At 47.6% G+C, this 1,153,433-nt stretch overlaps 2 protein-coding genes across 23 annotated transcripts; both read right to left on the reverse strand.

Annotated features, from left to right (window-relative positions):
- Nucleotides 1-165,501: 165,501 nt before the first annotated feature.
- LOC147665763 (uncharacterized) lies at nt 165,502-171,417 on the reverse strand. Its single transcript, XM_086949522.1, has one exon. It carries the CDS (start codon nt 167,982-167,984, stop codon nt 166,860-166,862), a length of 1,125 nt encoding a protein of 374 aa, XP_086805648.1. The 5' UTR covers nt 167,985-171,417; the 3' UTR covers nt 165,502-166,859.
- A 40,988-nt stretch (nt 171,418-212,405) lies between these two features.
- LOC147665764 (butyrophilin subfamily 1 member A1-like) lies at nt 212,406-807,158 on the reverse strand. Of its 22 annotated transcripts, none has more exons than XM_086949501.1 (20): nt 807,010-807,158; nt 786,950-787,026; nt 764,490-764,843; nt 728,737-728,769; nt 718,967-718,987; nt 716,424-716,444; nt 716,315-716,335; nt 648,756-648,776; nt 635,638-635,658; nt 572,547-572,567; nt 566,826-566,846; nt 526,911-526,931; nt 517,891-517,911; nt 375,123-375,145; nt 374,368-374,392; nt 360,067-360,087; nt 359,308-359,334; nt 346,523-346,543; nt 345,766-345,792; nt 212,406-213,619 (listed from the first exon to the last, which is right to left on the reverse strand). In XM_086949501.1, exons 2-20 carry the CDS (start codon nt 787,023-787,025, stop codon nt 213,105-213,107), a joined length of 1,311 nt encoding a protein of 436 aa, XP_086805627.1. In that variant the 5' UTR covers nt 787,026; nt 807,010-807,158; the 3' UTR covers nt 212,406-213,104. The 22 variants fall into 22 exon arrangements, with proteins under 22 accessions (XP_086805627.1, XP_086805626.1, XP_086805628.1 ...); XM_086949500.1 differs by lacking the exon at nt 716,424-716,444 and adding an exon at nt 718,074-718,095 and having other exon boundaries at nt 716,315-716,334; XM_086949502.1 differs by lacking the exons at nt 635,638-635,658; nt 716,424-716,444 and adding an exon at nt 718,074-718,095 and having other exon boundaries at nt 716,315-716,334.
- Nucleotides 807,159-1,153,433: the final 346,275 nt, after the last annotated feature.

Below are 1,153,433 nucleotides of genomic sequence, written 5' to 3' on the forward strand. Positions count from 1 at the left end.
ATTGAATAATCCAGGGTCTACACTAACCCAAACAAGGGCATAGTGCGGTAATGGGCCCTGCATACCTACAGTAAAGACAACTGATACATATTACCGGTTAACCCGTCCGGTGCTCGTGACGGAACCACTCCGTCACAAGCCATGAGCGCGCTGTACTAATGACGGAGTGGTTCCGTCACGGCGCGGCCGCCCCGCCCACGCTGCAGGAATTCCGCGCCTGCGTGGCCGATCTAATGAGCGGGCGGGCCGTGATGGAACCACTCCATCATGAGCACAGCGCGCCCGTGGCTCATGACAGAGTGGTTCCGTCACGAGCATGGCGGCGCCGCGGAATTGCCACCGCGGCCAAGGGGTTAAAGGAGCAGAGAATTATTTACCAAAGAAGAACTATTATCTGTCCATTGCGCCCAACGAGAAAGGCAAGGATGAACATAGAGGGACAATACCCTCCACGGGACGACAAATATTGGAAGCACATGTCCATTTCTTTGACAAAGAACTAGGGAAATTACAAGACTTATCAGCCATCAAAATATCTTCAGCCTCCGCTCAGGCTGAGAAACAAATGCAAGGAGCCAGAATACTAACAGGAAAGCATACAAAAACTTCTAAAAATACAAGAAAACGCATTCTAGGGATCAGCTGGAAACTAACCGAGAAAGCGAAGATGGCAAACAGAGGGAAGAAAAGATGAAATACTACCCAATCTTCAAGGAAAGGGAGGGGCATGAGGAATCACAAGCAAACACAAACATCAGAAACAATCTAAATAGTGAAACAAACAGTAAAGTAGGCATTATAAAAGAGAAAACCTGACCATAACAATGACCCAGGAGGCATAGTAATGGAAAGAGCAAAATATATTTACTCTACTATCGATTCATCAGAAGGACACAATACAAACACAGAGTGGAGCCTGGACCAATTCCCTCAACAAACACTCAAAGTAGAGGTGAAACCAAAAAAGGAGAGCCCTGCGAAGTTATTGCATGGACTAAGACCTGCAATGGGGAGAGCAGTGCCCCTCTGGAATACAAAGGACCAAGTAAGGAAGCATGGATCATGACCCACCAGCCCAACATCAAATCATCAGGGAAACAACAAACAGGATCAGTATGAGCCAGGCATGGGTACATTGCCCCAGAACACCTTCCTACCTCAAACAACCAGGTAACAAAGAACCAGAATGTGTTCAAAATAGATATAGCTCCAAGTTACTAAACATCAAAACTAAATATTAAAATGAGTACAGCCAATAACCTGGGAACCAGACCACATTTACCAACAACACAGGACAGGCCAGGTGGGGTAAAAAGAGGGAAGAATCAGACTCCCCACACTCGACCTGATATGTATACCAACATACATCAAGCCTGTGGAGCCGGAGATATATCCCTCAGGGTGGCCAACCAACAAAAAGACAGATGGATATTGTATACTGAAACACCCCCACGCGCTCCGTTACAATTAGGGAATACGCAAGTAAAAGTAAATATAAATAATGAAAGAATCTATATCCTATACAAGTACTCCTAATCCGTACTCCTAAAACGGACCCTCTAAACCGGACTGAAAACAAATCACTGGACGCCCCAATAACATTGATTTCTTGGAATGTTGCGGGACTCAAACAGATCATACAGCATAAGGATACTCTAGATTGTTTTAATCTGGAAACATGATCTGTACACGAGAAATGTGGCGAACATGGTCGTTACCGATAGATGGATACCACGGAGTGTACTATCCTGCAAAAAAAAAAAAGTATGCAAGACCATCGAGGGGGGGTGGGGCGGGCAATTTATGAAGCCACAAACACAAACGCAAGGGTAACACCGGTGAAAAGATACTCAATGTTTCAAACAATAGTTTTTACACAACATAACCTTGGCATAACAAACACATTAATGCTCATTCTTAACACATACCTGAAGCCGTTTAAAAAAACATGCATGAGGAAAATTTAGAGAGATTCTGCGAGCCACTGGAAGAAATACTTTGCACCCCACATATGAGATCTCATTTCTAGGTGACATCAATATAAAAAACCTCGCTCATTCTATAAATATGTCTGATTGCTCTGGTAAAAAGTCCAGTAAACTGCACAGTATTCTTCAGGTATGTATTCTGCACCCATTGCAGGCCAATGATCCTGGCCAAATCCCTGGAATAAATCATCAAATCACTCATAGATGTGGATCAAGACTGGATTACATCATTCCATCTAAAGCCCTCGGGGAGTGTTGCAGAAATATCTCCACCCAAAATGAAAACCAATCAGTCGCTGTCCCTGCTTGCTAACTTTGGATAATGCATGAAGATGGAACAACTCTACCCGTTATCGGTGCTTCCGAGGGTTTGGAAAACTGTAGCCAATCCAGAGATTAAATTGGGATGGCACATGGACGGCTCAGTTGAAAGAATTGCAACTTGAATTTAGTCGGGCAAAGAACCTCCCATGGCCCAATGGCCCCACCACATCAAAGGTTGGCCAGCAATGATGACCTCCAAACACAACTCACTGGGGGAAAAAAAGACTAGACAACTGAACATACAAAGGCCTGCGGCGGCCACCCAAGGCAGAATCCAGGGTAGAAATGAAGACTTCAAAAAATATACAGCATCATTAAGAAAAGCAATCTAAATTCATAAATTTAAACCAGCATAAGATGAAATGAAACTCAAGCTACCAATAGCAAGGAGATCTTATGGGAAAGCTCTCTGGGAGGCTGAAAAGACATCCCATGAAAACCAATTGTGCAGAGTGCACGCACGAGTATAACCCAAAACACAGCCTGAATGTTGGCAGTTTGTGAACAAAACACTAAAGAATCGATGTATAAAAAGGTAAAGTGTATACTGCAAGAAACGTGGATGACACATATAAAAACACAGGTACAGGTAGCTTAAGGAGAAAGCCAGGAAAGTTTGGAAACTTGGCCGAGCGAAGATCCATTACACTAATACTTATAATGATCTAGGAATATGACACAATTAAACCACAATTCCATTTGCGATCACTGGATAAAAGCCTGCAAGGTAATATTTGCAATTTGCACCTAAATACAGAGCTATAAAGCCCTTCAGCGGAAGCTACTGTGAGGGGGATAAGAGCGGAATTGGTGCCATCTACTTCATATGGTAAAGCAGCTCTCCCTGTATAATGGCCGCATTACTAGGCAAGATGCGATGCGTTACCTACAGATGAGTATTCCAGCTACCACAGCATATCCAACCAGCACAGACACGCCTGGAATTTGGTTTACAAAAACAACACCTAACGGCATATTAGCAAGGGCACTCTCACCGCTTTAGCGGGACTTTTTCCCGCTAAAGCGGCGATAATTTTATCGCCCTATTAGCAACCTGTCGCTAACAGCAGTTAGCGACAGCTTTTAGGCGATAGCGACTGGTTTCGGGCCCACTTTGCATGTCAGCGACATTTATAGCTAATAACATGCAAAGTGGGCGTACCCAACCTGTTAGCGACTGAAAGTAGTCGCTAACACAGCTATCGCCTATTGGCAAGGCAGGCTGAACAATTAAAAAAATGTTGCTAAGCGCGATTATCGCCAGAGCCTAACGCCTGCTCAGACCATGACTTAACCTGTTTATCCAATGGGAGGTGGATATTCAGGTTAAGTCCCCATTAGCGTTAATGCCTGAATATCGCTGGATTTCCAGCGATATTCACGCATTGAGCCGCTATCGCCGGATATTTTATCGCATTAGAGATAAACGTTGCTAATAGCATGTTATCTCTGCTATAATATCCGGCGATAGACGGTAATAAAAAAAAATGCGCTAAGCACATTTAGCGATAAATATCGCTATTTGTTGCTAATATGCCCCCTAGTTTGTGAATCCCATTTTTTTAAATATTACTACCAGATGATACATGTGAGGGAGGAGTGATTAAAAATAGTACTGCAAGATGTTTTTACCGGCTCACATAAAGACTGGATAAGATAGAACAACGCTAGGGCCGATGTAGAGCTGAATCTAGATACTCTCAGATGAAGCAACATTTCACACAAAGCTTTGAAAGAAATAATGAAAAAACAGGTTATTGCAAAATCTAGAACAACTGGCAAAGAATCCCCCCGCACATGCGCACTTTACAACGCGATTCTGCCCTCGTTCGACGTTCTGCATCCGCAGTGTTACCGGAAGAAACTCAAGCCAGGCTTGCAGGAGAAATAGATTGTTCGTCAGCTTTTTAATTTTTTCAAGTGATACGTTTTTTCCTTTGGAAATACAACTTGCCTCACCGATTCACCAGTTGTGCATTCAGACAACCAACATCTGGATCCGATGATCATGCGTCAAACACTCCTCAGCCCAATCCGGAAGAGGTGAGATGTTACAAAACATACTAAACATTTTTATCACAGGGCTTCCATCGCAAATCAATCCATATATCGTTACACAATCAGCCTTATTCATGAAGGCTAAATCGGCTCGCAAAGGGCCGGATTCTGAGAATCCGGCCCTTTGCGAGTGCGATTTTTGCATTTGGGATTCAGCATCCCAAATGCAAAAATCGGTAATTGCTAAATCGCTAAATTGCGAGGAATTACATTTAAGGAATCTCTATTTGAGATTCCTTAAATGCAATTCATGAAGCATTTGAAAAATGCGAAAATGCAATTTTGGGCCGCTATTTACCGAGAGGTCAGACCTCTCGGTAAATAGCAAAAACTTAGAAAAATGCTTTTAAAAGCATTTTTCTAAGTTGCATGTTGCACACACACATGTCCTTTGGACATGTGTGTGCGCAACACCTGTTTCAATTTGCATTTAAGGGGTGCTACAGGGTGTCCTTTGGACACCCCTGGCACCCTTTAAATCGCTATCTTATTTGCGATTAGCTAATTGCTAATCGCAAATAAGGAATACTCCCCATGCATTCCTATGGGCCTTTTGGCCCATAGGAATGCATGGGGAGTTATTCCTTATTTGCGATTAGCAATTAGCTAATCGCAAATAAGGAATCAGTGGGAATCGCAATTAATATTGCGATTCCTACATGATTACCGTTTTGCGAGTCTCAAATAGCGATTCCTTATGATTCGCTATTTGAGCCTCGCAAAACGGCCCAATCATGAATCAGGCTGTATATATTTATAAAAAAAACCTTCTTGCGCTAAAAAAGCATCACATAGAGAAAGTCATAAAAAGCTGTTTATAAAAAGGTGCATGAACCGAACAAAAAACATAAAAATCAATGATTGAAAAACAAAGTAAGAAAGAGAACACACACAAAACAATTGCGTCTGTCATTGAATAGTGCTAGTTTTTAGGAGTCAACCCTGGAGGCAGGAAGGCAGGTAGAGGTCCCATGAACGCTCGCTCGGCTTGAGATGGGCTCGAGGTTCCAGCAGGACCTCGAGCCTAGCCGGAGCCAAGCCTCGGGCTCGAGCTTTCTGTGGGTCACCATCTCTAGTACACGCAAACAGCATCCAGCCACCCCTGCAGCGAGGATGAGGCTGTAATTCAGGGGCGGATTGGCAATGCAGGCATTCGGGCATCGGCCGAAGGGCCGGTATCTCCGTGCCCTCTGTGGGCCGTTTTCTTTCTCCCCTTTCCCAGCCGCACAGTGAAGCTGCATTAATTTCTCTGTCTCTGTCTCTGTCTCCGTGACCTCTGTGGACTAGGAAGGGGAGAAAAAAAACGGCCCACAGAGGGCACAGAGACAGAGAAATGAATGCAGCTTCACTGTGCAGTGATTATCCGCTGTGGCCTCTCCTTCACCCCCTGCCCAGCAAAGCAATCACGCTGGGGGTGGCTGGGGAGGGGGTGATTGTTTGCAAAAATCGGCCTCCCTGGGGGCCAGGTGTGGCTCAGGCCTTTGAGCCATTTTCACCTCGGCCCCCCTGGGGCCCACGCAGCATATAAACAGTGTTAGTTTTTTTAGTTTTTTTGGTTTTTAATTTAATGCGATTTTATATAGCGCGAACTTTACTAGTAAGTGTCAGAGCGCTTTACAAAAGAATCAGTTGCGAAACATAAGGATTTAGGATTACATGCGTTACATCTATACTACTATTATAAAGAGAGAACACAAACCTTTTGGCAAGGTAAACTCGGGAACCACAGCGCCAATCCACACACCCAATACATTGTTGTAAACCTCAGGGTGTGCAGATGGACATAGGCTATAGAAAATTTTAAAAAAATGTAAATTTAAAAACGTTAAAAAAATGTAGTGCCCTGAAAGTAGCGCCGGCCTCGACGCTGACGGCCACGACGTAGCGCTGGCCGCAACGTACGTGATGACGAGGAGGAGCGGTGGTGAAGTGAGGAGCTCGGGGAGGAGCGGCGGGTCAGGTAAGGCTCTGAGACACGGGACGGGAGAGAGCCGGTGCGGGAGGTTGGCCCGGAACAACTGCGGTAAGGCTCAGGGTCTGTGGCAGCATTTCAGGCTTGCGTGCACTCCCGCCCCGGCCCCCGCCAGCCACGACATTGTCCGGGACACAGACAATGTCGTGGCGGGCGGGGGCCGGGGCGGGAGTGCACGCAAGCCTGAAATGCTGCCCCCAGCCCCCTTCTGCCCCAGGCAACGCTGGGGCGGGCTGCTAGTAAAAGATAAAAGCAGAAAAAATTGCAAATGTACAAGATGTAAAGTCACACAAGGAAGAGATACAAACAGAAAGAAAAATTGCAAATGTACAAGTAGTAAAGTCACTCAAGGAAGAGAAACAAATGGATATGCTCTAAGAGTCACATAGGAATGGTAGAGAGTACAAAGGTCTACTGCATATACTAGTGATTAGAGTTATCTCTTAATACCTAAGGAAGGGATACGGATGGATATACTCTAAGAGTCACATAGGAATGGTAGAGAGTACAAAGGTCTACTGCATATACTAGTGATTAGAGTTATCTCTTAATACCTAAGGAAGGGATACGGATGGATATACTCTAAGAGTCACATAGGAATGGTAGAGAGTACAAAGGTCTACTGCATATACTAGTGATTAGAGTTATCTCTTAATACCTAAGGAAGGGATACGAATGGATATACTCTAAGAGTCACATAGGAATGGTAGAGAGTACAAAGGTCTACTGCATGTACTAGTGATTAGAGTTATCTCTATATACATAAGGAAGGGATACGAATGGATATACTCTAGGAGTCACATAGGAATGGTAGAGAGTACAAAGGTCTACTGCATGTACTAGTGATTAGAGTTATCTCTATATACATAAGGAAGGGATACGAATGGATATACTCTAAGAGTCACATAGGAATGGTAGAGAGTACAAAGGTCTACTTCATATACTAGTGATTAGAGTTCTCTATATACATATATATATACACACATAGTAGATTTTCTCATGCAGAGTTCCATTAAGTGGGGTTGGAGGGGGGATGCAGTCACAGCACCAAGGGAGGGTGGGAGGGATACAAGCGTATGGAGAAAAGGTAAAACAGAAAAGGGAAGAAACATTTGAGGATCTTCAAGGGGGAAACGAGGGAGAAGGGTACAAGCCGAGGGAATGGACAAGATGGCGGGTCGGGGTCCAGAGAAAAACGGCAGAGGGAATAGTGGGCGAGGAAGAATGGGTCTCGCTGTGGGGGCCAGGTGATCTTTGCAACTTGCACCATCTTCTCCTCAGCCTCCACCTGGCTACCATGGATGACCCAGCAGCTGTGTTTTGTGCTCCCCTGCCAGGACATTGCCCTGAGGCCTGGAGGGCTGGGGAGGGCTGATTAATTTACTAATTGCAGGGGCCTCACTGCTGTTCATGTGCTCCTGAGCTGAAGGTCTGGGGAGGGCTGAGTAGGTTAGTAATAGCAGGGGCTTCGCTGCTTATTAGGTACTCCTTCCCTGAAGGGCTCGAATAATTTTGTGACAGAAAGGGGCCTTGCTGTTTTTTTAGTTGCTCAGCATGGCGCCATTGTCACCTTCCCCCGTGTCTCCTGTGCAAGAACAGTATCCTCTCACTTTAATTTATTTCTGTGCCAAACATCTTAAGGATTTTGTGGCCCTCGGCCAAACATATTTTTGGGCCCCTGTTCGGAACAGATTTGAATTTATAATCCAATGTCTGATCTTTGATGCCCTCTTTCAGCTGGTCACTGGACAGTGCACTACCATATTTGTCTGAATTCCTAATGTATTTACATCTAATATTCAAGGACATTGACGTGTGTAAGCAAATGGTGTTTCATGAAAGGCCACGCCCCTTAATTGTGGGCCACGCCCCTTGAATGTGGGCCACTTTTTTAGTCAGTGCCCGGGCCAAATTGTGATCCCAATCCGACCCTGGGCTGTATAGCTGCCGCTATGTCCTTATTACAATTATAACTTGCACATCTATCAGTCGTATACCTTCACCCACCAATCACACTGCCGGGCACTAAGTCCCTTAAGATGGTCAACGCGCCGCGGTGTTTATCACAGACGTGTCTCACGTAGGTTCAAAACAAAAACAAGCATTGGAAATGCAATAGGTCTCGCATTAGAAAAGTTGGAGCTATTAGTCTTGTAAATTACAAATATTTTATTTATTTGTTGGTTTTTAAAATAGCTAAATTGATAGCTTTGTCATTTGCAATGCCAATAGTTATAACTTTCGCGAATGTGACACCTATAGCATTTGGAATGCAACATGTTTTGTATTTAGGTGACTTAGATGGCAGCTCTGGTCGCTAGGCCACATCTCTAGAAAGCAGGAGAGTGCAGCAGGGGAGAGAAGCACAGCAATGCAATAGGTCTCGCATTAGGAAAGTTTGAGCTATTGGTATTGTAAAGGACACATTTTTTATTTATGTGCTTGTTTTGAAAATAGCGAAATTAATAGCTTTGTTATTTACAATGCCAATAGTTTTATCTTTCGCAAATGTGACACCTATTGTAACACAATATGTGTTGTAGCACTGAGTGGTGTGAGGGGTGTGAGGGTGAGGGGGTGTGAGGGTGAGGGGGTGTGAGGGTGAGAGCGAGTGGGTGTGTGAGGGTAAGGGTGAGTGAAGGGGTGTGAGGGTGAGGGAGGGTGAGTGAGGTGTGTGAGGGTGTGTGAGGGTGGGTGAGGGTGAGGGTTAGGGGGTGTGAGGGTGAGGGTGTGAGGGTGACTGAGGGTGTGTGAGGGTTAGGGGGTGATGGTGAGAGGGTGCGAGGGTGAGGGTGTGTGAGGGTGAGGGTGTGTGAGAGTGAGGGTGTGAGGCTGAGTGAGGGTGAGAGGGTTGTGAGGGTGTGAGGGTGAGTGAGGGTGTGTGAGGATGAGGGGGTGAGGATGAGTGAGGGTGGAGGTGGGTGAGGGTGTGAGGGTGGGTGAGGGTGAGAGGATGTGAGGGTGTGTGATGGTGAGGAAGTGTGAGTGTGAGGGTGACTGAGGGTGTGTGAGGGTGAGGGGGTGAGGGTAAGGGTGTGTGAGGGGGTGTGAAGGTGTGTGAGGGTGGGTGAGGGGTGTGAGGATGAGTGAGGGGGTGTGAGGGTGAGTGAGGGGTGTGAGGGTGAGGGGGTGAGGGTGAGGGTGAGGGTTTGAGGGTGACAGGGTGTGTCAGGGTGAGGGTAAGGGTGTGTGAGGGTGAGGGGGCTGAGGGTGAGGGGGTGTGAGGGTGAGTGAGGGTGAGAGGGTTGTGAGGGGGTGTGAGGGTGTGTGAGGATGAGTGGGTGAGGGGGTGAAATGGCCTTGGTACTGTGTGAAGCAACATCTAGGTCCCTTTGGCTGTATGCCTGTATGAAAAAAACAACACCTCAAATGGCTGGGCTCCGCGGTTGCAATGGATTGTGCTTACGACACAATTCAACAAGCACTGACAAAGGCAGTGAAGAAAGTTTGAGCTATTGACATTGTAAATGACACTTTTCTATGTGTTGGTTTTGAAAACATACATTAATAGCATTGTCATTTACAATGCCAATAGCATATCCTTTCGCAAATGTGACACCTATTGCATTTGTAGTGCAATATGTGTTGAGAGTGAGTGAGTGGGAGAGTCAGTGAGTGAGTGGGAGAGTGGGAGAGTCAGTGAGTGAGTGGGAGAGTCAGTGAGTGAGTGGGAGAGTCAGTGAGTGAGTGAGTGAGTGAGTGAGTGAGAGAGTCAGTGCTCTGTGTGCTTCCATATTGCAGTGACTCAGTCATTTAGTTTGGAAATGCAATTCCTGGTACAGGAATTGTGATATTAAGTTGAGTGTTGCATTATGGGTTGAATGCTTTATGGCATATGTCTTGATTTTAAATTCTGGGTTCTGTAAACAATAGCCGATGGTAAACACATTTTCATTGTCTTTTTAGGACGTTGTTTAGTTGTAAAGTTTAGATTTCTGTTTTTTTTTTGTTTAATCGTCCATAGATTGTTTTGATTAATTGTGCAGTAGGGGACACTTCGATCAGGCTTGATAGTAAGTGTAATATTGTTCTTTAGCACACCCTCTCAGTCGGTCTGGTATATGTTTAAGGCATGTTTGCTCCAGCCCTCCCAGCGCAGCTGACTTGTTTAATGCCACAGATGCAACAATTATTAGCAGGGATTCCATATACATTCTCAGTAGGACTGCTGCATTTTTAACAGCCCAGGAGCAGCTCATAGCACAGGAACGGATGTACAAGTAAGAGCACAATACCAGCTACACAGAATAGTGCGCAGCTTTCCTTTTAACAGCCGATGCATTCTGGGAGTTGTCGTCCTGCTTCATTTCAACTATAACAGATGTACTACTGCACCCTAAAAGGTAAAGGCAAGCCCAGGGCAAAGCTCTGGAATCGCTGATGATATGGTGTCATCTGGAAAGCATAGTATGGAAGACAACACTTCTTGCAGGAGAACTGATATACATTTAAATGTACAGCAGCAGATACACGTGGAAGAAGGAACTGTAATTGATCTCAATACGACTGCAACTTTCTGTTGAAGGAGCGAAATAACTCAGAAACACATGTCCAGGAATGCATCAAGCATTGGCTGTGCCAACACATATGTTAAAACACATCTAACAACAGGAACTGCATCTGCCATAATGATTTGCGGTATGTAATGCTGACCTGCAGTGTGCCCCCGCAACCCCTACCCTTTTGAAAATTGGACCAATTTGCCCGAAAACAATGACGTGCAAAAGAAAGGCCTGAACTGGGACCCGGAGTGGCAGGGACCCGGAATAGCTGCTGACGTGATGACATCTAAGAAGGAAAGCAGCTCTCAGGGTTGCCAGGTTGGGCTATTTCCCACACAGATGGGTGCCATTTTTGCAATTTTTCCCATTTCTGCGAGGAAAAAAAAACACCTCGCAAGGGAGAGATGTTTGGGCTGGGCTGTGCTCTGTGTGCGTGTTGTTTGGTGCCTTATGAATGTCTGATTGTATGGTGCACTCAGTGTGCGCACAGTCTCCTGAGCATAGCCAATTGCTGCTATGCTCATTGTGAGTGCCTGACGTAGGCAGGCTGTAGCCCCCCCCCCCTCTCCCATCCCACGCTCTGAGGCAGTGGCAGGCTAACACGGGCACACACACAGTCATGACAGAAGGAGTTACATTAAGGTGCGATGGCAATCTGTGCGCCTAAATGTTACTACTTGTGTCACTGGGGACAGCATCCTCCGGTGGTGTTCGGTCGCGAGGCTGTCATTCTAATTCAGCTGCCAATGATGGCCCCGTTTGTAGAGAATTGCCCCGCATGCCCAGTGTGTGCACGTGCTCCAGTGAGCGGGGTGAATGGTGCTAAGACGAGAGTCAAGCCTGGCTGAGACTGGGTCTAAGAGAAAGTCTCCTCTTCTGCGCTTTCATGTCGCACGTCTGGCCTGATGCCCAGCCTGAGATGAAAGATTACTAATAATGACAAAATAAATCTGTTGGTTAATGTACCCAATGCAGACATCTATGTTTTGTCTAATCAAAGGTTTGACTTATTATAACGTAGCACAGAGGGTTAATGTGCCTGCTGCAAAGCACACTTCTTTTGTTGCTTCAAGTTTTTAAGTTACAGTCCTTGTAACATTACTCCAGAAAGTTAATAAATCACCCAGTGCAGTGAAAACAAGATCCCCACAAGGCACAGGAATTCCTCACGGTGCTGTGCGTGTACCCTGACCCACGAGGAGAGGATTGCAACTGCCAGCCTGCACGCCCCTGCAAGAAAAAGGCTGTGGGAGTGACCATTTGGTAAAAAGGTGGGACATGCTCCAACCTTTAGCCATTTGTAAGCTACAATAAAAGAAGACGGAGGGCATTGCTGTGGGGAGGGTGGAGGAGAAATGCGACACGGCCGGAGCAGGGGGCGGAGCGGGGAGAGCGGCGATGAGGGAGAGACACGGCCTGGCGGCCGTGAATAGTGTGAAGCAGCAGGGGCCTGCAAATGCTTTGGACACTTCTTTATTATAACTTTACAGCATCCTGCAAACTGATGTACAGCACAGCTTAAAAATATAGGCAAAGTCAATATCTCTGGCTAAAGACTTATAGGGTCCCAAAGCCGAGACCTATTGGCTATGCCAATGCTTGTGTAAGCAAGTTGGAATCATGCCATTTTCTACCAGGGTGCAGGACTCAACTTACAAAAGTTGCAATAAACACTTATGAGACTGAAAGAAGGTAATGTTCCAAGTCGCCAATAGGACTGGTTCCTGTAATCTCGGGGCCATGTTCTCAAGGAACATTAAAGAAGTGTCCAAAGCATTTGTGTCACCTTATATATGACCAAAAAAGCATTATGTACAAGTGAAATACCACATTAAAAAAGTATTACCCATAAATGTGTTGATTGAATTTTGTCCTTTGAATGCTGGCAACTTGTTCCTGCAAGTGCCAATGCTTGCATGTTATGGTTTTTTTGTTATGGGGCCTCCGAGAGAATTATAAGTCTGATCTCTGTCAGTAGCGCCCACTCAGGTGGTTTCTGAAGCTTTTCCCTGCAACAAACACACCCTGGTCCTGTGTCTGTTGCGCACTGCTGCTGCACACTGCACTTGGACCAAATATTTTGCTCAGGCTTAAAGTTCACAGGCTTTGTGGAGCCAGGAAATCAGGCTGGTTGTTTATACTTATTGTTAGGAAATGCCAGGTCTTTGCGACCCTTCTAAACTTCAGCTGGTATTCCACGCTTTGTGGCAGGTGGTTCAAAAGCTGCGCAGTCTGCACTGACCCTGCTCTGCGGCCATGTTCTTCTTATAGCAGGGATTGTTGCACTTTGCCCACCCTAGCCTTGAGTGCAGTGTTTTGTTGTGCGCAGCTCTGTGGAATTCTATAGCAGGACCGGATGCTTCTGATTATGCTTTCTCTATTTCTTTACTGCAAACTCAGCAGCCAATTAGAGTAAAACTACAACAATAAAAAACATCAATACCCATGAGGCTTTGAACCACGCCTCTTTTGTCACAGCCAATCACTGCATTATCAAGTATACAAAGTAGAGAGACACTAATCTGTCTCCCTCTTTCCTTGCTGCTCCGCAGCCCAGATAAGTGCCTCTCTGCTCTGTATACTTGCACTGGTAGTAGCTTATGTGCTTTGTGTTGCTTATTTCATGCATGTATTGCATTTTTAATATTTGATACGAGATATTGCTGAAGTTTCTACCTTGTGGGGTTAATCTGCACTGCTTCGCACGTTTTGCTGTCTGCGCGCTTCCCGCGCTTTCAGTCTCGGAGCGCGGCCCTCCCGTGGAGCCCGCTCCGCTTCTCAGCTGTGCTTTCCTTTGTTCAGCGCGTGTTCAGCTGTAGGTCTCTTTGCCTCCGCAAGCGTCTGGCAGCTCTGCCTGCCTGCTCGCGGTCCGCGAGCCGGAGGAGTTTGGCCCCCACCTCTGGGAGGGAGCGCACGTCGGAGCCTTCGCAGGCTCGCAGCGTGCGTCTCCCACAGCCCAAAATAGTGCCTCTTCGACGCTCTGCCCCGGGGCTGAACAGGGGACACCTCGCAGCAGGCCAGGAGCCAAATTGGGCCTTTTTAGGATATAAAAACAGCGTTTTGCGCAGACGATCTTCTGGCTTGGGCTGCTCTACCTAGGCTCTTATGAGCCATAATTTTTGGCACCCCTGTCTCATTACCTGCAGATAGGGGTTTATTTCCTCCATTAGTCCTAGAGTGGGACTACATCATCAGTGAGTGTCTTTAAGTACCGTAATTTTGGCTCCTGCGCCCGGCACTACTCCCAACTGACACCCTGCGGGGCTGAGAATTAAGCTTCCCTCTGGGGATTTAAGATTGGAGATTTATTTTCCTTTGGAGGATGGCAGAATTTGATTGCTATCAGGAGGAGGTTGCTGCATGCGACGAGCAGGGCGGCGATGACTATTATGAAGAAGAGTCCATGGAGGACATTATTGATAAGAAGCTTGACGCCAAATTAGATAAGGCCCTGTCTTCCGTCCTGTTACCCTTAGCTAAGAATTTGGAACTGCTTGTCCCTGCTGGCTCCAATGCCCCTCCCCGTCTAGCTCTGATCAGGCCCCAACTCCCACAGCGCGTGAGTCCACTGGGTCCCCCTGGCCACATGTCCACTCCTTTGCTACACTTTACAAGTCCAAAGAAAGCACCAAAGATGCTGCTCCTTCCCTTCCCCTTCCACAGTCCTCGCCTGTTCCCGTTGTAGATACCACTACTGATACAAGTGCTGACACAGATTCCTCTCAGACTTCCAGACCGAGCAAATGCGCAAAGAAGCGTAAGCATGCTTCTTCCCCTGTTAACCCTTCCCCCTTCATGTTTGACCACTCGGACATTGTTCACCCTAGATCCTCTGACTGGGTCCCTCCCCCCGCAGTGGCGGAAAACTTACAGATCCACCTGAGGAAAGGTTTTGACAAAGAAGTCAGGGCTCGTCTAAAGTCAGAATGTCCTCATCCAGACTTAGCCCACAAGGTGGCTCTCACACCCGACATCGATACCTCGATGACCACCTTTCTTAAGAAATATAAAAAGGACCCCAAGAAGGGGATTGATCACACCCTTCGGGCGTGCCAGGATAAGGTCCTCGACCTTTCGGGCCCCTTGGCAAAGATTCTTGAATTAGCCCTCTAAGCGCAGGAGACAGGTGACGTCACCCATCCTGAGGTCCTGGCTGGTTGGGCACAAAGAGGGCATGTTAGGGAACGCTTACTGCGCCCTGGCTTCGGAACGATGGAAATCCGTCTTGCTCAAGATGGATCCACAACTGGTGGAGTTGGCATCATCGGCACCAGGGCCTCTGGCTGAGGGTCAATTGTTTGGAGACAAATTTGTTAAAGACATCGCCAAATTTGTCAGCACGTTCGCTTCCCTTGACAAATCTCAGGCTTCCTTGAAAAGAGTGCTACATCAGGTCTCTGGTAGGGCCGGGCGTGGCAGAGGACGCTCGACCGGCCGCTACTCAAACACAAGTCCTCAGAGAGGATAGGCCCTCAGACGTGGCAGAGGTTACACCCAAGAACCCGACCAGGCTGGCTTCTACCCGTCCAGATCACTCAGTTTCAGAGGCCGCTTCAACCGGGGTGTCAACCGAGGTTATAAGAATTTTGACAATCAATCCTCTGGTAAGTCCTGTGTGTCCATTGATTCCCCTAGGGGGCAGATTGTTACATTTTGTGGTAAACTGGATGAATCTCACTTCGGATGTTTGGGTCCTTCAGACCGTACAGGGCTACCAGATAGAACTTTTGCAGTGTCCCCGTCAGGTTTTTTCCTCTCGTCCTCTCCTTTTTTCCCATCTAGAACAGAGTTTTAAAGACTCAGAACTAGAAGAGCTTTTGGCCAAACAGGCTATTTGCCGTGGGAGCCTTCATCCTCAAAGGATTTTGCAGCAACTTCTTTTTGGTGCAGAAGAAAGGCGGTGGACAACGCCTAGTATTGAACTTAAGAGATTTCAGTCCCTATGTTGTGTATCGACACTTCAAGATGGAGGGCATCCATCTTTTAAGGGATCTCCTGTAAGAGAAGGATTGGATGGTCTGGCTGGACTTGAAGGATGCTTACTTTACTGTCCCCGTTTGCCCCTCACATCAGAAATTCTTTAAATTTCCTTGGAAAGGGCGGTGGTTCCTGTATCGGACTCTTCCATTTGGCCTCTCCTCAGCCCCTTGGGTATTCACCAAGCTCCTCAAGCCAGTGGTCGCCCGTCTCCGGGAGATGGGGGTGCGCCTCATTGTGTACTTAGACGACATGTTAATTCTAGCGCAGGATCGGAATCTCCTCCTCACACACTTGGAGTGGACGATGTCCCTGTTACAGAATCTAGGGTTTGTCATCAACACTAAGAAATCTGTGATGATACCGAGTCAGCAAATGGAATTTCTGGGATTCCTGATAGACTCGGTTTCTGCGCAGCTCCTCCTCCCAGTGAGCAAGATCAGGTCCATAAAGAGGGAGATCAGATCCACGTTGTCCAAAGAAATGATTTCATTGAGGGTTCTAGCAAGAATTGTGGGTCTTCTTGCCTCCTCGATACAAGCCATTTTTCAGGGCCCCTTGCATTACAGGGCCCTTCAGAGACTCAAGATATTTTATATTCAAAAGAGGTTCCACTACGACCATCTCATACCCTTATTCCCGGAAGCTCGGGAGGAGCTTCAGTGGTGGTTGGAACACATGACGGCCTAGAATGGGCGAGCAATTTTCGGCGCCGCCCCGGACATGGTTGTCGAATCCGACGCCGGCCAGTGGGGTTGGGGCGCTCGCTGTGGAGAATTTACTACAGGAGGACGGTGGTCAGCAGAAGAACTAAAGTTGCATATCAACTGCCTAGAGTTGTTGGCAGGGTCCTTTGCCATCAGATCTTTCTCACCCCTGAAGAGCAATTGTTTCATCCTGCTGAGAATGGACAATGTCTCAGCAGTGAGATACATCAATCGTCTAGGGGGGATGAAGTCCCGCATGCTAGTCCACATAGTGAAGGAGTTCTGGCATTTCTGCCTGGATCTCAAGATCTCTGTGGTGGCAGAATATCTCCCGGGGAAGCTCAATCACGTAGCGGATTGGAATTCCAGGTTCCTCTGAGACTACAGCGATTGGAGACTCCATCCCTCGCTTTTTGCTCAGATCATGGATATGCGAGGCCCTTGCCAGATAGACCTGTTTGCCTCTCGCCTCAATGCCCAACTTCCCATGTTCTTCAGTTGGAGACCGGATCCGATGGCGATGGGAACAGATGCGTTCCTTCAACATTGGGGGCAACAGAGGAATTATGCATTTCCTCCGTTTGCTCTGATCCTGAGAGTGGCGGCCTTTGTCCGTCGTTAGAGGGCTTCATTAGTGTTGGTGATGCCGTTTTGGACGACTCAGTCATGGTTTTCCACACTGTTGGAGTTATCTGTGGATCTGCCGTTCCAACTTCCTGTGTTTCCGACTCTCCTCCAGGACCCAGTGGAGTCAGGCCATCCACTGGTCCTTCAGAATCAGTTAGTACTGATGGTGTGGACGCTCTCAGGAGACATGAGAGCATTGCAGGACTTTCACAGGCGACTGCCAGCTTTATGCACCAAGCGTGGGCTCCTTCCACCCGAAAAAGATATTCAGTTTCATGGAAAAGATGGGTGGGTTGGTGCCTTCAACTGCAGGTGGATCCCGTGGGATCAACTGTCACTGAGATTTTGAATTTCCTGTCGGAATGTGCAGAGTCAGGTCTTGCGTACAGATCGGTTAATAATTTCAGGTCTGCCATCTATGCTGGGCACGATCAAATTGATGGTAAGCCTGTGGGGATGCATCCCCTGGTTTGTAAGTTACTTAAGGGTGTCCGAGTGGCCAACCCTCCTCGGCCTAGGTATTCCACTTCATGGGACGTATCTAAGGTTCTCTCCCTATTGGAATCCTGGCCGATAATGTTGATTTATCTTTAAAACAGATTTCTACCAAACGTACCATGTTGCTTTGTCTCATTTCATGTCGAAGAGTGTCTGATGTTAGGGCTTTAGACCTGGCTGGTAGAATGTTTTCTCCTCATGGTGTCTCTTTTGTGATCACACGACGGACTAAGACCATGTCTCGTTCAGTGGAGTATGCTTCCTTTCCTCATAATAACAAGTTATGTGTTTCACAGTGTTTGAAGTGTTATGAAGAACGTACTTTTGCACACCGGTCTGATCCTTTGGGTCAGTTGCTAATTTCTGTCCAGAAACCATTCAAACCAGTTTCTGCTGCTGTAGGAGAGTAGGGTCTGCTTTCCTATGGTCACCCCACTTTTTTCTTTTTTCTTTACTGGTTTTCGACTTAATGTGGCTGTGGGCCTGCTAATCAGACCCACAGCCCAGCTGTTCTCTCTCTAAATTCACACCATGTACTTTAGGTACATTACCAATTGTGAGCCCCTGTATAGTGTACCGTAGGTACCCAGGGCATAGGTGCATTCAAGGACTACCAGGGACTGCAGCATGTATTATGCCACCCCTGGCTGGCCACTCACATTGACACAACTGGCTGATCACTCAGCTGGGGCAAGGTTGTGTAATCACACCTTGCTTAGGTGTAGTATCCCTATACCTACCTTTACATATAGACACATATATACCTATAAGTCACTCCAATGGCAGGCCTTAACAATCCTGGAGGCAGAGTGCTTGGTTTTATGTGAGATGAGGCTCTAGCATGAGCTGAGCCTGTCTGCAGCTTTCGGAACCATGTTTTTATAGCTGTTCTATGATATAGCTATATCATATACTCTTAAGTGCATTATAATCCTCGCGGTTGAATGCTAACTTTGGTTTGGCTTTATCAAAACATGTCGTGTAAGGTGTCATACGCTTTAGAATACTACCCGCTCGCCAATTCTGGCGAGGGGGGTAGCATTCCACCCTTCTAGAGGGAGAAGACATGTTGTTGCTGTTAAACCCGGTTAAAGTTAACCAGAGCCTCAGCATCACAAAATGGATGCTGCTGCCACAGACACAAGTCTGACCTCCTGCTGCAGGGAGTCCATCCAGCGAGGGAGGCTTGGACAATAGGTTTCCTGTCTTGGGAGGTGCTAGCACCACCCCAGACAGGCCATAGTGTATTGGGGCAGGGAGGGCTGAATGAAATGAGACACTGCCTGGGGCACACAAGGTGCTCCATGCATAGTCCGGTTGAAACCAGTTGCTGGGGCACTCCAGCCCCAGCTCTGGCACGAAACTGGACAAACGGAAAGGGGTGTAACCACCCCCTTCCCTGGTCCCACCCATAGGATGGACCTAGCAGATATTCCAGCCCCTCAGATTGGTATATAGGTAGGAGCTGAGTCAAGAGATTTTAGATTAATCCTTAACTGAAACTTGAAACAAAACTCTGGACCTTCGACATTCTACTGCAACTAGAAGACTGAAGAATCTCCCTTGTGGTCAAGGAGTGACTACCCTGTGCAAACAGGCACCAACCAGCGTTCTGCAGTTTACTTTGTTGATGCTCCCGCCGGAGCCCAAGCCCAGAGTCCAACAAGATCCAGACTTCCAGACTTCTTTGACCCCTATCCACAGCCACAGCAAAGCTGAGACCTGTGGAGGCGATGAGAGACGTGGGACTGGCCATCTTGAATAACCTACTCTTTGCTACTTGTGCAGCTTCTGAGGCACCCTCGAAGTTGTGCATTGGGAATTGAGAAGCCCTAACCCCGAGCACATTCTGCATCGACGCACAGCCTTCCACACTCCACGAGTGCCACGTGGGGCCTGCTAGTGCTTTTGTGCTCAATGCGTCTGTCCGGTTACTTGCCCGTTGGCTAGTGGCCTCTGTGACGACAAACCTTTGCATTTCCACTGCTGGCCTGGTTGCTCCAGGCTGGCTCCTGCTTCCCTGAAAAGGAGAAGCTCCTCAGACCTTGCTGGTCTGAACAAGAAGCCATCTTTGATTCCTGCGTGGGTTGCCTTTGCCAAGGCTTGTTGACTCCAATCCGGAAGCCGATACCGCCGACAGTGAGATCCTTTGTGGGACAGTCTGTGCCCAGCTCCTGGTCATCGTCAACACCTCCTGGTCCACGTGGCTGCAGAGACAAGCTTCATGACATCACCTGATTGCTTCACGACATCGCCTGGTTCCTTCCTGGTTCCTTCCTGGTCACTGGCTAGTGCCCAGACTCTGTCCCCTCTGCTTTCAGGTACTCTTCATCCTCAATCCGCCCTTGGATCCAACCGGACACTTCTCTCCTGGGCGCCTGCAGGATTCAGCAACGAAACCCGACACACTTTGACACCTATGCACCCGGCTCCTGTGGGTGAGGTAACGTGAGTACTCCGGTGCTCCTGTGGGTATTAACTATCCTAGTGTCCTAGTTTTCAGTAGCTTTCTCCTAGTCCATCCGGAAGTGTCCTAAAAGGACGAGTTTCCATTTCTTTAGTTCCCATTGTATGTCTATGAGAACCTGTGTGTGTGTTTAGACACTGCACACACCTCCATTGGGCCTCCTGCTTCCTAACCTTTGGTAGTATAGCGTAGCCCCAGCGATTCCCTTGGCCCTAGGCCTATCCTTTGTTCATGACGTGGTTCTTATACCACTATTTTAGTATATGGTTTTACCTGCCCCTAGGGCCCTACTGTATATTGTGCAACTTATTGTATGATAATTAAGTATCTTGTTATGTGCTTGTGCCTCTGACCTCATAAAGAGTTCAAAGGGGTTGTGTTAGAAATAAATACATATATATTTTATATATAACCTGTGTGGTGTCCTTTCATTTGGTATTAAAGTGGTTCGATATGGTAAAACAGCTGGCTTCACATGCTCTCTGAAGTTTTAGCCTAAGACTGCTTTGTCCATGCTACCACTAGGATAGCTGGTCTATAAGGTTGACTTTACAACCATCACCATAAGGGTTGTTTGGACTGATACAGGGTGTCCAATAGAATAGTGGACATCACATATCAGGCCAACTTGTCACAGTTGCCACCTTATCTAGGTGGGTTAGATGGGTGATGTTAGAGGCAGGTATTGACATCTCTGTTTATGGTGCCCACTCCGCCAGAGGAGCTATGGCCTCCAAAGCCTACCTGTTAGGATCCCGTTTGGAAGACATCCTCAAAGCCGCTGACTGGTCTTCTGATTCAATGTTTAAAGTGTTTTATTGTAAACCTATTCCTCATGTTTCTGATGCTGTGATTGATGAGCTTTGAACCAGCATAATCAGAAGCCTCCGGTCCTGCTATAGAATACAAAATTTTCTAGCTATCGCGACAAGAGTTTTAGATTCGATTAAGGACACGGAGGCGAGGATTATCCCACCCGTTGGGACAGTTTATGCAACTGTGAAGTTGTTTGATGTTATATTGTTTTAACAACTTTTTTTTGCCCACCCGATGATAAATGATGTTGTGGGTTCCCTTTCTCAACCTTGTTTTCTGTTTTAGGAAATGATTCCAACAAGAGTTAATTGGCTACTCCAGATGGAGCTACTTGCCTTCCTGACAGAAGAAGATGTCTTCGTTTGCTGTGAATTATTCTCCGTTGAGAATTCTTAAGGAACTGTTCATCTTTCTGTTGAGAGTTTAAGACTTTGATTTTGTTCTTATTGGACTGAGTTTGCGCAAAGAAAAGAGGGAGACAGATTAGTGTCTCTCTACTTTGTATACTTGATAATGCAGTGATTGGCTGTGACAAAGGAGGCGTGGTTCAAAGCCTCATGGTTACTGATGTTTTTTATTTTTGTAGTTTTACTCTAATTGGCTGCTGTGTTTGCAGTAAAGAAATAGAGAAAGCATAATCCCTGCCTCCGTGTCCTTAATAGAATCTAAAATTCTTGTTGCGATAGCTAAAACATTTTGTATTCAGCTTGCAGGTCAGGGACTGACGTCACTAAGCTCTCCTCGTCACTTCTGAGATGTGACTCTCATGGGCGTCCTTGTCGGCTTTGAGATGCCAGCCCCAGGATCTGTCCTCAATGATGGCCTGTAAGCAGATCTCAACAAACGCCCCCGCCCCTCCCCGGAAGAACGAATGTCGGTGACCGAGAGGCACCAGGGCGTGCACATGAGCCACAGCAGAGCCAACTTCCAGGCGCTGCAGCCGGCTTTCCCTCTAGAGTCTAGGCCATGAGACGCTTACGTTCACCTACATCACGAACTCTGAATGTTCATAAGGAAACAGTTGCCTCTTACTAACCAGCACTTTAATGGGAATAATAGAAAAAAACGAACAGTTCGTGTGTGATTCTTTCAGAGTGAAGACATCATGAAACCCGTCCTTCTTGGAACAAATCTTCTGTCTTTTCCCCCAGGATACACACATAGCTGAAACAAGCATTTACAATGCAACGGTCTTGCCTTTGCAAAAGTTAGAGCTAATGGCATTGTAAATGACAAACTTTTTATTTATGTGTTGGTTTGAAAACAGATAAATAAATGGCATTGTCATTTACAATGCCAATAGCTTAATCTCTCGCAAATGTCCTCATACACAGCTGCACACACTATTGTCATGTTTGTGTGTTTGTCAGTCGTGCACTGGTCCTTACCAGTCAATATTGTTCATATAAACTAAACATATGTGACCTACTGGCCAATATTTCACAAAATGTATTTGCAAAGGTGTAGTACTGGGCAGTAATAATTGTGTTATTTATATCAGCAGAGATATGGGGGGGTTACTGGCTATTATTGTTAAAAATAAATGATAGTAGGTGAGGCCAGGTCGGTAATGTTCAAAGGAACACAGAGCAGATACCACACAGTTCAGGAGTAACGTGAGTCATTTGGGCAACTGATCAGTTACGTAAAGGCCAGGTCTGGTTGTTATTCACATGTTCTGCTTTATTATAAAGCGCCTGATGCCTCCGGCCCATGTTAGCGATATATGAAATCACAACAGTAAATAAAATGTTCACATTTAAAACAAAGAGCGCACAGTCTAGTCCAGCATCGATTGTAGGATTGCGAATAATTAAATGCACTGTACCGTATTGTTCTAGTTAGTGCTGTTGATATTGGTGGGGAGCAGTGACGGGGGAGGCTGGGTGAGGTTGTGGGGCGGGCTCAGGATGGGCAGGGGAGGGCCGCTGTCCCTGGGGAGGGAGAGACTGCAGGAGGAGGGAGTGATGGAGGAGGTTGGCTGAGGATATGGGAGGAGAGCGCCTTCCTCGGCTGGACAGCCGGGGTCTGCCAAGGCCCAGAGACACACAGCGCTGCAGGCTGGCACACACACACCACACGTTCCACACATGCTGCCTCATGCTTACACACACACTGACACTCACACACAACTTGCACAGACGCTGACACTCTCCCACACAAAACATGCTGACATACACACACCATAACTTGCACACACTAACACACATGCACACACTCATACTTCCATGCACACACAACTTGCACACACGCTGACACACACACTAACGTATGCACACACTGACTCGTGCTTACACGCACGCTGACACACACAACTTACAGACACACTCACATCTTGCACACAGGTGACACTCACACCCACCACTTAATCACACTCTGACACTCATACACACACCCATACTTGCAGGTGGCGCGTGGACCCGAAGAGGGGTGGAGAGGGCTTAGCCAGGTGACCGTGGGGGCACACTGAGCGTGGGCGCGATGGAGGGAGAGGAAAGGAGCAGCAGGTTACCCAAGTAACTCACCTGAGGTGGGGGGCGGGGGACGGCGCACCGGGGCTGCATCATGTGAGAGCAGGACGGGGCTGCAGGGTAGCGCACCTCCTCAAGCGTACATTTAATTTAAAACAATAGTTTTAAATAGCGCGAACTCTCCCCGAAGGTATCAGAGCGCTTTACGTGATTCCTAGCTGTTCCACAAGGAGCAGAACCTCAGAAGAAGAGGACAGATTGTGAGCGGTACCGACGCCAGAGAGAAGCACCGAGACAAGACGAGTTTATGCCAACCCGTAGCCCAGCGGAATGAGCAGGGGCTTTGAGTGGCGCTTTGATGTGGAAGACGTTGCTCTGAATGTTTAATAAATTCACGCTCAACAAAAAGGGTAAATTCCATATGCAGGAGTCATTGTGCTGCTCAAAAAGAAGCCGCAGGTGTGCTGATTCAACACGTTGGCTACACAAGCAATTAATTTAAAAAAGTTTGTTTACATACACATTCATGCAAGGATGAGACGCGAGGGGAGTTGGGGCGGGCAAGCAGCGACCTGGGAGGGAACAGGAAATGCAGCGGGTGGGAGGTGGTAGGGGGCCGGCACCGCCAGCCGAGTGAAAAGAAACAAGCGCTCGCATGGGGATTCATTGTGCTGCTCAAAAAGAAGCCGCAGGTTAGGGTGACCAGATTTTCAACATTAAAAACCGGGACGGGCACAAACATAGAAAAGGGACTAAATGTTCTGTCAGGTTTCAGGGATATGGATATATATATATATATATATATATATATATATATATATATATATATATATATATATACATATACATATACATATACACACACATGTATATATACATGTATATATAAATACATTTTTTAAGAACACAAACATATATATTTGTGCTCTTTTAAATAAATGTATTTTTACATTACTGCCCGTTCTGTAAAGAGCACCAGGGTCCAGCTACTGCTGGGCCTGGCCTTGCCCTGTGGCCTCGGCAGCCCTGATTCACACCTCATTAAATCCTGCTGTGCTGCTCAAGTGAGGCGAAGCAGCACAGCAGGAGAGGTAAAGAATTGAACTTCTGCCGCCGTTTCCTGGAGGGCGGGTCGCAATGTGAACCTGCATGACACTAATTAACTTGCAGGCTCACCCGACCCGACCCTTGCTTAAAAACCGGGACATTTCTTTTAATAACCCAGGCACTACCCAAAAACCCGGACATTTCTCCAAGTTGGAGAAAAGTGTCGGGACACCGGGACACTTCTCCAAAACCCCGGACCGTCCGGGGAAAACCGGGACGTCTGGTCACCCTACCGCAGGTGTGCTGATCCAACACGTTGGCTACAAAAGCAATCAATTAAAACAAGCAGCGTACACATCCCAAAAAAGACACGCTCAGGCGATATCCCGCAAACACACCTGCACCACTAAGCATCGGACCCCTGCTATATCGTCCCACCATCACCTAGAAACGTGAATGTGCCCTGCTGCCAGGCTGGCATTGTGCATCAATAAATCGATAGCCAAGCAGTGACGATTCCTAACTCAACCCACGTGTTATAGAAAGTAAACAGTTGAGGTCTCGCACGGGACTCTCCTCTTACCTTCTTATATAGGGCGGATGTGGCCTTGAACCTATCTGACGAGTCCAGGAGAGCATGTTCAGCCAGGGACCGTTCCCCCATGGCCCCGGCAGGACCGACCAACCTTCTCGGCTCGGCCGCGCCTCGGCCCGTCTGGAATGAGTCTTTCTGTGATTCGGACTCTTGGGCTGCCCATTTGCAAAAAAACATAAACGCTCACCGTAGCTGCGCGAAGATTCAAACTCTTTACGGAATGTTGTATTAAGTCCCAGGTAAAGCATAAGACAATTCAAGAATGTGAAGCCATTTTCAAGGGCCAGAGAGAAAGTGGTAGCAGGCTGCTGGAACTAGGAGGAAGGTGCCACATTCGAGGAGTAAAATAAACTGCAGATGCAAAATGTTCTCCTAAAGTAATTTTAAACAAGCCACGGACAACGGTACACGGAGACGACAGGAGACGGATCCCGGCAACATAAATCGCGCAGCCCACCCCTGCAAAAGACACGTTGGAAATGACAAAACAAGCATTTACAATGCAATGGTTTTGCCTTTGTTAAAGTTAGAGCTATTGGCATTGCTCTTGACATTATTTTTATTTATGTTTTTTTTAACATAAATAAATGGCATTGTCATTTACAATGCCACTAGCTTTATCTCTCGCAAATGACACACACAAACACACAGAGCCCCCCCACACACACACAGAGCCCCACACACACACAGACAGCTTCCCACATACTATCACTATAAATGCAACACTCGCCGCACACTTTCACAACAAATGCAACACTCTGCTAACAACTACCTCCTCAACCGGGTACTGTCCGAAAATACTCCTCAGCGCCCCACAACTACGTATAAAGGGCTCTATAAATACTTCAAAAAGGACTAAATTAATAGCGGTTACTGTGCTACTCGCAAATAAAAGCAGGGTGAATATTACCACAAGAACATGGTCGGAGAGTATGGCGAAGCCGAAGCATACTTGCTCTTGCAATGATGCAGTGCTGTTCTACATGACGCCGCGTATTAACACACATTACGTGCAGTAGCAGTGATGGCAAAGTGTCATGTTTGTCAACCAGGACACAGTTTCGTTTCGCCATCATGTTTTTAAAATAGTTTAAAACTGAGAGCGTGTTAGGCAAAAAAGTTGGGGCTGGCTGAAGTTGTACAGCACTACTTAAAAACAAAGTATGGTATCGCTGGCAGGTTTGCCGCAGTGTTTTGCAGGGCCAGTGTGTGCACTGGGTTTGGTTGTGCTGTGAAGTGCGAACCACTGCATTGGTTTCAGTAGAGTTCTGTCAGCCTCCTACCTGTGCCCGGACTGTGGCTCTCCTCCCCGGGCTCTCCCCGCCGCGGGCACTCGTGAGGCTGTACCAGGTCACCCCCACGCCGAGGAGCACGCCCCCCAATACGGGGGCTTTCGGCCACAGAACTCTCCGGCTCCCTGTTCTTCCAAGGGTAGAGCCGAACAAGCGGGCAACTCGGCCCCCACATACTCTCCAGCCTGCAGCTGCCATCTTCACAGAAGTACCGGCGATCTCGCGAGAGAGAAAGCGACAGTTGGTGATACCTCTCAGCTCGGGACAGGGAGGAGGAGGAGGAGGAGGAGGAGGAAAGCCTTTTGGGCACCGCAGGCATGTGAAGGAGCCACTGTGTACCACATAAACGTCAATATATGCACTTTGTGTTTCCACATGTAAATAGTAGCTGGAAAATCAGTCCTCAAGTGCGCCTAGGCTGCGCATGCAGAGTTTGCTTTTTATTGCATAGGCATCCTTCTTATCTCAAAGCCCCCTGGGCAATCCCATTCTCCCTTTAAAGTTGTAATTCCACTCCTGGCAGTCCCCCGTTCTGCCACACTCGTGTGCCCTTTTACCCCTCCTTTAGTCAACTCCATGTTTTTTAACGGGGCCTCTTGAAGGTTGGGGCCACTCCTGGCGCTACGCCCCTGCTTAAAATACAGTAGTTCTAACAATTCGTCGTTGAATTGCACCTTATAACAAGTCTCTTCTGTTATTTGCTACTGCCACCAAATGTAATGGTATTGGATTCGTCCACCTTAGAAGGATGAAGGTATTGCCGGAAGAATGAGCCGTGGCGTTTAGGTGCCATTGGCGATAATTTGATTCACCAAGCCAGCTTTACAATGAAGTAATGACCAACCTCGCCAACAGGACCAACAATGGCAAAACGTTTCATCTCCACAGATGGAGCTCCTGTGGGACAAGTTATTCATTAATTGATTGATTCATCCATGTCCAGTATCCTCAGCTTCCATTGGGGCAAGGGTATGAATAGGTTCAATTAATCCATTCATTAATGCCCTCATTTCTGCGTTCGTTCATGTGCGATAGCCTCAGCTTTCATGAGGCCAACACGCTCATCCGTTGAATGCATGCATCAAACCCCTAGCCATGTGTTCATTCATTCATGGTAGCCTAGCATTCTTGTATTGATGCCATCCATGCATTCATTCTTTCGACCACAAGTGCACTCATTCATTCGACGATTCAGTTAATCCGTTGATTCATTATTCAGCCTATCCAGGTGTTAGCTCATTTATGCATGCATCCATCCATCCATCCATGCATGCATTCATTCTTTCGTCCACAAGTGCACTCATTCATTCAACGATTCAGTTTATCCGTCGATTCATTATTCAGCCTATCCATGTGTTAGCTCATTTATGCATGCATCCATTCATTCATTCGTCCACAAGTGCACTCATTCAATTAACGATTCTGTTAATCCGTCGATTCATTATTCAGCCTATCCACGTGTTAGCTCATTTATGCATGCATGCATCCATCCATCCATGCATTCATTCATTCATTCATTCTTCCACAAGTGCATTCATTCAACGATTCAGTTAATCCGTCGATTCATTATCCAGCCTATTCACGTGTTACCTCATTTATGCATGCATCCATTCTCGAGTCGTGGCTCAAGCCTGCAAATGGGACATAAAGGGCATAGCGGATTCAATTCACCCAGTCATTCATCCATCATTCAGCAACTGAGGAAGGCCGCGCACGCGCATGCCAGGTTTGCTTTGCATTGCCTCGCGGGAAGCCCCGTTCCCCCTTAAAGTTTTAATTCCACTCTTGGAAGTCCTTTGGGCAAGGTTGCCGAAATGCGCCCCCCCTTTTGCTGCCACACTCGCGCGTGCTGTTCCCCCTCTACTTTCCAATGCTTCCCTTGGCTGGAGTAGGCACACACCGGCAGGCATGTTCTTGTAAATACGTCCAGCTTGCATTCAAGTATTCACGACACGGGGCTAATGCCAGCTCAATGAACGCTGCTGCTCGGCCGCCTAGCGCAGCTAAAAACCATCACCTCCCTGCTCCCCCCCACCCCCCCAACACCCCCATTGTACCAGGACCCCCATCTACAACCACGTGGTGCTAGGGCGCATTGAAACATCACAGCACTGCGTCCTTGCCCCATCTGCCTGCACCTCAAAGCTCGCTGGCTCTGGGGCATCGAGGCTGGTTTAAAAGACGCCCCTTCTCTCTCCCCCTCCCCTCTTAAGAACCGACAAGCTGCCGCAGTTTACTTTATCTGGCATGCATTTGCGTTGCGTAATTTCTTTTCTCGGGACCCCCGCCACTGGTTAATGGCCAACTTGTATATAAAGAAACATTGCTATTTACAGCGCAAATACCCCAAAGTGTAACTAATGTGAGAATCATTGAAAATGCTTGTTTTACGTTAGGTTTCAGATATTAGCATTCGGACACGCAGACCGGACAGGCTGGACCCGTTCCAGCGGCGCCGGGGCACAAAGTGGCACAAGGCACCCTACCACCTGAAATGTGCCCTCTGCCGCAGCACGATCACCCCCCCCCCCCCGCCCACAACACCCGATAAGAAAGCAATGAGTAATCCTGTTATCAGAGCAGTGCCCGGGGTCACTGGAAACAAAGCCGCCTCGCGGACCAGATTCGGGGGCGTTCCCGGCTTTTGGCTGACGTCGCGTGACGTCGCCAAAAGCCAAAAATTCTCGGGAACGCCCCCGAATCTGGTCCGAGATTGACGGACGCCCCCTCCTCCCAATGGCTAGTCTCCATTTATGGAGCTAGCCAATGAGAGGAGAGGGCGTATTCCCGACCCCACACACACACATCAAAAGGTTTTTTGGCGCATGCATACTGAAGTACGCATCGCCAGTCAAAACCTAAACATGCCTTGAAGAAAAAACCAAAAAAAAACGCCCACCGCTGCATGACGTAAAAAAGGGGCGGAGCTTAAAAAACACAGGAACGCCCACGAATCTGCTCCCAGAATGATTGCCACATCTCTCTTCCAAATGTTTATTTATTTATTTATTTTTATTTATTTAGCGACTTGTAAAGCGCCTGGTGACCCAAGCGCATCCCCGCGCTATAAAAATTTGCTGTCCAGATGAGAGGGAGGAAAGAAGGGGAATGACGTTATTTAGGGAATAAAAGTGTTTTCAATTTTTTTTCTAAAAATCAAGTAATTGGATTCCAGTCTAAGGGTACGTGGGAGGGAGTTCCATCCAGTGGAAGCTTTCACTGAGAAGCGTCGACCTCCAGTGCGTGTCTTTTTAAATTTGGGGATGTTGGCTAGGTGCTCACTCTCGGACCTCAGGGACCTGGACGTTTTATATGGAGTAACCAGGTCGCTGAGGATCGAAGGACCACCTCCATTGATCAATTTGTATGCCGTGCACATGGCTTTGAATTCCACTCTATGGCGCACAGGGAGCCAGTGCAGGGCCTTGATAGCAGGTTTTGCTGACACTCTGGAGGGAAGGTTCATGAGTAGACGGGCTGCTGCATTCTGAGTTCGTTGCAGTTTCGCCAGGGTGGCCTCAGGGGCTCCCAGGTAGATCATGTTACTATAGTCCAAACGTGATAGTATGAGCCCCTGGACCAGTAGTTTCCTGGATGCGGGGGGGAGTAGGGGGAGAATCCTGCGGGTAGTACGCATAAGCCCAAAACAGGTTCCTGCAGTTTTGGCCGCTTGCGTTTTCATGGAGAGCTCGGGTTCTAACCATACTCCTAGGGTCTTAATTTCATGTTTCGGGGTAGGAATTTCTCCGAACACGTCTGGCCAGACCGCTGGAGGAATGGTCACCCATTGCTTTCCCATGAGCATCACTTCGGTCTTTGACCCATTTAGTTTTAGTGATGACTCACACATCCAACTGTGTATTTCCGTAAGGCAGTTAGCCAGCTTGTCTGGGTGGTCGTCTAGTTGGGATAGGGAGACGACCAGCTGTGTATCATCAGCGTAGCTCACTATTTTTATACCGAATGGAATCACCAAGTCTTCAAGGGGGGCCATGTAAGCATTAAAAAGCGTTGGGCTCAGGGAAGATCCCTGAGGAACCCCGCTCATGAGGGGAAGAGTGGACGAGCGATGGTTGCCGTCCCAAACCTGGAACGTGCGCCCAGCAGGGAAGGACTCTATCCATCTGAGTGCCGTCCCGGTGAGCCCTGCTGCCGTCAACCGATTGAGGAGGACACGATGGTTAACTGTGTCGAAGGCTGCACTAAGATCCAGGAGGATCACTGCCACTGACCCTCCTGAATCTAGAATGCGCCTTGCCTCCTCGATGACGGCAAGAAGGGCAGTATCTGTGCCATGGCCCGGGCGGAACCCAGTTTGGGATGGCCGTAGGATGTTATTTACCTCGAGAAACTGAGACAATTGTCCGTTGACCAATTTCTCGGCTACCTTGCCAATACCAGGGAGGAGTGAGATTGGCCGGTAGTTGGCCATATCTGCTGGGTCTAGCTGGGGTTTTTTAAGGAGTGCCTTCACCACTGCACTCTTCCAGCTAGCGGGAACCGATCCCCGGGCAAGTGAGCTGTTAATGAGCTCCGTGATCGTGGGGATGATGGCGGGGGCTACAGTTTTAAGGAATCTAATGGGTACAGGGTCCAAAGGTGATCCGCTTTTCATTTTGGTCAGGGTTGCTTCTACCTCGTTGCAGGTTACTGGCCTAAATGTCGCAAGTTGAGGGCGTAAGCTGCTTCCAGACTGGTTGGGGGGTGAACCATTGTCCATGTAGTAAGAGGGACGGGAAGGGGGAAGGGATGCTAAGATGCGGGCAATTTTGTCGTTAAAATAAGTGGCTAATTCGTTGCTTCGGTCCACAGGGGGGATATTGGAGGACGGAGTGGTTGGTACTTTCAAAAGCTCTTTTACAATTAGGAAAGATTCCCTGGCTGAATTAGTGGATTCTTTTATCCGCGTATCGTAATGGGAAGCTTTAGAGCGCCTAATAGCAGTTTTATATAATCTAACTGAATTTTGGTAGGCTTCCTTGCTGGCATGCTGCCAGTCTTTTCTCCAAAGTCGTTCGGCTCTCTTACAATTTTTACGTAATAGACGAAGTTCCGGTGTATACCATGGGGCGGAACCTAGTTTCCCATTTTTGTCCTCCCGAGTCCTAAATGGGAGTACGAGATCCAGGGAGGTAGTAATCCATTCTCTATATTTACTATCGGCGACAGCCGGGTCTTCTGCGTAAGCAGGGGTAGTTGACTTTAGGGTCCTGGCCCATTCTTCGGTGGGGAGCCTGGACCAGGCCCTGTCCCTGGTATAAGTGGGCGGTTTTTGAGGTTTCCTAAAAGTTCCTGGTAGTTGGAAGGAGACTAGAAAGTGGTCCGTCCAAGGGAGGGGAAGGGACTCACTAGCTAGCATAGTGAGAGAACTCGTGAACACAGGGTCCAGCAAGTGGCCCTTATTGTGAGTAGCTCCAGAGTTTAGGAGCCGGATGTCAAGGGCCGCCAGATCAGTGATCAGGTCGACAGCCCCAGAATCTAAGGGGTCATCGAAATGAATATTCAGGTCTCCTATTATCATAAAATTAGTGATGGAGTGAGCCTGTGTAGCTACTGTGTCCAGGAGAGTACTAGCAAAAGGACCTGGATGACCAGGGGGGCGGTACACTAGGATCCCTGAGAGTGAGTTAGTCGGGTCTAACTTAATTGTAAACTGCAGGCTTTCAGAATCGGGAATATGCGCGTCATTAGTATTGCAGAGGAAATGGTCCTGGTGGATAATGGCGACACCACCACCCCTACCTAGGGGACGAGGTAGGGACTGGATGAGGAAGCCCGGTGGGGTTGCTAGCACCATATCTGACTCCGAGTGGGCAGAGAGCCACGTTTCCGTCAGGATAAGGACGTCTATGTCATGGTCTTCTACAAGGTGGTTAATCAGCGTAGCGTGTTTGGGGAGAGAGCGACAATTCAGCGAAGCGAGTTTGAGGGCTGTGAGCTTGGGGGCTCGAGAAGGGAGAGTAAGCTGGACTGGATGGCAGTAAGTACAGCTGATGAATGGTCCATTCAGGTCATGAACATACTCACAGGAGGAGGCGATGGGGGGTCTGAGACTTAGGAGGTCTCGACGAGAGTAGCTTACCTTCGGGGCAGCTTTATCCAGCAGGGGTTCTGGCCCTAGGCCGTGCGCGGACGGGCGCAGACGGGCTTGCCTTAGGCGCGCCTTTGGCGCGCAAACGGCGCTCCCGCTGCGCTCGTCCGCTGCGCTGGTATGGCCGACACATTTGTAGCGAGTGGTGGGGGCGTGGCCTCGCAGTGGGCGTGGCTCCGCCTTCGAACCGCGATGGCGGTGTGCTTGTTTACCCTGTCTCAGCGCTAGTTCCGCTATCTCAGGGGGTGTCTTAGGAGGTCTGCTCAGCGCATGAAGCTAGCGCTTTCAGTAGAGGTGAGGTTTTTAAAATCAATACAATTCAAGTGACGAATGGCCAATTTTTAAAAACACAGCAAGGTGCAGTCCTCCGGCTTTCCGCCTCAGAGGACAAACAAATAATAATGCGTGGCGCTTGGTTCAGCGTTTTTGTAGGTTTCCAGGTGGGCGTGGCCTCGCAGTGGGCGTGGCTCCGCCTTCGAACCGCGATGGCGGTGTGCTTGTTTACCCTGTCTCAGCGCTAGTTCCGCTATCTCAGGGGGTGTCTTAGGAGGTCTGCTCAGCGCATGAAGCTAGCGCTTTCAGTAGAGGTGAGGTTTTTAAAATCAATACAATTCAAGTGACGAATGGACAATTTTTAAAAACACAGCAAGGTGCAGTCCTCCGGCTTTCCGCCTCAGAGGACAAACAAATAATAATGCGTGGCGCTTGGTTCAGCGTTTTTGTAGGTTTCCAGGTGGGCGTGGCCTCGCAGTGGGCGTGGCTCCGCCTTCGAACCTGGCGGTGTGCTTGTTTACCCTGTCTCAGCGCTAGTTCCGCTATCTCAGGGGGTGTCTTAGGAGGTCTGCTCAGCGCATGAAGCTAGCGCTTTCAGTAGAGGTGAGGTTTTTAAAATCAATACAATTCAAGTGACGAATGGACAATTTTTAAAAACACAGCAAGGTGCAGTCCTCCGGCTTTCCGCCTCAGAGGACAAACAAATAATAATGCGTGGCGCTTGGTTCAGCGTTTTTGTAGGTTTCCAGGTGGGCGTGGCCTCGCAGTGGGCGTGGCTCCGCCTTTCGAACCGCGATGGCGGTGTGCTTGTTTACCCTGTCTCAGCGCTAGTTCCGCTATCTCAGGGGGTGTCTTAGGAGGTCTGCTCAGCGCATGAAGCTAGCGCTTTCAGTAGAGGTGAGGTTTTTAAAGTCAATACAATTCAAGTGACGAATGGACAATTTTTTTTTTTAAAAACACAGCAAGGTGCAGTCCTCCGGCTTTCCGCCTCAGAGGACAAACAAATAATAATGCGTGGCGCTTGGTTCAGCGTTTTTGTAGGTTTCCAGGTGGGCGTGGCCTCGCAGTGGGCGTGGCTCCGCCTTCGAACCGCGATGGCGGTGTGCTTGTTTACCCTGTCTCAGCGCTAGTTCCGCTATCTCAGGGGGTGTCTTAGGAGGTCTGCTCAGCGCATGAAGCTAGCGCTTTCAGTAGAGGTGAGGTTTTTAAAATCAATACAATTCAAGTGGCGAATGGACAATTTTTAAAAACACAGCAAGGTGCAGTCCTCCGGCTTTCCGCCTCAGAGGACAAACAAATAATAATGCGTGGCGCTTGGTTCAGCGTTTTTGTAGGTTTCCAGGTGGGCGTGGCCTCGCAGTGGGCGTGGCTCCGCCTTCGAACCGCGATGGCGGTGTGCTTGTTTACCCTGTCTCAGCGCTAGTTCCGCTATCTCAGGGGGTGTCTTAGGAGGTCTGCTCAGCGCATGAAGCTAGCGCTTTCAGTAGAGGTGAGGTTTTTAAAATCAATACAATTCAAGTGACGAATGGACAATTTTTAAAAACACAGCAAGGTGCAGTCCTCCGGCTTTCCGCCTCAGAGGACAAACAAATAATAATGCGTGGCGCTTGGTTCAGCGTTTTTGTAGGTTTCCAGGTGGGCGTGGCCTCGCAGTGGGCGTGGCTCCGCCTTCGAACCGCGATGGCGGTGTGCATGTTAACCTCCATTTATGGAGCTAGCTAATGGAAGAGAGAGGTGGGTTAAAGCCCCATACTGAAATCAAAAATTCTCGTCTGCGTGATACTGCTTGCGCAGTGAACGCAAGGCTTCGACCTAAAAATTAGATTTAGAAATGGTGCCTACCTTTATAATGGAAGAGACTGTCATGTGTGAGCCACAAACGCCCCCGGAGGCCTGAAACCAGCCACAGCACGATATTGGTGTGTAAAAACTTCCAAGAGCAGTTTCAAGCTCGGCCACTAGGTGGCAGAGTACCCACAGATTGGAAATATGAGAAAGCTAGGAAATAAAAGCTCGTTGTGAGGCCAACCCAAATTTGCTTTAGCTAGGAAGCTTTTAAAGGATCAATATATTAATTTGAACAAAAAAGAACTATGTGCTCAGCACAATCTGTTGTATTTTATTTGTTAATAAAAATGATTTTCTCCAAGTCTGTCATTTGGTTTATTTTATAATTGACGCGATGTTAAAAATGTTTTTTTTTACTAATGGATCGCAGCCTCCATCCTGGCGTCACTGTCTTGTTCACACAACGCTCTTCTCCTGAAACATACAATTTATAAGCGCCACTAGGCTTAATAAAATATGAAGACGCATGAACAATCTAAAGAGCATGTGAAACATTTGCGTGCAGCGTCTGCATTGGTCTTGAGTCCCTCATATGGCAACCACCCTTTTCATACCTCATGATCAAGGACACAAGAGTTATGCAGTGCTGCGCCCGCAAAGTTTTCGTCCTAAACACTGACTTATTGCACTTGATTGAATCTTAAATCTCAAAGTTCTGCATAACTTGCAGACGCGAACAAAGACTAGTTGCTTGTCAAATGGGTCAAAAGTTACAAAGAAAAGGTGGAGTGTGTCGCGCATTGGCAGGCATTTTTCCAAGGTTTAATAATGTCCTCTATTCAGGTTTAAAGCACCAACTAAAGAGGAGAAAGTTTTGCCTGGACAGTATTAATGAGTTAAAATGACAAGCAGCAAAATAAGATTGCCCAGGAATATGCCCTATTATGCCATTTAATTTAGACTGAACGGAGAGAGGGAAAGACAAGAAGCGTGAGCAAAAAGAAGACGGAGAAGGCGGAGCGAGTGAGTGGACGGGATGTGGGCGAGGAGAGAGGCGCGCGCTCGCTTGGGAGAGCAGTCTGCTCATTTTCAAGCACTGCACTTGCGCTTGTGGCGCGCCCCTGCTCGCTCCAGCAAGGGTGATGCCGCCACAAGCAGGAGTGTGTGCTTGAAAATGAGCAGAGCGACGGCTAAATGCCCTCCTATGCAACGCATGCGCACTGCGTAGGTGAGACCTAAAAACCATGACATTTAACAAACATAGAAGATGGACTACAATTCTGAAAGAACCTAGGAGCACAAGTGTCAGGTTAGTGTTAGGTTTCCATCAACACAGAAACAAAGGCAATGAGGCGCTAAGGCAGTACATTAAATGCAACTTTACACCCATGGGTGTTCATTAAATTGGTTTCTTATGAGATCTGCTTGCTAGTGCTGCCTTGCAACACATAACATCATGCCGCTCTCTGTTTTCAGTCGTTCCTCTTTAAAAACCGGGATATTGACTAACTTTGTCAAAATCTACAGGGATAGTTGCTCAAAAACTGGGACCGTCCCAGCAAATCCGGGACGCAGAAACTACATGCCATCAGTGTTGGACTTGGCCCTTTTTACAGGGTCATCATTGAACTTTTTGACTTTTTCCTGTATTTTCTCTGACCTGTTTTTGTTGGTTTTATGACTCTGGGCACTTTACCACTGCTGATCAGTGCTAAAGTGCATATGCTCTCCCTATTGTAAATTGATTTATGGTTTAGTGATTCCATGTTTGGCTATTTGGTTTACCTGTCAGACCCTAGTACAGTGCACTGAGTGTGCCCAGGGCTTGTAAACCAAATGATGCTGCTGGGCTTGCAGCACTGCTTGTGCCACCCACAGAAGCAGCCTGTAAACGTGTGTCTAAGGTCTGCCATTGCAGAGCCTGCATGCAGTCTGGTACTGTCATGCTGACTGAGCAAGTGCACCCACTTGCCAGTCCCTAAACCTTCCCTTTTCTTCATATCAGACACCCATATGGTAGGCTCAAGGGCAGGGTGCATTGCAAGTATAAGGTAGGACAAGCCCTGATGTGTGTGGCATGTCCTAAATAGTGAATTACAGCCATTTTAGTTTTTCACTATTGCAAGGCTACCTGTTCTCCATAGGCCAGAATGGGCTGTTAGAATTATTACATTTCATAATCCTACCTGACTCAGAGAACATGGTAGAAATTCGAGTTTAGTATGCCTGAACTCAGAATGATAAAATACATCTTTTAGTGAAGTTGGTTTTAACATTCGGTGTTTGCAAATACCACTTTTAGAAAGTAGGTATTTGCTTGCCTAACCTTTCAAGCCTGCCTCTGCTAGGTTGTGCATTCCTTGTCTGGAGTTTGAGTGACAGGGCTGGGGGATTCCAGGAGACAGAATGAGCCCACCCAGTGGTTGATTGATTAGAGAGATCTGCATATATATGGAAAGGAGGAGTTGCACCTTGGACCTGAATAGGACTGTGCCTGCCCCCCACAGTGCTGGCTCCACCCCCTGTGGTGCGTCTGATGTCTCTGTCCTGCACAGTGAAAGAAGAGAAGGAATCCGTACAACAAAGTGCTCCCGGGCTGTGCTTTCCCTTCACAATGCTGGCTCAGCCTCCTGTGGGGCGTCTGATGTTTCTGCCCTGCACTGTGAAAGGAAAGAAGGAGTCATGTACACAGAGTGCTCCAGAACTGGTTTGGACTAGGCAAATGCCCCTTTACCTCAGAGAACAAAGGATTTTGGGGTATAAATATTGGGTCCCTGAGCCCATAAAATTAGATCACTTTTGAACTACAAGAAGAAACCTTTACTGAGGAGAGAAACCTGAAGAAACTGAGGAGAGACTATTCCCAAGCTGATGTGCTACTTGGGGGATTGGCCTGCAGTGGTTGCCTTACTGCCAAACGAAGGAGAAATTAACTTTGTGTACTTTGCTTTCAACTTATGAAGGATCTCCAAGGGCTTGGAAAAGAGCTTGCCTCCTGCTGAAGTGTCACTGACAACAGAATTCAACCCCCAGCTCCCCAGAGTTCTGTGGAAGTGCCTGCTGCTGTTTTGGGCCTTCTGAAGGACTGCGTGTTGCAAGGAGCTGGAAGCGCGACTCAATGAGAAGCGTGTCGCCGTCGCTGTGCCTGCCGTCGCAACTCCGAAGGAGGGTGTCGCCGCTGGAACTGTCGCACTGCACCGCATCGGAGAGAAGCGTGCCACAATGAAGAGGAAGAGTGTCTCCGTCGCTGCTGCTACCATCGCAACTCCGAAGGAGGATGTCGCCGCTGTAGTTGTCGCACTGCACCGCATCAGGAGAAGAATCTCGCAACGAGGTCAGAGCGTGTGCCTTCGCTGTGCCTACCGTCGCAACTCCGGAGGAGGGTGTCGCCGCTGGAACTGTCACACTGCACTGCATCAAAGAAGAGCACCTCGCATCCCCGAGAAGCGCGCCGCCTTCGGAGCTGCTGCCGTTGCATCTTGGATGTCGCCGATGTAGTTGTCGCATCGCACGGAAGCTTCACGCATCGTGGGAGAAGAGTGTCGCCGCTGGAGCTATTGCCGTCGCATCGTCGGGGTGTCGCCGCTGCAGTCCCCGCATCGAACCGAGAACTTCTCGCATCCCCGAGCAGCATGCCGCATCTGGAAGATCTTCACGTCTTTATTTCTTTGCACCTGAACTTTGCCGCATTCTCATCACTGTGACATTGCTTGTCGTGGAAGCGCAACGCAACCTAAGGTACATTGACGCAAAGTGTCGAATCTAAGAACTGAACTGAACTAAGCTTAAATCTACCATCTTTAAGTAATAGTATTGTGTATTTTTGTTGTTTAAGGGTTTGTGGTAACAATATATAAAGTATACTTATTTTTGATATAAATCCTGTGTGGTGTCCATTTGTAGTGTTGTCACTGGGTTACTGTATGTGGTCACAAATGCTTAACACACAACGCATCTGAAATAAGCCTGACTACTCATGCCAAGCTACCAAGGGGGTGAGCAGTGGTTATTTTAGGAGTGTAATCCCCTTATCCTGACAAGAGGCGAGGGTCCCTATTTGTCACAAGTACCTACCTGTGCCAACTAGAGAACCCCAAATCTAACAATCAGCAAACATGTTAATTCGTCTCAAGGCTAGAGCCAAGTTTGTGCCCACATCCTATTGGGAACTCTCAGCAACAATCTATCGATCATCACGTGTTGATGGAAACCCCGCCATCATTTGCTTGAATAAGGGGTTGGTGTGCACGTGTCATGCTTTTTTCATCCTTTCTCAACAACTGTACTCAACACGTCATACTGGCATACATTCTTTCTGTACTCATCGGTGCAGGATGTGGAGTGCTACCCTTACCCCCTTCAACGCCTGCTAGACTTTTTGGCCAGCATCTTGGTTGCCCGTCACATGGATCAGCCAGTGTGAAGCTGGTGGAATTCTGATATTTGGAGGGGGTCACTGGATTTTTATTGCCAGCGGTCCAGACACATCTTTTGCTCCCCATCAGCAAAGGTAGTTCGCCGAACCTCTTTCCTCAAGCCAACTTAGTGCTGGGTTCAGGCTGCCTTACCTGCAAACAATGTGCAATCCTCGTCTTCCCTCTACTCTCTGCCGGGGCCCAAGTACCATTGGTCTGCCAACCACGATCTTCAGTGACCCCTGCCTCAGTCAAGAGGCCTGACCTTCTGCTCAGGACTGCTCTTCTGGGATAGAACCGATCAATGGGCTTACTCTGTGCTTAAGATGACAGTGGTGCTGAACGCAGTTTGGGTCTGATGCCTAACCACTTTTATCAGGACATTAAAATAACCTGTTGTTATTGGTATGCCTTCTTCTGAATTGCTTAATGTAACTCATTGTATGTTTTGGTGTACAGATTAGAGGCTAGATGTGCAGCGGAAGGTTTTAGGTTCTTCAAAAAGTACTTGTCCGCACTATACCACTAGTAACAGCACAGCATATTGACCTTTTTGTACATAAATAAGTCATAAGACTTAAACACACTTGCTGTAACTTATATTGTACAACTATTTAGCAAGCTGCAATGTATAACAAAAATCAGCTTATTATTAATCAAATAGACAAAACCTAATGCATATACCAATGCTTGTTATACAGGTCGCCCATGCAGGGGGATTCCTGCCCAGTCCTACTACTGCCGTTTGTTTCCTTTGGTGCCTCTGAAAATCCTAGCACAAGGGTGAGAAAATTGTCCATGTTTTTCATGGAGGCATTTATAACATTCTTTTGACACCCAAGCCAAACTAAGGTCCCTATCATCAGTTGCGGCCAGCATGAATCACAAGTGGGGGGGAGTCACGCAGGGAAGGGGCAGCGCATGGGTGGGTAATTAAAAACCTCTCTCTGTTTCTACTGGAAGCAGGCAGTCTCCCTCTCCTCCCCTAAGCCAATCACAACGCTGAAGTAGCAGTGTTGTGATTGGCTATTCGCCGACCCCACAGGCGTCTAGCCTGCATACATAGAGAAAGTGCAGAGTGTGTATGACTGGTTTGGTCATGGTTTGGTTGGCCCTGGGGCCGGCCAAACAGTCAGTACCCACAACAGTGGGTAAACCGCTCCTCCCCTGCCTGGAGCAGCAACGCCCCCGTCCCTCCCCAATCAAACCCTGCCTTCGGCTTTTTTGCACTGCGAGAAGCAGAAACATAAAATGGTATTTAAAATACCAGTTTATGTTTCTGCTTCTCGCACTGCAAGAAAGCAATGGGGCGACGCTCCTCCGCCCACGTGGAGGAGCCGCCCCTGCCTGTCATGCTCATGTGTGATCACTCTAGTAAAGATTGAGAGCAGGAAGTCAATCCTATATGCTTATCGTTTCAGCTCACACTCTCTCTGCGACCCTCTGGTTTATCAACTGTGATTTATTTGCAACGTTTTACAGTTGTCGGCAACCAGTGCTGGGCTGAACCATCATCTATTGGTCAACAACAGATTTACGCACCGAGAATGTTCTGTAGTTTAGAAAATCTAATAAAGTCTACAAGGTAATTTGATTCTCTGCAAAAGAGTAATTATTTTAAGTATGAAAAATAGTACAGAGGAGAATGCAAACCACTTATTGTTTTATGGTACAAAACGGGTCCTGAAGAAGGCCTATTAAAACGCAAGTAACTGACCCCTGCCAGCAAAATCTGGTTAACCATGCCTTAAGACTATCCCTATATTTTATATATTTTAATAATAATATGTTTTCCCTTCAACATGGCAACAGCTGTATATTGTTGATAACACTTTCTTTTTTCGTGCCATAAAATACTTTGACACTGGAAAACAAAGAGTCAAGGGCTTCACTTGGTCGGAATCATAGGTAAATGTCACATAATTGTAAGGACTGCTAAATATAATTGTTATTTGCTATACAGCCATGAAGTTGACATTATGTGTATTTTGTAATAACAGAATAATTGTAGATGCTACTACAAGCGATTTCCTAGAGGAAGTTACGTTTGTCCATTTGTGTTTTCACCCATGCTGCTAATGGGGCTCTGCAGGCCAGAGGCGGGTGGCGGTGGCTTACCCACATACAGGGGCTGGTCCAATGCCAGGTGATGCAACATTGGTATGGGGTCAGCTTCACCACCCAAGGCTTGCTGACCACCTTCAGCCTGGTCAGCTTCCCCTTCACTTCAGCCTTCACCTGAATGCATGCGTCATCATAGAGAGGGAAGTGTATCTCACAGCTACATTGTCATCTCCCTTCCCAATGTCATAAATGAAAACAAGATCAGTTGTCGCTGAAAAAGAAATATATAATACAATGTAATTTAGTGCAGACTGTGGCTCTAACCACTGGCATTTCTTTGTTCGCAGGAAGAAACAGGAATAGCATATGTCTTTCTACTTGGCAAAGATAACTTTAAAAAAACTCTGGTCAGCCCCTCTTTATTACCCAAACGGAGTCAGGAAAAAGATTGACAATTTAGCAGAAATGATTCCATTCCTCTGAGCCAAAGAGCTATGTCACCTCTTGTCATTCACCCATCCTGCTGCGGGGTCACTTCACAAGAGGGTGTCATCATTGTGGGTAAACCTTGCAAAAAATGGTGTTCAGGTTGTTTTTCTGATACATATGTTACAGAAATATAAACATCTCACTTTCTGTTATTCATGTTATCTGGGGCAGGATAGCATTAATTCACTTTCCCACAGTCTGTTGTGAATATGTTTGATCTGGCGAAGCAGCGGGTGTAGAGAGAGGAACAGAGTATATTCGTCCGTGCACATGGAATTCACAAGTAAAGTGTAGTAGTAAAGAAAACAGAGAGAACAGAGCAGTTCCCTGTAGTTGGGTTAATATGGGCAGTTTGTGGATTGATTTGTACCAATTATGAAGTGTTGTTCTTGATTTTACATGTATCCATTAGTTGTTAAGAAAAAAAGACCCCTAAACAAGCTGAGTTGTTCCTGTCCTTTTCCTGCATCCTCCTGTCCATTTTTGAAAGTAGCCTGTCCCCTGGCATGCCAATAGGCCCTGAATATTGGCCGTGGTACAGATACTACCTAGATGCCCTTCCAGCATTATACTCCAACTCGCTGCTTGAGGTCATCAGGTGCTAATTTCATCTCTGAACCCCGTTTCAAATTAAAAACAAAAGGTGGAAAGACCTTTTCACTCCTTGCTGTTAGGGCATGGAATCGCCTTCCCCCTCATCTTAGGCATGCCCCCTCAGAAATCCATTTCAGGAAAGCCCTGAAGACGTGGATCTACTCTCAATCGGACTCCGCAGTTTTCGCAGCCATCTGATCCATGCTATCCAAGTAGATCTGCTGTGGGTGCAGCGCCAGGATGCTCCTCCCGGAGCGACAGATGCGCTTTATAAAAAAACCATAAATATCAAATATCAAATATCAAATGCCCAGCTACTGACCCAGACAAAAGATGGTCATAACCAAAACATGTCCCCCTCCCTATCCATAAACCCAGTCATCTGTGAAAAACTGATGGTATTTCAAAGTACTTCGGTTTTGTAGATATCAAATGATTTTATCAGGATTCCAAGAAGCTCAAATGTAAAGTCTTCAGTGATGCATGCTCATCAAGATACTGTTTTGCTGCCGATAGTTAGTGGGTTAGAAACTTTTTGTAGGCTGCATTTGAGGAACTGTTTCATGTCAATTGTTTTCTTCTACTGTGGTCATAATCGGCTATAGAGGCTAATTGCCTTACTGATGATTGAAGATTTACATTTTGGGGCCAATTACGATGTCATGCGGTAACCTTCCACCCGACACGTCTCGGAATCGGGACCGCCCGACCGATTACAATGCGACCAAACACTATTTGGTTGGATTCCTATCGACTCCTATGGGAGCCAGTGTTCCGTCCAACAACACCGGCTCCTATGGGGAAATGGGGTGTGTGTAAAGAACACTGCATCCTGTCGTGGGCACCCCACAGTGCAGAGTTTTACAATGGGGTCATTAGGTATCCCCTTGGTCACCAACTGGAGGCCTCAGAATGAAGGGGGCCCGGTTATGGGTCCTCAAAGTCACTTTTAGACAGCCTTTTGCGCATCGCACCGGCCGACTCAGAAAGGCTTTTGTAAACTGACATCGTAATCCCTTGGTCGGAAACACAGTCCATAGAGCTGCACGATGCGGGTCCGAACGACATGAATTCTCCGAGAGCCGGTCAGAACCAATTCGGAAAGACCGTGCGGTTTACAATCCGAATGCAAACATAGTGATTGGTGGGGCGGATTGTAAACCGAACGAGTCGGTCGGAAGGATTCCGACACAGTTTTGGGGAATCTGACTGTTGGGAGGAGGCTTTCTGCCCAACATCATAATCAGTCTCATACTATCTGCATTTATATGATTTGTTCTTTTATATCTGCCCACGCTTCGTTTTTTTCGGGTGCCGCAAGTCAAGTTGAATGTGGTCAGGTAGCATGGGGTTGTGCTTGGTTTTAATCTACTGTCCTACAATCCTTCAACCCTGGTTGTGATATTGTTTGTTGATGAGTAAGGTGGTATTTGTATAAAGGGAGCAATTGTTTCTCTTTCAGAGGAGCATGCCATTTGGTCTAGGCAGATTTTGGAACAATTAGGATTATTTGTGGCTGATCCTAAAATGTGACTGACTTTTCTCCTGCCCTCTGGATCTCTTAGAAGCACACGCCTGTCAGCAATTAATTCTATGTACTACTCTGCTTCTGGTGTTTACAGCTCCATCTCAGAGGGTTCTCACCCACCACCAGTGAAAAGACATGTGTAAAGTAGGGAATACCACAGTCTGATGGCTGCATCGTTGACTCCTCCATTCCTCCAAAAATGCAAAGACTCGTACATTGAGTACCAGTTGAGTTTGGATGATAATATTTATGCAGGGTGTTCCGAACAGAAATGTGGTTTAAGGGAACAAGTTTCAAGAGACCAAAAATGTGTATGTACATCCAGGTGTAGTCTTCTATGTGTTTTAATGCACACTAGGTATGGAAGTCCTCTACCTCACTATATATTGTGTTTTTTGGTCAAAGAAGGGCCACCAGCCCACTGTGTCTGGCAACAGCCAGTGAGCGTCAACATTTCTGTTCACCCAACAATGATGAACTATAGGATCTGCATTTCATAGCAGATGCCCTCAGCTGTGCTGCTCACATATGGCTCTCCATGCCACTGGAGTCAAGCTATCCTGGCTGATGAGGGCTGAAAACTGAAACCGGTCCTAGGATGCTTGTTTCCAATCCAGGGAGGACCTGGCCTAGCAGTTCTGTCTGGACTGTTCCCATGAGGCACAGGGTTAAGACTGATTTGCATACAGCTGGGTCCAAACTGGAATGGCACGGTGAGCAAAAACAATGGATTTAGACCCAGATCTCTGTACTGGGGCGAATACATGACATTTTTCTGCATTCTGTCCACCAATTGTTTCTTTTGCATTTATCAACCCTTAGTGGGACGGGTATGCCCAGACATGGGTCCCGTGCTCTGCTCTCCATGCCACTGGAGTCAAGCTATCCTGGCTGATGAGGGCTGAAAGCCCAAAACCAATCCTAGGAGGCTTATTTCCAGTCCAGGGAGGACCTGGCCTGGCAGTTCGGGCTGGGCTGTTCCCATTGGGCACAGGGTTAAGACTGATTTGCATACAGCTGGGTCCAAACTGGAATGGCATGGTGAGCAAAACAACTATGGATTTAGGCCCAGATCTCGGTACTGGGGTGAATGCATGACATTGTTCTGCATTCTCTCCATCAATTGTTCTTTTTGCTTCAAACATACCGAGCACTGAGCACTGTGGAAGGGCTAACGTAGAACTGTAGCCTCTAATTCAAAAAGATGAAGACAAATACTGATGCAATGAAGCGCATGATGGCAATTTACATTCCGTCAACTCTGGGGGGGCATGGCGCCACTGACACGTTTTCTTCTCTGATCTCTCAGATGTATTACAAAACTTTTGAAACAATATGGAGGTTTTTGGACTTCTTACATATAAAAATGATATGAATATGAACTGCAATATTGCACGACTGTATCAGAAAATGATTCTGAAGTTTTAGAATGGAGCAAGGATACCCGGATACCAGGATTCAAGCATAATCCTATTCTGATTGTGTGACTAGCAGAAGGAGCAGTAAGTGAGTCAATTCATCAAGAAGGTGGTGGAGGCAAGGACAGCTCTTTGTGTGTCCCCTGAGATTACTAATGCCACTGCCGGCTATTGCAGGGCTGGTTGTACATTTTATTTCCATATGGTTTGCAGAGAACATGCATGTCGGGAGTCTCTCCCCTGGGTATGCTCCCTAAAAATCAATTTGTCCATTTTAATTAGAACTCAAAAGACTTACTCCTGAGTTCTATCCTGATGTAGCTCCTGCGCATGTAGTTCCATTCTCTGTAGGCCGTGGTTTCTGGGAAGACCCCGGATAAAGATGTGGTTTTGATGTAGAAGGAGATGTCCAAGCTTGAGCCGGGATTGAAGGTTGGGAAGATCAGGCTGGCTCCTCTGTCGAACGAAACCGCGTTCCAGGTGTTTCCTGGAGGATGCACAGACGCCCTTTACCATCTCATAACAGCAGCCGCACCTTCTGCTAATCTCATGCCTATTACAATCACCAGAGCCATCAATCAAGCCTCTAACTTGTGATCACTATTAACTAATCAGGAAGGAGGAATGTCAGGGATTTATAGAACTCTGGCAAGAGTATTCCCAATGCATTGATAAAGATAGTCACCCCCAGATGTCAACCTCAAGCTGCTGGCTCACCTCGTCACCCCCAGATGTCACCCTCAAGTTGCTGGCTCACCTTGTCACCCCCAGATGTCACCCTCAAGCTGCTGGCTCACCTCACCACCCCCAGATGTCACCCTCAAGCTGCTGGCTCACCTCATCTCCCCCAGATGGCACCCTCAAGCTGCTGGCTCACCTCACCACCCCCAGATGTCACCCTCAAGCTGCTGGCTCACCTCGTCAACCCCAGATGTCACCCTCGAGCTGCTGGCTCACCTCGTCACCCCCAGATGTCACCCTCGAGCTGCTGGCTCACCTCATCTCCCCCAGATGTCACCCTCAGGCTGCTGGCTCACCTCGTCACCCCCAGATGTCACCCTCAAGTTGCTGGCTCACCTCGTCAACCCCAGATGTCACCCTCGAGCTGCTGGCTCACCTCGTCACCCCCAGATGTCACCCTCAAGCTGCTGGCTCACCTCATCACCCCCAGATGTCACCCTCAGGCTGCTGGCTCACCTCGTCACCCCCAGATGTCACCCTCAAGCTGCTGGCTCACCTCGTCAACCCCAGATGTCACCCTCAAGCTGCTGGCTCACCTCGTCACCCCCAGATGTCACACTCGAGCTGCTGGCTCACCTCATCTCCCCCAGATGTCACCCTCAGGCTGCTGGCTCACCTCGTCACCCCCAGATGTCACCCTCAAGCTGCTGGCTCACCTCGTCACCCCCAGGTGTCACCCTCGAGCTGCTGGCTCACCTCGTCACCCCCAGATGTCACCCTCAAGCTGCAGGCTCACCTCATCTCCCCCAGATGTCACCCTCAATCTGCTGGCTCACCTCGCCACCCCAAGATGTCACCCTCAAGCTGCTGGCTCACCTCGTCACCCCCAGATGTCACCCTCAAGCTGTTGGCTCACCCCATCACCCCCAGATGTCACCCTCAAGCTGCTGGCTCACCTCATCGCCCCCAGATGTCACCCTCAAGCTGCTGGCTCACCCCATCACCCCCAGATGTCACCCTCAAGCTGCTGGCTCACCTCATCGCCCCCAGATGTCACCCTTGAGCTGCTGGCTCACCTCATCACCCCCAGATGTCACCCTCAGGTTGCTGGCTCACCTCATCACCCCCGGATGCCACCCTCGAGCTGCTGGCTCACCTCACCACCCCCAGATGTCACCCTCAAGCTGCTGGCTCACCTCATCACCCCCAGATGTCACCCTCGGGCTGCTGGCTCACCTCGTCACCCCCAGATGTCACCCTCAAGCTGCTGGCTCACCTCGTCAACCCCAGATGTCACCCTCAAGCTGCTGGCTCACCTCGTCACCCCCAGATGTCACCCTCGAGCTGCTGGCTCACCTCATCTCCCCCAGATGTCACCCTCAGGCTGCTGGCTCACCTCGTCACCCCCAGATGTCACCCTCAAGCTGCTGGCTCACCTCATCACCCACAGATGTCACCCTCGAGCTGCTGGCTCACCTCATCACCCCCAGAGTCACCCTCAAGCTGCTGGCTCACCTCGTCACCCCAGATGTCACCCTCAAGCTGCTGGCTCACCTCGTCACCCCCAGATGTCACCCTCGAGCTGCTGGCTCACCTCATCACCCCCAGGTGTCACCCTCAAGCTGCTGGCTCACCTCGTCACCCCCAGATGTCACCCTCGAGCTGCTGGCTCACCTCATCAACCCCAGATGTCACCCTCGAGCTGCTGGCTCACCTCGTCACCCCCAGATGTCACCCTCAAGCTGCTGGCTCACCTCATCACCCCCAGGTGTCACCCTCAAGCTGCTGGCTCACCTCGTCACCCCCAGATGTCACCCTCGAGCTGCTGGCTCACCTCACCACCCCCAGATGTCACCCTCAAGCTGCTGGCTCACCTCGTCAACCCCAGATGTCACCCTCAAGCTGCTGGCTCACCTCGTCACCCCCAGATGTCACCCTCGAGCTGCTGGCTCACCTCATCACCCCCAGATGTCACCCTCAAGCTGCTGGCTCACCTCACCACCCCCAGATGTCACCCTCAAGCTGCTGGCTCACCTCCTCAACCCCAGATGTCACCCTCAAGCTGCTGGCTCACCTCGTCACCCTCAGATGTCACCCTCAAGCTGCTGGCTCACCTCATCACCCCCGGATGTCACCCTCAAGCTGCTGGCTCACCTCATCACCCCCAGATGTCACCCTCAAGCTGCTGGCTCACCTCATCATCCCCAGGTGTCACCCTCAAGCTGCTGGCTCACCTCGTCACCCCCAGATGTCACCCTTAAGCTGCTGGCTCACCTCGTCACCCCAGGTGTCACCCTCAAGCTGCTGGCTCACCTTGCCACCCCAGGTGTCACCCTCAAGCTGCTGGCTCACCTTGCCACCCCAGGTGTCACCCTCAAGCTGCTGGCTCACCTCGTCACCCCAGGTGTCACCCTCGAGCTGCTGGCTCACCTCGTCACCCCCAGATGTCACCCTCAGGCTGCTGGCTCACCTCATCACGCCCGGGTGTCACCCTCAAGCTGCTGGCTCACCTCATCACCCCCAGATGTCACCCTCAGGCTGCCGGCTCACCTCGTCACCCCCAGATGTCACCCTCAAGCTGCAGGCTCACCTCATCACCCCCAGATGTCACCCTCAGGCTGCTGGCTCACCTCGTCACCCCCAGATGTCACCCTCAAGCTGCTGGCTCACCTCGTCACCCCAGGTGTCACCCTCGAGCTGCTGGCTCACCTCACCACCCCCAGATGTCACCCTCAAGCTGCTGGCTCACCTTATTGTAGTAAGTCCAATACACAAAATGTAGGTTCCAAAAAGATTTATTCCAGAGGAACAGCTTAACAACCACAGGTAGAAAGATAGGTCTTAACAGCTTCAACTCCACAGCAAAACAGTACAACAAGTCAAGGCAAAACATTCTACAAAACATAGGATGGTTCCAAATGACATATGGTAATTCAAAATGACATCAGGTCATGGAATACCACACTTATCACGCCCGGATATCACCCTCAAGCTGCTGGCTCACCTCGTCACCCCCAGGTGTCACCCTCAAGCTGCTGGCTCACCTTATCACGCCCGGATGTCACCCTCAAGCTGCTGGCTCACCTCGTCACCCCCAGGTGTCACCCTCAAGCTGCTGGCTCACCTTATCACGCCCGGATGTCACCTTCAAGCTGCTGGCTCACCTCATCACCCCCGGGTGTCACCCTCAAGCTGCTGGCTCACCTCATCACCCCCGGGTGTCACCCTCAAGCTGCTGGCTCACCTCATCACCCCCGGGTGTCACCCTCAAGCTGCTGGCTCAGCTCATCATCCCCAGATGTCACCCGCAAGCTGCTGGCTCACCTCGTCACCCCCAGATGTCACCTCAAGCTGCTGGCTCACCTCGTCACCCCCAGATGTCACCCTCGAGCTGCTGGCTCACCTTATCACGCCCGGATGTCACCCTCAAGCTGCTGGCTCACCTCATCACCCCCAGGTGTCACCCTCAAGCTGCTGGCTCACCTCATCACCCTCATATGTCACCCTCAAGCTGCTTGCTCACCTCGTCACCCCCAGATCTCACCCTCAAGCTGCTGGCTCACCTCGTCACCCCCAGATGTCACCCTCAAGCTGCTGGCTCACCTCATCACCCCCCGATGTCACCCTCGAGCTGCTGGCTCACCTCACCACTCCCAGATGTCACCCTCAAGCTGCTGGCTCACCTCACCACTCCCAGATGTCACCCTCAAGCTGCTGGCTCACCTTATTGTAGTAAGTCCAATACACAAAATGTAGGTTCCAAGAAGATTTATTCCAGAGGAACAGCTTAACAACCACAGGTAGAAAGATAGGTCTTAACAGCTTCAACTCCACAGCAAAACAGTACAACAAGTCAAGGCAAAACATTCTACAAAACATAGGATGGTTCCAAATGACATATGGTAATTCCAAATGACATCAGGTCATGGAATACCACACTTATCACGCCCGGATATCACCCTCAAGCTGCTGGCTCACCTCTTCACCCCCAGGTGTCACCCTCAAGCTGCTGGCTCACCTTATCACGCCCGGATGTCACCCTCAAGCTGCTGGCTCACCTCGTCACCCCCAGGTGTCACCCTCAAGCTGCTGGCTCACCTTATCACGCCCGGATGTCACCCTCAAGCTGCTGGCTCACCTCATCACCCCCGGGTGTCACCCTCAAGCTGCTGGCTCACCTCATCACCCCCGGGTGTCACCCTCAAGCTGCTGGCTCACCTCATCACCCCCAGGTGTCACCCTCAAGCTGCTGGCTCACCTCATCATCCCTAGATGTCACCCGCAAGCTGCTGGCTCACCTCGTCACCCCCAGATGTCACCCTCGAGCTGCTGGCTCACCTTATCACGCCCGGATGTCACCCTCAAGCTGCTGGCTCACCTCATCACCCCCAGGTGTCACCCTCAAGCTGCTGGCTCACCTCATCACCCTCATATGTCACCCTCAAGCTGCTGGCTCACCTCATCACCCCCAGGTGTCACCCTCAAGCTGCTGGCTCACCTCATCACCCTCATATGTCACCCTCAAGCTGCTGGCTCACCTCGTCAACCCCAGATGTCACCCTCAAGCTGCTGGCTCACCTCATCACCCCCAGGTGTCACCCTCAAGCTGCTGGCTCACCTCGTCACCCCAGGTGTCACCCTCAAGCTGCTGGCTCACCTCATCACCCTCATATGTCACCCTCAAGCTGCTGGCTCACCTCATCACCCCCAGGTGTCACCCTCAAGCTGCTGGCTCACCTCGTCACCCCAGGTGTCACCCTCGAGCTGCTGGCTCACCTCGTCACCCTCAGATGTCACCCTCAAGCTGCTGGCTCACCTCACCACCCCCAGATGTCACCCTCAAGCTGCTGGCTCACCTCGTCACCCCAGGTGTCACCCTCAAGCTGCTGGCTCACCTCATCACCCTCATATGTCACCCTCAAGCTGCTGGCTCACCTCACCACCCCCAGATGTCACCCTCAAGCTGCTGGCTCACCTCCTCAACCCCAGATGTCACCCTCAAGCTGCTGGCTCACCTCACCACCCCCAGATGTCACCCTCAAGCTGCTGGCTCACCTCCTCAACCCCAGATGTCACCCTCAAGCTGCTGGCTCACCTCATCACCCCCAGATGTCACCCTCAAGCTGCTGGCTCACCTCATCACCCTCATATGTCACCCTCAAGCTGCTGGCTCACCTCGTCAACCCCAGATGTCACCCTCAAGCTGCAGGCTCACCTCGTCACCCCAGGTGTCACCCTCAAGCTGCTGGCTCACCTCATCTCCCCCAGATGTCACCCTCAGGCTGCTGGCTCACCTCGTCACCCCCAGATGTCACCCTCAAGCTGCTGGCTCACCTCATCACCCACAGATGTCACCCTCGAGCTGCTGGCTCACCTCATCACCCCAGATGTCACCCTCAAGCTGCTGGCTCACCTCGTCACCCCAGGTGTCACCCTCGAGCAGCTGGCTCACCTCGTCACCCTCAGATGTCACCCTCAAGCTGCTGGCTCACCTCATCACCCCCAGGTGTCACCCTCGAGCTGCTGGCTCACCTCGTCACCCCCAGATGTCACCCTCGGGCTGCTGGCTCACCTCATCACCCCCAGATGTCACCCTCAAGCTGCTGGCTCACCTCGTCACCCCCAGATGTCACCCTCAAGCTGCTGGCTCACCTCATCATCCCTAGGTGTCACCCTCAAGCTGCTGGCTCACTTCATCACCCCCAGATGTCACCCTCAAGCTGCTGGCTCACCTCCTCAACCCCAGATGTCACCCTCAAGCTGCTGGCTCACCTCGTCACCCTCAGATGTCACCCTCAAGCTGCTGGCTCACCTCATCATCCCCAGGTGTCACCCTCAAGCTGCTGGCTCACCTCATCGCCCCCAGATGTCACCCTCAAGCTGCTGGCTCACCTCGTCACCCTCAGATGTCACCCTCAAGCTGCTGGCTCACCTCATCACCCCCGGGTGTCACCCTCAAGCTGCTGGCTCACCTCATCACCCTCATATGTCACCCTCAAGCTGCTGGCTCACCTCGTCAACCCCAGATGTCACCCTCAAGCTGCTGGCTCACCTCGTCACCCCCAGATGTCACCCTCAAGCTGCTGGCTCACCTCGTCACCCCCAGGTGTCACCCTCAAGCTGCTGGCTCACCTCATCATCCCCAGGTGTCACCCTCAAGCTGCTGGCTCACCTTATCATCCCCAGGTGTCACCCTCAAGCTGCTGGCTCACCTCATCATCCCCAGGTGTCACCCTCAAGCTGCTGGCTCACCTCGTCACCCCAGGTGTCACCCTCAAGCTGCTGGCTCACCTCGTCACCCCAGGTGTCACCCTCAAGCTGCTGGCTCACCTCATCACCCCCAGATGTCACCCTCAAGCTGCTGGCTCACCTCATCACCCCCAGGTGTCACCCTCAAGCTGCTGGCTCACCTTATCATCCCCAGGTGTCACCCTCAAGCTGCTGGCTCACCTCGTCACCCCAGATGTCACCCTCAAGCTGCTGGCTCACCTCGTCACCCCCAGGTGTCACCCTCAAGCTGCTGGCTCACCTTATCATCCCCAGGTGTCACCCTCAAGCTGCTGGCTCACCTCATCATCCCCAGGTGTCACCCTCAAGCTGCTGGCTCACCTCCTCAACCCCAGATGTCACCCTCAAGCTGCTGGCTCACCTCATCACCCCCAGGTGTCTACCTCAAGCTGCTGGCTCACCTCGTCTCATGGAAGTACAATCCATGCCAGGAAGTTTCAAAGGCTTCACAGAAACAGGAAAGATGCTCTCTCTCCCTAACCTGTCCTCATCTCAATCATTTCACACATTAAATGACGTTTACCCTATCTGGGTAGCCACAAAGCTGATGCTTCCCAAGACACTTCATCTTAACTTCCTCTCGAATGACCAGCCCTCCAGCTTTCTTCTTCAAAAGGGGACCCTTGCAGAGAGTTTGGGGTCATGCCTTTCAGGACAACTAGTGATGTCATTGAGTTCCAAGGTGATGGAGGTTCCTTGGCAGGCGGTTATTCAGGGTCACAAGGCCCCAGCTGGAAGGTACATGTGTTCCCGGTGGGTCTTTCATGTACCTTCCATGCCCGTAACAAACCCTCTCAGACCTAAACCACATGTCTGCATATTTCTATCTTAAAAACTCTTGCTGCTATAGATAGATTTCTCTGTAATGGATCTTCCTGTAGTATATATCTAAGCTAACAGCAAGTTCAGGTATGAAACTCTCCCTGGCCAGAGAAAGGTAAGGCAAGGCTTGAGACGAGGAACACAACATCGGACTTGGTTTTTGTAGTGATCAAGTCCACGCAGGTAGATGTAGTTCAGAGAGGTTTTTCAGGATAGTTACAAGATCACAATGAGACCCCGCCAGGAGCAGCCAGCACGCTGCTCAGCCCAGCCAACTGGGGCTATGAGACCCCGCCGGGAGCAGCCAGCACGCTGCTCAGCCCAGCCAACTGCGGCTATGAGACCCCGCCAGGAGCCGCCAGCAGGCTGCTCAGCCCAGCCAACTGCGGCTATGAGACCCCGCCAGGAGCCGCCAGCACGCTGCTCAGCCCAGCCAACTGGGGCTATGAGACCCCGCCAGGAGCCGCCAGCACGCTGCTCAGCCCAGCCAACTGGGGCAATGAGACCCCACCGGGAGCCGCCAGCACGCTGCTCAGCCCAGCCTACTGAGGCAATGAGACCCCACCAGGAGCAGCCAGCACGCTGCTCAGTCCAGCCAACTGCGGCTATGAGACCCCACCAGGAGCAGCCAGCATGCTGCTCAGCCCAGCCAACTGGGGCTATGAGACCCCGCCAGGAGCCGCCAGCACGCTGCTCAGCCCAGCCAACTGTGGCAATGAGACCCCACCGGGAGCAGCCAGCACGCTGCTCAGCCCAGCCAACTGGGGCTATGAGACCCTGCCAGGAGCCGCCAGCACGCTGCTCAGCCCAGCCAACTGTGGCAATGAGACCCCACCGGGAGCAGCCAGCAGGCTGCTCAGATCAGCCAACTGCGGCTATGAGACCCCGCCAGGAGCCGCCAGCAGGCTGCTCAGCCCAGCCAACTGTGGCAATGAGACCCTACCGGGAGCCGCCAGCACGCTGCTCAGCCCAGCCAACTGTGGCAATGAGACCCCACCGGGAGCAGCCAGCACGCTGCTCAGCCCAGCCAACTGTGGCAATGAGACCCCACCGGGAGCAGCCAGCACGCTGCTCAGATCAGCCAACTGGGGCTATGAGACCCCACCAGGAGCCGCCAGCAGGCTGCTCAGACCAGCCAACTGCGGCTATGAGACCCCGCCAGGAGCCGCCAGCACGCTGCTCAGCCCAGCCAACTGTGGCAATGAGACCCCGCCAGGAGCCGCCAGCAGGCTGCTCAGACCAGCCAACTGTGGCAATGAGACCCCACCGGGAGCAGCCAGCACGCTGCTCAGCCCAGCCAACTGTGGCAATGAGACCCCACCGGGAGCAGCCAGCACGCTGCTCAGCCCAGCCAACTGTGGCAATGAGACCCCACCGGGAGCAGCCAGCACGCTGCTCAGCCCAGCCAACTGTGGCAATGAGACCCCACCGGGAGCAGCCAGCAGGCTGCTCAGATCAGCCAACTGCGGCTATGAGACCCCGCCAGGAGCCGCCAGCACGCTGCTCAGCCCAGCCAACTGCGGCTATGAGACCCCTCCATGAGCCGCCAGCAGGCTGCTCAGACCAGCCAACTGTGGCAATGAGACCCCACCGGGAGCAGCCAGCACGCTGCTCAGCCCAGCCAACTGGGGCTATGAGACCCCGCCAGGAGCCGCCAGCACGCTGCTCAGCCCAGCCAACTGGGGCTATGAGACCCCACCAGGAGCCGCCAGCACGCTGCTCAGCCCAGCCAACTGTGGCAATGAGACCCCACCAGGAGCCGCCAGCACGCTGCTCAGCCCAGCCAACTGCGGCTATTCGACTCACAACATTCTGTAAGGTGACATCACATGAAGATTCCACAGAGAGAGCGAGCATAACATGGGAGTCAAGATACAACAGTTTTTTTCTTTGAATTCTGGGGCTTGTCGTCCCATTTAGTAATAGAACAACAAGACTATAAGTCCCAAAATTCAAAGACAAAACCTGGGCTGGAGCAGCACAACACACATGGATCTAGGAAAGGTGGCAGGGCTGTCTGTCCCTTCTTCATCCTTCTATTCATCCACTTCTTAACCTATTCACACGTTCCCTGTTCCTTTACCCTTTTCCCCCATCCCATCCATTCAATCACCCTTACTTTCACCCTATTATCTTACCTTTCACCTTTTTTTAATAAATATCTTCATGTTTCCTACCTTTGACCCCTCCTTTCTTCTTTCTACCTACTCATCTTATGTCTCTTATATTTAGTTTTTCTTGCATTTCTCTGGCTCCACTGTTAAGTCAGAGGAGTGTCGCCCCACTAGAAAAAGGCCCCCAGGGTAAGAAAATTAAAATGGTAATAAATTACCATTTTATTTTTCAAAACCCCATCCCAAGCTGAGCACCAAGATGGGGCGGGGCTTACTGCTGCTGCCAGTTAGGCAGGAGCCGAAAGCAGTGATGGGAAGGCAGGGCACTTAGGTTTAAAGTACGGAGCCATGGGCAGTTTAAACCTCCCTACCCAGCTGTCATAAACAGCTGGGTTAGAGAGGGCATTGGGCTCCAGAGCCCTTGGGAGCAGCGAGAGAGGTTCCTGCAGCCTCCTGGTTCCATGTTGGAGCCTGCCTGTCTGGCAAACAGAAGACCCGAGTGAAGAGGGCGTTGCACCAGGATTGAAGGAAAGTGTAATAAAAAAAAATGATTGGTAACTTTCATATTTTTGCCTCCCGCTCACCACCCTCCTTACATGCCAGCCACTACTGCTCATTCTCACTTTCACTATTTTATATGTCCCTCTTTCAGCTTTTCCCCTTGTTTTCATCATTTCTTGCTCTCCATTTCCGTTGCTGTGCCTAAGAGCCCACCTGCCACACACTCCTGCCATAGTAGTTAGTTCTTAGCACTATTATTTATGAGCACTTTGCCTGTGCATGGAAAAGGCCCATTAAAAATAACTTAATGTTTAGTGGGCTTCAGTTCATCAGCCATGGGCAGGGTCGGATTGGTGAGGCGGGCACTCGGGCAATGGGCCGGTATCGGAGCTGCAGCTGTGGGCCACTCTCTGGGCAGCATGGTGGCCGGTTTAGGCTGTGTCTGTGCTGTTCAGATGCCGCCAGCGGCCCAGTGGTGGACTGAGTAGCCTTTCCGGAGGCAGATGGGCCTCTATTACCTCCCTTTCACCAACAAGGCAAAGGTATCCTTCCCAGTCTCTGGCTTCGACGGCCCATTAATGTACGCAGATTGAGCAGGGCCAGGGGGCCTGAGCAGAAGTGGCCTCACTTATATTCAGGTGCAGTTCACCGTTGTGAACGAATCCGTGCACAAAGAGTCCTGGAAACATTTGCATTTTTTTTTATCTCTGTGAAGTTAAGAAAACATTCCTCATTTAGACATCTCTTTCTTTCTATATTAGCGCAGGAGCAGTGTTTTGTAAAAAGGCGCAAAGCGCAAATGTGGGTCACCTTCTTTATGGTGCCCGGGCATATTTTGCATCCCAATCCAACTCTGGCCATGGGGTCGAGTGGCAGGCCCCGCTTAAGTGGAGTAGTAGCCTATGACACTGGTTGTAACGTGGGATAAATAGTGCACCTGAAAAATGCCAAAGATCTTAGTGTCAGATTTTATCATTTGCGAGAAGTTTTGTATATGTTATTTTTATATCTAGCAAAAGGCCCTCATAACCAGGCCCTCCACAGTGCTTTTAATGCAAAGTATTACCTTTGACTGATCACCACACAGTGTTAGACGAATAGTGTGTGATGTTAGTCTATCGCACAGCAGGCAAAAAACAATATAACCAATCAATCAATCAGAGATTTATAGAGCGCACTATTCACCCGTGAGGGTCTCAAGGCACTGGGTGGGGGTTGCAGGTAGCTCCGTGGTCACCTGAACAGTCAGGTCTTGAGATCTTTTCTGAAAAGGTCTAGTGTTTGGCTTTGTTCGATGCGGAGGGGGAGTTTACTCCAGGTCTTGGCCATGGTGTAGGAGAAGGACCTGCCACCCATTCAGGCCCTGTGAATACGGGGGAACATGGCTAGAGCTAGGTCAGCGGAGCTGTTGAGGTGTTGAGGTTCCGTGACAATCGTAAGTGGTGTTTTTTTAACTCGCACGAATATGGTCGAGTCTGGTATCTATGAACCGCAAATGACGAGTTTAGTAAGTGTGCGCAGTTTCGCTGTGCTAGCTTAAACCGTTCGTTTGTTACGTGGGTTTTTCATCTGTACCCACGGGTTCCATCTTAGATACGGCATCCATTTTGTCTCTTGCCCTCAAGTAGCCAGCGAACGGACGCTGTCCGCTTCGCGACCCTGGGACTCCCAAGATATTTGCGGAAGACACATGTTCTTTGTAAGTGTCTTTATGACGAGGGGGATGATACTGTAAGGCAGATGGCGCCGCTCGAGGCTCATCTTGCCGCACGGACTTATTGTCTCAGCCGTGCATCTCATTAGGCACGTCCCTTTGATGCCTGTTTCTCGTGTTTCCCGATACCTCCCCTTTTACACCCTTTCCGATCTCCCCACTGTCTCCGTCTTCCTCTACACCTGTCCTTGTTCCTATTTCGATCTGTTTTACTGCTGATTGGAATTCGCTAATGATGGGAAGATGGGTTTTTACAGTTGGGAACCACCAAATGTTTCCGCACTTATGTTCCGGACCGCATGTGTTTCAAAGTGACCAAAGCGACCCCTCTGGGGGATAATGGTGGGAACCGGGTTGTAAACCTTTATGTATCATGATATCCTATGGGTAAAAACTGTATAAAAGGAGCGATCCACAGAACCAATTTGAAGCAGTCTCCCCAAGTTGCACGTGTTGTACTTGTCGTGACTTCTGTGTTCCCTGCAGTAAATAAACCTTGAATCTTTGACGCCGAAGGAAGTGTCCCGTGTCTCTGTGATTCGTACGCCGGAACAGGTTACCCACGAAGGTTTCAGGTGTTGTGCCCTGGCACCGCTGGGTCTTAAAGAACCCAGTCCTTCAGTTGGCGCCCAACGTGGGGCTGCATCAGTGGTACCGGTCCAAGCCCGACGATCGTGAGGAACTTCGTGTGAAATCTCCGAGGGAAGGTGCACTCCGCTTCATCGATCCTGTTGTCGAAATAAGTGGCCCGAAGACTTTTCCCGCGAAGATTCCCGCCTCCTGACGGCTGCGACGGACTGCTGCCCTGACTGTAGACCTGTTTTGGCGCCTGGCGTAGACCTTGGTATAGCGAGACGATTGACGGGCCTTCCTGGAGACGCCATCGATCTTTGAGTTAAGTATTTGTGGGTCGCTCCCAGAGTCCTTAGTTGTTGACACTTTAGCGGGTGTTTTTGTTGTTGATGCTGTGTGAGTGTTTTTGTCGGTGACACTTTGCCAGCGTACTTTGTTGTGTTATTTGACGACTGCAGCCGCCAAAAACCGAGGGTATTTGTTCTTTGCTGGGACTTGGTAAATCCCGTAACCCTTGAAGTTTGTGAAACTCGGCTAGTGTGCAAGATGCCTGGTCGCAGTACTTTGTTTGGTTGTTTCAGGCCTTGTGGTATGGATTCCCGACTGGAGGACTCGTGTCCGATACCTCCGGTTGGAACTCCCACATATGAGCTCTATAGTAAGCATGGGCTAGGCCCAATTACCTTTAATGAATACTGGATCAAATATACAAAGAAGGACGTTGACCTTCGTTGGCCACCTCATGGTAGCTTCGAGGCGCCGATCTTAGACAATCTAGAGGTTAAATTGTTCGCGAAAAAGTCAAGGCCGGCCATGTTTGATGCCTTTCGGTTGTGGCGTAAAGAAGCCCGACAGAAAGAAATCAGACAGACTAAGCGAAATCAGCGAGATAGTGCTGGTACCATTGTAAAGAAAGCAGAGCAGTTTCACCGAGATAAGGAGGTTAAGGATAAGGAAGTGTTTGATAGATTGCAGCGTATGACTATAGATAAATGCTATCCTACTTTGCCTACGGAGCCGGAAAAGAAGGAAGAGCCAGTTGAGGATCCTTTAATGTCTTATCTAATGAAGTCGCCACCTCCGTACGTACAGGGTACCACAGCCCCTGTGATTCCCCCTGTACCTGTTTCTGCACCTATTCTCCCTTTGCCTGTTCCTCAACCTGCACCCGTTCTTCCGACTGTTCCCGCTCCTACATCCGTTTCTATTCCCACTGCTCCTCCGCTTCCACATACTCCTGCTCACGCTACTGCTCCTGTTTTATTAACCCCTGCTGTTGTTTCTGCCTCTACCCCTTCACTTGTTAGTCCTGTGTCCTATGCTTCTCCCTCTACTCGTAGTCGTAATTCTCCCCTTGCGGCTAGTTTCTTTCATTCACTCGGACCTGTTCTTGGGTCCGTCGGTTCAGATGGTCCTCAGAGACGTAGTCAGCTTCCTGGAAACAGAGAACGCGTTGCGCTATATAATATGGCGATGGGTTGGATGATTAATCCACTTAGAAGTCCACCCCGTGTTGTCCTCGAAACATTTTGTCAATTCAACATACCAACCCAGAGATATGTGTTTAATGAAATGTGTAAGTTCCTTCATGATCAGATAGCGGCCGACGCACCTGACGAGGTGCTGACCGCGTTGTCTGATTTACAGCTTCAGTTTTCGGCTGGACTGATAGTGGATACCAATGTTCGACGTGCTGTTGAACGATTGCTATCTTTTCGTCCCACTCCTATACCTCAAGCTTTGTTTGTTGAGGATATTGAAAGACTACCAGACGAGTCTGGTCAGTTTCCTATGCGCGAAGTTCCACCAGTGTGGATGCCAGGTGATCCTACTGCTAACCCCATTATTCCTCCATACTTCCAGAGAGTGTGGATTCATCTCCCATGGAAGCGATCGGAAGTGTTACAGGTGAAGCAATCATTGCCTGACCCTCGCAAAAATCCTGCAGGGTATTATAAAGAATTATCGCAGCTCGTGGATGCTACGATAATGAATCTTGCCGATATTGATATGCTGTTTGGCAATGTTGTACCTCAGCCGGTATGGGCTAAGATTCGCCATGAAAACCATCCGAATGAGTTAGGTGGTGCTTGGGCTGCCATTATAGCGGCAGATGCCGGACAAGTTGGTGGTGCTAAGCCCGACCAGCTGATTACCGATCTTCCCCAAAGAATTATAACGCTAATGAAAACTCTTATGCCAGCTATGAAGGTGAACTGGGATAAATTGTCGGCTTGTAAGCAAAAGAAGGACGAGAGTGTTTCCGACTACTTTACGAGGTTCGAGGAAGCATTCATTGATCATAGTGGTCAGGATATGAGCACTGAGGGTGGCCAAAGGTTGTTCGTGGATAAATTTGTCTCGAACTTATTGCCCGATTTGAGTAATAAATTGAGGAATTCAGAAAGTGCATGGGCCGTTTCTACTTCAGCTCAGATATTGGCTACGGCACAATATTATGAGAACAGAGAGAAAGAAGAAAGCGACCGTGCTGATAAAAAGACTAAAGAGCTTAAAACTAAAGTGTTACTTCAGCAAGCGTATCCTCCACGTTCGAATCAGAATAATCCACAACAAAATAGATCACAGCCGCAATCTAATAGATCACAAACTCGTAATGAGTCCCCTTCCCAAAGATCTTCGTTAGGGTACAATCAATGTGCTTATTGTAGACAAGAGGGTCTCATAAAATTCAATTGTCCTGTTCTAAATGAACGTACTAGTGGTAACTCGTCTAGAGGAGGTCGGGGTGGTTCGCAGCAGGCATCACGTGGTAGAGGTCGTGGTGCTCAAAACGATCGTTCAGATAACTCATCAAATTCCGATAATTGTTTTGATCAACGTGGATCGTCGCAAGGACGATCTGCGCAGTACAATGTAGATGATTATTACGTCGATCAGGGAACTGATGACTGTAATTACTAGGACAGCCAAAGACAAGGAGAGGGAGTGGTATCAGTTCCGGTTGATCAGAGAGGGCCTTACGTCGCAGTTGCTACATCGGGCGTCGTTGAGCCTTTTCTGTTGGACACTGGTGCAGCGAAAAGTTCCATTAAGCATTCGAAACTCCCTGGCGCACCTTTGTCTGGCTTAACAAATGTTTCCGTTGGATTCTCTGGCGCCCCTGTTAGCAATCCAGTTTCGCGCCCTTTGCCCCTTAAAATTGGGCCACGTGAGCTAGAAGCTCCGTTGATTTTGACTACGGGTTGTGGTGAAAATCTTTTGGGCCTGGATTTGCTTAAACGTTTGTCTGCGACTTTGTATTGTTCTCCTGCGGGTGTGAAGCTTACGTTGGGAGAGAGGGTTGTCTCTCCCATGTACTTGTCCCTCGATAAGCTCCCATCGGAATTGAGTTCTCTTCCTGCGTCTTTGTGGGCAACGGGTCCAAATGATGTGGGCCTGCTTGATATCTCCCCATATGTTGTTCAGTTGAAATCTAATGTGCGATTGCCGCGTATTCCCCAATACTGTATCTCTCTTGATGGTGAACGAGCACTGTTGGCGATCATTTATGATCTGATCGAGAAGGATGTCATTGAAGAGACTAGGGGAAACGTGTGCAACAGTCCTGTATTGCCCATTCTTAAACGGACTGATCCTTCAAAACCGCCTGTTTATCGCTTTGTTATCGATTTACGGGAGGTTAATAAAATTGTGGTTCCTCAATTCCCCGTTGTGCCTGACATCACGGCGCTACTGACTCTGATTCCAGCTTCTGCATTATGGTTTTCGGTGATTGACTTGAAAAATGCGTTTTTCAGCATCCCGATTGCCGAGGAGAGCAGGGACCTTTTCGGTTTCTCTCTTGGTGGACGCAGCTTCCGGTTCAAACGCGCTCCTCAGGGCTACTGTGAAAGTCCATCTATTTACAGCCAAGCCTTGAAGGGCCAACTAGATGCGTTTAGGTTGCCGGCTGGTGCGGCTTTAATCCAATACGTCGACGACTTATTGGTAGCTGCTGATACTCAGGACATTTGCAAAATTGCTACGGTGTCGTTGCTGCAACATCTCTGTGAGCTGAATCACAAGGTGTCACCTACCAAACTCCAATATTGTTGTCAAGAAGTAACCTATCTAGGTCACTTATTGTCAAAGGAGGGAAGGAGGTTGACCCCAGAGAGAATTGCAGCAATTGCGCGAATGGCTGTGCCAACAACCCAAAGAGATGTGCGTGCCTTTCTAGGTATCACGTCGTACTGCAGGCAATGGATTCCTAATTTTTCATTGCTAGCGAAACCATTGGTGGCTCTTACGTGCAAGGATGTTTCGACTCCTTTACCATGGACGGAAGAATGTCAGAAAAGTTTTTCTGAACTGCGTAATTCATTGTGTTCGGCTCCTGTGTTGGGTACTCCTGACTATAGCAAGCCGTTTACATTATATGTTCACGAGAGGGAAGGTTGTGCGTTGAGTGTTTTAACGCAACCTTTTGGTGGTAAGCAACGTCCATGTGCATATTTTTCCTCGACTTTGGACCCGGTAGCTAGAGCATTGCCGAGTTGTTTACGAGCAACAGCGGCAGCCGCGGTCTCCATCCGACAATCAGCAGGATTGGTCATGGATAATATGCTTACGGTGATGGTTCCGCATGCAGTCGACACTCTTTTAAATCGTACGAAAACTCAGCACTTGACGAGTGCGAGGTTGTCTGGGTACGAGTTGACGCTGTTGGCAAGCCACATTCAGATAAAACGTTGTAATGTTCTGAACCCGGCAACTTTGTTACCTATTAACACAGAGTCAGATGAAGTAGCAGAACATGATTGCTACTTGAGGACTGAAGAGGAAACAAAAGGTCGAGTGGACCTTAAAAACACCCCATTGGACGATCCGGATGGTACATTGTATGTGGATGGTTCATGTTTTAAGTTGCCGAATGGCGATGTGACTACTGCTTATGCTGTTGTAACGTTGAATACTGTTGTTGAGACTGCAAGATTAAATCAGAATTCTGCCCAAGCTGCAGAGCTGATTGCTCTTACTAGAGCGTGTGTGTTAGCGAAAGGGAAACGTGTGAATGTGTTTACCGATAGCCAATACGCATTTGGCGTCGCACACAGTTTTGGACGATTGTGGAGAGAAAGAGGTTTCTTGACGTCGCATGGTACGAAGATTCAGCATGGCCAGCTTGTGAATGATCTTTTGGATGCACTTACGTTGCCTAAGCAAGTTGCGATTGTTAAATGTAGTGCGCATCGTAAGGTCACGGATGATGTTGGTCGTGGTAATGCGTTTGCGGACGAGACTGCTAAGGAGACTGCCCGGAACCTTAGCACTCGAATGTATGTGACGAGTTCGGTTAGGTGGCCTACAGAATCGAGCATGTGTGAAGACACTATCGAAAGTGTGAAAGAAATTCAGAATGAGGCCACCGAGACTGAAAAGGCGAAATGGAAAGAAAGTACGGGAAAGTTGGATGCGAATGGTTGTTGGATTGATTTGTCAGATCAGAAAAGATGGATGTTACCGGATGCGTATGTGCTGGCCGTTGTGACAATGGCGCATGGGTTAGCACATATTAGCGCGAAAGGTATTTGCAAATTATTGTCTCCTGTGTGGAAGAATGATGGTATTACAAAATGTGCTGAACGTCTGGTGAAGAATTGTATGGTGTGCATGATGTACAATCCTGGAAAAGGAACCCCAACTCCTCCTGGCAGTTTTGCTCCCCCTTCATATCCCTTTGAGGTGATTCAATTGGATTTCATCCACATGGAGCGATGTAATAACTTGAAGTACGTTTTAGTTGTGGTTTGCGCATTCTCCCGATGGATCGAGGCCTATCCTCTCAAAGACAATACTGCTTTGTCTACTGCGAAAATCCTGCTGAAGGAATATTTTCCTCGGTATGGAATGCCTAGAGTCGTGTGGTCAGATAACGGAAGTGAGTTTGTGGGTAGTGTGATGAAGAGTGTGTGTAAGGGCCTTGGAATTAATCAGAAATTCCACAGCGCCAACCATCCTCAGTCAGCTGGTTTGGTTGAGGGGTATAATGGCACCCTTAAACTAAAGCTAGCGAAGATTCAGGCTACGACTGGTCTTTCGTGGCCTGACGCTTTACCTTTAGCATTACTGTCAACTAGGGCGACTGTACACTCCCGAGTAGGGCTTAGTCCCTATGAGATAGTGCTCGGCCGTCCTGCGAATGTTTGGGGGGTTCCTAGGCCAGGAATGTTCTGTGATCTTGAGTACCCAATGTTGATCGATTATCTTCATGACTTGACTGCTAAACTGAGGTTAATTCACCAACAGGTTTACGACGCATTGCCGACGCAGACGGAGGGTCCAGGCCACCAGCTCCAGCCCGGAGATTGGGTGGTGACGAAAAAATTTTCACGCAAGAATAACCTAGACCCGAGGTTTACTGGACCCTATCAAGTGCTCCTTGCCACGAGGACTGCAGTTCGTCTTGAGGGGCGGAAGAATTGGGTGCATGCCACCCACACCAAAAGAGTCCCCATTCCTTTGTCGGCAGACCCGTGGGTAAGGAGGGGCATTGCGTCGTCTGAAACAGAAGCATTGCCGGTGTTTGTGCCTTTTAGCGACGCACAGCTTGTTGGAGAATCCTCAGCGCAGCAGAAAGGCATTGTTGAACAGTTATCATCAAAAGACTCAAGACCAAACCACTCAACTGATCATCGGGACGCTGTTCCTTCAACTGATCCTTTGTTCGACGAACAGACACGTCCTGGGAAAACCCGATACTTTTTGCGATCTCGCACTAAGGACAAATAAAAGATCCTGTTTTGTTGTATTGACAACTGCATTATCCCGTTTTCCGTGATCAGTTTTGAACATTCGTACCATTGTAATTATTTTGTACATATATTGAGTTTCATTCCTCACATTTTCTTCCTTTCACAGCTGAGAGACTTTTGTTTTTGCATATATACATATTGTGCATTGAAGGCCGTAGGGCCGCGCGCGTACTTCCTTCTGGATAGTAGGTCTTGACGCTAGGTTAAAGGCCGTCGGTTCCTGGGAACTCCTAGGGATTGACTATTGCTACACAGAACGAAGTGCGTCAAGAAACGTTGCGGACGGTCGTAGGGAATGGCATTCTCGAAGCTGAATGATATGGAAGGAGCTCAGGTTCACAGATTCAAGCTGCAGCAACTCAGTCATACTAAATGTTTTAGATTCCAACTGTTCGTTTTATTTTTGACTGCTTCTGCATTGTTAGCGGGTGGGGTGTATTACATGATGTCTTACTTCTTACCTTCTGCTACACCTACTCCTACTCCTGACCCTAAACTTACCTCCACTGTTTCTCCTCATTCCTTTCATATGTTACCGGAACACGAACAGGCTAGACGTGTAGAATTCCGCAACAATTCCTTTATTCAGCTCCTTCACCAGCATCAGTTAGTGGTTAACACTACTAATTGTTGGGTGTGTGGGTTGATGCCACATACTACGGATAAGGGAATTCCATATCTGGTGTTACCGTATAGTTCCCAAGGGTCAGCTCGAGCATTTCAAACAATGTTTCGAAGCGCACTGGGTTTCCACCCCATTCGGGAACCACGTTCCCCCTACTCTGGTCCTACCTCGTATCAAAAACCTTTGTCGATAGCAATAGAGGATTTAGATAGCGATATCTATGATCCCTCGCTTATTCCTGAAGAAGAGGTACAAGCCTATAGGGTCCTAAGTAGAGGTGAATATAGTGCGTTCACTAGCGAAAAGCAGCTTAAAAGCTCGCCTCCGATATGGGTCGTACCCCACACTGGTAATTTTTGTCTCATGGGTCGTGGCCGAAGATCGAAAGCCCGACTTGGAGAGAGTGCTTGCACCGAAAATTACATTCTGCCGATGTTCTCGTCCCCTGTGTTTCTGGCTGCCAAGGGTACATACTTTATCTGTTATGATCGTGCGTATGCATGGTTGCCCGCTGACTTCATGGGCTCATGTTTCATTGCAAATTTGTTGCCTCCGACGTTCACTGTAGATGCCGATTATCATAAGACTAGAGTTGTGCGAGGCGTAATTAGCGAAGAGGATACTGCCGGTCAAGAGGCAGGAGACTTTTTCAAGGGTTTCCTCCCGTTTTGGGGACCTATGGTCAATAGTAGGAACCTGAGACAGTTGACTCGAGTGGTAGAATCGACAGCTAATATTACTGCCAGTGCCCTTGGTAATATCACCACTGAACTTCAGGCGGAGAGACTTATGACGTTACAAAACCGTATGGTTTTAGATGTCATCTTAGCAGATCGAGGTGGGGTATGTAAGGTGATCCATTCGAGCTGCTGCATTTTCATTCCAGATAACGCTCCAACTGTTTATCAAGCCATCTCGAGGTTGCATAAGATCTCCGAATCCATACACGTGGATGTAGGGGATTGGACGCTACTTGGGTGGTTTTGGGGCCTGATGTCGACTTGGGGTTGGAAGATTCTGATGATCATCGGAGTCGTTGTGGTGTTCCTGTTCACGTGTTGCCTTTGTGTGCAGTGTGGTCCTGCCTTATGTGGCCTCTGTGCTACAACGTGTATGAGACAGCCACCTGTTACCAAGGGGACTCGGTTGGACAGAGCTATGCTACAGCAACATCTAGATGGTCTGATGAATATCGAATATGATTCTGACTAGTGCTTGCCTACATGAGGGCAAAAGGAGCGTCTGAGGTTCCGTGACAATCGTAAGTGGTGTTTTTTTAACTCGCATGAATATGGTCGAGTCTGGTATCTATGAACCGCAAATGACGAGTTTAGTAAGTGTGCGCAGTTTCGCTGTGCTAGCTTAAACCGTTCGTTTGTTACGTGGGTTTTTCATCTGTACCCACGGGTTCCATCTTAGATACGGCATCCATTTTGTCTCTTGCCCTCAAGTAGCCAGCGAACGGACGCTGTCCGCTTCGCTACCCTGGGACTCCCAAGATATTTGCGGAAGACACATGTTCTTTGTAAGTGTCTTTATGACGAGGGGGATGATACTGTAAGGCAGATGGCGCCGCTCGAGGCTCATCTTGCCGCACGGACTTATTGTCTCAGCCGTGCATCTCATTAGGCACGTCCCTTTGATGCCTGTTTCTCGTGTTTCCCGATACCTCCCCTTTTACACCCTTTCCGATCTCCCCACTGTCTCCGTCTTCCTCTACACCTGTCCTTGTTCCTATTTCGATCTGTTTTACTGCTGATTGGAATTCGCTAATGATGGGAAGATGGGTTTTTACAGTTGGGAACCACCAAATGTTTCCGCACTTATGTTCCGGACCGCATGTGTTTCAAAGTGACCAAAGCGACCCCTCTGGGGGATAATGGTGGGAACCGGGTTGTAAACCTTTATGTATCATGATATCCTATGGGTAAAAACTGTATAAAAGGAGCGATCCACAGAACCAATTTGAAGCAGTCTCCCCAAGTTGCACGTGTTGTACTTGTCGTGACTTCTGTGTTCCCTGCAGTAAATAAACCTTGAATCTTTGACGCCGAAGGAAGTGTCCCGTGTCTCTGTGATTCGTACGCCGGAACAGGTTACCCACGAAGGTTTCAGGTGTTGTGCCCTGGCACCGCTGGGTCTTAAAGAACCCAGTCCTTCAAGAGGTTTCTCTTGGGTGCGTAGAAGAAGACTTTTTCATTGGGGTCCGGTATTATGGAAGGCCTTTTAGGTGTGTGTGAGTAGTTTGAAGCTTATTCTTTTTTTTGACGGGGAGCCAGTGGAGATCGTGGTGGTGCTGGGTGAAATGGTCATGTGATGAGATGCTGAGGACGAGTCTGGCTGCGGCGTTCTGGAGTTTGTGAAGGGGTGTTTTGTTGCTTCTGGCATCGAGCGCATTTCTGTAGTCCAGTCTGCTGGTGATGAGTCCATGGGTGACGATCTTCCTAGAGTTGGGGGGTTCCATTTGAAGGTCTTGTGGAGTATGCTGAGGGTGTTGAAGCATGTGTAGGACACGTTGTTGATCTGGCAGTTTATGGTGAGTGAGCAGTCGAATATGATGCTGAGGTTCTGTAGGGGTGGGAGGGTTTCAGAGGGCAAGGGGCCACCAGGCATTGTCCCTTTCGGAGGGGGTGGAGCAGAGGATCAGGACTTCCGTTTTCTATGAATTGAGCTTCAGGCAGCTGCTGCTCGTCCAGGATCTGTTATCCTTCATCCCTTCTTGGAAACTGTACCTGGTGATGTTGGTTTCTTTGGTGAGGGAGAGGATGAGCTGGGTGTCATCAGCGTATGAGACTATGTTGAGTCTGTGTTTTCTGATGATGGTTGCAAGGGGGGCCATGTAGACGTTGAAGAGCGTGGGCCTGAGGGAGGATCCTTGGGGTACTCCGCATCTGATCTCTCTGGGTTTGGAGAGGAAGGGCGGGAGTCTTATTCTTTGTGTTCTTCCAGAGAGAAAGGCTTGAATCCAGTCTAAGGACGCTCCATGGATGCTGGCGTCATGGAGTCTGGCAGCTAGTGTGCGGTGGAAGATGGTGTTGAAGGCTGCTGAGAGGTCCAGGAGGATGAGGGCTGCAGTGTGGCCTTGATCGAGGAGGGTGCCAATGTCATCGGTGGCGGATATGAGGGAGGTCTTGGTGCTATGGAATCCAGATTGAGCGGAGTCGAGGCTGTTTGTTTCTATGAAGTGCTTTATCTGGGTGTTGGCAGCTTTCTCAATCACTTTGGCGGCGAAGGGGAGAAGAGAGATGGGCCTGCAGTTCTTGAGGTTTGTCGGGTCTACGGAGGGCTTCTTGAGGAGGGATTTGACTTTGGCGCCTTTCCAGTCATCAGGGAATGTGGCTGTTTCAAGAGAGCAGTTGATTGTTCATCATAGTTCGTGTTTGATTGCGGTGGTGGCCCTGTGGAAGATGTGCGGCAGGAAGGGGTCAGTGGGTGCTCCGGAGTGGATGCTTTTCATAGTCTTTGCGGTGTCTTCTGTGGTGACAGGGGTCCGTCCAGGTGAGGAGGGTAGGCTTAGTGCGTCACTGGTGGGGGGTGTAGGGTCAGTGCTGTGGTCTTGGTCGTCAACGTTGTCGTAGAGTGACTAGATCTTGTGGTGGAAGAAGGAGCTACATTTATTGAAGAGGTCTTGGGAGGGAGGGGCATCAGTATAACAGTGGTAAATCTGTCACTTGACTTTGAGCTAGATGAAACGGATGTATGACAGTAAAACGCATGCTTTTACCACGCATGCTTTTACATCGCAAGCATTACAACGCAAACCTTTACAATGCATAGCGCTTTGGGGTGCTGGATAGTGAATAGTTTAATTTACTATTCCAACTCCAGTCCCCGTGGACACTAGGGAAGGTGTTGGATAGTCAATTAAACTTATTCCCTATCCTAGAGCGCCCCCCAGCGCAATGCGTTGTAATGGTTTGCGTTGTAAAAGTTGTGATGTAAAAGCACTGAGTGGTAAAAGTTGCGTTGTAAAGGATGTTTCCCAGATGAAACATGTTTGTATCTCATTCACAAGCATCTGAAAATAGTAATCTATGCTGGTGGCTCATATCACACTCTGCATCAGAAGAAATAATCTATTTTTTTATTTTTTATTTTATTTTTTTAGTTTTCTATAGCGCTGGCCAGACCCGGGGGTATCGGAGCGCTTTACAGTGGGAGAGGGTACAACAGGGATAACACAATAAAGCACAATAAGTCATATAAGAATAACGATTAAAAATTGTTTGGTGTCTGAGGGGCGACATTGAGGTACACAATACAGCACACTAAGTCATACAAAATAATGATTAAGATTACAATTCTTATCCATCCTTTCACATCTATCCATAGCTGCCTTGTTTCCCAGATCCATGCATGATGTGTTAATCCATGCCAGGCTTTTTTCTTTGGATTCTGGGCCTTGTAGTCCTGTTTCATAATGGCATAAGAGAGTCTATTAGAGAGTGGAGGCCACACATTCAGATAACGCACTGTGAAAAAGGGCTAAAATCTGCAGGAGACAGTATGTAACAGCACGATGATAAAAGGTTGTTATAAAGATATTTATGTATTTAACACTTTTATATAGCATGGCGAAATTACTATAAGGACACCTCACACGGAACGTAAATGAAGCATATTACAATTGATATCTGTAGCAGAAAGTTTAACATTAACAGTAAGGTATTAGCAGATTTTTACAGATGGTTCTGAAATAGTCAGCTCAGAAAATATTAGTGTTAAAAGTGTGTCTATAATTTTAAGACATGGATTAAATCAGGTACAGCTGTATAAAGTGTGTTTTAGATGCTTCTTACATGTAAGACGAGAGGCTGAATAGAGACTCCCAACCACAGGAAAATCAAGAGAAGGGATGTTTCTAAGCAAATGAGATTCTGAAGTGGAGACATTTTGAGCTCCAGGAATTTTCAGAATCTCTGAATAGTCTGACCATCTGAGAGATAGAGTTGACCAGGTATGATGACAGTTTGTTCTGATGTAAGGCTTTATAGGGGAGGCAATCTAATTTGAAATTGATTCTTGATAGTAATGGGAGCCATTGCAGATAACATAGAATAAATGTGGTGAGGCCAAACCTTTTAACCCTTGAACAGTCCAGCTGCAGAAATGCAGTATTGCTTTGAGCAGTACTAAACATTGTGGGACCCTCTGAAACAGCAGCTCTGAAGCCGAGCCTTGAGATGACGAGGCCTTCTACGGTGAATCTCAGATGGTCTGAGGAAACCGAGGGCTGAGTTTGTGGAGTGAGCGGATGAGCTCGATTAAGATCTGAAATGAAAGTGATAGTGGAACCCACAAACGTTATAGAGGATGAGATTGATGGCGACCTCCCTTCTGTTGCCAGATCATTCCAAAGAGAATTGTTGAGTATGTTCGAGTGTTTAGAGAAAATGAGCAGAAGCTTATATTTTTTTGGGTTGAGCATATGGAATTTTTTTTACATTGTTAAAAGTTTTTTTAACCAAGACTGTGGATGTCCCCAGGAGCTGAATTGTTTAGATAAAGCTGTTTGTCATTCACATTCCGATGAATGGAGGCACCCGCTGAGCAGCACAGGGTCCAGGGTTGTTGCTGTAGTTGTTCCAGAGATGAAAATCTTCATCGTCACCATTTAATGCTGGTTGGTGAGAAAGGAGGAGAACAGCTCCATACCTTATCACTAAAGCATTATGGACCACTGACAGATCTAGACAAAAGGAGTAAACAGGCATCTCCATCAGCCAGTATGTGAAGAACAGTTTTCAGGACTTTGAAAGATGCAGCTTCAATGATGCATCCTGGATGGAGACCAGACTGGTGTGCTATGAGCATCTCTTGAAAAGTTGTCCAAAGTAGTGTATTGTATCCCAAAAAACATTAAAGAGCGGACAGCTGGGAGGTGCACCTCCTTAGGAGGCACACATCATCGCTGAGTTAATATCACAGTAAGCGGATATAATGGGGTTCTAGCGAGAAACACTGCTGCCGCTTCAGCACTGCTGCCAGCCGTCTTAGAACCACGGCTGCCGCTTTTGTTACAGGAGTTCAATAGTGCAGCACTGCTGCAAAACCGGCTTCCAGTAACAAAATCAGCCCCCACTGCATGTAAACCAGCTCCCACTTTTCCAGCCCAGGGGAAAATGCCCAGTGACCGCTACTGCCAGTCCATCCCTACTTCCACCAGCCTCTCTTTCAAGACCTCCTACCCATAATCAATCAAAATGCGATTGAGCACTTTCTAACTTGCCACCAAGCGGCCTTCATTGCAATTGCAAAAATTAAAAAACAAACACGAGGCAACCTTGGCAATAAAATAAATAAAAAGAGGTAACTTTAGCAAAAAGTATCATTTATTTGGGGGAAGTGTTTCCCTTGTCAACCATATCATTGGCGAGTGAGGAAGGGATCATTCACCCACATACTCAAGGGCTGCAGTCCTGACGCGAGAGGGTACTGAAGGGATCATTCACCCACATACACAAGGGCTGCAGTCCTGCCGCGAGAGGGTACTGAAGGGATCATTCACCCACATACACAAGGGATGCCGCCCTGCCATGAGAGGGTGCTGAAGGGATCATTCACCCACATACTCAAGGGCTGCAGTCCTGCCGCGAGAGGGTACTGAAGGGATCATTCACCCACATACACAAGGGCTGCAGTCCTGCCGCGAGAGGGTACTGAAGGGATCATTCACCCACATACACAAGTGCTGCAGTCCTGCCGCGAGAGGGTACTGTAGAGATCATTCACCCACATACACAAGGGCTGCAGTCCTGCCGCGAGAGGGTACTGAAGGGATCATTCACCCACATACACAAGTGCTGCAGTCCTGTCGCGAGAGGGTACTGAAGGGATCATTCACCCACATACTCAAGGGCTGCAGTCCTGCCGCGAGAGGGTACTGATGGGATCGTTCACCCACATACTCAAGGGCTGCAGTCCTGCCGCGAGAGGGTACTGAAGGGATCATTCACCCACATACTCAAGGGCTGCAGTCCTGCCGCGAGAGGGTACTGATGGGATCGTTCACCCACATACTCAAGGGCTGCAGTCCTGCCGCGAGAGGGTACTGAAGGGATCATTCACCCACATACTCAAGGGCTGCAGTCCTGCCGTGAGAGGGTACTGATGGGATCGTTCACCCACATACACAAGGGCTGCAGTCCTGCCGTGAGAGGGTACTGATGGGATCGTTCACCCACATACACAAGGGCTGCAGTCCTGTCGGGAGGGGGTACTGCAGGGATCATTCACCCACATACTCAAGGGCTGCAGTCCTGCCGCGAGAGGGTACTGCAGGGATCATTCACCCACATACTCAAGGGCTGCAGTCCTGCCGCGAGAGGGTACTGAAGGGATCATTCACCCACGTACTCAAGGGCTGCAATCCTGCCGCGAGAAGGTACTGATGGGATCGTTCACCCACATACACAAGTGCTGCAGTCCTGTCTGGAGGGGGTACTGCAGGGATCATTCACCCACATACTCAAGGGCTGCAGTCCTGCCGCGAGAGGGTACTGCAGGGATCATTAACCCACATACTCAAGTGCTGCAGTCCTGCCGCGAGAGGGTACTGAAGGGATCATTCACCCACATACTCAAGGGCTGCAGTCCTGCCGCGAGAAGGTACTGATGGGATCGTTCACCCACATACACAAGGGCTGCAGTCCTGTCGGGAGGGGGTACTGCAGGGATCATTCACCCACATACTCAAGGGCTGCAGTCCTGCCGCGAGAGGGTACTGCAGGGATCATTCACCCACATACTCAAGGGCTGCAGTCCTGCCGCGAGAGGGTACTGAAGGGATCATTCACCCACATACTCAAGGGCTGCAGTCCTGCCGCGAGAAGGTACTGATGGGATCGTTCACCCACATACACAAGGGCTGCAGTCCTGCCGTGAGAGGGTACTGATGGGATCGTTCACCCACATACACAAGGGCTGCAGTCCTGCCGTGAGAGGGTACTGAAGGGATCATTCACCCACATACACAAGTGGTGCAGTCCTGCCACGAGAGGGTACTGAAGGGATCATTCACCCACATACACAAGTGCTGCAGTCCTGCCAAGAGAGGGTACTGAAGGGATCATTCACCCACATACACAAGTGCTGCAGTCCTGCCAAGAGAGGGTACTGAAGGGATCATTCACCCACATACAAAAGGGCTGCAGTCCTGCCGTGAGAGGGTACTGAAGGGATCATTCACCCACATACTCAAGGGCTGCAGTCCTGCCGCGAGAGGGTACCGAAGGGATCATTCACCCACATACACAAGGGCTGCAGTCCTGCCGTGAGAGGGTACTGAAGTGATCATTCACCCACATACACATGAGCTGCAGTCCTGCCGTGAGAGGGTACCGAAGGGATCATTCACCCACATACACAAGTGCTGCAGTCCTGCCGCGAGAGGGTACTGAAGGGATCATTCACCCACATACACAAGGGCTGCAGTCCTACCGCGAGAGGGTACTGAAGGAATCGTTCACCCACATACACAAGTGCTGCAGTCCTGGAACGAGAGGGTACTGAAGGGATCATTCACCCACATACACAAGGGCTGCAGTCCTGCCGCGAGAGGGTACTGAAGGGATCATTCACCCACATACACAAGTGCTGCAGTCCTGCCGCGAGAGGGTACTGTAGAGATCATTCACCCACATACTCAAGGGCTGCAGTCCTGCCGCGAGAGGGTACCGAAGGGATCATTCACCCACATACACAAGGGCTGCAGTCCTGCCGTGAGAGGGTACTGAAGTGATCATTCACCGACATACACAAGGGCTGCAGTCTTGCCGCGAGAGGGTACTGAAGGGATCATTCACCCACATACACAAGGGCTGCAGTCCTGCCGCGAGAGGGTACTGAAGGGATCATTCACTCACATACACAAGAGCTGCAGTCCTGCCGTGAGAGGGTACTGATGGGATCGTTCACCCACATACACAAGTGCTGCAGTCCTGCCATGAGAGGGTACTGATGGGATCATTCACCCACATACACAAGGGCTGCAGTCCTGCCGCGAGAGGGTACTGAAGGTACTATCACCCACATACACAAGGGCTGCAGTCCTGCTGCGAGAGGGATCTGAAGGGATCATTCACCCACATACACAAGGGCTGCAGTCCTGCCGCGAGAGGGTACTGAAGGGATCATTCACCCACATACACAAGTGCTGCAGTCCTGCCGCGAGAGGGTACTGAAGGGATCATTCACCCACATACACAAGTGCTGCAGTCCTGCCGCGAGAGGGTACTGAAGGGATCATTCACCCACATACAGAAGAGCTGCAGTCCTTCCGCAAGAGGAGACCGATCTCACACTGGCAGTGTGACATCAAGCTGATTTCAAGCATGTAGTCAAGCGCTTGTTTTGCCGAGACTAGATTATGGCAGTGCTACACTCTGTAGCCTCCCCAAATATACCTTGGCCACACTAAGGGCCTCATTGAACTCTGCAGCCAGACTGGTTCCTGCTACTAAAAGAAATGCGCACATATCCCCAGTCCTAAAACCCCTTAAGTGGTTGCCCTACGAAGGTCGAATCCAGCTAAAGATTGCCTGCCTGTCTCCCAAAGCCCTCCATTTCAAAACCCCCAGCTATCTGGTGCAAAAGCTAGAACTATCCGGAGGTGGTAGACCCTCAAGAAGTGCTAACTCTCTCCTCCTGAAACCACAGATCTTTCACAAAAGGCGAACATGCCACCAAGCATTCTCCTGCGCTGTCCCAAAGATCTGGAACTCTCTTCCACCGGCAGTACGGAGAATCTCTTCCACGGTTGCTTTCAAATTGGAAGCTAAAAGATTCTTTAGGAACAAGTTCTTACCTTACTTAGCTCTGGATCATCTGTTCCAAGGCTTTGGTCTTACAAACCTACGACCTGCACTGAGTGCTACTCTTCTTTTAACCTATCCTTTGCTCCCCGCTCAGCACGCCTTGTACTTATTGTTTGACTTTTTATTGACCTTTTTGTGTTGTAAATGTTTGGTGTATTATTCATATTTGATGCCGATACTGCAACTTATTACCTTCCTTCCCTCCTATTGTAAAGCGCTCTGATATCCTTTGTGATCATGATCGAGCTACATACAACTTTATAAATGAATAAAATCAAATAAATAAAGTAAATGAGGAACATAAGATAAAGAAAAGGAAATAAAAAGCCACCATGTGGGAGCAGCACACAGCCCTAGTACGGCACAGCAGGCAGCATAACTTCTTCACACAGAACAGATACCAGAGAGCAGCATTCCTGCTTCTTACAGTCAAAGAAGCTCATCGACAGGCATGCATGCTCACTGTGGGGACGAATGGCAGCATGGGGCAGAGGGTGACATAGGGGAATGGAGTGCTGAATAAGAGGCAGGTGGGGGAATGGGAGGAAGGGAGCTGTTTGCATAAAACGCCCCAGTGCACCATTACTGCACCCAATGGAGGTTCACAGTTCATATACAGGAGAGATAAATGCACTCCTGTGATAGTTCAAAGATATGTGATGCACAGTGGTGGCTGCCTCTGTACAGAGGTGGTGGGCACAGGGGGCTTGAGGCAGGAAATAATAATACAAATAAAACTTACCTTCTACGCCTCCGCACATCTCTCCTCAGTCCCAGGCTCCCGGACACTCCCAGCCAATCACAGCGCTGCCGGAGCAGCGTCGTGATTGATCTGAGCGGCCTGTTTGGCTGTACCTGGGAGGCTGGGCATGTGCAACACAGCTCAGTGGAGAACCTGGCAAGTGCGCATGACTGTTTGTCCGGCCCTAGAAGGGTAGCCAATCCGTCATGTGCATTTAGGGTGGGCGTGCAAACCACTCCTGCTCCCTGTGATGGCAGCGGCTGAGCCCCGCCCCGCCCGACCTGGCTGGAGTCCAGCAAAGAAAAATAAAATAATAATAACTGCTTTTTATTAGCATTTTCTTTTTATTTTGCTCAACAGGCAGTGGGGCGACGCTCCCCCGCCTTGGCCGAGGAGCCGCTACTGGTGATGCAGTGAGTTACTTCCTGATATGTAGTTCTCTTGTCTGCTTAGTGCTCCTCTAGTGATGTGAGAACCCGTGATGGTGAATGCAACAATGATGGTGTCAGTGAGCAATAAAAAGTATAACACTGGGGTGAAGTAGAGGCATGCACGTTCAAAAAACATTTGTCAAGAAAATGTAGGTTATGATTGAATATTAAGAGAGCTATTAATGTACTGAAGGCAACTGCCTTGGTCGAAGAGAAATCTCATATAAATGAAGTTTCACCTCATTTCCTCTGTCTCTTAAAACAATGACCTGAGAACTTTAAATACACTAAATAAACAAGACTTATCCCTGATTATGCCATTCATTGTTAACACACATGTTCAGCTCCCACCATCGCACTCCCTTTCCCTGAGCAGTGGAATAGAAATAGAAAAGGGTCAAACGTGGTACTCACTGTTTCCATAGCAACGCAATGGTCGCACTGAAAACCAGGCCTCTGAGCTGGTGCGACTGGTGTCACCGACAGCTGCCTGTATGACCGGCAGGTGATCGACGTGGTTCAGTAGAGCGTCATCACTGCGCCTGCGTGGACCGCGAAGAAAGGTATCACACGCGAGCAGACGGAAGCGGTGTGAGATTTGTTCCTCACCACGTGTAAGCCTGGGCCCACCGCGACAGCGTAACAAAGCTGCGTCCTTAGAGTCTGAGACCTTTTCAAGCGGTGCTGAAGAGGGAAGGAATCTGATAGGAACATTAGGCCAACATTTCCAATGAAAAAAAGAAAACATGAACTACTGACCCTAAATGTAATGAGCAGCACCATGCCTGTCAGCGCCCCCTTAATGAAACTGAAGCAAACGTTTAACATAAATGTCCCCGTGTCATTGAACAGTCACAATTAGATACATGTAGGATCCTTGATTGCGCGGCTCGTTAATTCATGGCGTTCTATGGGTATAAAGCGCGGCCAATCCACTGGGAAAACAGACCCACCTTGAGGCCGCTCCCTTCCAGGCAATCACTTGTAAGCATTGCTAATGCACAACCCCACTATTGACATACACTGACCGACAGCTGACATATGGAGGCTGGGGGCATATTTACAACAGAACGGTGGAGCGAGCTGATACGCCACATTTGGTAGCAACGCGCTCCAAAGGTGAGTAGTGAGACCAACTCCTTGCCCTCATGAAGGAGAAGTGGTAGAACTTTTAGGAAGCGTTCTAGTCTTAAAGCATGAACAAGGCCCAGAAAGAAAGGGCTACGTCCACTATGTCTCAATCTTGGGCTCAGGCAAAACTTACAAGCTCTGAGGGTCTTAAAAAGGGGCTCATCCATGCACATAGTATTTAGCGTGAGCAGGTACTTATTTGGAGTTGGGTTTTGTGGAGGCAGAAGGGTTTGAATTTTTAAACCTCACCACTTTCGTGAAGGAATTATTGAAAAGAAGATGATTAAGCCGAGTTATTCATTATGTTTACTATGTGGCATATTTATTCTAAAAACAACCTGAATTTTAAGATTGAATAGACACGTTTTAAAGGTTTAAATAATGCACTTGCACTTTTTACAGCCTTTACTGCCACTAAGAGATGGTCGCCAACTAAAGTCTTAGCACAGGAGGATAAACTTATTGGGAATTTTAAAAATGTTATTCCATGTTTTAATAACACTCCTAAATGGAATCTGTTTGCTTGTTGCTTATATCATGTTTATTCTTTTTAAATTTTCTTTTATTGTTTGTGTTGAGTAAAAGTTTATAGTTTATAGAGTTGGGAACCTTGGTTTTAAATGCTAACAGGAAGTATTATCAATTTTTGAATAGGTAAGAGTATCATAACTGTGTATAGTAGATTGATTCATTAGTAATTACCAGGGTTGATTAGACCTATTGTTATTAAGAATAATCCTTTTTTTTACTATGACCTTGTATTTTATTTCATTATAAAAACTTGGCTTGAAATGACTCCAGCCCACTGGGGAAATGCCTGGTGGATAAAAACCAATACGGCCCTCTCCAGGGCCTATTCACCTGAAAATTATTGCCAAACTCTGCATTTGAAGTCCCTGCTCAATCGTCCCATTTACCTCCAAAGAAGTACCTGTCTCAGTTGGGACTAGGAGTTCATAATCCACTCGAAACTCGCCTCCTTCGTCTTCGTGGATGGTAACCAGCACAGACCCCTCCCTTGCCAGCAGGGCAAGGGGTGCCAGACTCCACCGTTGAGCCAACAGCCTGCCAGGAAAGCAAACCACAGTTTAGGTGATGTTGGAACCAATGCTTGTTGGCATGAAGGTCCAGTGCAGCCATTTCAGACGGAAGAGAAGGGCGGGGACAGGATATCTGGCACAAACAAGCGGGTTTTGTGCCCCTGCTCGTCTTTGCCCCCTCAACTCATCATAGCCCAAGGGAAGGGTTGTGTGCAGCGGTGGAAGGGCAGCTGACTCTGCCATGGGGGCACCCAGCCTAGATGCCACCGGAAGGAGTGTTGAACATGCTGACTCGTTTAAAGTGGCCTGTACTAGGCCGATTCCATCCAGGTGTTTCCAGGGGTGTCACGCTCATCATGGCACTCTCGAACACAAAGCTGCACAAATATGCGCTGGGAGAACCTTTCTAGCACATTTACCATGCCTTACATGGAGTGCTACCATCTTACCCCCAGCCTGAGGGGCAGGACTTGTAAAATGCAATCATGGATGTGTCCAGTATATCCTGCCCTCAGTAGTGCCAGTATATTCTGGGTGCGGAGTTACTGCACCAAAAGACCAACCAGGAAGAACAGGGGGGCATATTACCAAGGTCAAGTATCGCCGCTTTTTCTGCGAATTGTGCTGAGAAAGCGGCGATACTGCTAGAGCCCTATTAACAAGGGCATTTTAAAGCCTGGCGCAAGCCCACTTTGCATGTCAACGATAAACATTGCTAATGACATGCAAAGTGGGCGTTCCCACGTCCAACCACATGTAAAATGTGGTTGGAGGTGGGAGCACCCTATTACCTAGGCAGGCGTTGGGAGAGGGAGACCTGCGATAAACTTGTTTATCGCAGGTCTCCCAACGCCTGCTCTGACCAGGTGTTAGGGCATTGATAACATGGGGGAGTGGATCATAACGCTGATTCCACCCCCCCCCCATATTATCAAGGCACACATTAGCGCATGAAAACAACGTTTGTTTTCATGCGCTAATGTGCCATATCGCCGACTATGCCGGATTTCAATTCACCTACGTGATGCGCATTGATAATTGCGCGTTAAAACGGCGATGAAATCCGGCGATAGCCGCCAATATGGGGATGTGCGTTGTGCGTTTACTAACGCACTTCTTGGTAATATGCCCCAAGGACCTCAGACTGGCTGTGAATTGGCAGGTACAAGTCTTGCTGTTGTTTGGAAATTGGAAGCGTTGTGAAAATGAGGGTCATTTGCGTCCAAAACTGCAGTTCCAGTCATGGCACCCCGAAATGAAAGATCCCAGAAATGCCCCCCACAAACAGGGGGGAAACTCAGAGTGGGTGGGGAATGTTAGTAAAATAATTCCTAAAGAGAGGGCCTAGATTTGAGGGGCTGATTTCAGAAATGTCAGGTTTAGTTTGAAGGCAGGTCCGCTACGCCAACATAGCGGCCCTGAAATCCCTTTTCCCATGAAGCCGCTGCCACTCTACTGTTGATGCCTCTTTAGAAAGATAATGCACCCGATCCCAGAAGCAGCCCCCACTGCTTAAAGTGCCCCCATGTTCTGACCCCAGCTAACATCATTTTGAAATGAAAAACACTGAACTCTCGTTAACATAAGCTGGTAACAGCACCCAACTGAATAGCCATATCCTCTCATTTCTACGCACCAGCAGCAAACTCCAGGTTCTTTTGGTCTTTCTGCGCAATGGTCACATTGATTTGTCCTTCACTCAATGGCATCTCCAAGTATCCCAGAGATTGTCCACAAATTTAGAAAAGAAAAGAGAAGCCGGCCAATCGTATCCCAGGTCCTGAATTTGAAGCCGACGGAGATCTTGGTCTTCCTTGGAATCTGCTTGTAGGTATTAATGCCAGCGATTGCCACTGGGATGTTGAGGCGATCCACGCGGTAAAAAAGAACTCTACCCTAGGAAATAAAATAGGAAGAAAAGTCACCGGTCAGAGTATTCCTCTCTAGAAGGAGATCAGTCCATTCTCTGGTTATCTACACAGCTATGTGTACAAACAATATATCTTAAGGACTTGGTCGATCAGCTTGCTCAATAGTTTGGTAGTGTTTGGGAAGCCCTTGTACTCGGTTACTGGTTTAAGTCAACCCATGGATACAATACTTACTTACTAAACTATCTTTAAGTTGTAAATTCACTGACTGTAGTTTTCTTTTTTCAATTCAGTACATTTTTGGCTTTTTGAAGATTCATAAAAACCTCCTAGGAACGCTCACGGAGACTTCCACAAATCCAGCACCTTGCTTTTGGGGCCTGCAGGTAGAGACCGAAGTCAAGCTCACGTCTAGGACAGTCACACGGATCAAGAAAGGATGTTTTAGGTTTGTAATCATTGGTCATCTGATCCAAGACACGAGGATCCACTGTGACTCCACCTCCACTTCTTGGTCAGTCCCAGGAGACATGCAGGTTCCACCCTAGTTACCTTGCTCCACAGTTGACCTGGACATTGCTGGTGAGTATCCCGCCACTGCTCAGTAATTCAGATTCCACGCGTGAAGCCGATTGCAGAAGAGGTGGGCACAGAATTGCATGGAGCCAATCATAACTGAAGGATGCTGTCATGATTCTGCCAGTGGTGGAGGCTTCTGTCCATCACTACCAGGCTTTACATAAGGGATGAGCTGCAGCAGCTGTCAGTTGGGGGCGGTCCATTAAGGACAATAATGTCACTGTGGATGGTCTGACCTCACACTCTACCCATGGATCCAACTAAAATATTCACTGACCCTGTACGTCCAGCCTTCACTGCCTCTCAGAGGACATGTTGGTAAATAGTTTGGCTTCTCTGTAGGCCTCTCATTACATTCAATCAATCAATCAGGAGTTTGTTAAAGCGCGACTACTCACCCGTAAGGGTCTCAAGGCGCTAGGGGTGGGGGGGGGTGCAGGTTCCATTCCATCAAGGAGGGGGTCTGTCGAAGAGCCAGGTTTTGAGGTTTCTTGCGAAGATGGGGAGCGATGTTGTCTGTCTGAGGTGGAGCGGAAGGGCGTTCCATGCTTTGGCCGCGAGGAAGGGGAAGGAGCGGCCTCCCGATCTGGTCTTTCTGGTGTGAGGGACCACGGCGTTTGAAAGCTGGGCTGATCGTAGGGTCCTTTGGGGTGTGTGGAATTTGAGTCGGCTGTTCAGGTATGCTGGTCCGGTGCCGTGGAGGGCCTTGTGTGCGTGGATGAGCATCTTAAAGGTGATTCTCGCCTCAACGGGGAGCCAGTGGAGTGTGCGCAGGTGCTGGGAGATGTGGCAGTGTTTTGGCAGGTTGAGGACCAGTCTTGCGGTGGTGTTCTGGATGTTCTGTAGCTTGCAGATGAGGTTTTTGTTTATTCCGGCGTAGAGTGCGTTGCCGTAGTCGAGTCTGCTGGTGACCAGGGCGTGAGTGACTGTCTTTCGGTGTTCGAGGGGGATCCATTTGAAGGTCTTACGAAGGAGGCGGAGGGTGTGGAAGCAGGAAGATGAGACAGAGTTGATCTGGCGGTCCATTTTGAGCTTACATTGTATGACTGACTCGCCTGGATACCCCATCGGGTAATTAGCCGTGCTTTATAAATCCTTATTGATTGAATGACGTCCGGAAACCCATCAACCCAATCCTGATCGCCCTCTGCTCATCACTCCAAGTTGTGTGTCATCTCTCGAGTTCAACCCATTCGTGGTCCGCTTTCTAAAACCTGTGCGAGACTTGAGACTGATGTTTTATTTTAGTCTTCCAGGATCATTTGCATTTCTTTGGTCAGATAGACAAAAAAAAGCGCAAAAGGCCGCAGCTAACCATATCTGAAATGACAAGCCTGCACGCGACGGACTGGCTGTTTGTTGGTTGAACGATGCAGAATCATGATTTTTGTGGGGAAGGTTTTTTCAGAAGGAGCTGCAGTGGCTGTATTGTCAGCAATGCTGCAGACCAGCTCTAACCCAATTAATGTGCAGCAATCAATGCCACAGTCTAAAAATGAGATGCATTCAATTAGAATCCCACAGAGAGCAGCCCCTGTCCCAATTACAGTGGAGAAAGAACTGTCTTTTCAAAATATAGCAAGGACAGAGCCACAGGCGTTCAGTGCGGCTGGCCACACTGCAGTGCTGTTGGTCGCCGAAGCTGGTGTTTAAAGCACTGATATATTTCTTTGCAACTTTCAATGGGCCACTGCCCGAGCCTTTTTGACTTGTGACTCGCAAGGAGTTGCAGTTTTGATGCTGCAAAGGCATTTGTGATTCGCAAAAATGGATACTTAGCACAATGCAAGGCGCCACCCCCCTTAGGGGAGTGGCGTCGTTAGTGGCAGCCAAAGGGCCGACCCCGGCAGTGAGTCACTTCCGGGTCATTTGACCCGGAAGTGAATGTAGGCAAAAAAGACCAATGGAAGCGGGGCTTATTAACGCCCCGGAAGTAGTCGGGGGGTGCGAGGCTTAAAAGCCTGCGTCCATCTTAGGGACCCCCTCTTCGTCCACTGACCGCCCAGGAGTCGGACGTCTCGGGAAGAAGGCACCCACCCACCCACCCATCCCTAAAATTTTAGGACTTCAGGCAAGGCTTTAGCGGGGTTCCGGACAAGAATACCATGGGAACTTCTTGTCCACTGACAGTTTTACCTCTGAACAGGTTTTTTCTAAATCATCATGGACTCTGGGCTGGCGGGAGAGTTGGGGCTGACCTGCTGGTGGCCTCGGCTTCTCCAGCCCTACCCCGGAAGCCGCTGGTTGCCACAAGTGGTGGCACATTATTCACCTGCTGCTCTGTTGACCGGAAGGGGGTTAACTTAAAGAGAGCAGGCTATCTTGGTTGTGGCCTGCTGGCGCAACCCAAAGTTAAACCAAATGCCCATTGGAGAATGGGCGGTAAAAGAGTGTATATGTATATAAGTGTGAGTTTCTTAATACTGTGGTGTAAAAATAATTTGGACTTTAAATAAAGAACTGGAGGTCAATATAGTAATTGACCTGTGAACTTGTTTAATAAACATGCACACTGCAGAAAATCAAAGCAAGACTCCTGAGTTTAATTGTTGCAGGGGCCCCTTTTTAATGCATGAATTGGGGGGAGAGTGAGTGCACTTTGTATGCCATCTATGTGAATTGAGGCTTTGAAATCACATAGTCTGCTGCAATTGATAAAACCTTCTGTACATCTGACCCTAGGATAGTGCTTGAACATGGCACATGACAATTTAATGTATGATCAGTTTGAATTAATAAACTACGGTCCAGATTACGATCTTGGCGGATGGGATACTCTGTCACGAACGTGACAGATATCCAGTGTCGCAACAAAGGCTCCCGCAGCCCATGCGGGGTGGGGGCCCCCGAGCTGCAGGGGGGCCCATCAACACAGTACTCTGGCCTGAGAGTTCCGGATTAAATGTGGTGCGGGGGCCCCTCCATGTACCTTGCAGGGGGGGCCCCTAAAGTTTTGTTAGGCACATGCGGATATCCCGTCCGCCCAGTGCTTAATTTGTAAAACATTAAGTCCCTTTGCTCAAAAACGGCGTCTGTGGCGCCCTTGAATTGACCATTTTATATGTCCTGGGCGCTTTCACCACCACCTAAACGCTAAAAGCTGCAATATCTAAGCAGACACAATTTGCGCCCTGCTCACACGCACTGCGAATACTGTTTTGCGCCCATTTGTATTCTATCACAAGAAGCAGGCGACAGTAATGCACATTTGTTTACTTCTGTGAGAGAAGCCTGTGAAACACGAATGCACACTTGTGAAAACTAGAGTGGATATCCTCTGCACTATAAATTCACTATGACGTCATGCCAAACATGACCACTGACTGCAGTGACAAGATAGCAGGAGCGTGTAGTTTGACACAGCTTGAGTATCAGGAATCTTCTCTGAGCAGGCATGTGGGAGGAATCATGACTGTACACCGCAGAGTGGAGGGCGGGGGGTTATAAGAGGCACCTCACATCTCCTCAGACAGGTAAAACTCGGCCCTGTGCAGAAGCGGAAGGGGCACACTTCGGGTGCACGAGGGGGCCATACCTTGGCGTTTTCATACAGCCAGGCGTCTCGGTGCTAGCAGGCAGGCGAGCGCAGCCACCGGTCCAGCTCTGACGGAATCCCCCACCTGCTCCTGGTAACCGTCATCCGACCGGGAGCCAGCACTGGAACACATGCAGCAGCAGGCACCGGGTGATGCTGAGCTTGCTGGCGTGAGTAGAAAACATGCATAGTCCCGGCCCTGTAAATCTATATCCGTCACGTTCGTGAGGAGTATCCCATCCCCAAGATCGTAGTCCGGCTCTAAGTTTCTAGGTACTTTTCAAATAATGCTGACCATTCATGTATTAAGAATTGAAGTCTGAAATTGCCTTTCAGTGCTTAATATAAGCCTCCTCACTAGAGAAGGTGCTCATACTAAACGCAATTAAAGGTGTAAATTGATATTTTGCGTGTTTCTCCCAATAAATGTATTTAAGCGTTTAAAGTAACATGACAGTATTATGGTTTACATCTCATTCCATTGTTATCAGTCTTTTGTTGGTATGAACGAAGAGCAGAAAATGACCTTAAATGGGCAGTAAATGAAAAACTACTGTTGTGAGGCTAAACTCTAGAACCTGTTGAAAACCAGTAAGAATAGTTTACGGTAAGTTAATTGACACATTTGGAAATCCAGAGAGTTTCAGAGCCTTTCCCCAGGCAGGAGGCAGGTGCTATTGCTCGCAGGTTCAGAATGGTGCCCGAGTACTTTGAACGACCTCAGGAGAGTCAAAAAGCTGGTAAGTGTCTGGGTGCATCAGACCACCTTAAAACGAAAGCCCTCAATGCCGTTTTCTTTAATGATGACTAGCATCTTGAATTCTGCCTCATCGAAAGCCTCGATCCCTTCATGACATCTCTCTGTGTTGTGATCGCAAACCTCTTTTCAGACATCTCTTCAATCTTGTAAATCCTCCATACTCTTCGAGATATAAGGAAACAAATGGTCCTGAGTTGCAAAGTTAGGGCTTGATTCACAAAGGGCCTCCACACTCGTGGGGAGTTTCCACACTCGGAGCAGAATCTCCACAATGAGAATTCTCACTGCGGAGATTTCGACCCGAGTGCAGAGCGACTGCGGGGCCTCCGCTACGAGTGCAGAGACTCCCATACGACTGCGGGGCCTCCGCTACGAGTGCAGAGACTCCCATACGACTGCGGGGCCTCCGCTACGAGTGCAGAGACTCCCATACGACTGCGGGGCCTCCGCTACGAGTGCAGAGACTCCCATACGACTGCGGGCCTCCGCTACGAGTGCAGAGACTCCCATACGACTGCGGGGCCTCCGCTACGAGTGCAGAGACTCCCATACGACTGCGGGGCCTCCGCTACGAGTGCAGAGACTCCCACGCGTCTGCGGGGCCTCCGCTACGAGAGCAAAGGCCCTTTGTGAATCACGCCCTTATTTTTTCAATGAAATAGCGCAGCTCTTTTCAATTATTTGCAGATATATCACTGATGATCGAGGCACCTCTCCAAAATGACCACATAAGAAGTCTGTTGATTACTGCAGCAGTGTCCTAGGGGGCACTGTACCGATCTCCTAGGGGGCACTGTACTGATCGCTCTACTCTGCTCAGGTTCCTCTCAGACCTTTATTTAAAATACCTAGTGTGAGTTCTGCCCCTGCCAGGTCTCTGCTTTGCCTTCCTGCAGCCATAACACAGAGCAAACACCTTATTTGGAAAGCTGCTACAAAGAGAGGCCCAGAGGTGTGCATCTGCCTGGCTAAGTGTCTCCTCTAGGGGGATTTTCTGGCACTCCAGATGGTCCTTTTGCCCACCTAACAATGTACCAAAATGCATTCTGCCTGCATGGAGTGCCTGATTTAACATTTCTCTTGTGGACAGGAATCAAAATTGGTTTGGTAGATCAAAAAATAAAACATTCTCTTTATCCTCTCACACCCTTGCATTATGCAACATTTTGTAGAATCCCTCCAAGCATGAGCTCGACCGGCTCGCAGATAAATACATGCCTGCATCCCTGTCAGAAGCAGAACAGGGGAAAAAACACAACATGCCCTCAATAGTCCATTAATACAATTTAATTCAATTCAAAGCATTTCTTAAGCACAAGGCTACCCAAGGCTAAAAGGTCTGCCAGCCTCCTAGGACATCATGGTTACATAAACAAATATGTTTTCTGCTATTTCCCGAAACTGAGTAAATTGTCATTCTGCCTGAGCATCAGAGGAAGGGAATTCCATAATTTGGGAACCGTGTGTGCAAATGAGTGCCCCCTTCCCCCTCCTTTCCTGGCCTTGGGACAACAAGCAGATTTAGGTTCCTGGATCTTACATCTTTTGTAGGTCAACAGGAGTGTATCAAATGATATAGGATTCGGGGAAGCTTCCTATACAGAACACAGTGAGCCCAGCTCAGAGCTTTAACATGAATACTTTTTTGTATCGATTTACAAAAAGTGGGTGGTGATGAACAGAGTGTCTGAGTTAAACAGACCACTCTTACCCAGTCCAAAGATCAGGGCTTGATCCATCACCGTTATTTATCTCACTGCCCCATCCCAGCTCAGAACCTGGCTATATGCAAATCAGTCTGTCCCTGGCCCAGTGCATCATGGGAACAGGGCAGACTAAACTACCAAGCCAATTCTTCACCAGAAAGGAGACAAGCTACCGGGGACCGGTTTCTGGCATTTCAGCCTTCTTCGGCCCGGCTTGCTTGAATCCTGATGGAGCAGTGAGAAAGGGACTCATGTCTGAGTATACCCTGCCACACCTATAGTGGCCAAAAACGATTTACAAAAAGTGGGTGGTGATGAACAGAGTGTCTGAGTTAAACAGACCACTCTTACCCAGTCCAAAGATCAGGGCTTGATCCATCACCGTTATTTATCTCACTGCCCCATCCCAGCTCAGAACCTGGCTATATGCAAATCAGTCTGTCCCTGGCCCAGTGCATCATGGGAACAGGGCAGACTAAACTACCAAGCCAATTCTTCACCAGAAAGGAGACAAGCTACCAGGGACCGGTTTCTGGCATTTCAGCCTTCTTCGGCCCGGCTTGCTTGAATCCTGATGGAGCAGTGAGAAAGGGACTCATGTCTGAGTATACCCTGCCACACCTATAGTGGCCAAAAACGATTTACAAAAAGTGGGTGGTGATGAACAGAGTGTCTGAGTTAAACAGACCACTCTTACCCAGTCCAAAGATCAGGGCTTGATCCATCACCGTTATTTATCTCACTGCCCCATCCCAGCTCAGAACCTGGCTATATGCAAATCAGTCTGTCCCTGGCCCAGTGCATCATGGGAACAGGGCAGACTAAACTACCAAGCCAATTCTTCACCAGAAAGGAGACAAGCTACCGGGGACCGGTTTCTGGCATTTCAGCCTTCTTCGGCCCGGCTTGCTTGAATCCTGATGGAGCAGTGAGAAAGGGACTCATGTCTGAGTATACCCTGCAACACCTATAGTGGCCAAAAACGATTTACAAAAAGTGGGTGGTGATGAACAGAGTGTCTGAGTTAAACAGACCACTCTTACCCAGTCCAAAGATCAGGGCTTGATCCATCACCGTTATTTATCTCACTGCCCCATCCCAGCTCAGAACCTGGCTATATGCAAATCAGTCTGTCCCTGGCCCAGTGCATCATGTAATGCCAGAAACCGGTCCCCGGGAGCTTGTTTCCTTCCCAGTGTAAGAATTGGCTTTTGTAGTTTGGTTTGCCCTGTTCCCATCATGCACTGGGACAGGAACAGACTAATTTGCATACAGCCAGGTTCTGAAACTGGGATGGTGCAGTGAGCTAAAAAACGGTGTTGGATCTAGCCCTGATCTCTTGACTGGGTGAGAGCTTTCTGTTTAATTCAGAGACTCTGTCCCTCACCACCCCTTGTTGTAAATACTTTTTTGTATCGGCAGCTAATGTAGTGAGGTTAATGCTGGCGAAGCTGTCTGATGCTTTGGGATTCCCAAGAGAATTTGGGCAGCAGCATTTTGGATCACTTGGAGTTTCTTGATTGCGGATTTTGCACCGCTGAAATATAGGGAGTTTCGATAGTCCAACCGTGATAGTACCAGGCCCTGAAAAACCACTCTTCCTACAGGGTTTGGCATCCACCTCAGCAGCTTCCTGAGGTTTCTCAGAAAACGAAAGCAGCTTGATGGCAGCTTTCTAGCCTGGACTTCCATGGCACGTTTGCTCTCAAGAAGGATCCCCAGACTTTTGACTTCCGACTTGAAGACGGGAGATGTGCTAGGGACTTGGACCAGCTGAGATCGCCTCATACGGATGGACTATTCCCGACTATCAGTGCCTCCGTCATAGCACCGTTACGTTTTAAGCAACTGGCCGTCATCCAATCTGCAACTTCAGTTAGAGAGGAATTGAGTTTGTGTGATACTGCCTCGGGGTTGGGAGAGAGGGAAAGAATGATCTGTGTGTCATCTGCAATGGAAACCTTGGGAACATATAATGTCTGCAAGTGTGCGGACATAAAGATTAAGATTAAAAAGTGTGGGGTAAATGACGATCCCTGTGGAACCCCACATTTTAGGTGACAGAGGCTGAATAAACAAGCATTTACAATGCAATGGTCTCGGCATTAATAAAGGTAGAGCTATTGGCATTGCTCATGACATTTTGCTTCATTTTTTTTTTTTAAACATAAATAAATGGTATTGTCATTTACAATGGCAATAGATGAGCATTATAGAGTAGTAGAGAGTATTTACAGAGCCACACACACAGAGCTCCACCTACACACACACACAGAGAGAGCCACCCACACACACAGAGCCACCCACACACACACACAGAGCCACCCACACACACACACACAGCCACCCACACACACACAGAGCCACCCACACACACACACAGAGCCACCCCCACACACACACAGAGCCACCCACACACACAGAGCCACCCACACACACAGAGCCACCCACACACACAGAGCCACCCACACACACAGAGCCACCCAGCCACACACAGAGCCACCCACACACACAGCCACCCACCCACACACACAGCCACCCACCCACACACAGCCACCCATCCACCCACACACAGCCACCCACCCACCCACACACAGAGCCACCCAGCCACACACAGAGCCACCCAGCCACACACAGAGCCACCCACACACACAGCCACCCACCCACACACAGCCACCCACCCACCCACACACACAGCCACCCACCCACACACAGCCACCCACCCACCCACACACACAGCCACCCACACACACAGAGCCACCCACACACAGAGAGCCACCCACACACAGAGAGCCACCCACACACAGAGAGCCACCCAGCCACACACAGAGCCACCCACCCACACACAGCCACCCACACACACAGCCACCCACCCACACACAGCCACCCACCCACCCACACACACAGCCACCCACCCACACACAGCCACCCACCCACCCACACACACAGCCACCCACACACACAGAGCCACCCACACACAGAGAGCCATCCACACAGAGAGCCATCCACACACAGAGAGCCACCCAGCCACACACAGAGCCACCCACCCACACACAGCCACCCACCCACCCACACACAGAGCCACCCACACACACAGAGCCACCCACACACAGAGAGCCACCCACACACAGAGAGCCACCCACACACAGAGAGCCACCCAGCCACACACAGAGCCACCCACCCACACACAGCCACCCACACACACAGCCACCCACCCACCCACACACAGCCACCCACCCACCCACACACACAGCCACCCACACACACAGAGCCACCCACACACAGAGAGCCATCCACACACAGAGAGCCACCCACACACAGAGAGCCACCCAGTCACACACAGAGCCACCCACCCACACACAGCCACCCACATACACAGCCACCCACCCACACACAGCCACCCACCCACCCACACACAGAGCCACCCAGCCACACACAGAGCCACCCAGCCACACACAGAGCCACCCACACACACAGAGCCACACAGCCACACACAGAGCCACCCAGCCACACACAGAGCCACCCAGCCACACACACAGCCACCCACCCACACACAACCACCCACCCACCCACACACAGCCACCCACCCACCCACACACAGAGCCACCCAGCCACACACAGAGCCACCCAGCCACACACAGAGCCACCCACACACACACACACACACAGAGCCACCCACACACACACACAGAGCCACCCCCACACACACACAGAGCCACCCACACACACAGAGCCACCCACACACACAGAGCCACCCACACACACAGAGCCACCCAGCCACACACAGAGCCACCCACACACACACAGAGCCACCCAGCCACACACAGAGCCACCCACACACACACAGAGCCACCCAGCCACACACAGAGCCACCCAGCCACACACAGAGCCACACACACACACACACACAGAGCCACCCACACACAGAGCCACCCACACACACACACACACACAGAGCCACCCACACACACACACAGAGCCACCCCCCCACACACACAGAGCCACCCACACACACAGAGCCACCCACACATACAGAGCCACCCACACACACAGAGCCACCCAGCCACACACAGAGCCACCCACACACACAAAGAGCCACCCAGCCACACACAGAGCCACCCACACACACACAGAGCCACCCAGCCACACACAGAGCCACCCAGCCACACACAGAGCCACACACACACACACAGAGCCACCCAGCCACACACAGAGCCACACACACACACACAGAGCCACCCAGCCACACACAGAGCCACCCAGCCACACACAGAGCCACACACACACTTAAAACACCTCTAGCTAACACAAAGCCTTTCCACTTAGCATACATTAGCACGGACAGTGCACAGCCACAAACTGTCTCATCCTGCAGTAGATCAATGATACATGCCGCATCTGGAGCACCTTTCCATTCAACATGCAGGCACGCAGAATGCAACTGTGGAATTTCAAGTGCAGCAAAGCATTGTGCTGTACAGTACTAACGTATCGTACATGTTGAGTACTAAAACATACCCTCTGCCGAATAACTGGCAAATGTTAATGACTGAAAACAACTGATCCGATTTCAAACGGAACAAATGTTAATATAAAAACACCTGAAATGAAGGGAAGTAACCGACAATTTGTAAAAGTCGCCTGGTCATGTCTCAGCTGTTGATTAGTATATTAAATCGGGATTAATGAGGTGATTTTTTTTGTTAAGGCAGTTCTAAGTTATTTCTTAGAGAAAATCAACAGCCTCAGCTCTTTAATGTTCAAGGGTCTTCCACTAAGATCGTGCTTGGCCATAACTTTCACTGCTTTCTTGACAAATTCTGCATCTTTGAACTCAACCACACTGTAGAAAACAAAATGTTTATTAACCAATAGAACGCACAAACGTAAACAGACAAATATATATTTATATTGGCTACTTACCCACAACCCTACAGCAAGGGATATTTTCAAATACATGTAAAGAATTAAAATAAATTAGTAAGCGAATATCGTCGTACAGAATAGTTTGCAACAATGTACAGGCCTACACATTTAATTAAGCTAACCCTCCCTGCTTAAAGCAGCCAGCTGCATGTAAACAGCTGCCAATATAGAGACGGGCTGCCCTCTTAGTGGTAAACATATTCCATAACACTTAATTTGCTGGATCCAGTTCACAGGTAGTAACCTGGACGGCAGCTTACTGGCGTGCAAAGATGCAGGAGCAGCATACGAGTTTGACTTTTGTAAAAAAAAAAACAAAAAAAAAACAGCTGTGCTGGGGAGAGTAGCATTTGAGTGTTATACAGTCATGGAAATACTGTGCCATTTGACAATATGCACATGAAGCAAAAGCACTGGCATGTGGGCATTTTGTATAGGCTGTGTTGTACAGCTAAACAATATAGTTAATTCATAGGACAGTTTGTCATGTTTCAGCACACAAATAATTATGGTGGGTGGCTTTAAATAGCATAATTAATAGGTTAAAACGGTCTTAAATGCCTTCCAAATATATGTATCCATCCAAGTCGGAAAGCAGAAGAACCTGACAACACCAATTCATTTTAAAATAGGACTGGTCTATTGATCCACAGCACTATCGTGTGCAGCTCTGCAAACTGCTTGGAGGATGCCAAAAGTACAACATTGCACTAACTGAAATTGACCATTCAGTATAGTGTCGAAAATCCAGAAAACAAATTCAGATTACAAGATCTAACGCCTAGTTTAGGTTTCTGAAAGGGGACAAAGTTTGCAAAATAGGGTGGCTTCAGCCTTCCAGTTAAATTTGAAATAGCATCCAATTATTTATCAGTGCAGGGATCCGAGATCTTTCATACACAAACAGTAAAATGAAACTTACTTTCCAAAACTGGTACAGGTATAATGCAAAAATAAAACTGCTGAGGAAGTTTAAAACCTCAAACAGGTTATTGCCCATGGCACTTACCCTTGATTTTCCTTCAGCATCCTTAAAGAGCTCCACGTATGTAACCTCACCAACTACATAAGACATACAAAGGGAAAATACCAAGACACAATGCATTTAAAAACACCAGCATCTTTCTTTACTGTGCCCAATGCACAACTCTACAAAGAACTTATTTTTCACCAACAATGAAAACATACCAAATGTCAATCAATGGCCACATAATTCAGCCAAATTCGAAAACGTAGCAGCCACATACTCATTAGCAATACACAACTATAACCCAATTCATACTACAAAATCATAATTCGGCCACTACGAGCAATATTACAAAAATCAGCGGCCATTTATCCTCAATTTAAAACAATTATATAGCACGTTTCATTGACGTGTCATCTCAAGCACAACAGCTGTTTTAAGGTGACTTTCTACCTGAATGAATTCAATATTGAAAAAAAGTTTACCTTCAATATAAAAACAAATTTACAAGCCAAATGTTCACAGGAGGCAACACTTTCTAAAATTCGATAATACAAACCAGTCAAATAGTCATGTCACCTCACAACAGATACACCAAGCACAATTTCTCACAGACCCGCCTTACACAATATACAGTTTAACGTTGATAATACCCCAGTAAGTGGGACTTTATAATTTCATTATTCTGCCAAGACTATGCAATGTGTGAACAAAGAACAGCAATAAACAATTGTAGTTCGGTATCACCTGAGCGTTTTGACAGTACAATGCAGACAACTTGAATTCCAACGCCAAATGTACTACCAAGGAGGTACAAACAGTGTCTGGAGGACATCCATCATTGTGCATACATAAACACTAGATATTAGGATTGCCAGTAACAATTACCTAAAATGAACCATTTTGGAAGTATGGCGGCATGCATGTGCCAATCTATGTAAGCACTAACTTTAACATTGCTCCTCAGCAATGCTGGTTGTCTCGAGGGAAAAGGGGAAGCAAAAAGTTTAAAATCCTCAGCAAAAAAAAAAGGCGTGGTTAGGGAAAGTTACCTTTGTCTCATGATGTCTTAGATTGCTTGCCATTTCATGTCATATGGGATGTTACTAATAAATACTCTGTTGCGTCCCTGTCCCTTCCGGTCACCAGAGCCCGATCCTCGGTCCTTTTGGTACGGCTGAAACCGGTTTCCTTTCCTAGATCCTGTAGATTTTCCCTTCAGTTCAGACTTTTCTTTCACTTGCTCTTCAGAAAAGCCAAAACAGAATTAGGTTTATCTTGTTGCAGGCACATGTACTTGATATAAAACAAATATGCATCACAAAGCGAAATAAAATACTGTCATGCTTTACGGTGAAGAAAGCACAGGATTTAGAAGACTACAAGTCTCACATTAAACTACCAACTAAATATATGCCCACAAAACTATAAGATCAGACACAAGTGCTATAACCTCGCTGATCTGGGTTTATAGATATGCCATTAGAATAACTATTCCCGTAAACCTGTGAAACACTGCGAATAAGCAAATTGATAGTCGTCATAAAATGTAAGAAGCCGATATACGTTGTTTTTCGCGTTGAAGAACCTTTGCAGACCGCCATTATAACAAACCCCGGAAGTAGTATGGCAATAACCAGCACATAATGCACAACGGCACAAAGTTTGTCCATCCGGTTCAAAAGTACTACCTTATAGTCCGACGCCTCACAGCTGTAACGAATGGACTAGACTAATATCACGCGTGAAACGGGTCTGCGAGATTTACAGACCAGCAGGACACGTCGTCACAGTTTCCCTTAAAAATAAATTTCCATTGTTACAAAAGTGCGGACATTTCCCCTCCCTGCTTCAACCGAATAGCGTTGACCGCACAAGCCGCTACCGGACTACGGTCACCACCCACAAGAGAGGCCTCCATTCCCTACCACGGTCTAAAATTCGACACGTTTTTCACGGCCTACTACTCTTACGTAACACCGTTTTTAGGGCAAATCAGCCGCTTATGTGGGGTCTATTTTTACTCGTACTACTAGCTTATCCCCGATATCCTAGCGCCTACCCAACACGGCCTGCCCAGCAATCACAAAGAGAATAGGTAGGCCATACGCTTGAACTCCATTGGAATCGCCGTTCTCCTCCGCACGTTGGTCGTCACAGTTGTTGACCTCCTCGCTCCCGTGCTCCTGCAGGGGCTCTTCTTCCTGGGCCCCCTGTGCTTCAACGGATTCCTGCACCTCGTCCCGGTCCATGTCTTCCATTCTAAAGTGCCCCTTGATCTCACGAAGGCTTCCACAGCAAACAGGCCGCTCCGTCTGCACCGTTGGAAAGAACCGGTGCGTTGGGCTGCAGTGGGTGTCGTCAGAGACAACTTCTCGCGAGAAGGGGAGTATCTTTAATTTAGTATGAAGACGGAAAAAAGGACAGATAAGCAAAAGAACTGTTTAAACCAGCAACAAAATGGCAGCCTCAAGCTTCCGATGTTTTTGGGAATCGGGGGCGTGGTTTTGCTGTCCTGAGTGACGGACAACGTCACTGTCTAAAGAACAGCAAAACTTACGCCCCCAAATCCGAAAAAGACGGAGCTTCTTTGGAGGGACAGCTCTTTCCTCCAATGGCTGGCCTCCGTTTAGGAAACCAGCCAATGGAGGAGAGACAGGGCAGGGAGGCGGATTCTTCAGCCCTACTAAGAAACATAAGATCTCCTCCCGGAAGCTGGCAAGCCAGCATTTCCGGTCCTCGACCTAAAAAGGAGGACAAAAAAGGTTCAATGTGTGTAGTAACGAAGTCCGCAGCCAGGATGTCGTTTCAGGTAGATTTATTGAGTTCAATTACAGGTAGTTGAGTTGTAGAGATACAGCCTCACCAGGAGCAGTCTGCCTGCTGCTCAGACCATACTCCAAGTGACACACGCAAGCCTCCAGGCACCCAAACGTTCCACTCAAGACTCTCACACCAACATTCCATGCATCACATGGACACTGGCTGAGCAGCTAGGGAGAAAGTAACCAGATAAATACAATACAGGTCACAAGAGTGTGCAACAAAGAACAAAGGGTTGGTAGGAAAAAAGTGTAGCTTACTATATTGGCAGCTGTCAGAATCTAGAAGTAAACCACAAAAAAAGAAAACGTTGAGAAAACAAGTCTGACTGCTTTCGCCCTTCAGCTTCATGCTCCAGGGATAAATGCTGATCTAGCTGAAGGGGGTTAACTGCAGAAAGAGGAGGAGCAAAGAGCTGAAGTGCAAGAGTACAAAATATTAGCTTTCAGCGCACACAAAAGGCACATGGATTATCCTCAGTCACTAACAGAATGTCCGGAGGAATTCTGCAGACGTAGCAGGCGACTGTACCTGACTTATGAAGTGCAGAGTTTGGCGCTGGACCACATATAATCAACAAGAATTGGAAATGCAATTGTTCTCACATTTTCTTGAGTTAGAGCTATTGGCATTGTAAATGTCAATGTTTTTTACTCATGTGCTATCAAGTGTATGTATGTGGTGTGTAGTGGAATGATGTGGGTTGGATTGGAATTATTAGTTGTAGAATTGTGTGGCGTGGAATTTGTGTGGTGTGGAGTGGATTTGTGTAGTGGATATATGTGGCATGGTATGCAGTGAAAATATGTGCATAGTAATTATGTTGCCCTAGAATTATGTGGAGTATGAGCGGACTGGAGACATACAGGGGACATACTGCAGTGTGATGCATGGTCAGCGGGCGTAGGTTTCTTTGAACACAAACCGTTGTTTTGGACACACGTTAAGCACAGGTCTAAGCCAACTGAATACTGGACAATACAAGTTAATACCAAAATACAGATGTGAGCATGGTAAACCCATACAATAATCCGCATACCTAGTGAGTCTCAGAAGAGTGTTGAAAACAGCAAACAAAATAAGGGGTAAGGAATAGTGATATTATGCTTTATCTTAAGAATATATAAGCAGTCAGTTCAACCTCCTTTGTGGCTTTAACTACAGTTTTACCCAAAGTGCCGTCAGCAACAACTGAATTCGGTGACTGGTCAGACATTCACGAGGTAAAGGGAAGCCAACTGGAAACTTATGTAGGGCCAGACTCTAAATCAGCATAAGACCTGCAAACAGACTATGCAGCAGGCAGCTTTACAACAGGACCAGGGGAGCATAGCTGGGACATGGCACCTTATGGTGTGTTGAAATTGTGCCTTGTGCCTGCAGTCTACAAGGGAGTGCCGAGGGGTAGAATGCCAATTCCAGCCCTGGTGGTGTGGGTTTGTTGCCAAAAGCGTCTCTTACTTAATGTTGCTTATCATTTTTTGCTAAGGGGAAGCCCTCTCTTCCCATGAGCTGGGATACGTTAGGTGAAGTCAGTGGTATGGGGGAGGGGGGCACCTTAAGCAATGGGCACAATGGAAAACTTCCTTTATCATCAAGTCAAAAGGGTCCCTCATCAGATTTGCATCAGCTTCTTTTCTTATATAATTGACAGCTGCCATGCCTTCTTTTAATGGTTGTTTGCAGAAATAATGCTATAATTTACCTCCTCACAATCCCAGGAAACTTGGCGTACTTGTGGTTGTTACAGTCCTGCGCTTTAGGGTTGCAACATCAAATCACTGGGAATTGGGGGAGTGGAACAATATGAGACATTCCTGGGAATGCAGGGATTGTTACGGCCCAGTACTTAGAAAAGGCGAGGTAGTGGGTTGTGTTAGCCTGGTGCACGAGCGTGGGGGTGGTGGTATAGGCCAGTATAGCAGGCCAGGTGGGTGCAGGGTTATAATAACCCAGAACTTGAGCATGGGGTTTGTGGTTGTTGATCACTACAGCTGTGGTCTTCACTACTGGCGGTAACTGTGTAGTGCGGCAAGTGCCCTGGTATTATGACATCATACTTGTTACCACAGTTTGAGGGCTATTCCTGGAGCCCCGCATGGCTGGAGGTGACCACTGCCAGCCATGGGACCACTGACGGGCACCTCAGCGCGACACAGCTGTGAGCGCCTCCATTGGCGAATGGCCCTATAATCAGCACCCCATAATGAATCCAATATTCCATGCTGCCCTCTGAGACAGATGCCTCCTTACCCATGAAGCACTCTGCCAACCCCCCAATTATCAGCACCCCACTTCAACGTATATATCACCTCATTAGCTGATTTACTAAAGAACCTAGGATTTATTCCGATTTCCTACCCCAAAAATACCCAACTGCGTCTCTCCTTTGATAAAAATAACACTAGCACCCAGACCACCTTCACTGACTGGATGAGTAACAACTTCCTGCAGGTGAATGAAGGTTAAACCGAAATGATGTTATTTAGAAAAGCAGAAGCAAGGTGGTCACCCAACTGGTGGACAGAGGAACTGGGCCCGGCCCGCCCCAAAACGAGTGGTAAAGAATCTAGGTGCCTGAATTGACCAAAAGCTCACCATGAGGAGCATGCCACCACAACAGCTGGGGCCTGCTTCCACACACTTAGCGTCCTCCGCAGAGTCTTCCCCTTTCTACCACTCTCCACTCAGAAAACCCTGATGCAAGCATTGGTCCTAGGCCGTCTGGACTACTGCAATGCTTTGTTGATTTCAGCCAAGGAATCATCCTGGAACAAATTGCAGGTAGTCCAGAATACGTCAGCCCCGTTAGTGACCAATGCGCCCCCCCAGAACAGCCTCCCTCCCCTTACTCAAAAAGCTACCCTGGCTACCTATCCGCAAAAGGATCAAATTGAAGAAAATGCTTTGGATGGCTATTAGAATATGTTATGTTATTGAGAATTTTTAGAGCACACTTTTACCAACAGGTCTCTTGGCACTAGGTAGTTTTTAGGTCTCGCCTACGCAGAGTGCATGCACCACTTAGGAGGAGATCTTTAGGAATCGATTCAGTTTTTAGCTGAAAAACGGGCAAGTGTTGCATTGCTTTCAATGGCAACGCGTGCATGTTTGGCAATTCCCTTGCGGGAGGGAGTATTGAAACCATCTGTTTGTAATTAACAGATGGTTCCTGCTTGCTCCCGCAAGGGAAACAGGCGCAGGCCCCCTCCTCTCTCCCCTCCCCCTGATGCCAGCGCAAGGGAAGCACGGGTGCTTGTTTAGCCGTGCTTTTGCTCTTTATTACTGTTCTCCGTCTTTCTCTTCCCCGTTCTCCCCCCTCATGTTTTACCCACTTTCTTGCTTCGTGTCAAAGTATGCACCTGCAAACACTGCCTGAAATTAAGCTCTGGCTCTATTATACGTTTACTTGCAATAAGTAATTTCCTGAATTAGCGATTCCTGTGATAAAATGTAAACCTGATGCACCTACGCCCAGGCCCATGTTTACAGTCCTGCTCCTGTCCTGCTTCCCATGTGTTCCAGATGTGTGCGTGGCTGCTGAGGCAGCCATTGTTTGGGTCGGCAGCCAAGAAGCCTGCGTCAGCATCAGGCTCACATTGTTCGAGCCCAGAGTTCCTTTGGGTGAAGGAGTGAAAGAGACCCTTTAAACCTCTCTCTGGACACCTATGGAGTAAAGATCAATTGCGGCATTGCCAGCAGCTGTTATCAGGAGTATACGTGGATTTGTTTGTCATGATGAAGATTGTTTTCTATACACAGAGTGTCAGAGAGGTCACGCTCGGGACCCCCACCTGCCCTAGATCTATGATGCAAAACGATGGGTGAATGGAGGGCACTTCAAGGACGTTTCTTTGTACAGGTGATAATGGAAAATCCAATACCACCTGTTTACCCTTTCAATTGAACGCCATTGAACCATTGTGCTTAGGACAGTATTGATTGTTTTCTTTCTAAATTATGGTATTTGGTTTCTCACTGGGGTCTCCGTCTTCCCCCTTACTCCGGGCTTCATTAAGGGTTTCTTTGTCTTGGGCAGGAAGTGGGCAGAGGTGCCATCTTGTCCATAGACTACGTGCTCGAGTCCTTTAGGAAGGCTCACTCCTGCAGGTCCAAAAGCCAGATGCAAATGTTTACGTGGAGTTGTTGTTATAGTTCCTGTGAGACCCTTCTGTGGACGCGGGTAGTGCGCTATCACCAGCATCCTTTGCAAGGACTGCTCGCTTTACCACACTAGATTTTGAAAATGGAGAGTGTTTTCCTGCTCAATCAAGCACTGCACAGAGAGCAGCAAAAGGCCTTTAAAAGATACTTATTGGGGTGCTTTGTGTTGTTTCATATCACTCCAGCTGAGGCTTCTTCTAAAAAATGAGAATATCTGGTTTCAGATATAGAAAATCCGAGCAGTGCTTGTTTGTATCATGCAGAGCCTAACGTCAAAGCGGCCACAGACGCGATACACTTGTTTTACGTTTCTGATGAGACCACAACACTGAAAACAAGCATTGGTATAGCCAATAGGTCTCGCCTTTGGGACCTTATAAGTATCTAGCCATGCAACAGTTGATGTTGTTGCCTCAAGGATATTGTGCTGCATAACTAAATACTTATAAGGTCCCAAAAGCAAGACCTATTGGCTATGCCAATGCTCGTTTATCTTGGTAGGTGCATCACTTACAAATAAAAGGAAGTCACACATTTACTGTTTGGACAACTTTTCTCGCACTGCACCCCCACTCCTTTCACACAGCAACACCATGGCGACATAACTGAGCCTGGTGATGCCAAACCTGTCCACTGTGACACATGTCCTACCAAGAAGGCATGTGATACAAAATACACCTTCCCCCGCACACCACACACACAGATCCCACCCACACACTGATATACTCCAGACAAGATCAGACAGGCCTCCATCGTGTGCGCTGCACTCCATTGCAGGGGTGCTGCCAGGGACGTCACCTCCCTAAAGGCCGAGGGGACAACGTATGCCTGCTATCTTCGAGAACACCACAAATACCACAAGAAGAAAAGCATGTGGACAGCCCCTTAATGCTTGCTCCCCATCTTTCACGGTTTATGGGGTTGCTGCCCGCTGGTTCCAGCTCTACTGCTCAGCTGCGAGTGATCTGAGGCACATGCTACTAGCCTCTCACTATCCCGCCAGCTACACTTGCTGCTGCCCCAATGGTTGCACAGACGCTACTGGACGTGCACATCAGCGTGGACCATGCTCCTCGCACGCACAACAGTTCACTAGTTCTTGCACCAATCCTGCACACACATACACACACACACACACTGCTCTCTCCCTCCCTCCCTCCCTCGGAGCGAGGCTACATCATTATACCCCACACACACACACACCCTCCATCCAACACATCGCCCTCCGTCACAAGACCCTTGCCACTAGTGCAGGCCTGTCCCTCACTTAGTGACACCCAACATTCCCTTACCTCACAGGGAGTGTCCGGAACGTGGAGACCGTGACAACTGAGATGACAATAATTTGCAAGAGCACATCCTGCTACTGCACACTGTTTCCATGGCGACGCAGAGCATCTGTAACCACAGGAATAGTGATGTGTGTCTGAAGCCATCACTGTATCTGTGCGGAGACCCAGGTCAGTTGTTTTACCCCACTGGGAGGGGGCCTGAAGTGTGTCATCTATTCGGTATATCTGCTGTTTCATTGGGATCCTTTCTTGCTGCGCAGAGGCTGCGGCTCTCTGGAGTTCTTGTGTTGTAACGTATGTGAGGGGTGCTACAAATTATACAAAGAAATGATTTCCCCAAACATTTCCTGCAGTTTATCAAGAGTAAAATGACTTTATAAATGTTTAATTCACCGAGCCGCTGTTACAAAGGAGGGTTTCTGAGGACACCAGGGCATCGTTTTAACAAGCATTTGCAATGCAATAGGTCTCACATTTGCGAGAGTTTAAACTATTGGCATTGTAAGAGACAATGCCTTTCATTTATGTTTTAAAAAGCAACACATAACTAAAAGGCATTGCCATTTACAATGCCAATAGCTCAAACTCTCACAACTGCAAGACCTATTGCATTGCAAATGCTTGTTGTTTCTGCTCCTACCTTCCCTTATCATAGCGATCGATCTGTTTTCCCTAAACTACTTGCAGAAACCAGATTCGATGCAATAAAATCGCTCATATATGAACATCTGCACCGTTTATTTCCTATTATCTTTTAAGCATAGGCAGTGTTTTGAAAAGCATCATTTCAATCTAAAACTCTTCTGTGCTGCCTCTGAATCCTGCACCGGACTGCTGTGCTAAAGAATGCTGGCTTAAAAGGAAAAGACTGCGGGTGCTTCACAAGCTGATTCCACAACATAGCCAGGATCTTGTGTGCATCAGTGAAACATCAGAGGGGTGTGGTCCCCATCAGTCATGAAGTGATGAGGAGGAGAGGCCGGGCTTGGCTTCCACATCATGTATTGAAGCTCTTCAGTGAAGCTGAGGCTGATAAACTCAGCTTGTTGAATGAACTCCTCATGGAGTCTTGTTTGGCATCTGCTCCTCCCTCCTCCTTTGAAGCTGGTGGATATTTCGGAGCCTGTCACTTGTCTCGCTGTTGTTGGCACTGGTTCCACTCCACTGTGGGGCACAGATGCCCGGGCTGAAGCTTCACAGCTGCTCTTGGTTCCCTGACGCTCAGGGGTCTTCGCCCCATGGATGGATTACAGACCCCAGGAGGCATAGATAAAGGTGGCCCTAAATTCTCCACAGACCCTATCAGTACTGATGAGCGACCGACAGTCATATCTCACATCCCTGGCAGCCATTTCCTTCAAGTCCACGCTGACCTGTGGCAGACAGAAGATATAACTCAGCACTTGGAGGGGTTTCGCCTTCGCCCTGAGATCTTCATAGACACGTCAGGTTTATTACATCCACCACACTCTCAGCTGGTTCAAAGGTAGAGTTGGCAGGTGGAACAGGCGTCTCTTGAATCGCCTGGAGCCCAATGGATCGAACTCGCAAAGCCAGCCGCAACCAAAATAAGTTCATAAGGATTGCAAGAGGCTAGGCTGGCAGTGGAGCAAGAAGGACAATAGGGTAACTTCCCGCCTCCCCTTCGGGTCATTGCCCCGACACTCCTCCCACCTGTTTCCCAGCCCCGCCCCCTCAGTGCTGTCTGTCCACCTTTCAACATCTCACGAGGCCAGAAGAGTTGGTGCTTCCTTTCTTTGGGTAAGGGCAGTTTGATTCCATAAATAAACCACAGTCCTAGTGGACATAGGGTCGATAGTATACTTGTCTCTTTCCTCCAGACCCCCCAGGGTGGCTTCTGCAGCCCCCTACAGCTGTCCATCAGAGCAGTGGTGTTTTCCTCCATACACATGCTGGGTTGTGTCCTGGCTGCTGTGCTTACCCTGTGGTTGTGGCAGCTTTTGCTGAGTTGTGTTTTGGGGCTGTCTTGTACCATCATGAGCATGGTTGACCCCTCAGCAGCGCGTGACGCAGTTGATGCATCTATTCCTGAGTTCTGCCTTCATCCCACAGAGCATCTGGCTGCAGCCTGGATGGGTCCATTGTGAGTGACCGCTGCCACCTGGCTTTCAGTTCCTCCACGCCCTTTGCACCCCTTTCGAAATGTCCACCCCAGCCCTATGTGGCATCGTACAGGCATCTCCCCTCTTTCTCATCATTTTAACATTTATTTATGATCTTTGGCAGCACAGTTTTTCGGTTTTATCTTTTTAGATTTTCCCTGGTGCTGGCTCGTTTGTTCATGTGCACGGATTACTTGTAATCCTTGCTAATATGCAGGCGGTCTGGGTCTCTGACAATTAAATGCCATCGTGACAGGAATGTGTGACCCTTTTGAAGCTTAAACACTCGATGAGACTTCCATATGAACTAGTCATGTAAGATCGTTGCCGCTGGGCACCCCCATCTTTAGCAGCAGTCGTGAAGACCCCTGTAGTGAACAAAGATTCAGCAGCGCCCCCTGGAGCTCAGATTGAGACATGAATGCAAAACTGCTACTTTCAGCTAAAGCTTCTCAGGCAAATTCTGCGCTTCTTGCTAAAACCCGATTTCAAATGCAAACATTGATCCAAGTTCCAATGAGTCTGTTTCCGCATCTACAAGGATGTCTAAAGCCCTGCTGGGCAGGGACCAGGAATGCAGAGTGCAGCAGCTTCAGTCGTGCCAAGACTAGACCACCATAGCCATGCCTGCACAGCCTTTGCTGAACTACACATGGAGCAAACCAAGGAGGAGATTTGAAGAGGGGAGTCCTTCTAAACGTGTTCTCTATTCTACAGTTTGCAGTTTCTGCCTCAGACCCCCCCTCTTGAACACCCCTGCAGGGGCCAGTCTGAACTGGAACCCTTCTCTCCATTGTCCTCCTCTGGCAGTGATGGATGCCTGCTCTATTCACCCTGGAAGGTATGTCTCTAACGTTGCTAACCTCCTCCATCTCTCAGGCTGTCGTGCCAATGTCACTTTCCTTTTTTCCATGCTTTCGATGCCGTCCCGAGCTCCATTTTACCAAGGGCACACCAACGTCTCCTGCCCCGAGGTCCGGGTTTAAACTTTCAGACACTTATGAAGGCCAGATGTCACTTACCGATGCCCACCACGCCTCTCTCTCTGCGGGCCTTTGGCTCTGGCCCTGACTTTATATATCCGGAGTCGGGCGGCTCATGCACCCACTTTCTATGAACGAGAGGGGGGTTCATCTCTTCAGGAAAGCAGGGGGGCGCAGGCCCAGGCCCTGTTCAAGGTCTCTGGCTGAAATCCCTCTCTGGAGCGCCTTCAGGCCGCATATGGCCATACCTTATGGGATCCCGCTGGTTGATCCTCCCTCTCCACCGTTCACTACACTTGCTGCACCTAGCGGCACCGTTTGGTGCCGCCCCTGGTTCTGCTGGGAGCCTCCCTGCCTCCGCTGCCAACACTGGGTACCCTCCCTCCCTCGTGCGCTCCTACACCCCTGACGATGCCGCTGGTGCTGACTTCGAAGCCAGTCACTTTGATGCCCTCGCCTCTGGCACCAATGCATGAGTCCATAGGGTTGCGAGCTCCATGAACTCCATTCACTTGCTGATTGGCGCGAACTTGGAGCATGAAGACCTTCAAGAGCACCATAGGATGTTCAGGTGGAGTGTGAAGACCTTCAAGAGCACCAGAGGATGTTCAGATGGAGCACGAAGACCTTCAAGAGCACCAGAGGATGTTCAGATGGAGCGTGAAGACCTTCAAGAGCACTGGAGGATGTTCAGATAGAGCGCGAAGACCTTCAAGAGCACTGGAGGATGTTCAGATGGAGCACAAAGACCTTCAAGAGCACTGGAGGATGTTCAGATGGAGCATGAAGACCTTCAAAAGTACTGTAGGATGTTCAGATGCAGCGTGAAGACCTTCAAGTCCACCAGAGGATGTTCAGATGGAGCACAAAGACCTTCAAGAGCACCGGAGGATGTCCAGATGGAGCAAGAAGACCTTCAAGAGTACTGTAGGATGTTCAGATGCAGCTTGAAGACCTTCAAGAGCACCAGAGGATGTTCAGATGGAGTATGAAGACCTTCATGGTCTTCATGACCAATAGAGGATGTTCAGATGGAGCACAAAGGCCTTCAAGAGCACCAGAGGATGTTCAGATGGAGCGCAAAGACCTTCAAGAGCACCAGAGGATGTTCAGATTGAGCAGGAAGACCTTCAAGAGCACCAGAGGATGTTCAGATGGAGCACAAAGACCTTCAAGAGCACCGGAGGATGTTCAGATGGAGCAAGAAGACCTTCAAGAGTACTGTAGGATGTTCAGATGCAGCTTGAAGACCTTCAAGAGCACCAGAGGATTTTCAGATGGAGTGTGAAGACCTTCATGGACTTCATGAGCAACAGAGGATGTTACGATGGAGCACGAAGGCCTTCAAGAGCACCAGAGGATGTTCAGATGGAGCGCGAAGACCTTCAAGACCACCAGAGGATGTTCAGATGGAGCACGAAGACCTTCAAGAGCACCGTAGGATGCTCCGATGGAGCGCGAAGACCTTCAAAAGCACCAGAGGATGTTCAGATGGAGCACGAAGACCTTCAAGAGCCCTGGAGGATGTTCAGATGGAGCATGAAGACCTTCAAGAGCACCGAAGGATGTTCAGATGGAGCACAAAGACCTTCAAGAGCACCAGAGGATGTTCAGATGGAGCGTGAAGACCTTCAAGAGCACCGGAGGATGTTCAGATAGAACGCGAAGACCTTCAAGAGCACCGGAGGATGTTCAGATGGAGCAGGAAGACCTTCAAGAGCACCGGAGGATGTTCAGATGGAGCATGAAGACCTTCAAGAGCACCAGAGGAGGTTCAGATGGAGCAGGAAGACCTTCAAGAGCACCGGAGGATGTTCAGATGGAGCATGAAGACCTTCAAGAGCACCAGAGGAGGTTCAGAAGGAGCAGGAAGACCTTCAAGAGCACCGAAGGATGGTCAGATGGAGCATGAAGACCTTCAAGAGCACCAGAGGAGGTTCAGATGGAGCCAGAAGACCTTCAAGAGCACCAGAGGATGTTCAGATGGAGCACGAAGGCCTTCAAGAGCACCAGAGGATGTTCAGATGGCGCGCGAAGACCTTCAAGACCACCAGAGGATGTTCAGATGGAGCACAAAGACCTTTAAGAGCGCCATAGGATGTTCAGATGGAGCGCGAAGACCTTCAAGAGCACCAGAGGATGTTCTGATGGAGCACAAAGACCTTCAAGAGCACCAGAGGATGTTCAGATGGAGTGTGAAGACCTTCAAGAGCACCAGAGGATGTTCAGATGGAGCGTGAAGACCTTCAAGAGCACCTGAGGATGTTCAGATAGAGCGCAAAGACCTTCAAGAGCACCGGAGGATGTTCAGATGGAGCATGAAGACCTTCAAGAGCACCAGAGGAGGTTCAGATGGAGCATGAAGACCTTCAAGAGCGATTGTGACATTCCTCAAGTCTGGAGAGAATAAACCAACATCTTGCTGTTACAAGAAACACACAAAAGAATCTGCTTCTGTCCATTAATTCTCAGCAGTCATTGTACTTTATCTGTGCCATCTTACTGTAGTTGCGAGAGCTTTGCTTTGTATTATTGCTTGGTCTGTTGACTTGTTTAGACGGTTAAGGGTGTTGTCCGTCTGCTCTTCACGCACTACACAGCAACAATCCACATCACACACTGTAACGTACTAACTTAGGCAGTGCGCCCTTGAGCTCTGAATTTCCTAAAAACCCCTTTCCAGTTTACCAGAGGAGGTTCAGATGGAGCAGGAAGACCTTCAAGAGCACCAGAGGATGTTCAGATGGAGCATGAAGACCTTCAATAGCACCAGAGGATGTTCAGATGGAGCGTGAACACCTTCAAGTCCACCAGAGGATGTTCAGATAGAGCGCGAAGACTTCATGAGCAACAGAGGATGTTACGATGGAGCACGAAGGCCTTCAAGAGCACCAGAGGATGTTCAGATGGAGCGCGAAGACCTTCAAGACCACCAGAGGATGTTCAGATGGAGCACGAAGACCTTCAAGAGCACCGTAGGATGTTCCGATGGAGCGCGAAGACCTTCAAGAGCACCAGAGGATGTTCAGATGGAGCATGAAGACCTTCAAGAGCACCGGAGGATGTTCAGATGGAGCAGGAAGACCTTCAAGAGCACCAGAGGATGTTCAGATGGAGCATGAAGACCTTCAAGAGCACCAGAGGAGGTTCAGATGGAGCATGAAGACCTTCAAGAGCACCGGAGGATGTTCAGATTGAGCAAGAATACATTCAAGAGCACCAGAGGATGTTCAGATGGAGCGTGAAGACCTTCAAGTCCACCAGAGGATGTTCAGATGGAGCACAAAGACCTTCAAGAGCACCCGAGGATGTTCAGATGGAGCAAGAAGACCTTCAAGAGTACTGTAGGATGTTCAGATGCAGCTTGAAGACCTTCAAGAGCACCAGAGGATGTTCAGATGGAGTATGAAGACCTTCATGGTCTTCATAACCAATAGAGGATGTTCAGATGGAGCACGAAGGCCTTCAAGAGCACCAGAGGATGTTCAGATGGAACGCGAAGACCTTCAAGACCACCAGAGGATGTTCAGATGGAGGACGAAGACCTCCAAGAGCACCGTAGGATGCTCCGATGGAGCGCGAAGACCTTCAAGAGCACCAGAGGATGTTCAGATGGAGCACGAAGACCTTCAAGAGCCCCGGAGGATGTTCAGATGGAGCATGAAGACCTTCAAGAGCACCGGAGGATGTTCAGATGGAGCACAAAGAACTTCAAGAGCACCAGAGGATGTTCAGATGGAGCGTGAAGACCTTCAAGAGCACCGGAGGATGTTCAGATAGAGCGCGAAGACCTTCAAGAGCACCGGAGGATGTTCAGATGGAGCACAAAGACCTTCAAGAGCACTGGAGGATGTTCAGATGGAGCATGAAGACCTTCCAGAGTACTGTAGGATGTTCAGATGCAGCGTGAACACCTTCAAGTCCACCAGAGGATGTTCATATGGAGCACAAAGACCTTCAAGAGCACCGGAGGATGTTCAGATGGAGCAAGAAGACCTTCAAGAGTACTGTAGGATGTTCAGATGCAGCTTGAAGACCTTCAAGAGCACCAGAGGATGTTCAGATGAAGTATGAAGACCTTCATGGTCTTCATGACCAATAGAGGATGTTCAGATGGAGCACAAAGGCCTTCAAGAGCACCAGAGGATGTTCAGATGGAGCGCGAAGACCTTCAAGAGCACCAGAGGATGTTCATATTGAGCAGGAAGACCTTCAAGAGCACCAGAGGATGTTCAGATGGAGGGTGAAGACCTTCAAGTCCACCAGAGGATGTTCAGATGGAGCACAAAGACCTTCAAGAGCACCGGAGGATGTTCAGATGGAGCAAGAAGACCTTCAAGAGTACTGTAGGATGTTCAGATGCAGCTTGAAGACCTTCAAGAGCACCAGAGGATGTTCAGATGGAGTGTGAAGACCTTCATGGACTTCATGAGCAACAGAGGATGTTCCGATGGAGCACGAAGGCCTTCAAGAGCACCAGAGGATGTTCAGATGGAGCGCGAAGACCTTCAAGACCACCAGAGGATGTTCAGATGGAGCACGAAGACCTTCAAGAGCACCGTAGGATGCTCCGATGGAGCGCGAAGACCTTCAAGAGCACCAGAGGATGTTCAGATGGAGCACAAAGACCTTCAAGAGCCCCGGAGGATGTTCAGATGGAGCATGAAGACCTTCAAGAGCACCAAAGGATGTTCAGATGGAGCACAAAGACCTTCAAGAGCACCAGAGGATGTTCAGATGGAGCGTGAAGACCTTCAAGAGCACCGGAGGATGTTCAGATAGAGCGCGAAGACCTTCAAGAGCACCGGAGGATGTTCAGATGGAGCAGGAAGACCTTCAAGAGCACCAGAGGATGTTCAGATGGAGCATGAAGACCTTCAATAGCACCAGAGGATGTTCAGATGGAGCGTGAACACCTTCAAGTCCACCAGAGGATGTTCAGATGGAGCACAAAGACCTTCAATAGCACCAGAGGATGTTCGGATGAAGCAAGAAGACCTTCAAAAGTACTGTAGGATGTTCAGATGCAGCTTGAAGACCTTCAAGAGCACCAGAGGGTGTTCAGATGGAGTATGAAGACCTTCATGGTCTTCATGACCAATAGAGGATGTTCAGATGGAGCATAAAGGCCTTCAAGAGCACCAGAGGATGTTCAGATGGAGCGCGAAGACCTTCAAGACCACCAGAGGATGTTCAGATGGAGCACGAAGACCTTCAAGAGCACCGTAGGATGTTCCGATGGAGCGTGAAGACCTTCAAGAGCACCAGAGGATGTTCAGATGGAGCATGAAGACCTTCAAGAGCACCGGAGGATGTTCAGATGGAGCAGGAAGACCTTCAAGAGCACCAGAGGATGTTCAGATGGAGCATGAAGACCTTCAAGAGCACCAGAGGAGGTTCAGATGGAGCAGGAAGACCTTCAAGAGCACCGGAGGATGTTCAGATGGAGCATGAAGACCTTCAAGAGCACCAGAGAATGTTCAGATTGAGCAAGAATACATTCAAGAGCACCAGAGGATGTTCAGATGGAGCGTGAAGACCTTCAAGTCCACCAGAGGATGTTCAGATGGAGCACAAAGACCTTCACGAGCACCCGAGGATGTTCAGATGGAGCAAGAAGACCTTCAAGAGTACTGTAGGATGTTCAGATGCAGCTTGAAGACCTTCAAGAGCACCAGAGGATGTTCAGATGGAGTATGAAGACCTTCATGGTCTTCATAACCAATAGAAGATGTTCAGATGGAGCACGAAGGCCTTCAAGAGCACCAGAGGATGTTCAGATGGAGCGCGAAGACCTTCAAGACCACCAGAGGATGTTCAGATGGAGGACGAAGACCTTCAAGAGCACCGTAGGATGCTCCGATGGAGCGCGAAGACCTTCAAGAGCACCAGAAGATGTTCAGATGGAGCACGAAGACCTTCAAGAGCCCCGGAGGATGTTCAGATGGAGCATGAAGACCTTCAAGAGCACCGGAGGATGTTCAGATGGAGCACAAAGAACTTCAAGAGCACCAGAGGATGTTCAGATGGAGCGTGAAGACCTTCAAGAGCACCGGAGGATGTTCAGATAGAGCGCGAAGACCTTCAAGAGCACCGGAGGATGTTCAGATGGAGCACAAAGACCTTCAAGAGCACTGGAGGATGTTCAGATGGAGCATGAAGACCTTCCAGAGTACTGTAGGATGTTCAGATGCAGCGTGAACACCTTCAAGTCCACCAGAGGATGTTCAGATGGAGCACAAAGACCTTCAAGAGCACCGGAGGATGTTCAGATGGAGCAAGAAGACCTTCAAGAGTACTGTAGGATGTTCAGATGCAGCTTGAAGACCTTCAAGAGCACCAGAGGATGTTCAGATGAAGTATGAAGACCATCCTGGTCTTCATGACCAATAGAGGATGTTCAGATGGAGCACAAAGGCCTTCAAGAGCACCAGAGGATGTTCAGATGGAGCGCGAAGACCTTCAAGAGCACCAGAGGATGTTCATATTGAGCAGGAAGACCTTCAAGAGCACCAGAGGATGTTCAGATGGAGGGTGAAGACCTTCAAGTCCACCAGAGGATGTTCAGATGGAGCACAAAGACCTTCAAGAGCACCGGAGGATGTTCAGATGGAGCAAGAAGACCTTCAAGAGTACTGTAGGATGTTCAGATGCAGCTTGAAGACCTTCAAGAGCACCAGAGGATGTTCAGATGGAGTGTGAAGACCTTCATGGACTTCATGAGCAACAGAGGATGTTCCGATGGAGCACGAAGGCCTTCAAGAGCACCAGAGGATGTTCAGATGGAGCGCGAAGACCTTCAAGACCACCAGAGGATGTTCAGATGGAGCACGAAGACCTTCAAGAGCACCGTAGGATGCTCCGATGGAGCGCGAAGACCTTCAAGAGCACCAGAGGATGTTCAGATGGAGCACAAAGACCTTCAAGAGCCCCGGAGGATGTTCAGATGGAGCATGAAGACCTTCAAGAGCACCAAAGGATGTTCAGATGGAGCACAAAGACCTTCAAGAGCACCAGAGGATGTTCAGATGGAGCGTGAAGACCTTCAAGAGCACCGGAGGATGTTCAGATAGAGCGCGAAGACCTTCAAGAGCACCGGAGGATGTTCAGATGGAGCAGGAAGACCTTCAAGAGCACCGGAGGATGTTCAGATGGAGCATGAAGACCTTCAAGAGCACCAGAGGAGGTTCAGATGGAGCAGGAAGACCTTCAAGAGCACCGGAGGATGTTCAGATGGAGCATGAAGACCTTCAAGAGCACCAGAGGAGGTTCAGAAGGAGCAGGAAGACCTTCAAGAGCACCAGAGGATGGTCAGATGGAGCATGAAGACCTTTAAGAGCACCAGAGGAGGTTCAGATGGAGCCGGAAGACCTTCAAGAGCTCCAGAGGATGTTCAGATGGAGCACGAAGGCCTTCAAGAGCACCAGAGGATGTTCAGATGGCGCGCGAAGACCTTCAAGACCACCAGAGGATGTTCAGATGGAGCACAAAGACCTTCAAGAGCACCATAGGATGTTCAGATGGAGCGCGAAGACCTTCAAGAGCACCAGAGGATGTTCTGATGGAGCACGAAGACCTTCAAGAGCCCCGGAGGATGTTCAGATGGAGCGTGAAGACCTTCAAGAGCACCGGAGCATGTTCAGATGGAGTACAAAGACCTTCAAGAGCACCAGAGGATGTTCAGATGGAGTGTGAAGACCTTCAAGAGCACCAGAGATGTTCAGATGGAGCGTGAAGACCTTCAAGAGCACCGGAGGATGTTCAGATAGAGCGCAAAGACCTTCAAGAGCACCGGAGGATGTTCAGATGGAGCATGAAGACCTTCAAGAGCACCAGAGGAGGTTCAGATGGAGCAGGAAGACCTTCAAGAGCACCAGAGGATGTTCAGATGGAGCATGAAGACCTTCAATAGCACCAGAGGATGTTCAGATGGAGCGTGAACACCTTCAAGTCCACCAGAGGATGTTCAGATGGAGCACAAAGACCTTCAATAGCACCAGAGGATGTTCAGATGAAGCAAGAAGACCTTCAAAAGTACTGTAGGATGTTCAGATGCAGGTTGAAGACCTTCAAGAGCACCAGAGGATGTTCAGATGGAGCATGAAGACCTTCAAGAGCACCGAAGGATGTTCAGATGGAGCACAAAGACAAGAGCACCAGAGGATGTTCAGATGGAGCGTTAAGACCTTCAAGAGCACCGGAGGATGTTCAGATAGAGCGTGAAGACCTTCAAGAGCACCGGAGGATGTTCAGATGGAGCAGGAAGACCTTCAAGAGCACCGGAGGATGTTCAGATGGAGCATGAAGACCTTCAAGAGCACCAGAGGAGGTTCAGATGGAGCAGGAAGACCTTCAAGAGTACCGGAGGATGTTCAGATGGAGCATGAAGACCTTCAAGAGCACCAGAGGAGGTTCAGAAGGAGCAGGAAGACCTTCAAGAGCACCGGAGGATGGTCAGATGGAGCATGAAGACCTTCAAGAGCACCAGAGGAAGTTCAGATGGAGCCGGAAGACCTTCAAGAGCACCAGAGGATGTTCAGATGGAGCACGAAGGCCTTCAAGAGCACCAGAGGATGTTCAGATGGCGTGCGAAGACCTTCAAGACCACCAGAGGATGTTCAGATGGAGCACAAAGACCTTCAAGAGCACCATAGGATGTTCTGATGGAGCACGAAGACCTTCAAGAGCCCCGGAGGATGTTCAGATGGAGCGTGAAGACCTTCAAGAGCACCAGAGGATGTTCAGATGGAGCATGAAGACCTTCAAGAGCACCAGAGGAGGTTCAGATGGAGCAGGAAGACCTTCAAGAGCACCGGAGGATGTTCAGATGGAGCATGAAGACCTTCAAGAGCACCAGAGAATGTTCAGATTGAGCAGGAATACATTCAAGAGCACCAGAGGATGTTCAGATGGAGCGTGAAGACCTTCAAGTCCACCAGAGGATGTTCAGATGGAGCACAAAGACCTTCAAGAGCACCAGAGGATGTTCAGATGGAGCAAGAAGACCTTCAAGAGTACTGTAGGATGTTCAGATGCAGCTTGAAGACCTTCAAGAGCACCAGAGGATGTTCAGATGGAGTATGAAGACCCTCATGGTCTTCATAACCAATAGAGGATGTTCAGATGGAGCACGAAGGCCTTCAAGAGCACCAGAGGATGTTCAGATGGAGCGCGAAGACCTTCAAGACCACCAGAGGATGTTCAGATGGAGCACGGAGACCTTCAAGAGCACCGTAGGATGCTCTGATGGAGCGCGAAGACCTTCAAGAGCACCAGAGGATGTTCAGATGGAGCACGAAGTTCTTCAAGAGCCCCGGAGGATGTTCAGATGGAGCATGAAGACCTTCAAGAGCACCGGAGGATGTTCAGATGGAGCACAAAGAACTTCAAGAGCACCAGAGGATGTTCAGATGGAGCGTGAAGACCTTCAAGAGCACCGGAGGATGTTCAGATAGAGCGCGAAGACCTTCAAGAGCACCGGAGGATGTTCAGATGGAGCACAAAGACCTTCAAGAGCACCGGAGGATGTTCAGATGGAGCGTGAAGACCTTCAAGAGCACCGGAGGATGTTCAGATAGAGCGCGAAGACCTTCAAGAGCACCGGAGGATGTTCAGATGGAGCACAAAGACCTTCAAGAGCACCGGAGGATGTTCAGATGGAGCATGAAGACCTTCAAGAGCACCAGAGGAGGTTCAGATGGAGCAGGAAGACCTTCAAGAGCACCGGAGGATGTTCAGATGGAGCATGAGGTTCTTCAAGAGCACCAGAGGAGGTTCAGAAGGAGCAGGAAGACCTTCAAGAGCACCAGAGGATGGTCAGATGGAGCATGAAGACCTTCAAGAGCACCAGAGGAGGTTCAGATGGAGCCGGAAGACTTTCAAGAGCACCAGACGATGTTCAGATGGAGCACGAAGGCCTTCAAGAGCACCAGAGGATGTTCAGATGGAGCACGAAGACCTTCAAGAGCCCCGGAGGATGTTCAGATGGAGCGTGAAGACCTTCAAGAGCACCGGAGTATGTTCAGATGGAGTACAAAGACCTTCAAGAGCACCAGAGGATGTTCAGATGGAGTGTGAAGACCTTCAAGAGCACCAGAGGATGTTCAGATGGAGCGTGAAGACCTTCAAGAGCACCGGAGGATGTTCAGATAGAGCGCAAAGACCTTCAAGAGCACCGGAGGATGTTCAGATGGAGCATGAAGACCTTCAAGAGCACCAGAGGAGGTTCAGATGGAGCAGGAAGACCTTCAAGAGCACCAGAGGATGTTCAGATGGAGCATGAAGACCTTCAATAGCACCAGAGGAGGTTCAGATGGAGCGTGAACACCTTCAAGTCCACCAGAGGATGTTCAGATGGAGCACAAAGACCTTCAATAGCACCAGAGGATGTTCAGATGAAGCAAGAAGACCTTCAAAAGTACTGTAGGATGTTCAGCTGCAGCTTGAAGACCTTCAAGAGCACCAGAGGATGTTCAGATGGAGTATGAAGACCTTCATGGTCTTCATGACCAATAGAGGATGTTCAGATGGAGCACAAAGGCCTTCAAGAGCACAAGAGGATGTTCAGATGGAGCACGAAGACCTTCAAGAGCACCGTAGGATGTTCCGATGGAGCGCGAAGACCTTCAAGAGCACCAGAGGATGTTCAGATGGAGCATGAAGACCTTCAAGAGCACCGGAGGATGTTCAGATGGAGCAGGAAGACCTTCAAGAGCACCAGAGGATGTTCAGATGGAGCATGAAGACCTTCAAGAGCACCAGAGGAGGTTCAGATGGAGCAGGAAGACCTTCAAGAGCACCGGAGGATGTTCAGATGGAGCATGAAGACCTTCAAGAGCACCAGAGAATGTTCAGATTGAGCAGGAATACATTCAAGAGCACCAGAGGATGTTCAGATGGAGCGTGAAGACCTTCAAGTCCACCAGAGGATGTTCAGATGGAGCACAAAGACCTTCAAGAGCACCCGAGGATGTTCAGATGGAGCAAGAAGACCTTCAAGAGTACTGTAGGATGTTCAGATGCAGCTTGAAGACCTTCAAGAGCACCAGAGGATGTTCAGATGGAGTATGAAGACCCTCATGGTCTTCATAACCAATAGAGGATGTTCAGATGGAGCACGAAGGCCTTCAAGAGCACCAGAGGATGTTCAGATGGAGCGCGAAGACCTTCAAGACCACCAGAGGATGTTCAGATGGAGCACGAAGACCTTCAAGAGCACCGTAGGATGCTCTAATGGAGCGCGAAGACCTTCAAGAGCACCAGAGGATGTTCAGATGGAGCACGAAGACCTTCAAGAGCCCCGGAGGATGTTCAGATGGAGCATGAAGACCTTCAAGAGCACCGGAGGATGTTCAGATGGAGCACAAAGAACATCAAGAGCACCAGAGGATGTTCAGATGGAGCGTGAAGACCTTCAAGAGCACCGGAGGATGTTCAGATAGAGCGCGAAGACCTTCAAGAGCACCGGAGGATGTTCAGATGGAGCGCGAAGACCTTCAAGAGCACCAGAGGATGTTCAGATGGAGCGTGAAGACCTTCAAGAGCACCGGAGGATGTTCAGATAGAGCGCGAAGACCTTCAAGAGCACCGGAGGATGTTCAGATGGAGCAGGAAGACCTTCAAGAGCACCGGAGGATGTTCAGATGGAGCATGAAGACCTTCAAGAGCACCAGAGGAGGTTCAGATGGAGCAGGAAGACCTTCAAGAGCACCGGAGGATGTTCAGATGGAGCATGAAGACCTTCAAGAGCACCAGAGGAGGTTCAGAAGGAGCAGGAAGACCTTCAAGAGCACCAGAGGATGGTCAGATGGAGCATGAAGACCTTCAAGAGCACCAGAGGAGGTTCAGATGGAGCCGGAAGACTTTCAAGAGCACCAGAGGATGTTCAGATGGAGCACGAAGGCCTTCAAGAGCACCAGAGGATGTTCAGATGGCGCGCGAAGACCTTCAAGACCACCAGAGGATGTTCAGATGGAGCACAAAGACCTTCAAGAGCACCATAGGATGTTCAGATGGAGCGCGAAGACCTTCAAGAGCACCGGAGGATGTTCTGATGGAGCACGAAGACCTTCAAGAGCCCCGGAGGATGTTCAGATGGAGCGTGAAGACCTTCAAGAGCACCGGAGCATGTTCAGATGGAGTACAAAGACCTTCAAGAGCACCAGAGGATGTTCAGATGGAGTGTGAAGACCTTCAAGAGCACCGGAGGATGTTCAGATAGAGCGCAAAGACCTTCAAGAGCACCGGAGGATGTTCAGATGGAGCATGAAGACCTTCAAGAGCACCAGAGGAGGTTCAGATGGAGCAGGAAGACCTTCAAGTGCACCAGAGGATGTTCAGATGGAGCATGAAGACCTTCAATAGCACCAGAGGATGTTCAGATGGAGCGTGAACACCTTCAAGTCCACCAGAGGATGTTCAGATGGAGCACAAAGACCTTCAATAGCACCAGAGGATGTTCAGATGAAGCAAGAAGACCTTCAAAAGTACTGTAGGATGTTCAGATGCAGCTTGAAGACCTTCAAGAGCTCCAGAGGATGTTCAGATGGAGTATGAAGACCTTCATGGTCTTCATGACCAATAGAGGATGTTCAGATGGAGCACAAAGGCCTTCAAGAGCACCAGAGGATGTTCAGATGGAGCGCGAAGACCTTCAAGACCACCAGAGGATGTTCAGATGGAGCACGAAGACCTTCAAGAGCACCGTAGGATGTTCCGATGGAGCGCGAAGACCTTCAAGAGCACCAGAGGATGTTCAGATGGAGCAGGAAGACCTTCAAGAGCACCGGAGGATGTTCAGATGGAGCATGAAGACCTTCAAGAGCACCAGAGGAGGTTCAGATGGAGCAGGAAGACCTTCAAGAGCACCGGAGGATGTTCAGATGGAGCATGAAGACCTTCAAGAGCACCAGAGAATGTTCAAATTGAGCAGGAAGACATTCAAGAGCACCAGAGGATGTACAGATGGAGCGTGAAGAACTTCAAGTCCACCAGAGGATGTTCAGATGGAGCACAAAGACCTTCAAGAGCACCCGAGGATGTTCAGATGGAGCAAGAAGACCTTCAAGAGTACTGTAGGATGTTCAGATGCAGCTTGAAGACCTCCAAGAGCACCAGAGGATGTTCAGATGGAGTATGAAGACCTTCATGGTCTTCATAACCAATAGAGGATGTTCAGATGGAGCACAAAGGCCTTCAAGAGCACCAGAGGATGTTCAGATGGAGCGCGAAGACCTTCAAGACCACCATAGGATGTTCAGATGGAGCACGAAGACCTTCAAGAGCACCGTAGGATGCTCCGATGGAGCGCGAAGACCTTCAAGAGCACCAGAGGATGTTCAGATGGAGCACGAAGACCTTCAAGAGCCCCAGAAGATGTTTAGATGGAGCACAAAGACCTTCAAGAGCACTGGAGGATGTTCAGATGGAGCATGAAGACCTTCAAGAGTACTGTAGGATGTTCAGATGCAGCGTGAAGACCTTCAAGTCCACCAGAGGATGTTCAGATGGAGCACAAAGACCTTCAAGTGCACCGGAGGATGTTCAGATGGAGCAAGAAGACCTTCAAGAGTACTGTAGGATGTTCAGATGCAGCTTGAAGACCTTCAAGAGCACCAGAGGATGTTCAGATGGAGTATGAAGACCTTCATGGTCTTCATGACCAATAGAGGATGTTCAGATGGAGCACAAAGGCCTTCAAGAGCACCAGAGGATGTTCAGATGGAGCGCGAAGACCTTCAAGAGCACCAGAGGATGTTCAGATTGAGCAGGAAGACCTTCAAGAGCACCAGAGGATGTTCAGATGGAGGGTGAAGACCTTCAAGTCCACCAGAGGATGTTCAGATGGAGCACAAAGACCTTCAAGAGCACCAGAGGATGTTCAGATGGAGCAAGAAGACCTTCAAGAGTACTGTAGGATGTTCAGATGCAGCTTGAAGACCTTCAAGAGCACCAGAGGATGTTCAGATGGAGTGCGAAGACCTTCATGGACTTCATGAGCAACAGAGGATGTTCCGATGGAGCACGAAGGCCTTCAAGAGCACCAGAGGATGTTCACATGGAGCGCGAAGACCTTCAAGACCACCAGAGGATGATCAGATGGAGCGCGAAGACCTTCAAGAGCACCGTAGGATGCTCCGATGGAGCGCGAAGACCTTCAAGAGCACCAGAGGATGTTCAGATGGAGCACGAAGACCTTCAAGAGCCCCGGAGGATGTTCAGATGGAGCATGAAGACCTTCAAGAGCACCGAAGGATGTTCAGATGGAGCACAAAGACCTTCAAGAGCACCAGAGGATGTTCAGATGGAGCGTGAAGACCTTCAAGAGCACCGGAGGATGTTCAGATAGAGCGCGAAGACCTTCAAGAGCACCGGAGGATGTTCAGATGGAGCAGGAAGACCTTCAAGAGCACCGGAGGATGTTCAGATGGAGCATGAAGACCTTCAAGAGCACCAGAGGAGGTTGGTTCAGGTGGAGCAGGAAGACCTTCAAGAGCACCGGAGGATGTTCAGATGGGGCATGAAGACCTTCAAGAGCACCAGAGGAGGTTCAGAAGGAGCAGGGAGACCTTCAAGAGCACCGGAGGATGGTCAGATGGAGCATGAAGACCTTCAAGAGCACCAGAGGAGGTTCAGATGGAGCCGGAAGACCTTCAAGAGCACCAGAGGATGTTCAGATGGAGCACGAAGGCCTTCAAGAGCACCAGAGGATGTTCAGATGGCGCGCGAAGACCTTCAAGACCACCAGAGGATGTTCAGATGGAGCACAAAGACCTTCAAGAGCACCATAGGATGTTCAGATGGAGCGCGAAGACCTTCAAGAGCACCAGAGGATGTTCTGATGGAGCACGAAGACCTTCAAGAGCCCCGGAGGATGTTCAGATGGAGCGTGAAGACCTTCAAGAGCACCGGAGCATGTTCAGATGGAGTACAAAGACCTTCAAGAGCACCAGAGGATGTTCAGATGTTATAGTGATGTTAATGTTAATGTTATAGTTATTTATATAGCGCGCGGCTGCCCCAGCCAAGGGGCAGCACCAGAGGATGTTCAGATGGAGCATGAAGACCTTCTAGAGCACCAGAGGATGTTCAGATGGAGCATTAAGAGCTTCAAGAGCACCAAAGGATGTTCAGATGGAGGATGAAGACCTTCAAGAGCACCTGAGGATTCTCAGATAGTTCCATTGACGCCCCCCTGAGCTGGAGTTTTTGGACCCATGTGTGCCCCTTCCCCTAGAGCCAACACATACCATTCCTTTAGAAAAGTGGCAGAGGTTCTCGAGTTGTCCTTGCTCACATCAAAACTAAGGACAACATTCTGGTCGAAGTCCTTGAGCCCATTGACCCCACAGGTTGGTGAGCCCACTGGGTATGGGTTGGTGAGCCCACTGGGTAAGGTCTTGCCAGCTGTCAAGAGAAATTACACACCAACTTGGTGCAGACCATTCAGGATGGCCAGAATGCGGCCACATGAGTTAAGCAGTTAGGCCTGGACAATACCGACTGCATAGGAAGAGCTGTCAGAATGAGCATGGTGCTCCAGCACCATGTATGGATGAGATTGATGTCCCTTTGACAGGTCTTACATGTTTGAGAAGGCCGACTCCATCCTGAAGCGCTTTAAAGACGACAGAGACACTTTCTTGCACCGTTGGTGTCCTTACCCTTGCAAGGCAGTGTCCTCAGTAGAGTGGCCCATTGGAGGCATCTTCAGAGGATTTGCTTACAGGCAAGACCAAGGTCTTGGGTCAGGTAGGGTATGGAATAAACAGCTCCCAGGCCCTCAGTAACAGCACACCTCCCAGCCGTCAGGCAGCTCCCTCAAAGTCACTTTAGTTTGCCCTCAGCAGCGCATGGCCACCAAGTGGGAGACCAAATTGGTAATTTTCTTCCATGGGTCGACACAACACCAGAAAGGTGGGACCTGCAGATAGTGCAACAAGGCTATGCCCTGCCATTCCTTCCCAACCTGCAGCCTCTTCCACTTGCTCCAGAGTGTCTTTTGGAGTATCACTTCTTCATTTTCCTGCAGGAAGTTTATGTTTTAGGAAAATGAGCCATAGAGAGGACCCCGGCCACAGAAATCTGAACAGGCTATTACTTCTGTTATTTCCTTGTGATGCAAAAGTGCAGAAGCTTTCATCCTATTTTAGGTCTTTGGCCTCTCAAATTCTTCCTACGGAAGGACAAATTGAGGATGCTCATGTCGGTCAAGGTTCTACCTGCCATGGATCCTGGAAACTGGATAGTTGTTGTGTACCTGGGGAAAGACGGTTTTCATGTTCCAGTCTTGCAGGCCCACAGGCGCTACTTACGGCTTAAGGTGAGCCATGAGTATTTACAGTTTGCCATGCTCCCTTTCAGAATCACCAGTATCTCTCAAATGTTCCCTAAGGTGATGGCAGTAGTTGCAGCAGACCTTTTGGAAGTCTAGCGCCACTCTTTCCCCTGCCTTAATGACTGGCTGTTGAAAACAGATTCGCCACAGTCAGTCATTGACCACCTTCAGACAACATCATCACTGGGACTCAGTGTGCTGAGTCACCCTTGACTCCGCAGAGGCTCCCTTTCGTTGACCTGTCTTTCATGCAGTGTGTGACTGGGCCTTTCCTCCAGATTGGAGAGTGTGCTGAGTCACCCTTGACTCGGCTGAGGCTCCCTTCCGTCTGACCTGTCTTAGATGCAGTGTGTCACTGGGCCTTTCCTTCAGATTGGAGAGTGTGCTGAGTCACCCTTGACTCGGCTGAGGCTCCCTTCCGTCTGACCTGTCTTAGATGCAGTGTGTCACTGGGCCTTTCCTCCAGATTGGAGAGTGTGCTGAGTCACCCTTGACTCGGCTGAGGCTCCCTTCCGTCTGACCTGTCTTACATGCAGTGTGTCACTGGGCCTTTCCTTCAGATTGGAGAGTGTGCTGAGTCACCCTTGACTCTGCAGAGGCTCCCTTCCGTCTGACCTGTCTTAGATGCAGTGTGTCACTGGGCTTTCCTCCAGATTGGAGAGTGTGCTGAGTCACCCTTGACTCCACAGAGGCTCCCTTCCGTCTGACCTGTCTTGCATGCAGTGTGTAACTGGGCCTTTCCTCCAGATTGGAGAGTGTGCTGAGTCACCCTTGACTCGGCAGAGGCTCCCTTTCGTTGACCTGTCTTACATGCAGTGTGTCACTGGGCCTTTCCTCCAGATTGGAGAGTGTGCTGAGTCACCCTTGACTCGGCAGAGGCTCCCTTTCGTTGACCTGTCTTAAATGCAGTGTGTCACCAGGGGCGGCTGGTGACATTTGAAAGTGGTGAGGCGTAAACTAATTTGCATATTGCACCGCAGCGAGCGAGCGCAGCGAGCGAGCCCGAACCACCTTGCATCCATCCATACATCATTCATGCATCCACCCATCCATCCACCCACCCACCCATCCTGCATCCATACATCATTCATTCATGCATCCACCCATCCATCCATCCACCCATCCATCCACCCATCCATTCACCAATTCTGCATCCATCCTGCATCCATCATTCATTCATGCATCCACCCATCCATCCTGCATCCATCCTGCATCCATCATTCATTCATGCATCCACCCATCCATCCATCCATCCTGCATCCATCATTCATTCATGCATCCACCCATCCATCCACCCACCCATCCATCCTGCATCCATCATTCATTCATGCATCCACCCATCCATCCACCCATCCATCCTGCATCCATCCTGCATCCATCCATCATTCATTCATGCATCCACCCACCCATCCATCCTGCATCCATTCTGCATCCATCATTCATTCACGCATCCACCCATCCATCCATCCATCCACCCATCCATCCTGCATCCATCCTGCATCCATCATTCATTCATGCATCCACCCATCCATCCACCCACCCATCCATCCTGCATCCATCCTGCATCCATCATTCATTCATGCATCCACCCATCCATCCACCCATCCATCCTGCATCCATCCTGCATCCATCCTGCATCCATCATTCATTCATGCATCCACCCACCCATCCATCCTGCATCCATCCTGCATCCATCATTCATTCATGCATCCACCCATACATCCATCCATCCATCCACCCATCCATCCACCAATTCTGCATCCATCCTGCATCCATCATTCATTCATGCATCCACCCATCCATCCACCCACCCACCCACCCATCCATCCTGCATCCATCCTGCATCCATCATTCATTCATGCATCCACCCATCCACCCACCCATCCATCCTGCATCCATCATTCATTCATGCATCCACCCATCCATCCTGCATCCATCATTCATTCATGCATTCACCCATCCATCCTCCATCCTGCATCCATCATTCATTCATGCATCCACCCATCCATCCATCCACCCATCCATCCTGCATCCATCCTGCATCCATCATTCATTCATGCATCCACCCACCCATCCATCCTGCATCCATCCTGCATCCATCATTCATTCATGCATCCACCCATCCATCCATCCACCCATCCATCCTGCATCCATCCTGCATCCATCATTCATTCATGCATCCACCCATCCACCCACCCATCCATCCTGCATCCATCCTGCATCCATCATTCATTCATGCATCCACCCATCCACCCACCCATCCATCCTGCATCCATCCTGCATCCATCATTCATTCATGCATCCATCCACCCATCCATCCTGCATCCATCCATCATTCATTCATGCATCCACCCATACATCCATCCATCCACCCATCCATCCACTAATTCTGCATCCATCCTGCATCCATCATTCATTCATGCATCCACCCATCCACCCACCCATCCATCCTGCATCCATCCTGCATCCATCATTCATTCATGCATCCACCCATCCACCCACCCATCCATCCTGCATCCATCCTGCATCCATCATTCATTCATGCATCCACCCATCCTTCCACCCATCCATCTTGCATCCATCATTCATTCATGCATCCACCCACCCATCCTGCATCCATCCTGCATCCATCATTCATTCATGCATCCACCCATACATCCATCCATCCACCCATCCATCCACCAATTCTGCATCCATCCTGCATCCATCATTCATTCATGCATCCACCCATCCATCCACCCGCCCATCCATCCTGCATCCATCCTGCATCCATCATTCATTCATGCATCCACCCATCCATCCACCCATCCATCCTGCATCCATCCTGCGTCCATCATTCATTCATGCATCCACCCACCCATCCATCCTGCATCCATCATTCATTCATGCATCCACCCATCCCACCCATCCATCCTGCATCCATCCTGCATCCATCATTCATTGATGCATCCACCCATCCATCCACCCATCCATCCTGCATCCATCCTGCATCCATCATTCATTCATGCATCCACCCATCCATCCTGCATCCATCCTGCATCCATCATTCATTCATGCATCCACCCATCCATCCTCCATCCTGCATCTCTCATTCATTCATGCATCCACCCACCCATCCATCCACCCATCCATCCTGCATCCATCCTGCATCCATCATTCATTCATGCATCCACCCACCCATCCATCCTGAATCCATCCTGCATCCATCATTCATTCATGCATCCACCCATCCATCCATCCACCCATCCATCCTGCATCCATCCTGCATCCATCATTCATTCATGCATCCACCCACCCATCCATCCTGCATCCATCCTGCATCCATGCATGAGGGCATACCGATATGTTGTGGGTATTAAATTGCTTAATAAACGACAATATTGGAATTAGAATTAGTAGAGGGGATCTTATGTTATCATTACACCTGTCAAATGACTGCATTGGTACTTCATTCAGTGTGTTTAAGAGTTTAGTGAAAAACGTTTTCTGCACAGGAAAATGTATGTTTATTTCGGTTTTCATACTTTTACAGACTGTCTTCCTCTGTTCTAAGTGAAATATTTTTGTCATCTGCCTGGGGCTTCTTATCTCCGTGCTCTGGGAAGTGCGAGCGGGTTTTCTACACAGTAATATAAGACCACAATTGTTATATGGGGCCTCCTCCTGGCATAACTTGTGGATTCGCCTCACAGAGGCTGCTCACTTCCACCTAGCCTTTCAGCCTCTGCTTAGATGTATTTGTATAGTGTATACACGCGCACAGGCTACCCACAGACAATGGAAGCTTGTATTACAATCACAGCTTCCTTTCAAAATTTGCGAAAACTGATAATCACCCGACTCCAGGTTGACTTCAACACACTTTTTTTTAGCAGTGGGTTCCCCATCCTGCGTGAACTCAGGCGAGGTATGCGCTGTTGTGCTCAACGCCGCAGGAGGTCTGAGCTGAGACACTGCTGGTGCTGTGCTTATTTCTCGGTTTCTATGTAGTGGGCCTCCTGGCGCTGAGACACTAACAGTCAGGATCAGCGCAATGTGTCTGATAGAGACAGTGCTCAGGAGCGCGGCCGGAGCTCCCGGACTTGTGTTCCCCTCTCACCCCACCTCGCCGTGGTAATAACTAAATGCCTTTTTTGAACCACCTTTTCAGTATATTTGCCACAAACACATTTCCACATGAAACACGGCACGTGTGCCCTACGCCATTGGCAGCAGAGTGGTTGAAGTGACAGGAGTTGACTGACCAGCCAATCCTGGCGCTGTATGCCAGGATTGGCTGGGGGGGCACCATGACTCCTCGCCCAGTCGCCCTGTGTAACCCCGGGGGCGGGGGCTGCGGCCCGCCCCCTGGTCCTCTCTCTAAGGGGGAATTCACAGGAAAACGATCTGAGCATGCGCGGGCATGTTTGTGCCCAAAAATACACTAGCGCAGCTGCAGCAGGCCCATCCTCACCCCCCCCCGCCCCCCCCCTGCGCACTCCGGGAAAGTCGGGTGTCTCCCGCTTTCCCGGCCAGCAGATAGCGCGATTTTTTAAAATATTTGTATTTGGCTTTTAGTGACGACGCGGTAGGTCCATGGGGCTTAGTGGGGCTACGCCCCTACGCCCCAATGGACGCACCGCGCCTGTGTCACTGGGCCTTTCCTTCAGATTGGAGAGTGTGCTTTGTCACCCTTGACTCCGCAGAGGCTCCCTTCCGTCTGACCTGTCTTAGATGCAGTGTGTCACTGGGCCTTTCATCCAGATTGGAGAGTGTGTCACCCTTGACTCCGTGAGTGAGTCACCCTTGACTCCGCAGAGGCTCCCTTCCGTCTGACCTGTTTTAGATGCAGTGTGTTACTGGGCCTTTCCTCCAGATTGGAGAGTGTGCTGAGTCACCCTTGACTCCGCAGAGGCTCCCTTCCGTCTGGCCTGTTTTAGATGCAGTGGGTCACTGGGCCTTTCCTCCAGATTGGAGAGTGTGCTGAGTCACCCTTGGCTCGGCAGAGGCTCCCTTTCGTTGACCTGTCTTACATGCAGTGTGTCACTGGGCCTTTCCTTCAGATTGGAGAGTGTGCTGAGTCACCCTTGACTCGGCAGAGGCTCCCTTTCGTTGACCTGTCTTACATGCAGTGTGTCACTGGGCCTTTCCTTCAGATTGGAGAGTGTGCTGAGTCACCCTTGACTCGGCTGAGGCTCCCTTCCGTCTGACCTGTCTTACATGCAGTGTGTAACTGGGGCTTTCCTCCAGATTGGAGAGAGTGCTGAGTCACCCTTGACTCTGCAGAGGCTCCCTTTCGTTGACCTGTCTTATATGCAGTGTGTCACTGGGCCTTTTCTCCAGACTGGAGAGTGTGCTGAGTCACCCTTGACTCTGCAGAGGCTCTCTTCCGTCTGACCTGTCTTAGATGCAGTGTGTAACTGGGCCTTTCCTCCAGATTGGAGAGTGTGCTGAGTCACCCTTGACTCTGCAGAGTCTCTCTTCCGTCTGACCTGTCTTAGATGCAGTGTGTCACTGGGCCTTTCCTCCAGATTGGAGAGTGTGCTGAGTCACCCTTGACTCTGCAGATGCTCCCTTTCGTTGACCTGTCTTACATGCAGTGTGTCACTGGGCCTTTCCTCCTGACTGGAGAGTGTGCTGAGTCACCCTTGACTCTGCAGAGGCTCTCTTCCGTCTGACCTGTCTTAGATGCAGTGTGTAACTGGGCCTTTCCTCCAGATTGGAGAGTGTGCTGAGTCACCCTTGACTCTGCAGAGGCTCTCTTCCGTCTGACCTGTCTTAGATGCAGTGTGTCACTGGGCCTTTCCTCCAGATTGGAGAGTGTGCTGAGTCACCCTTGACTCCGCAGAGGCTCCCTTTCGTTGACCTGTCTTACATGCAGTGTGTCACTGGGCCTTTCCTCCATATTGGAGAGTGTGCTGAGTCACCCTTGACTCTGCAGAGGCTCTCTTGCGTCTGACCTGTCTTAGATGCAGTGTGTCACTGGGCCTTTCCTCCAGATTGGAGAGTGTGCTGAGTCACCCTTGACTCCGCAGAGGCTCCCTTTCGTTGACCTGTCTTACATGCAGTGTGTCACTGGGCCTTTCCTCCAGATTGGAGAGTGTGCTGAGTCACCCTTGACTCTGCAGAGGCTCTCTTCCGTCTGACCTGTCTTAGATGTAGTGTGTCACTGGGCCTTTCCTCCAGATTGGAGAGTGTGCTGAGTCACCCTTGACTCCGCAGAGGCTCCCTTTCGTTGACCTGTCTTACATGCAGTGTGTGACTGGGCCTTTCCCCCAGATTGGAGAGTGTGCTGAGTCACCCTTGACTCCGCAGAGGCTCCCTTCCGTCTGACCTGTCTTAGATGCAGTGTGTCACTGGGCCTTTTCCTCCAGATTGGAGAGTGTGCTGAGTGACCCTTGACTCTGCAGAGGCTCCCTTCCGTCTGACCCGTCTTAGATGCAGTGTGTTACTGGACTTTTCCTTCAGATTGGAGAGTGTGCTGAGTCACCCTTGACTCTGCAGAGGCTCCCTTCCGTCTGACCTGTCTTACATGCAGTGTGTCACTGGGCCTTTCCTCCAGATTGGAGAGTGTGCTGAGTCACCCTTGACTTTGCAGAGGCTCCCTTTCGTTGACCTGTCTGACATGCAGTGTGTCACTGGGCCTTTCCTCCAGACTGGAGAGTGTGCTGAGTCACCCTTGACTCTGCAGAGGCTCTCTTCCGTCTGACCTGTCTTAGATGCAGTGTGTAACTGGGCCTTTCCTCCAGATTGGAGAATGTGCTGAGTCACCCTTGACTCTGCAGAGGCTCTCTTCCGTCTGACCTGTCTTAGATGCAGTGTGTCACTGGGCCTTTCCTCCAGATTGGCGAGTGTGCTGAGTCACCCTTGACTCCGCAGAGGCTCCCTTTCGTTGACCTGTCTTAGATGCAGTGTGTCACTGGGCCTTTCCTCCAGATTGGAGAGTGTGCTGAGTCACCCGTGACTCCGCAGAGGCTCCCTTATGTCTGACTTGTCTTACATGCAGTGTGTCACTGGGCCTTTCTTCTAGATTGGAGAGTGTGCTGAGTCACCCTTGACTCCGCAGAGGATCTCTTTCGTTGACCTGTCTTACATGCAGTGTGTCACTGGGCCTTTCCTCCAGATTGGAGAGTGTGCTGAGTCACCCGTGACTCCGCAGAGGCTCCCTTATGTCTGACCTGTCTTACATGCAGTGTGTCACTGGGCCTTTCTTCTAGATTGGAGAGTGTGCTGAGTCACCCTTGACTCCGCAGAGGATCCCTTTCGTTGACCTGTCTTAGATGCAGTGTGTTACTGGACCTTTCCTCCAGATTGGAGAGTGTGCTGAGTCACCCTTGACTCCGCAGAGGCTCCCTTTCGTTGACCTGTCTTACATGCAGTGTGTCACTGTGCCTTTCCTCCAGATTGGAGAGTGTGCTGAGTCACCCTTGACTCGGCAGAGGCTCCCTTTCGTTGACCTGTCTTACATGCAGTGTGTCACTGGGCCTTTCCTCCAGATTGGAGAGTGTGCTGAGTCACCCTTGACTCGGCAGAGGCTCCCTTTCGTTGACCTGTCTTACATGCAGTGTGTCACTGGGCCTTTCCTCCAGATTGGAGAGTGTGCTGAGTCACCCTTGACTTGGCAGAGGCTCCCTTCCGTCTGACCTGTCTTACATGCAGTGTGTCACTGGGCCTTTCCTCCAGATTGGAGAGTGTGCTGAGTCACCCTTGACTCGGCAGAGGCTCCCTTTCGTTGACCGGTCTTAGATGCAGTGTGTCACTGGGCCTTTCCTCCAGATTGGAGAGTCTAGTACATTCAGGCTTTGATCTGAGTGGGGGGTGGCACTGATGCTTCTTTGATGATTGGCCTCCTGCATCTTGCCAGGTGGCTTATGCAGCCTCTGATGGGGGATATGAAGTCCTTGCCCAGCATCAGGGGATCCTGTCGGATTTCATCCAGGTTTTGAAGGAGACTGCAAAGACTCTGCGGTTGTGGCTGCTCAAACGCGGTTCGACCGCTGACAAGGCCCCTGTGCCTCCTGACCCAGATCTGATGGTGGTGACAGATGCATCACTGTTGGGTTGGGGTTGGAGAGGTCATCTGGGAGAGTCATAGTCGCATTGCAATTACAAGGAGGTAGGATGTGACAGCAAAATGACTTTCAGGGTCCTTTCAATTGCCAGATTAACAAAGGCAGGGCAAAGCGAATTGTACCATAAGATTCTTGGATGACTTCGGCTGTACATTACGAGGATGCAAAAAGAAAAAAATATGTTTGATTCAACGAGGAATAAAATACAAAGAGTTTTAAAAGTTCTAAGTTGCTGAAAGGAAGGCATTTCGCCCATTCGGTCCTGCAGTACTTTTTGGTCCAAGTCATTCCGCGGAACCCACCACCGGGGCAGGTACTGCTATTACAAAGGTGAGGAATCTGCAGTTAGACGTATCCATCAGAAGAACATGTTACTTACCTTGGGTAATGCTCTTTTTAGTGGATACTTTAACTGTAGATTCAACTCTGCCTTTGTGCCTCCCTGTTCCCTGAAGTGGGCTCTTTTAATTTAATCAGCACAAAATTGGAGGTCTGCATTGTGAGCTCTGTTCTCCAAGGGTGCAGATAGTATTGAGAAAGAAACCAACATCAGTATGTTTGGGTGGTGCTTACATGGGACTCAAGCCTTCATTTCCAGAGGGGGGGGCGGGGGGGGGCACGCAGAGCTCCACAGCGCCACCAACCTTTATCCACGGGCTATGCAGAGTAATCTCGCTGATCCAGTCTGGCGTGTGGGGATATTCTAAAGGTGAGGAATCTGTGGTTAGAGGATCCACTAGAAAGAGTGTTACAGAAGGTAAGTAACGCGCTCATCATGGCCGACAGGAAGACTGTCTTCAGAACGAGAAGTGGAACCGGGCAATCTTTCATCTGCTCAAATGGGGAGGACTTGACTGGAGTTCAGCACTTCCTACTGAGAAAGAAACAGGATGGGAGGAAAGGGAACATATAGTATAAATCTTATAGAAAGTGTGGCACCTTAAATAGAGAAGACTAGTCAGGGAGACACCTCTTGGCAGGTTAGTGCAGCTAAATAAGCTTTTACTGTAGACAGTACTAGGGACTGTGGGGCAAGAGACCCTGTGAAGCGCAGAACTGTGGAAAGGTGTGATTGAAATGAGTTCAGGCCTTCAAGCTCAATTCATTAAACACACTTTTCCCAATGAACTGCATGGATTTTGGGGGGATTTCCTGATAGATCCTAATATAACTTGTTCCAAAACTGAAAACGTCCTTTGGCACACTCCATTTTTAAACATTTTATCATTATAAAGTTTACACCATTCGTCATGTTTTCAACTCCTATTTTTTGCTTATCCACTCCCAAGTAATCCAAGAACTCCTTAGATAAATGTTTATTTTCTGACAACCAATAGGATGTTTGCAGTATCAGAAGGTAAGAAAAACAACTCTAGCTGCACCATTCAATCTCAAGGCATGCAGCAGCACTGTCTGGGATCCAGGGTGAAAGACCTGACCTGCAGCTGCACAAAGGCACCTTCTGAGCAGCAGAGAGAAAGGGGGATGCTGAGTGTCAACAGGTTAGCCTATCAATCATCCTTGTCAAGGCTGGGGCAGTTGGGATTGGCTATGTTGATGTTCTTGCACCTGACAGGAGAGGAATCATTCAAATAGTAAAGCAGGCCCCTAGGTCAGCTGAGCCTGGAGGTATCCAGAGGAGAACCTCTCAAAGGGAAGAGTATGGTACCACAGAGGACACCTCCTGCTCTGGCTGTGGCAAAGATGTTCACACATTGACACTAATCTGGAAAAGATGTCTGTCTGACAAGATAAAGTTCCATCGCTTGGTCCTCCAAGGAGAGTCAATTGTCACATTGAATGAATGAATGAATGAATGAATGAATGAATGAATTACGTACTTGTATAGCGCATGGCTACCCGAGGGTATCCCAGCGCTTCCAACTCTTCCAGACTCCGAGATTCAGACAAACAGAAAGGTCTTTAACAATTTTCTGAATCTTAAATGATTTGTTTCCATTCTGATTGCTTCGGGAAGAGGATTCCAAAGATTTGTGGCATGTAGGGAAAAACGTCTCCCTCCAGTACGCACTCTCCTTGTCTTGGGGACCGCTAACAGATTTTTGTTGGTGGATCTCAGGGTCCGCTTGGGAGCATATGGACAGAGCATGGATTGGATAAGCACAGGTCCAGTTTTATTAACTGCCTTATGTACCATAGTCAGAGCTTTAAATTCCACTCTCTGTTTCACTGGTAACCAGTGAAGCTGGCGCAGACCAGGCTTAGCGGATGATCTGCGCGGGACATTCAGCAACATTCGTGCTGCACAGTTTTGTACTGCCTGTAAAATTTTGATTGTCCCTAGTGGGGCACCGAGATATAGTGCGTTAGCATAATCCAATCGTGTCAGGATCAACGCTTGCACCAAGATCTTCCTAGCTTCGAAAGGAAGAAGCCTAATAATTTTCCTCAGTAGCCTGATGTAAGCAAGGCAGGTACCTGCAACCCTCCGGGCCTGTACCGCAAAGTTAAGAGCAGGGTCTAGCCAGACCCCCAAGCTTTTAATTTTTTCTTTTGGTAGAGGAGGCTGGCTAAGTCTAGAAGGCCACCAACTTTCCACAGTGGTGCCTCAAGGTGTGCTGCTCCTGGCTCAATGCCCTGTTGCTGGGTCCACCGCCCTAGGAGCCAGGGGCTTCAACGCTGCACCCCCCTGTCTGTTGATATGATAGAAAGTGGTGTTGCTGGATCCTGACTCATGCTCTATCAGATGGAAGGGAGGAAGGCAATCATAGCAAACCTGCCTGCAGCTCTACAGGTGAATGTTTAACCTTTGCCCCCATGCAGACTCAGTACTTTGTGCTGTCGTATTGCCCCGATGTGCTCCGGCCCAACAAGGTTTCCATGAACATTGCCTGGACCGGCAGAGGATTGCAGGAGCAATCCACCCACAGATGAGAGGGACACATGCACCAGGGCAGGTCTGAATGGACTGACTCCAATGCTTGCACCTGAGGCAGGAGGCTCCTCGGTGTTGGAGCTGTAGGCATTGCTGGGGGGCTTGCATCTGACATCTAGGGGCTGCACCAATAGGTTTCACAAGGTCATCCAACCCAGTAGGAACAGGACTTGAAGAACTAGACCGCTGTCTGAATCCGAAACATCAGAATCATATCCTGAATATCTGAAATCCTCTGAGGATGAGGAAAGTAGATTGTCCCTCCTAGTTTTTATGCAGTAATGCCCCTATATGATCAGCCCCTTCAGGAGTATAAGGTTCAACTTCTCGCTCTTGATAGGAAAGCCCAACTTGAGAAGAAGAGTCCTGGTATACTCAAGATGTTTCTTGACCAGCGCCAGAGACCTTGTCTTCACCAGTAAGTATTCCAAGTATAAAAGTATCTGGGCTTCTGACCCCCGCAGTCAAGCTGCACTGATTGCCAACACGTGTGTGAAAACTAATGGCGCTCTCGCCAGGCGAAGCGGCAAGACCATGAAGTGCTCCTGCTGGACTCCACCCTCATCTTTGTGAGGTCTGTGGCCAAGGAAGACTCGTTGATGACAATAAGAGCCCTTGGCGCGGACATCATGAACTTATCCTGCCTAATGAGAATCTTCAAGAGGTGAAGGTTGAGGATGGGTATCAGACCCCTGCCCTCCTTGTGACCAATAAGGATGGGTATCAGACCCCTGCCCTCCTTGTGACCAATGAGGATGGGTATCAGACCCCTGCCCTCCTTGTGACCAATGAGGATGGGTATCAGACCCCTGCCCTCCTTGTGACCAATGAGGATGGGTTTCAGACCCCTGCCCTTCTTGTGACCAATGAAGATGGGTATCAGACCCCTGCCCTTCTTGTGACCAATGAGGATGGGTATCAGACCCCTGCCCTCCTTGTGACTAATAAGGATGGGTATCAGATGCCTGCCCTTCTTGTGACCAATGAGGATGGGTATCAGACCCCTGCCCTCCTTGTGACCAATAAGGATGGGTATCAGACCCCTGCCCTCCTTGTGCCCAATACATAAAGGAAGTTCAATTCCTGCCCCTTTACTTGAGAATCACCCCCTCTATCAGCCCTTGTGCAGAAGGCGGAACTTCTGCCTCCAAAACAGACCTGCCTGAGAGTTCAACCTGGAGAAAGGAGGGCGGCCTGAAGGAACCCTGGAGGGTCCGGCGAAGCCCTGGCTGCAACCTGTGAGGACTGTCTCCAGATTGATGGAAACATTGAAGACGCCCCCTGGGCCCTGTCCATCAGAAGCACAGGTGCACATTGAAGACGCTCCCTGGGCCCTGCCCATCAGAAGAACAGGTACGCATTGAAGACGCCCCTTGGGCCCTGTCCATCAGAAGCACAGGTGCACATTGAAGACGCTCCCTGGGCCCTGTCCATCAGAAGCACAGGATCACATTGAAGACGCTCCCTGGTCCCGGTTCATCAGAAGCACAGGTACACATTGAAGACGCTCCCTGGGCCCTGTCCATTAGAAGAACAGGTACACATGTCCATCAGAAGCACAGGTACACATTGAAGACGCCCCCTGGGCCCTGTCCATCAGAAGAACAGGTACGCATTGAAGACGCCCCCTGGGCCCTGTCCATCAGAAGCACAGGTACACATTGAAGACGCTCCCTGGGACCTGTCCATCAGAAGCACAGGTACACATTGAAGACGCTCCCTGGGCCCTGTCCATCAGAAGCACAGGTACACATTGAAGACGCTCCCTGGGCCCTGTCCATCAGAAGCACAGGATCACATTGAAGACGCTCCCTGGTCCCGGTTCATCAGAAGCACAGGTACACATTGAAGACGCCCCCTGGGCCCTGTCCATCAGAAGCACAGGTAAACATTGAAGACGCTCCCTGGGCCCTGTCCATCAGAAGCACAGGTGCACATTGAAGACGCTCCCTGGGCCCTGTCCATCAGAAGCACAGGTACACATTGAAGACGCTCCCTGGGCCCTGTCCATCAGAAGAACAGGTACACATTGAAGACGCTCCCTGGGCCCTGTCCATCAGAAGCACAGGTACACATTGAAGACGCTCCCTGGGCCCTGTCCATCAGAAGCACAGGTGCACATTGAAGACGCTTCCAGGGCCCTGTCCATCAGAAGCAGAGGTGCACATTGAAGATGCTCCCTGGGCCCAGTCCATCAGAACGACAGGTGCACATTGAAGACGCTCCCAGGGCCCTGTCCATCAGAAGCACAGGTGCACATTGAAGGCGCTCCCTGGGCCCTGTCCATCAGAAGCACAGGTACACATTGAAGACGCTCCCTGGGCCCTGTCCATCAGAAGCACAGGTGCACATTGAAGACACTCCCTGGGCCCTGTCCAGCAGAAGCACAGGTACACATTGAAGACGCTCCCTGGGCCCTGTCCATTAGAAGCACAGGTGCACATTGAGGACGACCCCTGGGCCCTGTCCATCAGAAGCACAGGCACACATTGAACGCTCCCTGGGCCCTGTCCATCAGAAGAACAGGTACACATTGAAGACGCCCCCTGGGCCCTGTCCATCAGAAGTACAGGTACACATTGAAGACGCCCCCTGGGCCCTGTCCATCGGAAGCACAGGTACACATTGAAGGCGCTCCCAGGGCCCTGTCCATTAGAAGCACAGGTACACATTGAAGACGCCCCCTGGGCCCTGTCCATCAGAAGCACAGGTACACATTGACGACGCCCCCTGGGCCCTGTCCATCAGAAGCACAGGTGCACATTGAAGACGCTCCCTGGGCCCTGTCCATCAGAAGCACAGGTACACATTGAAGGCGCTCCCAGGGCCCTGTCCATTAGAAGCACAGGTACACATTGAAGACGCCCCCTGGGCCCTGTCCATCAGAAGCACAGGTACACATTGAAGACGCCCCCTGGGCCCTGTCAATCAGAAGCACAGGTGCACATTGAAGACGCTTCCTGGGCCCTGTCCATCAGAAGCACAGGTACACATTGAAGACGCCCCCTGGGCCCTGTCCATCAGAAGCACAGATACACATTGAAGACGCCCCCTGGGCCCTGTCCATCAGAAGAACAGGTGCACATTGAAGACGCCCCCTGGGCCCTGTCCATCAGAAGCACAGGTGCACATTGAAGACGCTCCCTGGGCCCTGTCCATCAGAAGCACAGGTACACATTGAAGACGCCCCCAGGGCCCTGTCCATCAGAAGCACAGGTACACATTGAAGACGCTCCCTGGGCCCTGTCCATCAGAAGCACAGGATCACATTGAAGACGCCCCCTGGGCCCTGTCCATCAGAAGCACAGATACACATTGAAGACGCCCCCTGGGCCCTGTCCATCAGAAGCACAGGTACACATTGAAGACGCCCCCTGGGCCCTGTCAATCAGAAGCACAGGTGCACATTGAAGACGCTTCCTGGGCCCTGTCCATCAGAAGCACAGGTACACATTGAAGACGCCCCCTGGGCCCTGTCCATCAGAAGCACAGATACACATTGAAGACGCCCCCTGGGCCCTGTCCATCAGAAGAACAGGTGCACATTGAAGACGCCCCCTGGGCCCTGTCCATCAGAAGCACAGGTGCACATTGAAGACGCTCCCTGGGCCCTGTCCATCAGAAGCACAGGTACACATTGAAGACGCCCCCAGGGCCCTGTCCATCAGAAGCACAGGTACACATTGAAGACGCTCCCTGGGCCCTGTCCATCAGAAGCACAGGATCACATTGAAGACGCCCCCTGGGCCCTGTCCATCAGAAGCACAGGTACACATTGAAGACGCTCCCTGGGCCCTGTCCATCAGAAGCACAGGTGCACATTGAAGACGCCCCCTGGGCCCTGTCCATCAGAAGCACAGGTACACATTGAAGACGCTCCCTGGGCCCTGTCCATCAGAAGCACAGGTGCACATTGAAGATGGTCAACGTGAAATGATCTTTCTTCAAACAAAAGAAAACAGATCACATCTGGCTGCCACCTACCTGTGCGCAATGCACCATGGCCATCTTGGATTTTTCTTTTATTTTAAGAAATATCCTTGAAAGATGGCCAGCATATGTGCGCGTCTGGACTGCAGCCCTTTAAGACAGTATAGGATTGTAAATTGTGCAGCTGTCATAGGCGACACCCAGCGGCTCTGCCAATGCTTGTTTATAGAGGTTGGAAACCACAGGAACACCTGGTGGAATGTTTGTGCTGATCGGGACTTCTTGTCTCCCTTGAGTTTCAATCAGTTTTGTTTTAATGAAATGGAAAATATTCCACGCAGCATTCAGTGTTTCATATAGTTTACATTTGGTAAGATTATCAAATTACACAGCAATAATTCTTTATAAGTATCTATTAGTAAAAGTGAAGGTTTCGGACCCGTGCCAGTGACAGGTTTGCAATTCTAACCACCCTGGCAGAGTCTGAGGTTGTAAAGGGCGTGGCGGCAACTGTTACATGTTTGGGTAATTGTAGCTGAGGATAAAAGGACTGTTGTTTCCCAGGGGAATGTGGTCTGGAGATTAGGGTTCTGGGGTTCATTTCTAGGTTGGCGTGAGTTTTCCCTGCCTCTGCCTTTGCACACGTCACATGCATTCACCCCTTGTCGACAGCCTCTGCCTAATGTAAATTGTTTTTCTGTTCCTATCGTTCCCGTGAACACCTGTCTGTACATGTGGGTTCAAAACGATAGCACTGTCTTACACTGATGATTCTGTTTCCGGTTACCCTTCCGTACAGAGCTATAATATTATGCTCTCAGCAGCATAGACGCATTCCTGTAAAGCCTTTAATATTGCACGACTTTCTGTTTTGGGGACCCTTGCAAAGAGCCTTTCCCTGGAGCTGTCCTATGGGGTCACTAGGATGCCTTCATCTTGCCCTGCTATGCCTGAGGGGGTAAAGATGCTGCCTTCATCTTGCCCTGCTATGCCTGAGGGGGTAAAAAATGCTACCTTCATTTTGCCCTGCTAGGCCTGAGGGGGAGAGATGCTGCCGTCATCTTGCCTGGGCTATGCCTGAGGTATAAAGATGCTCCCTTCATCTTGCCCTGTTGCGCCTGAGGGGGAGAATATGCTGCCGTCATCGTGCCCTGCTATGCCTGAGGGGAGAAGATGCTGCCGTCAGCTTGTCCTGCTATGCCTGAGGGGGAGAAGATGCTGCCATCATCTTGTCCTGCTATGCCTGAGGGGGTAAAGATGCTGCCTTCATCTTGCTCTGCTAGGCCTGAGGGGGAGAGATGCTGCCGTCATCTTGCCTGTGCTATGCCTGAGGGATAAAGATGCTGCCTTCATCTTGCCCTGCTGCGCCTGAGGGGGTAAAGATGCTGCCTTCATCTTGCCCTGCTATGCCTGAGGGGGAGAAGATGCTGCCATCATCTTGCCTGGGCTATGCCTGAGGGGAGAAGATGCTGCCTTCATCTTGCCCTGCTGCGCCTGAGGGGGTAAAGATGCTGCCCTCATCTTGCGCTGCTATGCCTGAGGGGGAGAATATGCTGCCGTCATCTTGCCCTGCTATGCCTGAGGGGAGAAGATGCTGCCGTCATCTTGCCCTGCTATGCCTGAGGGGGTAAAGATGCTGCCTTCATCTTTCCCTGCTAGGCCTGAGGGGGAGAGATGCTGACGTCATATTGACTGTGCTATGCCTGAGGGATAAAGATGCTGCCTTCATCTTGCCCGTGCTATGCCTGAGGGGTAAAGATGCTGCCGTCATCTTGCCCTGCTATGCCTGAGGGGAGAAGAGGCCTTGCCCTGCTATGCCTGAGGGGAGAAGATGCTGCCATCATCTTGCCTGTGCTAGGCCTGAGGGGGTAAAGATGCTGCCTTCATCTTGCCCTGCTATGCCTGAGGGGGTAAAGATGCTGCCTTCATTTTGCCCTGCTATGCCTGATGGGGTAAAGATGCTACCTTCATCTTGCCCTGCTAGGCCTGAGGGGGAGAGATGCTGCCGTCATCTTGCCTGGGCTATGCCTGAGGGATAAAGATGCTGCCTTCATCTTGCCCTGCTGCCCCTGAGGGGGAGAAGATGCTGCCGTCATCTTTCCCTGCTATGCCTGAGGGGAGAAGATGCTGCCGTCATCTTGCCCTGCTATGCCTGAGGGGAGAAGATGCTGCTGTCATCTTGCCGTGCTATGCCTGAGGGGGTAAAGATGCTGTCGTCATCTTGCCCTGCTATGCCTGAGGGGGAGAGATGCTGCCTTCATCTTGCCCTGCTATGCCTGAGGGGGAGAGATGCTGCCTTCATCTTGCCCCGCTATGTCTGAGGGGGGGGGTGCTTCATCTTCATCTTGCCCTGCTATGCCTGAGGGTGAAAAGACGCTGCTGTCATCTTGCCCCGCTATGCCTGAAAGGGGGGGGGGGGGATACTTCCTTCATCTTGCCCTGCTATGCCTGAGGGGAGAAGATGCTGCCTTCATCTTGCCCATGCTATGCCTGAGCAGAAACGATGCTGCCTTCATCTTGCCCTGCTATGCCTAAGGGGAAAAGATGCTGCCTTCATCTTGCCCTGCTATGACTGAGGGTGAAAAGACGCTGCCTTTATCTTGCCCATGCTATCACGGAGGGATAAAGATGCTGCCTTCATCTTGCCCTGCTATGACTGAGGGTGAAAAGATGCTGCCTTCATCTTGCCCATGCTATCACGGAGGGGTAAAGATGCTGCCTTCATCTTGCCCTGCTATGCCTGAGGGGGAGAAGACGCTGCCATCATCTTGCCCTGCTATGCCTGAGGGTAAAAAGACGCTGCCTTCATCTTGCCCATGCTATCACGGGGGGATAAAGATGCTGCCTTCATCTTGCCCTGCTATGCCTGAGGGGAAGAATATGCTGCCTTCATCTTGCCCTGCTATGCCTGAGGGGGGAGAGAGATGGTGCCGTCATCTTTCCCGTGCTATCACTGAGGGATAAAGATGCTGCCTTCATCTTGCCCTGCTATGCCTGAGGGGAAGAATATGAGAATATGCTGCCTTCATCTTGCCCTGCTATTCCTGAGGGGGGGGGGAGGGGGGAGATGCTGCCGTGATCTTGCCCGTGCTATGCCTGAGGGGGAGAGATGCTGCCTTCATCTTGCCCTGCTATTCCTGAGGGTGAAAAGACGCTTGTAGTTCCGTAGATTGAGGGTCTATGGTTCGTTGTTCTGAACCCGTTCAATAAAGATCGTCGGAAATAGACGATTTTCATATCAGCGGACCGCAAATCACGAATGCGGTATGTACGAGTGTTTTCGCATTCATCGATCAATGAGAACACTACGTATTTAGGGATTTCATTTGAACCTTCGGGTTCCATTTTGTGAACGGCAGCCATTTTGTGTGGTTGCCCTCACATAGGCCGATGATTATGACTGAACGAGTCCTTTGGACACGTACACCTTAGCTGACTTCTGAATGACCTGGCCAACCAGACTTCGCTGCCCGAGGCTGACCTCGCTGAGCAAGTTCCTTGTTAGCAGCTGGTCAGATAAAGATCAAAGAGCAGGACGTGCCAAAGTTTATGGCACACTGCATCCACCCTTCTATCTTGCTTTCAATCTGTTTCTGGTCTTTGCTTTACGACATAATCACTGGTTTGGGTTGAGATATTATGATGGGGTTTGTCCGGCCTGATCGAACAAGATTTTTGGAATGTGCTTGGTCATTTTTGGTGGGCTGGACAAATGAAAAGTGGGATTGTCATCATTTGATATGTTTGAAATGTCACATGATCATTGGCCATTTTGTATGTAATCAATGCTAGCCTGGAATGTTGCCTGAAGCACAGATTTTGGCATAAAAGACCATGCTCCGCTCAATGAAAGTGTGCAGTCTCTAGCGAACCACCCGTGTTGTGCTTCGTAGATCTCTGTTCCTGGTTGCAGCCAATAAACCTGATCTTTGACGTCATCTAGAAGTGTTCCGTGTCTCTGTGCTCTAGGACAGGTGAACTCAAAGACATCGGGCGTTTCCCCCTGGCGCCGCTGGGATCTGAAATCCCAGTTCTTCAGTTGGCTCCCAACGTCGGGGCGACTTCAGCGGTACCGGTCCAAGCCCGAAGATCGTGAGGAGCTTTGTGTGGAAGTTCTGGAGGAAGGCCTGCCACTTCATCGACCCCTGTATGTCGCCTGTGGTCCAAAAGTCTTTGCTGCGAGGTTCCCCGCTTTCCGACGGCTATGAAGGACTGCTGCCCTGACTGTCGCCCTGTCTTGGAGCCATTAGACGATTTGTAAAGCGAGACGATTGACGGACCTTCTGGTGACGCCATCGATATTTCAGTTAAGTATGAGTGGAGCTTCTCCTAGTCCTTAGTTTGTTTTGATATCCTTTTGTGGATCGCTTTGATTTGGTACCTGCAGGCCCCAAAGCCGAGGGACTCGTGTATTCGCGAGACTATCGTTTTAGATTTTCCCTTGAAGTTTGAAGCTCGATTAGTGAGTGAAGATGCCTAGTCATAGCAAATTTAGTACTTGGTTTTGTTTCGGTTGTAAAAGGGATTCCCGGTTAGAGGATTCGTGTCTGGTTCCTCCGATTGGAACTCCTACATATGATCTTTACGTGAAGCATGGTGTGGGTCCCATTAGTTATAATGATATCTGGGTAAAATACACGAAGAATGACGGTGTCCTACAGTGGCCCCGTTATGGTAGCTTTGAAAGTACAATTCTAGATAATCTTGAAGTGAAACTGTTCAAGAAGAAAGCCCGGCCGGCAATGTTTGACTCTTTCCGCATATGACGCAAAGAAGCCAAACAGAAAGAAATTAAAATAGCGAAGAAGAATAAACGAGAGCGAGGTTTGTCAATGGTGCAAGCTGCTATAGCGTTTAGGGATAATGAAGAAGAACAAGAGAGCGAACAGATGCTTAGGGTTAGGAAATTAGCGGTAGATAAGTGCTACCCAGTTTTACCGCTTAAAGAGCGGGAAGAAGAGAAAGAACTTGCGAAAGATTCTTTAATGTCGCATTTGTTGAGTTTGCCACCTCCTTATGCACAGAATGCCACGGTCCCATTGCCACCACCTATAGTTGTGCAACACCCGGTTGCTTTGCCACCTGCACCTCCTCCACAGCCAGCTCTTCCGTTGGCTCCTATTCCTTTGGCGCAGCCTCCTCAGGGGCCGCCATCTTTGCCTCTTTCTTCGTCTACTACTCCTACGCCTGTCTATCATGCTCCTCCTGGTTCGACTCTGGATTCTTCTACTATCGTTCCGTCTTCTCTTATTCTTTCACCTTCTTCTTCTACGAGACAGCGAATGTCCGCTGCAGTTTCTGGTTTCTTTTCTCCTTTGTTAGAGCAGTTGGGTATGTCTCCTGTTACTGAGTGCAGACAATCACGTAGTCAGTTACCTGATACAGAAGAACGTGCAACTTTGGATCATTTGGCACATAGATGGATCATGTATGCTTCTCAGTATGATTTAGAGGGCGTTTTAGATGTTTTCCTTCAATGGGAAGCACCGAAGCAACGATATGTCTTTGAGAGGATGTGTGTGTTCCTCCATGAACAATGGGTTGACGAAGTAGGTAAAGCTCCTGATGAGTTGTATCGTATACGTTCTGAATTTCTGAAAGGGACCGTTGTGGGTCCTCATAACGTTGGGAGAGCAGTTGCGACTTTATTGTCGTTTCGTAGCGATACTCCGTCTCAGCGACTGTTTGAACATGATTCATCGGTTACGGGAGCGGCACGTCAATATCCGATGCGTGAGGTTCCCCCAGTTTGGAGGCCTACTGATGCTAATGTTGTTCCAGCTGTTGTTGCACATTTTCAGCGTGTTTGGGTACATGTTCCTTGGAAGCGTGTTGAAGTGTTAGCTATTAAGCAGTCTTTGCCTGATCCACGGAAAAATCCGGCAGGATACTACAAAGAGCTGACACAGACTGTGGGTTTGTGTATCATGAATTTGGCAGATATAGACATGTTGTTTGGAACGTTGTTCCACAACCTATTTGGGCTAAGATTTGTCACGAAGATCATGCACATGAATTAGGTGACACATGGGCACATCTTAGAGATGCTGATAATAGACAGGTAGGGGGCGCTAAGCCCGAGGATGTAATTACTGAACTCCCTGGAAGAATTATTACCTATATGAAGACTTTGATGCCCGAGGTTCGTGTCAATTGGGACAAGTTGTCCGCGTGTAAGCAGAAGAAAGATGAAACGGTGTCTGACTTTTTCACGCGATTTGAGGAGACATTTGTGGATCATAGTGGTCAGGATATGGCTACTGAGGGTGGTCAGAGATTGTTCGTTGATAAATTCCTACATAATTTACTTCCCGAATTATGTAATAAGCTGAAGGATTCAGAGAGTGCTTGGGCTGTTTCCTCGTCAGCAAAGATTTTAGCTACGGCCCAGTACTATGAAAATAGGCATAAAGATGATGTAGAGAAAGCAGATAAGAAGACTAAGGAATTGAAGACTAAAGTTCTTCTACAACAAGCTTATCCACCTCGTACTAGTAATCAACGCGATTATCAACAGAATCAGCAGTGTTCGAGAAACTCGCAAAGGAACGAGTCTTCTCAACAACGTTTTCCGTATGGGCCTAATCAGTGTGCATATTGCAAAGAAGAGGGCCATTTTAAGCACAGTTGTCCGGTTTTGTTACAACGCACGAATGGTGCTTCTGGTGTTAGAGGTCGAGGTGTTCAACAAGCGCCTAGAGGTAGAGGTCGCGGACAGAATATGCGTTCCTTGCCTCCACAGACATCAATGAATAGTTTTGATCTGCAGTAGGGTTCATCCGGTAGGACAGCACAGTACTATGCAGACGATTACTATGTCGAGGGTGAGGATGTTGATGGTAATAAATGTTAGGACAGCCATGGACAAATAGAGGGAGTTGTTTCAGTTCCAGTAGATCAGAGTGGACCATATGTTGAAGTGGTTGCATCAGGTGTGTCAGAGCCTTTTCTGTTAGGTACTGGTGCTGCGAAGAGTTCTATTATGCACTCTAAACTCCCTGGCGCACCTTTGTCTGGCTTGCAGAATGTTTCGGTAGGTTTTTCTGGCGCCCTGGTTATGAACCCGATTTCTACTCCACTATCTCTTTCTGTTGGCCCTTGTGAATTCGAAGCACCCCTCATTTTGACTACCGGTTGTGGTGAGAACTTGTTGGGATTGGATTTGTTGAAGAGATTGTATGCGACACTACATTGTTCTCCTTCAGGAGTACAGCTTACATTGGGTAAGAGAGTGATCTTTCCGATGTATTTGTCTAAGGATAAACTTCCATCTGAATTGTCGTCTCTCCCTGATTCTTGGTGGGCTACTGGTCCTAATGATGTTGGTCTCCTGGAGATTCCGTCATATGTTTGACGTTGAAAACGAATGCTAGGTTACCACGTTGTGAAGGGGCAGTGTCGGGGAGCTCAGGTGGGGGTGCGTCAACAACAATGGGGGTCGGATCCAAAGAGACAGAGTCAGGGAATAGTGCTCTAAGGGAAGGTTTTATTTTCAAATAAGCTTTGCGCCTTCTAGTGGCCGTTCTCAGTCTTGCGAATTCAGAGGTCTCCGTCCTGACACCTCTTGTGAAGACTGAGTTATCCAGTATGAAGCGGGGTCTTGGACGGGTCGAGTAGTTCCCTCTCCGGGTTGAGATACGGGATGTCGTCTCTCTGTAGTCCAGGCTCTTGACCTCGTCCAGAGATATCCCGGTAAAAGAAAAGAGAGAAAGGAACCGTCACTGGGGCGTCCGTTATAGACTCGCAGGGGGCCAGGGAGTGAGGGAAACCAAGTGCTCGTTAATCTACAGCCGTACGTAGTGCCTGTGAGGGGAGGGACTAACAGACTGTACAAAATTTACACTGGGTCTCGAGGTTTTGTCGGGTCACTCCGCCCCACCCAGCCCGCCACTGCACCCCGTACCTTGTCCAGCCACGCTCCTCCCGTGGGACCGTGGCAGGGCGATGCGCCAAATCGGTGGCTTCCTGGCTTGACGGGGTCAGCTGGGCTCGCTCCGTCCTCTTCTCTCCTTCTGTCACACGCCTCCGTAGTTCTGCGTCTCCACTCGTAAACTCCTTCCGCCTCCAGGGAATCGCCGTCCGTCGTCTCCCTCTCACTTCCTGGTTTTGTCTCTTCCACGCTCGTAGGGGGCGTGGCTTCGCTGACCCAAGGTCCTGAGTTAAAGGGACCGCTGTCCTTTCTCGGTGTGACGTTCCAAACGCTGTCGGTTTCCGTCGCATCCCATTCCTCCTGTCTCCCATCTAGAGTCTGTACAACGGGTGGAGGAGTCCGCGGCATGGCGGTCCACCAGTCGTGTGGCACATCAGCGGAGGCGTTAGTCTGTGCAGGGACAACAGAGAGGGGGGTCAGTGGCAGAGAAGACCACCAGTTCGGTGGCACAACATCATCATTATCCCCAGCGTCCGCCACCCCGTCACACACCTCCCCCCCTGGACTCTCCCGATCGGGGAGAGGCAGGACTCTAGACAGGAAGTCCGCGTTGCCGTTGTCGGACCCCTTTTTATGCAACACAGTGAAGGAATAGGGCTGCAGAGACAGAAACCACCTGAGCACACGTTGATTGAGAGACCTGTTGCGGTACATCCAGCGGAGGGGGGCATGGTCGGTCTGCAGCACGAAGGGCCGGCCCTCCAGATAGTATTGCAATTTATCGATCGCCCACTTGATAGCGAGACACTCCCGCTCGACGGTGGAGTATTTCTGTTCCCTCGGAAAGAGTTTCCTGCTGGCGAACAGGACTGGATGTTCTACGCCCCCGTCGTCCAGCTGTGAGAGAACAGCTCCAATACCAGTCTCCGAAGCATCAGTGGCTAGGATGAAGCTTTTGTTGAAATCCGGGGACACCAATACGGGCGCTGAGGTGATGGCATTCTTCAAGAGGTCGAATGCCTCAACTGCCTCCCAAGGGGGATTCTGTATTTCCTTGCTCCGTACGTATTTGCGCAGGAGGTCAGTCAAGGGGGCAGCGACTTCAGCGAACCTTGGAATGAACCTCCTGTAATAGCCGATGAGGCCAAGAAAGGCTCGAAGCTCTCTTTTCGTTGTGGGGAAGCGCGTCTCCCTGATTGCTCTGACTTTTTCGTCCTGAGGGGCGATGGTGCCTGCACCTAGCACGTACCCCAGGTACTTGACGCGAGTAAAAGCGGCCCTGGACTTCTTGGCGTTTATGTGTAGACCTGCCTCTTTTAGTGCTCGGAGGATGGTTCGGAGGTGTTGCAAATGTTCGTCCCATGTTTTGCTATGGACAACGATGTCGTCCAAGTAGGCAGAGCAGAAGGTCGGAAAGGGCTTCAGTATGTGGTTCATTAGCCGTTGGAAGGTGGCAGGGGCGCCATGGAGCCCAAAGGGGAGGACGGTGAACTCGAACAGGCCTTCATCAGTGATGAATGCGGTTTTTTTCCGGTCCTCTTTCCTAAGGGGTACCTGCCAGTACCCCTTGGTTAGATCGATGGTTGTGATGTACACTGCTTCTCCCAGATGTTCTATCAGCTCATCGACGCGTGGAATGGGGTAGGCATCGAAGGAAGAAATCATGTTCAAGGCCCGAAAGTCCATGCAGAACCGTTTAGTGCCATCCGGCTTGGGCACCATCACGATCGGAGAGGCCCAATTACTGGTGGAGGGTTGGATCACCCCCAGTTCTAACATATCCCTTACTTCTTGCCGCACGGCCTCCCTCCTTGCAGCAGGGATCCTGTATGGCCTTTGCCTCACTACCTTCCCTGGCATGGTCTCAATGCAATGCTCCACCAGAGAAGTTTTCCCTGGCAAGTCGGAAAAGATAGACTGAAAGGGTGTCAAGGTGTCCATTAGGTCTTGCTGTTGTCTGTCTGACAGTTCTGGATTGACCACGAGATGATGTAGCGTGTGCCCCTCAGTCTTTTTGCTCGGTACAGCAAGGTGTAGACTCCGGGGAGGAGGTCCAATCCACTTCTTAAGAAGATTTATGTGGTATGTCTGTGTTTTAGTGGCTGAGAGCCGCAAGCGGTAGGTGGTCTCGCCTATGGTCTCTACCACTTCATACGGACCGTTCCATTCATTCTTCTTTGTGACGGAGGGCAATAACACCAGAGCCCAATCGCCCACAACCATCCGTCGCAATCGGGTCCCTCGGTCGTAAGCCTTTTTTTGTTTCGTCTGCTGCTGTTCCAGATTCGTATAAGCCAGACTCCGTAACTTCCCCAGTTTAGATCTCAATTGCGCGGTGTACTCCAGGGGGGTAGTCCTTTCTTGTTCACCCTGCGACTCCCAAGCATCTTTGGTCATCTCCAACAAGGTTCTTGGTATCCTCCCATATAACAACTCGAAAGCCGAATGACCGAGGCTGCTCTGTTTCTGTGCCCTGAGCACATATAACGCTAAGGGCAGTAACCGGTCCCAGGCCGGACCCTCAGTGGACAGCATTTTCTTCAGGATGTTTTTGAGACTCTGGTTATATCTCTCCACTAGTCCGTCTGTCTGGGGGTGGTACACAGATGTCTTCAGATGGTGTATGTCCAGGGATTTGCAGATTTCCTTCATGAGGCGAGAGGTAAACGGTGTTCCCTGGTCGGTTACTACCTCCTTTGGGAACCCCACCCGGGAAAACAACTCTACGAACTTCTCTGCTACGTTGGCAGTCGTGGGGGTTTTTAGTGGAAAGGCCTCTATGTAACGTGTTGCATAGTCCACTATCACCAACGCATACAGATGACCGCGAGGGGTCTTTGGGAGGGGTCCTATCAGATCCATCCCCACCCGTTCGAAGGGCACCCCAATGATTGGCATAGGCTGCAAGGGGGCAGCCGGGGGTCGGTGGGTATTCCTTCTCTGACAGATCTCGCACTTACGACAGTACTCCTGAATGTCTTTGTATATCCCGGGCCAGTAGAAATGACGGATAACACTCTCTGTCGTCTTCTCCTTACCAGCATGTCCTGCCGTTAGATGTGCGTGTGAGAAAAACAACACCTGTTCACGAAACGACGTCGGGACCAACAGCTGTAGCTCCGTTCCTGCAGCCGATTCCCTGTATAGTAGGTCCTTTTTTATGACAAACCTGGGATATGAGCAGGGATCCTTGTCCTGTGCTGCATGAGCTGATTCCCAGGCGTTAAACAGTGTCCGATCTTCCGACTGGGCAAACCGAAAGTTGCGGTCCAGTACCCAGGGGTCGGAGGTGACCAGAGCCGAGTGGGTTTTGGGTAGGGTCAGGGATTTGTTGTATACCGTTCTACGGAACAAGTCCAGGAAGTCCGGGTTGTCCACCCCCAGGATCATCTCTTCTGGCAAGGTCGTCAATACCCCTACTCGTACTGTACACTCAGGGTGGTTGACAGAGGACACTGACACCTGTGCCACCGGATATGGCCTTATGTCCCCGTGTACACACCGAATGTGTACAATTGCGTCCTGGTCGTATTGGTCGGGTAGTACATACCGAGCCTGTACCACGGACTGTCTACATCCGGAGTCCAAGAGAGCCCTGATACCATACCCGTTTACCTTTATACTCACATGGAAGGATGGTCCCAGCTCTGCGGAGTATAGGACAGCCTTGGGTAGATACCCCACCTCCATAGGTTCCTCGGGAGGTCTTCTCCTGGGGCATAGGCGGGCGATGTGTCCCCACTCGCCGCACTCGAAGCATTGCGGTCCCCGGGGAAGGGGGGGCTCCATCCTGAGGGGGCGAGGCCGAAATGGTTCCGAGGTGGGTTTCGATTTCTTTTCTCCTCGTCCTAGGGACGGTGTTTTGGCTGCCTTCTCTGGTTCCCACCCGGTGCCCCGTGGCTGCGCTCTTGCATAGTTGGCGGCCATCTCTATGGCCTGCTCCACAGTGAGACCCGCGTGCTGTCTTAGCCACCTCTGTGTGCCATACGGGAGCGCTTCCATGAATTGTTCCAGGTAGATTTGCGACAGTATCTCCTCTTTGGTACTGGTGCCGGATTTTAGCCACTTATCCGCCATCATTTTTAAACGAAAAAATAGGGTCTTTGGGTTTTCTCCCGGAATCCCCTTCTCCTTGCGAAACCTGAGGCGGTAGGCTTCGGAGTCGAGCCCCAGATGATCCAGAATCACATTCTTGATCTGCGAATAAGTTGCATTCCCAGAAGGATTCGCTACCTGGTAGGCAAACTGTGCCTCCCCGGTCAACAACGGGGCCAGGAAGAAAGGCCATTTATCTTCCGGCCACCCCAGCGCTCTCGCAGCCCTCTCAAAGTTCATCAGAAATCCGTCCGGGTCCTCTCCCGGAACGTTTTTCTGCAACGATATGCCAGACGGGCTAGGGACATGTGCTCTGTTCTCCACAGTGACAACCCCCGTGGAAGGAGACATCGATTTTTGCATACTGTCCATCTGGGCTGCAATCGTGTTTTTGAATAAGTCTCTGTCGGCTTGGGCCGATGTCATCTGCCGCTCGACCGCCCATTCGAGCTTCTCCTGCCCCTTTATCAGATGCTGCAGCAGGGCGTCCATCTCGGATTCGCTGATGGACTGGGATGTTAATCCCACTTCTGACACCAGTTGTGAAGGGGCAGTGTCGGGGAGCTCAGGTGGGGGTGCGTCAACAACAATGGGGGTCGGATCCAAAGAGACAGTGACGTAAATAATTAATTTACTCTCTTAATTTCTATGCAGGTAAGTACTTAATCAATAATAACTCAGATCGGATGAAAAAAGACAGAGTCCGTGGTGTTAGAGTTTCTAAGGGTTTTATTCCTCATAAAGGAATGGTCAAGACCAAGATATCGGATTCTGAACACCACAGGGGTGTCAGAAGGGATAGATGAGCGCGCCCCAGTTTATTAACAATACATAGCTTATATACTTAATTCACATCATAAGTAATAGTGCAGGAGGCGTAACAGTTGAGAGAAGACAAGATAACAGTATACACGTGGTACTAGTACGTAATCAAGAGGCGTGAACTAGGCGTGAACTTGGAGGTGTGTGCTAGAAACGTCACTGATAGGTGACGCGAGTGGGTGGCACAAAGCAGAAATGTTGCAATGTCAGCAGAAATCGGAAGCTTGGATGCGTGCGCAGCTGCATGACGTGTGATTGACGGGGTGCAGGGGACTTGACATTTACACTGACGGAATAGAGACAGAAGTCTGGCATGTCAGATCAACTTGTACTTCTATCATATCTGATATCTGATGTTTAGAAACCATACTATCTGGGCAGAAAGGTCTCTAGGGCAGAAGCTATTCTATACTAACTGTGGATGCGTGTATAAGCGCCTAAGTGTCTGCATGAGAAGCGTGGGGGGGGCACGGGGCCTTCCATGGGAGCATGGTAACAGAGACTATGAATTACTTGCACTGGGACAGGTCGGCCCTTTGGCTCTGCAGCTGGGGAGGATGTTTACTGAAGCTAGTAGGCAGGAATGCATTTTCGTGGAGCGGAACAGATAACTCGAAGGTTATAGTCAGTCTTGGCAGAAAGCAGGCTGAGCTGAGCGCGAGGGGCCGCGCTGGAAGTAAGTCAGAGTTCACGGGTACAGAAGCAGCCTGGGCTTGAGGCTGTCATAGTCAGAAGCCAGAGAAAGAGGCTCGATGGCAGGAATTCAGGGCCTACTCTGTCAGAGCAGGAAAAACATGTAAAGTACACTACAAAAAGACGTTGGCATAGCATACTTAAGAACGGACTATATAATCCATTCAGGATGGATCTGGGAGAGGACAAGTTAACGTTGGACGCAAATGTATTTGCGTCTTCATAGCTGGCATAGGAGGGAAGTTACATGCACTTTAAGCTTGTACATGGAGTCGGTGGGGTACGCGCTAGGGAACACAACATGACCAAAAATTTATATTTCCTCATTCCCTCCTTGTTCCCTACGGACCCTTCATGATATATCGATTCTCATGAATCGATCAGTTTGTTCTTGTAACATCATTTGTTCTTCTTTCTTTCTTTTACGTTTTGAGAGAAAACTGGAATGTTCAATACAAGAGGTGGCACACAGTCCACAAATCACTGGCCCACACTGTAGGCACAGGCAGCAACTGAATACTAGGACTAGGCCAATGCCTAGGAAGGATAGGATTTTCCATCCCCAAGCTGTCAACGTTGTCCAGAACCAACCGGACCAAGTCCAGGTGCCTGGATTCTGATGGATCTGATTTGCAATTTTATGGAGACGTGTAATAGCTTGATATACAGATGGTGCGTTTTGTGGTATGAAAACACAGCAACTTGACCCGATGACCTTACAGGCTCCGCCTCTATCTGCCAAGATGACGTCAATAACAAGACGATTCTGAAGGACAACAACCCGCATGGCGGACTGCTCTTCTGTTAAGTTACCTAAGGCGGAGGCAGTTTCATTCACTACTGCTTCAAGCGTTCTAGTTAACTTACGTATTAATTTACTATTCTGGACAGGTCCTAAAAAGAAAAAGAATCCTTTATTAAAATCGGTGTACTGTTCCCATGCCGTTTCTGTGTAGTCGACAAGTGGAATATCTCTTCTGGGTCTATTCTTTACTAGATTGGTATTTCTATGGTAATCAGGGGGAGCTAGGAAAACAGGTGGCAGAAGGAATGCAATGTAACAGGTACCATCCCAATCTGGAGGTAGACGTATGTATGCGGTATGACCACAAACAAAGTAAGAATGACTAATAGCTTTAAAGGACGATTTACCATGATCACTGAATTCGACCACAGTAGTGCATTTACTATGACCTAAGTGTACTGAACCTTTCTTCTTGATACATAATGCACCAGTAACTGGCAATACTGACATAGTGGGTATAACAGGTGCGTCTTCGGATTCGACAGTAAGGATCATAAGGCTAATTGTATAGTTACCTAATCCATACACTTCATTTTCTAGATCAGTTCCTATTCTAGTGGGGAGTCCCTTCTTATCAGGGTAACAGACGTCGAGCAGAACTAAGTTCAGGTTTCCCCAAACCCAGCCCCCGTCGAAAACAGCAATATCAGGATCTAAGGAATTAATTATTTTAAACCATGCACCGCAGGAGCCATTGTGAGTGAATGGGTACGGAAAGAGGGGCAGAGCTCCCTTGTAATTCTGGTAGGGAGGGAGTCGGCCACATATCCAGCAGTCTGTAGCATTGTTAGTTTGACGAGAATGGTGTAGCATACTGATGAATGTATTGTTGCGCAGCGCAAGTCTGTAGGAAAGTTCGTGTGGAGGTAACTTGCTAAAAATGTGTTCAGCAGAGACATTATAAACAGATTGTTCACGCTTGAAAATAGGGTAATAGATTGGTAATAGGATGCTAGCAACAATGATTAGAATACTCAGAATAAACATTATTAATAGGGTCACTATACAGTGACTACGAAGTGATTTACAATATGTACGTTTCTTGGCTTCTCTCTCTCTATCTCGATCTAGGGGATACATGTCAGAAACTATTTAACCGATTCACCTAGGGGAGGACTTAAACAATTAAACTGTCTGACTTGCTAGATCGGAGTTTCATGCGATAGTCTTCTTGAGGAGTTTTTTCTCGTTCAGATTCTGTAAAGTCTTTTGGCTCAACACAGTCTTTGGTGGGGGTGGACGAGTCTCGATCAGGTTTCAGTCCAAGGAATCTTTTCACATGACTCGTATGAACCCACCCCTTTCTCCCTTCGATCTTCACGGCGGTCCTCGTGGTGAGAAGGACGGTCTTCGGCGATTTCCAGCGGGGCTCCAACGGACTCTTTCTATCAAAATTGCGCACCAGGACTAGGTCGCCAGGACGGACGTCGTGTGGCTTTACATCAGTGTTGTCAGGGAAGGCTGCGGCAACCTGTGAACGACATGATTGGAGTGCAGACATCAAGGAGGCAAGGTAATCTGTCAACATATTACAATCAACATCAGTAATCTTTTTCGGAATGGGCGTCCCCCACATATTCGGTGGTCTGCCAAAGACCACCTCGTACGGAGATAGCCCTGATCTTGAATGGGCAACCATTCTCATGTAGAATAGTGCCACTGGCAGGGCGACTATCCAGTCGACCCCTTTTTCCTGACATATTTTGGCAAGGCGGATCTTTAGTGTCTGGTTATGCCTCTCTACAAGGCCTGCGGCTTCAGGATGTCGGACACAATGGAATTTCCACTGGTATCCCAGTAATAAAGAAACTTCTTTCATTAATGCAGACGAGAATGGCTGACCGTTATCTGAGTACACGACACGAGGCAAGCCGTATCGTGGGAAGAATTCACGAACCAGCTGCTTGGCAGTGGTCGGAGCAGTGTAATCTGGGACTGGGTATGCTTCGGTCCAACGGGACAGAGCACAGACGACTACGAGAACATATTTAAATCCTCGACAACGGTCCATCTGGATATAATCCATCTGGAGGACTTCAAAAGGGTGATCGGGAGGATGAAATCCACCTTGCTCTACAGGGACGCTTTTACCTGGATTGAACTGACAACAGATCATGCAAGTACGCACTTTCTGTTTCGCTGCTGCTCGTAAGTGTTTATTATTCCAAAGATTTTGTAAACTGTCTAACATTGCTTTCTCTCCTAGGTGTGCTGGGCTATGTGCTGTATTTATCATGACTTGAACCATAGAGTCAGGGAGAAACCATGTAGATTTTCCCTCCGTCATCCAACCTTGATCTGTCTGGATCCCTCCTAGTTCAATCCATTTCTTTATTTCTTCTGGAGTAGCATGTGTCTGAATATCGATAACATCTAGTGCGGGATCCCTGACTGTCATGCAATTTGTCGGTCCTATTGTCTTTGTCATGTCAGTTGTCGGAGTGTGAGTCAGTGCTGTATGTTTTGCTGTCTGGTCTGCCAGGTCGTTACCCTGGGAAACAGAATCTGTGACTTTAGTATGTGCTTTACACTTCATGACGGATATGGCTGAAGGCAGATGTATTGCTTCTAACAATGCTTGAATGAGGGGACCATGTTGAATCTTGGCACCATGGGAGGTCAGGAAACCTCGTTCTTGCCATAACATGCCGAAGTCGTGTACAACTCCGAACGCATAACGGGAATCAGTATATATGTTAACATTTCTATTCTTGGCTAGAATACAGGCTCGGGTCAGAGCAATGAGCTCTGCCGCTTGAGCAGACAGTGTATCAATACGATGTGTTTCTTTAACTTCAGTTTCAGTGGTCACGGCATACGCGGCCACTAATTCTCCTGTACTTGTTCTCATACATGAACCATCCACATAAAGTGTCAGGTCAGGATTTGTCAATGGAACATCTGTTAAGTCTCGTCGGGGCTTTGTTACTGTATTAATGATTTCTATACAATCATGCGGGGCTGGATCTGTCATAATGGTAGGTAACAGTGTTGCTGGGTTCAGGATACTGCAGCGTCTGATTTCTATGTGTGGCTGGAATAGCGTCAATTCGTAACCTGTCAGTCGTGCTATAGTCAAGTGTTGAGTCTGAGTTCTGTTTAAAAGAACCTCTACAGAGTGTGGAACTTGTACTGTTAACTGATGGCCTAAAACAATTGAATCGCTTTGTCTTATTGCTAATGCTGTTGCTGCTACTGACTTTAAGCACGCAGGTAGTCCCTGTGCTACTGAATCCAATGTACTTGAAAAATAAGCGCAAGGCTTATGTGAACCTGCCTGATCTTGAGTGAGGACAGACAACGCTGTACCATCACGTTCTGTAACAAAAAGAGTAAACGGTTTATTGTAACATGGTGTCGCTAAAACTGGTGCTTGGCATAATGCTTTCTTTAATTCCTCAAAGGCCTGTGTATGTTCCTGAGTCCAAGGGAGGACAGTCGAAGTTGCTGCCTCCTGCGTCGTTAACTGGATGAGTGGTTTAGCTAGAAATGCATATTGAGGAATCCATTGTCTGCAGTACGAGGTGAGGCCTATAAAGGCCCGCACTTCCTTTTGTGTCTGGGGTCGTGGCATATTTACAATTAACTGAATGCGATCGGGAGTGAGCTGTCTCCCCACTTTGGACAGCAAGTGACCCAAGTACACAACTTGCTGAACACAGAATTGTAGCTTCGAAGGAGACACCTTGTGTCCCTTGTTGGCCAAAAAATGTAAAACTGTCAGTGATGCTTGTTCACATTCGGGCTCACTTCGTGCGGTGATCAGTAGATCATCGACGTATTGCAGTAAAGCGGTGTTAACTGGCATTTGAATACAATCTAGTTGTCTTTTCAGTGCTTGACTATAGATGCTGGGGCTTTCTGTGAATCCTTGAGGTGCGCGGGAAAATTTGAAACTTCGTCCATTTAAACTGAATCCGAAGAGATATTGGCTCTCCGGATCAATAGGTACACTGAAGAAAGCGTTCTTGAGATCAATTACAGTAAAGAACGTTGCTTTTGAATCAATAGCAGTCAATAGGGAAGAGATATCGGGGACCACAGGGTACTGTGGTACAATGCATTTGTTCAATTCTCGAAGATCAATCACCAGCCGATATACTGGCGGTGCATTGGGGTCTGTACGTTTAAGAATCGGAATGATGGGTGAATTACAGATATTGGAGTCGGTCTCTACAACCACTCCTTGGGCAATAAGCTCTTCAATGATTTTCAGTAAAGCCACTACAGCATCGGGTGGTAACTTGTATTGTCTGATTCTGGGTAGAACAACTCCTGTCTTGAGCGTAACACGGTATGGAGTGATATGCATACAACCTACATCAGCTGGGCCTTTTGCCCATAGGTGATCTGGTACATTTTTCAATCTGACATCAAAATCTCGCAAAACATAATGACCCTTGAAATCCCGTAGAAAGAGTCTAACTCCCTCCGGGGAACAGCAGATTATAGCTCCTAGAGCCTTCAGTGTTTTAATTCCTAACAGATTTTCTGGACATGAGTTCGTAAGTAACAAATCTGTAACTCGTGATAATGGACCCACAGCCAACGGTACTGGTTCCGATACTTCATTTACAATAGGCTGTCCTGAAAAACTAAGGGAAACATTCTGTGAGCCTGAGAGGGGTGCCCCTGGGACTTCATTATGGCTGATTGTGGTGCGGCTTGCCCCTGTGTCAATTAAAAACTTTCTGTCTTTTCCCAATACGTGACTATGTACATAAGGACCTTCTTGATCTACAGGAATTTCAATAAGAGGCAAACCACCTTCCCTCTCTAGGCTGTTTCATGTATATCGGGGGTAATCTGGATATGCAGATTGGGCATATTGGTACATCTGTTGCGAAACTTGCTGAGTCGCGGCAATGGGCTGTGGTTGCGGTACTACTACTGTCTGCGCTGTGTGGGATGGAGCATGCATAGGCTGTGTATTCTGTATTGGCTGTACATTTTGTGAAGTCTGTTGCTGGACCTGGTCTTGTCTAGGCGGATGCGGTCTTTCTTTAGTTTTACCTGTTGAGATGTTATGTTTCAGGACTGGGCATTCGTGTACGTAATGACCTGGCTGTTTACAGTAATTACATGTCCCTTTAACGGAAACTGTAGTGTGACTTGTCTGGGTCCCACCTTTTCTCTGACCGTCGGCTGGGACCGTCTGAGCTACTAACATTTTCATTTTCGTGTCTTTCATACGCTTCTGTTCCTGATCTTGTTCTTCCCTAATTCTGTTCTGATGATATTGTAACATTTGTAACATCTGGGATGGCGTATTTGCCTGCCAAGTACTTTCAACCTTGTACACTCTATTTTTAACTAATGGTAGAGAATTCTCGACTAGTTTCGATACAAAAAGGTGTGGATATGATTCGCTACTTGGTTGTAGGCCACTATTTATAATGAAACATTTCTCGAATCTTGAATAGAAGTCACTAGTATCCTCATCATGTTTCTGTTTACAGGACGAGATTGCGTCCCAATCTTCCTTTCTAGTTGTCAATAATCTTGGCAAAACCTGTACTATTAATCCGGGCAATGCTTTAGTCTTGTCCCCAAGGCCTACTCCGGGGACCCGTTTGCTTTCTTCGTCTTCTATTTCCGCCCATGCAATCTTTGTCTCTCCCACCTCCCATTCTTTTTCTTTTAATTTCTCGTAAATGCCCGTGGGCAACAGTACTTTTAACATTTTCATAATATCATCATACGTGTAATCCCCCATTAACAACATGTCTTTAAGCTCTCTGTGAAAACCTGCTGGGTCCTTATCATGGCACGGAACTAGTTTCTTCATTTCTAACAGTTCTAACTTAGTCAGTGGTGTGTGTACATATACACGTTTCAAGGCATGGTCCGCACCCATAACTGGGTGTACTTCTCGTAAAGGGTTCTGGCTTTCAATGCCACTCAGGCATTGCATGTGATACGTTTTCCTTTCTGGGGGCGGAGCGGGAACATATTCGGAACTTATGAAAGTGTTATATTTATGTCGTTGTTCTAGAATTATTTGTATTAACTTGGTACTGAAACCTCTCCATCTATCCATGAGTAGTGCTTCTAATGTTTCGTGTAAGGGACCTGGATCGGAATGCTTATTTCTGTATTTCGTGAGGAGGTGCTGAATCATGTATACACCTGCTAATTTCTGTTCCTCTGGGGAAAGGTTCAAGAATGTCTGCGCTAAGGTATCATCATTATATATGTCTGAATTTTCAGCCCATAACACGGCTGACCGGGCTAGTTCCTGTTCATCCATAGAGTTGAGTACATGGTACCCCATTCGGTCTCGAAGCCTTTTATCAGTTTCCTGGAACTGATGTTCAGAAGAATTCGGGTTTGTTAGAGCAGAGAGAAAAACTCTCTTGCTTTCTGGACGGATGCCTTTCCTAAGGTAGTTTCCCTTACCTACATACGCTATAGTATCTGTAGTTCGTTCTGGTTCTTCAAGTTCCTCTTCCTCCTCGGAGGAAGCTTTTTCTTTCTGGTGTGCGGTTATCACTGCTTTTCTGATTTTCTTGTACATACTGGCTATGCAAGCCCCCTTGTCATGTTTTCCTTCGGCTATATTTTGACCCCACTTGTTTAGTGCATCTAATTCACTCTGATCTGTTCCGGGCCTGTCTCGTTCTCTTATTAGGCAATTTATGAAAAATCGTAGTAGTTGTGCTTGAATGTCAACTTTCTGTTTCTCCATGGCATCCCTGATACTGTCAGGATCTTTCCCTGTCTGAACAAACTCATATATTCTATCTAGCCGTTCCTTCATTCCTACATAACATAACAAGATATCAGTGGCAGATCTTAACCGTAGTGATGCCAATATCATTAGATCGTTTTTACCGGGTACTGGATCATATCTGCAAACTGAAATGTTTTCTTTAAATGCGTCAAGTCGGGGTGGCTGGAACGTGAGAGGACTCTGCGTGTCCCTGAAATTGAATCTGCGTGTTAATGGCGGGGTCCGAAGACCCGCAGTCGCACCTCCTGAAGCGGATGCTTGAGCATTATCTCCCTGTGGAGTCTGTACCTGAACTTGAATTTGTCGTTTGGTGGGATCAGGTCGGAGTTGTTTCGGTAGGTCAGTTTTCGGTATGGGAAGTGGCGGAGCTGGCGGAACATGATCTGGGGGCGTAGTGCCACCCCCGTCCCTGTCAGTAGGCAGGGCACGAACAGGCAGATTGGTGTAAGCCGGTGCTACATCCTCTAGATAAGAATTTAGGAATATGTCTTTAGTAGTCTTATGCATTACTTTAGTTGGAACTAATGGTGGCGGCAGATTTTTCGGTATTTCTGATAGGGCCTCAGGTGTGCCCTCGGCCGCGAGATACATTCCGTTTACAAGATTATTTCGGGCACGGTCTATTTGTTCTGTTTTTACTCGTATTCCTTCAGTAACTAATTCGTTTTCTTGGGCCTTGTCTGATTCTTTAAGTCTGTCTTCTCTACGGAGTGCTTTCTCAGCACGCTTATGTGATTCCTTACGCCAAAATTCTATGGCGTCTTTCTGTGATTGTCTAGCTTTCTTTTTCCATAATGCTTCTTCTACCTTCATGATGCACTCGGCATCCCATGTTCCGGTAACAGGCCATCTGTGTCTTTCGTCTAGGTGCTTGGTATAATCGGCCCATAAATCTAGATACAATATGGCATCTAAGCCATGCTTGTGGTACATGAAATTACCTGGAGTGTCCCTAGGGGGAATAGGGATTTCTTCCTCCAGTATCCCTTTCCTAGTTCCTATCTGCTTTAACTTGTTGAAAAACGGCATTTTGCTTACTTATTACTGAATACTTGATCCTTACTACTTAATACTGGTTACAGCTACCTTATACAAGAAACACAATAATGCACATTAAACGGTCACATTCATACCACGACATTAATCACATGAAAACATTTGAGACATAGATGACTACCCCCTATACTGGATGTACTGCTCAACAGTACAGATACACTGGTGTAACAGTGCAAAAATTCGGAATACTAGATATACTGCTAAACAGTACAGATACACTGCCTAAAAACAGTGCAGACCGGACTTGTGTACCCAAACCCGTCTAGATACGTCCCAGCAATGGTACTCACCGGGAAGCACGGAAACAGAAGGCCTCGGAAAACTCGACTGGACTCGACTCGGTACTTCGGAAAACTTCGGAAAACTTCGGAAAATTTCGGAAACCTGGTGGGCCTCTTGACACCTCGGACCTTGCTTCTTTCGGCTAGGCTCTGGTCGGGATCCTCCGCACTCCTCACCGCCTCGTCTGGGCACTGATCGCAGTCTTCGTCACCTCCGTGGGTCAGAGGGAGATGCAGGAAATCCTGCCGGTACGCGTTGGTTCCATCTAACTGATGGCAGGGGACAGAGCTTGCAATGCGCCAACCGGCGCGTGAGGTGGGGGAGGGGTCCCTGTTCGGGCGCCAAAATGACGTAAATAATTAATTTACTCTCTTAATTTCTATGCAGGTAAGTACTTAATCAATAATAACTCAGATCGGATGAAAAAAGACAGAGTCCGTGGTGTTAGAGTTTCTAAGGGTTTTATTCCTCATAAAGGAATGGTCAAGACCAAGATATCGGATTCTGAACACCACAGGGGTGTCAGAAGGGATAGATGAGCGCGCCCCAGTTTATTAACAATACATAGCTTATATACTTAATTCACATCATAAGTAATAGTGCAGGAGGCGTAACAGTTGAGAGAAGACAAGATAACAGTATACACGTGGTACTAGTACGTAATCAAGAGGCGTGAACTAGGCGTGAACTTGGAGGTGTGTGCTAGAAACGTCACTGATAGGTGACGCGAGTGGGTGGCACAAAGCAGACATGTTGCAATGTCAGCAGAAATCGGAAGCTTGGATGCGTGCGCAGCTGCATGACGTGTGATTGACGGGGTGCAGGGGACTTGACATTTACACTGACGGAATAGAGACAGAAGTCTGGCATGTCAGATCAACTTGTACTTCTATCATATCTGATATCTGATGTTTAGAAACCATACTATCTGGGCAGAAAGGTCTCTAGGGCAGAAGCTATTCTATACTAACTGTGGATGCGTGTATAAGCGCCTAAGTGTCTGCATGAGAAGCGTGGGGGGGGCACGGGGCCTTCCATGGGAGCATGGTAACAGAGACTATGAATTACTTGCACTGGGACAGGTCGGCCCTTTGGCTCTGCAGCTGGGGAGGATGTTTACTGAAGCTAGTAGGCAGGAATGCATTTTCGTGGAGCGGAACAGATAACTCGAAGGTTATAGTCAGTCTTGGCAGAAAGCAGGCTGAGCTGAGCGCGAGGGGCCGCGCTGGAAGTAAGTCAGAGTTCACGGGTACAGAAGCAGCCTGGGCTTGAGGCTGTCATAGTCAGAAGCCAGAGAAAGAGGCTCGATGGCAGGAATTCAGGGCCTACTCTGTCAGAGCAGGAAAAACATGTAAAGTACACTACAAAAAGACGTTGGCATAGCATACTTAAGAACGGACTATATAATCCATTCAGGATGGATCTGGGAGAGGACAAGTTAACGTTGGACGCAAATGTATTTGCGTCTTCATAGCTGGCATAGGAGGGAAGTTACATGCACTTTAAGCTTGTACATGGAGTCGGTGGGGTACGCGCTAGGGAACACAACATGACCAAAAATTTATATTTCCTCAACAGAGTCAGGGAATAGTGCTCTAAGGGAAGGTTTTATTTTCAAATAAGCTTTGCGCCTTCTAGTGGCCGTTCTCAGTCTTGCGAATTCAGAGGTCTCCGTCCTGACACCTCTTGTGAAGACTGAGTTATCCAGTATGAAGCGGGGTCTTGGACGGGTCGAGTAGTTCCCTCTCCGGGTTGAAATACGGGATGTCGTCTCTCTGTAGTCCAGGCTCTTGACCTCGTCCAGAGATATCCCGGTAAAAGAAAAGAGAGAAAGGAACCGTCACTGGGGCGTCCGTTATGGACTCGCAAGGGGCCAGGGAGTGAGGGAAACCAAGTGCTCGTTAATCTACAGCCGTACGTAGTGCTCGTGAGGGGAGGGACTAACAGACTGTACAAAATTTACACTGGGTCTCGAGGTTTTGTCGGGTCACTCCGCCCCACCCAGCCCGCCACTGCACCCCGTACCTTGTCCAGCCACGCTCCTCCCGTGGGACCGTGGCAGGGCGATGCGCCAAATCGGTGGCCTCCTGGCTTGACGGGGTCAGCTGGGCTCGCTCCGTCCTCTTCTCTCCTTCTGTCACACGCCTCCGTAGTTCTGCGTCTCCACTCGTAAACTCCTTCCGCCTCCAGGGAATCGCCGTCCGTCGTCTCCCTCTCACTTCCTGGTTTTGTCTCTTCCACGCTCGTAGGGGGCGTGGCTTCGCTGACCCAAGGTCCTGAGTTAAAGGGACCGCTGTCCTTTCTCGGTGTGACGTTCCAAACGCTGTCGGTTTCCGTCGCATCCCATTCCTCCTGTCTCCCATCTAGAGTCTGTACAACGGGTGGAGGAGTCCGCGGCATGGCGGTCCACCAGTCGTGTGGCACATCAGCGGAGGCGTTAGTCTGTGCAGGGACAACAGAGAGGGGGGTCAGTGGCAGAGAAGACCACCAGTTCGGTGGCACAACATCATCATTATCCCCAGCGTCCGCCACCCCGTCACACACGCATTCAGCAATATCGCATTTCTAGTGATGGCGAAAGGGCACTTTTGGCGATTATCTATGATTTGATTGAGAAAGATGTGATTGAGGAAACGAGAGGTAATGTGTGCAATAGTCCTGTTTTGCCTGTTCTGAAGAGGACTGAATCTTCACAGCCTCCTGTGTATAGATTTGTGATCGATCTTCGTGAAGTGAACAAGATAGTTGTTCCTCAATTTCCTGTTGTACCTGATATTACTGCTTTGTTGATTTTGATCCCGGCTACAGCCGCTTGGTTTTCGGTGATTAACTTGAAGAATGCTTTCTTCAGCATCCCGATTGCCGTGGAGAGTAGGGAAATCTTTGGATTCTCTTTAGGAGGACAAAGTTTCCGCTTTAAACGTGCTCCCCAAGGCTATTGCGAGAGTCCATCGATCTATAGTCAGGCTTTGAAGACACAACTTGATTTATTGGTTTTACCAGATGGTGTAGTTCTTATCCAGTACGTTGCCGACTTATTAGTTGCTGCTGACAGTGAAGAAATTTGTAGAACGGCTACTTTGTTGCTGTTGTGCCACTTGTCTGATTTTCATCACAAGGTTTCTCTCTCCAAATTGCAATATTGTCGACAAGAAGTTACCTACTTAGGTCACCTCTTATCGAAGGAGGGAAGGAAACTGACCCCAGAAAGAATTCAAGCCATTCTTAAAATGAGTGTACCTACGACACAGAGAGAAGTGCGTGCTTTCTTAGGTATTACGTCATATTGTAGACAGTGGATTCCAAATTTTTCACTTCTTGCGAAACCTTTATTAGCTCTTACTGTTAAAGATACTCCAAATCCTATTCCTTGAACTGACGAATGTCAGAAAAGTTTTTCAGAATTACGCGATGCGTTGTGTTCGGCTCCTGTGTTGGGTACTCCCGACTACAGTAAGCCCTTCACACTCTATGTTCACGAGAGAGAGGGATGTGCATTGTCGGTTTTGATACAACAGTTCGGCAATAGGCAACGTCCATGTGCATATTTCTCGTCGACCTTGGATCCAGTAGCTAGAGCATTGCCGAGTTGTTTAAGAGCTACAGCAGCAGCGGCTGTTTTGATTCGACAGTCTGCTGGTTTGGTGATGGACAATGAGCTGATTGTGATGGTTCCACATGCAGTGGATACCTTGTTGAATCGTACCAAGACACAGCACTTAACTAGTGCTCGGTTGTCGGGTTACGAATTGACCTTGTTAGCAAGTCATGTACATATAAAAAGATGCAACACATTAAACCCAGCTACGTTGTTGCCAATTCTAGTTGAGACAGATAATGACGAACAGCATGATTGTTTCCTTAGAACTGAGGAAGAAACGAAAGGGAGGATTGACCTTAGGGATACTCCTCTTTCAGAATGTGATGGTACTTTGTGGGTTGATGGTTCGTGTTTTAAGCTTCCGAATGGTGACACGACTGCGGCATATGCTGTTACGACTTTGTATACGGTTGTTGAAGCTGCACGTATCCCACATAATTCAGCGCAAGCAGCAGAATTGATTGCATTGACAAGAGCATGTGTGTTGTCGAAAGGGAAAAGAGTGACTGTGTGCACCGACAGTCAGTATGCGTTTGGTGTGGCTCATAGTTTTGGACGATTGTGGAAAGAACGTGGGTTCCTGACTTCGCATGGAGATAAGATTCAGCATGGTCAGTTGGTGAATGAACTTCTTGAGGCACTTACTTTGCCGTTGCAAGTGGCGATCGTGAAATGCAGTGCGCATAAGAAAGTTACGGATGATGTCGGTTGTGGTAATGCATTTGCAGACGAAGTTGCGAAAGAAACTGCGAGGAATGTGATGAGTCGAATGTATGTTGCAGGACCAGCGAGATGGGTTCCAGAAAAAAGTATGTGTGAAGACACGATTGAGAGTGTGAAATCCATCCAAGCTGAAGCCACAGAGAATGAGTTGAGTAAATGGAGAGAAAGTGTGGTTAGATTGGATTCAAATGGTTGTTGGACTGATTTGTCGGAACATCAGAGATGGTTGTTGCCTGATGCGTATGTTCTTCCAGTGGTTACAATGGCTCATGGAATGGCACATATCAGCGTGAAAGGGATTTGTAAGTTGTTGGCTCCGATTTGGAAAAATGCAGGAATTCCCAAATGTGCAGAGAATTTGGTTAAGAACTGTATGGTGTGTTTGATGTACAATCCTGGTAAGGGAATTCCAACACCAGCTGATCATTTTGCTCCTCCAACGTATCCGTTCGAGGCTTTGCAGCTAGATTTCATTCACATGGAAAGATGCAACAACTTGAAGTATGTGTTAGTAGTTGTTTGCTCTTTTTCTAGATGGATAGGAGCTTATCCTTTGAAGGATAATACTGCCTTTTCCACAGCGAAAGCCCTAATCAAAGAGTTTTTCCCTAGATTTGGTTTGCCGAGAATTATCTGGAGTGACAATGGGAGTGAATTTGTGGGTCAAGTGATGAAGAGAGTATGCGAGGGATTAGGTATTCGGCAAACATTTGGGGCATGCCAAGACCGACAAAGTTTAGTGATCTTGAATATCCTGTGTTGCTTGATTACTTGCAAGAACTGACGGCTAAACTGCGTGTCTTACATCAACAGGTTTATGACAGTCTACCACAAGCTTCCGGAGATCCAGGCCACTCCATTAAACCCGGTGAATGGGTCTTCGTGAAGAATTTTCAGCGGAGTAAGAACGATCAGTCCCGTTGGACAGGACCGCATCTTGTCCTCCTGTCTACACGTTCCGCAGTTTGAGTGCAAGGCAAAAGAAACTGGATCCACGGCGTACACTGCAAACGGGCCCCATTGCCCTTGCCGTACGACCGGTGGGTCCAGGAAGGACTCCCAGACTCTGAAACAGAAACTGTGCCACGATTTTTGACATTCAGCGATGCCCGTTTGATTGGGACAAACTCTGAGAAAGAAAGTTACGATCTCTTGCAAGAAGCTGGGCCTCCTTTGGATCGATTGAACACTACTGAGCCTGAACTGCTAGTTAAGGAACAGACATTACCTGGGAGAGATCGTTATAATTTGCGACCAAGAGTCGTGGGACAAATAAACAAATAAAGGCTTTTATGATTTTTCTATTTACAGGTTAACTCTCCACCGAGGATCTACTAATTTTTGTTTTTCGAACCGCCATCCGGGTTCAGCTGTAGGGTCGTGGTTGCCCAAAGTCTTTGGGGTGCAGCCGAAGACGTTAGGTTGACGGTTCTGGTTGGTCTAAGGGAGTTGCCCTGGACTGACAGAAGCATTCCTTAGCATAGAACACCCTACCACCGCGAGCAGCATATTTAGTAAGGATGGATTTCTTCGCGTTGGAGAGACCTGTAAAGACAATAAGTTTTAAAAGCAAGATACACAAACTGATCATCAGAAAAAGATTTTTAGTATTATGCTTATTGATGTTACTGAGTTTGATGATATTTTTAATTGGTTATATGACATTTTCTTTTAAAGTGACCTTTGTTCCCACTGTGCAGCCTATACCTCCACCTACTATTTCTTCTAATTCTTTTCACCCTTTGCCTGAACATGAAGTAGTCAGACGTTTGGAATTTGTCAATAATTCCTTTATTCAACTTTTGCACCAATACCAACGAGTTCTAAACACAACAAATTGTTGGATTTGTGGTCTAATGCCCCACACAGCAGATAAAGGTATCCCGTACTTGGTTCTGCCTTTCAGCCTGAATGGTTCCATTTGGGCATACAGAATGATGTTCATTTACGCTCATAGTGTTTATCCCCTACGTTCACCGAAAGAGAGCCTGAAGAATAGTGCTTTAGCCAGAGGCATAGTCGACATGGTTAAAGGGACTAATGCAGTTGAGACTATTCCGAAGGACGAGAAAGAACCATATAGTGGTTGGGATGTTACTGGATATGGAGTTAGTCTGAGTGTTAACCAGGAAGCGAAAAGTTCTCCACCGATTTGGATAGTGCCCCATCGGGGTCGCTATTGTTTGCAGGGTACTGGCAAGAATCCGAAAGCTCAGTTAGGGAAGAGTGTCTGCACTGAGACTTATGTATTTACGTCTCAGACTTCCCCAGCATTTCTAGCCGCTAAGGGTACCTATTTTGTTTGCTATGACAAAGCATATACATGGTTGCCTCCTGACTTTTCGGGCACATGTTTTGTTTTGTTCCTGTTGCCCTCCACTTTTACAGCTGTGGCAGATTACCATAAGTCGAGAGTTGCCAGAGGTGTTTTCAGTCAGGAAGACACTGCAGGGCAAGAATTAGGAGATTTCTTTAAGGGTTTTCTACCGTTCTGGGGACCAATGGCTAACAGCAGGAATATTCACCAGTTGACAAGAGTGGTTGAGTCCACCATAGTTGAAACTGCCGGTGCCTTTAGTAACTTGACGGCTGAGCTTCAATCAGATAGACTTATGACTCTTCAGAATAGAGTTGCTCTTGATGTCATACTAGCAGACCGAGGTGGAGTATGTAAACTGATTCAATCGAGCTGCTGTGTTTTCATTCCAGACAATGCTCCGTCAGTTTTTCAGGCCATTTCCAAACTACATAAGATCTCCGAGTCTGTCCATATTGACAAAGGAGATTGGTCGTTGATGGGATGGTTCTGGGGATTGATATCCACTTGGGGATGGAAAGTTCTGATGGTCATTGGGATGATCTTAGCTATCCTTTTCCTGTTCTGTCTCTGTGTACAGTGTGCTCCGGCTATATGTGGCCTTTGTGCTACTTCGTGTACAAGGAGACCTGTCCAGAGAGAGTTACGAAGTACTAGGATGAGGCTACAGCAACATATTGATGATCTGATGATGATAGACCTAGATTCAGATTAACATGGGTTGGGTCTGTTGCCTATGTAAGGGCAAAAGGAGGGCTGTAGTTCCGTAGATTGAGGGTCTATGGTTCATTGTTCTGAACCCGTTCAATAAAGATCGTTGAAAATAGACGATTTTCATATCAGCGGACCGCAAATCACGAATGCGGTATGTACGAGTGTTTTCGCATTCATTGATCAATGAGAACACTACGTATTTAGGGATTTCATTTGAACCTTCGGGTTCCATTTTGTGAACGGCAGCCATTTTGTGTGGTTGCCCTCACATAGGCCGATGATTACGGCTGAACGAGTCCTTTGGACACGTACACCTGTAGCGGGAATTCCGTTCTCCTACAGAACTGTGCATAGAGATCTGGAACCTCGGTGAATTAGGATGGCCCAAAACTCACCCCAGTACCCAAAATCCCCTTACCAGACTCTCATTGTCTCATTGGTCATAACAACCTCCCATTGCTTAGACAGACCAGAACATGAACTTAGAGTACCCCAGGTACCGTGGAACACATGAACACTCTTTCGCTATATAATCATTTCAAACCAGAACGCGGAGTAAAAGAGGACACGTGCATATTTGAAATATTTATTTACTAACGCAGGGTTCTCAAACGCAGTATCTTATATAATACAAGCAAACATATTATAAGAAACAAAGTTATCAGCATAGTTACTAGTCCATAGAAAGCGAACGGTGATAGCATATTAATATTCCGCAATGAATAGGAATTAACAACACCTATTTCTCACCCTCCCTAACTAGCATAGTATATTATATCTATGAAGGTCTCATTTGGGTTTTAGCAGGGCGGGCCCATACCTCAGGATCTCAGTGGTAGAGGATCACATCAGCGTCCACCAGCTCTCTGTATCTGAAGCAACATCAAGTGTGTGGGTGTGCTCTGTGCAAAGCAATATAAAACCCGGGTAAAACCAGGTTCTGGCAGCAGCTGCATTAGTGTTATGGCTAGAGAGGTGCGAAGATCAGACCTTACAACAACACTGTGTTTAGTTATCCTTGAAGGTTTTCAGCACTTACTGTGCAGACAGTGTACCAAGCAAAACTGATATCAGAGCAATAACATATTATTCACACGTAAATCATAACGCCCTTCTAGGTTGAAAGCTACAATAACAATTATGTGTCGTGTGCAAAATATGAAGCTAAAGGAAAAAATGTTGTTTAAACATTTTATAAGCTCACGCTAACTTAACACATTATGTAGAAACGAGGCAACTACATGACACCCCCCCAATGATCCGAGCACGGTCAAAGCAAGGTAAGGCCAGAACAAGGGGCATAACATGAAAGCAGAGTTCAACTGGAACGAGCTAACCCGACCCTAAAAAGTATATGTGATTATACAAACTTAAAAGTATAAAATCTTGAATGATACGGCCTGCTTCTAAATGAGCTAATAGGCCGGGGCAAAAAAAAATAAACTCCATCGGAAGCTACCAGGAACGTGCTCCCAGCAAAAGTTCCACAGGCTCCTTAGGACAGTACTGAATATGCAAAGTAAGCAGCAACTGCCTCCAGCATGAAATCACTGTCATCATCCGAAAACAGTTCAGCCATCCAATTCAATAGTGGGAAAGAGCATACGTGTTCATCCAGCACCAGATCCTCTAGCAACATCAGAGGACAACTCGGTGGGTTCTCAATATAGCTCTGTGCCAAGAACTCATGTGCTGCCGCGAGTATATTCCAGGGACCCATTAGTCCATGCATCACTGCCAAGGCCATAATCCTTTCGCCAGAACAAACCAACTCGTGAGCCACGATGGGACCCATTAGATGATTAAAGTCGACGTCAGGAGACACCATCTTGCAGAGACACAAATCAATGGCCCAGTCGAAATCGCAGCTCAGGCAGTGAAACACAGGCTGGACACATGAAAAGTAGGAAAATCGAAACGATAATCCAAATGCCGTGCTTAAAGTCGCAAGCGGCAAAGCGCCATAGTATTCAAACATTCGGTTCTGAAACAGCGGCAGGAGGGGCTGGGCGGGTTCTAGCGCATGATGTGCATCCATTTTGAATAAAACAAAATATCACCAGAACCCCTGCAGCCAATGCCAGCAAAACAGGGAAGCCACCAAACAGGCTTGAAAATATAGAATGGAAGAACGCAGGGATCACTCCAAATATCTTTTCGAAGGAGGTCATGAGACCACTGCTAACTATTTTAAAAAAGTGTGCGAGGCCAGTCGTGGAGGAGGCATTAAAGATTTGATGAACCAGCTTGCTAAAATGTAATGGCAAATCAGTATTTAAAAGCGCTTGCACTTCTGTGCGCGTGTTAGCTACGTGAAGGACGAATGTTTCACGGGCCGAACTCAGGGCCACTTCTTTTTGAGACAAAAGGGCTCTTATTCTACTCATTCCATTGAATTCCGCTTTCAAGGTTGGGATGCTCGGCCAGATGGAAACCGCTGAGGTCCCATGCGTAGGGGGATACAGAATGTTTTTGCAACACACTACACGTTTTGATATGGTTACCACATAAGCGATACCGATAATTAACCCACAACATTCCTCATTATTCAACAGTAAATAACCACTATTCGCCAGCAAAGTGAACGTGGGAACTATCGCGGGAACCGGGGTGCCTTTTAGAACACAGGCTAAATTTGGCCGGTCCTGGTTGCAAGAACCATGCAACTGAATGTGTCTGCATATTAATGAATGATCAGGTGACTCTGTGCATTCCTCCCCATTCAGATAAACTTCTTTGTCGTCTTTCATGCATCGATAAGTAAATGGGAGCGACCATGCCTCATGGAGAAATGAGCTGCCTAGCGGTTCATATCTGCCTATAGCAATATATCGCATACAGTTTGTAAATTTGTACAAAGCAAAAGGTAATGTTATTAACCCGTGGATAAGCCATGTTGCAGCAGTGGCTTCAGCTACAGAAAACGGTAAAGATTCCAACCTCTCAATGTGTAACATGGAAAAAGAGGCATCACGGATTGAAAGCATCCGTTGCTGTTCAGTCAAGTTAAAAGGGGCAAAGAGAGAGGACACGTTCATGTAATTCCAAGGCACCCGACCAGATTTAAGGGTCTGTAGGGTCCACGCAAATTGCATAATGGAACGTAATTGATTTGATTTGATTTGATTTGAAGTTGTAGAGCGCGAATTGCTGCCCTGAGGCGTCCAAGCGCTAGTAATAACCAGAACCTACCGGAGAGACAGAAGGGGCTGAAGTTAAAGAGGTGAGTTAAAAAGGAAGGTTTTGAGCTGTTTGCGAAACGAGGTGAGATTAGAGTTGGCTCAGAGGTGAAGTGGAAGAGCATTCCACGTCCTAGAGGCATTGTGGGCGAAGGTCCTGCCGCCGAACCTGGATCTTTTTATTCTAGGAGTCACTGCTAGAAAGGTCTGGCTGGAGCGGAGACTTCTGTTGGGCGTGTAGTGAGTGACTAGGTTGCGAGTAATACTCGGACCAGTGTCCCAGAAGGCTTGATGGGCAATGCACATTGCCTTAAAAAGAATTCTTTGGCGGACTGGTAGCCAATGGAGGCTAGCCAGTCCGGCCTTCACTGAATGTCTGCGAGGGATCTCCAGCAGTAAGCGCGCTGCGCAATTCTGCACTATCTGCAGCCTGCGCAGAGTGTAGTCTAGGGCGCCGAGATAGAGCACATTGTTAAAATCAAGGCGTGATTGTATAAGCCCTTGTATAGCCACCTGTTTGGCTTCCATGGGAAGGAGGGGGAAGATTTTCTTTAGCATCCTCATGATGCCAAAACAGGTGGCTGACAGTTTCGTGGCCTGCTTATTGAACGATAGGGATCTGTCTAACCAGACTCCAAGGCTCTTGATACTGTCTTTGGGAGTTGGTGGAAGACCCAGGCACGGGGCCATAGGGCATCGGGGAGGCGGAGATCTGGGGGGCCTAGGAGCATCAGCTCCGTTTTGTCCCCGTTCAACTGGAGGGATGAAGAGGACATCCATGTCTTCACCTCTTCTAGGCACTCTCTGAGCCCGCCTGATGCTGGTAGGTTGCCATCCTGCGTCAGTGAGACCACCAGCTGCGTGTCATCCGCATACGAGATGATCTTAATCCCGAAACGACGGACGACCTCAGCCAGTGGCCTCATGTATAGATTGAAGAGTGCGGGGCTCAGAGAGGAACCCTGCGGGACTCCACACTTCAGAGGTCTGCTGGAGGAGACAGACTCACCCTCAAAGACTCTAAAGGATCTATCCTCTAGAAAGGACTTGAACCACGACCAGGCTTTGTCCTTAATCCCGGCACAGGACATACGGTACAGCAGAGTGTCATGACTGACCGTATCGAACGCTGTGCTTAGGTCGAGGAGGATCACTGCCACTGATCCTCCTTGATCCAGGATTATTCTAGCTTCCACGGTGACCAAGAGGAGGGCGGTCTCGGTCCCATGTTTCGGTCTGAAGCCCGTCTGTGTGGAGTCTTAGTAAGTGAAAACTTTCCAAAAAGTTTGCTAGAAGATGATTTACATGTTTTTCTAAGATCTTGCTCACCCAAGGGAGCAGGGAGATGGGTCGATAGTTGCCCAGGTCAGTTGGGTCTAGATTAGGCTTTTTTAGTAGAGCTCTGACCTTGGCCTGCTTCCAGACGACCAGAACCATGCAAGAGGTGATTGATGCATTTAGTACCTCCCTAATTATAGGCAGGGTGACCTGGGAGGCGGCCATTATTATGTCTGGCGGGGCTGGGTCGTCAGGAGACCCGGATTTGACTCTCTTCGCTAAGGATTCAAGAGTTGTAAGGTCCAGTAGGGGAAAGTGAGTCAAAGTGGATTGCGGAAGTAGGGGGGGGTATGGTGCTGGGGATTTATTGGGTTGGATAGAGGAGGTGATGTTTTTTATGGGGGGGGAAGGCTGAGTAGATGATGTTTACTTTTTGATAGAAGAATTCAGCAACTATTGCAGTGGGTGGTGGACTTTTCGACCTGCACGGCGGGGGGAGGCTTCATTAACTGTTTTACGATGTGAAAAATCTCCTTCGGTTTCGATTTGGCCATCACTATTCTATCGGAGAAATATGTGGCCTGGGCTTTTTTTACTTGCGTTTTGTATTCGCTGATAGATTCTCGGTAGCAGGTCTTATTGTCCGCCGCGTAATCTGAGCGCCAACGTCTTTCCAATCTTCTGCATAGACGTTTCTTGTCCCTGAGAGAGTCCGTGTACCAGGGGGCAGTTTTGTGAGGGCGTTTTTCGTAATTGATTTTGACCATGGTATAATACAGACACTTCATCATGTACAATATCAACAACTGATGACACAATATTATTCAACGTGTAAATTCAGGAAGAAAGCATGTTAATACTGTTATCCACAACTGCAAGCACTTTCTCTAAATTAGCTTGATCAATAGCCCTAAGACGCTTAGCAGCCTCAATTTGTGAAGCCTTCCAGATTTCATTGTAAATCGCATAGACCCATCTTTTTGATCTACCATTAGCCGGGCCTTTTATGAAATCATTCAAATCTACATCATCAGTCAGCTTCGATAGATGCAATTTAACAGCAGACAAAGTAGAATGTTGTAACCAATTCTGACACAGCTTGCCCACTGAGTAAGTCGTGACAGAATGCTCACTATCAAATCGGGGATCAGGTCTGACCTCAGCTAAACCCAGAAAGCGACGTTGGCAAGAATCCGAGCTCCTACGCCACATCAGCCAACCCTTTGAATCCAAACTGGAAATGTTAAAGGATGAATTTTGCAATAGTGTTTTCAATTCTCGAATCGAAAACTGTGTAACATTATTCCAACCGGAATACTCCTCTAAGTCAGGGATAGTAGGTGTTTTTAATTTTTTAGAAGTAGCCAATCCAAAGCATGTTGTTTGTAAAATAGTGGAATTCAAAAACAACATATGATTTGGGATGAGACATGCACTGTGCAAAGCCTCATTACCCTGCACCTGCCAACTTTTAGAACCCCAAACCGATTTAAGGTCAATGGTTTCCTTCCATAGCTCGTAGCCCTCAACAGCTAACTGATCTAGAAAGGACTTCGAATACAGTTATTTAGTATCGGTAAGTCTAACTTTGGACATGGACCTTTGTGTCATTTTGAAATAAAACGACCCAGGACTTGATTGATTAAAGTCAGTAAAATATGTGTACTTTTTCAAAAATGTACTAGAGCTGCCTTGCAAAGGGGCTGGGCAATGTTCCCACTGTGTGTAATTTACAGTAACCCTTCTGGAACCTGTTTTATGAAGAAAATGGTTGCCAAAATGTTGAAAGCAATACAAATCACCATAATTAGCAGAATCTAAATATAAATCCTCAGCATCAAAGGCAGCATAGTATTTCAAATCAGAGAACAACGCTTCTACGGCTTGTATATCCCAATCATCAGAACGTATGTTTTGTTTTACCACATCACCCATGTTCACTCTGAGGACATTAGGGACATTAACTACTTCGGTAGGGCCATGGATTTGAAACTTAACCGCATCCCATACAATCCCATAGAGAACAGGCCAAGCAGTGATATTCACAAAAGTCAAGTCTCTCTTCAGCCTATGTGCAGAGTGTGATGAGGAAAGTGGGGCCAAAGTTCCATTGAGATGTCGAATGCATGTTCTCTCCTCGACATAGTGTCCATCGATAAGCTGAAAAAAATAAAACACAAAACTAATTGACATAAAAAGATAAATCGAAAAGAGCACCAGCCAAATATATATCCAAGGGGGAATCAAAAAATGTTTTTTAAATAAAGTGGCACAAATTGCAAAACGTGAGGGCTTTTTCAAATTCACTGAAACAGAGTCAAAAGAGAATCTGGATTCCGTGGCCAAACGAGTCTGTAAATCAGGCATCGATAAGTCAGCTGGATAAGTGTAATCAAAGTCATCAATGTTAGTAACAGGTAAAGTACTTAGTAAAGGACTGGAAACCTCAGGCATTTCGAGGGCCACCTCTAGCGCAGCATTAGAAGTAGCGGCCAAAACAGAATGTCTCACAATCGAAGGACAGGAGACTGCCGGTGTCATACTATGAAGAATCGGCCACCCTGTGTAGTTTGACATTGTCAATTGAAATTAACCTGTTTCCTTTACGACCTGGAAGTGGTGGTAAAATGATTGTTCTTGTGCCCTTCACTCCAAGCACGGGAACCGGAGCTCGATAGGAAGGACCAAATTCTTTCTTGTTATCGATCTTCTCCCAAACCAGTTCTCCAACTTGGGGTACCCAGACAACTACCGGGATCTGCAACGCATCTTCCGACGTGGAGGGCAAATGTTCCTTTGCAAGACTGTCTCTAGTCTTTTGTACATCCTGTAAAACATTGCAATGTTCATCTACGTCAAAGGCAGTGGCCTGGGCCACGGAGTCTAGACCGTCGAGGTCAGGGACAAACATCTTGATACCAAAGAGCATTTCGTACGGGGTCCGCCCACCCAGAGACCTTCAAGGGAGATTATTAAGAGCACGCTGCACGCCATTGAGGTGAGCCAACCAGTTTCTGCCAGTGCCTATAACTTGTGCTGTCAAAGATTGCTTTAAGTCACGGTTCATTCGCTCAACTACACTATTACCCTCAGGTCTGTAGGGAGACGAAAACTTGACTTGGACCCCCAACGAAGTCATGGCATCCTTATACGCCTTAGAGGCGAAAGCCGGACCCTGATCCGAATGGAAAGTACCACAGGCAAAAATCCCAACAAAGACACGCAAATCTTTAATGACAGTCCGTGAATCAGCGCTGCGATGGGGCCACACCCACACAAAGCGTGTGCATGAATCAACTGCTACTAAGATGTACTTATACGCAGTAACAGAAGAAAAAGGACCGCAGTGATCCAAATAAACAAAACCCAGTGGTCTATTAGAAATGTACAACTGGGGAGACGCGCGAGCGCGTTAACCAAGATGGCCGCCGCCACCGGAGCTCCGTGATTCCCGGAGCTTTTAGCCCTAATTAACGACGATTTACCGTCAAGAACCCAGCGAAAATACCGGCGCTTGCCTCCTGAAGCCTCCACCTACCTGTGAGTTCGTTTCTGAGCATTTTGGACGACGGATGTATTTTTCCTCACCTCACAGACTTCTGCTCCATGCTTCTCATCGAGGTACTGCCGAGAATGTGAGCCTGGGGGCGGAGTGTCATTTAAGAAAGAGGCTGGCTTGGGCCTAGCTCCGCCTACAGTTCTGTTTAGCTGCTGCACCTGGGTTTTTTCAGTGTTATTTGACGCAATTGCCCATATTTACAATACTTTTCCTCATATTTTGAGGTTATTTGTTTCAATCTATTTTTCTTCATATTCAGACATATTTTTTTTCACCTCAAAATGGATTCAAAAAATCCTTCCGCTAATAAAAGGAAGCAGCAGGTTTCTCCTCCTCCCACAAAATCTAAAGTGGTGGAATCCTCAGAACCTTCTTTGTCTTTGATTTTGGAAGAAATTAAAGCCTTGCGTTTGAATACTGACTCCATTGCTTCAGAGGTTAAAAATGTTCGTAAAGATATGGCTTCTATGTCCATGAAGGTGTCAGACAATACCATTAAAATCCAAGATAATAAGAATAAATCAGATGCTTTTACACCTTTAATGACTAGAATTATGCCAATGCATACTCAGCTGTTGGACTTAGAAAATCGCAATAGGCAATACAATTTGAGCATCTTTAATTTGCCTGAAGAAATTGAAGGGACCAATTGTCGCCTTTATCTTGAATCTCTTCTGCCTGGTCTCCTGAATATCAAGTTTGCAGAAAAATTTGAAATTGATAAAGCTCATAGAGTTCCGTCACATCGTAATCCTCGTCATTCAAAGCCAAGGCAGATGATATTTAAGGTCCTGCGCCATCATCACCTGGTCCTTATTCGGAAAGCTGTTCGTGAAATACCATCTTTGGTGGTGAATGGAACAAAAATCTTCATCCATCAGGATTTTGCTAAAGAAACTGTGGCTATTCGTAAAGAATTTTCATCTCTTCGTCCGCAACTGAGGAGCCTTGGTTTCAAATATGGACTATTTGATCCTTCTACAATGCGAGTCTGGAAAGACAATGTCTCTAAATCTTTTCAACGTCCTGAAGATCTTCGTCTTTTCCTTGAACAGCAGGCTCCTCCATCAATGGATACACAAGACCCTAATTCTTGACTTCATCTCGCTGGCTTCTTGTGACAGGTCTATTACTAAATTTCTTCATGGGCTCCAACGGTAACTGGCCATGCTTGAGGAACGGGTGTGCGTTTCCTTGTCTTTATTTATGTGGCATGTTTGTACTTTACTCTCTCTTTTTTGTTTCTCTCTTTCCTATCTTTCGATCAGAGTTACTCTATTAACCTGTCTTATCCTACCTTCTTCTTGTTCCTATTCCTGTCTTTTTCTTCTCTTATATCCTAATGGCTAACATTCATAATATAAAAATTGTTTCTCTTAATGTGAAAGGTTTACGACATCCAGTGAAACGTTTAAAAATTTTAGATTATTTAGGTAATTCTAAGGCTGACATCTGTTTTGTCCAAGAGACTCATGTTGATGATAAAGTTTTAAGTTATATGAACAAAAAGTGGGTGGACTCTATTGTTTCTTCACCTGCTGCAGGTAAAAAGAATGGGGTCGCTATTTTCTTTGCCAAAAGATTGCATTGTCAGGTCTTGCATAAGATCTCAGACTTTGAGGGAAGATATATTATAGCTAAAGTTAAAATTCATGATTCTATTTTCTTTTTGATGAATGTTTATGGTCCTACGTCAGAGGATCCTGTTTTTTGGACAACTGTTACGTCAGAAGTTTTAAAGTTGGGAAATGCTCCATTGATTTTTGATGGTGATTTAAATATTTTTGTAGACCCCTTGTTGGATAGATTATCTACATCTCGATTTCGACCGTCCAAGACTTTTCATGCCTTTAAGACCTTTCTTCAAACTACTAAATTAGCTGACATTTGGCGATTACACTATCCAACTGGTAAAGAGTTTTCTTTTTTCTCAAACCCACACAACTCCCATTCCAGAATAGACTATTTTTTCCTTTCCCCTTCCCTTATTCAATTTGCAAATGATCCTATCATTGGTACCATCGACATTTCAGATCATGCTATGATTTCTTTTGTATTAAATGTATCATCTTCATTTTCTAAGCAGTCAAGATGGCGTATGAATTCTGACATTGTCCTTAACGATACTCATAAGCCTAAGTTACTCCAGGCTATTCAGGAATATTTTACTTTTAATTTAGAAGGGTCTACCTCCATTACCACTCGATGGGATGCATTTAAAGCTTATATTAGGGGTACCACTATTTCAATTATGGCTCATGAAAATAAGAAGTTTAATTCACATATTAAGGGGATCATTATGATGGCGGATTCCCCGCATACTCCGGGCCGGCGGAAGCCACCGCCGGCCCGGAGTATGCGGGGAATCCGCCGAGGAGGCCTGAAAGACCCACCGCCAAATTAGGATGACTGGTGGGTCTCACAATCTGTCCTCCACTTTTCCGCCGCGGTCGGAAGGCGACCACGGCGGAAAAGCACTAACATGGCTGGCGGTGTCTATCAGACACCGCCAGCCATATTAGGATGTAGGGAATGTAATGCTTTTCCACGGCGGCTTTTCCACCGTGGAAAAGCATACGGACATTCACTTTGGGGGCCCGTTGTGGGCCCCCTGGGTGAAGGTTGCGTGGGGGATGCACATGGGGGGTACCTATGGTACCCCCCTGCCTTTGCGTGCACGAAGCGGCAGGCACCGCGCGGTGCCTGCCGCTTTGTGCATGCAAATGCACTGCTTTCATTTTTTACATTGCGGCGGGTGCTGCTTGAAGCAGCACCTTCCGCAATGTAAAACATACAGGATGTGACCGCCAGGGTGGCGGTCACATCCTAATTGCCATGGACGGACCGCCGCTGCCCATGCGGACGGTCCCTCCTACTCAGGGGTGGCGGACGGACGCAAGTCCGTCCGCCATCCTAATCGACCCCTAAATCTCTAGAAAAACAAATAGCTCATTTTGAGCGTTTATTTATTTCGTCTAGTGATCTCCAATATAAGGTAAAATTACAAAAGCTGCGGTATGAATTCAATGCTATTCTCAGTACTAGAGCTGGGATACAACTATCTAAATCCAATGCCAAATTTCGTTTTAATACCAATAGGTCTGGTAGACTTCTGGCTAATTATTTACGTATTAAACGAGACAAAACTCAGATTACCTCCATCAAATGTCCTCAAGGTAAAATTGCTTTTTCTCATAATGAGATTGTTAATGAGTTTTTGAATTTTTATTCTACTTTATATAATAAGCCTGATTATTGTGATGTTTCTTTAATTGATTCCTTTTTACAACATTCTGATTTACCTCACATTTCTGCCTCTGATAAAATTAAATTAGATTTACCCATTACTAATGAGGAAATTCTCTCAGCCATTAAATTGCTTCCAAAGAAAAAATCCCCTGGTCCTGATGGTATCCCTGCAGAATTTTATAAAGAGTTCCAACATCATCTTTTACCTTTTTTGAACCAGATTTTTTCTCATTTTTCCTCATCAGGTACTATTTCAGGTGCTTTTTCTGAAGCCTTAATTGTTGTACTTCCCAAACCTGATAAAGACCCTACCCTTGTTGCTAATTACCGTCCAATTTCCTTAATCAATCAAGATTGTAAACTATATGCTAAAATTATCGCTTCCAGGTTAGCCCCTATTCTTCATTCAATTATTCACCCTGATCAATCTGGTTTTATGAAAAATCGATATTCTGCTAATAATACGAGAACGTTATTACATGTTATTGAGCAAAGTTCCTCTATCCTTAACCCTGCTGGTGTTATGGCATTAGATGCTGAAAAAGCTTTTGATAAAATCCATTGGCAATTTTTATTTAAAACTTTGTTATCCTTTAATTTTGGGCCTTCCTTTATTCGTATGGTTTCTGCTTTATACTATGCTCCCACAGCTCGACTATTTATTAATGGCCAGATTTCTAACCAATTTTCTCTTTTCAGAGGAACTCGACAGGGTTGTTCCCTCTCCCCTCTTTTGTTTTTACTTGGTATAGAACCATTTCTTAATTACATTCGAAAATGCGAAAACATCCAAGGGATTACTGTCTGTGATATTACTGTTAAAACTCTAGCGTATGCTGATGATGTGTTATTATTTATTAGTAATCCTGTTTCCTCTGTTCCTTTTCTGCTTGATATTATTTCTAAATACTCTATTGTGTCAGGTTATAAGTTAAATGTTACTAAAACTGATTTTTTTCCACTCAATATGTTGTGTACTCCTGATATGCTACCCTCACCAGATATAGTTTGACAAAAGAGCAAACTGAAATACCTTGGTATATTATTTTCATCATCCCTTCATGCTACCCTAAAATTAAATTCTGATTTCATTCTAGAACATATTAAACAAAAAACTTCCAAATGGTCCTCCCTTCATCTTTCCTGGTGGGGAAGAATGGAATCTATTAAATTGACTAATGCACCTAAAATATTTTATTCTCTTGCAATGATCCCAACTCAATTTCCACTCAAATTTTATAAAGATGTTGACAAACTTTTATCAAAATTTTTATGGAATAATAAGCCTCCCCCTATTGCTTATAAAAAATTAAAAATTCCCAAATGTAATATTGGTTTTGCCCTACCTGATTTTCTTCTATATCATAAGGCATTTATCCTTAAACAGAGTTCGTTATGGTTTAATATATCTCCTATGCTTAATCCCCCTATTTGGTATCATATTGAGACTTCCCTTGTTAAACCTTTTCCTTTATTATCCTATTAACCATGTCTCCCGTATCTAAAATTGTACACTCTTCTTCCATAATTAAATCATCAAGATTATTTTTTAAAGATTTGGACTCCAATTATGAATCCCCTTTACTTTCAACGGTACATTTGACCTTATGGCATAGTGCCTTGTAAAAATTGAATAGGAATATTTCCTTTTGGTCTTCATGGATTGCTAAAGGTATTTTTTATCTTGGAGATGTTTTCATGGATCATGCGTTTATTCCATTTATTCAACTCCAATCAAAATTTAATCTGCCTTTATCTGATCTGTCTAAATATCAATTTCTTTGTAATTCTATTTTAGATTCTTTCCCAAATGGCATTCCTTCTACAATGACAGCTGATTTTATGCTATATGTTAATACTGTGTCTTTATCCCCTAAAGCGGTGTCTGTATTTTATAAGAAACTCACTGTATCCTTAGGTTCCAATATTGATACAATTTCCACCTTTTGGATCAATGAGTTATCTTTATCTCTGCCAAGTGATTCCTGGTCATTAATATGGACTCTTTCTATTTCTGGTTGTTTACCAGTGTCAATTTATCAAACTAATGCTTATATTTTATTTAATTCCTTATGGACACCACTGCGTTTATTTAAAGCTCATTTATTACCATCTAATGTATGTTGGCATTGCAATTTGCATCCTGGTTCCTTACGTCATATGTTATTTGACTGTCCGCTTATTTTGAAATTTTGGTCTGAAGTATGGACTGTAATACAGAAAATTCTACCTATTTCTGATTTACCCTCTTATACTTTAATCATATGCAAATCTGTTGTGTTGAGTGTACCCCTTGATGATATTGAAGCTACATTATTTAATTTTTTGGTATCGGCTGCATTAAAATCCATCACTTTTTGTTGGAAGGATGTTACTTCCCTTTCAGTCCATGCTTGGTGGTCTTGGATTATCTTTACAAGAAGAGGTGCTCAATTGTCACTACAAGGTGTTCATCATAATTCTTCTACTTTTCAATCTTTCTGGTCTCCTATAGATTCATATGTACAGTTATAACTATTGTTGTTCTTTCCTTAATACTGTATCGTATTGGTAACTCTACTTGTGTAAGTATTTATGCTATGAAATGTATATTTCCCTTTCCCCGCTCCCTTCCCCTCCTTATTTTCTCCTTAGAATGTCAAATTTTTTCTTGCGATGTATTTTATTAATGACTGTATTTCTTATGATTAGTCTTTTTCACTTCTTTGTATTTTAATGAATTCCTTCTTCACTTTTTTGTATGTATTTATGTGCTTCATCATTCTTAAAATTTCAATAAAGTCTTACTGAACTAAGAAATGTACAACTGTGTCTGTGGCGGACGCGCAGCAGTCGAAGGCTTAATCTGCTGACAAATGTCACATAACAGGACATAATCTCGCGTCTGTTTGTACAGTCCCCGCCACCAGAAACGTTGTTGTAGCTGAGTTACAGTGGCCGAGACGCCCGCATGCGCAGACGCCACTCCTTCATGAGCCGCTGTAATCAGCATAGCTCTGCGATCCATGTTGGGAATCAAACGTTCCCCAACGTCAGGTATTTTCACATAAGGAACCTTATCGGGACTTAAGTGGTATGTGTATTTTGAAGGGAATCCCGTAGGATATTTACCTCCCTTCTCAGTGGCAGCAACAGCCGCCAAGATGCCATCATCTATTTTACTTTTGGACCATGTAACTGCTGCAACTAAATATTTTGATACCGCTGATTTCGCCGCCTCATCAGCAAGCGAGTTACCGACAGCGTGGACTCCCACACGCTGGTGGCCAAGAGTATGAATCACAAACACAAGTGGCAACCGCTCTTTAAGCTCAGCCACTCGGACCCAGATCATTTTATGTTTTATTGTGCTACCTTTGGAATCACGAAAGTCATTCTGAATCCAAAAGAACAAGTTCTCATTGTAAGACTGGACACAGTAGTAAGAATCACTTACAATCAAAGTCGTCACACTAGGATCCGCGAACTCCAATGCAAGCATCAGAGCACGAAGTTCTGCTAATTGTGCGGTGCAGTCCCATAATGTCTGCGTGTGCACGACACTGGACTTGAACTCATCGTTCACCATGGCACCAACCACAATGGCGCATGCGGAAACGTAGGCATGTTTAGAGCCATGCGCAACCTGCGCCGAACCATCAGTGTAAATGATGCAATGGAAATCCTCCAAAGGTCGCATTGCTAAGGGAGCTGGATGAACGAATTCATACTGTAAGAACTCCTGCGACTGTAACGAGGCGTCAAAAATAAACGTGACATCCTGAGACGTCAAGGAAGTAGCCCATTGAATCCACCGAGGGTGCAGAGCTTTAGAATTTGGTACACTGGCTTTCGTAACAGCCTCCAAGGCAGGACACGGGGTAACAACCAACATGCGTTTTCCCTGTGACAAGGCACGTTCTTTAAGAATTGCCATCTGCACAGCCGTCAACACTTTCTCCACAGTGGAAAATCGCATTTCAGCCGAGGTGTACAAGTGGGACATGTAAGCAATAGGTACTGTGTCTCCTTCATTAAAAGTCAGGTACGTAAAACCTACCGTTCCAGGTATTATTCTTATCACCAGGTTAGTTTGGTTATCACAAGTCAGTAAGAATTTAGAAGCGAGCAGATCAGCCTGCAAAGACTGCAGAATAGCCGAATGCTCAGGCAGCCAGCATGATTTGGAAAAAGATGGTTGTATCAAAGCATACAAAGGCTTGATACGCTGGGCATATTCCGGAATGTACGTCCTTCCGAAATTCAAAAAGCCCAGTAAAGACTGTAATTTTTTCAGCGTTGTTGGAGCGCGCAGCTGAGCGCATTTCTCCAGGAAGAGAGGAGCTAAACCTTTCCCTTCATTGTTGAGCTCGTAGCCCAGAAACAACACTGTGTACTCTGCAATGTGCGATTTTGCAAAGTTAAACTTGTACCCTATGTCTGCAAAGGCACAAATTATTCCGTTTACTCGACACAGATGCTCCCAAAGTTCGTCGTCTGTGAGATAGATGTCATCCATATACGAACAAGCATCTGGGTCGATTCTCTCCAAGAGAGAGACAATGCGGGCAGTGAAAACCCCAGGACTATTCTTATAGCCCATAGGTAATCGCAGAAATTTTTTCTGAACACCGCCACAACTGAAGCTGATCCATTGAGAACTCAGACTATCCAGTCTATGGGCATAAAAACCGTTGGAAATGTCAAGCGTGGTTTTAAACCGCTTACGCACAAGACTATTCACAAGAGCAGACCTGTGAGTATTCTGTACTGCACAGTTACGGCAATGCGAGTTTAAATGCCGGTAATCTAAAACCGAGCGATATGAACCGTCTGGCTTATTTACAGTAAAAAGAGGGTTATTCATCGGTGACACACACGTTTCAATTACACCTTGATATTCCAATTGTTCAAGGATCGCTGCGGCGGAAGCCTTGGCCTCACGCCGGATGGGATATTGAGGTTGAGGCTGCGGCTGAGACCGCAAAGGTATTTCGTGGCATGGTGACAATTTATCCCAACCACATTGAATGCGGTACACAGCCGGCGCCAGCGCCACAGCCCACTCTTCTGCAAAGTGCTGCGCATGCTCTCTCGAGACCGCGTTCGCGAAACTGGGAAGGATTACCTCCTCCCCTCGCGGAGCTGCGAGCACAAAAGGTGGGGGCCAGTCAGCCTCCGCAAGCAAAATGTCATACGTAGACGAAAGATTTTCCCAGAATACCCCTTTTATGGTTCGCTGTATGTCACCTTCTATTAACAGGACAATTTCAAAAAGTCTATCAGGGGGAGCAACTCTTGTGTCAGCTGTTTCGATCACAACAAAAACGTCAGTCGCTGTCACCTTCAGTAGTGGACGGAGGGCCTCTCTGACTATGGTAATCTCCACCGCGCTGTCCAGTAAAGTCAGAGCCCACGTCAGATTCCGAAGCCGCGTTCTCACAATCTGTGGCATATCTATGCGCTGTTAAGGCTGTGACTTTCTTCTTCGCAAATTGCGGTCGTCTCGGTGTCGAGTCGTCCTGCTGTCCCGCACCGTCTTTCGGGCGGGGCTGGCCACGTCCTTGCTGACCACCCTGTCCCCTGCCGCCCCCTCCACCACCGGTCGTCGAGGCTGATGAGTCCTGAAAGGAACGAGGAGAGCGTTGATCAGATGCCTGAAATCGATCAGGTGTCTTAATCATCGCGCGATCGCACAAGTCATAAACACGTTCTGTTTGCGCAGGCAACGGTGTCGCAGGGAGCGAAACTTGTGTTTGTTGTTGCTGTTGCTTACCTTGATTCTGTTTTTTAGGCCAATTTTGTTTCTTGGACTTTGGTTGAGTATCAGTCTCCGAAGCTTGACCCTGGGGTTGCTTTTTCTCTTTAACAGAAAAAGGCTTAAGACCCTTGGCATTGCGACCCACGGTTTTATAAGCCGCAACTATAATCCTCGCTAACTGACGGGGTTTTTCGGGATCGGGAACAGCTGCCAAGGCATTGGCCACCTGAAAGTTCACTGCATCCCCCTTGACATTAGCAAGGATCAGATCGCAAACTACTTCAAAGGAGCCACACAGGCGCATACCCAATTCAACCTCAGACTCCGGTCCGTGATCATCCTGAACACGTTTAAGGATCGTAGGTAGCACTGCCATTGAAGGGGTGCCATAGCACCTGGCATATACCGCTGCAAAAGTCTTACCCCATGTTTCACAGTCAACGAGTTCAGGGGCCAAATCTTTCGGCAAACTTAGTGTCAGAATCCGGTGTTTTTCACCAGGAGTCGTATTAGGAAACACTGCTTCCAGTTTGTCAAATTTCTCAGCAAGCCAGAAAGGAAAATCATCCTTATCCAGAGGTTTCTTGCCCATTACAGCATTGACCATTACCGGACTGAGTTTCAAATTACCCTGTCCCGCTGGAAGCGCCGCACCTCCGGGAGTTCCACCCGGGCCATTACGGCCAGTGTATTGCACTAAAGCTCTAATCACGTCAATAGTGACCACGTGTAGTCTACGCAGTTCACCTAAGTTACAAGTGGCATGTAGAGGATGAGGCGTAAATCCCGCCAAAGCAGGCCAATTTGAGCCTGGAATGGACAAAGGACCCAACCTCGGAGCAGTTAAAGAATGGGGTAGGGCGCCACCAAACCAAACTCGATGCTGCCAGACATCAATAGGAATCTCCAGTGCCCTGTACGGAGTATATTAATTTGGTACAACGGAGTGCAAGAGTGGAATACGCCTGTATTAGCGTCCACTTCCGGAAACGTCACCCACGAATAAAAGAGTTCGTATGGGTATCTCGCATCCGCACTCACCACCAGTATCACAGCCAAGCCCTCAACGGGCACCTCGTAATGCCGCAAATGATTGCGCACCGCAATGCGACTATGTTGCTGAATGTCTACGGCGGCCATGACGGCACAGAAAATAGGAAAGAACAAAGAAACTTTGTAGCACAACTGGGTAGTAATTCAAGGAAACCGTTTTAGAAAGATTCAAGCTTGAAAAGACCTATTTCACAAATAGGTAGGTTTGATCCCACACCGTTGTTTTCCGGAAACAACAGTGAAGGTGTTAAGGAATGAATGATATACTACTCGAGTGTCATGATATAAGGCCAACAACGGTTGGGCGCCATGTAGCGGGAATTCCGTTCTCCTACAGAACTGTGCATATAGATCTGGAACCTCGTGAATTAGGATGGCCCAAAACTCACCCCAGTACCCAAAATCCCCTTACCAGACTAGCTACAGTGTCTCATTGGTCATAACAACCTCCCAATGCTTAGACAGACCAGAACATGAACTTAGAGTACCCCAGGTATCGTGGAACACATGAACACTCTTTCGCTATATAATCATTTCAAACCAGAACGCGGAGTAAAAGAGGACACGTGCATATTTGAAATATTTATTTACTAACGCAGGGTTCTCAAACGCAGTATCTTATATAATACAAGCAAACATATTATAAGAAACAAAGTTATCAGCATAGTTACTAGTCCATAGAAAGCGAACGGTGATAGCATATTAATATGCCGCAATGAATAGGAATTAACAACACCTATTTCTCACCCTCCCTAACTAGCATAGTATATTATATCTATGAAGGTCTCATTTGGGTTTTAGCAGGGCGGGCCCATACCTCAGGATCTCAGTGGTAGAGGATCACATCAGCGTCCACCAGCTCTCTGTATCCGAAGCAACATCAAGTGTGTGGGTGTGCTCTGTGCAAACCAATATAAAACCCGTGTAAAACCAGGTTCTGGCAGCAGCTGCATTAGTGTTATGGCTAGAGAGGTGCGAAGATCAGACCTTACAACAACACAGTGTTTAGTTATCCTTGAAGGTTTTCAGCACTCACTGTGCAGACAGTGTACCAAGCAAAACTGATATCAGAGCAATAACATATTATTCGCACGTAAATCATAACGCCCTTCTAGGTTGAAAGCTACAATAACAATTATGTGTCGTGTGCAAAATATGAAGCTAAAGGAAAAAATGGCGTTTAAACATTTTATAAGCTCACGCTGACTTAACACATTATGTAGAAACGAGGCAACTACATGATACACCTTAGCTGACTTCTGAATGACCTGGCCAAACTGACTTCGCTGCCCAAGGCTGACCTCGCTGAGCTTGTTAGCAGCTGGTCAGATAAAGATCAAAGAGCAGGACGTGCCGAAGTTCATGGCACACTGCATCCACCCTTCTATCTTGCTTTCAATCTGTTTCTGGTCTTTGCTTTAAGACATAATCACTGGTTTGGGTTGAGATTTTATGATGGGGTTTGTCCGGCCTGATCGAACAAGGTTTTTGGAATGTGCTTGGTCATTTTTGGTGGGCTGGACAAATGAAAAGTGGGATTGTCATCATTTGATATGTTTGAAATGTCACATGCTCATTGGTCAGTTTGTATGTAATCAATGCTAGCCTGGAATGTTGCCTGAAGCACAGATTTTGGCATAAAAGACCATGCACCGCTCAATGAAAGTGTGCAGTCTCTCGCGAACCACCCGTGTTGTGCTTCGTAGATCTCTGTTCCTGGTTGCAGCCAATAAACCTGATCGTTGACGTCATCTAGAAGTGTTCCGTGTCTCTGTGCTCTAGGACAGGTGAACTCGAAGATATCGGGCGTTTTCCCCTGGCGCCGCTGGGATCTAAAATCCCGGTTCTTCATGCTGCCTTCATCTTGCCCTGCTATGCCTGAGGGCGTAAAGATGCTGCCTTCATCTTACCCTGCTATGCCTGAGGAAGAAGATGCTGCCTTCATCTTGCCCATGCTATCACTGAGGGATAAAGATGTTGCCTTCATCTTGCCCTGCTATGCCTGAGGGATATTGAATATTTGTGTCAGTCATACTCCACGTAGTTGAAAGAGTGATCTGTTACTGCTGGGGTGTCCTTTAAACATATCTTCATGAAGCTCTCAAGGCGATAATCTTCATGTCACCTCCTTTGTCGGTTATTTGTTTTATTGCTGCCGTCATCTTGCCCTGCTAGGCCTGAGGGGGTAAAGATGCTGCCTTCATTTTTCCCTGCTATGCCTGAGGGGGAGAAGATGCTGCCGTCATCTTGCCCTGCTAGGCCTGAGGGGGAGAAGATGCTGCTGTCATCTTGCCCTGCTATGCCTGAGGGGGAGAAGATGCTGCCGTCATCTTGCCCTGCTATGCCTGAGGGGGTAAAAATGCTTCCGTCATCTTGCCCTGCTAGGCCTGAGGGGGAGAGATCCTGCCGTCATCTTGCCCTGCTAAGCCTTAGGGGGAGAGATGCTGCCTTCATCCTGCCCTACTATGCCTTAGGGGGTAAAGGGGCTGCCGTCATGTTGCCCTGCTAGGCCTTAGGGGGAGAGATGCTGGCGTCATCTTGCCTCTGCTATGCGTGAGGGGTAAAGATGCTGCCTTCATCTTGCCCTGCTATGCCTGAGGGGGAGAAGATGCTGCCTTCATCTTGCCCCGCTATGCCTGAGGGGGGGGGGGGAGATGCTTCCTTCATCTTGCCCTGCTATGCCTGAGGGTGAAAAGACACTGCCTTCATCTTGCCCTGCTATGCCTGACGGGGTAAAGATGCTACCTTCATCTTGCCCTGCTATGCCTGAGGGTGAAAAGATGCTGCCTTCATCTTGCCCTGCTATGCCTGAGGGTGAAAAGACACTGCCTTCATCTTGCCCTGCTATGCCTGAGGGGGTAAAGATGCTTCCTTCATCTTGCCTGTGCTATGCCTGAGGGTGAAAAGATGCTGCCTTCATCTTGCCCGTGCTGTGTCTGAGGGGGTAAAGATGCTGCCTCCATCTTGCCCGTGCTATGCCTGAGGGGTAAAGATGCTGCCTTCATCTTGCCTGTGCTATGCCTGAGGAGTAAAGAAGCTTCCTTCATCTTGCCCATGCTATGCCTGAGGGGGAGGATGCTGCCTTCATCTTGCCCGTGCTATGCCTGAGGGGGTAAAGAGGATGCCTTCATCTTGCCTGTGCTATCCCTGAGGGGTAAAGATGCTGCCTTCATCTTGCCCGTGCTATGCCTGAGGGGGTAAAGAGGATGCCTTCATCTTGCCTGTGCTATGCCTGAGGGGTAAAGATGCTGCCTTCATCTTGCCCTGCTATGCCTGAGGGTGAAAAGACACTGCCTTCATCTTGCCCTGCTATGCCTGAGGGGGTAAAGATGCTTCCTTCATCTTGCCTGTGCTATGCCTGAGGGTGAAAAGATGCTGCCTTCATCTTGCCCATGCTATGCCTGAGGGGGAGAGATGCTGCCTTCATCTTGCCCGTGCTATGCCTGAGGGGGTAAAGATGCTGCCTTCATCTTGCCTGTGCTATGCCTGAGGGGGTAAAGATGCTGCCTTCATCTTGCCCATGCTATGCCTGAGGGGGAGAGATGCTGCCTTCATCTTGCCCGTGCTATGCCTGAGGGGGTAAAGATGCTGCCTTCATCTTGCCTGTGCTATGCCTGAGGGGGTAAAGATGCTGCCTTCATCTTGCCTGTGCTATGCCTGAGGGGGTAAAGATGCTGCCTTCATCTTGCCCGTGCTATGCCTGAGGGGGTAAAGATGCTGCCTTCATCTTGCCTGTGCTATGCCTGAGGGGGTAAAGATGCTGCCTTCATCTTGCCTGTGCTATGCCTGAGGGGGTAAAGATGCTGCCTTCATCTTGCCTGTGCTATGCCTGAGGGGGTAAAGATGCTGCCTTCATCTTGCCCGTGCTATGCCTGAGGGGGTAAAGATTCTGCCTTCATCTTGCCCATGCTATGCCTGAGAGGGTAAAGATGCTGCCTTCATCTTGCCCATGCTCAGAATTGTTCTCCCCGTCAAGACCAGAAGTTACCAGCTACACTGTTATTTGGTTCTAGGACTCATTTATCTGGTTACCTGCTTTCCGAAAGGTCGCGTTCTGGAGTTGTTGCTCGTCCACTCATGCCTTTCTGTGTTCCATCATTTGCCTTTTAAGATGGACCTACCATGTGGCGGTCTTTTTTCATAATAATATTATGGCAGCGCCGTTTCAAAAGCAGATGTTGGGTCCTAAAATGAAGTGTCTGAGCTAAAGTGAAAGTATCTCATTGGACTCAGCATTGAACAAGAAGAGAAACTGCATTCGTGGTTGAGATAGCAAGTGATGCTGCGAGTTTTAATAATTAGATAGTATAGTCACTTTATGAAATTGCCTCTTTTTTTCATTTTCATTTCGATAAGTTTTTATTGATTTTGAGTATATCAAAGAATTTGACCCTATTAAAAGGATCAAACAAAAGCTTTTATCTGGTTTAGAGTACATCTTGAAGTTTAAAAAAACCTGAACATTTATTTTATTTTTATTTTTATTTATTTATTTTATTTATTTATTTTAAGAGTTTTATATAGCGCTGGCTAGACCCAGAGGTATCAGAGCGCTTTACATGAGGTTCCACAAAATTACAAAATTACATCAGTTACAATTTACATCAGTTGCTAGACAAACATTGCAAGAGTATGGAAGACGATATAAGTGAAAGTGTAGAGGGGAAGGGGTTTTGGGTAAAGGGATAGGAGGGAGATAAGGTGACGAGACGAAGGAAAGACTGACCAAAGTCCGGCTGAGTAGATGACGCTCAAGGGGGAAGTCCCAAAACCCAGCTCCTCTATAGCAATCAGGTAGCTCCACCGGGCATTGGCCAATTAGCTAAGTCTCAATGGGAAAACATTTAGAGAACATAGAGGAAGAAATAAATGGAGCGTGGGGGGGTAATGGGGTAGGGTGAAGGAGTAGGAGGGAGCCAATGACAAAGAGACGTAGGGAAATCTGCCAACATCCAGCTGGGTAGGTGACGGCCGAGGGGGAAGTCCACAGCCCATCTCCTCTTTAGCTACCAGGTAGCTCCACCAGGCGTCGGCCAGAAAACTAGGTCTCCACGGTCACTATTTTGCATCAATAAAATTCTCTCTGCCTGCCAGGCTACCAGGAATTCCTTCAATGTCGTTCAGCATCTTCACTCCCTGGAATTCAACCAGAATGTCTTTTCTGTGAATGTGGCGTTTCTCGTTAACATTTACACAATGAGAATATGGTGGCATCCAGATACTACTAATAGTATAGCTCTGTTTACATTCCTTACTTGGCATTCCTCAAATTTGTCAGTTTCTTGTTTGTCTGGTTCTCCTCTAGACCCCCATGCAGCGAACATTTTAAAACGGGTGGTAAATGCTGTAACTCCCACTCTGAGTACAAACATCACTACATTCAGGAGTTGCTTCAATAATGTGGAAAAGGGCCACAGTGGACCCTCTGTTTTATGACATTTTTTAATACAGATCCTCAGTAGCATAACAACTATCTGCTAGGCCTGGGCGGTGACCTCGGCTCCGTTTGCTGAGTTTGTGGTGTTTTCTGCACTTTGTGCTCCGCAAAACTCATTAAGTGCAAAAAAATCCACTGCGCGTAGTGCAGCAGAGGATTTTCCCCGCTAGCGTTTGTGAACAGTAAGTTGGCGAGCGTGAGCTACCCCTCAAGTAGAATTTCCACCAGAACGGCAGGAAGATCAGCGTGAACCGCAGTTTGCACTGCACTCCACCACTTGCGGAACTGGCCCTCACACACCCGAATGGTGTCATGCTTCATCATAGGGCAGCTCCAGTATAGAGCAAGCGCCCTCACACACCCGAAGGGTGTCATGCTTCATCATAGGGGAGCTCCAATAAGGAGAAAGGGCCCTCACACACCCCAAAGGGTGTCATGCTTCATCATAGGGGAGCTCCAATAAGAAGCAAGGGCCCTCACACACCCGAAGGGTGTCATGTTTCATCATAGGGGATAGCTCCAATAAGGAGCAAGGGCCCTCACACACCCCCAGGAGTGTCATGTTTCATCATAGGGGATCGCTCCAATAAGGAGCAGAGGCCCTCACAAACCCCAAGGGTGTCATGCTTCATCATAGGGCAGCTCCAATAAGGAGCAAGGGCCCTCATACACCCGAGGGGTGTCATGCTGCATCATAGGGCAGCTCCAATAAGGAGCAAGGGCCCTCACACACCCGAAGGGTGTCATGCTTCATCATAGGGGATCGCTCCAATAAGGAGCAAGGGCCCTCACACACCCAAAGGGTGTCATGTTTCATCATAGGGGAGCTACAATAAGGAGCAAGGGCCCTCACACACCCGAAGGGTGTCATGTTTCATCATAGGGGATAGCTCCAATAAGGAGCAGGGGCCCTCACACACCCCGAGGAGTGTCATGCTTCATCATAGGGCAGCTCCAATAAGGAGCAGGGGCCCTCACACACCCTGAGGAGTGTCATGCTTCATTATAGGGCAGCTCCAATAAGCAGCAGGGGCCCTCACACACCCCCAGGAGTGTCATGTTTCATCATAGGGGAGCTCCAATAAGGAACAAGGACCCTCACACACCCGAAGGGTGTCATGCTTCATCATAGGGCAGCTCCAATAAGGAGCAAGGGCCCTCACACACCCCAAGGGTGTCATGCTTCATCATAGGGCAGCTCCAATAAGGAGCAAGGGCCCTCACACACCCCCAGGAGTGTCATGCTTCATCATCGGGCAGCTCCAATAAGGAGCTGGGGCCCTCACACACCCCAAGGGTGTCATGCTTCATCATAGAGCAGCTCCAATAAGGAGCAAGGACCCTCACACACCCGAAGGGTGTCATGCTTCATCTTAGGGCAGCTCCAATAAGGAGCAAGGGCCCTCACACACCCGAAGGGTGTCATGCTTCATCATAGGGCAGCTCCAATAAGGAGCAGGGGCCCTCACACACCCCAAGGGTGTCATGCTTCATCATAGGGGAGATCCAATAAGGAGCAAGGGCCCTCACACACCCGAAGGGTGTCATGCTTCATCATAGGGCAGCTCCAATAAGGAGCAAGGGCCCTCACACACCCCCAGGAGTGTCATGCTTCATCATCGGGCAGCTCCAATGAGGAGCAGGGGCCCTCACACACCCCAAGGGTGTCATGCTTCATCATAGGGCAGCTCCAATAAGGAGCAAGGGCCCTCACACACCCGAAGGGTGTCATGCTTCATCATAGGGCAGCTCCAATATGGAGCAAGGGCCCTCACACACCCCAATGGGTGTCATGCATCATCATAGGGCAGCTCCAATAAGGAGTAAGGGTCCTCACACACCCGAAGGTGTCATGCTTCATCACAGGGCAGCTCCAATAAGGAGCAAGGGCCCTCACACACCCCCAGGAGTGTCATGCTTCATCATAGGGGAGCTCCAATAAGAAGCAAGGGCCCTCACACACCCGAGGGTTGTCATGCTTCTTCATAGGGCAGCTCCAATAAGGAGCAAGGGCCCTCACACACCCGAAGGGTGTCATGCTTCATCATAGGGGAAAAGCTCCAATAAGGAGCAAGGGCCCTCACACACCCGAAGGGTGTCATGCTTCATCATAGGGGAGCTCCAATAAGAAGCAAGGGCCCTCACACACCTGAAGGGTGTCATGCTTTATCATAGGGCAGCTCTAATATGAAGCAAGGGCCCTCACACATCCGAAGGGTGTCATGCTTCATCATAGGGCAGCTCCAATAAGAAGCAAGGGCCCTCACACATCCGAAGGGTGTCATGCTTCATCATAGGGGAGCTCCAATAAGAAGCAAGGACCGTCACACACCCGAAGGGTGTCATGCTTCATCATAGGGGAGCTCCAATAAGGAGCAAGGGCCCTCACACACCCGAAGGGTGTCATGCTTCATCATAGGGCAGCTCCAATAAGAAGCAAGGGCCCTCACACACCCGAAGGGTGTCATGCTTCATCATAGGGCAGCTCCAATATGGAGCAATGGCCCTCACACACCCGAAGGGTGTCATGCTTCATCACAGGGCAGCTCTAATATGAAGCAAGGGCCCTCACACACCCAAAGGGTGTCATGCGGCCTCATAGGGCAGCTCCAATAAGGAGCAAGGGCCCTCACACACCCGAAGGGTGTCATGCTTCATCATAGGGCAGCTCCAATAAGGAGCAAGGACCCTCACACACCCGAAGGGTGTCATGCTTCATCATAGGGCAGCTCCAATAAGGAGCAAGGGCCCTCACACACCCCAATGGGTGTCATGCATCATCCTAGGGCAGCTCCAATAAGGAGCAAGGGCCCTCACACACCCGAAGGGTGTCATGCTTCATCATAGGGCAGCTCCAATAAGGAGCAAGGACCCTCACACACCCGAAGGGTGTCATGCTTCATCATAGGGCAGCTCCAATAAGGAGCAAGGGCCCTCACACACCCAAAGGGTGTCATGCTTCATCATAGGGCAGCTCCAATATGGAGCAAGGGCCCTCACACACCCCAATGGGTGTCATGCATCATCATAGGGCAGCTCCAATAAGGAGCAAGGGTCCTCACACACCCGAAGGGTGTCATGCTTCATCACAGGGCAGCTCCAATAAGGAGCAAGGGCCCTCACACACCCCCAGGAGTGTCATGCTTCATCATAGGGGAGCTCCAATAAGAAGCAAGGGCCCTCACACACCCGAGGGGTGTCATGCTTCATCATAGGGCAGCTCCAATAAGGAGCAAGGTCCCTCACACCCGATGAGTGTCATGCTTCATCATAGGGCAGCTCCAATAAGGAGCAAGGGCCCTCACACACCCGAAGGGTGTCATGCTTCATCATAGGGGATAGCTCCAATATGAAGCAAGGGCCCTCACACACCCCAATGGGTGTCATGCTTCATCATCTGGCAGCTCCAATAAGGAGCAAGGGCCCTCACACACCCGAAGGGTGTCATGCTTCATCATAGGGGAGCTCCAATAAGGAGCAAGGGCCCTCACACACCCAAAGGGTGTCATGCTTCATCATAGGGGAGCTCCAATAAGAAGCAAGGGCCCTCACACACCCGAAGGGTGTCATGCTTCATCACAGGGCAGCTCTAATATGAAGCAAGGGCCCTCACACATCCAAAGGGTGTCATGCTTCATCATAGGGCAGCTCCAATAAGAAGCAAGGGCCCTCACACATCTGAAGGGTGTCATGCTTCATCTTCGGGCAGCTCCAATAAGAAGCAAGGGCCCTCACACACCGAAGGGTGTCATGCTTCATCATAGGGGATAGCTCTAATATGAAGCAAGGGCCCTCACACACCTCGAAGGGTGTCATGCTTCATCATAGGGGAGCTCCAATAAGGAGCAAGGGCCCTCACACACCCCGAAGGGTGTCATGCTTCATCATAGGGGAGCTCCAATAAGGAGCAAGGGCCCTCACACACCCGAAGGGTGTCATGCTTCATCATAGGGCAGCTCCAATATGGAGCAAGGGCCCTCACACACCCCAATGGGTGTCATGCATCATCATAGGGCAGCTCCAATAAGGAGCAAGGGTCCTCACACACCCGAAGGGTGTCATGCTTCATCACAGGGCAGCTCCAATAAGGAGCAAGGGCCCTCACACACCCCCAGGAGTGTCATGCTTCATCATAGGGGAGCTCCAATAAGAAGCAAGGGCCCTCACTCACCCGAGGGGTGTCATGCTTCATCATAGTGCAGCTCCAATAAGGAGCAAGGTCCCTCACACACGATGGGTGTCATGCTTCATCATAGGGCAGCTCAAATAAGGAGCAAGGGCCCTCACACACCCGAAGGGTGTCATGCTTCATCATAGGGGATAGCTCCAATAAGGAGCAAGGGCCCTCACACACCCCCAGGAGTGTCATGCTGCATCATAGGGGAGCTCCAATAAGAAGCAAGGGCCCTCACACACCCGAGGGGTGTCATGCTTCATCATAGGGGAGCTCCAATAAGGAGCAAGGTCCCTCACACCCGAAGGGTGTCATGCTTCATCATAGGGGATAGATCCAATAAGGAGCAAGGGCCCTCACACACCCGAAGGGTATCATGCTTCATCATTGGGCAGCTCCAATAAGGAGCAAGGGCCCTCACACACCCGAAGGGTGTCATGCTTCATCATAGGGGATAGCTCCAATAAGGAGCAAGGGCCCTCACACACCCGAAGGGTATCATGCTTCATCATTGGGCAGCTCCAATAAGGAGCAAGGGACCTCACACACCCCAGGGGTGTCATGCTTCATCATAGGGGAGCTCCAATAAGGAGCAAGGGCCCTCACACACCCGAAGGGTGTCATGCTTCATCATAGGGGAGCTCCAATATGAAGCAAGGGCCCTCACACACCCGAAGGGTGTCATGCTTCATCACAGGGCAGCTCTAATATGAAGCAAGGGCCCTCACACATCCGAAGGGTGTCATGCTTCATCATAGGGGAGCTCCAATAAGAAGCAAGGGCCCTCACACACCCGAAGGGTGTCATGCTTCATCATAGGGGATAGCTCCAATATGAAGCAAGGGCCCTCACACACCCCGAAGGGTGTCATGCTTCATCATAGGGGAGCTCCAATATGGAGCAAGGGCCCTCACACACCCGAAGGGTGTCATGCTTTATCATAGGGCAGCTCCAATAAGAAGCAAGGGCCCTCACACACCCGAAGGGTGTCATGCTTCATCATAGGGCAGCTCCAGTAAGGAGCAAGGGCCCTCACACATCCGAAGGGTGTCATGCTTCATCATAGGGCAGCTCCAATAAGGAGCAAGGGCCCTCACACACCTGAAGGGTGTCATGCTTCATCATAGGGCAGCTCCTCGTTGGGCCGGCGCTGCAATGCCCGACGGGCCGCGCGAGGGGGCTCTTTGCCAGAGGTCTTCTCTGGTTGCCATTGTGAAGCTAAAGAATTTTTGGGGGTTTCTTATGTGTAGGGAGTAGAGGTGGGATGGTGTAAGTGTGATTTAAAAATAGCTACGAGGATCTCCAAGTGTAGTTTATTCACTGGGTTCCTGTGCCATGAGTAAAAACACCGACTGGTAAGTCGTAAACTGGAGAGGGGGAATTCTGCCCTCTTCAGGTCAAACTTATGCGTAAGATGTGCAGGGGATCAACATGTTTCATACCCTCTACAGTCCAAGCGGATCTAGACATTTCTCCATTACCAAAGTATCCTCATCTACTCGTGAGGGACTGCATTGACTATATAAAAAAAGAAATGAAGTCACGTCCCCTAAAGCCTGGACTCCAACTGTAGTCCGATTTAGTGGTGAAAACAAGAGGTTAGAGTATGCACCTTCTGGAAAAAGGCAACTGGAAGGAATAAAACAAACATACAATATGGTCAAGTAGCCACAGTCACAAAGCTAGAGAAACCATGAGGCCATGGAGTGTTGGGGAAGACAAGGAGAGATCATTTGCGTAGGACAAAGAATAAAAACATATTTCGTGTAGATAAAAAATTGAACAATAGGTCCATGTGCGTACAATACCATATTCCAAATAATCATGCATTTATTCGATGATCTTAAAGTAGCATATAGGATGAAGATGCCTCCTGCAAACATGTCCTTGTGTGTTCAGACGTTTTCAGGCGAAAATAAAAATGTAAAGGTAACGTTGGCAATTAATGTTACTGCAGGAGAGAGATCGGAGTTTTATCTAGTGGTTGTTTCCACTCATGCTATAGTAGTGCATTGGATTAAAATGCCTCCTGCAAAGAACATATCCTTTTGTGTTCAGAGGTTTTCAGGAAACAATAAAAATGTAAAGGTATCTTTGACGATTTATGTTCCTGCTGGAGAGGGAGATGGGAAATGTATCTAGTGGCTGTTTCCACTCATGTTAAAGTAGCGCAAAGTATTAAGATGCCTGCTGAAAAGAACATAGCCTTGCGTGTTCAGAGGTTTTCAGGCAACAATAAAAATGGAGCATTACCTTTGGCATTTAATGTTCCTGGGGGAGAGAGATCGTAGTTTTAGCGAGTGGTTCTTTCCACTCATGTTAAAGTAGAGCAGGGGATTAAGATGTCTGCTGCAAAGAACAAGTCATTGTGTGTCCAGAGGTTTTTCGGCAACAATTAAAATGTAAAAGTAACTTTGGCAAATATTGTCCCTGAAGGAGAGAGATGGAAGTTTCAGCATAGTGGCAGTTTCCACTCATGGTAAAGTAGCACTGAGGATTGAAAAGTCTGCTTGAAGGAACATGTTTCTGTTAGTTCAGAGGTTTCGAGGCAACCATAAAACTGTAAAGGCGCTGCAGGGATTCTGTCCAAAAACAGAGCTAGCTATAGTGTCTCACTTGCTCTCCTACTCACTCACAGAGAAACAAGTGATTGGACACAGGAGAACACAACACTCCCAGATCTCTCAGGAATCGAGGTAACAAGACACACCCTTTGGCTCGCACTCTTGTACTTTTCCACAATACGATTTGACAGAGACACAAACAAGTTTGAAATATTTATTTTAACTAATATGCTCTAATATGCTGAATATGTGCCACAAGCAGAAAAGCCATAATACAAATGCCGTCAGCATTGCAGTTAGTCCATAAATATGAACGGGGATGTAATTGTGAAAAGACAGTACAGCCTGACCTCCCTCCCCTTGCACAGGAATAGTATTATATATTAGAAGATCTCTGGGCTTTGTCAGCTAGCCCCATCCCTTAGCCTATTGAGAGTAGATCTACATCATAGGTGCTGTCTCGCTCTTCTCCCTGGAAAGGTCCCATCTCCAAATGTGTGCTGCCTATTTGTGCATCCCAATAAGACCAAAGTGTGTTGTCCCAAACCACAGCTGCATTGGTATGTTTTGTCTAGGTGCTAAGGCCTGGCCAGAACAGAATAACAAGGGGCATTATTGTTCGACCATGTCCATAATGTTCAGACAAAATCCTAGGAGCCTGCAGAGTGTGTACACAGCGATGAGTTCTCATGTGAAAATGACAATAGAAACAGTAGCAAAAATAAAGACTTCTAGTAACGTGCGCAAAGCAGTGGGCATTCTGCAGCGTGCTCATGCCAACGTATCGAACACGACAATGTCCCCATGGGCACCTGACAAAGGTAACTTTAGTGATTAATGTCCCTGCTGGAGAGAGATCGGAATTTTATCTAGATACTATTTCCACTCATGCTAAAGTAGCACAGTGGATTAACATGCCTCCTGCAAAGAACATGCGTTTGTGTGTCCAGAGGATTTCAGGCAAGAATAAAAATGTAAAGGTAACCCTAGCAAATTATGTTTCTGCTGGAGAGAGATCAGGGTTTTCTCTTGTGGCTGTTTCCAGTTATGCTAAAGTAGCGCAGAGGATTAAGATGCCTGCGGCACAGAACATGTCCTTGGGTATCCTGAGGTTTTCAGGCAACAATAACAATGTATAGGTAACTTTGGCGATTAATGCTCCTGCTGGAGAGAGATTAGAGTTTTATCTAGTGACTGTTTTCACTTATGCTAAAGTAGCGCAGAGGATTAAGATGCCTGCGGCACAGAACATGTCCTTGGGTATCCTGAGGTTTTCAGGCAACAATAACAATGTATAGGTAACTTTGGCGATTAATGCTCCTGCTGGAGAGAGATTAGAGTTTTATCTAGTGACTGTTTTCACTCATGCTGAAGTAGTGCAGAGGATTAAGAGGCCTGTGGCAAAGAGCATGTCTTTGTGTGTTTAAAGGTTTTCAGGCAAAAATAAAAATGTAAAGGTAACTTTGGCGATTAAGATTCCTGCTGGACTGGAGTATTCTGCAAGGTGTATAAAGAAATGTTGGTGCATCAGCTCCTCGAGGTGTTTGCTGAGGCACACTCCCCCATACCATGCGTGAGGTGGCCATCTTCCTGTTACTTAAACCTGGAAAGGACCCCACCCACTGTTCGTCCTACTGTCCCATATCCCTCATTAATTTTGACAATAAGATCCTTGCCAAAACGCTTTCCTCGCGTCTTTCCCTATTAATGGTTAAAAATGTGTCTCCGGCACAGTCTGGGTTTATCCCGCATCGATCTACAGCTCTCACCCTTCGCACAGTCTTCTCTGTCATTAACTGTATAGAGCCTACCACACCAGCTGCAATTGCGTTACTGGGCGCAGAGAAGGCCTTCGATTCCCTCGAATGGCCCTTCCTTATGGCATCGCTTCATAAACTTGGCCTCCCTTCTAACTTTATAGCTCTAATTGCCCTTCTATATTCATCCCCCATGGTCTGCTCTTGATGTCCCTGTATGCAGACGATGTTTGCTTTTCATACGCCACACTCAGACCAATCTTCTGCGGCTAATTGACTAGATTGAACGCTTCAGTTCTGTTTCAGGTCTTAAGATCAACTGGGGGAAATCGGTACTATTCCCCATCACGGAAGCAGCAGCGACTGATGGAGCAGAGTACCCCCTGCGAATGGACCGGAGACCACTAAATACCTTGGGGTGCAACTGAACATAGACAAGGGCCAGGCCATACAGCTGTACTACGGGCCTGCTATTGACCAACTTATCTCGCAAATAGAAAGGTGGATACAGTTGGCTCTCTCTATAGCCGGCTGTATTGCCCTCATTAAGATGAAGGTACTGCTCCATTTCCCCTACTATTTTCGTACCATATGTGTCCCGCTCACCAACGCGTTTTTTGCCCACTTATGCGGCCTCCTTATCCGCTTGATATGGGCAGGCCGTAGACCAAGAGGGGCTTGGGAAACTCTTACTCTCCCATACACCCGAGGGGGATTCGCAGTCCCAGATCCTCAACTGTACTTTCTGGTAGCACCGGCACCAGAATACCAAACACCAAAACAGACAAGGAACTAGCTGCCCTGACTCCTCTGGCGTCCCTACATCAAAGAGAGTCCCCCTTGATTGATGCACATGACATTCAGTCTCTGGCCACTACATGTTGGGCCTGGCGTAAACTGAACCGATTATATGGGTCTGGCCCCCTTTACTGGCCCGCACTTCCACTCGCCAATAAACCCCTTTTAGCCTCTTACTACTGATAAAGGGGTGCTTGCCACTTTCACTAAGTTAGGGCACAACACCTTAGGGTCCTTCATCCCGGATGGCTTGGCGGGCAAACTGTCAAATTTGACACAGCTCCCTGGGCTCACTGATGTGGACTCCCTTAATGTGGCCCGACTTCAGGGGACGCTCCGCACTGCCTTTTCCACTTACCCTGCCCCTTATGATGACTTCCCCCCACTCACTTTTCTCATAACTGATGACACTGGATCACATCTGGTCACAAAACTGTATAAGGCGTGCATGTCAGTCCGGGTGGGGCGGGATGAAGGGGCCAGGCAAAGAACATGTCCTTGTGTGTCCAGAGGTTTTCAGGCAAAAATAAAATTGTAAAGATAACTTTGGTGATTAATGCTCCTGTAGGAAGGTGGAATCTGACTGTATGGTTGCCCCCACTTTTTTCCTGGCGTTATGATGGTTTTTGACTTAGTTTGGCTGGGAACCCGCTATTCAGGTCACCAGCCTATCTGCTTTCTCTTAAATATGGATTCCATGTACATTAGGTACACTACAGACTGGATTCTGGAGTGCCCTTATAAGTCCCTAGTACATGGTATACTATGTACCCAGGGCATAGGTACCCCGGAGGCCTACCAGGGGCTGAAGCATGTATTGTGTCACCCCTGGACAGCCTTCCAAAATGACACCACAGGTCTGCTACTGCAGCCTGGGTAAGGTGGTGCATGCACCCCTTACTGTGATATAGGTTACCTATATCACTACAAATACACACACATAAAAACCTATAAGTCACTCCTATGGCAGGCCTTATCAATCCTGAAGGCAGAGTGCTTGGCTTACATGTGAGAGGGTGCCCCTGCATGAGCAGAGACGCTCTGCAGCATTCGGAGTCAATCCTCTGATGCTGTTTGTGGTGCAACCTGACCATATACTCTTATGTGTATTATTGCCTGGTGGTAAATGCTAACTTTGGATTGGCCGCACGGAAACATGTCGTGTTTAGTGTCAAACACCTTGGAATCCTACTCCCACACCAGTAAGTGGTGTGGGAGTAGGATCCCACCCTTCTAGAGGGAAAGACAAGACAGCATCGGTATACCCGGTACCAGCTTAACTGGGCATCATAAAATGGATGCTGCAGCCACAGACAAGAGTCTGGCCTCCTGCTGCTGGCTGAAACTCCGTCAGGGGAGGCCTGGACAAGAGGTTTCCTGTCACAGGGAGGTGTAACCATCTCCCAGACAAAATGGTGTGTATTGGGGCTAGGTGGGAGCATTCTCAGAGTGCTTTGAAGTCCTGCACTGTGGGCACATTTGGTGTCAATGTGCATAGTTCAGTTCAAACCGAATGCAGGGGCTACCAGCCCCGGCTCTGGTGCAAAACTGGACAAAGGAAATGGGTGTAGCCACCCCTCCTTCCAAACCCTCCCATTGGTGGGTCCCCAGAGTTAGTCCAACCCCTTCCTTAGGTATAAGTAAAGAACCCCAGTCCCTAGGACTTTAGATAGCCCTGGACGAAACTCTGAATGTAAATCCTGGACCTTCGATGCTCTACACAAGACTAGAGGACTGAAGAATCTCCCTTGGAGTCAAGGAGTGACTCCCCTGCTTGGCAGGCACCAACAAAGCATCTGTCCGGTTTGCATCGCTGAAGCTCCCACCGGACGTCGAAGGCTTTGCGACACCAGAGGTGGATTTCCAGACTTCTCCGAGGCTGTCCTGAGTCCCCAGCAGGGCTAAGGCCTGTAGCTGTCATGGGTGATGTGCAACCGGAACCCCTGGACACCGTGCACATTTGCAAGTGCATCACCTTCCTGACGACTCTCGAAGCTGTGCTTTGGGTTATTCATAGCCCAGACCCTGAGCAGAGAATCCACCAAAGATTGCTGGCCTACCCACTCCGAGTGACACGTGGGCCGCCATTTTGTGATTCCGCTCGAGATACCTTTGTTATCCCTTCTCCATCGACTTGTGGGTCCCTGTGAAGGCAACTCTGTTTTCCTTTGGGCTTTCCTCATTGCTCCAGACGTGCCCTCGCTGAGTGAGTCCCTCAGACCTTGCTGGTCTGCACCGAAGCCTTTATTCTCTGCCTGCATGGGGTGCTGTTGCCAAGGCTCGCTGTGTCCAATCCAGGCACCAATGCTGCAGCACTCTGCATCCTTTGTGGGACAGCTCAAGCCCAGCTCCTGGTTGTCATCGACGCCTCCTGGTCCTTGTGGCTGAAGAGACAAGCTTCCCGTCAACTCACCTGAAGCACCCGACATTGGTGGGCATATGTCTATCGTGCCCCTGGTCACTGGCAAGTGACCCAGACTCTGTCCCCTCTGCTTTCAGGTTCTTCTCACCTTCGATCCAGGCTTAGATCTCTTCGGACACTTTGCATATTCCCGGCAGCAGCACTCATTTGCCAGCTTCCATTGGAAACGACGCCGCGACCTGACACCATTTGGCACCTCTGCACCCAGCTCCCCTGGGTTAGGTACTCCGGTGCTCCCGTGGGTGCTATCCCTAGACACCTCTAAGTCCAAAAGTGCTTGCTTCTAGCATTCACCTAAGTGTCCTTAAACTTTAAAATTCCAACTGCGACTTTCCCCATAGAAGATAACGGTGATTTGCGGCTGTGTTCTCACCCGGCACGCATCCCCCGTGGGTCCCTTGTGTCAGTACCTTGGGGGGTTCCTTCTGGTCCAAGCACTTTGAAAGGCTCTAGGCCTTGTGTCTAGTTCAGTTGTGGTTCTTATACCACTATTTTGGTATATGGTTAGGCTCGCCCCTCGGGCCCGACATGTATTTGTGCTATTTTACTGTTATATTTGAAGTGTAACTTATGTGTTTTGACCTCTAGTCTCATAAAGAGACTAGGACGGTGTGTTTAGAAATGAATACATATATTTTATATAAATACCTGGTGTGGTTGTCTTTCATTTAGCCATTCAAGAGATTATAGACTGGTAAAACAAGCTGCTTTACATTCCTTCACGACTTAGCCTGAAGGCTGCTCTCCACAGCTACCACTAGGATAACTTTCAATAAAGGTTGTCTTTAACCTATCATCACTAAGGGGTTGTTTGGACTGGTACAAGGTGCCCCCTATAACTAGTGGACAGCATATACCAGCTCAACTTCTCTCAGCTCCTGCTTGAGAGAGACACAAGGACGTTCTGCAAAGAATATGTCCCTGTGTGTCCAGAGATTTTCAGGCAAAAATAAAAAGGTAAAGGTAACTTTGGCGATTCATGCTTCTGCTTGAGAGAGATCAGAGTGTTATCCAGTGGCTGTTTCCACTCAAGATAAAGTTTCATAGAGGATTAAGACGCCTGCTGCAAAGAACATGTCCTTGTGTGTCCAGAGGTTTTCAGGCAAAAAAAATAATGTAAAGTTAACTTTGGCGATTAATGTTCCTATGGGCGCGGACACTGGGAGGCTGACTTTGGGCATCCATTGAATGACAAAGACTGGGCCTAAGGCCCAGAGCAAACCCACGGGGTTCCCCCTAATACAGGCATAAATTGCTCCATTTTAAATGTATCCATAGAATTTACGTAACCCCTATCCAACCGGCCAAATTTGACCCTTCTAAGCAAACAAATTGTCCGAAGTGTAAGACCCTGAACGCCGATTTTGCGCACATGTCCTGGTCCTGTCCCCTCATTTTACCATATTGGCAGGAAGTGTTTGCTGTGCTGGCTCAGATAACAGAAACTGCTCGGGTACTCTCTCCGGGGTTGCGACTGCTGGGACTGGTTCATCGAATTAACTGTGCTACAGGTGTTTTACAGCGATTGCCTTACTCCTGGCGAAGCGCGAGATCGCTACTCTTTGGGGGGCCTGGCTCCGGAGCATGGCGTACTGCAATGTACAATCTGAAATCTACGCCTCACTCCAACCTCCAGATCCTGTGACATTTGGTGCATCTATCGCACGTACTTACGTCACACGCTTGACGCATCACAGGCTGATCCTACACCTCCAGCCCCCCCACATACTGAGTAGATTCTAGTCAGGTCTCCTAGTACGCTTTGGAGTTCGATGGTCTCTTAAGTGCACCTCCCCCGGCTGCTCGATGTCTATCGCATGTACAGCCTCACCGCCGCCATTAGTCTTCGACATTGCATACTGTTGCTCATGGAACCCACCTAACTTCTTGAGTCACAATTAACTTTGGCTATCAATGTTCCAGCTGCAGAGAGATGGGAGTTTTTCTAGTGGCTGTTTTCACTGATGATAAAGTAGCACAGAGGATTAAGATGCCTGCTGCAAAGAACATGCCCTTGTGTAATTAGAGGTTTTCAGGCAACAATAAAAATTTAAAGGTAACTTTGGCGATTAAGGTTCCTGCTTAAGAGAGACATTAGAGTTTTATCTAGTGGCTGTTCCGACTCATGTTAAAGTAGCGCAGAGGATTAAGATGTCTGCTCCAAAGAACATGTCCTTGTGTAACAAAAAGGTCATATCAGTGCACATCCACAGTAGTTTCTTTTATCCATGTGCAATGTGTGCACTCAGATACAAGTTCTTAGTCCAAAAAGAATCACGTAGTGTAGATACAAAACAAACTTTATTTCTTTTTTAAAACCAGGTTCTTCACAGCCGACGCACGTTTCCCCCCATATGGACTTTTTCAAGGCTAAGAATACACCGTGATCACCGAACCTTGCTTTCCAAAATTCTTCTCTTTTTTGTTCCTTTACACGTACGTTGTGCAGTAAATGTCCAAATCTAATTTAATTGCCAACAATGTATAGTCGTTCTGTTATATAACAGTCACGGAGCCATGATAAGTTCCAGCATTCTGCCATGTGTGTATGTTCCAAAATCGATGATAACGCGTAACCGGGTTCCCGGGTTGGGGCGAAACGTGCGTCGGCTGTGAAGAACCTGGCTTTAAAAAAGAAATAAAGTTTGTTTTGTATCTACACTACGTGATTCTTTTTGGACTAAGAACTTGTATCTGAGTGCACCAATTGCACATGGATAAAAGAAACTACTGTGGATGTGCACTGATATGACCTTTTTGTTACGTGGATGGGACATTCTATAACACCTTTTGTGGTGGACAGACTGTCCTTGGATAATGCTGTAGGATAAGCATTTTACATATCATAGTTGCACTTCAGGAATATTGGATTATCCTCTGAGAGATATTGTGATTATATACTAAGGAGACTAATGTTGATGTGCAGATCAATCATAGCAAATCCTTCCTTTCTCTTTTGTTAAAATAACATGTCCTTGTGTGTTCAGAGGTTTTCAGGCAACAATAAAAATGTAAAGGTAACTTTGGCTATTAAAGTTCCGTTGGAGAGAGATGGGAGTTTTATCTAGTGGCTGTTTCTACTCATGCTGAAGTATCGCAGAGGATTAAGATGCCTGCTGAAAAGAACACGTTGTTGTGTCTTCAGAGGTTTCCAGGCAACATTAAAAGTGTAAAGGTAACTTTGGCGATTAAGGTACCTGCAAGACGGAAATGGAAGTTGTATCTTGTGGCTGTTCCCACGGATGCTAAAGGATCGCAGAGGATTGAGATGCCTGCTGCAAAGGACATGTCCTTGTGTATCGAGAGGTTTTCAGGTGAAAATAAAAATTTAAAGGTAACTTTGGCAATTATTGTTTCTGTAGGAGAGAGCAGTACAAAAGGGGGTGGTGATGGATGGAGCATCTGAACCAATCAAACACTCACACCCAGTCAAGAGATCTGGGTTTAATCCATCACCGTTCTTTAGCCCACTCTGCCACCCCAGTTCAGATATAGCCATATGCAAATCAGTCTGACCCTGTGCCTCATGGGAACAGTCCAGCCCGAACTGCCAAGCCATGCCTTCCCTGGACCAGAAACAAGCTTCCGAGGACCGGTTTCTGGCATTTCAGCCGTCTTCAGCCCGGCTTGCTTGAATCCAGTGGCAAAGTGAGGGACTCACGTCTGAGAATACCCTGACAACTTATGGCGAACAAAGCGATACAAAAGGGGGTGGTGATGGATGGAGCATCTGAACCAATCAAACACTCACACCCTGTGGGAGAGAGATCAAACGTTTTATCTAGTGGCTGTTTCTACTCATGCTAAAGTAGCTCGAAGGATTAAGATGCCTGCTGCAAAGAACATATCCTTGTGTGTTCATAAGTTTTCAGGCAACAACAAAAATGTCAAGGTAACTTAGCGTTTACTGTTCCTGCGGGAGAGAGATCAGAGTTTTATCCAGTGGCTGTTTCCACTCATGTTAAAGTAGAGCAGAGGATTACAATGCCTGCTGCAAAGAACATGTCCTTGTGTGTCCAGAGGTTTTCAGGCAAAAATAAAAATATAAAGGTAACTTTGGAGATTAATTCTCCTGCTTGAGAGACATCTGATTGTTATCTAGTGGCTGTTTTCACTCATGCTAAAGTATCTCAGAGGGTTAAGATTCCTGCTGCAAAGAACATTCCCATGTGTTTTGTGTTTGTGTGTGTTCAGAGGTTTTCAAGCAACAATAAAAATGTAAAGGTAACTTGTGATTAATGTTCCTGATGGAGAGAGATCGGATTTTTATCTAGTGTCTCTTTCTACTCATGCTAAATTAGGGCAGAGGATTAAGATGCCTTCTGCAAAGAAACATGTCCTTGTGAATACAGAGGTTTTCAGGATACAATAAAAATCTGACAGTAAATTTAGTGATTAATGTTAATGCTGGAGAGAGATGGGAGTTTTGTGCAACAATAAAAATGTGAAGGTATCTTTGGCTATCATTGATGCAGCTGGAGAGAGATGGGAGTTTTATCCAGCGGCTGTTTCTACTCATGCTAAAGTAGCTCGAAGGATTAAGATGCCTGCTGCAAAGAACATATCCTTGCATATTCAGATACTTTCAGGCAACAATAAAAATGTAAAGGTAACTTTGACAATTACCGTTCCTGCTGGAGAGAGATCGGAATTTTATCTAGTGCCTGTTTCCACTCATGCTAAAGTAGCTCAGAGGATTAAGATGCCTGCTGCAAAGAACATATCCTTGTGTGTTCATAAGTTTTCAGGCAACAACAAAAATGTCAAGGTAACTTAGCGTTTACTGTTCCTGCGGGAGAGAGATCAGAGTTTTATCCTGTGGCTGTTTCCACTCATGTTAAAGTAGAGCAGAGGATTAAGATGCCTGCTGCAAAGAACATGTCCTTGTGTGTCCAGAGGTTTTCAGGCAAAAATAAAAATATAAAGGTAACTTTGGCGATTAATTCTCCTGGTTGAGAGACATCTGATTGTTATCTAGTGGCTGTTTTCACTCATGCTTAAGTATCTCAGAGGGTTAAGATTCCTGCTGCAAAGAACATTCCCATGTGTTTTGTGTTTGTGTGTGTTCAGAGGTTTTCAAGCAACAATAAAAATGTAAAGGTAACTTGTGATTAATGTTCCTGATGGAGAGAGATCGGATTTTTATCTAGTGTCTCTTTCTACTCATGCTAAATTAGGGCAGAGGATTAAGATGCCTGCTGCAAAGAAACATGTCCTTGTGAATACAGAGGTTTTCAGGATACAATAAAAATCTGACAGTAAATTTAGTGATTAATGTTAATGCTGGAGAGAGATGGGAGTTTTGTGCAACAATAAAAATGTGAAGGTAACTTTGGCTATCATTGATGCAGCTGGAGAGAGATGGGAGTTTTATCCAGCGGCTGTTTCTATTGATGCTAAAGTGGTGCAGAGGATTAAGATGCCTGCTGCAAGGAACATGCTCTTGTGTGTTCAGACGTTTTCAGGCAACAATAAAAATGTAGAGGTAACTTTGGCGATTAAGGTTCCTGCAGAACGGAAATGGAAGTTTTATCTAGTGGCTGTTTCCACTCATGCTAAAGGATCATAGAGGATTCAGATGCCTACTGCAAAGAACACGTCCTTGTGTATCGAGAGGTTTTCAGGCGACAATAAAAATGTAAAGGTAACCTCAGCAAATAATATTTCTGTGGGAAAGAGATCGAAAGTTTTTTCTAGTGGCTGTTAAAGTAGCACAGAGGATTAAGATGCCAGCTTCAAGGAACATGTTTCTGTGTGTTCAGAGGTTTTCAAGCAACAATGAAAATGTTTAATGTTACTTTTGCGATTAATGTTTATCCTGGAGAGAGATGGGAGTTTTATGCAATAATAAAAATGCAAAGATACATTTTGCTACCAATGTTCCAGCTGAAGAGAGATGGGAGTTTTATCCAGTGGCTGTTTTTACTGATGCTGAAGCAGCTAAGGACTAAGATGCCTGCTGCAAAGACCATGTCCTTGTGTGTCCAGAGGTTTTCAGGCAATAATATCAATGTAAAGGTAACTTTGGCGATTAATGTTCCTGCGGGAAAGAGAAGAAAGTTTTATCTAGTGGCTGTTTCCGCTCATGCTGCAGTAGCGCAGAGGATTAAGATACCTGCGGCAAGAGACATGCTCTTGTGTGTTCAGAGGTTTTCAGGCAACAATAAAAATGTACAGGTAACTTTGGCGATTACAGTTCCTGAAGGACGGAAATGGAAGTTTTATCTAGTGGCTATTATCACCCATACTGAAGTAGCACAGAGGATGAAGATGCCTGCTGCAAAGAACATGTCCTTGTGTGTCCAGAGGTTTTCAGGCAACAATAAAAATATAAAGGTAACCTTGGCAATTAATGTTCCTGCCAGAGAGAGATAGGAAGATTTATCTTGTGGCTGTTTCCACGCAAGCGCAGAGGATTAAGATGCCTGCTGCAAAGAACATGTTCTTGTGTGTCCTGAGATTTTGAGGCAACAATAAAAATGTAAAGTTAACTTTGGAAATTAATGTTCCTGCAGGAGAAAGATCAGAGTTTATCCAGTGGCTGTTTCCACTCAAGCTAAGTTTCGTAGAGGATTAAGATGCCTGCTGCAAAGAACATTTCCTTATGTGTTCAGAGGTTTTCAGGCAACAATAAAAATGTGAAGGAAACTTTGGCTATTAAAGTTCCTGCGGGAAAGAGATGGAAGTTTTATCTAATGGCTGTTTCCACTCATGCTGCAGTAGCACAGAGGGTTAAATTACCTGTGGCAAAGAACATGTTCTTGTGTGTCCAGAGGTTTTCAGGCGACAATACAAATGTAAAGGTAACTTTGGCGATTAATGTTTCTGCGGGAGAGAGATGGAAGTTTAATTTAGTGGCTGTTTCCACTCATGCTAAAGTAGCGCAGAGGATTAAGATGTATGTATGTATGTATGTATAGGCGTTTTTATATAGCGTTGTAACTGTCAACCGACGGGCATCCTGGCGCTTAGACTGTTATGACGCAGAGCATGATGTTACCAGCTTCCTTCTATTTACATTTTTCTGGGGAACAGGTGGGTCTTTAATGCTTTTTTGAAGGAGGAGAGGTCTTCCTAGCCCCTCAGGCCTAATGGTAAAGAGTTCCACAGCCCCGCTGCGGTAGACCTGAAGGACCGACCGCCCATCCGGGACCTCAGAAACTTGGGTACTACCACCAGGTAAGCTGAGGCCGACCGGAGTGGTCGTGAAGGGATGTACCATGAAAAGAGATCCTGCAGGGGAGACGGACCTTGTCTGTGTAAGGCTCTGAAGACCAAACACAAGGCCTTAAAGTTCACCCGTTGAACGATTGGCAGCCAATGGAGGTCCCTAAGAGCCTTGGCCGAGGAGTCTGAAAGGCGACGTGAGAGTGCCAGTTTGGCCGCGAAATTCTGTACTCGTTGGAGTTTTCCTAGCAAAGTAGCTGGAGCCCCTAGCAGTAGCGCGTTGCAATAGTCGAGACGACTTAGGATTATGCTCCGCACTACCTCTGGTCTTGCCTGTGCCGGGAGCAGGGGTAAAATCTTTCGCAAGGATCCAAGTAGAGCCATGCATATGGCCACCGTTTTATTTACTGATGTGTCCAGCTGAAGCTCGGAACTGAACATTACCCCCAAATTTCGAACCGAATCAGCAGGCAAGCTGGTACCTTGGAAATAAGGAGGCCAAAAACCCTGCGGTAGGGGTCTGGGGTCCGGTCCATGGAGCAGTGTAGCACCTCGGTTTTCAAGCTGTTGAATTGTAGGGAGTTGTTACCCAACCATTCTGCCGTGGTGCTCATGCATCGATGGAAGACCTCCTGTGACACCCCACCCTTACCTTCAAACGAGAAGATAAGTTGGGTGTCATCGGCGTAGTTGATGACTGTAATGCCAAACGATTTGATCAGCATGATCAGGGGGCGGAGGTAGAGATTGAAAAGAATGGGGCTGATGGCTGAGCCCTGGGGTACTCCCTGACCAACCCTCTTGATGTTCGATTGAAAGGGTGGCACTGCAACTACCTGGTGCCTTTGATCGAGATATGACACCAGCCATTCAAGGGCCGGGCCCAACACCCCAGCCTCCGTTAGTCTCCTGATCAATATTGCATGGTTGACCGTATCGAACGCGGCCGACATGTCAAGCAGCACTAAAAAGGCTGCTTGACCCTGGTCTGCCCGCGTCCGAAGGTCATCAAGAACAGTCACCAGTGCCGACTCTGTCCCATGTGCCGGTCTAAACCCTAACTGAGCCACATCCAAGCAATCATTAATCTCAAGAAAGTTGGAGAGATGTCTTGTGGCCAGTTTCTCTAGAATTTTAATGGGAAAAGGCAAGAGGGAGATGGGCCTAAAGTTGGCTGGGCATTTGGGGTCCAGATTTTCCTTTTTAAGCAGTGGAGAAACCACCGCCAGTTTCTAGCAATCTGGAACCCGTGCTGAGGTAAGAGACTGACAGCAGATGGAAAAAAGTGGAGGAAACAGCTCTTCACGACAGAGTTTCCAAAACTTGGGTGGGAGCGGGTCAAAGGGTGAACCAGAAGACACCCCGTCAGCCAAAGAGCAAAAGTCCTCAAAAGAAGGTAGAGGAAAGTTACTCAGCTCACCTGATTTAGTGCACTCCTTCCTATTCTCTAGAGAGGTGGAATCATGCATAGCACAGCCAGACGAGGAGGAAAGATTGTTTAAGATGTTAGCAATCTTGTCCTCAAAGGCTTGTGCTAGTGAATCACAGAGAGCTTGAGAGGCCGGGATGACATGTTTGGTGCAGCCCGGATGGGCAAGGTCCTTTACGATCTTAAATAAGGCCTGAGATTTGTTTACGGCTGCCAACAAAGAGTCTTCTAGGAATCTAGCTTTGGCCAACTTGATCTGGATTTTATATGATGCCAACGCTTGTCTAAAGAGGACTCTGTGTGAATCCAGGTACTGTTTCCTCCAGGTCCGCTCAGCCTGTTTGCATAGGAGCTTGAGCTGCCGAAGTTCTTCCGAGTACCATGGCATAGCCAGACTAGTCCTGTCTTTGATTTTCCGCAGCGGGGCCAAAGAGTCCAGAGAAGTTAAGATTTGCTGATAGAGAGTCTCATAGCTCACATCCACAGTCACTCCCAGTACAAAGCCATCTGGCAACAGAGAAGGCAAAACGGTTTGTTTGAGCAGTCTAGACCATTGTCTCCCCATTCTAGTGCCGGCCACGCTCCCTTTCTTTAAGAGAGCACTAGTGCATGAGAGGGAGAACTGGACGAGGGCGTGATCCATCCAACACTGAGGCAGGACGTCGAGTATCGAAACTCGCCCAGCGACAGCAAAAAGTAGATCGAGAATATGGCCCTTTGAGTGGGTTTTGGAAAGTACCAGTTGTTATAACTCAATGTTGTGACAAGCTTGGACCAACTCTGCGTAAGCCGTCTTGGTCGATCCCTCTGACCAAAGATTAAAGTCCCCCAACACCATCAACTTTGAGTGGGAGTGGGAGAGATCATATATTAAGTCTATGAGCTCAGGTACTGCAGATAGCGAGCTGGCCGGGGGTCTGTAACATAGTAAACCTGTCAATAGCACGCTTCCATGGTCTTTGATGGAGAAGCCCAATATTTCGCACCCGGCAATAGCCTTGATGTTGAGCTGAGTGAAGTGAAGAGTCTGTCTGAAGATTATCCCAGTTCCACCTCCTCTGCCTCCCACCCTAGGATTGTGCATTATTTTGAAGCCAGGGGGACATGCTGTCCCTAGCTCCACTGAACTAGTCGGTGTTGTCCAAGTCTCTGTCATGAAGAGAACGTCAAGATGGGAGGACTCAATAAGTAATGCAATTTCATCACAATGTTTGATGAGTGATCGCACATTCAGCAAACCACAAGACAAGGTGGCTGGGTGATTACTTGCGGGATTGTTCTTTTGGTTACTGACTAGACCAAGATTGAGGCGTACAAGTTCGTCACAGGAATAGGAGTACATGGGTACATCTTGGTTCCACGAGGTAGTACTATCGGCGCCCGGCGCGTCCTGTGCGCGAACGGGCGCAAACGGGCTTACCTCTGGCGCACCTCCGGCGCTCTGCCGGCTCGCCCGCTGCGCGCCTACGCTGCGCGCTTTAGGGGCGTCCATGCTATATAGCCTTAGGCGCAAGAGTCCTGTAGTGCGATCACTATCCCCCCAACCAAGATGGCGCCAGCAATTCGGCACTTCCTGGTTCCCTCACTCACCCAAGATGGCGGCTACCAACACCGCAACGCGATGTCCCCGGGAGCCCTAAGTGCCCTGAAGCGATCGATTTCCCGCAAAATGCGGAATGAGGTCACAATTTATAGTGCAGGTAAGAGGGTAAGAATAATGCTAGATAAAACGCGATAAGCGAGGTAGCGCCTAGCGCCAAGAGCAATAGCGCGAGCGCGCAGTATAATTAATAGATTTTAAAAATTAAAACAACAATGCGGCAATAGGTACAGCAGCGCTCAATGGTCAAGAAAGTCTGACCTGTCGATGGGGGAGCTCTGCTTTTATGCACTACCAGGCGCAAGAGTCCTGTAGTGCGATCACTATCCCTCCAACCAAGATGGCGCCAGCAATTCGGCACTTCCTGGTTCCCTCACTCACCCAAGATGGCGGCTACCAACACCGCAACGCGATGTCCACGGGAGCCCTAAGTGCCCTGAAGCGATCGATTTCCCGCAAAATGCGGAATGAGGTCACAATTTATAGTGCAGGTAAGAGGGTAAGAATAATGCTAGATAAAACGCGATAAGCGAGGTAGCGCCTAGCGCCAAGAGCAATAGCGCGAGCGCGCAGTATAATGAATAGATTTTAAAAATTAAAACAACAATGCGGCAATAGGTACAGCAGCGCGCAATGGTCAAGAAAGTCTGACCTGTCGATGGGGGAGCTCTGCTTTTATGCACTACCAGGCGCAGGAGTCCTGTAGTGCGATCACTATCCCCCCAACCAAGATGGCACCAGCAATTCGGCACTTCCTGGTTCCCTCACTCACCCAAGATGGCGGCTACCAACACCGCAACGCGATGTCCCCGGGAGCCCTAAGTGCCCTGAAGCGATCGACTTCCCGCAAAATGCGGAATGAGGTCACAATTTATAGTGCAGGTAAGAGGGTAAGAATAATGCTAGATAAAACGCGATAAGCGAGGTAGCGCCTAGAGCCAAGAGCAATAGCGCGAGCGCGCAGTATAATGAATAGATTTTAAAAATTAAAACAACAATGCGGCAATAGGTACAGCAGCGCGCAATGGTCAAGAAAGTCTGACCTGTCGATGGGGGAGCTCTGCTTTTATGCACTACCAGGCGCAAGAGTCCTGTAGTGCGATCACTATCCCCCCAATCAAGATGGCGCCAGCAATTCGGCACTTCCCGGTTCCCTCACTCACCCAAGATGGCGGCTACCAACACCGCAACGCGATGTCCCCGGGAGCCCTAAGTGCCCTGAAGCGATCGATTTCCCGCAAAATGCGGAATGAGGTCACAATTTATAGTGCAGGTAAGAGGGTAAGAATAATGCTAGATAAAACGCGATAAGCGAGGTAGCGCCTAGCGCCAAGAGCAATAGTGCGAGCGCGCAGTATAATGAATAGATTTTAAAAATTAAAACAACAATGCGGCAATAGGTACAGCAGCGCGCAATGGTCAAGACAGTCTGACCTGTCGATAGGGGAGCTCTGCTTTTATGCACTACCAGGCGCAAGAATCCTGTAGTGCGATCACCTGCCTGCTGCAAACAACATGTTCTTGTGTTTGCTGTGATTTTTGAGGCAACAATAAAAATGTAAAGTTAACTTTGGAAATTAATGTTCCTGCCGGAGACAAATCGGAGTTTTATCTAGTGGCTGTTTCCACTTATGCTAAGGTTTCGCAGAGGATTAAGATGCCTGCTGCAAAGAGCATTTCCTTGTGTGTTCAGAGGCTTTCAGGTGACAGTAAAAATGTAAATGTAACTTTGGCGATTAAGGTTCCTGCGTGAGAGAGAAAGAAGTTGTATCTAGTGGCTGTTTCCTTGAAGGAGTATGTGGGAAGGTGCGGGGTCTACAGCGGAACTAGATTTCACTTTACTAAAAATTTTTGGAAGAGCTTATTTGGTAATGGGGAGGAGGAGTTTGTGAGGCAATTGGTGGGTGAGTCCAGAGTCTGTCCCTTTGGGGTAGAATTTTTTTTTTTTATTGTACTTCATAGGGAACAGTACATTTCAGAGATTAAAAAAAAAAGTTGCTAGCTCATTTCAATGAGTGACTGTGGGTTCTGGGAAATGGCCGCCAATCAATGTGGTTAGGGATTTAAAAATTTGGAAACACAAACAGTAAAGTTACCAACAGGCCGGAAGTTTCGTTGTTTTCAATCGATATTTTACTATTATAAACATGTTAGATTGGGCCATGGGGCCATGCATATTACATTTACCCTTGTTGCCCTTTCAATAGTTTGCAGACAAGCATTATTAATCAAATTATAATTGGTGATTTTTGTTGTATAGATGCATATGCCACCGACATGCACCCCAGCACACTACCCACATGCATCCCACCAAAACACACATTATAACAACACACCACACCATGCCACTGCCCCACGTCACTGCACTAGACACCAAGTTTGTAGTACGGAGCACAGCAGCCACACTGCTGCACAACATACCTTAGAAACATTGCCAAAGCCAATAGTCTGGCTAAAGACTAAAGGTCTGAAAGGCGAGACCTATTGGCTATGCCAATGCTTGTTTGATTCTGCAGAGACTTTATCATATGTTACATGATGTTTGCTGCATGATTCACGGCAAACATTGTCTGGCCTTGTTTTAAAAATGTACAAGGAAAGAGATACATAGTTTCAGGTGAGGCTTCTGGTTGTCATGGAAACAGGTGAGAGGGTCATTGTGAAGAAGGTTCTTGAAACGTTGGAGTTTAAACCGTAGATGACTGTTGAGGGGCAGGGAGGGGGGGGGCTCACACCAGCCCTAGCTCCACTCTTCCCTTGTAGCGGGGGGTGGGAGGGAAGGATGAGGGTCTGAAGCTCCCTGCAGCTCTCACACCAGCCTCAGCTCCGCTTCTCCCCAGAGATGGAAGTACGGGAAGAGCCTCTGTGTGAAGTGTTCCTGCGGGAAGGAGTAAAGAAGCTCCATGGAGTCAGCATTGTACAGAGACAGCTGCCCCCCCTCGTAGTCCAGATACACCCCCAGCTTCAGGGGCTTCTCACGAGGGGACAGAGGGGTCTTAGGGGAGGTGAGAGCCCAGTACTGACCATTCCACCCCCACACAGCCCAGACTCCCCCCTCAGGTGACCATGTGAAGTCTTCCTTCCTGTTCACAGACTCTGCTGCGACCCCGATATGCCACCATGTCCCCTCCTGCAGCGGCTGCACCTCCCAGTAATGTCTGCCGGAGGTGAACCCCTCGCTCCCCAGCACGCAGGGCCAGAGGTAGGTGAATCTCTTGGGGGTGTCCGGCAGGGTCTGTTCTGTGTCTGTCCGTCTCACTCGTCTCCCCCCCTCAGACAGGAGGAGCTCAGGATGAGCCGTGTCAGGATCCAGAGTCACCGTCACTGCAGAGAAGAGATTCACAATTAGAGATTTAAAGACACAAAGAAAGGCTGTAATTACTGCTTCTGTTTTACATATGATGAATTTACACCTCATCTGGAAGGAGCACGCGGCGCTAGAGAGCGCGCAGCACTAGACTGCTCACTACACTAAAGCGCACAGCACTAGACTGCTCACTACACTAAAGCGCACAGCACTAGACTGATCACTAATCTAAAGCGTGCAGCACTAGACAGCTCACTACACTAAAGAGCGCAGCACTACACCGCTCACTACACTAAAGCGCGCATTCATCCAGAGCACACACTACACCAAACAGCACTACATAGAGAGGACATTCTACTGCACACGACACTGCACCATTTTACACACACTGCTCGCAGTCACTACACTGCAGCGTGCATTCATTTACAGCACACGCTACACCAATCAGCACTAAATAGACAGGAAATTCTACTTAACACCACACTTCATCACACAGCATATTACACACACACACACACACAGTGCTCACTGCACTACTCACTACACAGCACCATACAGTGCAGCAGGTAGGACACTGTACTACCTACTCCAAAGTATGCTGTACTAGTCAGTACACTGGATTAGATGGCACAGAGTAACAAAGAAACTCAAAGGTATACAGTACTACTCAGTACAGCGTATTAGATGGTACAGAGTGACAGAGCCACTACAAGGAAAAACAACTATTCAGTACACTGTATTAGATTGGACAGAGTGAGAGAGCCGCTAGAGGTATACAGGACTATTCAGTACATTAGAAAGTACGGAGTGACAGAGCTACTAGAAGGAATATTGTACTAGTCAGTACACTGCAATAGGTGTCACAAAGTGACAGAGCTAGCTACTAGAAGTGTACTGTACTAGTCATTACACTCCATTAGATGGTACTGAGTGACAGGGCTACTCAAAAGGCATCTCTTTCTAGTCAGTACACTGCAATATATGGCTCTGAGTGACACAGCTACTTGAAGGTTCACTGTACTAGTTAGTACACTGCATTAGAAGGTACAGAGTGACAGAGCTACTCCAAGTTATATAGTACTAGTCAGTACAATGCATTGGATGGTGAAGAGTAAGAGAACTACTAAAAGGTAACAGTACTAGTCGGTAGCCTGCAATAGAAATAGATTGTACTAAGTGAAAGAGCTACTCAAAAGTGTACTGTACTAGTCAGTACACTGTGATATATGAAAGAGAGTAACAGTTACTATAAAGTATACAGTACTAGGCACTTCTCTGCATTGGATGGTGCAGGGTAGGAGAGCTACTAGAAGGTTTACAGTACTAGTCAGTGTACTGTATTAGATGAAAGAGAGAAACAGAGGTACTGAAGTGTACTATACTATTCATTAAACTACATTAGAAGGTACGGAGTGACAGAGCTACTAGACAGCATATTGTACTAGGAAGTACACTGGAATAGATGTCACAAAGTGACAGAGGTACTAGAAGGTATACAGTGCTAGTCAATACTCTGCATGAGATGGCACAGAGTAAGATAGGTACTACAAGTGTACTGTACTAGTCAATATACTGCATTAGGTGGTACAGAGTGACAGAGGTACTAGAAATGTACAGTAATAGTAATAGTACAGTAATAGTCAGTGACCTAATCTAGGACACCCCCGCGCCGCACGGCCATCAGCTGCTGCGTGTGCCTCCTCGCTGCCCCTGCGGCCGCCGTGTGACCACGCCCCCTGCCTCCGAGCGGCGTGGTCTCCTGCGTGATAGCGCTGTGCTCCTGTAGCCCGTTTTCCTGCTGTGTGCCCCCCTGACTGCTGAGTAATATTGTGTTCAATTTCTGTTCTTTTTTGTACTTTTGTATTGTGCCTGTATTTTCGCCTGTCCCCTGTTTCTCGGTCTCCTCCCTCCCCGCTCCCTGCTTCCCGCCACCCCCGCTAACCACGCACTTTTTTCTTCTGTACCCTCCCCTCTCCCGCCTCCCAGCTGCTCCGCCCTCCCTCGCACTTGGCCATATATGGCGACCGTGCGACGCAGGTGAGTGTGACCTAATCTAGGACACCCCCGCGCCGCACGGCCACCAGCTGCTGCGTGTGCCTCCTCGCTGCCCCTGCTGCCGCCGTGTGACCACGCCCCCTGCCTCCGAGCGGCGTGGTCTCCTGCGTGATAGCGCTGTGCTCCTGTAGCCCGTTTTCCTGCTGTGTGCCCCCCTGACTGCTGAGTAATATTGTGTTCAATTTCTGTTCTTTTTTGTACTTTTGTATTGTGCCTGTATTTTCGCCTGTCCCCTGTTTCTCGGTCTCCTCCCTCCCCGCTCCCCGCTTCCCGCCACCCCCGCTAACCACGCCCTTTTTTCTTCTGTACCCTCCCCGCTCCCGCCTCCCAGCTGCTCCGCCCTCCCTCGCACTTGGCCATATATGGCGACCGTGCGACGCAGGTGAGTGTGACCTAATCTAGGACACCCCCGCACCGCACGGCCACCAGCTGCTGCGTGTGGCTCCTCGCTGCCCCTGCTGCCGCCGTGTGACCACGCCCCCTGCCTCCGAGCGGCGTGGTCTCCTACGTGATAGCGCTGTGCTCCTGTAGCCCGTTTTCCTGCTGTGTGCCACCCTGACTGCTGAGTAATATTGTGTTCAATTTCTGTTCTTTTTTGTACTTTTGTATTGTGCCTGTATTTTAGCCTGTCCCCTGTTTCTCGGTCTCCTCCCTCCCCGCTCCCCGCCACCCCCGCTAACCACGGCCTTTTTTCTTCTGTACCCTCCCCGCTCCCGCCTCCCAGCTGCTCCGCCCTCCCTCGCACTTGGCCATATATGGCGACCGTGCGACGCAGGTGAGTGTGACCTAATCTAGGACACCCCCGCGCCGCACGGCCACCAGCTGCTGCGTGTGCCTCCTCGCTGCCCCTGCTGCCGCCGTGTGACCACGCCCCCTGCCTCCGAGCGGCGTGGTCTCCTGCGTGATAGCGCTGTGCTCCTGTAGCCCGTTTTCCTGCTGTGTGCCCCCCTGACTGCTGAGTAATATTGTGTTCAATTGCTGTTCTTTTTTGTACTTTTGTATTGTGCCTGTATTTTCGCCTGTCCCCTGTTTCTCGGTCTCCTCCCTCCCCGCTCCCCGCTTCCTGCCACCCCGCTAACCACGCCCTTTTTTCTTCTGTACCCTCCCCGCTCCCGCCTCCCAGCTGCTCTGCCCTCCCTCGCACTTCGCCATATATGGCGCAGTGCGAACGCGCAGCGGTCACGCGCAGCGGGCGCGCCGATTGTGCGCCGAAGGCGCGCTAAAGGTAAGCCCGTCTGCGCCCGTCCGCGCCTGGCCCGCGCCCAGCGCCAGGACCCCTGGCCCCCACCGACGGAAGACGACCCGACTGTCCTACAACGCCACCGAACTCCTCGCACTCAACACCGGCGGAACCCCTGGATGCTACCGAGCCACCCCGAAGCGCACCCACGGACCCTTCAGCTGCCACGCCTGCAAGTTCACCTGCATCCGGACCTGCCCCGATCCAGCACCCGCCAAGCCGAACACCAGCAGCAACCACCTCAAGTGCATCCTGCTCAACACCCGCTCCGTCCACAGACACGCCATCGAACTCTGGAACCTCCTCGACACCACAGCTCCTGACGTCGCCTTCCTCACGGAAACCTGGATGAACGACTCCTCAGCGCCCGACATCGCCATCGCCATCCCAGAGGGCTACAAGTTCACCCGAAGAGACCGCGACAAACAGACTGGAGGAGGCATCGCCATCATCCACAGGGACACCATCCACATCACGACCAACACCGACGACACCCTGAAAACCGCCGAACACCTACACTTCCAGATCCGCACCGACCCGAAGACCACCCTCAGAGGCACCCTGATCCACCGACCCCCGGGACCACGCACACAATTCAGCGAGGACATCGCCGACTTCGTCAGCCCACATGCCCTCCCCTCCGCTGACTACATTCTCCTGGGGGACCTCAACTTCCACCTGGAGAACAACAACGACCGCAACACCACCACCCTGCTCGACAGCCTCGCCAACCTCGGACTCAAGCAGCTGGTATCCACCCCCACCCACCTCGCAGGACACACACTCGACGCCGTCTTCTCATCCAGCAAAGACATCGCCTTCAGCCACGCCACTGGACTCCATTGGACAGACCACAGCTGCATCCACTTCACCTTCACAAGAACGACGATCCACCACCACCAGCAACCGGTTGCTCGAAGAAACTGGAACAAGATCACAGCTGACCAGCTCGCCGCTTCCCTGAGCCAGCACCCCCCGCCAGCTCAGCGAACCCCAGCCAGGCCGCCGACAACCTCACGAAGTGGATCAACTACTGCGTGGACGAACTCGCCCGACTGAGGACCCCGCCTAGCAGACCCGGCAGCAAGAAGGCCCCATGGTTCACCGACGAACTCAAGAGCTCCAAGAAGAACTGCTGAGCCCTCGAGAAAGCCTGGAGAAGGGAACCAACACCGGACAACATGACCGCCCTCAAGCTTGCCACCCGGAAGCACCACCAACTGATCCGCGCCACTAAGAAAACTGCATTCAAGGACCGGCTGGACAACAACGCACACAACTGCAAGGAACTCTTCAACATCGTCAAAGAGCTCTCCAACCCCAACGCCGGAAACAACGACATCACCCCATCGCAAGACCTCTGCAACTCCCTCGCCTCCTACTTCCACAACAAGATCGCGGACATACACAACAGCTTCAGCACTCAACCGACGCACGTCACAACCGAACCACAGCCCCACCACCACCACCCTCCGCGCCTGGACTCCGATCAGCACCGAAGACACCATCCGCTTGATGAACTCCATCCATTCCGGATCTCCAACCGACCCCTGCCCTCACCACGTCTTCAACAGGGCCGACGCGTTCATCGCACCCCACCTGCGGGACATCATCAACACCTCCTTCGACACCGCCACCTTCCCGGAGAGCTGGAAGCACGCCGAACTCAGCGCCCTACTCAAGAAACCTACAGCGGACCCCACCGAACTCAAGAATTACCGCCCCATCTCGCTCCTCCCGTTCCCAGCCAAAGTCATCGAGAAGACCGTCAACAAGCAGCTGGCCGCCTTCCTCGAGACGAATGAATCCCTCAACCCCTCACAGTCGGGCTTCCGAGCCAACCACAGCACCGAGACCGCCCTCATCGCTGCCACCGATGACATACGAGCCCTGATGGACAACGGAGAAACAGCGGCCCTCATCCTCCTAGACCTCTCCGCGGCATTCGACACTGTCTGCAACCGCACCCTAGTGCAGCGCCTCAGCAACATCGGAATCCAGGAGAAGGCACTGGATTGGATCATCTCATTCCTCAACGGAAGAACACAGAGAGTCCGTCTACCACGGTACAAGTCAGAGGCCACCGAAGTCATCTGCGGCGTCCCTCAAGGATCCTCGCTGAGCCCCACACTCTTCAACGTCTACATGAGCCCCCTCGCGGCCATCGCACGCCAACACAACCTCAACATCATCTCCTACGCTGACGACACCCAGCTGATCCTCTCCCTGACCAACGACCCCGCCGCCGCCAGAGCCAACCTTCACGAAGGGATGAAAGACGTAGCCGAGTGGATGACGACCAGCCGCCTGAAACTGAACTCAGACAAGACGGAGGTCCTCATCCTGGGCTCCTCACCTTCCGCCTGGGACGACTCCTGGTGGCCCCCCGCTCTGGGCAGCACACCCAAACCGACAGACCACGCACGCAACCTGGGCTTCATCTTGGACTCCTCCCTCACCATGACCAGACAAGTCAACGCCGTCTCCTCGTCATGCTTCAACATCCTGCGCATGCTACGGAAGATCTTCCGGTGGATCCCCACCGAGACCAGGAAGACGGTCACCCAGGCCCTCGTCACCAGCCGACTGGACTACGGCAACGCCCTCTACGCCGGAACCACCGCCAAGCTCCAGAAGAGACTCCAGCGGATCCAGAACGCCTCAGCCAGACTCATCCTCGACATCCCACGACACAGCCACATCTCCGGACATCTGAGAGACCTGCATTGGCTCCCCGTCAACAAAAGAATCACCTTCCACCTCCTCACCCACGCACACAAAGCCCTACACGATCAAGGCCCCAGCTACCTCAACAACCGCATCAACTTCTACGCTCCCAAACGTCACCTCCGATCAGCCAACCACGCCCTCGCCACCGTCCCCCGCATCCGAAGAACGACAACGGGAGGAAGGTCCTTCTCCTACCTGGCCCCCCCCTAGCGCCTTGAGACCCTCCGGGTAAGTAGTGCGCTATATAAATTCCTGTGATTGATTGATTGATTGAGTACACTGCATTAGTAGGTAATGAGGGACAGGGCTACCAGAAGGTCCACTGCACTAGTCAGTACAGAGCTTTAGATGGTACAGAGTGACAGACCTACTCCAAGGTCTACGGTACTAATCAGTACATTGCAATACATGTCACAGAGTAACAGAGCTACTACAAGGAAAATAGTACTAGTCAGTACACTGGGTTATATTGTACAGAGTGAGAGAGTTGCCAGAAGGTATACAGTACTATTCAGTACACTGCATGAGATGGCACAGAGTAAAAGAGGTACTAGAAGTGTAATGAACTAGTCAATACACTGCATTAGATGGTACGGAGTGACAGAGCTACTAGAAGGTATCCAGTACTAGTCAGTACACTTCATTTCATGTCACAGAGTGTCAGAGGTGCTAGAAGTATACAGTACTAGTCAGTACACTCCATTAGGACGTATTTTACTAGACAGAACACCACATTAGATGGTACAGAGTGATAGCTCTACTCCAAGGTATACAGTACTAGGCACCTTTCTGCATTGGATGGTGCAGAGTAGGAGAAGTACTAGAAGGTATACAGTAATACATGTAAACAAAGAGAGAGTGAGGGTAAAGAATCGCTCTTCAACCCCTACTAACTACATTCAAACAACAAAAGAGTGATCAAGAGTGTACGTTTGAACCAAACTATAGGTTATACTTCCCAAGAAGATTAAGTGGCGGAAGACAAACAAAAGAGGTGGGGAAGGATTACTGAGGGGACAACTACCAGTTTAGTATGAAGAACCCTCACTCACCGACCTGTTCGGTGACATGCTTCATCATAGGGTTCCCACCAGGTCGACTGAATGTCTGCCTGGTGTGCTTCAACACCTGATGTTACAGCGGAGCTGGTTTTTGTGTTTGTGAATGGTGCAAGAAAAGGGTTTGCGTGGTGTTAAAAGAAAGCAGTCTGTGTCTCAAAAAATATTTTATTCAGGGACCAGATTGCATTCGTTAAAAACAGTGGGGCGGACGCCAAATGGTGATAAGTTTGAACCAGTAGTGTCCTTAATGTGAAAAAGTGTTGGTCGACATGTTTCTGCTCAATTTGGCTAGGTCAGCCGAGCATTCTTCAGGACCAGTAAGTACCCCGGGCGGTATACACTCGCTAAGGTGTATCCTAACCTCAGGGTATGTTAAATCAATGAACCAGACTCACGGTTTGGTTGACCGTCTGGAATTTCCCCAGCGTCCAATACCCTGGGAAGAACAGAAAGGTAAAATACAGCGCGCAGCAACATCAAAGTTAGTCTATTGTTTATTGTTAGTCTATTGTTTCGGACACGCTTACTCTCAATAACGTGGGTTGTTGCTGTGCCATCCTCCACCTTTAACAGAACCTCACTGTGCTATCTTTGTGGTTAAAGTAACTTCAACTTTTTATAGTTTATCAACAACGGAAACATTGCGTGGTGTGGCATGCAAAGATACTTAATTGAGCATGCATTCATAAGACTCATAGTTTAGTGGTTGCTAGGGCAGTGCTCATTAGAGTTATGGGCCTGTCAACTAGTTTCATGTGATCAAACAGTGTGGGCCCCTAAATACTCAATTGAGTATTAGCCGCATCCCGAAACGGAAGCAGCCACCGTAGTATGGAAAAAAGGTTATGTATTAATTGCTCTGAGAATCTCACATGTCACAGCGAAATGTCCCGCTCCCGTGGGCTAACGGCAGGGGTTTAGTTTTCCCGTCAGGTATTTTGCTGTGGCAGCAGTCAAAAATCAAGAGGAAGTTGTTAATCATAGGCCCAGCCCATGTTATATCTGAATCCGTTGGTTAAGAATTTATCGGCGAATGACCTGAGGGCTGGTATCTAAGTGTGTCATGATCCAGCTAGGTCATCTCATCGTGTGTATCGACCCACTGAAATGATTGCCAACAAAGCCTAGGGAAAGCGTTCGTCGGGAACTATGCCTGATTAGAACCCTCCGTTATCAATGACGTAACTAAAGGCCTCACGCAGCCTGTTAGGGAGTGCGGGATACATGAATGAGGCATCCATAAAAATGGTAGAACTGACCAAAAACGTGTCCCCAGGTTGTCCTTGTTAGGGTGATAAAAAGTAAGGTGGATCCCCACCCCCGTTTTACCACACTTGATAATGGCCCATTGTGGCAATCTGATTTGCCGATTGCATAATAAAATTATTAAAATTAAAACTTCCCACCGGGAAGTTCATCATCATCATCGAACCATTTTATTCGGTTAAATTAAAACCATAAAAGTACAGCACAAACATACAAACATATAAGTGCAAAAATACAAAATACAGACCAACAATATAATGTAATGTAATCTGGCCACAACATTCTACGTGCAAAAGGTGCAATACAGTACTGGTCAAATAAAGTGCATTTTAGGGCAAAAGTGACAGTGCCTCCCAAAAAATTAATATACACATCATAAAAATTTCGACCATAATTAAAATAGTTTAGAAAAGATTAAAAAGCAAGTAATCTAAAACCCCGTTAATTATGGGCTTTCCTCACGGCTATTCCTCAGTCTAACAGCTGCCACAAGAAAACTGGCTATATAAAAAATCTCATTAGGATCATTTAATAACTGTAAGTACAATAAGGCTGGCTTTACTTGAATAAAACCCTTTCTTTTTAGTATTGGGAATAGGAACCTCTTTCTGATCTCACTATAAAAGTCACAAAACATTATGAGGTTCATTGTATCCTGAACTGAGAAGTTATCGCAGGTACAGGGCCCTAACTCTTTCAGTCTGCACCACCCCTTTGAGCTTCCTAGAGAGAGGTAAATGAAGTTAAAACGAAAACGTATTAAAAGCATCCGGTGAAAAGGCCTAGTAACGATTTTTAAATAGGGTTCCAGCGTGGGTGAAGTCTTTAAAAGGTAATGTGCTTTTACCGTTACTTTTGTCAACTCCAATTCTTCTCGTTGTACGGCCCATAAATTTAAAAGCTGTTTTTTCACTCAGCTAGAATCTGTTCTTGTAATTTTCTCAGGGTCTTCAAAAAGGTCATGTCGGCCAACTGTTGCCAAAGTTTCCTTTACGTAAACAAGCCACCTAATCTTATGTACATGATCCAAAATGAGACAATCCCTGATTAGTCTATGATTAAGTTCTAATTCAGGATTAAGCCATAATTTAAGCCAGAAAATAACTGGAGCCAGCCTAGGTCTATCTGTTATATAGCCCATCCCCAATTCCTGATGAACAGCATAGGTAGGTGTTGACTGGGGGACCGATAATACTCCCCGCAGAAATGTATTCTCCTCTGTCTGTAATCCCTCCATGGGTCTGCACCCCCAAATCGAAGAACCATATGTGGCGATTGCAATACATTTTGATTTATAAATGTTCAACATTGCCTCTACAGGTTTGGCCCCCTGCCGTTTTGAGAACCCATTTACTGCCGCAATTGCCCTAACCACACCATTAGCCTTAATTTTATGTTGAGCAGCCCATGTACCATTCTCATCGAAAAGAACCCCCAGGTACATAAAAGAGGTTACCCTGGTAACTTCGGAGCCTTCGCAATAAAAAGGCCTGCAATTTCTTTTACTCTGGCGACCTATACTCATCACATGTGATTTAGCTATGTTTACCCTTAAATCCAATAATTTCATAAAATTTCCAAATCCCTCTAGCAGCTTCTGTAGGCCGACTGATGTGCACGTATCAAGACAGCATCGTCAGCATACAGAAGCACAGGGCAACACTCCTGACCAATTTTAGGGACATCTAAACTAACTACATCTAAAAACTTGCCTAAATTATTAATATAAAGAGTAAAAAGTAATGGAGCTAAAATGCAACCTTGTCGGAATCCACGACCAGAACTAAAGTGCCTAGTGCAATTACCATCTTGATCAATCTGTACCGTGCAGAAAGGTTCTGATGCAGGTCAGCTAAAAAATAAACAAGACTCTTTTCCATCCCCATCTCTAGAAGAACCTGCCAGAGCTTTGACCTGTTTACCAGGTCAAAAGCTGACGATAAATCCGTAAACGCCAGCGTGAGCATTCCCCCTTTGACTAAGGTGTATTTACCAATTAACAGGGATAAGTTAAGACACTGGTCTTGGGTCCCCCTGTCATTTCCAAAACCGTATTGAAAATTCGATACTACCTTATTCTCGTCTAACCATCCCATCAATTTTCCTAGGACCACCCTCCCAGAACCTTTACAACAGAATCGATTAGGGAGATCGGTCTGTAACATCGGGCATCTCCTCTACTACCTTTTTTAAAAATGGGAACTATAATAGATGTAGCCCAAGAAGGTGGATGGTTTCCCTTTGCTGCAGTATTAAAGTTTTAGTCAGAACTTTTGCCTAAAAAACGTGATTCGTTTTGTATAAATCGGCTGGAACAACCGTCTAGGCCTGGCTCCTTATTACTGGACATAGCCTTAATGGCCAGTACTACTTCCTCCGCATTAAACCTCAAAGGCGAGGTTGAGTCTCTTGAGACAGCACAGGGTACAAAATCTGTAGATGGGGAGTCTCGTATATAGCCTCAAAATGTGCTAACTACTGTACTTCGGTGGTGTTACATTCAGCCACAGTATTACCACTATCAGAGAATAAGGGCTTATTGACGATTTCCCAAAAACTGCAACTATTTTTTAGAACGTCAACCGACATCAAGGTCTCCCAGGCTTCCTTTCTGATATCATTCTTCCTGGCTCTTACAACTAACTTGTAATCCTTTCTGAGTATGGACAATTTAATCCTATTTTGTGGGATCTGTTTTATAGCACTCATTAACTTACTATGTGCCCGTGAACATGTAGTATCAAACCATTTCTCAGCCATTTTTGCACCATTTTTACCGGGGCCGTTAGATTCAAGGATATTTGTTTACAGATGGCTGTAAAGGCCTCAATAACCGCTGTGCTTCAGATGTTACATCTAAACATACATTAAGCATGTCATTTACCAACAAGAAAAGTGTATCCAAAAAAATCTCAGGAATAATCTTAGTCCATTTCAGCCTTCTACCCTGATCAGTCGGTTTAATACTGACCTCCACCCGGGTGCCGTTGCGCTGTGGGGAGAGGTGCTGACCCCGCTTTTGGAGGATCTAGTGGGTCATTTGGTGACCCGAGGAGAGTGTGTTGCCGGGGCAGCTCGACACTTTGTACCTGACCCCCGCCCTTGTCTTTCCGGCGTTGGTAGTGGTACGAAGGACCACAAGTACCATCAGCCCCGTGCCTGCCCTGCCTCCCAGACTCACCTGCAGCTTGTCAGCTCCCGCCTGCCAGCGCTTTGAAGACCTTGCCGCACCCGCTGGCGCGGGTGCTGCTTTGCTGTGGGGAGAGGTACTGACCCCGCTTTTGGACGGATCTAGTGGGTCATTTGGCGACCCGAGGAGAGTGTGTTGCCGGGGCAGCTCTACGCTTTGTACCTGACCCCCGCCCTTGTGTTTCCGGCGTTGGTGGTGGTACGAAGGACCACAAGTACCATCAGCCCCGTGCCTGCCCTGCCTCCCGGACTCACCTGCAGCTTGTCAGCTCCCGGCTGCCAGCATCAAGGCCCCTCCCTTTTTTTTATTTAGCCAGAGAGATCCCGCGTAGCGCGGGACGGGCGCGGGCGGGCGCCGGGCGAAGCCCGGGACAAGGGCGGGACCATCTGTGGCCGTCCGGGGTCGAACAAGGCCAGGCTGGGCCATTTCTCTTTCGTTTTCTCCAAACTAGACTGGTACACATTTGACTTAACACGCCCCATAGGCACCCATTTTAAATGTTTTTAATTTCCTTTTTACTATTGCTGTATTTAGCTTGTGGTCAAAGTTTGCTCCTATTTCTATTTGGTTTAGTAACTAAGGTCTTATCATTATTGTGCCAGTTATTATAGTGACTGTTTTTTTTTTTATATATATTTTTTTCTTTTTAGTTGACTTTATCATCACTGCCCTAACCAGTTTTTATTTTTATTGATGCTCTGTAGAGCCCTTTCCCACCATTAATACACGAGCATCATGGGTAAATTTAGCAAGGCCACTGCAGCACGGCCAATGACCAGACAGTTAGCAGCAGCCAACCAACCTATTCCAACGCTCACAGCAATCGATAAGATGCTTCAACAAGCGATTGGAGTTGTTGCTACAGCTATTGAAAACACGGAGAGATGACTCTCTCTAACCCTGGCGTTCGCTCAAACTGAAGCCTTAGGGGACACCTCTGAAGCCCTGATAAATCCCTCTGATTCTGTTTCATTCCTTATGTCCTTTGCTGACCTACCCTGCGCCCAAGCCGCCCCTGAAGACCCCATCCCCTTAGTAGATGCACCGCACCACATATCCCCAGGTGTGAAAAAGGCCCCCAAACCCCGAACTAGGCGAAGTAAGACGCATTCTGCATGTAACTTGGGAAAAAAATCTACTCCAGCCAGTGTTGCTCCACATGAGGAGTTCAGTCCTTCTGGACCTCCACTGTGGGCAACACACTTGCTAACTGATCTCCAGGCTCACCTAGAACAGTGTATAGCTTCTCACTTTAAAACACTTTCCTCTAGGATAGATAGACTGGCTTCCTTCATCAACTATAAAAAAGGCACCCAATGTCCCAGATAATCCTGAGATAAGTGTAGGTCATGGCTCATGCTCATTTACTACTATTTTAACTACCGCCATTGCTTCGGCTATTCCACCCCAACCTTTGATCGCCATCCAGGCTAAGAAGTCTACCATACCAGTAGATACCTCTGTCAAGGTTAGGAGCACTAGCACATTTTCTATTGCGCCGGGGAGGACAGATGCTAGTATGCAACCCCTGCCGATATCCACCGCTCTTCCGCTCTCAGCAGGGCACCCTCATAATCCCCTTTTCTCCCCTGAAACTACAGACGCTAGCTATTGCTTGCAACTCCCCCCCGAGGCAGCACCGTACGTGGTGGTGCTGACAGGTGTTCCACCATTGACCAGTGCACGAGGTGAAACCCATTCTGAGCTCAAGAATAAGGTAATTCATTGGCTATCTAGGTATCGCCCCCTTAAGGGACGCGCTCAGGGGGAGATTCTCCTTTCACGCAGAGTTAACTGGTTGGGGAAAATACCAAAAGACATTGAGGGTGACTGTATTGTGGTGAATTTTAGGGATCCCTCTGCTGTTAGGTATCTCTTGGGGTTTAGTGGGCCAGCTCTCCCAGGTACCATTAATACCCACCACCTGGGATACTTCTACTGCCAAAGTTTGGCCTCTGCAACTCTGTACCAACCTCCCCTGCCTCAATGCAACACCTTCCTTGAGTACAATATCCCATGGCAAACGGATTTAGGGCTCTGAGTTCTGTGGGTTGACTACCTTCTGTTGCCCCCACTATGCACTCACCTACTGCTCCTTCTCCTGCGCAGGGCACACCCATCAATGTTGGGCAGGAGCTAGTTATCCCGACAAAGCCAACATCTACCCCCTCTGGCGCTGTCCCAGGACCATCGGAACACCGTCCCTCTTTGATAGCGTCTTGGAACGTAGCCGGTTTGGGGTCAAAGCTCAAAAACCCTGAGTGGGGGGAGTTGGTGGACAATTACGATCTCTGTTTATTTCAGGAGACCTGGCTCCTGTCTGCTCCAATTAGGGCAGGGTATGCATCTTACCATCAAGCAGCTATTCAGGGACCTCGGGGAAGACCCTCGGGTGGGCTGTGTACTTGGGTGGCAGTCCATCTGGGGTGTGCAGTCAAAGTATTAGACACCAATTGTTTGGATATCTTGTGCCTCTTACTGACATTTGATGGTGGTATGGTATTGGCAGTGATTAATATCTATTTACGAATTACACCTCAACTTAAAGGTCTATCCATCCTTGAGGCATTGGAAGTTCTCTTATCTTCCTTTCCATCATCGTACAACATAATAATTGGGGCGGACTTAAACTGTCATTTTGAGCCGCTTATGGGGATTCCCCATGTTACCTCGGACGAGGACGAGATTAATTTAATACCAGAGTGTTCTATGTATCCTGCTAAACTTCTCTCACCGATGTCACTTGCAATCAATAAGATGGTAGTGGCATTCTCTCTTAGGGCCTGCAATGGCAGGCTCTCCCCAGATATACCTGGGTTGCGTACGTTTAACAGAACAGGGAAGTCCACGACTATCGATTACATCCTGGTGAACTCAGGACTTTGGCCCCAACTTAAATCATTCACTGTTATCCCAAGAGTGGACAGTGACCACAACTTACTGTCTCTTGAATTAGTTAAACCTCTTGGGAAACCAACATCACAGGATGGCCCCAGCACTCCCACTTATCGTAATCTTTTACTTATAGCAGGTGGTAGGCGGGTAATATGGGATAGGGTGGCGCAGGATCCGGTCAAGCTGACCAACTTATATAATCAGGTAGTAGGGGCCCTAATGAAGGTCAGTGACCTGAGGAGTAATCTTGAGCCCTCATACTTCATAGCCCTCCAGTCTATCCATAATTCATTTTTTTCCTCACTGGCTGATCTTTTTACAGTCACAGTTCCTGGTAGGAGGCCCAGGCCAAGGTCTGAACACTGGTTTAATAAAAGCTACAGGGAGTCAAAAATATCCCTGTTAAAGGAGGTGAAATCGGGCTCTCAGCAGACAATTAGGAAAGCACGACAGACCTATAAAACTTTGATCAACGCGGCCAAGGTCGAGTGGGAGGCTGCCAGATGGGAGCATCTGAAAGCAGCACTTGAAGCCCGGGACTTCAGGGCTTTTTGGAATTTGGTACGCGGAGGCCCGGCTACAGGGCTCCCCGCTGTAACTCCTAACCTTAGTGAGAAGGTTTGGCTCGCTCACTTCAAGCCACTCTATTCCTTAGGAGGAGAGGCTTCCCTGGTCGAACCAAATGAACATGTAACCATTTACGATCAAGTGCCCCCGAAGGTTGATGACCCCAGCACCCAACCTTTTACGTTGTTGGAAGTTAAAGCAGCCATTAGGAGTCTGATTCCGGGGAAGGCGCCAGGCCTTGACAGGATACCAGGTGACCTATTCAGGTCCGAGCCAAGGGTCTGACTTGGCTGGGTGCCGAAATTATACCCATCTACAAAAAGGCTTCCCTTCTGGACCCGGTCAACTACTGCCCCATTAGTTTGATTGACGTCCTTCAGAAGCTCTTCGCCCGAGTCCTCCTTTCCAGGTTGCAGTGTTGGATGGACGACCATCACATCCTAACCTCTCTGCAGGCAGGTTTTCGGGCAGGGGTTTCAACGACTGACCAGCTGTTCAGGCTCCAGCTGGTCTTCTGGAGGACTGTCACTATTGGGGAGGGTAGCCTGTTCCTGATTTTCGTAGACCTCCGGTCTGCGTTTGAGCTGGTCCAGAGGGATAAGCTATGGATCGTTCTTAAGGAGATGGGGGCCCCAGTTTATCTGTGTGACCTTTTTAAGCGCCTGCATCTGGGTACATATGCCAGGGTTAGGTACGGGAGGGGAGGTGAGCTGTCTACCCCGTTCTCTGTCGAAAGGGGCGTAAGGCAGGGGTGCGTTTTAGCCCCCCACCCTATTTTCCCTTTTTATTAATGGTTTGATTGCTTTTTTGTTGGGTGCTAAAGATCTCGACTCCCCGAGCCTAGCTGGTCGGAAAATACCGGCTCTGATGTTTGCTGATGATACCCTCCTACTGTCTAAAACAGTGGAGGGTATCCAGCGAACTCTAGAGGCTTTTTCTGGGTTTTGTAAGTTGAGGAATTTAGAAATAATTCATACTAAAACTAAGTATATGGCTTTTAACATGAAATACCCTAATTGTCCCCATCCGCACCTGGGGGGCAAGCCTCTGGACCGGGTGTCCACCTTTGAGTACTTAGGGGTCTCTATAAACGACAGAATGGACTGGGCCCCGCATATTACCAAAGCCGATCTTAAGCTCACACAATCCACGGGTGGCATCCTAAACGTTTTTAATGAATCTTCTCTTAAATTGGTGGGTCCCCCTGTTGAAATTTATAAAGTCCAGGCGAGAGCCGGCGCGCTATATGGTGCGGATATGTGGGGGCATGTTAATGTTAAGCCTTTTATTCACACCGAGAACAGCTTTTTGAGGCGCCTCTTAAGACTCCCCCAGAGCACTCCCCTTATTCCACATAGGCTAGATCTGGGTTTGGCCCTTTACAGGACGTCGTTTCGAACCGTCTGCTGTTATATTGGAGACGCCTCTGGGCCACCCCGGAACTAGAGAGCTATAGGGTAGATCTACAGGATTTGTTAGATAGTAGGGGAGCTGAGAAAATTCCCTGGCTCAATTACGTCCGGAAGCTTTCTCGGGCCATAGGTAGGGGAGATCTTTGGTCCTCACCTGAGGAGTCCAGTGCCTTGCTTCCTAGGAAAAATCTGCATGCGGCACTGAGAGAGTACGGTTTATCCCTTCTAATATCCAACTCTTCCTCGGGTAGGCTAACCAATCTTCCTAGAAATTAAGGCCCACCCTAAATTCGAGAGCTTGCTGGACGACATAAAGCCCCCTTTAGCCAGGAAATTATATGTCCAGTTCAGGCATAGTTCACTTCCCCTTCGGGACATAACAGACAAATGGTTAAAACCCACGTCCCCGATGTCTGGCATCTGCCCGGGGTGTTCGGGGGTAAGGAGACAGCCCAGCATGTTTTACTCTTCTGCACCTCATACCATCGGCCGAGAGCCAGATGAATAGTACTACTCTGCCGGTCTAGGGGAATTAGGGATTACAGGGAGGTGTTTAGAATCCTTAAAACCGACACTGAATTTTTGACTGTACTTGCTACATCTAAATTTCTTTTATCTATGTGGATCATAAGGTGTGCTATTTTAAAACAGGCATCCTCCCCAACCTTGCCCTAATTGTGCTGGTCGATCGGTAACCCTGTAGTCTTGAGATGCTTAGATTTTTGTACTTTCTAACCAAGATTTCAACCTGTATTTACTAAGCTGCTATTCCTTCTTATGTGTTTTTAATGTTAATCTGATGATGAACATTTTTTTTGCTGTATGTATTTCGTCTTTTTATGGGTTTTAACCGAAATAAAAGCTCTTTGAATGACTGACTGACTGACTGACTGACTGACCTCCACCCTCGTGTGACTCGTGGGTCGCCCCAAACCACAATCTTTATTTAGTTCCAGAATGACCGGATTGTGATCACTAAAATGCGAATATTTCGCACTATAAAAATAAACACAGGACAACAGGAGGGGGGACAAGAAAATGTAATCAATCACAGTATTACAGCCCCTGGCTGTAAAAGTAGGGATCCTGTTAATTGATTCGATTGTACTAGCTTCATAGAGATCCACTACTGCTAGGACCTCTTCCGGGCATTCCCCTGTCTATTACGCTCAAAGTGGGGTACGGCATATACTGTAGAATCACCACTCTTCAATCTCCCCTGACAATCCTGCCTGCATGGATGTATATTAAAATCACCCAAAATAATAATCGGATGGTAAGTGGTTTGATTTTCCCTATACTCCTCTAAAAAGGATTTTAAAATTAACAGATGTTCATTTCCAATTGAGCAATCTGCCGAGTTATAAAAATTAACTACCAAAAGTTTAATGGAGTTCTGATCCCTCAGTTCTACTGCTAAACAATGGGGTGTCCCCACTTCAGCCCTTTTATACATCCACAGCAATTTAACAGAGAATAACAGAAGAAGCCCCCCTCTGGCTCTACCAGAGGAAGCAAATTCCGCTGGCTGGGAAAAAGATGTATAGCCATCCAGCCACCATTCTCCCTCCGTGTCCCAGGTCTCCTGAAGCCCCACCAGATCATACGAGTTAATCAGCTGTAGCCACTTAGGATCATCTTTCTTAGAACTTAAGCCAGCAATATTCGAGCTCAAGATACCAAACATGGACATATTTTGATTACTTAGTCCACAGGGATTAATATTCTCAAGGTTAATATCTGATTAGAAGTAACTGTTTTCAGTCAATCATTTTCACTCAATGTAGTCGGGGTGGTGATCTAATTACACTGTGATAATTTTGTCCCTTTGCACTTGACATCAAAAGATTGGGTCCTCCCCCCGGTGCATTTACTAGACTCCTTGTCAGTTGTGCACCAGATGGTAATCTTCCATTGTTTGAGTTATTTACATATTTACTGAATCTTGTAGAGGTACCCCCGAAACCTATCTTATCCCTAGTGGTCCCAATTTTTTGAGTCTTCCCTTTATTTAGTGGATAAAAAAAGGCCAAGGGGAAAACCTTAATGCCCCCCCTGAACCCCAAGGTGGGCAGTCCTGCATATCTTCCCAGCAAGATGATCTCTATCAAAATTTACAACCACACAGTCGCCCTCGATTTCTTTTGGATTTGGTCCTACCCCAGCTATGCGTCTTGCCATAATAATATGAGGCAATACTTTGGAGCTATTTTCCCACTGGTTACAATCTAGCCAATATTTTGCTTTTCTTAATAGATCCGTAGTAGATTCGTGGGTATTAACTTTCAGCGGTGGTACACCAGTGAGAACGACCATTAAATTATTTGCTTCTGGTGGCAAGAAAAGTTGACCTACAGTAGGGGCAGATATGTTAATACTCAATCCTGGTTTAGGAATGCCAGATGTTTCTCTAGATTTTACATTTAAGTACCCAGCAGTTTCCTTAGACACAGCTTGCTGAGGCCCCTTACTTTCTTCAACCACATCGCTGTATAATACACCAGCCTTTCTTTGCACACTACTGTTACCCCCGTTTTTCATAGTGCTTTGGGCTGCCTCCTTACACCGAACTAGCGGTTTATCAAACCGTGGTTTCATGGCCAGACAGCAATTAGGGCATGTACCACTGCCAGATATAACTTTATGTACTGTGGTAGTGAGAACTTCAATCTTGAGTTGCATGCCCTCAATTAGCTTACACAATTGATTGACTACACTAGTCAAGACAGCACTATCACCCCCTAGGGGAACAGAAGGTGTCACCCCCCCCCCCTGTTCCATGTCACTAGTTCCTGGTGCAATATCTTGAGAAGGTGGCTGGTTTATATGGCCCACAATCTCGGTATCAAGGCTTTCATTGTTTGCTAACGCAGAAAACCTATTTTTACAGAGTATAGTGGGCTCAATTACTGGTGGACAAATTACTCCTGGTTCTAAATCAGTACTACCATTCTCATTACATCTGAGAGTGTCATTCCCTTCACCAAGAGCACGATTACATTGCTTTTTCCCTAAAAACATATCAGGGACCACCCAGCCTGGCCTTCTCCGGCCCCGGACGGCCCGCCCTTTGCCCGGGCTTAGCCTGGCGTGGAGGCGCAAGCCGTTGTTGTAGGGCTAGAGGGAGGGGCTGTGTGGCGCTCATTGGTCCCTGTTGCCTCCTGGGACTTGTGGATTCGCAGACTGCCCCCTTAGCGCTCTGAAGCGTCTCCCGCGGAGCAGGAGGCGCTAGCCATTGTTGTAGGGCTTGAGGGAGGGGCTGTGTGCGGCTCGTTGGTCCCTGTTGCCTCCTGGGACTTGTGGATTCGCAGACTGCCCCCTTAGCACTCCGAAGCGTCTCCAGCGGAGCGGGAGGCGCGAACCGTTGTTGTAGGGCTAGAGCGAGGGGCTGTGTGGCGCTCGTTGGTCCCTGTTGCCTCCTGAGACTTGTGGATTCCCCGACTGCCCCCTTAGCGCTCCGAAGCGTCTCCACCGGGAAGTTCAATACGGCTCTCCCAATCACAGCCCTCATCTGGTGCGTTCGCGTATGTTGCCCCTTATTATATATAGCCGCCTACTCTATTATTAGAACAACAGGTAGTGATTTAAATACCGGAATATTCTATTAAGAGTGAGTCGGTGGTAGTTTGAACAGACGCGCTTAGGTCGTAGCATTAAACAAAAGCGCATGACGAATAGTCTCCCCATAAGGACCCTCAACTTACTTCGATCCTGGCGACTCCCCTCAAACACACCTATCTCTGGCACGTCCATGGCCCGAATGTTGCCGGGAAAAGGATCCAATCCCCCTTCCTCAAAGGAGCGCACGAGGGTGCCGAGGGCCACTCTGCTACGCCGCCCCGCCCACAGCCGGGAGGTAAGCAGCGTATTTAGGGTTCGGAAAGCCCTTGGTGGAAGAGGGCACAGAGAATTCTGAAGGATATACAGTGTCCTTGGCAGCATCACCATTTTAGCAATGGGCAGCCGCCCCATTAGGGACAGTGGCAGTGTATTCCAGAATGTTACCGATTGGTGCAGAGATGTAAGCCCCATATCCGCGTTACGAGCGAGGGACTGCTCCTCCGTCGAGGCCACGTGGATGCCCAAGTATCGGAAGCTGGTTCGTTCCCATCTCAACCCAAGTTCCAGCAAGTACTCTAGAGGTACCGTGTCAAAGCCGGAGAGCGGGAAAATTAGGGACTTATTGCGATTAAGCCGCAAGCCCGACGCCTCACCAAAACAATGTAGGAGCTGTAGCAACTGCGGGAGTGCCTCCCTTGGGGTGGTCAGGTAAAACAGTGCGTCATCCGCATATAGCGATAGGACATTGCACATGTCGCCCACCTTGATACCCCATTGCCGCAGTTCAGTACGAACCCTGACTGCGAACGGTTCTATAGCTAGGGCAAAAGGCAGAGGCGAGAGGGGGCACCCCTGTCTCGTTCCCCGCCCCAGCCGCCACTCCTCTGATCTCGCACCGGTACCGGGCCCATGGGGAATTATATAAGATCCCGACCCAGCGAGCAAAGTTGGGCCCGAAGCCCATCGTCCGAAGGACCTCCTGCAGATAGCCCCAGTCGACCGTGTCGAACGCCTTGGCCAAGTCTATGGAGACCAACACCGTCTGTTCGTCCCTGCCGTTCACCTTATGCTGAATGTGATTCAAGCGTCTTAAGTTCATCGCCGTGTTCCGTCCAGGGATAAAACCACACTGGTCTTGGTGTACCAAGTGCTCAATATGTGGCGCTAGCCGGGTGGCCAACAGCTTAGTCAGAATTTTTACGTCTGTGTTTCTCATAGTAATCGGGTCGACATGAGGACAGGTCATGCTTGTCCCCCCTGGTTTAAGTATCATACAGATTTCTCCCTGAGCCATGCTCTGTGGAAGAACCCCTCTTTCAAAGGCCTCAAGGTAGACTTGTAACAGGAGCGGAGCTAAATTGTCCCAGGATTCATGATAGAACTCCGGAGGAAACCCATCGCTTCCCAGCGATTTTGCTCGCGGCAATCGGGCTAAAGACCCTTGTACCTCAAACAATGACAGGCCCGCGTCCAGGTCCTCCCGATCCGAGTCCGAAAGGGTCGGCATGGGCAACCCCTGCAAATAGGGGAGATAAGAGGCCTCGGAAATATCCTGGTCCGCCTCGTACACTTGCTGTAAATGGGACTGGAGAACCCCAAGGAGGGCTCGCTCTGAGTAAACCACTTCACCATTCCGGTCCCGGAGGGCTATGATACGTTCGGGGGTCTGCTCCCTCCTCAGAATCCAAGTCAGAAGCCTCCCCGACTTATCCCCCTCCCTGTGGAGGCGCTGCCTATATTGGCCCAGGATGTACTTGTCAATCCTATCAAGGACATTGTGCAACCGAGCTCGAGCTGCCTGCTCCTCCTGCCTCTGGAGACCGCTAGGGTCCACCACCAGTTGGGCCCGCAGTAGAGTGTCCTCCTCTCTCTGGAGATCTAGGAGGAGCTGCTTCCGGACGCCGTACGTAAGCCCCATACAGGCGCCGCGTACTACAGCCTTAAGGGCCTCCCACTTGGTGGCCAAGGACACAGTTATCTCCCCCCAATTGATGTCTGTATAATCCCTGATCGCTTTTTCCACGTGCACCCGTCCTACCTGATCGTGAAGGATATCAACCGGGAGCCTCCAGGCACAAGGCCGGACAGCCGGGGACCCCCACTGAACAACACAAGCCACTGGTGAGTGGTCGGACAAGAAACGGGCCTGGTGCGTTACGTCTACTGACAGACCAGACCCAGCATTCACCACTAAGATCCTATCAAGGCGACTATACATGTTGTGCGTGGGTGAAAAACAGGTATACAATTTTTGAGTCGGGTTCCCGAGGTGCCAAACGTCCACCGCCCCTATGTTATCCATGACCTCCCTAAGCTGAGCAGTCATACGGGGTTTCGTGCCCTCCCGGGATGAAGATCTATCCAGCACTGGGTCAAGGATGCAATTAAAGTCCCCAAACCAAAGGATTGGGGTCCACAGGTCATGTATCAAGGTGTCCTGCAAAACCCCAAAGAATGTCGGGTCGTCAGTGTTGGGTGCGTAAGAATTTAAGACAACCATCTCCCTGCCATCGAGTTTGGCCCTAAGAAGCAGGTACCGACCCTGAATGTCCGCTTCCATATAGTGCATAGCGAACGGTACCCCTGGTGCCACCCAGATCAGAACCCCCCTGGCATAGGTAGAAAAGGATGCATGAAATAACTGTCCTCGCCACTTTTTCCCCAGCTTTTGTGCCCCTTCATCTACCAAGTGGGTCTCTTGTAGACAAGCAATGGATATTTTATGTCTTCGAAGGAAAGAGAGGACTCTATATCATTTAGTGCATGTACCCAGCCCCCGCACGTTCCAGCTCAAAAACTTATAGCCCATGATTTCCAATAAAGCCTACCCTGCCGTACCCTTCCATGTTCAGAGTAAGTCCCCTCCAGTGCCCGACCTGTAATACAAATGATGCCTAAAACATTACCCCTCAACTTCAATTTTCAAACAGTCCCCCCGCCCCCTCCCACGAGCAAGATATCAGCAACAACCACACACGCCAATCTGCCCTTACCCTGCCGGTGCCAGGACGTGCACAGCCACCCCATTCGCCCAACGAGGCAAACTCACTCAAGAAACAATAAAAAACTACTATCCCCCCCACCCGACTCCCCACCAGACCCATTGTCAACACCATAAGTTCGGGCTCAACTAACCCGCTCAGGACCATACACACTCATTCTCCCTCCCGCTCTCACCCCCCTACATGCATACCTTCCTTAAAGAATACCAGCCCCCCCCATCCATTTACGGTCCACTACACGGCACCCACACACTGGGGGCGACCCAACACAATTCAAACAGACCCATTCACGCGGCAACCATGCAGCTCATTCAAGTTACCGGTCACCTCAGGAAGGACCCCCCACCTCTGGAGTCCCGATCCCTGCAGTCTCTAGGATCACTGGAGCAGTTAGTGGCGCGCCCTCCGCCGTGTCCTGAAGTGCTTCCGGGACCAGGATGTCCATAGGGTCATGGGGCTGTAAGGCCCCCGCCTCATCACCTGCGTCAGTCGGTTCCAGATGCAGGGCCCCATCGTCTCCGACCAGAACTCTGCGTCGTTCCTGACTTTCCGCTGCCTCGCAGCGGCGTCGTCGCCTACTGTTGCGCCTCCTCGGCTGTCGGGTTCCCCACTTTTCTCGGGCTACGCCACGTTCACCCGGCGGGAGATCATCTCCCCTTATCTCCAACCATTCCCAGACCTCCGCCGGGGACTCGACGAAGTGCACCCTGCCCTGGGACAGGACCTTGAGCTTGGCTGGGTATAGGAGCATGTATTGCAAGTGCATATCCCGAAGTTTCTGCTTAACTCCCAGAAAGGACTTCCGCTGCTCCTGGATTGCTGGGTGTAATCTGGATAGATGGAAATCCTGCTGCTCTCAAAGGTGAGGTTTGCCGACTCCCGTGCCGCCCGCAGAATACAGTCTCTGTCTCGATAATTCAAAATCTTTGCAATGAGAGCCCTCGGCAGGGCTCCCGGCCGTGGCGGCGGGACCAGTGCCCGGTGGGCCCTTTCGATCACAAATACCTCCGAGAGACCCCTCGGGCACAATTGTGTACGTATCCAGTCCTCAAGGTTGCGCTCTGCGTTTCCCGCCTCCGCCCGCTCTGGCACGCCAAGGACTCGAATGTTGCTTCGGCGCGCCCGTCCTTCCACGTCTTCCTCCCTCAGCTCCAGGGCTCCCGTCGTAGCTGTAAGTTGTGAGACCGTCTTCTTATGGGAGGCCACCTTGCCTTGCAACTGTTCTATGTTGCCCTCCGCCTCGGACACTTTGTCTGCCACTTTCCGCAGGTCAGTCCGCAACAGATTGACATCGATGGACACCGTCTCTATCTGGCGCTCCAGCGCAGAGTGGGAGACCTGGATCGCCTTTAGCAGTTCCGCCCGGGAAGGCTCTCCTGTGGCCTCCGCCCATCTCATCCTGATCCGACTGTCTCGTGAGCCGCTGAGACGGCAGTCACTGGGTGGTGTATTGCGTTATCGTGTTGGGCTGTGTGGAGCAAGACATCTTGTCCTTACGCATTGCCAGTGCTGTACGTGCCCCAGTAGGCTCCGAAGGGGGCAACAGAGACTCAACTCCAGGATTATCCAAGCACTGGGTATGGTGGTAGCTTAGAGACTAATCACTAGGAAATGGTAGCTTAGAGACTAATCACTAGGAAATGGAAGGCTCAGGACCCACCTCATATACTAGCATGGAGACACTCCATGCTCATGTGGGCCAAAGCAGAGAGTATAGCGCTCCACATAGAGAACACCATAAGACCCTGATTGCCCCAAGCTGGGATGCAATGTTGGCAGAGATTTCGCAAGTTCATAGTGCTGCAGATTAGGAATGCATGCACGAAAAGCAGGAAAAACCCTAATGCAATAGGCAGAGCAGAAGTAGTAGGTGACAAACATGATTGCATCCCAGTCACATCCATTTAACAAATAGATGTTAAACTGATCTTTACACATACCAGCATACGAAGTGAATTAGGTGGGGCAATCGGGGGAAGGCTCTGAACCTGTTATATAACACCCGTTATAATTTAAGTAGTCCCTGTTAACTTATCACCCGCCTTCCAAAGTCACGAGACAATGTGCAACTACAAACAATAGCGCTGGCAAATGCTATTCACTGAGGCAACAATATGTATGAATGACCATAGATAATACATGAATGTACTTCATAAGCAGACACTGCCTATGGATATATGCTACAATGGTGAGTACAGGCAGTACCTGTTAATCTTTTCAATGCTATACAAATGTTGTTGTTGTGGTCCATTACAAAACCAATGCTGAATGTATGATATATTATGTATGTTTGAATAGTTGCTGAATATTGGTAAAAAACAACAACAATTTAATGAAAACAGATTTATTTAAAAAACACTCCAAGGCATACAATAGTAATCAGTACACTCCATTGGATGGTAAACAGCAATAGAACTACTAGAAGTCTTGGCGGTGATTTAATGTGGCGCGAGTGGTCCACTTTGATGCTGGTTCTCTGGGGCAAAAATTTGGGCTGCTGGCTGCTTTTTTATTTGGCGGCCCCTTTTCCTGGTCCCGCGTGAGCTCGGGAACTCGAGACTACGTTTGTTTTAAATGGGGTCCTTTTCCTCATGCACCCGTCCTCTGTGAGTGCCTGTTCTGGTGGCATTTTGCTGTGTTTCTAAGCGCTGCTGATCCCCGAAGTTGCTGTCATGGACTCAGGTGCCTCTTCATCCGCTCCTCCTCTTGATTCCCTGCGCCTGTTGATTAATGAGGCGGTGGCTGCTGCCTTCCGGCTCGGGAGGCTGCTGGACCTCCTGCCAAGGTGCCTCGTGGGTCTGTAGATCCGCTGGACGCTCCTGATGGTGAGTTGGGTCCTGATGAGCAGGAATGTGTCTGGGGTGCTTTGTTCAAGATGCGGAGCTCTCTGACTTGTTCGCCCATGTGCGGGATAATTTGGGGTTCACTCTTCCTGTGCCGATGTCCTGGAGGATGACTTCTTTACGCAATATCACCAGCCGAGTCCTTCCCCTTGCATGGTGCTGTGCGCAAGGTGCTGGATCATGAGTGGAACGAGGTGGATAAATCAGCCATCCCTCGCTTTCTGTCTAAGCGTTATCCTTTGGAGGGTTTTGCTGCTGAATTTAAGCAGGCCGTCAAGGTTGACAATTTGATGGCTGGTCTTTCCTCTCAAGGTTTGGTCCTGTCAGATGATGCCCTTCCTGCGGAAGCTGTGGATAAGCATTTTGAAGGGGCGGTCAAGCGTTCCTATGCTGCTTCCAATTTGTCTGTCAGGGTGACTGCCTATTCTAATTACATGGTCCAGTCCCTCCTCAAGGATTTTCTGGCACTGTCTCTTCTTTTGCAGAATGGGGAGGATGCCTCCTCTCTCGTGGCCCTCATGGAGTTGCAGGTGCGATTCTTGTCGGATATTTCCTTTGACAATTTGAGTGCCGCTGCGGCTGCTTCTGGTGCTTTGATAGCTGCGAGGCGTCATATCTGGATGTGGTCCTGGAAAGCTGAATCTTCTCAGAAGTTGGTCCTGCTGAAGATGCCCTTTGAGGGTTCCAAAATGTTCGGGCCTCAACTTGAAGAGATGGTCAAGGAGTCAGCAGAGGACTGCAAGCTTGTGGCTCCGGTCCGCCCTCCTTCTCGGGGCGTGGTTTTGGCTACCGTCGTGCCTACTGCTCGGGGTGCTGCACAGCCCTTTCGTGGCAGGGGTTGTGACCGGGGGGGTCCCTGGAGGTGCCAAGCCTGGGCCCCTGCCGGTGTTGCTGCCAGCGCTTCTTCCTCTTCACAATGACTGTCTGCCTTTCCCCTCCAGTTGAAAGTAGGGAGAACTACCCAACCCCCTGGGAGTTCTCTTCACTAAAGCGGAAGAACCTGGACAGATCATCTGCATTGGCATGTTCTGTGCCAGGACGGTGTTCCACCGTAAAGTCCATTCCTTGTAGGGAGATGGACCACCTCAGCAGTTTTGGATTCTCACCCCTCATTTGCATAAACCACCTGAGGGGCCTGTGGGTTGTCTGAACCCGGAAGTGAGTCCCAAACAGGTATGATCTCAGCTTCTTCAGTGCCCACACCAAAGCTTCCCTTTCTATGGCAGTCTACCTCTGTTCCCTGGGGAGTAGTCTCCTGCTAATGAAGACTACAAGCTGGTCTATTTAGAAAGGGGGTGGTGATGGACAGAGTATCTGAATTAAGCAGAACACTCATACCCAGTCAAGAGATCAGGGCTTGATCCATCACCCTTTTTTAGCTCACTGCACCATCCCAGTTCAGAACCTGGCTATATGCAAATTAGCCTGTTCCTGACCCAATGCACCATGGGAACAGGGCAGACCAAACTACCAAGCCAATTCTTCACTAGAAAGGAAACAAGCTTCCGGGGACCGGTTTCTGGCATTACAGCCGTCTTTGGCCCGGCTTGCTTGAATCCTGATGGTGCAGTGAGCAAGGGACTCGCATCCGAGCATACCCTTCCACGCTTGTGGTGGCCAAAACTATTTAGAAAAGGGGTGGTGATGGACAGAGTATCTGAATTAAGCAGAACACTCATACCCAGTCAAGAGATCAGGGCTTGATCCATCACCGTTTTTTAGCTCACTGCACCATCCCAGTTCAGAACCTGGCTATATGCAAATTAGCCTGTTCCTGACCCAATGCACCATGGGAACAGGGCAGACCAAACTACCAAGCCAATTCTTCACTAGAAAGGAAACAAGCTTCCGGGGACCGGTTTCTGGCATTACAGCCGTCTTCGGCCCGGCTTGCTTGAATCCTGATGGTGCAGTGAGCAAGGGACTCGCATCCGAGCATACCCTTCAACGCTTGTGGTGGCCAAAACTATTTAGAAAGGGGGTGGTGATGGACAGAGTATCTGAATTAAGCACAACACTCATTCCCAGTCAAGAGATCAGGGCTTGATCCATCACCGTTTTTTAGCTCACTGCACCATCCCAGTTCAGAACCTGGCTATATGCAAATTAGCCTGTTCCTGACCCAATGCACCATGGGAACAGGGCAGACCAAACTACCAAGCCAATTCTTCACTAGAAAGGAAACAAGCTTCCGGGGACCGGTTTCTGGCATTACAGCCGTCTTCAGCCCGGCTTGCTTGAATCCTGATGGTGCAGTGAGCAAGGGACTCGCATCCGAGCATACCCTTCCACGCTTGTGGTGGCCAAAACTATTTAGAAAGGGGGTAGTGATGGACAGAGTATCTGAATTAAGCAGAACACTCATACCCAGTCAAGAGATCAGGGCTTGATCCATCACCGTTTTTTAGCTCACTGCACCATCCCAGTTCAGGACCTGGCTATATGCAAATTAGCCTGTTCCTGACCCAATGCACCATGGGAACAGGGCAGACCAAACTACCAATCCAATTCTTCACTAAAAAGGAAACAAGCTTCCGGGGACCGGTTTCTGGCATTACAGCCGTCTTCGGCCCGGCTTGCTTGAATCCTGATGGTGCAGTGAGCAAGGGACTCGCATCCGAGCATACCCTTCCACGCTTGTGGTGGCCAAAACTATTTAGAAAGGGGGTGGTGATGGACAGAGTATCTGAATTAAGCAGAACACTCATACCCAGTCAAGAGATCAGGGCTTGATCCATCACCGTTTTTTAGCTCACTGCACCATCCCAGTTCAGAACCTGGCTATATGAAAATTAGCCTGTTCCTGACCCAATGCACCATGGGAACAGGGCAGACCAAACTACCAAGCCAATTCTTCACTAGAAAGGAAACAAGCTTCCGGGGACCGGTTTCTGGCATTACAGCCATCTTCGGCCCGGCTTGCTTGAATCCTGAAGGTGCAGTGAGCAAGGGACTCACATCCGAGCATACCCTTCCACGCTTGTGGTGGCCAAAACTATTTAGAAAGGGGGTAGTGATGGACAGAGTATCTGAATTCAGCAGAACACTCATACCCAGTCAAGAGATCAGGGCTTGATCCATCACCGTTTTTTTTGCTCACTGCACCATCCCAGTTCAGAACCTGGCTATATGCAAATTAGCCTGTTCCTGACCCAATGCACCATGGGAACAGGGCAGACCAAACTACCAAGCCAATTCTTCACTAGAAAGGAAACAAGCTTCCGGGGACCGGTTTCTGGCATTACAGCCGTCTTCGGCCCGGCTTGCTTGAATCCTGATGGTGCAGTGAGCAAGGGACTCGCATCCGAGCCTACCCTTCCACGCTTGTGGTGGCCAAAACTATTTAGAAAGGGGGTGGTGATGGACAGAGTATCTGAATTAGGCAGAACACTCATACCCAGTCAAGAGATCAGGGCTTGATCCATCACCGTTTTTTAGCTCACTGCACCATCCCAGTTCAGAACCTGGCTATATGCAAATTAGCCTGTTCCTGACCCAATGCACCATGGGAACAGGGCAGACCAAACTACCAATCCAATTCTTCACTAAAAAGGAAACAAGCTTCCGGGGACCGGTTTCTGGCATTACAGCCGTCTTCGGCCCGGCTTGCTTGAATCCTGATGGTGCAGTGAGCAAGGGACTCGCATCCGAGCATACCCTTCCACGCTTGTGGTGGCCAAAACTATTTAGAAAGGGGGTGGTGATGGACAGAGTATCTGAATTAAGCAGAACACTCATACCCAGTCAAGAGATCAGGGCTTGATCCATCACCGTTTTTTAGCTCACTGCACCATCCCAGTTCAGAACCTGACTATATGAAAATTAGCCTGTTCCTGACCCAATGCACCATGGGAACAGGGCAGACCAAACTACCAAGCCAATTCTTCACTAGAAAGGAAACAAGCTTCCGGGGACCGGTTTCTGGATGGACAACCTCAGCAGTTTTGGATTCTCACCCCTCATTTGCATAAACCACCTGAGGGGTCTTTGGTCTGTCTGAACCCGGAAGTGAGTCCCAAACAGGTATGATCTCAGCTTCTTCAGTGCCCAGACCACAGCGAAAGCTTCCCTTTCTATGGCACTACACCTCTGTTCCCTGGGGAGTAGTCTCCTGCTAAGGAAGACTACAAGCTGGTCTAGGCCCTCTTCGTTCAGCTGTGAGAGCACCGCTCCCACACCATGCTCTGAAGCGTCAGTCTGCATGATGAATTCTTTGGAGAAGTCGGTGCCTTGAGCACGGTGCCGTGCACATGGCAGCCTTCAGGGCATCAAAAGCCTTCTGGTAGGACTCAGTCCAGATCACCTTCTTTGGCTAGTTCCTGGAAGTCAGCTCGGTTAAGGGGGCAACAATGGTGCCATAACCCTTGACGAATCTCCGGTAGTACCCGGTGAGTCCTAAAAAGGCCCTCACCTCTGACTGGGTCTTGGGGATCTTCCAAGCCAGAATGGTGTCAATCTTGGGTTGTAGGGGTGCCACCTGGTCGCTCCCTACCTGGTGTCCCAAGTACACCACACAACCCTGCCCGGTCTGGCACTTACTAGATCGTGAGGCCTGCCCTCTGCAGCACCTTCAACACTTCACCGAGGTGCTGCAAGTGTTCTTCCCAGCTGGAGCTGAACACTGCAATGTCATCCAGGTAGGCGGCACAGAAATCCTCCAGCCCAACCAACCTCTGAAAGGTGGTAGGGGCATTCTTCAACCCAAAGGGCATCACCCGGAACAGGTAATGTCCTTCTGGGATTGAAAATGCTGACCTTTTCTTGGCCCCGTCGGTTAAGGCAATCTGCCAGTACCCAGACGTTAAATCAAATGTGCTGAGGAACTTGGCAGCTCCCAACCAATCAATGAGCTCATCAGCTCTGGGGATGGGGTATGCTTCAGTCCTGGTGACGGCATTGAGCCCATTGTAGTCCACACAAAACCGCAGTTCTGGAGTGGTCCTGGGTGCAGCAGCCTTTGGGACCAAGACCACTGGACTGGCCCACAGACTACAGGACGGCTCAACCACCCCTAACGCCAACATCTTAGAGACCTCCTCCTTGATGCTGGATTTGACCCGGCCAGCCAACCTGTAAATGTTGTGCTTCACAGGGGGGCTGTCACCGGTGTCCACGTCATGGGTACTGCAGTGAGTAACACCAGGGGTCAGGGAGAACAGCAGGGCAAACTGTTCCAGCAACTGGTGACAATCGCTATGCTGCTCGGCGGTCAGTGTCGGGGAGACGATCACACCTTGCACTGACCCATCACCTCCCATGGCCGACAGGAGATCGGGGAGAGGCTCACTATCCTCTTCCGCCCTGTCATCTGTCGCCAAGAGCATGCTCACTTCGGACCTCTCGAAGTGGGGTTTGAGTCAGTTCACGTGGAGGACCCGCAAAGGGTTCCTGGGAGCCTGCAAATCCACCAGGTAGGTGACCTCACTTTTGCGCTCCATCACCTCAAATGGCCCAGTCCACTTGTCCTGTAAGGCACAAGGTTCCTCAGGGGCCATGACCCACACTATTTATCCAGGTTGAAACTCGACCAGAGTGGCATTCTGGTCATACCACATAATTTCTTCCTGGCTGCTCTCGAGGTTCGCCTGAGCGAGTTTCCTGAAGAGGGCAGTTTGGTTCCGGAGGGCCGGCATGTAACTAAAAACATCCTGGGGAGTTTTCCTGGAAGCTGCATCCCAGCCTTTCTTCACCAAACTCAGAGGTCATCTCACAGGGTGACCATACAGAATCTCAAAGGGACTGAACCCGAGAGACTTCTGGGGTACCTCCCTGTAGGCAAAGAGAAGGCACGGCAAGAGGACATCCCACTTACGCCTCATGGGTTCTGTTAGACCCTTAATAATGCCCTTCAAGGTCTGGTTGAACCTTTCTACCAGACCGTTACCTTGTGGGTGGTAAGGGGTGGTGAACTTGTAAGTAACACCACACTCCTTCCACAGGGATGTCATATACTTTGATATGAAATTGGTCCCCCTGTCAGAAACCACCTCTCAGGGAAACCCCACACGGGAAAAGATCCCCATCGCCTGGCCCACCACTGGTGCCGTCGTTGTCCTGAGAGGGATTACCTCCGGGTACCGGGTGGCATGGTCCACCAAGACCAGGATGTACCTATTTTCCATGGCTGTCTTGGGATCCAGTGGCCCCAAAATGTCCATCCCTACCCTTTCAAAGGGTGTCACAACAACAGGGAATGGTTAGAGAGGAGCTTTGACCTTCCTCCCACTCTTACCACTTGCCTGGCAAGTTGGGCAAGACCGGCAATGTACATCTGACTGGTCTTGTCCTATCACAAATGTCCTGCCAAAGGCATGTCATGAGCCAGACCCAGTAGGAAGGTCCTGAAGCACCGGGGGTCCCACCTGCGACCTTAGGCTCGCTAGACAGGAGATATTTCTCCCAGTAGATCCAATGTGATCCACACTGATTACCAGTCACCTGGGGTGCGGCCGGCTGCTGCAGACCCTCCAGAGAAGGGCACTCTTTCTGCTCCCGGCAAAACTCCTCCCTGGTGGGACCCCCTTCTTGCTGCCAATGGGTCAGCTCAGAGATGTCCCCCAGTCCGGCTACCTATTCCCCTGTAGGCACCGGGGCGTCCCCCTAAAGGTCTGCCTCCTCCCGTGCCACGGGAACTTTACGGGCCAGTTTCCTGCGCCCCTTTCCCTTTCTCTTGGCAGGGACCTGGGCCACTGTTTCAGTCTCCAGGTCCCTCTGATCACCCTCTCTGGCCACCATGGACTGAGTGGACACGCATGCCCACTCTGGCAACTCAAGCATCTCCGAGTGGGACCTGAGCTCAACATCATTCCACAAGGACTGCTCCTAGTCGTTACCGAGCAGACAATCTACAGGCATGGAAGGGCTCACAACCACCCTCAAGGGACCTGCGACCCCCCCCCCCCATTCGAAGGGAATCTGTGCCACCAGACACTGGCACTCTGAATTGTCAACTGCAATAACTTGATGGAATGCCCCGGGGACTACCTGTTCCTCAGAGACCAGGTAACACCGGACTGAGGTCACATTGGCTCCAGTATCCCTGAGAGCCTCTACCATTCCCCCGTTGATGGTCATGGTATTTCTTTGAGTTAGGGGGCATCTGGGGCCCTCGGACCATCTCACTGTCCCCTAGTGAGACGAGGGTCATTTCTGGGGGGTCTCCACCCTCCTGTGGGTACTCCTCCTCCCCAAGCGCTACACTTGCCAACTCCTTGGACTGCCCATCAGTGGGTGGCTGTGCCCCCTTGGAGCACCTGGGGTCCCCCTTCATGTGCCCAACCTGGTCACATGCAAAACATTTCAATGGGCCGATCTCAGCAGGCTTTCCTGACAAGACCCCTTGTTTCTTATCTCTAGGGTGATGGGAACCTTTCCCCTGGGTGTTAGTTTAGGGCCCTTTAGAAAACCCCAAAGGCTTTCTTGTGGACCCCAGTACTCACTCAGCAGTCAGCCTCCATAGTAAGCTTTCTAGGGTCAGTCAGCTTACTATCAAGTAGGTGCTGGCGCAGATCTGCAAAACATAGACTGGACAAGTCCTCCCATGCAATCAAATTGTAGAGCCCCTGATAATCTCACATTACTGCCCTTCACCCAACTATCCAGTGACCGGCAAAACCCAACCACATATTCCAACCAAGTGTTGGCATCAGACTTCTTAGTGGATCTGAACTGATCCCTGTGCTCTTCAGGAGTAAGACTATACTTAGTGAGGAGGGCGTCCTTCATGTCTGGATAGGTGAGGTGATACCCCTTACCCAAAGCTATTAAAGTGTCCCTTGCTTCCCTTGCTTCTTCAGGGAAGAGAGGCCACAATCCTGCTCCCCAATTCTCCTCAGGGACCCCATTCATGTGGATTGCTGCCTCGAGCCCCTGAATCTACCTTTGTATGTCATCCCCCTTCTTGAATTCCTTGCTCACATTCTTATGGATGTGCATGATTCTGTCTGCCTGTCTTGACGAGTTGCTGCCATCATCTGAGCCGGGCCTACTCCTTAGCTCCAGCTCCTTAAGACCTCGCTAACATCATCTTCCTTTCCTCCATGGCTATTCTTTTGTTTTTTCTCTCACTTTCCATCCTGAGACTTTCAACTCGAACTTCCTTGCTTCCTGCCTGTCCTCCAGCTCCTCTGGGGACAGGCTACAGCTGTCTGGCCTGGAGGGCTTCCCCCCTCCCAGAAGCACATCCACTCTTGGAATATGCCCCTCCACCTCCCCACTATGATTGCCAGATTGCCCACTTGCATTTCTGGCTGCTACCCAGACCCTCAGCACCTTTTGTAGCTTGTCCTTTCTAGTGAGGCCTCTGACTTGGACTTTTAGGCTCTTGCAAATGGATTTCAATCCCCTAACATTGTAGAGTTCCAACCTATCCTCCTCAAAGGCAATTTCCAGGGATGCAACGGATGATGCTCTTGATTCCGGCATGACGAAGTAGCAAGTTCAAACTGTCAAGATCAAAAAATAGGCCAAAAAGATAAAGGACTAGTATGTGGCACGTAATGGTCTGCGATATGGTAGTAGTGCACACCAATCACTGTAAGTCAAGTGCAAACGCAAGTCCTATCCTCACCGCTGAGAACTAATGTTAGAAATGGGGGTCTCTAGTTGGCAAGGGCGTGCACCTTTGTCCAAGTAGGGACCCTTGTTCATAGTTATTAAAATTGAGTTACTCTCCTAAAATAACTCCTGCTCACCTCCTTGGTAGCTTGGCACAAGCAGTCAGGCTTATATTAGAGGCAGTGTGTAAAGCATTTGCACATAACCGACAGTAATAGAGTGTAAGCACTACAAAAAGGACACCACACCAGTTTAGAAAAATGGACAATATTTTTATATACAAGACCAAAGACAAGAAGAATCCACACTACAGTACTTAAAAATCAACAGTTATCAAAATACGCTTTAATAACTGTTCCTTGATGTCGATAGCACCGTCTGGGGCCATCACGGCGTCGTGAGCAAACAAATCCAAACAGTTCAGGCTGGTCGCGGCGTCAATGAACAGCTACGGTGTCGGAAGGACCTGCAAACAGCACCTGTTAGAGATGCAGGGCACCGATGCCCTTGATGTCACTTGCGTTGCAGGCCGAGCTCCTTTCTGTTGGGATCAGGAGCGCTGGCATCGGGTGCTGTGGTGCGAAGTGCAGTGGTGCGGCGTGCGTTGCCCTCAGGTCGTCGCGCGAGCAGTGGCTCGGTGGCAGCATCAGATGGCGTAGTCCGTGAGACCATGGTCGCAGTGCAGCGGCATTGTCGTTGCTGAAGCGCTGTCGTCGGCTGACGAACAGGAGTCGTTGGTGTCGGCGTCGGTGGGCCAAGACTGCAGCGTGGAATGAGGGTGGTGTGTCGTGTATCTTTCCGAGCGGTGCCCTCGAAACACGGTGCAAGCAGCGGAGTCAGTTTTGGCATGGAGCAACGCCGTCGGGGAGGCCAAGGCATAGTCATGAAGCGAGGAGGGGTGGAGTGCGGAGCGCACAGGTTGCGGTGCGAGCAAAGGCTTGTTGGCGGCATCAGCAGGCATCATTGGTGAGACCAGGGTCGCAGTGCGGTGTTGCGGCGGTGCTCTCTGCAGTGCCCAGGCTTTGGCGTGAAGCGAGGCGGTGCGGAATGCGGTGCCCATAGGTTGTGGTGTGAGCAGCAGCTCGGTGACTGCACCAGCAAGCGTCATCGGTGAGACCAGGGTGCAGCGTTGCGGCGGTGCCCTCTGCGGTGCCTTCAGGACATGGAGTCGGCAGGAGCGTTGTAGACGTCATCGAGTTGCTTTTCTGCTGTCACAGCACAAAACACACAGTCCCCAGTGCTGAGGGCAGAAGAGCTTGAAGTCTTTGTTTTTCCTGAGACTTCTTGAACAGGGGGCAAGCACTACCTCAAGCCCTTTGATAAACTCACAAAAGTAGATTGCAGGAAGTTCAGTACAGGCCTTTCACTGCCCATGACAGAAGCTGAAGGACTGGGCTATTCTAAGGCCCAGCGGTGCCAGGGGACAACACCTGAAACCTTCGTGGGTTACCTGTTCTGGCGCACAAATGACAGAGACACGGGACACTTCCTTCGGCGTCAAAGATCGAGGTTTATTTACTGCAGGGAAAACAGAAGTCACAAGAAGTACAACACGTGTATGTTCTAGGAGACTGCTTCAACTTCCACTAAGTGGGTCGCTCCTTTTATACATCTTTCCGACATTGCACAACATTTGAACAAAAGATTACAACTCAGTTCCCACAGTAAATGACAAAAGGGTCGCTTTCATGTTTCAGAGGCCCGGAACATAATTATAATAACATCACCGGTTCCCAACTGTAAAAGCACATCATTTCATCATTAAGTACATTCCATTCAGGCTGTAAATGAGCAAAGAGAAAAGGCAAAAACAGGTGCAAGGAAGACAGTCCAACAGATTGAAAGAGAGTGTGGGGGCAGTATCGGAAACAAGATTGCAGGATCAAAGGATTCGTGCCATATGCATGCACAACTGAAACAATAGACCAGCCGGCAAGATGCGCTTCGAGCGAAATCATCTGCCTTTGCTGTGTCATCCCCCTCGTCATAAAGTCACCCTCAAAGGAACACGTGTCTTCCGTCAGAGCTTGGGAATCCCAGGGTCACGAAGCGGACAGTGTCCGTTCGCTGGATACTTGAGGGCAAGAGACAAAATGGATGCCGTATCTAAAATGGAACCCGTGGGTTCAAATGAAGAAACCCACGAATAAGACGAACAGTACATAGTAGTTTAGCGGAAACGCGTACACCCACTAAACACGTCATTTGCGGTTCATAGATACCAAACTCGTCCATATTCGAACGAGTTCAAAACGTCGTTCCGATTCTCACAGAACCTCAGACGCTCCTTTTGCCCTCATGTAGGCAAGCACTAGTCGATATCAGAATCGATCTCGATATTCATCAGATCATTTAGATGTTGCTGCAACATTATTCTATCCATCAATGCTTCCTTGGTAACAAATAGCCGTCTTATACATGTTGTAGCGCAGAGGCCACAGAAGGCAGGACCACATTGTACGCAAAGACAACACGTGAATAGGAACGTTACAACAACCCCGATGATCATCAGAATCTTCCAACCCCACGTCGACATTAGGCCCCAAAACCACCCTAGTAGCGTCCAATCGCCTACATCCATGTGTATGGATTCGGAGATTTTGTGCAACTTTGAGATGGCTTGATATACAGTTGGAGCTTTATCAGGAATGAAAATACAGCAACTCGAATGGATCACCTTGCACACACCACCTCTATCTGCAAGAACAACGTCTAAAACCATACGGTTCTGCAACGTCATAAGTCTATCCGCCTGAAGCTCTGCTGTCAAATTACCAAGAGCACTTGCAGTTATGTTAGCAGTCGATTCTACCACACGAGTCAACTGTCTCAGGTTCCTACTATTAACCATAGGCCCCCAAAACGGCAGGAAACCCTTAAAGAAGTCTCCTGCTTCTTTACCAGCAGTGTCCTCTTTGCTAACAACGCCTCTCACAACTCTAGTCTTGTGATAGTCGGAGGCAACTGTAAAAGTTGGTGGCAAAAGATTCGCAATATAACAGGTGCCTGAGAAGTCACGGGGCAACCATGTATATGCGCGATCATAACATACGAAGTATGTACCCTTGGCAGCCAAGAAAATGGGGGAAGAGAGCGTTGGCAAAACATACGTCTCGGTACATGCACTCTCCCCAAGCTGAGCTCGCGGATTTCAACCACGTCCTTGCAAGCAGAAATTACCGAGGTGGGGTACAATCCAGATCGGAGACGAGCTTTTAAGCTGTCTGTCACCCACTGACATGCTATACTCAGCCTCACTCAGATCCTTGTATGCTCGCACCTCTTCCTCTGGGATAAGTGATGTATCATAAATATCTCTATCTAAATCTGCAATCGCTCTCGCTAAAGGCTTGTGGTGCGGGCCGGGACCAAGGTCTGCAGTGCGTGGCTCTCGATGGGGGTAGGAATCTAGTGCGCTACGAAACAGTTTGGAATGCTCGAGCTGACCCCTGGGAGCTATAAGGAAGAACCAAATACGGAATACCCCTATCCATGGTATGTGGCATTAACCCACACACCCAACAGTTAGTAGTATTCATCACCAACTGATGCTGATGTAGGAGCTGAACAAAAGAGTTGTTCATGAATTCCGCACGTCTAACCTGTTCATGTTGGGGTAGGAGATGAAAGGAATGTGGAAAAACAGTGGGAGTAGATTTCAGTACAGAAGAAGAAGTTGGTGAAACAGAAGGCAATAATGACTGTATTCCAAAATACACTCCACCCACTAACAGCATAGAAACAGTCAGGAATAGTAAGAATAGCTGAAACAGAAAGCATTTGGTCCGAATAAGTTTATAAAGCTGAGATGTTGACACTGACATCTTCTCTACTTCCGACAGCTTAGAGAACTCCATCCTCTAAAAACCGTCCGTACGTTCTTGACGCACTTCGTTCTGAGTAGCGATTATCAACTCCCAGGAGTTCCTAGGTATCGACAAAAGTAACCGACCTAGTGTCAGGAACCTGCTAAACAGAAGGAAGTACCCGCACGGCCTTACAGTCAACCCGGATGAAAGGTTTCTATTTAACAAACATTCAATTTTAATGTAAATCTCCTAGCTGTGGAAAAAGAAACACACATGAAAAAGGACTCAAAATCAATAGAGGATGCAATTGTTCGTAACATCCGTGGCAACTGTAAGGGATAATGTGGATTCAAAGGGAAAAACAAAACAAAAATGTTTTATGAGTCTTTGTCACGAGAACGAAGGAAATATCTGTTCCTTCCAGGACGAGTTTGTTCTTCAAATAATTGTTCAGATTGTGAAACAATGTTCAATTGTTCTGATGACAGTTCGGGTCTTGAATTTTCCAACGCTGATGGTTCAACAAATGTATCTGACTGTAATGTAGTGTCTCCTACAGGTTGAGCATCACTAAATGGCACAAATCTTGTTGGGGTCTCAGTTTCCGTTGCAGCAATTCCCGTCCTCACCCAAGAATCTGATGGTAAAGGAATCGGAACCTTTTTGGTGTGGGTGGCATGCATCCAATTTTTCCGACCTTCCAACCGAACTGCAGTCCTTGTGGCCAGGAGGACTTGGAACGGTCCCACGAATCTCAGCTCCAAATTGCGTTTTCTTCCGAAGTTGCGGGTGACAATCCAGTCACCCGGTTGGAGCCGATGTCCAGGACCCTCTGTCTGTGCCGGTAAAGCTTCAAAGACCTGTTGATGAATTAACCTCAATTTAGCAGTCAGATCATGAAGATAGTCAATTAACATTGGATATTCAAGACCACTGAAATTCTTGGGCCTCGGGACTCCCCAAATGTTTGCAGGACGGCCGAACACAATCTCATATGGGCTAAGCCCTACTCGAGAATGTACAGTCGCCCTGGTCGACAAGAGAGCTAGAGGCAAGGCATCAGGCCACGACAAACCAGTCGCCGCTTGAATCTTATCAAGTTTCAGCTTCAGAGTGCCATTGTACCCTTCCACTAAACCTGCGGACTGGGGATGATTGGCGCTATGGAATTTTTGTCGAATTCCAAGGCCCTTACACACACTCTTCATCACGCTCCCCACAAACTCACTTCCGTTATCTGACCATACAATCCATGGCATTCCATACTGAGGAAAGTATTCCTTCAGTAGGACTTTCGCTGTGGACAGGGCAGTATTATCTTTCAAAGGATAGGCCTCAATCCATCTGGAGAATGCGCAAACCACAACTAAAACGTATTTCAAGTTATTGCATCTCTCCATATGGATGAAGTCCAATTGGATAACTTCAAAGGGACATGTAGGAGGAGCAAAATGACCAGGTGGAGTGGGGGTGCCTTTGCCAGGATTATACATCAAACATACCATACAATTTTTAACCACTCTCTCAGCGCATTTAGCAATACCATCATTCTTCCATACAGGGGATAGCAACTTACATATACCTTTCGCGCTAATATGTGACAAACCGTGAGCCATAGTCACAACGCCTAGCACATATGCATCCGGTAACATCCACCTCTGACATTCTGTCAAATCAACCCAACATCCATTTCCATCTAACTTCCCTGTGCTCTCTTTCCACTTAGTCTTCTCAGCGTCAGTGGCCTCATTCTGAATCACCTTCACGCTCTCAACAGTATCCTCACACATACTAGTCTCCGCAGGCCACCTTACTGAACTCGTAACATACATTCGGGTTGCAAGGTTTTTAGCTGTCTCTTTAGCAATCTCATCCGCAAACGCATTACCACGACCAACATCATCCGTAATCTTTCGATGCGCACTGCATTTAATGATTGCCACCTGCTTAGGCAATGTAAGTGCATCTAAAAGATCGTTCACGAGCTGTCCGTGTTGGATCTTGGTACCATGCGATGTCATGAATCCTCTTTCTCTCCACAATCGACCAAAGCTATGTGCAACGCCAAAAGCATACTGACTATCCGTAAACACATTCACTCGCTTTCCCTTAGACAAAACACGCTCTCGTCAACGCAATCAACTCCGCTGCTTGTGCAGAACTCTGACTCAATCTCGCAGTTTCCACAACCGTACTCAACGTCACCACAGCATACGCGGTCGTCACATCACCATTCGGCTACTTAAAACACGAACCATCGACATACAAAGTACCATCGGGATCTGACAATGGAGTGTTTTTCAGGTCAACACGACCTTTCGTTTCTTCTTCAGTTCTCAAATAACAATCATGTGGTGATACATCATCTGATTCCATACTAGTCGGCAACAATGTTGCAGGATTTAGCACATTACAGCGCTTGATCTGTATATGACTTGCCAAAAGCGTCAACTCATAACCAGACAATCTCGCACTCGTCAGATGTTGAGTTTTTGTCCGATTCAAAAGAGTGTCAACTGCATGCGGAACCATTACCGTAACCATATTATCCATGACCAATCCTGCAGATTGTCGGATGGACAACGCAGCTGCCGCTGTCGCTCTTAGACAACTCGGCAATGCTCTAGCTACTGGGTCCAAGGTCGAGGAAAAATATGCACATGGACGTTGCTTACTGCCAAATTGTTGCGTCAAAACACTCAACGCACAACCTTCTCTCTCGTGAACGTATAGTGTAAACGGCTTACTGTAGTCAGGAGTACCTAACACAGGAGCCGAACACAACGCATCACGTAATTCAGAAAAACTTTTCTGACACTCTTCAGTCCATGGCAAAGGAGTCGGGACATCCTTGCACGTGAGAGCTACCAATGGCTTCTCTAGTAATGAAAAAATTGGAATCCATTGCCTGCAGTATGACGTAATACCTAGAAAGGCACGTACATCTGTAGCAGTTTTGCAAATGTCTTCAGTGTCAGCAGCCACTAACAGATCATCGACGTATTGGATCAAGGCCGCACCAGCCGGTAATATAAACGCATCAAGTTGACTCTTAAGAGCTTGACTGTAGATCGATGGACTCTCACAGTAGCCCTGAGGAGCGCGTTTAAATCTAAAGCTGCGACCACCTAATGAGAAGCCGAATAGATCCCTGCTTTCCTCAGCAATCAGAATGCTAAAGAAGGCATTCTTCAAATCGATTACCGAGAACCAACAAGCAGAGGCTGGAATCAGAGTCAGTAGAGCCGTAATGTCAGGCACCACAGGAAATTGTGGAATCACAATTTTAATCACCTCTCTCAAATCGATGACAAAACGGTACACGGGAGGTTTAGAGGGATCAGTTCGTTTTAAAATGGGTAACACAGGACTGTTACACACATTTCCTCTAGTTTCTTCAATTACATCCTTTTCAATCAAATCGTAAATGATCGCTAACAGCGCACGTTCACCATCAAGAGAGATACGATACTGGGGAATACGTGGTAATCGCACATTCGATTTCAATTGAACGACATAGGGCGATATGTCCAACAGGCCCACATCATTGGGACCTGTCGCCCACAAAGACTCAGGAAGAGAACTCAATTCCGGTGGGAGCTTATCTGTTGACAAGTACATGGGAGAGATCACTCTCTGACCCAGTGTAAACTCCACTTCCGCAGGAGAACAATACAAAGTTGCATATAACCGCTTCAACAAATCCAGACCCAAAAGATTCTCACCACAACCAGTAGTCAAAATCAAAGGAGCTTCTAGCTCACGAGGTCCGATTGTGAGGGGCAAAGGGCTAGAAACGGGATTACTAACGGGGGCGCCAGAGAATCCAACGGAAACATTCGTTAAGCCAGACAAAGGTGCGCCAGGGAGTTTCGAATGCATGATGGAACTTTTTGTCGCACCAGTGTCCAACAGAAAAGGCTCAACTACGCCCGATGTGGCAACTGCGACGTAAGGCCCACTCTGATCAACCGGAACTGACACTACTCCCTCTCTTTGTCTATGGCGGTCCTAGTAATGACCGTCTGCATCGATGTCGTGCTCGACGTAATGGTCGTCCACATGGTACTGTGCAGATCTACCAGACGATGAATCACACTGATCAAAACAATTGTTCGAGTCCGATGAGGACGTAGAACGCTCGTTCTGATTTTGGAAAGTACCACGACCTCTACCTCGTGGTGCCTGTTGAGGACCACCACGACCGCCTCGAGCCGAAACGCCATGGTTTCCGTCACGTAGAGCAGGACAATTAAATTTCAAATGGCCATCAAGCCTACAATATGCACATTGATTATAACCAAGCATAGAGCTTGGTGTAGAGGTGTCAGTACGCGACTGCATCCTAGAAGACTGTGATTGCAATCGATTTTGCTGTTGCGAGTCATTTTGATTTGAGCGCGGAGGATACGCTTGCTGAAACAAAACCCTAGTTTTAAGTTCCTTCGTTTTCTTATCTACACGATCACTTTCTTCTTTCTCTCTATTTTCATAATATTGAGCCGTAGCTAATATTTGAGCAGTGGTGGAAACAGCCCAAGAACTTTCGGAATTTTTCAACTTATTACTTAGTTCAGGCAACAAGTTCGACACAAATTTATCAACGAACAGTCGCTGACCTCCCTCAGTGCTCATGTCTTGACCACTATGATCGACAAATGCCTCTTCAAATCTGGTAAAGAAATCAGAGACACACTCGTCTTTCTTTTGTTTACACGCAGATAATTTGTCCCAGTTAACTCTCATCGCTGGCATAAGCGTTTTCATAAGCGTAATAATTCTTTGGGGCAGAGCCGTAATCAACTGTTCAGGTTTAGCCCCACCAACCTGTAGTGCATCAGCCGCCACAAGAGCAGCCCAATCACCGCCTAACTCGGCTGCGTGATTTTCTTGACGAATTTTCGCCCAAATTGGTTGCGGAACCACGTTACCGAACAACATGTCAATATCAGCAAGGTTCATGATGGTAGCATCCACAAGTTGGGATAACTCCTTATAATAACCTGCGGGATTCTTTCGTGGATCAGGCAAAGATTGCTTCACCTCCAAAACCTCTGATCGCTTCCATGGGAGGTGTATCCAAACTCTCTGGAAGTATGGCAAAATGGGAGGGGCTGACAGCAGCATCACCTGGCATCCATACTGGTGGAACTTCTCGCATGGGATACTGACCAGGTGTTGCCATCCTTTCCTCAGTTTCTTTGCTAAACAATGCCCTAGGTTGCACTGTAAGCCGGAAAGATAACAAACGCTCTAATGCGCGTCGCACATTACCGCCAATAATCATACTGCTCGAAAATTGATTCCGAAGTTCAGACACTTCGGACGGTACATTATCTAATTCATCCTCGTCGCACTCCTCCTTCAATGATTTGCACATTTCTTCAAACACAAACCTTTGTGTGGGCTCATTAAACTGAGAGAACGTCTCGTAAACTACAAGCGGAGCATATTTAGCAGGATGTCTAATCCATTTGCGTGCCATGGTTACTAACGTCTCACTCTCCCTACCACCAGGAATTTGACTTCGTCTCTGAGAGGCATCAGAAACATCAGACCCAAGAATCGGTCCGAAAAGTGGAGAATAAAGGTAAGCGACAGCGTTAGGTATACGATTGCGAACAGAAGGAGAAGAGGAAAGAAGTGCAGGAGCAACAACATGGGGGCTAAACGTAGGAGCAGTAGGAGTAGTCAAAGCAGCAGAAGTAGCAGGAACAATAGACTGAGCAGGTACAGGTAAGGGAGCAGTAGGAATAGGAGCAGATAAGGGAGCTGGAACAATTTGAGGACCAAGGGGATTCGGAAGAACAGGACACACGGCAGGCTGACCAGCAGCTGCCGGAACAACAGGTAGGGGAACAGGAGGAACCACAGGGACTGTAGTATCCTGTGCATATGGAGGTGGTGATTTCATTAAGTAGGACAACAAAGGATCCTCCGTCGATTCCTCTCCTTTCTTATCAGAACTGGACGATAAAACCGAATAACATTTATCCACCGCCATATGATGCAATCTAGCAAAGACTTCTTTTTCTTTCTCTTCTTTGTCTCGCTGAAACTGCTCTGCATTTCTCATTACCGTAATGATACCTTCCCTCTTATTTTTCTTAATCTGTTTGATTTCTTTCTGCTTGGCCTCTTTCCGCCATAACCGAAAGGAATCAAACATGGCCGGCCTAGCTTTCTTTTTAAACAATTTAGCTTCAAGATTATCTAAAATTGCAAGTTCGAAACTTCCGTGAGATGGCCAACTAAGGACACCATCATTTTTAGTGTAACAGATCCAAAAATCATTATATATAATAGGACCTACTCCGTGGCGACTATAGAGCTCATAAATTGAAGTTCCAACCGGAGGTATCGGACATGAGTCCTCTAGTCGGGAATCCGAACCGTGGCATGTAAAGAAACTAAACAAAGAACTACGGCCAGGCATCGTGCACACTAACCGTCTTACAAACTTCAAGGGTTTATCGAATTACGATGTCCTCGCAAAAAAATTGCAAGACCCTCGGTTTTTGGCAATTGCAATCGTCAAATAAAACCCAACAACTAAGAACCAACCACTAAGAACCACAAATGCAATGGAACCATGCATACAACCAAGTTTCAACAACAAAGCAAAAGTCCCGTAAAGGAACCAACAACTAAGGACTGGGAGCGACCCACAAATACTTAACTGAAAGAACAATGGCGTCACCAGGAAGGCCCGTCTATCGTCTCGCTGTACAAAGGTCTACGCCAGGCACCGAACCAGGTCGACAGTCAGGGCATCAGTCCGTCGCAGCCGTCAGGAGGCGGGAATCTTCGCGGGAAACATCTTCGGGCCACTTATTTCGACAACAGGATCGATGAAGCGGGGTGCACCTTCCCTCGGAGATTTCACACGAAGTTCCTCACGATCGTCAGGCTTCGGACCGGTACCGCTGATGTCGCCCCACGTGTCGGGCGCCAACTGAAGGACTGGGCTATTCTAAGGCCCAGCGGTGCCAGGGGACACCACCTGAAACCTTCGTGGGTTACCTGTTCTGGCGCACAAATGACAGAGACACGGGACACTTCCTTCGGCGTCAAAGATCGAGGTTTATTTACTGCAGGGAAAACAGAAGTCACAAGAAGTACAACACGTGTATGTTCTAGGAGACTGCTTCAACTTCCACTAAGTGGGTCGCTCCTTTTATACATCTTTCCGACATTGCACAACATGTGAACAAAAGATTACAACTCAGTTCCCACAGTAAATGACAAAAGGGTCGCTTTCATGTTTCAGAGGCCCGGAACATAATTATAGTAACATCACCGGTTCCCAACTGTAAAAGCACATCATTTCATCATTAAGTACATTCCATTCAGGCTGTAAATGAGCAAAGAGAAAAGGCAAAAACAGGTGCAAGGAAGACAGTCCAACAGATTGAAAGAGAGTGTGGGGGCAGTATCGGAAATAAGATTGCAGGATCAAAGGATTCGTGCCATATGCATGCACAACTGAAACAATAGACCAGCCGGCAAGATGCGCTTCGAGCGGAATCATCTGCCTTTGCTGTGTCATCCCCCTCGTCATAAAGTCACCCTCAAAGGAACACGTGTCTTCCGTAAGAGCTTGGGAATCCCAGGGTCACGAAGCGGACAGTGTCCGTTCGCTGGCTACTTGAGGGCAAGAGACAAAATGGATGCCGTATCTAAAATGGAACCCGTGGGTTTGTGGTAAATTTAAATTACCTATACTTAATTTATGCGGTAAAGTTCAATAAGAATAACTCAGTCAAAAATAAGAGACAGAATCCGTGGTATCTGAGGTTTTAAAAGGGGTTTTATTCCTTAAAAAGGAATTGGTTCGAACCAGGCAATCATGTTCCATCACCACGAAGGTTCAGGAAGGGATAGACAATACTTTATTGACAGGATATCATATATATAGTCAATGCATTACGGTAATGACAGATGCAGAAGGCGTAACAGCTGAGAGAAACGTGATAAGAATACATATACGTAATAGAAGGCGTGCATGAGGGCGTTCACGGAGGTGTGTGCTAGACAACGTCACATGAAACGTATCACAGGTGGGTGGATCCTTAGAAGAATCCTGCAGTGTCAGCAGAAATATGTGGCAGGGATGCGCGCACAGCAGCATGACGTGTGATTGACGTAGAACTGGAGGGTGAAGGGGACTTGACATTTAGCCCTACATGAGGAGACAGAAGTCTGGGGTGTCAGAACAACCTAATCCCAAATCATATCTAATATCTTGTGTTTGAGGAACTGTATTATCTAGAAGGAAAAGGTCTCTCGGGCAGAGGCTATTCTATACTGACTGCTAGTGCGTGCATATGCGACTACGTGTCTACGTGGAAAAACAAGGGGGCCATGGGCCTACCATGGTAAGAGGAGCTATGAATTACTTGCATGGAGACAGTGAGGCCGGGCCCTTTGCTCTGCAGCTGGGAAGGATGTTTTCCTAAACTACTAGACAGGAATGTATTTTCGAGGAGCGGAGCAGATAACTTGAAGGTTGAATACAGTCTTGGCAGGCAAGCAGGTCGAGCCAGGCACCGCTCGCCGTGCAGGGAGTAAGTCAAGGGTCAGGAAGCAGCAGACTGCAGCTTTCAGAGACAGAAGGCAGAAAAAGGCTCGATGGCAGAAATCAGGGCCTAAATCGCCAGAGCTAGAAAAACATGAAAGTGTACCATGTAAAGACGTTGGCAAGGCACACTTAGGAACGGAATATCTGACCCATTCATGGTGGATCTGAAAGAGGACATGTTAACGTTGGACGCAAATGTATTTGCGTCTTCATAGCTGGAAGTGGAGGGAACATACATGTACTTGGAGCACGTACATGGAGCCGGTGGGGTCTATGATAGGGGACACAACTGACCATAAAAATTCATATTTCCTCATTCCCTCCTTGTCCCCTACGGACCCTTCATCATATATCAATCCTCATTAATCTATCAATCTGTTCATGTAACATCATTTGCTCTTCTTTCTTCCTATGGCGTTTTGAATGAGGACTTGAATGAGGAATACATGATGTGGCGCACAAGCCGCAAATCGCTGGCCCACATTGTAGACATAGGCAGCAACTGAATACTATGAGAAGGGCAATACCTAGGAAGGATAGGACCTTCCATCCCCAGGCTGACAACACGCTCCAGAACCAACCGGACCAAGTCCAGGTGCCTGGATTCTGGTGTATCTGACTTGCAATCTTATGAAGACGGGTAATGGCTCTATATACTGATGGCGTGTTTTCTGGAATGAAAACACAGCAGCTCGATCCGATGACTCTACAAGCTCCGCCCCTATCGGCCAGGATGACGTCAAAGACGAGACGATTTTGAAGAACAACAATCCGCATAGCAGACTGCTCCTCTGTTAAGTTACCTAGGGCGGAAGTAGTTTCATTCACTACTGCTTCAAGGGTTCTGGTTAATTTTCGTATCAGTTTACTATTAAAGACAGCACCTAAGTAGGGAAAGAAACCTTTATTGAAGTCTGTATATTGTTCCCATGCCGTTTCAGTGTAGTCGACAATCGGGAGATCTCTCTGTGGTCTATTGTGTACTAGATGGGTATTCCTATGATAATCAGGAGGGGCTAGGAAAACAGGTGACAGAAGGAATGCAATGTAACAGGTACCATCCCAATCTAGAGGTAAGCGTACATATGCGGTATGACCACAAATGAAGTAAGAATGACGTGAAGCTTTAAACGCAGACTTGCCCTTATCACTGAATTCGATCACAGTGGTACATTTACTATGACCCAGGTGTACTGAACCATTCTTTCTGACACATAATTCACCTTTGACTGGTAATACGGACATGGCGGGCAAGACTGGTTCGGTTTCGGATTCAACATTCAGAATCATGAGGTTAAGTGTAAAGTTACCTAATCCATATACTTCATTTTCTAAATCAGTCCCTGTCCTTTTTGGTAGACCCTCCTTGTCAGGGTAACATACTTTATGCAGAACTGTGTTCAGATTTCCCCATACCCAGTTACCCTGGTAAACTACGGAATTGGAATCTAGAGAGTTCATTAATCTAAACCATGCACCACAGGAACCATTGTGTGTGAACGGGTACGGGAAGAGGGGCAGAACTCCCTTGTATTTCTGATAGGGAGGGAGTCGGCCACATATCCAACAATTTGTAGCGTTGCTGGTCTGATGGGAATGATGTAACATACTAATGAATGTGTTGTTGCGCAGCGCAAGTCGGTAAGACAATTCATGCGGGGGCAGTTCACTGAAAGAGTGCTCGGCAGTAACATTGAAGGGAGAATGTGTACGCTTGAAAATAGGGTAATAGACATGTAACAGTATACTTGCAGCAATAATCAGAAGACTTAGGAAAAACATAATCAATAGTGTCACAATGCAATGGCTGCGAAGAGATTTACAATATTCACGTTTCTTGAGCTGTTTTTGTCTATCTCTCTCTCTATTGGGGTCTAGGGGATACATGTAAAAAACTCGTCTAACCGATTCACCTAGGGGAGGACTTAAACAATTAAACTGTCTGACTTGCTAGACCTCAGCTTCAGTTTGTACTCCTGGGAAGAAGTTTTCTCGACCAGGGGGAGTTTTGAGTCAGTCTGTGGAGGAGGGCCGGGCTGAGAGTTCAAATCTGGAAACAGTCCATGAAACTTCTTGATATGACTCGAGTGAAGCCAGCCCTTGCGGCCCTCCACTTTCACTGCTGTCCTTGTGGTCAGAAGTACTAGTCTCGGCGTCTGCCAACGGGGCTCCAGCGGACTCCTCCTGTCGAAATTTCTTATGAAGACATAATCTCCTGGAACAACTTCATGGGGCTTCTGTTAAATAATCACAGGAACTGGTGGGGAAGCAGGTTGGTTTATTAAGCAGCACAGCAACATGAACAGCAGTCTCTTGGTCCACAGGAACAGTGCAACTGCTCTGTAGGCAAGAACACAGTAGTGTTCTAAGAACACTTAAAGAAAAACATGCAGGATTTAAAGGTACAGGAAAATGCAATGAGGATAAAATGTAACACATCTCCCTTTCGTAAAAAAGAAAGATAAAAGGTTAAGAAGCATAATCATGAAATTTCACAGGAAGTGATCTAGGACGGTTAGATAGCTTTACCCTTGAAGCAATGGAACTGCTGGTAGGCTTGGGAACGGCGGAAATGGAAGTTTGTTGCACAGTGGGACACTTTGCAACCCGCTTAAAGTTCCATAATCTGCCATCCTGGGTAATGACACTATTACTAAAAACTTTTACCAGTTTCATTGGCTTGCCAAACTTATCAGAACATTTTGAAAGAATACCAGGTCTCTTGATCCTTACCACATCTCCCACAGAAAAATCAGGAGACTTAACGTTCCACTTTTTGTCATACCACAATTTGCTTTTTGATTGTTTGTTCTCAACTTTCTGAGATGCTTGTTCAACCAAGTCTTGTGAAAAAGACTTGTTGAGACATTTATCCCTGAACCACCAAGGACAAATGGTAGAAGCAGGATCACGTCCTTTAAGCAAACGAAAAGGGCTGACTTCAGTGGTTGAATGAGGGGTAATTCTGTAACACCACAACCTTTCTCTTAAAGAAGTCTTCCAATCTGACCCAGACTTACAGACCTCAGATATAAAACCTTTTAAAACTCTATTAAAACGCTCCACCAAACCATTTTCATGTGGTTCATAAAAGGAAACAGTGTTGTGCTTGATGGAATGTAATTTGAGGAAAGTCTCCATTTCTAGAGAGGTAAGTTGCACGCCATTATCCGTGACCAAAATGGACGGACAACCCTCTCTAGAAAAAACTTCCTTGAAAAATTCTATGACAACATTGGTGGAAGTAGAAGAAACAAATTTAACTTCTGGCCATTTTGAGTGGTAATCCATTAGCACAAGAGCATATCGGGAATCAGAGGGAAGACACATAAAAGGGCCAGAAATGTCAAAGGCAAGTTTTTTCCAAGGCAAAGTGGGCCAAGGGGTCGTCTTCAATGGGGGAACATTAACTTTCAACATTTTGTCATTTCCTACACACACAGAACACTCTCTGACCTTGTGTTCAACCAAACGATCCAACGATGGCCACCAGAAATAATTCCTAATCAATCTTTTCATGGCCGACATACCTGGATGTGTTTTATGTGCAAGATCTAGAATCAGGTTCTGTATATCAAAAGGTGGAACACATTTACCAGATTTAAAAACCAAATCATTCTCCAACTCAAGCTCAGTTGAAATATTAAAAAATGGCATAAAATTTTCCTTTAACAATTTTTTATCAGGCCAACCTTCTAGAATGAATTTTTTAATATTTTGTAAAGTGAGATCTTGTTCATCGGCAGTTTTCCATAAGTCTTCAGAAATCTCATTGAAAGCGGTAGATAGAACATCCTGCAAACAAGTGACCACATCAGTGTCATTCAAACTCTTGCACTCAGAAACCGGAGATGGATGACGAGACAAGAAGTCTGCCACCACATTTCTTTTCCCCGGGACATACTCCGGAGTGAAAGAATATTCTTGGAGTCGTGAGGTAAGTCTGGAAATGCGGGCCGTGGCATTCCAACCTCCACCTGGGGACAAAATGTTAACTAATGGTTTGTGATCAGTTCTCAGCACAAACTTATTTCCCCAAATGAAATTCCTAAAGTGCTCAATAGCCCACACACAAGCTAAAAGCTCTTTTTCAATGACCGCATATCTACGTTCCGTATCATTGAGGGTACGGGACGCAAAACACACATTCCACTCATCTTTGCCAGCCTTTTGAGACAGAACAGACCCAAGACCGTACATACTGGCATCCACCGTGATGACACACAACTTATTCAAACAGAAAGGTCTAAGTGTTGGAGCATGCAAAATATCAGACTTGATGCGTTCAAAAGCTACCTGTTGTTCCCCTTCCCAAACAAACGAATTACCATGTCTCAAAAGCTTCCTCAGAGGCTCCATTTTGGTGGCAAAATTATTTACAAATTTACTATAGTATTCACACATTCCTGCAAAGGATAATAACTGGTCTTTATTAGTTGGCGGTGGGGCATTACTAATACCATCAACATTTGATCTTTTCGGCACTACACCATCACCTGATAATGTGTGTCCCAAATATTCAACTGAAGATTGAAATAACTTGCACTTGCTAGCCTTCAAGGTTAAACCACTATTCCTTAGTTTTTCACACACAGATCGTAAATGACCAATATGGTCCTCCACAGAACCAGAAAAAATTAAAATGTCATCTTGAAAACATTTCACAAAATGATCCACATCCCTAAAAATGTTGTACATGACCCTTTGGAAAACTGAGGCAGCTGAGGCTAAGCCAAACGGCATTCTGTTATACTGAAAAAGACCATGAGGAGTAATAAAAGCTGTTAGACACTTGGATTCATCAGTAAGTGTGATCTGGTGATAGGCCGATCTTAGATCCAGGGTAGAGAACACCTTGGCACCTTCCAACATGGAAACCACCTCATTTATATTTGGAAGGGGATGACAGTCCACAATAATGGCCAAATTAAGTGCCCTGAGGTCCACACACATTCTCAGAGATTTGTCCGGTTTCCTGACTAAAACAATCGGGGAAACCCATTCTGCAGAATCAATGGGTTCAATGATATTCTCAGCCACTAAATCATCTAACATTTTTCTCAGATCTTCCCTCACATTAATGGGTACCCCTCTCAGCTTTTGCCTAACCGGAACAACACCAGATTTCAGTTTTATTTTGTGAGAAAAATTTTTAAGCATACCTAATTTGTCAGAGAAAACATCCTTAAATTCACCTTTAATTATATCGGTCCCTCCATCATTTGAAATGGCTGAAATATTATCATCTTCAAAAATTTCACCTAAGATGACAGGATCTTTTGCGCGAGGATTTAAAATAATGCCAAATTTCCACAAATCTTTCCATCCAACGACATTCACGCCTTTGACTGCAATATACAATTTAATATCAACAGTCCTGGATTTGAAAGTAATTCTGACTTGAAAAAGACCTAACATTGCTACCATAGTACCATTGAAACTAATTGCCCTAATCTCAGAAGGAAGGATGTCTTTTAAATTCAGAACCTGTTTTAACCGTTCTTCAAAGTAATCCTTGGTAATAATGGTCCAAGGTGAACCGGAGTCAGCCATCAAGTTAAGGCTGACACCCAAAACAAACATCTCACAAATGGGTTTTTTAATAAGCTGATCATTGTCATTGATCAAAGAAATCTCTCCAGCCAAATAAACTACAAACCCTTTATTAGGTGAATCACAATGCTCTAAACTACTACAGGCACAACTGCAAGTTTTTGAAGGACCTTCTGTAACAACTGCAAGTTTATCTTTGGGACCTTGCACAGACATCCTTGAATCTCTACAAACAGTGGAGAAATGTCCTAACCTTCCACACTTTCTGCACTCTTTGTTAATAGCAGGGCATCCAGCATATGAAGCAACATGCATTTTACTACCACATTTATAACAAATCATAGCTTTCCCATATCTCTTAAAATTACTTGTGTTGTTGAATCTATTGGTATTGGGAAATGCTTGTTGACTTTCATTGATTTGTCCTTCTTTATGTTTAACAAGACAAACTTCATCATGGGAATCAGGCTTATTGGTAACATGTTTTTGAACAGTCAGCATCCATTTCTCAGACTGTTCTAAAGACTTTGCAATAGCAATTGCTTCAGATAACTTTGGGTCACCTAATTCCCATAAGCGTTCTTGCGTTTTCTTGTTTTTCACATGGACTATAATTTGATCTCTCAACATCTCATCACAAATGGCACCAAAATTACAATGAATAGACAAAGATCTCAATGCAGTCATAAATTCATCAAACGATTCAGATTCTTGTTGCGCCCGAGTGTAAAATTTATACCTATTTAGCGCTATATTTGAAACTGGTTTAAAACGTTTTTCAATTCTAAGAAGAGCCTCCTTATATACATTAGTACCTTCTCCTTCACCTAACTCAGGCGGAATAGGGGGTAAAGCTCTAAATACCATTTGCCCCTCAGAACCCAGACAGTGTAAGAGAATACTTTTCTTCCTTTCAGAACCCATGCGTTCTCCATCTATTGCCTTCATGTAGTTAAAGAATTCTTCTTTCCAACGAGTCCAAGGAATGGGTGGATCACCCTTATTCTGCAAAAATTTTTCAGGTGGGTCAAACTGCATGCTCTCTATTTCAGTGCCTTTTCCTTTTTAAAATAATGAAACTAAAATAATAATAACCAATTTGTCAAATAAACAAATAAAAACAACTGTAAATAGTTTCTGAACCAACACAATAGCAAGTAAGTAAAAACACAAGAGTAAATATTATATATGGCTTCTTTAAGTTGCTGATGTGAGACTTGTCCCATGCGTTTTCTTTCAGAGTAAGAACCCAAAACAAAATTTTGATTAATGAAACCAAAATATGTAATACCAGAAAAATGAAGATATCCTTGTCTCTCTGTTGTTTCTTTCTGAAGATGTCCTCGTTTCTTGGATAAAGGCTTAAAATAAACGCGAGTGGAAAAAAAAACGGAGACAAACGGTGATCAGTTGCTATGGAAACGCGACCTGAATCAATCCCAATCCAAAATGGCCGCCGCGCTTAAGATTGATGCGTGATTACGTCACCACGCGCTGATCCGCCTTTGCGCCAATGTCTTTACGTCTTGTAGCGCGAGGACTCCTCAGCTGAACAGCTGGCTCGGATGACAAACTTCGCGCACCACAACGAGATAATGCAATCTCGAGCAGAATCTCGAGCGCCGATGAGCTCGTGTCACGCAACAGCTGATGCGGACTCGCGCTGATGCAGTCTCGCGTCTGTCACACGCACAAATACCGATCCACCAGCCAGAGTCAGATAATTCAAAGGTAAACAATCAGAATTACCTTAAAATGTAGCTAAATCATCAAATTTGCGTTGGTAGGAGTTCTTGGAATCGGATTTTCTTCTTATTATGAATAAAATTCTTGCCAATCTTCCTAGATGCTTCTTGAAGGAAGGAAGTTCTTGATTGTAGGTTTTCTTTTTTTAAACGAAAAAAAATCGATGAACTCCACCTCTGTGCTGCTCTTCAACCAGTTTAAGGTCACCCTCGTCGCCAATTTTGTTAAATAATCACAGGAACTGGTGGGGAAGCAGGTTGGTTTATTAAGCAGCACAGCAACATGAACAGCAGTCTCTTGGTCCACAGGAACAGTGCAACAGCTCTGTAGGCAAGAACACAGTAGTGTTCTAAGAACACTTAAAGAAAAACATGCAGGATTTAAAGGTACAGGAAAATGCAATGAGGATAAAATGTAACAGCTTCACCTCGGTGTTGTCGGGAAAGGCTGCAGCAACCTGTGAACGACATGATTGTAGTGCAGACATCAAGGAGGCAAGGTAATCTGTCAGCATAATACAGTCAACATTGGTAATTTTGCGAGGCAGGGGCGTCCCCCACATATTCGGTGGCCTACCGAAGACCACCTCATACGGGGATAGCCCTGTTCTAGAATGTGCGATCATTCTCATGTAAAAGAAGGCGACTGGCAAAGCTACTATCCAGTCGACTCCTTTCTCTCTACAGATCTTGGCAAGACGAATCTTCAGAGTCTGATTATGGCGCTCCACGAGGCCTGCTGCCTCGGGATGTCGGACACAATGGAACTTCCATTGGTAGCCGAGCAGGAGAGATACCTGCTTCATTAACTCGGACGAGAATGGCTGACCGTTATCGGAATATACGATGCGGGGCAAACCATATCTGGGGAAGAATTCACGTACCAGCTGCTTGGCAGTGGTCCGAGCAGTGTAATCTGGGACCGGATATGCTTCTGTCCAACGGGAAAGTGCACATACGACTACGAGGACATATTTAAATCCTCGACAACGTTCCATCTGGATATAATCCATCTGGAGGACTTCAAAAGGGTGATCGGGAGGATGAAATCCACCTTGCTCTACGGGAATGCTTTTACCTGGGTTGAACTGACAACAAATCATGCAAGTACGCACTTTCTGTTTGGCTGCTGCTCGTAAATGTTTATTGAACCAAATGTTTTGAATACTGTCTAACATGGCTTTTTCTCCTAAATGTGCAGGACTGTGTACTGTGTTAATGATAACTTGGACCATAGAGTCAGGGAGAAACCATGTAGATTTTCTCTTCGTCATCCATCCTTGATCTGTTTGGATCCCTCCTATTTCAGTCCATTTCTTGATTTCGTCTGGTGTAGCATGTGTCTGTATATCAATTACATCTAGGGCGGGATCCCTAACTGTCATGCAATGTGTCGGTGTCTGGACTATTGTCTTTGTCAAGTCAGTTGCGTGAGTCTGAGTCTGAGCTGTATGCTTGGCTGTTCGGTCTTCCAGGTCGTTACCCTGGGAAATGATATCAGTGACTTTTGTATGTGCCTTGCACTTCATGATGGATATCGCTGTAGGCAGATGTATTGCATCTAACAGAGTTTGAATGAGGGAACCGTGTTGAATCTTGGCACCGTGAGAAGTCAAATAACCTCTCTCTCGCCATAATACACCGAAGTCGTGTACAACTCCGAATGCATAACGTGAATCTGTGTATATGTTAACTCTCTTGTTCTTGGCTTGAATACAGGCTTGAGTCAGAGCGATGAGCTCTGCTGCTTGAGCTGACAGGGTATCAATACAATTTGTTTCTATGACTTCAGTTTCTGTCGTGACTGCGTAAGCGGCCACTAATTCTCCTGTATTTGTTCTCATGCATGAACCATCCACATAAAGTGTCAGGTCTGGGTCCAGTAATGGAGTGTCTGTCAAGTCTTGTCTAGGTTTTGTCGTAATAGTAATGACTTCAATACAATCATGTGCCAATGGGTCTGTCTCACTTAAGGGCAAAAGTGTAGCAGGATTCAATGTATTACAACGTCTGATTTCTATGTGTGGCTGAAACAATGTCAATTCATAACCTGTCAGTCGTGCTATAGTCAAGTGCTGGGTCTGTGTTCGGTTTAAAAGGACTTCCACGGAGTGTGGAACTTGTACTGTCAATTGGTGTCCTAACACTATGGAATCACTTTGTCTGATTGCTAGAGCTGTTGCTGCTACTGATTTCAAGCACGCAGGCAAAGCCTGGGCTACTGGATCCAATGTACTAGAAAAATAAGCACACGGTTTGTGTGAACCTGCTTGTTCTTGGGTCAGCACTGACAATGCAGTACCTTCACGTTCTGTGACGAAAAGTGTAAAAGGCTTGCTGTAACATGGTGTCGCTAAAACTGGTGCTTGGCACAAGGCTTTCTTTAAGTCTTCAAAAGCTTGTGTATGTTCCTGAGTCCAAGGGAGGGCAGTCGAAGACGCTGCCTCCTGGGTTGTCAACTGTATGAGTGGCTTTGCTAGAAATGCGTACTGAGGGATCCATTGTCTACAGTAAGAAGTGAGGCCTATAAAGGCCCGCACCTCCTTTTGTGTCTTGGGTTGTGACATATTTACAATTAACTGGATGCGGTCTGGCGTTAGCTGTCTCCCCCCTTTGGACAGCAAGTGCCCAAGGTAAACAACTTGCTGAACACAGAATTGCAGCTTCGAAGGGGACACCTTGTGCCCCTTGTCGGCCAGAAAATGTAAAACCGTCAGTGATGCTCGCTCACATTCAGGTTCGCTTCGGGCGGTGATCAGTAGATCATCGACATACTGTAACAGGGCAGTGTTGTCAGGCATGTGTATACTGTCTAGTTGTCTTTTCAGTGCTTGGCTATAGATGCTGGGGCTTTCTGTGAATCCTTGAGGTGCGCGTGCAAATTTGAAGCTTCGTCCATTTAAACAGAATCCGAAAAGGTATTGGCTTTCCGGGTCTATTGGAACACTAAAGAAGGTGTTCTTCAGATCTATCACAGTAAAGAACGTTGGTTCGGAGTCAATGGCTGTCAATAGAGACGAGATATCTGGGACCACGGGGTATTGTGGTACAATGCATTTATTTAATTCGCGCAAATCTAACTAATCGATAAACTGGGGGTGCTTTTGGATCAGTACGTTTAAGAATTGGAATAATGGGGGAATTACATACATTGGAGTCGGTTTCCACAACCACTCCTTGTGCAATGAGCTCGTCAATGATTTTCAGCAAAGCCACTACAGCATCTGGGGGTAATTTGTATTGTCGAATTCGTGGTAATACCACTCCCGGCTTGAGTGTGACTCGATATGGTGTGATGTGCATACAACCTACATCAGTGGGGCCTTGTGCCCATAAATGTGCAGGAACATTCTGTAATCTGGGATCAATATCTCTCAACACATAGTGACCCTTAAAGTCACGCAAAAATAGTCTTACTCCTTCCGGAGAACAGCAAATGACAGCTCCTAGAGCTTTCAGTGTCTTTATACCTAACAAGTTTTCTGGACATGATTTCGTTAATAATAAATCTGTAGTACGTGTCAATGGACCAACTGCAAGGGGAAGTGGTTGCGATACTTCATTAACAATAGGCTTTCCTGAAAATCCAAGGGAAACATTCTGTGAGCCTGAGAGGGGTGCCCCTGGAACCTCGTCGTGACTTATAGTTGTCCTGCTTGCCCCTGTATCAATTAAAAACTTTCTGTCTTTCCCTAATACTTGACTGTGTACATAAGGACCTTCTTGATCTACAGGAACCTCAATAAGAGGCAAGCCAACCTCCCTCTCTAGGCTGTTTCATGTGTATCGCTGATAGTCGGGATAATCATTTTGTGCATACTGGTACATCTGTTGTGTCGTGTTTTGTGTTGCCGCAATGGGCTGTGGCTGTGGCACTGCTACGGTCTGTACTGTCTGTTGTGGAGCTTGCATAGGCTGGATATTCTGTGGTACTTGTTGTTGGACCTGGTCCTGTCTAGGAGGACGCGGTCTCTCTTTAGTTTTACCTGTAGAGATATTGTGTTTCAAAACTGCACAATCATTTATATAGTGACCTGGCTGTTTACAATAGTTGCATGTCCCTTTAACAGGAGCTGCTGAATTATTGGACTGTGTCATTCCCTTTTTCTGACTGTCAGCTGGAACTGACTGAGCAACTAACATTTTCATTTTCGTGTCTTTCATACGTCTTTGTTCGTGCTCTTGTTCTTCTCTAATTCTATTCTGGTGGTACTGTAACATTTGTAACATTTGTGAAGGGGTATCAGCTTGCCATGTGCTCTCGACTTTCAGTACTCTGTTCTTAACTTGGGGCAGGGAATTCTCGACTAGTTTCGTTACAAAAAGATGTGGATATGACTCGCTACTTGCTTTCAGGCCACTATTAATACCAAAACATTTCTCAAATCGGGAATAAAAATCACTAGTGTCTTCATCGGGTTTCTGTTTGCAGGCTGAGATTGCACCCCAGTCTTCCTTTTTCGTTGCTAATAATCGTGGCAATACTTGTACTAACAATCCTGGTAATGCTTTAGTTTTGTCCCCAAGTCCTAGGCCTGGGGTTCGAGTATTTTCTTCGTTCTCTAATTCAGTCCAAACAATCTTTTGCTCTCCCACCTCCCATTCTTTTTCTTTCAGTTTTTCATAAATACCGGCAGGCAATAATACTTTCAATATTTTCATGATGTCGGGATAGGTATAATCACCCATGAGTAACATGTCTTTTATTTCACGGTGAAAACCTGCTGGATCTTTGTCATGTCTGGGCACTAATTTCTTCATTTCCAATAGTTCTATTTTAGTTATGGGCGTGTACACAAACACGCGTCTAAAAGTATTGTCCTCATTCCTGACTGGGTGCACCTCTCGTAAGGGATTCTGTCTGTCTATGTAGTACGTTTTTCTTTCAACGGATGGGGCTGGATCAAACTGTGAACACAGGAAGGCACTATATCTGTGCCGATGTTCTAGAATTATTTTAAGTAAATCGGAACCTAGGCCTCTCCATTTATTCATGAGTAGTTCTATTAATATATCAGGTAGGGGACCAGGATCAGAGTGTTGGCTTTTATACAATATAAGGAGGTGTTGTATCATGTACATACCAGCGAGACGCTATTCATCTGGAGAAAGATTCAAAAACGTTTGTGCTAATGCGTCATCACTATATTTATCAGAACTGTCAGCCCATTGTACTGCTGACCTGGCTAATTCTTGTTCATCCATAGAATCGAGTACATGGTACCCCATTCGTTCTCGAAGTATTTTATCGGTAGCCTGAAATAAGTGTTCTGGCGTTTTCGGATTTGACATAGCAGCTTGAAAAAGTCTCTTACTTTCTGGACGTACCGGACGTATTGAATTATTAAAGGGTCTTCCCTTACCTACATATGCTATCATTTCTCTAGCTGGCAACTGCAATACTCCTGTTGTCGTTTCTGGTTGTTCCTCCCCCTCTGAGGATTCATTTTTGTCTGAATCTATTTCTCTTTCTGCCTGTCTTTTTTCATGTATTTGTTCTACTGCTTTTCGGATCCTTCGGTACATGTTTTCTATACAACTCTGTTTATCATGTTTTCCGTCTGCTATATTCTGACCCCATTTGTTGAGTGCTTTCATTTCTTCCTGGTCTACACCTGGCCTATCTTGGTTTCTTATCAAGCAGTTTATGAAGAAACGTAATATCAGTTTTTGAGTGTCAACTTTCTGGTATGCCATGGCCTCGCCAATACTTTCAGGACCTTGCCCTGTTTGGACAAAATGATATATTCTGTCTAGATGATCAATCATTCCTGGTAGTATCATTAAATAGTTTGCAACTCGTCGCAGACGTACTGATGATAGCATCATTCTGTCGTCTTTACCGGGTACTGGATCATATCTACAGTCTGTAAGAGGCTCTTTAAGTATGTCGTAACTCGCTGTTTGAGGTGTACGTTGTTGTGCCAAATCCCTATAAGTCAATCGATGTGTTTGCGGCGGGGTCTGAAAACCTCCTGTCGCACCTCCTGAGGTGCCAGGTCCAAAAGGATTTGTTGGGTGTATGGTAGGAAGAATAGGTGCAGGAAGGAGTGGAGGAACAGGCGGAAGGTGTGGAACGGGAGGAGTATGTTGTTGCGGAGGTGGGGGTAGATTATCTCGGGGTGGAGTGCCGTCAGCAGGTGGTGTGTGTGGCGGCGGAACATTAACATATTCGGGGGCTACATCGTCTAAATAGGAAGAAAGAAAAATGTCCTTTGCGGTCTTGTGGTGCAATTTAGTCGGAAGCAATGGAGGTGGCAGATCTTTCGGTACTTCCGGGGTGGCCTTAGGTAAACCCTCGGCCAGGAGAGGATACATACCATTCATAAGAGTGTTTCGTTGTCTGTCTACTTGTTCTGCTTTTACTCGTATACCTTCCTCAACTAATACGTTTTCTCGGGCTTTGTCTGAATCCTCTCTACTTTTCTCTTCTTTTCTGAGCGCTTTCTCTGTGCGTCTATGCGATTCTTTGCGCCATAATTCAATGGCATCTTTCTGTGACTGTCTGGCTTTCTTTTTCCATAATGCTTCTTCTACTCTCATGATGCAATCAGCATCCCATGTCCCAGCAGCGGGACATCTCTGATTCTCTGCTAAATCTTTGGTGTAATCCACCCACAAATCGAGATATAATACGGCATCTAGGCCATGTTTGTGGTACATAAAGTACCCTGGAGTGTCCCTAGGTGGAACAGGAACAGCTTCCTCTAGTATCCCTTTTCTAGTTTTTATCTGTCTTAGTTTGGAGAACAGCGGCATGTTTCAGCCGTGGCTTGATACTTGATACTTACTTGAACTTGGACACAATTAATACAATGAACACAGTAATGAAGATCGAACAATCACTCATACCACGACATTAAAACACACTAAAACATTTTAAAACGAACAATAATAATTAGAATAAAACTAGCTACCTGCATACTCGATATACTGCTAAACAGTACAGATACACCGCTAAAACAGTGCAGACCGGGTCTGTGTACCCAAACCCGTCTTGACCGGCACAAATTAATGCGCTCGTCTAGATGCGTCCCCAGCAACGGTACTCACCGGGAAGCACGGAACAGAAGGCCTCGGAAACTCGACACTGGACTGGACCGGACTGGACTGGACTCGACTCGTGACGTAGTTTCTTCGGGACTTCGGAACCTGGTGGGCCTCTGAATACCTTGGACTTTGCTCTCTCAGCTAGGCTCTGGTCGGGATCCTCCGCACTCCTCACCGCCTCGTCTGGGTGTCGATCGCAGCCTCAGTCACCTCCGTTGGCCTGAGGGAGATACAGGAAATCCTGCGGGTACGCGTAGCTGTCCGTCCGGCTGTGGCAGGGGACCGGGCCTGCAACGCACCGCCGGCGCGTAAGGTGGGGGAGGGGTACCTGTTCGGGCGCCAATTATGTGGTAAATTTAAATTACCTATACTTAATTTATGCGGTAAAGTTCAATAAGAATAACTCAGTCAAAAATAAGAGACAGAATCCGTGGTATCTGAGGTTTTAAAAGGGGTTTTATTCCTTAAAAAGGAATTGGTTCGAACCAGGCAATCATGTTCCATCACCACGAAGGTTCAGGAAGGGATAGACAATACTTTATTGACAGGATATCATATATATAGTCAATGCATTACGGTAATGACAGATGCAGAAGGCGTAACAGCTGAGAGAAACGTGATAAGAATACATATACGTAATAGAAGGCGTGCATGAGGGCGTTCACGGAGGTGTGTGCTAGACAACGTCACATGAAACGTATCACAGGTGGGTGGATCCTTAGAAGAATCCTGCAGTGTCAGCAGAAATATGTGGCAGGGATGCGCGCGCAGCAGCATGACGTGTGATTGACGTAGAACTGGAGGGTGAAGGGGACTTGACATTTAGCCCTACATGAGGAGACAGAAGTCTGGGGTGTCAGAACAACCTAATCCCAAATCATATCTAATATCTTGTGTTTGAGGAACTGTATTATCTAGAAGGAAAAGGTCTCTCGGGCAGAGGCTATTCTATACTGACTGCTAGTGCGTGCATATGCGACTACGTGTCTACGTGGAAAAACAAGGGGGCCATGGGCCTACCATGGTAACAGGAGCTATGAATTACTTGCATGGAGACAGTGAGGCCGGGCCCTTTGCTCTGCAGCTGGGAAGGATGTTTTCCTAAACTACTAGACAGGAATGTATTTTCGAGGAGCGGAGCAGATAACTTGAAGGTTGAATACAGTCTTGGCAGGCAAGCAGGTCGAGCCAGGCACCGCTCGCCGCGCAGGGAGTAAGTCAAGGGTCAGGAAGCAGCAGACTGCAGCTTTCAGAGACAGAAGGCAGAAAAAGGCTCGATGGCCGAAATCAGGGCCTAAATCGCCAGAGCTAGAAAAACATGAAAGTGTACCATGTAAAGACGTTGGCAAGGCACACTTAGGAACGGAATATCTGACCCATTCATGGTGGATCTGAAAGAGGACATGTTAACGTTGGACGCAAATGTATTTGCGTCTTCATAGCTGGAAGTGGAGGGAACATACATGTACTTGGAGCACGTACATGGAGCCGGTGGGGTCTACGATAGGGGACACAACTGACCATAAAAATTCATATTTCCTCAGGTTCAAATGAAGAAACCCACGAATAAGACGAACGGTACATAGTAGTGTAGCGGAAACGCGTACACCCACTAAACACGTCATTTGCGGTTCATAGATACCAAACTCGTCCATATTCGAACGAGTTGAAAACGTCGTTCTGATTCTCACGGTACCTCAAAGCAGCCAATGTAGGCCAACACAGCAAAGCACACAGCAAAGTGGTAGTCCAGCCTCACAGCTTCTCTTTTTCTTGGCAGTCTTCTTGATCCAAAAGAGTTCTAAAGTTCAGGGGTCTGGGCCCCAGTATTTGTATCCATAAATCCTTTGATCCTCTAGGCAGAGGGTGTCTGTGCCCAGCCAGAACCAGTTCTGCCTTCTCTGGTGTGATTTCCCGGCAGGGATTGGAGACGGCATTGTCAGAGGCAGACCAGGCCCTTTGAGGTGCATGGACATCTCCTCCCTCTTTCCCCATCGCAGCCCATGTCTATTCAGCCCTTTCCTGACCTACCTAGACTATCGGGAGCCACCCTTGCTTCCTAGCCATCTGTCGTCCAAAACCCAGAGAGGCAATCCACATTCCAGAAGGGGCACTCGGGATGATTGAGCAAGAAAATACCTACTTCCTAAAAGTGGTATTTAAGACAGAGTGTAAAAATCACCTTTGCCAAAAGATTAATCGTTAGATTCTGAGTTCAGGCATACTCCTTTTTAACTTCCCACCTAGTTACCAGGGCCAGTTATGTTTATAAGATGTTATAAACAAACTTCCCATTCTGTCCTATGGGGATCAGATAGCCTTGCAATAGTGAAAAGAAGTAAATGTGCTGTAATTCACTATCTTGACATGCCACACACACCATGGCATGTCATACCTTTCACATACACTGCACCCTGCCCACAGGGGTACTTTGGGCCTACCATAGGAGTGCCTGACATGTAAGAAAAGGGAAGGTTGGGGACTGGCCAGTGTGTGCACGGGCCAAGTCGACATGACAGTTACAAACTGTGCGCAGACTCTGCAATGGCAGGTCTGAGGTACCTTTTCTGGGCTACTCACGTGGGTGGCACAATCCGTGCTGCAGGCCCACGCATAGCATTTGGTTCCCAGGCCCTTGCACACTCAGTGCACATTACTAGGGGCTGACAAGAAAACCAAACATCCAATCATGGAAACACCAATCCATAACATACTTTACCACAGGTGTACTTGCACGTTACTACTAATCAGCAGTGTGAAAAGTGCTCAGAAACACTATGCCAACAAAAACAGAGTCAAAACCGGGAGGGCAAAAAGCAAAAACTGAGGGGAAACATGCCAAAAGATGCCAAGTCTAACAACGGGACAAAGTGAGGGAGCTACTAGAAGGTATACTGTACTAGTCAGTACATTGTATTATATGGGGCAAAGTGACAGGGCTACTCCAAGTTATACCGTATGAATGTGTGACAGAACCCCTCATGCATTTACCACACATGCCTTTACAATGCAGTCACTACCCCGACTGGAACGTTACCACTCATTAACTTACCACGCAAGTCGTTAGGGGGGCGTTGGACTTGAGAATGGTATAAATTACTATTCCAACTCCAGTTTGTGCATCAGTGGAGAAGGTGTTGGACTTAATATCCAACACCAGTCCAACACCGCATTTCCTAAAACAAGTCATTATATCAACTTGAGTGGTACAGTAACGCATGGTGGGGGTAGGGACTGCATTGTAAAGGCATGTCATTGTTAAGACTGTGGGGTAAAAGATGTTTCCTATACTGTACTAATAAATCCACTGTATTAAAAAGTAAGAAGTAACTGAGCTACTCCGATGTATACTGTACTACTCAGTACACTACTAGATGATACAAAGTGGAAGGGCTATTCCAAACTATACCGTACTAGTCAGTACACTTCATTAGATGGTACAGAGTGACATAGCTACTCCAAGGTATACCGTACTAGTCCGCACATTGTATTAAATGGCACAGAGTTACAGGCCTACTCCATGGTATACCGTACTAATCAGTACAGTTTATTAGATGGTACTGAGTATCAGAGCTACACCAAAGTGCACTTTACTAGTCAGTACACTGCATTAGAAGGTACAGAGTGACAGAGCTACTCCAAGGGATACTGCGCTAGTCAGTACACTGCATTAGATGGTACAGAGTGGCAGAGCTACTCCAAGGGATACTGCGCTAATCAGTACACTGTATCAGATGGTTACAGTGACAGGGCTACTTAAAGGTATGCTATACTAATCAGTAAACTGTATTAGATAGAATAGAGTGCCAGAGCTACTAGAAGGTATACTGCACTAGTCAGTACACTGTATGAGATAGTACAGACTAACTGACACCTACTCCAAGTTACACTGCACTATTCAGTATGCTGTATTAGATGATACAGAGTAATATAGCTACTCCAAGGTATACTGTGCTAGTCAGTGTACTGTATTAATTGGCTCAGAATGACGGAGCTATTAGCAAGTGTAAGATACTGCCTCTCTGTACAGTGTACTAAAATGAAGTACACTGTGTAGAGAGTGCAAGGTATCCCCAGAGGAAGATAGAGGCAGTAAGTAGATAATACTATCTCTCTTTTTGTGGTAGTGTGGGCGAGCATTTAGGCTTATCAGAGAACAGTATAAAGCATTTGTTGTACTCACAGAGACAATCAATGAGACACACAATCTGGAATAAATACAAGACTAATTTGTATAAAAATAACACTATCTTTATATATATTTTGATAAGGAAGACAAAATCGGAAATATACTTTATACAGTTCGATACTTCAATAAATACTTTGTAGGCTTTCAATCACAGAGAGAAAATGCAGTGCCATTCAAAGTTTGCAGTACTTTTGGTATCTGGGCCCTCGGCTGTTGATACCTTTAGATATTTACCATTGCAGTTGTCGGAGAAAGCAATAGAATCTTATGGTTTGAATAGAGTTCAGTAGACCGCCAACACAGTTACCATCGAGGACACCAACAGCAGATATCTGTAGGTCAATGGATGCTGAACATCGCCAACCAAGCGGTCACAGTTGCTCGAAAGCAGTGTAGATTAGGATAGTGGAGGACCGCCGACTCAGTTGTTCCAGGTACACGTGTTCTGAATAGTAATGAGGCGCCCTTCCCCCTCTACCCCAAACCCCAGGCGAATCTGCCAAGACGTCTGAACACTCATGAAAAATAAAGGAAGACTTCTGCATAATACATTCATTGACAAAAAATATTGTATAGAAACGCTGGGAGCGGATCCCACTCCTGAGGCGAGATAGCCAGGAGAGCAAAATTGTTTGTAAACTATTTTCTGTATTTTCGATTTTAAAGATTGACTTTTAAAATTGTATGTTAACAAATTAATGCACGCTGCTGTCACAGACTGCTCTTTACCATAATTGCACTCTGTAAAAAACGTAGCACGCAACCCCGAGCACTCCCCCCACCTCACCTGTTAGAAACTCCCCGTGCTGCCGATCTCAGGACTGCGGCGGGTCGGAGCTCTTGCCGCCAAATCGGAGCGAGCACAAGCCACGCCCACAGATGCAGGCCACGCCCCCTTCGCAAAACCTCAAAAGCGAGCTGAACACAAGCCGCTAAACAGAGCCGATCCCACTCCTGAGGCGAGATAGCCGTGAGAGCAAAATTGTTTGTAAACTATTTTCTGTATTTTCGATTTTAAAGATTGACTTTTAAAATTGTATGTTAACAAATTAATGCACGCTGCTGTCACAGACTGCTCTTTACCATAATTGCACTCTGAAAAAAACCGTAGCATGCAACCCCGAGCACTCCCCCCACCTCACCTGTTAGAAACTCCCCGCGCTGCCGATCTCAGGGCTGCGGCGGGTCTGAGTTCTTGCCGCCAAATCGAAGCGAGCACAAGCCACGCCCACAGACGCAGGCCACGCCACCTTCGCAAAACCTCAAAAGCGAGCTGAACACAAGCCGCTAAACAGAGCCGATCCCACTCCTGAGGCGAGATAGCCGGGAGAGCAAAATTGTTTGTAAACTATTTTCTGTATTTTCGATTTTAAAGATTGACTTTTAAAATTGTATGTTAACAAATTAATGCACGCTGCTGTCACAGACTGCTCTTTACCATAATTGCACTCTGAAAAAAAACCGTAGCACGCAACCCAGAGCACTGCCCCCACCTCACCTGTTAGAAACTCCCCGCGCTGCCGATCTCAGGGCTGCGGCGGGTCGGAATTCTTGCCGCCAAATCGGAGCGAGCACAAGCCATGCCCACAGATGTAGGCCACGCCCCTTCCCCGTCACTAGAAATGTGCCCTCCATAAACGTGCAGCGGACGCGCGCAGCGGGCGCGCCGCCTGCGCGCCGAAGGCGCGCCAAAGGCAAGCGCGTCTGCGCCCGTCCGCGCCAAGACCGGGCCAAGGGCCATACTCCCTGTCCAAAGTGACCCTGATAAAAGATTACGGAAATACTCCAGCCAGGAACTTCGAGGGCTGAGACCAGACATCATATGTGCCCGGATAGAGCCACACAAAGAAGGTAAAAAATGTCCTACATGCTCACGTACATTTGATTTTCTTCCCATTAAGAACCTGGATAAATCCAGGATACCAAAATATAGAAACAATATTCTGAAAACTGGCTTAATTAATGCCAGGTCATTAGTCAAGCATAATATACAGACAGCTTAACTAATAGATAAACAAAATATTGATATACTATTTATCACCGAAACATGGGCAGACGAAGCATCAGATGTTGACCTGGCATTAGCTATTCTGGAGGGATACTCCTTCTCCAGAGTTGACAGAAAAATAAAACGGGGGGGAGGATTGGCAATCACAGCAAAAGAAAGTTTGAGAATTAAAATCTCAGACAAAGGAAGCACCCCAGACTGTGAAACTTTGACCTTCCAAATAAAAATCACTAACAATTATACGTTTAATGGACTACTAATATACAGACCACCTAGTGCAAAAACCTCCTTAATTGAACTACTAAGTCCGTTTCTTGAATCCAGTGTGACAAGTCCCGATTATACAATCCTAGGAGATTTTAATCTGCATCTAGAGAAAAAATTAGACACACACTGGATGGTATTTTCACCTCATGTCAGAGCCTAAGTAAAATTGACACTCTTCATTGACCATGGTCAGACCACAAACTAGTCCGATTCACGCTGGAAGTTAAAGAGGACACTGGAAGACCGGTGGAACTTATCAAGCAAGTAACCTATCGAGAATGGTCTAAAATGGACAACCAGGCATTTCTAGAAACACTCCAACCATCCCATCCCACATTCGATGAAAATTGTAATATAGCCTGCAAACAATTCAACGAATGGTTAGATAATGCAGTCAATTTGACAGTCCCACAAAAAAAGGCCACTCTTAAAAGAAAAACCCCCTCACAACCATAGTTCTCAGAAGCACTAAAAACACAAAAACAAACGTGCAGAAGAGCAGAGAAAAAGTGGAGAACCAACTACGATATCCACCTCAGCCAAGAATACAAAGATACCTTAGCCAGCTACAAGAAATTAATAATAACAGAGAAAAGTAATTACTTCATTCAGAAAATCAATGAGTCTAAAAACTCCAGCAAAACCCTTTTTGACACTGTCAAGAAGTTATCAAAATTTGAGAACAACAACTCAGAAGCACTGTCATCAGACTTCTGCAACAGACGAGGGGATTTCTTTGTCAGCAAAGTATCATCAGTCTACGACTCTTTTAAAGATCAGAGCATGGAGACAGTAGAAAAGGATACTCCACACTTACCAAACCCAGTAATACAACCAGTCCAAACCACATCATTCATCTTCACATCCCCTACAGCTGAACAGATTCAGAAAGAGATCCACACCATTAATTCAGGTAGCCCATGGACCCTTGTCCACCCAAAATAATGCATATCTGTTCCCAGCAACTGAGCCTAGTGCTAGAAAAATTATTCTCCAAAATCATCAATACTAATATATTCCCGGATGATTGGAAAATGATATCAATCAGGCCACTGCTAAAAAAACCTAACCTAGACTGCGAAACTCCTAATAATTACAGACCCATAGCCAGGATCCGTTTTGCCGTAAAGGTCTTGGAGAAACTGTTAAACAAACAGTTATCTCAATATCTGATGGACGGCAACTGGCTGGACCATTCTCAGTTCGGTTTCCATGTGGGACATGGAACAGAGACGGCCCTGATTACAGCAGTGGAGGAACTAAGGCAAATACTGGACAACGGATCGAAGGCCGCCTTGATATTACTCGACTTATCGGCGGCCTTCGATACAGTCAGCCACGAGATCCTTATAACGCGCCTAAAAACAGCAAATATACATGACTCAGCCTGTGCCCTTATAGCCTCTTACTTAGAGAATAGAACCTTCTCAGTAGAATCAGGAGAAACAAAATCCAACCTATTCAACCTGCCATGCGGAGTCCCGCAGGGCTCATCGATGAGCCCCATCCTTTTTAATCTATATGTAGCTCCCCTCGCACAAATAATAAGGAACAGTGGCTTCACCCCAATATCCTACGCCGACGACACCCAAATTGTGGTGTCAATAAGTAAGGATGTACAGGACACAGCAGAAAAATTCCAACTCTGCATGGCACAAATCAGCCAATGGATGAGAATGAACTGCCTAAAACTGAACGGTGACAAGAGTGAGGTCATGATATTAGGAGTGGACACAAACATATGGTCCCCCTCATGGTGGCCAAAAGATCTGGGAAGATGCCCCGAGTCGTCAGAAAAGGTGAAAAACCTAGGGATTACGTTAGACACTAATCTCTCATTCGACGCTCAAGCCAGTAAACTGGCATCATCACTTTGGTACATCCTAAAAATGATCAAAAAAATTCTACCTTACTTACCGTATGATTCACGCAAGACAGTAGTGACAGCCCTAGCATTGTCCAGACTGGACTACGGGAACGGCCTATATGCCGGAGCAAGGAAGAAAATCCTACTCAAGCTACAACGCCTGCAGAACGCAGCAGCCAGGCTGATACTAGGAATACCAAAGTTCGAAACAGTCAGCCACAAACTAAAAAACTTGCATTGGCTACCAATTGTAAATAGGATACAATTTAAATCACTGTGCCTGGCATACAAAGCAATAAGCGGAACTGGATCACAATTTCTAAAGACACATTTACAACAATATGAGCCAAACAGGCTTCTCAGATCTAGCCAAATGAAGCTCATCAGGGTCCCTAGATTCAGGAGAGCTAACTGGGGTGGAAGAAGCTTCCTAGTATACGCAGCAAGAATCTGGAACCAACTACCACTAGACATAAAGACCAGCCCATCCTTGAAATCCTTCAGAAAGGAAGTTAAAACATGGCTTTTCTCTGCACAGCCCTAATCAACATCTTCAAGAGCCAGTGGTACGTCTCAGCGCCAAGACGCCCTCGGGCATTCGCACGCTATACAAATAGAAAAATCAAATCAAATCAATCATAAACAAGCACTGACCGCGGCAATAGGTCTGGCTATGTTTTTACGTGGGGAGGAGAGGGGGGGGGAGGAAGGGAGAGAGAGGGAGACAGAAGAAGAGAAAGGGAGAAAAAGAGAATGAGAGATAGAGGATGGAGAGGAATGAGAGAAAGACGGGGATAGGGATGGAAAGATAAAGAGGGAGCGATAGGGAGAGGGACAAGAGAGAGAGGGAGAGAGAGGGACAGAGAGAGAGCGGAGGGAGAGAGCGGAGGGAGAGAGAGGGTGGAGAGAGAGGGGGATGAGAGTAAGAAAGCAAGAGAAGCATAGGGAGAGATAGAGAGAGAGGGAGAGAGAGGGAGTTGGAGAGAGAGAAGGAGGGTGTGAGGGAGAGAGAGAGGGAGTGAAATGCAGGGATAGAAAAGAGAGAGAGAGGGATAGAGAGGGAGAGAGAAAAAAGGATAGAGAGAAAGGGATAGAGAATGAGAGAGGAAGAGAGAGATATGGTGATAGAGAGGGATAGAGGGGGATAGAGGGTGGAAGAGAGAGAGTGAGAGCGCGAGAGAGGGATAGGTATACAGAGAGAGATTGAGAGCGAGAGAGGGATAAATAGAGAGTGTGTGAGGGAGCAAGAGAGAGGGATAGAGAAATAGAGAGAGAGTGAGGGAGGGAGGGAGCAAGAGAGGGAGAGAGAGAGAAAGGGAGAGGGGGCGAGAGAAAGAGAGAGAGAGAGGGAGGGAGGGCAAGAGAGGGAGGGCGAAAGAGAGGGGGCGCAAGAGAGAAAGAGACAGAGAGAGTGGGAGAGTGAGAGAGGGATAGAGAAAGAGAGGGAGTGAGAGAGAGGGATGTAGAGTGAGAGGAAGGAGAGATGAAAGAAGAGAGAGGGAGAGATGGAAGAAGAGAGAGGGAGAGATAGAAGGAGAGAGCGAGAAAGGGGAGAGAGAGAGAGAGCAAGCGAAGGGGAGAGAGAGAGAGCGAGCGAAAGGAGAGAGAGAGAGAGAGGGAGATAGAGAGAGAGAGAGAAAGGGGAGAAAGAGAGAAAGGAGAGAGAGAGAGACATTTCCATAATTTCAATACAGAACACACCACTAATCTATACTAATATAATAAAGAGAGAGCCCAAACCTTTGAGGCGGGTAATCTCAGGAACCACAGCACCAATCACAACACCCAATGCAGCGTTGGAAAGGGCAGTTGCAGCAGAAGGACATAGGCTATGCAGACGTCCACCATATACATTTCAAAGGTAAAAGAACCGTGCCAGCAAAGTAGTCCCTTGTGGACGTGTCTGCGTTGTGCTGTGGGCGTGTGCTGGGGGCGTGACAAACGCTGGGGGTGTGTGGTACATTCCGCCCTTCATGCCATGTCTCATATCATGTGCTGTGGGCGTGTGCTGTGGGTGTGTGGGTGTGCGGGGTGCGGGATTACGGAAAGAAAAGCGAGCGTTGTGCCCAATATTTCATTGTTTTTTCTTCCCAGGTACTGTACATTCCAGCTCTGGGTATCCACCCTGCTCCCTTTAAATACCCCTGCACCCCATAATCCTAACCCACCCTTACTCCTTAAAATACCCCAACACCCTTAAACACTAACCCATCTTAACCCTATAAATATACCCTGTACCCCAAAACCCAAACCTATCTCTAAACCCTAAAAATACCCCTGTACCCCAAAACCCAAACCTAGCCCTGAACCCTATAAATACCCCTGTACCTCAAAACCCAAACCTACCCCTGAACCCTAAAAATACCCCTGTATCCCAAAACCCAAACCTAGCCCTGAACCCTAAAAATACCCCTGTACCCCTAAACCCAAACCTACCCCTGAACCCTAAAATACCCTTGTACCACAAAACCCAAACCTAGCTCTGAACCCTTAAAATACCCCTGCACCCCAAAACCCAAACCTACCCCTGAACCCTAAAAATACCCCTGTACCCCAAAACCCAAACCTAGCCCTGAACCATAGTGGAGTAGTGTGGCTCACTGGTTAGAAGAGGCAGACCCGACGCTGAGATCAGACCCGGGACCAGGGTTCAATTCCCGACGCGGCAGGGTCTTGAGCCAAAATGTCCACGGACTCAGTAATTCTCGCTTCGGTGCCTACTCGAATCACAGGTTCACACTCTGCAACTCTGGGCAATAGCTTGCTTAATCTCCACTATGGCCCCCCGCGGCGGGATGCCTGGCTTTCACCTTGGGGATGCCCAGTAGGGGCTATCTCACAGGGAAAAACCAGGACGGGTTCCCAATGCAAAGCGCTTTGAGACCTGGCGGTGATATTGCGCTATATAAAAACCTATCCATCCATCCATCCATCCAACCATAAAAATAACCCTGTAGCCCAAAACCCAAACCTACCCCTGAACCCTAAAATACCCATGTACCCCAAAACCCAAACCTAGCCCTGAACCCTAAAAATACCCCTGTACCCCAAAACCCAGACCTAACCCTGAACCCTTACAATACCCCTGTACCCCGAAACTCAAACCTACCCCTGAACCCTAAAAATACCCCTGTACCCCAAAACCCATACCTATCCCTAAACCCTAAAACTACCCAGTACCCCATAACCCAAAACTATATCTGAACCCTTAAAATACCCAAACACCCCAAAACATATACCTCAGTACCCCAAAACATATACCCCTATACCCATACTTACCTTATCCAAACATTAAAAAAAACATGCTTTTACCATTCATGTATTTACAACGAATTTCGTTGTAAATGTATGCGTGGTAAAAGCATATAAAATGTAATGCCATGCGTTATAATGGCATTGCGGAGTCATGGGACTTTCGTAATGAAAGTATGCAGAGTGATGGTATGCGGAAAGAAAGTTGCGGAATAATGGGTGTTTACCCTCCCCCGGTAAGTACATTGGTGGCACGGCGGCCCACATCTCCAGCAACATACTCATATTTTTTCACCACCGATTTGAAAAATGCACAGGTCTCTCTCATTGATGGTCAGCACCGACATACACTTTTAGACACACCTCCCGCCACAAGTTCTAGAATTGCGAACTTTAGAGCTGGGGGGGGTACGTTCGAATCTCGGCATCAGCTCAACATCTTGTGATTCCAGGCAAATCACTTTGTCTGCCCGTGCCTACCACAAATGAATGTGTTCTTCTGTAATGTAAATTGTGCTCATGCCATGTTGTCGAGTTCGCGCTATATAATATTGCAAGGTAAAATAAAGTAGGGAAACTCTAGTTCACACACTACTGAACGTGCACTCTTAAGTGCATCAGCAGTGCACTGTGAATCGGAGCGTTTCACAGGCCTGTCACAGATAAGAAATGCTATCAAAACGAAATCCTACAAAACAATATACTACTGGCCGGCAGCAATTCATACCCGGACAACGTCGGGACGGGCTGCTAGTTTACTTATAATTTTACACTCACTACACCAGAGCGCCATTGTTATTTCACATCATGCAATATTCCTTCACTACAGAATAAAGGAATAGTTGAAGTAGATAATATAGATCGTATTGTATTATAACAAAACGGGTAACAACTTACTGAATAACATGTCATTAAGGTATGGCAGTATATGCCCATTAATGTAGTACATAATGTCTCGTACAGAATGTCCCCTTGACTGTACTTCCGGGTGTAGCCAACTTTGTACCGAATATGACCACCATCTCTGTGCTTCTGTACTACAAAATATGCAATGATTGTAGTACAGAATATGCAATAAGTGTATTATAGAATGTCCTTGCTACCCTGCTGAATGAGGCTATTGTACTACAGAACATGTCATAATTTAACTAAAGAATAAGGGTATTAGTGCACTGTAGAATGGGCATTAATGTAATGATGTTTCGTACTATGGTATATGTTCATTATTGCACTACAGAATGGTCCGATGACTGTACTCTACAGAATATGGTATAATTGTATTACTAATGCAATCACTCTCCTACAAGAATGAGGCCACAACTGTACTAGAGACTATGCCATCATTTCACTTTAGAGAGTGGCTATTATTGCCCTACAGAATAGGCATTAATGCACCGCAAAACATGCGGTTATCCTCCTGTAGTAAATGTGCAATATTGTACCACAGAATGTTCCCATGGCTGTACTGAAGCATGTAGCGATAGCTGTATAGAACGTGAGTATCGGCTAATACCATCAATCAAATATTCTTTATCCATACTATCATCCCACTCAAATGTGCTTAAACAATCAGAGATGACAGCACCAGACAGATACACAAAAATAACCACACGTGCAGAAAGGCAAACAAGAGGCAATCAGACATTTAATTACATTACACATGGAAACTCTGTCAGACAAGCATTTAGACACTGGCACAGAGGCAGACAAAGTCATGGTGGTGCCATTTTAGCGCACAATGAAGCTAGACACAAAGATACAGACGGATGCAATCACACAGAGACAGTGTACACACTGTAACAGACACACATACACGTCACAGCCAGAAAAACAGTGATATGGTTATATCCCAAGAAATACATTAATATGTAAGTAAGTAAAATGTTAGCTACCCAAGAGAACTACTCTCCTCGTGGCTATTAAGTAGTTTGGAAACTACTGCAATTGTCTTCTTTGTATAGCTGAATTTTATGTTAATGACATAGTAAAATGTATTTTTTATTTTGTATAGTAATTTTGAAATTAATGATGCTTTAAAATGTTTATTTTAGATTTTCATTTTTACGAGTATGTTTTACTTGGTGATGTAAATTATCATAAATTGATCGAATAAATGACTTACTCTTAATATGTATAAACAACACACACAATGGCACAGTGGTATACAAGTCAAACACATGCTGTCAATCAGATGTACATACAGCACGGAACCAAAGTGACACATAGCAAAGACACATTGTCACACAATACATAGACAATGACATAAACCACGCACATGGTGACATTGCAGCATACAGCACAGATACAGTGCAACACAGATCAAAAGCACAATGACACATAGCACAGATAACAATCACACAACACACAGTACAGGGCAGGCGCATAGTGATACAAAGCACATAAGTCATGACGCGCAGCACGGACAGTGATGGACACCAAACAGCACAGGGTTGCAGCAGAGGCCACATCACAGCAAAACACACATCTGTGGCATGCACACACCTGTTGCTGCCAAAGACACCACCGTCACAATACCATCTAAAACACCCAGAGTGTACCATAGCCACAACTTCACTACCAGACCTCAGCCTGGCCTGTTCCTGCCTGTGGAAATGATTATTAATGCTCTGGGAACATTTATCCACAGCCCCGGTCTGTTACTGCCCGTGAAAATGATTCCTGGGAACATCTCTCCACAGACCACAGTCGGCTCTGGCCTGGTCCTGCCTGTGGAAATGATTATTAATGATCTGGGAACATTTATCCACTGCCCGGTCTGTTACTGCCTGTGAAAATGCCCCGGTTACTTACCGGTAATCTTCATTACTCCGAGTCCATGTCTTCCTCGCCACAGTAATATACATATGAGCCTCCGGCTCCACACAGAACTCCAAGTAAAATAAAAGAGCAGCGCTCTAGTCTCCCCTCCCTCCTCCAATATGGCCCCAGAGGCTTCCACCAATCACATAAAAGGACACATATCAAGCAACTCAGCCTGAAACCCAAGCCGCAGACATGAAGCCACCACCAGGGCCGGGAGGGAAGGGAAACTATACTGTGGCGAGGAAGACATGGACTCGGAGTAATGAAGATTACTGGTAAGTAACCGGGGCATTACCTCCTCATCCAGTCTTCCTCGCCACAGTAATATACATATGAGCCGATACCAAAGTAATCAGCTTCATGTAAGGAAAACAGACCACACCATCAGTGCAGCGAAACAAAGTTTAATATACAGAGGCCCAACAACCCAAAAATTGGACAACCTCTTAAGGCACCCCAGCAGTCAAAACAGAAGAGGCAAACGAAACAGAACCCCCACCCCCAATCTGGAGGCGGTAATGGGACATGAAGGTATGCGGAGAAGACCACGTAGCAGCCCTGCAAGCATCCTCCATAGACACCCCTTTGAAAGAAGCCCAGGATACAGCAACAGACCTGGTGGAACGACCCTGAACAGGAAGAGATGGAACCACAGATACCGAAGCATAGGCCAAAAGAATGGCTTCCTTAATCCACCGACTGATCGTGGACAGGGAGGGCCTCATACCCTGACGCGACAAACCATAATTTACAAACAAGTAGTCAACCTTACAAAAGGGAGAAGTGCGAGAAATGTAAATCAGTAAGGCACGCCGAACATCTAAGAGGTGCAAAAGGGACTCCTCAGCCGAGGAGGGATCAGGACACAGAACCGGAAGAACCACCTCGGCAGACCGGTGAAAAAAAGAATCCACTTTAGGAACAAAGGTGGGATGAGGGCGCAAGACCACACGGTCCGCCAAAACCAACAAAAATGGGGCAGAACGAAGGAAAGCACCCAACTCTCCCACACGCCTGGCAGAGGCAATCGCCACCAGAAACACCACCTTGAGAGTCAAAAACTTCAGGTCCACAGACTCCAAAGGCTCGAACGGAGCCAACTGCAAGGAACGCAAAACTAAAGGAAGGTCCCAAGGAGGAGGACACATGATAGGACGTGGCCGCTGAAAAGAAAGAGACTTAAAAAGTCGAGCAACCAACGGAGAAATGGAAACCAAAGGCAGGACATGAAATGCCCGAATGGCGGCCCACTGAGCCCGAAGGGTCGAAATGGCCAAACCCAATACAAACCCATCGTTCAGAAAGTCCAGAATGCGAGCTGGATCCAAAAAATCCAACGTCAGCCCCCGACCAACACACCAAGAAGCAAAATGATCCCAATGCTTGGCGTAAGACTTAAGCGTAGAAGGCCTCCGTGACTGCTGAATGACACCAGCCACAGCCACCGAACAACCGCCACGTATCAGAGACTCCCTCTCAAGAGCCAGGCCCGCAGACCCAGGGAACGGAACACAGGCAGCGGAAGAAGAGGACCCATCAGAGGATACGGCACGAACGGCAAGGGCCACCCCGGAGACACAGCCAATTCCCTCAGAAGGGGAAACCAAGGGCGACGCTTCCAACAAGGTGCAATCAGAAGCACCAACGACCCCTCCCTCTTGATCTTCTGTAGCACAGCCGGAAGCAGGGGAACAGGGGGAAAGGCATACAGCAGACCCTCCGGCCAAGGGAACGAAAGGGCGTCCACCCTCCAGGCGTCCCGGCAAGGCATAATCGTGCAAAAACAACGGGTCTGGGCATTGTCCTGGGAGGCAAACAGGTCCACAATCGGACAACCAAACATCATCCGCAACCTCCTGAACATCCACCTCATGAGAGACAAGGATCCCATGGAAGGAAACACCCGGCTCAGACAATCCGCCACAGTGTTCTCCGCACCAGGTAGGTAGATGGCAGACAGGGACATCAGATGCACCTCCGCCCAAGAACCAATCCGACGAGCCAGGCAACTGAGGGAGCGAACCCTGCACCCCCCTTGATGGTTCACATAAGACATCACAACCTGATTGTCCGTCCGGATCTGCACGTGGTGACCCTGAACAAGAGTTGAGAATTCCAATAGACCCAGAAGGACGGCCTTCAGTTCCTTGTAGTTGGAGGAACATGACACAACCGACTGAGGCCAAATCCCTTGAGCCGCCGAAACCCCCAGAGTAGCACCCCATCCCAGCAGGCTGGCATCGGTAGTGACCACGCGGGTGGGAACAATCAGAAAAGGGCAGCCCTTGGACAGATGACCCTAGTCCAACCACCAACCCAGGACCACCCGAACCTCCTCCGACATAGGAACCAGAACATCCATATCGAGGGAACAGGGGTCCCAATGCGATAAAATGTGGGACACCACCGGGTACATATGAAGGCGAGCCCACGGCACCGTCAACAAGGAAGCCGACATCAGACCCTGAACTCGCAACCACAGGCTCACAGGATGAGAAACCCCCACCAACAGGGAGCGAACAGCAGACATCAGGGACAAAACACGGGGAGGGGGCAGGAACACCATCCCCAACTGAGTCTTGAACAAAGCCCCAATGAAAGTCAATTCTTGTGCAGGAACCAGGGAGGACTTCGGCACATTCACGAGGAACCCATGACGCGTCAGGACATGGCACACCTTCTGGACATGCAACTCCGCCTTAGGAAGAGAAGAAGCAGAAATTAGAATGTCGTCCAGATAAGGAAAAACACTAACTCCCTCTCCATGTAAATGTCCAATAAGAGGAGCCAGAATCTTAGTAAAGATCCGGGGAGCAGAGCAGAGTCCAAAAGGCAATACCTGGAATTGGTAATGACGACCCTGCACACAAAACCGGAAAAACTCCTGAAAATCCGGATGAAGAGGAACATGAAGGTAAGCATCCCTCAGGTCGATCGATGCAAGGAAATCCCCCTGAGAGATCAGAGGAAGGATCAAAGGCAGGGAAACCATCTTGAACCGTTGGTGAGGGATGAAAGTATTCACCCACTTCAGGTCCATCACCGGCCGAAGATCCCCTGTGCGCTTGGACACCAGGAAAAGTATCGAATACACCCCTTTCCCCAACTGATCGCTGGGCACAGGAACGATCGCCTTCTTGACCACCAGGGAAGCAATGCCGTCTAAAAACGCCAATCGTTTCACAGGATCTTTGGGACAAGGAGTGGCCCTGAAACAGTCTGGGGGTGTCCGGGCAAATCCAATGCGCAAACCCTCTGAGATCACCTGAAGCACCCATTTGTCCGACACAGTCTCCCGCCAAGAGTCCAGGAAGCAAGTGAGTCGACCCCCAACCGGACCTACACCAGGAGCGACCCAGTCAGGATTTGGAAGCAGGAGCGGAGGAGGCAGAAGCGCCGGAGAACCGGGACTTATCAAAGGAGGGAGCACCCCGGCCACGCCCCCGTCCACGAAAGGGCTGACCAGCCCGACCCCTCTTTGAGGCACCAAAAGACCGCTGTGAACCAAAGGCACGGAATCTGCCAGGACGGTCAGGAGCAAGCAGTTTACGGTCCTCCGCCGTCTTCTTCACCATGTCGTCAAGAGACGAACCAAAAAGTTTAACCCCAGAAAAAGGGATTTTCATAAGCAAGTTTTTCTGTGCAGCATCAGCCTTCCAGGAACGGAGCCACAACTGACGCCTCGCAGCCACAGAGGATCCGGCCGCAGAAGCAGCAGCCCCCAGCGAATCAAAGGAGACATCCGACAGCAGACGAACCTGCTGCTCCATCATCCCCAGGGTAGAAGAAACATCCTCCCCCTGGTCCATCAACTCCGACAGAGACTGAAAATCCTTGAGCAAGGACTGGATAGTGTAAGATGAATAGGCCGCAGCCCTGATAGAAAAATTTGCAGCCGCAAAAGTGCGTTTCACAGCACCATCCACCTTACGGTCAACCGGGTCAGCAGGAGAAGAGTCCTCCGAGACAACGGACCCATGTGAAGACATGCTCGCCAACAAAGAGTCAACCTTCACGGAGGCAGGGTATTTCACCGCAAAATCCTGAAGAGGGTACCTCCTACTCAAGAAACGAGGAAAGGAACCTTTGTCCACATTCTTCCATTCATTCTCCAGGACCTTCAAGACAGAGGAATGGAGAGGCAAAGAATCAGGCTCGGGACGACGATATTGCGAGAACAGATCGTCTTCCAGAGGCACCACAGAAGCAGGGAACACCAAGTTTTCGCGAATGTGTCCCAGTACCTCCTTCAGGTCGGCACCTTGCACAAAGCGACCCCTGACATCAACCTCCTCCTCAATATCCGAATCAGCATCAGCATTAGCGCCATCAACCCTCGCCTTTTTAGGAGGAGGGACAGGAACATGACCCTGCAAAGCAGCAGAAACAGCAGTATTTATCATCTGCTGCAAAATTTCCATCGAGGGAACATGCACCCCCGAACCGGAAGCCACGTCCAAGGGATCAGGAACACCCAGACCAGAGGAAAGATCCATGACAGCCAGCCGTGTAAGAAACACAAACACAGGCAAAACGCAGAACAGCCCGGTAAAATAGGACCCGAGGTTGCTAAGCAACCAACAAATCCCACCCCGAACCCAGTCGAAGGCTTGAAATGTATCTGGAAGAGCTGCGCGCACCCATAAGGAAATCAACGATGTAAGGACCGCAGCGCGTCAACCCCTCAAGGCGTCTCCAGCGGCGCCGAGACCCGAAGATGCAGTAAAAACCATGCCGGTGAGGCAGAAGGTAAGGGTAACTGAAAGGAAGCCTCCGGCTCCCAGAGAACCCGCACCCGGCCGCGCAACGTCCGCTCAGCAGGACGCGTGGTCGGGAAAGGCAATAACTCACAGTGCGAGACGCCGGGGTGCCGGAGCCCGGCGGCGGCGTCACAAAACGGCAAACAGGACACAAGTCGGCCCGTCCAAAGTTAAAACAGCCGGAAACCGCAAGGCCACGCAAGTCCGCTAAAGCAGGACACGAGGCACAAAGGCAATAGAAGGGGGAGACAAAACATTAATGAAATATAAAAACATGTCACGCCCACAATAAAAAACGAAATTAGAAGGCAGCACATAGCACAAAAAACTAACTTCCCCCAACTAGATACCATAGGACGCAGGGAACCGCTAAAGCAGGAACCCAGCCCCACTCACCTGACCAGCAGGGAAGTCAAAGCACTCGGAGAAGTGCAGAAAAAAGAACAGGCTGATTTGCTTGATATGTGTCCTTTTATGTGATTGGTGGAAGCCTCTGGGGCCATATTGGAGGAGGGAGGGGAGACTAGAGCGCTGCTCTTTTATTTTACTTGGAGTTCTGTGTGGAGCCGGAGGCTCATATGTATATTACTGTGGCGAGGAAGACTGGACGAGGAGGTAATGATTCCTGGGAACATCTCTTCACAGACCACAGTCGGCTCTAGCCTGGTCCTGTCTGTGGAAATGATTATTAATGCTCTGGGAACATTTATCCACAGCCCCGGTCTGTTACTGCCTGTGAAGATGATTCCTGGGAGCATCTCTCCACAGGCCACAGTCGGCTCTGGCCTGGTCCTGTCGGTGGAAATGATTCATCCTGGTTCTGCGCTGCACAGTGGAGTGAGTGAGTGTGGGCGGCCACACTGGCCGCAAATCACATTTTGATGGTGGGAATGTGGGGTCAGGGGTGGACGTCATTATGCCCTCCATGCTTTACTCCTTCCCTCCATCTGAGACGTCTCTCTCCCTGCTCTCTCACAAGCAGGCTACATAGATACAGCTTTTTTTCTTCTCAATGTTCAGCCATGAATCCGATGCACAGAAGCCGCGCTGCTGTGCAACAGGGCTACAAATATTGCAAAAGGCAATAGCTTGTTTCTTCTGAACCGATTGACGTAACACTAGGTTTTCTGCCTGGGACAAAACAACCGCTGCTATGTGAGCTCAAACCATAAAGAAGCCACAAAAAGTACTGTATCTAAAGAACCTTTAAGAAAAATTGATTTCACAAAAGTAAAATGTTTTTGTTGTGGCAGAATGGGTAATTTTGCAAATGACAGAGCGTGTCCTGGTTGGAAGACCATGTGTACTAAATGCAAAAAGAAAGGACATTTCACAGCTATGTGCAAAGGTAAGAATTACAAAGGTAGAGTTAATGAAGTGTTTTATGATATTGATGACACATGTGAATCTCAAGAAAATGTTGATTGTGGACAAATTCAAGTACAAGTGGTTCAAAATGCGGAAGGAAAGAATTGTCCTATGGATCAAATTTTAGTTGAGGGAAAACCCACTAAAGTTCTTTTTGACTCAGGTGCTAAAATAACCATCATTTCAAAATAATTTTACATCAATGAAATACAAGGCAAAGTTAAAAATGTTAAGCCAGATATAAGACCTTTTGCATTTGAGGGAGAACCCATTAAACTATTTGGGTATTTCTGGGGTTTGATTGACTATAAACAAAGGTTAGCTAGTGCACAAATGTATATTTCACAAAAGGTTGACATCATTTTGAGCTAGTTCCACCAAAGAGGTCTAGGTGTGATGTTAGATCCAAATTCATCACCACCCATCATTTAAAAAAATGATTTCAGATCAAGTGTGAGTTCTGTTGTAAGTGAAAATTGTAATTTGGAGTTCTATGATCATTTGAAATGTAAATTTCCCAAAGTTTTTTCAGAAAAATTAGGATGTCTCAAAGGTTATGTACATCACATTCGTTTGCATAACAACGTCAAACCTGTATGTAGCAAAGTTCGCAATATTCCTGTTATGGTTAGGGAACAAGTAAAGAAGGAGTTAGAACGGCTAAAAAATGAAGGTATTATTGAAGATGTTGAAGCTACCCAATGGGTCGCTCCGGTGGTCGCAGCCAAAAAAGGGGATGGTTCTCTTCGTCTATGTGTGGACCTTCGAGAATTGAATAAAAATGTAGTGGTGGATAGATACCGCTTCCAAAACTCAATGATATGTTGATGTTATTGAAGGGACTAAACTTTTCAGTACTATACATTTAAGGTCCGCATACCATCAGATCAAATTAGATGAAAGCTCAAAGGACCTAACAGCATTTATTAGCCCTTTTGGTACATTTTGGTTTGCAAGACTACCTTTTGGTCTTGTATCAGCTGCCTCAGTCTTTCAAAGAGCTCTAGAAAATGTTTTGAGAGAACTTGTAGGTGTAAGAGTCTACCAAGATGATATCTTGATCTTTGGGAAAGTTGACAGTGACCGTGATAAGAGACTTTTTAAGGTGTTAGATAGAATGAATGAATTCAATCTAACAGTAAAAATTGAAAAATGCAAATTCAGGAAGAGTTCAATGGAATATTTAGGCCATACCATTTCAGAAGGTGGTGTCTTACCTAAAGATAGTTTGATTGCGACAATACAGAAGATGGCCCCTCCCACTAACAAATAGGAATTAATGAGTTTCCTAGGCAAGACGGAGTATTATAGTAAATTTATAGGTGGATTTGCTTCTTTTTGTGTTCACATGAGGTCTTTACTCAGAAAAGGGTGTGAATTTCTAAGTGGAAGAGATGTGGCGCCGTGGCTAGGGCGACTGACTCCGGAATCTGGGGATCACAGTTCGATCCCCGGCACTGGTGGCAGATTAGCCCAGCACCATGTGACTCTGGGCAATAGCTTGCTTAATCTTCCCGACGGCCCCCAGCGCCTAGAGACCCTTACGGGTGATTGTGCGCTTTACAAATGCGGATTATATATTTTCTATGGGATGATAAATGTGAACAGGAATTTTGTAGTATTAGGGAAAAGTTCAAAGCTGCTCCTAGATTATGTAGTTTTGACCCAAAAAAGAAGTCCATTTTGATTACAGATTCAAGTCTAAAAGGGCTTGTTGCAGTGCTAGTTCCAAGATATGATTCTCAAGAACGTGTTATACGCTTCTTGTCAAGAAGTTTACGAGGTGCTGAGTTTCGGTACTTAGTAGTGTGAAGGGAAGCCCTTGCAGTGTATTGGTCAGTTAAAAAATTGAAACTTTTCTTTGGGGCATTGAGTTTGAGGTCAGGACTGACCACAAGCCTCTGTGTGAGATTTTTACTAAGAAAGGCATTGATGCTGTTTCAAGTCGAATAACAAAACGGGTTGTTGGTTTGCAAGAGTATAATTTTGACATCAAATACTTTCCTGGTGTAGAAAATAAAGTGGCTGATGCTTTGTCTAGACTAGTTATTATAGATGAATTGGACGACAATGATGACTTTCAACAAAATGATGAAATGGTTTGTGCGATTGATGAGAGCATAATTGATAAGGCTAAATGGGAAAAAGCCCTATCTGAAGATGGGATTTTGACAAAAGTTCTACAGAACATTAATATGGGTTGGAAGGGTAAACCCAAGGATGATGAGAACATGGAGAGATATTGGCACGTAAGAGAACAATTGTCTGAGAGTGATGGTTTGCTTTTCAGAGGTTTGAGGTTAGTTCCACCTCTTTCCATTAGAGAAGAACTTATCTCACTAGCTATTATGGCACATCAAGGCATTTCTAAGACAAAAGAACCACTCAGAATGTCATATTGGTGGCCAGGGATAGATTTACATGTGGAACGCAAAATAAGAGATTGTGTTGAGTGTGCTCTGACTGAGAGAGTTGCTAAACCAAAGGTTCAATCCATGATCATTAGAGATAGACCTAATGCACCTTGGAAAGAGGTTGGGCTTGATATTCTTGGCCCAATACAATCTTCTGGTTCTGAATGGTATGTTTTTGTATTAGTTGATTTTTTTTCAAGGTGGCCTGAAATAGGCATCACTAGAGGCACTGAAACCAAACATGTCATTTCATTTTTAGAAAAGCTAATTGCCAGAGAAGGCATACGCTCAACTGTGCTTACAGACAATGGTGTCCAATTTGTATCCAGAGAGATGGAGTCTTTTTTGTCTAACCATGGTATTAAACACAAAATATCTTCCCTTTATCACCCAGACACCAACGGAATGGTTGAGAGATTTAACCGTGTGTTAAAAGAAACTATAGATATGTCTAGATCAACAGGATGTGATTGGCGTACTCAGATTTGGAAAAAGGTTGAGGGCTACAGGTTGTCACCACATGCTGTTACAAAAAGAACCCCGTTTGAACTTTTTAGGGCTAGATGTCCTAACACTTTTGTTGCACCCCTATGGGTCAATGATATGCAACCAGACAAATGTTCACAGAATGAAAAAATTAATTAGAATATGATTCAGTCCAAGAAAATTGAAGATAGGAAAAAGTTTCATGATGTAAGAAAAAGTGTAAGAATAACCTCTGTGAAAGTTGGAGACTGGGTTCTTATAAAAAATCCTTCTAAGAAAAAGAGCTTATCTAAATTTTTGAAACCCATTCAAATCATTAACGTTTTCAAAAATGCTGTCAAAACTGCTGACCACCGCATTTGGAATTTGAATAGGGTGGTGGTGGTTAAGAAGGACTTTGTTCCTACCTCCAACCCAACCTCCAGGGGGCCCCCTCAGCTGGGCACTTTGGCCGGAGAGCTCCTGATAGAGTCCGGAGGGGGGCCCTCCACGTACCTTGCAGGGGGGCCCCTCAAGTTTCGTTGCACCCCTGACTCTCTTTTAAGGTAGTGTGCCGTAGTCTGACACACAGCGTGCAGTGTTTGCTGCTGTGTTCTTGCGGCTTCCTGTACTTGACAACTCTCCTCCTGTGATATCAATCCATCAGTCTCCCCTGTGTGGAGGTGTTTGGCTGCAGAGAGGCATGTGCAGCTTAGATGTGCAGCTATCGCGCTTGTTTATTAGACCATGCTGGTCTCTGACAATGGTCCATAGTCCCTGGTTTATGATAATGTGGGCAATAGATGGAGGGAGCGGTTTTATGGAAGTGTGAAGCATCTGAAGTCCCCAGTCCTTTCCACACACGTCAGGCTGCCCCTGAGTTGTTTTAATATTGAGCTGAGGATGTAGATGCCCCTCCGTAGAATGCACACACAGCTGTTATTGAGGTATTAATAGACAGACTTTCCATGAGATTGAGGGCCTGCACTCCTAGATGCGTTTAACACTCAAACACCACTGACAGGGATTCATGTTTGACCGTCCCTTGTTCACAGTGATGCTGGGCTAGGGGACAACATCCTTCTCTGTAATGCACAATCAACAATCACTGTAAATGTCTGCTAATGTTTGAATATAATTCAGAAAAGGGGGTGGTGATGAACAGAGTGTCTGAATTAAGCAGACCACTCTTACCCAGTCCAAAGATCAGGGCTTGATCCATCACCGTTTTTTAGCTCACTGCACCATCCCAGCTCAGAACCTGGATACATGCAAATTAGTCTGTTCCTGTCCCAGTGCATGATGGGAACAGGGAAAACCAAACTACCAAGCCAATTCTTATACTGGGAAGGAAACAAGCTTCCGGGGACCGGTTTCTGGCATTTCAGCCGTCGTCGGCCCGGCTTGCTTGAATCCTGATGGTGCAATGAGCAAGGGACTCACATCTGAGTATACCCTTCCACGCTTATGGTGGACAAAATGATTCAGAAAAGGGGGTGGTGATGAATCGTTTTGTCCACCATAAGCGTGGAAGGGTATGCTCAGACATGAGACCCTTGCTCACTGCACCATCAGGATTCAAGCAAGCCGGGCCGAAGACGGCTGTAATGCCAGAAACCGGTCCCCGGAAGCTTGTTTCCTTTCTAGTAAAAGAATTGGCTTGGTAGTTTGGTCTGCCCTGTTCCCATGATGCACTGGGCCAGGGTCAGACTAATTTGCATGTAGCCAGGTTCTGAGCTGGGATGGTGCAGTGAGCTAAAAATCGGTGATGGATCAAGCCCTGATCTGTTGACTGGGTAGGAGTGTTCTGCTTAATTCAGATACTCTGTCCATCACCACCCCCTTTTCTGAATCGTTTTGTCCACCATAAGCGTGGAAGGGTATGCTCAGACATCAGTCCCTTGCTCACTGCACCATCAGGATTCAAGCAAGCCGGGGCGAAGACGGCTGTAATGCCAGAAACCGGTCCCCGGAATCTTGTTTCCTTTCTAGTAAAAGAATTGGCTTGGTAGTTTGGTCTGCCCTGTTCCCATGATGCACTGGGCCAGGGTCAGACTAATTTGCATGTAGCCAGGTTCTGAGCTGGAATGGTGCAGTGAGCTAAAAAACGGTGATGGATCAAGCCCTGATCTGTTGATTGGGTAGGAGTGTTCTTCTTAATTCAGATACTCTGTCCATCACCACCCCCTTTTCTGAATCGTTTTATCCACCATAAGCGTGGAAGGGTATGCTCAGACATGAGTCCCTTGCTCACTGCACCATCAGGATTCAAGCAAGCCGGGCCGAAGACGGCTGTAATTCCAGAAACCGGTCCCCGGAAGCTTGTTTCCTTTCTAGTAAAAGAATTGGGTTGGTAGTTTGGTCTGCCCTGTTCCCATGATGCACTGGGCCAGGGTCAGACTAATTTGCATGTAGCCAGGTTCTGAGCTGGGATGGTGCAGTGAGCTAAAAAAACGGTGATGGATCAAGCCCTGATCTGTTGACTGGGTAGGAGTGTTCTGCTTAATTCAGATACTCTGTCCATCACCACCCCCTTTTCTGAATTGTTTTGTCCACCATAAGCGTGGAAGGGTATGCTCTGACATGAGTCCCTTGCTCACTGCACCATCAGGATTCAAGCAAGCGGGGCCGAAGACGGCTGTAATGCCAGAAACCGGTCCCTGGAAGCTTGTTTCCTTTCTAGTAAAATAATTGGCTTGGTAGTTTGGTCTGCCCTGTTCCCATGATGCACTGGGCCAGGGTCAGACTAATTTGCATGTAGCCAGGTTCTGAGCTGGGATGGTGCAGTGAGCTAAAAAACGGTGATGGTTCAAGCCCTGATCTGTTGACTGAGTAGGAGTGTTCTGCTTAATTCAGATACTCTGTCCATCACCACCCCCTTTTCTGAATCGTTTTGTCCACCATAAGCGTGGAAGGGTATGCTCAGACATGAGTCCCTTGCTCACTGCACCATCAGGATTCAAGCAAGCCGGGCCGAAGACGGCTGTAATGCCAGAAACCGGTCCCCGGAAGCTTGTTTCCTTTCTAGTAAAAGAATTGGCTTGGTAGTTTGGTCTGCCCTGTTCCCATGATGCACTGGGCCAGGGTCAGACTAATTTGCATGTAGCCAGGTTCTGAGTTGGGATGGCGCAGTGAGCTAAAAAACGGTGATGGATCAAGCCCTGATCTGTTGACTGGGTAGGAGTGTTCTGCTTAATTCAGATACTCTGTCCATCACCACCCCCTTTTCTGAATCGTTTTGTCCACCATAAGCGTGGAAGGGTATGCTCAGACATGAGTCCCTTGCTCACTGCACCATCAGGATTCAAGCAAGCCGGGCCGAAGACGGCTGTAATTCCAGAAACCGGTCCCCGGAAGCTTGTTTCCTTTCTAGTAAAAGAATTGGGTTGGTAGTTTGGTCTGCCCTGTTCCCATGATGCACTGGGCCAGGGTCAGACTAATTTGCATGTAGCCAGGTTCTGAGTTGGGATGGCGCAGTGAGCTAAAAAACGGTGATGGATCAAGCCCTGATCTGTTGACTGGGTAGGAGTGTTCTGCTTAATTCAGATACTCTGTCCATCACCACCCCCTTTTCTGAATCGTTTTGTCCACCATAAGCGTGGAAGGGTATGCTCAGACATGAGTCCCTTGCTCACTGCACCATCAGGTTTCAAGCAAGCGGGGCCGAAGACGGCTGTAATGCCAGAAACCGGTCCCTGGAAGCTTGTTTCCTTTCTAGTAAAAGAATTGGCTTGGTAGTTTGGTCTGCCCTGTTCCCATGATGCACTGGGCCAGGGTCAGACTAATTTGCATGTAGCCAGGTTCTGAGCTGGGATGGTGCAGTGAGCTAAAAAACGGTGATGGATCAAGCCCTGATCTGTTGACTGAGTAGGAGTGTTCTGCTTAATTCAGATACTCTGTCCATCACCACCCCCTTTTCTGAATCGTTTTGTCCACCATAAGCGTGGAAGGGTATGCTCAGACATGAGTCACTTGCTCACTGCACCATCAGGATTCAAGAAAGCCGGGCCGAAGACGGCTGTAATGCCAGAAACCGGTCCCCGGAAGCTTGTTTCCTTTCTAGTAAAAGAATTGGCTGAGTAGTTTGGTCTGCCCTGTTCCCATGATGCACTGGGCCAGGGTCAGACTAATTTGCATGTAGCCAGGTTCTGAGCTGGGATGGTGCAGTGAGCTAAAAAACGGTGATGGATCAAGCCCTGATCTGTTGACTGGGTAGGAGTGTTCTGCTTAATTCAGATACTCTGTCCATCACCACCCCCTTTTCTGAAATGTTTGAATATAGACATAAACCTCTCTGATGTTCATCCTACACACACTGATTTATGGTAATGCTTGCAGACATACATTTTGCAGAGATGAATTATTGATAGTTCTTGCTTTATGATAATGTTGGGATATAAGTGTAATCACCGACCTCATGATGCACAGTTTTCCCTGTGATATGTCCCATAACCACTGCTCTATTGTAATTCCCTATGGACAGACACACCTCTCACTCTAATATATGGCTAGGGGGCCCTGGATTAAGTTATGTAAACACATGTTCCTCTCAGACACAAGCCACAGTGTTGTAACTGGGAACTTGTTTCACCCTAACCCTACCCCTTCCCTTTTCCCCCTCCTCTTTTATGAATGTTGGTATCTTCCAAGTGTCAGCCGGGCGCTCGCTGTGGAATGTTGACACAGTGACCCAGGCTTTGAATTTGACAAGCTGACGGCAGTCCATTATGCTTTATGAGATAATAAAGAATCTCAGTTTGAACCCAACGTTGTCTCGCATTACTACAATTTCCTGGCGACGAGGAGGAGGAAACTGAGCCAGGGACAGTGACTGCCGTTTCCCTGGAACCGTGAGTGCTTGTCATCCAGAGGAACCCATCGGGCGCCTGTCACCAGTGTCGAGCGAGGAGGTTACCGCTCCACTGGAAGAAGTAAGAAAAAGCCGTAGCAAGTAAGGCCATTCAATTAAGCTACTCCAGCGTGGTGCAGCCCTTTTGATTTATGTCGGAGTGAATCGGGTGTCACATCGGACATCGCGTGGATTGTTGCGGAAGTGCCACGAGTGTGAGGGTGATGGTAGCGGTTGGTGTAGAAGCTTGGTTGCTGTTTTCGGGTGTCTAATCGGGCATCGCGGACAGCTGAGGGAAAGAGCGTCGTGCAGCGCATGTAGTGTGAGGGCGGTTGTAGAAGATATCTCCCAACGCACCTTTACACTGTAGACGCGAGGGAAAGCGTGCGCAAGCATCGACTATGAGGGAAAGTGACTTTCGCCTCTCTCAGTGTCGACTCTGAGGAGAACTGTCCTTCGCCTCTTACTGTGCTGTTCCTCGGAGCACATGAAAGCGTTCCAGCGTGAGGCGCTAACAAAGACCGGGCGGTCGAGCTCTAACTTAACGCTCTCGTTCTCGCCAGCTAAATCAAACCCAGCGGTGCACTCACCATCGGTTCACTTGAGCGCGTAGAGCGTGAATGTTGTGGATCTCGGCGGGAGTGACTGCGGGGCTCGTCGCTTCTCTGAGGAGCAATTCCCTTTGGACATAACCCAGCCGTCAGAGGATATTTCCTCACACAGGAACTCGATGAGTGAAGCTCTCAGAACAGGAAGCTAACGCCAGCCTAGGGGAAGCAGAAACTCGATAGGAGAGTTACAGTACACCAGTAGAGGCAGAAAGGGGACTACACTCTCGATTGTGCAATGCAATAGACTGCTTTTGATCTGGAAACTGAGTTTAGCTAAAAGTAAAGGGAGAAAAAAAGTGAAGTGGTTAAAGCTTATGTATGTACATTCATCCTGACAGGAAAAGAAATAGAATTTTGTTTTTTTATCACGTCTAGCTATAAGTGGTGAGTTATATGGCCATGGCAGGAGCAGGAATGAGCCAACCTCCTCCTTTCCTCAACGAGTTGGGTGAACCAGTTATTCCTTGGAGAAGGTGGGAAGGAATATTTAAATCATACCTGATAGCGATTGGAGGTAGTAACTACACTAATGTGCGCAAACAACATATACTGTTACATAACTTAGGTACACATGGCAGGAAAATATACGAGGACATTACAGGTAGACTGATTGAGGATGAGGAAGAGGTGGTAGAGGAAGGTGTTAATGTATATGAAAGCACCCTGAGAGAACTAGCAGCTCATTTCAAGGAAAAAATAAATGTTGTAATGGAAAGGCATAAGTTCTTCAAGAGAGTGCAGAAGAGGGAAGAGAAAGTGAGCAATTATATAGCTGTGTTGAGAGGTCTGTCAGCTACATGCGAATTTGGGCAGCTCACAGACTCATTAATAAGAGATCAACTCGTCAGGTGCACTAATGACACTAAAATACAGGAGGAGTTACTGACTAAAAACCCCAATCTAGAGGAAGCGATTAACATAGCCAAGGGCCTAGAACACACGGCGCGCTGCATGAGAGAAATGAAGGTATCAGAGGGCGCCAATAGAGAAAGGGTTGATGGAAAATCTAGTACAGAGAGTGAAACAGTGTGTAAAATAGGTGAAAAGGCAAAAGAGATCACTCGCAGCAAGCCTACTGCTTCAGTGTGTTATAAATGTGGTAGTCCCAACCATATGGCCAATAATTGGAAATGTCCGGCAAGGAATGTACAGTGCAGAAAATGCAATAGGTGGGGTCATTTTTCCAAAGTGTGTAAGGCCTCTGGGAAAGCTGTACATGTCATAGAGGAGACACCACTGGATGAGGAAAGGGAAAAGTCGTATGTATTTCAAGTGGGGGATGAGGACAATAATGATGATGTGTATCCTAAATGTGATGTTTTACTTGATGGGGTCAAGTTTTGTATGTATGCCGATTCATGCTCCCCATATACCCTAGTAGACAAGAAAGTGTTCGAGGATAAATTTTCCAACCACCCTGTTAAATTGATACCACCTGATATAAGTCCTAAGGGTTACAATGAGGGGAGGATTCCTCTTGAGGGAATGGCGATCATGAGAATATCCTTCAAGAATAGGCACACGGTTGGGAAGATTTATGTTTCCACTAGGGGTTCCACACTATTGAGCTGGAGGCATCAGAAGCAGCTGGGAATCACCCTTGACCCCAACAATAGAGAGCAGGTGTTGCTAATTGAACCAGAAGGAATATCTGAGGACCTCACCAAAGAATTTAAGGAAGTGTTCAGCGATAGATTGGGGGTTTTCAAGAACTATATGCATAAAATTGTGTTAAAGGAGGGGGCGGTGCCTGTGGTGCACAAGACTAGGTCCATACCTTTACGCATGAGGGACCCCCTCCAGCAAGAACTCAAGAGATTAGTCAGTGAAGGGGTCATCACAGAAATCGAGAGTTCTGAATGGCTAGCACCCATCGTCATCATGGCCAAGGATAAAGGAAACAGTATAAGACTCTGTGTAGACCTAAGAGACCTGAATGCAAACATCCTTGTCGACAGGTTTCCCCTCCCTAGAATAGGGGAGATGCTAAGCACCATAAAGGGGGCCAAGTATTTCAGTGTGCTGGATTTATCATCAGCCTATTATCAGATCAAACTACATCCAGACTCCCAAATCCTCACAGCATTTACCACCCCATTTGGAAACTTCAAGTTTCAGAGAATGCCATTCGGATTGGCATCAGCGGCGGCTGCCTTCCAAAGGGTTATGCAACATGCATTAAAGGACTGCAAGAACACTCTCTGCTTTCAAGACGACATACTTATCTATGGAAGTGGGGAAGAAGAACACAACAAAATGGCTAGGAGAGTATTGGAAAAACTAAGAGAGGTGGGATTCACCACTAAACCTTCGAAATGCAGATTGGGAGTAAGTTCAGTAGACTACTTGGGACACACGTTATCTGAGGAGGGAATAAAACCTAAACTGGACTTGGTGAGGGCAGTGGAGGATGCTCCTAATCCGAAAAGTAAAGAGGACATATTGTCTTTCCTGGGTCTGGCAGAATACATGGCCAAATTTATCAAGGACTTCGCTATAGTTTCGCAGCCCTTGAGGGACCTCATAAGGAAGGACAGTGTGTTCGAATGGGGCAAGGAACAAGAGCTGTCCATGAAGAGTATCAAGAAAGCCATCATCGAAGCTCCTTTTATAGGGAAGTTTGACCCCAATGGTGTAACCATCGTCTCCACAGATGCGAGCAACAGAGGCATTGGGGCGACCCTATCACAGGAAGAAGGAGGCAAGATAAATGTCATAGCTTTCGCATCCAGAACCCTCACCGTGGCAGAGAAGAACTACTCAACCATTGAGAAGGAGGCCCTAGCAGTGTATTGGGCCATACGCCACTACAAATTCTTCATTTGGGGTACCACATTTGAAGTACGCACGGATCATAAACCATTGGTAGCCTTGTTCACAAAAAAAGACATGGAAAGCATGACACCCAGGATTGCCAAATGGGCAGTAGGCTTACAAGCCTATAACTTCTCTGTATCATACATTCCTGGGCAACAAAACAGAGTCGCAGACTTCTTGTCCAGAGCACCCACAGAGGGAGATGTAGAAGAAGAGGAGAAGGGTAACTCGATCTTGGAAGTGCGAATGGCAGCTGTAGAAAAAGAGTCATGGGAAACACAAATGGGAACAAGACGAAGACTTGAAGAAGGTGAAGAGGTATATCTTGGCAGGATGGCCCAAGAAATGCAAAGACGTGGAGACAGAGATCCAACCCTTTTGGTATGTGAGGGAGGAGCTATCGGTGGAAGGGGATCTCATAATGAAATCAGGAAGATTGGTCCCACCAGAAGCTCTGAGAAACCAAGTAGTGGAACTAGCTCATGAAGGACATCTGGGGAGAAGCTTGTGCAAGGCCAGACTTCGTGCAGACTACTGGTTTCCTACCATGGACAGAGAGATGGAAGACAAGGTGCGGGATTGTTACGCATGCGCTGTGAGCGATAAAAACAAAATCATAAGAAGAGCACCACTGGCACCAGTAGAAGTACCAGAAGTGCCGTGGAGCAAATTGGGATTTGACATTGCAGGTCCTATCCATGGCAGAGGCCTGCAAGACTGTTATTTATTGGTCCTAGTAGACTATTTCTCAAGCTGGATAACCTGTAAGTCGGTACACAGTGTGAGCACTAAGGTTATCGTTGAGTTCCTCAAAGAGGCGTTTACACAGGAAGGCATCCCCTCAACATTGGTCACCGACAACGGTGTCCAACTGGTGTCAGAAGAGATGAAAGACTTCCTCAAAGACTGTTCGGTGAATCACATTTGCACACCTCTGTACTGTCCCAAAGCCAACGGGAAAGTGGAAAGAGTAAACAGGATGTTAAAGGAATGTATTAAGTTGGCCAACCGTGCAGGAGAGAAAGTAGAAGATGCCATAAGGGACATGCTGTGGGCGTATCACACCACGCCAAAGTCCACTACTGGAAAAACACCGTTTGAGCTACTGAGAGGAAGAAAAGCAGGCACCAAACTCACCCCAGGATGGATGGGGAGAAAACAGACAACGGAAGTTGAGCACAGTGAAGTCAAGAGAAGGATAGAAGCCAGCCAACGCAAGTACAAGGAATGGTACGATAAGAAGTGGGGAGTGAAAGAAAGAAAACTTCAGGAAGGACAAGGAGTCTACGTCAAGAAACCGGAGAGAGAATGGAGAGGAGGCGACAAGTTCTATGCCTCAAAGACCATCCGCAGACCCAATAAAAATTCGGTGGTTCTGGAAGATGGAAGGTTGTGGAGCCATGATCGAGTGGTTCCGGCAGAAAGAAGAGAACAGGGGTCAGAAATGAGAAGGGTAGGAGGTAATGATGTAAGAGAAAACATAAGACAACACAGAACGAGCGATAGACTCAGGACATTCCCACAATGGCACAAACAGTACATAATGAGGTAGACTTGCAGGCAGGCTTCAGCTCCCAGCCATCTCTATGCATGTTCTTATATTGTTTCCAATTTCCCTTAAGGGGGATGATGTGTTGTAACTGGGAACTTGTTTCACCCTAACCCTACCCCTTCCCTTTTCCCCCTCCTCTTTTATGAATGTTGGTATCTTCCAAGTGTCAGCCGGGCGCTCGCTGTGGAATGTTGACACAGTGACCCAGGCTTTGAATTTGACAAGCTGACGGCAGTCCATTATGCTTTATGAGATAATAAAGAATCTCAGTTTGAACCCAACGTTGTCTCGCATTACTACACACAGTTTCAGGACTTTTGTAGGGTTAGGCTACAGATCGAAATCTTTTCTGATATATGTCCTGCCTTCTCTGGTCCATGGTAATGAGCTGTAGGCAGGTACACGGCTCACAGAGATTTATGGCTGGCAGTCCTGTGTTTATGGTAAGGTTAGGCTATAGGTGTAATCTCCTCTGTCTACGACAAAACATACAACAGATACTAGTTTATAAAACTGAGGGGTACAGATAGAAACCTCTGTGTCTGATGTCACCATTCCTGATATAGAATAATCTGTTGTGTATGACACCCCTCTACCCAGGGCTAGATGGGCCCCTGCCCCTGCACTGCTGATCTTTTGGGGACTCGTGGGACCACTGGTGCCTATGCTCGACAGCCATAAATCACTGCTGCTTTTTGACCTGACCATGTGATGCCCCATGCACGGCACCTGTCAATGCCTTATGAGGTGTGGTCATTTGACATGCTCCTGTGAAATGTATTTGTCAGCCTCTGTCCTTGTTTACATGTCATTGATGAGGTAAGCAAAGTGTCCTGTCTCTGCAATAAATACATCTTGGGGTCCTATTGGACACTTAAGGCTGCAGGCACTCCTTTGCCCCTGTGATATACATCTCACACTCTTGACCCCTGATATACAGATATCACTCAAACAGGGAACACCAGGTCCCTCTCTGCGCCCCCTGAGCAAAGCAGTTGTAGGATTAGGCTCCTGGCCCTTCTGTTAAACAACATGCACTGTCTAGGCTCAACCTAATAAGAGGGTCAAGCATTGGACCCTTCTCATTGCACCTGTGGGGTCAGGCGCATTCCTCAGGACTAGAGGTCTGGGAATCTCCCATCAGGCTTTGTGAAACAATACTAAGTTTAGAGGATATGTTATACAAGTGCATTCAATGTTTCCTTTGTTTATTAGATGTGGCAACAGCAGAGGAAAGACCCCTTCTTCACGAACTGGCACACTTTCGACAGACGCAGTACAAGCTTCTTATCTTCAGGGGACAGGGGGAACTACAGCAGCAGCAGTGCAAGCTTCTAATCTTCAGGGGACAGGTAGAGCAGGAGCAGCAGCAGTACAAGCTTTGTATCGTCAGGGGACAAGGGGAACTACAGCAGCAGCAGTGAAAGCTTTTTTATCTTCAGGGGACAGGGGGAACTACGGCAGCAGCAGTGCACGCTTTTTTATCTTCAGGGGACAGGTAGAACTACAGCAGCAGCAGTGCAAGCTTTTTTATCTTCAGGGGACGGGGGAACTACAGCAGCAGCAGTGCAAGCTTTTCCCATCACTGAACATGCACACATCAGGCAGCAGCAGTGGAAGCTGTGCTTCCTGCAACATGGCAGTGGGAAAGCAAGCTTTCCTCTCTCACGGAAGGCAGCAAGTTCAGAATATATACAGCTAGGGCATAAGTGACGTATGCATTAAAGAATGATATCTGGAGCTGTTTTTTCATTCACTGAGAGGAGTGCATAGGTGGATGAGTGAGTGAATGTGAGAGTTGTGACACCTTTCTCATTTATGTCATAATCCATGTCACCATCTTAAAAGTCGTGTCTACTGTTTGCATTGATTCTTTAGTTTCCCATGTTTTGAGAAGTAGTAAAGCCTAGTAGGCCATTGCAGAGACCTGTATCACTTGATATACACTACAATTCCTGTTGGCTCCCTAGAGACATGAGCAGTGCAAGAGGGGCACCCCAGCACTCATTTTTGGGGAGTAAAATCAGATATTCCCAGAAAGCAAGAGAGGTAAAAATATACGTAGGAAGAGAAAGACAGAAAAAATGTCACAAAGTTTGAAAAAGGGGAAACTGCAGCTGAGAGATAAAGCGGCAAAGAGTATCTGGTGATGGATAAAAGACATATTTGGTGGTTTTAAGACTTTCAGTCTTGCTATGCTGTGTGCAGACATTTCATTGTAACAGTCACGGACGTCTGGCCAGAGCTTCAGGCACCAACACTTTCTTGTACAAAGTAAGCACTGGACATGGCTGTCTCTGAGCATACGTCCCGTCCATGTGATACACTGCCCTTTTCAGAGTCTTCTGGTATATGGTCTGCTGTCCCTCTAATAAACGGGTATCAAGATTCTTAGACATGGCCGGCTGCAGACTGCATCTGCTGTCCCTGTGACACACAACACAGAGTGCATGCCTGTCTTTGATGTGACCTACAAGGTTTTAGACCAGTGATACTCTAAGTACAGCCCGGAGGCCGCAGGCGTCTCTCCTGACCTTTACATGCAGTCTGCTGAACAACAGCAGCACTGGGCTGCTGTTCAATCGAGTCAGCACTAACATTATAACGATGTTAAATATATAGACAAGATTTTATTTAATGGTTAATTGAAGGTGAAGGAAGGAAATGAATGCACTACTTAACTTAGTAACAACTTGAGTTGCACAGCCATCTTGCATTAAAACTGCACCCCCTCCCCTTTGCCCGCGATTGCCACCCTGCTGCCATCGATGCAGCCCTCGGTCACATAAAAGACCAAAGTTTGTGGCCCTTGGGAAAATGTTTGCGAGTACCCATGCGGTAGATACATGTAGCTGCCTCACTGTAGACTGTATGCAATCTACAGCACACGCTTTCTGTATCCGGTTGATTACTGCCTGTGGCTCTCAGATAGATCTGACTTTCCTTAGCTTCCACATGTCCTCAGTGTTAACCTGGGGTCTGACGTAAGTCTCTCTAGGTATGTGTGTGACATTTAAGGACACAACTATAGGCTGAATGTCACCTAACGTACAAAGATCAGACTGATGATGTGTACATACTAAGCGGTCAGGTTCAACGGTTGAGCATTAATTTCCTTAACATTAAATGGAATTATTTAGAAGTGAGTGTTAATTACAAGGAGTGTCGATGAACGCTAGTGTGCTGAGTTGTTTTGCAACTTTTGTGCTGTAGGAAATGCCTAATATAGATATGACATTTATACATTTAACGTAACAGTCGATCTCGTAATATTACCATTTTTAGGTCGAGCATTCGAGACCTCTTGTATAAACTTTAGTATATACTTATATGTGTATGTATTTTGGGGGCTCTGGAGATCAGCCCTATGACTTGTCTGCTTCTGCTTAGGGACTTTATTTTCTGTTTGACTGCCTCTATTTAACTGTCTTGATAAAAAACGACCAGTAGAGGCCAGTAAAATACCAGAATTGCTTTCTGTCTGTTCAACTGCCTCTATGTAATGGTCTTTATAGAAAACGACCAGTAGAGGTCAGTAAAATACCAGAATTGCTTTCTGCTGAGAGACATTCTTATTTTTATTTTTCTGGCAACCGCCTTTATCTAACTTGCTTGATAGAAAACGACCAGCAGAGGTCAGTAAAATACCAGAATAACTTTAGCATTCTCTAGATTCCAGTCCATAGAAATTGTCGTCCACGAGCACCCGTAGACAATAATATTTTTTTCAAATCTTGTATTTTCAGTGATATGACAACTGAAGGCCCTGATTTTCTATTAAAAACAGGGCTTTGGACTCTACCATTTCTAGCTGATAGACAGTATTTCTCTCCATGTGTTCCTATACCTGGCGTGTCACGCAGTTTGGTGCTTACTTTTCCTCTGTGTTAAAGAACAGTAGATGTTTCAGCACCCAGGCTAATGTGCTGCATAGAGGGCAGTTTTCAGGGTAAGAAACAAGACGGTGAGGGGTGGAGGTTTTGAGACGAAGATGCAACACAGACAAGGGTTAGGAGGGACAAAGCAAGAAAGAGTGGAATGGAAGTGGAAGAAGAAAAAAGAGTAAAGTGGGAAGAGAAGAAGAAACAGACCAGGGAGCTGTGGAGGGGGTAGAGGCAACACGGATAGAGGTTGGAAGGGGTGTAGCAAAATAGAGTGGAGTGGGAGGAGAAGAAGAAACAGACCGGGGAGGTGGGGGGAGGAAGAAGCAACACAGACAAGAGTTGGGGGGTGAAGCAGGGAAGAGCTGAGTTGAAGGGGAAGAAGAAAAGGTCCAGGGAGGTGAGAGATGGAAGAAGCAACACAGACAGAGGCTGGGAGGGGTAAGGCAAGAAAGAGTGGAGTAGGAGGAGAAAGAAGAAAAGTACCAGGGAGGTGGGAGGGGGAAGAAGTAACACACAGTTTAGGAGAGGGCGAAGCAAGATGGTGTGAAGAGGGAAGGGAATAAGAAGCGGACCAGGGAGGTGGAAGCGGGAAGAAGCAACACAGAGAGTTTGGGACAGGACATAAGTTATAACCTATAATGTAATATGTCTTAATGAACAAAGAGGCAAGAAAGCTGTCATGTAAACCCTGTATGTGGCACAAACATACACCAACATTATAGTCTATTAAATCAAGCACACCAGGCTTTAGTACAGCTGGTATTCTGCATCCACATATTGAATGTGATTTCATGGGGGAATAATGAGCACCAACTACATTACACAAGATTCAACACAGAAAACCCAGGACACTATCCATGATAGGGAACTAGAGGCTATGGGGCCTCAAGGGTGAGCTGGCCTCCAGTCACAACTGTGTTAACACAACTAAGCCACCCGAGTAAATATTAAAAAACATTGCTTCATCTTACAGCAGCCTATCTCTGGGCAAACCCAAAAATGTGACAGTATTTCCCCACACACACCCAGCTGTCATGCTTCATCATAGGACTCCCTCGCTCTTCAAAAACCTGGTTTGATGAAGAGTTGGCCTACCCCCTGGAGTCAGGAGACACACCTAACTAGTTATGGACCTGTGACATAATACAATTAAAAAACAATGTGATATGCCAAACTGACATTTATGTTAAGTGGGATACCACTAAGTATTGAAATCCCGTCACATGGAGGCCAGCTCACCCTTGAGGCCCCATATCCTCTAGTTCCCTACCGAACATAGTGTCCAGGGTTTTGTGTACAGACAGTGGGCTGAGGGAACATTTTTGGGGCAATAAATATGAAACAGGTACTACTCTTTATCAGGGTAAAGCCAAGAGAGGGATTCATTGCCACTGGTTGTAGCCCAGAACGTGGGACTACCAACCCTTGTGGTTATAATACATGGAGGCAGCAAATTGTCTTTTGATGATGCTGCAGTGACAGAAATTGCAAGAGCCCCATCACTCCTATCAGAGTCTGTAGTCACTCAGTCTTGCATGTGATCGGGCGACTTGGAATCACTCACCAACATTAAGAACAAACAGATTGGAACATCTTTAAAAGGAGCGTTTATGACTGAATATCTGAGGAAGAATGCTGACCCGGGGGATTGATTGCCACTAATGAGCCCCGATTTTTTATGAATCGTGTTGGATATGGCCCTTTTTGTAGGGTCATCCCATAACTTTTTGCCTTCCTCCTGTATTTTGTCTGACCTGTTGTTGGTGGTTTTATGACTCTGGGGACCTTACCACTGCTGATTAGTGCTAAAGTGCATAGGCTCTCCCTTTAAATTGTTGTAATGAATTGGTGTTTCCATGATTGGCTATTTGATTTACTAGTCAGACCCTAATACAGTGCACTGTATGTGCCCAGGGCCTGTAAAGCAAATGCTGCTAGTGGGCTTGCAGCACTGATTGGCCCCACCCACAGAAGCAGCCTGTAAAATGTAACTCTGGCCTGCCATTGTAGAGCCTATGTGCAGTCCAGTACTGCCATGTCAACTTGGCAAGTGCACAAACTTGCCAGTCACTAACCTTCCCCTTTCTTACATGTTAGTCACCCCTAAGGTAGGCCCAAGGTTCCACTTTGGGCAGGGTGCATTGTATGTGAAAGGTAGGACCTGCCCTGATGTGTGGGGAGTTTGTTTAGAACATCTTATAAACATAACTACCCTTGGGATCAAGGTAGGAAAATGAAGTTTGATATGCCTGAACTCAGAATGTTACAATGCATCTTTAAGTGAGGGTGATTTTTACATTCTGTGTTTGGAAATACCACTTTTAGAAAGTAGGTATTTTCTTGCTTAGCCATCCATATGCCTCTGCTAGGTTTGTGTATTGCATGTCTGGCTCTCGATTGTCTGGTGCTGGGGAGGAGCGATGGCTCCAGAGATCCTGATGAGTTAGAGTTGGGCTGATTAGGCCTGGTCTGCATTTGGAGTGATGGGAGGAGTAGCACCTGCACCTGAATAGGGCTGTGCCTGCCTTACACAATGATGGCTCTGCCGTCCTGTGGTGTGTCTGGAGCCAGGGCGCACACTGACAATGGAGGTTGTTGTGCACTTACAAAGTGCCCCACAGAACTGGTTGTGGCTGGGTACAGGCACTCTCTGCCTTCACAGAACAAAGGATTATTGGATAGAAAAAGAGGGGCCCAGACCCCAGACTTTTAGATCACTGCTGAACTAAGGAACCTGCCAGGCAGAAGGACCAGTAAAGCTGGAGGAGGAGTACAGCCATTGTGCTGTGTGCTGTTGGGATTGGCCTGCAGTGGTTGCTTCTGTCTTGGGTAGGGAAAGGACTGGACTGTGCTTTCATCATCCTGCTGCTTGAGTTTTGTCCAAGGGCTTGAAGTAGAGAATGCCTCCTGTTGGAAGTCTTAGGGATAGAAAAGACTTCAAAGATCACTTATGGGAAATCACAAGGAACCTTTGCCAAGGAGACACCCCCAGCTGTCAGATGGCGCTCCAGGATACCTCGTGGCCTCACCGGCCCCACCCAACAATGACACCGGCCTGTCATCTCTACCAACTGATCCAGGGGAGAGGAGACAAAAACCCTCAGACACGCCGATCAACTCAACTGTAGAGTCCCCAAAAGACGTCATGGGACCACTGATACTTACTGTATCCCCCACAATCAAATTCAAATTAGCCACTGGAAGCGCCCCAGAAGAGACCCTGTCAAGCGACGAAAGCAAACCCTCACCGGCCCCTCCAGCTTTTTCAACTCCTCAGTCTCCCCTAGTAAACTAAACGGAACTACCAGCAGATTCATCTGGGGTTCCCTTGGAGCCCAAAATCACAGTACTTCATCGCCAGCAATCAAGTCTCCCCCTAGTCATCGGACCCCCTGCCCTTCTTTCCACAGTGTTCGACGTATTTCATTTCACAGGCCCCTTGACTGTCCCACTCAAAGACACAACCACTACAAAGGCGAGCCAATTGTAGGAGAGTAGGGTCTGCAATCCTATGATCAGCCAGATTTTTGCTTTTTGTTTCACTGGTTTACGACTTTCCCTGGTTGTGGGCCTGCTAATCAGACCCACAGCCTAGCTGTTCTCTCTCTAAATTGACAAGCATGTACCTTAGGTGCATTTACCAATTGGTGCTGGGCCACCTTATCAGTCCCTGTACAGTATACCTTAGGTATCCAGGGCATAGGTGTACCCAGGGCCTACCAGGGGCTGCAGCATGTATTATGCCACCCCTGGATGGCCACTCAAATCTGACACAACTGGCTGCACGACAGCTGGGGCAAGGTGGTGTAAACACCCTTTGCTTTAGATATAGTATTCCTATATCTAACCCTAAAATGGACACATAGATTCCTATCAGTCACTCCTATGGCAGGCCTTAACAATCCTGAAGGCAGAGTGCGTGGAATCGTGTGAAATGGTGCTCTGGCATGAGCTGAGCCCGTTTGCAGCTTGCGGAACCAAGTCCTAATAGCTGTTCCATGATAACGCTATACCATATACTCTTAAGTGCATTATGTACCTCGCGGTCATAGGCTAACTTTGGTATAACATTATCAAAACATGTCGAGTAAGGTGTCATACGAATTGGAATACTAACCCCTCGCCAATTCTGGTGACGGGGTTGGCATTCCACCCTTCTAGAGGGACACGACATGTATGTAACTGTGAACCGCGGTTAACTCGAGCCTCAGCATCACAAAATGGATGCTGCCACCACAGACACAAATCTGACCTCCTGCTGCTGGGAGTCCTTCCAGCGAGGAGAGCTTGGACAAAGGGTTTCCTGTCAGGGGCGGTGCTAGCACCATCCCAGACAGGGTTTTGTGTATCCCAGGTAGGCAGGGCTGAAAGGAAGGTGACTGCAAGTGGCACCCCGGTGCTCACTGTGCATATGCCGGCTTGAACCAGTTCCAGGGGCACACCAGCTGGGGAAAGTCCGGACAGGGGAGAGGGGTGTAACCACCCCCCTTCCTGGTCCCACCCATGGGCAGGACCTAGTCGCGTACCAGCCCCTTTCTTTAGAATAAAGGTGGGAGCGGGGACCCTTCCAAACTAGATCATCTTTGAATCCTGAAACTACTTTCCACAAAAGGAACTCTCGACTTCTTCTCAAGATTTCTCCCTTGTGACTAAGGAGTAGTCACCCTGCATCAGCAGGCACCAACTAAGTATCTTGCGGTTTGCTGCCCGTCCTTCCCCCAGAACCAGACCGACCAGCATGACGAGACCCGGACTCCCTGCCCTCTCTGACCTCTACCTGCCTCTACAGCACAGCTGAGAACCGTGGGTGCGACGAGACCAGAGGACCCGGCTATCATCAGAACCTGAACGACACTGACCCAGCACGACCGCCGAGGGACCCTCGAGTGGGTGCACTGGGTTAAGAGAAGCCCCAACCCCAAGCAGCACGAGCACCGAAGTCCAGCCCCCCAGCATCCACCAGATCTGCGTGGGGCCCTTTTGCTTCTGCGTTGCTTGCCACATTGTCCTGTCACTTGCCCGTTGGCTAGTGACCCTCCAGACGACGTCCTACGTTTGTTTCACCGCTGGTCTAGCTCCTCTAGACTGGCCCTTGTCTCCTCTTGAAGGGGAACTTCCTCGGACCCTCCTGGTCCACTCCAGACGCCATTTTGTGTCGCCACGTGGGCTTGCCTTAGCCAAGGCTTGTTGCCTCCTTCAACGGATCCAGCATCGCCAGCAGCAGACATCCAACGTGGGACAGCTCGCAGACCTCCAGCCTGGTCGACATCAGCGCCCTGGTCCGTGCAGCAGCAGAATCAAGTGTCACTTCTTCACCTGGCTGAGTGACCTCGTCCGGTGCCATCCAGGTGCCCACCTAATCACTGGCTAGTGATTCAGAACTCGGTCCCCTCTGCTTACAGGTATCCTTCTTCACTGATCCATCCTTGGATCAGCCCGGAACATCTTCACTGGTCGCCTGCCAGCAACTTTTACTTCAGGCTCCTGGTTCGTCAACGAGGATTCCAGACGACACTTGAACCCTAGGCAGCCGTAGCCCCTGGGCTATGTAAACCGAGTACCACGGTGCTCCAGCGTAGAACCACTCTCTAAGTGTCTAGATCCACTTTCGTTTTTGACCTACCTAGTCGGGTTCGCCCGAGAACACTAACTTTGCATTTACTAGCCTCCATAGACTTTGTCCCGCATCCCGCGTGAGAGTGCACACTCTGCACCCGATCTCCCTAGGCCTCCTGCTCGTAATCTGAAGGTTCAGTAGTATAGTCCTAGCAATCCCAAAGCCTCTGAGAATAGTTACTTACCTGCTAGTAATTCGCATTCCACTTTTGTAGTATATGGTTTCCCGTGCCCCTCGGGCATTTGTGTAAATTGTGCAACTTGAAGTATTTTCTTAAGAGTTTTGTATTGTGCTTAGCTCCCTGTCACATAAAGAGCTAGGGTAGTCTTGTAATAAATAAATATACTTTATTTTTCATAACAACTTGTGTGGTGTCCTTTCACTTGGTGTTCAAGGGGTATATGTGATGGTATAACAGCTGGCTTAACACGCCCTCTAGAGTTTAGCCTAAAGACTGCTCTTGTCCATGCTACTAGGATAGCTGGTCTATAAGGTTGACTTATAACCAATCATCAATAAGGGTTGTTTGGAATGATACACAGTGATCACTAGAATAGTGAACACTATATATCAGGCCAACTTCTCACACCAATTCCCCCACAACCTCTGAAAAACAACGTTTCCAACATCATCAACTGTAACCACGAATCCAATAAGTACAAACTCGAACAGGAGCATAAAACAACCAGGAAGATACTGCCTTCACACAGCCGGCAGCGAATCATTTCCCCACTCGAAACAGCTCAGAACACAAGTCCTCAAAATCCACCACGGAGGAACTCTACCCTGAACCATCCTTATCTAATCATTACCCTACAACGATTAACAAGTAGGGCGCCCCAGACGACACAACTTTAAGATGCACCAATTTCGCTTCCCTCACAATGGAAGAATGGGAAAATCTAGTCACCACTTATTCATCTGAGGAAAAGAAGGCAGCGGCACCACAAGGTTTGGGAACCCCTCTCAAAAAGGCAGACGTTAATACCGAGCCAAGTGAATCAGGAGTATGGGCTTCCCTCTTAAACACCATGCAACTCTCCACCAAAGCTCTGGAATACCACAAAATGGACATCCAACTCACCCTTCTCAACTGTCTTGCATTACATGTTACCAGCATTGACCGCAAGCTCTCAGATATGAACAACTTTATCGAAAGGGCCCAACGGGACACAACCATACTCCCACCAAGCTGCACCTGCCACCTAATCGTGGAATAAATCGCCTCATTACCCACAGTGATGAGTGACCTCCTTACCGACCTGAAAAACATAGGTTCCGGTTCGAAGTCTGAGATTGAAAGTACGATTACCTGTATTAGAGGACCTGCAGCCAGCATTGAAAAAGACCTCAAGATGAGGCCACAAAAAGAGGCGCACAAACCAGCTACCCAAGATCTTAATCCATTCATCACCCGCAACCCTCTTGGCCCCAGCGAAGGTCAAGGGAAAAGAACAAAGGAAGAAGCAACCCACTCGATGGCCCAAAAAGCCCAAGAGGCAGGCCAAGACCTGGAAACCGGAATGCAAAGTTGCTTCATGGTCCTCAAATCGTCTCCTTCAAAGTCCCCAATGAGAGCTGAGGTCAAGCACATGGAATCAAAGGCAGTAAGCACCAGCCAGCCAAAAACGCAGGAAGCAATAACTTTAGAAGAATAAAGGACAATCCTCCAAGCAGCGAAGGAAACAAAGGAGGAAAGGGAGGTACAAGAATTCACCTATAAAAGCATACCTTGAAATCTGACCAACCCCTCTGAATGGCCTCTTGGCGGATCTTAAAGAATCCACCAAGCCAAAAAGTCAACAGCTGAACCAAAGCTCAACCAGCCCTCAGACACCAAGAAGCCTAGTCCAAGTAGAAGACGACCCCCCCAAGGATCATAAACAAATCCTAAAAAATATTCAGGATAAAGTTATTTGCAGCCAAAAACCCAGCACACCCGGAAGCGACGACCCAAAAATGGGCAGACCCCCTTCAGTATGCGATACTAATCACCATCAACCCCCAGTCGTACAACCAAACTTAGTAGCAATAACTGAAACAATTCTAACTCCTCTAAATAACACCGCAGATCGACTTTACTACAGGGAGTCAACTCATGGACACGAAAGAAACTCCAGACCGAAGAACAAGACCGTAATAATTTAGGCAGTAGCAATTCAGTAAATCAACGTCAACAAGTAACCTCAAAAACAATTCTGTTCATCCCAGAATATATGTCCAAAGGCAGAAGGGACATTCTAAACCGTGGCAATATCCTCCAAATTCTAAAAGCGACCAGAAGTCTACCCGAGATCAAAACCCAAGACTTGCTGTCAGTAGAATTTGAAATCCTAAAGCATTTCTCGGAACAAGAGGCGACCAGGAACGAATGGGCTACACCCGAGCTAGCAGAAAAAATCCTCAGTGAAGCTTCGCAACTAGAAGCCTGGGAGATCAGAGTGCACCAGCACCGACCAGTTTGGTACCCGACACCGCTGCTCCAAACCCAACTCAACTCCAACAAGCGGCTATTAGGCATCCGGAGCGTACGCAATCAAACCAGCACATTCCTCAAAGGAGCGCGCAGCATCTCGGTCACAGGGCCCGATGGATCCAGCCCTACAAATAGGAGGGGAAGGTGGTCTGAAGAAATCTACCCCCCAACCGACTGGTCTTGGATATCCAAAACTATAAATTTAAGAACTGACAATCCATGACCCAACCTTGAACAGGGAAACAAGGGAAGGAACTTAAAACTCTGCTCATGGAACATCAACGGTCTCGGGACCAAAATCAATGATTCGTCTCTATTGTTATATCTTCAAAATTTCGACTTAGTCTGTTTGCAGGAAACCTGGCTGGAGGACCCGCCACATCTTCAAGGCTTTATGACTTACCATTTTCCCGCAACCCGACGATCGAACTATGGTCACTGCAAAGGAGGACTAACCGTTTTCGCCGATCGAAGCCATAACAGTAGGGAAAGAATGCACAAGCAAAAACACTACATCCCTCGAAATAATGGCAATCCAATTTGAAACACGGGGCCAAAACACCCAACAACATACCACTCTGGTAAACATCTACATTCACCCCCAGAACAAGAGGACTAGTGCTAGGCAGCTGACACGCGAACTCACCCAGCTAATAACGGAGGACGAAAGTGTGAGTTACATCCTAACAGGAGATTTCAACATGTTCCTAGGGGAGATAACGGATGAATGCAACGTAGAAGACGATAAACATCAAGCATGGGGGATCATCTCCCAGGATAATTATAAGTGGGGCAAACCAACAAAAATCTCTAAGGACTTGCATAGTGAACTGGAAAGTCTTTCTATTGCAGCACTAAACGGTCGTATGCCAGGGGACAGGCCTCAAGCCCCAACTTTCCACAGGAACTCAGCTAACACCGCATTCGACTACACCTTTCTCGCCCTCCCACTTCTTGATTTAGTAAAAGACTTCAGGATTGGGGTGTCAGACCACAGCGACCATCAACCCCAAGAGCTCACTCTTGGTATCGAGGGTACCGCCATAACATACGCCAACCCAGAACCCCACCAAACTACGAGATATCAACGCAACAGAATTCGATGCAAAATACGCGATCCAGAAAAGCTATCAGTCGCTGCAAAAACATTTTGGGAAGAAATCAAACTCAGCGAAGGAAGCACCGCCCATGCATGGGAAATCTTTCCCAAAGCTTTGGGCCATCCAGCTCCACCGGCCCCTACCCATTCAGCACAAAGAGGGCCCCAACTAAAACAAAACATTTGGGCGAGAACAAGAGAGTGCTCCTATTTGACATCAAGCCAGCACGCCGAACTAAGACACTAGATGTACTAAGAAATCTCAGAACAAGGAAAAATAAAATCATTTGGCGTGCAAAAAAGGACCACACGGAATCACTCTGGGCCAAACTACTTCACAATGTAAAAACGAAAAATAGTGCAAGATTCTGCCAAACGGTCAAGAGCATTGAAAACCCATCGGCCCCCAGGACCAACTCACATATATCGGAGGACGTCTGGACAACCCATCTGCAAACTTACTTCAATGTAGACCTCCAAAGTAATTTGCAAAAACCAGTCGAGCCTCCTTTTGCATTCCCTCCACCCCCCTCCCACAGGAACGAACAATGACCCAGTTCTTCTCTAAAAATGATTGAGGGCAGAATTCAGCAAAGTCACCACAAGGGTGCCCCTGGGCCAAACGGCCTGCCTCCAACCTTATACAAACAAGACCGACAGTACTGGCCTGGCGCATTACAACTGCTCTTTGACAATATCACCATAACACGAACAATCCCAGAATCCTGGAAAGGCTCCATCATCTCGCCTATTTATAAAAAAGGCTGTAAGAGCGACCAAAAAAACAATAGGCTCATCGCTCTTATTGACATCGAGGCCAAGTATTACGCGGGCCTTGTCCTAGCCGACCTTCGGGAATGGGCAAGGGAAAAGTCCTTAATCCCAATCAATCAAACAGGGTTCCAGGAAAACCTGGGAACCACCACAAACATCTTGGCTCTTTCCCTTCTAGCCGATTCTACAAAAGCAGCAAGAAAACCATTATTTGTCAGTTTCATCGACTACAAGGCCGCCTTCGACAGTATAGATCGAGGAAAGTTATGGTCAAAGGTATCTCGATGGGAAATACCTTTTGCCCTCCTGAGCCAACTCATTCTATTACATTCTGAGACGTGGGTCCAAATAAAACTGGGGAATGGCACAATCGTATCCAGGCACATCCCAACCTCCAGAGGCTTAAAGCAGGGTTGCGTTCTGGCCCCTACCCTATTCAACCTCTTTGTGGCCGATCTCTCAACCGACCTAGACAACAGTAACCATCATGCGCCAAAATTGGGAGGCCTCCCGCTTTCAAACCTATTGTACGCCGACGACTTGATTTTAATTAGTCAAACACCAGTCGGCTTACAACACCTACTTCACACCACGAACAAATTCGCCTCAACAAACGGGTTAGAAATTAACCTAGAAAAATAGAAAATAATGGTGCTAAACCAACGCAACACAAAAAAGCGATTGAAATGTCAGCTGGGCGAGAGAGAACTCAAAGTCGTTCAAAACTACAAATATTTTGGGATAATTTTTTACCAGAAAGGGTCATATGACCAACAAAAAGAGGTGATTCAAAGAAGAGGAACCCTTCTAGCGATCACTTTGAAAAATCTTAAAAGCAAAATAGCAGGACCAAAGCTGCTTCCACTCCTTGAAATGCTCCATGCAAAGTTAATACCAACGCTCACATACGGCAGTGAGGCCATGCGAGGGATGGATGAAGAAACCCTAAATAAAACGGTAGTCAAAGCTTTAAGAATAATTTTTAAGCTTCCCAAATACACCTCCCAAGCTCAATGAAGACTCGAATTTGGAGTAGTAAATCAGAAAATAAGCAGGAAGGCGGCGTACGTAAAAAGCTGGTACAAAATAAAGTGTGCAGAGGTGGGCTCACTCAACTCATTCCTATGGAAGAAAATATCAAGGAATAATGCCTCTCCGGCCAAAGCCTACCTTGAATCAGGGATTAGCACGTTAGCCCTGGAGAACATTTGGGAGATTGGACTTCCATTCAACAACGTCAAAGACCTGGTAAATAAGTCAACAAGGCTTGTCTCTACTGAAAACGACAAAGAATGTCTAAATAAGAGGGCACACAGCTGGTTTGTGATACAAAGCTACCTAAAATGCTCACCACAACCGTATCTCGGCACTAGTTTTTCAGGATCGTTAAAAGAAGGATTTTTGGCACTGCGGATGGGGATTTTATCCGCCAAACCTCACATGCCCTCGTGGAAACGCACATTTGCATCTAAAGTATGCAGACTATGCGGCGAAACTAAAGAAGACATGCTGCATCTCCTATGCATATGCAGGTTCCTAGAGCGGGAGAGGAGAGAGCTGTTAAAACCACATATAAACGAAATGCATATTAGGTCTTGTCGGCAGGCAGTAAAGGCCTGTTTCAGCGGGACCAATGTTAATTTAACCTGCAGCTTCGTTCGCTTCATGAAAATTGCCCAAATAAAGCTTTCCGCCACAGTCTGAGCCTAATTGCGCCCGCCTAAGCCACCTTGTCCGGCAACTCTCCCCGACCCCCCTCACGCCCTGACCCTAACTTCAGTCGTTCAAGACTATACAACAGACTGTCAGAGCTATGGACACTGGGGCTGCCCCCAGATTGGGCTTTACCCCTTTTTACTCCTATTGTAAATATATTGTATGTAATTCACTTAGTAACTGTTCGATTTTAAAACATGTGCACCACGTTTTTAAAGAAATATGAAATCAAGGTATATATGTATTTCATTTATAAATTTTATATTGATGTGTGGACTGCTAAGATTTTAATTGATCAATGCAATAAACTAAAACTAAACTAAACTTGCTCATCCTAAACTCACAAAGTTGAGGAAAGATGTGCAGAAATTCAGTCATGAGAGAGTGTTCCTATATCCAACTGATGAGTATTACGAAAAACCACAGACCTTGCAATTACAGAGACGTCAATCATTCAGACCATCTCCTCCTAACTGGACCTTCAATTCAGGCAATGTTAGGAGCAGTAGCACCCAGGAGGTTGTAGAGGGCATTCTGACAGAAAAAGAGAGGAATATCAGGAATCCAAAGAGCATCATGATGGAATGTGCTGAGCCAGTAATTACTGAGAACTTCTTTGAGTTTGAGGAAGTGATAATCCATCAGATACAGGGAACATTAATGGGGAGTACCTTTGCCCCAAGCATCGCCTGCCTCTATGTGCACCAATTTGATGCGAACCATATTTTCACACAGGAGAACCCATACAAAGATAATATTAAATTGTGGTGTTGGTACATCAATGATATACTGATAGTATGGCATGAAAGTGAGCAGCAGTCGAGGATTTCGCTAATTGGATTAACTCCAGAGACAAACACTTGAGGTTCACTCACCAATATGTAAACAAGAGGTAGTGCTTTTGAATTTAGTGATCAGCATAGGGCAGAGTGGCATTAAAACAAGGGTTCAAAGTAAGACCACAGACAAAAGTAGCCTGCTACTATATGACAGTTTTCATCCTAGGGCCCCACGTGAGAATCTCCCAGTGGGACAGTTCCTGCGAATAAAGCGCAACTGCTCCACTCTAGAAACTTTTGAAACACAGGCTACCACTCTTAAGGAAAAACTACTGGCAGGCCACTACCCTAAAAAGACAGTGAGGAAGGCATGTAAAATGGTGAAGAATAATAACAAAGAGGCACTTTTGGAGTCTAATCAGACACCACAGACTGACAGAATTGCTTGTGTCACTACGTTCTGTCCCATTTCAAATAAAACATCAGGAAGGCAGAAACAAATGGTAGTTATTGCCGTAATAACTACCATTTGTTTCTGCCTTCTCGCACGGCGAGAAAGCAGAAGTTCCTGGTTGGGGGTGGGCGGAGTTTCTCAAGGGCAGGGGGGAGTGGCTTGCCCACTGTTCTTCATACTGTCTGCTTGGGCAGCCTGAGGCCACCAAAGAGTCATTGTGAACAACAGTGGACAAACCAGTTCCCCCTGCCCTTGAGAAACACCGCCCACTCTCCCTTTTCTCTCTGTATGCCGCAGCATACAGAGAGAAAATGACGCTGGTGAGGCAGCGGCCGCACCAATGACAGCGCTGCTGCGGTGGAGGGCGAGGGAGGCTGCTTTCAGCCTTCCTGATGATGATGAGCCCAGACGAATTCAAACGCAGCGACAGCGGGAGGTGGGAGTCTTGGAACGGTAAGTTTACTTTATTTTATTTTTTTCTATTAAACCCCTCCCGCCTCCCCACCATCCCTTCCACAGCGCAACAACCCCAAAACCCCATTTCCACCCGCCCGTAATGCCGGCCGCGACTGGCTATATGTCACAGTAAAGAAATACGAGAAGTTTGTGCGACTTTAATAATAGCGATGGGCCAGTTACCTGTTGCTGTTACCGGCTCCTGGAATGAAGAGATTATGGGTCTGAAGGAGATGATGCTGCAGAGGAAGGAACTGGTGCATTGGTCACATAGAGGGGCATAGCACATACCAGACTCCCGGTGTCGGAGCACTTTACAAGTGACATTCACATTACAGTAGCAAATGCCGGACAATAAACAGCATTAATGGCGGATTAACTCAGGAAGCAAAAAGGAAGCCTAGAAAGGTTCAAATTGTTTATTTGGCGTCGCATTGCACTTTTAGTTGGAAAGAACGGCCAGCAGATGCCACGTGGACGCTGCCTTGAACTGATGCTCCTTCGAACTGCACTATGAAGTAGCGTTAGTATGTGCCGCGCGTGCTTAATGACAATGAATAAACCATAAATATGCGTTGTTATTGCTCTAAACTAGAGCTGCATCTGTGTTCAACTTTTATTCAGCATTTCTGGTCATCCAGACTCAGGCATACTGCTGATCTGTCACGAGTGATGACGCTCCAGGTTTGATCCTCTTTGTATCACAACCATAGAGTTACAGAGCAGCTCATCAGTTACTAAAGGCCATTCCAGAGTCTGCTCCATCTCTGCTGTCCTGGGATGGAATTTGAGATAACGCGGTTGGTGATTGGTTTATCACTTATTATGGAAAACAAATGATTTACCAGTGCAAGATTAAACGTCATGAAGGGCAATGCAGTTATAAACCTTTGTGCCATCTCCTTGGCGACTTTGTGTTCTTTTGGTTATTGTTGTTTAGGTGTGTATAGACAGCTGGTAGTGTATTGGCGCATGACTGTATGTCCAAATGCTATATTTAGGTCATTCTAATTCTTCTGATTCTGTGGCCCGTGCAGCACTGCCTGAGTTTATGAGTTAAAAAAGTTAACAACTGGACCAACGCCAGAGCGACAGTACGGGACAAGGGCGAGGCCAGAGGAGGTCGGGCCGGGCCCTTTCTCTTAGACTTCAAATTGCGATATAAGGTACTTTTGATACATCTACAGTTTGACCCAAGGAGTGTCAAAATTAACAAATAATATTAAGCAGAAATATATGCCTTTAAATATTTGTTAATTTTGACACTCCTTGGGTCAAACTGTAGATGTATTTTTTTTGTTTTTTTTGCGGTGGGCCACTCCAAGTAGTAGTGTCGGGAAATTAGTAAGAAATTGTGTCTAAAATATAAATTGTGTTTTAGAATTATCTCACTGTGCACACATCTATTCCCTCATCGCGTATCGGAGTTACTTCTGATACATACTTGGGATGTTTGGACAATTATTACTACAGTTGCAGACTGTTGTGTTTGTTAAACGTAAAAGGGCTTCACCTACCCTCTGAACCACCTGGTAATAGAACAATCTTGATGAAATTGTGAACTAGCTACACCTTTAAATAACGGTTTAACTACTGCCAACTTCACTGCAAATTGAGTTTTCTCTGCTATCATTGACCAAATTAAATACGTTTATTAATTTTCCCAAATCCTCCTACCATCTGAAAATTGGTATGGGGAAGAGAAAACTACCAAGCCCAAACCCAAGTAGTGGAAAAAGGCCCCATATTGAGACCCAACAAACATTGCTAAGCTATTTAACTGGAGCAATGGGGGCATTAGATAAGTAGATAAATTCAGTAGTGGAGTCCCTAGAGGCAACCTCATCCCGATCCAATGAAGATGTGACTCACTTGGAGGTCTCATCCGTCTCAGGACATATCTCCACACAAACAAAGTCAGCTAATGCGTGTGTCCAACACTGTAATGATAACATCGATCCAATCGAGTCTGACCAACCATCCCAGTCCTTTCGAAAGTAACAAGGGCTTCCTACATCTTTACAAAATCCCGCTATCGTTACAAATGCATCACAGACTGAAGCCATAATTTGTCCGGAAATTTCCCCACTGAAAACCAATTCCACCCATAACATCAAGAAAAAAAGAGGGCCAATAAAAACCCATATAAAAGAGAGGGCAAGGGCCATGAAACCATCTGATACACAGGGTACCGAACCAAAGAATTTAGTACTACTAATAGAGAGGCTCGACCTATAACTAAGAGTCAGGCTAGACCAGATGGATCAAAGATTGATATCTATCGAAGAACACCTAGGAAAGATTAGAAATCAACCAATCACAGCTTCACCACAAACTTACACACTTGATATAAACTGTCCCAACCCCCCTCAGATCCTCAACCACGTACCAAATGAGAATAATTCTCTTTACACTCTATACCAACGGCTTACAGGGGGCCATGGTTAAAGGGTGCCGGGACCTTCCGCACATCAACGGCCGCCCGATCCCGGCCCTGCTCTACGCGGACGACACGGTGATACTTGCCCGCACCCCCATAGAATTGCAAAGAGCCCTTGACAGATATGCCTCTTTCATGGCCAACTTGAATCTAAACATCAATATCAAAAAGACTTTTGTCATGTCCTCTGGAACTAGAAAGAAAGGAATAAAAGGCATCTTCCTGAAAAATGAAAAACCCGACCATACTGAAAAATGTATTTAGGGATCATTACTGACCATAAAATCACCTGGAAACCAGCCATAGAGTCCAGGAAGCTTCCCTTTATGAGAGCCACTTCCGCACTGGTAAACGTTGCCAGAAGGCTGGGTAGAATGCCACCCCTTGATATTAATAACAATATATAAAGCCAAATGTATAACTGTGGCGACATACGGGGCTGGCGTGTGGGGCTATGAGAATACTGCTTCCCTACAATTAGCCCTTCCTCGGAGTAGTCAAACGTTCTCATGCCACTTGGAATTAGGCCTATCCTATCTGGTAGATACTATAAAAATACAACCACTCTTATTGTGGCATTGCATATGGTCCTCTGATCGAACTACATTCTCCCAGGGGTTTATTATGGACTGTATTTCGCTGGAACATGCAAAAAATATAGGTTGGTTGCGCTATATCAAAGCATTCTTGCATGACATTGGGCTGGAGAAATATTACAGCACTCCGACCCTAATTCATGAGTCATCAAGAAAAGCATTCCAGACGCAGTGTCTAACACACCTAGGCGACCTGCGCCTGGCCAAAGAAGTTATTAAACCAACAACTGCGCACAGTTTGGCAATTCAGACCACTTTTTCAATCCAACCCTACCTAACCATCAACACCACCAGTTATGAAAGATTTTTGCTGATCCGGTTCAGATTAAACTTTTTCCATCGACTGGTCACCTTCCCGAAAAGAAACGACTGGTCAACAGTCCTTCCACCTTGCCCATGCGATGGCCTCTCCACCAAACCACTATACACACCATTTTATTTTGCACATTTTATAGTGAACCTAGAAAGTCCTGGATTATTCCGGTACTAAAACACATGGGATTCAGGAGATGCCGACCTGCAATGTTATTCTTACAGTTTCTGGAGGAGGAATGAGTAATAATGATTGTAATTAAATATTAAAAATTTACTGTACGACACAGACTAAACTTGGAATAGAATACAACTCACCTGCTTAGGATACAAAACTAACCGCACAGCAAACACCAAATTGCTCGGGATAATAAATAATCGTACTGTACTGTTATCAACCACTTTGTCTTTTTAACTTATTTTTTCTTAATATTCATATTGAATTTTTTAAAAAGATTTTAACCAATTAATGTCCTTTTAAAAATCATGAAATTTCTTCCTCAGTAATGATGAATCGAATTTTAATCATATTGTACTTTTATGGTTTTGCAAAAAAAATGAAAACCAAATCAAGTTAATTTTGAATTTGAGTATATGGTATGGCTATATCATAGAACAGCTATAAGGAGGTGGTTCCGAAAGCTGCAGAGGGGCTCAGTTCATGATATGGTACCCTCTCACACAAAACCAATCACTCTGCCTCCAGGATTGTCAAGGCCTGCCATATGAGTGACTTATAGGTTATTTGTCTATATGTATATATAGATATAGGTTTACTATATTTAAGTAAGGGGTGATTACACCACCTTACCCAGGCTGTAAGTACAGACCTGTGGTATCAGTTTGGAAGGTGAACCAGGGGTGGCACAATACATGCTGCAGCCCCTGGTAGGCCTAGGGTGCACCTATGCCCTGGGTTCCTATGGTACATCATACAGGGGCTCACAAGGGTGACCCAGTAACCAATCTGGTATGTACCTAAAGTACATGGTATCAATTTAGAGAGAAATGCCAGGCTGTGGGCCTGATTAGAAGAGCCACAGACATAGTAAAGCCGAAAAACCAGAGAATCACAGCAAAAAGTGGGGGTAACCATAGGAAGCAGACCCTACTGTCCTACAACCCCCCCCCCCCCAAATGCAGGGACATCAAACTAACCTTGACCAGTTGAGTCTTCATGGTCTAAGTGGAAATATCTGGAGAGTCCATCTTCATTGGCATGGTTACTCCCAGGTCTATGTTCCACTGTATAGTCCATCCCCTGTAGGGAAATGGACCACCTGAGCAGTTTGGGATTTCCACCCTTCATCTGTTTTAGCCACAAGAGGGGCTTATGGTCTGTCTGAACTGTGAAGTGAGTGCCAAACAAGTATGGCCTCAGCTGCTTCAGGGCCCAAACCACAGCAAAGGCCTCCCTCCCAATAGCTGACCAACATTTCTCTCTAGGGGCCAGCCTTCTGCTAATAAAAGCAATGGGCTGGTCCTGACCTTCATCATTCAATTGTGATAGCACAGCCCCTACCCCAACTCAGAAGCACAATGAACAATGAATTATGTGGAGTAGTTAGGACTTTGCAGAATGGGAGCAGTGCACATGGCCTGCTTCAGGTCATCAAATGCCCTTTGACAGCTGACTGTCCACTGAACTTTCTTAGAAGTTAAGTCATTCAGGGGTGTCAAAATGGAACCATGCCCCTTAACAAATCTCCTATAGTACCCAGTCAGGCCCAAGAAAGCTCTGATCTGAGTCTGGGTGGTTGGAGCAACCCAGTCCATTATGGTCTGGATTTTGCTCTGTAATGGTTGAACCTGGCCTCCACCTACAAGGTGGCCTAGGTACACAATCTGACTCTGCCCTATCTGGCACTTAGTAACCTTGATAGTTAGGCCTGTCTTTTGCAGGGCCTCCAAAACATTTTTTAGGTGGATCAGGTGATCTTCACAGGTGGAGCTAAAGACAGCAATATCATCAAGATAACCTGCACAGTAGTCATCCAGGCCTGAGGGGACTTTGTTCACAAACCTTTGAAATGTGGCAGGTGGATTTTTCTGACCAAAGGGCATCACCACAAACTGATAATGCCCACTAGGGGTTGAAAATGCTGTCTTTGGCTTGGCCACCTCAGCTAACCTGATTTGTCAGTAGTAACTCGCTGTCAGATCAAATATGCTCAGATATTTGGCAGAGGCCAACATATCTATGAGCTGATCTGCTCTGGGTATTGGATGGGCATCTGTCTTAGTGACAGCATTGAGACCTCTGTAGTCTACACAAAACCTCATCTCTCTCTCTTACCATCTTGGGCGTGAGGTTTTGGCACCAGGACTACTGGACTAGCCCAAGGGCTATCTGAAGGTTCAATAACTCCCAATTCCAACATCTTCTGGACTTCTGCCCTGATACATTCCCTGACATGATTAGGATGCCTGTAAATCTTACTTTTAACAGGCAGACTGTCCCCAGTGTCCACTTCATGAGTGCACCAGGTAGTCAATCAATCAATAAAACTTTATTCGGTTTAAAGATGTAAACCATAAAAGTTACACATCAAAATACAATATAAGTGACAGTGCATTGTTAAATAGAAATCCAGAATAGCAAAAACACGTGAATAAATAATTAAAAAACCTGGGAGACACTCATTACTGGTCCATATAATGTCTACAGTTGACAGTTGATTTTGAAAAACCCACAATAAAAAATATACAGTCCTCTTTCAATAATTGGAGATACAACAATGCAGGTCGAATCTGCCTAAAATTCAGTCTTTTTAAAAGCGGAACCAGGTAGCATTTACGAGGAAACTCATACAGTTAACATAAAAACATAAAATACAGCATGTCCTGCAGAGTCTTTCCGTCGCAGCCGCAGGGAGCTGCCACTGTACCTGTAGTAAAACATTTAGGTCAGGCAAGCAGAAGATGAAAAAGGTTCAGTCGAAACCTGGTTAAAAGGAATTTTTCGTGCGTTGACAATGACCCCGTAAGATAAGGCTCTACTCTAGGGGTTGTTTTACGCATTATGTACATCCGCACCCTTGGTTTCTATACCTCCTTTGCTTCTCTATCCAGATTTCGACCTGCCAGGAAGGCAGTTTTAATTTCCTCCACATCTCTCTAAGTAAAGTTTTCCGGGTTAGAAAATAAAACCCCCCTGCCCTAACCTATCAAGGTTTTCCTTGACATACCTCAACCACGGAATACGAGCTGAGTTGTCAAGTAACATACAGTCTTTCATAATCAGGTGAGTCAGCAGGATGTCTGGTTCAGCCAACACTTTAACAAAAGTGGACGTAGGGAAAGTACATTGTTTACATATGGAACCCCCAATTCCTCGTGAACCACTAGATTGGCAGTACCTCATGGAACACATAAAAGCCGTTTCAGGAAATCGTTTTCCACTGTTTGAAGGAATTCTCCCACATTGTATCCCCAAATTTCACTGCCATATGTAGCTATGGCCAGGCTTTTAGCCTGGTACACTTGAAGCATAGCTCCGGTGGGTTTCTTCCCTAATTTGGAAGCAAAATTGAAAACTGCGGCATTCGCACTGACAACATCCCCTTTTTTCCCATATTAGTGGGCCCCAATTAAGCTTATTATCGAAGAGGGCCCCTAAGTATGAAAACACATTTGTGTGGGGAATTTTTGAGTCTCCCACTCTAAATTGAAAATCCATCTTTGCGGGCTGCCCCCCTTGCATGACGTGGGATTTGGCATTATTAATTGCCAGATCCCTGTCAGACATAAATCCTGCGAAGGCGGTTAGCAATAGTTGTAGACCCCTTTCAGTCCTGGATATGAGGACAGCGTCGTCCGCATGTACCAGGACAGGGATCCCTTGCCTTCCTACTGTCGTGCTCTCACCTTATGTTGCCCCAGGAGTGCCACAGAAGTGAAGACAGGTCCACAACTTCACCAGGGCACCACCAAATACCAGAGTATGAACTGGTAAACAAGTAGTGGTGACCAGGGGGAAAAAGGGAAAACAAAACAAGGAAAGTAGGGAAAAGAAAGTTTTCTTCGGATAGGTTGTCAGGAAGTATGTAGAGGATATGTCTTCAGGAAGCCGGTATACTTCCAGCATGTGTCAGCTATCTTAAGAGAAAACAACATGACATTCAAAATCAAGTCCTACATACACTACACTTAACTAAGTGATGTTTATTACTTGTTGGTATACCTCTTCTTCTGGTTGTTTCACTCAAAGGAGAATTGACTGCAGAGAACAAGGGACTTCCTGGAACTATCTGTATGAATGACAGTCTAAATGTCAATGGTTAGGGATGTAAAGGAATATATGAACTAAGTCTCTCATTGATTGTACTCTCACCTTATAAGTGGCCTGATGCACATAAAAAGTAACACAAAAGGAAAGCACTCAAAACACTGTGCTTCAATATACAAGAATACACTCTCTATAACTGGAAGAGAGCCAAAACAAATCTCGATGCCTGTGAGAACCAATGATATGAATTCACCAATAGCTACACATAAATAAAAGGGTCAAAATGCAAACTAAATATCGTATTCTTAAGTTCAGGACATAATCAGGCAGTGATCCTGAACCAAAAAGTCAAGAACCATATGTGCAGGACGCCGAAACCCCGACGTTGCAATCAGGACATCGATACACTTACTAAAGCAAAGAAGTGAGCTCCGAACTCGACGCTGTACTCAGGACGGCACAGGAACTCTCAAACGAGGAAGGCCCCGGAAACGAAACCCGAACGCGAAGCATTGTTGTTGAGGAGAGGAGGGCTTAAGAACTACCTCCTCTGTTCATGCGCATGCGTTGTTGACTGTGCATGCACTTAGGAGGGCAGCGGCCATCTTACCAACCAGCCTGTCGTCCCGGTTTTGCCAACCACGACGGCAGGCATGACACCTACCCTTGGGCTGTCAGCCCCAGATGCCTGTAAAGTATTATCCAATCCATTTATATAAAAATTTAATAAAAAAGGGGCCAGTATACAGCCTTGCCGGACTCCCTTCTTTATGTTAAAATCCCTCGTAACACGCAGGTCTTGTGAAAACCTAACATTGGCTTTGGTTGACTTATGTAAGTCCTCCAAAACATTTACAATACAGGTCTCCACGCCCATTGCCCTCATGGACTGCCAGAACTTATTCCTGTTGACACAATCAAAAGCCGAAGACAAGTCCATGAAGGCAAGGTGAATGGTCCCGGGGCGGGCAACGGTATATTTACTCAGTATTAGATAATGGTTAAAACATTAAGCAACTGTAGACCGTCCCTGTCGGAACCCATACTGAGCTTCCGACAGTATCCTATTATCTCTGCCCAGGATGATAGTCTTTGGAGGAGGACCCTACCCACCACTTTTACCACTGAGTCTATGAGTGAGATGGGTCTATAACAATTAGGGCTGCCTCTATCACCTTTTTTAAATACAGGGACTATTGTAGAGGTTGCCCAAGACGGGGGGCATCCATACTGGGCCGCCGCATTAAAAACGGACTCCAATATATAAATATTGCCTTAAAAAGATCTGGGGGGATCCCATCAGGGCCGGGTGCTTTTCCAGCAGTTAGACCTATTATGCCTTTCTAAATTGCACCCCTCTCGAATCTTAAAGCTGCCTCCTGAATACCATGAGGAGTTCCCTGATTGTGCTCAGGCGGGCAGTCAAACATAAGTTCAAAGTGTGATTTCCACTCCTCCTCTGTTATGTGACAATTGAGGCCCCCCGTACTGATCAAACAGCGGTTTGTTAATCACACCCCAAAACTTTGAACTGCTTCTGAGAGTGCCAGGGTCCAACAACTCCCTCCACGCTTCCTCCTTTCGTACTGCAAGGGCCAACTTATATTCCCTACGGCAAGCTATAACGTCAGCTTGCACTCTTGGTCTAAATGCCAGTGCTTCCCTAAGCCTCCTAGCTGCTTTAGAGCAGTGGGTGTCGAACCATCTGGGACCAGCCAGGGTTTTACCTATTGCTGGGACAGATAACAGCCCCTCAACCTTAGCTGAGATGGATTTAAAGGCAGCCAGAACCCCCTTAGGCGAGGACCGTTCCATTGAGCAAAGGCGTAGTTCGTCAGCACAATCAGTTTTTATTCTATCGAAAATTGTGTCTGGGGTCACTTGCGACCATTTCAATCTACGCATACCGTCAGTGGGTCTTAGTGAGCCCAGTTTAGGTGCAATCCCTATTGTTTCGGCAAGGGGACCCGTCAAGTAAAGTGTTATGGGGTTGTGATCACTAAATTCACTTTCTGATATTTTTAAAGTGCTTACTGAGGATTGTAGGGAAGAAGAGATTAAGACATAATCAATAAATGACCCCTTTCTGTGTCCCTTAAACGTAGGTACGGTGAAGTTGGAGCTGGGGTCAGTTAAAACCATCGTGGCCATCAGATCTAGTTCATTATTTAAGGTTTAGCAACTCCCCTACAGACGTGTGTTCGAAATGGAAACCGTGCATGCGAGGACAGCCCATGTCAGGTATACAAGAAATCAGCGGCTCGCCACAGGGATGTATATTAAAGTCACCGGCAACCACGAGACTGGATAGACTTTGTCTCAGGGATTGAGTTATAATTTCACTCAGGGCCGATACATTACTAGACTCATACGGGAAAGAGACAGAGTTATAGAAGTTAACCAGTACCCAACTTTTGACCCCCTTTTGTAGCGATACAGCTTGGATTCCAGGATGCGTAATTGGAGTTACCTCCACTTTACATGCGATTTTCACAGATATATAGATGACCAATCCTCCCTTTGGTCGCCCCCTGGATGTGGGATTAGCTGGAACAAAGAAGTCTTTATAGCCTTCCAGGAAAAGGTCACAGTCTACTGACCATGTTTCCTGTAAACAAATTACCAGGAATTGCCTAACATAAGTTATCCAACCATGATCCCGGTAGTCTGACTCGGAGTCAGTGAAAACCTATGTCTGTATGCCTGCAGAACTTGTCTTCAGTCACTCTGCTGCTGGTCAGTGAGGCTGCCTGCCAAGGCTACACTATCAACTGAACCATCATCAGGGTTCTGAGAGAGCAGGTCTGTGAGAGGGTGACTCTCTTCCTCCTGTCCTTCATCAATAGCCATGAGCAAGCCCTTGTCTGCCCTGTCAACATATGGTTTCAGTCTGTTGAAATGAAGCACCCTGTGGGGGCTCCTGAGAGTTCCCAGATCCACCAAATAGGTGACCTCTCCCTTTTGTTCAACAATAGTGTGGGTCTACTCCACTTGCCTTGGAGAGCTGCTAGGGCCACAGGCTCCAACACCCACACTTTCCTGGCTGGGAAACAGTCAGTACAGCCTTTTGGTCATGCCAGGCCTTTTGCAATTCCTGACTAGCCTCAAGGTTTTTGGATGCCTTTTTCATGTACTCAGCCATCCGGGAGCGAAAACCAAGTACATAGTCCACAATGCCATGTTTAGGGGGTTTGAGAGGTAACTCCCATCCTTTCTTCACTAGACACAATGGACCTCTGACAGGGTCCCAAACAGAAGTTCAAATGGGCTGTAGCCAACCCCCTTCTGAGGAACCTCCCTGTATGCAAATAAAAGGCAGGGTAGCAGGATATCCCATCTCCGCCTGAGCTTTTCTGGGAGACCCTTAATCATACCCTTTAAGGTCTTGTTGAACCTTTCAACTAAACCATTGCACTGTGGGTGATAGTGTGTGGTGAACTTATAGTTCACTCCACACTCCTTCCACATTGCAGTCAAGTAACTAGACATAAAGTTTGCACCTCTGTCTGATACAACCTCCTTAGGGAACCCACTCTTTAGAAAACTCCCCAGCGGGATCTTGGCACAACAGGTGCTGTAGTGGTCCTAAGTGGTATAGCTTTTGGGTATCTGGTGGCATGATCCACTACCACCAGAATAAACCCGTGCCCAGAGGCTGTTTGGGGATCCATTGGTCCAACAATGTCAATCCCAACTCTTTCAAAGGAACCTCCACCACAGGTAGTGGTATAAGGGGGACCTTTGTGGTGCCACCTGCTTTGCCACTGGCTTGGCAGGTTACACATGAGTGACAAAACTCCTTGGTGTCTTCTGACATGTGGGGCCAGTGAAAGTTAGGGACAGGCCTGTCCCAAGTCTTGTTCTGGCCAAGATGTCCTGCTAAGGGAATATCATGGGCTAGTGTCAAAAGGAAGCCCCTGAATGCCAAAGGTATGACCAACCTCCTGGTAGCACCAGGCTTGGGGTCTCTAGCCTCTGAATACAGGGGCCCCTCATCCCAGTAAACTTTATGGGGTCCACTAGCATTCCCTGCAGCCTCAGCAGCAGCTTGCTGTCTGAGGGGTTCAAGAGAAGGGCAGTCCAACTGCGCCTGCCTCAGATCTGCCCTGGAAGGTGCCCCTATCCCAAGAAACTCAACCTGATCAGGTTCAAGCTCTTGTACGATAGTTCCTTCTTCAGGCTCACAATCAGCTTCCTCAGAAGGCTGATCCTCATCCTGAGGCAGGGGGAAAGGCACAGCCTTAAACCTACTGCTCCTTTTCTTGGTAGGCAACTGGTCCATTATTCCAGAATCCAGTGCCTGTATAGTGTTGCAATTTTTGACCTGTGACCTAGTCACTGCAAGAACATGTGCTGAGATACCTAACATTTCTGCATGTGTCCTAAACTCCACTTCAGACCAGGCTGAAGTCTCTAGGTCATTGCCAAGCAAACATTCTACAGGGAGGTCTGAACTAACAACAACATTCTTAAGGCCAGTTACCCCTCCCCAGGAGAAATTAACAACTGCCATACTATGTGTGGTAGAGACATTGCTCGCATTGGTCACTTGGTAGGTTTCACCAATTACAATCTGTCCAGGGTCCACAAAGTCAGGTATCACCATTGTGACACTGGCAGCTGTATCCCTGAAGGCCTGAGCCTTTTTATCATTGACTAAAGGAGTTTGTCTGTACTTGCCCAAGTTATTGGGACTCACAGAGAAGGACAAATCCATGCCTCCATCACAGATCAAAACAGCTTGAGTTGGTACTCTGACTACTCCAGAGTCCATCTCAGTTCCCAGGGTTAACCCTACTACACCCTTCTGTTGAGAGCCACCACTTGGAGCTGAACTAGGGGGAACAGTTGCCTTAGGAGCAATAGTGGCTGGAGCTATCTCCTTTTTGGTGAAATCACTGGTCCGGTGAGAATTAACTTTACAAATCTTGCACCAGGGTTTCTTTGGGCCTTCTTTCTTTTTGGATTGTTGAGAACCCTCGCCATTAGAAGCTTTTTGGGGACCTTGAGAAGACTTCCGGTCTTTTGCTTTCTCCCCACCCTTTTGGTCTTGCTTCTTCTGGTCACCACCTTGGTTCTGTACCTTCTGCTACACCCTGGTTCTGACCCATTTGTCTGCCCTGTTCCCAATTCTTGTGGAGAGGTCAAATCAGAGTCAACCAGGTGTTGATGCAATAACTGGTTCTGACAATTATTAAGAATCTGTTCTCTCATTATAAGGTTATACAGTCCTGTATAGTCACTTACTTTATTGCCCAGTAACCAGCCTTCCAGAGCCTTAGTAGCACAATCTACAAAGTCTGTCCAGTCCTGAGTCTGTGTCTTCTGGGTGTCTCTGAACAGCAACCTATACTGCTCAGTGGTTAGGCCAAACCCATTTATTAGAGCACTCTTCAGGACCTTGTAATTGTCAGCATCCTCTTCTCTGATAGTGAGGAGCTTGTCTCTTCATTTGACTGCAAAGGAGAGCCACAAGATTGCTGCCTACTTACTCCGGGATACCTGCTGTACTTTACAGGCCCTCTCCAAAGCAGTTATCCATTTGTGGATGTCATCCCCACTCTGGTAGGGAGGGACAATCTTGCTTAGGTTTTTATGGTCATAAGACCTATCCCTACCTACCACTAGGGATTTTGCTGCCACCAGAGGGCTCTAGCCCTGCTAATTTTCTCTCTCTTTCAAGATCTAGAGTCTCTTTTTTAAGGGCAACTTGCATCTTGACCCTAAGCTTGACCGCTCTCATTCTAGCTTCATGCTCTCTTCTCTCAGGGGATGGTTTCCTCCTGTGAGATGAGGTAGTGGACCCTATTGATGAACCAGAATGGTGCGATTCTCCTGAGAGAGATCTCTGTCTTCTAGGTACACCAGTAGGCCTACTTGGGGGGATGAAGAAAGGTCCACTGTGGCCATCTCCATCTCCAGGTAGTCCTGTGTCTTCCATATGGGTTTCAGGAACCACATTCTGGTCTTCATCATCATCATCATCATCAGAGTCCTGGTGGGGAGCCCCACTTGTATCCTCTTCTGATGATGGATGGCCCCCATCCCTATTAGCCTGAGTATCTGCATCTGATGCTCAAAATTCACTATTTAGTGAATTTTGATATCCTGCGCGTGCTCAAATCGACCAACAGTGGTCCTAGTCTTCAGCCATCTGCCACCCGCTCCTACCATCGAGTGTCGTCTGACATTCTAGGTCAATCTCTTGCCTCGCACCCGTGCCAGCTCACTGGCGATCTGGAGGCTGATTTAGACCTTTTTCAGACCTGGCTTATGCACCGCCTTGATGAGCTGGTACCTCTCTCCATTGGCCGCAAAAACAACTCACGTGTCTCTGCTCCCTAGTTTACTCCAGCATTACATGAAAGTAGAAGGCTCTGTAGGAAAGCTGAGAGAGCGTGGCGCAGGAACTATGATGTGCCACTAAAGGAGGCATGCAGGGACTGCATTAAAATCTATCACAAGGAATTTTATTATGCTAAAAGAATTGAAGCAGCTGCTAACACTAGCAAGGAAATCTTTGTTATAGTCAAGGAATTTACCTCCCCTTCAACCTCAATATCCAAATTTTCTCCTTCGGAACTCTGGATTAAACAATTGGCCAATTTTCTTGCTAGTAAAATTAAAAACATCCAGGCTTAATTCAAGATGACATGCCCAACAGGTGATCCTAGCTCCTTCTCCCACGCCCCTTCCTCTCTTTCTGAGCGTAATTTGCTCACTAATTTTCCTCCCCTTTCCTCACAAGCATCACTGGAACTTTTATCCAAACTAAAATCTGGGTCACCGACGGACCCTTGCCCTGCTAAGTTCCTTGCTAAGATAGCGTATGTCAACAATCCCATAATTAATCCTGTCCTCAATCACTCTCTCAACATGGGCATTGTCCCTAGTTCCTGGAAAAAGGCTCATATCCTCCCTCTTTTGAAAAAACCCAACCTTTACCCCCTCGCCCATGCTAACTATCGTCCAATTTTGCTTCTTCCGGCCTTTGCTAAATTCGTGGAAAAGCATGTCCATTCCTCCCTCTCCAATTTTCTTGAGGCTCATGTTATTCTCCATCACACTCAGTCCGGTTTCCGTTCCAATATGAGTACGGAAACGGCGCTGCTGGAGGTTACTGAGTCTATTAAGGAGGTTCTGGACAACGGAGGGAAGGCGATGCTGGTCCTGCTCGACCTATCAGCGGCCTTCGATACCGTCCCTCACAGCCGTCTACTTCTAAGACTTCAGGAGATTGGTCTGAGAGGGGCGGTATTCAGTTGGTTTGTGTCTTTTCTATCTGACCGCCAATAAGCAATCTGGGCCCCTCCATTCTCAGCCCCGGTTCCACCTCTGGAAGTGGGAGTCCCTCAAGGATCAATTCTGAGTCCTACTCTTTTTAATATAGATATGTCCCCCTTGGCAGCACTGGTTGAGTCTTTTGGAGCCCAGATTGTGTCATATGCTGATGACACGCAGCTTCTCTTTACTTGTAATAAAAACACTGCTTTTAACGGCGACAACATCAAGAGCTGCCTCGTGGCCGTTTTCGCTTGGTGCCAATCGAATCAACTATAGTGCAACTCTGACAAATCAGAGGTTCTCTTTTTTGACTGCCCCCCGGATGCCCACTGGAAATCCTGATGGCCTGCTGATATGTTCCCTCCATCAGCTGACACCTCCATGGCGAAAAACCTGGGTGTGAAAGTGCCAATGGGCTCACTCTTAAACCCCAGATCTTGGATTTAGTGGGACAATGTTTTGGCCTGCTAAAAATTCTTAGAAAATTCCTTCCCTTCCTGTCACTCGCCCATAGGAGGATCACGGTACAGGCCTTGATCGGGTCACGGCTGGATTATGCCAATGTTTTCTATTTAGGCCTCCCGGAGTATCTCCTCACCCGACTGCAGACTGTCCAAAATGCAGCAGAGCGAGCAATCTTTGGCCTCAGTCGTAGGTCCAAAACTTCGGTGCTTTTAAAATCACTCCATTGGCTGCCAGTGCGTAATCGCATCCTTTTTAATACTCTTACCATGGCATTTAAAGCTCTTCATGGCACTGGTGCTTTCTATTTAAGGAAAATAATTTGCTTCTACCATCCTTCCAGATCCCTACGTTCCGCCTCCTTAGCGTTGGCTACTGTCCCGGCAATCAGACGAGCGAGCATTGGGGGACACTCTTTCAAACTTCTGGCACCCCAATGGTGGAACAAACTGCCTTTGTCTCTGAGGAAGTTAGATAACCTGCTCTCCTTCAGGAAGGAGCTCAAAACTTGTTTTTTTGGTCAGTAGCTTTCTGCGATTTCTGGTCTTTGTGGCCCGACAGGTCTGACAGCGCCGGGACACTCTGCCCGAGTAGCTGAGCACTCTACAAGACTCCCCCTAACATAACATAACATAACTAGCCAGTGACCAGGGCGGCGATAGGAAGATGCCACCGGATGTAGGGTGATTTCAGGTGAAAAGGTGAAGTTTGTCTCTTCATCCCTGAGGACCAGGAGGGGTCGACGATGACCAGGAGCTGTATTCGAGATGTACCACATAGGATCTAGTTGACTGCAGTGTTGGTATCCGGATTGGACCCAACAAGCCTTGGGAAACGCAATCCACGCAAGAGGTCGAGATTGGCTTTGGTGCAGACCAGCAAGGTCTGGGGCGCTTCTCCTTTGCAGGGAAGCTGGAGCAAACCTGGAGCAACCAAGAAAGCAAAGTAGTTTCAAGATTGGTCTTCCTGGTTATCTCACTAGCCAACGGACTAGGAACTGCGAAGCCGCGTCAGGCTGAAATGCACACAGCGGGTCCACGGGACACTCGTGGAGTGTGGGTCTCTGAGCTTCAGTGCAAAAGTTGCTCAGGCGGGGGCTTCAAGCACCCCAATGCACAATGTTGGGATACCTCGGGAAGTAGGCGCAGGTTGCAATATGCTGGTTTTCCTGGAGTTCCGGTCCCACGTCTCTCGTGTCCAACACTGGTCTCAGCTTTGCTGGGAGCACGCGTCAGAGATGTCTGGAAGTCCATGACCTGATTCTTCGGGATCCAGTTGGAGCCTCGAAAATGCAGACCGGCAAAGATGCAGTTGGTGCCTGTTTGAACAGGGTGGTCACTCCTTGACCACAAGGGAGATTTCTTCTGTCTTCCAGTCGATATTGAATGTCGAAGGTCCAGGATATATGTTGCAGAGTTTAGTCCAGGGTAATCTAGAGTCCTAGGGACTGGTGTTATATACTTATTGCAGGTTTAGGGGTAGGACTAACTCTAAGGTCCCTCCTATGGGTGGGCCTGGGGAGGGGGTGGTTACACCCCTTCCCCTTTGTCCAGTTTCATGCCAGAGCTGGGGCTGAGTGCCCTAGCAACCGGTTTGAACTGGGAAATGCATGGAGCACCTTGTGTGCCCCAGGCAGTGTCTGAAAAACATTCACTGAATGCAACCCACCCTGCCCCAATACACTAAAGCCTGTCTGGGGAGGTGCTAACACCTCTCTGGACAGGAAACCTATTGTCCAGGTCTCCCCTGCCGAAGTTTCGTGCAGGTGGACAGACTTGTGTCTTTGGAAGCAGCATCCATTTTGTGATGCTGGGGCTCTGTTTAACTTTAACCGGGTAAACCAGTAACTACATTGCTTCTCACTCTAGAAGGGTGAAATGCTATCCCCGCCGCCAGAACTGGCAGGGGGGTAGAATTTCAAAGTGTTTGACACCTTATACGACATGTTTTGATAAAGCCAAACCAAAGTTAGCATTAACCGCAAGGGTTATAATGCACTGAAGAGTATATGGTATGGCTATATCATAGAACAGCTATAAGGAGATGGTTCTGAAAGCTGCAGAGGGGCTCAACTCATGCTAGGGCACCCTCTCACACAAAACCAAGCACTCTGCCTCCAGGATTGTCAAGGCCTGCCATAAGAATGACTTTTAGGTTAATATGTGTCTATGTGTATATATAGATATAAGTATACTATATCTAAGTAAGGGATGATTACACCACCTTACCCAGGCTGTAAGTACAGACCTGTGGTGTCAGTTTGGTAGGCTAACCAGGGGTGGCACAATACATGCTGCAGCCCCTGGTAGGCCTAGGGAGCACCTATTCCCTGGGTACCTATGGTACACTATACAGGAGCTCACAAGGGTGACCCAGTAAACAATCAGGTATGTACCTAAAGTACATGGTATCAATTTAGAGAGAGAACAGCCATGCTCTGGGCCTGATTAGCAGGGCCACAGCCATACTAAAGTCGAAAAACCAGAGAATCACAGCAAAAAGTGGGGGTAACCATAGGAAGCAGACCCTACTCTCCTACATACACCTCAAGTTTAAATTTACTCCTGAAGTCTAAGTTTAGACCTGGGTCTAAGGCTTGATTCACAAAGATAAAGTTTGACCAAAAGTCTAACTAAGACCATAGGTCTAATTTTGCTACTAGTAACTTTAGTACTAGTTACTAATTGAAAAGTTACTACTAGTAAGTTTACTTTTAGTTAAGTTACGAGTAGTAACTTACCTTTGTGAATACCGAAAAGTAATAAAGTTAACATTTTGGTCTAACTTTACCTTTGTGAATCAGGCCGTGATGGTCTCCAGTACTCTATTTGTTACATGTGGACTGTTTGCTTCCCCACTTCTGAAAGGATGGGGTTGATGTAACAGGCTCTGGATGTTGGACTTGAGCAATGGAGGCAGGAGCGTAGGTTGTACTGAACATTCGATGAAGGAGTAGCACCTGAATTACAATTAAATACTGGCAAGAACCAGTGAGCAATAAAAGGCTGGACATAATATGGCTGTGTCTTGGTGTTTTAGGCTGTAACTGTAAATACCTGTTTCAGGCATAGAGCGGCTGTATCTCGGCATGTGATTACTGAGTCTCTGGAATATCATGTTGATACCCTAGTTAGAATGTAGGAGTCTTGAAAAATGCATTGTGCCTTACTAACTACTAACATGGCTCTTATTATGCAGTTCTTAATATGTATGCCAATTTCTGTGATAGCATGCGGTCAAAGGTCATGTGAAGTCATTTTCTGGGATTACTGTGGCCAAAGGTCATATGATGACAATTCCTATGATGTCACTGAAGTCACTGAAGTCAAAGGGCAAGATGTCACTTCTGCTACCTCTTGTATTTTGGAGAATCAAGGTCTATGATTCTTCCTTTAGCTCTTCCTACAAGCAGATAAGATAATTTTCAGAGCTCAACTAGCATTGGGTTTAGATATTACCTGTCACAAGAGGAAGAAAAGAATAAAGGTAAATGAAGGCACTAGTTACATTAAAAAGTATTTACCCAACAACTGGTCTTCTTTTTCATAATGAAGAATTTGTTCCCTTTTTTCTCCACCAGAAAAATATATTTGCTCTTGGGAAAACCCTTTCCTGTACACAACCCCATGTTTGCCAGAGTTCCAGGACCATTCCCACTTTCCAAAGGGAAGCTCTCACACACCGAAAATAAACAATTGTGAGAACACTTTGACAAATGCTTGTTCTTTTTGCTTAGAGACCACGCATTGTAAAGAGAGTCTGCATAGGTTGAAAGCTGTTTTTTGATCAGATATAACTATGATTGATGTAACAATATATAGTTATGATTTTTTAAACTTTGTGTTTTTGAATAGGTGCAATAAAACTGTGTCAACAATAGGAGAGACTACTTATTAACCGTGTCCTGATGAAGGTGGTCGTATAAACTGTTTTGTTAACACCGAAACGCTTTGTGTGCTGAGAGTTATATCCAAGGAACTTTCATGGTCCTACCTAATTACTGAACAGTGGACCTCTAGACATTCTATTGACTCTTGTTGGGATAACTACCCTATGATGTTTTTAATGTTTCACATGTCATTTGTCTCTCATATATTTTAACAAGGAGAATTTTAATCTATGATGAACTATTGATAATTAAAAAACATACATTGTTTTTTTAAAAACAGTTATAGGTTCTATATTTGTGTTTTTACAATTGTTTTCTGGGTCAATGTTTGTGATCAATGTGAGGTACTGAAGTGTCTTTATAGTTGGCAGTAGGAATATTGTTGAGTGAAATTCGAGAAAAATATTTCTTTAATCTGGTCCAAGAGAACTTGCTTTGATTATTACCTGTGATACCCTGTCTCTTGGATAGTGGGGTCACTCCCTGCTTCTCTATATATGGCATGAACAGCAAACAAAAAACAGTACATTATAAAAAAAGATATCGGGTAGTCGGTACTATAGTTGTAGACACTTTTGACAATGTCCATAAGTTCATAAGAAATTTGTTTCTGTGAATTTTAGTGACTTTTATATTTTTTCAGTTGTTTATTTGCACATTTTACTTTCATAGTCCTAACAAAAATATTTTGGAGCCTCATGGGAAAAGAAGTCAACATGTTTTGCCCTTTTAGGCACACAGGCCTGAGGCTTTCTCAAGGCTAAAAATCTACTGTCTGTAGGGCCATGGTGTGCTGCATAATTCAGGGCTGAGCCTGGAAAGTTGCTTGAGTGTGCTCTGAAATGTACCTTAAAAAATCCATGTATTCCTTCAAATATAAGTACATCAACAATGACCAAAAAGTATTGTGTGCTTTAAAACCCTGAATAATGTCCTTTTTCTCTTCAGATATTTAGGAAAGAACGTACGTACCAACAGTTCACATTTTTAATGATTGGACATAGCCAGGGGCCATAACTCTCTAAAAATATACTTCTTGCAACTGGCATCTAATCATGGAAGGATTTCCACATTTTAGAGCTTTAGACAAGAAGCCACTAAGGTTCCTGATTATGATGCCACAGAAACTGCTCCCAAGCTTGAAAAAATGAACTGGGATTGATGCTTTGCTGTTAAAGTAACAGCACAATACCACTTAAAGAGATCATAATTGCTATATTGAGAGAAAGACCTTTTTCTTTTGGGAGAAGGTCTGTGTACACAAAATCAAATTAATATGAGTTCACTAGAATTTTTTTTATATAAGATCCATCAATTCTTGCTCAATTTATAAACTTACCCTTTGCTGCTTTTATTAGTAAATCACCTATCAGAGAATATATAGAGAAGAATATTATAATCTTGTTTTGAGTCTGTGCAATTGATTTCTACATTATATATCACTGAAACTAGACAGATAAAGGAGAACCCAGAAAAGGTTGTATTGGCTATCTGGGAAGGTTTTTAAAAATATTTCAATTACTTTTTGCAAAACAAAATGTCTGAAATGTGATATTCAAAAAATATTTCTGTTCATAAAGCCATATATATTTGACACTTTTCAAACAAACCCATCATGTTTACATTAAGTATACCTTTCTAAAATCCCTCAATCATTGGCATGGTATATTGAAGTATATCATATCAGTTGCCTTGCACTATATTGGTTAGAAGTCTGTAAAATAGAAGTAAATTCCATTTCAATGCAGATTATAAAGAGGTTTCTAAGATATGTAATAAACAATATGTGCAGAATTTATAAACCTTACAGCTATTTTTTAAACACCCTACTGTCATTTTCACATTATTTCTTTTGTTATGTCTGCTCTGACAGACAACAATAGGTTATGAATTTTAAAGCGGGCATTTCAGAAGATTTTCAAACTGGCGTCAAAGAGACTTTTTTGTTTTGTGTTGCTGTGCAGAGTAGGCATTGCCTTACTCACTGGGTAGAGGACTTCTGTTGTTGTATATAGGAGACATAGTCTAGCTAATAGTCTCTCTATAGAGCAAAATATAGTTCTCCCCCACTCTTCGTTCAATGCAATATCACATACCTTTGTCCTTCTGGAGAGTGTCTGAAATAGGGACAACAAATGTGTTACTTGTGCAGATTTTGTACTCCATTATTCACAATTTCATAGGTAAAATTCCAAGAGTTATTTCACACTTGAATATTACGACAACAATGTTTGAGTGTAATTCCCTGAACTCAAGCTATTCACAAACATTGCGGTATGATGTTAAAAATTATGAGATTGAAAACTTCCCAACACAATGAACATTTGACAGGTAGGGTTAAACAGAACAAATGAATCTGCATTTGGAACATTACAAGACCTAAACAGTGTGCACCATCTCAGGGACTGTGAAAGAAAATTGTGTATGTGCGCAAAATCAACTTACATGATGCATGCATAAAATTGCACCTTGAAACATATTTTGTACAATATTATGAAAGATTGAAATAAGAAAAGAACTATACATGACATAAATAACACACACAATGAAATAATGATACTCAGAAATAGGCCTGGGGGGAGCTCAAGGAGTTCTACTAACAAGAATTCTGTAGAGCGGGCCAAAAACTCAGCGAGATTCTGCGGAATCCAACGTGTGGGCGGAGATGCTCAACAAGCCCATTCATGCTACGTTTTTAACATTTGTATCTCCTAAAGGGGAGTAATTCTGTTACGGACTGAAGAGGCTGGAATCAAAATAACGTCTCTGCAATTAATTTCCTCCCAGACCATGAACTACCACAAATGTAATAGATTACATTAGACGTGTTGCAGTTGGGTAACTCTTCATGTGTGGTAATTCTTCCTCTATATTCAAATTTGTCGCCTTCAATTAAATTCACGCACGAGGTACAATTTCCGCATCAGTGATGCCCTTTAATGGGGGGAAGGGACGAATGCTCTGGATAGAGTGCTTTGGTTTCTTCACTTGGTTGTTTGCTCGCATCAGTTTATCTTTAATATTTTTGGGTAATATGTATCAAGCAAAATTGCAATTGCAAATGGTGAAATATGCACAATTTCATTATTTACGATCTCAATATCGTAGTGTGCAATGTAGGGAAGAAAAAACCCACTTGCAAAATCAGGAATCGCAAAATTTGCAATTCCCTACGTACGCATGCATGTAGAGGATCGCAATTTGCGATTCCCTAAATGCCATTCTAGTAGTGATCGCAAATTGTGATATAACTTTAAGGAATCGCAAATAACCACCAACTTCAAGTTGGTGGTAATTTACAATTCCCTAGAAAAATACACTCTTTTCATATTTAGGTCTCGCGTGTGTTGCAGGGCAGAGCCCTGCGTCACCTTCACAAGAGATTTTGTAGGAGAGGATTTTCAGAAGAGGGCTTTAAGCCTCGCCCCCTCATTTCCATTGGCCGGCGTCACCGTTTATGCTAAATGGCGGCCTGCCATTGCAAATGAGGGTTTTTGGTTGCGGCCCTTTGGCTTGCGTTCGGACTGGGTTCCCTGCTTCACGGCTGTTGTGAAGCACTTTCTTACCTTTAGGGGGCCACGTGTTTAACCCCTCCCACGCTCATGACTAGCTCAGCTTGTCATGAGGACACGAGAACCGTGGCTCATGACGAGCTGACCGTTAAAACGCTCACACGCGGGGCTAATTCCCCTGCTGTGCTGGGTGTTCTAAGGAACGGGCGTGGTCATGATGATCTCAGCTCGTCATGAGCACACGAGAACCGTGGCTCATGACGAGCTGAGCTCGTCATGAGCACTGGGGCAGTGTGCGCGGTCCCCCTCCGCCCAGCGCGGCAAGGGAATGAGCCCCGCAGCCAAGGGGTTAAACACATGGCCCCATAAAGGCAAGAGATCAATGCTTATTTTCTCTCTAGCTGGGTGAGGAAATGGCTCTGATGAACTTTGAACTCCTCAATATAGGGTACATGTACACATCACAACGGAAAAATACATCGATTCATAGGTCCGAGGAGGATCGAGCCCTCAGTCGGAAGAAGCTCTTCTTTTCAAATATGTGTCTTCCAGGCGCCTGAGCATTGCAGGGACGCGCGGAGGTTCAAGAATCATATGCAGAATGGAGAGGGTTATTGAGATGGTTCTGGATGGGGTCTGGGCCTCTGGAAGTGGAACGCCGATAACTACATCTCCGGCTGAACCCACCAAGCTTAGGCTCAAGGGACTGGTGAAAACTGGCCGTGGCACTGGTTTTCGCATAATCACGTGACACTATGGGAGAGTGATATAGGCACGCCTGCCTCTGGGGTCAGTCCGCATTGTGGTGTTGTGGGCTTTAGGCCCACATACTGCTTAAGGAATGACACAGACACCGTGGATGTGATCACTCAACTGGCCACAAGCACGTGCACCCAGGTCCATTTATTAGCCGGGTCACGTCACTCGTGACGACGGTGTGGGGTGTGTGTGCCCACTCCCATAGGGGGTGTGCTTATTAAACCAGTGCCTGTTGAGACACTAGAACGTATCTCGCAGGACACAACACGCATATCAATCCTTATTGTTCGGCACGTACTCTCGAGCCAGTCGAGCGCCCTGAAGCTGCAGTGCACAGCGCTGTACAAAACCGTCTAAACATAAAGCACTGGATTGTAGATGGTTACAATTGTCCGTCGCCATTACTGGCTTCTCTATGCCTCCCAGAGTGCTTGGAAAAAATACATGAAATATGTAACTGTATCAAACTCTGCTGAAGACACCCGCAGTTTGTGGGTTTAATATCAGAATTCCTTTGCTGCACACATCCAATCTTGCCTCAGGGCTGAAGCCTTGAAATGCTCACTCACAACAATTTCATCAATTTTATGAACGTGGAAATGATGAAAGCCTCGCCTTCTTAATTGGCGCTATAGTGCTGGACATCCATGCGCTGTTTGATGGCGTTGCTAAGGAATACCAGGAATTGCGCTTATATTTTATTTATTTCCGCGTGAAACAGCCCTGCCAGGATTTGTATCCCGTCTCCCTCGAGATACCCTGAGGAGTGAGCGGAAGGTGCTATAACCCACCAAGCTATCGCTCGATGTATTGCCCGCACCAAAGCGGGATCGAAATTTCTGAGGACTTGGATACCCAGAAGTGCATTGTTGAACACCGTCTTCAAGGCGCTGTAGCTTCTCCCCTACTCTGTGCAGGAATACTATCACAACTACTGGTAACGAGGATGGGATTGGGAAGGAGGACGATACGTTAACTAAGGGCCATGAGGGTGAGACCCCAATCACTCGGGAGGATTGCTAGAAAGGAGCCCCACACGCTAGAGGAAGGGTGAGACATTACTAGTGGAAGGAGGGGAGAAGGCTAAGATGGCCGTCACTAGGGAGGATTCTGGTTCCCCATCACTGGGGCGGTGGTAGTGGAGGGTGAGATCTTAGGGATCAGGATGACACGAGGGAGCAGGGTGAGACACCGCGATCTCTGGCCTTTCAGTAAGAACCGCCATCTCTCTGCTTAAGGTTATAGCATTATCCATTCTACTGGGGTGTGGGGTGTAGAAAAATGAAAAGTGGGTTTCGAAGTACGGTTTGGGGAGGCAGATGGTGAGGCTAAGAGACAATTCGTGATAGGTTGCCCCGTAGGAATAGCGCCAGGATGAGAGGTATGCAGAAATGTAGGGTTAGGTAACTGATGTGGGGTATGGCAGTCTCCCCTTGGGAATAGAATGAAAAATGAATATCATAGATATCTGTTACATTTTCCCAAAACAAGATGGTCAGAAATTATTGAAAAAACAAAATTTCATGTAGTAGAATATTTACGCCAAGATTAATGGCCGATTATTAATCTCAAACTGATTAAAACGTTCAAAAATGCAATGATCCGGCTCTGACTCCCGGACTAACCTTTTCGCATCTATCCCTCTGCACCACCCTGGCATGTATGTCTCACTCTCACACACATGGCTCGATGAGCGACATCCCTGTGAGATATGGACCTCATGCACTCCCTCGGGTAAGGGTCTCACTCACATTACACACGGTTCGATGGTCGACATCTCCAGAGCTATGGACCTTGCGTCATCCCTGGAGGTTGTGGTCTTGCATACCCAGTATCGGATGTCTGACATATGTAGGAGATGTGGATCTCATGCCATCTCTGTCGGTAGAAGTGGCACTCACATACCCAGGGCTGGGTGTCTGACACATGTAGGAGATGTGGATCTCATGACATCTCTGGGTGAGGGTGCACACACTTACCCAGGGCAGGGTGTCTGACATTTGTAGGAGATGTTGATCTCTTGACATCTCTGGGGGTGGGTGCACTCACGTACCCAGGTCTGGGTGTCTGACATATGTAGGAGATGTGGATCTCTTGACATCTCTGGGTGAGGGTGCACTCAGGTACCCAGGGCTGGGTGTCTGACATATGTAGGAGATGTGGATCTCTTGACATCTCTGGGGGTGGGTGCACTCACGTACCCAGGGCTGGGTGTCTGACATATGTAGGAGATGTTGATCTCTTGACATCTCTGGGGGTGGGTGCAGTCACGTACCCAGGGCAGGGTGTCTGACATATGTAGGAGATGCGGATCTCTTGACATCTCTGGGGGTGGGTGCACTCACGTACCCAGGGCAGGGTGTCTGACATATGTAGGAGATATGGATCTCATGACATCTCTGGGGGTGGGTGCCCTCACGTACCCAGGGCTGGGGGACAGGCTAGTCTTTGTGAACCGCTCGGCGTCACTATAAAGGGCGTTTCCAGCACAAAGGCAGCAGACCTACTTTACTCCTGAGGCGGAAGCCGGAAGCTGCGTTTCTTTGTTGCAGTGTATTTTTAACTTCATTTCTGTTGGCAATTTGCTCACCTTTTAATTCTCTGTGCCGCAATCTCCCCACTCAGCCGAGTAGGCACTGAGTTGATACTCGACCACAGAGGCAGCCGATAAATTCAAGCGGCTATCTTGGGAAGGTACATAGGGGGACAGGCTAGTCTTTGTGACACTCTCGGCGTCACTATAAAGGACGATGGTCATGTCTCCGCGCAGTGGATGCGATCAGCGGACGCACCTCCAACGCGCTGAAAGAGCGCCAAAAGAAAGCCCGTCTGCACCCGTCAGCGTCCCGGAGGCGTCGGGTGCCGGGCGGGTGGATGGATCCTATACAATTTCCACCGATAACTTGCTCATCTATGAGTCAGAGCATTTAAAAACAGTAAGGGACAACATTGGTTGTTGTTGTCCGGTGTCCCCCGAAAGCTTGAAGGGTGTCTTTTGCTGTTCCAGCTGCGGATGGACAACTTTTATTAGTTCACCTAGTAAAGACTTTCCGGGCTCCTTTAATCCCATTGTCCCAGACCAGTCCGGGGAAAACCTCCAAAACAATCTCCCATGTATGCTCCTCAACACGCGGTTGTTGGGCAAACATGCTCTTGATCTTTTTAACGTATTAACAGAGTCCAAGCCCGCGTGTCTCTTTTTGACGGAGACTTGGATGGGAGATTCTTCTAGTCCCGACTTATCCAATGCTCTCCCCCAGAACTACTATATTCTTAGAAAGGACCGGGCAAAGGGCAAGGGTGGAGGAGTTGCAATTGTGGTGGATAGCCGCTACACTTGCTCAATTGTTCCTACAGAAGATATTCAGGGGGCGGAGTCCCTCGGCTTCTGCCTATCTTTTTCACCCCATCACTCATGTTCTGGGTTACTAGTTTATAGGCCACCAGGCCATGCCAGCTCTTTCTACGAGGAACTTCATGGGGCTGTCTCCTCATTAATTATGAAGTTTAAACACTGCTTGCTTCTGGGGGACTTCAACATCCATATGGATGTGGCAGACGCGTTAGATACCATTAAGCTCCTCGACGTCACTAATCCATTTGGGCTGATCTCTTATCTTAGTACTGCCACCCACAATAAAGGCCACATATTTGATCAGATTTTTTCTAATATTCCAATCACCTCGGCCCCTCCTCTACCTGTGGTGTGGTCTGATCACTATTTAGTGAATTTTGATATCCTGCGCGTGCTCAAATCGACCAACAGTGGTCCTAGTCCGCAGCCATCTGCCACCCGCTCCTACCATCGAGTGTCATCTGACATTCTAGCTCAATCTCTTGCCTCGCAACCGTGCCAGCTCACCGGCGATCTGGAGGCTGATTTAGAACTTTTTCAGACCTGGCTTACGCACCGCCTTGATGAGCTGGTACCTCTCTCCCTTGGCCGCAAAAACAACTCACGTGCCTCTGCTCCCTGGTTTACTCCGGCATTACACGAAAGTAGAAGTCTCTGTTAGAAAGCTGAGAGAGCGTGGCGCAGGAACTATGATGTGCCACTAAAGGAGGCATGCAGGGACCGCATTAAAATCTATCACAAGGAATTTTATTATTCTAAAAGAATTGAAGCAGCTGCTAACACTAGCAAGGAAATCTTTGTTATAGTCAAGGAATTTACCTCCCCTTCAACCTCAATATCCAAATTTTCTTCTTCGGAACTCTGGATTAAACAATTGGCCAATTTTCTTGCTAGTAAAATTAAAAACATCCAGGCTTCATTCAAGATGACATGCCCAACAGGTGATCCTAGCTCCTTCTCCCACGCCCCTTCCTCTCTTTCTGAGCGTAATTTGCTCACTAATTTTCCTCCCCTTTCCTCACAAGCATCACTGGAACTTTTATCCAAACTAAAATCTGGGTCGCCGACGGACCCTTGCCCTGCTAAGTTCCTTGCCAAGATAGCGCATGTCAACAATCCCATAATTAATCCAGGCCTCAATCACTCTCTCAACACGGGCATTGTCCCTAGTTCCTGGAAAAAGGCTCATATCCTCCCTCTTTTGAAAAAACCCAACCTTGACTCCCTCGCCCATGCTAACTATCGTCCAATTTTGCTTCTTCCGGCCTTTGCTAAGGTCGAGGAAAAGCATGTCCATTCCTCCCTCTCCAATTTTCTTGAGGCTCATGATATTCTCCGTCACACTCAGTCCGGTTTCTGTTCCAATATGAGTTCGGAAACGGCGCTGCTGGAGGTTACTGAGTCTATTAAGGAGGTTCTGGACAACGGAGGGAAGGCGATGCTGGTCCTGCTCGACCGATCAGCGGCCTTCGATACCGTCCCTCACAGACGTCTACTTCTAAGACTCCAGGAGATTGGTCTGAGAGGGGCGGTATTCATTTGGTTTGTGTCTTTTCTATCTGACCGCCAACAAGCAATCTGGGCCCCTCCATTCTCAGCCCCGGTTCCACCTCTGGAAGTGGGAGTCCCTCAAGGATCAATTCTGAGTCCTACTCTTTTTAATATATAAATGTCCCCCTTGTCAGCACTGGTTGAGTCTTTTGGAGCCCAGATTGTGTCATATGCTGATGACACACAGCTTCTCTTTACTTGTAATAAAAACACTGCTTTTAACGGCGACAACATCAAGAGCTGCCTCGTGGCCGTTTTCCCTTGGTGCCAATCGAATCAACTATAGTGCAACTCTGACAAATCAGAGGTTCTCTTTTTTGACTGCCCCCCGGACGCCCACTGGAAATCCTGGTGGCCTGCTGATATGTTCCCTCCATCAGCTGCCACCTCCATGGCGAAAAACCTGGGTGTGAAAGTGGACAATGAGCTCACTCTTAAACCCCAGATCTTGGATTTAGTGGGACAACGTTTTGGCCTGCTAAAAATTCTTAGGAAATTCCTTCCCTTCCTGTCACTCGCCCATAGGAGGATCACGGTACAGGCCTTGATCGGGTCACGGCTGGATTATGCCAATGTTTTATATTTAGGCCTCCCGGAGTATCTCCTCACCCATCTGCAGACTGTCCAAAAGGCAGCAGCGCGAGCAATCTTTGGCCTCAGTCGTAGGTCCAAAACTTCGGTGCTTTTAAACTCACTCCATTGGCTGCCAGTGCGTAATCGCATCCTTTTTAATACTCCTACCATGGCATTTAAAGCTCTTCATGGCACTGGTGCTTTCTATTTAAGGAAAATAATTTGCTTCTACCATCCTTCCAGATCCCTACGTTCCGCCTCCTTAGCGTTGGCTACTGTCCCGGCAATCAGACGAGCGCGCATTGGGGGACACTCTTTCAAACTTCTGGCACCCCAATGGTGGAACAAACTGCCTCTGTCTCTGAGGAAGTTAGATAACCTGCTCTCCTTCAGGAAGGAGCTCAAAACTTGGTTGTTTGGTCAGTAGCTCTCTGCGATTTCTGGTCTTTGTGGCCCGACAGGTCTGACAGCGCCGGGACACTCTGCCCGAGTAGCTGAGCACTCTACAAGACTCCCCCTAACATAACATAACATAACTAGCCAGTGACCAGGGCGGCGATAGGAAGATGCCACCAGATGTCGGGTGATTTCAGGTGAAAAGGTGAAGTTTGTCTCTTCAGCCCTGAGGACCAGGAGGGGTCGATGATGACCAGGAGCTGTATTCGAGATGTACCACAAAGGATCTAGTTGACTGCGGTGTTGGTATCCGGATTGGACCCAACAAGCCTTGGGAAACGCTATCCACTCAAGAGGTCGAGATTGGCTTCGGTACAGACCAGCAAGGTCTGGGGCGCTTCTCCTTTGCAGGGAAGCTGGAGCAAGCCTGGAGCAACCAAGAAAGCAAAGTAGTTTCAAGATTGGTCTTCCTGGTTATCTCACTAGCCAACAGACTAGGAACTGCGAAGACGCGTCAAGCTGAAATGCACACAGCGGGTCCACGGGACACTCGTGGAGTGTGGGCCTCTGAGCTTCAGTGCAAAAGTTGCTCAGGCGGGGTCTTCAAGCACCCCAATACACAACTTCGGGATACCTCGGGAAGTAGGCGCAGGTTGCAATATGCTGGTTTTCCTGGAGTTCCGGTCCCACGTCTCTCGTGTCCACCACTGGTCTCAGCTTTGCTGGGAGCACGCGTCAGAGATGTGTGGAAGTCCATGACCTGATTCTTCTGGATCCAGCGGGAACCTCGAAAATGCAGACCGGCAAAGATGCAGTTGGTGCCTGTTTGAACAGGGTGGTCACTACTTGACCACAAGGGAGATTTCTTCTGTCTTCCAGTCGATATTGAATGTCGAAGGTCCAGGATATATGTTGCAGAGTTTCGTCCAGGGTAATCTAGAGTCCTAGGGACTGGTGTTCTATACTTATATCAGGTTTAGGGGTAGGACTAACTCTAAGGTCCCTCCTATGGGTGGACCTGGGGAAGGGGTGGTAACACCCCTTCCCCTTTGTCCAGTTTCATGCCAGAGCTGGGGCTGAGTGCCCTAGCAACCGGTTTGATCTGGGAAATGCATGGAGCACCTTGTGTGCCTCAGGCAGTGTCTGAAAAAGCATTCACTGAATGCAACCCACCCTGCCCCAATACACTAAAGCCTGTCTGGGGAGGTGCTAACACCTCTCTGGACAGGAAACCTATTGTCCAGGTCTCCCCTGCCGGAGTTTCGTGCAGGAGGGCAGACTTGTGTCTTTGGCAGCAGCATCCATTTTGTGACGCTGGGGCTCTGTTTTACTTTAACCGGGTAAACCAGTAACTACATGGCTTCTCCCTCTAGAAGGGTGAAATGCTATCCCTGCCGCTAGAACTGGCAGGGGGGTAGAATTTCAAAGTGTTTGACACCTTATACGACATGTTTTGATAAAGCCAAACCAAAGTTAGCATTAACCGCAAGGGTTATAATGCACTGAAGAGTATATGGTATGGCTATATCATAGAACAGCTATAAGGAGATGGTTTTTTCTGAAAGCTGCAGAGGGGCTCAACTCATGCTAGGGCACCCTCTCACACAAAACCAAGCACTCTGCCTCCAGGATTGTCAAGGCCTGCCATAAGAATGACTTATAGGTTAATATGTGTCTATATGTATATATAGATATAGGTATACTATATCTAAGTAAGGGGTGATTACACCACCTTACCCAGGCTGTAAGTACAGATCTGTGGTGTCAGTTTGGTAGGCTAACCAGGGGTGGCACAATACATGCTGCAGCCCCTGGTAGGCCTAGGGTGCACCTATGCCCTGGGTACCTATGGTACACTATACCGGAGCTCACAAGGGTGACCCAGTAAACAATCAGGTATGTACCTAAAGTACATGGTATCAATTTAGAGAGAGAACAACCATGCTCTGGGCCTGATTAGCAGGGCCACAGCCATACTAAAGTCGAAAAACCAGAGAATCACAGAAAAAAGTGGGGGTACCCATAGGAAGCAAACCCTACTCTCCTACATACACCTGAAGTTTAAATTTACTCCTGAAGTCTAAGTTTAGACCTGGTCTAAGGCTTGATTCACAAAGATAAAGTTTGACCAAAAGTCTAACTAAGACCATAGGTCTAACTTTGCTACTAGTAACTTTAGTACTAGTTACTAGTTGAAAAGTTACTACTAGCAAGTTACTTTTAGTTAAGTTACTAGTAGTAACTTACCTTTGTGAATACCGAAAAGTAATGAAGTTAAAATTTTGGTCTAACTTTACCTTTGTGAATCAGGCCGTGATGGTCTCCAGTACTATATTTGTTACATGTGGACTGTTTGCTTCCCCACTTCTGAAAGGATGGGGTTGATGTAACAGGCTCTGGATGTTGGACTTGAGCAATAGAGGCAGGAGCGTAGGTTGTACTGAACATTCGATGAAGGAGTAGCACCTGAATTACAATTAAATACTGGCAAGAACTAGTGAGCAATAAAAGGTTGGACATAATATGGCTGTGTCTGGGTGTTTTAGGCTGTAACTGTAAATACCTGTTTCAGGCATAGAGCGGCTGTATCCGGGCATGTGATTACTGAGTCTCTGGAATATCATGTTGATACCCTAGTTAGAATGTAGGAGTCTTGAAAAATGCATTGTGCCTTACTAACTACTAATATGGCTCTTATTATGCAGTTCTTAATATGTATGCCAATTTCTGTGATAGCATGCGGTCAAAGGTCATGTGAAGTCATTTTCTGGGATTACTGTGGCCAAAGGTCATATGATGACAATTCCTATGATGTCACTGAAGTCAATGAAGTCAAAGGGCAAGATGTCACTTCTGCTACCTCTTGTATTTTGGAGAATCAAGGTCTATGATTCTTCCTTTAGCTCTTCCTACAAGCAGATAAGATAATTTTCAGAGCTCAACTAGCATTGGGTTTAGATATTACCTGTCACAAGAGGAAGAAAAGAATAAAGGTAAATGAAGGCACTAGTTACATTAAAAAGTATTTACCCAACAACTGGTCTTCTTTTTCATAATGAAGAATTTGTTGCCTTTTTTCTCGACCAGAAAAATATATTTGCTCTTGGGAAAATCCTTTCATGTACACAACCCCATGTTTGCCAGAGTTCCAGGACCATTCCCACTTTCCAAAGGGAAGCTCTCACACACCGAAAATAAACAATTGTGAGAACACTTTGACAAGTGCTTGTTCTTTTTGCTTGGAGACCACGTATTGTAAAGAGAGTCTGCATAGGTTGAAAGCTGTTTTTTGATCAGATATAACTATGATTGATGTAACAATATATAGTTATGATTTTTTAAACTTTGTGTTTTTAAATAGGTGCAATAAAACTGTGTCAACAATAGGAGAGACTACTTCTTAACTGTTTCCTGATGAAGGTGGTCGTATAAACTGTTTTGTTAACACCGAAACGCTTTGTGTGTTGAGAGTTATATCCAAGGAACTTTCGTGGTCCTACCTAATTACTGAACAGTGGACCTCTAGACATTCTATTGATTCTTGTTGGGATAACTACCCTATGATGTTTTTAATGTTTCACATGTCATTTGTCTCTCATATATTTTAACAAGGAGAATTTTATTCTATGATGAACTATTGATAATTAAAAAAAATACATTGTTTTTGTAATAACAGTTATAGGTTCTATATTTGTGTTTTCACAATTGTTTTCTGGGCCAATGTTTATGATCAATGTGAGGTACTGAAGTATCTTTATAGTTGGCAGTAGGAATATTGTTGAGTGAAATTCGAGAAAAATATTTCTTTAATCTGGTCCAAGAGAGCTTGCTTTGATTATTACCTGTGATACCCTGTCTCTTGGATATTGGGGTCACTCCCTGCTTCTCTATATATGGCATGAACAGCAAACAAAAAACAGTACATTATAAAAAAAAGATATTGGGGAGTCGGTACTATAGTTGTAGACACTTTTGACAATGTCCATAAGTTCATAAGAAATTTGTTTCTGTGAATTTTAGTGACTTTTATATTTTTTCAGTTGTTTATTTGCACATTTTACTTTCATAGTCCTAACAAAAATATTTTGGAGCCTCATGGGAAAAGAAGTCAACATGTTTTGCCCTTTTAGGCACACAGGCCTGAGGCTTTCTCAAGGCTAAAAATCTACTGTCTGTAGGGCCATGGTGTGCGGCATAATTCAGGGCGGAGCCTGGAAAGTTGCTTGAGTGTGCTCTGAAATGTACCTTAAAAAATCCATGTATTCCTTCAAATATAAGTACATCAACAATGACCAAAAAGTATTGTGTGCTTTAAAACCCTGAATAATGTCCTTTTTCTCTTCAGATATTTAGGAAAGAACGTACGTACCAACAGTACACATTTTTAATGATTGGACATAGCCAGGGGCCATAACTCTCTAAAAATATACTTCAGGCAACTGGCATCTCATCATGGAAGGATTTCCACATTTTAGAGCTTTAGACAAGAAGCCACTAAGGTTCCTGATTATGATGCCACAGAAACTGCTCCCAAGCTTGAAAAAATGAACTGGGATTGATGTTTTGCTGTTAAAGTAACAGCAAAATACCACTTAAAGAGATCATAATTGCTATATTGAGAGAAAGACCTTTTTCTTTTGGGAGAAGGTCTGTGTACACAAAATCAAATTAATATGAGTTCACTAGAATTTTTTTATATAAGATCAATCAATTCTTGCTCAATTTATAAACTTACCTTTTGCTGCTTTTATTAGTAAATCACCTATCAGAGAATATATAGAGAAGAATATTATAATCTTGTTTTGAGGCTGTGCAATTGATTTCTACATTGTCTATCACTGAAACTAGACAGTTAAAGGAAAACCCAGAAAAGGTTGTATTGGCTATCTGGGAGGGTTTTTTTTAAAATATTTCAATTACTTTTTGAAAAACAAAATGTCTGAAATGTGATATTCATAAAATATTTCTGTTCATAAAGCCACATATATTTGACACTTTTCAAACAAACCCATCATGTTTACATTAAGTATACCTTTCTAAAATCCCTCAATCATTGGCATAGTATATTGAAGTATATCATATCAGTTGCCTTGCACTATATTGGTTAGAAGTCTGTAAAATAGAAGTAAATTCAATTTCAATGCAGATTATAAAGAGGTTTCTAAGATATGTAATAAACAATATGTGCAGAATTTATAAACCTTACAGCTCTTTTTTAAACACCCTACTGTCATTTTCATATTATTTCTTTTGATATGTCTGCTCTGACAGACAACAATAGGTTATGAATTTCAAAGCGGGCATTTCTGAAGATTTTCAAACTGGCGTCAAAGAGACTTTTTTGTTTTGTGTTGCTGTGCAGAGTAGGCATTGCCTTACTCACTGGGTAGAGGACTTCTGTTGTTGTATATAGGAGACATAGTCTAGCTAATAGTCTCTCTATAGAGCAAAATATAGTTCTCCCCCACTCTTCGTTCAATGCAATATCACATACCTTTGTCCTTCTGGAGAGTGTCTGAAATAGGGACAACAAATGTGTTACTTGTGCAGATTTTGTACTCCATTATTCACAATTTCATAGGTAAAATTCCAAGAGTTATTTCACACTTGAATATTACGACAACAATGTTTGAGTGTAATTCCCTGAACTCAAGCTATTCACAAACCTTGCGGTATGATGTTAAAAATGATGAGATTGAAAACTTCCCACCACAATGAACATTTGACAGGTAGGGTTAAACCGAACAAATGAATCTTCATTTGGAACATTACAAGACCTAAACAGTGTGCACCATCTCAGGGACTGTGAAAGAAAATTGTGTATGTGCGCAAAATTAACTTACATGATGCATGCATAAAATTGCACCTAGAAACATATTTTGTACAATATTATGAAAGATTGAAATAAGAAAAGAGCTATACATGACATAAATAACACACACAATGAAATTCTGATACTCAGAAATAGGCCTGGGGGGAGCTCAAGGAGTTCTACTAACAAGAATTCTGTAGAGCGGGCCAAAAACTCAGCGAGATTCTGCGGAATCCAACGTGTGGGCGGAGATGCTCAACAAGCCCATTCATGCTACGTTTTTAACATTTGTATCTCCTCAAGGGGAGTAATTCTGTTACGGACTGAAGAGGCTGGAATCAAAATAACGTCTCTGCAATTAATTTCCTCCCAGACCATGAACTACCACAAACATAATAGATTACATTAGACGTGTTGCAGTTGGTTAACTCTTCATGTGTGGTAATTCTTCCTCTATATTCAAATTTGTCGCCTTCAATTGAATTCACGCACGAGGTACAATTTCCGCATCAGTGATGCCCTTTAATGGGGGGAAGGGACGAATGCTCTGGATAGAGTGCTTGGGTTTCTTCACTTGGGTGTTTGCTCGCATCAGTTTATCTTTAATATTTTTGGGTAATATGTATCAAGCAAAATTGCAATTGCAAATGGTGAAATTTGCACAATTTCATTATTTACGATCTCAATATCGTAGTGTGCAATGTAGGGAAGAAAAAACCCACTTGCAAAATCAGGAATCGCAAAATTTGCAATTCCCTATGTACGCATGCATTTAGAGGATCGCAATTTGCGATTCCCTAAATGCCATTCTAGTAGTCATCGCAAATTGTGATATAACTTTAAGGAATCGCAAATAACCACCAACTTCAAGTTGGTGGTAATTTGCAATTCCCTAGAAAAATACACTCTTTTCATTTTTAGGTCTCGCGTGTGTTGCAGGGCAGAGCCCTGCGCCGCCTCCACGAGAGATTTTGTAGGAGAGGATTTTCAGAAGAGGGCTTTAAGCCTCGCCCCCTCATTTCCATTGGCCGGCATCACCGTTTACGCTAAATGGCGGCCTGCCATTGCAAATGAGGGTTTTTGGTTGCCGCCCTTTGGCTTGCGATCGGACTGGGTTCCCTGCTTCACGGCTGTTGTGAAGCACTTTCTTACCTGTAGGGGGCCATGTGTTTAACCCCTCCCACGCTCATGACAAGCTCAGCTTGTCATGAGCACACGAAAACCGTGGCTCATGACGAGCTGAGCTCGTCATGACCGTTAAAACGCTCACACGCGGGGCTAATTCCCCTGCTGTGCTGGGCGTTCTAAGGAACGGGCGTGGTCATGATGATCTCAGCTCGTCATGAGCACACGAGAACCGTGGCTCATGACGAGCTGAGCTCGTCATGAGCACTGGGGCGGTGTGCGCGGTCCCCCTCCGCCCAGCGCGGCAAGGGAATGAGCCCCGCAGCCAAGGGGTTAAACACATGGCCCCATAAAGGCAAGAGATCAATGCTTATTTTCTCTCTAGCTGGGTGAGGAAATGGCTCTGATGAACTTTGAACTCCTCAATATAGGGTACATGTACACATCACAACGGAAAAATACATCGATTCATAGGTCCGAGGAGGATCGAGCCCTCAGTCGGAAGAAGCTCTTCTTTTCAAATATGTGTCTTCCAGGCGCCTGAGCATTGCAGGGACGCGCGGAGGTTCAAGAATCATATGCAGATTGGAGAGGGTTCTTGAGATGGTTCTGGATGGGGTCTGGGCCTCTGGAAGTGGAACGCCGATAACTACATCTCTGGCTGAACCCACCAACCTGTCTTAGGCTCAAGGGACCGGTGAAAACTGGCCCTGCGCACTGGTTTTCGCATAATCACGTGACACAATGAGAGAGTGATATAGGCACGCCTGCCTCGGAGGTCAGTCCGCATTGTGGTGTTGTGGGCTCTAGTCCCACATACTGCTTAAGGAATGACACAGACACCGTGGTTGTGATCACTCAACTGGCCACAAGCACGTGCACCCGTGCCCATTTATTAGCCGGGTCACGTCACTCGTGACGCCGGTGTGGGGTGTGTGTGCCCACTCCCATAGGGGGTGTGCTTATTAAACCAGTGCCTGTTGAGACACTAGAACGTATCTCGCCGGACACACCATGCATATCAATCCTTATTGTTCGGCACGTACTCTCGAGCCAGTTGAGCGCCCTGAAGCTGCAGTGCACAGCGCTGTAAAAAACCGTCTAAACATAAAGCACTGGATTGTAGATAGTTACAATTGTCCGTCCCAATTACTGGCTTCTCTATGCCTCCCAGAGCGCTTGAAAAAAATACATGAAATACGTAACTGTATCAAACTCTGCTGAAGACACCCACAGTTTGTGGGTTTATTATCAGAATTCCTTTGCTGCACACATCCAATCTTGCCTCAGGGCTGAAGCCTTGAAATGCTCACTCACAAAAATTTCATCAATTTTATGAACGTGGAAATGATGAAAGCCTTGCCTTCTTAATTGGCGCTATAGTGCTGGACATCCATGCGCTGTTTGATGGCGTTGCTAAGGAATACCAGGAATTGCGCTTATAGTTTATTTATTTCCGCGTGAAACAGCCCTGCAAGGATTTGTATCCCGTCTCCCTCGAGATACCCTGAGGAGTGAGCGGAAGGCGCTATAACCCACCGAGCTATCGCTCGATGTATTGCCCGCACCAAAGCGGGATCAAAATTTCTGAGGACGCGGATACCCAGAAGTGCATTGTTGAACACCGTCTTCAAGGCGCTGTAGTTTCTCCCCTACTCTGTGCAGGAATACTATCACAACTACTGGTAACGAGGATGGGATTGGGAAGGAGGACGATACGTTAACTAAGGGCCATGAGGGTGAGACCCCAATCACTCGGGAGGATTGCTAGAAAGGAGCCCCACACGCTAGAGGAAGGGTGAGACATTAAAAGTGGAAGGAGGGGAGAAGGCTAACATGGCCGTCACTAGGGAGGATTCTGGTTTCCCATCACTGGGGCGGTGGTAGTGGAGGGTGAGATCTTAGGGAGCAGGATGACACGAGGGAGCAGGGTGAGACACCTCGATCTCTGGCCTTTCAGTAAGAACCGCCATCTCTCTGCTTAAGGTGATAGCATTATCCATTCTACTGGGGTGTGGGGTGTAGAAAAATGAAAAGTGGGTTTCGAAGTACGGTTTGGGGAGGCAGATGGCGAGGCTAAGAGACAATTCACGATAGGTTGCCCCGTAGGAATAGCGCCAGGATGAGAGGTATGCAGAAATGTAGGGTTAGGTAACGGATGTGGGGTATGGCAGTCTCCCCTTGGAAATAGAAGAAAAAATGAATATCATAGATATCTGTTACATTTTCCCAAAACAAGATGGTCAGAAATTATTGAAAAAACAAAATATCATGTAGTGGATTATTTACGCCAAGATTAATGGCCGATTATTAATCTCAAACTGATTAAAAAGTTCAAAAATGCAATGATCCGGCTCTGACTCCCGGACTAACCTTTTTGCATCTATCCCTCTGCACCACCCTGGCATGTATGTCTCACTCTCACACACATGGCTCGATGAGCGACATCCCTGTGAGATATGGACCTCATGCACTCCCTCGGGTAAGGGTCTCACTCACATTACAAACGGTTCGATGGCCGACATCTCCAGGAGCTATGGACCTTGCGTCATCCCTGGAGGTTGTGGTCTTGCATACCCAGTATCGGATGTCTGACATATGTAGGAGATGTGGATCTCATGCCATCTCTGTCGGTAGAAGTGGCACTCACATACCCAGGGCTGGGTGTCTGACACATGTAGGAGATGTGGATCTCATGACATCTCTGGGTGAGGGTGCACACACGTACCCAGGGCAGGGTGTCTGACATATGTAGGAGATGTTGATCTCTTGACATCTCTGGGGGTGGGTGCACTCACGTACCCAGGTCTGGGTGTCTGACATATGTAGGAGATGTGGATCTCTTGACATCTCTGGGTGAGGGTGCACTCAGGTACCCAGGGCTGGGTGTCTGACATATGTAGGAGATGTGGATCTCTTGACATCTCTGGGGGTGGGTGCACTCACGTACCCAGGGCTGGGTGTCTGACATATGTAGGAGATGTTGATCTCTTGACATCTCTGGGGGTGGGTGCAGTCACGTACCCAGGGCAGGGTGTCTGACATATGTAGGAGATGTGGATCTCTTGACATCTCTGGGGGTATGAGTATGAGTATGAGTAAAACTTATATTGCGCAGACAATAACCCGAATGTATCAAGGCGCCTAACAACTAATATCATAAGCAGGAGCTTATCACCATTACATATAGGCCTGCACAAAAAGGTGGGTCTTCAAGAGAAGGGATCTTAGTTCCAAAGGGAGGGAGTTCCACCATTTGGGCGCCAAGGTGGAGAAAGCCCTACCCCCCCATTTAGTTCTCCTGAAACGGGGGGCTGACAGAAGAAGTCTACTCGAAGAGCGTAGGTTCCTAACAGGAGTGTAGCGAAACAAAATGGACCCTAAACCCGTAGGCTTGTTTATAGCTAGTGCCCTATAGGTCATGCACAGGGTCTTAAAGCGGATACGATCCTCCACAGGAAGCCAATGTAATAGCTTTCTAGCCGCTGTGGTTGAGGCCCGTTTGGGAAGGTCCAGGACAAACCTGGCAGCAGCGTTCTGGACTACCTGCAAGCGCTGCAGTAGACTTTTGTTCAGTCCCACATACAGCGCATTGCAGTAGTCCAGCCTGGAGCCAATCAAAGCAACTGTAAGCTGTTTCCTTGCCTGCAATGATAGGTAATGTCTAATCCTTCTGAGGATGTGGATGATGCCCCAACAGGTAGAGATGGTTCTGTTAACCTGTTTGTCCAGATTGAGGGCGGGATCGATCATGACCCCCAGATTTTTAGCAGAGGAGGTAGGGGTGGGGCAGGCTCCTAATGAGTCTGGCCACCAACTAGATGACCAAACATCCTCTTTCCCTCCAAACACCATCACCTCCGTCTTCTCTCCATTCAGTTTTAATGAATTGTAAATCATCCATTGCCCGACTGCCTCCATACAAGATCTAAAATTGGAGGCAGTCGGGACAGCTGACTGGGAGAGAGAGACGAGGATCTGGGTGTCATCCGCATAGGATACTATCTCCATCCCATAAGATCTAATAAGCCTGGCAAGTGGGGTCACATAGATGTTGAATAGGGTCGGACTCAAAGCCGACCCCTGAGGGACCCCACATTGCACAGGCAGGGATGGAGATAGGAACTCCCCCAACTTCACTCTTTGCACTCGATGGTTGAGGAAAGAGGTAAGTAGATCCAGGGCTGCCCCCTGAACCCTAACCTCCCTCAGCCTAGATGTTAATACTGAGGGAGAAAGGGTGTCGAAGGCCGCCGTCAGATCTAAAAGGATCAGGAGGGTGGTCTGGCCTCCATCAACACACGTGCGGATATTATCCAGCACGATGGTGAGGGCAGACTCCGTGCTATGTTCCCTCCTGAATCCATGTTGGGAGGAGTCAAGACAATCCGAGTTCTCTATATATGCAGCAAGATGCTTGTTAAGATGTGCTTCAAGCATTTTTGCAGGGGCCGGGAGGAGAGAAATGGGCCGAAAATTTTTCAGGACCGCCGGGTCCAAAGAGGCTTTTTTCAGCAGGGGTTTTACCACCGCATTTTTCCATTGGGTGGGAAAATGGCCATCTCTCATTGCTTTATTCATAATGTCAGCCAGTGGGGGCAAAAAGATATCTCTGCACTGTTTAAGAATCCTAAGGGGACATACATCCAAGGGGGAACCGGATTTGGTAAATATCTAAAATTTTTGCCTGGAAAAAAGAGGCAAACTCACGTACCCAGGGCAGGGTGTCTGACATATTTAGGAGATATGGATCTCATGACATCTCTGGGGGTGGGTGCCCTCACGTACCCAGGGCTGGGGGACAGGCTAGTCTTTGTGACGGGCTAGGCGTCACTATAAAGGGCGTTTCCAGCACGAAGGCAGCAGACCTACTTAACTCCTGAGGCGGAAGCCGGAAGCTGTGTTTCTTTGTTGCAGTGTATTTTTAACTTCATTTCTGTTGGCAATTTGCTCACCTTTTAATTCTCTGTGCCGCAATCTCCCCACTCAGCCGAGTAGGCACTGAGTTGATACTCGACCTCAGAGGCAGCCGATAAATTCAAGCGGCTATCTTGGGAAGGTACATAGGGGGACAGGCTAGTCTTTGTGACACTCTCGGCGTCACTATAAAGGACGATGGTCATGTCTCCGCGCAGTGGATGCGATCAGCGGACGCACCTCCAATGCGCCAAAAGAGCGCCAAAAGAAAGCCCGTCTGCACCCGTCAGCGTCCCGGAGGCGTCGGGTGCCGGGCGGGTGGATGGATCCTACACAATTTCCACCGATAACTTGCTCATCTATGAGTCAGAGCATTTAAAAACAGTAAGGGACAACATTGGTTGTTGTTGTCCGGTGTCCCACGATAGCTTGAAGGGTGTCTTTCGCTGTTCCAGCTGCGGATGGACACCTTTTATTGGTTCACCTAGTAAAGACTTTCCGGGCTCCTTTAATCCCATTGTCCCAGACCAGTCCGGGGAAAACCTCCAAAACAATCTCCCATGTATACTCCTCAACACGCGGTCATAGGGCAAACATGCTCTTGATCTTTTTAACTTATTAACAGAGTCCAAGCCCGCGTGTCTCTTTTTGACGGAGACTTGGATGGGAGATTCCTCTAGTCCCGACTTATCCAATGCTCTCCCCCAGAACTACTATATTCCTAGAAAGGACCGGGCAAAGGGCAAGGGTGGAGGAGTTGCAATTGTAGTGGATAGCCGCTACACTTGCTCAATTGTTCCTACAGAAGATATTCAGGGGGCGGAGTCCCTAGGCTTCTGCCTATCTTTTTCACCCCATCACTCATGTTCTGGGTTACTAGTTTATAGACCACCGGGCCATGCCGGCTCTTTCTACGGGGAACTTCATGTGGCTGTCTCCTCATTAATTATGAAGTTTAAACACTGCTTGCTTCTGGGGGACTTCAACATCCATATGGATGTGGCAGACGCGGTAGATACCATTAAGCTCCTCGACGTCACTAATCCATTTGGGCTGATCTCTTATCTTAGTCCTGCCACCCACAATAAAGGCCACATATTTGATCAGATTTTTTCTAATATTCCAATCACCTCGGCCCCTCCTCTACCTGTGGTGTGGTCTGATCACTATTTAGTGAATTTTGATATCCTGCGCGTGCTCAAATCGACCAACAGTGGTCCTAGTCCGCAGCCATCTGCCACCCGCTCCTACCATCGAGTGTCGTCTGACATTCTAGCTCAATCTCTTGCCTCGCACCCGTGCCAGCTCACTGGCGATCTGGAGGCTGATTTAGAACTTTTTCAGACCTGGCTTACGCACCGCCTTGATGAGCTGGTACCTCTCTCCATTGGCCGCAAAAACAACTCACGTGCCTCTGTTCCCTGGTTTACTCCGGCATTACACGAAAGTAGAAGGCTCTGTAAGAAAGCTGAGAGAGCATGGCGCAGGAACTATGATGTGCCACTAAAGGAGGCATGCAGGGACCGCATTAAAATCTATCACAAGGAATTTTCTTATGCTAAAAGAATTGAAGCAGCTGCTAACACTAGCAAGGAAATCTTTGTTATAGTCAAGGAATTTACCTCCTCTTTAACCTCAATATCCAAATTTTCTCCTTCGGAACTCTGGATTAAACAATTGGCCAATTTTCTTGCTAGTAAAATTAAAAACATCCAGGCTTCATTCAAGATGACAAATCTGGGTCGCCGAAGGACCCTTGCCCTGCTAAGTTCCTTGCCAAGATAGCGCATGTCATCAATCCCATAATTAATCCGGTCCTCAATCACTCTCTCAACACGGGCATTGTCCCTAGTTCCTGGAAAAAGGCTCTCCTCCCTCTTTTGAAAAAACCCAACCTTGACCCCCTCGCCCATGCTAACTATCGTCCAATTTTGCTTCCTCCGGCCTTTGCTAAGGTCGAGGAAAAGCATGTCCATTCCTCCCTCTCCAATTTTCTTGAGGCTCATGATATTCTCCATCACACTCAGTCCGGTTTCCATTCCAATATGAGTACGGAAACAGCGCTGCTGGAGGTTACTGAGTCTATTAAGGAGGTTCTGGACAACGGAGGGAAGGCGATGCTGGTCCTGCTCGACCTATCAGCAGCCTTCGATACCGTCCCTCACAGCCGTCTACTTCTAAGACTCCAGGAGATTGGTCTGAGAGGGACGGTATTCAGTTGGTTTGTGTTTTTCCTATCTGACCGCCAACAAGCAATCTGGGCCCCTCCATTCTCAGCCCCGGTTCCACCTCTGGAAGTGGGAGTCCCTCAAGGATCAATTCTGAGTCCTACTCTTTTTAATATATATATGTCCCCCTTGGCAGCACTGGTTGAGTCTTTTGGAGCCCAGATTGTGTCATATGCTGATGACACGCAGCTTCTCTTTACTTGTAATAAAAACACTGCTTTTAACGGCGACAACATCAAGAGCTGCCTCGTGGCCGTTTTCCCTTGGTGCCAATCGAATCAACTATAGTGCAACTCTGACAAATCAGAAGTTCTCTTTTTTGACTGCCCCCCGGACGCCCACTGGAAATCCTGGTGGCCTGCTGATGTGTTCCCTCCATCAGCTGCCACCTCCATGGCGAAAAACCTGGGTGTGAAAGTGGACAATGGGCTCACTCTTAAACCCCAGATCTTGGATTTAGTGGGACAATGTTTTGGCCTGCTAAAAATTCTTAGGAAATTCCTTCCCTTCCTGTCACTCACCCATAGGAGGATCACGGTACAGGCCTTGATCGGGTCACGGCTGGATTATGCCAATGTTTTATATTTAGGCCTCCCGGAGTATCTCCTCACCCGACTGCAGACTGTCCAAAATGCAGCAGAGCGAGCAATCTTTGGCCTCAGTCGTAGGTCCAAAACTTCGGTGCTTTTAAACTCACTCCATTGGCTGCCAGTGCGTAATCGCATCCTTTTTAATACTCTTACCATGGCATTTAAAGCTCTTCATGGCACTGGTGCTTTCTATTTAAGGAAAAGAATTTGCTTCTACCATCCTTCCAGATCCCTACGTTCCGCCTCCTTAGCGTTGGCTACTGTCCCGGCAATCAGACGAGCGCGCATTGGGGGACACTCTTTCAAACTTCTGGCACCCCAATGGTGGAACAAACTGCCTCTGTCTCTGAGGAAGTTAGATAACCTGCTCTCCTTCAGGAAGGAGCTCAAAACTTTGTTGTTTGGTCAGTAGCTTTCTGCGATTTCTGGTCTTTGTGGCCCGACAGGTCTGACAGCGCCGGGACACTCTGCCCGAGTAGCTGAGCACTCTACAAGACTCCCCCTAACATAACATAACATAACTAGCCAGTGACCAGGGCGGCGATAGGAAGATGCCACCAGATGTCGGGTGATTTCAGGTGAAAAGGTGAAGTTTGTCTCTTCAGCCCTGAGGACCAGGAGGAGTCGACGATGACCAGGAGCTGTATTCGAGATGTACCACAAAGGATCTAGTTGACTGCGGTGTTGGTATCCGGATTGGACCCAACAAGCCTTGGGAAACGCTACCCACCCAAGAGGTCGAGATTGGCTTCGGTGCAGACCAGCAAGGTCTGGGGCGCTTCTCCTTTGCAGGGAAGCTGGAGCAAGCCTGGAGCAACCAAGAAAGCAAAGTAGTTTCAAGATTGGTCTTCCTGGTTATCTCCCTAGCCAACGGACTAGGAACTGCGAAGACGCGTCAAGCTGAAATGCACACAGCTGGTCCACAGGACACTCGTGGAGTGTGGGCCTCTGAGCTTCAGTGCAAAAGTTGCTCAGGCGGGGTCTTCAAGCACACCAATGCACAACTTCGGGATACCTCGGGAAGTAGGCGCAGGTTGCAATATGCAGGTTTTCCTGGAGTTCCGGTCCCACGTCTCTCGTGTCCACCACTGGTCTCAGCTTTGCTGGGAGCACGCGTCAGAGATGTCTGGAAGTCCATGACCTGATTCTTTGGGATCCAGCGGGAGCCTCGAAAATGCAGACCGGCAAAGATGCAGTTGGTGCCTGTTTGAACAGGGTGGTCACTACTCGACCACAAGGGAGATTTCTTCTGTCTTCCAGTCGATATTGAATGTCGAAGGTCCAGGATATATGTTGCAGAGTTTCGTCCAGGGTAATCTAGAGTCCTAGGGACTGGTGTTCTATACTTATAGCAGGTTTAGGGGTAGGACTAACTCTAAGGTCCCTCCTATGGGTGGACCTAGGGAAGGGGTGGTAACACCCCTTCCCCTTTGTCCAGTTTCATGCCAGAGCTGGGGCTGAGTGCCCTAGCAACCGGTTTGAACTGGGAAATGCATGGAGCACCTTGTGTGCCTCAGGCAGTGTCAGAAAAGCATTCACTGAATGCAACCCACCCTGCCCCAATACACTAAAGCCTGTCTGGGGAGGTGCTAACACCTCTCTGGACAGGAAACCTATTGTCCAGGTCTCCCCTGCCGGAGTTTCGTGCAGGAGGGCAGACTTGTGTCTTTGGCAGCAGCATCCATTTTGTGATGCTGGGGCTCTGTTTAACTTTAACCGGGTAAACCAGTAACTACATGGCTTCTCCCTCTAGAAGGGTGAAATGCTATCCCCGCCGCTAGAACTGGTAGGGGGGTAGAATTTCAAAGTGTTTGACACCTTATACAACATGTTTTGATAAAGCCAAACCAAAGTTAGCATTAACCGCAAGGGTTATAATGCACTGAAGAGTATATGGTATGGCTATATCATAGAACAGCTATAAAGAGATGGTTCTGAAAGCTGCAGAGGGGCTCAACTCATGCTAGGGCACCCTCTCACACAAAACCAAGCACTCTGCCTCCAGGATTGTCAAGGCCTGCCATAAGAATGACTTATAGGTTAATATGTGTCTATATGTATATATAGATATAGGTATACTATATCTAAGTAAGGGGTGATTACACCACCTTACCCAGGCTGTAAGTACAGACCTGTGGTGTCAGTTTGGTAGGCTAACCAGGGGTGGCACAATACATGCTGCAGCCCCTGGTAGGCCTAGGGTGCACCTATGCCCTGGGTACCTATGGTACACTATACAGGAGCTCACAAGGGTGACCCAGTAAACAATCAGCTATGTACCTAAAGTACATGGTATCAATTTAGAGAGAGAACAGCCATGCTCTGGGCCTGATTAGCAGGGCCACAGCCATACTAAAGTCGAAAAACCAGAGAATCACAGCAAAAAGTGGGGGTACCCATAGGAAGCAGACCCTACTCTCCTACATACACCTCACGTTTAAATTTACTCCTGAAGTCTAAGTTTAGACCTGGGTCTAAGGCTTGATTCACAAAGATAAAGTTTGACCAAAAGTCTAACTAGGACCATAGGTCTAACTTTGCTACTAGTAAATTTAGTACTAGTTACTAGTTGAAAAGTTAATACTAGTAAGTTTACTTTTAGTTAAGTTACTAGTAGTAACTTACCTTTTTGAATACCGAAAAGTAATGAAGTTAAAATTTTGGTCTAACTTTACCTTTGTGAATCAGGCCCTGATGGTCTCCAGTACTCTATTTGTTACATGTGGACTGTTTGCTTCCCCACTTCTGAAAGGATGGGGTTGATGTAACAGGCTCTGGATGCTGGACTTGAGCAATGGAGGCAGGAGCGTAGGTTGTACTGAACATTCGATGAAGGAGTAGCACCTGAATTACAATTAAATACTGGCAAGAACCAGTGAGCAATAAAAAGTTGGACATAATATGGCTGTGTCTGGGTGTTTTAGGCTGTAACTGTAAATACCTGTTTCAGGCATAGAGCGGCTGTATCCGGGCATGTGATTACTGAGTCTCTGGAATATCATGTTGATACCCTAGTTAAAATGTAGGAGTCTTGAAAAATGCATTGTGCCTTACTAACTACTAACATGGCTCTTATTATGCAGTTCTTAATATGTATGTCAATTCCTGTGATAGCATGCGGTCAAAGGTCATGTGAAGTCATTTTCTGGGATTACTGTGGCCAAAGGTCATATGATGACAATTCCTATGATGTCACTGAAGTCACTGAAGTCACTGAAGTCAAAGGGCAAGATGTCACTTCTGCTACCTCTTGTATTTTGGAGAATCAAGGTCTATGATTCTTCCTTTAGCTCTTCCTACAAGCAGATAAGATAATTTTCAGAGCTCAACTAACATTGGGTTTAGATATTACCTGTCACAAGAGGAAGAAAAGAATAAAGGTAAATGAAGGCACTAGTTACATTAAAAAGTATTTACCCAACAACTGGTCTTCTTTTTCATAATGAAGAATTTGTTGCCTTTTTTCTCCACCAGAAAAATATATTTGCTCTTGGGAAAATCCTTACATGTACACAACCCCATGTTTGTCAGAGTTCCAGGATCATTCCCACTTTCCAAAGGGAAGCTCTCATTCACCGAAAATAAACAATTGTGAGAACACTTTGACAAATGCTTGTTCTTTTTGCTTAGAGACCACGCATTGTAAAGAGAGTCTGCATAGGTTGAAAGTTGTTTTTTGATTAGATAAAACTATGATTGATGTAACAATATATAGTTATGATTTTTTAAACTTGTGTTTTTAAATAGGTGCAATAAAACTGTGTCAACAATAGGAGAGACTACTTATTAACCGTGTCCTGATGAAGGTGGTCGTATAAACTGTTTTGTTAACACCGAAACGCTTTGTGTGTTGAGAGTTATATCCAAGGAACTTTTGTGGTCCTACCTAATTACTGAACAGTGGACCTCTAGACATTCTATTGATTCTTGTAGGGATAACTACCCTATGATGTTTTTAATGTTTCACATGTCATTTGTCTCTCATATATTTTAAGAAGGAGAATTTTATTCTATGATGAACTATTGATAATTAAAAAAAATACATTGTTTTTGTAATAACAGTTATAGGTTCTATATTTGTGTTTTTACAATTGTTTTCTGGGTCAATGTTTGTGATCAATGTGAGGTACTGAAGTGTCTTTATAGTTGGCAGTAGGAATATTGTTGAGTGAAATTCGAGAAAAATATTTCTTTAATCTGGTCCAAGAGAGCTTGCTTTGATTATTACCTGTGATACCCTGTCTCTTGGATAGTGGGGTCACTCCCTGCTTTTCTATATATGGCATGAACAGCAAACAAAAAACAGTACATTATAAAAAAAAGATATCGGGGAGTCGGTACTATAGTTGTAGACACTTTTGACAATGTCCATAAGTTCATAAGAAATTTGTTTCTGTGAATTTTAGTGACTTTCATATTTTTTCAGTTGTTTATTTGCACATTTTACTTTCATAGTTCTAACAAAAATATTTTGGAGCCTCATGGGAAAAGAAGTCAACATGTTTTGCCCTTTTAGGCACACAGGCCTGAGGCTTTCTCAAGGCTAAAAATCTACTGTCTGTAGGGCCATGGTGTGCTGCATAATTCAGGACGGAGCCTGGAAAGTTGCTTGAGTGTGCTCTGAAATGTACCTTAAAAAATCCATGTATTCCTTCAAATATAAGTACATCAACAATGACCAAAAAGTATTGTGTGCTGTAAAACCCTGAATAATGTCCTTTTTCTCTACAGATATTTAGGAAAGAACGTACATACCAACAGTTCACATTTTTAATGATTGGACATAGCCAGGGGCCATAACTCTCTAAAAATATACTTCAGGCAACTGGCATCTAGTCATGGAAGGATTTCCACATTTTAGAGCTTTAGACAAGAAGCCACTAAGGTTCCTGCTAATAATGCCACAGAAACTGCTCCCAAGCTTGAAAAAATGAACTGGGAGTGATGTTTTGCTGTTAAAGTAACAGCAAAAATACTACTTAAAGAGATCATAATTGCTATATTGAGAGAAAAACCTTTTTCTTTTGGGAGAAGGTCTGTGTACACAAAATCAAATTAATATGAATTCACTAGAATTTTTTTTATATAAGATCCATCAATTCTTGCTCAATTTATAAACTTACCTTTTGCTGCTTTTATTAGTAAATCACTTATCAGAGAATATATAGAGAAGAATATTATAATCTTGTTTAGAGGCTGTGCAATTGATTTCTACATTGCCTATCACTGAAACTAGACAGATAAAGGAAAACCCAGAAAAGGTTGTATTGGCTATCTGGGAGGGTTTTTTAAAATATTTCAATTACTTTTTGCAAAACAAAATGTCTGAAATGTGATATTCATAAAATATTTCTGTTCATAAAGCCATATATATTTGACACTTTTCAAACAAACCCATCATGCTTACATTAAGTATACCTTTCTAAAATCCCTCAATCATTGGCATGGTATATTGAAGTATATCATATCAGTTGCCTTGCACTATATTGGTTAGAAGTCTGTAAAATAGAAGTAAATTCAATTTCAATGCAGATTATAAAGAGGTTTCTAAGATATGTAATAAACAAAATGTGCAGAATTTATAAACCTTACAGCTCTTTTTTAAACACCCTACTGTCATTTTCACATTATTTCTTTTGATATGTCTGCTCTGACAGACAACAATAGGTTATGAATTTCAAAGCGGGCATTTCTGAAGATTTTCAAACTGGCGTCAAAGATCCTTTTTTGTTTTGTGTTGCTGTGCAGAGTAGGCATTGCCTTACTCACTGGATAGAGGACTTCTGTTGTTGTATATAGGAGACATAGTGTAGCTAATAGTCTCTCTATAGAGCAAAATATAGTTCTCCCCCACTCTTCGTTCAATGCAATATCACATACCTTTGTCCTTCTGGAGAGTGTCTGAAATAGGGACAATAAATGTGTTACTTGTGCAGATTTTGTACTCCATTATTCACAATTTCATAGGTAAAATTCCAAGAGGTATTTCACACTTGAATATTACGACAACAATGTTTGAGTGTAATTCCCTGAACTCAAGCTATTCACAAACATTGCGGTATGATGTTAAAAATGATGAGATTGAAAACTTCCCACCACAATGAACATTTGACAAGCAGGGTTAAACAGAACAAATGAATCTGCATTTTGAACATTACAAGACCTAAACAGTGTGCACCATCTCAGGGACTGTGAAAGAAAATTGTGCATGTGAGCAAAATCAACTTACATGATGCATGCATAAAATTGCACCTAGAAACATATTTTGTACAATATTATGAAAGATTGAATTAAGAACAGAGCTATACATTACATAAATAATTTTTATTTATTTAGCGATTTATAGAGCGCCTGGTGACCTAAGGCATCCCCGCGCACACAATGAAGTAAAGATACTCAGAAATAGGCCTGGGGGGAGCTCAAGGAGTTCTACTAACAAGAATTCTGTAGATCGGGCCAAAAACTCAGCGAGATTCTGCGGAATCCAACGTGTGGGCGGAGATGCTCAACAAGCCCAACTCTTGCTACGTTTTTAACATTTGTATCTCCTAAAGGGGAGTAATTCTGTTACAGACTGAAGAGGCTGGAATCAAAATAACGTCTCTGCAATTAATTTCCTCCCAGACCATGAACTACCACAAACGTAATAGATTACTCCTCAGGATCCAGAACTGGATGGAGGAATCGGGGGTTATGTCTAATCTACAGGCTGGCTTCCGACCCTCCATCAGTACAGTGGATCAAGTTTTTAGGTTTTCCACAATTTATTGGAAATGGGTAATTTTGGGGGGCGGTACACTCTACGCAGCCTTCGTTGATCTGAAGGCTGCATTTGATCTTGTTCCACGAGATAGGTTGTGGCGCGCGCTCCATGACCAAGGCATACCACCCGAACTGCTTACAGTATTGATCAAATTGCATGATGATAATTATGCGCAGGTGAGATGGGGCACCCAGAGTCAGGTGACTGACAGATTTCCAACGTCAAGAGGTGTCCGACAAGGATGTGTGTTGGCACCCACATTATTTACCCTATATATAAATAGGGTTATAGATTACTATAGAGATTCCCATACAGATGCTCCTAAACAGAATGGTACCTCGGTTCTATTGTTAATGTTTGCCGATGATACCCTCCTAGTATCTAAGACCCAGGAAGGGCTTCAGAAATCAATCGGCTGCTTCGAAAAATTCTGTACTGACCACGGGTTATCTGTAAATGTTTCCAAGACCAAATTCATGGTCATGCATAAGAATAAGAGCATCAGGGGCAGAGTTTTTATGAATGGGGAACTCCTGGAACAGACGAATAGTTTCAGCTATCTGGGCATTATATTAGGTTCTAGGCTTCAGTGGAAGCCACACATGTCATATTTAACCTCTAAGCATGCACAGTTGACGGGTGTGCTAACAAGAGAGTTTAAGTCCTCAGCCACCAAACCACTGGCCCCAGTACTTAAAATCTACGATACAAAAGTTAGATCATCTATGTTATACGGTGCAGAACTTTGGGGGGTTTCTGACATTACGGGCTTGCAAATGGCACATAACAAATTTCTTCGCTGTATAACAGGGCTCCCACACTCTACACCTCTTGTACCATTACGTTTGGATTTGGGGAGAAATAGCTTAGAGGATATTTGTAGGTTTAGACCAATAGCGTATTGGAGGAGACTGTGGGTGACGCCTGAACTCTCTCATTATGCATCAGCCTTGCTGGAAACACGAAATATGGATACAGGGGGTAAACTCATATGGTTTAGGAAGGTCAAAACTTTATTCGAGGCCATAGGTATGAGGGAGTTATGGGTCAATCCCCAGGAGAGTGTATTCCCCTCAAAAACTAAGCTAAGAGAAGCATATTGGGCGATGGTATCACAAGAGGTGTTTCAGTCACACACCGTCCCTTCGCTCACCAGGGCTTTTTTGGAGCTGAAACATTTTCCTTCGTACGAGAGATATTGGGATTTAATTACATCACCATTCGACAGGAAACTGTTTCACCAGTTTAGGGTTGGGACCCTCCCTCTAAACTCATTTACCTGTAAATGGTCAAAAAGTAAAAATGACCGTTCGTGCCCTTTTTGTATATCACACACGAAAAGCATTGCTCATGTCCTGTTTGAATGCCCCGAGTATAAAGCTCCTCGCTATAAATGGATTAGGTCGATCTGTATCCTAAAGGGGATTCAGGCTGGGACAGCAGCACTGAGGATATTTCAGACAGATTGCTCTGATGCATTTGTGATCGCGCTTGCAAAATTTCTAAAGTGGATGTGGTCAATCCGTAATAGCAAATTGAAAGTACTGTAGCTCCCACAAACCCATAGTAGTATCTTTGTGGAATATATTTTTTATCAATTTTTAAATGTTTTTATTCTCAACACAATATTTATGTTTTTTAATTGGTCAAGATGAATTACAAAGTTTGTGGAAATTTTAATCTGCCGATCCTAAATATGTAACTTCCTGTTAATATCATTGTTATGTAATGTTTTAAATTATGTGTCTTTTGCGACTCTGTTAGACCTGACATCATTGGCTTGAGTCTCTCCTCCATTTTTTCTGTTTGCCTCCTCTGTTGACAATGTTTTTGCTGGTGTATTGCTTTGGGCACTGTGCCACTGCTGATCAGTCCCACAGTGCAAGTGCTCCCTATGTAAAATTACTGTCTTGATTGAATTCCATGTTTGGCTTATTTGGTTTACTGTCAGTCCCTAGTCTAGTGCACCAGGAGTGCGAGGGCTTGTAAATACAAATGCTGCTCGTGGGCTTGCAGCACTTGTTGTGCCACCCACAAGAGCGGCCTTGTAAAAGTATGTCTAAGGGTCTGCCAATGCTAGACCCACGTGCAGTCTGGTACTGTCACGCTGACTGCGCAAGTACACCTACTTGCCAGTCCCCAAACCTTCCCTTAACTTCATATTAGTCACCCCTATGGTAGGCCTGCAGGCAGGGTGCATTGTAGTATAAGGTAGGACAAGCCTGACCAAGTTGGCATGTCCTAATAGTGAATTACAGCCATATTCGTTTTTCACTGTTGCAAGGTAACCTGCTCTCCATTAGTCAGAATGGGCTGCCAGGGTTATTAATGTTATAATCCTAGTTGGCTCGGGGAGCATGGTGCAATGTCGAGTTTGGTATCGCTGAACTCGGGGTTTAATAATGCATCCGTTTATGTGGATGGTTTTTAGACTCTGGGTTTGAAAATAGCACTTTTAAAAAGTGGCTATTTTCTTGTCTAACTATTTCTGGTTTCTGCTGGTTTGGTGTGTGTGTGACAGGAGCTGGGTGGCTCCAGAGGTCTGAGTGAGTCAGTGTGGGATGAGTGGGACATTTGCATTGAGAGTAGGGGAAGAGTAGCTCCTGATAGCCTGCCCTGCCTGATACAATGCTGGCTCCACCTCCTGCCAGGCGCCTGATGGCTCTATGCCTGCCAGGGACGATCCTGGCCCCACCTCCTGCCGGGAGGCCGATAGCTCTGCTCCTGCCAGTGACAATACTGGCTCCACCTCCTACTGGGTGGCTGAGGACTCTGCCCTGCACCGTGAATAGGCCAGGTGCCTCAGCCTGGCTACACCCACAACAAACCCAGGATGTGGGGAAATGCCCCTGCATGGACAAAGGGATCAAAGCCAAAAAGGGGTATAAGAGAAGGACCCCTGAACCAAGACTTTAGATCACTTCTGACAAGGAACCCTGAAACCAAGGACAAGAAGCCTGCTGATCCAAGGACTTGCCTACCCCTTCTGCCAGTGTGCTGTTTGCTGGGGGGAATCCTGCATTGCTTCTTTATTTTTGCCAAGGAACCAGGAGAGAGGAACTGTGTGTGTACTCTCAGACTTTGCTAAGAAAATCTCCAAGGGCTGGAAGAGTGCCAGCCTCCTGTTGAAGTCACAGGGCTAAAGGACTTCATCTGCTTAAAGTGCTGTTTGCTGGAACTTGTGAATACAGCACCTCTGAAAGAATCCAGCAATCTCGACGCCGACGGACGCTGCCGAATCCAGCTCGACATCGTGAGTAACGACTCCAGTGTCCCGCTTCCTCGACGCCGGCCGCCGGGCCCGATAGACGCCAGTAGCGACGCCAGTGAGTAGCGAGTTCGGCTCCAGCTCCAAGTAACCCTGTGTCGAAGCCGCCGCTGATCGCATCGAAGCCGAGCCCTCTCGACGCCGTGAGCGCTGCTCACTCTCGCAACATCATCATCGACATCGACGACGACGCCGTATCCTGCTTCGCCTTGTGAGCGCTGCTCCTGCCCGACATCTGTCGACGCCGCTGCAGGTCGCCCCGACTCCGACGCCGGATCAACGCCGAAGACGCGACGCTGGACATCTCGACGCCGCTGATCATCGTGTGCTTCGCTTTTCCAAGGTACTGTGTTGTGGGGGTCTGTTCGACTCCGGGCTCGACGTAGCGCTCCTCGCGGTCGACGCCGAACCTTTGGATTAACTTTGCCTCGACGTCATGTGACTCCCGGGTGCCGCTCGCAGCTGTGTCACTGATTGCCGCTTCCGTGGATTTCCTGCCTGTATGACCGACGCTTGGGAAAGGTGAGAGGAGAAGGCGCTACAGACCCTACCGAGTTGCCTGCTGCTACAGGGGACGGGACTGCGAGACCCAGGGTTCCGCGCAGGAGCATCAGAGCGCACCTGGAGTCTCTTCCCGCCCCCTGCTCCTCCCTGTTTGCCTGCTTGCCTTAAAACAGCTCGCGGCCCCCGCTTCGCGGGAGCCGCTCGCAGCTGTGTCACTGATTGCCGCTTCCGTGGATTTCCTGCCTGTATGACCGACGCTTGGGAAAGGTGAGAGGAGAAGGCGCTACAGACCCTACCGAGTTGCCTGCTGCTACAGGGGACGGGACTGCGAGACCCAGGGTTCCGCGCAGGAGCATCAGAGCGCACCTGGAGTCTCTTCCCGCCCCCTGCTCCTCCCTGTTTGCCTGCTTGCCTTAAAACAGCTCGCGGCCCCCGCTTCGCGGGAGCCGCTCGCAGCTGTGTCACTGATTGCCGCTTCCGTGGATTTCCTGCCTGTATGACCGACGCTTGGGAAAGGTGAGAGGAGAAGGCGCTACAGACCCTACCGAGTTGCCTGCTGCTACAGGGGACGGGACTGCGAGACCCAGGGTTCCGCGCAGGAGCATCAGAGCGCACCTGGAGTCTCTTCCCGCCCCCTGCTCCTCCTACATAATCACGCTTTAGACGCACAGCGGGACGCGTGTGCGGGACGCCGGACGAAGCCCGGACAAAGGGCGGACAGTCTTAGACAGTCCGAGACAGGCTGAGACTGGTCTGGGCACGTCACTCTGCCTTTGTTGAGCCAGATCTTCATCATACAGTAAGATTATTAATCCATGAAATACTCGCTTAACCTTTGTTAATTTGTACCGTATTATCGTGAGTTTGCCTGTTTTGGCAGTTGGACAAATATTAGGACTTAACACCAACCTCATTCAAAATGCCAAAGAAGAATGTTGCGGTGGGGGGTAATTCTATTGAAAACTATATGGTACAAGTAGTGTCAAAGATCAATAACGATAGGAGACAATCTCTAGGTCTTAGTCACTCTCCAAATTTATCTCCCTTAAGCCCTTCACCAGACTCACCATGGTTAGATATTCCATCTCAGGCTGAGGGAAGTGTAATTTTGGATTCCGTGACACCCGAAAATGGCCCAACAAACATGAGTATCAGTATAGCTCAGGATCAAGATATAGCTACGATCAATGTCTCAGACTCGCAGATAGTCGACCCTGAAGAAAACCATACTGCACAAGACAGTGAGCAGACAACCATAGAAGCCGATCCTCCTGTTCAAGCTCCAGCACCTCGAGCGATTAGAAAGTGTAGGAAAACCCAACTACCTCGCGGTGGAGTTCATACAGGGAGGAAGAGGGCCGCGTCACCACTGAGAAGCAGGGAAAAAGGTAGGAGGAAAATAGAAGAGGACGAAAAATTAAATACGGATGAAGAGCTTATATCCAGGATAGTAGATTTAATTGACACCAAGTTTAGAGCCTTAATTAAACCGGTAGTGGCCAAACTGGATAAGTTATCCGCAGACGTGAAAAAGTTGGGAGTAGATCAAAAGAAGTTAATGGAAGAAGTGTCTAACATATCCGGTATAGTTAAAAATCTGGCCATGCCTGTAAAAGAGGTATTTGGCCTCCAGCCAGATTCAGGCACAATTCCTAACATCACAAGGGTAAATCATTCAGATCAGACGCCAAATACTGCACCCAACCAGTCACCGTCAAGGGACATCCATCCTCCACAACCACCAGAAATAACCCTTCCAAGAACAGAAGAAGACACACTACACTTCATTGAGGACGCAGCCCCTTTAGTGCTGGTTTTAGCAAATGCTCCCCCTCTAACACCGGACCAAACTGAATCACCCACGGCGCTAACAAGCAAAGCCCTGCACTGGCTATCGGGCAATATGCGGTTGGCCCCATGGGGGAAGCAACAGCTAGCTAGAGATATTAAATCAGCCAGAAGGGCCACTTGGATAGGCCAAAACCCCCAAAAATTTAAAGGCGACTGCATAATTATAAATTTTGTAAACTCTGCAGTCTTACCAAATATCCTTCCAAACATTCTACCACCACAGCGAAGGAGAGGTACTATCATCCCTCTCACTCTGGAATTTTTTGGTAAAAAATAAAGGAGTATGACATACCCTAAGCCTAATCATACCTACATTAGACCAATATACATTTACATTTACATTTACATTTATTACACTTGTAAAGCGCGTAATTCACCCAAAGGTCTCAGAGCGCTAGGAGCAGACAAGATCCTTAGATTCAGCAGATTCAGAGGAGTGTGAGGGATGGAATACTAGAGGTTAAAGAGGCAGGTTTTGAGCAGTTTCCGAAATCTGACGTGATCTGGCTCTTCTCTCAAAAGTGTGGGGAGGGAGTTCCATGCTTCTGGGGCGGTTTTGCTGAAGGCTCGGTCCCCGTTCCTAACCGTTCGGACTCTGGGAACGGATAAGAAGGCTTTAGTAGAGGAGCGCAGTGTCCTAAGTGGGACATGGGCCTTAAGTTTCCTTTCTAGGTAAGCTGGTCCATGTCCATTTACTGCCTTATGAACCAGACAGCAGAGTTTGAATTTTATGCGTTTTTTAACGGGGAGCCAGTGCAACGTTCTGAGACAAGCTGCTGACGGGGTTCGCGGAGGAAGGTCTAGTACTAGCCTTGCAGCCGTGTTTTGAAGAACCTGAAGTCGGTTTAGTAGTGACTGATTGATGGCTGAGAACAGAGCGTTTCCATAGTCCATCCTGTTTATAACCAGCCCTTGAACTAGGGGCATGCGTGCTGAGAGCGGGATCCATTTAAAGATCTTCCTCAAACTGCGTATCTGGCCATAGCTACTTCCAACTATTTTTTTTATATGTTCGGACATGGTGAGCTTGTTATCTAGGATTACACCCAGGTTCCTGACGTAAGGTTTGGGGGCAGGGCACATGCCCAGGGCGTCAGGCCACCAGTCCGATGACCAGATTTGGTCAGCTTTGCCAAAGAGCATGACTTCGGTCTTCCCTGCGTTCATCATGAGGTAGTTTCTAGTCATCCACTCTTGTATATTAGTCATACAATTTTTGAACCTAAATTTAGCATCGTCATTGTTTTGGCTAATGGTGACGAGAATTTGGGTATCGTCAGCATAGGATATTGTCCCAAAACCGCATTCTCTGATGATCTTGGCCAGGGGAGAAACATAAATATTGAAAAGGGTCGGACTTAAAATAGATCCCTGTGGGACTCCTTTATCATTTTTATAGGAGATGGAGGTGTGGTCACCGATTTGGACCCTTGATCGTCTATTTTCGAGATAGCTTGATATCCATTTAAGAGCGTTTCCTTCGACACCAATCTCGACAAGGCGCTCCAACAGTATGCGATGCGAGATGGTGTCGAAGGCCGCAGATAGATCCAGTAATATCAGGATGGCTGATTTTTTTGAGTCTAGGGACAGCCTGATATTATCTACAACCTCCAACAGGGCTGTTTCGGTGCTGTGGAATGCCCTGAAACCGGATTGGGATGGATCGAGGAGTTTATTTGATTCCAGGTGGGCAACAAGTTGTTTATTTATTAGGGTCTCCATGACTTTCCCAAAGAGTGGCAGAAGGGAGATGGGCCTATAGTTAGTAAATTGATCCGGATCAGCGTTTGGTTTCTTCAGAATGGGCCTGATTATAGCTTTTTTCCAATGGTCAGGGACAGCGCACTGTTGTATTGACTGATTAAAAATGTTTGTCAAGGTAGGGATCAAAACTGGGGAGATTTTATGTAAGACTTGTGGCGAAGCAGGGTCACCCGGTGCTCCAGATTTCATTTTCAGCAGTGCGTGATTTACGTCCTGCTCAGTCAAGGGCAAGAACAGTTTCAACGTGTTATCATGGCTGTTATGAGAGGTTTGCCTTTCAGTGGGAGGAGTGCTGGCCTCAACCTCAGTTGTTTGCTTAGGAAATCGTTCATGAATTTCGGTTATTTTATCATGGAAGTAGGAGGCCACAGAATCAACCCATGTTTTGGAGTCAGGAAGCGCCTGTTGAGCACCTGGGGGTGTGGTAAACTCCTTCACAATATTGAATAGTTCTCGTTGCGAATTTGCTGCTAGGGCAATCCTGTTTCCCAGATAGACTTTTTTAGCCTCAGCGATGTCCTGCATATACTGTCTATGAGCTGCTTTGTATAAGTGTCTATCTTGAGCGCTTTTTGTCTGTCTCCATTTTCGCTCTGCCAGCCTAGTAGCGCATTTTCTTTGTTTGAGTTCCGGTGTAAACCATAGAGAGTTATTTCTTGGGGGTTTAGAAGTGCGCATAGGCGCTATCTCATCAAGTGTAGTGGTAATGGCTGATTCAAATTCCACGGCGATTTGGCTGAGATTAGTACATTGGGCAGTAGAGGGCGGGCCAGAAAAAACAAATGGTTGGGGCTTTGATGTACCAGTAAATAACTGGGGTTATAGTAGGGATGGATATGACCAACCACCACGTCCATATCATACAGATCCCCATTACTTTAATATCCCCACTTCCAATAGGTATGATATTTTCTCTGCGGAGGGTGGGCTGGACGGGGTAGAATGACTACCAGAAGACGTAGGCATAGTGAATGTGAATACTTATAGTACTGTAATCCCTATTAATCCACCTGCAAGAGAGAATTTGAACAGAACACAACGTGGTCGTCAAAAATGTGTGGAGGGACTTTTATTGTTATCATGGAATATAGCTGGACTTTCTGATAAAATGCAAGATACAGAATGGCTGCACTATGTTAAAAAATATCCTATAATATGTCTTCAAGAAACCTGGGTAGTAGGGAAAAACCTGTTCATTGAGGGTTATCAGAGCTTTATAATCCCGGCAATACCATCCGCAAGTGGAAGAGCTAAAGGGGGTTTGGCCATCTTTGTCAGTTTGTCGCTTATATGTTATAAAATTGAACACACATCTGGTAACAATAACATACAGATTTTGGAATTCAGAAGGGGTAAAACCAATTTTGCATTGATTAATTTCTATAATTCTGTGAACCAGGCTGGAGATTGCAATATAGAAATCTTACGTGATTTGCTAGGGGCAATTGATAGTTCTCTGCCATGCTCTAAAATTCTAGTAGGTGATTTTAACACACATTTATGTGGGAACCCTAGCGTGGGACCTGTTGGACAATTGGGCTGTAACAGTATGGAAGGAATACACTTTGAACACTCGCAGAGGGGTACAGGGTTAAACGAGTTAATGGATGAAAACAATCTATTCACGGCAATGTCGACAGTACCTGATCAAACTGTATTCCCAATCCCTACTTATAAGGGCCATGCCACAGGTACATATATAGACCACATTCTCATTTCAGCTGATTTTGTTAATATCATCGAGGATTTTAGGATCCACATGAGTATTTACAGCGACCACAACCCTTTATGCATAACTATGGGCATGAGTCTACTTGAAAAATGCAATTCTCGAGAGGACCGTGGTCTTTTAAAATGCATTAACGGGAAGCGTCGCTTAAAATGGGCAATGGTGGATTGCGATCAATTTTATACCTCTATTAGTGCAGTTTGTAATCAAGAATTAATGATATGTACATCTCCTGCATCAGCTCCGTCGCAAATCCTGACATCGTTTAAGGAGATAGCTAACAAGGTGGAGTCTTTTTTAATGGTACCCAATAAGGGGAGAATAAATTCAAATTACAATCCAAAATGGTTTGACAGTGATTGTTCAAAGGCTAGTCGCGAGCTGAAGAAAGCCTTAAAAACAAAACCGAGAGATCCATTGATCATCAGGGGTTTGCGGAATGATTATAAGAAATCATTGGCTATTCGCAAGCGAGCAGTTAAAAAAAGTGTATGGGAGTCACTTTTAGAACCCGAGACTTTAAAAAACAGCTCGAAGTTTTGGGAGATAATCAACAAACCAATATTTGATTGTCCTACCATCCCAAACGTGGGCACAAACATATCAGAGGACGAATGGATAGATCATTTCAGTTCTATTTTTATAAATAATGAATCACAGGCAGAACAAAACTCAGGTACAGGTAGAGATATCTCTCTATGTTTCACAAATGAGGAAATAGTTAAAGGAATTAAAGGTCTGTCAAATAATAAGGCCCCGGGTCCCGATGGACTTCCGCCTGACCTCTTTAAGTCACGCGAAGCACTATGGGCGCCGGTACTCACAGCAGTACTTAATGCAGCTGTGTTATGTGGATGCCCAAAATCATGGGGGGTATCTACAATAGTCCCTATATTCAAGAAAGGAGACCGTAGCAGCCCGGCCTGCTACAGACCGATATCGCTAATAAATTCTGTGGCAAAAGTGATAGGAGGAGTCATTTTAAATAGATTGACTAGTTGGTCAGAGGAAAATAATATATTATCTCCAATCCAGTATGGTTTTAGGCCTGGACATTCTACCATTTCCCAATGTCTGAATTTGTATCTTATTGTCGGGAAGTACACCAAGGCTCGAAGAGGAACGATTCATATGGCGTTTATGGATCTCTCTTCGGCCTTCGATTGTGTGAACCGTGGGAAGCTTTGGAGCGCCATGGAAAAAATGGGCGTGGACAAAAACCTAGTAAACTTTCTAGAAGATATACATTCAGATACCAAAGCGAATGTCAGATACACCCAGGACCTAAAAGTGACCAAAGATTTTGGAGTGTTTCGGGGCGTCCGGCAAGGATGTATTCTGGCCCCGTTCCTCTTCAATCTATACATTAACGACCTGGAAGAGACCCTTTTAAGTACCAACACAGACTATCCATACATTGGTCGAAAAGGTCTGCCGGTTTTACTATATGCGGACGACGCAGTCCTTTTATCTAGAACGGCCAATGGACTCCAAATTTTACTAGATTCCTTTTACACATTTATGAAGACCAGAGATTTAAGTATTAATAACACTAAATCCTACATAATGAAGGTTGGTCAAGGTTTTAAAAAACCAAACCACCTAAATGTAGCTGGAGTGGAAATACCTGTAACACACACATTCTCCTATCTCGGGGTCCTCTTTGACAGTCAACTTAAATGGGGACCCGTGATTCAGAAAAAGAAGGGAGACGTTTCAAGGGTAAACGCGGCTATATTGGATTTCTCAAAAAAGCTGGGAAATAGCCCAGTTGCCGCTCTACTCCAGCTATATAAGGCCAAAAGTGTAACCACAGCTTGTTACGGCAGTGAAATATGGGGATACGTTCCCTCGGACGTACTCCAGATTGTTGAAAATAATTTTTTAAAACAGATTTTAAGGGTCCCAAGGGGTACAGCAAACTATTCTGTGCATGAAGAACTGGGGGTTCCGTATGTTAGCGATAAAATTGCATTGAATCCCATGTTATGCTGGATGAACAGCTGGTTAAATGATAATATCCCCCTGACCAAGCTTATTCTAAGAGAAGCACTTACATGGGATAACAGGTTGGAGGTTCCCTGGCTCAAATATTTATCCAAATGTTTTACTGATTTAGGCCGTCCTGAACTCTTTTTATGCCCGGAATCCATCACTAAAATGGATCTTATTACGGTCAAAAATGCTTTTATTGACTCTAGACAACAGGAAAGGGAATCATGTGAATTAAAAAAAGAAAGTGTACGCAATCACATACTAATTAAAAGCACTTTGCTTATGGAACCCTACCTGACATGGCAAATGTCGAGTTACGACCGTTTCCTGTTAACAAGGTTCAGGTTCAACCTGTTTCATCTTCTGCTGGCGGTACCTAGGGGTTCTCATCGAGGTCAAGTGTTGCCGGCTTGCGGCTGCGACGATAAGTCTCCGCAAGATCTGGCACACTTTCTGTTTTTTTGCCCCTTTTATGCTGTACCAAGGAAGTTATGCTTGAAACCCTGTTTGAAAAAATTGAACTTCCAACAATTCCGTCCTGCACAACATTTTTTACAGCTGCTAAATTGTGATTACACTTTGTTTACATGTAGTTTTTTAAGAATGGCGATCAAATTTAGGAATAGTATGGAAGGATAATAATACTGATACTGTTATTTATAACTGTTGTTAAAGGAACATTATTTTTAAACGGTCTTCAATATCTTGATACAGTGTTGTATTTTTAATTCTGTGATTTTTATCTGTAATTGATTACGCTTTTTAAGATTATGTGTATGTCATGTTATTATCTGTAATGTAAATACTTTTATGGTTGTCAAATCGAACAACCGAATAAAGTTATTTGACTTGACTTGACTTGACTCCCATGTGGGTTACATTGTTGCCAAGAACTGTGTTTTAAAGAAGAAGAGTTGCTTTTGATACTAAAGACTTTGTGCTAAGAAGAAACTACCTTGAACTATTATTTTCCCTTCCAAGAGTATTTATTAAGACTGTGGTATATTTTTGTCGTTATTTGGTCTTGTGCTAAGCCTTATATAAACATCCTTATTTTTATAATACTACTGTGTCGTGTCCATATGTAGTGTATTCACTTTATTACTGTATGTGGTCATAAATGCTTAACTCACAGCCTCTGAGATAAGCCTGTCTGCTCTGCCAAGCTACCAAGGGGATGAGCAGGGGTTATCAAAGGGTGATTCCCTTGCCCTGACTAGAAAAGGTGGGTCCCTATTTGTCAGAAGTACATACCTCTGCCAACTAGAGACCGCCGGTTCTAACATTGGACGCAGCGGTGAGGATTTTGAACCTTGCATAGGACAAGCCTGACCAAGTTGGCATGTCCTAATAGTGAATTACAGCCATATTCGTTTTTCACTGTTGCAAGGTAACCTGTTCTCCATTAGTCAGAATGGGCTGCAGGGTTATTAATGTTATAATCCTAGTTGGCTCGGGGAGCATGGTGCAATGTCGAGTTTGGTATCCCTGAACTCGGGGTTTAATAACGCATCTGTTTGTGTGGATGGTTTTTAGACTCTGGGTTTGAAAATAGCACTTTTAGAAAGTGGCTATTTTCTTGTCTAACTATTTCTGGTTTCTGCTGGTTTGGTGTGTGTGACAGGAGCTGGGTGGCTCCAGAGGTCTGAGTGAGTCAGTGTGGGATGAGTGGGACATTTGCATTGAGAGTAGGGGAAGAGTAGCTCCTGATAGCCTGCCCTGCCTGATACAATGCTGGCTCCACCTCCTGCCAGGCGCCTGATGGCTCTGTGCCTGCCAGGGACGATCCTGGCCCCACCTCCTTCCGGGAGGCCGATAGCTCTGCTCCTGCCAGTGACAATACTGGCTCCACCTCCTACTGGGCGGCTGAGGACTCTGCCCTGCACCGTGAATAGGCCAGGTGCCTCAGCCTGGCTACACCCACAACAAACCCAGGATGTGGGGAAATGCCCCTGCATGGACAAAGGGATCAAAGCCAAAAAGGGGTATAAGAGAAGGACCCCTGAACCAAGACTTTAGATCACTTCTGACAAGGAACCCTGAAACCAAGGACAAGAAGCCTGCTGATCCAAGGACTTGCCTACCCCTTCTGCCAGTGTGCTGTTTGCTGGGCAGAATCCTGCATTGCTTCTTTATTTTTGCCAAGGAACCAGGAGAGAGGAACTGTGTGTGTACTCTCAGACTTTGCTAAGAAAATCTCCAAGGGCTGGAAGAGTGCCAGCCTCCTGTTGAAGTCACAGGGCTAAAGGACTTCATCTGCTTAAAGTGCTGTTTGCTGGAACTTGTGAATACAGCACCTCTGAAAGAATCCAGCAATCTCGACGCCGACGGACGCCGCCGAATCCAGCTCGACATCGTGAGTAACGGCTCCAGTGTCCCGCTTCCTCGACGCCGGCCGCCGGGCCCGATCGACGCCAGTAGCGACGCCAGTGAGTAGTGAGTTCGGCTCCAGCTCCAAGTAACCCTGTGTCGACGCCGCCGCTGATCGCATCGAAGCCGAGCCCTCTCGACGCCGTGAGCGCTGCTCACTCTTGCAGCATCATCATCGACATCGACGACGACGCCGTATCCTGCTTCGCCTTGTGAGCGCTGCTCCTGCCCGACATCTGTCGCCGCCGCCGCAGGTCGCCCCGACTCCGAGGCCGGATCAACGCCGAAGACGCGACGCCGGACATCTCGACGCCGCTGATCATCGTGTGCTTCGCTTTTCCAAGGTACTGTCTTGTGGGGGTCTGTTCGACTCCGGGCTCGACGTAGCGCTCCTCGCGGTCGACGCCAAACCTTTGGATTAACTTTGCCTTGACGTCGTGTGACTCCCGTGTGGGTTACGTTGTTGCCAAGAAGTGTGTTTTAAAGAAGAAGAGTTGCTTTTGATACTAAAGACTTTGTGCTAAGAAGAAACTACCTTGAACTATTATTTTCCTTTCCAAGAGTATTTATAAGACTGTGGTATATTTTTGTCGTTATTTGGTCTTGTGCTAAGCCTTATATAAACATCCTTATTTTTATAATACTACTGTGTTGTGTCCATTTGTAGTGTATTCACTTTATTACTGTATGTGGTCATAAATGCTTAACACACAGCCTCTGAGATAAGCCTGTCTGCTCTGCCAAGCTACTAAGGGGGTGAGCAGGGGTTATCAAAGGGTGTTCCCCTTGCCCTGACTAGAAAAGGTGGGTCCCTATTTGTCAGAAGTACATACCTCTGCCAACTAGAGACCGCCGGTTCTAACAGACTCAAAAGTCGAAATAAAGACTAAATAAATTGAATTGATTACATTAGACGTGTTGCAGTTGGTTAACTCTTCATGTGTGGTAAATCTTCCTCTATATTCAAATTTTTCGCCTTCAATTGAATTCACGCACGAAGTACAATTTCCGCATCAGTGATGCCCTTTAATGGGGGGAAGGGACGAATGCTCTGGATAGAGTGCTTTGGTTTCTTCACTTGGGTAATATGTATCAAGCAAAATTGCAATTGCAAATGGTGAAATTTGCACAATATCATTATTTACGATCTCAATATCGTAGTGTGCAATGTAGGGAAGAAAAAACCCACTTGCAAAATCAGGAATCGCAAAATTTGCAATTCCCTATGTACGCATGCATTTAGAGGATCGCAATTTGCGATTCCCTAAATGCCATTCTAGTAGTCATTGCAAATTGTGATATAACTTTAAGGAATCGCAAATAACCATCAACTTCAAGTTGGTGGTAATTTGCAATTCCCTAGAAAAATACACTCTTTTCATATTTAGGTCTCGCGTGTGTTGCAGGGCAGAGCCCTGCGTCACCTCCACGAGAGATTTTGTAGGAGAGGATTTTCAGAAGAGGGCTTTAAGCATCGCCCCCTCATTTCCATTGGCTGGCATCACCGTTTATGCTAAATGGCGGCCTGCCATTGCAAATGAGGGTTTTTGGTTGCCGCCCTTTGGCTTGCGATCGGACTGGGTTCCCTGCTTCACGGTTGTTGTGAAGCACTTTCTTACCTTTAGGGGGCCATGTGTTTAACCCCTCCCACGCTCATGACAAGCTCAGCTTGTCATGAGCACACGAGAACCGTGGCTCATGACGAGCTGAGCTCGTCATGACCGTTAAAACGCTCACACGCGGGGCTAATTCCCCTGCTGTGCTGGGCGTTCTAAGGAACGGGCGTGGTCATGATGATCTCAGCTCGTCATGAGCACACGACAACCGTGGCTCATGACGAGCTGAGCTCGTCATGAGCACTGGGGCGGTGTGCGCGGTCCCCCTCCGCCCAGCGCGGCAAGGGAATGAGCCCCGCAGCCAAGGGGTTAAACACATGGCCCCATAAAGGCAAGAGATCAATGCTTATTTTCTCTCTAGCTGGGTGAGGAAATGGCTCTGATGAACTTTGAACTCCTCAATATAGGGTACATGTACACATCACAACGGAAAAATACATCGATTCATAGGACCGAGGAGGATCTAGCCCTCAGTCGGAAGAAGCTCTTCTTTTCAAATATGTGTCTTCCAGGCGCCTGAGCATTGCAGGGACGCGCGGAGGTTCAAGAATCATATGCAGATTGGAGAGAGTTCTTGAGATGGTTCTGGATGGGGTTTGGGCCTCTGGAAGTGGAACGCTGATAACTACATCTCCGCCGGCTGAACCCACCAAGCTGTCTTAGGCTCGAGGGACCGGTGAAAACTGGCCGTGCGCACTGGTTTTCGCATAATCACGTGACACAATGAGAGAGTGATATAGGCACGCCTGCCTCTGGGGTCAGTCCGCATTGTGGTGTTGTGGGCTCTAGGCCCACATACTGCTTAAGGAATGACACAGACACCGTGGTTGTGATCACTCAACTGGCCACAAGCACGTGCACCCGGGCCCATTTATTAGCCGGGTCACGTCACTCGTGACGCCGGTGTGGGGTGTGTGTGCCCACTCCCATAGGGGGAGTGCTTATTAAACCAGTGCCTGTTGAGACACTAGAACGTATCTCGCAGGACACAACACGCATATCAATCCTTATTGTTCGGCACGTACTCTCGAGCCAGTCGAGCGCCCTGAAGCTGCAGTGCACAGCGCTGTACAAAACCGTCTAATTATAAAGCACTGGAATGTAGATGGTTACAATTATCCGTCGCCATTTCTGGCTTCTCTATGCCTCCCAGAGCGCTTGGAAAAAATACATGAAATACGTAACTGTATCAAACTCTGCTGAAGACACCCACAGTTTGTGGGTTTAATATCAGAATTCCTTTGCTGCACACATCCAATCTTGCCTCAGGGCTGAAGCCTTGAAATGCTCACTCACAACAATTTCATCAATTTTATGAACGTGGAAATGATGAAAGCCTCGCCTTCTTAATTGGCGCTATAGTGCTGGACATCCATGCGCTGTTTGATGGCGTTGCTAAGGAATACCAGGAATTGCGCTTATATTTTATTTATTTCCGCGTGAAACAGCCCTGCCAGGATTTTTATCCCGTCTCCCTCGAGATACCCTGAGGAGTGAGCGGAAGGCGCTATAACCCACCGAGCTATCGCTCGATGTATAGCCTGCACCAAAGCGGGATCGAAATTTCTGAGGACCCGGATACCCAGAAGTGCATTGTTGAACACCGTCTTCAAGGCGCTGTAGCTTCTTCCCTACTCTGTGTAGGAATACTATCACAACTACTGGTAACGAGGATGGGATTGGGAAGGAGGACGATACGTTAACTAAGGGCCATGAGGGTGGTACCCCAATCACTCGGGAGGATTGCTAGAAAGGAGCCCCACACGCTAGAGGAAGGGTGAGACATTACTAGTGGAAGGAGGGGAGAAGGCTAAGATGGCCGTCACTAGGGAGGATTCTGGTTCCCCATCACTGGGGCGGTGGTAGTGGAGGGTGAGATCTTAGGGAGCAGGATGACACGAGGGAGCAGGGTGAGACACCGCGATCTCTGGCCTTTCAGTAAGAACCGCCATCTCTCTGCTTAAGGTGATAGCATTATCCATTCTACTGGGGTGTGGGGTGTAGAAAAATGAAAAGTGGGTTTCGAAGTACGGTTTGGGGGGGCAGATGGCGAGGCTAAGAGACAATTCGCGATAGGTTGCCCCCATAGGAATAGCGCAAGGATGAGAGGTATGCAGAAATGTAGGGTTAGGTAACGGATGTGGGGTATGGCAGTCTCCCCTTGGGAATAGAAGAAAAAATGAATATCATAGATATCTGTTACATTTTCCCAAAACAAGATGGTCAGAAATTATTGAAAAAACAAAATATCATGTAGTGGATTATTTACGCCAAGATTAATGGCCGATTATTAATCTCAAACTGATTAAAACGTTCAAAAATGCAATGATCCGGCTCTGACTCCCGGACTAACCTTTTCGCATCTATCCCTCTGCACCACCCTGGCATGTATGTCTCACTCTCACACACATGGCTCGATGAGCGACATCCCTGTGAGATATGAACCTCATGCACTCCCTCGGGTAAGGGTCTCACTCACATTACACACGGTTCGATGGCCGACATCTCCAGGAGCTATGGACCTTGCGTCATCCCTGGAGGTTGTGGTCTTGCATACCCAGTATCGGATGTCTGACATATGTAGGAGATTTGGATCTCATGCCATCTCTGTCAGTAGAAGTGGCGCTCACATACCCAGGGCTGGGTGTCTGACACATGTAGGAGATGTGGATCTCATGACATCTCTCGGTGAGGGTGCACACAGGTACCCAGGGCAGGGTGTCTGACATATGTAGGAGATGTTGATCTCTTGACATCTCTGGGGGTGGGAGCACTCACGTACCCAGGTCTGGGTGTCTGACATATGTAGGAGATGTGGATCTCTTGACATCTCTGGGTGAGGGTGCACTCACGTACCCAGGGCTGGGTGTCTGACATATGTAGGAGATGTGGATCTCTTGACATCTCTGGGGGTGGGTGCACTCACGTACCCAGGGCTGGGTGTCTGACATATGTAGGAGATGTTGATCTCTTGACATCGCTGGGGGTGGGTGCAGTCACGTACCCAGGGCAGGGTGTCTGACATATGTAGGAGATGTGGATCTCTTGACATCTCTGGGGGTGGGTGCACTCACGTACCCAGGGCAGGGTGTCTGACATATGTAGGAGATATGGGTCTCATGACATCTCTGGGGGGTGGGTGCCCTCATGTACCCAGGGCTGGGTGTCTGACACATGCAGGAGATGTGGATCTCTTGACATCTCTGGGGGTGGGTGCACTCACATACCCAGGGCTGGGTGTCTGACATATGTAGGAGATGTGGATCTCTTGACATCTCAGGGGGTGGGTGCACTCACGTACCCAGGGCTGGGGGTCTGACATATGTAGGAGATGTGGATCTCATGAAATCTCTGGGGGGGTGCACTCACGTACCCAGGGCTTTGTGTCTGACTCATGTAGGAGATGTGGATCTCTTGACATCTCTGGGGGTGCGTGCACTCACATACCCAGGGCTTGGTGTCTGACTCATGTAGGAGATGTGGATCTCTTGACATCTCTGGGGGTGCGTGCACTCACGTACCCAGGGCTGGATGTCTGGCACGTGTAGGAGATGTGGATCTCAATCCATACACTGGGTTCGATAGCTGACATCCTCGGGATCTAAAGGCCTTGCGTCATCCCTGGGGAATGAAGCCTCACATAGGACTAGATGGGTGACATTCTGAATGGATATGGACCTGGGTCTCACCCACCCAGGGTTGCATTTCTGGGATGTGCAGTAAATGTGTCTCTCACGCCTCGCTCCCCACGGGGAGTTATAGTCTCACACACACACACACAGGGTTCGATGACCGGCACTGTCGAGAGATATGGGTTGGGGTCTCACTCACGTAGCAAAACCAGGGTTGAATCGCTGATGTATGTAGTAGATGTGGATATTATACCACTCCTGGCAGTTGAGGTCTTTCTCACACACACACACAGGGCTGGATGTCTGACATATGTAAGAGATGTGAATCGCACGCCACCCGTGGGAGCTGAGGTCTCACTCACATGTATAGGGCTCCTTGGCCGACATCCTCGATAGATATGGACCTCGCGCCATGCTTGTGGGTTGTGGTCTCACATACCCGGGGCCGGATGTCTGGCATATGTAGAAGATTTGGATCTCACGCGTCCTTGGGAGTTGCAGTCTCACTCACACACTAAGGTTTCGATAGCCGCCATCGCCAAACAAGCATTTAAAATGCAATCGGTCTCGCATTTGTGGAAGTTTGACTTTTTGGTGTTGTAAATGATTTTGTTTTTGCATTTATGTTTAGTTGTTTGGAGTGGAGTGGATGGATGTTGTTTGAAGTGGAATTATTAGTTGTTAAACTGTGTGAATTCGGGTGGAATTCTGTGGCATATAGTGTCTTTGTGTGTTGTGTATATGTGGTATGGTGAATAGATGGGGTGAGAGCTGTATAAAATACATAGAAAGTAAGAATGAGAGGGCTAGGTAGTTTGTGTATGAAGAGGTTTAGCGAAGGAAGAAAAGAAAGGAGACAAAAGAAGGAATTGGTGAACAAGATGGGCAGGGAGTATGAGGAGAAGAAGAGTGGGGTTGAGGTAATGTAAGTAATGAAGAGAAGGGAAGGAGGTAAGGAAAAGTGAAAGGAGTGAAGGAAGAGAAGGTGCGAGGAGTGAAGTGACTGTAAGCAAGTAATATCTGATGAAAAGGAAGGACATAATGTGTTAGAGCGTGGATGTAATGGAGAAGAATGAGAGAGAAAAGAGGACTAGAAGATTGTATCATAGAAAGGAAGGAAAGGAGTGGAGGCAGAAGGAGGCCAGCAATGCTGTACGAGTACTGTGCTTCATACTATGATTTTAGTTTTTTTTAGGCTGACATATCGGTTCTCCTGTTCTAAATCTTATTTTCACAGAACTTAAGCCCAATTGTAATTCTATGCCATGTCCAAGCCCTGTTTCTGAATTTGTTTTGAGATCAGAGCCACAACATATAAACCAGCAGACACAGTGGAACTATAGAAACTGCATAAGAGACAAAGATATTGACAAATAAATATCCCTAGAAATTAGGTTCTCATCCACAATTTAATGTAGCATTTCATTTCTGTCCTATGTTTTCTAAACTTAGAAGTGATAGGTGAAAACTTAGGAAGCGAGCAGCAATGCTGTGGCCAGGCATCATGTTAAATTTGCAGTGCCTCGAGGAAAATTCCTTTTTTAGCTAATTAACAGCTGTTTTGGATTATGGGTATTTTGTGACATTCTTTTAGGGTTAATGTCTACAAGCACTGCCCGCTTCAATGACACAAAGGTGCAGTTCAGGAGTGCATAACAGGTGGCGCAGTGACAGGACTGCAGCATTTACAATGGTGAGTGCCCCAGAGTTGGTATTTACATTACCTATGAGTAGGCCACTGAACATATGCGTTAGGGGAGGACCCAATTATGCGTTAGGTCTAACTAAATTAGGCACAAAGAAAAGGCAAATGCTGCAGCATAATGCAGCACATTTTGTGTTAGTATTAACTCCTAACGTTGGCAATTTTACAGGTTAACACTACCTCATTTGGAGCAATTTTGACACCCAAAAACAACGAGTTGAGGCAAGACTCGTGGCGGCACCAGCTCTTGAGATCAGCCGGAACCAGTGGCTGCGTCTTGACGAGGACGGGTTATTTCTGAACCGTTGCCTGGTTCAGAGAAAGAGCTGGAATCAGTCCAGGGGAGAGGGTGGGGGGGGAGGGGGGGCTACTGCCTGCGAGTGTGATTGGAGACCATAGAATACAAGGCAGGGAGTGGTGACCATGGCATATTATAAGGTGCTGGAGTGAGATGGCAGAATGGGACGTGTTTAGAGGTGCAGAGGCCATTAGGTGGGAGGAGCGAAAATCGAGGAGTGACCTCCCTAGGATAGTGATGTTGTAGATGTGTGGTAGATGTAGTGCTTTTATTGCTGAAGCACTAAGCCTGGAGCTCCCCTGAAAGAACATGGTGTGTGTGTGCGTGTGTGTACGTGCGTGCGCGTGTGTGTGTGTGTGTGTGCGCGTGCGTTTGTTCGTGCGCGCGTGTGTGCGGTATAGGCCCCGCACACCCCAGCACTGCTGAGAGTTATGCAGGGCGTGTAATGTTAGTAGGGCGGTGAGCGCCTGCCGGTCATCTCCCATGGGCTCAGTGCCACGGGGCCTACCGTGCTTGGGTCAGTCCTCCCCTCTTCTCATTGCTCCTCACCCTCACTGCTAAGCACAAGACTGTGGAGTTTAGAGTAATCTGTGGTGAGACGACGAGCATCAGGCAGCAACATTCGAGAGGGCCCGGACTTTAATGGAGTAACAGGAGCACCATTGAAAGAGGAACTTGTCCCCTCTGTGCCATATAAGATATGCTAGACAAGAGGCAAGAATGTGTTTGTAAATCTTTAGTATTAGCACTGCTGCGAGAGTTAGAGGTGCAAGCAAGAGGTGCCCCCTACTTTTGGGGTGCAGAAGGGGAGCATTTGTTGGGTCACGGGGGCCCTGGTGCTCCTGCACCTGCTGCACCAAGGTGGCAGTGGTCCCTGTGGAGCCGGATGCACGGATTGCCTTGGGGAGTCGAGCATCAGGGGTCCAATGACATTTGGAAGGCAGGAGGGGTCTCTCCTTTCTCTGGTTCATTGTTTCCTGCTCAGAGGTGGCCGTTTCAGTCGAGTCCTGAACACCCCATCAACACGGTCACCATCAACCCCAACAAGCCAGCTACGATCCACAACAAAAGTGTGGTAAAAAGCAACCTTCCGCCTATATTTCTGTCCATCCAGACTCATGACACTCCCCCAGATCCTCCTCCAACTGGTCTTTTAATCAACTGCCGTTCAGCAGTCAAGCAAGCTGCTGATATTGCTGACCTCATCCTGTACAAAAACCTTGACCTAGCTATACTAACTGAATCTTGGCTCAATGAATACTCTTCCCCTTGCCTGGACTTACTAGTCCCGCCCAATTACAACATCGCCAGACTGGAAAGGAGGAGGCATTGCCTGCATCTACCGATCCTCCCTTCTTGTCACAGAACTCTCGGCGTGTTGTATTTTGGCAGCGATTGGATTAGCATTTGCTTAAGCTACAAGAGTTTTCGCTGTTATATTGACCATGTTCCAGAGGCCATTTTGTATTCCCGGCATCCATTTTGAGTGACCACGTTGCCTCGTGGTCAGCATGCCCTTTTGTCCTTCCTCTCTGCCAGATGACCACTTGGTCTGCCCAGCAACAGGCTATTTTTAGCTTATGGTCAAGCTTCGTACATGCACACTCAGGCCACATCTGTTAATGGCCCTCATCCTCCTGGACCTCTCTGCAGCGTTCGACACCGTCTGCCACCGCACCCTAGTTCAATGCCTCAGCAACATCGGTATCCAAGAGAAGGCACTGGAGTGGATCATCTCATTCCTCACCGGCAGAACTCAGAGAGTGCGCCTCCCCCCGTTCCGATCCGAGGCAACCGAAGTCATCTGCGACGTACCGCAAGGATCATCACTCAGCCCCACCCTCTTCAACATCTACATGAGACCTCTCGCAGCCATCGCACACCAGCACAACCTCAACATCATCTCCTACGCCGACCACACCCAGCTGATCCTCTCCCTCACCAACGACCCTGCCACCGCCAGAACCAACCTACACGAAGGGATGAAAGAAGTAGCCGAGTGGATGAAGAACAGCCGCCTGAAACTGAACTCAGACAAAACGGAAGTCCTCATCCTTGGATCATCACCCTCTGCCTGGGACGACTCCTGGTGGCCCCCAGCCCTGGGCAGCGCTTCCAAACCAACGGACCACGCACGCAACCTGGCTTCATTCGGGACTCCTCCCTCTCGATGACCAGACAAGTCAACGCCGTCTCCTCATCGTGCTTCAACACCCTACGCATGCTCCGCAAGTTCTTCCGCTGGATCCTGACCGAGACCAGGAAGACGGTCACCCAGACACTCGTCACCAGCCGACTGGACTACGGAAACGCCCTCTACGCCGGAACCACAGCCAAGATACAGAAAAGACTCCAACGCATCCAGAACGCCTCCACCCGTCTCATCCTGAACATCCCCCGACGCAGCCACATCTCCGGCCACCTGAAGGACCTGCACTGGCTCCCCGTCAGCAAGAGGATCACGTTCAGGCTCCTCACCCACGCACACAAATCTCTCCACAACCTAGGACCCAAGTACCTCAACGACCGCCTGACCTTCTACACGCCCACCCGCCAGCTACGTTCGACAAGCCTCGCCTTCGCCGCCGTACCACGCTTCCGAAGAGCCACCGCTGGTGGCAGATCCTTCTCCTACCTGGCGGCCAAGACATGGAACTCCCTCCCCATCCATCTTCGGCTGACCCAGGACCATCTCGCCTTCAGGAGACAACTCAAGACCTGGCTGTTCGAGCAATAGCAGACCCCTTACCCCAAGCGCCTTGAGACCCTGCCGGGAGAGTAGCGCGCTATACAAGTGTTATGATTGATTGATTGATTAATGATCGGTCACTGCTAAGGAATGTTCCCCCGACTGACCAAAAGTGTTAAACTCCTCCCACATGTTGGCTGTGTTCCAAAAATGACCTTATATGTACATGAAATCGTCTTATGTGTGTACCGCCTATTTTTTTCAAACCCTTGTATGGGTATAAAAGACCCATGCGCTCTCTGTTCGGGGTGATACTTCTTGCATTACCGAAGGGTGCTGTTGGAATGTATCACTACTGCATGGGGTCTTAATAAACTTGTCTTTTGTATTCCAGTTTCCGTGCCAACTTCTGTTCTAAAGTATTGTGAGTTTTTGCAGAGTATGTAGGCCTGTTGAAACCCAACACGTCAATTGGCGCCTGAACAGGGACTCAACGGCGACTCGGATGCCCGAAGGACTGGTCGTGACGAAGGATTGGAAACTCGCTGTGGGCGTGATCACTGCCGAAGCAAGACGTGAGTCTCCCATCTACGGTGTTTCCCCTTTCCTTCCGATCTGACCTTCCAGGAGGCGCCGGTCCTCGACTGAGATCTTGATCATTGGGTTGCCGTGGAGTGATCGTTTGGTCGATTTGAGAACTTGGCAGTTGGAACCTGGACACTTGGAATTCTTGGTAAGCTTTGGATTGGTGAGGTAGTCTACTGACACTTACTGTGGCTTTTTGGATTTGTATGAAGTTAGCTAACATTTGGACCTATGTTTTGTACTCTATGTGGAGTGCATCTCACATAGGCAGGTAATGTGGAGATATTTCTCTGACTCTGATCTTGTATTTGTTTGAACGGCACATCGTGTGAAACATATTTTAAGTGCCAATTTGCGGAGAATATTACATATTTTGTGATATTTTTGCCATGCCTGTTTTTAGCAGGCTTCGAGGGATGTGTTGCTTTGGTAATGGTACCAGTTCGCGATTAAATGAATCACAGCCGGCTGCCCCAGAGGGGACGCCTAATCGTGAAATGTACATCAAATTTGTCCCCCCCCCCTAATATGTACAGTACACTGTGGCATAAGTACATGAAATCTGACTCTGAGTTACGATGGCCACTACCTGGGTTGTTTGATTTACGAAAGGTTCAGTATGTGGAGCAGTGTTTATTTCAGAGCAGGTCTAGACAGGATATGTTTGATTGTGTGCGTATGTGGGAGAAAGCGGTGCGTGAGCGTATGAAGCGTGAACAAGCCTTGGCGGACAAGGAGCAACGGAAGGCTGCCCATGTTAAAGCATTACAGCTACAGGATAAGGAAATGCAGGAGCATAAAGAGAGGGAGATAAGAGAGCGTAATTTACAGATTAATGGTCAGTTTCCTATTCGACGTCCTCTCTATCCTGTCCTTAATAATGCACCCGATGATTTTTCATGACTAGATCGTTCTCCGCCTCCGTATGTCCTACCTACGGCTCCGGACGAGGACACAGATTCTCCTGACGGAAAGGATAAAGGACGGGATACTCGTTCCATGCTTACTACTGCTCGATCTGCTGACTTACGTGCTATGGCTCGTAGAATCAATCTTAATACCGCCTCTGTTCATGAAGTTCAAACCACTATGAGTCGGTGGACAGATAAAGAGCACTTGTATTTTCTGGAGAATTTGGCTCAGGAAGTTATTGAGCGATTTAGGAAACATTCAAATGAGTTAGAACCTAAGGACGTAGGGGTTGATTATGACAATTTACGTAAAGCTGTTTTTGTTCTCGCAGACGCAGATGATTTCCTTCGGCGTCTGATTAAAGTACGGGATGATGCGACACGACTACGACAGCAGAAAAAGGCAGCGGCTTCAACTGTGCCTGAGTCGTCAGTTGAGGAGAAGGGATCCGCTATCTTCGGATCAGATAAGGGTCATGTGGTCAATGTTAAGCCCATGCAGGTAGCTGCACCTTTGTATGTTCCTCCTAAGGGTCAAGGCACAGATGATAATAAGTTGTCTGTGGATGCAAAGGGTTATTTTGTATATAACTGGGTTTATACTCCTTGGAATAGAGCAGATGTTATGGCCCTTAAGAATGCTTTGCCTGATCCACGTAAAAACCCAGCGGCTTTCTATGAGGAGGTAGAGGGGGCTATTAATTCGTGTGTTATGACGTTAACAGATATTGACCTTTTCTTTGGCTTAATATTACCTCCTGATATGTGGAGGACGATTCGTAAAATTAATGATCGACAAACTCTGGGTGCAGACTGGAGGGATATAGAACAAGCAGATTTAGATAGAGAACCCGCATGTAAACCGTGTAAATTGATTTTAGACCTCCCTGTGGCTATTTGGAATAAATTAAAATTACTCATTCCTCCTAAAAAGATTGATTGGACGATGTTAGCATTCTGTAAACCGAAATCAGATGAGTCAGTATCCGATTTCTTTACACGCTTCGAAGAAGCGTTTCATGATTATAGTGGTCAATTATTAACAGATGACATGGGTAGGCATCTATTTGTCAACAAGTATGTAGCTAATCTTTTACCAGAGATTGCCAAACGATTAAAAGCTAGTTAAAGTTTGTGGACCACTTCAACTCCCGCTTCCCTCCTAACTATGGCTCAGTATTATGAGAGGCAGGAAATAGAGGCTAAAGAAAGTAACGATAAAAAGACGAAAGATTTAAAAATGAAAGTGATGTTAGCTAAGGTTTATGCTACACAGCCGAGAGGAAACGATAGAGGGAGACGTGCGTCTTATGGCCCGCCTTCTTCTCGTCCTGATCTCTCCGCAGATCAGTGTGCATATTGTAAGCAATTTGGGCATTGTATTTCAGATTGTCCAGTGCTGCGAGAACAACGTAATCAGCCTGGTCGAGGTAACAATAGATTTAGGAATGGTTACTGAGGCCCTAGGGGAGGAGCAAATGATCGTGCTAGGTTTGAAGCTAGGGGCCGTGGACAGAATGGGTATAATACTTTTGACAGGCGAAATCAGTATCAGATAGCTGAGGGTGAGTCTTCTGAGCTTCAGGACGCTACTTATGCATAGGATTGCCTAGGATGGGGTATGGAATCGGTTGAAATCCCAGTAGATCAAAGGGGTCCATATATTTCAGCGCATGTTTTGGGTTCTACTGATCAGTTTCTGGTCGATACGGGAGCTACTCGTAGCGCCCTGTCCAAACAATTGGTTCCAAGGGCTCCCCTGACTGGCACAACAATTACATTGATAGGGTTCGATGGAACACCTTCCCTTAGCCCATTGTCACAGCCTCTTCCATTCCACATTGATAAATTTACTGCTCCATGTCCATTCTTGTTGTCTCCGAATACACCAGATAATATTGTGGGTCTTGATATGCTTAAACATTTTAGGGCAACGATACGCTGCGCCCCCGAAGGGGTGCGTGTTATTTTGAATGAGAATTATCCAGAGGTTGAAAGGTCGTGTCTTCTTAAGGAAAATGATGCGCTAGCTTCCCTCATGAGTGTTTTGTGGGCCACTTCTGATACAGATGTAGGACAGATGATTATCCCTCCCGTTCATATCACTGTTAAGGAGGGTGTTTTGTTGCCACCGGTGCCACAATATAAGATTTCCAGAAAAGGTGAAGAAGCTTTGACTCATATCATAAGGGATTTGATTGATGTAGGAGTAGTGGAAGAAGTTCCCTATAATGTTTGTAACAGTCCTATCCTTCCAATTTTGAAAAAAGATACTGATACTAGGACTTATTGTTTTATTATTGACTTGAGGGAAGTGAACAAGATTGTAGTGCCCCAATATCCTGTGGTGTCTGATATTACTACCTTACATACTTTGGTCCCACCTACAGCTACCATGTTCTCAGTAATAGACCTAAAAAATGCTTTCTTTTCGATCCCTTTTCATCCCGATAGCCAATATCTTTTCGGCTTCACTTTGAATAATCGATTGTACAGATTTTGTAGAGTTCCTCAAGGCTATACGGAAAGTCCAAGTATTTATAGCCAGGCTTTGAAAAGACAGCTTGATTCATTTGAGTTACCGTCTGGAGTGACTCTCAGTCAATATGTCGATGATATTTTGTTAGCAGCTGATACCCCTGAACAATGTGAGGAGAGTACTCTCTCCCTGCTTTCTTTTCTTGCTGAGAATCATCACAAAGTGTCACGAAAGAAATTACAATATTGTTGACCGAAGGTGACCTACCTCGGTCATCTTCTGTCTAAGGAGGGGCGTGCATTGACATCAGATCGAATTCAAGTAATTCTAGACACACCAGTTCCTTCCACTCAGAAAGATGTTTGTGCTTTCATTGGTTTGACTTCCTTTTGTAGGCGATGGATATTAGGATTTTCACATATTGTAAAACCTTTGTTAGCTCTGTTGTCAAAGGACACGCCGACTCCACTTGTATGGACAGATGAATGTCAGAATGCTTTCCATCACTTAAGACAAGCCCTTTGTTCTGCACCAGCGTTAGGTACACCAGATTACATGAAGATTTTTACACTTTACGTACATGAGAAGGATGGGTGTGCATTGTCAGATTTATTGCAGACACACAGAGATAAACAGCGACCTTGTGCTTACTTCTCAGCAGTACTTGATCCCGTAGCACAAGGGCTGCCTGGGTGTTTTCGAGCAGTGGCAGCAACAGCTGTGTCTATACGACAGAGCGAAGGGATAGTTTTGTCACACAAATTGTTGGTGTTAGTACTCCATGCGGTAGATGCTTTATTGAATCAAACGAAAACACAGCATTTAACTAGCACTCGTCTGACAGGATACGAGTTAACACTGTTGGCGCCTCATATTACACTGAAAAGGTGTGCAACTTTAAACCCTGCTACGTTGTTGCCATATCCAGCAGCTGAGTCTCAGGCGGAAGAATCACACGATTGTGTTTTCCTTAATGAGGTACAAACAAAGGGTCGAATTGACCTGCAAGATAGGCCCCATCCAGATGTAGATGGGGAACTGTGGGTTGATGGATCATGTTTAAAGCTGCCAGATGGTACAACTTCCGCAGCCTATGCAATCACGACACTTGAGACAGTGGTAGAGACAGCCCGCATACCACAAAAGTCAGCCCAAGCAGCTGAACTAATAGCGCTGACAAAAGCATGTGAGCTTAGCGCTGGTCTGTGTGTGAACCTTTACACTGATAGTTGCTATGCTTTCGGAGTAGTGCACGATTTTGGCCTACTCTGGAAAGAGCGAGGATTTATGACATCACATGGGATGCAAATTATGCATGGTGAATCGGTACATAATCTTTTGAATGTGCTAATGTGTCCAAAGAAGGTAGCGATAGTCAAATGTAGCGCGCACAAAAAGGTGACAGACAAAATATGACAAGGAAATGCTTTCGCAGACCAAACAGCTCGTGAAACTGCGATGTTGAAAAATGCTTCTCCCATGTATGTGGTGTAATCGCAGGCTGAGTGATGGCATGATGTTAGAGAAGAAATATTGGATAAACAGAAATCTGCTTCTCAAGCGGAACTTAAACAGTTGTCTACAGAGGGAGTGTTGGATGATGAGGGCTGTTGGCCTAGCAAAAATATGGAGAGATGGAAATTGCCTGCTGCCTATCTGCAAGCAATGGTTTAGATGACACATGGGCTGGCACATGTTGGAGCTCTCACAATTCCTAAGTTACTTGCACGAGTTTGGGAGCATCCTGAGATTGCCAGTAAGGCCAAGAGAGTAGTACAAACCTGCTTGATATGTCTATGGGGTTGTTACCTTTTTCTGCCCGTTCCTGCCGCCACTTTTGCCCGCATCCTTCTGCGTCCAGACGGTCTCCTCCTGCCGCCGCAGCTCACTTTCTGCAGAGCGCAGCCGCAGTGGGGGGGGGGGGGGACCCGAGAAGGACTACTAACACCGGCAGCCTTTGCGGCCGGATCCCGGGAACCGCCAACAGCAAATCCGCGCCAGGAGGTGCATAAAATCTGTGCACACCCCCGGTGGAGCGGGGGTTGTTACCTTTTGCTGCCCGTTCCTACCGCCACTTTTGCCCGCATCCTTCTGCGCCCAGACGATCTCCTCCTGCCGCCGCAGCTCACTTTCTGCAGAGCGCGGCCGCTGTGGGGTGGGGACCCGAGAAGGACTACTAACACCGGCAGCCTTTGCAGCAGGATCCCGGAAGCCGCCAACAGCAAATCCGCGCAAGGAAGCGCATAAAATCTGTGCACACCCCGGGTGGAGCGGGGGTTGTTACCTTTTTCTGCCCGTTCCTGCCGCCACTTTTGCCCACATACTTCTGCGCCCAGACGGTCTCCTCCTGCCGCCACAGCTCACTTTCTGCAGAGCGTGGCCGCAGTGGAGGGGGGGGACCCAAGAAGGACTACTAACACCGGCAGCCTTTGCGGCCAGATCCCGGAAGCCGCCAACAGCAAATCCGCGCCACGGGGCGCATAAAATCTGCGGGTCCGCGCGCGGGCCAAGCCCGGGTTAAGCCTGGGACAAGGGCGGGACCGTCTGTGGCCATACGGGGCTGGCTGAGGCTGGGCTGGGCCACCCCCTTAACATCCTCGACACTCCCCAGGATCACCGTGATATCCAAAGGTACTGTCAAAATCACTTAATATCAGATCTTTGACCTAACTGCTGCTGGACTGTTTTGTTAAGCATTTTGTTTTCCAGTTACCAGTTCCTATTGGATATTGTGTGGTCGTAAAAACCAAGCTTTGTGTACTGTGGGATCAGCAAGAATGAGTGACAAAGCCAAAAATAGCAAGCTTACTATTTCACATCCCTTGACTAGACGCCAGGCTGTATCAGCACAACCTCTCCCAAGCCTCAACGCCATCGATAAGATGTTACAAAAGACAATTGGGGTTGTGGCATCAGCAATAGAGAATACGGAGAGACGTCTATTGATCACCTCGGACATTCCTATCTTACAGACTGCCGGGGACTCTACTGTTGCTACCGTAAATCCCCCTGATTTTAGTTCCTCCTTCATGTGTTCTTTTGCAGAGCTGCCTTGTGCGCAGAACGATCCTGATGTTAATGATGCTAATGATTTTTTAGAGATTGCTAATCTCCCTTCCCACTCCCTAGCCAGCAAAGCCCCAAAATCTCGACCGAGAAGTAAGAAAAAGAAAGGGAAAAAAACCATAGCTAAAAGTATTATGACACCTCCCGATTATGCAGGGGCAGTTGCTGGTTCTTTTAGATCAAATGTGGGAGCTCCCGTTTGGGTTACTCATCTTTTATCCGATTTTGAAGCCCATATGGGACAGATTATTGGCTCATATTTTAAACCACTGACATCTAGGCTTGATAGATTGGTTACTATTATTAATAATCTAGATTTAGGGAGAACCCAGACAATTAGTCCCCCGGGGAATTCTGCAACTGATAAGCCCACCTCTATTTCTAACTCTGTGAATCCGTCAATTAGCAAAAACCTACCAGCCACATAGGCTAGGGCAACTGGTACTTCTATTCCTGATTCTACTCTACCCCTACTCAGGGCTGGAAAAGCTGACGCTAGTAATGATACAGAGCCGAGGGGGATCACTGAATCCAGAACACATCCAATGAACCAGCAAGCCCAATCAAGCAGAAACTGTGCTGAGGAGGGCTCTCCAGTCCCTCTGCCTACCCTTGATTTACCTCCTGAGTCTTTGCCTTATGTTGTGGTGCTTGTTGGGGTACCCCCATTAGCCAAGAGTAAAAGTGAAGATTATTCAGAATTAAAAAACAAATGCATGCAGTGGCTTAATACCAACAGGCCCCTACCCCCTAATATCTTTGGTGAAATGTTGTGTGTCAGAAGAGTGGACTGGATTGGGACTGGGCCTAAAACCATTGCAGGGAACTATGTGGTGATCAATTTTAGGGACCCATGCTCTGTAGAATACATCTGCAATAGGTCATCATCCTGGTCTAATACCCAAATATTCCCTCTACACCTATCATACTTCTACTCTACTCCTCTTTGGAGGATTGGACGGAATAGAGGTATGCAACAGGACGGGGGCTGGAGTACTGTACCATCTAGATCCCAGCAGGGAGGAACAGTCAGGGAGGGCTTCCAGCAGTTCACCCCCCCCACTCTCAATATTTCCACTGAGAAACAGGTTCAGCATGCTAGAACAGGTTGATTGACGCCCTGTGTGCCAGAGCCTCGTGCGCCAAACCCCGAGTAGCCGGGGTATCCAAGCGGGGATGTGGGTGGGTAATGATGGCAACAGTACCATTGATAACACTGCAACAGATGTCAATTTTATAGATGCTGGGATGGACCTGGGGGTCGGTACCATGTGGGTGGGGGATGGTGCCACCCCCGAGGAGATGTCAATAGTGGAGGCACTGGATAAGTCACCAGAGCCCAAAGCGTGTAGCCTTGGGCAAGTAAAGAACCCGGGCGAACCATTCATTAATAATTGCCCAGTAGATAGCGGTATAAAAATACTGTCCTGGAATGTGGCTGGAATGAAAAGTAAACTGGCTTTGCCTGAATGGGGTTCTTTCATGGCAATGCATGATATTTGTCTCTTGCAGGAAACATGGGCATTGGAGGAGTGTGCAATGACTGGCTTTGCCACTTTTAATGTCCTGGTGACAACTAGAGGTAGGGGGAGGCCATCAGGTGGCCTGTCAATATGGGTGGGCACGCACCTGGGTGTCCAGGCTGTCCAGATTCCAACAGGCTCTCTTGATGTTCAATGCGTGCTCCTAACACCCCAGGATAGGCCCCAAGTGGCCATATTAAATATCTACTCCCGGCCACTTAGGAGCTGCCAGGAATCATCTTAAGGATTTTGGGGGCCGTGGGCCAAACATGTTTTGGGGGCCCCTGTTCAGAACAGCTTTGAATTTATGATCCAATTTGAGCCCCTGTTTCCCACGCAGTTTTCGCTTCCTCAGCTGCGTTAGCGATCCAGTTTGCATCATAGGCATTAGCCTATATATTCCTGGTGTAAACTGACGTGCGCAACTGACAGCTGTAGTATTTAGTGTTTCTTGTCCTGCTACTAGGTTTTTAATACTTTTTAAATTGTATATGTGTGGCTGAAATACTCTGCTTTTTAACAATTTCTCCTACCTACGTGCACTTGCACTTTACTTGATTCTGTTTGCCGACACCTCCTTAGCTGCTCTGATTCGCATCCTGCTTTTTCTCCATTCCAGGTCCACCACAGCTGATAAGCCTAGTGTGCGGAGGGCTGGGGCTACTATTGGGCTCCTCACTTCTGCACAATCAGTTTCTGCTTCCTCAGCTGCGTTAGCAATCCAGTTTGCATCATAGATATTAGCCTATATATTCCTGATGCAAACAGACGTGCGCCGCTGGCGCATCAAAGGCATTCTAAAGGCAAGCTAGTCTGCGCCCTGAGGCATACGGCGCCGAACATGCTGTCCAGTTCCCCTCCTGTGAGTTTCTTCCACTATATTACAATAGAGAAAAACTGCTTAGCCTTAGGCGGCAACTATTATGTCAGTGTACAGCGGCTGATCCGAGCTTGGAGGTAGACTTTCCATGCTATAAGTGCAACTGATCTGTCCTCCAGCCCAAGAAACTTGCACCCAAGATCCTCCCGCACAACAATAAGTGTAAAAACAATAAGAAAACAGAGGACTTAAAGGCCACCCTTTTAAATTGTCGCTCTATGCAAAAGCATGAAGCACACATTTATGAACTACTTTTAGACAAACAGCCTGATCTTTTATTTCTCACTGAGACCTGGCTGTCTTAAGCCTCCAACCCTACTATCACCTTGGCCATCCCTACGGGTTATAAAATCCTTAGGAGGGATCGACCGAGTGGGAAGGGGGGGGGGGGTGTCGAGATCATTTACAATCAAAAACTAGACTGCTCTCCCATCCTGATGGAAAACATTGAGGACTCAGAGTCCTTAGGCTTCTGCTGTACCTTATCCCCCTCATCATATCATAGCTGTTTTTCTGATTTACAGACCTCCCCGTGCAACTGGAAATTTTATTACTACGTTTAATACAGCCACCTCCTCCCTGGCCTTGAAATAGACCAACTGCCTTATTCTGGGAGATTTCAATATACATTTGGACAATGGAAAATACCCTCAAACAATTTCCTGGTTGGAGATACTGCAGGCCTGCAAAATATTTCCATCTATTTCTTCAGCCATTCATGAGAAGGCCATACCCTAGAACAAATCTTTCACAACTTTGACATATCAGTAAGCCTACCTCTTCCCATTACCTGGTCTGACCACCTCCTATTAAAATTCATCATTCCCAACTCTGCCAAAGCCCCTCGGGCTAACGCAGGGCAGAGAGTCCCTAATTACAGGATGTTCCATGAAATATCCATCCCAATGTTAGCAGATGCCCTCGGTCGTTCCTCGCCGGAGCTGTCTGGCAACCCCGACTCGGGCGTCTTCTCAATAGATTCATGGCTCCGAACCTACATTGATGCAGAGGTACCGGTTGTTTCCCTCTTCTCAAAGAGGTCGGCCCCACCACCTCCATGGTTTAATGATTCCCCCAGATCTAGCAAAAGCAATTGTAGAAAAATGGAACGGAAATGGTGTAAATCCTATCTACCTGAGGACAGGAAGGTGTATAAAGACACCTCAAAAGTTCATTACATTCTTGTGAAGGCAGGCAAGAAAAACGTCTTTCAAACCAAGATAGAAAATGCCCAAAATAAAAGTAAGGAAATATTTAGCATAGGTAAATCTTTTACCACCTCGAAAGCCAACACAAAGGAAGGGACATGCACGGATGAATGGTCCAGCCAAATAGCTCAATTCTTTCACAAAAATATCTCTGTGATCCAACAATTCTTCACTAACATCTCAGAGGAAGAACTGACCATCTACCTGAGTTCTAATAGCAAATTTCACCCCTTGGATCCTCCATCTTTACTAGCTTTCCCTGAGTTTCAGCTTGAAGAGCCACTGACCCTTCTCCAAAGCATTAAGTCTGGCTCTCCTACCGACCTATGTCCAGCGAATATCCTGAACCTATTAGCTCCCACCATAAACCCCACAGTAAACCAGCTCTTTAATGCTTCTCTCTCCTCAGGCAACATGCCAAAATTATGGAAGAATGCTAAGATTCTTCCACTGATAAAAAAGGCTAACACCAAACCAACGGAGCCTGCCAACTACAGGCCAAACTCCCTTCTTCCGGCCCTCTCCAAAGTATTAGAGAAGCATCTAAACAAGGCCCTCCAAAAACACAGTGAAGGCGGGAACCTCCTTCATGAGTCCCAATCTGGTTTTAGGGCTAACTACAGTATGAAGTCCGCTCTGCTGGAAGTGATTGAATTTCTCAAGGGTAAGCTCGACCAGGGAGGCAAGGCTGTTCTCATACTGCTGGATCTGTTGGCGGCCTTCGATACGGTCCCACATGAGAGGCTCCTGGAGACTTGCTAACATCGGCCTGGGGGGACTGCCTTAACATGGATGTCATCCTTCTTGGCAAATAGATCTCAGGACATCTGGCTCCCCCTTTCTCATCCCCGGTTTCGGCCATGAATGTAGGTGTCCCTAGGGCTCCATTCTCAGTCCTACCCTTTTTAATATATATCTATCCCCGCTTGCATTTCTGGTAGAGTAAGATGGCCCAGCATTGTTTCCTATTCTCATGACACTAAGATGATTTTTACATGTGAAAAAGGAACCGACTTTGATAGGGCAATGATTAGGTCCTGCCTCACACAGGGTTTAAAGTTGCTTAAGATGAATCAGCTGAAGTGCAATCCTGACAAAACTGAAGTTGCTTTCTTTGGTAATCCAGAAACGCCTGACTGGAGCTCTGGGTGGCCAAAAAATATGCCTCCCCTGCCCGTGGAAAAGGAGTACGTCAAAAACTTAGGAATTGTCATAGATAAGACACTCTCCATGTGCTTTCAAATTAACAATATAACTGGTGCTTGCTTTGGTATACCCCGGATGCTAAAGAAATTCCTGCCACTGTTACCGCTTGAGAGCAGAAAGATCGTGGAGCAGGCTCTGGTGACATCATAGCTTGACTATGTCAACAGCTTGTAACTCAGTCTCCCCAAATCCCTTATCCAGCGCCTACAAGTGGTACAAAACGTGGGTCCAGAGCCATCCTGAGACCTAAACCCAGATCTAGTATGACCCCCATTCTTGGGTCTCTACACTGGCTCCGCATAAAAGAACGTATCGAATTCAAAGTGATGACCATCTTTTTTAAAGCTTCCCATGGCTTAGGAACCGGCTACCTAAATAAGCACGTTATTCGCTACAAAACATCTAGACCCCTAAGATCTTCCAATGCCAACCTGGCCATCATGCCTAAAATATGCCATGCCCGCACTGGAGCGATACAAAAGGGGATGATGGACGGAGCGTTTGAGCAAATCAAACACTCACCCCCAGTCAACTGATCTGGGTTTAATCCATCACCATTCTTTAGCCCACTCAGCCACCCCATTTCAGACATGGCTATATGCAAATCAGTCTGACCCTGTGCCTCATGGGAACAGTCCAGCCCGAACTGCCAAGCCATGTCTTCCATGGACCGGAAACAAGCATCCTGGGACCGGTTTCGGATTCATAACCCTCATCAGCCAGGCTATCTTGAATCCAGTGGCCAAGTGAGCAAGGGACTCACGTCTGAGCATACCCCGCCACACTTAGGGCGAACAAAGCGATACAAAAGGGGATGATGGACGGAGCGTTTGAGCAAATGCAAAACATTCACCCCCAGTCAACTGATCTGGGTTTAATCCATCACCATTCTTTAGCCCACTCAGCCACCCCATTTCAGACATGGCTATATGCAAATCAGTCTGACCCTGTGCCTCATGGGAACAGTCCAGCCCGAACTGCCAAGCCATTTCTGCACTGGAGGCAGATCCCTCGGCTTTCTAGGCGCAAAATTGTGGAATAGAGTACCTGAGACTAACCACAGACCTATTCTCTTTCAGGAAGAACTTAAAAACCGGGCGTTTTAATAACTGATGGGTCTATTACGCACGTTTTCCTCCCACTGTCCCGCGCCAGGACACTCTAGTCTGAGTAGCTGTGCGCTTTATTAAATACACTAATTCATTTCATTAGGTCCCTGACAGTGCAAAGGAACACTCGTCCAAATTCTAAGGGCTTATTTATGAGGCCTTGCTTTACTTTCATGCCGCCAGTGTGCCACTTTTTGTGATGCACCAGCAGCCTAAAAAAAGTGCCATGTTGCGCCCTATTTACAAAGTGACACATGTAGGCAGATGCGTCACTTTGTAAAACCCTGCACCACATTATACCTGCACCAGGTATAACGTATGCAGGCTGGGTGTTCCCACGCAAAAAGCCTCGTAGAAGTGGTGCATTGAAATCTATGAGAACTCAGTGCGCCACTTCTAGGACGCCATTGCGTCAATATCTTACACCTGCCTCACAGTAGGTGTAACGCTGATGCAGGCCCTTTCACATGGGGCTTACCACATGTGAAAGAACACATTGATGGAGTTGCATCTATTTTCAGACACATCCCAGCGATGCATCACTTTTGCGCCTATATATATGTCAGAAATACTAACGTATCTGTAACTCCTTGCGACATGATGCGTCATACAGTAAATATGATTAATCCACTATGACGCAAGGAGGGCGGACTAAGAAGTGACGCATCCCTGTTTTCACACAGCGATGCATTACTTCTCATAAATAAGGACCTAAATGTGTTAACATCTAATATTCAAGGATAGTTACGTGTGTTTTCAATATTTTATCACAGCAAAAGTTCACCAATATTACTGCAAATGATCTGAGACGCCCTCCCATTTCTTACATGTTAGGCCTTGTTTTGATCTAAAAGAAACTTTTTTTATGTATATTGCATGAAACATAAACACAACATTTCTCTGTAAAATGGCTGTACTACACTCTCACACATCAGGTACATCAAAAATAAATTAAAGGAAAACAGTATTTGAAACAATCTGTTTAAGAAATACTCAAGGTCATTGGGGCAAAACTCTGGAGAAAGGAGCTGACTCTGTCAGGGGGCCCCCTGAAAGGCTGGGGCCCTGGGCCAGAGCCCACTTTGCCATGCATTAAAACGTCTCTGCCTGCCTTACTTTCTTAGCGGCTGGCACTGTTAGGAGCAGCTGGTTACTGGACCTGAGAGATCGCACCGGAGTATAAGGTATAAATTTGTCTATCCAGTATGTTGGCCCTAATCCATTTAGGCTCTTATGGATAAGGCAACAGGTCTTGAATATCACCCTTTTCCGAACAGGGAGCCAGTGTAGCTTATCCAAGAGTGGTTTGGATGGCGTTCTTGGGGGGGCATTTAGTACCAGCCTTGCTGCTGTATTCTGCACAGCTTGGAGTTTGGCTTTAACTCCCTCGTTGGCTGACAGCAAGAGCCCATTGCAATAGTCTAATCGACTGAGAACCAGAGCCTGCACCAAGGTTTTTCTGGTGGCATCTGATAGCAAGGGGAAAACTTTTTGAAGGAGGCCGATCACATGAAAGCAAGTGCCCACCACTGAATTGCCATGCTGCTTCAGAGAAAGATCTCGATCCAGGCGTACCCCCAGGTTTTTCACGACCAGTTTGGGTTCAGGCACTGGCCCAAGATCTTGCGGCCACCAGTCCGGGGTCTTAGCTTCTCCAAGGAGCAGGACCTCTGTCTTCCCTACATTGCATTGAAGGCAGTTTGATGACATCCATTTGGCTACTGCCTTCATGCCATTGGAAAAGGAGACCTTCACTTCATCCGTAAGATGTCTAAAAGGATACAGTAGCTGGGTATCATCCGCGTAGGATACGGGGATGAAACCAAACTCTCTCAGGATATTTGGCAGGGGGGCCACATAGATGTTAAAAAGAGTCGGGCTCAAACAAGAGCCCTGTGATACGCCCTTGGCAATCTCCATTTCAGCGGAACAAAATGTACCCATGCTAACCGTTTGGGTCCAGTTAGATAGAAAGCTTTTTAGGCAAGCTAGAGCCGTGTTCTTTAGCCCAATGTCAGCAGATCGTTCGAGTAAGATACTGTGAGAAACAGTATTGAACGCTGCTGACAGATCTAGCAGCACCAGAACAAAGGAAAAGCCTCTATCTTGGTATCTATGAAGGTCATCTGTTACTGATAGTAACGCGGTCTCTGTACCATGTTTGGGCCTAAAGCCAAACTGAGAATGATCCAAGCAATTGGTCTGCTCAAGAAGATTAGATAAGTGCCTATTCACGTACTTTTCCACTAATTTTTCCATAAAAGGGAGTAGAGATATCGGTCTTAGATTAGACAGATCTGTCCATGGAATAGTAGGGTTTTTCCTAATCGGTCTAACCGACGCTCTTTTCCATTCTCCGGGCACCTGACCATTTGCCAATGAGAGGTTCACTATTCTCTGGATCCCTGGGCCCAATATGTTCCCAACAGTTGGCGTTATTCTTGCTGGAATGATGTCCAGTGGGCTTCCACACTTAATTTGGTTAATATAACAGTCTACCTCGTCTAAAGAGATAGGAGGGAATGTGCTAAGGGAACATGAGCGGGGATTAGTTGGAACCTGTGGCATTACCACGTCTCCTGTGGCGGATAAATTAGCATTAGTAATGTTATCATAGATCCTGTCGATCTTACTGGTAAAGAACTGTGATACTTTGTCACATAATTGCTGTGACAACAGCTCTGGACTTTCACAAGCTGCTGGCTTGACAAAGGACTGCAGAATTTGGTACAGCACCCTAGGGGCATTTCCTGCGGCTGACAGGAGGGACGCCAATCGAATGGCTTTATGGTAAATGAAGAGGGCCGACCAATAAAGATTCCTTTCATCCTCCCTATGGGATGTTCTCCATACTTTTTCCAATTTCCTGGCTGCCTGTTTTAAGGAGTGTAAATGCTCTGAAAACCACACTTCCTGCTTCTGAGCAGGGCGTGATTTAAACGTTTTCATAGGGGCAATTGTATCCACTGCTATCTGTATGGCTTGGTCAAATTTGGCTAGAGCACTGTCCACTCCGTCCGTAGAGCAGATAAAGGTCTCAATAAAACCTTCCTGGAAGACATCCGGAGTGACCTTATGCCATTGTCTCTGTCTGCTGGGTAGTGTCATTATTTGTTTTGGGAGTTTCTCAGGCCTGGGTGTATGGAATTCCATAATGTAGTGATCTGTCCAGCTCACTTGCATGGAAGGAGAGCAACTAATGTCGTTTGGTGTGGTCGAAAAGATGAGATCCAAAGTATGCCCTGCCTGATGCGTTGGTCCACTGTTGATCTGTGTGAGACCCAGCAGTGCCAGGTCAGTCAGCAGGGATTGCGCCTCGCCACATTCTTTTATTTCGCTATGGACATTAAAATCTCCAAGGAGTAAAAAATCACTTTCCGGGTTAACATGGCTGGCCAGTGCTTCCAACAATGTGATGGGAAAATTGGCGCATGAACCAGGGGGGCGATAAACTAATGCCCCTTTACGGCTCACTCTGCATGATATTTGAATCTTAAAAATTTGTATTTCCAGCTCTGGAGTACTACGTTCCTCTAGAATGGATAGTTGTAACTCATTCCTATACACAATTGCTATGCCTCCACCCTTTTTGACTGGGCGATCTAACCTAACTATATGTTAGCCCTGTGGAATCCCTAAGGTGATAGTTGGGACAGTATGGGGCTTTAACCATGTTTCGGTTAGAAAACATAAGTCTGGTTGTGTTGATGAGATAAGATCCCAGACTTCCGCGTGATGTTTGGGCAGTGATCTTATATTACACAGTAAATTCCTGTAACCCAGTCTCAGATCAGGCCCTGTCTTCCTTATAATGCTCATACAGTATCATGCTTTTACAGTATTATTTCATAATACTCTTCATACTGTATGCATTGTACTTTGCAACCAGTATTACGATTGTAGCAGTTAATTTCTTCTGTATGAGAAAGAAGACTGTTCAATAAATACTTTTTATTGAAAATGACCGTCTTTCCATTTCTCTGCACCTCTGGTGAAACGAAGAATGCACGATTGACTGAGTGAAATAACTATCTATTGTTTCCACGACTCTAGAGATACATTTCTTATTCTTGGGAAACAAAGTTGTCATGTTTATGTGGTTGTCAGAAACTAATCCCTTCTTGTTTATTCGAGAAAGTTTCTAGTGACCTCTGAGCTACCTGGGATTCACAATTAAGTTTAATATGTTCGATAGAGACCCAGTCGACCTCAGTCCTAAGTCTAAACTATAGAAGATATTATTCCAATGCGCAGAGCCCATTGGGAATATAAGAACTACACTACATGGTGCCCAACGTTTGGTAAGGCACTAATTTAATGCTAGATACTAGAGTAACTCAGTCGTGCTTTTCACACAGACCCCTTTTTCCCGTAAAAACTCCAATAGACGTCTGGAGTAGGGGAAAGGATAATATCCGCCATAACTGCGTAGGACAAAAATCCTATGTATTAGTTTTTGGTTTGTTCAACGTTGAAGGATACAGTGTTCTAAAATATTGTGCAACTTATTTTTTGTTTCCTTAAAACTTGCTCTGCAAACCTTCATATAACAAAATGACGGATAGTGACGAAGAATTGGCTAGAGCTGAAGCAGCAGGACTTGCACAAAACCTAGACAGTACAGGTTTTAATGAAAATGACCCAGATGCTATAGACATCACGGCAAATGTAAGAAAAATTATAACTTACAAACTTATAAATAATGGAGTATCATCGAGAGGTGGTAAAGTAATATTTGTAATAGAGGCACATGGATATCGCAGACAGAGGTATTCAATTCATGGATTCTGTTTCCTGCAGCAAATCCAGTAACACATGAGTTCCACTACTATAAAGTGGAGGAACCTCCAGCGGAATACATTCCTTTCGAGAATATTGAAATTCCATTAACATACCAAGAGCATCAGCTCTGGTTTAAAGGCGCCCCTACAACATCAAAATCACATTACCAGGCTCGGTCCACTAGGTAGACCAGGAGCAACATGGACGGTACTAGCCAGCTACACACCACATCCTGCCATTGAAAGAATGACAGGTCCAAAACTGTTAGATCAGCTGAAACAGTTAATTAAAATACATAGACAGTTGGTTCAATATGTCATGCAGACTTTAACAGTCCAACGTGCTGTAAGAATTCCACAGAACATCCCTCACCAGGGGAACACAAACAAAATTACACCACAGACTATACAATCAGTCATTGGTAAATTGCCCGCAAAACGGGAACAAATTCCGTTCTGATTAGCTCAAAATTTTACTCAAATAGAGGCAGTATTTCCCGATAGTACACCTCATGAGAAACACAGGATTTTAACAATCTGTTTACCAATGGGGATTGCAGCACATGTGGAGGACTGCAACACTTGGGGTACAGTCTTTGCTTCAATCTACACAAAAACACATGGTGTTCCATCTATGGCGGTGATACCAGACGTCCTAAGACAGATTCAAAATTAATGCGGACCAGAACCTGCTTTGAATCTTGGTATGAAATTACTAAAAGATTTCAAACAGGTCTCGGCTATACTATTAGCTAACATTAAAGGTGAAGCAGCATCTGTGGCTATCCGCCAAAAGCTAAAAGTAATAGATGTAACTGAGCAACCATATGAACTTGCAAGAATTATTGAAAAATCCTATGAAGAACTAGGTAGAGATAGCTTGGGTAGGAAACCAGTTAAACCCCAACAGAAAATCCTGAAAAAACTTTTATTAGAAATAATCTCACTACTCCTAAAAAGAAGTGGGAGAACACTAAACAGACCCTTCCTAAAGAGAAGTGTTCTGAATCCATAGGTAGGTCTCCTCAAAAGGAGCCCTCTGAAAAGAGGTATAACCTCAGAAATAGCGAGAATTTGAGAAAACCTGATAGATATCAAGATACTGATACACATTCCTCTCGTACCTTTCAGACTTTCTTGCAGAAATCAGAAAGAAGAGGACAGTCAGAACAAAAGGAAGAACGCATGAAGTCCAAAGACGATCAGCACGTTAAGAAAAATAAGAAAACCCAATTCACCAAAAAGAAGGTAGCAAGTCTAAAAATCTGACATGCCGAGGATCTTGAGGACACAACTCAAGAACGGGGAGTGGGCCCAGACAATGCTGGACAGCGCAGCAGAGGATACCATAGCTCGCAAGATCTTGAAGGATCATCTGGATACAGTGAACTTGAATCAATGCATTCAAGTTGAAACTGCCGACACCAGGGTTACTGTACCCCATACGTTATTTGAAATAACCCTCCATATGGAGGGGGACATAACCAGGAAAACAAAAGCACTCTTTTGGGAGAAGCTATCTAAGGGTTATGAAATTCTTCTAGCTGAAAAATACTGGCCACCTGAATTTGTCAGGGAGTGCCCACATGGTGAAGAGATCATTATGCCAGCCTTCTCAAATCCTGTTCCAATTCATAAAAAATACACCTATGCCAGAAAATGGGCAGTACCCCAGGCTCCAGCATTATATAAAAATCATGTAGGAAGGGATGAGGATTCTCCTCACCATAAAATCCAGTTAAAAAATCAACCTACTGCACAGAGGCAGTATCTAGTTTAGCAAGAAGCTAAAAACAGGTCAGGGAGATCATAGATCAACTTGATTACCAAGGGGTGGTTGAAACATGCACCTCGTCTATGAATAATCCTTTGCTTCCTGACTCCAAACCAGACAATACATATCGTCTAGTTTTGGACTACAGACACTTAAACTCCTGTTGCAAAACTTTTGCAGTACAAAATGCACACTGTGCAGCACTAATGAATAACACAGTTCGCAAGAAATATGAATGAATGAATGAATGAATGATTATAAAACTACGTTAGATATTTCAAACGGTTTCTTCTGTCAAAACATTGCACCAGAAAGCAGGTATTTGACCGCTTTCTCAATAATGGGGACAAAGCGACAATTTTGACATCTCCCTCAGGGATTCAAGAATAGTCCAGGGTTATTTTCAGCCAGAGTAACAGAGTTACTACAAACAAATGATGATGAGGTATTGTCTTATGTCGATGACATCTGTCTTACAGACGATGATTTGGACGTACACTTGAAAATAGTGAACACCATAATACTTGGGCTTGGTTCTGAAGGGTATAAATTCAATTTTAAGAAATCACGAATTGCCCACCTCAACGTCCTATTCTTAGGATACGAACCTTCAAGTGAAGGGAAAAGCCTGGCAGCAAACTTTCTAGAGAAATGTGCTCTGCTCCAACCTCCAAAAACGCTGAAAAACTTACAGTCAATTCTAGGGTTCCTGAATTTTGGAAGAACTTACTTTCTAAATTACGCAGAAAGGGTTAAACCTCTCTACGAACTAATAAAACCTGATTTCAAACAAACTAATTGGACTCAAGAACACACAAATTCTGCGTTCAGTGCAAACAGACATGTTAGCAAAAACACAGTTACGCGACAACGTACACAATCTTGTAATCCAAATCATCCCAGGGAGATGCGGATTCACATACCTAACCTTTAACGAAGGTGAAAAGGTAACAATAGCTTATAAATCACACTTGTACACACAAGCTGAAATGAAATTCACTTCAACAGAAAAAATTCTGACAGCGGTTCAAACTGCAGTAGCAAAAGAGAGAGCCCTCGCACAGGGAAAACGCATACTGGTCATTACGCCTGTACCTGCCTTAGAGGCAGTGACAAAAGCAAGCATTCCAAATGCTAAAGCTTTACATCCGAGATGGATACAATGGGTTAATTCTCTTGCTGCAACAGACGTTGAATACGTCTTTGACCCTTACTTGAAAACACTAGAATTTCTACAATACGAACAAGAATCTCCTCTGCCCATTGAGATTCTGCCTCTAGAACATTACGGCTGTATAATTTATACAGACGGATCAGCACAGCCCGCCATTGGAGGCAAACAAGCTTATAGTGCTTCATGCGCGATTGGTAAAGGTTGCTGGCATGATGGTTAATTCAGACCAATGGTCACAAAAACTCAATCACTAGGAGACTGTACAGCTCAGCGAGCTGAACTAGAGGCTTTCAAGATGGCGCTTGAAAATGCTGATTGCAAATTCCCCACACTCATAGTGTGAGATTTGTATTTCTGCCTTCAATCTTACAATGAACACTTGCAGTGCTGGATTCAAAATGGTTTAAAAAACAGAAAAGGTGGCACAATCAAGCATAATTTGCTTTGGGAACAAGTAGTTCTATTACAGAAAGAACTACAAAAGACCCACCTGATCCACAAACTGAGTCATGAGCGTGATGGCGTTCACGTTGCAGGGAATTAATTGGCTGATGAAGCTGCAAAGGCAGCTGTGCAAACGGCTTCCGTAGCTGCAATCACTCGTTCAAAATCGAAAATAGATGGCAAAACAATGCTAGCAGTCAATGCCACAAGCAAAGACAGCGGTGCAGCGTTACCTCAAAATTATCCACTCAAATACAGATACATAATTGACGCAAACTCCGTTCCTTTTGCTCGGATCCCTGGAGTGTGGGCAAAGAGTAATTCCAAACAGGAGACAGAGAGGTGCTTTGATACAAGAAGCACATATGGGAGAGGGTCTGATACATCGAGGGATCTCTGAATCTATAACAGAATTAATGGAGAAGTACTGGTGGCCATGGATGAATGCCCACATTCACACATTGGCAATTAATTGCCCTGACTGCAACAGAGATCACAGCAGTGTAGCCAGCCCAGTACAGACACCATTGTTAGACAGCATTAGACTTTCTACATGCGGACGTCCTTATGGACAGATGCGGTCCCACAACTATTAGGACAAGATTCATTTGGATGTGGCCTCAGCGCTCGGCTGACGCCCGAACTGTTATAAAAGATTTGCGAGTCTTTATCAGCACATACGCAATCGGCATGCTACATTCTGACCAGGGTCCAGTGTTTAGCTCTCGAGCTTACAAGGAGGTCATGGCAAGTTTGGGCGTTGCATTGCGGTACTCAAGTCCATTCAATCCTGAGGGAAATGCGGTAGTGGAAAGAAAAAACCGTGACATAAAGCAATCTATAACAGCTAGGGTATTAGGCTCGGGTGACGGGTGGGTCAAACATCTAATAAGTCTCCAACGTAGTCTTAATAATCTGCCAAGAAATTCTCTGGGTGGAACCACTCCATATGAAATACTGTTTGGTACTAGAATGCTCATCCAGGATCTTGATCGTCATACTTCAGTGGTGGAACAAAAATCCTTTGATATCAAAGACCGTTTGGCTGTTTTACAGGACATAAATGAAACAAGAAGAAGTCTAAGCAACACAACACAAAAGCCAGCGACCACTGAAGGAATACCACCTGTCCCAGCAAGTCCTGTCTGGATTCCAAAGATTGGGGATCTAGTCAGGGAAAAGATCACGGTGAAGAAGGAATTTGGGCCTTCTTACAGAAAACCAGTACCTGTCTTAGCAATCCAAGGAACAAGATCAGTTTTACTGCCACCCCTTGCTGGAAGAAAGGAGAACAGAGTCGTGTCCATCGACCTGGTCAAACCACATCATGTGGCCGATCATAAGTAGTAGGCCCAGTGGACTCCAAAGATGTAGCAGACGACCAAATCTGGCTACAATCCAAGAGGTTCAAACTGAAAGACTTATCACCTTTGATAAACCTGCAGTGAGAAAAGAAGGACTATGCAACAAGGCCATGGAAATTGTGTCTCTTGAAACCCAAATATCAGTTTGTCATGAAACACCTGTCTACAATGATATAGCGTCTGACTATACCAACTTGACAAAGGGGAACAGCGTTTACTACGCAACTTTTACAATGCTGTGCCTTTACAACGTAACTTTTACAACGCAAGTCGTTACAACGACTTGCGCTGGGGGGCGCTCCAGGATAGGGAATAGTTTCATTTACTATCCAACTCCTTCCCTACTATCCACGGGGACTGGAGTTGGAATCGTAAATTAAACTATTCACTATCCAGCGCCCCCCAACGCAAGTCGTTTTTATCGACTTGCATTGTAAAAGTTGCGTCGTAAAGGCATGCGTTGTAAATGCATGCGTAGTAACGAAATACATCCCTTGACAAAGGATGGAGCAGCCCCAGAGAGTTAAAAAAAACGGTGGCAATCCCAAAAATTGACAGAACTGCCTCTGGCTATTTCATCAACTTTGATACATTTTCTGAGGATCCCAGTGAGCCAGAACCAAGGCCAGCAAGTAAAACTTACAAAGAAAAAATAATAGAACTCTTTCTTCAACTTGACAAAACATACCTGGTTTTTCCATGGGTTGAATTTTGGATTGTGTTAGGTGTACTTTTTCTCCTACTATGGCTCATTCTCGTTTTAAGTTTGGGACAGTTGATTGATGGAAAATACAGTACAATGGACACAGCAAGTAAGAATATCAACCTGCTCTTGAAGCCACACAAATCATCTCATCGTGAAAAAAGAGACTTGTCATCAGTGAACATCACAGCCGTTCCTATACCAGGTGGTATAGCATGGGACAGAACTGATTATGACATCTATGACCCTGTAGAGCTGTTGAAGATTCCACATCAATTTAAGGTTTCTTTAAGTGACTTTGTTTCACCCAGCACTTTTTCTGTTGATTGGGACTTTGAGACTGTTAATAACATGATGGCAGACTTAGAAATGTCAGCAAAACTCACAAAACATGAATACTTAGAAGGTTCATCAAATTATGAACAAATGTATTGTTTTAATCATTATGGCCATCATTATATGCATAAATCTGCAAATCCTAGAAATGTTTTTACTTAGAATCAATGAGAACATTGTCCAACACCTCCAAAAGGCAGCTCGAAAACATTTTATGCAAAATGTTCATACTTTTCATGCTTCGATGTCACAAATCCAGAAACTTTTTTCTTTAAAAATGTTAATAAGACAGGATTGAAAAGTATGTTGACCAATACTAAGCAAATTTATTCTGCAGCCTTTTATGCTCAGCTGTCTACAATAGGCTTTAACTTTTGGAAAGACAAAATTGAGACAAAAACTGTCTGGGGCACAAAAGACTGGCAGGCGTAAGGTTTAGAAGCCTTATTCAGAGCATGCATCATCCCGGAACAAATAATGTTTTTAAATGACACTATTCAACAGACATCTTGTCTTGGCCTAGCTAAGATAAAATATTTAAACAAACCGTCCATACCTAAACCCACAACTGACAGTAATAGAACAACAGATGAGGAGGTAGACGTGATCTATATTTTACAACGGAAAATAACTAATCCTGATTGGAAAAAATGGTTAATCTGGCCCACAGACACGATAACTGTCAAGATAGATTCCTGACAAAACACAAGGATTTACAATAACCAAGTCAGACCCAAGGTATATCCAGAGACAACATCCATGGATAGTAACAACATACAATGTAGGAAAACTATGCCTAGAATGGCTACAGAAATCCACACTTCCAGAAATTAAACAACACTTATCTTCACTTAAAGATGGCGTTGATTTAAGAGAATTCCTATTGGGAGCTCGTAAACCACGTCATAAACGTTTCATATACGCTGGTATATATGCTGCTTATAATGAAGCTTGGAAAATCTCGCAAATAGAAACTGCAGAAAGAATACGAGAAATTGATCGTATTAATTTGGAGAAAGCACTCTCTGTAGTGGACAGTGGGTTAACACCTCTGTCATCCAGAATATATTCTTTGGACAGCATAGCATCCTCTTCCATAGACATAATGGAACAGGACTTGCTAATGTTACAACATGGTCAGTCCCAAATACGTTCTATAATGCTGCTAGGCTGGACGTTACAAAATATCCGTTCAAGTTACGTGCCATGGCGTCTAATCAACACCATGTCATTGTTTTCTGCATTTAACCTTACAGATAAACAAATCTCTTTGGCACATAGGGGAGCAGACTATACGGTGCTGAGCATAGAAAAACTGGAAAGATTAGCATTAACCGTTTCTGAGAAACCAGCCATAGAATTGATAATACATGGCACCATCACGATACCAGTGATGATTTTCCAGTTTCAGTATTGCATGAAACACATACCAGCAGGCCTGTATGAAAGGTTGGGTAAAGAATACATTAAGTCGACCTGGGATTTACCATACACTCACACATGTTGGAGTGGGGGAAAGGAAATATTTCTTAGTGGGAACAATTGGAAACATTCACTAAGCGGAACACTTTTGTGCCAGGGTATTAATTTACATGGAGACTGTGAGGGTTCTTCAAATAACCTTTCTTTCCACATGCAGGTTCCCACTTTTTAGGCAGCTATCCAATGGTAGCTACATAATGTTGAATGATCACAGCTGTTGTGGAAAGATGCCAGGTATAGCCTATCTAGTTAGTGCGTCAGCCAGGGTCACTTGTTGTATGCAAGTATTGTTTCCAAAAACGAAGACCGACGGGGAGTCGTCGCTCTGGCCTTCACTGAACATCTCTTATATTCGAATTGATACTTTAAGCAGAATGAAAGCCATTCTTTTACAAAAAACTGTGCCAATGACCTCGTCCAAAGAGACGTATGATCTGCAAGTTGCAGAGGTCCTCTGCGGAGATACATGCCTTATTATCAACAAACTGCCCAATACATTTTGCAGAAATGTTAGGTCATATCTTAAACATGTCTGATACCAGTGGTATGGCACATGTATTTAAGACAATTTTTTTGGGACTGTTAACACCCTTTGAAGCAGTCCTAGGTATTTTTCCAAATTTCGTGCACTGTGTGTTCGACGGTCTGCCTCTCATTTTGGGACTCGTAGCAGGGATACTGTATTTATTTCTTCTGCTCCGATATGGCAAGTCCAGTCACCAGTGATACCCAGATTACCATGGAAAGTGCTCTTCTGGCAATGCAGTATCATGACCGAATAACACAGATTCTTGGCTTGGCTCGTTTAAGAGATCTGAATACCACATGGTTCCTTTCGTTCAGACCAATCTGGCAAGATTGCATCTTACCTGTTCTACGATGCCTACTTTGTGGAGAGGAATGTGTGTTAGACGTTTGTTTGACACTTCCATTGCTCACTAAGTCACTGGAGTCAAGCTATCCTGGCTGAAGACGGCTGATAGCCAGAAACCGGTCCTAGGTTGCTTGATTCCGGTCCAGGAAAGACATGGCTTGGCAGTTCGGGCTGGACTGTTTCCATGAGGCACAGGGTCAAGACTGATTTGCATATGGCCATGTCTGAACTGGGGTGGCTTGTTGAGCAAAATAGCGATGGATTAAACCCAGATCTGTGACTGGGGGTGAATGTCTTGCCATTATACAACATTCCGTCCATCATCTTGTGTGTTTTGCTGTTCACCCTATGTGGGAAGGGTATGCCCAGACGTGGGTCCCTTGTTCACTAAGCCACTGGAGTCAAGATATCCTGGCTGAACACGGCTGATAGCCAGAAACGGTCCCAGGATGCTTGATTCCAGTCCAGGAAAGACATGGCTTGGCAGTTCGGGCTGGACTGTTCCCATGAGGCACAGGGTCAAGACTGATTTGCATATGGCCATGTCTGAACTGGGGTGGCATGGTGAGCAATATAACGATGGATTAAAACCAGATCTGTGACTGGGGGAGAATGTCTGGCCATTGTACAACATTCCTTCCACCATCTTGTGTGTGACACTTCCATCAGCACAGCCAATGGATGTTGACGCTTTGCTAGGTCCGGTAACGGCTCATGCATTGTGTTGTCCCCAACAGCTACCGATTCTGATGACGGTATTCATTGAAGTCTCACAGACGCAAGTTACTGCTAGTGAGATTCGTGGACCAACTGGCACACAGGAACCATATACTGTGAACGTTGCTAACGCGGTTGACGCTGACGGCGATGATTCTCATCTGTGTACTACTTAATGAAGTGGTTCAACTTTCACCTACTGTGGTAGACGATTTCTTTATATGCAAGATAACACTCCCAGGCACACAAATTAGCTACTGGCACACTGTAATTAGCAAACAGACTATAGTCAATAATAGCATACAACTGTTTTAGATTAAAAAAAAACATTTTAATCCCAAAAATTTCCTGACAGGAAACCATCCATTATTCATATTATATCTCTTTTTAATTGTGAATGCATATGTAACAATGCAATATCATTTTATCAAATCTTATCAATGAATCAATGATTTTATTAATTCTTTTTCTGCATCGAATTAAAATGTATTTCTTAATCTAAAACAGTTGTATGCTATTATTGACTATAGTCTGTTTGCTAATTACAGTGTGCCAGTAGCTAATTTGTGTGCCTGGGAGTGTTATCTTGCATATATGGTTTACCCTGTCCCCGGATCTTGATCCATATCAGGGGGTCCTTGTTTCTTACATAGTAGACGATTTCTTTGACAGCTTAGACGATTTGATGTTTTCTCCTGACACCGAGAATAACTTTGAAATTAGCACACAGAGTTCCGGAAAATCTGAATTCGACCTTCGCTTTTCAAAACAAAACCTCTAACTTTGGAACTCTATTTTTTCTATCTTTTGTTTGATTTGACTTTTTTCAGACAAATTGAAACTTTTTGGCACAAAGTAATCTGTTTAAAGTAGAACTATTCTTAGAGAACAAGAAATTCCTTTGAACCCTTCCTAGAGACGATATTTGGCCTAGTCCTCAAAAACAATAACAGTTGATATATTCTGCTATGGAATGGTCTCAACCTTTTTTCTTCTGTAAACTTAGAGCCATTTCATGAATGTAATTTCATGATTCATTCAGATAGCATTTCCAATGTTGTTAAATATGCTTTGAATGACAGCTATTGCTTTTAAAAATGCGTGCAGTACAAATGCTCATTTATGTGTACAACCATTTTTAAATGCATTTTATGTATTTTTGGGTGGGAATGTGAACAAATGCTTTAGTTATGTTTTAGATGCTTACAGATTTAGTAATGTCGAACATAATAAGTGGGTGTTGTATAGCATTTTAGGACCCTAGTGTAATTTTCCCGATTCATGTCCATATATAGGTATAAATTACCATATCCTTATATAGGCATAGAAATCATAACTATATTAAGACATAGCTCATGCAGTCCTAATACGACATGGCTACTTCCACTAGTTCCAAAAATCTACAACGATTTCCTGGAAAAACCCGCCTTCAGCAGTCAGGGACTTCCCCCTGCTTGAGTATTGATTTATCCAAGAACTTATGGAGTTTTCAAAGAACTGAGACCCTTTGATGACGTTATTATGTACAACCTTACGTCAAACTCGGCACCTTCAAGGTATAGATATGCCGACACTTGCCCTAGCAAACACACGTTAGTTTGGAGCAGTTCGACTATCTACTTGCCCGACGCATCCTGCTATAGCAAGTGCCGAAGGAAGCCGATCCTCCAGCAGACGCACTGAGAGCGACGCTGTCTTTTCTCCTGCAGAGAAATCCAGCTCCAGTGTTTCCAAGCTACCCTTGCGGGTTGTTGGGAAATCGAGTCCTGAGAGAGAGATAACAGACCTCCTTCATTCTAAATCAAGGTACAGAGCTGATTAGACCCTAAGAGAAATCTTGGAGAGATTCTTGGCAAAAGAATACTAAACCTTAAGCTACACCACACTTACTTCTTCCCTCGTACTAGACCTAGGTTAGGTACACCGGGGTAGGTGTATTTTAGAAACACCAGCTGAGTACTTTTAGTATTTATTATTTATGTATGTATACTATGTATTTTAAGGCTTAGAAACCATATCATGCTTTTACAGTATTATTTCATAATACTCTTCATACTGTACGCTTTATACTTTGCAACCAGTATTACGATTGTAGCAGTTCATTTTAATTTTATTGAAAATGCCCGTCTTTCCATTTCTCTTCACCTCTGGTGAAACGAAGCATGCAAGATTGGCTGAGTGAACTAACTAACTATTGTTTCCACGACTCTAGAGATACATTTCTTATTCTTGGGAAACAAAGTTGTCATGTTAATGCGGTTGTCAGAAACAAATCCCCGTCTTGTTTATTCGAGAAGGTTTCTAGTGACCTCTGAGCTAGCTGGCACTCACAATTAAGTCTAATATGTTCGATAGAGACCTAGTCGACCTCAGTCCTACGTCTAAACTATAGGAGATATTATTCCAATGCGCAAAGCCTATTGGGAATATAGGAACTACACTACAGTGTCAGTATGAACTATATGTCCATTTTGACTGTATCCCATGCATAACCCAGTGAGCAGTAGTAGGTAGGAAGTGTTTTATGGTTATAAAATGTATGACAAGATAAGTTCAGGGACACAATGGTTTTACAACCCCTCTTCCGATGATGAATAACAGACTCAAAACCATTAAGAAACAGGACATATCTTTTAAAATATTTATTTTAAACTACTTACCTAGTACATAAAACACAGAATATAAAAATAAATGTAGTGAACCATGTCATGGTCAGAAAAAAACTGCAAGGAAATCTCTACCATCGTTATTGAACCCCCTCTTGCTTTTTAGAGGTGTTATGCTAACTTTGCTAAAGCACTACATTGCAAGACTATTCTTGGGTTTCTAAGATGCTTCACACAACATACCAGTGGTTTTGGTAGTCAATAGCAAGCTAGGGGACATATTATCAAGATCGTGTGATAATTATCGTAAGATTTTCTTAGCACAACTTTGCATACTGCAGTCCATCGTGGGAAAATAGCGCTGTGTTAATGTTCTATTCTCAACACGGCGGTACCATGTGATAGTCTCAAGATAATGCGTCAAATCTCCACGATAAAGTCACCGGTACGGAGATAAAAATCTAAACCCCCAACGTGAAAAAAGTTGCGATGAGCCCAACCGCGAAAAGAAAATCAGTGTTAATCTTCGCCAGGCCTGCAATTCACATGTGTCATGCGGGAAAATGCACTATAAAAGCACCCAAAAAAATATACCAAAATAAACTGTGTAGCACGATGGATGCACCCGGACCGAGTGCAGAGGGCAACTCGAATCCCACAAGCTCCACGAAGGGCCAGCCAGGAACCCTGGGGTCGGGGAAGGGTAAGGAGAAGAGGAAGACGGTGTTCAGTCCGCAGGAAAACCAGATCGTCGCCTCGTAGGTGATAGAACACTACCAACAACTATTCGTCACCTTCACTGTGTCATTTGCAACACAAACGGAAATATGGTGGTCCATCTTGAACAACGTGAATGCCGTTGGAGTGTTGAGGAGGTCAATGGAAGAGTTCAAGAGATGCTGGCATGATGTGAAAAGACAAACCAAGCAGAAACTCGCTGACAACTGGAAGGCAGCAAAGGGGACTGGAGATGGGAGTCCTGCCCCACAGGAGGAGGAGGAGTTGGATGAGCTGGAGGAAATGGTGGCCCCAGTCATCAGTGTGGAGACGGTTTGGGGGTCCGGGCAGAGCGCGATATGACCTGATCCAACAACAACTGGGTGAGTAACGACCAGGGACTGGGGGATAGGGGAGATGGGCGCAATGGCACAATGGCACAATTATGCATAGCACACTGCATACCCACAATGATCGTGGAACATGTCCCTGGCACACTGCAGCACACAAAGAAACACCATCTAGGCCTCCGTCCACTATATGCACAAAGGGGCACCCCTCCCTATTACCAATCCCACAACCTACCCATGCACATGTGCTGTATACAGCAAAGCAGCGGCTCTGTGAGCCACACTGACAATGCAAGTGACACTGCTTGACCGATAGCATGGCTGCAGTCAAAATACATGACATGGTGCATGACACAACACTGAGGTGGCCCAGTGTGGATCACATCCTCAAAGGAGCAGGTCACACTCTCGCACATCCATGTGCACATACAACCCCTGACTTCAACAACACATCTGCAGACAAACAATGCACAAGTGCACAAGAGTACAAAAACCGTCCAAGAGCACAAATGACCCAAGCCACCAACATCTCAGCACTGTAAAAGCACACAAGTCAAAGGCACACCGCCTCAAAGGGATAAGGGGCTGCTAAATCAGAGCTACAGGGGCAACTCTCCCACAATGCAGCACACACAAATAGCAATCACAGCACATCAACATCGACGACAATGTGGTACAAAGTTCAACACTTTCATCAATAAACAGAGGACACAACTGCTGCCGCTTGTGCATAGAAAGTGGCCAATCACATCTGGCATTGCAGGAAACTGTAAGAAAATAATGTACGAGTACAACCTCACATCCGTCATATAGTCAAAATTTCCACTGCCTTCCCGCAAATAGCCAGCTCCTCAAAAACAGTCACAATGTATATTGTCATGCAGTCTGTATGTAAACATGTACAATGTGTTAACATACATGGAACACATTGTTAACCTGCATCTCCCACTAACATTGCAGAGGGGCAATCAACACCTCCTGCAGAGCAGACCAGACAACTCTTCAGTGGTGATCAAGAGGAGAACCTTGCCATCTGCTCCGACACCCTCCAATGGCTCGTAGACAGCTTCCGCACCCCACCTCCAGGAGCAGGGCAGCCCAGCTGCATCAAGGTGACACCACCCCCTGCAAAAACCACAAAGCAGGAAGCACCCACCACCATGGCTGGCTCCCAGAACCTCACAGAAAAACACATGGCCTTCCAACGCCGTCTGTTAGACTGCCGGAGGGAGCAGGCTGAACAGGTGCGGGTGGGTTTCGAACTCATGGCAGACAAACTAGATGACATACGTGGGTGCATATTTGCCATCAGGGACCACTTACATTCCCTAACGGACACCCACAGTCTGTTCCATGCTCTACAACAATCTTTGGCTGACCTCGCTGGGGCCATCACTGGGATACGAGAACTGTCTAGTCAGACAGTCTCCAGCGATGCCAGAACAGAGTTGGCACAGATGTGGAGGACAATGGAGACCAAGGAGCGGATGCCAGCTGGAAGGATGGCTGCCATGGCTGAACACCAGCGAGATGTAGCTGGGATCTTCCACGCCCTGCAGATACTCATCTTTCCATTGCTGCCACAGAGCCTGTCCCAGATGTCTGCTGCAGGAACTTGGACACACACATCTCTACCCCTTGATGTGTCAGTATTTTAAGGAAAACAGCTGCTCCTGCGGGAAAGATACTTAATAGTAATTAAAAAAACAGGCAAAAATTTGCATACATATGCAGGGATTGAAGTGAGATGCCAGATAGAAAGAGACTCAGGCACACTGGTTCAATTGTGTAGTGTTTCCCAAGTGAAAGTATGAACCAAAACATAAGAATAACATTTGTGTGACAGTATGTGCAAGGTTTCAAATAAACTTTGTGGTTTACAAAAGCGACCACTATCTTTTTTCAAAATACATAACATCTATATGATGATAGAATGCCAGTTACAATGGTTCGCCTTTTCTCAAATGTCGACGGCGTTTCGACCCTGATATGTATGTAGGGTCTCTTCAGGACCTACGATGTGGGGGACATCTAGGGAAATTGAGATATGTGTTTAGATTTGAGAGTTGGGATGGATTATGAGATGCTGCATTTAAAGTTTGGGGGAGGAAATATACCTGATTTGGGAATTGCTAGAATATAGGTGGTGTTCGTGACCAACCGTGTGCAGGTGAATTAAAATACTCACTAGGAATCCCAGCCGGGTTCTGTTAAGGAAACACAATATAATAGTTTGTAAACCCTGCTCACCCCCTTGGTAGCTTGGCACGAGCAGACAGGCTCAGAGGCAGTGTGTAAAGCATGTGTGACCACATACAGTAACCCAGTGACAACACTACAAACGGACACCACACAAGGTTTATATTAAAAATAAGTATTCTGTATATAGACTTAACACAAGACCACAGACGACAAAAATCCACAATACTATATCTAAAAATGGTAGTTTTAGCTCAGTTCAGTTCAGTCCTTAAGATGCAACACTTTGCGTCAATGTACCTTACCATGCGTTGCGCTTCCACAACAAGTAATGTTGCAGCGATGGAAATGCGGCAAAGTTCCGGTGCAAAGAAATAAAGACGTGAAGATCTTCCAGATGCGGCTCATTTCTCCGAGGATGCGAGAAGTCTTGGTTCGATGCGTTGACTGCAGAGGCGACACCCTTGTTCAGTGATGCGACGGCAACAGCCTCTGCTGCAACACTCTTCTCTGACATTGCGAGAGCCTTCCGCACAATGCGGCGACATCCAAGATGCGACGGCGGCAGCTCCGATAGCTGCGCGCTTCTCCGGGGATGCGAGGCCCTTTTCTCGATGCGGTGCAATAGGACAGCTACAGCGCCAACATCCAGGATGCAACATCAGAAGCAGCGATGGCGACACGCTTCCTCTTCGTTGCAAGACGCTTCTCTCGATGCGGTGCAATACGACAGCGACAGCGCCGACATTCACGTTGCGGCGGCAGCAGCAGCGACGGCGACACGCTTCTTCCTCATTGTGCAAATAAAATGCAAAATCGAATTGATTAATTCTGAGATAAAAACTCTTTCTTGCGTATAGTTTTGCTCATATGCTTGGCATGAAATAATTGATGTGAAATTAAGTGGCAGTATTGGCATTCAGTTTTGGAATAGTAGACATTCACGTTGCAGCGGCAGCAGCAGCAACGGCGACACGCTTCTTCCTCGTTGAGTCTCGCTTCCAGCTCCTTGCAACACGCAGTCCCTCAGAAGGCCCCAAAAACAGCAGCAGGCACTTCCAAAGAACTCTGGGGAGCTGGGAGTTGAAGTCTGTTGTCCCTGAGACTTCAGCAGGAGGCAAGCTCTTTTCCAAGCCCTTAGCGATCCTTCACAAGTTGAAAATAAAGTACACAAAATTCCTTTCACCTTTCTTTGGCAGTCAAGCAACCACTGCAGGCCAATCCCCCAAGTAGCACTTCAGCTTAGGGATAGTCTCTCCTCAGTTTCTTCAGGTTCCTCTCCTCAGCAAAGGTTTCTTCTTGTAGTCCAAAAGTGATCTAAATTCTTGGGATCAGAGTCCCAATACTTATACCCCAAAATCCTTTTTCATCTGAGGGCAGAGGGGCCTTTGCCTAGTCCAAACCAGTTCTTGAGCACTCTGTTTACATGACTCCTTCTTTCCTTTCACAGTGCAGGGCAGAAACATCAAACACCCCACAGGAGGTGAAGCCAGCATTTTGGAGGGAAAGCACAGCCTTGGAGCACTTTGTTGACAGTATTCCTTCTCTTCTTTCACTGTGCCGGGCAGAGACATCAGCTGCACCCCAGGAGGTGGAGCCAGCATTGTGGAAGGCAGGCACAGCCCTATTCAAGGTACAGGTGCAACTCCTCCCACCCATCTAGATGCAGATCTCTCTATTCACCACTGGGCTGACTCATTCTGTCTCCTGGAATCCCCCAGCCCTGTCACTTGAACTCCAGACAAGGAATACACAACCTAGCAGAGGCAGGCTTAGATAGTAAGACAAGAACATGCCTACTTTCTAAAAGTGGTATTTTCAAACACAGAATGTTAAACCAACTTCACTAAAAGATGTATTTTATCATGCATAATAAACTCGAATTTCTACCATGTTCCCTGAGTCAGTTAGGATTATAAAATGTAATAATCTAACTGCCCATTCTGGCCTATGGAGAACAGTTACCCTTGCAATAGTGAAAAATGAAAATGGCTGTAATTCACTATTAGGACATGCCACACAAACCAGGGCATGTCCTACCTTATACTTATAATGCACCCTGCCCTTGGGCCTACCGTAGGGGTGTCTGATATGAAGAAAAGGTAAAGTTTAGGGACTGGCAAGTGGGTGCACTTGCCCAGTCAGCATGACAGTACCAGACTGCACACAGGCTCTGCAATGGCAGGCCTTAGACACACTTTTAAAGGCTGCTTCTGTGGATGGCACAACCAGTGCTGCAAGCCCACTAGCAGCACTTGGTTAACAAGCCCTGGTCACACTCAGTGCACTGTATTAGGATCTGATAAGTAAACCAAATCAGCCAATCATGGAATCACTAATCCATACAACAATTTACAATAGGGAGAGCATATGCACTTTAGCACTGATCAGCAGTGGTAAAGTGCCCAGAGTCATAAAACCAACAAAAATAGGTCAGACAAAATACAGGAGGAAGGCAAAAAGTTCAGGGATGACCCTGCAAAAAGGGCCAAGTCAAACATCTATGTTCAATCAAGTACAAAAGTATGGATGAATGTAGGGACATTGATTGCCACCAACTCTCTAGGAGCCGTGCAGCAGCACAACTAGCCCCAGAATCCACTTAACTCCCAAGGGGGAGGAGTAAGACTGCACCCGCGCGCTCAAAGCGTGCCAACAATCACCGCGGCGTGGGATGCACCACCGTCTCGCCAGGAGCCATGCAGCACCACCCAGGGGGGACTACAAGCCCCAGAATCGACTCAACTCCCAGGGGGAGGAGTAAGACTGCAACCGTACACTCAAAGCGCGCCAACAATCACCGCGACATGGGACACGCCCTGGCTGTCAGCGGCAGGAGGAGGCTGGGCTGGGCAGGGCCCCCTCTCTTGGTCTCATTACACTGTGAGTGGAGGTGTTGTTCTTGATATTATCTGAACTGTATGTGTCACTATTAACAATAGCTACTGGTCGCTGAAATTTGTGGTCATCAAGAAAGTTACTAGTGGGACGTTGCATGCAGATTGGATGTTAAAAATGGGGAAAAGGAAATTACCCAGTACTAAATTAGAGGAACAGTTTAGCAATCCAGAAGATGTGAAAATGACCCTGCTAAACTACCTCACGGGCGCAGTGTGCACCATCGAAAAACAGATCTCCACAGTAGAAGAGTCATTAAGTGTAGAATCGCAGGGGCTAACAGGGAATAGTCAAAAAAAACTATACCTGTTAAAGGGACAGTGGAGGAATGCCCACCAAAAAACCCGAGTCTAGGGCAAAGTAGAAATGGTTGCATTCAAGTTGTTATTCATGATATAGATGATGTCTCAAACAGTGATCAAAATACTGATACCCTACCCCCCAAAGACCGAAGTAACCCAAAAATGTCAAAGAACCCCAAAAATATCCAGGTAGAAATATATCAGGCTCTCCCTTGAATGGCCTTTCTAAGACTATTCTGATTAAACAACAAGGGAAAAGGGTAGCTGACTGACCCAAAAGGGAAAAGACAATGTTCCACATTCAAAAAATAAATGCAACGCACAATCCATTACTGATAGTAAAAAAATTGAAAATCTATTTACAGAGCTAACAAGTTATGTTAAATACTATATAGGCAGTCTGGAAGCTAGATTAGACCGAATCGAAATAGGTCTAGAGAAGGTTATTAAAAACCAGAACACTATACTACAGAATGAGGGCCGCAAACCAGGCATTATTAATAGCAAATTTACCATAACTAGATGCCAAAGCCCAAATTCTACTGATAACTCTTCAGGAACAGCCAGAAGAACAGCTGAAAGGGGTGGGGTACAAAAGAATGTCGCTGTATGCACACATAGTAGCACTACAAGAGAGGCTGGAGCGCCACGTATGTTAGGGAAGAGAACACCAGAGAGACATCAGGGGGGTAGTCTAGCATGCGAAACGCAAATAAGACCACGCTCAATTACAACTAGCTCTCATGAAAGCCAACAACATGTATATAACCTAGATCTTCACCCAGCAGCAACCCCCTTTGCAGTGATTTTGGCAAATGTCCCCGATCCCCAGCTAGGAAAAGTTGAAACATGGATCACATTGAGGAAAAAGGCCATTCACTGCCTGCGGAGCGGAGTAGGTCTGACTACTGAAATGCTTAGGGCTTTTAAGATGGTAAGGCATGTACCTTGGGTAGGAAAAGGTAGAAAAACATTTGTAGGGGGATTGTGTTGTTCTCTCCTTTGGTTTACCCTCCCTGGTTAGGGAAGTGTTGAAAAGAGTGGGAGATAAAAACATCACTGATACAGGCATAAATGTCCCCCCTTTGGGCTTCTTTTATCAACCCAATTGGATTAACAGGCACAATGAGAGTCATCCTAGAGCACAGAGTACTGCCCAAATGTACTATAACCTGGAGGTGTCAAAGAGATTTTGGCCCCTCCAATCACTAGATGAGAACGATTGACTACCTGTTAATAGAGAACAGATGTTTGATTTGAGGGACTATGATAACTTAATGGATTATGAGGAACGTAGGACCAATCATAAAAAAGACCCAGAAGACAGGTAGGAGGGAGAACATGGATATAAATGAAGGAGATATTGGGTCGGGGCCTAGAACCAGTGGACCATTAAAGTTAAGTCTGGCCAGTGTCCCAAATTGGGATGAGAGTATGGGGCCTGAGCGGGCTTGTCAGACCAACTCTCCCCCGGAAATAATGATTCCGGACAAACAGATTTCTCAGAAGATTATTAGTGTGTTCTTTTGGAATATAGCAGGCCCCCGGAGTAAAGAAAATAACTTAGCTTGGCCTGACTTTATGAATACATTTGAAATCCTGTGTTTCCAGGAGACCTGGTTGGCAGAGGAAGTCCACATTGAAGGATATAAGACATACCACACACCAGCAATACACTCAAAATATGGCAGACACAAGAGGGGGCTTTGCCTTTACATTTCAAATCTGCTGGAGGTACAAAAAATTACCCTGATAAAATCTGCTATTTATTGCCAGATAGTATCGATACATGTGGACCCAAATTTTATTTTAACTGTAATACATTTTTACTTTAATATAGAGAAGGGCCAGCTGGGGGACATTTTAAGACAGCTTAGTGATGATGATGGTAAATTAAGGATTCCAAAGGATACAGATATGATTACTATCTGGGGGTAGATTTTAATGTTAACCTATGCTCAAAAGCAGGGCTAGATGTCTTTGGCTTAACGTCAGAAGAGGACGACCCACTAACACATTTTGATCATTCAAGAAAGGGAGGAAAAATTCCATGAATTTCTGTTTTCTCACGACTATGGTTTTGCAAACCGGTTGTGTACCCCTAGAGTGAACTTAGACTATACCTTTATAGGGAGAGGCTTCCAATCTATAATAGATTTTATAATTGTTCCAAATTGTTATGCAAACTGGGTAGCAAATGATAAAATCCACTCAAATGTCATGAGTGACCACTTGCCCCTAAGTATTGACATAGCACTGTCAGATGTCATTGATCAGCAAATAAATAATAAATTGGTCTGGACTCAGGGCGTATCCCTCTCCCGTCAAAATGGATACACCTTGCATTGGGACAGTTGTGACTCGGTCGAGCTGAATAAGCAAATCAGATCTAAGGCTTATGACTCAATTTTAGTATGCTTGCAGGAAGGTACCACTCACGAAAGAACCTTGAATGCCTTTTCAAAGATTACTTCGACTATTCAAAATCTGCTCAGAGTTGAAAATAAGGGCACACGAATTCGCAAAAATGGGTGGTTTGATTCAAATTGCACAAACTCATACTCTTGATTAAAAGAGCTCCTTCATAGGACAGAGAGAGACCAAGGCGAGATTAGAGAGTATAGAAAGTGTTATAATTTGGCGTGAAGAACCCGAAAGAAAGAGCTCAAAAATCAAGCATGGGTGGCACTCTACGAAGCATCACTGAGTAAAGATTATTCTATATTTTGGTGGACGGTGAACGCGCTGTTTTTTAAAACCAAAGATGTCGCGACAATAGCGGTCGCAAAAGACGGAAAACATGGGTAGACTTTTTATCAAAGGTCTATAGCACCCAGATGAACGAGGAAATCACTCCTGACTTTCTAACTCAACAGACGGAAAACTCTACTACTTTCTCACTCATTGATCTCCAAATCACCCATGATGAGGTAATTGGGGCAATAAATGCAAGCAAGGGTGGTAAGGCCCCAGGGCCCGATGGGCTCCCCATTGACCTATTTAAATCAATCAATCAATCAATACATTTGTAGAGCGCGCTACTCACCCGTGAGGGTCTCAAGGCGCTGAAGGGAGGGCGGGACCGTCTGTGGCCATCCGGGGCTGGCTGAGGCTGGGCTGGGCCACCCCCTTAACATCCTCGACAATCCCCAGGATCACCGTGATATCCAAAGGTACTGTCAAAATCACTTAATATCAGATCTTTGACCTAACTGCTGCTGGACTGTTTTGTTAAACATTTTTGTTTTCCAGTTACCAATTCCTATTGGATATTGTGTGGTCGTAAAAACCAAGCTTTGTGTACTGTGGGATCAGCAAGAATGAGTGACAAAGCCAAAAATAGCAAGCTTACTACTTCACATCCCATGACTAGACGCCAGGCTGCATCAGCACAACCTCTCCCAAACCTCACCGCCATCGATAAGATGTTACAAAAGACAATTGGGGTCGTGGCATCAGCAATAGAGAATATGGAGAGACGTCTATCGATCACCTCGGCCATTCCTATCTTACAGACTGCCGGGGACTCTACTGTTGCTACCGTAAATCCCCCTGATTTTAGTTCCTCCTTCATGTGTTCCTTTCCAGAGTGGCCTTGTGCGCAGAACGATCCTGATGTTAATGATGCTAATGATTTTTTAGAGATTGTTAGTCTCCCTTCCCACTCCCTAGCCAGCAAAGCCCCAAAATCTCGACCGAGAAGTAAGAAAAAGAAAGGGAAAAAACCATAGCTAAAAGTATTATGACACCTCCCGATTATGCAGGGGCAGTTGCTGGTTCTTATAGATCAAATGTGGGAGCTCCCGTTTGGGTTACTCATCTTTTATCCGATTTTGAAGCCCATATGGGACAGATTATTGGCTCATATTTTAAACCACTGACATCTAGGCTTGATAGATTGGTTACTATTATTAATAATCTAGATTTAGGGAAAACCCAGACAATTAGTCCCCCGGGGAATTCTGCAACTGATAAGCCCACCTCTATTTCTAACTCTGTGAATCCATCAATTAGCAAAAACCTACCAGCCACATCGGCTAGGGCAACTGGTACTTCTATTCCTGATTCTACTCTACCCCTACTCAGGGCTGGAAAAGCTGACGCTAGTAATGATACAGAGCCGAGGGGGATCACTGAATCCAGAACACATCCAATGAACCAGCAAGCCCAAGCAAGCAGAGACTGTGCTGAGGCGGGCTCTCCAGTCCCTCTGCCTACCCTTGATTTACCTCCTGAGTCTTTGCCTTATGTTGTGGTGCTTGCTGGGGCACCCCCATTAGCCAAGAGTAAAAGTGAAGATTATTCAGAATTAAAAAACAAATGCATGCAGAGGCTTAATACCAACAGGCCCCTACCCCCTAATATCTCTGGTGAAATGTTGTGTGTCAGAAGAGTGGACTGGATTGGGCCTGGTCCTAAAACCATTGCAGGGAACTGTGTGGAGATCAATTTTAGGGACCCATGCTCTGTAGAATACATCTGCAATAGGTCATCATCCTGGTCTAATACCCAAATATTCCCTCTACACCTATCATACTTCTACTCTACTCCTCTTCGGAGGATTGGACGGAATAGAGGTATGCGACAGGACGAGGGCTGGAGTACTGTACCATCTAGATCCCAGCAGGGAGGAACAGCCAGGGAGGGCTTCCAGCAGTTCACCTCCCCACTCTCAATATTTCCACTGAGAAACAGGTTCAGCATGCTAGAACAGGTTGATTGACGCCCTGTGTGCCAGAGCCTCTTGCCCCAAACCCCGAGTAGCCGGGATATCCAAGCGGGGATGTGGGTGGGTAATGATACAACAGTACCGTTGATAACACTGCAACAGATGTCAATTTTATAGATGCTGGGATGGACCTGGGGGTCGGTACTATGTGGGTGGGGGATGGTGCCTCCCTCGAGGAGATGTCAATAGTGGAGGCACTGGATAAGTACCAGAGCCCAAAGCGTGTAGCCTTGGGCAAGTAAAGAACCCGGGCGAACCATTCATTAATAATTGCCCAGTAGATAGCGGTATAAAAATACTGTCCTTGAATGTGGCTGGAATGAAAAGTAAACTGGCTTTGCCTGAATGGGGTTCTTTCATGGCAATGCATGATATTTGTCTCTTGCAGGAAACATGGGCATTGGAGGAGTGTGCAATGACTGGCTTTGCCACTTTTAATGTCCTGGTGACAACTAGAGGTAGGGGGAGGCCATCAGGTGGCCTGTCAATATGGGTGGGCACGCACCTGGGTGTCCAATCTGTCCAGATTCCAACAGGCTCTCTTGATGTTCAATGCGTGATCCTAAAACCCCAGGATAGGCCGCAAGTGGCCATATTAAATATCTACTCCCGGCCACTTAGGAGCTGCCAGGAATCAGACACCATTGATACATTACAACAGGTTGTCCAGTCCCTTGACCCTCTGATCGTTCTAATAGTAGGTGGCGATTTTAATTGCCAGTTTGAGCCCCTTGTGACTTCTAATGCGGGCGAATTGGACGACGAGGATCTGATCTGGCATGTCCCTGACCCGTCAATCCCGGTTGTCAGAGCCTGGACCCCATTGGTCCTGCAAATTAAATCATTCTCCCTCTCAACGTCTTTGCGGGCGTGTAATGGGAGATTGGAGCCCGACAAACCAGGTCTAGCTACATTCAATAGATTAGGGCAAACGTCTATTATTGATTGCATCATGATGGAACTCAGGCATTGGGACAAACTGTTGGAATTTCGGGTTCACCCACGACAAGACAGCGATCATAATGCCCTTGTCTTAACACTCAAACCGGGGAGTTTCGGGCTAACAAACCCTCCTCCTAGGTCTAATGGTTCATTGTTGCTACCCTTGACCTCCAATAACAGACGGAGGGTAAAATGGCCCTATCTTCAGGATTCCCCTACTAAACTAGCTGAAATCTACCAGATAACAATACCGTTCCTAGTAGACATGGGGGATATAACTAATGATAATTTGAACCTCGACAAACAAGGCAGAGCTGTTAAAATACACAAGCAGCTGGCTGCCTTGCTTGAGGATGTGTTTAATCCCATGGGAAGGGAAAAAATCTACCAGGCCAGGACACACCCCTGGTACGACAATGCTTGTAGGAAATCCAAAAAGGACTTGCTTTCTGTAATAAAAACCAAAGACAAAAGCAAGATCAAGAAACTTTGTCTTGATTATAAAAAGGCAATTATTAGGGGGAAAAAGCAATGGGAGGAGAATAGATGGGAGGAGCTAAGTCTGGCACTTTCACGCAGGGATTCCAAAACGTTTTGGAATATTGTGAACTCTGGCGTAGGCGGGGGAGGACTGGCCCCAACCCCAAATATAGCGCCCGCTGTGTGGGAAGCGCACTTTGAAGCGCTATATGCCAATTCGGCTGAAGAGGCTATCCTCCCTCCTAATTTTGATCTCCCCCAGGAGCATACTCTGGTGGTACTAAAGGAAGCCGCGGTATGTCCCCTGTCCTCTGTCCAGGGACCCAGCCACGAGTATCGACTGGCTGGGTCCTTGGATGGTGAGCGGGGGCCTACCACCTGGATTCCCGGGGAAGTGTATAACCTAGATCAGTTAGAAGAAATTACCCTGAAGGAGATTGAGTCTGCAATAGCTAGACTTATACCAGATAAGGCTCCCGGCCTAGATAAAATCACTGGGGATTTATTTCGATCTCAACCCAAAATATGGGCACCATATCTGGTTGTCTTATTCAATGCAATTCTTAGGGGAATTGATCCACCAGACACTTGGTTTGGTGCTGAGATTGCCCCCATTTTTAAGAAGGGCTGTCCACTAATACCATCAAATTATATGCCGATAAGCCTCATAGACACCACACAGAAACTAATGGGTAGGGTCATATTAGATAGGATTCATGGGTGGATGGAAGAACGGGACATATTAACCACATTCGAGGCCGGGTTCAGGCCGGGTATTTCCACACTAGATCAAATATTTCGACTCCAGGTCTTATTCTGGAAGACGGTGAGTATAGAAGGTGGCAGCCTCTATCTCATCTTCGTTGACCTGCGGGCCGCATTTGATTTAGTTCCAAGAGAAAAACTGTGGAAAGTCTTATCAGAACTTGGTCTCCCATCCTATCTATTGACAATCTTAATTAGGCTCCATATTAGCAACTATGCCCAAGTCAGGTGTGGGAGGCATGGGGATCTCTCGGCGCGTTTCCCAATGTCCAAGGGTGTACGTCAAGGGTGCGTCCTGGCGCCAACACTATTCTGCCTTTACATCAACGGTCTTGTTGACCATTTAACCGGTGTATATGACAATGATGCTCCCAGGTTGACTGCCAGGCGGGTGCCCGCTCTGATGTTTGCGGATGTCACTCTGTTGTTATCCAAAACATCATCGGGCATCCAGCGCACCCTGGATGGCTTCTCAGCCTTTTGCGCCCTACGGGGTTTGGAGATCAACTTGGACAAGACTAAGTTCATGATTTTTAATCCCCCAAAGCAGACGCGTCCGAATCCCATCCTCAACGGGTCTGCCTTAGAGAGAGTTAAGACCTTTGTCTATTTGGGAATTACCCTGATGGAAAACTTTGATTGGGGTTCCCAAATGTCCAAACCAGCCCTCAGACTATCCCAAATAATGGGGGGTATTAAAAAAGTTCATAGAGCCTCGGATTTCCAGCCGGCAGCCCCGCTTATTGAAATACACCGACTGCAAGCAAGAACGGCCTCAATATACGGTGCAGAACTCTGGGGCCATAAAAATATACCAAACTTACTGAGGGCTGAGCAAGGCTTCATGGGGAGTATCCTGGGGTTGCCAATTAGTACACCACTTATCCCTCTACGATTTGACTTTGGGTTGGAATCTAATGAAGAATTAGTATCAGCCCGGCCACTGCTCTATTGGAAAAGGCTTTGGTCAGCGCCTGAACTAGCCCCGTATAGAGAGGAATTTCTAGAGGTTTGGGCTCTCCTAAAAGGCAAGAACATTCCATGGCTATGTCATATCAAGTCTCTTAGCATTCGGATTGGCTTGCCCCAGCTTTGGGAAACGTCGGACGTGTCTTGCCCGGGGATATCAAAAATAGCACTCAAAAGTCAGTTGAAGCAGCAGTTTCTATTAGCTCTACTGAGCTCAGGTTCCCTTGGAAGACTTTCAGTAGAATTCCTCCTGGTGAAACCTGAATTATGAGCGGAGGAATTTTTAAATGTAATTCACCCATTGCTCGCGAGGAAGCTTTACATACAGCTAAGGCACGGCACTCTACCACTTAGATCATTTACGTGCAAATGGGCAAAATCCAAAAATATTGTCTGCCCGGCATGTAATTACAAATGTGAAGATGTTATTCATGTAATTTTTTTTGTCCTGCATATGAGGCCATGAGAAAATGCTGGCTAATCCCGCTATGTAGAAACCTTGGTTTTAGATATTATAGACAGGCTTGTAGAGTTTTAACGTATGATACTCACCCGCCTATTGTCTTTGCTGTCTCGCGCTTCTTATATGGTATGTGGCGTGGAAGGAAAAGTTATGGATAATTTGTATGTGCAACTATGTTTTATCATGCAAATTTTAGCTTTAGTATTGATAAATATCTAGTTTAATTAATTTTTTATCTAGACTTGTTATTTATCTGTTTTATTGACTGTGCATCTGAGTATGTATTTTATTGCACTTTTATGGTCTATGACCGAAATAAAGTTATGAAATGGAAATGATATGTCTACAGCATAATCCTGCCAAAGGGAAACTCACTCCTAAAGGAGGGTTCGCTCCACCGACTGCATCATTTGAAGCACTACAGATGGATTACATCCAACTTGAGCGCTGTAATAATTTGAAGTATGTCCTAGTGGTGGTGTGTGCTTTCAGTAAGTGGATAGAAGCCTACCCCACAAAGGACAATACAGCGTTGACAACAGCTAAGGTGTTATTAAAGGAGTACTTCCCTAGATTTGGTGTTTGTAAATTTTTATGGAGCGACAACGGGTCCCATTTTGTAGGGAAGATTGTGGAATATGTCCTGAAAGGATTAGGAATAAAACAAAAATTCCATGCTGTGTTTCATCCGCAGTAAGCAGGTTTGGTAGAACGATACAATGCTACTTTGAAGTTGAAGCTAGCAAAGATTGTGGCATCCACATCTTTGAAATGGCCGGACGCCTTGCCCCTGGCGTTATTATCCATAATATCAGCACCACACTCTCGATCTGGCCTCACACCCTATGAGGTGGTGTTTGGAAGGCCTATGAATATCTGGGGCATTCCTAAGCCACACCCAATACATGATGTGCCTTGTATATTGATGAATGACTATCTGGCACGATTGACAAATGATTTGCTTTCTATTCAACAACAGGTTTGTGAAGCTCTTCCGGACAGATCAACGGGTGAGGCTCATGATCTCCGACCTGGTGACCACGTGATGGTCCGATCCTTCGAGAGGTCCAACAGTCTAGAGCTGAGATGGCGTGGGCCTGAACAGGTTCTTCTATCCACGAGAACAGCAGTGCGAGTGACGAATCGAAAGAGGTGGATCCATTTCACCCATTGTCGCCGTGTTTCTCCTGATTTGATGAAACCTGCTGTATTGTCTGATTACCGAGACATCTTGAACGAAGAAAAGAGTCCAGCCATCACGCCCAGTGAATCTGAGTAAGCCTTCCCGGACCACACTGTTTCTGGTGCATCGAGATATCACCTACGACCAAGAAAAGCATCTGTTTTGAACGAGACTGGTTGAGCTACCGCCTGGGGTTAATGAAACCGATACCGAGATGTCAAGGGGGGGGGGATCAGTTCTGCTCAGTGTAACGACACCCGTCTTGAACCTCGGAGAAGAAAACAACGGCTGCCTAGGGCTCAGCGCTCATTTTTATTTTTTTAAAGTTTTGCTCATTTTATTTTTAGTTTTGAAAGAAAACATTTACTGTGTTATTGAAAATGTTGAAGAACAAGAAGATCATTTGCATCATAATTGTTGCTGTCACTATAGTGGTTATAGCAATACCAGCTTGGGTTGTAGAAAGAATGGCCCCAGCAAGAAAATATTTGTTTGCTACCACTCGAGCTCCGTCTGAGCATTTTCATTTTACTTTGCCTTACCATGAACAAAAGCATAGACAGACTTACTTGAATAACAGTTTCATTGAGATTCTGCACCACATCCATAATACCACGAACTTAACGAACTGTTGGGTGTGCGGAATGTTGCCAGGACATCAAATAAAAGGAGGAAATCCTCTTATTCCTCTTCCTTTTTCTCACAATGGTTCTTGAAATGCCTGGTATACGCTTTTGTTCACTCTAAGATGGCCAACAAAAGGTGGACTTCTTTTTCGGCTTAATAAAGTTTGTCATCATGATAAAGATGGTCACCCACAAGCAGAAGGGACTAAATTAGAATGGGAAGAATATCGACCGGACAATGTATCTTCACCACGTATCTTTACTAATATGAGGATTGCGAATATGTCTAGTTTATTTATAATTTCTGTAATTAAAGCAAAAGCTGACCTATGTGTGAAAAATAAAGGAACTATCCCAGTTGGAGAAAGTGAATGTACAACAACATTAGCATTTTATGGACCAAATAATGTTGCATTTATAACATCACGAAATACTTACTTTGTGTGCGGGGATAAGGGCTATCATCGTCTTCCAAAAGGATGGTCAGGAACCTGTTATGTATCCTTTATATTGCCCCCTGTATTCATAGCACCGCCAATGTATCACAATGATTTTGTATTATATCATGATTTTATTCTGAATAGAGTGAAGAGAACTATAGACATCGAAACTGTGGACCAAACGGACACTTCATTACAGCAGTATGTTGATTTTAATTTAGGCCTATTCGCGTTTGTAGGTGCAGCCCTGAATAGCAGAAAAGTAAGACGGCTAACACGTATTGTGGAGGCTGTAGCCAATCAAACTGTTCTTGCTTTAGGCAACGTTACAGAGGAACTCCAAATTACTAGAATTGTAGCCCTTCAGAACAGGATGGTCCTAGACGTTATATTAGCTGATTGTGGGGGTGCATGTCGCATTATCGGTAGTAGCTGCTGTGTATTTGTGCCTGATAATTCGCCTTCTGTATATGGTGCAATTTCTAAGTTACATAAAATTGCCGCTGAAGTTCACCCCGATAATGGTACCTGGACATTTTCAAGTTGGATTTGGACTTTACTTACTACCTGGGGTTGGAAACTACTGACCATCTTATGTATAATAATTGGAATATTCTTTACGCTCTGTTTGTGTATACAATGTGACCCTGCACTATGTTCTGTATGTATTTCTGCCTGTATTCCGTCCAAAAGAAATATTGCAAAAGATCAGCAAATGATTATTAAAGAAATAGCAAACATAATGCTTATTAATATCGATGATGAGCACCCAGACTACTTCAAATATAAGGGTAGCTTCAGCTAAATGCTAAAAGGGCCGTCTGTCGTAATTTGGCAGCGATTGGATTAGCATTTGCTTTAGCTACGAGAGTTTTCGCTGTTATATTGACCATGTTCCAGAGGCCATTTTGTATTCCCGGCCTCCATTTTGAGTGACCACATTGCCTCGTGGTCAGCATGCCCTTTTGTCCTTCCTCTCTGCCAGATGATGACTTGGTCTGCCCAGCAACAGGCTATTTTTAGCTTATGGTCAAGCTTCGTACATGCGCACTCAGGCCACATCTGTTAATGATTGGTCACTGCTAAGGAATGTTCCCCCAACTGAACAAAAGTGTTAAACTCCTCCCACATGTTGGCTGTGTTCCAAAAATGACCTTATATGTACATGAAATCGTCTTATGTGTGTACCGCCTATTTTTTTCAAACCCTTGTATGGGTATAAAAGAGCCATGCGCTCTCTGTTCGGCGTGATACTTCTTGCATTACCGAAGGGTGCTGTTGGAATGTACCACCACTCCATGGGGTCTTAATAAACTTGTCTTTTTTGTATTCCAGTTTCCGTGCCAACTTCTGTTCTAAGGTATCGTGAGCTTTTGCAGAGTATGTAGGCCTGTTAAAACCCAACACGTCAGGCGGACTCCACCGACTCATTTGAATACCTCGCACTCTCCATCTTCAGCAACTCATTACATCTTTGTAACTTGCACATTTTTTACCACCCTCCAGGTTCTAACGATTCTTTCACCGATCACCTCTTGGAAATCATCACAACTAACATTTCCTCCAATGCCACAGAGATTTTCCTGGGAGATTTCAACCTGCACTGGAATGACACTAAAGATCCCTACGTCAACGCCATCAAAGACCTCCTAACCGACCAAGCCCTGACTCAAGCCTGCTCTCTGCCAACCCACTCAAAAGGGGCCATTCTTGACTGGATCATTTCTAAGGAATCCTCAGTCAAGCTTATCTCCATAGACCCATGTGACTGTTCGGACCACCACTCCATCTCCTTCATTTTACCCGGGACCCGCAAGACAAAGACGCCGCAACAGGTGATTCCCAAATGCTAGACCAAAGGCACGAAGAACGTCCACCTTATGAAACAAGAGGCTCGCTGGAAATCTGACCTCCCCCCCTCACACATAATCACAGCCAGCGACCTCAATGAACATTACTCATTGTCCATTTCAAACATTCTGGATGACCTTGCCCCTCTAAAACTAAAAAGAACACAAATCAAAGAAAGAAACCCCGTGTTCACCGGTACCCTCAACATGGAGAGGAGATGCCTATGGCAATCTGAAAGAATCTGGAGACAACACCCCTCTGCTACGCATCTTAAAATTCTCTGCCAGGCGATAAACGCCTACAACAAGCACATCCTCAATTCTAAAAAATAATATTTCAGATCGGAATTGGGGAACACCAAGAATAGACCACGCAAGCTCTTTGAACTGGTCAAACACAAATCTAATAAATTGGCTAAAACAATGAAAGAATCCCCCAAATCTCTAATATCGTCAGAGGAATTCTCCTCTTTCTTTGCTGATAAAATCACGGCATTAGGAATTGAACTCAGTACTGCCACCTACTCTCAACCCCTTCCTGACCTGCCCCCTTTTTCCGCACCACCCCCTCTGGCCTCATCTAAAAACCAAGCCCGCTGGACTGACTTTGAATACTATAACGAAAACTCCATCTCCAAAACCCTCTCGAGTCCTTAAACCCAAATAACCACTTTAATGACCCACTACATTTCAATTGCCTTGCTGCCGACTTCCAATCCATCGTTCCTTGCTGGACTGCAATAATCAATCCCTCTCCCCAGCAGGGTTCGTTTCTGGACCCTTTGAAAGCTGGCCAAGTCTTCCCGATTTTGAAAAAAACATCACTGGATCCAGCCTGCCCTGACAATTTCAGACCTATCTCCAATATCCTGCTATTAGCAAAAGTATTGGAGAAGTGTGTACAACAGCAACTACGTCAGCACATCAACAACTTCCACCTACTTGATGACTTCCAATCTGGATTCAGACCAGGGCACAGCACTGAAACTACAATGCTCCACATCGTGGACGATGCCCTCCAGCCCTAGACCAAGGCAAAACCTGCCTTCTAATCCTCCTTGATCTATCTTCCGCCTTCGATACGGTCAACCATGAAAAACTACTTGAAAGCCTCAAATTCAGGATGGGTCTGGATGGCGTGGTCCTAGAATGGTTCAGGTCCTTCCTCCACAACCGCTCTCAGAGATTCCTCATCAACGGCAACCTATCAGCTCCCACCCCGGTCACAGTTTTCGTCCCCTAAGGTTCAACCCATCCTCTTTAATCTTTACTTAGAGCCATTTACCGAAGTTCTTCGTACAGCCAACATCTCCTACCACATGTATGCGGACTATACCCAAATATACATCAATATCTCTTCGGTCGAGGAGATCCTCTCATTGAATGAGACTGACTGCCCAATGGCTAGCCAATAACCAACTCAAAGTTAACGCAAAGAAAACTGAATTTCCCCTAATCTCCCCTTCAAAAGCCAATCCGGAGATTCAGATCGGCCCTGATTTTACTTGACCTCTCTACCGCCTTCGATACGGTGCCTCACCAGATGCTTCTTGCCCGGCTCTCCTCCATTGGCATTAATGGCCTGGCTTGGGAGTGGATTGAGTCTTTTCTGGATCCTCACTTGCAGCAGGTCTGCATGGCTCCCTGTCTATCTTCTGTCAGGAAGCTCGCTACGGAGTTGCCACAGGGTTCAACTCTGAGCCCTCTGCTTTTCAATGTTTATTTGACCCCTTTGATTTATCTGGAAGAGGAGCTTGGGGCAAAAAGTTTAGCGTATGAGGACGACACCCAGTTGTTATTCGCCTGGAGGGGCTCGGATCTGGACACCAACATCGCCCAGACGTGCCTAGCATCCATATTTCGCTGGCTTGCCCATGCCTCTCTGAAGTGCAAAGAGGACAAATCAAAGGTCCTCTTGTACGGCCAGTTTTCTCTGACCTTTAGACAATCTCTGTGGCCCCCTGATTTCCTGTGCCCTTACTCTGTGGGAGCCCCGGCAAAGAACTTAGGGATATGGTTTAGTGAGGATCTTCGGTTCGCTGATCATGTGAAAAAACTGACTGGTGTCTGCTTTGGGACCCACAAGGCACTTAGAAAGTTTTTCCCTCTGCTCACTAGAGAGGCCAAAGAGATGGTAGCCCGTGCTCTGATTCTCTCCCATCTTGATTATGCCAATGCTCTGTTCATTGTCATTCCCGGGTATTTGCTGAAAAAACTGCAATCCATACAGAAAGCCGTAGCTAGACTCCTTTTTAACATCTCTAGGAGATCTGCACTGGCTGCTTGTGGCCCAGTGTGTACAATTCAAAGCTCTCACCCTCGCGCACAGGGCCCTTCATGGTTCTGGTTCTTTGTACCTCAGGAGGTGCTTTGCTCTGTATGTTCCCAATCGATCTCTGCGGTCTGCTTCTTTACGCCGGATGGTAATGCCACATTTTTGCAGAGCTCACATGGGAGGCCAGTCTCTTTCTGTTAAAACAGCAGTGGCTTGGAATTCACTTCCTGCGGATCTTCAGCCTACTCAAGATTTTCAACTTTTTAAAAAATGATTAAAGACACACCTATTCAGTCAGCTCTCTTAACTGGTTTCCATCTGCTCCTCCCCAGTTCACTTCCTCTCCAGGACACTCTAGAGTATTAGTGCGTGATACAAGCTTTCTATAACATCACATAACATAACAGATGTGGATCAAGGCCATCACAGCCCTGAAATGCCCGCCGACCATAGTGGACTCTGCCAAATCCCTGGGCATAATCCTCGACTGTAACCTGAACATGTGAGACCAAATTAACTCGATGGCTAAAGCAGCCAGATTCCACCTGAGCTACCTTTGGACGCTGAAACCTTTCATCGATGCTCCTGACTTAAAAATGGCAGTTCAAGCACTAGTCATCTCTAGACTGGAGTATGGATGTTCCACCCTTATATATTATTCAAGATCTCCCTAGCACCTCTAATAGCCTGCCTCAATGCGGCCGCCAGACTACTCACAGGCACCAGGAAATTCGACCACATCTCCCCAAACATAAAAGCGCTGAACTGGCAACCTCTAGAGGCCAGAATTCAGTTGAAACTGGAATGCATTACACACCAGGCGCTATACACAAACTCCCCCGCTTATCTGGCACAGAAACTAGTGGTATCTGGAGGAAGCAGGAACTCCCGGTCCGCTAGAAATCTCTTACTCCAACCTGCCTTCTTTCAGAAAAAAAAGAACCTACAAAAGGGCGTTCACCGCAGCAGCACCAAGAATTTGGAACTCTGTCCCACCCACCATCAGAAGAATCCCTTCCCTAGCATGTTTCAAAAAGGAGGCCAAAATCTTACTCATGGGTAAATCCCTTGTCTAAGGCCTGCCCTCAACCACCACATTGTGCCAGATGAATCTAAGACTATTGCTTCTTACCAGATCACCAATTCTCCCTGCCGAGACTATGTGGCACCTTTGTTTATACTGACTCTAACTGTGATTGTAACCATACATCTGTATCCCCTTTTTCCCCTATGTTCTCAGCACCCCTCCCCCTTGCCATCCTTTTTGTTGATTTTGTATATTTCTGCACTTTAAACGTTTTGTTTGTTCACCACTGTACACCGTGTAAAGAGCTCTGGTACCCTCACGGGTCAAGTTTGTGCACTATAAAACACAAAAATAATTAATTAAATAAATAAATAAATAATTCTCTTTCTTTTTCCTTCTTTCTTTTTCCTGCTCTCTTTCTTTCTCTTTCTTTCTTTTTCTTTCTTTCTTTCTCTTTCTCTCTCTTACCTTGTCTCTCTTTCTCTCTCTTTATTTGTCTCTTTCTTTCTCTTTCTTTGTCTTTCTTTTGCTCTTTCCTTCTATTTCTTTCTTTCTTTCTCTTTCCTTCTTCCTTCTTTCTTTATCTTTCTCTCTCTTTCTTTCTCTCTCTTTCTCTTACTTTATTTTTCTTTCTTTCTCTTTCTTTCTCTCTCTCTTCCTCTCTATTTCTTTCTCTTTCTTTCTTTCTCTTTCTTTCTTTTTCTCTCTTTCTCTTTCTTTCTCTCTCCTTATCTTTTTTTCTCTTTCTCTCTCTTTCTCTCTCTCTCTTTCTCTCTCTCTCTCTCTCTCTCTTTCTTTAGTTCTTTCTCTATTTCTCAAAAACTTGGAAACAGGGACTTGTAGAGATCGTAAAAAATGGTACCAAAGTAAAAAGAGTTCAATGATAGTACCAGAGTAGGGATATTGTTTTAGATCCCGGCTCGAAAAATTATGGTAATTCATGGTCTCTGAGGAAATTCATTGCAGAGACGTTTTTGACATTTAGCAACACATCGGGCGTTCTAGTGCGTGTAATTGCGTGCAGTGTGGATGTCGCACGGTATAAAGCTGCATTATCGACTGTCAAGTCTTACAAGCACTTGCTGGCCATTGACAAGTCTCGCCAGTGCTTGCAGGCGGCCAGCAAATCTCGTTGACGGCAGTGGGCGGGCAGGAAATCTCGCCGGTGCTTGCAGGCGCTCGCAAAATCACGGCTCAAGAGCACAAACTTAAAATAAATTGAGCAATGGTGAGCAAAGGGGGTCGGTGGCAGCTTCCTCCCGCGCTCGCTTGGTGGCTGAGGTGATTTCCTACACTCGATCATTGATTTATTGCAATTTTAAAAAACTGAATTTCGAAGGAATTTTAATGTGACATTTTAAACGTGTGCATTTGCGGTGATTACAACTGTATTTGCGCTCCTTAACGCTCGCCTTACCTGAAGGGGCTTGCCTGCACTCAGTGACCTTTCCCACCTGCCCCGGTCCAACGCGGTAACTAGTACCATTGCGCGGAGGGCGTGGTGGGTAGAGTCAGGCACTTCCGGTTTGGTGGGTCAGCGTTCTAGCTGCAGAGGGAGACTCGGCCATAAATTTCACATGCCCCAGCGACCGCGCAGCGTACGCGCGCCAAAGGCAAGCCCGTCTGCGCCCTTCCGCGGCCGGCTGGGGCCTGGGGCCAGGACCCCTGCTCGACCTCAGGTAGACCTTTGTTATTCTCGACAGGAGCTCCTTGATATGCATGTGGGTACCGAGTGCAGTTGCTTGCATGTTGGGGATTTTGATGCAGATGGCCCCGGGAACACATGCAGTCTCTGTAGTTACTCATTCAGCCACTGGAAGATTTTCAGAGGATTCAACAGAAAGCTCAGTTGCGCATTATTTAACTGTAGGTCCCTTAGGAAGCACAGTATGGAAGTGCGGGATCTACTTGAGGATAGCAAATTAGATATCCTTTTCGTCACCGAAACTTGGTTAGACGAGGACTCGTCCCCCGAAGTGCTGGAAGCGCTCCCTCCAGATTACGGTATTCGCAGGTTAAATAGACACCTCGGCCCCAAGAGGTTTGTAACGAATTATTAACCCTGCAATTAGTTCTTAAATCTGAATTACCTACACATCGACTCGGACATACGTTAGACCCCATTTTTTGTAACTGGGACTCCCTTACAGTTGATTCCCCAGAACCAATGGTCTGGACTGATGACTTTTTGGTGCCATTTCAGATCAATTGCTCCTTGGGAACTCTCCAAGGGAAAGGGGATGGCACTTTTAAGAAACAGAGGAGATGGGCTAGGTTTTCCCCTGCAGATTTTAGGGCCCGTTTGGTGCAGGGGGGACCACCGAAGGCCTTGGCTCAACAATTGACGGGGCCTGCGAAACACTTGACTGTCGCATCCAGGCTGCCCTGGATGAAACAGCCCCTTGGTCTAATAGGGGACCCACGCGGCGAACTAAATCCGCAGCGTGGTTTAACGAGGACCTAAAAAGGGCTAAGACAGCCTGCAAGCGTTATGAAAGAACTTGGAGACAGGGGTACTTGTCAGACCACGAGAGGGCATATAAATTGAATCTTAGAGGGTATCATGCTTTGATAAGGTAAACTCGTGCAGCTTATTACACTGAGAGGATTATCAAGGCTGACTGCTCGGCAAAAGAACTTTTTGTAGTATATAAGGAGTTATCCTCTTTGGCTTCTCTGGAAGAACAAGTGGCGACCTCTGTGCAATCTTGCAATCAGATAGCCGACTTTTTCCACAATAAGGTGCAGGATATTTACTCCACCTTTCCCAGCACGGCCAGAGTTCGTTCAGGTGGCGAAATATCGCCGGACGAGGGACTTTTGGTCACAGACAATCTGTGTGCTTTTACGGCCCCGGACATAGACCAGCTAATAAAGGTGGCCGGAAGTGTAAAATCTGGTTCTCCTAGAGATCCGGCCCCAGCCAAAATTTTAAGATGCAACATGGAGACGTTAGCACTGTATGTCAGGCATCTTTTGACACTGTCGTTTGACTCTGGTAGGGTTCCGACGGTGTGGAAACAGGCGGTGGTACTCCCACTTAAGAAGAAACCACAGATTAGTATAACTTAAATGAGCAACCTACGGCCTATCTCACTCCTCCCCTATATCTCCAAAATAGCGGAAGAATTGGTTAAACAACGACTTTCAGCTTACATCGAAACCCAACAACTTTTACATCCCACGCAGGCAGGCTTCCGCGCTCTCCATTCTACGGAGACAGCGCTACTCTACTCCACGGAGATGCTCCGGAAACATGTGGATGAAGGTCAAACTGCGGCACTGATTCTTTTTGATCTCGCCGCGTTTGACACAGTGGCACATCACACTCTGCTTCAGCGCCTGAGGGAGGGGAGAGTCGTTGGTAAAGCGTGGCAATGGCTGGAGTCCTTCCTCCATGGACACAGTTTTTGCGTGGAGAAGGGGCCCCATAGGTCTAGGGCTATTGCCCTGACCCAGGGAGTCCCGCAAGGCTCCAGCCCCACTTTATTCAACTTCTATGTTGCTCCAGTGGCATTAATCACGGAGAAACATGGGGTTGATGTGTTGACCTACGCTGATGACACTCAGCTGGTTGTGGCTCTTTCACAGCCAGCTGAGCAGGCAGCCAGTCAATTTGCGTCTTGCCTCCAGGACCTGGCCAATTGGATGTCGAATAACTGTCTCAGATTAAACGGGGACAAGACGGAGGTGCTTATTGTAGGCAAGTCTCCGTCTGTTTGGACCTCCGCATGGTGGCCCCAGACCCTGGGTCCTTTACCCCAACCTAAAGATCAGGTCAGGAACCTAGGTATCTGGATGGACTCGAAACTATCTTTCTAGTATCATACTAGACGTGTAGCCAGAACATGTTTTGGCATCCTCCGCTGTTTGAGAAAGACGCTTGATTTGCTCCCGGGTGTCAGCTAGGAGGGACCTGGTCCATACCCTGGTTACTTCCAGGCTGGACTACGGGAATGCCTTATATTTGGGAGCCAATGCGAGATGTCTCCAGCGATTGCAGCATATTCAAAATGCTGCCGCACGCCTAGTATTGACGCTGCCTAAATGATCTTCTTCCAAAAAGGCCTTGGGGACACTACATTGGCTGCCAATCAAGGAGCGTGTCCAGTTTAAAATCCTTTGTGTAGGCCATCGGATCGCTCATGGGAAGGGCCCCAGCTTCCTGCAGAATCTGCTCACACTGTATAAACCCACACGGCTGCTCTGGTCTGAGGATACTGGGTTAATGTGCATCTCGAAGACCAGTAGGGCCGGGATGGGCGGCAGATCCTTCCGCCTTTTGGCAGCCCGGAGCTGGAATACTCTCCCTCTTAGACTCCGGACGGAGCCTTCGGAAAAAGTCTTCCGCAAGGAACTTAAAACACACTTGTTCCCAAAATGCTAACTGCATTAGCTTTGTGAGCTGTACTGGGGGGTCACCTAGGCCACTGAATAGCGCGGGGACACACTGGCTAGTGTAACCAGGCGCTCTATAAACTCAATATAAATAAATAAATAAATAAATTCAGCAAGCAGAGCCGAATTTTGAACCCAGGCCTACTCAGAAATCCCAAAATAGCTGCCCTTCTTACATTCTTGATCTCAAATAGGGTCATCAAACCCAACACATTAAAAAAACAATTTGCATTTGTTTCTTTTTCGTTTCTGTGGACATGGCCATTTCTCTTTATGTCTAAAAGAATTCCAGTATTCTGGCCTAATCCAACCAGAAAAGCAGAGGGATTAATGTCTAGGAAAGTTCTAGGCTTAGACAGGAAGGGGAATACTATCCTTATCTGTGTGATCAACACTGCCTGATGGAGATTCTGTAAGAGACCTCAGAAGTGACACAGGCACAGTCTCTAAGGGATTTAACATTAATATAAGTCCCATATTAACATTTGACACCATAGCCAAGAAAACATCTCTTCATCGTAGATCTGTCTCTGTCTCATTCTTCTATTTGCTTCTTAAGTCTCCCCTAGCATAGATGATACTTAAGTCCACTTCCATCAGCAGCAATAACATATACTTTTAGCGCACACATATATTCCTCAGATTTACCAATATTTCTCAGATGTGTCAGTTGGGATGTCCTGTAAGATTTCGTAACCTTATTGATAAAGAAAGGTATCTGGATGCTGCTGAGCCGCATACCCGTGCAGAAGTCCCTCACTAAGGCTCAGATTTACAAAACATGTCCACAATCAGGCCAGCACCCATAAAACGCTGCTTTGCATGAGAGGGAGAGAGAAGGACAGCGCCATATCAACAGGGATATGGCTCTCTCTTCCCCTCTTTTTACCGGTGGTGCACATTCAGGGTGCTGACCCCCAAACATTCACTTTTGTGCCATAGTGCAAGGGTGCATGAGTGAGAATAGCGTAGGTTTCTTTTGAACTGGTAGGTGACCCTATACTATGGTTAGACTAACTCTCAAAAAGTGCCCCACGTTGAATGTGTGCTGCACTGTACAGCACACTTGAAAACTGGGAAGTTTTAGGAGAAATGAGGGCATTTATTCTTTTTAGCACCTGCTTCAAAGTGGTGTACCTTGTTGCGCAAAACACTGTCTTCTGATGTTAGTAAATAGGGTTTTCCCTATTTATCCATCTAAAAGCATGGATGGTTGCATGGGAATGCCTATGTACCACCCATGTAACTCCACCTTGAAGGTAAGTAACGCAAAGCGGCGCTTAGCTCTGATTTGTGTCACTTTTAGGCAACTTTTCAGTGCAAAACAAGTTTTGTGCTGGAAAGTAAATAACAAAAAAAACAACTTTGCTCTGGTCTGGTTCAATTTTATGACACAAACACCGCTCACAATGTTTGTAAAACGGGGCCTGAGATGCTATTGTGCTGGCTTGAACTGTATAAAAATGCTACAATCACAGCTGGGATAAAAATGTATATCCTTTGCATCAGGGTCCGATTCACACTAACCCACACACTTGTGGCAGGGGCCCACGGACATGGCTGGGTCCCACACTCGTGGCAGAAACTTTGGTCTGCCGTTACTTATTGTGGAGGTCCCACCAGGAGTGCGGGTCCTCGGCCACAAGTACGGGAACCTGCCACGACTGCAGGCCCCTGCCACAAATGCAAAGGAACTTTGTGAATCGGACCTACAAACATTATCCAATACCCAAATGAAGAAGTCAGATGTTGGATTCTGATTATACCATCCTAGATATGGAGGGGCACTAGATCGCCACAATATCGATATGTTCCCTAGCGATTTCGCATTCTCCACGGCGTCTCTTCTACCCCAGAGTTACAGAGGTCGAATTTATCACCCTAAGGTGCAAAGACTTAGTCAATGTGTTGTTGTATAGCATTTTAGGACCCTAGTGTAATTTTCCCGATTCACGCCCTTATATAGGTATAAATGATCATATACTTATATAGGCATAGAAATCATAACCATATTAAGACATAGCTCATGCAGTCCTAATACGGCTTGGCTACTTGCACTAGTTCCGAAAATCTACAACGATTTCTTGGAAAAACCCACCTTCAGCAGTCAGGAACTTCCCTCTGCTTGAGTATTGATTTATCCAAGAACTCATGGAGTTTTCAAAGAACTGAGACCCTTTGATGACGTTATTATGTCCAACCTTACGTCAAACTTGGCACCTTCAAGGTATAAATATGCCCACACTTGCCCTAGCAAACACATGGTGGTTTGGAGCAGTTCGACTATCTACTTGCCCGACGCATCCTGCTACAGCAAGTGCCGAAGGAAGTCAACCCTCCAGCAGACGCACTGAGAGAGACACTGTCCTTTCTTCTGCCGAGAAATCCAGCTCCAGTGTTTCCAAGCTACCCTTGCCTGGTTGTTGGGAAATCGAGTCCTGAGAGAGAGAGATACCAGACCTCCTTCATTCTAAACCAAGGTATGGAGCTGAAATCTTGGATAGATTCTTGGCAAAAGAATACTAAACCTTAAGCTACACCACACTTACTTCTTCCCTCATGCTAAACCTAGGTTAGGTACACCGGAGTAGGCGTATTTTAGAAACACCAGTTGAGTACTTTTAGTATTTATTATTTATGTATGTATTCTATGTATTTTATGGCTTAGAAACCATATCATGCTTTTACAGTATTATTTCATAATACTCTTCATACTGTTCGCATTGTACTTTGCAACCAGTATTACGATTGTAGCAGCTAATTTCTTATAAATGAGAAAGAAGACTGTTCTACGATTGTAGCAGTTCATTTCTTCTGTTTGAGAAAGAAGACTGTTCAATAAATACTTTTTATTGAAAACGACCGTCTTTCCATTTCTCTGCACCTCTGGTGAAACGAAGAATGCACGATTGACTGAGTGAAATAACTATCTATTGTTTCCACGACTCTAGAGATACATTTCTTATTCTTGGGAAACAAAGTTGTCATGTTTATGTGGTTGTCAGAAACTAATCCCTTCTTGTTTATTCGAGAAAGTTTCTAGTGACCTCTGAGCTACCTGGGACTCACAATTAAGTTTAATATGTTCGATTGAAACCCAGTCGACCTCAGTCCTACGTCTAAATTATAGAAGATATTATTCCAATGCGCAGAGCCTATTGGGAATATAGGAACTACACTACATGGTGCCCAACGTTTGGTAAGGCACTAATTTAATGCTAGATACTAGAGTAACTCAGTTGTGCTTTTCACACAGATCCCTTTTTCCCGTAAAAACTCCAATAGACGCCTGGAGTAGGAGAAAGGATAATATCCGCCATAACTGCGTAGGACGAAAATCCTATGTATTAGTTTTTGGTTTGTTCAACGTTGAAGGATAAAGTGTTCTAAAATATTGTGCACCATATCTTTTGTTTCCTTGAAAATTGCTCTGCAAACCTTCATATAACAAAATGACGGATAGTGACGAAGAATTGGCTAGAGCTGAAGCAGCAGGACTTGCACAAAACCTAGACAGTACAGGTTTGAATGAAAATAACCCAGATGCTATAGACATCACGGCAAATGTAAGAAAAATTATAACTTACAAACTTATAAATAATGGAGTATCATCGAGAGGTGGTAAAGTAATATTTGTAATAGAGGCACATGGATATCGCAGACAGAGGTATTCAATTCATGGATTCTGTTTCCTGCAGCAAATCCAGTAACACATGAGTTCCACTACTATAAAGTGGAGGAACCTCCAGCGGAATACATTCCTTTCGAGAATATTGAAATTCCATTAACATACCAAGAGCATCAGCTCTGGTTTAAAGGCGCCCCTACAACATCAAAATCACATTACCAGGCTCGGTCCACTAGGTAGACCAGGAGCAACATGGACGGTACTAGCCAGCTACACACCACATCCTGCCATTGAAAGAATGACAGGTCCAGAACTGTTAGATCAGCTGAAACAGTTAATTAAAATACATAGACAGTTGGTTCAACATGTCATGCGGACTTTAACAGTCCAAAGTGCTGTAAGAATTCCACAGAACATCCCTCACCAGGGGAACACAAACAAAATTACACCACAGACTATACAATCAGTCATTGGTAAATTGCCCGCAAAACGGTAACAAATTCCGTTCTGGTTAACTCAAAAATGTACTCAATTAGAGGAGGAGTAGAGGAGTACACCTCATGAGAAACAGAGGATTTTAACAATCTGTTTGCCAATGGGGATTGCACCACATGTGGAGGACTGCAACACTTGGGGTACAGTCTTTGGTTCAATCTACACAAAAACACATGGTGTTCCGTCTAAGGCGGTGATACCAGACGTCCTAAGACAGATTCAAAATTAATGCGGACCAGAACCTGCTTTGAATCGGTATGAAATTACTAAAAGATTTCAAACAGGTCTCGGCTATACTATTAGCTAACATTAAAGGTGAAGCAGCATCTGTGGCAATCCGCCAAAAGCTAAAAGAAATAGATGTAACTGAGCAACCATATGAACTTGCAAGAATTATTGAAAAACTCCTATGAAGAACTAGGTAGAGATAGCTTGGGTGGGAAACCAGTTAAACCACAACTAACAGAAAATCCTGAAAAAACTTTTATTAGAAATAATCTCACTACTCCTAAAAAGAAGTGGGAGAACACTAAACAGACCCTTCCTAAAGAGAAGCGTTCTGAATCCATAGGTAGGTCTCCTCAAAAGGAGCCCTCTGAAAAGAGGTATAACCTCAGAAATAGCGAGAATTTGAGAAAACCTGATAGATATCAAGATACTGATACACATTCCTCTCGTACCTTTCAGACTTTCTTGCAGAAATCAGAAAGAAGAGGACAGTCAGAACAAAAGGAAGAACGCATGAAGTCCAAAGACGATCAGCACGTTAAGAAAAATAAGAAAACCCAATTCACCAAAAAGAAGGTAGCAAGTCTAAAAATCTGACATGCCGAGGATCTTGAGGACACAACTCAAAAACGGGGAGTGGGCCCAGACAATGCTGTACAGTGCAGCAGAGGTTACCATAGCTCGCAAGATCTTGAATGATCATCTGGAGACAGTGAACTTGAATCAATGCATTCAAGTTGAAACTACCGAAACCAGGGTTAATGTACCCCTTAAGTTAATTGAAGTAACCCTCCGTATGGAGGGGGATATAACTAGGAAAATAAAAGCACTCTTTTGGGAGAAGCTATCTAAGGGTTATGACATTCTTCTAGCTGAAATATATTGGCCACCTGAATTTGTCAGGGAGTGCCCACATGGTGAAGAGATCATTATGCCAACCTTCTCAAATCCTGTTCCAATTCATAAAAAATACACCTATGCCAGAAAATGGGCAGTACCCCAGGCTCCAGCATTATATAACAAGCATTTGCAATGCAATAGGTCTCGCAGCATTAAAGTTTGAGTTACTGGCATTGTAAATGACAATGCTTTGCATGAACTTTTTTTTTATTTGCAATTGGTATATAAACATTGTTTGTGAATGGTTAGCTGTTGCTTATGCCAAGCAAAGTTGCCAGTAATATAGAGTGCTAGTTTTGCTGTGCTGAATAAATATAGGCCTTGTTCGCTACGCCTTTGTAATGGAAGTCAACAGACATAGTCAATGACCACAAGTGTTTAACTTGTAGCAGTGCAGAGTGATATGTCGTAGATTGTATGCCTTATTTGAAGTGGGGGGGGGGACAGGACATAGGTTAATAAAATAACAGACAATGTAAAATTCAATATGCCAAAAAACCGTAAAAAGGATAAAAAATAATTTAAAAAACACAACTTGCGAGGTGTTGCGATGTAATAACATTTTTCTTTTACGCCCCCGAGACATCATAACGGGGCGAGAGGCGCAGCTCCTGCATAATGAGGTGGTGTCCGTGTGTGAACGGCAGTGGTGGTGTGCGTGTGTGCATGGCAGTGGTGGTGTCTGTGTGTGCATGGCAGTGGTGGTATCCGTGTGTATATGGCAGTGGTGGTATCCGTGTGTGTATGGCAGTGGTGATGTCCGTGTGTGCATGGCAGTGGGGTGTCGTGTGTGCATGGGAGTGGTGGTGTCCGTGTGTGCACGGCAGTGGTGGTGTCTGTGTGTGCATGGCAGTGGTGGTATCCGTGTGTGTATGGCAGTGGTGGTATCCGTGTGTGTATGGCAGTGGTGGTGTCCGTGTGTGTATGGCAGTGGTGGTGTCCGTGTGTGCATGGCAGTGGTGGTGTCCATGTGTGCATGGCAGTGGTGGTGTCCGTGTGTGCATGGCAATGGTGGTGTCCGTGTGTGTATGGCAGTGGTGGTGTCTGTGTGTGCATGGCAGTGGTGGTATCCGTGTGTGTATGGCAGTGGTGGTATCCGTGTGTGCATTTCAGTGGTGGTGTCTGTGTGTGCATGGCAGTGGTGGTGTCCGTGTGTGCATGGCAGTGGTGGTGTCCGTGTGTGTATGGCAGTGGTGGTGTCTGTGTGTGCATGGCAGTGGTGGTGTCCGTGTGTGTATGGCAGTGGTGGTATCCGTGTGTGCATGGCAGTGGTGGTGTCTGTGTGTGCATGGCAGTGGTGATATCCGTGTGTGTATGGCAGTGGTGGTATCCGTGTGTGCATGGCAGTGGTGGTGTCTGTGTGTGCATGGCAGTGATGGTATCCGTGTGTGCATGGCAGTGGTGGTGTCTGTGTGTGCATGGCAGTGGTGGTGTCTGTGTTTGCATGGCAGTGGTGGTGATCAGCGTGCAAAGAACAGCGTTTCCTGGCAAACTTTCGTGCGCGGAGATGTAGGCACGCACGGCGGTGTCTGTCTGGAAGGGCAGACGCCATCCTGTTTTCAGGAAGCGCATCACTTTGAAGACATGTTGTGTGATGCTTATTAAAGATCAGAACATTAAATGAAGGATTAGGAAGACATGTTATACTCTGTACCAAGCTCATTAACACTACCATTATCATTCGGTCACTTATTGGAAGAGAAATTAACATAATTCAGTTTTTTAACAGTCAAAATAGAAGATATTTTTCTAATGCTATCATTCTACAGCTTGAAAGAAGCACCGGTTGTCGTGTAAGATGAACTGCAGCTGTGCTCTGCATAACAGTTACAGTGCCTACAGGTAATAGCACACGAACTTTTCAAAACAATTAGCCTAGATATTTACTCTTCACTACCACAAGGTAACCTCTCTTCTAAAAGACTGACTTTCAATGCTGAAGAAATTCGGATAAACTGACTCACGCATTACTCCACTTCTGACCTTCCCTCGTGCCCAAAGATTCAAGGCTAAGGAATGCAAGCACATTCCTTGGCGGCAGTTTTTAGCCTTCTGCGACTCACTCACACTGGGTGCACCTTCTGGGTGTGCACGGGTGGATGCAGGAAAAGAGAAACTCAGCACGCAATTCAAACATTGCATAAGCATAATATATGTCACAGTGTAAACTGGGATTCAACAAAACACTCTTTCATAACTTTTCTGTGTCAATTTAGCCTGCATTCTACAAGATGAATCCAAATAAAAGTCTATTCTCAGTTCTTCCAACGGCTTTAAAGTACGATCCATCAAAGTGAAAACAAAAAACGTGTTGCGCTTAAGTTTATTGCGATTTTGATTTTCTTTAGACAGACATCTTGTTGCTTTAGTTTAGGAATTCAAATATAGCCCATTCTACGGTACTGAAAGCAAGACGGCTGTAGATCAGTATTCAAACCCCATTAAGGGCACCCCAGCTCTCTATCCCTTTCTAGGTCGATTAAACAAATTGGGCACTAGTTACATCACTTCGAAACGGAAGAGGCAATTAATTAAGCACTACACTCAAGGTGATGACAGCATTCAACAGTGCGAATGCTAGAGTGATTTCTCCCTGTATTTAAACGTGTATTCACAACAGTCAAAAAGTAAACAAAACAACTGGCAGTGTTACTTCCTTGCTGTCTTTTTGATCGATTCACAACAAATCATGCTTTGTCAGCTGTATTAAACATTTACTTTTACCTAGACTGGTACAAGTACAGTAACAGCTGATTATCAAATCAAAATGAGTGGATTTCAAAAAGTCGCAATTTAAAAACAAATTCTGTGTTAAATAAATATGCAATTCTTTTCAGAGATCAGTCCATGGGGTTGAATGTAACACAATAGCAAAACAACATTGTTAGTTTTAGATTGGTTTCGTTCTCAAGGCCTTTCACATGAGCATTTTTAAAAGTAATTCTCTGTTTAAATGTTACAGTGAACAACTATATCTTGCTTTGATAAACATTTATCATTGTGGGGCCATTTGTAGGCCAAATGAATCGGCCTGCTAAAATATGGACATTATTTCATGCCCTACAAATCCTACAAGATAAGGAGGAAAGTGTCATAATGCCTTCGCTAAACTCGGGATCCCCGTTTTGCACGCTGGTTTAAAAACATTTCCCGAATGAAGCCTGCCGGCTCCAGCCCTCCTCTGACTCCGCCTCTCCCGCACTCAGTCTCCAATGTCAGCCTCGTGAACAGCGCCGCGCGCCTCTCTGGAGACTCCCCCTGCATTCCTGAGAGGCGCGCAACCCAATCCGGTATGCCCTGCAATGCTGTGAAGACAAGACCTGGCCGCACGCACAACGTTATCCTATGGGGAAACGCTGCGCGCGGCCAGGTCTTGTCTCCCTTTGGCGTTCTCAGACTGATGAGATGCCGACTATAGTTCTCTGGCGAGAACGCGCTTTCATAGCGTTACTAGCCAAGACCTAAAAATCATGTAGGAAGGGATGAGGATTCTCCTCACCATAAAATCCAGTTAGTTAAAAAATCAACCTACTGCACAGAGGCAGTATCTAGTTAAGCAAGAAGCTAAAAACAGGTCAGGGAGATCTTAGATCAACTTGAATACCAAGGAGTGGTTGAAACATGCACCTCGTCTATGAATAATCCTTTGCTTCCTGTCTCCAAACCAGACAATACATATCGTCTAGTTTTGGACTACAGACACTTAAACTCCTGTTGCAAAACTTTTGCAGTACAAAATGCACACTGTGCAGCACTAATGAATAACCTCGTTCGCAAGGAATATGAATGAATGAATATAAAACTACGTTAGATATTTCAAACGGTTTCTTCTGTCAAAACATTGCACCAGAAAGCAGGTATTTGACCGCTTTCTCAATAATGGGGACACAGCGACAATTTTGACATCTCCCTCAGGGATTCAAGAATAGTCCAGGGTTATTTTCAGCCAGAGTAACAGAGTTACTACAAATGTATGATGATGAGGCATTGTCTTATGTCAATGACATCTATCTTACAGACGATGATTTGGACGTACACTTGAAAAGAGTGAACACCATAATACTTGGGTTTGCTTCTGAAGGGTATAAATTCAATTTTAAGAAATTACGAATTGCCCACCTCAACGTCCTATTCTTAGGATACAAACCTTCAAGTGAAGGGAAAAGCCTGGCAGCAAACTTTCTAGAGAAATGTGCTCTGCTCCAAGCTCTGCTCCAACCTCCAAAAACGCTGAAAAACTTACAGTCAATTCTAGGGTTCCTGAATTTTGGAAGAACTTACATTCTAATTTACGCAGAAAGGGTTAAACCTCTATACAAACTAATAAAACCTGATTTCAAACAAACTAATTGGACTCAAGAACACACAAATTCTGCGTTCAGTGCAAACAGACATGTTAGCAAAAACACAGTTACAAACATGCGACAACGTACACAATCTTGTAATCCAAATCATCCCAGGGAGATGCGGATTCACATACCTAACCTTTAACGAAGGTGAAAAGGTACCAATAGCTTATAAATCACACTTGTACACACAAGCTGAAATGAAATTCACTTCAACAGAAAAATTTATGACAGCGGTTCAAACTGCAATAGCAAAAGAGAGAGCCCTCGCACAGGGAAAACGCATACTGGTCATTACACCTGTACCTGCCTTAGAGGCAGTGACAAAAGCAAGCATTCCAAATGCTAAAGCTTTACATCCGAGATGGATACAATGGGTTAATTCTCTTGCTGCAACAGACGTTGAATACGTTTTTTACCCTTACTTGAAAACACTAGAATTTCTACAATACGATCAAGAATGTCCTCTGCCCATTGAGATTCTGCCTCTAGAACATTACGGCTGTATAATTTATACAGACGGATCAGCACAGCCCGTCATTGGAGGCAAACAAGCTTATAGTGCTCCATGCGCGATTGGTAAAGGTCGCGGCATGATGGTAAATTCAGACCAATGGTCACAAAAACTCAATCACTAGGAGACTGTACAGCTCAGCGAGCTGAACTAGAGGCTTTCAAGATGGCGCTTGAAAATGCTGATCGCGAATTCCCCACACTCATAGTGTGAGATTCGTATTTCTGCGTTCAATCTTACAACGAACACTTGCAGAGCTGGATTCAAAATGGTTTAAAAAACACAAAAGGTGGCACAATCAAGCATAATTTGCTTTGGGAACAAGTAGTTCTATTACAGAAAGAACTACAAAAGACCCACGTGATCCATACACTGAGTAATCAGCGTGATGGCGTTCACGTTGCAGGGAATTAATTGGCTGATGAAGCTGCAAAGGCAGCTGTGCAAACGGCTTCCGTAGCTGCAATCACTCGTTCAAAATCGAAAATAGATGGCAAAACAATGCTAGCTGTCAATGCCACAAGCAAAGACAGCGGTGCAGCGTTACCTCAAAATTATCCACTCAAATACAGATACATAATTGGCGCAAACTCCGTTCCTTTTGCTCGGATCCCTAGAGTGTGGGGAAAGAGTAATTCCAAACAGGAGACAGAGCTTTGATACAAGAAGCACATATGGGAGAGGGTCTGATACATCGAGGGATCTCTGAATCTATAACAGAATTACCGGAGAAGTACTGGTGGCCATGGATGAATTCCCACATTCACACATTGGCAATTAATTGCTCTGACTGCAACAGAGATCACAGCAGTGTAGCCAGCCCAGTACAGACACCATTGTTAGACAGCATTAGACTTTCTACATGCGGATGTCCTTATGGACAGATGCGGTCCCACAACTATTAGGACAAGATTCATTTGGATGTGGCCTCAGCGCTCGGCTAACGCCTGAACTGTTATAAAAGATTTGCGAGTCTTTATCAGCACATACGCAATCGGCATGCTACATTCTGACCAGGGTCCTGCGTTTAGCTCTCGAGCTTACAAGGAGGTCATGGCAAGTTTGGGCATTGCATTGCGCTACTCAAGTCCATTCCATCCTGAGGGAAATGCGGTAGTGGAAAGAAAAAACCGTGACATAAAGCAATCTATAACAGCTAGGGTATTAGGCTCGGGTGACGGGTGGGTCAAACATTTAATAAGTGTCCAACGTACTCTTAATAATCTGCCAAGAAATTCTCTGGGTGGAACCACTCTATATGAAATACTGTTTGGTACTAGAATGCTCATCCAGGATCTTGATCGTCATACTTCAGTGGTGGAACAAAAACCCTTTGATATCAAAGACCGTTTGGCTGTTTTAAGGGACTTAAATGAAACAAGAAGAAGTCTAAGCAACACAACACAAAAGCCAGCGACCACTGAAGAAATACCACCTGTCCCAGCAAGTCCTGTCTGGATTCCAAAGATTGGGGATCTAGTCAGGGAAAAGATCAAGATCACGGTGAAGAAGGAATTTGGGCCTTCTTACAGAAAACCAGTACCTGTTTTAGCAATCCAAGGAACAATATCAGTTTTACTGCCGCCCCTTGCTGGAAGAAAGGAGAACAGAGTCGTGTCCATCGACCTGGTCAAACCACATCATGTGGCCGATAATAAGTAGTAGGCCCAGTGGACTCCAAAGATGTAGCAGACGACCAAATCTGGCTACAATCCAAGAGGTTCAAACTGAAAGACTTATCACCTTTGAAAAACCTGCAGTGAGAAAAGAAGGACTATGCAACAAGGCCATGGAACTTGTGCCTCTTGAAACCCAAATATCAGTTCGTCATGAAACACCTGTCTACAATGATATAGCGTCTGACTATACCAACTTGACAAAGGGGAACAGCGTTTACTATGCAACTTTTACAACGCTGTGCCTTTACGACGCAACTTTTACAACGCAAGTCGTTACAACGACTTGCGCTGGGGGGCGTTCCAGGATAGGGAATAGTTTAATTTACTATCCAACTCCTTCCCTACTATCCACGGGGACTGGAGTTGGAATAGTAAATTAAACTATTCACTATTCAGCGCCCCCCAACGCAAGTCGTTGTTTCGACTTGCGTTGTAAAAGTTGCGTCGTAAACTCATGCGTTGTAAATGCATGCGTAGTAACGACATACATCCCTTGACAAAGGATGGAGCAGCCCCAGAGAGTTAAAAAAAAAACGGATGCAATCCCAAAAATTGACAGAACTGCCTCTGGCTATTTCATCAACTTTGATACATTTTCTGAGGATCCCAGTGAGCCGGAAACAAGGCCAGCAAGTAAAACTTACAAAGAAAAAATAACAGAACTCTTTCTTCAACTTGATAAAACATACCTGGTTTTTCCATGGGTTGAATTTTGGATTGTGTTAGGTGTACTTTTTCTCCTACTATGGCTCATTCTCGTTTTAAGTTTGGGACAGTTGATTGATGGAAAATACAGTACAATGGACACAGCAAGTAAGAATATCAACTTGCTCCTGAAGCCACACAAATCATCTCATCGTGAAAAAAGAGACTTGTCATCAGTGAACATCACAGCCGTTTCTATACCAGGTGGTATAGCATGGGACAGAACTGATTATGACATCTATGGCCCTGTAGAGCTGTTGAAGATTCCAGATCAATTTAAGGTTTCTTTAAGAGACTTTGTTTCACCCAGCACTTTTTCTGTTGATTGGGACTTTGAGACTGTTAATAGCATGATGGCAGACTTAGAAATGTCAGCAAAATTCACAAAACATGAATACTTGGAAGGTTCATCAAATTATGAACAAATGTATTGTTTTAATCATTATGGTCATCATTATTTGCATAAACCTGCAAATCCTAGAAATGTTTTTACTTAGAATGAATGAGAACATTGTCCAACACCTCCGAAAGGCAGCTCGAAAACATTTTATACAAAATGTTCATATTTTTCAGGGTTCGATGTCACAAATCCAGAAACTTTTTTCTTTAAAAATGTTAATTAGACCGGATTGTAGTATGTTGACCAATACTAAGCACATTTATTCTGCAGCCTTTTATGCTCAGCTGTCTACAATAGGCTTTAACTTTTGGAAAGACAAAATTGAGACAAAAACTGTCTGGGGCACAAAAGACTGGCAGGTGCAAGGTTTAGAAGCCTTATTCAGAGCATGTATCATCCCGGAACAAATAATGTTTTTAAATGACACTATTCAACAGACATCTTGTCTTGGCCTAGCTAAGATAAAAGATTTAAACAAACCGTCCATACCTAAACCCACAACTGACAGTAATAGAACTACAGATGAGGAGGTAGACGTGATCTATATTTTACAACAGAAAATACCTAATCCTGATTGGAAAAAATGGTTAATCTGGCCCACAGACACGATAACTCTCAAGATAGATTCCTGAACAAAACACAAGGATTTACAATAACCAAGTCAGACCCAAGGTATATCCAGAGACAACATCCATGGATAGTAACAACATACAATGTAGGAAAACTATGCCTAGAATGGCTACAGAAATCCACACTTCCAGAAATTAAACAACACTTATCTTCACTTAAAGATGGAGTTGATTTAAGAGAATTCCTATTGGGACCTCGTAAACCACGTCATAAACGTTTCATATACGCTGGTATATATGCTGCTTATAATGAAGCTTGGAAAATCTCGCAAATAGAAACTGCAGAAAGAATTCGAGAAATTGATCGTATTAATTTGGAGAAAGCACTCTCTGTAGTGGACAGTGGGTTAACAATATATTCTTTGGACAGCATAGTATCCTCTGCCATAGACATAATGGAACAGGACTTGCTAATGTTACAACATGGTCAGTCCCAAATACGTTCTATAATGCTGCTAGGCTGGACGTTACAAAATATCCATTCAGGTTACGTGCCATGGCGTCTAATCAACGCCATGTCATTGTTTTCTGCATTTAACCTTACAGATAAACAAATCTCTTTGGCACAGAGGGGAGCAGACTATACGGTGCTGAGCATAGAAAAACTGGAAAGATTAGCATTAACCGTTTCTGAGAAACCAGCCCTAGAATGGATAATACATGGCACCATCACGATACCAGTGATGATTTTCCAATTTCAGTATTGCTTGAAACACATACCAGCAGGCCTGTATGAAAGGTTGGGTAAAGAATACATTAAGTCGACCTGGGATTTACCATACACTCACACATGTTGGAGTGGGGGAAAGGAAATATTTCTTATTGGAAACAATTGCAAACATTCACTAAGCGGAACACTTTTGTGTCAGGGTATTAATTTACATGGAGACTGTGAGGGTTCTTCAAATAACCTTTCTTTCCACATGCAGGTTCCCAGTTTTTAGGCAGCTATCCAATGGTAGCTACATAATGTTGAATGATCACAGCTGTTGTGGAATGATGCCAGGTATAGCCTATCTAGTTAGTGTGTTAGCCAGGGTCACTTGTTGAATGCAAGTATTGTTTCCAAAAACGAAGACCGACGGGGAGTCGTTGCTCTGGCCTTCACTGAACATCTCTTCTATTCGAATTGATACTTAAAGCAGAATGAAAGCCATTCTTTTACAAAAAACTGTGCCAATGACCTCGTCCAAAGAGGCGTATGATCTGCAAGTTGCAGAGGTCCTCTGCAGGGATACATGGCTTATTATCAACAAACTGCCCAATACATTTTGCAGAAATGTTAGGTCGTATCTTAAACATGTCTGATACCAGTGGTATGGCACATGTATTTAAGACAATTTTTTCGGGACTGTTCACACCCTTTGAAGCAGTCCTAAGCATTTTTCCAAATTTCTTGCACTCTGTGTTCGACGATCTGCCTCTCATTTTGGGACTCGTAGCAGGGATACTGTATTTATTTCTTCTGCTCCGATATGGCAAGTCCAGTCACCAGTGATACCCAGATTACCATGGAAAGTGCTCTTCTGGCAATGCAGTATCGTGACCGAATAACACAGATTCTTGGCTTGGCTAGTTTAAAAGATCTGAATACCACATGGTTCCTTTCGTTCAGACCAATCTGGCAAGATTGCATCTTACCTGTTCTACGATGCCTACTTTGTGGAGAGGAATGTGTGTTAGACGTTTGTTTGACACTTCCATTGCTCACTAAGCCACTGGAGTCAAGCTATCCTGGCTGAAGACGGCTGATAGCCAGAAACCAGTCCTAGGATGCTTGATTCTAGTCCAGGAAAGACATGGCTTGGCAGTTCGGGCTGGACTGTTCTCATGAGGCACAGGGTCAAGACTGATTTGCATATGGCCATGTCTGAACTGGGGTGGCTTGTTGAGCAAAATAGCGATGGATTAAACCCAGATCTGTGACTGGGGGTGAATGTCTTGCCATTATACAACATTCCGTCCATCATCTTGTGTGTTTTGCTGTTCACTCTATGTGGGAAGGGTATGCCCAGACGTGGGTCCCGTGCTCACTAAGCCACTAGGGTCAAGCTATCCTGGCTGAAGACGACTGATAGCCAGAAACCGGTCCTAGGAGGCTTGATTCCGGTCCAGGAAAGACATGGCTTGGCAGTTCGGGCTGGACTGTTCCCATGAGGCACAGGGTCAAGACTGATTTGCATATGCCATGTCTGAACTGGGGTGGCTTGGTGAGCAAAATAACGATGGATTACACCTAGATCTGTGACTGGGGGTGAATTTCTTGCCATTGTACAACATTCCGTCCATCATCTTGTGTGTTTTGCTGTTCACCCTATGTGGGAAGGGTATGCCCAGACGTGGGTCCCTTGTTCACTAAGCCACTGGAGTCAAGCTATCCTGGCTGAACAGGGCTGATAGCCAGAAACGGTCCCAGGATGCTTGATTCCAGTCCAGGAAAGACATGGCTTGGCAGTTCGGGCTGGACTGTTCCCATGAGGCACAGGGTGAAGACTGATTTGCATATGGCCATGTCTGAACTGGGGTGGCATGGTGAGCAAAATAACGATAAATTAAAATCAGATCTGTGACTGGGGGTGAATGTCTTGCCATTGTACAACATTCCTTCCATCATCTTGTGTGTGACACTTCCATCAGCACAGCCAATGGATGTTGACGCTTTGCTAGGTCCGGTAACGGCTCATGCATTGTGTTGTCCCCAACATCTACTGAACCTGATGACGGTATTCATTGAAGTCTCACAGACGCAAGTTACTGCTAGTGAGATTCATGGACCAACAGGCACACAGGTACCATATACTGTGAACAATGCTAACGCGGTTGACGCTGACGGTAATGATTCTCATGTGTATACAATTGATCTACTTAATGAAGTGATTCAACTTTCACCTACTGTGGTAGACGAATTCTTTGCCAGCTTAGACGATTTGATGTTTTCTCCTGACACCGAGAAGAATTTTTGAAATTAGCACACAGAGTTCCGGAAAATCTGAATTCGACCTTCGCTTTTCAAAACAAAACTTCTAACTTTGGAACTCTATTTTTTCTATCCTTTGTTTGATTGGACTTTTTCAGAAAAATTGAAACTTTTTGGCACAAAGTAATCTGTTTAAAGTAGAACTATTCTTAGAGAACAAGAAATTCTTTTGAACCCTTCCTAGAGACGATATTTGGCCTTGTCCTCAAAAACAATAACAGTTGATATATTCTGCTATGGAATGGTCTCGACCTTTTTTCTTCTGTAAACCTAGAGCCATTTCATGAATGTAATTTCATGATTCATTCAGATAGCAATTCCAATGTCGTTAAATATGCTTTGAATGACAGCTATTGCTTTTAAAAATGCGTGCAGTACAAATGCTCATTTATGTGTACAACCATTTTCAAATGCATTTTATGTATTTTTGGGTGGGAATGTGAACACATGCTTTAGTTATGTTTTAGATGCTTACAGATTTAGTAATGTCGAACATAATAAGTGCAGTGGGTGTCGTATAGCATTTTAGGAACCTAGTGTAATTTTCCCGATTCATGTCCATATATAGGTATAAATTACCATATCCTTATATAGGCATAGAAATCATAACTATATTAAGACATAGCTCATGCAGTCCTAATACGGCATGGCTACTTCCACTAGTTTAAAAAATCTACAACGATTTCTTGGAAAAACCCGCTTTCAGCAGTCAGGGACTTCCCCCTGCTTGAGTATTGATTTATCCAAGAACTTATGGAGTTTTCAAAGAACTGAGACCCTTTGATGACATTATTATGTACAACCTTACATCAAACTCGGCACCTTCAAGGTATAGATATGCCCACACTTGCCCTAGCAAACACACAGTTTTGGACTACAGACACTTAAACTCCTGTTGCAAAACTTTTGCAGTACAAAATGCACACTGTGCAGCACTAATGAATAACCTCGTTCGCAAGGAATATGAATGAATGAATATAAAACTACGTTAGATATTTCAAACGGTTTCTTCTGTCAAAACATTGCACCAGAAAGCAGATATTTGACCGCTTTCTCAATAATGGGGGCACAGCAACAATTTTGACATCTCCCTCAGGGATTCAAGAATAGTCCAGGGTTATTTTCAGCCAGAGTAACAGAGTTACTACAAATGTATGATGATGAGGCATTGTTTTATGTCAATGACATCTATCTTACAGACGATGATTTGGACGTACACTTGAAAAGAGTGAACACCATAATACTTGGGTTTGCTTCTGAAGGGTATAAATTCAATTTTAAGAAATTACGAATTGCCCACCTCAACGTCCTATTCTTAGGATACAAACCTTCAAGTGAAGGGAAAAGCCTGGCAGCAAACTTTCTAGAGAAATGTGCTCTGCTCCAAGCTCTGCTCCAACCTCCAAAAACGCTGAAAAACTTACAGTCAATTCTAGGGTTCCTGAATTTTGGAAGAACTTACATTCTAATTTACGCAGAAAGGGTTAAACCTCTATACGAACTAATAAAACCTGATTTCAAACAAACTAATTGGACTCAAGAACACACAAATTCTGCGTTCAGTGCAAACAGACATGTTAGCAAAAACACAGTTACAAACATGCGACAACGTACACAATCTTGTAATCCAAATCATCCCAGGGAGATGCGGATTCACATACCTAACCTTTAACGAAGGTGAAAAGGTACCAATAGCTTATAAATCACACTTGTACACACAAGCTGAAATGAAATTCACTTCAACAGAAAAATTTATGACAGCGGTTCAAACTGCAATAGCAAAAGAGAGAGCCCTCGCACAGGGAAAACGCATACTGGTCATTACACCTGTACCTGCCTTAGAGGCAGTGACAAAAGCAAGCATTCCAAATGCTAAAGCTTTACATCCGAGATGGATACAATGGGTTAATTCTCTTGCTGCAACAGACGTTGAATACGTTTTTTACCCTTACTTGAAAACACTAGAATTTCTACAATACGATCAAGAATGTCCTCTGCCCATTGAGATTCTGCCTCTAGAACATTACGGCTGTATAATTTATACAGACGGATCAGCACAGCCCGTCATTGGAGGCAAACAAGCTTATAGTGCTCCATGCGCGATTGGTAAAGGTCGCTGGCATGATGGTAAATTCAGACCAATGGTCACAAAAACTCAATCACTAGGAGACTGTACAGCTCAGCGAGCTGAACTAGAGGCTTTCAAGATGGCGCTTGAAAATGCTGATCGCGAATTCCCCACACTCATAGTGTGAGATTCGTATTTCTGCGTTCAATCTTACAACGAACACTTGCAGAGCTGGATTCAAAATGGTTTAAAAAACACAAAAGGTGGCACAATCAAGCATAATTTGCTTTGGGAACAAGTAGTTCTATTACAGAAAGAACTACAAAAGACCCACGTGATCCATACACTGAGTAATCAGCGTGATGGCGTTCACGTTGCAGGGAATTAATTGGCTGATGAAGCTGCAAAGGCAGCTGTGCAAACGGCTTCCGTAGCTGCAATCACTCGTTCAAAATCGAAAATAGATGGCAAAACAATGCTAGCTGTCAATGCCACAAGCAAAGACAGCGGTGCAGCGTTACCTCAAAATTATCCACTCCAATACAGATACATAATTGGCGCAAACTCTGTTCCTTTTGCTCGGATCCCTAGAGTGTGGGGAAAGAGTAATTCCAAACAGGAGACAGAGCTTTGATACAAGAAGCACATATGGGAGAGGGTCTGATACATCGAGGGATCTCTGAATCTATAACAGAATTACCGGAGAAGTACTGGTGGCCATGGATGAATTCCCACATTCACACATTGGCAATTAATTGCTCTGACTGCAACAGAGATCACAGCAGTGTAGCCAGCCCAGTACAGACACCATTGTTAGACAGCATTAGACTTTCTACATGCGGATGTCCTTATGGACAGATGCGGTCCCACAACTATTAGGACAAGATTCATTTGGATGTGGCCTCAGCGCTCGGCTAACGCCTGAACTGTTATAAAAGATTTGCGAGTCTTTATCAGCACATACGCAATCGGCATGCTACATTCTGACCAGGGTCCTGCGTTTAGCTCTCGAGCTTACAAGGAGGTCATGGCAAGTTTGGGCATTGCATTGCGCTACTCAAGTCCATTCCATCCTGAGGGAAATGCGGTAGTGGAAAGAAAAAACCGTGACATAAAGCAATCTATAACAGCTAGGGTATTAGGCTCGGGTGACGGGTGGGTCAAACATTTAATAAGTGTCCAACGTAGTCTTAATAATCTGCCAAGAAATTCTCTGGGTGGAACCACTCCATATGAAATACTGTTTGGTACTAGAATGCTCATCCAGGATCTTGATCGTCATACTTCAGTGGTGGAACAAAAACCCTTTGATATCAAAGACCGTTTGGCTGTTTTAAGGGACTTAAATGAAACAAGAAGAAGTCTAAGCAACACAACACAAAAGCCAGCGACCACTGAAGAAATACCACCTGTCCCAGCAAGTCCTGTCTGGATTCCAAAGATTGGGGATCTAGTCAGGGAAAAGATCAAGATCACGGTGAAGAAGGAATTTGGGCCTTCTTACAGAAAACCAGTACCTGTTTTAGCAATCCAAGGAACAATATCAGTTTTACTGCCGCCCCTTGCTGGAAGAAAGGAGAACAGAGTCGTGTCCATCGACCTGGTCAAACCACATCTTGTGGCCGATAATAAATAGTAGGCCCAGTGGACTCCAAAGATGTAGCAGACGACCAAATCTGGCTACAATCCAAGAGGTTCAAACTGAAAGACTTATCACCTTTGAAAAACCTGCAGTGAGAAAAGAAGGACTATGCAACAAGGCCATGGAACTTGTGCCTCTTGAAACCCAAATATCAGTTCGTCATGAAACACCTGTCTACAATGATATAGCGTCTGACTATACCAACTTGACAAAGGGGAACAGCGTTTACTATGCAACTTTTACAACGCTGTGCCTTTACGACGCAACTTTTACAACACAAGTCGTTACAACGACTTGCGCTGGGGGGCGCTCCAGGATAGGGAATAGTTTAATTTACTATCCAACTCCTTCCCTACTATCCACGGGGACTGGAGTTGGAATAGTAAATTAAACTATTCACTATTCAGCGCCCCCCAACGCAAGTCGTTGTTTCGACTTGCGTTGTAAAAGTTGCGTCGTAAAGGCATGCGTTGTAAATGCATGCGTAGTAACGACATACATCCCTTGACAAAGGATGGAGCAGCCCCAGAGAGTTAAAAAAAAAACGGATGCAATCCCAAAAATTGACAGAACTGCCTCTGGCTATTTCATCAACTTTGATACATTTTCTGAGGATCCCAGTGAGCCGGAAACAAGGCCAGCAAGTAAAACTTACAAAGAAAAAATAACAGAACTCTTTCTTCAACTTGACAAAACATACCTGGTTTTTCCATGGGTTGAATTTTGGATTGTGTTAGGTGTACTTTTTCTCCTACTATGGCTCATTCTCGTTTTAAGTTTGGGACAGTTGATTGATGGAAAATACAGTACAATGGACACAGCAAGTAAGAATATCAACTTGCTCCTGAAGCCACACAAATCATCTCATCGTGAAAAAAGAGACTTGTCATCAGTGAACATCACAGCCGTTTCTATACCAGGTGGTATAGCATGGGACAGAACTGATTATGACATCTATGGCCCTGTAGAGCTGTTGAAGATTCCAGATCAATTTAAGGTTTCTTTAAGAGACTTTGTTTCACCCAGCACTTTTTCTGTTGATTGGGACTTTGAGACTGTTAATAGCATGATGGCAGACTTAGAAATGTCAGCAAAATTCACAAAACATGAATACTTGGAAGGTTCATCAAATTATGAACAAATGTATTGTTTTAATCATTATGGACATCATTATTTGCATAAACCTGCAAATCCTAGAAATGTTTTTACTTAGAATGAATGAGAACATTGTCCAACACCTCCGAAAGGCAGCTCGAAAACATTTTATACAAAATGTTCATATTTTTCAGGGTTCGATGTCACAAATCCAGAAACTTTTTTCTTTAAAAATGTTAATTAGACCGGATTGTAGTATGTTGACCAATACTAAGCACATTTATTCTGCAGCCTTTTATGCTCAGCTGTCTACAATAGGCTTTAACTTTTGGAAAGACAAAATTGAGACAAAAACTGTCTGGGGCACAAAAGACTGGCAGGTGCAAGGTTTAGAAGCCTTATTCAGAGCATGCATCATCCCAGAACAAATAATGTTTTTAAATGACACTATTCAACAGACATCTTGTCTTGGCCTAGCTAAGATAAAAGATTTAAACAAACCGTCCATACCTAAACGCACAACTGACAGTAATAGAACTACAGATGAGGAGGTAGACGTGATCTATATTTTACAACAGAAAATACCTAATCCTGATTGGAAAAAATGGTTAATCTGGCCCACAGACACGATAACTCTCAAGATAGATTCCTGAACAAAACACAAGGATTTACAATAACCAAGTCAGACCCAAGGTATATCCAGAGACAACATCCATGGATAGTAACAACATACAATGTAGGAAAACTATGCCTAGAATGGCTACAGAAATCCACACTTCCAGAAATTAAACAACACTTATCTTCACTTAAAGATGGAGTTGATTTAAGAGAATTCCTATTGGGACCTCGTAAACCACGTCATAAACGTTTCATATACGCTGGTATATATGCTGCTTATAATGAAGCTTGGAAAATCTCGCAAATAGAAACTGCAGAAAGAATTCGAGAAATTGATCGTATTAATTTGGAGAAAGCACTCTCTGTAGTGGACAGTGGGTTAACAATATATTCTTTGGACAGCATAGTATCCTCTGCCATAGACATAATGGAACAGGACGTGCTAATGTTACAACATGGTCAGTCCCAAATACGTTCTATAATGCTGCTAGGCTGGACGTTACAAAATATCCATTCAGGTTACGTGCCATGGCGTCTAATCAACGCCATGTCATTGTTTTCTGCATTTAACCTTACAGATAAACAAATCTCTTTGGCACAGAGGGGAGCAGACTATACGGTGCTGAGCATAGAAAAACTGGAAAGATTAGCATTAACCGTTTCTGAGAAACCAGCCCTAGAATGGATAATACATGGCACCATCACGATACCAGTGATGATTTTCCAATTTCAGTATTGCTTGAAACACATACCAGCAGGCCTGTATGAAAGGTTGGGTAAAGAATACATTAAGTCGACCTGGGATTTACCATACACTCACACATGTTGGAGTGGGGGAAAGGAAATATTTCTTAATGGAAACAATTGCAAACATTCACTAAGCGGAACACTTTTGTGTCAGGGTATTAATTTACATGGAGACTGTGAGGGTCCTTCAAATAACCTTTCTTTCCACATGCAGGTTCCCAGTTTTTAGGCAGCTATCCAATGGTAGCTACATAATGTTGAATGATCACAGCTGTTGTGGAATGATGCCAGGTATAGCCTATCTAGTTAGTGTGTTAGCCAGGGTCACTTGTTGAATGCAAGTATTGTTTCCAAAAACGAAGACCGACGGGGAGTCGTTGCTCTGGCCTTCACTGAACATCTCTTCTATTCGAATTGATACTTAAAGCAGAATGAAAGCCATTCTTTTACAAAAAACTGTGCCAATGACCTCGTCCAAAGAGACGTATGATCTGCAAGTTGCAGAGGTCCTCTGCAGGGATACATGGCTTATTATCAACAAACTGCCCAATACATTTTGCAGAAATGTTAGGTCGTATCTTAAACATGTCTGATACCAGTGGTATGGCACATGTATTTAAGACAATTTTTTCGGGACTGTTCACACCCTTTGAAGCAGTCCTAAGCATTTTTCCAAATTTCTTGCACTCTGTGTTCGACGATCTGCCTCTCATTTTGGGACTCGTAGCAGGGATCTGTATTTATTTCTTCTGCTCCGATATGGCAAGTCCAGTCACCAGTGATACCCAGATTACCATGGAAAGTGCTCTTCTGGCAATGCAGTATCGTGACCGAATAACACAGATTCTTGGCTTGGCTAGTTTAAAAGATCTGAATACCACATGGTTCCTTTCGTTCAGACCAATCTGGCAAGATTGCATCTTACCTGTTCTACGATGCCTACTTTGTGGAGAGGAATGTGTGTTAGACGTTTGTTTGACACTTCCATTGCTCACTAAGCCACTGGAGTCAAGCTATCCTGGCTGAAGACGGCTGATAGCCAGAAACCAGTCCTAGGATGCTTGATTCTAGTCCAGGAAAGACATGGCTTGGCAGTTCGGGCCGGACTGTTCTCATGAGGCACAGGGTCAAGACTGATTTGCATATGGCCATGTCTGAACTGGGGTGGCTTGTTGAGCAAAATAGCGATGGATTAAACCCAGATCTGTGACTGGGGGTGAATGTCTTGCCATTATACAACATTCCGTCCATCATCTTGTGTGTTTTGCTGTTCACTCTATGTGGGAAGGGTATGCCCAGACGTGGGTCCCGTGCTCACTAAGCCACTAGGGTCAAGCTATCCTGGCTGAAGACGACTGATAGCCAGAAACCGGTCCTAGGAGGCTTGATTCCGGTCCAGGAAAGACATGGCTTGGCAGTTCGGGCTGGACTGTTCCCATGAGGCACAGGGTCAAGACTGATTTGCATATGCCATGTCTGAACTGGGGTGGCTTGGTGAGTCAAGCTATCCTGGCTGAACAGGGCTGATAGCCAGAAACGGTCCCAGGATGCTTGATTCCAGTCCAGGAAAGACATGGCTTGGCAGTTCGGGCTGGACTGTTCCCATGAGGCACAGGGTGAAGACTGATTTGCATATGGCCATGTCTGAACTGGGGTGGCATGGTGAGCAAAATAACGATAAATTAAAATCAGATCTGTGACTGGGGGTGAATGTCTTGCCATTGTACAACATTCCTTCCATCATCTTGTGTGTGACACTTCCATCAGCACAGCCAATGGATGTTGACGCTTTGCTAGGTCCGGTAACGGCTCATGCATTGTGTTGTCCCCAACATCTACCGAACCTGATGATGGTATTCATTGAAGTCTCACAGACGCAAGTTACTGCTAGTGAGATTCATGGACCAACAGGCACACAGGTACCATATACTGTGAACAATGCTAACGCGGTTGACGCTGACGGTAATGATTCTCATCTGTATACAATTGATCTACTTAATGAAGTGATTCAACTTTCACCTACTGTGGTAGACGAATTCTTTGCCAGCTTAGACGATTTGATGTTTTCTCCTGACACCGAGAAGAATTTTTGAAATTAGCACACAGAGTTCCGGAAAATCTGAATTCGACCTTCGCTTTTCAAAACAAAACTTCTAACTTTGGAACTCTATTTTTTCTATCCTTTGTTTGATTGGACTTTTTCAGAAAAATTGAAACTTTTTGGCACAAAGTAATCTGTTTAAAGTAGAACTATTCTTAGAGAACAAGAAATTCTTTTGAACCCTTCCTAGAGACGATATTTGGCCTTGTCCTCAAAAACAATAACAGTTGATATATTCTGCTATGGAATGGTCTCGACCTTTTTTCTTCTGTAAACCTAGAGCCATTTCATGAATGTAATTTCATGATTCATTCAGATAGCAATTCCAATGTCGTTAAATATGCTATGAATGACAGCTATTGCTTTTAAAAATGCGTGCAGTACAAATGCTCATTTATGTGTACAACCATTTTCAAATGCATTTTATGTATTTCTGGGTGGGAATGTGAACACATGCTTTAGTTATGTTTTAGATGCTTACAGATTTAGTAATGTCGAACATAATAAGTGCAGTGGGTGTTGTATAGCATTTTAGGACCCTAGTGTAATTTTCCCGATTCATGTCCATATATAGGTATAAATTACCATATCCTTATATAGGCATAGAAATCATAACTATATTAAGACATAGCTCATGCAGTCCTAATACGGCATGGCTACTTCCACTAGTTTAAAAAATCTACAACGATTTCTTGGAAAAACCCGCCCGCTTTCAGCAGTCAGGGACTTCCCCCTGCTTGAGTATTGATTTATCCAAGAACTTATGGAGTTTTCAAAGAACTGAGACCCTTTGATGACGTTATTATGTACAACCTTACGTCAAACTCGGCACCTTCAAGGTATAGATATGCCCACACTTGCCCTAGCAAACACACAGTGGTTTGGAGCAGTTCGACTATCTACTTGCCCGACGCATCCTGCTACAGCAAGTGCCGAAGGAAGCCGACCCTTCAGCAGACGCACTGAGAGAGACGCTGTCTTTTCTCCTGCCGAGAAATCCAGCTCCAGTGTTTCCAAGCTACCCTTGCGGGTTGTTGGGAAATCGAGTACTGAGAGAGAGATAACAGACCTCCTTCATTTTAAATCAAGGTACAGAGCTGATTAGACCCTAAAAGAAATCTTGGAGAGATTCTTGGCAAAAGAATACTAAACCTTAAGCTCCACCACACTTACTTCTTCCCTCGTACTAGACCTAGGTTAGGTACACCGGGGTAGGCGTATTTTAGAAACACCAGTTGAGTACTTTTAGTATTTATTATTTATGTATGTATTCTATGTATTTTATGGCTTAGAAACCATATCATGCTTTTACAGTATTATTTCATAATACTCTTCATACTGTACGCATTGTACTTTGCAACCAGTATTACGATTGTAGCAGTTCATTTCTTCTGTTTGAGAAAGAAGACTGTTCAATAAATAAATTTTATTGAAAATGCCCGTCTTTCCATTTCTCTTCACCTCTGGTGAAACGAAGCATGCAAGATTGGCTGAGTGAACTAACTAACTATTGTTTCCACGACTCTAGAGACACATTTCTTATTCTTTAGAAACAAAGTTGTCATGTTTATGCGGTTGTCAGAAACAAATCCCTTCTTGTTTATTCGAGAAGGTTTCTAGTGACCTCTGAGCTAGCTGGCACTCACAATTAAGTCTAATATGTTCGATAGAGACCTAGTCGACCTCAGTCCTACATCTAAACTTTAGGAGATATTATTCCAATGCACAGAGCCTATTGGGAATATAGGAACTACACTACAGTGTCAGTATGAACTATATGTCCAGTTGGACTGTATCCCATGCATAACCCAGTAAGCAGTAGTAGGTAGGAAGTGTTTTATGGTTATAAAATGTATGCTTCACACAACATACCAGTGGTTTTGGTAGTCAATAGCAAGCTAGGGGACATATTATCAAGATCGTGTGATAATTAAAAAACATTTTCTTAACACAACTTTGCATACTGCAGTCCATCGCGGGAAAATAGCGCTGTGTTAATGTTCTATTCTCAACACGGCGGTACCATGTGATAGTCTCACGATAATGCATCAAATCTCCACGATAAAGTCACCGGTACGGAGATAAAAATCTAAACCCCCAACGTGAAAAAAGTTGCGATGAGTCCAAACGCGATAAGAAAATCAGTGTTAATCTTCGCCAGGCCTGCAATTCACATGTGTCATGCGGGAAAATGCACTATAAAAGCACCCAAAAAAATATACCAAAATAAACTGTGTAGCACCATGGATGCACCCGGACCGAGTGCAGAGGGCAACTCGAATCCCACAAGCTCCACGAAGGGCCAGCCAGGAACCCCGGGGTCGGGGAAGGGTAAGGAGAAGAGGAAGACGGTGTTCAGTCCGCAGGAAAACCGGATCGTCGCCACGTAGGAGATAGAACACTACCAACAACTATTCGTCACCTCCACTGTGTCATATGCAACACAAACGGAAATATGGCGGTCCATCGTGAACAACGTGAATGCCGTTGGAGTGTTGAGGAGGTCAATGGAGGAGGTCAGGAGGTGCTGGCATGATGTAAAAAGACAAACCAAGCAGAAACTCGCTGACAACTGGAAGGCAGCAAAGGGGACTGGAGATGGGAGTCCTGCCCCACAGGAGGAGGAGAAGCTGGATGAGCTGGAGGAAATGGTGGCCCCAGTCATCAGTGTGGAGACGGTTTGGGGGTCCGGGCAGAGCTCGATATGACCTGATCCAACAACAACTGGTTGAGTAATGACCAGGGACTGGGGGATGGGGGGAGATGGGCACAAAGGGGCACCCCTCCCTATCACCAATCCCAAAACCTACCCATGCACATGTGCTGTATACAGCAAAGCAGCGGCTCTGTGAGCCACACTGCCAATGCAAGTGACACTGCATGATAGCATGGCTGCAGTCAAAATACATGACATGGTACATGACACAACACTGAGGTGGCCCAGTGTGGATCACATCCTCAAAGGAGCAGGTCACACTCTCGCACATCCATGTGCACATACAACCCCTGACTTCAACGACACATCAGCAGACAAACAATGCACAAGAGTACAAAAAGCGTCCAAGAGCACAAATGACCCAAGCAACCAACATCTCAGCACTGTAAAAGCACACAAGTCACAGCACATCAACATCGACGACAATGTGGTACAAAGTGCATCACTTTCATCAATAAGCAGAGGACACAACTGCTGCCCCTTGTGTGTAAAAAGTGGCCAATCACATCTGGCATTGCAGGAAACTGTAAGAAGATAATGTACGAGTACAACCTCACATCCGTCATGTAGTCAAAATTTCCACTGCCTCCCCGCAAATAGCCAGCTCCTCAAAAACAGTCACAATGTACATTGTCATGCAGTCTGTATGTAAACATGTACAATGCGTCAACATACATGAAACACATTTTTAACCTGCATCTCCCATTAACATTGCAGAGGGGCAATCAACACCTCTTGCAGAGCAGACCAGACATCTCTTCAGTGGTGATCAAGAGGACAACCTTGCCATCTGCTCCGACACCCTCCAACGGCTCGTAGACAGCTTCCGCGCCCCACCTCCAGGAGCAGGGCAGCCTAGCTGCATCAAGGTGACACCACCCCCTGCAAAGACCACAAAGCAGGAAGCACCCACCACCACGGCTGGCTCCCAGCACCTCACAGAAAAACACATGGCCTTCCAACGCCGTCTGTAAGACTGCCAGAGGGAGCAGGCTGAACAGGTGCGGGTGGGTTTCAAACTCATGGCAGACAAACTAGATGACATACGTGGGTGCATAATTGCCATCAGGGACCACTTACATTCCCTAACAGACACCCACAGTCTGTTCCATGCTCTACAACAATCTTTGGCTGACCTCGCTGGGGCCATCACTCGGATACGAAAACTGTCTAGTCAGACAGTCTCCAGCGATGCCAACACAGAGTTGGCACAGATGCGGAGGACAATGGAGACCATGGAGCGGATGCATGCTGGAAGGATGGCTGCCATGGCTGAACACCAGCGAGATGTAGCTTGGATCTTCCACGCCCTGCAGATACTCATCTTTCTATTGCTGCCACAGAGCCTGTCCCAGATGTTTGCTGCAGGAACTTTGACACACACATCTCTACCCCCTGTTGTGTCAGTATTTTAAGGAAAACAGCGGCTCCTGTGGGAAAGATACTTAATAGTAATTCAAAAAACAGGCAAAAATGTGCATACATTTGCAGGGATTGAAGTGAGATGCCAGATAGAAAGAGACTCAGGCACACTGGTTCAGTTCTTCAATGATTATGTTGAAATTAAGTTTTGCAGTGAAACAGTTTTTTACGAATAACAAAGGTTATTTACAATTGTGTAGTGTGTCCCAAGTGAAAGTATGAACCAAAACATAAGAATAACATTTGTGTGACAGTATGTGCAAGGTTTCAAATAAACTTTGTGGTTTACAAAAGCGACCACTATCTTTTTTCAAAATACATAACATCTATATGATGATAGAATGCCAGTTACAATGGTTCGCCTTTTCTCAAATGTCGACGGCGTTTCGACCCTGATATGTATGTAGGGTCTCTTCAGGACCTACGATGTGGGGGACATCTAGGGAAATTGAGATATGTGTTTAGATTTGAGAGTTGGGATGGATTATGAGATGCTGCATTTAAAGGTTGGGGCAGGAAATATACCTGATTTGGGAATTGCTAGAATATAGGTGGTGTTCGTGACCAACCGTGTGCAGGTGAATTAAAATACTCACTAGGAATCCCAGCTGGGTTCTGTTAAGGAAGACAAAATCAAATAGTTTGTAAACCCTGCTCACCCCCTTGGTAGCTTGGCACGAGCAGACAGGCTTATCTCAGAGGCAGTGTGTAAAGCATGTGTGACCACATACAGTAACCCAGTGACTACACTACAAACGGACACCACACAAGGTTTATATTAAAAATAAGTATTCTTTATATAGACTTAACACAAGACCACAAACAACAAAAATCCACAATACTATACTTAAAAATGGTAGTTTTAGCTCAGTTCAGTTCAGTCCTTAAGATGCAACACTTTGCGTCAATGTACCTTACCATGCGTTGCGCTTCCACAACAAGTAATGTTGCAGCGATGGAAATGCGGCAAAGTTCCGGTGCGAAGAAATAAAGACGTGAAGATCTTCCAGATGCAGCTCGTTTCTCCGAGGATGCAAGAAGTCTCGGTTCGATGCATTGACTGCAGCGGCGACACCCTTGTTCAGTGACGCGACGGCAACAGCCTCGGCTGCAACACTCTTCTCTGACATTGAGAGAGCCTTCTGCACAATGCGGCGACATACAAGATGCGACGGCGGCAGCTCCGATAGCTGCGCGCTTCTCCGGGGATGCGAGGCACTTTTCTCGATGCGGTGCAATAGGACAGCTACTGCGCCGACATCCACGATGCGAGATCAGAAGCAGCGACGGCGACACGCTTCCTCTTCGTTGCAAGATGCTTCTCTCGATGCGGGGCAATACGACAGCGACAGCGCCGACATTCACGTTGCGGCGGCAGCAGCAGCGACGGCGACACGCTTCTTCCTCATTGAGTCGCGCTTCCAGTTCCTTGCAACACGCAGTCCCTCAGAAGGCCCCAAAAACAGCAGCAGGCACTTCCAAAGAACTCTGGGGAGCTGGGAGTTGAAGTCTGTTGTCCCTGAGACTTCAACAGGAGGCAAGCTCTTTTCCAAGCCCTTAGAGATCCTTCACAAGTTGAAAATAAAGTACACAAAATTCCTTTCACCTTTCTTTGGCAGTCAAGCAACCACTGCAGGCCAATCCCCCAAGCAGCACTTCAGCTTAGGGATAGTCTCTCCTCAGTTTCTTCAGATTCCTCTCCCCAGCAAAGGTTTCTTCTTGTAGTCCAAAAGTGATGCGGTGCAATAGGACAGCTACTGCGCCGACATCCACGATGCGAGATCAGAAGCAGCGACGGCGACACGCTTCCTCTTCGTTGCAAGACGCTTCTCTCGATGCGGGGCAATACGACAGCGACAGCGCCGACATTCACGTTGCGGCGGCAGCAGCAGCGACGGCGACACGCTTCTTCCTCATTGAGTCGCGCTTCCAGTTCCTTGCAACACGCAGTCCCTCAGAAGGCCCCAAAAACAGCAGCAGGCACTTCCAAAGAACTCTGGGGAGCTGGGAGTTGAAGTCTGTTGTCCCTGAGACTTCAACAGGAGGCAAGCTCTTTTCCAAGCCCTTAGAGATCCTTCACAAGTTGAAAATAAAGTACACAAAATTCCTTTCACCTTTCTTTGGCAGTCAAGCAACCACTGCAGGCCAATCCCCCAAGCAGCACTTCAGCTTAGGGATAGTCTCTCCTCAGTTTCTTCAGGTTCCTCTCCCCAGCAAAGGTTTCTTCTTGTAGTCCAAAAGTGATCTAAATTCTTGGGATCATGGTCCCAATACTTATACCCCAAAATCCGTTTTCATCTGAGGGCAGAGGGGCCTTTGCCTAGTCCCAACCAGTTCTTGAGCACTCTGTTTACATGACTCCTTCTTTCCTTTCACAGTGCAGGGCAGAAACATCAAACACCCCACAGGAGGTGAAGCCAGCATTTTGGAGGGAAAGCACAGCCTTGGAGCACTTTGTTGACAGTATTCCTTCTCTTCTTTCACTGTGCAGGGCAGAACCCCAGGAGGTGGACCCAGCATTGTGGAAGGCAGGCACAGCCCTATTCAAGGTTCTGGTGCAACTCCTCCCACCCATCTAGATGCAGATCTCTCTAATCACCACTGGGCAGACTCATTCTGTCTCCTGGAATCCCCCAGCCCTGTTACTCGAACTCCAGACAAGGAATACACAACCTAGCAGAGGCAGGCTTAGATAGTAAGACAAAAAAATGCCTACTTTCTAAAAGTGGTATTTTCAAACACAGAATGTTAAACCAACTTCACTAAAAGATGTATTTTATCATGCATAATAAACTCGAATTTCTACCATGTTCCCTGAGTCAGTTAGGATTATAAGATGTAATAATCTAACTGTCCATTCTGGCCTATGGAGAACAGTTACCCTTGCAATAGTGAAAAACGAAAATGGCTGTAATTCACTACTAGGACATGCCACACACACCAGGGCATGCCCTACCTTATACTTATAATGCACCCTGCCTTTGGGCCTACCGTAGGGGTGTCTGATATGAAGAAAAGGTAAGGTTTACGGACTGGCAAGTGGGTGCACTTGCCCAGTTAGCATGACAGTACCAGACTGCAGATAGGCTCTGCAATGGCAGGCCTTAGACACACTTTTACAGGCTGCTTCTGTGGATGGCACAACCAGTGCTTTAAGCCCACTAGCAGCACTTGGTTAACAAGCCCTGGTCACACTCAGTGCACTGTATTAGAATCTGATAAGTAAACCAAATCAGCCAATCATGGAATCACTAATCCATACAACAATTTACAATAGGGAGAGCATATGCACTTTAGCACTGATCAGCAGTGGTTAAGTGCCCAGAGTCATAAAACCAACAAAAATAGGTCAGACAAAATACAGGAGGAAGGCAACAAGTTCAGGGATGAGCCTGCAAAAAGGGCCAAGTCAAACATCAATGTTCAATCAAGTATAAAAGTATGGATGAATGTAGGGTCATTGATTGCCACCAACTCTCTGGAAGCCGTGCAGCACCACAACCAGCCCCAGAATCTATTTAACCCCCAAGGGGGAGGAGTAAGACTGCACCCGCGCGCTCAAAGCATGCCAACGATCACCGCGGCGTGGGATGCACCACCGTCTCGCCAGGAGCCCTGCAGCACCACCCAGGGGGGACTACTAGCCCCAGAATCCACTCAACTCCCAGGGGGAGGAGTAAGACTGCAACCGCACACTCAAAGCGCGCCAACAATCACCCCGACACGGGACACGCACTGGCTGTCAACGGCAGGAGAAGGCTGGGCTGGGCTGGGCCCCCTCTCTTGGTCTCATTACACTGTGAGTGGAGGTGTTGTTCTGGATATTATCTGAACTGTATGTGTTACTACTAACAATAGCTACTGGTCGCTGAAATTTGTGGTCATCAAGAAAGTTACTAGTGGGACGTTGCATGCAGATTGGATGTTAAAAATGGTGAAAAGGAAATTACCCAGTACTAAATTAGAGGAACAGTTTAGCAATCCAAAAGATGTAAAAATGACCCTGCTAAACTACCTCACGGGCGCAGTGTGCACCATCGAAAAACAGATATCCACAGTAGAAGAGTCATTAAGTGTAGAATCGCAGAGGCTAACAGGGAATAGTCAAGAAAAAACTATACCTGTTAAAGGGACAGTGGAGGAATGCCCACCAGAAAACCCGAGTCTAGGGCAAAGTAGAAATGGTTGCATTCAAGTTGTTATTGATGATATAGATGATGTCTCAAACAGTGATCAAGATACTGATACCCTACCCCCCAAAGACCGAAGTAACCCAAAGCTGTCAAAGAACCCCGAAACTATCCAGGTAGAAACATATCAGGCCCCCTCCGTGAATGGCCTGTCTAAGACTATTCTGATTAAACAACAAGGGAAAAGGGTAGCTGACTGACCCAAAAGGGAAAAGACAATGTTCCACATTCAAAAAATAAATGCAACGCACAATCCATTACTGATAGTAAAAAAAATGAAAATCTATTTACAGAGCTAACAAGTTATGTTAAATACTATATAGGCAGTCTGGAAGCTAGATTAGACCGAATCAAAATAGGTCTAGAGAAGGTTATTAAAAACCAGAACACTATACTACAGAATGAGAGCCCCCGCAAACCAGGCATTATTAATAGCGCATTTACCATAACTAGATGCCAAAGCCCAAATTCTACTGATAACTCTTCAGGAACGGCCAGAAGAACAGCTAAAAGGGGTGGGGTACAAAAGAATGTCGCTGTATGCACACATAGTAGCACTACAAGAGAGGCTGGAGCGGCACGTATGTTAGGGAAGAGAACACCAGAGAGACATCAGGGGGGAAGTCTAGCATGCGAAGCGCAAATAAGACCACGCTCAATTACACCTACTCCCATGAAAGCCAACAACATCTATATAACCTAGATCTTCACCCGGCAGCAACCCCCTTTGCAGTGGTTTTGGCAAATGTCCCCGATCCCCAGCCAGGAAAAGTTGAAACATGGATCACATTGAGGAAAAAGGCCATTCACTGCCTGCGGAGCGGAGTAGGTCTGACTACGGAAATGTTTAGGGCTTTTAAGATGGTAAGGCATGTACCTTGGGTAGGAAAAGGTAGAAAAACATTTGTAGGGGGATTGTGTTGTTCTCTCCTTTGGTTTACCCTCCCTGGTTAGGGAAGTGTTGAAAAGAGTAGGAGATAAAAACATCACTGATACAGGCATAAATGTCCTCCCTTTGGGCTTCTTTTATCAACCCAATTGGATTAACAGGCACAATGAGAGTCATCCAAGACCACAGAGTACTGCCCAAATGTACTATAACCTGGAGGTGTCAAAGAGATTTGGGCCCCTCCAATCACTAGATGAGAACGATTGACTACCTGTAAATAGAGAACAGATGTTTGATTTGAGGGACTATGATAACTTAATGGACTATGAGGCACGTAGGACCAATCATAAAAAAGACCCAGAAGACAGGTAGAAGGAAGAACATGGATATAAAGGAAGGAGATATTGGGCCGGGGCCTAGAACCAGTGGACCATTAAAGTTAAGTCTGGCCAGTGTCACAAATTGGGATGAGAGTATGGGGCCTGAGCGGGCTTGTCAGACCAACTCTCCCCCGGAAATAATGATTCCGGACAAACAGATTTCTCAGAAGGTTATTAGTGTGTTCTTTTGGAATATAGCAGGTCCCCGGAGTAAAGAAAATAACTTAGCTTGGCCTGACTTTATGGATACATTTGAAATCCTGTGTTTCCAGGAGACCTGGTTGGCAGAGGAAGTCCACATTGAAGGATGTAGGACATACCACACACCAGCAATACACTCAAAATATGGCAGACACAAGAGGGGGCTTTGCCTTTACATTACAAATCTGCTGGAGGTACAAAATATTACCCTAATAAAATCTGCTATTTATTACCAGATAGTATCGATACATGTGGACCCAAATTGTATTTTAACTGTAATACAGGTTTACAATAATATAGAGAAGGGCCAGCTGGGGGACATTTTAAGACAGCTTAGTGATGATGTTGGTAAATTGTGGATTCCAAAAGATACAGATATGATTACTATCTGGGGGTAGATTTTAATGTTAACCTATGCTCAAAAGCAGGGCTAGATGTCTTTGGCTTAACGTCAGAAGAGGACGACCCACTAACACATTTTGATCATTCAGAAAGGGAGGAAAAATTCCATGAATTTCTGTTTTCTCACGACTATGGTTTTGCAAACCGGTTGTGTACCCCTAGAGTGAACTTTGACTATACCTTTATAGGCAGAGGCTTCCAATCTATAATAGATTTTATAATTGTTCCAAATTGTTATGCAAACTGGGTAGCAAATGATAAAATCCAATCAAATGTCATGAGTGACCACTTGCCCCTAAGTATTGACATAGCACTGTCAGACGTCATTGATCAGCAAATAAATAATTAATTGGTCTGGACCCAGGGCGTATCCATCTCCCGTCAAAATGGATACACCTTGCATTGGGACAGTTGTGACTCGGTCGAGCTGAATAAGCAAATCAGATCTAAGGCTTATGACTCAATTTTAGTATGCTTGCAGGAAGGTACCACTCATGAAAGAACCTTGAATGCCTTTTCAAAGATTACTTTGACTATTCAAAATCTGCTCAGAGTTGAAAATAAGGGCACACGAAATCGCAAAAATGGGTGGTTTGATTCAAATTGCTCCAACTCATACTCTTGATTAAAAGAGGTCCTTCATAGGACAGAGAGACCAAGGCGAGATTAGAGAGTGTAGAAAGTGTTATAATTTGGCACGAAGAACCCGAAAGAAAGAGATCAAAAATCAAGCATGGGTAGCACTCTACGAAGCATCACTGAGTAAAGATTATTCTATATTTTGGTGGACAGTGAACGCGCTGTTTTTTAAAACCAAAGATGTCGCGCTAATAGCGGTCGCAAAAGACGGAAAACATGGGTAGACTTTTTATCAAAGGTCTATAGCACCCAGGTGAACGAGGAAATCACTCCTGACCTTCTAACTCAACAGATGGAAAACTCTACTACTTTCTCACTCATTGATCTCCAAATCACCCATGATGAGGTAATTGGGGCAATAAATGCAAGCAAGGGTGGTAAGGCCCCAGGGCCCGATGGGCTCCCCATTGACCTATTTAAATCAATCAATCAATCAATCAATCAATCAATCAATCAATCAATACATTTGTAGAGCGCGCTACTCACCCGTGAGTGTCTCAAGGCGCTGAAGGGAGGGAGGGGTGCCGATATTGCTCGAATAACCAGGTCTTGAGGTGTTTCCTGAAGGTGAGATGGTCCTGGGTCAGTCGTAGGTGTGCGGGGAGGGAGTTCCATGTCTTGGCTGCCAGGTAGGAGAACGATCTTCCTCCGGTAGTGGTTCTGCTAATCCGTGGGATGGTGGCGAGGGCGATGCTGGTGGAGCGGAGCTGGCGGGTGGGGGTGTAGAACGAGAGGCGGTTGTTGAGGTATTCGGGGCCCATGTTGTGGAGCGCTTTGTGTGCGTGGGTGAGCAGTCTGAACATGATCCTCTTGCTGACGGGGATCCCGTGCAGGTTTCGCAGGTGGGCGGATATGTGGCTGTGGCGAGGGATATCAAGGATGAGTTGTGCGGAGGCGTTTTGTATGCACTGAAGGCGTTTCTGAAGTTTGGCTGTGGTTCCTGCGTATAGGGCGTTCCCGTAGTCCAGTCGGCTAGTGACGAGGGCCTGGGTGACCGTCTATCTGGTTTCAGTGGGGATCCACCAGAAGATCTTTCGGAGCATGTGCAGGGTGTTGAAACATGAGGACGAGACTGCGTTGACTTGCTTGGTCATCGTGAGGGAGGAGTCCAGGATGAATCCCAGGTTGCGTGCGTGGTCCGTGGGTGTTGGTGCGATGCCCAGCATCGTGGACCACCAGGAGTCGTCCCAGGCGGATGGGGATTGTCCGAGGATGAGGACCTATGTCTTGTCCGAGTTGAGCTTCAGACAGCTGTTCTTCATCCATTCTGTGACATCTTTCATTCCGTCCGGGAAGTTGGTTTTGGCGGTGAGAGGGTCTTTGGTGAGGGAGAGTATCAGTAGGGTGCCGTCGGCGTAGGAGATGATGTTGATGTTGTGTTTGCGTGCGATGGTGGCGAGGGGGCTCATGTAGATATTGAAGAGGGTTGGGCTGAGTGAGGAGCCCTGGGGTACACCGCAGATGTTTTTGGTGGCCTCGTAGCGGAAGGGAGGGAGGCGGACTCTCTGGGTTCTGTCGGAGAGGAACGATGTGATCCAGTCTAGGGCCTTTCCTTGGATCCCAGTGTTGTAGAGGCGGGTTATTAGGGTGCGGTGGCAGACGGTATCAAAGGCTGCCGAGAGGTCAAGGAAGATGAGAGCGGCTGTCTCTCCGTTGTCTATCAGGTACCTGATGTCATTGGTGGCTGCGATGAGGGCCGTCTCGGTGCTGTGGTTGGCTCGAAATCTGGACTGGGATGGGTCGAGCGAGTTGTTTGCTTTGAGGAATGCAGTCAGCTGTTTATTGACGGTCTTCTCGATGACTTTAGCCCGGAAGGGGAGAAGAGAGATGGGGCGGAAGTTCTTGAGGTCTTTGGGGTCCGCTGTTGGTTTCTTCAGAAGGGCGTTGATTTCTGCATGTTTCCAGCTGCCAGGGAAGGTGGCTGACGTGAAGGAGCTGTTGATGACTTTCCGGATGTGGGGTGCGATAATGGTGTCGGGTTTGTTGAAGATATGATGAGGGCATGGGTCGGAGGGGGTGACGGAGTGGATGGTGTTCATGACGTGGGTGGTGTCTTCAGTGCTGAAGGGGGTCCTTGCGCTGAGGCTGGTGGAGAGGGCCGTTGGTTTGGTGGCTGGAGGTGGAGTCTGGGGTCCGAAGCTGTCGTGTATATCTGCGATCTTGCTGTAGAAGAATGTGGCGAGGGAGTTGCAGAGGTTTTGCGACGGTGTGATGTCGTTGTTGCTGGCGCTGGAGTTGGAGAGCTCTTTGACGATGCTGAAGAGTTCCTTGCTGTTGTGGGTGTTGTTGTCCAACCGCTCTTCGAACGATGTCCTTTGGTGGTGCGGATCACCTGGTGGTATTCGCGGGTGGCGCTCTTGAGAGCTGTCATGTTTTCTGATGTCCGTTTGTGGCGCCAAGCTTTTTCGAGGGTTCGGCATGGTTTCTTTGTGATTTTGAGGGCGTCTGTGAACCATGAGGTCTTTCTGTTGCTAGTCTTGCCTGGGGGTTTCTTCAGTGGAGCGAGGTCATCGGCGCAGTTGGTGACCCACTGTGCGAGATTGTGTGCTGCGTCGTTGGTGTCAGGGGTGTCGACAGGTGGGTTCTGGCTCAGCGATGTGGTCAGCTGGTCTGTGGTGACTTTGCTCCAGCATCTGCGGGGGATCTGTAGCATGTGGTGGTGGGATGTGGTCTTCTTGAAGGTGAAGTGGATGCAGCTGTGGTCGGTCCAGTGTAGCCCGGTGGAGTGGCTGAAGGAAACGTGGTTGCTGGTGGAGAAGATTGGGTCGAGCGTGTGGCCAGCGAGGTGGGTGGGCATGTCCACTAGTTGCTTGAGTCCGAGGTTGGCGAGGTTGTCGAGCAGGGTGGTGGTGTTGTTGTCGTTGTTTTTCTCCAGGTGGAAGTTCAGGTCCCCTAGGAGGATGTACTCTGGTGAGGCTAGGGCGTGTGGTCTGATGAAGTCGGCGATGGTTTTGCTGAATTGTGTCCGTGGGCCCGGGGGTCTGTAGATGAGCGTTCCTCTGAGGGTGGTCTGGGGGTTGTGTGGATCTGGAAGTGTAGGTGTTCGGCAGCGGCGGTGAGTGTGTCTTCGGCGTTGGTCGTGATGCTGATGGTGTTCCTGTAGATGATGGCGATTCCTCCTCCAGTTTTGGTCCTTCTGGGTGATTTTGTAGCTGTCCGGGATGGCTATGGCGATGTCGGGGGCCGAGGAGGCATTCATCCAGGTTTTCGTGAGGAAGGCGATGTCGGGTGCTGTTGTATCAAGGAGTTCCCAGAGTTTGACCGCGTGTTTGTGGATGGAGTGGGTGTTGAGGAGGATGCACTTAAGGTGGTTGTTGCTGTCGTTGCTGTGTTCGGTGGGCGGGGTGCAGGTTCGGAAGCAGGTGAATTTGCAGGCTTGGCAGGTGAAGGGTCCGTGGGTGCGCCTCGTGGTGGCTCAGTAGCAGGCGGCAGGTCATCCGGTGTTGAGTGCGATGAGGGTGGCTGTGTCGTATCTCAGTCGGGTGCCCTGGCATCGGCTGGGGCCAGGGGTTCTGGCACTGGGCGTTGCGCCTTCGGCGCGCCCGCTGCATGCGTCCGCTGTGCGGCCTCCATATGAGGGTCAGAGGGAGGGAGGAGCAGCTGGGAGGTGGGAGCGGGGCGGCCAATGGGAGATGAGGGGGTGGGGCTGCAGGGACGCAGCGGCGGGAAACAGAGACAATACCAGTGGAGACGCAGGCGAGGCGGGCTGATCACGGGCGGCAGCAGCAGGGAGTCACAGGTCACACAGGGGGCTGAGTGGTGGTGAGGGAAGCAACCTGCCTGGTGACAGGGTCAGGGTCAAAGGTCGCTCTCTCTACCGCTGCACGGCCTCAATATGAGGGTCAGAGGGAGGGAGGAGCAGCTGGGAGGTGGGAGCGGGGCGGCCAATGGAGACGAGGGGGCGGGCCGCAGGGACGCAGTGGCGGGAAACAGAGGCAAGGGGACAGCAAAGGAAGGGGGCACAGGGGGGAAATGGGCCAAACGAGCAGAGAGGTGAAATGCACAAGGCAAGGATGAACACAGAGGAAGGGGGTACAAAAGGCAAAATGCAAGTGGGCACAGAGGAAGGAGACAAAGACAATACCAGTGGAGATGCAGGCGAGGTGGGCTGATCACGGGCAGCAGCAGCAGGGAGTCACAGGTCACACAGGGTGCTGCGTGGTGGTGAGGGGAGCAACCTGCCTGGTGACAGGGTCAAAGGTCGCTTTGAACCTGAAATCTATCCCAATACTCTGGTCACCACTGATAACAAGTGTCCTTCAAGCTAGTTGCACGAAGGGCTTTATGAAGACCTGGTTGAAGTCAGTAATAATGCCGATTTTAAAAAAAAGGGAAACGGGAAAACCCGGCGTTTTATCACCGGAGGTCCCTACTTGATTGAAGGTAATGGGAAGGGTCGTCCTGAACAAATAACAAACCTCGGCAGACGAGAACAATATAATAAGTGATGTGCAATATGGTTTTAGACAGGGGTTAGAGACAAATGAGCATGTTTTAAATCTTAATATGATAATAGGAAAGTACACTCAGGCTAAGGGTGGGAATCTTTATGTGGCATTTGTAGATCTTACAGCCGCATTCGACTGTGTCATACATAATAAACTGTGGACCATCCTAAAAAATCTGAAGATCGACCCGGTACTGGTCCAGTTTTTAAAACAATTATATTCTGGGGCACTGCCATGGTGCACTATGGTTCCAAAGGGGAATGTACCGCACCATTTACAGTGGATAGGGGGTGAGACAAGGTTGTGTTCTTGCGCCGTTCCTTTTCACTCTATATACCAATGCTCCGGAACAGAAGCTTGAAGGAACGAACACCAGGGAGAGCCAATCCATTAAGTGGGCCGGACAGATGTGCTCCGTCCACCCTGTTTACCCAATCCACAACACATCCCAATAGGGGAGCGCATCGATGTGGTCACTGCACAAGAGGACTTGTGCAATCTCCCATACCCGACTGTCAGCAAATACGCCAGATATCAAGGCATCCCATGCACGGGTATCACGGTTACACTCCTGGTCATGGGCCAACAGGGGGGGCACACACAAGTCATAATCCAGTTCAGCTACCGTTGTGTTGAATAGGCAGACATCCATGGGCCACTCAAATATGCATGATCAACAGTGGAACCTGGGCTGGATGCAGGTGACGTACGTAAGACAGAAGCTCAGACGGTAACTGATGCACAAGACTGCCAGTGGCAGTGCTCCCAACAGATGCAGGATACGTGCTCTGTACAGTTCCACGTGATGGGGGTTGTGCATGTGCCTGGGATGTCCTGCCATTGTATTGATGTGTCTTGTAGAACAAGCACTCTTCTGATCTGCGGCAGTTATGTGGATGATATGTCACAGCACGGAGCAATGAGTCATATGTGTGTGCAATGATTGGACGTATGGGTTGTTGTGTATGTAAGTGTCAAGGGCATCAGATGCAAGTGTACCTCTTGCAGGGACTTCGGTGTGTGTGGTGTGGATACGTTTGTCTTTCATTAGCTCTTTGCGTGGTGAGGGAGTCGTAATAATCTGGTATGGTATCTCTCTCAGGGGCGGCGGCCTCATTCACGACCAAGGTAGGAGGTGCAGATGTCCTTCTGCCTTATGTATTGAGACAAAGGAGCTTTCATCCCTAATATTAGTCTGGAAATGTGATGTAACTTTCGTGCTGCAATCGAGGCCAAGCCTTGGGCTTATGGTGCACCAATAGGGATACACACACAACAATTGGAATGTATGAGCCAAGAGCCCGATTGGCCTTGTGCTCCTTGTACAATGTCTCTCCTTCTCTCTCTTTCTCTCTCTACCTCTCTGTCACTCCCTCTTTCTCTTTCTCTCTCTCTCTCGCTCTCCCTCTCTCACTCTTCATCTCTATCTCTCTCTCTCTCTCTTTCTCTCCCCCTCTCTCTCTTTCTCTTTATCTCTCCATCTTTCTCTCTCTCTCTCTCTCTTTCTCTTTCTCTCTCGCTGTCTTTTGATGAGCACATGACACTCATTCTTATCTTGAATATTGTCTTGCAGGCTGTGACCTACAGATTGTCCATGGAAGACCCGCCATGACTCTTCTAAATAGTTGTTTTGAGTTAAATTTGAATGTAATATTTTGTTTGGAATTTTAATGATGGATGAATGATTCTCCTTTTTCTGACCACACATGATTGTTAATTGTTGTAATTGTGCAACATCATGGGGATTTTTTTGTTCATGATTTTTTAATGTTTATGTGAAATATCTTTTTCTGGGGGGCGAGGGGGGGGCGTGCCCGGGGTAGGGCCATGGGGGAGGACGGGGGGGGGGGGGTCCTGGGGGTGGTGGCGGTGGGTGTTGTGGCCCTCTGGGGTGTCCGAGCTGCATGATCAGAGTCTCCATTGCTTGTGTAGGTCTTCAGATGTGGCTCTGGGCTGGGCTCCCTTTCATGCTGCAGGTAGTTGTCCTGCTTATCACCAGTAAAAGGCAGATGTTAAATCCCTGCTGTTAACGCGCCTTATCGCATGTTTTGTGTTGTTATCGCAGATCGGGCTGGTCATTGAGAATGTTGTGAAGTGGTGTTGTCGCTGTTTTTTGCACGGGGACTCCTCAGACAGTCAGTCAAAGTTCTTTAGTTCAATTAATTAAAATCATAAAAGACAATACAAAATCATCTTCCGCACGGTAAAATTATATAAAAGATTAAGAACACATTTGATTCTTACAATTCATATAAACAAGATTTAAGATACTTTAAAACAGTATAAAATGTACGAGAGTTCCTTATCTAACGGCAATTTGAATCCAGTATAAAGTGCATCATTTGGTATCATTTAGTATATCAATTAATGGCCATAACCCCATTTGAACCTGCACAATGATTACAGTTAAAGAAGTCTCCTTTTGTTTAACCGAGCTGCTGCCAACAAAAAACTGGCTACACTATAGGTAACCTGGACAGAACTAAGCATTTGTAAATATAGGAGGGCAGGCCTTACTTGTACAAAACCAGATTCCCACAGAATTGGATTAAAATTTTTTTTACACGCCACCAAGTAGTGCTCGCAGAACATTACCAAGTGGAGCGTATCCTGTAAGGAAAAGCTGTCACAAGTACATGGTGGTGTGTCTTCTGGTTTCCCTCATTTAGGATATATACCTAATGTGAGATGAATAAGGTTGAACCGGAATCTGACCAAAAGAAAGCGGTGTAAGGGCTTGGTGACATACTTCAGATACGGTTCAATCACTGGGGAGATTAATAAACCGTAAATGGATCTCACCATAGGTTTTCTAAGTTCTTCCTCCTCCCTTTCCGCCTCCAGCAGGTTGCGAAAATTATGCTTGATCCACCCTATGTCCTCCTTCTTAATGCCCTGTGGCGATGAATACATTTCTGGTCGGCCCAACCTGCTGCATGCCGCTCTGACATATGACAGCCATGGGACCCTATCCGCCTTCTCAAGGGCAACACAATCCTTCAATATCAGGTGGTTAAGAGTGATCTCTTCGGTCAGCCAGATTTTTACCCAACGAATCAACTGAGCCATTTTCAAATAGTCTGAGACATAACCCAGTCCCACTTCACAGTGTATAGAGAATGTGGGGGATGATTACGGGAGGGACAGAAGGGATCTGAGGAACCTATTTTCTGCAGTTTGTATCTTGGACGATACTACGTAACCCCAGATATCCGAACCATAAGAGGCAATTGCTAAACACTTTCATTTATAAATCTTTAGCATTGCTTCCATGGGTCTTGCTCCCAATCTCTTGGAGAAGTTCAAAAGAGCTGTAGTAGATCTTGCTACTACGTTGCTCTTTAGCTTCATCTGAGGGCCCCAGTTCCCCTTCTCGTCAAATAGAACTCCCAAGTAGGAGAAAAACGGCACCCTCGACATTTCGGTACCGTTGCACGTGAAGGTTTTAACCTTCATGTTTTTATTCCGTGCTCCGGCAACCATTACATAGGATTTTGTGGTATTAACCTTTAAATCCAGGACTTCCATAAAACTGCCAAAGTGATCCAACAGACTCTGTAGGCCCATGCCCGTGCGTGCAAGTAGGATGGCATCATCCGCGTACAGGGGGACCGGGATACCCGACCCACCTATACGCGGAATATCCAGTGTAGCCAAGTCCATTGATTTTTCAAGGGCATTGATGTAAATAGTAAAAAGAAGAGGTGCCATCATACAGCCTTGTCTGACCCCCCTTCTAGAGCTAAATTGCCCAGTACACCGGCCTTCCCTCGTAACCCTGACAGAGGCGGACAGGTCCTGAGGAAGATCACTTAAAAAATTGACCAAGGACGCATCCAAACCCATCTCCCGCAAAATAAGCCATAATTTTGAACGGTTAACTAAATCAAATGATGACGATAGGTCAATGAAACTCAAATATAACAGTCCCTCCTTCACGACAGTGTATTTACTTATAAGTATAAATTTAAACATTGGTCCATGGTACCCCTGTGTGCTCTAAAACCATACTGGAGGTTGGAGAGGACCCCCTTTTCTGTAAGCCAATCCCCCAATCTCTGTAAAATGACCCTGCCCAAGATTTTAACTGCAGAGTCCAACAATGAGATTGGCCTATATCAGGCGGGGTCCCCTCTATTCAACCTTTTTTAAAAATAGGAACTATGACCGAAGTGGACCAAGAGGACGGGAAACCCGCAGTGGACACTGCGTTAAACACATTGGTCAGAATTTTTGCCCAAAATTGTGGATACAGGATGTACAAATCTGCAGGAACCCCATACGGGCCTGGGGCCTTATTTCTGATTGTCTCTTTAATCGTCCTTTCTACCTCAGCCAAGTAGAACCTGACGGGCATAGCATGCCGAACAGTAGCAAAGTCGGCAAATACTGGACCCCTCTGATCTAAAATGCTTTTAAAGTGTACAAGCCAACTCTCATCCGGGATCACACAGTCCATGTCCAGATTCTCCTGGTCCGAGAAGAACGGCTGATTAATAACAGCCCAGAATTTCCTGCTGTCCCTTCTCACATCCATGGATTGCAGGTTTTCCCAAGCCTCCTCCTTAATTTGACGCTTGCGTGTTATAATTGCAATTTTGTACTCCATACGGAGATCAGCAACTAGGGCTCTATTCCTCGGTCTATGTTTAAGTGCCTTAAGTAAGGCACCGTGAGCAATTGAACAGTTTTTGTCGAACCATTTATAGGCCCTCCTGTGTGGGCGGTGTCGCCAGCCTCTAGATCTTTGGAAATCTGTTACACACTGCTACATAAGCATCAACAACATCAACTCCTGCAGCAGTGTCATCCAAGCAGACAGCCAGGTTGGCCTCAGATTTAAGTGTGAGTTCCTCAAAGAAAGCTTCTGTTACAACCCTGTTCCATTTAATCCGTCTCCCCTAGTCTGTGGTCGACAGATGCCTAGGCGCCCCCCCTCTTAAGTCATTCTGGTTCCTGAAAATTACAAAATCAACTTCCAGCAAAATCGGGTTATGGTCGCTGAAAGTTGAAGTCACTACGCTATAGACCATAGTTTTGGCCAAGAACCCAGGGGATAAAAAAATTTAATCAATAACGGTGTTTGCCCCTCTTCCTATAAAGGTAGGAGCTCTCGCCTCACCATTACCAATACCTGGTTCAAATAGATTCATATTGGAGAGGAGAACTTCGAGGGCCTCTCCCTCCTTACTGTGCTCAAAGTGGGGCACCCCCTCACATGGTGACCCTCCATAAATGTCATTATAGCAGTCCCACAAGCAAGGATGTATAATAAAATCTCCCAGAAGAACCACCTCTGGGGCAGAAGAAAGATCTTGTTTATAGACTGACAAAAATTGCTCCAGGGCGCTCAGATGCTCGTTCAAAGATGAGCCCTCCCTAGAGTTATAAAAATTAATAAGTAAAAATTTCTGCTGCTCGGAAATAATCCATTCAAGTATGAGGAAGTTCATTGAGGCAGTTTCCAGTTTCTTAAAAGCCCCTACCAAATTCAGCAAAAAAAGAACGAGCAATCCCCCTTAAGGTCTTCCCACTTATCCAGGGACTGCAGGGATGGAGAAACTAAGATACCCGTGCAATAAAAAACTGGAATAGGTGTCCCAGGTCTCCTGGAGGGCAAGAATATCATACTGCTTAATGAACTCCAGCCAAATGGGATCCGTGGCTTTAGATCTAATGCCTGCCACGTTCCAGGTCAAGATTTTGCATATGGGCGTCTGGGGTCCTACCTCAACCCTCTCCTCTACCGAGCTGCAAGGTAGTCAATCGTTCGTGTCCATTGAGGCCAAGGGAGAGAAACGATTAGTGAAACCTATCTCTACTGAGGGTGGACCACCCTGCTGAGCAACAACAAATTTGTTGGGGGATCCCCTTTCTGCCCTCCCTGACAACTCTCGTGTAGACCTTTGTTGTGTGGTATTATAAGCCTGATAGTGTGACGGGCGCAAGATGGTGCGAGGGGGCCCTTCCTGATTTATCACAATGGTTTTCCTAATTGGCCTTGTAGGCCTATCCGGGGGATAAAAAAAGCCAAGAGGGAGAGGTCTAATACCATCATTTGTCAGGTCTGAAGCATCCCAGAACAGTCTTTGAGCGCTGGCCTGATTGTTGAAATTTACCACTAGGCAATCCCCTGGAATACATTTTGGGTGACGCCCTACCCAGCTAACCTTCCTTGCCATGATGACGGTGCTTGTAATGTCTGTTCCTCCACTACTAAACTGGGAACAACATTCCCCGGCCAAAACCATGAGGTCATGGGTAGTCTCGCCTGGGCCAGCCCTTGCTGGGGGAACCCCTGTAAAAACGGGCACCAAAGGGGGCAGCCTCCGGAGGCAACTCCAGGCAACTATCCCTACAGAGAGCCGGCTTAACTCCATAGTTAATGCTCGGTGTCCCAACCCTCGTGGGCCCCTGTCCCTCCTGGACACCCCCATTAACCAGGCTTCTTTCCCCTAAAGCTTCTGGGGCCTTATTTATAGTTTTAGCCCTAGATTGAGTAACATTTAGATTTTGAGAGTTGACCAAGTTCTCCATTTGGCCTGATTGTTGTTTGAGAAAAACATACATTTTCTCACATTTGCCCAAAAGTCCCGCTACACATACATTTAGAGTGTCCACAATGTCTTTAGCAATGGCCACCAGTGTGGGTTCAAGTCTTGATGTGAACAGGTCTTCTACAATGTTACAAACATGATCCCTTATGCTGGCATCCCGATAAGTAGCCTTGCTCTGTAGATTTTTCCTCTTAGAAGCTTTTATCAAAGACCTTCACCTACGAGTATTCTTGAGGGGGGGGGCAATGGGGTTGTAACCTTTTGGGAGGGTTGAGAGTGCGGGGGACTTGAAGGAGCAATAAGGTACTCAATTGTGGAAAGGGTGTTTGCAATCACAATTGTAGGTTCCAATGGTGCACTTGGGGTATAATCAGTTTCTAATACTGGGTCAGTGTTGGCAGAACCCAGCCCCAGTTCCTTCTCAGCATATGCTATTTCCTTGCTCAAAACACCTACAGCAGAGGTCAAGTAAGAAATTATGGATTCAGATTTCCTGGGAATCTTAGCATGTTTACCTTCGTGTTCGCTCTGGCATAGCTGCTTTCTCTTCCCCATAGCGAGTGTCAGTGGGGTGGCCCAGCCCGGCCTCTGCCGTCCACGGACGGCCTCAGACGGCCCGCCCTTTGCCCGGGCTTAGCTGAGGTTCCGTGACGATTTGAACCCGTGTTTTCAACATTGTCGTAAACTCATAATTCTGGTATCAGTGAACCGCAAATGATCCATTTAGCATATCCTGGTGTTTTCACTACACTACGAGCAAGAGCACTCCTGTTATGAACACATTTCTGATCTACCCATGGCATCCATCTTAGATCACGGCAGCCATTTTGTATTTCTTGCCCTCACATAGTCAATGGACACGCAGTGACCTCTTTCACGTAAGGACACGTAAGCTTTAGCCGGCGATTCACCTTGCTAGTGACACGTGCACCTTAGGACAGAAAACGCCATGGCTGCATGACTCGGCAGAAGCTGCCTCCCCAGCCTGAGGCCAGCCCTGCTATACTGGTTCTCGTGTTCGTTGGCCTGATCATGATTAGGCGGCCGAAGCTGGTAGCCTTGCCCATTTATGACCCACAAACATCTCTTATCCTGCTTTTCTATCTTCTGAACCTGGCTCTGCTCCTTTCCTTCTGGGCCTTTATTAGGGGGAGGTAACGAAATTTATGATGAGGCGGTCCGGCTCTTGAATGAAAACTTGACATGGGATTATGATGGAACAGTGGGAACCCCTCGTTCGTAATGTTTTGACATCAGATATTGTTGACGATTCCTGTGTAATGCCAAATATTTATTGTTCAGGACATGAAGGTTTAGAAATGTACTAGTATGTAAAGAATTTGCCCCAAGCTGAAATTTTAGTATTTAAGGAGCAACCCACTTTGTACAAATCGAACAGGCTCCTAGATACTGCCCGTGTATAGTTTCTGTGACTTCTGTGTCCCTGCAGTAATAAACCTTTGGTCTTTGACGCCACCATCGAGAAGCCCGTGTTTCTGTTTATTTGTGCACCGAGACAGGTAGAACTCCGGGGTCTTCGGGTGTTATCCCTGACACCTCTGGACGGAACCAAAAAGTCCAGAACTCCAATTGGCGCCCAACCTGGGGCGACGTCATTCGGTACCGGTCCAAAAGCCTGAAGAGTTCGAGAAGCTTCGTGTGAAGATTCCAGAGGGAGGCGCCCCACTTCATCGATCCCGGCATATCGCAAAAGTGGCCCAACGTTCTCTTCCACAAGGGTTCCCGTTCTGACGGCTGCAGTGGTCCGTTGCCTTGACTGACGCCCTGTCTTGGACCCGAGATGCAGACCTTAGTACGGCGAGACGTGACGGGTTTCTCCTTGGTGACGTCTTCAGTGCCTCAGTTAAGTATTAAGTGGTTGCTAGTTGTTTGGTTACTCGTAAGGGTTTGCTCCTATTTGGATAATCCTTTTAGTTCTTGGTTTGGTTTGGTTTCGTAAGATTATCACTGGTTGTTCTAGTTACGATAATCATTTGGTTTAGTTTGGGTATCGATACATTTGTTCGCTTTGGTAGGCCTAAGTTCTTGGTTCGAGTGCGCACCTTTGTTTGTGTTTGTTTGTTCCGTGTTCCGGTTTAAAATGGTAAGTCGGAAAAATTGTATGTTGTCGTGTTTTGGTTGCAACAGGGATTCCCGGTTAGAGGACTCATGTCTGGTTCCTCCAATTGGAACTCCTCTTTATGACCTGTACTGTAAGTTTGGCGTGGGTCCTATATCTTATAATGAGGTATGGGTCCGATATACACAGAAAGATGGTGTCCTTAGTTGGCCACTGCATGGTAGTTTTGAACCCGAAATTCTTGATAACTTAGAAATGAAATTGTTTAAGAAGAAAGCCCGGCCGGCAATGTTTGATTCTTTCCGTTGTTGGCGAAAAGAATCCAAACCGAGAGAAACTAAAAAGTTAAAGAAAGAACAGAAAGAGCAAGAGTTGACTTTAGAACAGTTTGCCAAGCAGCTGCAACTCAAGGAGTCTGAGAAAGCAATGGAGGTGGCCATTAGAGAGCGTAATCTAGCGATAGACAAGTGCTATCCTGCCTTGCCATCGAGTACAGCTAAGATAGTAGAGGACCCCGAAAAGGATCCCCTGTTGTCTTACTTGTTGAGGTCACCCCCACCGTATGCATAGGGTGCTACGGCTCCACCTTTACCGAATGTGCAAGTACCGGTTGCTGGACAGCCTGGTATTCCTGCTCCTGCTCCCTCGAATCAAGCTCCTGTACCTCCTGTGGTCAATATTAATGTTCCTCCGGCACCCCCTCTTCCAGGGTTGCTGGCTCCTTTGCCTATGCCTGTACCGCTCATACCTGTTGTTTCACAAGCTGCCTTGCCTACTACTCCTACTGTTCCTGTTTTATCTGTTCCGACTGCTACCCTACTTACGGCTTCTGCTAGCATTATGACTCCGCTTTCTGTTCGTCGGAGAATCACTGACTCTGTCTCTAATATTCTATCTCCCTTCTATAAAACTTTAATTAAGACTCCTGCCTCTGACTCCGTTCAGAGACGCAGTCAGCTTCCCAGTACTGAAGAACGGGGAATATTAGATTCCACAGCTCTTAGATGGATTTCGAAAAGTGGAAGATATAGCGTAAGAGATGTATTAGATACATTTATGCAATGGAATGAACCGACACAGCGATATGTGTTTGATGAAATGTGCTCCCTTTTGCGTGAGGAATTGGAAGAGGATGACTCTGAATCAATTCTAGACGAATTAATTCATGTTCAGAAAGAATTTGCTGCAGGTATGATAGTTGGTCAGAGTATAAAGGAAGCGATGGAATTGATTTTAAGTTATAGGAACGATCCATCCCTTCGTTCACCAAGGGAGTTAGAGAAACGTAGTACGAAGCAGAATCGACAATATCCTATGAGGGAGGTTCCTCCAATTTGGCGCGAAGCTGTGCAAGCTGATGCGGTTCGTGGTATTGCAGCCGCTCCAGCCCAATTCCAGAGAGTGTGGATACACATTCCGTGGAAACGAGCCGAAGTGTTAGCAGTGAAACAGGCCTTGCCAGATCCGCGTAAGAATCCAGCCGGATACTACAAAGAGTTAGCGCAGACAGTTGAAGCTTGCGTAATGAATTTAGCGGACATTGACATGTTATTTGGCAATGTAGTACCTCAACCAATTTGGGCTAAAATTCGTAAATAAAATCATCCAGTTGCCCTAGGTGGTGATTGGGCAGCTATAATAGCGGCAGATGGTCAACAAATAGGTGGTTCTAAACCTGAACCTCTAATTGCTGATTTGCCTGGTAGAATAATCGATTTAATGAAGACTCTGATGCCAGCATTGCGCCATAACTGGGACAAGTTGTCCGCATGCAGGCAGAAAAAGGACGAAAGTGTCTCCGATTTTTTCACAAGGTTTGAAGAAACTTTCGCAGATCACAGTGGTCAGGATATGAGCACGGAAGGAGGACAGAGACTATTTGTTGATAAATTTGTGCACAATCTATTACCAGAGCTCAGTAATAAATTAAAAGATTCTGAAAGTGCGTGGGCTGTCTCTACGACTGCGCAAATACTTGCAACTGCCCAGTACTATGAAAATAGGGATACAGAGGAGAAGGAAAAGTCAGATAAGAAAACAAAAGATTTAAAAACTAAAGTTCTTTTGCAACAAGCATATCCGCCTCGCATGAATCAGACTAACACACAGCAAGGATCATATCAAAGGACAGATTATGGTTCTCAGAGACCGCAATACCAATGGAATCAGTGTGCTTACTGCAAGAAAGAAGGTCATTATAAGAATGAGTGTCCAGTCTTAGCACAGTCTAATGCTGCAGCAGCTCAGAGAGGTCGTGGTGGTTCTACGCAAAATTCTAGAGGTCGAGGACGAGGTGCTATGCCTCCACAAACGAATGATCGCCCTTCTAATTATTTTGATCAGCGAAATGGACAGTCTGCCCAACAAAATAGATCTCAACAGTATCACGTTGAAGACTACTGTGAAGCTAGTGAGGAATTTCAGCAGAGTGAGTACTAGGACAGCCATGGACAAAGAGAGGGAGTAGTATCAGTTCCAGTAGATCAGAGTGGGCCTTATGTCGCAGTAGCAACATCAGGTGTAGTCGAACCGTTTCTGTTGGATACTGGTGCAGCAAAAAGTTCTATCATACATGCGAAACTCCCTGGCGCACCTTTGTCTGGCTTAACAAATGTTTCTGTAGGTTTTTCAGGCGCCCCCGTTTACAACCCTGTATCTGGTCCTTTGTCTATTTCTGTTGGACCCCGTCAATTGAAAGCACCCTTGATTTTGACGACCGGTTGTAATGAAAATCTGCTTGGTTTAGACTTGTTAAAACGCCTGTACGCGACATTGTACTGTTCTCCGGCAGGAGTACAGCTGACATTGGGTAAGAGAATCATCTCCCCGATGTACTTGTCAATGGATGCGCTCCCACCAGAGCTGCGTTCTCTCCCTGATACTCTTTGGGCGACTGGTCCTAACGATGTAGGTCTTTTAGAAATTCCACCATATGTAGTCACTTTGAAAGCGAATGTAAAATTTCCACGAATCCCACAATACAAGATCTCTAGTGAAGGTGAACGTGCGCTTTTATTGATTGTGCAAGATTTGATCAAGAAAGATGTAGTAGAAGAAACTAGAGGGAATGTCTGTAACAGTCCTGTACTGCCGATTTTGAAACGCACTGATCCTTCCAAGCCTCCAGTCTATAGATTTGTAATCGATCTTAGAGAGGTTAACAAAATTGTGATTCCGCAGTTTCCTGTGGTTCCAGACATTACTGCATTGTTAACGTTGATTCCTGCTACAGCCACATGGTTTTCAGTTATCGACTTGAAGAATGCCTTTTTCAGCATTCCGATAGCCGAGGAAAGCAGAGATATTTTCGGCTTCTCTCTAGGAGGTCGAAGCTTCAGGTTTAAACGTGCTCCACAAGGCTATTGTGAGAGCCCGTCCATTTACAGTCAGGCATTAAAAAGTCAGTTAGATTCCTTTGTACTTCCTGCTGGTTCTGCTTTAGTGCAATATGTCGATGATCTTCTAGTGGCTGCCGATGACAAGGAAACTTGCTAAGCAGCTACAATTTCCTTATTGCATCATTTGTCTAGTTTGAATCACAAGGTGTCACCTTCGAAAATGCAATACTGTTGTCAAGAAGTGACCTACCTAGGTCATCTCTTGTCAAAGGAGGGAAGAAAGTTGACCCCAGAGAGAATAAAAGCAATTACGCAGATGAATGTTCCTACCACACAGAGAGAAGTGCGTGCCTTCTTAGGTATTACTTCATACTATAGGCAATGGATCCCAAATTTTTCTCTTTTGGCAAAACCATTGGTGGCTTTGACTGGGAAAGGTGTTCCGAGTCCGGTGCCATGGTCTGCTGAATGTCAGCAAAGTTTTTCTGAGTTACGAAATGCACTGTGTTCAGCTCCTGTGTTGGGTACACCTGACTACAGTAAACCATTTACACTCTATGTTCACGAGAGAGAAGGTTGCGCGTTGAGTGTTCTGACACAAAGATTTGGTGATAAACAACGCCCTTGTGCGTATTTTTCATCAACATTAGATCCGGTAGCCAGAGCATTGCCTAGTTGTTTGAGAGCTACAGCAGCAGCTGCAGCGTCCATTCGACAATCTGCTGGTTTGGTGATGAACAACATGCTAGTGGTCATGGTTCCTCATGCTGTGGATACACTCATGAACCGAACCAAGACACAGCACCTTACCAGTGCTAGATTATCAGGTTACGAGCTGACACTGCTAGCAAGTCATATTCAGATCAAAAGATGCAATGTATTGAATCCAGCAACATTGTTGCCGACTAGTCAGGAGTCGAGTGATTCTGAACCACATGACTGTTGTTTCAGAACCGAGGAAGAGACAAAAGGACGAATTGATCTTAAGGACGCTCCATTACCAGATCCAGATGGCACGTTGTATGTTGATGGGTCTTGCTTTAAATTGGAGAATGGTGATGTGACAGCTGCTTATGCAGTAACGACTTTGAGTACGATTGTGGAGACTGCAAGAGTGAGTCAGAATTCTGCCCAAGCTGCAGAATTGATCGCATTAACTAGAGCATGTGTTTTAGCTAAGGGAAAGAGAGTGAATGTGTTCACAGATAGTCAGTACGCGTTCGGCGTGGCCCATAGTTTTGGCCGTTTGTGGAAAGAGAGAGGTTTCATTACGTCCCATGGGACTAAGATCCAACATGGTCAGCTAGTTAATGACTTGTTGGAATCTCTAACCTTGCCGACTGAAGTTGCGATTGTGAAGTGCAGTGCTCACCGAGCAATCACGGATGATGTTGGTCGTGGAAATGCTTTTGCTGATGAGACCGCTAAACAGACAGCTAGAAATATGATGAGTAGAATGTATGTTGCGACGTCTGCAGGATGGATTTCTGAGTCTGGAATGTGTGAGGATACAGTGGAAAGTGTGAAAGAAATTCAGAAAGAGGCGACTGAAGAGGAAAAGCTTGCATGGAAAGAGAATACGGGTAAATTGGACTCGAGTGGGTGTTGGATTGATTTGTCAGAACAGCAGCGTTGGATGTTGCCTGATGCGTATGTGCTTGCAGTAGTAACGATGGCGCATGGAGCAGCGCACATCAGTTCTAAAGGGATTTGTAAGATGTTGGCTCCAGTTTGGAAGAATGATGGGATTAGTAAATGTGCAGAGAGAGTGGTGAGAAATTGCATGATATGCCTGATGCATAATCCTGGCAAGGGAATCCCCACACCCGCTGGTCATTTCGCTCCCCCTTCCTGCCCCTTTGAAGTGATCCAGTTAGATTTCATTCACATGGATCGTTGCAATAATCTAAAGTACGTCCTAGTGGTAGTCTGTGCTTTTTCCAGATGGATCGAAGCATATCCACTAAAGGACAATACTGCCTTGTCCACTGCCAAAATCCTTCTCAAAGAATACTTCCTCAGGTTTGGCATGCCACGGATTGTATGGTCAGATAACGGAAGTGAATTCATAGGGAAAGTTATGCAGAGTGTGTGTGCCGGCTTAGGGATAAAACAGAAGTTCCACAGTGCGAATCACCCCCAGTCTGCTGGTTTAGTTGAGGGTTACAATGGCACCCTCAAACTAAAACTTGCTAAAATACAGGCCTCCACGGGTTTGTCCTGGCCCGATGCACTACCTTTGGCTCTGTTATCCACAAGAGCGACAGTACATTCTCGAGTAGGACTTAGTCCTTATGAGATTGTATTCGGTCGACCTGCGAATATTTGGGGGGTACCTAGACCAAAGGAGTTTAAGCAGCTGGAATATCCAATGTTAATTGATTACCTTTTTGACTTGACTGCTAAATTGAGTCTTATTCACCAACAGGTTTTCGATGCATTGCCAAAGCCACCAGAGAGTCCAGGTCATCAGCTGAAACCGGGTGACCAAGTGGTCATCAGAAACTTTGGACAGACGAGAAATCTCCAACCCAGATTCGTCGGACCATTCCAGGTCCTGTTGGCGACGAGGACTGCTATACGTGTGGCTGGCAGAAAGAACTGGATCCATGCAATGCACGCTAAACGTGTACCCCTTCCACTTCCTTACAATAACTGGGGGAAGAAAGGAATCGGTGCCTCTGAAACTGAACCTGTCCCCAGATTTATTCCTTTCAGCGATGCAGAACTGATCACTGATTCACCAAACTCTGGCTCCCCTTCTGAAACTACTCCTTTGAACTCCTAACATTTGTCCTCTGCATCAAAAGAACATTTGCCATCTGCGAACCTGAACATTGTCACATCTGCTGAAAATACACTGTTTCCGGATCAAACAGCTCCAGGAAAATTGAGATACAACTTACGATCTCACACGAAGGACAAATAAAGCAGGAAACTGCCTATTTTACATATTTGAATTGTGATACATTGCCTCCAGCCAGGAAGTTTGCTAATATTTTGTATTGTTATATTGTTTTAAATTGCCTTGCCGTCTGGGTAGCCGTAGGGTCGTGGCTGTGTGCCTAGTTGAATCTGCGGGGGTCAGACACAAGGTCGATCTTTCTGTTAGTTCTGGGAACTCCCAGGGCTGATAGAGGCATTTTCAACTACGTACACATCATCAGTGGTCGCGAGCGGTTGTAGAAGATGGAGCTTCCTGAGCTGCACCGAGAGAATGTAATTTATGTTCGCAGAAATAGACTTTACAAAATTCTTCATAGCAAATGCTTTCTGATGCAATGTGCAATTACATTTTTGATTGTTTTAATGACGTTGGTGGGTGGAATCGTCTTTTGTATGCATTTAATTTTTACACCAGTAACAACTACAGTACCTCCCCTTGATCCCGTTTCTTCTACTGTTGCTTCTTATCATTCTTTTCACTCGTTTCCTGAACACGAACAAGCTCGACGCTCAGAATTCATTAATAACACTTTTGTACAGCTCTTGCATCAACACCAACTGGTAGTTAACACAACAGACTGCTGGGTGTGTGGTTTGATACCCCACACTATGGATAAAGGCATTCCGTATCTAGTCTTGCCTTTTAGCTATAATGGATCATTTCAGGCCTTTCAGACTATTTTTGTCTATGCCCTTGAGACCTATCCTCCGCGTCCACCACGTTCCACTAAATATAACTCTGCCAATAAAGCTTTAGTCAAGGGAATCATTGACATGATTAAAGACGTCAATAACACCCCATCTTACCCGAGAGATGAATTACGGGTATATTTGAGTTGGAATTCCACAGAGTATCGCATTAGTTTGGGTGAAAGCAAGCGTAAGAGCTCCGCTCCAGGCGGGGTCGTACCTCACCGAGGTCAAGTCTGTTTGCAAGGAAATGGGAGAAATCCGAGAGCTCAGCTAGGGAAGAGTGAGTTCGTTGAGACTTACGTGTTTCCGTCTAACTCTTCCCCTGCCTTTCTTACTGCTAGGGGTACCTACTTCATCTGTCAAGACAGAGCATATACATGGCTGCCTGCTGACTTTTCAGGTTCATGTTATATTGCTCGACTGTTACCTCCAACATACACTGCTTCTTCAGATTATCACAAGACCAGAGTAGCAAGAGGTGTTTTCAGCAAGGAAGATACCGCTGGTCAGGAAGTTGGAGACTTCTTCAAAGGTTTCCTTCCATTCTGGGGGCCTATGGCCAATAGTAGAAATCTACGTCAGCTAACACGGGTAGTTGAATCTACTATTACAGAAACTTCTGGTGCCCTTAGTAATTTAACAGCTGAGCTTCAGGCGGATCGTCTCATGACGTTGCAGAATCGTATGGTTCTAGACGTAATACTTGCAGATCTAGGTGGGGTATGCAGAATGATCCAATCGAGCTGCTGTGTTTTTATACCCAATAATGCTCCGACAGTATACAAAGCGATCTCTAAGCTACACAAGATTTCCGACTCTATTCACGTAGACAAGGGAAACTGGTCCTTAATGGAGTGGCTTTTGAACCTGTTATCAGCGTGGGGATGGAAGGTTCTGATGGTCGTTGGTATTATCCTAGTATTCCTATTCTCGTGCTGCCTTATTATCCAATGTGGTCCCGCTCTATGTAGCCTCTGTGCTGCAACCTGTTTCAGAAAGCCACCTGCGTTTGGAGACAAGGTACGAGAAAGGATGATGATGCAACAACATGTCACTGACCTGATGAGCATCGAAATAGGCTCTGACATAGACTGAGTAATTTCCTATGTAAGGGCAAAAGGAGGGTGTGAGGTTCCGTGACGATTTGAACCCGTGTTTTCAACATTGTCGTAAACTCATAATTCTGGTATCAGTGAACCGCAAATGATCCATTTAGCATATCCTGGTGTTTTCGCTACACTACGAGCAAGAGCACTCCTGTTATGAACACATTTCTGATCTACCCATGGCATCCATCTTAGATCACGGCAGCCATTTTGTATTTCTTGCCCTCACATAGTCAATGGACACGCAGTGACCTCTTTTACGTAAGGACACGTAAGCTTTAGCCGGCGATTCACCTTGCTAGTGACACGTGCACCTTAGGACAGAAAACGCCATGGCTGCATGACTCGGCAGAAGCTGCCTCCCCAGCCTGAGGCCAGCCCTGCTATACTGGTTCTCGTGTGCGTTGGCCTGATCATGATTAGGCGGCCGAAGCTGGAAGCCTTGCCCATTTATGACCCACAAACATCTCTTATCCTGCTTTTCTATCTTCTGCACCTGGCTCTGCTCCTTTCCTTCTGGGCCTTTATTAGGGGGAGGTAACGAAATTTACGATGAGGCGGTCCGGCTCTTGAATGAAAAGTTGACATGGGATTATGATGGAACAGTGGGAACCCCTCGTTCGTAATGTTTTGACATCAGATATTGTTGACGATTCCTGTGTAACGCCAAATATTTATTGTTCAGGACATGAAGGTTTAGAAATGTACTAGTATGTAAAGAATTTGCCCCAAGCTGAAATTTTAGTATTTAAGGAGCAACCCACTTTGTACAAATCGAACAGGCTCCTAGATACTGCCCGTGTGTAGTTTCTGTGACTTCTGTGTCCCTGCAGTAATAAACCTTTGGTCTTTGACGCCACCATCGAGAAACCCGTGTTTCTGTATATTTGTGCACCGAGACAGGTAGAACTCCGGGGTCTTCGGGTGTTATCCCTGACACCTCTGGACGGAACCAAAAAGTCCAGAACTCCATAGCCCGGGATGCTCCCGCGCGCGACTCGCGGGGCGAGAGGCGTTCCCTCCAGTTAAGGCGCCTCCGGGCGCGTCGATGTCGTCACAGCTGCGTCTGCAGCCTGGGCAGCTGGGTAGTGTAGTTTACCCGGCGGCGGCGCGATGTTCAGCACGGCCAGGCAAGGTTCCGTGTCCCTCACGGAGATGTAGTGGAAGGTAGATGCAAGGTGTAAGCTGTTGCCCTCACGGCGTACTGCTCTGAGTGAGCTGTGACCCCCGAGAGCTTTCGGCGCTCCCTCCAGTTAAGGCGCCTCCGGGCGCGACGATGCCGTCACAGCCGCGCCTGCAGCCTGGGGCAGCTGGGTAGTGTAGTTTACCCGGCGGCGGCGCGATGTTCAGCGCGGCCAGGAAAGGTTCTGTGTCCCTCATGGAGATGTAGAGGAAGGTAGATGCAAGGTGTAAGCCGTTGCCTTCACGGTGCACTGCTCTGAGTGAGCTGTGACCCCCGAGAGCTTTCGGTGCTCCCTCCAGTTAAGGCGCCTCCGGGCGCGTCGATGTCATCACAGCCGCGCCTGCAGCCTGGGGCAGCTGGGTAGTGTAGTTTACCCGGCGGCGGCGCGATGTTCAGCGCGGCCAGGCAAGGTTCCGTGTCCCTCACGGAGATGTAGAGGAAGGCAGATGCAAGGTGTAAGCCGTTGCCCTCACGGCGTACTCATCTGAGTGAGCTGTGACCCCCGAGAGCTTTCGGCGCTCCCTCCAGTTAAGGCGCCTCCGGGCGCGTCAATGTCATCACAGCCGTGCCTGCAGCCTGGGGCAGCTGGGTAGTGTAGTTTACCCGGCGGCGGCGCGATGTTCTGCGCGGCCAGGCAAGGTTCCGTGCCCCTCACGGAGATGTTGAGGAAGGTAGATGCAAGGTGTAAGTTATTGCCCTCACGGCGTACTGCTCTGAGTGAGCTGTGACCCCCAAGAGCTTTCGGCGCTCCCTCTAGTTAAGGCGCCTCCAGGCGCATCGATGTCGTCACAGTAGCGCCTGCAGCCTGGGGCAGCTGGGTAGTGTAGTTTACCCGGCGGCGGCGCGATGTTCAGCGCGGCCAGGCAAGGTTCCGTGTCCCTCACGGAGATGTAGAGGAAGGTAGATGCAAGGTGTAAGCCGTTGCCCTCACGGTACACTGCTCTGAGTGAGCTGTGACCCCCGAGAGCTTTCGGCGCTCCCTCCAGTTAAGGCGCCTCCGGGCGCGTCGATGGCGTCACAGCCGCGCCTGCAGCCTGGGGCAGCTGGGTAGTGTGGTTTACCCGGCAGCGGCGCGATGTTCAGCGCGGCCAGGCAAGGTTCCGTGTCCCTCACGGAGATGTAGAGGAAGGTAGATGCAAGGTGTAAGCCGTTGCCCTCACGGCGTACTGCTCTGAGTGAGCTCTGACCCCCGAGAGCTTTCGGCGCTCCCTCCAGTTAATGCGCCTCCAGGCGCGTCGATGTCGTCACAGCCGTGCCTGCAGCCTGGGGCAGCTGGGTAGTGTAGTTTACCCAGAGGCGGCGTGATGTTCAGAGTGGCCAGGCAAGGATCTGTGTCCCTCACGGAGATGTAGAGGAAGGTAGATGCAAGGTGAAAGCTGTTGCCCTCACGTTGTACTGCTCTGAGTGAGCTGTGACCCCCGAGAGCTTTCGGCGCTCCCTCCAGTTAAGGCGCCTCCGGGCGCGACGATGCCGTCACAGCCGCGCCTGCAGCCTGGGGCAGCTGGGTAGTGTAGTTTACCCGGCGGTGGCGCGATGATCAGCGCGGCCAGGCAAGGTTCTGTGTCCCTCACGGAGATGTAGCGGAAGGTAGATGCAAGGTGTAAGTCGTTGCCCTCACGGCGTACTGCTCTGAGTGAGCTGTGACCCCGAGAGCTTTCGGCGCTCCCTCTAGTTAAGGCGCCTCCTGGCGCGTCAATGTCGTCACAGTAGCGCCTGCAGCCTGGGTCAGCTGGGTAGTGTAGTTTACCCGGCGGCGGCGCGATGTTCAGCGCAGCCAGGCAAGGTTCCGTGTCCCTCACGGAGATGTAGAGGAAGGTAGATGCAAGGTGTAAGCCGTTGCCCTCACGGCGTACTGCTCTGAGTGAGCTGTGACCCCCGAGAGCTTTCGGCGCTCCCTCCAGTTAAGGCGCCTCCGGGCGCGTCGATGGCATCACAGCCGCGCCTGCAGCCTGGGGCAGCTGGGTAGTGTAGTTTACCCGGCGGCGGCGCGATGTTCAGTGCGGCCAGGCAAAGTTCCGTGTCCCTCACGGAGATGTAGAGGAAGGTAGATGCAAGGTGTAAGCCGCTGCCCTCACGGCGTACTGCTCTGAGTGAGCTGTGACCCCCGAGAGCTTTCGGCGCTCCCTCCAGTTAAGGCGCCTCCAGGCGCGTCTATGTCGTCACAGCCGTGCCTGCAGCCTGGGGCAGCTGGATAGTATAGTTTACCCAGCGGCGGCGCGATGTTCAGCGCGGCCAGGCAAGGTTCCGTGTCCCTCACGGAGATGAAGAGGAAGGTAGAAGCAAGGTGTAAGCCGTTGCCCTCACGGCGTGCTGCTCTGAGTGAGCTGTGACCCCAGGAACTCCTACTCTGCATCTCATTAGCTTTAGTTGCTGGTGTCATCTGTGGCGATGTTTTTTGTGGATGCTACCGCAGGAAAAGGGGTGATATCGGCTGTGAGCACCAGCTTGTGAATGGTGCGTAAAACTTATCACAACATCTGCTGCACTAAAGTTGCGATAACTCGGCGATACGTCCTTGAGAATATGCCCCTAGGTATTTTCTATCACAGCTTAGCAGTGTGTGCGAGGCTAGAACATAAACCGTCACCAGCTGAAGGCCACATCTCCTCACTGCCACATAACATTTGCCTCGATACCCATGGCTGGAAGGCGTTATTTATGCCTGATCCAATATCTGAGTTTCTATATTATCTGACGTCCGATTTTATCTTATCCTACTTTTTATTTAGAAAACAATGACAGGTTTTTCAGACATTAAAGTAAGAATTGGACAAGACAATCAAGCAGCAAATGAGCCAACTCCTTTACCATAGTGACACTGTTAACATTTATAAACAATCCTGCACAGCAGGGACTTATGGTGCAGGCATTCCTGATATTTCTAGACATCTCAAATACTGCTCACGTTCTAGTACAGGAAATGTATGCCACTGTAAGCCCTCTAAAGGACGTCACTGTTAAGAAGATGTTTTGTAACTTGTGCCCTGTAATTTATACCCATTGCAAAAGGTTGTGTCATTTATATTGAACAGATTAAATAAACATGGGATTCAAAACTTAGAAATCACAGAAGCGGGAATACTTTTTTATGCCTATTATAAGTGAAACTCCGAAGAGCTACAGTGAATGGGGGATCCCCATCTCACATGAAGGAAGTACCCAATATTACAACAAAGGTTTCCCTTATACTGTAGTAATTGTTTTTTTTGAGTGAGTCATGAAAAACAACTCAAAGATCCAGGTATTCTGAGCCCTGCCATGTGTGCTAAAATGATACACTGTCTGGGCTGGCCCCCCTCAGAGTTGCAGCAGGAGCTGGAACATAAACAGCAACCGGCTGAAGGTCACTTCTCTCTGCAGTTGCTCCGACTGAGGTTTCTGCCACCAGCCTCCATGACGTCTGCCTCAATATCCCTGGAGGGAAGCTTCTATTTAGCTAAAGTCTGATATCTGATTTTTATAGTATTTGATTGCTGATTATATCAAAATGAGACAAATGCTCATTGTTGCAAATGCACTAATGTCGATCATCATAGTGAGAAGATATTGATAACATTTTGATACAATCCTAGACAGCAGGTGCATATGGTGCCGACATTTCTAGTATTTTTTCGCAGCTCTAAAACTTCACGCTTTCTAGAAAAAAAATGAAAAAGACCAAAATTAGCCCAAAAAGTTGAAATTGTAGCGTCTGAAAGGACAACGTGATGGAAATAGGAAAGTCTGAATGGGATTGTCCCAGGTTTCCTGACACATTCCCCAACAGCTATGAGCCACTGCGGAGCTCCTGATGGACCTCTCCAGGATCATTGCATGCTGACTATAGGTAAATAAAAAGAGTTTTCAAAGCCAGAAAGGGATACTGGAGCAGCAGCCTTTACCTCTTGGGCTGTTCTGGCCAGACAAAGTCAGTGTTTCTACCATAGCAGAGGGTGGGATCTATTTGTATCTCATGTCGAGCTCGATCCCGGAAAGGGAGGGAAGCCCGGAGTTGACCCTGGAGGTTCTGCACGCGGAGCTGTGAGATTGGCACCACCCGCACCCTGTGCTGCGCCATCCAACAGGCGAGGGGAAGTCGAAGAGCGACTGTGCTTCTTTGACTTCTTCCTGTGCTTCGACTTCCCTGACCCCGAGTGCAAAGACAACGACGAGGAGTGATGATGATGATGACTCCGCGACCGGTCCCTCGACCTCCCACGGGACCAGGACCTGGAGCGGCATGGAGCCAACTGCCCAGTCTCGAGTAACTTATGGGACCGCTCCCGCAAAGTCTTCGGGCATCCCTCTTACACCAGGTGTCATACGACTCAATAAAGAAGTTGACAAAAGTCGCAAAAAGATTAGTAAAAATTGTACTAGAGGTACCGCTCTTCCCTGATCTGCGCTGGCTAGCGCAAAAAAAGAAAGAACTGATGTCAGCGCACGAGTGCGGCGTCTAAGTAGCTACCGCAACGTCATCCCGGCAACCACGATGCAAATGACGATCGCGGAGCTGACAGACGCCACCTTCCGACGTGCAGGGGTACTGCTGACGAAAAAACTTTCCAGATCCAGTCTGGCGCCTGGGGGTAATTCTAAGGTAAGGAATCTATAACTAACATGTTTCTTTCAGATTTACTTTTATATAAGATCTATTTATGATTGCTCAATTTATAAACTTACCTCTTTCTTTAATTAAATCACCTATAAGAGAAAATTTAGAGAAAACTAATTTAATTTTGTTTTCAGATGTGTAAAATATTTCATCATCAAATACTTTATTCAGAGTTTTCAACCATAAAAGTACATAAACATATACAGTACATATGCAAAACTAAAGATACACAAACTCGATTTACAACACGGTGCTGTGTCATGCCATTAAAAAATTTAAATGATCAATGGAAGTGTACCTTTAAAATGTAATAAATAAAATATTGTATAATTAGTTACAATTGGCATTTAAAAAGATATGTAGTTAAAATACAACAAATAAAGGACACCGATGCTAAGGGTCATATAACAAATACATAGGTACTGGGAGACTGAGATAAAGAGAAAGCATAATCCGAAAGCCAATCACTCCAGCACCCTGTATCTGATGGACCTGCTCTAAGGAAGGTACTAGGATACCGCAAAGCAACTGAGAGGATACTGTACAGAGGAACCGTGTGGCAACCTCTAGTAGACGGCATCCAAATTGCTTCCAAAAAGCGATGATCCATGTTTTTCTTGGCCAGGTATAACCAGAACAGAATAAAATAACGTTCACTAGTGACTCATCTGGCTGTTGGCAAACTGGACACACAGTACTTATTAAATTTAAATGGTTCCACTTTGATAATAAAGACATTAATGGTAAAGTTTCCAGGAGGGATTTAAGGTAAAGGGACTTTGCAGCAAATGGGTTAATAAAATCCAAGAAGGGTTTAAATTGAAAATCAAGGTTAAAATTAAAAAAAAGAGAACTAAGCAACCCTTTGAACACATTCTGGAATTTGCTGGAATTTACATGGTCCCAGAATGCATCCTTAGGTGTAGTCTTGAATAGATAGGTCGGGGATGCCGAGTAGGCCCATGGGTTCCCTAAAGGCGATGTGTACTAGCAAAATTTGGACAAAAGATAACCACTTAATTTCACCATGACTGTGCAGTAATACTAGCTCCTCCAAGGGTCCACGATGGTCGGCAAGATCTGCATAGTGTTTCAACCTTCTCCAATAATGTAACTACCTCAGTTAGGTCTCATATGTCTTTGAATTGAGGCCCGATCTCGTCTTAATTGTATTAGCGGAGTATTATACGGGAGGTTAGTCAGTGCTCTCAAGAATGTATTCTCCTCTACCTCAAGTTTAGTCAGACTCCAAGTGCCCCATACTTCGGCCCCCTACAGGGCACTGCCCTTGGCTTTAACCCTGGACACCTAAAGGGGGGGGGGGCGTGGCTTTGAAGCCAACGATGGCGGACGCGTGAGTTGAAAGCTCCGCACCAGCCAGGTTAATTATCCTGAATATAGATGACTCCACCAGGTACCGGCGGCGCAATGCTGGGGGCCCACATCACGAGAACTATTAGAGGCTGCTGGCGTATGCTGACCCCGAGTACCTGCTGAGAATTTCCAAACAATCGTAACCAAGTGGAGATCGCTGCAGTAAAATGGCGGCCTGAGGAGAAACGGACTACAGAACATCGGATGGAGTCACCCGTACCGGCTGGCAGCGGTGACCGGCAGGCATATCCAATGGCCTGGAGGCACATTAAAGTAAAACGGACTACATCTGAAGTTGGTGTGATGCCGAGGCTGAGTTTGGGACTGCGAGATCGGCGAGCCTTGAAGTGCGCTCAGACATCACACGGGAGCTGAAAGCCCACAACGGGGAGCAGCGCTGCGGTCTCAGTGAAGAGCGGTGAGTGAAGTACAGGCACCGGGAGGATCGTCAGCCTTGGGGTGGCGCATGAGATGAGAGCTTAGCTGCGCAGTCAGAGAATTGGTTGGGTGCGCCATAGCTTGAAGAAAATGTAGCGGATAATAGACCGGCGGCCCACAGTCGGTGGGAAGCGTATGCTGGCTTGTGCAGAGCTTGCCGAGATCCTCATGGTTCCTGAGGCCTTGTGGAGTGGGGGGAGTCAGGATCGAGGAGCAGGGCCACCTGGACCTGCCTGAAGATGGCTAATATCAGACCTTCCCCCAGCAATTGAGAGGGTTGACAATCTGCACGATTGAGAGAGGTGTTGCTGCTCGACTTTCTCCCCTCACCGTGATTGGTGCCGTTCCATGAGAAGGGGGTTCCGTTCCCTGCACCGCCACCACGAACTGCAAAAACGGGTGAGCTTGAGTACCTTTGGGTTGGCCAGTGAGGTGGAGGAGGGACTATCCTGGGGTGAGTAAGTTTGGAAATTGCATGAAGTACTTTTCTGCAGGATTTGGGCCCAAATTGTCACCCGTCGCCCTCCGCTGCTCATAGTCTTACTTGACGTTCCAGTCTGAGTGGGACAGACACACACAAACTGGCTGCTGTCTTGAGGTGGGACTGTTAAATTGCTCACCCTTACCCAAAGGCCCCCATGGACTAAAGGTCATTGGTTTGTATCCATCAGGGCGCTGTGTCGACATCAAATAGGGGTACTAGGTAGGTTGGAGTACACTTACTCCTGCGCATCAGACCCTCGCTGCACAGGTCGGAGACTTGACAACCAGAGTCAATGTCCTAGAAAGGCGGACAGAGGATGCAGAAGGACGCATTAGGAGGAACAATGTAAGGGTCCTTGGACTTCCGGAAGGAGTGAAAGGATCGGACATGGCCCAATATCTGGAGACATGGCTCCGGGAGGTAGAGGCGCCTGAAGGACTCTATACTTTGGAGCGTGTGCACAGAGTGCCAGCCAGATCACCGGCTCCTGGGTGGCCACGCGAGCTGTGGTGGCCAAATGTCTCCATTTCTGAGACAGGAACCTACTGTTAAAGAAAGCACGAACAGCTCGGCCCTACAAAGTGGATAATAACAAGGTGTTCCTATTCTCGGACTACACCATGGAAGTCCAGAGACTCCATACCTCCTTTTTGGAAGTAAAAAGAGCACTGAGGGTTGAGGGTATTCAGTATGCACTGATGTTCCCGGCTAAACTCAAAATAATGCTAGATGGGAAAACTCATTTCTATGAGGATCCCAAGACGGCCTGGGAATGGGTTGAGGCCTACAGAACAGAGAGTAATCCCAGACCGCGCTCGAAACACAGACCTGAATCGGTAACTCACGAGAAATGACTGAGGAGACAACAGACGATAGACCACAATGAAACCAAGTCCTTCTAAGACAGCAATAGAAAGAGCAGAAGCACTGAAGGCCATGTCTGTCATGATACGAAGCAGAGACGCCTCCCTGGACAGGGACTCGGAAGCGAAATATAGAACTGAGAACTCTGAGACTGATGACTCACACGTTGATAGTGGTTCTATGCCTGTAGTGACTCCTCAAACGGCTGATGAGCTCATGTGACCTGTGATAAGTTTCTCTCTTTCTATTTTATGTTTCTGCTCTGTTGGGGAATGGTTGGGTGGGCATCTGGGTGGGCGTACCTGGGTGGGGTTAGAACGGCCCGCCAGGCTGTGACGCCTTCTTGCCTCTTTCACTATTAAATAAGCTGAGAGGGAAGACCACGCTTCCCCGTAGGCACTGGTGCTAGTATCCTAGTGCCTTAACTGCCTGTTGTAGGTAACTGTTATGCAGTATTACTGTAAATTTGGGAAGCTGACAGTTGTCAGACCGCTTGTGGGTTGGGGAGTTTTATGGTTGGGATTGTTGCTATACACCGGATGATCTGGCATGATTTTGTGGGCGGATGGGGGGTGGAAGGAAGGTGCTGTACATGCTAATGGCTGGCAATGCTGATTGAGTGGAGGAGTATAGATTTCTAACTTGGAATATTAGAGGTATGGGTTCATCCTTGAAACGCTAGAGTATCCAGAATTATATCAAACACAGGGGTGCACATGTGGTCCTCCTACAGGAGACGCACCTTCCGGAGATCAAGGTCACTAGACTCAGACGTAGGTGGAGAGGACAACTCTTTAAAACCACGTACTCGGCCTTTGCAAGGGCGTGTTAATATGGATCCACCCGAGGGTTCCCTTCTCCCCCACTCAGAAAATAATAGACACAGAGCGGAGGTTCGTAGTTATCACCAGCACTTTAAATGGGAAAGAGATAGCGGTATGCAGTGTGTATGCAGCTAACTGGGAGCAGCTTCCCTTTCTCAAAGCATTTATTGGGTAAATTGGCAGGAATATCACCTGGAAACTTAGTAGTGGGAGAAGACATCAATTGTGTGTATGATGTGGAGTAGGATCGATCGACTCCTTCACTACAGCTGGACTGTGGGATGGGGCTTGCTGGACATTTGGAGGTTACAAAATACACAACGCAGATAATACTCCTATTATTCACATTTATATGATTTACACACAAGATTGGATATTGTCCAATGTGGTGATGGGAGGAATATCTGGGTAGATCCCTTTCTGGTCCTAGTCCCCTACTCTTGCGATTTACACCCACCCCTGAGAGGATTCCCATTCCCTTGTGGTGGTTGGACCCAGCGTTGTTGGAGGATGATGGTTTCCGCCAACTCCTTTCTGCAGCTTTGGGACACTACTTTGCCGAAAATCAAGAGACAGCAAGCTCCCCATTAGTGGAATGGGAAGTGTTTAAAGTGGTGATCCGGGGACACTGTATGGGACAGAAGGTGGGGATCTGATGGATGGTGACCCAGGAACTAGATGAATTAGAAGGACAAATCCTGACACTGGATAGGGAAATTGCAGGTGATTCTTGTTTGCAGGGTAAATTGGCAGAAGTGAAAAGCCTCTATAATTCCACATGGGATAGATTGAGGGCATTAGACCACAAAACCTACCAATTGAAAAAACACATGGAGGGAGGTAAAGCTGGACGTTTGCTGGCCTGGTTGATTAGGCCGGAAAGTAAGGGTACACCTATCCCCATTATAACGGAGGCCCAGGGCCAGATAATTTCCTCTCCAAGGGCTATTAAAGCTGCGTTTCATACCTATTATGAGTCGCTTTATGGGTTGCTGGAGGTGAGCCGGGAGGGTGAACCCCTTTTATATCTCGAAGGCTTGAGACTGCCAAGCTTAGACCGCAACACTGAAAACTCGTTGGCACTACCAGTTACAGCGGGAGAAATTAGAAAGGCTATCAGAGATATGGCTAGAGGGAAAACACCGGGACCCGATGGCCTCCCTGCTGAATTTTACGCTACTTTTGTAGATATTCTAACCCCAAAACTAGCACAGGTGTATGCCATTGCACTTAAATAACAGCTACTGCTGCCCTCAATTAATAATGCCTAAAACCAAAAACACACATGCCCAATTGACTGAGTTTCAACTACTATCCATGTTAAATTTGGATTTTAAGATACTGAGCAAGGCGCTGGGGACTAGGCTCTTGCCTCATATGAGGTGCTTGGTTCATGAGGACCAAAACGGTATTATTCCTACACGATCCACGTCCAACAACCTTCGGCGACTGTACCACGTCATGTTCCATTCGGATATAGGGAACTTCCCAGATGCATTAGTAATTGTGATAGATTTGGAAAAAGCTTTTGATTCTTTGCGCTGGGATTTTTAACTAGCAGTAATGGAGAAAATGCAGATGGGAGAAGGATGGCAGAAGTGGATTTGTCTTCTATACACAAAACCTTGAGCACGTATGCGTACTGGCCACGTAATATCGACTCCGTATCTTATTCATAGAGGCACCAGACTGGGATGTCCCCTGTTGCCCCAGATTTTCCCACTAGCGATGGAACCACTGGCGGAACACTTTAGACAAGAAGGGAGTATATTGGGGATCCCCCTCGAAGGGCCGAACACATTATATCGCGATATGCTGATGTGTTAATATATTTGCGGGTTGACCTCAGTGGGATCCACACAGCGATACGCATATTGGAAGAATTTGCGGGACTCCCTGGTCTACGCTTGAATCGGCAGAAAACTTCTCTGTTACTGCTGCACCCCGCTCTCCCGAGGCCACCAGTATTACCGCCTAGCCTACAATAAGCTTTGGTCTCCTTCAAACACTTGGGGATACAAATTTATCACACACAAACTGATTTATTTGATAGTAATTTAGGGGGTGCCTTGAGAAGACTTCGGGCAAATGTGGCCTTGCTGGCGTACGCTCAAACTTCCAGTGATGGCTCGCATGGCATTATCCAAAATGGTAAAACAGCCACGACTTTTATATTACTTTGTAAACCTGCCAGTTGTGGTGCCCAAACACTGGTTCCAGACTCTCGATGGGATAATGCGGGATTTGGTGTGGGATGGTGGTAGGAAGAGAGTGTCGCTGCAGACCATGAGGCTCCTGTTGGCGGGCGGACTGGGGGCCCCTGACTTTGAGGCCTACTATCTGGCGGCTCAGCTTCAGTAGCTTGGTATATGGTTGGATGGGAGAGACCTGTCTACATCATTGTTTGCCCCTAAGACTATACACATGTCTCTGCTCCCTAGGTTGCTTAATTGTCGTCAGAGAATTGATCGAATGGGCGTGTTGCTCTTTGTGGCGGTGACTTGCTAGGATAGATGCATAGCACGTTCCAAGGGAACCCTGCTCTACGCACCCGGTATTCCACTTACAGGTATCCCTCAGGTGGAAAGAGGTCCTCCTCTTACTGACCGACAATTGGTGGGATGGGAAGAGGCGGGCATACGGACAGTTGGTGATTACTACGGAGATGGCGAATTGCTACCGTTAGATGAGTTTCTTGAGTATCACAAACTCCCACCAGTACAATTTTTAAACTACCATATCATTTGAGGGGCGATGACAGAATTATGGGTATATCAGAGAATGAACTGGGTACCCACCCCACCCTACAGGCACTATTGACTCTGGGTTTGGCAAGGCATTTGGTTAAACTGGCAATAAGGGAACTAGCTTCACCATTATTGCCTAGACTGCTAGAGCGATGGGAGAGCATGCTAAATAGACAATTGACTGAGAAAGAATGGGGGAGGGTTTTGGGCGGTCCAAAAAAATATCCCGGAATACAGCTTTTAAACTAGTGCAATTTAACATTATACACAGACCTTACCTTACCCCACATAGGTTAAATGTGGTATATGGCACGGAGGACCAGGTTGTGCTTGGTGCTCACAACTGGATGCAGACTTCGACCATATGATTTGGTCCAGTGGGCAGCTAGTAGACTTCTGGTGCATAATTGTGGGTATGTTTAATGGTGTCTTCTCTAGATCACTAGCGTGTTCCCTGGAGATTTGTCTGCTGGGATTATTTCCGAGACCCAAGCCACAGAGAATAGGGCATAGGTTTATAGACTTCGCTTTCATCCTGGCCTGACTACGGATAACTCTTGGGTGGACAAAACATGCCCCGCTGGTGGTGGTTTGGGAGGAGGAGGTTACTCGCTGGGCTAGAGCAGAGGAACAAGCTTCGTTCAAGAAGATAGGATTACAAAACGGCATAAACCGCAGGCAGAACCCTGGGCAGATACGGTAAAAATGTGGGAACAAAGACACACACCGGATCAGACCCAGATTTCATCCTCGACCGACTCGGACGGATAGCTAGAAGTATTTACTTAGATACCATGACTCTTCACTTTCCCCTATGTATGTTGGGACCTGCTTCCCCCGCCCCTCTTCTGTTAGACACTGATGGAGATTCTTTAAATGACAATAGTATTTTAAATGCACAGACAGAGGTGGTTTAGATTTAGTTGTAGTTGAAAGTTTGTTTTGTTTTGTATGGTTTATCTTTTTTTGAATGCCGTCTTTTATCAGCCTGGCACTGATTGAGCGTATACTGCAGAGATGGTAAGGTAGACAACAGCCATATGTATATGGGCGACAAGATACAAAATGAGATGTTCACCAGCTCCCCACTGAATAGGAGTTAATAACAATTGACTGTTACGAAGATGCTTGTATCCGCCAGGAATTCTTGCCTCCAGTAATATTGTTTGTGTATGCGATGCTGAGCTTAAAACTTAACATTGCCTTGCAGGATGCACCTGAAATATTATCCTAGCTGTAATCCAAACGTGCTGTAGTGAACGTGCTCTTCTTCAGTAACTGTGCTGGTTTATGTATAACTGCCAATAAAAAAAGATATTTTTTTTAAAAAAACTCCGGACACCTAGAATACTGGAGAAATACACCTGGTCCTGGATATCCAATAATTTCTTAAAATTGCAGCCGAGTGCGGAGTTAAATTTAGGCTGCTCTTCTCAACATGTGGTTAAAAAAAAGAAAAAGATCCATCTATTATTGCTCAGTTTATTAACTTACCTGTTGCTTTAATTAAATCACCTATCTGAGAAGCTATAGAGAAGACTAATGTAATCTTGCTTTGAGGAAGTGCAATTTATTTCTACAATGCCCACTGGTGAAACTAGACAGACAAAGAAAACTCAGAACGAGTAGCATTATCTATCTAAGGGGATTTTCTAAATATTCTAATTTATTTTTGAAACATTATGAAAATGTGATATTCATAAGATATGTCTGTTCATATAGTCATAAATAGTTTATATGTTTGACCTATCACATTTATGATTATTATACTTTTGTATAGCCCTTCAATTATTGGCATGGCTTGTTGAAGTAAATGACAAAGTTGTCTGTCACTATAGTAGTTAGGGTGTTTGTAAAATAGTAATAAATTCAATGTAGATTATAAAAATGCTTCAAATATATGTAACAAACAAAATGTTAATGATGAAAACCTCAAATTTCATTTGGAAATTCTTTCTTTAGATGTACTATAATTTGGAAAATATTTTCCTAGATATGTCTGCTCAAATAGCAAACAAATGATTTTTGAACTTGAAAATGGTCATTTATGAATATTTTTAAGATGGAGTCGAAGAGACTAAATTGAGTAAAAACCCTTGGTGTGTGTCTTAGTGTTTGGTGTTGCGGTGCAGAGTTGGACTTGCTTTTCACACTTTGTAGGTGACTTATGGTTTTGTGTAAAGGAAACACAGTTCAGCTAATAGCCCCTGTACATCACAAAATAGAGTTCTCATCTTTATCAAAAGCAAGTAATGCACAACAAGCAGTAACAATATACAGACAAGTTTTTTAACATACATACTCTTACGGTAGATGTGTCCTTGCCCTCACCCTTGTTTCAATGCAATTTCACATACCTTTTTCTTTCTGAAGAGTGTCTGAAAAAAGAATGACAAATGTATTACTTGTGCAGATTAAATACTTCATTGCTAAAAATGTAAAAGGCAAACTTTCAAGAGTTGTTCCATGCTTATGGCAACTGTGGTCGGGTGAAATTCTCACAATTCCAGCTATTCACAAAAATTGTTAAAAATGATGAGATTGAAAATGCCCACCACAATGAGCATTCAACAGTCAGGATTGAACAGAACAGATGTATCTGCATTTGGAACATTGCAAGACCTACAACCATGTGCACCATCTTAGAGGCTGTGTAAAACCTTTGTGCCTTCGCCCACATTTAGCTTACATGAGGCCTTCATAATGTGATGCAGAAAAGATATTTTTAAATAATGTCACATATTACTACTTTAAATCATAAGCATTGGACCATCCCTTCATCATAGGTCTGTCTCTGCCTCACTCTTTTATTTGTTTCTTATTTATGCCATAACCATAGGTAATGCTTATGTCCACTCACATTGGCAGCAATAAGGTATAACCTGTGGGCCAAGCCTGCATTGCTCAGATGTGTCCGTTGTGGAATTCTGGAATATTTCAGAAGCTTGTCATCATCAACAAACCACTTTATTCGGTTAAGTTGAAACCATAAAAGTACAGACACAAAAATACAAACATATATGTGCAAAAGTACAAAATACAGTGTCAACAATATAATGCAATCCGGCAGTAACAGTCTATGTGCAAAAGACACAATACAGTACTAATCAGGTAAAGTGCATTCCAGGGCAAAAGTGGCAGTGCATCCAAGAAATTTGATATGGACCTCATTAAAAATATCAATCATTAAAAAAAAAAAAAATAAAGATAAAAGCAAATGATCTAAAACCTCATTAATTATGGGCTATCCTTGCGGCTATTTCTTGACCTAACAGCTGCCATAAGGAAACTGGCTATATAGAAGATCTCCTTGCGGTCATTTAGTAGCTGTAAATATAATAAGGCTGGCTTTACTTGGATAAAACCCTTTCTTTTTAGTAATGGGAAAAGAAACCTCTTTCTGATGTCACTATACAAGTCGCAGAACATTATTAGGTGCATTGTATCCTGGACTGAAAAGTTGTCACAGGTGCATGGCCCTAACTCGTTCAGTCTGCACCACCCCTTGGAATTCAGAAGCTTGTCAATGAAGAAAAGGAAATGGATGCTGTTCAGCTGCCTACCCTTGTACTACTCCTACACTAAGAATGTATTATCATTACTTGAATTGAAAAGAAATGCTAAAATTAAAGTCAGTATAAAAATGTAAATCTTCAGCTACTCGGTATCAGGGTAGCTAAGTAATACAGCAGCATTATCTAATTCTGAAAGGAAGAAGTCTGATTGGGGTTTCTGATTATGCCATTCAAGAGACGGGGGAATGACAAATCATTGCAATGCCTGATATTTTCAGGGATACAGTCGAACTCCAACCCCCCTTTCATTGATGAGTAACACGCTCAAAACCACTAAGAAACAGGACATGTATTTAAAAATATTTATTTTAAACTCATAACTCAAACCATAAACTCTGATTGTTAACAATACAGACTATAAAAAGTAGTAAATACTGTCATGGTGAGATGAAACAGCAGGAACAATTCTAACATGGATGTTGAGTCCTTATCACCCTAACTCCCTCTTGCTTTTTTGAGGTGATATGCTAAATTTGCTAGAGCAGGAAAGAGTGAGTCTCTTCTTGAGTTTCTAAGATGGTTCACACAGCATGGCTTTGTTATGGAATAGCAAGTTAGCTATTTCCTTTCACAGCCTAGCAACTTGTGCAAGGCTGGAACATAAACAGTGACCAGATTAAGGCAACTTATCCCCAGTGAGACCTCCAATTGAGATTTGTGCTGCAATCCTGCATTACTTTTGCTTCGAAGGCCAATAGGTGAATTTCAGATATTCGTGATATCATATATATGGTCATAAAAGACTCTACAAACATTGTTAATAAAAATGCAAGCTAAGCAAATTATTTTGTCTTTCACAATTGACGTTAAGGGAAAAAGGAATGGTTAATAAATAAAAAGGTAATAGCTGCCCTTTGGCACAATTTTCTTCATTTTATCTCCCAAAAGTAGGGAACAGTCTCTTATTTTTGCACTAGAATGTATTTATGCATTTCTACTTTTTCCAAATCAATGATGATGATGTCATGAAACATTCATGAAATCCAAGTGTTAATGCCAGTTGATGGTAAGTACTTGGTTGAATGACATAGGAATGGCCTATAAATTGACCTTTTACTCTTGATTCAGTAATCGCTAATGGGGTGGATGTGCATATGCAGTGGAACAGATCATCAATGTCCAGAAAACCCAGCCAATCTGTATGTCTCCTCCTTTGAAAAAAAGGCTATCTACAATAACAACCCTTTTATAAATAATTTGAAGAAATATATAAGATACATTGATGATGCCTTTTTGATTTGGCACGGTTCCGTGGATGATCTTATGGATTTCGATCTGTGGTTGAATAGATAAAACAATAACTTTCAATTTACTATTGACTACCTTAACAAGTCAATAAGCTTTCTTAATTTAAATATTAGTTATGACTCAGAAACTTTATCACTTAGTCTATATACAAAACCTACAGCTAGGAACAGACTTTTGAAATACACAAGTTATCATCTTCGTAATCTGAAAGGTAATCTCTCTTTTGGTCAGTTTTTGAGGATCAAACACAACTATATCTAAAGGAAAGACTATTTCAAAAAGGCTAAAAATCATCAAGTCCAAATTGGTTTTGAGGGGTTATCCTTACCTTTTTGTGAAACGCTCATTCAAATGCGCCTGGTACTATGATTGTGATGCCTTGCTCAAAGTAAAAGAACATCAAGGATCTGATCAAAGAGACTAACTTGTGTGACCACATTTGGAACAGAATCCAACAGAATAAAAAAGAGTATAATGAAAAATTGGCATTTAATACAGAAAGTGAACACACAGAGAGATAAACAATTGTTTGCATTTTAAAAATCTAAGAGATCATCTGGTCAGGGCTTACAACAATTGTGAACCTTGTAGGAAGGGGGAGGCTCTAGTTGGCGCAGTGCAACACTAGCGACAAGCAGGGACTCTCTCTTCCTCGTCAGGGCTGAGGGTTACCTTCCAGACAACCTCTGCTTACCCTCTAGGTAGTGTGGCTTAAGCAGTCGTAGGCTAATCTTTGGGGCACATAGGGTTAAACACTTGCAATATTATACCGTCACAACCAACCCACCACACAATGAGACCAAACTGTATTCTGTAAAAATATATATCTTTATATAGATTTTAAGCAGGCTTGTGAATACAGTTATCAGACTTTCAAATAGCGGTTCCAAGTTACTTGTTTCAGGTTGCCACAGTTCGTTCTAGCAATAAGAGTTCTTTAGGGCCTCTCGCCCAGGTCAACAAAGTTCTTGTGGAGCCGGCGGCTTCCAGGGGATCTGTCCCACGTCGCGTTGCCTTCCCGGGGTCGCTGTTCATTGCGGCTCTCAGCCGAGCAGTTCACGGGTCATCCGGGGCAGCGGTGTTCTGTGGCGGCAGGGTCCTTTCCTCGTCGTCCGCTCCGACCCTGGAGGCGGCGGTTGCGTGGTAGCGGCAAGTGGCAGTACGGTCCTCAAGTGCAGGACGTACCCAGCCAAGTGCCGGTGCAGCTGTGCACTCACAGCTGAGCTGTCGGGCAAGATACCGACCTAGGGGACTCTCACAGGGCGACTGTCCGTCTTTGCAAGTGGATTGGCTGCTCGTGGCGCAGTCAACTCGAGAGCTCGGACCGGACGGGTCCTCCTTCGCTTTGCTCTCGGGCTCCCGGTGCAGTTGCGGTCACGGTGTTCGGGCCAGCGGCGGCTGGTCCTCACTTTGCTCTCGCTGTTGCTCTGGGCCCCGGTCACGGTGGTCAGGTGGATGTCGTTGCCTTGGAGGAGATTCCTCCGTCGGTACTGCCACGAGGAGCAGCACACGCAGTTGCTTTCTTCAGGGTGTAGCGCCCACTGGTCCTGGGGCGCTGGTCAGGGGGCAAGTTCAGTTTCAAGCCCTTGGAGATCTTTTAGCAGAGTTCGGCACAAAGTCTTGTAAAGCAAAAGTCTTTTCGTAGTCTTTCCTTTTTCCTCTCCTTCGGCAGCAAGGCACCAGACCCAGGCAAGAGACAGCACTCTTCCTTGTCCTTCCCGGTCCTTCTCGTCGGGCAGAGTTCCTTCTGTAGCCCAAACAGGATCTAATTTTCAAGGAGCAGGGCTCCTTCTTTTATATGGCATTTCTTTTGTTCTTGCAGGCCAGGGGGGCCTTTGCATAGCCACTCTCAGTCCTTGAGTACCCTGGCGGGTGTACTCCGGCTTCTGCTTTCAGTGTGAGGGGCAGGCGCATCAGACGCCCCACAGGAGGTGGAGCCAGCATTGTGCGGACAGGGGCAGCCAGAGTACTTTGTTGATGGGGCTTCGCCCTTCCTGGGCCAGGTGCCGTCTGAATCATCCGACGCTCCCCAGGAGGGTGGAGCCAGCATTGTGGTGGCAGAGCACAGCAAGATCCAGAGTCAAGAGCCACTCCTACCTCCCACTAAGGTGTAATCTGCGCATTCACCACCTGTCATCCTCCCAGCCCTGTCACTCACACGTCCCAGACAGTCAGATACACATACCAGCAGAGGCGGACTGAAATGGTTAGGCAAGCAAATGCTAACTTTCTAAAAGTAGCATTTGCAAACACAGGATACTAAAATAAACTTGACTACAAGAAATACTTTATCATCCTGAGTTCAGGCATACTAAACACTACGCGCTACCATGCTCCTTGAGCCTGCTGGGATTATAGGGTGTAATAACTCCAGCAGCTCAGTCTGGCCTAATGGAGCAGGTAGCCTTCAATAGTGAAATACGGTTTTGGTTGTAAGTCACTACTAGGACATGCCACACACATCAGGGCTTGTCCTACCTTACACCTTCAACGCACCCTGCCCGCAGGCCTACCATAGGGGTGACTAATATGTAGTCAAGGGAAGGTTCGGGGGCTGGCAAGTGGGTGCACTTGCCCAGCTAGCGTGACAGTACGAGACCGCACGCGGGTTCTGCGGTCGCAGTTCCCAGACACATCTTTACGGCTGCTTCGGTGGGTGGCGCAACCAGCGCTGCAGGCCCACCAGCAGTATTGGCATCTACAAGCCCCGGCACTCCTAGTGCACTTTACTAGGGACTAACAGTAAATCCAATGAACCAATCATGGATACCAATCGCATGTACAATTTACAGTAGGGAGCACTTGCACTGCGGCACGGGTCAGCCGTGGCGCAGTGCCCTGAGTATCGGAAAACCAGCAAAACATCGGAGGCACATCAGCAAAAAGTGGAAGGGAGACTCACGCCAAGGTGCCAGGTCTAACATGTGTCCCCTCCAGCTGAAATGTGGGGGGAACTACCCTTCCCCAGGGAGTTCCACATCACTAAGGCGGAAAAATCTGGACAGACCGTCAGCGTTGGCGTGATCGGTGCCAGGGCGGTGTTCCACCGTAAAGTCCATACTTTGTAGAGAAATGGACCACCTCAACAGTTTCGGGTTCTCACCCCTCATTTGCATCAACCATCTGAGGGGCCTGTGGTCCGTCTGAACTCGGAAGTGAGACCCAAACAGGTAGGGTCTTAGCTTCTTCAGCGCCCAGATCACAGCAAATGCTTCACGCTCTATTGCACTCCACCTACTTTCCCGTGGAAGTAACCTCCTACTTATGAAGGCTACGGGTTGGTCAAAGCCCTCCTCAGTCATCTGTGAAAGAACAGCCCCTACACCATGCTCTGAAGCGTCTGTTTGCACTATGAATTCCTTGGAGAAATCAGGAGCCAGGAGCACGGGCGCCGTGCACATGGCAGTCTTCAGGGTGTCAAAAGCCTTCTGACAGGTGTCAGTCCAAATCACATTCCTGGGCTGCTTCTTCGAAGTCAGCTCTGTCAAGGGGGTCACGATCGTGCCATAGCCCTTGACAAACCTCCTGTAATACCCAGTGAGCCCCAGGAAGGCTCTCACTGCAGTCTGGGTCTTGGGGGGTTCCCAAGCCAGGATGGTCTCAATTTTGGGTTGCAAGGGTGCTAGCTTGCCACTCCCAACCTGGTGTCCCAAGTACACCACTGAACCCTGCCCAATCTGGCACTTGCTTGCCTTGATTGTGAGGCCTGCTCTGCGCAGAGCCATCAACACTTCCCGGAGGTGTCGCAGGTGTTCTGGCCAGGTGCCACTGAACACCGCGATGTCATCCAGGTAGGCGGCACTGAACTCGTCCAGCCCAGCCAGCACCTGGTTGACCAATCTCTGAAAGGTGGCAGGGGCATTCTTCATTCCAAATGGCATAACCCGGAACTGGAAATGCCCATCTGGTGTAGAGAATGCCGACCTCTCCTTTGCCCCATCGGTCAAGGCGATCTGCCAGTACCCAGACGTCAAATCAAACGTACTGAGGAACCGAGCAGCCCCTAGCCGATCAATGAGCTCATCAGCTTGGGGGATGGGGTGCGCGTCAGTCTTCGTGACTGAATTGAGTCCTCTGTAGTCCACACAGAACCGGAGTTCGGGTGTGGCTCCCGGCGCAGCAGCCTTCGGAACCAAGACCACGGGGCTGGACCAAGGACTGCTGGAAGACTCAATCACCCCCAGGGCAAGCATCTTGGAGACCTCCTCCTTGATGCAGGCCCGGACCCTGTCAGTCACTCTGTAAGCCTTATGCTTCACAGGTAAGCTGTCTCCAGTGTCCACATCATGGACGCACCAATCTGTGACACTCGGAACCAGGGAGAACAGATCTGGAAACTGCCCCAGCAACTGGCGGCAGTCTTCCTGTTGTTCGGGGGTCAGGGTGGGTGAGAGGTTAACTCCATCCACTGACCCGTCTTTCTCACAGGCCACTAAGAGGTCAGGGAGAGGCTCCGACTCCTCCTCCATTCCGTCATCAGTTGCCAACAACATGCCCACTTCGGACCTTCGCAAGTGGGGCTTGAGGCGGTTGACATGTAGGACCCGCAAAGGGTCCCTGGGCGTCTTCATGTCCACCAAGTATGTCACGGGGCTCTTGCGCTCCACAACCTCGAATGGGCCTGTCCACTTATCCTGAAGGGCACAGGGCTCCACTGGGGCCAGGACATACACCTCTTGTCCAGGCTGAAGCTCGACCAGAGTGGCATTCTGGTCGTACCACCGCTTCATCTCTTCCTGGCTTGCTTCCAGATTTGCCTCGGCAAGTTGTCTGAAGCGTCTGGTTTGGTTTCTGAAGGCCAGCATGTAGCTATATACATTCTGGGGAGGTTTCCTGGGAGATTGCTCCCAGCCTTCCTTTACCAAACTCAGCGGTCCTCTCACGGGGTGACCGTACAGCAGCTCAAAGGGGCTGAACCCTAGGGACTTCTGTGGTACCTCGCGATATGCAAAGAGCAGGCATGGTAAGAGGACGTCCCACTTACGCCTCATTGGACCTTCTAGGCCCATGATCATGCCTTTCAGGGTTCGGTTGAATCTTTCAACCAACCCGTTACCTTGGGGATGGTAAGGCGTGGTGAACTTATACGTTACACCACACTCTTGCCAAAGGGACTTCATATACTTGGATATGAAGTTGGTCCCCCTGTCGCTCACCACCTCTAGAGGGAATCCTACTCGTGAGAAAATTCCCATCAGTGCACGTCCCACCACGGGGGCCGTCACTGTCCTCAGAGGGATGGCTTCAGGGTACCGGGTGGCATGGTCCACCAAGACCAGGATGAACCTGTTGCCCATGGCTGTCTTGGGGTCCAGAGGCCCAACAATGTCAATACCCACTCGCTGGAATGGCGTACCGACCACAGGGAAGGGTTGGAGGGGAGCCTTCTTCTTCCCTCTGGTCTTCCCACTTGCCTGGCAAGTCGGACAGGTTCTGCAATGAGCGTCTGAACTCTTATGCATTTGGGGCCAGTAAAAGTGGGTGACAAGCCTGTCATAGGTCTTGTCCATCCCCAAATGTCCTGCTAAAGGCACATCATGAGCCAGACCCAGTAGGAAGGCTCTGAACTTCTGGGGTACCACCAGCACACGGGCTGACCCAGGTTCAGCAGCCTTAGGCTCTGAATACAGGAGGTCGTTCTCCCAGTACACGTAATGTGTTTTGGCCTGAACACCATTGGCCTGGTCTGCAGCCTGCTGCCGCATACCCATGAGAGAGGGGCATTCTTTCTGCTCCTTGCAGAATTCCTCCCTGGAGGGTCCTCCTTCTCGCTGCCAATGGGTCAGCTCAGGCAGGTCCCCCAGTTCGGCGATCTGTTCCCCTGTAGGCTCCAGGGCATCCCCCTCAAGGTCTGCTTCCTCCTGGACCGTGGGAACCTCAGGGGCCGGTTTCCCGCGCCCCCTGCGCCCTCTCCCTAAGGCCGGTTTCTGGGCCTCTCCTTCAGGCCCCAGGACCTCTTGATCACCCCTACTGGCTGTCATTGACCGGGTGGTCGCGCACGCCCAGTCAGGCAGACCCACCATCCGCAGGTGAGTCGTTTTCTCCACCTTTTCCCAAGGGGAGTGCTCCAAGTCATTCCCTAGCAACCAGTCAACAGGCATGGTTTTTCTTACACAGACCTGCAGAGTACCAGAGACCCCCCCCCACTCGAAGGGAACTTGAGCCATCGGACACTGACTCTCAGAATTATCAGCGTTGATAACCCTACAGTAGGCATGGGGTACAACCTGCTCTTGAGACACCAGGTGCTGCCTCACTGCAGTCACACTGACTCCTGTGTCTCGAAGAGCCTCAGCTTCCTTCCCATTGATGATCACCATCTGCCCATATTTCTTAGTGTTAGAGGGCAGGTAGTTCGTAGGGATCATCTCACTGTCTCCTAGCGAGACTAGGGTCATCTGAACGGGATCTCCACCCCCCGGGACCATCACTTCTTCTCCTAAGTGAACACTAGTCACTTGACGGGGCGGAGCACCAGTGGGTGCGGGTTTTCCAAACAGGCGACACTTGGGGTCACTGGATATGTGCCCAGGCTCGCCACATTTGTAACAATTGAAGGGCCCCTTTGGAACAGGTTTACCTGTCGGGGCCCCATTCTGCTTTGGGGGTGGGGGAGGCTGAGAACCTTGCTGCGGGTTCCCCTGGGAACTACTTTGGGGGCCTTTTTGGAACCCTTTCTGTTTTCCCCCCTTGTCCCCCCCACTCTTCTGCTGGGGACCCTGCCCACTCTTGGCGGAGTCTCCCACGGGACCCTTGTGGACCCTGGTGCTGAGCCAGCGGTCCGCCTCCTCAGCAAGCTTCCTCGGGTTGGACAGCTTGCTATCGATCAGGTGTTGGCGTAACTCAGGAAAACAGTGATCAGACAAGTGCTCCCATGCAATTAAATCGAAGAGACCTTGAAAATCATTCACTTTGCTACCCTTCACCCAACCATCCAGTGCTCTGCAAAAATAAGTCACATACTCCACATACGTATTCCCAGGCCGCTTAGTACATCCCCTAAACTTCTGTCTATATATTTCAGGGGTAAGCCCGTACCTGCGCATTAAAGCTTCTTTCATGTGGGAATAGGATCTCTGTTTCTCAACGGGCAAATCTAGCAAGGTATCTCGCCCTTCGCTAAGGAACCTTCCCCACAACCCCGCTCCCCAATCCTTGTCAGGGACCCGGTGGGAGGACATGGCTACCTCGTATGCCCTAAACCACTGTCCTATGTCATCCCCCTTGAAGAACTCCTTAACTACGTCCTTCGGGATGTGCACTCTTGACTCTACCTGCACTGGCGATGTGCTGCCACCAGAGGGAGGACGATCCAAGTCTCTCTCCTTGAGACTTATCTCCCTCATTTTCACCTCATAATCCATTTGGTGCTTTCGCTCTTCCAGCGCCATTCTTTTTGTTTCCAGCTCCAGTTGGATTTTCAATTCTGCCAGCTTTCTTTCGTGATTCCTTGTTTCCTTCCTGTCTGCCAGCTCCTCTGGTGACAGGCCTTTACCAAAGCTGTGCACGCTGTCTTGCCTTTCGAGATCCACCAGATCCATAGGTGCATTCTGCTCTTCAGTCGCATCTTGCTCCGCGAGGGCATCTTGATCCTCCGGGGCCTTTCTGGACTCTATCCAGGCTTTCAGGGCCTTGTAGAATTCTGGCTTATTCTTGCAACCAGCGTGCGGAACTTTGAGTTTCTTACAGAAAAACTTCAGCTCCGTCTTTGAATATTTGTCCAGCTTTGCGGCGTCCCACTCCACCTCCAACACCTCAGAGGTCGTGGACTCCGCTCCATCCAGGCTCTTCGTGCCCGGCATGGTTCTCACACTCGGAATCTTCTTTCAGCAAAAAGCAAAGTCTGTGGCTAAGTAACTGGACTGAAATCACTGTGCAATGGTCGGAAGCTAAGGTATAGATACCGCAAGTGTAAATTCGAAAATCCTCTCGCTGCGTCCAATGTAGGAAGGGGGAGGCTCTAGTTGGCGCAGTGCAACACTAGCGACAAGCAGGGACTCTCTCTTCCTCGTCAGGGCTGAGGGTTACCTTCCAGACAACCTCTGCTTACCCTCTAGGTAGTGTGGCTTAAGCAGTCGTAGGCTAATCTTTGGGGCACATAGGGTTAAACACTTGCAATATTATACCGTCACAACCAACCCACCACACAATGAGACCAAACTGTATTCTGTAAAAATATATATCTTTATATAGATTTTAAGCAGGCTTGTGAATACAGTTATCAGACTTTCAAATAGCGGTTCCAAGTTACTTGTTTCAGGTTGCCACAGTTCGTTCTAGCAATAAGAGTTCTTTAGGGCCTCTCGCCCAGGTCAACAAAGTTCTTGTGGAGCCGGCGGCTTCCAGGGGATCTGTCCCACGTCGCGTTGCCTTCCCGGGGTCGCTGTTCGTTGCGGCTCTCAGCCGAGCAGTTCACGGGTCATCCGGGGCAGCGGTGTTCTGTGGCGGCAGGGTCCTTTCCTCGTCATCCGCTCCGACCCTGGAGGCGGCGGTTGCGTGGTAGCGGCAAGTGGCAGTACGGTCCTCAAGTGCAGGACGTACCCAGCCAAGTGCCGGTGCAGCTGTGCACTCACAGCTGAGCTGTCGGGCAAGATACCGACCTAGGGGACTCTCACAGGGCGACTGTCCGTCTTTGCAAGTGGATTGGCTGCTTGTGGCGCAGTCAACTCGAGAGCTCGGACCGGACGGGTCCTCCTTCGCTTTGCTCTCGGGCTCCCGGTGCAGTTGCGGTCACGGTGTTCGGGCCAGCGGCGGCTGGTCCTCACTTTGCTCTCGCTGTTGCTCTGGGCCCCGGTCACGGTGGTCAGGTGGATGTCGTTGCCTTGGAGGAGATTCCTCCGTCGGTACTGCCACGAGGAGCAGCACACGCAGTTGCTTTCTTCAGGGTGTAGCGCCCACTGGTCCTGGGGCGCTGTCAGGGGGCAAGTTCAGTTTCAAGCCCTTGGAGATCTTTTAGCAGAGTTCGGCACAAAGTCTTGTAAAGCAAAACTCTTTTCGTAGTCTTTCCTTTTTCCTCTCCTTCGGCAGCAAGGCACCAGACCCAGGCAAGAGACAGCACTCTTCCTTGTCCTTCCCGGTCCTTCTCGTCGGGCAGAGTTCCTTCTGTAGCCCAAACAGGATCTAATTTTCAAGGAGCAGGGCTCCTTCTTTTATATGGCATTTCTTTTGTTCTCGCAGGCCAGGGGGGCCTTTGCATAGCCACTCTCAGTCCTTGAGTACCCTGGCGGGTGTACTCCGGCTTCTGCTTTCAGTGTGAGGGGCAGGTGCATCAGACGCCCCACAGGAGGTGGAGCCAGCATTGTGCGGACAGGGGCAGCCAGAGTACTTTGTTGATGGGGCTTCGCCCTTCCTGGGCCAGGTGTCGGCTGAATCATCCGACGCTCCCCAGGAGGGTGGAGCCAGCATTGTGGTGGCAGAGCACAGCAAGATCCAGAGTCAAGAGCCACTCCTACCTCCCACTAAGGTGTAATCTGCGCATTCACCACCTGTCATCCTCCCAGCCCTGTCACTCACACGTCCCAGACAGTCAGATACACATACCAGCAGAGGCGGACTGAAATGGTTAGGCAAGCAAATGCTAACTTTCTAAAAGTAGCATTTGCAAACACAGGATACTAAAATAAACTTGACTACAAGAAATACTTTATCATCCTGAGTTCAGGCATACTAAACACTACGCGCTACCATGCTCCTTGAGCCTGCTGGGATTATAGGGTGTAATAACTCCAGCAGCTCAGTCTGGCCTAATGGAGCAGGTAGCCTTCAATAGTGAAATACGGTTTTGGTTGTAAGTCACTACTAGGACATGCCACACACATCAGGGCTTGTCCTACCTTACACCTACAACGCACCCTGCCCGCAGGCCTACCATAGGGGTGACTAATATGTAGTCAAGGGAAGGTTCGGGGGCTGGCAAGTGGGTGCACTTGCCCAGCTAGCGTGACAGTACGAGACCGCACGCGGGTTCTGTGGTCGCAGTTCCCAGACACATCTTTACGGCTGCTTCGGTGGGTGGCGCAACCAGCGCTGCAGGCCCACCAGCAGTATTGGCATCTACAAGCCCCGGCACTCCTAGTGCACTTTACTAGGGACTAACAGTAAATCCAATGAACCAATCATGGATACCAATCGCATGTACAATTTACAGTAGGGAGCACTTGCACTGCGGCATGGGTCAGCCGTGGCGCAGTGCCCTGAGTATCGGAAAACCAGCAAAACATCGGAGGCACATCAGCAAAAAGTGGAAGGGAGACTCACGCAAAGGTGCCAGGTCTAACAAACCTAATTCATTACAACAGCTTTGGGGCTTGACACCTGTAGTGGGTCATTATCCGAGTGGCCATTGTACAGCTTGGCTACCACGTCAGTAGTAAAAATATGTATTATCAATGATAAAAAGTGGATTTTGAAACATCATTCAAACTGTCTGTCAAAGAATGTACTGTATTGCATTGAATGTCTGTGTTCACTGTACTACATGGAAAAAACAACAGAAGAAGTTAAGAAACATATAATTCAACACCAGTCGCGTGTACGTTGTAAAATAATTACTGCATCCCTAGTTGAACATTACATGAGTATGGCTCCGGCCCGAATGAGATGAAATCGTTTGTACTAAAGGTGGTTAAATGTTCTAGACGTAGATGTGATATTGATCGCCAGCTCACACTGAAGGAAAACAGGTGGATCTGGTCAGCCAAAACTGTGGACAAAGGACTTAGTTTATATGTTGAATGGCAGACACTTGCCGCCTTATAACTTAATGGTATTGTGGCAGTATTGAGGAGCCTTATCTGAATTGGTGAGTACCTTAATGTGCCCTTGTGCTTTTTTGTTTTCCACTGGCATGTATGTTCAGGCCATTGAGAAAAATATCTCCTTATATGAGATCTGGAGCTCTTGTTGTGTATGTTTAGTTTTAGTTTCATTTATCATTATTATTATTATTGTTTTAATATTGTTCTAATTGGATGTCCAGTGGGCCATTTATTGTCTGTAGTGATAAACTGTGAATTATATCTTTGGTCCCAAGTGAAAATGGCCACCATTTTTAGTTCCGCTACGGTGTGTCCGTGAAGATTTGTTGCTGCTTTGATTATAGATGCAGTACTTTTTTGGAATCTCGGCATTAACAGTAACTGTTGGGAGTTTTGTGTGAACATAGCTTTTTAGGTGACCACCACACACTGGTTTGGTATATTACGCTGGTAATATCAAGATGGCGGACTCTTTTGTGCCGCCTGGGCACAAGACCTACTAATTGTGCACGTTAGCTCAGACGATTAATATTGGACTTGTAGAAGCACAATGTGTGCTGATCATATAAAGTAGTTGGACGCCGTAAGCCATTTGTGGTTTGAAGTAAATCGAGTAAGTACATACCGCCCTAGATGCCAACTATGCCAGTTATTTAAAACCTGTCTTTGATTGCATTACATCTAACCAGCAGCATGAGGTCACTTCATGTTTGTTGTTATAAATTGTAGAAGAGATGACTGTAATTTCCTTGAAGTCGGGTAAGGACACAGGGCCAGATTCACAGAACTAACTTAAGACAAAAATCTAAACTTACTACTTTTGGTATTCACAGAAGTTAGGATTTTGTCTTAAGTTTGTCTTAAGACAAACTTAAGACAAAATCCTAACTTCTGTGAATACCAAAAGTAGTAAGTTTAGGATTTTGTCTTAAGTTAGTTCTGTGAATCGGGCTCACAGAGTCAATAATTTTCCGTGAGTCTTTCTAGCACATTCTGTGGCAGTTCAATTTGACTGATTGTAGTTCTTCTGTTTTTCGTTTGTTGTTTTTGTTTATTATTGGAGTCTCATTGAATCTTTATGAGAAGGCAGCAAGGTATACTGTTTCAATATATTTTTTGGGTATGATGTACTAGGTCAAACTTGCTCTATGTGGTGTTTAACACGAATAGACACTCATGATGTTTGTTTTTGTTTTTTTAGAATATGCTGGTAGTATCATGGATACACGGTTTGGTATGATGGTCAATGGTGGTTCTGTTTGTGAGCAGCTGATACATTAGATCATGGATGTATTGATTATTTTCTTTTGTTGGTATTTTCAGAAGTCATCATCTTTTGTGCAACGCTGAGTCCTGAGAAGAGTCTTGCGGACCAGTATGGCCTTGAAAGACTGAGACGTCGACAAAACAACCTTATTTCTTTTGAATATCATTATGTGAACATTCTCTATCTGATGTAAATATTCGATGTTTGGAGTATATGGGCTTTTATATTTACTGTCCATATTATTTTGGAAAAAGGGTGATTACACTTCCTGCTATCCCATTACAATATTGAGAAACTCAATGAGATTGTTTTGGTAGTGGCAGTGTTGCGACATATATATTTGACTTATTTGTATATTGTGTATATATTGTCTATAATTACGGGTGTTTTGTAAAATGAATGAAATATAACATGAATGAAGTAAATACATTTATATTTGAATACATCCTTGAATGTAATCTTCCTTCTTTAAAGGTTTGGATCACATCTTTGACCTGGAGTAAAAATTAAACTTGGTTGTGATATAAACAATTCCTCAAGGGATATTTTGTATCTAAAATTATATTTTACACAATTCCTTGGTTATGATTGGGTTGCCCTATTTTGTTAATATAGTGAGTCCATGCTCATGCGCTTTGGGATATATAGGTAAGGCGGGATCTGAATTTAGGGTAAGGTTCTGTAAACAGAAATTGGCTAAACACAGTAATAAGATCCCTGCCCCTCTTAAACAACATTGGGCGCAACTTGAACATTCTGAAAATTGCTTCAAATTAACTATTTTGGAGGCGATCCATCAGATTAGAGGAAGTGAAGACAACAGATATCACCAGGAAAGGGAAGTGTAGAGGATGTTTACTTTGGGGACACACAAGGAAGCCCTTAATTAGAAGCCGCAGCACATGCAGGGAAGAGCAGTAGGGTGGTGGGGAGGGGTGTGGGGGTATTTCGACAGACGCTGACGATTCCTTTATTGAAAGCATTACCTCAATGAGCTCCTAATTCAAACCTTGTCTTAATAAACAATACCAATTACCAGTTCTGCTTAAGTTAAACTCTTGTGCCGCTTTCAAAATTATTCTTTCCCTCTCATTGATTATTTTATACTTATTCGTAAGGAAACAAAGTGTCTGTCTAAAACTTAACCAGAGATTTCCCCTCTGAAGTGCACAATGTGATACAAATACCTCCCATAATATAAGAATGGTACCGTTGTAGGAATCTCCAAGTTTACGGAATCCTAGCCTATTATAGGACGGCAATACATTTTGTGAAACCTGGAGACCCCACAACTCACAGTCTTTAAGGGGAGTAAATGCGTGGCACAGTGGAATATTGTAAGCTTTATGGATCCGTTGATTGCGGTTAGCCATAGTGTTCACCACCTTATACCTTGTTCTTTTGGGTAGCTTCGCAGTACGCAGAAATGCTGGTAACTTAATTTCAGTATCTGCTAGCATCAGATTAAAAAACAATGTTGTCAAATTTCGAGGTAGGAGCCATCAGCTACGTTAATAAGCTCATCAATGCAGCTTGATAATAGATAGATAAATGAGGCAAGGCAAGTCCTCCCTGCTCCCATTCTAGCTGGAGAATAGAAGCTTGTTCTGGGGCTTTTTTTGTCCAAACAACCTGCCATAGAGTTTTGTCTACTTCGTTAAAATAAGAAATCAGTATTTTTAAGGGGAGATTTAAAAACCAGAGTATCAGTAGAGGAAGAATTGACATCTTCACTAAAGAGACTCGGCCTACTATTGTCAGAGGTAATAGCAACACTTTTTCTAAACATTTTAAATTTTATTGAGCATTTTTATGTAGTTTAATTGAAACAGTTGAGAGAGATCTGCATTGAAAAATAAGCCCAGATATCTAATAGGTCTTAATGGGCGATTTATTATTATTTTTTTAACTTTATTTGTCAATTTCTGGAGAAAAAAAAACAGATGCAGTACAACATCACTTGATAAGTCATGAGCTCCGAAATATGACACCGTGCAGGGTGTAATAGCATTCCCAAAAACAGCCATGCACAAAAAAAGTGGGTGGTGAAGAGGCAGCCGGCATTCCGTTCAGGCGATGATGTGGTGGCACTATGCCAACGTATTGTCCGCTCCACTGGGCATGACCAGAAGCCCGGTGGGAGCTCCAGAATCAAAGGTGCAGCTATGACCAGAAAGGGAATGGGCAGAAGCCAGGCAGCTGCCAGTACCAGCGGCCGCCGCGGGCCAGGGGCCGGCAGGGAACGCAGGAGCGACAACAGCGAGGGGAAAGAGCAGGCAGCGCATGCATGGGGTGGGAACAAAGGGGGAGATCAGGTATTGGCCGCCTCCGCGGCTGCCGCGGACCCAGGGCCGGCGGGGAGCACAGGAGATACAGCACCACTCGAGGAGGATCGGGCGAGTAGATAGGCAACCAGGGGACCCCAAATGTCAACAGGATGCGATTTAGCAGGCATCAGATCCCAAAATTCGGAAAGAGCATTTGACAACGGGATGCATCTGCAAGCCAGTCCGCAGCAACCGGGGCGGGCCGGCGGCCCCAGCACATCGCAGCCCTGCATCTCGCCAACAGCACGAGCATAGCTATGAGCCGACGGGATGCGTCTGGACACGGCTTGACAAATCCGAGAAGACATAGGAGGGGGTCAGGGCCCACAGCTGCGCCTGAGATTTCAGATGTTGTAGAGCAAACCTCTATCCAAAACCTCTGCACCCTCGGGCAGAGCCAGGACAAGTGAGCGAAGTCAGCAGCTGGCGCCGAGCATCGCCTGCAGGAGTCCTCCGGACTCAGTCCCAAGAGATGAAGAAACGCTGGAGTGCGATAGAACCTATGCAAGAACTTGAAGTGAATCAGGCGGAGCCGGTAATTCGTGGAGAGCTTGATCTGATTGCAGCAGTATGACCAGTCTGCATCGGAGATGTCCATTCCGAGGTCTGTGCTCCAAGCATCCCTCGCCCCGGGTTGATGAGATGGAAAGGCTCCCAGCGCGAAGGCATGTAATCTGTGACAAGTTTACGCAGGGACTCCGAAGTATATACGAAGTCCAGTGCCGGGAAAGTGGGCGGAGGGCTTGGGAAGGTCGGGTGCAATTTCCGACAGGTGGCACGCAGTTGATAGAATAGAAGTGTATCCATCAAGGAGGGGGACTCAGGGAGGGTGTAAAAGGAATCATTCGGATACAGATCCGCCATGGTCTTTAGTCCACGAGATGCCGCGTGGTGAGACATGCTGGACGACTGCAAGGGCGGAAAGGCCGGGTGATTGATGATGGGCATGGCGTTAGCGGATAGAAGGGAAAGACCTAACAGACGGAAAAGGTATAGCCATGCCCAGCGCAGCGTATCAACGGTGTTTATCTCCGCCCGGGGGCGAACCGCAGGAGTGAAAAGTGCCGTGGATAGAGGCCAGGGGGAGGCGACATCAAGCTCCACTGCCACGTGGGGCTGGTAAGGGGTAGGATGCAATCAAAAATGGAGGAAACTAGCCTGCGCACAAGGAGCGTACAGTTTAAAATCCGGAGCGCCCAGCCCGCCGGCCGACACAGGCAAAGTGAGAACATCGTAAGCGATCCTGGGTTGTCGCCCGGCCAAGACCAGCGACACAATTAGCGACCGAAGAGGGCGAAAGAAATAGGAAGTGAGAGGAATAAGTATGTTAGAAAAGAGGTAAAGGAATTTGGGGAGTACCATCATCTTGGCTATGGCTACACGGCCCACCAGGGAGAGTGGGAGCCGGCTCCATTGGGGGACCCTAGACTCTAGCCAATCCATCGCCCGGCCAAAGTTGGAGAGCCAAAGCTCGTCCGGGTCCCTGCTCAGCAAAATCCCCAGATAGTGTGTGGGGCCAGCCGCCCATTCAAAAGGGTAATCTGATCCAAATGAGTGAGTGGCGTCAGTCAGGGGAAAGAGCACTGATTTGTTCCAATTAATCTGAACGCCCGATAGGCCGCCGAACCGGATCACCTCCCACACCAAGGGACTAAGATTGTCTTGAGGGTGCCGAACATAAAGAGTAACGTCGTCAGCATACATGAAGACCATAAGGGAGTGAGATGAAAAACGATACCCCTGTGGGTATGGTGCTGCCAGGGGTTCCATTGCGTTAGCGAAAAGCATGGGTGAGAACGGACACCACGGCCTGGTACCGCGCGCGATGGAATCCGACATCAGTCCATTTACCCGAAGTCGAGCCGTCGGAGCAGTGTAGAGTAAACTAATATTCTGCAGACAGTGGGCACTGAAACCCATTCGGGATAGGATGTAAAAAAGAAAGGGCCAATCCAGGGTGTCGAATGCTTTCGTGGCGTCGAGCAACGCCACTATAGCCGGAAGGTCGGGGTTAATTTGGTGCAGTACAGAAAAGATGGTACGTAGATTATGTGAGGTGGACCTGCCCGGAATGAAGCCTGATTGATCGGGCAGAGCAATGGTGGGCGTCAGTAATAGAAGACGGGAGGCAATCAGTTTTGCAAAGATCTTGTCGTCAATGTTAAAGAGGGAGAGGGGGTGGTAGGAGTCTCAGCGATCAGCAGGTTTTCGGGCTTGAGAAGGAGGGTCAGCAAGGCCTCACGGAGAGACGGTGGGAACACACCCATATTGAAGGATTTATTGAACATTGCGTCGAGATGCGGGACCAAGAGAGCGGCGAACGCTTTATAAAAGGCTGCGGGCAAACCATCCAGGCCAGGTGCCTTGTCGCTGGGGAGGCTGCTAATTGCTGCCAGGATCTCCTCCCTCGAGAAGGGCTCATCGAGAAACTTTCGATGGTAGTCCGCTAGCCAGACCAATTCTATAGATTCGAAGTATTGGTCAAAATCCGCCGAGGAGGGGGAAGAGCCCGCGGAGTCTAGGTTGGAATAAAACCAAACCGGTCCTGATTTCCTCCGAGGACGTGGTGCAATCCGGGCCACTGTCGCTGAGGGCGGTAATGTACGAAGCTGCTCACGGGGGCTGCAAAAGGTTGGCGAGAGTGCGCCCAGGATGATCCCCCTCCCCGAATCAGCGGGCACGGCCCTCTCTACCCAAAAAAGACAGCGCACTACCCGCCTCATCAGAGAATTTGAAGTGTTTTTGGCGCAAATGCGCAAGCGTTTCAGGGCTGGGACTGAGCAGCAGAGCGGCGTCCAAGTCACGGATCTCACCCTCCAGACGAGCAAGCGCAGAATGAATAGACCTGAGGATGCCCGATTGCTTGGAAATCAGTTCACCACGAATCTCCCAGAGGGTAGAGGTAGAGTCGACCGATCCCACTTTGAGCTAAAAAAAGGTAGTGATTTCGTCACAGAATACTGCGTCTCTAAGGGCATTCGGGGAAAGACGCCAGGAGAAAGGCCAACGCTGAGAACCAGGTGGCCGAAAGATGAGCTGGACCGGCGCGTGATTGGAAAGGGTGCGAGCAATATGAGTGGCATCAACCGTCCAGGACAGTACGTCTGGTGAGGCGACCCAGAAGTCTATTCTCGACCAGCAGCCCCGCACCCCGTGATACAAGTACCCTGCCTGGCGTCCGGGCTCAGATGGCGCCAAATATCCGAGAGCGCATAATCGGCGAGGATAGAAGACAGAGCGGAGGCGGCCTGCGGGCTAGCCCGGGAGACGCCCGACCTGTCTAGCGCAGCGGGTAACATTAAAATCCCCACCCCAGATAACTGCAGCAGGACCGCAAGAGGAAATCAAGTGCTAGATGTGGTGGAAAAAGTCAGGGTCATCAGAGTTCGGGCCATACACTGCGGTGATGGTAACCGGTTGCGCTAGCAGGAGGCCATGTAAGATCACCCACAGGGTCTATGCAGGCCTTAGAGGTTTGCCAAGGAAGGCCGCGGCGCAGCAAAATGGAGACCCCTCTGGCGTATGAGGAGTACATTGAGGAGTGGGTCTCTCCCCAGTATCACGCCTGGAGCCAAGAAACCGAGCTGGGAAGTAAATGGGTTTCCTGCAATAGACAAACATCCCCGCAGTGGCGCTGTAAATGAGCATGGGTTAGGCGGGCCTTACGATAGTCATTCAGGCCTCGGACATTCCATGTCCAACACTTCAAATTAGCCATGAGGGGACGTAAAAAAGCAGACACCGCTTGGGGAGGAGCGCAGCAGGGAGACTAACCAGGCCGGGGCTGGGGACCGCGGAGCAAACTGGGGATCCAAAGAAGGGAGCATGACAGCCTGCAGCCCGATGTAAAACAGGCCACTCCGGGGGAGGCATGGTCTCGCACTTGTGGAGCAGAGGACTAGGGCCGTAACAGGAGCGCCAGTGTGATGCTGCAGAGGGGTGAAAGGGGCCAAGCCAACGCCACGGCTATTGGGCGCTGGACCACATCGGGGAGCCACCCAAGCCAGACAGAAATGAGCAGAGTTGCAAGCGCAACATGACATATATCATGGAGCATTCACAGCTAAACAGAGGCAACATAGAGACAATTAGACAGGTCGACCATCACACAAGGAAACAACCCCACCCCCAATCCCCTCCCCGCAACAATGCACTCACCGAAGAGAAAAGGGAGAAGTAACCTCAAACATGGCATAGCAGGAGCAGAAGCACTTCCGGTAACAAAGAGCATCAATAAGCAAGCTGCGCGACAAAGCCTCAGTTCTATCAAGAGAACAAAACCACCAACCCGCCGATCAGAGATAACCCCAAACCTGGCATGCCAGGAGCGTCAGAGCGTGCATGAACACAGAGGAACAGTAAAAGAACAATGTAATGGAGTCACAAAGGCGACCAAAGAACAAGACCCCCCGCCCACCCCCCACAGTTCGCAGACCTAGGTCCGCACAGAACAGAACAAGCAGAAAAAACTCCAGTTTCCCCCCTCCACCGCCCACTCCAACCCTCCAATCAGGTTGAGAAACCCCCCCACCCCAGGGACCCCAAACTTGGACAGGGAAGCAGAACAAATGAGTTGGGAATCATCCCTGGTGGGGCATGGCAGTACTCGGCGAACACCCCCGCGGTAAAGCAGCTCGTGAAGGACAGCAGCCTATTAGCAAGCAAAGAGCTAGCAGTATGTCAACACTGCCCAGGTACCACAAACATAGGCAAAGGTAAAGTCTATCTGTGGCGGAGGAGATACAAAGAACGAAAAGGGCTGCGCCCGGCAACGACATAGCATCTGAGAGTACATTATACACAATGCAACAAAAAGGAGAGGTCCCAGGAGCAGCAGGAATGAAAAAGAGATGGGGAAAGGCGAGGCCAAACCCCGGTCAGCAGAGGAGGAGCAAATAGCAATAGCGAAAATAAGGAGCATAATGTAGCCTGCAAAGCCCATCAGTCATTGTCACTCAGCTGGTTGGTGGCCTCGCGTGAAGATCCGGCAGGAGAGTGTCTGGATTACTTGTCCAGGCGCTTGGCAAAAGCGAGGGCTTCCCTTGGGTCAGGGAAAATCAGTGTTTTAGTGCCTTGGCAAACTCTCAGTTTTGCCGGATAAGCAAGGGAGTAAGAAACCTTGTGCTTCTGGAGGATTTTCTTGGCTGGTAGGAATTCTCTTCTTGCAGCTTGCACTGACATGGTGTAGTCGGGATAGAAAGAAAGAGTGTTGCCCTGGTGGGTGATAGTGTCCCTGTCCCTGGCCTACCGGAGAATGGCATCACGGTCGCGGAAATTCAATATTTTAGCCACGATGGGGCGCGGGGGCATGCCAGGACAAGGGCGTGGCCCCAGCGAGCGATGTGCCCGCTCCACCACGAAGAAGGATGAGAGGACATCGCCAAACAGCTCTCTGAGGAGGTCCTCCATGTAGTCCTCCATCTTAGAGATATTTGTGGATTCCGGAAGACTCGTCAGGCGGAGGTTGCTCCGACGGGAGCGTGCCTCCAGGTCCTCGTTCTTCTCACGGATGATAGCCAGGATTTTGTCCATCTGGAGTAGCTTCTGTCTGTCCTGGGTGGCAGCGTCCTCAGCATCCGAGACCCTGGTTTCGACGTGAAGCAGACGATTGCCATGCGAGTCCATCCGGGCTTTAACCGTGTTGAGGCGGGCTGAGAGCTGCTCTAGTTGAGAAGCAATGCCGGTAACCGCTGACTTCACCTCCAGCATAATCGCCTTGAGATCGTCATCCCGGCCCAGGGGAGCCTCTGGAACCCCGCCAGAATCCGTCATCTCAGGGCCCGCGCCATCCTGGCAGGAGGACCTGCGCAGGTCAAAGGCGATTTTGGGCTCCTTGGGATCCGACTTACCCATGGCGCGACCGAGCACCGTGGAGCCAATAGGCAACAGAAGAGGCGTCAGGGCTCAAGATGAGATAGAAAGCGCAGGGTGATCAGGATCGCAGCCAGGGGACCCAGGGAGCAGTCAAGGCCACCAAGCACCAGCATCCGCCACTCCGCGAATCCGCACAGTTGAGGAAGAGCAGAGCTAGATCGGCATGGCCAATCCCACAAAGCCAGCTGTCTCAGGGGCCCCGGGGCGGCACGGGGGGTGCGGGGTGAAAGCACTGAAGATTGACTGATTGACCAGATAGGGCCAGGGATGGACCCCCTGGAGAGCGTCAACACCGATCAGCGCAGGCCCAGCACCTAGGACGATAGCCACCAGACCAGGCAGGGCCACAGCAGGACTTCAGCGCCGGGCTCCACCACCAGAGGAGGCCCCAGAGCTACAACACCAGGGACGGGGACGCTCACCACAGCACGAGGGACCCACTGGACACCCAAGCAGAAGGCGAAAGTAGATGAGGAGGCTCACAGGCAGAGATGAGTCCTGGCGGAGCTAGTTGCGGTGAGAAAGTCGCGTGACCAGTGAGCTGGGGCCCAAGCAGGTGAGTTGCAGCGTCGCCAAATAGGGCCTCCTCGTGAGATACGAGCCAGGGATAAGCCGCAGGCAGCAGTCAGAGGGGAGAGGATGCCGGTCGGTGCCCCCCAGCGCCGTACCGCCGATGCTGTGCCTCTGTGCCTCCCAGGAGGATTGAAGGATGTGTCGGAGGGCCTCACCCGGCGGGGCCCCGTAGCCGCCGGAGTAATCGCGCCGCCCCAGCCAGGAATCTGCCGGAAGCTCCAGCCGCTCGCACACCATGATGGCAGGACCTCCAGCCCAACCCGACCGCAGCCCGCAGTGCCCAGAGTCCCGAGTCCCATGGAGGAACTCGCGGATCAGGCGGGGCCTGGGACCACCGCTGCCGACTAGACAGGCCCGCGCCCAGGCCGGGACCAGGCCGCTGGGCAAAGCCGATGCTGGCACTAGGCCCCCAGACAGGCCGCGAACCCCCAGGAGCGGGACGGGCAGCAAGCAGCCCACAGCCCGCCTCCAGCTGACCCCCCCCTGGGGGTGCCACTCACCAGAGGGCGATGGATGTCCCGCCTCCTCAGCGCCGTGGCTCCCGACCAGGCGCCACGAAAGAGATGGCAGAGGACACAAGGCCCGGCCTCAGCTCCGGTCCAACGGCCCTGTCCTCGGCCCTGGGAGCCCCGGAAGAAACAGGAAAGGCGGCAGCAGGTTCCAGACGTCCCCACAATCAGGTAGGCGGTACAGAAAGGCAGCAAATGTTACTCAGGCTGCAGGATTATGTCCGATGGAAAGCTTGGCCGGCAGAGCCCACTCGAGGTGTGGCCATCTTGCAGCCGGCCAAGCCACGCCCCTAATGGCCGAATTTTTAACCATTAAGGAAGATCGACCTCTGGTGAATTAAAAAGGAGGAGCTCCATTTTGGACTGGTTGACCTTTTATTCCCCTAAATCTGTAAATGCTTGAATTTTCCCAAGCGCCAACTGGATATTTGCCTTATCTGAGTTCAGATATGAAATCATCTGCAAAGAGCTTCATTTTTGTCATCCCTGGTAGAGGAGCCAGAATTGATGTGTTCACTCGGATCTTTATTGCCAATGGCTCGATAAAGAGGGAAAATAAAAAGGGCGAAAGGGGACAGCCCTGCCTGGTCCCCCGCATTATCCTTACTTTCCAGAATCAGATCATCAAGGCATAGAAGGATTTCAACATTTTAGAGCTTTAAGCAAGAAGCCACTAAGGTTCCTGATATTGATGCCCAAAAAACTATTTCCAAACTTGAACTGGGATAGATGAACTACTGTGTACAGTGACGGTAAAATACCACTTGAAGAGTTCATAAAACATCCAATGCCACTATATTAATAGAATGACCATCACACTCCCCTTTTTCATGTTGGAGATTGTGTACACAAAAACAAATTAATATGAGCTAAGTAGAAGCACAAGTTAATTACCTTCGGTAACAATATATCTGTAAGAAACATAAGTTAGTTATAGATTCCTTACCTTAGAATTACCAACAGGCATCAGACTGGATCCAGAAAGTTTTTTCCTCAGCAGTACCCCTGCACGTCGAAAGGTGGTGTTGATCAGCTCCGCGATCATCGTTGGCATCGTGGTCACCGAGATGACGGCGTGGCAGCTACTTAGATGCCCCCCTTGTGCGCTGACATCAGTTCTGTGCACGACTTTCCACGTCAGTAGCTCTGAGCCATACAAGACACTGACCACTGGTGCACAATACTAGGGCCCTGAAAAGGAGAGACCTTAACCCTAGAAATCAGTTCGTAGAACGGGGAGGATGGTCGGGCCGTAAGGAATCTATAACTAACTTATGTTTCTTACAGAAATATTGTTACCAAAGGTAAGTAACTTGTGCATCTGAAAGAAACATGCTAGTTATAGATTCCTTACCTTAGAATAGATACCCGAGCAATACCAACCCTGGAGGTGGGTCTGCGAACCAAGTTCACACCAGAAAGTCCTGGAGAACAGAACAGCCAAAGAAGCCGTCTCTCCGGACTTAGCTGTCCAGGCAGTAGTGTTTAGTGAACGTGTGCAGTGATGCCCACGCAGCTGCCTGACAGATGTCATTAAGGAGAACTCCACGTCCCAGAGCAGTGGTAGCTGCAGTCGCCCTGGTAGAATAGGCTCTTAACCCCACTGGAGGCTCCTTCTTAGCCACAGAGAAACGAGCCTTGATGCACAAGACGACCCATCGAGAAATGGTCTGCTTGTGCACTGCCCGACATTTCATGGCACCCGGGAAGCCAACAAAGAGTAGGTCATCCACCCGGATTTGTTTTGTGCGATCCAAGTAAAATGAAAGCGCACATTTTGGATGCAGACGGTGGAGTCGCTCTTCTTCTTTTGAAGGGTGAAGAGGTGGACAGAAGGTGGGCAAAGTGATGGTTTGGCCAATGTGAAAAGAAGTGACCACCTTTGGTAGGAAGGAAAGACAGGTCAGAAGGACAACCTTGTCTGGATGAACAGCAGGAAAGGGAGGTTTTGAAGAGAGATCCTGTAGCTCACTCACCCTGCGTACAAAGGTGATGGCCACCAGAAAGGCAGTTTTTAGTCTCAAAAGTCTAAAAGGACAGTTATGTAGCGGCTCAAAGGGAGTGCACATAAGGTAGGTAAGAACTAAGTTCAAGTCCCACTGAGGCATTACGAATGGGATAGGAGGAAAGAGATGAGTAATGCACTTAAGAAAGTGATATACAACAGGGTACTTAAAAAGAGAAGGCTGATCAGTAAGCCTAAGAAAGGCTGAAATGGCCGAGAGGTAGCCCTTTACGGTGTCCAAACTAAATGTTGTTACTAAGACCAGTCCCGAAATAGATAGCTTTGTCCCGTGTGATACGACTCAGAGTGCTCAATAAAGTTTTTTGTGTTTTAAGAAAAAGGCTGTGGTCCCAACTATAGATAGTGAGGAGATCAAGTGCTTTAATTTTATTTCAGACTGTTCGTGGTAATTCTAAACCATGCTGACATGTTAACAAACAGGAAGCCGTGTCCTGTCTTATTTATTAGTAGCATACTTTATGATTACCACTTCACAAGACGGGCGAGCAGTTCAGTATGTTCCTTTAAGAACGCATGAACATACGGGTTGAAGTACGTCAGCCACGTGAGTCACGTGATCGGACCTCAGCCCTCTTTGCCTTCCGCATTGCTCCCGTAGAGTCATCATTCGGGCGGCGGAAGCGAACGAAGTAGGTTGCGGGCGGGGAGCCATTACTTTCAAGTAAGTAGTGAGATAATGGAGCGCGTGAGACATAGTGGATACTTTGGCTATTGAGAGTGCAGTCTGCTTGATCACCGCGCTGCTAACGCCATCTCTCAAACTATTTTACAGTGAAACAGTAGCGTGAAGAATACCCCCACCGCTATCCCATGACGATAGCACTAGTAACCAGTGTTGTAAGTGAGCCAAGTCACTTTCCGTTTTCATTTTTACACTTTTAAAACTTTTGCAGCCTCCCAATCATTCTCCGCTCGGGGAAGTTTGGTTTTTATGTTTATGTTGTTTGTCTTCACAAGTGGGTCATTTTGCACTAAAGGGTCAGGAATTGATCACCCTGCTGACGCTCAAAAAAGTGCTTTGGCCGCATTGGTGTTATTTGAGCATTTTGCTGGGAACACTGAGCGGGCATAATTATTGACAATAGCGATGTCAAATAAGGCATATCGTGTCCACAATATGGGGTCTAATAATTGGACTATAAATTCATTGGGTGGATGCCATACATCATACCACTTAAGGGTGAACCTAGGTGCTATAATGGAGAGTGCCTGTGATGCATGGGAACTAACTGGTCACAGAATAAGTAGTTGTAAAGCAAATAACTGTTTTGTATGTTCTTAACACTGTGATTTACCATTCCACAGGTTGTGGCCCCTGGAAATTCTAGGAGTGCCAACACGGGTATCACCGTGAGTTGTTGTTTTCAAATGTTGTTATATTTTTCACACAATATATCCGCATGGACAGGACATGCCTTAGGAGTGTGGACCACTGGGGATATTCACTTTCTGGTCCTGAAGAAAGCTGCTTAAAATTGAAACGACAGCTGAAACATGTCGACCTTCACCTTTGGAGATACAAGGGGTCAATAAAATAGCCCCTAAGGTATCCAGCACACATTTTTATTGATACTACCTGACCTGTGAATAAAATTATTTTGGGTACAGCTAGTATTTTTTAACCTCACTATTCACTACACACTGAACAAACACGAAAAACCCTATTCACAACAACCAGCTCAGCTGTAAATCAGGCGTTGAAGCACACTGGAGGAACATTCGGTTCCTCCAGTGGGAACCCTATGATGAAGCATGTCACCACTAGGGTGAGTGAGGGTTCTTCTTACCAATAGGGTATATTTTTTGCCATGTGTGTAGCACTTTTTAGGTTCCTTGACAAACGTCTCTTCACTTATGGTTTGAGTTTTTCTAGTTTGCTTGGTGTAGTAATATGATTACAGCACCTTAGAGTCACTCTTTAGTTGTTGTTGTATAATTATCAGGGATATAGGAGTGACCTATAATAATCCTTACTCTCTTGTTGTTGATATATATGTCCAGAGTAGAGCCCTGCTGGGCCAAAGAAAGGAGGAACAAGAGAACCTCAGAAAGAGGGTCAGAAAGAGGATCCACAGCATTTGCTCTGCACCATGCCACAAATTTGTTCTATCGGCAGGCGTATACCGTTTTTGTGGAAGGATGCCTGGCTGCCAAGATAACATCACAGACTTTGGGAGGAAGGTCGAAAGCTGTCAACTGTCGCCATTCATTTTCCATGCAAGTAGGTGGAGGGTAGACAGGTTCGGGTGAAGGACCGTCCCCTGCTGCTGCGACAGAAGATACGCCCGAAGATGCAGTCGAGTCGGGGATCGATGGCCATGTTCAAGAGCTCGGGATACCAGACTCTCCATGCCCAGTCTGGAGCCACAAGGATGACTTGGGCCCGGTCGCACTTGATCTTCTTCAGCACTCTGGGCAGAAGTGGTATATGTGGAAAGGCGTATAAAGATCGCAACTCCACTCGCGATGAAAAGTGTCACTGAGCGAGCGCCGCCTTGGAAATTCCAACGCACAGAATTGCTGATATTGCGCGTTCTCTTTGGTGGTGAATATATCTAACCAAGGCTCTCCCCATTGTCGAAAGAGACCTTGCACCACCTCCGAGTTCAGAAGCCATTCGTGAGACATCATGCACCTGCGGCTGAGTTCGTCCGCCCTGGTGTTCAGTGAACCTGCCTGGTGTTGAACCACCAGGGCAATGCCCTGATGTTCCAGCCATATCCAGAGGCGGAGGGCCTCTTGACAGAGGGTCCACAAACCCACCCTGCCTTGTCTGTTACCTTACCATATGCGATGGTGTTGTCTGTGAACACCTGAACTACTCTTCCCCGGACAGAGGGAAGGAATGCCTTGAGGTCAAGACGAATCGCCCGAAGCTCCAGAAGGTTGATAAGGAGCCCAGACTCCGCTGGAGACAGAGTCCTCTGATATGCACCTCCCCCATGTGGCCATCCCATCCCAGAAGTAATGCATCAGTCACCACTGTGAACTCTGGTTGGGGAAGGGAGAGGGATCTGCTGATGACCCAAGCCTGGTTTGTGAGCCACCACTGAAGTTGGTGTGCAGTGCCCTCTGAGATCTGGACGCAATTTGACAGGTTTACCTGATGCTGTGAGAACCCCAGCGAATGCAGGAGGTCGGATGTAGTCTGGAGGTGGGAGATGACTGCCTGGGGCAAGCCTGCCTTCAAAAAACAAGTCGTTGAGATTGGGGAAGACTGGAACTTCTGATCTGCGCAGAGGAGCTGCGACCACCGCCATCACTTTTGTGAACAACCAAGGGACACTGGTAAGGCCAAAGGGGAGCACAGTAAACCTAAAATGCTTGTGGCCTACTGTGTACCGGAGGTAGTGCCGGTGGCCGGTAGGGCAGGAATGTGAAAATAAGCGTTCTGCAAGACTAACGCTACCATCCAGTCTCCACGTCGTGGGAAGACAGGACCTGAGCGAGGGTCAACATTTTGAACTTCTCCTTCCAGAGGAAGCGGTTGACATTCCTGAGATCCAAAATAGGACTCAGGCCCTTGTCCTTCCTGGGCACCAGAAAGTAGTGGGAACAACAACCGCCACCTTCTTTTGGGGCAGGAACGCCCTTGATGGCTCCCTTGGCCAAGAGAGCAGCAACTTCCTGTTGGAGAAGTGCCAGATGATCCCCTGACATGCAATGGTACTGGGGTGGCATGGCTGGAGGGGTGGTCTCAAAGGGGAGGGAGTAGCCCCTTCAGACTATCTGCAAAACCGACCTGTCCAACGTTAAGGTGCACCAGTGGGGGAGGGGATGGCGGATCCTGCCGCCCACTGGCGTTTGATGGGCCTGAAAGGTCGGACTAGGAGGGCTTGGAGGCTGCTGCAGAGGGGGCAGTGGTAGACTGGCCCACCCGCTGGCCCCCAGAACCACCTTGGTTCTGCCCAAGTCCACGGCCATGCTGGGGCTGAAGAGCTTGTGCCGGCCTGTGGCTGGAAAAGGGACGCGTTGGGGCACCCCTTCCGTACCCACGAAGGGGGCGAAAAGCAGACTGTGTGTGACATGTGGTGGAGAGGTTGAAATGCTTTAGTGCACTGTCTGCTTTGTCACCAAACAGGCGATGGCCATCTAAGGGAGTGTCCATGAGAGAGTTCTGGATATCCCCTGAAAAGCAGGTCGATATCAACCAGGCGTGACGGCGAAGCACCACCGATGTTGAAATGGTCCTACCCAGTGAGTCGGCAGTGTCCAGTCCACAACGGATCATAAACTTTGCCGATTCTCTCCCCTCTGCCACAGTACGGCAGAGTACGGCCTGGACCTCCTATTGACACTGGGCAGCACCTTCACCACCGTATCCCACAAGGAGTGGGAATAATAGCCCAACAATCATGCGGTGTTTGCGGACTGCAGTCCTAAGCTGGAGGAAGAAATCATCTTCTTCCCAAGCTGATCCAGCTCCTTGGATTCCCTATCAGATGGTGTGTTAGGGAATGCGCCTTTGGAAGTTGAGGCTTGGACCACCAAGCTCTCACGGTGGGATGTTGGCAGAGGAAATTGGGGTCGTCTGGAGCAGGGTGCCAAGCAATCCTATCCACAGGAGCCCCTGTGTTGGGCCAGGACCAGGTGCTCAAAAGGATGTTGGTGAGGGATCATTGAACAGCAGCAGGGACTCCAAAGAGCTCGCTGACGGCTGAAGCACCTCTGTCAGGGGGTTAGTCCTGACTGCCACCGTAGGAAGTTTGAGGGTTAGGGCCTCGGCCGCCCTATGCAACACCACTGGGTAAGACGCTCCCTCCTCTGTAGCCACGGTAGGAGGAGACAACATGCCAAGGTCTGGGGATGTATCTTGACCATTCGCTTCCCCCAGTTCCTCTCTCCAGTCCTGTTCATCCACGATCTGGTCAGATAAAGGTACACCATAACCATCCCAGTCCTCATCATCCTCCCCTGGCTGCCAAAATGGCTGATAAGGGCCAGGGCTGAACACAGACACAAAATTACCAATCGGTGCCAGATCTGGCGTCTGATGGGATATAAATTCTATAAACACATGTTATTGGCCTAATATATTCAATATAACCGTATAACTGTATGATTAGCATTGCATTGTTTCATTAGATTAATGTATTGTGAGATAAATCACACTAGCTTACCCAGACCTATTGATATGATCGAAGCCATTCTGTTTCGTTTCTGTATGTGCAGATACTGTTTCCCTGAAATCACGTGATTAAGCTTTCTGCATGAAACCACGATGGCTGGCTTAGCTGACTACTCTACTTGTTAACTTGTAGCTCAGGGAAACTCAAGGTCACACCTGCCCTTCTTGTGGGATGCGCACATTCTAGCAGAGCTCGTTTTTGTACTCCCCGGGCTACAGATAGACAGGGAGGCACCTTACTGACCTGCCCCCGGAATAGCTTAGGCCTAGGCTACTTGCAATCAATTGTGCCTTATATGGGTATTCCTGCTGGCTCACTGACAAGTTGTATCTTTCCTAGTAAGGCGACTTCGTGGGGTGTGCAAAATGTATATATGCCTTCTATCATCTGTATGTAGTCAGTCTCCTCTACGCACCTCGAGGGTCGTGTAGACTGAGGCTCCCCTGTCAGGGCTTGTATTTTGTATGAATAAACAATTGAACCTTCTCCATTGCCGACTGAATTCTTCTTAATGATATTGGTATATGGGCTATTGGTGAGTACGGTCCATTAGTATTAATTTTGAATCCTTCATGTCGGGCGATGACGGTCTGGCTCCGTGTCCATGTCGGGGATGAGATGGGGTCAACGCCAGCAGGGGGTCCAGCTGGTGCCGGCTATGGATGTGGTGCAGTGAAGCCGGCACCAGGGGAAGTACCACAAGGCCTACTGGCAACGCTCCGGACCAGGTCTGGATCCAAGGGGGCCCCGTGGTGCCGGGGCCGGAGCCGCTGGCTTTGAAGGTCTATGGTCCCACCCGGCTCCGTGTGGCACAATGGCGCGCTGGCGGAACCAGGCTGCCCAAAAATGGCGTGCATCAATTCGTAGAACTGACGAAGCTGGGCAGGGGTCGCCCTCGATCCCAGAAGGGAAGCCCAGAGTTGACCATGGAGGTTCCACAAGCGGAGCCTTGAGAGTGGCGCCACCCGCACCCTGCGCTGCACCAGCCGATGGGTGAGAGTGTCAAGACCACAAGCACTCTTACCTGTGAGTTGCTTGTAGCTGGATTTCGCAGAGACGTTATGGACCAACTTCCCAAATTCCTAGGCAACACCTAGTGACTTGTAATAGAACACCTAGGTAATTAAATAGAAAATAGGGAGGAGGGCCGGATATTGGACGCTACCTGGTTCCTGGGTTGTCGACCTGCGAGGCAACAAAGAGACCTATGTAACTAAAATCCTTATTTCCAACACTCGCCTATTTCTTGCACTTCTCTAAGAAGACTTCTTGATAAACTTGTAAAAGGCCTACCTGCGACAATAAGTATCTAGGCGTCGCGTCCGTGTCGTCGTCGAGGGGTGAGGTGATGTGGACTCTTGAAGTTGAGGAGTTGAATTTTCAAAAAGGAGAAATCTGTTCTTTCTCCTAGGAAAAACAATCACGCATGAATAAGTTACTCCTTTCACTTTTACTTCTCTTTTAACTCTCTAACTCTCCCCCTTCTCCTTGTACATATCACTTACTTATACAACTCTGTGATATCCCTTCTCGCCTTCACCTCCTAGATGGGAACAATATTATACAAGAAAATACAATCTGCAAATCACGATATTCAAACTATAGTTCTTCAAACACCAAATACTTTGATATTCTTCTCAAAGCTTTGATTATTTTCTTTCAGGATGTAAAAATGTCCCCTTCCAGAATGTCTCAAAAGTCACTGCAGTATTGCCAGGTAAGTTTGAGTCTTTTTAATATTTGCTGCTTGCTTGCGTTGGGCGCCTTAATTTAAAAGTAGAAAGATTTTTCACTTAGCTTTTCTTTTCCTTTCTGCAGGGATGCGCGCTGAACTCCAAGCGGAAATCAAGAAGACCTTCGGGAGCTTTCCGAGTTGCTGCGGTCGTCCAAGGGCAGAGAGCGCTTCAGGTGCGTTGTCCTCTGGAGCGTAGCGGAAGACGAAGCATCGAGAAGTCCTGGGTGTGGCTTTTTATAGTTGAGCCACACCCGGGCGAAGAGGACGCATCGCGCACCGTTTACCTGCGTGCGTGTGCGTCAACAGCCCCATCTTGACAGCAGACCTTCCCCGATATTCCGAACAACCAAAACAGAGCGAACCACTATAACAGAGCTTGGAGAACAACGTTTTACCTTTTAGGATATAGCCTATTCCTGAAATACACGATACAATTAACCAAGTTCCCTAAATAAAGAATAATGAACAAGGGTCATTGTTTACTCATGAATACTGTGACAAAAACGTTTTGCACTAACACACATTACATATACTTTGGCGTGCTGGGTGCACGGGACAGGGGTGGGTTTTCAGAAGGGGCAAACATCTCTTTGCCGCCGCGCAAAGGGGGTATGGGTTAGTGGATCATGACAGTACTCCCCTCTCAAGAGCCCTCCCAAAATCTGAGGAACAGGTCTAGGTTTAGCTGGATTTTGCAGATGAAAACGTTTCAAACATTGAGGAGCATTCTGCAAATGTGATAAAGGTTCCCATGTTCGTTCTTCAGGACCATGGCCCTTCCAACTAATTAGATAAAACAATTTACCTTGAACTCTTTTTGAATCCACGATCTTTTGAACCTCAAATTCAGGGACACCATCTACCTGGATGCTTGCGGGTTTGTCCTTAAATCTTGTTCTTGGATCACAAGGCTTGATTAGTGACACATGAAATACTTAATGAAATTTATACCGGTTTGGTAAACTTAACCTTACACTGACTGGATTTATAATTTTTTCGATAGAAAATGGTCCGATAAATTTGGGACAGAATTTTTTGCAAGTTCTTATCTTTAAATTTTTTGTAGATAACCACACTTTATCTCCTATTGAATATTTAGGTGGGGGGTTTCTATGCAAATCTGAATTTTCCTTTTGCTTTTCTTTTGCTTGTGCTAAATGATACTGAGCCAGTTCTTGAGTGTGGTTTATCTTCTTGATATGATCTTCTAAAGATGGCATATCAGATGGAATTGGTACAAAATCTGGAATGTTTCTGGGGTGGAATCCATAAGTACTAAAAAAGGGTGAAAAAGTAGTAGAGGAATTATCCATATTATTATAGGCAAACTCTAGTACCCAAAGTATATCTGACCATTCTCTTTCTTCTTCCACTAACGCACAACGTAAGAATTGTTCGATAGTTTGATTAGTTCTTTCCGTTAACCCATCCGTTTGGGGATGATAACCAGAAGAAGTACGTATGTCCATGCCTAAAGTTTTTCCTAAGTTTTGCCAAAAATGCGATATGAACTGAGGGCCTCTGTCGGAAATGATTACTGAAGGAATGCCGTGCAAACTAATAATTTCGTTAGAGAAAACGTGAGTTAACTCTCTGGCTGAAGGTATTTTTTTTAATGGGACAAAATGAGCCATGCGAGTGAAATGATCTACTACAGTTAGAATGGTAGTGTAACCTTCTTTAGTTTTAGGAAGTTCCACAATGAAATCAAGTGATAATGTGTGCCAAGGTTGAGGTGGAATTGGGAGGGGAAGTAAAAGACCACTGGGAGCCTGATGTAGTGTTTTATTTTGTGAACAAATTTCACAGGTTTCAACGTAAGATTTAACATCGTTTAACAAAGTAGGCCACCAAAATTTTCTTTTTATCAACTGGCAAGTCTTGGCAACTCCTGGATGAGCCGACATCAAAGTGTCATGATGTGATTGCATCACTTTTTCCTGCAACTCTTGTGTGGGCACAAACATTTGGTCATTCATGTACAAGAGATTGTCCTTAATTTGTAACAGAGGATACAAATCATGCCATTCTTCCATTGTTTTTTCTTGTATTTTCTCTTTTATGTCATTCATTACCTCAGATATAATCACACCTATTTTAAAACAACATTCAGATAACACTGGCTGAACTTCTCCTAGGATGCTATCCTTATCTTCAGAAATTCCTATGCGAGACAGAGCATCTGCTTTCAAATTTTCTTTTCCGGGTCGATAAGTAATTATGAAATTGTAATCATTAAAAAACAATGTCCATCTTAGTTGTCTGGCAGTTAAGGCTTTTACGGAACGCAAAAATTGCAAGTTTCTATGATCAGTATAAATTGTCACAGGGTGCCTAGCCCCTAACAAATAATGACGCCATTCTTCGAAAACTGCTTTTATGGCTAGCAATTCCTTGTCCGCAATGGCATAATTTTGCTCGGTTGGAGTAAGTTTTCTTGAATAAAACGCGATTGGATGCATCTGTCCAGTTTCCTTATGCCTTTGGGATAAAATGCCTCCTATAGCAAGTTGAGAAGCATCCGCTTCTACTATGAAGGGTTGAGAAGGATCTGGATGCATTAACACTGGTGCTGTGGTAAATTGTTTCTTAAGATCTTGAAAGGCCTCCTCAGCTTCCTTATTCCATTCGAACTTAATGTTCTTTCTTAACAGTCTAGTTATTGGAGTGATCATGTGAGAAAAATTACAAATGAACCGTCTATAAAAATTAGCAAATCCAAGAAAGCTCTGGACTTGCTTTACTGAGGAGGGACTAGACCAATACAGAACTGCTTGGATTTTCTTTGGATCCATTTCGATTCCATTGGGGCTTAAGATTTATCCAAGAAATTCTACTCGAGTGGTATGGAAAATACTCTTCTCGAGTTTAATATATAAGGAATTGTCAAGTAGTTTTCGAAGAATAGCTCTTACTTGTTTTACATGCTCCGTGGTATCTTTTGAATAGATGAGTATATCATCAATATACACTATACAGCAAACGTCCAAAAATTCTCGCAATACCTCATTTATAAAAAATTGGAACGCTGCAGGTGCATTGCAGAGTCGAATGGCATAACCTGGTACTCATATAAACCAAACTTGGTACGAAAGGCTGTTTTCCATTCATCACCACTTCTGACTCTTACCAAGTGGTAGGCACCTCGTAAGTCCAATTTCATATAAATTGTGGCATCTTTCAGTTGGTCTAGAAGAGTGGGAATCAAAGGAAGAGGATACCTGTTTTTGATGGTGACATTGTTCAAGGCTCGATAGTCGATACAGACTCGCAACTCTCCCTCCTTTTTAGGAATAAAAAAGAGGGGGGATGACACTGGAGATTTTGAATGACGAATAAAACCGTTGGCCAGATATTCATCCAAATATTCTCTCAAATGTTCGTTTTCCTTCTCGGTGAGAGCATAAATCCTGCTACAAGGTAGAGTAGCTCCAGGCACCAGGTCTATTCGACAATCAAAGTCCCGATGAGGTGGTAATGTATTAGCCTTTTTTTTGTCGAACACATCGTATAGATCTGCGTACTCTTTTGGAACTCCTTCCAATAACAGAATACTTTTAGAGTTTAAAGGGAAATTACTGCCTTGAACCACCCATTCAGATTCTGAGGATAACCAACAAGAAGATTGACAAAATTCGGAATCAAATAACACTGTCTTCTTAACCCAGTCAATCTTTGGGTTATGTTTTATCAACCAGGGTATGCCTAAGATTAAACGAAATTGGGGGGCATCAATTACATCAAAAGTGATTTTTTCTTCATGTTTGTTTAAACAGGTCATTAAGAGCATTTCCGTATTGAAGTGAATTAACCCAGATGATAATTCTTTACCATCCACGGCTTTAACTACTTCGGGATTTTCTTTTGACTCAGTTTTAAATTTTAAGTCTTTCAGGAAACAGGTATCAATAAAATTCCCCGTAGCTCCTGAATCGATTAAAGCATCAACTGTCTAAACCTTACCTTTATTTAGTACAGACTGTAAAGAAATTTTTATACTAAGATGATGGGATGTAATTACAGGAGTGACGGAGGCCAAGCTAGATAACATACTCGACAATCTGACCTCTTGATTAGCCGAGCTAACTAGTTTTCCGACTGCTGAACTAAACCTACCTCAGAGCTTTTGATTTTAGGTTTAGTTGGACGAACTGGACACTCTTTAACGAAATGCCCAGACTTTCCACAGTAAAGACACTGATTTAGTTTTCTCCTTTTGTCTTTTTCTTCCTTACTTAATGGTCCTTTTATGGTTCCTATCTGCATAGGTTCTCCTAAATCCAACTTAGGTGAAGTGTCTGATTTTACACTACTGATTCTGTCCTTGAAAGAAAACACTTTGTTGTGGTCTGATTTTCCTTTCTCCCCTCTTCGTTCAGATAACCGATGGTTCAATTTTACTACCAAATCTATGAAATCCTCTATATCATCTGGTGGATCCAGGATTTGTGTGACCATGTCTTTAAGCTCATCCTTTAGCCCTTTATAAAAGATTGACACTCGCTTATCCTCTGGCCAGCGTGCTTCAATCACTAGTTTGTTAAACTGTGATATGTAATGTAAAAGATCTGAAGAGCCCTGTTTTAAATGTAAAAGTTCATGGTCAGCAGATTGAACAAAAACATGTTTGGCAAACAGTTTTCTCATGGTGTTCTTAAATCGTCTAAGGTCATAAAGAATTGGGTCATTTCGCTCAACTATAGGCACAGACCATTGAGCCACATCACCACCTAAATAGGATAAAATAAACGCTACCTTGGAAGAATCGTCCGGAAACGCAATTGGTTTTGCGATGAAATGTAGCTGACATTGGTTCATAAAGATGGAAAACTTATTATTATCCCCATAAAATCTTTCTGGAGGTGCTAAAGGTACAGGCACAGGTGTTACTACCTGAATCTGAGTTGGGGTAGTAGAAGAATCAGTGCTTGAATGTAAGGTTTGAAACCCAGGTTGAAAGGTAGCTGGTTTCAAAACTGATTTTTGACTAGGGAAAAAACTCCAGGTACTGGGTCCAGATTGTATGTTACGCTGGATTGCCGTAACATCCCTACGAAGGGCTACGCTTTCTTCCTGAATAGCTGTTAACATATTGGCGATGTCTTGCAGAGAAATCTGATCAGCAGCATCCATAACGTCTGGGCGAAATAATTAACGTGGGCTTCGTCTTCTGTCAAGACCACAAGCACTCTTACCTGTGAGTTGCTTGTAGCTGGATTTCGCAGAGACGTTATGGACCAACTTCCCAAATTCCTAGGCAACACCTAGTGACTTGTAATAGAACACCTAGGTAATTAAATAGAAAATAGGGAGGAGGGCCGGATATTGGACGCTACCTGGTTCCTGGGTTGTCGACCTGCGAGGCAACAAAGAGACCTATGTAACTAAAATCCTTATTTCCAACACTCGCCTATTTCTTGCACTTCTCTAAGAAGACTTCTTGATAAACTTGTAAAAGGCCTACCTGCGACAATAAGTATCTAGGCGTCGCGTCCGTGTCGTCGTCGAGGGGTGAGGTGATGTGGACTCTTGAAGTTGAGGAGTTGAATTTTCAAAAAGGAGAAATCTGTTCTTTCTCCTAGGAAAAACAATCACGCATGAATAAGTTACTCCTTTCACTTTTACTTCTCTTTTAACTCTCTAACTCTCCCCCTTCTCCTTGTACATATCACTTATACAACTCTGTGATATCCCTTCTCGCCTTCACCTCCTAGATGGGAACAATATTATACAAGAAAATACAATCTGCAAATCACGATATTCAAACTATAGTTCTTCAAACACCAAATACTTTGATATTCTTCTCAAAGCTTTGATTACTTTCTTTCAGGATGTAAAAATGTCCCCTTCCAGAATGTCTCAAAAGTCACTGCAGTATTGCCAGGTAAGTTCGAGTCTTTTTAATATTTGCTGCTTGCTTGCGTTGGGCGCCTTAATTTAAAAGTAGAAAGATTTTTCACTTAGCTTTTCTTTTCCTTTCTGCAGGGATGCGCGCTGAACTCCAAGCGGAAATCAAGAAGACCTTCGGGAGCTTTCCGAGTTGCTGCGGTCGTCCAAGGGCAGAGAGTGCTTCAGGTGCGTTGTCCTCTGGAGCGTAGCGGAAGACGAAGCATCGAGAAGTCCTGGGTGTGGCTTTTTATAGTTGAGCCACACCCGGGCGAAGAGGACGCATCGCGCACCGTTTACCTGCGTGCGTGTGCGTCAACAGCCCTGTCTTGACAGCAGACCTTCCCCGATATTCCGAACAACCAAAACAGAGCGAACCACTATAACAGAGCTTGGAGAACAACGTTTTACCTTTTAGGATATAGCCTATTCCTGAAATACACGATACAATTAACCAAGTTCCCTAAATAAAGAATAATGAACAAGGGTCATTGTTTACTCATGAATACTGTGACAAAAACGTTTTGCACTAACACACATTACATATACTTTGGCGTGCTGGGTGCACGGGACAGGGGTGGGTTTTCAGAAGGGGCAAACATCTCTTTGCCGCTGCGCAAAGGGGGTATGGGTTAGTGGATCATGACAGAGAGGAAGTCGAAGAGCGACAGTGCTTTTTCGACTTCTTCCTGTGCTTCGACTTACCTGACCCCAAGTGCGAAGACTTCGACGAGGAGTAATGATGATGACTCCGCGACCGGTCCCTCGATCTCCCACGGGACAGGGACCTTGAGCGGCATGGAGCCAGCTACCCAGCATCGAGTAACTTACGGGAGCGCTCCCGCAAAGTCTTCGGGGCCATGGGCCGGCAGTCAGAGCACGACTTGGGGTCATGGTCATGCTCCAGGCAAAAAAGACACATGCGATGGGGATCCGTCACTGACATCAGTCGCTTACAGGAACTGCATTGTTTGAAACCGGGCATCCCTAGTACACCAGGTGTCATACGACTCAAAAAAGAAGTCCACAAAAGTCGCAAAAAGATTAGTAAAAAATGGACTAGAGGTAACGTTCTTCCATGATCTGCACTGGCTAGCTCAGGAAAAGAAAGGACTGATATCAGCCCGTGAGGACGGCATCTAAGTAGCTTCTGCAACATCATCCTGGCAACCACAATGCCAATGATGATCGAGGAGCTGACCGACGCCACCTTTCGACGCGCAGGGGTACTGCTGACGAAGAAACTTTCCGGATCCAGTCTGACACCTGGGGGTAATTCTAAGGTAAGGAATCTATAACTAGCATGTTTCTTTCAGATTTACTTTTATATAAGATCCATTTATGATTGCTCAATTTATAAACTTACCTCTTTCTTTAATTAAATCACCTATAAGAGAAAATGTAGAGAAAACTAATTTAATTTTGTTTTCAGATGTGTAAAATATTTCAACATCAAATACTTTATTCAGAGTTTTCAACCAAAAAAGTACATAACAGTACATATGTAAAACTAAAGATACACAAACTCAATTTACAACACGGCGCTGTGTCATGCCATTACAAAATTTAAATGATCAATAGAAGTGTACCTTTAAATTGTAATAAATAAAATACTTTAGAATTAGTTACAATTGGCATTTAAAAAGATATATAGTTAGAATACAACAAATAAAGGACACCGATGCTAAGCGTCTGTTAGACCTGGCACCATTGGCGTGGGTCTCCCTTCAATTTTTGCTGTTGCCTCATGAATTTTTGCTGGTGTTAGATGCTTTGTGCACTGTGCCAATGCTATACAGTGCCACAGTGCAGGTGCTCCCTACTGTAAATTGATGTATTAATCAGTGGTTCCATGTTTTGCTATTTGGTTTACTTGTCAGACCCTAGTCTAGTGCACTGAGTGTGCCCAGGGCGTGTAAATCCAAATGCTGCTGATGGGCCTGCAGCACTGGTTGTGTCACCCACAGAAGCAGTCTTGTAAAATGTGTCTAAGGTCTGCCATTCCAGAGCCTGCGTGCAGTCTGGTACTGTCATGCTGCCTGGGCAAGTGCACCCACTTGCCAGTCCCTAAAGCCTACCCTTTTCTTCATATTAGTCACCTCTCTGGTAGGCCCAAGGGCAGGGTGCATTGTAAGTCTAAGGTAGGACAAGCCCTGATGTGTGTGGCATGTCCTAATAGTGAATTACAGCCATTTTCGTTTTTCACTATTGCAAGGCTACCTGTTCTCCATAGGCCAGAATGGGCTGTTAGAATTGTTACATTTTATACTCCTAACAGGCTCAGAGAACATGGTGGAAATTTGAGTTTAGTATGCCTGGACTCAGAATATTAAAATACATATTTTAGTGAAGTTTATTTTAATATCCTGTGTTTGCAAATACCACTTTTAGAAAGTAGGTATTTGCTTGTCTAACCATTCTAACCTGCCTCTGCTAGGTTTTTTTTTCCTTTGTCTGGTTTTGTGAGTGACAGGGCTAAGGGATTCCAAGAGACAGGCTGAGTCACCCAGTGGTGAATAGAGAGATCTGCATCTAGATGGGAGGGAGGAGCTGCACCTGAACTCTGAATAGGGCTGTGCCTGCTTTCCACAATGCTGGCTCCACCCCCTGGGGAGCGGCTGATGGCTCTGCCCTGCACACTGAAAGAAGAGAAGGAGTCCTGTCAAAAAAGTGCTCCAGGACTGTACTTGCCTTCCACAATGCTGGCTCCACCTCCTGTGGGGCGTCTGATGTGCATGCCCTGCACTGTGAAAGGAAAGGAGAAGTCTGGTAAACAGAGTGCTTCAGATCTGGTTTGGACTGGGCACAGGCCCCTCTCCCCTCAGAGAACAAAGGATTTTGGGGTATACCTATTGGGACCCTGATCCCAAGAAATTAGATCACTTTGGACTACAAGAAAAAACCTTGACTGAGGAGAGGAACCTGAAGAAACTGAGGAGAGACTATTCCCATACTGAAGTGCTACTTGGGGGAATGGCCTGCAGTGGTTGCCTTACTGCCAAAGGAAGGAGAAAGGAACTTTGTGAACTTTGCTTTCAACTTGTGAAGGATTTCCAAGGGCTTGGAAAAGAGCTTGCCTCCTGCTGAAGTCTCAGGGACAACAGACTTCACCCCCAGCTCCCCAGAGTTCTTGTGGAAGTGCCTGTTGCTGTTTTGGACCTTCTGAGGAACTGCTTGTCGCAAGGAGCTGGAAGTGCGACTCAACGAGAAGAAGCGTATCGCCGTCGCTGTGCCTACTGTCGCAACTCTGAAGGAGGGTGTCGCCGCTGGAACTGTCGCACTGCACCACATCGGAGAGAAGCGTGCCTCAGTGAAGAGGAAGCCTGTCATCGTCGCTGCTGCTGCCGTTGCAACTCCAAAGGAGGGTGTCGCCGCTGTAGTTGTCGCACTGCACCGCATCAGGAGAAGAATCTTGCAACAAGGTCAGAGCATGTCGCCGTCGATGTGCCTGACGTCGCAACTCCGAAGGAGGGTGTCGCCGCTGGAACTGTCGCATTGCACTGCATCGACCAAGAGCACCTCACATCCCCGATAAGCGCGTCACCGTCGGAGCTGCTGCCGACGCATCTTGGATGTTGCCGCTGTAGTTGTCCATCGTGCTGAAGCTTCACGCATCGCAGGAGAAGAGCGTCGCCGCTGGAGCTGCTCCCGTCGTATCTTGGATGTCGCTGCTGTAGTCCACGCATCGAACCAAGAACTTCTCGCATACCCGAGAAGCGTGCCGCATCTGGAAAATCTTCACGTCTTTATTTCTTTGCACCTGAACTTTGCCGCATTCCCATCGCTGCGACATTGCTTGTCGTGGAAGCGCAACGCAACCTAAGGTACATTGACGCACAGTGTCGCATCTAGGAACTGAACTAAGCTTAAATCTACCATCTTAAAGTAATAGTGTTGTGTATTTTTGTCGTTTATGGTCTTGTGGTAACTCTATATAAAGTATACTTATTTTTTATATAAAACCTGCGAGGTGTCCATTTGTAGTGTTGTCACTGGGTTACTGAATGTGGTCACAACTGCTCAACTTACAACGCCTCTGAAATATGCCTTGACTGCTCGTGCCACGCAACTTAGAGGGTGAGCAGGGGTTATTTTAGGAGGGCAATCCCCTTGTCCTGACTAGAGGAGAGGGTCCCAGCTTGTCACAAGTACCTACCTGTGCCAACCAGAGACCCCCAAATCTAACAGCGTTATATAACGAATACATAGGTACTGGGAGACTGAGACAAAGAGAAAGCATAATGCGAAAGCCAATAACTCCAGCACCCTGTATCTGATGGATCTCCTCCAAGGAAGGTACTTGGATACTGCAAAGCAACTAACTGAGAGGATACTGTACAGAGGAACCATGTGGTAACCTCTAGTAGACAAAAAGCAACAAAGGTTGGTATGCAGTTCCTAAAAAGGATAAGGGTATAGTGACTAATGTGAGAAACTGACTGATGTTCAGTAACCAAAAAGGAGTAGAATGCCCTCCCACACCCAGCCGGCTAGGAGTCATGCTTCATCATTGGGCGTGCTCTTCATCAGGACGTCGGTGCAATTTCAGACGGGCACCCTCAGTGGGGGTTCTTTGGCGGAGATCTTTTATCCTTGCCGTTAGGTGAGTGCGTGTGTGGGGCCCTAAGGTGTAAAAGTGTAGTGTGTGTACTGATAGTGGGTTACAACAGGGGACGGTTGTCAGGGCCACTTCTTTAATAATCCTGCCTCCTACCCTGGTTAAAAAAGTGATGGCAACTAACCACAGTGCTGTGGTGGGTAGTTGTCATCCAATGCCGCTATATTAATAGAAAGGTCATCACACTCACCTTTTTCTTGTTGGAGATTGTTTGTGTACACAAAAACAAAATAATATGAGCTCACTAAAATTACTAAGCAACCCCTCGAACACATTCTGGAATATGCTGGAATATACATGGTCCCAGAATGCATTATTAGGTGTAGTCTTGAATAGATAGGTCGGGGATGCCGAGCAGGCCCATTGGGTCTCCTAAGCCTATGAGTACTAGCAACATTTGGAGATAAGATAACCACTTAATTTTACCATGACTGTCCAGTGATACTAGGTCCTCCAAGGCTCCACGATGGTCGTCAAGGTCTGCATTGTGTTTCAACCTTCTCCAATAATGTAACAGCCTTAATTAAGCCTTATATGTCAAATAAATTGAGGCCCGATTTTGTCTTAATTGTATTAGCAGAGTATTATAAGGGAGGTTAGTCAGTGCTCACAAGAATGTATTCTCTGCTGCCGCAAGTTAAGTCAGATTGGAAGTGCCCCATGCTTCGGTCCCGTACAGGGCACTGCCCTCTGCTTTAACAAGGCACTGGGGCCGTTGTGGAAATTAAGTGAGCTATTGCCCAGGGTCACATGGCGCTGAGCTGAGCTGCTGCCGGAGTGTGGATCGAACCATGAACCCTGTGCTCCGAAGTCAGCTGCCCTAGCCCCTGCACCACACCTCTCCACAGAGTATGGGAGAAATACACCTGGTCCGGGATATCCAATAACGTCTTAAAATTGTAGCTGAGTGCAGAGTTAAATTTGGGCTGCTCTTCTCAACCTGTGGTGCCCACAACCCAGATCTGGTTATCCTAACCCCCAAAGAGTCAAACTCACATATCCTATCCAGAGGTCGACCTCTCGAGCATTATCAAACCCCTAAATGTTTTGTGAGGGGTAATGCCCAGAAACTTGGTCTTAGAATGGTTTATTACAAGCCCATTGTTCAGAGCAAAAGTCTTTAGATTTATTAATGTATTCACCAAACGTTGTAGTCCACTAGGGTCTTTGAGATCAGGAGGGTGTTGTCTGCAAATAATAGAAGAGGGATTTTGCAGCTACCAAGGCAGGGGGAATCATTTAATTTACTTTTCCATATGATCCATCTATTATAGCTCAATTTAGAAACTTTCCTCTTGCTTAAAATAAATCATCTATCTGAGAAGCTATAGAGAAGACTCATTTATTCTTGATTTGAGGATGTGCAATTTATTTCTACATTGCCCACTGGTGGAACGAGACAGACAAAGAAAACTTCGAAAGAGTAGCATTATCTATCTTGGTGGATTTTCTAAATATTCTAATTCTGTTTTGCAAAACATCTGAAAATGGGATGTATGATGTTACAACGCATACTTTTACCACGCATACCATTACAACGCGGTTTTTACCACGCATACCATTACAACGCATAGCGCTTTGGGGTGCTGGATAGTGAATAGTTTAATTAACTATTCCAACTCCAGTCCCCGTGGACACTAGGGAAGGTTATTGGATAGTAAATTAACCTAGTCCCTATCCTAGAGTGCCCCCCAGCGCAATGCGTTGTAATGGTATGCGTTGTAATGACCGCGTTGTAATGGTAGTGCGTGATAAAAGTTTTGTTGTAAAGGTTGTATACCCTGAAAATGTGATATACATAAGATATTTCTGTTCATATAGTCATAAATAGTTTCTATGTTTCAAACTGACCTATCACATTTACAATTATTATACTTTTCTATAGACTTTCAATTAATGTCATGGTTTGTTGAAGTATATGGCATAAAGTTGTCTATCACTCGGGTAGTTAGGGGGTTTGTAAAATAGTAATTACATTCAATGTAGATTATAAAAAGTCTTCAAAGTTATGTAACAAACAATATGTTCATGATATAAACCTCAAAACTATTTCATTTGGAAATTCTTTCTTCAGATGTACTATCATTTGGAAATAATTTTCTTAGATATGTCTGCTCAAATAGCAAACAAATGATTTTTGAACTTGAAAATGGAATTTATGAATATATTTAAGATGGAGTCAAAGAGTCTAAATTCAGTAAAATCCCTTGGTGTGTGTCTTGGTGTTTAGTGTTGCAGTGCAGAGTGGGACTTGCTTTGCTTACTGTGTAGGGGACTTATGGTTTTGTAAAAAGGAAACAAAGTTCTTTGAATAGTCCCTGTGGAGCAAAATATAGTTCACAACTTCATCAAAAGCAAATGATGCACGACAGGAACTAACAATCTACAGACAAGTTGTTAAACATACGTACTCTAGCTTAACTAGATGCGCCCTTGTCCTCACCCTTGTTTCAATGCAATTTAACATACCTTTTTCCTTCTGAAGAGTGTCTGAAAAATGAAGACAAATGTGTTACTTGGGCAGATTAAATACTCCATTGTTAATAATGTAAAAGGCAAACTTTCAAGAGTTGTTCCATGCTTATGGCAACTGTGGTCATGTGAAATTCTCACAATTCAAACTATTCACAAACATTACTGGCATGATGTTAAAAATTATGAAATTGAAAATGCCCACCACAATGAGCATTCGACAGTCAGGATTGAACAGAACAGATGAATCTGCATTTTGAACACTACAAGAACTACAATCATGTGCACCATTTTAGAGGCTGTGTAAAACCTTTGTGTCTGTGTGCACATTTAGCTTACATGATGCCTTCATAATGTGATGCAGAAAATATATTTTTAAATAATGCCACATATTACTACTTTAAATCATAACCATGAGACCATCCCTTTATCATAGATCTGTCTCTGCCTCATTCTTCTATTTGTTTCTTATGTATGTCGTAACCATAGGTAATGCTTATGTCCACCCACATCGGCAGCAATAAGGTATTGCTCAGATGTGTGTTGTGAAATAGTGGAATGTTTCAGATGCTTGTCAATGAAGAAAATTAAATGGATGCTGTTCAGCCACCTACCCTTGTACGAATCCGATACTTAGGGGTCGATTACGATGGCGGTGAATCCGCATCCTCCGGGCCGGTGGAAGCCACCGCAGGCCCGGAGGATGCGGATTCACTGCCGCGGCACAGAAAACACCCACCGCCAGATTATGATGGCGGTGGGATCAGCGGTGGACAGCAGGTCCATCCGCCACTGATCTGCGGGGTGTGGACTGCAATATGGTGGCGGTGTCTGCAAGACACCGCCAGCCACATTACGATGGGTGCGGAAACATGCTTTTCTGCCGTGGAAAAGCATGTGGTCCTTTGCTTCTGGGGGCCCCTTGCGGGCTCCCAGGGTGTTGGGGGGTGGGTAGATGCACATGGGGGGTACCTATGGTACCCCTCTGCAGTTCCATGCACAATGCAGCAGGCACCGCGCGGTGCCTGCCGCTTTGTGCATGCAAAGGCACAGCATGCACTTTCAACTTTGCGGCGGGTGCTGCTTAAAGCAGCACCCACTGCAATGTTAAATATACGGGATGTGACCGCCAGGGTGGCGGTCACATCCTAATTGTAATGGAGGTAATGCCGCTGCCCCTGCGGACGGTCCCTCCACCTCGGGGCTGGAGGACGGACGCAGGTCCGTCCGCCATCATAATCAACCCCTCAGTTGTTATTATGCTTACTTGAACTGAAAAGAAATGCTAAAATTAAAGTCAGGATAACAATGCAAATCCTCAGCTACTATGTATCAGGTTAGCTAATAAACACAGCAGCATTATCTAATACTGAAAGGAATAAATCCGATTGGGGTTTCTGATTAAGCCATTCTTGAAACGGGGGAGTAACAAATCATTACAATATCTGATATTTTCAGGGATACAGTCAAACTCTAACCCCTCTTTCTTTGATGAGTAACACACTCAAAAACTCTAAAAAAACAGGACATGTTTAAAAATATTTATTTTAAACTTATAACATAAACTCTGAAGGTTAACAACAAAGACTGTTAAAATAAATGTAGTATGTACTGTCATGGTGAGATGAAACAGCAGGGAAAAATTTGATGTTGAGTCCTTATTATCCTAACTCCCTCTTGTACTTTTGAGGACATATGCTAAATTTGCTGGAGCAGTAAATAGAGAGTCTCTTCTTGAGTTTCGAAGATAGTGCACACAACATGTGTTTGTTATGGAATAGCAAGTTAGCTATTTCCTTTCACAGTCTAGCAGCTTGTGCGAGGTTGGAACTTAAACAGTGTCCAGATGAACGCCACTTCTCCCCAATAAGACCTCCAATGGAGGTTTGTGCTGAAATCCGGCATTACTTTTGCTTTGAAATCCAATAGATGAATTTCAGATATTCGTGATCTCATATATATGGTCATAAAAGACTCTACAAACCCTGGTGTTAAATTCAATAAAATAAAGATGATGGGTCCTTGTTGTAATGTTCATGTAGTATATTTATTCTTGGGATTAGTCAGGTACAGCATTCAAGTAGGAATGTAATATGGTAAGAAAGCCCACTGGGAGCAGATAACTTCCTGCTCAGCCTCCAGGTAACTGATAAATCCCTTGAACAGCAACAGGTAGAATCCCGGATGACATCACAGAGACATGACATAGACAAGCAGACACTAACACTAAGGAGGGACAAAGAGAGAGGAAGAGCAGGATATAACACCTGGCCAATAAAAATGCAACATAACAGTTTCTAATTAAGTTAGTATTGATGGAGCAAGGTCTTGTATGAAAGACTTGCTTGGACGCAATCCTCTCAAATAATGTGTAACACTATAATCAACCTGTTTGCAAATACTAATATTGCATTACACACATTATACTGTATCTAGGGAAAGCTTGACTATGTGTATTACCAACCAGTAACCCAACTGTCACTAAAATGGCTGCCAAAAACGCAGGATTCTTAATGTGCCTGCATCTACTGCATCTACGTAGTATGACGTTTTCTATGCTTGGGGGAAAAACTTTGCAGCTGTAAAATAGCTCTCAAAATGGCCGCTTGAAACTCACATGTTAATGCTCATGCTATGCTTGAACTGAACCTTGAAAGTTTGACTAAATTGCTAATGCGAAAGATATATAAAAGTAAATGGGATTGGAGTAGAGATAAGTGGTATACAGTGAATTCATTTATTTTCGTATTTTAACATGTCTTTTTCTGACTTCATTATTAGTTCGTATTTGTCCCTTGGAGGGTGACTGAAATCCCTACCCCACCTGACGTATGCACATGCGTATCCAAACCCGCCCTGAACTATGATGACACAGTTGAAACTCAGCCAAGGTCCCGCATGCAAGAATCTCCTGTGAACATTAACTCTTGACTCGAGAGGGGAAGTAGAAATATAAAATTTGATTACAATGTATTGATCATAATTTGAAATGCGGGTGGGAAATAAAGCTTGGGAAAGGGAATTAAGGGGCGGGAATATTAAACAAGGGATTAAAGAGAAAGCATTACATTTAGTATGGTGTGATGACCTCTTCCCTTGCTTGGCCCAATCAGAAGTAGGGGTTTTCACGATGTTGAAACATTTGGGGGTGGAACATACCGATAGAATAGTATAACAGAGGTTGTTTAGTTAGTTAGACACACAGATGACAGTGATGCTGCAGATGACACAGACCCCACAAGAGCATGCCAGGATACTGTCCGTGAGCTGATCGCAGAATCCAATCATCTAGAAGGGGATCGCGGAAGAAAATCGAGGAGGAACATACAAGAAAGGGCCTGCTGAAGAGAATTGGGGAGAGTAGTGCCAGAGAGGGATGTGACGCTCGCGTTTCATCTAGAAGAGGTCACCTATCCTGTCCTGAAACTTTCCTGATCCTTTGGCTCCTGACTTGTCCTGGGGTCCTTATCCAGCTCCTTGGCCAGGGGTTGGTCCTCACACCATTCTAGGTAACAATAATTCTGTGTAGTATTTCCTTGTACTGCTCTCTGTTTCTCCCTCTTCAGGTACTGTCATCAGAAGAATTCTAACTGTGACTGATATTGAGCTAATTTGATTTACCGGCTGATGAGAATGGTGTATTAACATGTATTTGATGTTTGACTCACAAAATTATTGTTCAGATAAACTTTCAAAACTCTCTTGAGTCTGTGGTCATTTGAAGGATAAACTTCATATTATTTCTACCTATTCTACTATTAATTAGATCTATTGACCAGAGGAAAATTGTACCCAAATGAGATAGGGTTGGTAAGAATTGGTAAAGGTGAATACATCACGCAGGAGTATCAAAATCGATCCCAGCTGTAAATTATTAGCTTATTTGTATGAATGTTTATGGGCCCAGGTGAGTATATGGTTTGTAAGTAATCCAAGTTGGTAACCCGCTGGATCAGTTTTCTTGGTAGCAGATGATGGTTATGAATTTTAGTTAGTTAGGTAGAAAATTATTGTGAATTGAATTATTGATTTATGTTTTAACCAAACCCGTATGTACTGTTTCATGTTGTCTGGAAATTTCCGGGAATATTGAATAGCGGGTGGTGAATGGAAGCCACACTGTAGTGAGGTTACTTGTCATGATTCAGAAGATGCTGAAAAGTTATGCAGAACTAAAAGCACTGATTTAGGGATTCTTTTTCTTTCATTTGAAAGTGAGAATAATTGTAGCAAAGGAGTTCGCTGGTGAAACTTTGGTCTTATACCACCTAGAAAGGGTAATACTGAAGGAGTAATAGGTTCGTTGATGCTTGTGTGAAAGGTAAGCGGAAAGGTTTTACTCGTAATGTGTGTAGAGTAAGCGGAAGGGTTTACTAACAGCAAAAGAAATTGACTAGTCTATGAATTTCGAGAATCTGACAAAGGAGCAAATGTTTCTACGTTGTTAATTAATGAAAAGTATTGTGAGAAAGTACATTTTCACATTACCTTGTAAAAGAGGGGTCAGTTGCGGGTGCTACACTGACATCAAAGAGAGCCGCGCTGGGATTAGTTGAGACAGGGGGCATGTAGCCGATGCAAAATTGTAATGGAGAGGTCATTAGTAAGGAGTGATATTGACGTCACAAAAAAGCTGCACAAGTATTGGTTATGTGAATACGCAAGACAAAAGCTGATTGGTCATAAAAATAGAAAACGCACCGGTATAGGAAACACATAAGAGTAAAAAGGAGCACCTGATTGGTAATACACATAGAATCGCCAAGAATAATAATTGATAGTGGAATTTCTATGTACGATCCGGCATTAATAGGGACTCGTCCAGATAGAAGGTTTATAGGTTTTACTTACGAACAGTATCGTAACCAGAATTCACACGTAATGTACAGGAAATCAAAAAATTTCATTTATGCAGGAAATTTAAATTTATTTTAAAAAGGATAAACCCATTAAGACTAGAGAACGAATTCTTATCCCTCCCTCGAAAACGCCTAAATCATACACGATGACGGAGTGAGGCTATCATACCTGTGTATGGTTAGAAAATTGGATAGAATATACAGAAGATGATGGAGTGTTAGCGTTCCCTGACTTCGGAACCTTTAATGGGAGAATTCTACATAATCTATGAACTCGAATGAATGAATTAGAACCCAGACCTAGATTGACCCAGTACGAAGCTTTAGAAGAAAGGGAGACCGAAGCATTTGAGAGTGATAGATCATGAAGTAACAGAAGCCTCAGTAGATTTTATCCAAAATTTCCCAGTGAAACCCAAGATACTCAGATGAAACAGTGGAGATAAGCCATGGTGGCTGAATGTTTATATCCTGTACTAATGGCAGAGGAACAGGCTGGAGGTAAATGCACAGAGAAAACAAAACATTTAACCATGACAGATAGTGGAGAATCAGAAGAGGATTATATAGAAGATATTTTTAATGAAAAATCCTACGCCTTATCAAGAGGGACCAAATAGTTCTTCCCTGAGTGCTCCGATTCTGGAAACACCTTTAGTTCCACAGGTTGTACATGAAACCACAATGTGAATCAGTAATTTCACTAATGGACTTACCGATAGGAGGGCAAAAAAATGACACACCCAGAAGAGTCACACCAGGGTGCTCGAAAGGAGTGCAAACTGAGACATCCATAGTGATTAAAAGTGCCACAATAGTAACCCCAGAGGAAATAGAAAGATGGGCACAATAAATAGATGAACCAAGACTCCAGCCAAAAAAACTAGACATTTTTAAATTAAGAGTGGAATTGGAAGAGATGATAGCTGGGAATGTGGGATTCGAAAGGATAAACACCTATAGTAAGGAAGAAGTATTGTTCATTTGCAGAAGCGTCAGCCGAAATACGAAAATATTTCATGAAACATTGACAAATTTGTCCTCTAAAATGGGAATTAAAATAGGGAGATCTAAAGTGTTGCAGAAACCCTATAGAGCAGAATTTTCTGATACAGATTTGGAAAACATGAATGTGTCTTGAAGAAAGTTACAGATTAAAGAATTATTGTCTTTCTTGAAATAATGGGGAGATTTAGACTGAATATATGATAAGAGAAACAGATAAGGTTGGGAGACTGTGTCCAATGAGAGAGGTACCAGGAGGGGGATATGTACATGTCCCATGGACCAGACAGGATATTTTGTCTTTTACAAATGATTTTCCAAAGTTGAGAGAAAAACTGGTGGAGTGGTACAGGCAAGTCAAAAGGTTTGTAAAGGTTTTTAAGGTTTTGCTCAAAGACCTGGATGGTCTATTCGATATATTGGTACCTGCTGATTTGTGGACAGAATGTAAAATTTCCATAGGTTGGCCCAATGACGAGTAGCCGAGGGATGAAAAGACAGGAGCCCGGTCAGAAGAAGTAATGAAAAAATATCACCAGGTGATCTCTTTCCTGAAAGGGAAAATTCCCCCAAAAGAAATTGATTGGATAAAAATAGACAGAAAAACCCAGGAAAAAGTTGAGTCCGTACATGCCTACTATGAGCGCCTTTTACAGGTGTTCAAAGAGTACAATGGTTTTCAGAGCATTGGAGACAGGACAGGACACATTTTGTGTACCGGTTTGTGTCTGGGTCTAGGTTAAGGTTGGCTATATCTCATATTATTAAGCAGCACATGCTGTGCTGGCAATCAAAACCCGTAGATGAGATCCTCATGTACGCAACGTACTGTGGAGATGAAATTGATAATAGACTAAAGACTTAAGAAGAAAAGGTAATGTGGGCCCAAGTAAAATTAGCAGAACAGCAAGAACTCCAGTTAAATAATCAGGCAGGAAAGCAAGGAAAGGGGCAAGGCCAAGGTGAAATTAGTAGGGGTAAACCAAGAGTGCAATTGAGCAGAGAAGAGGCAAAAAAAAAGTTTCCATGTCAAGGTGCGGAAAATTGGGGCATTGGAAAAACGAGTGTTAAAACATACAGAATAATAATGGCCCAAATCAAAATTTAAATCCACAGATGCAGAATGAGGTGATAATGAGTCAACCGCAGCAGGTTGTAAATCTACAGAGCCAATTTTCACCTGCCCCTATGCCAAATTTTGTGAGTCAAGCCACGCATGGTGTGGACACAGGATTTCACGAAAGTAGTGGTGAGAAAATTATTGTAACATCACAGTTTCTTTTGCAGGATTCATATTTTGACGGTGACACCCAATGACGGTGCCTGAGGGGGGAGGAAGGGGAGAACGTACTTGGCGCATCCCTACCGGTAGATCAGTCAGGTCCATATATTGAGGGTAAAGTCCAAGGAAATTACATCACCTTCTTGTTGGACACTGGTGCTACTCGTTCTACTGTGAGAACATCAGACATCCCAAACTTACCCCTCTCAGGAGAAATGATCCAAGTAGTGGGCGTTTTTAATAAACAAATTAGGACCCCTATTAGAAAACCAATGGTGGTACAAATTTGTAATTTTAAAGAAATGCACAAGTTTGTAGTATGTGGCTCTAGTCCTGTAGATTTACTAGGAAGAGATTTACTGTGCAAAATGATTTGCGTGATATTCTGCACGCCGGACAGTGTTGCAATTCAGACCCCAGAGGAAGACGGAGTCAACAAATTCATGTTAACCAAACAAGAAACAGAGGTAGATGAAATGTTTACCCTGATGACAAAAGATGAGTTACCAGATGAGGTCAAAGCAACCGTAAATCCTGACGTATGGGATTCTACAGGAAGAGAAGTCTGATTAATGGCAAATGTAGATCCTGTGAGACTGACTGTGAAAGAAGGTGACATTTATCCAAATACTCCACAATACAAAATTAGTCCTGAAATTAAAGCAGGAGTTGCAGCAGAAATTGATCAATTGGTTGAGCAAGGCATTTTAAAAGAGATAATGAGCAGTCCTTGTATCTCACCCATAATTGGCATTAAGAAACCTAACAGGAAATATAGGGTGGTTAAGGATCTGCGAAAGATCAACAAGATTGTTGTGCAATATTGCCCTGTAGAGCCCAACCCAGCTGAGATTCTGTACCAGATACCATGGAAGGCAGGATGGTTTACTGTAATTGATTTATGCCATGCATTTTTCTCTATTGCATTGCATCTTGATAGCCAGTTTTTCTATTTTCTTTCAAATTTGAGGATCGTGTTTACGTGTGGAATCGTGTGCCTCAGGGGTATTTTTGAAAGTCCTTCAATTTTTAACCAAATTCTGAAAAGATGTCTTGAATCTCTAACTTTGCCCAGACAGTCAGTCCTGGTGCAATATCTTGATGATCTATTGACCACATCAAATACACGAGAAGGCGGTGTTACTGACTCTCATGCGTGCCAAATCACCTGGCTGAGGGCGGACATAAAGTGTCTCCAGAGAAATTACAATTTTGCAGAATAGTGGTCAAATATTTGGGACATCAAATAGAATGAGGACTTAGGAGAGTGACCTCTGAAAGAATAAAAATAATAAGACAAATACAATTGCCACAAATCCAAAAAGAAATAAGGATGTTTCTTGGAGTCGTAGGATATTGCAGGCAGTGTATTGTGGGGTTTTCATTACTGGCAAAACCCTTGATACAGATGACCAAGAAGAGAGCAAAAGACCCAATAGAGTGGGATGAAGAAAGCATGGGAGCTTTTGTGAAATTGCAAAGCTGTTTGTGTGAAGCACCTGCCTTAGGTATGCCAGATTATTCAAAAGAATTAGCATTATTCTGCTAAGAGAGAGAGAATTGTGCACTAACAGTCCTAACACAGAGACATGGTCTAATGCGACGTCCTGTGGCATATTTTTCAGCTACTCTAGACCCTGTCGCATCTGCATTGCCAGGTTGTCTACAAGATGTAGCCGCAATGTGCATGAGTCTGGAACAAAGCGAATCAATTGTGACAGGACACCCTGTAAAAGTGTACGTCCCTCATGCAGTTGTCATTCTTTTAACAAGAACTCAAACTCAGTATCTAACCCCTAGTCGATGAACAAAGTACGAAATAATTATACTAGGGGCTGAAAACATGACCCTAGTCTTAACCCAGCTACCTTGTTGCCAGATCCATACCAAGAAGAGGTGAAAGATGAAGTCGAACATGAATGTCTCGAAGTGACAGAACTTAATACCAAACCCCGTCCAAACATACAGGAAGAACCCTTGAAAGATGCCGAACATGAGTTCTTTGTCGATGGCTCGTGTATGCGCCATGAAGACGGAGGGTTGAGTGCTGCTTATGCTGTGTGTACATTGGCTGCAATAGTCGAAGCATCCTATTTACCAGGAGTCAAGTCTGCACAAGTAGCCAAATTGATAGCTTTAATTTAAGCATGTCAAATTGGGAACAATTGGAAAGTAACCATTTACACTGACAGTCAGTATGGTTGCGGGGTTGTGCATGACTTTGGCCAGCCATTTTGTAAAAGAATTGATTGAGGCAATCCAAATGCCAAAAGAAGGGGCAGTGGTCAAGTGTGCTGCTCACCAGTTAGGAGATGACTATGTGACAGCAGGTAATCGATATGCTGACCAGGTTGCCCAGCACTGTGCCAAACATAAAATAGCATTAAACAAGAAAATGGAAACATGTGGAATCAGCTGCCAACTTATCCTACTCTCAGGATTGGGAACATGGGAGGAGGTAAACGATCTACAAGATGAAGTGTAGATAAAGGAAAAAGAGGAGTGGGTAAAAGTTGGTTGTCAAAGAAGGGCAGAAGATGATGTGTGGGTCTATTTAGATGGCAGACCAGTAATGCCAGACTGTATGCTTGCACCTATGGCTAGGATGTATCAAGGAGACACCCATATAGGCAGTGATGCTATGATTAGACTTTGCAGACAAGACTGGTTTAATGCAAAGTTCAGCAATGTCGCAGAGAGTCTTTGCCAGAGATGCTTAACATGTCAACAAATTAATCCAGGCAGGAAAACAGTGGTCAGTATGGGAAAGATTGGAAAAGCAGAAGGTCCATTTGTAAGACTCCAAATAGATTTCATTTGGTTGCTTGTGTATCAAGGACTGAAATATGTACTTGTCATAGTTTGTTTGTTTTCAAAGTGGGTGGAGGCATACCCGACCCGAAGAAATTACAGCTTGCCAGAGGCCAAACTCCTACTAAGAGAACTCCTCCCGAGGTACGGTTTTCCAGTAACGATTTAATTAAATAGAGGGTCTCATTTTAATAATGAAATTATCCGATCCATTTGTGAAACATTCAAAATCGAACAAAAATTGCACTGCGCATATCACCCAGAGGCTGCTGGAGTGGTAGAACAATTGAATGGCACAATCAAGTCAAGACTGGGAAAGGTGTGTGCATCCATCCCACTGGAGTGGCCTGATGTTTTACCTCTTGTTATGATGGGACTCAGAAGTATTCCTGACAAAAATACCGTATTGAGTCCTCTTAAAATACTCATGGGAAGAGCAATGAGGTAAGCATGTATACCAGGACACAAGCTGTTGAATATACCTGATGATTTGGTTTTGGAGTATTGCAAAGAGTTGGCTGAACAAGTGCGTTCTATCTCTCACCAGGTTGGAGAAGACGCAGTCACCATGCAGCCGAACCAAGCGCATGATCTGAATCCCGGTGACTGGGTAGTTGTGAAGAATCACACCCGAGAATCCAGGTGGGACAAACCAGATCAGGTTATATTGGTTACAACAACAGCAGTAAAATGTGCAGGCTTGTCTACTTGGATTCATGCAAGCCATACAAAAAGAATGCCAGCTCCTAATGAGGAAGAACCTCAACTGACTCAAGCAGTTGGGGCTGATGAAGGTTGTGTAGTTGAAGGATCTAGAAAAAGAGATCCTGAAGTAGCTGACCAAGAACAACCAAGCACCAGTCAGGACGATTGGGTTCCAGTAGGAGACATACCTGAAGTAATCGTAAGAACAAGAAGTCAAACCAGATTAGGAAGAGAGTGAGGACCAGTTAGGATTAGAAGAACGAGCTCAAGTGAGTAAAAATACAGCTATAAACCTGAGCAGGAACAGACAAACAAAGAGCAATCTACTCAGACAGAAGAAAATAAAAGCCCCATCCATAAGTCTGAGGAGGGACAGATAAAACTTAGAGAACACGTTGAGGCAGAAGATAACCAAGAGGCAGAAAGACCAGAACAGGACCAGATAGGCAAAGAAAAACGAGTTCAGGGAGAAGAAGAAAAACAAATTGAAATGAATCCTGTACAGGGTCAGATTAGGGTAGAAGACCGCATCTGGGCAGAAAAAAGGCTAAGGTAATAAGCCCTGGACAAGGTCAGATAGAGAGGAGTTCTGAAGATGAAGGTGATCAAGTTATGCCACAATTAAATGAAAACAAAAGAACTCTTGAAGAAACTGAAAGTGCAGTGCCAGCTAAAAGAGTCAGAAAAGGCGATAATTGGTCCATTATTATCAAAAGAATAAAACATCACCTTAAAACAATAAGTGAAGAACCTGATCAAGTAAACAAAGTATCCAGCCAGTCTGGACCTTGAACTGAAACTCACAAACGAAGAAGCCAAAGATTGAAAACATTAAATAAGAAATTCAGGTGTCTTGAATGGACATACGTAATTCTTGAAGATTTCGAAAATCTTGAAATAAATGAAGAAAGTGATGAAGAATTGAATGCAGAGGGGATTGACGAATAAGTGAGAATCACTTTAAAAAAAAGAAAAGACCCAAGGTGTTATCTCATATTACATTTCTGAATTACTATCCCAGTAATGTCTGATAATAGAGCTGCTGGAACACTGAAACAAAGCTGTATAAAGAAATGTTGTACAATATGTGTATGTAGCATATTTTTAGTACTTATAATGTGGTTAGTACTAACAGTGGCCATTCCCTATTTGATGGTTACGAACAAACAGAATAGTACTAACACTCATGAAAGGGTAGCTAACACTAAAGGAGATAGAGTAGACTTAGAAACACCAGATGAGTCAGATTTACATCACAATGTAAATTAAAATGACTGATTTAATTGTTTTTTCAAATTTATTAGTACATTATGTAGAAACCATGGAAGTTAGTGACTGCTATGTGTGTATGAAACTGCCAACATCAGTAGCAGAAGCTGTAACAAATCATCATTTACCATTGACATATGGTATATCATGCAGTGTTTTAGCTAGTTTGTTTTATAGAACTGGAAAGTTACAATATTATTATTCAAATGTAGATGTGATTGTTTCCAAGTTAATTATGTGAAAGAGCATGAACCCAGTTCTTAGCACTTGAGACTCACAATTCATGGGTGAATACTTTCTAACAATGAAAACAATAGATATATCTGAAGCACACAAGCACAATTTAACATGTAAATTACATGAAGAAGAAAATATATTTCTGAATGTAGTTGAGCAAAGGAGACAGGATTTCCAAAGAAGGGCCTCTGAACGGAAACCTCAGACACCTAAATGGGCTGAGAAGGAATACCTTAGGGCATCAGGCAAGACCCATGCTACTATGTCCCTGGACTTTGAGAAGAAAGGGAAAATCTGTCTCCATAGGTTAAAGACAGAATATAACAATGCATTTATTGGTTCCAGTGAGTGTGAACATAATTTCTTAGTAATCGGGGATGGGGACTAAAAGGAGGAACAGATTCAGTATTTCCTGGAATTATTATGTGTGTGGTAACAAAGCCAATTTTAGGCAACCTGGTCATTGGTATGGGAGTTGTTATTTTGGAATAGTAATCACTGGAAGCAATGCAGACAATAGAGGAATAACATACAACAAATGGGCTAGTTTTGCAGAAATAGTAGGTGACATATTTGGTGCATTGATACCTTCAGTGGGAGTTATGCTAAATTCATGAGAAATCTGTCAATTGTAAACAGTAGTTGATCGGTTATCAACTGACACTGCTAGAGGATTCTTAATGATCAACACAGAATTAGTTGCAGTCAAATCTATAGTTTTACAAAATCGACATTCCCTTGATAAATTATTGGCAAAAGAGGGTGGAGTTGGTAAAATGTTGAAAGCTCAACATTGTTGCACTTACATTCCTGACAAAAGTTTTGAAATTGGAGGATATATCAAAAATATCACAAATTTGGAGGAAGACTTGAAACCACTAGAAGTTGACAGTGTATGGAAGAAACTAACTAATAGTATTACCACCATAGGTAGTTGGTTTTCTAACATAGGTAAGATTATTTTAGGTCAAATACTAATGCCAAAAATGGGCATAACTTTATTAATTTTGGTAATATTGTTCTGGCACAAATGTTGCAGGAAAAGAAAGAAGTATGAAGTGAATGAAAAGGGAAAGAAAAGAACATATGATGAAATACAGAAAATAAAAGGAGATATTTACAAAAGAATGGGGGTTTACAATACAAAACGGCGAAGGAAAGAAATGAAAGTGTTGAAGAAGAAATTGAAATGGAAAAGTGCTAAAAGTTGGCATCTGATTTAGTAGTGGAAATTAGTGATGGCATGAAATGCCATCAAAGAGGGGATTGATGGAGCAAGGTCTCGTATAAAAGAGACTTGCTCGGACGCAATCCTCTCAAATAACGTGTAACACTATAATCAACCTGTTTGTAAATACTAACATTGCATTACAAACATTATACTGTATCTAGGGGAAGCTTGTGAATTACTAACCAGTAACACGAATGTCACTAAAATGGCCGCCAAAAACGCGGGATACTTACTGCGCATGTGTCTACTGCATCTACGTAGTATGACTTTTTCTATGCTTGGGGGAAAACTTTGCAACTGCGCAATACCTCTCAAAATGGCCGCTTGAAACTCACATGCTAATGCGCATGCTATGCTTGCACTAAACCTTGCAAGTTTTACAAAATTGCTAATGCAAAAGATATATACAAGTAAATGGGATTAGAGTAGAGATAAGTGGTATACAGTGGATTCATTTATTTTCGTATTTTAATATGTATTTTTCTGACGTTATTATTAGTTCGCATTTGGGCCTTGGAGGGTGACTGAAATACCTACCCCACCTGACTTATGCGCACTCGTTGAAACTCAGCCAAGGTCGTGCAAGCAAGAATCTCATGGGAACATTACCTCTTGACTCGAGAGGGGAAGGAGAAATATAAAATTTGCATACAATGTATTGATCATACTGTGAAATGCAGGTGGGAAATAAAGCTTGGGAAAGTGAATTAAGGGGCGGGAATATTAAACAAAGGACTAAAGAAAAAGCATTACATTTAGAATGGTGTGATGACCTCTTCCCTTGCCTGGCCCAATCAGAAGTAGGGGTTTTCACGATATTGAAACATTTGGGGGTGGAACATACAGATAGAGTATTAGTTTAGTTAGTTAGAAACACAGATGACGGTTATGCTGCACATGACACAGACCCTAAACGAGCATGTCCGTGAGCTGATCGAAGAATCTAATCATCTAGAAGGGGATTGTGGAAGAAAATCGAGGAGGCAAATACAAGAAAGGGCCTGTGGAAGAGAATCGAGGAGACTAGTGCCAGAGCGGGATGCGACGCTGGCTTTGCATCTAAATGCCCAGTATGTCCAGTATTTGTATCGCGCAAACAATTACCCGAAGGTGTAAAGGCACTGGGGGCCGTTGGGAATATAAAGCGAGTTATTGCCCAGAGTCACATAGTGCTGGGCAGACCCCTCCTGCTGGAGCCGGGGATTGAACCGCGATCCCCAGCGTCCAGCATTAGTCGTCTTGGTCGCTGTGCCACACATCTTTCAGAAGAGGTCACCTATCCTGTCCTGAACCTGTCCTGATCCTTTGACTCCTGACTTGTCCTGGGGTCCTTATCCAGCTCCTTGGCCAGGGGTTGGGCCTCACACTAGTCTAGGCAACTATAATTCTGTGTAGTATGTCCTTGTACTGCTCTCTGTTTCTCCCTCTTCAGGTACTGTCATTGCAGGAATTCTAACTGTGACTGATATTGAGCTAATTTGATTTAATTCCTGATGAAAACGGTGTATTAACATGTATTTGATGTTTGACTCACAAAATTATTGATCAGATAAACTTTTAAAACTCTCTTGAGTCTGTGGTCATTTGAAGGATACATTTAATGTTATTTCTACCTATTCTACTACTAATTAGATCTATTGACCAGAGGAAAATTATACCCAAATGAGATAGGGTTGGTAAGAATTGGTAAAGGTAAATACATCACACCGGAGTATCAAAATCAATCCCAGCGGTAAATTATTAGCTTATTTGTATAAATGTTTATGGGCCCAGGTGAGTATCTGGTTTGTAAATAATCCAAGCTGGTAACCCGCTGGATCAGTATCAGAGCAAACGCGCGCAAGACTTATCTTAAGGGCAACAGCAAAAAAAAGAAGGAAGATGACTGCAGGTTCAGGCACATTGTTAGATTTCTTAGAAGTTTGGTTGTGTTCTATATTCTTCAAAGGTGCTGCTGTGGGTGGCGCAATCAAGGAAGATTGCATAATCTTAGTCTCCGGTCTTGCCATAAAATTAATTTGTTTTTCGCTATTGACGTGAAGTGAAAAAGGAATGGTTAAAAAATTAAAAGGTAATAGCTGTCCTTTGGCACAATTTTCATCATGTTATCTCCAAAATGTAGGGAACAGTCTCTTACTTTTGTACTAGAAGGCAATTTATTCATTTCTACTTTTTCCTAATCAATGATGGTGATGTCATGAAATGTTCATGAGATCCAAGTGTTACTGCCAGAAAAGAATACGTGCTTGGTTGAATGACATAGGAATGGTCTATAAATTGCCCTTTTAATCTTGATTCAGTAATCGCTAATGGGGTGGATGTGCATATGCAGTGGAACAGATCATCATTGTACAGGAAATCCAGTGTTGGAGCCATTGCCAGTGAATCAATTTTTGTCAGAAGGTGACCCAGGGCTCGAACAATGGAAAAATAGTTGGCCAATCCCCCTAAGCATATTTAAATATTGCCAATTGTAATGAGCAACACTAGACTTGATGGCAGAAGAAGTTCTTTCACCTTGATGGACGCCATCGGGGGCATCACTTGCAGTATTTCTAAGATTGTCTTGTAAACAGTTTATGTACCAAAAGACTGGTCTCACTTGTGGAGCATTTAACTTATGAAATGATAGAGTTTGATGTTCACTTAGATAAATAACCCATTCCAATCCAAGGTAAAATGGCACATTTTTCTGCCACTGCTTCTTGGTGGATAGTTGTAATTCATGTTGTTGGTTGGACTCATTTTTTTTCTTCACTAGTAAGAGACCAAAACATCACCATCAATGAGGAAAAGAGTTGCTGAAAATCCACCAAGTTGGCCCGAGAACAATGAACCAAAGAGTAGTCTAAAAACCACTCAACAAGTCAGATTCAATATCTGTGAAAAAGTGTGCTATGCCAGTCATGTTTGATGAACCACAAATAGTGTGCACGAGATCTACAAAATGAGTTGGCAACTGGGTTTGTAGGAGATTTGAATCTCTGGCACAGAATGGGCTGTTTTTAAGGAAAAGGTGTCTACTGCTGAAGTTAAGGACAACTCTCCTCCCCAACTGCATCCTTATCTCATGGCCTGTCTCACTCTGTGCTTTCTTACACTCTCCCTTCTTCTGTGTTGCCTGAACCACAGGCCAAGACAGCTCCGAAAGACCCTATGGTGGGGTGGCACCCACAAATCACACTTCAGTAATTGGGACCTCATGAGACATGGTGTTGTGCCTGCAGAATACTTAGTATGTCCAGATAAAGTGCCACCTTTCTCCTGAGTTTGAAACAATGCTCTTAACCAGCAGATCACTCGTTCATGTTAAGCAATCCCAACTCCCAGCTACACAGATGTTTTGCACAGCTCACAAGCCTGAGGTCTCTGACTTTATCTGCTACTTCAGCAATAAATATAATTTGGCTTTCTGCGGTGATATCAAATAAGAAGATGAATGCAAATTGAGTGACAAATCTGGAGAACAAGGTTTTGCTACTGAAATTGATTTTAACCCCTTCTGTGCTCATGACGAAATGGTTCCGTCATGAGCACAAGTGCAAGTGTGCTCATGACGGAACCATTTCGTCATGAGCACACTTGCAAAAAATATTTCCTATTTTTCATTTTTTGCCTTGGTAGCTTCCCCAACCTCCCAAGGCATGTTTGTTGTTTTCCTTGTAATGATGATCATGTGCATGGCGCACCGTCATCATTGTAATGAAAACGAAACTGAAACTAAGTTTCAGTTTCATAGTTTCTGTTCTTGTGATGCTATCCCAGCCCCCAAGCACCGAACCACATGGGTGGGGTATCGTTGGAAAGAGGAGAATCTCCCCTTTCCAATGGTACCCTTCCCTAGTGGATCCCTTGCCCCAGGAGGGTGATCCCTATGCAGAGATCCACCTACTAGCCACCAGGGAGTGGGCGAGCAGCCCCTGGGCAAGGGCTTTGCTACTCCCATTTTATTCTGCCACAACCAGTTTTTCTACCCCACTGGGGGTTAGATGAGGCAGTAGCCCCAATCTGCCACCCTGGGGGCAGAAAGCACCCTAGACGCCAGGGATTATTTTTTTTATAAGCCAGGGGTGTGGGCTGCCCCGAATGTGCATGCCAATGCCCCTACCCTTCCTCCCAAATAAGGCAAAATACTTTGTGCCCCTCCAGGAGGCAGATGGGAGCCATAGCCCCTGATCTGGGGGGGCTGGCAGAAAGCTCACTAGACACCGTGGATTTTTTTTAAATACATAGGGAGAATGAGCATGTCAATGCCCCATCCCAAAAATATTGTCACAGTCTTTCTGTCGCCCCTGGGAGGCAGATGGGGCAATAGCCCCTTATCTGCCCCAAAAGGGCAGAAAGCCCACTAGGCACCAGGGGTTTCTTTTTCAAAGTTCTGTATGAAGGCAGCCCAGAATGGGCATGTCAATGCCCCTCCCCCGCCCAAAAAATGCCACAGTCTTTCTGCCCTCAGAAGGCAAAGGTGGCAGTACCCCATGATGTGCCCCCAAATGGGGCAGAAAGCACCTACGCACCTGGGATTTAAAAAAATTATGCATAGGGGTGGGGGCTACCCAGAATGGGCATGCCAATTCCCCCACCCCAGAAAGAATTACCACAGTCTTTCAGCCCTCCCGGGAGGCAGATGGGGCAATGGCCCTTATTTGCACTTCTTGGGGCAGAAAGCCCACTCGGCACCAGGGATAATTGTTTTTTTTATGCATAGGGGTGGAGTCTGCCCAGAATGGGCATGTCAATTTCCGCACCCCCCCCAACAAAAATGCCAGAGTCTTTCTGCCCCCCCCCCCCCCGGAGGCAGATTGGGACAGTAGGCCATTATATGTCCCCAGCGGGGCAGTAAGCCCACTAAGCACCAGGGATTATTATGTGTTTTTTATACATAGGGGTGGGGGCTGCCCAGAATGGGCATACCAATGCCCCCACCACAAAGAAATTGCCTGAATCTTTCTGCCCCCCCCCCCCGGAGACAGATGGAGCAATAGCCCCTTAATTGCCTCCTCCAGGGTGGGCAGGAGGTCCACTGGGTACTAGGGATTTTTTTCTCCAAAGTTCGGATGGAAAGGCTGCCCAGAATGGGCATGCCAATGCCCCCAAACCCCTCAAAACTGCCACAGATTTTCTGCCCCCCCCAGGAGGCAGTTTAGGGCAATAGGCCCTGATCGCCAGGGATTATGCTGGCTTTTTTGTACGTAGGGGTGGGAGCTACCAGATTGGGCATATCAATGCCCCTACCCCCCAAAAAGATAGTCACTGATCTGCCCCCCCAACCACCCCTAGGGCGGCAGAAGGCCATTAGGCACTGACCTTTTTTCGTAATGCGCCTAGCTGTGGATTTTGGGCCCTAGAGCAGCCGGCATCTAGGGAAACCTAGAAAACCTGTACATTTTATAAAGCTAGACGCCAAGGAGAATCCGGATTGGGGTCATTTGTGTGCCTCTCACCAGATTCTGTTACCCAGAATCCCTTGAAAGCCTCAAACCTTGTAAAAAAAACATTTTCCTCACATTTCTGTGATGGAAAGTTCTGGAATCTGTGTGGATCCGAAACTTCAACCCACCCCGAATTCCCCAAAGTTTGCAAAAAAAGGGTCCGTTTTCACTGTAAAAATGTGGTGTATGTCCATGTTGCATTTTGGGCCGTTTCCTTTTGCAGGCACTAGGCCTACACACACAAGTGGGGAACTATTTTTATTGGAAGACTTTGGGAAATGTGGGGTGAGAGACACACAACTCACCCCCTTCCTGGATTCCTCTGGGTGTTTAGTTTTCAAACATGTATAGATTTGCTGGGGTTTCCTTAGGTGCCGGCAGTGGTAGGGTTCAAAATCCACAGCTTGGCCACTTTGCCAAAAAAGGGTCAGTTTTTACTGTAAAATGGTGGTGTGGCTACGTTGCATTTTGGGCCGTTTCCTGTTTCGGGCGCTGGGCTTACCCACACAAGTGAGGTACCATTTTTATCTGGAGACTTAGTGGGACACAGAACTGTAGAGCAACTGTTATTACCTACTGACTTTTGATGCATTTCTGCCTTCCAAATTTTAGACAATGTGTAAAAAAGAAGTCACTTTGAAAATTGTCCTATAATTCTCATGCTAGTAATGGGTACCCACAATTTTGGAGATGTGCAAATAGCTACTGTTTCTAAACTCTATATTTTGTTACCATTTCAGAAATACATAGGTGTCTTTGATACCTAGTTTTTACTCTTTATATTTTACCAAATGAATTGCTATATACCATGTACACAATGAAAAACCATTGCAAGGTGCTGCTCAGTTATTGGCTCTGGGTTCCTTGTGTTCTTGGTGAACCTACAAGGCCTATATATGCCCACAAACAAAAGGGTCCAGCAAATGTAATGGTATATTGCTTTTAAATATCTGTCATACTTTGAAGAAGAAGTTAAAGGTGAAAATGTTGGCACAAATGGCTGTTTTTTTCAACTCCTTTTCAATTCTTCTAAATTTCAACTGTTAGTTTCTATTAAAAAAAAACCTTAAAGGATCTACACAAATGACCCCTTGCTGAATTTAGAATTGTCTGCTTCCAAGACATTTATAGATTTATGGGATGTATTATTGCTTAAACACCCATTTCCACCATTAACTGGAAGGAGGTTGATAGCACAAAACGTAGCAAAAATAGGCTATGTTCCAGTAAAATGCCAAAACAGTGTAAACAATTGTGGGTTTTTTGTTTTTGTTTTTTAAACTCCTTTTATTTAAAGTGTTAAACAAAACAATTTGCTGAAGGCAAGTCACCATATTAGGAAATTTACATTGCAGTTAGCGTCTCGGTGAGTCCCGATATAAGCTCAGGCATACAGTTACATATATAGCCTATATCACAGTTATCAATGATCAATCTCGTCCCTCTCCCTTCTCAGTTCCTCTGTTGGAGAAATGCAGAGTCTGCCCCGGAATGTATTCCATTTAGCCCAGCTTTGATCCCATTTCTTCGGGAATCCCCTATTCTTATAGACGCTCCTTTTCTGCTATCATGGATCTATCCATGTCTTTTGTCCAGTCCCCAATTAGAGGCTTATCGCTTACTCCCCATTCCTGGGCGATGTTTCTTTTAGCTCTGGCCAGTCCCAGGGATACCCTGGTCTGCTTGGCACTGGTTAGGTCAGTAGCCTCCCATACGTTGAGCAGACATACTTGTGGGGAGCAAGCAATTTCTTTCTCGCAAACCTCTTTCATTTTAGTAATGCTTCCCTCCCAGTGTGGTTGAATCTTGGGGCACTCGTACTGTGTATGATAATAGGTAGCTTCTGGGGTGCAAAACCTTAAGCATTCTTAGCAGCCTAGCGCCAAAGCAGGCCCCTGCACTATGGTGCAAGGGTGTCTGCCTGCAGGGAAGATTTTTTATGTGCAGGAAGGTCCGCGTTCCTGCACATAAACAATCTTGAAATGCTGTTTTGTAACTTCTATGCCTGCTGCTTAACCCGTTAAGCTCGCCAAAAATTCCGCCCCAGTGCGGACGTTTGATCGCGCTAACGGGATTCGGACGTCCAACGGTCGTGCGCAGCACTGGCGAGGTAGTGCACGCGACGACCGTTGGACGTTCGCAGCACTGAAGGGGTTAATGCAGCACACATAGAAGTTGCAAAACAGCATATTTTTTCAAATTATTTTTTATGTGCATCAAGGGAGACCTTCCTGTCAATAAACAATCAATGACATTTTGCTATTTTCATGTGTGCTGCACAAACCAGCACACATGAAAACAGCAAACAACGAGGAGAAACCACCAGGTTTTCCCTGGTCCTAATTCTGGCACTGCCGCACTGCCGCCTATTTATGCCTCCCTTGTAAATAGTGGGCAGTGCCAGAATTAATAGGTGTTGTGGTGGAATGCCCACAGCAACACCCATTGCCCTCCCCTTTCACGCTGAGCATAGCATGAAAGGGTGCCTTATTCACAAGGCAGCGGGCAGTTAAGCCACATTAAGTGGTTTAACTCTACCTTGTAAATAAGGCTATGCTCCTATCGCCGCAGGAAAGTCAAAAACAATTAACGTTCCTGTGGCGATAGGGGCTTGTAAATATGCCCCTTAGTTCTGTGTACCACGCAGAGCTTCCCCTGGCCACAGGATAGCCTGTGTTAGGAGTGGGCTAAGAGAGTCATAGTTTAAGTTGAGATTGATGTAATGTATATGTGATGTTATGGTTCTGTTATTTATTGCAAACTGTATTTTGTGCAAAAGTTGTTTAAAGGTTGTCCTCAATATTGAATTTTTTCATCAATAACTCAATGTTTCATATGAGGGTGCTGTTATTTTTCGCAAACTGTATTTGACACCAAAATCTGGTATCGTTCAGATACTGTTTCTTGACATTTGTCGAGCCTTCGCAGCGCACATGCGCTGTATGAAATACCTGCTGTGTTCAATACAAGCTACTCTTTCCCACCTCCTGCTTGACATATGTTCACTGCAGTGTCACTCTTTTTTGCTGCCTCCTAACTTGTCCCTCACAGTCAATACCTCACTTCTGTTTAGGGCAGAGTACCACCAGTCAAGTATAGTTTAATTGCACGTGCGTTCTTTACCTGTTCTTTAGTGAAACTCTTTTATTTATTTTTACTTTCCACCCATCGCGGACTTCTCTCAGAACCTCCACCTCATCTGATTTTTAAATGTTGCTTTTCACGCCTCGCTTCCTGCCCATATTTTCTAAACATGGCGTTCACCCGATGGGAGTTCATTTGGGCGGCACCTCCACCCCATCTCCATATTTTCTAAATGTCACGTGTACCCGGCAGGAGTTTGTTTGGGTGGCACCTCTACCCCATCAGCATCATGCATTTGGCATTAACTGTGTCTACAAGAACAGTTATTTACACACAGGGCATGGTTCTTGATCGATCAGGATTTGGCATATGCCACAAGACTCGGTTCCCGAACAACTACAACTAAAATTATTTCATGTCCAAACTCTACAAACATGGCCATGGGAATAGTCATCTTGTTTTCCCTCAGCTTCCTATGGTTGGTTATGTAGAAGGCGCATGCGCACTGCGACGCCACTGTCTGTGCATACTTGCCCTCTCAGTGGCTTCCTCCATTTTCTTCTGCCTGTATTGGCTCCCCTGGTGGCCCCCTGCTAGTGCAGTACAATGGACTTCATATTCTCAGAGTCGCTGCCGGGTTCACCCTTGAGTCAAACGCTACGGGACAGAGACTTTCTCAACTTCTTAAATAAATCAACTAGCAACGGTTGTCTTAATGAAAAATGGTCGCTCGTTCAATTGTAGGCGCTCTTTAAAAACACAGCTTTTAAATTAGTTTTCTCTGGATTGTGAATGAGAGATGGTGCTGGGATTTGATTGTGCTTGTTTTTGCAGTCTTTAACCAACGTGCATCATTCCTAAACTACATTTGCCGCCATACAATAGCGTCCTGTCTACAGCACACATGGGTATCTGATTCTGGTTCTAAAAAGGGTGTTGAGGGATTCCACTCACAACTCTTATGTTTGCTCCCTTTGAGATTGATGTTGGTAATATTTGTGCTTCTGAAAGGGGTTCGATGTGGTGCTACTTGTGCAGGGGTTAGATGCAGCGCTACTTCTGCAGGTTGGCAATCCAGCGAGGCTGCAGCTGGCCTACAAGAGGAGTTTTGAGAGAATACATTTCAGATTAGTGAGAAATGCTAATATTTGTAAAGTTTGGAGAGGAAATATTTGTTTCTGTGTAAGGCAAACACCATGTCATACATTAACATGACACACCATACTCTCTAACTCGATAGGATCACATTTAATTACATAATTGTAGGAAGGGGGAGTCTCTAGTTGGCGCAGTGCAGCACTAGCGACAAGCAGGGACTCTCCTTTCCTCGTTAGGGCTGAGGGTTACCTTCAAGACAACCTCTGCTTACCCTCTAGGTAGTGTGGCTTAAGCAGTCTTAGGCTAATCTCTGGGGCACATAGGGTTAAACATTTGCAATATTACACCATCACAACCAACCCACCACACAATGACACCAAACTGTATTTTGTAAAAATATATACTCTTTATATAAATTTCAAGCAGGCTTGTAAATACAGTTTCAGGCACTTTCAAAAGGTCAGGTTCCAGTGTACTTTAGATTAGGTTGCCACAGTTCTTTCTTTAGCAATAAGCAATCTTTTGGGCCTTCTGCCCAGGTTCGGCAAGGTTCAGTGTTTTGTAGCGCCTCAATGCGCTTTCCGCTGTCTCCGCTCGCTTCAGAGAGGAGATCGGGCCCGGTCGGCCAAAGCTCACGCTTCCCGCGTGGGCCTCAAGGACCAGGAGCAGTGCGAGCCTCGGTTTCAGAGGCGGCTCGCGCTGGGAAGCAGACAGCGCGGTGCGAGCTCGGATTGCAGGACGCTCGCACCGTGAGGACAAAAGCACAGTACCTTTCCACTTCTTGAGGAGCGGGCGGCTTCAAGGGGAGCTGTCCCACGTCGCGTTGCTTTTCCGGGGTCGATGCGCGCAGCGGCTTTCAGCCGGGCAGGTCACGGGTCACCCGGGGCGGCGGTGCTTGATGGCGGCAGGGTCCTTCTTTTGGCGTTCACTCCGACCCTGGAGGCGGCGGCTGTGTGGTGGCGGCAAGTGGCAGTACGGTCCCCAAGTGCGGGACGTACCCAGCCAAAGTGCCGGTTGCAGCTGTGCGCTCACAGCTGAGCTGTCGGGCAGGATGCCGACCAGAGGGGGTTTGTCACAGGGCGGCAGTCCGTCCTTGCAGAGGGGTTGACGGCGCAAGGCCCAGTCAACTTGGGCGCTTGGACCGGACGGGTCCTCCTTCGCGTTGCTCTCGGGGCTCCCAGGCAGGGGCAGTCACGGTGCTCGGGCCAGCAGCGGCTGGACTTCACGTTGCTCTTGCTGTTGCTTTGGGCCCCGGTCACGGTGCTTGGGGGGATATCGATGCCCTGGATTACGGGGAGCGTGGCAGGGATGCCCAGCGCTCCCAGACTCCTCAGTCAGCGCTGCAGCGATAAGCAGCACACACAGTCGCTTTCTTCAGGGGGTAGCGCCCACTGTTCCTGGGGCGCTGGTCAGGGGGCAAGTTCAGCAGCAAGCCCTTGGAGATCTTTTAGCAGAGTTTGGCACAAAGTTCAATAAAAGCAAAAGTCTCTTGTAGTCTCTTCTTTTCCTCTCCTTCTGCAGCAAGGCACCAGACACAGGCCAGAGACAGCACTCCTCCTTGTCTTTCCAGGTCCTTCTCTTCGGGCAGAGTTTCTTCTGTAGCGCAAACAGGATCTAATTTACAAGGAGCAGGGCTCCTTCTTTTATACCCAGTTTCTTTTGTTCTTACAGGCCAGGGGGGCCTTTGCATAACTGCTCTCAGCTCCTGAGCACTTGTGGTGGGTACTTCTGCTTCGCAATTCAGTGTGAGGGCAGGCACATCAGCCGCTCCCCAGGGGGGCGGAGCCGGCATTGTGAAGACAGGGGGCAGCTTGAGCACTTTGTTGACAAGCTTCGGTCCTTCCTGGGCCAGGTGCAGGCTGAGTCATCAGTCGCTCCCCAGGAGGGTGGAGCCAGCATTGTGGAGGCAGAGCACAGCCTGATGCATCATTCAGGGGAAACACCCACCACCCACTAAGGTGTCATCCTGCTATTCACAACCTGTCAACTCCCAGCCCTGTCACTCACACACTCAGACAGTCAGATACACACAAGAGCAGAGGCGGGCTGAAATGGTTAGACAAGCAAATGCTAACTTTCTAAAAGTAGCATTTGCAAACCCAGGATATTAAAATAAACTTTACTAAAAGAAGTATTTTATTATTCTGAGTTCAGGCATACTAAACATGACTCTCTACCATGTTCCATGAGCCTGCTGGGATTATAGAGTGTAATAATTCCAGCAGCCCATTCTGGCCTAAAGGGAGCAGGTAGCCTTTCAATAGTGAAAAACGAATTTGGTTGTAATTCACTACTAGGACATGCCACACACATCAGGGCTTGTCCTACCTTACACTTACAAGGCACCCTGCCCTCAGGCCTACCATAGGGGTGACTAATATGAAGTTAAGGGAAGGTTTAGGGGCTGGCAAGTGGGTGCACTTGCCCAGCCAGCATGACAGTACCAGACTGCACGCAGGTTCTGCAATGGCAGACCCTAGACACATTTTAAGGCTGCTTCTGTGGGTGGCGCAACCAGCGCTGCAGGCCCACTAGCAGTATTGGCATTTACCAGCCCTGGCACTCCTGGTGCACTTTACTAGGGACTAACAGTAAATCCAATGAACCAATCATGGACATCAATCACATGTACAATTTTCAGTAGGGAGCACTTGCACTGCGGCACGGGTTGGCCGTGGCGCAGTGCCCTGAGTAGCGGACACCAGCAAAACATCTGAGGCACAACAGCAAAAAGTGGAAGGGAAACTCACGCCAAGGTGCCAGCATACTGTAACTTCATTTTGCCTGACAAAGTGGTGCAACATAATCTCAAATGTAACATAGCTTCCCTCCTAAACATGGAGTAAGGTTAGCTAAGAACAACGGCTCCACAGAATTCTAAAACATGCCTTTTAGTTATAACTCTTCATTCAGATTGGGCTTACATTTTAATTTTATATCACCATTATTCATGTACATACGTTGCATTCATTGGTTTTACAACATTTCAGAATGTCAGAGGCCATCTGTGGGCCAGATTGGCCAAGTGGGGAATTCCGCAACCCCTAATAAACGCTGTAATAAACTTATACTCAGATACCAGATTAAAGAGTAAGGTAACAGCAAGATAGGCCACGCTACTTAAGATTCTTGCTTGTTTTGCTTTAACATTAAACAACAAGCATTGGAAATGCAGTAGGTCTCGCATTTGTTGGAGTTGGAGCTATGGGCATTGAAAATGACAATTTCTTTTACTATATGCACACAGACTACTTGTTTGAATCTTCCTATGGCGCTGTTAATATAAACTAAATACTTCAAAATTGATCAATGGGTCCAGTTTTTTTATCTTTATTGATTTACTCTGTTGATGAATGATTGTGTAATAATGCCAACATAATTGATTGTTCCACTCTGAATCTCTGCTCTTTATATGACAACGGCAGAAGGAACACAGTCTGTGCCCAACTGTGGCTTAAAACCTGGCATCTCCATTGACAGACCTCGGAAGTGACTCCAGTCCTGGCGTGCTGGGGCGGAGGGGCACTGTGGGAGGTTGCGGGCCTAATCTCAGCATAGTAGCTGCTGCAAAGCCTCCCAAGGCAGACATTAACTGCGGCCTGTGCAGTGCTGCTGGCATGCACAGGTGTGTTGTACACAAGAGATTAAGTAAACCCACATGAGTAATGACAGTGGACCTGATTATTTGATCTCATGTTGGAAAGAATAATGTTAGCCTGCAGGCAATGAAGTTGTGGCAAGGGGAAAAAGTCAGCCTGTAAGTATTGTATGCTGAGCTCTGGGCCCCTACCCCGAACAAAAAATCTCTAAATTAATGCGCTGACACCCTGAGTGTGGCTGTGCACCCCATACGTGCTACAACAAGAAAGGAGGTATTTGCCAGTATACAATCTTTCAGACAGGCATCAAGGTGTATCTTAATAGCCCATCAACGAACAAATGGTAATGATGGGTGTGCCAAGAGCCTACAGAAGAGATTACAACAGGTCTTACAGAAAGCGCAAGCACTGTTGTGGCTCGACCTAAAAATGTGTATAGTATGAGAGCTCAGAGGTAGCAGCTCTGACATGGCCGCACTTCCCCTCTTGAATCTTGGTGTAAAATAATATTAGAGCAAGAGAAAATCATGATTAGCTCACACCCTTTTCTTTGAATAAAATTCAGCATTCAGATTGGCTTACCCTTTCTTAATGATGAAGCCTTCTTTTTTACAAATAGTTCGGCAGTAAGTGGTATAAATTGGCCTTGCTCTACACAAGTGCTGTAAATTCACACATAGAATGTTCTGCGCCTAAATTGAGAAACACTCATAAACCATAGAATATATTTTTTATTTTGCATATGCTACGCAACGTGTTACCCTAATCATGTCAGTGTTTTGATTATGAAACTACATAAATTAAGAGAACTTAGTAAAATACTGCAAAACAAAACAAAAACCAATGTTTGACCCTTTCACCAGGTATGTCGCCCCCTCAGCCGCCACACTGTCCCCCTGTGCCGCTGCTGCCCCACTGACCGCTGTGCCACCTGTGATTGCCCAGTCTGGTTTCAGTTTAATTTCTGTGCCTTTACTGCCGTCTTTGTTTTTTTCCTGTAGTTTTTCTCCTCTTCTTGTTCCCGTCGCCCCTAGTGCCCTTGCCTGAACCCCCCTGCCCCAAACCCGCTCCCCTCCTTCGAACTTCCCGCCGCTGCCACCCTGCGGCCCGCCCCCCTGGTACCCCATTCGCCACCCCGCTCCCGCCTCCCAGCAGCTCCTCCCTCCCTTAGCCCTTCTTATGGAGGCCGCGCGGTGGTGAAGGGAGTGACCTTTGACCCTGTCACCAGGTAGGTCGCCACCTCAGTCGCCACACGGTCCCCCTGTGCCGCCGCTGCCTCGCTGCCCACTGTGCCACCTGTGATTGCCCAGTCTGGTTTTTAGTTTAATTTCTGTGCTTTTACTGCCGTCTTTGTTTTTTTCCTGTAGTTTTTCTCCTCTTCTTGTCTCCGTCGCCCCTAGTGCCTGTGCCTGACCCCCCTGCCCCCACCCGCTCCCCTCCCTCACACTTCCCGCCACTGCCACCCCGCGGCCCTGTCCCCCTGGTACCCCATTCGCCACCCCGCTCCCGCCTCCCAGCTGCTCCTCCCTCCCTTAGCCCTTCTTATGGAAGTCGCGCTGCTAAAGGCAAGCCTGTCTGCGCCCGTCCGCACCTGGACCAGAACCCCTGGCCCCCACCGAAACCAAGTAACCCGACTGAGATACGACACCATGACCCTCCACGCACTCAACACCGGCCGACCAGCTGCATGCTACCAAGCCACTCCGAAGCGCACCTACGGACCCTTCTCCTGCCAAACCTGCAAATTCACCTGCGTCCGAACCCACGTCCCACCACCCAGACCAGGCAACAAAAACAACAACCTCAAGTGCATCCTGCTCAACACCCGCTCCGTCCACAAGCATGCTGTCAAACTCTGGGACCTCCTCGACACAACAGCACCAGACATCGCCTTCCTCACAGAAACCTGGATGAACGCCTCCTCAGCCCCCGACATCGCCATAGCCATCCCAGACGGATACAAGATCACCCAAAAGGACTGCGTCAACCAAACCGGAGGAGGAATCGACATCATCTACAGGAACACCATCGACGTCACGACCAATTCCGAATATGCCCTCACCACCACCGAACACCTACACTTCCAGATCCACACCAACCCCAAGACCACCCTCAGAGGAACCCTCGTCTAGAGACCCCCAGGCCCACGCGCACAATTCAGTGAAGCCATTGCCGAGTTCATCAGCCCACACGCCCTAGCCTCATCAGTCTACATCCTCCTAGGGGACCTGAACTTCCACCTGGAAAACAACAATGACAACAACACCACCACCCTGCTAGACAACCTCTGACTCAAGCAATTGGTGAACACCCCCACCCACTGCGCCGGCCACACGCTCGACCCCGTCTTCTCTGCCAGCAGCCACGTTGCCTTCAGCCACTCCACCGGACTACACTGGACCGACCACAGCTGCATCCACTTCACCTTTAAGAAGACCACATCCCACCACCGCCCGCAATAGATCCCCCGTAGATGCTGGAGCAAAATCACCGCAGACCAGCTAACCACATCACTGAGCCAGAAACCACCCATCACCACCACGAACACCGACGACGCAGCCCGCATCCTCACACAGTGGATAGTCAACTGCGCCGACGCCCTTGCACCACTGAAGAATCCTCCAGGCAAGCCCGGCAACAGGAAAACAACATAGTTCACCGACGACCTCAAAGAATCAAAGGAATCCTGCAGATCCCTCGCGAACAGACGACAGAAAATATGACAGCCCTCAAGAACGCCACCCGCAAACACCACCAGTTGATCCACACCACCAAAAAGACATCTTTCAAAGAATGGCTGGACAACAACACACACAACAGCAAGGAACTCTTCAGCATCGTAAAAGAGCTCTCCAATCCCAACGCCAACAGCAACGACATCACTCCGTCACAAGACCTCTGCAAATCCCTCGCCACGTTCTACCACCGCAAGATCGCCGATATATACAACAGCTTCGGCGCCCAGACTCCGCCCCAGCCACCGAACCAATGCCCCCTACAACCACCCTCAGCGCTTGGACTCCCAGCAGCACCGAAGACACCGCCCACGCTATGAACCTCATCATCTCCGGCTCTCCTTCCGACCCATGCCCTCACCACATCTTCAACAAAGCCGACACCATCATCGCTCCCCACCTACGGAACATCATAAACAACTCCCTTGCGTCCGCCACCTTCCCGGAGAGCTGGAAGCACGCACAGATCAACGCCTTACTGAAGAAACCCACAGCGGACCCCAAAGACCTCAAAAACTTCTGCCCCATCTCTCTTCTTCCCTTCCCGGTAAAAGTGATCGAGAAGATCATCAATAAGCAGCTTACCGCATTCCTCGAAGCCAATTGGTCCCTCGACCCATCCCAGTCCGGATTTCGAGCCAACCACAGCACCAAGACTGTCCTCTTCGAAGCCACCAATGACATCAGGACCCTACTCGACAACGGGGAAACCACTGCCCTCATTCTCCTAGATCTCTCAGCCGCCTTTATTACAGTCTGCCATCGCACCCTAATAACCCGCCTCCACAACACCGGGATCCAAGGCAAAGCACTGGACTGGATCACCTCTTTCCTCTCCAACAGAACCCAGCGAGTCCGCCTCCCTCCCTTCCGCTCCGCGGCCATCGAGATCATCTGCGGTGTACCCCAAGGCTCATCAATCAGCCCAACCCTCTTCAATATCTACATGAGCCCCTCTCGCCACCATCGCAGGCAAACACAACCTCAACATCATTTCATACGCCGACGACACCCAGCTGATACTCTCCCTCACCAAAGACCCAGCCACTGCCAAACTCAACCTCCAGGAAGGAATGAAAACGTCGCGGAATGGATGAAACTCAGCCGTCTGAAACTGAACTCAGACAAGATGGAGGTACTCATCCTCGGACCATCCCCATCCACCTGGGACGACTTCTGGTGGCCCGCAGAACTAGGCACCGCACCAACACCCACTGACCACGCACGCAACCTGGGATTGATCCTGGACTCCTCTCTCAAGATGACCAAGCAAGTCAACGCCATCTCATCTTCATGCTTCAAGACCCTGCGCATGCTCCGTAAGATCTTCCGCTGGATCCCTACCAGAACTAGAAAGACGGTCACCCAGGCCCTTGTCACCAGCCGACTTGACTACGGGAACGCCCTATACGCAGGAACCACACTCAAACTTCAGAAAAGACTCCAACGCATACAGAACGCATTCGCACAACTCATTCTCGACATCCCCCGCCACAGTCACATATCAGCCCACCTGAGAGACCTGCAATGGCTCCCCGTCAGCAAAAGGATCACGTTCAGGCTCCTCACCCACGCACACAAAGTGCTCCACGGCATAGGCCCTGAATACCTCAACAACCGCCTCACGTTCTACACTCCAACACGCAAACTCAGCTCCGCAAGCCTCGCCTTCACCACCGTCCCACGGATCCGCAGAACCACCACCGGAGGAAGGTCATTCTCCTACCTGGCGGCCAAGACATGGAACTCCCTCCCCGCCCACCTACCTCTGACCCAGGACCACCTCACATTCAGGAAACACCTCAAAACCTGGCTTTTCGAGCAGTAGCGGCACTTTCCGCCCCCCCACCCCCCAGCGCCTTGAGACCCTCACTGGTGAGAAGCACGCTCTACAAGTGTATTGATTGATTGATTGAACGTGAGCGACTGTTTGCGATCTATTGAATATTATCACTCTGCTGGAGACTGTAAAATGTGTCAGATTGCTGTTTTTTGCCAGTTCTTTCTGCCTTTGAAATATATCCTATTCTGTTTGTAGAGGTTGTCTAGTGTTGTCTTCTGAAGGATGCAGGTCATGTTGAGTTGCCTTCCCTCCCATTGGCCAGGCTCTGACAGCATCTGAGCTCCTTTCAGGCTCCCAGTCCCAGGGCTTGGTGGAGGGGGGGTGTCTAACATCCCCCTCCCACAGCAGCTTTCTGCACTGGTGTTCCCTAGATGCTTCCAACGAAGCTTTCTCATTCAGTAAATAATCAGCAAAGCTTCTCTGAACCGGAAGAAAAGGCAAAGTTATCTGCTTCCCGGAGGAGCTGTTCCTTTTGTAAACGTAATCTTACATGGTCTTCTTGAATAAGGTTGAGCCGTGTTTTCTTGAGCTCTGCTGGGGCCATGGGAACTGCCTGTCGTTGGGCAGAACAAAATGCCCGCCTGGCATCGAGCTGCAGAAATGGCATTTTTTAATGATGTGGTTTTAAGGGGAATCCATTATGTACTGAAAAGATACTTAAATTTGGCACCTTATCGGCAGGGCACCTCTGTCGAGAAAGTAAAATGTATCTCGTCACTGCAGGAAATTGAGTGAGGGGATGTTTCTCTTTCTGTTGCCTTATGTTTACAAATCTGCTTTTTTGAGTTTTTTGACACAAATGGGGAATACAGTAAGTGTGTGGGAAACTAAGAGAGAGCTGACTGACATGCAGCCCACGACATGTGGTCGGCAGAACATGGGAATAAATAAATAAAACAAATACATTCACAGAAAATAAGAAAGGACACACTGGGATGAGAGCAGATGTGACTCATGTCTCATTAAGAGATCAGTAACAGCGCCACGTTTATTGTCGTGTCCGCCTTTGAAAAGGGCATGCAGTAAAGTGTGTGTGCAGGCCTGTCTAAATACCGGTGACAACTCCTATTGTGGAAAGGTACCACCACAAAGACATCATCCGAGCCTCCCAGGGACCCCATGGAGAGGGTGGCTGGGGATGAGACTGGGTCAGAGAGAGGCCTCGCAGGGACCCCATGGAGAGGGTGGCTGGGACTGAGAATGGGTCAGAGAGAGGCCTCGCAGGGACCCCATGGAGAGGGTGGCTGGGACTGAGACGGGGTCAGAGAGAGGCCTCGCAGGGACCCCATGGAGAGGGTGGCTGGGACTGAGACTGGGTCAGAGAGAGGCCTCGCAGGGACCCCATGGAGAGGGTGGCTGGGACTGAGACGGGGTCAGAGAGAGGCCTCACAGGGACCCCATGGAGAGGGTGGCTGGGACTCAGACTGGGTCAGAGAGAGGCCTCGCAGGGACCCCATGGAGAGGGTGGCTGGGGCTGAGACAGGGTCAGAGAGAGGCCTCGCAGGGACCCCATGGGGAGGGTGGCTGGGACTGAGACGGGGTCAGAGAGAGGCCTCGCAGGGACCCCATGGAGAGGATGGCTGGGACTGAGACGGGGTCAGAGAGAGGCCTCACAGGGACCCCATGGAGAGGGTGGCTGGGACTGAGACGGGGTCAGAGAGAGGCCTCGCAGGGACCCCATGGAGAGGGTGGCTGGGGCTGAGACTGGGTCAGAGAGAGGCCTCGCAGGGACCCCATGGAGAGGGTGGCTGGGACTCAGACTGGGTCAGAGAGAGGCCTCGCAGGGACCCCATGGAGAGGGTGGCTGGGACTGAGACGGGGTCAGAGAGAGGCCTCGCAGGGACCCCATGGAGAGGGTGGCTGGGACTGAGACTGGGTCAGAGAGAGGCCTCGCAGGGACCCCATGGAGAGGGGGGCTGGGACTGAGACGGGGTCAGAGAGAGGCCTCGCAGGGACCCCATGGAGAGGGTGGCTGGGGCTGAGACTGGGTCAGAGAGAGGCCTCGCAGGGACCCCATGGAGAGGGTGGCTGGGGATGAGACTGGGTCAGAGAGAGGCCTCGCAGGGACCCCATGGAGAGGGTGGCTGGGACTCAGACTGGGTCAGAGAGAGGCCTCGCAGGGACCCCATGGAGAGGGTGGCTGGGACTGAGACGGGGTCAGAGAGAGGCCTCGCAGGGACCCCATGGAGAGGGTGGCTGGGACTGAGACGGGGTCAGGGAGAGGCCTCACAGGGACCCCATGGAGAGGGTGGCTGGGACTGAGACTGATTCAGAGAGAGGCCTCGCAGGGACCCCATGGAGAGGGTGGCTGGGGCTGAGACTGGGTCAGAGAGAGGCCTCGCAGGGACCCCATGGAGAGGGTGGCTGGGGCTGAGACGGGGTCAGAGAGAGGCCTCGCAGGGACCCCATGGAGAGGGTGGCTGGGACTCAGACTGGGTCAGAGAGAGGCCTCGCAGGGACCCCATGGAGAGGGTGGCTGGGACTGAGACGGGGTCAGAGAGAGGCCTCGCAGGGACCCCATGGAGAGGGTGGCTGGGACTCAGACTGGGTCAGAGAGAGGCCTCGCAGGGACCCCATGGAGAGGGTGGCTGGGGCTGAGACGGGGTCAGAGAGAGGCCTCGCAGGGACCCCATGGAGAGGGTGGCTGGGACTGAGACGGGGTCAGAGAGAGGCCTCACAGGGACCCCATGGAGAGGGTGGCTGGGGCTGAGACGGGGTCAGAGAGAGGCCTCGCAGGGACCCCACGGAGAGGGTGGCTGGGGCTGAGACGGGGTCAGAGAGAGGCCTCGCAGGGACCCCATGGAGAGGGTGGCTGGGACTGAGACGGGGTCAGAGAGAGGCCTCACAGGGACCCCATGGAGAGGGTGGCTGGGACTCAGACTGGGTCAGAGAGAGGCCTCGCAGGGACCCCATGGAGAGGGTGGCTGGGACTGAGACGGGGTCAGAGAGAGGCCTCGCAGGGACCCCATGGAGAGGGTGGCTGGGGCTGAGACTGGGTCAGAGAGAGGCCTCGCAGGGACCCCATGGAGAGGGTGGCTGGGGCTGAGACGGGGTCAGAGAGAGGCCTCGCAGGGACCCCATGGAGAGGGTGGCTGGGGCTGAGACGGGGTCAGAGAGAGGCCTCGCAGGGACCCCATGGAGAGGGTGGCTGGGACTGAGACGGGGTCAGAGAGAGGCCTCACAGGGACCCCATGGAGAGGGTGGCTGGGACTGAGAATGGGTCAGAGAGAGGCCTCGCAGGGACCCCATGGGGAGGGTGGCTGGGACTGAGACGGGGTCAGAGAGAGGCCTCACAGGGACCCCATGGAGAGTGTGGCTGGGACTGAGACTGGGTCAGAGAGAGGCCTCGCAGGGACCCCATGGAGAGGGTGGCTGGGACTGAGACTGGGTCAGAGAGAGGCCTCGCAGGGACCCCATGGAGAGGGTGGCTGGGGCTGAGACGGGGTCAGAGAGAGGCCTCGCAGGGACCCCATGGAGAGGGTGGCTGGGGCTCAGACTGGGTCAGAGAGAGGCCTCGCAGGGACCCCATGGAGAGGGTGGCTGGGGCTGAGACTGGGTCAGAGAGAGGCCTCGCAGGGACCCCATGGAGAGGGTGGCTGGGACTGAGACTGGGTCAGAGAGAGGCCTCGCAGGGACCCCATGGAGAGGGTGGCTGGGACTGAGACGGGGTCAGAGAGAGGCCTCGCAGGGACCCCATGGGGAGGGTGGCTGGGACTGAGACTGGGTCAGAGAGAGGCCTCGCAGGGACCCCATGGAGAGGGTGGAGGGGGCTGAGACAGGGTCAGAGAGAGGCCTCGCAGGGACCCCATGGAGAGGGTGGCTGGGCTGAGACGGGGTCAGAGAGAGGCCTCGCAGGGACCCCACGGAGAGGATGGCTGGGACTGAGACTGGGTCAGAGAGAGGCCTCGCAGGGACCCCATGGAGAGGGTGGCTGGGGCTCAGACTGGGTCAGAGAGAGGCCTCGCAGGGACCCCATGGAGAGGGTGGCTGAGGCTGAGACTGGGTCAGAGAGAGGCCTCGCAGGGACCCCATGGAGAGGGTGGCTGGGGCTCAGACTGGGTCAGAGAGAGGCCTCGCAGGGACCCCATGGAGAGGGTGGCTGGGACTGAGACGGGGTCAGAGAGAGGCCTCGCAGGGACCCCATGGGGAGGGTGGCTGGGACTGAGACTGGGTCAGAGAGAGGCCTCGCAGGGACCCCATGGAGAGGGGGGCTGGGACTGAGACGGGGTCAGAGAGAGGCCTCGCAGGGACCCCATGGAGAGGGTGGCTGGGACTGAGACGGGGTCAGAGAGAGGCCTCACAGGGACCCCATGGAGAGGGTGGCTGGGACTGAGACTGATTCAGAGAGAGGCCTCGCAGGGACCCCACGGAGAGGGTGGCTGGGACTGAGACGGGGTCAGAGAGAGGCCTCGCAGGGACCCCATGGAGAGGGTGGCTGGGGCTGAGACTGGGTCAGAGAGAGGCCTCGCAGGGACCCCATGGAGAGGGTGGCTGGGGCTGAGACTGGGTCAGAGAGAGGCCTCGCAGGGACCACATGGAGAGGGTGGCTGGGACTGAGACTGATTCAGAGAGAGGCCTCGCAGGGACCCCACGGAGAGGGTGGCTGGGACTGAGACGGGGTCAGAGAGAGGCCTCGCAGGGACCCCATGGAGAGGGTGGCTGGGACTGAGACTGATTCAGAGAGAGGCCTCGCAGGGACCCCACGGAGAGGGTGGCTGGGACTGAGACGGGGTCAGAGAGAGGCCTCGCAGGGACCCCATGGAGAGGGTGGCTGGGACTGAGACTGATTCAGAGAGAGGCCTCGCAGGGACCCCACGGAGAGGGTGGCTGGGACTGAGACGGGGTCAGAGAGAGGCCTCGCAGGGACCCCATGGAGAGGGTGGCTGGGACTGAGACGGGGTCAGAGAGAGGCCTCGCAGGGACCCCATGGAGAGGGTGGCTGGGACTGAGAATGGGTCAGAGAGAGGAGTGTGGCAATGCAGCATCTAGCCAGCTGGAGGATCACTTCCTGGTACCGTGGGGTGTTTCCAGCTCTGCACTGAGTCATGTAGCAAACAAAAACAAACAAAGGACTACGGAATGACGCACCGGAGCTGACACCGAAAACAGAAACAAAGGACTATAAAATGATGCACACATAAAAAGCGGAAGAAATGAAAGTGAACAGCGCACCTGCGAAGGGATGGCCGACCAGGAGGAACCATTCTCCTGTAGTGAAGGTCCAACCGACAGAACAATGAGTGAAATCACCTGGGCGTCAACCAGACACCCAAAGGAGGGACAAGTACAACAAATGCACCAGTAAGAAGGCAGCATTTCTGAATGGCCCAGCAGTGAGCAAATGGCAATACTGGGTGTGCCAACAACCTACAGAAGAGATTACAACAGGTCCTGCAGACAGTGCAAGTGCTGCCTTAGGTTTGACCTAAAGATAGCTCTTGGTTTTTAAACAAAGAAACTCTGGAAGGATTCTTCCTACAAATATCTAGGGGTCAATACACAGCTCATGTGAAAGGTCAAATGAGCACTGCCCACAATCAGATTTTTGCTTTTCAAAGTTCAGTACAGATTCTGAACTGTCCAAACATAACTGCTCTGACAATGGTAGTTGATTATGACTTGATGCCATCATTGACTTTCACGGAGATCGCATTAAAAAAAATAGATTTGACTACTGGCTAGGAAAGGCAACTGTTTTCATCAACACTTCCTCTTATTCAGATTGCACAAGTCTATTACAATTTCAGCTTGAATTTAATGTTGTGCGACATCAACTAGTACTAAACAATTTATTTTCCTTTGTGCTAAATTAAACCGTTTCCTTACAATATTAAACAGTTCTCTGGGCCGATTTTTGCACACTCAAGTTGTGCTCGAAAGACGGTTGCCTTTTCATTGAATATGTGCTTCTTGTAAGTAGTTCTGGCGGATCTAAGGAGGGCAAGATGGGAGGGAGAGTGGTGTTGTCTCTAAGTTCTTTCAGTCAGTCTGAGAGACCATCTTTCCTTGTTAAGATCTGCGTTGAACCATGATTTGGATGGATTATTTTGTTATTTTCTTAGTTAAGGAGGAGCTAAATTGTGCAAGACATGTTTGACGGTCTTGTTGAAAAGTTCCTTGAGCTTATTGACATTTTGTGAGAGAGGGGGAGAAGGAGTAGGGCTTGAAGTTTAGGCTCAATTGCGTCTGGAGGGATTTGACTGAGGTTTCTGGTCCATTTCAGGGGTTTGGTGATTTGTGAGAAGGGGGAGGGGAATTGTTTACGATCTTGAACAGAATGAGGTGATGTTCGGACCAGTCAATGGGGATGATGTGAGATAGGGAGGAAGTGTCCTGATTGGAACTGATGGCGTTGAGAGTGGCTCCTTTTTTTATGGATTGGACTTTGTCATATTTGTTTGAGGTCGTTAATCTCAAAGAAGTTTAGGAGGCGCATGACTGTGGGATCCCCAACATTAGTCCAGTGAATGATAAAATCATCTAGGAAGAGGTTCTTTTGGTAGACAGAGCAGATTGTGAAAGAAAGTCAGAAAATTCATCGGTGAAGAGAAGAGGTTCACCCAGAGGATAATAGATTATATAGTCGGATCGGAAGGGCACCCTGTGTAATGAGTTCAGAGCCCAGGTATTCAAAGTTTAGGTAGTCTAAGTCTTTTAATACGGAGAGTTGCAGTTCGTTTTTATAGATTATAGCAAGACCACACCCTATTCTGATAGGACCATCTTTCCTAAGGATTGAAAAGCCTGGGGGGGTGAGTAGGTCAAGAAAAGCCCTTGAGTGGTCATTTAGCCAGGTTTCCGTGAGGAAGGCAAGGTCAATTGCTTCCTGAGGATGGTTTGGGATAATTCAATTGCGTGACAGACAGCCGAACAGCAGTTGATGAGCATGCAAGAGAGGGGTTTAATGTTATCATTGATAGAATTACAAGGTAGAATGGTGGAAAGTTGGGCTGGCGGTCTAGGTGAGTTGGGTGCAGGAGGAATTCTGTTAGTACCTACAATCACTGGGATCTTAGAGTGAGAGGGGGAAGGCCAGAATTCATAGGTGGAGGAAGGTAGAAGTTGCAAAGGTTGCTGAGGTCGGACGAGGATAGATATCTCACTGCACGGATGGGCCTATGAGCTCATTTGTATAGGGGTGTAGTTCTACATTTGTTATAATGGGGGAAGTTAAGAGAGTATGCACAGGGGGAGTCAGTGTGGTTCGGGAATGAGAGCGTTGAGTGAATTGAAATCATTTCTTAGTTAAGTGAGTTCTGTCGGCAAGGTTGAGAGAATTTGCTTGACGATGGTTAATGACTGAGTAAAAAAATTGAGTGGGACCTCAGTTGTAAGAGACGGGGGATGCATTAGAATAAGAATTAGTCAAGGGGGGAATTAGAATTAGTTTTGGGGCAGGCAGGGGATGGGAGAGGCTAGAGTGGGGAAAGAGGAGCGTTCTGGATGATAGGTGAGGTATGAAGCGTGAGGAGACAAGGGTCAGTCGAAGAGACAGTCAAGGTGGAAGGGGAAAGTAGGTGGGCGAGAGGGATGTCAGGATAGCCTAATATGGGTCTAGGGGGGAAGCAGTTGTGAGAGGGGGAGATTGAGATTGACAAACAGGGGCAAAAGGAGAGTACAGTTGTGGAGGCACAGAGGTAGGGGAGGGGTTAGCGCTAGGGCAAGGGGCTGGCAGGTTTGGTCATTGGGAGGTGTGAGGGTAGGCATGACAGAACGTGCCGGAGAGACATGGAAGGGAGGATGGGACTGACCCGGTGGGGTGGTAGACATCATAGAGGCATCAGGCCGTTTGGTTGGGGGAGGGTTGGGGACTACTACAGAGAGTTGGTAGGGCAAGGAGCTAAAATGGTTTTCGAAGAGGTTGAGGTGGTAATTAGGTGCTTGGATGAGGATATTGCCGGATTTGAACATGGAGATGTCATTTTCCTCGAGGAAGTCTGGGGATGGGGTGGTCGTCCATTTGAAACCAAAAGGGATGTTATCGGATTTGGAGATTGTGAGATGAATGAACTGGAAGATGTTTTTCCATTTGGAGGGGCGTTTGGAAAAGAAGATATAGTTAGTTTTGTTGGGCGACAAGAGACTTAGGTAGGTGTCAGCAATTAATGTTTCAGGGTAACGAATCAGTAATTTGTATTTAAAAATTTCTTTGCATGATTGTATCGTAAGGTGGATGGGGGGTTGATATGAGGAGAAAGTTCAGGGGGAGGGGTGAAGTACACTTGGTGAGACAATTGTGTAAGATGAGTGGAGGGGTGCAGAGCCACCAAGGTAGAATCGAGAGAGAGAGCTGAGAAAGGTGCACTACTTAATTGTATAAACAATAAACACTTTAAATTAATTTAACATGGTTTAATTGACAGCAGTCCAGCAAGTTCAGAGGGGGTCAAGAACAACATAGACTTATAGAGACTACATAGATCTGAGACTAAACTTTCAGACAAGGGGGAAACGGCAAAAAAGCAAGAGGGCGGATAAGGGGGTGGTACCTAATCACAAACAATAAACAAAATCACATTGATTATTTGCCATCAGTCAAAAGAAGTAACAAGGCGGTACATGACAGGACTGACCAGGGCCTGAAAAATGTGAACAGGGGGGAACGGGTAAAAGTCTATAGTAGGGGAGAGAAAATCATGGGACAGCCCAGAATTCTGCAGCGGGAGAGAAATTGTCTTATGAGGGAGGTGGGGGAGGAGTCAAGTTAGAGAACAGCACATCAAGCAGTAGTTAATATTCAATATTTGAGAGCCCAGACCAGTTTCATCAAGGCGGGATTGAGAAGGAGAGGCTGTGGGGTGTATCCTGTAGTAAAAAAACAGTTCAGAGAAGATTGCGAGGGTGGGAGCGGCATAGGGCAAAAGCACCGGAAAAGAAAAACCAACAACTTCGTCGTAGTCAAGGTCGGAAACAATCCAGGGGGGATTGAGACACATCATCTCAGGTGTGTATTCCTGCTTACCTTTGCAAGCTCGGAGAGGGTATCGGCAAGGCTGGGCGTCATCAGAGAAAGGAGGGAATGAGTGGTGGCATCAACTTGGACCAAGGATGCCTGGCGGAAGGAAATAAGACCCTGTGGCAACAGTAGTCACTGGTAAGACAGGTATCACCCATTCAGTGGCGTAAAGGGTATTAAGATTACAAAAGCAATCAAGCCCCTCACCAGGGTTACTAATATCAGGAAGTTGGAACAAAGGTCAGCTAATTTGCCATGACCAGTGATTGTGACCAGTCATTGGGGACCAATTTTATAAAAAACAATCACGCACCTCCGCAGTTAGCCAACATCTGGAGGTTGCTGCAAAGATAAGCCAGTTTATCATGACCAGTGTTTGTGACCCAGAGAATTAGGGATCAGGGGGCACAGTGCTGAGGGAGGCATGAACAGAAAGCAAGGTCAGACACTCACCATCTTAGTGGACAGTCACCGTTCACCATCTTAGAAGACAGTTTAGCCAGGCCTGTTGTCATTTTGAGGGGTGATTAAGGGCCATATGTATGAAGCTGTTTTGTGATTGCAAACACTGCAAATCGCAAATAAACGGTGTATGCGATCGCAAAACACAGCCATGCTATGTATGAGCAACCTTCGCATCGTATAATTGCTAATCGCTAAATTAGCGATTAGCGATTGTGCAAAAAATTAATTGAGGAGCTCAAACCCATACTTGAACACCCCACACGCACTACACATACCATCCCCACCCATGTACAGGTCCTGGGCTCACTGCACCTCTTGGCATCAGGGAGCTTCCAGGGGGGATAGCCTCAGCAGGAGGGGTCTCACAGAGTGCACTTTGGCACTTTTTCCATGCATTCCTGGATGCAATGGTCCAGGAGCTGCCTCACCACATCCACTTCCCCAGCACAGCACAGGCACTAGAACAGACCAAGCAGGAGTTCCATCCAATTGCACAATTTCCCCACATCATCAGTTGCATTGATGGGACCCATGTCGCTATCTCCCCCCCTCCCAGAACGAGTGTTCAGGAATCGCAAGTCCTACCATTCCCTGAATATACAAGTGGTGAGCAATGCCAAGCACATTATCACTGACATCGTAGCTAAATACCCAGGCAGCACCCATGACTCCTTCATCTTTCGCCACAGTGGGATCCACCGTTGACTCACAAATGGGGAATTTGGAGAGGGCTACCTGCTAGGTAATTGCATAGGAAACAGTGACACAATAGTAAAGTACAGCGGTGGCAGGACAGTGTTTAACCTATTTCCTCTTGCCTCACAGGTGACAATGCGTATGCTGTCCGGGACTTCATATTGACCCCATACCTAAATCCTGCCAATGGTAGGGAGCGTAGGTACAACAGTGCCCACACTGCCACCCGCAGTACCATTGAGCAGACCTTTGGTATACTCAAGAGCCGTTTCTGCTGCCTGCATTAGAGTGGAGGAGCACTGCAATACAGCCCTGAGACCTGCTGCAAGATTGTGGTTGTGCGTGCCATGCTGCATAACATCGCCACCAGTAAAGGCACCCCAGTGGAGCTCACCGATTCAGAAACATCAGATGAGGAGGGGCCAGCTCCAGGGGATGCAGGGCAGCTGGTGTCATTGGTGCAGCAGCCGGGCGCCAGTGGCGAGATGACATAACACAGAACTATTTCTAGATGAGAAATGATGACACAATGCTATGTATTCATGCTACACTGTGTTTAATATCCTTGATTTCTGGATCAATAACATCACACAGCCTGTGTAGGACACAATGTGGGTAGTAATGTCCCGCACATGTTGGCTGCACAGTGCAAAAAAAAAGCAATTGTTCTCAGTTGTCTGTGTGTAATGGGCTAATCCACCCATTGCCTTTAGTTAGTCAGGGCGGATCTATGACAGAATTTCGACAGACAGAATTTCGACCTACACAAATATCGGCGTAATTATATCGATTGCAAGAATATCGACGCCCTATGTACAACATGGTAAGTACCAAAATATCGAAAAAATAATATCGATGTTAAAAATATCGTTGTCAAATATATCGGTTTTTTGGGTTTAAAATAACATGAAAAATACTGTAAATAATACTTATAAATTACTTAAACATATTTAAATATATTTAATAATGCTAAAAAAAATAATAATACATATTTAATAAAAAAATAAATATTAACAAATCATATATGATATATACTTACTTAACAATAATTACTATTCCCACTCCAGAGGGTGCAACAGTAGAGAAAGTGTTGGATAGCGTAGGAGTAAAAATTACTATTCCCACTCCAGAGGGTGCAACAGTAGGGAAAGTGTTGGATAGCGTAGGGGTTAAAATTACTATTCCCACTCCAGTGGGTGCAACAGTAGGGAAAACTGACCCTGAACCCAAAAAATATCCCTTTACCCAATAACTGAAAACTGACCCTGAACCCTAAAAATACCCCTTTACCCTAAAACCCCAAACTGACCGTGAACCCTAAAAATACCCCTTTACCCAAAAACTGAAAACTGACCCTGAACCCAAAAAATACCCCTTTACCCAAGAACTGAAAACTGACCCTGAACCCTAAAAATACCCCTTTACCCAAAAACTGAAAACTGACCCTGAACCCTAAAAATACCCCTTTACCCAAAAACTGAAAACTGACCCTGAACCCTAAAAATTCCCCTTTACCCAAAAACTGAAAACTGACCCTGAACCCTAAAAATACCCCTTTATCCAAAAACTGAAAACTGACCCTGAACCCTAAAAATACCCCTTTACCCAAAAAACCAAAACTGACCCTGAACCCTAAAAATACCCCTTTACCCAAAAACTGAAAACTGACCCTGAACCCTAAAAATACCCCTTTACCCAAAATTAATTAATATTACAAAAAAATTACTTTCCACCCTATTCCCCTATAAACCCACAACCCGCTCCAGTAGTAAAACATATAATTTAGTTAAAAATATACATAAATTATCAATTAATTATTCAATTAATCAATTAAAATAATTCATTGCCAATTAATATTTAATTGCAAAATAAATTAATCATTAAAAAATAATTATTTAATTACAAATAAATTACTTCCCACCCTATTCCCCTATAAACCTACAACCCGCTCCAGTAGTAAAACATATAATTTACTTAAAAATATACATAAATTATCAATTAATTAATCAATTAATCAATTAAAATAATTCATTGCCAATTAATATTTAATTGCAAAATGAATTAATCATTAAAAAATAATTATTTAATTACAAATAAATTACTTCCCACCCTATTCCCCTATAAACCTACAACCCGCTCCAGTAGTAAAACATATAATTTACTTAAAAATATACATAAATTATCAAATAATTAATCAATTAATCAATTAAAATAATTCATTGCCAATTAATATTTAATTGCAAAATAAATTAATCATTAAAAAATAATTATTTAATTACAAATAAATTACTTCCCACCCTATTCCCCTAAAAACCTACAACCCGCTCTGGTAGTAAAACATATAATTTACTTTTATATACTTTTTATTTATAAAAACATATTAAACACATATTATAACAATTAATTTAAATACTTAACTAAAATTTCTAACACATATTAGTAAATCGAAATTACTTACATCGATATATATGCTATCGATATAAGTAATGTCGATATTACTTACATCGATATATATGCTATCGATATAAGTAATGTCGATATTACTTACCTTAGTCGATATTCTGGCCATCGATATTCTGGACATCGATATTCTGTTCCTTCGATATTAGCAACTCGATATAAGTGTAAGTCGAAATTAAAGATTCGATATTTTGACTGTGTACCAGTCAGGGCACCTCAACAGCGGCGCTGACGTCCCATAGCTCCGCGCCCGAGTGCACATTGCCCTCTTCAGTGGCATCTCCAGTGGCAACTGTCCGCAGCTGGTCCACAGCACTTGTGACCTAGACTAGTCCCCTGGCCAAGTCCTGACTGCAGGGTGCCACCTCATGCTGCATGCTGATGCTGCGCCGTGACTGCACAGAGGTGGCTGAGGTCAGACGGTTTACAGCCCTTGTGAATAGGTCTAGGCGTGTGTGGAGGCGCTGCCTCTCCCTGCGCCTAGCTGCACGGTCTGACCTTATCTCCGCACAGAGTGCCTCCAGGGCACCCGTCATGCCCCTGAAGCCAACCCTAAGCTGTCTTTGAATTGCCCTTATGCTTCTCCCCTGCAGGCGCTGCACCTCAAGCATTATTAATATTATTATTATTATCATTTATAGAGCGCGCGGCTACCCCCAACGGGGGTGTCCCGGCGCTAGCAGCAGCAGGGGGGGAGGCTAAAAGTATCATGGGAGGTTAACTAACCAGGTTTTCAGGTTTTCAGATCTTTCCTAAACAGTCTCTCTGTCTTGGCTTTCCTGATATGTGTGGGCATGGTGTCCCACAGTGCAGCTGTCTTAACCGTAAATGAACTGCCACCAAAGCGGGCTGTTTTATATTGGGGAACTGATAGAAGTTCTTGATTATTAGATCTTAGGGATCTGGTCTGATAGTTTTTCTGTACTCTCGTTTTGAGATATTTAGGACCTTTCTCTGCCAGAGCTCTATGTGCTATTGTTAGAGCTTTGAATCAAATTCTTCGCTTTACTGGGAGCCAGTGGAGGCTCCGTAGGTGAGGGGAGATATGATGACGAAGTGGGATGTTCTTGATCAGCCTTGCAGCTGAGTTTTGAATAATCTGAAGTTTCCTGATTAAATAGGCAGGGAGGCCTAGATGAAGACTGTTGGAGTAATCTAATTGCGAAGTGATCAGGGCATATACCACTGTCTTCCTGCTGTCCATCGGAAGAAAGTGAAGAAATCTACAGAGCGTTTCAAGTTTCCAGAAACGTTGTGAGGATACATAATTAACCTGAGCTGTGCCCGAGAGAGCGGAATCAAATTTAAAGCTGAGGTTTCTTGCAACCTGCGTAGGTTCAGGTGGAGGGTTCAGCTCTCTCGGGCACCACATCTCTGGTCTTGGAGGTTGTGCCTGGTTAAAGAATAACACCTCGGTTTTATCCGTATTTAACTCCAGGCAGTTGTCTGTCATCCAAGATGCGATATTAAGCAGACACTGCCTGAAGTTGGAAAAAGCTGCCTCTGTGTTCTCTTTCTAGGCCGCTGAGCACTGTCTCCTCTCCTGCCGCAGACGTACTTGGGGATGGACGTGACCTGCGCCTGGATGGAATGACTGGTATGGGACTTGGAAGGGCTCGAGACTGTGGCTCAGACTGTCCCTGGACTTGGTTGTCTTCTTCATCTGTGTCACAGATTTCATCCTCCAGCGGTGGCAAAGGAGCCACTGCAATGCGCCGGGGGTGTTTTGGTGGGATGACAGGGCTGCCCTCCTCCTCCTCCTCCTCCTCCTCCTCCTCCTCCACTTGCCTTGGCACTGCTGCGCTGTCGGACTCATACTCCCCTCCGGGCCTCTGTCCCTGTGTTTTCTGTGGTACTGTGGACATAAATGCACACATTCATTTGCTGTTCTGCCTTGCATTGGTAATGCCATAAATTACCCTATTTTTTCTGTTACATGGATCCTGTATTTTGCCTTCACTGATACACACATACTGCTTGTGCCTAGCTGGGTTTCAGTGCTCTACTGTTTGGTTCATGTGACTACATCTCCCATATTGCATTGCTGTGGTTACTTGTGTGTCTGCACTGGATTAACATTTATGCTGTGTTCCTGGGTCTCTCCTGGGTGTGGGGGTGTAGTAGGTCGCTATCAGGGGTGTGATGGCATTCTTTATTTTATTTATTTATTTTAAAAGTTTTATATAGCGCTGGCTAGACCCGGAGGTATCAGAGCGCTTTACATGAGCATCAGATCATAGTTACAGGTTACATCGTTACAAAGGTTACATAGTTCTTAGAGCATGGCAACATAGTTACTTGTAAGGTTGGGATAAACAATAATCACAAATACGTAAGGAGGAAAAGAAGGCAAGGTGAGAGATTCAGGGGAAGGTTGGAGTGGGAGAAACAGACAGATAATGAAGGTGGGAAGGCGGAAGGGAGGGGAGGGTGAGAGTCACAGCACGGGGAGACGAGGGGAAGGGTGACGGGGACACAAACCGGTAGACGAGTCAAGGCAACGTTCAAAGTCCAGTAAGCTGTGATCCCAAGGGAAGTGGTATCCCTTTCCTATCTCTATTGCGAGAGGCTCCCTTTACGCAGTGAACTCTCTCAGAGGGGTCTCTGAGACTCCAAGGTCTACATACTGAATCCTTCCCCAAAAAGGGGAGAGGGAGTGTTTTGGCAAGGGGTGCCATACCATACCTCAAGTGTGAGTGGCTCCCTTGGCGCAGTGGACTCACTCAGCGGGTTCGCTGAGATTCCAGAGTATAAATATTGGATCTTTCCCCAACAAGGGGAGAAGGAGTGCTTAGTCAAAGGGCACAAAGGACAGGGGGGAGGCAGAGTAGCAGGCAAGGGGAGAGATTCAGGGGAGAGAGGATAGGACCTAGGGAAGAGACAATAAGGAGAGACGAAAAAGAAGTCTGCCTAAAGACTGACTGGGTAGGTGACGACCAAGAAGGGAGTCCAAGGCCCATCTCCCTTATAGCTAAACCAAGTAACTCCATCGGGCATCAGACAAAATAGTTCAGTCTTAAAATATTGAGAGAGGAGGGACAGACATAAATAGAGGGAGGGTGCGGTAGGAGACAATAGGAGAGACGACAGGAAGTGCAACAATGTGGTTCAACAATATACTAGAAGAGAATCAACAAGTAAACATTAAATAAGACAATCAGCAATACAATTAGGGGAGGAGTGAAAGGCGAGAGAAAGTAGAGAAGGGTAAGGGACGAGAGGGAGAGAGGATAAGGGAAGAGACAACCATAGAGATGAAAGGAAGTCTGTCTAAGGTTCACAGAAAAACAGGGTGGGGAACAAAGGGCAAGGGCATGTGAGGGCTGAGGACAGAGGACAGAAGCTGGAAAGAGTAGGAGTGGAGAGGGGGGAAGGTGGCACGAGGTGCATAAGGTTTGAACAGAGGCACGTATCTCCTGCCATATTGTTAGGACCATGTTTAGATAGAGAAAGGTCCTGGGTGGGGGAAGGGAAATTGGGAGGAGGCGTATTGGGCAAAGAAAGAGAGGTAAGTCAGATAATCACGTGAGAAGTCAAGGGAGGGCAGTGAGTTGAAGCTGTGGAGGGAGAGACGTGGAAAGGGAGGAGTAGAAGGACGCGGTGTTGGGAAAGGGTAAGGGGAGGATTCGGCAGAGGAGAAGAAAAAAGAGAGGGAATGTGGTCACAAGATGATATGAGAGAAAGAGGCCAGAGACATGAGAATATGAGTCATGTAGGTAGGTACGAAGGAAGCGGTAGTCAGACGGAGTTAGGAGGTGGTGGGAGAGACAGTAGTTGGGAGGTAGAAGGCAAAAGTTATCGGACGCGCGTTAGATTTTGTCAAACAATTTTGAAGGGCCTGCCGTAGACAATCAGCAATACTGCTTTACATAATTGCTTGTGAACAAAGCAAAAAACATAGACCTAAGCAAAAAGAGAGAATAAAATTCCGAATCAATATATGAAGCATGGACCAGGGATCTGAAGGTGAAATAAACAGAGGTACTAGATGGTAAACAACAAAAGGACAAGGTAAATATTATAAGCAAGTAGGAAACAGGGTAGTCGGGATAGCAAAGGCAAAGGAGACAAGGCAATAGTAGCAGAAGAAAAAAGGGGGGGTGATTGACACAGTCCAGTGAAGCAAACAATTACAGCACAGCTACGCTTGGAGGGAGTTATAATAAAGCAATGTTGAAATAACCCTAGCAGAGCAAACAATCAATCCCCGCAAAGCTATAAAAGGAGAGGATGGCTAGGTTCAGGATCAAAAATATCGGGTCATAAGTCAGCACAGAATTTCAAGGTGGGAGCATTGTTAAAAACAGGCCACAAGGTGGAGCTCCAGGCTAAGGAAGGGAGCAGTTTAAAATTCAAGGGAAAAGAGGCGCTGTTATTCGAATGGCAACACGTCCATCTTGAGGGGCCTAGAAGTCGTCAGATCTCGGGTTTGGCACCATTTTGTAAGGCTAGTAGGATCACGCAATTTCGGTGCAGCAGGCCACTCGTTGCAACGTGTGGGCACGCTCCGTAGACTGCAGCAATCTTGAGCAAGTCCAGAGAGAGCAGTCCGCAACTGTGTGCCCCACCGCAGTGTGTTGAAGAAGCCCCAGTGTGCGTCGTGAATAGTTCCCCACCTCCAGTATCACCAAAGCTGCTTCTGCATGTCTCTTTTGAATAGCTAGTATTCGTCTGTATAGTGCACCATCGCGGGTTTCAGGGCGAGTTATGATGAGTTATGATGCCCGCGTTCACCAGACCTCCCGCATACAGGAGACGTCAGTATCTGGAGTCGCTCAGTATTGCGGGACACGTATGCACACTCTCATAAACACGTGGCAGTATGTACTATTGGATCATCAATGGGGCCATGCGCATTGGTGCTGTCTGCATTCCTCAGGACACACACTCAGCAGTTCAAAGATAGCAACGCAGGCGGACGGTGCGCAGATAGCTCGTGCAGCGCGTCATGTACCGTGCATACATTGACAATAAAAGACACCATCGCCGTAGCAGCAAGCGTAATGCCTCATGCAGGAGCACCTGGAGCTGTGCCCTAGTTGCCGTCACACCTTACTCACCGCTAATGTCTCCGTTCTCCCTGTACATTTGCCCAGATTGCTCCCTCTCCGCACCGGTCCGCCATTTCATGAGCACAAGATCACAGCCATCGTCGAGCTGTGCAGGGGGTCCGTACATCCATATTCCTCATATAACTCGTTTCAGTGTGCAGCACTCCGTGTGACACAGACCGTCCTCCGCACCATGTAGTCCTTCCCCAGCCGCCAGCTATTCTCAGGAGCAGTATAGAGAGTTTCACCCACTCTGGGCAGGCTACACACTGGGCGCCGCCATTTTGGGAGCGCCAGGTCGCCTCCGCGCGCTCAGAGATTACTCACGATTTTCTCAGACACAGGGCTGCAGTCGGCGATTTCAAGCACTCCTAAGCATTGCTGAGTGCTTCCGACATCCCAGGCAGTAATTTATTCATATTTTAGCGACCGCGGAAAGACTGTAATGTCGGATAATGTGTCCGACAAGCGGAGATGCCTCAGGAAGCAGCTCCGGAGGCGGAGTCACGAATACTTCTTACCATGTCTTGGTACTGGTGGGTTGGAGCTGTCGAGGTCTACCACGCCGCTCACACTCTCCTGTAGCAAAGTCCCCTCGACCATTTCCTCCAGCGGCGTAAGAGGTGGCAGTGGAAGTCCCTCCACCGGTCTCTTTTGCCTCCTGCAGCCTGGCAGCAAACCTTTCCCTTCGAACGCTGGCGCATATCGTACCACCGCTTGCGCAATTCTTCCATGCTGCGGTGGGTGACGCCAATTGAGTTGAACTTTTCCTGTATCTCTGCCCATATTCTTCTTTTGTGGGTCTCTGGCACTCTAAGGCATTTTTTTCCGAATAGCAACTCATGGCTCACCACCATCTCCTGGATGAGCACCTCCTGCTCCCTTTCAGAAAACTTCTGTTTCTCTTTCTGGTTGTTTCACCCTGCTGCTGCTCCTGTGTATCCATTTCTCCTGTCTCTGTAGCAGTACACTGGTGCCTCAGCCCTCCTTCCAGCCTCTCACTCTGCTTCTGAAACTCAGGTGCAGCATAGGTAGTCACACTTCCTGGTTGTGATGTCATCAAGCTTGCCCTGAGTTTCCAATTAGCAGATTTGTGATTCCTTAATTGCAAGTTCGCAAAATCAGCGAATACGCAATGAAGAAATCGCTATTTGGGTATTCGCAACTAATTATGCCATTTTTAGGAATCGCTAACTATTTGCGATTTTTTATTTACATACCGATTTGCGATTCTCAAAATGCGATTCTCTACAAATCGCATTCTGAGAATCGCAAATTCGGTTTTTCATACATATGGTCCTAACTGTTTTAATGAAGAGTTTGAAGATAGCTTGAGGAGTCATGGGTTGGGAGGGGTGTCAGGATGTAAAACCAGCCACCGAGCCCCGTCTGCAAGTCGGGTGATTCAAGCGGACCCCGAGAGGCAAGACAAAGGTAAACAAACACCACCTCCAGGCTACTCAAGGCCGGGAACTCGACAGGAGAGACAAAGCTCCGCACGCCCGTTCACAAGGGCACACAACGCCAGGGGGCAGCGCAATCTGGAGCGCACCACTACAGCACCGATCGAAACGCAGGCCAGTCTGGAAGGCACAGACCAGTCCAGAGGAGAGCTGAACATCACGTCGCTTCAGGGGGCATAACACTGCCCTAGATCAGCGCAAATCAGGGCAGATCAAATGACACTGAGGCGTCTGGAGACCCAGCCGTTAAATCGTTAGACCTGAAAACAAATTGAACGGCATGCCCGTTACAAAGGGCACATAACCCATAAAGAGTAAAGCGTTGCCGGGGGACATCCAAAATGGCACCGGGGCGCCTGGTGGAGTCAGGGTCGCTATGTAGGACACAAAGCCTGGAGAGCAGCGCAACCAGAGAAGGCCCCGGGGCATCTGGTGGTGTAGAAGCCGCTGTGTTGTCGGTGTAGTGGGCTCAATTTGAGGCATGGCTTTTCAGGAAGGCTTGCAACAGGCCATCTGGTGGAGTCAAGCCACTGTGTTGTCGGTCCGGTGGGCTCGACTTGAGGCGCGGCCGGTCAGGAAGTCTCAGACCAGGTCAGCTGACCTATTGATTTGCAAATGCTTGTTTACCTATGCTGCAACCTTTCACATGCATTTTTTTGTGTTGATGAAATGTTCATCTTAAATTGTTTGATGAATCTGCAGATAGTGCTGAGCTCGCAGAACAAAATCATAAGAGTGCACCACGAGCATTTTTCACCACAATTAGATCAAAACAAAGATCTCCCAAAAAGGAGCTGTCTTACTTTGTCCACTAAAGCAACAGGACTTATTATGAATTACCCATTAAAACACATGAACACCAGGTTCCACACACAGGCAAAAAAAATGTATACATTTTGCCAAGAATGGCACGTACACATATTTCCCTGGCCAAAGGAGGGAAACTTTGAACTAACTCAATTGAATATATGAGAACACACAAAGAAAGTAATACACAGGTAAAAAAAGTAAGCATGGGCGAATTTTGCGGATCTCGCGTTCGCGAATTTTGCGGATTTGCGAATTCGCAATCCGCAAAATCCGCGAATTCCCGCGAATTTGCGGATTTTTTTTTTTTGTGTTCGCCCGTGTTTCTGCCAGTTCGCGAGGGTTTTTACAATTTCGCAATTTGCGAACTTACCTGTCGGGTCGCAAGTTTTGCGAACTTGTTGTTTCTACGTGTCCAGCCTGTTTGGGACACTCTTCTTCATCACTGCCACTCTCTGTCACCACTGCCACTCTCTGACTACTCATGCCACCCTCTGGCCCACCCATGCCACCCTCTGTTTCATCACCACACCCTCTGGTTGTCCAGTGTACATTATTTTCGGCAAAGCAAAGCACACCTTCCCTGCCTCAAGTGACCTGAATTAATTTGGGGCTGATTAATGTGTCACAGAATATTTTTTTAGCTGGCACCTGCTTCCTTAGTGCGCCCTGATTAGTGATCTTTTGCACTTGCTAAGTGCTTTCATTGTTGCAAAATTAGTTACAACACCTGCCCTGCCCCAACTGACAATAATGAATTAGGGGCTGATTAATGGATTTTAGCTTCCAGCCTGGCTCCTGCTTGTCTCCCTTAGCTGTAATTCAGGACCTTTGTGGCATATGTGTAACTATTCTGAGGTTCAGAGCAGGGTCACATAATAGTTGCAACTGGCAACTGAACTCTGGAGGGGCCCCTCAGGAAGCACTACAGGAAATGGCTACTAATGATGAGCCTGAACTTTTGAACCTGGCAAGTAGTTTCAGTTTTGCTAAGATCGTATTTCTGCAATTTAGCACTTATTCGCGGGGCGCGAAATTGTACTGGGAAGCCGCGAACTCACGCGAACAGTGCGAGCAGTGCGAGCAAAATCCGCTGCTCGCGGATTTGCGGATTTTGCGGGAGATTCGCGAATCTTGCGGATTGCGGATTTCCCGAAAATCCGCAAAATCCGCGAGCGGAACGGATTTTCCGCCCATACCTAAAAAAAAGACAGGAGAGAGACATTATTAGAATAATGGACCATTATCAATGAGGCCCAGATCAATAATCCAACACCACCATTTGCAGGTATGGAGGTGCTCACGCCACTTCACCCCGCATGAATATATTCCAATCCACCAATAGCAGGAGCCGGCGGGCCCCCACTGAACGACAAACAGGTAGGTCCACACATGATAAACTAACAGGGCAGACATTTCGAGTGCAACCCAAGACTGGGGAAAAGGCTTGAGAACCTTGATATCCCCCCCCCCCCCCGTTTGTCGCATCTGACACATAGAACCCCTGCAGTATGGAGACCACACAATCCCAGTGGTTCAGGCAAACATACGTGAGTGAGAGGGAGATTTGTGGTGGTTCTAGAAAGTGAAGGAGCAAGTGGGAGTGAGGAAGGGAGTCCCAGTCCCCTGGGGACTGATGACGAGGGTGAGGCTACAGGATTTTCCCAGGTAGCTAAGGGAACAACAGAGAGTAAATTTAAAGAACAATGTATAGCTAAGAAAGAAGGAGGCAAACTACACAGGTTGAAGAAGAAAAGCATGAGCTAAGAAGAGAGAGGAAGAGCTCGCACCCAAGAAGCAAGGCATGAAAACAGAGCAGCACACCCACCACATAAGTAAAGTGGGGGAAGGTACAGTGTACAGAGCAACGATCGGGGAAAAACTCAGAGGTAGAACTAAATGAGAGGCTTCTGGGAGGGATCCGAGCCGCACCAATCATTTAACATAGGAGACAGGCTGACACGGAATTAAGAGAGCAGAGCAGCCTGGTACTGACCCAGCCAAGACACAGAAAAATTAAGATGGCATATTAGCGCACATATGTGGGGAGCAGCAACAAGGACATGCGCTGCTCCACCCGAACACACAGGAAGGATAAACTGACTCCAAAGGGGATAGTAGCAAGAGAAAAGGTGAGATCAGTGGGAACTCATTCTGCCACCTGTTAGCCTGCAGGATCTAGGAGAGAGACCAGTGCGATAGACCTTGGCAGGAGGCACGAAACTTCGTACTAGACGACATGGATATAGTGGTAGATTGTATCCGACATGGGGGAGGAGATCCCAAGTGGAACTTCCCCTACATGCAGGAATGTTTAAATAAATGTGAATGCCATGTCAGAGAGAAGTCTGTGGAGCTACCTGAAGTAAGAATGTACCAGTTACTACAGAAGGGGATGTCAGGGACCATCTATGTGCAATGGGCTCAGATAGATAAGGAGGGGTTAAGTTACAGCATCATGCTCTGAAACAAACATTGCAGGAAAGTCTGCTAAGTGGTCTAATTGGAGAGCAGACTAACGCAGTGATCACCCAAGTTCACATCCCAGCAATTACGCCGACAGCCATCCAGCATTACACAGCCACATTCAATTCATACAGGCACTGGATATGGACAGCCCTGAGGTATATGTTCCTGGCTGCCCAGATGTGGGAGGGTTAATGGCGGAAACCAGGGAGAGGTATAACTGATTTTCTGGATAGAATGAGGGAATAATGGGGACAAGAGAAAGGACATCCGAAGTCTGATGCGGGGCCATAAGTTGCATTCTTTTACAATATACTCAAAAGGAGGCTGCCCACAGAGATACAAAGGGGACTGAACAGTGTGGTTGGGATAGGCACCAAACCCTGGTGGAAGATACAAGCCTATTTATTGCATTACCACAAAAAGAAGCAAGAAAAGGATAAAGAAAAGCAAGAGCAAGCCCAGAGAGACAATGCTAAATTGGTCCAACACAAATTGAAAAAGACTGCCCTCGAGGGGGTTGCATTGGTGGCTAGCATTCAAATGTCACCAGCCTTTTAAGAGAGCTCCACTGCAAAACTACAGAGGGTTTCAGCCTAGCTATGGTGGCAGAGGCCAGGGGGGTTGGCAGCAACCTTAAGAAATGCTACTATTGCCAGAGGATGGACCACCTGGCAGACAGATGCCAAGCATATCATGATTATCAGAGATCTATGGGCCAAGTCCAGCCACCACATAACCCTGGGAATGTTCATCCTCAAATCTAAGCACAGGGGCACCCGAATGCACCTTACGTTCAGCCACAGGGAGCTCCATCAACTGCCGCACCCCAACAGAAGAAATGGAGTAGATGGACAAACATGTAGCAGAAGCAACCACAGACATGGAACTCAGTCCAACAGGGACTGGGGCCACAACTACGGCACAGAGGGATAACTGTCTGGGGAGGTAATGCCTTCACACAAAGACAGAGTCCAAATGTACAGTAAGATAAACTCCCAGAATAAATAGCAACCCTTCACCAACATCCCCAAAAACTTACACCAACCCAAAAGAAGGACCAATGAGACAGCACTGGGAATTTAAACCTTTACTCGTTGCACTCTCTATGCATCTCTTAATTTCTAGGGTTGAGGTGTGGCATACAAGTCTGGCCTTGGCTCACCTGGAGGAAGGCCACTGTTTCTAATTGGAAATACCCATCTTCATCCTTCAGTGCAGATCCTGAGTGATTGTTAAACTGAAGATAGAGTACCCTATAGAGCATCAAGGTATTTCTTTAACCTGTTCATGAATGTTTTTAGTAATTAAATAAACCCCTCCAACGGTGAAAGTTTGGTAATGAAAAATTACAGAGTATAAGGCACAGGGAGATTTTTCGCTATGTACTGAGTCGTTTATGGATTTTCACACTGTGGACTGTGATGCCCCATGTGACTCTTTCAAGAAAGGAAACTTAGATACAGCAGCTATCCTCTAAATATGGCGTGGCATCTATAAAAGTTATATGGTGGCCCAGTGACAGGCAGGCCACCAGGCCAAGAACTCTACCTCAGAGGGACTTGCAAGATTGACAGGTGAAGCATTTCCCAAGCTATGACAGTTCTCAATGTCTAGAAAGGTTGAGTGCGCTACTGGGATGTAGGCGCATCCCTACATTTGGGCACACTAATCAGGTTCGCTGACTCCAATAAGTTCATAGCAGATAAGTTTGACGATTTATTTATTTCATAAATACTTTTCCATTAGAAGTTCATGTATCAGATTTCAAAAGTTCAGTTCAAACACATAATATGCAAATCAATGCTCCAATGCATTTCGAGCCCAACGGCCCTTCATCGGGGAGCGCTGTGAAGAAACAGGATAAAGCGCTAATCAATACTCACAAATAAAGAACATGAAAAAGAACATAAAAAAACATTCTTAGTGCCATGTTAATAAGATACATCACAATGTTTACTTTGTTTCATAACGACAAGTAGTGTGTTGGTGGTATTTTTATAACATTCATGTAAAAAGTGTAAGGGACTGATGGCCGATCAGTGAGGGATGTGCGAACAGTGGTGGGAACTCGGGATGGTAGCTAGTCATTCACGTTATGGGTTTAAATCCATGGTGCGCGCAAACGTGTCAAAATCAGGTTTCATTACCGCGAGTGCAGTAAAGTGGGTGGCAAAGTAAACATGCTGCTTGTATATAACGAGACTTACGTTTAGCGTTGAAGTTGACACTCTCCTGGATTCTACGGGAAAGAAGAATCGGCAATCATAAGTTTAAAGTGCACGAGAGGAATCAGGGAGTTCCTCAAAGGTTGCCATACAATGCGGTTACACTTACGGAGGTGATTGCAGCTCAGTGGCGTCTCGGGGAAATCTGGAGCGGAGTGTCAGAAACTTTGCGTAGTGCACGCGGAGTTAGAGGGGGGTGGGTGACAGGGATGACGGACTGTACTAAGGTTAAAGGGGCGGCCATCTTGGAGTGGAGTACGTGTGGTGTGTGGTATTGAAAGTGAAAAATAAAATGGATACAGTTACATATAATCAAGCAAGAGTCGGGACACAGTGTATCAATAATATACCCGGCCGGGTATTACAGGTAGCTGCTCAGTTCGATCCGGTCATTAAGACCATGCGGTTTCAAGGACTGCAATCTATAGATCCATGCGGTTTCTCTTTGTAATAGAGTTTTATTTGAGTCTCTCCCCTCAATGTCTGGTATTGTTTCAAGAACAAGAAATTTAATTTGCGATACATTATGTTTAGCCTCATTGAAGTGGGCAGCCACGCTGGATTTCATATTGTTAGTTCGGATATTTGATTTATGTTCATTCATCCTGATCTTTATTTTCCTGATGGTTTTTCCAACGTATATCATGCCGCACGGGCATTTGATGAGATAGACAAGGTTCGAAGAGTCACAAGTGGCATCTACATTCAGTTTGATTTGAAAGCCTCTCATGGGGTGGTTGAGGCTATTCCCTCTGATGATATTGTCAGGATTGTTAGTACAGTCCGTCATCCCTGTCACCCACCCCCCTCTAACTCCGCGTGCACTACGCGAAGTTTCTGACACTCCGCTCCAGATTTCCCCGAGACGCCACTGAGCTGCAATCACCTCCGTAAGTGTAACCGCATTGTATGGCAACCTTTGAGGAACTCCCTGATTCCTCTCGTGCACTTTAAACTTATGATTGCTGATTCTTCTTTCCCGTAGAATCCAGGAGAGTGTCAACTTCAACGCTAAACGTAAGTCTCGTTATATACGAGCAGCATGTTTACTTTGCCACCCACTTTACTGCACTCGCGGTAATGAAACCTGATTTTGACACGTTTGCGCGCACCATGGATTTAAACCCATAACGTGAATGACTAGCTACCATCCCGAGTTCCCACCACTGTTCGCACATCCCTCACTGATCGGCCATCAGTCCCTTACACTTTTTACATGAATGTTATAAAAATACCACCAACACACTACTTGTCATTATGAAACAAAGTAAACGTTGTGATGTATCTTATTAACATGGCACTAAGAATGTTTTTTTATGTTCTTTTTCATGTTCTTTATTTGTGAGTATTGATTAGCGCTTTATCCTGTTTCTTCACAGCGCTCCCCGATGAAGGGCCGTTGGGCTCGAAATGCATTGGAGCATTGATTTGCATATTATGTGTTTGAACTGAACTTTTGAAATCTGATACATGAACTTCTAATGGAAAAGTATTTATGAAATAAATAAATCGTCAAACTTATCTGCTATGAACTTATTGGAGTCAGCGAACCTGATTAGTGTGCCCAAATGTAGGGATGCGCCTACATCCCAGTAGCGCACTCAACCTTTCTATATTATCTGGCGCAGTTGGACAGTTGCGCCACCTGCTGGAGCACCTACAACCTATTCAACCTTCCTAAACTTACAAACCAAATTGATTACGCTACAAGCTGTGCGCCGTGCCTAAACTCTTGTCTACAGTTCTCAATGTCTGCCAAACTGTAAACTGCACCTTGTGAAGGGACCAGTGTGCATGACACCAAGAACTTAAAGATTGCCACAGTAGATTCCCAGACGAGGTAGGGAATACGGGTCTAGTTCATCAGCCGTCTTCAGATGTGCAATACATGAGGCCTGCTCCTTTCACAAATAAAAGAGAATATGGGGCTATTAAGGAGAGAGGGGACGCCAAGTCCACCAAAAAGAAGAGTCACGCGAAACTGAGAGTTTTACATGGACTGGAAAGAACAACCAGCAGTATGGTTCCCAGATCGGACTGCTGTGTAGGAGCTGCAGGAATACTCTGGAAACGCCATGGAGAAGAGAGAACCATACACGCAGGAGAACTGTGTACCCCGGGTGACTTAAAGCAAAAGTACGCTTTGCTCCAGACCGCTATCGCTCAGGAAACGAACCGTAGCAAAAGGCAAGTGTTATGGTGCATGAAGTCTGAGTGACGGTAGAGTCACAATGGTCGGGTATCAGATGTAGCCCAAGCGGTCCAGGGGAGGGCCTGGAGGAATATATGATGATACAATGCAAACTTTTACAAAGCATGCCTTTACAACGCGATTTTTACATCTACACTTACAACACATTCCATTACAATGCATACCATTACAACGCATACCACTACAATGCATAATACACAGTAATGTAAGAGTTGGACAGTGTAGGGCTAACAATTACTATTCTCACTCCAGGTAGTGCAACAGTAGGGTAAGTGTTTGATAGTGTAGGGGTAAAAAGTTACTATTTCCCATTACCTACCTTGCATTGTAGTGGCTTGTGTTGTAGTGACATGCGTTGTAATGACATGTGTTGTAGTGACATGTACTGTAATGGACAGACTGCGTTAGAAAGGTAGTGCATCATAATGATTGCGTTGTAATGGTTGTTTCCCGCCTAGAGACATCCTATACTGTGCACAGGGGTAAGTTGAATTCCAGGGAGCACCACAAACCACTGTGTATTGACAGCGGCTTTACTGGTGACCAGCGGTGGGATTATACTGCCATCATTTAATACCCAGGACATGTTGAAAAGTGTGGCTCAATGGTTAGAGCGGCAGACCCTGATGCAGAGGTCTAACCCGGGACCAGGGTTCAATTTCCCGCCTCGGCGGGTCTTGGGCTCAAAATTCCACGGACCTGATAATTCTCGCCTCGGTGCCTATTCCAATCATGGAGTCCCACACTGCAACTCTGGGCAATAGCTTGCTTAATCTCCACAACGGCCCCCACAACGCTAAGGATGCCTGGCCTCCACCTTGGGGGTGCCCAGGAGTGGACACCTCACAGGGAAAGCCAGGATGGGTTCCACAGCAGTATTCGTACAAGCGCCTTGAGACCCTTGTGGGTGAGTAGTGCGCTATACAAGTATCAATTTACATTTACATTTCCCAAGGAACTAGCTTTCCTGCCGGGGACTGCCAGAAGCTAAACAACTCTACAGAAGTCCAGAGCATGAAGACTAAAGAATGGAGTGACGTAATCCGGACTGCCTAAAGAGAATACATCGTAATGTTTATCACCACCCTCCTTATAACAAACAAACCCTTACAACCCCTGTACTGCAAGGTGCAAAATAAATCAGACACCTACACTACTTGCATTGTGATCTATTCCGCTAGCCTGTTACAAATGGAGTCAGAAGTGTGATTTCAGGCTGAGACCACAGATGGTACAATCTGGCGGCACGCCAGAGGCTTTTGCAGCTGGTAATAAAACAGCAAGCCCAGGCAGCACAACAAGATAGGGAGAACTTGAACACAGCTCGAAAAAGGCAAGCAGTGTTAATTACAAATATACAGCATACCCACGAGGCCTCCCTTCTGAAATTAACAGATGTGCTAGTGAACTCAAAAGTGATTCCAAATGTTCATTGCTCATACCTGCAACAATACCAGCCCAGTGAAGACCCAGATTTTTTTTGTTTACATACTTTGAGAGAGTCCCTGCCTGCACCTCCTGTCTACGTGGACGATAGGGACAATACATAGCTCCCGTACAGTCTGGTGAACTCCAAACAGCCTTTCAAACCATTAACCTTCTACGGTAACCTACTAGGTCCAGGAAGGACTTAACCTCTCATTTTGTTGGGATTCTAGGTAAGTCTTTGATAGCTTTAACTTTGTCAACTTGTGGCCAAATCATATTAGCGTTGATTTGGTACTCTAAATACCGGATGGAGTCAGCGGCTAGTGTGGAATGTTGGCATTTTCTACAAGGCCCACCTCTTTGAGGGCTCAGAAGACAGATCCCAATTGCAGGAGCTGAGAGTCCCAGTCAAGACTAATGATCACTATGTCTTCCAAATAGGTAGCTACAAACTTTTGATATGGTCAGAGAACCCATGCCTGTCAACCTTTAGAAGGCTGCAGGAGCTCAATTGAGACCCACGGCAGCACTTTGAATTGGTACAAGCCTGAGGGGGTAAGGAATGCTGTCTTTTCCTTAGCTGTTGCAGTAAGCGGGATTTGTCAGTACACGTTCGTGAGATCTAGGGTAGAGAGGAGGTTTGCTTTGCCTAACTGTTCTAATAATTCAACAACTCTTGGCATGAGGTAAGTATTACATTTTGAGATATTGTTTAATTGTCGAAACTCAATACAAAATCAGATGGAGCTGTTTGGTTTGGGGACTAATACGATTGGGGAACACTAGGCACTAGTGGATGGTTGTATGATGTCACCTTGTAGCATTGACTCTACTTCCTTTTCTACTGTGGCCCTCCTGGCTTCAGGTATCCAGTTGGGGTGTAACCGAAACGGGAAACATCACTTACAACGCAACTTTTACAACGACATACCATTACAACGCAACTTTTACATCGCAAAAACTTTTACAACGCATGTATTTACAACGAATGTTTTTACAACGCAGGTACCTTTACAACGCATACCATTACAACGTAAGTATTGGTAAGTATATAATTATATTTTAAATGTTATATGTTTGGGGTAAAGGGGTATTTTTGGGGTTCAGGGTCAGTTTTTAGTTTTTGGGTAAAGGGGTATTTTTAGGGTTCAGGGTCAGTTTTTAGTTTTTGGGTAAAGGGGTATTTTTGGTGTTCAGGGTCAGTTTTTAGTTTTTGGGTAAAGGGGTATTTTTAGGGTTCAGGGTCAGTTTTTAGTTTTTGGGTAAAGGGGTATTTTTGGGGTTCAGGGTCAGTTTTTAGTTTTTGGGTAAAGGGGTATTTTTGGGGTTCAGGGTCAGTTTTTAGTGTTTGGGTAAAGGGGTATTTTTGGGGTTCAGGGTCAGTTTTTAGTTTTTGGGTAAAGGGGTATTTTTGGGGTTCAGGGTCAGTTTTTAGTTTTTGGGTAAAGGGGTATTTTTGGGGTTCAGGGTCAGTTTTGGGTTTTGGGGGTACAGGGTAAAAATAAATTAAAATTAAATTACATTAAATTATATTTTTTAAATTAATTTACGATTATAAAATTAATATATATTTACCAATACTTACGTTGTAATGGTATGCGTTGTAAAGGTACCTGCCTTGTAAAAACATTTGTTGTAAATACATGCGTTGTAAAAGTTTTTGCGTTGTAAAAAATGCGTTATAAAAGCATGCGTTGTAATAACATGCGTTGTATCAACATAGATCCAACCGAAACACCTGCTTCCCTCACACTATTATGTTGTGGTCTATAAGGGCAGTTCTGCCTGGTTTGCCTGAGAACACACCTCCATATTTCTGGAGGATCTTCTGTAACTCACCCTTCTTTTGTAGAGATTTGTGTGCCTATTTTCAATTCACTTGTTTTAGTGGCTTAACCCTTTGGTGGGAAGTTAATCTCTAATGGTTGGAAATCAGTTAACAACAGCTATCTGGCTTCAGGCGTGTTTGACTCTTTCCATTGATGACCTAAACGAATAGTTAGGCAAAGAAAGCTCCTTTCTACCCTAGATCTTGGAAAGTGTACTGACAAATCCCGCTTACTGAAACAGCTGAGGAAAAGACAGCATTACCTACCCCCTCAGGCTTTAATCAATACAAAGTGATGCTCTTAGGTGTCTACGGAGCTCCTGCAACCTTCCAGAGGTTGATGGACAGGGCCTTGCGACCATATCAAAAGTTTGCAGGTAAATGTTTGGATGACATAATGATCTTTATTTTGGGCTGGGACTTTCACCTCCTGCACTTGGAATCTGTCTTCTCTGCACTGAAAGAGGCCGACCTTATAGTAAACACAGAAAAGTCCACACTAGCCACTGAGTCGATCAGGTAATTAGGGTAACAAATCAACGCTAGTATGATTTGGCCACAGGTAGATAAAGTTAAAGCTATCGCAGACTTACCTAGACCCCTCACGAAATTAATGGTTAGATTCTTCCTGGACCTGCTAGGCTACTGTAGAACGTTCATTCCCCACTTTTCAGATATTGCTCACCCACTTACCACTTATACTGGCAATAATTAGTGCTCAGGACCATTTTATTTCTTCCAGAGGGTCTGCCTTGCCTGACAGGGACTGTACAAAGGGGAAACCACTCTAAAAGCAGCCCTGAGCATGGAGACTAAAGAATGGAGTGACGTAAATCCGGACTGCCTAAATAGAATAAGCCGTAAATGTGTATCGCCTCCCTCCTTATAAAAAAACAAACCTTTACAGCCCCTATACTGACAAGTGCTAAATAAATCATTGACACCTACACTGCTTGTATTATGATCTGTTCAATTAAACTGTTACGAACCTCCCTGTGTCCTGCTGTATGCTGCAGGTGACCAGAAAGGCGTTGCATGATAAGCCTGATATTGCCATGTTTACGAGGGCATGTAAATGCTTATTACTAGATACATAGACAAGACATCCACACAGTGGAAGGGGGGCCATATAATCAGAAGGCAGGATTAGAAGAAATCTTGGTGTACAGCTAGTAGCTGAAAACAGTTCTTGCACTTTACAAAATGGGACTATATTGATAACAAGGGCAAATGGTTACTCCTAATGTGGCGAGCTTAAAAGAATAGTTAATTGAGTCATGACATCATAAGAACTGGACATATGACAACATTTTAAAGTTCATGATTATAGGCCTTTTTATGATACACTAGTTAGTTATGCCTAGTTAAACAGATATGAAATTTAAGAATTGTCTGATCAAAAGCATTAAAAAATAAACAGTAGAGCAGATCTAGTGAGGTCAATACATCTCAATGGTGTTAAGACAGGAGAGGAAAGTAATGTAACATTGGTACCCTATCACTCTTAGCATGAAATCAATCAAGAGAAGAGTGAATCTGTATTGTATTTCTCTAGCTCTCGCAATCCATTCTTTCATTACAGTACTCGTTTCAGCATCTGTTAATGTCTCTCTAGACAATATATTTCAGAATCAGAGCATCTCGGAGTAGAAGGATTTCAAAATTTGAGAGCTTTAGGCAAGAAGCCACTAAGTTTCCAGATTATGATGCCACAAAAACTATTTCCAAGCATGAACTGGCATAGATAAACAACTGTGTACAGTGACAGTAAAATACCACTTGAAGAGATTATAAAGCATCCAATGCCTCAATATTAATAGAAAGAGCATCCCACTCACCTTTTTCTTTTTGGAGATTGTCTGTGTACACAAAAACAAATTAATAAGAGCTCACTAGAATTTGCTTTTACATAAGATCCATGCAGCTAATAGGTTAATAAAAAGAAAGAAGGGTTCAAATTGAAAATCAAGTTTAAAATTGAAAAAAGGGAAGTAAGCGACCCCTTGGATACATTCTGGAATTCGATGGAGTACACATGGTCCCATAATGCATCCTTAGGTGTAGTGTTGGATAGCTAGGTTGTTGATGCTGAGGAGGACCAATAGTCCCATAACTGACTTGTACTATCTGTAGTATCCTCATGTTATTTCTATGTACCTGCATCTAGCTGATCAGCCCTGTGTGAGAGTTCTCTCTGGAATCTTGGTTTGTGGAATGTTGGACGCATGAGAGACACAGTTGAGGATGGGCTGAGCGGCGAATAGGTCTGCTCCTGGTGGGGCTGTTATGCTGTTAACTTGTACCATCTTATCTGCTAATAAACTACCATCTATAAGCACCTGTTCTAGTCTGCCGTGTCTACCTATTTACACCTGGACCTGTTGGACAAGCCCACTACATTTTGGCGACGACGGATTTAGGAACCTACCACGGATTTAAGAACCTACCATTCCTACCTAAGGACAACTGTCAAGCAAGTAAGCTACTAAGGAAAAAAAGAAAAAGCGTAAGAAATAAAGAGGAACCTGTCAAACAACAGAGAGGTCACGCCTGTTTGCCCCACCAGAGTCCAGCACAACGGACAGCTCATCAACAGGCGTGTTATGTATCTCCATCTACTTCTGGTAACAAGTCATCAAGCAGAAGCCTTCACAGTTTCAAGTATGCCAATGTTAAAAAAAAAGGAAATGACAAATGTTGTCCAGTTCACAAGTATTGAAGGTAACAGAGTGGATGTTTTTCAGATATTGGTAATAGAACAGTTAATAAGAAGTTTTGGTTGAAGAATGTATCCTGTTTTTAGTCAAGACTTTACATATAATAGACTCACAACCTCGCATCGTTGTTTAAATGGAAGCGTGTGAAAGATAAGAAGATCTTACTTAAAAAAAAAGAACTTAATGTCTACAGAAGGCTTGTCATTTATTTGGCAGAAACAGTTAAGATGAGTTCTGTTGTTTTGCTGTGCCTATGCGTTTCTGAGCAATTTTACTGACATTTAAAACGTCGAGTATTGTAAACTACCTGCTGATGTCATTGAGACCAACTGCTTCTTGAAGTCCGTTTTCAGTTGGTGAGGAGCTCTTTTCTCTTCATTTGCCTCTTTGTTATGATGACGCATTCGAACCCTGCAGGAGGGTACAGTGATCGGTGTGCGTCGCGTGGAGGCAAGGATTGTGGCAAGTGACGTCTTTCCCGGCTTAAAGGAGTGTTCTACTGCAGCATTACGCTGGTGAGCAGCACCGCTCCGTGAGCCACCCGGAGCAACGTAAGGAGCGTGTCACCATCATGGCAACGCTGACAGTTCTTCAGAAATGCTAAGGAAGTTGTTTTCAGCCGTTCGTGAATTGAATTCATTCGAGGTCAGTCAGCAGGGAAGAGCGGACTCGTAATGGCCGTCATGGAGGAGAAGAAATGTAAGGCATTTGTCAGCTGCTTAACATATAATCGAGCCTCTGTGAAGTGGGGAGGGCGCTCACTTTTTGAAAAAACTGCAGTGTATTAATTCTTTGGTGTTTTCTGTTTACCGAGTAGAGGCATCATTAAATAAACATGAAGTGCACTAGACCTTGCAGTAGAATTGAACTCGGAGGCAGGGAATCGAGCCTCGGTGTTTAGTCAATTTCAAATGAGCGCAGTGTTAGTTTCAGGAGTGCAAGCACTGTTAATTGCTTTTAAACGTCATTGCTGACAGCGCATAAAAACAGTGTCTGAAGGAAGCGCGAACTGCAGCTCGAGACAATTATTTAAAAATATACACTCTGTGCGCATTGAAGGAGAAAGGCAGCTCAAGCCTGGAAAACACGTTGTGTGCGATGGAGCGCAAAGGCAACCTTCAAATGTATTTCGTATTCTGCTTTTCTTGTTCTGCTGAAATCTCAAGTAAAGGTTGTGGTAATGTTTTCATGCAGAATTGTTTACTTTAAAGATGTGTATTTAGGTTATATTTGAAGGGTAATGTTTCATTATGTGGAGGGCACTTCAGTGACATTTTTCTTTAAACAAAAAAAAGAGAGGCTCTGCATAAGTTCGTTTTAGAGTGCTTTCATCTACACATTTTTCTGCACTAATGCTAATACCTATGTTACACTGCCATCATATGTCTTTAAATGGTATTTACGCTTCATTTTACTGTTATTCATGAAATGCTTTCTTATGTAAAAGTATACTCTACAGTTTTTTTTATCTGGTTTGTCTACATGCCTACTTAATTAATGGTGTTCATTAGTTGTTTTTCTGGGCTTTGGGAATGGGTTATATTAGTCCTATTTCCTATTAGTAAACATCATTTATTTTTTCCTAGTGTTGGGGGAGGGTTTTAAGTCCCATCATCCCTTCCTCACACGAACATGACTTTTCCTTCACTACAGTGCACGTTGTAACCCTACTTAAGGTGTCTAGTTGGGTTGTTTGTTTTATTTTGACTGCGCTCAATAGTTTTTTCCCTCTTGTTAATACCTCTGCACAATCATATTGTGAGTTGTTTTTTTGCAGTGGTCCATTTAAGACTGGGCGTTTCTCTATTTCTTTAACTTTCAGCACACTGTAGCCCAGTACTTTTTATCTTTATTTATTACTCAAATGTTTAGAAATGTATGGAGAAGGAGTTTTACATTGTTTTTCTCTTTCTCTGTCACCTTCGTTTCTCCTGATGTGGATTGCTCACTCGCATGCTTTCCTGGCCAGTTGGTGTGCAGAGAGTAATCATTGATGGTTTCTTTCTTATTTCTTTTTCTTCGCTTTGTTTCTTTCTCATACTTATCAGAAAAGAGGATATGTTTCTCTTATTGTTTCTTTCTTGCACTCTTCTCCCTTCTTGCTAATACACCTGAATGTATTTTGTCATCTCTTTTGTTTTCATTTGGAAGAGAAGAGGATATGTAATATCTTTGTTTTCATTTGGAAGAGAAGAGGATATGTAATATCTTAGTTAAATGTTTTACATGCTTTACACTTCTCCATCTGTAGAACACTATAATGTTGATGTCATTTAGAATGTTGGTGCATGAAGCAGACAGTTGGAGAAGGGCTGACAGCCTTGCTGGCTGCTCCTGGTGGGGCTGATTACATCTATACTTCAATGCTGTATCTTATCTGAATAAATCCTCTTGAAATACCACTACCAGCGTGGACTAAGTTACTACACTATCAGGTTTTGGATGTAAGATAACCACTTAATCTTACCCCAACTGTCCAGTGATACTACGTCCTCCAAGACTCGGGGAGAGGAGTTGGCCTAACGGTTAGGGCAGTCGACCTCGAATCTGGGGAACCGGGTTTGAGGCTTGGTAATGACGCTGAACATCCTGTGATTCTGGGCAAATTACCTAATCTCCCTGTGCCTAACAAAAATGAATCCGTCTTCATGTAATGCAACTGGTGCTATGTAAATCGCTCTGATACCCGATTCCGGTCAAGTTTGTGCTATATAAATCTCTGTAAAAAGACTCCACGATGGTCGTACAGGTCTGCAGAGTGTTTCAACCTTCTCTAATAAAGTAACAGCCTCAATTGGCCCTCATGTGTCATTGAATTGAGACCAATATCTTGTCTTAGTGGCATTAGCGGAGTATTATTTGGGAGGTGAGGCAGTGCTCACAAGAATGTATTCTCTGCTACTGCACGTTTAGTCAGATTAGAAGCAGCCCATACTTCGGCCCCTCACAGGGCACTGCCTTCTGCTTTAGCTCTGTACAACTTAAGTGCAGGAGACATATACATGTAACAGGATATCCTATGATGTCTTACAATTGCAGCAGAGAACTGAGTTAAATTTAGGCTGCTTTTCTCAACCTGTGGTGCAATAACATAGATCGGATTAACCTAACCCCCAAAGAGTCAAACTCACATACCCTATCCAGAGGTCAACCTCTCCAGCTTTATCGAACACCTAAATGTTTTGTGAGGGCTAATGGCCATAAACTTCATCATAAAATGGTTTATTACAAGCCCCAGTTCATTGCAAAAGTCCTCAAATGTATTCACCAAACATTGTAGTCCACTAGCGGTTTTTGAGATCAGAACGGTGTTGTCTGCAAATAATAGGAGAGGGTATTTGCGGTCACCAAGGTGAGGTGCATCATTAAATTCGCTTTTCCAGAAGATACATCTATTATTGCTCAATTTATAAACGTACCTCTTGCTTTAATTGAATAACCTATCAGAGAATCTGTAGAGAAGACTAACTTAATCTTGCTTTGAGGATGTGCAATTTATTTTACATTGCCTACTAGGGAAACTAGACAGAGAAAGAAAACTCAGAAAGGGTATTATAATATATCGGGGATGATTTTCTAAATATTACTATTACTTTTTGAAAAATTTCTGAAGATGTGATATACATAGGATATTTCTGTTCAGATAGGCATATATAGTTTATGTATTTCAAAGTTACCTAACTCATTTACAATTAATATACTTTTCTAGAGCCCTTCAATTATTGGCATGGTTTTTTGATGTATATGACATTAAGCTGCCTTGCACTATAATAGTTAGGGGGTCTAGTTTAGTAATAAATTCAATGTAGTTTATAAAAAAGGTTTCAAAGATATGTAACAAACAAAATTTTCAGATACTACAACACTACAACACTACTACAACACTAAACATTACCTTTACCGGGACCAAGAATTAGTATAATTAGTGCAATCTTTAGCTCCTAATACTCTCATTTAACCGGACATCAACCGGGTTTACTTCCAACTATGCGAATACGCTTTTGATTTTTTGCTCCCGTTTTAATTAACTCTGCTAAATCGTAATACCAACTGATTCTTGGGTTTTCATATATATTTCACTCCAATTATCAGTACGCCAATTCTTAGATTTCTACCTTTATCCATCTTTTTTCCATGGACTCACCCTACCCGATACTAGATTGCAGTATTTTTTCTAAATACGGCCAACGTTTCTTCTTACTAAAAGAGACGTCACCGTTCTAGTGTTTGTAGGACTGACAGAGCAAATACCGGAAGTAAGGCTTAAATAGAGACCTCCACTTCCTGTCAGGTGACCGTTTTCGAACAACGGCACCGGGAACCACAGGAGGGAGAAAGAATCCTTTCAGGTAAAACAGCTCGCCTTTCACTCTAATCTTTCCCTTCTCTAAAACAAACCGCATTATAAGGAGAAAAGATCAAACCACTCGTGGTTTCTCATTATTTACTCTACAGGTGTACCCGCCTGAATACTCGATTTCTAGCGTAACAGCTATAATCTCTTCTCCTCCCGGTCATGGTTACCCTATAACCCTCTTAAGGTAGGAATATTTATCAATGGTTTGTTTCTATGCAGTACTAGCTCCTATAATGGCTTTACGAGACATGGTATATATCACTGTCTCGTCTCTTAACGTTTTTGACACAAACTATGTTTACCTGTAGGAACCACCTGACTACGTTTCCTAGCGTATTAACAATACTCGTCAACACTACTTCCGGTTTTTCTTTTTAAAGGGTGAGTTACGCACCAATGCTTAGATACTGTTCTGGGACTAGAATCATATTCAGCCTCATAATTGTTATATCCCACACTTTAGTTACTGTAACGACACAAATGCGTATACTGGATGAACACGAGTTATTTTATATTTGGTGTTCTGAAGTGAAATATACAAATGCTTTTTCTAAGCACACTCTCCTAAATAGATATCCTCCTTTTTCCAAGTCTGGCGCTCACACTAACCAGTGGCGTACCAAATGATAGTGTCTCAGAATAACATCGCAATAATACTTGGAGTATCAATTACATGGGAATGAGCACTAGGGTTCTATCAATCTGTAATTTCATCGTGTGATTTGACAAAATCCATGAACTAAGACTAAAACAGGCTAGAACATCTCTTTCTGTACATATAACAGCACTGTTCGCTCCTGCCTAGCGTATTATATGGAATTGTCAATATATATAGCTATAAAGCCTTTCTTTTTGAAATATAATTGACAGGATTGAGAAACTAAAAAGTCACTATAAGTCACAATGGGGCATGAACCCGCATATAAACACAGACACCTTTTCACTCGTTTTTTCACCAATTTTAATATTCTTTCCCGTGTCTTCTCTTTTTTCTTCAAATATTATCCACGCACACTGGTCAATGTGTTTGCTTTAAATGATGTTAATAACTTTAGTCTGCTAAAGTCACATCCACACAATCTGTATACCCACGATAAAAGATCACCACCTCTCACAGTCACGAATAGCATAGATATCAAGTCACACTTATATGACACAATGTCACTCAATGGCATGCCCGCCTTATGTCACCAAGGGTCACCAAACACGTTTGCACTCATGTCAAATCAACCATACAAATGTATCTTTTGTATCTATACCCAGCCCTGAAGATTCACAGTCTGTTTCCCTGCGATGAAACACGTGTTGGCCAGAACAAGAGGAACAATAAATTCGTTTTCCATAACAAGGATTCTACCTTATTGAACTTTCTTTCTGTTGATTCTGAAACACTATTGATGTGCGCAATTCACTACTGCACCACAACTAGGATTTACCGAGCCCTTATGATATTTTCCTAGAGCAGGGGCTTTTGTTGTTTTTGTACAAATTAGTGTGGATTTGTAATCCACCTCTGAGCGGTTACGAGGGATTACCGCCCGCCCCCTTGCCTGGAGTCTGACACTTTGCAACACGATACTGTGCGGTTACTAGGTAGTGCGCCTGTCTTATTCTGGAATACCTTAAACCCTCCCAGTGTATCAATAGCCTATTGATTTCCAGTAAAGGCTGTCCCCCGCCATTCTATCCTTCACGAATCACGTATCTACATCTAGCACGTTGTTTTAGAATCAATCAAACAAATATTTCCACACCGACATGGATAGAGATAAAATAGCAGCAGATCTCTTCGAGAACCTAGCCAAGGGCATGCCCACTCACACTGCCACGGCAACTGCTGGTCCCCCCCGTGTGGAGGGCCTCAAAGACAAATTCAAAAAATTAGAGAGACTTAAAAAACAGGAGAACTCACGCTGGTGGGACTCTACCACCCTGAAGCATTATATGCGTCTTAAACAAATACCAAGAGGCTTGCGCTCTAATACGTTCCCAACATATGATGATCTTGATCTAGATCTAGTGAAAAAATGGGAAGACTCTGTTACCAATAACTCTTTTGCCCTTATGGACATTCTGATAGAAAATGCTGATCGCAAGTCCAGTAAACTACTGGGAGAAATTGCGAAACTTGAGCAAGAAATCAAAGACCTCAACCTACCAGAACCTACTGTGAAGAATTACACCATTCTGGATGAGGTATTATTTAAACATCAGGAAGAAATAAAAAACAGGAAGGCCAGACAAATAAAAAGAGATGACACAGATTACCGTAATGGTCGAATCTTCACCTATGATCGTAAATACGACTCTTTAGTACGACCTCAAAACCCCAAAAAAAGTGGTAACATCTCATCCGCCCCGAGTTCAATCTCATCCAGCAATGCTTCCCTAAATTCTGTAGGTATAAGCGAACCCGATCGGGATTTACTAGATACCACCAGTACTCCTTTTTTAGTGGAGCTAGAACGGATGCGCAAAGGGAACAAGACCCAACCACCACGAGATACCACAGATCAAAGACCCACAGAGGCAGCAGGGGTGGCAAACGAGGATTACAGAAAAAAACTGAGGTCAGGAACAGCAAGGAAATAGAGACCGGACACAACGAGGTCCAAGTGGTCAATCTCTCCTCTTTTCCACTGACTACAGATATGACTAATCTCCTTTCCAGGGGTTTAAACTTCAATCCCTTCTCAGTAGGAGACACATGCCAAACGAAAGTAGACCTCTTTAAATTTGTACGGAGCCTAAAATTGAAAAAGTATTTTGCTGGAAAAACTACCACTACTAGAAATGTTAAAAATATTCCTGATGTATTAACAGACAATGTGACTACAATAAAAGATATACAAGCAATACACCTATTGTTATCTATTACTGAATGCGAAGACAGCCCCGTAGAGATGGGACAACTTCTAGAGGAATTGGACATAGACACAGATCTGGGGGTTGCTAGTGGTTTGAAGAATAAATCCACTTGGACACCAACACTACCAGGTGGCAATAACATTGACACTTTCCACAAGCGTGTTCTTGATGACATCAACAAAATCAACACAAAAAAACTTAACGAAACATTTGCATTTAAAGATAACCTCACCAAAGGCGAGCGCTTTGCCCTCACCACCCTCACACAGACTTCCACCATTGTGATCCGCGAAGCGGACAAAGGAGGAAACATTGTAATCATGAATGCAGACGATTACAACAATGAAATACTAAGTCAATTAGCTGATACTTCTTGTTATGAACCGATCACACCTAACCCCATGGGCACCTTAACAACATCCATTAATGACCACCTACACAAATGGAAAGAAGATGGCCTACTGAATGAAGATGAATACATGTACCTAAAAGTGCACAAACCAACATTTCCATGGCTGTATACCCTTCCTAAAATCCACAAAGATCTCCCCTTCCCACCAGGCAGACCAATTGTCTCTGGCATAGGGGGCCCAACTGAGAGATTGGCTGAGTATGTGGATTTGTTTCTAGGCCCACTGGTCAAAAATCTACCCTCATTCATCCAGGACTCCAAGCATATATTAAGTGTACTAAATGACCTAGAATGGCAACCCAATACCACCATAGTGACTATGGATGTGGTTGCCCTATACACGAGTATCAACCCTGTCCTAGGTATAGAGGCCATAACTCGAGTTCTATCCAACAGACCAGCATCCCTGTGGGCGCACACCGATATGTTAATAACCATGATGACTCTGATTCTCAATAACAACTTCTTTATGTTTCAAAAAAATTGGTACCGGCAAAAACGTGGAGTAGCCATGGGCTCCAAATTCTCGCCATCTTTTGCCAATTTGTTCATGGGTTCTTTTGAAACAGACCACATTTGGGGTACCAAGGGCAGCGAGTACACCGACTCCATACTATTCTGGGGTCGTTATATTGACGACTGTATCTTACTGTGGACAGGCTCAGACGAACTTCTCCAAAGTTTCTTTGAACATCTTAATCATAACGATTGGGAACTGAGCTTCACCATGAAGTCCAGCAAAACCAAGATAGAGTTTCTGGACGTGGAATTCTACATTCTCAATAACAAATTACACAGTAAACTTTATAGGAAGCCCACTTCGTGTAATGCTATACTTCGAGCGGATAGTCACCACCCGCCACACCAAATCAGATCAATACCATTTGGGGAATTCCTCAGAGCCAGAAGAAACTGCAGCAAAGACAGCGATCTGGCAGATACTGTACAAGACATGGAACGAAGATTCGAAAAACGTGGATATCCCCAATCCATCCTGTCCACAGCAAAAAAGAAACTAAATAAAATCACGAGACCAGAGACACTTAAATGTAACAACTCTAAAAAGGCGAAGGATTCCACAGTAAGGATGATCACAGAATTCAACAGTCTACACAGATCAGTTCGTACCAGCATGATCAAACACTGGAACCTGCTTAAAAGTGATCCAGTACTTAAGGATCTAATTCCCCCAACTCCACAAATAACTTTCCGCAGAGGAAGAACCCTGAAGAACAGACTCAGTCCCACCGTTCCAAGAACAGACACAACTCCGGACTGGCTGACACAACGCAATAAAGGCTTCTTCAAATGCGGCTTTTGTGTAATGTGTAAATGGGCAAAACACAAGACAACGAAATTTATTGGTCCCAATGGGGACACATATGACATCAGAATGAACATCAACTGCACTACAAAATATGTAATATACATAATTGAGTGCCATTGCGGAAAACAATATGTGGGCAGCACAATAAGAAGTCTGAAAGACAGGATCTCTGAACACATGAGAGCGATACAAAAACAAGACCCCAAATATCCTGTTGCCTTGCATGTAGCCAAATGTCAATCAACCATAGAAGACTACCGCATCAGTTTCTATGGCATTGAAACAGTACCCACTCACATTAGGGGTGGTAACCGAGAGCTAACCTTGAGACGCAAAGAAGCGACCTGGATTATGCGTCTACGTAGTATCGAACTGGGCTTAAACTACGACCCTGAGATGCAATACTTCTTAGGGAACTAAATCAAATCAAACTAGTCATCACAAAGAATCAGAACATCTCTCAAAACCCAATTCCACATTACAATAGGGTCACAAATTTGCTATATAAGATCTATGTTTATGTTTACACTACAACATGTGTGCTAACTATGTGGTCTCACACGCCTTTCTTTTTGTTGTTTGCTAGAAATTACATAACTGTATATACTCTCTGGTTTAATTTCGTTTTGTATTCATAAATATGTATTTTGCTGTTGAATCGTCTGCTGAGTGTCACATCAAACAACACTAAACATTACCTTTACCGGGACCAAGAATTAGTATAATTAGTGCAATCTTTAGCTCCTAATACTCTCATTTAACCGGACATCAACCGGGTTTACTTCCAACTATGCGAATACGCTTTTGATTTTTTGCTCCCGTTTTAATTAACTCTGCTAAATCGTAATACCAACTGATTCTTGGGTTTTCATATATATTTCACTCCAATTATCAGTACGCCAATTCTTAGATTTCTACCTTTATCCATCTTTTTTCCATGGACTCACCCTACCCGATACTAGATTGCAGTATTTTTTCTAAATACGGCCAACGTTTCTTCTTACTAAAAGAGACGTCACCGTTCTAGTGTTTGTAGGACTGACAGAGCAAATACCGGAAGTAAGGCTTAAATAGAGACCTCCACTTCCTGTCAGGTGACCGTTTTCGAACAACGGCACCGGGAACCACAGGAGGGAGAAAGAATCCTTTCAGGTAAAACAGCTCGCCTTTCACTCTAATCTTTCCCTTCTCTAAAACAAACCGCATTATAAGGAGAAAAGATCAAACCACTCGTGGTTTCTCATTATTTACTCTACAGGTGTACCCACCTGAATACTCGATTTCTAGCGTAACAGCTATAATCTCTTCTCCTCCCGGTCATGGTTACCCTATAACCCTCTTAAGGTAGGAATATTTATCAATGGTTTGTTTCTATGCAGTACTAGCTCCTATAATGGCTTTACGAGACATGGTATATATCACTGTCTCGTCTCTTAACGTTTTTGACACAAACTATGTTTACCTGTAGGAACCACCTGACTACGTTTCCTAGCGTATTAACAATACTCGTCAACACTACTTCCGGTTTTTCTTTTTAAAGGGTGAGTTACGCACCAATGCTTATATACTGTTCTGGGACTAGAATCATATTCAGCCTCATAATTGTTATATCCCACACTTTAGTTACTGTAACGACACAAATGCGTATACTGGATGAACACGAGTTATTTTATATTTGGTGTTCTGAAGTGAAATATACAAATGCTTTTTCTAAGCACACTCTCCTAAATAGATATCCTCCTTTTTCCAAGTCTGGCACTCACACTAACCAGTGGCGTACCAAATGATAGTGTCTCAGAATAACATCGCAATAATACTTGGAGTATCAATTACATGGGAATGAGCACTAGGGTTCTATCAATCTGTAATTTCATCGTGTGATTTGACAAAATCCATGAACTAAGACTAAAACAGGCTAGAACATCTCTTTCTGTACATATAACAGCACTGTTCGCTCCTGCCTAGCGTATTATATGGAATTGTCAATATTTATAGCTATAAAGCCTTTCTTTTTGAAATATAATTGACAGGATTGAGAAACTAAAAAGCCACTATAAGTCACAATGGGGCATGAACCCGCATATAAACACAGACACCTTTTCACTCGTTTTTTCACCAATTTTAATATTCTTTCCCGTGTCTTCTCTTTTTTCTTCAAATATTATCCACGCACACTGGTCAATGTGTTTGCTTTAAATGATGTTAATAACTTTAGTCTGCTAAAGTCACATCCACACAATCTGTATACCCACGATAAAAGATCACCACCTCTCACAGTCACGAATAGCATAGATATCAAGTCACACTTATATGACACAATGTCACTCAATGGCATGCCCGCCTTATGTCACCAAGGGTCACCAAACACGTTTGCACTCATGTCAAATCAACCATACAAATGTATCTTTTGTATCTATACCCAGCCCTGAAGATTCGCAGTCTGTTTCCCTGCGATGAAACACGTGTTGGCCAGAACAAGAGGAACAATAAATTCGTTTTCCATAACAAGGATTCTACCTTATTGAACTTTCTTTCTGTTGATTCTGAAACACTATTGATGTGCGCAATTCACTACTGCACCACAACTAGGATTTACCGAGCCCTTATGATATTTTCCTAGAGCAGGGGCTTTTGTTGTTTTTGTACAAATTAGTGTGGATTTGTAATCCACCTCTGAGCGGTTACGAGGGATTACCGCCCGCCCCCTTGCCTGGAGTCTGACACTTTGCAACACGATACTGTGCGGTTACTAGGTAGTGCGCCTGTCTTATTCTGGAATACCTTAAACCCTCCCAGTGTATCAAAAACAAAATTTTCAGATACGTTAAACCTCAAAACGTTGTAAAAAAACTGCTATAATTTGGAAATTCTTTCTTTAGATATACTATCATTTGGAAATTATTTCTTTAGATATGTCTGCTTAAATAACGAATGAATGATTTATGAATTTGAAAATGGTCATTTATGAATATTTTCAAGATGGAGTTGAAGAGTCTAAATTGAGTAAAATCCATGTGTGTGTTTCTTTGTGTTTAGTGTTGTGGTGCAGAGTGGGACTTGCTTTGCTCACCGTGTAGGGGACTTATGGTTTTGTATAAAGGAAACACAGTTCAGCTAATAGTCCGTGTGAAGCAACATATAATTCTTAACTTCATTGAAAGCAAATGATGCAAGACAGACCGTAACGATCTACAGACAAGTTGTTCAACAGATGTACTCTATCTTAACTAGATTTGTCCTTGCCGTCACCTTTGTTTCAATGTAATTTCACATACCTTTTTCCTTCTGGAGAGTGTCTGAAATGGGGGAAACAAATGTGTTACTTGCGCAGATTTAATACTCCATTACTAAAAATTACAAGCAAACTTTCAAGAGTTGTTCAATAATACGGCAACTGTGGTCGGGTGAAATTCTCTAAATTCAAGCAGTTCACAAAAATTACTGGTATGATGTTAAAAATTATAAGATTGAAAATGTCCCACCACAATGAGCATTCGACAGTCAGGATTGAACAAAACAAATGAATCTGCATTTGGAACATTACAAGACCTACAACCATGTGCACCATCTTAGCGGCTGTGTAAAAAGTTCGCACCTGTGCGCACATTCAGCTTACATGATGCCTTCATAATGTGATGCATATAAGATATTTTTAAATAAAGTCCTGTATTACTACTTGAAATCATAACGACGAGACCATCCCTTCATCATGTATCTGTCTCAGCCTCATTCTTCTATTTATTTCTTATATATGCTGTAACCTTAGATAATGCTTATGTCCACTCACATCAGCAGCAATAAGGTATAACTTGTGGCTAATATTTCAGATCCTTCTCAATGAAGAAAAATAAATGGATAGTGTTCAGCCACCTACCTTTGTACAAATCCGGCACTAATGGACCATTATGATGTTGGGCCTACACCAGCTCACTCCTGGGAGCGACCGACTTCCGGTTGGCAGTCCCGCTCGGCTACTTACAATGCGACCAAACACTGTTCGGTCACATACTCCCTTCTCTCAATGGTGTAAACCATCTGTAACACAAGGTCCCATTGAGCAAAGTGAGGTGTTGTTCATCCCTGCACCCTGTGACAGGCACCTCAAGGTGCCTACCACAAGGTGCAGGTCATAATAGGGGGCAACATTTGTGCAGCACGTACAAGAGGGCCCTGCTGGGGGCCTCCAAATACGCTTTCTGACATGGTTTCCATGTAGGACAGGCCCGCATTGTAACCATGCCGGAAACTGAACTGTGGATTGTAATCCGAACGTCCGGTAGGTCCGCGACGGTCAGAGCCTTTACTGACGGCCCCTAAGATGTTATCCATCTAACATGAACTGAACAGAAATGTTAAAATTAAAGTCACGATAAAAATATAAATCCTCAGCTGCTAGGTATCAGGCTAGCTAATAAACACAGCAACATTATCCAATACTTAATGGAAGAAATCCAATTGGGGTTTCTGATTATGCCATCCTCGAGATGGGGGAATGCAAAATCATTAACATATCTGATTGTTCAGGGGCACAGTTTACTCCAACCCCTCCTCTTCAATGATGAATATCACACTCAACACCACTAAGCAACAGGACGTGTATTTTAAACTTGTAAATCAGTACATAAAATCTGAATGTTAACAACACAGACTATAAAAATAAATGTAGGAAATATTTTCATGATGAGAAAAAACAGCAAGAAAAATTCTAACATCAATGTTGAGTCCTTATCGTACTAACTCCCTCTTGCTTTTTTGAGGTGATATGCTTAATTTGCTGGAGCATTAAATAGTGAGTCTCTCCTAGTTTCTCAGTGCCATGATCTTAGTTTTGGGAGGATACTTTTCAGGTTAGTGAAAAATGCTATTATTCATCAAGTTTGGAGAGGAAATATTTGTTTCAGTGTAAGGCAAACACCATGTCATACATGAACGTGACACGCCATACTTTCTAACTCGAAAGGATCACCTTTAATTACATAATTAAACATCAAAACAGCATATCTTAACTTAGTTTTGCCTGACACAGCGGTGCCACATAATTTCAAATGTAACATTGCATCCCTCTTAAACATGAAGTAAGGTCAGCTATCAACAACAGCTCCACAGTAATGTAAAACAGGCCTTTTACTTGTAACTCCACATACACATTACCTTTTAATTTTATATCACCATTATTCAGGTTAATTCGCCCCATTCATTGGTTTTACACTATTTCTTAATGTCAGAGGCCATCTGTGGGCCATATTGGCCAAGTAGGAAATTCCACCGCCCCTACTAAACACTGTAATAAACATATACTCAGACACCTGATTAATGAGTAAGGCAACAGCAAGATAGGCCACGCTACCTAAGATTCTTGCTCGTTTTGCTTTAACATTAAACAACAAGCATTCGAAATGCAGTAGGTCTCACATTTGTTAGATTTGGAGCTATTGGCATTGAAAATTGAATTTTCGTTTACTATATGCACACAAAGAACTTGTTTGAATATTCCTTTGACGCTGTTAATATAAACTAAATACTTTAAAACTTATGAATGGGTCCAGTTGTTTTTATCTTTAATGATTTACTCTGTTGATGATTGATTGTGCAATAATGCTAACAAAATTGATTGTTCTACTCTGAAACACTGCTTTTTATATGCCAAAGGTGGGGAGAGCATGGTATGTGCCCAACTGTGGCTCAAAACCTGGCATCTTCCATTGACAGGCGTGGGTAGTGCCTCCAGGGGAACGCCAAATCATCAGACCTGTGGTGACGCGCTGCGAGGGGGCTCGCAGCTTACCTGCTCATCAGCTTCACCGGACTCATTGGGCATTTGGGCACAGCTGGGCTCCTGACGCTGTGGTCTCCCCCGACGGCGAGCTGCTGACATCGCTCGCCGCGGAGCGGGGTCGAGACTACAGCTCCCAGCCTGCCCTGGGAGATCACCGCCCACTTTCTGGTTGGCGCGAACGGAGGCGCATAAAAACAGACAGCTTCCTCCGCAACGCGGACGTGCGCGGGCGGCACCGGGCAGAGCCCGGACAGAGGGCGGGCCGTCTGTGGCCGTCAGGGGACGACAGAGGACAGGACAGGCCATTCCCCTTGGCTGCCGCCATGGGGAAACGTAAGCTATTGAGACAGGATAACGTTAAGGACAGTAAGAAACCTAAGGTGGCTAAGAAACAAGATACTATAATCTCTTATCTTACGTCTGCCGTGGGAGCCCTAAATGAGGAAATTGCCATCGCTGAAAAGGAGTTAGGTCTCGAAGCCAGGGATACCTCCGTGACAGTCTCAGAACATGCCCCACTTATATCCTGTGCGCCCCCTGTCCCCCTTGATCCTGTTATTGCTATTATACAACCACCTCAGGCCCCCATACCATCACAAGTAATACCCCCTACGACACAAGAACATGATTGTGGACCGGTACCCCCACAAGAACACTATCGCACGGGGGTAAAGGGAAAACGCAGGCTTGCAAAGAAAGGTCACAATAATAACAACAAGTCTACCTTGGACCCGGACCTGGCTGATAAAGTTGTTCCAAATATAATTGATGCAAGGGTTATGAACTACATGGCAGACTTAGTGGAGGGGATGTTTGAGTCCCGCCTGGAGCCGGCCCTTGTTGCTATTGCTAAAGATATTGTGGATACCCTTAACTCCTGTGTACATAAACTTCTGGACAAATGTAAAAACCTTGATAAATTTATGAAAGATCACAAAGTACAAATTAATAGGACAATGGTCCAGAAGGACGGGGAGAGCAGACCCACAATTCTCTCTGGGCCGTGTGTAGCTAATGAAATAGCTGTGGGTCAGATCTATGATGATGCTGTTGGGCCCAGAGAGTCTCAGACAATCCCAGGGGGTCAGCAGGGTATGCCCGACAAAGTATTGCCTCAAGTAGATGACATGGAGACAAGTCCGCCACCGTTTCCCCCTAGCATACCTTCCCGGAATAGGAACCGATTTTTGCACCTTCCCCCAGATCCGGCCCCTCTAGTAGCTGTCTTAACCGGAATTCCACCTTTGAGACCTGGTATGATAGAAACTGATCATGACCTATTGGTTAGGACACAAAACTGGTGCTCTCAATTCTGTTGTGGTGGAAATTATATTTCTAAGAATATCATTTCTGCAAGGCGGGCAGAATGGGTAGGTAGACGGCGTAAATGTCTATCTGGGGATTGTGTGGTTATTAATTTTACCCTCCCTAATGTTGCAAACAGACTGTTTTTGGATGGCTCAGAACTTAAGGGCACTTGTATTAGACCTTTACCACTGGGTTATTTCTATCCACCCGACATCCGTCCAGTTAATCACCTGAATAGGCTGACCCTACCACTTACGTGCTCTCCAGGGAAGTCTCACACATCCAATTATTCCTATCAGGCAAGACAGACTGAGCTTAGACAGGGTGGCTGGAATACTGTACAACATAGTAAAATCCCGCCCCCAGTTAATGATATTTTTACACCCACCACTGTAGAAAATAGATTTTCCCCACTGGCCGATATGGAATCAAATGACTGACTAAATAATCATGTTTTAAGTAATGAGGATAATAGACAATCATTAGATAATAAAACCTCACGAAAATTTTTAAGTTGGAATATTGCAGGTTTGCATAATAAACGAAATGACCCATCATGGATTAATTATATTCATGCCCATGATATAATAGCCTTTCAGGAAACCTGGGATTTAGATAATGATTTCTGTTTAGATGGCTTCTCTTCCTTCTGTGCGAAGGCAGTCCCAGGCCGGAGAAGCCGACCGAAGGGAGGCTTGTTTCTCCTGGTCTCTTTGGACCTGGTAGGATCCTTTAATAGACTGGAGTTCGCATCTGATAATATATTGATTGTAGAATGGGGGGGTCTAATCCATACCACCATCCTGCTGATCAACTTCTATAATGTCATAGAGAAAGAAGTATGCAACTCTAATTTTAGCGCCTTAGAACGTTTTTTACTTGAATACAAAAGTTCACATAGCACTTCTATCGAAAGTGTGGTGATGGGAGATTTTAATATTCACCCCTGCAGATGGGATTGCCTGGTGGACCAGCAGATGGGCCCTGTTGGATCCCTCGCTGTACACTTTGAGCATACCCCACAGGGGGAAGCCCTAGAGGCTCTATTAGCGAGTCTTAACCTCTTTGAGGTAGATGGGTTTAGGGGCGAAGAGAGATTAGTAACATTCAAAACGAAGGAATCTGGCACAGTCATAGACTACATATTTGTCTCAGCTGGCCTGATCCCTGTAGCTACCTCATACACAGTTGAGGATTCTGTATACAGTGATCATAACCCCCTTGTCCTGGCGATAGATCTAGGAGATATAGGTATAATGTCTGTGGCATAACTAAAGACACCCTGAAACTCAAAGATCAGTCTAGAAGACTTAACTGGGCGAAAGTAGTCCCTGACTCATTTATGCTGGATTTACTCTCCAAAGCAGAGACAGACTTTTCAGTCTGCCTTGATGAAGTGGCCGATGGTACCAACATTATTGAATCTTTCATTTCTATTTGTAATAAGATCAATGAGGGCCTAAAAACTAAATCTAAAGCCTCAGCATCCAACCACCCACGATGGTTTGACGGTAATTTCTCTAAAGCTCACAAGGCTTTACTGCTTGCCCTGAAACAGAAACCGAGGAACAGGGAGGCAGTAATTAGTCTGAGGAGTGCCTATAAGCAAGCCATAGCTGCTAGGAAGAAGGACATTAAAACCACAGCTTGGCATGACCTTAGTACATTAGATATCCTGAAGGATAGTAATACATTTTGGGGCATAATTAACCACCCATATTTTTCCTGTACAGAGAATGCTGTATTAGACTGTGTGATTGCAGATGATCTGTGGGTTGCACACTTCAGTAAGATTTATGACAACGAGGCCACGGATACACTCTTGCCAACTGAATTTACATCTATTAATAGTCCCCGAATGTTACATTTTGAAGTGGCTGATGTTGAAAAGGCAATTATGGATACATCTAAAAATAAAGCCCCAGGCCCAGATGGGGTGCCAGCAGACCTTTACAGGACCCAACCAACCTTATGGGCTAAGGTGCTCACTAATGTCTTTAATTCAGCTAGTACTAACGGTTTTCCCCCTTCATGGTCTACATCAACCATAATACCGGTGTTTAAAAAAGGCTCGAGATGTGACCCCTCCTGCTACAGACCAATCTCCTTAATCGACTCTGCCGTCAAAATCTTGGGCAGAGTGATTCTTTCAAAACTGGAGGATTGTCTGAAAGACGGAGGGGTTCTCTCTAACCTTCAATATGGTTTCCGTGCTAAAAGAGGTACATTAGATCAATGCCTCAACTTGCAAATGCTTATTAGCAAGTATACCCAGGCGAAAGAAGGCATGCTCTACATGGGGTTTATGGACTTATCATCAGCCTTCGATCTGGTAAATAGGGGGAAACTGTGGGAAATCCTGATAAACCTGGGAATTGACCCTTGCTTAGTGAATTTTTTGGATACTCTCCACCAAGGACTGAAGGCCAACATTCGAGTGAACAGGGAAGGAGGATGCACTCGCTATTTTGACTCTAAGCGGGGTGTAAGGCAAGGGTGTATCCTGGCCCCTTTGCTTTTCACACTTTATATAAATTCCATTGACAAACATTTGGTAAAAGCCACTCAGGACATTCCGCTTGTGGGAAACTCTGCAGTCCCGGTCCTGCTTTATGCCGATGATGCGGTATTATTGGCACGCACAGGACTGGGGCTGCAGAGACTTTTAGATTCCTTTGGTGGCTTCATGGAATCGTTAGATCTGAGTGTGAATAGTAAAAAGTCCCACGTCATGGTGGTAGGAAACCGCCCAAAAACATACAGAATACAGTCTTTCTCCTGTAATGGTGTTGTTTTGTCAACTGTTCCTGTATTTACGTACCTGGGCGTAATCTTTGATCTAAAGGGAAGCTGGGCCCCCCAAATTAATGCGAAATGTCTTGCGGTTGCCAGATCGTCATCTGCTTTACTGGACTTTGTTAAGCGGTTAGGATCCAGGCCTATGGAGGCACTTTTAACCATTTATAAATCGAAATGTATATCTATTGCACTGTATGGGGCTTCATTATGGGGATATTTGCAACAGGAAAAACTGCAAAAAATAGAGAATAAGTTTTTAAGGAATCTTTTAGCGGTTCCCCAATCAACACCTGTGTATACTATTCACACTGAGTTGGGATTGAGCTTCATTTCCGATCTTATTCACTTAGCCCTTATAACGTGCTGGGTCAAAACTTGGACCAACAATGAGATTTCATTGAACCATGCCATCCTAAAAGACGTAATGGCTCTTGATAAAGCAAATAAAATACCCTGGCTATGCTACATAAGAGATGTCTTTGCCAAACTGGGACGACCAGAGCTTTTTTCATTCCCCGCACTTGCTGCATAAAAATGATCTGAAGTGGGTTAAGACTAACTTTATGAGGATCGTAGAGCAAGAACGAGAACAGGTGGAAATGTATAAACCCCTTGTTAGAGCTAATTATGTTCTGAAAACTACTCCACAAATAGAACCATACCTCAGAATTGTATCTATTCCACAGCATAGACATCTCCTGATCAGATTTAGATTGAGCATTGTTCAATATACATTGGGTATCTCATGTGTGTGGGGGAAACCAGATCTTACACCTCCTTGTAGCTGTGATAGTGTCTCCCCCCAAAGCCTTTTGCACTTTATCATGTTTTGCCAGCACTTTTCGGATATCAGGAAGCGACATCTACTCCCTATACTTAGAGAAGCAGGATTCACCCAGGTTAAACCTGCACTGATATTCTTACAAATGTTAAGTACACCGAGGGTGATGTTTTGGGTTGCCAGCTTCCTGGTGGCTGCTGTTCGTAATAAGAATAGGAGGGTTGCCCTTATGCAATTGGAGATCTGATTATATCCCTTTTTCAATGTATAGATTATACCCTTTTTCTAATGAACTGTGAGATGTTTTTACCTGTGGATGACCTCATCACTAATACCTGATTTTATGTCTTTTATCTTGTATAATATTGTATAATATGTATGATTACATCTTTTTATGTATTTTTTAATATTGTTGTGTGTAATATAATTGTGTGATCGCTTTTATGATTTTTATTAATCGAAATAAAGTGCTATTGACTGACTGACTCCAGTCCTGGCATACTGGTGCAGAGGGGCACTGTGGGAGGTTGTGGCCCCAATCTCAGCATAGTAGCTACTGCAAAGCCTCTCAAGGCAGACACTAACTGCAGCCTGTGCAGTGCTGCTGGTGTGCACAGGTGTGTTGTGCACAAGAGATTAAGTAAACCCACATGAGTAATGACAGTGGACCTGATTATTTGATCTTGTGTTGGAAAGAATATTGTTAGCCTGCAGGCAATGAAGCTGTGGCAAGGGGAAAAAGTCAGTCTGTAAGTATTATATACTGAGCTCTGGGGCCCTACCCCGAAAAAGAATCTCTAAATAAATGCACTGACACCCTGAGTGTGGCTGTGCTCCACATAAGTGCTACAACAAGAAAGGGAGTATTTGCCAGTAGGCCATCTTTCAGACAGACATCACAGTGCATCTGAATAGCCCATCAACGAACGAATGGTAATGATGGGTGTGCCAAAAGCCTACAGAAGAGATTACAACAGGTCTTATAGACAGCGCAAGCGCTGTTGAGGCTCGACCTAAAAATGTATATAGTATGAGAGCTAAGAGGAAGCAGCTCTGATATGGCCGGCTTCATGCAGTTTGAGTAAGAGAAAAACATGATTAGATAACACTCTTTTCTTTGAATGAAATTCAGCATTCAGAGTGACTTACCCTTTCTTAATGATAAAGCGTTCTTTTTTTACAAATAGTTCGTCTGTAAGCGGTATAAATTGGCCTTGCTCTACACAGGTGTAAATTCACCCATAGAATGTTCTGCACCTAAAGTGAGAGACACCCATAGGCCCTAGATTATATTTTTCAAGTTTGCATATGCTACGCATTGTTACCCTAATCATGTCAGTGTTTTGATTATGAAACTACATAAGCGATATATTGAATATTATCCCTCTGCTAAACAGTGTAAAATGTGTCAGATTGCTGTTTTTGGGCAGTTCTTTCTGCCTTTGAAGTATATCCTATTCTGTTTGTAGAGGCTGTCTAGTGTTGTCTTCTGAAGGGTGCAGGTCATGTTGAGTTGCCTTCCCTCCCATTGGCAAAGCTCTGGCAGCATCTGAGCTCCTTTCAGGCTCCCAGTCCCAGGGCTTGGTGGAAAGGGGGTGTCTAACATCCCCCTCCACGGCAGCTTTCTGCACTGATGTTCCCTAGATGCTTCAAACAAAGCTTTCTCATTCACTAAAATATCAGCAAAGCTTCTCTGAACCAGAAGAAAAGGCAAAGTTCGCTGCTTCCCCTGAGGAGCAGTTCCTTTTGTAAACGTGACCTTACATGGTCTTCTTGAATAAGGTTGAGCTGTGTTTTCTTGTGCTCTGCTGGGGCCATGGGAACCGCCTCTCGGGCAGCCACAAAATGCCCGACTGGCATCGAGCAGCAGAAATGGCATTTTTTAATGATGTCGTTTTAAGGGGAATCCATTATGTACTGAAAAGAAGCCTAAATTCTGCGACTTAGCTGCAAAACACCTCTGTCGAGAATGTAAAATGTATCTCGTCACTGCAGGAAATTGAGTGAGGGGATGTTTTTCTTTCTGTTGCCTTATGTTTACAAATCTGCTTTTCTGAGTTTTTTTATGCAAATGGGGAATACAGTAAGTGTGTGGGAAACTAAGAGAGAGCTGACTGACACGCAGCCCACGACATGTGGTCGGCAGAACATGGGAATAAATAAATAAAACAAATACATTTACAGAAAATTAGAATGGACACACAGAGCAGATGTTTCTCATGTCTCATTAAGAGATCAGTAACAGCGCGACGTTTATCGTCGTGTTTGCCTTTCAAAAGCACTTGCAGTAAAATGTGTGTGCAGGCCTAAGCATGGGCGAATTTTGCGAATCTCGCGTTCGCGAATTTTGCGGATTTGCGAACTCGCAATTCGCAAAATCCGCGAATTCTTGCGAATTTGCGGATTTTTTTTTTTTGTGTTCGCGCGGGTTTCTGCCAGTTCGCGAGGGTTTTGTACAATTTCGCAAACGCGAACTTACCTGTCGGGTCGCAAGTTTCGCGAACTTGTTGTTTATACATGTCCAGCCTGTTTGGGACACTCTTCTTCATCACTGCCACTCTCTGTCACCACTGCCACTCTCTGACTACTCATGCCACCCTCTGGCCCACCCATGCCACCCTCTGTTTCATCACAGCACCCTCTGGTTGTCCAGTCAGTGTACATTATTGTGGCAAAGCAAGCACACCTTCCCTGCCTCAAGTGACCTGAATTAATTTGGGGCTGATTAATGTGTCACAGAATATTTTTTTAGCTGGCACCTGCTTCCTTAGTGCTTCCTGATTAGTGATCTTTTGCACTTGCTAAGTGCTTTCATTGTTGCAAAATTAGTTACAACACCTGCCCTGCCCCAACTGACAATAATGAATTAGGGGCTGATTAATGGATTTGAACTTCCAGCCTGGCTCCTGCTTGTCTCCCTTAGCTGTAATTCAGGACCTTTGTGGCATATGTGTAACTATTCTGAGGTTCAGAGTAGGGTCACATAATAGTTGCAACTGGCAACTGAACTCTGGAGGGGCCCCTCAGGAAGCACTACAGGAAATGGCTACTAATGATGAGCCTGAACTTTTGAACCTGGTAAGTAGTTTCAGTTTTGCTAAGATTGTATTTCTGCAATTTTGCGCTTATTCGCGGGGCGCGAAGTTGTACTGGGAAGCCGCGAACTCACGCGAACAGTGCGAGCAAGCCATAAAATCTGCTGCTCGCGGATTTGCGGATTTTGCGGGAGATTCGCGAATCTCGCGGATTGCGAATTTACCGAAAATCCGCAAAATCCGCGAGCGAAACGGATTTTCCGCCCATGCTTATGCAGGCCTATCTAAATGCCGGTGAAGACTCCTAGAGGTGGAAAGGGACAACCACAAAGACATCTTCTGAGTCGAACAAATGGCAATACTGGGTGTGCCAAAACCTACAGAAGAGATTACAACAGGTCTTGCAGACAGTGCAAGTGCTGACTTAGGTTTGACCTAAAGATAGCTCTTGGTTTTTAAACAAAGAATCTCTGTAAGGATTCTAGGATATCTAGGAAATCTAGGGGTTTGGGTGGATGAAAGAGGTCAATCCACAGCTCATGTGAAAGGTCAAAAGAGCACTGCCCAATTTGCTTTTCAAAGTTCATTACAGATTCTGAACTTTCCAAACATAACTACTCTGGCAATAGTAGTAGATTATGACTTGATGCCATCATTGACTTTCACGGACATCGCATTAAAAAAATAGATTTGACTACTACCTAGGAAAGGCAACTGTTTTCATCACACTTCCTCTTATTCAGATTGCACAAGTCTATTACAATTTCAGCTAGACTTTAATGTTGTGCGACAGCAATTACTACTAAACAAGTTTTTTTCCTTTCCTTTGTGCTAAATTAAACCGTTGCCAGCCCAGTTCTTAAAGTTCATGAACTGAACAAAGTAGAAACAGCTGCAATAGCCTCTGAGAAAATCAAAGTTCTTTGTTTAAAAGTTCACAATATATTTCTTACATTATCTTGTCAGCTACACCCTCTTTCTTTCTTCTTTTGTTCACCGACTAGACTGGGGAGATCCCCTGCTACAAAGAAAACAAGCATTTCCAATGCAATAGGTGTCGCATTTGCAAGAGTTTGAGCTATCAGCTTGGTAAATGACTGTCTTTTATTAATGTGTTTTGAAAACCAGAAAGCGGTGCATAAACACGCACTTTGTATTTATAATTGTTGCTTACGAGAAGCAAGGCTGACAGTAAAAGAGGTGCAGTTTGCAGGTTTTCAAAACACATGAATTAAAGGCATAGTCTTTTACAAAGCCAATAGCTCAAACTATCTCAAATGTGATGTAGTGTAGTTCCTATATTCCCAATAGGCTCTGCGCATTGGAATAGAGTATCCTGTAGTTTAGACGTAGGACTGAAGTCAACTAGGTGTCTACCGACTACACTAAACTTAATTGTGTGTGTGCCAGCTAGCTCAGAGGTCACTAGAAACTTTCTCGAATAAACAAGAAGGGTTTAGTTTCTGACAACTGCTTAAAACATGACAACTTTGTTCCCCAAGAATAAGAAATATATCTCTAGAGTCACGGAAACAATAGATAGTTATTTCACTCAGTCAATCGTGCATGCTTCGTTTCACCAGAGATGCAGAGAAATAGAGAGACGGGCGTTTTCAATAAAAGTGTATTTATTGAACAGTCTTCTTTCTCAAGCATAAGAAATGAACTGCTGCAATCGTAATACTTGCTGTAAAGTACAGAGCATATAATACGAAGAGTATTATAAAATAGTACTGTAAAAGCATGATATGGTTTCTAAGCCATAAGATACCCAAAATCCATAAAATACATACAGTGATGAATAATGATTAAAAGTACTCTACTGGTGCTTCTAAAATTCGCCTACCCCGGTGTACCTAACCTAGGTCTAGTACAAGGGAAGAAGTAAGTGAGGTGTAGCTTAGTTTCAGTATTATTTGCCAAGAATCTATTCCAAGAATTCTCTTAGGGTCTAATCAGCTCCGTACCTTGGTTTTAGATGTAGGAGGTCTTGTATCTCTCTCTCAGGACTCGATTTCCCAGCAACCCAAGGGTAGCCTGGAAACACTGGAGCTGGATTTTCTCGGCAGGAGAAAGTACAGCGTCTCTCAGTGCGTTAGCTGGAGGGTCGGCTTCCTTCGGCACTTGCTGCAGCAGGGCGCGTCGGGCAAGTAGATAGTCGAACTGCTCCAAACCACCGTGTGTTTGTTTGGACAAGTGTGGGCATATTTATACCTTGAAGGTGCCGAGTTTGACAAAAGATTGGACATAATAACGTCATCAGAGACTTAATTCTCTGAAAACTCCATGATTTCTTGGATAACTTAATATTCATGCAGGGGGAAGTCCCTGACTGCTGAAGGCGGGCTTTTCCAAGATATCGTTGTAGATTTTCGGAACTGGTGGAAGTAGCCAAGCCGTATTAGGACTACTTGAGCTATGTCTTAATATGGTTATGATTTCTATGCCTATATAAGTATATGGTATTTTATATCTATATAAGGGCATGAATCGGGAAAATTACACTAGGGTCCTAAGACGCTATACAACACCCACTCCACGTATTATGTCTAATATTACTAAATCCATAAGCATAAGAAACATAACTAAAGCATGTGTTCATAATCCCACATGAGTATTCGTTTTGCACGCATTTTACAAGCAATGGCTGTCAATAAAAATGCTATCTAAATGAAACATGAAATGACTAATGAAATGGCTCTAAATTTACAGAAGAAAAAGTTCGAGACAATTCCATAGCATAATATATAACAGTTAAAGTTTTCATGAGATAATGCCAAATATTTGTCTATAGGAAGTATCAAACGAAGCTCTTGTTCTCTAAGAATAGTTCTACTTTAAGCAGATTACTTTGTGCCAAGTGAAAAAGGGTCTATTCTGGGATGAAGAGAAAAAAGTTTTCAAATGTAGATTGTAGAAACATAGAGTTCCAGAGTTAGAGGGTTTGCTTTGAAAAACCGAAGGCCGAATTTCATGGAACGCTGTGTGCACTTTCAAAAAGATCACTGAAACAATATCGATGTCAAAAATATAGAACTACAAAAATATCGAGGTAAAAATATAGAATACAAAAATATCGAACTCCTATCTCCAAACAGGTAAGTACAAAAATATCGAATCAAAAATATCGATGTAAAAAATATAGTTAGTCAAAATATCTAACTTTTTTAAATGCTTTAAAATAATTACAAATTAATGAAATAATAAATATAATTAACTTAAACACACTTAAAATACTTAAATGACCTTAAAATAATAAATAAATAATGTAAGTTAAAAAAAAAACATACAAATTGATTTGTTAATACACATGTATATAAATGTAATATTATTAAAAAATGTACAATATTTTTACCGTAGGATAGCAGAAAGAGTAAAATGTACTATTACCACTCCAGACAGTGCAACAGTAGGGAAAGCGTTGGATAGCGGGAGGGTAAAAATTACTATTCCCACTCCAGAGAGTGCAACAGTAAGGAAAGCGTTGGACAGCCTAGTTGTAAAAATTACTATTCCCACTCCAGACAGTGCAACAGTAGGGAAAGCGTTGGATAGCATAGGGGTAAAAATTACTATTCCAACTCCAGAAAGTGCAACACTAGGGAAAGCGTTGGATAGTGGGAGGGTAAAAATTACTATTCCCACTCCAGAGAGTGCAACAGTAGGGAAAGCGTTGGATAGCGTAGGGGTAAAAATTACTATTCCCACTCCAGAGAGTGCAACAGTAGGGAAAGCGTTGGATAGCGTAGAGGTAAAAATGACTATTCCCACTCCAGAGAGTGCAACAGTAGGGAAAGCGTTGGCTAGCGTAGGGGCAAAAATTACTATTCCAACTCCAGACAGTGCAACAGTAGGGAAAGCATTTGAGAGCAGGAAGGTAAAAATTACTATTCCCACTCCAGAGAGTGCAACAGTAGGGAAAGCGTTGGATAGCATAGGGGTAAAAATGACTATTCCCACTCCAGAGAGTGCAACAGTAGGGAAAGTGTTGGATAGCGTAGGGGTAAAAATTACTATTTCCACTCCAGAGAGTGCAACCGTAGGGAAAGTGCTTGATAGCATAGGGGTAAACATTACTATTCCCACTCCAGGAAGTGCAACAGTAGGGAAAGTAAATACTTCATATATGAATAAAAATCAATTAAATATTAATACCAATTACAAATTAATTAAAAGTAATTAACAATTTTATATAAAATAATAATTAATCAATTAAAAATACAAATAAAAATTAATTCTTAAAAATCATTACCTATTAATACAAATTATTTTCCAATTAACAAATGATTAATTAACAATTAAAAAATGATTAAAAATTACAAAAAATAATTAAAATATTTAATTAATTACAATTAAATTATGTCCCAACCTATTCCCTATAAACAAACAACCCGCAACCGAAAATTAATTTATACAATTAACATCATTATCAATTAATCAATTAATTAAAATTCATTACCAATTATATTTTAATGAATTACCAATTAAACATTTAAATAACAATTAATTCAAAATAAATACCAGTAAATAAATTAAAAAATTGTATTATTTATAATTAAATTACTTCCCACCCTATTCCCCTGTAAACTCACAACCCACTACAGAAAATAAATAAATTAATAACATTAACATAATTATCATTATTCAAGTACTTAAAATTAATCACCAATTATATGTTAATTAATTACTAATTAATTAACAATTAATTCAAAATAAATACTAATAAATAAATTAACAGATTTAATTAATTATAATTACATTTCTTCCCACCCTATTCCCTATAAACCCACAACCCGCTACAGAAAATAAACAAATTAATAAAATTAACATATTTATCAATTAATCAATTAATTAAAATGAATCACCAATTAATTAATTAATACAGAATTATATTACGCAAAAATTAAAAACCATAACATTAATTAATTAAAATAAATTATAAAATAAATATACACTTTTCACACATATACTAACATAAAAAATCACTTAAAAAATTGGATATTAATAAAAAATGTATATTAACTTACTTACCTCAAATTCGATATTTTTGTTGTCTATATTCTGTCCATTCTATATCTTTGTTGTCTATTTTCTGTCCATTCGATATTTTTGTTGTCTATATTCTGTCCATTCGATATTTTGACCATTCTATATTTTGAATTCGATATTACTGCTATTCTATTCGATATTTTTGTAGTCTATATTCTGTCCATTCGATATTGTGTCCATTCTATATTTTTTATTCGATGTTATCGATATTAAAAACTCGCTATTTTGAGTGTATACCCTTTCAACAGTTATTCTCGGTGCCGGGAGAAAACATCAAATCATCTATGCTGGCAAAGAAACCGTCTACCATAGTTGGTGAAAGTGGAACTACTTCATCAAGTAGATCAAATGTGCATAGATGTGAAGCTTTGCCGTCAGCGTCAATCGCATTAGCAATGTTCGATGTAGATGTTACCTGTGTGCCTGTTGTTCCACGTACCTCACCAAGAGCTGGATTCGCTGGTGAGATCTCAATGAATGCTGTCATCAGTATTGGCAGCCTTTTGGGGCAACACGATGCATGAGTCGTTACCCGGACCTAGCATGGCGTCAACATCCGTTGGCAGAACTGACGGAAGTGTGAGACAAATGTCGAAACAAGCATTCTTCTCCGCAAAGCAGGCATCGTAGAACAGATTTGTCTGAATGAAAGGAACCAAGTGGTATTCAGATCTCTTAAACGAGCCAAGCCAAGAATCTGTGTAATTCTGTCACGATACCGCATGGCTAGGAGAGCTTGTTCCATGGTAGCTGGGTTCGTTGGTGACTGGACTTGCCATACCGGAGCAGGAGAAATAAAAATAGAATTTCTGCTACGATTCCCAAAATGAGAAGCAGACCACCGAACACAGAGTGCACGAAATTTGGAAAAATGCTGAGGACTGCTTCGAATGGTGTTAACAGTCCCGAAAAGATCGTCTTAAATATATGTGCGATGCCACTGGTATCAGACATGTTTAAGATTTGACCTAACATTTCTGCGAAATGTACTGGGCAGTTTGTTGATAATAAAGCATGTATCACTGCAGAAGTCCTTGCAACTTGCAGATCATACGTTTCTCTAGACGAGGTCAGTGGCACAGTTTTTTGTAAAAGAATGGCTTTCATTCTGCTTAAAGTATCAATTTGTATAGAAGAGATATTCAGTAAAGGCCATAACGCCGTCTCCTTGTCTGTAGTACTCTTTGGATACAATACTTGTAAACAACAAGTGACACTGGCTGACACACTAACCAGATAGGCTCCTCCTGGCAACATGCTACAACAGCTTTGATCATTGAGCATAAAGTAGCTCCCATTGGAAAGCTGCCTAAAAATTGCTTCTATCACGGCCGCTGGAGTACAGTGCATGTGGCAAGAAAGGTTATTTAAAGAACCTTCGCAGGCTCCATGTAAATTAATACCTTCACATAAAAGTGCACCGCTTAGTGAGTTTTTACAGTTCTTTGTACTAAGAAATACCTCCATTCCCCACACTACAACATTTGTGTGTATATGGTAAATTCCAGGTTGACTTAATGTATCCTTTACCCAACCTTTCATACAGGCCTGCTGGTATGTGCTGTAGACAATACTGAAATTGGAAAATCGTCACTGGTATTGAGATGGTGCCATGTATTATCCATTCAACGACAGGTTTCTCAGAAACTGTCAATGGTAATCTTTCCAGTTTTTCAATGCTCAGCACCGTATAGTCTGCTCCTCTTTGTGCCAAAGAGATTTGTTTATCTGTAAGGTTAAGGACAGTAAACAATGACGTGGTATTGATTAGACGCCATGGCAAATAGCCTGAACGGAGATTTTGCAACGTCCAGCTTAGTAGCATTATAGAACGCAATTGAGACTGGCCATGTTGTAACATTAGCAAATCCTGTTCTATTATGTCAATGGCAGATGATACAATGCTGTCCAAAGAATAAATTCTGGAGGACAGAGTCGTTAACCCATTGTCCACTACAGAGAGTGCTTTCTCTAAATTAATACAATCAATTTCTCCTATTTTTTCTGCAGTTTCCATTTGCGTTATTTTCCAAGCAGCCAGATTTGGTCGTCTGCTACTTATTGGGAGTCCACTGGGCCTACTACTTATTATCGGCCACATGATGTGGTTTTACCAGGTCAATTGATACTGTTCTATTCTCCCTTTTACCAGCAAGTGGCGGTAGTAACACTGATCTTGTTCCAAGAATTGCTAAGACAGGTACTGCTTTTCTATAAGAAGGCCCAAATTCCTTCTTCACTGCGATCTTTTCCCTGACTAGATCCCCAATCTTTGGTATCCAGACAGGTCTTGCTGGGAATGGTGGTTTTTCTTCAGTGGTCGTTGGGCTTTGTGTTGTGTTACTCAGACTTCTTCTTGTTTCATTTAAGTCCTGTAAAACAGCCAAACGGTCTTTGATATCAAAGGGTTTCTGTCCCACCACTGAAGTGTGACAATCAAGGTCCTGGATAAGCATTCTAGTACTAAATAATAATTCATGTGGAGTGATTCCCCCCAGAAGAATTTCTTGGCAGATTATTAAGACTTCTTTGGACACTATTTAGATGTTTAACCCACCCGTCACCCGAACCTAATACCCTAGCTGTTATAGATGGGTACACCCATCGTACATGGGGTACGGCTCGTACACCCATTGTACATGGGGTACGGCTCGTACACCCATCATACATGAGATACAGCTCGTACACCCCATGATGGCTGGGGTACGGTGCGTACCCCTGCGATCATGGGGTGTACAGTGTGTATGTGTTTGTGTGCTTTTCCGTATGACTCGCCCTTACCTGACGTGGACCGTACGAATCGCGTCCTCATACCCCGGTCCGGATCGTACTCGTCGGGTCGTAAGGCATGTGTACGAGTCGTACGGTTCACGGTGTCAGCCTTGCAATACGTACGATCGCGACGATTCGGACGGATTCACGGAATACGGATCGTACTACGCGACTCTATGGATGGGTCCGATTTGTACGGAGAGGGCTCCGGATACAAATCGTACGGACGTTTTTTTTCCCGAATCGGAATGTACCCCTAGGAGTGTGGGGAATTTGCGATCTGTATTTTTAAGCGCCATCTTGAAAGCCTGTAGTTCAGCTCGCTGAGCTGTACAGTCTCCGAGTGATTGAGTTTTTGTGACCATAGGTCTGCATTTACCTTCCCACCAGCGACCTTTAACAATCGCGCATGCAGCACGGTAAGCTTGTTTACTAAGTATGGGCGTAAAATCCGTTCTGCTCGCGGAATTTGCGGATTTTCGGCAAATTCGCAATCCGCAAATTCTCGCAAATTTGCCGAAACTTCACAAATTCGCACGAAGCGGATTTTTTTGCTTGGTCGCGCTTCACAAATACAATATTATACAATTTTGCGGCGCGCGGCGTTCACTTACCGTCATTCAGCGTTTGAAGAGTTGTTTTTCTCCATGTTTGCGTGTGCTGCGCCATTTTGGATCTTGCTGCGGGATCCCGCGGGAGTTTGTCGACCGCGATTACGTCATCGCGGCTTGCCACCTTGCACAGCGAGAGTTTGTCAACGCGAGTACGTCATAAAGGCCCGTGATCACGCATCGCGGGAGTAAACACTTGCGAACACGTAGATGCGGCGGGCAGCGACAATCTCGCAATTGCGAAATTGCAAAATTTGCAATTTCGCACAAGAAATCCACCAGCAGGCAGCTTAAACCTTCTGAAAATGATAATTTTTATCAGAGTAACTCCTTAGGTTGACATTTGCCTGCACTTTTTTTTTGCAAGGAGTCCATTTTGGGGGGGGGGTGGAAGGAAGTGCCCCACAGTATCTAACTTCCTGTTCCTGTCCAGCAGGCTCCTCCCAGTGCTTTCTTCATGTGCTGGTCACTTTGATTTGGATCTTGACCGGGAAGGATTACTTTTTGTGGATGCTGCTGGATATTTGGATTGAGGCCTTTTTGACTTTCTTTGGATCAGAAATTTCACAAGTAAGTTTGTTTGGGGCATTACAGTTGCTGCAACTACAATTTTGGAACTTTTTCAGAACATTAAATAAAATAAATTGTGGGTAGCCACAGTAGTATCCAGTAGGACCAGGGTTAGTTATGGGTGCATGATACAACTGTTTTGTTGAATTTCAACATGATTTAGGGCATGGATGGCATTGGATTGTGGTGATTTTTGTGTGCTTTTCGATTTTTGGAATGTTGTTGGGGCCTTTTGCCCAGGGGTACTCAGTGGTGTATGGACTGAGTCTTCCTGTGGGGTCTCTTTAATGTAAACATCATGGATGGCATTGTATTGTGGTGATTTTTGTGTGTTTTTCGATTTTTGGGCTGTTGTTGGGGCCTTTTGCCCAGGGGTACACAGTGGTGCATGGGCCTAGTCTTTCTGTGGGGTCTCTTGAATGTAAACATCATTGAGGGCATGGATGGCATTGGATTGTGGTCATTTTTGTGTGTTTTTCGATTTTTGGGCTGTTGTTGGGGCCTTTTGCCCAGGGGTACTCAGTGGTGCATGGACTGAGTCTTTCTGTGGGGTCTCTTTAATGTAAACATCATGGAGGGCATGGATGGCATTGGATTGTGGTGATTATTGTGTGTTTTTCGATTATTTGGGGTGTTGATGGGGCATGGCCATGTGGGTGGGGGCCATTTTGCGGACTGGTACAGGCATGGCCTGGCCATGTGGGTGGGGGTCTAGGGGCCATTTTGAAGCCAGGCAGTATGCTTTGTTGTGCCATAGGCCTGCACCCAGTCTGCCATGCTTTCATCCATTATGCCCAGGGGTTCTCTGTCAGTGGTGCATTTTATTGGTCTTTCCATTTTGGGGGGTGGGTATAATAAAAATGCTTACTTGCAAACTATTAATTGAAGCGCTAGGCGCTACATATGCAACATTTATTTAACTGATGTTCCTCTGGCTTCGTTTGCTTTTAGGTGCAGAAATACGAATCATCAGCCTCATCGTTCCTCATCAGTGCCAGGAAGAAGTCCTGCTGCGGTGTGTGCAGCACAACGTCACGTGTGGCCACAGACAACTCTGCAACTTGTGCAACTGCGGCCTGCTGTTCTGACATCTGAAGAAGATGACCCCAAAAAAAGTTGCCCGTAGCTCCTCTAGCAAGAAAGTTGCCAGTAAGTAGTAGAAGAAGCAAGTCGCGCCACTTACCAAGGAGACTGGTGTGCCGACCGCCGCATTTTTTGGGAAAAAAAAGTACGCCTGCAGCAGCAGCGAGGTCTGCTGGGGACCAAGCTGGGAGCAGCACCTCCGCTCCATTGGGCTCAGTGCCACCACCACCACGCCAACTTAGGTCCAAGCCCTTGAGTGCTGCAGAGGCAGCCAGTATAGTTGTTCAATCACCATCGAGCAGTGATGTTGACTCATCGCAAGAAAGTAGCAGCATCCCTCAATCAACACAGGTTGTTGTAACTCATCTGACGAGTGTTCAACAACCACATGTGCAAGTACAAGCCCAAGTACATGTGGAAGGAGAGGCGGCGCAAGGAGAGGCGCAAGCAGAGGTGCATGGAGCGGCACAAGTGCCCACAATAGTTGTACCTCCCGAAGTAGGGGCACATCAGGAAATCGACATTCAAGCCGAGGTATCATATGAGGAAGCCACTCCTCCTGATGATTCATTGTCTTCCAGATCCCCAGAAAGGAAAAGATCAAGGATGGTGTCTACATCTTCTTCAAGCCCCCTTCCTTCTGATGATATGGATGAAAATTGGGAACCACCAGGCCTGTCTGAGAGTGAGGCACACCATGATCTGACAAAGGTAGCTAAGCGTAAAAGGAAGGGTCCCGAAAGTCTCAGAGTTATGGAGTGTGATGATGACGCTGAACAAGAAGTGGCGTATACTCCTGCTGAATGTGCTGATGAAGACTCGCACGACGACGACGCAGTCATCATAGACGTCACTCCAGCCTCAGCGGGCATGCAGCAAACAGACATTTTTACCCTAGCCCGAAATGCTGCTGAGCGTGATGCAGGCGATGTGTCAATGGGACCACCACCAATGCAGTTAACTAGTACACCACCACCTACAGCTTCCATATTTTCTCGCCAGAAGGGACCTCCATCCACCTCCACCTCCATTTCCTCAATTAGTGGTGCTGTAAGTGCAAAACGTACTAAATTTCGGCAACACACATCCTCCCCTTCATCTGGCATTAGCAGCATTCCCAGTATTGCCTCCTCCGCCCCCCACAGACATTTGAAGTGCACAGTTTGGGACTTCTTTAGTGGTAGCCCAACAAGGGAAAACATAGCCATATGTACCATTTGTAAGGTTTGAGTTAGTCGTGGTAAGCTTGGTACCAACTATGGTACCGGAGGCCAGAGAGGTCATCTTGAGAGACAGCACACTGTCAAATGGCATGCGCACCTAAGGGAGATCAAGGCAGCCCGAATTGCAAGTCAACAAATTGTATCCGTTGATGTTTCATCTGCTGATGACGAGGAGGAAGAAGCGTCAAACATTTCTTCAGTTACACCCAGTACCCCTGTCAGCAGCACACCCCCTGGAAGATATCTGAGCCAAAGTGAGTGTGGGAGAGAGTGAGACACCAATGCGAAATAGTTCATCATCACTGAGCGTAACTGGGTCGAAGAAGTCATCATCATCCCGTAAAATGGTCCAGCCTACCATTAGAAGCATGTTGTTTTCAGATGCGCCATTTGAACGCAACCACCCAACGGCGCGTCTGTATAACACTAAGCTGGCTAAAATGCTAGCGCTGGACCTTCTCCCTTTTTCTTTTGTGGAAGGGGTGGGTTTTCTTGAAATGGTGGCAACACTCTGCCCTAAATGGAAGGTTCCTAGCCGGTTCTATTTTGCCAGAGTTGCGGTTCCAGCACTACATGAAGATGTGCTGGAGGTGATTGGGGCAGCTTTGCAGAAGAGTGCTGTTCACACTATACATCTGACAACAGACATGTGGACCAGTTGCCAAGCCCTTGATTACATGTGCAGCACTGCACACTGGGCCTCTTTTTCAGGGGTTAAAGCAAAGCTAAACGCATGTGTTGACACGAACAAAGTTTATAAAGCTGCTCGGAAACAAGCAACAATAGCCATGTTTGCCATGGAGAAAACTCATACGGGAGAAAACATTTTGCATGAGTTTAACACAAAGGTCTTTCAATGGCTGTCCCCAAGAAAACGCATAATTGGTTATGTTTCCACGGATAATGGCGCCAATGTAGTTAAGGCCATGGATAAGGGTAACAATTTCAGAGTGCCGTGTTTGCCACACTGTATAAACCTGGTTGTTAAAAAATTCTTGAGTGAAGAAAGTCCAGTCTCCGAGCTACTGACCACCTGCCGAAGAATGTGCACACATTTCAACAATTTTTTTAAGGCCCGGAAACAGCTGAGGTGTCTGCAACATGAACGTAACGTGCCAGTGAAAGCACTCATCCAGGAGGTGGCAACACGGAACTCAAACTTCTACATGCTTGAGCGTCTGAATGAGCAGTATGCGGTAGTCGATCAGTATTTCTTTAAACTGGGTACACCTATGATAGACATGAGGATACAGGTGGAGTAATGGGAGCTAGTTAAAAGCCTGACAGACATGCTTCGTCCTTTTGAGGTCTTCACGCGTGCAGTCAGTAGGGAGGACTGCACTTTGGGAAAAGCAATCCCATTGTTGCGCATGCTAGAGCACCAACTGAAGGCGGTGTCTTCTACGTTTGAAAAAGATGGAAAGGAAGAAGCATTTGAGTTGGCGGAGAAGTTATTACAGCACCTACTTCGCGATGATCGTCTTGAAATGATCCACACAGAACAGCATTACATTTCTGCTACTATTCTGGATCCACGATACAAAAAGGCAGTGGCAGGCAGAGTATTCTTTCCTTTTGATGACGCAGATGTTACAAAGTACAAACATTGACTAGCTGTGTCAGCCACTCGGTTTGAAAGAGAATGGCAGGAAATTGAAGGAAAAGGCAGTACATCAGCATCAGCAGGCCATCCGCAGTCAAAAAAATCCACTTCTGCATCTGTGGCTGTGGCAGAAGTGAGTGATTTTCCCTCTCAGCCGTTAACGACACCAGAAACCGTATCATCATCTGCACCAGACACAACAGTAATATTGTGTGAAGAAGAGGATTGGCTAACTCAGCTTGGGTTTGCTTCTCAAATGGTCCAAGAAAAAAATAAGCAAAGTGGAGGAACCCTGGAGAACCTTGAGTCGATGGTGCAGGACTATCTGAATGACTCAACAGAGGTCCATGTTGCTCATGACCCATTGGCGTATTGGCATGGGAAAAGAGGTGTGTGGCCAGAGATCGCCAACCTGGCTATAAATTACTTGTCTTGCCCACTCGCAAGTGTGTCTTCTGAACGTGTTTTCAGTGCTGCTGGTGGCATTGTAACTTCCAAAAGGACCCGCCTCTCGCCCAAAAATGTGGAGAGGTTAACAATGATCAAGATGAATCAGCACTTCATACCACCAGATTACAAAATACGAGAATGCACGCAGGAAGAAGACGAGGAGGACACCAACTTAGATGAGGGAAGTTCTTCCCTGTTAACTGGCCTACTCCCGTCTGAATTAGCAGAGTTTGAGGACGAGCTCTTCTTCCCTGACACCGAGCCCTGAAAATGAGTCAATGAATCACTAACTTTCTTTTTCGTCCTTATTCACTTTTATTCCTGTGTGTCTGTCTTTCTTTGTTTTGCAAAATCTATATAAAAAAAACTTTAATCACCTAATCACAAAAACAAGCCCATCAGCAGAACTGTCTTCACTTATTTGCTTATTGATTTGAAGGTGCTGCAGTCTGCATTCCTCAGGTTCACAAGTTCACAAGAACATGCTCCTCTATCCTCCTCCTCCAGACTCCTATTTCCCTCAAAGCAGATGGCTGGATTACGCCCAATGAAGAAAGACTCTGCACTTGTGGGGATGTTCTACCTCTTTGCGGGTGAGTTGACGGGTCTAGGGCTTTGCTGTGAAGGTCTAATACCGGCTAAAAGTGGTTTGGAGAAAATCGGAGCAGAAAAAGTTTTTGCGCTTTTGATCACTTGCCTGTCTTTGGGGTGCTGTTTGGGGAGCTTTTAGGTTGTTGAAGGTGGGTTTTGTGGTCTGTGAGCACTGCTGGCACATTCTAATGTTAATTGCATTTGTTTTACAGGAAAGCCATGGTGGAAAAGGGGAGTTAGGGCCTAGCTGCAGAGCTCATTTTGACTGCATTCCAGGTAGGCCCACAGTTTCCTAAGTGTGGCTTTTCCCGGTTTTGCTTTTCGGCTTTTTGGGGGGGGTGAAACTTGTTTTTGCCCGGGTTCACGGGTCTGGGGGCCTTGCTTGGAAGGTGTAATGCCGGCTAAAAGTGGTTCGGAGAAAATCGGAGCAGAAAAAGTTTTTGCTCTTTTGATCACTTGCCTGTCTTTGGGGTGCTGTTTGGGGGACTTTAGGTTGTTGGGGGTGGGTTTTGGGGTCTGTGAGCACTGCTGGCACATTCTAATGTTGATTGCATTTGTTTTACAGGAAATCCATGGTGGAAAAGGGGAGTTAGGGCCTAACTGCAGAGCTCATTTGGGCTGCATTCCAGGTAGGCCCACAGTTTCCTAAGTGTGGCTTTTCCCGGTTTTGCTTTTCGGCTGTTTGGGGGGGGTTAAACTTGTTTTTGCCCGGGTTCATGGGTCTGGGGGCCTTGCTTGGAAGGTGTAATACCGGCTAAAAGTGCTTTGGAGAAAATCGGAGCAGAAAAAGTTTTTGCACTTTTGATCACTTGCCTGTCTTTGGGGTGCTGTTTGGGGGGCTTTTAGGTTGTTGGGGGTGGGTTTTGGGGTCTGTAAGCACTGCTGGCACATTCTAATGTTGATTGCATTTGTTTTACAGGAAATCCATGGTGGAAAAGGGGAGTTAGGGCCTAGCTGCAGAGCTCATTTGGACTGCATTCCAGGTAGGCCCAAAGTTTTCAAAGTGTGGCTTTTCCCGGGTTTTGCCTTTTGACTTGTTGGGGGTGTTAAACTTGTTTTCGCCCGGGTTGACAGTTCTGGGGCCATTGCCGGGAAGGTCTAATACCCAAAAGAAAGTGTTTTGGAGACAATCCCTGGGGAAAAAGTTTTTGCATTTTCTGAGATTTCGCTCACTCTACCGTTTTCGGGGGCTGTTTGTGGGGGTCCTGGTGTTTGTGGGGGGTTTGCGAGTCTTGGAGCAATGCTGAGTATGGATACTTTTGCTAGCTTGCAAGTGGTTTGAATACAATCCATGGTGGGTAAGGGGGGATTTGGGCTTACTTTACTTTCAAAGTACGTTTGGTCACCATTTTCTACTAGGCCTCTGACAGGTAGCAGTATCGCACGTTTTTGAGATCTGATTGGGGGTCTTCTACATTTTTGCGACTGGGTTTAGTAAGGGTCTAGGAGCACTGCTGGGAAGGTCTAATTTTGTTCTAAAACACAGTTTACAGTACACCTAGCTTGAGGGGAAAGATCCGCTAAATTAATTCACCCATACTTATTTATCCTTCAAAAGGAGACTCAGACAGAGTACGCACTTTCAAAAATATTGTACTGTCTATTAGGAAAGTCAAAGTGTGACTTTTTGCACTACACAGCGTACATACCTTATATTTATTTGTCAGTGGTGTTCTAATATCACTTCCTGTTTTTCCATCAATAATTACAGGCCGGGTTTCAGCCTGTGCAATGGGAAAAAAAGGATGAAGTCAGGCTTCACATTAGCGAGCCGCAATTCAGCATCCGCCAGGCAGGCAGTGGACAGGGTGTCTTCTGGTCACCAACATTGATGGACGGAGCGTCAGATGGAATAGAGGAGTCCCGCTAATAAGAGGAATGGTTGGATGCATGCAACTTCCCAAATTCAATAGGACAACTACAACAACATACAGATACAATATCCGTTTTTTTCTAATTATCTTTTAAGTAATGTTATTGCTGTGAACTTCTATGAGTGTGACTCTGCATTTCTTTGATCTTGTATAGGTTTTACTTCTGCTATTTTTCAAACCTAATTTAATGCACGAAGTGTTACTCTGAGTGCAGAGATAGGCAAGTGAAAACGCATAAATACTGCAGCCCTGTACTGTCGCATTCTTTCATTCACGTTTGTCTAAAGTACTACTTACTTTTCAGTAACCATGCATGCAGTAGTGCATGCACTTCCTTTATGTCACTTAAAAGATTTATGGATAGCTTTGTACCCAAAGATTTGTTTATCTTCAATTATTGTTTGTCCATGCTGTGCTTTTTTTATCTTCTCTCAACAAAACTTTCCCAAAAACCCCCAAACCCTAACCCTCTTCCCCCGGGCTGTGTGGTTTTGATTGATGTGTGACTAAATGACAGCTATAATTCCACACACTTGATGGGGAGGATAAGGTCATAGCAACAGGCTGGTGAAGGAATCCGAGGATATATTCTTACTCAGCTTGACACAGACCCATGACTATTGGCAAATGAAAGCAGATTTTCATGTGCCCCATCAACTTGATTGCTCATCAAGACCATCCTCCTCCTAGGCGTGGCAAATGATTACGCTGCTGTGTCCTTCACCTTCAGTACTATTTCTTGTAGTCAATCAATCAATCAATCAGGAGTTTGTTAAAGCGCAACTACTCACCCGTAAGGGTCTCAAGGCGCTAGGGGTGGGGGGGGTGCAGGTTCCATTCCATCAAGGAGGGGGTCTGTCGAAGAGCCAGGTTTTGAGGTTTCTTGCGAAGATGGGGAGCGATGTTGTCTGTCTGAGGTGGAGCGGAAGGGCGTTCCATGCTTTGGCCGCGAGGAAGGAGAAGGAGCGGCCTCCCGATCTGGTCTTTCTGGTGCGGGGGACCACGGCGTAGGAGAGCTGGGCTGATCGTAGGGTCCTTTGGGGTGCGTGGAATTTAAGCTGGCTGTTCAGGTATGCTGGTCCGGTGCCGTGGAGGGCCTTGATTGCGTGGGTGAGCATCTTAAAGGTGATTCTCGCCTCGGTGGGGAGCCAGTGGAGTGTGCGCAGGTGCTGGGAGATGTGGCAGTGTTTTGGCAGGTTGAGGACCAGTCTTGCGGCGGCGTTCTGGATGTTCTGTAGCTTGCGGATGAGGTTTTTGTTTATTCCGGCGTAGAGTGCGTTGCCGTAGTCGAGTCTGCTGGTGACCAGGGCGTCAGTGACTGTCTTTCGGTGTTCGAGGGGGATCCATTTGAAGGTGTTACGAAGGAGGTGGAGGGTGTGGAAGCAGGAAGATGAGACAGAGTTGATTTGGCGGTCCATTTTGAGCTCGGAGTCCAGGATGATTCCCAGGTTGCGTGCGTAGTTTGTGGGGGTTGGCGGGGTTCCGAGGGCGGTGGGCCACCAGGTGTCGCTCCAGGCATCGGGGTTTGGGCCCATGATGAGTACTTCTGTTTTGTTGGTGTTTAGCTGTAGGCAGCTGTTTTTCATCCATTTGGCGACAGCTTCCATGCCTTCTCGAAAGTTGCGTCTGGCGGTGTTGGGCTCGTTGGATAGGGAGAGGATGATCTGGGTGTCGTCTGCGTATGACACGATGTTGAGTCTGTAGGTTCTGACGATGGGGGCAAGTGGAGCCATGTAGACGTCGAAGAGCGTCGGGCTGAGGGAGGAGCCCTGGGGGACTCCGCAGGTGGTAGGTGTGGGGTCTGAGAGGGAAGGGGGGAGTCTGACCCGTTGCGTCCTGCTGGAGAGGAAGGTGCAGATCCAGTCAAGGGCCTTGTCCTGGATTCCTGCGTTGTAGAGTCTGCGTATTAGGGTGCGGTGGGAGACTGTGTCGAACGTCGCTGATAGGTCTAGGAGGATGAGGGCTACTGTTTCTCCTTTGTCCAGTTGGGTGCGGATGTCCTCTGTTGCGGCGAGGAGGGCGGTTTCCGGTTTTTCAGATGCTGCAACTGCCACTGTGTAACACCACTAGTACCACCGCAATGATGACATTTCATCCGCCCAGGATTGCCAACCTTAATCGCCATTTCCCGTGCAGCCGGCCCTGTGCCTAGCCCTATTTCCAAACACAAATTACAGGTAAGATAAGCGTTTGGGGGGAGGTAGTATAATGGAGTATTAGGAGAGACGAGAGACTGACGGTCCTATGACTATTGAATTCACTTACTCTGTGAGAGGCACTTAGTTTTGAAAACATTTGGGGAATTACTTACACAACTTGAATCAAGATGCCACTTAAGTTTCAGGAAAACAAACTTACTGTTAAACCCCCACCCACCAGCCTCAAAAGCAGTAAAAAACACGTATGCTAAGATAAAGTTTAAAGTATATTTATATCCCTAACATAAATAATCTCCCGCAAGACCCAACCCACCCCCCCTCCCGAACCCCAACGAATGTCCGTGAAAACTAAGTCCAAAAAAGTAGAAAACCCAACTCCCAATTCCCACCCCCAGAAGTCTTTAAAAAAGGGGCAAAAGACAGTCTCCTCCTACTGCTGGCTGCTGTTGACTTTTCGGGCCAGGTCGGCATGCTCCTTGCGGAGGGTCTCGAGCAGGGTTTTGGTGTTGAGCAGCTCCTGCTCGAGGTAGGACACCCTGAGTGAAAGGCGGTGCAACCTTTTTTCGGTACTGCTGTGGGGGGCAGCTGATTTTTTTGCTGTGGCGGGTGGTTGCGGTACCCCGGCTCCGTACTGCTGGAGACCTGCTGTGCTGACTGGCTGACCCAGGGAGCACGGAGGAGGATGCAGCTGTACCGGTCGATGTTGTGGTCGACTGCGTGTCCCCCTCCTCTTGGGCCACCAGCCGCCGATATTCGGCGACAGTCGCCTCCAGCCTCCGTTGCCGGGCCCTTTTAGCCAGCTCCTTCCATGTTGGTATGGAAGGAGCATCTATATGAAGAAAGAAAGACATAGTCTGTAACCAATGCTGTTTAAGATTAACACAAAATGATTCAGCAGAAAGTTGTATCACAGTAGAACTAGCAACTTGCAAGCGCAGTACATAACTATTGTGGCCAGTATCTATCTAACCTCCCACTTCTTCATCCTTGCTCTAACATTAGTGGGAGTTTAAGGAATCAATTCTACGAGCACTATGGACTCACTCCATTAGAGTTGACTATGACAGTACACCAGTCTTATTCTTCTTCTTCTCTCTTGTTTAGCAAAATTGGTACGTTAACTTCTGCAAGCCGGCATAATGCCAGCGCAGTCAACTTGCAGTCGAGAAAAACAGACACCCGCCATGATGAGTGAGACAGACTTGCGTTACTGTACCGGTCCAGTACATGCAGGTGGTGATGCTCTTACTTTTCTATGACGGGTAGCACTAAGAATACTCTGTTACAAGGGCTACTGCTTAATTAATTTAACTGTCACCCTACAGTGCCAATGAATACTAAAAAAGGAAAATGAAGAAGATAAATAATCTGATTATCGATCACTGCACATGGTATGTATTTGCTTACATATGGGATGACTGTAGGTGCTTTGCTTTTTATTGAGTGAGCAGTGATACATCCACACATGAATGACCGAGTTCTACTAAACTTATTAACAGAGGTAGTGAGTGGCCATCGTAATAGCCGGATATATGCTGTGCTTGCAATACAAACTACTTCTACTATTCATGGTAGTATTCGGACAAAATTAAAACTTCTTTTCCTTGCCTTTCCTACACTGGAACGGACGTGCAGGTGCGGTGTTACATGCTCTTCAAAGTAACACTTAGTTCATCCAGTGACCATCTACTCTCTCTAGATACACATATGCTATCTAAGAGTCAGATAGTACCATGATCCAGGCATCCATCCATTCAAACTATATGTCAATCATTCTTCTTCATGTCTCGCATCTGGACAAACCTTACGTTTTCTCACGGGAAAACAACCTTTTCATTTTATTTGGGAAACCGCAAGCCATACATCCGTGCTTGACTTGCATTTGAATTTCAACCAAAGGATATATTGCGCACACATACCGTTTCTGTTTGACCCACCAAGGCTGTTCTCCTTCCACCCATCCTTGCTACATCCTTCACCCAGCCATGCATCATATTCCTTCCCAGCCACCTTGGGCACCAATCAAACACGTATCATTCTTCTTTGTCAGTCATCATTACTTTTAACTTGCTCGTCCTTCCACACTTACTTACACCCTTCTTTCGCTTTTCGTTCATCCCATCCATCGAGTTCATCGCAGATCTGATTTGGATTCTCAAAAAAACATTCACCGCTTAGTTCAAGTACATTTAGAGGAGGCTACTACCTGGTTGATAAAAACTTTGTTCTAAATTTGAAAGTCATCTTAACAATATAGTAACTTAACTGTTCAACATATATATTACACCCGTGCAGAGAGCACACTCTGCAGTCTGCAATCTCAATAAGTAAGGAATATAAGAGCTTACCACTGCCCGCCACTACCGTGGCAACCCTCACAGCAGTTTCCTCCGGCACTTGCACCGCCTCCTCCCCAGAAGTGTCCTCCTCCACCTCCGCGCTGGCCCCGGCACCATGTGTTCCACTTACAAAGTACATTTAAGAATGTTAGATGTCTTAGACATACACCACTCACTAGTATTTTGTCTAGGAATGAAGAAATGTGAATACAGAAACCAATCTAATAATTTGTGACTGTCTACTCTAAAGTAAAAATGTCCCTTTTTCCAGGGAAGGGTGTTGTCTTGCTGCACTTTTTGGCACAACTGATGAATGCTTGCTTTTTAACACGCACCATTTTTCTCATAACAGACAGAAGCTTCACTGCTAAGAACAAGAGCAGGATCAGATCATCTTCACTAGGACGGAGTGACCAACGATTCAGAACCAAAAAGAAAAATTAAAGTTCAAACCAGGTGAGGGCTCGGCTCGCCCACAATAAATGTGTGAAATAAATAACTAAGCACTTTCCCATTTTTAATCAACCGTTTATGTTATATGACAAACTTGATATTTAATAAATGTTTTTACTTTTAATAAAGCTTTAAAACTTAAATAGACTCTGTTGTTTTTGGTCAAGAGTGACTCTAGCTCTTCTGGACTCTGACTCCGTACTCTTGTCCTGCGTTGGATAATCATCATTGGGGATCAATCATCGATGAATTCGGGAGCTAAATGACTCTGCCACACTATCTAGTCAGTAAGGAGATTGGGGGTTCTTCAAAGTCTGTTATCACTGAGGTATGTGGAAAGTCTACCTGCGCCTATTATAATTGATAAAAAATGCACTATTTAGTGTCCATAGTTCTGTTTGTGCAGATTTGTCCCTGCAACAGTAGTAGTATGGATTGTCCTCCTATCCAAACCAAAAGTAAAGTAGTATCTTATTCTTTCTTGGTGGTCATTCGCATTTTATTGTTGGGAATTATCAAAGCATAAACATTTTGAAGACTTGAAAAGACATTATGGACAATCCTAGAGGACTGCACTCAGTTCATAGAGCTATTGATGACTAGAATGGGAGTTTTGTTTGACACCTTTTGCCAACTGTGCAATCTTAGTTAGCTACACAGACAGACTAATAAGAATAATCTAGTAATACCACAGGGAGTCATAGTAGAGGCAGGATAAGAATTTAGATTAAGTCTACAAGAAGATCAAAGACGATTTAGAAAAAATAGAATGAGGAACGCTAGGAAAAAATAGGTACTCTATATTAAAATGAAAACTTACCGGGGCCAGCAAAGATGCCCTCGCCTGACCAATCCTGGCCTTCTACAGCAGCAGCAGCAACCACCTCCTCCTCTGTCCTCTTGCCCCTGGGGGGAGCTGATGTACAACATTAAAGAAAGAAAGACCCGAAAACATGGACGATTGTTGTCAACCAAATCAAACATTTCAAAAGAACAATAACAAAATATTTTGGCGAAATAGCAAATAGACAACTATTCCACAGGATATATTGACCTATCTCATGTGGTCTACTACGATATTAGTATTGCTTGATTTGCGGACCGTCGACTTGGAAAGTTATGTAACTCACTAAACAAAGTACTCAAAAGGTTCGCCTAGGACTGGCAGGCAGCAGTCCGCAGCATGCGAAGTGACATACAACTCCATCGTGATTGCAGACCAGTGACAACACTAAAAAGTTTCCTACTACATTAACCAGCCATTAAAATACTCAAACTATCAATCCACCACCACTATTTCTTCTTATTGCCAGGTGTACAAAGGAAGGACTGGACTTGAGTCTGTAGGGGCAGATTTACAAGCCCCTTGCGGCTCTTTAACTCCGTTGTTGCGTGACTTTTGTGACGCAGCGGCAGAACAAAAGAGGCGCCATGGTGCGGCGTATATTATCAACGTGACGCATATGGGAGATGCATCTCGTTGTGAAGCCCTGCACCATCAGGGGGCGTTCCGGTGCAAGGGAGGGCGTTCCTGCACAGGAACGCATCCTAAAAGTGGCTGAGGGAAATCTACAAGATTTCAATCAGTCACTTTTAGGACAATGATGCTTCACTCAAACCCTTGAAGCAGATGTACGGCTTGACGCAGCATTGGGGAGATAGGGCACCCCAGAGCATTGCTGGAGCTGCGCCATCGTTGCGACGCAACTCCAGCAATGCGCCGCCTTTACGGCACAGATGCGTAACGCTTCGGTGACGTTTTGGGCCCATGGTGCGCCACATTGTAAATACGGCGCACCATGGGTGGTGGTGGCGTGGCGCACAATTACTGGCGCATCCCTGCTCCTTTGCAGGGATGCGCCGGTAATTGCAAATATGCCCCTTAGTGTCTAGCATTACGCAGTTCTGTAAACTACACTCATACATAATTTCTCAGGCCAATGAAATGAACACAAAATCGAAAACAAATAAGCATAGTAGCAACGGTACTGAGAAGGAGAGCAGTGCACCTGAAATGCACAGAAGATTTTGAAATATAATTTACCTACAATGTAATCAGCAGCATTATTGCTCTTGATAAAAAAACAAAAATTTGGAATATAATAACACACAGAGCAGGAGAAAACAGAGTAGTGATGAAATAGCTAATATTACTCACCAAGCCCGGGGATCTCGATGCTGAGCAGGTCGAGCAAGTCGCGTTCCCGGTCCAGGAGATCCGTTCAACGGTGGGTGGCCTGGTTGTAGGTGCGCCGGACCCGAGAGTGTTCAAACATGGCCCGGCACACCTTCTCCCACCGCTTCCGGCGCTCCCGGAGCCTGTAGCCGCTTGCGATCTTGCTGCCTGCCGCGATGGTCCTGGGGAGGTGGCACTGTACAAAGAACACTAGTGCGGCCACCTCCTCCGTGCTAAAGATCTCCTGTGGCATCACTAGCTCCCCCCTCAAACACCCGCACGGAGCCGGGCACGGGGTGCGGGACCCTTCCCCTTCTTGGGGTGCTTCCCGGCTCCCTTTACCATGGTCTGGGCAGAAAGGAGGGTAAATAATAAAGAAGAAATAGAGTAGGGAAGAAGAAAAGAAAAGAGTTTAAAGAAGTAGTTTAAAATTAAACACAAAAATATAGAGCTAGAAAAATAGAGGGATAGATAATAAGTAAAATAGATAAAAAAAACTTCAAACAAGCAAAGGATGGCAGAGATTGATAGAAGATACAGAAAGGATGCCCAGAACCATAGAAATGAATGAAAAACAAGATGGCCGCGCCCGTTCACAACCGCGTGGGTAAGTTCGCGCAAGATTTCCCCCGCGATCACACGTGAACTTGTACTACCGAGCCGCACACTTTGCGAGATTACACATAGCACCCGGAAATAGAAATACGTCATGCAAACAAGATGGCCGCGCCCATGTAAGACCGCTAGGGTAACTTCGCGCCGTTGCGCTCCAAGCGGCTTGCGAAAACGCAAAAAATCACGCGAACTAACATGCCGCAAAAAAACAAATTGCATATTCGCACAAATTTTCGGCTTCTGTATTCGATCTCGCGCGAATTTGCGCCCTCGAATCGCGCGAAATTCCAGAAAAATGATTTTTGCAAAACTGAAAGCACTCAGCAGGTGCAAAAGTTCAAGCTCATCATTAGTAACCATTCCCTGCAGTGCTTCCTGAGGGGCCCCTCCAGAGTTCAGTTGCCTACTTGCAACTATTCTATGACCCTGCTCTGACCCTCACAGCAGGCTCAGAGAATAGCTACTAGTATGCCACAAAGGTCCTGTTAAAAAAAAAAATACACTGCAACAGAAAGCAATTACAGATAAGGAAGCAAGTGCCAGACTGGAAGTTCAAATTCAGTGACACATTAATCAGCCCCTAATTCATTCATGTCAGTTGAGGCAGGGCAGGTGTGCTAACGAATTTTGCAAAACTGAAAGCACTTAGCAGGTGAAAAAGTTCAAGCTCATCATTAATGAGGAAGCACTTACAGGTAAGGAAGCAGGTGCCAGCTCAAATTCAGTGACACATTCATCATCCCCAAATTAATTCATGTCAGTTGAGGCAGGGCAGGTGTGCTTTTCCCCCCATAATCTACAGTGATGAACCAGCGGGTGGCAGTGATGAACCAGAGGGTGGCATGGGTGAGCCAGAGGGTGGCAGTGGTGAAAAAGAGGGTGCTGTGATGAACCAGAAGTAGAAACAACATGGTCGCGACCGTTGCGACCCGATAAGTAAGTTCGCGTTTGCGAACTGGTAAAAACACCCTCGCGAACTGACAGAAACCCTTGCTAACACAAAAAAAAATCTGCAAATTCACAAAAGTTCGCAAATTTTACAGATTGCGAATTCATAAATACGCAAATTCGCGAACGGCGAATTAGCAAAATTCACCCATACTTGTTGTTTACCCCCCAATTGCAGGTTGTGCTGATCTGTCTGTATATATTATACAGCCGTAATGTTCAAGTGGCAGAATTTCAGTCGGCAGAGGACATTCTAATTCGTATTGTAGGAATTCTTGTGTTTTTAAATATGGGTCAAAAACGTATTCAATGTCTGTTGCAGCAACAGAATTAACCCATTGTATCAATCTCGGATGTAAAGCTTTAGCATTTGGGATACTTGCCTTTGTCACTGCCATCTTTTTTGAATTCACGAGCTACCAACGATCAGACAATAGGCGCTCCGCCATTGCAGAGCTTCCATGAGATATTTGGAGAAATATATATCCGTTAATTGCATCTGCCGAACAATCCGATGGACAACCAAAAGAAACCTCACGCTGCCAACATAAAAGACTTACCATATTGACAGGTAGTCTAGAATACGAACTCCGTCCTTCAGCCAGCCTTCCATCACAGAGACAGCAAGCAGCCATAGATCCAATAGCGTACACCGCTCTTTAATCTTCCAGGTAGCCGGAAGCACGAGGATGCTTTTAAACTTATTACTGTGCGATGGGCGCCGCATTCACTCTTCAAGGATTAAAGAATAGATTTGAAGCTGCTCTAGTTCGAAGGTATCCCACGCTATAATCCAAAGACTACAGAGAAGCGCTGGGAAGAGACGTGTAGGCAAGAGCAGAATCCCACACAAGCCTTGAATGCTGATGAAGTCGCTGTCTGTCTCCGAGTGTGAAATCTCAACTCACGTTTTTAAAAAAAATCAGAAATAAAGAGTTCTTTTAAACACCGTATACTGGTCCTTACAACATCATTCTTCACTTTTTGTACTAAAGAAAAATGCTGACATTGTCCTGATGAAGACATGTTGTACATGTCGAAACGCGTAGACGAAAATCAGCTTCTTCTTCAAATTCTGGGAAGAAACAATGTTCCAAGATTCCCTGAATTCTGTGTATCAATCTGAATGAAATATCCCCTTTTTTAATACTTTTTATCACAAGAAAAATTTATTAATGCATTTCTTAGCAATTTAAATTAAATTATTTTTTGCTATCCTAGTTCGTTGTGTTTTCCTGTTTGTATTATTCTTTGTCAGATATTATATCTTGCCTGGGTTTTTACTCTTGCTTTAAATTGCTTTACCCTGACCCAGGAAGTCCATCCTTTTCAGGGGGTCCTTGTTTGTTTCCATATTGTATATATTATACAGCCGTAATGTTCAAGTGGCAGAATTTCAGTCGGCAGAGGACATTTTAATTCGTATTGTAGGAATTCTTGTGTTTTTAAATATTGGTCAAAAACGTATTCAATGTCTTTCTTTTGCTACTGCAATCTGAACCGCTGTCAGTATTTTTTCTGTTGAAGCGAATTTCATTTTCGCTTGTGTGTTCAAGTGTGACTTGTATGCTATTGGTACTGTCTCACCTTCGTTAAAGGTTAGGTATGTGGATCCGCATCTCCCCGGGATGATTCGGATCACTAGGTTACGCACGTTTTCGCGTGTTTGTAACTGTGTTTTTGCTAGCATGTCTGTTTGCAATGAACACAACATTTCTGTGTGTTTTTGTGTCCAATTAGTAGGTTTGATTAGTTTGTAGAGAGGTTTAACCCTTTCTGCGTAATTTAGAACATAAGTTCTTCCAAAATTCAGGAAACCTAGAATTGACTGTAAGTTTTCTGCGTTTTTGGAGGTTGGAGCAGCGCACATTTCTCTAAAAAGTTTGCTGCCAGGCTTTTGCCTTCACTTGATAACTCATATCCCAAAAATAGGACGTTGAGATGGGCAATTCGTGATTTCTTGAAATTTAATTTATACCCTTGAGAGGCAAACCCAAGTATTATGGTGTTCACTCTTTTCAAGTGTACGTTCAAATCATCATCTGTAAGATAAATGTCATCAACATAGGATAATGCCTCATCATTGTACATTTGCAGTAACTCTGTTACTCTGGCTGAAAATAACCCTGGACTATTCTTGAATCCCTGGGAGAGACGGCAAAATTGTCGTTGTGCCCCCATTATGGAGAAAGCGTTCAAATACCTGCTTTCTGGTGCAATGTTTTGACAAAACAAACGATTTGAGATATCTAATGTAGTTTTATACTTTTTTGCGCACGATGTTATTCATCAGTGCTGCACTATGTGCGTTTTGTACTGGAAAAGTTTAGCAACAGGAATTTAGATGTCTGTAATCCAAAAGTAGAAGATACGAATTTCCTAGCATATGTCTATTTTTTATGAATTGGAATGTGATTTGAAAAGGCTGGCATAATTATATCTTCGCCATGTGGGCACTCCCTGACAAAGTCAGGTGGCCAGCTAGCAGGATGTCATAAACCTTAGAGAGCTTCTCCCAAAAGAGTGCTCTAATTTTTCTTGGTTTGTCCCCCCTCCAACCGGAGTGTTACTTCATATAACTTATGGGTCACACTAACCCTGGTATCTGCAGTTTCAACTTGGATGATTTCATTCAAGTCCACTGTCTCCAGATGATCCTTCAGGATCTTGCGAGCTATGGTTACCTCTGCTGCGCTGTCTTGCATTGATGGGGCCCACTACCCATTCTTGAGTTGTGTCCTCAAGATCCTCGGCATGTCTGATTTTTAGACTTGCTACCTTCTTCTTTGGAAATTGGCTTTTCTTATTTTTTGGAACGTGCTGTTCGTCTTTGGACTTCACTCGTTCTTGTTTTTGTTCTGATTGTCCTCTTCTTTCGTATTTCTGCGAGGAAGTCTGAAAGGTACGAGAGGAACTTGTATCATTATATTGATATCTATCAGGTTTTCTCAAATTATCCCTATTTCTAAGGTTGTACCTTTTTTCGGAGGGCTCCTACTGAGGAGACCTTCCTCTGGATTGGGAACTCTTCTCTTTAGGAAGTTTCTGTTTAGTGATTTCCCACTTTTTTTTTTAGGAGTATTGAGATTATTTTAAATAAAAACCTTTTCAGGATTTTCAGTTAGTTGAGGTTTTAATGGTTTCCCACCCAAACTATCTCTACCTAGTTCTTCATAGGATTTTTCAATAATTCTGGCAAGCTCATACAGTTGCTCAGTAATATCTGTTTCTTTTAGTTTTTGGCAGATCGCCACTGATGCTGCTTCACCTTTAATGTTGGCTAATAGTATAGCCGAGACCTGTTTAAAATCCTTCAGTAAATTCATACCCAGATTTAAGCTCGGTTCTGAACCGTATTCATTTTGAATCTGTCTTAGAACGTCTGGTATTACTGCCATAGACGGGACACCATGTGTTTTTGTGTAGATTGAAGCAAAGACTGTACCCCAAGTGTCGCAGTCCTCTACGTGTGGTGCAATCCCCATTGGTAAACAGATTGTCAGAATCCTGTGTTTTTCATGAGGTGTACTATCAGGGCATACTGCCTCCATTTGAGTAATTTTTTGTGCTAACCAGAACGGAATTTGTTCTCGTTTTGCGCGCAATTTACCAATGACTGACTGTATAGTCTGTGGTGTAATTGTGTTTGTGTTCCCTTGATAAGGGATGTGCTGTGGAATTCTTATAGCTAGTTGGACTGTTAATGTCCTCATGACATATTGAACATACTGCCTATGTATTTTAATCAGCTGTTTTAGCTGAGCTAATAGTTCAGGACCTGTCATTGTTTCAATGTCAGGATGTGGTGTATAGCTGCCTAGTACCGGCCATGTTGCTCCTGGTCTACCTAGTGGACCGAGCCTGGTAATGTGATTTTCATGTTGTAGGGCGCCTTTAAACCAGAGCTGATGCTCCTGGTAAGTTAATGGAATTTCAATATCCTCGTAAGGAATGTATTCCGCTGGTGGTTCCTCTATTTTGTAGTAGTGGAACTCGTGTGTTCCTGCATCTGCTGCAGGGAACTGAATCCATGAATAGAATACCTCTGTCTGCCGATATTCATGTGCCTCTATAACGAATATTATTTTACCACCTCTTGGTGATATCCCATTATTTATGAGTTTGTAAGTTATAGTTTTTCTTACATTTACCAGGATGATTATAGCATCATCATCGTTTTGTTGAAGACCTGTTTTCTACGGCTGGTCGAGCTGCTGCTGCAGTTCTACACCTTTCCTCTTCACTATCTGACATTTTGTCGACTGGAAGTTTTTGCAGAACGAGTTTTCAAGGAAACAAAGATTTTGGGGCCGATTCCGATTCGGAAAAACCACTCCGAATAGCCGTTCGGAGTGTTTTTCCTGTACGAATCGTACCCTGCAACGTCCCCCGTACATACGACGAAGTATGATTCGTACCAGGAGCCGTACTCCGTACGAGTCGTACAGAGACGGTACAACTCGAATCTCCGTACGATTCTCCTTCGGAACCCGCTGTACGTGACATCTGTACGGTTTGCGGCTGGTTTTTACGACCCAGCAAGTACGATACGTGTCAGGTACGCACCGTACGACACTTTTTCTACGGGAGCTGAAAACAGCCGTAAAAGCAGAGTTCGCGCCGAAACAGGTATGCAACGGCCCCCCTGGGTACGGTGCGTACCCCCATGATTGCAGGGGTATGCACCGTACCCCTGTGATCATGGGGTGTACGAGCCGTACCCCATGTATGATGGGTGTACGAGCCGTACCCCATGTAAGATGGGTACACCCATCGAACATGGGGTACGGCTCGTATACCCATCGTACATGGGGTACAGCTCGTACACCCATCGTACATGGGGTACGGCTCGTACACACCATGATCGCAGGGGTACGGTGCGTACCCCTGCGATCATGGGTTGTACGGACGGTACGGTGTGTATGTGTTTGTGTGCTTTTCCGTATGACTCGCCCTTACCTGACGTGGACCGTACGAATCGCGTCCTCATACCCCGGTCCGGATCGTACTCGTCGGGTCGTACGGCATGTTTTAGAGTCGTACGGCATGTGTACGAGTCGTACAGTTCACGGTGTCAGCCTTGCAATACGTACGGATCGCGATGATTCGGACGGTTTCACAGAATACGGATCGTACTACGCGACTCAGACGGACGGGTCAGATTCGTATGGAGAGGGCTCCGGATACAAATCGTACTGCCGTTTTTTTTCCCGAATCGGAATCGACCCCTAGTTGTACAATATTTTGGAACACTTTATCCTTCAACGTTGAAAAACTAAAATGGATACATAGGATTTTCCGTCCTACTCAGTTTAAAGTCGATATTTTATCCTTTAACCCACTCCAGACGTCTATAGGAGTATTTTTTACGGGAAAAAGAGGTCTGTGTGAAAAGCCCGACTGAGTTACTCTAGTATCTAGCGGTAAATTATTGCCTTACCAAACATTGGGCGCCATCTAGTGTGGTTCCTATATTCCCAATAGGCTCTGCGCATTGGAATAGTGTATCCTGTAGTTAAGACGTAGGACTGAAGTCAACTAGGTCTCTACCGAATATACTAAACTTAATTGTGTGTGTGCAAGCTAGCTCAGAGGTCAGTAGAAACTTTCTCGAATAAACAAGAAGGGATTAGTTTCTGACAACCGCTTAAAACATGACAACTTTGTTCCCCAAGAATAAGAAATGTATCTCTAGAGTCGCGAAAACAATAGATAGTTATTTCACTCAGTCAATCGTGCATGCTTCGTTTCACCAGAAATGCAGAGAAATAGAGAGACGGGCGTTTTCAATAAAAGTGTATTTATTGAACAGTCTTCTTTCTCAAGCATAAGAAATGAACTGCTGCAATTGTAATACTTGCTGTAAAGTACAGAGCATGCAATACGAAGAGTCTTATAAAAAAGTACTGTAAAAGAATTATATGGTTTCTAAGCCATAAGATACATAAAATGCATAAAATACATACAGTGATAAATAATTACTAAAAGTACTCAACTGGTGCTTCTAAAATACGCCTACCCCGGTGTACCTAACCTAGGTCTAGTAAAAGGGAAGAAGTAAGTGAGGTGTAGCTTAGTTTCAGTATTATTTGCCAAGAATCTATTCCAAGAATTCTCTTAGGGTCTAATCAGCTCCGTACCTTGGTTTTAGAATGTAGGCGATCTTGTATCTCTCTCTCAGGACTCGATTTCCCAGCAACCCAAGGGCAGCCTGGAAACACTGGAGCTGGATTTTCTCTGCAAGAGAAAGTACAGCGTCTCTCAGTGCGTCAGCTGGAGGGTCGGCTTCCTTGGGCACTTGCTGCAGCAGGGCGCATCAGGCAAGTAGATAGTCGAACTGCTCCAAACCACTGTGTGTGTGTTTGGACAAGTGTGGGCATATTTATACATTGAAGGTTCCGAGTTTGATGTAAGATTGGACATAATAATGTCATCAGAGACTTAATTCTCTGATAACTCCATGATTTCTTGGATAACTTAATATTCATGCAGGGGGAAGTCCCTGACTGCTGAAGGCGGGCTTTTCCAAGAAATCTTTGTAGATTTTCGTAACTGGTGGAAGTAGCCAAGCCGTATTAGAACTACTTGAGCTATGTCTTAATATGGTTATGATTTCTATGTCTATATAAGGATAAGGGGGCATTTGTAGGTAATTTCCATTTTGCGAATCCCAAATAGCGATTTTTAAGGAATCGCTATTTGAGAATAGCAAAATGGAATGTAGGTAAAAATGTGCTAGTTTTTTGCGAATCTCTAACATTCCTTAATTGCGATTAGCAAATTGCGATTCGCAATTAAGGAATGAGTGTCCCATTCATTCCTATGGGCTAAGAGGCCCATTGGAATGAATGGGGATACATTCTCAAATTGCGATTTTCTATGAGAAAATCGCAATTTGAGAATCGCAATTCCAAGGGTGCCAGGGTGTCCAAAGGAGACCTGTTGCACCCCTGGAAGGTGCCTCTAAGTACATGTGGCGCACATACATGCCCTAAGGGCATGTCTGTGCGCCACATGGCACTTTGAATAAAAAAAAATGCATTTAGAAAGGGAATTGCAAAATACCATCTACTTGGAGTAGGTGGTATTTTGCGATTCCTTAAGCAAAAATTGCATTTTAAAATTCACTCCTACATAGCATTTAAGGAATCGCAACATTGATTTCCTTAAATGCTTGAGCAAAATAAGGAACCCCATTTTTTTCGATTCCTTATTTTGCTAATGTGCACGTACATACCACAGCACCGTTTGCGATTCGCAAACGCCGAAATTCGCTGAATTTAGTCGTTTGCGTATCAGAAACGCCTACCTACATATGCCCCATGGTATTTTATATCTATATAAGGGCATGAATCGGGAAAATTACACTAGGGTCCTAAAACGCTATACAACAGTGATACCTATTGCATTGCAAATGCTTGTTTACCTATGTTATATATTTTTATTTTATTTAAGAGGTTTTATATAGAGCTGGCTGGACCCGTGGATATCAGAGCACTATACAAGAGTGTTGCTTGTTACAGAGAAGACAGTTGTTCAGTAGAATAAAAACATAGACTTCAGGATAAAATAGAAAAACATTCCACATAAGTAAAAAAGCGTTAATCGTTACAGCACAAACAGTTTTACAATAGGATACAAAAAAAAACTATTTACATCGGGGAAGGGTTATCAAGAAATACTTTTAAACATATGAACCATATAAAACTAAACAGGGGATAAATTACATGAGTCAAGATTCTCAGGAGAAACAGTTTTGAAGCGTTGACAGATACACAGTATACAGCTCCTCAATGAGTGTCGGGGAGGCGACAAAATTGGCGAGGGAGAAGGAAAAGACTGATAAGTACAGAAGGGGGAGGACAGTTTGGGAGGAAAGGAAGTGAAGTAATAAGGGAGATTCGGGGGTGGGTGGAGTCAGGAGGACAGATGAGAGGAAAACCAGTGTTATGGGGCTTGAAAGAGGGGGCAGAGGAGAGGATTATGAACCCCAATATTTGTTGATAATGTGCAATATGAGGTCCTTTTTTAAAGCTGAGGTAGAAAGGGTTACAGCGCAAATCCCGGGGGAGAGCATTCCAGATAATTGGGGCATTTCCGGAGAAAGACCAAAATTGTGTGGTTTTCATTTTTAACAGTTGGGGGACAAGGAGTAGGGCATTGGTGCTTCTCATCATACGGGAGCAGCCTGCTTTTTTGAGTTTGTTTGTAAGGTACAAGGGAGTTTGTTGGTGAAGAGCCTTGTGTGTAATGCATGCAGTCTTGTAGGAGGCTCGTCCTTCTACGGTAGCCAATTGAGGGCTTTCAGGGAAGGGGAGATGTGGCCAAAACGTTTGCAGTCCGTGATTAGCCTGGCAGCTAGGTTGAGCACAGCTCTGAGGGGTGCAAGATGTACTTTGGGGGATGGCGAGGATGGCGTTGCCGTAGTCAATTTTGGAGAGATCAAGTGATCGTACAACCCCTTTGAAGTCATCAGCTGGAAGGAAGGGTTTGATTTTTTTAAGATGTCAGAGTGTGAAGAGAGCTCCTTTTGCTGAGTATGTTATGTGGTCATTGAGAGTGAGTTTGTTGTCAAAAGTGAAACAAGTGATTTTGCTGAGTTTGATAAGGAGATCGAGCAGTTAAGAGCATTTAGGTCAGAGAGCCAGCTTTGGATGCGGAACTGATTGCTGTTGGGAGAGAAGAGAATGATTTCTGTTTTTTTGGGATTAAGTTTCAGGTGGTTAGAGAAAAACCAGGATTAGATCTTCTTCAATGAGTTGCTAAGATGGAGAACATCCGAGCGGGATCTAATCTTGTAATAAAGTGTGTATCTTTGGCATAGAGGTGGTAGGAGATTCCTGCTTGCTTCAGAATAAGGGTAAGGGGTTCCATGAAGAGGTTAAAGAGCAAGGGAGAGAGAATGGAGCCCTGAGGGATGCCTATTGAGAACGGTGTAGGTTTTGAGAGGCAGTCAAGGATTTTGAAATGCTGAGTTTTGTGTTGGAGACAAGAAGAGAACCATTTGAGGACTAGGCCATTAAGGCCAAATAGAGCTTTAAGTGAGTTAAGTAAGGAAGAATGGTTAACAGTATCGAATGGAGCAGAGAGGTCAAGGAGAATAAGTAGGCAGGACTCACCATTGTCCAGTGACTGGTGGAGGTCATCAACAATATTAAGCATGGCTGTTTCAGTGCTGCCTCCTTTCCTGAAGCCAGATTGTTAGGAGTGAAGAAGGTTAAAATTGCAGAGGTGATTGTCCAATTGTCAGAGCGCACATTTTTCAAGGACTTTGGGTAGAAGTGGTAGGTTTGAGATAGGGCGGAGATTGTTAACACCTTCACCGCGGGGCTAATTCCCCGCGGCGGAGGGGGCCGCGCGTCGCGGTGCTTGTGACGAGCTCGGCTCATCACTCTGCAAGGGGTCATAGGTGTGGGAGGTTGGCTCGACTTTGGAAATGATGTTCAGTACTTCGTGTTCGGTCACAGGGTAGAAATTTTGCCAGGAAGCATGGTTTTTCAGCTGTACGTTAGATAGGTTAAAATTGGGAAGCGTAGAAGTGGGTCGGTGAGATGGAAGATTAGGAGAAAGGGGCAGGGTTGGTAGGGCAGGTAGGACAAAGGGAAAGTCATCAGTAAGTCTGGTGGATGGAGGGGGAAGGGTGGGAAAGAAAGATTGATTTTGGAAATTTTATCTGAAAGGAAGTTAGAAATTTTCTCACATCTTTCGGTTGAGGCCATCAGTTCAGGGGGAGTCGACAATGTTTGTTTCCTCACAATAGTAAACAGTTCTCTGGGCCGATTTTTGGCACACTCAAGTTGTGATTGAAAGACAGTTGCCTTTTCATTGACGATGTGCTTCTTGTTAGGCCTGGGCGGTAAATTCCGTTCCGCTCACGGAATTTGGGTAATTTTGCGTTCCGCGGAGAACACGGAATTGCCAAAAATTCCACGATCCATGGCTTTGCTGAATTTTTTGCTTGTTTGCGCTTTTAAAATGCATGTTCACGAGATATTTCTCCTCGAGCACGCAAACAGCTCTCACGAAAAGGAAAAAAGCATTACGAACATGCAGAACAAGCAATTCCGCGTGTTCGTGGAACTTTTGCGTGCTCGCAGAGATTTTTTACAGTTTCGCTGAGCTTTGAGTAGCGTGACTACGCAAATTCCGCCCACCCCTACTTCTTGTAAGTAGTTCTGGCGGATCTAAGGAGGGCACGATGGGAGGAAGAGGGGTGTTGTCTCTAAGGGCTAGATGTAGGTGGCTATATACCGGTCGGTAACGCCGTAATTTGGTAAATTTCAGTGTTACCGACCGGTATTTAGCCATGTGCGATGTAGGTATTAACAATCTGCATCGGTAATAAGGATTCGGTAAAAATAAGGAAAACCAGTTACCGATTCCTTGTTTACCGATTGGCAGATGAAAATACTGTATCAGTAAATAAGGATTCAGTATAAATTCGGTAATACGATGTACCAAAAATCGGTAATACCGAATTTGCTCAAAATTGGTATTTAAGAATCGGTAATTAGCACCTACTCAAAGCAGGTGGTAATCAGGTGCACTGCATAAAAATAGCCCCAAAATGCAACAGTGTGAACACAATGGCGGCCCTCAACGTGATAGCAAGGCGTCTACAATTGCAAGCAGCAGGACTGAGGATCTGGAGACGGGAGGAGCGCGTGTACAGAGTGCGTATAACACTCTTTCAACTGACTGAGGCTGAAATCCATGAGAGGTACAGGCTACACCCAAACGCCATCCTGGACCTGATACGGGACCTGCACCCACTCCTGGAGCACCAGACACTAAGGGCACATGCAATACCCACTCATGTACAGGTACTCTGTTGCCTGCACTTCCTGGCATTTGGCAGTTATCAAGGGGTAATAGCTGTGGCAGGTGGAGTCTCACAGAGTTGCCTGTCGCGTTTCTTCAGGAAATTCCTGGGTGCCATGTTGCAAAGGATGGCACACTACATCAAATTCCCCAGCTCACAGGCAGAACTGCTGAAGACCAAGTTGGACTTTTATCAGAAGGCCCAGTTCCCTCACGTCATTGGTTGCATTGACGGGACACATATTCCAATCTGCCCACCGGCTGCAACTGAGTACATCTACCGCAATCGCAATTCCACACATTCCATGAATGTACAGGTCATATGTGATGCGTCGAACATTATCACGGACATAGTCGCAAAATTTCCAGGGAGCACCCATGATTCATACATATTCAGGAACAGTGGGATCTATACCTGTCTCGTTGCTGGTGAATTTGGAGAAGGCTACCTGCTAGGTAAGTACATGTGACACCCCCTGAACTATACACCTCTTGCTGCGATTGTACACTGTGAATTACATACTTACTTCTCACACACAGGTGACAGTGCCTATGCAGTTCGCTCTTTCATCCTGACTCCGTACCTGCACCCATCCACCCAAGTGAAAGGAGGTACAATGTTGCACATAGAACGACACGCAGTGTGGTGGAGCGAACATTTGGACTCCTCAAAAGCCGCTTCCGCTGCCTGCACAAAATTGGAGGTGCACGACAGTACAAGCCCCTGGTGTGTTGTAAAATAATAGCTGTAAGTGCCATGCTGCATAACCTTGCCACTAAGAAGGGTACACCTGTGGAAATGTGTGATTCTGAAGAGGAGGATGAGGATGAGGAAGGTACACAGCCACAGCACAGCGCAGCAGGCGGTGCTGCAGCAGCAGATGGTAGACAGAGACGGTCAGAGATCACACAAAGTTATTTCTTAGTAAGTAATGAGACAAAGCCAGGTGATGCATTTGTGTCAGGGTGTTTAATATACCTTACAGCAGCAATGGTCCAGCACACCGTAACGCCAGCTATGAGTCCAAAAGGGTTACTTCACCCACAACAGAATGACTTTAGAGGGCCGTGCCTATCTCCTGCACCCTCGTACACCAGTGCTGCATCCTACATGCAGACTCGCCTCAGCAGCACTGTGTCCTGCAGTAGACCCATGCCTCACACTGCGTCTCCTGCTCTCTGGCAAGGGCGGGGTTACAGTGCTACGACTGCTTGCCTCCTCACTCTCCTCCACATCCCCTGAACCAGTGGCAGCAATCTAGTTAGTCTGCATCACCTCTACGGCACTGGTGACTGTAACAAGACCCTGGGTTACCTCACGGCTGCACTTTGCCATCTAAAGTTGCATGGCCACAGATCTCCTACTCAGCATGTGGGTCGCATTGCAGAGCCTGTTCACGGACTTGGTGAAGCCTGCAATCACCTGCCTGGTCCTCCGCCTTGCAGCGCGCTCCCCATCCATCCTGCCACTTAGCTCTCTCACTGCCTCCGATACCTCCTTCAGTACCTCAGCAACAGTATTGTTGAGGCAATAGATGGCCTCATTCATGTTGTCTACCTTCTTGTTGTTTGCCACTATCTGTCTCTGAATCGCCCTCATTGCCTTCTCCTGCAAGCCTTGGACTTTCAGCATTTGGACCCCAGTCCTGAGAAGACACTTCCTTCTGCATCAGGAGTCTGTGACCGTTTACGCCGTCTACGGGCACCTGTGATGCTTTCCACCACAGGGGACGGTGCCCCAAATGGCTGTGTGTCTTCGCCCGGTGTTGCCTGTTGGGCTTCCTGCCTGTCCTCCTCTGTGGCATCAATCTCCTGGAGTGGGGCCACTGTGTATCTCTTTGACCGTGGTGGTGGTGGGGGGGTTGTTGGTGCAATGTCTCGAGGTGACATGACTTCCTCCTCACTTCTGTGTTCCTCCCTGGGGGCATCTGCAGTCTCCCCCTTGCAGCCTGTGGCGCTGTTCCGCCTGTGGATACAGAATGTAGTATTACTCAATTTTCTTGCAGCAACTGTGTGCTAATAAATTTCACAACACACATTCTCGCTGTCTGTCCTCTGCTATCTCATCTTTTGTTGTGTGTGACTTGCCTATGCTTATTGAGGAGTGGCTGATTTGCTACTCATTAATGGGGATTACATTTCCCATGATGCATTGCTGGTGTTACATGAAACATGGTCCGGAGTGGGATTGTTGCAGGGGGATTGGGGTAGGGAGGGGAGACAGCATGTTGTGCATGTGACTTACCTTGTCTCTTGGATGGTGTGGCAGAGCTATCCACATCCCCAATGCCACTGACACTCTCTGGCTGGAGGGTGGATTCTACAAGTTGGTCCAGGGCAGTAGGAGCAGGCGCTGTGGAGCTTCCCCCACCTTCTCCGCTTGTTTTTTTCGCTCAGCCATCCTCTCCTTGGCATGTCCCCTCAGGTCATACCATCGCTTTTTTAAACCTTCAATTGAGCGTTGTGTGACCCCAATTGCATTTATTTTCTCCTGGATTGCCATCCAAATGCTCCTTTTCTGGGACTCTGGGACGTTTAGTGATTTCTTCCCAAAGAGCTGGTCATGGTCTTTAACTACTTCCTCAATGAGGACCTCCAACTCCCTTTCACTAAACGTGTGCTTCCTTTTTCTCCCAGAAGCATCCTTCCCTTTCTCAGGTGTGGCCATGGTGCAATTCCTCTGTGTGAGCTGGGTGTTGGCTGTGCAGCTCCTCTGCTGTTGCTCCTGCTCCCTGTCTTTCCAACTGCCACAGATTCAGTGCACCTGCATGGGATCTGGCCACTTCCTGGTTGAGAGGTCATGGGCTTGCTCAGGATTGGCTGATTCGTCAAAATCTGGATTTTTTATTTACCGAATCAGTATTTATCGAATCGGTATTTACCAATTTGGTATTGGGTTTTTGGTAATTTTTTACTGATTTCAATGGAATCGCTATTTTTTAACGATTTTTACTGATTCTGTATTTTTTAGCGATTTTTTTCCTACATAGCAAATACCGATTCCTTAATACCGAATCGGTAAAATTCGGTATTAAGGAATCGGGAATTGGACATTACCTACATCTAGCCCTAAGTTCTTTCAGTCAGTCTGAGAGAGCATCTTTCCTTGTTAAGATCTGCATTGAACCACGATTTGGATGGATTATTTTGTTGTTTTCTTACTTTAGGAGGGTCTAAATTGTCCAAGACATCTTTGACGGTCTTGTTGAAATGTTCCCTGAGCTTATTGGCATTTTGTGAGAGGGGGTGAGAAGGAGTAGGGCTTGGAGTTTAGGCTCAAGTACGTCTGGCGGGATTTGACTCAAGTTTCTGGTCCATTTCAGGGGTTTGGTGATTTATGAGGAGGGGAGGGGAATTGGTTACGATCTTGAACAGAATGAGGTGATGGTCGGACCAGTCAATGGGGATGATATGGGGTAAGGAGGAAGTGTCCTGATTGGAAATGATGGCGTTGAGAGTGGCTCCTTTTATATGTGTTGGACTTTGTCATATTTGTTTGAGGTCGTTAATCTCAAAGAGGTCTAGGAGGCGCATGACTGTGAGATCCTCAACATTAGTCCAGTGAATGGGAAAATCCCCTAGGAAGAGATTTTTGTAGAAGACATAGCAGATTGTGAAAGAAAGTCGGAAAATTCATCAGTGAAGAGAAGAGGTTCACCCGGAGGGTGATAGATATTATGTAGTCGGATCGGAGGTGCGCCCTGGGTAATGGGTTCTGTGCCCAGGTATTAAAGTTTAGGTAGTCTAAGTCTTTTAATAGGGAGAGTTGCAGTTCGTTTTTATAGATTATAGCAAGACCTCCCCTATTCTGATAGAACCATCTTTCCTAAGGATTGAAAGCCAGGGGGGGAAAGTAGGTCATGAAAAGCCGTCAAATGGTCATTTTGCCAGTTTTCCGTGAGGAAGGCAATGTCAATTGCTTCCTGAGAATGGTTTTGGATAATTCAATTGCGTGACAGACAGCCGAACAGCAGTTGACGACATGCAAGAGAGGGGTTTAGTGTTATCATTGATAGGATTACAAGGTAGAATGGTGGAAAGTTGGGCTGGCAGTCTAGGGGAGTTGCGTGCAGGAGGAATTCTGTTAGTTCCTACAATCACTGGGATCTTAGAGTGAGAGGGGGAAGGTCAGAATTCACAGGCAGAGGAAGGTAGGAGTTCCAAAGGTTGTCGAATGAGGATAGATAGCTCACTGCGAGGAGGGACATATGAGCTCAGTTGTATAGGGGTTTAGTTCTCCATTTGTTATAACGGGGGAAGTTAAGAGAGCAAGGACAGGGGGAGTCAGTGTGGTTCGGGAATGAGACAGCGTTGAGTGAATTGAAATCATTTCTTAGTTAAGTAAGTTCCGTCATCAAGGTTGAGAGAATTTGCTCCATGATGGCTAATGACTGAGTAAATAAATTGAGTGGGACCTCAGTTGTAAGAGAGGGGGGGATGCATTAGAATTAGAATTAGATATTGGGGGAGTCTGGCAGGTAGGGGAGAGGAGAGGCTAGAAGGGGGGAAAGAGGAGCGTTCTGGCTGATAGGTGAGGGGTGAAGCATGGGGAGAGAAGGGTCAGTCGTAGGGACAGGCAGGGTGGAAGGGGAAAGTAGGTGGGTGAGAGGGATCCCAGGATAGGCTAATATGGGTCTAGGGGGAAGCAGTTGTGAGAGGGGGAGATTGTGATTGACAAACGGGGAGAAAGGAGAGTCCAGTTGGGGAGGCACAGAGGTAGAGGAGGGTTTAGCGCTAGGGCAAAGGGTTGGCAGGTTTGGTCATTGGGAGGTGTGAGGGTAGACATGACGGAATGTGCCGGAGAGACATGGAAGGGAGGATGGGACTGACCCGGTGGGGTGTTAGACATCATAGAGGCATCAGGCCGTTTGGTTGAGGGAGGGTTGTGGACTACTCGAGAGAGTTGGTAGGGCAAGGAACTAAAATGGTTTTCGAAGAGGTTGAGGTGGTAATTAGGTGCATGGATGAGGATATTGCCGGATTTGAACATGGAGATGTCATTTTCCTCGAGGAAGTCTGGGGATGGGGTGGTCGTCCATTTGAAACCATAAGGGATGTTACCGGATTTGGAGATTGTGAGATTGTGAGATAATGAAGGAAGATGTTTTTCCATTTGGAGGGGCGTTTGGAAACGAAGATATAGTTACTTTTGTTGAGTGACGAGAGACTGAGGTAGGTGTCAGTGATTAATGTTTCAGGGTAACGAATCAGTAATTTGTATTTAAAAATGTCGTTGCATTTTTGGAAAGGTTAGAGGGGTATAAGATGTTTCCATGAGTTTGGGCCATGTCGGTGAGAGTAGGGTCTGGAGGGGTGAGGTAGAGATAAGGAGGGGACATGATTGTATCGTAAGGTGGGGAAAAAGCGGTGAGAAGGATAGGGGGCGATATGAGGAGAAAGTTCAGAGGGGAGGGACGTAGTACACGTTGAGAGACAATCGTGCGAGACAAGTGGAGGGGTGCAGAGCCACCACGGTAGAATACAACCAAGAGAGAGAGCTGAGAAATGTGCACTACTAATAATTTAACATGGATTAATTGACAGCAGTCCAGCAAGTTAAGAGAGGGTCAAGAACAACATAGACTTATAGAGACTACATAGACCTGGGTCTAAACTATGAGACAAGGGGGGAAACGGCAAAAAAGCAAGAGAGCAGATAAGGGTGGGGTACCTAATCACATAAACAATAAACAAAATAACACTAATAATTTGGCATCGATCCAAAAATGTAACAAGGCAGTACATGACAGCACTGACCAGGGCCTGAAAAGTTTGAACAGGAGGGAACGGGTAAAAATCTATAGTAGGGGAGAGAAAATCATTGGAAGGCCCAGAATTCTGCAGCAGAACAGAAATTGTCTTATGATGGAGGTGAGGGAGGAGTCAAGTTAGAGAGCAGCACATCAAGTTGTAGTCAATATTCAATATTTCAGAGCCCAGACCAGTTTCATCAAGGCGCGATTGAGAAGGAAAGGCTGTGGGGTGTATCCTGTAGTAAAACACCAGTTCAGAGAAGATTGTAGGGGTGGCAAAGCCAGGGAGCGGCTTAGGGCAAAAGCACCGGAGAAGAAAAACCAACAACTTTGTAGTCAAGGTCGGAAACCATCCAGGGGGGATTGAGACACATCATCTCCGGTGTGTATTCCTGCCTACCTTTGCAAGCTCAGAGAGGGTATCGGCAAGGCTGGGCGTCATCAGAGAAAGGAGGGAATGAGTGGGAGAATCAACTTGAACCAAGGATGCCTGGCGGAAGGAAATAATACCCTGGGGCAACAGTAGTCACTGGTAAGACAGGTATCACCCATTCAGAAGCGTAAAGGGTATTAGGATTACAAAAGCAATCAAGCCCCTCACCAAGGTTACCAATATCAGGAAGTTGGAACAAAGGTCCGCTAATTTGCCATGACCAGTGATTGTGACCAGTCATTGGGGATCAAGGTTATAAAAACAAACACGCACCTCCGCAGGTAACCAACATCTGGAGGTTGATGCAAAAATAAGCCAGTTTATCATGACCAGCGTTTGAGACCAGACACAGTTTAGCCAGGCCTGTCGTCATTTTGAGGGGTGATTAACTGTTTTAATGACAAGCTTGAAGATAGCTTGAGGAGTCGTGAGTTGGGAGGGATGCCAGGATGTACAACCAGCCACCGAGCACCGCCTGCAAGTCGGGTGATCCAAGTGGACCCCGATAGGCAAGACAAAGGTAAACAAACACCACCTCCAGGCCACTCAAGGGCGGGAACTCGAGAGGAGAGACAAAGCTCCGCACGCCCGTTCACAAGGGCACACAACGCCAGGGGGTAGGGCAATCGGGAGTGCACCACTACAGCACTGATCGAATTGCAGACCGGTCTGGAAGGCACGGACCGGTCCGGAGGAGAGCTGCACAGTACGTCGCTTCAGGGGGCATAACACTGCCCTAGATCAGTGCAAATCAGGACAGACCAAATGGCACTGAGGCGTCTGTAGGCCCAGACGTTAAATCGTTAGACCTGAGGACAAATTGAGCGTGAGCGGCACGCCCGTTACAGAGGGCACATAACTCATAAAGACTAATGCGCCGCTCGAAATGGCACCGGGGCGCCTGGTGGAGTCAGGGTCGAAATGTAGGACACAAAGCATGGAGAGCAGCACAGCCAGGGGCAAACCAGAGAAGGCCCCGGGGCATCTGTGTCGTCGGTGTAGTGGACTCGATTTGAGGCATGGCCATTCAGGAAGGCATGGACCAGGCCATCTGGTGGAGTCAAGCCGCTGTGTTGTCGGTCCGGTGGGCTCGATTTGAGGAACGGACGGTCAGAAAGTCTCAGACCAGGTTCCCTGATCTATTGATTTGCAAATGCTTGTTTACCTATGCTGCAACCATTCACATGCATTGTTATTTGTGTTGATGAAATGTTCAAATTAAATTGTTTGATGAATCTGCAGATAGTGCTGAGCTCACAGAACAAAATTATAAGAGTGCACCACGTGCATTTTTCCCCACAATGAGATCAAAACAAACATCTCCCAAAAAGGAGCTGTCTTACTTTGTCCCCTAAAACAACAGGACTTATCATGGATTATCCATTAAATCGCATGCACACCAGGTTCCACATAGGGCCTAAAAAAATGTATACGTTTTGCCAAGAATGACACACACACATATTTCCCTGGCCAAAGGAGGGAACTTTTGAACTAACTCAATTGAATATATGAGAACACAGAAAGAAAGTAATACGCAGGTAAAAAAAAAGGCAGAAGAGAGACATTATTAGAACAATGGACCATCATCAAGGAGGCCCAGATCAATAATCCAACACCACAATATGAAGGTATGGAGGTGCTCACGCCACTTCACCCCGCATTCATATATTCCAATCCACCAATAGCAGGAGCCGGCGTGCCCCCCACTGAACGACAAACAGGTAGGTCCACACATGATAAACTAACAGGGCAGACATTTCCCGTGCAAGCCAAGACCGGTGAAAAGGCCCAAGAACCTTGATATCAACCCCCCTCCCCCCCGTTTGTCACATCTGACACATAGAATCTGTGCAGTATGGAGACCACACACTCCCACTGGTTCAGGCAAACATACATGAGTGAGAGGGAGATTTGTGGTGGTTCCTGACAGTGATAGAGCAAGAGGGAGTGAGGAAGGGAGCCCCAGTCCCCTGGGGACTGATGATGAGGGTGAGGTTACAGGATTTGCCCAGGTAGCCAAGGAAACAACAGAGAGTACATTTAAGAGTAGATGTCCCACTACAAAGAACAATGCATAGCTCAGAAAGAAGGAGGGAAACTACACAGGATGAAGAAGAAAGGCATGAGCTAAGAAGAGAGAGGAAGAGCTCACACCCTGGAAGCACAGCAAGAAAACAGAGCAGCACACCCACCACATAAGGAAAGCGGGGGAAGGTACAGGGTACAGAGCAACGATCGGGGGAAAATCAGAGGTAGAACTAAATGAGAGGCTTCTGGGAGGGATCTGAGCCTCACCAATCATTTAACCTAGGAGACAGGCTGACAAGGAATTAAGAGAGCAGAGCAGCCTGGTACTGACCCAGCCAAGACACAGGAAAATTAAGATGGCACCTTCGTGCACATATGTGGGGAGCAGCAACAAGGACATACTCTGCTCCACACGAACACACAAGAAGAATAAACTCACTCCAAAGGGGATAGTAGCAAGAGAAAGAGGCGAGATCTGTGGGAACCCATTCTGCCACCTGTTAGCCTGCTGGATCAAGGAAAGAGACCAGTACGATAGACCTTGGCAGGAGGAAGTAAACTTTGTACTAGATGACATGGATATAGTGGAAGATTGCATCCGACATGGGGGAGGAGACCCCAAGTGGAACTTCCCCTACATGCAGGAATGTTTAAATAAATGTGAATGCCATGTCAGAGAGAAGTCTGTGGAGCTACCTGAAGTAAGAATGTACCAGTTACTACAGAAGGGTATGTCAGGGACCATCTATGTGCAATGGGCTCAGATAGATAAGGAGGGGTTAAGTTACAGCCTCATGCTCTGAAACAAACATTGCAGGAAAGCCTGCTAAGTGGTCTAATTGGAGAGCAGACTAACGCAGTGATCACCCAAGTTCACATCCCAGCAATTACGCCGACAGCCATCCAGCATTACACAGCCACATTCAATTCATACTGGCACTGGATATGGACAGCCATGAGGTATATGCTACCTGGCTGCCCAGATGTGGGAGGGTTAATGGCGGAAACCTTGAAACCAGGGAGAGGTATAACTGATTTTCTGGATAGAATGAGGGTATAATGGGGACAAGAGACAGGACATCCGAAGTCTGATGCGGGGCCATAAGTTGCATTCTTTTACAATATACTCAAAAGGAGGCTGCCCACAGAGATACAAAGGGGACTGAACAGCGTGGTTGGGTTAGGCACCAAACCCTGGTGGAAGATACAAGCCCATATATTGCATTACCACAAAAAGAAGCAAGAAAAGGATAGAGAAAAGCAAGAGCAAGCCCAGAGAGACAATGCTAAATTGGTCCAACACAAATTGAAAAAGACTGCCCTCGAGGGGGTCGCATTGGCCGCGAGCATTCAAATGTCACCAGCCTTTTAAGAGAGCTCCACTGAAAAACTACAGAGAGTTTCAACCTAGCAATGGTGGCAGAGGCCAGGGGGGTTGACAGCAACCTTAAGAAATGCTACTATTGCCAGAAGATGGACCACCTGGCAGACAGATGCCAAACATATCATGATTATCAGAGATCTATGGGCCAGGCCCAGCCACCGCAAAACCCTGGGAATATTCATCCTCAAATCTCAGCACAGTGACACCCGAATGCACCTTACGTTCAGCCACAGGGAGCTCCATCAACTGCCGCACCCCCACAGCAGGGATCGAGTAGTTGGACAAACATGTGGCAGAAGCAACCACAGACAGGGAACTCAGTCCAAGAGGGACCGGGACCACAAGTACGGCACGGAGGGATAACTATCCGGGGAGGTAATGCCTTCACACAAACACAGAGTCCAAAGGTGCCGTAAGATAAAATCCCAGAATAAATAGCATCACTTCACCCACATCCCCAAAAACTTACACCAACCCAAAAGAAGGACCAATGAGACAGCGCTGGGAATTCAAACCTTCACTCTATGCATCTCTTAATTTCTAGGGTTAATGTGTGGCATACAAGTCTGGCCTTGGCTCCCCTGGAGAAAGGCCACTGTTCCTAATTGGAAATACCCATCTTAATCCTTCAGTACAGATCCTGAGTGATTGTTATCTGAAGATAGAGAACCCAATAGAGCTTCAAGGTACGTTTTTAACCTGTTCATGAAAGATTTTAGTAATTAAATATACCCCTCCAACGGTGAAAGTTTGTTATTGAAAAATGTCTGAGTATAAGGCACAGAAAGATTTTTCGCTATGTACTGAGTCGTTTATGGATTTTCACACTGTGGACTGTGATGCTTTGTGTGACTCTTTCAAGAAAGGAAATTTAGATACAGCAGCTACCTCTAAATAGAGTGTGGCATCCATTACAATGATATGGTGGTCCAGTGACAGGCAGGCCACCAGGCCAAGAACCTCAGAGAGATAGCAAAAGATTTATAGGGTGAAGCATTTGCCAAGTTATGACAGTTCTCAATGTCTGCAAAACTGTAAACTGCACCTTGTGAAGGGACCGGTGTGCATGACACCAAGAACTTAAAGATTGCCACAGTAGATTCCCAGACGAGGTAGGGAATACAGGTCTAGTTCATCAGCTGTGCTCAGATGTGCAAGTCCATGAGGCCCTTTATGACTGGAAAGGTAGTGAGTCATAAAGACTGCGTTGTAATGGTTGTTTCCCGCCTGGAAACATCCTATACTGAGCACAGGGGTAAGTTGAATTCCAGGGAGCACCACAAACCACTGTATATTGATAGCGGCTTTACTGGTGACCAGCGGTGGGATTATACTGCCATCATTTAATACCCGGGACATGTTTTGTTTCTTCCCAAGGAACTAGCTTTCCTGCCGGGGACTGCCAGAAGGAAAACAACTCTAGAAGAAGTCCAGAGCATGAAGACTAAAGAATGGAGTGACGTAAATCCGGACTGCCTAAATAGAATAAATCGTAAATGTTTATCACCACCCTCCTTATAACAAACAAACCCTTACAACCCCTATACTACAAGGTGCAAAATGAATCAGACACCTACACTACTTGCATTGTGATCTATTCCCCTAGCCTGATACAAATGGAGTCAGAAGTGTGATATCAGGCTGAGACCACAGGCTTCGGACATTAAACAACCAGTCACAATTGAACAGATGGTACTACCACTGGCGGAGGGCCAGAGGCTTTTGCAGCTGGTAATAAAACAGCAAGCCCAGGCAGCACAACAAGATAGGGATAACTTTAACACAGCCTGAAAAAGGCAAGCAGTGTTAATTACAAATATACAGCATACCCACGAGGCCTCCGTTCTGAAATTAACAGATGTGCTAGTGAACTCAAAAGTGAATCCAAATGTTCATTGCTCATACCTGCAACAATACCTGGCCAGTGAAGACCCAGATTTCTTTTTTTTACATACTTTGAGAGAGTCCCTGCCTGCGCCTCCTGGCTACGTGGACGATCGGGACAATACATAGCTCCCGTACAGTCTGGTGAACTCCAAACAGCCTATCAAACCATTTCCCTTCTACAGTGACCTACTAGGTCCAGGAAGGACATAACCTCTCATCACTGAGACAGGCGGAAAGAACATGGAGACAACACCCCTCCCTTTCTCATCTTGCCCTCCTTAGAACTGCGAGATCCTCTTACAAAAAGCACATCTTTTCAGAGAAAGCATCATTCTTTCGTCTTCAACTCTCTCGTGCCAAAAATAGACCCAGAGAACTGTTCCACATTATTAGAAACCAAACCAACCCTGCACCCCTTAACCAGGTGGCCTCCACTAACAAATGCGAAGAAATTGCCAACTTTTTCTGTGAAAAAATCACAAAAATAGACCGCGCTTTCCTCGATACTCCACCCTCCCTCACCCCTCAACCACCCTTGATTACCACACCTCTTCCCCCTCTCCCCTTGAACACTTCCCCGACCCCCTCTAACCCCCTCCCTACTCTTACCCCACTGGAACCCATTTCCCTTCCGCTTAAAAATAATGGCTCATGGCTTAATTTCCACCCTGTATCTGAACAGGAGATCTTCAACATTTTAGCCAAAATCAAACCTTCCTCCCACACCAAAGACCCACTCCCTTCCGCACTCATCCAAGATCTCAAACATGTCATCGTCCCCTACTGGACCAACATCATCAACACCTCCCTTTCAACAGGGAGTGTGCCCATCTCCCTTCAACTCGAGCAAATCACTCCCATCCCCAAAAATCCCAAAGTTGACCACAACGACCCTAATAATCTCCGTCCTATCTCCAACCTCCCCCTCCTCTCCAAAGCCCTGGAAAAATGCGCCCTCCTCCGACTGGACAAACACGTTGACACGTTCAACCTGCTTGACCCCCTTCAATCTGGCTTCCGCAAAGGGTGCAGGACGGAAACCGCGCTTCTCAATATAGTCGATGACATCCACCTAGCCCTGGACAAGGGTGAGACCTACCTTCTCATCCTTCTTGACCTTTCCGCGGCATTTGATACAGTTTACCACCCAAACCTACTCAACACACTCAAAAATCGCTTCGGCCTCAGTGGTACTGTCCTTAATTGTTCACCTCCTACTTTCAACATAGAACCCAGCAAATTAAAATACAAAACTGCCTCTCTAACCCAACCCCTGTCTCCCTTGGAGTCCCTCAAGGATCCATCCTCTCTCCCGCTCTCTTTAACCTCTTTATGGAACCCCTTACCCGGATACTCAAACAAGAAAAAAATCAACTACCACCTATATGCTGACGATACCCAATTGTACTACAAAATAAAATCCCATGCTGATATACTGCATCTTAACACGGCCTTAACCAAGATCCAAACCTGGTTCCACAACAATCATCTGAAACTAAACCCGAACAAAACTGAGATCATCCTCTTCTCTCCCAAAAACAACCCTCTCCCCGTCCAATCGTGGATCGCCGACATTAATGCACTAAACTGCTCTCTCTCCCTCGCCGATTCGGTTAAATCACTCGGCATCACCATCAACAATACACTCACACTAAATTCCCATGTCAAGAACTCAGAAAAAAGTGCACTTTTCACTCTCCGACTTCTCCAAAAAGTCAAACCTTTTATCCCAGCTGAAGACCTTAAATTAACTATCCAGTCTCTAGTTCTATCCAAAATTGATTATGGTAATGCCCTTCTCTCTGGGACCCCCAAAATCCACCTGGCCCCCATCAAATCTGTTCTCAACCTCGCCGCCAGGCTAACAACAAACTATCGACGCTTCGACCACCACATCTCCCCTGCCCTCAAGTCCCTCAAGTGGCTCCCCATTGAAGGCAGATCCTCCTATAAAATTGCCTGTATTACTCACAAAGCCCTTTACCAGAAGACCCCAACCTGCCTCTCAACTAAACTTAAAAGAGCTGGCTATGCCATAAAACTGAGAAGCACCAACACTCTTCTTCTCATACCCCCCTACTCAAAAAAGCTGCTTCGAAATCCTGCTCGTTCTCTGGTAAGGCCCCAACCATTTGGAATGCCCTACCCAAAGACCTTCGTTGCAACCCTTCCTACTCTGGATTCAAAAAAGACCTTAAAAGTCATTTGCTCACTAAATTCTGGGGAAATTAAATCCCGGATCTCCTTTATGACTACCTCTCCTTCTCTTAGACTTCTCCCCTTCCCAAATTCACCCCCCTCCCCCTCTCTTGTCCCCGCAATACCTACTTTGTCCTTTGAACCCTCCTTGACATACTGTTAAATTTACTATTTTCAGTAATCATCCTGATTCCGGCAACTTGCTTCTCTTTCTCTATCTCCGTCTGTATGTACCTCTAATCACTATGTTCCATAAATTACCCCCTGTATTTTTTATTGGTTTGAGCACCTGTATAACCCGTTTTGGTTCAACTGCCATGATTGTTTTTACCATGTACTTTCATTACTGATGTAAAGCGCTCTGATATCCTCGGGTGGAGCTAGCGCAATATAAAACCTTCAAAATAAATAAATAAAAATAACATTTTGTGGGGGGTCTAGGTAAGTCTTTGATAGCTTTAACTTTGTCAACTTGTTGCCTAATCATACTAGCGTTGATTTGGTACTCTAAATACCGGATGGAGTCAGCGGCTAGTGTGGACTTTTTGGCATTTTCTAAAAGGCCCACCTCTTTGAGGGCTTAGAAGACAGATCCCAATTGCAGGAGCTGAGAGTCCCAGTCAAGACTAATGATCACGATGTCTTCCAAATAGGCAGCTACAAACCTTTGATATGGTCAGAGAACCCATGCCTGTCAACCTTTAGAAGGCTGCAGGAGCTCAATTGAGACCCACGGCAGCACTTTGAATTGATACAAGCCTGAGGGGGTAAGGAATGCTGTCTTTTCCTTAGCTGTTGCAGTAAGCGGGATTTGTCAGTACACGTTCGTGAGATCTAGGGTAGAGAGGAGGTTTGCTTTGCCTAACTGTTCTATTAGTTCATCAACTCTTGGCATAGGGTAAGTATTACATTTTGAGATATTGTTTAATTGTCGAAACTCAATGCAAAATCAGATGGAGCTGTTTGGTTTGGGCACTAATACGATTGGGGAACACTATGCACCAGTGGATGGTTCTATGATGTCACCTTGTAGCATTGACTCTACTTCCTTTTCTACTGTGGCCCTCCTGGCTTCAGGTATCCTGTTGGGGTGTAACCGAAACACCTGCTTCGGTTAAACTATTATGTTGTGGTATATAAGGACAGTTCTCCCTGGTTTGCCTGAGACCACACCTCTATATTTCTGGAGGACCGTATGTAACTCACCCTTTTTTTGTAGAGATTTGTGTGCCTATTTTCAATTCACTTGTTTTAGTGGCTTAACCCTTTGGTGGGAAGTTAATCTCCAATGGATGGGAATCAGTTAGCAACAGCTATCTGGCTTCAGGGGTGTTTGACTCTTTCCATGTCTTCAGAAGATTGATGACCTATCAGAATAGTTAGGCAAAGCAAAGCTCCTTTCTACCCTAGATCTTAGAAAGTGTACTGACAAATCCCGCTTACTGAAACAGCTGAGGAAAAGACAGAATTCCCTACCCCCTCAGGCTTGTATCAATACAAAGTGATGCTCTTAGGTGTCTACGGAGCTCCTGCAACCTTCCAGAGGTTGATGGACAGGGTCTGCCGACCATATCGAAAGTTTTCAAGTAAATGTTTGGATGACATAATGATCTTAATTTTGGGTTGGGACTTTCCCCTCCTGCACTTGGAATCTGTCTTCTCTGCCCTGAAAGAGGCCAGCCTTGTAGTAAACACAGAGAAAAGTCCACACTAGCCACTGAGTCGATCAGGTAATTAGAGTACCGAATGAACGCTAGTATGATTGGGCCACAGGTAGATAAAGTTAAAGCTATCAGAGACATACCTAGACCCCTCACGAAATTAAAGGTTAGGGCCCAGATGTAGGTAATAGCAAATTACCGAATGGTAAATACCGAATTTTACCGATTCGGTATTCACTATTCAGTAATTGCTATGTAGGTAAAATATTCGGTAAAAATACTGAATCGGTAAGATTCGGTAATTACTGATTCGGTGATTACTGAATCTGTATTTGCCATTGATTCCTATGGGCCTTGAAGCCCATAGGATTCCATAGCAAATACCGATTCGGTAATTACCGAATCGGTAAATTTACCGATTTTACAAGTGGGACAGGGTGTCACTTTGACACCCTGTTTCACCCCTGTTTCTGGCTTGTGTGCCATGTGACACACATACATGCCCTTAGGGCATGTCTGTGTGCCACATGGCACAGGTGTACATGCACAGATGTGCATGTACACTGGAATTCGTTATTCACCATGGAATAGTATTCCATGGTAAATAACGATTCGGTAAGGGCCTGTGGCACTGATTACAGTGCCACCTACATATGGATTTACCGAATCGGTATATTTACCGATTCGGTATTTTACTGATTCTGTAAATTTACCGAATCGGTAAATATACCGATTCTGTAAATATGAGGCCCCCTACATGTCAAATCCCAAATACCGGTCGGTAACGGACAAAATCGGCCGTTACCGACCGGTATTTGGTGACCTACATCTGGCCCTAAGTCCTTTCTGGACCTGGTAGGCTACTGTAGAAGGTTCATTCCCCACTTTTCAGATATTTCTCACCCGCTTACCGATCTACTGGCCTGCTACACGTCAACAGAGCTTTGCCCATTTGAAGGAGGTTTTATGTCATGGCCTTGTATTGTTAAGTCCTGATTTTAGGAAGCTGTTTGTGGTGCAGACTGATGCATCCGGTTGTGGACTGGAGGGTATTTTCTCCCAGGCTTATGCGGAGGGCCTGCTTTGCCATGTTGTGTACATAACTCAGAATCTTCCACCCTGTGAATTCATTATGCCACGGTAGAGAAGGAATACCTAGCAATTAAGGACATGGTGGAATCACTACAATACTGTGATGCCTGCATACGGGGTTGGCAAAAAGACGTAGAAGTGGTTGGCAAGATGGCCGACACTGTTTTTGTAAACGCATGCGCGAAGGTTAGCGCATTCGCATGAGGAGAAGAGACGAGCCTTAGCCCTCCTATTCCTTCCGGAAGCGCTTTGCATTCGGGCCAGTTCCAGATTATCGTCCCGGTCCCGGTGGTGGCGTTTCGCAGTGGATGCGGCGGTTTCAGGCGTCGTAAGTGGAGCGTCGGCGATCGCAGAGCCTGTATTATTGATCTAGTGTTATCGGGGCTATTTGGTGCTTTATCAGGGCAGCCTGTCATTTATCCTTGTTCATTTTGGAAAGGGTTTTGAGTCTCTTTCAGTCCTTAGTTGTATGTCATTCTGAAAGCTTATTTCTTGGTTACGAGTCTTTCTGTTCCACGTTGTCTTTTTATACTTGATGGCGGTTTGGGCGCTATTTGGTGTGTAATTAAGCACATAGAACTTTCTGAATAGAAGTCATATGAAGCTAACATGCCATGAACTTTACGATAGGGATCAAGCACTAATGCTGAAGTAAGCATTGATGGTCCACTACCATGGTTATTTGATAATTTGTTGAGGTATCTCCAGTTCATATATGGTAAGCTAGAGATTCAAGTCTAGATATACTTATTCCCTTTATGAGACATACATTAATACTGAGTTGTGTTCATGATACGGTCAGAAATCTTCATAAGAAAGCTACGCAGTCACATCATTCTCAAGGGAAGAAGACAAAGAGATAGAAGGTACGCACAGGACAGACATCACATCTAATATACAATTTAGATAGGCTGGGGCAGGTATTAATCTTATGCTTTCTCCCCATGAAGTAGACGCACACCGAAGCTTTACAGATATCCTGACCCCAGCAATAGGTGAAGATCACTTGTTATTCCCTCCTTCCCTTGTTATGTTTTCCCTCCTTCCCCCTATTCACCATTAGATGTTCCCAGTCTGAGCCCTGGAATATGATGGTGATAGTGTGAAGTTGTGGACATACAGCTAGAACGAAAAATCGGCTCGCAAAGGGCCAGAATCTGGCCCTATGCGAGCGCAATTTTTGTATTTGGGATTCATCATCCCAAATGCAAAAATCGCTATTTGCGAAATCGCATATTTGCGAGGAATTGCATGTGAGGAATCTCTATTTGAGATTCCTTAAATGCAATTCATGAACCATTTTTAATTTGCGAATTCGCAATTTTTGGTCGCTATTTACCACGAATTGAAACTTCGTGGTAAATAGCGAAAACTTAGAAAAATGCACTTCAGTGCATTTTTCTAAGATGCATGTTATTATTATTATTATTATTATTATTAGCGGGTTTGTAAAGCGCTGGAATCGACTCCACAAGGGAATATCTCTGCGCTGTTGGAGCCTCCCTAAATGATAACTGTGCATACAAAAGACCAAGACAAAAAAGCATAAAGAAAAAAGGAGAGTCTCAAAGACAAATAGGTAATCGCAGAGGGTCAGTAGTGCCCAAAGAAATAAGAGAGCAAAACAATTTCAAATCAGCACTGGAACAAAGAAGTTTTCAGTTTGCTTCTAAAGCTGGAATGGTTCACACATTGTCTGAGAAAAAGAGGAAGATCATTCCAGAGCGTAGGACCAATGACAGACAGCGCCTTGCCTCCCTGTCTTGCCTTTTTTATCCTAGGCACCTTCAGAAGCAGCTGCTTGCTAGATCGTAGACACCTCATAGGAGCATATGAAACAAATTTGTCTGCTAAACAGGAGGGCCCTAAACCATGGATTCCTTTATGGACAATACAGCAGACCTTGAATTTAATCCTCTGACGGATAGACAGCCAGTGGAGCAGTGTTCTGCACTACTTGAAGTCTATCTAGTACTCCTTCGTTGGCAGATGCTAAAAGGCCATTGCAGTAGTCAATATGACTTAATACCAACGCCTGCACCAAGGTATTTTTAGTGGAGTCAGGCAGAAGAGGAAATACCTTGCGAAGAAGGCCAATCATGTGAAAGCCGGTCCCAGCTATGTGATTTCCCTGTTGTTTAAATGTTAACTCCTGCTCCAACCGTACACCAAGGTTTTTGATCACAAGTTTTGGCTCGGGTAGTGGGCCTAACTCGGTGGGCCACCAATCTGGGGCCCATAGTAGCTTGGCCTCACCGAAAAGCATAAGTTCTGTTTTAGTAACATTACACTGGAGGAAGTTTGACGACATCCAGCACAACACTGCTTTCATCCCTTCAGAAAAAGATCGTTTCACCTCTGTAGTTAGAGTTGTAAAAGGGAAAAGCAGTTGTGTGTCGTCAGCATATGAGACTGGACTGAAGCCAAAAGCTCTCATGATCTTAGCAAGGGGGGCCACATAGATGTTAAAAAGAGTGGGGCTCAGACAGGAGCCCTGTGGCACCCCCTTAGAGGTCACGGCCTCAGAAGAATGAAATTCCCCCATACTGACACGCTGGGAGCGTTCAGAGAGGAAGCTCTTCAACCAGTCCAGTGCAGTGTCCTCCAGTCCACTCTCAGCAAGGAGATCAATAAGAATAGTGTGGGATACCGTATTAAACGCTGCCGATAAATCCAGCAGCACCAGAACAGTCGAGACTCCCCTGTCCTGGTACATGCGGAGGTCATCAGTTATCGACAGCAAGGCCGATCCGGTACTATAGTTCGGCCTAAAGCCAGATTGAGAGGGATCCAAACTTCCAGATTGTTCCAGGAAGTTGGAAAGATGTTTGTTCACATGCTTTTCGATTAACTTACCCAAAAAGGGGAGCAGAGAGATAGGACGTAGGCTGGCTAGATCAGTCCAAGGTATGGAGGGGTTTTTTCTAATAGGCCTAACAAAGGCCTTTTTCCATTCTCTTGGTACACACCCTGTATCTAGCGAGAGGTTCACCAGTCTCAGGATTTCAGGACTCAAAACTTTGCCAACTACACCCATAATACGTCCTGGGATTAAATCGGACGGACTACCACTTTTAATGTGGTCAATCAACTTCTCCACCACCAACAAGGTTATATTAGGGAAGCTAGAGAGGGTGACCTGACGGGTGCTTCTATTAGCCTTGGGGAAGACAGTACATGGGTCAATGAGTGCGTTTGACACCATGATTTTGCTGTCGATGTTTTCAATCTTCTCGGTGAAGAAAGTTGAGACATTATCACATAGTTGTTGCGAGGAAATGTCTAAGCTTTCACATGCCACGGGTTTAAGGAAGGAGTTTAAGACCTGGTATAGGCTTTAGGAGCATTCCCTGCCTCTTCAAGTTGCACTGTGATGTAATTCTTACGGGCAACTTTAATGGCCTTATGGTAAATGCTCATGGCTGTCTGATAACTGGATTTCCTTTGGACATGTGTGTGCGCAACAAATGTGTACATTTTCATTTCAGGGGTGCTACAGGGTGTCCTTTGGACACCCCTGCACCCTTGAAATTGCACGCAAATAAGGAAGATGTAGGAATCGCAATATTTTTTGCAATTCCTACATGAATCCCGTTTTGCAAGTCCTTAATAGCGATTCCTTATGAATCGCTATTAAAGATTCGCAAAACGGGTCTTTGATGAATCTAGCTGTTAATTTCATCTTCCGTGGCACTCCTGAGGCAACATACAGGTGAGAGCACGACAAATACTATTTGTTGGGACATTCCTTTGTTCTTCATACTTATCGTTTACCCCATGTATGGTTGGCACGTAGTAAACAGTCTAACACTCAGATTCTTAAATGGCTTTTGGCAACTCCAACCAACACTCGTCGGGCTGGCTGCATTCAAACCCATATTGATTTCCTTTCCCGCACAGTCTGCTCTGCATAGCCCGATCGCAATGGTTGGGAAAGCTGTGAAAGGGCCAGCATGAGAACTTATAGATGGCTACCATAGATTCCCAGAACAACATAGAGAGTACGGGTGTAGCTGATCAGCTGCACTCAAAATCTGCGAGTCCAGGAGGCCCGCCCCCTTCAGGAAAAAAAGAGAAGATGGACGACAAGAAGGAGAGAGGGGATGCCGAGTCCATGAGGAAGAGAAGTGATGCGAGACCGAGAGCGGTGATAGGATGGGAGAGAACAAACGGCAGTGCAGTTTCCAAGTCAGACTGATGTGCGTGAGATGTAGGAACATTTAGTGCTCAGGACCATTTTGTTTCTTCCAGAGGGCCTGCCTTTCCTGACAGGGACTGTACGAAGGGGAAACCAATCTAAAAGCAGCCCTGAGCATGAGGACTAAAGTATGGAGTGACGTACATCCGGACTGCCTAAATAGAATAAACCTTAAATGTGTATTACCTCCCTCCTTATAAAAAAAACAAATCTTTACAGCCCCTATACTGACAAGTGCTAAATAAATCATTGACACCTATACTGCTTGTAATATGATCTGTTCAATTAACCTTTTACGCACCTCCCAATGTCCTGCTGTATGCTGCAGGTGACCAGAAAGATATTGCATAATAAGCCTGATATTGCCATGTTTACGAGGGCATGTAAATGCTTATTATTAGATACATAGACAAGACATCCACACAGTGGAAGGGGGCCCATATAAACAGAAGACAGGATTGGAAGACGTCTTGGTGTACAGCTAGTAGCTGAAAACAGTTAGGCAATGGCAGATTTACACACTGCTCTTGCACTTTACAAAATGGGACTATGTTAATAACAAGCGAAAATGGTTACTCCTGAAGTGGCGTGCTGAAAAGAATAGTTAATTGAGTCATGACATCATAAGAACTGTACATATGAGAACATTTTAAAGTTTATGAGTATAGGCCTTTTTATGATACTCTAGTTAGTTATGCCTAGTTAAACCGATATGATATTTAAGAATTGTCTGATGAAAAGCATTAAAAAAAAATGGTAGAGCAAATCTAGTGAGGTCAATACATCTCAATGGTGTTAAGACAGGAGATGAAAGTAATGTAACATTGGTACCCTATCACTCTTAGCATGAAATCAATCAAGAGAAGATAGAATCTGTATTGTATTTCTCTAGCTCTCGCAATCCATTCTTTCATTACAGTACTCGTTTCAGCATCTGTTAATGTCTCTCTAGACGATATTCCAGAATCAGAGCATCTCGGAATAGAAGGATTTCAAAATTTGAGAGCTTTAGGCAAGAAGCCACTATGTTCCCTGATTATGAGGCCACAAAAACTATTTCCAAGCATGAACTGGCATAAATGAACAACTGTGTACAGTGACAGTAAAATACCACTTGAAGAGATCCAATGCCTCAATATTAATAGAAAGAGTATCCCACTCACCTTTTTCTTTTTGGAGATTGTCTGTTTACACAAAAACAAATTAATAAGAGCTCACTAGAATTTGCTTTCACATATGATCTATTTATTATTGCTCAATTTATAAACTTACCTCTTGCTTTAATTAAATCACCTATCAGAGAAAATATAGAGCACGCTCAATTAATCTTGTTTTCAGGATGTGTAAAATATTTCATCATCACTTTATTCAATGTTTTTAACTATAAAAGTACATCAATATATACTAAATATATACAGAACATATGTAAAACTAGAGACAGACAAACTAAATTCAGAACACTGTGCTATGTCATGTCATGACACAATTTCAAAAATTTATGGGAGTGTACCTTTAAATTGTAATAAATCAAAGTGTCAAAATTCCCATAAGAACCTGACAAGAAATACTTTATAATTAGTTACAATGGGCATTTGAAAAGAGATATAGTTAAAATACAACAAATAACGGACACCAAAGGTAAGCGTCATATAACAAACACATAGGTACTGGGAGCCTGAGACAAAGAGAGGGTATAATGCGGTACCCAGTCTTGCCAATCACTCCAGCGCCCTGCACCTGATGAACCATCTCCAAGGAAGGTACTGTGCGGAGGAACCGTCTGGCAACCTCTCATTGGCGGCATCCAAATTGCTTATACGAAGGGATGATCCATGCTTTTCTTGGGCAGGTATAACCAGCACAGAAGAAAATAACGTGCTCTAGTGATTCCTCTGACTGTTGGTCAACTGGACATACAGTGCTTATTGGAGTCAAACGGTTCCACTTTACTAGTAAAGACATTAATGATTAAGTGCCGTAGAGGAATTTAAGGTAAAGGTACTTTGCAGCTAATGGGTTAATAGAATGCAAGAAGGTCTCAAATTGAAAATCAAGTTTAAAATTGAAAAAAGAAAAGTAAGTGACCCTTCGGATAGATTCTGGAATTCAATGGAATATACATGGTCCCCGAATGCATCCTCAAGTTTAGTGTTGGATGAATAGGTCATTGATGCTGAGAGGACCAATAGTCCCCTAAACTGACTTGTACTAACAAGTTTTGGATGTAAGATAACCACTTAATTTTACCCCAACTGTCCAGTGTTACTACGTCCTCCAAAGCGCCATGAAGGTCATCCTGGTCTGCAGACTGTTTCAACATTCTCTAATAAAGTAACAGCTTCGATTGGGCCTCACGTGTCATTGAATTGAGACCAATATCTCGTCTTAATAGTATAAGCGGAGTATTATTTGGGAGGTCAGTCAGTGCTCTCAAGAATGTATTCTCTGCCACTGCACTGCCCTCTGCTTTGGCTCTGTACACCTAAAGTGCAGGAGAAATATACTTATTCTGGGATATCCCATGATGTCTTACAATTGCAGCAGAGTACTGAGTTAAATTTAGCCTGCCCTTCTCAGCCTGGGGTGCCATGCCATAGCTCTGGCTAACCTAACCCCCAAGGAGTCTAACTCACATACCCTATCCAGAGGTCACCCGCTCCAGCATTATTGAAAACCTAAATGTTTTGTGAGGGCTAAAGGCCATAAACGTTGTCACAAAATGGTTTATTATAAGCCCCCTTTCAGAGTAAAAAAGTCTTCAAATTTATTTACCAAACATTGTAGTCCACTAGAGGTTTTTGAGATCAGAAGGGTGTCGTCTGCAAATAATAGGAGAGGGTTTTTGCGGCCACCAAGGTGAGGCGCATTATTTAATTTGCTTTTCCAGAAGATACATCTATTATTGCTCAATTTATAAACTCATCTCTTGCTTTAATTAAATCACCTATCAGAGAACCTACAGGGAAGACTAACTTAATCTTGCTTTGAGAATGTGCAATTTATTTTACATTGCTTACTGGGGAAACTAGACAGACAAAGAAAACTCAGAAAGAGTAGTATAATATATCTGGGATGATTTTCTAAATATTCTTATTACTGTTTTGCAAAACATCTGAAGATGTGATATCCATAAGATATTTCCGTTCATATAGGCATATATAGTTTATGTATTTCAAACTGACCTAACTCATTTACAATTAATATACTTTTCTAGAGCCCTTCAATTATTGGCATGGTTTTTTGATGTATATGACATTAAGCTGCCTTCCACTATAATAGTTAGGGGGTCTAGTTTAGTAATAAATTCAATGTAGTTCATAAAAAAGTTTCAAAGATATGTAGCAAACAAAATGTTCAGATATGGTAAACCTCAAAAAAATGTAAAAGAACTGCTTTCATTTGGAAATTCTTTCTTTAGATATACTATCATTTGGAAGTTATTTCTTTAGATATGCCTGCTTAAATAATTAATGAATGATTTATGAATTTGAAAATGGTAATTTATAAATATTTTCAAGATGGAGTTGAAGAGTCCTAAATTGAGTAAAATCCATGTGTGTGTTTCTTGTTGTTTAGTGTTGCGGTGCAGAGTAGGACTTACTTTGCTCACTGTGTAAGGGAGTTATGGTTTTGTATAAAGGAAACACAGTTCAGATAATAGTTTGTGTAGAGCAAAATATAATTCTCAACTTCATTGAAAGCAAATTATGCAAGACAGACAGTAACGATCTACAGACTATTTGTTCAACAGATGTACTCTATCTTAACTAGATTTGGCCTTGTCCTCACCTTTGTTTCAATGCAATTTCACATACCTTTTTCCTTCTGGAGAGTGTCTGAAATGGGGAAAACAAATGTGTTACTTGCCCAGATTTAATACTCCATTACTAAAAATGTACATGGCAAACTTTCAAGAGTTGTTCAATAATATGGTAACTGTGGTCGGGTGAAATTCTTTAAATTCAAGCAATTCACAAAAACTACTGGTATGATGTTAAAAATGATGAGATTGAAAATGTCCCACCACAATAAGCATTCAACAGTCAGGATTGAACAGAACAGATGAATCTGCATTTGGAACATTATAAGATCTACAACCATGTGCACCATCTTAGGAGCTGTGTAAAGATTTTGCGCCTGTGCGCACATTCAGCTTACATGATGCCTTCATAATGTGAAGCATATAAGACATTTTTACATAAAGTCCCACATTACTACTTGAAACCATCCCTTCATCATATATCTTTCTCAGCCTCATTCTTCTATTTGTTTCTTATATATGCCGAAGCCTTAGATAATGCTTATGTCCACTCACATCAGCAGCAATAAGGTATAACTTGTGGCCAATATTTCAAATCCTTCTCAATGAAGAAAAAGAAATGGATGCTGTTCAGCCACCTACCTTTGTACGAATCCTGCAGTAATAGACCACGGGCCAACACCATCCTGCTCCTGTGAGTGACCGACTTCCAGTTGGCAGTCCCGATCGGCTAATTACAATGCGACCGAACGCTGTTCCGTCACATACTCCCTCATCTCAATGGTGTAAACCGGCCGTAACACAAGCTCCCATTGAGAAAAGTGAGGTGTTGTTCATCCCTGTAACCTGTGGCAGGCACCTCAAGGTGCAGGTCATAACAGGGGCACCATAGGTGCCTCCTCGGACCCCCACCGAAGGCTGTACGTACAATGGGGCCCTGCTGGGTGCCTCCAAATACACTTTCCAACATGGTTTCCATGTTGGACAGGCCCGCATGGAAACCATGCCGGAAAATGAACTGTGGATTGTAATCCGAATGGCCGGTAGGCCCGCCCTTGAGGATTATGAGGACCAACAAGCCGGTTTACTTTTGGACCACCTAGGTTGTAATTAGGCGGTCGGAAAGTAAACCAAGGGCTGATTACAATGCAGCCCTGAAGGTTCTGACCGTCGGTCAGAGCCTTTACGGACTGCATCGTAATCCGCCCCCTAAAATGTTCTCAATCTTACAAGAACTGAAAAGAAATGTTAAAATTAAAGTCACAATAAAAATATAAATCCTCAGCTACAAGGTATCAGGCTAGGTAATAAACACAGCAGCATTATCCAATACCCAATGGAAGAAATCCAATTGAGGTTTCATCATCAAACACTTTATTTAATGTTTTCAACCATAAAAGTACATCAATATATACTAAATATATACAGTGCATATGTAAAACTAGAGACAGACAAACTAAATTCAGAACACTGTGCTATGTCATGTCATGACAAAATTTCAAAAATTGATGGGAGTGTACCTTTAAATTGTAATAAATCAAAGTGTCAAAATACCCATCAGAACTTGACAAGAAATACTTTATAATTAGTTACATTGGGCATTTGAAAAGAGATATAGTTCAAATACAACAATGCCGGAAACTGAAGTGTGGATTGTAATCCGAATGGCCGGTAGGCCCGCCCTTGAGGATTATGAGGGGCAACAAGCCAGTTTACTTTCGGACCACCTAGGTTGTAATTAGGCGGTCGGAAAGTAAACCAAGGTGCTGATTATAATGCAGCCCTGAAGGTTCTGACCGTCGGTCAGAGCCTTTATGGACTGCATCGTAATCGGCCCCTAAAATGTTATCAATCTTACAAGAACTGAAAAGAAATGTTAAAATTAAAGTCACAATAAAAATATAATTCCTCAGCTACTAGGTATCAGGCTAGCTAATGAACACAGCAGCATTATCCAATATCCAATATCCAATGGAAGAAATCCAATTGAGGTTTCTGATTATGCTACCCTGAGATGGGGGAATGCCAAATCATTACAATATCTGACAGTTCAGGGACACAGTGTATTCCAACCCCTCCTCTTCAATAATGAATCTCACACTCAACACTACTAAGCAACAGGACATGTATTGAAAAATATGTATTTTAAACTTGTAACTCAGTACATAAAATCTGAATTTTAACAACACAGACTATAAAAATAAATGTAGTAAATATTGTCATGATGAGAGAAAACAGCAAGAAAAATTCTAACATCAATGTTAAGTCCTTATTGGACTAACTCCTTCGGGCTTTTTTGAGGTGATATGCTAAATTTGCTGGAGCATTAAATAGTGAGTCTCTCCTAGTTTCTCAGTGCCATGATCTGAGTTTTGGGAGGATACTTTTCAGGTTAGTGAGAAATTCTATTATTCATCAAGTTTGGAGAGGAAATATTTGTTTCAGTGTAAGGCAAACGCCATGTCACACATGAACGTGACACGCCATACTTTCCAACTCGAAAGGATCACCTTTAATTACATAATTAAACATCAAAACAGCATACCTTAACTTGCTTTTGCCTGACACAGTGGTGCCACATAATTTCAAATGTAACATAGCATCCCTCTTAAACATGGAGTAAGGTCAGCCAACAACAACGGCTCCACAGAAATGTAAAACAGGCCATTTTACTTGTAACTCCACATACACATTACCTTTTAATTTTATATCACCATTATTCATCTTAATACGCCCCATTAATTGGATTTACAAGATTTCCTAATGTCGGAGGCCATCTGTGGGCCAGATTGGCCAAGTAGGGAATTCTACCGCCCCTACTAAACACTGTAATAAACATATACTCACACACCTGATTAAAGAGTAAGGTAACTGTACTTTTAAGGTTTTAACAAATCAAATAAAGTTTTGTTTGACTGACTGACTGACTGAGTAAGGTAACTGCAAGATAGGCCATGCTAAATAAGATTCGTGCTTGTTTTGCTTTAACATTAAACAACAAGCATTGGAAATGCAGTAGGTCTCACATTTGTTAGAGTTGGAGCTATTGGCAATGAAAATGGAATTTTCTTTTACTATATGCACACAAAGAAAGTGTTTGAATATTCCTTTGACACTGTTGATATATACTGAATACTTCAAATTTGTTGAATGGATCCAGTTTTTTTACCTTTATTGATTTACTCTGTTGATAAATGATTGTGCAAGGATGTATGACATAAACAACGCATACTTTTACAAAGCATGCTTTTACAACGCAAACCTTTACAACGCATAGCGCTTAGGGGTGCTGGATAGTGAATAGTTTAATTTACTATTCCAACTCCAGTCCCCGTGGACACTAGGGAAGGTGTTGGATAGTAAATTAAATCTATTCCTTATCCTAGAGTGCCCCCAGCGCAATGCGTTGTAATGGTTTTTGTTGTAAAACCTGCGTTGTAATAGCACTGCGTGGTAAAAGTTGCGTTGTAAAGGATGTTTCCCACTGTGCAATAATGCTAACATAATTGATTGTTCGACTCTGAGCTCTACTCTTTATATGACAACGGGGGGAAGACCATGGTCTGATCGCAACTGTGGCTTAAAACCTGGAATCTCCATTGACAGGCCTGAGAAGTGACTATAGTGTTGGCGTGCTGGTGCAGAGGGGCACTGTGGGAGGTTGCGAACCCAATCTCAGCATAGTAGCTACTGCAAAGCCTCTCAAGGCATACACTAACTGCAGCCTGTGCATTGCTGCAGGCATGCACAGGTGTGTTTTGCACAAGAGATCAAGTACACATGAGTAATGACAGTGGACCTGATTATTTGATCTTGTGTTGGAAAGAATAATGTTAGCCTGCAGGCAATGAAGCTGTGGCAAGGGGAAAAAGTCAGCCTCTAAGTATTGTATACCGAGCTCTGGGGTCCTACCCCGAATAAAGAATCTCTAAATAAATACACTGACACCTTGAAAGTGGCTGTGCATCCCATAAGTGCTACAACAAGAAAGAGGGTATTTGCCAGTATACAATCTTTCAGACAGGCATCAAGGTGCATCTGATTAGCCCATCAACGAACGAATGGTAATGAAGGGTGTGCCAAGAGCCTACAGAAGAGATTACAACAGGTCTTATAGACAGCGCAAGCGCTGTTGGGGCTCGACCTACAAATATATATAGCATGAGAGCTCAGAGGAAGCAGCTCTGATATGGCCGCAATTCACCTCTTGAATCTCGGTGTAAAATAATATTAGAGCAAGAGAAAAACATGATTAGCTCACACCCTTTTCTTTGAATGAAATTCAGCATTCAGAGTGGCTGACCCTTTCTTAATGATAAAGCCTTCTTTTTACAAATAGTTCGGCAGTAAGCGGTATAAATTCACCTTGCTCTACATAGGTGTTGTATATTCATACATAGAATGTTCTGCGCCTAAAGTGAGAGACACCCATAAGCCCTAGATTATATTTTTCCATTTTGCATATGCTACGCAACGTGTTACCCTAATAATGTCAGAGTTTTGATTATGAAACTACATAAATTAAGAGAACTTAGTAAAGTGCAGCAAAATAAAACAAAAACCAACGTGAGCGACTGTCAGCGATATATTGAATATTATCACTCTGCTGAACACTGTAAAATGTGTCAGATTGCTGTTTTTGCCAGTTCTTTCTGCCTTTGAAATATATCCTATTCTGTTTGTAGAGGCTGTCTAGAGTTGTCTCCTGAAGAATGCAGGTCATGTTGAGTTGCCTTCCCTCCCATTGGCCAGGCTCTGCCAGCATCTGAGCTCCTTTCAGGCTCCCTGTTCCAGGGCTTGGTGGAAAGGGGGTGTCTAACATCCCCCTCCCTTGGCAGCTTTCTGCACTGGTGTTCCCTAGATGCTTCAAATGAAGCTTTCTCATTCAGTAAATAATCAGCAAAGCTGCTCTGAACCGGAAGAAAAGGCAAAGTTCTTTGCTTCCCCGGAGGAGCTGTTCCTTTTGTAAACGTGATCTTACATGGTCTTCTTGAATAAGGCTAAGCTGTGTTTCTTGTGCTCTCCTGGGGCCATGGGAGCTGCCTGTTGTTGGACAGCCACAAAAATTCCCACCTGGCATCGAGCTGTAGAAATGGCATTTTTTAATGATGTTGTTATAAGGGGATTCCATTATGTACTGAAAAGATGCTTAAATTCTGCAACTTCTCTTCTGTTGCCTTATGTTTACAAATCCCCTTTTTTGAGTTTTTTGACACAAATGGGGAATACAGTAAGTGTGTGGGAGAGAGCTGACTGACACGCAGCCCACGACATGTGGTCAGCAGAACATGGGAATAAATAAATAAAACAAATACATTCACAGAAAATAAGAAAGGACACACTGGGATGAGAGCAGATGTGACTCATGTCTCATTAAGAGATCAGTAACAGCGCCACGTTTATTGTCGTATCCGCCTTTGAAAAAGGCATGCAGTAAAGTGTGTGTGCAGGCCTGTCTAAATACCGGTGACGACTCCTATTGTGGAAAGGGACCACCACAAAGACGTCATCCGAGCCTCGCAGGGACCCCATGGAGAGGGTGGCTGGGGATAAGATTGGGTCAGAGAGAGGCCTCGCAGGGACCCCATGGAGAGGGTGGCTGGGACTGAGACGGGGTCAGAGAGAGGCCTCACAGGGACCCCATGGAGAGGGTGGCTGGGACTGAGACTGGGTCAGAGAGAGGCGTGTGGATATGCAGCCTTTAGCCGGCCGAAGCATCAGTTCCTGGTACAGTGGGGTGTTTCCAGCTCTGCCCAGAATCGTGTAGGAGCCAACAAATGACTACGGAATGACGCGCCAGAGCTGAGCATCAAAAAACGAAACAAACAAAGGACTACAAAATGATGCACACGGATGCTGAGCTGCCGAAATAAACGTGAACAGCACACCTGAGATGGAATGGCCGACCAGGAGGAACCATTCTCCCGAAGTGATGGTTCACCTGGAAGAACAATGAGTGAAATCGCCTTGGCGTCAACCGGACACCCAAAGGAGGGACAAGTACAACAAATGCACCAATAAGAAGGCAGTATTTCTGAATGGCCCAGCATTGAGCAAATGGCAATTCTGGGTATGCCAAAAACCTACAGAAGAGATTACAACAGGTCTTTCAGACATCGCAAGTGCTGTATTAGATTCCACTGAAAATAGCTCATGGTTTTTAAACAAAGAAACTCTAGAGGGCTTCTTCCTACAAATGTCTAGGGCTTTGGATGGCTGTAAGAGGTCAATCCACAGCTCATGTGAAAGGTCAAAAGAGCAGCACCCAAATTCAGATTTTTGCTTTTCAAAGTTTATTACAGATTCTGAACTCTCCAAACATAACTGCTCCGACAATGGTAGTTGATTATGACTTGATGCCATCATTGACTTTCACGGAGATAACATTGAAAAAATAGATTTGACTACTGGCTAGTTAACCCTTTCCATGCTCGTGACGAGCCCAGCACTCCATCAATTTGGCCATGTGCACTACAGCAAGAATTTTCTTTATGAGAGTAAAGTGGGCTTCGACTGAGGAACACAAATGTACATTTTAAGCTATAGGAGTTGTCTGTCCGACATTGTAAACTACATATGTGTAGCCTTAGGGACTAGGAACAATTATAATATCTAGGTTTCTTTTTATATTCCTAGCCAGTATGATTATAATACCTAGCTTTCTTTTTATATCCATAGCCTGTATGATTACAATACCTAGGTTTCTTTTTATATCCCTATCCTGTATGATTATAATACATAGGTTTCTTTTTATATCCCTAGCCTGTATGATTATAATACCTAGGTTTCTTTTTATATCCCTAGCCTGTATGATTATAATATGAAATGAAATGAAATGAAATGAAGGAGTTTTGTAGAGCGCGGCTGCTGCCCAAGGGCGTTCAAGCGCTAAATAAAGGTAACAGAACTCTGAGGGGAGAGGGGAGGGATCCAGGTGGGGAGCTAATTTCTGAAAAGATGTGTTTTTAGCTCTTTACGGAAGGATGAAAGGATAGGGTTGGACCTAAGTAAAAGGGGAAGGGAGTTCCATATTTAGCAGCGTTGAGCGTGAAGGACCTGCCTCCTGCTCTGGACCTTTTCACTCTGGGAACTGCAGCAAGGAATACGTTCTCTGAGCGAAGTGACTTACCGGGACAGTAGGGAGTGAGAGGAGTGTGGTTAATCTCAGGTCTGGCTCTGTGGAAGGCTTGGTGCGATATGCACAGAGTCTTAAATTTTATTCTATCCCTGACGGGGAGCCAGTGCAGTGACCTGATCCCTGGCTTAGCTCATTCTCTGCGTGGGATTTGGAGTAGCGTGCGAGCTGCACAATTCTGTGTGCGCTGAAGTTTCTGTAGCAAGTAGTCAGGGGCTCCCAGGTAAAGGGCATTGTTGAAGTCGAGCCGAGATTGAATGAGGCCTTGAATAACAACCTGTTTAGCTTCTAGGGGCAGAATAGGAAGGATTTTTCTCAGCATTCGGATAATCCCGAAGCAAGTTGCTGCTGTTTTAGTTGCCTGCGTATTGAAGGTGAGGGTTTTGTCCAGCCAGACTCCCAGACTTTTAATGTCCTCCTTCGGGGATGGGGGAGGACCCAAACTGGGAGGCCATAGCTGGTCCATGGGAGTGAGAATAGGGGGGCCAAGGAGCATTATCTCGGTCTTATCGCCATTGAGTTTTAATGAGGATGCTGTCATCCATCTCCTGACGTCCTCCATGCATGCTGCTAGGTTGATTTGGGGGAGCCTGCTGTTCTTCTGTGCCAGAGAGACCACCAGCTGAGTGTCGTCCGCATACGAGATGATCTTGATACCGTATTGTCGGACGACCTCAGCCAGCGGCCTCATGTACACATTGAACAGCGTGGGGCTTAGGGAGGAGCCTTGGGGTACCCCGCAGTTTAAAGGTCTGCTAGTGGAGCAGGAGTCACCATCAAAGACCTGGAAGGTCCTTCCGCTCAAAAAGGAACCCAACCAGCCAAGAGCGTTTCCTGCGATCCCCAGATCGACTAGACGAGACAGCAGGGTTTTGTGGCACACCATATCAAACACGGCGCTTAGATCAAGGAGGATCACTGCCACTGACCCCCCTTGATCCAAGATCCTCCTGGATTCCTCCGTCACGGCCAGAAGAGCAGTTTCTGTGCCGTGTTTTGGACGGAATCCTGTTTGGGTGGAGTCCAGTAGAGAATTCTCCTCGAGGAAGTTGGTAAGGTGGAGATTAATGTGCTTCTCTAGAATTTTACTTGCCCAAGGCAACAGGGCAAATACCTAGGTTTCGTTTTATATCCCTAGCCTGTATGATTATAATACCTAGGTTTCTTTTTATAACCCTAGCCTGTATGTATTTAGTGCCAGATTTGCTAACAAGTCACACAGCACAACACAGCAAGACACCTTACTGCACAGTGTTGCAGGGAGAGGACAGGAATGCAACATATCTACTTAGATAAGATGCATTCCTGCTATCTTACTGTGCCAACGCAGGCACCCACACTCCACCCTTGGAACGCCTTCCTGTGGCAAGTGCAGACCTCGCAATTCTGATTGGACTGTTCTGATTGGAGCAGGGTCAAAACTAATTTGAAAATGGCTGGGTCTAAACTGAGGTGGCATGGTGAGCGAAAACAGGTCCTGCCCTGGTAGTTGGAACTGGACTGTTCTGATTGGAGCAGGGTCAAGACTGATTTGCACATTTGGGTCTTGCCTCAGGTGGCATGGTGAGTAAAAAATGATGGATTTGGACATGGATGAGAATAATCGCCACTGAATGGCATTAATTCAAGCATTCCATAAGTCACTTTGTTATATGATGACCTAAGTGTGACAGGTGTGCCCAGGCGAGGTTCCGTGCTCACTGTGTCACCGAAATCAAGGTGCTCACGGTTGATGAGCCCATAATAAGGGTGAAACTGGTCCTGGGTTGCTTGAGATCCACTCTCGGGAGGAACTGGCCTGGCAGCTCGGTCTGGACTGCTTGCAGCAGAGTCAAGACTGGTTTGCAAATGGCTGGGTACAAAACGAGAGCGACATGGCAGGCGTGAAATTAAAGATTGGGATGCGGCCCGGAGAGATCGCCAGTGGCTTAGATGAATTCAAGCTTTTCATCCAAAGCTTTGCTTTTGATGCCCTAAGTGTGACTGGTATACCCAGACATGGGTCCAGGGCTCTCTGTGCTACTGGAATCAAGCCATTCCTGGCTGTCGAACCCATAATAATGGCAAAAACGGTCCTGGGCCGCTTGTTTTCCGGTTGAGGGAGGTCCTAGCCTCACAGTTCCAGCTGGACTGTTCTGATTGGGTGAGGGTAAAAATGATCTGCATATGATTGGGTCCAAACTGAGGTGCATGGTGGCTGAAAATGATGGATTGGGATGTGGCCCGGAGCGATCGCCAGTGCCTGAGAGTAATTCAAGCCTTTCATCCATCACTTTGCTTTTTGATGTCACTACATTTGAGGTGTCATGCGAATCCTGTTTAAAATGTACAATGAAAACACAGGAACAATGGAACACAATGGGTGTTGTTCATGGTGCTTTTTTGGCACTATTCTTTTAGCACAAAAGATGCCCTCACATAAAAAATTGACGCTGTTACTCATTTTGCGCTAACATTTAGCGCAAATTAGCAGATTTGTATATCATTTAATTATGCATAACCTTGCATGATTCTTATGAAATGTCACTTATTTACACAAAAGCAAACTAAATGAGTTTCTAACACCTCTAAAAAGTACTCCTTCCTTCAGTGTGAAAGCATATCAGAATGTATGTGCTTACACTTAACCCCATCTCCACAGATTTCATATTTAGCTCATAAATATTCAAATTCACTAATATGTCGTTTACCTCTTTCCTTCTCCAGGTCACAGGCTGAGGCTCCTAAGGGGAGAAGAGAAATATCAGACACAATCTACTTTGGAATGTTTCTATCTCATGATGAAGAGGTGAGCACACACTGGTACATATCAAACACAACATTCACATTAGTTGCATGGCCACTTTCCCCATTTGGGGGTGAACGCTAAGAGCATCCACTGAATTCACACATATACGAGTCATCATCACCCTTCTTCTTCCCCACAGTTAAAAGAGAACCATGGACAACAGACACCAGACACTGAAATGTAATTCACAAGAGTAAAGCTCACAGCTCCCGCAACAGCAAATCAGAACAAAGGACTATTGGAAGTATCACTGCAGCATATTACTATGTGGTCCTGGTGTGAAGGATATTTGCCATGCAGCTGTGCCCCAGAATCATGCTGCCCCTCAACAGATAGACCCATCAAAGTCAAAGTGTGTCTGGGGGAGTTTAGGGGGGCTGTTTAAGCATTAGGAAGGTATTGCATAAAGTTGGTTGTTATCTCTAATGATATAATGAACACCACATCATGAACTAGAAGACTGCAAAGAGTCATTTTCAGTAGTAATTCCCATTCAACAGATTGTATTGTTTTCATTGTCATCTGCATGTGTTCCAATCCTTTTAGAGTAGTTATGAGTACCATGGGCTTTGCCTGCCTACAAAGACCTTACAGCACTCTGGGAAATGATTTTACTTATAGTGAAATGTTGTTCATATGAGCACAGTTTTACCTCCCCCTTCCCCTCCTCCCAAGCCAATAAATGAGAACAAGAGATGATATAAATTATATGCTGAAATTCAGTTTACAGGAACATAATGTTGAATCATGCGCTGAATCCACGCTAGTAAACGAGGACCACTAAAATGGAGAGTGTACGTCTAAGTGATATTTGTCAGTGTATATCCAGGGCCACTAGAATTATGTGGCGGGGACAACTAATTTACGTGACAGTGGCAATGTTCCTGTATTTTTTGTCTTTTATTTTGCCTTCTTAACAGGTATTTTTACCGTCTGGGCAACGTGGCAATTTAATAATGCCAGGCTCATACCTAAGGACCAATTTATATGTGGTAATCACATGAGCGGATGCTGGTACTGGGAAGCAGAGCCGGCGGTGCGGTGTGGAGAGGCTCCAGAAATCATATCTACTCAAAGAGCTATCCGATGGCGAGGGTGCGTGCATGAACTCTAAGAGCCTTGAGATCATGGAACAAGCACCTCCCACAGGAGACTTTACTCTCCTTGACCTAGTTATTGACCTTAACCAGCATCATCGCATATCAATCAGTGGCGGTTCCTCTGCCAGGGAGCTGAAGCGTTGCCCCACTGCTTTTGGCAGTGAAAAAAAAGGAAAAAGAAACTAATAAAAACTCCAAGTAAGGGGTGGGGTGAATTTGCTCTCAGAGCAGTGTGAGGAGTGGGTTGCACTATATAAGGGCACATGAATGTTTGACCAGCCCTCTTGGGCCGGCCAAACATTTATGCGTTCTTTGCATGTTCTCTATGCAGGCTGGATTACAACCTGCATGGAGAACATGCTCAGGCCCTCATTCCCTGTCTGAGCATCGAAGCACGGCGCTCAGACCAATCACAATGCTGCAATGCAGAGTTGTGATTGGCTATGGGGATCCTGGGAGCACGGGTGCTTACTGTTTCCACAAAAGAAGCCAGGAAGTAGACAGAGAGGATGGTGGAGAGGTGGCAGCCAGATGGACAGCTGGCGGATAAGTGATTTGTTTTTTAACTGGCTTCCCCTCTTCCCCGATCCACGCCCCACTGCGGCTTCTCGGGAGCAGATGCCACTGCATATCAACTGCATCACCTGTGAGGTAAGCACTCCATTTGGCCACATCCTGCAGCCTAGGATGCAACTCTTTAACAATACACTGAGAATCTCTTTACCACTTGAAAGACGTCTGCTACTCTATCATTGGAGTTAAATCTGCTCTAATCCAATCAGTACTCTGAAGCATTACAGTGTTTAGAGAGAGTTCTGCCCTCTAATTCGGCTCACTTAAAAAAATCAGTCAGCAATTCAGATCCTATTTTAGATTCTCTCCTGACCATATTAAAGTCCTAGACCCAGGATAAAAGGGTTTTATCGGATATTACTACCTGGTGCCCCCCCCCCACTTCCATGTAAAGAAAGCGGGAGGGAATCTTTTGCTGTCCCTCACAACCAGTTGTCCAACAGGGTAAATCAAGTAGGGTACCTCTGTCTAACTCTCGATTCAGGAAGTTTGGACCATAAGCTGGTTCTCTGTATTATCAGAAAAGGAACAACAAGCCTCCATTTTGAAGGCGAATGAGCTGTTCTTCTCCCTGAAAAATTTCTTAGAGCCTTTGTCAATGGAATCAGTAACTGGGCACACCTCTCTCACCTCAGGCTGTGTCCCAGACTGCCTTCAACTAGGACAAATAACACCCATTCTCAAGAAACCAGGGGCCGACCCTAATGATCTGAACAACCTCAGACCTATCTCAACCCTCCCATTCTTTGCAAAAACATTAGAGTCATGTGTTCTCCACCAACTCAATAAACACATTGATGAGTTCAACCTCCTTGACACCTTTCAATCGGGATTCAGGAAAGGCTATAGCACTGAAACAGCCATACTCAACGTCTTGGATGACATTCGCAAAGCCTTAGATGATGGTGATGCCTGCCTACTCATCCTTATTGACCTATCTGTGGCAATCGACACAGTTATTCATCCAGCTTTTCTAGAGACCTTGTCGAAGCGCTCCGGCATAAATGGTAAGGTACTCAAATGGTTCACCTCTTTCCTCCAGCATCGCTCGCAACATATTAAAATCAAATCCTGTCTCTCAAAGCCAACTAAAGTCACACTTGGGGTACCACAAGGCTCAATCCTCTCCCCGACCCTCTTCAATCTCTTCATGGAGCCCCTCACAATCATCTTGAAAAAAGCTGGAGTGAGTTACCACCTTTACGCGGATGACACCCAAATCTATTTCAAAATCAAGTCCCCCGATGACATCCAACACCTCAATACCACTCTAACGGAGATCCAAACTTGGTTCAACTTCAATCACTTAAAGCTCAACCCAGATAAAACGGAACTGCTCCTATTCTCTCCAAAAAGCAGCCATCGTCCTATCCAAGAGTGGCTCAAGAATCTGGTTGCCCTAAACTGCTGCCTCGTTCTATCCGACTCAGTTAAGTCTCTAGGCATCACCCTTGACAAGAACCTATCAATGGAGGCCCACATCAAAAACTCTGCAAAAAGTGCTCTTTTCTCTCTAAAACACCTCAAGAAATTGAAACCTTTTCTTCCCCATGATGACCTCAAGACAGTAGTTCAATCCCTGGTTCTCTCTAAAATCGACTACGGGAACGCCATCCTTACAGGGACTCCAAAAGCTCACCTAGCCCCTCTAAGGGCAGTGCTGGACATGGCCACTCGACTTGTATCTGGAGTAAAAAGATTTGATCACATCACTCCAGCTCTCAACTCCCTCAAATGGCTTCCCATGGAAGGGAGATGTATTTACAAGCTGGCCTGCATCACACACAAAACCCTCCACTCTCCGGCCCCCAACTACCTGAACAACAAACTGGTAAGAGCAGGTCAAGCCAGAACACTGAGAAGCTCCAACTCACTCCTTCTCATTCCGCCAAAAATGAAAAAGAAAACCACCCAAATACCGTTCGTTTTCTGGCAACGCTCCCAGGATATGGAACGCTCTCCCTGGAGTCCTCAGATGCAACCCCTCCTTCTCCTGTTTCAAAAGGGACCTCAAACTCCATCTCCTTAACAAATACTTGCCTGAACTACGTCAACTAACCTAGACCTCAATATCCCGAGTTGACTCCCATTCAAGGATTGTTGGTGAACGGACTAAGCTATTTGAACAATATGTATGTGAAGCGCTCTGATACCTACGGGTCTAGCTAGCGCTATACAAAACTTTAAAAAAAGTTGAGAAAGAAGTCAATGTTCCAATGTTGGAACGGGTGGTTGTTCTTCCCCACAACAGGCTACCAGCCTTTCATCGTGGCAAGAGGCTGAGGATATCCTGGCCTCTCCAAACGGAGATCTTCCCCCAGCTGTCTCCTCTATCTCCCTGAATCTACAAGTTAAGATATTTTCCTACAATGTGGTGGACAATATATTTTATAGTTCAGAAAAAGTGAGGGCCAACATCTTGTATAATGTTTTGAACGTGCCTTTTTCATTGAAATTTATTGGCATCTTGACCAAGAAATCTTAGAGTGCTTTAATAATACTGATGAATGGCAGACGGCTCAAAGAATTATTATTTGCCTCATGCCAAATGAGAACTCATGGGCATCTAGGAGGGCAGAGTAATTTTCAATTTAAAAGTGGTATTAAGTTTAATCCTATAAAATTATGACATGCTACACAGTCGAGTCATCAATTTAATTTCCCTTTAGGAGGAGAAGGATAGCAGAGTATCCTTCTCCAAAATCTCTTGGTGAGACATTTTGGCCTTCAAACCTCACAGTATCACCATCACTGTAATCTATGCTAAATGAGAATATAACAATTCTGCTGCTGTCTCTGGTAAAGAGGGTAGGAGTGTATCGCTGCCAGGAAAGGAGGGGGGTGGAACGCTCTGGATACAGAAGATGAGACAGGGAGGTGCTATTTTAAGGCAGTTAATCTTAATTGTAAGAGTGCCATGGGGTTAAACAGCAGTAGACACACCTAGTAATGGCCAAAGCTAAAGACGGCTTTTGTGAAATACAGCAGAACACCTGAGTGATGGTAATAAATGGTGTTTCTGAACAATCTGCTGCCCGATACAATAAACCTGGTCAACTAACTGTTTTGTGCTAGAAAGGTACTTTGTTTTAAGGTGTGCCACAATCCCCTCCATGAGGGGGCGTGCAAAGGGGTGGTGTTGCATTTCTTTTGAGCAATAATTTCAATTGACTTGCAGTCATATTGTCCATGATTGGAATTTACTCCTTGCCATAAAAATATACTTCAAGGACGTCAAAACACCAAAGAGTATCTTTTGGTGGTGAACCCATATATCCCCACCAACTCGGTGCATGTCAAGTAACCACATTTTTCACCTTTATCTATGGCATTAGGGAGTGAAAGGAATGTAAATACATAATATTGGTTTGTGACTTTTTGCCACAGTATCCACTCATCCCCATAGGTTATTTGAAAATGAGGACAAAGATGTAGCATTAAAAATTAGACCTTCAATCTTCCCTCTCAATAGTAAAACTCATAAAAAAGGTGTTCTCTTTTTGAAGTACTAAGAAAAAAGTCATTCGTAATACTCAATGGAAGAATTGAGAATGAGATTCACACACATTTTACACTTAAATCTACTGTTTTCTGTTCACTCATTGACTATGTAGCTGTCCCTTTTGTTAGAGAGAAGAGAACAGATTTTGCCGTAAAATCCATTTCCTCCTCACAGTATGCTTGCCACAGTGAACGTAATTTGCCATACATCGAAGATTATATTAAGGCTCGCCCTGCATTATTTTGGCTCACAGTCTGGAAACATCCATTGGCACAACTAACTAGGGAGCTTATATTAGACTGGTTAAAATGTGATAGGGGCATGGAAATACCTGGGTTAGCTGCTGTTCACAAAAGCCTAACTAGTGTGAACTATGAGTATTTATTTCTAAATTCTTGAGATTCTGCCATTATAACTAAGAAAACACTTCAAACCGCTTTATATGCATCATATAGAAATGTTAGACACGACAAAGAGATTCAGAAAACCTGTTGCTAGATATATGCATATTGAGAACATCTCCCACGCTCCACTCAGCTATTTCCTGAAACCTATTGGCCGTTGGGAAAAGGGTTTACTTTTTCGGTTGAGGATTGATACAATGAAATTCATGCTCTGCTTTCCTGTGGGGTACAACCCTAACCTTGATTATTTGCCATGTCCCTGTAATAGTCAATATAAACAATCTATGTCGCATTTTTTATTCTTTTGTAGTTACTACTTAATACATACCAAAAGGTTTTTGATACCATATTTTAAGGCTGTACCTGTAATTGATCACAAGGCAGCATATGGGAAGGTTATTGCTTTGGAAGATGAAGAGCTAATCTTCCAGGTGGGATCCTTTTTGAAAGTGGCAGTGCGCACCAGTAACTCAATGTGCACCCCCTGAAATATGCTCATTTTAATTGGTTTTAATCATAATTGTACCCTTGGTAAATAAACCCCCTGATGAATTTCTCTTTTCTATCAATATCTTTTCTTTTTATGTTTTAACTGGAACTTTTTGTGCCCCCTTTGCCATTGGCTAATTTTTATTGTATATGTTGTCTGCACTTTTATGGATATATTCTTGTATCCAAATAAAGATATTGAATTGAATTGACTTGAATTGAATTGTTACTTTTAGTTAAGGGTGGGCGTAGTTTGCGAAGTAGCGCTACGCGAAGCTACGCGAAGTGCACTTCGCACCACGCAAACTTTTCACGTAGCCCTGCGCGAGCTGCGTAGTAGCATGTTCGCACTGTGCAAGATGCATTTTCAATGATTGCACAGTGTGAACAAGCATCTGGCACAGTGCAATCATTGAAAAGGCATCTTGCACAGTGCGAGCTGTAGTTTTCTGCCGCTCAAGTAGATTTTTACTCGAGCAGCAGCTTTCTCAACGCGAACTGGTAGCTTCTCATCGCGAGCCGTCGTGAGCATGCGCGACCACTCGCAATGACAAACCTGACCTCCCCGCGTTGAGAGTCTCGCCGAGATGTCATTTTGCTTGCTCGCATGTTCGCACTGTGCTACGTGCAGCTCGCGTAGTGCGAAGTTGCGCAAACTTCGCAAACTACGCGAGCGTAGCGTAGTGCTTCGCCCAGAGTTACTTTTAGTATGATTTGTGAAATGAATGTCAATGATAAATCCCTTGGTGATCTTAAAGCACTCTCCTTTATGAACAATTTAGTTCAAAAGGGAGTAGGGTCTTGGAACCTCAAAGAAACAACAGTAAAATTTGCTAAATCAATTGGTAGAACTCATTGGAATATGAAGCTAACTGCTAAAGTAAAAGAATGTTTGTCGCATTAACTGCGGACTCCCATTTTCTGCACCGAGAGCCATTGTTTAAATCTGAAAGCTATAAAAAGTCCCTGGTGTCTAAACCAAAGTCAAACAGGTTGTTTTCCCCAAAGAGACCACATTATAATCCTTTTGGCCACCTAAATAGGGATTTGAATAGACTTGTGAGAAGCGGTTTGAGCTTAAAGAAGGTGCCTCCCTTAAGAACACAGAAAGATTTTTGGGAGATCATTTCTAGCTGCTGTGGTTGTAGAATAAACTCTTTTCCAAATCCAATTAAGGAAGATGAATGGCAGATTACATTTGTGATCTGTATGCTAGGAATGATGATGTAGAGTTGCCTATTGCCTCTCTCGTTTACTCCCTATACCTGCATCAACATTTGGCCCTGAATCAACAAACAAAGGAGATCGAGGCTAATATTGGGAGACTGAGAGTAAATGTAAATGTAAATGTACATGTATTTATATAGCGCAAATCGCCCACATCGCAGGCATCTATGCGCTTGCTTAGGGAACCCGTCCTGGTATTCCCCTGTGAGATACCCCGGCAGGGTATCCACAAGGTGAAAGCCAGGCATCCCGCCGCGAGGGGCCGTTGTGGAGATTAAGCAAGCTATTGCCCAGAGTCGCAGAGTGTGAACCCGTGAGTCGAGTAGGCACCGGAGTGAGAATTATCGAGTCCGTGGAATTATTGAGCCCAACCCCTGTCGGGGCGGGGAATTGAACCCTGGTCCAGGGACAATCTCAGCTCCCGGGTCTGCCGCCTCTAACCCCTGAGCCACACTTCTCCACAGTCTCTGGGGAGATGAGGAGATGGTGCCCCACGAGATTATATCAGAACAACAGGAGAGTCAGGGTCGATAAGCCACTCTTCTACCCCTATTAAATATATAGCAACAACATAAGAGTGACTAAAAGCGCTGTAATAATATCAGAATACAACAAACAACCTAGAAACTACCAAAAGTGATCAAAGTAACACGTGAAAAAAGGGTGGAACGGAAAAAACTCTATTTTTTAAGAAGAACCCTCACTCACCCTAGTGGTGACATGCTTCATCATAGGGTTCCTACTGGGGAGACCGAATGTCCCCCCAGTGTGCTACAACGTCTGATTTACAGCAGAGCTGGATTTTTGAAAATGTAACAAATGAAGTGCTCATGTGTAGTGAGTGCAAAGTTAAAAAGATAACAGCTGTACCATAAACCACTTTATTAAATTGTCAGCTGGTCTTATTAAAAACAAGTGATAAGGACTTATCGTGGTTTTAATTTGAACCACTGAGTCCTAGTAAAAATGGGTCGACATGTTTCAGCTGTTTTAATGCACAATTTTGCTCAGCTTTCTTCAGGACCAAATTAATCCCCCGGCGGTCCACAGTCGCTAAGGTGTGTCCTCTCCATGGGGATATGTATGTGAAAAAGTGAAAAACTCACGGTTTTACCTGTGTGGGCACTCCTAGATATCACCAGGGGCCAAAACAGCACATATAGATTGCATATGCAACATGGGCTCGCGGTGGGGGCAATATCTTCACGTTGCGCAATATTTGCTGCACAACGCCTCACCGCCACAGACCTACTCGATACACTGCCGCTGCCCCATGAGATTACCCTCTTCGTAATTAAAATAGAAAACTCACTTTGGGTTACTTCTCTTACTCCTCTTTATGTACACTGTTACCACCATAGCATAAATCCCCTTTTCTGGCCTGGAGCATTCTAGTTCCTTTACATAAAACAGACCCCAAAATAGCCCCTCTAAACGCCATACGTGGTGCGGTAGGAAGAATATTTGACAGAAGTATACTTGATCATCTTTCAGTGTGAGTTGAGGACCAAAGATGCTCCCTGTTGAACAAGCGGGGTTTGGGATGAATTTACAGCATGCTAGATAGCATCTTTATACTGAAACTAAGGCCTGATTATGATTTCGGGCAGTGGGACTGCAGCCCAGCATCACGGCAGTCGTAAGACTGCCTGACATGCAGGTGTTCCGACTGCCAAATTGTGGTATGACCGCCGGTGTGACTGTGAGAAATTGTCCTTTTCTATTGTGGCTTGTGCTGAGGCCCAACTTAAGGGCTGCAGCACATGTCGCATCCATCCATTCACTGTGTGCCATGCACCATGTGGTACATGACCATGTGGTGCATGGCACACTGTTTATGGTTGTGTTTGGGTGCACTACATGTGTCCCCAGGGCCACATTTCGGCCCTGTTTGGGATGCCCAATTGCCATTAATGACAGCCTTTCCATGGTAGTGAGACTGCCATGAAAAGGCTGTGGGAAATGGTAACCAGGTGGTACCTGGTGAGCACCACAGCCATTAAGGGAATATGATTACAACCATCACCCCGGCGGGATCGTAGATCCTGTCGAAAGCAGTGGTCTTTCCCGCCACAGTTTCTGTTGCGACCACCTGCATCAAAATGAGGGGAGACATCGTTTACTTTGCATGCGTTACATCGCATGCCATTACAACGCGGTTGTTACAATCACTGCGTTACATCGCATACGATTACATTGCAAGTTGTTACTACGACTTGCTGTTGGGGGCAGAAGGTGTTGGATTTACGGACCCATCTGGGCCAAATGGCAGAAACATGTTGACCACCTTCATTACGGTGAGGGGACAACAAATTCCCCCATCTCACCGTCTACCTTTTTCATACCATATAGCTACCCATCCTATTGAAATTTATTTGGTAACTGTAATGGTTTTTAGTTCACTCTCTTTTCACGGGCCCTTCTAGTTTAGAAGTGCCTCCCTGTTTTCAGGTGAAGGCCCACCCTCTACCAAACCGAGTTTCTAGAGGGCAAGGACTGCTGATTATGAAGCATGACACCTGGTGGTATGTGAGGCCAGTCCTTCACTTTTTGTGCGATGTCTACAATTCAGTTTTAGAGTACCCTCGGTCACTGACTGGGTGTGGCCCCATTTGTGTTGAACATTTTGTGTCGGAGGCTGGCCTGCTCCTAGCACCCGCGCCTCTAGTTCCCTCCTCCAGGATTCCCCTGGGGTTAATGTGGTTCCAAAGTGACTAAGCCCAGCCCAAGGGGACCTCAAAAAGAGGACCAGGACCACTGGATGCAGTACAAGGTGGACCAAAATGAGTAACTCTGGGCAAAGCAATACGCTATGCTTGCGTAGTTTGCGAAGTTTGCGCTACTTCGCACTACGCAAACTGCACATAGCACTGTGCAAACACGAGTAGCGGTCATTTTTTGCTTGCTCGCGGTCCTCAGCGTCAAGTTGGCGACCAAGAGTGAGCAAAATGAAATCCTGGCAATACTTTTTCCTTGTTCGCGATCGCGAGCATGGAAAATAAACCTCCAAATGAGATTCTCAACGCGGGGAGGTCAGGTTTTGTGATGAGACACTACCAGTCCGCATTGGGCAAGCTGCAGCTCGAGTAGAAATCTACTTGAGCCGCAGAAAATGACCACTTGCACTGTGGAAGATGCAGTTTTCACTGATTGCACCGTGCGGACAAGCATCCGGCACTGTGTAATCAGTGCAAACAGCGTAGCTCGCGTAGTGCAAAGTGCATTTTGCATAGCTACTCGTAGCGCTACTACGCGATCTACGCCCAGGGTTAAAAATGACCAGGGCAAGAAGAATCAAGAAGGCCCAAACCAGGATCACTAGGACTGCTAATTCTATAGAACCAGGTAACAGGGCTTGGTGGATACGTTCCCAGCATCCCAGCAGGATTAGGGTGAGGCTCAGTAGTACCAGGTTATCCAGGAAGGGCTAATGCAAGGATGAGCCAGGAGCGGGGCCGGGCAGAGCAAGGTCATGTAGGACTGCAACAAGGAGCACCAGATTCAGGAAACCAGTACCAAGGTGACCAAAACTAGTTAGACCAGGGTCAGGATAATGATGAGAGGAGCTAAAACATCCCAGAAATGCAGGACTTGGAACAGGGATAGGAGGAGGAAAACATCTAAAGGCACAAAAGGACCTGAAAGAGAAGGAAGAAGATCGGAAGAAAGAAAACACCAATGTGAGTCTTGGCCACATGCATTAGGGTATCCCTTTTGTAAATGGTTATTGTTCATGCTTCCTATGCTGCCAATCCTAAGAAACCGCTCAGCTCACGAAGTAAAACTGATAAGAATATATTGAAAAATCAGAGCATGCAAAGTGAATAAAAGGCCAGAACTATTACACTTTGACCTCTGAGTGATAGAAGAAAGAGTTTGCTACTGGTGCAGCATTCTGAGGGTATTTCTGAGGACCTAGGGACTGAAACTTGGCAGGAGAGTTTAAAGGTGAATGGGTAGAAATGAGTGTTGTCTGTAAAAGATGGCAGAAAGGGTTTGAGAAGCTCAGATGGCTGAAGTCAGGAAAAATGGTTAATGGCTAACATATGGCTAAAAGGGCTGGGGAAATCAGCAAAGGAGATCTCAGGATCAAAAGAAGGTTCTGATGAGCATGGGGGGAAGAAGCCTCGAGATAGGTGGTCTCAGATGGCCCAAAGAACCCCAGATCTTTACACTGACATTCTAAGTGTTTGTATTTGTTTGCAGCATATGTGGCATGTATGCAGTAGTAAGACTTCTTGTGTGATGAAAGTCTAAGTGCAGAGAACATCACCACCAGATTAGACCATATAAAAGAAGAAACATGGTGAGTGCCTGGATCAGCTAGAAAGGAGTGTCTCTGTGGTTAAAGATGCTCATACAGCCACTAATGAACATCTTTAAAATTGAAAAAAGTTTTGAAGCTCATTAAAAAGAGAGACTTGGAAGTTAGATCCAGGCGGAACAACATCTGCATAGTTGTACTCCCTGAAACCACTGCCATGGATAAAATGGACACCTGGTGGAATTCATGCTTCATTCTTTGTTTGGTGAACACTTGTCCTCGTTATTTCCAGTTGAATGGCGGCACCTTAGCCTTCCAGAGCTCTGGCCCAGCTAATAGTGGCCTGCCTTCTGAACTATAAGAGCAGGGACACCATCTTAAAAACGGGCTGGGAGCGCAGAGTTGTGCAATATCAAGGGAATGCAATATCTCTCTATCCTGATTTTACATTGTCGGCTGCCAGTTGACTATTTCTTACAGCTAAAAGGCTTCTCCAGAATGCTGGGCTGACACATTTTCACTGATTTTCTCAACCAAACTATGTGTTCCCCCTGAATTTTAAACTTTTCATCGATCCCAAGGTTGTCTTAAACTCCCCTGCAATCTTGCCTTGGCTCAGGAAACTCACAAAACCATGCCAACCACTGACACAGAGGACTGACGACATCTTTGTCCTCACCTACCAAAAACTGTTACATGCTAGTCCAGGCTTCAAGTGCTGGTGGCCTGCCACTCTTGGCCACCGCAGCCCTTTACATATTTATCCAATTCTGGTCCAAATGGCCAGTGCACTGGCTGGGTTGTACTTGCCACCAGAACGTGATCACAGCAGATCCCACACTGACTTGATATAAGTGCAGCCAACCTCTTTGTTACACAATTGCCTACCTTGTAGCTTCATTGCTGTTTTCAGCCACAACCCTATGCGACTATGCAACTGCACAACTATATTGAGTGGCGCCCATCAGCCAAGACTGCAACTGAGTATTTTCTGCTTTCTCCAGGGGACTCTAACTGTTTTAGAGATTCTCTATATCTTCTGGGTCAGTGAAACTTTAGATGCCACTGATTGCCAAACTAACTCCCAAGTTGGACTTATCAATTGCTGCTTCAAACTAAGCTGGAAGAATTCATGAGAGGTCATCAGCATTCAGCATTGTGTCCTACAGATTACAGGTCACACACCCTGGATTGTTTGTAAACTTCTCCCGCACCTTGGTGGTGCGTCCACCTGCCACCTGCCAGATTTATAAATGATCATTAAGTTGGCAATCATTTATAAAGCATTGCCAGGAAGTGCCACCACAGCGGTTTCTGTCAATGAAGTTCACTGTTTGGAGTTCTATCCAATGGCAAGGGGAGCGCGTAGCAGTTTTTAATGCCTATTATAGCCATGGTTTACCTTGCAGTGACAACTGACCTCTAATTCCCTCCATCTGAATCTGGTGGGTGGAATGCAAAAGCTGCCTCCGACAGCCCCACTCTGCAAGGCTTTAATCAAGGCGGAGGTGGAATAGCCTCTGCAGTGATTAAACCTATAGTCCGCCTGCATCTAAATAGGGAACACGGACCATAATCGTGGCAGGATAGATACTCCTTCGCCGTTCAAATCTATTAATTTTATTAAAGATTTGGAACTCGAATGAGGTCCTCAGAAAAATAGAACGGTACAGCAAATTACATGAATAACATTAATATACATTTAAAAAGCAATTTATAAAATGTCAAACTTTATGACAATTTGGCTGATTCTTAGGAGAAAGTAGAATTTGCAGAGCCTAAGTTGCAGTTTTAATATTACTTTTAAATAACGTGGTCCTAAAATATGATGCGGAGGAACGTGCAGTGCAGAACAAACATAAAGTGCATGATTAAGATCCTGAATACTGCTATTCCAAAGGTTACACAATGCATCCTTAACTATGGACTTAGACCAGTCTGTTGTTTTGTCCAAAAATTATTGATTCCATGCTCTAGGTCTCAAGATAGATACTACTGAGGTTCGCGTCACTGACAGGAGGCGGTTAACACATTACATATTCTACTTGATTCCCGCGCTTTAAAAAGCTTCAAGTTTAATATAAGAGAATTAACCCCTCGGTTTCAGCTTTAGATCAGTTTGATTTAGTGCAAAAAAATGAAGATAATATGTTTCTAATGTTGATTCAAGGATTTCTAAGTGCATACAAATCCTCAGTGAAATCACCTTACCTTTCATAAACTGGTATCTTTACCAGATCACACTAGTCAGCCGTTCACATGATAACTTGTTAAGCCAATTTCTTAACTTAGGTCAGGTACTGGGACAGGCATTTTTTTAATCATGCCTTGCATTTTCATTTTTTTCACAGGGTTGGATGATCAACTCTCAAATGTTGTGGAAAATTCTATGAAGGAAGCGTATACAAGGGGCTCAATATAATGTTGGGCAAATCACCACCGACAGGCTGTTGGTGGTGAGCTGCCAAACAATCACGGACTCGGTCCAACTGCCTCATTTCGGAATATATGTCATTGTAACGCATGCGTTACATTGCATGCCATTACAACACAGTTGTTACAACGACCGCGTTGTTACATCGCATACGATTACATCGCAAGTCATTACAATGACTTGCTGTAGGGGGCGTGCTACACTTAGGAATAGAAGAATTTACTATTTATAGTCCCTGCCCTGCTTATCTGTGTTTATTGGTACTACTGGCTATTTTCCTCCCGGTCCTGATCTTCGCAGTCCTCTTAAACCTGCTCCCAATCCCCCTCATGGTACTGTATGGTCGCCTTGAAACGCTTTGACCGTGTACATTCTAGTCTGTCTGGTCATCATTCCCATGTCCTTCTGCACCTTGTCCTTTGTATCCCGCATCTCTGCTTTACAGGCTTCCGGTGCTGGATCTTTTCACCTCCCTTATCCTATTTCTCTTCCTAGGTCCTGCACCCCTGGTTTATTTATCCCCTTGGTTTGCCTGTTCCTAATCCTTCTGCTCCAGGTTCTCCTGGCCCATGTAGACTTGGTCTTAGTTTTGGTATTCTTTTGTCTGGGCCTGGGTCCTCGTGCATTGGATCTTCTGATGTTGGTTCACTGGCCTTGGTTTCCCTAGCGCTCCCAGTCCCCCAGTCCGACTGATACATCCCAGTCCTAATAGTTCTCCTGGTGTCCTAGTTTGCCTGTTCCACCTTGTTCTTCTCACTCTGACTCTGGTCCCCTCTACCATGGTACTTGAAGTAATGGTCCTCCTGGCTCTGCTCTTGCTCATCTCTCTGGCACGGGTCCTCCGATTTCTGATGTTGCGTGTCTCCCTGGTTCATGCAGTCCTTGTTCCCTGTTATAGGATTCTCCCGAGTCTGATCCTAATGGACTTTCTGAGGTTGATCCCAACAGGCCTAGAATTCCTGGTCCTTTATATCCCTCCGGTCATTCTAATCTAGGGTCTACAGGCCCTGCTAGCCTAGGTAATTTCTGGTCATAGTCATCTTGGTTCTGGTCAAATTGCTTCTGCTCCTCCTTGATCTGATCTCTATGGTCTTGGCCCTCCTGTCTCTGACCCTTCTTCCCACTGGTCTCCTGGTACTGGTCCTCTTTGGTCTTTCTACCTGGGTCTGCTACTCCTGGACCTGGTCATCCTAATTCCTCTAGTCCTGGTTGGTGCTCACAGACTATTCTAGCGCTCCTTTTCATTTTGGTCCCTGGCCTTCTATTCCTTCTACTGAGCTTTCTGTTACACAGGGACCACGTTTACTGGGTCTAAATCCCCCTGTCCAACAACCGCTTGGCCCTCCTGATCCTTCTCACCCTGGTCCGGGTGCCCCTAGAACTGTATTTTCCTTGTCCTGTTCCATATCGTCTCTTTCTTCCTGATGACCTCTGGCATTGACAACACTGGTCCTCATAGATGTCTCAATAGGCCTGGTTTTTCTTGTCCTGTTCCTAATGCCTCTGGCCGTCCTAGCCCTCCTGGTGGTCCAGGTTCTGGTCCTCATGCTCCTACTTGTCAGCAACCTGCTCCTAGTGGTCGTACGCCTTCCTCCCCCAAACCCTCTCCATAATGGCCTTTGGTACTAGCTCCAATCCTTTCACACAGATTTTTCTGTTTGTTTTTTGTGGCTTAAATGTTTGTTTTGCTGAGACAACATGTGGAACTGGGAAATATGGTTTGCCCCATATTCCGGCTCCCATTTTGTCGTCGCCGCCATTTTGAGTTGCCTTCACTCAGGCAGCAAGACGAGAGCGATGTTTTTGTCATTTTCCAGCATCGCGTGTCAGATGACTCCTTTGCCCTTGTTTACTGAAGAGTGTCAGGGACTGGTCAAGCGCACTAAGCCCTGTCTGAGCCACATAAACCCTTGCCCGGACGACTGTTGATTCACATCATTCTTTCCTCTTTGGATATCTTATCTGTAGTTCTTGTTACACATCTCGGAGCATTCTCTAGTCTTATGTCTGTCCTTCTAGAGCACACCTGTGTTGTCGTTAGCTGTAAAATATATGATGGGTATTCTCTGGGTGATTTGTTTAAGGGGCCAAGTTGCAAACATGACTGCCAATACGAAGTTACATAGAGATTAACATATTTTGTTTAGCGTTTGCCGAAGTCTCAACATTGTGTGTTATTGCTTTTTGTATTGTGTTACATTGTATAAAAGATCGACTGCCACGGAGTTAAGGGCAGTCTCTTGTGAATATCACTCTCCTAGTGACTTCAAAGACAACTGTACTAGCTGCAGCTAATAAATCGACTTGTCACCCCAAGATGGAGTGTCCAGTGTCTCTGTAATTGTCCAGTATCCTTGGATTGCTGAGGCAGTCGAACCCGGGGATTTCAGGCGTCTTCATACGCCACCTGACCCATCTGGTCCACGTTCCTCAAATGGCGACCACGAAGGGACAGCATCAGCGGTAGCGGTGTAGCCTGAAGATTGTGAGGAGTCCCGCAAGCAAAATCCGGAGGAAGGCGCCCCACATCATCGATCCCTGCATGTCGAAAGTGGACCGAAGGTTATTTTGCAGCGCGACTTCTCCTGTTGGACGGCTGCTGACGCCTGCTGCCTCGACTGCTGTCCTGCCTTGGCCCCGACGTTGGTGACGTTTTTCGTAGAGCGAGACGATAACTGGACCTCCGGTTGGCGTGAGAAGATTATATTGAGTTAAGTATTTTGGTGGGTCGCGCCCATAAGCCCTTTGGTAACTTTGGTAACTTTGTTTTATTCGGGATCCATTTGGTAACTTTGGTGAATTTGGTAACTTTGTTTTTGGGATCCATAAGTAACTTTGGTTTTCTTGGTAAGTATTTGTTTGAAGAATTAGTGATGCCTGCATTAAGTAAGATGAGGCGTTTCTGCTGTTTAGGGTGTACTAGGGACTCCCGGTTGGAGGACTCTTGTCCGATTCCTCCAGTCGGAACGCCTACTTATGTACTGTATTCAAAGCACGGTATTGGCCCCATTACCTTTAATAAGACATGGGTCCGATATACGGAGAAAAGTGGAGTCTTACGATGGCCAGAACATGGTAGCTTTGACTCTCCTATTCTGGATAATTTAGAAGCTATTTTGTTTAAAAGGAAAGCCCGGCCGGCGATGTTTGACTCCTTCCGCCTCTGGCGAAAGGAAGCCAAACAGAAAGAGATGAAGGAAGCCAAAAGAGAAAAGAAAGATAAAGAAATGTCAATTGTACAAGCTGCTCAACAGCTGAAGATTAATGAAGAAGAGAAAGTTATGGAGGTTACGGAAAGACAACATCGTATGGCGATCGATAGATGCTATCCGGTGTTGCCTGTCTCTCCTCCAGAGAAAAGTAAGGATGTTGAGGAAGATAATCTTATGTCTTGTCTTTTGAATTCTCCGCCTCCTTATGCTCAAATTCCTACCGCTCCTCCTGTTCCTCAGCCAGTGCCTGCTCAGGTACCGGTTGTTCAATTGCCTGCTCCTCTTCCTCAGCCTTTGCCTCCTGCAATTCCTCCTGTATCTTCACTTCCATCTCTTTTGAGTGTATCTTTTCCTCCCGTGTCTGTGAATAATTCTCCCCACTCACGTATGAAACTAACTAATGCTGTTACTGATTTCTGTTCCTCTCTAATTGGAGCTTTGGATCTATCTCCTTCTTTTTCCAGACGACAATCTTGTTGTCAGCTTCCACCTGCGGATCAACAGGATGTCCTGAGTTCTCTTGGTCGTAAGTGGATAGAAAAGGGTTCTATGTATACTTTACGGGATATTATGAGTACCTTCTGTCAGTGGTCAGAGCCCGTTCAAAGATATGTATTTAATGTAATGTGCGATGTCCTCGTTAAAAGTTGGGAGACTATCGAGTCGGATGAAATTCCGTTGAGGTTGATTAAGCTACAGGCGGATTTTGAGAAAGGTTATATAATAGGATCGGATGTTGAGAAAGCAATAATTATGTTGCTTGAGTTTAGGACTCTATTTTTCTCTCAGAAAATCACTGCTAGTGAATTTAGTGAAGAAAAAGGTTTTAGGCAGTTCCCAATGAGCGAGGTGCCTCCAGTATGGAGAGAAGCGGTGGCGGGTCCACCTGCTGTCCCTGCTCATTTTCAGCGTATATGGGTGCATGAGCCATGGAAAAGGTTGGAAGTATTGGCGTTAAAACAAACTCTTCCAGATCCCCGTAAGAATCCAGCCGGATACTATAAAGAGTTATCCCAGACGGTTGATGCATGTATTATGAATCTAGTCGATATTGACATGTTGTTTGGGAATGTGGTTCCACAAGCACTATGGGCTAGAATTCGTCGAGAGGATCATAACGGTGAACTAGGTGGTGATTGGGCCGCTCTTCGAGCTGCAGATAGAGCACAAGTGGGTGGTGCCAAGCCTGATGACCTGATTACGGCGTTACCTGGTAGGATAATAGACTTAATGAAAACAATGATGCCAGCGTTACGAGTGAATTGGGATAAGTTGTCGGCGTGTAAACAGAAAAAGGACGAAAGTGTTTCGGATTTCTTCACTCGGTTTGAAGAAACTTTTATTGATCACAGTGGTCAGGATCTGAGTGTTGAGGGAGGCCAACGGTTATTTGTTGATAAATTCGTATATAATCTACTTCCCGAATTATCGAATAAGCTTAAAAGTTCGGAGAGTGCTTGGGCTGTTTCTTCCCCTGCGAAAATATTGGCTACAGCACAATATTATGAGAATAGAGATAAGGAAGAGAAAGAGAAACAAGAAAAGAAGAATAAAGATTTAAAAACAAAGGTCCTTTTACAACAAGCATATCCTCCGCGGTTTGCTCAGTCGCATTTTTCACAACCACAACAGCCCCAGAAAGTGTTTCAGAGGCCTGATTCGCTTGGTCAGCGTCCTTTGCCGGCTCCCAACCAATGTGCATATTGCAGAGAAATAGGTCACTATAAGAGTAATTGTCCTGTTTTGGCGCAACTTAATAGTGGTATAAAGATTTCACGAGGTCGTGGTGCTTTTCAGTCAGGCTTCAGAGGTAGAGGGCGAGGAATGCCTTCTCAAGAGCAACGCTCTCAATCCTCCGCTAGTACGAATTATTTTGATCAGCAGAGAGTTCAGTCTACACAGTATGTCAATACTGATTATTGTGATGAGGACGGTTGGGTAGAATCTCATTCTGAATAGGACAGCCATGGACAAAGTAAGGGAGTAGTGTCGATTCCAGTAGATCAAAATGGGCCATATGTCAATGTTGATGCTATGGGTGTTTTAGAGCCATTTCTTTTGGATACTGGTGCGATGAGAAGTTCGATCATTCATTCTAAACTCCCAGGCGCACCTTTGTCTGGCTTAATAAATACTTCTGTTGGTTTCTCTGGCGCCCCTGTTTCAAATCCGGTTTCCTGTCCCCTACCTGTTTCAATTGGACCTTATAGTTTGGATGCTCCATTGATTCTAACGACTGGTTGTAACGAGAATTTATTGGGTCTGGATTTGCTGAAAAGATTTCATGCGACATTGTATGGTTCTCCTGCTGGTGTGCAACTTACTTTAGGGAAGAAATTGACTTCTTCAGTATATCTTTCTCGAGACAATTTTCCACCTGAGTTGCTTTCCCTTCCTGAAAGTCTTTGGGCTACGGGTCCTAACGATGTTGGTCATCTTGCAATCCCGCCATATGTGGTTACACTTAAAGAAAAAGTTTGGATGCCGCGAGTACCACAGTATCGCATCTCTAGCGAAAGCGAGAGAGCACTTTTGGATATTGTTCACGACTTGGTCGAAAAAGGTGTGGTTGAAGAGACGAGGGGTAATGTGTGCAATAGTCCTGTTCTTCCGATTTTCAAGAGAACAGACCCTTCACAGCCCCCTGTGTACCGATTTGTTATCGATCTTCGAGAAGTTAATAGGATTGTTGTGCCACAGTTTCCTGTTGTCCCAGATATTACAGCCCTGTTGACGATGATTCCTGCTTCGGCAGTTTGGTTCTCGGTCATCGATCTCAAAAATGCTTTCTTTAGTATTCCTATTGCTGAAGAAAGTAGAGACATCTTTGGCTTCTCATTAGGAGGTCGTAGTTTTAGATTTACGAGAGCTCCTCAAGGTTATTGTGAGAGTACTTCTATCTATAGCCAGGCTCTTAAATCACAACTTGACTCTTTTTCCTTACCTCCAGGTGCTACGCTTATTCAGTATGTGGATGATTTGTTGGTGGCTGCTGATACGGAAGATGTATGTAAGAGTGTGACTGTTGCATTGTTGCATCACTTGTCTGCATTAAACCATAAAGTATCACCCTCTAAGTTGCAATATGCCCGCCAAGAAGTTACCTATTTAGGTCATCTCTTGTCGAAGGAGGGAAGACGATTGACCCCAGAACGTATTCAGGCTATTTCACAAATGTCCGTACCCACGACACAGAGAGAAGTACATGCCTTTCTAGGTATTCCTTCCTACTGTAGACAGTGGATTCCTAATTTTTCACTTTTGGCCAAACCATTGTTGGCTCTTACGTTGAAAGATACACCTAGTCCGCTCCCTTGGACGGATGAATGTCAGAGGAGTTTCAGTGATTTACGTAATGCTTTGTGCTCTGCTCCAGTATTGGGTACCCCAGATTACATTAAATCATTTACGCTTTATGTGCACGAAAGAGAAGGTTGTGCTTTGTCTGTCTTGACACAACAATTTGGAGACAAACAGAGACCGTGTGCTTATTTTTCTGCTACACTTGATCCTGTAGCTAAAGCTTTGCCTAGTTGTTTGAGAGCTACTGCAGCTGCTGCAGTTTCTATCAGACAATCTGCAGGATTAGTGTTAGACAATACCCTCACTGTCATGGTGCCGCATGCAGTGGATACTTTGCTAAACAAAACAAAGACACAGCATCTTACAAGTGCCCGTTTGTCGGGTTATGAGTTGACACTGTTAGCAAGTCATGTGCATATTAGAAGATGCAATACTTTGAACCCAGCTACCCTTTTGCCACTCCCACACGAGAAAAATGAACAGGAGAGGCATGACTGTTTTCTCCGAACGGAGGAAGAAACGAAAGGCAGAATCGACTTGAAGGATACTCCGCTCAGGGATCCGGATGGAACTCTTTGGGTGGACGGATCCTGTTATAAACTTCAGAATGGAGAAACTGTTTCTGCCTATGCTGTCACTACTTTGTGTACTATTGTTGAGACAGCGCGGATAGGATACAATTCAGCACAAGCAGCTGAATTGATAGCTTTGACTAGAGCATGTGTGTTGTGAGAGGGTAAGAGTGTGAATGTATACACCGTTAGCCAATACGCATTTGGTGTCGCACATATTGAATTGAATTGAATTGAAGGAGATTTATAATGCGCAAGAACAATAACCCGCAGGTATCAAGGCGCCTAACAATATGATCAGAAATTGAGACAGAAGACCTTACATATAAGCTTGCCGAAAGAGAAGAGTTTTTAGAGCAGTGCGAAAGATCTGTAAAGACGGAAGGGATCTCAGGTCCAGGGGAAGGTCATTCCACCATTTAGGAGCAAGAGTGGAAAAGGCCCTTCCACCCCATCTAGCTCTTCGTACGCGGGGGCTGTCAGAAGCAATTTCCCGGAGGAACGCAAGTTCCTTCTAGGGATGTAGTGGGAAATGATGGACCCAATTCCTGTGTCGCTATTTTTGGCGATGGCTCTGTAGGTCATGCATAGAACTTTGAACCAGATTCGATGTTCTACTGGTAGCCAATGCAGCGTTTTCCTGGCCGCCGTGGCCGAGGAGCGTCTGGGAATATCCAGAACAAATCTGGCTATGGCGTTTTGGACTACCTGTAAGCGCTGCAGGTGGCTCCTGTTAAGCCCAGCATACAGTGCATTACAGTAGTCCAAACGAGAACCAATGAGTGCGACGGCTATTTGTTTTCTAGCCTGAAAGGAAAGATATTTCCTAATCCTTCGTAGGGTGTGAATCAAACCCCAGCAGGTGGAGACGGTTCTACTCACCTGGCTGCCCAAGTCAAGGGCAGGGTCTATCAACACCCCGAGATTCTTGGCAGATGTTGTAGGGGAAGGGCACGTTCCTAGTGAGTCGGGCCACCAATTGGCTGACCAGATGTTTTCTTTCCCCCCAAACACCATCACCTCAGTCTTCTCCCCATTCAGTTTAAGAGAGTTCTGAATCATCCAATGACCAACCGCCTCCATACAAGATCTAAACTTGGAGGCGATTAGTACATCTGAATGGGGGAGAGAGACGAGGATTTGGGTGTCGTCTGCGTAAGAGACTACCTCCATCCCGAAAGATCTTATTAATTTGGCTAGTGGGGTCACATAGATGTTGAAAAGGGTCGGGCTGAGTGCCGACCCTTGAGGGACCCCACACAGCACTGGTCGGGATGGAGATAGGAACTCCCCCAGCTTGACTCTTTGTTCCCTCCCCATGAGGAAAGAGGTCAAAAGATCCAGAGCTGTGTCCTTCACCCCCACCTCCCTCAGCCGAGATGAAAGTACTGAGGGGGAGAGGGTATCGAAAGCCGCAGTTAGATCTAGCAGGACCAGGAGGGAGGTCTGGCCCCCATCTACTGTCGTGCGGATCTTATCGAGCACGATGGTGAGGGCTGACTCGGTGCTAAATTCTCTCCTAAATCCATGCTGGGAGGAGTCTAGGCATCCCGAGCTTTCCACAAAAACAGCAAGATGCTTGTTAAGATGTGCCTCAAGCATCTTCGCTGGAGCAGGAAGCAGTGAGATAGTTTTGGCCGACTGTGGAAGGAAAGAGGATTCTTTACCTCCCACGGGACGAAAATTCAGCATGGTCGGTTAGTAGCTGATCTCCTCGAGTCACTTGCTTTACCTGCACAAATAGCGATCATTAAGTGCAGTTCCCATAAGAAGATTACAGATGATGTAGGTCGCGGAAATGCATTTGCGGATACAGTAGCGAAGGACACAGCTAAAGACATCACTAGTCGAATGTATGTTACCAAACTGGTGAATGGTACTAGGGAAAGTGGAATGTGTGAAGACACGACTGAGAATGTGAAATTGATCCAGGAAGAAGCCACTGAGAAGGAATTAAGTACGTGGAAAGAAGGTTTGGGAAAGTTAGATTCAAACGGTTGTTGGATAGAGTTGTCAGAAAATCAGCGATGGTTATTACCGGACGCTTATGTGTTGCCGGTTGTAACTATGGCTCATGGTGCAGCTCATATAGGTGCGAAGGGCATATGTAAACTGTTGGATCCAGTTTGGAGAAATGAGGGTATCCCGAAATGCGCAGAAAATGTGGTTAAAAATTGCATTGTTTGTTTGATGCATAATCCTGGAAAGGGAACATTTACTCCTGCAGGTCATTTTTCCCCTCCGACATATCCTTTCGAGGTGTTACAGATCGACTATATTCATATGGAACGATGTAACAACCTCAAGTATGTCTTGGTGGTGGTATGTGCTTTTTCCCATTGGATAGAAGCCTATCCACTACGAGATAATACAGCTTTGTCAACTGCGAAAGTGTTGCTCAAGGAATACTTCCCCAGATATGGTTTGCCGCGAATTGTCTGGAGTGACAATGGAAGCGAATTCGTTGGTGAGGTCATGCAGAAAGTGTGCATGGGTTTAGGTATACGACAAAAGTTTCATGCGGCAAACCATCCTCAGTCAGCGGGTCTGGTAGAGCGCTACAATGGCACTCTCAAACTTAAACTAGCAAAGATACAAGCCAGCACAGGCCTGGCTTGGCCTGATGCCCTGCCTATAGCTCTATTGTCAACAAGAACCGTAATGCATTCTCGTATGGGACTCAGTCCATATGAAGTGATTTTTGGACGCCCGGCTAATGTCTGGGGTGTCCCCCGTCCCAGAAAATACTCTGATTTGCCATGTCCTTTGTTGATTGACTACCTGTACGACTTGACTGCTAAATTGACTGTTATTCGCCAACAGGTATAGAGTATGTTTCCAGAGGTCCTTACAGACCCAGGTCATAATATTTTGCCTGGAGACTGGGTTTGTACCCGTAATCTTCAACGCTCACAAAACCTTCAGCCGAGGTGGACCTCTCCGAGACAAGTATTGCTGGTGACGAGAACAGCAGTGAAGATCGCAGGAAAGAAATCATGGGTACATGGCACGCACTGCAAAAAGGTGCCAGTACCCCTATTGATCGACCAATATGTTAGGTGTGGAGTGAAAGACTTTGGAGTCACTCGTGTTACACCTGATGACAAAACGTATGACATTTCTCAAGCTGATTCGTCTGTACCTCGCTCAGTGAACTCTTGTGAGCCAGCGATTCTATTTCCTGAACCGACTGTTCCGAGTGCAAGCCGATATTACTTAAGATCACGAGTTAAACATAACTATTGAACAGAGAGACATTTTTTTCCAAAGAGACTATTTTTGTGATGTTGTTGTTTTTTTTTTTTTTTATTATTAGAATAGAGGCACCATCTGTCTCCGTCGCAGGGTTGCGGTAGGAGACTCAGACTGTACCTGATTGTATGTCAAATTAGTAATTAGCTAGTACTACAGGATACAGAAGATAATAGCTGAGTTATTAAGGAAGATTACCGTGAGCGACCTTTTTTTTAGATAAAGATGGATGGTGCGGTAATAAGAGATAGGGTTAATAGAAAAGAAATGAAGCTGAAATATTGTAAATTGTTGAAAAGTCGTTTTGGCGTGACATTATGTGTTTTTATGTTTTTGTGTATTCTATTGGCTAGTACAGGATGGGTCGTACATATTTTCCAGTTAGAAAATGTTTCTAATTCTACTGATCTTTCCTCTCCTGGTGTTTCTATTTTCTTCACATAGAATGTATTCTCTCCCTCCACATGAACAGATACGTAGAGCTGAATATATGAACAATACGTTTGTTCAGTTGCTACATCAGCATCAGTTGGCTATCAATATGACGGATTGCTGGGTATGTGGACTCATGCCACATAACACTCATAAGGGAATGCTATATATGGTTTTGCCATTTTCACATGAAGGTTCAGCTTGGGCCTATTCGTCGATGTTTACGGTGGCTTACCATAATAGACTTAAGATCCCTAATCACAATTTTGGAAAAGGTTGGGACTATAGTCAGAGTTCTCTGATTAAAGGAATAGTAGCTATGGCAAGGATTGTAGAGAGAAGCGAGATCCAACAGGATGAGAAAAAGGCCTATGAAGGAGTGAATATTACCCATTACATGTCTGGTTTGGGTGATAAAATGAAGAAAAGTGATTCTTCCTTAGTTTGGACTATACCCCATCAAGCGAATTTCTGTCTGCGAGTTAATAGTGCACGGACAGATAGTGATCAACATTGTTTATATACATACATTTTCTCATCCCCGATTTTCCTCCTCTGATTCCATCTCCGGGAACATATTTTGTTAGTGGAGATAGAGCCTATACTTGGCTTGCTGCAAAATCTTCAGGTACTTTTTACATAGCCTTTTTGCTTCCCCCTACGTATACTGCTCGACCAGACCACCATAAACGTAGACTTGGTAGAGGTGTCTTTGATGCCCAGGACACTTCAACTCAAGAAGGAGGTGACTTCCTTAAAGGTTTCCTTCCCTTTTGGGGTCCAATGATCAATAGTAGACATATCAGGCAATTGGTCCGTGTGGTTGAAACAACCATCAATATTACTGCAGGAGCACTGAGTAATATTACGGCTGAATTACAAGCTGATCGTCTCATGACATTACAGAACAGGGTTGCCTTAGATGTTATCTTGGCAGACCGAGGTGGTGTCTGTAAATTGATTGGATCTAGTTGCTGTATTTACGTTCCGGATAATGCCCCTAGAATATACCAGGCCATTTCCAAGCTCCATACGGTCTCCGAGTCGATTCATCAGGACGAAGGAGACTGGTCATTAATGGGATGGTTTTGGGAATTGTTGTCCAAATGGGGTTGGAAAGTGTTAACATTCCTTGGAGTAATCCTAGCTATAATATTCTCCTGTTGTGTGTGTGTACACTGTGGGCCTGCAGTTTGTGGATGATTGTCTACTTTTTGTGCCCCACAGTCTGTACCCCCTAAAGTAGAGAATATTAGAATGATGGTACAGCAACAAGTCAATGACCTTATGAATATTGATATGGAATCTGATTCTGATTAGCCTGAGTTAATTTGCCTTTGCCTGAGTTATGGCAAAAGGAGGGTCTGTGGAACTGGGAAATATGGTTTGCCCCATATTCCGGCTTCCATTTTGTCGTCGCCGCCATTTTGAGTTGCCTTCACTCAGGCAGCAAGACAAGAGCGATGTTTTTGTCATTTTCCAGCATCGCGTGTCAGATGACTCCTTTGCCCTTGTTTACTGAAGAGTGTCAGGGACTGGTCAAGCGCACTAAGCCCTGTCTGAGCCACATAAACCCTTGCCCGGACGACTGTTGATTCACACCATTCTTTCCTCTTTCGCTATCTTATCTGTAGTTCTTGTTACACATCTCGGAGCATTCTCTAGTCTTATGTCTGTCCTTCTAGAGCACACCTGTGTTGTCGTTAGCTGTAAAATATATGATGGGTATTCTCTGGGTGATTTGTTTAAGGGGCCAAGTTGCAAACATGACTGCCAATACGAAGTTACATAGAGATTAACGTATTTTGTTTAGCGTTTGCCGAAGTCTCAACATTGTGTGTTATTGCTTTTTGTATTGTGTTACATTGTATAAAAGCTCGACTGCCACGGAGTTAAGGGCAGTCTCTTGTGAATATCACTCTCCTAGTGACTTCAAAGACAACTGTACTAGCTGCAGCTAATAAATCGACTTGTCACCCCAAGATGGAGTGTCCAGTGTCTCTGTAATTGTCCAGTATCCTTGGATTGCTGAGGCAGTAGAACCCGGGGATTTCAGGCGTCTTCATACGCCACCTGACCCATCTGGTCCAGGTTCCTCAAACACTGTCAAGTATAGATACGAGGACTCCGTAGAGACAGGACCTTGTCCACCTAAACACTGTTTAGCATGTTAAAAATCAAAACTACCATTCCCGAGATATATTGTTCAGGTGAAAAAACATGTCAGTGAGTCTGAAGGAGCTACTCATGACATGGATCTTTGCCTGTAACCCACTCCACTGGGTGAATACTATGAAAAAGTGCATTTATTTACAGGCAGCAGAGTGAACTCCTCCTGTGAATTATCCAGGGGCATTACCTTCCTGGCTCCCGCTATCACTTTCCCATTCCACAGAGGCTTCATTACTCAATTTGCCTCCTGCAAGTGGCCTAAAGCACTGTGCCTCCAAGCACCAACTTCCTATGGTACTTGCCACTCCCTCTGGGGCCCACCTACCTGTCTGCATTAACTGCTTGCTGCTGTTTGTCAACTGCTTCTGCATGGCGACATTTAAAAATACTAAGAAAGCACAACCCTCCGTAAAGGGAAACAGCCGTAAAAACAGAGGCTGAGCCACACGTGCCGTTTCCCAAACGCGGTACCACACTTGCCTTAAACGCGCATGTGCGTGGTTAAGGCAGTGTACGGTTTAGATGCTGAGATGGGTGGTCAAAGGAAGATGAAGGATTGGGAGAGGACGCGGACAGGTAAGTGGGGCTGAGGTAGTTTTTAGGAACCCGGGTTGGGGTTGTTTTCAGGTCTGGGTAATTTTTAGGGCTGGGGAGTGTGGGTTGTTTCAGGGGCTCAGGGGGTCAAGGTAGTTTTAATAGATCAGGGTGGGTCGGGTAGTTTTTAGGGCTTATGGCATGGTCATTTTTAGGCCTGGGGGGAAGGGGTTGGGACGTTTTTGGCCTCAGGGTGGTTGTGGATGTTTTTTGGGCTCAGTGTGGGGTCGGGCAGTTTTGTGGGCTCAGAGGGTGGTCAGGGTACTTTTTAGGGCTCAGGCATGTTGCCTCTTGTTTGATCCTTAGCACACATCCCGTTACTAGCCATACCTTTACCACGAAATTGTGTGATAAAGACATGCATGGTAAAGCCATACGAGGTAAGGGAATGCGTTGATCAGACACAATTGTTGTTTAGGCAGCCTAGTAGAGGCATGCTAGGTTTAGCCGTGTGTGCCTCTGTCATACAACCCCCTTTAAATTGAAGCCTAGTGCTGGCAGAAGGCCTACCATAAGAAGTCCAAAAACTGTCCAACTCTCAAAAATCATCGAAAAGTCCATCCTGAATAGCATCATGAACATAAAAAAACAATGTATTCTCATGATTGAATAAAGTATTTATGTAACATGCTTTATAACCATACTCGGTAATCTAAATATCTGTCTGCCATAACCTGAAGCTCTTGAATTGAAATTTGACTTCTACATTTCTTATCTGAATATGAAAATAACATAGATATCTTTATTCAAAATAGATTTTACTGTTACTGTTAGACCTGTCAGTCCTAGGGTGGTCTTTCCCCGTTTTATTTTCGCCCTTGCCTTATTTTTTCCAGCCTCTCTTTCGTGGCCCTAGGTCTCCGGGCACCTTACTATTGCTAATCAATGCTAAGGTGCAGGTGCTCTCTTCTTCCAACATGGCTGCCACAGGCCCCTGCTACTGCAGAGTGGTCTTTTTAATAGCACCCTAGTTGCCAGGAGCTGGCTGGGACCCTTAGATACTGTTGCAACACCAGCCCGCCTTTTTCTCCTAAAGCTAGACTAGGGAAGCTCCTGGAACCTTCCAGAACAGGGGAGGGGTCTGCTTTTGCCTCCTTAGAGAGTGGTCACCTGACCTGAGAATATATAAGGAAAGGAGGGAAACTTTTTAGTCAGTTGGGGCATCACTGACGTGGGGGAACCTGCGCAGGAGCCTTAGGCGGTAGAGCCTAGAGGGGGATCTATACCACTGGGAGTGACAGGGCTTAGGTGCTGCCTTCCAAGTTGAGTGAGGGACTCTGATCTAGCCCACTGATCTGGCCCGGCGGGAGGGGAACCCAGGGACCACCTGCAGTGACCTACTGAGACTACCTTGTCCTCAGCCACCAACTCAACCCCCCCCCCCTCAAGAAACTGCTTCCAAAGAGCGCAGGAACCACCTAGCGCCGAGAAGAGTACTTATCTGTGCAACCAGGACCACTGGGGATCAACCAGGTACTGGCGCTATATCCAAGCGCTCCCTGCCAGACTGTGCCCCCATGTGCTGTCCTGTATCCTCTCCTTGCTAACTGGCATAAACTGCTGTTGCCCCCGAGGCGCTGTGTTACCAGCGCTATTGCCAGAACTGCCTTGTTGCACCCGTATGCTGTGCCGCTGCAAGAGACCTCCCTGATGCCTTCCAGCTCGCTGGACTGCCTGAAGCGCTGTTGCCCATTTGAGCGCCGTGGCACTGGAAGTGGTGACCGCATTACTGAAGTGCCGCCGACTTACCGCTGCAGCGCGGGGGAGGAGGAGGGGCCCTTTGAACTTTCCGGCCCCACCGTGGCTCCGTGCTCGCAGCGATGCCGACATCGCCGACATCGCGGACATATGCCCCCTCGGCGGCCCCCGGTACCAGGAGAGCGCCGCTGCTGTGGGTCGCGCCCAGCCCAGGAGAGAGTGTCATCCAGTGCGCCTAAGGCCCTAAGCCACCGCCACAGTCCGGCCCGATTGTGCGGAGTCCCCGTAGCGGCAACCGGAGCCTTGGGGAGGCCGCCACGAACTACAAGTAGGTCACACTGGGTCTGATGCCCCTATGCCACCACCACCCTTACCACGTGACGGGGACGCCCGGCCGCATCACTGGCCGCGCCTCCGCCCCTGCTGCAGCGTGATTGACCAGCCGGGCCGCACCCCCCTCGGCAAGGCCCTTGCCTGGCCCAACACCGGGAGAAGCTCTGGCCTGGCCTAAGACTCGACACGGAGGGGGCCGGGAGGTGTGAGAGCCTCCTCCGACCTGCTGCACACTCGGGCCGGCCCCTCCACCGGCGCAGGGCCCCGATTGGACCGCCTGTGCCCCGCGACCGGCCCCACCACAGCACTGGGCCGAGTAAGGCCTAAAGGAGGGCAGGAGACCTCCCATTCAACCAAACCTCCGCAAGGGGCTGAGTAGGCCCGAAGAGACAGTTAACCTCCGGGGAGGCGGGCGGAAGGCCAGGAGGAGGCCCTGAGATCGCCCCTCCCCTGGGGAAGACTGTTGTTGGAGCCCCGTTGGCCCTAGGGGGGCCCATAGCGCTTACTTAACTGGGCCAGAACATTGCTGAGGTCCCATGGTGATCTTTCCACCTGCTTAATGAAGTGTCTTTGAGTTCACCGTTAATGAAGTTGTATACCTTTTCTGTTATTAGGAGGTGTTACCTGTGACCAAATGTCATGTTTACTCTTGCCCTGGGAAACATCGAATGCACCCTAAGAGAATAGAATTGCTCAGAGTCCAGTGGTTAATGAACGCCGACAGTTATCTACTGAAATGTTCCCCTTTCTCCCCTGATGAAATGTGCTAATGAGATGCTGCTACCGTGATTATTGATTGCCCTGATCTTGATCTTAGATAAAAGTATTGATTTTCTAACCAGCAGGTGTGGTGTCCGTTATAGTGTGCGTTTTCCTGGCTCAGTGGATGTGTGTGCTGTATGGTCACTTTACACCTAAGCTTTCGGGTGCCTACATGCTCGCACCAAGCTACCCCCTGTGGCATTGGAGACCCCAATTCCTACAGTTACTGTGTTTCATCTGTAATTAATGCATGCACTTACCTTTGTACAAACGTTTGTACATTTGCTTATGAACTTACATTAAAATACCTCACACATGTTGCATCCCTATTACAAGATGGCCATCACCCTACCATTATTTGTGTCCTTTCTTTCCTAATGACAGGCTAAATAAAGACCTCCATCAAACTATTTTTCTGGCAGCCAATCAACCTGCAGGTCTACAACTTAGCCTTCGGCTAAATACACAACAAGGATTCTGTTCTATTTGTATGGCCTCTATCTGGAGTCAGTGTCATTACCCTGTGTCATTTGACCTGCCTGTATGACATTATCAGATCGATATGAAGTCAGTGTCATCACCCCGTGTCATCTGACCTGTCTGTATGACATCATCAGACCGATATGGAGTCAGTGTTATCACCCGTGTCATCTGACCTGCCTGTATGACATCATCAGATGGATATGAAGTCAGTGTCATCATCCCGTGTCATCTGACCTGCCTGCATGACATCATCAGATGCATATGGAGTCAGTGTCATCACCATGTGTCATCTGACCTGCCTGTATGACAGCATCAGATGGATATGGAGTCAGTGTCATTACCCCAGCAGTGCCCTTAGGCGAGAATCCGGGAGGTGGAGCCTTGTCTGTTATTGTTTTTCCGGCAACTGGTGCCTCCAACAGGCGTAGTGTCACTGAACCTACTGTAGCGGGCATTCTGATGGGCACAACTTTGTTTCAAGGAGTCCGCTGATAGAGAATGGGGCTGGTACCTCTCAGATGCACACACCGTGTGATCCCTCATGTAAACAACTACAGGAGTGTGACCCATCAATCACGTTGGGATTGGGGTGGGTAATCAGAATAAGCAAACAGTATCCCAACTGGTATTACTAAAAAGGCAATTTAACACGTGTGCATAAAGCATTACGAGAACAGAAACAAGGAGACTCAATAAGTTTTTCAAAAGTGCTCATGGCATCGTATAATTAAATGAATTTTGGAGAATTACAGTTGGAGCAGCTCTGTAAGTAAATGAATTACAAAACAACCCGAATTGGACTTGGTGCTCAGCATGTGCAAGTGACACAAAAGGCATAGCTGATAGCAATCATAGCATTGCATCCAGAGCTTTAAATGGGCCGGTACTCACCGGTACCGAGGAGTACCGGCACTTCTCCAGTGCCAAGGAGATTACCGGTACAAGAGGGTTGAATTGACAAGGTTGGCACTGGGCCGTTGCCGAGGGTCCGATGTGTTCCTGTTTTTTTAGCAGCATGTTTGCCGTTTGTCTGTGTCACTCAGCTCTGGCAAGCGGCACGATGGCGCCTGAACGGTGGCCTGCTGCTGCGGCACCAGGGCCTCTGCTCCCTCTCCACCCACATGGAAGCTCTCATTGTCCTCAACAGCCCCTGCCGAGCCTCCATGCTGAGGCGTCTTGTAAGGTAGTGTATGGGACATTTTCTACCTGGGGTACACTGATGTGTGCACACTGAATGAGTTGGGGGGCAGGTGGGGGGGGGGCTGCTCATGAGTGGCCACATAAGAACCCAGGTAACAAGGGCCATTTTCACCCCTTGGCCTCTCACTGGGGTCTGACTGTCTTTCCCCTGACTCACTTGACCCTGCCTGCAAATCAACCCCCACCCGACTGCCTGCTGTGGCATTGAGTCCATGATGGTGGGGATGAGGTGGTGTGGAGTACCTAGGCGGACTCCCTCATGCCCAGGTGAGGTGAGAGCCGGTCTACTGACCTTCCCATCCGAGGCCAGTATTGTTCTGCCCCTGACCTCTACCCTGCTGGACACTGCACATGTTCACGACCCAGCAGTGCTCACTGTCTGCCACTGAAAGCTTACCAACCGCGGGGGCCTTCTGCCCAGAGGAGAGGACGGATAATGGGGTGAGAGAAGGTAAAGAGTGAAGGGACAGATAGAAGAAGCAGAGAAGAGTTTAAAGGGGAAAAAGATAGACAGAAGGGGTAAGCACAGCTAGAGATGGGGAAGCAAATGAGTAAGAGAGGCACGGAGAAATAGAGAGAGTGATGGTAGGGAATGATAGGATACAATTGGGGGAAGAGAGAGGGACGGAGTTAGATACAAATGGGAGAGAAGTGAGGGGGAGGGATCGAGAGGTTTGAGATGTAAAGATTGATAGAGCGTGTTTGCTTGTTTGTGTGTGAGAGAGAAATGAAATCAGAGCAGAAGAGAATCAGGACACTCAGGAGGTATTTGAAAAGAAATGCGTGGAATACTTATTTTGTGTGTATATGTGTGCACTCTTGAATAGAAAAGGATTGGATTAAATGCAAGTAAGTAGGAACAGTATGACATAAAGAAGCTGCAAATATTGTGAAACAAGGAAATACTAACATGTGGTGTTTGTCATTCATTTTGTGTAACACATTAGCACATTCTGTTTAATTTCATACATTTCTCATATGTTTTGGTATGTCTTGCAACTGGTGTAAATGGTCTTCTCTGAACATATGAAAAATTTTAGACAACTATCAAGGGAAAAATGAATACTCAACAGAAGTGTTTTGTATCCTCATGTCTCACCTTACCTCTAACCTCGCCCACTGCCCTTCCTCTAAATCAATTTAATGAGTACCTGCATTTATTTTGTTCCATTTAAAGCACTGCTCAATACAAACACCCTCATAAGTGACAACCACCTCACACTCACTACCATTCTCTACAATTGCCTTCCCATTCACCGACATGATCACAAGATAAATTAAGGGTGCAGCAGTCGATTACCAATAAATGCAGCCGCAGTGCGAAGCAGCACACAGCGCTGTAAAGGTGCGCACACCTGAAAACTTGGACGACCACCTACACCACTGCAAACCAAGCCACCATCATCACCATTGTTAAGAAGGCAATGCGTCTATGCATGTAAGTCTAGGTACATACAAAGCTTATTTAACATTGGACGTGGTCGTAAGGAGCGGCGCAGGCACCTTCCGGCATCCACCGGACGTCACTTCCTATTGCCACCTTCAAAACCACGTGCCCATGCCATTCCATGCCCCCAACATTCCACTCAGCACAATATGTCCCACACCAAAGAATGAGCAAGTCAGAACATACAACCTGTCATTCACAGATTCTTAAAGACACAGGCATCCTCATCAACAGACAAGCAACACCGGGGGGACCAGGAATCCATTGGCTATCTGAGCAGAGGATGAAGCAAGAATCATCGGGTGCAGGTACAGGAACTGCAGGAAACACTTTCTACAACCCACAAGGAATCACTGTCCACATAAGAGAAGGCAGGTCAAGAGCATCAGTAACAGGAAGCAACCTCAAGGGAAGCAGGAACAAGAGGTTACTAGCACCGGAAGTATGGAAAACACTTTCTACACTCATAGGAAATCACAGTACACGTGGGATAAAACGCTTCAGTAACAGCCAACATCCACTGTGGTACCAGATAAAGCGGGAACACGAGGTTACTAGCACAGGAAGTTTGGGAAACGCTTCTAAAACTCAGACCGACTCCATGTTAGATGACTTTGTTTTATGTAAAGCACACCAACACCAATTTGATTCCAGAAGTGCTCTAGAAAACATAGAAATAAATAGTATGTACTGACATAAAAAGCCTGGGAAGCACTTCAACCACTCATAACAACTCCAGATAGGCACAGGATGAAATAGGGAAAAGGGTGGTCTGTGAAAGGCACATTTAGAAAGATTTCTACTTGTCACAGTCACTCCGTATATGGGTGAAATAAATAGAAAGAATCAGTCACTAAGAAAGAAAGCACTTGTTCAGCAAATACTCACTCCGTAACAATGGAACGATAAAGCTACACACGTAGGAGGCAACGGTTAATGTCAAGAGTAGTTCATGAAGCACCTCTACAGTAGGGACATTTTATTTAGTCGTTTTCGGGCCAGATGACCAGGGGGCAGTTTTGACTGTTAATGTCCCCGATATTATCACAAACATTTTCTGCATCAAACACAAATGCATGCAGTGTCCAATCCCTTGCAAAATACCCATACAGCCCATCTACAAAAGTTCTAAATTGTCTTGATTTAAAATGTGGGTCACTATTTTAGCTTTTGTACAAAAAGGGGAAGGGTGCTTGTAGGTCCAGCATACAGTGTTGTTTTATTGAGACGAGTGGGATCGCAGATTAAACTCATTTTGGAGCACCATCTCGCCTCATTTTATTCACCCACACATTTCCTTATCACATCTACATCACATGGCCCCTCACCCACACTTCACCCATACGGCTTGGGAAAAAGATCTCTGCCAAAGAGCCCCTCATAGGGTGCACGTCAAGCATTGCAGGGCCAGCCTGACGAGGAGCAAGCCCTATGATGAAGCATGTCACTCAAGCGGGTGTGTGAGGGCCCCACATCCCACATCGGGACCGACCCTGACTCTACTTTAGAGCAGGGGTGTGGACCAACCCAGCCTCCGGCATTTACATCCCTCCCCTATAGGAACGGCATACTCCTTTGTTGCTACGTTCACTATTTTAGCTGTCTGGTTTTTCTAACAGGGGCTGCTTTTATTCTGGTGTCAGGCCTATTTTTGTCCCAGTCGAACCCTGCCCCTACCACAAGCAATCACTCCATATGGGCAGGAAGTGAATATAAAGGAGGCACAAGTCTCTGTCACACTGAATCTAAGATAATACTAAATAAACTACTGCCTTCTGCTTATGTTTATGCTATAAAATGACCACACACACGCATATACACATACATGCATACATATATTAAAACTGCATATTGACAAAGAATGAAAAAGCATGAACTGGTCCATTCATAGGAACCATCCAGAGCAGTTCTGACACTTAGAATGAGTTCATACGAGGTGCCACATTCACTCTTTAACACAGATCACAGTACTATACGTCCATGGAAGCTTATGGTGGAATCAAAAGAGCTGCTCTGAATTGTCTCATTGCACTAAAACAAAACCATGACAAAACATAATACAAGAGCATGGGGGGGGAGAGACATTCTGGCCAATGTGAAGATCAGCACAACACTTTTCTATCAAAGGATCCTATTCTGTACATATGGTTTTCAAATCCTATAGTATTACAAAACTACAAATGACTCCACATGGGCACTGACCTGCTACCTGTAGCTCAAATTCCGCATAGGTGTCCATATCCCGAGTTCTGAAGGCGCACATGTATCGTCCGGCATCGGAGCGGGTGAGATTGATCAATGACACGGCCACTCCTCCGTTTGCAATGCCTTTTTTTATCATTTTTGTCCTCCCTTTATACTGCTCATCTGGCTTATCATCATATTCAGTCCCATTGTCATAGAGATGCACAATGGCGTCTTGATGTTCCCAGTAGACTTCCATTTCCACTGCACTAACAGGGGGGTTGAGATGGCAGGAAAATAAGGTCTCCCCACCAACAATGGCACACATGGGCTGGCTGGGCCCAACCGCCTCCACAGACTGCACAGCTGCACCTGCCAAGGAAAACAGAAGATAACAACTTTCATCACAAATGATGAAGCAGATGTTGTTCTAGTTCAGAATCATTTTATTGAAGTTTCAAAAAAGAATGACATAAAAAGACAATACAAAAAAAGGCATGACATAGCAATAAAATCCAATCAATTGAGCAGTACAAAATATGGAGAGGTAATAATGGATCAATAAATCAGCATAAAAGAACAATCAATCAGAGTGAAAGAAAAATAAGAACATGGGAGGAAGGAGGAAGGCAAGAGGGGGAGAGGAAGGGTACATATTATATCATATGGCATAGAACTTAGAGTTACTATAAACATAACAATATAAACTACAAAACAGTTGTAACTAGATAAGCATACTAATCATAAAAGCAGCAATTACAACATCATGTAAGAATCTATAGGTGACCAAAAAGATTGAAAAGAAAGCAAATTATGATTAACTCCCTGAAGCGATAGCTGAGCACCTCTTCTTGTGAGTATGATCCATGACCACCAAGCATGAACAGAAAGTGAAGTAGCATCTTTCCAACAAAAAGTAATTGATTTTAGGGCGGCCAAAATCAAAAAATTAAACACATTTGTTTCAGAATCAGGAAGAGAATGTGTAAGTACAACTGATTTACAAATTAACAATTTATAAGAAAGAACATCATGGATTGGTAATATTTTCAATATTATGTCCCAAACTTCAGACCAAAATTGTAAAATGATAGGCCAGCCAAATAACATGTGACGCAGTGAACGAGGGTGTGAATTACAATCCCAACAAAGATTTGATGGTAATAATTTGGCATTATGCAAACATATTGGTGACCACAAGGAATTAAACAAAATATATGCATTTGTTTGGTAAAGAGACACTGGCAGCCAACCAGAAATGTTATTGAGCCAAATTACCTTGAAAGAGTCATTAGAGATAGAAATTGAAAGCTCAGCATTCCAAAATGTTGATAGTCCATCAATATTGGTACCGATAGAAGTAGCACATTTTTTTATACAAAATAGAGACAGCCTTTGAGGATGCAGAAAGAGCATGAAGATAACGAATCAAATCAGTTGTAAGTGTAGAGGGAATACCATTCGGGAAAGAGTCTAAAATTGAGTTACATAACAATTGATATTTCATCAAATCAGCATCAGGCAATTTAAACTACTAAGCCTTTCCATCACCCTTGCATTGCACAAAGAGACGCAGGGCAATGCAAATGCTTATTTGGGGTTTACAAAGCCAGGCAAGACTGGATTTGCATGACTTTGCATGGCGTTGTAAAGGAATGCATCGCAACACAGCAGCTTTAGCTGTGTGGCATTACATTTCTTAGTTAAAATGTGTTTCATGCAGGGAGCATGGGCATTCCTGTGCATCCACCCATGGATTTCACGCAATTACAGATTTACTTAGGTTTGTAAATCTATAATTGAGTGAAATCAGTGCACCTATCACAAAGAGGGTTAATGAGGAGAAACATGTTAATTTCTCCTCTTTAGTTCCTCTTTCTATGCGTAATGCATCCTTTGGATTGTTTGTGTGGAGGAAGGTATTTCTTCCTGCACCAAAATAAATCCTGCCCGTAATGCAGGCGCCTGTACTATGGTGCACAGGTTCCTGCATTGGCACTAGGCAGCCACAAGTGTGCAAGATCTAGAAGAGAGCTAAAGAGTGCTATATCGTAGAAGACACAGCACTTTTCAGCTATCTCCAGCTCATGTAATGCAGGCGCCTGCTGTTATTCCGCGTCACTATGACCTATCTTTCTTTAGAAATCAACAAAAAGAGAGGTAGGGAGAATGTGGGAGCACTCTTAGTCCCCGGTTAAACTTGTAGTAACAAAAGAAGAGTGTCCAAAGACTAATAGTTATTTTCACAACAGAAAGGAGCAAAAAAGATCTTTTTGGATGGAAACACAACGCCACTCAGGTATGTGTGGAAAGCCCTCACTCACCAACCTGGTTGGTGACGTGTTTCATCATCGGGCTCCACTGAAGAGGCCGATTGCCTCCCCAGTGTGCTTCAACGCCAGGACTACTGCGGAGCAGGTTTTTTTGTGAATAGACGTGAAGTTAGTGAATTAAAATGATAGTGGTGTTAAAAATGTCTAAAGTGTATCAAAAAAGAATTTAATGTTTGATCACCAGGACATATTAAAATTAGAGTGTAGGAAAATGGGCCAAATAAAATGTTTGGTTATTTCCAAAATTAATAAGCAGTCAACATGTTTCTGCCTTTGAAACGGTGTCAATTTACCATGCATTCATCTGGACAAAAGTGGTTTAAACCCCGGTCGTATGGACTCTCGAAGGACCACCCTGACCAAGGGACGTGAAAGTAAAAATAGTGAGAGAACAGTGCAAGTGGAAGGAAAAAATCCTCCTCTGGTACTCCCAATGTGGGAGACTCAAAATGTGGTGTTTACTGCACCTATGGAAGGAAAAGGACAGAGACATACATAAAAGAGACAGAACAAACTATTACAATTATTCTATGCTCATAAGTATATCTACAGTGCTCCAGTTGTTGTGAGAGGACATTGAATGGATACATAGCGATATTGTTAACACCATACAAAGTCCTGGAGCACGATCGGCAGCGGCAGGGGGTGTAGTCGGCTGTAGGTGGTATATACAGTGAAAGTCACATGTTAAGCTTGCCGCTACTTAAATGTTGGCGAGTGTGGGAGGATGGATCAATGAGCCAAAATGGTCAGTGACCCCAACTGAAAACAGCACAGAAATCAGGAATAAAATATCTCACTTGAATGGCGAGTAGAGTTTACACCATGGATCTCGGGAGGGGGGTGGCGGCGTAATTGGCACACCCTTGGGGAAGAGAAAGACATAAACCAGAAATATAAGCAAGTTGTACTTAGCTTGGGGAAGTTGATCGGAGTAGAGGAGCAGTAAGACTTACGCCCTCAACGCCAGGCACCCACTGGAAACCTGATTGAGCCCTCGAAAACCGGATCCCGAAGATAGATGTGATCTCCGGTGAAGCGGCTTAAGAAAGCATCTGTTTAAGCGCCATCCTTCGGGGGTGGGCGTGGTTGAGGTGCGTTAGCCGATCCCAATGCAAGAGGCTGTGACAAAGCTAGCGAGACTCGGGCATAGATCACAATAGCCAATCATGGTCTACGATTACGAGAACTGCTAGTATGGGGTGCTAGACCGTGAAGCTACTTGCAAAAGATGGTGTGAGTGAACCAATTGATGCCTGTTATGATGTAACACTGGAAGTTCAGTTTAAGATTCATGGATTGAGAACAGAACTCCACGGAATGTCGTCATTCAGGCCTGTGACGTGGGTCCCTAAACGGACACCCATCTTTGTTTTTTTTCAAAGAGTCTGTTTGAGATATTATTGCCACCATTTATCTGTTCAATTATAGTCCACCGTAAGTCTTTGGTGGTATGGTTTGACTGTAGGAAATGACTGCTCATTTTGGTGGTTGTTTTCCGACACCTGATGTAACTCCTATGTTCACATATTCTTTGTATGATCTTTCGGGTAGTCATTCCTATGTAGCGTAAACCGCATGGACAAGTGATCCTGTAAACGACATTAGACGAATTACAATTAGTATGGAGTCTTTGAGTCCAGACTTTTCATTGTTCGAGGGTTAGTTGTTTGGTTGTGGTAGTCAGATGACAAACGCTGCAGTTAGAGCATGGGAAATGTCCCACGATTTTTGGCATGCCACAGGTGTCTGTGATGGAACGCGTGGTATCTTTTGGACGCGTGTGGACTAGAGAATCCTTAAGACTGCGTCCTTTATTAAATGAAAAGAGCGGTTTCTCCCATGTTTTGTTGGTACTGGAAATAATCTTTCAGTTTTTATTGATTGACTTTTTCATAAAGTTGGAGAGACTGCTATAAGTGGTTACACAAGTCAGGGGGACTTCTTGGGATAGATTGGCTTTATCCTCCAAGAGTGCTTCACGGGGCTGGTTTCGTGCTCGTTTGTAACCTTTAGCCAGAGTTGTAGGGGGATAGCCTCTTGCTTGTAGTTTTTTGGTTAGGCCAGCTGACTGTTCCTTGAAGTCATTAATGTTGCTGCAGTTCCGTCTGATTCTGAGGTACTGGCCATATGGTAAATTCTCTTTTAGGGGACGCGGATGATAGCTCGTAAATTCTAGTAGGTTATTTTTTGCCGTTGGTTTGTTGTGGGTTTTTGTAGTAAGATGTGTACCTGCGTTTGAGATGACCACATCGAGGAAGACAACCTCAGACTTGCTCACATTGGGGGTGAATTTCAGATTCAGATCCAGGGTGTTAATCCATTGGAAGAAGTTTTCTAGAAGCTGATCGCTACCTTTCCAGACCAAGAGCACATCATCGATGTATCTCTTCCATAGGTGTATTGAGGAAGAGAAGAGTCCATTCGATGGTAGGATGTACTTGGCCTCAAAATCGGAGACATACAGTCCTGCCACGCTCGGGGCAAAAGTACTGCCCATCGAGGTCCCTGTGATTTGTAGGAAAAGTTGCCCTTTGTATGAGAAGAAGTTTTCTTTAAGGGCTATGGTTGCACAATCGAGGACAAAGGTCTTGGGTGTCTGGTGATCCCAAATGATTGATTCAAGGGCAGACCCCAGGACTTTGATGGTATCGTCCTGGGGGATACTGGTGTACAGACTCTCTAGGTCTAAGGTGACCAGTGTTATTGCGTTCTCCTCAAAGGTCACTTCCTGTAGGAGATGTAGAAGGCTTTTGGTGTCCTTTAAGTAGGTTGGAGTGTTCTGGACAATTGGTTTCAGAAAATAGTCACAACAACGAGACAGTGGTTCCAGCAAGGAACCAATACCCGAGACGATTGGTCCTCCTGGTGGGGGTAGTCTGTTTTTATGTATTTTAGGCAGTGTGTAAAAGTATGGAGTGATGTTGTCACTAGCACTCAGGAAGTCCGCCTCATTTTTGAATAAATATCCGTTTTCTTCAGCTCTTTTCACCAGTTGGTTGATTCTGGTTTGCAGTTCTGTTGTGGGATCCTGTGTTAGGGGGGTGTCATTTTTTCTCTCATTTAGGAGGTCTTGGCAGACTTTTTCATAGTCTGCAGTGTTTTGTATCACTATGCCCCCACCCTTGTCTGCTGGCTTGATTGTGATATCTGAGTTATTCTGAAGGTCTTTAAGGGCTTGATACTCCGCCGTGGTAAAATTGCCAAACTGAGTGGGTTCTTGGTACGTTTCCAGATCCTGGAAGACCGCTTGCTCGAACGCTGTGATGGCAGCTGGAACAGTATGCGGTGGTGGCATGAAGGTGGATTTGAGTCTTAGGCCAGTATCTCCTTTATGGATTTCCTCATTGGGGTCATCCTTTCCTTCGAAGAATGATTTCAGTTTTAGTTTGCGTAAAAAAAACGTCTAATTCGCAATGTAGCCTGAATTTGTCCGGGCGTGCTGTAGGTACAAATCCAAGGCCTTTTTCCAGCACTTTGGTTTCAATAGTGGTCAGAACTTTATCTGATAGGTTGGTGATGAGGCTGCTTACAGTGCACTCATCCCTGGTAGTGATGCTTTGCTGCGTGTGTGGTTGCCCTCAGGGTCATCCATTTCCCAGGAGACTTGATTGGACCCTCTCCTCTTCCCTCTTCCCTCTTCCTCTCCGGCCCCTCTCTAAAAAAGGCGGTTGGTATTAGTTTTGGAAATGTGGTGGTTGCATGAAGGCTGGGTTCCAACCTATTAGTGGGTAATGTGGCTGTTGGAACGGAAATGGGTGGGGGGGGTCCTCCTGTTTTAGCTGGGTGAGGCCACCTTGATTGTTGGTTGTAGTAACATTGCTCTCCATGCCACTGGAATCAAGCTATCCTGACTGATGAGGGCTGAAAGCCCGAAACCGGTCCTAGGATGCTCGTTTCCAGTCCAGGGAGGACCTAGGCTTGGCAGTACGTGCTGGACTGTTCCCATTGGACACAGGGTCAAGACTGATTTGCATATGGCCGTGTCTGAACTGAGGTGGCGTGGCGTAGTGAGCAAAATAACGATGGATTACACCCAGAACATTCCGTTCATCATCTTGTGTGTTTTGCTGTTCTCCCTATGTGGGAAGGGTATGCCCAGACGTGGGTCCCGTGCTCACTACACCACTGGAGTCAAGCTATCATGGCTGATAACGGCTGATAGCCCGAAACTGGTCCTAGGATGCTTGATTCCGGTTCAGAGAAGACATGGCTTGGCAGTTCGGGCTGGACTGTTCCCAAGAGGCACAGGGTCAAGATTGATTTGCATATGGCCATGTCTGAACTGCCAAGCCATGGCTGGGTTAAAACTGGAACGACATGGTGAGCAAAAAAAGATGGATTTAATCCCAGATCTCTGTACTGGGGTGAATGTATGACACTGTTCTGCATTCTGTCTATCAACTGTTGTTTTTGCATTTGTCACTTGAATGAGATGGGTATGATCAGACGTGAGTCCCGTGCTCTCCATGCTTGGCAGTTCGGGCTGGACTGTTCCCATGGGGCACAGGGTCAAGACTGATTTGCATATGGCTGGGTTCAAACTGGAATGGCATGGTGAGCAAAAAAACTGTGGATTTAGGCCCAGATCTCTGTACTGGGGTAAATGTATGACATTGTTCTGCATTCTGTCCATCAACTGTTGTTTTTGCATTTGTCACCCCGAGTGAGATGGGTATGCTCAGACGTGAGTCCCTTGCTCTCCATGCCACTGGAATCAAGCTATCCTGGCTGATGAGGGCTGAAAGCTCACAACAGGTCCTAGGATGCTTGTTTCCAGTCGAGGGAGGACCAGGCTTGGTAGTTTGGGCTGGACTGTTCCCATGAGGCACAGGGTCAAGACTGATTTGCATATGGCCATGTCTGAACTGGGGTGGCATGGTGATCAAAATAATGATGGATTACACCCAGAACATTCCGTTCATCATCTTGTGTGTTTTGCTGTTCGCCCTATGTGGGAAGGGTATGCCCAGACGTGGGTCCCGTGCTCACTACGCCACTGGAGTCAAGCTATCCTGGCTGATGACGGCTGATAGCCCGAAACTGGTCCTAGGATGCTTGATTCCGGTCCAGGGAAGACATGGCTTGGCAGTTCAGGCTGGACTGTTCCCATGAGGCACAGGGTCAAGACTAATTTGCATATGGCCATGTCTGAACTGAGGTGGCGTGGTGAGCAAAATAACGATGGATTAAACCCAGATCTGTGACTGGGTGTGAATGTTTTGCCAATGTGCAACATTCCGTCCATCATCTTGTGTGTTTTGCTGTTTGCCGTATGTGGGAAGGGTATGCCCAGACGTGGGTCCCGTGCTCACTAAGCCATTGGAGTCAAGCTATCCTGGCTGAGAGCCAGAAACCGGTCCTAGGATGCTTGATACCAGTCCATGGAAGACTTGCTTGGCAGTTCGGGCTGGACTGTTCCCATGAGGCACAGGGTCAAGACTGATTTGCATATGGCCATGTCTGAACTGGGGTGGCATGGTGAGCAAAATAACAATGAAATAAACCCAGATCTGTGACTGGGGGTAAATGTTTTGCCAATGTGCAACATTCCGTCCATCATCTAGTGTGTTTTGCTGTGGTGAATGTATGACATTGTTCTGCATTCTGTCCCTCAACTGTTGTTTTTGCATTTGTCACCCCGAGTGGGACGGGTATGCTCAGACGTGAGTCCCGTGCTCTCCATGCTACTGGTATCAAGCTATCCTGGCTGATGAGGGCTGAAAGCCCGAAACCGGTCCTAGGATGCTTGTATCCAGTCCATGGAGGACCTAGCTTAGTAGCTCAGGCTGGACTGTTCCCATGGGGCACAGGTTCAAGACTGATTTGCATATGGCTGGGTTCAAACTGGAATGGCATGGTGAGCAAAGCAAAAAAATTATGGATTTAGGCCCAGATCTCTGTACTGGGGTGAATGTATGACATTGTTCTGCATTCTGTCCATCAACTGTTTTTTGCATGTAGTGCAGCACAGCAACTCTGCTTGCTGCTGTGCATTTGCATGAATGTTTGCCCGTATATGGTCTTATTTTCAGTGATGTTGCTTCTGTGCATAAGCATCCTTCTACATGTGCGGAGGTGAGTGAAGGCATGCAGCTGGCCATGCGCGAGCGGGAGAGGTCTCAACCCTAGTCTATGAGGAGAGAGCCCACTGTGTCGCCCACTTTTTGTGCAGCATAAACAGAGACAGCCTAAAGATTTGTGGGGTCTAGGCAATGAACATTTTAATGTCGCCTGTTCTGAACAACTTTGAACAACTTTGAATTTATTACCTATTTTTGGATCATTCAAGCTCTTTGATGGCAAACAATATTGAATGATAGGTTAAAACTTTAGAAATTGGGTGATACAAAACAGCACTGCCGGTGACTGCCAGCCCAACAGTAGCATAAGAAATCTTCAACAGGCATTAAAAGAGCTTTGTGTTTTGAGTTTGAGTCTAGAATATTTTACTTGTAACAACAACATTTTCTGTGGAATTCAGTATCTAGCACCTGCCTATCACTCCCATTGTAGAAATAAATATCTATAAATAGGAGATAATAAGTCTGGGAAATCGTGTCCCCAAATGTGAAGCCTTAACAGGCGATATGCACCCAGAAGGGTGTCTGGCAGCAGAAGGAGGCAGGTAAGTTTATATAGGGGAAACCCCCCACTTATTTTAATGGGCCTCACGCCTGGCCAAGTACAGCAATATAAGCAAAAATTGAGAGATACTGGCTCCCCTATCATTATTATTATTATTTTAAAATTTATATATAGGTGCAACAGCTACCCAAAAAGGATTTTCCGGCACCCACCAGAACAGAAATAAAAGAAAAAAGAACTACAACTTACTGATTGAAAAGCCAGGTTTTAAGTGAATTGCGGAAGAGTGTAAAGTTAGTTTGGGTGTAAAGAGACAAGGGAAGAGCGTTCCATAAAACAGGGCCCAGGTAAGAAAAGGAGCGGCCACCCATACGGGATAGTCAAATCCTAGGCACCTGGAATTTAGCCTGAGTGGCGGGCCGAAGAGTGAGTGAAGACAGATAGGGGTGAGCTAAGTTTTGCAAATATTGGGGGGCCTTTCCAAGCTTAGCATGTAGCTCAGAGCTTTAAACTTGATCCAGTTCTCAACCCTGAGCCAATGGAGGTCACTCAGGGAGCCAGAGATAGAGGCTGCTCTGGGAACCCGACAGAGCAATCTGGCAGCGGAGTTGTGTACCCGCTGTAGCTTGCGTGTCACGTCTTTATTGGCTCCAAGGTAGAGAATGTTACCGTAGTCCAGTCTAGAGGTTACAGGAGCCTGGACTACGGTTCTCTGGGTAGGGCTAAGTAGCATCCAAACAATCTTCTTCAGCCATTTCAAAATGGTGAAAATGGTTGCAGCCACCTTCATGGCTTGTTGACGCATAGATACTAGGTCGTCAAAGATGAAGCCAAGATTGCGAGCATGCTGGGATGGCTGCGGCAACACACCCATTTCTATAGGCCAATGTTGCGGGCCCCAGAGATAATTTTCTTTCCCCAAAATCAGGACCCCTCTTTTTTCACCATTAAGCTTAAGAGAATTGGCGTGCATCCTAGATGCATATTTGCCAAGCCCACTCCGGAGAACAGATCGCTGTGACTCCTTCCCCCCAGAAAGAGAGAAAATGATCTAGGTGTCATCGGCATATGAAAATAACGACAACCCAGCCTCCTCAACAATCGCTGCCAGGGGTCTAACATAGATATTAAATAACAAAGGACTAAGGATAGACCCCTGGGGAACTCCATAGGGAGAGGAGTGAATCTTTGAGTTGACTACCGAAGACAAAACCTGGAACTTGCGATCAGTGAGGAAGGAAGTTAGCCAGCTAAGTGCAGGACCAATGACCCCCAAAGATTGTAAAGCCTTTAACAACACGGCGTGAGACACTGTGACAAAGGCCGCACTTAGATCCAGTAAAACAAGAGCTACTGTATCGCCGGTATCCAAACGCTGGTGTAGCATTTCTGTAAGGCCGAGGAGAGTAGTTTTAGTGGAATATCCGGTTCTAAAACCAGATTGCGATGGATGAAGAAACTTGTGAGTTTCGATGAAATGGGACAAATGACCATTGAAATGCTTCTCCAAAACTTTAGAAAATACTAGAAGTAAGGAGATAGGCCGAAAGTTTGAAGACAGCGTAGGGTCAGAATTGACCTCTTTTAGCAAAGGAATAACCATTGCATGCTTCCATTCAGAGGGAACGATGGACTCCTTTAAAGGGGCATTTAAAAGTTCCATGATCGTTATAAGTGCTGGCAGCTCAAGCTGCGGCAGTACTGTGATAGGAAGGGAGTCACGGGGGAGCCAGATTTAATACTACCTAGATGCTCTTTAAGGGTAGTAATGTCAAGTGGTGGCCAATGTTCCAGCTTATGGTGAGGTCTGTAATGCACGCATCCAATCAATCGATCACAGGGGCTAGCTGGGAGTAAATAGAAAATGGTGGAGCAGAATTTGTTGGCTTATTACAGTCCAAGGCGGAATATAGTGCTTTCCACTTTGTTTGTAAAAAATTGAGCAAGGTCCTCGCATTGCACTTCATTCAGACTGGGGGGAATGGGCTGGGTTGCAGAGCCTGATAGCTCTTTGACCATCTTGAATAATGTTTTAGAGCAATTCTGTGAATCAGTTATAGTTGAGGAGACATAGTCTGCGCGGGCTGCCCTACAAAGAGACTGATACTCTCTTTTAGCACGTAAATAGGCAAGTTTGGCCTCAGGCGCATAGACCCTCCTCCAGCGTCTTTCCATATTCGTACATTTAGTTTTCTCAGTTTTTAGCCTGTCTAAAAACCAAGGGGCGGGAGGACGGGGATTGTTTACCTTCTTAATGGAGGGAGGAAGGCAGATGTCCATGGCTTTCTGAATCCAATTTTGAAAAGCCACTAAATCAGAAGTAAACACATGTTTAAGATAGGGACTATGGTGGATAAAAGTTTATTAAAGATAGCGATATCCAACTTTCTCCAGTTCCTAGTTGGTTTTTGAGTACCACAAGTCGCCATGTGCGAATTCTCTGGAATCACTAGCCTGAAACCAGCCAAAAAGCGGTCAGACCAACACAGTGGGATAGCTGTGCAACACTCAATGTTGGATAAATTAGAAAAAATAGGGTCTAGTAGGTGACCAGCTTTGTGAGTAGAACCTAGCGCTGCATGCCGCAGCACACCAAAAACAGACCCCTACTTGCAGGGCGCAACTCCCTGCACAAAAAAAGGGTTTCTCCAACTTTATACAGAACCCGGAGTCAGGGCGTCACTCTCCAGGCAGGGAAAAAGCGCCATGCTGCCGGCGCGCGACCTCAATCCTGTGCACTGACAGGGAATTGAAAGACATCGGAGCCATGGGGCGCACCAGGGGGGTGCCACCTAGCAAACAGAGGACCGCACCACGTGGGAACCACACCAAGAACCAACCACGAACAGAGCGCAAAGTAATCCTGCAGTGAAACTGTGAAACACACAGTTATGAGCACATATACCCAGTAAAAGGTTAAATAGGAAAAATACAGTAAATACACAGTAAACACAGTAAATGCAGAGTACATTGTATAGGACAAGCATTTGCAATGTAATAGATCTCGCATTTGTAAAGTTTAAAGTTGTTGGTATTGTAAATGGCAATGTTTTCTGCATGGTCTGGTCTGTTGTGCACTCTCAGACCCCATGGAAACCCCCCTCCCCCACCCAAGAGCATGGTTTGGTCTGTTGTGCACTCTCAGACCCCATGAAAACCCCCCTCCCCCACCCAAGAGCATGGTCTGGTCTGTTGTGCACTCTCAGACCCCATGGAAACCCCCCTCCCCCACCCAAGAGCATGGTCTGGTCTGTTGTGCACTCTCAGACCCCATGAAAACCCCCCTTCCCCACCCAAGAGCATGGTCTGGTCTGTTGTGTACTCTCAGACCTCATGAAAACTCCCTTCCCCATCCGAGAGCCTGGTCTGGTCTGTTGTATACTCTCAGACCCCATGAAAAGTCCCCTGCCCCACCCGAGAGCATGGTCTGGTCTGTTGTGCACCATCAGACCCCATGAAAAGGCCCCGGCCCCACCCGAGAGCATGGTCTGGTCTGTTGTGCACCATCAGACCCCATGAAAAGGCCCCGGCCCCACCTGGGAGCATGGTCTGGTCAGTTGTGTACCACCAGACCACATGAAAAGCCCCCTGCCCCACCCGAGAGCATGGTCTGGTCTGTTCTGCACCATCAGACCCCATGAAAAAGCCCCTTCCCCACCCGAGAGCATGGTCTGGTCTGGTGTGTACCATCAGACCCCATGAAAAGGCCCCGGCCCCACCCGAGAGCATGGTCTGGTCTGTTGAGTACTCTCAGACCCCATGAAAAGCCCCCTGCCCCACCCGAGAGCATGCTCTGGTCTGTTGTGTACTCAGACCCCATGAAAAGCCCCCTGCCCCACCCCGAGAGCATGGTCTGGTCTGTTCTGCACCCTCAGAACCCATGTGAAGCCCCGCCCCTCACCTGAGAGCATGGTCTGGTCTGGTGTGTACCATCAGACCCCATGAAAAGCCCCCTGCCCCACCCGAGAGCTTGGTCTGGTCTGTTGAGTACTCTCAGACCCCATGAAAAGCCCCTTGCCCCACCCGAGAGCTTGGTCTGGTCTGTTGAGTACTCTCAGACCCCATGAAAAGCCCCCTGCCCCACCCGAGAGCATGCTCTGGTCTGTTGTGTACTCAGACCCCATGAAAAGCCCCCTGCCCCACCCGAGAGCATGGGCTGGTCTGTTCTGCACCCTCAGAACCCATGTGAAGCCCCCGCCCCTCACCTGAGAGCATGACGTGGTCTCTTGTACACCCTCAGCCCCATGTTAAGCCCCCTCCCCCATTTGAGTGAAATATACTGTGGATATTAATAACGTTCACTCCAACGGGGTCTCTTGGCGCTGAATAACAGATGTTTATTGCTAAAAAAGCTAATAAAAGCGCCACTTGTGAAAGGCGTCTAGCGCCTATGCCTCCGGATTCAAAGCTCCTTGTGCTGCAGAATAAAAAAACAAGTGGGTGATCTGGTACCTCTGTCTGTGGATAGGCCCCGCTCTGCCCCTCCCCCTCTTAGCGGTGGGTGTTCTCAGAACTGTAGGGACCCCCCCCCCCCATGAATATACACACATGGTTAAACGCTACCTATTTACTTATGACTGCACTGAGGAGGGGGAAAAAGAAGAGAGGACGAAATCAAGAGACAGTATTGTATGGCGTAAGTGATATTGAGGCAGGGATCGGAGACTGAGGAGTACGGGGATTAGAGAGTGCTAGAGGAAAGAGAGAGGGTAGACAGCAAGAGACAGGGTAGAGAGCAAAAGATAGGGCTAGATAGTATGAGACAGAGAGTAGGGTGCAAAAGCCACCAGGATGGAGAGCAATAAAGAGGTAGGGGGTAAGAGCGGGGGTGTAAGGAGCAGGGTACACTGGGGTAGCAAGAAGCAAAGTGTGGGTAAGAGATGAAGGAGTAGAGAGTAAGAGATAGAGGGAGGGACGAGAACGGTCCTCCCGAAGCTGTATATAATGCCCCTTCTGTTGTTACACCATGTGTCCTGCAAACCATTGACGCAGAGGAACTCCTGGAAAGAGGAGACGGCCGGGACAGGTGGACACCACACTTAGCTGTCCGGGGAGGGGTGTACTCCTGGAGGTGGGACACATGCTTACCGGAGGTCCCTGGGGGGGAAAGGCTGGTTCACTCAACTCTGGCGTGCAGCCTGCGGGCTCTTCACCATGGAGAGCATGTGAGCACTGTGGGATACATCCAGCTGAACTTGGGGCGTGCTGGGGGGTACTAGGCACCTACGGGAGTCGGATCAAAGAGCCCGCAGAAACCTACCACAAGATCGGGTGCAAATCTCCCCATGTGAGGATCCAGCATCGCCCCGCCTTTCGGAATCTGGAGCCAGTCCAGGTGCCAGCCATGTTTGCCTGCGTCCCCACATGTTGCGGCCTGTAACATGACCAGCGCACCGCACGCCCATGAGGCCCTGCTGGAAACTTTCATCAGAGGGAGTAAAACATTTTTTTTTAAATGAAACAGAAAGCGCGGTGCCCCTGAAGTGGACACCGCGCCACCCCCCAAAAATATACACTAAAAGTTAATCCTTACTGACATACTGCTTTATTGTGCATCACTTTTGGTCACTTTTGAACTGCCGCAAGATGGTGATAAATGTAGTCCTTCTTTCCCAGACCTATGGCGCTTATCTTGCTGTACTTGCAGAGTGCCCATTTAACGAAACGCGGCACTGGGGTTGTTGGGGGGCCATGCCCTTAATATACAGATTGCACTTAGATCTCTGCAGCAGGCGCTCAACCACCGATCTACCTCCCGCTCAGGGTTATTAGTCAGACACGCCAACCCTCCTGATTCAGGAGGGAGACTACCAATTTCAAGGTTAAAGGGTAAGTAACAACTGGTGTGCAGGTCAGGAAATTATTTGGAGCTGAGGGTACAGGACAGTTGTTACCTACCCTTATATGTATGTATTTGTACAAAATTCCTCCGATCTTATGTTCCACTATTGGATTTCGGCGAAGGATCGCGGCACCACATCCAGAAATGTATTTCAAACGTGCTGTTATTTAAACCATAGTGCAAGTACAAACGGTAGAGGACGGTCTACGCATTTTGGCTCTCAATCAATCAATCAATCAATCAATCAAAGCACTTATATAGCGCACTACTCACCCGGAGGGTCTCAAGGCGCTAGGGGAGGGGGGGTCCGCTACTGCTCGAACAGCCAGGTCTTGAGCTGCTTCCTGAAGGCGAGGTGGTCCTGGGTCAGGCGGAGGTGGGTCGGGAGGGAGTTCCAAGACTTGGCGGCCAGGTAGGAGAAGGATCTTCTTCCCATGGTGGCTCTTCGGATGCGTGGAATGGCGGCGAGGGCGTGGCTGGTCGATCGTAGCTGGCGGGTGGGAGTGTAGAAGGTCAGGCGGTTGTTGAGGTATCCTGGGCCTTGGTTGTGTAGGGCTTTGTGTGCGTGGGTGAGGAGACGGAAGGTGATTCTCTTGTTGACCGGGAGCCAGTGCAGATCTCTCAGGTGTCCGGAGATGTGGCTGCGACGCGGGATGTCCAGGATGAGTCGTGCTGAGGCGTTCTGAATCCGCTGGAGTCTCGTCTGGAGTTTGGCGGTTGTTCCGGCGTAGAGGGAGTTGCCGTAGTCCAGACGGCTGGTGACGAGGGCCTGGGTGACCGTCTTCCTGGTCTCGGTGGGGATCCACCGGAAGATCTTACGTAGCATGCGCAGGATGTTGAAGCACGACGAGGAGACGGCGTTGACTTGTCTGGTCATGGAGAGGGAGGATTCCAGGATGAAGCCCAGGTTGCGTGCGTGGTCTGTTGGTTTGGGTGCGTTGCCCAGGGCGGGGGGCCACCAGGAGTTGTCCCAGGCGGAGGGTGAAGATCCCAGGATGAGGACTTCCGTCTTGTCCGAGTTCAGTTTCAGGCGGCTGTTCATCATCCACTTGGCTACGTCTGTCATCCCTTCGTGTAGGTTGGCTCTGGCGGTGGCGGGGTCGTTGGTGAGGGAGAGGATCAGCTGAGTGTCGTCGGCGTAGGAGATGATGTTGAGGTTCTGTTGGCGTGCGATGGCTGCGAGGGGGCTCATGTAGACGTTGAAGAGGGATGGGCTGAGCGAGGAGCCTTGAGGAATGCCACAGATGACTTTGGTGGCTTCTGATCTGAACGGGGGGAGGCGGACTCTCTGTGTCCTTCCGGCGAGGAACGAGATGATCCATTCCAGTGCCTTCTCCTGGATTCCGACGTTGCTGAGGCGTCGCAAGAGGGTACGGTGGCAGACAGTGTCGAAGGCCGCGGAGAGGTCTAGGAGGATGAGGGCCGCTGTTTCTCCGTTGTCGAGCAGGGCTCGGATGTCGTCGATGGCTGCGATCAGGGCGGTCTCGGTGCTGTGGTTGGCCCGGAAGCCAGACTGCGAGAGGTCGAGGGATCCGTTCGTCTCGAGGAAGGCGGCCAGCTGCTTGTTGACGGTCTTCTCGATGACTTTTGCAGGAAACAGGAGCAGCGAGATGGGGCGGTAGTTCTTGAGGTCAGTGGGGTCGGCTGATGGCTTCTTTAGTAGAGCGCTGAGTTCGGCATGCTTCCAGCTCTCCGGGAAGGTAGCGGTGTCGAAGGAGGTGTTGATGATGTCCCGCAGGTGGGGTGCGATGACAGCGTCGGCCTTGTTGAAGACGTGGTGAGGGCAGGGGTCGGTCGGGGATCCGGAGTGGATGGAGTTCATCGTGCGGATGGTGTCTTCGGTGCTGATCGGGGTCCAGGCGCGGAGGGTGGTGGTGGGGGGCGGTGGTTCAGTCGTGGCATGCGTCGGTTGAGTGCTGAAGCTGTTGTGTATGTCCGCGATCTTGTTGTGGAAGTAGGAGTCGAGGGAGTTGCAGAGGTCTTGCGAAGGGGTGATGTCGTTGTTTCCGGCGTTGGGATTGGAGAGCTCTTTAACGATGTTGAAGAGTTCCTTGCTGTTGTGTGCGTTGTTGTCCAGTCGCTCCTTGAATGCAGTTTTCTTGGTGGCTTGGATCAGTTGGTGGTGATTTCGGATGGCGAGCTTGAGGGCAGTCATGTTGTTCGGTGTTGGGTCTCTTTGCGCCAGGCTTTCTCGAGTGCTCGGCAGTTCTTCTTGGAGCTCTTGAGTTCGTCGGTGAACCATGGGGCTTTCTTGCTGCCGGGTCTGCTAGGCGGGGTCTTCAGAGGGGCGAGGTCGTCTGCGCAGTTGCTGATCCATTTCGCGAGGTTGGTGGCTGCCTGGCTTGGGTTTGTTGCGCTGGTGGGAGGGTTCATGCTCAGGGAAATCGCGAGCTGATCGGCTGTGATCTTGTTCCAGCTTCTGCGTGCAACCTGTTGCTGGTGGTGGTTGATCGTGGTCCTTCTGAAGCTGAAGTGGACGCAGCTGTGGTCCGTCCAGTGGAGTCCGGTGGCGTGGCTGAAGGTGACGTCCTTGCTGGATGAGAACACGGGGTTGAGTGTGTGTCCGGCTTAGTGGGTGGGGGTGGCCACCAGCTGCTTAAAACCGAGGTTGGCGAGGTTGTCCAGCAGGGTGGTGGTGTTGCGGTCGTTGTTGTTTTCCAGGTGGAAGTTAAGGTCCCCGAGGAGGATGTAGTCAGCGGAGAGGAGGGCGTGCGGGCTGATGAAGTCAGCGATGTCTTCGCTGAATTGTGTGCGTGGTCCCGGGGGTCTGTAGATGAGGGTGCCTCTGAGGGTGGTCTTGGGGTTGATGTGGATCTGGAAGTGCAGGTGTTCGGCGGGTGCGAGGGTGTCGTCGGTGTTGGTCATGATGCGGATGGTGTTCATGTGGATGATGGGGATGCCTCCTCCTGTCTGGTTGACGCTGTCCCTCCGGATGATCTTGTAGCCGTCCGGGATGGCTATGGCGATGTTGGGCGCTGAGGAGGCGTTCATCCAGGTTTCCGTGAGGAAGGCGACGTCTGGGGCTGTGGTGTCGAGCAGGTTCCAGAGCTCGACGGCGTGTCTGTGGATGGAGCGGGTGTTGAGCAGGATGCACTTGAGGTGGTTGCTGCTCATGCTCGGCGTGGTCGCTGCTGGTGTAGTGCAGGTCCGGGAGCAGGTGAACTTGCAGGAGTAGCAGCAGTAGGGTCCGTGGGTGCGTCTCGGGGTGGCTCGATAGCAACCTGGGATTCGACCGGCGTTGAGTGCGTAGAGTTCGGTGGAGTCGTAGGTCCGGCGGGTGGGCTGGTGTCTGCGAGAGCCAGGGGTCCTGGCACTGGGCGCGGTCCAGGCGCGGACGGGTGCAGACGGGCTTACCTTTGGCGCGACTTCGGCGCGCTTAGGGCGCGCCCGCTGCGCGTCAACGCTGCGCGTTTGCCACTCTGCCATATGTGGAGAGTGGGGGGGGGGCGGAGCGAGGGAGGAGCAGCTGGGAGGCGGGAGCGGGCGGCGAATGGGAAGGGAGATAGAGGGAAGGGGGGCGGGCCGCAGGGGGGCAGCGGCGGGGAGCGGGCGGGAAACGCGACCGGGGCTGGAGGGGAACAACGAGAGAGAAAAACGAAAATCAGAGGGCACAACAAGCGGACAGCATAGAAGGTAAAAAATGCACAAAACAAGATACTTAGAGCTGGGGCCAACGCAGGTAGTAAACGATGGGGAAAACAAACGGGGGGCAACGCTGACACAAGCGACGTTGATTACCGCAGCGCAGCAGAGGAACTACCGCTCCAGCAGACCAGGAGCACGGCTGCGGGCAGTGGCGGCAATCGGCAGGGTTGGAACCTGGGCTCACTCGCAGAGAGTGTGCGCGGTGCGTGGGGTGACCGGCCCAGTAGAGCCTTCTACTGGACCATAGAGTCCTAGCGACTAGAGTGTCTCTTTTAAAGTGCTCAGTGCAATTACCCACATTCCTTTCTATTAGAAAACAGAGTAGACTTTATATAATCCTGATTAAACATCTTTGAATGTTTCAATCTACCTTTCTTCACTAAGACAGTTGTTTTATAATTATTAGTTGATGTGCAAAAAAAACAAAAATATATATATATTTATTTTTCTGCTGTCTGAGACCCGTATTAATTAGTTATCTTGTCCCTAAAAGTAGAGAAAGGTTTAAGGGGAAAAATATCCCCGGGTCCCAGTCCACATGCATGATTAAGTTGTTAACATGATGGGTAATTATTTTTATACTGCCACAAAATTCCCATTCTCCCCTATGATCTCCATGATTTTGTACATGCTGTGATGTTGTTCTTCACATATATATAATCCCTTTCAATAAGGTACATAATTGATACAAGGTGGCTGGTGCAAAATCCATCAGATGTAAAGTACAATGGTAAAAATTTTAAGAAACCAATCTGTTTTTGTATTTTTCAAATTATCTCTAAAAAGCGGTCAAGTAGAGGTTTAGCCATGTGTTGATAAAGTGACTAGTGCATTAATTTTAATGTTCATCATTAAGAACAATTAATTGTATAGTACATTAAACTCTTGACCCCTACAAGATAACAATTTTCAATTCATTTGCAAAAAGTGCCTTTGTAAGTCATAACATATACCGTAAAAAAGTTGATTAAATATCTAAAATCAGCAGTAAAGATAGTCATTTTACAGTGTTCATGTGAGTAGAGGCAGTGTACCATGTGTTCAGACTTCGCTGGTTTTCGTAGTTTTCAGATAGATGAACCGCAGATGTGCCAATGATTCACAGTGTGTACCAAAACTAATCTTCCTCTGTTGTATCCCATACAGTTAGTAATTCTTTTGATAGCTTCTCATGCGAGGTCCTACCATTGAGTTCTAATGTTCTTCACTGATAGTGATGGAGATGAACCTCCTTTTATTTTTCAACCTACTCTTTCATCCACTACAGATGGATATGTAATTCTTCATTTAAATTATGGCCAAATCGGCTTCCGGTGCCAATCGCTAGAATTAATCTTGACTCTGTTCTGTGTAGATTGAGGGTTCTTATTACAACAACATGAAAAAGGGGCCTCCCGAATGATAAAGAACAAGCAAATGGATTCAACCAAACACCCACAGAAAATCAATTATATTTTAGATTTTTAATTTTTTTTATGTATATGGTCATTTTGAATAAAGCTTTGATAACAAAACACACAAGAAATTCATCATGTTCAGTGACTTCAAATACATAGAAATTTCATAAAATGATACAAAAGACAAAAAGGAACATCAGCCCAAAGGGTAAATAGAACAACAAAAAACATGACATGCAATTCAGTCATTCAATCAAGCAACCATAAGCTACCTATCATACAATACATACATCCATACTCAATCAAAACATCATTTCATCATACATCAGAGGATTCTGTCTCCACCTCTTTCTTTTGGTTTCACAATTTTGATCCGAGTGTACTTTAAAAGCTGTCAATCACTTGAATGGAAATTGTGAAAGTGTTTAGTCATGGGGTAAGTGAAGTCTTTGTTTTTAATGGCTCGTAAATGTTGTAAGAGTTATTGATGGTACTTCCTACATATTGTTTTCTGCAGGGACATTCTAACAGGTATACCACAAACTTTGATTCACATGTTATATGATCCTCAATATGTTCAGTTTGGACATTTTTAAGTTGATAAAATGTCAGATTTTGACCATGTTTGCATGCTCTACATTTAGAGCATTTCCAGAAACCTGGAGTATTCACCCGAGATGATGTGGTTAATCTTTTCAGTTCTAGAAGACTTTGTGTTAACATGTCTGCCAAGGATGCTGTTTTCCTGTACGTGATATTTGATTGAGAAGACAATATCCTTTGCCTGTTCCATCAAGCATTAATATACCCCAGTTCTTACGGATGATGTTCTTTAGTTCTCTGCTTTGATCATTAAAATCAATGATTAGTCGGGTAATGCTGTCATCTTTTCTTCTTCTTTCTGGATTTTCATTGTTGGATCGTAAGAGATCTGCACTTGCTTTCAAGGTGTCTCTGGCTTTTGCATTTTCAATTACACCAAGGGGATATCCTTGTTCTAAAAAATGGCTGCTCATTTAGTTTATTTGGGAGTTCAGATCTGATGTTTCAGAGCAGATTCTCTTCGCTTGCAACACCTCTCTATAGGGTATGCCCTATTTTAGAATTTGCGGATTCCCACTGTTGTCATGCAGGATGCTATCGCATAAAGTGGGTTTCCTGTGCATTTTAGTGCATATCCTATGGCCTTGAATAAAAACTTCCACATCTAAAAATGCACCTATCGTAGATTTGAAAGATAGATTGTATTTATTTACAATGAGTGAGTTTATGAAGTCTTGAAGGTCAGTGTGGTCACCCTCCCATACAATAAAGAGGTCATCAATGAATCTTGACTAAAATTTGATTTTTCCGGATTTCTCAATTTTCAGTACTTCCGTTTCCTATACAGCCATGGGTAGGTTAGCGTATGTTGGCGCAAAAGATATATATAAATATATATATTACAAGGCAGACAGAATTACACAGTGCCATCACACCACAGGCACTACAATGAACATGTTGTTACCATGCATTCCATTACAACGCAAGTCGTTGCAATGAATTGCTTTAGGGAATCCACCACCTTCTCTACTGTAGCACAGACTGGAGTTGGAATAGTAAAATATGATATTCCAAAGTCCAGCGCTTCCCTAAGGCAAGTCATTGTAAAGACTTTGCGTTGTAATGGAATGCCCACATTGTAAATGCATGAGTTATAAAAGCATGTGTGAATACGTCATACATCCATATATTTATAAATAACCCTGGGCGAAGCACTACGCTACGCTTGCGTAGTTGGCGAAGTTTGCGTAACTTCGCACTACGCGAGCTGCACGTAGCACAGTGCGAACATGCGTAGTGCAGCGTAGCGTAGTGCAGCAGTAATTTTTTGCTTGTTCGCGGTCCTCAATGTCATGTTCGCGACCGCGAGCAAGCAAAATGACATCCCGGCGAGATTCTCAACGCGGGGAGGTCAAGTTTCTCATTGCGAGTGGTTGCGCATGCTCACGACCGCTCGCAATGAGAAACTACCAGTTCGCGTTGAGAAAGCTGCCGCTCGAGTAAAAATCTAATCGAGCAGCAGAAACCTACAGCTCGCACTGTGCAAGATGCCGTTTTCAATGATTGCACAGTGCCGGATGCTTGTCCGCACTGTGCAATCATTGAAAACGCATCTTGCACAGTGCGAACATGCTACTACGCAGCTCGCGTAGTGCTACGTGAAGTTCGCGTAGTGCGAAGTGCACTTCGCGTAGCTTCGCGTAGCGCTACTTCGCGAACTACGCCGACCCTTATTTATAAACAAACATTTTGTATGTATTTAAAAATATTAGTGTGAAGCGATATTTTATTTTTGATATTTTTTTTCTTGCTATTAGAAGTACACGGACACCATATTTCAGAAACAATATTTTTGACAACTATTTTCTTTACAACAATATTGTGTCAGTGATCGCCTGATGAAGAGTCTGACAGTGTTTTCCCTCAAGGTGATTTCAAGTCTTCGCAGCCGAAGCCACCTTGTGAGAAAATCCCCCTCCACTGTGGGAGCCTTCTTTGAATATGAGGGAATTTCTTCCACAAGTGTGGTAGGTTCAGGGACCCTGCTAAACGAGAGGATTGAATGTCTGTCCTTGTAAATTTAAAGAAGGGCCAAAATGATAAAATAAGAAAAGAGAGTTGTTCTCCTACCTGAAACATATATTTGATGGTACAGACACAGTAGCAGCAATGTGGGGAGTTGTGGCAGACACAGGAGTGCCATCATTCTGTGAAGAGGAAAACAAATCCCACAAGTTACTCATAGAGATAACAGTGAGGAACAAAACATTGCAGTGATTGAAATAGCTGCACTTCTCACTAAGGTTTGTGTGCAGAAGACTGAAATATTTGATAAGAGTTGTTGTGCTTATACTTCACAATGGGATGCAGGTATGCGTACCAAAGTAATCTTTACAATAAACGTTTATTCATTCATAAAATTTACAAAATCAAAAATATGACATTATTTTATGCAATGTCTTAACAATTTAACAAAATGTACAGAGAAGAAGGAAATGTGTTCATAACAGATGAAGTTATGCCTAGTACACAGCTCACCAATAAGCTACTAACTACACTTCTAGTGTTTTGCTTGAACAGATATCACTTCACTGTGACTCTTCGCAATAACTATGATCTAAACTGTGTATTGATTACAATTCAACAATAACAATATTAACAATTTAACAAAATGTACAGAGAAGAAGGAAATGTGTTCATAACAGATGAAGTTATGCCTAGTACACAGCTCACCAATAAGCTACTAACTACACTTCTAGTGTTTTGCTTGAACAGATATCACTTCACTGTGACTCTTCGCAATAACTATGATCTAAACTGTGTATTGATTACAATTCAACAATAACAATATGTACAAGGTAAAGTTCCTCTCCAATGGGCCCATGTTCAACTCTTTAGACATACATCCAACTTTGTGCAGGCATATTGATCTTTATCAAGCAAAATCCTCAAATTATCAGTTTATTTCACTGTGCATACTGCACATACTATATATAAACATTCTCTCCAGTTCCGCAAAGTTCAGCAATCGGTCCTACAGGTCAATGTTTGTTACATCGATCTATTCACAAAACTGTATAATACTTTCATCTGTCACCTCTGCCCCAACTCCAATCGCTCCATCCAGCTAGGCATTCATAGAAAATAATTGGGAAATATAAACTACTTATTTCAATAGCAAGTTACTGAGACCAGGTGCCTCATTCATGAGAAATGACGCATCGCTGCGTGAAAGCAGCGATGCATGACTTCTCAGTGCGTACTCCTTGCGGCATACCTGATGCGTCATATTTAATGTATGACGCATCATGTAGCAAGAAGTTACAGATACGTCAGTATTTCTGACGTATCTGTAAGCGCAAAAGTCACGCATTGCTAGAATGTGTCACAAAAGTGACGCAACTCCATCAATGCGTCCTTTCACATGGGGAAAGCCCCATGTGAAAGGGCTTGCATCAGTCTTACTCCTGCAGCGAGGCAGGCGCAAGATTTTGATGCAACAGCGTCCTAAAAGTGACGCAGTGAAATCTCATAGATTTCACTGCGTCACTATTACGAGGCTTTTTGCGGGGGGACGCAGGTATAATGTAGCGCAGGGGTTTACAAAGTGACGCATCTGCTTAGATGTGTCACTTTGTAAATAGTGCGCAACAGGAGGCATCTGTTACGCCGCCAATGCATCACAAAAAGGGACGCATCGGAAGCGCAAAACTGACGCAAGGCCTCAAAAATGAGGCCCCTGGAGTATAAACCTAAAGAATGTCACTTTCTCCTTTGTTATAAATATGTCCTTTTCTGGGCAAAACCAGCCATATACCATATGCTCTGATAAAAATCGATGGGTAAAGTAGCTGGAGTCGGACCAACATCTTGTTCATGTTCATGGATCATACTGAAGCTTTACATCCACTGCACTTGAAGAAGACCACTGCACCCATCTCTGGTGTAGGGCATGGGCATTAGGAATGCTTCCCTCGGCGGCTACTTCTAGTGCCTGTTATGGGAGAAACAACAATGATTCCCCTGTGCCAAAGGATGCTCCTTCAAAATAGCTGTTTGCACAGCTGCAAGGATGTTTTCAATGGAAGTAAAACATGCCTCTGCTAAGGAATACTTGTGAGACTTATGAGCAATGGGGACGGTCTGTCCTTCGTCCTAAGTCATATAGGTGTATCTATAGTGACTGGGTAAGACTATGATAACTAGGTTGGTTTTGTTATCCATAGTTTGAACATTTTTTGTCTCAAGCATATCTTCCTGTAGAGCACGCAATTATTTGTATAGCTGTCAACTATATTTTTAAATATAGGTTTTAATTTTAAGCTATTTCTAATTATTCATTTAATTGTTAACAGTCATTTCTGGTGTTGAAGCAGGCGGTAAGGTCCCAGGTCCAGCGGGCTCATAGACTTCATGTCTCTACACCACAAATAGCTCAATCAAAGTTCCTGCACCCTTGCCCTATCCTTATTTTTGTTGGCAAATTTCTCTTGAGGCTGGGAATTTTCTTTAAAGCTCGTCATGCAGCACCTATAACAGTTTCTATGTCCATTTATGTTCGATTCGATTTGCGCAAAGTTACAATGGGCAGGAGTTGGAAGCTGTGTCCCCTAATAGATCCGCTGACGGCAGTAGGTGCACAAATGTTTCTACAGGGACCTACGCGACTCAAGTTTATCAAGAACCGATGATCACAATTTTTTTATGTGGAATCAGGGACACTTAGGAAATATGGAGTAAAATATGGTCAGACGGTTATAGAAAGATCCTTCCTCAACAGGTTGGGTTATGGTTGCTAATAAGAGCTATTTTATGCAAGTCATTAAAGCAACCTTATTAGCATGTTTCCGTTACCTGAAAGTTACCATCATTGACCAAGGATTATATCCCCGATCTTCACCCCCAACCTAGGTCATTATAAGCAACCACACATTCAAGAATAATCCACAGTGTCCCTGTTGCTTGGAGATAAAGGGTCTCGGTCATGGGACCGACATAAACCCGGTCGACGGTCCCGACTGCCTTTCAAATAAGATCATACAAACACCACACACTTACATACACAGCCACCTTCCATCTCAGAACCCACCTATCTGCCATGAATCATGTACAGTGCTTTACTGCATTCCTGCTAGAGTCACACAAACACCACACACTCACATACACAGCCACCTCCCATCTCAGAACCCAACTAAGTGCCTCCAATCATGTACAATCCTCCACTGCCTTTCTGCGAGAGTCACACAAACACCACACACTCACATACACAGCCACCTCCCATCTCAGCACCACCTCCCTGCCTTCAATCATGTACAGTGCTCCACTGCCTTATAGCTAGAGTCACACAAGCACCACACACTCACATACACAGCCACTTCCCATCTCATCACCACTTTCCTGCCTTCCATCATGAACATTGCATCACTGCCTTTCGAATAGGATCACACAAACACCCTACACTCACATACACAGCCACCTCCAACTCAGAACCACCTCACTTGCTTCAATCATGGTCAGTGTTCCACTGCCTTTCAAATAGGATCACACAAACACCACACACTTATATACCCAGCCACCTCCCATTTTATAACCCACCTATCTGCCTTCAATCATGTACTGTGCCTCACTGCCTTTCTCCTAGAGTCACACAAACACCACACACTTGTATACACAACCACCTCCCATCTCAGAACCACCTCCCTACCTTCAATCATGTACACTGCCTTTCTGCTAGAGTCACACAAACAACACACACATAAATACACAGCCACCTCCCATCTCGGAACCCACCAATCTGCCTTCAATCATGGACAGTGCTTCACTGCCTTTCTGCTAGAGTCACACAAACACCACACACTTACATACACAGCCACCTCCCATCTCAGAGCCCACATGTGTGCCTTCAATTGTGTACATTGCTCCACTGCCTTTCTGCTAGAGTCACACACAAACGACACACTTACATACAAAATCATCTCCCATCTCAGAACCCACTAATCTGCCTTCAATTATATACAGAGCATCACTGCCTTTCTGCTAAAGTCACACAAACACAACACACTCACATACACAGCAACCTCCCATCTCAGAACCCACTTATCTGCCATCAATCATGTATAGTGATTCACTGCCTTTCTGCTAGAGTCACACAAATATCACACACTCACATACACAGCCACCTCCCATCTCAGCACCACCTCCCTGCCTTCAATCATGTACAGTGCTCCACTGCCTTTGAGATAGGTTCACAAAAACACCACATACTGACATACACAGGCACCTCCCATCTCAGAACGACCTCACTCCCTTCAATTATGTACAGTGCTCCACTGCCTTTCTGCTAGTCACACAAACACCACACACTTACATCCACAGCCACCTCCCATCTCAGAACCCACTTATCTGCCATCAATCATGTATAGTGATTCACTGCCTTTCTGCTAGAGTCACACAAATATCACACACTCACATACACAGCCACCTCCGATCTCAGCACCACCTCCCTGCCTTCAGTCATGTACAGTGCTCCACTGCCTTTGAGATAGGTTCACAAAAACACCATGGGCCTTATTTATGAAGGACTTGCGCCGCCGGTGCGTCACTTTTAACATGGGAAAAAGTGACCGACCGGTGGCGCAAGTCCTTCATAAATAAGGCCCCATATGCTTACATACACAGCCACCTCCCATCTCAGAACCCAGCTATCTGCCTTCAACCATGTACAGTCTTCCACTGTCTTTCTGCTAGAGTCACACAAACACCACGCACTTGTATACACAACCACCTCCCATATCAGAACCACTTAGCTGTCTTACATCATGTAGAGTGCTTCACAGCCTTTCTACGAGAGTCACACAAACACCACACAATTACATACACAGCCACCCCCCATCTCAGCACCACCTCACTGCCTTCCATCATGTACATTGCTACACTGCCTTCCGGATAGGATCACACAAACACCACACACTTGTATACACAACCACCTCCCATCTCAGAACCACCTACCTTTCTTTCATCATGTACAGTGCTTTACTGCCTTTCTGCTAGAGTCACACAAACACCACACACTTACATACACAGCCATCTCCCATCTTAGCACCACCTCACTGCCTTCCATCAAGTACATTGCTTCACCGCCTTTCGGATAGGATCACACAAACACCACACACTTGCATACACAGACACCTTCCATCTCAGAACCCACTTATCTGCCATCAATCATGTACAGTGCTTCACTGCCTTTCTGCTAGTCACATAAACACCAAACACTCACATACACAGCCACCTCCCCTCTCAGAACCACCTACCTGTCTTCCATCATGTACAGTGATTAACTGCCTTTCTGCTAGAGTCAAACAAACACCACACACTCACATACACAGCCACCTCCCATCTCAGAACCAGCTCACTGACTTCAATCATGTACATTGCTTCACTGCCTTTCGGATAGGAACACACAAAGACCACACACTCACATACACAGCCACCCCCATCTCAGAACCCACCTCACTGGCTTCAATCATGTACAATGCACCACTGCCTTTCGGATAGGATCACACAAACACCACACACGTAAATACCCAGCCACCTCCCATCTTAGAACCCACCTATCTGCCTTCAATCATGTACAGTGCTTTACTGCCTTTCTGCTAGAATTACACAAACAGCACACACTTATATACACAACCACATCCCATCTCAGAACCATCTCTCTCCCTTCTATCATGTACAGTGCTCCACTGCCTTTCTGCTAGAGACACACAGGCACCACACACTTACATACCCAGCCACCTCCCATCTCAGAACCACCTACCTATCTTCCATCATGTACTGTGCTCCACTGCCTTTCTGCTAGAGTCACACAAACACCACACACTTACTTCCACAGCCACCTCCCATCTCAGAACCCACTTATCTGCCATCAATCATGTACAGTGCTTCACTGACATTCGAGTAGGATCACACAAACACCACACACATACATAACCAGCCACCTCCCATCTCAGAACCACCTACCTGTCTTCCATCATGTACAGTGCTCCACTGCCTTTCTGCTAGAGTCACACAAACACCACACACTTACATACACAGCCACCTCCCCTCTCAGCACCACCTCCATGCCTTCAATCATGTACAGTGCTCCCCTGCCTTTGATATAGGTTCACAAAAACACCATATACTTACATACACAGCCACCTCCCATCTCAGAACCCAGCTATGTGCCTTCAACCATGTACAGTCTTCCACTGCCTTTCTGCGAGAGACACAGAAACACCACACACTTGTATAGACAACCACCTCCCATATCAGAACCACCTACCTGTCTTCCATCATGTACAGTGCTTTATTGCCTTTCTGCTAGAGTCACACAAACACCACACACATATATACACAGCCACCTCTCATCTCAGCATCACCTCACTGCCTTCCATCATGTACATTGTTTCCCTAACATTCGGATAGGATCACACAAACACCACACACTTGTATACACAACCACCTCCTATCTCGGAACCACCTCACTGGCTTTAATCATGTAAAGTGCTTAACTGCCTTTTTGCTAGAGTCACACAAACACCACACACTTACATACACAGCCACCTCCCATGTCAGCACCACCTCACTGCCTTCCATTATGTACATTGCTTCACCGCCTTTTGGATAGGATCACACAAACACCACACACTCGCATACACAGCCACCGTCCATCTCAGAACCCACCTCACTGCCTTCCATCATACAGTGCTCCACTGCCTTTCTGCTAGACTCACACAAACACCACACACTCACATACACAGCCACCCCCATCACAGAACCCACCTCACTGGCTTCAATCATGTACAGTGCTCCACTGCCTTTCGGATAGGATCACATAAACACCTCACACTTACATACCCAGCCACCTCCCATCTTAGAACCAACCTATCTGCCTTTAATCATGTACAGTGCTTTACTGCCTTTCTGCTACAATCACACAAACTGCAGACTCCTATGTACACAACCACCTCCCATCTCAGAACCACCTCTCTCCCTTCTATCATGTACAGTGCTCCACTGTGTTTCTGCTAGACACACAGACACCACACACATACATTCCCAGCCACCTCCCTTCTCAGAACCCACCTATCTGTCGTCAATCATGTACAGTGATTCACTGCCTTCCTGTTAGAGTCACACAAACACCAAACACTCACATATACAGCCACCACCCATCTCAGAAACTATCTATCTGTATTCAATCATGTACAGTGCTTCACTGCCTTTCTGCTAGAGTCACACAAACACCACATGGCACACACTCTCTCCCTCCTATTCGGTAAAATGCTCCACTGCCATTCTGCTAGAGTCACACAAACACCACACACACACATACCTAGCCACCTCCCATCTCAGAACCACCTACCTGTCTACCATCATGTACAGTGCGTCACTGCCTTTCTGCTAGAGTCACATAAACATCACACACTTACATACACAACCACATCCCCTCTCAGAACCACCTCCCTACCTTCAATCATATACTATGCTCCACTGCCTTTCTGCAAGAGTCACACAAACACCACACACATACATACACAGCCACCTCCCATCTCAGAACCACCTCACTGGCTTCAATCATGTACAGTGCTCCACTTCCTTTCAAATAAGATCACACAAACACCACACACTTAAATACCCAGCCACCTCCCATCGTAGAACCCATCTATCTGCCTTCAATCATGTACCTTGCTTCACAGCCTTTCTGCTAGGGTCACACAAACACCACACACATACATGCACAGCCACCTCCCATCTCAGAACCCACCGATCTGCCTTCAATCATGTACAGTGCTTCACTGCCTTTCGGATGTGATCACACAAACACCACACACTCACATACACCGCCACCTCCCATCTCAGAGCCACCTCACTGGCTTCAATCATGTGCAGTGCTCCACTTCTTCTCAAATAGGATCACACAAACACCACACACTTACATACCCAACCACCTCCCATCTTAGAACCCACCTATCTGCCTTCAATCATGTACAGTGCTTCACTGCCTTTCTCCTAGAGTCACACAAACACCACACGCTTGTATACACAACCACATCCCCTCTCAGAACCACCTCCCTACCTTCAATCATGTACTATGCTCCACTGCCTTTCTGCTAGAGTCACACAAACACCACACACATACATACACAGCCACCTCCCATCTCAGAACCCACCGATCAGCCTTCAATCATGTACAGTGCTTCATTGCCTTTCTGCTAGCGTAACGCAAATACCATACACTTACATGCACAACCACCGCTCATCTCAGAACCCACCTATCTGCCTTCAATCATGTATGGTGCTCTACTGCCTTTCTGCTAGAGTCACACAAACACCACACACATAAATACAAAATTATCTCCCATCTCAGAACCTACCTATCTGCCTTCAATTATGTACAGAGCTACACTGTCTTTCTGCTAAAGTCACACCAACACAACACACTCGCATACACAGCTACCTCCCATCTCAGCACCACCTCCCTGCCTTCAATCATGTACAGTACTCCACTGCCTTTCAGCTAGAGTCACACAAACGCCTCACACTTACATCCACAGCCACCTCCCATCTCAGAACCCACTTATCTGCCATCAATCATGTACAGTGCTTCACTGCCTTTCTGCTAGAGTCACCCAAACACCACACACTCACATACACAGCAACCTCCCATCTCAGAACCACCTCACTGGCTTCAATCATTTACATTCCTTCACTGCCTTTCTGATAGGATCACACACACTCCACAGACTCACATACACAGCCAACTCCCATTTCAGAACCCACCTCAATGCCTTCCATCATATACAGTGCTCCACTGCATTTCTGCTAAAGTCACACCAACACAACACACTCACATACACAGCCACCTCCCATCCCAGCACCACCTCCCTGCCTTTAATCATGTACAGTACTCCACTGCCTTTCAGCTAGAGTCACACAAACACCTCACACTTACATCCACAGCCACCTCCCATCTCAGAACCAAGTTATCTGCCTTCAACCATGTACAGTCTTCCACTGCCTTTCTGCTAGAGACACAGAAACACCACACACTTGTATACACAACCACCTCCCATATCAGAACCACCTACCTGTCTTCCATCATGTACAGTGCTTTATTGCCTTTCTGCTAGAGTCACACAAACACCACACACAGCCACCTCTCATCTCAGCACCACCTCTCTGCCTTCCATCATGTACATTGCTTCACTAACTTTCAGATAGGATCACACCAATACCACACACTTGTATACACAACCACCTCCCATCTCACAACCACCTCACTGGCTTTAATCATGTACAGTGCTCCACTGCCTTTCGGATAGGTTCACACAAACACCACACACTTACATACCCAGCCACCTCCCACCTCAGGACCCACCTCACTGCCTTCCATCATATACAGTGCTCCACTGCCTTTCTGCTGGAGGCACACAAACACCACATACTCACATACACAGCCACCTCCCATCTCAGCACCACCTCCATGCCTTCAATCACGTACTTTGCTCCACTGCCTTTGAGGTAGGTTCACAAAAACACCATGTACTGACACAAACAGACACCTCCCATCTCAGAACCACCTCACTCCCTTCAATTATGTAAAGTGCTCCACGGTCTTTCTGCTAGAATCACCCAAACCCCACACGCTTATATACACAACCACCTCCCATCTAAGAATCACATCTCTCCCTTCTATCCTGGACAGAGCTACACTGCCTTTCCCCTAGAGTCACACAAACACCACACACATACATACCCAGCCACCTCCCATCTCAGAACCACCTACCTGCCGTCCATAGCTTCAGTGCCTTTCTGCTAAAGTCACACAAACACAACACACTCACATACACAGCCACCTCCCATCTCAGCACCCCTCCCTGCCTTCAATCATGTACAGTGGTCCACTGCCTTTGAGATAGGTTCACAAAAACACCATTTACTGACATACACAGGCACCTTCCATCTCTTAACCACCTCACTCCCTTCATTTATGTACAGTGATTCACTGCCTTTCTGCTAGAGTCACACGAACACCACACACTGGATGTATGATGTTACAACGCATGCTTTTACATCGCATGCCTTTACAACGCGGTTTTTACATCGCATACCATTACAACGCATAGTGCTTTTAGGCGCTGGATAGTGAATTATTTAATTTACTATTCCAACTCCAGTCCCCGTGGATAGTAGGGAAGGTGTTGGATAGTAAATTACATCTATTCCCTATCCTAGAGCGCCCCCCAGCGCAATGCGTTGTAATGGTTTGCGTTGTAATGGTTTGCGTTGTAATGGTTGCGTTGTAATGGTAGTGCGTTGTAAAAGTTTCGTTGTAAGTGATGTTTCCCCCACACACTTACATACACAGCCACCTCCCATCTCAGCACCACCTCACTGCCTTCTATCATGTACATTGCTTCACTGCCTTTCGGATAGGGTCACACAAACACCATACACTTGTATACACAACCACCTCCCATCTCAGAACCACCTACCTGTCTTCCATCATGTACAGTGCTTCACTGCCTTTCTGCTAGAGCCACACAAACACCACACACTTACATACACAGCCACCTCCCATCTCAGCACCACCTCACTGCCTTCCATCATGTACGTTGCTTCACTGCCTTTCCGATAGGTTCACACAAACAGCACACACTCGCATACACAGCCACCTCCCATCTCAGAACCCACCTCACGGACTTCCATCATATACAGTGCTCCACTGCCTTTCTGCTGGAGTCACACAAACACCACACACTTACATACACAGCCCCCTCCCAAATCAGCACCACCACACTGCCTTCCATCATGTGCATTGCTTCACTGCCTTTCGGATAGGATCACACAAACAGCACACACTTGCATACACAGCCACCTCCCATCTCCGAACCCACCTCACTGCCTTCCATCATATACAGTGCTCCACTGCCTTTCTGCTAGAAGCACACAAACACCACAGGCTTATATACACAACCACCTACCAATACAGAACCACCTCTCTCCCTTCTATCATGTACAGTGCCCCACTGCCTTTCTGCTAGAGTCACACAAACACCACACACTTACATACACAGCCACCTCCCATCTCAGCACCACCTCACTGCCTTCCATCATGTACATTGCTTCACTGCCTTTCGGATAGGATCACACAAACAGCACACACTTGCATACACAGCCACCTCCCATCTCAGAACCCACCTTACTGCCTTCCATCATACACAGTGCTCCACTGCCTTTCTGCTAGAAACATACAAACACCACAGGCTTATATACACAACCACTTCCCATTTCAGCACCACCTCACTGCCTTCCATAATGTACATTGCTTCACTGCCTTTCCGATAGGATCACACAAACAGCACACACTCGCATACACAGCCACCTCCCATCTCAGACCCACCTACCTGTTTTCCATTACGTACAGTGCTTCACTGCCTTTCTGCTAGATTCAAACAAACATCACACACTTACATACACAGACACCTCCCATCTCAGCACCACTTCCCTGCCTTCCATCACGTACATTGCTTCACTGCCTTTTGAGTAGGATCACACAAACACCACACACTCAAATACACAGCCAACTCCCATCTCAGAACCACCTCACTGGCTTCAATCATGTACATTGCTCGATTGCCTTTCAAATAAGATCACACAAACACCACACACTTACATACCCAGCCACCTCCAATCTCAGAACCCACCTATCTGCCTTCAATCATGTACAGTGCTTCACTACCTTCCTCCTAGAGTCACACAAACACCACACGCTTGTATACACAACCACCTCCCATCTCAGAACCCCCTCCCTACCTTCAATCATGTACAGTGCACCACTGCTTTTCTGATAGAGTCACACAAACACCACACACACACATACACAGCCACCTCCCATCTCAGAACCCACCGATCCGCCTTCTATCATATACAGTGCACCACCGCCTTTCTGCTAGAGTACCGCAATCACCATACACTTACATACACAGCCACTGCTCATTTCAGAACCCACCTATCTGCCTTTAATCATGTACAGTGCTTCACTGCCTTTCTGCTAGAGGCACACAAACACCACACACTTACATACACAGCCACATCGCATCTCAGAACACACATATGTGCCTTCAATTGTGTATATTGCTCCACTGCCTTTCAGCTAGTCACACACACACCACACACTTACATACACAATCATCTCCCATCTCAGAACCCACCTATCTGCCTTGAATTATGTACAGAGCTTCACTGCCTTTCTGATAACGTCACACAAACACAACACACTTACATACACAGCCACCTCCCATCTTAGTACCACCTCCCTGCCTTCAATCATGTACAGTGCTCCACTGCCTTTGAGATAGGTTCACAAAAACACCATATACTGACTTACACAGGCACCTCCCATCTCAGAACCACCTCACTCCATTCCATCATGTACAGTTATTCACTGCCTTTCTGCCAGATTCACACAAACATCACACACTATCTCCCTCCTATCAGGTACAATGCTCCCCTGCCATCTCACCACCACTTTCCTGCCTTCCATCACGTACATTGCTTCACTGCCTTTCGAGTAGGATCACACAAACACCACACACTTACATACACAGCCACCTCCCATCTCAAAACCCACCTATCTGCCATCAATCATGTACAGTGCTTCACTGCCTTCCTGCGAGACTCACACAAACACCACACACTCACATATACAGCCACCTCCCATCTCAGAAACTATCTATCTGCATTCATTCATGTACAGTGCTTCACTGCCTTTCAGCTAGAGTCACACAAACACCACACACTCTCTCCCTCCTACCAGGTACAATGTTCCACTGCCATTCTGCTAGAGTCATACAAACATCATACACATACATACCCAGCCATCTCCCATCTCAGAACCACCTACCTGTCTTCCATCATGTACCGTGCTTCACTGCCTCTCTGCTAGTCACACAAACATCACACACTTATATACACAGCCACCTCCCATCTCAGCACCACTTCCCTGCCTTCCATCATGTACATTGCTTCACTGCCTTTCGAGTAGGATCACACAAACACAACACACTCACATACACAGCCAACTCCCATCTCAGAACCACCTCACCGGCTTCAATCATGTACATTGCTTCACTGCCTTTCTGCTAGAGTCACACAAACACCACACACATACATACCTAGCCACCTCCCATCTCAGACCCACCTACCTGTTTTCCATCATGTACAGAGCTTCACTGCCTCTCTGCTAGAGTCACACAAACATCCCACACTTACATACACAGCCACCTCCCATCTCAGCACCACTTCCCTGCCTTCAATCATGTACATTGCTTCACTGCCTTTCGAGTAGGATCACACAAACACCACACACTCAAATACACAGCCACCTCCCATCTCAGAACCACCTCACTGGTTTTAATCATGGACAGTGCTCCACTGCCTTTCAAATAAGATCACACAAACACCACACACTTACATACCCAGCCACCTCCCATCTCAGAACTCACCTATCTGCCTTCAATCATGTACAGTGCTTCACTGCCTTCTGTGATAACGTGCTAATGCATCATAACATTGCTTTGTACCTTTAATTCATAGAATCCTGTTAAGAGATTCTTTCTCAGAATGTAGACTTCCCTGGAAGTCAGTTGTTCGTTGGACTTTCGTGGATGAGGTTAATAAATACCCACATACCTTCTCTTCAAGTTTCCTGTTTACTTATTTTAATGTGTTGAACACCACATTAAAGTGGCGACGAGGATGGGATACCTCAACACGAAGAGAAAAGAAGATTAAGACACCCCTCCTCCAGCGGCTGTGTTTAAGAAAGGAAGCGGTGACTTCCCTGCGGCGGTTTGTTTACATGATGTTCGTCTGAGTTATCATCCGGTGAGGAGAGCGGTGGGAATTTAAACTCGGCAGAGATTTGGTTAAAATATTTTTTTGGGATCTAAAAATCGACTTGTTCTTAAGAAATAACAAGCGCAAGCTTTTAAACTGAACGTGAGGGGCGCGAGCTGTGATAAGCGCAAGCTGCGCGATCTGCAAAAGAATGAGTATTGACGTAAGCACGAACTGAAGAGCGTAATACGCACAAAGACCATGCGTTTCAGCTGTGCGTTCCATTTTCTCTAGAGAGCCCATTCTTCACGTCATAATACCACGGTGTTCTATTTTTCATCCTTTGCATTTTGACTTGTCAATTTCAACATTCCAAGGCATTGTTAATTATTATTTCCCAGCAACTTCAGACAATTGTTTATTTTTTTACACCTTTAACATAAGGACAATTGGTTATATAAATAAAATTGACTCTATTATATTAAAAAAGTGAACATTTGATATAAAAAAAAGAGAAGAGAAGGTCAATTTAAAAAAAATAAAATGCAAAATGTTACTCAACCGGCATTTTTTCTAGTAAGTCCAGGAGAACCTAATGTAAAATGGAAAAAGTGGAAGAACATTTTTGGAAATTATGCCAGGGTATGTGGCACAAATTTGAGTGCAGAAAGGAAAATGGCTCTTCTTCTACATTGCCTCGGTGGTGAAGGACAAGACGTTTTGGAACACCTACCAGATTTACCTGCAGCAGAGCAAAGAAATCTGAATGAATACGAGATCGCTATATTACAATTAGACCGTCATTACTTACCAAGATTAAGCACCATAATGGAACGTTATCATTTTGGCTTAAGAGAACAAAAGAAAGATGAGACAGTTGAGGAATATGTATCTTCTCTAAGAAAATTAGCATCTTCGTGCAACTTTGGACAAACGCTTGATGAGAGGATACGTGATCAATTTGTTCTAAGATGTGCACATGATGACATCAGGAAAGAGTTATGGTTGAAAGATAAACCTCCTCTTAAAGAAGTTTTAGTTATTGCAAAACAGGTCGAACATATGACTAAATGTGTAGGTGAATTAAAAAAAGAAAAGGAGAAACCTGATATTAAAGAAGAAACTAAAGTGGATGATGTTGTATGACAAATAAAAAAGCAGGAGGCTACAAGTGGTCAGGAAAAACAGGGTGCAATGTCAAATGTAATGAATCCTAACATGCCTAATGCTTTGTATTCTTCTCAATCTAGTAGGTTTTCCTGTTTCAGGTGTGGTCAAAATTCACATTTAGCAAATTCTCCAACTTGCCCTGCATTAAAGGTTGTGTGTAACTTATGTGGAAAGAGAGGGCATTATGCAATGTTCTGTAGAACAAGAATGTTGAAAGGAGAAGTTATAAAAAAGAAATGGTCTCAACCCCAAGTTAGAACTGTGAGTTTTGAGATAAAATGTAATGAAATTGATCATCCTTCACATTTGGTGAAAGTAGAGAATAAGATGATAAATTTTAAATTTGATTCTTGTTCTCGTATTACCTTAATTTATGAGGAATTATTTAAGGATACCTTTCCAGACAATCCAAAATTAATGAGATCAGATATATTACCCCTTGGTTATAGTGATAAACCAATAAAAATTCTAGGGTATTTCTTGGGAGAGATAGAATTGGGCAGTCGAATAACTGTTGGGAAAATATATGTAGCAAAGAAAGGTGATGCCTTATTGGGGTGGTTACATCAAAGAGAACTTGGAGTGTCACTTGATCCAAATTCCACTCCCCAAGTTAAAATTCAGGCAGTGCATGAGAGTGTAGAAAGTTGTGTGAGTGATGACTTATGTAAAGTTTTTTCAGAAAAATTTCCAGATGTTTTTAAAGAAAAGTTGGGATGTTTACGTGGTTATAAACATCATATCAAATTGAAAGGAAATGCCATTCCTATTGTAGCAAAAGTGAGGAGAATCCCTTTGTTAGAACAAACGAAAGTTCAGGAAGAAATTGACAAACTAATTAATAATGGGATAATTGAACCAGTTGAGGCAACAGAGTGGTTGGCTCCTATTGTTATTGTGAAGAAACCTACTGGCGAAATTCGTCTTTGCATTGATTTGAGATCCCTAAATAAGGAGGTAGTAGTAGATAGGTTTCCGTTACCTAACATTGATGAGTTGGTTGGCACTTTGGGTGGGGCAAAATACTTTACCACTCTTGATCTAGCATCTGCCTACCACCAGGTAGAACTGGATGAGTCTTCACAGGAGCTAACGCCTCCTATGGGTACTTTTAAATACAAAAGAATGCCATTTGGACTTGTGTCGGCAGCTTCTGTATTTCAAAGAATCATGGCTAAGATTTTGAGAGGTTTGCCTGGGGTGAAGTGTTATCAGGATGATTTGTTGATATTTGGGAATAATTTGAGTGAACACAATGGACGTGTGTGTCTGGTTCTTAGACGTTTGGGTGAAGCTGGTATGTCACTAAAGAAAAGTAAGTGCAAATTCGGTGTACGAGAGGTAAATTATCTTGGGCATAGAATTACTGGTGAGGGCGTTTTCCCAAAAAAAGAGCTTATAGAGACTATTTCAAAGATAAATGAACCAATTAATAAGGATGAGTTACTTTCTTTTTTAGGAATGGTTGAGTTCTATGGAAAGTTTATCACTAATTTTGCAGAAAAGACTCATAACTTGAGGAAGTTGACTGCTAAAAGTGCTATTTTTGATTGGTCGGATGACTGCAGAAAAGAATTTGAAGGTATAAAAAGGGAATTAAATAAGGCTCCATCTTTGCATGCCTTTGTTCCTGGTCTTCCGACTTTTATGTTCACTGATGCAAGTGATAAAGGTCTTGGAGCTATTTTAACACAAAGAAAAGATGGGCGAGATTTTTTGATTTGTTGTTCATCAAGGTGCCTTAAGGGTGCAGAAATAAACTACTCAGTGATTGAGAAGGAGTCTCTTGCCATTTTTTGGGCTTTGAGGAAATTCAGAAATTTGATCTGGGTATCAAAGGTGTGTGTTTTATCAGATCATAAACCCCTAAGAGAGGTATTTTCTAAGAAAGGTGTAGATGCCATCTCCTCAAGAATTAGGAAATGGATAATCTCTTTACAAGAGTTTGATTTTGAGGTGGATTACATTCCTGGTGTAGCCAATAAGTCCGCGGATTGCTTATCAAGACTGGTTACTATTGAGAATGTTCAAGAAGATGATACTTTTGATATAGATGACACTATCAGAGTTTGTGAAGTTACTGAAGGAGCGGTTGAGGAGTGTGAATGGAGGACTGAGTTAGGAAAAGACAAAGAGATTTCAAAACTTATTTCTTCTTTAAAAAACCATTGTCGTTTAGAATAACCTTGGTTGTTGGTTTCAGATGAACTATCTATTACTGATGATGGTCTTCTCACTCGTCGGACGAAATTAATTCCACCGGTTGGTATTAGGAAAAAATTGTTATCCCATGCCCATTCCGGTCATCTAGGCATTGTCAAAACTAAGGAAATTCTTCGTTTGCAGTTTTGGTGGCCTGGCATGGATCTGGAAATAGAGAGAATGGTGAGAGATTGTCCTGAATGTTGTGCAAGCGATAAAATTTTGAAGACTAGACACATGCCCATGGTCAAGAGAATTTTACCTAATCATCATTGGGATGAGGTTGCAATCGACATTGTTGGTCCTTTGTCTGGAGTTTCTGATACTCCATACTTAATTGTCTTGATAGACTTATATTCAAGATGGATTGAGGTTTCTGCTGTAAGAGACATAACTTCAGATGCGGTAATCAAATTCTTGCATGCTATTTTTTTAAAAGAGAGTTTTCCTAATAGTTTACTTTCAGATAATGGACCTCAGTTCTGCTCAAAGTTGTTTGAAGATTATTTAAAGAAATGTGGTGTGACTCATAAGAGATGTTCTTTGTATCATCCTGAGTCGAATGGTGCTGTTGAAAGGGTTAACAAGACTCTTAAAGAAGCTATTCAGTTAGCTAGGTCATCTGGTTTGGATTGGAAGGTCTCTCTTAAGGATAGAATTAACAGTTATCGCATGGCTCCCCATTCGACCACTGGAAGATCTCCTTTTGAGTTGTTTAAGGGAAGAGTTCCTAATACTTTGTGGTGTCCTGGTTGGATGAAGCTGAACAAAGGTTTGGTAGATAATAGTGTTGGTGAATGGAGGTGTAAGGAGTTAGACAAACAAGTTGCTAGGAAAGAGTATTTTGATAGTAGTAAGTCTGTATTATTTCATAAGTTCAGAATTGGTGATCTTGTTCGCATCAGAGCTCCTGTTGGGTGTAGGCCTTGGTCTAAGTTCACTGAAGTTCGCTCTGTTGTGAAAATCTTCAGAAATGCTATCAAAACGGATGATGGAAGGATATGGAATAACAGTCGTGTGTTTCTGGTTGATTCAAGGTTGCCTGCTGTTGGTGGTAATTCAGGCTATTCCCGTTATTCTTCTTCTGTGTCTCCAAGTCTGTCTTCTTCTTCTAGGTTGGGTCAGAGAGTACGAAGACCTCCTTTGTACTTAAGAGATTATGTTTAATTTTTTTTTTTGTTTCTTTTGTTGTTCTTATTAGAAAGGGAGATGTGTGATAATGTGTTAATGTATCACAACATGCTTTGTTCCTTTAATTTCATTTTTGTTTTTATTAGAAAGGGAGATGTGTGATAACGTGCTAATGCATCATAACATTGCTTTGTACCTTTAATTCATAGAATCCTGTTAAGAGATTCTTTCTCAGAATGTAGACTTCCCTGGAAGTCAGTTGTTCGTTGGACTTTCGTGGATGAGGTTAATAAATACCCACATACCTTCTCTTCAAGTTTCCTGTTTACTTATTTTAATGTGTTGAACACCACACCTTCCTCCTAGAGTCACACAAACACCACACACTTGTATACACAACCGCCTCCCATCTCAGAACCACCTCCCTACCTTCAATGATGTACAGTGCTCCACTGCTTTTCTGCTAGAGTCACACAAACACCTCACACATACATACACAGCCACCTCTCATCTCAGAACCCACCGATCCGCCTTCTATCATATACAGTGCACCACTGCCTTTCTGCTAGAGTAACACAATCACCATACACTTACAAACACAGCCACCTCTCATTGCAGAACCCACCTATCTGCCTTTAATCATGTACGGTGCATCACTGCCTTTCTGCTTGAGTCACACAAACACCACACACTTACATACACAGCCACGTCGCATCTCAGAACACACATATGTGCCTTGAAATGTGTATATTGCTCCATTGCCTTTTTGCTATAGTCACACACACACCACACACTTACATACACAATCATCTCCCATCTCAAAACCCACCTATCTGCCTTCAATTATGTATGGGGCTTCACTGCCTTTCTGCTAGAGTCACACAAACACCACACACTAACATACACAGCCACCTCCCATCTCAGCACCACGTCCATGCCTTCAATCATGTACAGTTCTCCACTGCCTTTGAGATAGGTTCATAAAAACACCATATACTTACATACACAGCCAACTCCCATCTCAGAACCCAGTTATCTGCCTTCAACCATGTACAGTCTTCCACTGCGTTTCTGCTAGAGACACAGAAACACCATACACTTGTATACACAACCACCTCCCATTCAGTACCACCTACCTGTCTTCCATCATGTACAGTGCTGCACTGCCTTTCTGCTAGAGTCACACAAACACCACAGGCTTATATACACAGCCACCTCCCATCCCAGAACCCACCTCCCTACCTTCAATCATGTACACTGCCTTTCTGCTAGAGTCACACAAACACCACACACTTACATACACAGCCACCTCCCATCTCAGGACCACCACCCTGTCTTCAATCATGTACAATTCTTCACTGCCTTTCAGATAGGTTCACACAAACACCACACACTCACATAAAAACACCTCACATCTCATGCACACCTGCCTGCCTTGGATCATGTACAGTGCTCCACTGCCTTTCTGCTAGAGTCACACACACACCACAGACTCACATACACAACCACCTCCCATCTTAGAATCCACCTATCTGCCTTCAATCAAGTACGGTGCTCCACTGACTTTCTGCTAGAGTCACACAAACACCACACACTCACAGCCACCTCCCTGCCTTTCTGCTTTTTTCGCATTTCAAGCGCTGCAGCGGCGCCAGGCTGCAGTTGGCGCTATACCATGTTTCACGAGAGAGATGGGGGTGGCCTGGGAGGGAGAGCAGTGCTCAGAGTTGGTTGTATTCTCGTTTGAGATCAGACAGAAAAGAGGACGCATGAGATATTAAAATAAACAGCAGAGAACTCACCTGTCTGCTGGACAAGCTCCTCTCTGCCTCTCAGGTCACCAGCGACAGCAAAGTACCGTCTCTCAAGAGAGGCGGCTGCAGCTTTGGTGTCTATGGGCAGCGACAGGGGCCAAAGTCTGAAGCCAGACCTTGGAGTGATGTCCACATGTGTAAATGTACAGAGGGCAGCTCAGAGGCAACAGAGCTAAATACACAAGAGGAATAAACAGGCAGAGAGAGGGGAACAAAGTCTGAAGCAAGGGGGGCCAGAAAATGTAAATACCCCCCACTATGAACAAGGAGTGGGTGAGATTCACGTAATTAATTTGGCATTCAGTGTCATACATTAGCGTGAAGTGTGTTCTTGCGTCTATTTGTGATGCGGGAATGCATTTTGTACCACACAAGTGCTGTGAACAACCCTCACTCAGGTTGTGGGGGGTTGCGTTGCTCCCATTCTCCTGCGCTTTAACTTTCCTGTGGCATAACGACCCGCAGTCTTCCAAGGAAGTGACGTCACATGCTCTTAACCCTGATGACATCAAAATAATTGACATTTCTGAAGTTCCATAATCAATACATAATTAATATAAAAACACATCACAGATAAATGCCTGAATTATAGAACATCTGTATTAGGAGCTGATGTGATAAGAAAGGGGATCATTCATTGAGTCTCTTAGTGTCACCTGCAAAATGATGTCTTCATCTGAAGTCCATATAGAGCCACAAAACACACAACAGCACTGGAAACCTAGAGTTTTATCCCACAAGCTGTCATCATGATTTAATAATTCCCCTATTCTGTACCTCGATGAGAAATATGTTCATCCATGATAGGAAGAGAAAAAAAGAGATTTAAATACCGCAATATTAGTTATCTCCCCATGTATTAATTGCTGTAGTCCACATATTGAACAGTTTATTGGACTCAATTATTCCTAACTGTTTATACATTTTGTTTTAAGATCGTTTGCCACGGCCTATCACTCGTGTGACCCATAGAGCTGAAATCTTTATTCACACACTTCATGTTTCATATAATTACAAAAATTATACATGATAACAACTTTTTTTTGTTTAATCAGAAGAGTGCGCATTGCACTGCTGAATAAATTAATATAATTAAACTTAAAGTGTAATGTCCTAGCCACACTCCCAGTGGAAGCTGCAGAAAGTAAATATTGCAAGACACTGTTTACCTTCTGTTCCTGGAGTGGTGGCTGGTGGTATTTGTAAGTGATGGGCCGTAGTACTACCCAGAAGTGAAGGACAGCTCCTAGTGTGTGGGGTGGGGAGAGGGGCAGAGGGTCTGAGAAGGAGTCTTTCTAAGTAAAGTTTGAAACAATCGGGCCAGATAGGACATTTTCAAGCTTTGTTTCACCAAACTCTGCTTGAAAATAACATGCACGGAAAACGCTTTGATTGAATATTTATCTCTTTCATGGTGTGCCAGGCCACTTCAACCTCACTTTCACCGAGAGTTGACCCCATTTTTACCAAAACGTGTTAGCTCCGCCCCCATATATCGAAAAATGACTTCCATTGTGCCAGGTCCAGCATACTGTCATGGGTGCTCCCCATATGACATGGGCGCCCCTTTAGTCCCAAACTTACATATGATATGCCACTACTAGAATCTTGCCATTGGGGCCCTTCTTAAGCCACAGGTGATTCTTAAGTCCTCTATGTCATGGCCAGCATTTAGTCATGATTGTCCCCTCCTATGTGCCACAATTGTCCTCCCTTATGCCAAAAATTACCCTCAATGTACCAGCGCTGGCATTTTGCTACGGGTGCCCCCAATTCCAAGAATTTCCAAAAGTCTACCAGCACCAGCAGTTTTCTACTAGTGCCCCTTGAAAAAAAGGCACTGAGTATGCCCCTGCCAGCATTTTGTCATGAATGTCCCCCTGTGTCTAGCATAGGTCCAGTGTGTCCTCGTTTGCCAGCATCTTGTCAATAATGTCCCCATGTGTCTAGTAAAAGTCTAGTGTGCCCTTGTTTGCCAGCATTTGGTCAATAATCTCCCTATATGTCTTATTATAAGTCTAGTGTGCCCTCGTTTGCCAGCATTTTGTCATGAGTGTCCGCATGTGTCTCGTATAGGTCTAGTGTGCCCTCGTTTGCCATCATTTTGTCATGAGTGTCCCCATGTGTCTAGAATATGTCTAGTGTGCCCTCGTTTGCCAGCATTTTGTCATGAGTGTCCCCATGTGTCTAGTGGCCCTCGTTTGCCAGCATTTTCTCATGAATGTCCCCATGTGTCTAGTATAGGTCTAGCGTGCCCTCGTTTGTCAGCATTTTGTCATGAGTGTCCCCATGTGTCTAGTATAAGTCTAGTGTGCCCTCGTTTGTCAGCATTTTGTTATGAGTGTCCCCATGTGTCTAGTATAGGTCTAGTGTGCCCTCGTTTGCCAGAATTTTGTCATGAGTGTCCCCATGTGTCTAGTATAAGTCTAGTGCGCCTTTGTTTGCCAGCATTTTGTCATGAGTGTCCCCGTGTGTCTAGTATAGGTCTAGTGTGCCCTTGTTTTCCAGCATTTTGTCATGAATGTCGCCATGTGTCTAGTATAGGTCTAGTGTGCCCTAGTTTGCCAGCATTTTGTCATGAGTGCCCCCATGTGTCTAGTATAGGTCTAGTGTGCCCTTGCTTGCCAGCATTTTGTCATGAATGTCCCCATGTGCCTAGTATAGGTCTAATGTGCCCTCGTTTGCCAGCATTTTTCATGAGTGCCCCCATGTGTCTGGTATAGGTCTAGTGTGCCCTAGTTTGCCAGCATTTTGTCATGAGTGTCCCCATGTGTCTAGTATAGGTCTAGTGTGCCCTCGTTTGCCAGCATTTTGTCATGAGTGTCCCCATGTGTCTAGTATAAGTCTAGTGTGCCCTCGTTTGACAGCATTTTGTCATGAGTGTCCCCATGTGCCTTATTATAGGTCTAGTGTGACCTCATTTGCCAGCATTTTGTCATGAGTGTGCCCATGTGTCTCGTATAGGTCTAGTGTGCCCTCGTTAGCCAGCATTTTGTCATGAGTGTCCCCATGTGTCTAGTATAGTCTAGTGTGCCCTCGTTTGCCAGCATTTTGTCATGAATGTCCCCATGTGTCTAGTATAGGTCTAGTGTGCCCTCGCTTGCCAGCATTTTGTCATGAGTGTCCCCATGTGTCTAGTATAGGTCTAGTGTGCCCTCATTTGCCAGCATTTTGTCATGAATGTCCCCATGTGTCTAGTATAGGTCTAGTGTGCCCTCGCTTGCCAGCATTTTGTCATGAGTGTCCCCATGTGTCTAGTATAGTCTAGTGTGCCCTTTTTTGTCAGCATTTTGTCATGAATGTCCCCATGTGTCTAGTATAGGTCTAGTGTGCCCTCGCTTGCCAGCATTTTGTCATGAGTGTACCCATGTGTCTAGTATAGTCTAGTGTGCCCTTGTTTGCCAGCATTTTGTCATGAGTGTCCCCATGTGTCTAGTATAGGTCTAGTGTGCCCTCGCTTGCCAGCATTTTGTCAAGAATGTCCCCATGTGTCTAGTATAGGTCTAGTATGCCCTCGCTTGCCAGCATTTTGTCATGAGTGTCCCCTTGTGTCTAGTATAGTCTAGTGTGCCCTTGTTTGCCAGCATTTTGTCATGAGTGTCCCCATGTGTCTAGTATAGTCTAGAGTGCCCTTGTTTGCCAGCATTTTGTCATGAGTGTCCCCGTGTGTCTATTATAGGTCTAGTGTGCCCTCGTTTTCCAGCATTTTGTCATGAATGTCGCCATGTGTCTAGTATAGGTCTAGTGTGCCCTCGTTTGCCAGCATTTTGTCATGAGTGCCCCCATGTGTCTAGTATAGGTCTAGTGTGCCCTTGCTTGCCAGCATTTTGTCATGAATGTCCCCATGTGCCTTATTATAGGTCTAGTGTGACCTCGTTTGCCACCATTTTGTCATGAGTGCCCCCATGTGTCTCGTATAGGTCTAGTGTGCCCTCGTTAGCCAGCATTTTGTCATGAGTGTCCCCATGTATCTAATATAGGTCTAGTGTGCCCTCGTTTGCCAGCATTTTGTCATGAGTGCCCCCATGTGTCTAATATAGTCTAGTGTGCCCTCGTTTGCCAGCATTTTGTCGTGAATGTCCCCATGTGTCTAGTATAGGTCTAGTGTGCCCTCGCTTGCCATCATTTTGTCATGAGTGTCCCCATGTGTCTAGTATAGGTCTAGTGTGCCCTCGTTTGCCAGCATTTTGTCATGAATGTCCCCATGTGTCTCGTATAGGTCTAGTGTGCCCTCGCTTGCCAGCATTTTGTCATGAGTGTCCCCATGTGTCTAGTATAGTCTAGTGTGCCCTCGTTTGCCAGCATTTTGTCATCAGTGTCCCCATGTGTCTAGTATAAGTCTAGTGCGCCTTTGTTTGCCAGCATTTTGTCATGAGTGTCCCCGTGTGTCTAGTATAGGTCTAGTGTGCCCTTGTTTTCCAGCATTTTGTCATGAGTGCCCCCATGTGTCTAATATAGTCTAGTGTGCCCTCGTTTGCCAGCATTTTGTCGTGAATGTCCCCATGTGTCTAGTATAGGTCTAGTGTGCCCTCGTTTGCCATCATTTTGTCATGAGTGTCCCCATGTGTCTAGTATAGGTCTAGTGTGCCCTCGTTTGCCAGCATTTTGTCATGAATGTCCCCATGTGTCTCGTATAGGTCTAGTGTGCCCTCGCTTGCCAGCATTTTGTCATGAGTGTCCCCATGTGTCTAGTATAGTCTAGTGTGCCCTCGTTTGCCAGCATTTTGTCATCAGTGTCCCCATGTGTCTAATATAGGTCTAGTGTGCCCTCGTTTGCCAGCATTTTGTCATGAGTGTCCCCATGTGTCTAGTATAGGTCTAGTGTGCCCTCGTTTGCCAGCATTTTGTCATCAGTGTCCCCATGTGTCTAATATAGGTCTAGTGTGCCCTCGTTTGCCAGCATTTTGTCATGAGTGTCCCCATGTGTCTAGTATAGTCTAGTGTGCCCTCGTTTGCCAGCATTTTGTCATCAGTGTCCCCATGTGTCTAATATAGGTCTAGTGTGCCCTCGCTTGCCATCATTTTGTCATGAGTGTCCCCATGTGTCTAGTATAGGTCTAGTGTGCCCTCGTTTGCCAGCATTTTGTCATGAATGTCCCCATGTGTCTCGTATAGGTCTAGTGTGCCCTCGCTTGCCAGCATTTTGTCATGAGTGTCCCCATGTGTCTAGTATAGTCTAGTGTGCCCTCGTTTGCCAGCATTTTGTCATGAGTGTCCCCATGTATCTAATATAGGTCTAGTGTGCCCTCGTTTGCCAGCATTTTGTCATGAGTGCCCCCATGTGTCTAATATAGTCTAGTGTGCCCTCGTTTGCCAGCATTTTGTCGTGAATGTCCCCATGTGTCTAGTATAGGTCTAGTGTGCCCTCGCTTGCCATCATTTTGTCATGAGTGTCCCCATGTGTCTAGTATAGGTCTAGTGTGCCCTCGTTTGCCAGCATTTTGTCATGAATGTCCCCATGTGTCTCGTATAGGTCTAGTGTGCCCTCGCTTGCCAGCATTTTGTCATGAGTGTCCCCATGTGTCTAGTATAGTCTAGTGTGCCCTCGTTTGCCAGCATTTTGTCATCAGTGTCCCCATGTGTCTAGTATAGTCTAGTGTGCCCTCGTTTGCCAGCATTTTGTCATCAGTGTCCCCATGTGTCTCGTATAGGTCTAGTGTGCCCTCGTTTGCCAGAATTTTGTCATGAATGTCCCCATGTGTCTAGTATAGGTCTAATGTGCCCTCGCTTGCCAGCATTTTGTCATGAGTGTCCCCATGTGTCTAGTATAGTCTAGTGTGCCCTTGTTTGCCAGCATTTTGTGATGAATGTCCCCATGTGTCTAGTATAGGTCTAGTGTGCCCTCGTTTGCCTGCATTTTATCACAGGCGCCTCTGATGCGAAGCACGGACTCCAGTAGGATAGTGCCAGATCTTTGCCATGGGCGCCTCTTCAAGGTAAGACTCCCCAGTGTTCTTGCACTGATTTGGCCATTTGTGAGGTATGGGGTCCCAAAAGCAGTGCCAGGGGTTGCCAGGGCAAGCCAGTGGTCGCTGCTGTAACACCTGTTTATCCCTAAATGACGTCCATGCCTACTCTGAATCAAACATCTAATGATACCAGAGGGGGAGAGTATGTAGCCTTATGGCTAAAGCGGGGTACCGGGTTCGGGACGCTCAACATCCTGTGATTCTGGGCAAATCGCTTAATCTCCCTGTGCCGAACAAAAATGAATGTGCCCATCCGTAATAAAACTGGAGCTCATATAAAGAGCTCTGATACCCGATTTCTCGAGTATAGTTTGTGTTATATATAAATATCTTAATAAAGAAAATACCAAGCAAGCAAACCAAGTTATCCGGACTCTTCCTAGGTTGGTTCTGTCCACTCGTACATCTATTCACCCTCCTAGTCTTCCATCAGTACATTCACTATTCCATATGGGAAACAACCATTACAACGCAGTCATTACTATGCACTACCTTTACAACGCAAATATTACAATGCAGCATCCTTTACATTGCATGCCATTACATCGCATGCCATCACATCGCATGCCATTACAACGCATGGCACTACAACGCATGGCACTACAATGAATGCCACTACAAAGCATGCCATTACAACGCATTATAAGGTAAGTAATGGGAAATAGTAATTTTTACCCCTACACTATCCAACACTTACCCTACTGTTGCACTCACTGGAATGGGAATAGTAATTCTTACCACTACACTATCCAACACTTACACTACTGTTTCCCTAAAAGTATTATGTGATGTTTGGTATACGTTGTAATGGTATGCGTTGTAATGGAATGCGTTGTAAGTGTAGTTTCTAATAATGCTTTGTGATGACATGCTTTGTAAAATCATGTGTTGTAATGGATGTTGCGATGTAAAAACTGTGTTGTAAAGGCATGCGTTTTTAAAAGTTTACGTTGTAATGTGTCCTATTCCCATCCAACCGTTCACATTTCCCCCTCCATCCTCTGACCATTCTGCTCAGACATTAATCCATCCATCCTTTCACTCTGCTTTCCATTCATCCTTCTACCCTTCCATTCACCTATCCATCCATCCTTTCAAACATCCAGCCTTGCACCCTTCCTTCCTTTGTTCTCTTCATTCTTGGCTTCCGCTTTACTTTTTACAGTCCCTTCCTTTCACCTATGCTTTCACTCTTTCTTCTTTCTCCCCTTCTTCCTTTTCTTTTCCCACATTTTTAGTTTATTATCTTCCTCTTCCCCATACGCTCTGATGGTCTCTGTCCTTAGTGTTTTTTCTCTCCTTCAATGAACTTGCTTCACTTTGTATCTCTTAACTCCCACCTCTCAGCCCTGCAATTTTCTTAGAGCATTTTTGAACTTTTGTTTTCTGCACCGCAGACTGAAGAGGCCAGTGTTAGATTGAGACGCTTGGAGTTGGAGGCAGATTACCAGGCCATCTGGAAGAGTGACTAACCCATGACTGGTAAAGCGGGTGCATGCACGGGTGAATGAACACCAAGGCGCCCTGCTTATGCTGGAGTCTCCTTCTGACTGGTAAAGCAGGTGCATGCATGGGTTAATGAACACCAAGGCGCCCTCCTTATGCTGGAGTCTCCTTCTGGCTGGTAAAGCAGGTGCGTGCACGGGTGAATGAACACCAAGGCGCCCTCCTTATGCTGGAGTCTCCTTCTGGTGGTAAAGCAGGTGCGTGCAAGGGTTAATGAACACCAAGGTGCCCTCCTTATGCTGGAGTCTCCTTCTGGTGGTAAAGCAGATGCATGCTCGGGTTAATGAACACCAAGGCGCCCTCCTTATGCTGGAGTCTCCTTCTGGCTGGTAAAGCAGGTGCATGCATGGGTTAATGAACACCAGGGCTCCCTCCTTATGCTGGAGTCTCCTTCTGGTGGTAAAGCAGGTGCGTGCATGGGTTAATGAACACCAAGGCGCCCTCCTTATGCTGGAGTCTCCTTCTGACTGGTAAAGCAGGTGCGTGCATGGGTTAATGGACACCAAGGCGCCCTCCTTATGCTGGAGTCTCCTTCTGGCTGGGAGCTGTCTGGAGCCTAGCACCTTGATGCCAATGCAAAGGGAAACAAGGCGCTCAGCTTATTACAAGCGCTTCAGTGAAACTCTGGGAGTCAGGGGTTTGTCTTTGTTTCACCCCTGATAGATATGTGTCTGAGTGGTAAGAATGTTCAGCTGCATATATAAGACAAATTACACTACTAAAGAAGTAACTGATATTTTTGTAACGTTATTTCTTTTATAGTGCCATTTTTGACACTGGAGAATGTCAGAGAGCTTTTTTACATCTCATATTATAAATAAACAATGAAGCACACACGTACGTGTACATCAACAGTCTAGGAAATGTTACATAAGATAACTAGGGTTAAAAGATGCAGGAGTCACATCATCCACACTTGCAATGATCGAGCAAAAACTGTCAATATAAAAAACTTCCAATCATTGACACAGACAACATGTAGGCGGCCTACAGGACTCACAGGAATATGCTGCCCCACCTTAAAGACAATTGCTCCTGGCTAATCAGACTGGGCTCTTCTGTGTATGCTTTTTAATGACGATAACAATGTACAAATCTTAATGATATTTTAATGTCCATTTTTTTTTTTACTGTTTGTACCACGCTTTGCACTGGTTTTAATTAACTATGCATAATAAACTTACTTACTTACTTACATCATCCACACTGGTAGAATTTGACCTTAAAAGTACGAGGTCAGAGGAAACACTTAGGGCCTGATTAAGCCTTTGGCGGTGCGGGAGTGGAGCAGCATGCCACCGCCAAAGCTCACTGCTGGCCGCACGCCAGATTACAAGTATTTTTGTAGTCTGACGGTGGTCCCTTGGCATTCCCACAGTGTGGTCTTTTCAAAAAGGCACCGCAATGGAAACATCAAAGGCCATTCCTGCGCGGCGTGGACTGTTAAGTCCATGTTGTACAGGAACAGGGGGTGCATGCACACATGGGGGTACAACATGTGCCCCCCTGCAAGTATCCTAGGCCCTGAGGCACCAGGGGGCCCTGCGGGCCCTCTTTGTTTCCTCCCTATCTCACTTTACACGGCGGGCTCACCGCCATGAAAAGTGAGACGGAGAGGAAACTTGTAATATGTAGTTCCCTGGCGGTTGCGGCAGTGCAATGGTGGTTCAACCGCCAAAGCTGAAATAGGGCCATTGTGCCAATCGGGCCATTGGACCCCCAGTGTGGCAGTGGCTAGACCACTAGTGCCACGCCCGCAAGTCTAGCGGACCTCGGACCGCCAGACTCATAATCAGCCCCTAAGTCAGGATTTAAAATGTTGGCTTGTCTGTACTAAGAAAACCATTACTACTCAAATGATCAGCTTTTAGCAACCACATAATAATAAAAGATTCGAAGAAAAAGCAATAATGTTCTAAACCTTTGCCTTGAACTTTGCATGCAGCTCCTTGATGCTGGTTTATAGCTCACTGTGCAATATTCGAATGACTGTAGCTCATAGACTTTAATAAACAAAAGGATCTCTCTCATAAAAACACTCTTTCACTGATCTTTCATCATAAAATCAAATGTGTAATCTGCTTATTATATGTTGTACTTTGTATCAGGCACATTACTTGACTAGCTGCTGTGTGAGGGGTCAAAATGGCAATTAGATAACATACAAATGATGGCCAAGACTACTCCAACAAAAGTCAATAACTTCTATCCCCATGTGGACAGTAGTCCCCAAAACCATCCCATCAGAGACCAATTTCCTTCGTCCTGGTGGATGGAATCAGCAATGTGGTGTAATTTAGAGATGGCCTGGTATACTGTAGGGGCGTTGTCAGGTATGTAAATGCAACAACTGGATCCAATCAATTTACAGACTCCACCACGATCTGCAAGAATGATGTCTAACACCATTCTGTTTTGTAATGTCATAAGGCGATCCGCCTAAAGCTCAGCAGTGATATTACTCAGTGCTCCGACAGTTTCATTTATTGTTGCTTCAACTACTCGAATGATATGCCTGATATTTCTACTATTGGCCATAGGGCCCCAAAATGGGAGGAATCCTTTAAGGAAGTCGCCTCCTTCTTGTCCTACTGTGTCTTCCAAAGCAATAACCCCTCTACCGTACCTTGTCTTGTGATGTCCCGAAGGAGCTGTATATATTGGAGGAAAGAGAAAAGCCATATAACTAGTTCCTGAGAAATCGGCTGGTAGCCATGTATAGGCTCTGTCATGGCAAAGGAAATATGTTCCTTGAGACGCTACCAGTGGTGGAGACGTTCGGGATGTATAGATATATGTAATGTTACAAGTGCTCTGTCCCAATTGAGCCTTAGGACTTTGACCATTTGCTTGGAGACATAGGTGACCTTGGTGGGGTACAGTATATATAGGTGGGGATCTTTTCCTTTTGGCTCTGTCTGTAAGACCAGTGACGAAATGTGTCACATTCCAGTCAATGTATGCTTGTCGTTCATCAGTGGGGAATTCATAACATTTCTTATAATGTTTTGACATAGCCACTATTACTTTTATTAGTGCTTCATGACTAACGTCAATTCCATCCCTATACGGACCAACAGGATGTCGATGTTGGTTCTCGTAGGCATCGGCAAACATAGAGGTGTAAGCCCAAGCAGATCCTTTTAGGGAGAAGGGTAGAACTAAATATGGCATTCCTTTATCTGTATTATGGGGTAAAAGTCCACATACCCAGCAATCGGTGGTATTGATCACCAATTGATGCTGGTGTAACAATTGAATGAGGGAATTGTTGAAATACTCCATTCTCCTAATTTGCTCATGCTCTGGTAGCGTATGAAATTGGTGTGAGGAAGCAGTAGTGTGAAAAGACATAGGGTGAGAGGTAGGTGTAGGTACAGATGTTGGCTGTAAAGTGTGAGTAACCCAACCCACACAAGCTAATAAAACACATAGCAAAGTTAGAACACATAGTACTATGCCACATCTATTAAATAATAATTTACAATATTTCTTCTTCATTTTTGTTCTTTTATCAATTTCTGATTCACCGAAAGTCATCCCCTAAAGTGTTGCTCGTGGCAATCTTCCTATCTCATTCAGTTGTGGTTATTAGCCGTCCTATGACACTGCAAGTCCTGCAGACCTATTGCCACTACTCAGGTCAAGACCCAAGTCTCCTACCACGACCCTGCAACTTAAAATAGGATGAGTCTAGTATCACATATATAATTCAGATTTTTCAAATGCAATTTAAAAAAAAAGAAAATGTTTCAAATGTCTTTTGCCACTCTAGGCCTCAAATTATATCTGTCCTTATCTGGCACAGTTTGGTCTCAAAAAAGTGTCTCTGGATCAGTTGTATATATTCTGAGATGCGGTGGTACAGATTTTTGCAAAATGTCATCGTCCTCTTTCTCAGACTGAGTCCATTCTAGGTGTGCATCACCAAAAGGTACAAACCGGGGGACCCTCTCTCCTTTACAATCACCTATACCTTCGCGGACCCACTGATCAAAAGGTAAAGGCAAGGGCACCTTTTTGCAGTGCACACCATGGATCCAGTTCTTTTTCCCAACAACTTTCACGGCTGTACGTGCTGTCAGCAGGACCTGTCTCGGCTCCCGCCAGCGAGGCTGCAAATTCCTCTTCCGTTGGAAGTTTTTCAGACACACCCAGTCGCCAGGTTGGAGGGTGTGCCCAGGAGCCAAGGAAGCCTGCGGCAAAGTGTCTTGTACCTGCTGATGGAGAACACGCTATTTAGTGGTGAGGTCATGCAAATAGTCAATTAACATTGGGTATTCTATGTCAGAGTACTTCTTGGGTCTAGGGACACCCCAGATATTAGCCGGGCGTCCGAACACGATCTCATATGGGCTAAGTCTCACACGAGAATGAACTGTTGTTCAAGTTGACAAGAGGGCTAAAGGTAAAGCATCGGGCCAGGCAAGACCTGTGCTGGCTTGTATCTTCGCAAGTTTAAGCTTGAGAGTGCCATTATAGCACTCTTCCAAACCCGCTGACTGGGGGTGGTTTGCCGCATGGAATTTCTGCTTAATACCAAGACCTGCACATACTTTCTGCATGATTTGACCCACAAATTCACTTCCATTGTCACTCCAGACAATTCGAGGTAAACCGAACCTCGGGAAGTATTCTTTCAGAAGGACCTTGGCTGTAGACAAGGCAGTATTATCCTTTAGGGTGTAGGCCTCTATCCATCTAGAAAAGGCACACACCACTACAATGACATACTTTAGGTATTGCATCTCTCCATATGAATGTAGTCTATCTACAATACCTCAAAAGGATATGTTGGGGGAGCAAAATGGCCTGCTGGGGTTGGTGTCCCTCTTCCTGGGTTGTGCATCAAACAAACAATGCAATGTTTAACAAGATTGTCTGCACATTTAGGGATCCCTGCATTCTGCCAAACCGGAGCCAAAAGCTTGCATATTCCTTTCGCACTGATGTGGGCTGGACCATGCGCCATAGTTACTACTGGAAGTACATAGGCGTCTGGTAACAGCCAACGTTGGTATTCTGACAATTCTATCCAAAACCCCGTCGCATCCAACATTCCTGTACCATCTCTCCACTTACTCAATTCTTTTTCTGTAGCCTCTTCCTGATTCATTTTCACACTTTCTTTTGTGTCCTCACACATTCCTCCTTGACTGACCCATCTAGCAGGTCCAGCAACATACATATGACTCGTCACATCTCTCGTTGTCTCTTTCGCTATCTGATCCGCAAAAGCGTTTCCTTCACTCACATCATCAGTGATCCTCTTATGCGCACTACACTTCACAATTGCTATCTGAGTGGGTAAAGCAAGTGATTCCAAAAGGTCATTCACTAACTGACCATGCTGTATTTTAGTACCATGTGAGGTAAAGAATCCTCTTTCCCTCCAAAGGCGGCCAAAACTGTGGGCCACCCCAAATGCATATTGGCTGTCGGTGAACACATTCACTCTCTTCCCTTTAGCTAATACACAAGCTCTAGTCAGAGCTATCAATTCAGCTGCTTGGGCTGAATTCTGCCTAATGCGTGCTGTCTCCACAATTGTATGCAAAGTGGTAACAGCATAGGCTGCAGTCGATTCACCATTAGGGAGCTTAAAATACGAACCATCCACCCATAGGATCCCATCCGGGACCAGGAGCGGCGTATCTTTTAAATCAATCCTACCTTTTGTCTCCTCCTCTGTACGGAGAAAACAATCATGTTGCTCTTGAATGTCTTTCTCTACTGGGATCGGTAACAATGTAGCTGGATTTAGGGTATTACATCGCTTGATGTGCACGTGACTAGCCAAGAGCATCAGCTCATACCCCGATAAACGGGCGCTCGTAAGATGCTGAGTTTTTGTCTTGTTTAGAAGTGTATCCACTGCATGTGGCACCATGACAATAAGCTTATTGTCTAGCACCAATCCAGCAGATTGGCGAATAGAAACTGCTGCTGCTGCTGTAGCTTTCAGACAACTAGGTAATGCTTTAGCTACAGGGTCTAATGTAGCCTCAAAATAAGCACACAGGCGTTGCTTGTCACCAAATTGTTGTGTCAAAACTGACAACGCGCAACCTTCTCTCTCGTGCACATAAAGTGTGAAAGGTTTGCTGTAATCCGGAGTACCCAACACAGGAGCAGAACACAAGGAAGTACGCAAATCAGTAAAACTTTTCTGGCATTGCTCTGTCCAAGGGAGAGGTTGGGGTGGATGTATGACGTTACAACGCAGGCTTTTACAACGCCTGCCTGTACGCCTGCCTGTACAACACGGTTTTTACATCGCATACCATTACAACGCATAGTGCTTTTAGGCGCTGTATAGTGAATTATTTAATTTACTATTCCAACTCCAGTCCCCGTGGATAGTAGGGAAGGTGTTGGATAGTAAATTAAATATATTCCCTATCCTAGAGCGCCCCCCAGCGCAATGCGTTGTAATGGTTTGCGTTGTAATGGTTGCGTTGTAATGGTAGTGCGTTGTAAAAGTTTTGTTGTAAGTGATGTTTCCCAGTTGGGGTGTATCTTTAAGGGTAAGTGCCAACAAAGGTTTCGCTAACAAAGAAAAATTCGGAATCCATTGTCTGCAGTAAGAGGTAATACCCAAAAAGGCACGCACCTCTCTCTGTGTGCATGGCACAGACATTTGTGCAATTGCTTGGATTCTTTCTGGGGTCAATCGCCGTCCCTCCTTCGACAAGAAATGTCCTAAGTAGGTAACCACTTGGCGACAATATTGTAATTTAAAGGTCGAAACCTTATGATGAAGGTCAGACAAGTGATGCAACAGTGAAACAGTAGCTTGTTTACAAACCTCCTCAGAATCAGCAGCAACCAACAGATCATCTACGTACTGAATAAGGGTGGCACCTGGAGGCAAAGTGAAAGCATCGAGCTAAGTTTTCAAAGCCTGACTATAAATGGAGGGACTTTCACAATAGCCTTGAGGTACACGCTTGAACCGGAAACTGCGGCCTCCCAAAGAGAAACCAAAAAGTTCCCTACTTTGCTCAGCAATGGGAATGCTAAAGAAAGCATTCTTAAGGTCAATGACCGAAAACCAGGCAGCCGAAGCAGGTATCATTGTCAATAAAGCAGTGATATCTGGGACGACAGGAAACTGGGGTGCAACGATCTTGTTGACCTCCCGGAGATCGATCCCAAAACGATAAACAGGTGGCTGGGAAGAGTCAGTATGTTTAAGGACAGGCAAAACAGGACTATTGCACACATTTCCTCTAGTCTCTTTAACCACACCTTTCTCAACCAAATCATAAATATTAGCCATCAGTGCTCTCTCACCAGCACTCGAAATTCTGTACTGAGGAATGCGAGGTAACCTAACATTAGACTTGAGGGTGACAACATAGGGTGGAATCTGCAAGAGACCAACATCATTGGGGCCTGCAGCCCAAAGAGTAGCAGGCAGGGAACGTAATTCAGAAGGGAGTTGGTCTCTAGACAAATATGTCGGGGGGTCAATCTCTTACCTAAAGTAAGATGTACACCAGAAAGAGAACAATGCAGGGTCGCATACAGTCTTTTTAACAAATCCAAACCCAACAAATTCTCACCACAACCAGTTGTTAAAATAAGCGGAGCCTCTAAATTATAAAGACCAATGGAGATAGGCAAAGGACAAGAAACTGGGTTACGAACTGGGGCGCCAGAAAATCCTACAAAAACATTTGTTAAGCCAGACAAAGGTGCCCCAGGGAGTTTAGAGTAGATGATAGAACTCTTCGTTGCACCAGTATCTAAGAGAAATGGCTCTGACACACCAAGCGCAACGACATCAGCATAAGGCCCATTTTGGTCCACTGGAACTGAAATGACTCCATCACTTTGTCTACGGCTGTCCTAGCTAGAGTTAAAATCCTGATTCTCATCCTCCATATAATAATCGTCATTATAATAAGGGCAGACTGAGTATTTTGCTGATCAAAATAATTCATGGAATTTTGAGGCGGAAAGGAATGTTGATCCTGGGACATTGTACTTCGCCCCCTCCCCCTAGGTGTTGACTGGAAGCCACCTCGGCCTCGCGGCCCAGGCGTACCACCAGCACGCTGCAATAAAATCAGGCAATTATTCTTGAAGTGACCTTCTTCTTTACAATAGGCACATTGATTAGGACCCAGTGGAGGCCGTGGAACAAAGGGCTCAGGTTTCTGAAACACCTTCTGAAACTGGGGAGTTGGCTGAAACTGGGGAGTTGGCTGAAACTGGCGTTGAGCAGGACGAGGTGGATAAGCCTGTTGCAAAAGAACCTTCGTCTTTAAATCTTTAGTCTTTTTATCCAATTTGTCCTTCTCCTCCTATCCCTATTTTCATAATATTGGGTAGTAGCCAATATCTGGGCTGAAGAAGAAACAGCCCATAAACTTTCGGAATCCTTTAATTTATTAGAGAGTTCGGGGAGCAAATTAAATACAAATTTATCTACGAACAATCAATGTCCCCCCTCTGTGCTCATATCCTGACCACTGTGATCAAGAAACGTTTCCTCAAAACGAGTAAAGAAGTCGGAGACACTCTCATCCTTCTTCCGTTTACAGGCAGCTAACTTATCCCAATTAACTCGCAGAGCGGGCATCATAGTTTTCATTAAGGTGATTATTCTACCAGGAAGTTCTGCAACTAAATTATCGGGTTTAGTACCACCCACTTGGAGTCTATCAGCAGCCAGTATAGCATTCCAATCACCTCCTAATTCTTGGGTGTGGTCCTCTTTTCGAATCCTAGCCCACAATGGTTGTGGGACAACATTTCCCATCAACATTCCATGTCAGCCAAATTCATAATACAAGCATAAACAGTCTGAGATAATTCTTTGTAGTAACCATCAGGGTTTTTACGGGGGTCAGGTAAGGACTGTTTAAGGGCCAGCACCTCAGATCTCTTCCAAGGTACATGTACCCATATACGTTGGAAGTGAGCTGGTATAGGCTGATTACCATCCTGGGCTGCAACCGCTTCTCTCCACACTGGGGGATCATCTCGCATACGGTAATGTTTCAGTTTGCGCCTAACATAAGGATCAGGTTCAGACAAGGACCGGGAAAAGAACATTGATCTAAAAGTGATAAGTGTCCGTACAGCATTCTCAACCTCAGGACCCACAATAATTCCTTTATCAAAATCAGTCCTAATATCCAGCAAACCCTTGGGAGCTAAACCCAATCCCGTAGCCTCCCATTCCTGACCTAAAATGCCACACATGGCGTCAAAAACAAATCTCTGTGTAGGGGCATCCCACTGCTCAAACGTTTCCATGATATCTTGCACGGTATACTCGGGATGATCCATCTGCGAGAAAGGAGAGCTAACTCATCTCGTTCTTGGGAATCAGGAAGTAAACTACGGGTCTGCCTACGGGGAAGAACAGGAGTCAGACTTACTGACCCAAAGAGAGGAGAAAAGAGACCAGAAACAGTCTCAACCATCCTTTGACGGACAGAAGGGGAAGTTGGCAGAAAAACAGGAGATAAGGTATGAGACGGAGCAGGAGAAGAGGCAACAGGTAGAACGGAGGTCGAGGGCAAAGGAGGCTGAGGCAAAGGAGTCGGAGGCAGAGGAACTGGAAGCAAGGGAGCTGGAGGCAAAGGAAATGGCGGGAGTGGTGTTGCCACAAAGGGCTGTGGTGGAGGTGCAGGAGCTGGAGCTGGTGGGAGAATAACAGGTTGCTGGACGGGTAACAAAAGCGGGGGTGCATTAGCACCTGTACATAGGGCGGGGGCGATCTTAACAAGTGAGACATGAAAGGATCCTTCTCAAGATCAGCATCGGGATTTGGGGAAGAAGTTGGCAGCACCGGGTAACATTTATCAATCGCCATGCGATGTTGCCTATCTGAGATCTCTATCGCATGATCTATTTCATTATCTTTAAACTGTTGGACAGCCTGTATAACAGCCATGCCTCTTTCTTTCCTATCTCTTTTTGCCTGTTTAATTTCTTTCTGTTTGGCTTCCTTGCGCCAAAGGCGAAAAGAGTCAAACATAGCCGGCCGGGCATTTCTTTTAAACAAATTAGCTTCTAAATTGTCTAAAATATCAGGCTCAAAACTACCATTACGTGGCCACTGTAAAATACCATCTTTCTTCGTATAGCGGACCCACACTTCATTAAAGGTGATGGGGCCTACACCATGTTTAGAGTAAAGCTCATAAGTAGGAGTTCCAGCCGGAGGAATTGGACAAGAGTCCTCCAGTGGGGAGTCCATATCGCAACAAAAACAACACCATTTTTGAAACTTACTGAAAACAGGCATCGTTACTTCACTTGTTTCCTACAAACAACAAGGGGCTAATCAAAACAGCACAAACGTACTCACCCCTTGGCTTCGAAAATTTCAATTCTCGAATCTAAGAACCCAGAAACAAAGAAGTGGAAGCTACCCACCAGTACTTAACCAAATGTCTTCTCAAGCCAACAGAGGTCCGTCTAATGTCTCGCAATACCAGTCATCACCAAAAGGGACCAAGGCAGGATGGCAGTCAGGCCAGCAGTCACCAGCAGCCGTTGGAAAGGAGAAGCCACACTTCAAAAGACCATTGGTCCACTTTTCGACATACAGGGGTCACTGGTGTGGGGGCGCCTCCTCTGGAATTTTCCTGCGGGGCTCCTCACGATCCTTGGGCTCAACCGCTACCTCTGAAGCCGCCCCACGTTGGGCTGCCAATTGAAGAACCGGGCCTTTGGGCCTGGCGGCGCAGGGCACGCCTGAAATCTTCGAGTTCACCTGCCTTGTTGCACAGAGACACGGAATACTCTGTTGGCGTAGAAAACCAAGTTTATTAGCTGCAGCTACGCACAGTTGTCCAAGAAGTACACCAAGTAAGTTCTCAGGAGACTGCCACTTTACTCCGTGGCTCACAAGCTTTTATAGCCAAAATACATCTGTAAAAACATACACCCAATGCACAAAGTTTTAGCCAATCAGAAGAGTTTGAAAACAAGGTGTTGTGCAACCAGAATGCTCTCTGCTTACATGTGGTGTGTTATCCAGCCCCCAAAGTTAATCAATACTGGTACCCATGGTTCAGTGTTGCAATGGCAGGACATGTCTGTATGCTTTAAAAGAAAAGGTTGTGAAATAGGAAAACACAGGGAGAGAATAGCGAAGGCCAAAAGATAAGATACGGCAAGAGAAGAATATCAAAGGCTAACAGATAGATGATACAGGGATTAGGTAGTCCAGACAAGGATTAGTTAGGCTGACTGGTGTATGAGATTGGTTTCAAAACAAGGACGGAGGTTTTTTTTCGACACGTTGCAGTCCAAAGGGCAGAGACACTTCGTTCATCGAGCAGCCTGTGTAAAGGCAACAAAAATGGTGGTGAATGTAAGATGGAGTCAAAATTAAAGAACCTCATCCTGTGCCTTGGGCTTACACCCCTCCTCCTGCTTTCATTTGTCAGTGTCAGTGTCCTTTAAAAACCCTTGCTTCTAGGTGGTTATTGTTCCTATTGGTCCCTAATTTTTTAGGTCTCGCCTATGCAGTGCACATGCGTTGATAGGTAAAAGACCTTAAGCTATCGCTTCGGCTTTTCAGCCATCAATGGCAACGCGTGCACGTCTGGCGATTCACTTGCCGGAGCGAGCGGCTGGTGCCATATGTTTGTAATTAACTTACAAACACATGGTGCCCCTGGCTCGCTCCAGAAAGTGAAACGCTTTGTGTGCTCTCGCACTTCCCCCACCCCTCCCACTTTTATTGCGAGGCACGTGGAGGTTTGATGGGGTGTTAAAAACAGCACCAGAAGCATGTAAAAATGATTCAAAACAACAGCTTAACGTGAATGACTGAAGCCACGCCTCCATGCTGCTTTCTGCATGTCCTTAAAGAAGACATCTTCGGACACCACTGTGAAGGTGGGCGTCATGGGTGTGACCCCGGGGTGCTCAAGCCTAAAGCCAGCCCTCCCTGCAGGATTTCAAACCACCTACCCGCACCGTACAGCTCTTCCGAGTCACGGTCCAACCCTGGTGAGACGTGTGACTAAACTAAACTCGTAGGTCGACACACACCCCTCAGGTCCAAATATTGCCCCGGGTGTCTCTGGAGCTGAGAGCTGCTACAAGTGCGCTGGTAGACACAAATGAATCGCATGGCTGGTTACATTTTGTTTCAAGGGATTTCTGAACATCTTGTACCCGTTTGCGATTTTAATTGGCAAATCACAGATGCATCACATTCTATGGAATTCAGCGCAGCACTTTGAGCTGGCATCTCTCTGAGATATCCCTCTGCGCGAGCGCTCCCGGGCATTGCTTGAGAGAAAAAAAGAATAATAAAAAGAAAAAAACATCATTTAAAGATATCAACTTATGTGGACTCTGCTTTTGTGTTTACATACAGGGATCACATGCTAAAAGAATTGAGATTGAAAGTATAATTAGTACATGGAAAATGTGATTTCATGGGTTTAAGGTCCTTACATTGGCCGTGTTTATACTGATAAGGGTGTGCTGCATATCTCCTCCTATTTTTTCAATAATGGCAGAAACATGTTGACCTTATAAACTAGGGTGTATCTGCTGAATCCCTAGCCCTGTTGCGTTTTAATCATGTCCTTGTGACCACCCAATACAAATCAGTGGATCCAGAGAGACATTTTTAAAATCACTTATCACTTTCTCTGCACTCTGCCCCTCATTCATCTGTATACTCTTATGCTCATCTTCTGAAAAGCACCTCAGCTCCTCCCCTCGGGGAGTCGTAGCCCACACCACGGTGTGAGGAGGGAACCCATATGATGAAGCATGTCACCTAACGCTGAGTGAGGGTTCTTGTCCTGAAGGGAATTTCTCCCTCTTTCTCCCTTCACCCTACATAGACTCTATTGTTCCCTTCCTTTTGTTGACGCGCAGCCAGACGGACTTTTGTGTGTGTTAGACCTCAAACAATACCACAGGTGAGAGAAGATAGTTCCTGCAAACATCTGCAGAAGATCTTTTGGATAGAATGAACCAAAGATCTGTAACTTCCCTGGATAAAATAGAATCCTTCGTGAATCACATTAAGAAGGGAGGTCTGGTAACTTTCACTTTCTGAAAACCAAATTCTTCTTCAAACATTTGCGTACATCAGGCTTAGCCCTGTCCCCCAACCAAAATAGCTACTCTGGTGAGACTACATACCGACTGCATACTGACTGCATACAGTCAGCAGTCTCTGCCGGGACTCCGCCTGTATCTGTAACAGACTCCTCTCATGGAGGTTGAGGTCATCTTTTCTTTTTGATACTAAACTGGGCATCCTTGCTTCGATTCCTGACACCGTCTGACTTAAATAATCCACCATTTCCGACATAAACTTGCCACTTTCATTTTCCCGTTATCACGCCCTCTCCCTTTAAAATGCGTAGTCATTTTTGGGTCGTGCTCTTCTCAAGTTTCTGCAAATACATGTCTGTCACCCTGGAATGAATGACCACCTTCTAAGTCCCTGACAAATGTGTTCGTTTCTGGGAAGCACTGACAGCAGAAAGTCAACCAAATGGCAATCTTAAGCATGTGTATGCTCTCAAAAGTGTTACAGACATTGTGCAACCCTGTGATTGGACTGATAGACTGCCGTGGTGATATGCAGACTTTAAATCAATGGTCAAAAACCCCCGGCACTACCAAATGCTACCAGCATGTCCTGTACCCTGGGTAGGGGATGACAAACCACCACTATCTGTTATCAATGAGCACAAACTGCAGAGATCTCTCCTAAGTATTTGCAGAAACCCCTGCCCTGAACTGATGCCCTCTTTACACAACTGATAAGGCAAGTCCTTCAGATTACTGTGCACACTTAACGGTTCAGCAGGTCAGGCTTTACTGACTATAAATCTGCCCATAAACTCGAATGTGTCATTGAAATAACTCATCATTTCAAGTACAAATTCTCCAATAGCTTTTGGCTTTAGATAGATTTTGTCAATCCTTTTCCTTCCACATTCAGCATATGATGCCGCTGAGTCAGCCATGCTGCTCGGATCCAAAACGCCTTCAACATAACTGACCTCTGACGTTTGCCTCTGCCACACTTTCATTCTCACTACTCACAATTAATATTAGATTATTTGTCCTCCTGCTCGTTGTCTGCTCAATGGTGACCTTCAGTTCCATTGGTAATGCCAGGGATTCCTCTAACGTCAGATTACAGCAGCTTCACATCCTTTCTTGATTCTTTTCCGAGTAAAAACGAAAACAAATCGGCCTCTCAGACAGACATCAATACTGTTTTCAAATTCCCCAGTTGAAGCAAGTACACACACCACAGCAGTGTAATAACCCCGTTATGGTGGATTGTCGTTTGGGGAGTCTGCATGTCGGTCTTATCACACTAGTGAGACTATCGGCTGTGCACATGCGACTTGTCGCTCATGGGAAATAATGAACTCGTCCCGTAGGGTGTGGTGCCTGACGTCAGCCTGCTTATCATTGTGGATGTATGTTCCCCATCAACGGCTGGTGTAACAGCCTGCCAGCCCAATCTTGCAAACAATGAACTGGAGTGTCCTGCTAGGACACAGTCTAGTTGTGTATATGTAACCCTACACTAAACACCCACCCACCACAGACGTCACTGGGTCAGGTGACGCTGTTAATAAAAGAGCCAGAGCGCACCTGCTCGTGGCCAGATCTGCTATCCCCTAACTGGTGTCCGGTGTCATGATTCCTTCTACCATGTGGGCATAAGGCCCAACACCACATTGGCGACGAGGCCGGTAGTGAAGCCACGCGTGCCACTGCCAAAACATCCTGAGAAAAGGGGGAGAGAGCTGCCCGCCTGCAGGGCACCCCCTGTAGCAGGGTGCAGCAGCGCTGAGAAGCCGGTGGGCATGTCGGAGCCCCGCAGCCTGCAGCGACCGTGAGGCCTACCGCATCAGCCTTCAAGGACGAGCCGACCGGAGCCCACCCGCGTCGGCCGCCACCATCCAGCACCACCAGGAAAAGAGCGGACCGCCCACTGCCCACCTGAGACGGCCGCGAAGCAGAGACCCCCACCGGAGAGGTGCACCGGCCGGACGGAGCCCACCCGCCACGACCTGGCCCAGGACCTGGCCCGTCGGCCGAAGGTGAGCCGGGAGCGGGAGGTGACTCCCCCCGGAAGACTGTGCACCAAAGCGGAGCCCACCCGCGTGGCCTGCGTGGAACGCGGCCGAAGATAAACTCACATTACGGCAAGGCCAGCGGAGCCCACCCGCGGCCTACCTGCAGCGCCCCCCTCCCCGCCGCGTGTGTGAAGTGCGGCGGAGGAGTGTAAGACTGTGCCGAAGAGCGCCTTGACGGGCACAATGCTGCCGTAAATAAACTGACACTAATGCAGAACCAGCGGAGCCCACCCGCGGCCTGCCTGTGATGCCTCCTGCCCCCCGCCGCGAGGGTGAATGAACATAATTTATGCAGGACTCGCGGAGCCTACCCGCGGCCTGCCCGGAGCGTCCCCTGTCCCCGCCGCGTGTGTGAATGGAGGCGGCGGGGTGAATAGTCCCCGGAGAAGCGCCTGCAGCGAGGGGAGAGCAACAAGAGACTGCCCACCCCACAGTGATCAGAGTCACCCCCTTCCCCCAAAGCCTGTGAACATTTTGCCTGGGACAGGGAGTGGGGGGAAAGAGAAGAGGAAGCCTTCCAGAGGCGGGGAACACTCCAAGCACTGGACGTGCATTTTGCCCACCTTCGCTGCACCCAGTTGAAGCCACACCGACTCCCCGCCGCGCAGCGTGCTAATCAAGAAGCTGCTGCAGGCGGGAGTAGAGAAGCGAAAAGAGCCTACCTGGTTTGGGTGTGCCTGCGCCCGAGGACGTGAAGGGGGGAGCCCAGGAGAGAAGCCTTGCACCGGCAGTGCCGTCAGCAGCGGGTGTGAAGCTGCCGGGGGTCCGTCGGAGCGCTGCCATCTAGTGGCCAAAGTGCATCACTGCGCCCAATACAGAGACAGAGGGCAATGGAGAGAGACTGCACCATAAACACTGTTGTGCCCTACAGCTGCAAGCTGCATACTGCCCCAACTGAAAAAGGACAAAAGAAAGAAATGGGACAAGGTCCCCAACAGAGACAGCAATGTCTCGCAGCAACCGGAGCGCCACCGTCAGCACGCATGGCAGCATGCACCAGAGTTGCACCAGGAGCGGTGACGAAACCCTCCTCCGCGCAGACAAAGCGCGCCAACGCCAAAACACTGTGACGGTGAATAGCGACCACAAAGAAAATAGCACAGCATGACAACTCATGCCCAAGATGAAAACCGACCACCCAGTCTGGTCACCAAGGAAAGAAAAGCAGCAACAGAGAAGATACGACAACAGGTCTAGTCTCCAAGCCAAGTGAAGACAGTGTCCTACCACATGGACAAGACCACGGGGATGACATGTAGAGGGCCCGCTACATGGAGAATCCTGGTTAGCATGAGAAAGCAAGAAAGAAGACTGGACCGCGTCGAGAAAGTGAATGGAGAGGAAGAATGGAGTAACACAACATCACTCCACAGAGGAGGAGAGAGAACCACAGCACACAGGAACATCGGTGCTGTCCAAGGAGCATCGCAACATCCGTGTGGATCCCAGTAATCCCTACAACCTGCATTCGAGGAGACCAACCACTGAAGAACTGCATGGGTGCCCCGTGAACCTGAAGCTTGCCGAAGCAGAGCATACCCGAGCACTAGACAATCCACCCTTGTGGACCACACAAGACTCGACTGTGGCCATGTCCGAAGTTCGGCAGCGACCCGTACAGCCCACGCGATCAAGTGGCGGTCCAGGGGACAAGGGCCTCGGCCGCATATCCTGTGAGAGAGGAATCCGGATGGGAGAGGTGCAGCGGCGGCAGCTCCACGAGAGGCAACAGGAAGCATGAAGGCCCCCAGGTAAACACCTGGCACCGAGAAACGGTCTCGTGAAGACACTGAACCCATGTCCTAACGGCAAGACCATCCTGGCGGATGACATCAACACCCCGAGGACATCATGAGAGACTTGGCGGTGAGTCGGTTGGCAGTTCGGCAGCGACGCCTTTGCGCGGCTCATGCGAAGCCCGCACGGCCCACCCGGTCCCGTCGTGTCCGACAAGAGGGTCCTCCCAGCGTCTCTAGTGAGAGAAGAGTCCAAGCAGGAGAGGCCAGTCTTCGAGGCTCCAGTGAGAGAGGAGTCTGGCAAGGAAGGCAAGTCGGAAGTTACTTGGCCGGACGGAGATGTGAAGGCATCAAGATCAGCAAATCCAAAGAAAGACCCCTCGTGACATAGTCGTCTCCTACAACCAACAAGCGTTGTCATCCACTGGACTTGGAACACCTGCGAGACCCCTCAAGGGTCACACCCATCCTGCTCCCAATGCTCCAAGTGATGAACATGGTATATAAGCGTCAACACAGCAAAACAAGGATGATCTGAAGTACACCGCCGAGGTGAAGCTCATCTGACTGATTTTATAGTTTTGGAACTTTCAACATTCTCCCAGCTGATCGCCTGAAGAAGATCTGTTGGGGCTATCAAATGTCATTGTTCTGTTTTCTTGCAGGTTGGACTTTCGTTTTTCCTTTCATTAAAGTTTGGGAGGAATGTAGTGTCCTGCTAGGACACAGTCTAGTTGTGTATATGTAACCCTACACTAAACACCCACCCACCACAGACGTCACTGGGTCAGGTGACGCTGTTAATAAAAGAGCCAGAGCGCACGTGCTCGTGGCCAGATCTGCTATCCCCTAACTGGTGTCCGGTGTCATGATTCCTTCTACCATGTGGGCCTAAGGCCCAACACCACATGAACTATAGGGTTAAACTGGGGGAGAAAAGGGAAGGGAGGGAGGGGGAGGCTCCGTTTCTCGGTGTCTACGGGTATGACGAGATCCATGTTATCGTACCTTGAGCAGTGTGCGGAGGTGTGGGTGTGGGTGTGCATGCACTAGGAGAAGGTCGGGTTGACTAAATCTGATGTCCACCTAGCAGTGTTCAGAAGGGCGTGTCAGATGCGTGCGACTGGATCCCGTGTGGTGTGTCTGCGTCCGTACGGTGAGCCTGGGGGGAAGGGGCCGTCCCGGGTTGTGTGTCCTCTAGAGTCTCTGGTGGACCCGTCTCGTGTGTAAACGTGTGGATCAGTTGCGCCCATTCCAGGGAGATAGGGTGCATGGAGGGGAGGATCAGTTCTCGCACAGCTTTGTAGAGCCAGGTGACGGGATGACGTCCCACTCCCATTTGTAGGATGGGGTGAATTACTGGGTGTGTCTGCGTTTTTTTGTTGTTTTTTTTTAATTTATATGGCGCACAGCTACCCAACAAAGGGTTTCCCGGCGCAGCAGATCCCAATGTCAATGCGGTTACAGAAAACTAGATGTTAAATAGGCATGTTTTTAAGGCTTTTCTGAATTTGATGTAACTTGGCTCAGACCGCAATGTATATGGCATTGAATTCCAAAGTGTGGGTCCTAGGAGTGAAAAGGACTTGCCACCCATGCGTGACAACTTGATCTTTGGGATTTCAAAATGATTTGCGGTGGAAGACCGAAGAGATCTGGAAGGGCGATAGGGGCGCACCAGGTTTAGCAGGTATTTTGGAGCGGTATTGGTGGAAATTCTGTGCATAAAGCATAGGGATTTGAATTTGACTTGATTTTCAATTTTTAGCCAGTGCAACTTCCTGATATATTTAGTAGTAGGAGTAGAGATGGGAATTTTCCAGAGAAGTCTGGCTGCAGCATTTTGTACTGACTGTAACCTGCGGACAGTAGCTTTATTTGCCCCCAGTTACAGAACGTTGCCATAATCCAGTCTGGATGTTATTAGGGCGTTGACAACTGTTTTCTTGGTGTTTTCAGGCAACATCCAACAGATCTTTTTTAGCCATTTCAATATGGCGAAGCAGGTAGCCGAGGTCTTTACTGCTTGCTGGTGGAGGCTAAGTGAGCCGTCAATAATGACTCCAAGATTGCGGGCATGAGTGACGGGGGTAGGGGGGGTGCACATTTCAGTTGGCCAATGTTGGGGACCCCAGAGTTCTTTATTTTTGCCCAACACGATTAACTCAGTTTTCTCGCCGTTTAGTTTTAGGAAGTTTTTTTGCATCCATTCGGCGATTTTACTAAGTCCGAGTTGTAGGGTAGAAGAATTGTCGGAGTCTGCAGCTGATAAAGAAAAAAGCAGCTGAGAGTCATCAGCGTAAGAAAACATTAAAAGCCCTGTATCCTCCACTATCTTGGACAGGGGACTCATATATACGTTGAAAAGCAACGGGCTAAGAATGGAGCCCTGTGGCACTCCGTGTTTGAATGTCATGGTATCAGAGCAGGCAGTTTGTGAGAATACCTGGAACGTGCGGTTTTCCAGTAATGATCTGATCCAGTTGAGAGCCACCCCGCGGATGCCTAGGGAGTGAAGTGTCTGGGCGAGGACCGCATGCGACACGGTGTCGAATGCCGCACTGAGGTCGAGTAGCACAAGTGCCACTGTTTCGCCCTTGTCTACCATGCGACGGATATTTTCGGTCACCCCCAGCAAGGTAGTCTCTGTGGAAAAACCTGCACGGAATCCCGACTGATGGGATGGTAACAGGTCATGAGTGGTGATAAAATCAGTGAGGCAACGATGTACATGCTTCTCTAATATCTTTGCAAAGGAGGGCAGCAAAGATATTGGGCGGAAGTTGGCTGGCAAATTGGGGTCTGCGCCAGCTTTCTTCAAAAGTGGATGAATCATTGCATGCTTCCATTCACTGGGTACGGATTGTTCCAGTTACGAAGCATTGAGGAGATCAGTAACAGTAGTTAAAACGTTGCTGTTAAGTTGCTTTAAAACTGAGCATGGCAGTGGGTCTTTGGGTGAGCCAGATTTAATGGTTTTTAGCAGCCTTTGAACCATATCAGGATTCAGCTTCGTGTGGGTTCTAGTATTGACGACTGCTGTCTATCAGATGTCTATGCATTAAGAATTGGCCGGGTGGGAGGTCATATTGCTCTGTCATCTGGGCAAACGTCTTGAGTTGGCCTTCCTCATATAAGGACTCCATCTCGGTGATTGCTAAATCCGACCATGTCCGAAGGGTGTTTGCGGTGTAATACTTCTCTTTATTAGGGAAGCCTACTAACGGCAATAGGGGGAATATGGAGGTCTATTTTTTGACATGCGATGTATTCTCATCATGCATGTACGGGCGATAGATACTTGTAGTGGATAGGTGCGTATCGGTCTAGTGCCTGGTAGTAGCAGTCTATGAAGTGCTGGTATTGGTATGCGGCCCTCCGTGGTAGTGGTTTCCCCAGTGTGGCGACCCGCTGTACAGTAAGACAGCCATTGGAGCTGTGCCACCAGGAAATATGCCTTGAATGAAGGTGCCCCCAGCCCGCCGTCCGTTGTGCATAAGTATAGTGTGGATAGCGCCACTCTGTGCCGGCCTCCCCCCCAAATTAGCTCAGCAAGTAGGCAATCCAGGTCCTTAAAAAATGAACGGGGTGGTAGAACCGGAAGGTTTGTGAAATGATACAGCAGTCGCAGGACCATGATCATTTTTGCCAACGCTACCTGGCCTATTGGGGCTGGAGGCAGAGTTTTCCAGAACCCTACTGCCGAGCGGATTCCGGCTAACGCCCGATGATGATTTCCCTCAAAGAGATCGTTGGGGGTGTGATACAGTTGAACCCCCAGATATCTGGGTGCTTCGGCGTTCCATGCGAGCGACCGAGGTCCGATCCGTATTTCGAACGGGGCTAGGTGTGGGCTCAATGGGTATATTGTGGATTTCCCTCAGTTTACTTTGAGGCCTGAGGCTTCCGCGAATGCCTCCAGTGTCATCCATATTGAAGTCAAATCTTGGGTGACATCGCAGACATATATTAATAGGTCATCTGCGTACAGGGACACGCAATGCACCGTGTCCGCTAGAGGGATTCCACAGTCTTCACCCTCCTGTCTCAGACGTATCGCCAGGGGCTCTACCGCTAGGGCGAACAGAAGAGGGGACAACGCGCAGCCTTGTCTGGTGCCCCTTTCGATTGCGAACTCTGGGGAGATGTATTTGCCCAGTCTGACTCTAGAGGTAAGGCGGGTGTAAAGGAGCTTGGTGTATGCAGTTAGTATTGGGCCGATGTTAAGCTGACGAAGGACTTTGAATAAATAGGGCCAGAGGAGTGTATCGAAAGCTTTTTCGAGGTCTAGTATGAGACATGCCGCTTTGGGAAACCGAGTCCCCGCTCCGTCTTGAATGTGGAATACCCTGTGTAGATTTTGGGATGTGTTTCGTCGTGGGACGAAGCCACATTTTCACATGACACATATGTGGAGATTTTAAACAAGATGATTTTTAAAAACAATCTAGAATTGTTGGAACAGAGTCCTGGAAAAGAAAATACCATGCCACGGTCCTTTCAGGGGGTGGTCATGCTTCAATTATTGATGACATAGTATAATCTAAAAATGGTCTAGCAATGTTTGATTTATTCAGGGTTGTACCAAGTTCCTTCAGTGACCACCAATTGTTACTACTTATTCATAATATTAAGACCCATCACAGGGTTGGAGCACAATTAGCTGCTTATAGCGAAACAGAGGGCAATAATGGGAAAAGTCTTAGGTGGACAGGCATAAATGAATCCGCCTTTCTCGAAAAGATTATAAAGACAAATTCCCTGTATGAACTGAATGGGATACCTGCCTGTAGGAGGATGGATATCTGACTATGGTTACCCAAGATTTTTTTGCCTTGTGTTTAGCTGGTTTTCGACTTAGTTGGCCTGGGATCCTGCTAATCAGGGTCCCAGGCTATCTGCTCTCCCTTAAAATAGACTCCATGTTAATGTTAATGTTAATGTTAATGTTAATGTTAATGTTAATGTTATGGTAATTTGTATAGCGCACGGCTGCCCCAGCCAAGGGGCGTCCCGGCGCTGGGAACAGACAGTTTACAGAGAAATAGAGGCGCAGAAATGAAACGGTTATTGAAAGAGATGAGTTTTGACAGCCTTTCTGAAGGCTAAGAGATCCTGAATCCCGCGGATGGCTTCGGGCAGACTATTCCATAACTTGGCAGCCAGGAAGCTGAAGGATCGGCCGCCCACTCTGGCCAGTCTGGTGCGGGGGATGATCGCAAGATGCTGCCCCTCTGAGCGGGGCGATCTTCTAGGAATGTACTCTGACAAAAGCGGGCGCAGCATTGGGGGAGAGGCAGTTTTAAGGATTTTGAAAGCTAGGCACATTGCCTTAAACTGGACCCTCTTGCCCACCGGGAGCCAGTGCAGTTTTTCCAAGGCTCCAGATACCGAAGAGTAGCGTGGGAGACCTACCAGAGCCCTGGCTGCCGCATTCTGAACTCTCTGCAATCTAGTGATTTCAGCTAGATTTGCCCCCAATAACAGAGAGCTGGCGTAGTCCAGTCTGGAAAGGATGGTCGCCTGGACAATTAATTGGCAAGTGCGGCAGTCAAAGAACTTCAGAATGGGCCTGATGTTACGCAGAATGCCAAAGCACGTGGCAGCCACTTTTTTAGTGTGGTGCCCTAGGTACATCACCAATTTGGTACTGGACACCTTATCAGCCCCTGTACAGTGCACTATAGGTGCCCAGGGCATAGGAGCATCCAAGGCCTACCAGGGGCTGCAGCATATCTTTTGCCACCCCCGGCTGGTACTTAAATCGACACAGCTGGCTGTTCACACAGCTGGGGCAAGGTGGTGTACTCACCCCTTGCTTAGATATAGTATACCTATATCTAAACCTATATCTGGACACATATATACCTATAAGTCACTCCTATGGCAGGCCTTAACAATCCTGGAGGCAGAGTGCTTGGTTTTATGTGAGATGGTGCTCTAGCATGAGCTGAGCCTGTCTGCAGAGGTTGGAACCATTTCCGTGCAGCTGTTCCAGTGATACTGCCATACCATATACTCTTAAGTGCATTTTAATCCTCGCGGTTATTGCTAACTTTGGTTTGGCTTTATCAAAACATGTCATGTTTGGTGTCAAACACTTTGGAATACTACCCCATTGCCAGTTGTGGCGACGAGGGTAGCATTCCACCCTTCTAGAGGGAGAAGACATGTTACTTTACTGAAAACGCGGTTAATCCTAACCAGAGCCCCAGCATCACAAAATGGATGCTGCTGCCACAGACACGAGTCTGGCCTCCTGCTGCTGAACGAAACTTGGCAGAGGACGCTTGGACAAAGGGTTTCCTGTCACAGGGAGGTGTCACACCACCCCAGACAGGCGATAGTGGATTGTAGCAGGGAGGGTTGAAATAAACTAGACACTGCCTGGGGCACACAAGGTGTCCCCGGGCAGATTCCAGTCAAACCGGTTCTGGGGCCATCCTGCCCCAGTCCTGGTGGCAAACTGGACAAAGGGAAAGGGGTGTAACCACCCCCTTCCTGGGTCCCACCCATAGGAGGGACCTAGCAGGTAACCCAGCCCCTTGATTTGGAATAAAAGTAGGAGCTGGGCTGATGCACATCAGATTATCCTGACTGAAACTTATGAAACAAAACTCTGGACCCTTCGACATCCCACTCGACGTGGAAGACTGAAGAATCTCCCTTGTGGTCAAGGAGTGACCACCCTGTGCAAACAGGCACCATCCAGCACCTCAACATTTGCTTTGTTGCAGTTCCCGCCAGAACTCAAGCAACAGAGTTCAACAAGACCCAGCGTGCCTGCCTTCTAACAGCCCGATCCACAGTCTATGCAGAGCTGAGACCCGTGGAGGTGACCTGAAGCGTGGGAACGGCCATCTTGGAAAAACAACGAAGCGCTGACCGTGCAGCACCCTAGACTCCCTCGAAGCTGTGCATTGGAGTTTAAAAAACTCCAGCCTCGAGCAGCTTTTGCACCGAAGCTCACCCCTCCACACTCCTTGAGTGCTGCATGGGACCCTTTTGCATTTTTCTGCTCGACGCATTGGTCCGGTCGCTTGCCCGTTGGCTAGTGGCCCCAGAACCAACAAACCTAACAATTTACACAGCTGGTCTGGTTGCTCCAGACTGGCCCTCGCTCCCCTGAAAAGGAGCACCCTCTCTGACCTTGCTGGTCCGAGTGTTAAGCGATCTTTGATTCCTGCGTGGGTTGCCTTTGCCAAGGCTTGTTAGCTCCAATCCGGAAGCCGACACCGCCGACAGTGAGAGCCTTTATGAGACAGCTTGTAATCCACTCCAGGACATCCTCGGTGCCGCAGAGTCCACGTGGCGGCAGAGACAAGCTTCCCAACATCCACCTGATTGCGCCCGACATCACCTGGTTCCTTCCTGGTTCCTTCCTGGTCACTGGCTAGTGACCCAGACTCTGTCCCCTCTGCTTTCAGGTACTCTACAACTTCGATCCACCCTTGGATCGCACCGGACACTTCTCTTCTGGACGCCTGCAGCATCTTCATCTCAAGGCACCATAGAACTGCGTGACGAAACCCGACACATCCTTGCACCTGTGCACCCGCTTCCTGTGGTTCTGTAATTCTCAAACCTGACTGCATTTTAGTTTTGCCCTCACGTAGGCCAGTGAAGTAGGCCCAACGAACAAGTGGTTTGCCCTTCTGAGTTCGTGCATATATTAATTTGGGCTTCTCTGACTCTGAATGAACTGCAGAGAGAGTAACCCTTTTCATCTGAAACTGACCTTTTGCAAAATCAGTTTCACTAGCTGATCGTTGTCTGAGTTTTTCAATCACTGTTCAGGACCTCGTTAACCTTTAGTTTCCTTGCGCATATCTTATCTTAAACAATATCTAAATGGTTTCTTTCCTTAAAACTTTCTTTTCTGAAACATGGGTTTTTGCCATGTGTCGTGACTGCCATCTGGTGTTACTTTTTATGTAGGCCTCAGAAGTTAGTCTGTTAGCAAAGCAGTCTGACCTATTGCGAATCATATATATATACATTAACCAAGGATTCATTCGTGCACTGGAGTTAATTTCAGAAGCTGGCCTTTCACCTAGGAATTGACCCTGCCAAGCCAATTTCCCTGCTAGATCGTTATTTACTTTCCCAATCATCATCCAAGACATTTGTTAACTTTTAAGTTTCTTTACGTATCTGTTATCTTGCACATTATCTGAAACTACTTTTCTTGACTGTTTCTTCATTTCATGGGTTACTGTCTCAATTAAGGGTTTGTGCGGGCCTTCCAGATTATTATTTAGATATGCCTAAATATTAACTTGTGGGTTGGGACACTGTAAAATGAGCTTTACTGTATGATGCTGTGTGATGTCATGTATTTTCTATTGGTTGAATTTTGGTGCAGGGGCGTGCATTTTAAATGTACCTTTTTGTGTATAAATAGGGATGTCTCGCCTTAGTAAAATTGAGCAGTTTCTTGAGTTGTACACCGTGTTGTATTGCTGGGATTTCTGCTACTAGCTGCAGCTAATAAATTTGATCTCTGACGCCACCTAGAAGTTTCCGTGTCGCTGTATACCAAGGCAAGGGAACCTAGAGGACTTCGGGCGTGTCCCTGACGCCGCTGGGTACTTGAAAACCCGGATCTTCAGTTGGGGCGGCCAACGCGGGCCGACTTCAGTGGTACCGGTCCAAGCCCGAAGATTGCGAGGAGCCACGTGAGGAAATTCTGGAGGAGGGCCCCCACTTCATCGACCCCTGCATGTCGACGTGGACCAAAGGACTTTTCTGCGAGGCTTCCCGCTTTCCAACGGCTGCGAAGGACTGCTGCCCTGACTGTCGCCTTGTCTTGGACCCTCCGATTGATGTTTGTAAAGCGAGACGATAGACGGTCATCCGGTGGCGTGACAGATATTTGGCTAAGTATAAGTGGGTCGCTCCCATGACTTTGTTTGATTCCTTGGTTTTGATTTGGTTGCTGCAGTACCCAAAGCCGAAGGGCTTGTATATTTACGAGTGTATCATTTTTTGATTCCCTTTGAAACCAGACTAGTGAGCAAGATGCCTGGTCTTGGTAAATTTGGTAATTGGTTTGTTTGTGGTAGCTTATCTCTTGCCTTTATTTTGGCTGTTGAGTTGTATTACTTGCACCCCTTCATTAGCCATATTCTGATTGGGGCTATTCTAGTTTTGTTTCATTCTTATTACCTACGTTGCGATTTTGTTACTGCTTGACAAGAATCGTTCTTGTAACATGACCACATGTCTAATGACGAGTTGAAAGAGATACGAATCTTATTGTAGGTGGAGTTGGTGTCACTAGCTTACTCCTCAGTGGTGACAGCTTTAGTGGAATATTAGTTATTTGGGACGATTTCACCATTCTAAGATGGCGCGCGTTACTAACACTATTTAAGCCAAGACTCGATCTTATTAATATGAATACATGCCTACTAACTAGTTGAGAGAGATACGAATCTATAGTTACATGTGGCGTTGGAGTCAGTTATTTACTCTTCAGTGGTGATAGTTCCAGTGGAATAATGAGTTATTTGGGATGATTTTACCATTCTAAGATGGCGCGCGTTTCTAACTCTATTTAAAGCCATTACAAGATGGCGCCCGCGTAGCACGCGGAAATACTGATGGCCGATCACCACTGATACACGGTAAACATCGCTTTGAATCTGTGTAGTTGGTGAAATATTTAATTAGAAAATTGATAATTAGTGGCGTTTTGTAGTTATGGTTCATGACTATGCACGATTACTGAGATATAGATATTTATTATTTTTCAGCTGATGAATCGATACTTTTATACTGATACTTTGAACATGGGAGTACTTCACCTTTTATACTGATAGGTAAGGCAGTGGTTGTGACTGTAATGTTGTGGTCTGGTGAGATAATGTTGCCACAAGAGTGAAGTGTGGACATTCACTGTTACGTTTTATTTGCAGTTACTGGCTGATTTATGCGCTGTTCGAACGTACCATTCAAATATTATATACATAAGGAAGAGATTGTTTATTCGTGCTACATGATACATATTACCTTTTGTGGGTGAGTCTTATTATTGTTTGGCTCTTTTCGTTGATTATTGAACCCATGAGAATGGCTTGTGATCGGGGTGTTAAATTTTATTCATATAGAGGAGAAGAACTTATTACGGTGACAATTATGAAGTACTGAGACTCCAGGGGTATGATTTTACTCCACAATACATTGACTCATTCTGTTTTACTACGGGTTTCTAACTTTGGTACTGCCAACTAGGCAATGTTGTTCTGTCACACTTGGGTGATTCAGGTTTTCTCTTGGTATCAGGTACTGCTTCTTGCCTTACGATTTTCTACCGCACTTGTTTTTCAGTGACTTTTTTAATTGCTCGTAAGTTAATACATCTAAGGATATTGTATTTGTGGACTTTTTTGGTTGATGTATAAGATCATTTGGTATTGTGACCTACACATAGGTTATTGTAATTACTTGCAGCCCTGAAGAAGTCTGAATGTCAAAGACTGACAAAGACGAAACACGTGTTGGCTGTGTTAAGAATTTCAGTTACATTGGATGATGGAATAAAAGAAGAACTCTGAAGAAATTATTTATTTAACTACTGTGGACTTTGATTGTACATTTGAGTGCTTGGTGGATTTTCTTGCAAGGTTTCAGCCACTTGTTGGCTACTAATGAGAGTCTTGGTAACAGACTCTTGCCCACCTTGAGCACCAATAAGATTTGTATTTGGACTTACTCATACACGCTGTGCGCTCCTGTTAAACTGTTACCTTTTGCTAGTTGTTTGGTAGTAACAGGGATTCCCGATTGGAGGATTCATGTCCGATACCTCCGGTTGGAACTCCGACTTATGAACTTTACTCAAAACACGGAGTGGGCCCTATTACTTATAATGAAGTATGGGTCGACTACACTAAAAAGGATGGTGTTTTACGATGGCCCCCACATGGTAGTTTTGAAACAGAGATTTTAGACAATCTAGAAGTTAAGCTATTTAAGAAGAAAGCCCGGCCGGCAATGTTTGACTCTTTCCGCCTTTGGCGTAAGGAAGCCAAACGGAGAGAAATTAAGCAAGCAAAGAGAGATAGGAAAGATAAAAATATGTCAGTACTACAAGCTGCTAGACACTTTAAGGAAGATGGAAAAGAGCGTGCGAGTGAAGTCTTAGATAGACAGCGTTGCATGGCCATAGATAAATGTTATCCGGCCTTGCCTTCTTCTCCTCCGAAAGTGATGGAAGACCCTGAAAAAGATCCTTTGATCTCTCATTTACTGAGTTTGCCTCCTCCCTATGTGCAGGGTGCTACTGCGCCTCTATTACCCCCGGTTGTTCCACCCTTTGTTGTTCAACCTCCTGCTGTTGTTCAGCCACCCGGTGCTCCACAGATGGTTTTGCCTTCTCCTGCGCAACCCATTCTAGGGTCGCCAGCCTTGCTATCAGCTTTGCCTCAAACTCCTTTGCCTTCTGCTTCTGCATCTTCGATTTCTACTGTTCTTGTTCCTACACCTTCCTTGCCTCAGAATACTTATTCTCCTGTTCTTATGTCTGCTTCTTCTCCTTCTGTTCAAAAACGAATGACAGAAACAGTTTCTAATTTATTGTCACCATTGTTTGGGTCACTAAATATGACCCCTGTTTCGGAACGTAAGCAGAGTCGTAGTCAGCTTCCTAGTTCTGAAGAACGGAAAGTGTTGGATTTGTTGGCTCGTAGGTGGATTTTAAATGCACCGAGGTATAATTTGCCAGCAGTTATGGATGTTTTCTTTCAGTGGGAACCGCCTAAGCAAAGGTATGTTTTTGATGTAATGTGTACTTTTCTGCGTCAGGAATGGGAAGATAATGAGTTGGGTCCAATTCCGCAGGATGTGCTCGATGTTCAGTCAGATTTCGCCAAAGGGATGATAGTGGAATCTGATGTTATAGATGCCGTAGAGACGATACTTGCTTTCAGATCTAGGCTTTCGCCTCAGACATTGTATGAACCTGATTCCTCTGTTAGGAGGAAAGTGAAACAGTACCCTATGAGAGAAGTTCCTCCAGTATGGAAAGAAGCAGTTCAGGCTAATGTGAATCAGGGTATTCAGGCCGCTCCGGCTCATTTTCAACGAGTATTGGTACATGTCCCTTGGAAGAGAGCAGAGGTCTTGGCTCTTAAGCAGACCTTACCTGACCCTCGTAAGAATCCTGCTGGTTATTACGAGGAGTTGTCCCAGACAGTTGAAGCGTGTATTATGAATTTAGCTGACATCGATTTGTTGATGGGTAATGTAGTTCCCCAACCCTTGTCGGCGAAGATTCGTCATGAGAGTCATGCTGCTGAATTAGGTGATACCTGGGCGAATATTGTTGCTGCAGATGGTAGACAGGAGGGAGGTGCTAAACCTGAACCTCTAGTTTCAGAATTACCAGGTAGAATTATTAATCTGATGAAAACGATGATGCCCGCTTTACGAGTGAATTGGGATAAGTTAGCAGCATGTAAGCAGAAGAAAGACGAGAGTTTATCTGATTTCTTCACTAGGTTTGAAGAGACGTTTATTGATCATAGTGGTCAGGATATGAGTACGGAGGGTGGTCAAAGGTTGTTTGTGGATAAATTTGTCTTTAATTTGCTTCCTGAACTTTCTAATAAGTTAAAGGACTCTGAGAGTTCATGGGCTGTCTCTTCATCGGCCCAGATATTGGCTACTGCACAATATTACGAGAATAGGGATAAAGATGAGAAGGATAAAGTGGAGAAGAAAACTAAAGAGTTAAAGACGAAAGTTCTTTTGCAGCAAGCTTATCCGCCTCGTCAGAATCAGCCTCAGTTTCAGCAACCTCCACAATTTCAGAGATTGTTACAGAAGCCTGAGCCTTATGTTCAGCGATTCTCTCCTGGCCCTAATCAGTGTGCTTATTGCAGAGAGGAAGGTCATTACAAGAATAGTTGCCCGGCTTTGTTACAGCGTGCGAATGGGGTATCAGGTCAGAGAGGTTGTGGTAGTTTTCAGCAAGCTCCTAGGGGTAGGGGACGTGGTGTGATCCCTCAGAATGAGCGTTCTTCTTCCCTACAGAATTTTGCAAATTATTTTGACAGACAGAATGTTCCGAGTGGTCAGTCTGCCCAGTATTATGTTGAGGATTACTATGTCGAAGGTGAGAGTTCTGGTTATAAAGATAACTAGGACAGCCAAGGACAAAGTGAGGGAGTAGTGTCAGTTCCAGTAGACCAGAGTGGACCTTATGTTGAAGTGAATACATCAGGTGTGGTAGAACCTTTTCTTTTGGATACTGGTGCGATGAAGAGTTCTATTATGCACTCTAAACTTCCTGGCGCACCTTTGTCTGGCTTGACCAATGTTTCAGTAGGATTTTCAGGCGCCCCAGTTCGTAATCCGGTTTCTAGTCCTTTGTCCCTTTCGATTGGCCCTTGTGAATTGGAAGCTCCACTTATTTTAACGACTGGTTGTGGTGAGAATCTGTTGGGTTTGGACTTGCTGAAAAGATTGTATGCGACATTGCATTGTTCTCCTTCAGGAGTACAACTTACCCTTGGTAAGAAAGTGATTTCTCCAATGTATTTGTCTAAGGATTGTTTGCCACTGGAATTGCGTTCGCTTCCTGATACACTTTGGGCTACAGGTCCAAATGATGTTGGTCTTTTGCGGATTCCACCTTATGTTGTCACGCTTAAATCGAATGCTAGGCTACCTCGTATTCCACAATACAAGATCTCGAGCGATGGTGAGAGAGCTCTTTTAGCGATTGTTTATGATCTGGTTGAGAAGGGTGTAGTTGAGGAAACGAGAGGTAATGTTTGTAACAGTCCTGTTTTGCCTATCCTTAAACGTACTGATGCTTCTCAGCCACCTGTGTACCGGTTTGTGATTGACCTTCGAGAGGTAAACAAGATAGTCGTGCCACAGTTTCATGTGGTACCTGATATCACTGCTTTGTTGACTTTGATTCCTGCTTCAGCAGCTTGGTTTTCTGTCATCGATTTGAAGAATGCTTTCTTCAGTATTCCTATTGCTGAGGAGAGCAGGGATATTTTGGCTTCTCATTAGGAGGCTGAAGCTTCCGGTTTAAGGGAGCTCCCCAAGGTTATTGTGAAAGTCCCTCCATCTATAGTCAGGCGTTGAAAACTCAGCTTGACGGTTTTGTTTTACCTGTTGGTGCTACTCTTATTCAGTACGTCGATGATTTGTTGATTACTGCTGATGATGAAAAGATTTGTAGATTACTGCTGATGATGAAAAGATTTGTAAAGTGTCACCTTCAAAGTTGCAATATTGTCGCCAAGAAGTGACCTACTTAGGTCATCCCTTGTCGAAGGAGGTAAGGAGATTGACCCCAGAACGAATTCAAGCAATTACGCAAATGAATGTACCATCCACACAGAGAGAAGTGCGTGCCTTTTTAGGTATTACATCGTATTGACAGTGGATCCCCAATTTTTCACTGTTGGCGAAACCTCTGTTAGCATTGACTCTGAAAGATACTCCGCATCCTCTTCCTTGGTCTGACAAATGTCAGAAAAGTTTTTCTGAACTACATGATGCATTGTGTTCGGCTCCTGTGTTGGGTACTCCAGACTATAGTAAGCCTTTCACGTTGTACGTGCACGAGAGAGAAGGTTGTGCGTTGTCAGTGTTGACACAGACGTTTGGGGACAAGCAGTGACCATGCGTGTATTTTTCAGCAACGTTAGACCCAGTTGCTAAGGCGTTGCCGAGTTGTCTGAGAGCTACAGCTGCAGCGGCTGTTTCTATCCGACAGTCTGCTGGTTTGGTATTGGACAATACATTGGTTGTGATGGTCCCACATGCAGTGGATACCTTATTAAACAGGACTAAGACACAACACCTTACAAGTGCACGTCTATCAGGTTACGAGTTGACATTGTTGGCTAGTCATGTGCACATTAAAAGATGTAATGTGCTGAATCCAGCTACGTTGTTACCGATCTCTACAGAGACGGATCCTCAGGAACAGCATGATTGTTTTCTTCGTACAGAGGAAGAAACGAAAGCTAGAGTTGACCTTAGGGATACTCCCCTTAAGAATGTTGATGGTACGCTGTGGGTAGATGGTTCGTGTTTTAAGCTTCTGAATGGTGAAACGACTGCAGCGTATCCTATTACAACTTTACATACAGTTGTTGAGACCGCACGCATACCACAGAATTCTGCGCAAGCAGCAGAGTTGATTGCACTGACTAGAGCGTGTGTGTTGTCAGAAGGAAAGAGAGTGAATGTTTACACCGACAGTCAGTATGCGTTTGGAGTTGCCCATAGTTTTGGGCGTTTGTGGAGAGAGCGTGGGTTCCTTACTTCACACGGAACCAAAATGCAGCATGGGCAGTTGGTGAATGAACTTTTGGAATCTCTCACTCTCCCAAAACAGATTGCAATTATGAAGTGTAGTGCGCATAAGAAAGTTGTGGACGATGTTGGTCGAGGGAATGCGTTTGCGGATGAAGTTGCGAAGGAAACGGCGAAAGACATGATGAGTCGTATGTATGTTGCAGGCCCAGCTAATTGGGTTATGGCTGGTGGAATGTGTGAAGACACAATAGAAAGTGTGAAAATGATTCAGGCTGAAGCGACTGAGAAAGAAGTGAGTGTTTGGAGAGAAACTACGGGTATGTTGGATTCGACAGGTTGTTGGGTTGAGTTGTCAGAACACCAGCGATGGCTATTGCCAGATGCGTATGTGCTCCCAGTGGTTACAATGGCTCATGGAATGGCTCACATTAGTTTGAAGGGAATATGCAAGTTGTTGGCTCCAGTTTGGCAGAATGCTGGAATTCCGAAATGTGCAGAGAACGTGGTGAAACATTGTATGATTTGTTTGAAGTATAATCCTGGTAAGGGAACTCCAACTCCAGCTGGTCATTTTGCTCCTCCGACGTATCCGTTTGAGGTGATACAGCTAGATTATGTACATATGGAGAGATGCAACAATTTGAAGTATGTCCTTGTGGTTGTTTGTGCCTTTTCCAGGTGGATAGAGGCCTACCCCCTAAAGGATAATACTGCCTTGTCTACAGCCAAGGTTTTGCTGAGAGAGTACTTCCCTAGGTATGGTTTGCCGAGAATTGTATGGTCGGACAATGGGAGTGAATTTGTGGGTCAAATCATGAAGAAAGTGTGTGCTGGATTGGGAATAAATCAGAAGTTCCATGCAGCGAATCACCCCCAGTCTGCTGGACTTGTTGAATGTTACAATGGTACCTTGAAGCTGAAATTAGCTAAGGTACAAGCGAGCACTGGTCTTACATGGCCGGATGCCTTGCCGTTGGCTTTTTTGTCAACAAGGACGACTGTGCATTCTCGAGTGGGACTTACTCCGTATGAAATCGTGTTTGGTCGTCCTGCGAATGTTTGGGGTATGCCTCGTCCTAAAGAATACAGCAGTATTGAGTACCCTATGTTGGTGGATTACTTACATGACTTGACTGCTAAATTACGTGTTCTCCACCAACAGGTCTATGACAGTTTGCCGACAGCTACTACAGATCCAGGACATTCAATCCAACCTGGTCAATACGTCCTCATCAAGAACTTCCAGCGTACCAAGAATTTGGAGCCTAGATGGACTGGTCCCTATTTGGTATTGCTGGTCACTAGAACTGCTGTTAGAGTAGCTGGTAAAAAGAACTGGGTGCATGCCACCCATACAAAAAAAGTTCCTTTGCCTTTACCATATGATCAGTGGGTGAGGGATGGTATAGCTGATACAGATTGCGAGCGAGTCCCCACATTCGTGCCTTTTAGTGATGCTCATTTGACATGGACACGGTCAGAACGCGAGGATGACAATGTGCTGCAAGAAGCTGTTCCTCCACGTTTGAGATTGGACACTACCGAACCTGAACTTTTGTTTACGGACCAAACTGTGCCGACTAAATCACGTTACAACCTCCGATCTCGGAATAAATAAAGGGACTTTGAACATTAATTTTTTTCCACACTGAGACCAAAAAGAGACAATTTCTTCAAGTATTTTGCATTTGACTTTTGTTTTTCTTTTTCTCTTGCTTTTTTCTGAAATTGTATTATGGTTTTCTGTTAAATTTTTGATTGGTTATCATTTGCCAGTTGCAGGGTCACGTAGGAGTACCAACGGTTCAGTTTGTGACCTGAGTAGTGGCAGTAGGTCTGCAGGACTTGCAGTGTCCCTACGACCTGCTAATAATCACAGCTGAAGTACTCTGCCAAGATTGCGTGAGCGACATTAGAAAATGGAGATTGTATTGAGGAATGACGATAAAAGGCAAGAGATGAAAAACCGATATTATAGAATGTTGTTCTCCAAGTGTGGTATAGCTTTATCTATTTTAATACTTTTATGTATTCTATTAGCTACTATATTCTGGTTTGTTCCTTCTACACAATTGACGTCTGCACCAACTTCTCAACCTACTCTTTCTTTTTCTACTGTTTCTCCACATGAGTTTCGTACGTTACCTGAACATGAACAGACATGAAGATCAGAATTTGTGAACAATTCGTTTATACAGATGTTGCATCAGCATCAGCTAGTCATAAATACCACGAATTGTTGGGTGTGTGGTCTTATGCCACATACTAAAGATAAGGGAATGCCATATTTGGTTTTGCCTTTTTCGCCTAATGGGTCAGTTTGGGCACTCCAATCAATGTTTATCTATGCGAATGAAGCCTCTCCTGTACGTTCCGTCAAAGACAATGAAAGTAATAATGCCTTGATACGGGGAATAGTTGATATGATTAGAGATATCGATGCGTATAACGCTATCCCTAGAGATGAGGTATGAGCATATGTTGGTTGGAATAAGACGACATATAGTGCTAGCTTGACGGAGAAAGAAAGGCAGCGAAGGTCTCCTCCTATTTGGATTGTACCCCACCGAGGCCATCTTTGTTTGCAAGGTAATGGTCAGAATCCGAGAGCTCAGCTTGGTAAGAGTGTGTGTGTTCACACATACGTTTATACGTCCCAGAAATCTCCTCCGTTCGTGCCAGCTAAAGGCATGTATTTTGTTTGTCACGATAGAGCATACACATGGTTGCCATCTGATTTTTCTGGCACATGTTATGTGGCATTTTTGCTTCCCCCTACATACACTGCTGTTTTCGATTACCATAAGACAAGATATGGTAGAGGTGTAATCGATGCGAAAGATACTGTCGTACAAGAAGCTGGAGATTTCTTTAAGGGTTTCCTACCCTTTTGGGGTCCTATGGCTAATAGTAGGAATATTCGTCAGCTTACGAGAGTGGTTGAGGCCACTATAAATGAGACTGCAGGTGCCCTTAGCAATATTACAGCTGAGCTTCAAGCGGATCGCCTTATGACATTACAGAACCGTTTTGTTTTAGATATTATACTTGCAGATAGAGGTGGGGTATGAAAATTGATTAGATCTAGTTGCTGCGTTTTCATACCAGATAATGCCCCGACAGTGTAACAAGCCATCTCTAAACTACATAAGATCTCTGAGTCTATTCATGTGGACGAAGGAGACTGGTCGTTGATGGGATGGTTATGGGAGTCGTTGTCCAAATGGGGATGGAAGATTCTGACATTTCTTGGTATGGCGTTAGCTATCCTTTTCTCGTGTTGTTTATGTATCCAATGTGGTCCCGCCATTTGTAGTCTTTGTGCTATGATCTGTGTGAGAAGACCAGTCCCGAGAGAAGTGAAGGATAATAAGATGATGTTACAGCAACACCTTGATGACCTGATGAGAATAGATATAGACCTAGATTCAGATTGACATGAGTTTAGGTTATTGCCTACGTAATGGCAAACAGAGGGTCTGTGGTTCTGTAATTCTCAAACCTGACTGCATTTTAGTTTTGCCCTCACGTAGGCCAGTGAAGTAGGCCCAACGAACAAGTGGTTTGCCCTTCTGAGTTCGTGCATATATTAATTTGGGTTTCTCTGACTCTGAATGAACTGCAGAGAGAGTAACCCTTTTCACCTGAAACTGACCTTTTGCAAAATCAGTTTCACTAGCTGATCGTTGTCTGAGTTTTTCAATCACTGTTCAGGACCTGGTTAACCTTTCGTTTCCTTGCGAATATCTTATCTTAAACAATATCTAAATGGTTTCTTTCCTTAAAACTTTCTTTTCTGAAACATGGGTTTTTGCCATGTGTCGTGACTGCCGTCTGGTGTTACTTTTTATGTAGGCCTCAGAAGTTAGTCTGTGAGCAAAGCAGTCTGACCTATTGTGAATCATATATATATACATTAACCAAGGATTCCTTCGTGCACTGGAGTTAATTTCAGAAGCTGGCCTTTCACCTAAGAATTGACCCTGCCAAGCCAATTTCCCTGCTAGATCGTTATTTACTTTCCCAATCATCATCCAAGACATTTGTTAACTTTTAAGTTTCTTTACGTATCTGTTATCTTGCACATTATCTGAAACTACTTTTCTTGACTGTTTCTTCATTTCATGGGTTACGCTTTCAATTAAGGGTTTGTGCGGGCCTTCCAGATTATTATTTAGATATGCCTAAATATTAACTTGTGGGTTGGGACACTGTAAAATGAGCTTTACTGTATGATGCTGTGTGATGTCATGTATTTTCTATTGGTTGAATTTTGGTGCAGGGGCGTGCATTTTAAATGTACCTTTTTGTGTATAAATAGGGATGTCTCGCCTTAGTAAAATTGAGCAGTTTCTTGAGTTGTACACCGTGTTGTATTGCTAGGATTTCTGCTACTAGCTGCAGCTAATAAATTTGATCTCTGACGCCACCTAGAAGTTTCCGTGTCTCTGTATACCAAGGCAAGGGAACCTAGAGGACTTCGGGCATGTCCCTGACGCCGCTGGGTACTTGAAAACCCGGATCTTCATTCCTGTGGGTGAGGTAATACTTGAACACCGGTGCTCCTGTAGTGGTTTACACCTCTAGTGTCTAAGTCTAAAGTTTTGTCCTTCTAGTCCAGTCAGAAGACTCTTAAAACTGTAACTCGATAACTTTTACGCACCATTGACTTTGCATTGGTGCATGCGGGTGCTTTCTGCACTGCACCCGAATCCCGCGGGCTACTCCCGTCCTAACTGCTGTTAGTCCAGTGTAGTCCCAGCGATTCCCAAGGCCTAGGCCTTACCACTGATCGATTAGTGATTGTTATACCACTTTTTTGATATATGGTTTGAGTGGCCACCGGCCTCATCCATAAACGTGCAACTTTCATATGTAATATTGTGCTTTTGTTTAAACGCTTGTGCTTCATTGCTCATAAAGAGTAGTGGGGATTATTCTGAGAATAAATACATATATTTTTATAATATATAACTTGTGAGGTGTCCTTTCATTTGATATTACAGGATTGCATATGGTAAAACAGCTGGCTTCACATGTCCTCTTGAGTTAAGCCTTTAAGGCTGCTTAGTCCATGCTACCCCTAGGATAGCTTGTCTACAAGGTTGACTTACAACCATCACAAAAACACACTACTTAGGGGAGGGTCTAAGGGCTAGTTTTATGACTCTAAACTGGATACATGCCCCACTCATGAAGTAACAACAACAAAAGGTATCCAGGAGTCACGACTTAGTGTTTTAACTCGAGACTTACCACTATGTGACTTAAGAAAGTAGACTGTGTGTATTCAAGTGTAAACCAACATTCAGTATGCAACTTGGGCAGGAATTTTTCCCATCAGTTGCCGGTCTGTACCACCACTATCACATCATTTGGGTCCTCCTTACCCAGGAGTTAGTACACAGAATCGGTCACAGTGTGAATGGTGTGAGGACTATGTGAGTAAGGAGACCGATGTCATATGTGTTTGTTGGATAGTGTCTTAGAAGTGATGTCGACAAGGTTACACCTGAGGGAAGCAGTGCAGTGAGGATAAAGTGGAGGTGAGTAAAATTAGGTGGAACTGAGTAGAAGAAGTGATTTATTAGTTTCTCTCAGACCCCTAAGACTAAAAACAAGTGAAAAAAGTAGATTTAACAGAATATCTACAGGCAAGTGGTCAACATGTTTCTGCATTTAGTGGAATGGTTTCCTATGCATTCTTCAGGACCAAGATATTGCTACTGCTTGCTTAAATGAGTGAAAACAAAATTAAAGGGAAACATTTCACCTGAATATCAGGTGTAGAATCTCCGCCACAGTCTAAAACAAGTCACATAAGAGAAAAAGAAAAGAGAAAAACAACTAATAGTTAAATCTACTTTTTTCACTTGTTTTTAGTCTTAGGGGTCTGAGAGAAACTAATAAATCACTTCTTCTACTCAGTTCCACCTAATTTTACTCACTTCCACTTTATCCTCACTGCACTGCTTCCCTCAGGTGTAACCTTGTCGACATCACTTCTAAGACACTATCCAACAAACACATATGACATCGGTCTCCTTACTCACATAGTCCTCACACCATTCACAGTGTGACCGATTCTGTGTACTAACTCCTGGGTAAGGAGGACCCAAATGATGTGATAGTGGTGGTACAGACCGGCAACTGATGGGAAAAATTCCTGCCCAAGTTGCATACTGAATGTTGGTTTACACTTGAATACACACAGTCTACTTTCTTAAGTCACATAGTGGTAAGTCTCGAGTTAAAACACTAAGTCGTGACTCCTGGATACCTTTTGTTGTTGTGACTTACAACCATCACCATAAGGGATTGTTTGGACTGATACAAGGTGCCCACAGAACTGTGGACATCATATACCAGGCCAACTTCTCACATTGGTGAGCAGCGGTGCGGATTTGAGCTTGCTGTTGTTTTACCATTGCAATCTTTTTATCAAATTGAAAGATCACATTAAGTACCTTAGGTACATATAAACAAAGCTTAGCATATTTAAGTTCTACTGAACTTAGTAGTTGTAGATAAAAGGGCTTAGCACACCCTGACTACAACTCACTATCAAGGTACAGTAGGAAAACACTTAGTGTAGGTAAGTGCATCACTTACACCTCCCTAGAGTCATGTCTGGCACAGGTGAAGCTCCAAGCTCTCTACCTGTGGTGGTTGACCCTCCACAGGCAACCTCAGACTATGACAAATTCAGCCTTGTGCACTGCAAGGAAGCTGAGAAAGGGTCACAACCCTACCATTCCTATCCTGATAGCCATCCTGGAGAAGGATGATCTTGAGAAAGCTAGAGTAGTTCCCTCAGGGTCAGGAGAAAGAGTGATTCCCCCAGACACTGAGAACACCACCCCAGGAAATGAGGAGGCAGACCCTGAATCAGAAGAGGAAGAGTCAGTTCAGAATCAGAGGGGAAACCAGGTACCAATTGGAAGGCTTAGCCAAGCCAACCTGGTCCTACATGGGAATGGAAAAGGGAATCACTACTCCAGACCCAATAGCAGAGTTCTCCCAGGCAATAGGAGAGAGAGGACCCCTTCCAGGGATTCTCACATTTCTAGTGCCTCAAGAGAATCTCAGAGGGGAATGACTTCCCCCAGAGAAAAGAGCATAAGGCCAGGATGAGAGCTGTTAATCTCCAAATAGAGAGGGAAGAATTAGCCCTGGCCCAAGCTAGACTTGCTTTGGCAAGAGAACAGAAGTTGAGTGGTGAGATACCCACTGGTGGCAGCAATATCCCTAAGGATAAAGACAGGTCCTATGATCATAGAAACCTGAGTAAGATTGTGCCCCCCTACAGAGATGGGGATGATATCCACAAATGGATAACTGCTCTGGAGAGGGCCTGCATGGTACAGCAGGTCCCCCAAGATCAGTGGGCAGCAATCTTGTGGCTCTCCTTTTCTGAGAAAGGGAGAGATAAGCTCCTCACTGTTAGAGCTGAGGATGCTAAACATTACACTGTCCTGAAGAGTGCTCTTATTGATGGGTTTGGATTAACCACTGAACAATACAGGTTGTTGTTCAGAGACACACAAAAAGCTCAGACTCAGGACTGGACTGATTTTGTAGATTGTGCTACTAAGGCTCTGGAAGGTTGGCTACATGGCAGCAAAGTACATGACTATACAGGATTGTATAATTTGATTATGAGGGAGCAGATCCTAAGTAATTGTCAGAACCAGCTTTTACACCAGCACCTGGTGGACTCAGATCTGGCCTCTCCCCAAGAATTGGGTAAGAAGGCAGACAAATGGGTCAGAACCAGGATTAGGCCTAAGAATCAGGGTAATGACCAAAAGAAGGATACTTCCAAGGCTCAAGAGAAGGGTGGGGATAAATCTAAAGAAAAATCTCCCACAGGGCCCCAAAACTCCAAGGATGGGCGTGGGTCCCAAAACACTTCCTATAATCCAAAGAAACCTTATTGCCATGCTTGTAACAAGCCTGGCCACTGGAAAACAGACAGCTGTTGTCCAAAGAACATTATTAAAGAAAGTATACCTCCAAGTAGAGCTCCAACACCTCCTGTTACTGTCAGCAGTAATCCCCCAGATGGTGGGAGCACCCCCAAGAATTTGGGTGGCTTTACTTTTGGAACCCAGGTGGACTCTGGCTTAACCAGGTACCCTAATACAAATACTCTTGTCTGTGAGACTGGCATGGTGTTTGCCAACTTCACTGATTGCCCAAACACTTTGAGCAAGTACAGGCAAGAACCCCTCATCAATGGTCAAACAGTTGAGGCCTACAGAGACACAGGGGCTAGTATCACCATGGTGACTGAGAATCTAGTCCCCTCAAGGCAACTTTTACCTGGTGCCACATATCAGGTGACTAATATTGATGGAGTACAGAGAGATCATCCCATGGCAGTGGTAAGTCTCAGCTGGGGAGGTGCCACTGGCCCAAAGAGAGTGGCAGTGTCACCAAACTTGCCTGTAGATTGTCTACTTGGGAATGATTTAGAAATCTCAGCCTGGGCTGAGGTGGAACAAGAAACCCATTCTAAAATGGTAAATGTCCATGGAAAGGTTAGTGGGGCTGTGATGGCCACAGCCCCAATCCAAGATGTCCTTCCTGAAAAGGTTGGTAGGGCTGTGCAAGACTCAGCCCCATCTTCAGCAGAATCCCTTCCTGAAAAGGTTAGCAAAGCTGTTATGGTAACAGGCCATACCCAAACTGAGTCCCTTCCTGAAAAGGTTGGTGGGGCTGTGATGGCCACAGCCCAAACTCAAACTGATTCATGTGTTGTGAAGCCTGAAACTATGGATCACTCCACACAAACAGAGAGCATTGAGGCGGAAGAGAAATCTCCCTCCTACCAGACATTAGGAAAGGATCAGCCTCCTCAGGGAACTGATCTTACCCCTTGTGAAGGAACTGCCCCAGAGGTAGTGAGGCCTAGCTTGGCAGAGCCCCTGATGTCAGTGGACCCTTCCAAGGTGGGACCCAGTCTGGAGCAGGTACCCTGACCCTCTCTATCCTGCCTCAGTCAGCCCAGGGCTGCAGAGGTCAAGGAGGTCAGTGAGCCCCAAAAGGCCCCATGTCAAATAAAGAACCCCCATCAGCAGATTAGGGGCACCAAAGCTAGCAGCCCTAGCAAGGTGAAAAAGTTAAAAACTCCTGAGGGATCCCCCTTACCACTAGTTAGGGACCTCCCACAGATGGAAACTGTTGGGCACAGCCAAACCTGGGACCTAAGGGCCCCAAACCTGACCTGTCCCTCCAGTAAGCCAACAGAAGGGACCCAGCCTCCAGCTGTAGGCAGCCAGAGGTTGACCCTGAGAGCACAGTGCAACTCAGTCAAGGAAAGAAAGGCACACATGGTGGAAGAGGATTGGAGGAAGCTGAGCCCTAATTTAGTGGAGCCTCACTTCAGTACTCCATCTCAACACCAGCCTTTTACTTTGCCAAAACAAACCACAGGTAGTAATTCCCCATGGTGGAGACCCTCTGATACCCCTTGGGTGAGGGATTACTTGGTGGACTATAACACAGGGGGTAACCATGCCAGTGCAGGTTCCTCCTTATATGGCCACTCAGGTAATATAGGCTTACCTGGCCAACAATAGCCTTATCTCCTTTCGTTTGGGGGTGGAAGGGGGGGTTATGTAGGAGGATGGATATCTGACTATGGTTACCCCAGATTTTTTTGCCTTGTGTTTAGCTGGTTTTCGACTTAGTTGGCCTGGGATCCTGCTAATCAGGGTCCCAGTCTATCTGCTCTCCCTTAAAATGGACTCCATGTACCCTAGGTACATCACCAATTTGGTACTGGACACCTTATCAGCCCCTGTACAGTGCACTATAGGTGCCCAGGGCATAGGAGCATCCAAGGCCTACCAGGGGCTGCAGCATATCTTTTGCCACCCCTGGCTGGTACTTAAATCGACACAACTGGCTGTTCACACAGCTGGGGCACGGTGGTGTACTCACCCCTTGCTTAGATATAGTATACCTATATCTAAACCTATATCTGGACACATATATACCTATAAGTCACTCCCATGGCAGGCCTTAACAATCCTGGAGGCAGAGTGCTTGGTTTTATGTGAGATGGTGCTCTAGCATGAGCTGAGCCTGTCTGCAGAGGTCGGAACCATTTCCGTGCAGCTGTTCCAGTGATACTGCCATACCATATACTCTTAAGTGCATTATAATCCTCGCAGTTATTGCTAACTTTGGTTTGGCTTTATCAAAACATGTCGTGTTTGGTGTCATACACTTTGGAATACTACCCCCTCGCCAGTTCTGGCGAGGGGGGTAGCATTCCACCCTTCTAGAGGGAGAAGACATGTTACTTTACTGAAAACGCGCTTAATCGTAACCAGAGCCCCAGCATCACAAAATGGATACTGCTGCCACAGACACGAGTCTGGCCTCCTGCTGCTGACCAAAACTTGGCAGAGGACGCTTGGACAAAGGGTTTCCTGTCACAGGGAGGTGTCACACCACCCCAGACAGGAGATAGTGGATTGTAGCAGGGAGGGTTGAAATAAACTAGACACTGCCTGGGGCGCACAAGGTGTCTGCTGGACTTGGCTTGCCGGGCAGGTTCACCCCTAGACTTTTTGCCTTATGTGTGACCCTGTGTCAGTGATTTTTGGGTCTCTGCGCACTTTCCCCTGAGTCCCAGAGTGAAAGTGCGTGCGTGTAGTATGGCTGGCCTGCCCTCCCATAGGAATGCATGGGGAATGTGTGTGTCCCTGGTAGTTCCTGATGCGTGGGGAGTGCAGGCTCGAGTTTAGTATGTGTAAACTCGTGAGAGTGAATGCTGCGAGATGGTGTCTGCGGCATGTATGTGCCTAGAAGGGAAGTGCTACTTCCGGACATTGAGATATGTGTGCAGTGAGGGTGCTGGAGCGTGATTGGCTGGAGCTGGCTGGCATGCCAGGCTCCAGGAAGTCTGGATGGGTCTGCCCGGTGGTGAGTGGGAGATTAGCATGAGTGATGTGTGGGAGGAGTGTACCTGTGTCCTGGATGGGCTGGGTTTTCCCCACACAATGCTGGTTCTGCCCCCCTGTGGTGTGTCTAACGACCCTAGCCTCCCCAGTGAAAGAAATGGGTGGTTGGGCCATCAAGAGTGCTCCAAAGCCAGCTGAAACTGGTTTTCCCCCCACCCTGCACCTTGAAACAAAGGATTTTACAGTATAAAGAAGGGGCTGTGTCCCCTTAGAAATTGTTCTACTTTTGGATCCTGCCAGAGGGGGCTGTTGCTGCTGCTGGGGCCAGGAGGACCGCCACTTGGGGTGTCTCCCTGCCTGGAGACCCAGTGTGCTGGCTCTGGCCCAGCCTTGCCCCCCTGCCTGCCTCCAGCCCTTGCTGGAGCCTTGTCCTGTCCTCCAGTGCTGGGGAGCACTGAGGATTCCTTGCCTGCAGCCCTGAGAGCGCTGCTCTCTGCCCTTCAGCGCTGGGGAGCGCTGAAATCTCCTGACTAGCGTTTGAAAGCGCTTTATTTTGCCCATAGCGCGGTGAGCGCTGTATTGTCGTCCTGTGGCGCTTGGGAGCGCCTTTCCTCGCTGATTAGCGCTGCTAGCACTTTGGGTGCCCAGCCGGTGCCCACCCGGCATCTGCTGATCGGGAGGTGCCACCGTTTGATGTCCGAGTGCCCACCTCGGATTATTCCCGTTTTTTAGCATTGCCCCGTCCTGGGATTTTAATTGATCACGAGGGAGGCCACTCCTCGGATTCTGGGACCCCGCCTGCCTATCTAAAGCGAGCCGCCGCGCTGCCCGCCGCGACCCGGAAGTCCCGCCTCCATAACCCCAGGGCCGCGCTGCCATTGGCGGCCCCAGAGGAAGTCAGGCGGATTGCTGCGTGACGGGGCCAGGCGGCGAAGAAGTGAAGCTGCCGGCCGTGTCCCCGAGGCTCCCCGAGTGGAGAGAGGAGCCCCGGGAGAAGGAGCAGAGCCTGCCACGTCTGGTCGAGGCCCCTGGAGAGTGAGAGGAGCCCACCCGCGGCACCAAGCCGCCCAGAAGAGCCGGTGAGTGTTGCCAGAAGCGAAGGGAGGGGCGCCGGGACACGTTGTCGGTGTCCGCCCCCCCCCCCCCCCTGCCCCCTCAGCAGCGCGACCTCGCGCCCTTGTGTTTAGAGCCAGAGAGGCTCTTAGGGGGCATTTCTGGGCAATTCGAGTCCCCAAGAGGGGGACTCCAACCCGAGCCAGAGAGGCTCTTGCTGCCATTTGTCGTCCTGAGTCCCCGTGAGGGGCCCCGACGCATACCTCCTTGTTGAGGAGCCCAGGGAGGCTCCAGGGGGCCATTTGTTCTTTGAGCCCAGAGAGGCTCTGAGGGTGCCATTCCCTCGTTTTGGAGCCCAGAGAGGCTCATTGCCCATTCTTGTGGAGAGCCTGAGAGAGGCTCAGGGCACCATTCCTTGTCCAGGAGCCCAGAGAGGCTCCGCAGTGCCACAGTGGTGGTTCTTGAGCCCAGAGAGGCTCCAACGTTGCCCTAACTTTCCCTGAACCAGTTGCCCAGCACTTTTTGGGCAACTGCTACGTTTAGGCCCTGACATTGGGACACAGGGATTGTCACAGGTGGTGACTGATTTAAGTTTTGCGCAATGTTATTGCTACACCTCTGAATGTTAATGCATCATGTGTTTTGTTTTTACACCCCTACAGGTATTGTGATGTGTAGGTGGTTGTTTTCTCCCTAGTACAGGTGGTGCTAGGGAGGTCCTGTTACCAGTGATTACTGGTTGTGTGCTCTATGTTTATATTGTGTGCTACACTGATTTTACTTTCTAAAGTGCTATTTCTGAAAGTATTGCTTCTAAAAGTGCTGATACCCTTGACAGTGGTCCAAGTGGCCCTGTCCTGTACAAATATCCCTTGTAAATTCCGCCCGTGCCTGTTGGCACAGTGTAACAAGATGTGTGTTTTATCTGATGTATATTTATTATAATACAAAGGCTATTTTTATATAACCTTGTGTGGAGTTTTCCTTTGTGGTGGGCCTTTGGTTGTTGTTGCTGGGGTGCGTGCGCAAATACTTAATTTACATCGCCTCCAAGTTTAGCCTTGCTGCTCGCGCCACGTTACCTAGAGGGCGAGTAGGGGTTATCTTGGCGTGTAACTCCCTTGCCCTGACTTGGGTGTGGTGGTCTCTGGCTGACTTTGGCGAAAGCCCTGGCCAGCCGGGGATCCCATTTCCAACAGTGTCCCCTTGCAGATTCCAGTCAAACCGGTTCTGGGGCCATCCTGCCCCAGTCCTGGCGGCAAACTGGACAAAGAGAAAGGGGTGTAACCACCCCCTTCCTGGGTCCCACCCATAGGAGGGACCTAGCAGGTAACCTAGTCCCTTGATTTGGAATAAAAGTAGGAGCTGGGCTGATGCACATCAGATTATCCTGACTGAAACTTATGAAACGAAACTCTGGACCCTTCGACATCCCACTCGACGTGGAAGACTGAAGAATCTCCCTTGTGGTCAAGGAGTGACCACCCTGTGCAAACAGGCACCATCCAGCACCTCGACATTTGCTTTGTTACAGTTCCCTCCAGAACTCAAGCAATAGAGTTCAACAAGACACAGTGTGCCTGCCTTCTAACAGCCCGATCCACAGTCTATGTAGAGCTGAGACCCGTGGAGGCGACCTGAAGCGTGGGAGCGGCCATCTTGGAAAAACCACGAAGCGCTGACCGTGCAGCACCCAAGGCTCCCTCGAAGCTGTGCATTGGAGTTTGAGAAGCTCCAGCCCCGAGCAGCTTTTGCACCGAAGCTCACCCCTCCACACTCCTTGAGTGCTGCATGGGGCCCTTTTGCATTTTTCTGCTTGATGCGTTGGTCCGGTCGCTTGCCCGTTGGCTAGTGGCCCCAGAACCGACGAACCTAACAATTTACACAGCTGGTCTGGTTGCTCTATACTGGCCCTCGCTCCCCTGAAAAGGAGCACCCGCTCTGACCTTGCTGGTCCGAGTGTTAAGCGATCTTCGAAGGCTTGTTAGCTCCAATACGGAAGCCGACACCGCCGACAGTGGGAGCCTTAGTGGGACAGCTCAAGATCCACTTCAGGACATCCTCGGAGTCCACGTGGCAGCGGAGACAAGCTTCCCAACATCAACCTGATTGCGCCCGACATCGCCTGGTTCCTTCCTGGTTCCTTCCTGGTCACTGGCTAGTGACCCAGACTCTGTCCCCTCTGCTTTCAGGTACTTTACAACTTCGATCCACCCTTGGATCGCACCGGACACTTCTCTTCTGGACGCCTGCAGCATCTTCATCTCCAGGCACCATAGAACTGTGTGACGAAACCCGACACATCCTTGCACCTGTGCACCCGCTTCCTGTGGGTGAGGTAATACTTGAACGCCAGTGCTCCTGTAGTGGTTTACACCTCTAGTGTCTAAGTCTAAAGTTTTGTCCTTCTAGTCCAGTCGGAAGACTCTTAAAACTGTAACTCGATAACTTTTACGCACCATTGACTTTGCATTGGTGCATGCGGGTGCTTTCTGCACTGCACCCGAATCCCGCGGGCTACTCCCGTCCTAACTGCTGTTAGTCCAGTGTAGTCCCAGCGATTCCCAAGGCCCTAGGCCTTACCACTGATCGATTAGTGATTGGTATACCACTTCTTTGATATATGGTTTGAGTGGCCACCGGCCTCATCCATAAACGTGCAACTTTTATATGTAAAATTGTGCTTTTGTTTAAACGCTTGTGCTTCATTGCTCAGTCTGGTTGCTCCATACTGGCCCTCACTCCCCTGAAAAGAAGCACCCGCTCTGACCTTGCTGGTCCGAGTGTTAAGCAATCTTCGATTCCTGTGTGGGTTGCCTTTGCCAAGGCTTGTTAGCTCCAATACGGAAGCCGACACCGCCGACAGTGGGAGCCTTAGTGGGACAGCTCAAGATCCACTCCAGGACATCCTCGGTGCCCCAGAGTCCACGTGGCAGCGGAGACAAGCTTCCCAACATCAACCTGTTGCGCCCGACATCGCCTGGTTCCTTCCTGGTTCCTTCCTGGTCACTGGCTAGTGACCCAGACTCTGTCCCCTCTGCTTTCAGGTACTCTACAACTTCGATCCACCCTTGGATCGCACCGGACACTTCTCTTCTGGACGCCTGCAGCATCTTCATCTCCAGGCACCATAGAACTGTGTGACGAAACCCGACACATCCTTGCACCTGTGCACCCGCTTCCTGTGGGTGAGGTAATACTTGAACGCCAGTGCTCCTGTAGTGGTTTACACCTCTAGTGTCTAAGTCTAAAGTTTTGTCCTTCTAGTCCAGTCGGAAGACTCTTAAAACTGTAACTCGATAACTTTTACGCACCATTGACTTTGCATTGGTGCATGCGGGTGCTTTCTGCACTGCACCCGAATCCCGCGGGCTACTCCCGTCCTAACTGCTGTTAGTCCAGTGTAGTCCCAGCGATTCCCAAGGCCCTAGGCCTTACCACTGATCGATTAGTGATTGGTATACCACTTCTTTGATATATGGTTTGAGTGGCCACCGGCCTCATCCATAAACGTGCAACTTTTATATGTAATATTGTGCTTTTGTTTAAACGCTTGTGCTTCATTGCTCATAAAGAGTAGTGGGGATTATTCTGAGAATAAATACATATATTTTTATAATATATAACTTGTGTGGTGTCCTTTCATTTGATATTACAGGATTGTATGTGGTAAAACAGCTGGCTTCACATGTTCTCTTAAGGCTGCTTAGTCCATGCTACCCCTAGGATAGCTTGTCTACAAGGTTGACTTACAACCATCACCATAAGGGATTGTTTGGACTGATACAAGGTGCCCACAGAACTGTGGACATCATATACCAGGCCAACTTCTCACACTGCCCACATAAAACCCTTGAAGCCTTTTGTAAAACAACAGCTGTATTTGGTGGCAACCTAACAATCAGCATGAACGCTCTTAAACCAAATATGCTAGGATGGCTTGACCACCAATGTTCACAAGCACACAAGAACCTCAAAGGAGCTTTACAAGCCATACCCAGAAAGAGGGAGGAAGTCAAAACAATGGGATTAACCTACCAACATGCACTTGAGATGAGGAAAAAAAAAGCTACACGAAAGAGCTTGGCTGACTGAGAGCAGGCGGCTGGTTGCGATACAATATTTTGTTCTGGAAAATCATTAATCAGCCTTTCCTCAAGGAGTTCTCGGCCTCCAGGGTCTCATCTGCAAACTTGATGACTCAATATGGTGGAAATTTTAATTCTGACTATAAAGTTGTAGCTCTCCCCCCAGACGGCATAAAACAAAAGAAAACATATGGTCACTTTTAAAGTTTATTTTTTGACCCTGATTAGTGGTCTACATTTTGTAACGTTACATGATAGTAACATGATAATTTATGTTGGATTCTGAGTGACTTCTGGTTGATCTTTATTCAGGTAATATCTTAGCACACAGAATTGAGTATAGTTTTCTTCTGAATTGTATACTACTAATACATCTTGTTTTACTGGTAAACTGTGATGATGTCATTTATTAATACTGATAATACTATGCATCATGACAATTGTGTTTTATGGGTCTCAAAACTAATTTTTGAATGATGTTGATGATGATGTATGCAGGCCAAATCTGCCTCTTATTTGCCACCATATGGCAGAATCTAAAGAAGCTATCCACAGGTTTTGCTTTACCCTGGAGAGAGCCAAGAAAATAAGTAAACTATAGCAAAATCTAGGGGAGGGGGGGAGTTGACGTTCTTTTAAAAACAATTGCTGTAAAAAGTGTATGGTTCTTTTTCTATAAATTGGAGCAACACAGGTTTTGCTGTGCTAGCGTTCAGGAACAAGAGTTGTAGATATTGGATTTTTCCTATTTCTTGTGGTTTCTACCTACATATAATTTGTAGTGGAAACAGGTATGAATCCACTGGTGGATCTTGACAGCTACACATTCCTGAAAATCAGACACCATTCTGAATTCAGCAATGATTCACTTGTGTAGATCACTCATGGTTTTCACAAAGAAAATAATAATTATATTGTATTGTAATTGCATTTATATAGTGCTTACTACCCCTGACGAGGCGTCAAAGCAATATTTCATTGAGTAGCACGCTACTCTGGTACCCATAAAGGATTAGTGGTGAATTAGTATAGTGAAATATGAAAGTAATTTGAGTGGTGGATATGTTAGTCAGTTATTTGGATTTAGAAGGATAGTGGAGGGATAGAGGAGGAAAAAAAGGTTTGCAATTATATAGCGCTTGCTACCCCTGATGTGATAATGAATCGCTTTTTCGCCAAGTAGCACACTACTCCGGAAACATAAAGGATTAGTGGTGAATTAGTATAGTGAAATATGAAAGTCATTTGAGTGGTGGATATGTTAGTCAGTTATTTGGATTCAGAAGGAAGGGGGAAGGGATAAAAGAGGATAGAAGAAGGAAGGGTCTAGAATCTTTTATTTTGGAGTTCATAGCAGTAGGAGTAGGTTTGGGATGAGTAAAAGGGAGGTGGAGGGAGAAGAGTCAGAGGTAAGGGTTTAGAAAGGCTTGTTTGGGAAATCGGAATAGTAAATGAGGTATGAGAAGATGTAACGAGGGGGTAGAGGAGGGAAATGTCCAGAAAGGTTTCTTTTGGGGGTCATAGTAGTGGTATGGGTTTGAGATGAATCAGAGAGTGTAGGTAGAGGATATATTTAGAGGTATAGGGTGAGAAATGGGGTAGTGCATTGGAAAGAGTAGTAGAATGAAGTTTGAGATGAGTCAGAGAGTTAAGGTAGAGGATATATTGAGAGCGGTGTCGGGGGAGAAATATTGTAGTATATTGGATATTCTGAATTAGAAGAAAAGTAATAAACATATAGATACATAAGTACATGGAATGAATATATGCATAAGGAAGGAAGTATATGTAGATTAAAGATGCATGTAATAAACTCTGCTTTCAAGTGTTGTATTTTGATTTTTTTACAAATATTTTGTAATTCAATAGTTAAGCAATTGTAGCTAAATAGTTATGATAAAAGATGTACTTATTTATACAGTCACTTATATACATGTTAAAAATATAGAATATTGTAACTATCAGTAATATGTACATTTGGTAAGCAGAACTAACGAATATCTAGATTTGTTTTAAAACATAATTATTATACACGGTTATACAAAGCAAATCACATATATAGTTACATATCTATAGTTCACATACATGCTTATATACAGAGGGAAAAGTGGGGAAGAGCCAATTCCTGAGTAGTTTTCTGAAGATATGTTGGTTATTTGTGGATCTTATATGTTTGGGTTAAAGAATTCCGTAGTTTAGCTGCTTGAACAGAGAAGGATGTGCAACCCATAGTTTTTTTCTTGTACGTTGGGATTTTGAGGCAAGGTGCCACTCTGATTGAAGGTTCCATCGTTGAATGTATTTGGTGATTTTATTCCTGATGAAGAGCGTCCCTCTTCCATGTATCACTTTGTGGGTGATACAAAGCAGCTTGAACGTGGATCATCTAGCAACTGGTAACCATTGCAGGGCTTTCAAGGCAGGGGAGATGTGGTCATGTGGCTTTACATGTAAGATTAGTCTGGCAGCTGAGTTCTGAATCTGTTGCGGTCTTTTCATAGTCGTTAAAGGTGATCCGTCGTAGAGGCTATTGTCATAATCGAGTCTGGAGAGAACAAGAGAGATGGTAGTCTGGACCTTGTGCGGAAATCCCAGATGGGGAAAGATTTGTTGCAATGTTTTTGTCATTGAAATAAAACAATCATGTAAACAAATTGGAAAAATAGAAATAGGATATATTTTCATCTGAAATTTCTTGCCCTGATGGCGGATTCACAGAATTACATTATGTCCATCAGACCTTCTGTTGACAGGGATATTGTCATTGTTTAAAAACATTAAATACCCAGAGCCAGCAATTGAGCAGCAGCTTATAAAGATATGTCATTGTGAATGGACCATGCAGCAATTCATGTGGCAAAGTCTAATGAATGAACAATGGGTATGAAGGAAACCTATGTATTTTTCAGAAATGCCCAAGATACTGAGGTTGGAGTTTTATACAACTCTGAAATTAGAGATACCCATTCTATCATGAGTCTGGGGCATTTTGTTAAATGTGCTCTTTCTCGCAAAATGGTTACATTTATAAGCAAAGATTTGAGATAAATTAAATTGTTTTACTATTGTGTATGCCCACACTTCTCCTGATAAAAATGGTACTCCACTTGTGTGGCATACGGAAAGACACCAGACCGAAATGTGGAGACACCGCAATATTTCCATGAAAATTGACCCCCTTTGGCGATGTGAGTAGCTGCTGTATTTGAGCCTATACTTGAATGCCACCTAGCCATACCTCTTAACCTTACATATTTGTAAAAACTAAACACCATAGAGATAGTAGGGTAGTGGGACTTGTGTGGATGCCTCAACATTTCCTTACCCAGAATGGCCTGCAAATCTCAGACTTTAGCTCAAAGTCACGCATTTTACTCACATTTCTGTAGCGGAAAGTTGTTGGATCTGCAAGGATCCACAACATTTCTCCTACATAGGGGTCACATACTTCTGTCCATGAAAACAGTACCACATTTTGTGGCTGTTCCTATCACCAGTCACACAATAGACTCCGACATGCAAAAGCAGGCTTCTAATTTTCTCCAGGTAAATTGGCCCATTTTGGAGATGTGAGTAGCTGAAGCATTTAAATTCAATTTAGTTAATAAGTTGAAATGTGTTTAGTTTTTTTGCAATAAAGTAAGGTAATTCATATTTCGAGTATATTGAAATAAAAAAAATAGTAATGTTACTGGAGCAATTGACAGTGCTTACACTATCTGCCAGCATTCCTCCCATAACACCATTTGTTTGTTTGATGTAGCGGCCTAAGTGGCTAAGTGTATGTTCTGAATTTATTTCCGTGCTCACTATGCCATTGGAACCATGGTTGCACCCAACAGAAGGGACCACTAGCCTGAAAACGTTCTTAGGTTGCTTGTGTCCTGTTTCAGAAAGGACCTGAATTGGTCATTTCAGGCTGGACTGCTCCTATTGCAACAGGACAAAGGCTGATTTGATTATGGTTCAGTTTAATCTGAGGTTGAATGGCTGTGTGAAAACTGGCGTTGATCTATTGTTGTTGAGAGTCCAGGATGATTCCGAGGTTGCATGCGTGATCTGAGGTGGCTGAGAGTGGAGGGCCACCAGAGTTATCCCAAGGGAAGGAATTGTTTTCCAAAGATGGTGACCTCTGCCTTGTCCAAGTTGAGTTTCAGGCTGTTGGTTTTCATCCAGGTGAATATGTTGGTCAAGGTGGTGTGGAATTTTAGTTTTGTGGTGTCTGTGTCTTCTGAGAAGGAGAGGACAAGCTGGGTGTCGGTGTAGGAGATGATGTTGAGTCCGTGGGTGCGGGTGATATTGGCCAGAGGTGTAGGTGTCGAAGAGCCTGGGGCTGACAGAAAAGCCCTGGGGAACGCCGCAGATGATGTCTTTGGGTGGGGAGGGGGAGGGTGGAAGGAGGTTGCACTGAGTTTGTCCAGAGAGGAAGGAGCTGATCCAGTCGAGAGCCTTGCCTTTGATGCCTATGTGGTGGAGTCTGATGATGAGGGTGTGGTGACTTTTAAGTTGGGTTCCTGCTGGGCATCAATATCTTTCCTGCCTTTCTTCTTCTTCTCCATCACAGCTTCTGTGAATAGGAGTTCCCTGTATTCTTTTGATATTCTGAAGGGCCTGGAAAGGAGGGGACCTGTGCTGCGAAGTCAATGGCTAGATGCTGTCAGGTCCATGGAGCCCTATGTGAGAGACAGCCCATTATCGACTCTCTGTTTCATTTGGGACTCTGCAAATCACAAGGTCTCTGGGCATGTCAGAGACTACCTCCTTGGAGGCTGTAGTGTGGTGTTACAATACAGAGCGCTAGTGAGTATGGCCAAAGGTGCCTCAGACCTCCTGGGTCTTAAAGGTTGGAATGCCATCCCAAGAAATTGCCAGTGGACGACGATTTGCGAGCATTCCTCCTATACATTTTTTTGTGTTTGATATTTTTCCATGCTGTAGACCAAGCCTGTATTACTTCTTCATTACAGCATTTATGCCAGTTCCCTTTTAGTGGGGCTAAATCAGGCCGAAATCACGCTCCTACAGCGCGTCCAGAATGCAGCGGCTCGAGCTGTTGTGGGCTTACCTAGATTCTGTCCCACAACCAATACTCTGCGCACCCTGCATTGGCTACCGATTGCGCAAAGGATTCAGTTCAAGGTTCTCTGCGTAGCCTATAAGATTCTTAAGGGATCTCCTGCCTTGATTCTTTCTAACCTCCTGTCCCGCTATGTCCCGGCCCGTGCCTTAAGATCTTCGGACCTAGAACTTGCGGTTGTCCCCCGATTCAAGCGTTGTCGGGCTGGCGGCCGCTCATTTGAAGTACGCGGCGCGGTTCTGTGGAATTTCCTTCCCCTTGAAATCCGTGCCCTTAGGGACTTCCTCTCTTTTCGTCGAGCTGTTAAAACTCTTTTGTTTCCGTAGATCTTCCCTCTTCACTCTGTTCAGTTGTGTTGTGTAACTACCTTGTCGGGCGCCAGGACGCTCCTTTGCTGGAGCATCTGTGCGCATAATAAATGAGTCTAACATAACATAACATTTATTTTGAACTAACGTAATATTTTTGCAACAAGTTACTAACTACTTTTTGTTGTGTTGAATTCCACACTACAGATTCTACTTTTATATTTCATTTCTGCAAACATATAATTACTTTCATGTGACGGATCAAAACAGTGATGGTTTGACCAAATACTAAAAAAGAAAATACCATATGCTGTTCTTTAAAAGAATATTGCCAGTCAGCTTGCAGTTCTGTGGCTTTATAAAGGAACTCAGGCTTTGACCTTGTTCAGGAAAATGGTCAGGGAATTCCTCTGTGACATAAAATATTCTTGTATCCCATATGTCACCCCTTACATAATTGATTCTTCCTCATTATCCTGACTATGCTGGACTGTGTGTGTCTCAACGGATTCTCCTATATGTGAAAATCACTCTCAGAACCTCTTTGCACCACACTCCTTTGCACACATATTCACACCAACAGGCCTATTTACAAAAGTAAATCTAAGTGTGCTATTCACTATTTGTGTGAAGTTACTCCTAGTTGCAGAACTACAAGCCTCCAGCCACTAGTTGAGCCTACTACACCAAGAGACACAAGTGTAAAGTTAGTACTGGTAACTTTTTATTGGTAGGTGGACGTCTCTGCTATCAGGGTGGAGATCACCCTACCATAAAGTATGAGGAAAATAATAATGTTTATTCAACTATCAACATGTATTAAAATGTTTTAATATAAAATATTAATATAAATATATCTTTTTAGCTGCGAGCACATGAAATAAAACATAACAGTACATAATTAAAAGGTGTATTAAATAAACATTTTTTTAAAATAATTCTAATTTTTAAATTATTTTCAGAAATGAATGTTAAAAATCACACAGTAAAAAATATTTTGTATTTATGATGTATTAAAAGTTACTGTTATTATTAGATTATTTTTATTTTTAACATATGTTTAAAGAAACGTTTATTACTTTTTATCCTAATATAATCATGATTCATTATTTGTATATTTTTTAACATCATACAATATTATACGGTGAAATATTTTGGTTGTTGGTGAAATATTTTAACTAACATAATATCTTATCAGCTTTTATTTCAAGGTTCCGGCTCAATTATTTTGTATGGGAGTGTGTTGCAGTACCTGTAAGTGGCTGAGCTGTAGTACATTTACTACTATTTGGAAGCTTTCTGGCTGTAGTAAGTTTGGAAAAGTAGTTTGTGAATAGCTCACTCTTTTGAGGGTGGGTGTTTTGTGCCTTCCCTTAACTAAATGTTCCTCTCCCCAACCCCGACGCTTTAAGTTGCAATTATTCCCCATTTTCCAGGTACCCTCACCTGCAACATTCCACATTTTTCCTGTTTTTCAAAAAAGATAGGTAATGGATTTCTATTTTAAAGAAGAGAGTTCCAGAGTTTGAATCTTTAACCTCTGAAGCCTCTGCTAGCTCATCTGACTGACCTTGTCTTGGGCACAGAACCACACGTGCACAGGTCTGTGTGAGTGTGCCATCTGCAAATTCCTTACCTCCCATACCACTTTCTTTGATCACGAAAGGTAGAGAGCTCATTAATCATATCCCTACAGTCCACTCGTCCTTAACGTACACACACATGCAAATGGGAGAATTCTTCTCTGCCCTCAAGAGAATGGGGCACCTCTGCCACCCAGAACTGACCATGAGCAGAAAGGAAGAAATGCCTTTCACCCAACTCTCTGGCCTGAATACACCTGGGCAGAATGGAGGGTTTCTTACACCTTGGCTGTGTGCCCCACACAGAATCCTTCTGTGAGCATACCACAGAGAGGGCTTTCCCAGGTCCATCTCCAACTCATCCTGCAGGGGTGAGTCTCTCCGGGACTTAAGCCCACGTCTTTCATGTTTAGCCTTAGTGCCCTGAATCTGGGATAATGCCTTGAGGTGCTTCCTAGGCTGGAGAGAATAATCACATTGATCGATCAGACAAACATGGCCTGTGCCATGTGTATTGCGGTGATTGGCTCCGCGTAGCATTGGATTGGAATCAGGTGCACTAAGCCCAGAATCCTGCCTTTGTAGAGCATGGGTCTACAATCTGCTTTGGTTCTCACCGTGCGAAGGGCATCCATTGTTTACTGAAACAACTCAAACAGGTTCAGGGTCTGCTTCATTCAGCAAGAGCTGTGAAGACAACCAAGAATTACCAGTTTGAGCTGACTTAGTGGAAGAATAGAGCAGGGTGCTGGGAAGGGACCCAGCTGCTGGCGCTCTTCTTTCCTTTCAAGTGTGCCTCAAGGTGATACCTTTTATTTTCTCCTCTTTCTGCACGTTTATCACTGTCATATATAAAGAGGATGTTTATGTTCTAGAGAAGGCTTCCCTTACATCCGTGTGACATGCTCTAAAGCAGTCAATCATGTGCTCTCTCCCTCTTTTAGTAATTACAATGACTCGGCGAGTTTTGTGGTTGGCTGCTCTACTGTCTGTTTGAGAATGTCTATTATTCTATCAATTCAAAGATAGTTCTATTTTTGCAATGGTGTAATCAGAAAAAACACTATTTTTATTGACTGGTTCGGATGTTGTGTAAACTAGGACTCTGGCATAGCTCTATAGGTTTGTTCTCACACCCACAGATGACATGAGTGAACTTAATTCAATGCACCAGCACTTGAATAGAAAAGACAGGTTATTGTAGCCCCAAATAATCCCACCCAATACATAGTTGAAATTGTGTCATTGCTTTTGGTTTGCTAACAGTCCCTAAACAGGGATCCAGGGACAACGTGATAATCTGCAACAAAACTATTTTGTTTTTTACAATATCACTCAGACAAAGTAAAGAAAATAAGCACTTTAACAAAAAAGTGTTTATTACACAGTTTCAACCTGTCACTAAGTACATCTAAAAAACTGTGCAAAATATCTTTCATTTTTCATCCTTGGTGTTCCAGCTTGTGCTGTGTAACTCTAGACACGTGTTTCTAGTAGAGAGCAACAAGTCATGTTTGGGGTATTGGAAATACTGCCCAGAGTCTTCTCAGGAAACATGTGTCTAGACTTACACGCACAGGCTGCACCAACAAAGGTGAAAGATTAAAAATTACTACTGAAGTAAGTGTTATCATGCACTACATTTACCATGATGCATTGGGGCAAATTGTGAGACAGTGTGCTCTCACCCTCCTTCTGTTTTAAAAGGCTCCCATGAGCTACTGAGCTGACAAGCTTGTGTTGTTGCACCTGCACTCAGTGAGTGGTAAAGACACCTGAGAAGACTTTGGGCAGGATTACCAGCAGCCCCAAAATGACGTGTTGCTCTCTGCGGATGCAGGAATGAATCCAGAAGCACGTGTCTAGAGATACACAGCACAGACTGCACCAACAAAGGTGAAAAAATTAAAGACTACTACTGAAGTTAGTTTATCATACACTGCATTTACCTTGACGGGCTGGGGCAAATTGATTGCTGGGATGTAAGGTAGTGTGATCCCACCTCCCTTCTTACATCTCATTCCTCCCTTTTTGGTGAGATCCGCACTTACCGCCAACTAACACAGAACAGCAACCTATTCACTAGCTAACAAGGACAGCTGAAAGGGAAAAACATGTTAGAATACAAGAAAAAATTAAATGAACATTTACAGCCCATTCAATCCTCTACATAAAATGTGACTTAAAAATGATTGTCAGACCTAAGGCTAAATAAAGTTACATACCAAGATAATGCGAGTACCACTTATAATGGCTAGGTGCGGCACCCTACCACATTTCTTGTCATCATAATACATATGTCAATGAAAAATATAAATCATACTTTGTGAATAAATGCGTTAATTATGCTAATATGAAAAATTACTACAACACGCATGATACAGCAGCATCTTGGTTCTCTGGCAGTCAAGATAGCCTTTCGTCAGTATCTTGTGCAATACTCTGGGGAGGAGGATCTCCCAGGACAAATGGTCCAGTGGCAGCCCTTTTGTACTATCTCTTATCTGAGATGGGAATTTCTGACATAAGCTCAGGAATGTCTGACATAACCTATGTGCATCAAAATGCGGGTCTTAGATGCATATACAGTAAAATCTCGTCAATTTAGACTGCATTGTTTATGTTCTTGTCTGACCTTGACATAGACATAACAAGGCACTTTTCCCAGACTGGCGTCGTATCAGGTGTTTTTTCCATGTCATTGCCTGAGTGAAAACATTTGTAAGATAATGTATCCATTGCGGGTCCAGTGGATAAGAGAGCAGGACCTTCATTAAAGAGTGAAATACTGGACTAGATTCAGCTACTAGATTATTCATCATATGCTTCCCTGTTGGACTTGGCCCGTCTGGCAGGTCCACACTATTATATGTGTCCGGGGAATGGTGATTCCCCTTCTGAGTGTGTGTGTGGTGAGAGAGACCAGCCTCCCATAGGAATGCATGGGGAATGTATGTGGCTCTGGTAGTTCCTGATGCGTGGGGCGTGCCGGGTCGTGTTTGGTATGTGTGCGCTCGTGAGGTTGAATGCTACAAGATGATGTATGCGGCATGTGTGTGACTAGAAGGGAAGTGCCACTTCTAGACCTTGGTGTGTGTGTGCAGTAGGTGTGCTGGCGCCTGATTGGCTGAAGCCGGCCGGGCCTTCCCCCACCAGGCTGGCTCCACCCCCCTGGGGTGCGTCCAGTGTCCCTAGCCTGGCCAGTAACAAGAAATTCCTTATAACCAGTTCTAGCTGGTTCTCTCCCTGCCTGCCCCTTTGGAGACAAAGGACGCTCATGTATAAAAGGAGGGTGGGCCCTCCTCTCTCTCTCTTCTTCTTCCTGCTTGTCCTGACTGGAACCCTGCCAGGGGCGTGCTGCTGTTTGGGCTCAGGGTGGGCTTGCCTCCCTGGGCCCTGCCCAGCTCCTGGACTCCTGATGGCCCTTCCTTGCTAGGAGCTGCTGTGCTCCCCCTGAGTCCTCGACTCTTTGCTGGACTTTGCTGCTTCCCTTCACCCTCTACCGCTCTGGGAGCGCTCTATTTTTCCCCTATAGCGCTGGGAGCGCTGTATCTATACTCTAGCGCTTGGGAGCGCTGGATTCATCGAGCCGGTGCCACCCGGCATTTGCCCTGCTCCACGGAGGTGCCGGACGCCCAGCGAGTGCCTACCTCGCTTTGTTTCCTTCCTGGCTGCCTTATCGAGGGAGCCGGGCCCTCGTCAATTTCCCCTGTGTTCACCGCCGCAGCCCAGGACCCCACGTGAAGCCCGCCCCCGGGCCGCGCTCTGATTGGCGGCTGGCCCGATGACGTCCCTGGGCCGCGCTCTGATTGGCCGGCGGCCCGGGGAGCTGCAGAGACCAAGACGAGCATGCAGGGGGCGGCGGGAGCCTACTCCGCGCCCCTGCGTCCCCCAAGACGACTGCCGCTTCCCCCCGGGGTCCCCCAGGAGCGAGAGGGCGCCCCGGAGAGCGAGAGAGACCGGCGCGCTCGCCGACCGGTGAGTGATGCAGGAGGGGAGGCGGGGCATCGGGCCACATTGCCGGTGGCCACCCCTCCCCTCCCCTCCCGCGTGGGCAACCATGTGTTTAGAGGCCCACGGGCCCTCCAGTAATGCCGGGTCCCCCGAGGGGGACCCCGCCTGGCCATACCTTGCCCTCCTGAGCCCTGAGAGGCTCCCTCTACATTTTTGGCCCTCTGAGCCCGCGAGGCTCCGCCCAGATATTCCCTGAGCCCCGGGAGGCTCCCGCTGCATCTGACCCCTGAGCCCCGAGGAGGCTCCAACATGTCCTTGCCCCTGAGCCCCGAGGAGGCTCCACCACGTGTCCCTGATCCTGCCTGGGCCCCGAGAGGCCCCACCACATGTCCCTGACCCTGCCTGGGCCCCGAGAGGCCCCACCACGTGTCCCTGACCCTGCCTGGGCCCCGAGAGGCCCCACCACGTGTCCCTGACCCTGCCGAGCCGGCGAGAGGCTCCACCATTGCCCCCCTGTCCCCCCGAGCCTGCAGGGCTATGTCCAAGTCACTCAGCGGCCCAGCACTTCGTGGGCCGCTGCCACGTTTAGGTTTGCCCCGGGACCCTTGCAGCCCATTCTGGACATCGAGACTCTAAGGCGCCCTTGCCCCAGGAAGGCCATCTGGCCTAGGGGGTGCTACTGACTAACATCAAGGTGATGCTGAGAATTATTACGTGTTGCCCTGCTGATGGGGGCCTATGTTGTGTTATGTACCTTGCCATCCCTTTTGTATAACCTTGCCTCATGTATGTCTATACTGGTTAGAGTGAGTTCTATCGCTAGTCCTATGAGACCCTGGGGCGTGACGTATTCTAATGCTAAGCTCCTGGTGATTATGTGTTCTAGTCCTAGTCCGAGGAAGCTCCCAGTTGTTATATGTTCTAAATGCCAACTCCATCATGTGCACCTTCCTGGCAGTGGCCCCTTGGCCCTGCCCTGTACCTTTTCCCTTGTAACCCCTGCCGTGCCTCGAGCCCATTGTAAAGTGTATGTTCCTATGTGTCATTCTTAATTCAAAGACTATTTTCATATATACTTGGTGTGGAGTTCCTTTTGTGGGAGGCCCGGGATGTTGTTGTTGGTGGGTGCGTGCGCAAATGCTTCACACATGTCCTCTGAGATAGGCCTGGCTGCTCGCGCCGCGTTACCTAGATGGGTGAGCAGGGGGTCGACTTTACATAGGAGTGGCGGTCTCTGACTGGCTGGGGTGCAAGTCCTGGCCGGCCGGGGGTCCCATTTCCTACACTGGTGGCTAGCGGTGGGATCCGGACTTGTGTTTGCGCAGTACCACAACGATAACTGGCCTCCCTACAAAACTCTGCATTGTAAATGGTCGGAAAGAAAGGAGATTATTGTTTTATGAGGTTACTTAAATGTCCGTTCTGTGAAAAATGTGTTCTGGTTAGGTGGCCCTAGCTCGGGAGGGTAGACCAACTCCCTAGTGCAATGTGTTTTTCTGGATTCACCAGAAGGGTGGGATCCAGTGGTGGCTGCGTAGTTGTGTTCAATGTGTATGGTCCCTGTCCCTTCCCTGGAGTAATGGTACCCGTGCCACATGAGATCAGGTCAGGTTGCTAAAAATGTCTGTTCTGGGGAAAATGTTTAAAGATTAATAGAAATACCTGTTCTGTGGAAAGTTTTAAAGGTTACTTAAATGTCTGTTCTGTGGAGAAATGTGTGCATGTACACTTTGAATTAGGTGTCCATAGCTTGGGAGGGTAAATCATCTCCCTAGTGCAATATGGTTTTCTGGATTCACCAGAAGGGTGGGATCCAGTAGGGGGTGCGTAATGGTGTTCAAATGTGTATGGTCCTTGTCCCTTCCCTAGAGTAATGGTACCTGTGCCACAAGGGTCAGGTTGAGGAATCAGGGGCGGTGGAAAACTGTCTTACCAGTCTAGGGGACGGTGTGTGGATGAATGTTGAAGTGTGCTGAGTAATGGAGTGTAAGTTCTCTGGGATGGGGAGCTTGCTGAATCAACGATAATCCTGTCCTTCCTTACCCCGCTGAATGTGTTTGATGCATCATGTGTTCCGTACACCGCTGAATGGGTTTATGCGTCAGGTGTTCCCCCCTTTCCCCGCTAAAATGTGGTTGACGCATCTTGTGTTCCGTACACCGCTGAATGTGTTTTAGGCGTTAGGTGTCGCCCTGGCTGAATTTATGTTGAGTTGTATCCCGGACAAGGAAGACCTGCTGGGGCTGCCGCGGCTTGCCTTGGGGAGAGCTGAACACTGAGACCTGCTGGTGCTGCTGCGGCTCATCTTGTTGTGTTTTAGGCGTCAGGTGTCGCCCTGGCTGAATTTATGTTGAGTTGTATCCCGGACAAGGAAGACCTGCTGGCGCTGCCGCGGCTTGCCTTGGGGAGAGCTGAACACTGAGACCTGCTGGCGCTGCCGCGGCTCATCTTGTTGTGTTTTAGGCGTCAGGTGTCGCCCTGGCTGAATTTATGTTGAGTTGTATCCCGGACAAGGAAGACCTGCTGGCGCTGCCGCGGCTTGCCTTGGGGAGAGCTGAACACTGAGACCTGCTGGCGCTGCCGCGGCTCATCTTGTTGTGTTTTAGGCGTCAGGTGTCGCCCTGGCTGAATTTATGTTGAGTTGTATCCCGGACAAGGAAGACCTGCTTCCTCCCTCCACTGGAAGACCAGTGGAGGGAGGAAGTTCCAAGACTGGTAGGAAAGTGTGTTCTGAAGGTGTTTCTCCTGGGAGAACGCGGAACCTCAGTAGTAGAGGTAGGGTGGGGCATTCTTGCCCGTGACCTCTGGCAAACCTGAGGGTGCGGACCCTAGGTGGAAGGAACAGTGGTAGTCGTGGCTACACTGAGAAAGGGAGTGGAGAATGGCTATTGTGGGCCAGGGGTTACCACCCCCCACTTCGGATTAGCAGGGACGAGTGGTATCTGGATGGCTTAGGGCCTGGTCCTAGTCATGGACAACTAAGGAGTACCAGGTGGGTAGCCTGGTTGGGCCTATGTCTTCATTTATTTTTAATTTTTTTTAACTTTGATTTTTTTTAGTCTGTGTATGTCTATCGGTCCGGCGGTGCGGGCCGCGTCCACGTTCTATCGCCCTGCCGCAGGGAAGTCCATCACGGTAGTGATTGGTCTGCCCTGCGTTTGGGCTGGGAGGGGCATGTGTTGGACTTGGCCCGTCTGGCAGGTCCACCCTATTATATGTGACCGGGGAATAGTGATTCCCCTTCTGAGTGTGTGTGTGGTGAGAGAGACCGGCCTCCCATAGGAATGCATGGGGAATGTATGTGGCTCTGGTAGTTCCTGATGCGTGGGGCGTGCCGGGTCGTGTTTGGTATGTGTGGGCTCGTGAGGTTGAATGCTACAAGATGATGTATGCGGCATGTGTGTGACTAGAAGGGAAGTGCCACTTCTAGACCTTGGTGTGTGTGTGCAGTAGGTGTGCTGGCACCTGATTGGCTGAAGCCGGCCGGGCCTTCCCCCACCAGGCTGGCTCCACCCCCCTGGGGTGCGTCCAGTGTCCCTAGCCTGGCCAGTAACAAGAAATTCCTTATAACACGTTCTAGCTGGTTCTCTCCCTGCCTGCCCCTTTGGAGACAAAGGACGCTCATGTATAAAAGGAGGGTGGGCCCTCCTCTCTCTCTCTTCTTCTTTCTGCTTGTCCTGACTGGAACCCTGCCAGGGGCGTGCTGCTGTTTGGGCTCAGGGTGGGCTTGCCTCCCTGGGCCCTTCCCAGCTCCTGGACTCCTGATGGCCCTTCCTTGCTAGGAGCTTCTGTGCTCCCCCTGAGTCCTGGACTCTTTGCTGGACTTTGCTGCTTCCCTTCACCCTCTACCGCTCTGGGAGCGCTCTATTTTCCCCCTATAGCGCTGGGAGCGCTGCATCTATACTCTAGCGCTTGGGAGCGCTGGATTCATCGAGCTGGTGCCACCTGGCATTTGCCCTGCTCCACGGAGGTGCCGGACGCCCAGCAAGTGCCTACCTCGCTTTGTTTCCTTCCTGGCTGCCTTATCGAGGGAGCCGGGCCCTCGTCAATTTCCCCTGTGTTCACCGCCGCAGCCCGGGACCCCGCGTGAAGCCCGCCCCCGGGCCGCGCTCTGATTGGCGGCTGGCCCGATGACGTCCCCGGGCCGCGCTCTGATTGGCCGGCGGCCCGGGGAGCTGCAGAGACCAAGACGAGCATGCAGGGGGGCGGCGGGAGCCTACTCCGCGCCCCTGCGTCCCCCAAGACGACTGCCGCTTCCCCCCCGGGCCGCCCCAGGAGCGAGAGGGCGCCCCGGAGAGCGAGAGAGACCGGCGCGCTCGCCGACAGGTGAGTGATGCAGGAGGGGAGGCGGGGCATCGGGCCACATTGCCGGTGGCCGCCCCTCCCCTCCCGCGTGGGCAACCATATGTTTAGAGGCCAGTGGGCCCTCCAGTAATGCCGGGTCCCCCGAGGGGGACCCCGCCTGGCCATACCTTGCCCTCCTGAGCCCCGAGAGGCTCCCTCTACATTTTTGGCCCTCCGAGCCCGCGAGGCTCCACCCAGATATTCCCTGAGCCCCGGGAGGCTCCGGCTGCATCTGACCCCCGAGCCCCGAGGAGGCTCCAACGTGTCCTTGCCCCTGAGCCCCGAGGAGACTCCACCACATGTCCCTGACCCTGACTGGGCCCTGAGAGGCCCCACCACGTGCCCCTGACCCTGCCTGGGCCCCGAGAGGCCCCACCACGTGTCCCTGACCCTGCCTCGGCCCGAGAGGCCCCACCACGTGTCCCTGACCCTGCCGAGCCGGCGAGAGGCTCCACCATTGCCCCCCTGTCCCCCCGAGCCTGCAGGGCTATGTCCAAGTCCCTCAGCGGCCCAGCACTTCGTGGGCCGCTGCCACGTTTAGGTATGCCCCGGGCCCCTTGCAGCCCATTCTGGACATCGAGACTCTAAGGCGCCCTTGCCCCAGGAAGGCCATCTGGCCTAGGGGGTGCTACTGACTAACATCAAGGTGATGCTGAGAATTATTACGTGTTGCCCTGCTGATGGGGGCCTCTGTTGTGTTATGTACCTTGCCATCCCTTTTGTATAACCTTGCCTCATGTATGTCTATACTGGTTAGAGTGAGTTCTATCGCTAGTCCTATGAGACCCCGGGGCGTGACGTATTCTAATGCTAAGCTCCTGGTGATTATGTATTCTAGTCCTAGTCCGAGAAAGCTCCCAGTTGTTATATGTTCTAAATGCCAACTCCATCATGTGCACCTTCCTGGCAGTGGCCCCTTGGCCCTGCCCTGTACCTTTTCCCTTGTAACCCCTGCCGTGCCTCGAGCCCATTGTAAAGTGTATGTTCCTATGTGTCATTCTTAATACAAAGACTATTTTCATATATACTTGGTGTGGAGTTCCTTTTGTGGGAGGCCCGGGATGTTGTTGTTGGTGGGTGCGTGCGCAAATGCTTCACACATGTCCTCCGAGATAGGCCTGGCTGCTCGCGCCGCGTTACCTAGATGGGTGAGCAGGGGGTCGACTTTACATAGGAGTGGCGGTCTCTGACTGGCTGGGGTGCAAGTCCTGGCCGGCCGGGGGTCCCATTTCCTACATTCCCAATCCCGGGTTGAGGAGTGTTTGTCAGCAGCCATCCATGATGGAGGGGGTGTATCTCAGCTTATAGCAGCTATAGAATCCCAGGTGAAATAGCTCTGAGATATAACATTTGACTGTCTAAAGGCTAATGCCATGGCAATAAGTGGGATGCCGGCAGTAAGAAGACACCTTTATTTGAGGAACTGGAAGGTGGGCTCATCTAAAACGTCTTGCCTTTGAAAATGCCACTTTTGGATGGTTCAGTATTTGGGGAAAAGCAGAAGAATATAATCTAAAAATTGTTTAAGAGCAGAAGCAACCAATCAATTTAAGTACCAGCCCAGAAGCTATGATAAGAACTAAAAGCCTTATTAGCGCTCAAGGTACAGATAATATGATTCAGATGATTTCAGCCCAGGCCATCAGGACATGATCCCAAGACTTCCCAGAGTACAAGCACTAATCAGCAATGCTGCCTATGCCGGGATCAAGGATTCTTCAGAAACAGTTAGAGGAACAGTTGACCAGTTTTAGGAGATTTAGCAAAAATAGATCAAACAACTAGGTGAATCTGGTGATTTCTCTGAGCTATGCTTTAGAGTTTAGGATGCATCCATTGGAAGATCATCTTTTAATGATTTCACTGCCAAACAGTTCTGAGACAAAAACGGATCTTCAACAGAATGTTCTACTGGGAAAGAAAGAAATTGCTCCAGTTAAGGAATTGCAATGAGGACATGTCTGGTACTCATTGATCTTCTTGTTAAAAACACAATTTCAGACTGCAATCTAATAATAGATTGAAAATATTTGAGTGTGCAAGACAATTCCTGCAATGTTAGTGAGATATGGTAGGTATTGATACATCATTATAACTTGAGTGAGAAAGACTTTGCCTTCTGCTAGGTTCTGACTCTCCTTTTCTTCACATGAGCATACTTGTCTGTGGTGGCTTGGCCATGTTTACATCTTCGATGGTTGATTCTTCACATTCTTCAATATCTGGACCTTGCCTCGAAAGATTTCAAAAGCCTGATTCCGGTTTCAATGAACCTAAGGTTTTAGATGATGTGGCCGTCGAATCCACTCAATATACACAAATGGGTTCCTCAGTCATCACATTCCATGATGGTATTAAACACAGATGCCAGCAAGAGGAGTGGGCATGTTACTGGGGTCAAGAACTGCACAGGGTGTGGGACAGTTCATTAGAGGATTCACTCATCGTATTGGAGAGCGCTGATGGCAGTTTGGAAGGCGCTTCAGGAGCAGATACGAGGGTTGAATGATGTAATCAGAAGGTACCAATCATTAGCAATATCTTACCGAAACAGGCAGTTTGGCATCGGGCCGTCTGCCCTCATTCAACTTGTTCAGATGATTTGCATTTAGACATAACAGAATTTACTCTCACTCAAGGCCATTCATAAGAATGGGAAAGACAATCAAGTAGCAGATACCCTAAGCAGAGAATTGTTCTCATCTTAGAAAACGAGGCACTTGATTCAGGCCTTCGAAGAGCTTTGCTGAAGGTCTGGCAACCTAGGGGCAGACCTGTTTGCAAATCAGCACAATACACTTTTTCTCAAGGTACCAGGGTCATCTAGACTTTTGAGTAGATGTGTTAACTTGTTAGTGGGCAAACAAGCTGTTATATGCGTTCCCTCCCATTCATCTAATTCCTCTCCTAGTGGCAGACATCAGGAGGGTGGAAGCAGAAGTAATTCTAGTCTGTCCATATTGGCCAAAAACGCATTGGTTTCTGCTTCCGAGGGAGGTTCCCAGGGTCAAGTGTGGTTTATTCCTCTGCACCTTTGTCCTCTGTCCCCTCAACATTTGTTATCCATTTTTGTTCTTCAGTGGTTAAGGCCAGCAGTATGGAGATTGAGAGGGAAGGGCGTAGAAGGTTACGTCTCTCCCTTTCTGTAACTAATTCTATTCAACTGTAACGAAAAGAGACCACTAGACAAGCGACAAACATATAAACCAACACTTCCCTTCCTTTAACTGTGGTGTGGGGATAGAGATTTAGTTACTATGTTTTGTTTTTGAGTGGACATCCTGATGTTTTTAACGGGACGGTTTTGACAAAGGATTGTTTAAATGGACTGCCATTAAGGCCTTGTGTGCTCCGAGGGGGTCGCTACCTGAGATTGAAATTTGATCTTTAAGCTTTTAAACGGTTTTGAGGTTCTGAGGCCAATGGCTAGAAATATTTTTCCTAATTGGGATATTTGCTGGTCATAGGGACCTTACAGAAAGCTGCTTTTGAGCCTTCGGAGGAATGTGTCTTTCTCATCGTTATAAACTTACTGTTAGGCATATAGGAGAGTTGACTGCATTGATGAGTTGAATTTATGAGGATGGCATGGTTTTAAGGTTGAGGCTGCAAATTGCTCTGAAAGTGAACTCAATATTAAATAGATTGCAGGAGACAATCCTTCCAATGTTACCTTCTGACAGTAGTTTAGATCATGAAGATTCCCTCAAAGGAAGAGATATGCATTGTTTATTAACTTTGATCAGACTAGTAAAGATTCCCTTTCTACTTTAATCTATTGTGTTAAGGAAAAAGCATTTATTTTCTATTTTTAGGTCGAGCATCAGTGAGCAAGCACTGTCTGCAAGACCTTTTGTAATCAATAATACAATGCTATTCCCTTATGCTACTTACCATCTTCTTTTCTGCCTCCTAATTGTTTCATGCAGCAATACATCACTTCTATTTTTCCTCAAAGGAGCACCGGTCTAGTACAGAGTCCTTATGTTTGCATTGCTTTAGTGCCTTTATTGGCAACATCCCCACCCACAGTCTGAGCATGCATAAATAAATAAATACATAAGACAACTTTTGTTATGGGAAAACATTGCTGCGGGTTTATTCCATACAAAAGTATGCACTAAGATGGATTATCTTACGGGCGATCTAAGGGAAGGCAGCTATACCAGCCTATGCTGCCCCACCCACCTGATGAGCCAAGCACTGTGGGGAACCCAATCAGTGCTACACCTTTTGGGTGATCCTCCTCCGGATCACCTGACCCGTTGGTCCCTTATTACACATGCCCTTTTCAGGGCCGAGCGTAGCAGGGCAAACCCCCGGTTGGTCAGGCCCCCAACCGCCCGAAGGACTAACGGGGAGCCGTCAAGTTTTTTAAGGAACCTGCCCTGAGGCGCCTGGTCTTCGGCTCTGGCACCCCTATTGTGCCGCGCAGAAGTACCCTTACTGTACCCATATGCCGCAGAGGTACCCTCACTGTACCAGTCTGCTTCCAGATCGCCCTGTAACTCTGCCACAGCTCTGGAGGCGGCCCCCGTCGCCACCAGAGCCCCCCACCAAACAGCTCATTTCTCACCTGCAACCTACTTTCCTGGCCTCCTACATGTCCAATGGAACGTGTCCATGCCCACCTGTGACGAATGCACCCCATGTTTATCAACTTAACTTTAGGCATACGCCTGGATGGCCTGTGCCACCAAGACAGCTGTCTTCTCACTTGCCACCTCTCATTTCCAGGTCCCCCTGCAAGACCACGGGAACAAATCCATTCCCAATGTTGACAGTGTATCCCATCTTTATCAAAGTAGCCTTTAGCATTAGCCTGAATCAGCTCGTGTCTGGTGAAGCCCAGACCCCTCTGGTCTGCGAACTTACGCCATGAACTGTTCACTCATTCAGGGATGTTCAACGGCCTCCTCTGACTTAGCCCCGTGCCACACTCTGCGGGGAATAATCCCAGACCACCAGAGCTCACATTGACCCATGTATTTGCTGATCTCCCCTAAGTCAGCTTTCGTGGCTTGTAAGAGTGACCTACTACCCATGGCAATTAGGTTGTTGGCCCCTAGGTGTATCACTAAGAAATTGAGGAGAACTCCCCCTCCCGGGCCAACCTCTTGAGCAAGGGTGTCCCCCTTCACTTGCCATGCATCCCTTATTTCATCAGGGAATTTCGCCTGCTCAGCTCCCTCTGTGGTGAAACCCCCCAAGGCATACCAGCTTTGTTAACCTGTCTGCATTAATACAATGCGCACTGTCTGCAATATGGTGCCTAACGTTACCCTTGAGGCTAATTTAGGCTCCCACCTCCTTCAACCTGTAGTTTCAATCCTCCAATATTTTAAGTGCCTTAACACCATTTTGCCCCAATTTGTGGGACAGTATCACCCTTGTTAGATGACCGCTCCCACAACCCGCCTATCTACTGGGGCTGTCAGGGCTGAGAATATTGTGCTTAACTGAAGCAATCCAAAGCCTGCCCATGAGCAGGGTGCCCCATCTCTGTTGCATTTGCCCAGATATTTGCACCGGACCCTTTGGCTTGCTCAACTAAAGCTCGATCCTGTGAACCTTGGAGCTCAATCCCGCTATAGACCTGGTTCACTTTGTTATCCCTGGAATGATTGCCCTCCACAAATTCACGTCCACATTCTGCTTAGCTTCTAATCACCTTAAAATGCAGGGTGGGACATACCAACCCCACACGACTAGGGGGTCATGTGTATATCACCAATGATACTGTTCGAATCTAAGGTTCCCAGTTTCATGTATTGCCGCAGCCCCCTTTTGACGGTCTGCCGAGACCACACTGCCTCACAGCACGTTAACCCACTACCTCATGCGGCTCCATTAATGTCCTGGTTTGTGACTGAAAAAACACCTGACGGAATGAACTATCTGATGAACCAGGAGTAAGTGATAATAAGCAAGTGTGTCCTCATGTACTTGCCATGAATCCCTCCTGTCTTACAGAAATTACGCCTGTGCTGCTCCTTCCGAGGGGACTTCCCTTTTGCTTAACTGCCAGCACTGTGTGCAGTCGCGACATTAAATGGGTAACATCCCGGTTTGTGTCCACCTTAATGTGCCATGTTGGGAGCGACTAGGCACCCCACATACCTTGTTTCCCCAATTGATCGGACAGCAGCACCCTACGTTCGGTGCCAGCATCCCCAACCAGCCTGGCTAGTCTGGCTCTCCGGGTGGGGCATTAGAGCTTAATGGAAGCAACATGGAGCCTACCCTTGGTTCTAAGATGCTCCTACTTTGCCATGTTGCACAAACCTTCTTGATTGCAAACCCTAGTGAACCCCCTAATAGTGTCACATTTGGTTTGAAATGGTATATGTGTTGTGCCCACTATTAGCGCCACCGCACCCTTCGTGGAGTGACAACAGGATGCAGTCCACCCTGCAGCTGACCCTGTTGCTTAGTACAGCCCCTTAATGCCCTTGCCTGTCAGTCAATGACCCTGGCAACATAATGCCCAGCAGCTTGGTGAAGAGGGTTTTTTTAACCCGCCATACGACCAGGCTCATGCTAGTTTGCACAGTCCCGGTTAGCCTAGGAGAAAGTTACCTCTAAGCCCTGTATGGGGCCTATTTCACACTTAAATGTCTATTCTCTTGAATGTAGAGTGATGCAAGATTGAACTGGCAGCTACCATTTTTTACTCACACTTGCATATACTAGGCTCAGAACACGAAACACGTGCAATTCCAGCCTGGCATTCCTATGCCCAGCTATACCAATCGATAATGTCTCTACTTGATCATACTGTCCGAAAGACACATCAGCCCAGCGGAGACAAGGTGAGAATGCTAACCTACCCCAAACTCTGCAGAAACAACAACATGTGCAAGCTTGCGACAAACATCTGAAAAGCTGCCAACTAACAAACCATCCCAAACTTCTTCTAGTATGCCATGGAGCAGACAAGACCGTGGGAATGAGAGTGGAACAATATGTATCAATGCCGGCCCTTTCTTGGATACTGGGAATGCCAAATGGTCTTAAATACATTGTAGCCTATTTGTGTTTTACCTTTGACTCCCTGCTCCAACTCAGTTTGACCCCAAAACGTAGGGAAGATGTTAGTAGTGACATGCCCTTAATGGTAGTGACATTCTACAAGCGCTGTGACGAATTCCACATGTCCACTGGAGACTCCTCTTGTGACGCATGCACCCGGTGGGGGTGAAGCGCCCAGACCTCATTATACTGCAAAAGAGGCACGTGAGCGGCGCTTGCATGAAACAAAATAACTATTCATTGCAAAAGCACAGGGCCTGCCCATCACTATTGTCTATATTGGTACAAAGAGGAACTATGATATTATCACCCAACAAAGTCTGTGATGTCATATTTGCTACTTGTGGCATAATTTCATAAAAGGCTGTATATGACTGACAGCGCACTCTCTCATTCTATGCTTTGTGTGATCTAGGCCCACTTTAGTGTGAGCAGAGCCCTGCGAAGTACACTTGGCTACATGGTTGCTAATGCACAAGTAAACGACCTCCTTCCCAGCAAGTTGGGCTGCACAGTACACACTAAGGGTGCAGTGGGCTGGTTACTCTCCTGAGGGCCCAATGCCACTGCACTTGCGGCGCTAATGAAAACTTTGTTGATTTGGCACTGCCAACTTTGTTGCCAGCGCCACTCTTCAGCCCCATGGAAATTGTGCTGGACTTTCGCTTACTACACTGCTGAGTGAGCCCACTGTATTCACCAAATTCCTTAACAATTTCCGCCACCGACTTTAATTGGTCGACCTCTGGAGGAGGATGAAAGTCAGAATGGCCGAGCCAGGGTCCAATATGCCCAAGGCCTGCACACGTGTGCAAGTGTTCCTGTTCCAAGGAGCAATCCTCCCTTCGCAGATGCTGTGGATGTCACCATACACCAAGCAGCAGACATCTGGCTGCAGCACACGCGGTGTGTGTCCTGTACAGCGCACCACAAAGCAGGTGTGATTAACTTTTACAACCACAAGCATTTGCTTCTGGTCGTGTTACACCTTTACGTCAATGAGCTGACCATTGCATTCTGAATCCACAAAGTGTTGCTGGGCTATAACCTTTTGACCATATACTGCCCATTCCAAATTAAATACACAAATCACACTATTCCTTATACAAAACAAACATTGTTCTAAGGGCCTCGCCGGAAGTACGCCTTTTAAAGATTAGCTGGAGAAACCCCCTTAAATCGTGAACGTCCAAACTACAGTGAAACAACTAAACAGAGGGACAGTGCCCCCGGTGGCCCAAACACCTCGTTGTGCTACCTGTTCACATTAGTGACCTTCCGGTGTGGGCCTGTAACCACATCTTCCTGCCACATCTTCCTGCCCTACTCAATGGGTAACTGCCAGTTGTGCAAGCCAGTTCCCAGACAACCCTGGAGTCGTTTTTTAGACACTAAGGGGCAGATGTATGAAGCTCTAATGGGTTCGCTATTGCCGAAATTTGCAGAATTTCAGCGTTTGCGAACTCATTTTCGCTAAATGGTATGTATGTAGTAAAATTGAGTGCAAAATAAGGAATCGCAAATTTGCGATTCATTATTTTGCGATTGCTTTTAACCACATGGCTGCTAGGCGTTTCCCCCCCCCCCCTGTGCTGGAAAATGCCATTTTAGTGGCACCATGACGAGCTCAGCTCGTCATCAGCACACGACACCCGTGGGTGATGACGAGATGAGCTCGTCATCAGCATCGAAATTAAAGAATCACAAATTTTGCGATTCCTTAAATGCAATGTATGAAACACCCAAGTTGTGAGATTTCTCATTAAGAAATCGCAAATTACCACCAACTTGAAGTAGGTGGTAATTTGCAATTTCTTTCACAAAAGCACTTTTTTGCATTTGTGACGGTGCCATGTGGCGTACATACATGCCCTTAGGGCATGTATGTGCGCCATATGTGAACACATGTGAATTTCAGGGGTGCATCAGGGTGTCCTTATGACACCCTTGAAATTATTCTCAATTTACAATTCTCAAATTGCGAATCGCAAATTGAGAATAACTTCACATTCATTACTATGGGCCTCCTGGCCGATAGAAATGAATGGGAAATTATTCCTTAATTGCGATACGCAATTTGCTAATCGCAATTAAGTAATTTTAAGAAATCTCAATAAAATTGAGATTTTCAACATACATACCAATTTGCAAATCTCAAATAGCGATTTCTAAAAATCGCTATTTGAGATTCGCAAATCTCGATGTTGATACATCTGCCCCTAGATGTTTATTACTTTTCTTCTAACTCAGAATATCCAATATACTACAATATTTCTCCCCCGACACCGCTCTCAATATATCCTCTACCTTAACTCTCTGACTCATCTCAAACTTCATTCTACTACTCTTTCCAATGCACTACCCCATTTCTCACCCTATACCTCTAAATATATCCTCTACCTACACTCTCTGATTCATCTCAAACCCATACCACTACTATGACCCCCAAAAGAAACCTTTCTGGACATTTCCCTCCTCTACCCCCTCGTTACATCTTCTCATACCTCATTTACTATTCCGATTTCCCAAACAAGCCTTTCTAAACCCTTACCTCTGACTCTTCTCCCTCTGCCTCCCTTTTACTCATCCCAAACCCCCGCCTACTGCTATGAACTCCAAAATAAAAGATTCTAGACCCTTCCTTCTTCTATCCTCTTTTATCCCTTCCCCCTCCTTCTGAATCCAAATAACTGACTAACATATCCACAACTCAAATTGCTTCATATTTCACTATACTAATTCACCACTAATCCTTTTGGTTTTCGGAGTAGTGTGCTACTTGCCGAAAAAGCTATTTAACATCACATCAGGGATAGCAAGCGCTATATAATTGCAAACCTTTTTTTCCTCCTCTATCCCTCCACTATCCTTCTCAATCCAAATCACTGACTAACATATCCACCACTCAAATTACTTTCATATTTCACTATACTAATTCACCACTAATCCTTTATGGGTACCCGAGTAGCGTGCTACTTGATGAAAATTGGCTTTGACGCCTCGTTGGGGGTAGTAAGCGCTATATACAAGCAATTACAATGCAATATAATTATTATTTTCTTTGTGAAACCATGAGTGACCTACACAAGTCAATCATTGCTAAATTTCAGAATTGTGTCTGAATTTCAGGAATGTGTAGCTGTCAAGATCCACCAGTGGATTCATACCTGTTTCCACTACAAATTATATGTAGGTAGAAACTACAAGAAATAGGAAAAATCCAATATCTACAACTCTTGTTCCTGAAATCTAGCACAGCAAACCTTTGTTGGACAAATTTATAGAAAAAGAACCATACACTTTTTACAGCAATTGTTTTTAAAAGAACGTCAACTCCCCCCCTAGATTTTGCTATAGTTTACTTATTTTCTTGGCTCTCTCCAGGGTAAAGCAAAACCCCTGGATAGCTTCTTTAGAATCTGCCATATGGTGGCAAATAAGAGGCAGATTTGGCCTGGATACATCATCATCATCATTCAAAAATGTGTTTTGATTGAAAATCGATAAAAGAGACCCATAAAACACAATTGTCATGATGCATAGTATTATCAGTATTAATAAATGAGATCATCACAGTTTACCAGTAAAACAAGATGTATTAGTAGTATACAATTCAGAAGAAAACTATACTCGATGCTATGTGCTAAGTTATTACCTGAATAAAGTTCAACCAGAAGTCACTCAGAATCCAACATCAATTATCATGTTACTATCATGTAACGTTACAAAACGTAGACCATTAATCAGGGTCAAAAAATAAACTTTAAAAGTGACCATATGTTTTCTTTTGTTTCATGCCGTCTTGGGGGAGAGCTACAACTTTATAGTCAGAATTAAAATTTCCACCATATTGAGTCATCAAGTTTGCAGATGAGACCCTGGAGGCCGAGAACTCCTTGAGGAAAGGCTGATTAATGATTTTCCAGAAAAAAATATTGTATCGCAACCAGCCGCCTGCTCTCAGTCAGCCAAGCTCTTTCGTGTAGCTGTTTTACCTCATCTCAAGTGCATGTTGGCAGGTTAATCCCATTGTTTTGACTTCCTCCCTCTTTCTGGGTATGGCTTGTAAAGCTCCTTTGAGGTTCTTGTGTGCTTGTGAACATTGGTGGTCAAGCCATCCTAGCATATTTGGTTTAAGGGCGTTCATGCTGACTGTTAGGTTGCCACCAAAGACAGCTGTTGCTTTCCAAAAGGCTGCAAGGGTTTTATGCCGGCTGGTATCCCATTCCGTTCATACAGGGAATTTGTCTTCATATTCTTTTCGAGAAAGGCGGATTCATTTATGCCTGTCCACCTCAGACTGTTTCCATGATTGCCCTCTGTTTCGCGATGAGCAGCTAATTGTGCTCTTGTGATGGGTCTTAATATTAAGAATAAGTAGTAACAGTTGGTGGTCACTGAAGGAACTTGGTGCAACCCTGAATAAATCAAACATTGCCAGACCATTTTCAGATAATACCTCATCATTAATAATTGAAGTGTGAAAGGTAGGTAGCATGGTATTTTCGTTTCTGGGACTCTGTCCCAACATTTCTAGATTGTTTTTAAAAATCATCTTGTTTAAAATCTCCACATATGTGTCATGTGAAAGATGAGATTGACCATCCCCGTCTTTGTCCGCATACCAACAGGCCCCTCCTGCAGCTGCTCGGCATTTGCAGATGTTGAAATCCCCGACCCCAATGCAAACACAGGGTGCCTGAATGCCGCTCACAAACTTTTCAAATCAAAAGCTACCATAGTAGTTATTATAATAATGTATCAACACAATGGCCAGTTTTTCTCTAGACTGCAAGTGCAGGATCTGAAAATGAGGTAAGCTACTGTAGGATTTCTTCAGGTAGGGGGCTAGTTTGGGGGTTAAGACAGCTAGGCCTCCTTTTGCCCTTCCACTACTCGAGGGTGTGGCTAGTGTAATTATCGAGGAATAGCCATCAACGTCAAACGTTTCTTTGTGCCAAGTTTCTTGAGGGCAATCCAACTGCGACGTCTTTATAAAATGCTGCCAGTCTGTATATCCACATTTATTTTTGACACCAGTTATATTCCATGTCTTTACTGCTCTTTTCTTACCCAGAGGGCCGCTAGGGTGTAAAGGGCCGGGTCCAACCATGTGCTTTATATTTAGCATTCCCTCAGGTACAGTCGGTGTCTTGCAAGTGCAGGGAACATGACTGTCAATTCAGTTCATCGCTGCTACTGAGAGGAGTAAATCTACTGGTGCTCCTCCAAGGCTCACCCCTAAAAGGTTTCATTATGGGATACCTAGGCCTTCTTCCATGATGAAAACAATTGATGATGTCAGCAATCCGCTGCCATCTCCCCTTCCATATCAACCCGCCATGTTGTCTACGATGGTCAGAGGGAAGGAGTTTGACCGCAGAAGGGGAGCTGAAAGTTTACTACAATATAATCCCCCTGGCCTTGCGTTCTTGTGCGACCAACATACGTTGCCCTTCTCACCATCATTATTTCGTGCCATAAGTCCTTGAGCTCACATATATGATCTGACAACCAACGTACACCTTTGCTGTGTAAGTGCCCCCAAGTCTCAGTTCTGCAAGGTTCTAATTTAGGGGCATCCTTTAAAATGATCACGTATGGGGTAGCATCCGGGGTAGCTGTAAAATGTCCGGGGCCGGGCTAGGGCCCTTCGCTTCATCCAGCTGACGTACAGATGCCACTTTCTGGATTATAGGTGGAACTTAGAATGGGGGGGGGTCCACCTTTAATCTTTCAGTGGAATGGGAGTGTGTTAGCAGGTACCATCTCTTTGACTGGACCCTCCATTGCCAATAGGAGCGGATCCTATGTAGTGCTTTTTTGCACAGGCGTTGAAGTTATTTGTACACGGTCAACCTTCTTATGTGTGTCCATGAAATCTGTGACAGTCTCTTCGAGTGTGGTCACACGGTCCTTTATTTCCCTGGTCTCTAATCATTTCCTTCTGATGTTTAGTTTGGCTTGGACCCTTTTTAACAATAGTTCCAAACCTCTGGGAAAGGGTGGGTTATGATTAAGGTGGGAAATGACCCTTTTACCTACTGACAAATGTTTGTTAGATGTATTCCTTTTTTTGGTTTAAGGGCCGAAGCAGTTTAGATCAGTTTGGAAAGCTTTATTCGGTTTGCATGACACAACCATAAAAGCAACATTAAAAAATACATTCAATAGCATATAACGTGAAATCATCATCATTTTAAAATTTTACAATTTCCCTGGTAAGGTAGAAAGGGTTGACTGCGCATTCCATACATTTACCCAGAGTGTGGTGCACCCACGGGACAACATTATTTAATAAATACTAAAAAATAGTTCAAGCACTCACGTGCAACTAGTAGCAGCAAATGAAAAAATCTTACAGTAAAGTGATTAATGCTAAGAGTACTTTAACTTAGGCTGTAGCCATTATTCATTAAAGTGACATGTGCCTGGGTAAACACTTACGCACAAACTAGTAGTAGCAAATGGAAAAGTATTACAATAAAGTGCATAGTGCTAAAAAGTATTTTAGCTTAAGTTTTTGTCCCTGATACATTTTCATTAAAGTGACATGTGCCTGAGTAAACATTCGTGATCTATGGTACATTTGAGACATTTCCACTCCAAAAAGTGTCTTGTGCTTTGTGAGGGAGTCAACATAACTGCCAATTGTGGTAGTTATGGTATTATCGATTTCCTTATTGTCCTACATTTCAGTATATACAATGCAACCCGAAAACAAATATCTGTATTTTCAAGGACACATAATAAATTCATTACGTCCGCTGTTGTATGAACATTGCATTTTAAAAGGATAGGCTTCAGATAAAATTTCCTTAAGAATATATAAAATGTACTGAAAAGTAAAAAATGACAGCAGCTCTGGCTAGAGGTCTTATCACATGGACATAAGACAGTAGATCTCTCTCCTATTACAGGAAAGGATACCAAGTGATGTACAATCCCCAACCTCAGGCGTGTTAAAACAGAACGATGTGAGGGTCTAGATACATCGGACAAGTAAGCCCGGAACCCACTTTTGAGCTCGAGTTGCCTATAAAATACAACAGTTTTTGGAGTCCTAGTTAGCTTCAGTCGCCCTTCCCTTTTGTATAACAAGAAGGAATCCTTGATTTCCTTCTTTGTGAAGGGGATTATGTATTCAGACATCTTTAAAATATTAAGATCAAACAGTATATTATACCAATGTATGATATAGCTAAGCCATGGGATGCGGGAGGCCTGCTCTAATTTGAGGCAGTCTTCAATTATTTTCTGAGAGAACTCCTTCTCGCTCTTATACCAGATCGAACGCCACAAAAGTAAAGGGCGTAAGGCTGCTAGATCTGATATGCAGTTCAGGCCGCTTTCTTGATGGATTAAATCATTAGATGCCGAAACCGGGACACACAGTAGTCGTTTTAAAAAGCAAGTTTCGTTTTTTTGAAGTTGGGTTGTAGATGAATGGCCCCATATACCGGCTCCATATAGAGCTGAGGAGACACATCTGGCATTATATATGGTTACCATATCTTGTAATCTACTGTCCCCTAGTTTACTAGCAAAACGAAAAATACCATTGGTGTTGCTTATCATTTTGTGTCTAATATTTTCTTGTTCGCATACCCATTTACTATTATATTCAAAAGTGACACCAAGGTAGCAAAAAGATGTAAGGGCCTTAGCATCTGCAGGCTGTCTCCACATTTTTTCACTGGTGAGAAAATTCACACATTTCTCAGCGAAAGCTTTGTTATCTCAAGAGACGTAGTTAGCACACGAGGCAATGTTGTTACACTGGGTGTATTTTCAGCTATGTGTGCAATGTCTGATGAAAAGTGCAGCCCCAGGACTGGAAGGGCAGACTCGTCGACAGCTTCGTAAATCATACTTGAAGGGTGCTCTTTGTGCCACCAGTCTTTCTTCTGCACTAACAATGTCATCATTAATTAGGCCAATGGCATCGGTCAGATAGTTATAATGGTGCTGGCTTTCACAGTCTTTGCACTTTACCCAAGGAACCTTGGGGTAACTCATCTTCGCTTGTCCATGATAAAAGGTGAAGTCGCTGGTATATTCACCACACTACCTCTCTTTTATGAAAAACAGGAAAAATGTGTAATGTTGGAGGTGAGGGTACCTGGAAAATGGGGAATAATCACAACTTAAAGCGTCAGTTTTGGGGAGAGGAACAACTAGATAAGGGAGGGCTAAGGAGAGCTTTAGGAAATGACAAATACCTTCCCTCAAAACAGTAAGCTGTTCACAAACTACTTTTTAAAACTTACTACAGCCAAAGAACTTCCAAATAGTAGTAAATGTACTCCAGCTCAGCCACTCACTGGTACTGCAACACTCTCCCATACAAAATCATTGAGGCGGAACCTTGAAATAAAAGCTCATAAGAAATTATGTTAATTAAAATATTTCAACGTATAAAATTATCTGCTGTTAAAAATGTATACAAATAATGAATCATGATTATATTAGTATAAAAAGTAATAAACGTTATACCATATGTTAAAGATAAAAATAATCTAATAACAGTACATTTTATTACATATTTTTTTTTTTACTGTGTGATTTTTAAAATTCATTTCAAAAAATTATTCAAAAATTAGATTTATTTAAAAATTCTGAGGGTCGTAGGGCCAGTCCTGGGAGGAGCAGCTCCTCCTTTCACCTTTCCGAAGGGCGCTAGCATGGGTAGCATTTATTCGGTTAAAAGCAACGCTTGTTTCTGAGCACAGACACTTCTGTTCATAATCTGTATTGTAAAATTGAGTTGTGTAACAATAAACACCATTGGGGCATTGGGATGTGTGCCCAGGGGGCATTGGGAGGTGGGCCCAGGGGGCATTGGGAGGTTGGCCCAGGGGGCATTGGGAGGTTGGCCCAGGGGGCATAGGGAGGTCGTCCCAGGGGGCATTGGGAGGTGGGCCCAGGGGGCATTGGGAGATGGGCCCAGGGGGCATTGGGAGGTAGGCCCAGGGGGCATTGGGAGGTTGGCCCAGGGGGCATTGGGAGGTTGGCCCAGGGGGCATTGGGAGGTTGGCCCAGGGGGCATTGGGAGGTGGGCCCAGGGGGCATTGGGAGGTGGGCCCAGGGGGCATTGGGAGGTAGGCCCAGGGGGCATTGGGAGGTTGGCCCAGGGGGCATTGGGAGGTTGGCCCAGGGGGCATTGGGAGGTCATCCCAGGGGGCAGACATTCCCAACCGGACCCCACATGATGCGCACTGTAGATGTCCCTTTGTATGTTTTGAGCATTCTTTCAGCGTGGGCAGTCTCTCTGGGCATTGCATGCCCACAGCCTCTGTGGGGGCACCTGCTGAGGAGCTGTGGGTGCTAAAAAGGTGAGCTGTTCATTATTACATTTTAGATTGCCAGGGCGGGGGCCGTACTGGTTCCCAGGGCTGCACCACTCACCAGGGCACCATTACGCCCGCGGTAAGGAGAGCGGGGCACCGCACCGTTCTCTTGTCATGCCATCCGGGGTGGAAGCGTGCCAAGGCCGCATTAAGGAGCAGGCCCCGTGGAAAGGCAGAGCCTTTTATCCCCATGCGCTCGCAATGCATCATGCACATTTGCCACCATTGTCTCATGTACTATAACAAGTGTTCTTGTGTTTTGAGTGTCTGCCATTTAGTGCAGTATTATAGCTCTATTTGTACTTTGTACGCTTTTGTAACACACACACGTCACTTTTTTCCTCTTGTTTCGTATCGTTTGCTCCCTCTTGTATTTGGTGTGTTCTTGATACATGCACAACTATCACTATTGCCTCATGTAATGTAACGTTTGCTTTTGTAACATGCTGACTTGTAATTTTTCCTCATGTATCATTGATGTTCCTATTATGACGCGCTCTGACGCCTTCGGGTAAAGTCCGCGCTATATAAAAACACATAAAATAAAATAAATAAAACGAGCGGCTGAGCAGGGAGAACAGCTCTGGTGAGAGCCCGGGTGAGCGGAGCTAAGTAGGATGTGAGCCCGGGGGAGAGGCAGCAGGCACCGCGTGACCACGAACCAGGGCACGCGCTGCTCCCAGGCCCGCCGGACGCGCACGCGCTCCTTCTTTTGTGCTCTCCTTAATTCTCGCTCTCCCTCTTTTTTCTCTGTCCCTCACTCTTGCTCTGCTCTTTTCTTTTCATGGTTCTCCCTCTTGCCCAACTCTCTCTCTTCTAACACTCTTTCCTTCTTTCTCTGTCCATACTTGCTCTTTTTCTTTCTTTCTTTCTTTCTTTCTTTCTTTCTTTCTTTCTTTCTTTCTCCTGTCTGACCTTCTCCTCTTTGTTCTTCTATCGCTCTCTCTCCTTTTCTTTGTTCCATTTCTATCTCTCTCCATCCCTTTCTATCCACATTTCCACTTCTTTTCTCGTTGTCTCAATGTTATTGTTCCTTTTCTTTTGTAGTCATTTGGTCATTCTCTGTCATTTATTTCTCGCTCACTCCTTTTATCTCTTCCTTTCTCTTTTGATTCTCTCAAACTTTCTTGTTGTATTTCTCATCCTTCATTTTTCCTTTATTTGCTCTTATAACTTTCACTCGCTCACTTTGTTTTATTTACTTTGTTGTGTCTGTGTCTTTTTTCTTTTAAAGTTGCTTTTTCTCCACGAATTTGTTTAATTTCTCTTTTAATGTCTCACATTTTTGCATTGTTTGCTTTGCTTGCCAACAGCTTTCCCTTTGGCCCTTTTCTTCTTCGCCATCCTTGCCACTTTTGTTTTAACCCACCCTCTCCTTGTTCTTTTCTCCTACCACCATTTTTACTGTCCAAATTAAGCTTCCTATTTGACCATTCTGGCTGTTTCAGTCCTTCTTTCTCTGCTGCCTCTTGCCCCATCCTCTCCACTTTCTCTGACTCTGACCCAATCACGTTGTACCCATTACTGTGGAAAATTAGGAAAAGTGATGTACATAAGCAGTGTTCATTTGCCCTTTTTCACTCCTCTCCCTGTAAGCACCATGAATACCATAAGATATTGACCGCATCACTCCGCCAGTAAAAGCCCGTGCCCACGTGTACATGACAGCCATTTTAGGCACCCTGGCCTTTTGCCCGCTCATTAGAATCACCGGCTTCCCTTCTGCGCGTATTTGAACCCCCCCCTCTCTCACATGCATAGACCATGAAACCCTCTCCCTCTGCGCGACCCTGCCCTGAAAGGCAACCCTTCTGCTTGACCCACGCAAACCCCCCATTTCCTCTTGAAGAGGCATCCTTCGCCTCAGCTGACATAGCCCTCCCCAGCTGCACCTGACTGCCCCCGCTCTCTCATGTACGGGTCATAAGATCTCTCTCTGTATGACTCTGTCCCTGTGCACACCCTGGCTTCCCCCCTCCCCTTCTCCCTCACACGGGCAAGTCATAAACCTTCTTCTTCTGCAAGACCCTGTCCTTGGGAGTCACGGCCGCGCCTGACCAGCACCTCCTTTCCTTTCATGAATAACCCCTCTGTTAGTAAACCCTCCCTCCGCGACTGACTGTCCACACATGTCTGAGGTCATCGCCTAAGCCAGGAGATACTGTTTACTGCTTATTGTATGGAGTCACTCCTCTTCAAAGGACCCACTATTGATCCTGGCCACCCCACCCCCTGGGCTACGATCAGGCGCACACATCCTAAAAATTGGCGGAACACTCAGCTGCGTGATTACCCTCCCCTCTTATCAGCAGGTCAAGGGTCCCTATTGTGAACATATGTGGGGTAGGATTGACACGAGGATTATGGGGATGTCTTTTCCTTGTTTCACAATATCGTGATTGTAATGCCAAGTGTTTTGTAAGGTATAAAAGAAGATGTCTCAGCTCACTTGTTAGAGCACCTCCCGATGACACCTTGTTTCGTGTCGGAAATGACAGGCTCTCCTCATGAGTAATAAATCCTGTTCTTGTGATTCCTGCTCCCAGCGCCCGTCTCTTTATTTGGTAACTATTCGGAATGGGAACTAAGAGGCGCACAGCGCCAGCAGCCTGGGCATCGATGGTAATATGGGCTCCTGTTCCACAATTGGCGTCCCAACGCGGGGTCCATCAGTGACATAAGGTCCAGTAAGAGAGATCCAGACGATGAGGTGAACATCTAAATGATCGGAGTATACCTGCCTTGAGAGGGCCCTCGTCCGGCTGCCGATTGAATGAACTTCACCGATTCTGAACGGACCTCTCTCGAGTGACCTACTGTCCTGACTGGAATCCCACAGGACTGCTGCGGTAAAATCATGGAGTAAGACAACGATCGGGCGCTGGAAGGAGGAAGGCGAAGAACTGCCCACACGGTCCGGTCCGGGTAAGGTCGCGTAAATGCGACGAATTGTGAAATGATTGTTTGATTTGGATAATACTAGTATTACTCTTTTGTTGGTACCTCTGGAGATTCACCATCTGCAAACGGAGAAACAACAGGCTCTCCCTTTGCAAGCAGTGAAGGATAGGTAACGCAGACTTTTGTCCCCGTTGTAATCCGTCGTGCCTATCTTCCTCCCCCACTGTTTCCCGAACTGTTGTTCGTGGATTATTGTCTGGAGATTCTCTGTCTACAAACAGGGAAGAACAAGGTCTCTCTTTGTAGGTAGCGAAAAGGTAGGTAACGCAAACCTTTAACACGTCGTACCTACTTATTCTCCCCACTGATTGTTTGATTGACCGTACATTAAGTGTTCGGTATTGGTTCTTTTGAGGTATTCACCGCCTGCAAACAACGGAGAATAGAAATATTCTGTCTAGTCTTTGCCCGCCGTGATAAGATAGGTAGTGCAGACTTTTGTCCCCGTTGTAATCCGTCATGCCTATCTTCTCCCCACTGATTGGTAGCCTGTTTAGCCCGGACCGCTTATTAGAGATGAACCATCCAGCTCCACTGGAGGGCACACCTAATAAGGACATGTTCATTAAGTGTGGACTAGTCGCTATAGCTTATAATAGGTTATGGCATAAAAATACAAGGAAAAGAGTTGAGCGAAATCAGTAGGCCACTGATGAGTTATCAACTTCGCTAAAAATAAAATAAAAAAACGTTAGAAATAACCCGCAATAAGAAACATAAAAATGGCGAGGGAAGACAAGCCTGACACCAAGGCAGCCACGAGGTAGCTAGGTTCCGTTGCCTATTCCTGCCCCAAAACATGTCTGCCTCATTGCCCACCACGCCCAAATAACGGTCACATGAAATAGGAACAAACCAATAGGTACCTACCCCCATTCCGGAAGCTCCCGAAGTGCAACAGGTCCGCGGTTACGCCCATCCGGAAGGCGAGGCCTCGATGCGTGCAGGGCTCGGCTGGCCGCAGTCGGAAGGGGAGGCTGTAGGGTGGACGGCCCGAGGAATCATGGAGGTCTCTCCCTTTCCCCTCTTCTGCTGCCCTGCAGGCCACAGGGGGGGGGGAGCTGTCTTGCCTCAGCCATCGACCACCCCCCACCCCCTCTCTTGCCTGATCTGGCCATCGACGAGGACCGGAGCCAAGGCGAGGTCGGACAACCCTGAGAGTTGCAGGTAGTCCCGCCACATGACCACGCCTGAAAATTACAGGTAGTCCCGCCACATGTCAAGGGGGGGATGTCTTGCCTCAGCCACCGACCCCCCCCCCCCATCTTCAATAGCTGGCACGGACAATACTGAAGCGCTGGAGCCGAAGAACGGCGCGGGGTCGCTGGAAGGGGGAGGCGGCGCGAACGACCCTCCCCCACCTCCCTCCAGGTGGAGGCTTCCAGCGACACCCCAACGCTCTTGCTTAAAGAGGGTCCACATCGAAAAGCGGTCTTTTGCCCGGGACGGGCACACGCCCCATGCCTTCTCTCCTCAACTTTGAAGATTCTATGAGAGCCGGGGGGCCCCCCCCCCCTGACCCCTCTGCATGGGCGCCCCCGTCCCCCTCACTGGGAGCTGCGACATCGGCGCACTCCTGCCTGCGCCAGCCTCAGTTTGGAAATGGCTAAAATACAGCCAAGGTACAGACTTGTTCAGTTCCGGTGGAACACCAGAATGACCCGGTAGGAAAAGATTGTTGCCTCCCTCCCCACTTTTTGACTGATGATTCATATTGTTAGTCTGCCACCCCATTACGAAAACTTTTTGAACTGCCAAAAGAGGTTCTGGTCCAACCACGAGTCATTGGAGACATTCTGACTATACTGGAACCTGCCTGACCTCGCCCAAAATGGCGCTGATACACGAAACGAAACTTTCAAACTCCCTGTTCTCCCGGATTGCTCAAATCTTGATGCTCCGAGATATGTATGCACTTTTTGGACAATGAAAGTCGATAAGATGGATAGTGATTATGTGCTTAGAGAAGAAAGCAATGTAAGACAGATATTGATCATGTGTTGGGACAATGAACTGATTTAGGGTGGGTACTAATTATGATTGGGAGCAATGAATTGGTGTAATGTAGGCACTGAGTGAGCATTTGGATAATGAATTAATGAATTAATTGAAAAACTGAATTCTTGACATGCATCATGCTTGCCCTGTAGGAAAGTTCGATACGATTTTATTGCACTGCTGCACTTTATGCAATGAACGGCCACCAACTTCGTTCCTCTTATGTACAGTTCCAGTCTGCTCCGTGGCCGGTCCACTGGGTTGTAGGCCCGTATTTGTACATCAACACTTTTTATTAAAGGTATTTTGAAAAAGAAAGTACAATTGTAGCGGTTGCATTAATGAGTTTTGAATGTATTACTACTGTGAGTGAAGAATAAGTATGATTAAGGCTGAAGGTTAAAAAGGGCCCGATATTTAGCAGCTACATTATGTGTCACAAGCAGCCGGAAAAGTATTTTAGACGCCCTTAAACGACACCACAGAAAATGCCACCTGACCGCCACCCTTGCACGCCACCTAAAGGGGTCGCGACCAAGTGACTCATGTAGATACGCAGATCGTCAATGATTATCTATCTGACACTACTGGTCCCACTGGGCTTAAACGCCGAGATGGTAGAGAAATGCACTACATGGAGATAGGTCGAGTATGTGGTAAGTAAAAACCTTTTCGGACTACTGCATGCTGATGTGGTTTGAATGCTGCCCCCACCCCCTTCTTTCTCCTCCCTTCTGCAGGTCGCGTCGGAACGACGACTGAAGTGTGGAAGAGCGATGATCAAACAACCGACGAAAAGGGAAGGAGGGAATATGAGCATAGCCCTTATGTTGATGAGTTTTTTAAAAAAAAGACGTAGACTTAGACATGACTGTTCCTCCTTAGAATGTAGCGACTGGGAGGATGGACTGACATAGAAACTTGACGGGTACTGTATGACGAAAATTGACTCGAAATAGCATGTTAAATAATGTAACTAGACGTTTGACTAGATAGGGAAAGGACAAAGAAGAGTGCCGGGGTAAGGATTACCAAGGCACCACCCGTCTGGGAAGTTAGGAATGTTGCTGATGTTCAAAATGTACCGCCTCCTTCTCACACTCTTATAGATATAACCAAGCTGTCCGACTGTTCTCCCGATCCATACCCGCCGTTGCCTCAGCCTGGAGAACTTCCCACCAAAGGAAGAAACTGAAAAAATGGTTTAAGATCCAACCGTGGGTAAATAGCCCGACCAGGTTAATTTCTGACCGGCTGACCGAGGTGTAAGTATTGGCAATTGAGAACGTTCGCAAAGATAGCAAGCGAGAGGGAAAGGGAGGGAAAGGTAAAAAGAGCTAAGCACGTAGGTAAATAGGATATTAAAGATACGCAGGATGTAAAGATAGATCTTTCTGGCCAATATTTGTTTTATGTTTTGTCGTGAATGTCTTATATATGTAATACATGTACTGTCTTCCTTCGTCTGAGTTTGTGTGTGTACTGTAGGGATTTATGTCCTCCCTCTGTTTGCGTCTCTCCGTTACCTGACCCCCTGCTGTTCTGTGTTGTGAGCGCACTAAATGACCTATTTTCGTACACGTCTCTCTCTCTCTCTCTCTCTCTCTCTCTCTCTCTCTCTCTCTCTACATGTCATACGTGTACCGAATGGCTCGTTTAGATTGCGGACGACTCTCACTCTCTATGAGAGTCTCCCTATTTCCTCTTCCTTTTTGTGGTAAAATTGTGCCCCACCGGCACCAGTCTGATTGGATACTTACTGAACGCGAAGGTGTTCAGCGAAATTGACCGAAACTAAAATGATCGTATCTCGCCATATTACTACCTCTCCTTTCTGCAAAATGAATGAACTCGAATTGGCTGAGAAGGAAAGGACAGGTAAGACGACTAAAGTCCCCCAATCTGGCCTTTTATAGGGGAACTGTATGTCAATGGCACCTTATTTTTTAGTTCATCAGAGACGAACGCCAACGTCTAGATTGACCCCCAATGCCCAGATTGCCCCACCCCTTTGCACCCAAGCGCAAATGCCCGAAGCATCCCCGCCCCACTTGATTGACCCCAGCTGCTGTCCCGGATATAAACATGATGACCATGAGTAACTGTCGTCCCTCGAGAAAAACCTGTTTTACCCTGACTCTCGATGATAGCGCCCCCGCCCTGTTTGAAAAGGTTAGCCAGCCTTGAAGGGAAATGTTAGACTGTTAAGGCTCAGGTTAGAAAGACGAGTCTCCCTGGAGGTTCCGAAATGTTGAGATTGATGAAATGCACAGTTGATAAGAGTCTGACTTTTCTCCATATGTGACATGAATAGACGATGAATAAAACTTGGCATGAACTCAGTAGGAATGCTGACATATGCACTGCTTGGTAATGAACCTCTGACTGTGACCGATGAGCGTATCTCCCAAGTGCGTAGGATTGAGGGAAGAATTCACATGCATAAATGTCTTCTCCTGACCAGTTCTCTAAAGCTTGTTTTGTACCTATTTCAAAGATATACGATCACCGGAGGAGAAGGGTCGGACGTGACGTACAGCCTGGCTGCAGATCTTGAGACACATATGACCTCGACCAAAGGTGGAGCTGCAGAGCAACAAGATACGGGACGAGACAGCAAATCCAAACGTGGAAAATGAAACTTGAAGGGCTGCCCTGAAGCCCTCAGTCTGCTAACCCACGTGTGCCTGAAGCCTCCGTCCCCCTTTTCAAGCCCGATTGATGGGCCTGCCTGCTTGTTATCCTTTGCTCCCTTGGTCCCATTGGTGTGTCCCAGGAAATCTGACCCCACTCCTCCCTCTCTCCTATCGACTATTTGAACAACATACCCTCTTTTCCATGTGACTTCTTGCCAAAAGGAAGAACAGCATTCAGGTGGGAATAGGGTGTTGCCACGGAAATATAGGTGCCGAGCATAAGGCGCCACTAAAGGGATTGGTTAGGGAACAGGACTGTGGTCTAACAGCAGAGGACTGACCGCACCCTGCAACGCGTAAGGATAGATCCGAGCTGGACCTATAGCTCCACCGCCGGTGCTCAACAGCGCCAACTGAAGGACACGGACTAGAGCCTACCAGTGATGGCTCACTGCTAAAAAGACACTGGGACGAAAAGATCTTGTGTATTGAACTGAATTCCGCCCTCAACTACTTGGTCAAAATGTTCATTGGTCACATTTTTAAGTCAGAAACATTTATGCTGTGTAGTGCGTTTGAATGTTAGGAACTCGACAAATGCAATTTCCTATGTGCTGCATTCTGGCCATCACATCAACTGTCCATGATTATATGCCAAATGTTAGTATTGACAAATGCTAATTCTTCAACAGCGCCTGTTTATATGTACCCCCATCAATTACAAAAATGAACTCTGTTATGTAAAAAGGGGCGACTGTGGAAAATTAGGAAAAGTGATGTACATAAGCAGTGTTCATTTGCCCTTTTTCACTCCTCTCCCTGTAAGCACCATGAATACCATAAGATATTGACCGCATCACTCCGCCAGTAAAAGCCCGTGCCCACGTGTACATGACAGCCATTTTAGGCACCCTGGCCTTTTGCCCGCTCATTAGAATCACCGGCTTCCCTTCTGCGCGTATTTGAACCCCCCCCTCTCTCACATGCATAGACCATGAAACCCTCTCCCTCTGCGCGACCCTGCCCTGAAAGGCAACCCTTCTGCTTGACCCACGCAAACCCCCCATTTCCTCTTGAAGAGGCATCCTTCGCCTCAGCTGACATAGCCCTCCCCAGCTGCACCTGACTGCCCCCGCTCTCTCATGTACGGGTCATAAGATCTCTCTCTGTATGACTCTGTCCCTGTGCACACCCTGGCTTCCCCCCTCCCCTTCTCCCTCACACGGGCAAGTCATAAACCTTCTTCTTCTGCAAGACCCTGTCCTTGGGAGTCACGGCCGCGCCTGACCAGCACCTCCTTTCCTTTCATGAATAACCCCTCTGTTAGTAAACCCTCCCTCCGCGACTGACTGTCCACACATGTCTGAGGTCATCGCCTAAGCCAGGAGATACTGTTTACTGCTTATTGTATGGAGTCACTCCTCTTCAAAGGACCCACTATTGATCCTGGCCACCCCACCCCCTGGGCTACGATCAGGCGCACACATCCTAAAAATTGGCGGAACACTCAGCTGCGTGATTACCCTCCCCTCTTATCAGCAGGTCAAGGGTCCCTATTGTGAACATATGTGGGGTAGGATTGACACGAGGATTATGGGGATGTCTTTTCCTTGTTTCACAATATCGTGATTGTAATGCCAAGTGTTTTGTAAGGTATAAAAGAAGATGTCTCAGCTCACTTTGTTAGAGCACCTCCCGATGACACCTTGTTTCGTGTCGGAAATGACAGGCTCTCCTCATGAGTAATAAATCCTGTTCTTGTGATTCCTGCTCCCAGCGCCCGTCTCTTTATTTGGTAACTATTCAGAATTGGAACTAAGAGGCGCACAGCGCCAGCAGCCTGGGCATCGATGGTAATATGGGCTCCTGTTCCACATTTCCAGTCTCTGTTTCTGTGGCTATGGACACAATGGCCGCTGCTGCAGGTCGGCCTAGCGCCTAGGATACGCCTCTAGAAGACACTGATTTCTAGAAAGGAAACAGCTGAGGGCTGGACAGCTTCATCAGAGCCAGGCAGGGCTGTGGGTGAGACCCCTGGGACAGGACTCTGCTGTGAAGGGAGAAGCAGACAGCTGAACAAGAAACCAGCCTTCCTGCCAGGGTGTCTGCTGTCTGAAAGAAATGTAAATGTGCACATTTGGCTAATCTGCAAATGGAAAGGCTGCTTGGGAGCGCTTCTTTTTAACAAGGAAGCCATCACACAAAATTAGAAAAGCATTTCACGGAGGACCCAGGCTTCATTCTGGAAAAAAACAACCTTTATGAGAGAAAGGAAGCAAGTCATGGGGCTGTTGAAGAATACACTGCTGTGGTGTGTGTACTTGCTTCAACAGGTGAGTTTGAAAACAGTATTGATGTCTGTCTGAGAGGCCGATTTGTTTTCAGTTTTTACTCGGAAAAGAATCAAGAAAGGATGTGAAGCTGCTGTAATCTGACGTTAGAGGAATCCCTGGCATTACCAAAGGAACTGAAGGTCACCATTGAGAAGACAATGAGCAGAAGGACAAATAATCTAATATTAATTGTGAGTAGTGAGAATGAAAGTGTGGCAGAGGCAAACGTCAGAGGTCAGTTATGTTGAAGGCGTTTTGGATCCGAGCAGCATGGCTGACTCAGCGGCATCATATGCTGAATGTGGAAGGAAAAGGATTGACACAATCTATCTAAAGCCAAAAGCTATTGGAGAATTTGCACTTGAAATGATGAGTTATTTCAATGACACATTCGAGTTTATGGGCAGATTTATAGTCAGTAAAGCCTGACCTGCTGAACCGTTAAGTGTGCACAGTAATCTGAAGGACTTGTCTTATCAGTTGTGTAAAGAGGGCATCAGTTCAGGGCAGGGGTTTCTGCAAATACTCAGGAGAGATCTCTGCAGTTTGTGCTCATTGATAACAGATAGTGGTGGTTTGTCATCCCCTACCTAGGGTACAGGACATGCTGGTAGCATTTGGTAGTGCCGGGGGGTTTTGTCTGTAACACTTTTGAGAGCATACACATGCTTAAGATTGCCATTTGGTTGACTTTCTGCTGTCAGTGCTTCCCAGAAACGAACACATTTGCCAGGGACATGGAAGGTGGTCATTCATTCCAGGGTGACAGACATGTATTTGCAGAAACTTGACAAGAGCACGACCCAAGAATGACCACACATTTTGAAGGGAGTGGGCATGATAATGAGAAAATTAAAGTGGCAAGTTTATGTCAGAAATGGTGGATTATTTAAGTCAGACGGTGTCAGGAATCGAAGCAAGGATGCCCAGTTTAGTATAAAAAAGAAAAGATGACCTCAACCTCCCAACCTCCATGAGAGGAGTCCGTTGCAGATACAGGCGGAGTCCCGGCAGAGACTGCTGACTGTATGGAAGTTACTATTCAGTCAGTATGCAGTCTCACCAGAGTAGCTATTTTGGTTGAGGAACAGGTCTAAGCCTGATGCAAGCGAATGTTTGAAGAAGAATTTGGTTTTCAGAAAGTGAAAGTTACAAGAACTTGGGGGCATATTATCAAGGGGGTTTATCTCCGCTTTTTTGGCTTTAAAAGCCAAGAAAGCGGAGATAAAATTATCTCCCTATTACCAAGCTGTCGCTAACACCAGTTAGCGACAGCTAGTAGGAGATAGCGACCATCTTGGGCCCCACTTTGCATGTCAGTGATATTTATCACTAATGAGATGCAAAGTGGGCGTGCCAAGATGTTAGAGACTGAAAACAGTCGCTAACATCGCTATCTCCTATTACCAACTTTTGGAGATATTCGCGCTAAGCGGGAATATCTCCAAAAGCTAACACCTGCCCTGAGCAGTTCTTAGCCATGTTATCCAATGGGAGGTGGATAACATGGCTAAGAGCATTTGCTCGATAATGCATGAATATCGCTGACTTTTCAGCGATATTCATGCATTTCGGCCGTTTTTTATCGCATTTGCGATAAACCTTGTTAATAGCAAGGTTTATCTGCGATAAAAATCGCCGATGTGCGGCGATAATTTTTGTCTCTAAACAAGTTAGAGACAAAAATTATCGCTAGTTGTTGGTAATATGCCCCATGCTTCTTAATGGGGTTCACGAAGGATTCTATTTTATCCAGGGAAGTTACAGATCTTTGGATCATTCTGTCCAAAAGATCTTCTGCAGATGTTTGCAGGAACTATCTTCTCTCACCTGTGGTATTGTTTGAGGTCTAACACACACAAAGGTCTGTCTGACTGCGCGTCAACAAGAGGAAGGGAACAATAGAGTCCATGTAGGGTGAAGGGAGAAAGAGGGAGAAATTCCCTTCAGGACAAGAACGCTCACTCAGCGTTAGGTGACATGCTTCATCATATGGGTTCCCTCCTCACACCGTGGTGTGGGCTACGACTCCCCGAGGGGAGGAGCTGAGGTGCTTTTCAGAAGATGAGCATAAGAGAATACAGATGAATGAGGGGCAGAGTGCAGAGAAAGTGATAAGTGATTTTAAAAATGTCTCTCTGGATCCACTGATTTGTATTGGGTGGTCACAAGGACATGATTAAAAAGCAACAGGGCTAGGGATTCAGCAGATACACCCTAGTTTATAAGGTCAACATGTTTCTGCCATTAGTTGGTCCCCTAGAGGGAACCGAAGGCATTCGTCAGGACCTAAACTGAATAGTCACTTTGCATATGCGATTAAAAAAACTGAAAAAATATACTGGCCACCAGTGGAACTAGGCGGTCAGTTGCTCACCGGCCCTCTTCCCTTCAGAGGGATTTGTTTACTGTGAAAAAAAACAATCATGTTAAAGTGGTGCAACCATATTCAATTGTTATGAAACATTATATATGGTTAGAGGTCTATCCCCGTCATACGGTTCTGGTAGGAGAGCTGCTCTGCTTTTGGTGTTCATCATTTTGTAAAGTTACTTAAATTGATGATTAAATCTATATTGGAAGCTTTCCTCTGCAAAGGTTAAGCTGACTTAGTTAATTCCTCACCAACTTTGAATGGAATGGTTTAGTAAAGCTGTAATTTAGTTCTTATGGAATGTAAAGGGTTTTTGTTCATAGTTGTAAGGTCAGCTGTGAAGAAACAATAATTAAGCTCCTTGATCTGAACTGCATCTGACAAACGAACCAGGGTAAAATAACCTGTGAAGAAACAATGGCAAAGATTCAAAACTGCTTAGTGTTAGCTTGATTATGAATAATTTAGATACGTCTGGTGGTCTGAGATGTTATGCTGACATATATTTTCTGTAACTATTAGCATTATTGCTAATAAGAAACATTTTAATAGTGATCAATCAAACGTTCCTTCATCAGCTTCTATTATTTATAGTTGTCTTAATACATTGGATATTAGTAGGCTTAAAAACAAAAACTGAATTACAATGGGAAAACAATCTGTACACCAGTTGCTGTCTTCAACTGGTGCAAGAATGTTTGAAAAAAAGCAGTCTACTGCTCGGCTGCCAGCCCATACAAAGGTTGTACTTCCTGTGTAATAGATTGTTTTGTACTTCTTTATCCATCATAGAATGAATGTCTCTATACCTGATCAGAGTCGGTTGTGTTCCTCTCGTATGGGAAGTCTCGTCCACGTGTTCCTTGAAAGGCCTTCAGATCATGTATGTTGGATTCAAGTATACAAAGTGTTCTGGTTCTTATTGACATTGGCAGCTTTATTTCTCCATTTGTTATTTTTCTGAGTAATGTATTGTTCTTATTACTGTCGCCTACTTACATGAACTCATCTAATGGTCAACTTGTGTTATTTATTTCATTGAATATAAAGTATGATATTCCTATTGATATCTGGAGACTTGGGTTTCTCCTGACTCCCGGATTCCATTCCTTGTCCATGATATGTGATGTGCTCCTGCATTGATTTCTGGCGGGTCACACAGGATGTCTCTCCATATGTATGTCACTGTTCCCTCTCGTCATGCATGCTCTCGGATCATTCTCCAGTGGTTTTGGAACTGGGGCCTCCTCTGTGTTTTATGGACTGCCTTGAAGGTTTATATTCGAGAGGTCTGTGTTGCCAAGTGGTCAGGTGTCCTCTTATCGATTTGTGGAATTCTTGAACCTTTATAAACTGGGATTCATGGGTATGAGCTGTGTCAAGTCTTGAGAAGTGATGATTGAGTCTTGGATAAATACATTCTAAATTGAGGAGATTTAATGAAACGGTTGCGTAAATGGGAGACCTATTGCATTGCAAATGCTTGTTAGGACTTGTGCCCTGGACAGGAGGTCAGGGGGGTGATAGACCTGCATGACAAAAGAAGTAGGGCGGGGCAACAGTAGGGCAGGGGTGGAGACAGAAGCATGGGTAAAGACTAAGGCAGGGAGAGAAACAGAACTGGAGGGGAACAGACAAAGGTGCAGGGGTGGAGACAGAAGCATGGGTAAAGACTAAGGCAGTGAGAGAAGCAGAACTTGAGGGGAACAGACAAAGGTGCAGGGGTGAAAAAGAAGCATGGGTAAAGATACAAAGGCCGGGGAGAAACCGAGTGGCAGAGGTAGAGACAGAAGCACAGGAAAGACAGGAAGGCAGGGGAGAAACAGCAGGTCAAGGGGAGAAACAGAAGGGCAGGGTTACAGACAGAAACACGGGTAAAGCTAGGAAGGCAGGGGGGAAAAGCAGAAGGGCAAGTGGAGTGGAAGAAGGGCAGGGGAGAAACAGGAGCCATATTAAAGACAGTAAGCTTGGGAAGAGACAGACATGTAAGGAAAGCGACCTATGGGCATTGAGAAGACAAGGGTATGGGGAGAGAGGGATATAGGAAAAACAGAATGTTGGGGGAAGAGACAGGCGAGGGGAGAATCATATGGTTATTCAAAGTAACAGAAGGGAAGGAGGCAGTACAGAAGAAGGGCAGTAAGAAAAGGTTAGGGTATTTCTAGTTTTCATCCCGTTCATAGGGGCTGCGCGTAATTTGACTGTTTATAGGCAGGGTGGATTCAGTGCGTGCACCAGAGCACACATGGCGGTGGTATGGCGCTCATAGAGCTGTACACAAGTGCTCCTGTTCACAAGGGCTGTGCATTATTTTACTGCTTATGGACAGGGTGTGCTTGGTACATGCACAGGAGCACACATGTTAACGTGTACAGCGTTCACAGACAGGGGTGGTGGGTGACATTTGAAAGTGGTGGGGCGTAAAGTGATTTGCATCCAGCACCTCTAGCGAGCGAGGGCAGCAAGCGTGCCCGAACCCCAAAAGGGGGTTTTGGGGGGGTTACCCCCCCAAGAAAATTTTGAAAAAAAAGAAGAAAAATCGTGCATTTTCAAGCAAATTTGAGAAAGCAGGAAGGTTAATAAAGCAATTGTGAAAGTGCAATTATTACATTAATAGATGGCATAACATAGGTAGCTGCTTATTCAGTATAACCACAGAGCTTCATACATTCCGTCCTATTATGCTCAGGTGCTGAATTCAGACTATAAGACTTTAAATAAATACCAGGCATCCTGGCAACATGGGGGGTATCATTCCTACAGCGCCAATAAAGCAGGCACCAGCTGTATTATCGAGCAGAGGAAGGTTGGAATATGCATGGCAGGCTTAAGTCGCACATTGGTACTTCAGTCGCACAGTGGTATACCGCTCAATGTTTCCTTTGCAATGTCAATATAAATACTTACATATAAAAATAATAATAACTTCTAAATGCCAAACACAACCACTAACCGTCGTTTCACCTGGTCTACCCCTCACACCAACTCACCCACCCCATACTACCTCTGGTCATTCTCATACCATTAACACTCCTTGGAATAATAAACCACCACTTCTAGCAGCCTCTTCACTTTTCTGGGCCTACGTTGTTGCCCCTTTTCTGCTCCTTAAACCGGCTCTTTCAAAATTCTTCCCACGTGAGTCTTAAAACATATCACCATTTTCTCCCCCTCTTCCAACCTTCAAAGCCATCTTCAAACACCAGCCTCTGCCATCTCTTCCCAATCTTGGGCGGACACTTCCCAGTGCCTAGAGGCTGTCCTATACACGGCACAATAAGAAAATACGACTGTCCTCATTTACCTACGCACCATCTCCCTCGCCTTCCTAACCACCCAACAAAACTAGGCCAGTTGTATAGTCACTACGTTTGGGGGAGTGAGCTTCGGATTTCCCAACTATCTCTCTGGCATGGAATGTGAAAGTACATTACAGACAAGCAAGGCGCATGAGAGGGGCTTTAGGGGCACTAGAAAGGGAGAGCAGTAGTGATGGGTGCAGGTACTACGAGAGAATAAAACACAATACATGGTAAAATAATCAACGCCTTTGAGGACTTTGAAAACACAGAGAGGGTCGCAGCTCGCAGGGACTGGGTGTGCGTTCCTGTCAGTGGGGATGTAAACATTCCTTGTGAAATCCGACACCCTCCTCACGATACCTACTGAAAGCACCTGGCTGTGCCAAAGTAATTACCAAAACATACATTTATTAGGGAGGAGGGGTGTAGGACACCAACTGCCCCCCTCCCCCACTCCCCCTTAGGAAGCTACGCCTTTCAACAAAATGGGAAGTACAAACCGAAATCACGTGACACATGGTGGCACCAGGTGAGTTGGTAGGTCTGATGGTGTTGCACTCATATTGCATGTATCATCTTAGTGTCCCTTTGCAAGCATTGCTTGGTCATTATGTATGGGGGAGGGTGGGTCAGCTTCAGATTTCCCAACTATTGTGCTGATTATACGAGCAGCAATGCAGGAGGGGGCCCTAAGGATCAGTAGGAAGGGAGAGGAGTGCGGATTGTGAGGACTACTTATCACCCTCATTTTGTAAAATCACCGTTTTTAAGACCTTTAGGCAAGAGTGTGTGTGTGTGTTCTTGTCTGCATGTGAAGTGAAATCCAACAAACACTTCACCATACCGAACTTAAAGCACTTGTACCAATCTATTCAATACAGAATACATTTATATGGGGGAGTGTAACCACCCCAAACACACCCTGCAGCTACGTCCCTGTCCCTTTGCTCAGACTTGTGCTCAGTACCACGTGCAGGGACAGCACTAAGGGCTGAATAACAAAGAAGGAACCTTGAGAGCGAGGACTGAAAAGGGGAAAGCACGGAGTGAAGATGAGGAGATGTAGCAACGCGGGAGTAACAGAAAGAGAAATAACATCAGAAGATGAGAAGTACGAACTACAAAAGAAAACAAATAAAAAAGGAAAGATGCAGAAGGGATACAAAGGAAGAAGGATATATGCTAATGAAAAAAGCACAAAAAAAGGGAGTTAGGGTGCACACATGAAAAAAGAATGACAGAAGTTGAAATAAGGTTGAGATGTATTAAAAGAAAAGTTCAGAAACAACCCAGTGAGTGATAAAAGGAGTGATAGTGAAAGAGAGTTCTAGGGTTCGCAACTGCATTCTCGCTCACGCTGTGCCTTTGAATTTAACTCTTCTTTCTCCCTTCGATCTTTTTATCCTCTCATCCATTCAGCACTCTATTCCTTCCCACTTAATTTTCCATCTTTCCATTCATCCTTTCACCGTACTTTCCTTTCACACTTCCTCCATTACCTTACCTTACTCTCATTTCTTCGTTCAAAGCGCCTCTGCTTGTTTTCTTGCTTTTTCGCTTCCACTTTCTCGCTGTACCTTTCTGTCTTGTTCTCCCTTTGTTCCCTTTCTGATACTCATAGTTAGCTGCTAAAAAATGACTCACTGCGCCCCTAGCTAGTGCCTACTTGTCAGGGGTCAGGCGACTGTCAATCCTCTTTTCCTCCACCACCCATCCTCACTGCTGGACACGGCACTGGAACATGGGCAGGTAGTACTTATTAGTGTAGTATGTCTCTAGCGCCTCATGCACTAGACAAGGCGCCGAAGTGCACCCAGGTGCTCGAGTAGGAGGCTGCCATGTCTGTGGTGCGTAGTTTGTAAAGCATGGTTTTTAATGTGGCATGATTGTGAATAATGTTGGTGCGGTCTGGGCGGTGCATCAAAAGTGGCACCGTGACTTTGTGGCTGTGCCCCAGGGACATGGGGTGAAGCAGAGAGACCACGGTTTAAGTGGTGTGTGCGAAGACTGTCCCTCTTCGAGCCCATCTCCCTGAAATTTGGTCTGCACGTGCTGGTCTCGGTGAGCCTGCACGCGCTCAGCAGCATCTGTCACAGACATCTAAATCTGCCTCCGTGAAAAGCGCGCCAAGTTTTAGGTCCTCTCAAGCCCCGCGCACGTTTCTAGCTGCTCCACGCAGCGGGATCGCGGCACCGTCTGTAGCGCAATCCATGTCTTTGCTCTACCCTCAGTGCACCACACATGGTTTAATAAAACAATACCCTGCACCAGATACCATTTTTTGGACAAGTGTTTACCTCAAGTTTGCTGTTGAAGAGAAGGCGCTGACCTTTGTTCAGGCACTCACTCACCCAAGAGTGTGAATTATGTTCGAACTATATAATATATTTTCCTGCTAAAGAGACCCTTGGGATTACAATCTTTGGAACAAAATTCTCCTTGATTTTGCTGAGCAGTGCTTCAAGCTGAATAGTCTACATGAAAAGGATTGTTGAAGGGCAAGGACCCTGTTTGCTTCTTTAAACTCGATTTATCAAGCCTAGAATTTGTATTTTAAAAAAGTATACTGTTTTGTTTGCTTGATCAACATACTTTCAAATGTGTGCTACAGAAGTTATAAACCCTTACAGCAGTTTTTAGAATTGTGCACAAAGGCGACCTATTCCGGTTTATAGAAACTATTGTGAGCAAACAAAAATACATGAGGTAGTAAATCCCGACCCCTCCGATCAAATAAAGGAAAGCTAGCGCTCACCTATACCTTTCGGTCGCTTTCTTTCCTAGACGAGGCCAGATCCTGGCTGAGCCCTGGGTGAAGGACTTAAGGCTGATGCGGGGGATGTGCTGTTCGTGAGCGTGGGAGTGGACTGTCGGAAGTGCTGGTCGCCGTCACTGACCAAAGAGCATTATCCGATATCTCTTTGCCCCTGAGCTCTGGGAGCCAAGTCCATCTGCGGGTGAGGTAAAGGCGGTGGTGAGAAGGAGATGAGGGAATAAACAACACCGCCTTATCAAGGACTGACAGGAATCGGAGGGAGGCAGCAGCACGAGGCAGGCATGGCGCGTTAGTGGGGCTACGCTGAGCACAACGGTATGTCACCTCTGAAGTTACTCGGATTCTTTGGACAGGTTGCAGAGTGTCACATCTAAACCAGCGTCGCTAAACTCATGTGCCCCTCATCCAGTGTTCTGGAATGCACCCCGTACCTTCTCTGCAGCCACAATTTCCCTCGACTCACCGGAGTTGGCATGACAGAGATGTGTTGCTTTGGTGAATGTTTGAATTCGCCTTCTGAATTCTGAGCCATATGACACTACTCCGGGTTCCTTTTTTCGGTCTCATGAAAGTCGCTATAATCCATTAAGTGCTCCCTCGCGCCCCAGAAGATTTCGATGGGTCCCAATCAGGGCGACAGCTAGACAAACACTGTACGGGAGCCAGCGACAGACCTCACCCCCAAGCGCGGCATCCAATGGGATGCTGCGCCGGTGGACCAGCCAATCCTGGCACTGCATGCAGCGCCAGGATTGGCTACGGAGGCGTATTTGCTGCTCGCCCTGTCGGCCTTTCTAAACCCGGGCTGTGGCAGCAAACAAGTACCCCTGGGTCCCGCTGGGGAACTTACAGTGCGCATGCTTAAGAAAGTTTCCAACTTTCCCAAGCATGCGCACTGTAAGTTCCCCACTACGGTCTGCTGCAGCCTGAGTGTGTGGACTGTCACTCAAGCTGCAGCAGGCCACGCCCACCCCTCCTGCGCAACCGGCGGCTGATTTGTTATTTATACTAGTAGGATTGCTCGGCGGCCACGATGCTTCCATGTGGGCTGGTGGGGCTACGCCCCTACGCCCCAATGGACGCACCGCTGCTGTTCACAGAACGGGTGATTGCTCCCATTCACACGGGCTGCATGTTATTTTACTGATTATGGACAGGGTGGGCTCAGTGCGTGCACCGGAGCACATATGGCGGCGTGTGCGGTGCTCACCTAGCATTGCATGACTGCTCCCGTTCACGCGATCTGCACGTTTATTTTATGTTGATTGGCGAGGTGTCCTGTGCTCAGAGGGAGAGGCAGGGGAGACCCCAAGGAGAACGTCTCTGGCCTCTGAACACGTGCTACCATTAAAGTTGATTATGAAAGCCCATGTGCCCCCCGCACAGGAAGGGAGCACAATCGACTCCGGCTCTCCGTCAGACCCATTCCCACACCACGTCTTCAACAAAGCAAGCCACTCCATCGCACCCCACCTACGCAGCATCATCAATCTCTCCCTTGAGACTGCGACCTTCCCTGAGAGCTGGAAGCACACCGAGATCAACGCCCTACTCAAAAAACCCAAGGCAGACCCAAGAGACCTCAAGAACCTCCGGCCCATCTCTCTGCTCCCCTTCCCGGCCAAGGTCATCGAGAAAATCGTTAACAGACAGCTAACCCGATACCTCGAAAAGAGCAGAATCCTGGACCCTTCCCAGTCAGGGTTCCGCAGCAGCCACAGCACCGAGACCGCCCTCATCACCGCCACCGACGACATCAGGACCCTGCTAGACAATGGGAAGACTGCAGCACTCATCCTCCTAGACCTTTCTGCCACCTTTGACACCGTCTGCCACCGCACACTACGCGCACGCCTCCATACCGCAGGGATCCGAGAGAAGGCTCCGGAATGGACCACCTCCTTCCTCTCCGGCAGAACCCAGAGCGTCCGCCTCCCCCCGTTCTGTTCTGAAACCTCCGAGATCATCTGCGGCGTACCCCAAGGATCCTCCCTCAGCCCGACACTATTCAACATTTACACGGCCTGCTCGCACACGTCGCTCGACAGCACAACCTCAACATAATCTCCTACGTCGACGACACTCAACTGATCCTTTCCCTCACCAAGGACCCCATCACCGCCAAAGCCAACCTCGTTGAAGGAATGAAGGCCGTCACCGACTGGATGAAGATCAGCCGTCTGAAGCTGAAATCGGACAAGACGGAGGTCCTCATCCTCGGCTCCAACCCGTCATCCTGGGATGACTCCTGTTGGCCAATGGCACTGGGGGCAGCCCCGACCCCCACCGACCACGCACGCAACCTGGCAATCATCCTCGACTCAAAGCTCTCAATGACCAAGCAAGTTACCGCCGTCTCCTCCTCCTGCTTCAACACCCTCCGCATGCTCCGCAAGATCTACAGATGGATCCCGACAGATACAAGAAAGAGAGTCACCCAGGCCCTCGTCAGCAGCAGACTCGACTACGGAAATGCCCTCTACGCGGGTGCTCCGACCAAGCTCATCAATTGGCTACAAGGCATCCAAAACGCCTCGGCGCGACTGATCCTCGATGTACCACGACACGGCCACATCACCTCCCACCGGAGATACCTGCACTGGCTCCCCGTCAACAAGAGTATATCCTTCAAGCTCCTCATTCACGCACACAAGGCACTCCACAAGACCGGCCAACAGACGGCTCAACAGATGGCTCTCCTTCTACACCCCCAACTGCCAGCTATGCTCAGCCGACCTCTCACTCGCCAACGTCCCAAGCATCCATAAGAACAACCACTGGCGGGAGATCCTTCTCCCACCTCGCCGCCAAGACATGGAACACCCTCCAACTGAGCCTACGACAGACCCAAGACCTGCTGACCTTCAGGAGGATACTAAAGACCTGGCTGTTCGATCAGTAGCGCCCCCCAGCGCCTTGAGACCCTCGCGTGTATGTAGTGCGCTTAACAAATGACTGATTGATTGATTGAAGGGTTCAGTATTAGTCCCTCGCCAGTGGAGCCTGGTGCAGTGCACATCAGTTGGAAGAGCGCATAGGGGAGAGGTTAGGGGGAGGGAGTCTGGAGTGGCGCTATTGCCCTATTTCTCGGCAGCGGTGCTGAGAGGCCTGCGTGGCCAAATTATGCAAAAAATTTTTTTACAAAAAAACATGACAGAGCATGCATTGACCAAGCCAAAAAGCAGACAGCTAACGATTGGCTTTGCTAATGATTGGGTTTCCCAGCTGCGTGTGTCTGTCTGTCCTCAGAAAATCCCTTTGGGTTATGGGCACTTATTTGCACCACAGAGGCATATTTTGTTTTTCATGTAATGTGTATTTTTTCATAGCTAGCATTTTGCAAAACATTTAAATAGGAGTTATGAAGTGTATTTAAAAAAAAAAAGACAACCGCACTGTTTGTAATTCAAATGCCAGTAGTTTAATAGGATTTAAAAAGAAACAAATGACTGAAATAGAACTCGGGAGGGAGGGAAAAGAATTTGGGCGAAAACATTTATAAAACTCTGAAATGCCGTTTTTTCCGGCTCTTTCAAGCGCCAGCCGGTATCTTTTAGGGACGCTAATAAAATATGCAGAGATAGAACACCAACCAAGCAATGCCTGGGAGCGCTCACGCAGAGGGATCTCTCCGAGAGATGCCAGCTCAAAGTGCTGCGCTGATTTCCATAGAATCTGATGCATCTGTGATTCGCCAATTAAAAACGCGAACGGGTACAAGATGTTCAGAATTCCCTTGAAACAAAATGTAACCAGCCATGCGGTTCATTTGTGTCTACCAGCGCACTTGTAGCAGCTCTCAGCTCCAGAGACACCCAGGGCAATATTTGGACCTGGGGGCTGTGTGTCGACCTACGAGTTTAGTTTAGTCACACGTCTCACCAGGGTTGAACCGTGACTCGGAAGAGCTGTACGGTGCGGGAAGGTGGTGTGAAATCCTGCAGGGAGGGCTGGCTTTAGGCTTGAGCACCCCGGGGCCACACCCATGATGCCCACCTTCACAGTGGTGTCCGAAAATGTCTTCTTTAAGGACATGCAGAAAGCAGCATGGAGGCGTGGCTTCAGTCATTCACGTTAAGCTGTTGTTTTGAATCATTTTTACATGCTTCTGGTGCTGTTTTTAACACCCCATCAAACCTCCACGTGCCTCGCACTAAAAGTGGGAGGGGTGGGGGGAGTGCGAGAGCACACAAAGCGTTTCACTTGCTGGAGCGAGCCAGGGGCACCATGTGTTTGTAAGTTAATTACAAACATATGGCGCCAGCTGCTCGCTCCCACAAGTGAATCGCCAGACGTGCACGCGTTGCCATTGATGGCTGAAAAGCCGAAGCGATAGCTTAAGGTCTTTTGCCTATCAACGCATGTGCACTGCAAAGGCGAGACCTAAAAAATGAGGGACCAATAGGAACAATAACCACCTAGAAGCAAGGGTTTTTAAAGGACACTGACACTGACAAATGAAAGCAGGAAGCGGGGTGTAACCCCAAGGCACAGGATAGTACAAAATGTCTCCAAGAGACAGCGCAAGATCTGTCTAGGCTCACCTTAAAAAACTGATCACAAAGTGCCAGAATTTCAGATTGTTTTACAGGTTAGAGGCACCTGATGCAGAGGTCTTCATGTGCCCAGCAGTTTTCAGGGACTAATAATAAAAACATATATTTGTATGATGTCTAATTGCCATTTTGACCGCTCACACAGCAGCTAGTGAAGTAATGTGCCTGATGCAAAGTACAACATGTAATAAGCAGATCACACATTTGATTTCATGATGAAAGATCAGTGAAAGAGGGCTTTTATGAAAGAGATCCCTTTGTTTATTAAAGTCCATGAGCTGCAGTCCTTCAAATATAGCACAGTGAGCTATAAACCAGCTTCAAGGAGCTGCATGCAAACTTCAAGGCAAAGGTTTAGAACATTATTGCTTTTTCTTCCAATCTTTTGTTATTATGAAGTTGCTAAAAGCTGATCATTGGGTAGTACTGGTTTTCTTGGTACAGTCAAGCCAACATTGTAAATCCTGACTTAGGGGCTGATTATGAGTCTGGCGGTCCGAGGTCTGCTAGACTTGCGGGGCGCGGCACTAGTGGTCTAGCCACTGCCACACTGGGGGTCCAATGCCCTATTTCAGCTTTGGCGGTTGAACCACCATTACACTGCCGCAACTGCCAGGGAACTACATATTACAAGTTTCCTCTCCGTCTCACTTTTCATGGCAGTGAGCCCGCCGTGTAAAGTGAGATAGGGAGGAAACAAAGGGGGCGCGCAGGACCCCCTGGGGCCTCAGGGCCTAGGATACTTGCAGGGGGGCACGTGCTGTGCCCCCATGTGTGCATGCACCCCCTGTTACTGTACAACATGGACTTAACAGTCCACGCCGTGCAGGAACGGCCTTTGACGTTTGCATTGCGGAGCTTTTTTGAAAACGCACCACTGTGGGAATGCCAAGGGACCACCGTCAGACTACGAAAATACTTGTAACCTGGGGTGCGGCCAGCAGTGAGCTTTGGCGGTGGCATTCTGCCCGCTCCCGCACCGCCAAGGGACCACCGTCAGACTACGAAAATACTTGTAATCTGGCGTGCGGCCAGCAGTGAGCTTTGGCAGTGGCATGCTGCCCGCTCCCGCACCGCCAAGGGACCACCGTCAGACTACAAAAATACCTGTAATCTGGGGTGCGACCAGCAGTGAGCTTTGGCGGTGGCATGCTGCCCGCTCCCGCTCCGCCAAGGGACCACCGGCAGACTACAAAAATACCTGTAATCTGGGGTGCGACCAGCAGTGAGCTTTGGCGGTGGCATGCTGCCCGCTCCCGCACCGCCAAGGGACCACCGTCAGACTACGAAAATACTTGTAATTTGGCGTGCCGCCAGCAGTGAGTTTTGGCGGTGGCATGCTGCTCCACTCCCGCACCGCCAAGGGACCACCGGCAGACTACAAAAATACCTGTAATCTGGCGTGCGGCCAGCAGTGAGCTTTGGCAGTGGCATGCTGCTCCACTCCCGCACCGCCAAGGGACCACCGGCAGACTACAAAAATACCTGTAATCTGGCCTGCCGCCAGCAGTGAGTTGTGGCGGTGTCATGCTGCTCCACTCCCGCACCGCCAAGGGACCACCGGCAGACTACAAAAATACCTGTAATCTGGCGTGCGGCCAGCAGTGAGCTTTGGCGGTGGCATGCTGCTCCACTCCCGCACCGCCAAGGGACCACCGGCAGACTACAAAAATACCTGTAATCTGGCGTGCGGCCAGCAGTGAGCTTTGGCGGTGTCATGCTGCTCCACTCCCGCACCGCCAAGGGACCACCGGCAGACTACAAAAATACCTGTAATCTGGCGTGCCGCCAGCAGTGAGTTGTGGCGGTGTCATGCTGCTCCACTCCCGCACCGTCAAAGGCTTAATCAGGCCCTAAGTGTTTCCTCTGACCTCGTACTTTTAAGGTCAAATTCTACCAGTGTGGATGATGTGACTCCTGCATCCTTTAACCCTGGTTATCTTATGTAACATTTCCTAGACTCTGTTGTACACGTACGTGTGTGCTTCATTGTTTATTTATAATATGAGATGTAAAAAAGCGCTCCAACATTCTCCAGTGTCAAAAATGGCACTATAAAAGAAATAACGTTACAAAAATATCAGTTACTTCTTTAGTAGTGTAATTCGTCTTACAGATGCAGCTGAACATTCTTACCACTCAGGCACATATCTATCAGGGGTGAAACAAAGACAAACCCCTGACTCCCAGAGTTTCACTGAAGCGCTTGTAATAAGCTGAGCGCCTTGTTTCCCTTTGCATTGGCATCAAGGTGCTGGGCTCCAGACAGCTCCCAGCCAGAAGGAGACTCCAGCTTAAGGAGGGCGCCTTGGTGTCCATTAACCCATGCACGCACCTGCTTTACCAGCCAGAAGGAGACTCCAGCATAAGGAGGGCGCCTTGGTGTTCATTAACCCATGCACGCACCTGCTTTACCACCAGGAGTCTCCAGCATAAGCAGGGCGCCTTGGTGTTCATTAACCCATGCATGCACACGCTTTACCAGTCAGAAGGAGACTCCAGCATAAGGAGGGTGCCTTGGTGTTCATTAACCCATGCATGCACCTGCTTTACCACCAGGAGTCTCCAGCATAGGCAGGGCGCCTTGGTGTTCATTAACCCATGCATGCACACGCTTTACCAGTCAGAAGGAGACTCCAGCATAAGGAGGGCGCCTTGGTGTTCATTAACCCATGCATGCACCTGCTTTACCAGCCAGAAGGAGACTCCAGCATAAGGAGGGCGCCTTGGTGTCCATTAACCCATGCATGCACCTGCTTTCCCACCAGAAGGAGACTCCAGCATAAGGAGGGTGCCTTGGTGTTCTTTAAGCCATGCACGCACCTGCTTTACCACCAGAAGGAGACTCCACCATAAGGAGGGCGCCTTGGTGTTCATTAACCCATGCATGCACCTGCTTTACCAGCCAGAAGGAGACTCCAGCATAAGGAGGGCGCCTTGGTGTTCATTAACCCATGCATGCACCTGCTTTACCAGCCAGAAGGAGACTCCAGCATAAGGAGGGCGCCTTGGTGTCCATTAACCCATGCATGCACCTGCTTTACCAGCCAGAAGGAGACTCTAGCATAAGGAGGGCGCCTTGGTGTCCATTAACCCATGCACGCACCTGCTTTACCACCAGAAGGAGACTCCAGCATAAAGAGGGTGCCTTGGTGTTCATTAACCCATGCACGCACCTGCTTTACCAGTCAGAAGGAGACTCCAGCATAAGGAGGGCGCCTTGGTGTTCATTAACCCATGCATGCACCTGCTTTACCAGCCAGAAGGAGACTCCAGCATAAGGAGGGCGCCTTGGTGTTCATTAACCCATGCACGCACCTGCTTTACCACCAGAAGGAGACTCCAGCATAGGGAGGGCGCCTTGGTGTGTTCATTAACCCATGCATGCACCTGCTTTACCACCAGAAGGAGACTCCAGTATAGGGAGGGCGCCTTGGTGTTCATTAACCCATGCACGCACCTGCTTTACCACCAGAAGGAGTCTCCAGCATAAGGAGGGCGCCTTGGTGTTCATTAACCCATGCACGCACCTGCTTTACCACCAGAAGGAGACTCCAGCATAAGGAGGGCGCCTTGGTGTTCATTAACCCATGCACGCACCTGCTTTACCACCAGAAGGAGACTCCAGTATAGGGAGGGCGCCTTGGTGTTCATTAACCCATGCACGCACCTGCTTTACCAGTCAGAAGGAGACTCCAGCATAAGGAGGGCGCCTTGGTGTTCATTAACCCATGCATGCACCTGCTTTACCAGCCAGAAGGAGACTCCAGCATAAGGAGGGCGCCTTGGTGTTCATTAACCCATACACGCACCTGCTTTACCACCAGAAGGAGACTCCAGCATAGGGAGGGTGCCTTGGTGTTCATTAACCCATGCACGCACCTGCTTTACCACCAGAAGGAGACTCCAGTATAGGGAGGGCGCCTTGGTGTTCATTAACCCATGCACGCACCTGCTTTACCACCAGAAGGAGACTCCAGCATAGGGAGGGCGCCTTGGTGTTCATTAACCCATGCACGCACCTGCTTTACCACCAGAAGGAGACTCCAGCATAAGGTGGGCGCCTTGGTGTTCATTAACCCATGCACGCACCTGCTTTAGCACCAGAAGGAGACTCCACCATAAGGAGGGCGCCTTGGTGTTCATTAACCCATGCATGCACCTGCTTTACCAGCCAGAAGGAGACTCCAGCATAAGGAGGGGGCCTTGGTGTCCATTAACCCATGCATGCACCCGCTTTACCACCAGAAGGAGACTCCAGCATACGGAGTGCGCCTTAGTGTTCGCTAACCCATGCACGCACCTGCTTTACCAGCCAGAAGGAGACTCCAGCATAAGGAGAGTGCCTTGGTGTTCTTTAAGCCATGCACGCACCTGCTTTACCACCATAAGGAGACTCCACCATAAGGAGGACGCCTTGGTGTTCATTAACCCATGCATGCACCTGCTTTACCAGCCAGAAGGAGACTCCAGCATAAGGAGGGCGCCTTGGTGTTCATTAACCCATGCATGCACCTGCTTTACCAGCCAGAAGGAGACTCCAGCATAAGGAGGGCGCCTTGGTGTCCATTAACCCATGCATGCACCTGCTTTACCAGCCAGAAGGAGACTCCAGCATAAGGAGGGCACCTTGGTGTCCATTAACCCATGCACACACCTGCTTTACCACCAGAAGGAGACTCCAGCATAAAGAGGGCGCCTTGGTGTTCATTAACCCATGCACGCACCTGCTTTACCACCAGAAGGAGACTCCAGTATAGGGAGGGCGTCTTGGTGTTCATTAACCCATGCACGCACCTGCTTTACCAGTCAGAAGGAGACTCCAGCATAAGGAGGGCGCCTTGGTGTTCATTAACCCATGCATGCACCTGCTTTACCAGCCAGAAGGAGACTCCAGCATAAGGAGGGCGCCTTGGTGTTCATTAATCCATGCACGCACCTGCTTTACCACCAGAAGGAGACTCCAGCATAGGGAGGGCGCCTTGGTGTTCATTAACCCATGCACGCACCTGCTTTACCACCAGAAGGAGACTCCAGCATAAGGAGGGCGCCTTGGTGTTCATTAACCCATGCACGCACCTGCTTTACCACCAGAAGGAGACTCCAGTATAGGGAGGGCGCCTTGGTGTTCATTAACCCATGCACGCACCTGCTTTACCAGTCAGAAGGAGACTCCAGCATAAGGAGGGCGCCTTGTTGTTCATTAATCCATGCATGCACCTGCTTTACCAGCCAGAAGGAGACTCCAGCATAAGGAGGGCGCCTTGGTGTTCATTAACCCATGCACGCACCTGCTTTACCACCAGAAGGAGACTCCAGTATAGGGAGGGCGCCTTGGTGTTCATTAACCCATGCACGCACCTGCTTTACCAGTCAGAAGGAGACTCCAGCATAAGGAGGGGGCCTTGGTGTTCTTTAACCCATGCACACACCTGCTTTACCACCAGAAGGAGACTCCAGCATAGGGAGGGCGCCTTGGTGTTCATTAACCCATGCACGCACCTGCTTTACCACCAGAAGGAGACTCCAGGATAAGGTGGGCGCCTTGGTGTTCATTAACCCATGCACGCACCTGCTTTACCAGCCAGAAGGAGACTCCAGCATAAGGAGGGCGCCTTGGTGTTCATTAACCCATGCACGCACCTGCTTTACCAGCCAGAAGGAGACTCCAGCATAAGGAGGGCGCCTTGGTGTTCATTAACCCATGCATGCACCTGCTTTACCACCCAGAAGGAGACTCCAGCATAAGGAGGGCACCTTGGTGTTCATTAACCCATGCACGCGCCTGCTTTGCCAGCCAGAAGGAGACTCCAGCATAAGGAGGGCACCTTGGTGTTCATTAACCCATGCACGCACCTGCTTTACCACCAGAAGGAGACTCCAGCATACAGAGGGCGCCTTGGTGTTCAGTAACCCATGCATGCGCCCGCTTTACCACCAGAAGGAGACTCCAGCATAAGTAGGGCGCCTTATGTTCATTAACCCATGCATGCACCTGCTTTACCACCAGAAGGAGACTCCAGCATAAGGAGGGCGCCTTGGTGTTCATTAACCCATGCATGCACCTGCTTTACCACCAGAAGGAGACTCCAGCATAAGGAGGGCACCTTGGTGTTCATTAACCCATGCACGCGCCTGCTTTGCCAGCCAGAAGGAGACTTCAGCATAAGGAGGGCACCTTGGTGTTCATTAACCCATGCATGCACCCGCTTTACCAGCCAGAAGGAGATTCCAGCATAAGGAGGGCGCCTTGGTGTTCATTAACCCATGCACGCACCTTCTTTACCACCAGAAGGAGACTCTAGCATAAGGAGGGCGCCTTGGTGTTCATTAACCCATGCATGCACCTGCTTTACCACCAGAAGGAGACTCCAGCATAAGGAGGGCACCTTGGTGTTCATTAACCCATGCACGCACTTGCTTTACCACCAGAAGGAGACTCCAGCATAAGGAGGGCACCTTGGTGTTCATTAACCCATGCACGCGCCTGCTTTGCCAGCCAGAAGGAGACTCCAGCATAAGGAGGGCACCTTGGTGTTCATTAACCCATGCACGCACCTGCTTTACCACCAGAAGGAGACTCCAGCATACGGAGGGCGCCTTGGTGTTCAGTAACCCATGCATGCGCCCGCTTTACCACCAGAAGAAGACTCCAGCATAAGGAGGGCGCCTTATGTTCATTAACCCATGCATGCACCTGCTTTACTACCAGAAGGAGACTTCAGCATAAGGAGGGCACCTTGGTGTTCATTAACCCATGCATGCACCTTCTTTACCACCAGAAGGAGACTCCAGCATAAGGAGGGCACCTTGGTGTTCATTAACCCATACACGTGCCTGCTTTGCCAGCCAGAAGGAGACTCCAGCATAAGGAGGGCACCTTGGTGTTCATTATCCCATGCACGCACCTGCTTTACCACCAGAAGGAGACTCCAGCATACGGAGGGCGCCTTGGTGTTCAGTAACCCATGCACGCACCTGCTTTACCACTAGAAGGAGACTCCAGCATACAGAGGGCGCCTTAGTGTTCATTAACCCATGCATGCGCCCGCTTTACCACCCGAAGGAGACTCCAGCATAAGGAGGGCGCCTTGGTGTTCATTAACACATGCACGCACTTGCTTTACCACCAGAAGGAGACTCCAGCATAAGGAGGGCACCTTGGTGTTCATTAACCCATGCACGCGCCTGCTTTGCCAGCCAGAAGGAGACTCCAGCATAAGGAGGGCACCTTGGTGTTCATTAACCCATGCACGCACCTGCTTTACCACCAGAAGGATACTCCAGCATACGGAGGGCGCCTTGGTGTTCAGTAACCCATGCATGCGCCCGCTTTACCACCAGAAGGAGACTCCAGCATAAGGAGGGCACCTTATGTTCATTAACCCATGCATGCACCTGCTTTACCACCAGAAGGAGACTCCAGCATAAGGAGGGCGCCTTGGTGTTCATTAACCCATGCATGCACCTGCTTTACCACCAGAAGGAGACTCCAGCATAAGGAGGGCGCCTTGGTGTTCATTAACCCATGCATGCACCTGCTTTACCAGCCAGAAGGAGACTCCAGCATAAGCAGGGCGCCTTGGTGTTCATTAACCCATGCAAGCACTTACTTTACCACCAGAAGGAGACTCCAGCATAAGGAGGGCACCTTGGTGTTCATTAACCCATGCACGCGCCTGCTTTGCCAGCCAGAAGGAGACTCCAGCATAAGGAGGGCACCTTGGTGTTCATTAACCCATGCACGCACCTGCTTTACCACCAGAAGGAGACTCCAGCATACGGAGGGCGCCTTGGTGTTCAGTAACCCATGCATGCGCCCGCTTTACCACCAGAAGGAGACCCCAGCATAAGGAGGGCGCCTTATGTTCATTAACCCATGCATGCACCTGCTTTACCACCAGAAGGAGACTCCAGCATAAGGAGGGCGCCTTGGTGTTCATTAACCCATGCATGCACCTGCTTTACCACCAGATGGAGACTCCAGCATAAGGAGGGCACCTTGGTGTTCATTAACCCATGCACGCGCCTGCTTTGCCAGCCAGAAGGAGACTTCAGCATAAGGAGGGCACCTTGGTGTTCATTAACCCATGCATGCACCCGCTTTACCAGCCAGAAGGAGATTCCAGCATAAGGAGGGCGCCTTGGTGTTCATTAACCCATGCACGCACCTTCTTTACCACCAGAAGGAGACTCTAGCATAAGGAGGGCGCCTTGGTGTTCATTAACCCATGCATGCACCTGCTTTACCACCAGAAGGAGACTCCAGCATAAGGAGGGCACCTTGGTGTTCATTAACCCATGCACGCACTTGCTTTACCACCAGAAGGAGACTCCAGCATAAGGAGGGCACCTTGGTGTTCATTAACCCATGCACGCGCCTGCTTTGCCAGCCAGAAGGAGACTCCAGCATAAGGAGGGCACCTTGGTGTTCATTAACCCATGCACGCACCTGCTTTACCACCAGAAGGAGACTCCAGCATACGGAGGGCGCCTTGGTGTTCAGTAACCCATGCATGCGCCCGCTTTACCACCAGAAGAAGACTCCAGCATAAGGAGGGCGCCTTATGTTCATTAACCCATGCATGCACCTGCTTTACTACCAGAAGGAGACTTCAGCATAAGGAGGGCACCTTGGTGTTCATTAACCCATGCATGCACCTTCTTTACCACCAGAAGGAGACTCCAGCATAAGGAGGGCACCTTGGTGTTCATTAACCCATGCACGTGCCTGCTTTGCCAGCCAGAAGGAGACTCCAGCATAAGGAGGGCACCTTGGTGTTCATTATCCCATGCACGCACCTGCTTTACCACCAGAAGGAGACTCCAGCATACGGAGGGCGCCTTGGTGTTCAGTAACCCATGCACGCACCTGCTTTACCACTAGAAGGAGACTCCAGCATACGGAGGGCGCCTTAGTGTTCATTAACCCATGCATGCGCCCGCTTTACCACCCGAAGGAGACTCCAGCATAAGAAGGGCGCCTTGGTGTTCATTAACCCATGCACGCACTTGCTTTACCACCAGAAGGAGACTCCAGCATAAGGAGGGCACCTTGGTGTTCATTAACCCATGCACGCGCCTGCTTTGCCAGCCAGAAGGAGACTCCAGCATAAGGAGGGCACCTTGGTGTTCATTAACCCATGCACGCACCTGCTTTACCACCAGAAGGATACTCCAGCATACGGAGGGCGCCTTGGTGTTCAGTAACCCATGCATGCGCCCGCTTTACCACCAGAAGGAAACTCCAGCATAAGGAGGGCACCTTATGTTCATTAACCCATGCATGCACCTGCTTTACCACCAGAAGGAGACTCCAGCATAAGGAGGGCGCCTTGGTGTTCATTAACCCATGCATGCACCTGCTTTACCACCAGAAGGAGACTCCAGCATAAGGAGGGCGCCTTGGTGTTCATTAACCCATGCATGCACCTGCTTTACCAGCCAGAAGGAGACTCCAGCATAAGCAGGGCACCTTGGTGTTCATTTACCCATGCACGCACTTACTTTACCACCAGAAGGAGACTCCAGCATAAGGAGGGCACCTTGGTGTTCATTAACCCATGCACGCGCCTGCTTTGCCAGCCAGAAGGAGACTCCAGCATAAGGAGGGCACCTTGGTGTTCATTAACCCATGCACGCACCTGCTTTACCACCAGAAGGAGACTCCAGCATACGGAGGGCGCCTTGGTGTTCAGTAACCCATGCATGCGCCCGCTTTACCACCAGAAGTAGACTCCAGCATAAGGAGGGCGCCTTATGTTCATTAACCCATGCATGCACCTTCTTTACCACCAGAAGGAGACTCCAGCATAAGGAGGGCACCTTGGTGTTCATTAACCCATGCACGTGCCTGCTTTGCCAGCCAGAAGGAGACTCCAGCATAAGGAGGGCACCTTGGTGTTCATTAACCCATGCACGTGCCTGCTTTGCCAGCCAGAAGGAGACTCCAGCATACGGAGGGCGCCTTGGTGTGTTCAGTAACCCATGCACGCACCTGCTTTACCACTAGAAGGAGACTCCAGCATACGGAGGGCGCCTTAGTGTTCATTAACCCATGCATGCGCCCGCTTTACCACCCGAAGGAGACTCCAGCATAAGGAGGGCGCCTTGGTGTTCATTAACCCATGCACGCACTTGCTTTACCACCAGAAGGAGACTCCAGCATAAGGAGGGCACCTTGGTGTTCATTAACCCATGCACGCGCCTGCTTTGCCAGCCAGAAGGAGACTCCAGCATAAGGAGGGCACCTTGGTGTTCATTAACCCATGCACGCACCTGCTTTACCACCAGAAGGAGACTCCAGCATACGGAGGGCGCCTTGGTGTTCAGTAACCCATGCATGCGCCCGCTTTACCATCAGAAGGAGACTCCAGCATAAGGAGGGCGCCTTATGTTCATTAACCCATGCATGCACCTGCTTTACCACCAGAAGGAGATTCCAGCATAAGGAGGGCGCCTTGGTGTTCATTAACCCATGCATGCACCTGCTTTACCACCAGAAGGAGACTCCAGCATAAGGAGGGCGCCTTGGTGTTCATTAACCCATGCATTCACCTGCTTTACCAGCCAGAAGGAGACTCCAGCATAAGCAGGGCGCCTTGGTGTTCATTAACCCATGCACGCGCCTGCTTTGCCAGCCAGAAGGAGACTCCAGCATAAGGAGGGCACCTTGGTGTTCATTAGTCCATGCACGCACCTGCTTTACCAGCCAGAAGGAGACTCCAGCATAAGGAGGGCACCTTGGTGTTCATTAACCCATGCACGCACCTGCTTTACCAGCCAGAAGGAGACTCCAGCATAAGGAGGGCACCTTGGTGTTCATTAACCCATGCACGCACCTGCTTTACCAGCCAGAAGGAGACTCCAGCATAAGGAGGGCACCTTGGTGTTCAGTAACCCATGTATGCGCCTGCTTTACCACCCGAAGGAGACTCCAGCATAAGGAGGGCACCTTGGTGTTCATTAACCCATGCACGCGCCCGCTTTACCTCCAGAAGGAGACTCCAGCATAAGGAGGGCGGCTTATGTTCATTAACCCATGCATGCACCTGCTTTACCAGCCAGAAGGAGTATCCAGCATAAGGAGGGCACATTGGTGTTCATTAACCCATGCACGCGGCTGCTTTACCAGCCAGAAGGAGACTCCAGCATACGGAGGGCGCCTTAGTGTTCATTAACCCATGCATGTGCCTGCTTTACCACCAGAAGGAGACTCCAGCATAAGGAGGGCGCCTTGGTGTTCATTAACCCATGCACGCACCTGCTTTACCACCAGAAAGAGACTCCAGCAAAAGGAGGGCACCTTGGTGTTCATTAACCCATGCACGCACCTGCTTTACCAGCCAGAAGGAGACTCCAGCATCAGGAGGGCGCCTTGGTGTTCATTAACCCATGCAAGCACCCGCTTTACCACCAGAAGGAGATTCCAGCATAAGGAGGGCGCCTTGGTGTTCATTAACCCATGCACGCACCTTCTTTACCACCAGAAGGAGACTCTAGCATAAGGAGGGCGCTTTGGTGTTCATTAACCCATGCATGCACCTGCTTTACCACCAGAAGGAGACTCCAGCATAAGGAGGGCACCTTGGTGTTCATTAACCCATGCACGCACTTGCTTTACCACCAGAAGGAGACTCCAGCATAAGGAGGGCACCTTGGTGTTCATTAACCCATGCACGCGCCTGCTTTGCCAGCCAGAAGGAGACTCCAGCATAAGGAGGGCACCTTGGTGTTCATTAACCCATGCACGCACCTGCTTTACCACCAGAAGGAGACTCCAGCATACGGAGGGCGCCTTGGTGTTCAGTAACCCATGCATGCGCCCGCTTTAACACCAGAAGAAGACTCCAGCATAAGGAGGGCGCCTTATGTTCATTAACCCATGCATGCACCTGCTTTACTACCAGAAGGAGACTTCAGCATAAGGAGGGCACCTTGGTGTTCATTAACCCATGCATGCACCTTCTTTACCACCAGAAGGAGACTCCAGCATAAGGAGGGCACCTTGGTGTTCATTAACCCATGCACGTGCCTGCTTTGCCAGCCAGAAGGAGACTCCAGCATAAGGAGGGCACCTTGGTGTTCATTATCCCACGCACGCACCTGCTTTACCACCAGAAGGAGACTCCAGCATACGGAGGGCGCCTTGGTGTTCAGTAACCCATGCACGCACCTGCTTTACCACTAGAAGGAGACTCCAGCATACGGAGGGCGCCTTAGTGTTCATTAACCCATGCATGCACCTGCTTTACCAGCCAGAAGGAGACTCCAGCATAAGCAGGGCGCCTTGGTGTTCATTAACCCATGCACGCACTTACTTTACCACCAGAAGGAGACTCCAGCATAAGGAGGGCACCTTGGTGTTCATTAACCCATGCACGCGCCTGCTTTGCCAGCCAGAAGGAGACTCCAGCATAAGGAGGGCACCTTGGTGTTCATTAACCCATGCACGCACCTGTTTTACCACCAGAAGGAGACTCCAGCATACGGAGGGCGCCTTGGTGTTCAGTAACCCATGCATGCGCCCGCTTTACCACCAGAAGGAGACTCCAGCATAAGGAGGGCGCCTTATGTTCATTAACCCATGCATGCACCTGCTTTACCACCAGAAGGAGACTCCAGCATAAGGAGGGCGCCTTGGTGTTCATTAACCCATGCATGCACCTGCTTTACCACCAGAAGTAGACTCCAGCATAAGGAGGGCACCTTGGTGTTCATTAACCCATGCACGCGCCTGCTTTGCCAGCCAGAAGGAGACTTCAGCATAAGGAGGGCACCTTGGTGTTCATTAACCCATGCATGCACCCGCTTTACCAGCCAGAAGGAGATTCCAGCATAAGGAGGGCGCCTTGGTGTTCATTAACCCATGCACGCACCTTCTTTACCACCAGAAGGAGACTCTAGCATAAGGAGGGCGCCTTGGTGTTCATTAACCCATGCATGCACCTGCTTTACCACCAGAAGGAGACTCCAGCATAAGGAGGGCACCTTGGTGTTCATTAACCCATGCACGCACTTGCTTTACCACCAGAAGGAGACTCCAGCATAAGGAGGGCACCTTGGTGTTCATTAACCCATGCACGCGCCTGCTTTGCCAGCCAGAAGGAGACTCCAGCATAAGGAGGGCACCTTGGTGTTCATTAACCCATGCACGCACCTGCTTTACCACCAGAAGGAGACTCCAGCATACGGAGGGCGCCTTGGTGTTCAGTAACCCATGCATGCGCCCGCTTTACCACCAGAAGAAGACTCCAGAATAAGGAGGGCGCCTTATGTTCATTAACCCATGCATGCACCTGCTTTACTACCAGAAGGAGACTTCAGCATAAGGAGGGCACCTTGGTGTTCATTAACCCATGCATGCACCTTCTTTACCACCAGAAGGAGACTCCAGCATAAGGAGGGCACCTTGGTGTTCATTAACCCATGCACATGCCTGCTTTGCCAGCCAGAAGGAGACTCCAGCATAAGGAGGGCACCTTGGTGTTCATTATCCCATGCACGCACCTGCTTTACCACCAGAAGGAGACTCCAGCATACGGAGGGCGCCTTGGTGTTCAGTAACCCATGCACGCACCTGCTTTACCACTAGAAGGAGACTCCAGCATACGGAGGGCGCCTTAGTGTTCATTAACCCATGCATGCGCCCGCTTTACCACCCGAAGGAGACTCCAGCATAAGGAGGGCGCCTTGGTGTTCATTAACCCATGCACGCACTTGCTTTACCACCAGAAGGAGACTCCAGCATAAGGAGGGCACCTTGGTGTTCATTTACCCATGCACGCGCCTGCTTTGCCAGCCAGAAGGAGACTCCAGCATAAGGAGGGCACCTTGGTGTTCATTAACCCATGCACGCACCTGCTTTACCACCAGAAGGATACTCCAGCATACGGAGGGCGCCTTGGTGTTCAGCAACCCATGCATGCGCCCGCTTTACCACCAGAAGGAGACTCCAGCATAAGGAGGGCACCTTATGTTCATTAACCCATGCATGCACCTGCTTTACCACCAGAAGGAGACTCCAGCATAAGGAGGGCGCCTTGGTGTTCATTAACCCATGCATGCACCTGCTTTACCACCAGAAGGAGACTCCAGCATAAGGAGGGCGCCTTGGTGTTCATTAACCCATGCATGCACCTGCTTTACCAGCCAGAAGGAGACTCCAGCATAAGCAGGGCGCCTTGGTGTTCATTAACCCATGCACGCACTTACTTTACCACCAGAAGGAGACTCCAGCATAAGGAGGGCACCTTGGTGTTCATTAACCCATGCACGCGCCTGCTTTGCCAGCCAGAAGGAGACTCCAGCATAAGGAGGGCACCTTGGTGTTCATTAACCCATGCACGCACCTGCTTTACCACCAGAAGGAGACTCCAGCATACGGAGGGCGCCTTGGTGTTCAGTAACCCATGCATGCGCCCGCTTTACCACCAGAAGTAGACTCCAGCATAAGGAGGGCGCCTTATGTTCATTAACCCATGCATGCACCTTCTTTACCACCAGAAGGAGACTCCAGCATAAGGAGGGCACCTTGGTGTTCATTAACCCGTGCACGTGCCTGCTTTGCCAGCCAGAAGGAGACTCCAGCATAAGGAGGGCACCTTGGTGTTCATTAACCCATGCACGCACCTGCTTTACCACCAGAAGGAGACTCCAGCATACGGAGGGCGCCTTGGTGTGTTCAGTAACCCATGCACGCACCTGCTTTACCACTAGAAGGAGACTCCAGCATACGGAGGGCGCCTTAGTGTTCATTAACCCATGCATGCGCCCGCTTTACCACCCGAAGGAGACTCCAGCATAAGGAGGGCACCTTGGTGTTCATTAACCCATGCACGCACTTGCTTTACCACCAGAAGGAGACTCCAGCATAAGGAGGGCACCTTGGTGTTCATTAACCCATGCACGCGCCTGCTTTGCCAGCCAGAAGGAGACTCCAGCATAAGGAGGGCACCTTGGTGTTCATTAACCCATGCACGCACCTGCTTTACCACCAGAAGGAGACTCCAGCATACGGAGGGCGCCTTGGTGTTCAGTAACCCATGCATGCGCCCGCTTTACCATCAGAAGGAGACTCCAGCATAAGGAGGGCGCCTTATGTTCATTAACCCATGCATGCACCTGCTTTACCACCAGAAGGAGATTCCAGCATAAGGAGGGCGCCTTGGTGTTCATTAACCCATGCATGCACCTGCTTTACCACCAGAAGGAGACTCCAGCATAAGGAGGGCGCCTTGGTGTTCATTAACCCATGCATGCACCTGCTTTACCAGCCAGAAGGAGACTCCAGCATAAGCAGGGCGCCTTGGTGTTCATTAACCCATGCACGCGCCTGCTTTGCCAGCCAGAAGGAGACTCCAGCATAAGGAGGGCACCTTGGTGTTCATTAGTCCATGCACGCACCTGCTTTACCAGCCAGAAGGAGACTCCAGCATAAGGAGGGCACCTTGGTGTTCATTAACCCATGCACGCACCTGCTTTACCAGCCAGAAGGAGACTCCAGCATAAGGAGGGCACCTTGGTGTTCATTAACCCATGCACGCACCTGCTTTACCAGCCAGAAGGAGACTCCAGCATAAGGAGGGCACCTTGGTGTTCAGTAACCCATGTATGCGCCTGCTTTACCACCTGAAGGAGACTCCAGCATAAGGAGGGCGCCTTGGTGTTCATTAACCCATGCACGCGCCAGCTTTACCTCCAGAAGGAGACTCCAGCATAAGGAGGGCGGCTTATGTTCATTAACCCATGCATGCACCTGCTTTACCACCAGAAGGAGACTCCAGCATACGGAGGGCGCCTTGGTGTTCAGTAACCCATGCATGCGCCCGCTTTACCATCAGAAGGAGACTCCAGCATAAGGAGGGCGCCTTATGTTCATTAACCCATGCATGCACCTGCTTTACCACCAGAAGGAGATTCCAGCATAAGGAGGGCGCCTTGGTGTTCATTAACCCATGCATGCACCTGCTTTACCACCAGAAGGAGACTCCAGCATAAGGAGGGCGCCTTGGTGTTCATTAACCCATGCATGCACCTGCTTTACCAGCCAGAAGGAGACTCCAGCATAAGCAGGGCGCCTTGGTGTTCATTAACCCATGCACGCACCTGCTTTGCCAGCCAGAAGGAGACTCCAGCATAAGGAGGGCACCTTGGTGTTCATTAGTCCATGCACGCACCTGCTTTACCAGCCAGAAGGAGACTCCAGCATAAGGAGGGCACCTTGGTGTTCATTAACCCATGCACGCACCTGCTTTACCAGCCAGAAGGAGACTCCAGCATAAGGAGGGCACCTTGGTGTTCATTAACCCATGCACGCACCTGCTTTACCAGCCAGAAGGAGACTCCAGCATAAGGAGGGCACCTTGGTGTTCAGTAACCCATGTATGCGCCTGCTTTACCACCCGAAGGAGACTCCAGCATAAGGAGGGCGCCTTGGTGTTCATTAACCCATGCACGCGCCCGCTTTACCTCCAGAAGGAGACTCCAGCATAAGGAGGGCGGCTTATGTTCATTAACCCATGCATGCACCTGCTTTACCAGCCAGAAGGAGTATCCAGCATAAGGAGGGCGCCTTGGTGTTCATTAACCCATGCACGCGCCTGCTTTACCAGCCAGAAGGAGACTCCAGCATACGGAGGGCGCCTTAGTGTTCATTAACCCATGCATGCGCCTGCTTTACCACCAGAAGGAGACTCCAGCATAAGGAGGGCGCCTTGGTGTTCATTAACCCATGCACGCACCTGCTTTACCACCAGAAAGAGACTCCAGCAAAAGGAGGGCACCTTGGTGTTCATTAACCCATGCATGCACCTGCTTTACCAGCCAGAAGGAGACTCCAGCATCAGGAGGGCGCCTTGGTGTTCATTAACCCATGCAAGCACCCGCTTTACCACCAGAAGGAGATTCCAGCATAAGGAGGGCGCCTTGGTGTTCATTAACCCATGCATGCACCTGCTTTACCAGCCAGAAGGAGACTCCAGCATAAGGAGGGCGCCTTGGTGTTCATTAACCCATGCACGCACCTGCTTTACCAGCCAGAAGAAGACTCCAGCATGAGGAGGGCGCCTTGGTGTTCATTAACCCATGCATGCACCTGCTTTACCACCAGAAGGAGACTCCAGCATAAAGAGGGAGCCTTATGTTCATTAACCCATGCACGCACATGCTTTACCACCAGAAGGAGTCTCCAGCATAAGGAGGGCGCCTTGGTTTTCTTTAACCCATGCAAGCACCTGCTTTACCAGCCAGAAGGAGACTCCAGCATAAGGAGGGCGCCTTGGTGTTCATTAACCCATGCACGCACCTGCTTTACCAGCCAGAAGAAGACTCCAGCATAAGGAGGGCGCCTTGGTGTTCATTACCCATGCATGCACCTGCTTTACCACCAGAAGGAGACTCCAGCATAAAGAGGGAGCCTTATGTTCATTAACCCATGCACGCACATGCTTTACCACCAGAAGGAGTCTCCAGCATAAGGAGGGCGCATTGGTTTTCTTTAACCCATGCACGCGCCTGCTTTACCACCAGAAGGAGACTCCAGCATAAGGAGGGCGTCTTGGAGTTCATTAACCCATGCACGCACCTGCTTTACCACCAGAAGGAGACTCCAGCATAAGGAGGGCGCCTTGGTTTTCTTTAACCCATGCACGCGCCTGCTTTACCACCAGAAGGAGACTCCAACATAAGGAGGGCGTCTTGTAGTTCATTAACCCATGCACGCACCTGCTTTACCACCAGAAGGAGACTCCAGCATAAGGAGGGCGCCTTGGTGTTCACTAACCCATGCACGCGCCTGCTTTACCACCAGAAGGAGTCTCCAGCATAAGGAGGGCGCCTTGGTGTTCATTAACCCATGCATGCGCCTGCTTTACCACCAGAAGGAGACTCCAGCATAAGGAGGGCGCCTTGGAGTTCATTAACCCATGCACACACCTGCTTTACCACCAGAAGGAGACTTCAGCATAAGAAGGGCGCCTTGGTTTTATTTAACCCATGCACGCTCCTTCTTTACCACCAGAAGGAGTCTGCAGCATAAGGAGGGCGCCTTGGTGTTCTTTAACCCATGCACTCGCCTGCTTTACCACCAGAAGGAGACTCCAGCATAAGGAGGGCGCCTTGGTGTTCATTAACCCATGCACGGGCCTGCTTTACCACCAGAAGGAGACTCCAGCATAAGGAGGGCGCCTTGGTGTTCATTAACCCATGCATGCACCTGCTTTACCAGCCAGAAGGAGGCTCCAGCATAAGGGGGGCGCCTTGGTGTTCATTAACCCATGCACGCACCTGCTTTACCACCAGAACGAGATTCCAGCATAAGGAGGGCGCCTTGGTGCTCATTAACCCATGCACGCACCTGCTTTACCACCAGAAGGAGACTCCAGCATAAGGAGGGCGCCTTGGTGTTCATTAACCCATGCACGCACCTGCTTTACCACCAGAAGAAGACTCCAGCATAAGGAGGGCGCCTTGGTGTTCATTAACTCATGCATGCACCCGCTTTCCCACCAGAAGGAGACTCTAGCATAAGGAGGGCGCCTTGGTGTTCATTAACCCATGCATGCACCCGCTTTACCACCAGAAGGAGACTCCAGCATAAGGAGGGCGCCTTGGTGTTCATTAACCCATGCACGCACTTGCTTTACCACCAGAAGGAGACTCCAGCATAAGGAGGGCGCCTTGTTGTTCATTAACCCATGCATGCACCTGCTTTACCACCACAAGGCGACTCCAGCATAAGGAGGGAGCCTTGGTGTTCATTAACCCATGCACGCACCTGCTTTACCACCTGAAGGAGACTCCAGCATAAGGAGGGCGCCTTGGTGTTCATTAACCCATGCATGCACCTGCTTTACCAGCCAGAAGGAGACTCCAGCATAAGGAGGGCGCCTTAGTGTTCATTAACCCATGCACGCACCTGCTTTACCACCAGAAGGAGACTCCAACATAAGGAGGGAGGCTTATGTTCATTAACCCATGCATGCACCCGCTTTACCACCAGAAGGAGACTCCAGCATAAGGAGGGCGCCTTGGTGTTCATTAACCCATGCACGCACCTGCTTTACCACCAGAAGGAGACTCCAGCATAAGGAGGGCGCCTTGGTGTTCATTAACCCATGCAAGCACCCGCTTTACCACCAGAAGGAGATTCCAGCATAAGGAGGGCGCCTTGGTGTTCATTAACCCATGCACGCACCTGCTTTACCAGCCAGAAGAAGACTCAAGCATAAGGAAGGCTCCTTGGTGTTCATTAAGCCATGCATGCCCCTGCTTTACCAGCCAGAAGGAGACTCTAACATAAGGAGGGCACCTTGGTGTTCATTAACCCATGCACGCACCTGCTTTACCAGCCAGAAGGAGTCTCCAGCATAAGGAGGGCACCTTGGTGTTCAGTAACCCATGTATGCGCCTGCTTTACCACCCGAAGGAGACTCCAGCATAAGGAGGGCGCCTTGGTGTTCATTAACCCATGCACGCGCCCGCTTTACCTCCAGAAGGAGACTCCAGCATAAGGAGGGTGGCTTATGTTCATTAACCCATGCATGCACCTGCTTTACCAGCCAGAAGGAGACTCCAGCATAAGGAGGGCGCCTTGGTGTTCATTAACCCATGCACGCACCTGCTTTACCAGCCAGAAGGAGACTCCAGCATACAGAGGGCGCCTTAGTGTTCATTAACCCATGCATGCGCCTGCTTTACCACCAGAAGGAGACTCCAGCATAAGGAGGGCGCCTTGGTGTTCATTAACCCATGCACGCACCTGCTTTACCACCAGAAAGAGACTCCAGCATAAGGAGGGCACCTTGGTGTTCATTAACCCATGCACGCACCTGCTTTACCAGCCAGAAGGAGACTCCAGCATAAGGAGGGTGCCTTGGTGTTCATTAACCCATGCAAGCACCCGCTTTACCACCAGAAGGAGATTCCAGCATAAGGAGGGCTCCTTGGTGTTCATTAACCCATGCATGCACCTGCTTTACCAGCCAGAAGGAGACTCCAGCATAAGGAGGACGCCTTGGTTTTCTTTAACCCATGCACGCGCCTTCTTTACCACCAGAAGGAGTCTCCAGCATAAGGAGGGCGCCTTGGTGTTCTTTAACCCATGCACTCGCCTGCTTTACCACCAGAAGGAGACTCCAGCATAAGGAGGGCGCCTTGGTGTTCATTAACCCATGCACGCGCCTGCTTTACCACCAGAAGGAGACTCCAGCATAAGGAGGTCCCCTTGGTGTTCATTAACCCATGCATGCACCTGCTTTACCAGCCAGAAGGAGGCTCCAGCATAAGGGGGGCGCCTTGGTGTTCATTAACCCATGCACGCACCTGCTTTACCACCAGAACGAGATTCCAGCATAAGGAGGGCGCCTTGGTGCTCATTAACCCATGCACGCACCTGCTTTACCACCAGAAGGAGACTCCAGCATAAGGAGGGAGCCTTGGTGTTCATTAACCCATGCACGCGCCTGCTTTACCACCAGAAGAAGACTCCAGCATAAGGCATAAGGAGGGCGCCTTGGTGTTCATTAACTCATGCATGCACCCGCTTTCCCACCAGAAGGAGACTCTAGCATAAGGAGGGCGCCTTGGTGTTCATTAACCCATGCATGCACCCGCTTTACCACCAGAAGGAGACTCCAGCATAAGGAGGGCGCCTTGGTGTTCATTAACCCATGCACGCACTTGCTTTACCACCAGAAGGAGACTCCAGCATAAGGAGGGTGCCTTGTTGTTCATTAACCCATGCATGCACCTGCTTTACCACCACAAGGAGACTCCAGCATAAGGAGGGAGCCTTGGTGTTCATTAACCCATGCACGCACCTGCTTTACCACCTGAAGGAGACTCCAGCATAAGGAGGGCGCCTTGGTGTTCATTAACCCATGCATGCACCTGCTTTACCAGCCAGAAGGAGACTCCAGCATAAGGAGGGCGCCTTAGTGTTCATTAACCCATGCACGCACCTGCTTTACCACCAGAAGGAGACTCCAGCATAAGGAGGGAGGCTTATGTTCATTAACCCATGCATGCACCCGCTTTACCACCAGGAGGAGACTCCAGCATAAGGAGGGCGCCTTGGTGTTCATTAACCCATGCACGCACCTGCTTTACCACCAGAAGGAGACTCCAGCATAAGGAGGGCGCCTTGGTGTTCATTAACCCATGCAAGCACCCGCTTTACCACCAGAAGGAGATTCCAGCATAAGGAGGGCGCCTTGGTGTTCATTAACCCATGCACGCACCTGCTTTACCAGCCAGAAGAAGACTCCAGCATAAGGAAGGCTCCTTGGTGTTCATTAAGCCATGCTTGCACCTGCTTTACCAGCCAGAAGGAGACTCCAACATAAGGAGGGCACCTTGGTGTTCATTAACCCATGCACGCACCTGCTTTACCAGCCAGAAGGAGACTCCAGTATAAGGAGGGCACCTTGGTGTTCAGTAACCCATGTATGCGCCTGCTTTACCACCCGAAGGAGACTCCAGCATAAGGAGGGCGCCTTGGTGTTCATTAACCCATGCACGCGCCCGCTTTACCTCCAGAAGGAGACTCCAGCATAAGGAGGGCGGCTTATGTTCATTAACCCATGCATGCACCTGCTTTACCAGCCAGAAGGAGACTCCAGCATAAGGAGGGCGCCTTGGTGTTCATTAACCCATGCACGCACCTGCTTTACCAGCCAGAAGGAGACTCCAGCATACGGAGGGCGCCTTAGTGTTCATTAACCCATGCATGCGCCTGCTTTACCACCAGAAGGAGACTCCAGCATAAGGAGGGCGCCTTGGTGTTCATTAACCCATGCACGCACCTGCTTTACCACCAGAAAGAGCCTCCAGCATAAGGAGGGCACCTTGGTGTTCATTAACCCATGCACGCACCTGCTTTACCAGCCAGAAGGAGACTCCAGCATAAGGAGGGCGCCTTGGTGTTCATTAACCCATGCAAGCACCGGCTTTACCACCAGAAGGAGATTCCAGCATAAGGAGGGCGCCTTGATGTTCATTAACCCATGCATGCACCTGCTTTACCAGCCAGAAGGAGACTGCAGCATAAGGAGGGCGCCTTGGTGTTCATTAACCCATGCACGCACCTGCTTTACCAGCCAGAAGAAGACTCCAGCATAAGGAGGGCGCCTTGGTGTTCATTAACCCATGCATGCACCTGATTTACCACCAGAAGGAGACTCCAGCATAAAGAGGGAGCCTTATGTTCATTAACCAATGCACGCACATGCTTTACCACCAGAAGGAGTCTCCAGCATAAGGAGGGCGCATTGGTTTTCTTTAACCCATGCAAGCACCTGCTTTACCAGCCAGAAGGAGACTCCAGCACAAGGAGGGCGCTTTGGTGTTCATTAACCCATGCACGCACCTGCTTTACCAGCCAGAAGAAGACTCCAGCATAAGGAGGGCGCCTTGGTGTTCATTAACCCATGCATGCACCTGCTTTACCACCAGAAGGAGACTCCAGCATAAAGAGGGAGCCTTATGTTCATTAACCTATGCACGCACATGCTTTACCACCAGAAGGAGTCTCCAGCTTAAGGAGGGCGCCTTGGTTCTCTTTAACCCATGCACGCGCCTGCTTTACCACCAGAAGGAGACTCCAGTATAGGGAGGGCGCCTTGGTGTTCATTAACCCATGCACGCACCTGCTTTACCAGTCAGAAGGAGACTCCAGCATAAGGAGGGCGCCTTGGTGTTCATTAACCCATGCATGCACCTGCTTTACCAGCCAGAAGGAGACTCCAGCATAAGGAGGGCGCCTTGGTGTTCATTAACCCATGCACGCACCTGCTTTACCACCAGAAGGAGACTCCAGCATAGGGAGGGCGCCTTGGTGTTCATTAACCCATGCACGCACCTGCTTTACCACCAGAAGGAGACTCCAGCATAAGGAGGGCGCCTTGGTGTTCATTTACCCATGCACGCACCTGCTTTACCACCAGAAGGAGACTCCAGTATAGGGAGGGCGCCTTGGTGTTCATTAACCCATGCACGCACCTGCTTTACCAGTCAGAAGGAGACTCCAGCATAAGGAGGGCGCCTTGGTGTTCATTAACCCATGCATGCACCTGCTTTACCAGCCAGAAGGAGACTCCAGCATAAGGAGGGCGCCTTGGTGTTCATTAACCCATGCACGCACCTTCTTTACCACCAGAAGGAGACTCTAGCATAAGGAGGGCGCCTTGGTGTTCATTAACCCATGCATGCACCTGCTTTACCACCAGAAGGAGACTCCAGCATAAGGAGGGCGCCTTGGTGTTCATTAACCCATGCATGCACCTGCTTTACCACCAGAAGGAGACTCCAGCATAAGGAGGGCACCTTGGTGTTCATTAACCCATGCACGCGCCTGCTTTGCCAGCCAGAAGGAGACTCCAGCATAAGGAGGGCACCTTGGTGTTCATTAACCCATGCACGCACCTGCTTTACCACCAGAAGGAGACTCCAGCATAACGAAGGCGTCTTGGTGTTCATTAACCCATGCATGCACCTGCTTTACCACCAGAAGGAGACTCCAGCATAAGGAGGGCGCCTTATGTTCATTAACCCATGCATGCACCTGCTTTACTACCAGAAGGAGACTTCAGCATAAGGAGGGCGCCTTGGTGTTCATTAACCCATGCATGCACCTTCTTTACCACCAGAAGGAGACTCCAGCATAAGGAGGGCGCCTTGGTGTTCATTAACCCATGCATGCACCTGCTTTACCACCAGAAGGAGACTCCAGCATAAGGAGGGCGCCTTGGTGTTCATTAACCCATGCATGCACCTGCTTTACCAGCCAGAAGGAGACTCCAGCATAAGCAGGGCGCCTTGGTGTTCATTAACCCATGCACGCGCCTGCTTTGCCAGCCAGAAGGAGACTCCAGCATAAGGAGGGCACCTTGGTGTTCATTAATCCATGCACGCACCTGCTTTACCAGCCAGAAGGAGACTCCAGCATCAGGAGGGCGCCTTGGTGTTCATTAACCCATGCAAGCACCCGCTTTACCACCAGAAGGAGATTCCAGCATAAGGAGGGCGCCTTGGTGTTCATTAACCCATGCACGCACCTTCTTTACCACCAGAAGGAGACTCTAGCATAAGGAGGGCGCTTTGGTGTTCATTAACCCATGCATGCACCTGCTTTACCACCAGAAGGAGACTCCAGCATAAGGAGGGCACCTTGGTGTTCATTAACCCATGCACGCACTTGCTTTACCACCAGAAGGAGACTCCAGCATAAGGAGGGCACCTTGGTGTTCATTAACCCATGCACGCGCCTGCTTTGCCAGCCAGAAGGAGACTCCAGCATAAGGAGGGCACCTTGGTGTTCATTAACCCATGCACGCACCTGCTTTACCACCAGAAGGAGACTCCAGCATACGGAGGGCGCCTTGGTGTTCAGTAACCCATGCATGCGCCCGCTTTAACACCAGAAGAAGACTCCAGCATAAGGAGGGCGCCTTATGTTCATTAACCCATGCATGCACCTGCTTTACTACCAGAAGGAGACTTCAGCATAAGGAGGGCACCTTGGTGTTCATTAACCCATGCATGCACCTTCTTTACCACCAGAAGGAGACTCCAGCATAAGGAGGGCACCTTGGTGTTCATTAACCCATGCACGTGCCTGCTTTGCCAGCCAGAAGGAGACTCCAGCATAAGGAGGGCACCTTGGTGTTCATTATCCCATGCACGCACCTGCTTTACCACCAGAAGGAGACTCCAGCATACGGAGGGCGCCTTGGTGTTCAGTAACCCATGCACGCACCTGCTTTACCACTAGAAGGAGACTCCAGCATACGGAGGGCGCCTTAGTGTTCATTAACCCATGCATGCACCTGCTTTACCAGCCAGAAGGAGACTCCAGCATAAGCAGGGCGCCTTGGTGTTCATTAACCCATGCACGCACTTACTTTACCACCAGAAGGAGACTCCAGCATAAGGAGGGCACCTTGGTGTTCATTAACCCATGCACGCGCCTGCTTTGCCAGCCAGAAGGAGACTCCAGCATAAGGAGGGCACCTTGGTGTTCATTAACCCATGCACGCACCTGTTTTACCACCAGAAGGAGACTCCAGCATACGGAGGGCGCCTTGGTGTTCAGTAACCCATGCATGCGCCCGCTTTACCACCAGAAGGAGACTCCAGCATAAGGAGGGCGCCTTATGTTCATTAACCCATGCATGCACCTGCTTTACCACCAGAAGGAGACTCCAGCATAAGGAGGGCGCCTTGGTGTTCATTAACCCATGCATGCACCTGCTTTACCACCAGAAGGAGACTCCAGCATAAGGAGGGCACCTTGGTGTTCATTAACCCATGCACGCGCCTGCTTTGCCAGCCAGAAGGAGACTTCAGCATAAGGAGGGCACCTTGGTGTTCATTAACCCATGCATGCACCCGCTTTACCAGCCAGAAGGAGATTCCAGCATAAGGAGGGCGCCTTGGTGTTCATTAACCCATGCACGCACCTTCTTTACCACCAGAAGGAGACTCTAGCATAAGGAGGGCGCCTTGGTGTTCATTAACCCATGCATGCACCTGCTTTACCACCAGAAGGAGACTCCAGCATAAGGAGGGCACCTTGGTGTTCATTAACCCATGCACGCACTTGCTTTACCACCAGAAGGAGACTCCAGCATAAGGAGGGCACCTTGGTGTTCATTAACCCATGCACGCGCCTGCTTTGCCAGCCAGAAGGAGACTCCAGCATAAGGAGGGCACCTTGGTGTTCATTAACCCATGCACGCACCTGCTTTACCACCAGAAGGAGACTCCAGCATACGGAGGGCGCCTTGGTGTTCAGTAACCCATGCATGCGCCCGCTTTACCACCAGAAGAAGACTCCAGAATAAGGAGGGCGCCTTATGTTCATTAACCCATGCATGCACCTGCTTTACTACCAGAAGGAGACTTCAGCATAAGGAGGGCACCTTGGTGTTCATTAACCCATGCATGCACCTTCTTTACCACCAGAAGGAGACTCCAGCATAAGGAGGGCACCTTGGTGTTCATTAACCCATGCACATGCCTGCTTTGCCAGCCAGAAGGAGACTCCAGCATAAGGAGGGCACCTTGGTGTTCATTATCCCATGCACGCACCTGCTTTACCACCAGAAGGAGACTCCAGCATACGGAGGGCGCCTTGGTGTTCAGTAACCCATGCACGCACCTGCTTTACCACTAGAAGGAGACTCCAGCATACGGAGGGCGCCTTAGTGTTCATTAACCCATGCATGCGCCCGCTTTACCACCCGAAGGAGACTCCAGCATAAGGAGGGCGCCTTGGTGTTCATTAACCCATGCACGCACTTGCTTTACCACCAGAAGGAGACTCCAGCATAAGGAGGGCACCTTGGTGTTCATTTACCCATGCACGCGCCTGCTTTGCCAGCCAGAAGGAGACTCCAGCATAAGGAGGGCACCTTGGTGTTCATTAACCCATGCACGCACCTGCTTTACCACCAGAAGGATACTCCAGCATACGGAGGGCGCCTTGGTGTTCAGCAACCCATGCATGCGCCCGCTTTACCACCAGAAGGAGACTCCAGCATAAGGAGGGCACCTTATGTTCATTAACCCATGCATGCACCTGCTTTACCACCAGAAGGAGACTCCAGCATAAGGAGGGCGCCTTGGTGTTCATTAACCCATGCATGCACCTGCTTTACCACCAGAAGGAGACTCCAGCATAAGGAGGGCGCCTTGGTGTTCATTAACCCATGCATGCACCTGCTTTACCAGCCAGAAGGAGACTCCAGCATAAGCAGGGCGCCTTGGTGTTCATTAACCCATGCACGCACTTACTTTACCACCAGAAGGAGACTCCAGCATAAGGAGGGCACCTTGGTGTTCATTAACCCATGCACGCGCCTGCTTTGCCAGCCAGAAGGAGACTCCAGCATAAGGAGGGCACCTTGGTGTTCATTAACCCATGCACGCACCTGCTTTACCACCAGAAGGAGACTCCAGCATACGGAGGGCGCCTTGGTGTTCAGTAACCCATGCATGCGCCCGCTTTACCACCAGAAGTAGACTCCAGCATAAGGAGGGCGCCTTATGTTCATTAACCCATGCATGCACCTTCTTTACCACCAGAAGGAGACTCCAGCATAAGGAGGGCACCTTGGTGTTCATTAACCCGTGCACGTGCCTGCTTTGCCAGCCAGAAGGAGACTCCAGCATAAGGAGGGCACCTTGGTGTTCATTAACCCATGCACGCACCTGCTTTACCACCAGAAGGAGACTCCAGCATACGGAGGGCGCCTTGGTGTGTTCAGTAACCCATGCACGCACCTGCTTTACCACTAGAAGGAGACTCCAGCATACGGAGGGCGCCTTAGTGTTCATTAACCCATGCATGCGCCCGCTTTACCACCCGAAGGAGACTCCAGCATAAGGAGGGCGCCTTGGTGTTCATTAACCCATGCACGCACTTGCTTTACCACCAGAAGGAGACTCCAGCATAAGGAGGGCACCTTGGTGTTCATTAACCCATGCACGCGCCTGCTTTGCCAGCCAGAAGGAGACTCCAGCATAAGGAGGGCACCTTGGTGTTCATTAACCCATGCACGCACCTGCTTTACCACCAGAAGGAGACTCCAGCATACGGAGGGCGCCTTGGTGTTCAGTAACCCATGCATGCGCCCGCTTTACCATCAGAAGGAGACTCCAGCATAAGGAGGGCGCCTTATGTTCATTAACCCATGCATGCACCTGCTTTACCACCAGAAGGAGATTCCAGCATAAGGAGGGCGCCTTGGTGTTCATTAACCCATGCATGCACCTGCTTTACCACCAGAAGGAGACTCCAGCATAAGGAGGGCGCCTTGGTGTTCATTAACCCATGCATGCACCTGCTTTACCAGCCAGAAGGAGACTCCAGCATAAGCAGGGCGCCTTGGTGTTCATTAACCCATGCACGCGCCTGCTTTGCCAGCCAGAAGGAGACTCCAGCATAAGGAGGGCACCTTGGTGTTCATTAACCCATGCACGCACCTGCTTTACCACCAGAAGGAGACTCCAGCATACGGAGGGCGCCTTGGTGTTCAGTAACCCATGCATGCGCCCGCTTTACCATCAGAAGGAGACTCCAGCATAAGGAGGGCGCCTTATGTTCATTAACCCATGCATGCACCTGCTTTACCACCAGAAGGAGATTCCAGCATAAGGAGGGCGCCTTGGTGTTCATTAACCCATGCATGCACCTGCTTTACCACCAGAAGGAGACTCCAGCATAAGGAGGGCGCCTTGGTGTTCATTAACCCATGCATGCACCTGCTTTACCAGCCAGAAGGAGACTCCAGCATAAGCAGGGCGCCTTGGTGTTCATTAACCCATGCACGCGCCTGCTTTGCCAGCCAGAAGGAGACTCCAGCATAAGGAGGGCACCTTGGTGTTCATTAACCCATGCACGCACCTGCTTTACCACCAGAAGGAGACTCCAGCATAAGGAGGGCGCCTTGGTGTTCATTAACCCATGCACGCACCTGCTTTACCACCAGAAGAAGACTCCAGCATAAGGAGGGCGCCTTGGTGTTCATTAACTCATGCATGCACCCGCTTTCCCACCAGAAGGAGACTCTAGCATAAGGAGGGCGCCTTGGTGTTCATTAACCCATGCATGCACCCGCTTTACCACCAGAAGGAGACTCCAGCATAAGGAAGGCGCCTTGGTGTTCATTAACCCATGCACGCACTTGCTTTACCACCAGAAGGAGACTCCAGCATAAGGAGGGCGCCTTGTTGTTCATTAACCCATGCATGCACCTGCTTTACCACCACAAGGCGACTCCAGCATAAGGAGGGAGCCTTGGTGTTCATTAACCCATGCACGCACCTGCTTTACCACCTGAAGGAGACTCCAGCATAAGGAGGGCGCCTTGGTGTTCATTAACCCATGCATGCACCTGCTTTACCAGCCAGAAGGAGACTCCAGCATAAGGAGGGCGCCTTAGTGTTCATTAACCCATGCACGCACCTGCTTTACCACCAGAAGGAGACTCCAACATAAGGAGGGAGGCTTATGTTCATTAACCCATGCATGCACCCGCTTTACCACCAGAAGGAGACTCCAGCATAAGGAGGGCGCCTTGGTGTTCATTAACCCATGCACGCACCTGCTTTACCACCAGAAGGAGACTCCAGCATAAGGAGGGCGCCTTGGTGTTCATTAACCCATGCAAGCACCCGCTTTACCACCAGAAGGAGATTCCAGCATAAGGAGGGCGCCTTGGTGTTCATTAACCCATGCACGCACCTGCTTTACCAGCCAGAAGAAGACTCAAGCATAAGGAAGGCTCCTTGGTGTTCATTAAGCCATGCATGCCCCTGCTTTACCAGCCAGAAGGAGACTCTAACATAAGGAGGGCACCTTGGTGTTCATTAACCCATGCACGCACCTGCTTTACCAGCCAGAAGGAGACTCCAGCATAAGGAGGGCACCTTGGTGTTCAGTAACCCATGTATGCGCCTGCTTTACCACCCGAAGGAGACTCCAGCATAAGGAGGGCGCCTTGGTGTTCATTAACCCATGCACGCGCCCGCTTTACCTCCAGAAGGAGACTCCAGCATAAGGAGGGTGGCTTATGTTCATTAACCCATGCATGCACCTGCTTTACCAGCCAGAAGGAGACTCCAGCATAAGGAGGGCGCCTTGGTGTTCATTAACCCATGCACGCACCTGCTTTACCAGCCAGAAGGAGACTCCAGCATACGGAGGGCGCCTTAGTGTTCATTAACCCATGCATGCGCCTGCTTTACCACCAGAAGGAGACTCCAGCATAAGGAGGGCGCCTTGGTGTTCATTAACCCATGCACGCACCTGCTTTACCACCAGAAAGAGACTCCAGCATAAGGAGGGCACCTTGGTGTTCATTAACCCATGCACGCACCTGCTTTACCAGCCAGAAGGAGACTCCAGCATAAGGAGGGTGCCTTGGTGTTCATTAACCCATGCAAGCACCCGCTTTACCACCAGAAGGAGATTCCAGCATAAGGAGGGCTCCTTGGTGTTCATTAACCCATGCATGCACCTGCTTTACCAGCCAGAAGGAGACTCCAGCATAAGGAGGACGCCTTGGTTTTCTTTAACCCATGCACGCGCCTTCTTTACCACCAGAAGGAGTCTCCAGCATAAGGAGGGCGCCTTGGTGTTCTTTAACCCATGCACTCGCCTGCTTTACCACCAGAAGGAGACTCCAGCATAAGGAGGGCGCCTTGGTGTTCATTAACCCATGCACGCGCCTGCTTTACCACCAGAAGGAGACTCCAGCATAAGGAGGGCCCCTTGGTGTTCATTAACCCATGCATGCACCTGCTTTACCAGCCAGAAGGAGGCTCCAGCATAAGGGGGGCGCCTTGGTGTTCATTAACCCATGCACGCACCTGCTTTACCACCAGAACGAGATTCCAGCATAAGGAGGGCGCCTTGGTGCTCATTAACCCATGCACGCACCTGCTTTACCACCAGAAGGAGACTCCAGCATAAGGAGGGAGCCTTGGTGTTCATTAACCCATGCACGCGCCTGCTTTACCACCAGAAGAAGACTCCAGCATAAGGCATAAGGAGGGCGCCTTGGTGTTCATTAACTCATGCATGCACCCGCTTTCCCACCAGAAGGAGACTCTAGCATAAGGAGGGCGCCTTGGTGTTCATTAACCCATGCATGCACCCGCTTTACCACCAGAAGGAGACTCCAGCATAAGGAGGGCGCCTTGGTGTTCATTAACCCATGCACGCACTTGCTTTACCACCAGAAGGAGACTCCAGCATAAGGAGGGCGCCTTGTTGTTCATTAACCCATGCATGCACCTGCTTTACCACCACAAGGAGACTCCAGCATAAGGAGGGAGCCTTGGTGTTCATTAACCCATGCACGCACCTGCTTTACCACCTGAAGGAGACTCCAGCATCAGGAGGGCGCCTTGGTGTTCATTAACCCATGCATGCACCTGCTTTACCAGCCAGAAGGAGACTCCAGCATAAGGAGGGCGCCTTAGTGTTCATTAACCCATGCACGCACCTGCTTTACCACCAGAAGGAGACTCCAGCATAAGGAGGGAGGCTTATGTTCATTAACCCATGCATGCACCCGCTTTACCACCAGGAGGAGACTCCAGCATAAGGAGGGCGCCTTGGTGTTCATTAACCCATGCACGCACCTGCTTTACCACCAGAAGGAGACTCCAGCATAAGGAGGGCGCCTTGGTGTTCATTAACCCATGCAAGCACCCGCTTTACCACCAGAAGGAGATTCCAGCATAAGGAGGGCGCCTTGGTGTTCATTAACCCATGCACGCACCTGCTTTACCAGCCAGAAGAAGACTCCAGCATAAGGAAGGCTCCTTGGTGTTCATTAAGCCATGCTTGCACCTGCTTTACCAGCCAGAAGGAGACTCCAACATAAGGAGGGCACCTTGGTGTTCATTAACCCATGCACGCACCTGCTTTACCAGCCAGAAGGAGACTCCAGTATAAGGAGGGCACCTTGGTGTTCAGTAACCCATGTATGCGCCTGCTTTACCACCCGAAGGAGACTCCAGCATAAGGAGGGCGCCTTGGTGTTCATTAACCCATGCACGCGCCCGCTTTACCTCCAGAAGGAGACTCCAGCATAAGGAGGGCGGCTTATGTTCATTAACCCATGCATGCACCTGCTTTACCAGCCAGAAGGAGACTCCAGCATAAGGAGGGCGCCTTGGTGTTCATTAACCCATGCACGCACCTGCTTTACCAGCCAGAAGGAGACTCCAGCATACGGAGGGCGCCTTAGTGTTCATTAACCCATGCATGCGCCTGCTTTACCACCAGAAGGAGACTCCAGCATAAGGAGGGCGCCTTGGTGTTCATTAACCCATGCACGCACCTGCTTTACCACCAGAAAGAGCCTCCAGCATAAGGAGGGCAACTTGGTGTTCATTAACCCATGCACGCACCTGCTTTACCAGCCAGAAGGAGACTCCAGCATAAGGAGGGCGCCTTGGTGTTCATTAACCCATGCAAGCACCGGCTTTACCACCAGAAGGAGATTCCAGCATAAGGAGGGCGCCTTGATGTTCATTAACCCATGCATGCACCTGCTTTACCAGCCAGAAGGAGACTGCAGCATAAGGAGGGCGCCTTGGTGTTCATTACCCCATGCACGCACCTGCTTTACCAGCCAGAAGAAGACTCCAGCATAAGGAGGGCGCCTTGGTGTTCATTAACCCATGCATGCACCTGATTTACCACCAGAAGGAGACTCCAGCATAAAGAGGGAGCCTTATGTTCATTAACCAATGCACGCACATGCTTTACCACCAGAAGGAGTCTCCAGCATAAGGAGGGCGCATTGGTTTTCTTTAACCCATGCAAGCACCTGCTTTACCAGCCAGAAGGAGACTCCAGCACAAGGAGGGCGCTTTGGTGTTCATTAACCCATGCATGCACCTGCTTTACCAGCCAGAAGAAGACTCCAGCATAAGGAGGGCGCCTTGGTGTTCATTAACCCATGCATGCACCTGCTTTACCACCAGAAGGAGACTCCAGCATAAAGAGGGAGCCTTATGTTCATTAACCTATGCACGCACATGCTTTACCACCAGAAGGAGTCTCCAGCTTAAGTAGGGCGCCTTGGTTCTCTTTAACCCATGCACGCGCCTGCTTTACCACCAGAAGGAGACTCCAGTATAGGGAGGGCGCCTTGGTGTTCATTAACCCATGCACGCACCTGCTTTACCAGTCAGAAGGAGACTCCAGCATAAGGAGGGCGCCTTGGTCTTCATTAACCCATGCATGCACCTGCTTTACCAGCCAGAAGGAGACTCCAGCATAAGGAGGGCGCCTTGGTGTTCATTAACCCATGCACGCACCTGCTTTACCACCAGAAGGAGACTCCAGCATAGGGAGGGCGCCTTGGTGTTCATTAACCCATGCACGCACCTGCTTTACCACCAGAAGGAGACTCCAGCATAAGGAGGGCGCCTTGGTGTTCATTTACCCATGCACGCACCTGCTTTACCACCAGAAGGAGACTCCAGTATAGAGAGGGCGCCTTGGTGTTCATTAACCCATGCACGCACCTGCTTTACCAGTCAGAAGGAGACTCCAGCATAAGGAGGGCGCCTTGGTGTTCATTAACCCATGCATGCACCTGCTTTACCAGCCAGAAGGAGACTCCAGCATAAGGAGGGCGCCTTGGTGTTCATTAACCCATGCACGCACCTTCTTTACCACCAGAAGGAGACTCTAGCATAAGGAGGGCGCCCTGGTGTTCATTAACCCATGCATGCACCTGCTTTACCACCAGAAGGAGACTCCAGCATAAGGAGGGCGCCTTGGTGTTCATTAACCCATGCATGCACCTGCTTTACCACCAGAAGGAGACTCCAGCATAAGGAGTGCACCTTGGTGTTCATTAACCCATGCACGCGCCTGCTTTGCCAGCCAGAAGGAGACTCCAGCATAAGGAGGGCACCTTGGTGTTCATTAACCCATGCACGCACCTGCTTTACCACCAGAAGGAGACTCCAGCATAACGAAGGCGTCTTGGTGTTCATTAACCCATGCATGCACCTGCTTTACCACCAGAAGGAGACTCCAGCATAAGGAGGGCGCCTTATGTTCATTAACCCATGCATGCACCTGCTTTACTACCAGAAGGAGACTTCAGCATAAGGAGGGCGCCTTGGTGTTCATTAACCCATGCATGCACCTTCTTTACCACCAGAAGGAGACTCCAGCATAAGGAGGGCGCCTTGGTGTTCATTAACCCATGCATGCACCTGCTTTACCACCAGAAGGAGACTCCAGCATAAGGAGGGCGCCTTGGTGTTCATTAACCCATGCATGCACCTGCTTTACCAGCCAGAAGGAGACTCCAGCATAAGCAGGGCGCCTTGGTGTTCATTAACCCATGCACGCGCCTGCTTTGCCAGCCAGAAGGAGACTCCAGCATAAGGAGGGCACCTTGGTGTTCATTAATCCATGCACGCACCTGCTTTACCAGCCAGAAGGAGACTCCAGCATAAGGAGGGCACCTTGGTGTTCATTAACCCATGCACGCACCTGCTTTACCAGCCAGAAGGAGACTCCAGCATAAGGAGGGCACCTTGGTGTTCATTAACCCATGCACGCACCTGCTTTACCAGCCAGAAGGAGACTCCAGCATAAGGAGGGCACCTTGGTGTTCAGTAACCCATGCAAGCACCCGCTTTACCACCAGAAGGAGATTCCAGCATAAGGAGGGCGCCTTGGTGTTCATTAACCCATGCATGCACCTGCTTTACCAGCCAGAAGGAGACTCCAGCATAAGGAGGGCGCCTTGGTGTTCATTAACCCATGCACGCACCTGCTTTACCAGCCAGAAGACTCCAGCATAAGGAGGGCGCCTTGATGTTCATTAACCCATGCATGCACCTGCTTTACGACCAGAAGGAGACTCCAGCATAAAGAGGGAGCCTTATGTTCATTAACCCATGCACGCACATGCTTTACCACCAGAAGGAGTCTCCAGCATAAGGAGGGCGCCTTGGTTTTCTTTAACCCATGCAAGCACCTGCTTTACCAGCCAGAAGGAGACTCCAGCATAAGGAGGGCGCCTTGGTGTTCATTAACCCATGCACGCACCTGCTTTACCAGCCAGAAGAAGACTCCAGCATAAGGAGGGCGCCTTGGTGTTCATTAACCCATGCATGCACCTGCTTTACCACCAGAAGGAGACTCCAGCATAAAGAGGGAGCCTTATGTTCATTAACCCATGCACGCACATGCTTTACCACCAGAAGGAGTCTCCAGCATAAGGAGGGCGCCTTGGTTTTCTTTAACCCATGCACGCGCCTGCTTTACCACCAGAAGGAGACTCCAGCATAACGAAGGCGTCTTGGTGTTCATTAACCCATGCATGCACCTGCTTTACCACCAGAAGGAGACTCCAGCATAAAGAGGGAGCCTTATGTTCATTAACCTATGCACGCACATGCTTTACCACCAGAAGGAGTCTCCAGCTTAAGGAGGGCGCCTTGGTTCTCTTTAACCCATGCACGCGCCTGCTTTACCACCAGAAGGAGACTCCAGTATAGGGAGGGCGCCTTGGTGTTCATTAACCCATGCACGCACCTGCTTTACCAGTCAGAAGGAGACTCCAGCATAAGGAGGGCGCCTTGGTGTTCATTAACCCATGCATGCACCTGCTTTACCAGCCAGAAGGAGACTCCAGCATAAGGAGGGCGCCTTGGTGTTCATTAACCCATGCACGCACCTGCTTTACCACCAGAAGGAGACTCCAGCATAGGGAGGGCGCCTTGGTGTTCATTAACCCATGCACGCACCTGCTTTACCACCAGAAGGAGACTCCAGCATAAGGAGGGCGCCTTGGTGTTCATTTACCCATGCACGCACCTGCTTTACCACCAGAAGGAGACTCCAGTATAGTGAGGGCGCCTTGGTGTTCATTAACCCATGCACGCACCTGCTTTACCAGTCAGAAGGAGACTCCAGCATAAGGAGGGCGCCTTGGTGTTCATTAACCCATGCATGCACCTGCTTTACCAGCCAGAAGGAGACTCCAGCATAAGGAGGGCGCCTTGGTGTTCATTAACCCATGCACGCACCTTCTTTACCACCAGAAGGAGACTCTAGCATAAGGAGGGCGCCTTGGTGTTCATTAACCCATGCATGCACCTGCTTTACCACCAGAAGGAGACTCCAGCATAAGGAGGGCACCTTGGTGTTCATTAACCCATGCACACACTTGCTTTACCACCAGAAGGAGACTCCAGCATAAGGAGGGCACCTTGGTGTTCATTAACCCATGCACGCGCCTGCTTTGCCAGCCAGAAGGAGACTCCAGCATAAGGAGGGCACCTTGGTGTTCATTAACCCATGCACGCACCTGCTTTACCACCAGAAGGAGACTCCAGCATACGGAGGGCGCCTTGGTGTTCAGTAACCCATGCATGCGCCCGCTTTACCACCAGAAGGAGATTCCAGCATAAGGAGGGCGCCTTATGTTCATTAACCCATGCATGCACCTGCTTTACTACCAGAAGGAGACTTCAGCATAAGGAGGGCGCCTTGGTGTTCATTAACCCATGCATGCACCTTCTTTACCACCAGAAGGAGACTCCAGCATAAGGAGGGCGCCTTGGTGTTCATTAACCCATGCATGCACCTGCTTTACCACCAGAAGGAGACTCCAGCATAAGGAGGGCGCCTTGGTGTTCATTAACCCATGCATGCACCTGCTTTACCAGCCAGAAGGAGACTCCAGCATAAGCAGGGCGCCTTGGTGTTCATTAACCCATGCACGCGCCTGCTTTGCCAGCCAGAAGGAGACTCCAGCATAAGGAGGGCACCTTGGTGTTCATTAATCCATGCACGCACCTGCTTTACCAGCCAGAAGGAGACTCCAGCATAAGGAGGGCACCTTGGTGTTCATTTACCCATGCACGCACCTGCTTTACCAGCCAGAAGGAGACTCCAGCATAAGGAGGGCACCTTGGTGTTCATTAACCCATGCACGCACCTGCTTTACCAGCCAGAAGGAGACTCCAGCATAAGGAGGGCACCTTGGTGTTCAGTAACCCATGCAAGCACCCGCTTTACCACCAGAAGGAGATTCCAGCATAAGGAGGGCGCCTTGGTGTTCATTAACCCATGCATGCACCTGCTTTACCAGCCAGAAGAAGACTCCAGCATAAGGAGGGCGCCTTGATGTTCATTAACCCATGCATGCACCTGCTTTACGACCAGAAGGAGACTCCAGCATAAAGAGGGAGCCTTATGTTCATTAACCCATGCACGCACCTGCTTTACCACCAGAAGGAGACTCCAGCATAAGGAGGGCGCCTTGGTGTTCATTAACCCATGCACGCACCTGCTTTACCACCAGAAGGAGACTCCAGTATAGGGAGGGCGCCTTGGTGTTCATTAACCCATGCACGCACCTGCTTTACCAGTCAGAAGGAGACTCCAGCATAAGGAGGGCGCCTTGGTGTTCATTAACCCATGCATGCACCTGCTTTACCAGCCAGAAGGAGACTCCAGCATAAGGAGGGTGCCTTGGTGTTCATTAACCCATGCACGCACCTTCTTTACCACCAGAAGGAGACTCTAGCATAAGGAGGGCGCCTTGGTGTTCATTAACCCATGCATGCACCTGCTTTACCACCAGAAGGAGACTCCAGCATAAGGAGGGCACCTTGGTGTTCATTAACCCATGCACGCACTTGCTTTACCACCAGAAGGAGACTCCAGCATAAGGAGGGCACCTTGGTGTTCATTAACCCATGCACGCGCCTGCTTTGCCAGCCAGAAGGAGACTCCAGCATAAGGAGGGCATCTTGGTGTTCATTAACCCATGCACGCACCTGCTTTACCACCAGAAGGAGACTCCAGCATACGGAGGGCGCCTTGGTGTTCAGTAACCCATGCATGCGCCCGCTTTACCACCAGAAGGAGACTCCAGCATAAGGAGGGCGCCTTATGTTCATTAACCCATGCATGCACCTGCTTTACTACCAGAAGGAGACTTCAGCATAAGGAGGGCGCCTTGGTGTTCATTAACCCATGCATGCACCTTCTTTACCACCAGAAGGAGACTCCAGCATAAGGAGGGCACCTTGGTGTTCATTAACCCATGCACGTGCCTGCTTTGCCAGCCAGAAGGAGACTCCAGCATAAGGAGGGCACCTTGGTGTTCATTAACCCATGCACGCACCTGCTTTACCACCAGAAGGAGACTCCAGCATACGGAGGGCGCCTTGGTGTTCAGTAACCCATGCACGCACCTGCTTTACCACTAGAAGGAGACTCCAGCATACGGAGGGCGCCTTAGTGTTTATTAACCCATGCATGCGCCTGCTTTACCACCAGAAGGAGACTCCAGCATAAGGAGGGCGCCTTGGAGTTCATTAACCCATGCACACACCTGCTTTACCACCAGAAGGAGACTCCAGTATAGGGAGGGCGCCTTGGTGTTCATTAACCCATGCACGCACCTGCTTTACCAGCCAGAAGGAGACTCCAGCATAAGGAGGGCGCCTTGGTGTTCATTAACCCATGCACGCACCTGCTTTACCACCAGAAGGAGACTCCAGCATAGGGAGGGCGCCTTGGTGTTCATTAACCCATGCACGCACCTGCTTTACCACCAGAAGGAGACTCCAGCATAAGGAGGGCGCCTTGGTGTTCATTAACCCATGCACGCACCTGCTTTACCACCAGAAGGAGACTCCAGTATAGGGAGGGTGCCTTGGTGTTCATTAACCCATGCACGCACCTGCTTTACCAGTCAGAAGGAGACTCCAGCATAAGGAGGGCGCCTTGGTGTTCATTAACCCATGCATGCACCTGCTTTACCAGCCAGAAGGAGACTCCAGCATAAGGAGGGTGCCTTGGTGTTCATTAACCCATGCACGCACCTTCTTTACCACCAGAAGGAGACTCTAGCATAAGGAGGGCGCCTTGGTGTTCATTAACCCATGCATGCACCTGCTTTACCACCAGAAGGAGACTCCAGCATAAGGAGGGCACCTTGGTGTTCATTAACCCATGCACGCACTTGCTTTACCACCAGAAGGAGACTCCAGCATAAGGAGGGCACCTTGGTGTTCATTAACCCATGCACGCGCCTGCTTTGCCAGCCAGAAGGAGACTCCAGCATAAGGAGGGCATCTTGGTGTTCATTAACCCATGCACGCACCCGCTTTACCACCAGAAGGAGACTCCAGCATACAGAGGGCGCCTTGGTGTTCAGTAACCCATGCATGCGCCCGCTTTACCACCAGAAGGAGACTCCAGCATAAGGAGGGCGCCTTATGTTCATTAACCCATGCATGCACCTGCTTTACTACCAGAAGGAGACTTCAGCATAAGGAGGGCGCCTTGGTGTTCATTAACGCATGCATGCACCTTCTTTACCACCAGAAGGAGACTCCAGCATAAGGAGGGCACCTTGGTGTTCATTAACCCATGCACGTGCCTGCTTTGCCAGCCAGAAGGAGACTCCAGCATAAGGAGGGCACCTTGGTGTTCATTAACCCATGCACGCACCTGCTTTACCACCAGAAGGAGACTCCAGCATACGGAGGGCGCCTTGGTGTTCAGTAACCCATGCACGCACCTGCTTTACCACTAGAAGGAGACTCCAGCATACGGAGGGCGCCTTAGTGTTCATTAACCCATGCATGCGCCCGCTTTACCACCCGAAGGAGACTCCAGCATAAGGAGGGCGCCTTGGTGTTCATTAACCCATGCACGCACTTGCTTTACCACCAGAAGGAGACTCCCGCATAAGGAGGGCACCTTGGTGTTCATTAACCCATGCACGCGCCTGCTTTGCCAGCCAGAAGGAGACTCCAGCATAAGGAGGGCACCTTGGTGTTCATTAACCCATGCACGCACCTGCTTTACCACCAGAAGGATACTCCAGCATACGGAGGGCGCCTTGGTGTTCAGTAACCCATGCATGCGCCCGCTTTACCACCAGAAGGAGACTCCAGCATAAGGAGGGCGCCTTATGTTCATTAACCCATGCATGCACCTGCTTTACCACCAGAAGGAGACTCCAGCATAAGGAGGGCGCCTTGGTGTTCATTAACCCATGCATGCACCTGCTTTACCACCAGAAGGAGACTCCAGCATAAGGAGGGCGCCTTGGTGTTCATTAACCCATGCATGCACCTGCTTTACCAGCCAGAAGGAGACTCCAGCATAAGCAGGGCACCTTGGTGTTCATTAACCCATGCACGCACTTACTTTACCACCAGAAGGAGACTCCAGCATAAGGAGGGCACCTTGGTGTTCATTAACCCATGCACGCGCCTGCTTTGCCAGCCAGAAGGAGACTCCAGCATAAGGAGGGCACCTTGGTGTTCATTAACCCATGCACGCACCTGCTTTACCACCAGAAGGAGACTCCAGCATACGGAGGGCGCCTTGGTGTTCAGTAACCCATGCATGCGCCCGCTTTACCACCAGAAGTAGACTCCAGCATAAGGAGGGCGCCTTATGTTCATTAACCCATGCATGCACCTGCTTTACTACCAGAAGGAGACTCCAGCATAAGGAGGGCGCCTTGGTGTTCATTAACCCATGCATGCACCTTCTTTACCACCAGAAGGAGACTCCAGCATAAGGAGGCCACCTTGGTCTTCATTAACCCATGCACGTGCCTGCTTTGCCAGCCAGAAGGAGACTCCAGCATAAGGAGGGCACCTTGGTGTTCATTAACCCATGCACGCACCTGCTTTACCACCAGAAGGAGACTCCAGCATACGGAGGGCGCCTTGGTGTGTTCAGTAACCCATGCACGCACCTGCTTTACCACGAGAAGGAGACTCCAGCATACGGAGGGCGCCTTAGTGTTCATTAACCCATGCATGCGCCCGCTTTACCACCCGAAGGAGACTCCAGCATAAGGAGGGCGCCTTGGTGTTCATTAACCCATGCACGCACTTGCTTTACCACCAGAAGGAGACTCCAGCATAAGGAGGGCACCTTGGTGTTCATTAACCCATGCACGCGCCTGCTTTGCCAGCCAGAAGGAGACTCCAGCATAAGGAGGGCACCTTGGTGTTCATTAACCCATGCACGCACCTGCTTTACCACCAGAAGGAGACTCCAGCATACGGAGGGCGCCTTGGTGTTCAGTAACCCATGCATGCGCCCGCTTTACCACCAGAAGGAGACTCCAGCATAAGGAGGGCGCCTTATGTACATTAACCCATGCATGCACCTGCTTTACCACCAGAAGGAGATTCCAGCATAAGGAGGGCGCCTTGGTGTTCATTAACCCATGCATGCACCTGCTTTACCACCAGAAGGAGACTCCAGCATAAGGAGGGCGCCTTGGTGTTCATTAACCCATGCATGCACCTGCTTTACCAGCCAGAAGGAGACTCCAGCATAAGCAGGGCGCCTTGGTGTTCATTAACCCATGCACGCGCCTGCTTTGCCAGCCAGAAGGAGACTCCAGCATAAGGAGGGCACCTTGGTGTTCATTAATCCATGCACGCACCTGCTTTACCAGCCAGAAGGAGACTCCAGCATAAGGAGGGCACCTTGGTGTTCATTAACCCATGCACGCACCTGCTTTACCAGCCAGAAGGAGACTCCAGCATAAGGAGGGCACCTTGGTGTTCATTAACCCATGCACGCACCTGCTTTACCAGCCAGAAGGAGACTCCAGCATAAGGAGGGCACCTTGGTGTTCAGTAATCCATGCACGCACCTGCTTTACCAGCCAGAAGGAGACTCCAGCATACGGAGGGCGCCTTAGTGTTCATTAACCCATGCATGCGCCTGCTTTACCACCAGAAGGAGACTCCAGCATAAGGAGGGCGCCTTGGTGTTCATTAACCCATGCACGCACCTGCTTTACCACCAGAAAGAGACTCCAGCATAAGGAGGGCACCTTGGTGTTCATTAACCCATGCACGCACCTGCTTTACCAGCCAGAAGGAGACTCCAGCATAAGGAGGGCGCCTTGGTGTTCATTAACCCATGCAAGCAGCCGCTTTACCACCAGAAGGAGATTCCAGCATAAGGAGGGCGCCTTGGTGTTCATTAACCCATGCATGCACCTGCTTTACCAGCCAGAAGGAGACTCCAGCATAAGGAGGGCGCCTTGGTGTTCATTAACCCATGCACGCACCTGCTTTACCAGCCAGAAGAAGACTCCAGCATAAGGAGGGTGCCTTGGTGTTCATTAACCCATGCATGCACCTGCTTTACCACCAGAAGGAGACTCCAGCATAAAGAGGGAGCCTTATGTTCATTAACCCATGCACGCACATGCTTTACCACCAGAAGGAGTCTCCAGCATAAGGAGGGCGCCTTGGTTTTCTTTAACCCATGCAAGCACCTGCTTTACCAGCCAGAAGGAGACTCCAGCATAAGGAGGGCGCCTTGGTGTTCATTAACCCATGCACGCACCTGCTTTACCAGCCAGAAGAAGACTCCAGCATAAGGAGGGCGCCTTGGTGTTCATTAACCCATGCATGCACCTGCTTTACCACCAGAAGGAGACTCCAGCATAAAGAGGGAGCCTTATGTTCATTAACCCATGCACGCACATGCTTTACCACCAGAAGGAGTCTCCAGCATAAGGAGGGCGCCTTGGTTTTCTTTAACCCATGCACGCGCCTGCTTTACCACCAGAAGGAGACTCCAGCATAAGGAGGGCGTCTTGGAGTTCATTAACCCATGCACGCACCTGCTTTACCACCAGAAGGAGACTCCAGCATAAGGAGGGCGCCTTGGTTTTCTTTAACCCATGCACGCGCCTGCTTTACCACCAGAAGGAGACTCCAGCATAAGGAGGGCGTCTTGGAGTTCATTAACCCATGCACGCACCTGCTTTACCACCAGAAGGAGACTCCAGCATAAGGAGGGCGCCTTGGTGTTCACTAACCCATGCACGCGCCTGCTTTACCACCAGAAGGAGTCTCCAGCATAAGGAGGGCGCCTTGGTGTTCATTAACCCATGCATGCGCCTGCTTTACCACCAGAAGGAGACTCCAGCATAAGGAGGGCGCCTTGGAGTTCATTAACCCATGCACACACCTGCTTTACCACCAGAAGGAGACTCCAGCATAAGGAGGGCGCCTTGGTTTTCTTTAACCCATGCACGCGCCTTCTTTAACACCAGAAGGAGTCTCCAGCATTAGGAGGGCGCCTTGGTGTTCTTTAACCCATGCACTCGCCTGCTTTACCACCAGAAGGAGACTCCAGCATAAGGAGGGCGCCTTGGTGTTCATTAACCCATGCACTGGCCTGCTTTACCAGCCAGAAGGAGGCTCCAGCATAAGGGGGGCGCCTTGGTGTTCATTAACCCATGCACGCACCTGCTTTACCACCAGAACGAGATTCCAGCATAAGGAGGGCGCCTTGGTGTTCATTAACCCATGCATGCACCTGCTTTACCACCAGAAGGAGACTCCAGCATAAAGAGGGAGCCTTATGTTCATTAACCCATGCACGCACATGCTTTACCACCAGAAGGAGTCTCCAGCATAAGGAGGGCGCCTTGGTTTTCTTTAACCCATGCACGCGCCTGCTTTACCACCAGAAGGAGACTCCAGCATAAGGAGGGCGTCTTGGAGTTCATTAACCCATGCACGCACCTGCTTTACCACCAGAAGGAGACTCCAGCATAAGGAGGGCGCCTTGGTTTTCTTTAACCCATGCACGCGCCTGCTTTACCACCAGAAGGAGACTCCAGCATAAGGAGGGCGTCTTGGAGTTCATTAACCCATGCACGCACCTGCTTTACCACCAGAAGGAGACTCCAGCATAAGGAGGGCGCCTTGGTGTTCACTAACCCATGCACGCGCCTGCTTTACCACCAGAAGGAGTCTCCAGCATAAGGAGGGCGCCTTGGTGTTCATTAACCCATGCATGCGCCTGCTTTACCACCAGAAGGAGACTCCAGCATAAGGAGGGCGCCTTGGAGTTCATTAACCCATGCACACACCTGCTTTACCACCAGAAGGAGACTCCAGCATAAGGAGGGCGCCTTGGTTTTCTTTAACCCATGCACGCGCCTTCTTTAACACCAGAAGGAGTCTCCAGCATTAGGAGGGCGCCTTGGTGTTCTTTAACCCATGCACTCGCCTGCTTTACCACCAGAAGGAGACTCCAGCATAAGGAGGGCGCCTTGGTGTTCATTAACCCATGCACTGGCCTGCTTTACCAGCCAGAAGGAGGCTCCAGCATAAGGGGGGCGCCTTGGTGTTCATTAACCCATGCACGCACCTGCTTTACCACCAGAACGAGATTCCAGCATAAGGAGGGCGCCTTGGTGCTCATTAACCCATGCACGCACCTGCTTTACCACCAGAAGGAGACTCCAGCATTAGGAGGGCGCCTTGGTGTTCATTAACCCATGCACGCACCTGCTTTACCACCAGAAGAAGACTCCAGCATAAGGAGGGCGCCTTGGTGTTCATTAACTCATGCATGCACCCGCTTTCCCACCAGAAGGAGACTCTAGCATAAGGAGGGCGCCTTGGTGTTCATTAACCCATGCATGCACCCGCTTTACCACCAGAAGGAGACTCCAGCATAAGGAGGGCGCCTTGGTGTTCATTAACCCATGCACGCACTTGCTTTACCACCAGAAGGAGACTCCAGCATAAGGAGGGCGCCTTGTTGTTCATTAACCCATGCATGCACCTGCTTTACCACCACAAGGAGACTCCAGCATAAGGAGGGAGCCTTGGTGTTCATTAACCCATGCACGCACCTGCTTTACCACCTGAAGGAGACTCCAGCATAAGGAGGGCGCCTTGGTGTTCATTAACCCATGCATGCACCTGCTTTACCAGCCAGAAGGAGACTCCAGCATAAGGAGGGCGCCTTAGTGTTCATTAACCCATGCACGCACCTGCTTTACCACCAGAAGGAGACTCCAGCATAAGGAGGGAGGCTTATGTTCATTAACCCATGCATGCACCCGCTTTACCACCAGAAGGAGACTCCAGCATAAGGAGGGCGCCTTGGTGTTCATTAACCCATGCACGCACCTGCTTTACCACCAGAAGGAGACTCCAGCATAAGGAGGGCGCCTTGGTGTTCATTAACCCATGCAAGCACCCGCTTTACCACCAGAAGGAGATTCCAGCATAAGGAGGGCGCCTTGGTGTTCATTAACCCATGCACGCACCTGCTTTACCAGCCAGAAGAAGACTCCAGCATAAGGAAGGCTCCTTGGTGTTCATTAAGCCATGCATGCACCTGCTTTACCAGCCAGAAGGAGACTCCAACATAAGGAGGGCACCTTGGTGTTCATTAACCCATGCACGCACCTGCTTTACCAGCCAGAAGGAGACTCCAGCATAAGGAGGGCACCTTGGTGTTCAGTAACCCATGTATGCGCCTGCTTTACCACCGAAGGAGACTCCAGCATAAGGAGCGCGCCTTGGTGTTCATTAACCCATGCACGCGCCCGCTTTACCTCCAGAAGGAGACTCCAGCATAAGGAGGGCGGCTTATGTTCATTAACCCATGCATGCACCTGCTTTACCAGCCAGAAGGAGACTCCAGCATAAGGAGGGCGCCTTGGTGTTCATTAACCCATGCACGCACCTGCTTTACCAGCCAGAAGGAGACTCCAGCATACGGAGGGCGCCTTAGTGTTCATTAACCCATGCATGCGCCTGCTTTACCACCAGAAGGAGACTCCAGCATAAGGAGGGCGCCTTGGTGTTCATTAACCCATGCACGCACCTGCTTTACCACCAGAAAGAGACTCCAGCATAAGGAGGGCACCTTGGTGTTCATTAACCCATGCACGCACCTGCTTTACCAGCCAGAAGGAGACTCCAGCATAAGGAGGGCGCCTTGGTGTTCATTAACCCATGCAAGCACCCGCTTTACCACCAGAAGGAGATTCCAGCATAAGGAGGGTGCCTTGGTGTTCATTAACCCATGCATGCACCTGCTTTACCAGCCAGAAGGAGACTCCAGCATAAGGAGGGCGCCTTGGTTTTCTTTAACCCATGCACGCGCCTTCTTTACCACCAGAACGAGTCTCCAGCATAAGGAGGGCGCCTTGGTGTTCTTTAACCCATGCACTCGCCTGCTTTACCACCAGAAGGAGACTCCAGCATAAGGAGGGCGCCTTGGTGTTCATTAACCCATGCACGCACCTGCTTTACCACCAGAAGGAGACTCCAGCATAAGGAGGGCCCCTTGGTGTTCATTAACCCATGCATGCACCTGCTTTACCAGCCAGAAGGAGGCTCCAGCATAAGGGGGGCGCCTTGGTGTTCATTAACCCATGCACGCACCTGCTTTACCACCAGAACGAGATTCCAGCATAAGGAGGGCGCCTTGGTGCTCATTAACCCATGCACGCACCTGCTTTACCACCAGAAGGAGACTCCAGCATAAGGAGGGCGCCTTGGTGTTCATTAACCCATGCACGCGCCTGCTTTACCACCAGAAGAAGACTCCAGCATAAGGAGGGCGCCTTGGTGTTCATTAACTCATGCATGCACCCGCTTTCCCACCAGAAGGAGACTCTAGCATAAGGAGGGCGCCTTGGTGTTCATTAACCCATGCATGCACCCGCTTTACCACCAGAAGGAGACTCCAGCATAAGGAGGGCGCCTTGGTGTTCATTAACTCATGCATGCACCCGCTTTCCCACCAGAAGGAGACTCTAGCATAAGGAGGGCGCCTTGGTGTTCATTAACCCATGCATGCACCCGCTTTACCACCTGAAGGAGACTCCAGCATAAGGAGGGCGCCTTGGTGTTCATTAACCCATGCATGCACCTGCTTTACCAGCCAGAAGGAGACTCCAGCATAAGGAGGGCGCCTTAGTGTTCATTAACCCATGCATGCACCTGCTTTACCACCAGAAGGAGACTCCAGCATACGGAGGGAGGCTTATGTTCATTAACCCATGCATGCACCCGCTTTACCACCAGAAGGAGACTCCAGCATAAGGAGGGCGCCTTGGTGTTCATTAACCCATGCACGCACCTGCTTTACCACCAGAAGGAGACTCCAGCATAAGGAGGGCGCCTTGGTGTTCATTAACCCATGCAAGCACCCGCTTTACCACCAGAAGGAGATTCCAGCATAAGGAGGGCGCCTTGGTGTTCATTAACCCATGCACGCACCTGCTTTACCAGCCAGAAGAAGACTCCAGCATAAGGAAGGCTCCTTGGTGTTCATTAAGCCATGCATGCACCTGCTTTACCAGCCAGAAGGAGACTCCAACATAAGGAGGGCACCTTGGTGTTCATTAACCCATGCACGCACCTGCTTTACCAGCCAGAAGGAGACTCCAGCATAAGGAGGGCACCTTGGTGTTCAGTAACCCATGTATGCGCCTGCTTTACCACCCGAAGGAGACTCCAGCATAAGGAGGGCGCCTTGGTGTTCATTAACCCATGCATGCGCCTGCTTTACCTCCAGAAGGAGACTCCAGCATAAGGAGGGCGGCTTATGTTCATTAACCCATGCATGCACCTGCTTTACCAGCCAGAAGGAGACTCCAGCATAAGGAGGGCGCCTTGGTGTTCATTAACCCATGCACGCACCTGCTTTACCAGCCAGAAGAAGACTCCAGCATAAGGAGGGCGCCTTGGTGTTCATTAACCCATGCATGCACCTGCTTTACCACCAGAAGGAGACTCCAGCATAAAGAGGGAGCCTTATGTTCATTAACCCATTCACGCACATGCTTTACCACCAGAAGGAGTCTCCAGCATAAGGAGGGCGCCTTGGTTTTCTTTAACCCATGCACGCGCCTGCTTTACCACCAGAAGGAGACTCCAGCATAAGGAGGGCGCCTTGGTGTTCATTAACCCATGCACACACCTGCTTTACCACCAGAAAGAGACTCCAGCATAATTAGGGCACCTTGGTGTTCATTAACCCATGCACGCACCTGCTTTACCAGCCAGAAGGAGACTCCAGCATAAGGAGGGCGCCTTGGTGTTCATTAACCCATGCAAGCACCCGCTTTACCACCAGAAGGAGATTCCAGCATAAGGAGGGCGCCTTGGTGTTCATTAACCCATGCATGCACCTGCTTTACCAGCCAGAAGGAGACTCCAGCATAAGGAGGGCGCCTTGGTGTTCATTAACCCATGCACGCACCTGCTTTACCAGCCAGAAGAAGACTCCAGCATAAGGAGGGCGCCTTGGTGTTCATTAACCCATGCATGCACCTGCTTTACCACCAGAAGGAGACTCCAGCATAAAGAGGGAGCCTTATGTTCATTAACCCATGCACGCACATGCTTTACCACCAGAAGGAGTCTCCAGCATAAGGAGGGCGCCTTGGTTTTCTTTAACCCATGCACGCGCCTGCTTTACCACCAGAAGGAGACTCCAGTATAGGGAGGGCGCCTTGGTGTTCATTAACCCATGCATGCACCTGCTTTACCAGTCAGAAGGAGACTCCAGCATAAGGAGGGCGCCTTGGTGTTCATTAACCCATGCACGCACCTGCTTTACCACCAGAAGGAGACTCCAGCATAGGGAGGGCGCCTTGGTGTTCATTAACCCATGCACGCACCTGCTTTACCACCAGAAGGAGACTCCAGCATAAGGAGGGCGCCTTGGTGTTCATTAACCCATGCACGCACCTGCTTTACCACCAGAAGGAAACTCCAGTATAGGGAGGGCGCCTTGGTGTTCATTAACCCATGCACGCACCTGCTTTACCAGTCAGAAGGAGACTCCAGCATAAGGAGGGCGCCTTGGTGTTCATTAACCCATGCATGCACCTGCTTTACCAGCCAGAAGGAGACTCCAGCATAAGGAGGGCGCCTTGGTGTTCATTAACCCATGCACGCACCTGCTTTACCACCAGAAGGAGACTCCAGTATAGGGAGGGCGCCCTGGTGTTCATTAACCCATGCACGCACCTGCTTTACCAGTCAGAAGGAGACTCCAGCATAAGGAGGGTGCCTTGGTGTTCATTAACCCATGCATGCACCTGCTTTACCACCAGAAGGAGACTCCAGTATAGGGAGGGTGCCTTGGTGTTCATTAACCCATGCATGCGCCCGCTTTACCACCAGAAGGAGACTCCAGCATAAGGAGGGCGCCTTATGTTCATTAACCCATGCATGCACCTGCTTTACCACCAGAAGGAGATTCCAGCATAAGGAGGGCGCCTTGGTGTTCATTAACCCATGCATGCACCTGCTTTACCACCAGAAGGAGACTCCAGCATAAGGAGGGCGCCTTGGTGTTCATTAACCCATGCATGCACCTGCTTTACCAGCCAGAAGGAGACTCCAGCATAAGGAGGGCGCCTTATGTTCATTAACCCCTGCATGCACCTGCTTTACCACCAGAAGGAGATTCCAGCATAAGGAGGGCGCCTTGGTGTTCATTAACCCATGCATGCACCTGCTTTACCACCAGAAGGAGACTCCAGCATAAGGAGGGCGCCTTGGTGTTCATTAACCCATGCATGCACCTGCTTTACCAGCCAGAAGGAGACTCCAGCATAAGCAGGGCGCCTTGGTGTTCATTAACCCATGCACGCGCCTGCTTTGCCAGCCAGAAGGAGACTCCAGCATAAGGAGGGCACCTTGGTGTTCATTAATCCATGCACGTACCTGCTTTACCAGCCAGAAGGAGACTCCAGCATAAGGAGGGCACCTTGGTGTTCATTAACCCATGCACGCACCTGCTTTACCAGCCAGAAGGAGACTCCAGCATAAGGAGGGCACCTTGGTGTTCATTAACCCATGCACGCACCTGCTTTACCAGCCAGAAGGAGACTCCAGCATAAGGAGGGCACCTTGGTGTTCAGTAACCCATGCACGCACCTGCTTTACCAGCCAGAAGGAGACTCCAGCATACGGAGGGCGCCTTAGTGTTCATTAACCCATGCATGCGCCTGCTTTACCACCAGAAGGAGACTCCAGCATAAGGAGGGCGCCTTGGTGTTCATTAACCCATGCACGCACCTGCTTTACCACCAGAAAGAGACTCCAGCATAAGGAGGGCACCTTGGTGTTCATTAACCCATGCACGCACCTGCTTTACCAGCCAGAAGGAGACTCCAGCATAAGGAGGGCGCCTTGGTGTTCATTAACCCATGCATGCGCCTGCTTTACCACCAGAAGGAGACTCCAGCATAAGGAGGGCACCTTGGTGTTCAGTAACCCATGTATGCGCCTGCTTTACCACCCGAAGGAGACTCCAGCATAAGGAGGGCGCCTTGGTGTTCATTAACCCATGCATGCGCCTGCTTTACCTCCAGAAGGAGACTCCAGCATAAGGAGGGCGGCTTATGTTCATTAACCCATGCATGCACCTGCTTTACCAGCCAGAAGGAGACTCCAGCATAAGGAGGGCGCCTTGGTGTTCATTAACCCATGCACGCACCTGCTTTACCAGCCAGAAGAAGACTCCAGCATAAGGAGGGCGCCTTGGTGTTCATTAACCCATGCATGCACCTGCTTTACCACCAGAAGGAGACTCCAGCATAAAGAGGGAGCCTTATGTTCATTAACCCATTCACGCACATGCTTTACCACCAGAAGGAGTCTCCAGCATAAGCAGGGCGCCTTGGTTTTCTTTAACCCATGCACGCGCCTGCTTTACCACCAGAAGGAGACTCCAGCATAAGGAGGGCGCCTTGGTGTTCATTAACCCATGCACACACCTGCTTTACCACCAGAAAGAGACTCCAGCATAATTAGGGCACCTTGGTGTTCATTAACCCATGCACGCACCTGCTTTACCAGCCAGAAGGAGACTCCAGCATAAGGAGGGCGCCTTGGTGTTCATTAACCCATGCAAGCACCCGCTTTACCACCAGAAGGAGATTCCAGCATAAGGAGGGCGCCTTGGTGTTCATTAACCCATGCATGCACCTGCTTTACCAGCCAGAAGGAGACTCCAGCATAAGGAGGGCGCCTTGGTGTTCATTAACCCATGCACGCACCTGCTTTACCAGCCAGAAGAAGACTCCAGCATAAGGAGGGCGCCTTGGTGTTCATTAACCCATGCATGCACCTGCTTTACCACCAGAAGGAGACTCCAGCATAAAGAGGGAGCCTTATGTTCATTAACCCATGCACGCACATGCTTTACCACCAGAAGGAGTCTCCAGCATAAGGAGGGCGCCTTGGTTTTCTTTAACCCATGCACGCGCCTGCTTTACCACCAGAAGGAGACTCCAGTATAGGGAGGGCGCCTTGGTGTTCATTAACCCATGCATGCACCTGCTTTACCAGTCAGAAGGAGACTCCAGCATAAGGAGGGCGCCTTGGTGTTCATTAACCCATGCACGCACCTGCTTTACCACCAGAAGGAGACTCCAGCATAGGGAGGGCGCCTTGGTGTTCATTAACCCATGCACGCACCTGCTTTACCACCAGAAGGAGACTCCAGCATAAGGAGGGCGCCTTGGTGTTCATTAACCCATGCACGCACCTGCTTTACCACCAGAAGGAAACTCCAGTATAGGGAGGGCGCCTTGGTGTTCATTAACCCATGCACGCACCTGCTTTACCAGTCAGAAGGAGACTCCAGCATAAGGAGGGCGCCTTGGTGTTCATTAACCCATGCATGCACCTGCTTTACCAGCCAGAAGGAGACTCCAGCATAAGGAGGGCGCCTTGGTGTTCATTAACCCATGCACGCACCTGCTTTACCACCAGAAGGAGACTCCAGTATAGGGAGGGCGCCTTGGTGTTCATTAACCCATGCACGCACCTGCTTTACCAGTCAGAAGGAGACTCCAGCATAAGGAGGGTGCCTTGGTGTTCATTAACCCATGCATGCACCTGCTTTACCACCAGAAGGAGACTCCAGTATAGGGAGGGTGCCTTGGTGTTCATTAACCCATGCATGCGCCCGCTTTACCACCAGAAGGAGACTCCAGCATAAGGAGGGCGCCTTATGTTCATTAACCCATGCATGCACCTGCTTTACCACCAGAAGGAGATTCCAGCATAAGGAGGGCGCCTTGGTGTTCATTAACCCATGCATGCACCTGCTTTACCACCAGAAGGAGACTCCAGCATAAGGAGGGCGCCTTGGTGTTCATTAACCCATGCATGCACCTGCTTTACCAGCCAGAAGGAGACTCCAGCATAAGGAGGGCGCCTTATGTTCATTAACCCATGCATGCACCTGCTTTACCACCAGAAGGAGATTCCAGCATAAGGAGGGCGCCTTGGTGTTCATTAACCCATGCATGCACCTGCTTTACCACCAGAAGGAGACTCCAGCATAAGGAGGGCGCCTTGGTGTTCATTAACCCATGCATGCACCTGCTTTACCAGCCAGAAGGAGACTCCAGCATAAGCAGGGCGCCTTGGTGTTCATTAACCCATGCACGCGCCTGCTTTGCCAGCCAGAAGGAGACTCCAGCATAAGGAGGGCACCTTGGTGTTCATTAATCCATGCACGCACCTGCTTTACCAGCCAGAAGGAGACTCCAGCATAAGGAGGGCACCTTGGTGTTCATTAACCCATGCACGCACCTGCTTTACCAGCCAGAAGGAGACTCCAGCATAAGGAGGGCACCTTGGTGTTCATTAACCCATGCACGCACCTGCTTTACCAGCCAGAAGGAGACTCCAGCATAAGGAGGGCACCTTGGTGTTCAGTAACCCATGCACGCACCTGCTTTACCAGCCAGAAGGAGACTCCAGCATACGGAGGGCGCCTTAGTGTTCATTAACCCATGCATGCGCCTGCTTTACCACCAGAAGGAGACTCCAGCATAAGGAGGGCGCCTTGGTGTTCATTAACCCATGCACGCACCTGCTTTACCACCAGAAAGAGACTCCAGCATAAGGAGGGCACCTTGGTGTTCATTAACCCATGCACGCACCTGCTTTACCAGCCAGAAGGAGACTCCAGCATAAGGAGGGCGCCTTGGTGTTCATTAACCCATGCAAGCACCCGCTTTACCACCAGAAGGAGATTCCAGCATAAGGAGGGCGCCTTGGTGTTCATTAACCCATGCATGCACCTGCTTTACCAGCCAGAAGGAGACTCCAGCATAAGGAGGGCGCCTTGGTGTTCATTAACCCATGCACGCACCTGCTTTACCAGCCAGAAGAAGACTCCAGCATAAGGAGGGCGCCTTGGTGTTCATTAACCCATGCATGCACCTGCTTTACCACCAGAAGGAGACTCCAGCATAAAGAGGGAGCCTTATGTTCATTAACCCATGCACGCACATGCTTTACCACCAGAAGGAGTCTCCAGCATAAGGAGGGCGCCTTGGTTTTCTTTAACCCATGCAAGCACCTGCTTTACCAGCCAGAAGGAGACTCCAGCATAAGGAGGGCGCCTTGGTGTTCATTAACCCATGCACGCACCTGCTTTACCAGCCAGAAGAAGACTCCAGCATAAGGAGGGCGCCTTGGTGTTCATTAACCCATGCATGCACCTGCTTTACCACCAGAAGGAGACTCCAGCATAAAGAGGGAGCCTTATGTTCATTAACCCATGCACGCACATGCTTTACCACCAGAAGGAGTCTCCAGCATAAGGAGGGCGCCTTGGTTTTCTTTAACTCATGCACGCGCCTGCTTTACCACCAGAAGGAGACTCCAGCATAAGGAGGGCGTCTTGGAGTTCATTAACCCATGCACGCACCTGCTTTACCACCAGAAGGAGACTCCAGCATAAGGAGGGCGCCTTGGTTTTCTTTAACCCATGCACGCGCCTGCTTTACCACCAGAAGGAGACTCCAGCATAAGGAGGGCGTCTTGGAGTTCATTAACCCATGCACGCACCTGCTTTACCACCAGAAGGAGACTCCAGCATAAGGAGGGCGCCTTGGTGTTCACTAACCCATGCACGCGCCTGCTTTACCACCAGAAGGAGTCTCCAGCATAAGGAGGGCGCCTTGGTGTTCATTAACCCATGCATGCGCCTGCTTTACCACCAGAAGGAGACTCCAGCATAAGGAGGGCGCCTTGGAGTTCATTAACCCATGCACACACCTGCTTTACCACCAGAAGGAGACTCCAGCATAAGGAGGGCGCCTTGGTTTTCTTTAACCCATGCACGCGCCTTCTTTAACACCAGAAGGAGTCTCCAGCATTAGGAGGGCGCCTTGGTGTTCTTTAACCCATGCACTCGCCTGCTTTACCACCAGAAGGAGACTCCAGCATAAGGAGGGCGCCTTGGTGTTCATTAACCCATGCACTGGCCTGCTTTACCAGCCAGAAGGAGGCTCCAGCATAAGGGGGGCGCCTTGGTGTTCATTAACCCATGCACGCACCTGCTTTACCACCAGAACGAGATTCCAGCATAAGGAGGGCGCCTTGGTGCTCATTAACCCATGCACGCACCTGCTTTACCACCAGAAGGAGACTCCAGCATTAGGAGGGCGCCTTGGTGTTCATTAACCCATGCACGCACCTGCTTTACCACCAGAAGAAGACTCCAGCATAAGGAGGGCGCCTTGGTGTTCATTAACTCATGCATGCACCCGCTTTCCCACCAGAAGGAGACTCTAGCATAAGGAGGGCGCCTTGGTGTTCATTAACCCATGCATGCACCCGCTTTACCACCAGAAGGAGACTCCAGCATAAGGAGGGCGCCTTGGTGTTCATTAACCCATGCACGCACTTGCTTTACCACCAGAAGGAGACTCCAGCATAAGGAGGGCGCCTTGTTGTTCATTAACCCATGCATGCACCTGCTCTACCACCACAAGGAGACTCCAGCATAAGGAGGGAGCCTTGGTGTTCATTAACCCATGCACGCACCTGCTTTACCACCTGAAGGAGACTCCAGCATAAGGAGGGCGCCTTGGTGTTCATTAACCCATGCAGGCACCTGCTTTACCAGCCAGAAGGAGACTCCAGCATAAGGAGGGCGCCTTAGTGTTCATTAACCCATGCACGCACCTGCTTTACCACCAGAAGGAGACTCCAGCATAAGGAGGGAGGCTTATGTTCATTAACCCATGCATGCACCCGCTTTACCACCAGAAGGAGACTCCAGCATAAGGAGGGCGCCTTGGTGTTCATTAACCCATGCACGCACCTGCTTTACCACCAGAAGGAGACTCCAGCATAAGGAGGGCGCCTTGGTGTTCATTAACCCATGCAAGCACCCGCTTTACCACCAGAAGGAGATTCCAGCATAAGGAGGGCGCCTTGGTGTTCATTAACCCATGCACGCACCTGCTTTACCAGCCAGAAGAAGACTCCAGCATAAGGAAGGCTCCTTGGTGTTCATTAAGCCATGCATGCACCTGCTTTACCAGCCAGAAGGAGACTCCAACATAAGGAGGGCACCTTGGTGTTCATTAACCCATGCACGCACCTGCTTTACCAGCCAGAAGGAGACTCCAGCATAAGGAGGGCACCTTGGTGTTCAGTAACCCATGTATGCGCCTGCTTTACCACCGAAGGAGACTCCAGCATAAGGAGCGCGCCTTGGTGTTCATTAACCCATGCACGCGCCCGCTTTACCTCCAGAAGGAGACTCCAGCATAAGGAGGGCGGCTTATGTTCATTAACCCATGCATGCACCTGCTTTACCAGCCAGAAGGAGACTCCAGCATAAGGAGGGCGCCTTGGTGTTCATTAACCCATGCACGCACCTGCTTTACCAGCCAGAAGGAGACTCCAGCATACGGAGGGCGCCTTAGTGTTCATTAACCCATGCATGCGCCTGCTTTACCACCAGAAGGAGACTCCAGCATAAGGAGGGCGCCTTGGTGTTCATTAACCCATGCACACACCTGATTTACCACCAGAAAGAGACTCCAGCATAATTAGGGCATCTTGGTGTTCATTAACCCATGCACGCACCTGCTTTACCAGCCAGAAGGAGACTCCAGCATAAGGAGGGCGCCTTGGTGTTCATTAACCCATGCAAGCACCCGCTTTACCACCAGAAGGAGATTCCAGCATAAGGAGGGCGCCTTGGTGTTCATTAACCCATGCATGCACCTGCTTTACCAGCCAGAAGGAGACTCCAGCATAAGGAGGGCGCCTTGGTGTTCATTAACCCATGCACGCACCTGCTTTACCAGCCAGAAGAAGACTCCAGCATAAGGAGGGCGCCTTGGTGTTCATTAACCCATGCATGCACCTGCTTTACCACCAGAAGGAGACTCCAGCATAAAGAGGGAGCCTTATGTTCATTAACCCATGCACGCACATGCTTTACCACCAGAAGGAGTCTCCAGCATAAGGAGGGCGCCTTGGTTTTCTTTAACCCATGCACGCGCCTGCTTTACCACCAGAAGGAGACTCCAGTATAGGGAGGGCGCCTTGGTGTTCATTAACCCATGCATGCACCTGCTTTACCAGTCAGAAGGAGACTCCAGCATAAGGAGGGCGCCTTGGTGTTCATTAACCCATGCACGCACCTGCTTTACCACCAGAAGGAGACTCCAGCATAGGGAGGGCGCCTTGGTGTTCATTAACCCATGCACGCACCTGCTTTACCACCAGAAGGAGACTCCAGCATAAGGAGGGCGCCTTGGTGTTCATTAACCCATGCACGCACCTGCTTTACCACCAGAAGGAAACTCCAGTATAGGGAGGGCGCCTTGGTGTTCATTAACCCATGAACGCACCTGCTTTACCAGTCAGAAGGAGACTCCAGCATAAGGAGGGCGCCTTGGTGTTCATTAACCCATGCATGCACCTGCTTTACCAGCCAGAAGGAGACTCCAGCGTAAGGAGGGCGCCTTGGTGTTCATTAACCCATGCACGCACCTGCTTTACCACCAGAAGGAGACTCCAGTATAGGGAGGGCGCCTTGGTGTTCATTAACCCATGCACGCACCTGCTTTACCAGTCAGAAGGAGACTCCAGCATAAGGAGGGTGCCTTGGTGTTCATTAACCCATGCATGCACCTGCTTTACCACCAGAAGGAGACTCCAGTATAGGGAGGGTGCCTTGGTGTTCATTAACCCATGCATGCGCCCGCTTTACCACCAGAAGGAGACTCCAGCATAAGGAGGGCGCCTTATGTTCATTAACCCATGCATGCACCTGCTTTACCACCAGAAGGAGATTCCAGCATAAGGAGGGCGCCTTGGTGTTCATTAACCCATGCATGCACCTGCTTTACCACCAGAAGGAGACTCCAGCATAAGGAGGGCGCCTTGGTGTTCATTAACCCATGCATGCACCTGCTTTACCAGCCAGAAGGAGACTCCAGCATAAGGAGGGCGCCTTATGTTCATTAACCCATGCATGCACCTGCTTTACCACCAGAAGGAGATTCCAGCATAAGGAGGGCGCCTTGGTGTTCATTAACCCATGCATGCACCTGCTTTACCACCAGAAGGAGACTCCAGCATAAGGAGGGCGCCTTGGTGTTCATTAACCCATGCATGCACCTGCTTTACCAGCCAGAAGGAGACTCCAGCATAAGCAGGGCGCCTTGGTGTTCATTAACCCATGCACGCGCCTGCTTTGCCAGCCAGAAGGAGACTCCAGCATAAGGAGGGCACCTTGGTGTTCATTAATCCATGCACGCACCTGCTTTACCAGCCAGAAGGAGACTCCAGCATAAGGAGGGCACCTTGGTGTTCATTAACCCATGCACGCACCTGCTTTACCAGCCAGAAGGAGACTCCAGCATAAGGAGGGCACCTTGGTGTTCATTAACCCATGCACGCACCTGCTTTACCAGCCAGAAGGAGACTCCAGCATAAGGAGGGCACCTTGGTGTTCAGTAACCCATGCACGCACCTGCTTTACCAGCCAGAAGGAGACTCCAGCATACGGAGGGCGCCTTAGTGTTCATTAACCCATGCATGCGCCTGCTTTACCACCAGAAGGAGACTCCAGCATAAGGAGGGCGCCTTGGTGTTCATTAACCCATGCACGCACCTGCTTTACCACCAGAAAGAGACTCCAGCATAAGGAGGGCACCTTGGTGTTCATTAACCCATGCACGCACCTGCTTTACCAGCCAGAAGGAGACTCCAGCATAAGGAGGGCGCCTTGGTGTTCATTAACCCATGCAAGCACCCGCTTTACCACCAGAAGGAGATTCCAGCATAAGGAGGGCGCCTTGGTGTTCATTAACCCATGCATGCACCTGCTTTACCAGCCAGAAGGAGACTCCAGCATAAGGAGGGCGCCTTGGTGTTCATTAACCCATGCACGCACCTGCTTTACCAGCCAGAAGAAGACTCCAGCATAAGGAGGGCGCCTTGGTGTTCATTAACCCATGCATGCACCTGCTTTACCACCAGAAGGAGACTCCAGCATAAAGAGGGAGCCTTATGTTCATTAACCCATGCACGCACATGCTTTACCACCAGAAGGAGTCTCCAGCATAAGGAGGGCGCCTTGGTTTTCTTTAACTCATGCACGCGCCTGCTTTACCACCAGAAGGAGACTCCAGCATAAGGAGGGCGTCTTGGAGTTCATTAACCCATGCACGCACCTGCTTTACCACCAGAAGGAGACTCCAGCATAAGGAGGGCGCCTTGGTTTTCTTTAACCCATGCACGCGCCTGCTTTACCACCAGAAGGAGACTCCAGCATAAGGAGGGCGTCTTGGAGTTCATTAACCCATGCACGCACCTGCTTTACCACCAGAAGGAGACTCCAGCATAAGGAGGGCGCCTTGGTGTTCACTAACCCATGCACGCGCCTGCTTTACCACCAGAAGGAGTCTCCAGCATAAGGAGGGCGCCTTGGTGTTCATTAACCCATGCATGCGCCTGCTTTACCACCAGAAGGAGACTCCAGCATAAGGAGGGCGCCTTGGAGTTCATTAACCCATGCACACACCTGCTTTACCACCAGAAGGAGACTCCAGCATAAGGAGGGCGCCTTGGTTTTCTTTAACCCATGCACGCGCCTTCTTTAACACCAGAAGGAGTCTCCAGCATTAGGAGGGCGCCTTGGTGTTCTTTAACCCATGCACTCGCCTGCTTTACCACCAGAAGGAGACTCCAGCATAAGGAGGGCGCCTTGGTGTTCATTAACCCATGCACTGGCCTGCTTTACCAGCCAGAAGGAGGCTCCAGCATAAGGGGGGCGCCTTGGTGTTCATTAACCCATGCACGCACCTGCTTTACCACCAGAACGAGATTCCAGCATAAGGAGGGCGCCTTGGTGCTCATTAACCCATGCACGCACCTGCTTTACCACCAGAAGGAGACTCCAGCATTAGGAGGGCGCCTTGGTGTTCATTAACCCATGCACGCACCTGCTTTACCACCAGAAGAAGACTCCAGCATAAGGAGGGCGCCTTGGTGTTCATTAACTCATGCATGCACCCGCTTTCCCACCAGAAGGAGACTCTAGCATAAGGAGGGCGCCTTGGTGTTCATTAACCCATGCATGCACCCGCTTTACCACCAGAAGGAGACTCCAGCATAAGGAGGGCGCCTTGGTGTTCATTAACCCATGCACGCACTTGCTTTACCACCAGAAGGAGACTCCAGCATAAGGAGGGCGCCTTGTTGTTCATTAACCCATGCATGCACCTGCTCTACCACCACAAGGAGACTCCAGCATAAGGAGGGAGCCTTGGTGTTCATTAACCCATGCACGCACCTGCTTTACCACCTGAAGGAGACTCCAGCATAAGGAGGGCGCCTTGGTGTTCATTAACCCATGCATGCACCTGCTTTACCAGCCAGAAGGAGACTCCAGCATAAGGAGGGCGCCTTAGTGTTCATTAACCCATGCACGCACCTGCTTTACCACCAGAAGGAGACTCCAGCATAAGGAGGGAGGCTTATGTTCATTAACCCATGCATGCACCCGCTTTACCACCAGAAGGAGACTCCAGCATAAGGAGGGCGCCTTGGTGTTCATTAACCCATGCACGCACCTGCTTTACCACCAGAAGGAGACTCCAGCATAAGGAGGGCGCCTTGGTGTTCATTAACCCATGCAAGCACCCGCTTTACCACCAGAAGGAGATTCCAGCATAAGGAGGGCGCCTTGGTGTTCATTAACCCATGCACGCACCTGCTTTACCAGCCAGAAGAAGACTCCAGCATAAGGAAGGCTCCTTGGTGTTCATTAAGCCATGCATGCACCTGCTTTACCAGCAAGAAGGAGACTCCAACATAAGGAGGGCACCTTGGTGTTCATTAACCCATGCACGCACCTGCTTTACCAGCCAGAAGGAGACTCCAGCATAAGGAGGGCACCTTGGTGTTCAGTAACCCATGTATGCGCCTGCTTTACCACCGAAGGAGACTCCAGCATAAGGAGCGCGCCTTGGTGTTCATTAACCCATGCACGCGCCCGCTTTACCTCCAGAAGGAGACTCCAGCATAAGGAGGGCGGCTTATGTTCATTAACCCATGCATGCACCTGCTTTACCAGCCAGAAGGAGACTCCAGCATAAGGAGGGCGCCTTGGTGTTCATTAACCCATGCACGCACCTGCTTTACCAGCCAGAAGGAGACTCCAGCATACGGAGGGCGCCTTAGTGTTCATTAACCCATGCATGCGCCTGCTTTACCACCAGAAGGAGACTCCAGCATAAGGAGGGCGCCTTGGTGTTCATTAACCCATGCACGCACCTGCTTTACCACCAGAAAGAAACTCCAGCATAAGGAGGGCACCTTGGTGTTCATTAACCCATGCACGCACCTGCTTTACCAGCCAGAAGGAGACTCCAGCATAAGGAGGGCGCCTTGGTGTTCATTAACCCATGCAAGCACCAGCTTTACCACCAGAAGGAGATTCCAGCATAAGGAGGGTGCCTTGGTGTTCATTAACCCATGCATGCACCTGCTTTACCAGCCAGAAGGAGACTCCAGCATAAGGAGGGCGCCTTGGTTTTCTTTAACCCATGCACGCGCCTTCTTTACCACCAGAACGAGTCTCCAGCATAAGGAGGGCGCCTTGGTGTTCTTTAACCCATGCACTCGCCTGCTTTACCACCAGAAGGAGACTCCAGCATAAGGAGGGCGCCTTGGTGTTCATTAACCCATGCACGCACCTGCTTTACCACCAGAAGGAGACTCCAGCATAAGGAGGGCCCCTTGGTGTTCATTAACCCATGCATGCACCTGCTTTACCAGCCAGAAGGAGGCTCCAGCATAAGGGGGGCGCCTTGGTGTTCATTAACCCATGCACGCACCTGCTTTACCACCAGAACGAGATTCCAGCATAAGGAGGGCGCCTTGGTGCTCATTAACCCATGCACGCACCTGCTTTACCACCAGAAGGAGACTCCAGCATAAGGAGGGCGCCTTGGTGTTCATTAACCCATGCACGCGCCTGCTTTACCACCAGAAGAAGACTCCAGCATAAGGAGGGCGCCTTGGTGTTCATTAACTCATGCATGCACCCGCTTTCCCACCAGAAGGAGACTCTAGCATAAGGAGGGCGCCTTGGTGTTCATTAACCCATGCATGCACCCGCTTTACCACCAGAAGGAGACTCCAGCATAAGGAGGGCGCCTTGGTGTTCATTAACTCATGCATGCACCCGCTTTCCCACCAGAAGGAGACTCTAGCATAAGGAGGGCGCCTTGGTGTTCATTAACCCATGCATGCACCCGCTTTACCACCTGAAGGAGACTCCAGCATAAGGAGGGCGCCTTGGTGTTCATTAACCCATGCATGCACCTGCTTTACCAGCCAGAAGGAGACTCCAGCATAAGGAGGGCGCCTTAGTGTTCATTAACCCATGCATGCACCTGCTTTACCACCAGAAGGAGACTCCAGCATACGGAGGGAGGCTTATGTTCATTAACCCATGCATGCACCCGCTTTACCACCAGAAGGAGACTCCAGCATAAGGAGGGCGCCTTGGTGTTCATTAACCCATGCATGCACCTGCTTTACCACCAGAAGGAGACTCCAGCATAAGGAGGGCGCCTTGGTGTTCATTTACCCATGCAAGCACCCGCTTTACCACCAGAAGGAGATTCCAGCATAAGGAGGGCGCCTTGGTGTTCATTAACCCATGCACGCACCTGCTTTACCAGCCAGAAGAAGACTCCAGCATAAGGAAGGCTCCTTGGTGTTCATTAAGCCATGCATGCACCTGCTTTACCAGCCAGAAGGAGACTCCAACATAAGGAGGGCACCTTGGTGTTCATTAACCCATGCACGCACCTGCTTTACCAGCCAGAAGGAGACTCCAGCATAAGGAGGGCACCTTGGTGTTCAGTAACCCATGTATGCGCCTGCTTTACCACCCGAAGGAGACTCCAGCATAAGGAGGGCGCCTTGGTGTTCATTAACCCATGCACGCGCCTGCTTTACCTCCAGAAGGAGACTCCAGCATAAGGAGGGCGGCTTATGTTCATTAACCCATGCATGCACCTGCTTTACCAGCCAGAAGGAGACTCCAGCATAAGGAGGGCGCCTTGGTGTTCATTAACCCATGCACGCACCTGCTTTACCAGCCAGAAGAAGACTCCAGCATAAGGAGGGCGCCTTGGTGTTCATTAACCCATGCATGCACCTGCTTTACCACCAGAAGGAGACTCCAGCATAAAGAGGGAGCCTTATGTTCATTAACCCATTCACGCACATGCTTTACCACCAGAAGGAGTCTCCAGCATAAGGAGGGCGCCTTGGTTTTCTTTAACCCATGCACGCGCCTGCTTTACCACCAGAAGGAGACTCCAGCATAAGGAGGGCGCCTTGGTGTTCATTAACCCATGCACACACCTGCTTTACCACCAGAAAGAGACTCCAGCATAATTAGGGCACCTTGGTGTTCATTAACCCATGCACGCACCTGCTTTACCAGCCAGAAGGAGACTCCAGCATAAGGAGGGCGCCTTGGTGTTCATTAACCCATGCAAGCACCCGCTTTACCACCAGAAGGAGATTCCAGCATAAGGAGGGCGCCTTGGTGTTCATTAACCCATGCATGCACCTGCTTTACCAGCCAGAAGGAGACTCCAGCATAAGGAGGGCGCCTTGGTGTTCATTAACCCATGCACGCACCTGCTTTACCAGCCAGAAGAAGACTCCAGCATAAGGAGGGCGCCTTGGTGTTCATTAACCCATGCATGCACCTGCTTTACCACCAGAAGGAGACTCCAGCATAAAGAGGGAGCCTTATGTTCATTAACCCATGCACGCACATGCTTTACCACCAGAAGGAGTCTCCAGCATAAGGAGGGCGCCTTGGTTTTCTTTAACCCATGCAAGCACCTGCTTTACCAGCCAGAAGGAGACTCCAGCATAAGGAGGGCGCTTTGGTGTTCATTAACCCATGCACGCACCTGCTTTACCAGCCAGAAGAAGACTCCAGCATAAGGAGGGCGCCTTGGTGTTCATTAACCCATGCATGCACCTGCTTTACCACCAGAAGGAGACTCCAGCATAAAGAGGGAGCCTTATGTTCATTAACCCATGCACGCACATGCTTTACCACCAGAAGGAGTCTCCAGCTTAAGGAGGGCGCCTTGGTTCTCTTTAACCCATGCACGCGCCTGCTTTACCACCAGAAGGAGACTCCAGTATAGGGAGGGCGCCTTGGTGTTCATTAACCCATGCATGCACCTGCTTTACCAGTCAGAAGGAGACTCCAGCATAAGGAGGGCGCCTTGGTGTTCATTAACCCATGCACGCACCTGCTTTACCACCAGAAGGAGACTCCAGCATAGGGAGGGCGCCTTGGTGTTCATTAACCCATGCACGCACCTGCTTTACCACCAGAAGGAGACTCCAGCATAAGGAGGGCGCCTTGGTGTTCATTAACCCATGCACGCACCTGCTTTACCACCAGAAGGAGACTCCAGTATAGGGAGGGCGCCTTGGTGTTCATTAACCCATGCACGCACCTGCTTTACCAGTCAGAAGGAGACTCCAGCATAAGGAGGGCGCCTTGGTGTTCATTAACCCATGCATGCACCTGCTTTACCAGCCAGAAGGAGACTCCAGCATAAGGAGGGCGCCTTGGTGTTCATTAACCCATGCACGCACCTGCTTTACCACCAGAAGGAGACTCCAGTATAGGGAGGGCGCCTTGGTGTTCATTAACCCATGCACGCACCTGCTTTACCAGTCAGAAGGAGACTCCAGCATAAGGAGGGCGCCTTGGTGTTCATTAACCCATGCATGCACCTGCTTTACCACCAGAAGGAGACTCCAGTATAGGGAGGGTGCCTTGGTGTTCATTAACCCATGCATGCGCCCGCTTTACCACCAGAAGGAGACTCCAGCATAAGGAGGGCGCCTTATGTTCATTAACCCATGCATGCACCTGCTTTACCACCAGAAGGAGATTCCAGCATAAGGAGGGCGCCTTGGTGTTCATTAACCCATGCATGCACCTGCTTTACCACCAGAAGGAGACTCCAGCATAAGGAGGGCGCCTTGGTGTTCATTAACCCATGCATGCACCTGCTTTACCAGCCAGAAGGAGACTCCAGCATAAGCAGGGCGCCTTGGTGTTCATTAACCCATGCACGCGCCTGCTTTGCCAGCCAGAAGGAGACTCCAGCATAAGGAGGGCACCTTGGTGTTCATTAATCCATGCACGCACCTGCTTTACCAGCCAGAAGGAGACTCCAGCATAAGGAGGGCACTTTGGTGTTCATTAACCCATGCACGCACCTGCTTTACCAGCCAGAAGGAGACTCCAGCATAAGGAGGGCACCTTGGTGTTCATTAACCCATGCACGCACCTGCTTTACCAGCCAGGAGACTCCAGCATAAGGAGGGCACCTTGGTGTTCAGTAACCCATGTATGCGCCTGCTTTACCACCCGAAGGAGACTCCAGCATAAGGAGGGCGCCTTGGTGTTCATTAACCCATGCACGCGCCCGCTTTACCTCCAGAAGGAGACTCCAGCATAAGGAGGGCGGCTTATGTTCATTAACCCATGCATGCACCTGCTTTACCAGCCAGAAGGAGTATCCAGCATAAGGAGGGCGCCTTGGTGTTCATTAACCCATGCACGCACCTGCTTTACCAGCCAGAAGGAGACTCCAGCATACGGAGGGCGCCTTAGTGTTCATTAACTCATGCATGCGCCTGCTTTACCACCAGAAGGAGACTCCAGCATAAGGAGGGCGCCTTGGTGTTCATTAACCCATGCACGCACCTGCTTTACCACCAGAAAGAGACTCCAGCATAAGGAGGGCACCTTGGTGTTCATTAACCCATGCACGCACCTGCTTTACCAGCCAGAAGGAGACTCCAGCATAAGGAGGGCGCCTTGGTGTTCATTAACCCATGCAAGCACCCGCTTTACCACCAGAAGGAGATTCCAGCATAAGGAGGGCGCCTTGGTGTTCATTAACCCATGCATGCACCTGCTTTACCAGCCAGAAGGAGACTCCAGCATAAGGAGGGCGCCTTGGTGTTCATTAACCCATGCACGCACCTGCTTTACCAGCCAGAAGAAGACTCCAGCATAAGGAGGGCGCCTTGGTGTTCATTAACCCATGCATGCACCTGCTTTACCACCAGAAGGAGACTCCAGCATAAAGAGGGAGCCTTATGTTCATTAACCCATGCACGCACATGCTTTACCACCAGAAGGAGTCTCCAGCATAAGGAGGGCGCCTTGGTTTTCTTTAACCCATGCAAGCACCTGCTTTACCATCCAGAAGGAGACTCCAGCATAAGGAGGGCGCCTTGGTGTTCATTAACCCATGCACGCACCTGCTTTACCAGCCAGAAGAAGACTCCAGCATAAGGAGGGCGCCTTGGTGTTCATTAACCCATGCATGCACCTGCTTTACCACCAGAAGGAGACTCCAGCATAAAGAGGGAGCCTTATGTTCATTAACCCATGCACGCACATGCTTTACCACCAGAAGGAGTCTCCAGCATAAGGAGGGCGCCTTGGTTTTCTTTAACCCATGCACGCGCCTGCTTTACCACCAGAAGGAGACTCCAGCATAAGGAGGGCGTCTTGGAGTTCATTAACCCATGCACGCACCTGCTTTACCACCAGAAGGAGACTCCAGCATAAGGAGGGCGCCTTGGTTTTCTTTAACCCATGCACGCGCCTGCTTTACAACCAGAAGGAGACTCCAGCATAAGGAGGGCGTCTTGGAGTTCATTAACCCATGCACGCACCTGCTTTACCACCAGAAGGAGACTCCAGCATAAGGAGGGCGCCTTGGTGTTCACTAACCCATGCACGCGCCTGCTTTACCACCAGAAGGAGTCTCCAGCATAAGGAGGGCGCCTTGGTGTTCATTAACCCATGCATGCGCCTGCTTTACCACCAGAAGGAGACTCCAGCATAAGGAGGGCGCCTTGGAGTTCATTAACCCATGCACACACCTGCTTTACCACCAGAAGGAGACTCCAGCATAAGGAGGGCGCCTTGGTTTTCTTTAACCCATGCACGCGCCTTCTTTAACACCAGAAGGAGTCTCCAGCATTAGGAGGGCGCCTTGGTGTTCTTTAACCCATGCACTCGCCTGCTTTACCACCAGAAGGAGACTCCAGCATAAGGAGGGCGCCTTGGTGTTCATTAACCCATGCACTGGCCTGCTTTACCAGCCAGAAGGAGGCTCCAGCATAAGGGGGGCGCCTTGGTGTTCATTAACCCATGCACGCACCTGCTTTACCACCAGAACGAGATTCCAGCATAAGGAGGGCGCCTTGGTGCTCATTAACCCATGCACGCACCTGCTTTACCACCAGAAGGAGACTCCAGCATTAGGAGGGCGCCTTGGTGTTCATTAACCCATGCACGCACCTGCTTTACCACCAGAAGAAGACTCCAGCATAAGGAGGGCGCCTTGGTGTTCATTAACTCATGCATGCACCCGCTTTCCCACCAGAAGGAGACTCTAGCGTAAGGAGGGCGCCTTGGTGTTCATTAACCCATGCATGCACCCGCTTTACCACCAGAAGGAGACTCCAGCATAAGGAGGGCGCCTTGGTGTTCATTAACCCATGCACGCACTTGCTTTACCACCAGAAGGAGACTCCAGCATAAGGAGGGCGCCTTGTTGTTCATTAACCCATGCATGCACCTGCTTTACCACCACAAGGAGACTCCAGCATAAGGAGGGAGCCTTGGTGTTCATTAACCCATGCACGCACCTGCTTTACCACCTGAAGGAGACTCCAGCATAAGGAGGGCGCCTTGGTGTTCATTAACCCATGCATGCACCTGCTTTACCAGCCAGAAGGAGACTCCAGCATAAGGAGGGCGCCTTAGTGTTCATTAACCCATGCACGCACCTGCTTTACCACCAGAAGGAGATTCCAGCATAAGGAGGGAGGCTTATGTTCATTAACCCATGCATGCACCCGCTTTACCACCAGAAGGAGACTCCAGCATAAGGAGGGCGCCTTGGTGTTCATTAACCCATGCACGCACCTGCTTTACCACCAGAAGGAGACTCCAGCATAAGGAGGGCGCCTTGGTGTTCATTAACCCATGCAAGCACCCGCTTTACCACCAGAAGGAGATTCCAGCATAAGGAGGGCGCCTTGGTGTTCATTAACCCATGCACGCACCTGCTTTACCAGCCAGAAGAAGACTCCAGCATAAGGAAGGCTCCTTGGTGTTCATTAAGCCATGCATGCACCTGCTTTACCAGCCAGAAGGAGACTCCAACATAAGGAGGGCACCTTGGTGTTCATTAACCCATGCACGCACCTGCTTTACCAGCCAGAAGGAGACTCCAGCATAAGGAGGGCACCTTGGTGTTCAGTAACCCATGTATGCGCCTGCTTTACCACCCGAAGGAGACTCCAGCATAAGGAGCGCGCCTTGGTGTTCATTAACCCATGCACGCGCCCGCTTTACCTCCAGAAGGAGACTCCAGCATAAGGAGGGCGGCTTATGTTCATTAACCCATGCATGCACCTGCTTTACCAGCCAGAAGGAGACTCCAGCATAAGGAGGGCGCCTTGGTGTTCATTAACCCATGCATGCACCTGCTTTACCACCAGAAGGAGACTCCAGCATAAAGAGGGAGCCTTATGTTCATTAACCCATGCACGCACATGCTTTACCACCAGAAGGAGTCTCCAGCTTAAGGAGGGCGCCTTGGTTCTCTTTAACCCATGCACGCGCCTGCTTTACCACCAGAAGGAGACTCCAGTATAGGGAGGGCGCCTTGGTGTTCATTAACCCATGCACGCACCTGCTTTACCAGTCAGAAGGAGACTCCAGCATAAGGAGGGCGCCTTGGTGTTCATTAACCCATGCATGCACCTGCTTTACCAGCCAGAAGGAGACTCCAGCATAAGGAGGGCGCCTTGGTGTTCATTAACCCATGCACGCACCTGCTTTACCACCAGAAGGAGACTCCAGCATAGGGAGGGCGCCTTGGTGTTCATTAACCCATGCACGCACCTGCTTTACCACCAGAAGGAGACTCCAGCATAAGGAGGGCGCCTTGGTGTTCATTAACCCATGCACGCACCTGCTTTACCACCAGAAGGAGACTCCAGTATAGGGAGGGCGCCTTGGTGTTCATTAACCCATGCACGCACCTGCTTTACCAGTCAGAAGGAGACTCCAGCATAAGGAGGGCGCCTTGGTGTTCATTAACCCATGCATGCACCTGCTTTACCAGCCAGAAGGAGACTCCAGCATAAGGAGGGCGCCTTGGTGTTCATTAACCCATGCACGCACCTGCTTTACCACCAGAAGGAGACTCCAGTATAGGGAGGGCGCCTTGGTGTTCATTAACCCATGCACGCACCTGCTTTACCAGTCAGAAGGAGACTCCAGCATAAGGAGGGCGCCTTGGTGTTCATTAACCCATGCATGCACCTGCTTTACCACCAGAAGGAGACTCCAGTATAGGGAGGGTGCCTTGGTGTTCATTAACCCATGCACGCACCTGCTTTACCACCAGAAGGAGACTCCAGTATAGGGAGGGCGCCTTGGTGTTCATTAACCCATGCACGCACCTGCTTTACCACCAGAAGGAGTCTCCAGCATAAGGAGGGCGCCTTGGTGTTCATTAACCCATGCACGCACCTGCTTTACCACCAGAAGGAGACTCCAGCATAAGGAGGGCGCCTTGGTTTTCATTAACCCATGCACGCACCTGCTTTACCACCAGAAGGAGACTCCAGTATAGGGAGGGCGCCTTGGTGTTCATTAACCCATGCACGCACCTGCTTTACCAGTCAGAAGGAGACTCCAGCATAAGGAGGGCGCCTTGGTGTTCATTAACCCATGCATGCACCTGCTTTACTAGCCAGAAGGAGACTCCAGCATAAGGAGGGCGCCTTGGTGTTCATTAACCCATGCATGCACCTGCTTTACCACCAGAAGGAGACTCCAGCATAAAGAGGGAGCCTTATGTTCATTAACCCATGCACGCACATGCTTTACCACCAGAAGGAGTCTCCAGCATAAGGAGGGCGCCTTGGTTTTCTTTTACCCATGCAAGCACCTGCTTTACCAGCCAGAAGGAGACTCCAGCATAAGGAGGGCGCTTTGGTGTTCATTAACCCATGCACGCACCTGCTTTACCAGCCAGAAGAAGACTCCAGCATAAGGAGGGCGCCTTGGTGTTCATTAACCCATGCATGCACCTGCTTTACCACCAGAAGGAGACTCCAGCATAAAGAGGGAGCCTTATGTTCATTAACCCATGCACGCACATGCTTTACCACCAGAAGGAGTCTCCAGCTTAAGGAGGGCGCCTTGGTTCTCTTTAACCCATGCACGCGCCTGCTTTACCACCAGAAGGAGACTCCAGTATAGGGAGGGCGCCTTGGTGTTCATTAACCCATGCACGCACCTGCTTTACCAGTCAGAAGGAGACTCCAGCATAAGGAGGGCGCCTTGGTGTTCATTAACCCATGCATGCACCTGCTTTACCAGCCAGAAGGAGACTCCAGCATAAGGAGGGCGCCTTGGTGTTCATTAACCCATGCAAGCACCTGCTTTACCACCAGAAGGAGACTCCAGCATAGGGAGGGCGCCTTGGTGTTCATTAACCCATGCACGCACCCGCTTTACCACCAGAAGGAGACTCCAGCATAAGGAGGGCGCCTTGGTGTTCATTAACCCATGCACGCACCTGCTTTACCACCAGAAGGAGACTCCAGTATAGGGAGGGCGCCTTGGTGTTCATTAACCCATGCACGCACCTGCTTTACCAGTCAGAAGGAGACTCCAGCATAAGGAGGGCGCCTTGGTGTTCATTAACCCATGCATGCACCTGCTTTACCAGCCAGAAGGAGACTCCAGCATAAGAAGGGCGCCTTGGTGTTCATTAACCCATGCACGCACCTGCTTTACCACCAGAAGGAGACTCCAGTATAGGGAGGGCGCCTTGGTGTTCATTAACCCCTGCACGCACCTGCTTTACCAGTCAGAAGGAGACTCCAGCATAAGGAGGGCGCCTTGGTGTTCATTAACCCATGCATGCACCTGCTTTACCACCAGAAGGAGACTCCAGTATAGGGAGGGTGCCTTGGTGTTCATTAACCCATGCACGCACCTGCTTTACCACCAGAAGGAGACTCCAGTATAGGGAGGGCGCCTTGGTGTTCATTAACCCATGCACGCACCTGCTTTACCACCAGAAGGAGTCTCCAGCATAAGGAGGGCGCCTTGGTGTTCATTAACCCATGCACGCACCTGCTTTACCACCAGAAGGAGACTCCAGCATAAGGAGGGCGCCTTGGTGTTCATTAACGCATGCACGCACCTGCTTTACCACCAGAAGGAGACTCCAGTATAGGGAGGGCGCCTTGGTGTTCATTAACCCATGCACGCACCTGCTTTACCAGTCAGAAGGAGACTCCAGCATAAGCAGGGCGCCTTGGTGTTCATTAACCCATGCATGCACCTGCTTTACTAGCCAGAAGGAGACTCCAGCATAAGGAGGGCGCCTTGGTGTTCATTAACCCATGCACGCACCTGCTTTACCACCAGAAGGAGACTCCAGCATAGGGAGGGCGCCTTGGTGTTCATTAACCCATGCACGCACCTGCTTTACCACCAGAAGGAAACTCCAGTATAGGGAGGGCGCCTTGGTGTTCATTAACCCATGCACGCACCTGCTTTACCAGTCAGAAGGAGACTCCAGCATAAGGAGGGCGCCTTGGTGTTCATTAACCCATGCACGCACCTGCTTTACCACCAGAAGGAGACTCCAGTATAGGGAGGGCGCCTTGGTGTTCATTAACCCATGCACGCACCTGCTTTACCAGTCAGAAAGAGACTCCAGCATAAGGAGGGCGCCTTGGTGTTCATTAACCCATGCATGCACCTGCTTTACCAGCTAGAAGGAGACTCCAGCATAAGGAGGGCGCCTTGGTGTTCATTAACCCATGCACGCACCTGCTTTACCACCAGAAGGAGACTCCAGCATAGGGAGGGCGCCTTGGTGTTCTTTAACCCATGCACGCACCTGCTTTACCACCAGAAGGAGACTCCAGCATAGGGAGGGCGCCTTGGTGTTCATTAACCCATGCACGCACCTGCTTTACCACCAGAAGGAGACTCCAGCATAAGGTGGGCGCCTTGGTGTTCATTAACCCATGCACGCACCTGCTTTACCACCAGAAGGAGACTCCACCATAAGGAGGGCGCCTTGGTGTTCATTAACCCATGCATGCACCTGCTTTACCAGCCAGAAGGAGACTCCAGCATAAGGAGGGCGCCTTGGTGTCCATTAACCCATGCATGCACCCGCTTTACCGCCAGAAGGAGACTCCAGCATACGGAGTGCGCCTTAGTGTTCATTAACCCATGCACGCACCTGCTTTACCAGCCAGAAGGAGACTCCAGCATAAGGAGAGTGCCTTGGTGTTCTTTAAGCCATGCACGCACCTGCTTTACCACCATAAGGAGACTCCACCATAAGGAGGGCGCCTTGGTGTTCATTAACCCATGCATGCACCTGCTTTACCAGCCAGAAGGAGACTCCAGCATAAGGAGGGCGCCTTGGTGTCCATTAACCCATGCACGCACCTGCTTTACCATCAGAAGGAGACTCCAGCATAAAGAGGGCGCCTTGGTGTTCATTAACCCATGCACGCACCTGCTTTACCACCAGAAGGAGACTCCAGTATAGGGAGGGCGCCTTGGTGTTCATTAACCCATGCACGCACCTGCTTTACCAGTCAGAAGGAGACTCCAGCATAAGGAGGGCGCCTTGGTGTTCATTAACCCATGCATGCACCTGCTTTACCAGCCAGAAGGAGACTCCAGCATAAGGAGGGCGCCTTGGTGTTCATTAACCCATGCACGCACCTGCTTTACTACCAGAAGGAGACTCCAGCATAGGGAGGGCGCCTTGGTGTTCATTAACCCATGCACGCACCTGCTTTAAAACCAGAAGGAGACTCCAGCATAAGGAGGGCGCCTTGGTGTTCATTAACCCATGCACGCACCAGCTTTACCACCAGAAGGAGACTCCAGTATAGGGAGGGCGCCTTGGTGTTCATTAACCCATGCACGCACCTGCTTTACCAGTCAGAAGGAGACTCCAGCATAAGGAGGGCGCCTTGGTGTTCATTAACCCATGCATGCACCTGCTTTACCAGCCGGAAGGAGACTCCAGCATAAGGAGGGCGCCTTGGTGTTCATTAACCCATGCACGCACCTGCTTTACCACCAGAAGGAGACTCCAGTATAGGGAGGGCGCCTTGGTGTTCATTAACCCATGCACGCACCTGCTTTACCAGTCAGAAGGAGACTCCAGCATAAGGAGGGCGCCTTGGTGTTCTTTAACCCATGCACGCACCTGCTTTACCACCAGAAGGAGACTCCAGCATAGGGAGGGCGCCTTGGTGTTCATTAACCCATGCACGCACCTGCTTTACCACCAGAAGGAGACTCCAGCATAAGGTGGGCGCCTTGGTGTTCATTAACCCATGCACGCACCTGCTTTACCAGCCAGAAGGAGACTCCAGCATAAGGAGGGCGCCTTGGTGTTCATTAACCCATGCACGCACCTGCTTTACCAGCCAGAAGGAGACTCCAGCATAAGGAGGGCGCCTTGGTGTTCATTAACCCATGCATGCACCTGCTTTACCAGCCAGAAGGAGACTCCAGCATAAGGAGGGCACCTTGGTGTTCATTAACCCATGCACGCGCCTGCTTTGCCAGCCAGAAGGAGACTCCAGCATAAGGAGGGCACCTTGGTGTTCATTAACCCATGCACGCACCTGCTTTATCACCAGAAGGAGACTCCAGCATACGGAGGGCGCCTTGGTGTTCAGTAACCCATGCATGCGCCCGCTTTACCACCAGAGGGAGACTCCAGCATAAGGAGGGCGCCTTATGTTCATTAACCCATGCATGCACCTGCTTTACCACCAGAAGGAGACTCCAGCATAAGGAGGGCGCCTTGGTGTTCATTAACCCATGCATGCACCTGCTTTACCACCAGAAGGAGACTCCAGCATAAGGAGGGCACCTTGGTGTTCATTAACCCATGCACGCGCCTGCTTTGCCAGCCAGAAGGAGACTCCAGCATAAGGAGGGCACCTTGGTGTTCATTAACCCATGCATGCACCCGCTTTACCAGCCAGAAGGAGACTCCAGCATAAGGAGGGCGCCTTGGTGTTCATTAACCCATGCACGCACCTTCTTTACCACCAGAAGGAGACTCTAGCATAAGGAGGGCGCCTTGGTGTTCATTAACCCATGCATGCACCTGCTTTACCACCAGAAGGAGACTCCAGCATAAGGAGGGCACCTTATGTTCATTAACCCATGCACGCACCTGCTTTACCACTAGAAGGAGACTCCAGCATACGGAGGGCGCCTTAGTGTTCATTAACCCATGCATGCGCCCGCTTTACCACCCGAAGGAGACTCCAGCATAAGGAGGGCACCTTGGTGTTCATTAACCCATGCACGCACTTGCTTTACCACCAGAAGGAGACTCCAGCATAATGAGGGCACCTTGGTGTTCATTAACCCATGCACGCACCTGCTTTACCACCAGAAGGAGACTCCAGCATACGGAGGGCGCCTTGGTGTTCAGTAACCCATGCATGCGCCCGCTTTACCACCAGAAGGAGACTCCAGCATAAGGAGGGCGCCTTATGTTCATTAACCCATGCATGCACCTGCTTTACCACCAGAAGGAGACTCTAGCATAAGGAGGGCGCCTTGGTGTTCATTAACCCATGCATGCACCTGCTTTACCACCAGAAGGAGACTCCAGCATAAGGAGGGCGCCTTGGTGTTCATTAACCCATGCATGCACCTGCTTTACCAGCCAGAAGGAGACTCCAGCATAAGCAGGGCGCCTTGGTGTTCATTAACCCATGCACGCACTTACTTTACCACCAGAAGGAGACTCCAGCATAAGGAGGGCACCTTGGTGTTCATTAACCCATGCACGCGCCTGCTTTGCCAACCAGAAGGAGACTCCAGCATAAGGAGGGCACCTTGGTGTTCATTAACCCATGCACGGACCTGCTTTACCACCAGAAGGAGACTCTAGCATACGGAGGGCGCCTTGGTGTTCAGTAACCCATGCATGCGCCCGCTTTACCACCAGAAGGAGACTCCAGCATAAGGAGGGCGCCTTATGTTCATTAACCCATGCATGCAAGTGCTTTACTACCAGAAGGAGACTCCAGCATAAGGAGGGCGCCTTGGTGTTCATTAACCCATGCATGCACCTTCTTTACCACCAGAAGGAGACTCCAGCATAAGGAGGGCACCTTGGTGTTCATTAACCCATGCACGTGCCTGCTTTGCCAGCCAGAAGGAGACTCCAGCATAAGGAGGGCACCTTGGTGTTCATTAACCCATGCACGCACCTGCTTTACCACCAGAAGGAGACTCCAGCATACGGAGGGCGCCTTGGTGTGTTCAGTAACCCATGCACGCACCTGCTTTACCACTAGAAGGAGACTCCAGCATACGGAGGGCGCCTTAGTGTTCATTAACCCATGCATGCGCCCGCTTTACCACCCGAAGGAGACTCCAGCATAAGGAGGGCGCCTTGGTGTTCATTAACCCATGCACGCACTTGCTTTACCACCAGAAGGAGACTCCAGCATAAGGAGGGCACCTTGGTGTTCATTAACCCATGCACGCGCCTGCTTTGCCAGCCAGAAGGAGACTCCAGCATAAGGAGGGCACCTTGGTGTTCATTAACCCATGCACGCACCTGCTTTACCACCAGAAGGAGACTCCAGCATACGGAGGGCGCCTTGGTGTTCAGTAACCCATGCATGCGCCCGCTTTACCACCAGAAGGAGACTCCAGCATAAGGAGGGCGCCTTATGTTCATTAACCCATGCATGCACCTGCTTTACCACCAGAAGGAGACTCCAGCATAAGGAGGGCGCCTTGGTGTTCATTAACCCATGCATGCACCTGCTTTACCACCAGAAGGAGACTCCAGCATAAGGAGGGCGCCTTGGTGTTCATTAACCCATGCATGCACCTGCTTTACCACCAGAAGGAGACTCCAGCATAAGGAGGGCACCTTGGTGTTCATTAACCCATGCACGCGCCTGCTTTGCCAGCCAGAAGGAGACTCCAGCATAAGGAGGGCACCTTGGTGTTCATTAACCCATGCATGCACCCGCTTTACCAGCCAGAAGGAGACTCCAGCATAAGGAGGGCGCCTTGGTGTTCATTAACCCATGCACGCACCTTCTTTACCACCAGAAGGAGACTCTAGCATAAGGAGGGCGCCTTGGTGTTCATTAACCCATGCATGCACCTGCTTTACCACCAGAAGGAGACTCCAGCATAAGGAGGGCACCTTATGTTCATTAACCCATGCACGCACCTGCTTTACCACTAGAAGGAGACCCCAGCATACGGAGGGCGCCTTAGTGTTCATTAACCCATGCATGCGCCCGCTTTACCACCCGAAGGAGACTCCAGCATAAGGAGGGCACCTTGGTGATCATTAACCCATGCACGCACTTGCTTTACCACCAGAAGGAGACTCCAGCATAATGAGGGCACCTTGGTGTTCATTAACCCATGCACGCACCTGCTTTACCACCAGAAGGAGACTCCAGCATACGGAGGGCGCCTTGGTGTTCAGTAACCCATGCATGCGCCCGCTTTACCACCAGAAGGAGACTCCAGCATAAGGAGGGCGCCTTATGTTCATTAACCCATGCATGCACCTGCTTTACCTGTCAGGACCTGCTCCACAGGAACCGATTGATGAACAAAGGGGTCCACCTCCTGACGTTACCAACCCCCTGAATGTTATACACAGGGGGTTCGAACCATCAGGCGAGGGATAAATAATGAAAAAGAGACCGGGGACGGGAAAGGGTCAGCAGGGACAAGGGATCTGAAATGACAGAAGCAAAAGCTTTATAACACCTGCCAATAATCTGACTAACCACAATACAACTCAACAGACCGCTGAATACCTTAAGTGTCTGTACACAGTCCGCCAATATGTCTAACGGTTTAACAGTCCTGTTTCCTGTAATGAAAGACACTTGTTAACACATATATCTTACACATGTACATGCTCTTGGAAATGCACACCCTGTGAGAATACACACCATTTCATGTGGAAATGAACTTCAGATTATTGATCCCTCCCTGGTTTTTTGAACATGTTCCTCTAAATAATTCTTTGAGATTAGCACAGTTCATAGTCTGAACACTTTAAAAACGATTTTGCAGTAATACCACACTTCATCGATTCATATAGCAATGTTTTGTCCCCTAGTAAACGTTAGGCTATTCCTTTTAGTTCCACAATGTTTTATCCATGGAAGCACTTAAGCGATAGACAAAGTCTTTATCCAAATTAACGGCAACGTGTGGTTGTGACCGCCACTACGTTCCGCTAAGAACACAAATCAAATGCACAACTCAACTTCTTGTACACAACGGCAACGTGTGGTTATGACCGCCACTACGTTCCGCTATGTAATCAAACCAAAGGCACAACCTGATTTCCTTTTGACAACGGCAACGTGTGGTTGTGACCGCCACTACGTTCCGCTAGATCAATAAACACCAATCACCAATCACACGCCAGTAGCATGTAGTGAGCCCACCACTATGCTCCGGACTAACACGGGACAAGGTAAGATCCTTTCCTGAAATCCACCACGGAAGCTTGCAGCGTCCGCCGCTAAGCTCCGGGTAACGTTTACACGCACCAAAACGGTGCGTGCCGATTGAAAAGCGAAGGTCACAGTTTAACGTTGCCGGTAGGCGCCCGAGGCCAGGGCTCCTTCCCGGTTTGGGGAACCAATACCTTAAAGTGGAAACGGAGCAGGAATCAGCGCTCCCGCTTCTCTGCAGACATTAGCAGCTCGATCAGCGCAGGACCTCCCAACAAGGCAAGAGACACAGACATAGGACTAAGAATTACTTGCAACGAGTTTCCTGCCTCATCACACTATATACTTCCCCCTTGCAAGGATCATGGGATATGTAGTTCCTAAAGATTAGGTAGGCGCTGAATGCTGGAACCTGACAGTATGCCCTCTCTCCTAGCGCCTCCTAGGCCCAGGCTTGGTAGGAAACCTCCGATGAAATGCCCTGACGGCCACAGGAGCATGCACGTTCTCTGATGGCTCCCAGGAATCGTCCTCAGCCGAGTAGCCCTTCCAAGCTACCAGGTACCACAATGCGCCCCTGCGACGTTTGGAGTCTTTTATGCATCGCACCACGTACTCCAAACCCTCGTCACACATCACTGGAGGGGGAGCTCTCCGACGGGCCGCAGCAGCTGGTTTCAACAAACTGCAGTGAAATACCGGATGGATACGGAGAGAGGCAGGAAGCTTCAGTCGATAAGCCACAGGATTAACCTGTTTCAATACCACATACGGGCCAATGAATTTTGGATGGAACACCGAACGGAGCTTGAACCTAATGTTTTTGGTGGATAACCACACCTTGTCTCCCACCTGGTACACCGGTCCCACACCACGATGTTTATCTGCCCATTTCTTGTACTCTTGTTTGGCACGATCCAAATGTCTTGTCACCTTCTTTTGGATTGCATGCAGTCGTCGAACCGTGCTCAATACCGAAGGTTGATTACCCACTTCACCAGGAATTGAAATTGGCAAGGCCCGGGCATCAAACCCATAGTTGGCATAGAAGGGGGACACCCCTAACGAACTATGCCAGGTATTATTATAGGCAAATTCCGCTAGCCACAACAGGGACACCCATGAATCCTGTGCCTCTGACGCATAACAACGTAGGTACTTTTTCAGCGTCTGATTGAGTCGTTCGGTCTGACCATCAGTCTGTGGGTGGAAGCTGGTTGACAGAGATGCTTTGATCTTTAACGCCAAACACCAAGATTTCCAAAAGCTCGCAATGAACTGCGGGCCCCTGTCCGAAATAATGATTTCAGGGATTCCATGAAAACGAAAAACATTAGACAACAGCAACTGTGCAGTTTGACCAGCCGTGGGAAGGTTTCGGCATGGTATAAAATGTCCCATCTTAGTAAGGCTGTCCACGACCACCAGTACCGCTGTATGGCCCTGATCAGAAGGTAACCCAGTGATAAAGTCCATACTGATACTCTGCCAGGGTTTCTTTGGAGTGGGCAGAGGCATCAGTTTCCCCTTACTCCGGCACTGCATCGTCTTTGCACGTGCACACTCCTCACACCGGCCTACCCACTCAGTAACGTCTCGGGACAAGGTATCCCACCAGAAATGTCTTTGGACTAGAAGCACCGATTTCTTCATGCCTTGATGACCAGCCATCGGAGAAGAGTGACACCACTCAAAGGCCTTTTTTCTACTATCCAAGGAAGGTAAGAACAGTTTCTTTTCAACAAAAGGCAAACCCCTGATAAGGGATCGTCTGTTGTCTTTGCTACACCATGACCTCCAGGCTGTCTCTGTCTTTTGTCCCTTGATTGTCTCTAAGAAGACATCCGCATTGAGCACACAGATCACTTTGCTGGGCTCAATAATGGCATCCAAGGGAGGATCGATCTTTACCTCTAAGGAGTCGCCCAAGCGTGACAACGTATCTGCCTTTTTGTTTTCGATGCCTGGACGGAAGGTTATCAGACAATTATACTCCGCAAAAAACAGCATCCATCGCATTTGTCTCTGTGACAGATGTCTAGCTGTTCTCATATACTGCAGGTTGCGGTGGTCAGAGTACACGGTCACTGGATGTACGGCCCCCCAAAGATACTGTCTCCATTCCTGGAAGGCCTTTTTAATAGCAAGGAGTTCTTTTTCAGCTATAGTGTAGTTTTTCTCCGCTTGGCTCAGTTTTTTGGATAGATATGCCACCGGATGGAGTTGACCTGTTTGTACATGCCTCTGGGACAAGATAGCCCCTACTGCTTCATCCGAGGCATCTGCCTCTACCACATACGGCAACTCAGGTTGTGGATGTGCCAATATGGGTGCAGTAACAAACGCCCTTTTGAGCACATTGAAAGCAGAATCCGCTTCCGGTGACCAATCAAACACCACCCCTTTTCTGAGTAGTCTAGACAGAGGTGCAGCAAGGCGCGAAAATCCATCAATAAACCTCCTGTAGTAGTTTGCAAAACCCAGGAAACATTGAACCTCTTTCACGGTTTTAGGGTTGGGCCACGACTGGACTGCTTGCACTTTCCTTTCCGCCATTTGCAATCCATCTGGACATAGCATGACCCCCAAGAATTCCACAGTGGTTACACCGAATTCACATTTACTTAATTTACAGAATAGATGGTTCTCTCTCAGTCTCTGTAACACCTGCTTCACATGGTTGTGGTGTACTTCATCATTACCAGAATAGATCAGAATATCATCAATGTACACCACTACACTAATGTCTACCAGATCTCTCAGGACATCATTCAGGAAGTATTGGAAGGCGGCCGGGGCGTTACATAATCCAAACGGCATAACCATGTATTCAAACAACCCATAGCATGTTTTGAAGGCCGTCTTCCATTCATCACCCTCCCTCATCCTCACAAGGTGATATGCCCCCCGGAGGTCTAACTTGGTATATATGCAGGCCTTTCGTACTTGGTCTAATAGCACCGGAATGAGGGGGAGAGGGTACCTGTTACGAACAGTGTTTTTATTCAGCATCCTGTAATCCACACAAGCCCTCAATTCACCATTAGCTTTCGCTATAAAAAATAGGGGAGAGGCCGCTGGGGACTTGGAAGGGCGGATGAAGCCTATATCTTGGTAGTGTGTTAGATATTCTTTGAGATGTTTGGTTTCAGGCACAGATAACGCATACACCCGACATGTGGGCATCAGGGCACCCTCAACCATGTCAATGCAACAGTCATACGTGCGATGAGGTGGTAGTTCATTAGCCAGCTGTTCGCTGAATACATCAGAAAATGACTGGTAGGCATCTGGTAAAGCTACTTCCTTTTCAGCCGCGGTTGCCACCTGAAAGGGAGTAGACAACTCTCTAGCCTGAGTTACAGGACGAGCTGACATATGTTCCTGACACCCAGATGAAAGGAACTTCAATGTTTTCTCTTTCCAATCAATGTCAGGGTTGTGATAGGAAAGCCATGGCATACCCAAAATTACCTCATATTGAGGAGCCTCAATTATGTTGAGGGTTAACTTATCTCTATGTTCCCCTTCAGGTAGTTCTACCACCAACAACACCTCTTCGGTTTGTTCAGTAATCTTTCCGGATGTTAAAGGTTTCCCATCTACCGCCCATACTTCTTCGGGGTGTGCCCTGTTAATTCGTTTTAGATTGAGGGATGTGACCAGTCCACTGTCTATAAAATTGCCTGTGGCTCCAGAATCAATCATAACCAATACTTGGTGGCCAACAAAATGGCTTTCCAAACACATGGACAATACTATATGGGACACTGACTCCTGAAGCACATCACATACCAAAGAAGGCAATTTTAAGGGTATCTGATCTTCCCTATCTTCCGTATTTTTGTCATATGTCTCGGTACTGGAAACTGCTAACCTTTTCTTGACCCAACTCCCTGTACTTTTTGGCTTGGAAGGGCATTCTCTCACATAATGACCTTTTCGACCGCAGTACATGCACAGCCCCTGGGTTCTACGGGTTTCTTTTTCCTCTCTGGTCAAAGGTGCTCTCACTGCCCCTATCTCCATAGGTTCATGGCTCTCCCCTATGGACGATGGCCCTTTCTTGCTGAAGTACTCTGGCCTAGAGGATCCTCTGTCCCATTTTCTCCTGTCACCAGACCTCTCGGACATTCGGCCATCAAGCCTCAAGGACAAGTTAATCATACCTGCACAGGTAGTGGGTTGGGGGTCTATTTGCGCTATAACATCTTTCATCCCATCCCGTAACCCTTGATAATAGATGGACATCTGTTTTTCTTCAGGCCAGGATGACTCGGCCACCAATCTATTAAAGGACGTTAAATAGGTAATCAGTTCGTTACGTCCCTGTCTCAACTCCATCAATTCTTTGTCTGCCCGGAATGTAGTGGCTCTTCTATCAAACACCCTCTCAAACTCCGTTCTGAAAGCCCCCCAGTCAGAAAGAATGGCATCATCTCTCCTTACTAGTGGAACCGCCCAACTGGCTGCGTCTCCTATCATATAAGAGATGGCAAATGCTACCCTTGAATGGTGGTTGGGAAAAGAAGCAGGTTTGCAAGAGAAGTGCATCATTATCTGAGTGAGGAATATCTGCGTCTTAGAAGAATCCCCAGAATATCTCTCAGGGCTTGCCAATGGTATGGGAGGAGGCACAGTTACTTGTATACGAGGATTGAGCGTAGCAGCATCAAAGGGATTGCCAGCAAGTCTATCCACTCTTTCCCTTAAGGCTGTGGCTTCTGCTCGTGAGGCGGTAGCCTCTGCTCTTGAAGCCACCAACTCTTGTTGGACTATAACCAATGCTTGTAGTACTTCCTCTAGGGTAGCCATGTTTGTTCAACAACCGTGTCAGGTGGAGCATATATCTTGGGCAAGTAATTCTGTCAGGACCTGCTCCACAGGAACCGATTGATGAACAAAGGGGTCCACCTCCTGACGTTACCAACCCCCTGAATGTTATACACAGGGGGTTCGAACCATCAGGCGAGGGATAAATAATGAAAAAGAGACCGGGGACGGGAAAGGGTCAGCAGGGACAAGGGATCTGAAATGACAGAAGCAAAAGCTTTATAACACCTGCCAATAATCTGACTAACCACAATACAACTCAACAGACTGCTGAATACCTTAAGTGTCTGTACACAGTCCGCCAATATGTCTAACGGTTTAACAGTCCTGTTTCCTGTAATGAAAGACACTTGTTAACACATATATCTTACACATGTACATGCTCTTGGAAATGCACACCCTGTGAGAATACACACCATTTCATGTGGAAATGAACTTCAGATTATTGATCCCTCCCTGGTTTTTTGAACATGTTCCTCTAAATAATTCTTTGAGATTAGCACAGTTCATAGTCTGAACACTTTAAAAACGATTTTGCAGTAATACCACACTTCATCGATTCATATAGCAATGTTTTGTCCCCTAGTAAACGTTAGGCTATTCCTTTTAGTTCCACAATGTTTTATCCATGGAAGCACTTAAGCGATAGACAAAGTCTTTATCCAAATTAACGGCAACGTGTGGTTGTGACCGCCACTACGTTCCGCTAAGAACACAAATCAAATGCACAACTCAACTTCTTGTACACAACGGCAACGTGTGGTTATGACCGCCACTACGTTCCGCTATGTAATCAAACCAAAGGCACAACCTGATTTCCTTTTGACAACGGCAACGTGTGGTTGTGACCGCCACTACGTTCCGCTAGATCAATAAACACCAATCACCAATCACACGCCAGTAGCATGTAGTGAGCCCACCACTATGCTCCGGACTAACACGGGACAAGGTAAGATCCTTTCCTGAAATCCACCACGGAAGCTTGCAGCGTCCGCCGCTAAGCTCCGGGTAACGTTTACACGCACCAAAACGGTGCGTGCCGATTGAAAAGCGAAGGTCACAGTTTAACGTTGCCGGTAGGCGCCCGAGGCCAGGGCTCCTTCCCGGTTTGGGGAACCAATACCTTAAAGTGGAACCGGAGCAGGAATCAGCGCTCCCGCTTCTCTGCAGACATTAGCAGCTCGATCAGCGCAGGACCTCCCAACAAGGCAAGAGACACAGACATAGGACTAAGAATTACTTGCAACGAGTTTCCTGCCTCATCACACTATATACTTCCCCCTTGCAAGGATCATGGGATATGTAGTTCCTAAAGATTAGGTAGGCGCTGAATGCTGGAACCTGACATTACCACCAGAAGAAGACTCTAGCATAAGGAGGGCGCCTTGGTGTTCATTAACCCATGCATGCACCTGCTTTACCACCAGAAGGAGACTCCAGCATAAGGAGGGCGCCTTGGTGTTCATTAACCCATGCATGCACCTGCTTTACCAGCCAGAAGGAGACTCCAGCATAAGCAGGGCGCCTTGGTGTTCATTAACCCATGCACGCACTTACTTTACCACCAGAAGGAGACTCCAGCATAAGGAGGGCACCTTGGTGTTCATTAACCCATGCACGCGCCTGCTTTGCCAACCAGAAGGAGACTCCAGCATAAGGAGGGCACCTTGGTGTTCATTAACCCATGCACGCACCTGCTTTACCACCAGAAGGAGACTCCAGCATAAGGAGGGCGCCTTGGTTTTCTTTAACCCATGCACGCGCCTGCTTTACCACCAGAAGGAGACTCCAGCATAAGGAGGGCGTCTTGGAGTTCATTAACCCATGCACGCACCTGCTTTACCACCAGAACGAGATTCCAGCATAAGGAGGGCGCCTTGGTGCTCATTAACCCATGCACGCACCTGCTTTACCACCAGAAGGAGACTCCAGCATAAGGAGGGCGCCTTGGTGTTCATTAACCCATGTGAGGTTCCGTGACGATTTGAACCCGTGTTTTCAACATTGTCGTAAATACATAATTTTGGTATCAGTGAACCGCAAATGATCCATTTAGGCAGGTAAAGCAGGTGCATGCATGGGTTAATGAACACCAAGGCGCCCTCCTTATGCTGGAGTCTCCTTCAGGTGGTAAAGCAGGTGCGTGCATGGGTTAATGAACACCAAGGCGCCCTCCTTATGCTAGAGTCTCCTTCTGGTGGGAAAGCGGGTGCATGCATGAGTTAATGAACACCAAGGCGCCCTCCTTATGCTGGAGTCTCCTTCTGGTGGTAAAGCAGGCGCGCGCATGGGTTAATGAACACCAAGGCGCCCTCCTTATGCTGGAGTCTCCTTCTGGTGGTAAAGCGGGTGCATGCATGGGTTAATGAAAAACAAGGCGCCCTCCTTATGCTGGAGTCTCCTTCTGGTGGTAAAGCAAGTGCGTGCATGGGTTAATGAACACCAAGGCGCCCTCCTTATGCTGGAGTCTCCTTCTGGTGGTAAAGCGGGTGCATGCATGGGTTAATGAACACCAAGGCGCCCTCCTTATGCTAGAGTCTCCTTCTGGTGGGAAAGCGGGTGCATGCATGAGTTAATGAACACCAAGGCGCCCTCCTTATGCTGGAGTCTCCTTCTGGTGGTAAAGCAGGCGCGCGCATGGGTTAATGAACACCAAGGCGCCCTCCTTATGCTGGAGTCTCCTTCTGGTGGTAAAGCGGGTGCATGCATGGGTTAATGAACATAAGCCTCCCTCCTTATGCTGGAGTCTCCTTCTGGTGGTAAAGCAGGTGTGTGCATGGGTTAATGAACACTAAGGCGCCCTCCTCATGCTGGAGTCTCCTTCTGGCTGGTAAAGCAGGTGCATGCATGGGTTAATGAACACCAAGGCGCCCTCCTTATGCTGGAGTCTCCTTCTGGTGGTAAAGCGGGTGCATGCATGGGTTAATGAACACCAAGGCGCCCTCCTTATGCTAGAGTCTCCTTCTGGTGGGAAAGCGGGTGCATGCATGAGTTAATGAACACCAAGGCGCCCTCCTTATGCTGGAGTCTCCTTCTGGTGGTAAAGCAGGCGTGTGCATGGGTTAATGAACACCAAGGCGCCCTCCTTATGCTGGAGTCTCCTTCTGTTGGTAAAGCAGGTGCGTGCATGGGTTAATGAGCACCAAGGCGCCCTCCTTATGCTGGAATCTCGTTCTGGTGGTAAAGCAGGTGCGTGTATGGGTTAATGAACACCAAGGCGCCCCCCTTATGCTGGAGCCTCCTTCTGGCTGGTAAAGCAGGTGCATGCATGCGCTAATGAACACCAAGGCGCCCTCCTTATGCTGGAGTCTCCTCCTGGCTGGTAAAGCAGGTGCATGCATGGGTTAATGAACACCAAGGCGCCCTCCTTATGCTGGAATCTCCTTCTGGTGGTAAAGCGGGTGCTTGCATGGGTTAATGAACACCAAGGCGCCCTCCTTATGCTGGAGTCTCCTTCTGGCTGGTAAAGCAGGTGCGTGCATGGGTTAATGAACACCAAGGTGCCCTCCTTATGCTGGAGTCTCTTTCTGGTGGTAAAGCAGGTGCGTGCATGGGTTAATGAACACCAAGGCGCCCTCCTTATGCTGGAGTCTCCTTCTGGTGGTAAAGCAGGCGCATGCATGGGTTAGAGAACACTAAGGCGCCCTCCGTATGCTGGCGTCTCCTTCTGGCTGGTAAAGCAGGTGCGTGCATGGGTTAATGAACACCAAGGCGCCCTCCTTATGCTGGAGTCTCCTTCTGGCTGGTAAAGCTGGTGCATGCATGGGTTAATGAACATAAGCCGCCCTCCTTATGCTGGAGTCTCCTTCTGGAGGTAAAGCGGGCGCGTGCATGGCTTAATGAACACCAAGGCGCCCTCCTTATGCTGGAGTCTCCTTCGGGTGGTAAAGCAGGCGCATACATGGGTTACTGAACACCAAGGTGCCCTCCTTATGCTGGAGTCTCCTTCTGGCTGGTAAAGCAGGTGCGTGCATGGGTTAATGAACACCAAGGTGCCCTCCTTATGCTGGAGTCTCCTTCTGGCTGGTAAAGCAGGTGCGTGCATGGGTTAATGAACACCAAGGTGCCCTCCTTATGCTGGAGTCTCCTTCTGGCTGGTAAAGCAGGTGCGTGCATGGGTTAATAAACACCAAGGTGCCCTCCTTATGCTGGAGTCTCCTTCTGGCTGGCAAAGCAGGCGCGTGCATGGGTTAATGAACACCAAGGCGCCCTGCTTATGCTGGAGTCTCCTTCTGGCTGGTAAAGCAGGTGCATGCATGGGTTAATGAACACCAAGGCGCCCTCCTTATGCTGGAGTCTCCTTCTGGTGGTAAAGCAGGTGCATGCATGGGTTAATGAACACCAAGGCGCCCTCCTTATGCTGGAGTCTCCTTCTGGTGGTAAAGCAGGTGCATGCATGGGTTAATGAACACCAAGGCGCCCTCCTTATGCTGGAGTCTCCTTCTGGCTGGTAAAGCAGGTGCTTGCATGGGTTAAAGAAAACCAAGGCGCCCTCCTTATGCTGGAGACTCCTTCTGGTGGTAAAGCATGTGCGTGCATGGGTTAATGAACATAAGGCTCCCTCTTTATGCTGGAGTCTCCTTCTGGTGGTAAAGCAGGTGCATGCATGGGTTAATGAACACCAAGGCGCCCTCCTTATGCTGAAGTCTTCTTCTGGCTGGTAAAGCGGGTGCTTGCATGGGTTAATGAACACCAAGGCGCCCTCCTTATGCTGGAGTCTCCTTCTGGCTGGTAAAGCAGGTGCGTGCATGGGTTAATGAACACCAAGGTGCCCTCCTTATGCTGGAGTCTCTTTCTGGTGGTAAAGCAGGTGCGTGCATGGGTTAATGAACACCAAGGCGCCCTCCTTATGCTGGAGTCTCCTTCTGGTGGTAAAGCAGGCGCATGCATGGGTTAATGAACACTAAGGCGCCCTCCGTATGCTGGAGTCTCCTTCTGGCTGGTAAAGCAGGTGCGTGCATGGGTTAATGAACACCAAGGCGCCCTCCTTATGCTGGAGTCTCCTTCTGGCTGGTAAAGCAGGTGCATGCATGGGTTAATGAACATAAGCCGCCCTCCTTATGCTGGAGTCTCCTTCTGGAGGTAAAGCGGGCGCGTGCATGGGTTAATGAACACCAAGGCGCCCTCCTTATGCTGGAGTCTCCTTCGGGTGGTAAAGCAGGCACATACATGGGTTACTGAACACCAAGGTGCCCTCCTTATGCTGGAGTCTCCTTCTGGCTGGTAAAGCAGGTGCGTGCATGGGTTAATGAACACCAAGGTGCCCTCCTTATGTTGGAGTCTCCTTCTGGCTGGTAAAGCAGGTGCATGCATGGCTTAATGAACACCAAGGAGCCTTCCTTATGCTGGAGTCTTCTTCTGGCTGGTAAAGCAGGTGCGTGCATGGGTTAATGAACACCAAGGCGCCCTCCTTATGCTGGAGTCTCCTTCTGGTGGTAAAGCAGGTGCGTGCATGGGTTAATGAACACCAAGGCGCCCTCCTTATGCTGGAGTCTCCTTCTGGTGGTAAAGCGGGTGCATGCATGGGTTAATGAACATAAGCCTCCCTCCTTATGCTGGAGTCTCCTTCTGGTGGTAAAGCAGGTGCGTGCATGGGTTAATGAACACTAAGGCGCCCTCCTTATGCTGGAGTCTCCTTCTGGCTGGTGAAGCAGGTGCATGCATGGGTTAATGAACACCAAGGCGCCCTCCTTATGCTGGAGTCTCCTTCAGGTGGTAAAGCAGGTGCGTGCATGGGTTAATGAACACCAAGGCTCCCTCCTTATGCTGGAGTCTCCTTGTGGGGGTAAAGCAGGTGCATGCATGGGTTAATGAACAACAAGGCGCCCTCCTTATGCTGGAGTCTCCTTCTGGTGGTAAAGCAAGTGCGTGCATGGGTTAATGAACACCAAGGCGCCCTCCTTATGCTGGAGTCTCCTTCTGGTGGTAAAGCGGGTGCATGCATAGGTTAATGAACACCAAGGCGCCCTCCTTATGCTAGAGTCTTCTTCTGGTGGGAAAGCGGGTGCATGCATGAGTTAATGAACACCAAGGCGCCCTCCTTATGCTGGAGTCTCCTTCTGGTGGTAAAGCAGGCGCGTGCATGGGTTAATGAACACCAACCCATGCACGCACCTGCTTTACCACCAGAAGGAGACTCCAGCATAAGGAGGGCGCCTTAGTGTTCATTAACCCATGCACGCACCTGCTTTACCACCAGAAGGAGACTCCAGCATAAGGAGGGAGGCTTATGTTCATTAACCCATGCATGCACCCGCTTTACCACCAGAAGGAGACTCCAGCATAAGGAGGGCGCCTTGGTGTTCATTAACCCATGCACGCACCTGCTTTACCACCAGAAGGAGACTCCAGCATAAGGAGGGCGCCTTGGTGTTCATTAACCCATGCAAGCACCCGCCTTACCACCAGAAGGAGATTCCAGCATAAGGAAGGCGCCTTGGTGTTCATTAACCCATGCACACACCTGCTTTACCAGCCAGAAGAAGACTCCAGCATAAGGAAGGCTCCTTGGTGTTCATTAAGCCATGCATGCACCTGCTTTACCAGCCAGAAGGAGACTCCAACATAAGGAGGGCACCTTGGTGTTCATTAACCCATGCACGCACCTGCTTTACCAGCCAGAAGGAGACTCCAGCATAAGGAGGGCACCTTGGTGTTCATTAACCCATGCACGCGCCTGCTTTACCACCAGAAGGAGTCTCCAGCATAAGGAGGGGGCCTTGGTGTTCATTAACCCATGCACACACCTGCTTTACCACCAGAAGGAGACTCCAGCATAAGGAGGGCGCCTTGGTTTTCTTTAACCCATGCACGCGCCTGCTTTACCACCAGAAGGAGTCTCCAGCATAAGGAGGGCGCCTTGGTGTTCTTTAACCCATGCACTCGCCTGCTTTACCACCAGAAGGAGACTCCAGCATAAGGAGGGCGCCTTGGTGTTCATTAACCCATGCACGCGCCTGCTTTACCACCAGAAGGAGACTCCAGAATAAGGAGGGCGCCTTGGTGTTCATTAACCCATGCATGCACCTGCTTTACCAGCCAGAAGGAGGCTCCAGCATAAGGGGGGCGCCTTGGTGTTCATTAACCCATGCACGCACCTGCTTTACCACCAGAACGAGATTCCAGCATAAGGAGGGCGCCTTGGTGCTCATTAACCCATGCACGCACCTGCTTTACCACCAGAAGGAGACTCCAGCATAAGGAGGGCGCCTTGGTGTTCATTAACCCATGTGAGGTTCCGTGACGATTTGAACCCGTGTTTTCAACATTGTCGTAAATACATAATTTTGGTATCAGTGAACCGCAAATGATCTATTTAGCATATCCTCGTGTTTTCGCTATGCTACGAGCAAGAGCACTCCTGTTATGAACACATTTCTGATCTACCCATGGCATCCATCTTAGATAACGGAAGCCATTTTGTGTTTCTTGCCCTCACGTAGACAATGGACACGCAGTGACTCCTTTCATCTAAGGACACGTAAGCTTTAGCCGGAGATTCACCTTGCTAGTGACACGTGCACCTTAGAACAGAACACGCCATGGCTGCATGACTCGGCAGAAGCTGCCTCCTCTGCCCGAGGCCAGTCCTGCTATACTGGTTCTCGTGTTCGTTGGCCTGATCATGATTAGGCGGCCGAAGCTGGTAGCCTTGCCCATTTACGACCCACAAACATCTCTTATCCTGCTTTTCTATCTTCTGCACCTGGCTCTGCTCCTCTCCTTCTGGGCCTTTATTAGGGGGAAGTAACGAAATTTACGATGAGGCGGTCCGGGTCTTGAATGAAAAGTTGACATGGGATTATGATGGAACAGTGGGAACCCCTCGTTCGTAATGTTTTGACATCAGATATTGTTGACGATTCCTGTGCAACGCCACATGCTTTACCACCAGAAGGAGTCTCCAGCATAAGGAGGGCGCCTTGGTTTTCTTCAACCCATGCAAGCACCTGCTTTACCAGCCAGAAGGAGACTCCAGCATAAGGAGGGCGCCTTGGTGTTCATTAACCCATGCACGCACCTGCTTTACCAGCCAGAAGAAGACTCCAGCATAAGGAGGGCGCCTTGGTGTTCATTAACCCATGCATGCACCTGCTTTACCACCAGAAGGAGACTCCAGCATAAAGAGGGAGCCTTATGTTCATTAACCCATGCACGCACATGCTTTACCACCAGAAGGAGTCTCCAGCATAAGGAGGGCGCCTTGGTTTTCTTTAACCCATGCACGCGCCTGCTTTACCACCAGAAGGAGACTCCAGCATAAGGAGGGCGTCTTGGAGTTCATTAACCCATGCACGCACCAGCTTTACCACCAGAAGGAGACTCCAGCATAAGAAGGGCACCTTGGTTTTCTTTAACCCATGCACGCGCCTGCTTTACCACCAGAAGGAGACTCCAGCATAAGGAGGGCGTCTTGGAGTTCATTAACCCATGCACGCACCTGCTTTACCACCAGAAGGAGTCTCCAGCATAAGGAGGGCGCCTTGGTGTTCTTTAACCCATGCACTCGCCTGCTTTACCACCAGAAGGAGACTCCAGCATAAGGAGGGCGCCTTGGTGTTCATTAACCCATGTGAGGTTCCGTGACGATTTGAACCCGTGTTTTCAACATTGTCGTAAATACATAATTTTGGTATCAGTGAACGGCAAATGATCCATTTAGCATATCCTGGTGTTTTCGCTATGCTACGAGCAAGAGCACTCCTGTTATGAACACATTTCTGATCTACCCATGGCATCCATCTTAGATCACGGAAGCCATTTTGTGTTTCTTGCCCTCACGTAGACAATGGACACGCAGTGACCCCTTTCATCTAAGGACACGTAAGCTTTAGCCGGAGATTCACCTTGCTAGTGACACGTGCACCTTAGAACAGAACACGCCATGGCTGCATGACTCGGCAGAAGCTGCCTCCTCTGCCCGAGGCCAGTCCTGCTATACTGGTTCTCGTGTTCGTTTGCCTGATCATGATTAGGCGGCCGAAGCTGGTAGCCTTGCCCATTTACGACCCACAAACATCTCTTATCCTGCTTTTCTATCTGCTGCACCTGGCTCTGCTCCTCTCCTTCTGGGCCTTTATTAGGGGGAAGTAACGAAATTTACGATGAGGCGGTCCGGGTCTTGAATGAAAAGTTGACATGGGATTATGATGGAACAGTGGGAACCCCTCGTTCGTAATGTTTTGACATCAGATATTGTTGACGATTCCTGTGCAACGCCAAATATTTATTGTTTAGGACACAAAGGTTTGGGAATGTACTAACATGTAAAGAATTTGCCTCAAGCCCAATATTTAGTATATAAGGAGCAACCCTCTTTGTACAAATCGAACAGGCTCCTAGATTCTGCCCGTGTGTAGTTTCTGTGACTTCTGTGTCCCTGCAGTAATAAACCTTTGGTCCTTGACGCCACCATCGAGAAGCCCGTGTTTCTGTTTATTTGTGCACCGAGACAGGTAGAACTCCGGGGTCTTCGGGTGTTATCCCTGACACCTCTGGACGGAACCAAAAAGTCCAGAACTCCAATTGGCGCCCAATGTGGGGCGACGTCATTCGGTACCGGTCCAAAAGCCTGAAGAGTTCGAGAAGCTTCGTGTGAAGATTCCTGAGGGAGGCGCCCCACTTCATCGATCCCGGCATATCGCAAAAGTGGCCCGACGTTCTCTTCCACGAGGGTTCCCGTTCAGGACGGCTGCAGTGGTCCGTTGCCTTGACCGTCGCCCTGTCTTGGACCTGAGGTGCAGTCCTTAGTACGGCGAGACGTGACGGGTTTCTCCTTGGTGACGTCTTCAGTGCCTCAGTTAAGTATTAAGTGGTTGCTAGTTGGTTACTTCGTAAGGGTTGTTCCTGTTTGGATCATCCTTTTTCAGTTCTTGGTTTGGTTTGGTTTCGTAAGATTATCACTGGTTGTTCTGGTTACGATAATCATTTGGTTTAGTTTGGGTATCGATACATTTGTTCGCTGTGGTAGGCCTAAATTCTTGGTTCGAGTGCGCACCTTTGTTCGTGTTTTTGTTTGTTCTGTGTTCCGGGTTATAAAATGGTAAGTCGGAAAAATTGTATGTTGTCGTGTTTTGGTTGCAACAGTGATTCCCGGTTGGAGGACTCATGTCTGGTTCCTCCGATCGGAACTCCTCTTTATGATCTGTATTGTAAGTTTGGAGTGGGTCCTATATCTTATAATGAGGTATGGGTCCGATATACAGAGAAAGACGGTGTCCTTAGTTGGCCACTGTATGGTAGTTTTGAACCCCAAGTTATTGATAATTTAGAAACGAAATTGTTCAAGAAGAAAGCCCGGCCGGCAATGTTTGATTCTCTTCGTTATTGGCGAAAAGAATCTAAACAGAGAGAAATTAAAAAGTTGAAGAAAGAGCAAGAGTTGACTTTAGAGCAGTCTGCCAAGCAGCTGCAACTCAACGAATCCGAGAAAGCAATGGAGGTGGCCAACAGAGAGCGTAATTTAGCGATAGACAAGTGCTATCCTGCCTTGCCATCGAGTGCAGCTAAGATAGTAGAGGACCCCGAAAATGATCCTCTGTTGTCTTACTTGTTACGGTCACCCCCACCGTATGCACAAGGTGCTACGGTTCCACCTTTACCGGTTGCTGGACAGCCTGGTATTCCTGCTCCTGCTCCCCAGAATCAAGCTCCTGTACCTCCTGTGGTCAATGTTAATGTTCCTTCGGCACCCCCTCTTCCAGGGTTGCCGGCTTCTCAACCTATACCTGTATCACTTACACCTGCTAGTTCACAGGCTACTCTGCCTGCTACTCCAACTGTTCCTGTTCTATCTGTCCCAACTGCTACTTTATTCTCTGCTTCTGCTAGTATTATGACTCCACTTTCTGTTCGTCGGAGAATCACTGATTCTGTCTCTAATATTTTATCTCCCTTCTATAAAACTCTGATTAAGACTCCCACTTCTGACTCTGTGCAGAGACGTAGTCAGCTTCCCAGTACTGAAGAACGGGGAATATTAGATTCCACAGCTCTTAGATGGATTTCGAAGAGTAGGAGATATAGTACTAGAGATGTATTAGATACATTCATGCAATGGAATGAACCGACACAAAGATATGTGTTCGACGAAATGTGCTCCCTTTTACGTGAGGAATTAGAAGAAGATGACTCTGAATCAAATTTAGAAGAATTAATTAGTGTTCAGAAAGAGTTTGCTGCTGGTACGATAGTTGGTCAGAATATAAAAGAAGTGATGGAACTAATTTTAAGTTATAGGAATGATCCATCCCTTCGTTCACCGAGGGAGGTAGAGAAACATAGTACGAAACAGAATCGCCAATATCCAATGAGGGAGGTTCCTCCAATTTGGCGTGAAGCTGTGCAAGCTAATGCAAACCTTGGTATTGCAGCCGCTCCGGCGCAATTCCAGAGAGTGTGGATACACATTCCGTGGAAGCGAGCTGAAGTATTAGCAGTAAAGCAGGCCTTGCCAGATCCGCGTAAAAATCCAGCCGGATATTATAAGGAGTTAGCACAGACAGTTGAGGCTTGTGTGATGAATCTAGCGGACATTGACATGTTATTTGGGAATTTAGTTCCGCAACCAATTTGGGCTAAAATTCGTAAAGAGAATCATCCAGTTGCTCTAGGTGGTGATTGGGCAGCTATAATTGCAGCGGATGGTCAGCAAACAGGTGGTTCCAAACCCGAACCTCTAATTGCTAATTTGCCCGGTAGAATAATTGACTTAATGAAGACTCTGATGCCAGCACTGCGTGTTAACTGGGACAAGTTGTCCGCATGCAGGCAAAAGAAAGACGAAAGTGTTTCCGACTTTTTCACAAGGTTCGAAGAGACTTTCGTAGATCACAGTGGTCAGGATATGAGCACAGAAGGAGGACAGAGACTATTCGTTGATAAATTCGTACACAATTTGTTGCCAGACCTTAGTAATAAATTGAAAGATTCCGAAAGTGCGTGGGCTGTCTCTACGACTGCGCAAATTCTTGCGACTGCTCAGTACTATGAAAATAGGGATAAAGAGGAGAAGGAAAAGTCAGAGAAGAAGACGAAAGATTTAAAAACTAAAGTTCTTTTACAGCAAGCATATCCGCCTCGCACGAATCAGACTAATATGCAGCAAGGGTCATATCAAAGGACAGATTATGGTTCTCCGAGACCGCAATACCAATGGAATCAATGTGCATATTGTAAGAAAGAAGGCCATTATAAGAATGAGTGTCCTGTCTTAGCGCAGAATAACGCTGCAGCAGCTCAGAGAGGTCGTGGTGGTTATATGCAAAATTCTAGGGGTCGAGGACGAGGTGCTATGCCTCCACAAACGAATGATCACCCTTCTAATCACTTTGATCAGCGAAATGGACAGTCTGCTCAACAAAATAGATCTCAGCAGTATCATGTTGAAGACTATTGTGAAACTGGTGAAGGATTTCAGCAAAGTGAGTACTAGGACAGCCAAAGACAAAGAGAGGGAGTAGTATCAGTTCCAGTAGATCAGAGTGGGCCTTATGTCGCAGTAGCAACATCAGGTGTAGTCGAACCGTTTCTGTTGGATACTGGTGCAGCAAAAAGTTCTATCATACATGAGAAACTCCCTGGCGCACCTTTGTCTGGCTTAACAAATGTTTCTGTAGGTTTTTCAGGCGCCCCTGTTTACAACCCCGTATCTGGTCCTTTGTCTATTTCTGTTGGACCCCGTCAATTGAAAGCACCTTTGATTTTGACGACAGGTTGTAATGAAAATCTGCTTGGTTTAGACTTGTTAAAACGACTATATGCGACATTGTACTGTTCTCCGGAAGGAGTACAGCTTACGTTGGGTAAAAGAATCACCTCTCCAATGTACTTGTTGATGGATGCGCTCCCACCAGAGCAGCGTTCTCTCCCTGATACTCTTTGGGCGACTGGTCCTAACGATGTAGGTCTTTTAGAAATTCCACCATATGTAGTTACTTTGAATGCGAATGTCAAATTTCCACGAATCCCACAATACAAAATCTCTAGTGAAGGTGAACGGGCACTTCTATTAATTGTGCAAGATTTAATCGAGAAAGGTGTAGTAGAAGAAACTAGAGGAAATGTCTGTAACAGTCCTGTATTGCCAATTCTGAAACGTACTGATCCTTCAAAACCTCCAGTCTATAGGTTTGTAATAGATCTTAGGGAGGTTAACAAGATTGTGATTCCACAGTTTCCTGTGGTTCCAGACATAACTGCATTGTTAACGTTGATTCCTGCTACAGCCACATGGTTTTCAGTTATCGACTTGAAGAATGCCTTTTTCAGCATTCCGATAGCCGAGGAAAGCAGAGATATTTTCGGCTTCACTTTAGGAGGTCGAAGCTTCAGGTTTAAACGTGCTCCACAAGGGTATTGTGAAAGTCCGTCCATTTACAGTCAGGCATTAAAAAGTCAGTTAGATTCCTTTGTACTTCCTCCTGGTTCTGCTTTAGTGCAGTATGTAGATGATCTTCTAGTGGCTGCCAATGACAAGGAAACTTGCAAAGCAGCTACAATTTTGTTATTGCATCATTTGTCTAATTTGAATCACAAGGTGTCACCTTCGAAAATGCAATACTGTTGCCAAGAAGTGACCTACCTAGGTCATCTCTTGTCAAAGGAGGGAAGGAAGTTGACCCCAGAGAGAATAAAAGCAATTACGCAGATGAATGTTCCCCGCACACAGAGAGAAGTACGTGCCTTTTTAGGTATTACCTCTTACTGTAGGCAGTGGATCCCAAATTTTTCTCTTTTAGCAAAACCGTTGGTAGCTTTGACTGGGAAAAATGTTCCGAGTCCGGTGCCATGGTCTGCTGAATGTCAGGAGAGTTTTTCTGAGCTACGAAATGCACTATGTTCAGCTCCTGTATTGGGTACACCCGATTACAGTAAACCATTCACGCTCTATGTTCACGAGAGAGAAGGTTGCGCGTTGAGTGTTCTGACACAGAGATTTGGTGATAAACAACGCCCTTGTGCGTATTTTTCATCAACATTAGATCCGGTAGCCTAGTTGTTTGAGAGCTACAGCGGCAGCTGCGGCTTCCATTCGACAATCTGCTGGTTTGGTGATGAACAACATGCTAGTGGTCATGGTTCCTCATGCTGTGGACACACTCATGAATCGAACCAAGACGCAACACCTTACCAGTGCTAGATTATCTGGCTACGAGCTGACACTGCTAGCGAGTCATATTCAGATCAAAAGATGCAATGTATTGAATCCAGCAACATTGTTGCCGACTAATCAGGAGTCGAGTGATTCTGAACCCCATGATTGTTGTTTCAGAACCGAGGAAGAGACAAAAGGACGAATTGATTTAAAAGACACTCCGTTGTCAGATCCAGATGGCACGTTGTATGTTGATGGGTCTTGCTTTAAATTGGAGAATGGTGATGTGACTGCTGCCTATGCAGTAACGACTTTGAGTACGATTGTGGAGACTGCAAGAGTGAGTCAGAATTCTGCCCAAGCTGCGGAATTAATTGCGCTAACGAGAGCGTGTGTTTTAGCTAAGGGAAAGAGAGTGAATGTGTTCACAGATAGTCAGTACGCGTTCGGCGTGGCCCATAGTTTTGGCCGTTTGTGGAAAGAGAGAGGTTTCATTACGTCCCATGGGACTAAGATCCAGCATGGTCAGCTAGTCAATGACTTGTTGGAATCTCTAACCTTGCCGACTGAAGTTGCGATTGTGAAGTGCAGCGCTCATAAAGCAATCACGGATGATGTTGGTCGTGGGAATGCTTTTGCTGATGAGACTGCTAAACAGACAGCTAGAAATATGATGAGTAGAATGTATGTTGCTACGTCTGCAAGATGGATTTCTGAGTCTGGAATGTGTGAGGACACAGTGGAAAGCGTGAAAGAAATTCAGAAGGAGGCGACTGAGGAGGAAAAGCTTGCATGGAAAGAGAGTACGGGTAAATTGGACTCGAGTGGGTGTTGGATTGATTTGTCGGAACAACAGCGTTGGATGTTGCCTGATGCGTATGTGCTTGCAGTAGTAACAATGGCACATGGAGCAGCGCATATTAGTTCTAAAGGGATTTGTAAGATGTTGGCTCCAGTTTGGAAGAATGATGGGATTAGTAAATGTGCAGAGAGAGTGGTGAGAAATTGCATGGTATGCCTGATGCATAATCCTGGCAAGGGAATCCCCACACCTGCAGGTCACTTCGCTCCTCCTTCTTGCCCCTTTGAAGTGATCCAGTTAGACTTCATTCACATGGATCGTTGCAACAATCTAAAATACGTCCTAGTGGTAGTTTGTGCTTTCTCCAGATGGATCGAAGCATATCCACTGAAGGACAATACTGCCTTGTCCACTGCCAAAATTCTTCTCAAGGAATACTTCCTTAGGTATGGCATGCCACGGATTGTATGGTCAGATAACGGAAGTGAGTTCGTAGGGAAAGTTATGCAGAGTGTGTGTGCCGGTCTAGGGATTAAACAAAAGTTCCACAGTGCGAACCATCCCCAGTCCGCTGGTTTAGTTGAGGGTTACAATGGCACCCTCAAACTAAAACTTGCTAAAATACAGGCATCCACGGGTTTGTCCTGGCCAGATGCACTGCCTTTGGCTTTGTTATCAACGAGAGCAACTGTACATTCTAGAGTAGGGCTCAGTCCATATGAAATAGTCTTTGGTCGTCCCGCCAATGTTTGGGGGGTACCTAGGCCAAAAGAATTTAGACAGCTGGAATATCCAATGTTAATTGATTACCTTTTCGACTTGACTGCTGAATTGAGTCTTATTCACCAACAGGTTTTCGATGCATTGCCAAAGCCACCGGAGAGTCCAGGTCATCAGCTGAAACCTGGGGATCAAGTCGTCATTAGAAATTTTGCAAGAACGAAAAATCTTCAGCCCAGATTCGTTGGCCCCTTCCAGGTGTTATTGGCGACGAGAACTGCTATTCGTGTGGCCGGACGGAAGAATTGGATACACACAACACACGTCAAACGTGTGCCTCTGCCACTTCCTTACGATAACTGGGTGAAGAAGGGAATCGGTGCCTCTGAAGCAGAACAAATACCCAGGTTTCTTCCTTTCAGCGATGCAGAACTAATCACTGATACATCGAACTCTGGCTCTCCTCCTGAAACTGCTCTTTTGAACTCTGAACATTTGCCATCTGCAACAAAAGAACATTTGCCACCTGCGAACCTGAATATTGCAACACCTGCTGAAAATACACTGTTTCCAGATCAAACAGCTCCTGCAAAACTGAGATACAATTTACGATCTCGCAATATGGACAAATAAAGCAGGAAACTGCCTATTTTTCACATTTTGAATTTGAATACCGTACATTGCCTCCAGCCAGGAAGTTTGCTATTGTTTTGTTGTTTTAAAATTGCCTTGCCGTCTGGGTAGCCGTAGGGTCGTGGCTGTGTGCCTAGTTGAATCTGCGGGGGTCAGACACAAGGTCGATCTTTCTGTTAGTTCTGGGAACTCCCAGGGCTGATAGAGGCATTTTCATCTACGTACACATCATCAGTGGTCGCGAGCGGATTGTAGAAGATGCAGCTTCCTGAGCTGCAACGAGAGAATGTAATTTATGTTCGCAGAAATAGACTGTACAGAATTCTTCACAGCAAATGCTTTCTAATGCAATGTGCAGTTACGTTTTTAATTGTTTTGATAACGTTGGTGGGTGGAATCGTTTTTGGTGTGCATTTGATTTTTATGCCGGTAACTACAGTACCTCCCCTTGATCCTGCTACTTCTACTGTTTCTTCTATGCATTCTTTTCACTCGTTTCCTGAACATGAGCAAGTTCGACGCTCAGAATTTATTAATAACACTTTTGTACAGCTCTTGCATCAACACCAACTGGTAGTTAACACTACAGACTGCTGGGTGTGTGGCTTGATACCCCACACTATGGATAAAGGCATTCCCTATCTAGTCTTGCCTTTTAGCTATAATGGATCATTTCAGGCCTTTCAGACCATTTTTGCCTATGCCCTTGAGACCTATCCTCCGCGTCCACCACGTTCCACTAAATACAACTCTGCCAACAAATCTTTAGTCCAGGGAATTATTGACATGATTAAGGACGTCAATAATACTCCATCTTACCCTAGAGATGAATTACGGGTATATTTGAGTTGGAATTCTACAGAGTATCGCCTTAGTTTGGGAGAAAGCAAACGTAAAAGCTCCACTCCAGTCTGGGTCGTGCCTCACCGAGGTCAGGTCTGTTTGCAAGGAAATGGGAGAAATCCGAGAGCTCAGCTAGGGAGGAGTGACTGCGTTGAGACTTACGTGTTTCCGTCTAACTCTTCCCCTGCCTTCCTTACCGCTAGGGGTACCTACTTCATCTGTCAAGACAGAGCATATACATGGCTGCCTGCTGACTTTTCAGGTTCATGTTATATTGCTCGACTGTTACCTCCAACGTACACTGCTTCTTCAGACTATCACAAGACCAGAGTAGCAAGAGGTGTTTTCAGCAAGGAAGATACCGCTGGTCAGGAAGCTGGAGACTTCTTCAAAGGTTTCCTTCCGTTCTGGGGGCCTATGGCCAATAGTAGAAATCTACGTCAGCTAACACAGGTAGTTGAATCTACTATTACAGAAACTGCTGGTGCCCTTAGTAACCTAACAGCTGAGCTTCAGGCGGATCGACTCATGACGTTGCAAAACCGTATGGTTCTAGACGTAATACTTGCAGATCGAGGTGGGGTATGCAGAATGATCCAATCGAGCTGCTGTGTTTTTATTCCCAATAACGCTCCAACTGTCTATGAGGCGATCTCTAAGCTACACAAGATTTCCGACTCTATACACGTAGACAAGGGAAACTGGTCCTTCATGGAGTGGTTTTGGACTCTGATATCAGCGTGGGGATGGAAGGTTCTGATGGTCATCGGTGTCATCCTAGTATTTCTATTCTCATGCTGCCTGATTATCCAGTGTGGTCCCGCTTTGTGTAGTCTCTGTGCTGCAACATGTTTCAGAAAACCACCTGCGTTTGGAGAAAAGGCGCGAGAAAGAATGATGATGCAGCAACATGTCACTGACCTGATGAGCATAGAGATAGACTCGGACATAGAGTAATTGCCTACGTTAGGGCAAAAGGAGGGTCTGAGGTTCCGTGACGATTTGAACCCGTGTTTTCAACATTGTCGTAAATACATAATTTTGGTATCAGTGAACCGCAAATGATCCATTTAGCATATCCTGGTGTTTTCGCTATGCTACGAGCAAGAGCACTCCTGTTATGAACACATTTCTGATCTACCCATGGCATCCATCTTAGATCACGGAAGCCATTTTGTGTTTCTTGCCCTCACGTAGACAATGGACACGCAGTGACCCCTTTCACCTAAGGACACGTAAGATTTAGCCGAAGATTCACCTTGCTAGTGACACGTGCACCTTAGAACAGAACACGCCATGGCTGCATGACTCGGCAGAAGCTGCCTCCTCTGCCCGAGGCCAGTCCTGCTATACTGGTTCTCGTGTTCGTTGGCCTGATCATGATTAGGCGGCCGAAGCTGGTAGCCTTGCCCATTTACGACCCACAAACATCTCTTATCCTGCTTTTCTATCTGCTGCACCTGGCTCTGCTCCTCTCCTTCTGGGCCTTTATTAGGGGGAAGTAACGAAATTTACGATGAGGCGGTCCGGGTCTTGAATGAAAAGTTGACATGGGATTATGATGGAACAGTGGGAACCCCTCGTTCGTAATGTTTTGACATCAGATATTGTTGACGATTCCTGTGCAACGCCAAATATTTATTGTTTAGGACACAAAGGTTTGGGAATGTACTAACATGTAAAGAATTTGCCTCAAGCCCAATATTTAGTATATAAGGAGCAACCCTCTTTGTACAAATCGAACAGGCTCCTAGATTCTGCCCGTGTGTAGTTTCTGTGACTTCTGTGTCCCTGCAGTAATAAACCTTTGGTCTTTGACGCCACCATCGAGAAGCCCGTGTTTCTGTTTATTTGTGCACCGAGACAGGTAGAACTCCGGGGTCTTCGGGTGTTATCCCTGACACCTCTGGACGGAACCAAAAAGTCCAGAACTCCACATGCACGCGCCTGCTTTACCACCAGAAGGAGACTCCAGCATAAGGAGGGCGCCTTGGTGTTCATTAACTCATGCATGCACCCGCTTTCCCACCAGAAGGAGACTCTAGCATAAGGAGGGCGCCTTGGTGTTCATTAACCCATGCATGCACCCGCTTTACCACCAGAAGGAGACTCCAGCATAAGGAGGGCGCCTTGGTGTTCATTAACCCATGCACACACTTGCTTTACCACCAGAAGGAGACTCCAGCATAAGGAGGGCGCCTTGTTGTTCATTAACCCATGCATGCACCTGCTTTACCACCACAAGGAGACTCCCGCATAAGGAGGGAGCCTGGTGTTCATTAACCCATGCACGCACCTGCTTTACCACCTGAAGGAGACTCCAGCATAAGGAGGGCGCCTTGGTGTTCATTAACCCATGCATGCACCTGCTTTACCAGCCAGAAGGAGACTCCAGCATAAGGAGGGCGCCTTAGTGTTCATTAACCCATGCACGCACCTGCTTTACCACCAGAAGGAGACTCCAGCATAAGGAGGGAGGCTTATGTTCATTAACCCATGCATGCACCCGCTTTACCACCAGAAGGAGACTCCAGCATAAGGAGGGCGCCTTGGTGTTCATTAACCCATGCACGCACCTGCTTTACCACCAGAAGGAGACTCCAGCATAAGGAGGGCGCCTTGGTGTTCATTAACCCATGCAAGCACCCGCTTTACCACCAGAAGGAGATTCCAGCATAAGGAGGGCGCCTTGGTGTTCATTAACCCATGCACGCACCTGCTTTACCAGCCAGAAGAAGACTCCAGCATAAGGAAGGCTCCTTGGTGTTCATTAAGCCATGCATGCACCTGCTTTACCAGCCAGAAGGAGACTCCAACATAAGGAGGGCGCCTTGGTGTTCATTAACCCATGCAAGCACCCGCTTTACCACCAGAAGGAGATTCCAGCATAAGGAGGGCGCCTTGGAGTTCATTAACCCATGCATGCACCTGCTTTACCAGCCAGAAGGAGACTCCAGCATAAGGAGGGCGCCTTGGTGTTCCTTAACCCATGCACGCACCTGCTTTACCAGCCAGAAGAAGACTCCAGCATAAGGAGGGCGCCTTGGTGTTCATTAACCCATGCATGCACCTGCTTTACCACCAGAAGGAGACTCCAGCATAAAGAGGGAGCCTTATGTTCATTAACCCATGCACGCACATGCTTTACCACCAGAAGGAGTCTCCAGCATAAGGAGGGCGCCTTGGTTTTCTTTAACCCATGCACGCGCCTGCTTTACCACCAGAAGGAGACTCCAGCATAAGGAGGGCGCCTTGGTTTTCTTTAACCCATGCACGCGCCTGCTTTACCACCAGAAGGAGTCTCCAGCATAAGGAGGGCGCCTTGGTGTTCTTTAACCCATGCACTCGCCTGCTTTACCACCAGAAGGAGACTCCAGCATAAGGAGGGCGCCTTGGTGTTCATTAACCCATGCATGCACCTGCTTTACCACCAGAAGGAGACTCCAGCATAAATAGGGAGCCTTATGTTCATTAACCCATGCACACACATGCTTTACCACCAGAAGGAGTCTCCAGCATAAGGAGGGCGCCTTGGTTTTCTTTAACCCCTTGCACGCGCATGCTTTACCACCAGAAGGAGACTCCAGCATAAGGAGGGCGCCTTGGTGTTCATTAACCCATGCATGCACCTGCTTTACCAGCCAGAAGGAGACTCCAGCATAAGGAGGGCGCCTTGGTGTTCATTAACCCATGCACGCACCTGCTTTACCACCAGAAGCAGACTCCAGCATAAGGAGGGAGGCTTATGTTCATTAACCCATGCATGCACCCGCTTTACCACCAGAAGGAGACTCCAGCATAAGGAGGGCGCCTTGGTGTTCATTAACCCATGCACGCACCTGCTTTACCACCAGAAGGAGACTCCAGCATAAGGAGGGCGCCTTGGTGTTCATTAACCCATGCAAGCACCCGCTTTACCACCAGAAGGAGATTCCAGCATAAGGAGGGTGCCTTGGTGTTCATTAACCCATGCACGCACCTGCTTTACCAGCCAGAAGAAGACTCCAGCATAAGGAAGGCTCCTTGGTGTTCATTAAGCCATGCATGCACCTGCTTTACCAGCCAGAAGGAGACTCCAACATAAGGAGGGCGCCTTGGTGTTCATTAACCCATGCAAGCACCCGCTTTACCACCTGAAGGAGATTCCAGCATAAGGAGGGCGCCTTGGTGTTCATTAACCCATGCATGCACCTGCTTTACCAGCCAGAAGGAGACTCCAGCATAAGGAGGGCGCCTTGGTGTTCCTTAACCCATGCACGCACCTGCTTTACCAGCCAGAAGGAGACTCCAGCATAAGGAGGGCGCCTTGGTGTTCCTTAACCCATGCACGCACCTGCTTTACCAGCCAGAAGAAGACTCCAGCATAAGGAGGGCGCCTTGGTGTTCATTAACCCATGCATGCACCTGCTTTACCACCAGAAGGAGACTCCAGCATAAAGAGGGAGCCTTATGTTCATTAACCCATGCACGCACATGCTTTACCACCAGAAGGAGTCTCCAGCATAAGGAGGGCGCCTTCGTTTTCTTTAACCCATGCACGCGCCTGCTTTACCACCAGAAGGAGACTCCAGCATAAGGAGGGCGCCTTAGTTTTCTTTAACCCATGCACGCGCCTGCTTTACCACCAGAAGGAGTCTCCAGCATAAGGAGGGCGCCTTGGTGTTCTTTAACCCATGCACTCGCCTGCTTTACCACCAGAAGGAGACTCCAGCATAAGGAGGGCGCCTTGGTGTTCATTAACCCATGCATGCACCTGCTTTACCACCAGAAGGAGACTCCAGCATAAAGAGGGAGCCTTATGTTCATTAACCATGCACGCACATGCTTTACCACCAGAAGGAGTCTCCAGCATAAGGAGGGCGCCTTGGTTTTCTTTAACCCTTGCACGCGCATGCTTTACCACCAGAAGGAGACTCCAGCATAAGGAGGGCGCCTTGGTGTTCATTAACCCATGCATGCACCTGCTTTACCAGCCAGAAAGAGACTCCAGCATAAGGAGGGCGCCTTGGTGTTCATTAACCCATGCACGCACCTGCTTTACCACCAGGAGGAGACTCCAGCATAAGGAGGGAGGCTTATGTTCATTAACCCATGCATGCACCCGCTTTACCACCAGAAGGAGACTCCAGCATAAGGAGGGCGCCTTGGTGTTCATTAACCCATGCACGCACCTGCTTTACCACCAGAAGGAGACTCCAGCATAAGGAGGGCGCCTTGGTGTTCATTAACCCATGCAAGCACCCGCTTTACCACCAGAAGGAGATTCCAGCATAAGGAGGGCGCCTTGGTGTTCATTAACCCATGCACGCACCTGCTTTACCAGCCAGAAGAAGACTCCAGCATAAGGAAGGCTCCTTGGTGTTCATTAAGCCATGCATGCACCTGCTTTACCAGCCAGAAGGAGACTCCAACATAAGGAGGGCGCCCTGGTGTTCATTAACCCATGCAAGCACCCGCTTTACCACCTGAAGGAGATTCCAGCATAAGGAGGGCGCCTTGGTGTTCATTAACCCATGCATGCACCTGCTTTACCAGCCAGAAGGAGACTCCAGCATAAGGAGGGCGCCTTGGTGTTCCTTAACCCATGCACGCACCTGCTTTACCAGCCAGAAGAAGACTCCAGCATAAGGAGGGCGCCTTGGTGTTCATTAACCCATGCATGCACCTGCTTTACCACCAGAAGGAGACTCCAGCATAAAGAGGGAGCCTTATGTTCATTAACCCATGCACGCACATGCTTTACCACCAGAAGGAGTCTCCAGCATAAGGAGGGCGCCTTGGTTTTCTTTAACCCATGCACGCGCCTGCTTTACCACCAGAAGGAGACTCCAGCATGAGGAGGGCGCCTTGGTTTTCTTTAACCCATCAACGCGCCTGCTTTACCACCAGAAGGAGTCTACAGCATAAGGAGGGCGCCTTGGTGTTCTTTAACCCATGCACTCGCCTGCTTTACCACCAGAAGGAGACTCCAGCATAAGGAGGGCGCCTTGGTGTTCATTAACACATGCATGCACCTGCTTTACCACCAGAAGGAGACTCCAGCATAAAGAGGGAGCCTTATGTTCATTAACCCATGCACGCACATGCTTTACCACCAGAAGGAGTCTCCAGCATAAGGAGGGCGCCTTGGTTTTCTTTAACCCATGCACGCGCCTGCTTTACCACCAGAAGGAGACTCCAGCATAAGGAGGGCGCCTTGGTTTTCTTTAACCCATGCACGCGCCTGCTTTACCACCAGAAGGAGTCTTCAGCATAAGGAGGGCGCCTTGGTGTTCTTTAACCCATGCACTCGCCTGCTTTACCACCAGAAGGAGACTCCAGCATAAGGAGGGCCCCTTGGTGTTCATTAACCCATGCACGCGCCTGCTTTACCACCAGAAGGAGACTCCAGCATAAGGAGGGCGCCTTGGTGTTCATTACCCCATGCATGCACCTGCTTTACCAGCAAAAAGGAGGCTCTAGCATAAGGGGGGCGCCTTGGTGTTCATTAACCCATGCACGCACCTGCTTTACCACCAGAAGGAGATTCCAGTATAAGGAGGGCGCCTTGGTGCTCATTAACCCATGCACGCACCTGCTTTACCACCAGAAGGAGACTCCAGCATAAGGAGGGCGCCTTGGTGTTCATTAACCCATGCACGCGCCTGCTTTACCACCAGAAGGAGACTCCAGCATAAGGAGGGCGCCTTGGTGTTCATTAACTCATGCATGCACCCGCTTTCCCACCAGAAGGAGACTCTAGCATAAGGAGGGCGCCTTGGTGTTCATTAACCCATGCATGCACCCGCTTTACCACCAGAAGGAGACTCCAGCATAAGGAGGGCGCCTTGGTGTTCATTAACCCATGCACGCACTTGCTTTACCACCAGAAGGAGACTCCAGCATAAGGAGGGTGCCTTGTTGTTCATTAACCCATGCATGCACCTGCTTTACCACCAGAAGGAGACTCCAGCATAAGGAGGGAGCCTTGGTGTTCATTAACCCATGCACGCACCTGCTTTACCACCTGAAGGAGACTCCAGCATAAGGAGGGCGCCTTGGTGTTCATTAACCCTTGCATGCACCTGCTTTACCAGCCAGAAGGAGATTCCAGCATAAGGAGGGTGCCTTGGTGTTCATTAACCCATGCACGCACCTGCTTTACCACCAGAAGGAGACTCCAGCATAAGGAGGGAGGCTTATGTTCATTAACCCATTCATGCACCCGCTTTACCACCAGAAGGAGACTCCAGCATAAGGAGGGCGCCTTGGTGTTCATTAACCCATGCGCGCACGTGCTTTACCACCAGAAGGAGACTCCAGCATAAGGAGGGCGCCTTGGTGTTCATTAACCCATGCAAGCACCCGCTTTACCACCAGAAGGAGATTCCAGCATAAGGAGGGCGCCTTGGTGTTCATTAACCCATGCACGCACCTGCTTTACCAGCCAGACGAAGACTCCAGCATAAGGAAGGCTCCTTGGTGTTCATTAAGCCATGCATGCACCTGCTTTACCAGCCAGAAGGAGACTCCAACATAAGGAGGGCGCCTTGGTGTTCATTAACCCATGCAAGCACCCGCTTTACCACCTGAAGGAGATTCCAGCATAAGGAGGGCGCCTTGGTGTTCATTAACCCATGCATGCACCTGCTTTACCAGCCAGAAGGAGACTCCAGCATAAGGAGGGCGCCTTGGTGTTCCTTAACCCATGCACGCACCTGCTTTACCAGCCAGAAGGAGACTCCAGCATAAGGAGGGCGCCTTGGTGTTCCTTAACCCATGCACGCACCTGCTTTACCAGCCAGAAGAAGACTCCAGCATAAGGAGGGCGCCTTGGTGTTCATTAACCCATGCACGCACATGCTTTACCACCAGAAGGAGTCTCCAGCATAAGGAGGGCGCCTTGGTTTTCTTTAACCCATGCACGCGCCTGCTTTACCACCAGAAGGAGACTCCAGCATAAGGAGGGCGCCTTGGTTTTCTTTAACCCATGCACGCGCCTGCTTTACCACCAGAAGGAGTCTCCAGCATAAGGAGGGCGCCTTGGTGTTCTTTAACCCATGCACTCGCCTGCTTTACCACCAGAAGGAGACTCCAGCATAAGGAGGGCGCCTTGGTGTTCATTAACCCATGCATGCACCTGCTTTACCACCAGAAGGAGACTCCAGCATAAAGAGGGAGCCTTATGTTCATTAACCCATGCACGCACATGCTTTACCACCAGAAGGAGTCTCCAGCATAAGGAGGGCGCCTTGGTTTTCTTTAACCCATGCACGCGCATGCTTTACCACCAGAAGGAGACTCCAGCATAAGGAGGGCGCCTTGCTGTTCATTAACCCATGCATGCACCTGCTTTACCAGCCAGAAGGAGACTCCAGCATAAGGAGGGCGCCTTGGTGTTCATTAACCCATGCACGCACCTGCTTTACCACCAGAAGGAGACTCCAGCATAAGGAGGGAGGCTTATGTTCATTAACCCATGCATGCACCCGCTTTACCACCAGAAGGAGACTCCAGCATAAGGAGGGCGCCTTGGTGTTCATTAACCCATGCACGCACCTGCTTTACCACCAGAAGGAGACTCCAGCATAGGGAGGGCGCCTTGGTGTTCATTAACCCATGCAAGCACCCGCTTTACCACCAGAAGGAGATTCCAGCATAAGGAGGGCGCCTTGGTGTTCATTAACCCATGCACGCACCTGCTTTACCAGCCAGAAGAAGACTCCAGCATAAGGAAGGCTCCTTGTTGTTCATTAAGCCATGCATGCACCTGCTTTATCAGCCAGAAGGAGACTCCAACATAAGGAGGGCGCCTTGGTGTTCATTAACCCATGCAAGCACCCGCTTTACCACCTGAAGGAGATTCCAGCATAAGGAGGGCACTTTGGTGTTCATTAACCCATGCATGCACCTGCTTTACCAGCCAGAAGGAGACTCCAGCATAAGGAGGGCGCCTTGGTGTTCCTTAACCCATGCACGCACCTGCTTTACCAGCCAGAAGAAGACTCCAGCATAAGGAGGGCGCCTTGGTGTTCATTAACCCATGCATGCACCTGCTTTACCACCAGAAGGAGACTCCAGCATAAAGAGGGAGCCTTATGTTCATTAACCCATTCACGCACATGCTTTACCACCAGAAGGAGTCTCCAGCATAAGGAGGGCGCCTTGGTTTTCTTTAACCCATGCACGCGCCTGCTTTACCACCAGAAGGAGACTCCAGCATGAGGAGGGCGCCTTGGTTTTCTTTAACCCATGCACGGGCCTGCTTTACCACCAGAAGGAGTCTACAGCATAAGGAGGGAGCCTTATGTTCATTAACCCATGCACGCACATGCTTTACCACCAGAAAGAGTCTCCAGCATAAGGAGGGCGCCTTGGTTTTCTTTAACCCATGCACGCGCCTGCTTTACCACCAGAAGGAGACTCCAGCATAAGGAGGGCGCCTTGGTTTTCTTTAACCCATGCACGCGCCTGCTTTACCACCAGAAGGAGTCTCCAGCATAAGGAGGGCGCCTTGGTGTTCTTTAACCCATGCACTCGCCTGCTTTACCACCAGAAGGAGACTCCAGCATAAGGAGGGCCCCTTGGTGTTCATTAACCCATGCACGCGCCTGCTTTACCACCAGAAGGAGACTCCAGCATAAGGAGGGCGCCTTGGTGTTCATTAACCCATGCATGCACCTGCTTTACCAGCAAAAAGGAGGCCCTAGCATAAGGGGGGCGCCTTGGTGTTCATTAACCCATGCACGCACCTGCTTTACCACCAGAAGGAGATTCCAGCATAAGGAGGGCGCCTTGGTGCTCATTAACCCATGCACGCACCTGCTTTACCACCAGAAGGAGACTCCAGCATAAGGAGGGCGCCTTGGTGTTCATTAACCCATGCACGCGCCTGCTTTACCACCAGAAGGAGACTCCAGCATAAGGAGGGCGCCTTGGTGTTCATTAACTCATGCATGCACCCGCTTTCCCACCAGAAGGAGACTCTAGCATAAGGAGGGCGCCTTGGTGTTCATTAACCCATGCATGCACCTGCTTTACCACCAGAAGGAGACTCCAGCATAAAGAGGGAGCCTTATGTTCATTAACCCATTCACGCACATGCTTTACCACCAGAAGGAGTCTCCAGCATAAGGAGGGCGCCTTGGTTTTCTTTAACCCATGCACGCGCCTGCTTTACCACCAGAAGGAGACTCCAGCATGAGGAGGGCGCCTTGGTTTTCTTTAACCCATGCACGGGCCTGCTTTACCACCAGAAGGAGTCTACAGCATAAGGAGGGAGCCTTATGTTCATTAACCCATGCACGCACATGCTTTACCACCAGAAAGAGTCTCCAGCATAAGGAGGGCGCCTTGGTTTTCTTTAACCCATGCACGCGCCTGCTTTACCACCAGAAGGAGACTCCAGCATAAGGAGGGCGCCTTGGTTTTCTTTAACCCATGCACGCGCCTGCTTTACCACCAGAAGGAGTCTCCAGCATAAGGAGGGCGCCTTGGTGTTCTTTAACCCATGCACTCGCCTGCTTTACCACCAGAAGGAGACTCCAGCATAAGGAGGGCCCCTTGGTGTTCATTAACCCATGCACGCGCCTGCTTTACCACCAGAAGGAGACTCCAGCATAAGGAGGGCGCCTTGGTGTTCATTAACCCATGCATGCACCTGCTTTACCAGCAAAAAGGAGGCCCTAGCATAAGGGGGGCGCCTTGGTGTTCATTAACCCATGCACGCACCTGCTTTACCACCAGAAGGAGATTCCAGCATAAGGAGGGCGCCTTGGTGCTCATTAACCCATGCACGCACCTGCTTTACCACCAGAAGGAGACTCCAGCATAAGGAGGGCGCCTTGGTGTTCATTAACCCATGCACGCGCCTGCTTTACCACCAGAAGGAGACTCCAGCATAAGGAGGGCGCCTTGGTGTTCATTAACTCATGCATGCACCCGCTTTCCCACCAGAAGGAGACTCTAGCATAAGGAGGGCGCCTTGGTGTTCATTAACCCATGCATGCACCCGCTTTACCACCAGAAGGAGAATCCAGCATAAGGAGGGCGCCTTGGTGTTCATTAACCCATGCACGCACTTGCTTTACCACCAGAAGGAGACTCCAGCATTAGGAGGGTGCCTTGTTGTTCATTAATCCATGCATGCACCTGCTTTACCACCAGAAGGAGACTCCAGCATAAGGAGGGAGCCTTGGTGTTCATTAACCCATGCACGCACCTGCTTTACCACCTGAAGGAGACTCCAGCATAAGGAGGGCGCCTTGGTGTTCATTAACCCTTGCATGCACCTGCTTTACCAGCCAGAAGGAGATTCCAGCATAAGGAGGGCGCCTTGGTGTTCATTAACCCATGCACGCACCTGCTTTACCACCAGAAGGAGACTCCAGCATAAGGAGGGAGGCTTATGTTCATTAACCCATGCATGCACCCGCTTTACCACCAGAAGGAGACTCCAGCATAAGGAGGGCGCCTTGGTGTTCATTAACCCATGCACGCACCTGCTTTACCATCAGAAGGAGGGCGCCTTGGTGTTCATTAACCCATGCAAGCACCCGCTTTACCACCAGAAGGAGATTCCAGCATAAGGAGCGCGCCTTGGTGTTCATTAACCCATGCAAGCACCCGCTTTACCACCAGAAGGAGATTCCAGCATAAGGAGGGCGTATGGTGTTCATTAACCCATGCATGCACCTGCTTTACCAGCCAGAAGGAGACTCCAACATAAGGAGGGCGCCTTGGTGTTCATTAACCCATGCAAGCACCCGCTTTACCACCAGAAGGAGATTCCAGCATAAGGAGGGCGCCTTGGTGTTCATTAACCCATGCATGCACCTGCTTTACCAGCCAGAAGGAGACTCCAGCATAAGGAGGGCGCCTTGGTGTTCATTAACCCATGCACGCACCTGCTTTACCAGCCAGAAGAAGACTCCAGCATAAGGAGGGCGCCTTGGTGTTCATTAACCCATACATGCACCTGCTTTACCACCAGAAGGAGACTCCAGCATAAAGAGGGAGCCTTATGTTCATTAACCCATGCACGCACATGCTTTACCACCAGAAGGAGTCTCCAGCATAAGGAGGGCGCCTTGGTTTTCTTTAACCCATGCACGAGCCTGCTTTACCACCAGAAGGAGACTCCAGCATAAGGAGGGCATCTTGGAGTTCATTAACCCATGCACGCACCTGCTTTACCACCAGAAGGAGACTCCAGCATAAAGAGGGCGCCTTGGTTTTCTTTAACCCATGCACGCGCCTGCTTTACCACCAGAAGGAGTCTCCAGCATAAGGAGGGCGCCTTGGTGTTCTTTAACCCATGCACGCGCCTGTTTTACCACCAGAAGGAGACTCCAGCATAAGGAGGGCGCCTTGGAGTTCATTAACCCATGCACACACCTGCTTTACCACCAGAAGGAGACTCCAGCATAAGGAGGGTGCCTTGGTTTTCTTTAACCCATGCACGCGCCTGCTTTACCACCAGAAGGAGTCTCCAGCATAAGGAGGGCGCCTTGGTGTTCTTTAACCCATGCACTCGCCTGCTTTACCACCAGAAGGAGACTCCAGCATAAGGAGGGCGCCTTGGTGTTCTTTAACTCATGCATGCACCCGCTTTACCAGCCAGAAGGAGACTCAAGCATAAGGAGAGTGCCTTGGTGTTCATTAACCCATGCACGCGCCTGCTTTACCACCAGAAGGAGACTCCAGCATAAGGAGGGCGCCTTGGTGTTCATTAACCCATGCATGCACCTGCTTTACCAGCCAGAAGGAGGCTCCAGCATAAGGGGGGCGCCTTGGTGTTCATTAACCCATGCAGGCACCCGCTTTACCAGCCAGAAGGAGACTCCAGCATAAGGAGGGCGCCTTGGTGTTCATTAACCCATGCACGGGTCTGCTTTACCACCAGAAGGAGACTTCAGCATAAGGAGGGCGCCTTGGTGTTCATTAACCCATGCACGCACCCGCTTTACCACCAGAAGGAGACTCCAGCATAAGGAAGGCTCCTTGGTGTTCATTAAGCCATGCATGCACCTGCTTTACCAGCCAGAAGGAGACTCCAACATAAGGAGGGCGCCTTGGTGTTCATTAACCCATGCAAGCACCCGCTTTACCACCAGAAGGAGATTCCAGCATAAGGAGGGCGCCTTGGAGTTCATTAACCCATGCATGCACCTGCTTTACCAGCCAGAAGGAGACTCCAGCATAAGGAGGGCGCCTTGGTGTTCCTTAACCCATGCACGCACCTGCTTTACCAGCCAGAAGAAGACTCCAGCATAAGGAGGGCGCCTTGGTGTTCATTAACCCATGCATGCACCTGCTTTACCACCAGAAGGAGACTCCAGCATAAAGAGGGAGCCTTATGTTCATTAACCCATGCACGCACATGCTTTACCACCAGAAGGAGTCTCCAGCATAAGGAGGGCGCCTTGGTTTTCTTTAACCCATGCACGCGCCTGCTTTACCACCAGAAGGAGACTCCAGCATAAGGAGGGCGCCTTGGTTTTCTTTAACCCATGCACGCGCCTGCTTTACCACCAGAAGGAGTCTCCAGCATAAGGAGGGCGCCTTGGTGTTCTTTAACCCATGCACTCGCCTGCTTTACCACCAGAAGGAGACTCCAGCATAAGGAGGGCGCCTTGGTGTTCATTAACCCATGCATGCACCTGCTTTACCACCAGAAGGAGACTCCAGCATAAATAGGGAGCCTTATGTTCATTAACCCATGCACGCACATGCTTTACCACCAGAAGGAGTCTCCAGCATAAGGAGGGCGCCTTGGTTTTCTTTAACCCCTTGCACGCGCATGCTTTACCACCAGAAGGAGACTCCAGCATAAGGAGGGCGCCTTGGTGTTCATTAACCCATGCATGCACCTGCTTTACCAGCCAGAAGGAGACTCCAGCATAAGGAGGGCGCCTTGGTGTTCATTAACCCATGCACGCACCTGCTTTACCACCAGAAGCAGACTCCAGCATAAGGAGGGAGGCTTATGTTCATTAACCCATGCATGCACCCGCTTTACCACCAGAAGGAGACTCCAGCATAAGGAGGGCGCCTTGGTGTTCATTAACCCATGCACGCACCTGCTTTACCACCAGAAGGAGACTCCAGCATAAGGAGGGCGCCTTGGTGTTCATTAACCCATGCAAGCACCCGCTTTACCACCAGAAGGAGATTCCAGCATAAGGAGGGTGCCTTGGTGTTCATTAACCCATGCACGCACCTGCTTTACCAGCCAGAAGAAGACTCCAGCATAAGGAAGGCTCCTTGGTGTTCATTAAGCCATGCATGCACCTGCTTTACCAGCCAGAAGGAGACTCCAACATAAGGAGGGCGCCTTGGTGTTCATTAACCCATGCAAGCACCCGCTTTACCACCTGAAGGAGATTCCAGCATAAGGAGGGCGCCTTGGTGTTCATTAACCCATGCATGCACCTGCTTTACCAGCCAGAAGGAGACTCCAGCATAAGGAGGGCGCCTTGGTGTTCCTTAACCCATGCACGCACCTGCTTTACCAGCCAGAAGGAGACTCCAGCATAAGGAGGGCGCCTTGGTGTTCCTTAACCCATGCACGCACCTGCTTTACCAGCCAGAAGAAGACTCCAGCATAAGGAGGGCGCCTTGGTGTTCATTAACCCATGCATGCACCTGCTTTACCACCAGAAGGAGACTCCAGCATAAAGAGGGAGCCTTATGTTCATTAACCCATGCACGCACATGCTTTACCACCAGAAGGAGTCTCCAGCATAAGGAGGGCGCCTTCGTTTTCTTTAACCCATGCACGCGCCTGCTTTACCACCAGAAGGAGACTCCAGCATAAGGAGGGCGCCTTAGTTTTCTTTAACCCATGCACGCGCCTGCTTTACCACCAGAAGGAGTCTCCAGCATAAGGAGGGCGCCTTGGTGTTCTTTAACCCATGCACTCGCCTGCTTTACCACCAGAAGGAGACTCCAGCATAAGGAGGGCGCCTTGGTGTTCATTAACCCATGCATGCACCTGCTTTACCACCAGAAGGAGACTCCAGCATAAAGAGGGAGCCTTATGTTCATTAACCATGCACGCACATGCTTTACCACCAGAAGGAGTCTCCAGCATAAGGAGGGCGCCTTGGTTTTCTTTAACCCTTGCACGCGCATGCTTTACCACCAGAAGGAGACTCCAGCATAAGGAGGGCGCCTTGGTGTTCATTAACCCATGCATGCACCTGCTTTACCAGCCAGAAAGAGACTCCAGCATAAGGAGGGCGCCTTGGTGTTCATTAACCCATGCACGCACCTGCTTTACCACCAGGAGGAGACTCCAGCATAAGGAGGGAGGCTTATGTTCATTAACCCATGCATGCACCCGCTTTACCACCAGAAGGAGACTCCAGCATAAGGAGGGCGCCTTGGTGTTCATTAACCCATGCACGCACCTGCTTTACCACCAGAAGGAGACTCCAGCATAAGGAGGGCGCCTTGGTGTTCATTAACCCATGCAAGCACCCGCTTTACCACCAGAAGGAGATTCCAGCATAAGGAGGGCGCCTTGGTGTTCATTAACCCATGCACGCACCTGCTTTACCAGCCAGAAGAAGACTCCAGCATAAGGAAGGCTCCTTGGTGTTCATTAAGCCATGCATGCACCTGCTTTACCAGCCAGAAGGAGACTCCAACATAAGGAGGGCGCCCTGGTATTCATTAACCCATGCAAGCACCCGCTTTACCACCTGAAGGAGATTCCAGCATAAGGAGGGCGCCTTGGTGTTCATTAACCCATGCATGCACCTGCTTTACCAGCCAGAAGGAGACTCCAGCATAAGGAGGGCGCCTTGGTGTTCCTTAACCCATGCACGCACCTGCTTTACCAGCCAGAAGAAGACTCCAGCATAAGGAGGGCGCCTTGGTGTTCATTAACCCATGCATGCACCTGCTTTACCACCAGAAGGAGACTCCAGCATAAAGAGGGAGCCTTATGTTCATTAACCCATGCACGCACATGCTTTACCACCAGAAGGAGTCTCCAGCATAAGGAGGGCGCCTTGGTTTTCTTTAACCCATGCACGCGCCTGCTTTACCACCAGAAGGAGACTCCAGCATGAGGAGGGCGCCTTGGTTTTCTTTAACCCATCAACGCGCCTGCTTTACCACCAGAAGGAGTCTACAGCATAAGGAGGGCGCCTTGGTGTTCTTTAACCCATGCACTCGCCTGCTTTACCACCAGAAGGAGACTCCAGCATAAGGAGGGCGCCTTGGTGTTCATTAACACATGCATGCACCTGCTTTACCACCAGAAGGAGACTCCAGCATAAAGAGGGAGCCTTATGTTCATTAACCCATGCACGCACATGCTTTACCACCAGAAGGAGTCTCCAGCATAAGGAGGGCGCCTTGGTTTTCTTTAACCCATGCACGCGCCTGCTTTACCACCAGAAGGAGACTCCAGCATAAGGAGGGCGCCTTGGTTTTCTTTAACCCATGCACGCGCCTGCTTTACCACCAGAAGGAGTCTTCAGCATAAGGAGGGCGCCTTGGTGTTCTTTAACCCATGCACTCGCCTGCTTTACCACCAGAAGGAGACTCCAGCATAAGGAGGGCCCCTTGGTGTTCATTAACCCATGCACGCGCCTGCTTTACCACCAGAAGGAGACTCCAGCATAAGGAGGGCGCCTTGGTGTTCATTACCCCATGCATGCACCTGCTTTACCAGCAAAAAGGAGGCTCTAGCATAAGGGGGGCGCCTTGGTGTTCATTAACCCATGCACGCACCTGCTTTACCACCAGAAGGAGATTCCAGTATAAGGAGGGCGCCTTGGTGCTCATTAACCCATGCACGCACCTGCTTTACCACCAGAAGGAGACTCCAGCATAAGGAGGGCGCCTTGGTGTTCATTAACCCATGCACGCGCCTGCTTTACCACCAGAAGGAGACTCCAGCATAAGGAGGGCGCCTTGGTGTTCATTAACTCATGCATGCACCCGCTTTCCCACCAGAAGGAGACTCTAGCATAAGGAGGGCGCCTTGGTGTTCATTAACCCATGCATGCACCCGCTTTACCACCAGAAGGAGACTCCAGCATAAGGAGGGCGCCTTGGTGTTCATTAACCCATGCACGCACTTGCTTTACCACCAGAAGGAGACTCCAGCATAAGGAGGGTGCCTTGTTGTTCATTAACCCATGCATGCACCTGCTTTACCACCAGAAGGAGACTCCAGCATAAGGAGGGAGCCTTGGTGTTCATTAACCCATGCACGCACCTGCTTTACCACCTGAAGGAGACTCCAGCATAAGGAGGGCGCCTTGGTGTTCATTAACCCTTGCATGCACCTGCTTTACCAGCCAGAAGGAGATTCCAGCATAAGGAGGGTGCCTTGGTGTTCATTAACCCATGCACGCACCTGCTTTACCACCAGAAGGAGACTCCAGCATAAGGAGGGAGGCTTATGTTCATTAACCCATGCATGCACCCGCTTTACCACCAGAAGGAGACTCCAGCATAAGGAGGGCGCCTTGGTGTTCATTAACCCATGCGCGCACGTGCTTTACCACCAGAAGGAGACTCCAGCATAAGGAGGGCGCCTTGGTGTTCATTAACCCATGCAAGCACCCGCTTTACCACCAGAAGGAGATTCCAGCATAAGGAGGGCGCCTTGGTGTTCATTAACCCATGCAAGCACCCGCTTTACCACCAGAAGGAGATTCCAGCATAAGGAGGGCGCCTTGGTGTTCATTAACCCATGCACGCACCTGCTTTACCAGCCAGACGAAGACTCCAGCATAAGGAAGGCTCCTTGGTGTTCATTAAGCCATGCATGCACCTGCTTTACCAGCCAGAAGGAGACTCCAACATAAGGAGGGCGCCTTGGTGTTCATTAACCCATGCAAGCACCCGCTTTACCACCTGAAGGAGATTCCAGCATAAGGAGGGCGCCTTGGTGTTCATTAACCCATGCATGCACCTGCTTTACCAGCCAGAAGGAGACTCCAGCATAAGGAGGGCGCCTTGGTGTTCCTTAACCCATGCACGCACCTGCTTTACCAGCCAGAAGGAGACTCCAGCATAAGGAGGGCGCCTTGGTGTTCCTTAACCCATGCACGCACCTGCTTTACCAGCCAGAAGAAGACTCCAGCATAAGGAGGGCGCCTTGGTGTTCATTAACCCATGCACGCACATGCTTTACCACCAGAAGGAGTCTCCAGCATAAGGAGGGCGCCTTGGTTTTCTTTAACCCATGCACGCGCCTGCTTTACCACCAGAAGGAGACTCCAGCATAAGGAGGGCGCCTTGGTTTTCTTTAACCCATGCACGCGCCTGCTTTACCACCAGAAGGAGTCTCCAGCATAAGGAGGGCGCCTTGGTGTTCTTTAACCCATGCACTCGCCTGCTTTACCACCAGAAGGAGACTCCAGCATAAGGAGGGCGCCTTGGTGTTCATTAACCCATGCATGCACCTGCTTTACCACCAGAAGGAGACTCCAGCATAAAGAGGGAGCCTTATGTTCATTAACCCATGCACGCACATGCTTTACCACCAGAAGGAGTCTCCAGCATAAGGAGGGCGCCTTGGTTTTCTTTAACCCATGCACGCGCATGCTTTACCACCAGAAGGAGACTCCAGCATAAGGAGGGCGCCTTGCTGTTCATTAACCCATGCATGCACCTGCTTTACCAGCCAGAAGGAGACTCCAGCATAAGGAGGGCGCCTTGGTGTTCATTAACCCATGCACGCACCTGCTTTACCACCAGAAGGAGACTCCAGCATAAGGAGGGAGGCTTATGTTCATTAACCCATGCATGCACCCGCTTTACCACCAGAAGGAGACTCCAGCATAAGGAGGGCGCCTTGGTGTTCATTAACCCATGCACGCACCTGCTTTACCACCAGAAGGAGACTCCAGCATAGGGAGGGCGCCTTGGTGTTCATTAACCCATGCAAGCACCCGCTTTACCACCAGAAGGAGATTCCAGCATAAGGAGGGCGCCTTGGTGTTCATTAACCCATGCACGCACCTGCTTTACCAGCCAGAAGAAGACTCCAGCATAAGGAAGGCTCCTTGTTGTTCATTAAGCCATGCATGCACCTGCTTTATCAGCCAGAAGGAGACTCCAACATAAGGAGGGCGCCTTGGTGTTCATTAACCCATGCAAGCACCCGCTTTACCACCTGAAGGAGATTCCAGCATAAGGAGGGCACTTTGGTGTTCATTAACCCATGCATGCACCTGCTTTACCAGCCAGAAGGAGACTCCAGCATAAGGAGGGCGCCTTGGTGTTCCTTAACCCATGCACGCACCTGCTTTACCAGCCAGAAGAAGACTCCAGCATAAGGAGGGCGCCTTGGTGTTCATTAACCCATGCATGCACCTGCTTTACCACCAGAAGGAGACTCCAGCATAAAGAGGGAGCCTTATGTTCATTAACCCATTCACGCACATGCTTTACCACCAGAAGGAGTCTCCAGCATAAGGAGGGCGCCTTGGTTTTCTTTAACCCATGCACGCGCCTGCTTTACCACCAGAAGGAGACTCCAGCATGAGGAGGGCGCCTTGGTTTTCTTTAACCCATGCACGGGCCTGCTTTACCACCAGAAGGAGTCTACAGCATAAGGAGGGAGCCTTATGTTCATTAACCCATGCACGCACATGCTTTACCACCAGAAAGAGTCTCCAGCATAAGGAGGGCGCCTTGGTTTTCTTTAACCCATGCACGCGCCTGCTTTACCACCAGAAGGAGACTCCAGCATAAGGAGGGCGCCTTGGTTTTCTTTAACCCATGCACGCGCCTGCTTTACCACCAGAAGGAGTCTCCAGCATAAGGAGGGCGCCTTGGTGTTCTTTAACCCATGCACTCGCCTGCTTTACCACCAGAAGGAGACTCCAGCATAAGGAGGGCCCCTTGGTGTTCATTAACCCATGCACGCGCCTGCTTTACCACCAGAAGGAGACTCCAGCATAAGGAGGGCGCCTTGGTGTTCATTAACCCATGCATGCACCTGCTTTACCAGCAAAAAGGAGGCCCTAGCATAAGGGGGGCGCCTTGGTGTTCATTAACCCATGCACGCACCTGCTTTACCACCAGAAGGAGATTCCAGCATAAGGAGGGCGCCTTGGTGCTCATTAACCCATGCACGCACCTGCTTTACCACCAGAAGGAGACTCCAGCATAAGGAGGGCGCCTTGGTGTTCATTAACCCATGCACGCGCCTGCTTTACCACCAGAAGGAGACTCCAGCATAAGGAGGGCGCCTTGGTGTTCATTAACTCATGCATGCACCCGCTTTCCCACCAGAAGGAGACTCTAGCATAAGGAGGGCGCCTTGGTGTTCATTAACCCATGCATGCACCCGCTTTACCACCAGAAGGAGAATCCAGCATAAGGAGGGCGCCTTGGTGTTCATTAACCCATGCACGCACTTGCTTTACCACCAGAAGGAGACTCCAGCATTAGGAGGGTGCCTTGTTGTTCATTAATCCATGCATGCACCTGCTTTACCACCAGAAGGAGACTCCAGCATAAGGAGGGAGCCTTGGTGTTCATTAACCCATGCACGCACCTGCTTTACCACCTGAAGGAGACTCCAGCATAAGGAGGGCGCCTTGGTGTTCATTAACCCTTGCATGCACCTGCTTTACCAGCCAGAAGGAGATTCCAGCATAAGGAGGGCGCCTTGGTGTTCATTAACCCATGCACGCACCTGCTTTACCACCAGAAGGAGACTCCAGCATAAGGAGGGAGGCTTATGTTCATTAACCCATGCATGCACCCGCTTTACCACCAGAAGGAGACTCCAGCATAAGGAGGGCGCCTTGGTGTTCATTAACCCATGCACGCACCTGCTTTACCATCAGAAGGAGGGCGCCTTGGTGTTCATTAACCCATGCAAGCACCCGCTTTACCACCAGAAGGAGATTCCAGCATAAGGAGCGCGCCTTGGTGTTCATTAACCCATGCAAGCACCCGCTTTACCACCAGAAGGAGATTCCAGCATAAGGAGGGCGTATGGTGTTCATTAACCCATGCATGCACCTGCTTTACCAGCCAGAAGGAGACTCCAACATAAGGAGGGCGCCTTGGTGTTCATTAACCCATGCAAGCACCCGCTTTACCACCAGAAGGAGATTCCAGCATAAGGAGGGCGCCTTGGTGTTCATTAACCCATGCATGCACCTGCTTTACCAGCCAGAAGGAGACTCCAGCATAAGGAGGGCGCCTTGGTGTTCATTAACCCATGCACGCACCTGCTTTACCAGCCAGAAGAAGACTCCAGCATAAGGAGGGCGCCTTGGTGTTCATTAACCCATACATGCACCTGCTTTACCACCAGAAGGAGACTCCAGCATAAAGAGGGAGCCTTATGTTCATTAACCCATGCACGCACATGCTTTACCACCAGAAGGAGTCTCCAGCATAAGGAGGGCGCCTTGGTTTTCTTTAACCCATGCACGAGCCTGCTTTACCACCAGAAGGAGACTCCAGCATAAGGAGGGCATCTTGGAGTTCATTAACCCATGCACGCACCTGCTTTACCACCAGAAGGAGACTCCAGCATAAAGAGGGCGCCTTGGTTTTCTTTAACCCATGCACGCGCCTGCTTTACCACCAGAAGGAGTCTCCAGCATAAGGAGGGCGCCTTGGTGTTCTTTAACCCATGCACGCGCCTGTTTTACCACCAGAAGGAGACTCCAGCATAAGGAGGGCGCCTTGGAGTTCATTAACCCATGCACACACCTGCTTTACCACCAGAAGGAGACTCCAGCATAAGGAGGGTGCCTTGGTTTTCTTTAACCCATGCACGCGCCTGCTTTACCACCAGAAGGAGTCTCCAGCATAAGGAGGGCGCCTTGGTGTTCTTTAACCCATGCACTCGCCTGCTTTACCACCAGAAGGAGACTCCAGCATAAGGAGGGCGCCTTGGTGTTCTTTAACTCATGCATGCACCCGCTTTACCAGCCAGAAGGAGACTCAAGCATAAGGAGAGTGCCTTGGTGTTCATTAACCCATGCACGCGCCTGCTTTACCACCAGAAGGAGACTCCAGCATAAGGAGGGCGCCTTGGTGTTCATTAACCCATGCATGCACCTGCTTTACCAGCCAGAAGGAGGCTCCAGCATAAGGGGGGCGCCTTGGTGTTCATTAACCCATGCAGGCACCCGCTTTACCAGCCAGAAGGAGACTCCAGCATAAGGAGGGCGCCTTGGTGTTCATTAACCCATGCACGGGTCTGCTTTACCACCAGAAGGAGACTTCAGCATAAGGAGGGCGCCTTGGTGTTCATTAACCCATGCACGCACCCGCTTTACCACCAGAAGGAGACTTCAACATATGGAGGGCGCCTTGGTTTTCTTTAACCCATGCACGCGCCTGCTTTAACACCAGAAGGAGTCTACAGCATAAGGAGGGCGCCTTGGTGTTCTTTAACCCATGCACTCGCCTGCTTTACCACCAGAAGGAGACTCCAGCATAAGGAGGGCGCCTTGGTGTTCATTAACCCATGCATGCACCTGCTTTACCACCAGAAGGAGACTCCAGCATAAAGAGGGAGCCTTATGTTCATTAACCCATACACGCACATGCTTTACCACCAGAAGGAGTCTCCAGCATAAGGAGGGCGCCTTGGTTTTCTTTAACCCATGCACGCGCCTGCTTTACCACCAGAAGGAGACTCCAGCATAAGGAGGGCGCCTTGGTTTTCTTTAACCCATGCACGCGCCTGCTTTACCACCAGAAGGAGTCTCCAGCATAAGGAGGGCGCCTTGGTGTTCTTTAACCCATGCACTCGCCTGCTTTACCACCAGAAGGAGACTCCAGCATAAGGAGGGCGCCTTGGTGTTCATTAACCCATGCACGCGCCTGCTTTACCACCAGAAGGAGACTCCAGCATAAGGAGGGCGCCTTGGTGTTCATTAACCCATGCACGCGCCTGCTTTACCACCAGAAGGAGACTCCAGCATAAGGAGGGCGCCTTGGTGTTCATTAACCCATGCATGCACCTGCTTTACCAGCAAAAAGGAGGCTCTAGCATAAGGGGGGCGCCTTGGTGTTCATTAACCCATGCACGCACCTGCTTTACCACCAGAAGGAGATTCCAGCATAAGGAGGGCGCCTTGGTGCTCATTAACCCATGCACGCACCTGCTTTACCACCAGAAGGAGACTCCAGCATAAGGAGGGCGCCTTGGTGTTCATTAACCCATGCACGCGCCTGCTTTACCACCAGAAGGAGACTCCAGCATAAGGAGGGCGCCTTGGTGTTCATTAACTCATGCATGCACCCGCTTTCCCACCAGAAGGAGACTCTAGCATAAGGAGGGCCCCTTGGTGTTCATTAACCCATGCATGCACCCGCTTTACCACCAGAAGGAGACTCCAGCATAAGGAGGGCGCCTTGGTGTTCATTAAACCATGCACGCACTTGCTTTAACACCAGAAGGAGACTCCAGCATAAGGAGGGTGCCTTGTTGTTCATTAACCCATGCATGCACCTGCTTTACCACCAGAAGGAGACTCCAGCATAAGGAGGGAGCCTTGGTGTTCATTAACCCATGCACGCACCTGCCTTACCACCTGAAGGAGACTCCAGCATAAGGAGGGCGCCTTGGTGTTCATTAACCCTTGCATGCACCTGCTTTACCAGCCAGAAGGAAATTCCAGCATAAGGAGGGCGCCTTGGTGTTCATTAACCCATGCACGCACCTGCTTTACCACCAGAAGGAGACTCCAGCATAAGGAGGGAGGCTTATGTTCATTAACCCATGCATGCACCCGCTTTACCACCAGAAGGAGACTCCAGCATAAGTCGGGCGCCTTGGTGTTCATTAACCCATGCACGCACCTGCTTTACCACCAGAAGGAGACTCCAGCATAAGGAGGGCGCCTTGGTGTTCATTAACCCATGCAAGCACCCGCTTTACCACCAGAAGGAGATTCCAGCATAAGGAGGGCGCCTTGGTGTTCATTAACCCATGCACGCACCTGCTTTACCAGCCAGAAGAAGACTCCAGCATAAGGAAGGCTCCTTGGTGTTCATTAAGCCATACATGCACCTGCTTTACCAGCCAGAAGGAGACTCCAACATAAGGAGGGCGCCTTGGTGTTCATTAACCCATGCAAGCACCCGCTTTACCACCAGAAGGAGATTCCAGCATAAGGAGGGCGCCTTGGTGTTCATTAACCCATGCATGCACCTGCTTTACCAGCCAGAAGGAGACTCCAGCATAAGGAGGGCGCCTTGGTGTTCATTAACCCATGCACGCACCTGCTTTACCAGCCAGAAGAAGACTCCAGCATAAGGAGGGCGCCTTGGTGTTCATTAGCCCATACATGCACCTGCTTTACCACCAGAAGGAGACTCCAGCATAAAGAGGGAGCCTTATGTTCATTAACCCATGCACGCACATGCTTTACCACCAGAAGGAGTCTCCAGCATAAGGAGGGCGACTTGGTTTTCTTTAACCCATGCACGAGCCTGCTTTACCACCAGAAGGAGACTCCAGCATAAGGAGGGCATCTTGGAGTTCATTAACCCATGCACGCACCTGCTTTACCACCAGAAGGAGACTCCAGCATAAAGAGGGCGCCTTGGTTTTCTTTAACCCATGCACGCGCCTGCTTTACCACCAGAAGGAGTCTCCAGCATAAGGAGGGCGCCTTGGTGTTCTTTAACCCATGCACGCGCCTGCTTTACCACCAGAAGGAGACTCCAGCATAAGGAGGGCGCCTTGGAGTTCATTAACCCATGCACACACCTGCTTTACCACCAGAAGGAGACTCCAGCATAAGGAGGGCGCCTTGGTTTTCTTTAACCCATGCACGCGCCTGCTTTACCACCAGAAGGAGTCTCCAGCATAAGGAGGGCGCCCTGGTGTTCTTTAACCCATGCACTCGCCTGCTTTACCACCAGAAGGAGACTCCAGCATAAGGAGGGCGCCTTGGTGTTCTTTAACCCATGCATGCACCCGCTTTACCAGCCAGAAGGAGACTCAAGCATAAGGAGAGTGCCTTGGTGTTCATTAACCCATGCACGCGCCTGCTTTACCACCAGAAGGAGACTCCAGCATAAGGAGGGCGCCTTGGTGTTCATTAACCCATGCATGCACCTGCTTTACCAGCCAGAAGGAGGCTCCATCATAAGGGGGGCGCCTTGGTGTTCATTAACCCATGCAGGCACCCGCTTTACCACCAGAAGGAGACTTCAGCATAAGGAGGGCGCCTTGGTGTTCATTAACCCATGCACGCACCCGCTTTACCACCAGAAGGAGACTTCAGCATATGGAGGGCGCCTTGGTGTTCATTAACCCATGCACGCACCTGCGTTACCAGCCAGAAGGAGACTCCAGCATAAGGAGGGCGCCTTGGTGTTCATTAACCCATGCACGCACCTGCTTTACCAGCCAGAAGGAGACTCCAGCATAAGGAGGGCGCCTTGGTGTTCATTAACCCATGCACGCACCCGCTTTACCACCAGAAGGAGACTCCTGCATAAGGAGGGCGCCTTGGTGTTCATTAACCCATGCACGCACCCGCTTTACCAGCCAGAAGAAGACTCCAGCATAAGGAGGGCGCCTTGGTGTTCATTAACCCATGCACACACCCGCTTTACCACCAGAAGGAGACTCCAGGATAAGGAGGGCGCCTTGGTGTTCATTAACCCATGCACGCACCTGCTTTACCACCAGAAGGAGGCTCCAGCATAAGGAGGGCGTCTTGGTGTTCATTAACCCATGCATGCACCTGCTTTCCCACCAGAAGGAGACTCCAGTATAAGGAGGGCACCTTGGTGTTCATTAACCCATGCACGCACCCGCTTTACCACCAGAAGGAGACTCCAGCATAAGGAGGGCGCCTTGGTGTCCATTAACCTATGCACGCACCTGCTTTACCGCCAGAAGGAGACTCCAGCATAAGCAGGGCGCCTTGGTGTTCATTAACCCATGCATGCACCTGCTTTACCGCCAGAAGTAGACTCCAGCATAAGGAGGGCACCTTGGTGTTCATTAACCCATGCATGCACCTGCTTTACCAGCCAGAAGGAGACTCCAGCATAAGGAGGGCACCTTGGTGTTCATTAACCCATGCATGCACCTGCTTTACCAGTCAGAAGGAGACTGCAGCATAAGGAGGGCGCCTTGGTGTTCATTAACCCATGCACGCACCTGCTTTACCAGCCAGAAGGAGACTCCAGCATAAGGAGGGCGCCTTGGTGTTCATTAACCCATGCACGCACCTGTTTTACCACCAGAAGGAGACTCCAGCATAAGGAGGGCGCCTTGGTGTTCATTAACCCATGCATGCACCCGCTTTACCACCAGAAGGAGACTCCAGCATAAGGAGGGCACCTCGGTGTTTATTAACCCATGCACGCGCCTGCTTTACCACCAGAAGGAGACTCCAGCATAAAGAGGGCGCCTTGGTGTTTATTAACACATGCACGCACCCGCTTTACCACCAGAAGGAGACTTCAGCATAAGGAGGGCGCCTTGGTGTTCATTAACCCATGCACGCACCTGCTTTACCAGCCAGAAGGAGACTCCAGCATAAGGAGGGCGCCTTGGTGTTCATTAACCCATGCATGCACCTGTTTTACCACCAGAAGGAGACTCCAGCATAAGGAGGGCGCCTTGGTGTTCTTTAACCCATGCACGCACATGCTTCACCAGCCAGAAGGAGACTCCAGCATAAGGAGGGCGCCTTGGTGTTCTTTAACCAATGCACGCACATGCTTCACCAGCCAGAAGGAGACTCCAGCATAAGGAGGGCGCCTTGGTGTTCATTAACCCATGCATGCACCCGCTTTACCACCAGAAGGAGACTCCAGCATAAGGAGGGCGCCTTGGTGTTCATTTACCCATGCACGCACCTGCTTTACCAGCCAGAAGGAGACTCTAGCATAAGGAGGGCACCTTGGTGTCCATTAACCCATGCACGCACCTGCTTTACCAGCCAGAAGGAGACTCCAGCATAAGAAGGGCGCCTTGATGTTCATTAACCAATGCACGCACCTGTTTTACCACCAAAAGGAGACTCCAGCATACGGAGGGCGCCTTGGTGTTCATTAACCCATGCATGCATCCGCTTTACCACCAGAAGGAGACTCCAGCATAAGGAGGGCACCTCGGTGTTTATTAACCCATGCACGCACCTGCTTTACCAGCCAGAAGGAGACTCCAGCATAAGGAGGGCCCCTTGGTGTTCATTAACCCAAGCATGCACCCGCTTTACCACCAGAAGGAGACTCCAGCATAAGGAGGGCGCCTTGGTGTTCATTAACCCATGCACGCACCTGCTTTACCAGCCAGAAGGAGACTCCAGCATAAGGAGGGCCCCTTGGTGTTCATTAACCCATGCACGCACCTGCTTTACCACCAGAAGGAGACTCCAGCATACGGAGGGCGCCTTGGTGTTCATTAACCCATGCATGCGCCCGCTTTACCACCAGAAGGAGACTCCAGCATAAGGAGGGCGCCTTGGTGTTCATTAACCCATGCATGCACCTGCTTTACCAGCCAGAAGGAGGCTCCATCATAAGGGGGGCGCCTTGGTGTTCATTAACCCATGCAGGCACCCGCTTTACCACCAGAAGGAGACTTCAGCATAAGGAGGGCGCCTTGGTGTTCATTAACCCATGCACGCACCCGCTTTACCACCAGAAGGAGACTTCAGCATATGGAGGGCGCCTTGGTGTTCATTAACCCATGCACCCACCTGTGTTACCAGCCAGAAGGAGACTCCAGCATAAGGAGGGCGCCTTGGTGTTCATTAACCCATGCACGCACCTGCTTTACCAGCCAGAAGGAGACTCCAGCATAAGGAGGGCGCCTTGGTGTTCATTAACCCATGCATGCACCCGCTTTACCACCAGAAGGAGACTCCTGCATAAGGAGGGCGCCTTGGTGTTCATTAACCCATGCACGCACCCGCTTTACCAGCCAGAAGAAGACTCCAGCATAAGGAGGGCGCCTTGGTGTTCATTAACCCATGCACACACCCGCTTTACCACCAGAAGGAGACTCCAGGATAAGGAGGGCACCTTGGTGTTCATTAACCCATGCACGCACCTGCTTTACCACCAGAAGGAGACTCCAGCATAAGGAGGGCGTCTTGGTGTTCATTAACCCATGCATGCACCTGCTTTCCCACCAGGAGACTCCAGTATAAGGAGGGCACCTTGGTGTTCATTAACCCATGCACGCACCCGCTTTACCACCAGAAGGAGACTCCAGCATAAGGAGGGCGCCTTGGTGTCCATTAACCTATGCACGCACCTGCTTTACCGCCAGAAGGAGACTCCAGCATAAGCAGGGCACCTTGGTGTTCATTAACCCATGCATGCACCTGCTTTACCGCCAGAAGGAGACTCCAGCATAAGGAGGGCACCTTGGTGTTCATTAACCCATGCATGCACCTGCTTTACCAGCCAGAAGGAGACTCCAGCATAAGGAGGGCACCTTGGTGTTCATTAACCCATGCATGCACCTGCTTTACCAGTCAGAAGGAGACTGCAGCATAAGGAGGGCGCCTTGGTGTTCATTAACCCATGCACGCACCTGCTTTACCAGCCAGAAGGAGACTCCAGCATAAGGAGGGCGCCTTGGTGTTCATTAACCCATGCACGCACCTGTTTTACCACCAGAAGGAGACTTCAGCATAAGGAGGGCGCCTTGGTGTTCATTAACCCATGCATGCACCCGCTTTACCACCAGAAGGAGACTCCAGCATAAGGAGGGCACCTCGGTGTTTATTAACCCATGCACGCGCCTGCTTTACCACCAGAAGGAGACTCCAGCATAAAGAGGGCGCCTTGGTGTTCATTAACCCATGCACGCACCCGCTTTACCACCAGAAGGAGACTTCAGCATAAGGAGGGCGCCTTGGTGTTCATTAACCCATGCACGCACCTGCTTTACCAGCCAGAAGGAGACTCCAGCATAAGGAGGGCGCCTTGGTGTTCATTAACCCATGCATGCACCTGTTTTACCACCAGAAGGAGACTCCAGCATAAGGAGGGCACCTTGGTGTTCTTTAACCCATGCACGCACATGCTTCACCAGCCAGAAGGAGACTCCAGCATAAGGAGGGCGCCTTGGTGTTCTTTAACCAATGCACGCACATGCTTCACCAGCCAGAAGGAGACTCCAGCATAAGGAGGGCGCCTTGGTGTTCATTAACCCATGCATGCACCCGCTTTACCACCAGAAGGAGACTCCAGCATAAGGAGGGCGCCTTGGTGTTCATTAACCCATGCACGCACCTGCTTTACCAGCCAGAAGGAGACTCTAGCATAAGGAGGGCGCCTTGGTGTCCATTAACCCATGCACGCACCTGCTTTACCAGCCAGAAGGAGACTCCAGCATAAGGAGGGCGCCTTGATGTTCATTAACCAATGCACGCACCTGTTTTACCACCAAAAGGAGACTCCAGCATACGGAGGGCGCCTTGGTGTTCATTAACCCATGCATGCATCCGCTTTACCACCAGAAGGAGACTCCAGCATAAGGAGGGCACCTCGGTGTTTATTAACCCATGCACGCACCTGCTTTACCAGCCAGAAGGAGACTCCAGCATAAGGAGGGCCCCTTGGTGTTCATTAACCCAAGCATGCACCCGCTTTACCACCAGAAGGAGACTCCAGCATAAGGAGGGCGCCTTTGTGTTCATTAACCCATGCACGCACCTGCTTTACCAGCCAGAAGGAGACTCCAGCATAAGGAGGGCCCCTTGGTGTTCATTAACCCATGCACGCACCTGCTTTACCACCAGAAGGAGACTCCAGCATACGGAGGGCGCCTTGGTGTTCATTAACCCATGCATGCGCCCGCTTTACCACCCGAAGGAGACTCCAGCATCAGGAGGGCGCCTTGGTGTTCATTAACCCATGCACGCACCTGCTTTACCAGCCAGAAGGAGACTCCAGCATAAGGAGGGCCCCTTGGTGTTCATTAACCCATGCACGCACCTGCTTTACCACCAGAAGGAGACTCCAGCATAAGGAGGGCCCCTTGGTGTTCATTAACCCATGCATGCGCCCGCTTTACCACCCGAAGGAGACTCCAGCATAAGGAGGGCGCCTTGGTGTTCATTAACCCATGCACGCACTTGCTTTACCACCAGAAGGAGACTCCAGCATAAGGAGGGAACCTTGGTGTTCATTAACCCATGCACGCGCCTGCTTTGCCAGCCAGAAGGAGACTCCAGCATAAGGAGGGCACCTTGGTGTTCATTAACCCATGCACGCACCTGCTTTACCACCAGAAGGAGACTCCAGCATACGGAGGGCGCCTTGGTGTTCAGTAACCCATGCATGCGCCCGCTTTACCACCAGAAGGAGACTCCAGCATAAGGAGGGCGCCTTATGTTCATTAACCCATGCACGCGCCTGCTTTGCCAGCCAGAAGTAGACACCAGCATAAGGAGGGCACCTTGGTGTTCATTAACCCATGCACGCACCTGCTTTACCAGCCAGAAGGAGACTCCAGCATAAGGAGGGCACCTTGGTGTTCATTAACCCATGCACGCACCTGCTTTACCAGCCAGAAGGAGACTCCAGCATAAGGAGGGCACCTTGGTGTTCAGTAACCCATTGTTAGACGGACCGGGAGGGTCGGCCGAGGTTACGGGGAGAGGTCTCCAGGGAGAGCCGTCTCCAACGACTGTACAGATAAGTAACTTCCCCCCCACAGACGGACACCACACAAGGTTGAAGGTTAACGAGACTTTATATGCAATTCTTAGGTTACGATGATGGATACAAGGAGGTCTGGACTCAGGGGTCCCCTCGGTTCTAGTCTCTGGTTTAGGAAAGGGGTAGCGGGACAGTCTTAGTTACCAATGAGTACAAAATAGCTCTCAATCCTCGAGCTCGGCGTTCTAGATGATCGGGCCGTGGAGGAGCCAAGCAGGTCCCGAGATGGATGAAGGAAGGACGACGGTCCGCGGCGGAGCCTGCAGGTCCCGGTGGAAGATGACGGTTACAACGGTCCGCGGCCACGCCAGCAGGTCCCGACGACGATGAAGGATGAAGGTTACGACGTCTGTGGCAGCGCCAACAGGCAGGACGATGGTGCACAGGACAGAGCTATGGCAGCGCCAGTAGTCTGTCCAGGATGAGTTCCTCTTTACGTCTCTCGACTCCAAGATACAACTGCCTTCCTGCTCTGGAGCTGCCCCAGTTATAGGGCTGGCGCGCTTTGATGTCCGGACCCTCGCACTTGGAGGTCGGGAGGTCCGGGATGGGGGAGTCCAGACACCCAGCAGGGGGGTGGAGCCAGCGCCCGGGGAGGCGATGGGCGAGCGGCACTTGGTGGGGGAGAGCCATCGGCACCTCTTTCTCCCATTGACTTGCCAAGTAGCCCGCTCACCTCCTGGGTGGAGGGTGGTGCCGGAATGTCTGAGGCCGGGCCAGGCCCAGGGTTGAGGTCGATCGGGGGCCAGGCGGCCTCGTGGTGGAGTGTCCAAGATGGCGCCCCAGGCTGGGCGCGTGGGCCGGCAGTGGATCGGACCCACGAGGTCGGCAGGCTCGAGGGCAGGGGTCCCTGAGGGGACGGAGGACGTGCAATGGTGGTGTGTGGCACTTGCGGGACTGGGCTCGGGCCTGGTTGGGCCGGGGGAGAGCGGCCCTTCATGTGGCCTGTCCAACATGCGTCCCCCCCAGCTGAAGGCGGGGAGAGTTACCCATCCTCTTGGGGACTCTCCTCGTCGAGGCGGAAAAACCGGGACAGGCCATCCGCGTTGGCGTGATCTGGCCCAGGCCGGTGTTCGACTGTGAAGTCCATACCTTGCAAGGAGATGGACCAGCGTAGCAACTTTGGGTTCTCCCCCCGCATGTGCATCAGCCATTGCAGGGGTCGGTGGTCGGTCTGCACCCGAAAGTGGGTGCCGAAAAGGTAGGGCCGGAGTTTCTTGAGGGCCCATACCACAGCGAAGGCTTCCCTCTCTATGGTGCTCCAGCGTTGCTCCCGTGGTAGGAGTCTCCGGCTGATGAAGGCCACCGGTTGATCAAGGCCTTCGGTGTTCACTTGAGACAGGACTGCCCCAATGCCCTGGTCGGAGGCGTCCGTCTGGACGACGAACTCCCGGCTGTAGTCTGGGGCCTGGAGCACAGGGGCGGAACACATGGCGGCCTTTAATTGTTCAAATGCAGTTTGACACTCTGGGGTCCAGGTGACTTTCTTGGGTTGGTTCTTTGACGTGAGTTCTGTGAGGGGCCCCACTATGGTACCATAGTCTTTTACGAACCTTCGGTAGTAGCCCGTGAGGCCCAGGAAGGCTCGTACCTCGGTTTGGGTGATGGGGGGCTGCCAGGCCTGGATGGCGGCAATTTTCAGCTGTAGCGGGGCCACTAGGCCGCTTTCCACCTGGTGTCCGAGGTAGGTTACAGACCCTTGCCCAATTTGACACTTGCTGGCCTTGATCGTGAGGCCAGCTCGCTGAAGGGCTTGCAGCACTGCTCGGAGGTGGTGGAGGTGCTCGGTCCAATGGTGGCTGTATACAGCGATGTCGTCTAGGTAGGCGGCGCTGAATCCTTCGAGCCCCGCTAGGACCTGATTGACGAGCCGTTGGAATGTTGCTGGGGCATTCTTCATGCCGAAGGGCATGACCGTGAAATGGTAATGGCCATCGGGGGTGGAGAAGGCAGAACGTTCTTGCGCCCGGGGTGTGAGGCCGATCTGCCAATAGCCTGCTGTCAGGTCGAAGATGCTGAGGTAGCGGGCAGCTCCCATTCGGTCGACTAGTTCATCCGCCCGGGGGATGGGGTGCGCGTCTGTTCTGGTGACCGCATTCAAGCCCCGGTAGTCGACGCAGAACCGGAGTTCTGGTGTGGTGCCGGGGGCAGCTGCTTTGGGGACCAGTACGACAGGGCTGGCCCAGGGACTGTCTGAGGGCTCGATGACCCCGATCGTGAGCATCTTGGCTATTTCTTCCTGGATGCAGGCCCGTACCCGGTCTGGCACGCGGTAGGCCCGGTGGCGGATAGGGGGGCTGTCCCCGGTATCCACATCGTGCACACACCAGGAAGTGACACCCGGGGTGAGGGAGAACAGGCTGGCGAACTGTGATAGGAGGGCTTGACACTCCTGGCGTTGTTCTCTGGTGAGGGCCTCTGAGAGCCGGACCCCATCCACGGAGCCGTCTTGCTCTTGAGTCCGTAGGAGGTCAGGGAGAGGCTCGGAGTCTTCTTCAACCCCAGTGTCTGTGGCCATCAGGAGGCTGAGCTCTGTTCGCACAAAGTGGGGCTTTAGTCTGTTAGCGTGGAGGACCCGGAGAGGGTTCCGGGAGGATTCCATGTCGATGAGATAAGTGGCAGGACCCTTGCGCTCTATTACTTTGAAGGGCCCCGTCCATTTGTCTTGCAGGGCGCATGGCTCAGTGGGGGACATCACCCATACCTGTTGGCCAGGTTCGAATTCAATGGATGAGGCGTTCTGGTCATACCATTTTTTCATGTCCTCTTGACTGGCCTCTAGGTTGGCCTTCGCTAGTTCTCTGAACCGCCGGGTCTGGTTGCGGAGGGTGAGGAGGTACCGGAAGACATCTGGAGGGTTCTTTAGCGGAGGCATCTCCCAGCCTTCTTTGACGAGACTGAGCGGCCCTCGCACTGGGTGTCCATATAGCAGTTCAAATGGGCTGAAGCCCAGGGATTTCTGGGGGACTTCTCGATACGCGAAGAGGAGGCATGGCAGCAGCACATCCCACTGGCGACGGAGGGGCTCTTCCAACCCCCCGATCATTCCCTTTAGCGTGCGGTTGAACCGCTCAACGAGTCCGTTCCCTTGAGGGTGATAGGGGGTTGTGAATCTGTAGGTGACCCCGCACTGTTGCCAGAGGGACTTCATGTATTTGGAAATAAAGTTCGTGCCTCTGTCGCTGACGACTTCTCGGGGGAAGCCCACACGGGAGAAGATCCCCATCAGGGCCCGGCCGACCACCGGGGCTGTCACAGTTCGCAGAGGAACAGCCTCAGGGTAGCGGGTGGCGTGGTCCACTAGCACCAGGATGAATCGATGGCCTTGTTTTGTGCGTGGGTCCAAGGCCCCACAATGTCTATTCCGACTCTCTCAAACGGGGTAGTGACCACGGGAAAAGGTTGCAGGGGAGCCTTTAGTTTGCGGCCGCTCTTCCCACTGGCTTGGCACGTGGGGCAAGATCGGCAATGCTGGTGCACATCGTTTCTCATTTTGGGCCAGAAGAAGTGGGTCACTAGGCGACTGTAGGTTTTATCTTGTCCCAGATGTCCTGCCAGGGGGACATCGTGGGCCAGGTTTAACAGGAAGTCTCTGAAACGGAGGGGTACCACTAGTACTCGGTTGCTCCCCAGCTCGGCGATTCTTTGCTCGCTGTACAGCAGATCATTGTCCCAGTAGACCCAATGAGTTCCGGGGGTATCCCCTGCGCTTTGGGCGAGCGCTTGCTGGCGGAGTCCCTCGAGGGAGGGACAGGTCTTCTGTTCTTTGCGAAATTGTTCTTGCGTGGGCCCCCCTTCTTGAGGCCACTGGTCGAGGTTAGCGAGGTCGGTAGGTTGGGCTGGTTCGGCGGGAATGTTACGGTCGGTGTTTTCGGCCGGGGCGACCGGAGGCGGTGGCGCCGGCCATTCGGGTTCTTCTGGCTGGTGGTTGGCACGGGCGGCCATGGAACGGGTGGTGACGCACGCCCAGTCTGGGACGCCCAACATCCCCAGGTGTTCCTTTCGCTCCACGGCGGCCCATGCAGAGCTTTCCAGGTCATTGCCCAGGAGGCAGTCTACGGGGGCATCGTCTCGGACCGTCACTTTCAACATGCCGGAGACCCCCCCCCATTCGAAGGGGACGCAGGCCATCCGACACAGGCTCTCCGAGTTATCGGCTGATCGTACAGGGCAGAGAATGTTCGGTAGATACTGTTCTGGGGCCACCAGGTGACAGCGGACGGCTGTTACACTGGCCCCGGTGTCACGAAGGGCTTCGGCCTGGTGTCCATTGATGCTCACCCATTGGCTGTACTTCTGGGTGTTAGCGGGTAGGGGGACCCGCGGGACCATGTCTTTCCCCCCTAAGCAGGCTAGAGTCATGGCGGCTGGCTCCCACTCTTGGTGCTCTTGTTCGTACTCTTCCTGTTCCTCGGAGATCTGTTCTTCCCCTAGGGCTGCAGCGGCCACTTGGCGGGGTCTTGGGCTCTAGTACTGCGGGCAGTTTGGGTCGTTCGCATAGTGGCCGACTCGTTGACATCGGTGACACGTGACATTGGCTCTGTACCCCGGTCGCGCTGGGGTGCTACCCCGGTTGGCCGGGGGGGTGGTGTTGGTAGCGGGGGCGACCGGGGCGTTGTCTCTTCCTCGCCCTTGGCCCCCTCCTCCTCCTCTGGGTCGGTGCTGACCATTGTTGTTCCGGTTCTGTTCGTAGGACCCATTCCGGCCCACTCTGGTGATCTCCCACCGGTCAGCTTCGGCTGCGAGCTGCCGGGGATCCGTTAACTTGCTGTCGAGGAGGTGTTGGCGGAGTTCAATGAAGCAATTGTTCGACAGATGCTCCCATACCATCAGGTTAAATAGTTGCTCGTAGGTCGTGACGTTGCTTCCTCGGATCCAGCCCTCGAAGGCTCGGCTAAAGTATGTTACATAGTCCACCCAAGTTGTACCCGGGATGCGGGTGCAGTCTCGGAACCTCTGACGGTACATCTCGGGTGTGAGACCATAGCGGGTGAGGAGGGCCGCTTTCATATGGTCGTAGGAGGTCATCTGGTGGTCCGGGAGCTGTAGTAGGGTGTCGCGGCCCTCATTGAGGAATCTTCCCCAGAGACCGGCTCCCCAGTCGCTTCTATCGATCCGGTGTGCAGTCATAGCGATTTCATAGGCTTTAAACCATTGCTGGATGTCGTCCTCTCTGAAGTATTCTCGGACAACATCCTTGGGGATGTGTACCTTTTTGTCTGTGGCCCCTGGGGTGGGGGGTCGCTCGGGCACCCCTGCTTCTTTATTCTGCTTGCGTAGGTTGATCTCGGCTAGGTTTCGTTCGTGTTCGTACGCTAGTTTTTTTTCCTCGAGCTCCCTTTGTCTCTGTTTCTCCTCTCTTTCTTCTCGGAGACGCAGGTGCTCTAAGTTGATTTTTTGTTCGGCCAACTTAAGTTCAACGTCCATTTTAAGTCGGGCCATTTCTAGTTCGTGTAGTCGGGTCCTTTCTCTTTCCTGGATCTCGCCTTGCGAGAGACCCGTTCTTTGCCCTTCCGGGGCCGTGGTCGTTTTTTCTACGGTGCTTTGATCAGGGGTTCCGGCAGCCCCGGTTTCTGCCCAAGATTCTAGGGCATGCTTAAGATCGTCCTTGGTACTCAGTCCGGTGGTAGCGATACCCAGTTCGATGCAGAATTGTTTAAGTTCACGATGGTTGTACTCCTCCAATTTTTCCATTTGGAATTTCTCGGTTGATCCGCTCTCTTTCGTGGTCATTGTGACTTCGTCGTGGGGTGAGCTACTCTCTGTACGTTTATGCGGTGATTCGGATCGCGCCGCTGGCCACCAATGTTAGACGGACCGGGAGGGTCGGCCGAGGTTACGGGGAGAGGTCTCCAGGGAGAGCCGTCTCCAACGACTGTACAGATAAGTAACTTCCCCCCCACAGACGGACACCACACAAGGTTGAAGGTTAACGAGACTTTATATGCAATTCTTAGGTTACGATGATGGATACAAGGAGGTCTGGACTCAGGGGTCCCCTCGGTTCTAGTCTCTGGTTTAGGAAAGGGGTAGCGGGACAGTCTTAGTTACCAATGAGTACAAAATAGCTCTCAATCCTCGAGCTCGGCGTTCTAGATGATCGGGCCGTGGAGGAGCCAAGCAGGTCCCGAGATGGATGAAGGAAGGACGACGGTCCGCGGCGGAGCCTGCAGGTCCCGGTGGAAGATGACGGTTACAACGGTCCGCGGCCACGCCAGCAGGTCCCGACGACGATGAAGGATGAAGGTTACGACGGCTGTGGCAGCGCCAACAGGCAGGACGATGGTGCACAGGACAGAGCTATGGCAGCGCCAGTAGTCTGTCCAGGATGAGTTCCTCTTTACGTCTCTCGACTCCAAGATACAACTGCCTTCCTGCTCTGGAGCTGCCCCAGTTATAGGGCTGGCGCGCTTTGATGTCCGGACCCTCGCACTTGGAGGTCGGGAGGTCCGGGATGGGGGAGTCCAGACACCCAGCAGGGGGGTGGAGCCAGCGCCCGGGGAGGCGATGGGCGAGCGGCACTTGGTGGGGGAGAGCCATCGGCACCTCTTTCTCCCATTGACTTGCCAAGTAGCCCGCTCACCTCCTGGGTGGAGGGTGGTGCCGGAATGTCTGAGGCCGGGCCAGGCCCAGGGTTGAGGTCGATCGGGGGCCAGGCGGCCTCGTGGTGGAGTGTCCAAGATGGCGCCCCAGGCTGGGCGCGTGGGCCGGCAGTGGATCGGACCCACGAGGTCGGCAGGCTCGAGGGCAGGGGTCCCTGAGGGGACGGAGGACGTGCAATGGTGGTGTGTGGCACTTGCGGGACTGGGCTCGGGCCTGGTTGGGCCGGGGGAGAGCGGCCCTTCATGTGGCCTGTCCAACACCCATGTATGCGCCTGCTTTACCACCCGAAGCAGACTCCAGCATAAGGAGGGCACCTTGGTGTTCATTAACCCATGCACGCACCTGCTTTACCACCAGAAGGAGACTCCAGCATACGGAGGGCGCCTTGGTGTTCAGTAACCCATGCATGCGCCCGCTTTACCACCAGAAGGAGACTCCAGCATAAGGAGGGCGCCTTATGTTCATTAACCCATGCACGCGCCTGCTTTGCCAGCCAGAAGGAGACACCAGCATAAGGAGGGCACCTTGGTGTTCATTAACCCATGCACGCACCTGCTTTACCAGCCAGAAGGAGACTCCAGCATAAGGAGGGCACCTTGGTGTTCATTAACCCATGCACGCACCTGCTTTACCAGCCAGAAGGAGACTCCAGCATAAGGAGGGCACCTTGGTGTTCAGTAACCCATGTATGCGCCTGCTTTACCACCCGAAGCAGACTCCAGCATAAGGAGGGCGCCTTGGTGTTCATTAACCCATGCACGCGCCCGCTTTACATCCAGAAGGAGACTCCAGCATAAGGAGGGCGGCTTATGTTCATTAACCCATGCATGCAACTGCTTTACCAGCCAGAAGGAGACTCCAGCATAAGGAGGGCGCCTTGGTGTTCATTAACCCATGCACGCACCTGCTTTACCAGCCAGAAGGAGACTCCAGCATACGGAGGGCGCCTTAGTGTTCATTAACCCATGCATGCGCCTGCTTTACCACCAGAAGGAGACTCCAGCATAAGGAGGGCGCCTTGGTGTTCATTAACCCATGCACGCACCTGCTTTACCACCAGAAGGAGACTCCAGGATAAGGAGGGCACCTTGGTGTTCATTAACCCATGCACGCACCTGCTTTACCAGCCAGAAGGAGACTCCAGCATAAGGAGGGCGCCTTGGTGTTCATTAACCCATGCAAGCACCCGCTTTACCACCAGAAGGAGATTCCAGCATAAGGAGGGCGCCTTGGTGTTCATTAACCCATACATGCACCTGCTTTACCAGCCAGAAGGAGACTCCAGCATAAGGAGGGCGCCTTGGTGTTCATTAACCCATGCACGCACCTGCTTTACCAGCCAGAAGAAGACTCCTGCATAAGGAGGGCGCCTTGGTGTTCATTAACCCATGCATGCACCTGCTTTACCACCAGAAGGAGACTCCAGCATAAAGAGGGAGCCTTATGTTCATTAACCCATGCACGCACATGCTTTACCACCAGAAGGAGTCTCCAGCATAAGGAGGGCGCCTTGGTTTTCTTTAACCCATGCAAGCACCTGCTTTACCAGCCAGAAGGAGACTCCAGCATAAGGAGGGCGCCTTGGTGTTCATTAACCCATGCAAGCACCCGCTTTACCACCAGAAGGAGATTCCAGCATAAGGAGGGCGCCTTGGTGTTCATTAACCCATGCACGCACCTGCTTTACCAGCCAGAAGAAGACTCCAGCATAAGGAAGGCTCCTTGGTGTTCATTAAGCCATGCATGCACCTGCTTTACCAGCCAGAAGGAGACTCCAACATAAGGAGGGCGCCTTGGTGTTCATTAACCCATGCAAGCACCCGCTTTACCACCAGAAGGAGATTCCAGCATAAGGAGCGCGCCTTGGTGTTCATTAATCCATGCATGCACCTGCTTTACCAGCCAGAAGGAGACTCCAGCATAAGGAGGGCGCCTTGGTGTTCATTAACCCATGCACGCACCTGCTTTACCAGCCAGAAGAAGACTCCAGCATAAGGAGGGCGCCTTGGTGTTCATTAACCCATACATGCACCTGCTTTACCACCAGAAGGAGACTCCAGCATAAAGAGGGAGCCTTAGGTTCATTAACCCATGCACACACATGCTTTACCACCAGAAGGAGTCTCCAGCATAAGGAGGGCGCCTTGGTTTTCTTTAACCCATGCACGAGCCTGCTTTACCACCAGAAGGAGACTCCAGCATAAGGAGGGCACCTTGGTGTTCATTAACCCATGCACGCACCCGCTTTACCACCAGAAGGAGACTCCAGCATAAGGAGGGCGCCTTGGTGTCCATTAACCCATGCACGCACCTGCTTTACCGCCAGAAGGAGACTCCAGCATAAGCAGGGCGCCTTGGTGTTCATTAACCCATGCATGCACCTGCTTTACCGCCAGAAGGAGACTCCAGCATAAGGAGGGCGCCTTGGTGTTCATTAACCCATGCATGCACCTGCTTTACCAGCCAGAAGGAGACTCCAGCATAAGGAGGGCACCTTGGTGTTCATTAACCCATGCATGCACCTGCTTTACCAGTCAGAAGGAGACTGCAGCATAAGGAGGGCGCCTTGGTGTTCATTAACCCATGCACGCACCTGCTTTACCAGCCAGAAGGAGACTCCAGCATAAGGAGGGCGCCTTGGTGTTCATTAACCCATGCACGCACCTGTTTTACCACCAGAAGGAGACTCCAGCATAAGGAGGGCGCCTTGGTGTTCATTAACCCATGCATGCACCCGCTTTACCACCAGAAGGAGACTCCAGCATAAGGAGGGCACCTCGGTGTTTATTAACCCATGCACGCGCCTGCTTTACCACCAGAAGGAGACTCCAGCATAAAGAGGGCGCCTTGGTGTTCATTAACCCATGCACGCACCCGCTTTACCACCAGAAGAAGACTTCAGCATAAGGAGGGCGCCTTGGCGTTCATTAACCCATGCACGCACCTGCTTTACCAGCCAGAAGGAGACTCCAGCATAAGGAGGGCGCCTTGGTGTTCATTAACCCATGCATGCACCCGCTTTACCACCAGAAGGAGACTCCAGCATAAGGAGGGCACCTCGGTGTTTATTAACCCATGCACGCGCCTGCTTTACCACCAGAAGGGAACTCCAGCATAAAGAGGGCGCCTTGGTGTTCATTAACCCATGCATGCACCCGCTTTACCACCAGAAGGAGACTTCAGCATAAGGAGGGCGCCTTGGTGTTCATTAACCCATGCACGCACCTGCTTTACCAGCCAGAAGGAGACTCCAGCATAAGGAGGGCGCCTTGGTGTTCATTAACCCATGCACGCACCTGTTTTACCACCAGAAGGAGACTCCAGCATAAGGAGGGCGCCTTGGTGTTCTTTAACCCATGCACGCACATGCTTCACCAGCCAGAAGGAGACTCCAGCATAAGGAGGTTGCCTTGGTGTTCTTTAACCAATGCACGCACATGCTTCACCAGCCAGAAGGAGACTCCAGCATAAGGAGGGCGCCTTGGTGTTCATTAACCCATGCATGCACCCGCTTTACCACCAGAAGGAGACTCCAGCATAAGGAGGGCGCCTTGGTGTTCATTAACCCGTGCACGCACCTGCTTTACCAGCCAGAAGGAGACTCTAGCATAAGGAGGGCGCCTTGGTGTCCATTAACCCATGCACGCACCTGCTTTACCAGCCAGAAGGAGACTCCAGCATAAGGAGGGCGCCTTGATGTTCATTAACCCATGCACGCACCTGTTTTACCACCAAAAGGAGACTCCAGCATACGGAGGGCGCCTTGGTGTTCATTAACCCATGCATGCACCCGCTTTACCACCAGAAGGAGACTCCAGCATAAGGAGGGCACCTCGGTGTTTATTAACCCATGCACGCACCTGCTTTACCAGCCAGAAGGAGACTCCAGCATAAGGAGGGCCCCTTGGTGTTCATTAACCCAAGCATGCACCCGCTTTACCACCAGAAGGAGACTCCAGCATAAGGAGGGCGCCTTGGTGTTCATTAACCCATGCACGCACCTGCTTTACCAGCCAGAAGGAGACTCCAGCATAAGGAGGGCCCCTTGGTGTTCATTAACCCATGCACGCACCTGCTTTACCACCAGAAGGAGACTTCAGCATAAGGAGGGCCCCTTGGTGTTCATTAACCCATGCATGCGCCCGCTTTACCACCCGAAGGAGACTCCAGCATAAGGAGGGCGCCTTGGTGTTCATTAACCCATGCACGCACTTGCTTTACCACCAGAAGGAGACTCCAGCATAAGGAGGGCCCCTTGGTGTTCAATAACCCAAGCATGCACCCGCTTTACCACCAGAAGGAGACTCCAGCATAAGGAGGGCGCCTTGGTGTTCATTAACCCATGCACGCACCTGCTTTACCAGCCAGAAGGAGACTCCAGCATAAGGAGGGCCCCTTGGTGTTCATTAACCCATGCACGCACCTGCTTTACCACCAGAAGGAGACTCCAGCATACGGAGGGCGCCTTGGTGTTCATTAACCCATGCATGCGCCCGCTTTACCACCCGAAGGAGACTCCAGCATCAGGAGGGCGCCTTGGTGTTCATTAACCCATGCACGCACCTGCTTTACCAGCCAGAAGGAGACTCCAGCATAAGGAGGGCCCCTTGGTGTTCATTAACCCATGCACGCACCTGCTTTACCACCAGAAGGAGACTCCAGCATAAGGAGGGCCCCTTGGTGTTCATTAACCCATGCATGCGCCCGCTTTACCACCCGAAGGAGACTCCAGCATAAGGAGGGCGCCTTGGTGTTCATTAACCCATGCACGCACTTGCTTTACCACCAGAAGGAGACTCCAGCATAAGGAGGGCACCTTGGTGTTCATTAACCCATGCACGCGCCTGCTTTGCCAGCCAGAAGGAGACTCCAGCATAAGGAGGGCACCTTGGTGTTCATTAACCCATGCACGCACCTGCTTTACCACCAGAAGGAGACTCCAGCATACGGAGGGCGCCTTGGTGTTCAGTAACCCATGCATGCGCCCGCTTTACCACCAGAAGGAGACTCCAGCATAAGGAGGGCGCCTTATGTTCATTAACCCATGCACGCGCCTGCTTTGCCAGCCAGAAGGAGACACCAGCATAAGGAGGGCACCTTGGTGTTCATTAACCCATGCACGCACCTGCTTTACCAGCCAGAAGGAGACTCCAGCATAAGGAGGGCACCTTGGTGTTCATTAACCCATGCACGCACCTGCTTTACCAGCCAGAAGGAGACTCCAGCATAAGGAGGGCACCTTGGTGTTCAGTAACCCATGTATGCGCCTGCTTTACCACCCGAAGCAGACTCCAGCATAAGGAGGGCACCTTGGTGTTCATTAACCCATGCACGCACCTGCTTTACCACCAGAAGGAGACTCCAGCATACGGAGGGCGCCTTGGTGTTCAGTAACCCATGCATGCGCCCGCTTTACCACCAGAAGGAGACTCCAGCATAAGGAGGGCGCCTTATGTTCATTAACCCATGCACGCGCCTGCTTTGCCAGCCAGAAGGAGACACCAGCATAAGGAGGGCACCTTGGTGTTCATTAACCCATGCACGCACCTGCTTTACCAGCCAGAAGGAGACTCCAGCATAAGGAGGGCACCTTGGTGTTCATTAACCCATGCACGCACCTGCTTTACCAGCCAGAAGGAGACTCCAGCATAAGGAGGGCACCTTGGTGTTCAGTAACCCATGTATGCGCCTGCTCTACCACCCGAAGCAGACTCCAGCATAAGGAGGGCGCCTTGGTGTTCATTAACCCATGCACGCGCCCGCTTTACATCCAGAAGGAGACTCCAGCATAAGGAGGGCGGCTTATGTTCATTAACCCATGCATGCAACTGCTTTACCAGCCAGAAGGAGACTCCAGCATAAGGAGGGCACCTTGGTGTTCATTAACCCATGCACGCACCTGCTTTACCAGCCAGAAGGAGACTCCAGCATACGGAGGGCGCCTTAGTGTTCATTAACCCATGCATGCGCCTGCTTTACCACCAGAAGGAGACTCCAGCATAAGGAGGGCGCCTTGGTGTTCATTAACCCATGCACGCACCTGCTTTACCACCAGAAGGAGACTCCAGCATAAGGAGGGCACCTTGGTGTTCATTAACCCATGCACGCACCTGCTTTACCAGCCAGAAGGAGACTCCAGCATAAGGAGGGCGCCTTGGTGTTCATTAACCCATGCAAGCACCCGCTTTACCACCAGAAGGAGATTCCAGCATAAGGAGGGCGCCTTGGTGTTCATTAACCCATACATGCACCTGCTTTACCAGCCAGAAGGAGACTCCAGCATAAGGAGGGCGCCTTGGTGTTCATTAACCCATGCACGCACCTGCTTTACCAGCCAGAAGAAGACTCCTGCATAAGGAGGGCGCCTTGGTGTTCATTAACCCATGCATGCACCTGCTTTACCTCCAGAAGGAGACTCCAGCATAAAGAGGGAGCCTTATGTTCATTAACCCATGCACGCACATGCTTTACCACCAGAAGGAGTCTCCAGCATAAGGAGGGCGCCTTGGTTTTCTTTAACCCATGCAAGCACCTGCTTTACCAGCCAGAAGGAGACTCCAGCATAAGGAGGGCGCCTTGGTGTTCATTAACCCATGCAAGCACCCGCTTTACCACCAGAAGGAGATTCCAGCATAAGGAGGGCGCCTTGGTGTTCATTAACCCATGCACGCACCTGCTTTACCAGCCAGAAGAAGACTCCAGCATAAGGAAGGCTCCTTGGTGTTCATTAAGCCATGCATGCACCTGCTTTACCAGCCAGAAGGAGACTCCAACATAAGGAGGGCGCCTTGGTGTTCATTAACCCATGCAAGCACCCGCTTTACCACCAGAAGGAGATTCCAGCATAAGGAGCGCGCCTTGGTGTTCATTAATCCATGCATGCACCTGCTTTACCAGCCAGAAGGAGACTCCAGCATAAGGAGGGCGCCTTGGTGTTCATTAACCCATGCACGCACCTGCTTTACCAGCCAGAAGAAGACTCCAGCATAAGGAGGGCGCCTTGGTGTTCATTAACCCATACATGCACCTGCTTTACCACCAGAAGGAGACTCCAGCATAAAGAGGGAGCCTTATGTTCATTAACCCATGCACACACATGCTTTACCACCAGAAGGAGTCTCCAGCATAAGGAGGGCGCCTTGGTTTTCTTTAACCCATGCACGAGCCTGCTTTACCACCAGAAGGAGACTCCAGCATAAGGAGGGCACCTTGGTGTTCATTAACCCATGCACGCACCCGCTTTACCACCAGAAGGAGACTCCAGCATAAGGAGGGCGCCTTGGTGTCCATTAACCCATGCACGCACCTGCTTTACCGCCAGAAGGAGACTCCAGCATAAGCAGGGCGCCTTGGTGTTCATTAACCCATGCATGCACCTGCTTTACCGCCAGAAGGAGACTCCAGCATAAGGAGGGCGCCTTGGTGTTCATTAACCCATGCATGCACCTGCTTTACCAGCCAGAAGGAGACTCCAGCATAAGGAGGGCACCTTGGTGTTCATTAACCCATGCATGCACCTGCTTTACCAGTCAGAAGGAGACTGCAGCATAAGGAGGGTGCCTTGGTGTTCATTAACCCATGCACGCTCCTGCTTTACCAGCCAGAAGGAGACTCCAGCATAAGGAGGGCGCCTTGGTGTTCATTAACCCATGCACGCACCTGTTTTACCACCAGAAGGAGACTCCAGCATAAGGAGGGCGCCTTGGTGTTCATTAACCCATGCATGCACCCGCTTTACCACCAGAAGGAGACTCCAGCATAAGGAGGGCACCTCGGTGTTTATTAACCCATGCACGCGCCTGCTTTACCACCAGAAGGAGACTCCAGCATAAAGAGGGCGCCTTGGTGTTCATTAACCCATGCACGCACCCGCTTTACCACCAGAAGAAGACTTCAGCATAAGGAGGGCGCCTTGGCGTTCATTAACCCATGCACGCACCTGCTTTACCAGCCAGAAGGAGACTCCAGCATAAGGAGGGCGCCTTGGTGTTCATTAACCCATGCATGCACCCGCTTTACCACCAGAAGGAGACTCCAGCATAAGGAGGGCACCTCGGTGTTTATTAACCCATGCACGCGCCTGCTTTACCACCAGAAGGGAACTCCAGCATAAAGAGGGCGCCTTGGTGTTCATTAACCCATGCATGCACCCGCTTTACCACCAGAAGGAGACTTCAGCATAAGGAGGGCGCCTTGGTGTTCATTAACCCATGCACGCACCTGCTTTACCAGCCAGAAGGAGACTCCAGCATAAGGAGGGCGCCTTGGTGTTCATTAACCCATGCACGCACCTGTTTTACCACCAGAAGGAGACTCCAGCATAAGGAGGGCGCCTTGGTGTTCTTTAACCCATGCACGCACATGCTTCACCAGCCAGAAGGAGACTCCAGCATAAGGAGGTTGCCTTGGTGTTCTTTAACCAATGCACGCACATGCTTCACCAGCCAGAAGGAGACTCCAGCATAAGGAGGGCGCCTTGGTGTTCATTAACCCATGCATGCACCCGCTTTACCACCAGAAGGAGACTCCAGCATAAGGAGGGCGCCTTGGTGTTCATTAACCCGTGCACGCACCTGCTTTACCAGCCAGAAGGAGACTCTAGCATAAGGAGGGCGCCTTGGTGTCCATTAACCCATGCACGCACCTGCTTTACCAGCCAGAAGGAGACTCCAGCATAAGGAGGGCGCCTTGATGTTCATTAACCAATGCATGCACCTGTTTTACCACCAAAAGGAGACTCCAGCATACGGAGGGCGCCTTGGTGTTCATTAACCCATGCATGCACCCGCTTTACCACCAGAAGGAGACTCCAGCATAAGGAGGGCACCTCGGTGTTTATTAACCCATGCACGCACCTGCTTTACCAGCCAGAAGGAGACTCCAGCATAAGGAGGGCCCCTTGGTGTTCATTAACCCAAGCATGCACCCGCTTTACCACCAGAAGGAGACTCCAGCATAAGGAGGGCGCCTTGGTGTTCATTAACCCATGCACGCACCTGCTTTACCAGCCAGAAGGAGACTCCAGCATAAGGAGGGCCCCTTGGTGTTCATTAACCCATGCACGCACCTGCTTTACCACCAGAAGGAGACTTCAGCATAAGGAGGGCCCCTTGGTGTTCATTAACCCATGCATGCGCCCACTTTACCACCCGAAGGAGACTCCAGCATAAGGAGGGCTCCTTGGTGTTCATTAACCCATGCACGCACTTGCTTTACCACCAGAAGGAGACTCCAGCATAAGGAGGGCACCTTGGTGTTCATTAACTCATGCACGCGCCTGCTTTGCCAGCCAGAAGGAGACTCCAGCATAAGGAGGGCACCTTGGTGTTCATTAACCCATGCACGCACCTGCTTTACCACCAGAAGGAGACTCCAGCATACGGAGGGCGCCTTGGTGTTCAGTAACCCATGCATGCGCCCGCTTTACCACCAGAAGGAGACTCTAGCATAAGGAGGGCGCCTTATGTTCATTAACCCATGCACGCGCCTGCTTTGCCAGCCAGAAGGAGACACCAGCATAAGGAGGGCACCTTGGTGTTCATTAACCCATGCACGCACCTGCTTTACCAGCCAGAAGGAGACTCCAGCATAAGGAGGGCACCTTGGTGTTCATTAACCCATGCACGCACCTGCTTTACCAGCCAGAAGAAGACTCCAGCATAAGGAAGGCTCCTTGGTGTTCATTAAGCCATGCATGCACCTGCTTTACCAGCCAGAAGGAGACTCCAACATAAGGAGGGCGCCTTGGTGTTCATTAACCCATGCAAGCACCCGCTTTACCACCAGAAGGAGATTCCAGCATAAGGAGCGCGCCTTGGTGTTCATTAACCCATGCATGCACCTGCTTTACCAGCCAGAAGGAGAATCCAGCATAAGGAGGGCGCCTTGGTGTTCATGAACCCATGCACGCACCTGCTTTACCAGCCAGAAGAAGACTCCAGCATAAGGAGGGCGCCTTGGTGTTCATTAACCCATACATGCACCTGCTTTACCACCAGAAGGAGACTCCAGCATAAAGAGGGAGCCTTATGTTCATTAACCCATGCACACACATGCTTTACCACCAGAAGGAGTCTCCAGCATAAGGAGGGCGCCTTGGTTTTCTTTAACCCATGCACGAGCCTGCTTTACCACCAGAAGGAGACTCCAGCATAAGGAGGGCACCTTGGTGTTCATTAACCCATGCACGCACCCGCTTTACCACCAGAAGGAGACTCCAGCATAAGCAGGGCGCCTTGGTGTCCATTAACCCATGCACGCACCTGCTTTACCGCCAGAAGGAGACTCCAGCATAAGCAGGGCGCCTTGGTGTTCATTAACCCATGCATGCACCTACTTTACCGCCAGAAGGAGACTCCAGCATAAGGAGGGCGCCTTGGTGTTCATTAACCCATGCATGCACCTGCTTTACCAGCCAGAAGGAGACTCCAGCATAAGGAGGGCACCTTGGTGTTCATTAACCCATGCATGCACCTGCTTTACCAGTCAGAAGGAGACTGCAGCATAAGGAGGGCGCCTTGGTGTTCATTAACCCATGCACGCACCTGCTTTACCAGCCAGAAGGAGACTCCAGCATAAGGAGGGCGCCTTGGTGTTCATTAACCCATGCACGCACCTGTTTTACCACCAGAAGGAGACTCCAGCATAAGGAGGGCGCCATGGTGTTCATTAACCCATGCATGCACCCGCTTTACCACCAGAAGGAGACTCCAGCATAAGGAGGGCACCTCGGTGTTTATTAACCCATGCACGCGCCTGCTTTACCACCAGAAGGAGACTCCAGCATAAAGAGGGCGCCTTGGTGTTCATTAACCCATGCACGCACCCGCTTTACCACCAGAAGAAGACTTCAGCATAAGGAGGGCGCCTTGGTGTTCATTAACCCATGCACGCACCTGCTTTACCAGCCAGAAGGAGACTCCAGCATAAGGAGGGCGCCTTGGTGTTCATTAACCCATGCATGCACCCGCTTTACCACCAGAAGGAGACTCCAGCATAAGGAGGGCACCTCGGTGTTTATTAACCCATGCACGCGCCTGCTTTACCACCAGAATGGAACTCCAGCATAAAGAGGGCGCCTTGGTGTTCATTAACCCATGCATGCACCCGCTTTACCACCAGAAGGAGACTTCAGCATAAGGAGGGCGCCTTGGTGTTCATTAACCCATGCACGCACCTGCTTTACCAGCCAGAAGGAGACTCCAGCATAAGGAGGGCGCCTTGGTGTTCATTAACCCATGCACGCACCTGTTTTACCCCCAGAAGGAGACTCCAGCATAAGGAGGGCGCCTTGGTGTTCTTTAACCCATGCACGCACATGCTTCACCAGCCAGAAGGAGACTCCAGCATAAGGAGGGCGCCTTGGTGTTCTTTAACCAATGCACGCACATGCTTCACCAGCCAGAAGGAGACTCCAGCATAAGGAGGGCGCCTTGGTGTTCATTAACCCATGCATGCACCCGCTTTACCACCAGAAGGAGACTCCAGCATAAGGAGGGCGCCTTGGTGTTCATTAACCCATGCACGCACCTGCTTTACCAGCCAGAAGGAGACTCTAGCATAAGGAGGGCGCCTTGGTGTCCATTAACCCATGCACGCACCTGCTTTACCAGCCAGAAGGAGACTCCAGCATAAGGAGGGCGCCTTGATGTTCATTAACCCTTGCACGCACCTGTTTTACCACCAAAAGGAGACTCCAGCATACGGAGGGCGCCTTGGTGTTCATTAACCCATGCATGCGCCTGCTTTACCACCCGAAGGAGACTCCAGCATAAGGAGGGCGCCTTGGTGTTCATTAACCCATGCACGCACCTGCTTTACCAGCCAGAAGGAGACTCCAGCATAAGGAGGGCCCCTTGGTGTTCATTAACCCATGCACGCACCTGCTTTAACACCAGAAGGAGACTTCAGCATAAGGAGGGCCCCTTGGTGTTCATTAACCCATGCATGCGCCCGCTTTACCACCCGAAGGAGACTCCAGCATAAGGAGGGCGCCTTGGTTTTCATTAACCCATGCACGCACTTGCTTTACCACCAGAAGGAGACTCCAGCATAAGGAGGGCACCTTGGTGTTCATTAACCCATGCACGCGCCTGCTTTGCCAGCCAGAAGGAGACTCCAGCATAAGGAGGGCACCTTGGTGTTCATTAACCCATGCACGCACCTGCTTTACCACCAGAAGGAGACTCCAGCATACGGAGGGCGCCTTGGTGTTCAGTAACCCATGCATGCGCCCGCTTTACCACCAGAAGGAGACTCCAGCATAAGGAGGGCGGCTTATGTTCATTAACCCATGCATGCACCTGCTTTACCAGCCAGAAGGAGACTCCAGCATAAGGAGGGCGCCTTGGTGTTCATTAACCCATGCACGCACCTGCTTTACCAGCCAGAAGGAGACTCCAGCATACGGAGGGCGCCTTAGTGTTCATTAACCCATGCATGCGCCTGCTTTACCACCAGAAGGAGACTCCAGCATAAGGAGGGCGCCTTGGTGTTCATTAACCCATGCACGCACCTGCTTTACCACCAGAAGGAGACTCCAGCATAAGGAGGGCACCTTGGTGTTCATTAACCCATGCACGCACCTGCTTTATCAGCCAGAAGGAGACTCCAGCATAAGGAGGGCGCCTTGGTGTTCATTAACCCATGCAAGCACCCGCTTTACCACCAGAAGGAGATTCCAGCATAAGGAGGGCGCCTTGGTGTTCATTAACCCATGCATGCACCTGCTTTACCAGCCAGAAGGAGACTCCAGCATAAGGAGGGCGCCTTGGTGTTCATTAACCCATGCACGCACCTGCTTTACCAGCCAGAAGAAGACTCCAGCATAAGGAGGGCGCCTTGGTGTTCATTAACCCATGCATGCACCTGCTTTACCACCAGAAGGAGACTCCAGCATAAAGAGGGAGCCTTATGTTCATTAACCCATGCACGCACATCCTTTACCACCAGAAGGAGTCTCCAGCATAAGGAGGGCGCCTTGGTTTTCTTTAACCCATGCAAGCACCTGCTTTACCAGCCAGAAGGAGACTCCAGCATAAGGAGGGCGCCTTGGTGTTCATTAACCCATGCAAGCACCCGCTTTACCACCAGAAGGAGATTCCAGCATAAGGAGGGCGCCTTGGTGTTCATTAACCCATGCACGCACCTGCTTTACCAGCCAGAAAAAGACTCCAGCATAAGGAAGGCTCCTTGGTGTTCATTAAGCCATGCATGCACCTGCTTTACCAGCCAGAAGGAGACTCCAACATAAGGAGGGCGCCTTGGTGTTCATTAACCCATGCAAGCACCCGCTTTACCACCAGAAGGAGATTCCAGCATAAGGAGGGCGCCTTGGTGTTCATTAACCCATGCATGCACCTGCTTTACCAGCCAGAAGGAGACTCTAGCATAAGGAGGGCACCTTGGTGTTCATTAACCCATGCACGCACCTGCTTTACCAGCCAGAAGAAGACTCCAGCATAAGGAGGGCGCCTTGGTGTTCATTAACCCATACATGCACCTGCTTTACCACCAGAAGGAGACTCCAGCATAAAGAGGGAGCCTTATGTTCATTAACCCATGCACGCACATGCTTTACCACCAGAAGGAGTCTCCAGCATAAGGAGGGCGCCTTGGTTTTCTTTAACCCATGCACGAGCCTGCTTTACCACCAGAAGGAGACTCCAGCATAAGGAGGGCATCTTGGAGTTCATTAACCCATGCACGCACCTGCTTTACCACCAGAAGGAGACTCCAGCATAAAGAGGGCGCCTTTGTTTTCTTTAACCCATGCACGCGCCTGCTTTACCACCAGAAGGAGTCTCCAGCATAAGGAGGGCGCCTTGGTGTTCATTAACCCATGCAGGCACCCGCTTTACCAGCCAGAAGGAGACTCCAGCATAAGGAGGGCGCCTTGGTGTTCTTTAACCCATGCATGCACCCGCTTTACCAGCCAGAAGGAGACTCAAGCATAAGGAGAGGGCTTTGGTGTTCATTAACCCATGCACGCGCCTGCTTTACCACCAGAAGGAGACTCCAGCATAAGGAGGGCGCCTTGGTGTTCATTAACCCATGCATGCACCTGCTTTACCAGCCAGAAGGAGGCTCCAGCATAAGGGGGGCGCCTTGGTGTTCATTAACCCATGCAGGCACCCGCTTTACCAGCCAGAAGGAGACTCCAGCATAAGGAGGGCGCCTTGGTGTTCATTAACCCATGCACGCACCTGCTTTACCACCAGAAGGAGATTCCAGCATAAGGAGGGCGCCTTAGTGCTCATTAACCCATGCACGCACCTGCTTTACCACCAGAAGGAGACTCCAGCATAAGGAGGGCGCCTTGGTGTTCATTAACCCATGCACGCGCCTGCTTTACCACCAGAAGGAGACTTCAGCATAAGGAGGGCGCCTTGGTGTTCATTAACCCATGCACGCACCCGCTTTACCACCAGAAGGAGACTTCAGCATATGGAGGGCGCCTTGGTGTTCATTAACCCATGCACGCACCTGCGTTACCAGCCAGAAGGAGACTCCAGCATAAGGAGGGCGCCTTGGTGTTCATTAACCCATGCACGCACCTGCTTTACCAGCCAGAAGGAGACTCCAGCATAAGGAGGGCGCCTTGGTGTTCATTAACCCATGCACGCACCCGCTTTACCACCAGAAGGAGACTCCTGCATAAGGAGGGCGCCTTGGTGTTCATTAACCCATGCACGCACCCGCTTTACCAGCCAGAAGAAGACTCCAGCATAAGGAGGGCACCTTGGTGTTCATTAACCCATGCACACACCCGCTTTACCACCAGAAGGAGACTCCAGGATAAGGAGGGCGCCTTGGTGTTCATTAACCCATGCACGCACCTGCTTTACCACCAGAAGGAGACTCCAGCATAAGGAGGGCGCCTTGGTGTACATTAACCCATGCATGCACCTGCTTTCCCACCAGAAGGAGACTCCAGCATAAGGAGGGCGCCTTGGTGTTCTTTAACCCATGCACGCACATGCTTCACCAGCCAGAAGGAGACTCCAGCATAAGGAGGGCGCCTTGGTGTTCTTTAACCAATGCACGCACATGCTTCACCAGCCAGAAGGAGACTCCAGCATAAGGAGGGCGCCTTGGTGTTCATTAACCCATGCATGCACCCGCTTTACCACCAGAAGGAGACTCCAGCATAAGGAGGGCGCCTTGGTGTTCATTAACCCATGCACGCACCTGCTTTACCAGCCAGAAGGAGACTCTAGCATAAGGAGGGCGCCTTGGTGTCCATTAACCCATGCACGCACCTGCTTTAACACCAGAAGGAGACTTCAGCATAAGGAGGGCCCCTTGGTGTTCATTAACCCATGCATGCGCCCGCTTTACCACCCGAAGGAGACTCCAGCATAAGGAGGGCGCCTTGGTTTTCATTAACCCATGCACGCACTTGCTTTACCACCAGAAGGAGACTCCAGCATAAGGAGGGCACCTTGGTGTTCATTAACCCATGCACGCGCCTGCTTTGCCAGCCAGAAGGAGACTCCAGCATAAGGAGGGCACCTTGGTGTTCATTAACCCATGCACGCACCTGCTTTACCACCAGAAGGAGACTCCAGCATACGGAGGGCGCCTTGGTGTTCAGTAACCCATGCATGCGCCCGCTTTACCACCAGAAGGAGACTCCAGCATAAGGAGGGCGGCTTATGTTCATTAACCCATGCATGCACCTGCTTTACCAGCCAGAAGGAGACTCCAGCATAAGGAGGGCGCCTTGGTGTTCATTAACCCATGCACGCACCTGCTTTACCAGCCAGAAGGAGACTCCAGCATACGGAGGGCGCCTTAGTGTTCATTAACCCATGCATGCGCCTGCTTTACCACCAGAAGGAGACTCCAGCATAAGGAGGGCGCCTTGGTGTTCATTAACCCATGCACGCACCTGCTTTACCACCAGAAGGAGACTCCAGCATAAGGAGGGCACCTTGGTGTTCATTAACCCATGCACGCACCTGCTTTATCAGCCAGAAGGAGACTCCAGCATAAGGAGGGCGCCTTGGTGTTCATTAACCCATGCAAGCACCCGCTTTACCACCAGAAGGAGATTACAGCATAAGGAGGGCGCCTTGGTGTTCATTAACCCATGCATGCACCTGCTTTACCAGCCAGAAGGAGACTCCAGCATAAGGAGGGCGCCTTGGTGTTCATTAACCCATGCACGCACCTGCTTTACCAGCCAGAAGAAGACTCCAGCATAAGGAGGGCGCCTTGGTGTTCATTAACCCATGCATGCACCTGCTTTACCACCAGAAGGAGACTCCAGCATAAAGAGGGAGCCTTATGTTCATTAACCCATGCACGCACATGCTTTACCACCAGAAGGAGTCTCCAGCATAAGGAGGGCGCCTTGGTTTTCTTTAACCCATGCAAGCACCTGCTTTACCAGCCAGAAGGAGACTCCAGCATAAGGAGGGCGCCTTGGTGTTCATTAACCCATGCAAGCACCCGCTTTACCACCAGAAGGAGATTCCAGCATAAGGAGGGCGCCTTGGTGTTCATTAACCCATGCACGCACCTGCTTTACCAGCCAGAAAAAGACTCCAGCATAAGGAAGGCTCCTTGGTGTTCATTAAGCCATGCATGCACCTGCTTTACCAGCCAGAAGGAGACTCCAACATAAGGAGGGCGCCTTGGTGTTCATTAACCCATGCAAGCACCCGCTTTACCACCAGAAGGAGATTCCAGCATAAGGAGGGCGCCTTGGTGTTCATTAACCCATGCATGCACCTGCTTTACCAGCCAGAAGGAGACTCTAGCATAAGGAGGGCGCCTTGGTGTTCATTAACCCATGCACGCACCTGCTTTACCAGCCAGAAGAAGACTCCAGCATAAGGAGGGCGCCTTGGTGTTCATTAACCCATACATGCACCTGCTTTACCACCAGAAGGAGACTCCAGCATAAAGAGGGAGCCTTATGTTCATTAACCCATGCACGCACATGCTTTACCACCAGAAGGAGTCTCCAGCATAAGGAGGGCGCCTTGGTTTTCTTTAACCCATGCACGAGCCTGCTTTACCACCAGAAGGAGACTCCAGCATAAGGAGGGCATCTTGGAGTTCATTAACCCATGCACGCACCTGCTTTACCACCAGAAGGAGACTCCAGCATAAAGAGGGCGCCTTGGTTTTCTTTAACCCATGCACGCGCCTGCTTTACCACCAGAAGGAGTCTCCAGCATAAGGAGGGCGCCTTGGTGTTCTTTAACCCATGCACGCGCCTGCTTTACCACCAGAAGGAGACTCCAGCATAAGGAGGGCGCCTTGGAGTTCATTAACCCATGCACACACCTGCTTTACCACCAGAAGGAGACTTCAGCATAAGGAGGGCGCCTTGGTTTTCTTTAACCCATGCACGCGCCTGCTTTACCACCAGAAGGAGTCTCCAGCATAAGGAGGGCGCCTTGGTGTTCTTTAACCCATGCACTCGCCTGCTTTACCACCAGAAGGAGACTCCAGCATAAGGAGGGCGCCTTGGTGTTCTTTAACCCATGCATGCACCCGCTTTACCAGCCAGAAGGAGACTCAAGCATAAGGAGAGTGCTTTGGTGTTCATTAACCCATGCACGCGCCTGCTTTACCACCAGAAGGAGACTCCAGGGCGCCTTGGTGTTCATTAACCCATGCATGCACCTGCTTTACCAGCCAGAAGGAGGCTCCAGCATAAGGGGGGCGCCTTGGTGTTCATTAACCCATGCAGGCACCCGCTTTACCAGCCAGAAGGAGACTCCAGCATAAGGAGGGCGCCTTGGTGTTCATTAACCCATGCACGCACCTGCTTTACCACCAGAAGGAGATTCCAGCATAAGGAGGGCGCCTTGGTGCTCATTAACCCATGCACGCACCTGCTTTACCACCAGAAGGAGACTCCAGCATAAGGAGGGCGCCTTGGTGTTCATTAACCCATGCACGCGCCTGCTTTACCACCAGAAGGAGACTTCAGCATAAGGAGGGCGCCTTGGTGTTCATTAACCCATGCACGCACCCGCTTTACCACCAGAAGGAGACTTCAGCATATGGAGGGCGCCTTGGTGTTCATTAACCCATGCACGCACCTGCGTTACCAGCCAGAAGGAGACTCCAGCATAAGGAGGGCGCCTTGGTGTTCATTAACCCATGCACGCACCTGCTTTACCAGCCAGAAGGAGACTCCTGCATAAGGAGGGCGCCTTGGTGTTCATTAACCCATGCACGCACCCGCTTTACCAGCCAGAAGAAGACTCCAGCATAAGGAGGGCGCCTTGGTGTTCATTAACCCATGCACTCACCCGCTTTACCACCAGAAGGAGACTCCAGGATAAGGAGGGCGCCTTGGTGTTCATTAACCCATGCACGCACCTGCTTTACCACCAGAAGGAGACTCCAGCATAAGGAGGGCGCCTTGGTGTACATTAACCCATGCATGCACCTGCTTTCCCACCAGAAGGAGACTCCAGTATAAGGAGGGCACCTTGGTGTTCATTAACCCATGCACGCACCTGCTTTACCACCAGAAGGAGACTCCAGCATAAGGAGGGCGCCTTGGTGTCCATTAACCCATGCACGCACCTGCTTTACCGCCAGAAGGAGACTCCAGCATAAGCAGGGCGCCTTGGTGTTCATTAACCCATGCACGCACCTGCTTTACCGCCAGAAGGAGACTCCAGCATAAGGAGGGCGCCTTGGTGTTCATTAACCCATGCATGCACCTGCTTTACCAGCCAGAAGGAGACTCCAGCATAAGGAGGGCACATTGGTGTTCATTAACCCATGCATGCACCTGCTTTACCAGCCAGAAGGAGACTGCAGCATAAGGAGGGCGCCTTGGTGTTCATTAACCCATGCACGCACCTGCTTTACCAGCCAGAAGGAGACTCCAGCATAAGGAGGGCGCCTTGGTGTTCATTAACCCATGCACGCACCTGTTTTACCACCAGAAGGAGACTCCAGCATAAGGAGGGCGCCTTGGTGTTCATTAACCCATGCATGCACCCGCTTTACCACCAGAAGGAGACTCCAGCATAAGGAGGGCACCTCGGTGTTTATTAACCCATGCACGCACCTGCTTTACCAGCCAGAAGGAGACTCCAGCATAAGGAGGGCCCCTTGGTGTTCATTAACCCAAGCACGCGCCTGCTTTACCACCAGAAGGAGTCTCCAGCATAAGGAGGGCGCCTTGGTGTTCTTTAACCCATGCACTCGCCTGCTTTACCACCAGAAGGAGACTCCAGCATAAGGAGGGCGCCTTGGTGTTCTTTAACCCATGCATGCACCCGCTTTACCAGCCAGAAGGAGACTCAAGCATAAGGAGAGTGCTTTGGTGTTCATTAACCCATGCACGTGCCTGCTTTACCACCAGAAGGAGACTCCAGTATAAGGAGGGCGCCTTGGTGTTCATTAACCCATGCATGCACCTGCTTTACCAGCCAGAAGGAGGCTCCAGCATAAGGGGGGCGCCTTGGTGTACATTAACCCATGCATGCACCTGCTTTCCCACCAGAAGGAGACTCCAGTATAAGGAGGGCACCTTGGTGTTCATTAACCCATGCACGCACCTGCTTTACCACCAGAAGGAGACTCCAGCATAAGGAGGGCGCCTTGGTGTCCATTAACCCATGCACGCACCTGCTTTACCGCCAGAAGGAGACTCCAGCATAAGCAGGGCGCCTTGGTGTTCATTAACCCATGCATGCACCTGCTTTACCGCCAGAAGGAGACTCCAGCATAAGGAGGGCGCCTTGGTGTTCATTAACCCATGCATGCACCTGCTTTACCAGCCAGAAGGAGACTCCAGCATAAGGAGGGCACATTGGTGTTCATTAACCCATGCATGCACCTGCTTTACCAGCCAGAAGGAGACTGCAGCATAAGGAGGGCGCCTTGGTGTTCATTAACCCATGCACGCACCTGCTTTACCAGCCAGAAGGAGACTCCAGCATAAGGAGGGCGCCTTGGTGTTCATTAACCCATGCACGCACCTGTTTTACCACCAGAAGGAGACTCCAGCATAAGGAGGGCGCCTTGGTGTTCATTAACCCATGCATGCACCCGCTTTACCACCAGAAGGAGACTCCAGCATAAGGAGGGCACCTCGGTGTTTATTAACCCATGCACGCGCCTGCTTTACCACCAGAAGGAGACTCCAGCATAAAGAGGGCGCCTTGGTGTTCATTAACCAATGCACGCACCCGCTTTACCACCAGAAGGAGACTTCAGCATAAGGAGGGCGCCTTGGTGTTCATTAACCCATGCACGCACCTGTTTTACCACCAGAAGGAGACTCCAGCATAAGGAGGGCGCCTTGGTGTTCATTAACCCATGCATGCACCCGCTTTACCACCAGAAGGAGACTCCAGCATAAGGAGGGCACCTCGGTGTTTATTAACCCATGCACGCACCCGCTTTACCAGCCAGAAGAAGACTCCAGCATAAGGAGGGCGCCTTGGTGTTCATTAACCCATGCACTCACCCGCTCTACCACCAGAAGGAGACTCCAGGATAAGGAGGGCGCCTTGGTGTTCATTAACCCATGCACTCACCTGCTTTACCACCAGAAGGAGACTCCAGCATAAGGAGGGCGCCTTGGTGTACATTAACCCATGCATGCACCTGCTTTCCCACCAGAAGGAGACTCCAGTATAAGGAGGGCACCTTGGTGTTCATTAACCCATGCACGCACCTGCTTTACCACCAGAAGGAGACTCCAGCATAAGGAGGGCGCCTTGGTGTCCATTAACCCATGCACGCACCGGCTTTACCGCCAGAAGGAGACTCCAGCATAAGCAGGGCGCCTTGGTGTTCATTAACCCATGCACGCACCTGCTTTACCGCCAGAAGGAGACTCCAGCATAAGGAGGGCGCCTTGGTGTTCATTAACCCATGCATGCACCTGCTTTACCAGCCAGAAGGAGACTCCAGCATAAGGAGGGCACATTGGTGTTCATTAACCCATGCATGCACCTGCTTTACCAGCCAGAAGGAGACTGCAGCATAAGGAGGGCGCCTTGGTGTTCATTAACCCATGCACGCACCTGCTTTACCAGCCAGAAGGAGACTCCAGCATAAGGAGGGCGCCTTGGTGTTCATTAACCCATGCACGCACCTGTTTTACCACCAGAAGGAGACTCCAGCATAAGGAGGGCGCCTTGGTGTTCATTAACCCATGCATGCACCCGCTTTACCACCAGAAGGAGACTCCAGCATAAGGAGGGCACCTCGGTGTTTATTAACCCATGCACGCACCTGCTTTACCAGCCAGAAGGAGACTCCAGCATAAGGAGGGCCCCTTGGTGTTCATTAACCCAAGCACGCGCCTGCTTTACCACCAGAAGGAGTCTCCAGCATAAAGAGGGCGCCTTGGTTTTCTTTAACCCATGCACGCGCCTGCTTTACCACCAGAAGGAGACTCCAGCATAAGGAGGGCGCCTTGGTGTTCTTTAACCCATGCATGCACCCGCTTTACCAGCCAGAAGGAGACTCAAGCATAAGGAGAGTGCTTTGGTGTTCATTAACCCATGCACGTGCCTGCTTTACCACCAGAAGGAGACTCCAGCATAAGGAGGGCGCCTTGGTGTTCATTAACCCATGCATGCACCTGCTTTACCAGCCAGAAGGAGGCTCCAGCATAAGGGGGGCGCCTTGGTGTACATTAACCCATGCATGCACCTGCTTTCCCACCAGAAGGAGACTCCAGTATAAGGAGGGCACCTTGGTGTTCATTAACCCATGCACGCACCTGCTTTACCACCAGAAGGAGACTCCAGCATAAGGAGGGCGCCTTGGTGTCCATTAACCCATGCACGCACCTGCTTTACCGCCAGAAGGAGACTCCAGCATAAGCAGGGCGCCTTGGTGTTCATTAACCCATGCATGCACCTGCTTTACCGCCAGAAGGAGACTCCAGCATAAGGAGGGCGCCTTGGTGTTCATTAACCCATGCATGCACCTGCTTTACCAGCCAGAAGGAGACTCCAGCATAAGGAGGGCACATTGGTGTTCATTAACCCATGCATGCACCTGCTTTACCAGCCAGAAGGAGACTGCAGCATAAGGAGGGCGCCTTGGTGTTCATTAACCCATGCACGCACCTGCTTTACCAGCCAGAAGGAGACTCCAGCATAAGGAGGGCGCCTTGGTGTTCATTAACCCATGCACGCACCTGTTTTACCACCAGAAGGAGACTCCAGCATAAGGAGGGCGCCTTGGTGTTCATTAACCCATGCATGCACCCGCTTTACCACCAGAAGGAGACTCCAGCATAAGGAGGGCACCTCGGTGTTTATTAACCCATGCACGCGCCTGCTTTACCACCAGAAGGAGACTCCAGCATAAAGAGGGCGCCTTGGTGTTCATTAACCAATGCACGCACCCGCTTTACCACCAGAAGGAGACTTCAGCATAAGGAGGGCGCCTTGGTGTTCATTAACCCATGCACGCACCTGCTTTACCAGCCAGAAGGAGACTCCAGCATAAGGAGGGCGCCTTGGTGTTCATTAACCCATGCAAGCACCCGCTTTACCACCAGAAGGAGACTCCAGCATAAGGAGGGCACCTCGGTGTTTATTAACCCATGCACGCGCCTGCTTTACCACCAGAAGGAGACTCCAGCATAAAGAGGGCGCCTTGGTGTTCATTAACCCATGCACGCACCCGCTTTACCACCAGAAGGAGACTTCAGCATAAGGAGGGCGCCTTGGTGTTCATTAACCCATGCACGCACCTGCTTTACCAGCAGAAGGAGACTCCAGCATAAGGAGGGCGCCTTGGTGTTCATTAACCCATGCACGCACCTGTTTTACCACCAAAAGGAGACTCCAGCATACGGAGGGCGCCTTGGTGTTCATTAACCCATGCATGCACCCGCTTTACCACCAGAAGGAGACTCCAGCATAAGGAGGGAACCTCGGTGTTTATTAACCCATGCACGCACCTGCTTTACCAGCCAGAAGGAGACTCCAGCATAAGGAGGGCCCCTTGGTGTTCATTAACCCAAGAATGCACCCGCTTTACCACCCGAAGGAGACTCCAGCATAAGGAGGGCGCCTTGGTGTTCATTAACCCATGCACGCTCCTGCTTTACCAGCCAGAAGGCGACTCCAGCATAAGGAGGGCCCCTTGGTGTTCATTAACCCATGCACGCACCTGCTTTACCACCAGAAGGAGACTCCAGCATACGGAGTGCGCCTTGGTGTTCATTAACCCATGCATGTGCCCGCTTTACCACCCGAAGGAGACTCCAGCATAAGGAGGGCGCCTTGGTATTCATTAACCCATGCACACACCTGCTTTACCAGCCAGAAGGAGACTCCAGCATAAGGAGGGCCCCTTGGTGTTCATTAACCCATGCACGCACCTGCTTTACCACCAGAAGGAGACTCCAGCATAAGGAGGGCCCCTTGGTGTTCATTAACCCATGCATGCGCCCGCTTTACCACCCGAAGGAGACGCCAGCATAAGGAGGGCGCCTTGGTGTTCATTAACCCATGCACGCACTTGCTTTACCACCAGAAGGAGACTCAAGCATAAGGAGGGCACCTTGGTGTTCATTAACCCATGCACACGCCTGCTTTGCCAGCCAGAAGGAGACTCCAGCATAAGGAGGGCCCCTTGGTGTTCATTAACCCATGCACGCACCTGTTTTACCACCAGAAGGAGACTCCAGCATACGGAGGGCGCCTTGGTGTTCAGTAACCCATGCATGCGCCCGCTTTACCACCAGAAGGAGACTCCAGCATAAGGAGGGCGCCTTATGTTCATTAACCCATGCACGCGCCTGCTTTGCCAGCCAGAAGGAGACACCAGCATAAGGAGGGCACCTTGGTGTTCATTAACCCATGCACGCACCTGCTTTACCAGCCAGAAGGAGACTCCAGCATAAGGAGGGCACCTTGGTGTTCATTAACCCATGCACGCACCTGCTTTACCAGCCAGAAGGAGACTCCAGCATAAGGAGGGCACCTTGGTGTTCATTAACCCATGCACGCACCTGCTTTACCAGCCAGAAGGAGACTCCAGCATAAGGAGGGCACCTTGGTGTTCAGTAACCCATGTATGCGCCTGCTTAACCACGCGAAGGAGACTCCAGCATAAGGAGGGCGCCTTGGTGTTCATTAACCCATGCACGCGCCCGCTTTACCTCCAGAAGGAGACTCCAGCATAAGGAGGGCGGCTTATGTTCATTAACCCATGCATGCACCTGCTTTACCAGCCAGAAGGAGACTCAATCATAAGGAGGGCGCCTTGGTGTTCAATAACCCATGCACACACCTGCTTTACCAGCCAGAAGGAGACTCCAGCATACGGAGGGCGCCTTAGTGTTCATTAACCCATGCATGCGCCTGCTTTACCACCAGAAGGAGACTCCAGCATAAGGAGGGCGCCTTGGTGTTCATTAACCCATGCATGCACCTGCTTTACCACCAGAAGGAGACTCCAGCATAAGGAGGGCACCTTGGTGTTCATTAACCCATGCACGCACCTGCTTTACCAGCCAGAAGGAGACTCCAGCATAAGGAGGGCGCCTTGGTGTTCATTAACCCATGCAAGCACCCGCCTTACCACCAGAAGGAGATTCCAGCATAAGGAGGGCGCCTTGGTGTTCATTAACCCATGCATGCACCTGCTTTACCAGCCAGAAGGAGACTCCAGCATAAGGAGGGCGCCTTGGTGTTCATTAACCCATGCACGCACCTGCTTTACCAGCCAGAAGAAGACTCCAGCATAAGGAGGGCGCCTTGGTGTTCATTAACCCATGCATGCACCTGCTTTACCACCAGAAGGAGACTCCAGCATAAAGAGGGAGCCTTATGTTCATTAACCCATGCACGCACATGCTTTACCACCAGAAGGAGTCTCCAGCATAAGGAGGGCGCCTTGGTTTTCTTTAACCCATGCAAGCACCTGCTTTACCAGCCAGAAGGAGACTCCAGCATAAGGAGGGCGCCTTGGTGTTCATTAACCCATGCACGCACCTGCTTTACCAGCCAGAAGAAGACTCCAGCATAAGGAGGGCGCCTTGGTGTTCATTAACCCATGCATGCACCTGCTTTACCACCAGAAGGAGACTCCAGCATAAAGAGGGAGCCTTATGTTCATTAACCCATGCACGCACATGCTTTACCACCAGAAGGAGTCTCCAGCATAAGGAGGGCGCCTTGGTTTTCTTTAACCCATGCACGCGCCTGCTTTACCACCAGAAGGAGACTCCAGCATAAGGAGGGCGTCTTGGAGTTCATTAACCCATGCACGCACCTGCTTTACCACCAGAAGGAGACTCCAGCATAAGGAGGGCGCCTTGGTTTTCTTTAACCCATGCACGCGCCTGCTTTACCACCAGAAGGAGACTCCAGCATAAGGAGGGCGTCTTGGAGTTCATTAACCCATGCACGCACCTGCTTTACCACCAGAAGGAGACTCCAGCATAAGGAGGGCGCCTTGGTGTTCATTAACCCATGCACGCGCCTGCTTTACTACCAGAAGGAGTCTCCAGCATAAGGAGGGCGCCTTGGTGTTCATTAACCCATGCACGCGCCTGCTTTACCACCAGAAGGAGACTCCAGCATAAGGAGGCCGCCTTGGAGTTCATTAGCCCATGCACACACCTGCTTTACCACCAGAAGGAGACTCCAGCATAAGGAGGGCGCCTTGGTTTTCTTTAACCCATGCACGCGCCTGCTTTACCACCAGAAGGAGTCTCCAGCATAAGGAGGGCGCCTTGGTGTTCTTTAACCCATGCACTCGCCTGCTTTACCACCAGAAGGAGACTCCAGCATAAGGAGGGCGCCTTGGTGTTCATTAACCCATGCACGCGCCTGCTTTACCACCAGAAGGAGACTCCAGCATAAGGAGGGCGCCTTGGTGTTCATTAACCCATGCATGCACCTGCTTTACCAGCCAGAAGGAGGCTCCAGCATAAGGGGGCGCCTTGGTGTTCATTAACCCATGCACGCACCTGCTTTACCACCAGAAGGAGATTCCAGCATAAGGAGGGCGCCTTGGTGCTCATTAACCCATGCACGCACCTGCTTTACCACCAGAAGGAGACTCCAGCATAAGGAGGGCGCCTTGGTGTTCATTAACCCATGCACGCGCCTGCTTTACCACCAGAAGGAGACTCCAGCATAAGGAGGGCGCCTTGGTGTTCATTAACTCATGCATGCACCCGCTTTCCCACCAGAAGGAGACTCTAGCATAAGGAGGGCGCCTTGGTGTTCATTAACCCATGCATGCACCCGCTTTACCACCAGAAGGAGACTCCAGCATAAGGAGGGCGCCTTGGTGTTCATTAACCCATGCACGCACTTGCTTTACCACCAGAAGGAGACTCCAGCATAAGGAGGGCGCCTTGGTGTTCATTAACCCATGCACGCTCCTGCTTTACCAGCCAGAAGGCGACTCCAGCATAAGGAGGGCCCCTTGGTGTTCATTAACCCATGCACGCACCTGCTTTACCACCAGAAGGAGACTCCAGCATACGGAGTGCGCCTTGGTGTTCATTAACCCATGCATGTGCCCGCTTTACCACCCGAAGGAGACTCCAGCATAAGGAGGGCGCCTTGGTATTCATTAACCCATGCACACACCTGCTTTACCAGCCAGAAGGAGACTCCAGCATAAGGAGGGCCCCTTGGTGTTCATTAACCCATGCACGCACCTGCTTTACCACCAGAAGGAGACTCCAGCATAAGGAGGGCCCCTTGGTGTTCATTAACCCATGCATGCGCCCGCTTTACCACCCGAAGGAGACGCCAGCATAAGGAGGGCGCCTTGGTGTTCATTAACCCATGCACGCACTTGCTTTACCACCAGAAGGAGACTCAAGCATAAGGAGGGCACCTTGGTGTTCATTAACCCATGCACACGCCTGCTTTGCCAGCCAGAAGGAGACTCCAGCATAAGGAGGGCCCCTTGGTGTTCATTAACCCATGCACGCACCTGTTTTACCACCAGAAGGAGACTCCAGCATACGGAGGGCGCCTTGGTGTTCAGTAACCCATGCATGCGCCCGCTTTACCACCAGAAGGAGACTCCAGCATAAGGAGGGCGCCTTATGTTCATTAACCCATGCACGCGCCTGCTTTGCCAGCCAGAAGGAGACACCAGCATAAGGAGGGCACCTTGGTGTTCATTAACCCATGCACGCACCTGCTTTACCAGCCAGAAGGAGACTCCAGCATAAGGAGGGCACCTTGGTGTTCATTAACCCATGCACGCACCTGCTTTACCAGCCGGAAGGAGACTCCAGCATAAGGAGGGCACCTTGGTGTTCATTAACCCATGCACGCACCTGCTTTACCAGCCAGAAGGAGACTCCAGCATAAGGAGGGCACCTTGGTGTTCAGTAACCCATGTATGCGCCTGCTTAACCACGCGAAGGAGACTCCAGCATAAGGAGGGCGCCTTGGTGTTCATTAACCCATGCACGCGCCCGCTTTACCTCCAGAAGGAGACTCCAGCATAAGGAGGGCGGCTTATGTTCATTAACCCATGCATGCACCTGCTTTACCAGCCAGAAGGAGACTCAATCATAAGGAGGGCGCCTTGGTGTTCAATAACCCATGCACACACCTGCTTTACCAGCCAGAAGGAGACTCCAGCATACGGAGGGCGCCTTAGTGTTCATTAACCCATGCATGCGCCTGCTTTACCACCAGAAGGAGACTCCAGCATAAGGAGGGCGCCTTGGTGTTCATTAACCCATGCATGCACCTGCTTTACCACCAGAAGGAGACTCCAGCATAAGGAGGGCACCTTGGTGTTCATTAACCCATGCACGCACCTGCTTTACCAGCCAGAAGGAGACTCCAGCATAAGGAGGGCGCCTTGGTGTTCATTAACCCATGCAAGCACCCGCCTTACCACCAGAAGGAGATTCCAGCATAAGGAGGGCGCCTTGGTGTTCATTAACCCATGCATGCACCTGCTTTACCAGCCAGAAGGAGACTCCAGCATAAGGAGGGCGCCTTGGTGTTCATTAACCCATGCACGCACCTGCTTTACCAGCCAGAAGAAGACTCCAGCATAAGGAGGGCGCCTTGGTGTTCATTAACCCATGCATGCACCTGCTTTACCACCAGAAGGAGACTCCAGCATAAAGAGGGAGCCTTATGTTCATTAACCCATGCACGCACATGCTTTACCACCAGAAGGAGTCTCCAGCATAAGGAGGGCGCCTTGGTTTTCTTTAACCCATGCAAGCACCTGCTTTACCAGCCAGAAGGAGACTCCAGCATAAGGAGGGCGCCTTGGTGTTCATTAACCCATGCACGCACCTGCTTTACCAGCCAGAAGAAGACTCCAGCATAAGGAGGGCGCCTTGGTGTTCATTAACCCATGCATGCACCTGCTTTACCACCAGAAGGAGACTCCAGCATAAAGAGGGAGCCTTATGTTCATTAACCCATGCACGCACATGCTTTACCACCAGAAGGAGTCTCCAGCATAAGGAGGGCGCCTTGGTTTTCTTTAACCCATGCACGCGCCTGCTTTACCACCAGAAGGAGACTCCAGCATAAGGAGGGCGTCTTGGAGTTCATTAACCCATGCACGCACCTGCTTTACCACCAGAAGGAGACTCCAGCATAAGGAGGGCGCCTTGGTTTTCTTTAACCCATGCACGCGCATGCTTTACCACCAGAAGGAGACTCCAGCATAAGGAGGGCGTCTTGGAGTTCATTAACCCATGCACGCACCTGCTTTACCACCAGAAGGAGACTCCAGCATAAGGAGGGCGCCTTGGTGTTCATTAACCCATGCACGCGCCTGCTTTACTACCAGAAGGAGTCTCCAGCATAAGGAGGGCGCCTTGGTGTTCATTAACCCATGCACGCGCCTGCTTTACCACCAGAAGGAGACTCCAGCATAAGGAGGCCGCCTTGGAGTTCATTAGCCCATGCACACACCTGCTTTACCACCAGAAGGAGACTCCAGCATAAGGAGGGCGCCTTGGTTTTCTTTAACCCATGCACGCGCCTGCTTTACCACCAGAAGGAGTCTCCAGCATAAGGAGGGCGCCTTGGTGTTCTTTAACCCATGCACTCGCCTGCTTTACCACCAGAAGGAGACTCCAGCATAAGGAGGGCGCCTTGGTGTTCATTAACCCATGCACGCGCCTGCTTTACCACCAGAAGGAGACTCCAGCATAAGGAGGGCGCCTTGGTGTTCATTAACCCATGCATGCACCTGCTTTACCAGCCAGAAGGAGGCTCCAGCATAAGGGGGCGCCTTGGTGTTCATTAACCCATGCACGCACCTGCTTTACCACCAGAAGGAGATTCCAGCATAAGGAGGGCGCCTTGGTGCTCATTAACCCATGCACGCACCTGCTTTACCACCAGAAGGAGACTCCAGCATAAGGAGGGCGCCTTGGTGTTCATTAACCCATGCACGCGCCTGCTTTACCACCAGAAGGAGACTCCAGCATAAGGAGGGCGCCTTGGTGTTCATTAACTCATGCATGCACCCGCTTTCCCACCAGAAGGAGACTCTAGCATAAGGAGGGCGCCTTGGTGTTCATTAACCCATGCATGCACCCGCTTTACCACCAGAAGGAGACTCCAGCATAAGGAGGGCGCCTTGGTGTTCATTAACCCATGCACGCACTTGCTTTACCACCAGAAGGAGACTCCAGCATAAGGAGGGCGCCTTGTTGTTCATTAACCCATGCATGCACCTGCTTTACCACCAGAAGGAGACTCCAGCATAAGGAGGGAGCCTTGGTGTTAGTTAACCCATGCACGCACCTGCTTTACCACCTGAAGGAGACTCCAGCATAAGGAGGGTGCCTTGGTGTTCATTAACCCATGCACGCACCTGCTTTACCACCAGAAGGAGACTCAAGCATAAGGAGGGAGCCTTATGTTCATTAACCCATGCATGCACCCGCTTTACCACCAGAAGGAGACTCCAGCATAAGGAGGGCGCCTTGGTGTTCATTAACCCATGCACGCACCTGCTTTACCACCAGAAGGATACTCCAGCATAAGGAGGGCGCCTTGGTGTTCATTAACCCATGCAAGCACCCGCTTTACCACCAGAAGGAGATTCCAGCATAAGGAGGGCGCCTTGGTGTTCATTAACCCATGCACACACCTGCTTTTCCAGCCAGAAGAAGACTCCAGCATAAGGAAGGCTCCTTGGTGTTCATTAAGCCATGCATGCACCTGCTTTACCAGCCAGAAGGAGACTCCAACATAAGGAGGGCGCCTTGGTGTTCATTAACCCATGCAAGCACCCGCTTTACCACCAGAAGGAGATTCCAGCATAAAGAGGGCACCTTGGTGTTCATTAACCCATGCATGCACCTGCTTTACCAGCCAGAAGGAGACTCCAGCATAAGGAGGGCGCCTTGGTGTTCATTAACCCATACATGCACCTGCTTTACCACCAGAAGGAGACTCCAGCATAAAGAGGGAGCCTTATGTTCATTAACCCATGCACGCACATGCTTTACCACCAGAAGGAGTCTCCAGCATAAGGAGGGCGCCTTGGTTTTCTTTAACCCATGCACGCGCCTGCTTTACCACCAGAAGGAGACTCCAGCATAAGGAGGGCGTCTTGGAGTTCATTAACCCATGCACGCACCTGCTTTACCACCAGAAGGAGACTCCAGCATAAAGAGGGCGCCTTAGTTTTCTTTAACCCATGCACGCGCCTGCTTTACCACCAGGAGGAGTCTCCAGCATAAGGAGGGCGCCTTGATGTTCTTTAACCCATACACGCGCCTGCTTTACCACCAGAAGGAGACTCCAGCATAAGGAGGGCGCCTTGGAGTTCATTAACCCATGCACACACCTGCTTTACCACCAGAAGGAGACTCCAGCATAAGGAGGGCGCCTTGGTTTTCTTTAACCCATGCACGCGCCTGCTTTACCACCAGAAGGAGTCTCCAGCATAAGGAGGGCGCCTTGGTGTTCTTCAACCCATGCACTCGCCTGCTTTACCACCAGAAGGAGACTCCAGCATAAGGAGCGCGCCTTGGTGTTCTTTAACCCATGCATGCACCCGCTTTACCAGCCAGAAGGAGACCCAAGCATAAGGAGAGTGCCTTGGTGTTCATTAACCCATGCACGCGCCTGCTTTACCACCAGAAGGAGACTCCAGCATAAGGAGGGCGCCTTGGTGTTCATTAACCCATGCATGCACCTGCTTTACCAGCCAGAAGGAGGCTCCAGCATAAGGGGGGCGCCTTGGTGTTCATTAACCCATGTACGCACCCGCTTTACCAGCCAGAAGGAGACTCCAGCATAAGGAGGGCGCCTTGGTGTTCATTAACCCATGCACGCACCTGCTTTACCACCAGAAGGAGATTCCAGCATAAGGAGGGCGCCTTGGTGCTCATTAACCCATGCACGCACCTGCTTTACCACCAGAAGGAGACTCCAGCTTAAGGAGGGCGCCTTGGTGTTCATTAACCCATGCACGCGCCTGCTTTACCACCAGAAGGAGACTCCAGCATAAGGAGGGCGCCTTGGTGTTCATTAACTCATGCATGCACCCGCTTTCCCACCAGAAGGAGACTCTAGCATAAGGAGGGCGTCTTGGTGTTCATTAACCCATGCATGCACCTGCTTTACCACCAGAAGGAGACTCCAGCATAAGGAGGGAGCCTTGGTGTTCATTAACCCATGCACGCACCTGCTTTACCACCTGAAGGAGACTCCAGCATAAGGAGGGTGCCTTGGTGTTCATTAACCCATGCATGCACCTGCTTTACCACCAGAAGGAGACTCCAGCATAAGGAGGGAGCCTTGGTGTTCATTAACCCATGCACGCACCTGCTTTACCACCTGAAGGAGACTCCAGCATAAGGAGGGTGCCTTGGTGTTCATTAACCCATGCATGCACCCGCTTTACCACCCGAAGGAGACTCCAGCATAAGGAGGGCGCCTTGGTGTTCATTAACCCATGCACGCACTTGCTTTACCACCAGAAGGAGACTCCAGCATAAGGAGGGCACCTTGGTGTTCATTAACCCATGCATGCACCCGCTTTACCACCAGAAGGAGACTCCAGCATAAGGAGGGAACCTCGGTGTTTATTAACCCATGCACGCACCTGCTTTACCAGCCAGAAGGAGACTCCAGCATAAGGAGGGCCCCTTGGTGTTCATTAACCCAAGAATGCACCCGCTTTACCACCCGAAGGAGACTCCAGCATAAGGAGGGCGCCTTGGTGTTCATTAACCCATGCGCGCTCCTGCTTTACCAGCCAGAAGGCGACTCCAGCATAAGGAGGGCCCCTTGGTGTTCATTAACCCATGCACGCACCTGCTTTACCACCAGAAGGAGACTCCAGCATACGGAGTGCGCCTTGGTGTTCATTAACCCATGCATGCGCCCGCTTTACCACCCGAAGGAGACTCCAGCATAAGGAGGGCACCTTGGTATTCATTAACCCATGCACACACCTGCTTTACCAGCCAGAAGGAGACTCCAGCATAAGGAGGGCCCCTTGGTGTTCATTAACCCATGCAGGCACCTGCTTTACCACCAGAAGGAGACTCCAGCATAAGGAGGGCCCCTTGGTGTTCATTAACCCATGCATGCGCCTGCTTTATCAGCCAGAAGGAGACTCCAGCATAAGGAGGGCGCCTTGGTGTTCATTAACCCATGCAAGCACCCGCTTTACCACCAGAAGGAGATTCCAGCATAAGGAGGGCGCCTTGGTGTTCATTAACCCATGCATGCACCTGCTTTACCAGCCAGAAGGAGACTCCAGCATAAGGAGGGCGCCTTGGTGTTCATTAACCCATGCACGCACCTGCTTTACCAGCCAGAAGAAGACTCCAGCATAAGGAGGGCGCCTTGGTGTTCATTAACCCATGCATGCACCTGCTTTACCACCAGAAGGAGACTCCAGCATAAAGAGGGAGCCTTATGTTCATTAACCCATGCACGCACATGCTTTACCACCAGAAGGAGTCTCCAGCATAAGGAGGGCGCCTTGGTTTTCTTTAACCCATGCAAGCACCTGCTTTACCAGCCAGAAGGAGACTCCAGCATAAGGAGGGCGCCTTGGTGTTCATTAACCCATGCAAGCACCCGCTTTACCACCAGAAGGAGATTCCAGCATAAGGAGGGCGCCTTGGTGTTCATTAACCCATGCACGCACCTGCTTTACCAGCCAGAAAAAGACTCCAGCATAAGGAAGGCTCCTTGGTGTTCATTAAGCCATGCATGCACCTGCTTTACCAGCCAGAAGGAGACTCCAACATAAGGAGGGCGCCTTGGTGTTCATTAACCCATGCAAGCACCCGCTTTACCACCAGAAGGAGATTCCAGCATAAGGAGGGCGCCTTGGTGTTCATTAACCCATGCATGCACCTGCTTTACCAGCCAGAAGGAGACTCTAGCATAAGGAGGGCGCCTTGGTGTTCATTAACCCATGCACGCACCTGCTTTACCAGCCAGAAGAAGACTCCAGCATAAGGAGGGCGCCTTGGTGTTCATTAACCCATACATGCACCTGCTTTACCACCAGAAGGAGACTCCAGCATAAAGAGGGAGCCTTATGTTCATTAACCCATGCACGCACATGCTTTACCACCAGAAGGAGTCTCCAGCATAAGGAGGGCGCCTTGGTTTTCTTTAACCCATGCACGAGCCTGCTTTACCACCAGAAGGAGACTCCAGCATAAGGAGGGCATCTTGGAGTTCATTAACCCATGCACGCACCTGCTTTACCACCAGAAGGAGACTCCAGCATAAAGAGGGCGCCTTGGTTTTCTTTAACCCATGCACGCGCCTGCTTTACCACCAGAAGGAGTCTCCAGCATAAGGAGGGCGCCTTGGTGTTCTTTAACCCATGCACGCGCCTGCTTTACCACCAGAAGGAGACTCCAGCATAAGGAGGGCGCCTTGGAGTTCATTAACCCATGCACACACCTGCTTTACCACCAGAAGGAGACTCCAGCATAAGGAGGGCGCCTTGGTTTTCTTTAACCCATGCACGCGCCTGCTTTACCACCAGAAGGAGTCTCCAGCATAAGGAGGGCGCCTTGGTGTTCTTTAACCCATGCACTCGCCTGCTTTACCACCAGAAGGAGACTCCAGCATAAGGAGGGCGCCTTGGTGTTCTTTAACCCATGCATGCACCCGCTTTACCAGCCAGAAGGAGACTCAAGCATAAGGAGAGTGCTTTGGTGTTCATTAACCCATGCACGCGCCTGCTTTACCACCAGAAGGAGACTCCAGCATAAGGAGGGCGCCTTGGTGTTCATTAACCCATGCACGCGCCTGCTTTACCACCAGAAGGAGACTTCAGCATAAGGAGGGCGCCTTGGTGTTCATTAACCCATGCACGCACCCGCTTTACCACCAGAAGGAGACTTCAGCATATGGAGGGCGCCTTGGTGTTCATTAACCCATGCACGCACCTGCGTTACCAGCCAGAAGGAGACTCCAGCATGAGGAGGGCGCCTTGGTGTTCATTAACCCATGCACGCACCTGCTTTACCAGCCAGAAGGAGACTCCAGCATAAGGAGGGCGCCTTGGTGTTCATTAACCCATGCACGCACCCGCTTTACCACCAGAAGGAGACTCCTGCATAAGGAGGGCGCCTTGGTGTTCATTAACCCATGCACGCACCCGCTTTACCAGCCAGAAGAAGACTCCAGCATAAGGAGGGCGCCTTGGTGTTCATTAACCCATGCACTCACCCGCTTTACCACCAGAAGGAGACTCCAGGATAAGGAGGGCGCCTTGGTGTTCATTAACCCATGCACGCACCTGCTTTACCACCAGAAGGAGACTCCAGCATAAGGAGGGCGCCTTGGTGTACATTAACCCATGCATGCACCTGCTTTCCCACCAGAAGGAGACTCCAGTATAAGGAGGGCACCTTGGTGTTCATTAACCCATGCACGCACCTGCTTTACCACCAGAAGGAGACTCCAGCATAAGGAGGGCGCCTTGGTGTCCATTAACCCATGCACGCACCTGCTTTACCGCCAGAAGGAGACTCCAGCATAAGCAGGGCGCCTTGGTGTTCATTAACCCATGCATGCACCTGCTTTACCGCCAGAAGGAGACTCCAGCATAAGGAGGGCGCCTTGGTGTTCATTAACCCATGCATGCACCTGCTTTACCAGCCAGAAGGAGACTCCAGCATAAGGAGGGCACATTGGTGTTCATTAACCCATGCATGCACCTGCTTTACCAGCCAGAAGGAGACTGCAGCATAAGGAGGGCGCCTTGGTGTTCATTAACCCATGCACTCACCTGCTTTACCAGCCAGAAGGAGACTCCAGCATAAGGAGGGCGCCTTGGTGTTCATTAACCCATGCACGCACCTGTTTTACCACCAGAAGGAGACTCCAGCATAAGGAGGGCGCCTTGGTGTTCATTAACCCATGCATGCACCCGCTTTACCACCAGAAGGAGACTCCAGCATAAGGAGGGCCCCTTGGTGTTCATTAACCCAAGCACGCGCCTGCTTTACCACCAGAAGGAGTCTCCAGCATAAGGAGGGCGCCTTGGTGTTCTTTAACCCATGCACTCGCCTGCTTTACCACCAGAAGGAGACTCCAGCATAAGGAGGGCGCCTTGGTGTTCTTTAACCCATGCATGCACCCGCTTTACCAGCCAGAAGGAGACTCAAGCATAAGGAGAGTGCTTTGGTGTTCATTAACCCATGCACGCGCCTGCTTTACCACCAGAAGGAGACTCCAGCATAAGGAGGGCGCCTTGGTGTTCATTAACCCATGCATGCACCTGCTTTACCAGCCAGAAGGAGGCTCCAGCATAAGGGGGGCGCATTGGTGTACATTAACCCATGCATGCACCTGCTTTCCCACCAGAAGGAGACTCCAGTATAAGGAGGGCACCTTGGTGTTCATTAACCCATGCACGCACCTGCTTTACCACCAGAAGGAGACTCCAGCATAAGGAGGGCGCCTTGGTGTCCATTAACCCATGCACGCACCTGCTTTACCGCCAGAAGGAGACTCCAGCATAAGCAGGGCGCCTTGGTGTTCATTAACCCATGCATGCACCTGCTTTACCGCCAGAAGGAGACTCCAGCATAAGGAGGGCGCCTTGGTGTTCATTAACCCATGCATGCACCTGCTTTACCAGCCAGAAGGAGACTCCAGCATAAGGAGGGCACATTGGTGTTCATTAACCCATGCATGCACCTGCTTTACCAGCCAGAAGGAGACTGCAGCATAAGGAGGGCGCCTTGGTGTTCATTAACCCATGCACGCACCTGCTTTACCAGCCAGAAGGAGACTCCAGCATAAGGAGGGCGCCTTGGTGTTCATTAACCCATGCACGCACCTGTTTTACCACCAGAAGGAGACTCCAGCATAAGGAGGGCGCCTTGGTGTTCATTAACCCATGCATGCACCCGCTTTACCACCAGAAGGAGACTCCAGCATAAGGAGGGCACCTCGGTGTTTATTAACCCATGCACGCGCCTGCTTTACCACCAGAAGGAGACTCCAGCATAAAGAGGGCGCCTTGGTGTTCATTAACCAATGCACGCACCCTCTTTACCACCAGAAGGAGACTTCAGCATAAGGAGGGCGCCTTGGTGTTCATTAACCCATGCACGCACCTGCTTTACCAGCCAGAAGGAGACTCCAGCATAAGGAGGGCGCCTTGGTGTTCATTAACCCATGCAAGCACCCGCTTTACCACCAGAAGGAGACTCCAGCATAAGGAGGGCACCTCGGTGTTTATTAACCCATGCCCGCGCCTGCTTTACCACCAGAAGGAGACTCCAGCATAAAGAGGGCGCCTTGGTGTTCATTAACCCATGCACACACCCGCTTTACCACCAGAAGGAGACTTCAGCATAAGGAGGGCGCCTTGGTGTTCATTAACCCATGCACGCACCTGCTTTACCAGCCAGAAGGAGACTCCAGCATAAGGAGGGCGCCTTGGTGTTCATTAACCCATGCACGCACCTGTTTTACCACCAAAAGGAGACTCCAGCATACGGAGGGCGCCTTGGTGTTCATTAACCCATGCATGCACCCGCTTTACCACCAGAAGGAGACTCCAGCATAAGGAGGGAACCTCGGTGTTTATTGAACCATGCACGCACCTGCTTTACCAGCCAGAAGGAGACTCCAGCATAAGGAGGGCCCCTTGGTGTTCATTAACCCAAGAATGCACCCGCTTTACCACCCGAAGGAGACTCCAGCATAAGGAGGGCGCCTTGGTGTTCATTAACCCATGCACGCTCCTGCTTTACCAGCCAGAAGGCGACTCCAGCTTAAGGAGGGCCCCTTGGTGTTCATTAACCCATGCACGCACCTGCTTTACCACCAGAAGGAGACTCCAGCATACGGAGTGCACCTTGGTGTTCATTAACCCATGCATGCGCCCGCTTTACCACCCGAAGGAGACTCCAGCATAAGGAGGGCGCCTTGGTATTCATTAACCCATGCACACACCTGCTTTACCAGCCAGAAGGAGACTCCAGCATAAGGAGGGCCCCTTGGTGTTCATTAACCCATGCACGCACCTGCTTTACCACCAGAAGGAGACTCCAGCATAAGGAGGGCCCCTTGGTGTTCATTAACCCATGCATGCGCCCGCTTTACCACCCGAAGGAGACGCCAGCATAAGGAGGGCGCCTTGGTGTTCATTAACCCATGCACTCACTTTCTTTACCACCAGAAGGAGACTCAAGCATAAGGAGGGCACCTTGGTGTTCATTAACCCATGCACACGCCTGCTTTGCCAGCCAGAAGGAGACTCCAGCATAAGGAGGGCCCCTTGGTGTTCATTAACCCATGCACGCACCTGCTTTACCACCAGAAGGAGACTCCAGCATACGGAGGGCGCCTTGGTGTTCAGTAACCCATGCAAGCGCCCGCTTTACCACCAGAAGGAGACTCCAGCATAAGGAGGGCGCCTTATGTTCATTAACCCATGCACGCGCCTGCTTTGCCAGCCAGAAGGAGACACCAGCATAAGGAGGGCACCTTGGTGTTCATTAACCCATGCACGCACCTGCTTTACCAGCCAGAAGGAGACTCCAGCATAAGGAGGGCACCTTGGTGTTCATTAACCCATGCACGCACCTGCTTTACCAGCCAGAAGGAGACTCCAGCATAAGGAGGGCACCTTGGTGTTCATTAACCCATGCACGCACCTGCTTTACCAGCCAGAAGGAGACTCCAGCATAAGGAGGGCACCTTGGTGTTCAGTAACCCATGTATGCGCCTGCTTAACCACGCGAAGGAGACTCCAGCATAAGGAGGGCGCCTTGGTGTTCATTAACCCATGCACGCGCCCGCTTTTCCTCCAGAAGGAGACTCCAGCATAAAGAGGGCGGCTTATGTTCATTAACCCATGCATGCACCTGCTTTACCAGCCAGAAGGAGACTCAATCATAAGGAGGGCGCCTTGGTGTTCAATAACCTATGCACACACCTGCTTTACCAGCCAGAAGGAGACTCCAGCATACGGAGGGCGCCTTAGTGTTCATTAACCCATGCATGCGCCTGCTTTACCACCAGAAGGAGACTCCAGCATAAGGAGGGCGCCTTTGTGTTCATTAACCCATGCATGCACCTGCTTTACCACCAGAAGGAGACTCCAGCATAAGGAGGGCACCTTGGTGTTCATTAACCCATGCACGCACCTGCTTTACCAGCCAGAAGGAGACTCCAGCATAAGGAGGGCGCCTTGGTGTTCATTAACCCATGCAAGCACCCGCCTTACCACCAGAAGGAGATTCCAGCATAAGGAGGGCGCCTTGGTGTTCATTAACCCATGCATGCACCTGCTTTACCAGCCAGAAGGAGACTCCAGCATAAGGAGGGCGCCTTGGTGTTCATTAACCCATGCACGCACCTGCTTTACCAGCCAGAAGAAGACTCCAGCATAAGGAGGGCGCCTTGGTGTTCATTAACCCATGCATGCACCTGCTTTACCACCAGAAGGAGACTCCAGCATAAAGAGGGAGCCTTATGTTCATTAACCCATGCACGCACATGCTTTACCACCAGAAGGAGTCTCCAGCATAAGGAGGGCGCCTTGGTTTTCTTTAACCCATGCAAGCACCTGCTTTACCAGCCAGAAGGAGACTCCAGCATAAGGAGGGCGCCTTGGTGTTCATTAACCCATGCACGCACCTGCTTTACCAGCCAGAAGAAGACTCCAGCATAAGGAGGGCGCCTTGGTGTTCATTAACCCATGCATGCACCTGCTTTACCACCAGAAGGAGACTCCAGCATAAAGAGGGAGCCTTATGTTCATTAACCCATGCACGCACATGCTTTACCACCAGAAGGAGTCTCCAGCATAAGGAGGGCGCCTTGGTTTTCTTTAACCCATGCACGCGCCTGCTTTACCACCAGAAGGAGACTCCAGCATAAGGAGGGCGTCTTGGAGTTCATTAACCCATGCACGCACCTGCTTTACCACCAGAAGGAGACTCCAGCATAAGGAGGGCGCCTTGGTTTTCTTTAACCCATGCACGCGCCTGCTTTACCACCAGAAGGAGACTCCAGCATAAGGAGGGCGTCTTGGAGTTCATTAACCCATGCACGCACCTGCTTTACCACCAGAAGGAGACTCCAGCATAAGGAGGGCGCCTTGGTGTTCATTAACCCATGCACGCGCCTGCTTTACTACCAGAAGGAGTCTCCAGCATAAGGAGGGCGCCTTGGTGTTCATTAACCCATGCACGCGCCTGCTTTACCACCAGAAGGAGACTCCAGCATAAGGAGGCCGCCTTGGAGTTCATTAGCCCATGCACACACCTGCTTTACCACCAGAAGGAGACTCCAGCATAAGGAGGGCGCCTTGGTTTTCTTTAACCCATGCACGCGCCTGCTTTACCACCAGAAGGAGTCTCCAGCATAAGGAGGGCGCCTTGGTGTTCTTTAACCCATGCACTCGCCTGCTTTACCACCAGAAGGAGACTCCAGCATAAGGAGGGCGCCTTGGTGTTCATTAACCCATGCACGCGCCTGCTTTACCACCAGAAGGAGACTCCAGCATAAGGAGGGCGCCTTGGTGTTCTTTAACCCATGCATGCACCCGCTTTACCAGCCAGAAGGAGACTCAAGCATAAGGAGAGTGCTTTGGTGTTCATTAACCCATGCACGCGCCTGCTTTACCACCAGAAGGAGACTCCAGCATAAGGAGGGCGCCTTGGTGTTCATTAACCCATGCACGCGCCTGCTTTACCACCAGAAGGAGACTTCAGCATAAGGAGGGCGCCTTGGTGTTCATTAACCCATGCACGCACCCGCTTTACCACCAGAAGGAGACTTCAGCATATGGAGGGCGCCTTGGTGTTCATTAACCCATGCACGCACCTGCGTTACCAGCCAGAAGGAGACTCCAGCATAAGGAGGGCGCCTTGGTGTTCATTAACCCATGCACGCACCTGCTTTACCAGCCAGAAGGAGACTCCAGCATAAGGAGGGCGCCTTGGTGTTCATTAACCCATGCACGCACCCGCTTTACCACCAGAAGGAGACTCCTGCATAAGGAGGGCGCCTTGGTGTTCATTAACCCATGCACGCACCCGCTTTACCAGCCAGAAGAAGACTCCAGCATAAGGAGGGCGCCTTGGTGTTCATTAACCCATGCACTCACCCGCTTTACCACCAGAAGGAGACTCCAGGATAAGGAGGGCGCCTTGGTGTTCATTAACCCATGCACGCACCTGCTTTACCACCAGAAGGAGACTCCAGCATAAGGAGGGCGCCTTGGTGTACATTAACCCATGCATGCACCTGCTTTCCCACCAGAAGGAGACTCCAGTATAAGGAGGGCACCTTGGTGTTCATTAACCCATGCACGCACCTGCTTTACCACCAGAAGGAGACTCCAGCATAAGGAGGGCGCCTTGGTGTCCATTAACCCATGCACGCACCTGCTTTACCGCCAGAAGGAGACTCCAGCATAAGCAGGGCGCCTTGGTGTTCATTAACCCATGCATGCACCTGCTTTACCGCCAGAAGGAGACTCCAGCATAAGGAGGGCGCCTTGGTGTTCATTAACCCATGCATGCACCTGCTTTACCAGCCAGAAGGAGACTCCAGCATAAGGAGGGCACATTGGTGTTCATTAACCCATGCATGCACCTGCTTTACCAGCCAGAAGGAGACTGCAGCATAAGGAGGGCGCCTTGGTGTTCATTAACCCATGCACGCACCTGCTTTACCAGCCAGAAGGAGACTCCAGCATAAGGAGGGCGCCTTGGTGTTCATTAACCCATGCACGCACCTGTTTTACCACCAGAAGGAGACTCCAGCATAAGGAGGGCGCCTTGGTGTTCATTAACCCATGCATGCACCCGCTTTACCACCAGAAGGAGACTCCAGCATAAGGAGGGCACCTCGGTGTTTATTAACCCATGCACGCACCTGCTTTACCAGCCAGAAGGAGACTCCAGCATAAGGAGGGCCCCTTGGTGTTCATTAACCCAAGCACGCGCCTGCTTTACCACCAGAAGGAGTCTCCAGCATAAGGAGGGCGCCTTGGTGTTCTTTAACCCATGCACTCGCCTGCTTTACCACCAGAAGGAGACTCCAGCATAAGGAGGGCGCCTTGGTGTTCTTTAACCCATGCATGCACCCGCTTTACCAGCCAGAAGGAGACTCAAGCATAAGGAGAGTGCTTTGGTGTTCATTAACCCATGCACGCGCCTGCTTTACCACCAGAAGGAGACTCCAGCATAAGGAGGGCGCCTTGGTGTTCATTAACCCATGCATGCACCTGCTTTACCAGCCAGAAGGAGGCTCCAGCATAAGGGGGGCGCATTGGTGTACATTAACCCATGCATGCACCTGCTTTCCCACCAGAAGGAGACTCCAGTATAAGGAGGGCACCTTGGTGTTCATTAACCCATGCACGCACCTGCTTTACCACCAGAAGGAGACTCCAGCATAAGGAGGGCGCCTTGGTGTCCATTAACCCATGCACGCACCTGCTTTACCGCCAGAAGGAGACTCCAGCATAAGCAGGGCGCCTTGGTGTTCATTAACCCATGCATGCACCTGCTTTACCGCCAGAAGGAGACTCCAGCATAAGGAGGGCGCCTTGGTGTTCATTAACCCATGCATGCACCTGCTTTACCAGCCAGAAGGAGACTCCAGCATAAGGAGGGCACATTGGTGTTCATTAACCCATGCATGCACCTGCTTTACCAGCCAGAAGGAGACTGCAGCATAAGGAGGGCGCCTTGGTGTTCATTAACCCATGCACGCACCTGCTTTACCAGCCAGAAGGAGACTCCAGCATAAGGAGGGCGCCTTGGTGTTCATTAACCCATGCACGCACCTGTTTTACCACCAGAAGGAGACTCCAGCATAAGGAGGGCGCCTTGGTGTTCATTAACCCATGCATGCACCCGCTTTACCACCAGAAGGAGACTCCAGCATAAGGAGGGCACCTCGGTGTTTATTAACCCATGCACGCGCCTGCTTTACCACCAGAAGGAGACTCCAGCATAAAGAGGGCGCCTTGGTGTTCATTAACCAATGCACGCACCCTCTTTACCACCAGAAGGAGACTTCAGCATAAGGAGGGCGCCTTGGTGTTCATTAACCCATGCACGCACCTGCTTTACCAGCCAGAAGGAGACTCCAGCATAAGGAGGGCGCCTTGGTGTTCATTAACCCATGCAAGCACCCGCTTTACCACCAGAAGGAGACTCCAGCATAAGGAGGGCACCTCGGTGTTTATTAACCCATGCCCGCGCCTGCTTTACCACCAGAAGGAGACTCCAGCATAAAGAGGGCGCCTTGGTGTTCATTAACCCATGCACACACCCGCTTTACCACCAGAAGGAGACTTCAGCATAAGGAGGGCGCCTTGGTGTTCATTAACCCATGCACGCACCTGCTTTACCAGCCAGAAGGAGACTCCAGCATAAGGAGGGCGCCTTGGTGTTCATTAACCCATGCACGCACCTGTTTTACCACCAAAAGGAGACTCCAGCATACGGAGGGCGCCTTGGTGTTCATTAACCCATGCATGCACCCGCTTTACCACCAGAAGGAGACTCCAGCATAAGGAGGGAACCTCGGTGTTTATTGAACCATGCACGCACCTGCTTTACCAGCCAGAAGGAGACTCCAGCATAAGGAGGGCCCCTTGGTGTTCATTAACCCAAGAATGCACCCGCTTTACCACCCGAAGGAGACTCCAGCATAAGGAGGGCGCCTTGGTGTTCATTAACCCATGCACGCTCCTGCTTTACCAGCCAGAAGGCGACTCCAGCTTAAGGAGGGCCCCTTGGTGTTCATTAACCCATGCACGCACCTGCTTTACCACCAGAAGGAGACTCCAGCATACGGAGTGCACCTTGGTGTTCATTAACCCATGCATGCGCCCGCTTTACCACCCGAAGGAGACTCCAGCATAAGGAGGGCGCCTTGGTATTCATTAACCCATGCACACACCTGCTTTACCAGCCAGAAGGAGACTCCAGCATAAGGAGGGCCCCTTGGTGTTCATTAACCCATGCACGCACCTGCTTTACCACCAGAAGGAGACTCCAGCATAAGGAGGGCCCCTTGGTGTTCATTAACCCATGCATGCGCCCGCTTTACCACCCGAAGGAGACGCCAGCATAAGGAGGGCGCCTTGGTGTTCATTAACCCATGCACTCACTTTCTTTACCACCAGAAGGAGACTCAAGCATAAGGAGGGCACCTTGGTGTTCATTAACCCATGCACACGCCTGCTTTGCCAGCCAGAAGGAGACTCCAGCATAAGGAGGGCCCCTTGGTGTTCATTAACCCATGCACGCACCTGCTTTACCACCAGAAGGAGACTCCAGCATACGGAGGGCGCCTTGGTGTTCAGTAACCCATGCAAGCGCCCGCTTTACCACCAGAAGGAGACTCCAGCATAAGGAGGGCGCCTTATGTTCATTAACCCATGCACGCGCCTGCTTTGCCAGCCAGAAGGAGACACCAGCATAAGGAGGGCACCTTGGTGTTCATTAACCCATGCACGCACCTGCTTTACCAGCCAGAAGGAGACTCCAGCATAAGGAGGGCACCTTGGTGTTCATTAACCCATGCACGCACCTGCTTTACCAGCCAGAAGGAGACTCCAGCATAAGGAGGGCACCTTGGTGTTCATTAACCCATGCACGCACCTGCTTTACCAGCCAGAAGGAGACTCCAGCATAAGGAGGGCACCTTGGTGTTCAGTAACCCATGTATGCGCCTGCTTAACCACGCGAAGGAGACTCCAGCATAAGGAGGGCGCCTTGGTGTTCATTAACCCATGCACGCGCCCGCTTTTCCTCCAGAAGGAGACTCCAGCATAAAGAGGGCGGCTTATGTTCATTAACCCATGCATGCACCTGCTTTACCAGCCAGAAGGAGACTCAATCATAAGGAGGGCGCCTTGGTGTTCAATAACCTATGCACACACCTGCTTTACCAGCCAGAAGGAGACTCCAGCATACGGAGGGCGCCTTAGTGTTCATTAACCCATGCATGCGCCTGCTTTACCACCAGAAGGAGACTCCAGCATAAGGAGGGCGCCTTTGTGTTCATTAACCCATGCATGCACCTGCTTTACCACCAGAAGGAGACTCCAGCATAAGGAGGGCACCTTGGTGTTCATTAACCCATGCACGCACCTGCTTTACCAGCCAGAAGGAGACTCCAGCATAAGGAGGGCGCCTTGGTGTTCATTAACCCATGCAAGCACCCGCCTTACCACCAGAAGGAGATTCCAGCATAAGGAGGGCGCCTTGGTGTTCATTAACCCATGCATGCACCTGCTTTACCAGCCAGAAGGAGACTCCAGCATAAGGAGGGCGCCTTGGTGTTCATTAACCCATGCACGCACCTGCTTTACCAGCCAGAAGAAGACTCCAGCATAAGGAGGGCGCCTTGGTGTTCATTAACCCATGCATGCACCTGCTTTACCACCAGAAGGAGACTCCAGCATAAAGAGGGAGCCTTATGTTCATTAACCCATGCACGCACATGCTTTACCACCAGAAGGAGTCTCCAGCATAAGGAGGGCGCCTTGGTTTTCTTTAACCCATGCAAGCACCTGCTTTACCAGCCAGAAGGAGACTCCAGCATAAGGAGGGCGCCTTGGTGTTCATTAACCCATGCACGCACCTGCTTTACCAGCCAGAAGAAGACTCCAGCATAAGGAGGGCGCCTTGGTGTTCATTAACCCATGCATGCACCTGCTTTACCACCAGAAGGAGACTCCAGCATAAAGAAGGAGCCTTATGTTCATTAACCCATGCACGCACATGCTTTACCACCAGAAGGAGTCTCCAGCATAAGGAGGGCGCCTTGGTTTTCTTTAACCCATGCACGCGCCTGCTTTACCACCAGAAGGAGACTCCAGCATAAGGAGGGCGTCTTGGAGTTCATTAACCCATGCACGCACCTGCTTTACCACCAGAAGGAGACTCCAGCATAAGGAGGGCGCCTTGGTTTTCTTTAACCCATGCACGCGCCTGCTTTACCACCAGAAGGAGACTCCAGCATAAGGAGGGCGTCTTGGAGTTCATTAACCCATGCACGCACCTGCTTTACCACCAGAAGGAGACTCCAGCATAAGGAGGGCGCCTTGGTGTTCATTAACCCATGCACGCGCCTGCTTTACTACCAGAAGGAGTCTCCAGCATAAGGAGGGCGCCTTGGTGTTCATTAACCCATGCACGCGCCTGCTTTACCACCAGAAGGAGACTCCAGCATAAGGAGGCCGCCTTGGAGTTCATTAGCCCATGCACACACCTGCTTTACCACCAGAAGGAGACTCCAGCATAAGGAGGGCGCCTTGGTTTTCTTTAACCCATGCACGCGCCTGCTTTACCACCAGAAGGAGTCTCCAGCATAAGGAGGGCGCCTTGGTGTTCTTTAACCCATGCACTCGCCTGCTTTACCACCAGAAGGAGACTCCAGCATAAGGAGGGCGCCTTGGTGTTCATTAACCCATGCACGCGCCTGCTTTACCACCAGAAGGAGACTCCAGCATAAGGAGGGCGCCTTGGTGTTCATTAACCCATGCATGCACCTGCTTTACCAGCCAGAAGGAGGCTCCAGCATAAGAGGGCGCCTTGGTGTTCATTAACCCATGCACGCACCTGCTTTACCACCAGAAGGAGATTCCAGCATAAGGAGGGCGCCTTGGTGCTCATTAACCCATGCACGCACCTGCTTTACCACCAGAAGGAGACTCCAGCATAAGGAGGGTGCCTTGGTGTTCATTAACCCATGCACGCGCCTGCTTTACCACCAGAAGGAGACTCCAGCATAAGGAGGGCGCCTTGGTGTTCATTAACTCATGCATGCACCCGCTTTCCCACCAGAAGGAGACTCTAGCATAAGGAGGGCGCCTTGGTGTTCATTAACCCATGCATGCACCCGCTTTACCACCAGAAGGAGACTCCAGCATAAGGAGGGCGCCTTGGTGTTCATTAACCCATGAACGCACTTGCTTTACCACCAGAAGGAGACTCCAGCATAAGGAGGGCGCCTTGTTGTTCATTAACCCATGCATGCACCTGCTTTACCACCAGAAGGAGACTCCAGCATAAGGAGGGAGCCTTGGTGTTAGTTAACCCATGCACGCACCTGCTTTACCACCTGAAGGAGACTCCAGCATAAGGAGGACGCCTTGGTGTTCATTAACCCATGCATGCACCTGCTTTACTAGCCAGAAGGAGACTCCAGCATAAGGAGGGTGCCTTGGTGTTCATTAACCCATGCACGCACCTGCTTTACCACCAGAAGGAGACTCCAGCATAAGGAGGGAGCCTTATGTTCATTAACACATGCATGCACCCGCTTTACCACCAGAAGGAGACTCCAGCATAAGGAGGGCGCCTTGGTGTTCATTAACCCATGCACGCACCTGCTTTACCACCAGAAGGATACTCCAGCATAAGGAGGGCGCCTTGGTGTTCATTAACCCATGCAAGCACCCGCTTTACCACCAGAAGGAGATTCCAGCATAAGGAGGGCGCCTTGGTGTTCATTAACCCATGCACACACCTGCTTTTCCAGCCAGAAGAAGACTCCAGCATAAGGAAGGCTCCTTGGTGTTCATTAAGCCATGCATGCACCTGCTTTACCAGCCAGAAGGAGACTCCAACATAAGGAGGGCGCCTTGGTGTTCATTAACCCATGCAAGCACCCGCTTTACCACCAGAAGAAGATTCCAGCATAAAGAGGGCGCCTTGGTGTTCATTAACCCATGCATGCACCTGCTTTACCAGCCAGAAGGAGACTCCAGCATAAGGAGGGCGCCTTGGTGTTCATTAACCCATACATGCACCTGCTTTACCACCAGAAGGAGACTCCAGCATAAAGAGGGAGCCTTATGTTCATTAACCCATGCACGCACATGCTTTACCACCAGAAGGAGTCTCCAGCATAAGGAGGGCGCCTTGGTTTTCTTTAACCCATGCACGCGCCTGCTTTACCACCAGAAGGAGACTCCAGCATAAGGAGGGCGTCTTGGAGTTCATTAACCCATGCACGCACCTGCTTTACCACCAGAAGGAGACTCCAGCATAAAGAGGGCGCCTTGGTTTTCTTTAACCCATGCACGCGCCTGCTTTACCACCAGGAGGAGTCTCCAGCATAAGGAGGGCGCCTTGGTGTTCTTTAACCCATACACGCGCCTGCTTTACCACCAGAAGGAGACTCCAGCATAAGGAGGGCGCCTTGGAGTTCATTAACCCATGCACACACCTGCTTTACCACCAGAAGGAGACTCCAGCATAAGGAGGGCGCCTTGGTTTTCTTTAACCCATGCACGCGCCTGCTTTACCACCAGAAGGAGTCTCCAGCATAAGGAGGGCGCCTTGGTGTTCTTTAACCCATGCACTCGCCTGCTTTACCACCAGAAGGAGACTCCAGCATAAGGAGGGCGCCTTGGTGTTCTTTAACCCATGCATGCACCCGCTTTACCAGCCAGAAGGAGACCCAAGCATAAGGAGAGTGCTTTGGTGTTCATTAACCCATGCACGCGCCTGCTTTACCACCAGAAGGAGACTCCAGCATAAGGAGGGCGCCTTGGTGTTCATTAACCCATGCATGCACCTGCTTTACCAGCCAGAAGGAGGCTCCAGCATAAGGGGGGCGCCTTGGTGTTCATTAACCCATGTACGCACCCGCTTTACCAGCCAGAAGGAGACTCCAGCATAAGGAGGGCGCCTTGGTGTTCATTAACCCATGCACGCACCTGCTTTACCACCAGAAGGAGATTCCAGCATAAGGAGGGCGCCTTGGTGCTCATAAACCCATGCACGCACCTGCTTTACCACCAGAAGGAGACTCCAGCTTAAGGAGGGCGCCTTGGTGTTCATTAACCCATGCACGCGCCTGCTTTACCACCAGAAGGAGACTCCAGCATAAGGAGGGCGCCTTGGTGTTCATTAACTCATGCATGCACCCGCTTTCCCACCAGAAGGAGACTCTAGCATAAGGAGGGCGTCTTGGTGTTCATTAACCCATGCATGCACCTGCTTTACCACCAGAAGGAGACTCCAGCATAAGGAGGGAGCCTTGGTGTTCATTAACCCATGCACGCACCTGCTTTACCACCTGAAGGAGACTCCAGCATAAGGAGGGTGCCTTGGTGTTCATTAACCCATGCATGCACCTGCTTTACCACCAGAAGGAGACTCCAGCATAAGGAGGGAGCCTTGGTGTTCATTAACCCATGCACGCACCTGCTTTACCACCTGAAGGAGACTCCAGCATAAGGAGGGTGCCTTGGTGTTCATTAACCCATGCATGCACCCGCTTTACCACCCGAAGGAGACTCCAGCATAAGGAGGGCGCCTTGGTGTTCATTAACCCATGCACGCACTTGCTTTACCACCAGAAGGAGACTCCAGCATAAGGAGGGCACCTTGGTGTTCATTAACCCATGCATGCACCCGCTTTACCACCAGAAGGAGACTCCAGCATAAGGAGGGAACCTCGGTGTTTATTAACCCATGCACGCACCTGCTTTACCAGCCAGAAGGAGACTCCAGCATAAGGAGGGCCCCTTGGTGTTCATTAACCCAAGAATGCACCCGCTTTACCACCCGAAGGAGACTCCAGCATAAGGAGGGCGCCTTGGTGTTCATTAACCCATGCGCGCTCCTGCTTTACCAGCCAGAAGGCGACTCCAGCATAAGGAGGGCCCCTTGGTGTTCATTAACCCATGCACGCACCTGCTTTACCACCAGAAGGAGACTCCAGCATACGGAGTGCGCCTTGGTGTTCATTAACCCATGCATGCGCCCGCTTTACCACCCGAAGGAGACTCCAGCATAAGGAGGGCACCTTGGTATTCATTAACCCATGCACACACCTGCTTTACCAGCCAGAAGGAGACTCCAGCATAAGGAGGGCCCCTTGGTGTTCATTAACCCATGCACGCACCTGCTTTACCACCAGAAGGAGACTCCAGCATAAGGAGGGCCCCTTGGTGTTCATTAACCCATGCATGCGCCCGCTTTACCACCCGAAGGAGACGCCAGCATAAGGAGGGCGCCTTGGTGTTCATTAACCCATGCACGCACCTGCTTTACCACCAGAAGGAGACTCAAGCATAAGGAGGGCACCTTGGTGTTCATTAACCCATGCACACGCCTGCTTTGCCAGCCAGAAGGAGACTCCAGCATAAGGAGGGCCCCTTGGTGTTCATTAACCCATGCACGTACCTGCTTTACCACCAGAAGGAGACTCCAGCATACGGAGGGCGCCTTGGTGTTCAGTAACCCATGCATGCGCCCGCTTTACCACCAGAAGGAGACTCCAGCATAAGGAGGGCGCCTTATGTTCATTAACCCATGCACGCGCCTGCTTTGCCAGCCAGAAGGAGACACCAGCATAAGGAGGGCACCTTGGTGTTCATTAACCCATGCACGCACCTGCTTTACCAGCCAGAAGGAGACTCCAGCATAAGGAGGGCACCTTGGTGTTCATTAACCCATGCACGCACCTGCTTTACCAGCCAGAAGGAGACTCCAGCATAAGGAGGGCACCTTGGTGTTCATTAACCCATGCACGCACCTGCTTTACCAGCCAGAAGGAGACTCCAGCATAAGGAGGGCACCTTGGTGTTCAGTAACCCATGTATGCGCCTGCTTAACCACGCGAAGGAGACTCCAGCATAAGGAGGGCGCCTTGGTGTTCATTAACCCATGCACGCGCCCGCTTTACCTCCAGAAGGAGACTCCAGCATAAGGAGGGCGGCTTATGTTCATTAACCCATGCATGCACCTGCTTTACCAGCCAGAAGGAGACTCAATCATAAGGAGGGCGCCTTGGTGTTCATTAACCCATGCACACACCTGCTTTACCAGCCAGAAGGAGACTCCAGCATACGGAGGGCGCCTTAGTGTTCATTAACCCATGCATGCGCCTGCTTTACCACCAGAAGGAGACTCCAGCATAAGGAGGGCGCCTTGGTGTTCATTAACCCATGCATGCACTTGCTTTACCACCAGAAGGAGACTCCAGCATAAGGAGGGCACCTTGGTGTTCATTAACCCATGCACGCACCTGCTTTACCAGCCAGAAGGAGACTCCAGCATAAGGAGGGCGCCTTGGTGTTCATTAACCCATGCAAGCACCCGCCTTACCACCAGAAGGAGATTCCAGCATAAGGAGGGCGCCTTGGTGTTCATTAACCCATGCATGCACCTGCTTTACCAGCCAGAAGGAGACTCCAGCATAAGGAGGGCGCCTTGGTGTTCATTAACCCATGCACGCACCTGCTTTACCAGCCAGAAGAAGACTCCAGCATAAGGAGGGCGCCTTGGTGTTCATTAGCCCATGCATGCACCTGCTTTACCACCAGAAGGAGACTCCAGCATAAAGAGGGAGCCTTATGTTCATTAACCCATGCACACACATGCTTTACCACCAGAAGGAGTCTCCAGCATAAGGAGGGCGCCTTGGTTTTCTTTAACCCATGCAAGCACCTGCTTTACCAGCCAGAAGGAGACTCCAGCATAAGAAGGGCGCCTTGGTGTTCATTAACCCATGCACGCACCTGCTTTACCACCAGAAGGAGACTCCAGTATAGGGAGGGCGCCTTGGTGTTCATTAACCCCTGCACGCACCTGCTTTACCAGTCAGAAGGAGACTCCAGCATAAGGAGGGCGCCTTGGTGTTCATTAACCCATGCATGCACCTGCTTTACCACCAGAAGGAGACTCCAGTATAGGGAGGGTGCCTTGGTGTTCATTAACCCATGCACGCACCTGCTTTACCACCAGAAGGAGACTCCAGTATAGGGAGGGCGCCTTGGTGTTCATTAACCCATGCACGCACCTGCTTTACCACCAGAAGGAGTCTCCAGCATAAGGAGGGCGCCTTGGTGTTCATTAACCCATGCACGCACCTGCTTTACCACCAGAAGGAGACTCCAGCATAAGGAGGGCGCCTTGGTGTTCATTAACCCATGCACGCACCTGCTTTACCAGCCAGAAGGAGACTCCAGCATAAGGAGGGCACCTTGGTGTTCAGTAACCCATGTATGCGCCTGCTTTACCACCCGAAGGAGACTCCAGCATAAGGAGCGCGCCTTGGTGTTCATTAACCCATGCACGCGCCCGCTTTACCTCCAGAAGGAGACTCCAGCATAAGGAGGGCGGCTTATGTTCATTAACCCATGCATGCACCTGCTTTACCAGCCAGAAGGAGACTCCAGCATAAGGAGGGCGCCTTGGTGTTCATTAACCCATGCATGCACCTGCTTTACCACCAGAAGGAGACTCCAGCATAAAGAGGGAGCCTTATGTTCATTAACCCATGCACGCACATGCTTTACCACCAGAAGGAGTCTCCAGCTTAAGGAGGGCGCCTTGGTTCTCTTTAACCCATGCACGCGCCTGCTTTACCACCAGAAGGAGACTCCAGTATAGGGAGGGCGCCTTGGTGTTCATTAACCCATGCACGCACCTGCTTTACCAGTCAGAAGGAGACTCCAGCATAAGGAGGGCGCCTTGGTGTTCATTAACCCATGCATGCACCTGCTTTACCAGCCAGAAGGAGACTCCAGCATAAGGAGGGCGCCTTGGTGTTCATTAACCCATGCACGCACCTGCTTTACCACCAGAAGGAGACTCCAGCATAGGGAGGGCGCCTTGGTGTTCATTAACCCATGCACGCACCTGCTTTACCACCAGAAGGAGACTCCAGCATAAGGAGGGCGCCTTGGTGTTCATTAACCCATGCACGCACCTGCTTTACCACCAGAAGGAGACTCCAGTATAGGGAGGGCGCCTTGGTGTTCATTAACCCATGCACGCACCTGCTTTACCAGTCAGAAGGAGACTCCAGCATAAGGAGGGCGCCTTGGTGTTCATTAACCCATGCATGCACCTGCTTTACCAGCCAGAAGGAGACTCCAGCATAAGGAGGGCGCCTTGGTGTTCATTAACCCATGCACGCACCTGCTTTACCACCAGAAGGAGACTCCAGTATAGGGAGGGCGCCTTGGTGTTCATTAACCCATGCACGCACCTGCTTTACCAGTCAGAAGGAGACTCCAGCATAAGGAGGGCGCCTTGGTGTTCATTAACCCATGCATGCACCTGCTTTACCACCAGAAGGAGACTCCAGTATAGGGAGGGTGCCTTGGTGTTCATTAACCCATGCACGCACCTGCTTTACCACCAGAAGGAGACTCCAGTATAGGGAGGGCGCCTTGGTGTTCATTAACCCATGCACGCACCTGCTTTACCACCAGAAGGAGTCTCCAGCATAAGGAGGGCGCCTTGGTGTTCATTAACCCATGCACGCACCTGCTTTACCACCAGAAGGAGACTCCAGCATAAGGAGGGCGCCTTGGTTTTCATTAACCCATGCACGCACCTGCTTTACCACCAGAAGGAGACTCCAGTATAGGGAGGGCGCCTTGGTGTTCATTAACCCATGCACGCACCTGCTTTACCAGTCAGAAGGAGACTCCAGCATAAGGAGGGCGCCTTGGTGTTCATTAACCCATGCATGCACCTGCTTTACTAGCCAGAAGGAGACTCCAGCATAAGGAGGGCGCCTTGGTGTTCATTAACCCATGCATGCACCTGCTTTACCACCAGAAGGAGACTCCAGCATAAAGAGGGAGCCTTATGTTCATTAACCCATGCACGCACATGCTTTACCACCAGAAGGAGTCTCCAGCATAAGGAGGGCGCCTTGGTTTTCTTTTACCCATGCAAGCACCTGCTTTACCAGCCAGAAGGAGACTCCAGCATAAGGAGGGCGCTTTGGTGTTCATTAACCCATGCACGCACCTGCTTTACCAGCCAGAAGAAGACTCCAGCATAAGGAGGGCGCCTTGGTGTTCATTAACCCATGCATGCACCTGCTTTACCACCAGAAGGAGACTCCAGCATAAAGAGGGAGCCTTATGTTCATTAACCCATGCACGCACATGCTTTAACACCAGAAGGAGTCTCCAGCTTAAGGAGGGCGCCTTGGTTCTCTTTAACCCATGCACGCGCCTGCTTTACCACCAGAAGGAGACTCCAGTATAGGGAGGGCGCCTTGGTGTTCATTAACCCATGCACGCACCTGCTTTACCAGTCAGAAGGAGACTCCAGCATAAGGAGGGCGCCTTGGTGTTCATTAACCCATGCATGCACCTGCTTTACCAGCCAGAAGGAGACTCCAGCATAAGGAGGGCGCCTTGGTGCTCATTAACCCATGCAAGCACCTGCTTTACCACCAGAAGGAGACTCCAGCATAGGGAGGGCGCCTTGGTGTTCATTAACCCATGCACGCACCCGCTTTACCACCAGAAGGAGACTCCAGCATAAGGAGGGCGCCTTGGTGTTCATTAACCCATGCACGCACCTGCTTTACCACCAGAAGGAGACTCCAGTATAGGGAGGGCGCCTTGGTGTTCATTAACCCATGCACGCACCTGCTTTACCAGTCAGAAGGAGACTCCAGCATAAGGAGGGCGCCTTGGTGTTCATTAACCCATGCATGCACCTGCTTTACCAGCCAGAAGGAGACTCCAGCATAAGAAGGGCGCCTTGGTGTTCATTAACCCATGCACGCACCTGCTTTACCACCAGAAGGAGACTCCAGTATAGGGAGGGCGCCTTGGTGTTCATTAACCCCTGCACGCACCTGCTTTACCAGTCAGAAGGAGACTCCAGCATAAGGAGGGCGCCTTGGTGTTCATTAACCCATGCATGCACCTGCTTTACCACCAGAAGGAGACTCCAGTATAGGGAGGGTGCCTTGGTGTTCATTAACCCATGCACGCACCTGCTTTACCACCAGAAGGAGACTCCAGTATAGGGAGGGCGCCTTGGTGTTCATTAACCCATGCACGCGCCTGCTTTACCACCAGAAGGAGTCTCCAGCATAAGGAGGGCGCCTTGGTGTTCATTAACCCATGCACGCACCTGCTTTACCACCAGAAGGAGACTCCAGCATAAGGAGGGCGCCTTGGTGTTCATTAACCCATGCACGCACCTGCTTTACCACCAGAAGGAGACTCCAGTATAGGGAGGGCGCCTTGGTGTTCATTAACCCATGCACGCACCTGCTTTACCAGTCAGAAGGAGACTCCAGCATAAGCAGGGCGCCTTGGTGTTCATTAACCCATGCATGCACCTGCTTTACTAGCCAGAAGGAGACTCCAGCATAAGGAGGGCGCCTTGGTGTTCATTAACCCATGCACGCACCTGCTTTACCACCAGAAGGAGACTCCAGCATAGGGAGGGCGCCTTGGTGTTCATTAACCCATGCACGCACCTGCTTTACCACCAGAAGGAAACTCCAGTATAGGGAGGGCGCCTTGGTGTTCATTAACCCATGCACGCACCTGCTTTACCAGTCAGAAGGAGACTCCAGCATAAGGAGGGCGCCTTGGTGTTCATTAACCCATGCACGCACCTGCTTTACCACCAGAAGGAGACTCCAGTATAGGGAGGGCGCCTTGGTGTTCATTAACCCATGCACGCACCTGCTTTACCAGTCAGAAAGAGACTCCAGCATAAGGAGGGCGCCTTGGTGTTCATTAACCCATGCATGCACCTGCTTTACCAGCTAGAAGGAGACTCCAGCATAAGGAGGGCGCCTTGGTGTTCATTAACCCATGCACGCACCTGCTTTACCACCAGAAGGAGACTCCAGCATAGGGAGGGCGCCTTGGTGTTCTTTAACCCATGCACGCACCTGCTTTACCACCAGAAGGAGACTCCAGCATAGGGAGGGCGCCTTGGTGTTCATTAACCCATGCACGCACCTGCTTTACCACCAGAAGGAGACTCCAGCATAAGGTGGGCGCCTTGGTGTTCATTAACCCATGCACGCACCTGCTTTACCACCAGAAGGAGACTCCACCATAAGGAGGGCGCCTTGGTGTTCATTAACCCATGCATGCACCTGCTTTACCAGCCAGAAGGAGACTCCAGCATAAGGAGGGCGCCTTGGTGTCCATTAACCCATGCATGCACCCGCTTTACCGCCAGAAGGAGACTCCAGCATACGGAGTGCGCCTTAGTGTTCATTAACCCATGCACGCACCTGCTTTACCAGCCAGAAGGAGACTCCAGCATAAGGAGAGTGCCTTGGTGTTCTTTAAGCCATGCACGCACCTGCTTTACCACCATAAGGAGACTCCACCATAAGGAGGGCGCCTTGGTGTTCATTAACCCATGCATGCACCTGCTTTACCAGCCAGAAGGAGACTCCAGCATAAGGAGGGCGCCTTGGTGTCCATTAACCCATGCACGCACCTGCTTTACCATCAGAAGGAGACTCCAGCATAAAGAGGGCGCCTTGGTGTTCATTAACCCATGCACGCACCTGCTTTACCACCAGAAGGAGACTCCAGTATAGGGAGGGCGCCTTGGTGTTCATTAACCCATGCACGCACCTGCTTTACCAGTCAGAAGGAGACTCCAGCATAAGGAGGGCGCCTTGGTGTTCATTAACCCATGCATGCACCTGCTTTACCAGCCAGAAGGAGACTCCAGCATAAGGAGGGCGCCTTGGTGTTCATTAACCCATGCACGCACCTGCTTTACTACCAGAAGGAGACTCCAGCATAGGGAGGGCGCCTTGGTGTTCATTAACCCATGCACGCACCTGCTTTAAAACCAGAAGGAGACTCCAGCATAAGGAGGGCGCCTTGGTGTTCATTAACCCATGCACGCACCAGCTTTACCACCAGAAGGAGACTCCAGTATAGGGAGGGCGCCTTGGTGTTCATTAACCCATGCACGCACCTGCTTTACCAGTCAGAAGGAGACTCCAGCATAAGGAGGGCGCCTTGGTGTTCATTAACCCATGCATGCACCTGCTTTACCAGCCGGAAGGAGACTCCAGCATAAGGAGGGCGCCTTGGTGTTCATTAACCCATGCACGCACCTGCTTTACCACCAGAAGGAGACTCCAGTATAGGGAGGGCGCCTTGGTGTTCATTAACCCATGCACGCACCTGCTTTACCAGTCAGAAGGAGACTCCAGCATAAGGAGGGCGCCTTGGTGTTCTTTAACCCATGCACGCACCTGCTTTACCACCAGAAGGAGACTCCAGCATAGGGAGGGCGCCTTGGTGTTCATTAACCCATGCACGCACCTGCTTTACCACCAGAAGGAGACTCCAGCATAAGGTGGGCGCCTTGGTGTTCATTAACCCATGCACGCACCTGCTTTACCAGCCAGAAGGAGACTCCAGCATAAGGAGGGCGCCTTGGTGTTCATTAACCCATGCACGCACCTGCTTTACCAGCCAGAAGGAGACTCCAGCATAAGGAGGGCGCCTTGGTGTTCATTAACCCATGCATGCACCTGCTTTACCAGCCAGAAGGAGACTCCAGCATAAGGAGGGCACCTTGGTGTTCATTAACCCATGCACGCGCCTGCTTTGCCAGCCAGAAGGAGACTCCAGCATAAGGAGGGCACCTTGGTGTTCATTAACCCATGCACGCACCTGCTTTATCACCAGAAGGAGACTCCAGCATACGGAGGGCGCCTTGGTGTTCAGTAACCCATGCATGCGCCCGCTTTACCACCAGAGGGAGACTCCAGCATAAGGAGGGCGCCTTATGTTCATTAACCCATGCATGCACCTGCTTTACCACCAGAAGGAGACTCCAGCATAAGGAGGGCGCCTTGGTGTTCATTAACCCATGCATGCACCTGCTTTACCACCAGAAGGAGACTCCAGCATAAGGAGGGCACCTTGGTGTTCATTAACCCATGCACGCGCCTGCTTTGCCAGCCAGAAGGAGACTCCAGCATAAGGAGGGCACCTTGGTGTTCATTAACCCATGCATGCACCCGCTTTACCAGCCAGAAGGAGACTCCAGCATAAGGAGGGCGCCTTGGTGTTCATTAACCCATGCACGCACCTTCTTTACCACCAGAAGGAGACTCTAGCATAAGGAGGGCGCCTTGGTGTTCATTAACCCATGCATGCACCTGCTTTACCACCAGAAGGAGACTCCAGCATAAGGAGGGCACCTTATGTTCATTAACCCATGCACGCACCTGCTTTACCACTAGAAGGAGACTCCAGCATACGGAGGGCGCCTTAGTGTTCATTAACCCATGCATGCGCCCGCTTTACCACCCGAAGGAGACTCCAGCATAAGGAGGGCACCTTGGTGTTCATTAACCCATGCACGCACTTGCTTTACCACCAGAAGGAGACTCCAGCATAATGAGGGCACCTTGGTGTTCATTAACCCATGCACGCACCTGCTTTACCACCAGAAGGAGACTCCAGCATACGGAGGGCGCCTTGGTGTTCAGTAACCCATGCATGCGCCCGCTTTACCACCAGAAGGAGACTCCAGCATAAGGAGGGCGCCTTATGTTCATTAACCCATGCATGCACCTGCTTTACCACCAGAAGGAGACTCTAGCATAAGGAGGGCGCCTTGGTGTTCATTAACCCATGCATGCACCTGCTTTACCACCAGAAGGAGACTCCAGCATAAGGAGGGCGCCTTGGTGTTCATTAACCCATGCATGCACCTGCTTTACCAGCCAGAAGGAGACTCCAGCATAAGCAGGGCGCCTTGGTGTTCATTAACCCATGCACGCACTTACTTTACCACCAGAAGGAGACTCCAGCATAAGGAGGGCACCTTGGTGTTCATTAACCCATGCACGCGCCTGCTTTGCCAACCAGAAGGAGACTCCAGCATAAGGAGGGCACCTTGGTGTTCATTAACCCATGCACGGACCTGCTTTACCACCAGAAGGAGACTCTAGCATACGGAGGGCGCCTTGGTGTTCAGTAACCCATGCATGCGCCCGCTTTACCACCAGAAGGAGACTCCAGCATAAGGAGGGCGCCTTATGTTCATTAACCCATGCATGCAAGTGCTTTACTACCAGAAGGAGACTCCAGCATAAGGAGGGCGCCTTGGTGTTCATTAACCCATGCATGCACCTTCTTTACCACCAGAAGGAGACTCCAGCATAAGGAGGGCACCTTGGTGTTCATTAACCCATGCACGTGCCTGCTTTGCCAGCCAGAAGGAGACTCCAGCATAAGGAGGGCACCTTGGTGTTCATTAACCCATGCACGCACCTGCTTTACCACCAGAAGGAGACTCCAGCATACGGAGGGCGCCTTGGTGTGTTCAGTAACCCATGCACGCACCTGCTTTACCACTAGAAGGAGACTCCAGCATACGGAGGGCGCCTTAGTGTTCATTAACCCATGCATGCGCCCGCTTTACCACCCGAAGGAGACTCCAGCATAAGGAGGGCGCCTTGGTGTTCATTAACCCATGCACGCACTTGCTTTACCACCAGAAGGAGACTCCAGCATAAGGAGGGCACCTTGGTGTTCATTAACCCATGCACGCGCCTGCTTTGCCAGCCAGAAGGAGACTCCAGCATAAGGAGGGCACCTTGGTGTTCATTAACCCATGCACGCACCTGCTTTACCACCAGAAGGAGACTCCAGCATACGGAGGGCGCCTTGGTGTTCAGTAACCCATGCATGCGCCCGCTTTACCACCAGAAGGAGACTCCAGCATAAGGAGGGCGCCTTATGTTCATTAACCCATGCATGCACCTGCTTTACCACCAGAAGGAGACTCCAGCATAAGGAGGGCGCCTTGGTGTTCATTAACCCATGCATGCACCTGCTTTACCACCAGAAGGAGACTCCAGCATAAGGAGGGCGCCTTGGTGTTCATTAACCCATGCATGCACCTGCTTTACCACCAGAAGGAGACTCCAGCATAAGGAGGGCACCTTGGTGTTCATTAACCCATGCACGCGCCTGCTTTGCCAGCCAGAAGGAGACTCCAGCATAAGGAGGGCACCTTGGTGTTCATTAACCCATGCACGCACCTTCTTTACCACCAGAAGGAGACTCTAGCATAAGGAGGGCGCCTTGGTGTTCATTAACCCATGCATGCACCTGCTTTACCACCAGAAGGAGACTCCAGCATAAGGAGGGCACCTTATGTTCATTAACCCATGCACGCACCTGCTTTACCACTAGAAGGAGACCCCAGCATACGGAGGGCGCCTTAGTGTTCATTAACCCATGCATGCGCCCGCTTTACCACCCGAAGGAGACTCCAGCATAAGGAGGGCACCTTGGTGATCATTAACCCATGCACGCACTTGCTTTACCACCAGAAGGAGACTCCAGCATAATGAGGGCACCTTGGTGTTCATTAACCCATGCACGCACCTGCTTTACCACCAGAAGGAGACTCCAGCATACGGAGGGCGCCTTGGTGTTCAGTAACCCATGCATGCGCCCGCTTTACCACCAGAAGGAGACTCCAGCATAAGGAGGGCGCCTTATGTTCATTAACCCATGCATGCACCTGCTTTACCTGTCAGGACCTGCTCCACAGGAACCGATTGATGAACAAAGGGGTCCACCTCCTGACGTTACCAACCCCCTGAATGTTATACACAGGGGGTTCGAACCATCAGGCGAGGGATAAATAATGAAAAAGAGACCGGGGACGGGAAAGGGTCAGCAGGGACAAGGGATCTGAAATGACAGAAGCAAAAGCTTTATAACACCTGCCAATAATCTGACTAACCACAATACAACTCAACAGACCGCTGAATACCTTAAGTGTCTGTACACAGTCCGCCAATATGTCTAACGGTTTAACAGTCCTGTTTCCTGTAATGAAAGACACTTGTTAACACATATATCTTACACATGTACATGCTCTTGGAAATGCACACCCTGTGAGAATACACACCATTTCATGTGGAAATGAACTTCAGATTATTGATCCCTCCCTGGTTTTTTGAACATGTTCCTCTAAATAATTCTTTGAGATTAGCACAGTTCATAGTCTGAACACTTTAAAAACGATTTTGCAGTAATACCACACTTCATCGATTCATATAGCAATGTTTTGTCCCCTAGTAAACGTTAGGCTATTCCTTTTAGTTCCACAATGTTTTATCCATGGAAGCACTTAAGCGATAGACAAAGTCTTTATCCAAATTAACGGCAACGTGTGGTTGTGACCGCCACTACGTTCCGCTAAGAACACAAATCAAATGCACAACTCAACTTCTTGTACACAACGGCAACGTGTGGTTATGACCGCCACTACGTTCCGCTATGTAATCAAACCAAAGGCACAACCTGATTTCCTTTTGACAACGGCAACGTGTGGTTGTGACCGCCACTACGTTCCGCTAGATCAATAAACACCAATCACCAATCACACGCCAGTAGCATGTAGTGAGCCCACCACTATGCTCCGGACTAACACGGGACAAGGTAAGATCCTTTCCTGAAATCCACCACGGAAGCTTGCAGCGTCCGCCGCTAAGCTCCGGGTAACGTTTACACGCACCAAAACGGTGCGTGCCGATTGAAAAGCGAAGGTCACAGTTTAACGTTGCCGGTAGGCGCCCGAGGCCAGGGCTCCTTCCCGGTTTGGGGAACCAATACCTTAAAGTGGAAACGGAGCAGGAATCAGCGCTCCCGCTTCTCTGCAGACATTAGCAGCTCGATCAGCGCAGGACCTCCCAACAAGGCAAGAGACACAGACATAGGACTAAGAATTACTTGCAACGAGTTTCCTGCCTCATCACACTATATACTTCCCCCTTGCAAGGATCATGGGATATGTAGTTCCTAAAGATTAGGTAGGCGCTGAATGCTGGAACCTGACAGTATGCCCTCTCTCCTAGCGCCTCCTAGGCCCAGGCTTGGTAGGAAACCTCCGATGAAATGCCCTGACGGCCACAGGAGCATGCACGTTCTCTGATGGCTCCCAGGAATCGTCCTCAGCCGAGTAGCCCTTCCAAGCTACCAGGTACCACAATGCGCCCCTGCGACGTTTGGAGTCTTTTATGCATCGCACCACGTACTCCAAACCCTCGTCACACATCACTGGAGGGGGAGCTCTCCGACGGGCCGCAGCAGCTGGTTTCAACAAACTGCAGTGAAATACCGGATGGATACGGAGAGAGGCAGGAAGCTTCAGTCGATAAGCCACAGGATTAACCTGTTTCAATACCACATACGGGCCAATGAATTTTGGATGGAACACCGAACGGAGCTTGAACCTAATGTTTTTGGTGGATAACCACACCTTGTCTCCCACCTGGTACACCGGTCCCACACCACGATGTTTATCTGCCCATTTCTTGTACTCTTGTTTGGCACGATCCAAATGTCTTGTCACCTTCTTTTGGATTGCATGCAGTCGTCGAACCGTGCTCAATACCGAAGGTTGATTACCCACTTCACCAGGAATTGAAATTGGCAAGGCCCGGGCATCAAACCCATAGTTGGCATAGAAGGGGGACACCCCTAACGAACTATGCCAGGCATTATTATAGGCAAATTCCGCTAGCCACAACAGGGACACCCATGAATCCTGTGCCTCTGACGCATAACAACGTAGGTACTTTTTCAGCGTCTGATTGAGTCGTTCGGTCTGACCATCAGTCTGTGGGTGGAAGCTGGTTGACAGAGATGCTTTGATCTTTAACGCCAAACACCAAGATTTCCAAAAGCTCGCAATGAACTGCGGGCCCCTGTCCGAAATAATGATTTCAGGGATTCCATGAAAACGAAAAACATTAGACAACAGCAACTGTGCAGTTTGACCAGCCGTGGGAAGGTTTCGGCATGGTATAAAATGTCCCATCTTAGTAAGGCTGTCCACGACCACCAGTACCGCTGTATGGCCCTGATCAGAAGGTAACCCAGTGATAAAGTCCATACTGATACTCTGCCAGGGTTTCTTTGGAGTGGGCAGAGGCATCAGTTTCCCCTTACTCCGGCACTGCATCGTCTTTGCACGTGCACACTCCTCACACCGGCCTACCCACTCAGTAACGTCTCGGGACAAGGTATCCCACCAGAAATGTCTTTGGACTAGAAGCACCGATTTCTTCATGCCTTGATGACCAGCCATCGGAGAAGAGTGACACCACTCAAAGGCCTTTTTTCTACTATCCAAGGAAGGTAAGAACAGTTTCTTTTCAACAAAAGGCAAACCCCTGATAAGGGATCGTCTGTTGTCTTTGCTACACCATGACCTCCAGGCTGTCTCTGTCTTTTGTCCCTTGATTGTCTCTAAGAAGACATCCGCATTGAGCACACAGATCACTTTGCTGGGCTCAATAATGGCATCCAAGGGAGGATCGATCTTTACCTCTAAGGAGTCGCCCAAGCGTGACAACGTATCTGCCTTTTTGTTTTCGATGCCTGGACGGAAGGTTATCAGACAATTATACTCCGCAAAAAACAGCATCCATCGCATTTGTCTCTGTGACAGATGTCTAGCTGTTCTCATATACTGCAGGTTGCGGTGGTCAGAGTACACGGTCACTGGATGTACGGCCCCCCAAAGATACTGTCTCCATTCCTGGAAGGCCTTTTTAATAGCAAGGAGTTCTTTTTCAGCTATAGTGTAGTTTTTCTCCGCTTGGCTCAGTTTTTTGGATAGATATGCCACCGGATGGAGTTGACCTGTTTGTACATGCCTCTGGGACAAGATAGCCCCTACTGCTTCATCCGAGGCATCTGCCTCTACCACATACGGCAACTCAGGTTGTGGATGTGCCAATATGGGTGCAGTAACAAACGCCCTTTTGAGCACATTGAAAGCAGAATCCGCTTCCGGTGACCAATCAAACACCACCCCTTTTCTGAGTAGTCTAGACAGAGGTGCAGCAAGGCGCGAAAATCCATCAATAAACCTCCTGTAGTAGTTTGCAAAACCCAGGAAACATTGAACCTCTTTCACGGTTTTAGGGTTGGGCCACGACTGGACTGCTTGCACTTTCCTTTCCGCCATTTGCAATCCATCTGGACATAGCATGACCCCCAAGAATTCCACAGTGGTTACACCGAATTCACATTTACTTAATTTACAGAATAGATGGTTCTCTCTCAGTCTCTGTAACACCTGCTTCACATGGTTGTGGTGTACTTCATCATTACCAGAATAGATCAGAATATCATCAATGTACACCACTACACTAATGTCTACCAGATCTCTCAGGACATCATTCAGGAAGTATTGGAAGGCGGCCGGGGCGTTACATAATCCAAACGGCATAACCATGTATTCAAACAACCCATAGCATGTTTTGAAGGCCGTCTTCCATTCATCACCCTCCCTCATCCTCACAAGGTGATATGCCCCCCGGAGGTCTAACTTGGTATATATGCAGGCCTTTCGTACTTGGTCTAATAGCACCGGAATGAGGGGGAGAGGGTACCTGTTACGAACAGTGTTTTTATTCAGCATCCTGTAATCCACACAAGCCCTCAATTCACCATTAGCTTTCGCTATAAAAAATAGGGGAGAGGCCGCTGGGGACTTGGAAGGGCGGATGAAGCCTATATCTTGGTAGTGTGTTAGATATTCTTTGAGATGTTTGGTTTCAGGCACAGATAACGCATACACCCGACATGTGGGCATCAGGGCACCCTCAACCATGTCAATGCAACAGTCATACGTGCGATGAGGTGGTAGTTCATTAGCCAGCTGTTCGCTGAATACATCAGAAAATGACTGGTAGGCATCTGGTAAAGCTACTTCCTTTTCAGCCGCGGTTGCCACCTGAAAGGGAGTAGACAACTCTCTAGCCTGAGTTACAGGACGAGCTGACATATGTTCCTGACACCCAGATGAAAGGAACTTCAATGTTTTCTCTTTCCAATCAATGTCAGGGTTGTGATAGGAAAGCCATGGCATACCCAAAATTACCTCATATTGAGGAGCCTCAATTATGTTGAGGGTTAACTTATCTCTATGTTCCCCTTCAGGTAGTTCTACCACCAACAACACCTCTTCGGTTTGTTCAGTAATCTTTCCGGATGTTAAAGGTTTCCCATCTACCGCCCATACTTCTTCGGGGTGTGCCCTGTTAATTCGTTTTAGATTGAGGGATGTGACCAGTCCACTGTCTATAAAATTGCCTGTGGCTCCAGAATCAATCATAACCAATACTTGGTGGCCAACAAAATGGCTTTCCAAACACATGGACAATACTATATGGGACACTGACTCCTGAAGCACATCACATACCAAAGAAGGCAAATTTAAGGGTATCTGATCTTCCCTATCTTCCGTATTTTTGTCATATGTCTCGGTACTGGAAACTGCTAACCTTTTCTTGACCCAACTCCCTGTACTTTTTGGCTTGGAAGGGCATTCTCTCACATAATGACCTTTTCGACCGCAGTACATGCACAGCCCCTGGGTTCTACGGGTTTCTTTTTCCTCTCTGGTCAAAGGTGCTCTCACTGCCCCTATCTCCATAGGTTCATGGCTCTCCCCTATGGACGATGGCCCTTTCTTGCTGAAGTACTCTGGCCTAGAGGATCCTCTGTCCCATTTTCTCCTGTCACCAGACCTCTCGGACATTCGGCCATCAAGCCTCAAGGACAAGTTAATCATACCTGCACAGGTAGTGGGTTGGGGGTCTATTTGCGCTATAACATCTTTCATCCCATCCCGTAACCCTTGATAATAGATGGACATCTGTTTTTCTTCAGGCCAGGATGACTCGGCCACCAATCTATTAAAGGACGTTAAATAGGTAATCAGTTCGTTACGTCCCTGTCTCAACTCCATCAATTCTTTGTCTGCCCGGAATGTAGTGGCTCTTCTATCAAACACCCTCTCAAACTCCGTTCTGAAAGCCCCCCAGTCAGAAAGAATGGCATCATCTCTCCTTACTAGTGGAACCGCCCAACTGGCTGCGTCTCCTATCATATAAGAGATGGCAAATGCTACCCTTGAATGGTGGTTGGGAAAAGAAGCAGGTTTGCAAGAGAAGTGCATCATTATCTGAGTGAGGAATATCTGCGTCTTAGAAGAATCCCCAGAATATCTCTCAGGGCTTGCCAATGGTATGGGAGGAGGCACAGTTACTTGTATACGAGGATTGAGCGTAGCAGCATCAAAGGGATTGCCAGCAAGTCTATCCACTCTTTCCCTTAAGGCTGTGGCTTCTGCTCGTGAGGCGGTAGCCTCTGCTCTTGAAGCCACCAACTCTTGTTGGACTATAACCAATGCTTGTAGTACTTCCTCTAGGGTAGCCATGTTTGTTCAACAACCGTGTCAGGTGGAGCATATATCTTGGGCAAGTAATTCTGTCAGGACCTGCTCCACAGGAACCGATTGATGAACAAAGGGGTCCACCTCCTGACGTTACCAACCCCCTGAATGTTATACACAGGGGGTTCGAACCATCAGGCGAGGGATAAATAATGAAAAAGAGACCGGGGACGGGAAAGGGTCAGCAGGGACAAGGGATCTGAAATGACAGAAGCAAAAGCTTTATAACACCTGCCAATAATCTGACTAACCACAATACAACTCAACAGACTGCTGAATACCTTAAGTGTCTGTACACAGTCCGCCAATATGTCTAACGGTTTAACAGTCCTGTTTCCTGTAATGAAAGACACTTGTTAACACATATATCTTACACATGTACATGCTCTTGGAAATGCACACCCTGTGAGAATACACACCATTTCATGTGGAAATGAACTTCAGATTATTGATCCCTCCCTGGTTTTTTGAACATGTTCCTCTAAATAATTCTTTGAGATTAGCACAGTTCATAGTCTGAACACTTTAAAAACGATTTTGCAGTAATACCACACTTCATCGATTCATATAGCAATGTTTTGTCCCCTAGTAAACGTTAGGCTATTCCTTTTAGTTCCACAATGTTTTATCCATGGAAGCACTTAAGCGATAGACAAAGTCTTTATCCAAATTAACGGCAACGTGTGGTTGTGACCGCCACTACGTTCCGCTAAGAACACAAATCAAATGCACAACTCAACTTCTTGTACACAACGGCAACGTGTGGTTATGACCGCCACTACGTTCCGCTATGTAATCAAACCAAAGGCACAACCTGATTTCCTTTTGACAACGGCAACGTGTGGTTGTGACCGCCACTACGTTCCGCTAGATCAATAAACACCAATCACCAATCACACGCCAGTAGCATGTAGTGAGCCCACCACTATGCTCCGGACTAACACGGGACAAGGTAAGATCCTTTCCTGAAATCCACCACGGAAGCTTGCAGCGTCCGCCGCTAAGCTCCGGGTAACGTTTACACGCACCAAAACGGTGCGTGCCGATTGAAAAGCGAAGGTCACAGTTTAACGTTGCCGGTAGGCGCCCGAGGCCAGGGCTCCTTCCCGGTTTGGGGAACCAATACCTTAAAGTGGAACCGGAGCAGGAATCAGCGCTCCCGCTTCTCTGCAGACATTAGCAGCTCGATCAGCGCAGGACCTCCCAACAAGGCAAGAGACACAGACATAGGACTAAGAATTACTTGCAACGAGTTTCCTGCCTCATCACACTATATACTTCCCCCTTGCAAGGATCATGGGATATGTAGTTCCTAAAGATTAGGTAGGCGCTGAATGCTGGAACCTGACATTACCACCAGAAGAAGACTCTAGCATAAGGAGGGCGCCTTGGTGTTCATTAACCCATGCATGCACCTGCTTTACCACCAGAAGGAGACTCCAGCATAAGGAGGGCGCCTTGGTGTTCATTAACCCATGCATGCACCTGCTTTACCAGCCAGAAGGAGACTCCAGCATAAGCAGGGCGCCTTGGTGTTCATTAACCCATGCACGCACTTACTTTACCACCAGAAGGAGACTCCAGCATAAGGAGGGCACCTTGGTGTTCATTAACCCATGCACGCGCCTGCTTTGCCAACCAGAAGGAGACTCCAGCATAAGGAGGGCACCTTGGTGTTCATTAACCCATGCACGCACCTGCTTTACCACCAGAAGGAGACTCCAGCATAAGGAGGGCGCCTTGGTTTTCTTTAACCCATGCACGCGCCTGCTTTACCACCAGAAGGAGACTCCAGCATAAGGAGGGCGTCTTGGAGTTCATTAACCCATGCACGCACCTGCTTTACCACCAGAACGAGATTCCAGCATAAGGAGGGCGCCTTGGTGCTCATTAACCCATGCACGCACCTGCTTTACCACCAGAAGGAGACTCCAGCATAAGGAGGGCGCCTTGGTGTTCATTAACCCATGTGAGGTTCTGTGACGATTTGAACCCGTGTTTTCAACATTGTCGTAAATACATAATTTTGGTATCAGTGAACCGCAAATGATCCATTTAGGCAGGTAAAGCAGGTGCATGCATGGGTTAATGAACACCAAGGCGCCCTCCTTATGCTGGAGTCTCCTTCAGGTGGTAAAGCAGGTGCGTGCATGGGTTAATGAACACCAAGGCGCCCTCCTTATGCTAGAGTCTCCTTCTGGTGGGAAAGCGGGTGCATGCATGAGTTAATGAACACCAAGGCGCCCTCCTTATGCTGGAGTCTCCTTCTGGTGGTAAAGCAGGCGCGCGCATGGGTTAATGAACACCAAGGCGCCCTCCTTATGCTGGAGTCTCCTTCTGGTGGTAAAGCGGGTGCATGCATGGGTTAATGAAAAACAAGGCGCCCTCCTTATGCTGGAGTCTCCTTCTGGTGGTAAAGCAAGTGCGTGCATGGGTTAATGAACACCAAGGCGCCCTCCTTATGCTGGAGTCTCCTTCTGGTGGTAAAGCGGGTGCATGCATGGGTTAATGAACACCAAGGCGCCCTCCTTATGCTAGAGTCTCCTTCTGGTGGGAAAGCGGGTGCATGCATGAGTTAATGAACACCAAGGCGCCCTCCTTATGCTGGAGTCTCCTTCTGGTGGTAAAGCAGGCGCGCGCATGGGTTAATGAACACCAAGGCGCCCTCCTTATGCTGGAGTCTCCTTCTGGTGGTAAAGCGGGTGCATGCATGGGTTAATGAACATAAGCCTCCCTCCTTATGCTGGAGTCTCCTTCTGGTGGTAAAGCAGGTGTGTGCATGGGTTAATGAACACTAAGGCGCCCTCCTCATGCTGGAGTCTCCTTCTGGCTGGTAAAGCAGGTGCATGCATGGGTTAATGAACACCAAGGCGCCCTCCTTATGCTGGAGTCTCCTTCTGGTGGTAAAGCGGGTGCATGCATGGGTTAATGAACACCAAGGCGCCCTCCTTATGCTAGAGTCTCCTTCTGGTGGGAAAGCGGGTGCATGCATGAGTTAATGAACACCAAGGCGCCCTCCTTATGCTGGAGTCTCCTTCTGGTGGTAAAGCAGGCGTGTGCATGGGTTAATGAACACCAAGGCGCCCTCCTTATGCTGGAGTCTCCTTCTGTTGGTAAAGCAGGTGCGTGCATGGGTTAATGAGCACCAAGGCGCCCTCCTTATGCTGGAATCTCGTTCTGGTGGTAAAGCAGGTGCGTGTATGGGTTAATGAACACCAAGGCGCCCCCCTTATGCTGGAGCCTCCTTCTGGCTGGTAAAGCAGGTGCATGCATGCGCTAATGAACACCAAGGCGCCCTCCTTATGCTGGAGTCTCCTCCTGGCTGGTAAAGCAGGTGCATGCATGGGTTAATGAACACCAAGGCGCCCTCCTTATGCTGGAATCTCCTTCTGGTGGTAAAGCGGGTGCTTGCATGGGTTAATGAACACCAAGGCGCCCTCCTTATGCTGGAGTCTCCTTCTGGCTGGTAAAGCAGGTGCGTGCATGGGTTAATGAACACCAAGGTGCCCTCCTTATGCTGGAGTCTCTTTCTGGTGGTAAAGCAGGTGCGTGCATGGGTTAATGAACACCAAGGCGCCCTCCTTATGCTGGAGTCTCCTTCTGGTGGTAAAGCAGGCGCATGCATGGGTTAGAGAACACTAAGGCGCCCTCCGTATGCTGGCGTCTCCTTCTGGCTGGTAAAGCAGGTGCGTGCATGGGTTAATGAACACCAAGGCGCCCTCCTTATGCTGGAGTCTCCTTCTGGCTGGTAAAGCTGGTGCATGCATGGGTTAATGAACATAAGCCGCCCTCCTTATGCTGGAGTCTCCTTCTGGAGGTAAAGCGGGCGCGTGCATGGCTTAATGAACACCAAGGCGCCCTCCTTATGCTGGAGTCTCCTTCGGGTGGTAAAGAAGGCGCATACATGGGTTACTGAACACCAAGGTGCCCTCCTTATGCTGGAGTCTCCTTCTGGCTGGTAAAGCAGGTGCGTGCATGGGTTAATGAACACCAAGGTGCCCTCCTTATGCTGGAGTCTCCTTCTGGCTGGTAAAGCAGGTGCGTGCATGGGTTAATGAACACCAAGGTGCCCTCCTTATGCTGGAGTCTCCTTCTGGCTGGTAAAGCAGGTGCGTGCATGGGTTAATAAACACCAAGGTGCCCTCCTTATGCTGGAGTCTCCTTCTGGCTGGCAAAGCAGGCGCGTGCATGGGTTAATGAACACCAAGGCGCCCTGCTTATGCTGGAGTCTCCTTCTGGCTGGTAAAGCAGGTGCATGCATGGGTTAATGAACACCAAGGCGCCCTCCTTATGCTGGAGTCTCCTTCTGGTGGTAAAGCAGGTGCATGCATGGGTTAATGAACACCAAGGCGCCCTCCTTATGCTGGAGTCTCCTTCTGGTGGTAAAGCAGGTGCATGCATGGGTTAATGAACACCAAGGCGCCCTCCTTATGCTGGAGTCTCCTTCTGGCTGGTAAAGCAGGTGCTTGCATGGGTTAAAGAAAACCAAGGCGCCCTCCTTATGCTGGAGACTCCTTCTGGTGGTAAAGCATGTGCGTGCATGGGTTAATGAACATAAGGCTCCCTCTTTATGCTGGAGTCTCCTTCTGGTGGTAAAGCAGGTGCATGCATGGGTTAATGAACACCAAGGCGCCCTCCTTATGCTGAAGTCTTCTTCTGGCTGGTAAAGCGGGTGCTTGCATGGGTTAATGAACACCAAGGCGCCCTCCTTATGCTGGAGTCTCCTTCTGGCTGGTAAAGCAGGTGCGTGCATGGGTTAATGAACACCAAGGTGCCCTCCTTATGCTGGAGTCTCTTTCTGGTGGTAAAGCAGGTGCGTGCATGGGTTAATGAACACCAAGGCGCCCTCCTTATGCTGGAGTCTCCTTCTGGTGGTAAAGCAGGCGCATGCATGGGTTAATGAACACTAAGGCGCCCTCCGTATGCTGGAGTCTCCTTCTGGCTGGTAAAGCAGGTGCGTGCATGGGTTAATGAACACCAAGGCGCCCTCCTTATGCTGGAGTCTCCTTCTGGCTGGTAAAGCAGGTGCATGCATGGGTTAATGAACATAAGCCGCCCTCCTTATGCTGGAGTCTCCTTCTGGAGGTAAAGCGGGCGCGTGCATGGGTTAATGAACACCAAGGCGCCCTCCTTATGCTGGAGTCTCCTTCGGGTGGTAAAGCAGGCACATACATGGGTTACTGAACACCAAGGTGCCCTCCTTATGCTGGAGTCTCCTTCTGGCTGGTAAAGCAGGTGCGTGCATGGGTTAATGAACACCAAGGTGCCCTCCTTATGTTGGAGTCTCCTTCTGGCTGGTAAAGCAGGTGCATGCATGGCTTAATGAACACCAAGGAGCCTTCCTTATGCTGGAGTCTTCTTCTGGCTGGTAAAGCAGGTGCGTGCATGGGTTAATGAACACCAAGGCGCCCTCCTTATGCTGGAGTCTCCTTCTGGTGGTAAAGCAGGTGCGTGCATGGGTTAATGAACACCAAGGCGCCCTCCTTATGCTGGAGTCTCCTTCTGGTGGTAAAGCGGGTGCATGCATGGGTTAATGAACATAAGCCTCCCTCCTTATGCTGGAGTCTCCTTCTGGTGGTAAAGCAGGTGCGTGCATGGGTTAATGAACACTAAGGCGCCCTCCTTATGCTGGAGTCTCCTTCTGGCTGGTGAAGCAGGTGCATGCATGGGTTAATGAACACCAAGGCGCCCTCCTTATGCTGGAGTCTCCTTCAGGTGGTAAAGCAGGTGCGTGCATGGGTTAATGAACACCAAGGCTCCCTCCTTATGCTGGAGTCTCCTTGTGGGGGTAAAGCAGGTGCATGCATGGGTTAATGAACAACAAGGCGCCCTCCTTATGCTGGAGTCTCCTTCTGGTGGTAAAGCAAGTGCGTGCATGGGTTAATGAACACCAAGGCGCCCTCCTTATGCTGGAGTCTTCTTCTGGTGGTAAAGCGGGTGCATGCATAGGTTAATGAACACCAAGGCGCCCTCCTTATGCTAGAGTCTTCTTCTGGTGGGAAAGCGGGTGCATGCATGAGTTAATGAACACCAAGGCGCCCTCCTTATGCTGGAGTCTCCTTCTGGTGGTAAAGCAGGCGCGTGCATGGGTTAATGAACACCAACCCATGCACGCACCTGCTTTACCACCAGAAGGAGACTCCAGCATAAGGAGGGCGCCTTAGTGTTCATTAACCCATGCACGCACCTGCTTTACCACCAGAAGGAGACTCCAGCATAAGGAGGGAGGCTTATGTTCATTAACCCATGCATGCACCCGCTTTACCACCAGAAGGAGACTCCAGCATAAGGAGGGCGCCTTGGTGTTCATTAACCCATGCACGCACCTGCTTTACCACCAGAAGGAGACTCCAGCATAAGGAGGGCGCCTTGGTGTTCATTAACCCATGCAAGCACCCGCCTTACCACCAGAAGGAGATTCCAGCATAAGGAAGGCGCCTTGGTGTTCATTAACCCATGCACACACCTGCTTTACCAGCCAGAAGAAGACTCCAGCATAAGGAAGGCTCCTTGGTGTTCATTAAGCCATGCATGCACCTGCTTTACCAGCCAGAAGGAGACTCCAACATAAGGAGGGCACCTTGGTGTTCATTAACCCATGCACGCACCTGCTTTACCAGCCAGAAGGAGACTCCAGCATAAGGAGGGCACCTTGGTGTTCATTAACCCATGCACGCGCCTGCTTTACCACCAGAAGGAGTCTCCAGCATAAGGAGGGGGCCTTGGTGTTCATTAACCCATGCACACACCTGCTTTACCACCAGAAGGAGACTCCAGCATAAGGAGGGCGCCTTGGTTTTCTTTAACCCATGCACGCGCCTGCTTTACCACCAGAAGGAGTCTCCAGCATAAGGAGGGCGCCTTGGTGTTCTTTAACCCATGCACTCGCCTGCTTTACCACCAGAAGGAGACTCCAGCATAAGGAGGGCGCCTTGGTGTTCATTAACCCATGCACGCGCCTGCTTTACCACCAGAAGGAGACTCCAGAATAAGGAGGGCGCCTTGGTGTTCATTAACCCATGCATGCACCTGCTTTACCAGCCAGAAGGAGGCTCCAGCATAAGGGGGGCGCCTTGGTGTTCATTAACCCATGCACGCACCTGCTTTACCACCAGAACGAGATTCCAGCATAAGGAGGGCGCCTTGGTGCTCATTAACCCATGCACGCACCTGCTTTACCACCAGAAGGAGACTCCAGCATAAGGAGGGCGCCTTGGTGTTCATTAACCCATGTGAGGTTCCGTGACGATTTGAACCCGTGTTTTCAACATTGTCGTAAATACATAATTTTGGTATCAGTGAACCGCAAATGATCTATTTAGCATATCCTCGTGTTTTCGCTATGCTACGAGCAAGAGCACTCCTGTTATGAACACATTTCTGATCTACCCATGGCATCCATCTTAGATAACGGAAGCCATTTTGTGTTTCTTGCCCTCACGTAGACAATGGACACGCAGTGACTCCTTTCATCTAAGGACACGTAAGCTTTAGCCGGAGATTCACCTTGCTAGTGACACGTGCACCTTAGAACAGAACACGCCATGGCTGCATGACTCGGCAGAAGCTGCCTCCTCTGCCCGAGGCCAGTCCTGCTATACTGGTTCTCGTGTTCGTTGGCCTGATCATGATTAGGCGGCCGAAGCTGGTAGCCTTGCCCATTTACGACCCACAAACATCTCTTATCCTGCTTTTCTATCTTCTGCACCTGGCTCTGCTCCTCTCCTTCTGGGCCTTTATTAGGGGGAAGTAACGAAATTTACGATGAGGCGGTCCGGGTCTTGAATGAAAAGTTGACATGGGATTATGATGGAACAGTGGGAACCCCTCGTTCGTAATGTTTTGACATCAGATATTGTTGACGATTCCTGTGCAACGCCACATGCTTTACCACCAGAAGGAGTCTCCAGCATAAGGAGGGCGCCTTGGTTTTCTTCAACCCATGCAAGCACCTGCTTTACCAGCCAGAAGGAGACTCCAGCATAAGGAGGGCGCCTTGGTGTTCATTAACCCATGCACGCACCTGCTTTACCAGCCAGAAGAAGACTCCAGCATAAGGAGGGCGCCTTGGTGTTCATTAACCCATGCATGCACCTGCTTTACCACCAGAAGGAGACTCCAGCATAAAGAGGGAGCCTTATGTTCATTAACCCATGCACGCACATGCTTTACCACCAGAAGGAGTCTCCAGCATAAGGAGGGCGCCTTGGTTTTCTTTAACCCATGCACGCGCCTGCTTTACCACCAGAAGGAGACTCCAGCATAAGGAGGGCGTCTTGGAGTTCATTAACCCATGCACGCACCAGCTTTACCACCAGAAGGAGACTCCAGCATAAGAAGGGCACCTTGGTTTTCTTTAACCCATGCACGCGCCTGCTTTACCACCAGAAGGAGACTCCAGCATAAGGAGGGCGTCTTGGAGTTCATTAACCCATGCACGCACCTGCTTTACCACCAGAAGGAGTCTCCAGCATAAGGAGGGCGCCTTGGTGTTCTTTAACCCATGCACTCGCCTGCTTTACCACCAGAAGGAGACTCCAGCATAAGGAGGGCGCCTTGGTGTTCATTAACCCATGTGAGGTTCCGTGACGATTTGAACCCGTGTTTTCAACATTGTCGTAAATACATAATTTTGGTATCAGTGAACGGCAAATGATCCATTTAGCATATCCTGGTGTTTTCGCTATGCTACGAGCAAGAGCACTCCTGTTATGAACACATTTCTGATCTACCCATGGCATCCATCTTAGATCACGGAAGCCATTTTGTGTTTCTTGCCCTCACGTAGACAATGGACACGCAGTGACCCCTTTCATCTAAGGACACGTAAGCTTTAGCCGGAGATTCACCTTGCTAGTGACACGTGCACCTTAGAACAGAACACGCCATGGCTGCATGACTCGGCAGAAGCTGCCTCCTCTGCCCGAGGCCAGTCCTGCTATACTGGTTCTCGTGTTCGTTTGCCTGATCATGATTAGGCGGCCGAAGCTGGTAGCCTTGCCCATTTACGACCCACAAACATCTCTTATCCTGCTTTTCTATCTGCTGCACCTGGCTCTGCTCCTCTCCTTCTGGGCCTTTATTAGGGGGAAGTAACGAAATTTACGATGAGGCGGTCCGGGTCTTGAATGAAAAGTTGACATGGGATTATGATGGAACAGTGGGAACCCCTCGTTCGTAATGTTTTGACATCAGATATTGTTGACGATTCCTGTGCAACGCCAAATATTTATTGTTTAGGACACAAAGGTTTGGGAATGTACTAACATGTAAAGAATTTGCCTCAAGCCCAATATTTAGTATATAAGGAGCAACCCTCTTTGTACAAATCGAACAGGCTCCTAGATTCTGCCCGTGTGTAGTTTCTGTGACTTCTGTGTCCCTGCAGTAATAAACCTTTGGTCCTTGACGCCACCATCGAGAAGCCCGTGTTTCTGTTTATTTGTGCACCGAGACAGGTAGAACTCCGGGGTCTTCGGGTGTTATCCCTGACACCTCTGGACGGAACCAAAAAGTCCAGAACTCCAATTGGCGCCCAATGTGGGGCGACGTCATTCGGTACCGGTCCAAAAGCCTGAAGAGTTCGAGAAGCTTCGTGTGAAGATTCCTGAGGGAGGCGCCCCACTTCATCGATCCCGGCATATCGCAAAAGTGGCCCGACGTTCTCTTCCACGAGGGTTCCCGTTCAGGACGGCTGCAGTGGTCCGTTGCCTTGACCGTCGCCCTGTCTTGGACCTGAGGTGCAGTCCTTAGTACGGCGAGACGTGACGGGTTTCTCCTTGGTGACGTCTTCAGTGCCTCAGTTAAGTATTAAGTGGTTGCTAGTTGGTTACTTCGTAAGGGTTGTTCCTGTTTGGATCATCCTTTTTCAGTTCTTGGTTTGGTTTGGTTTCGTAAGATTATCACTGGTTGTTCTGGTTACGATAATCATTTGGTTTAGTTTGGGTATCGATACATTTGTTCGCTGTGGTAGGCCTAAATTCTTGGTTCGAGTGCGCACCTTTGTTCGTGTTTTTGTTTGTTCTGTGTTCCGGGTTATAAAATGGTAAGTCGGAAAAATTGTATGTTGTCGTGTTTTGGTTGCAACAGTGATTCCCGGTTGGAGGACTCATGTCTGGTTCCTCCGATCGGAACTCCTCTTTATGATCTGTATTGTAAGTTTGGAGTGGGTCCTATATCTTATAATGAGGTATGGGTCCGATATACAGAGAAAGACGGTGTCCTTAGTTGGCCACTGTATGGTAGTTTTGAACCCCAAGTTATTGATAATTTAGAAACGAAATTGTTCAAGAAGAAAGCCCGGCCGGCAATGTTTGATTCTCTTCGTTATTGGCGAAAAGAATCTAAACAGAGAGAAATTAAAAAGTTGAAGAAAGAGCAAGAGTTGACTTTAGAGCAGTCTGCCAAGCAGCTGCAACTCAACGAATCCGAGAAAGCAATGGAGGTGGCCAACAGAGAGCGTAATTTAGCGATAGACAAGTGCTATCCTGCCTTGCCATCGAGTGCAGCTAAGATAGTAGAGGACCCCGAAAATGATCCTCTGTTGTCTTACTTGTTACGGTCACCCCCACCGTATGCACAAGGTGCTACGGTTCCACCTTTACCGGTTGCTGGACAGCCTGGTATTCCTGCTCCTGCTCCCCAGAATCAAGCTCCTGTACCTCCTGTGGTCAATGTTAATGTTCCTTCGGCACCCCCTCTTCCAGGGTTGCCGGCTTCTCAACCTATACCTGTATCACTTACACCTGCTAGTTCACAGGCTACTCTGCCTGCTACTCCAACTGTTCCTGTTCTATCTGTCCCAACTGCTACTTTATTCTCTGCTTCTGCTAGTATTATGACTCCACTTTCTGTTCGTCGGAGAATCACTGATTCTGTCTCTAATATTTTATCTCCCTTCTATAAAACTCTGATTAAGACTCCCACTTCTGACTCTGTGCAGAGACGTAGTCAGCTTCCCAGTACTGAAGAACGGGGAATATTAGATTCCACAGCTCTTAGATGGATTTCGAAGAGTAGGAGATATAGTACTAGAGATGTATTAGATACATTCATGCAATGGAATGAACCGACACAAAGATATGTGTTCGACGAAATGTGCTCCCTTTTACGTGAGGAATTAGAAGAAGATGACTCTGAATCAAATTTAGAAGAATTAATTAGTGTTCAGAAAGAGTTTGCTGCTGGTACGATAGTTGGTCAGAATATAAAAGAAGTGATGGAACTAATTTTAAGTTATAGGAATGATCCATCCCTTCGTTCACCGAGGGAGGTAGAGAAACATAGTACGAAACAGAATCGCCAATATCCAATGAGGGAGGTTCCTCCAATTTGGCGTGAAGCTGTGCAAGCTAATGCAAACCTTGGTATTGCAGCCGCTCCGGCGCAATTCCAGAGAGTGTGGATACACATTCCGTGGAAGCGAGCTGAAGTATTAGCAGTAAAGCAGGCCTTGCCAGATCCGCGTAAAAATCCAGCCGGATATTATAAGGAGTTAGCACAGACAGTTGAGGCTTGTGTGATGAATCTAGCGGACATTGACATGTTATTTGGGAATTTAGTTCCGCAACCAATTTGGGCTAAAATTCGTAAAGAGAATCATCCAGTTGCTCTAGGTGGTGATTGGGCAGCTATAATTGCAGCGGATGGTCAGCAAACAGGTGGTTCCAAACCCGAACCTCTAATTGCTAATTTGCCCGGTAGAATAATTGACTTAATGAAGACTCTGATGCCAGCACTGCGTGTTAACTGGGACAAGTTGTCCGCATGCAGGCAAAAGAAAGACGAAAGTGTTTCCGACTTTTTCACAAGGTTCGAAGAGACTTTCGTAGATCACAGTGGTCAGGATATGAGCACAGAAGGAGGACAGAGACTATTCGTTGATAAATTCGTACACAATTTGTTGCCAGACCTTAGTAATAAATTGAAAGATTCCGAAAGTGCGTGGGCTGTCTCTACGACTGCGCAAATTCTTGCGACTGCTCAGTACTATGAAAATAGGGATAAAGAGGAGAAGGAAAAGTCAGAGAAGAAGACGAAAGATTTAAAAACTAAAGTTCTTTTACAGCAAGCATATCCGCCTCGCACGAATCAGACTAATATGCAGCAAGGGTCATATCAAAGGACAGATTATGGTTCTCCGAGACCGCAATACCAATGGAATCAATGTGCATATTGTAAGAAAGAAGGCCATTATAAGAATGAGTGTCCTGTCTTAGCGCAGAATAACGCTGCAGCAGCTCAGAGAGGTCGTGGTGGTTATATGCAAAATTCTAGGGGTCGAGGACGAGGTGCTATGCCTCCACAAACGAATGATCACCCTTCTAATCACTTTGATCAGCGAAATGGACAGTCTGCTCAACAAAATAGATCTCAGCAGTATCATGTTGAAGACTATTGTGAAACTGGTGAAGGATTTCAGCAAAGTGAGTACTAGGACAGCCAAAGACAAAGAGAGGGAGTAGTATCAGTTCCAGTAGATCAGAGTGGGCCTTATGTCGCAGTAGCAACATCAGGTGTAGTCGAACCGTTTCTGTTGGATACTGGTGCAGCAAAAAGTTCTATCATACATGAGAAACTCCCTGGCGCACCTTTGTCTGGCTTAACAAATGTTTCTGTAGGTTTTTCAGGCGCCCCTGTTTACAACCCCGTATCTGGTCCTTTGTCTATTTCTGTTGGACCCCGTCAATTGAAAGCACCTTTGATTTTGACGACAGGTTGTAATGAAAATCTGCTTGGTTTAGACTTGTTAAAACGACTATATGCGACATTGTACTGTTCTCCGGAAGGAGTACAGCTTACGTTGGGTAAAAGAATCACCTCTCCAATGTACTTGTTGATGGATGCGCTCCCACCAGAGCAGCGTTCTCTCCCTGATACTCTTTGGGCGACTGGTCCTAACGATGTAGATCTTTTAGAAATTCCACCATATGTAGTTACTTTGAATGCGAATGTCAAATTTCCACGAATCCCACAATACAAAATCTCTAGTGAAGGTGAACGGGCACTTCTATTAATTGTGCAAGATTTAATCGAGAAAGGTGTAGTAGAAGAAACTAGAGGAAATGTCTGTAACAGTCCTGTATTGCCAATTCTGAAACGTACTGATCCTTCAAAACCTCCAGTCTATAGGTTTGTAATAGATCTTAGGGAGGTTAACAAGATTGTGATTCCACAGTTTCCTGTGGTTCCAGACATAACTGCATTGTTAACGTTGATTCCTGCTACAGCCACATGGTTTTCAGTTATCGACTTGAAGAATGCCTTTTTCAGCATTCCGATAGCCGAGGAAAGCAGAGATATTTTCGGCTTCACTTTAGGAGGTCGAAGCTTCAGGTTTAAACGTGCTCCACAAGGGTATTGTGAAAGTCCGTCCATTTACAGTCAGGCATTAAAAAGTCAGTTAGATTCCTTTGTACTTCCTCCTGGTTCTGCTTTAGTGCAGTATGTAGATGATCTTCTAGTGGCTGCCGATGACAAGGAAACTTGCAAAGCAGCTACAATTTTGTTATTGCATCATTTGTCTAATTTGAATCACAAGGTGTCACCTTCGAAAATGCAATACTGTTGCCAAGAAGTGACCTACCTAGGTCATCTCTTGTCAAAGGAGGGAAGGAAGTTGACCCCAGAGAGAATAAAAGCAATTACGCAGATGAATGTTCCCCGCACACAGAGAGAAGTACGTGCCTTTTTAGGTATTACCTCTTACTGTAGGCAGTGGATCCCAAATTTTTCTCTTTTAGCAAAACCGTTGGTAGCTTTGACTGGGAAAAATGTTCCGAGTCCGGTGCCATGGTCTGCTGAATGTCAGGAGAGTTTTTCTGAGCTACGAAATGCACTATGTTCAGCTCCTGTATTGGGTACACCCGATTACAGTAAACCATTCACGCTCTATGTTCACGAGAGAGAAGGTTGCGCGTTGAGTGTTCTGACACAGAGATTTGGTGATAAACAACGCCCTTGTGCGTATTTTTCATCAACATTAGATCCGGTAGCCTAGTTGTTTGAGAGCTACAGCGGCAGCTGCGGCTTCCATTCGACAATCTGCTGGTTTGGTGATGAACAACATGCTAGTGGTCATGGTTCCTCATGCTGTGGACACACTCATGAATCGAACCAAGACGCAACACCTTACCAGTGCTAGATTATCTGGCTACGAGCTGACACTGCTAGCGAGTCATATTCAGATCAAAAGATGCAATGTATTGAATCCAGCAACATTGTTGCCGACTAATCAGGAGTCGAGTGATTCTGAACCCCATGATTGTTGTTTCAGAACCGAGGAAGAGACAAAAGGACGAATTGATTTAAAAGACACTCCGTTGTCAGATCCAGATGGCACGTTGTATGTTGATGGGTCTTGCTTTAAATTGGAGAATGGTGATGTGACTGCTGCCTATGCAGTAACGACTTTGAGTACGATTGTGGAGACTGCAAGAGTGAGTCAGAATTCTGCCCAAGCTGCGGAATTAATTGCGCTAACGAGAGCGTGTGTTTTAGCTAAGGGAAAGAGAGTGAATGTGTTCACAGATAGTCAGTACGCGTTCGGCGTGGCCCATAGTTTTGGCCGTTTGTGGAAAGAGAGAGGTTTCATTACGTCCCATGGGACTAAGATCCAGCATGGTCAGCTAGTCAATGACTTGTTGGAATCTCTAACCTTGCCGACTGAAGTTGCGATTGTGAAGTGCAGCGCTCATAAAGCAATCACGGATGATGTTGGTCGTGGGAATGCTTTTGCTGATGAGACTGCTAAACAGACAGCTAGAAATATGATGAGTAGAATGTATGTTGCTACGTCTGCAAGATGGATTTCTGAGTCTGGAATGTGTGAGGACACAGTGGAAAGCGTGAAAGAAATTCAGAAGGAGGCGACTGAGGAGGAAAAGCTTGCATGGAAAGAGAGTACGGGTAAATTGGACTCGAGTGGGTGTTGGATTGATTTGTCGGAACAACAGCGTTGGATGTTGCCTGATGCGTATGTGCTTGCAGTAGTAACAATGGCACATGGAGCAGCGCATATTAGTTCTAAAGGGATTTGTAAGATGTTGGCTCCAGTTTGGAAGAATGATGGGATTAGTAAATGTGCAGAGAGAGTGGTGAGAAATTGCATGGTATGCCTGATGCATAATCCTGGCAAGGGAATCCCCACACCTGCAGGTCACTTCGCTCCTCCTTCTTGCCCCTTTGAAGTGATCCAGTTAGACTTCATTCACATGGATCGTTGCAACAATCTAAAATACGTCCTAGTGGTAGTTTGTGCTTTCTCCAGATGGATCGAAGCATATCCACTGAAGGACAATACTGCCTTGTCCACTGCCAAAATTCTTCTCAAGGAATACTTCCTTAGGTATGGCATGCCACGGATTGTATGGTCAGATAACGGAAGTGAGTTCGTAGGGAAAGTTATGCAGAGTGTGTGTGCCGGTCTAGGGATTAAACAAAAGTTCCACAGTGCGAACCATCCCCAGTCCGCTGGTTTAGTTGAGGGTTACAATGGCACCCTCAAACTAAAACTTGCTAAAATACAGGCATCCACGGGTTTGTCCTGGCCAGATGCACTGCCTTTGGCTTTGTTATCAACGAGAGCAACTGTACATTCTAGAGTAGGGCTCAGTCCATATGAAATAGTCTTTGGTCGTCCCGCCAATGTTTGGGGGGTACCTAGGCCAAAAGAATTTAGACAGCTGGAATATCCAATGTTAATTGATTACCTTTTCGACTTGACTGCTGAATTGAGTCTTATTCACCAACAGGTTTTCGATGCATTGCCAAAGCCACCGGAGAGTCCAGGTCATCAGCTGAAACCTGGGGATCAAGTCGTCATTAGAAATTTTGCAAGAACGAAAAATCTTCAGCCCAGATTCGTTGGCCCCTTCCAGGTGTTATTGGCGACGAGAACTGCTATTCGTGTGGCCGGACGGAAGAATTGGATACACACAACACACGTCAAACGTGTGCCTCTGCCACTTCCTTACGATAACTGGGTGAAGAAGGGAATCGGTGCCTCTGAAGCAGAACAAATACCCAGGTTTCTTCCTTTCAGCGATGCAGAACTAATCACTGATACATCGAACTCTGGCTCTCCTCCTGAAACTGCTCTTTTGAACTCTGAACATTTGCCATCTGCAACAAAAGAACATTTGCCACCTGCGAACCTGAATATTGCAACACCTGCTGAAAATACACTGTTTCCAGATCAAACAGCTCCTGCAAAACTGAGATACAATTTACGATCTCGCAATATGGACAAATAAAGCAGGAAACTGCCTATTTTTCACATTTTGAATTTGAATACCGTACATTGCCTCCAGCCAGGAAGTTTGCTATTGTTTTGTTGTTTTAAAATTGCCTTGCCGTCTGGGTAGCCGTAGGGTCGTGGCTGTGTGCCTAGTTGAATCTGCGGGGGTCAGACACAAGGTCGATCTTTCTGTTAGTTCTGGGAACTCCCAGGGCTGATAGAGGCATTTTCATCTACGTACACATCATCAGTGGTCGCGAGCGGATTGTAGAAGATGCAGCTTCCTGAGCTGCAACGAGAGAATGTAATTTATGTTCGCAGAAATAGACTGTACAGAATTCTTCACAGCAAATGCTTTCTAATGCAATGTGCAGTTACGTTTTTAATTGTTTTGATAACGTTGGTGGGTGGAATCGTTTTTGGTGTGCATTTGATTTTTATGCCGGTAACTACAGTACCTCCCCTTGATCCTGCTACTTCTACTGTTTCTTCTATGCATTCTTTTCACTCGTTTCCTGAACATGAGCAAGTTCGACGCTCAGAATTTATTAATAACACTTTTGTACAGCTCTTGCATCAACACCAACTGGTAGTTAACACTACAGACTGCTGGGTGTGTGGCTTGATACCCCACACTATGGATAAAGGCATTCCCTATCTAGTCTTGCCTTTTAGCTATAATGGATCATTTCAGGCCTTTCAGACCATTTTTGCCTATGCCCTTGAGACCTATCCTCCGCGTCCACCACGTTCCACTAAATACAACTCTGCCAACAAATCTTTAGTCCAGGGAATTATTGACATGATTAAGGACGTCAATAATACTCCATCTTACCCTAGAGATGAATTACGGGTATATTTGAGTTGGAATTCTACAGAGTATCGCCTTAGTTTGGGAGAAAGCAAACGTAAAAGCTCCACTCCAGTCTGGGTCGTGCCTCACCGAGGTCAGGTCTGTTTGCAAGGAAATGGGAGAAATCCGAGAGCTCAGCTAGGGAGGAGTGAGTGCGTTGAGACTTACGTGTTTCCGTCTAACTCTTCCCCTGCCTTCCTTACCGCTAGGGGTACCTACTTCATCTGTCAAGACAGAGCATATACATGGCTGCCTGCTGACTTTTCAGGTTCATGTTATATTGCTCGACTGTTACCTCCAACGTACACTGCTTCTTCAGACTATCACAAGACCAGAGTAGCAAGAGGTGTTTTCAGCAAGGAAGATACCGCTGGTCAGGAAGCTGGAGACTTCTTCAAAGGTTTCCTTCCGTTCTGGGGGCCTATGGCCAATAGTAGAAATCTACGTCAGCTAACACAGGTAGTTGAATCTACTATTACAGAAACTGCTGGTGCCCTTAGTAACCTAACAGCTGAGCTTCAGGCGGATCGACTCATGACGTTGCAAAACCGTATGGTTCTAGACGTAATACTTGCAGATCGAGGTGGGGTATGCAGAATGATCCAATCGAGCTGCTGTGTTTTTATTCCCAATAACGCTCCAACTGTCTATGAGGCGATCTCTAAGCTACACAAGATTTCCGACTCTATACACGTAGACAAGGGAAACTGGTCCTTCATGGAGTGGTTTTGGACTCTGATATCAGCGTGGGGATGGAAGGTTCTGATGGTCATCGGTGTCATCCTAGTATTTCTATTCTCATGCTGCCTGATTATCCAGTGTGGTCCCGCTTTGTGTAGTCTCTGTGCTGCAACATGTTTCAGAAAACCACCTGCGTTTGGAGAAAAGGCGCGAGAAAGAATGATGATGCAGCAACATGTCACTGACCTGATGAGCATAGAGATAGACTCGGACATAGAGTAATTGCCTACGTTAGGGCAAAAGGAGGGTCTGAGGTTCCGTGACGATTTGAACCCGTGTTTTCAACATTGTCGTAAATACATAATTTTGGTATCAGTGAACCGCAAATGATCCATTTAGCATATCCTGGTGTTTTCGCTATGCTACGAGCAAGAGCACTCCTGTTATGAACACATTTCTGATCTACCCATGGCATCCATCTTAGATCACGGAAGCCATTTTGTGTTTCTTGCCCTCACGTAGACAATGGACACGCAGTGACCCCTTTCACCTAAGGACACGTAAGATTTAGCCGAAGATTCACCTTGCTAGTGACACGTGCACCTTAGAACAGAACACGCCATGGCTGCATGACTCGGCAGAAGCTGCCTCCTCTGCCCGAGGCCAGTCCTGCTATACTGGTTCTCGTGTTCGTTGGCCTGATCATGATTAGGCGGCCGAAGCTGGTAGCCTTGCCCATTTACGACCCACAAACATCTCTTATCCTGCTTTTCTATCTGCTGCACCTGGCTCTGCTCCTCTCCTTCTGGGCCTTTATTAGGGGGAAGTAACGAAATTTACGATGAGGCGGTCCGGGTCTTGAATGAAAAGTTGACATGGGATTATGATGGAACAGTGGGAACCCCTCGTTCGTAATGTTTTGACATCAGATATTGTTGACGATTCCTGTGCAACGCCAAATATTTATTGTTTAGGACACAAAGGTTTGGGAATGTACTAACATGTAAAGAATTTGCCTCAAGCCCAATATTTAGTATATAAGGAGCAACCCTCTTTGTACAAATCGAACAGGCTCCTAGATTCTGCCCGTGTGTAGTTTCTGTGACTTCTGTGTCCCTGCAGTAATAAACCTTTGGTCTTTGACGCCACCATCGAGAAGCCCGTGTTTCTGTTTATTTGTGCACCGAGACAGGTAGAACTCCGGGGTCTTCGGGTGTTATCCCTGACACCTCTGGACGGAACCAAAAAGTCCAGAACTCCACATGCACGCGCCTGCTTTACCACCAGAAGGAGACTCCAGCATAAGGAGGGCGCCTTGGTGTTCATTAACTCATGCATGCACCCGCTTTCCCACCAGAAGGAGACTCTAGCATAAGGAGGGCGCCTTGGTGTTCATTAACCCATGCATGCACCCGCTTTACCACCAGAAGGAGACTCCAGCATAAGGAGGGCGCCTTGGTGTTCATTAACCCATGCACACACTTGCTTTACCACCAGAAGGAGACTCCAGCATAAGGAGGGCGCCTTGTTGTTCATTAACCCATGCATGCACCTGCTTTACCACCACAAGGAGACTCCCGCATAAGGAGGGAGCCTGGTGTTCATTAACCCATGCACGCACCTGCTTTACCACCTGAAGGAGACTCCAGCATAAGGAGGGCGCCTTGGTGTTCATTAACCCATGCATGCACCTGCTTTACCAGCCAGAAGGAGACTCCAGCATAAGGAGGGCGCCTTAGTGTTCATTAACCCATGCACGCACCTGCTTTACCACCAGAAGGAGACTCCAGCATAAGGAGGGAGGCTTATGTTCATTAACCCATGCATGCACCCGCTTTACCACCAGAAGGAGACTCCAGCATAAGGAGGGCGCCTTGGTGTTCATTAACCCATGCACGCACCTGCTTTACCACCAGAAGGAGACTCCAGCATAAGGAGGGCGCCTTGGTGTTCATTAACCCATGCAAGCACCCGCTTTACCACCAGAAGGAGATTCCAGCATAAGGAGGGCGCCTTGGTGTTCATTAACCCATGCACGCACCTGCTTTACCAGCCAGAAGAAGACTCCAGCATAAGGAAGGCTCCTTGGTGTTCATTAAGCCATGCATGCACCTGCTTTACCAGCCAGAAGGAGACTCCAACATAAGGAGGGCGCCTTGGTGTTCATTAACCCATGCAAGCACCCGCTTTACCACCAGAAGGAGATTCCAGCATAAGGAGGGCGCCTTGGAGTTCATTAACCCATGCATGCACCTGCTTTACCAGCCAGAAGGAGACTCCAGCATAAGGAGGGCGCCTTGGTGTTCCTTAACCCATGCACGCACCTGCTTTACCAGCCAGAAGAAGACTCCAGCATAAGGAGGGCGCCTTGGTGTTCATTAACCCATGCATGCACCTGCTTTACCACCAGAAGGAGACTCCAGCATAAAGAGGGAGCCTTATGTTCATTAACCCATGCACGCACATGCTTTACCACCAGAAGGAGTCTCCAGCATAAGGAGGGCGCCTTGGTTTTCTTTAACCCATGCACGCGCCTGCTTTACCACCAGAAGGAGACTCCAGCATAAGGAGGGCGCCTTGGTTTTCTTTAACCCATGCACGCGCCTGCTTTACCACCAGAAGGAGTCTCCAGCATAAGGAGGGCGCCTTGGTGTTCTTTAACCCATGCACTCGCCTGCTTTACCACCAGAAGGAGACTCCAGCATAAGGAGGGCGCCTTGGTGTTCATTAACCCATGCATGCACCTGCTTTACCACCAGAAGGAGACTCCAGCATAAATAGGGAGCCTTATGTTCATTAACCCATGCACACACATGCTTTACCACCAGAAGGAGTCTCCAGCATAAGGAGGGCGCCTTGGTTTTCTTTAACCCCTTGCACGCGCATGCTTTACCACCAGAAGGAGACTCCAGCATAAGGAGGGCGCCTTGGTGTTCATTAACCCATGCATGCACCTGCTTTACCAGCCAGAAGGAGACTCCAGCATAAGGAGGGCGCCTTGGTGTTCATTAACCCATGCACGCACCTGCTTTACCACCAGAAGCAGACTCCAGCATAAGGAGGGAGGCTTATGTTCATTAACCCATGCATGCACCCGCTTTACCACCAGAAGGAGACTCCAGCATAAGGAGGGCGCCTTGGTGTTCATTAACCCATGCACGCACCTGCTTTACCACCAGAAGGAGACTCCAGCATAAGGAGGGCGCCTTGGTGTTCATTAACCCATGCAAGCACCCGCTTTACCACCAGAAGGAGATTCCAGCATAAGGAGGGTGCCTTGGTGTTCATTAACCCATGCACGCACCTGCTTTACCAGCCAGAAGAAGACTCCAGCATAAGGAAGGCTCCTTGGTGTTCATTAAGCCATGCATGCACCTGCTTTACCAGCCAGAAGGAGACTCCAACATAAGGAGGGCGCCTTGGTGTTCATTAACCCATGCAAGCACCCGCTTTACCACCTGAAGGAGATTCCAGCATAAGGAGGGCGCCTTGGTGTTCATTAACCCATGCATGCACCTGCTTTACCAGCCAGAAGGAGACTCCAGCATAAGGAGGGCGCCTTGGTGTTCCTTAACCCATGCACGCACCTGCTTTACCAGCCAGAAGGAGACTCCAGCATAAGGAGGGCGCCTTGGTGTTCCTTAACCCATGCACGCACCTGCTTTACCAGCCAGAAGAAGACTCCAGCATAAGGAGGGCGCCTTGGTGTTCATTAACCCATGCATGCACCTGCTTTACCACCAGAAGGAGACTCCAGCATAAAGAGGGAGCCTTATGTTCATTAACCCATGCACGCACATGCTTTACCACCAGAAGGAGTCTCCAGCATAAGGAGGGCGCCTTCGTTTTCTTTAACCCATGCACGCGCCTGCTTTACCACCAGAAGGAGACTCCAGCATAAGGAGGGCGCCTTAGTTTTCTTTAACCCATGCACGCGCCTGCTTTACCACCAGAAGGAGTCTCCAGCATAAGGAGGGCGCCTTGGTGTTCTTTAACCCATGCACTCGCCTGCTTTACCACCAGAAGGAGACTCCAGCATAAGGAGGGCGCCTTGGTGTTCATTAACCCATGCATGCACCTGCTTTACCACCAGAAGGAGACTCCAGCATAAAGAGGGAGCCTTATGTTCATTAACCATGCACGCACATGCTTTACCACCAGAAGGAGTCTCCAGCATAAGGAGGGCGCCTTGGTTTTCTTTAACCCTTGCACGCGCATGCTTTACCACCAGAAGGAGACTCCAGCATAAGGAGGGCGCCTTGGTGTTCATTAACCCATGCATGCACCTGCTTTACCAGCCAGAAAGAGACTCCAGCATAAGGAGGGCGCCTTGGTGTTCATTAACCCATGCACGCACCTGCTTTACCACCAGGAGGAGACTCCAGCATAAGGAGGGAGGCTTATGTTCATTAACCCATGCATGCACCCGCTTTACCACCAGAAGGAGACTCCAGCATAAGGAGGGCGCCTTGGTGTTCATTAACCCATGCACGCACCTGCTTTACCACCAGAAGGAGACTCCAGCATAAGGAGGGCGCCTTGGTGTTCATTAACCCATGCAAGCACCCGCTTTACCACCAGAAGGAGATTCCAGCATAAGGAGGGCGCCTTGGTGTTCATTAACCCATGCACGCACCTGCTTTACCAGCCAGAAGAAGACTCCAGCATAAGGAAGGCTCCTTGGTGTTCATTAAGCCATGCATGCACCTGCTTTACCAGCCAGAAGGAGACTCCAACATAAGGAGGGCGCCCTGGTGTTCATTAACCCATGCAAGCACCCGCTTTACCACCTGAAGGAGATTCCAGCATAAGGAGGGCGCCTTGGTGTTCATTAACCCATGCATGCACCTGCTTTACCAGCCAGAAGGAGACTCCAGCATAAGGAGGGCGCCTTGGTGTTCCTTAACCCATGCACGCACCTGCTTTACCAGCCAGAAGAAGACTCCAGCATAAGGAGGGCGCCTTGGTGTTCATTAACCCATGCATGCACCTGCTTTACCACCAGAAGGAGACTCCAGCATAAAGAGGGAGCCTTATGTTCATTAACCCATGCACGCACATGCTTTACCACCAGAAGGAGTCTCCAGCATAAGGAGGGCGCCTTGGTTTTCTTTAACCCATGCACGCGCCTGCTTTACCACCAGAAGGAGACTCCAGCATGAGGAGGGCGCCTTGGTTTTCTTTAACCCATCAACGCGCCTGCTTTACCACCAGAAGGAGTCTACAGCATAAGGAGGGCGCCTTGGTGTTCTTTAACCCATGCACTCGCCTGCTTTACCACCAGAAGGAGACTCCAGCATAAGGAGGGCGCCTTGGTGTTCATTAACACATGCATGCACCTGCTTTACCACCAGAAGGAGACTCCAGCATAAAGAGGGAGCCTTATGTTCATTAACCCATGCACGCACATGCTTTACCACCAGAAGGAGTCTCCAGCATAAGGAGGGCGCCTTGGTTTTCTTTAACCCATGCACGCGCCTGCTTTACCACCAGAAGGAGACTCCAGCATAAGGAGGGCGCCTTGGTTTTCTTTAACCCATGCACGCGCCTGCTTTACCACCAGAAGGAGTCTTCAGCATAAGGAGGGCGCCTTGGTGTTCTTTAACCCATGCACTCGCCTGCTTTACCACCAGAAGGAGACTCCAGCATAAGGAGGGCCCCTTGGTGTTCATTAACCCATGCACGCGCCTGCTTTACCACCAGAAGGAGACTCCAGCATAAGGAGGGCGCCTTGGTGTTCATTACCCCATGCATGCACCTGCTTTACCAGCAAAAAGGAGGCTCTAGCATAAGGGGGGCGCCTTGGTGTTCATTAACCCATGCACGCACCTGCTTTACCACCAGAAGGAGATTCCAGTATAAGGAGGGCGCCTTGGTGCTCATTAACCCATGCACGCACCTGCTTTACCACCAGAAGGAGACTCCAGCATAAGGAGGGCGCCTTGGTGTTCATTAACCCATGCACGCGCCTGCTTTACCACCAGAAGGAGACTCCAGCATAAGGAGGGCGCCTTGGTGTTCATTAACTCATGCATGCACCCGCTTTCCCACCAGAAGGAGACTCTAGCATAAGGAGGGCGCCTTGGTGTTCATTAACCCATGCATGCACCCGCTTTACCACCAGAAGGAGACTCCAGCATAAGGAGGGCGCCTTGGTGTTCATTAACCCATGCACGCACTTGCTTTACCACCAGAAGGAGACTCCAGCATAAGGAGGGTGCCTTGTTGTTCATTAACCCATGCATGCACCTGCTTTACCACCAGAAGGAGACTCCAGCATAAGGAGGGAGCCTTGGTGTTCATTAACCCATGCACGCACCTGCTTTACCACCTGAAGGAGACTCCAGCATAAGGAGGGCGCCTTGGTGTTCATTAACCCTTGCATGCACCTGCTTTACCAGCCAGAAGGAGATTCCAGCATAAGGAGGGTGCCTTGGTGTTCATTAACCCATGCACGCACCTGCTTTACCACCAGAAGGAGACTCCAGCATAAGGAGGGAGGCTTATGTTCATTAACCCATTCATGCACCCGCTTTACCACCAGAAGGAGACTCCAGCATAAGGAGGGCGCCTTGGTGTTCATTAACCCATGCGCGCACGTGCTTTACCACCAGAAGGAGACTCCAGCATAAGGAGGGCGCCTTGGTGTTCATTAACCCATGCAAGCACCCGCTTTACCACCAGAAGGAGATTCCAGCATAAGGAGGGCGCCTTGGTGTTCATTAACCCATGCACGCACCTGCTTTACCAGCCAGACGAAGACTCCAGCATAAGGAAGGCTCCTTGGTGTTCATTAAGCCATGCATGCACCTGCTTTACCAGCCAGAAGGAGACTCCAACATAAGGAGGGCGCCTTGGTGTTCATTAACCCATGCAAGCACCCGCTTTACCACCTGAAGGAGATTCCAGCATAAGGAGGGCGCCTTGGTGTTCATTAACCCATGCATGCACCTGCTTTACCAGCCAGAAGGAGACTCCAGCATAAGGAGGGCGCCTTGGTGTTCCTTAACCCATGCACGCACCTGCTTTACCAGCCAGAAGGAGACTCCAGCATAAGGAGGGCGCCTTGCTGTTCATTAACCCATGCATGCACCTGCTTTACCAGCCAGAAGGAGACTCCAGCATAAGGAGGGCGCCTTGGTGTTCATTAACCCATGCACGCACCTGCTTTACCACCAGAAGGAGACTCCAGCATAAGGAGGGAGGCTTATGTTCATTAACCCATGCATGCACCCGCTTTACCACCAGAAGGAGACTCCAGCATAAGGAGGGCGCCTTGGTGTTCATTAACCCATGCACGCACCTGCTTTACCACCAGAAGGAGACTCCAGCATTGGGAGGGCGCCTTGGTGTTCATTAACCCATGCAAGCACCCGCTTTACCACCAGAAGGAGATTCCAGCATAAGGAGGGCGCCTTGGTGTTCATTAACCCATGCACGCACCTGCTTTACCAGCCAGAAGAAGACTCCAGCATAAGGAAGGCTCCTTGTTGTTCATTAAGCCATGCATGCACCTGCTTTATCAGCCAGAAGGAGACTCCAACATAAGGAGGGCGCCTTGGTGTTCATTAACCCATGCAAGCACCCGCTTTACCACCTGAAGGAGATTCCAGCATAAGGAGGGCACTTTGGTGTTCATTAACCCATGCATGCACCTGCTTTACCAGCCAGAAGGAGACTCCAGCATAAGGAGGGCGCCTTGGTGTTCCTTAACCCATGCACGCACCTGCTTTACCAGCCAGAAGAAGACTCCAGCATAAGGAGGGCGCCTTGGTGTTCATTAACCCATGCATGCACCTGCTTTACCACCAGAAGGAGACTCCAGCATAAAGAGGGAGCCTTATGTTCATTAACCCATTCACGCACATGCTTTACCACCAGAAGGAGTCTCCAGCATAAGGAGGGCGCCTTGGTTTTCTTTAACCCATGCACGCGCCTGCTTTACCACCAGAAGGAGACTCCAGCATGAGGAGGGCGCCTTGGTTTTCTTTAACCCATGCACGGGCCTGCTTTACCACCAGAAGGAGTCTACAGCATAAGGAGGGAGCCTTATGTTCATTAACCCATGCACGCACATGCTTTACCACCAGAAAGAGTCTCCAGCATAAGGAGGGCGCCTTGGTTTTCTTTAACCCATGCACGCGCCTGCTTTACCACCAGAAGGAGACTCCAGCATAAGGAGGGCGCCTTGGTTTTCTTTAACCCATGCACGCGCCTGCTTTACCACCAGAAGGAGTCTCCAGCATAAGGAGGGCGCCTTGGTGTTCTTTAACCCATGCACTCGCCTGCTTTACCACCAGAAGGAGACTCCAGCATAAGGAGGGCCCCTTGGTGTTCATTAACCCATGCACGCGCCTGCTTTACCACCAGAAGGAGACTCCAGCATAAGGAGGGCGCCTTGGTGTTCATTAACCCATGCATGCACCTGCTTTACCAGCAAAAAGGAGGCCCTAGCATAAGGGGGGCGCCTTGGTGTTCATTAACCCATGCACGCACCTGCTTTACCACCAGAAGGAGATTCCAGCATAAGGAGGGCGCCTTGGTGCTCATTAACCCATGCACGCACCTGCTTTACCACCAGAAGGAGACTCCAGCATAAGGAGGGCGCCTTGGTGTTCATTAACCCATGCACGCGCCTGCTTTACCACCAGAAGGAGACTCCAGCATAAGGAGGGCGCCTTGGTGTTCATTAACTCATGCATGCACCCGCTTTCCCACCAGAAGGAGACTCTAGCATAAGGAGGGCGCCTTGGTGTTCATTAACCCATGCATGCACCCGCTTTACCACCAGAAGGAGAATCCAGCATAAGGAGGGCGCCTTGGTGTTCATTAACCCATGCACGCACTTGCTTTACCACCAGAAGGAGACTCCAGCATTAGGAGGGTGCCTTGTTGTTCATTAATCCATGCATGCACCTGCTTTACCACCAGAAGGAGACTCCAGCATAAGGAGGGAGCCTTGGTGTTCATTAACCCATGCACGCACCTGCTTTACCACCTGAAGGAGACTCCAGCATAAGGAGGGCGCCTTGGTGTTCATTAACCCTTGCATGCACCTGCTTTACCAGCCAGAAGGAGATTCCAGCATAAGGAGGGCGCCTTGGTGTTCATTAACCCATGCACGCACCTGCTTTACCACCAGAAGGAGACTCCAGCATAAGGAGGGAGGCTTATGTTCATTAACCCATGCATGCACCCGCTTTACCACCAGAAGGAGACTCCAGCATAAGGAGGGCGCCTTGGTGTTCATTAACCCATGCACGCACCTGCTTTACCATCAGAAGGAGGGCGCCTTGGTATTCATTAACCCATGCAAGCACCCGCTTTACCACCAGAAGGAGATTCCAGCATAAGGAGCGCGCCTTGGTGTTCATTAACCCATGCAAGCACCCGCTTTACCACCAGAAGGAGATTCCAGCATAAGGAGGGCGTATGGTGTTCATTAACCCATGCATGCACCTGCTTTACCAGCCAGAAGGAGACTCCAACATAAGGAGGGCGCCTTGGTGTTCATTAACCCATGCAAGCACCCGCTTTACCACCAGAAGGAGATTCCAGCATAAGGAGGGCGCCTTGGTGTTCATTAACCCATGCATGCACCTGCTTTACCAGCCAGAAGGAGACTCCAGCATAAGGAGGGCGCCTTGGTGTTCATTAACCCATGCACGCACCTGCTTTACCAGCCAGAAGAAGACTCCAGCATAAGGAGGGCGCCTTGGTGTTCATTAACCCATACATGCACCTGCTTTACCACCAGAAGGAGACTCCAGCATAAAGAGGGAGCCTTATGTTCATTAACCCATGCACGCACATGCTTTACCACCAGAAGGAGTCTCCAGCATAAGGAGGGCGCCTTGGTTTTCTTTAACCCATGCACGAGCCTGCTTTACCACCAGAAGGAGACTCCAGCATAAGGAGGGCATCTTGGAGTTCATTAACCCATGCACGCACCTGCTTTACCACCAGAAGGAGACTCCAGCATAAAGAGGGCGCCTTGGTTTTCTTTAACCCATGCACGCGTCTGCTTTACCACCAGAAGGAGTCTCCAGCATAAGGAGGGCGCCTTGGTGTTCTTTAACCCATGCACGCGCCTGTTTTACCACCAGAAGGAGACTCCAGCATAAGGAGGGCGCCTTGGAGTTCATTAACCCATGCACACACCTGCTTTACCACCAGAAGGAGACTCCAGCATAAGGAGGGTGCCTTGGTTTTCTTTAACCCATGCACGCGCCTGCTTTACCACCAGAAGGAGTCTCCAGCATAAGGAGGGCGCCTTGGTGTTCTTTAACCCATGCACTCGCCTGCTTTACCACCAGAAGGAGACTCCAGCATAAGGAGGGCGCCTTGGTGTTCTTTAACTCATGCATGCACCCGCTTTACCAGCCAGAAGGAGACTCAAGCATAAGGAGAGTGCCTTGGTGTTCATTAACCCATGCACGCGCCTGCTTTACCACCAGAAGGAGACTCCAGCATAAGGAGGGCGCCTTGGTGTTCATTAACCCATGCATGCACCTGCTTTACCAGCCAGAAGGAGGCTCCAGCATAAGGGGGGCGCCTTGGTGTTCATTAACCCATGCAGGCACCCGCTTTACCAGCCAGAAGGAGACTCCAGCATAAGGAGGGCGCCTTGGTGTTCATTAACCCATGCACGGGTCTGCTTTACCACCAGAAGGAGACTTCAGCATAAGGAGGGCGCCTTGGTGTTCATTAACCCATGCACGCACCCGCTTTACCACCAGAAGGAGACTCCAGCATAAGGAAGGCTCCTTGGTGTTCATTAAGCCATGCATGCACCTGCTTTACCAGCCAGAAGGAGACTCCAACATAAGGAGGGCGCCTTGGTGTTCATTAACCCATGCAAGCACCCGCTTTACCACCAGAAGGAGATTCCAGCATAAGGAGGGCGCCTTGGAGTTCATTAACCCATGCATGCACCTGCTTTACCAGCCAGAAGGAGACTCCAGCATAAGGAGGGCGCCTTGGTGTTCCTTAACCCATGCACGCACCTGCTTTACCAGCCAGAAGAAGACTCCAGCATAAGGAGGGCGCCTTGGTGTTCATTAACCCATGCATGCACCTGCTTTACCACCAGAAGGAGACTCCAGCATAAAGAGGGAGCCTTATGTTCATTAACCCATGCACGCACATGCTTTACCACCAGAAGGAGTCTCCAGCATAAGGAGGGCGCCTTGGTTTTCTTTAACCCATGCACGCGCCTGCTTTACCACCAGAAGGAGACTCCAGCATAAGGAGGGCGCCTTGGTTTTCTTTAACCCATGCACGCGCCTGCTTTACCACCAGAAGGAGTCTCCAGCATAAGGAGGGCGCCTTGGTGTTCTTTAACCCATGCACTCGCCTGCTTTACCACCAGAAGGAGACTCCAGCATAAGGAGGGCGCCTTGGTGTTCATTAACCCATGCATGCACCTGCTTTACCACCAGAAGGAGACTCCAGCATAAATAGGGAGCCTTATGTTCATTAACCCATGCACGCACATGCTTTACCACCAGAAGGAGTCTCCAGCATAAGGAGGGCGCCTTGGTTTTCTTTAACCCCTTGCACGCGCATGCTTTACCACCAGAAGGAGACTCCAGCATAAGGAGGGCGCCTTGGTGTTCATTAACCCATGCATGCACCTGCTTTACCAGCCAGAAGGAGACTCCAGCATAAGGAGGGCGCCTTGGTGTTCATTAACCCATGCACGCACCTGCTTTACCACCAGAAGCAGACTCCAGCATAAGGAGGGAGGCTTATGTTCATTAACCCATGCATGCACCCGCTTTACCACCAGAAGGAGACTCCAGCATAAGGAGGGCGCCTTGGTGTTCATTAACCCATGCACGCACCTGCTTTACCACCAGAAGGAGACTCCAGCATAAGGAGGGCGCCTTGGTGTTCATTAACCCATGCAAGCACCCGCTTTACCACCAGAAGGAGATTCCAGCATAAGGAGGGTGCCTTGGTGTTCATTAACCCATGCACGCACCTGCTTTACCAGCCAGAAGAAGACTCCAGCATAAGGAAGGCTCCTTGGTGTTCATTAAGCCATGCATGCACCTGCTTTACCAGCCAGAAGGAGACTCCAACATAAGGAGGGCGCCTTGGTGTTCATTAACCCATGCAAGCACCCGCTTTACCACCTGAAGGAGATTCCAGCATAAGGAGGGCGCCTTGGTGTTCATTAACCCATGCATGCACCTGCTTTACCAGCCAGAAGGAGACTCCAGCATAAGGAGGGCGCCTTGGTGTTCCTTAACCCATGCACGCACCTGCTTTACCAGCCAGAAGGAGACTCCAGCATAAGGAGGGCGCCTTGGTGTTCCTTAACCCATGCACGCACCTGCTTTACCAGCCAGAAGAAGACTCCAGCATAAGGAGGGCGCCTTGGTGTTCATTAACCCATGCATGCACCTGCTTTACCACCAGAAGGAGACTCCAGCATAAAGAGGGAGCCTTATGTTCATTAACCCATGCACGCACATGCTTTACCACCAGAAGGAGTCTCCAGCATAAGGAGGGCGCCTTCGTTTTCTTTAACCCATGCACGCGCCTGCTTTACCACCAGAAGGAGACTCCAGCATAAGGAGGGCGCCTTAGTTTTCTTTAACCCATGCACGCGCCTGCTTTACCACCAGAAGGAGTCTCCAGCATAAGGAGGGCGCCTTGGTGTTCTTTAACCCATGCACTCGCCTGCTTTACCACCAGAAGGAGACTCCAGCATAAGGAGGGCGCCTTGGTGTTCATTAACCCATGCATGCACCTGCTTTACCACCAGAAGGAGACTCCAGCATAAAGAGGGAGCCTTATGTTCATTAACCATGCACGCACATGCTTTACCACCAGAAGGAGTCTCCAGCATAAGGAGGGCGCCTTGGTTTTCTTTAACCCTTGCACGCGCATGCTTTACCACCAGAAGGAGACTCCAGCATAAGGAGGGCGCCTTGGTGTTCATTAACCCATGCATGCACCTGCTTTACCAGCCAGAAAGAGACTCCAGCATAAGGAGGGCGCCTTGGTGTTCATTAACCCATGCACGCACCTGCTTTACCACCAGGAGGAGACTCCAGCATAAGGAGGGAGGCTTATGTTCATTAACCCATGCATGCACCCGCTTTACCACCAGAAGGAGACTCCAGCATAAGGAGGGCGCCTTGGTGTTCATTAACCCATGCACGCACCTGCTTTACCACCAGAAGGAGACTCCAGCATAAGGAGGGCGCCTTGGTGTTCATTAACCCATGCAAGCACCCGCTTTACCACCAGAAGGAGATTCCAGCATAAGGAGGGCGCCTTGGTGTTCATTAACCCATGCACGCACCTGCTTTACCAGCCAGAAGAAGACTCCAGCATAAGGAAGGCTCCTTGGTGTTCATTAAGCCATGCATGCACCTGCTTTACCAGCCAGAAGGAGACTCCAACATAAGGAGGGCGCCCTGGTGTTCATTAACCCATGCAAGCACCCGCTTTACCACCTGAAGGAGATTCCAGCATAAGGAGGGCGCCTTGGTGTTCATTAACCCATGCATGCACCTGCTTTACCAGCCAGAAGGAGACTCCAGCATAAGGAGGGCGCCTTGGTGTTCCTTAACCCATGCACGCACCTGCTTTACCAGCCAGAAGAAGACTCCAGCATAAGGAGGGCGCCTTGGTGTTCATTAACCCATGCATGCACCTGCTTTACCACCAGAAGGAGACTCCAGCATAAAGAGGGAGCCTTATGTTCATTAACCCATGCACGCACATGCTTTACCACCAGAAGGAGTCTCCAGCATAAGGAGGGCGCCTTGGTTTTCTTTAACCCATGCACGCGCCTGCTTTACCACCAGAAGGAGACTCCAGCATGAGGAGGGCGCCTTGGTTTTCTTTAACCCATCAACGCGCCTGCTTTACCACCAGAAGGAGTCTACAGCATAAGGAGGGCGCCTTGGTGTTCTTTAACCCATGCACTCGCCTGCTTTACCACCAGAAGGAGACTCCAGCATAAGGAGGGCGCCTTGGTGTTCATTAACACATGCATGCACCTGCTTTACCACCAGAAGGAGACTCCAGCATAAAGAGGGAGCCTTATGTTCATTAACCCATGCACGCACATGCTTTACCACCAGAAGGAGTCTCCAGCATAAGGAGGGCGCCTTGGTTTTCTTTAACCCATGCACGCGCCTGCTTTACCACCAGAAGGAGACTCCAGCATAAGGAGGGCGCCTTGGTTTTCTTTAACCCATGCACGCGCCTGCTTTACCACCAGAAGGAGTCTTCAGCATAAGGAGGGCGCCTTGGTGTTCTTTAACCCATGCACTCGCCTGCTTTACCACCAGAAGGAGACTCCAGCATAAGGAGGGCCCCTTGGTGTTCATTAACCCATGCACGCGCCTGCTTTACCACCAGAAGGAGACTCCAGCATAAGGAGGGCGCCTTGGTGTTCATTACCCCATGCATGCACCTGCTTTACCAGCAAAAAGGAGGCTCTAGCATAAGGGGGGCGCCTTGGTGTTCATTAACCCATGCACGCACCTGCTTTACCACCAGAAGGAGATTCCAGTATAAGGAGGGCGCCTTGGTGCTCATTAACCCATGCACGCACCTGCTTTACCACCAGAAGGAGACTCCAGCATAAGGAGGGCGCCTTGGTGTTCATTAACCCATGCACGCGCCTGCTTTACCACCAGAAGGAGACTCCAGCATAAGGAGGGCGCCTTGGTGTTCATTAACTCATGCATGCACCCGCTTTCCCACCAGAAGGAGACTCTAGCATAAGGAGGGCGCCTTGGTGTTCATTAACCCATGCATGCACCCGCTTTACCACCAGAAGGAGACTCCAGCATAAGGAGGGCGCCTTGGTGTTCATTAACCCATGCACGCACTTGCTTTACCACCAGAAGGAGACTCCAGCATAAGGAGGGTGCCTTGTTGTTCATTAACCCATGCATGCACCTGCTTTACCACCAGAAGGAGACTCCAGCATAAGGAGGGAGCCTTGGTGTTCATTAACCCATGCACGCACCTGCTTTACCACCTGAAGGAGACTCCAGCATAAGGAGGGCGCCTTGGTGTTCATTAACCCTTGCATGCACCTGCTTTACCAGCCAGAAGGAGATTCCAGCATAAGGAGGGTGCCTTGGTGTTCATTAACCCATGCACGCACCTGCTTTACCACCAGAAGGAGACTCCAGCATAAGGAGGGAGGCTTATGTTCATTAACCCATGCATGCACCCGCTTTACCACCAGAAGGAGACTCCAGCATAAGGAGGGCGCCTTGGTGTTCATTAACCCATGCGCGCACGTGCTTTACCACCAGAAGGAGACTCCAGCATAAGGAGGGCGCCTTGGTGTTCATTAACCCATGCAAGCACCCGCTTTACCACCAGAAGGAGATTCCAGCATAAGGAGGGCGCCTTGGTGTTCATTAACCCATGCACGCACCTGCTTTACCAGCCAGACGAAGACTCCAGCATAAGGAAGGCTCCTTGGTGTTCATTAAGCCATGCATGCACCTGCTTTACCAGCCAGAAGGAGACTCCAACATAAGGAGGGCGCCTTGGTGTTCATTAACCCATGCAAGCACCCGCTTTACCACCTGAAGGAGATTCCAGCATAAGGAGGGCGCCTTGGTGTTCATTAACCCATGCATGCACCTGCTTTACCAGCCAGAAGGAGACTCCAGCATAAGGAGGGCGCCTTGGTGTTCCTTAACCCATGCACGCACCTGCTTTACCAGCCAGAAGGAGACTCCAGCATAAGGAGGGCGCCTTGGTGTTCCTTAACCCATGCACGCACCTGCTTTACCAGCCAGAAGAAGACTCCAGCATAAGGAGGGCGCCTTGGTGTTCATTAACCCATGCACGCACATGCTTTACCACCAGAAGGAGTCTCCAGCATAAGGAGGGCACCTTGGTTTTCTTTAACCCATGCACGCGCCTGCTTTACCACCAGAAGGAGACTCCAGCATAAGGAGGGCGCCTTGGTTTTCTTTAACCCATGCACGCGCCTGCTTTACCACCAGAAGGAGTCTCCAGCATAAGGAGGGCGCCTTGGTGTTCTTTAACCCATGCACTCGCCTGCTTTACCACCAGAAGGAGACTCCAGCATAAGGAGGGCGCCTTGGTGTTCATTAACCCATGCATGCACCTGCTTTACCACCAGAAGGAGACTCCAGCATAAAGAGGGAGCCTTATGTTCATTAACCCATGCACGCACATGCTTTACCACCAGAAGGAGTCTCCAGCATAAGGAGGGCGCCTTGGTTTTCTTTAACCCATGCACGCGCATGCTTTACCACCAGAAGGAGACTCCAGCATAAGGAGGGCGCCTTGCTGTTCATTAACCCATGCATGCACCTGCTTTACCAGCCAGAAGGAGACTCCAGCATAAGGAGGGCGCCTTGGTGTTCATTAACCCATGCACGCACCTGCTTTACCACCAGAAGGAGACTCCAGCATAAGGAGGGAGGCTTATGTTCATTAACCCATGCATGCACCCGCTTTACCACCAGAAGGAGACTCCAGCATAAGGAGGGCGCCTTGGTGTTCATTAACCCATGCACGCACCTGCTTTACCACCAGAAGGAGACTCCAGCATAGGGAGGGCGCCTTGGTGTTCATTAACCCATGCAAGCACCCGCTTTACCACCAGAAGGAGATTCCAGCATAAGGAGGGCGCCTTGGTGTTCATTAACCCATGCACGCACCTGCTTTACCAGCCAGAAGAAGACTCCAGCATAAGGAAGGCTCCTTGTTGTTCATTAAGCCATGCATGCACCTGCTTTATCAGCCAGAAGGAGACTCCAACATAAGGAGGGCGCCTTGGTGTTCATTAACCCATGCAAGCACCCGCTTTACCACCTGAAGGAGATTCCAGCATAAGGAGGGCACTTTGGTGTTCATTAACCCATGCATGCACCTGCTTTACCAGCCAGAAGGAGACTCCAGCATAAGGAGGGCGCCTTGGTGTTCCTTAACCCATGCACGCACCTGCTTTACCAGCCAGAAGAAGACTCCAGCATAAGGAGGGCGCCTTGGTGTTCATTAACCCATGCATGCACCTGCTTTACCACCAGAAGGAGACTCCAGCATAAAGAGGGAGCCTTATGTTCATTAACCCATTCACGCACATGCTTTACCACCAGAAGGAGTCTCCAGCATAAGGAGGGCGCCTTGGTTTTCTTTAACCCATGCACGCGCCTGCTTTACCACCAGAAGGAGACTCCAGCATGAGGAGGGCGCCTTGGTTTTCTTTAACCCATGCACGGGCCTGCTTTACCACCAGAAGGAGTCTACAGCATAAGGAGGGAGCCTTATGTTCATTAACCCATGCACGCACATGCTTTACCACCAGAAAGAGTCTCCAGCATAAGGAGGGCGCCTTGGTTTTCTTTAACCCATGCACGCGCCTGCTTTACCACCAGAAGGAGACTCCAGCATAAGGAGGGCGCCTTGGTTTTCTTTAACCCATGCACG

The sequence above is a fragment of the Lissotriton vulgaris genome, unplaced genomic scaffold (genome assembly GCF_964263255.1).
Source record: "Lissotriton vulgaris unplaced genomic scaffold, aLisVul1.2 SCAFFOLD_219, whole genome shotgun sequence".
Classification (NCBI taxonomy): Eukaryota; Metazoa; Chordata; class Amphibia; order Caudata; family Salamandridae; genus Lissotriton; species Lissotriton vulgaris.

Bases quoted from the DNA above. Each gene is read 5' to 3' on its own strand.
- LOC147665764 (XM_086949501.1), bottom strand. From the start codon at position 787,025: ATGATGGCACTCCTGTGTCTGCCACAACTCCCCACATTGCTGCTACTG. The intron at 764,844-786,949 runs GTAGGAGAACAA...TTTCCTTGGCAG, and splicing joins CCATCAAATATATGTTTCAG to GTGCAGCTGTGCAGTCTGTG. The intron at 572,568-635,637 runs GTGAGTGGGATG...TTCATTTTTCAG, and splicing joins CAATCTCCAAAAAGAAAAAG to ACACTCTTCAGAAGGAAAAA.
- LOC147665763 (XM_086949522.1), bottom strand. From the start codon at position 167,984: ATGCAATTTGCGTGGACCCTACAGACCCTTAAATCTGGTCGGGTGCCT.